Source organism: Lissotriton vulgaris, chromosome 1_1 (assembly GCF_964263255.1).
Source record: "Lissotriton vulgaris chromosome 1_1, aLisVul1.2, whole genome shotgun sequence".
In the NCBI taxonomy this organism is placed as follows: Eukaryota; Metazoa; Chordata; class Amphibia; order Caudata; family Salamandridae; genus Lissotriton; species Lissotriton vulgaris.
This window is the reverse complement of record NC_141685.1, coordinates 682,731,445-683,857,717: the sequence shown is the minus strand read 5'-3', so window position 1 is coordinate 683,857,717 and position 1,126,273 is coordinate 682,731,445. Positions and strand designations below refer to the sequence as shown.

Genomic DNA, 1,126,273 nt, shown 5'->3' with positions numbered 1-1,126,273 from the left:
ACATTCGTTTAAAAAGCAATTACATTTAAGTTTTAAGATATTACGAAGAGTAAGAGGGTAGTAAATTACAGGTTTACAAATTATTTCTATGTCTCATAATACATTTTAAAAAGTTTAGTACGTGGTACACTGTACATTCAGAGTCCAAAAGTTGAAGTGATAACATCGCTGGGCGACACTGCCTATAGCCCCATTTTTTTAATAAAGGGATAAGCCATGTCTTTCGATGTGGGTGATAGAACTTACAGAAAAGTACTGTATGGATGGTGGACTGGTGAGAATGATCGTCACAAGGGCACAGGTCCATTTGGGTGCTCCAATTGTTTTTATCAGGGAAAGTCACCAGTCTGAAAAATAGGTTCAATCTGAACCTTGTTAGGAGCATCTTTTCGTAGGTGGAAATCTCCAGTGTGAGATATGGCTGAATTTTCAAAGTCTGCTGAGTCAAAATTGCGTGGATGGCAGATTTTTTTGTAGCCATCGTTACTAGTCTCAGGGAGTCTAGATGGCTCAGTGCTATTTGTTTTAGATCTTTTTTAGAAAGTTCACTCATTAGTTCTGGGTTATTATAGTATTTCTCGATCCCTAGATCATAGAGGAAGTTTCTAATGTATGTGAGCCAGGGTATTTTTTTTGCGTTGTCCAACTCCATGATATCTCGAAGAATATTTTTTGTCAGGTTATTTTCTTCGGATAACCAGACTCTTCTCCAAAGCATTAGAGGTTGGATTTTAATCAAGTCTTCAATGAAGGGGATTCCCAATTCAATGTGCGAGGCATAGATCGAGGTGCCTCGTGGTGTTGCTAGGAGGAATCGCGTAAAGATGTTTTCCTCTTTTTGAATGGGGTTGGTGTTAATATGCCCCCAAATCCCAGCACCGTATAATGCAATGGATTGGCACTTTGCGGCGTATATTTGAAGCAGTTCGACTTGGGGTTTTTTCCCTAGTCTGTTTGAGAATTTCATGAGTGCCATGATCGCTCTTTTGAAAAGATGTCTCCTGGCCTCTACCGCCGGTTTCCAACTTAGGGCATCATCTATCATGATGCCCAAATAGGGGTATTGTGAGGTTCTTTTGATTCTTTGTTTTTTCAGGAAAATGGTTTTTACCTGTTTTTTTGCGCCGCCTGCCACCATAACAAAGGTTTTTTTTACATTTATGTGCAGGTCCAGGGCGGCCATGAAATCTGCGTATTTGGTCAGTAGTTTCTGTAGTTCAATTGGGGTCCGGGCTAAAATGACGGCGTCGTCCGCGTAGAGCAGGGCGGGGATCAGGCGATCTTTTGCTTTTGGGAGGTCCCTTCCCCCCTTCAACATACACTCTTCGAGACCGTTGGTGTATAATGAAAATAGAAAGGGGGCCAGGACACAACCTTGCCTCACTCCCCGCTCTACCCCAAACGGTGCCGTCAGTTCTCCTCTTGTACCAAACCTCACTCTCGCCGTGGCCCCGCTATAGAGTTCCCTTAGATAGTCCAAAAGGGGGGGGTCGACCCCCATCTTACACAGCAGCGACCAAAGCTTGGAGTGTGAGACACAGTCGAATGCGGATGACAAATCCACGTATGTCATGAAGATTGTTCCTGTTTTTGCGAGGATATACTTGGATGTAAGCAAGGAGAGGTTCAATACTTGGTCAATTGTTCCAAAGCCCTCCCTGAAGCCAAACTGTAGGTCAGAGAGAATGTTTTCGTCCGCTACCCACTGTTGCAATTTGCCAAGGAGGACTCTGCCGACCACTTTACCCAGGGAGTCAAGAAGGGAGATTGGGCGATAACACTTAACGTCTTGCCTGTCCCCCTTCTTGAAAATGGGGACCATTATTGATGATGACCATGAGTCCAACAATCCGAGTTCCATGGTTGCCATGTAAACTCTCGTAATTATTGGGGTCCAGAGGTCGGGAAGAAATTTGAATAAATCAACAGGGACCCCATCGGGACCAGGAGCTTTTCCAGGCCTACTTAGGGATAAAGCTTTTTCGAAATCTTGTAGATCGACTTCCAAAGAGATAGGAAAGGTGGCTGGTTTGTGTGCAGCCTGATGCAAATCACAGTTAGATGTAGATTGGAAGATTTTCGAAAAATGACTCGTCCATGTGGTCTCGTCAATGGCCACGTCTATTTTTGGTCCGCTGGGATCAGTTAATGAGGGAGATTTGACTATTTTCCAGAAAGCCTGGGAATCCTTCGCGAGTGCACTCTCGTGTAGTGCTTTCCAAAGGGATATTTTTAGTTCTTTTTTCCTTGTCTTTCTGGCAATAGTATATTCTCTTCTGAGGCCTTGGATCTTTGTTGGATCTCTATTAGTTTCTCCGAGGGCTTTCCTCAAGTTGGTTTGTGCTTTTGTGCAATCTCTGTTGAACCAGCCTGTGGTCTTTTGTTTATTTTGGTTATGAGGTCTGGTTAGCAGGTTTTTGACATATTCTATAATGGTGTTGAAATTTTCTAAGATTTGATTCGCCTCCGCTTGGTGATCAAGACAGATCATGATGTTTTTATAGGCGAGAGTGACAAGTCTCTTCGTAAGAGTATTAGGGTCCACTTTATTCCATTTAATGGTGAAGCCATTTGCCTTGTGCAACTCGAGCCTATTCTGTGATAGGGTGTTGGCTATTGTTACCATCAGAGGATTCGAGTGAAATAATTGGAGACTAAGGCTGAGGGCGGAGTGGTCACTGAGGCAGTTTTCCAAGATTTTAAATGTTCCAACTCGCGGTTTTAAGGCTTCTGTAATTAATATATAGTCCACGGTGGTCTCATGGCCCCTTCCTCTATATGTTGGCTCAAATTTATTGCTAGTTTGTTGAACAGAGTTCAAAATATGGAGATCCAGATTTGATAGTATTTTGTTCATAGCAGACCCCACTCCTGAGTGGGTGAAGTGAGTTAAAGGGATATCTGACTCGTCTACTATTCCACAGACATCAATGTTCGGGCAGGGATGCAGATTGAAGTCACCACCCCAAATTACATAGGAAGAGTCCGCTTTCTGTTTGTGGTGGGTATGTTCTGTTAACTTGTCTTGAATTTGGTCAAGAATGATCAGAAATTTGTCGGGGTCCAGGTTGTTATATATGTTTACTATTGATATGCGAGTTTTTTTCCCTACAGAGAGCGTAAGGATCTGAAAGTTCGGGAAAAGGTCTGTCTTAATGATGTTTATGTCTACCATAGTGTTGGCCATGTAGATTACCAGACCCCCCTTCGGTCTACCTGAGACACTCGGAAGAGCGGGGGAATTAAAGGTTCTATATCCCACTAGGTGGAGGGCAGCTATTGCCCATGTTTCTTGAATGGAGATGATTTGAAAGTCATTCAGAAAGACTGCTGCCGAACCATCCTCAATCTTGTTGCGGAGTCCAGCGACATTCCAGAAAATCATGGAAAGCTGGGTGGGTTCAAGCTGCTGTGCGACATTGTAATTGTGTGGTATGGATTGGGTAGGCACCAGGTTTGGGTGTGAAAGAGCTATTGTGGTTGATAAGGGCTCCGGTGATTTAGATGTTTGTCAATCGACCATTTCCAGGCCACTGAACCTGTTCGCGGTCGGGAAGCCTAGCCAGTGTTGCCCGTTGCTGGTGCCTTCATAATTGGGACCGAAAGATTGGTAAGGTGGTCTCTCCCTTTGCTCCCAGTTTCCAACATTAGATGTGCTTTTCATGATGTTTTACAGTTAGCTCTGTTTTGTATTGTTTGGACCTGCATACATTTTTCCTGTGCACATTTCATAAAAACTGCAGTTGTAATGCTTACAATGACATAGTATGTGTTCAGAGTTGTATTTGCTCTGGTGCTTTGTAAGCTCTTTCGGTGACCAGCCACATCATTGAAAGTAAAAGCTACAACAACAAGATGGACCATAAAAAATAAAAATAAAATGTGACTAATATAAAACACAAAGTCAGTATGGTGTTTTGCAACTCTGTCGTCGCAGATGCAGTGGAAAATGCGTTGGCTCAAAAAGCATATACACCTTCCCGCAGGAGACTGTAATTCAATTTCGTGCATTAACTCCACAATAAAAGCAATTATCTCAAGTGCTGCCCTATAAAACAACAATTGTGTTGCAAAGTGTAAAAGGTTTGCCTTGAAACGCAGGGGTTTGGAAATGTGAGGCAGTAAATAAAAATATGATACAGGCGCAAAGACCATAGCATGTGAAATTGAAACTCGAATATGCTGATTATGTGACATTGGTTTTATAGGCCCCCATTACACATGTATCCAGGCTCGATCATGACGGGCAATCGAACGCAACTATAAGCAGAAAGTACAATTCACAGTCTGAGCCCCAAATAATAATCATAATTAAATCTTACAATAGAGTGAATAAGCAGCAGCAGTATGCAGTATAGGAAACAAACCTGTTACTGTGGATAAATGCAAGGGTTACAGCCAAAAACGATGGTGTGGATTTAGAAGGTTAGGAAGGGGGAATAGGTTGTATTTCATTAACGACACTAACCTGGAAAAAAGCATTAATCCTGTTTTGGGGCACGCTAATTACAACTGTGGTGAATGTGGCTGGCTGTACAACTTGTGCTAACAAATTAATTAGAAGTATTGCACTATTTTGTTTCTGTTTTTGTTAGAATGTTGGCTTACCTTTGAGAAGCGTTCCTGTAGTGCACGTAGGCACGAGTCTTTGCTCAAAATGAATGAATCAAGAAGTGGGTTATGGGTGTGATGTATATCTTGTTTACATGTATGTAAAGGGAGAGTTATGGTGCGTGCGACAAGGAATGATTGAGGCCTTTGAGCCTTTTCTTCTTTCCTGACTTTACAAAAAAGCTATATGTGCAAAAGGGGTACAAAATCTGGCAGGTAATGATAGACCATCTAGATCCCTAAGAATTATCACTCCTTTGGTTAAATTTGATAATCTGTTGTTTAGATAGTATCTTTTTATTTTTTTCATTAATATTGCTCCTATTGTTTGTCTTGTATTTTCGGTTATTTGTAACCATCTATGTTAAATATCTGCACCACAAACTTTCTGTGTGTTGGTATGTCGATTTTGCTATGATATATAATGGTTTTATATGCATTTTTGTCTATATGGCTTTGAACTGAACCAAAAATTTTTTTTTAAAAAACAAACAAAAAAGCTATATGATTTTTTACGGCTTTGGAGAGAAGAGGTTGAAGACTTATCTCGCGGTATTTCCCCTCTGCAATGAAAAAGGCGCATTATGGCGATATGTTGGCTTATTGTATTATGGTTGACAGCAGAAATGACTGTCTTTAAAGACCAGGGGCCACATGTACGACCATTTTATTTTGCGAGTCTCTAATTACGATTTTTTTGTGACTCTCAATTAGTAAATTGCAAAATGAAATGTACTAATGTGTCAGACACAGGAGCGATTCCTAATGGGGTCGCAATGGACCTGCCTCATCAGTATACATAAGGCAGGTCGCAAATTAATACCCATTGGGAATGGGAGAAAACATGTTTTGGGACCTCCTCTTTTTCTCGTCCCCCGCTGGACGAATCACCCCGAAACTTTCAATACAGCAGTGTCCGTTGAGAGCACCAACAAGCCTTGCAACTGCAACCAACATTGAAAGGTCAGAAGGTACAGTGTCTGGACCAACAGGGTCCAGGGGACTCACCACAAGCAGGGGATTCAGGGGAGGCCCCAAGCAATCGGGGAAGCCTGCAGAATTCAAAGATGACCCTCAAGATGACCCACAGGCATGAGGCACTGGAGTCTCTAGAGGACATCGAGCAGCTCACCAAAGATGCAAGCCTACAATGCAAGTGTTGTGGTGAGGATGAGAATCTTGGTCAGTGGAGATGCTTGAGGTGGGGGCTACTTGGAGCCCAAAGATCTTGGAGAAAGAAAACCAACAAGCCTTTGCAACAGTAAGTCGAGGAGATGCACAGGGGTTTGATTCCTGCGGCTTCGACGAGGGATACTGGCCTAAAACTTGGTGAGAGCACAGAGCAGGCCCGAAGGGATGTGAAGAACCACCAGTGTGTTGCTGAGCCTTCCAGAGTCTGTGGGAGCCCAGGATCAGCAGACTTTTCAGCTTAGTTGTGGTGCCTGCAGATGCAGGGAAGTGACTCTTTCACTTCAAGGGAGATTCCTTCAGGTTTCTTGGATGCCCACAAGCCTTGGAAGGTTCCTGTATGGAGCACAGGCACAGACGTTGTAGCAGACGAGAAGGGCAATGAGATCAGGAGCCTTCTCAGTTGCAGCCTTGATGCCCAGAGCGAAGTCCAGTGAAGTTCAGAGTACCCAGATGGTTGAAGAAGTGGTGTCTCGAAATTAATCTTGTCCCATGATGAATCTAGGGACCCACCCCCAGGTAAGCCCTTCCCTAAGGAAAGGGTTGGGACGTTTCAGGGGTCCCTTCCAAAGGAGGGGCTGGAAAAGGGGGAGGATACTCCCCTGTCCTTTGTCCAGTTTCGCACCAGAGCGGGAGCCAACTGCTCCCTGAACTGGTTTGCACTGGACTAGGCATGGCTGGCACCAAGTGTGCCCTGCACACATACTATGTGGTGCTGTCAAGCACCCCACCCTGCCCCAATACACATAACCCTGTCTGAGAGGTGGCCACACCTCCCTGTGACAGGATACCTATTGTTCTGCCTTCCCCTGCTCGATCTTGGCTCAGCAGCAGGAGTGCAGAAGCGTGTCTCTGGCTGGCAGCAGCCCTAGCTTCCAGTCCGGGTCTAGAAGACTTGTACAGGGAGAACTGAGGGCCTCCAAAAGGAGCTTTATGGTGCATGGAATGATACCTCCCACACCGTTTACAGTGTGGGGGTACAATTCCAACATGTTTGATACCAAACATGACGGGGTTAGTTAATGCCAGTTTAGAGTCAGCCATCATGTAATGGTGCATGGGCACTCTATATAACTGAATGTCTGATGCACTTACAACCCGGGAGAATGGACTTCGAATGGCATAGGGGTGTCCTACTCATGCAAGGCCACCATCAAACTTAGAAGCAAGCACCCTGCCTTCAGTATTGAAAGGCCTGCTTTTGGGGTGACATAGGTTTTAAGTGCATGGCCTTAGATATAGGGAAACCTATATTTTTTGTAAGTGGTGCTAGCAAGTGGTGCTAGCACCAGCGTACAGAGGCTGCAATGACAGGCCTAACGTTAAAGTTTTGGTGGTCTCCCATGGGTGGCATGATACATGCTTCAGCCCTAGGGGGACCCCTGGTGTACCTATGCCCCGGGGTACCTCCGTACCTTTTACCAGGGACTGATGAGGTTACACCAGTGTGCAATTTGGGATGTACTGAAGTACTTACCAAACCAATTTAGGGGAGAAAGCACAGAGACTGGTGTCCTGATTAGCAGTATCCCAGTCAGACTAATCTAAAACCATCAGAGCACCAGCAAAAAGTGGGGGTAAACATGCAGACGGATCCTACCTTCATACAGCTCCTTTGTGTTTGTAGCCATGCCAGGTACAAAGCATCATGTTTCGATTGATGCATTTTAGTGCTCGCGTCCGTATCACTGCATTAAAATGCAATAATTACGCTTACCGAATTCTCTGACTTTGTCTCAATGACCACATAGCTGTCAAGGTTTCAGATTGCATTCAACGACTATGAGTGACACTTTTCGTGAGCAAAATCAAGCAATGAAGACTAGGGAAACATAAATATTTGAAATTATACCCATTTGAACACCGAGAAAGAAATCCTGCCTCAGCCAGCCTGATCCGACGGGCCCCAGTGGCTCCTCCGTGGCAAATATTCAATCAAATGAATGGCATCTTTCAGTGTAGATAGTCTGTCCAAGCTCTTTGTCAGTCCCACGTGGGACACGACTATAGGATGTGAGAGGCCCCAGCGCGGATCATGATCTCAGCTGCCTGGTAGTTGAGCTATGAAGTTGTAACTTTACTTTAAGGCTTATGATGGCTCACCAGTCCCACGCTCTTAATAGTAGATTGAGAGGGGCTCAATCTTTCAGGAAGCACCCTCACACAGGCCAAGGTCTATGAGCATTTGTGAGATATAGAAATATCAGAGGCCTTCATCACATTCTGCGGTGGTGATCATTATGTGTGATACTATGGCAAAGTGCCTCATTTGATCAGCTTTTACCAGCTGAGCTGCCCACACCTTAACACAATTAAACCCTAGACCTCTGAGCTGTAACCAGCATGTACTTAACCTCCACGTTACCACAGCCCCAATACTGAGAATTGAAGGTACTGACACCAACTGTCTCTATAGCTAGCAGTGCCATCACGGTACGAGCCAGCCCACCGTGATGCTGACCTCCTGCACAGGCTCGGCTGCGGGTAATGGCCACAGTCCAGGACTTGAGTTGACCCACTATGTACTTGTACAGCGCCATTCCGTAATTATAGCTGCTCGGTGCAAGGTCGGGCTGCCCGTGAGTCGTCACAGTGTCATTTACAGCACAGTGGGCACAACAAACAATGCCTGGTGCAAGCAGTGGCGGCCAGGCTGCACTGACAAACTTAAACAGTCTGCCGCGCCGCTGCCCACTCGGGCTGCGCCCACCTATTTGTGTGAATGACTCAAGTGTCTGTGCTCTCTTGGCTCTCTCGGCCATAGCCATTGGGCATTTGTAGGCTGACTCACTCTGTGACATCATGTCAGTGAATCGAATGCCATGGGTGAATGAAGTTACTTGTTACATGGTAGCCTGCCAAAGTCAGTCCAGAGCATACTGAAGGAGGTGCTTTGCATTTCAGTGCGGTGATGCAGACCACCACACTGAAATGCGTTAGTTGGACACCTGAAGCGTGGTACTTGGCAGGGCTGTGAACATGAGGTGCTCCAAGCAGCCTTGTGAGAGGACGTAATCTGTGGGCACTGCAGCTATGGCTGCGCCTGCTCAGCTACCTGCTGATCGACCTGGGGACTCGAAGGTATGGTGATTATCATAGTCTTGGTGAGTACATTTTTAAATTGTGCTTTCAGTCTCTCTCGCTTTAGTCTGAGCAAGTAAATAGTAAGGCCAGGTAAAGCAGCGACATGGATCCAGTGCCTAGCCCTTCTGTTCTTTTCGGGCTGGCTCTCATCTTGATTTCTCTGAGCGGGCAGCACCATTTACCAGGGCTTAAATGTTTCCTTTGCCACCGCCATGCCTCTTCTGTAAAGTGGCACAGCATGATGTACACAACATGATATAGGCTGCCCTTCCACACTTCTCCTGGCCACCTGGCCGCCGCCCCTCCCCCCCCCTGCATTTTGCTGCCGGCATGTGTGCAGCCATGGGGTACAATGCACTGTTTTCCTCTGCTCTTGCAGGTGCACGGGTGGCCAGGCAAAGTTCACTACAGCACTGGAAGCGCCAGCCAGTCAGAAGAGAACACTTAGATTCAGAGCATGAACCAACAACCTGTTTAACCCACAAGTGCCTGTGGCCACCATGCCAAGTCCGTCCAGAAGCAGAACTTGGAGGAGATGTTTGAGGAGGCATGCCAAATTCTCAAGTATCCCTGCCACCCAACCTAAGTGACATTAAGTGTAATGGGGTGACCCTGTAAACCTCAGAACCTGGGCGGGTAGTTAAACCAAAACAATGGTTCTGTCGGAAGGAACATTTCAATTAAACACAATACTTAATCATTAGATGTGTACAAATATTAAAAACTGACCACAAGCAGAAGGGAAAAAGGTCAAAGACTTTATTTGTATTTAACTTTTTCAGAGATTCGAGTTATGCATTGAATCAAATTTGCTGTCCAAAATACACAAAACACATGGACTGTGAATACAAAAGGGGTCGTAACTGGTGACTGGGTGTTTACAAGTGATAGACCATATAACATAAAAGAGCAAACTTTTTCAAAGATTTTTTCAAAAAAATTCCACTGCAAAACACAATAGTCCCTGGAGAATTGAATTATTTCTTTTGTTGAAACGGACTTTGGGCAGATGGATATGTGGCATATAACGTCGACGTTTCGACCCTGGGGGGCGATGGGCTGATTTGTGTGCATCAAAAGCGGGTCTTCATCAGGCCTGGGTTAAGGTTGGACAGCCTTATTGTTAGGTGTATGATTCGTCTGATCTTCTATTGGGGTGGTGCAAGTCAACGGACAAGCACATGTAACTCTGTGTTGCTTTCTGGTTCTTTGATTCGTAATGATTCCAAAGCAACAGCCGGTGGAAGGATATTTTGGTCTGTGACGCCGTGGCGATTAACTCGGGCGTGAAGGTAGCTTCTGTCTGTCTCCGTCGGGTCCTTAGTTAAGAATGCCAACCAAAGTGAGTCACAAACTCGGTCTCCCAGACTCTGCTCCAAGTTCCAAAAGCTAAGCTGTCAGCATCTGATAAATATGAAATGGTGCTGCTCATTTTTAATGCAGATGTTTTGTTTGTAACCAGACAGAAACAGAATTGAGTCCTGGTTGGTGCTACGAGGTTCCAGCCTGCCTCTGAAGCCACTGTGAATATGCACATGGTTTAAAACTGTTATTACATACTGTATTTGCTAGACTGGCATAAATGTTCAGATATTTAAGGGCAGATTTACTAAGGGCTTGTGTTGCTCTTGTGCCACGCAAGGGCAACGCAAGCCCTCTAGTGAGATTTACCATGCCATGCAAAGTTACCTTGCTTGGCTCTAAGTAGCATAGTAAATTGGAAGTTACGCAAGGCTGTGGAAGTACACATCATTGTTTAGATTTACTCACGAGAAAGTGTCCCTCTCAAGTGTCACACTTCTGGCTGTTGAATGTCACTCATAAGTGGACTGAAACCACAGAAATGTTACACATACTCAATCTGAAAACAAGGCAGCTGTGTGTTTGTAGGTCTGCAGACAGAGGCTCATAAATAACAGTTCACAGTGAAGCCATGGCAGAACAAAGAGGTGATGGTTGAAAGATGGCGAATGAGCGAAGTACAGCAATGGAGAAAACGGAAAGCGAAACAATGAAAAATGGGAAGAAGGGAGAAAGAGGGAGAAGTAAATACAGAGAATGTGGGAGAAACAAATGAAGTCAAGAAAAGACAAGGAGGTGCAAAAAAGCTTAACAGGGGAAGAAAGAGGAATTTAGAGAGTGGTAAAAGGAACAAAGTATGGAATCCCCTCAAAACACCTGGGGTTGGTCAGACTCAGCACATTAGCAGTTCTTAATTTTGTTATAGTCCTTTCAGAACATAAGAAAAATGCATTTCACTAAAAATGCACACTTGCTTCGCTCACTAGGTGTCTTAGAAGTGTGTTTGAAAGTGGGGTGAATTTTAATTTTCTGGCTACTCACTTGCATCACAAGTATATGAATGTACCTTGCACTACTCTCTTGCTCTGCAAAAGACAGCTTGAATTTTATATGAATGTTCCATTATATTTAGCTAAAAGAAGAAATCGGGAAGCTGGAAGACAAAGTGGAGTGTGCTAATAATGCGCTGAAAGCAGACTGGGACAGGTGGAAACAGAACATGCAGAATGACATGAAATCTGCCTTCACCACAATGGCGCAAAATAATGTTAACTATTATGAAGAGGTAAGATCGACATTTCATGGCAGACCCAACGTTCAAGTTACTAAAGGTACTTATCTTGAAGAAAGCTTGTGACAGAACTCCCATGTTTAATCAGTGTAATGGTGTTTTTTTGTGGTCGATATATTAGGAGACATATCCTGTTGCACATAAACGGCAATGTTGAACAGAAGAAGAGAAAACAGACTGTACACACAAACACTGTGCAGAAACTCAACATTACCTTCTCTAAAAGACTTAGGCCTAGATGTATCATCGTTCCTAGTTGCGATTTCTTAATAGCGATTTTTAACGAATCGGTATTTAGAAATCGCAATATGGGATGTATGTTTGAAATCGCAATTTTTTTGCGATTTCTTAATATTCTTTATTTGCGAATTTGCAAGTTGCGAATTCGCAAATAAGAAATAATTTCCCATTCATTCCTATGGGCCAGGAGGCCCATAGGAATTATTGTGAAATACATCTCATCTCATTTTGCGATTTGCAATTTGCTAATCGCAAAATGAGAATGATTTCAAGGGTGCAGGGGTGTCTCAAGGACACCCTGCTGTACCCCTGAAATCAGCATTTGTGTGCATATGGCGCACATACATGCCCTATGGGCATGTATGTGCGTCATATGCTACCTTTAAAAATGCAACATTTGGGATTATTTTAGGATTTCGCAAATTACCACCAACTTCAAATTGGTGGTAATTTGCGATTTCTTAACCCAAAATCACAAAATGTAAAAGTTTCATAAATAGCATTTAAGGAAATTAGGAATCGCAAATGTTTGCGATTCTTTGTTTTGTAATTTTTTTTAATGCATCTCAAACATGCAAAAAGACCGTTTAAGATTCGCAAAGGCCGAAATTCGGCCTTTGCGAATCGCAAAAGGCTTGATACATCTAGGCCTTACATCCTTGGATCTGCCTCCTTACGTTATAGTGACTGAAATCTTTATTGTTTAGTATTTTGCCTTCCTTAAGGTGAATGTATAACTGTATTTTCAAGTATGTGTGATCTTTTAAGTTTGTGTTCTCATGATAGGTTAGTGACTAATGCTTACATTACTTTACGGTAATGGCATTGCGCTGAGTCCCACTCCTGCGCCTTCATTCATTACATATGAGGCAGGGTCCGTGAACTTGTGAACATACTTGACCGCATTTAAAACTAATGAAGACGAGCACAAATTAAACAGGAAATGAAACAATTATACTTTTGTCTTTTAAGACCGCAAAATGTTTCTCATGGTGTCATTTCGGGGTCTCTGCGCCCTGTATTAAAACACGTTTGCTTCATAAAAGTAGAATAGAGTAGTAGGCACGATTTTACCATAAAATAGCATGTATGATTGTAATAACAAAACAAGCCACTAGATGACGGTCGTAGAGCGCACAAGAATAATGGTTTCTTTGCACGCTTTGTGTAAATGATACTTTTCTTAATTAAAGATAAAGCATCTGACAGCACAGCCATGTTATTTATTTTTGTCAGTTGCTATTTGTTGTTGAACTCTTTAATAAAGTAAACAACACATCAAAGATAAAAGGGTAGAAATTGCTTGCGCTCTGATAAAATGCTTAAGCACTGTGTCTTTAGTGTGCTATGACACGCGGTTTTAAAATGTAATGCCAGCATTTTATGTAATTTAAATATTTTTGCACGATGGAACCTGTAGCACAAAGCAAAACGTTCCTAAACGGCTATGTGTTAAAGGTGCCGGATGACTCATGCTATCAGATACATTAAAAAATGAATACTACCCAATGATGACATTTTCTTTAAAAGACGATTTGTGATTTACATTTCCAGAGTGAAACAAAATTAGCACTTCCACATTTATTTCAAATATGTTGTTTTGCGTACCGTGCTCTATAACACTCCTGGAGAGATTGAATGTATAGAATAGCGATACGTTAGCACAGGTGGGGTTATACACCCCCTCCTGCCCTGGATGCTGTCTTATAGTGCACTGTTTCTGAGTCATGTGGAAGCTATTGTTTTCTGCGTCTGGTATCCATTTGTCATTTATGAATATTTGCCTATTATCGACTCAATACCCATTATTTACTTACTACGTTCCACTTCAGGTACTGTTTTTGCCGACTTGATGACATTTCTGTCTGCAACTAAATAAGTGTATCCCAGTTAGATAAATAAACACTGAGCCTTTTTCAGATCCCAGCAGTGTGACAGCCTTACAAGTTAGATACAATGAGCACCGTTAAGTAAAAGCAGCATAAAGTTTAATGTGTGTAAACAAAAAACGTATTGCCACAAACCTATACCTAACGAATTCGCTTTATTATGGCTAATACCGTTTTTTGCAAACAAAAGGAGATGATGGATGGAGTGCTGACATTTTTCAGACATTCACCCCCAGTCACAGATCTGGGTTGAATCCATCATCGTTCTTTAGGTCACTTCGCCACCTCTGTTCAGACCCAGTTATATGCAAATTAGTCTTGACCCTGTGCCTCATGGGAACAGTCCAGCCCGAACTGCCAAGCCAGGTCTTGGAAACAAGCATCCTGGGACTGGTTCGGGGATAACACCCCTCATCAGCCAGGCTAGCTTGACTCCAATGGCAAAGTGAGCAAGAGACCCACATCTGGCCATGCCCTGCCAACTTAGGGTGAACATACTAAACACATGGAGATGATAGACAGAGCGCTGAAACTTTTCAGACACTCACCCCCAGTCACAGATCTGGGTAGAATCCATCATTGTTCTTTAGCTCACTTCGCCACCTCAGTTCAGACCCAGCTGTATGCAAATCAGTCTTGACCCTGTGCCTCATGGGAACAGTCCAGCCCAAACTGCCAAGCCAGGTCGTCCCTGAACTGGAAACAAGCCTTCTGGGACCAGTTTCGGGGTAACACCCCTCATTAGCCAGGCTCGCTTGAAACCAGTGGCAAAGTGAGCAAGGGCCCCATATCTGGGCATACCCTGTCAACTAGGGCGAACAAAGCAAACACAAGGAGATGATGTCCAGAGTGCTGATACTTTTCAGACACTCACCCCAGTCACAGATCTGGGTTGAATCCATCATCGTTCTTTAGCTCACTTCACCACCTCAGTTCAGACCCAGCTATATGCCAATCAATCTTGACCCTGTGCCTCAGAACAGTCCAGCCCGAACTGCCAAGCCTGGTCTTCCCTGAACCGGAAACAAGCATCCTGGGACCGTTTTTGGGTTAACACCCCCTCATCAGTCAGGCTAGCTTGAATCCAGTGGCAATGTGATCAAGGGACCCTCATCTGGGCATACCCTGCCAACTTAGTATGAACTAACCAAACACAGGGAGATTATGTCTTTTTATCATAATTTCTGTCATTATCAATTTGTACTGGAATATATAGTGTTTTTTTCAAGTACCTTTTAACTCTCTTTTTGTTTCTTGTATGTTTTACTACTGACTGCTTTAAAGTAAGATCTCAAAATTGCTATTAATCCTAGCCTATTTTTAATGCCGGGTTTTGACAGCACTGCCGTCAAACTAACCTATTCACACCAGTATGCAAAGAGTGGGCTTTGACTCTGCCTTTTCGACCATTTACATTTTTTCGAGCCGCCTGTTGTCAGTCACGACCTGGCTCAGAAAATTGCTCTCACTGCAGTTTGGCTGTACCCTTGCACATCCACTGCATTGACTACAGGACATATTACTTTACAACTTTTTTCCTCTGTCCACTCCTGCTGGCTTCCAGGTTACCCTGACACCTAGAACATTAAACACAAACCAATTCGCTTGGTCAATCCTTGATTTTGTATGTTTCTCATAACTCCTTATGGCCAAACACTTCTTTTTGTCAGTTTTTCACATACATGAACAACTATGTTAAGTCTGTGTTGGGCTTTTGAGTTATTTTGTTGGTTTGTGTGGTGATGGTGAGGGGCAAAAGCTCCTTAAGTATGTGAGATTGTTCAAAGTTCATAAACTTCCTTACATAGGAATAACATTCCCAGAAAAATACCAACTTTGTTCTACAAGTGTATTTTTGTATTTTTCATTTCAGCAAAATGTTTCACCCACCATCAATTGCTACATAGAAATACTGCCCTAGTGTCGGTGCCAAACGTTCCCATTCATTCCTCCAAATCCTCTCGTATTTTTCAACACAAAATCGTATCCACCATGGCAAATATCTTTCTTGCAGCTTCAGCAGTCATTGACATCTGATGGGACTGAAAATCCCCGTTTTTGCCAGGGAGGGCCTACAAGCCGAATGCGCTACTGTCATTTCCCCTGCACTGTTCCCAGTGAGCCCAATATCATGGAAGGTCAGTGATGGGTCTTCCTGTGTAATGAACTGAGACCCCTGAGCAGTATTCTGAGCTCTAAGGATGCACTCCTCTTTAAGGGAGAGACTACTTTCCTTCCTAACCGAGCTCTGTGCACCTAGTTGTAGAGACAGTGTGATAATTAGTGCAGGGACTCTTTTTTTCTGTCTCCTACAGAGAGTTCTGTCCGACTCCCTTTACCGGGTCCTTCATGTACATTTGATTAGGATATGTTTTTAAACCGTATGTACACTTTGTGCCTTTCAAAGATCGAGTCTCTGGACTGTGTCCACTGCTTTAGGAGTGCAGTGTGCAAGCCATGTTAGATTCCAGACATGATGTATCCTAAAATGGTGGAGTGTGTTCTCTGAGGTCAGGTCCTGGGGGGTCACTCTTTGTGCATTCCTTCCCCCTGAGATAAGGCTGTAGAAGTATTCTATGTCCTGTGTGTGTGTGGCGGGGGGGGGCAGGGGGGGGGGGGTTGTAAGGGCCTCTTCGCTTTGATCCTTTTCTATGCCAGAGCACTGTATGATCTTTGCTCTATTCTTGCCTAATTGTCAAGGACTGGAAAAGTACTCGCTCCTTGATGTTAAATTGGATGAAGAAGGAGCGATACCTTCCAGTCACTGTAGAGTCCGGTATGTGCAGGGGACCTGCAAGAATCTGGGCAGAGAAAGAGACAGCAAGGGAAACTGGAATCTAGGAGTCCAACTGGAGTCTTGCTCAAGAAGAGTGGAAAAGAAATCTGGGGCAAAAACAATAGCGAATTGGAGAGAAACATGATGAAAAATAGACTGAGACTGCATTCAATGCATCCTTCCTCAATATTGGCTTCTGTACAGGATATATGCAAAACATTACATCAAAGAGAATAGATCGGCACCGTCTTGTATTGAGAACCCTGTAGTATTACTTGGATCAGTATCAATCTTGAAGTGGGTAGTATTAGCTATGGGAAATCAAAGGGGGGAGGAAGAGGTGGTGCTGTGTGGCACCGAGGTGGGCACGTCCTCCTCTTGCGAAAGTAACAGTAATCAGAAAGGTCCACCTCAAAGAGGGTCAGTGTGTATCCTGTTATATATGGAATACACACAATGTGTTAAAATACCCCTCACACACCAAAAGGGCCCTTGGTGTCATGCTTCATCATCGGGGTCTTCCCGCCCGGCTGCCAGACGGGGCAGTGCTGCGACAAGCGACTACGCTGGAGGACCTTTTAAATGTGGGTGCTATGTGAGTGAATTTGAGTGAGTGTCAGTGGGGTCAGGGGTGATGAAAAAGTGATGTTTAAAAAATACCTGGCCTAGTGATAGAAAAAACTATTTAATAAACACTGGCTGGTATTATTAAAAAAAGGTGGTGTCGGAAAGATTAAGCGGGTTAATGGGCTTACTTTCCTGTGCGGGTCAACATGTTTCGGGGCGTCATGCCCCTTCGTCAGGACCGGGGTCAGATCCCCCTGTCACTCACTAATGTTTCTCCACAATAAAGTGTATGTACAAAAAAGTGTGGTGGTGGTCTTATTTATCAATGTGTATAGATATACAATTTATATTAATACACTTCCCTTGCTAACGCTAAGATACTGATGTAGTATGCCTGAAAGACAAGAGCACGGTATTATTAATGCGCGGATCCCACAGCGCTAATCTCTGAATTAGCTGTAAGAGAGAAGAACAAACATACATATAGCAGTAATCTGGTGCTTGGGAACCCAGAAGAGAGTTCATAGTCTCTATAATTATTGACGTGATTGACTAGACATAGTTAAGCACACACACAATTAAGCTCGCACACTGTTTTACATGTACAGTACAGTAGGTTCAACTGGAAGGAGTCTGTACTCATTTCAAAAAATACATACTTAGCAAGGTGAGGAACAATGCCCCATGAGCCAACTCTAGACCGAAGGGTATTTGGGGGTCCAACTGCAGGTGAGACAAAGATGGAAAAAAGAAGAAAATAGAGGGTTTCTAGTCCCAGTATTCTGATGGTAACTACCTTAAAATTACGGTAGTGAAACCATACATGCCACTGTCTTTGTTTCTCTCTCCCTTTCGGCTATGCCGTACTTACACAACCCCCAGCCTCGTTGTGCTTCCTCCTCCGTCCGTGGCTTCTGTGATAGTGAGGATGGAAGCTTGGGCGGGTGTTTTTATAGTAGTGTTAATTGGTAAATCAGGGCTGGTCTAATTACTTAAGGGCTTATGACTCCGGACAGCTGTGCCAGAAAGGAAGGATGCCGAGGTCTGGTTAATGCGGTGGCCATTGTTAGCTAGTCACCGATCTTTTTTATATAATGGTACAAGGAGTGGTTGTTGGTTTTGATGTCCCCCGTAACTCATCGCCATGTAAATAACTCATTGAGGTTAAGTAGGAGTGGTTCGGGAGGTAAAAGACATCGTCTTAGTGCCGACGCTGTCTGGGGCGTAATGCGCATGGGTGGAGAAGTGTTACCGGTCCGCGCATGCGTGGTAGAGTCTAATCGGTCCGCACAATCAAATTCTCCAATCAAACTACATGGGAACAACGCGCATTTACCAATTGTAACAGTCGCAACGTGGTTTACTTAATCACCTGTCCCTGTAAAAAAGAATATATAGGGATGACAAGCAGACTGGTGAAAATTCGTATGAATGAACACCGCAGCAATGTGCGCTGCAGAAAAACCACTACTAAAATGGCGACACACTATGTGACAAAGGGTCACAGCATTCATGATCTGAAATGGACTGTCATTGAGGTTTTCAACAATGACAAGGACCTTCTAACGAAGGAACAACAGTGGGTGCATTGGTTAGGTACACATCATACTGACCTAAATGATGATATACCCTGGTCTCAACTAAACTCCTGACCAGCCCCATGATGTTTAAGACAATATAACATTAGCCCAATCAGCTGACACTATCTATGCCTGTTATAGAATTGCATTAAAGTATCTAGACCAAAAATATACAAGCCTGCAACATTTACATATATAGCTGCATTATATAGCTGCATTGTATTAGCAGGTGTTTTCCCATTAGTAACCAGCAAGTTTTTCTTTCCCCCAGTAACAACTCTCAGATGTAGTATAACGGCCTGCCCAATGTATGCATCAAGAGTTTTGCATTGTTTGTTTTTTAAAATTGAGGGAGTGAGCCACCGAAAACCCTGTTCAATCACGCGCATTGTGTCTCTGTCGTCCGCGCTTGCGCGATGATTACCCACTCCTCCGCGCATGCGCGGACCGAATAGACTCTACCATGCATGCGCAGACCTGTAACAATTCTCCGCCCATGCGCATTACGCACCAGACAGCCTCGGCACTAAGACGATGTCTTTTACCTCCCGAACCACTCCTACTTAACCTCAATGAGTTATTTACATGGCGATTAGTTACGGGGGACATCGGAACCAACAACCACTCCTTGTGCCATTATATAAAAAAGATCGGTGACTAGCTAACAATGGCCACCGCATTAACCAGACCTCGGCATCCTTCCTTTCTGGCACAGCTGTCCGGAGTCATAAGCCCTTAAGTAATTAGACCAGCCCTGATTTACCAATTAACACTACTATAAAAACACCCGCCCAAGCTTCCATCCTCACTATCACGGAAGCCACGGACGGAGGAGGAAGCACAACGAGGCTGGGGGTTGAGTAAGTACGGCATAGCCGAAAGGGAGAGAGAAACAAAGACAGTGGCATGTATGGTTTCACTACCATAATTTTAAGGTAGTTACCATCAGAATACTGGGACTAGAAACCCTCTATTTTCTTCTTTTTTCCATCTTTGTCTCACCTGCAGTTGGACCCCCAAATACCCTTCGGTCTAGAGTTGGCTCATGGGGCGTTGTTCCTCACCTTGCTAAGTATGTATTTTTTAAAATGAGTACAGACTCCTTCCAGTTGAACCTACTGTACTGTACATGTAAAACAGTGTGTGAGCTTAATTGTGTGTGTGCTTAACTATGTCTAGTCAATCACGTCAATAATTATAGAGACTATGAACTCTCTTCTGGGTTCCCAAGCACCAGATTACTGCTATATGTATGTTTGTCCTTCTCTCTTACAGGTAATTCAGAGATTAGCGCTGTGGGATCCGCGCATTAATAATACCGTGCTCTTGTCTTTCAGGCATACTACATCAGTATCTTAGCGTTAGCAAGGGAAGTGTATTAATATAAATTGTATATCTATACACATTGATAAATAAGACCACCACCACACTTTTTTGTACATACACTTTATTGTGGAGAAACATTAGTGAGTGACAGGGGGATCTGACCCCGGTCCTGACGAAGGGGCATGACGCCCAGAAACATGTTGACCCGCACAGGAAAGTAAGCCCATTAACCCGCTTAATCTTTCCGACACCACCTTTTTTTAATAATACCAGCCAGTGTTTATTAAATCGTTTTTTCTATCACTAGGCCAGGTATTTTTTAAACATCACTTTTTCATCACCCCTGACCCCACTGACACTCACTCAAATTCACTCACATAGCACCCACATTTAAAAGGTCCTCCAGCGTAGTCGCTTGTCGCAGCACTGCCCCGTCCGGCAGCCGGGCGGGAAGACCCCGATGATGAAGCATGACACCAAGGGCCCTTTTGGTATGTGAGGGGTATTTTAACACATTGTGTGTATTCCATAAACAACAGGATACACACTGACCCTCTTCGAGGTGGACCTTTCTGAGTACGAGTATTAGCTATGGTCATGCCCACACTCCTGTGGAAGAAGAAAGCATGGAAATTGCAAGGTAATTGATTCTTAATATTGGCCAAAACATAAACCCAGTTTAGTTTGACTGGCAAATGAGGAGGGTTCGTCTGGCTCCACTGCAGCGTCAGAGATTGATATCTTGCATGCATCTACAAAGGACTGGGTCTGCTGTTTTGGCCGAGGATATACATGTACTATGGCTGATTGGAACCTACTAGCAAACGTTCCTCAGGCAGAATTTGAGAGCTTGATGGGGAATAGTTTCCAGGTAGAACTGTGCACTCGCCCTCCTAGAGAACCTCGCCAACATAGGACTGAAGCAGCTTGTCAGCGCCCACACGCATACGATGGGGGACACACTCGACCCCATCTTCACAGAAGGAAACCGCATCTCTGGACAGACCACCTCAGCATCCACTTCTCCTTCAGAAAACCCACCGTACATAAGCACGCCCACTCACGCTCTCATAAAAGCTGTAACAAAGTCACTGAAGACCAGCTCACCTCCATCGTCACCAGCACCCCACCACCAATGACGCCAACACAGCGGCACACAACCTCCACCGCTGGATCATGAACTGTGCCAACACCCTGGCTCCCCTGAATAAAGCGACAGGGCCACGCAACAAGAAATCAAGCTGGTTCACCCCTTCACTCCAATAATCCAAGTGCTCCTGCCGATGACTCTAAAAGAAATTGATGAACAACCGATCCCCAGAAACATGCACCGCCTACAGAACAGCCACCTCAGCACATTACCACCTCATCAAATCTTCAAAAAAGAACTTCCCCCAAGACGGAATCCTCACCAATGCCCACCACTCCAAGGAACTCTTCTCCATCATCAAGGAATTCGCCAACCCCAGCAGGGAAACCATCTCCCAACGCACACTAGCCACCAGACTACACAATGCCGGCATCCGTTGAAAGGCCCTTGACTGGATATGCTCATTTCTCAGAGGCAGAACTCACCGAGTCAGACTCCCACCCTTCCTCTTTGAACCAATGGAGACCTGATGTGGAGTGCCCCAGGGATCCTCCCTCAGCCCCATCCTCTTTAACATGTACAAGGCCCACCTCGCAGCCATCACCAGAAACCACAGGCTCATCCTAGTCTCCTATGCCAAAATAACCCAGCATCACCAGGCAAAATTTCCAAGAAAGGATGAAAGCCATCGCCACCTGGATCAAGAAGACCTGACTGAAACTCAACTCTTAGAAAACAGAAGTCCTCATCTTGGCTACACTCCACCTGCCTTGGATGACCTCTGGTGGCCCCATGCCCATGGAAACACCCCAGCCCGAAGGACCACACATGAAACCTCGGCAACATACTAGACTCATTCCACACGATAAACAGCCAGATCAATAGGGTATCCTTGGCCTGCTTCATCATACTCTGCATACTCCTAAAAACATTCAGATAGATCCCACCTTAATCTAGAAAAACACTCTCTACTCCAGAATCAACCAGAAACTGCATCGCAAGCTCCAGACCATCCAGAGTGCCGCAACCAGACTGAACCTAAATATCCCCTGCCACCACCACCGCATCACTCAACACATCTGCGATCTCCACTGGCTCCCCATTGAAAAAAGAATAACCTTCAAGCTCGTCACTCACGCCTACAAGGCAACATCGGACCAGCGTACCTAAAACAACCGCATCTCCTTCCACGCACCCCAGGGGCTCCACTAATCAGCTGACCTCTGTCTGGCCACAATTCCCCGTATCTACAAGACCAGAACTGGAGGAAAATCCTTCTCCTACCTCGCAGCCAAGGCCTGGAACGACCTCTCCCTTCCACCTTTAGTATGCCTCCACACTGCCCCAGTTCAGGAAGGACCTTAAGACCTGGCTCTTCAGATGATCCAAGCATTCAACGGAGCTGCACCACCGTAGCGCCCTCAGGTGAGTAGTTGTGCTCTACAAACCCCTGAATGATTGATTGATTGATTGATTGATCCAGAATCCCTCATGACCAAGAAAGGAGGAGTGCACTAGCACCTTTAAGGAACCTCCAGGGGAATAGTCTGCCTGATGTTTGCTCCATTGCCAGACTAATGAAATGTCTGGAACACAAAAAGTGAGGAAAGTTCTGCTGTAACTGCCCTGCAAGGAAAAGAGTTCTGTCAGCTGTGAAAGCTTGATTGCTCCCTACAGAGCCATGCCTGTCTGGAAGAAGGCGTTCTTCTTTAACACAGTAGTTTGATACCCATGTGAATTGTTGTGAGAACATGAGGTTCCCTAGCCTCTGTACAAGAGGAAAAGCTTGCAGAATCTGCCAACAACTATTTGGGCCCAAGGGAAGAATCATCACCTACATCAGGGTTGCTAAGACTGCTTTCTCTCTGGCTCCACCTATACTACAGAAAAACCTGCAGGAGCCATTGGTTGTCAGCAGGAACCTTGAAGTCGACATCAGTTCTATCCCCTGCCGAGAGAATGTCTTAGGGTTAACTAGGGTAGGCTGCACTCAGAAATCCCACAATCAGACCCCAAAGAGTCACCCCTTGAATCCCACTGTTTTGTCCACAGCTTTCGTTAGCTTGTTGGAGCTCCTACCCTGTATCTGTGTGCTCCCCTAGTGCTGAGAAATTCTAACTGCATCTGACAGTTCGAAAATTAAAGGTCCTATTAAATACTTAGTGACCTTTACTGGCATTCTAGTGAATGGGAAAAAGGAACCACCTTTAGTCTCCCAGTTGTAGTCCTATTGGGGGTTGTATGATGGTGCAACGCACGTAAATACATTGTATGCCTTTGCCACGCATTTTTCTGTATCCATGGTTTTACAGTGAATGTACATTTACAATGCATGCTGATTCCACACATTTTTTAAAGATTTTAAAACAATGTATTTGTGGGGGTAGACCCCACCAACTTACCTTAAATGTGCAGTATTGGCATGAGTTGCAAAAGCGTATTCCTGGTTAAAATATGCATGCTAAAAAATGCGTTGCAAAGGCACAACGAGGTAAAAACCTCATTGTACAGGCTGTTTCCCCTTTGGGGGAATGTACTACTCTGACACTCGTCCTCTTTGTCCAGCACTGAACTTGGCCCCATACTTCCCCTTTGACTGACTATTTGCTTGCTAGGCTATAGGCAGGAACTGTGTTGCTCATTTTGGAGATTGGGATGCTAAAAATTCATGTGGTGTTCAGCAGAGGTTTCAAAGGAAGTTTATTGAAACCTTGTAGAACTCCTACACTTTCTTAGAACAGTAGCCCTGAACTTAGTCACTATTGACGTAAAGACACAGATGCCTAGGAACTGTAGGATTGGTCAAATAGTTACTAGTTGAGTAATCTCCAATGCAGAATGTGCCTATGAGACTACTCATAATCTCTAAGGATGTATCCCCTCTGATCAAAGCACCTTCCAGTGCATGCCTGACTTTGATAAAGTAGGGAAAATTAGGCAGTGTAGAGCTAGATCTCAAGACATGCTGGAGTATGGAGCAATACAAGGCTTGGTCTTATAGAATGGAGAAGCTCAAGTAAAAGTGTGAAAATAAGGAAGACGAGCAAAGGGCGAGACTAGCGCAGTGAGCTTGGAAGGTGAACTAAATGGAAAAGGAAGAGAGAAGATTATTAGAAATTTAGCATAAAAAGAATGAAAAGCTGAATAAGGTAGCTTTGTAGAGGCTGTGGTTAAGCCTGCTCCTCACACTTTGGAGAGGCTGTGGTTAAGCCTGCTCCCCAGACCTCTAGTGTCTCTTCCATCTCTAAGAGTTCTGAGCCGGGTCCTAAGAAAATGACACCTGGCCTACTTCATACTTAAAGGTGTCCTAGGATGGCTGGACACTTTAAAGGTGGTTTGCAAGTCTCCGAGCCAAATCTGTGACTCTTCTGAGTTTCCCCCTCACTGAGGGTAGTGAAGCTATTCCACAATTTCATGACACTGTGCATTTTAAAAGCCGATAAAAGAGGCTGTAAATGTAAATGTAAATGTATTGGCATTTATATAGCGCACTACTTACCCGTAGGGTCCCAAGGCGCTTCGACCGCTGCGAAACCCTTCCTGGCTTCCCTGAGAGATGGTCCCTTAATGGGTATCTCCAGGGTGAGACCAGGCATCCCGGCGGTCTGGTGGGGCCGTTAGTGAAGATGAGGCAAGCTAATGCCCAGAGTTGCCGAGTGTGATCGCTGATCAGAGTGGGCACCGAGGCGAGAGAATTATCGAGTCCTCTGACCCTGGTCCAGAAACCTGCCGCGCCGGGAATCGAACCCTGGTCCCGGGCCGTCCTCTGCTCTCGGGTCTGCCGCCTCTAACCAGTGAGCCACACTACTTCACTGTGATTATTTGGTTTAGGTCCCTTGCACCCCCATACTGACACAATGTTAAGGATACCAGGAAGAGTGATGGCGTCTCTTAGGAGATATGGATGCATTTGGTTCAGAGGAATTGAAACAAATGAATGAAAGAAATTAATGTGAAATATTTTTAGCCCTTGGATGATTGGATTGTTGCTGTGAAAATCATGGAGGAGTCTCGGGTACATCTCAGACAATATGTGTCTGACCAGACAGAAGCTGATCACACACTACTGGTTGGTGTGGTGACTAAATGTCTTTTGAACTGGATAGAAATGTGCTGGATCGGCCATGTTTTATATCCTCGGGAGACAGACCTGCTTTCTGAATGGCGAGAACACTAATTGGCAGTGCCACAGTGGTTCCCACGTCTCTCAGTCAATGCCAATTGGAGATGGGTCCTCTGATCAGCACCACATAGGTAGTGTAGAAAGTATCCCTCCCATCACTTGTAGTGAAGTGCTTATGGTGTCAGAGTGAGTGGCAAATCATTAAGAACTGCAAGGTGAAGTATTCAAACCAACATCTCCCAATATTTTCCATTGTTCTTCGAGGGTGGCGCAGAGAAGTCTACCAATGAGTGTCAAGTTGAACTTATCTTTGTCCCTGTGAACATTTTAAAAACCAGACCAAAATGCTTTCAAGTGCATTCATCCAAATTCAATGGGGTTTCAGAGCAGGTGCCTATAGGAGGTTGGTCCCTGCTGTGAGGGCCATTGCTACCCCTATGATTATGGTTGAGTAGACTTTTCTCAAATCAAAGTAAATTATAAAAATCCTTTGTGAGTCTAAGATCTCAAGAGGCTGGTGGTGAAGATAAGGGCCACCTTCATGCTTGAGTGGAGTTAAGGGTGAATTGCAAGACTGCCAGAGTCAATACTGAAGTATACAAGATAAGCATGGCATTGCGGGCTTGCTGGAAAGACATTTTTGTAAACCCACAATAGTGCCTGTGTCAGATGCCTGTATGGCCTGGATGATATATTGTGTGCTTACCAGACCATGGCCTAAATATCAGCCTCCAAGGGAGGCAAAGATCCTATCAAAGAAGACTGAAATGGATCAGAAGTTTGTAAGGCAAGTCAGTCTACCTTACTCTTGTGGTTTTCCATAGGTTACACTAGGACTAGTTCTCCATTGGCATGGTGGGTAAGACTAGCATTGCTTGAAAAGATGGCCTTCTGTATTGCAAGCCCACTGACCCATATACAGGAATAAGTAAGAGGCTGATGATCCCTTAAGATCACTGGAATTTCCTGCTGAAGCTAGCCCAAGAGGCACCCTTAGTGGGGCATCTGGGCATTAAGAAAACGAAGTATCATCTCTCAGCACTCTTCTTCAATACAGTAGGCGATCAAGAGATGGAGAGATTCTCTCAGACCTAGCTTGTTTCTCTAGTTAGCAGCCAGTGCAGAGACCAGATAAGGCCCCACTGAATTTCTTTAAATTGGTGTAATCACCTGTAACTTTAAAACCACTCATCCTTAGGCAGTGATTATATATTAGTGGCCGTGGATCATGCCTGCAAGGTATGCTCTCTTCTTGCCTAACAAGAGGAAGCAAGATCTCCTCTCACCACAGCTTCTATGCGCCTGGAGGGAGATACTGCAAAAAGGCACCCCCTTTTGTGTATCCTGGCTGAAGTCCCCTCAATTTTGTTAAGGGGAACTTGGAGAGCCCCTACCCACAACGTGCTAGACTATGTTATGGTCTCTCATCAATGAATGGCCCAACTCATGAAAATTGGAACAGCAACATTCAGTTAACTTCAAGACGTAATAAAAAAATAGTATGACCAAAAAGCTAGGGGGGGTTCATAAATGTTGGTTCTTCATATCCTACAGCTCTAGAGAAAAAGTGGTGAATTCCTCTACACAGTGGCGAGGCTTTGGGATGTCAGCTACATGGTTGACATAGGTTACACGTGAGGTCCCCAAATGGAGTTTAACATGAATTGATCGAAACCATACTGCATGGAGTATATGTTATCCCTTCCTGCAGTCTCTCAGGTAGTTAAAGAAGACAATATGCACCGCCCTGATTTGCTGCAAGGGTATGGGAAAGGTGGCTTAGTGGAGGAGTTAAGAAGCTCACTTCTGACCTGGTTCTGGCACAACAGCCTGAGTACAAGAAACTGTTGAGCCGATTAGCCAACCTGTTATTACTCACCTACATGTTTAACCCCTTCGCTGCGGCGGCAATTCCGCCGAAGCGCTAGGGGGGGCCCGAGCGGCGCTCGCATGCTCGTGACGGAGCCGCTCCGTCACGAGCCGCAGTTGCGCTGTGCTCGTGACGGGGCGGTTCCGTCATGGCCCCGCCCGCTTAAGAGAACGCGCCGCGCAGGCGCGGCGGCAGGGCCATGACGGAACCGCTCCGTCATGAGCACAGCTCAGCCGATGCTTATGACGGAGCGGCTCCGTCATGACCATACAAGGGGTTAATGTACATGTGTGTTCACAACAGAGACTAGAAGTAACCTGCCTGTTTTGTGCAAAACATACAGGATGTCAACGCAGGTCCAGGAATGCATCAACGGTGGTAAAGAAGCTAGAGCTGGGTGTGAATTTCTTTAAATTGGTGTAATCACCTGTAACTTTAAAACCACTCATCCTTAGGCAGTGATTATATATTAGTGGCCGTGGATCATGCCTGCAAGGTATGCTCTCTTCTTGCCTAACAAGAGGAAGCAAGATCTCCTCTCACCACAGCTTCTATGCGCCTGGAGGGAGATACTGCAAAAAGGCACCCCCTTTTGTGTATCCTGGCTGAAGTCCCCTCAATTTTGTTTAAGGGGAACTTGGAGAGCCCTTACCCACAACGTGCTAGACTATGTTATGGTCTCTCATCAATGAATGGCCCAACTCATGAAAATTGGAACAGCAACATTCAGTTAACTTCAAGACGTAATAAAAAAATAGTATGACCAAAAAGCTAGGGGGGGTTCATAAATGTTGGTTCTTGATATCCTACAGCTCTAGAGAAAAAGTGGTGAATTCCTCTACACAGTGGTGAGGCTTTGGGATGTCAGCTACATGGTTGACATAGGTTACACGTGAGGTCCCCAAATGGAGTTTAACATGAATTGATCGAAACCATACTGCATGGAGTATATGTTATCCCTTCCTGCAGTCTCTCAGGTAGTTAAAGAAGACAATATGCACCACCCTGATTTGCTGCAAGGGTATGGGAAAGGTGGCTTAGTGGAGGAGTTAAGAAGCTCACTTCTGACCTGGTTCTGGCACAACAGCCTGAGTACAAGAAACTGTTGAGCCGATTAGCCAACCTGTTATTACTCACCTACATGTTTAACCCCTTCGCTGCGGCGGCAATTCCGCCGAAGCGCTAGGGGGGGCCCGAGCGGCGCTCGCATGCTCGTGACGGAGCCGCTCCGTCACGAGCCGCAGTTGTGCTGTGCTCGTGACGGAGCGGTTCCGTCATGACCCCGCCGGCTTAATAGAACGCGCCGCGCAGGCGCGGCGGCAGGGCCATGACGGAACCGCTCCGTCATGAGCACAGCTCAGCCGATGCTTATGACGGAGCGGCTCCGTCATGACCATACAAGGGGTTAATGTACATGTGTGTTCACAACAGAGACTAGAAGTAACCTGCCTGTTTTGTGCAAAACATACAGGATGTCAACGCAGGTCCAGGAATGCATCAACGGTGGTAAAGAAGCTAGAGCTGGGTGTGAATGAGCTGTCCTGCAGGCCTTGGGCTAGTTCACTAGTACAAGGTACACTAAGTAATGGTCAGTGGACCACTGTAAATTCTTCTCAATGGAATGGGCTAAAGGAGAGCATAGTGTTGTGTAGGTGGAAGCATAGGGGTCCTTCCCATTGAAGCATTGCCATCTTGCCTTTGACAGAGCACTTCCAGGTCCTTACCTCTTACTGCCTTGTCTGAATCTGACAAAGGATTTAGCTGCTGTCTGAGCCTAATAAGCATATTTATCTGTGTTAGCCGCAAATATACCAGGGAAGGTTTCTGTTATCTATGGAATTGGCATGAGTTGGCCCTTCAGGGTTTGATTGTTGAAGTTTCTGAGATTGAATAGAGCCAAAACAGCTTGATGGTCAATACTTCCCAACTTAACCAGTACTTTGTTACAGAATTTTTCTGGTAGATATTTCTAACAACAAATTCCTCATATGGTATATAACCCAAGTGACAGACTGGATCTGGAAAATTAAAAGCAGTGCTCCTGTGCACCCGCAGGTGGCACCGTGTGACTCAGCATCAGCACCATTCTGCTAGAGAAGTGACAAATGGACCCGCATATAGGCATCACCCATTTACCCATATGCTCTGATGTCAGTTCTTTTTAAGCCTTCAGATACAGTTGCAGAGCACTGCTCATTCTTTTTCTTCACTTGTGAAAAATAAATCCTTCAAATTTGCCATTGGGCAAGAGCTATCACCGCCTAAGGCTACAGAATGTAGATACTTTTGCAAACATAAGCCCGCGGCACATCTGCATGAATTGTGCCTTTTGTGCTGTGTTTGTATCATGACTCCAGGGTCTTTGCCCAGATTAACCCGAAAGCCATTTGAAACTACAAGATGAAGATGTACATGGCAAAACGCAAAGTCTCAATGCAGATGCCGCTCCAAGTCGAAATGAAGATCAAGGACCATCTCCCAGTCTAACTCTCATTTCCAAATCATTCCTTAATTTTCAGGGTAAATCAAAGAAGTCAAAGCAGGACTTGGCCTGTTCCCAGTACTCTCTTTGGAGAATGTGCAAAGGTGTCATTGTGCCTCTAGGTCTTGCTTTTGTTTCACTGAAGAGCCAATTCCATCCTGAAGTTTAAGGCACATTGGCAGCCTCACAGCAAGTTGAAGCCTTTCATGTGGCTATGCTGTATATCTTTGGCACCCCCCCCCCCCCGTTGCCGCTTGTGTGCCTATTAGCCCAGAAGATGTACTTGGTCCTCCATTCGGGTTACTTCATGCAGGTTTACCCTCTGCACCAGCTGGTCCACTTGAACCCACCTTGGGGTTGGTACAGCATATGGCTTAGTGCCTAAACCAGTGCCAGACCCTTGTTGGTTGAAGCAGGCATCTGTGCCACTGAGCTGGAAGAGGAGCTCTAACCCATCATTATGTCTGATTCGGCTTCAGCTGAACCTCAAAGGAGGCCACATCCAGAACTTGACTTGCCAAAGCATATAGGGAAACCTTCGGACTCAGATACAATCCCACTGCCACGCAGCAGCGCACATCCAATGCACCAACTTTTTGGCTACTACTTTGATGATCAGAGCCAGCCATATATAGATGACAATTAAGGGCCAGGAAATAACTTGCCCCTACATATGATTCTGACAATTGGTACATGGAATTACAGGAGCCCAGTGGAGTGGATACCTCACTCTGCCCCGGCTTGGTTTCTCTGCTGGCCCATCAACATAGGAGAGTACTTCCTTTATCACAGTAATTAGGAGGGCTTCAGATGTCATCGACTTTCACCTATGGAGGTTAAAATGAATGTTTTTATAGAGGGCTTATGACCTGGCCAGCCGACGTGTGACCCTCTATTACCCTTTAATTAAGTCCTTACTGACACACAGTTGGGCAATTGGGATAAGCTATGCTCCTGCCCCCCAGTCAACCAACAATCGCATGTCGCCGTAGACCTACTTGAAAGAACTGAGATGTTTTGACCTAGCATCCAGTACAGAAGTGCTTGGTGGTACAGACATCCACCAATAAAGTAAATACTAATGCTTTTCCAAACACTCTCCACGACAGGGAATAGTTCAAGTGGACACTTTTTATAAGCGTATGTTCTCCACAGACAGTCTTGCCTTAAGGTCAGTTAATGACTACTGGAGTGTTATATCCACACACTTTTAGACAATGGGACAAGTTGGTGAGATCTTACTTAAAGTCCCAGAAGACCAACTGCCTTCATTACCCCAAACTATTCAAGATGGCCGGTATGCAGGCAAATTCGTAATCCGCACATGCCTGCAGACCACAAATTGCCTAGGCAGGGACATGAGAACATGTGTGATACTTCAGCACCACATATGGAAGAGGTCCACAGGCTTCAACAGGGATGTCTAGGCATCCTTAATGTACATGCCTTTTAACTGCTGCCGCCATTTTGGTAAAAAGGCAGACTTTGCTCTGTAATGTTTTAAAGTAAGCTGAACTATAGAAAGTTCACTGCTTCTTAGTTTCAGTCCAGCAATTCCCACTCATATTTTGTCACTTTAAGGATTATTCCAGGGGCTGGTATATCGCTCCCATTGCCTTCCAGCCGTTTTGGGGTCAAGCCGTGGGCCTGGCAGACAATGGCCCAGCCATCTAGTTATCGGGGAGAGAAGGAGATCTGAGAACTCTGGTCTTCAGCACAGATCTGCCTCCACACCAGTTTGCTGCAATTGCATGTGATTTGCTTGGCGTTAAAGGTCTTCCTGCCAACCATCAAAGGCAGGCTGTTGCCAGTTTTCACGGACAACACCATCGCTGTGTGCTACTGCAAACAGCAGGGAGTTCTGGGGTCCAGAGTCCTGTGCCAGAAAGCTCTGTGCATCTAAAGTTGGCTAGATCATCAGGGTATTTGTTTGGTGCACCATCTGACTGGATCTTTCAATGCCAAGATGGACAAATTCATTTGTAGCGGATCACGAATGGCAGTTGCATCTGAAGTGGGCAAAGGGCATCTTCCAACAGTAGTCAGAACCCTAGCTACATCTGTTCACCTTCACTTTGAAAGCCCAATGTCAGCACTTTCCGCTACCTCTCCAATTTCTGAAGAAGAAGAGGAATGACCAGGCCCAAGTCATCCTAATGGCAACTGATTGGGCCAGGCGAATGTTGTACCTGGAACATCTGGACCTAAGCATATGTCCTCAGATCAGGCTTCTAATTTGAGAGGATCTTCTGTTGCAGCAGTGGCACGCTTTGTACCTGAGCCTGTGCAACCTGTACCTCCATGTCTGGAGATTGAACAATGGGAGTTGAGTTCTTTTGATCTCCCTCTTGAGATCGTTGATGTTACCCTGGCAGTCAGGCACCCTTCCACAAAATCTGTATATGCAGGTGCTCAAACAAAGTTGTCATGGTATGGTGCTCTGAAGTTAGACGCATTGCAGGCAAAACTGATGTGTCTGCTTTGTTTTTTGCTCAGAAAGGCCTTGATCGTGGAACATTTAATGGTTGCCTGTTGAATCTTTCATATTTTTTTACATTTGCCGGGCCAAGCGTCTTTGTGAAATCCCTGGTTTTGATGCGTTTTCTAAAAGGTTTGCTACATGGGTTTCTGCAAAGACTCTTTGTAATGCAGCAGTGAGACTTAAACTTAGTCCTCGGCTTTTTGACGTGTGTCCCCTTTGAACCAATGCACAGCTTTTACCTTATTGATACTAACCAAAGTCCATTGGGTGGACGATTATCTCCTTCTGGGGTTCTCTGAGGGAAAGGAGTGCCATTTCTCAAAGGATAGTCTTCTGCATTAGGATCAGCTACTGATTGGCTAAGAAGCAGTTCCCAGAAGGCCTATGGGCTAACTTCACCAGTGCCAAAGCTGCTATCACTGCAGTGGCACTGTGAGTATCTGGGTGTATTAAATGATATGACTGTGGGGCCTTATCGCAGAGTACTCTCACAGATACCATCCTGGGTCCAGCCAGTATCATTTAAATAACCTTAGCTCAATCGTGGGTAGCTGAGGCTGCGAGCAGTAAGGATTGACAAAGGTACTTGGTGTAAAGCATTTACCGAGCACCAAAAAACGAAACAAGAAAATCACACCAATAAAGACACAACAATTTACAAAAATAGAGCTTATTATTATGAAGTTTTAGAGACCTTGATCATTAAAATCAACCTGAGTGTTCCAGATGTAAAGATTTTGGACATTTTGTCACTTTTAAATGTCACTGCAAACAAACATTGGCAAAGTACATTTTGAAATCTTCTGAAAAGTTTAGAAAAGTTTGTGCTAGTACTCAAGGCCAAGCCCGGGTGACCAAATCCAGCAGTGACAAGGTCTAGGGGACCAGAAAGGATACTTTGGACAGTTACCTGGCCACCAGAGCATTTTGAAGCAAGTTCAAAACTTTACAAGACAACCACTTTAGAAGTCAATGGAGTGGTCCTGATGCTGAGGGATGCAGGCAAAGATTCTCCAAAGGATGCTCTAGTTGTGGAGCGGTTGATGGGGGTGTGACTTGGGATGACTTTGGCCATGGAGTCCTCCGCATTGCAGTAGTGAGACACCCGATGCTGCAATGCTGATCACGATGCACCGCGGTTGGATGCAACATTTTTGATGGGGGGGCTTGTGTCCCTTGTGAAAGACAAATCCAAACTTGAACAGCAGCCCTATGTCTGCCAGACTCTGGTGCAGATTTTGGATTTGTCCTTTGTCATGTCCAGCGACTGGTAGCAATAGAACGTCTGCGGTGGCTACCAACTTGTCCAGTTGGGCTCTTTCAGCTCTTGTTGTCCTGAAACTGGTTCCAGAAGCTCAGCAGACTGATCCTCAGAGTCACTGGTCATGACGTTGGGAGATCAACTTTTCCCAGGGACAGGAGCCACAGACACAGTCCCAATCACACTAGCCCAATAGTGCAGCATTTGCAGTCCTCTTGATGGTGCAGCCTTTCTTTGTGCGGTTCAAAGGGAGCAGGGCAGTTCTTCTTATGTCCTCTCTTCTCCAATGTGATCTGAGGTGCAGGGTGCCTGGGGTGCTCTACTTATCCCTGGAAAGTGCCCAGAGGGGACCAGGCATTCAATAGCCAATTGGCTACTGGGACCCCTCCTCTCTAACGACAAGGTTCCTGTGATATGTGTCATCCGACTAGCTCAGAAGCTACCCCATGATTGCCCCCTTCAAGATGGCACAACGCTTCCTCCGTCGTCGCAAGCAGGATAGCCCACCCTAGAGGTGTGGCTACCAGTGGGCTACATGCCTACGTGAAAACAGGTTTGGACAGAGGTTTCCTTCCCTTTGCTCTGTCTCCTAATTGTCTGCAGGAACAAAAGGCATCCTGCTTAGGGATGTTGTCGGAAGTGGCCATTCAAATTCAAATAGGGTAAAGGATGCAGCCTAATGGCTAGGGCTGTGGACCTCAAATCTGGGGAACCGGGTTCGAGTCTAGGCAGCAACGCTCAACAGCATGTGATTCTGGACAAATCATGTAATCTCCCTGTGCCTAACAAAAATTAATGTGTCCTCATGTAACGCAACTGGTGCTCATGTAAAGCACTGTGATACCCGATTTCGGGTCAAGTTCGCGCTACATAAAACTTCTGAAAAAAAAAATGTTGCTTCACCTTTTAAGCCTGCCTTTTGGGCCAACACCCTCTGTGGCCATCCTGGAGAGGAGGTTACACCTGGCTCTGCAGCAACTTCCTTTGTCCCTACACCTGGGAGTCTTTCACAGATCTGCAAAAACGCATTTCCTTACAGGCACACCAAATGTCTGTCCTGAATATTTGTCTGGAAGTTATGTGGGCATGTTTGCTCACGTTCACAAAGCACTACATAGACAGTTAGGTCCATCAAGAGGACATTTTGGCTAGTCAGTCCTCCAGGACATTTTAGTTTGAGTCATTCCACCGACCAGCCAACTTATGAGGGTACTGTTTCGGACCTATTGACAAGATTAGGAATCTGCAGATAGAAATATTCATTAGAAGAACAAGTTAGTTACCTTTAGTAATGATCTGGGGCTTAGTTGAAGATTCAAAGCCTAAATTGTAGTTGGAAAGCCATGTATACATTCGAGAAGTGGTCACCGAGCTCTCTGCTTTGACCCACAGTCTCGTGTCTCCAGCATTGTTTTATGGGTGGAAGTTCTTGCCCCTGATTTGTTAGCACCCTGAGTGCTGAAAAAATAAATCAAACCCTGACCAAGTTCCCTTGAAAATGTGTGGGCCTTTATGGGAATTCTGATAAATGGTTACCAGAACCACCTTTACTCCTCCAATGGTGACCCTTCATGCTAGCAGACTTCAGTGACTCTCACACTTATGATGAGACATTGGACGTTGACCATGAGGGACCGTTTGCTTGTCCGTCTATGGATGGGCATTCCACTTGGGTGCTTGGTCCATAGGTAGTTCAGTGGATCAAGAAACGTTTCATAGGCAGTATTTCAAAATACTTTAAACCCTTAATCAGTTTCAAAAGTGGTCCTAGCCTGTCAGTCAGTGCAGACACAAAGATGCCTGATATTTTTGAAGTTTAGCTGCTAGGACTAGTGGCTGCCAAGCGGTAACATGAAAAAAGGCTAAAATGTGATCTGCGCTCTTGGGTGTTGAGACTGTGAACTTTGTAAACAGGCTATGGACCCAACGATCATAAGCCTGGTCTATTGATTAACACTGACCATACACACCGTCACTGAGGGAATTAAAGGGTTTAGTAAGGTTTAATGCTCACATTTGGGCATGAAATGTGCTAGAGATATCTGGTTTCTTTTGTAAATAATTGTGTGTATTACATTTTGAGTTTTAAAATACTTTTCATTTTTCAAAGTAAAGCAATGAGTGAATTGGTAAACATACTAACTGATAGAACTGTGTTTTAATATGTTTAAGTCCACATTACTTCCTTGAGTAACTCTTGGAATGCTATGCCTCTCTTTTGTTTTTAATGTCCTGTTTTTTAGGAAAGTACTCGAAAATCCAGTTTGGGTTCTAATTATACAAGTGGGTCCAGGGCACCAGTTGTAAATGTCTACAATTATTACAGTTTGAAATCGGTAATCTTGGTCTGCCCTGCCCTGAGAGCACCCAAAATCCAGAGTTGCAGCAGCCTTAAAACAGAATTGAGGTGGTACATGTTGTTAATAGTCTAGGCTCTATCACACCTCAATCCACCCCCTTCCAACATCTACACCGCAAAGTCCGCAGACTAGGGCCAGCCAGCAAGGGCTTCTAGCAACAATCTCATGAATGCCTCACTTTAAATTGCACAGAAAAAAAAACTGAAACTCAATATTCTCAATGCCCCTTAAAAAAACAAAAACAGGTTCTGATGCAAACCACAAAAATTACATGATATCTTTTGTTTCCTGGAATGCTTAATATCTGAAAACTTTAGTGTCAGCCTAGAAAATCTAAGAATTTGAATAGTGGTTTCCATTGTTGGTACATCCTTGGTGCCAGACTGAAACCACTTAAGTTCGTAACCAAGAACAACTAATCCTATTTTTTCCAATCTTGGCTGTCTGAAAATCTCCTCCCCGGTTCCACTTACATGGACAGACCACTCAGTAATTCCATTCTCTCTACTGTGGCAGGGTAGAGTTGATGTGGTTCGCCCAGTTACAGTGGTAAAACGGCCTTGGCATAAGTTAGACCAGGAGATGTTCGCTATCTGGTTAGCGGAGCAAAGCCCACAGTTTCCGTCTGATATTGAGGGGACATATGTGGGCTTTCGCGATTGGCTGGTAGCCGGCCTAGATAGCTGCATTCCAGCTAAGCAGGGTGGGAAGGGTCGTGGGCCATCTAATCCATGGTTCACTGACCTTTTAACCCAGGCAAAGAAGGGTTGTAAACAACTAGAACGTTCCTGGCGCCGCTCCTATGACTCTTCCGCCAAAGCAGTGTATCGAAAGGCAGTCAACGAGTATCACAAACTCATCCGCAAAACGCGGGCAGAGTTTGTTGCCAATAAAATCATGGCAAGCACTAATCCCACCACGACCATTTTCACTTTGCTTAAAAACTTGAAGAGTGCAGGTTTGACTAATCTTTCCCCCGTAACGTCAAATCACCCTGCGAAGATTTAGCACTCCACTTTGTGAAGAAAGTGGAATTGATCTATCAGGGCTTCTCCATTGGGATTGCCCCCATAGAGAATGCTGTGCCGACAGGGACTGATGCAGAGATGGTCAACTGTGTGTCGGTTTTTCCTTTGTTATTGCTGCAGGAGTTTGATGCCTTAAGTGCAAAAATCAAGTCTGGTTCGCCTGCAGATCTGATGTCGGCAACCCAATTTCGTCAGCTTTTTCCACTCATTTCTCCTGTGGCCCTAGAATTGGTTAACCTGTCACTGAAATCAGCCTCCGTTCCGAGGGCATGGAAGCATGCAAAAGTGATCCCACTTTTAATAAAGCCATCACTGGATCCAGACGACCCTTGTAACTATTGTCCTATATCTCAGGTCCCTTTTTTGCCGAAAGTGGTGGAGGCACATGTCAATTCCATCTTGTCTAAATACATTGACATGCATAACATCTTTGACCCTTCCCAACCTGGGTTTCGCCCACGCCATAGTACCGAATCAGCTCACATTGCTGTTACAGAATCCATCCGTAGCCGGTTGGATGCGGGAGATTCGGCGGCACTGGTCCTATTGGATCTTAGTGCCGTGTTTGATACGGTGTCACATGTAATCCTTCTTGAACGCCTTTGGACGATCGCAATATGGGACGCTGCTCTGGAATGGATTGGTTCCTTCCTGGACGGGCGATCGTTCCAAGTGTCAGTACCCCCTTTTCATTCTCAGGAACACCCTTTATCTCAGGGGGTGCCGCAGGGCTCTATTTTAAGCCCGCTTCTATTCAATCTTTATGTGGGACCTCTGGTGGAGGTGGCCAGGGGTAGGGGGTTATCCTTGGTGTCGTACGCGGATGAAACCCAGTTGGTGATCTCCTTCTCCAAAAACTGCCGGGCTAATCTGGTAAGCTTTAAAGAAGATCTGTCTGTTATCTCAGACTGGATAAAGGTTAACTGCCTTCAATTAAATGCCAGTAAATCTAAGTTTCTTCTGTATGGGAAAGATCAGGAGCTGTGGTCGGAACAGTGGTGGCCTGACTGTCTAAAACCTGCTCCGCTACAAAAGAAGATGGTAAAGAACCTAGGAGTTTGGTTCGATACTGGTCTTACCTTCGAGAAACAGACAAGGGCCGTCGCGGCGGTCTGTTTTGGGCTTCTGAGAGGTCTAAGACCTTTGCTCAGTTTCTTCCCACCCGAAGTGCGTCAAACTATCTTGCAAGCATCCATTCTTGCGAGGCTTGATTCCGGCAACGTGGTATATCTGGGCGCCAACACAGCGAGTATTAAATGCCTCCAGAGGGTCCAGAATGCGGCTGCACGGATGTTAATAGCGCTTCCTAGGTCACAATCGGTGACTCATGTGCTCTTTAAATTGCACTGGTTCCCATCGAGTCTCTCATCCATTTTAAGGTGCTGTGCTTCGCGTACAAAATCTTGATGCACCAAGCCCCGATTGGCTTATCGGGTCTATTGAAGCCTTACTTGCCCGGGCGCTCTTTGAGATCCGCCAAATGCGGACAGGCTGTTGTCCCGCGAATGAGGAAAGCCAGGTCGGGGGGCCGCTCGTTTGGCTTTCTGGCGGCCAAACTTTGGAACTCCCTCCCAGCCAACATCCGAGTCAATTCCAATCTCCTGACATTCCGGAAGTCAGTAAAGACATGGTTGTTTCCCACCATCAAATAAAGATCGCTTGTTGTACTCCCCTGTGTTTCTTTGGTTCTGGTTGCGTTGGGAGGCCTCGTTGCTGAGGCAGCCATGCGCATTATAAATCATATATAAATAAATAAATAAATAAATACATTAAAAACGAATGGAAGCCAGTACAATAGGTTAAACATATGCTTTCCTACCTTTGATAATGTTTAAAATCATGTACGATTGTAATAATAAAAAAGGCCACTGGATGGCGTCCATAGAACGCTCAAAAGTAATGCTTTCCTTGCACGCTTTGTGTAAAATGATAATTTTCCTATTTAAAAAGAAAGCTTTTGACAGCACAGCCCTGTTGTTTATTTTTGTCAATTGTTATTTGTTGCTGAACTCTTTAATAAAGTAAACAACACATCAAAGATAAAAGGGTGAAATTGCTTACACACTAATAAAATGCTTAAGCACTTAGTCACCCAGTGTCTTTAGTTTGCTATGACTCGCGGTTCAAACTGTAATGCAAGCATTTTATTTAATTTAACATTCTTCCACGACAGAATCTGTCGCACACAGCAAACGTACAAAAACGCAGCATTCCATCTGTAAATAAAGGTGCCGGCTGACTCGTGCTTAATCAAATACATTTTAAAAACATATTACTACCCAATGATGACATTTTCTTTAAAAGACGAGTTGTGTTTTACTTTTCCTGAGTGAAACAAAATTAGCACTTCCACATTTATTTCGAATATGTTATTTTGCCTACCGTGCTCTATAAAATTCCGTGAGAGATTTAATATATAGAATAGAATGACGTCAGCACAGGTGGAAATTATACACCCCCTCCTGCCCTGGATGCTGTTTCTGAGTCATGTGGAAACTATTGTTTTCCGCGTCTGGAATCCATTTGCCATTTATAAATGTTTACCTATTGTTGACTCATTACCCATTATTCACTTAACACTTTCCCCTACAGTTACTTTTTTTGCTGCCTTGATGACATTTCTGTCTGCAGCTAGTGAAGTATGTCCCAGTTAGATAAAGAAGCACTGAGCCTTTCACAAATCCTAGCAGTGTGACTGCCTTTCACCCTTACAAGTTTGATGCAATGAGCTCCGTTAAGTAAAACCAGCATCTGATATTCAATGTGTCTAAACAAAAAACGCACTGCAGCAAAGTCTACCTTACAAATGCGCAATATTATGACTGATACCGTTTTTATTATAATTCCTGTCATTATCACGTTGTTCTAGAATATATCGTGTTTTTTCCCAGGTACCGTGTAATTATGCCCTTCGAAACATGTTGCTTTGTTTCTTATGTTTTATTACTGGCTGCTGTTAAGTATGGATTCCAAAATTGCTATTAGTTCCTGCCTATTTTTAGGTATGGGTTTTGACAGCACTGCTGTTATACTAACCTATTGACACCAGTATGCAAAGAGTGGGAGTTGACTCTGCCTTTTCAACCATTTACTTTTTTCGAGCAGCCTGTTGTCAGTCACAACTTGGCTTTGAAAGTTTCTCTCCCTACTGAAAAAGCGTAAATATTTCCTATAGAATTAAGCATTACTAATGACAAACCTGCATGGGCTTCCAACATAAAAAAAATGCATTTTAAAAAGTGACACTCAGTTATTTGTTGCTGGAAAATGAATTTATGAGGCCTTTAGTCAGACGCTTTCCACCTAGTGAATCATGTAAAACATGCACAATTGATAGTTTGACTGTTGTGACTAGTTTAGATTTTGTCCTCAATAAAGAATGTAGTTTACACAAATGTTAAATATGTGCAGTAGTAGCATATATTTGTATGAAATTAACCTGACATTTTAAAGTGTAGAACACAGAAAGCAGCTCATGATTTAGCATGAACTGAGAGCTCCAGCTTGACCTATGAGATAACAGAGGCATGTTTCCTCTCTTTTGAAAGATGTACGCCTCGCATAATTTACAGCATGTAATTGTATTTAGTTGCTGGAAAATGTTTGAAACAAAGCCTCATATATTTCTTTGATTTAGACAGAATAGAAAATTGCACACATTTTAAAATGTATTACCATGTTATGCTTTAATGATTCTTGCTTAAAAATGAAGTTCTTTTCCAGGTAATGTTATGTGTTTAGTTAAAATAAAAGGTTTCTTTAAAAGAAGGTTTGGAGATGAAGGTATATTAAACAAGCATTGGCATAGCCAATAGGTCTCGCCTTTGGACCCTTATAAGTGTTTTGCCATGCAACACTTCATGTTGTTGCACCAAGGATATTGTGCTGGATAACGAAACGCTTATAAGGTCCCAAAAGCGAGACCTATTGGCTATGCCATTGCTTGTTTTAAAGGTACACAACAGTCTGGAAATACGTCTTTTCAAAAGGTACACACCAGTCTGGAAGCATCAGTGGACAATGAGTACAAGTGTTACTGATGTTTAGGTCCAGTTTTAAAGAAGACAACTGGGTGCATGATGAGATGCATTATCCTTTAGGGTGCAGTGCCTTGCAAATTTTGTCTCACCCTTGGCGCCCAAAAAAACAGTATGAGCTGCTGGTGGAGGAAGGTTAGGTGTCACCATTGCTAGGGCATTGCTGTCTTTTTGATATATAATATATTTATACCATTACACATTATGCACAGAAATGCTTTACAATATAAATATATATATATATATATATATATAACACCAACTTCCTTCGTGGATTCCTTTGCAAACAAAGAATGAAAGAACCGAGCCCAAACTCTGTATTTGCATGTGAATTAAATTTATTTAGTCATAAATCGGCAGTCCTGCCCGACGAGTTTCGGAGCCCTGCTCCTTGATCACGGGTCATTATTTAGTTGTTTCAATAAAGTATATATAAAAAAACACAAGTGTGGACATCCCAAAAAATCGACATAAACATAGGACTACTGCACCACATCAGTAGGTAAGGAAACATGGGCGCCATTTTGTAGTATTCCATTCCCTATTCCAAAGCATGATTTATGTCAGTCTCATATTGGTAAAATATAATTACAATTCATTGTGTGGAATTAATTTTGGCAAAATAATATGACCAATGTAAATTGATGTACTTTACATTTAGAATTCAGTTTTTAGAGAAATTATCCTATTTCCAATTAATCAATTGGTGGTCAAAAATATTATATTATATACATTTGTCAATTCAGCCCCAGTGGGCTACTTAAATAATCATATGTACTTAGCAACAGAATAAGAAATATTTTGTACAATTCTGCCCCAGTGGGCTGTTGTTCATGGCAATACTGGCTTCCTTAGTAGTGTTCCATTTTACAGATGCTGGTGTCTCCGTCTTCTATGATAAAATATACATATACGTAAAGTGAGTTCATAGTTTTCTTAAAACATTGTTTAATACTAAACAAGTAAAATCAATACAGGCTACTTTGGTTCATACAGCAGTTAACACGTTTCCTAGATGGACCGCAAGCTCTTCGTCCTTATTCAATCCTACAGGAAACATTGTTTCATATTTAATTATCATTTTTGATTCCCTGCGTCTAAGTTCTTTCAGGCGATTCCCCCCTCTTTCATCCTTTGCAATTCGGTCTAATGCACAGAATTTAAGGAGATCAACATGTTTATTATGTTTCTCCTTAAAATGCCGAGCTATCGGGTATTGTTTGTCCTCGTTGACGATAGCTCTTCTGTGCTCTAGGACCCTCTTCTTGACTTCATGTATAGTGCTGTCTATATAGATTTTTGAGCAGGGGCAGATCAGGGCATATACACAATAATCCGATTTGCATGATAGATGTTTGTCTATCACAAATGGTTTTTGATGTGTTGACAGCTCAATTTGTTTCATATTGTTACTATACTTGCAAGCTTTACAAGCTCTGCAAGTATATAACCCTTTAATTGTTGTTTTGTCTTGCTTGTCCTGCACCTCACTGCTACACAACAGATCATCCTAGTGCTTTACATTTGCGATAGGTGATTTGGGGATTATCGCCAATCCATTTCTTTAAGGTATTTTCAGTTTGTAGCACACTCCAGAACTTTTTCAAACAACGCCGCACCTCCTAAGCTTGGCTGCTAAACGTTGTAATGAAACGTAATGGAGCGTTGACATCTGCTTCCTCTCCTCTATCCACTAGCAGTTCTTTTCTGTCTACCAGTAGAATTTTCTTACATGCCTCTTTCACAATCTTTTCAGGGTACCCTCTTTTCATAAAACGTATTGACATGGCCTCCATCTCTTCTAGGAACCCAGCTTCCGTGCTACAATTACGTTTTGCACGTAACAGTTCTCCATACGGAATACTGTTGACTAAATTCCTAGGGTGGCAACTGCTGAATGAAGCAGGCTATTCCCTGATGTTTCCTTTCTGAATAGTCTGCTTTCTAATTTCTTATCATTCACAAAAATCTCCACATCTAAAAATTCAATTCTTTTCTTAGCTACTGTGCTCGTAAATTTGAGATTCAGCTCGTTATTGTTTAGTGTATCGGTGAAGTCAAATGCTTCTTGTTCCGTGCCATGCCAGATACAAAAAATATCATCTATGTATCTGGCCCAGAGGACGACATTATGGGAAAAGGCATAGATCTTACTTGCCACATGCTTCTCCCACCAGCCCAGGAATAATCCTGCGTAACTGGGGGCGAAGCATGTTCCCATTGCCATCCCCTGGGTCTGACAATAGATGGAGTGATTGAATAGAAAAAAATTGTTGTTTAGACATGCCATCATCATGTCTAATAACATGTCTGCATGTTAGAGGTATAACACCTGTCTCTTTTTTAGATAGTGCTTACTGGCTTCTATACCCAGGGAGTTGGGTATGCAAGTATATAGACTATTCACTATATATAGTGTTACTAGCCACATCCCCTCATCCCACATAATGGTATCAATTAATCTTAGGAAATATCCTGTATCTCTTATGTACGATGGTAGTGATTGTACATAGGGTCTCAAAAAATGATCAATGTATTTGGACGTCATCTCATATAGACTCCCTATAGAAGAAACTATAGGTCGTCCCGGTGGTACCTCTTTGTTTTTGTGGAGCTTTGGCAGTAAATATAGGGTGGGTAGCCTCGGATGGTCACAATACAGAAATGTAAATTCGTCATCAGAAATCAACATTTCATTCTTCCATCTTTTTAAGCAATTCATATATTGTTCATTGCTTTGTTCATTCCTTGTTGTCTTACAGTAATTATCTTTATCACTCAATTGTTTGAAGCCCTCTTCTAAATACATTTTTAAGGGCCATACAACAATATTCCCCCCGTTGTCAGATTTCTTTATGACTATTGAGGTGTTATTCTTCAATTCCACAATAGCCTTGTTCTGTTCTACTGTGGGATTGTGGACAATTTTACTTTTGCTTTGATTAAGTTTTTTAAATTCTTCTTTGACACCTTTCTCAAAAATGTCTATGGCATCACAATGGATTTGAGGTAAAAATACAGAGCGGGTTTAAAGCTACTACCGCTTTGTTTATCAATGATAAGCTGTTCTTCAGCTGCTACTATTGCTGGATCAATTTCATTAGTCTCCTCATTTCTTCGCTCTTGTAGCAGTTGTACAGTAGAGAAATCCCCAATTGTTAATTCACTGGGATCTCTCACAATATTCACCCCCTGTAATGATTTTTTATGCTCAAACCACTTCTTGAGTTTTAGTTTACGTGTGAAGTGGAAGAGATCTATTCTCCCACCAGTGTAGTCAAATTTGCTAGTCGGGCAGAAAGTTAACCCCAAAGAGAGTACATTAATCTGGGTATCAGTAAGTGTAATGTCTGATAAATTTACCACAGTCAGCTCCTCCATTATTCCTTTGCTGCTTTTCCTCTCGTCATCATTCCCACGGACGGATTTGGATTCCATTGCTTTCCTGCACCTCGACTTTTTCCTCCTCTGGCGCCTCGACCACGTCCTCTGTTTGCTTGGGGTCCTGGACTTCCAGGGTTTTGACCTTGTCTCGCCAGTGCCATTAGGTCGAACTCCTTTAAAAATTTTGATTTTACTCCTGCTTGCCCACTTGTGCTTGCCTCTTCTTCTACCCGACTGTTTGATGTGGTTTGGCTACTCACTACTTGTGTCACATGGTTTTCTTGCTCCACAGTTTGTACTGTTGTAACAGTCTCTACCATATTGCCAGAGCCGCCATGTTTTGCTCCTCTTAGTTGATCAAACTTTTTGCCAAAAATAAATATTTGTCCCAATTTATAATCGTGTTGGTCTCTGTAGAATTTTCTCTGTTTTTTTAACTTAATTTCATCCTCTGCTTTCTGTAAGCGAAGGTTGACTTTTTTAAGCTCTGATTCAAATTCTGTATCTGTGTAAAGTGCTTTTAATAGAGTTGACACCCTCTCTATTTCTTCAGCCAATCGTTCTTTCTCTTTAATGGCATATTTTATAAGCAATTTTAGCATTATAGTCGAGCAGGCATGATTAGTTTGTACCCATTCCTCAATTAATTCTGGATCTGGGTTTGCAAAGGTTGGTGTTATAAATATTCTCAGCCCCCTCGGGACCATCTGTGCCTCCACATATTTCTGCAGAGCAGTGGTTTCCCACCACATTACTTGCTCCAATTTTGCAGCCCTCCATAGTTTGTCCCACAGCGTTCTTTTATTATCTAAAGCGCAATCATTATTTGCGCTATGCCCCGCTGTTCCGATGTCACTGTTGTTCCTTTGTGTAAACAGCATGTCAGCTGCCTGTATCCTTGTAGCTTCTCGGTCTGCCGACAATATTGCAATGTTGATTTCTCGTTCCACTTTTAAATAGAACAGCTGCGCTTCGATGCTCAGCGCTCACACACAGTTCATCGGCAAAGAGCAGCCGCTCCGCCGGTTCCGTCAGCCGGGAAGTACGTTTGCCTCAAACTCGATTCTTTTCTCACCGCTGGTTATATCAGCCCATTTCTCTTGCTTCAGGACTGAGGCAAAGACCCTCCGGTCCCGCGTCTCCCCTTCGCTTGATACTTCTGTTGACCTCGGTGATTTCACTTCACGTGAGGCGCCGTACTTTCCCGCGGGCAGAGTATTTTACTCCAAGGATTGGCAAACAAACAATTTGCGATTCCTCTGCCTCTTGAATGACGGTGGGCTCCGGTGAGGTAGCGAACCTCCCAATATGACACCAACTTCCTTCGTGGATTCCTTTGCAAACAAAGAACGAAAGAACTGAGCCCAAACTCCGTATTTGCATGTGAATTAAATTTATTTAGTCATAAATCAGCAGTCCTGCCCGACGCGTTTCGGAGCCCAGCTCCTTGATCACGAGTCATTATTTAGTTGTATCAATAAAGTATATATAAAAAAACACAAGTGTGGACATCACAAAAAATCAACATAAACATAGGACTACTGCACCACATCAGTAGGTAAGGAAACGTGGGCACCCTTTTGTAGTATTCCATTCCCGATTTCCCTATTCCAAAGCATGATTTATGTCAGTCTCATATTGGTAAAATATAATTGTGGAATTAATTTTGGCAAAATAATATGACCAATGTAAATTGATGTACTTTGCATTTAGAATTCAGTTTTTAGACAAATTATCCTATTTCCAATTAATCAATTGGGGATCAAAAATATTATATTATATACGTTTGTCAATTCAGCCCCAGTGGGCTACTTAAATAGTCATATGTACTTAGCAACAGAATAAGAAATATTTTTATACAAAACAAAAACATAACAACATGTCACAAGCGCTTTTTTTCTTTTAGGTACTGATCCAAGTTGGATCAAGAACTAAAAACAAAATAAAATGTGCAAAATAGTTTTGTTTTTTTAAAGGGAGTGGGGAGGGGAAGCACCGAGCAACGGGGGCCAGAAGCAACAGAGGGGACAGAAGCAACATGGGATGTTGAAGAAGGAAAGGAGACGATTGGAGGAAGCAGCACAAGGTTTGGGAGAAAGCAACACGGAGGGTGCAGGTGGTGGGAAGCAACAACAGAGAGAGAGAGAGAGAGAGAGAAGGAGGGTGCAAGTGGGTGGAAGCAACAAGGAGAGTTCAGGGAAGCAATGGGAAGAAGGTCATGGGAAAGCACAACACAATGAGAAAGTTGCGAAGCACACACGTGACAAAGAGCAACAGGGAGGCAGACAGAAGTACATGAGTGAAACAGCACGAAAACACATGCACTCGCATGGAGTGCTTAACATAAATGAAAAAAGCAGTGCTTAAAAAGCAAGCAATGGCAGAAAAGATGGCAGCCAATCAAAATAAAGGGTAAAGGAATAATACCCCATGGGAGGCCCAAATACAAGATTGACAAGCTAGGACATAAATAAGAAGAAGGCAAATGAGAGTGACCGGAAACCGAACCACATGCAAACAACGGGTGGGCTTCAAGCCCCTATATGTTCTTGGTAAGCCACAAAATGTATCACAACAGACAGCACTTGCCTTGTTTAGTAGGCTTGACCTATAAAGGAAAACTTCAAAGTGCTGTTGGCTGAAATCAGGGTCACAGATTCAGTAGTGGCTGCTACCGGACAGGGGCGGTAGGGCGGGGAGGAAGAGTGGAGGTGGGGTAAATGAAAAGGATAAAAAATTACTAACCTAGGTACGATCAGCTGACACCTCTCCTCTGTTCTATTCATCTTCCTGCTGGAGTCTGCAGCAGGAAGCACCCAGGCTCCCAGGCTCCCCCAAGCCAAACATAACGCTTCAATGCAGCATTGTGACTGGTCTGAGTGCCGTGGCTGGGCACTCAGCCAGGGGCTGGATCCTGAGCATGTTCCCCACCCAGTCTGTAATGAAGCCTGGGTGGAGAACATGCCAAGTGCATATGACTGTTTAGCCTGCCAAAGACGGCCAGCCAAACTGTCATGGGCACTTGGAGAGTGCCACCACTCCTCCACCCCGCAGGGCTCTGGCATCACTAAGCACTGTAACGGGGCTAAGGTTTCACATCATTAGAACCAGATTAACTCCCAAATACAGCAATAATGCAACAGAATGGTGACCAGTCAACCGTGGCTAACACAAGCTAGAAATGTTTTTTTCCCTTAAAATTTGTGCATCAGATAATGGATTAAGGATTAGGTAGTATATGAGGCAAATCCGTAATTTCATGTGGAAAACGCTACAGTTTCAAAACGGCATAATTCCAGTGGCACTGGCTAGAATGCCAGGAATGGCTAAAGTGGTCCCACTTGGCATTGGAGGCGTTTAGCACCTATGCCGTAAATGTTAGCTCCTTCGTGTGTGGAATCCAGGTTGGGAGGAAATATTACATTCTAGCCTACACATGTGTGATAATGACTGGACCGGGCGAGTACACGGGCTCACACACCAATAAACCGGAGCAAGGGTATGTGTATCCACAGAGCAATCTCCCAATTTCAGAAGCTAGCCTGTACCCTGTCAGCTCTGCCAATGAAGCCCTAAGTCAGCCCTGACCTCATTGTTAATCACGAAGACACTGCTATTCAAGGTGTCGCCATCCACCATATCCTCTCTCACTTCTGTTTTTAACCGCATAAGGGATTGTCTTACTGCGTCGCCTCAGACGTTGACAGAAGGTGTTGCTTCACTGCCCCGCGCCTCGAAACTAATCTCGGAGCTGACGCAGCTTCCGTTGACGGAGGCGCTGCTCCTGTACAGCGCGCACGCCGTGAGCGATTACTGTCGCCAATTACTGGATAGGGTTGTCATCTAAAAGCGGTGCACATTCATACGACATGCAAGGAAGCGAGATGCTTCTACGAGAAGACACAGAGAGGGCTAAGTGAGGTGCTGTGATCTAGCCCCGAGCCCCTCAGCCGCCAGGCAGGCTCGGCTTTCAGTCCCATACCAGTGCTCGGCACCAGCAGTTCTAAACAAGAGAAGGCTGTGGACAGGTGGAGATCAGACATAAAACAATATCCTGGGGCAGGAGTCTTCGGCTCTTCCCAGGGCTGACAAACGAGTTTTAGTTCCACCTCTCACTCAAGATAGTCTTCAAACAAGCCCCGCTGCAGTAGGGAGGAGGAAGGGAGCCTGCACTAGTGGGAGTGATAGCTGCTGCCATATGGCGGTGTGCGCACCCGCAAGTAGATCGCCTCACGGGCACGCGTTGCCATTAATGGCAATGGAATGCGTGCACGGTTTTGGCTACAAATCCAAAGCGATCAGAAAAGGTATTTTTGCCTATGCAGCGCATGCGCGCTTTATAGGCAAGACCTAAAAAAGATTCAGGATGTGTCCTGGGAAGGATTTCACCTGCATGATGGGTGATGTGTGCAGACAGCAGAGAGGTGGAGATGTTCAATTGGATGAAGAGCGAAAAACATGCCATATTCTTTTCAACATTTTTAGTTTTATAAACTCATTCCTAGTATAGAAGTTTCAGACTCAGACTGATTTAGGGACGGAGACCTTTGCAGACATTTTCAGACACAGATTTAGAGACCTGTAGAGGAAGGGAAGACACTTTGATGGAGAGTAGAACAGATGCAGATGGAGGCAGAGTAGATGTTGGTTTTGTTCCATTTTGACTTTCATTAAAAACCCCAAGCTTTATGCTTTGACTAACTGGCCTTGCAAAGGCTTATTTGCTCTATGCTTTATTTCTGGTGATGGGAGATTATGCAATTATTCATTATTGATTTAGCTTCATGCTAATCTCACATTTGCTTTATTTTGAATTTTTCATGAGTTCTGAGTAACAACTTGTGCGCCACATTTTCATAGAATAGGGATTTTTTCCTTTATGGGCGCTATGTGTGCAAATTATATTATGCTCTGCACTAACTTTCTTTTTCTGTTATCAATTCTGTAACCTGGTTGATATCTGACTAATGAATGAAGAGTCAGAATATCTTAAATATTAATTAGAAAATAAATCTCTTTAAAACTACTCACAACCTCTCATTATTAGCCAAAATATGTATATGCATTTCATTACTTGCCTCTGTTAATTTATTTTTATTTTTATTTTATTTATTTTTGCCATTTATTAAGCTCACGATTACCCATAGGCGTCTTGGCGCTAGATTGTTCCCTTGATCCTCCCGAGAGCTCACCAAGTGCTAACCGGTTATTGATCAAACAGCCACGTCTTCAGTCCCTTACGAAACTGTAACAAGGAAGGGCACATCCTAATGTGCTGGGGTAAAGAATTCCTCAGCTTAGATGCAGCAACCGAAAAGCGACGGTCCCCCCAAGAGACAGTTTTTGATCGTGGGGTGGCTAATAAATTTAGATTGGCCGATCAGAGCTGTCTGGCTGGTTTATAAAATCTGAACTGGTCCTTAAAATACTGAGGTCCTGACTCGTTCAATGTTTTATATACGATGCACAAAGATTTAAATTTAATTCGGTTACAGATGGTCAGCCAGTGATATTTCCTGATGGTGTTTGCTATGGAAGTGAACTTGGGTGTCCCCGAGAGCAGACATGCAGCTGCATTGAAGGAGCTCTTTTGGTCAAAATACAGTGGCAACAATTCATCACCTTTAGTATAGATAATGGCGTGGAAAAAGGATAATGCTAATTAAAAGTTAATTATGCCACTCTTACTACATTTTCCAAAGAAAGATTACCACAAAATGTCCACACTATCACTGCTGTTTGTGTGAATCCTTGTACTTCCACTCAGTGAAAGCACTGACTACAGGACGGACTACTTTACAACTATTTCCTTCTCTGTCCGCTCATGCTGGGTCCCAGGTTACCCTGAAACTTAGAACATTAAACCCAGACCAATTCACTTGGCCAATCCTTGATTTTTTTAAATGCTTCTCAGAACTCATTATGTGCCAAATCTGCTTTATTCACAGTTTTTCACATACATGAAAAACTATGTAAAGTCTGTGTTTATTGTTTTTTTTTTTTACTTCTTTTGTTAGTTTGCGCGGGGATGGTAGGAGGCGAAAGCTCCTAAAGTTTGTTAGCTTGTTCAATGTTTATCAACTTCCTTACATAAGAATAACAGTCACAGAAAAAAACAACTTTGTTCTGCAAGTATATTATTTATAGTTTTCATTTCGCCAAAACGTTTCACCCACCATTAATTGCTCCATAGTACTACTGCTCCAGTGTCTGTGCCACACATTCCCATTGAGTCCTTCAAATTCTCTTGTATTTTTTTTAAAGAAATCTCATCCACCATGGCAAATATATTTCTTGCAGCTTCAGCACACATTGACATCTGATGGGACTGAAAATCCCCTTTTTGGCCAGGGAAGGCCTATAAGCCAAATTCCCTACTCTGTGGGCCAGATGTACGACGGATATTCGTATGTTCCAATGAGTCTTAGACCCGTTTGTGCATTCCAAAATCCCTTCGGCCATGTTCAAACCCTATTTTGCGACTCGTGAAAATTTCCAACTCGCAAAATAATGTTTTATGACTCGCTATTAGGAAGGGGCGTTTTCTTCCTAATAGCAAGCCCAAATGCCATGTATGACTGTTTTGCAACTGCAATTGCGGTCGCAAAACAGTCGCAGTTTACCACCCTTCAAAGAAGGGTGGTAAACCACTCGAAAATGGGAAGAGGTTCCCAGGGGACCCTTTCCCCTTTGTTACTGAAATATTTTTTAAGGGCAGGCAGTGGTCCCAGAGACCACTACCTGCGCTTAAAAAATGAAACAAAAACGTTTCATTTTTCTTATTTTAAATGTATCTCGTTTTCCTTTAAGGAAAACGGGCTTACTTTAAAAAACAAGCATTTACAATGCAATAGGCCTCGCAGCATTAAAGTTTGAGTTATTGGCATTGAGTATGACAATGCGTTGCATAACATTTTTAGCAAACTTTGAATTGGTGAGCAGTGAGAGTGTGTGCAAGAGTATGCTGTTCTTGAAAGCAGTGTGGTAGAGAGTACAGGAATTTGGGTGCTTTTTTCCCTTCAGATGCACGGTTAGGAGGACATACACTTCATTTCTGCTTTGCAGAATGAGCAGGCAATTTCCTAAAGAACTTGGGTATGTAATTAAAGTGAAGAAAAGAATCCAAAAGCTGGGACAGTCCTCTGAAAACCAGGACTGTCCTGGGAAATCTGAGACTGCTGGTCACCCTACTCTCTCGAAGAACAGGGTTCTCCATTCAATTCAATATATACTTTTAACGTATATGTTTGCGCAGGGCTTTAAATGGGCTGGGTCCTCTTCACTACTAGCACACCCGGACTGTGTGGTCCTTTACAGCTGGTAGGTCACAGTGCAGTTAAGTGTACAAAACAATACGGAAACTTTGAATGAACTGAGACAAAGATAAGGATGTCGCTTTATTGTTTGTGGCTTATTTTAATACCACTTCAAAACAAAAAATCATACTGAGGTTGTAAGGCATCGTCTGGTTAGTTGAAGACGCCAGTATATGCAGTTGATATTTGTAGTCAGTAGGGCTTGAAACGTCAACTAATGTTGACATGCATTCTGTTTTCTACTGGTCATACATTGGAACAGTGTTTCCAAATATGTCCTATTACGTAATCAGTGAGCAGTCAAACCTCTATTTTGTAATGTGTGGATTATTTGCTTTTTGTTACTTCACTGGGTTCTCGTTTTTCTTGAGTATTGCACTGTCACTATAACCTTCACATATTGACTTAAGGTAAAGAAAAAATTAACATACGATTCCATTATTTATTGTACTTTATTAACAGAATATGTATTTGGTGATATCTCTCTTACAATTCTGTAATACAGACGTTTTCTAATGCAGGGTATCTCCATATTGCTTCAAACAAGTACATAGGAACCGTCGTTCTTTGAAGCAAACTCAAATCCCGGCAAAGCTAACTAAGCCTTGCACCTGCCTCAAAGTCAAGTAAGTCTAGAACCATTAAACGGGATAACACAAACATCCCGTATTTATAGTTCTTAGAAACAGAACCGCTATCTAAAGCACCAAACAAAAATACATGTTCCTGCTACCTTAAAAACTATCCATCAACCATATCTAAAGCTGAGAGGGCACTACACTAGCACTCTGCTGATGACGCCCCAGTGTACATGCATTCACGTAGTCTCGTAAATCGTCTAAAATGCTGCCTTACATCCACCGACAGCACAGGACATCTGTGGCCGCTTCCTCATTGCAGAAAGCTTTAATTTCCACATCTGCAACATAAATTGATCACACAAGTACACTGGCCAATATTATGAAGCCCACTTCACGGCTGTTTCACCGCTGCTCTTCAAAACAAATCACACCTCTAACTCAACTAACATCCGCAGTGAGAGACTGTAGCAGGTGGGGACATTGCGGGCGGCCCCATGCCTACTCTAACGCGTACGCCGGGTTCTTTTACCCTAATCCTGCCAACCTGCAGCTCCACAGCTCAAACCCACACGATAAACTCCTCACCCAATCTAAGTGTGTAAACCCAATCTAAGTGTGTAAACCGGGCCTTGTGCGGGACCACACACTGTAATACAACCACCAGGTGAGAGAGCATTGATGTACCCCCATACCTGCACAGCCGCGTCCAGCTTTCCCTCGAAGGTAAAAGTCCACCAGGTCAGGTCGCAGGCACAGCGCATAGTTGAGAGGTCGTACGTCTGCCGGGAGTCGCTCGAAAGGCTGCCTCTCAGCCTGGACGAACTAGCGTGTGGAGAAGGAGGCGACTGACAGGAGCAGGCGGGATGGAGTTACGATGGCAAGTATTTTAAATTAGGACTTGGTGGTTGATCGCGATTTCGTGTAGGGCAGTAGTGGAAACAGCAGTTTCACTAAGTTGATTTGCAACCTTAAGATATGGAATTGCAGTTTGATGAAGGTAGGCTAGCTTTTCATGGGATTTGCAAAATGTCCCCCATTTAACTCTCCTCCTGCAACTAGATAGGGTTAACCTGGGGCCGGTTGGAAGTTGGCCTGTGTTGACATCCCTGGGGCAAGGAGGTCCCATCTCGAGAATCAGGGCATTGTGATCACTGTCGTTACGAGGCACAACCTTGAAATCAATCACTCGCTGCCAAGATTTGGTGTCCACCAAGATGTAGTCTAAAATAGAGGAACTACCCCGTCTATTATAAGTTTGAATTGCCAGGGAATCAGATTTAGTATGCCCTTTGCAAGGTCTGAGGGAGTGATTCAATGTAAGGGTGTTCATTTGGAGTACCAGTGGAGTCCTGTCCCAAGTTGCCGGGATGTTTGGTTCTGGTATTGCCCAATACTGGTCCTTCTTACTTGCATCACCCCCAATTATGTCTTTCAGGGGTTCAAACTGGCAATTGAAGTCGCCGGCACGGATCACCAGAGTATTGTCGGGAATAGTGTATAATAAAGTAGTCAATTGCTCAAGAGCTGTCGACTCCTGGCCTTGGCTAACTGGGAGAGAATAGACCTTAATTAAAGCTATTCTAATCTTATTGGGGAAGGTTCGAATAACATAGAGTATATCTCGAGTGGAGGCCTCAACTTGTTTAGCTGTGCAACCCAGGTGCATGGCAATCCAGGTGCAAAGTCCCCCTGCAGGTCTTCCCCTTCCCCCACTTGTGGCTGTTAAGCAAAAGGTCGCATAGTTTAGTCTGTGGGTGTCCTACCTAACCCACGTTTCCTGGAACATGCAAATGCCATTATCCTGAATGAATGCTCCCCACTTCGGATTGTCAAGTTTGGAAGCTAGGCCCACAACATTCCAGGATAACACATGAAACTTGGGTATGTCTTTTGATGGATGGAGCGTATTGCTGGGTTCCTCTATGTTGGAACACTCGGCTCTGGGGGATATGCTCTCTATAGTCACCCACTGGTGGCTTCTGGGTACCTATGGGGGCCTCAGGAATGTGCCTATTGCAATAGAAGTTGTAAAGGACCCTTCCACTCCCTCAATTTGGGCACTTCCCACTACAACAGCACTCTTGGTGGCCTAGGCTGCTACCTGTCTAGAAATAACAGGACTCTTATACAACTTCCTCCATTCATGGGGGTCCCACCTGTAATCCCACTGAGGATTTGATTCCACAATCAGTGGCTGTGTTAGTTTTAATCAATCTACTGCTTCTAGGGGGTGCAAATCTATTTGTAAGTGGGAGATTAAAAAACAGTGGGCTTGGTTGATCCTGCCCCAAATTGGTATTTTGTTGGTACTGGTGCCTAGACCCTACCCCACAGACTGGCCACAGACTGTTTTTGGGGGCTAGTCTCGGGGGGTAGAAATACCCCATAGGGAGTGGCCAGATGCCCCCTTCCTGGTTTCGTATTAGAAGGGACCTTACAACCTGGGTTTTCTGAAATTGATCACAATAATGTCGCCAGGTATATCTTTGGCCTCTGGTCCACCCAACCCACCCTACCAGCGAATAAGATTTCACTGGCACCTTTATACAAGAATCGGAGTTGTTTTGTCAGCCCAAAAATACATTTATTTTTTAGATCATAATATGATACCCTTTGGCCCCTGTTAAGTTCGGGTACTCCGGTTAGGATCATGACATACGGTGTTGAGTCTGGGGGGGGAGATTCATACATGGTAGGGTTGGTCTTCCCTCTACTACTTCTGATTGTGTGTCTTGCCCCTCTTTTGCTCTATACTTTGCCCCCAAATGCTGCGAGTTAACTTCAACCAGGGGCATATCTGGGCAGTATCCTTGCATCTTGCCACTCTCCCCGCCCCAACTGCGCTCCTGTCTTTGTGGGTTGGTTATGGCTCTAGGCTTGCTGGGAATGTTCGCATGCTTAGTTGTATCCTCGTTATTAGTCTGAATTTGCTGTGGCAGGCTCTGGTTTATGACCGGTGCATGAGCTACTCTCTGATGGGCGGGACAGGTTTGGGACATGCGCTGCTGCGGGCGGTCTTCCTCCCTAAAATTAGCGTCTTCCTTGCCAACATGGGTTTCTAACAGGGATGTACGTTTATCTACCCGGGAGGTCAGGATGTTCAACTCCTCCTTGGTGATATTTCTTATTTGCAACTGCTGATCCATTACTAGGTTTGACACCCAGGATGGTTTTTCTAGACCTTCATTCGCATTTCCTCCCAACCCCAAGTCCCCATTCACTACAAGATCAGTGGTTCCCTTCTTCTGGTTCCTCCCAGACTTCGTAACTGTTTTTGCATTCCCTCTCTTCCCTGGGCCAGAGGGGACATCCTCAATAAACAAATCCAAGGTAGGTGTATCGTGTACCAAGGCACATGTCCTGGACTGGGTCCTTGAAGAAACGGAATCTACCGTTAGCGGGCCAGATTGTATATCAGGGCTGGCTAGGAGAGGGGCTAAGTCTGGTGTTATCGATAGCCGTCTGTAGGTCAGTTGGATTTCAGTTGATACTGCCCCTATAGCCCTGTGGAGCATTTTAGCAATAGAGATGGGCTGATGACTTGTTGGCGATTGAATAGTTAATATTTGTATTTTTCCTGCGCAATTGCGTCTCCCCATTTTGGCTGAATAGCAAAGATGCTTTCTACTTTAACAAAGGTCTTAAATTGTAATGAAGGGTATAGGGCGGCTAAAATGCTGCACACAGCATAGGAATCCCACGTAGTATGGAAAGAGGGGAAATCGCAGGCCTGGATTGAGGCAGACTTGAAACACTCATTAGAACGTTTCTGGTGTAAAAACACCCACCTTACATTCCGACTTCCAATGTGACTCCATTAGCTAGAGATAGTTTTCCATGGGCGATAAGGTGGGTGACCCAGTCCTGCCTCTTCTGGGCTCTGACAGGCGTGGACTGGTCCACCCTTGGCTCAGGCTTTGCCCGGGCGAGGCCCGCCCGCATCCTGCACTGCTGGAGCCCGTGAGCCCTTTTAAAGCTCCTCCTGGCGCAGGATGATGGTGCTAGCAGTGACGGCCACACAGGAGGTTGGGGGCGGTAGTCCTGGCTGACGGCAACAGCAGGTCTGGACAAAACGGGCGTCCCACGTTGCGGGAGCCGTGAGCCCTTTGAAAGTTCCTCTTGGCGCAGGATGATGGTGCCTTAGCGGCGATGGCTGCACGTGAGGCTAAGGGCGGTAGTCCTGGTTCCCCTCCTCTCCCCTCCAGTGGCAGGCGGCAACAGCAGGTCTGGACAAAACGGGCATTGAGTAGACTTTTTTCAAATCAGAGGAAATTATCAAAATCATATGCGAGTCTACGAGCTCAAGTGGCTTGTGGTGAAGAATGGGGCCACCTTCTTGCTTGAATGGAGATAAAAGTAAATGACAAGACTGCCAGAGTCATTATGGAAGTGTTCAAGATAAGCAGGGCATTGTAGGCCTGCTGGGATAGGTTTGTAAATGCACAATAGTGCCTTTATCTGAGGCCTATATTGACTGAATGATATATTCTGTGCTTACCAGAGCACCGTCTAAATATCAGCTTCCAAGAAAGGCAGAGATCCTATCAAAGAAGAAGACTGAAAAGGGTAAGAATTTCGTAAGGCAAGTCATCCTACCTTACTCTTGTGGTTTTCCATAAGTTAGTAGGGTATGCCGAGGTGTGTGTTCCTTGCTCACGTTGCCACTGGATTCAAGCTAGCCTGGCCGATGAGGGGTGTTAACCCAACCGGTCCCAGGATACATGTTTGCGGTCCAGGAAAGACCTGGCTTGGCAGTTCGGGCTGGACTGTTCCCATGAGGCACAGGTTCAAGACTGATTTGCATATAGCTGGGTCTGAACTGGGGTGGGGGTGTGAGCTAACAAACCATGATGGTCTCAACCCAGATCTGTGACTGGAGTTGAGTGTCTGAAAAGTTTCAGCGCTCCATCCATCATCTCCTTGTGTTTGCTTTCCATAAGTTAGACCAGGGCTAAGTCTACTTTGGAGTGGTGGGTAAGACCAGCATGGCTTGTAAAGATGGTCATCTGTATTGCAAGCCCACTGACCCATATACAGGAATAAGTAACAGGCTGATAATCCCTTAAACTCACTGGAATTTCCTGTCGAAGCTCGCCCAAGAGGTTCCCTTAAAGGGTCACCTGAGCATTAAGAAAAATAAGTATCCTTCCTCACCACTCTACTCCTATTTAGAGATAAATCAAGTGATTGAGAGATTGCTTCAGATCGAGCTTTTTTGTCAAGCTAGCAGCAAATGAAGAGGCCAGATTGGCCCACTGGATTTTTTAAATTGGTGTAATTGCATGTAACTTTAAAGCAACGCATCCTTAGGCAGTAATTATGTATTAGTGATCATGGACCATGCCCACAAGGTATCCCGGATACGTGGCTCACAAGATCTCCTCTCACCATGACTTCTATGCACCTTGAGTGAAATACTGCAAAAAAGGCATGGGGTTTAGCTCCTTTGAAATCCTTTTTGTGTATCCTGTCCGAGGTCTCCTGAATTTGGTTAAGGGGAACCGGGAGAGCCCCTACCCACACCATGCTAGACTATGTTTGCGTCTCTCATCAATGAATGGCCCAACTCATGAAAATTTGAATAGCAACCTTTAGCCAAATTCAAAACCTAATAAAAAAAATAGTATGACCAGTAATCTGTGCCGGGGGAGGCGGGGGTCATAAAGTATGGTTCCTGAAACCCTAGAGCTCTGGAGAAAAAGTGAAAAAGTCGTGAAGTCCCTACACTGTGGTAAAGAAACTAAGATACGCAGTGCACTAGGAGTTCTATCCAACACAACTGCATCATCGGCATATAATAATGCCGGGACAGCTGAGTTGGCAATTTTTGGCACACCCCGATAGAACTCGATAGATGGACATTCACATCGTTAATATACAAGATAAAAAGCAGGGACACCAACACGCACCCCTGGCTTACCCTGCTTACTAGTGGAATTCATAATCATTCTTAACTCATACCTTTGCATAGACCTTTGTTAAAAGCCACAGTCTATTAAAAGACACATTCAGGCTACTGAAGTCTGTGTAGCTGAAAAAATGAAAGGATTGCTAGGAGGGGAGATGCCTCCGCATATCAACCACTGGTGAGATTTGGGAATTAGTGTGGAAGAATCCCCTCAGCCTTCCTGCCATTTGCTGTTTATTCAGGGATAGTAGCATGCTGTGTAAAGCTGTCAGTGCAGCTTCTGCGGTCTTTGTGACCCACTTTCTTCCTCTGATTGTGATGAGTGTTCATCTTTGTTCCTAACCTTGTGTGAACTTATTGAGCTCACTAAGCTTCCTCCTGCCTGATGCTCGCACACATCACATTCCCTCTGGCCCTTGAATAATTCTATTAAATGATTGTATATTTTGTTTGGTGCTTGTGTAACTCAGCTTTAGTCTTAGTTAACTCAATCTTCAAGGTAAACATTTATTCTTATTTTAAGCACAGAAAAGAGGATGATTGTTTGGACGGAAAAAATAAACATGAATTACTGGCTGATGTTTTCCGGAAAAGAATACTAGAGCTGATGACACTACCTTGCTGGATGTTCAGTAAACCTTGGTCTAATCAAAGCATGTATTCATTGTTGTAATGATTACAGAATCGGTGCATCCTAAGTGAAGTGGCATTGTATTGTGCCTGTAGTCCAAACACCCGATGCACAGAGTACCCCATCGCAGCATCTCCTATTAATGGTGCCAAGAAGGTCTCCTCGTATCTATTTGCATTTGACTGGTGTTATATATTAAAGGATGCAGCATACCTTTATCTACTTTATCTACTTTTTAATTTCAGAAGTCCTATGTTCTATCCAATAGTCACATTAACACAATAATTAGTTATGGGGTGTTAATGAATATTTTATGGAATTATTGGTGTTTCAGTATTATAGGCAAGTCAAAGTATGTTGTACGGGAATGTGCTATATTCATTTCAATGTAATATTTGCTTGCTTCAGGGACCACTTGTTCACCAACCGTGGAGCAGTCCGCCTGTGTGAAACCTGGCAAAAGTGATTAGCCAAGTGCCTATCAATGGTATAAAAAAACATTTGAGAAGAGCATATTGACAGGGACATCTTTTTGTAGCTCAGGTTTTGCAAGTACATGTACGTGTAAGTTCTGTGGGTAGAGGCTTTAGAAATTTCGTAGGTTTTAGCACCCCATCAATATCTTCCCAGCCAATCTTTCTTTACATATGAATGATCCAAAACATTTACACTTCTTTTGATAAAGTAGTACACTCTTTGTATGTGTCCACACACAGAATATGACGGTGGTGGAAGGTCACTTAGCGGGACTGATTTCTTGAAATCACTATCAAAGATTGTCAAATGTGTGACAGTCAGAATTCCTTTTCCACACAAGCACATGGTATTTTTCTACATCTTTAAAGAAACATTCTTCTTCTGTCTCAGCACATGAAGATGGAAACTTCACAGGTTCAGCAGTTAAAGCTCCAAGCTTTATTCAGTTTTGCTTAGAGTGTTATCACCTGTAAGAATGTGTGACTTGATAAGAACACGGGCATCTCTGTGTCAAGCTTCTTTGATTGAATATGAAGCAGGATTGAGTATTTTCTCGCCTGTTCCATAAAGCATACATAACTCTGACAATCCTTGACTTATAAGCAGTGCAACAAATCTAAGTAGCACAATAATATTATCTGTGTCATTTGAAAGCACAGTAACTTGATTGGAACCATTTTGAAAAGCCCATTTAACATGTGGCACAACACAAAGGTCAGCTTCCTCCAATTTGCTGTTAAGTTTTTGAACAACAATGCCTGTATCTTTTGAATATATCTCTGCAGGCACCAACTCCTCATTGACAAATCATTCCACTTACAATAATGGTAATTCAGTGTTCACTGAAGCATCAGCAATGTTTTCCCGAGAAAAAAATCTCCAAGTTCATCTGTTCGATGTTGATGACCAGAATTTATCAAGTTGCACAGGTGTCGAATTTTTGATGCAGGGAAGATCAATTTTTCCACTTGTAGACATTGTGGAGTTTTGCATGGTTGAAATCTTGACAAATTTCAATTGTGACATATAGTCCACAACAATAGCAGTTTTCAATGAGGACACCTTTTCCTATTGAAATTCTTCAGGTGAAAGGTTTCTTTCTTGTAGCTCTTGTAAAAGTTTGTGCTCAACTGGTTTGGTTGCAGCATCTCCAACAAATAATGATTTTTTTGAAAATAAAAATCATGCTACAGAATGTCCTTTATACATTTCCTACTTTCTTTTGCTACATCCATCTCTCTATGTGCTTGCGAAAGTTGTTTTTTTGGTAACCTGTTTTGTAGTGGCTGGTTGGGCGAACCTCTTACTATGTCAATTAAGGCGTGGAAATTTTGCTTTAGTGATTATGTCAAACAGTTTTTTCTCTTTCAATGCAAATCCCTCCTGTTTCAGTTCTGCGTATAGTTTCGATCCATGTTCCAGGACATCAAGTAGATGTTTATTTATATAGTTATTAACATATTTTTTGGTCACGAAGTTGTGTAGTCGCACAGGCTCAGTCATTTCAAAAGGGTTCCCTTGCTGCTGCATTAAATGAAGAAGGCAGTCAACACGTTAAAGTGTTCCCCTCTCTTTCGCGCAAGTTCATGGTAAGGAACAGTTTCACGATGGTCCATTAATTTTGAATTGGTCATCTCTGAAAACATTGCAAATAGAAAGGACTTCATGGTCAGTCAAGATTTCTTTATTTCGGTTAATAAAAACCATAAAAGCAGTGCAAAAATTCATTGTAACACATGTTAAAATTATAAAAGATTATGCACATGATTACAATTCAATATATACAAGTATTAAAATAATTAAAATCTTTGATACAAAAACAGAATAAAATCGGTATCGTAAATCCATAAACCAACCGCAATTTAAAACCATCCACAGTGCATTATTAAATAAATAGGATTGGTTTTAGGCGATTTCACCCTACAAATGGATTCAGCTAGGGGAGTCTCATTTTATTTAAGCGTGCTGCCGCCACCAAAAAACTGGCTACACTGTAGGTGACCTGGTCAGAATCAAGCATTTGTAGGTGTAGGAGGGCAGGCCTCACCTGAACAAATTTTAATTCCCTCAGGATTAGATTTAAAAATATTTTTACGGGCCACTGAGTAATGCTCACAGAACATCACTAGATGGAGCGTGTCCTGGGGGGAAAAACTATCACAGGTACATGGTGGAGTGTCTTCTGGAGTCCCCATTTAGGATAAATGCCCCACATAAGGTGAATAAGATTAAACCTAAATCTAACCAGAAGGAAGCGCTGATAGGGCTTGGTCACATACTTCAGGTACGGTTCCATAACTGGGGAGATTGCCAGACCATAAATTGATCTCACTGTGGGTTTCCTAAGTTCAACCTCCTCCCTCTCTAACTCCAACAGAATGCAAAAGTTGTGCTTGATCCACCCTACATCCTCATTCCTTAGGCCCTGTGGTGATAGATACATTTCCGGACGCCCTAGCCTACCGCATGCCGCTCAAATTCATGGTAAACTAGCTGCCATTGAGCAACATATTCACTTTTATGTGTTTGACTAACCATTCCATTGGAGTTTTTCTTTTACCTCAGGATCGTCTGTTCCAATTTAATATCTGGAGCCACAGTATTGAACCTTCCCTCTCTATCTTTCACAACAAAATGTCTTTGGATGAACTTTCTGTAGAGGTATGGATTTTCCACGTCAAGCTTCTTCACTCTTTCCAAAGACCAGTACCCATATCTCAGGTAGTTCATGCAATCAAATTCACGAAATACAGTAATCAGTGACTTCACGGTTTTCAGATGCAGCTCCCAATCACCTTCCCGATCAGCATGTACCAAGTTTTTCACTAGAGCTATCATGTGGCCACCAGGCCACATGATATCATGATATCATGTGAACACATGATCTCATGTGAACACCAGGCAAGCTTCAAATTCTACTAATTTATCCTACTCCTCCTCCTTTGATATATCAAGGATATGACTTGCACAAGCTTGAACTGATTCTCTATTGCTGATCTGCTCTCTACCCTACCTTTTTCCACCAAACTTTATTATGTTTTGATATCATGCGTTTTTGCGTTTGTTTTTTTTGTGTTGCTGTTACCAATTGTGCTTTTCTTCCCTTACGCACTATGTAAAGCGCTCTGTTACCCTACATTGGGTCTGGTTCGCGCTATAGAAAACTCTAAAAATAAATAAAATAAATAAATGTGTAAAACATTTCCCCAGTACTTGAAAAGTTCTGATTTTTCTTCACATTCTTTGACAAGCTCTACAAACTTGGCTATCAGGGTTTTTGGTTTTGAACTGACTGTATTGAGTATTGCCTGACTTTGCATTATGTCTTTTGAATGAAGTGCATCCTGTGCCTTTTTCACGTCTGAGATAAGATATGCAAAACCTAGTTCATCATTCTTGTTCCAGAAAGCATTCCAACACAATGTTTTATAGCCTCAGATAGGATGAGCTTACCTTGAACTAACGATCATAATAAGTTCCACTCAAACTGATTGGACAGTTTTGCTTCTAAAGATTTCAGCCTCAACATATGCATCATCTATGCCACAATCATTGAGATAGCCTCCCGCACACTCCAACACAAATTTTCTCATGTGGAAAACGCCCATCATTGGAAAAAGGAACATAAAAAGTTACTGAATTACTCATAAAATTGTCAGCTACAATACAGAAAACACCTTCATTGCAGAAAATTGGCAGGATAGGCTGGTTTTCAAGAATAGCATGCACACTTTGGAAATTCTTTAGAGCTGTGTATACTGTTGAATAGTTTCTGACTGGAGTTGGTATTACTGGTAAAAACCCTACCTTCTTCAGTGGAGTGGTATGATTGGTGATCAAAGCATGAATTCGAGCCCACGCAGGAACAAGCTTTTCTTCATCCTTCAGTTTGCTCAGAATAAGTGGTACGATAAATTCAGTTAAATTAGCTTTGCAGACCGCAGCTTCCGGTAGAAGAAGATCCATGTCCTCAGCCACTTTAAAACTTTCCGGTAGACTGGAATGTGTTTAACCCCTTCGCTGCTAGGCCTTTTCCCCTCCTGTGCTAAGCCCTTTTTTGGCGATTTGGGGTAGTGCGCGCTTAGGCCCTTGTAACTTTTTGACCACATAAGGTATCCACGCCAAATTTGCGTCCTTTTCTTCCAACATCATGTGGATTCTAAAGGTGCCCAGGGTTTGTGGATTACCTTGGAGGGGTCCCAGAAATTAACCAAAATATAGTGATTTTTTTGTTTTTTTCAGAAAAATGGGAAAAACGGCCTGCAAATGAAAGCCTCTGGGTTTTTCCCTGAAAATGTTATCAAAAAAGGGTTTGTGGGGCTGAAATCTCCATTTTCTCAGCTTTTAGGAAATGACAGTCTTTTGTCAGAGAACCGACATTTTTCACACAGTTTTGGCATTTTTCTGGGACATAGCCTATTTTTGCTATTTTTAGAGCTTTCCACCTCCTTCCAGTTAATGGTAGAAATGAGTTTGAAAGCAATAATGGATCCTAGAAAGCTGTACATTTTCAAAAAGTAGACAAAATTCTGAATTCAGAAAGGGGTAATTTGTCTAAATCCATGAAGGTTTCTTTATAGAAACTAACAGTTAAATATTGGAATAATTGAAAATTTGTTGAAAAAAACAGCCTTTTGTCTCAACGTTTTCACCTATAACTTTTTCTAGTTTTGACAGCTCTTAGAAGGCAATATACCGTTACATCCGTTAGACCTTCCTGGTTGTGGGGATATATAGGACTTGTAGTTTCACCAAGAACCAGACGAACCCAGATCCAAAAACTGAGCAGCAACTTGCAATGGTATTTTTTCATTTACTGGGTATAGAGCACTTTGTCTTGGAAAATGTATACATGGAAAAATCTGTATGAAAGACACCTATGTATTTCTGAATTGGGTACAAAATATAGAGTTCAGAAACAGTATATTATTGCTAATTTTCAAAATTGGGAATACTCATACTAGCATGAGAATTATTGGTCATTTTTCAAAATTATTTTTTTTTTACACAATGTCTTTCATTGAAAGGGAGAAATGCGCAAAAGCTCAATTGGTAATAACAGTTGATTTACAAATCTGAATTACCCCAAGTCTCCCGATAAAAACGGTACCTCACTTGTGTGGGTCGCCCTTGTGCCTGCGACAGGAAACGGCGCAAAATGCAAAGTGGTGACACCTAAATTTTGCAGTTACAAATTGACCCTTTTTTAGCAAAGTGCCTACCTGTAGTTTTTGCACCCTGGCTCTGCCGGCACCTAGGGAAACCTAGCAAACCTATACATTTTTGAAAAGTAGACACCCAGGGGAATTCAGGATGGGGTGACTTGACTGCCTACCACCAGGTCTTGTTACCCAGAATCCCTTGCAAACCTACGAATTTGACAAAAAAAACACATTTTCCTCACATTTCTGTGGAGGAAAGTTCTGGAATCTGCTTGGATCAACAAATTTCCACCCACCCAGTGTTCCCCCAGGTCTCCCGAAAACAATGGTACCTCACTTGCGTGGGTAGGCATAGTGGCTGCGACACGAAACAGCGCAAAACGCAACGTGGTCGCACCTCAATTTCCCAGTGAAATCTTGCGCTCTTTGGACAAAGAGACTACCTTTTGTTTTTGAGCCCTAGCTCTGCCAGCACTTAGGGAAACCTAGCAAACCTATACATTTTTGAAAAGTAGACACCAAGGGGAATTCAGGATGGGGTCACTCGACTGCCTACCCCCAGGTTCTCTTACCCAGAATCCCTTGCAAAGCTAAGAAATTGGAAAAAAAAACGCATTTTCCTCACATTTCTGTGGTGGAAAGTTCCGGAATCTGCGTGGATCAACAAATTTCCACCCACCCAGCGTTCCCCCAGGTCTCCCGAGAAAAATGGTACCTCACTTGCCTGGGTAGGCATAGTGGCTGCGACAGGAAACAGTGCAAAACGCAACGTGGTCACAACTCAATTTTTCAGTGAAATTGTGCACGTTTTGGGCAAAGAGACTACCTTTTGTTTTTGAACCCTAGCTCTGCGGGCACCTAGGGAAACCTAGCAAACCTATACATTTTTGAAAAGTAGACACCCAGGGGAATTCAGGATGGGGTCACTCGACTGCCTACCCCCAGGTTCTCTTACCCAGAATCCCTTGCAAAGCTAAGAAATTGGAAAAAAAAACGCATTTTCCTCACATTTCTGTGGTGGAAAGTTCCGGAATCTGCGTGCATCAACAAATTTCCACCCACCCAGCGTTCCCCCAGGTCTCCCGAGAAAAATGGTACCTCACTTGCCTGGGTAGGCATAGTGGCTGCGACAGGAAACAGTGCAAAACGCAACGTGGTCACAACTCAATTTTTCAGTGAAATTGTGCACGTTTTGGGCAAAGAGACTACCTTTTGTTTTTGAACCCTAGCTCTGCCGGCACCTAGGGAAACCTAGCAAACCTATACATTTTTGAAAAGTAGACACCCAGGGGAATTCAGGATGGGGTCACTCGACTGCCTACCCCCAGGTTCTCTTACCCAGAATCCCTTGCAAAGCTAAGAAATTGGAAAAAAAAACGCATTTTCCTCACATTTCTGTGGTGGAAAGTTCCGGAATCTGCGTGCATCAACAAATTTCCACCCACCCAGCGTTCCCCCAGGTCTCCCGAGAAAAATGGTACCTCACTTGCCTGGGTAGGCATAGTGGCTGCGACAGGAAACAGTGCAAAACGCAACGTGGTCACAACTCAATTTTTCAGTGAAATTGTGCACGTTTTGGGCAAAGAGACTACCTTTTGTTTTTGAACCCTAGCTCTGCCGGCACCTAGGGAAACCTAGCAAACCTATACATTTTTGAAAAGTAGACACCCAGGGGAATTCAGGATGGGGTCACTCGACTGCCTACCCCCAGGTTCTCTTACCCAGAATCCCTTGCAAAGCTAAGAAATTGGAAAAAAAAACGCATTTTCCTCACATTTCTGTGGTGGAAAGTTCCGGAATCTGCGTGCATCAACAAATTTCCACCCACCCAGCGTTCCCCCAGGTCTTCCGAGAAAAATGGTACCTCACTTGCCTGGGTAGGCATAGTGGCTGCGACAGGAAACAGTGCAAAACGCAACGTGGTCACAACTCAATTTTTCAGTGAAATTGTGCACGTTTTGGGCAAAGAGACTACCTTTTGTTTTTGAACCCTAGCTCTGCCGGCACCTAGGGAAACCTAGCAAACCTATACATTTTTGAAAAGTAGACACCCAGGGGAATTCAGGATGGGGTCACTCGACTGCCTACCCCCAGGTTCTCTTACCCAGAATCCCTTGCAAAGCTAAGAAATTGGAAAAAAAACGCATTTTCCTCACATTTCTGTGGTGGAAAGTTCCGGAATCTGCGTGCATCAACAAATTTCCACCCACCCAGCGTTCCCCCAGGTCTCCCGAGAAAAATGGTACCTCACTTGCCTGGGTAGGCATAGTGGCTGCGACAGGAAACAGTGCAAAACGCAACGTGGTCACAACTCAATTTTTCAGTGAAATTGTGCACGTTTTGGGCAAAGAGACTACCTTTTGTTTTTGAACCCTAGCTCTGCCGGCACCTAGGGAAACCTAGCAAACCTATACATTTTTGAAAAGTAGACACCCAGGGGAATTCAGGATGGGGTCACTCGACTGCCTACCCCCAGGTTCTCTTACCCAGAATCCCTTGCAAAGCTAAGAAATTGGAGAAAAAAAACGCATTTTCCTCACATTTCTGTGGTGGAAAGTTCCGGAATCTGCGTGCATCAACAAATTTCCACCCACCCAGCGTTCCCCCAGGTCTCCCGAGAAAAATGGTACCTCACTTGCCTGGGTAGGCATAGTGGCTGCGACAGGAAACAGTGCAAAACGCAACGTGGTCACAACTCAATTTTTCTGTGAAATTGTGCACGTTTTGGGCAAAGAGACTACCTTTTGTTTTTGAACCCTAGCTCTGCCGGCACCTAGGGAAACCTAGCAAACCTATACATTTTTGAAAAGTAGACACCCAGGGGAATTCAGGATGGGGTCACTCGACTGCCTACCCCCAGGTTCTCTTACCCAGAATCCCTTGCAAAGCTAAGAAATTGGAAAAAAAAACGCATTTTCCTCACATTTCTGTGGTGGAAAGTTCCGGAATCTGCGTGCATCAACAAATTTCCACCCACCCAGCGTTCCCCCAGGTCTCCCGAGAAAAATGGTACCTCACTTGCCTGGGTAGGCATAGTGGCTGCGACAGGAAACAGTGCAAAACGCAACGTGGTCACAACTCAATTTTTCAGTGAAATTGTGCACGTTTTGGGCAAAGAGACTACCTTTTGTTTTTGAACCCTAGCTCTGCCGGCACCTAGGGAAACCTAGCAAACCTATACATTTTTGAAAAGTAGACACCCAGGGGAATTCAGGATGGGGTCACTCGACTGCCTACCCCCAGGTTCTCTTACCCAGAATCCCTTGCAAAGCTAAGAAATTGGAAAAAAAAACGCATTTTCCTCACATTTCTGTGGTGGAAAGTTCCGGAATCTGCGTGGATCAACAAATTTCCACCCACCCAGCGTTCCCCCAGGTCTCCCGAGAAAAATGGTACCTCACTTGCCTGGGTAGGCATAGTGGCTGCGACAGGAAACAGTGCAAAACGCAACGTGGTCACAACTCAATTTTTCAGTGAAATTGTGCACGTTTTGGGCAAAGAGACTACCTTTTGTTTTTGAACCCTAGCTCTGCCGGCACCTAGGGAAACCTAGCAAACCTATACATTTTTGAAAAGTAGACACCCAGGGGAATTCAGGATGGGGTCACTCGACTGCCTACCCCCAGGTTCTCTTACCCAGAATCCCTTGCAAAGCTAAGAAATTGGAGAAAAAAAACGCATTTTCCTCACATTTCTGTGGTGGAAAGTTCCGGAATCTGCGTGGATCAACAAATTTCCACCCACCCAGCGTTCCCCCAGGTCTCCCGAGAAAAATGGTACCTCACTTGCCTGGGTAGGCATAGTGGCTGCGACAGGAAACAGTGCAAAACGCAACGTGGTCACAACTCAATTTTTCAGTGAAATTGTGCACGTTTTGGGCAAAGAGACTACCTTTTGTTTTTGAACCCTAGCTCTGCCGGCACCTAGGGAAACCTAGCAAACCTATACATTTTTGAAAAGTAGACACCCAGGGGAATTCAGGATGGGGTCACTCGACTGCCTACCCCCAGGTTCTCTTACCCAGAATCCCTTGCAAAGCTAAGAAATTGGAAAAAAAAACGCATTTTCCTCACATTTCTGTGGTGGAAAGTTCCGGAATCTGCGTGCATCAACAAATTTCCACCCACCCAGCGTTCCCCCAGGTCTCCCGAGAAAAATGGTACCTCACTTGCCTGGGTAGGCATAGTGGCTGCGACAGGAAACAGTGCAAAACGCAACGTGGTCACAACTCAATTTTTCAGTGAAATTGTGCACGTTTTGGGCAAAGAGACTACCTTTTGTTTTTGAACCCTAGCTCTGCCGGCACCTAGGGAAACCTAGCAAACCTATACATTTTTGAAAAGTAGACACCCAGGGGAATTCAGGATGGGGTCACTCGACTGCCTACCCCCAGGTTCTCTTACCCAGAATCCCTTGCAAAGCTAAGAAATTGGAAAAAAAAACGCATTTTCCTCACATTTCTGTGGTGGAAAGTTCCGGAATCTGCGTGCATCAACAAATTTCCACCCACCCAGCGTTCCCCCAGGTCTCCCGAGAAAAATGGTACCTCACTTGCCTGGGTAGGCATAGTGGCTGCGAAAGGAAATGGTTCAAATTGTACGGTGGTGAATTTACAATACCAAATTGCAAAACAACCTTGATTTTGGGGGGGGGGCACCTGAGTTTTTGGCCCGGGGCTCGGTGGTATTCTTTGGAAAGTACAAAACCCAAACAGTTCTGAAAAGTAGACCCCCGGGGGAGTCCAGGGAGGTATGGCATGCGTGGGTCCCCAAACGTTTTCCTACCAAGAACACCTTGCAAACCTTAAAATTAGTTAAAATAATCACTTTTTCAAACTTTTTTGCGTGGAATCACCGTGCCGGCAAAAATGTCCTACCACCCAGCGCTCCCCTTGTTCTCCCGAGTAAAAGGATACCTCACTTGTATGGGTGCCCCAAAGCAGAACAGGCCAAAAACGAATGTTGAAAAAAGTAGTATTTCAGTGTAACAAATTAAGCCCCCCTGCCTTAGTCACAGGCCTTTGGCCCACCCACACAAGTGAGGTATCATTTTACTCGGGAGAACAAGGGGAACGCAGGGTGGTAGGACATTTGTGCCGACACGGCGATCCCACGCAAAAATGTATGGAAAACTGTTTTTTTAACCTAAATTTGTGGTTTGCAGGGATTTCTGGGTAGGAAAACATTGGGGGACCCACGCATTCCATACCTCCCTGGACTCCCCCGGGTGTCTAGTTTTCAGAACTGTTTGGGTTTGGTAGTTTCCAAAGATGCCCGCCGAGCCCCGGTCCAAAAACTCAGCCCCCCCCCCCCCAAAAAAAGAAGGTAATCTTGCTATTGGTTATTGTAATGTCTCCACCGTACGATTTGGACCTTTCCCTGTTGCAGCCACTATGCCTACCCACGCAAGTGAGGTACCATTTTTATCGGGAGACCTGGGGGAACGCTGGGTGGGAGGAAATTTGTGTGAGCCCAGTGATGCCACGCTTTCCCACACAAAAAAAGTGTGTCAAAACTGATTTTTCCATCAAAAATTGAGGTTTGCAAGGGATTCTGGGTAAAGGAACGTTGGAGGATCCACGCAAGCCATACCTCCTTGGAAGCCCCCGGGTGTCTACTTTTCAGAAATGTGTGGGTTTGGTAGGTGTCCCTAAATGGCCGTCTCGCACGGGGCCAAAAACCCAGGTAACCCCTCTTGCAAAAGCTGGTGGTATTGAATGTCAATCCCACCAGCTTTTGCAAGAGGGGTTACCTGGGTTTTTGGCCCCGTGCGAGACGGCCATTTAGGGAAACCTACCAAACCCACACATTTCTGAAAAGTAGACACCCGGGGGCTTCCAAGGAGGTATGGCTTGCGTGGATCCTCCAACGTTCCTTTACCCAGAATCCCTTGCAAACCTCAATTTTAGCTTAAAAAAATCCTTTTTTGTCAAACTTTTTTGCATGGGAAAGCGTGGCATCACTGGGCTCACACAAATTTCCTCCCACCCAGCGTTCCCCCAGGTCTCCCGATAAAAATGGTACCTCACTTGCGTGGGTAGGCATAGTGGCTGCAACAGGAAACGGTTCAAATTGTACGGTGGAGAATTAAGTTTTCAATGTGAGAGCGTGTGATTCAAGGAAATTGTGACAGACAATTTCAAGTTTGCAGGAGATTCTGGATAAAAATCAACAATAGAATTCACCAGAAAGACATGACCATATACTTCCATGGTTTAACAATAATAACTAATTTTAGTAAGTTATTTATGGCTATAATGTACACCGTAACAGAGTTACTCAAAAGTCAAACATTCAAGGCACGGCTAACTATTCCTCAAAGACACACACATACAGGTTGGATTTGGCACGAGGGCGAGTGATGGTTCAGTACATAAAATTTAATTAACAAGATATTTCAAAAAATGAAATGCTCTGTCAATAAATAAATGCATAAAAACCGAACCAGTGACTCGCGACTCGTGAGCTGTAAAGCCACGACAAGGCACCAACGGTTTTACAGGCCATTCACGCGCCTTTCATACCTGATACAAACCAGACCATTGACACCATCCGGAAAGAACAGCAACACATTACAACAATCACAATAAGGGACAAGGTACACCCTACTTCAGAAAGAGATAAAAGACAAACATTACTGCACAGCCATCAAATCCGCAAGCACACACACATTCTGGTTGGATTTGGCACGAGGGTGAGTGATGATTCTGTACATACAATTGTATTTGCAAGTAATTTCAAAAAAATGAAATACACTGCGTATAATTGAAAGTATGATAAACTGAACCACTGACTCACAGCTCGTGAGCTGTAAAGCCACGTCAAGGCACCAACCTCTTTACAGGCCATTCATACACCTTTCGTACGTGTGACACATACAAAACATTCACACCGCCAGCCGCGGACCCATCACATTTCAACACTCACACCAGCAGACAGCGCCATTCAAGGGCCCATCACTTTCACACGCCCACATTTCTGACATTTCAACAACACAAAATGATGGACTGCGTGGAGTGTCACTCACCTAGCAGTGTGTGTAGTGACCAAAGTAACTACTCACACACCGCCAGCCGAGCGCCAGTCCACCGACACCACCACCCAAGCACCAGACCATGCACACCACTAGCCAAACACCACTCAGCGCACACCGACAGCCAAGTACCACTCCACACACACCACCAGCCAAGCAACACACCACGCACACTGCAAGCCAAGCGGCACTCCACACACAACGCCAGCCAAGCACCCCTCCGTGCACAGACAGCCAAGTACCACTCCACACACACCGCCAGCCAAGCGCCACTCCACGCGCACCACCATCCAAGCACCGGACCATGCACACCGCCAGCCAAGTAGCACTCCATGCACACCACCAGCCAAGCGCCACTCCACACACACCACCAGCCAAGCACCACTCCACACACACCACCAGCCAAGCGCAACTCCACACACACCGCCAGCCAAGCACCACTTCGTGCACAGACAGCCAAGTATCACTCCACGCACACCACCAGCCAAGCGCCACTCCACGCACACCACCAGCCAAGCGCCACTCCACGCACACCACCAGCCAAGGACAAATCCAAACACAACACCAGGCAAGCGCAAGAGCACGCACACGGCCAACAAAACACCAGACCACGCACACCGCCAGACAAGCACCAGTCCACAGACACCGGCAGCCAAGCGCCAAACCATGCACACCGTCAGACAATGGACACTACACGCAAACCAACATCATACTTTAGTTTTTTTTGAAAATAAAAGAAAAACAAAAACAAATTGCAAATTGATACAAATCTACTAACTCAACAACTACACTAAAAAGACTACACAAATGCAAACTTTGAAACTGAACAATAAGACCAACCAGTTCACTTTACCACTCATTGATACTCCCAAAAATTCTTTTGCGTGTGGTACAATCTATAACAAGCAGGTACACACAGCCCGGGGTTTGAAGGGCAGTCAGGGCAGTACATACGAACCTCCTTCCGCAAACCTCTTCGCCAACAGACTCTACATCTCCGACTGGGAAAGTCTTTTGAGGTTGTAGGAGGAATTTGACCAGGAAAATGGCGATCTTTCAATCTGGCAATATCCTCCACCACTCCAACTCTAGGAACACTTGCCTGTTCAACTAAAACAAGGCTGCCTATTACAGACTCCTGAAACTTTTCAAAAGTAATCTTTGACTGGGGACAAGATTTCTGGAATACAACAAAAGCATTAAAGGTTGCCAAGTGGAAAAGATGGATAGCCAACTTCTTGTACCAAATGTAAGCCTTACGAAGAGCAGCATACGGTTCCAACCTCTGATCTACTCTGTCAACACCACCCATGTACTTATTGTAGTGCATTATGCACACAGGTTTGCGCACTTCTGCAACCTGACCCCAAACAGTCACCGGTTCAGTGCTTTCATCATGTATTGTAGTCAACATGTAGACATCTCTCCTGTCTGAAAACTTCACAGCTAGAAGCTCCTCACAACGCAATGCACTACACTGTCCCCGAGCAAGCTTCTGACACACAAGTTCTTTTGGGAAACCTTTACGGTTTGAGCGGATTGTGCCACAAGCAACAGTGTCCACTTTGCCCAATTCCCTGAACAACCGCACACCAGTGTAGAAGTTATCGACATACAAATGATGGCCTTTGTTAAAAAATCCACGACCAAGTTCCCACACAATTTTCTCAGTCACTCCAAAAGTCGACGGACAACCAGGGGGGTTAATCCTGGATTCCTTACCAGTGTACACCCTGAAATTAGAGACATATCCAGTCTCACTGTCACACAGCATATACAGCTTGATTCCATAGCGTGCCCTCTTACTAGGAATGTATTGCCGAAATACCAAGCGGCCTTTGAACAACAGCAAAGACTCGTCCACTGCAATTTCTTTCCCAGGATAAAAGATCTCAGAAAATCGATCAACGAAATGATCAATGACAGGCCGAATCTTGAAAAGACGGTCACAATCAGGGTGATCTCGTGGCAAAGCAAGACTATTGTCAACAAAATGCATCATCCGAAGCAGAAGCAAATACCGATCACGACTCATGACTGCCGGAAATATAGCTGTAGCCATCAAGGGACTAGTAGACCAATATGAAGCCATTGATGGTTTCCTAAGCAAGCCCATCAAAAAAGTTAAACCCAAAAACTTTTTCATCTCCTCCAAATTTGTGGGAGTCCACCGGGTAGCTCTAGCGTGGGGCTTAAGGCTGGCACTGTTCACCCTCAAAAAATTTTCAGCATACAAATTAGTCTGCTCTACAATCTCTGCCACAAACACATCATCCATAAACAACTTGAAAAAATCAATAGGCAAAAAGTTTTCTGTGTTCACCCTACACCCTGGAACACCAGTAAATTCAGGCAATGCCGGCTGCACCATGCCTGGTGCAACCCAGAGGTCAGAACTTTCAACATCAAGTCTTGCAGCCGCAGGCTGCCGCCCAGCTGCCTCTCGTCTCACTGCACCAACTGGAATACTAGCAACCCCAGGCTGCAGCCCAGATGTCTCTTGCCGCACTATTGGCACAGGAATGTCCTCCGCAACCACAGACACAACAATGTCCTCTGCAACCACAGGCGCAGCAACGTCCTCCGCAACCACAGGCACATCATCCACACCAAAAGTAGCTTCATCAGCACTCAGAGTGTCTTCATCATCAGATGAAGCCATGCGTAGAGAAAACTCACTACCTGAATCTTCACCTCCCACCTCTGGTTCAGAATCAGAGTCAGACTCTGGACCATGGTCAGAGGAAGAATCAAAAAGCAATCCAACAACTTGCTGAGCAGTAATCCGGCGGCTAGCCATTATCCTTACAAATAAAGGAGTCTGCACAAACAACTCAACAACCCCAACACTGCGCAAAGTAAGATAAAAAATGTAAGCCTTTTTAAAAAAAAACTAATTTTGAAAATATATACAATTCACTTACAAGACACAACTACACTCACCAGCACCTACTCTGCAAAGACACAGCAAAGAGGCAACGATATCCCACTAGAAAGAAGAAGAAAAAAAACTTACATCTACAGAAGGACACATCAAAAACAAATGCAAAACATGTTTTACAATCACAACAAACAGAAACCAAACATACTCATATTTTACTACACACTTTGCAAAAAAATACAATCACAGTACAATTGAACAAAAAAGAGGTCTCTTACCAAACACATACAACTACAGAAACAGCAGAACAACAGAACCACCAGTAACGGAACCGCACACTGCAACACTCTAAAGAGAAAAAAAAACAATACACATTAGAAGAAACAAAAACAACACACATTACAACAGGCTATGTCACAAATGGGGGGTCTGTCCCCAAGGGGGGGAGATTATAAATCATTATAAACGTGGGCCCCCTGGAAGCAACTCTACGGAGGGCCCAAATAAAGACACGGCAGAACATACTTTTGAAATGGGCACAAGGAAGCAACCCTTGGCCAAGTGGTCGCTCCCTATAAAAAAAAAACCCTGAAGTCTAGTGGGCTTTTCTACCCCCCCTGGATCCATAAACGGTAAAAAAAGTTGAGGGGGGGGGCAGAACAGTCTACAATATTTATAATGCCCCCTGGAAGCGACCCTTCCCCAAGGGGTCGCTTCCTTTTCAAAATACAAACAAATCCCTGGTGACTAGTGGGCTTTTCTGCCCCCCCCCCTGGGTGCAGATCGGCCAAAAAATGGCCAATCTGCCCCAGGGGGGGCAGAAAAGTCTGAAAAATTATTTATCCCCCTAAGGAAGCGACCCTTGCCCAAGGGGTCGCTTCCTTTATAAATATACATTATTCCCTGGTGTCTAGTGGGCTTTTCTGCCCCCCCTGGGTCCAGATGCGGCCCAAAAAACGGCCAATCTGCCCCCAGGGGGGGCAGAAAAGTCTAAAAAAAATATTATGGCCACTAGGAAGCGACCCTTCCCCAAGGGGTCGCTTCCTTTTCATATAAAAACAAATCCCTGGTGACTAGTGGGCTTTTCTGCTCCCCCTGGGTGCAGATCGGCCGAAAAAACGGCCGATCTGCCCCAGGGGGGGCAGAAAAGTCTGAAAAATATTCTATGCCCCTAAAGAAGCGACCCTTGCCCAAGGGGTCGCTTCCTTTATAAATAAAAATCAATCCCTGGTGTCTAGTGGGCTTTTCTGCCCCCCCTGGGTCCAGATGCGGCCCAAAAAACGGCCGATCTGCCCCAGGGGGGGGCAGAAAAGTCTGAAAAATTATTTTCCCCCAAAAGGAAGCGACCCTTGCCCAAGGGGTCGCTTCCGATTTCAAAAAAAAAGTAATCCCTGGCTCTAGTGGGCTTTTCTGCCCACCCTGGGTGTAGATCGGCCAAAAAAACGGCCGATCTGCCCCAGGGGGGGCAGAAAAGTCTGAATAATATTATGGCCGCCAAAGGAAGCGACCCTTGCCCAAGGGGTCGCTTCCTGCACAAAAACATATGCCCAAAATCACTCCCTGGTGTCTAGTGGGGCATTCCTGGTGCACGATCGCGACGCTGTGCGCGATCGTGCACCAGGAATGCCCTGCATTGGGACATCAGGGGAGAGGAAACACAGTTTCCTCCCCCCCGATGCCTCAAGGCACCGAAAACCGGCCCCCCCGCCCCACCGGAGCACCAAACACTCACCTTGCTCCTGGACGCGCTGGAAACAAATGGCTTCCAGCGCGTCCAGCGCTTCCTGATGACGTCGGCGCGCGCTGTGCGCGCTGACGTCACCAGGAAGCGTGGGGGGGCCAGGGGGTGGCAGCGGAAGGTCTTCCGCTGCCACCCCTGCAAAAACAAATGTGATCCCTGCACAAGGGGGGGAGCGCCAGCGCTCCCCCCCAGGGCTGTACTGATGACGGAGCGGTTCCGTCATCAGCACAGCCCAACCGATGCTGATGACGGAACCGCTCCGTCATCAGCATCGAAGGGGTTAAGGCTTGTAGTGATTTTGCACACCATGGCAAGGCAGTTGGGTTAATCAGTCTGCCGCTTTGTTTCTTTATGCCTACAGCTGATACAGCTTTGATTCCAGCAGCTATTTCATTGGTACAGTTTTGAAAAAGAATCATGGCCATATCATGTCTGCTGGATGTTCCAGACAAAAAAGAGCTGTCTTAAAAATTAACATGATCAAGAGTAGCAGTTATAAATCTTTTCCTGTTATAGTGACTTGGAAGTGGTGTGCTGTCAGATTCACAAGTTTTACACCATGAGCTGCTAACAAGTCCCTGCTCCCTACTATGTCACAATAACTTGCTGATACACCATTCCTATTGATTGAAGTGAATAGCTTTCTACTTTTGCACTTGTCATAGATTGCAAGGGTAGTCATGATGTATAGCTGAGCTTTCTTTTTTCCGTGATGTAATTCATATAGCATTATTTGGAAAAGCTGGTACATTTGCACGGCATAAGCCTGTTGGTTCATGGGACTGTCTTCTACTTCTTTGCTTATATCTTCCAAGCCATCACCAATGTTGTCCGCTTCCGTTATGAACTCAAGAACTTTAGTGTGTCATAGTTTTGTGTTGCTGATATTAAACAATGATATAAAAAAATGTAAGATAACATCAGGCATTCTTTTTGACCTCCATGATTTTTTAGGGCTGTGGGGCATCACAAAATGTGTCATTAAGTTCAAAATCTAAATATTTCAGTATGTTTCGTAAAATGGTTCCTGCTGATTTTACTTCATTCTGTGATCTTATTTTGGCAGCAAGAGGTTCAGGAGTCAAATCAACCGAGAACACTAATAGTGACTCATTCTTTTTTTACACTGACCGCAGCGAATCTGTCATTGTGCATTCTCACCAGAAATTCCTTAATTTGATCATTATGGAGCAATACAGTTTCATCAGTGTTGACCATAATTTCTCTGATGTCACGGAGTGTGAACCTGTAGCCAGCACTCGAGCGGCTTTAAAACTTAATTTGCTTTTTCAAAGAGTGGAAACTTAACTGAAGGCTGGCGGTTAAGTTGCTGCTGGGAGCTTGCTGTACATTACACTGCAGACATGTTCCAGTCCTCTGTAAAGTACATTCATAGTTGCTGTAATGAATTTATTTCAGTGTCGGATTCCCCACTGGTCAATTTCCGCAATTGATGGGTAGTATGTAGAGTGATCATACAGGATTGCGCCTTTTGGCCAGGGCTCAGCAATATTCCTCCTAAAGAAACTTGGTAGATGTTTGGTAGAGTGCATTACCATTATTAAGTGGCCTTTCCAGTTGGTGCTTCTTAATCACCCTTCTGGGCCAATTGTTAGTATCATATGTCAGTGAGTAAGAAGATCCCAAGCTGTTAGGCTATTGTGTAGATCAGAACTTATATTCTTGTTCCTGGAGAACATTAAATAGAAATGTAATGAGTAGCTCACACATGGTTGTACAAAAAATACTATGTAAGGCACCTGGCTGTGTTTTTAATAATTAAGTATATATTTTCTGTGGAATTTGATGGTAATTGTTTCTGATAGGCTAAATCAATTTGCAGGAGTACAGAGCAGTATTATACTTGAGGTGATTCAGCTTCCCAATGTTACATTGGTAATCAAGAGGGGGATGCATTCGGTCTGGTGGAGAAGTCTATGATGATGCATGCCACTGTAGTGATCATTGGGTGAGAGTTCCTAGGTGAATTTAGGGAGTTCTTAGTGATAACATTAGCGAGTTGACTCCCTGTCTTGTTTGCTCATTGTTTGATGGTCAACAGGTTTTAGTAAGACAGTTGAGGGTTGAAATTAGATATCTTTACTAGCTTTAATATTTTTACACTGCTGTTCCTCTTACAGAGTGTTTGGCTGTCTTAATGATTGCTATATCTTGTTTTACATTTCCAGTGCCTTGCTACTTGGGAGACATTCCTTTCATCTCAGACCAATGACCCACCACAGGAAGAAGATCCCGAAGATCTATCCTAAATATATACCAGGACTTTCCAAAGAATGTTTGTTTCCTGCAGTTCCTGATGACCAAAGAAGTGTTCTTAAAGTGTGGGGATCAGTAGTATTAGCAACATTAAATTATCTTAGAAACCATGATCAAAGGAACACCTGCCATTTGGTAGTGTTGTTCCCGCTATGTGGCTTGATGTTTTTGTTCAGGCCGCCACCCGTAATCCGTTATGATTTATATGCCTTTTGTATTTACATAGTTCAGCATAATAGCTGAATTGATGATTAGTGTTTTTCTGAATATTTATAATTAGTTGATTACATATTTTACAAAGATGTAAAATGGGCACCAACATTTTAATAAATACTGTTTATTAAGCTTGTGGTTATGTTTTTTTAAACGTCAAGATAAAGGATAGAGTCTAATCATCCTCAGAAAAGCTGAAAGGTAGGTCATTATTAATCAGAAATATGTGTTTATAAATAAAACTGAAGTACACTAGGAAAGAACATGTATGTTTATTTTTTTAATGGCAGTCAAGAAACTGTCACAAGTAGAAAACACATTACTTAGGTTGTGCATGTTGATTGCAATACATGCTTGTGTGTTCCCTTTATAAGCACAGGAGTCAGTCATATTGACTCCAGATACATTTGGCTATTTTATCCACAGTAGTTGTACATTGCCTCATTTTTGCTCATCTTTCAGTACTAGATTTGAACTAATCCTCATAGTCATTCTACTTCTAGAGTAAGATGAGTTTCAACATGTTTGCAGCATCCAAGACTCATCTCTAGATTGGACAAAACCTTTGTAGGTTCCATAAACATGTATATCCCTGTGCTTGTGTCCATCTACTTGCAATGTGCTCATTTAGGCTTGCATGGTGCTTGTGGCTTCATTATAAATCTATTCCACCACCACAGTAATGTGTAGTAGCTTAATCCTTCTGAGAAGAGTTGTGGTGAAAGCTTTCACCTAAGATTGACTGGACCAAATGTGGTACAGCTCACTGAGAAAGGTTAGGTTCATGTTAGTTATAAGCCTTTTTTTCAGAAAAAGGGGTGGGCACACCCTAATTCGAGCAAGAAGGGTGTAGAGATTCTTCCCCTTGTTGGAAGAGGTGCTGGAGCGATAAGACTTCTCTATTTAATACTAACAGACCAAAAAGTATCCCACCCTGTAATCGTATATTTGCATGAGGCACTACTCTCGATAGGTGGTACACCGTCCACTTAGTGACAGGGAAGTAAAAAATTCCTTTTTTACTCTAGTAGTGTCATACTTCATCATCAGGTTCACCCTAACTCCTAAAGGTCAGGGTGGGTCTTGACCATATTTCAGGGAGTAGTTGGGAGAAGTTGGCCAGGTGGTTTAAAGATTAAAAATCCTCAATGAACTCCAGGTATCACTTTTTAGTGGAGTAAATGAGGATATTAAATTAAAAGTGATAAGAAGTAGGGTGGTGAGGATACAATGGTCCTATGTCCCTAATGCCAACATGTTTCAACCCTTTAAACTTGGCCCCAATGGGTCCTGGGCTTTCTTTGTGGTAATTCAGATTCCTCCCTGGAATTTTATAAGGTTCTACCTATCTTTTTGAAAGTGTGCAGAGTACTGCACCTAAAACTGGCCTGGTATGTACTTCGCTTTAATCCTGTTATTTAGTTATTATGTTCAACCCATCCGTGGTAGACTTCTCTCCTCACAAGAAAACGCGGAGTCACGGGTAGCCTGATAGTAACACATTTGTCAAGGGTCCTGCCCCTCTCCATCACCTGCTTGGTCCCGCGTGTCCTGTCCTGAAGAGCAAGTAGAACTTTATAAAAAATTCCAAGGAGCAGGTGCAAGGTACTCAATTGTTTAATGTGTTCTAGGGGAATGCTTGCTAGAGAGTTAAGTGCAATGTGACCAAGCAAGGGCCCTGGGAATATCTGTCATGGCATCATAGCAAAACATTAAATGCCAAAGGGGTAATACAACAAGAGCCCTGTATGCTAAAACCAACTACACAGAAGATGCATGAGGGGGTTGTGACAGCCCCCCCCCCCCCTACAAGGAACTACCTGCGGGTGTATTTTGTCTTAGTGAAGAGCATGGAAGAAATGAAACAGACGAGGGACATGAACATTGCTGGTTTGTTCCCAAGACTGATCTTCTGGACCATACCACTTCCAATCAATTAAAAAAAATGTGTGTGTTCATTCTCACGTTTTGAAACAAGAATTTTCTGTACCTCAAATTCCAAATAACCATCCAGTGTTATAGGTGGGGGAGGGGAGCAGGATGGGTCTGGACACAACAGGGCTTCAATAGAGACACATGAAACTCAGGGTGATTGGGTAAATCTTCTGGCAACTATAATTTCACAGTTAGTCGGTTAACGATTCATGCAAATGAATATGGACCCACATATCTGGGTTGTATTTTACATGGACCTTGTAATCTCCGGTGTTTTGTGGACAGACAAACTTGATCTCAACCATTGTAGTCTGTCTGTTGTTGCCGACATCTAATAGCATATTTTTCCATACTCAACTTAGCCTGATTTAAGTGCAATAACACCTACTGTTGTGAATCTGCCAGATGTTGTTCAAAATCATGTATGGCACGTACATTTTCAACATTTTTGGGTAACATATATTGATGTGTGCCAGTTAGCAATAGAAGGGGAACCCCAGTGGCTGAATGCTGTTTGTTATTGTAAGCAAATTCAGCAAAAGGTAACCACAATTCCCAACCCTTAGGAGTAGATTTTAATAGACATCGCTGTGTCTGTATCAAAACTTGATTCACCCGCTCCGTCTGCCCATCAGTTTGTGGGTGATAGGCAGACGAAAGTCGACCATCAATGACCAGTGATGTGCAAAGACTGCTCAAAAATTGTGAAATTAATTGCGTGCCCCTATTGGAATTAATGACGAAAAGGAGCCCAAGTAACCATATGATTTGTTGAATAAACAGCTTGGCGAGGGTCTTAGTAGTAGGTAATTCTTAAAGGGCAATAAGATGTGACATCTTTGAAAAAGATCTACTACTACCTAATTTGTGGTATAGCTGTTACTGTTGGGAAGGTCTGTAATAAAGTCCATGCTGATGATATGCCAAGGATGCGGGGGTACAGGCAAAGTTCTTAAATAGCCTGCAGGGGTAGAATGGGATGCCTTGTTTTGAGAACATATCAGACAGATTTGATCGTAGTCATGCACATCCTTGGACAGTATTAGCACTAAAAACCATTGCTGCCAGTTTACTAAGGTCTTTTGGATTCCAGGATGACCTGCTAATGGAGTGTCATGACACCAGGTTAAGGCTTTGTATCTTAATTCTTTTGTGGGGACATATAAGGTGGTAGCATGGTAGGTGAGCTCATTGTGAACATGTTAGAAATGGGGGTCTCTAGTTGGCAGAGGTAGGCACCTTTGTCCAAATAGGGACCCTTGGTTCCAGTCAGGTTAAGTGAGATACACACTATAGATAACTCCTGATTACCCCCTTGGTAGCTTGGCACGAGTAGACAGGTGTATCCCAAAGGCTATGTGTAAAGATTTTGTACCAACTCTCACAGTAACACAGTGAAAACAACAACACAAATAAACACCACACCACACCGGTTTAGAAAAATAAAACCTCTTTATCTACACTTAACAAGACCAAAATGACAAAAATCCAACATACAAGTATTAAGAACCAGCATTGGCATAGCCAATAGGTCTCACCTTTGGGACCTTATAAGTTTTTAGTTATGCAGCACAATATCCTTGGTGCAACTACATCAACTGTTGCATGGCTAAACACTTATAAGATCCCAAAGGCAAGACCTATTGGCTATGCCAATGCTTGTTCTCACATTTGTTTGGCTTCCTTAAATAGAACGAGTGCAGCACTTAAGCAATAAACGTTGCCATGTGCTCCACTTTGACAGCATTTCACTAAAGCAAATCTTAATAAATAGAAATGCGTATCAAAAAATATTCTGATGTGAGTAAATAACTGACAGCATGTCTTATGCGTTCTGACCAATAACATTCATTTTGTCACATACAGAACTGTATTTCCTTTACTAGTGTTACTGTGTCCAAGCAGCGCTAATCAATCATCTTTATCCCGAACATGACTGATTTTGTATACATGAACCATCATTTACGCATATAAATAGATCGTGCAAAACAACTGGGAAATTAAGGGTGCAAGCATAGATCTTCACCAAAGTAGTAGTTATGGAATGAAAAGCACATGGCCAACTGCCCTATGGAGAACAGGAGGTTATTTTAAGCCTTCATCCAACCCCTCCTCCACACCTTAGTACAGCAACAGACCTTTTTGCCGAGTACACAAACCCACCCGGGGAGCGGCACAGCGAAGACTGATCTGCCTCTATTAACCACTGCCTTTTAACCACCCCTCCCCATCCTGCACAAATGTATAATTGAATCTGTGTGTACACTGCTGGAAAGGATGGCACTTAACGGAGACTAAAACAATGTTTGTGTTGTTTTGTCTGAAGCGCGTGTTACTGAGTTGTTTTTTTTTACGGCTCTGCTCTGTAAAATGTGCCATGCTAGAGAGCCTCGTATACTGTGCTTATCCATGTGTACGTCTTCCGAACTACCAGTTCTCAGCCTAAATATCAATTTCAAGCACGCTTCTGATGATTGCGTCAGTGTCAGTATGGTTGAAGTGATTCTGCATAGGGGTCAGAAAGTGCCTAGCACAGGACTCTTATTAGTTAGCTCTTGTATTTGTTCTTTGCATGCTTAATGCAGGGTGAAAAGAAGTATCGCCAAAGGCAATATCTCACCATCCCTGCTTGTGTGGCTAGGGTAGGGCCATGTAGGATTTTTCTTATTTATTTTAAGTATTTATTATTATTTTGAAAGTTTTATATAGTGCAAGCTTGACCCGTGGGTATTAGAGTGCATACATGTACACAGGAATTGGAGCCTGGGAGACCCTCTTGGTGCCGCTGAGACAAACTAACATGGGAGAGTGAGTATCGGAGAAGTTTCTTGAATCCATGAGACCCTCTCCAGGTGCAGCAGAGACACCCTTACCATGGGAGAGTGTCAGAGAATCTTTGGACTCCATGAGACCCCTAAGTGTGCAACAAAGACTCTTTCAGAAGGAGAGAGTATCAGACCAGTTTAAGGTGCAGCAGAGACACCCCTCACCATGGGAGAGTCTCAGGGGTACTGTCAGAATGCATGAGACCCTTTCCAGGTGCAGCAGAGACACCCCTCACCATGGGAGAGTTTTAATGGCACTGCTCGAATCTACGAGGCTGCCCCCTCTTCCCCTCAGTGTGAAACAGACAGCCCTCATCGTTTGAGAGTGTCAGAGATAGTGCTGGAGTCTACAAGTCCCCTTCCCGCCCCCCCTTCCAGGGTTCAACAGAGACACCCCTCACCGTCGGAGAGTATCAGGGATACTGTCAGATCACACAAGACCCTTTCTCGGTGCAGCAGACACCCTTCTCCATGGAAGAGTAAGGGGTACTGCCGGAACGCATAGGACCCTCTCCAGGTGCTGCCAAGACGCACATTCCCCATGCAATATTCCTACCCCATGAGAAGAGACTGCCCTACATGCTAAGGGGTATTTCAGACATGTCCTGCCCAGTCCTCTCTGCGGCCCCTATTTGCCTTGCGGACCCCCGGGCACGCGCCAGCTGAGTTCAGGCTCCAATCAGGTTTACGCAGCTCGGCCATAAATTCCTGCTCCGTTTGGGTTTGTTGACAGGGATGTGTGAGAAGCCACTCCAGGAGTCCCAGGGTATTCAATTCAGGAGTGAGCGAGAAAGAAAGGGGTGAAATGAAGGAAAGGGAACTGGGGGAGGAGGGGGCAAATTAAAGAGAAAAATAAACAAACCTGGACGAAAAGAACTAGTGAGGAATGAAAGCATGATAGACTTATGGAAGCAAGGAAGGGCTAGGTGAGGGGGGGCCTTGAGCAAACATTTTGCAGGAGAGGTTTCTTGCACCTCTGTGTAAATTCTCGAGTCTGCAGTGTACAAGGAATCAGTTTCCCTGCTGCTGTATGCGACTTTAGGGGACACCGGAAGGCTCTGTCTTTTTAAATCTCCCCGATCACTGACGTTCCTGTATAGTGCACCCTTCTGGCTGAATGGCATCTAGTCACTTAGGTAACATTAGGGGTCCGGTTAAAACTGAAGGGTTGAAAGCAGCAAAGACTTATTCACTCAGAAGTGTGGGGCTCTGCCAGCACAACTTTAAAACCTTTGCAGAAATGTAGATTGTTTACCATGTTGCTGCGGTGTGTCAGGCGCTGTGCTCCCCGTGCTGTGGTTGGCGATAGGGGTGGGGCTGGTGAAGGGCTGCTGGGACTCTGTGCGCTGCTCTCGGTCCTATGACGAGGAATCCTGCTGCAGTAGAGAGAGGCGCGAGGAGTGAGCGCGGCAGCGTGGTGAACGCACTATTTAGAAAAACAGATGGTTGTAATTTCGTAGCATATAAAAAAATCACAACTTTTCTTAGTGCAGTTTGTAGCAGAGTTAATTGATTCCTGTGTTCCTTCGGTATTAGATTTGAAATTTTAAGCAGGAAGGGGAAAAACAGCACCCAAGTGGTGTGCGATCGCGCGACACAGCGGGACATCTGTTTTGAATTATCGCGCACTGGTCTGTGCACGATAATTCAAAACAGATGGTGCCCGTGCGGATTACCACAAGCAATAGGCCGTGAGCGGAGCAAAGGTGAGACATGCACCTGGATTTGCACAATTGCGTACTGTCTTTCTTGGAAAGATGCACGCAAAGGCCAATAGCCTCTGACCAAAAACAAACCACACGCACGAGCATGTGGTCAGATTTTGAAGCCCCCTTACAAAAAGTCTTGCAGGACAGCGCATGGGTGCTGGCTCAGGCAAGACCTAAAAATGTCTTTCAAAAGGTTTTAGCAACTGAGTCCATACAAAGCCATGGATGCATGATTTCTTGCAAAGTACCTGTTGTTGCAACAAAATTCATCAAGCTAAACAGCTGCAGTGATGAGAAGCGTTGAAAAACAAAGAGAAGCATCATTCCTGAGACCTTTGTGGATGTGATGAGATCGTTTGCTGTACACAGGGAAGCGATGCGTCAGGTTCCGTCTGTAGGGGGAAGCGATGTGTCTATTCTGTAATGGCTCCATTCCTTGGGTGATGTGTTGGGGAAAACTTGCCGTACTGGGATGCTACGTGGAAATCCGTGTTGCATCGGCGAACGATGCGGCGGCAGTGAGCAGCTCTGCGTCAACCTTATAAGCCGCGATCCCTTGATGTGTCGATTCTTGCCACGCCGACAAGCGCTGCGTTGGTTTTGACAGCTATGCAGGGAGATTCTTCTTACTGCACGGCGTTGGGTTGGAAAAACTGTTGCAAGAAGAGCGATTACTTGATTTGTGTTGCTTTTACAGCTCCCAACAGCAGAAACAACCTCCAGATGCCCAAGACAGTCACAGGCTCCTCTTGGTAGGTCAGAACTCCCAGCAAGGAAGTTCAGGGGAGCTGGGGTGAAGTCTTTTTGTTCCTGAGACTTCAAAACCGGAGTCAAGCTCTACTCAAGCCCTTGGAGACTTTCCTCAAGCAGGGGACAGAGCACACAGCAAAGTCCTTCCCCTTTCCTTGGCAGAAACAGCAACTGCAGGCCAACCCCAGACACACAGCAAGGTTCCTCTTGATTCCAGAAGTAGTCTAAAGTTCAGGGGTGTTAGGTCTAATATGTACATCCCAAAATGTATTTGTTCTCTTTGTGCAAGGGTCCCTGAGCCCAGTCCAAACCAGTTATGCCCTCTCTTGTGCAGCTGCCTGAATGAACTGGAGACTGCATCGTGTACGGCAGACTGGGCCTATGCAGGTGCTAGTGAGAACTCCTCCCCTACTCTGAATGCAGCCCAGGTCTATTCAGCCCAGTCGTGACTCATTGAGGAAAGGCAGGACACATATCAACCTCCACAGTGGCTGTCTGGGAGAATGCACCTCCCCAGCCCCTGTCACTCTAAAACCAGACAGTCAATACACAAACAGGCAGAGACACACAGAATGGTTAAACAAGAAAATGCCTATTTTCTAAAAGTGGAATTTTTTTAACCTTCAATTTAAAAACCATCTTTAGTAAAAGATGTGACCTGAGTTCAGGGAACGTAAAATTCATTTTTTAATCTTATCCCTATTGGAATATATGCTTGTAAAATGTTACAAAGTATTCCCCATTCCGTCCTATGTGGCAAGACAGCCTTTCAGTAGTGAAAAATGAAATTGGCAGTATTTCACTATCAGTACATATCCTACCTTGTACATACACTGCACCCTGCCCAGTGGGGTACCTTGGGCCTACCATAAGGGAGTCCTATATGTAAGAAAATGGAAGGTTATTGCCTGGCAAGTGGCTGCACTTGCCAAGTCGACATGGCAGTTAACAAACTGCGCACAGGCACTGCAGTGGCAGGCCTGAGACATCTTTTCAGGGCTACTCATGTGGCTGGCACAATCAGTGCTGCAGGCCCACTAGTAGAATTTGATTCACCAGTCCCAGCACACTCAGTGCACTTTACTAAGGATAGACCAGTAAATCAAAAATATGCCAATCAGGGACGACCAATCATAATGACAATTTACACTGGTAGCACTTGCAATTTGACAATGATCAGCAGTTGGAAAGTGCCCAAAGCATCTAAACCAGCAAAAACTAAATCCAGCACAGCAACAAAAACACAGGAGGTAGAGGCAAAAAGTCAGGGGAAACCACGCCAAAGATGCCAAGACTAACAGTACACGATCATCATTCCCAGTCAACAAAGAGTTTATTTCTTCTTGACCCGTACTGAGTCTATAATGTTCTGTGATGTCTGTTCATGAGAGTCCTGGCATGTGTGACTCTACCTAGATAGTATATCAGCCTTGATCTGTTGTGTGCATGGCCAATAGGTGATAATGAAATTAAATTCACTCAATAACAGTAAACGCCTGACATGTCTAAGGGTCAAGGCTTCAAAAGACCTGAAGAATTTTAGATTCTTATGATCTGAGTATTTAGTAAAAATGTGTTGTACCCCTAATAGGTATTGTGCTTATAAGCTGAATTTTATTGCCAATAGCTCCTATTTGGCAACTGTGTAATTCTGTTTTTTTTAAAAAGGCAACTGAGCGCATGTGTCCTGTTGTACTGTTGTGTTGTGATAGAATACCTCCCACAGCCACCTGGGAAAATCTACCTCCACAAAGTTTGGCTGCGTGGGGTCTGTGTGTCTGAGTACTGGGGCTGTGATGGAGCTCTCCTTAAGTAAGTTAAAGTCATCATTGGCTTCCTGAGACCACTCAAAATATACCTTTTTTTCATAAGAGACTAGTGATTTGGCTTACAATGTCAAAACAATGTGTGATAAATCATCAGTAAATGTTTGAGAACCCCAGAAAGCTCTGAACCTCCTTAACTGTGGTTGATGCTAGCCAGTCCAAGATCAACTGGACCTTTTTCCTTTCCATGGTCACACCCTCTGGGGATAAGATATAATCTAGGTACTCATACAGATTGGATATAAAACATGAAGAGAGCGTTTTCTCAGACTCATTGCAGGGCTGTCCTGACATGGCCTATGTGTTCAGTCATGTTTTGTGAATATATAAGGATGTCGTCGATGTATACGAAAGCTCAAATGTCCAGTAAATCTTGCAGAACTTATTTTATAAAGTACTGGAATGCTGTGGGGGCAATACACAACCCTAATGGAATGACTGTGTATTCAAAAAGTCCAAACTTAGTTCGGAAGGCCATCTTCCACTCGTTACCCTCTTTTATGTGAATGAGGTGGTATGCTGCATGTAAATCCAATTTAGTGTACACAGTGGATTTCCAAAACTGATCTAACAAATCTGGAATTAAAGGCAACAGATAGCTGTTCTTTATGGTCACCTTGTTTAATGCCCTATAGTCCATGCTTGCACTAATTCGCCATTCCTCTTCGGAATGAAGACAAGTGCCAACAATACAGGGGAGGTGGAGTGTCAGATATACCCAAAGGCTAGCATGTCATCAACATATTTCTTTAGGTGTTCTGTCTAAGGCTCTCAGAGCGCATAAACACGGCTGAAGGGAAGCGCTGCGCCCCTAATTAGGTCTATGCAACAATCCGATTCCCACGGGGAGGTAGTTGTGTTGCTTTTTTCCCCAACAAAGACGTCTCAAAAGTCATGGTATTTTACTGGAAGCTGGGTCACTGAGTCCTGATTTAGGGCTGCACAAGTCAAGAGAGATGGAGCTTCCTGGGCATTATTATGGCAATGAGTTTGACAGTAATCGAATCCCAAGGTGACAAGATAGAGGGACCAGTCAATGGCAAGATTGTGATGTTGAAGCCAAGGGATTCCTATTATAGCGCCAAAGGTAGGTGTGACAATGAGATACAAGGTCAAGGTCTCGGTATTCCCATTATTGCATACTAAAGATAGTGGAATAGTTTGGTATACGATCAACCCAGAGCCATGCACGACACTAACATGCTTTGGGTCATGTTTCTTAACCTGTGTGATATGTAAAGAACTGGCAAAGGCTAAGAAGTTTCCTGTAGCTCTGGAATCTAAAAGCATAGATAGAATCTGCCTCTGTTGGGGTCAAATTATAAGGGTGACTGGTATAGTTAAATGTTGTGAAACTTTCCTGAGGTATTCGCCAGGTAATGGGGAATCCGTTCAAGAGCCACAACATGACTGATTGGCCGCTATGTAAGCCAAGCTTTCTAGTATTCCAGAACTGGGTTGGATGTCAAGGCACTAGCCTTCCGAATTCCCTTTGGTTTTGTATAACATTCTTGTGCAAAATGCAGTGCTTTACCGCAATACAAACATAGGGTTTGCCTCTTTATGTTCCTTTTCTTCGATGATCAGAGGACTACGCAAGTCCCCAATCTGCATAGGTTCTGTATTATTCTGCTTCTTAGACTCGTTCTCCTTTAGATCAGACTGCACAATCCGCAGTTTGGATCCCTCCTGGCGCGTTCTCTCACGTGTTGTATTAACAACTAAGTAAATGAACTCTGAACAATCCAATAGTAATTCTACAATGTGCGCCAGGGAAACCTTTACATCACATCTTGACCTTCTATAAAAGAGGAAATTCAATTTGTTCTTAGTCCACTGGGTTTCTGTAACCAGTTTACAGAAGGCTGTAATGTAAGTAGGGAGATCCTTATGGCCCTGACATAGGTTTAACAACTCATTATCAAAGGCCTGGACAAAAGTGTGTTTAGCACAGAGATGATACATCATCTCTTTAAACCTTCCAAAATCATGTAGAACCAGGTCAATATTTGCAATGAATGGAATAGTACAATTAGCAGCTGTACCCCCGAGATAGGATATGGTAAAGGCAATTCTAGCTGTATCTGAGTGAAAGGCTCCTGATTTACAAAGAAAATGCAACAGGCACTGACTCCAGAATTTATCAAATGTGTTACTATCGCCAAAAAAACATTCTGGCAGGGCCAAAGGCACTGGGACAGAAGTGGTAACCTTTACATGAACTGGATTAGCATTTCCGGTAGTGGAGGTGCTTGTTTGATTTCCTAAATTGCCAAAGTGTGAAGGTTGAAAAATGGAACGTGTACCTTTGGAAACCGCCCCAGCCCCTACAGCAGATAACCATGGTGACTGATGAGGGCGATATCACACTAGTTCATCCTTGATTGAGTGATTTTCCTGGCGCAAGGACTGAACTTGCCGTACATTGAGGGATAAAATCAATTTTATACATCTATCTTAATCTTTTGTGTTAGCATGATGTATCTATATTCACATGTATATAATTATTTAGACTAATTAGTTATGTCAACTCCTTTCCCGCTTTTGCATTATATATATGGTCCAGTAAGCCCTGTTAGTTGAGTTATACTGACAGCTGAATTCATACTATCCTTTCTTGTTCTGAGACCCAAGGTCGCATTTGGTTTCAGAGGTGATAAGCGCATTCCTGGAGGCGCCGTACCCGTGCTCCCAGGCACCGAGAGGAAAGGGAGTCAACCCTCCCGACCCTCCCCAATAATAGCAGAAGCAGACTTCTAAATGAGCTTTTTGTGCCATATATGGTCTTTCCTTTAAGCTACTGTGCCTACCAGTACTTTCCCATGTACGTGATCTCATGTAACGCAATGAAAGTATATATGCCATGTATTGAGCGTGGATCGGCAGTCTTCTTCACGCACTGGCTGGGTGACGTCGGAGGGGCTCCTCTATAGAGTATTGGCTGTCTAAAAAACGATTGACTTTTCCTCACTGCCAACTGATTGATTATTTGGTAAGACGATAAGTGAGGGCTATTGGTAGGTATAGCTTCATAAATAATTTTTTGTAATACGTCAACATCCCCTAAGCCCGTTGCTAGAACTAAAAAAAACTTGGGGTGTCCTCGGACAGGGCCTAGGCCAGGTTCTGGATGTGTATTTTGTTATCCATATCGTAAGAGCTGTGGAAGCAGGTGAGACTTGGCCTTCTGTCGTACACTTACCTGGTTCCAACCACGAAGACAATACTGGAGCTGATGCTGGGCCTCTTATCCCTCCTGGGCCACGCAAGATCAAGGAACCAAAACCTTAAATTACGCACTGCCCCGGAGGGGTTGGGATAAAAGAAGAAAAGAGAGACTTGTAGTACAGGATCTGCTCAGCTGCCTTGCAACACTGCATAACAGGATTTGGCACTGCCGGGACCTTCAGTGTTTGTGAGGACAGAATGCACTGTACCAGTACTTTTAGTTTTTTGTGTAGAGACAACACACTGGATATAACCCATCCACACTAATACAAGTGCATTATAGCTTCTGACACTTATAATAAGGTGTGTTAGACCTGGCAGCCTTGGTGTGGGTTTCTCCTGCATTTTTGCCTTTGACTCCTGTATTTTTATTGTGTGGTGAATTTCGTTTTGCTGGTCTAGATGCTTTGGGTTTTTTGCCACAGCTGATCAGTGCCAAAGTGCAAGTGCTCCCTTAGTAAATTGTTATTATGGATTGGTGTTTCCATGATTGGTTTATTTGGTTTACTATTAAGTCCCTAGTACAGTGCACCATGTGTGCCCAGGGCCTGTAAACCGAATGCTGCTAGTGGGCTTGAAGCACTGATTGTGCCACCCACACAAGCAACCTTTCAACAAGGTCTCAGACCTGCCATTGCAGTGCCTATGTGCTGTCTAGTACTGCCATGTCGACCTGGCAAGTGCACCCACTTGCCAGGCGCTAACCTTCCCTTTTATTACATGTGGGTCACCCCTAAGTCAGTCAGTCAGTCAGTCAAAAATCTTTATTTCGATAAATAAATATCAAAAAAAGGCACGGTACATAAAGGAAAAAAAACACATTATACAATGTTAAAAATATACATCTCTGGATTTAAAAACCATATCATAGTTTACTAAAAGACAAAACAAAAGAGCAAAAGGTTTTTAAAAACATCACTAAATTCATAAAAAAGCTATGTCATAAAATATTTAAAAATCATCATACCGCCATCAACCTAGTTCCTGATATATGGTACTATTTAACTACTAAAGTGCAAGGTGCAAAGATTCACAACAATATGGCCAATCTCTCATTCTCCATAAGTCTTTTCTTGGTGCGTACCGCACACACCAAATAATTGGCTACGTGAAAGACAGTGCTGGGATGATTTAACAGCTGCAAATAGAGAAGTGCTGGTCTGACTTGCAGAAACCCTGCCTTTTTTAAGATTGGCACAAGATACTTCCTCCTTTCCACTGTAAAGTGCCCACAGATAATGGTGATATGTATAGTATCTTGGATAGAAAAACTATCGCAAGAACAAGGTGGAAATTCATCAGGTTTACACCAAGTTGTGTATTGACCTAATATCAGGTGAATCATATTTAGGCGAAAACGAGTTAATAAGAACCTATGAAATGGGCGGTTAACCAGAGTGAGATAAAATTCAGGGCCTGGAGGGGTTGCAACCAAAAGGTGTGCTCTAACCAAAGGTTTTATCAGCTCCTTTTCCTCTCTTAACAGGGACAGCCTCATGAGCATATCACTTTTGGTTCTAACAATATCAGTCCGCAATATAGTCTCCGGTGAAGACAAGAGGTTAGGTCGTCCCAGAGCGCTAAAACCATTTTTAACATAGGTTAACCTCTTGATTTTGTGGGCGTTGTCAAGTAAAAGACAGTCTTTCAAAATGGCTTGGTTTAAAGATAGTTCATTATTAAGCCAAATTTTAAGCCACATAATTAAAGGGGCCACTCGAATTTTGTCTGTTATATAATCGGTCCCCAGTTCAGAATGAACCGAATAAGATGGTGTAGATTGAGGTACAGACAAGACTGATCTAAAAAATTTGTTTTCAGAAACCTGAAGACAGTCTATTGATCCATATCCCCATAATGAACAGCCATAGGTTGCAACAGACACGCACTTAGCGTTATAGATCGTCATAAGGGCTGGGACTGGCCTAGCCCCCAGCCTTCTGCTGAAACTCAAGATGGCTGAAGATGTTCTTACTAGGGCGCTATTTCTGTTTCTTATTTGGGGGCCCCAACTCCCCTTATATTCAAACGTGACTCCTAAATACGGGAATGTCGATACTCTTTGCATTTCTGCTTTACTACAATAGAAAGTTTTAACTTTCTTGCAGTGTGAGCCTTTACCCACCATCATAATTTGTGACTTTTTGGCATTTATTTTAAGGTCTAATGAAGTCATAAAAGAGTCAAAGGCATCTAGTAACCGCTAAAGTCCCAGCTCTGTGCGGGACAAAAGCACTGCGTCATCCGCGTACAGGAGGACAGGAACACAGGTCTCCCCTATACGCGGTATGTCCGGTGTTGCTGTCTTTAACTCGGATTCAAGGGCATTGATATAAACTGTGAAGAGCAGGGGTGTCAAAATGCACCCCTGTCTCACCCCTCTTTTGGACTTAAAACAGCTAGAATGTCGCCCCCCCGAGTCAACCCTGACAGAAGCCTGGAGGACTGTGTGGAGATCGGCTAAAAGATTTACAAGTGCCCGATCAAGACCCAACTCGGCAAGGATGTGCCACAATTTAGTGCGGTTCACGAGGTCAAAGGCCGAAGATAGGTCCATGAACCCTAAATATAACGACCCATCTTTTGCCCTGGTGTATTTATCCACTAACATCTGCAGATTAAGGCACTGGTCCATGGTACCCCGTTTAGTTCTAAAACCGTACTGCAGGTTGGACAAGACCCCTCTATTGTCAAGCCATGCCTGGAGTCTAAGTAGGATGACCCTGCCCATAATTTTTACTGATGAATCAATGAGAGATATCGGGCGATAACATGCTGGGTCTACCCTACTTCCCTTCTTAAAGACGGGGATAATTACAGACTCCTTCCAAGATGCTGGAATACTATATCTAGTTATGGCATTAAAAACACCGCACAACACCCTCAACCAAAGCTTTGGGTCCGTTTTAAAGAAGTCAGCAGGGCATCCATCCGGCCCAGGGGCCTTATTTTTTAAGGTCTGATCGATGGCCTTTTCCACTTCAGAGGCCTCAAAAACAACACCCTGCACCTCCACAGAAAAGGAGAGACCGTCTGACAAATCATCCACTAAATTGCTCGAATATATTGCCTCAAAATGATCAATCCAAACACCATCCGGGATATTTAGTTCAAGGGAAGCTTGATCCTGATCTGAAAAGAAGGGCGGGTTGACTACCCTCCAAAAGTCAGCACTGTTTTTGACAATCTCAGGGTCAGACAGTTCTGACCAAGCAGATTCCCTAATCTCCTTCTTCCTATTTTCTAAGGCTTTTTTATATAAAGATCTTAATGTAGTTATTAGTGGGCGGTCTTTAGGAACAGCTTTGAGGGCCTTAAGCAGAACAGTGTGTGCTTTGGAACATGCATGATCAAACCATTTTTTCTCCCTATGCTTAGATTTTTTTTTTCTTATTTGTCAGGCTGATGTCAATGGTTTTACAGATATTACCAAAGGCGGACATTACTTGGAGATTTGATGCTCTTGTATCCAAACATGTTAACATATCGTTTTCAGTACTATCAAGGACGGCATGAAGAACATCCTCGGGGACAACAGAAGACCACTTCAATCTGCGACCCTGGTCCTTTAGCACCACATCTTGACTTCTATTCCCACCTGACCCGCACTGATTCAAAAAGACAGTTGACAACACCTCCGCTACAACAGGGTTATGGTCGCTAAAAACTCAGACCATAGTACCATACTGAACCACCCTCTCTAAAATCTGACAAGACGTAAATATATAGTCAATTACAGTACCGTTGCCATTACCTTTAAAGGTAGGAATTCTACTATCAAATTCCCCACAACTAGATTCATACTGATTCCAAGCATTCAAACAGGATTCAAGGGTCTCCCCCCCCCCTAGTAGAATGCTAAAAATGTGTAAATGATGAGTGCGGAGGCCCTACTTCTGAGGGACCTGTGCATGACTGATTGCAGGGATGAATGTTAAAATCACCTAAGAGAATAACTTTGAACTCTTTTACCTTGGTTCTATAGACTGACAAGAAAGATTCAATGATATCCAAAGTCTGCCTAGTGTCATCATTTGGACTAGAATTATAAAAATTAATAAACAAAATGTTTGAAAAAGAGGGAGGATTAAGTTCGACAATCAAACAGTTTTGGGAACCGGAATTATGTTGTGTTAACACCCCTTTTAAAGACGATTTAAACAAAATTAACAAACCCCCCCTTGGTCTACCTGCCCCTCCTCTAATAGCAGGTACGGAAAAATGTGTGTAACCATCCAAAGAGAAACTGTTCGTTAGGTCCCAGGTTTCCTGGAATGCAAGAATGTCAAAGGTCTTCAGTAGTTTAATCCATTCATCAATCCCTACTTTGGCCCTAATACCGGCAATGTTCCAGGGCATTATTCGGCAATGTTCATTTGAGGAACCCTCGTTGGTGGACAGTCAATCATTTTCACTTCAAGATGATAGAGGGCCAAACCGGTTAAACAAGGGCAAAATTGGAAGTGATTGTGGGTTACAAATTATAGCAATATGAGTCCATATTCGCAAGCGGTTGATGATCTTGGGACATCCCAGGAAAAAGGGCCTGCCTGTTTGAGGGGAAGGTAGGAGTCTGATGACCAACATAGGAATTAGGAGTAGGAGTAGGAGTCCTGCTCAAATGGTTATAAAAATACCCCAACGGGCGCACACTTGTATTGTCCTCGGTGACAGGTAAGGAGGCCGCCCTTAACAAAACAGTTGCGATGTGCTGCGGGTGTCTTAAATTTACAATAACACAGTCGCCTCTGAATGATTTTCTTGAGGTGCCGATCCAGTCAACCCTGCGCACTGACACTATGTCATTACAGAAAGCGATGGGAAACCCACAGTATTTGCTTAGCCAAGCAATAACTTTATTGCCTAGAGAACTGGTCCGCTCTTCCCGGGCTTCAAAAGAGTTTGGGTCAACTGTCGGGACATTTGTTAAGACCACTATATATGGTGCACAATCACAGGGTAAATTGACTACGGGTTTTCTCCTCCCTATTAACCCCCCCCAAGTTAATATCGCCTGATTTATTAACAACTGTTTTCTTCTGTAGGGTAGGAGCTATGGTATCAGGCTTAGACAGAGGTTGGGCAGAACTTACAGACATAACAGGTGGCCCCGTGGATGCACCTTTAACCCCCTTGCTGCTATTTGAACCAGAGGCCGCTGCCGTAGCAGCTATGTCTGGTCCAATAATCTGAGATGGTTTAGTCTGTGACAAGTGTGTGGACAAGAGGCACCCAAGTCTAGAAACCTCCTTTGATACTTGGTCTAATTTGTGATCAACCCCCTTCCCATTTACTACAGCGCCATCAGAAGTAGCACTCTGATTTACATTTATGCTATTTTTCGGGGTTGCTTGAGCTGGGGGGGATAGGAGTGTACTTAATCTGGCTACCTCTTTTGTCACCATATCTACTTTTGCCATTAGGGGTTTAATCATTAACTCCAATTTAGTGGTCAACATGTCTGCAAATAGCTGAAGATGGTCGCTATTAACAGCTTAGTTACCCCCCTCAATACTATTGTCATTCGTTACCTCCGCCCGAACAGGCTGAGAGGTTGCAATTTTCTTGAATTTACGTTGCCCCCCACGCTTGTTAATCAGTCTCCTACAAGCCCTAACTGGGCGTTGGGTCAAGGATGGAACAGCAGTGGGCGAAGATGACAATACATCATTGCTAACAAGAATGTCCGCTGAAGTAGAAGCGGTTTCAAAATCTGATGCTACAAGGGGAGGAACAGATAGGGCTCCCTCATTCTCATTCTCAATGTTATCTAAGACAAGAAGGTCAACTGTAGGTGAGGCCGGTGGGATAATCCGGCTGAGCGACAGACGAGGATCAGAATTAATCTTTGTGACCATCTTAACCATGTAATTGTCCAATGTCCCGACTAGGGCTGGAGTTTTAGCAGAGCGCAAATTTGCCATTTACTCGGTAGACAGAGTCAATATAAAGATTGAATATACAAGATGTTAGGCACTCACTACAAGAAGATTGAGTCCAAAGTCCGAACTGCTAGGGGACGTTGCCCTACCCTGCCTCCGTCTGCCCCGGACGGCCACAGACGGCCCCGCCCTTGTCCCGGGCTTCTCCCGGGCGCGCCCCGCGGGATGAAGGGGCGTGCTCTCCTTTATGCGCCTCCCGGCGCTTCCTGACTGCAAGTGTGGCGGCGGCGTCCTTGCCGCAAAGGGGCTGCTGGGGGATGTAGTTGCAAGCGTCCCCCTGCGGAGCCAAGCCCGGCCAGGAGCGCCCACAGCAAAAGACCAAGAATGGCGGAGCCAAGCCCGTCCGAAAACAAACAACGGAGCAAAGCCCGGCCGTGGGCAGCAACAGGTAGTCAATTATGCCTCCCGCAGGACTCAGCGGCATGCTCTCCTTTATGCGCCTCCCGGCGCTTCCTGACTGCAAGTGTGGCGGCGGCGTCCTTGCCGCAAAGGGGCTGCTGGGGGATGTAGTTGCAAGCGTCCTTAGGCGCAGCCAAGCACGGCCAGGAGCACCCATAGCAAAAGACCAAGAATGGCGGAGCCAAGCCCGGCCGAAAACAAACAACGGAGCAAAGCCCGGCCGTGGGCAGCAACAGGTAGTCAATTACGCCTCCCCCTAAGGTAGGCCCAATGTACTCCTGTGGGCAGGGTGCAGTGTATGTGAAAGGTAGGACATGCCCTGATGTGTGTGTCTTGTCCTGATAGTGAAATACTGCCAATTTTGTTTATAACTATTGTAAGGCTATGTGTCCTATAGGATAGAATGGGGTGTTTGCTCTTAACATCTTATGAGCGTGTACTGCCCATGGGAACAAGATGCGAAAATAGTTTGTCATGCCTGAACTCAGAATGTTAACATGCATCTTTAATGAGGGTGATTTTTACATTCTGGGTTTGAAAATACCACTTTTAAAAAGTAGGTCTTTTCTTGCCTAACCATCCAGTGTGCCTCCGCCAAGTTGTTTATTGACTGTCTGGCTTTGGAGTGACGGGCTGGATATGTGCATTCTGTTCAGTCAGCCAATTGGGGTTAGGTGTCCTACCTTTCCAGGATGAGTCAGGGCTGGGCTGAATAGACCTGGGCTGCATTCAGAGTAGGGGGAAGAAGATTTCTATCACACCTGAATGGGCCTGGTCTGCCAAGGAATATGCTGTCTCCACCTCCTGCCCGGAAGCTGCACCAGAGAGGACAGAACTGGGTTTGGCTGGGCAAAGAGCTTCTCTGCCACAGAGAACAAAGGATTTTCTGTTATAAAAAAGAGAGGCTCAGACCCCAGCCATTTAGATTACTTCTGGGAATCAAGAGGAACCTTTGCCAAAGAGAATAGCTAGAGAAACTGAAGAGGAATGCTACCGCTGTGCTGTTTGCAGTTTGGGGTTGGCCTGCAGTGGTACTTTCTATCAAGGAAAGGAGAAGGACTTTGCTCTGTGCTGTGTTCCCTGCTTGATGAAGATCTCCAAGGGCTTGAAATAGAACTTGCCTCCTGTTCTGAAGTCCCAGTGACACACATACTTCAACCCCAGTCCCACCCTGAACTCCCTTGCTGGGAGTCCTGGTCTGCTGGGAGGAGCCTGGCAGTGTTTTGTAACTCTGGAGGTTGTTTTGTGACTGGAAACTGTAAAAATCAACACATCGCCTGTTTCTGATGCATCCCAGTGGTGCGAGAAGAATTTTCTGACGCATCGCCGCTGCTAAATAATCGATGCAGCGCCTGCTCGCGGCTGATGTGTCTGCCTTGCGACGAATCCTGTGCACGATCTCGGACGTCCAATATCACTGCACCAATTCTGGTGCAGGCAGCCGGGGCTTCTGCAGGTAAGAGCGGTGGGGCAGTGGGGCCGTGTGGGGGGACTTTGAGAGGCGACCACGAGGGAAATGTATTATTTATTTAATTTTCCTTCATGGTCATCTCTCGAAATCCCGCCCCCCCAACTCAGCCTCACCCCTCTTTCCTGCAGTGGCCACGGCTTGGCACAGGCACTGTGGTGGAAGAATCAAGGTATCAAAGGGATGCGGCTGAAGTCATCGCAGGGTATCCTGGGTTTTCACCCATCGCAACCTACTGGATTGTCACACATCGCATCGAACCGTCAAGTCTGTTGCCAACATTGGGGGACACAGTAAGAAATCGATGCATCACCTCCCCACGCAGTAAGAAACTGATGCATCACTTCCTCTCAGGTATCGAACCGACGCGTCACCTCCTCTCCGGTAAGGAACCAACGCATCACCTCCCCTGCACAGCAGTAAGGAACCAACGCATCCCCTCCACCGGAGCAAGGAACCAACACATCGCTTCCCTGAGTGTAAAGAACCAGCACATCACCTTCCCTCTAACCCTTTTTGCTTGCATTTTTTGACACATCCAAGGTACTTTGTGTAAAAATGTTGCATCCAATATTTTCTGGGACCAGAAATATTTCTACCTTTTAAGAATCATATCTTTATTACTGTATTGTGGATTTTTGTCGTTTTCGTCTTGTTTGGTTTAGATAAAGATGACTTCTTTTTCTAAACTGGTGTGGTGTCTATTTGTAGTGATTTCACTGTAATACTGTGTATATGCACAAATGCTTTACACACTGCCTCTGAGATAAGCCTGTCTGCTCGTGCCAAGCTACCAAAGGGGGTGATCAGGGTTTATTTTAGTTCTTACCCTGACTAGGAAGAAAGGTCCCTATTTGGACAAAGGTTCAAAAGATTGCTAACGACAGACCCTAAATTCTAGCAAGGTGGATGGGATATCTTTCATGGTTTTACATTAAACTCTAAATTAAGGCATAAAAAGCATGTATGAAGACTAGTAGACAAGAAACTTGCATGGAACCAAAGGCTAATGTCATAATATTAGCAAAGTCTTCAGTTGCGCTAATTCGAAATGCAATCTTCAGGTACAAAACTATGAAAAACTGGCAAAGCATGTAAATTGAATGCCTCATTGACTGACTAATATTATTTGGATATTGATCTTCCAAGAGGTACTTAAGAAAATACTGTGACAAGGTACTGGAACTAGATCTCAAGGACTTATGAGCACTAGGGCCTTGATACACAGGTGATGTGAAGTGATCTACATGTGTGGAGTCTGAGGAGTTTGAAGCCTGAAGAGATGAAGCTTCTTCCTGTTCAGAAGTCTCAAAGGCAATCAGAGAGGTCAAGTTTGTGATTGTCTTTTACACTTTGCAGGTAGAGTGAGAGGACATCTCCCAGGCAATCAGAGTTTTACATGGGGTGTGGCTTTACAGGTGTTCGTGGGTGAAGGCCACACAAACAACAGCATTAAAGATGAAAAAAAGTAAAAACCAAAATATTCTGTCACTTTGCTTCCAGAAATGCTCCAATATCCTTTTAAAATAGAGTTGCTGATGGAGTTCTTTTTCTTTTGTATATTTGTATTGAGAAATAGATCAATACAACATGTAAAAAAAGAGAATTTAACATTAAATTAGGAGCACAGAGTTAAATACTACTAAATGTTAGCTTCTCAGACTTTAAACACAAAAAAATATATAGATTACAATAGATCCAATATAGAAAATATTCAGAATCCATTCAGCTGTGAATTAGATCTTATAAAGAAGACCTGAAAAGAAAACTTGGAAGGAAAGAAATATCGAAGGAGGACAAGGGAAAAGATAATGTATAAATTATGCAATATGTAATGAACCATATAGTGCAAGAAGTTAGAAAATAGCGGAGATAATATCATACAAATCCACAAATATAGCAGTTCAAATGGAGATATTCCTGATAATTCCACAATACCCAATAGGTGAACAGTAAGTTCTAATTAAAACAACAGTGTTAATGGCTAACGCATCAACAGTCCTAATAATAACAGAATAAATATAAAGAATATAATTCAATACAATCTGAGTCATCACAACGCGTGCCATAACAACGCAGTCGTTACAATGCGAACCCATTACATCGACTTGCAATAGAATGGGTGCTGACATTAGAAATGTACAATTTACTATTCCAACTCCAGCCTACGTAACAGTAGGGAAGGTGTTGGAATAGTAAACTATACTAAGACTCTCAGATGGCAGAGTTCAGGTGCTGTAGGTAGATGGGTTGGAAGCCTTTGATGTCCCTGAGACTTCAAACAGGAGGCAAGCCAGCAAGCCCTTGGAGTCACTTTAGTTCGGGTTTGGAGAGATGCAGGTCCAGTCCTCCTCACTCCAAGGCAAGTAGGGCAGCATGTGGCAGGTCAGCACAGCATGACCGACTATATCTATGTGAAAGTGCTTGGGTCTACATATTTCAACCTGTGCAGGGAATTTCCAGGTTTTCGTCAGGATAAAAAAATATAAACAGGAAGACCTGGGCGGTATGTAAACGCTAAGGTACACCCTACACTCGTCCCTCAGAACATAACTGTTACTCACAGTCAGGCAATTCGACATCCAGAGTTTCTGGAGTCAGGAGAAAATGTACTCGAAAATCGAGTAGGTCGTGCCTCATAGGAAACGAGGACAGGATGGTACTTCCATGTCTATTGCGACCGGAATGAAAACAAAGCCGTTATGCCTAATCCCTGTCCTCTGGATCCTCGAGGGTCAGGTAAAACCTAAAAGTGCATGTTCTACATTTAAATACACTGCACCCTGCCCTTGGACTGTCAAGGGTCTACCCTAGAGATGACTTATATGTATTAAAAATGAAGGTTTGGGCCTGGTCAAAGGGTTAATTTGCCAGGTCAACATGGCACCTTAAAAATGAACACACCGGTTCTGCAATGGCAGGCCTCAGACCTGCTTAAAGGACTACTGAAGTTGGTGGCCCAGTCAGTGCTGCAGACCCACTAGTGCTAAACATACGCATGAAAACTCAATATTACCCCAGGGAACTGATAGACCAAGTACAACTAACACAGTGTTTTCTGTATGAATTGTTTTGTTTCTTAATTTCATTTTGATTGGTCACTAGTTCCAGCAGAGCAGAAATAATGAACACCAAGTAGTGCACTATATTACACACATTATGTTGCATAGAACCACTAACATCAATAGATACAAAAGTGTTAATAAGAGAGTGCTGGAGTCTCGCCCTAGGCCTCACAATGTACCTATGGATTTCATAAATAAATGTGCCCAAATAGTACTGGAACGCAATTATTTCATGTCAATGAGGCCTCCAAAGCCCAGATTAAGGGAGTTGCGATGGGGGCAATTTTGTTAGGGTTTACAATGATCTTAATCCATTTGTTAAGAATTTAAAAACATGGCTTCAATATATTGATGACATTTTGTGTGTCTGGCAGGGATCCATGGTACAATTAATTAAGTTTCCTGAATCGTGAAATACCAGAATGCCTACTTAAAGTTTACTCTCGAACAATATAATCACTCAATCAGTTTTCTATATTTGAAAATCCCTGATGACAATGGGTTGCTGTCCGTTGGATTAAAATATAACCAACAGCTAGGAATATGTTTTTGAAATATACAAGTCACCATCCTAGAAACCTGTGAGATAACCTTCCTTTTGGACAATTTTTAAGAAGCAGGCGCAGTTGTACAGGAAATTATTTCTCTGAAGCAAGAATATTGATATCCAGTCTTGTGACCAGGGATTACCCATGTAGATTGGTTAAAAGATCTCTTAAGCGTGCTTGGTACTATGACTGTGAGGCCCTTCTACAGGTGAAGGATAGACCAACTCCTACCCGACTTACCTGTATCACAACTATTGGCACAAAATCTAATCGGATCAAAAAGATCATTCTGAAAAATTGGCACCTGGTAGAAACATTACTAACACAATGTTCACCAATCAAGAAGCCTGGTCATGCAAGGGTTCTTTACACCCTAGAAGAAGGCCATCTCTCCATCATATCCAGTAGGGTGACCCTGAGATTTGGGATACTTGCAGTGTGAACTACCATGCCTAAGTAGTTGTGGAACTGCCTCCAATAGTTTTGACTAATCAGGCACTCCCAAAACATGTGGTAGAAAGTAGCCATGAGTGTCACACACACATTTCACATGCTGGGCTATTGGCCTTACCTATTTTCCATATCCTATTGTGACTATAGTAGATTCTGTGGAAAGAATTATATAGGATCCCCTTAAGCTTTGAGGGGATGGTACGACATGAAGCCACCATGTTGGCATCCTGCTTTTCACCATTATCCAATTCATCCAGGTCCCTCTCTCTATGGAGTCTAGGGAATTGAGGAGTGGAAACCTATGTAACCCTGAGATGCCATTATGGCTCAGAGGTTCAAACACTGACTTGGACTCTAAAAGGTTAAATTCAGGGATTGCACTCAGATGTTCACTATGTACAGCAAGTGCGTGGCAGAACTGGAGATACCTGTGGAATTACAATTTATGTAATTCGTAGTGATGTGAAAGTGGCTCAAAAGATTTTATGTGGGTGTACGCCCATACATCCTTATTAGATATGATATCCTGATGAGGTTCCATGGCCGCCCTAAGTCATGTCAATTGTGTGACATGCCATAGCTGTGTCCCTGATAGAGGCGTCAGGTTCATAGGGTTGTCGAGTCACTTGATGTGCCTTAGTGCCTCGAGCCAACATAGGAAGGAAAGCCTGGTAATTTGGGAGGTGGAATAAGAGGGAGGGCCCAGAAGTGGCTTGAGTCCCAGTAGAGTGGCAGGGCAGGGGGGAAAAGGGGGAGCGACGTAAAACAAACAACAAAGGAGAAAAAAAAATAACTTACCTGCTGTACCGCCACATTTACGCTCTACTGCCCCGTCCTCACCAGCACAAGCTCCCAGTGACCCCTGCAGCCAATTGTGATGCTGCTCTCATGCTGCTGGCATGCTGCTAACATCATTAAAGCAGCATCAGGATTGGCCTGAGTGCCGATTATTTGCTCTCCCAGTGAGACTGGGAGCCTGTGCTTGCTCTCTACATCCGGGCAACACGTTTCCGGAGATGGCTGTCCAAACTCACATGCACACTCACAACAATGTGCTACCAACCACTCCCCCTCCATGACTGCCCCCTTTAGATCATGCACCCAAGAATCAGCTATTGAATTTCTTGTTTGATAATAAACACTTTTATGATTGTTATATTTTTAAAGTTTTGAAGCTGAGGGGGCGAGGGGTGGGGGCATTTCTTTCTCCAAACAGCCAATCTCTGGATAATTTGTGCTGCCCAATAATTAAGGCAAAGGTAAGGAATACCCACCCCTCTGTCATATGTCGTCATGGTATATTTGGGGTATGATACTTTTGTGAGTTTGCACACCCAAATGTTTTCCATGGCCATAGCTTGTCGGTTGGGGGAAAAGGTTTGTGGGAGGATGAAGGGGTAGTTCTGTAGAAGAAAGGTGGTAATATGAATATTTTATGGAGGGTCACCCTCTCCATCATAGAGATGAGGATAGAAGACTAGGCATCCTTATCCCTGTGAGCATGTTGTAATACGGGAGCCATATTGAGGCCCTACTCTCTGTGCTGGTCTTGGGTGTCAACCATGCATAGGTATTGGAAATGGTTGCCTCTAGTTGGAGTAGGGTACATATGGAACATCGTGGTCTTTCACTGGTCACCTATATAGGTCAATATATCCCAATTTACCATCAGCCAGGAGGCCTCAACATAAACTTTCAGCATCTATTTCAACTGCAGTAACAAGTGCTCTCCGAACTGTAAGAAGAGCATGATATCCTCTGCATAAAGAAAGACACACTGTTTTACATCGTATTAGGCCAACTGAATCTTTCACTTTGTGCATCTCTTCAGACCCACTCCGCTAGCTGTTCGACTGCAAGGGCAAAGATGTGCAGAGAGAGGGGACATCTCTACTGAGTGCCTCACTCTACAGGGAAGGTGTCAGTTAGTACACTGTTCACCCTAAGCATCCTTTAGCAGAAAGAGACCTTTAGAATACTGAATAATGAACTCAGCCAAAAATCGGAATCAAAATCTGCTACCGGCCCCGTAAATTGTAATACTTTTCAAACATTTTTTCTACAAAAAATCAGGGATATCCTTGTGGAGATCAATCTCACTCCGACCATCCAAGGTTCCCAGGTGCAGCCTCAGGTCCCCCACCCCCTCAGCCTTGCAAGCAGCTCACCAACTTCCCTAACTTAGATTCAGCCTCTTTAATCTCATTGATCAACCGTACCAAATCCGGTTCACCTGCAGACCCTTGTCCCCTGAGTATCTACCATATGGCCCTACCCGGGCTAGAAAGTCGGATCCTCGCTCTACTGAATCTTTCCCTAGAAACCAGCTACCTACCGTCCAACCTGAAAGAGGCCAGAGTCAACCCCCTGTTGAAGAAACCAGGTACAGACACCACAGATCTGAAGAACTATAGGCCCATTTCCCAGCTTCCATTCTTAGCGAAGGTTTTGGAACAGCATGTTCTCAAAACACTCTCGACCTTCCTGGAGGAACACCAGCTACTCCAAGCCCGACAGGCAAGGTTTAGAGCCCATCATAGCACTGAGCTGGTGATGCTATCTGTTCTTGATGAACTCAGACTATGGCTGACGAAACAACACCAAGCGCCCTGATCCCATTATATCTATCAGCGGTGTTTGACAGGGTTAGCCACAAACAACTGTTAGCCCGTATTATGAACTTGGGCATACACGGGTTGGCACACCAGTGGCTGGAATCTTTCCTGTCAGATCGGTCCCAAAGGGTTCAGCTGGGGGAGCAGGTATCGGACAAGGGCCTTCTCAACCGTGGCATCCCCCATGGCTCTGCGCTCTCCCCACTCCTCTTCAATATATATCTACAGCCCTTGGTGGCGGCCCTAGCCCACTTGGACTGCCAAATCTTTAACTATGCAGATGACACCCAACTCATCCTATGGATCAACATTCCCACACATACCCAAGAGCTGGCGTTAAACATTCTTAGGTTTATAGTAAACTGGATGACAACTAATTCATTAAAAATTAATCCAGATAAAACAGAAGTCCTGGTCATTCCTACAAAAAATAATCCCTGGAATTATCTTTTCTGGGCCCAAGAACTGGACGACACGCCCACTGCAGTACCCGCTGTAAAAAGAGACTAAGCGTTCCATGACCAACCAAGTTAATTCAGTGGTTGGTACCTGTATAGGTCTCATGCAAACGCTGCGGACATTGGTCCCTATCCTCTCTAGGACATCATTACAGATGATGGTGTCAGCTATAATTGTCTCCAGACTAGATTATGGGAATGCCCTGTATATCAGCCTCCCCCAGAAACTAATGCACAAGCTGCAAGTGATATTGAACGATGCAGCCAGGCTGGTATTCAGGCTCTCCAGGAGCTCTCACGCCACCCTTCTTCTGCACAAGCTGCACTGGCTCCACATTAAGCAGCGAGTGGAGTTTAAGGGGCTCTGCATTACCCATAAGGCAATGTATGGAAATGCTCCTGCCTAAATTAAAGATTGTCTTGTGAACTATGTCCCAAACCGCACATTATGGTTATCACAGGCCTGTCGCCTGACCACTCAACGTTGCAATACTGTATCCAAAGGGGGTAGAGCATTCTCGGTCCTACTCCCATAACTTTGGAACCAGCTGCCTGACTACCTTTGGAGAGAACCTGCACTCCTCCCTTTTAGGAAACAGCTAAAAACTCTCCTTTTCAGGGAGGCTTTTGGTATTGTTTAAATTACCCCTCCCAGTAAAGCTGTTATGTTTCACCACAGGTCTCGGGCCTCTCTCCCAAAAGCGCTTAGGGCCATAGGTATCAAAATCCTCTTTTGCGATTGTCAAATAGCGATTTTTTGCGAATAGTTATTTGAGAATCGCAAAATACTTTCTATGTAGGATTTGCAATACATTTTGCGAATCCTACATATTCCTTAATTGTGAATCTCAAATTGTGATTCCCATAGAAATTAATGGGAAGACATTCTCAATTTACGAATAGCAATTAGAGAATCGCAAATTGAGAATGCAATTTCAAGGGTGCAAGGGTGTCAAAAGGAATCACTGTTGCACCCCTGAAATAAACATGGGTGCACAGGTGGTGCACATACATGCCCTAAAGGCATGTATGTGCTTCACATTGCACTTTGAAAAATGCAAAAAGGTGAATTTTTCAAAGAAATCGCAAATTACCACCAACTTGAAGTTGTAGGTAATTTGCGACTTCTCAAGGCCAAATTTCACTTTTTTGGTACTTCTTACATTGCATTTAAGGAATCGCAAAATTTGCGATTCCTTAAATGCAATCGCAAAATAAGGAATCACAAATTTTTCGATTCCTTATTTTGCCTGCAAATTTGCATTCATACATTCCATTTAGCAAAATTGCAATCTCAAACACCGGCATTTGCAATCGCAATTTTACTTGATACATATGGCCCCAAGAGACCTGCCGGTGATTTGGCGCTATATAAAAATGTATTAACATTAACATTTAGGGGCACCATAGAGGGCTGCAAGATTGTCCAGGAAATAGGAACTTATACTCATTTTTGGCAACACTTGCATTAACAAGGGCCGGTGAACTGTGTTGAAGGCCTTCTCTAAATCAATAAGGACTATGGCTGTGAGGGAGAAGTGTTCTACCGCTCTGGCCAGGGCCATCTCAAAGCGGTGTAGGCTGTGGATTCTGTTTTGACCCAGCATGAATCTCTTTTGGTCTCCATGAACCAATGCACATTCAAACGTGGCAAGTTGGGAAGCCAAAATCTTGGGAAGCAGTTTGCGTTCAGCATTAAGCAATGGCATGAGCTTGTAGGAGGCACAGAAGTCTGGGGATTTGTTAGATTTCAGATTAGTAGTTATTGTGGCAGGTTATAGATGCCTTGGTAAGGAACAAGTGCATCTAATTCTTCATATAAATTTAAAAGGTGGGTAGTTACCAACAAGGACTATAGTTGATTGGGAGGTCATTATTGCCTGGGGTTTTTCTGGAAGGTGAGTCGGCTATAGCCATTTGAATCTCTTCTACAGTATGTGGGGAGTTGAGCTCCTCGTGCTCACAAGATCTCTTGTGACAGGATGCAGCTCTTCCAAATGTGGAGGGGCATGGCTATTGTAAAGCTCTTTATAGTAGCTAGAGAAGATTGCAGCTATCTCTAGCGAGCCTGTTACCTTCTGTTTTTCTTTGTTACAAAGTGAGGGAATAATTCTCCCTGCACCATCTCAATTTTACCAGACAATATATCATTTTTCCTGCCTTATTATTCAGTTTATAAACTTAGAACTGGGACAAAGTCTACACCGATATAGCTGTAACCAGACCCCATCTAGTGTCATATAGTTATTGTTTACCTATATACCGTGTTAAGTTAGCATGAGCTTATTAAATGTTTAAACGCCATTTTACCTTTTGCTGCTTCTGCACACGACACATAATTGTTGCTTTAGCTTTCAGCCTAGAAGAGCGTTGTGATTTACACGAGAATAATATGTTATTGCTCTGATAACATTGCTTAGCATAACTGTGTCTGTACAGTGAGTGCTAAAGCCTTGAAGGATAAGTAAACACTGTGTTATTGTAAGGTCTGATCTTCGCACTTCCCTAAACATAACATAAATGCAGCTGCTGCCAAATCTGGCTTTAGGCGCGTTTTATATTGCTTTGCTAAGAACACGCAAACACACTTGATGGTGCTTCGCATGCAGAGAGTGGGTGGAAGATGATGTAATCCTCTGCCACTGAGAGATTGAGGTATGGGGTCGCCCTGCTAAAGCCCAAAGAGACCTTCTTAGATATAATATAATATGCTAGTTAGGGAGGGTGAGAATTAGGTGTTGTTAACTCCTATTAATTTCAACATTTTAGCATGTTGTCACCTTTTGCATTTTATGGATTAGTAACTATGCTGATAACTTTGCTTCTTATAATATGTTTACTTGTATTATCTAAGATACTGCGTTTGAGAACCCGGCATTAGTAAATAAATATTTCAAATATGCACAAGTCCTCAATTACTCCACGTTCTGGTTTGAAATGATTATATAACAAAAGAGTGTCTATGTGTTCCACGTGACCTGAGGTATTCTAAGATCATGTTCTGGTTTGTCTAAACATTGGGAGTTTGTTAAGACCAATGAGACACTGTAGCTAGCTCGGTAAGGGGATTTTGGGTACTAAGGTGAGTTTTGGGCCATCCTAATTCACTGAGGTTCCGAATCTCTATGCACAGTTCTGTAGGAGAATGGAATCCCTGCTAAATGGCGCCCATACGTTGGTGGTCTTATATCATGGCACTTGAGTAGTATATCATTAATTTCTTAACCCTTCACTGTCGTTTACGGAAAACGGTGGTGTCGGAAAAACCTACCTGTTTGTGAAATAGGTCCTTTTCAAGCTTGATTCTTACTAAACGGTTTCCTTGAATTACTACCTAGTTGTGCTACAAAGTTTACTTTGTCTTTCTGTATTTCTGTGCCGTCATGGCTGCCATGGACATTCTGCAGCATAGTCGCATTGCGGTGCGTAATCATTTGCTGAATTACAATGTCACAGTGGATGGCATGGCCGTGATAATGGTGGTGAGTGCGGAGACAGCTTACCCATACAAAATCTTTTATTCGTGGGTGACATTTCCGGCTGTGGACGGCACTTCTGGAGTGTTCCACACTTACACTCCCTCTCATGTACCGAATGAATATATGCCGTACAGGACACAGGAAGTACCTATTGATGTTTGGCAGCATAGAGTTTGGTTTGGTGGCGCCCTCCCCCATTCTTTAACCGCTCAGAGGTTAGGTCCTTTGTCCATTCCAGGCGCTAGTTGGCCTGTTTTGGCTGGATTTACGCCTCATCCTCTACACGGAGCATGTAAGACGACTACATGTTGTCTCCATTAGCGTTATTCGAGCTTTGGTGCAGTACATAACCCGCAATCTTCCGGGTGGGGCCCCGGGGGGCGCGGCGCTTCCGGCTGGACAGGGCAGTATGAAGCTCAGTCCTGTGATGGTCAACATTGTGATGGGCAAGCATCCCCAGGATAAGGATGAATTTCCTTTCTGGCTTGCCGAGAAGTTTGACCAGCTAGAAGCAGTATTTCCTAATATGTCTCCTGGTGAAAAACACAGGATTATGACGATTAGTTTGCCCAAAGACTTGGCCCCTGAAATCAGTGACTGTGAATCCTGGGGTAAAACATTTGCGGCGGTCAATGCAAGGTGTTACGGCACTCCGTCTATGGCTGTCCTGCCTACGGTCCTTAAGCGTGTTCAGGATGAACACGGACCTGAGGCTGCGGTTGAATTGGGTATGCGCCTGTGTGGCACCATTGATGTGGTTTGCGATCTCATTCTTGCTAATGTCAAGGGGGGTGCAGTGAACTTTCAGGTAGCCAATGCTTTGGCGGCGCTTCCCGATGCCGAGAAACCACGACAGTTAGCGAGGATTATTGTAGCAGCTTATAAAACCGTAGGTCGCAATAGTAGGGGACTCAAACCTTTTTCAACTAAGGAGAAAACGCAACCCCAAGGGCAGAAGTCTGAAACGGACGGTCAGCCCAAGTCTAAAAAACTAAATTGGCCTAAAAAACAGAAACAGGGAAAGCAACAGCAACAGAAACATGAGTCTCATCCTGCGTCTCCATTGCCTGAGCCTACAGAACGTGTCTATGACTTGCTCGATCATGCGACGATTAAAACACCTGATTGATTTCAGGTTTCTGATCAACGCTCTTGAGGTTCCGTGACAATTGTAAGTGGTGTTTTCGACTTGCTCGAATATGGTCGAGTTTGGTATCTATGAACCGCAAATGACGAGTTTAGTGGGTGTACGCGTTTTCGCTATGCTAACCTAAACCGTTCGTCTGTTTCGTGGGTTTCTTCACCTGAACCCACGGGTTCCATTTTAGATACGGCATCCATTTTGTTTCTTGCCCTCAAGTAGCCAGCGAACGGACACTGTCCGCTTCGTGACCCTGGGATTCCCAAACTCTTGCTGAAGACACGTGTTCCTTTGAGGGTGTCTTTTATGATGAGGGGGATGACACTGCAAGGCAGATGGCCCCGCTCGAGGCTCATCTTGCCGTGCCGGTCTATTGTCTCAGTTGTGCATTCATTAGGCACGTCTCCTTTGATCTCTGCAATCGTGTTTCCGATATCACCCCCTTACACTCTTTTCAATCTGTTGACTATCTTTGTCTTCCTCTGCACCTGTTTCGGACTCTTCCTTAACTCGTTTACAGCCGGAATGGAATGCACTCATGGTGGGAAGATGTACTTTTACAGTTGGGAACCGGTGATGCTACTGTAATTATGTTCCGGACCCTGAATACATGAAAGCGACCCCCTATGAAATTTACTGTGGGAACTGGGTTGTAACCTTTTGTTTGTCATGTTGTTCTATGACGAAAAACTGTATAAAAGGAGCGATCCACAGATACAATTTGAAGCAGTCTCCTAGAACCTACATGCTATGTACTTCTTGTGACTTCTGTGTTCCCTGCAGTAAATAAACCTCGAATGTTTGACGCCGAAGGAAGTGTCCCGTGTCTCTGTCATTTGTACGCCGGAACAGGTAACCCACGAAGGTTTCAGGTGTTGTCCCCTGGCACCGCTGGGTCTTAGAAAAACCCAGTCCTTCAGTTGGCGCCCAACGTGGGCCGGCATCAGCGGTACCGGTCCAAAGCCCGACGATCGTGAGGAACTTCGTGTGAAATCTCCGAGGGAAGGTGCACCCCGCTTCATCGATCCTGTTGTCGAAACAAGTGGCCCGAAGACTTTTCCCGCGAAGATCCCCGCCTCCTGACGGCTGCGACGGACTGATGCCCTGACTGTCGACCTGTTTTGGCGCCTGGCGTAGACCTTGGTACAGCGAGACGATTGACGGGCCTTCCTGGTGACGCCATTGTTCTTTGAGTTAAGTATTTGTGGGTCGCTCCCAGAATCCTTGGTTGTTGTGGGTGCTTAGTTGTTGCATGGTTCCATTGCATTTGTGGTTCTTCGTATTTTGTTCTTAGTTGTTCTATTTGACGACTGCAGTCGCCAAAAACCGAGGGTTTTTGCATTTTGCGGGGACATTGTAATCCAATAACCCTTGAAGTTTGTGGAACTCGGTTAGTGTGCACGATGCCTGGCCGTAGTACTTTGTTTAGCTGCTTTAGAGGTTGTGGTGTGGATTCCCGATTGGAGGACTCATGTCCGATACCTCCAGTTGGAACTCCAATCTATGAATTATATAGTCGCCATGGTGTGGGTCCTATCACATTTAATGATTGTTGGGTCCGCTACACTAAAGATGACGGTGTCCTTAGTTGGCCACCTCATGGTAGTTTTGAGACCCCTATTTTGGATAATCTTGAAGCTAAATTGTTTCAAAAGAAAGCAAGGCCAGTCATGTTTGATTCCTTTCGGTTATGGCGTAAAGAAGCCAAGCAGAAAGAAATCAAACAGCTTAAACGTAATAAGAGAGAAGGTATCGTTACAACGATGAGAAATGCAGAGCAGTTTCAGCGAGACAAAGAAGAGAAGGAAAAGGAAATTTTTGATAGATTACAACGTATGACAGTGGATAAATGTTATCCCGCTTTACCGACGGGTACTGAGAAGAAGGGAGAGGAAGCAGTCGAGGACCCTTTGTTGTCCTATCTACTGAAGTCGCCACCTCCATATGCACAGGATACTACAGCTCCTGTGGTCCCCCCTGTTCCTCAACCTGTTGTTCCGGCAGCTGTTAATCAGCCTGTCGCTGGTCCTGTCCTTGCGAATCCTCTTGTCCCTCTTTCTCTACCTGCTACTGTCCCTACTGCTCCACCGTCTATACCTTCTCAAACTGTTGTTCCCGCTACTTCTGCTCTTGTGGCTACTCCTACTGCTCCTGCTGCTCCTGTATTTAGCTCTCATGTTGTTGCTCCTGTACTTTTCTCCTCTTTTCCTTCTGTTCGAAGACGCATTCCTAATACTGTTGCTAATCTTTACTCTCCTTTTGGACCGCTTCTTGGGTCTGATGATTCTGATGTTCCCCAACGACGAAGTCAGCTTCCTGGCGGTAGGGAACGCAATACGCTAATTAAAATGGCGCAAAATTGGATTAGGTATCCCCTTAAAAATCCCCCGCGCATAGTTGTTGAGACTTTCTCTCAATTTAATGAGCCAACACAGAGATTCGTGTTTGAAGAAATGTGCAAATTCTTACGTGAAGCGATATCAAATGATGTGGTAAACGAGGTACTGGTCGCTGTAACTGAACTTCAGCTTCAGTTTTCGAGTGGTATGATTGTGGGTAGCAATGTTCGACGTGCTGTCGAGCATCTTCTATCTTTTCGTCCCACTGTGATGCCTCGTGCATTGTTTAAAGATGAATCTGAGGAATGGATGGCAACGCCTGGTCAGTATCCCATGCGTGAAGTTCCACCAGTGTATATGCCAGGTAACCCTGGTTCTAACCCTCCGATCCTGCCACACTTCCAGAGAGTTTGGATACACCCTCCATGGAAGCGATCAGAAGTTTTACAGGTTAAGCAAACTTTGCCAGACCCTCGCAAAAATCCGGCAGGATACTATAAAGAGTTGTCCCAATTAGTGGATGCTACGATAATGAATCTTGCCGACATCGACATGTTGTTCGGCAATGTCGTACCGCAACCGCTTTGGGCGAAAATTCGTCAAGAGAATCACGCAGCCGAGTTAGGCGGTGATTGGGCTGCTCTTGTGGCGGCTGACGTACGACAAGTTGGTGGGGCTAAGCCTGAACAGCTCATTACTGATCTTCCCCAAAGAATAATTACCCTTATGAAGACACTTATGCCAGCAATGAAAGTTAATTGGGATAAACTGTCTGCGTGTAAGCAAAAGAAGGACGAGAGTGTCTCCGATTTCTTTACGAGATTTGAGGAGGCATTCATCGATCACAGTGGTCAAGATATGAGCACTGAGGGAGGTCAGAGGTTGTTTGTGCATAAATTCGTATCGAATTTGTTGCCTGAGCTTAGCAACAAATTGAAAAATTTAGAAAGTGCGTGGGCTGTTTCTACCGCTGCTCAGATATTGGCCACGGCTCAATATTATGAAAATAGAGAGAAGGAGGAAAATGATCGTGCGGAGAAAAAGACGAAAGATCTCAAAACGAAAGTGCTGTTGCAGCAAGCGTATCCTCCGCGCTCAAATCAGAATGACTCTCAGCAGCGGAATAGATCGCAATCACAATCCGCTAGGTCTCAGTCGCGAAATGACTCTTCTTCGCAGAGATCTATGCTTGGGTACAATCAATGTGCCTATTGTAGAGGTGAGGGCCATTTGAAATTTGATTGTCCGGTTCTGCGCGATCAAAATAATGGTAATTCATCTAGAGGAGGTCGTAGTGGCCCTCAACAGGCTTCGCGAGGTAGAGGTCGTGGTGTTACTCAAAATCAAAATGAGCGTTCTAATAACTCCTCTGATTCCAATAATTGTTTTGATCAGCGTGGTTCATCATCAGGTAGATCCGCGCAGTACCATGTGGACGATTTGTATGTTGAGCAGGGTACCGAAGATGGTAATTACTAGGATAGCCACAGACAAAGAGAGGGAGTAGTATCAGTTCCGGTTGATCAGAGAGGGCCCTACGTCACAGTTGCCACATCGGGCGTAGTTGAGCCTTTTCTGTTGGACACTGGTGCAGCGAAAAGTTCTATCATGCATTCAAAACTCCCTGGCGCACCTTTGTCTGGCTTAACAAATGTTTCCGTTGGATTCTCTGGCGCTCCTGTTAGCAATCCGGTCTCTCGCCCTTTGCCCCTCACAATTGGGCCGCGTGAGCTGAAAGCTCCTTTGATTTTGACTACTGGTTGTGGTGAAAATCTTTTGGGCCTGGACTTGCTGAAACGGTTATATGCGACTTTGTATTGTTCTCCTGCGGGAGTGGAGCTTACATTGGGTCAGAGAGTGATCTCTCCTATGTACTTGTCAACTGATAAGCTCCCACCGGAATTGAGTTCTCTTCCTGCATCTTTGTGGGCAACAGGTCCCAATGACGTGGGCCTGCTTGACATCTCCCCTTATGTTGTCCAATTGAAATCGAATGTGCGATTACCACGTATTCCCCAGTATCGTATCTCCTTTGATGGTGAGCGAGCGTTGTTAGCGATCATCTATGATTTGATCGAGAAAGATGTTATCGAGGAGACTCGGGGAAACGTGTGTAATAGTCCTGTGTTACCTATTCTGAAACGCACTGATCCATCTAAACCTCCTGTTTATCGTTTTGTCATTGATTTACGGGAGGTGAACAAAATTGTGATTCCTCAGTTCCCTGTGGTGCCTGACATTACGGCTTTACTGACTCTGATTCCAGCATCTGCTTCTTGGTTCTCAGTGATCGATCTGAAGAATGCTTTCTTTAGCATTCCAATTGCTGAGGAAAGCAGGGACCTATTCGGTTTCTCGCTAGGTGGTCGCAGCTTTAGGTTTAAACGCGCTCCTCAGGGCTACTGTGAGAGCCCATCGATATACAGTCAAGCCCTGAAGAGTCAACTTGATACGTTTGTGTTACCGGCTGGTGCAGCCTTGATCCAATATGTTGATGACTTATTGGTGGCTGCGGACACACGAGAGATTTGCAAAACTGCTACGGTGTCTCTGTTACAGCATCTTTGTGACTTACATCACAAGGTGTCACCTTCTAAGCTGCAATATTGTTGCCAAGAAGTAACCTATCTAGGTCACTTATTGTCAAAGGAGGGAAGAAGGTTGACCCCAGAGAGAATTGCAGCGATCGCTCGAATGACTGTGCCAACAACTCAGAGAGATGTGCGTGCCTTTCTAGGTATCACGTCGTACTGCAGGCAATGGATTCCAAATTTTTCATTGCTAGCGAAACCATTGGTAGCCCTTACGTGCAAGGATGTTCCAACTCCTTTGCCATGGACGGAAGAATGTCAGAAGAGTTTTTCTGAATTGCGTGATGCGTTGTGTTCGGCCCCTGTGTTAGGTACTCCTGACTAAAGCAAGCCGTTTACACTATACGTTCACGAGAGAGAAGGTTGTGCGTTGAGTGTTTTGACGCAGCAATTTGGCGGTAAGCAGCGTCCATGTGCATATTTTTCCTCGACCTTGGACCCAGTAGCTAGAGCATTGCCGAGTTGTCTGAGAGCGACAGCGGCAGCTGCGGTGTCCATCCGACAATCTGCAGGATTGGTCATGGATAATATGCTTACGGTGATGATTCCGCATGCAGTGGACACTCTCTTGAATCGTACGAAAACCCAACACTTGACGAGCGCAAGGTTGTCCGGTTACGAGTTCACGCTTTTGGCAAGTCACATCCAAATAAAGCGCTGCAATGTCCTAAATCCGGCGACGTTGTTGCCAACCAATATGGAATCAGACGAGGTACCACCACATGATTGTTATTTGCGAACTGAGGAGGAAACGAAGGGTCGTGTTGACCTAAAAAATACTCCATTGGAAGATCCCGATGGTACTTTGTATGTGGACGGTTCATGTTTTAAGTTGCCGAATGGTGATGTGACGACTGCGTATGCTGTGGTAACATTGAGTACGGTTGTGGAAACTGCGAGATTGAATCAGAATTCTGCGCAGGTGGCAGAGTTGATTGCCTTGACGAGAGCGTGTGTTTTGCCGAAAGGAAAGCGAGTGAATGTGTTTACCGACAGCCAATATGCTTTTGGCGTCGCACATAGTTTTGGTCGATTGTGACGAGAGAGAGCCTTTATGACATTGCATGGCACGAAGATCCAACACGGACAGCTCGTGAACGATCTTTTAGACGCACTTACATTGCCCAAGCAGGTGGCGATTATTAAATGTAGTGCGCACCGTAAGGTGACGGATGATGTTGGTCGTGGCAATGTGTTTGCTGATGAGATTGCTAAAGAGACTGCTAGAAACCTTGCAACCAGAATGTATGTGACGAGTTCGGTAAGGTGGCCTGCAGAAACTGGTATGTGTGAGGATACTGTTGAAAGTGTGAAAGCGATTCAGAATGAGGCCACCGAAACTGAAAAGACCAAGTGGAAGGAGAGCACAGGAAAGTTGGATGCGAACGGATGTTGGATTGATTTGTCGGAGAATCAAAGATGGATGTTGCCGGATGCATATGTGCTAGCTGTTGTGACTATGGCACACGGCTTGTCACATATTAGCACGAAAGGTATCTGCAAGTTGTTGTTCCCTGTATGGAAGAATGATGGTATTGCTAAGTGTGCTGAGAGATTGGTCAAGAATTGCATGGTATGTATGATGTACAATCCTGGCAAGGGCACTCCTACACCCCCTGGCCATTTTGCTCCTCCTACATGTCCCTTTGAGGTAATCCAACTGGACTTTATCCATATGGAGCGATGTAATAACCTGAAGTACGTTTTAGTTGTGGTTTGCGCATTCTCCCGATGGATCGAAGCCTATCCTCTCAAAGACAATACTGCCCTGTCCACAGCGAAAGTCCTACTGAAGGAATACTTTCCTCGGTATGGAATGCCACGGATTGTATGGTCTGATAACGGAAGTGAGTTTGTGGGGAGTGTGATGAAGAGTGTGTGTAAGGGCCTTGGAATTACACAAAAATTCCACAGCGCCAATCATCCCCAGTCAGCAGGTTTGGTTGAGGGGTACAATGGTACTATAAAATTAAAACTCGCAAAGATTCAGGCTACGACTGGTCTGTTGTGGCCCGACGCTTTGCCTCTGGCTCTTTTGTCGACTAGGGCGACTGTGCACTCTCGAGTAGGGCTCAGCCCATATGAGATTGTGTTTGGCCATCCTGCAAACATTTGGGGGGTTCCTAGACCCAGGTCATTCGCAAATCTTGAATATCCAATGCTAATTGACTATCTTCATGATCTGACTGCTAAACTGAGGTTAATTCATCAACAGGTCTTTGAAGCACTGCCGGCACAGACGGAGGGTCCTGGCCACCGGCTCCAACCGGGAGACTGGGTGGTGACAAGAAATTTTGGCCGGAAGCGAAACCTCGAGCAGAGGTTTGTGGGACCCTTCCAGGTGCTACTCGCCACGAGAACTGCAGTTCGTCTGGAGGGCCGCAAAAATTGGGTACACGCCACCCATACAAAAAAGGTACCAATACCTTTACCAGCGGACTCGTGGGTGAGGACTGGCATCGCCGCATCAAAGACAGAAGCTCTGCCAAACTTTGTGCCGTTCAGTGACGCTCAGCCTGTGGGAGATACTTCAGTGCAGCCAGATAACTTTGTTGAACCTTTGCCAATAGAGAATTCAAGATCTGAGTTATCGTCTGACCGACAGGACTCTGTTCCACAATCTGATCAATTGTTTGAAGAGCAGACTCGTCCTGGAAGAAGCAGATATTTTCTTCGTTCCAATACCAGAGACTAATAAATTCTTTTTGCTTTTCCTTTTTTTTGAAATTCATGTTACCCCCATTATCATCTTGAACATTTTTGAACAATTGTGGTTTCTACTAATTCCTGAGTTTTTTTCCACGTGTGTGTTTTTCCACAGCTAGGAGATTTGTATATATTGTTTGATTAAAAGAGCCTTACATCCGGGTTGACCGTAGGGCCATGCGGGTACTTCCTTCTGTTTAGTAGGTTCCTGACACTAGGTCGGAGGCCGTCGATTCCTAGGAACTCCTGGGGATTGACAATTGCTACACAGAACGAAGTGCGTCAAGAACGTTGCGGACGGTTTTTAGAGGATGGCATTCTCAAAGTTGTCGGAAGTGGAGAAGACTCTTGCGCAAAGATCCATATTGCATAGGGTTATACGTACCAAATGCTTTCTGTTTCAGGTGTTCCTACTGTTCCTAGCTGTTTCCATGTTACTGGTGGGTGGGGTATATTATGGAATACAATCGTTATTGCCTTCTGCCTCACCTACCCTTTCCTCTGAACCAAAACCTACTTCCACTGTTTCTCCTCATTCTTTTCACCTCTTACCCCAACACGAGCAGGTTAGAAGTGCGTAATTCATGAACAACTCCTTCGTTCAGCTTCTTCATCAACATCAATTGGTGATGAATACTACCAACTGTTGGGTGTGTGGTTTAATGCCACATACCACGGATAGGGGAATTCCGTACTTGGTCCTTCCTTACAGTTCCCAGGGTTCAGCTCAAGCATTCCAAACAATGTTTCGTAGCGCACTAGATTCCTACCCCCATCGAGAGCTACGCACTGCAGATCATGGTCCTGGCCCGTACCACAAGCCTTTGGCAAGAGCGATTGCCGATTTAGATAGGGATATCTTCGACGCATCGCTTATCCCAGAGGAAGAGGTGCGAGCATACAGAGATCTGAGTGAGGCTGAGTACAGCATGTCAGTGGGTGATCGGCAGCTTAAAAGCTCGTCTCCGATCAGGATCGTACCCCATCTCGGTAATTTCTGTCTGAAAGGTCTTGGCCGAAGCACACGAGCTCAGCTTGGGAGGAGTGCCTGTACTGAAACGTATGTTTTACCGACGGCCTCTTCCCCTGTTCTTTTGACTGCCAAGGGTACATACTTTGTCTGTTACGACCGCGCATATACATGGTTGCCTCGTGATTTCTCAGGCACATGTTATATTGCGAATCTGTTGCCGCCGACCTTCACTGTTGGGTCGGATTATCACAAGACCAGAGTTGTGAGAGGCGTGATTAGCGAAGAGGACACTGCCGGTCAAGAAGCAGGAGACTTCTTTAAGGGTTTCTTGCCGTTTTGGGGACCTATGATCAATAGTAGGAACCTGAGACAGTTGACTCGAGTGGTGGAATCGACTGCTAATATCACTGCGAGTGCCCTTGGTAACATTACAGCAGAGCTTCAGGCTGACAGGCTTATGACATTACAAAACCGTATGGTTTTAGACGTTGTCCTTGCAGATAGAGGTGGAGTATGTAAGGTGATCCATTCGAGTTTCTGCATTTTCATTCCTGATAACGCTCCAACTGTCTATCAAGCCATCTCGAAGTTGCATAAGATCTCCGAGTCCATACACGTGGACGTAGGTGATTGGACGCTACTAGGGTGGTTTTGGGGCCTGATGTCGACGTGGGGTTGGAAAATTCTGATGATCATTGGGGTTGTTGTAGCATTTCTGTTCACGTGTTGTCTTTGTGTACAGTGTGGTCCTGCCTTATGTGGCCTCTGTGCTACGACGTGTATAAGACGGCCACCAAGGAAGCACTGATGGATAGAATAATGTTGCAGCACCATCTGGATGATCTGATGAATATCGAGATCGATTCTGATATCGACTAGTGCTTGCCTACATGAGGGCAAAAGGAGCGTCACTCTGAGGTTCCGTGACAATTGTAAGTGGTGTTTTCGACTCGCTCGAATATGGTCGAGTTTGGTATCTATGAACCGCAAATGACGAGTTTAGTGGGTGTACGCGTTTTCGCTATGCTAACCTAAACCGTTCGTCTGTTTCGTGGGTTTCTTCATCTGAACCCATGGGTTCCATTTTAGATACGGCATCTATTTTGTTTCTTGCCCTCAAGTAGCCAGCGAACGGACACTCTCCGCTTCGTGACCCTGGGATTCCCAAACTCTTGCGGAAGACACGTGTTCCTTTGAGGGTGTCTTTTATGATGAGGGGGATGACACTGCAAGGCAGATGGCCCCGCTCGAGGCTCATCTTGCCGTGCCGGTCTATTGTCTCAGTTGTGCATTCACTAGGCACGTCTCCTTTGATCTCTGCAATCGTGTTTCCGATATCACCCCTTACACTCTTTTCAATCTGTTGACTATCTTTGTCTTCCTCTGCACCTGTTTCTGACTCTTCCTTAACTCGTTTACAGCCGGAATGGAATGCACTCATGGTGTGAAGTTGTACTTTTACAGTTGGGAACCGGTGATGCTACTGTAATTATGTTCCGGACCCTGAATACATGAAAGCGACCCCCTATGAAATTTACTGTGGGAACTGGGTTGTAATCTTTTGTTTGTCATGTTGTTCTATGACGAAAAACTGTATAAAAGGAGCGATCCACAGATACAATTTGAAGCAGTCTCCTAGAACCTACTTGCTATGTACTTCTTGTGACTTCTGTGTTCCCTGCAGTAAATAAACCTCGAATCTTTGACGCCGAAGAAAGTGTCCCGTGTCTCTGTCATTTGTACGCCGGAACAGGTAACCCACGAAGGTTTCAGGTGTTGTCCCCAGGCACCGCTGGGTCTTAGAAAAACCCAGTCCTTCACTCTCCTCGATCCTTTCAGGACTCATCGGCCTCAACCACCGGTGGAGGAGGCGGCGGAAGGGGTCGCGGTGGCCAGCAAGGACCTGATCAGCCCCGCCCGAAAGACGGTGCAGGAAAGCAGGACGGCTCTACGCCGAAAAGACCACAGTTTCAAAAGAAGAGAGTCGCCGCCTTAACAGCAAAATATGCCACAGATAGTGAGAACGCGGGTTCCATTTTAGATACGGCATCCATTTTGTTTCTTGCCCTCGAATAGCCAGCGAACGGACACTGTCCGCTCCGTGACCCTGGGATTCCCAAACTCTTGCGGAAGACACGTGTTCCTTTGAGGGTGTCTTTTATGATGAGGGGGATGACACTGCAAGGCAGATGGCCCCGCTCGAGGCTCATCTTGCCGTGCCGGTCTATTGTCTCAGTTGTGCATTCATTAGGCACGTCTCCTTTGATCTCTGCAATCGTGTTTCCGATATCACCCCTTACACTCTTTTCAATCTGTTGACTATCTTTGTCTTCCTCTGCACCTATTTCTGACTCTTCCTTAACTCGTTTACAGCCGGAATGGAATGCACTCATGGTGGGAAGTTGTACTTTTACAGTTGGGAACCGGTGATGCTACTGTAATTATGTTCCGGACCCTGAATACATGAAAGCGACCCCCTATGAAATTTACTGTGGGAACTGGGTTGTAACCTTTTGTTTGTCATGTTGTTCTATGACGAAAAACTGTATAAAAGGAGCGATCCAAAGATACAATTTGAAGCAGTCTCCTAGAACCTACATGCTATGTACTTCTTGTGACTTCTGTGTTCCCTGCAGTAAATAAACCTCGAATCTTTGACGCCGAAGGAAGTGTCCCGTGTCTCTGTCATTTGTACGCCGGAACAGGTAATCCACGAAGGTTTCAGGTGTTGTCCCCAGGCACCGCTGGGTCTTAGAAAAACCCAGTCCTTCACTCTCCTCGATCCTTTCAGGACTCATCGGCCTCAACCACCGGTGGAGGAGGCGGCGGAAGGGGTCGCGGTGGCCAGCAAGGACCTGATCAGCCCCGCCCGAAAGACGGTGCAGGAAAGCAGGACGGCTCTACGCCGAAAAGACCACAGTTTCAAAAGAAGAGAGTCGCCGCCTGAACAGCAAAATATGCCACAGATAGTGAGAACACGGCTTCGGAATTGGACATGGGCTCTGACCTTGCTGGACAGCGCGGCGGAGATTACCATAGTACGGGAGGCCCAGCGTCCACTACTGAAGGTGACCGCGACTGATCGTTATGTTGTGATAGAAAAAGCTGATACTAGAGTTGTTACCCCTGACAGACTTTATGAAATAGTCCTGCTTATTGAAGGTGACATACAATGTACCATAAAAGGGGTATTTTGGGAAAATCTTTCGTCTACATATGACATTTTGCTTTTGGAGGCTGACTGGCCCCCACCTTTTGTTCTCGCAGCTCCGCGAGGGGAGGAGGTAATCCTCCCCAGTTTCGCGCACACAGTCTCGATGGAGCATGCGTTGAATTTTGCAGAAGAGTGGGCTAAGGCACTGGCGCCAGCTCTGTACCGTACACATTGTGTTTGGGATAAATTTTCCCCAAACCACGAGATTCCTTTACGGTCTCAGCCGCAGCCTCAACCACAATATCCCATTCGACATGAAGCAAAAGCTTCTGTCGCGGCAATCCTTGAACAATTGGAATATCAAGGTGTAATTGAAACATGTGTGTCACCTATGAATAACCCTCTTTTTACAGTGACCAAGCCAGACGGTTCATATCGTTTGGTATTGGATTAATGGCATTTAAACTTGCATTGCCGTACATGTGCAGTACAGAAAACTCACGGTTCTGCTATGGTGGATAGTCTTGTCCGTAAGCGTTTTAAGACCACGCTTGACATTTTCAACGGTTTTTATGCCCATCGTTTAGATGGTCTAAGTTACCAATGGACCTCCTTTACCTGCGGCGGTGTTCAAAAACAGTTTCGACGTTTGCCTATGGGCTATAAGAATAGTCCTGGTATTTTCACTGCCCGCATTGTCTCTCTTCTAGAGAGAGTGGACCCAGATGCATGCTCGTATGTGGATGACATTTATCTCACTGACGAACTTTGGGAGCATCTGTGTCGCGTTTACCGCTTAATTTGTAGCTTTGCAGACATGGGTTACAAATTCAATTTTCGCACATTGCAGAATATACAGTGTTGTTCTTGGGCTACGAGCTCAATGATGAAGGTAGAGGTTTGGCTCCTCACTTCCTGGAGAAAAGCGCACAACTGCGCGCTCCGTCAACTCTGAAAAAATTACAGTCTTTACTGGGTTTTCTCAATTTCGGGAGGGCATACATTCCGGAATATGCCAAGCGTATCAAGCCTTTGTATGCTTTGATACAACCTACTTTTTCCAAATCATGCTGGCTGCATGAGCACTCAGCTATTCTGCAATCTTTGCAGGCTGATCTGCTCGCTTCTAAATTCCTACAGACTTGTGACAACCACACCAACCTGGTGATAAGAATTATCCCTGGGACGGTGGGTTTCACGTACCTTACTTTTAATGAAGGAGACACAGTACCTATTGCTTACAAGTCACACTTGTACACTTCGGCTGAAATGCGATTTTTCCACTATGGAGAAAGATTTGACGGCTGTACAGATGGCGATTCTTAAGGAACGTGATCTGTCACAGGGAAAGCGCATGTTGGTTGTTACCCCGTGTCCTGCCTTGGAGGCAGTTACGAAAGCCAGTGTACCGAATTCAAAAGCTTTGCACCCTCGGTGGATACAGTGGGCTGCTTCCTTGACGTCCTCGGATGTCACGTTTATTTTTGACGCCTCGTTACGGTCGCAGGAGTATTTACAGTATGAATTCGTTCATCCAGCTCCTTTAGCTATGCGGCCTTTGGAGGATTTCCATTGCATCATTTACAATGATGGTTCGGCGCAGGTTTTGCATGCCTCTAAACATGCCTACGTTTCCGCATGTGCCATTGTGGTCGGTGCCATGGTGAACGATGAGTTCGAGTCCAGAGTCGTGCATAAGCAGACTCTAGGGGACTGCACTGCACAATTAGCAGAACTTCGAGCTCTTTTGCTTGCATTGGAGTACGCGGATCCTAGAGTGATGACTCTTATTGTGAGTGATTCCTATTACTGTGTCCAGTCTTACAATGAAAACTTGTTCTTTTGGATGCAAAATGAATTTCGCGATTCCAAAGGTAGCACAATAAAACATAAAATGATCTGGGTTTGAGTGGCTGAGCTTAAAGAGCGGTTGCTACTTGTGTTTGTAATTCATACTCTTGGCCACCAGCGTGTTGGAGTTGACGGTGTGGGTAACTCGCTTGCTGATGAAGTGGCGAAATCAGCGGTATCTACATATTTAGTTGCAGCAGTTACACGGTCCAAAAGTAAGATAGATGATGACATCTTGGCGGCGGTGGCTGCCACTGAGAAGGGAGGTAAATGTCCTACGGGTTTCCCTTGAAGTACACATACCACTTAAGTCCCGATAAGGTTCCTTATGTGAAACTTCCTGGAGTCGGGGATCGGTTGATTCCTAACTCTGACAGCAGAAAATACATTGATTACAGCAGCACATAAAGGTGTTGCGTCTGCGCCACTGTTTCACAGTTACAACAATGTTTCTGGTGGCGGGGTCTGTACAAACAGACGAGTGATTATGTCCTTCAATGTGACATTTGCCAGCAGATCAAGCCTTCGACTGCTGCGCGTCCGCCACAGACACAGTTATACATATCTAATAAACCGCTAGGTTGCGTTTATTTAGATCACTGCGGTCCTTTTTCTTCTGATACTGCGTATAAGTACATCTTAGTTGCAGTTGATTCATGCACACGCTTTGTGAGGGTCTGGCCCCATCGCAGCGCTGATTCACGGAATGTCATAAGAGATTTGCGAGTCCTTGTAGGGATTTTTACCTGTGGTACCTTCCATTCGGATCAGGGTCCGGCTTTCGCCTCTAAGGCGTACAAGGATGCCATGATTTCGATGGGGGTCCAAGTCAAGTTTTCGTCTCTGTACAGACCTGAAGGTAATAGTGTAGTGGAACAAATGAACCGTGACTTAAAGGAATCATTGACAGCTCGAGTTATAGGCACTGGCAGAAACTGGCTGGCCCATCTCAATGGCGTGCAGCGTGCTCTTAATAATCTCCCTAGAAGGTCTCCGGGTGGGTGGACCCCATACGAAATGCTCTTTAGTATCAAGATGTATGCCCCAGACCTTGACGGTCTAGACTGCGTGGCCCAAGCCACAGCCTTTGACGTAGATGAACATTGCAATGTTTTACAGGATCTACAAAAGACGAGAGACAGTCTTGCAAAGGAACTTTTGCCCTCAACATCGGATGATGCGTTGCAGATCCCGTTAGTTGGCTGGCTACCCCAAGTTGGAGAACTGGTTCGAGAAAGGATCGATAACAAGAAAGAATTTGGTCCTTCCTATCGAGCTCCGGTTCCTGTGCTTGGAGTGAAGGGCACAAGAACAGTCATTTTACCACCACTTCCAGGTCGTAAGGAAAGCAGGTTCATCTCAATTGACAATGTCAAGATACTCAGAGTGGCTGATTCTTCTTAGTATGACACCGGCGGGCTCCTGTCCTTCGATTGTGAGAAATTCTGTTTTGGCCACTGCTTCTGCACTGAGCCAGAAGTGGCCATCGAGATGCCTACCATTTCCAGTCCTTTATTGAGTACTTTGCCTGGTACTAATGTTGATGAACTTGACTATGCTTACCCAACTGACTTATCTATGTCTGATTTGCAAACACGTTTGGCCACAGAATCCAGATTTTCATCTGACACTATATCCCATAACTCGAAACAGACCTCACGTTTTGCAATTTATGCCAGTTTATTTAAAAAACATTTTTTAATACCTCCTTGGACATATATTTGGCTGGTTCTTTTTTCAATTTACCTTTTTATGTCAATTGGTTTTGTGTTTTATTTTTTTCAAATTGTCAATGGACACTATGGCGAGGAGAGAACATGCATTCGGCATCTGAATAGAACTTTGGCCCCCCTTTCCTCAGCGCATTCAGCACACAGACTGAAGAGAGACGTCACTTTTGTCAACATCACTGCTTGGCCTGTCCTTGATGGAATTGTGTGGGATGCAGTTAAATTTCAAATCCATGGCCCAACTGAATTCGTTAATGTTCCTAATGTGCTCAGAGTTAACATGGGGGATGTAGTTAAACAAAACATACGTTCTGATGATTGGGATATTCAGGCCGTAGAGGCATTGTTTTCTGATTTGAAATATTATGCTGCCTTTGATGCTGAAGATTTGTATTTAGAATCTGCTAATTATGGTGGCTTATTTTGCTTCCAACATTTTGGCAACCATTATCTGCATAAAACGAGTTCCAGAAGGAGTGCTGGTAATTATACACAGTGGAGCATTGCCCGGCTCCTATACAAGGCAGTTCGAGTACTTTTTTGAAAAAGTACACTTATTTTACCGACTTTAATCAGTCCAATCGCAAGTCTTTTTATTATAATTTGGCACAGAAGTCCATGCCCAAGGTTAGACTTACCCATACTGAATTATTATATTCGAAGTCCTTTCTAGAAGAGTTGGCTGTAGAAGGCTACGAATTATGGAATGAAAAAATTGACCTTAAATCCGTTTGGGGTTCTAAAAGTTGGCAGGTACAAGGCACTGAGGCTTTGCACCGTCCATGTCTCATCTCAAATCATATGTTGTTTTTAAATTCTACCATTTTTCAAACCACATGCTTTGGATTGGCTACTTCAAAAAAATTAAATTCTCCTGCCATTACTGATTTGGAAAAATATTCTGGTTGGAGTAATAATACAGATTTTTCTATTAGAGAGTTACAAACTTTTTTGCAAAATTCGTCATATAATATATCCAGTCTGAATCCAAAGGGTTGGCTAGTGTGGCACAGAAGTGCAGATTCCTGCCAACGTTGTTTTATGGGTTTAGCTGATGGTTTTGCCCAGGTTAGGCCCGATCCTCGTTTTGTAACTGACCATTCAGTCACCACTTATTCGGTAGGCAAATTATGTCAGAACTGGCTCAAACATTCTACTTTGGCATCAGTTAAACTTCATCTATCCAAGCTGACAGATGAAGTGGATTTGAATGATTTCATAAAAGGTCCGGCTAGTGGCAGATCAAAAAGATGGATATATGCGATTTATAATGAAATCTGGAAAACTTCACAGATTGAGGTGGCAAAACGCCTTAGGGCCATTGATCAGGCTAATCTAGAAAAACTGCTTGCAGTTGTAGATAATAGCATTAATATGCTTTCTTCCTGCATTTACACTTTAGATAATATTGTGTCTTCTGTTGTTGATATTGTGCAAGATGAATTATCTGTGTTATACCATGGTCAAAATCAATTGCATTCCATTATGCAATTTGCAAGGACCCTGCAGACGCTTAAGTCTGGAAAAGTGCTTTGGAATCACATGAACGTGTCCTCCCTATTTGCGCCGTTTAATTTAACTGAAAAGCAACGCTTACTTTCAATGAGGGATGCGTCTTTTTCTATGTTACACATTGAAAGGCTGGAGTCATTACCGTTTTCTGTAGCAGAAGACACTGCTGCAACGTGTCTTATCCACGGGTTAATCACACTGCCATTTGCTTTATTTAAATTTACAAATTGTATGCGATATATTGCAATAGGCCGATGCGAGCCCCTTGGTAGTGCATTTCTGCACGAGGCCTGGTCCCTTCCCTTTACATACAGATGTTTAAAAGATGAGAAAGAGGTTTATCTTAAAGGTGAGGAGTGCACCAAAACACCAGATCACTCGTTAATGTGTAGACATATCCAATTACATGGTTCCTGTAATCAGGAACGTCCAAACTTAGCCTGTGTTTTGAAAGGTACACCGGTTCCCGCGATCGTCCCTACTTTCACTTTACTGGCAAATGGTAGTTATTTAATTTTGAATAATGAAGAGTATTGTGGGTTAATTAGAGGAATTGCTTATGTGGTACTGTATCTGAACGTGTGGTGTGTTGCAAAAACATTCTGTATCCTCCTCCACATGGGAAATCAGATGTTTCCATCTGGCCGCGAATCCCAACCTTGACGGCAGAGTTCAATGGAATGAGAAGAATAAGAGCCCTTTTGTCTCAAAAACAAGTGGCCCTGAGTTCGGCTCGTGAAACATTTGTCCTTCACATCGCCAACACCCGCACAGAGGTGCAGGCCCTTTTGAATACTGACTTACCATTGCATTTAAGCGAGTTGATTCATTCAAACTTTAATGTGTCCTCCACTTCTGGCCTTGCACACTTTTTAAAAATAGTTAGCAGTGGTCTTGTGACTTCATTTGAGAAGATATTTGGAGTCATTCATGCTTTCTTCCATTCAATATTCTCAAGCTTGTTTGGTGGATTTCCTGTTTTGCTGGCGCTGGCTACAGGCGTTCTGGTTATATTTTGTTTTATTAAAAATGGATGTCCGTCCTGTGTTACACGCCGCACAGCCCCACCTGGCACTGTTCCGCAACAGGATGCTTGAATATTATGGCACGCTGCTGCTTGCGACCTTAAGCACGGCATATGGATTATCGTTTCGATTTTCCTATTTCACATGTGTCCAGCCTGTGTTTCATTGCCTGAGCTGCGATTTTGACTGGGCCCTTGATTTGTGTCTCTGCAAGACGGTGTCTCCTGACGTCGATTTTAATCATCTGATGAGTCCCATAATTGCTCACGAGGTGGTTTGTTTAAACACATTTAACCCTTTCTATGCTGATGACGGAGCCGCTCCGTCATCAGCTGCAGTGACGCTTTGCTGATGACGGAGCGGTTCCGTCATGGCCCTGCCGCCGCGCCTGCACGGCGCTGATTTCGCACCTGCGCGGCGTGTTCTATTGAGCGGGCGGGGCCATGACAGAACCGCTCCGTCATGAGCACAGCCCAACCGCGGCTGATAACGGAGCGGTTCCGGAATCAGCATGCGGCCGCCGAGCGGCCGCCCCGCCCACTTAACGCTGCGACGGAATAGCCGCCGCAGCGATGTGGTTAAACTCGCAGCAACACAAGATTTCTTGGCACACAGCTTTATTGAGAACCCACCGAGTTGTCCTCTGATGATGCTAGAGCTCCGGTGCTTGAAGAGCACGTATGTTCTTTCCCACTATTAAATTGGATGGCTGAACTGTTTTCGGATGATGACAGTGACTTCATGCTGGAGGCTGTTGCTGCTTATTTTGCATATTCAGTCCTGTCCTGAAGGCTTTCGACTCTTTTGAATTATTTTTACGTTCTTGATTGCAATAATGTTTTTAAAATTATGCATGATTTTTTTCATTACCCAGACCTATTGACTTGAGCAGACATGAACAATTTCTACATTGAGTTCCAAATGCTAAAAAAAAAAAATGTCAATCAATCTTTATAATTTGACATGGGGGGATGTAATATCGTTACTGCTTACCTATATACCGTGTTAAGTTAGCATGAGCTTATTAAATGTTTAAACGCCATTTTACCTTTTGCTGCTTCTGCACACGACACATAATTGTTGCTTTAGCTTTCAGCCTAGAAGAGCGTTGTGATTTACACGAGAATAATATGTTATTGCTCTGATAACATTGCTTAGCATAACGGTGTCACTCTACAGTGAGTGCTGAAGCCTTGAAGGATAAGTAAACACTGTGTTATTGTAAGGTCTGATCTCCGCACTTCCCTAGACATAACATAAATGCAGCTGCTGCCAAATCTGGCTTTAGGCGCGTGTTATATTGCTTTGCTAAGAACACACAAACACACTTGATGGTGCTTCGCATGCAGAGAGCGGGTGGAAGATGATGTGATCCTCTGCCACTGAGAGATTGAGGTATGGGGTCGCCCTGCTAAAGCCCAAAGAGACCTTTTTAGATATAATATAATATGCTAGTTAGGGAGGGTGAGAATTAGGTGTTGTTAACTCCTACTCATTTCAACATTTTAGCATGTTGTCACCTTTTGTATTTTATGGACTAGTAACTATGCTGATAACTTTGCTTCTTATAATATGTTTACTTGTATTATCTAAGATACTGTGTTTGAGAACCCGGCATTAGTAAATAAATATTTCAAATATGCACGAGTCCTCATTTACTTCACGTTCTGGTTTGAAATGATTATATAACGAAAGAGTGTCTATGTGTTCCACGTGACCTGAGGTATTCTAAGATCATGTTCTGGTTTTACTAAACATTGGGAGTTTGTTATGACCAATGAGACACTGTAGCTAGCTCGGTAAGGGGATTTTGGGTACTAAGGTGAGTTTTGGGCCATCCTAATTCACAGAGGTTCCAAATCTCTATGCACAGTTCTGTATGAGAATGGAATCCCTGCTACACTAGCATGACCTCAACTACTACATAACTGCCCAGATCAGTGTGGGATTTGGTGACCACCAGAGTGAAGGACCTGTGCAAGAGGATTGCCTCCCTGTGAGCCAGAGGAAAACCTGCATGATATACTTTCCTGTATTTGTGACAGTCCAAAACAGTCACCCTATTACCCAGTAGATGTGTCTATTGTAGTAGTAGGGCATCAAGGGCATGCTTTTTGACATATAACATAATAGCACTTTGTTTGGCCTTGTCTGAAAGGCCAATACATTTCGATATTATCAACTTATAATGTTTTTGAGAACCTATTGTAGCCTATATTGTGTCATCCAGAATTTGTGACTGGCCAGTCTAGCATTTTGTTTCCTTTTCTCAACTGAGCAACCACCCAACATATCTTTCCTCAACAGAAGCATCTGTCACCCTAATTTGCAAGAACTACAGAAACAGATAACATGTAGGCTAAGTAATCATTTTGCTGCCCAGTTAACCATGTGCTTGGGAAAACTACAATAAATAAGTAAGTACATTATGCCACCAATGCATAATTAACAGTATATTTTGTTCCTGTAGCTCTGGGCCAGATATTGTATTGCCAAATGATTTGCCTTCTTCTTGGTCGATGTCCGTAATACGTGCCTAAGTATCCACAGTGAAGTCCTGCTTCACCCGGTGCCACCTGCCCTTTAGAGCAGTGAGTTTCTTCTCCATCTGATGGCCTGCCCAGCCGACACTTGGATCTTCTACGTCAATAATGCGTATTTTCTGAAAAATCACAGGCACTTGCATTCCACATCTCTGCAATAGTCACCTTCAGGTTCTCATCAGAAGATACTGGAGCATGTTCCTGCACCCTCTCTCGGTCTGGACAATCAATAACCGGTGCCTATCCCCTTGTGGATAACTTTCTATTTCAATGGTTATAGCATCATGTGTGTATTCTCCATTGCCCAAAGGTTTTGTTTAACCTCTTCATACAACTGCCTTTGTTTCTGCACAAACTTTGTGTGTTCCCAGAAAATTATTATCTTGTGGAAGCCATGATGCACTTCCAAAAAAACAATCAAGCGATCATGGCCCTGGGATGGCCCCCAGTGGGGGTTTCTGCACCAGCTCTCAGTTTGCTTGGTAAATTAGGAAACAGGAAGGCGCCTGCCTCATCAGGAGGAAATGGCATTGTCAGGGGTTTCCCCTCAATCCACTCCGGGAAACCCATGAAGGCTAAGTTGTTATGCTGCAGGCACCCTTCAGCCTCTTCCACCCTTGCTTCTATCTCGCTGGCAGAATGATGCAGTTTTTTATGTTCTTGTTGAGACCTTTAACCATATCTTCTAATACCGAGATGCGGCATTCTGCACCCAAGAAGCAGCTTGTGGTGTACCAACGTATTGTCTAAAGAGGGCTGTATCCATTCCAACGTCTACAATTTTAGTCTTGAGTGCTTGCCTGGAGGATTGGATTGCCGACAGGATAACTCCTGTACTGGAGTGGGCACCCTCATGAGTGCTTCTGGGGCCCAATTTCACCCTGCCATCTGGCAATGAGGTGTCCACCTGTGTCATGAGCTCGGAAAATTTGTCAAGTTTCCCCTGCTTGGGAAGAGGTTTGTCTTTGGCCATTTAGACGGCTGGCAGAGCTTTCCTCCAGTGCCCAGTTAATGGGTTTTATAAGCAGTTGGTAGATTGGAGCATTCTGGAATCTATAAAACTCCAATACTAGCCCCAGTAGACACATGATCTATCACAGGTGGATGTGTGATGTTTCTTTGAGAGGCAGGTGTCCAGCAAAGCAACCTTCAGCACAGTGGTTTCTGCACCACCGAGCTGGCAGAGCCAGAGGACTCTGCCAATCCAAATGTAGAGCCTGCTCAGGCACCGACCAGCTGAGATGCTCTGAGCAGGGCTAATCTGAAATTGGGCCCACCACAACCCCAGCAATCAGTTCATGAGGCCAAGAGCCTGCAGGGCCACCAGCAGTCTGTGTACCAATGGCTGTGTTGCTCTGGAGGGCACAGAGAGAGAGGACCACAGGCCCCTACCTATGGGCACTAAAAGGAAAGGTGAGAAATGAAGGAAAAATCCTTCCCCCTCAATACACGAAGGGGTTATTAGTCTGCAGCCTTCCCTCCTCCCAAACTGACCTGCCCTGCTTAGTCTGTGGGGCATGTGGGACCCCTGTAATCTCTCTGAGGGGAAGCCCTACTTTGTGCAGGTATCTCTCTTGCCAAATGTAGCATCCGCTCCCAGGATATGAGAGTGGAGGGTCCTCAGAGCTCCATTCATGGGGCAGTTGGGTGACCACCAGAACCAGCCTCTACTCCAGGGCAGCATCTCCCTGGCCCTCAACCCCCCCAGAAATGCTCTCTCCATTATTCAATGACAGGCAAACCAGCCGCCTCTATTTGGCCGCCGACTCAATACTGGGAGGGTGGAAATGGCTCTCCAGGTCCCTGTACAGGACCCGCCACAGCAAATTGCACCGCTAGTGTGGCCCACTTATTGGCATCCTCACACTGTTTGATATAGGAGGCACCAGTCTCTGCACTACATCTCAGTCTGTGGTCAGTAACCCACTCCGGCTGCCATCTTGTTCCAGCCCATTCTGCTGCAGCGCTGGTTCAGCTTAGTAGAGGCCACGGGGATAACACATTTCTTCTGGCGCTGACTCATCAGAGAAGGAGCATTCTATTTGCCCTGGATTCACATAGTTTTCAACCTGCTCTTAACCCCTAGGTGGCAGGATTATTCCAGAAAGTCAGTGCTAGCATGGGAGTCTATTAAGTGGCCACTTCCATCTTGAGTTTGTATAAATCTAGAGATACTGGTATGACATTTTCTATGTAATGTGTTCCTGATATATTTATTAAAGGGGTTTTGGTGTATAAATGATTGTAATGGAATATGTTAATTCTACGATGTAAATGATTTGATATGGTATGCAGTGTACGGGCCGACCTTGGTACTGAGAACACCCATAAACTGTTTATATCATAGATTCTATTCTACAAAAGAGATTAAAATGTGTGTGGATCTAATAACAACCTCCTTCTAGCCTACATTCTACCTACCATCTTCCTCTCAAGATATATCCAATTGTTGGTGGTAGTCTTATTTGCCCTGCACCACCACCTAACTCCTGAAGGTGCTAAATTACAAGCCCCTTGCGTCACCGGTGGAGCGCCACTTTTTCCCATGTTAAAAGTGGCGCACAGGTGGAGCAAGGGGCTTGTAAATAAGCCTCTAACTTGTACTTACGTCTGCTGCTCTAGATACTACTCTATATGTCTGACTCAAAAATCTTATCACCTACTTCGAACTTTCCATCATAAAATATCCAAGTGGTTTTGGTAGCCCTGTTTCAGTTGCTATTCTTTCTCTGCATCTGCCATTCTGGAAATCTGTTAATATTTTACAGACTTCCTGCCATCTTCTCTCTCTACCAACCCACATTACAAACAATGGGGCCGATTCACAGAACTAACTTAAGACAAAATCATTAACTTACTACTTTTGGTATTCACAGAAGGCATTTAGTAATCTTAAATTCGGATTTTGTATTGAATTAGGATTTTTTCTTAAGTTAAGATTTTGTCTTAAATTTGGCATTTGTCTTAAGTTAGAAATTTTTCTTAAATTATGATTTTGTCATAAGTTAGGATTTTATCTTAAGTTAAGCTTAAGTTTAACTTAAGTTTGTCTTTAGTTTACTTAAGATAAAATCGTAACTTATGACAAAATCTTAACTTAAGACAAATCCTAACTTAAGACAAAATCCTAACTTAAGACTACTAAATGCCTTCTGTGAATACTAAAAGTAGTAAATTTATGATTTTGTCCTAAGTTAGGTCTGTGAATCATAGTCTTGATGCAATCATAGTCCATAATGAATTGAACTCCTCAACACATTTTAGGCTGAACTGTCTGCTAAATAGCCCCTTGACTGTTAGTCAATTTCAACAAATGGCTTTCTGATCTCTTTGATGATGTAATTCTCCCTAAAGCTTCCACAGCATCGGAATTTAGGCCAGTGCAACTCAGACATGTGATTACAAAGAGCATAACGATACTTTATGAAAACCTGAGGGGAAAAAACACGACGTTTGCATAAAAACTATTAAAAAGATGGGAGTGTGTATGGAGCACTCGTTAAGCAAGCCATGAGATTGCACAACCTGCAGTACACCTTAGATGCCACAAGCCAAAAAACAATAGATCTACAAACTAATTTGTAAGTTCTGTAGATCAGACTCAAACCATGGGATTTATTTGCAAGAGCTCTGAAGCTCAGTGGCTGAACACTTCAGTGAAATAGCAAAGACATAGATGTGTACATTCTCCAAACGTTCTAAACATCCCAACCAAAACTCTGTATGTCCAGCATATTCTACATAAAAGGCATAGCTCAAGGTTATCCCTGTCGCTAGATTTCCTAATAAAGCAATATCCTAGAAGATCTTTACAAATGTTCTACTGGCATAGCCTGCTCTCATTCAAAGAAATTATTTATTCAATCAATCAGGGAATTGTGAAGTGCGTTACTCACCCGTAGGGTCTCAAGGTGCTAGGGGGTAGGGTGTGCAGCTCGGGTCAGTCAAACAGCAGGACTTGAGGGTCTTCCTGAATATGTGAAGAGTGGGGGCGTGTCTGATGTTGATCGGGAGCTTCTTCCCGTTCTTTGCCATGATGTTGGAGAAGGCTCATCCACCCGTTCTGGCTCTGCAGATTTGCAGTGTTTCAGCGAGGGTGAGGTCAGCATATTGGGGGTTTCTCTTGGGTACGTGGAAGGAAATTGTTTCATTGAGATATTGGGGTCCGGAAGTGTGGCGGCATTTGTAGGGATGGGTGAGTATGAAGGTTACTCTCTTCTTGATGGGACCCAGGGGAAGACTCTCAGGTGTTGAGTGATGTGTTTGTGTTGAGGGAAGCCGAGGACGAGTCTTGCTGCGGTGTTCTGTATGGTCTGGGGCTTGCAGAGCAGAGAATTGTTGATCCTAGCGTAGATGGCATTTCCGTGGTCCAGTCTGCTGGTTATGAGTGGGTGGGTGACAGTCTTTCTTGATCCATTTGAAGGTCTTGCGAAGGATGTGGAGGGTGTTGAAGCAGGTGGAGGCAACGGCGTTGATCTGTCGGGTCATGGTGAGGGAGGTGTCAAGTATGATGCTGAGGTTTCGGGTGTGGGCGCTGCCGTGGGTGTTGGGCCACCAAGTTTTGTCCCATGCAGAGGGGGAGGGTCCGAGGATGAGAGCTTCTGTCTTCTCTGAGTTAAGCTTCAGACAGATGCTGCTCACCCAGGATACAAGGTCCTTCTTTCCTTTGTGGAAGCTGAGTCTGGTGGTGAGGGGGTCCTTAGTGAGGGAAAGGATGAGCTGGGTATCATTGGCATGGGATATTCTGCTGAATCCATGCTGTCTGATGATTAAGGCGAGGGGGGCCATGTCAATGTTGAAGAGTGTGGGGCTGAGCGTTAATCCTTGGGGTACTCCACAGTTGATCTCTGCGGCTTTACAAAGGATTCAGAGGAAGGACGGAAGTCTGATTCTTTGGGTTCTGCTGTGATAAAGGAGCAGAGCCAGTCAAGGGCGGTTCCCTCTATGCCGTCGTCGTGGAGTCTGGCGGTGAGAGTGTGGTGGGAGATGGTGTCGGAGACTGCAGAGAGGTCAAGTAAGATCAGGGCCGCTGTGTGGCCTAGGTCAAGGAGGGTGCCGATGTTGTCTGTGGCGGTCTCGCTGCTGTGGTTGCTGTGGAGTACGGATTGAGAGGGATCGTGGATGGATTTCTCTTTGATGAATTTCTTTAGTTGGACGATGACAATCTTCTCAATGACTTTGGTCAAGAAAGGGAGGAGAGAGATGGGTCATTAGTTCTTGAGGTCCGTCTGATCTGATGAGGGCTTCTTGAGGAGGGGCTTGATATCTGTGCGTTTCCAGTCATCTGGGAATGTGCCAGCTTCGAAGGTGGCATTGATGGTGCATCATAGCTCGGGTGCAATGGTGGCAGTGGCTATGTGGAAGATGTGCGGAGGGCAGGGTTCCATGGGGGCTCCTGAGTAAATGCCTTTCATAGTCGATGCAGTGTCTTCGGTGGTGGCCGGGGTACAGGAGGAGATGGTGAGCTGGTTGTCGTTACTGCGGGGAGGAGTGGATTTGGTGGCTGGAGTCTGTTTGTTTAAGTTGTCGTAGAGGGATCCTATTTTCAGGTGGAAGTAGGAGCCTAGTTCGATGCAGAGGTCCTGGGAGGGAGTGATATCTGTGGCTTTGCTGAGGGGGCTTGGTAAATTCCTGAATGATGTTGAAGAGTTCCTTGGCATTGCTGGTTTGGAATTTGTTTTGGATGAAGGTCCTTTTGGTGGAACTGATGAGTTAGTGGTATTCTGTCATGGTGTTCTTGTATGTGGTGTGGTCTTCTGATGTTTTACTGTTTCTCCAATTCTTCTCAAGACGTCTGCAGGTGCGTCTGGATTTTTGGAAGTCGGCCGTGACCCAGGTGGCCTTCCCAGGGTTGTCGAGCTTTTCTGCGCAGTTGGTGTTTCATCTGCGAAGTTCTTTGGTTGCAGAGCTAGTGGCGGTTGCAGTGGGGGGGCATCGTGGTTGAGGGTGGAGTTGAGGTGCCTTGCTCCAGTTCCTTTGCAGAAGGCAGGATGAAGGATTGAGGGTGGCGTGTTTGTCGATGTGGAAGTGTACGCAGTGGTGGTCTGTCCAGGGGGGTAGCATGGTATGGCTGAAGTGGATGTTGTTACCTCCTGCGAAGATCAGGTCCAGGGTGTGTCCTGCCTTGTGGGTAGTGGTGGTGATGAGTTGTTACAGATGTATGGTGAGGTTGTCCAGGAGGGTGGCGGAGTTGGGGTCGCTGAGGTTGTTGAGGTGGAAGTTGAGGTCTCCGATGAGTACGTAGTCCCTGGAACCGATTACGTGGGCCGCAATGAGGTCGGCAATGGTAGCGGTGAATGAGGTTCAAGGTCCAGGGGAGTCTGTAGGCGAGGGTGCCGTGTAGGGTTGTTCTGGGGCTGGTATGGATCTGGAAATGGAGGTATTCGGTGGTGGACAGTGGGCTGCTCGTGCTGGAAGTGGTGAATCAGAGGAAGTTCTTGTGTGTATGGCAAGTCCTCCTCCTGGGCTGTTGGGATGGTCCTTCCTCTGGATCTTGTATCCGGGGGGATGGTGGTGGCGATGTCGGGTGTGGGGGTGGGTTTGGTCCATGTTCCCGTGAAGAAGGCGACGTATAACGGGAGGGTGTTGAGGAGGTATCAGATCTCTACAGCATGCCTTTGCAGGGAGCGCACATTGAGGAGGATGCACCTCAGGGCTTTGGGGGTGCTGGCATTCCGGTGTGGGGACGGCGACTGTGGCAGTGTGGAGGATGGTGAAAGTTTGTTGGCAGGATCACTGACCGTGGGTGGTGTTCAAAGTAGACAGCTGACAGTTGTTGTTCCTTCCGGGGTTGAGTGAGAGGAGGGCAGCTGAGTCATAGATCTGGGTGGCCAGAGAACTAAGGTCCCTGGCACTGGTCACGGTCGGGTCGCGGACAGACGCCGCTCACCCCTCCCACATGGAGAACTACCCGATGAGCTAAAAATGTTCTGCATCAAGCTAGTACTTAATAAACAAGGGCTGGGTGAAACTGACCAACAAACTGCAGAACAAAAAACAAACAGGCTATTCCTAAAGCAGCTGAATGACAATACAGTCAAATCTCTGAGACAAAACAAGCGCCTCTCTGAAATAAGACTGTCTTCTACCCCAAAAAAAGCACTTATTGGCACTAATTGCAATGTGCAATACCCACAGACATACAATATATTAAAATGGCTTGCTGGCCATCCTTCTTATTGAGTTTCTTTAATTCTTCTGGTCATCAGCTTTTACTCCAAGTCTGATCAACTATGTTTTCTAATGTACAGAGCTAATCAGGATCAAAAGTAACACCTACCTTACTGAAATAATTAAAAATCTTTAAAGTTGCTCCATTCTGAGTCCACCCATGTACGAGCCGGGTAAGTGTTCCAAGGCTTTATTATCATCTCTTGGATGTTTAAAATTTACGTACACCCACTCCCAGAAACCTTCAACACTTTCAATCTTACTCGTTACAACTACACTGATGGCACCCAGGGCATTCTTAAGCTGGGAAAGCCTTGAGACTTGTACTCACCAGGACTTAACACATGGTCAAGAGCAATAAAGACTTAGATGGTCTAGAATCATATATAGCTAAATTCCCAAAAAAAACAGATCACCACTTGCTGCGCTTGGCAGAAATAAGATTGCAAAAAACACAGTTGATGGACAGAATGTAGAACAATGTCATACATTCACCCCAGTACAAGAATCTGGGCCTAAATCCATCGTTTTTTTGCACTCCACACCACCCTGGATTAGACACTGGCTATATGCAAATCAGCTCTGACCCTGTGCCTCATGGGAACAGTCCAGTCCGAACTACCAAGCCATGTCTTTCCCAGACCGGAATCAAGCATCCAAGCATATAGCCAGTGTCTAACCCAGGGTGGTGTGGAGTGCAAAAAAACGATGGATTTAGGCCCAGATCCTTGTACTGGGGTGAATGTATGACATTGTTCTACATTCTGTCCATCAACTGTGTTTTTTGCAATTTTCACCCCGAGTGTGCTGGGTATACTCAGACGTGAGTCCCAGGCTCTCCACACCACTGGAGTCAAGCTATCCAGGCTGAAGAAGGCTGATAGCCAGAAACCGGTCCTTGGATGCTTGATTCCGGTCTGGGAAAGACATGGCTTGGTAGTTCGGACTGGACTGTTCCCATGAGGCACAGGGTCAGAGCTGATTTGCATATAGCCAGTGTCTAACCCAGGGTGGGTTGGAGTGCAAATAAACGATGGATTTAGGCCCAGATCCTTGTACTGGGGTGAATGTATGACATTGTTCTACATTCTGTCCATCAACTGTGTTTTTTGCAATTTTCACCCCGAGTGTGCTGGGTATACTCAGACGTGAGTCCCAGGCTCTCCACACCACTGGAGTCAAGCTATCCAGGCTGAAGAAGGCTGATAGCCAGAAACCGGTCCTTGGATGCTTGATTCCGGTCTGGGAAAGACATGGCTTGGTAGTTCGGACTGGACTGTTCCCATGAGGCACAGGGTCAGAGCTGATTTGCATATAGCCAGTGTCTAACCCAGGGTGGTGTGGAGTGCAAAAAAACGATGGATTTAGGCCCAGATCCTTGTACTGGGGTGAATGTATGACATTGTTCTACATTCTGTCCATCAACTGTGTTTTTTGCAATTTTCACCCCGAGTGTGCTGGGTATACTCAGACGTGAGTCCCAGGCTCTCCACACCACTGGAGTCAAGCTATCCAGGCTGAAGAAGGCTGATAGCCAGAAACCGGTCCTTGGATGCTTGATTCCGGTCTGGGAAAGACATGGCTTGGTAGTTCGGACTGGACTGTTCCCATGAGGCACAGGGTCAGAGCTGATTTGCATATAGCCAGTGTCTAACTCAGGGTGGTGTGGAGTGCAAAAAAACGATGGATTTAGGCCCAGATCCTTGTACTGGGGTGAATGTATGACATTGTTCTACATTCTGTCCATCAACTGTGTTTTTTGCAATTTTCACCCCAAGTGTGCTGGGTATACTCAGACGTGAGTCCCAGGCTCTCCACACCACTGGAGTCAAGCTATCCAGGCTGAAGAAGGCTGATAGCCAGAAACCGGTCCTTGGATGCTTGATTCTGGTCTGGGAAAGACATGGCTTGGTAGTTCGGACTGGACTGTTCCCATGAGGCACAGGGTCAGAGCTGATTTGCATATAGCCAGTGTCTAACCCAGGGTGGTGTGGAGTGCAAAAAAACGATGGATTTAGGCCCAGATCCTTGTACTGGGGTGAATGTATGACATTGTTCTACATTCTGTCCATCAACTGTGTTTTTTGCAATTTTCACCCCGAGTGTGCTGGGTATACTCAGACGTGAGTCCCAGGCTCTCCACACCACTGGAGTCAAGCTATCCAGGCTGAAGAAGGCTGATAGCCAGAAACCGGTCCTTGGATGCTTGATTCCGGTCTGGGAAAGACATGGCTTGGTAGTTCGGACTGGACTGTTCCCATGAGGCACAGGGTCAGAGCTGATTTGCATATAGCCAGTGTCTAACCCAGGGTGGTGTGGAGTGCAAAAAAACGATGGATTTAGGCCCAGATCCTTGTACTGGGGTGAATGTATGACATTGTTCTACATTCTGTCCATCAACTGTGTTTTTTGGCAGAAATAAGATGGCATCACCATTAGGCTAAGGGAAAACAGACCAGCCCAAAGTCAACTTCAGAAGTGAAAAATCTTAAAGTGATAATGGACTCCAACCTCTCATTCCAACCAAAGGCTAATTAGAGACCACAAAGTCCAAAAAGTCTTTCTTTACCATAAGGATGTTTTGCAGGAGCTTCCCAACTTGGAAATCTCTTACAGGGGTCTAGCATTTTAGGCTCTAGTGACTTCATGCATTGACTGCGCTGTTGGGCTGTATGTAAGGCTCCTCATCAACATTTACAATGGCCAGAGAGTAGTGTTGCAAAATAAGTGTTAATTCTGTACAGACATGACTTCCAGTTGGCAGAACAATCCCATTTGATGCTCTTGCCATCTCTTGCAAGGGAATCCATGGAGAGGACCCATCTTTATTTACTCAAAATTTGGCATGCTCTACTCAGGCTCTGATGCGAAAAGAGATCTTTAAGTTCCAGGTTGGCACCACGCCTAATCACTCCCTCTACAAGGATATGTATGTTATCTGAAATCTACAACCAGCTACTCTAAACCCAGAGTTAACCAACATGCTGTGACATGACTCCACTACTCATGCTTTTGTAGAAACCTTCTACAATCGTACTGAAAATACATTAATATTAGATCTTTTACATTTTGATTCATTTATTGAATGTTAATCTAAAGCTATCGCAATTGAAATAAGTTAATTATGATATGTTAAACGTAACTAGGCCTCAATAAGATCTTAAAGCTATCTTGTTTAGAAATGAATATTGATGCTCCGTCTGTGTTTATATTTCTCACCTAACACTACAGGCAGCAAGATATGAATTGTTTATTTTTAAATGGCAATATAGTTTCTTGAAGTGCTCGCTGGAGGAAGCCGTTTTGTTACATCTTTCAGGTTCTTTCTGCTAACACGGTGCATTACATTCATTCACAATGGTTCTCTGTTGAGTGTGTATCTACTTTGTTCTAACGCCTCCAACCAACACCATGTCAGAAGGAACAATCAATATGCATGTAATGGCTTAGTGCTAAGATGGTAGGGTTATGTAATGTTTTAAATAAGAAAATACGATTTATTAGCGCAATGATCATGCCATGCTGATTTTTTTCATTTTCTATTACAGTTGCATCTGTATTGTACCTGTAAAATTGGTAGTAACCCCTTATGGTTTTTCAAAATTCTTTATTTCCAACTCTCTTTTTCAGTCAGTCCTTTCTTATTGACTGGTTTTGTAATGTTGTTTTGAATTTTGTCTCTGGGGACACATTACTCATAGACATTGGGGTTAACACCATCTCAGACCCACTCAATTTTAGACATGTCATTCACATGGGGTACAGCACACCCACAGTTATGCACGTGAAAACTTGATGCACTCATCCAAACCCTCCACCTCACATGGCATATGCTGAATAGACATATACATCCCTTCACTCGTGGCAGTAAGGAACCAATGCACTATGCAAAAGGTGCAAACTGAGTAGCTAGTTACTCGCCCTCCAAGAAAGCACTTTCTGCTTTACAAATAGTGAGATATGGATAGAACAAATAAAACAATCATGGAAAATACAAAAAAAAATCTGGCTTTAAAGGAATGTTGTATGGTAATGTGCAACATTAAAAGTAAATAGCAAGGGAATGGATAAGTATTTGAGTGGAAGCAAAGAAATGTTAAATAATATTGATGTGGGTTAAAAGGTCAGGTGCCAGTTGCACTGTCAAGCCAGACCAAAACATCCATGTAGGTTCATGGTTGTCCTCCTCCAATCTATGCTGTTGCGAGTAGAAAGGACACTAAATTATCTAATTATCGAAGAGACTTCAAAGTCAAAAGTCAAACAAGTCTTTGTTGGGTTTTCAAGAAACCATAGAAGAGGTATAAACATATAAACATATAAACATTTGTGGAATAAAATGATAAATAATTAAAATCTAAATTGCTGCATGTAATTAATCATCTACAAAAGTGCAACATCTTTGAAAAGAGCCTAAACATGTTAAGCAAAGATTAGGTGCCCTGCACAGCCTTTTGCTGGACACGCCTCCCCTCTCCCGTAACTCAACCCTCCATTGATCTCCTACAACTTACGGCAGATTTAAGACAATAACATACCCCTAGAACAGTCTTGACTCTGCAACTTGTAAATACAGTAAAGCTACTCCAAATTTCACAACGCAGGATTCTTTAAGAAATGGTTTAAGAAATTGGGATCAGTGACATAATATCGATTACACAAATATAGAATTACCAAAATATCGAAAAAATATATAGAATGCTAAAATATCCAATTCCTAAAATAAATAATCTTCATTTCGGTCAAATTCCTATGTACAAACAGGTAAGTACAAAAGTATTGAATCAAAAATATAGTTTTAAAAAATATAGTTAGTCAAAATATCATTTTTTTTAAATGTCTTGAAAGTAATTTAAAATTAATGAAATAATAAATATAATATTTACTATTACCACTCCAGTGAGTGCAATAGTAGGGAAAGCGTTGGATAGCGTAGGGGTAAAAATTACTATTCCCACTCCAGAGAGTGCAACAGTAGGGAGAGCGTTGGATAGCGTAGGGGTAAAAATTACTATTCCCACTCCAGAGAGTGCAACAGTAGGGAAAGGGTTGGATAGCGTAGGGGTAAAATTACTAGTCGATATTAAATGACTTACCTTCAATTCAATATTTTTCACCACTATATTCTGTCCATTCGATATTTTGTCCATTCTATATTTTGACTTCGAGATTTTGGTAATTTTATATTTTTAATTCGATATTTTGTCTTGTTACCCACAAGGACAGCCAGCCAAATTGGATTTCTGTTGATAAACATCTCCATAAAAACATGAAAACCTCCCCTCTGTGCCATCTGTAAAGCAGAAAAGGAGGGATTTTTCCAATTTAGTCAGCTCCAAGGTGAGGTAAAGTGCGAGGCCTGAAAATGCCAAAGTATTAAAATAGTTAAAACCAAAACTAGAACAACTCAACTCTTCACACCAAAGAATGTGTGTGCCGCACCTCTCAACTGGCTTTAGGCCAACCGGTCCCAATTATATGTTGGATTATATGTTGGATGATGAGCTGTTAGCTCATGTGGTGTGCACTGCCACTGCCCCTGTTGTTCCCAAGAGGCAATCGTTTAGTAATAAACAACAAAAATTCAACCCACTGTGGGTTGCACCACCATATGTCAATAACACAAGTATTACTGGAATCAATGAAAAGTGTCCATCAGTAGTTATTTGTTTTTTTAAATCTTCATTATTACATGTTCATAGGGCAGCCAACGCGTTTCGTTCATAAGAACTTCTTCAGGGCTGTAAAAACATTTTAAAATGTTTTATATAGTAATATATACAAACATTTATCCTCCAATCATAATATTCACAATAGTAAGACCGAGGCAAGTTTCCTTTGCACGCGATTCTCTAATCCTCTAAAACTCTCTATTACATATTTACCAACTATACAATAAATACATCAAAAGAAATTGATATACTCGCTGTCTGTACAGTGAGACTCTAACTCCTTGTGTATACTTGATATTTATCCACTTTAGGGCTATACTAGCATCCACTTTCATTTGTCCTCATATACACAGTTTCAGTTGCAATTGACGACATCTAGCAATACCATAAAATCAGGGAAGGAACTACATTTATACCATCATTGTCATCAGAAGAAACATTTTGTTGTATAGACCAATACAATCCAGATTACTCAATTGGATCTCCTATTTCTTTGTCTACGACATCGTATACATGTTTTGATGCCTAGTTTTATACCCAACAGAATCAAGAGGGAACCAATACAATCAGTTCTATTGGATAAAAATTCCATGCTGCTGTTTTCAGTGCGAGTCTATTTTCATATTTATACGCTATGTTACTGCTAACAACAAGTAATTAAAAGAGTCAGAACGCCACTAATCTAGAGAGCGGCCAAACTACATGGTCTACAAAAATTATAAAAAATTCTGCAAGACAGCATCTCACCGTGCTGACTCTGTCCAATATGCACAGACTTCACATCTTGTCCATCTTTGTTCAATATCCAATTGTGTGTAAACGGCTACTGTGCCTGTATAGTAAAAAGAACAAAATATGTTTCCTGGTCTATAGAGATTGTGTGCTTAACCCCAGTATTTGCAAGCAGTGACCCCATAGTGGAGATGGGCCCTCCTCCTGCCCAACATCAAGATCATATTTTCGATCTTATCCAGCTGCGATTTTTGACCCATCGCCTTATTCTTGTAAGCTGTTTTTTCTGTCCATTGAGGCACATTACCTCTGCCATTTTTAACAGTTATCTAGACTTTCCCAGTTATTTACTAGCTCTGTACCATACATATTAGTCAGGGCCATAGTGGAGAAGTGTGGCTCAATGGTTAGAGCGGCAGACCCTGATGCAGAGGTCTGGCCCGGGACCAGGGTTCAATTCCTGCCTCGGCGGCTCTTGGGCTCAATTTCCCCGGACCTGATATTTCTCGCCTCGGTGCCTATTCTAATCATGGGTCCCACTCTGCAACTCTGGGCAATAGCTTGCTTAATCTCCACAACGGCCCCAACAACGCTAGGATGCCTGGCTTCACCTTGGGGGTGCCCAGGAGTGGGCACCTCACAGGGAAAGGACAGAAAGGGTTCCTCAGCGGTATTCGTACAAGCACCGAGATGCCTCATGATGATTTGTGCGCTATACAAGTACCACTACATTACATTTTTTTAACATTTATATCAAAAAAGAAAGAGAGAGTCCTAAATCTCTATGTGTAATACATGTATGTCCTTAATTGATTTGTCAAATATAAAAGTTAAATATTCTGGGTTGCATTTTGTATATGCCTATTGTTTATTAATCGACACACTTTTTTTTCCACACAAAAATAACTGGAGCTTGCCCCTCTTCTAGTCTAAAAACAGCATGCTGTCGCGTTAGGGACGGTTGTACATTCCTGGCCGTGAAACAACCCCAAACCGACTTCTGTTAGTCGGCGTCCGGCGTTTTTACATGACCTCGTTATTCAAGACTAAAGATTCAAGATAGCTGTTTTCGGGCCTCTTAAATGTCTAGAACCTGTTACGATAATAGATACAATTTAGCACACATACTGTAAGTCATACCTTCACTCTATCGCTACAAATTGCAATTCGGGTCCATCCCTAAAACCCCCGTTTTTAGATCATAAGGGAAACCCCGTACTCACCAAAAAGAGCAGCCTGCTGCTTCAGAGACGAAAAAATCTATTTGGATGTTCATGAGGGATGCCCAAAATGCACCGCTTTTTATTTCCACAAGTAACGTGCAGTGTGTTTCCACGTTGCGTGTGTCCCAAGGGGTTTCGCCCAAAATAATCCAGACGCACGCAATGAGACAAACATCACTGGTAGCATAAAAGGCCACTTTATTCATTAGGTCAGGCAATTTCATAAAATATCCGTAAACCTACAAACCTTGTAATTTAACACTTATCTTCAGAAACGTTGAATTTGCATAATGTACCAAAACCATAACATTTATTTTTGCACTTGTTTGTTTATAACTGTATTGTTCCAAAAACCAATACAACTTCATTTTCTTTAAATTCCCCCATGTTTCAAACTCTTTCACTTTCCATCATTTCTTTTCTTTTCCCCCATTCTGTACCTCCCACCATCCTCTCTCATGAAGGACGGTCAAGTCCGCTCTAGATCTTGACCTCCCCCTATTACGCCATGCCAAGATAAAAAACTACAAATCAATTGCCTGACCTACAGTGGCATAATGCAGGTATAACATCCCTGCTTAATCATACAAACTTGGTAATATCATAAACAATTTATTTTATCTCAAGTTTCAAAAGGGGTGGGTGGGCGGGACTCGCCTAAAAGCGCTCCTGCCTCCTACGACTGGAAACTAAAATGGCGCCTTTACCCTATCTGACGCCTACGCAGCTCACTATGCGCGCGCTGACCTACTCTATCGCATCATTGCTCTGGGTCTGTCCACCTGGGCGAAAATCCGCGGGGGGAGACTGCTTCCCTTTGCTCCCCCCCGAGGATCGCATCGCCCAAAATAATCCAGACGCACGCAATGAGACAAACATCACTGGTAGCTTAAAAGGCCACTTTATTCATTAGGTCAGGCAATTTCATAAAATATCCGTAAACCTACAAACCTTGTAATTTAACACTTACCTTCAGAAACGTTGAATTTGCATATTGTACCAAAACCATAACATTAATTTTGCACTTGTTTGTTTATAACTGTATTGTTCCAAAAACCAATATAACTTCATTTTCTTTAATTCCCCCATGTTTCAAACTCTTTCACTTTCCATCATTTCTTTTCTTTTCCCCTTCCTGTACCTCCCACCACCCTCTCTCATGAAGGATGGTCAAGTCCGCTCTAGATCTTGACCTCCCCCTATTCCGCCACTCAGGAAAAACCATGGATTTTTCATGACCCCACCCAAAAACAAAAACCTTTTATCTTACCATGTTCTGGTCCGTTTAAAACACTGTCCTTTTTTTTTTTTATTCGACCCTTGTGGAAGATACCCAAAAATCCACTTTCAAAACTTTCGATAACAGGTCCCTTATTTCGAGTATATATTAAGCCATTCCCAATCGCGTTAGGTGGACACCGTCTTCCCTAAACAAATGGCCTTCCTTTCCAGTAATGCTGTCATGTGCGATGGTCTGAATCCCCAAACCCACACAAAAAATCTTCATAGCCCTGTTTAACTTTTTCCTGGCTTTTTCCATAGCACTGTGGCTCCTTGCATTTCTCAACTGTTGTCTAAAAACAAATTCAGCCCACACTAAGCTGTCCTTAGCCAATTGTTGGATATTACAGCTAAATCTAACTGCATGGCTTTGATCAAACTTAAACCCGATAATGCAAACAAGTCGTTCTCCCCCAGATGGAGGATTAACATGTCAGGGCCACCTCTGTCATACCTGATCTTTGCCAATAGAGGAAACAGATTCTCCCAGCGCATGCCCCCTTTACCGCACCAGTAAAGTTCATGCCCAGCGCTGGGTATACACAAATTCCTTCTGTAGATTTGATTGTCAGCAAAAATCGCGGCCCACTTCACAAATGAATGTCCTACTATCCAAATGTGTTTTTTGGCAGGACGCAAACCCCGAATGTCACCTGGATGAAAGAAAACATTCTATTAACAAAACTAAACAACATATAACGTATGTTTACAACTAAAAAACTTTGATTGTTGTTTATGAATTTTTTTTATTTTTTTTAATCATTTCTTCACATAACGGGCACAGCAGTTCGAACTCCATCTTCCTATCCTCCTGACCACACTCCAACCCAGCCCCAAACAAGCTGCTTCCGATGCCACCCCTATACAGAAGGAATGTGTTGCATATTGCATTGGATTTAAAACTAGTAATAAAAGCGTGCGTCTCATGACCACCAGCAGCTGGTGGCTCGAAAGCTTTACACCTGACTCATGAACAAAAATTGGCCCACCCAGAAAACCTTTAAAAGACTGAAAATCCCTCCACTTTTGTATTGGACAACAACCTTATATTTGTGTCACATTTAGGTGTATCCACACTCCTTGCCCCATCTGATCCGTTTTTGATTTGCGTAACCATATTTTTAACATGTCACCCTCCAAGTAAACATCTTCGCTGCATAGCCTGCATTCCTTCTTCAAACCCAACAGTTCTGAAACTCTAAATGCTCCAAAGAAAAGCCATATCATTACCAATCTAAAAAGCCTAATCTCATGAAAATTGTAACAAGACTGAGGTAACAACCTCAGTAACTGCTGTAGCAAATCAAAGGTTATTGGTGCTCTTGTGTGTGGGCTGGCAGCCTTCTCCCTCTGCAAACTTTTAAAAACTCTTTTCACCCATACATTTTTATTTGGATCCAGACCCCAATACAATTGACCGTAGAAAGAAATCCCCGCTAACTTTCCTGCTATGGTGTTATGCGAAAGCCGTTTATCGATTAAAGTTAAAATGAAGTCAAGTATTAGTGGAATACACATATCTTCTCTTTTTACAATGTCAAAAGTCGTGACATAACTTAGAAATTCCTGCCATGCCAGCATATAACTCTGTTGGGTGGATGACGCTATTGAGTTCTCCACCAGCTGTAGGATCCTCAGTCCCCTAGCGCCCAGGCGCTGTGAGGCACCGGTGTTTTCTTGACTGCTGCTCCCGGAGCCAGCCCACGAAATCTGTCCCACTGGGAACGAGAGAGTGCATCAGCGATAGTGTTATTGATACCTGGAGTGTGTGTTGCCCTGAAAACAATGTTCAGATGCAGACTCAACAACATGAAAGCCCTCAAAAGACCTAGCACTCTTCTGTCTCTTGCTTTCTGTCTATTTAGCAAGTGAACTACTGACATGTTATCTACGTGAAAAAGGATCGTTCTGTTACTAAGCTCGTGGCCCCATACCTGCAAAGCTACCAAAAGGGGGAAAAGCTCCAAAAACGCTATGCTACGACCCTGTGAAATCCACGCCTCTGGCCACACCTCGGCGCACCAGCGCCCGTCCCAAAAAATGCCAAAACCATTAAAACCTGATGCATCTGAATACAATTGCACCTGCCATTTCAAGCCTTCTTCAATGAAAAATAATGACACTCCATTAAATTCTCCCAAAAACAATAACCAAATTCTCAAATCCTCCTTTATATTTCTGGTTAGCCTGATTCTATGGTGCGGCAGAGTTGCCCCTGACATAGCCATGCCTAACAACCTGCAGAAAGTCCTGGCTGCCCTCACCACCCTGTACGCAAAATTCAAATATCCTAATAGCTTTTGCACTTGCCTCAGTTGTAATTTGTCTACCTGTAATGCCTCTTGAACACATAACTTAATCTCTACCAATTTCTTTTTAGGAAGTCTTGCCATCATCACCACAGTATCTATCTCAATTCCCAGAAATGTAATCTGTGTACCTGAGCCCTCCGTCTTGTCTTTTGCCAAAGACACCCCAAATGTGTCGGCCATGTTCTGAAAAAATTGTAAAGCTCTCTCACACTGTCTGGACTGCGTTTGACCCATGAATAAAAAATCATCTAGGTAATGACACACCTTGCCTTCACTAAAACCTTGCTGAAAGACCCACTGTAAAAAGGAGCTGAATAACTCAAAGAGGGCACAGGATACTGAACACCCCATTGGTAACACTTTGTCAAAATAAAAATAGCCATTCAACTGCATGCCCAGGAGCTCAAAATCCATGGGATGAATCGGGATCAAACGAAAGGCAGACTGAATGTCACATTTGGCTAATTCAGCATGATCTCCTAAACCTTTCACCATTTTTAACGCCTCCTCAACTGTGGTGTAAGAGACCGCCGTGTCCTTATCTGCAATGAAATCATTGATTGACCTCCCCTCCGGCCATGAAAGGTGCTGTATCATGCGAAATTCGCCTGAAGACTTCTTGGGAATGACCCCTAATGGTGACACCATAAAATAAACATAAGGCAGCTCCTCGAAAGGACCAGCTATTCTGCCTAAACGCACTTCCTCTTCCAGTTTCTTGCGTACTGCCTCCGGGAAGTCCTTTGCAGACCTTAAATTCTCTGCCCAGTGCCTGCATCTGGGGCCCTGTTAACCAATTCTGAGTCCATCCCTAAACCCCCGATACAGTTTGGCAGCCGCCTCCCTGTCCGGGTACCTGTCTAACCAAGGGACAAACAATTCCCATTTAATTGGGGTAAAAGCCTTTTGGTATAGGAGGGAGTGGAGTTCCCCTCCCTCTTGCTGCCTGCCCTTGCTCTTGTGATTTATGTTCAACTGTGTCTGATTTTGGTGTAAGGCACTGAAAGAGCATGTGTCTGCCTCCACACTGGGAACATTCATGTTTAAACCTACAGTATGGCCTGTTACAATAACCTCTGTTGTAGTTCCAACATGAGCCCATGCCGCTTGGATGTCCCCTTACAACCGACCCCGCCCCTCCCTGGGCGGCGCGCCCTGGAAAGGGCCGGTACGCTACCGGCAAACCACTTGCTGTATGTGTAGTTTCTGTAAGTTGAGATGATGACATCCATTGTAACCATAATTCCATGTCTATGTCCCCCCATGGTTTATCATGATTCATGCTCATCCTGGCCTGAACTCCTCATCGTATTTCAGCCAGGAAAAACCACCAAAATGCATGTGTGCCTTTCGGACCACATCCATTTATTTGAACAATGAAACTGCCCTCTCCGGATATTTCTCACAGTAAATGCTAGAAAAAATTAAAAAGCCAATGACCAATTATCTATATTCCTAGGCACTCTGGGGCGTCTTCACAGTTCCATCTCCTCCTCTTTAGACCCTTCTCTCGCTTGCACATCTCTATGCAACAAACGAAAAACGTCTACATAATCATGCTGCCCTATCTTTTGCTTGGCCTTTTGTGACAAATATGTACCTAGCGGCATCGACACCATATACGGTAACCTGCCTGGCACGGATGATCTATCTTCCAAGCCTTCATGAGTAATACTTTGTACTGTCTTACCACCCTTCTCACCTGCCTTTGAAATCGCCACTTGACTGTGCACCGATACACCCTGATCCTGGACCTTTTTACCTGCAACCTGTGAAACAACATCCCATGCCCCCCACCAACGCGGCTTACCCTTTGGAAGCTGTTCTTCAATCGTCTCAAATCTTCTTGAGATATCCGTTCGAGATTCTCCTTCTGCAGTTCGGAATCTGCCTCTTCATCTTGAACCTGAAATGATGGAACAGATTGTGTTGCCCCCATCCCCCTCCCTTTGCCCACTGATGGAGCTGTATGTCTGTTTTGCAAACCCATCAGTTGTTCGCCAACATTCCGCTCATCCGAGTTTTGCAGGAAAGCCACTTCCCCTGCCCCCATAGCTTGTGAGGCAAAGATTTGCTGGCACCTCCCGGACACTCTCCATCACCCACACCCCATCATAAGTTGCCCAATTAAAAACAGGCCCTCGCTCCTAAGGCCTGTCCGCCTGGTGTGAATCCGCAAATAATTCCACGTTAAAACCACCTTGTTCAGTGGCCACCCTGTCCGTCGCAGAGTCTCTGCCATGCCCTCTCCTATTTCCTGTCTGAGTCCTGCTCTGAACCTGCTCCACTACTGCACGACCTGACAAACTATCTGCCTCTTCCGCTAGAGTCACACTGCTGCTTGTAGCCCCTAGTCGCCCTTTGGTCCGCTGCATGTCCTTAGGGGTGGAATGCTCTACCCACACCCATTGGCCTTCTAAATTAGCACCCAAATCTTGCTCCTCAGACCCAAAACATATTGGTGCCTGGCGCGCAGCCGGGAAAATGTACTCCCGGTTAAATCTGGTATGCTCCAAACCATTGTCATACATGTAATTAATAAATTCATCCTGGTATGGTTCTGACAGGCCAAACGCCCTCCTCTGTGAACTCTCCTCCAAAGCCTGCGCCTGCAGCCCATCCTGACCAGGTGTGTGAATGTCTGTAAAAATGTCTGCAGTATTTTCCATGATGCTGAAAGACCCCTCAGCCCCCTCAAACTCTAACTCCAGGGACCTCGCCCCTGTGGGCAGTAACTCCCTCTGACCCCTGGGGCACTCTGCATGATGTTGCATAGCCCCTGTCTCCTCCTCACTGCCACTGGAATAATCCACTAAAGGCTGAGGCTGTGGCTGCTGGGCTTCTGACACTAATAGAAAGCAAGCGCTTTTTTGTCCCCTTTGCTGCGTTGCCTTCTGAACCTTGAGGTACACTGAATAGAGGCACAGGCCTGGGCCGTGCCTGCCGCACTGAGACTACCCTTGTTGACCTGCCCCTTCCACCTGCTATACACGAGGGACCTGAGCCAGGCCCGCCCACTGCTAACCCCTCCCTAGAAACCGGGGGCTTTGCCAACTCACCCAGCCACCTGAAGAAACAGCCAGACCCTTGCAGCACTGTTGGAGAGAGGGAGCATGAAGACTGTCCCCTCCATAGGGCCAATTGCTGAGCATGCCCCACAGACTGGCGTGCACCTCTGGCCGAGCGCGCTCTCCTTGTGCCGTTTCACGCTACCGCCGGCTGCCTGCACGCCTCAATGGCCCTCCTCACGCCATTCGCCGCCTGTCTCCTCTGGGGCCTGAGAGGGGGCTCTGCTGTAGCGTCAACTCCGGCCGCTAGTAGGTCGCTTCTTCCCGCTGCCGCTATGACGCGGAGCGCCTCCTGCAGTGCCTCCTGCGACACCATGCCCCAAGTGGTAAGCGACAGTAGTAAATAAAAGCTGTGCAAATTTCTTTAAACCTGACTGACCAGCCTCGCCTAAAAGCGCTCCTGCCTCCTACGACTGGAACCTAAAATGGGGCCTTTACCCTATCTGGCGCCTTTACCCTATCTGACGCCTACGCAGCTCACTATGCGCCCGCTGACCTACTCTATCGCGTCATTGCTCTGGGTCTGTCCACCTGGGCAAAAATCCGCGGGGGAGACTGCTTCGCTTCGCTCCCCCCGAGGATCGCAGTCTCCAAATTACGACCCTAGCAATAGCCTTACTGTGAACAGTAACAAAAAGGCAGCAATAAAGCACTCGTCTTTTTGAAAACGAATTGTACTTTGGTCCTCTCGAAGTTGCTAGTAACATTAGCAACGGCGTTAAGGTCAAACCAATTTCGAGCATAGGGGCTCGTTCCGAAATCCAAGAGGAGCCATGTGCAAAGTAAAAACATTTTTTTAAAAATTGTTACCCGGGGACCTATTTTTAAAAATCCCAATCAATAAAAGGAGTGTATCTCTGATCGGGTGGTACACATATTTTACATCATCATCTGTTCCCTCTTAATTCTGTCTCGAGTGGGTTCCATTTACCACGCAGGGTTCGTTGTAGCATGTTACAGCCATATGTGCAGTTTTAATCTCAAAATAGCAATTTAATAGTACCTGTTGTGATGTGAACATTGTTCTTTTCATATTTGCAAAAACCATCCAGATATATGTAAATCTTTTTGTACCATTTTGAACTCCTCTCATATAATATATACTGTTAACAGTGGAGGATATGTTTCTTTAAGTACAGCGGATACATTATTTCATAATGTTGCACTATCCAAGCTTTCCTATACATTAGGAGCCACATTATGTTACACAGATAGGGCCCTAGGACAGTAAACATAAACATGATAATTTGGTGCGTTGTAACATGATCTGTTCCATATTTGAAATAGTCATATTGTAATTTATTGTACTGTCTCTCTAGTATTACACCAGGTCCTCAATGTATTGGAGATAGGACATCACATATGTTATGAAATTTTTTAATTGCATCTCAACAAGCTGAATATGTAAAATGGCAAGATGGTTCCCTTTAATTGCTATGCCACTAGGGGATCTTTCTTAGTGACTACTCGACAGTTAGTATATCAGTGTTAATGTTTCCATCCCATATAAAGGCCCACCACAAACCCATCATATTAGAGGAAATAATGCAATTCCTCATCTGTGTTATGCCCCTTCATAGTACTTTGCAATCTGCAAATCCAACCTGCTTTGTTGCGTCTCAATGCCAGTTCGCGATCACCTCCCCTAGGATGGGGTTGCGTGTGGTCTATGTAATGGAACCAAATATCTGTTCTCCCTTTATGATGTTCCTTCATATGTAGTGTCATGGGGTATCGCATATCTAGATTGCGGAAAGCTCTCACGTGTTCCTGTATGCGTGTTTTCAAGGGGCGGATCATACTGCCCACATAGACAATATTACACGTACAGCCCAATATGTATGTAACATATGTGCTTTTACAAGTAATCAAATGTCTGATGGTATAGATCCTCTTTGTGTTATAGCCAAAATCTTTTGTTCAATTTTTCCCAAATTGACAAATGTTACAGTCTGTACATGTAGAAAATCCATGTGTCGGTCCCTGTAGCCATGCAGTCACATTTTTCTTAGTATTTGTCACATAGCTTGGGCAAAGCATCTCTCTAAGAGTCTTGCCCTTCTTGTAAATAACCCTGGGTTTTGTTGTTATCTCGCCTTTGATGCCTGGTATATCTTGTAACAGTGACCAATGTTTGGCTAGAATCCTGTACATGCCTTGACTTTGTTTGTTATATTTAGTCACTAGGCCAACTGTCATTTCCGTCTTTTGTCTATTCTTACTGGGTTTCTGTTCCAAAGTTTTTTCTCTAAGCATTTGCAATATTTTGTTTTCTGCCACGCTCAAAGTACTCTGTTCATACCCCCGTTGTTTGAATCTTTGCTTGTTTTCTTGTAATTGTTCTTTAAACAGTGTTTCTATACTGAAATTGCGGCATAGTCTCACCATCTCCCCATAAGGGATATTTGAGATGGTGCTTTTAGGATGCGCGCTAGTCGCATACAGTGTGCTGTTACTTTCCGTAGGTTTGCGAAATAGTGTACTTCGATTGTCTTGTCTCTAATAAAAAAGGTTATATCCAGGAAATCAATTTGTTCCATTGAATGTACCATAGTCAATGTTACATTAAAGGGGCTTTGATTCAGATATTCAATTGCAACTGAAACTGTGAATATGAGGACAAACGAAAGTGGATGCTAGTGTAGTCCTAAAGTGGATAAATATCGAGTATACCCAAGGAATTAGAGTCTCACTGTACAAACAGCGAGTATATCAATTTCTTTTGATGTATTTATTGTATAGTTTGCAAATATGTATTAGAGAGTTTTGGAGGATTAGAGAATCGCGGGCAAAGGAAACTTGCCTCGGTCTTACTATTGTGAATATTATGATTGGAGGATCAATGTTTGTATATAGTACAAAAAAAATGTAACTGTTTTTACAGCCCTGACGAAGTTCTTATGCACGAAACACGTTGGCTGCCCGATGAAAATTGAATAAAGAAGATTTAAAAAAGCAAATAACTACTGATGGACACTTTTCATTGATTCCATCAATACTTGTGTTATTGACTTATGGTGGTGCAACCCACAGTGGGTGGTATATAAATAGTTCTTCACAGACATTTTAGTACACTCCTGGTCCAGACGCTGATTTAGATCATGCTCCCTAAAGCTGTCCTTCACTAACAATGTATCTAATTTGGTTAAAGGGAGTGGTGCTTAAAAGAAATTGGGTAATTCTATATCATTGAGAGATCTGCACACGTAATTCAGCCAGCGAATAGAAACGCATCTATCAAGTTGGAGGTAATCTAATAACACTTCCCTGTTAAAACTGGCCTTAGTGTCCATATGCTGACCCACAAGAGCAGTGAGACCAGCTTCACAATGTCAGAAAGGTATTACAAGTTCAATTCAGAATGTATGATAAAACATGAACAAGAGGGTGGGAGGTTCAAGATTAGCCTATAGGTACGGTTTTCTTTTATCTATAGGGCCACTGTATTTTGGTAACCCTCGGATCCCTGCACCATACATGGCCACTGCAGTACACTGATGGTTATACATTTTTATAAAAGATGCAGTTGATCCCTTAAAAGTTGAGGGTGTGAGATTTAGTGTGGCCTGGCTGCCCTACTCAGCTTCATGCATGAAACAGTGAAATAATATGCTGTGGCTGCCGAGAACCACCTGAGTTAAGTGACCCCAAGATGGTTAAAATTGCTCACATTTCTCACAGACCTATCCTTAATTGATATGGAGGCCAATTTGTATTTCCCAAACTCACACGCCCTAATATGGGATTTCCTAAAATTCGTCGATAAACCTTGAACTGCCAATGAACGAGATAAAGGCTTCCACTAAGCTCCACAGGGTTCTTGGTCTTCTCACCATCAAGACGGCATCATCAGCATGTAATAGAGCCAGTACTAACCTATTTGCAATCTTTGTGTACATCAATGGTGACAACTCCCAAATGGGGACATGCGCTGTTAACAAAAAGGATAAACAAGCATTTGCAATGCAATATGTCTCCCATTAGGAGAGTTTGAGCTATTGGTATTGTAAATTAAACATTTTTTATTTAGGTGTTATAATTAATAGCTTTGTCATTTAAAATGCCAATGGTTTTACATTTTGCAAATGTGACACCTGTAGCATTTGTAATGCAAAATGTGTTGTATTTATGTGACTTAGATGTATTGATATTACAAATTACAATGGCTTTTAATTTTTTTAAATAATTAATACTTAAAAGTTATTGTAATTTATAATGGCTTTTGTAAATAACTTTTGTAAAGATTATGTTCAGTGTATTTTATTGTGACGAAAATCCAAGAACAGAAGTGAAATATTAACATATTTTTGTGACATTTGTAATAAAGCTTGAAACATTGAGAGGACATATTCGAACCAGTTGTTGTTGAATGGTTGCACAGATTGATGCTGTGGTGGCGCTGAGTGATGTTGTGGTGGCGACGAGTGATGCTCTGGCATTCAGTGATGCTGTGGTAGCGCATAGTGATGTTGTGGTGCCCCTGAATGGTGATGCTGTGGTGGGGGTGAGTTATGCTGTGGTGATGCGATAGATTGACAGAGTGAGTGCGATAGATATATAGAGGGAGGGCGATAGATAGATAGAATGAGTGCGCTAGATAAATAGAGTGATGACGATAGAGTAAGGGCGATAGATAGATAGAGTGAAGGCGATAGATAGATAGATAGATAGATAGATAGATAGATAGATAGATAGATAGATAGATAGATAGATAGATAGATAGATAGATAGATAGATAGAGTGAGGGTGATAGATAGATAGACAGATAGAGTGAGGGCGATTGATTGATAGATAGACAGATAGATAGAGAGAGGGCGATCGATAGATAGATAGCTAGAGTGAGTGCGATAGACAGATAGAGTGAGGGCGATAGATAGACAGATAGATAGAGTGAGGGCGATAGATAGATAGAGTGAGGGCGATAGATAGATAGATAGAGGGTGATAGATAGATTGAGTATAAGAGATATATAGATAGAAAGATAGAGTGAGGACGATAGATAGATAGATAGTTGATAGAGTGAGGGCGATAGATAGATAGAGTGAGGGCGATAGATAGAGTGAGGGTGATAGATAGATAGAGTGAGGGCGATAGAGTGGGGGCAAAATATAGATAGAGTGAGGGCGATAGAGAGAGTGAGGGCGATAGCTAGAGTGAGGGCGATAGATAGAGTGAGGGCGATAGGTGGATAGATAGATAGATAGAGTGAGGGCGATAGATCGATAGAGTGAGGGCGATAGATAGGTAGGTAGATAGATAGATAGATAGATAGATAGATAGATAGATAGATAGATAGATAGATAGATAGATAGATAGATAGATAGATAGATAGATAGATAGATAGATAGATAGATAGATAGAGGGCGACAGTAAACATCCCGTTTTCGAGGAATTTACTGTGTGCAATTTTAATTTTGATTCAAGGTTTCAATGTGTCCCCTCGAGCACCTGTGTTATGCTACTAATATAAATGAATTCGCAGATGGTAATCACTGTAACCAAACAAAAGGAGGCGGACATGTAGCCTCTGGCTTCAAAGGCACAAAACCTGAGTTCAGATCTTAGTTCCTGCACATAGGCAAAGCGGCTTATCTGACAGTTTTGTGCTTTCTAAGCAGGCGGGCACAGTGAGTGCTGAGAAGCCGGACTACCAGTGTGCTCATTGTTTTGACTGCCTCCTTACAGTTTTTTTTCTATCCAGCCATGAAGTGAAGGCACCTCAGCAAGTTAAGTACACCACATATTTCTGCGTGCAACAAGAAGTATCTGGGGTCTGATTCCAGTTGAGGCGAGTTAGACATTTTATCCTTTTTTGACCAACAAAGTCAGTTTGAAATGGACAGTAAAATAAATAAAACACACTGCACGCCTTCTGCTGTGGGCTCAGATACGAGAATGGACAGGAAGGAAAGCCCGGCAGAAGAGCTGTTATGTCTGATGCTTGTGGATGGCTGACGCTTGTGGATGTCTGATGCCTGATGTTTGTGGATGTCTGATGTTTGTGGATGTCTGACACTTGTGGTTGTCTGACGCTTGTGGATGCCTGACGCTTGTGGATGCCTGACAATTGTGGATAGCTGACACTTGTGGATGGCTGACGTTGTGGATGGCCGACGCTTGTGGATGGCTGACGCTTGTGGATGGCTGACGCTTGTGGATGCCTGAAGCTTGTGAATGCCTGATGCTTGTGCATGCCAGACCCTTTTTGGATGCCTGACGCTTGCGAATGTCTGATGGGTGATGCTTGTGGATGCCTGATGCTTGTGGATGTCTGATGTTTGTGGATGTCTTATGCTTGTGGATGCCTGTTGCTTGTGGATGCCTGTTGCTTGTTGATGCCTGATGCTTGTGGATGTTTGACGCTTGTGGATGTCTGACGCTTGTGGATGTCTGACGCATGTGGATGTCTGACGCTTGTGGATGTCTGATGCTTCTGAATGTTTGATGTTTGTGGATGTCTGATGCTTCTGGATGTCTGATGCTTCTGGATGCCTGATGCTTGTGGATGTCTGATGCTTGTGGATGTCTGATGCTTGTGGATGTCTGAAGCTTGTGGATGTCTGTTGGTTGTGGATGTTTGATGCTTGTGGATGCTTGACATTTTTGGATGCCTGACGCTTGTGGATGTCTGATGCTTGTGGATGTCTGATGCTTGTGGTTGTTTGTTTCTTTTGGATGTCTGATGCTTGTGGATGTCTGATGCTTGTGTATGTCTGATGCTTGTGGATGCCTGATGCTTGTGGACGCCTGATGCTTGTGGACGTCTGATGCTCCTGGTTGTCTGATGCTCCTGGTTGTCTGATGCTCCTGGTTGTCTGAAGTCTGATGCTTGTGAATGCCTGATGTGTGTGAATGTCTGATGCCTGTAGACGTCTTATGCTTCTGGATGTTTGTGGTTGTCTCATGCTTCTGGATGTCTGATGCCTGATGCTTGTGGATGTCTGATGCTTGTGGATGTCTGATGCTTGTGGATCTCTGTTGCTTGTGGATTTCTGTTGCTTGTGGATGTCAGTTGCTTGTGGATGTCTGACGCTTGTGGATGTCTGACGCTTGTGGATGTCTGACGCTTGTGAATGCTTGACGCTTGTGCATGCCTGACGCTTGTGGATGCCTGACGCTTGTGGATGCCTGACGCCTGATGTTTGTGGATGTCTGACGCTTGTGGATGTCGGGCGCTTGTGGATGCCTGGCGCTTGTGGATCTCTGACGCTTGTGGATGTCTGATGTCTGATGCTTGTGGATGTCTGATGCTTGTGGATGTCTGATGTTTGTGGATGGCTGATGCTTGTGGATGTCTGATGTTTGTGGATGTCTGATGCTTGTGGATGTCTGATGCTTGTGGATGTCTGATGTTTGTGGATGTCTGTTGCTTGTTGATGCCTGATGCTTGTGGATGTTTGACGCTTGTGGATGCCTGACGCTTGTGGATGTCTGACGCATGTGGCTGTCTGACGCTTGTGGATGTCTGATGCTTGTGAATGCTTGAAGCTTGTGGATGCCTGATGCTTGTGCATGCCTTACGCTTGTGCATAACTGACGCTTGTGGATGCCTAACATTTGTGGATGCCTGATGCTTGTGGATGGCTGATGCTTGTGGATGGCTGATGCTTGTAGATGGCTGATGCTTGTGGATGTCTGATGCTTCATGCTTGTGGATGTCTGATGCTTGTGGATGGCTGATGCTTGTGGATGTCTGATGCTTGTGGATGCCTGACGCTTGTGGATTCCTGACGCTTGTGGATGCCTGACGCTTGTGGATGTCTGATGCTTGTGGATGGCTGATGCTTGTGGATGCCTGACGCTTGTGGATGCCTGACGCTTGTGGATGCCTGACGCTTGTGGATGCCTGACGCTTGTGGATGGCTGACGCTTGTGGATGCCTGACGCTTGAGGATGCCTGAAGCTTGTGAATGCCTGATGCTTGTGCATGCCAGAACCTTTTTGGGTGCCTGACGCTTGTGGATGTCTGATGGGTGATGCTTGTGGATGCCTAGTCCTTGGACACTACTATGCTGTGTCCCAGTAGCCCATGTTTAGTGAACTCTGTCATAATGCCACCTTTTACACTTCCTTTAGCTGAAAATAATGAACTTGTTAAAGCTGCAGAATATCTTAAGTTTTCAGCAAAAAATGCCTCATCCCAGGCCCAATCAGAAAGGCAAACACTGCTAACAAGGACTGGCAAAGACAATAGGTCTGCCTGTTGTAATTTACGCATATGTTTTAGTTATGTGATACGTCTAGATACAACAGACAGCTCAAAGGAGCATTCAAGTACAGCGCAAGTGGCACGTTTGATGCACAAGATTTTAGTTAACAGGTTTAAAGCTATGCCCCAAATTACATAGCAGCAGCCTGTGGTGGGAGAGACAAATGTTGGGGTGAGGAGGAGGGAGGGGGGAGAGAGTGCACTGCAGAGGAAGAGGCTGAAGGTGGGAGGGCGGGGGGAGATAGCAAAAAGGGTGAGAGAAGAGGCGTTGCACAGAGTGGGACGGGGAGAGCATTCCTTTGAAGTGTGAAGCTCTCGGCATTGCTGTGGCAGCAAACGGCAAGCGCGTGCAAGGGCACATGCACTCAGCGTAATCCGCCTGGTTCAGAGTTCCTGTTTCTCCTCTATATGTCTCGACATCTGCAATGCCAGAGGCATTGGCAGAGGTCGAGACCTAAAAAGAAGGGGAGCCAATATGCATCCCTGACAGATCTCGCGAGCTAAATTGAATATGTTAGTAACTTCCCCAGCAGGACCGTATCCCACCTTAGCTGATTAATTTCCATGCAGGATGTAAAGAAAATGTACGATTTTCACTTTAACGCCCAAGTCCAATAACATTGACCAGAGCTTGGTCCTGATGACTCAGTCGAAACCTGCGTACAAGTCCATGAAAGCTAGGTAGAGTGGGCCTCGTCTAGCTATCGTGTATTTCCCCCAAATTAGACGTATATTAAGGCATTACTTCATCGTTCCCAGCCCATGCGAAAATCATATTGAAACGAGGACAACATATTATTCTGGCTAGATCAATTTATCAAACGTTTAAAAAGTAATCTGCCAATCTTCACTGTGCTGTCTATAAGACATATAGGGCGATAGCAATTCTGCAGGTTACATTCCCCATTCTTAAAAGCGGGGACGATAATCCACTGTACCCAGGACCCCAGTATTTTAGGAGCAAGGGGCCCCCTGAGTTTACTGTTGTTTTTTATAATGTCCATCGGAACCCCTCCTGGGCCTGGATCCTTTCTACCCAAACTTAGGTTAATCGCTTCAACAACCTCGCTCAGTGAAAGTTGCAAAGGGGTTATGTTGCAAAGTCTGGGATTTATAAAGTTCGATAGTGTTTTATACTCCCCTACCTGATACATACTGCTGCAATGGGTTATGCAGGCCAGCTATACAACAGGATAATAAAGGATTGGGTGGAGCATCCCCCAGTCTAATGTTATTAACTGTGCTCCAAAATACTTTGCTACAGTGACCGGTTGCAGCTTGCCCGATTGTTCCTAGTCTTTGCTGACTAAAACATGTTTCCTATCCTAATGGTTAGCTTATAACTTCAATAACATTCGAATGCTGTGTGTGTGCTAAAAGTGGAGAGAGATCAATACATAACTAAAATAATCATAATTGTGTGGAGGGTTCACATAATTTTCTGTGGACAGTTGGGCTGTCAAGCCAGACCTATAAAGGGGTAGTTTCCAGCATGAATGCTACAGCACATATATTTCAATTTTCTGATAAGCCCAACACTTAACAGCCCCGACTAGTCAGCTACACCCCTAGGTTACTCTGCATTATCTTTGAATCGATTAGAGCACCTTCTTCCGTCTTTGACTCCCACCCCCGACCGAGTCATTTCTTGTAAAAAGGGTTATTTAAAAACAGAAACGAAGCTTTTCCATTTAACAAGTGCTGCGCCTTGTTAGATATTGTGCAAGTGGGAAGGCTTTTGTACCTGCTTTTGTACCTGCTAACAAAGACTAAGTACAGTTTAAAACAAATAACGTTCAGCCTGCCAGATTAGAGTCAGCTACTAAAGGCGATATGTGTGCAGTCTGTAAACAGTAGTCACAGTAACAAAACAACACATCATCCATCTGAAAAGAGAATTACCCATCCCTCCTTCTGTCTTAACACAGGCGTCGATATATGTATTATTCGCTTTAAAATGGATTGTATGTCCTTCACGCTGAGCTTGCAGGTGAATGGTTCTGCAATCTGGACACTGATGTCCATTCCTGTTACTAGTATTAGTTACACAAGAAGAGGCAATGGGCAGGTGCTAGCCTGTTTTAATCTGTGATGCTTTTTTTCGTTTGGGGAAGCTCGCGCCTCGTGTGCTTGGTAACCAGTCCTACCTGGCGTCGTGGTTCCAATGAGTGCACCTGAGAAAAAAGGCCCTGGGTACAGGGCAGCTGTGCTGTGACCTACCGAGCGAAGCATGGACAAAAATTACAGGAGTGTTTTCAAAACGCATTCAAAGAGGTACTGTGCTAAATACCGATGCTCGTGTTTGAAAGTTATGAAGGTGGGAGGGCATGGCAGGTATTCTCTACAGAGTTGGGCATTGGTATTGAGGCAGAAATGTGCGGGAGCTTTCTTGTTACGGGTTCAAATGAAAATGTAAAAACAGTTGCCACCTTTGGGTAAAGTTGGTGCCAATAGAACTTAGGGCTGTTATAGGCCCGTTCATGATGCCACTATTTGATATACCACCACACCCTTTTTTTACTACGTGTGAAACATGGCTGTCTCATTGGTCTGTGGGTCCTGGGTGTTGCCTTTGGCCATGAACTTCTATCAAAGGGGGCTGTGCCACTATCGTATAAAATCAACGATGTCATCAGAGCCTTCAGGGTTGGGGTACAAAGCTCAAAAGGACTGCCAAATTTGAGCTGGTCGTTGGTTTATGGATTATAATTTACAAATTCTTATAGCACTTTATTTTCTTTTTTGTAATATTGTGAAGTCACCGGTCTTAGTGCATAACAGTACGTTTTCTGTATGTTGTTAGAGTACAGTGCCGGAAACATCCCTTTATGACTGCACGAGCTCCCTGTTTTGACCATGCCCCGGATGTCCTGGGGCCTGATTTCGTCAGGGCGTGTGCCCAGCCTCTATGGCCTCAGACACCACTGGACAAGGTTTCTGCCCGTGTTTACACTGCTATGAAAGGAAAGAATGGCCTTTGACCACACCCTGCCCTAAATCCCCCTAACTTAGAGCCCCAGGGTAAAACCTTAAGCTATGCCCTTTGGGATCAGAGTGTTGGATGTGGCCGTCAGCCACACTGTGCACCTTCTCCTCCTGTAACACCTTGGTAGGTGCAGCCTTCAGCCAGTGCAAGCAGCAATGGGGTCATGACCTTAGACCATGCGTTGCACACTACCTCCTGCCTGGAAATTTCTCTTACTTTTTCCATTTACCCACCATGGGTGTTTTTGTTATTCCCCATATTGAAGTTTGCATAGAGGCTTGTGAAAGAAGGATATGGTCATGAAGCAGTTCATGGACATCAAGGGTTGGAATCTACATGGGAGCCTCTTTAATGGAATGGGAGAGCTTTATGTGATGACTACAAACCATGCAGTTATGGAATTGGCAGGATCGGTTCAAAGATCTCTTCATTGCTGTTCGAGTCTGCGTTTACATTTTCTTCTCAGCTGGAGTGAGACATGAACACAACATTTTGTGCAGTGCTTTGTGCCTGGACAAACGAGTTAACAAATCTTACTGTGAGATGTAAAGAAAATTTGACTTTTCCAGCCATCTACTGTGTGCTCTCTCCCCCTAGGGTGCTTGTTTTTTCCAGATGAAGTTGTATGTCTTTGTAAAATGAGAGCCATGAAACAGGGATGCCAGTGTGTGAATATTCGAGTGTAGATGCAAAAATGTGAATCCTTCCTAGTCGATCTCTGTTATTTATAAACGGAGGCATGACTTTTTGATTGGATTAGTTTCAGGTCATCAATGTTGTATCATTGAAATCTAACACTGATGCCTCCCCCCAGCATCAGTGGATTATTTTCATACGCTAAAACAATACGCCTAAACTGGAAAAATCTTTTTGGGATTGTAGCAGGGCAATTCTATGTCAGGACCGGAGGCTTCAGATTATGCTATCTCTTCCTTCGCTTTATTAACATAAAGACTCCACAGCAGCTTAGGAAAAAATATAATAAGAACAAAAATGCTTTAAGCATAAAGCATTAACGCAATGTTCAACAAAAATAAACAACAACTCCCAAGAGTCTCTTTGAGTAACAATAGTCCACAGTCCTTCTACTCTGTCCATCATCACTATATAACCGGGCTTCTCATCATCTTCCCCCTCTTTCTTCGCTGCTCCCGCAGCCAGATAAGTGCTTTTCTATTTGTTACCTTTTCATTGTGCTTGATTGTCTTGTGTACGATCTTTGGGGGGACTCCTTGCATGGGTTATTCCCTTACAGAGTCCCCAGTTGCGGGAACGTTCTTCGTTCCTACGCGACTTTATTCCCACTTGTGTGCGGTGTGTACATAGACCGCAAGGGGGCGGCCTGTCGTCTCGCCGACCCTCCGGCGCGCCTCCGCAGTGCGAGGAGCCGCGCCGTAGGGTCTGCTTGCGCGGGGGCCGATCCTCGCGTACCCCTCTGACACCTGGTGATCCGGGTCAGTACTCTTGCCCACCTTTTGACGCCCTCTGGGGTCTGTATGGCGGTTCTGCCCGCGTGAATCGCCTTCGGGCGAGATCTGTGCACCTCTTTACCCGTGTGTGGCCTAGCGCACTTGAGGGGTACGTAGACCCGGTCCCGGCGAGGAGGGTCTGCGCGATTGGGGGTTGGTGCAGCCCACCTGCCACGTCAGCTGGCCCAAAACGTGATCGCAGCCGCTTGGCCTGCCCACATTCGAGAACTTTCTCGGTTGCCGCCCTCTTGGGTGCCCCGCATTTGCCCTTGGTTCCGAGATGGAAGGGGAATACGATGAGGAAGCCTGCCCCTATTTGCAGGATGATGAGTTCTATCAGGCGGTTGACAACTCCATCTATCGTTGCGTGACGGAGGTGGTAGGGCCCATGGAGGACCGCCTTTCCGCCCGCATCGTGGAGGAGTGCGCGAAGCTGGCAGCGGCGCAGGTGCCTCCGTCCCCCGAACTCCCGGGGACGTCCGGCGGGTTGCCACCCGCTCCGAAGAGACCTCGTGGGGAGGGACCTTCATCAGAGGCCCAAGGCGTGGACAGGGGTGCTTTCGAGCGGCTTCGTGACGCCTTCCTGGCCAAGGCGACGGCGGTGCCCCCTGCACCCTTGGTGGATCCTGGCACTTCGGGCGACGTGTCTACGGCGCCCGCCTCCCCGATCTACGACTCGCCGTACTCGGATGACGACGGGGAGTCGACCCGTTCTTGGCTTTCGACACCTTCAGCGAAGGAGATGCCCCGAGACGAGTCGGGCATGCTGGACCCGGGCGAGATCGTCCACCCCCGATCCGCGGCCTGGGCCCCGGGGGAGACGGTGGCGAAGTTTGTCGCGGGCAGGCTGCGCAAGCCCCTGGAAAAAGAGGCGAGGGGTTGCCTGCGTGGGGAATGCCCTCGGCCTACCCTGGAAGGGAAAGTGGCCATGACACCAGAGTTGGACCCCAAGATGGCCACCTTCCTGGCGAAATTCATGAAGGACCCCAGGAAGGGGATCGACCGGTCCTGGCGGGCTTGCCAGGACAAATTGTTGGATGCGGTCGGGCCCGCCACGAAGATCCTGGATATGGCGGAGGAGGCTCGAGTGAATGGCACTGCCATTTCTCCGGAGGTGCTCTCCAACTGGGCCCAGAGGGTGATCGTATTTTTGGGCAACGCCAACTGTGCCCTGTCCACGGAGAGGCGGCGTTCGCTCCTTATCAAGCTGGATCCGAAGCTGGGGGACCTGGCCTCGTCGGAGGCAGGTGCCGTGGCTCAGGGTGGCCTCTTCGGTGAGCCTTTCATCCGCGAGCTTGGAAAGTTCGTGAATACGTTCTCGTCGCTGGACAAGGCTCAGTCCAGCATCAAGAGGGTCTTCCACCAGCGTTTTTCTGGAGGGGCCGGTCGCGGCAGGGGCCGCGCGATCGGCCGTGGTCAGCAGACCAACAACCGAGGACAAGGCTCCGGAAGAGGTCAGTACCAGACCTCAGCCAACTACACCAACTTCTACCCCACAAGGGGACAGCGCTATGGTGGCAGAGGGTTCAAGAAGAACTCCGGACAAGGAAATGCCCCCGGTAAGTGTACTTTGCTTGGATCAAGTTCCAATTGGGGGGCGGCTGGCAAGCTTTTACGGGGAGTGGGAATTGCTCACTGCCGACGCTTGGGTCTTGCAAACTGTGAGAGGTTTCCATATCGAGTTTTACGACCAGCCAACTCAGGCGAGGCCCCCGCGCCCGATGGTTTTCTCAGATTCAGACGCGCGATTGATAGACGAAGAGGTCTCAGACTTGCTGCGCAAGGGAGCCATCCGTCTATCAACGCGCCACCCACATGGGTTCCTCAGCAACGTCTTCCTAGTGGACAAGACGGATGGGGGCAAGAGGCCGGTGATCAATCTCAAGGAGTTCAATGGGTGGTTGGTCTACCGTCACTTCAAGATGGAGGGGATCCACCTCCTTCGAGACGTGCTCCTCCCTCGGGACTGGATGGTACGACTGGATCTCAAGGATGCCTACTTGGTCGTTCCCATCCACCCCCCTCATCGTCGTTTCCTACAATTCCTGTGGGACGACAGGGTGTTCGAATTCACCGCCCTGCCGTTCGGTCTTTCCTCGGCCCCGTGGTGCTTCACGAAGGTCCTTCACCCGGTGGTGGAGTTTCTCAGAAGTCAGGGGGTCCGGATGCTTGTATACTTAGACGACATCCTCCTCATGGGGCAGTGCCCGGAGGTGTTGGCGGGCCAGCTGCGTCTAGCTGTCGGCCTGCTTCAGAGACTAGGGTTCGTCATCAACGGCTCCAAGTCGGTTTTGGTTCCCACTCAGCAGATCACCTTTTTGGGTTTCGTGGTGGACTCGGTACAGGCGGTCTTGAGCCTGCCGGGTCGGAAGGTCGCGAAGATTCGACACCTGCTTCGGCAGACGATCACAAGAGAACGTACGTCACTGCGTCATATCGCCAAGGTGGTGGGCCTTCTCTCGTCCTCCATCCAGGCGATTTTCCAGGGCCCGCTGCACTACAGGGCTCTGCAACGCTTGAAGGCGCAGCATCTGCGCCGTGGGATGTGTTACGACCAGTGGGTTCCCCTCACGGACGAAGTGAAGGAGGAAATGTCGTGGTGGCTGTCTCACATGGAGGCATGGAATGGGCGAGCGATCTTCGGTTCGGCCCCGGACCTGATCATAGAGTCCGACGCCAGCAGGTCGGGCTGGGGCGCCCGGTGCGGGGATTTTTCCACCGGCGGCGCCTGGTCGTCAGAAGAACAACAATTGCATATCAATTGTTTGGAGCTCCTTGCGGGCTCCTTCGCGGTTCGCTGTTGGACCAAGGACTCGGTCAAGGCTTGTGTCCTGTTACGGATGGACAATATTTCGGCGGTCCGGTATGTGAACCACCTAGGTGGTCCCCGTTCCCGCGCCTTGGCGGATTTAGCGAAGGATTTCTGGGATTATTGCCTGTCTCGTCACATTGCGGTGACGGCGGAGTATCTGCCAGGCCAGTGCAATCAGGTAGCGGATTGGCACTCTCGACACCTCAGGGACGCCAGCCAGTGGAAACTGGATCCGGAGGTTTTCCGGTGGCTTCACTCCCTTTGGGGCCCCTTCTCGGTGGACCTCTTTGCGTCCCGTCTCGACCACCAGCTGCCGCGGTTTTACAGCTGGAGGCCGGACCCTCTAGCGGAGGCCACGGACGCGTTCTTGCAGGATTGGAGTCGGGATCAGCCGTTTTGCGTTTCCCCCGTTCTCCATGATCATGCGAACGGCGGCTCAACTACGCCGCCAGGGTGCGGAACTGGTGTTGGTTACACCGCTGTGGAGGTCTCAAGTATGGTTTCCGGTTCTTCTGGAACTTTCTTGGGATTTTCCAATCCTACTCCCCCTGTTTCCTCTGCTCCTGACGAACCCGGATCAGGAACCTCACCCTCTCGTCGTGCAGAACACTCTCCGCCTCGTGGCGTGGAGGCTCTCAGGAGACGCTGGGCGCTCCCGGGCCTTTCGGGGTCGGCTGAGCACTTGCTCTCCAAAGCATGGGCTGACAGTACGACGAAGCGTTACAGATCCGCTTGGCTTAAGTGGATGCGTTGGTGTTTACGAAGGGATCTGGATCCCGTGGTCGCAGGCCTTGTTCCCGTGCTGAATTTCCTGGCGCATTTGGCCGACAAGGGTCTAGCGTATAGGACGATCAATGCTATCCGGTCGGCAATTTCTGCGGGCCATGATAACATCGATGGCCACCCGGTAGGGGAACATCCTTTTGTGTGTCGGCTTCTGCGGGCTGTTCGCCTCGCACTGCCGCCAGAACCCAGGTACTCCGTCCTTTGGGACGTCAATTTGGTTCTGAATTTGTTCCTGTCGTGGCCAGCCAATTCTTATCTGTCTCTTAAGGAGCTGTCGGCGAAGTTAGCCATGTTGTTATGTCTGGTTTCTTGTGGGCGCGTCTCGGACGTGCGCGCGCTGGATGTCTCTGCACGCATTTTTTCCCCGGATGGGGTTACTTTTACCGTGGGCTGGCGTACTAAGACGTCGTCGCGTTCCATTTCTTATCCAGCCTTTACTGACACTCCTAAGTTGTGTGTTGTGCAATGCCTCAAAGCATATGAGGACCTGACCTTGGATCTGCGCCCTCCGGGCGAGCGTCAGTTGCTGATTGCCCTGCGGAAGCCACACAAAGCTGTCTCCTCCCCTACTATTGCTCGGTGGGTGCGATGGGTCATGCAAGGAGCAGGCATCAATACTTCTCTCTTTGGAGCACACTCCGCCAGGGGGGCCATGGCCTCTAAGGCATTCTCGGTGGGTGCTCGTCTGGAGGACCTAATGCGCGCGGCGGATTGGTCCTCGGATTCCACCTTCAAGAGGTTTTATTTTAAGCCGGTGGTGGATTTGGCTCAGTTGGTGGTAAGTAAGCTTTAAACTAGCATAATCTGAAGCCTCCGGTCCTGACATAGAATCGAAATTTGCCTAGCTTACGTAACGGTAAGTTTCAATTCTATTAAGGACACGGAGGCGAGGATTATCCCACCCAGGCCACAGTGGTGTCTCTACCCACCCGTATGACAGTAAGTAAAGCGTTTTCCTTTACATTGTCAGTACTGTGTTGTTCACCGAATGCTCCTCGCCTTGTTGTCGCATTCCTGGGCCACCTCGCTGACGCTGTTCCTTTTTTGACAGGCAACGACGGTGCTAAGCAGGACCAATGAGGCTCAAGCGTGATCTGCGCGAAGAAAGAGGAGGAAGATGATGAGAAGCCCGGTTATATAGTGATGATGGACAGAGTAGAAGGACTGTGGACTATTGTTACTCAAAGAGACTCTTGGGAGTTGTTGTTTATTTTTGTTGAACATTGCGTTAATGCTTTATGTTTAAAGCATTTTTGTTCTTATTATATTTTTTCCTAAGCTGCTGTGGAGTCTTTATGTTAATAAAGCGAAGGAAGAGATAGCATAATCCTCGCCTCCGTGTCCTTAATAGAATTGAAACTTACCGTTACGTAAGCTAGGCAAATTTCGATTCTTTCCTCCATTTTCCTCCCCAAGGTCCCTGCTCAAAGTAACTTGAATAATTTACATAAGACTTTAGAGTCTTAGGATATGAGCCAAGCCTAGTGTCTTATTTCCCTATAAAATGCCTGGTCTGGGAAAGAAAGGTCTCATGTGTGCTCATGACTCAGTGCCTGCTCTGTTCTATATCATCGCCACTCTGGATCCACATGGCCTCATTGTGGTCTAAAGGCGAGCCCTCTGCTTTTCAGGATTATATTCCACTCTTGGCAAGAAGCACAGTGTTAAACCTGGCACCATTGGCGTGGGTCTCCCTTCCATTTTTTTGCTGTTGCCTCATGTGTTTTTGCTGGTGTTAGATGCTTTGGGCACTGTGCCGCTGCTGTCCAGTGCCACAGTGCAAGTGCTCCCTATTGTAAATGAATGTATTAATTAGTGATTCCATGATTTACTATTTGGCTTACATGTCAGACCCTGGTACAGTGCACTGAGTGTGACAGGGCATGTAATTCCAAATGCTGCTAGTGGGCTTGCAGCATGGTTTGTGTCACCCACAGAAGCAGCCTTGTAAAATGTGTCTAAGGTCTGCCATTGCAGAGCCTGCGTGCAGTCTGGTACTGTCATGCTGACTGGGCAAGTGCACCCACTTGCCAGTCCCTAAACCTTCCCTTTTCTTCATATTAGTCACCCCATGGCAGGCCCAAGGGCAGAATGCATTGTAGGTATAAGGTAGGGCAAGCCCTGATGTGTGTGGCATGTCCTATTAGTGAATTACAACCATTTTCGTTTTTCACTATTGCAAGGCTACCTGTTCTCCATAGGCCAGAATAGGCTGTTTGAATTATTGCATTTTATAATCCTAACTGACTCAGAGAACATGGTAGAAATTTGAGTTTAGTATGCCTGGACTCAGAAAGATAAAATGCATATTTTATTAAAGAGGGTTTTAACATTCTGTTTTCGCAAATACCACTTTTAGAAAGTAGGTATTTGCTTGCCTAACCTTTCAAGCCTGCCTCTGCGAGGTTGTGTATTCATTTGTCTGGGATTTGTGAGTGACAGGGCTGGGGGATTCCAGGAGACAGGCTGGGGCAGCCCAGTGGTAAATAAAGAGATCTGCATCTAGATGGGAGGGAGGAGTTGCACCTGGGACCTGAATAGGGCTGGGCCTTCCCTCTACAATGCCGGCTCCACCCCCGGTGGTGCGTCTGATGTCTCTGCCCTGCACACTGAAAGAAGAGAAGAAAGACTGTCAACAAAGTGCTCCCAGGCTGTACTTGCCTTCCACAATGCTGGTTCCACCTCCTGTGGGGCGTCTGATGTACCTGCCCTGCGCTGTGAAAGGAAAGGAGAAGTCTGGTAAACAGAATGCTTCAGAACTGGTTTGGACTGGGCACAGGCCCCTCTCCCCTCAGAGAACAAAAGATTTTGGGGTATAAATATTGGGACCCTGATCCCAAGAAATTAGATCACTTTTGGACTACAAGACGAAACCTCTGCTGAGGAGAGGAACCTGAAGAAACTGAGGAGAGACTATTCCCAAGCTGAAGTGCTGCTTGGGGGATTGGCCTGCAGTGGTTGCCTGACTGCCAAAGAGAGGAGAAAGAACTTTGTGTACTTTACTTTCAACTTGTGAAAAGATCTCCAACGGCTTGGAAGAGAGCTTGCCCCCTGACCGAAGTCTCAGAACCAGTAGACTTCACCAGCCTTTGTGAATTGCTGCTGGAAACACTGTTTCAGTGGCTACAGAGGCAGGGAACTGTAACCGACTCTCCCGACCGGCCCGGTGTCCTGTAGGCAACGCATCAAGCAACGTCCGCCTCGAACAATGCAAGCTCTGAGCTCACCAACTCCGTCCTGACGCCGTCACCGAGCCGTTGCCTGCACCGCGACTGGTGGACACCGCGACGTGCAATGCCTCGCTACACCGACTCGTACTGGTCTGACCAACGCGGTCACTGCTACTGACTTCGAGTCCTGTGAACACACCGGAGTTTGGCACTGCCTCGCACGCTTCGCGACGCACCGCCCGACTCGCACCGCTGTCCGGACTGATCGACACCAGCTCCCGAACTCCGGCTCTGTCGCCGCACCGCAAGCTGCAAGCATCGCATCGAAGCACCGTCTCATCCTGCAATGCACGCCTTGGATCCACCGACTCTGTCAAACGGGCCGCTGCCTGCACCGCATCGAGGGACAACTGGTCCTGCAACGCTTTCTTTTCTGCACCGCGACGAACACCGGAACCGGCTCGCACATCCGTGCCGGCCGCCTCAAGTAAAAGGTACTGTGACTGAGTCTGTCGACATTTGAGTGGGCCCCAACCGACGTGGTCCACTGGATCTGTTATTTCAACAACGTGTAGCCAGACCGGGCTACCGACTCGCATAGCACCTTGATTTAAGCCTTTTCAACCAGAAATCTTGAATTCTAATAGTACTGTGGATTATTTGTGTCTTTATTGGTCTTGTGGTAACTCTATATAGAATATACTTATTTTTTATATAAAAACCTTGTGTGGTTTCCATTTGTAGTGTTCTCACTGAGTTACTGTGTGTGGTCACAAATGCTTAACTTACAATGCCTCTGAGATAAAGCCTTGCTGCTCGTGCCAAGCTACCAAGGGGGTGAGCAGGGGTTATTTCAGGAGTGTAATCCCCTTATCCTGACTAGAGGAGAGGGCCCCTATTTGTCACAAGTACCTACCCGTGCCAACTAGAGACCCCCAATTCCTACACACAGGTTATAACTGAAAAGACCCATTCTGCTTGTGGTGAGTCAGGTCAAAGATGAGGCAGAAAGTTTGTTTGGTTCAGTGTCAGTTAAGGTGTACCTGATGGTTTCACCTCCATCAGTCATTAGTCTCTGTGTCGGTCAGTTCCTCCCTCTTACCAGGATGCTTACGAAAGCACAGAAGTCTTCATCAGCTGTTTGTTCGAGGCAATTTAGATTGTTTCTCTATACATGGATGGTTTTGATCTTTCAAAGAATCAATCTGGCTATTGGACTGGATTGCGCCTATATCCACCATCTCCCCATGCTCATTTAGTCTGTTTAGTTCAGTTAGGTTAAGTTTTTCTAGTAGTAAAGTTACTAGTAGCAAATTACCTTTCTGAATATTGAAAAGTAGTAAAGTTAAACTCTTGGTCTATCTGTACCTTTGTGAATAGGGCCCTCAGTCTCCAAAAGCAATAATATATGTCCCAAAGTTAGCAACAAAATTATTTATATAAAGACCAGCATGAGATGCAATGGCTAGTCATAAAAGGCACCATCCACCCTTCTCAGTCTCTAGGCCCAGTGGAAGAAGATTTTAATACTGGTTCGTGGGACTTCAGCTGGAATCTGACCCAATTCCTTCTCCCTATGAGTTGTGTGATCAGTCAGAGAAAGCATCCCAAAGCAACGATTAGCCTATCCAAGAGGGCCTCAAATGAAAGTATATCTCACTTGGTCTCCAATTCATAAGATTGACAAAAGCATGAGGTCTAAGTCTCAAAGGTTTTTCTTCCATTTGAAGTGTTGTTCCTCAAACGTTGCTGTTGATGTGACTTTGCCATGCATAGCAGGCGTCAGGCATCAGAAATACTTAACCATGGACACACCTTACACCCCTCCAGCAGCATCTAGCGATCTAGGGCTGCCTATTCCTATTAAAACTTGGGCTCAAAATCGTGAATATGTCCCAGGTTAGTTTTTAAAAATGTTTTAAGTATCAACTTACTGCTTAACAGTTTTTTAGGTGTGTTCTCATTCATTGCTCTATATAATCCATTGATTAATTCGGTATTGGCCCCAAGGAAAAGTGTAAGATTTCAAGTTCTAAATACATTTGTTTTCAATTTTTTAAGAAACTTCAAGTGGTATGCAGCAGTTGTAATGGCAATACATTCCAAGTGATTAAGTAGCCCTAGTTTATTTACTTTAGGGGTCAATGGCATTAACAATTTGGGCTAAACCATGCATGCCGTTGCAACACAAGCGGAACAATGCTTGCCTTACCCATGCATATGTCGTAACCACGCATATGCCCTGACCAGGTCTATGTGTGGTTAAGGCAGTCACCGCTCTAGTTGAAGAGCGAATGGGCAGGGAGAGGAACAAGAAGGATCATGACTGGAAGGACCAAGACGCTGTTTGGTTAGTAGGGCTGGAGCCAGGCGTTAGGGCTCAGGGTGGGGGCAGGGGTAGATTTTAGGGCTGGGGGCAAGTTTGAGGGCTCAGGGCGGGTGGCTGGGCTCGGTGTAGTTTTTAGGGCTGGGGTCGGGTTTTAGTGCTCATGGCAGGAGGGAATAGGAAGGGGTAGATTTTTAGGCTGGGGGCTGGGTTTTAGGGCTCAGGGGGCTTTGGTATGATCTTTACCACACATATACCTTTACCAAGCATGTTGAAACTATTTGTAAAGGCATGTCTACTAAAGTAATGCGTGGTAAAGATGCATCCATAGTTGAGATCACGTTGTTTTGCCATGCCTTGCTCTGTCTTACAATCGCAGTAAGGCTTATTAGTGGCTGTGTTTCAACAAGTGAGCAATTTGATAGCTTTAAGCAGCACGTTCATCTTTTGAGTCACTCAAAGTTCTCTACAGTTTTAAAGTAGAATAAAAATGTTCAGAGGGAATATATATTATTTATTTTTGCATTTGATACACATATTAAATACATGTTCAACTAACGTTACTGCATTGTCTAATGCTTCACGCAGTTTCTTTTGTTCGGCTTATAAATGAAGTTATACAAGAGCTGAAGCTGCAGTGTAGAAGTTTTTCTCTGCCTTTTATTATAAGATGAATTGGAATTATTATCTGGAGGGAAAGGCTAATTCATATTATGCGGTGATAGCAGGATAAAGTACACAGGGTGCGAGAAGTTCAGAGGTGTTAATGTATTCTTGTCAACATTTCGACACCTCGATAAATGCAGTTTCACAAAGGAAATAATGCATATAATGCTTCTCAGTGTGGGAGTGTGATTGAATTAGACATCTGCCATTTAGTGCATGAGGTGAGAGGCAGAACTCTTTGCTTCCTGTTGGTATTCCTACCACATGAAATAAAAAAAGGATTTGCTCTAAGCAGCTCAGTAGTTTTCAGTTCAAGTTTATTGTGTTTGTAGTGCGTAAACTGCAAAACTATAGGACCTGATGTACAAAGTGATTTTACGGCTGCAAAGGTCAAATTTGACTTAAAATGGCTTTTTTAAATATAGAAAACACAAATTGTGATTCAATACCACATTACCAAGTCGCAGTTTGGGTTTCAGACTAAGGCCCTCATTTGTGAAGTTATTATACGGTTGGAAAAACTCCTATTATTAAAATGAGATTCTTTCTGACGGCAAAACAGCATTTTTCAATTCAACAAACCCATACTGCATTGCAATAAAATATAGCAAATCTTATCGAATCGCAATTTGGGTTTGGGAATAGCTACTGAATCGGGGTTTGGAAGGGGTGTGTTTAAGGCGTCCCTTCCAGATATCAGTTCACTTAGGGATGTATTACTGTTTTGCAACCGTAATCCGCTCACAAAATATTCATTATTCATCACATCCACAAAGGAGGAAGTTAGTCATTAGCAAATGGGACCCCTTGCTCTTTGTCAATGTTCACATAATTGCTTTTTCGAGCAGGCAGTGGTCCATTAGACCACTGGCTGCACATAAAAAACTTCTGTGTATTTTTTTTTGTAAAACACATCGTGTTTGAAAAGGGCAGCATTTAAAAAAAGGAAAGATTGCTTTATTTAAAAGCAATCACAGATATGGTGGTCTGCTGACCCCAGCAGACCACCATGTCTGTCATTATAGCCAATCGTTGTGACTTTCAATTTACAACCTTTTTTTTTGTTTAATAGATTTTTATTTAATTTTCAATTACAAAAAATACAAGGGAAAAGTAAATGAAATCATCTAGATGATACATTATGAAAACATGGAAAAAGGGAACAAAATAAAAGTGTGATATGAGCATAATATTGAAGAGAGAAAGAAAAAAGGAAAGGGAGGGGGAAAGGAAAGAGAAAGAGAGGAAAAATAAAGAAATAGAAGGAAAATAAATATGATAAGTTCAAAGAAGTGTAGAGATAGAACATAAAAGAAAGAAGAAAGAGAAAAAAAAAGTTAACATATGGCAGTAGAAGAAGATAAGAAGGATGAAAAGGGTAGCCATAGTAGATCAGATTTTACTTTTTGAGAAACAGAAAAGGAGGATGCAGTAACAATTCTATGTTCATCACAGATAAAATTTCACCAAGTAGCTGAGGACAAAGTAGAATTATCTTTCCAAGATGATAAAATAACTTTAAAAGCTAATGCAATAAACAGATCAAATAATAAGGAAACAGGGGAGAATTCATCAATATCAGACGATAAAGAACCTAGAAATACATTCCGAAATGTTAGATTAAGATCACATTTAAAAATTTTCATGCTCTAATAGAGGAGTTTTAACTGGAGGAATTAAAGGATGATTCTGTAGAAAGCTACGAAGTTGTAAATATTTAAAGAAATCGTTTCTTCCCACAGAAAAATTAGTCGTTAGATCCTGAAATGAAACCATTTGACCATCATAAAATAAATCACCCAGATGCCTTATTCCTTTCTGCTGCCACCTATACATGGTTAAATCATAAAAGAATTCTGGAAATAGCTCCATTGATGTAAGGGGAGTGTAGAAATTTAGTTTCCTTAATTTTATATGTTTTCGAATTTTTTGCCAGACTCCAAAAGCTGATTTCAGCGTGTTATATTTAGTTTTTTTGTGATAGCTGGGTTCTACCATTCTCAAAAAGCTACCCTTAACTTTTTCACCCAAAATCATTTGATAAATTGATGGGGTCTGACAATCTACAAGTTCGACTCTATCACCCATAATTAAGGGGCCAATATATTGTAAAACGACAGAAAAATAATAAAAAAGAAAATAAGGGACATTCCATCCGCCACATTCCTTGCTAAGAATCATTTTCTTAGCAGCTTTTCTATGGCGTTTATAGCCCCAAAGAAATCGAAGTGCAGTTCTCTCTAAATTTTTCAAGGAAAGCAATTGGAAATCCAAAGGTATTGTGCGAAATAAGTATAGAACCTTTGGTAGAACCAACATTTTTAAAATGTTAAGTCTACCAAAGAGAGATAAACGTAAATGATCAAGACGCTGTAATGAGGTATTGATTGGGGTTATAATAGGGTTTAGGTTGCGATCTGGAATCTTTTCTATAGGTAACGAAATTTTGATTCCTAAATATGTAACTTCTGAAGTGGTAGAGATGTTTGCAGGTGGGTTTTCTCCTGAGCACAGAATTTGGGTCTTTTCCAAATTAAGTTTATAACCAGAAAAAAACCCAAACTGTTTAGCAATCTCATCAATGATAGGTAAAGCTGTTTGAACGTCCGTAGTAGTGATCACAATATCATCGGCGTAAGTAAGGACTCGATAGTTAATATTGGCTAGATGTATGGGTTTAATATTAGCTTCTAAAAAAAAATGGTTAATTAAAGGGTCAATGTAAAAAGCAAAAAGTAGGGGAGAACAGGGGCATCCCTGACGGGTACCCCTGGTAATTAATAAAGGTGATGATAATTGCCCATTGATTACGCTCTGGGGAAAATATACAAAGTTTTTAAGGCTTTAATGATCCCCTGTCCTAGTCCCTTCCTGAGCAGAATTTCCCAGAGATAGCCCCAAGCAACCCGGTCGAAAGCTTTCTCAGCGTCTAAAAATACGAGTCCAATATTAGACCGAGTTGCTTGGGACCAATCCAAGAAGGAAATCACACGTCGAATGTGATCGGCAGTGTCTCTAGCTGGGATAAAACCATGTTGGTACTTAGAAACTAAAGGGGAGATAATGTTGGATAGTCTTACCGCTAAAATTTTAGAGAAGATTTTACTGTCAGTATTTATAAGTGAAATAGGGCGAAAAGATGAGGGTAATAACGGAGGCTTGCCTTTTTTAAGAAACACCGTAATAATAGAGTCATGCCATGATTGAGGGGCGTTACCTTGCTGTGCATTCAGACATAGATCCAGCAGTTCTAATTTTAAAGCATTCTTAAAGAATTTGTAAAATTCTAAAGGAATAGCATTGGGTCCTGCAGCTTTTCCTGAAGCTAGTGACATTAGGGAGAGTTCAATCTCCTCCCAGGTGAATGGTAAGTCTAGCTTCTCCTTCTCTTCATTAGATAGGGTAGAGTTCAAAACTGGGTCAACAAACTGATTAATCTGATCTAAGCAATCAGGGCGATCATCATCAGCATACAGTTTAGAATAAAAATCACTAAAGACTCTCAGAATATCTTCCATTTTGCTAACAATCGTCCCTGTGTGATTATTTATATTATTAATACTAGCAAAGCCTGCTTTCTGTCTCGCCCTCTTTGCCAATAATTTACCAGAGTTTTCTCCAACTTCATATAGCTCTGTCCTGAAGGCAGAGACTTGTTGCGCAAATTTTGTAGCAAATCGTTGATAAATCTTGGTTTTCAAAGCTGTTAATTTCTTTATAACAGTTTCAGTAGGTAATCCCTGATTGCATGCTTGCATAAGTTGGACCTCTAGAGATCTAAGGTTTTTAATTTCAGAGATTTCCTGGAGTCTAGCTTCCTTTTGTTTGCTTATTGAATAGCTAAATGTGTTTCACCCCGAACCCCACATTTAAAGGCATCCCAAACTATTTCAGGTGATGCAGTACCTTTATTGTTAGAAAAGAATTCTGGGATCCAAGTATTCATGCGGTCAATATAGGATAGGTCATACAATAATTTACGATCAAAAGACCATGAACGGGTGGTATTAGAAGTATTCAGTTCAAATTTGAATATTAGAGGGTTATGATCTGAAATACCTTTCGGAAGAACCTCATTTTCTACTTGCGCTAGGTCATTGTATAATCCCTTAAATACAAAGAAATAGTCTAATCTAAAGAATCTTTGGTGCGGTGCAGAAAAAAAAGTGTGCCCAAACATTCCTGTTCTTTTCTCATGCCCTACATCGGTTAATCTATACTCTTGGATAATCCCTTTAAGTGCTGTAAATACCTTCTTCTTCCTACCCTTATATGGAGTACTACTATGAATATCAAATGTTTCTTCCAAATGTAGATTAAAGTCTCCACAGAAAATAATATTGGATGGCCATTGTGCCAGCTCTACACTTAGAAGATCAAGCGCACCAGAGTCATCCAATATAGATCCATACATTGAGCATATAGTAATAATCAGTCCTCCAAATTTAAGTTCGGCAATCACCCATCGTCCAGATAGATCTTCTTTAACTCTTTTTACTTCCCCCATTCCATGTCTCTTAAGAATTGCAACCCCTCTTGTTGTAGAGTTCTGGTGAGAGCACCCTACCACTTCCAAACCAAGATCTCTTAAGGTCCCTCTGTTAGACCAGGCAATATGAGTCTCTTGAATGCATACTACATCCACCCGCATAGTTTTTAACATCTGAGCCATTATACCCCTTTTTCTTTTATCATTCAAACCACATACATTGATAGAGTATATCGATAATTTAGCCATTGTGAAGCATTTTTAAGTAAACTTGGCTAAACAAAAATACATGAGCATCAATTGCCAAGATTCAGTATCTACCAGAAGTGAATCTTAAACAAAAAACAAATACATCTTCCAACTGTATGACCTTGCACCCCAAAAGAAAGACTTCTTCCCACCCACAACCCCCACTGTTCCCTCCCACCCCTCCCTTCCCCCAACACCCCCCCACCAGAAGCGTAAGGGCTATTGCCCTCATTGATGGTATGTGAGTATAAGCTATGAGTTCCACCCGGGTCTGACCATCCTGACAAATAGAAAAAATAGAATGCATCTAGAGCTAAAAAGGCAAAAGTAAAGTAGCATAACACACTGCTAAGGGGTCAGCCCATTCAAGCTAAGTACAGTGTTACCCATGACCTCCATCCTATAACAATTATTACATAATTTCTAGGTATTGTTGTGCTTTTATCTCCGAAACAAAAAATAAGGTTCTTCCCTTATGCACAACTTTAAGTTTAGCAGGATTAAGTAAAAAGGTTTGACCCCCCTTGGCTTGCATAGGTGCCATAAGCTGTTTAAGTCTCCAGCGTTGTTGAACAGTTGCGGCACAAAAGTCTGGTCTACTGAAGAATTCATGCCCCAAGCCTTTTCTGGGTTTAGATGGCCTTGCCAAATCATATAAGATCTCTCGGAGAAGATAGTTCTGTACACAAACGAGAATAGCTCTTGGATGTTTATTCCTCCCCTCCTGGTCCGGTTTTTGATTAAATGGGAACCGATGAGCTCTTATAATTTCTTTATCCCAGTCCCATCCAGTAAGATCCTGAAAGGCATCCGAAAACATCTCTACTACAAACCGGCAAGCATCCTTCCCTTCTGACTTTTCACCAACTTCCAAAATACGTAGATTGTTACGCCGAGCACGATTCTCTAAATCAGTTAATTTCCAGTCCACATCTTGCCTGGTACTGTCCAAGTCTTTGATTGAATTCTTTTGTAGCGTTAGCTCATCCTCTACCGCAGATATACGTGTTTCAGTCTCTTGCACTCTCAAATTAGTGTCTGTGCTAGACTTGGCCAATCATCGGACGACATTTTGGAGTTTACGTACTGCTCCCTGAGTCCGAAGACCCTCAGCCTTGGTTTCTTCTCTGTGAGTTACAATCATACGATACATTGAGGGCTGTAGCTTATATATGGATTTTAAAGTAATCTCCTCAGTTTCCTCTAGTAACTCCGGAGTTTCAGGAGTTTCAGGATCAGTTTCATTATTTGCACCGGCCCGATCCCATTGAGGTTGACTCATAACTGTTATGATGTTCTCTTTAGATTTTTCCTCTATGACCTTGCGGACAGTATTTGATACTCCTTCATTTGTTAAGAAATCAGAGCCGAGCATATCTTCCTCTGAGATTTGATTGCAATCGTCCGCCCAATCTTTTTCATGAGAGTGCCCCTCATTTAAAAGCTCCTCTTCAAGATCTCCTTCCGATGCAACTGGTAAATCAGACATTGAGAAAAATTGACCCCCTGATTCTATAGACTCTGCATCTTGTTGTTCTTGTTGTTCAATCAGCCTGGGTGAAACTCTAACTCTCTCTACAGCGAGGCAAAGCTCAGATACTACATCATCATTGTTAGCTTCCCCTCTTACTCCAACTCCTTCATCAGCTGGGACTAAAGCAGCAGAAGGTTTAGCTGGTTGGCTTATATTGCTTTTTTCGGGGTTAGAGTGTGCTGGAGCCTTAGAGGGGGTCGGTTCAGTTGTAATACTTTTATTAGGATTAGTTATAGCCTTTTTCTTGAATAAATCAGGTATTATGGGCTCTTTAGAAACTCCGTTTGTTTGTAAATTGCGGTTTTCTGGCTCTGCTATTGTAGGTGTAAATGATTTCTCAGCCACCCCCGATGTGGTATTTGCAGCATTTGCAGAGTTAACTAGGTTGGTGGTATTTTTTTTGTTACTCTGCCTTTAGGAGCCATGTTTAAACTTTCAGAAAATATGTCTCAGGTAATATATCAAAGAATGGAAAAAAGTTTATTCAGTCAATTGAAGCACTTCTATGCTGTCGATACGTGCCGGCTGCTAAGAAAAAGTTCGAGCACCACAATGTAGCAAATTCAGCAGAAATGTTTCCACTCACCGGGTGAATCTTCTGTAAATCCAAGCGTAGCAGAGAAAAAAAAAAAAAAGAAAGCTCAGGAAACTGCTACAATGTTGATTGCTAACTGCAAGGGACTTTAAAGTTCAGTCGCTTGCTTAGCACCGACAAAAACGCCTTTAAACGCGTCCTTGAGCTTCACACAATGTCTGAAACACCACCAGCGCCTTCCTAAGCAAAAATGATTAAGTTGCAACACTGTAGCCGTCGGAGCAGCAAAGTCCCAAGAGGTACTCCTCCGAGCACAAAGCACGTCGTCAACAGCTCATTAGCACAAACGCCCAGGCCGCGTCTTCCACACGTCTCGTGGCAGCTGGTTTGCAAATGCTGTGGGGCACGGCGAGGCTGGAACGCCGCAGACGCGGAAACACAGAAGCACCTGGGTCCCGCCGTCCGGTGGGAGGAAATCCCCGACACGGCTCCGCGGCTCAACAATTCAGTGGCTCCAACGAAGAACAAACCAGTCTTTCTCCTCGGAATCTCTTTAGAGCCTCGGTGAGTCCCGTATACCCTCAAGCGAAAATCCCAGACGAAGGGGGGCAGCAAGCACCACAATCACGCCAGGCTAGGTCAGTCACCGGGCAGAACACGAGCAGCACCTCACACGGCTGCAGTAGCGGCCGCCATCTTGCCTTTATTAGAGCTTTTACAAAAAAAACCCCGGATAGGAGCTATTTATTTAAGCTTAATGCAGGAATATGGGGATGATTTAGGCCAATGTCAGATGAAATGGGCTAACAGTCTAGGTATACCGGATGTTGATATCTTATTGTCGATCAAAATGGCTGCAGAGTGTCTTATAACTGGGATGATGAAATCCCAACATTTCATGTGCATCCATAATCTTTACTACACTCCAAGTAAAGTTGTTAAATGGAGTACGACGGTAGGCACGAATTGTAGTCGATGTGGATTGTATGCAGCCGATGAATTACACATGTTTTTTCTTTGTTCTAAATTATCATTGCTGTATCAACAAATTGAAACTTTCTTATCTATTATTTTGAAATGTGACATAAAGATAACTCTCGAATTAGTATTATTGGTATAGACCACACTGATACTAGGCCCAGACCAATCTCTTACTTTCTTTTTCTTTGTATGGCCGCAGTCAGATCCTGTATTACTAAAGAATGGATTAGCCAGGATCCCCCCACGTTTTTCATGTGGCGGGAAAAATTATTATTTATGTATAACATGGAATCTGCTATTTATAAGCTCAAGGGGGTTAAAAAAAGAATCATGGGGGAAAACATCTGGGCACCAATTGCCGAGTGGATTTAATTTCCTTTTTTTTCTGTTCTATTTTTCTTCCATTATGTACTCTGTTAAAAATTGCTACATATTTTGTTTTTCGAATATACTGTGTTATTTTGCTTACTATGCTTCGCTGTATTTCCTTGCAATAAAACAATAAAACTTAAAAAAAAAAAAAAAAAAAAAATCATGCATGTGGACCAGATAGATTTCCAAAACATAAACACATTAGAACATTCAAACAGTAGATGCTTCAAGGTACCTGGAACCGCAGAACAAGACCAGCAGAAAGGAGATGAAGATGAAGAAAACTTGGAAATCCCAACAGGAGTTATAACAGCTCTACTATATATATGAAATATAAAGACTGGGTAATACGAGCAGCAACAGAAGTTTTGAACAGTTTGGACCACAATTTATCACAAGTAGTAACAGGAAAAGAACTCAACAAGTCCAATTCCCATGCAAGTTCAGTGGAGGACTTAGGTCTCTGAATGACATTTGATAACAATAACTTATATACAAGGGCAGCTTTCGGTGTGTGTGTAGTAAATAAAAGATATAAAGGAGAAGAGGGGGTATGGGATGGTGTAACATCTGGGAGAATAAAATTATGTAAATATTCCTGTAAAGTGTTGGTGATAATATTATGATCAAGAATGCATGGATCTGGTAAATAATATTGTGCTTGTAAAGTAGAAAAGGGGATAATAGAATTATGGGATAGCAATTGATGAACAAAGATAATTCCCTTCTCTTTCCAGAATTTATAGTAGAAAGATTAACCTTTATATCTAAGGTGTTTATTATACCAAATTGTGGAGAGTAGGAAACATTGAAAGGGAGAAAAATCCTTTGAAAATATACTATATAGTAAACTCTGAGAATATTTAAAAATTAGGTTATCCTTCAGGAAAGTGCTGTTAGACATAAAGAGCACATGTTGGAAAGGAAAATCTTTAAGCAAGGAGCGTACAAAAACAATGCTTCTGGGGATAGGGGTATCAGCAAAGTCATGGGATAAAGCAAAGGGAAACGAACACCACCTTCAGATTTAGGACGAATAAGTCTAACAAGCGCAATACAGGGGTATTTGTTATTCCACAAAAACTTAGTGCATGTCGAATTAATTTGAGAAAAAAAGGAAATAGGAACTCGAAAAGGTAACATAGACAAAGTGTAAAGTACATGGGGGAAAATCATCATTTGTATAGTCAATCAATCAATCAGCAGAATTTGTATAGCGCGCTACTCACCCGTCAGGGTCTCAAGGCGCTGAGGGGGGGGGGGGGGGGGGTTGCTACTGCTCGAACAGCCAGGTCTTGAGTTGGTTCCTGAAGGAGAGATGGTCCAGGGTCAGCCGTAGGTGAGTGGGGAGGGAGTTCCATGTCTTGGCTGCCAGGTAGGAGAAGGTTCTTCCTCTGACGGTGGATTTGCGGATTCGTGGGACGGAGGCGAGGGCGAGGCTGGCAGATCGGAGCTGGCGGGTGGGTGTGTAGAATGTGAGGCGGCTGTTGAGGAACTTCGGGCCCGTGTCGTGGAGAGCCTTGTGTGTGTGGGTGAGGAGTCTGAACGTGATCCTCTTGTTGACGGGGAGCCAGTGCAGGTTTTTCAGGTGGGCAGAGCTGTGGCTGTGGCGAGGGATGTCCAGGATGAGTCGTGCTGAGAAGTTCTAAATGCGCTGGGGTCTTTTCTGGAGTTTGGCTGTGGTTCCAGCGTAGAGGGTGTTCCCGTAGTCCAGACGGCTGGTGACGAGGACCTGGGTGACCGTCTTCCTGGTTTCGATGGGGATCCAACGGAAGATCTTTCGGAGCATGCGCAGGGTGTTGAAGCAGGATGACGAGACGGCGTTGACTTGCTTGGTCATCGTGAGGGAGGAGTCCAGGATGAAGCCCAGGTTGCGTGTGTGGTCCGTTGGCTTGGGTGCGGTGCCCAGGGTAGGGGGCCACCAGGAGTCATCCCAGGCGGAGGAAGAAGGTCTAAGGATGAGGACTTCCATTTTGTCTGAGTTCAGTTTCAGACGGCTGATCTTCATCCATTCCGCAACGTCTTTCATTCCTTCCTGGAGGTTGGCTTTGGCGGTGGCGGGGTCTTTGGTAGCGTCTAACCTACCACACTAAGATAAGTGTAAGGGAGACCAGGAATGAAGAATGGATTGTATTTTAGCAAGTAATGAAGAAAAAGTATATTTAAGTGTGTCTCGAAGTGAGGAGGAGAACCAAATACCAAGGTATTTAATTTTAGTGGGACACCAAGTAAAGTCAGTATCATTGAACATAAATTGATAACATATAGAATTTAAAGGTAGAACCACTGTCTTTGAAAGATTTAATTTATAACCAGAAACACTAGAATACAACTGGACCTCATCTAAAAAAGGTGGAAGTGATTCTGTAGGGTTGGACATGTAAATTAAAATATTGTCTGCATATGCAGATATCTTGGTTTCAATGGAGTTGTGAGTAAAACCAGAAATATGTGAGTTATTACGAATACGTTCAAAAAATGGTTCAAGGCACAAAACAAAAAGTAAAGGTGAAAGCGGGCAACCTTGTCTTGTACCTCTGGATAAAGAAAAGAATTTTGAAAAGTGATTATTAACAAAAATACTAGCACGAGGGCAGGAGTAAAGTAATTTAATAAACGAAATAAAATTAGGACCAAAACCAAACCATTGAAGAGTTTTGAACATAAACTGCCAATTGATGCAGTCAAATGCCTTCTCGGCGTCTAGTGAAAGTGCTGCAAGGGGAGATTTATATTTTTAGCATGTGAAAGAACATTCGCAAACATTCATGCATTGTCTGATGCCAGTCTGCCTTTGACAAAGCCAACCTGATCAGTTTTAACTAATTATGGAAGAATTGTTTCAAGTCGTAATGCAAGAATCTTGGCAGAAATGTTACAATCATAGCTAATTAAAGAAATGGGACGAAAGTTTTTACATTGGGAATGATCTTTATCCGGTTTGTGGATCATAACAATTAGGGCGTCCATAGAGGATCCTGAAGCCTTAGCTTCTGTAATAAAAGAGTTAAAAAGTGCTAAGAGATGAGGGACAGAAATGGAAGTAAAGATAGAATAAAACTCAAAAGATAAACCATCAGGACAGGGTGCTTTGGATTTTTTTAAAGACTTAAGAGCTTGAATTATTTCCGGAGAAGTAATCTCTCTTTCAAGAGCATTGAATTCATCCGGCAGAGATGGGGGGGATGGAAGACCCAAAAAAAGAGGTGTTTAAATTCTGGTCAGTAGGGTGGGTATCATCAGAGTAAAGAGATCGATAAAACTCGTGAAAAACCTGTGCAATATCTTCATCCGATGACACCAATTTTTTAGGAGAATCATTACAAATAGGACCAATATTTTTACGTTCAGATTTAATTTTCAAATAGTTGGCAAGCATTTTACCCGCTTTGTTTTGACCACCATGATATTTAGATTTGATTTTAAGCAGAATGTTACAAGCTTCAAACATTGCTAATTTGTTTAATTCAGATTTAGCCTTTATTAATTCCTGGAGAATGGAAGGCGATTCAGAGGAAAAATACTTATGCTCTAGGACTTTGAGTTGAAGTAGCTGGTCAGTATATTTTTTACGCATATCTTTCTTTCTTGTTGAGACATAGGAAACGGTAAAGGCATGGAAAGAGGCTTCAAAGGCGTCCCAGTTGTTAGAAACAGAGGTATCCAGAGGATTATTAAAAGTAAAAAATTCATTAATAAATTTGGTGGCTTCTTTAATATAAGCAGTGTCAGATAATAAATATTTATTACGTTTCCAGCTCCTAAATGGGGTAGCGGTAAGTGAGAGGTCTAGGACAGTTGAACAGGGGCATGATCAGAGATAAAAATGGAACCAATTTCTGAAGATTGAATAATTGGCAGCAGGGGTTTACCAACTAAAAAATTATCAATTCTAGAGCGAGTTTGATGAACATTGGTGAAAAAAGTATACTCAAGTAAGTCGGGGTTGTATGTTTTCCATACATCATATAATGGACGAGAAGTGATGGTAGACTGAAATGCTTTGTGGGATCGATCAGGGTTAAATTTACATTTAGACAAACAATCAGAAAAAGGATCTAACCATTGGTTAAGATCACCAGCAACAACAATGTTAGAGCAATCTATAGAGGATATTAAAATTTTAACGTCATTCCAAAATTTAGAGTCTGGTTTAACAGGACCATAAATGTTCAGCAAAACTAACGTTTTGTTGTGCATAACAACCTTTGCCATCACCCAACGACCATCCTCATCAGTCTGCGTAGATACAAATTGTACAGATAATTATTTATGAAATAAAATAACAACACCCCCTTTTTTGTTAGAAGTAGGAGAGTAAACAATTTGCCCCACCCAGTGCCTTTTCAACTTAAGAGATTCTGCATCATTACAGTGAGTTTCCTGAAGAAAAGCGACCTGAGAGCCAACCTTGGACAGATGAGATAGTACCTTCTGTCTTTTGACTGGGTTGCCAAGACCACGAACGTTCCACGTGACAAACTTGCACATAATGCAGGGTTAGGAGGGCAGAATGGATGCGGAGTTGAAACACAGCAGGAAAATATCTATAAAAGAAAAAACAGCACATATGAGATGAGGACAAAGGTATCAATGCAAAACAAGAAATAAAGAAAAAGATAAACACACACCACCATGAGAAGTAATCATCGAGCTGACCGTGAAGAGCATTTGAAGGAAAAAGAGGTCGAGAAAGTGATGAAAAAAGAAAGAAAAGAAAATACATCACACCAAAATGTAGGATTAAAAAGAGAAGTGGTGAATAAAGAGAGAGAAGAAGGAGGAGGAGTGAAAAGGGACGGAAAGGAGAGAAGAAACGCACAGACAGACCAAGGCAAAGAAGCCAGATCTGTAAGAGAGAGAGAAAACTAAGAAGAGGGAGCATAGTGACGCGAGGTGGCATGGACCACAGGACTACAGTGAAAAGATATAAGGGGGAATAAGAGCCTTAGAAATTTAAAACATAAATACACATATACACAGGAGTGGACAAGTAAGAAAATGAGCATAATAACAATTCAAGGATAGAAATTAAAGATTCAATTTACAACCTTAACCTCATGCATACTACTGAGAAAAGTTGAATTGCGACCTAAAATGAATTGGTATTTTGAGAACCAACCAATTAGTAAAAAGATTGGTTCTCAAAATACTGATGGATTCATTAGAAATCGGTGCACAAATTATTACCACTTTTAACAAATCAATTTTTGTACATGCCATATAAGGAATCACAAATTGCACTAGGGAGGGAGTGTTTGCATCGGCTGTTGGACGACACGAGCACGGAAGGTGTTAAATTCAATCTGTACATGTCGGTCTTAATACACAATTGATATTTGGAAGGAGCGTTTAAAGAGTGCCCCTTCCAAATGCTGATTACTTACCTTATATATAAATATATTGCGACCAAAATATTGTCACAAAACAATAACATTTTACCACCGATTCTAAATTGTAGTCGCCATTAGGGAACTGGAAAGAGCAGGTGGTGGTTCCTGAGACCACTGGCTGGTCCTAAAAATGGTTACAAAATGTTTCCTGTTGATTAAGCGCATCCCTTTTTCCTTTAAGGAAAACAGGCTTCATTCTATAAAAAAAAGGATTGCTTTAATTAACATAAATCACAGACGTGGGTGTCTGCTGACCCCAGCAGGCCACCATGCCTGTGACTCCAGCCAATCTTGGTAGCTTGCAGTATGCAACCAACCACATACATATTATTGGAGCAAGTTGAATTGCGAGCCACTATAAATCGGTATTTTGTGTACCAACCTATTAATCAATAGGTTGGATCACAAAATGCAAATGCATTCTCCAGAAGCAGTGTGCAAACTGCAACCACTTCTACTGAAGGCATTTTCTTACATTCAAAATAAGAAATTAGAAATTCCAAATCATTAATTGTTTAAATGTGCATTTCTGATTAGGAATCTTTCTACATCAGATTCTAAATTGCTTTCAGGCACAGAGGCTTTTAAATGCTATAAATATAGACTGCAGATACAATTGACTGGGCAGATAAGAAATGGTTAGGGACAGAGGTAGCAGAGATGGTGCTACTAAATATGGATATTATGATAGTACAATATGGGGAGGTGGCGGCACACAAAGTGTATGATGTTCATCAAAATGGATACAGTAAGCCAATGATAAGTATTTTAGGGTGCCAGGAAATGGTCCCTTCCGGCCGGTAGGGACAAAAATTTGACAACAGACGAAGGAGTGCAAGGAGGGCTTGCACTGTTTCCAATGGCACTCCAGTTGGAGATGAGGATCCTAAATAATGGTTTCCAAAGTGTGTTTCGTGTAGTTTGAACAATCGTACTCAAAGTGATCTTTCTCAAAGATATTTATTTAGTGGGTCACATATTAAATCATCATAGTGACTCCTTTGTGAAACAGTACGTTAAAGGGAACGTTTAAACAACATCCATGAATCTATGCATCATCCCTATGCATTTCGGGCGGAGCCCTTCGTCAGGGGATAGCAACAGATCTGTAAGTAAATAAATCGCAATCAGGAAGGGGAGCACGCAGCCACAAGCTAAATGAAACATAGTATGTCGGTAAAAAATGAAAGCGTGCAGTTTTAAACCGGTATCATGAGAAAAAGGAAAATATGTGCAAAATAACCCATACCGTTCTGTTAGTAATGGAAGAGAGAAAAAAATGAGCCTTATCATGCTGTCGTGGTAGATAGAGAAAGGAATCGCCGTGTTTACGAAGATAAAGGAACCCGGACTAGTGACAAAAGGATCCGAGACCCCTAATAAGTGTGTGAAACTGAATACTAAACAAACTCGGGAAACGACTGGTGAAGTTTCTAAACGGGTGTACCCAGTGACGGAAACAGGTCAGCGAGTGAAAGTGAGGAGGAAAAGAAGCTTACCGATGGGTAAAAGACGCGACGCGCCAAACGCCGTGGTGCCGAGGGTTTGAGCATGACTGACAAACATGCGGAAGTAAATAAGGTGAACGAAGGAAAAGACGGACTAACGAAAAATAAAAGTGAATAAAATTATCGTCTCTGAACATACCCCGAGGAGTTGAAAACATCAAAGTGCAAAAGAAGAAGTACAGTGACATGGAAATAACATATCAAATGAAGATAAACTCCAATATAGTGCGTGAACTAACACAACATGAAAACTCAAAAATGGCGGCCATCTTAGAATGGGTTCAGAATGGTATACATACACAGTAATATCCTAGTAAACATAACAGAGAATAAATCAACGAGACAAGGTATAAATAAGTGGAAAACGAGGGGGAAAAAGTAGGGAACCAGCTATAGTGAAAGAAATTGTGGTGAAAAAAGCTGTAGTGAAAAGAAGCTGTTTGTTTTTGAAGAAAATTAAAAGAAGGTGATGACAACAGGTAAGGATAAGATGGACAAGATGAAATGAAATCAAAAAGAAAATCAGGACAAGGATTTGCGGTGTGACAATCAATTAAGAGGAAAAGTTAGCAATAGAGAAAGGAAAAACGAGGAAAGACAGAGTAAAGACATATAAATTCAAACAGAGAGCAATTAAATTGGAGTGAGTTTGAGACAACAATTCTCTATAAGAAGCAACTATATTCCAGTCTCTCGTTAAGCCCCTTGGGCTGACAAGCATCCAGTCTTTTGATCCACACTGTCTCCCTTTGGAGTAGTAGTTTCTTGTTGTCAACGCCTACTTTCAGTGGGACAACCTCCAAAACAAGGAACTTCAGTTGGCTCACGTTATGCTGGTGTGTGCTAAAGTGAGCGGCTAATGGGGCTTTAGTTGACTTGTTCCTGATGGTGCTTTTATGTTCGGTTAAACGAACTTTAATCTTTCGTTCGGTTTTGCCTACATAAGGCACCCATTCTAAGATGGCCGCCATTTTTGAGTTTTCATGTTGTGTTAGTTCACGCACTATATTGGAGTTTATCTTCATTTGATATGTTATTTCCATGTCACTTTACTTCTTCTTTTGCACTTTGATGTTTTCAACTCCTCGGGGTATGTTCAGAGACGATAATTTTATTCACTTTTATTTTTCGTTAGTCCGTCTTTTCCTTCGTTCACCTTATTTACTTCCGCATGTTTGTCAGTCATGCTCAAACCCTCGGCACCACGGCGTTTGGCGCGTCGCGTCTTTTACCCATCGGTAAGCTTCTTTTCCTCCTCACTTTCACTCGCTGACCTGTTTCCGTCACTGGGTACACCCGTTTAGAAACTTCACCAGTCGTTTCCCGAGTTTGTTTAGTATTCAGTTTCACGCACTTATTAGGGGTCTCGGATCCTTTTGTCACTAGTCCGGGTTCCTTTATCTTCGTAAACACGGCGATTCCTTTCTCTATCTACCACGACAGCATGATAAGGCTCATTTTTTTCTCTCTTCCATTACTAACAGAACGGTATGGGTTATTTTGCACATATTTTCCTTTTTCTCATGATACCGGTTTAAAACTGCACGCTTTCATTTTTTACCGACATACTATGTTTCATTTAGCCTGTGGCTGCGTGCTCCCCTTCCTGATTGCGATTTATTTACTTACAGATCTGTTGCTATCCCCTGACGAAGGGCTCCGCCTGAAATGCATAGGGATGAAGCATAGATTCATGGATGTTGTTTAAACGTTCCCTTTAACGTACTGTTTCACAAAGGAGTCACTATGATGATTTAATATGTGACCCACTAAATAAATATCTTTGAGAAAGATCACTTTGAGTACGATTGTTCAAACTACACGAAACACACTTTGGAAACCATTATTTAGGATCCTCATCTCCAACTGGAGTGCCATTGGAAACAGTGCAAGCCCTCCTTGCACTCCTTCGTCTGGTATTATGATAGTACCAAATACTTCCAGTCAGTGCCTAGCTTGTGATATAATAAGTGCTGGTGACCAAAGCCTTTCTCAGAAGCCTGCAGATGGTGAGGACAAATAGCAGGACTGGCTATATCAGGGCGGCCTAATTTTGATTCTACCTCATACCTCTTTCTTCCCACACCATATGCTCCCTGTTACTTTATTTCACTGTAGTAGGTTCTTCATCAGCCCTGCGTTCTTCCTTTATCACTGCTGTTACTGCCTTTCTCTTCCTGTTTCAATTTTTGTTTCTCTTTCTTGCTCTTGGTCAAATTTCGATGAGAAAAAATAAGTGCCAGTCCCCAAAAAAGAATAGCAGTTGACCCCATCTGCAACCACTAGCTCAAATTAAGCGCTGCCTCCAGTATACCAGACAGTTGACTTAGGAAAGCCTGCGTTGGTCTAACTGAGTTACCACTTCCTTGTTCAATCAATCAATCAATCAATCAATCACTCAAAAACAGTTTATTTTGGATATACAATCCATAAAGCCACAATATTCAGCAAACGTGCATTGAGCTAAAACAACATACACAATTAGAATTACAGTACATAAGATTAATGGATAAAGTGCCATCAATCACATACAAAGTGCCCCTGCTGATGCTCTTCAGGTGAAAAAGAAACACAATCACTGTAACAAGAAACATCACAGAGCAATATACAGATCTATAGAGGCATTGGAAACACTAACAGACTGATTCTTAAAAAGCATAAACTCTTAAAAAGTATCAACATGATCACAGCAACAATCAAGTAAAAAAGGTAAAGTGCAAATAGTCGTTCTAAGATCGCTTGTGTCATTATCCCAACAGGTGGTACAAACAGGACTGTGGGCAGAAGAAAAATAACGTCCCTACTCTGAAACGTTTAAGGAGAGACTACCTAAGCCTGTTGAGGAGTACATCATCTGCACTAGAATAAAAATAAATGACAAACAATGCAAAAGGACAATCTGTTAAAAAGATTCTTAACAGGTACTGACAGAATCATGTTGCGCACCCAGCAGGTGGACAATTTGATTGTGAATGAGCCAGGTAGCGTGCAAATATTTTGCTACCACAACAACAATCACTTCACTAGTGTCAGAACGCAAATAAGTAAGCATGTACATATTGACTAAGTCCCAGGATCTTGCACACAGGGTTCGCATGGCCTAGCATAAGCAGGACAAAAAAGGCTAAGTGGTGGAAAGTTTCATCAACTGAGATACATGACGTACACTTGCTGGAGCTAAAATATTTATCCACCCATTTGACACAAACACTATTCCCAGGCAAGACCCCGTACCTCCATTTTAATTAAAGTTGCAGTGGAAGGCTCCACGGGACAGTGTCGAGGAATTACTCATATACAGGAATACCTAAAGAGTGAGGAATTGATTTCACTGCATCAGGGGTGTCTGACAGCGAGGGCAATCCCACATCATAACACGTGAATTTCATATATGCAAAGCAGGGATCCCATCACAACTCGAGGATCTTAGTATCACCTTTATACTTCTAAATGATTCCAGCTCATCTGTGGTCTAGAGTCTGTGCCAATACATAATGGGTCGAAACACCACACTAAGCTGAATCAGGTAGAAACCAATGTCCATGAGTTGGTGGAGGCAAGGAGCACTCTGAGGGAAATTAAGAATGTTACAAGCAAACCTATTTTCTGCCTTAGAAAGGTCGTCGACCCTCACGTAACCCCAAAGCTCTGCTCCATACACGACTGAACATTTTTCTTCTAGATGGTAAATCTCCACTGCAAGAGCTAGGGGAGATGCCTATGCTTTCCTATGCATTTCTTATGCATTTTAATCATGGCGCCTGATGCCTACTGGCGTTTCAGGGAGCTCTGATATGTTAAACACACCCTTAGATACACAAACGCCTGGCGAACAACAGTGTCGATCTTAAAGGTGTCTGTAAGCTCACCTTTGCCCCCATATCTGACACGAGCAGTATTTGACACATGCACATTAATTAAGACTCCCTTGTTGTATCCGGCAGAACCTGCATTACTCCTTGATTTTTATTTCCATGTACGGTGCCATTCTAAGGATTCAGAACAACTTTGAATATTATTGCTCATTTTCTGCTAATTGAAGTCCGCGTGGTGCCTGCTAAATGAACTTTCAGAAACGGGTTCACACAAAAACAGCTGAAAATGCCCTTTTTGGGTCCCCATAATCCTTAAACTCAGGGGCGTAGGAGACACTAAAAGTTCAAGTTCAAGTTCAAGTTCGAGAATTTGTATATCGCACTACTCACCCAGAGGGTCTCAAGGCGCTTGGGGGAGGGGGGTTACTCTACTTATCGAATATCGAGGTTTTTAGTTGCTTTCTGAAGGAGAGGTGGTTCTGTGTGATGCGGAGGTGGGTGGGGAGAGAGTTCCAGGTTTTGGCCGCTAAGTAGGAGAAGGATCTTTCCCCCCATGGTGGATCTATGGATGCGCGGAATTGCAGCGAGGGCTTGATTGGACGATCGTAGTTGGCGGGTGGGTGTGTAGAAGGATAGACGCGTGTTGAGGCATTCGGGTCCTAGGTCATAGAGGGCTTTGTGTGCGTGGGTGAGGAGACGGAACGTTATTCTCTTGTTGACGGGGAGCCAGTGGAGGTCTTTCAGGTGACCGCAAATGTGAGCTTGATGAGGGATGTTTAGTATGAGTCTGGCTGAGGCGTTTTGGATCCGTTGGAGTTTTTTCTGTAGTTTGGCTGTGGTTCCGGCGTAAAGGGTGTTTCCGTAATCCAGTCGGCTTGAGACCAGTGCGTGGGTGACCGTCTTTCTTGTTTCGGTGGGGATCCAGCGGAATATTTTTTTGAGCATGCGTAGGATGTTGAAGCATGATGAAGAGACGGTGTTGACTTGTCTGGTCATCGAGAGGGAGGAGTCCAGGATGAAGCCCAGGTTACGTGCGTGGTCTGTAGGTATGGGTGCGGTTCCCAGGGCCGGTGGCCTTCATGAGTCGTCCCAGGCAGCGGGGGATGAACCTAAGATGAGGATATCCGTTTTGTCCGAGTTCAGTTTTAAGCGGCTGTTCTTCATCCACTCGGCTACTTCTTTCATTCCTTCGTGTAAGTTGGTTTTGGCGGTGTTTGGATCTTTGGTGAGGGAGAGGATCAGCTGGGTGTCGTCTGCGTAGGAGATGATGTTGAGGTTGTGTTGGCGTGCGATGGATGCGAGGGGACTCATGTATATGTTGAAGAGGGTGGGACTGAGTGATGATCCTTGTGGTACGCCGCAGATGACTTCGGTGGCCTCTGATCTGAAAGGGGGAGGCGGACTCTCTGGGTTCTTCCGGCGAGGAACGAAATGATCAAGTCCAATGCTTTTCCTTGTATTCCAACGTTGCTAAGGCGTTGTATGAGGGTGCTATGACAGACTGTGTCGAAGGCTGCGGAGAGGTCAAGTAGGATGAGGGCAGCTGTTTCTCCGTTGTCCAGTAGAGTTCGAATGTCGTCTGTTGCTGCGATGAGGGCGGTTTCGGTGCTGTGTTTGGCTCGGAAGCCGGACTGTGAGGGGTCGAGGGATTTGTTGGCTTCGAGAAGGCGGCGAGCTGACTGTTGACGGCTTTCTCAATGACTTTGGCAGGGAATGGGAGGAGCGAGATGGGGCGGTAGTTCTTAAGTTCAGTGGGGTCTGCTGTGGGTTTCTTTAGGAGGGCGCTGAGTTCCGCATGTTTCCAGCTTTCCGAGAAGGTAGCGGAGTTGAAGGAGCAGTTAATGACGTCACGGAGATGGAGTGCGATAATGGAGTCTGCTTTGTTGAAAATGTGGTGGGGGCATGAGTCGGTTGGCGATCCCGAGTGGATGAAGTTCATCAAGCGGATGGTGTCTTCGGTGGTGATTGGGTCCCAGTCGCAAAGGATGTTAGAGGGTGGTTTTGGTTCGGATTTGGGTGGAGTGGACTGGTCTTCGGACTGGTTTCCAAAGCTGTTATGTATGTCGGCGATTTTGTTGTGGAAGAATGAGGCAAGGGAGTCGCAGAGGTCTTGGGAGGGAGTGATGTCGTTGGTGCCGGCGGTGGGGTTGGTAAATTCTTTGACGATGTTGAATAGTTCCTTGCTGTTTTGGGCGTTGTTGTCAAGACGATCCTTGAATGCTGATTTCTTGGTGGATCGGATCAGTTGGTGGTGTTTGCGGGTGGCGTTCTTGAAGGTGGTCAGGTTGTCGGTGGTTGGGTTTTTTCTCCAGGCTTTCTCGAGGGTACGACAGAACTTCTTGGATTTCTTAAGGTCATCGTTGAACCAGGGGGCTTTTTTGCTACCTTGCTTGATTTGGTGGTTTTTTAAGGGTGTTAGTTCGTCGGAGCTGTGGGTGATCCATTGTGTGAGGTTGGTGGCTGCTTGGTTTGGGTCCGATGATTTTGCAGGAGGGTTTTGGTGAAGCGATGTGAAGAGCTGGTCGGTGGTAATTTTGTTCCAGTTTCTTTGGGGAATAGGTTGTGGGGGGTTGTGGGTCGTGGTCTTTTTGTAATTGAAGTGGACGCAGCTGTGGTCCGTCCAATGGAGAGCTGTGGTGTGATCGAAGGAGATGTGTTTGCTGGAGGTGAAGATAGGATCGAGCGTGTGTCCGGCAAGGTGGGTGGGGGTGTCGACAAGTTGTTTAAGTCCGAGGTTGGCCAGGTTGTCCAGAAGGGTGGTGGTGTTGCGGTCGTTTTTCTTTTCCAGGTAGAAGTTGAGGTCTCCCAGTAGAATGTAGTCCTCGGAGGGGAGGGCGTGTGGGCTGATGAAGTCGGTGATGTCTTCGCTGAATTGTGTGCGGGGTCCAGGTGGTCTGTAGATGAGGGTGCCTCTGAGTGTGGTCTTGGGGTCGGTGTAGATCTGGAAGTGAAGGTGTTCGGCGGTAGCGAGGTCATCGTCTGAGCTGGTCGTGATGCGGATGATGTTCTTGTGGACGATGGCGATGCCTCCTCCTGTTTGGTTGGTGCGGTCCTTTCGGATGATCTTGTAGCCATCCGGGATGGCGATGGTGATGTCAGGGGCTGAGGAGGCGTTCATCCAGGTTTCTGTAAGGAAGGCGACATCCGGCGATGTAGTGTTGAGTAGGTTTCCAGAGTTCAATGGCGTGTCTGTGGACCGAGCGGGTGTTGAGCAGGATGCACTTTAGGTGGTTAGTGTCGGAGCTCTGTTTGGAGTTTGTGGATTTGGTGTGGGTCCTGACGCAGTCGAACTTGCAGGGGTGGCAGGTGAAGGGTCCATGGGTGTGTGCTGGGGCGGCTTGATAGCAGTTTGGGATTCGGCCGGGGTTAAGTGCTGAGAGGGTAGCGGCGTCGTACGTAATGCGGGTGGAGTGGATTTTGCGGGGAACAGGGGGTCTGGCGCTGGGCGCGGTCCTGGCGCGGACGGGCGTAGACAGGCTTACCTTTGGCGCACCTTTGGCGCGAATGGGGCGCGTCCGCTGCGCGTGAACGCTGTGCGCAAAAGCGTCTGTCATAAGTGGATAGTGGAGGGGGGTGGGGCGAGGGAGGAGCAGCTGGGAGGCGGGAGCGGGGTGGAGGGACGGGCTTAAGAGGCACAACAAACAAAATGGCAGGAATACTAAAGCGTAACCGGGCGATATTAGGGTGGGATGTCGCTAAGATGGAGGCGCCGGCACAATCAGGTAAAAAGGAATAATCGAGCAATGCAATCAAATATGCGATAAGGCGCTACGATGCCAGACAGTCCTACAATGCAAATGCAGACAATGGGAGCAAGCGCAATGATTCCACAGTTGAACAATGCAGGCGATGCGATGAGGCAGTGAAAGCAACTTCAATTCAGCAGTGAGCACAAAGATTGCAATAGCGCTACGATACCAGGAGCCGGGAGCGTGGGGAGCGACCGCTTCTGAAAGGGTCAGGGTGGTCAGGGGGGGGACAGGGACAACCTTGTGGACTTTCCAGTGTCTCTATACAAATCACCGCCCGTTAAACAAATACAATTGCATACGTTTGAAGTGAAATGTTAAGAAAAGCAGGCATGTTCTCACAATTTTCATTTATGCTTTATTGTTATTTACATTCATATAGTAATCAGACCAAATGTTAAAAAAAACATGTATATGAATCATCTTGATGCACCAAGCAAACATAGGTGGCTGACTTAGGGTGGGGGCGTCGTGTATGCAAGTGCATTATGATTTGAAAAGTACCTGCTGCTGCATTCCTGGTCTCCAGCAATTTTCAGGCAACAATAAAAATGTGAAGATAATTTTGGTGATTAATAATCTTTATTGAGAGAGATCGAAGGTTTGTTTAGTGGAAGTTTTGACTCTTGGTAAGGTAGACACAATGGGTTAATATGCATGCTGCAAAGAATGTGTACCACACAGATCGCAAAATGCATATCATGTAAATTGGTCAGTGAGTTACTGCTTTTGTCTGAGAGATTCTGTTGGTATTTGCAGTTTATAAGTTAAAATCCTAATATTGAACAGTGAGCTATTAACCGTCATCAAAGAGCTGCATGAAAACTTCAAGGTATAGATTAGAACATTATGATTTTTTCCCAGTATTTCCTTATCCTAATGTTGGAAAATGGGTTCATTAGGATAGAAATCAATTCTGATTATTAAAGAGAACCCCCCAACCATGGTGTTATGTTTTAAATTCAGAGTGTGTGCATCTTTAGTGTTGCAAAGCCATCCTGTGCCCTGGGCACTCCCCAACGTTTTGCTGACTGGTACTGGTGGTACCTGACTCTGACTGACCCTGGCCTCTGCCTGAACAGGCACAGGGCCAGTGCTATTCTGAAAGAAACTCTTAAAGATACTGTGAAAACACCTACATATACTAGAGTGCACTATGGGATAGGGTACCCCTATGATTGGCATGACCTCTCCTATAAGGCCCGAATACATAATAGGGCAGGGGGTTTAGAACTACCTTTAAGTCCCTAGAATATATTAGGGCATGGCAGTTCAGAGGCCAGCAGCCCTTTCTGCGTTTGCATGTGTGCACTGCTGAAGCCTGAGGTCAGTTTAAAAGTAGCCCTGTGTTGTAGGACTGCTTTTAAAATGCAAATTGCGCCCAAACTCGACTTTTGGATTTGGGGAACTTATACTACAATGTTGGGGCAAAATTAAGTTAAGTGGAAAAAAAATCAACTTAACTATGGCTGTATCATATTTGCCACATAATACATAATCTGCTGCATAATCTAACGATTTGACCCAAAACAATTTTGTAGCTCAAACGGTTCAAAAATTACTAAAACAAATGTGACTTATGTTTCTGTGAAGTGTAGGGCCCTTTGCAAAGGTTGACTGGTCACCTTTCCCTGTGCTGCATGTGTATGTTACACAGGTACTAATGAGGCAAAAGCTTTGCAGAGGCTGTTAGTATGTATAAATATGTTAAAATAATAAAGTATCATAAAATGCACCGCATTACGCTGCAGCCTTTTTATTGTTGCATCATTTAGTCAACCCTGCAACATAATTTTGGCCTCCATTGCTGCATAACTCCAGTGGCCCGAAAGAAGGCTGCACATGTTAAAAGTGTTTGTGTATGAAGCAGAGACCATGAAGTTTACAAACTTAGGGGCTGATTACGAAGGCAAGCTGACTTCAGTCCGTCTGCCATCGAATCAGGGAATGGGACCGCTGGCCTTCAAAGTGGCAGCCCGACGATAGGCATTACAATGCAACCGCCACTATGGTGTTCGCAGTGCCTATCTTTTACATTGCAGTTCGGACTGGACTGTTCCCATGGGGCACAGGGTCAGAGCTGATTTGCATAAAGCCATTATCTGACCCAGGGTGGTGTGGAGTGCAAAAAACGATGGATTTAGGCCCAGATCCTTGTACTGGGGTGAATGTAAGACATTGATCTACATTCTGTCCATCAAATTGTTTTTTGTAATTTTCTCCCTGAGTGTACTAGGGTAGCTCAGACGTGGGTCCCAGAGCCTCCACACCACTGGAGTCAAGCTAGCCGGGCTGATGAGAGGTGTTACCTTGAAACCGGTCCGGTCCTCGGATGCTTGATTCCGGTCTGGGAAAGATATGGCTGTTGTAGTTCGGACTGGACTGTTCCCATGGGGCACAGGGTCAGAGCTGATTTGCATAAAGCCATTATCTGACCCAGGGTGGTGTGGAGTGCAAAAAACGATGGATTTAGGCCCAGATACTTGTACTGGGGTGAATGTAAGACATTGATCTACATTCTGTCCATCAAATTGTTTTTTGTAATTTTCTCCCTGAGTGTACTGGGGTAGCTCAGACGTGGGTCCCAGAGCCTCCACACCACTGGAGTCAAGCTAGCCAGGCTGATGAGAGGTGTTACCTCGAAACCGGTCTGGTCCTCGGATGCTTGATTCCGGTCTGGGAAAGATATGGCTGTTGTAGTTAGGACTGGACTGTTCCCATGGGGCACAGGGTCAGAGCTGATTTGCATAAAGCCATTATCTGACCCAGGGTGGTGTGGAGTGCAAAAAACGATGGATTTAGGCCCAGATCCTTGTACTGGGGTGAATGTAAGACATTGATCTACATTCTGTCCATCAAATTGTTTTTTGTAATTTTCTCCCTGAGTGTACTGGGGTAGCTCAGACGTGGGTCCCAGAGCCTCCACACCACTGGAGTCAAGCTAGCCGGGCTGATGAGAGGTGTTACCTCGAAACCGGTCCGGTCCTCGGATGCTTGATTCCGGTCTGGGAAAGATATGGCTGTTGTAGTTCGGACTGGACTGTTCCCATGGGGCACAGGGTCAGAGCTGATTTGCATAAAGCCATTATCTGACCCAGGGTGGTGTGGAGTGCAAAAAACGATGGATTTAGGCCCAGATCCTTGTACTGGGGTGAATGTAAGACATTGATCTACATTCTGTCCATCAAATTGTTTTTTGTAATGTTCTCCCTGAGTGTACTGGGGTAGCTCAGACGTGGGTCCCAGAGCCTCCACACCACTGGAGTCAAGCTAGCCGGGCTGATGAGAGGTGTTACCTCGAAACCGGTCCGGTCCTCGGATGCTTGATTCCGGTCTGGAAAAGATATGGCTGTTGTAGTTCGGACTGGACTGTTCCCATGGGGCACAGGGTCAGAGCTGATTTGCATAAAGCCATTATCTGACCCAGGGTGGTGTGGAGTGCAAAAAACGATGGATTTAGGCCCAGATCCTTGTACTGGGGTGAATGTAAGACATTGATCTACATTCTGTCCATCAAATTGTTTTTTGTAATTTTCTCCCTGAGTGTACTGGAGTAGCTCAGACGTGGGTCCCAGAGCCTCCACACCACTGGAGTCAAGCTAGCCGGGCTGATGAGAGGTGTTACCTCGAAACCGGTCCGGTCCTCGGATGCTTGATTCCGGTCTGGGAAAGATATGGCTGTTGTAGTTCGGACTGGACTGTTCCCATGGGGCACAGGGTCAGAGCTGATTTGCATAAAGCCATTATCTGACCCAGGGTGGTGTGGAGTGCAAAAAACGATGGATTTAGGCCCAGATCCTTGTACTGGGGTGAATGTAAGACATTGATCTACATTCTGTCCATCAAATTGTTTTTTGTAATTATCTTTTACATTGCAGCAGGTGCTGCTGGCTGCATCATCTGCCGCAATGTAAAAACTGACACGTCAATCAATCAATCATAGCATTTGTAAAGCGCACTACATACCCGTGAGGGTCTCAAGGCGCTAGGGGGGGGGGGGGGACTGCTACTGTTCGAAGAGACAGGTCTTGCAGAGTCTCTTGAAGGTCAGAAGGTCTTCGGTTTGTCGTAGGCGGATGGGGAGGGTGTTCCATGTCTTGGTGGTGAGGTGGGAGAATGATCTGCCACCGGTGGTCACTCTTAGGGTGCGGGGGACGATGGCGAGGGCGTGGTCTGCGGAGCGGAGCTGACGGGCGGGGGTGTAGAAGCCAAGTCGTCTGTTGAGGTACGCCGGTCTGGTGTCGTGGAGTGCCTTGTGTGCATGGGTGAGGAGCTTGAAGGTTATCCTCTTGTTGATGGGGAGCCAGTGCAGCTCTTTCAGGTAGGGTGTGATGTGGCTGCGGCGGGGTATGTTGAGGATCAGTTGTGCGGAGGCATCCTGGATGCGTTGCAGTCGTGACAGGAGTTTGGCCGGGGCTCCTGCATAGAGTGCGTTGCCGTAGTCCAGTCTACTGCTGACGAGGGATTGGGTGACCGTCCTTCTAGTTTCGGTGAGGATCCACTTGAAGATCCTTTGAAGCATGCGGAGGGTGTTGAAGCAGGTGGAGGAGACGGCGTTGACCTGCTTTGTCATGGAGAGTGTGGGGTCGAGGATGATCTCTAGGTTTCGTGCGTGGTTGGTGGGTGCTCCTAGTGCCGTTGGCTACCAGGAGTCGTCCCAGGCTGATGGGGTTGAGCCGAAGATGAGGATCTCTGTCTTGTCCGAGTTCAGCTTCAGTCAGCTGTTCCTCATCCAGTCGTCGACAGCCTTCATTCCTTCGTGGAGTTTGGTTTTGGCAGTGTGGGGGTCCTTGGTGAGTGAGAGGATCAGCTAGGTGTCGTCGGCGTAGGAGATGATGTTTAGGTCGTGCTGTCAGGCGACGTGGGCGAGTGGTGCCATGTAGAAGTTGAACAGCGTTGGGCTGAGGGATGAGCCTTGGGGTACCCCGCAGATTATCTCGGTGGTTTTGCAGTGGAAGGGTAGAGGCGGACGCTCTGTCATGTCCCATGTCTGGGGGCTGAGGGGAAAGGGGCCCGCTATGGGCCTCCAATGTCCCTTTCCGCCAACTTTTCCATGGCGGGTGAACTGCCATGGATAGGCTGGTGGGTAAGGGGTATCGTAAGCCCTACTGTGGTGCCTGGTAGGCACCACCAGCATTGTAGGAACCAAGAGCCCCTCCGCCGCACTGACGGGCTCAAGGAGCCAGTCGAATGCGTGGCGGTTGGTCTTTCCGACCGCCAAAGAAAGCACCCGCCATTGTAATATGGTTGGCGTTGATGCAGTCACCGATGGCAGTGGAACCGGGTGACGTAGTGGTTCCACCTTCATTATAATCACCCTCAAATCCTACATTTCCAACCCCTAGTAAGTTGCACCTCTACTGCTGAAAAAGGCCAAAGGAGGTACCAATGGGTGCGGTGGACTGGCCTCAAGGATATTGTGACCTCAGTGACAGTCACTGTTGATCTAGGGTGTGCTTCTTTGTATGCCTGCTCGTAAGACTGGAGGTGAACGGCAGTATGGATTGTGGTGGACAGGTCTTCCAGGTTAACTCAAACTTGCCACTGTTGGGGTCCACCTGCGGGTGCTAAGACACCAGGGCTTCTAAGGTCTATCGGGCCTTCTAAGGTGTAGCATCGGATTGAGCTATGTCAGGAGTGCTGTCTGGTGGACTGGTCATGAAGGCTGAAAATGGTGCTCCAGTTCCGAATTCAGCAGCTCTGGCCAGAGTGCCACATCCTCTCCCACACTGAACACCATAGTGCCCCACTGAGAGAAACTTGCACTGCCTTCAGCTACAACTCAATTGTGCTGCAACTAAATTCAAATTATGCACTAGACAACAGTAAAATGCTGCCTGAAAAAAATGAATAACACCCTGAAAAAAGCAAACACTCATAAGGAATGCAAGAATAAGCAAATCATGTGAAATGTATTCAGGAACAACATGGTTACCGTAAAAGTTTTAAACTCATTATTCAGAAATCAGTAAGTGATTTTGCCTGAAAAATTCAGGACATGGCTACAGGACCAGGAAGGGACCTGTTTCAATGTCCATTGCTTATATCCTTTCAAAATGTAAGCAGTTTGGTTAAAAAAAAAATCACATCCCCGAACACAGAGCCACAGTATACATTTTATAAGGGTGGCCTCTTTGACTCCAGGCAGGTCAAGTGCAGGGCCATTAGGTAGCACTTTTGCGTGCCCATGGCCCTGCTGAATAACAGAAGGGAGAGGGGAAATTCTTTTGTCCCCTCGTCCCCCCACACTTGTCCCCTGTGTCCCCTCACTCCAAAATCAGGGGGGGACATATCCCCCGCGTCCCCCACACTTCCTACGCCCATGCTTAAACTAACAATTGGCAAAGATATACAGAGTCAGGGGCAAAGGTAGATAAAAAAAGGCTGAGATACATAAATAGAGGTAAGATAGAAATAAAGTTCTCTTTCTCTGGGGCACTTAGGAAGACGGAAACTTTAGTGAGGCTGGGAGCACTATAATGAAACTACCATTACTTGCAGATTAAAGGTTTACTATTTAAATCACAAAGCATTTTATTCTGGTGCTTTGGGTTGTAACACTTTTGCATTCATCCTTTAAAGTGGCCATCTAATTTTACAGCGAGAACAAATAATTGCTTGTTGAATTAAAATCTGTTCACTGCTTCGAATGCAATTGAAGTTAAATTGAACAGAGTTAAAAAAAATTACTTCAAAACGATTTAAGAAATGTTTAACCAAGACAATACTATTATACGAATCTCCTGAATCTTACTTCAGAGAAGAATTGCGTGAAATAATTGTTGGTCCATCTATAGTTCCCTGTGTTTGGCAAGGACAGATCACATCTGACAATCATGAAGTTTTTTGCGACCTAAAAACGAGTACTATACACTGACCTGCACATAGGCTACCAAATAACTTTAAAGTAAACAATAAAAATAAAAAAAATTAAAGGATGTTAGATTAAAATAATGTCTTGCATAGAGGGACACATATATATAAAGAATAAAAATGACTAGAAGGAAGAACAAAAGGAGTAGGTAGAGTTATGTGACAGAAAGGGATGTATTATTTTGTACGAGATCAAGATCAAAGGATGGACATTATGTCAAGGTGGTATACATATTTACATAATACAATTATTATTGATCAATATTTGTTGGATTGTTAGTTTTAGCACAGCAATGGAATGTTCCCATTGCAATCTATGAAGTGGCCTTCTTGGACTGAAGAATGTGATAAGCAATTCTTAATGGGGTGGAGGTGAGTACCAGGACACAGACTTTAACACAGGGAGCAGAGAAGCCCTTGTGGTGACTCAAGGGAATTGCTGTACCCAGAGTACCTGGCGCCTGCCGGCCCTACCCACTAATGTCACGTCCGTCACAAAAGAGACCAAGGACACTTGCTGAGTTGGATACAATCTTTTTTTGTGGTGGGAAAAGAGAGCCCTAGGGTACAGACTTTAATGAGGCAGGTAGAGAAGGTCTTGCTGTAACTCCAAGGGACTATAGTGCCCAGAGGCTCCCTAATCCACTGGCAACAAACATTGCATCAGGCCCTAAAGGCAACAAAGGCTACTGCAGCGCCAAAGGCGGACCTCTCTGAAGCTTTTGAGTGCCAAGCAGGGTTGTGGTGGGCCCCATCTCCTTGTTCTTTCTTCCTGTACAGGTTCTCCCCCCTTCTCTGGGACTGCTGGCTCCTTTTTCGCAGGTGGGCAAAAAAGAGGGCTTCCTCCCAATAGCCTCATGATCAGCACTTTATGGAACAACATCCATCTCTGTACATTTAGAGTTTTGTAGAGCGTGCTTCTTTTGGGGATATTAACAATAACTTTTACCAAACTGAAGTATGTGTCAATGCTGTACAGAGAGTTTGTGTCAAGGCAGTCTCTTCTGAGCCCATGTCTTCCTTAATTAACAGCGAGCTATCCATCTGAAAACCTTGATGCCTTGGAATCTGCAGGCAATTCTATTGTTGAAACACTGAAGTCCCCAAGCCCCCTGAGGAAAATCAGACTCTAAACAATTCTGCTTGTTTACTTATCATAACCAACAAACATGGTATTACTAAGAAGTATGTTGTTGGAAAGCAAGTACGTTGGCCATCAATTGTAATTCTATTTCATTTATTGAAAGTCAGTCACTTAGTATTAAAAAGCAAAAGTAATCTTGATTCCTGTATGTAAAGTCTGACAGTTAGTATTAAAAGTCTCTTTACTCATATCTTTAAAAGTATAGATGAAATATTGACTGTTAATGAATCTTTAATCCATATCAATCAGTAACCGCCAAGTTGTATGATGGTTTCCTGAAGATGACGATTGAGCCATGTCCAAGAGAAATCACCATCTCCCCCTTTACATCATCCACACAAATCTTACCCATCACTTGTGATGATTCTCCCCATACATAATTGAAGCTTAGTATCAACACCTAATTTGAACAACCACACCTATAAATGTAATACTAGTAGGCTCCCTACCCATCTATAAGCGCCACAAGGTACTCTCTATGGCCCACATGCATCAAAACAAAAACCGGTCGCAAACGGGCAGATTCTCAGAATCTACCCCTTTGCGACCGGTATTTTTACATTTGGGATGCATCATCCTAAATGCCAAAATCGCGATTTAAGTAATCTCCAAATTGCGGTTACTTAAAATGCCATTGCAAGTAAGGAATCATAAATTGAGATTCCTTAAATGCAATGCATTAAAGTAAAAAAAATAACGATTTCGCTAATAGGGGAGCAAACTACCATGAAGTTGAACTTCATGGTAATTTCCAAAAACATTTAAAAATGCACTAACGTGCCTTTTCAAAGTTCCATTTTATACACACACGCCCTGGGGCATGTGTGTGTGCAAGATGTAATCATATACAGATTTCAGGGGTGCAACAGGGTGCCCTCATGACACCCTGGCACCCTTGAAATTGCATTCTTAATTTGCGATTCCCTAATTGAGAATCACAAATTGAGAATGTCTTCCCATTCATTCCTTTGGGCCGCTTAGCCCATAGGAATGAATGGTGAGGTATTCCTTAATTGCGACTCGCAATTAAGGAATGTTTAAAAATTGCAATTCTTTTAGCGATTTCTACATGCATAGCCTTTTGCTATTCCTTATTAGCGAATCCTTATTTTTAGCTAATAAGGAAACGCAAATGGCATTCCTAATGCATGTACCAGATGCACTATGGTGTTGGTTGGAGTTACACTTCTGCTTCACTCTCAGAGGGAAGTCTTTGTGCATTTGAAAAAAAAAGACTATGCATTCGTTACACTCCAACATGTGAGAGGATTCAAATTATGTTGGAGGATGTTTAGCGGTGAGTCATGGTTCATGGATTAGAAATTCTCCACATTTAGTGGATGGTGCCTGTGTGGTGGTTAACTTCCCATTCTAACTGAGAGAACTGTTTGCTGTCATTAGTGGAGAAAATTGCTCTAACTTCAAGACCAAAGCAGTGGCCCTAGGATACTTTTATAAATCTCCCTCGTTTTTTTCCCCAATACATGAAATCAATTTGGTAAAAGCGCATCCATTCTTTCTTTACACTTTACCATGTTCCTTCCCATCTCTAACAGATATTCTTCTCTAGCTTCATTGGATTCCAATAACTGACCATTACCAAACGGGTCTGTTTCTGGAGCCATGACCACTCATTCCCACGCTCATATTGTACCCCTTACTGCTGATCCAATTCAACTGATGATCCTCTACATGGTATGATGTCTGGAAATATACACATTATCTTGTAGAAAGTTACTAGCATTCACTCAAAAATGTTAAATAAAGATTACATTCAACATATTAAAACTCTAAAACATCATTCTTTTTCAAGAGGCTAGGACAATTACAGAATATTAATTAGATGGTTATGCCACTGTGCCTCAGTGCCTCTATGCATCAGTGACATACAATAGGGGTGGGAGGGTGAAAGGAGATCTAATCATGTGGGTGGGTGTCTCTTTAGGATGCAACATCTGGGTCAATTAATATTCAGGCCCTCAAATTTATGAATGATCATCATGTTTTTAATAAACATGATGTAATGATAGTGTTTACTCTCCGAGATCCACTAGTTTTAATAGGCCATCACAATATATATAGAAAGCAGTTACTCCTAATAATTCTGGGAATAGAATAAGACCATTATCCTTGCCGGTCATTTTAATGCAGAAGTGGGCAGATGATATTCTGAGCTTGACGTTATTCATTAATGCTATGCAGGTACAGATAACTCTGTCCTTATTCAAATCAGACAGTCAAGGTGAGGTTCTACTTGAGTTGGCCGCTCAACGACATTTCTGCCCAATCTGGTCTTCTCATTCCCACATACACTTCCAGAGGTTGTCTCAGTTTTATCGCTTACATATTTATTTCTGGCAATCTGGTGGAACATATTTGTTTTAGCTTTGTTACTTCTAAAGCTTAAAGTGACTATAATCCATTGGCCTTAAGACTTCATTTGTCATACATAGATCAACAGCTAATTAAATCTAAATGTGGTGATCATGGATAATGGCCAAAGGCTAATTTGTAAACTGGTAAACCCTGACAATGTCTTGAAACTTTTAGTGGTGGCCATATTCTGGGATATTGTCTTATATCTTTAGAACTCCAGCAGTATTGTAACAGTTTTGAGCTCATTCGATCAAATATTTTCCATTGTAAGCACTTTACTCATTGTTACACAACCAAAGATGGCCACTATTAGGGAACTCTCTACCCTCTTGCTCTCTAGCGAATTATCATTTACTTCGAGCCCCAAGTCTGAAGACTGCACTAAGGAGGAAGTTACTCTTTGTAGAGCAGTGTACAAAATGAATGTTCAAAATCAGAAGACTTTTGTGAACGAAAAAAATTGGAAAGACTTTACAACTGCCAATGCTAAAAAGTAGTACAGTACATCACTGGGTGCATGTGTAACTGTGGATATGTATGTTTCTAATTTCAGCAATACATGTATTACATAACATTTTATCTTCTTTATATAGATCATTAGGGATTCTCTCTGGTCCAGAGGCACGTGCCAACACACAAGAGGATATTGCTGTTAATGTTTCCTCTAGTGAGATTACCACATTTCCTTCTTTATGTCCTCTGGAGAGATCCATGTCCACCAATGTATTACTAGCTATATAAGGATCATCTCCATAGAGAGGGCCAAAATGTGCAACCTCCGGTTGTATAGTATACTCCAGTGTGGGTCCTTCCCCTTTTAACCAATATGCCACATGTCTCCAAAATCCTTTGGGGTCGCTTTCCGACAGGGCCACATGTAAAGATTCCCAAAGCGAGACTTCCCACTCCTTTTTTGCTTTATCAATGTTTTTTTTTATCCAGCTCTACTAGTAGACATTTGTACATGGACCCCTCTTTTGATTGCCCCAATGAGTGTCCCCTTTGCCTTTCTACAGTTATGGTTAAACCAGGAATTCTTGTAATCATGCTTTAGGGCGATACGATGACCCTCATTGCTCCTGGTTTTTAATGGTTGACTCAGTACACTCCTTATCTCGCTGAAAAAGAGGTCATGGGTGGGTCCTAGAGTTATAATAGCATCATTAGGGCAAAGACCACTCAGATCCTTAACCAACTGCCTTGCTTTAGTTTTTACTACTTCTATGGCTTCTGGATGTTTCTCTACCCAGCTCCATTTTAAAGCTTTCTCATTATTTGCCACAGATAGTATACCCACATCAGGATGTGCCCTGGGGGTTAACTGGAAAGTGGCCTCAGTTAGTAGGGTTAGGGCAAGAGCATATTGGTCACTTTCTATCCTTTTCACCACCTTCATATCTAATAGTTGGGGCCATATGTTAGGGGTAATTACGCAATAATCAATTCTACTGGTTTTGCCTGGTCTTTTATAAGTATGTTCCCCTTTTGGGTCAGATATTGTCCTGCCGTTTGTGGCTCTGAGCTCGTGTTGTAGAGTTAATGCAGGCACCTGTGCCCCTCTCTTTGACCACCTTGCGGTGGGCAAATCTAAAGGGGGAATAGGCCAAAGGCAATCCCAATCTTGAGTGAGGTCTCGGGGAGTGGAAATATTTATTTATTTATTTTTACAATTTGTAAAGCGCAGCGAATGCCCTTGGGCGTCTTGGCGCTGTGACTTAAATTAGTGTCTCAGAGAAAAACAGAAGGAATTCTAAAAGAGATGATAGAGAACGGGGAGATTACTGGTTAACAACTAGGTCTTCAGCAGTTTCCTGAACTGAAACAATGAGGGTGTTGATCTGATCGCCAGCAGAAGGGAGTTCCAGAGTCTGGCAGCTGTAGCAGTAAAACATCTGTCTCCCCATGTGACAGTCCTGGTCCACGATACCACTAGTTGATGCAATCTTGTAGATCTTAATTGTCTGGTTGGGCAATAAGCAGTAATCTTCTTTTTAAGAAACTTCGGCCCCAGTTTGTGAAGAGCTTTAAAAGTAAGACATAAAGTTTAGAATTTGATCTGATTTTTAATCGTCAGCCAGTGGTAGTTCCTGATTATTTGCCTAAACGGTTTGACTTTGGGGGTCCCAGAAAGCAGTCTTGCCGCCGCATTCTGGATCAGTTGTAATTTGGCTACCACCCGGGATTGAGCATTGGCAAATAAACCGTTATAATATTCCAGTGAGGAAAGTACCAGTGAACTCACCACAGTTTTTCCGGCACTTTCTGGGAGAAATGGAATTATTTTTCATAGTAGCCTCAGCTTATGAAATGCCGTGGACGCTGTCTGGTTTGCATGGCTGACAAAATTCAGCTTTTCGTCAAAGATTACTCCCAAGTTCCTGACCTTTTGAATGGGAGTTGGTAAGACTCCAAGAGATGGAGGCCACCAGACTGATGACCATATCGAGGAGAGTTTCCCAAAAATGACCACCTCCGTCTTCTCGGAATTAAGCCTAAGACCATTGCAGGCCATCCAATCTTTGATCGCTAACATGCCTTCTTGAAAACGTACAGCCACCTCTTCTCCATCATTGTTGATGGCAAGCACCAGCTGGGTGTCGTTGGCATATGTGGTAAGGCTCATCCGGTAAGTTTTAATAACTCTTGCTAAGTCCGACACATAGATGTTAAAAAGTGTCGGACTTAGGGATGAGCCTTGGGGAACCCCGCAGGGTAAAGCCAAATCAGCCGACTTGAATGGTCCTAATGTTATGGCCTGTGTTCTACCAGACAGAAAGGAGGCCAGCAGGTCCTTGGCTCTGGATTGAATGCCCAGATTTCCGACACGGTCAATCAAGATGGCATGATTGAACGTGTCGAATGCTGCAGACAAATCAAGTAGTACAAGCACCGCCGTACCCCCTTGGTCTCTGATGACTCTAATATCATCGGCAGCTTTGATAAGAGCGGTCTCAGTGCCGTGCAATTTCCTAAACCCAAACTGTGAGTCATCAAGCAGGTTATTATGTTCGATATACTCAGACAGTTGATCGTTCATTGCTCTCTCAGCCACCTTGGCTAGAAACGGTAAGCTAGCGATGGGTCTATAATTCTTCAGCACATCCTTATCTAGACACGGTTTTTTGAGAAGAGGTTTTAGTAGAGTGTTCTTTAACATGTCTGGATAGATCCCTGACTTGAACATCCCGTTACAAACTTGCGTAATGATTTCGCTTATCAAATCCATTACTGGAGGAAAAAATTTCGGAGGACAAGGGTCCAAGGCTGAGCCAGTTCTTATGAGTTTAATGATGTCCATTATTTGATCCTCCAGGTTCCAAAATGCAGTTTAAATCACCTGCAACTATAGTAGGGGTGCTATCTGAGTATTTGGTTAGGGCATCATCTAAATTAAACATGGTAGCTGTTTCCTCTGTACCACAATCTACACTGTTATAAACATTAAATATTCTGACCTTCCAGCCACAGTATAGAGTCAATTCCAGTGCCAGAATATTCTCTGTATCAGCTTTTAACAACCTAATATTAGTCCCCTAAGATGTTTTTACCCAGGTTGCCAGGCCTCCATAGGGTCTACCTTTTTTTTCTTTTTTGCCTCAATTGCATATACCGAGTAACCATTCCTGGAAGAGGATAACATCAAAAGTGTTCACAAAACTACACCAATCGGGGTCTGATTGCGACTTTTTAATTCCAGCAATATTCCACACCAGGAAACGTAGCTCAGATGTAGGGACTATACCATCTTCTAAATCTGTGCCGCAGAGCGAACCACCTACAGGTGGATTTTCTGCGGTAGGGGGTACCGTTACCCTTCTGGCCATGGGACTGAGGCTTTTATCTACGGTGGGATTGTCTGATCCTGCTTGGGTACTTGAGTTATCTACCTTTACATCCTCCTTCTGACAAGTCATTATTATTTTGGAGAGAGGTAGGTTAATCATTTCTCCAGAGTTGTTCAATTGAAGTCACTATACATCTATTTCACCACTGTACTTCCCAGAGCTGTTGTCTCCCATGGTACCCATTAAGTGTATCAGTTCGGGACCCAGGGGCCGTCTGTATTTAATAGCAACTGATGTATTTTTCAAGGGAATGGTACGAGATTCCATAGATAGCAAACCAGTGACTATATCATTATTGTAGAACCCCACCTCAATCATGTCCCTTGCCATACCTGGTTGGTTAGATCTCTTTGCATATTTGATGTCTTCTCTAATTATAGAGTAGCAGTGTCGGGAAGATCTTAGCCAATATATAACCTTATTTTTTACAGAATTAGGGTATTCAGTCCCCACCTGAGCCAACTTTGGTGCATTTGTAAGATAGATCACATTCCCATCACACTGATCTTTCTGCTTTGTGTAGATACCATCTCTCACCAACCTCAATGCGATGTTCCCATTTAGTAATGCTCTATTACTGCCGATTCCCCCTAAATTACTCCTACCACAGATACCTGACAGGGCATTTCTTTGGTTCTCGGCATAGAGGGGCTTATTCTTGCGATAGCCGGGTAAGTCTCTCTGTTGATGCGTAATGGTACTTGGATTAGTTTCAGTAATTAGCCCCTCCCCATTTCCTCGCTCAGGTACCCTTTCCTTCCTATTGACCATTTGTGAATATGTCAATAATTAAGGGGCCTGAGGCAGACCAGGACAAAGTTCTTTCCTGGTTGGTGCAGTTTTCATTACCATTAGAGAGGAAACCTCCTTTCTAAGTGCGGCAACCTCATCTCTAAGGGTCTCAATAACTTGTTTTAATGTTGTTAGTTTTAGTGGGAGAATACTGTGTAAATGCTCAGACAAAATAGCGGCCACCCCCCGGGGCTCTGGGTCTGTCGTTAATAGTGACTCAAATCTGTTATGACATTCCACCATAATTGATTGGGCTAGGACTGGTGTCTTTTTTGCCTGTACTGTTTGGGCTTGTGTGACTTGGTCATTATCTGGTGATAGTTGTTGGGACTCCCGAGCTCTTCTGTTCCTTTTCTTCCCCTGGGTAAGCATATTGGGGATACATTTGGTACGGGACTCCCCAGGGGTACTATTATTGGGCAATACCCGATCTTGTGTTGTGTGAACCTGTATTAATGCAGAATGGCCATTGTCATTCGCAATAGCTTGGGAAGTTGATGGAGCCTGCTCCACTAATTCCTGACACTCTGATAATATTAACTCAATTCTGTCCATAGTGTCATGACAGACTGCCCCAAGTGACTTCTTTTTTTTTAATTTTCCTAGCCCTGATTCTTCCATTTCCTCATCTTCTTTAGGCTTCAACTATATTTGTTGTAAATGATTATATTAAACAATATAGTTCCCCACTAGCAGGAGAAATTAAGGAGCTTAATACAGAAAAATACTTTAAGTAGTGTTTGTACACCACTCGTACAGCCCCGTGATTCCCCTCTCACTCTTCTTTCTTAGCCAAGATGGGGAAACAAGCCATGTGCAGCCAGGCACCATAAAACACAATAATCATAGTGAATATCCCAATTACGGTACCAGTCACTGGCGAGTGTCCATAATACTCAATCAGTTTTCCAAAGGCAGCGTGTGTGTCCCCCTGCCAGGGGCGAAAGTGTTAAGGCTGGTGTCTGCCCCTCAGCAGATTCAAGCACCACCGGACATCAGGGAAGTGATGACAGCGCCTCCAGGTGCTGAGGCTTCTGGTCAATAAAGTCCCTGCACTGAAGTGCAGCGTGCATGTCCCCCTGCCAGGGGTGAAAGGGTTGAAAGTACCTTGTGCTTTGTGCGGGTTGTTAAGGCTGGCACTGATCTGACCCCCTGTACCTCCAACCGCCGATATCTCACAGGTCTCACCCGATCTTGACCTGACCTCCATCCTGCTCCATCAACTGCTGCTCAACCTGCGCTCCAGCTCACTGTGAAATGCGGGAAAACACTGTGGGCTTCACCCAAGAAAGGCAACTGCAGGCAGACAGCTTTTGCCCCTTTCCTCCATTTCTCGCCACCACAGGTGTAGAGGCTCTCTCAGCTCCCTGTGTCCCGGTGTCTTCAGGGAGCCTCGGGTGGCCCCCTCGCGGCAGCAAGGAAAGAAGGCACCGGCTGCCTCCCGAATGACCTCCGCAGCCCCCTGCCGCCACCGGGAGGCTTTCCGTGGCTCCTGCTGTGGGATGAGTTTTGCAGCTTCAGCCTCTGTGAGGTGACTTTTTGCAGCTTTGGCCGCCGTGAGGTAGTTTTCAATCAATTCAAAAGCCCTGGAGGCACGGCTGCTCAAGGACAAAAAAAGTAACATGCAGAACTTGCTGAACACAATACGGGGTAAACAGAAGGTGATGGTTAAGAAGGTGCTGGTCTTGGTATGTCTTCGGAACTTTGCCTGCAGGGTAGTGAGAGTAGGGAGAACTTTCTGTAGAGGACGAATTTATCTTGCGACTGCCATACCTCATCATCATATCAGGTTGTCGGCAGAAGTTAAAAAGGATCTGAAAATGTGCAGGGCCTTCTTACAATCCTTCACTGGAATTCCACTGGCAGCCTTGAATGACATGGAATGAGACACCCAAATCTTTTCAAAGGCAACAGGAGGTTTTGGCTCTGGCCCTATCGGCAATGTCATTGGTGTGCAGAAAATTGGCAGAAGGTAGTTGTAGTATTGTCTTGCTAGAATTTGTCCACTTGGTAGTGGTGGTGGTGCTATGAGGGGAACAGCTGCACACAGGAGAGGTATTTTCCGAGTAGAAAACAAGTACGTCATGGATGTAATTAACAGGCAGTGTGCCAGGGAGCAACAGTTATAGCAGCAGCTGAGAGGTTTTGTATTACACTTCCTGAGAGTAGACATCAGTTTTAAAGCCTGACAAGTGGCTGGTGTGGACAATGACACTTCCGAAGCTTTGTCTCATTCACAGTGGGAGAAGTTCCATGGGTTTTGGTCCCTAGGAGAGAAAGAATGCTCCAATTGGTAGCTGAGTCTTTCGCTATTTCCACAAGGAGAGCATTTGATCAGGCTTCGGCTGAATTTTTAGCGGGGAGGCCAAGTGGAGGTCACGGGAATGGGAGAGGGTAGAGGATGTTGTGAAATGTATACTCTCCCTCATAGAGGAAGTCCAGTCAAAGGTCAGGGTAGCTACAAAAGTGGGCCAGCGTGGTTGGGGTCAAGGGTAGGCCTGGGCGGTGAACTTCGCTCCGTTCGCAGAGTTTGCAGAGTTTTCTGCACTCGGCGGAACTCGCAGAGTGCAGAAAACTCCGCTTTGCGATGTGCAGCGGAGGTTTTTCCCTGCTTGTAATCGCGAACGGTACGTTTCCAGGCGTGAGCTGCCGCTCGGGTAGAATTTCTACCCGAGCTGCAGGAATACCAGCACATACTGCAGTTCACACGGCACTCCGCCACTCGCGGAACTTCGCAGAGTTTTTTGGTAACTTTGCGGAGTTGTGTGTAGCAAAACTCCACGAACTACACCCAGGCCTGGTCAAGGTAGCATCATGGAGCTGGGTAGATGCTCATCGCATTGTTTTCATAGATAGGTCAGGGGGCCAATAGAAGGGAGGAAATAGGTGTACGGATTGTCAACTTTGTTTCTGTTTCAGGTTTTGAATCTGGACCACAGACGGCGGGAATGAACATCTGGATTGTGGGCCACTCTTCCATGAAGTGGGCGGAATGTCAAGCTAGGGCCAGTAGACAGGGCACAAATTTGGGGTTTAACAAGTCATTATACTCCATCAAGGGGAGAGAAAAGGCGGGGATGCGATGGAGGGAGCGGATTCCTTGTCTGAATAGGCTTCTAGTGGAAGGGACATGTCCTGACATGATTCTTCTTCATATAGGGGAAAATTATTTGGTGGTACAAAAGGGTGTGGTGCTTATTAAAGCCATGAAGGAGGATCTGGGGAGAATCATAGGTTATGGGATGGCTGCCATACACTTGCGACCAAATTAATTCCCAGGAGAGTTTGGTGTGGGGCTGTCAAGCCCTCAGCCTTAGATAACACCCAGAGGATGAAATATTGTGTGTTTCTAAATTATTCAGAGAACTACGCAAATACTGTTGCCATGCGGAATGTACATGTTCAATTAAAGGTCATAGAAGATGTTTTAATGTACCAGCTGGTGCCCTGTTTAGTTTTGGAAAAGAGGACTACCAAACATTATAACCTACACTTTGGCCCTTTCAAAAAAGCTTATCTGACAGTGGCACAGTGCATGGAAGGCCATTCAAACACTGTTCAGTGAGGGCGCTGTCCATTTGCAAGATAGGTTTCGTACTTTCCTCTTGACCTCTGTGGCATGGTGAAGGCTAATCCTATTGAGACAATGGAGACAAAACCAAGGTGCACATATTTTGGAGAGCTTCTTCTCTCTAGAACTACAACCTGGTGCCCACCAGTGTGAGGTATTTCTCCTTCCAGTTGCAGCTCCTCCGCTAAGTAGGAGGAGCGTTGCCCACCTGCTTGAGCTGCTTCAACAAACGTTATTATAATTTTGTTTTTTGTATTCAGCTTGCAACTGAAGCCAAGGGGGCTGGGCTAGGCTCCCCCTGTCACAGAGGGAGGAGTGGTGGCAGCACCTAAAGTGCGCATGATGGTTTGGCCAGCGTTCTTGGGCCGGCCAAAGCATCATGCGCGCTATGCATGTTCTCCAATAAGGCTGCATTACAGCCTGGGTGGAGAACATGCACAGCCTTCCAGCCCTGTCTGGGTACTGAACTACGGCACTCAGACCATTCACAATGCTACCAAGGCAAGGTTGTGATTGGCCAGGGGATTCTGGGTGTCTGTGTGCTTACTACCGTGCAGAGAGGAGGACAGAGAAAGCAGTGACGGCAGTCAGCTGTAAAAAGGTAAGTCCTTTAAAAAAATATATATATCCCCCCCCCACTCTGTCCCCCAGCCTCCCACCACTACTGACTCCTTCCCCTTCCAATTTAGTGAGAAACCTCAAATATATTTTTGATAGTGCAGTCACTGTTCTGGAGCAGATTAGTGGGTTAATCTCCTCCTGCTGCTTTTAACTTGTGATGCTGTGGCAAATTATTCCTCTTTCACTGAATTGTTTTAAATATGTTTTTAATGTTGAGAATTGATTTATTGATTTGGTGAGGGTGGAAAGTACCCTTTCCAAACTAATGAACACAATCTGGTGAGGCTAAACATGATTCCAAGATAATCTCTGTGAAAATACCTGGTAGCAATGGCACAAGCAACCACAATTCACCAGTGAAATGCTAGTTTGATTAAAGCCATGTCACCAATTTAAATTTAAGAAAGGAACAACAACAATTGCCCACATACATTTAGTAAATAGGATAAAAATGTAATAAACAAACCGTAAATCAATCGAAATCAGATAAGAGGAGTCACAGATATGGATTTTTTGTTACAAAAATCCACCCAGAAAAAGTAAAGTGTCAATGTAAAGTATGAGGTTGTGGTTGACCAGGATGCATGGGCAATTTAAAACTGATTATAATTGAACGGAGGTCGGCTATACTAAGCTGGTTGCAACAGTTTACCTTAGAATTTAGTCTGTCTTCTGTTGCTCAAAGCCTTCTAACATGGGTCTCACAAAGTCGGCTACATCAGTATTGAATTTCCAATAAACCCACTGTATTTTTTTGCTAAAAAGTATGAAGCGAAAAGAACAGATGATGGAATGCTGAACAATGCCCAGAATACCTGCTATTTCAAAAGCTCCTTAAAACTGAGCTTTTCTGAAATCCTAAGTCCTATTTTTGCCCTAACTGTAGCAACTCCGTAGCGCTGAGATACCCCTTTGGCAGTGACCCGGGTGCTTCCCAAGTCAATAAAAAAAAGAAAAAGGCTAACATTCACCCCCAGTCACATATTTGTGTTTATTTAATTGTTTGATTGCTCACCACTTCGCTCGAGTTTGGACCCAGCCATATACAAATCAGTCTTGACCCTGCTCCTCATGGGAACAGTCCAGCCCGATTTGCCAAGCTTGGTCCTCCCTGGACCGGAAACAAGCATCCTGGGACCGGTTTTGGGGTATCACCCCTCATCAGCCAGGCTAGCTTGAATCCAATGGCACAGTGAGCACAGGACCCATGCCTGGGCATATCCTTCCCACTTAGGGTGATAAAAAAGCAAAGAGCTTAGGGCTGGGTCCAAACTGGAAAGGCATGGTAAGCCAAACACTGATAGATTTAGTCCCAAATCTCTGTACTGGGTGAATATTTGACATTGTTCAGCATTCCGTCCAACAATTTTTCTTTTTGCATTTGTCACTCGAGTGGAAGGAGTATGTCCAGACATGGGATTCGTGCTTGCCATGCCACTGGAGTCAATGTCGCCTAACTTATGAGTGGTGATACCCTGAAACCTGTCCCATGGTGCTTGTTCCGCTCCAGGTAGGAACTGGCCTGGCATTCAGCTGGAGCAACATCAAGGCTGATTTGCATATGGCAGGGTCCAAACTGGAATGGCATAGTCTGCAAAAAAATGATGGATCTGGGGATGAATGTTTGACTTTGTTCAGCATTGCTTCCATCAATTGTGGATTTTGTAGTTGCTGAGGTTGATGCACTGTTGGGGTAGATTTGTTGTCTCAGACTTAATCACTGTAAGAAAATGTGTTATTAGTTGGGAGGATGTGACTCCTCCCAAGTAATAATTCCAAAATATTGTTAGGTGCAACACACAAGTTTAATAAATAAATCTAGGCTTAAACCTGATATGGCAGGCAGGGTTAACTTAAGGGGAGGTGTGTAAAATGTATTTCAGTGCCAAAACAATTAAAAGGCCAAAACACAACCCAATGAAACTCCTGTAACCAATTTCTAAAAATTAAAAAAAATGAAATATGAAAAATAATACCAAAATGAGTAAAAGCAGAAAAAAATAAAGTGCAAAGAAAAAGTAAAGCATCAATCAGAAGACAATGTTCACTGTTTACTAGTACCTAGGTATGATTTCCTGCAACGATGGAACAGTGGTTGGATACACCAAGTGGTTCCTGCCAGTCAAAGATTTTACCTTCTGAGTTAGTCTCTTTAATGTAAGTCGATTTCCACCAGCAGGACAATGTTGCAGGCGTTATCCAGCAAAGTTATCACAATGTTGAAAAGCCATTGGATGAGGTTCCATTATAGCCATTGGTTTCTGTGAAAAAAAGCTCTCAGTGGAAAACATTCAAATGTCATGCCTGCTGAAGTCCTCTCAATGGCTTGGTACTTTTCATATCTTCACCCGGCTGACATTTCTACCTTCTGATCTATTCTTTGTTATGGAGCTCAAAATCTTCAAGTGGGGCAAAGCTGAAAACCGTATCCAACAAAGTCCTCTTGAAATTGGACACCTGTGCAGCAAAGATCAGCTGTAGCTCTAGAGTGCTTGGAAGTCCAAAAACATGTCAATGTCCCAACTTTTTCACTTTCCAGAGCAGTTCTTCTTGGTCTCTTCCAAGACTTCCAGAACTTTAGGGAAAGCACATATGAGCCAGAGGTCATTCCAGCAGAGGCCACCAGCAGGGTCCTGTACATGTCCAGTTGCTACTTGTCATCTGGGCCCTCCAGGAAAAAGGCCTCTCAGAGCTTGTTTTATCTCTGTAGCCACACAAAAAGGTCTACTACCTGACCCTTAGAGTCTGCTTCCCAGTCCTGGTTACAAGTGGGAGCAGGTCCACACCCTCACGCATACACACAGGCCACAGACAGCAGGTCCAGTCCTTGTCTGTTCTTCTTCAGGTCCAGCTGTGTTCTGATGAGTCGGGGTGAAGTGCCACTTTGGTCGGATTAACTGGGCAGTGGGTGTAGGTGAATCCTGGACACTCCTTAACCACTGGGTGGGGGTGAATCCTGGACACCACCTTACCACTGTGAAAAAGTACTCTTCTGCCTTTTAAAGTTCAACATGGTCACAGTACTGCAAACTATCCCAAACTGCACTATTCTGAGTCAAATCCAATATGATAACACCCTTTGTGCTGTTGTGATTGCTTTTTGTCACTACCAGATGTGTGTCTGTGTGTGTGTGTGTGTGTGTAGTGAAATGAGCGGTTACCTAATCCACAGCCTTACCAAACTGGTTTGGTGACCAACTCCCACTTCCAGTGGGCTGGTGCCAAACTTGCTGCAGTTGCGGGGGTGCTAGGTGGCGCACACGCAAGATGGCAGCACTGTTGGGAGGCTCCTGCAGCCCTGCATATAGATCCTTCATTTATCCTAATCAGGTGATCCTGCCAACTTTTTAAAACTACATCCAGATGGCAATCTGCACTAAAAGAATACTCGCTGAAAAAACTGGCTGAATTGGGTCACTCCTGCTCCTGCTGTAGCCCCGCAAAGATCTGACCGGTAAGGGGGTCGAGGCGGTGTGGTGCCCTGACTCGGCCTACAGAAGCTACGCAAGTCCCCTGCCGTCCACAAGGCACCCATCCTCGCGACTGATGGCTGCGGGGCATGTGAGGGGAGATCTGCCTGCTGGAGGATTGTGCACTGAAGTGACTGCCGAGAACGCACTAATGGAGGGAGGTGAGAGACACCCTGCGCACGTCAGCGGATTAGGCGCCTGCTGCCATACTTCTCCTGTGACTTGTTGCGGCAATCCGCGGCCGCGCTATCTTGCAGAGGAATCATGTGGCAGTATTGAACAGTGAGTGGACTCGCCCTCCCGCCTGATGTACATTTGAGCTCCTGCGGCCCGTTTTGGCGCATACGCTGATCCCGTGGCCCAGATCTGTGGCACGCCCGACCTGGACCTAAGCCCCCTGACTACTGCAGCGGTAGGGAGGTGGCGTGTGGCCTGGTCCTTGCTTCCCAGTGGTCCACACTTTGATTGTTGGTGAAGGGGGACGTGAGGTTGTGAGTGAGTCAGGCCTTCCTCCCTTTTGGAGATTGGCGATATCGTTCGCACCCTGGATGGGCACCGCTTAGAGACTGGGTGCTCGGCTTTATTTTCCTGTGCATCATATTGTGTTGCTGCGGGGGTGCCGTGCATGCGGGGAGCAGCGGAGGCATAAACACCCACACCCACCTACACTATCAGTAGCGCCTGGGATTTTCTCTTCAAACTGCCAACCATATGAGTGGAGGCTCTACCAAAAGACTATTCCATCGCTTTGAGGTGCTGAGGACCCTAGATTTTGATGCACCGTGACCCACTGCCCCTACCCCCCTTATTTTGTACTAGTTTGAGGTTGATATTGCAAGACTGGCATACTTCCCCATAAGAACACTAGCATGAACGGAGGTGAGCGGCCCACCTGTTCTGATGGCTGGCGCACTGGGGGAACCATTTATGCCTGACATACCGAGTGTGCGGATGGAGGGAGCTCTGATACCCCATCTGTGTTGCCACTCCTGCAGCGGCGGGCGCCTACTAATTGTTGTGTGACTCTGCTTTTATCCAGCTGTAAACACAATGCACCATGGGCAAACCGGATACCCAGCAGCCTGCAGGAGAGCCCAGACTTAGACGGCAGAGATGTGGTCCAGGGTAGTGCGACTGCGCAGAACGCAGATGTGCAGAGTATACTCCAAGAGGTCCGGCAGGGGTTCGCTACCATCATGGACAAGGTTGATCGGATGTCATCACGTATGGACGACATTGCGCACAAACTGGAGGGGCATGAGGACTGCATAACGGAGACTGAGAGGCGCATCTTAGAGACTGAGGACGCAGCAACTCGGGTCACTGCACGGGTCGCCCGCATGGTTAAACTACTGCAAATGGTTGCCGCAAAGAATGATGACTTGGAAGCGAGAAGCAGGCGCAATAATATCTGCATCTAAGGCATTCCGGAGTCAACCAACACAGGAAGGATGGAGGAGTATGTGGGAAAATTGCTGTTGTCCTCAGTGGGAGCAGAAGCTTTTTCCAACCAGTTCATAAAAGAGCGCGCACATCACAATCTGGGGCCTATCATAGCGAGACTCTTAAATTATAGGGATTGTGATGTTGCGCACAGGGTAGAGCGCAATAAACAAAAACTGACCTATGAGGGCAACACATTCTTCATATACCTGGACTTTACACCTATGGTCCAAGAGGAGAGACGTGAGTTCACAGATGTTAAGAATAAAATGCAGTTGGCCAAAATTGAATATGCGCTGTTGTACCCTGCGCGCCTTAGGGTCACGCATCAGGGTAAGCAGTGTTTTTTTACCAAGCCACTGCAGGCGGAAGAATTCCTTAAACAGTTGAAATGCACGAATCGCGCTAATGGACCTTTGCCATCTTCGTAACAATCCCCCTCAATGGGAGCGGAAGATGACTCACAGTAACTGTTGCTTTGCTCAATGTTGTTTTTTTCTTCTTGGAAAGGCGGACTGGGGAGATTAGGATTGCTGGACAGCCAGACTTCTGGGATCCTTCAAGTAACCTGTTCAGCTGACTGGTCACTTTGAGCTCTTTTCCGTACGTGCTGAGCACCCTCGGTCCCCAGAGTCCAGCCCTTCCACCTACGGTGGACTCTCAGAGCGGGGTGTCCCTGTGCTGTCACCCAGGGATACCCCCAATGGGCATTCCCCTACTGTTGTACGCTGCATGGCAAGTGCAGGGTGAAGTTGATATCTTCTTTTTCCTTTTTTTGTTTTCAATAGAGTACGAGGTGGGGTGGGTGGTTGATTTTTTCTGGCAAGTTTGGGCTGCTTCAGTGGGTGGGGGAGGACCCAGGGGGGGATGTGTTAAGTTGCACATGTTCATCGTGACACTTGATGGTTTTCTTAGTGACTTTGAATGGAAAGCATGCGATCCAATAGTTGAGCTACTGGCAAAGGGTATGGCACTGGTACACAGACAAAATATCGATTTGTAAATATCGATATACAATAATATCGAAGTTTAAATATCGATGGGACAAAATATCGAAGGTAAGTAATATCGACAGTCTTAATATCGATATTAGTATGATATCAGTAATATCGAAGTTTTAAATATCGATGTCAATAATATCGAAATAAATAACTTCGATGTTACTAATATCAATTTTTAAATAAATTCAGTGTATATTATATTGTATTTATTATGTTTTATTATTTATTTTTAATGTAATTTAATTAAATTTTGTCTTTTACTACTGTAGCGGGTTGTGGGTTTATAGGGGAATAGGGTGGGAAGTAATTTAATTATGTTAAATTAATTATTAATTAGTAGGAATTATTAATTAATTAATTGAGAATTAATTTTTTATTAATTTTAATTAATTGAATAATTGATAAATATGTTCTGTAGCGGGTTATGGGTTTATAGGGGAATAGGGTGGGAAGTAATTTAATAATAATTAATTAATTAATATATGTTTGTACATATTTTAATTAATAATTAATTGGTAATTAATTTATATTAATTAGTTAATTAATTTATATAATTTTGTACATATTTTTAATAATTAATTAGTTGGTAATTAATTAATATTAATTAGTTAATTACATTAATTATAGTAATTTTTTTTATATATAATTTTTTGTTATTCTTAATTAATTAATTTGGAAAAATAATATTAATTATTAAATTAAATTAATTACAGCTAATGTGCTAATATATTTACTTTATTGTTATTGTTAATTAATAATTAATTGGTAATTAAGTAATATTAATTAATTTTGGGTAAAGGAGTATTTTTAGGGTTCAGGGTCAGTTTTCAGTTTTTGGGTAAAGGGGTATTTTTAGGGTTCAGGGTCCGTTTTCAGTTCTTGGGTAAAGGGGTATTTTTAGGGTTCTGGGTCAGTTTTCAGTTTTTGGGTAAAGGGGTATTTTTAGGGTTCAGGGTCAGTTTTCAGTTTTTGGGTAAAGGGGTATTTTTAGGGTTCAGGGTCAGTTTTCAGTTTTTGGGTAAAGGGGTATGTTTAGGGTTCAGGGTCAGTTTTCAGTTTTTGGGTAAAGGGGTATTTTTAGGGTTCAGGGTCAGTTTTCAGGTTTTGGGTAAAGGGGTATTTTTAGGGTTCAGGGTCAGTTTTCAGTTTTTGGGTAAAGGGGTATTTTTAGGGTTCAGGGTCAGTTTTCAGTTTTTGGGGAAAGGGGTATGTTTAGGGTTCAGGGTCAGTTTTCAGTTTTTGGGTAAAGGGGTATTTTTAGGGTTCAGGGTCAGTTTTGGGTTTTTGGGGTACAGGGATATTTTTAGGGTTCAGGGTCAGTTTTGGGTTTTTGGGGTACAGGCGTACAGGGTAAAAACAAAAACAAATTACATTACATCAATTTAATAACATTAAAAAAATTAAATTACATTAAATTATTAAGTGTTTTATTTATTTTAAATGTATATGTATTAGTTTTAATTTTGTTTTAATATTTTTATTTAATATTTGTAAAATTATATGTATTTTAAAATTATTTTTACATTATTATTAATACATTTAAAAAAACGATATTTTTAATTCCGATATTTTTGTACTACGATATTATTTTTTCGATATTTTTGTACTTACCTTTATGAAGATATGATTCCGATATTTTTGATGTCGATATTTTTGTTCCGATATTTTTGTATTTCGATATTCTGTCTGTCGATATTATGTCAGACATTCATGGCACTGCAGCCCCTGCACGCCTCTGAGCTGTCCTGCACTCCTTGGGTGGGGGCCTATTTATTGGTAAGAGAATGAGGACATGGCTGATATGGGTCTCGAGAATCTGAATGTTATCACATGGAACATCAAGGGGTTGTGTGACCCACGTAAAAAATGACACATATTAGCCTATTTGTATAGGTCTCAAGTACACATTGCCATGCTACAAGAGACACATTTTAACCCCCGAAGTGTCAACACTTTTGCTAGTAAGTGGGCAGAGCACAGAGTTTTTTCCTCTTATTCATCATATGCGAGGGGAACGGCCATACTCATAAAGAAGTGTACTCCTTTTCAGTTGGATGGGGCTACCTGGGACACACAGGGTAGGTATTACTTGGCATGGGGTAGACTGAGTTCTGACTCTATCACCCTGGCCTGTTGCTACGGGCCAAATGTAGACGACCTGGACTTGTATACCAGGTTATGGGCTAAGATCTTTGACATAGGCTCTTATCACATAATTTGGGGGGAGACTTTAATGTTTCATGCAACCCAGAAATAGATAGGTCTCACCCTTCCCCCCATCACTGTACTTAAGCACGCTCTGTCCTGCACAGCATGTTAATGGCTTACCATTTGATCGATGCCTGGAGACATCTTCATCCCCACAAGCTAGAGGGAACATACTACACTGCGCAAGTGGCATCGTGGACGCGATTATTTATTCCTTTCCCGGGGGCTGGGCCCTGCCATTTCCCAAGTACAGCACCTGGCTTGCACGTACTCAGACCATGCCCCTGTCAAACTTACATTATCTTCGGCAGAATATGGCTCACCATGTAGTAGTTGGAGACTGCATGCCCCTATTCTACTAGATTTGGTTTTTCAGGAGGAGCTGAGGGACGAGGTGCGCAATTTCTTTTGCAGAATAAGGATTCGGTTGAGAGTGTTGAAACCATTTGGGAGGCATTCAAAGTTACACTTAGGGCTTATTGCATATCTAAGGGGGCTGGAGTGCTTAAAGACATCACAAACACACTGCACAAGCTAGAAACAGAAATCAAAACACAGGAGACACAGCTGGCGGCACACTCGGATGGTCCAACACAACTTAAATTCAGTTAGGCACTCTCAGAGTACATGGATTCGGCACGGAGAGAATCACACTTCAAGGGAAAATATTGGGTGGCTTGCCGTTCGTTATGGGGAGGGGGAGAGGCCGGGCAAGGCGCTGGCCGACAAGATCAGGAAACTACGATATTCCAACTATTAGTTAAAACTTGAAGGCCCGGGTGAGGTGGTATTCAGAGACACTGCAAACATACTCAATACCTTTACCGCACACTATGCTCGGTTGGACACCACACATAGAGTGGACAAGTTGGACTTGGAAAATTATCTGGGGGATGTATCATTGGGATGGCGAAGCGATGTGCCGCGAAAGGTTTTGTGTGCCCCATTTGAGCTTGATGAGGTAAGGGGAGCAATCATGTACATGGAGTCTGGGAAAGCCACTTGTACAGATGGCATTCCCATAGAGTTTTACAAAACTTATATTGATCAGATGGCCCCCATACTGCGTGAAGTCTACAAAGATGCCTTTGACACTGGCTGCCTTCCCCCTTCCATGAGAGAGGCCCTCATCATCTTGCTCTTAAAACCAAGGAAAGTACCCCATCAGTTTGACTCCCACAGGCCGCTGTCTCTTCTTAATTGTGATGTAAAAATACTGGGCATGCTTATTGCTACCCGTCTCAGCTTACTGATGGAAAATCTTATCCTCTGGATTTGTGCCCGGAAGAGCTACCTCCCATAATCTAAGAACCCTTTTCACTGTATTAAATAACGTCTCCCCTGAATTACCTTTGGCGGCTGTAATTTTAGATGCCACAAATGCTTTTGATTCAATAGAATGGGATTATATCTTTGGGGTGATGTTGCGAATGGGCTTTCCGCCACTTTTCCTCTCCGGGATCCAACTACTGTACTGCTCGCCAGTTGCTAAAGTGCTGATAAATGGCCGAATATCCCAGGCATTCCAGCTCACAAGGGGAACCCGTCAGGGCTGCCCCCTATCCCCCTTACTTTTTGTGCTCGCAGTTGAGCCACTGGTGGCGAAACTGCGGCAACACCATAAGGATAAAGCACTGCGGTGCAATATGAGGCAGATTCTAATCTCCTTAGATGCTGATGATATTACTCTGTCTATCCGTGATCCACAGCAAAACTTAAACCCAGTCCTCAGGGAGTTTATTGTATTTGGGAAACTTTCCGGGATACAAATCAATTGGGGTAAGTCCTGTATTTTTCCCCTGACGGCTACAGTGGTTCGCTTCCCGTTGGATTATCCTTTAGAGTGCTGTGAGGAAGAACTGCACTATTTGGGCGTTTGTGTCATGAGGGATAGAGATGAACTGATAATAATAATAATAATAATGCAGATGCTTGTAGAGCGCGAACAGCTACCTCTCAAGGAGGTGTCCCGGCGCTAAGAGAGTGCTTTCAGCTGGGAGGAAGCTAGGTGAGATGGTTTAAGTGGTTTAAGTTTATTGCACAAAAAGCCAGGTCTTTAGGAGCTTCTTGAAGCTTGCTTCTGTCGAGGCAGATTGAATGGCCAGAGGCTGGGCGTTCCAAAGTTACGCCGTGCCAGCGGATAAAGATCTGCCCCCAAGTCTGACCTTCCTAACTCGTGGAATAGTTAGCTGAAGCCGAGAATTAGAGCGTAAATGTCTCTCCTGATGGTAGCGGGGGAGTCTGAGTTTTAAGTAGGTAGGGCAGGTACCTTTCATTGCTCTAAACGCTAAGGTAAGAACTTTGAATTTAACTCTGCTTGCTACTGGAAGCCAGTGCAGTTCGCACAGATGCAGAGAGATATGATGTCTGAAAGGAATTGGTTTTTATTAATCTCGCAGCCGCATTCTGCACGATCTGTAAGCGCTGCACCAAATATTTGGACAGGCCAAAGTAAAGGCCGTTTGCATAATCCAGTCTGGACGTGATTGTCGCATGTACCACCATTTTGCGGCATTCAGCAGGTAGAAGAGACAGAAATTTCCGGAGGTTCCTGAGTTTGTGAAAACATCCAGTAGTAACCTGCTGAACGTGCGAGGAGAAAGAGAGATTCACGTCCCATCTTACTCCCAAATTCTTCACATTGGTTCCAGGGACTGGGGCAGGACCCATTTCGAAGGGCCACCATAAGTCTGATGGAGGATGCGTATTTTTCCCAAAAAATAAAACCTCCGTTTTGGATGCATTCAACTTAAGTTTGTTGGTATTCATCCACTTGGCCACGTCTTGAAGGCAGCCCCTTATTTGGCTAAAAGCTGCCTCTGATACTTCAACATAGGGGAAAACTAGTTGTGTATCGTCGGCATATGAGATTGCCTTGACCCCCCATTTGGTGATCAGGGTGAAAAGAGGGGCTAGATAGACATTAAAAAGGAGCGGGCTGAGTGCCGACCCCTGAGGGACGCCACACCACAGGCGTTTTGGTTTGGAGGAGAAGGCACCCAATACGACTTTCTGAGATCGATCTGTTAGATAGGATTGAAGCCAAAATAGTGCCTTGTCCTCCCGGCCCGTGTCCTGCATCCTTGCCATTAGTCTTACGCGGCCCACCGTATCGAATGCGGCCGATAGATCCAGGAGCACCAGCATAGCTGATGCCCCTGAGTCTAACGACCATCTAATCGACTCGGCAACCTCAATGAGGGTCGTTTCGGTGCTAAACCCAGTCCTGAAACCTGATTGTGTTTCGTGTAAGGTTCCGTTTTTCTCGATAAAACTATTCAGTTGGCGCTGAATCAGTTTTTCAAGCATTTTTCCAGGGGCAGCCAGCAGGGAGATGGGACGGAGGTTGCTCAAGTCGTCGGAGGCACCACTAGGCTTTTTTTTTAGCGGGAGAAGTGTGGCATGTTCCCAGCAATCTGGGAACGTGCCAGTTACAATGGATGTGTTCCATATATGAAGGAGTGGATCTACAATCACATCCGACATAATTTTCCAGAGTTTTGGTGGGCAAGGATCGTCAGGGGCTCCTGATTTGCATTTATTTAATTCATTCAGCGCCTCATCGCAAGAGATAAGATGGAATTGGGTTAGGGGGAGGGGGGGTGAGACTTTTATTTCTGTGTCTGCCATTGCTGTGTGCGCCGGGGTAGAGAAGGACTCATAAACCTGAGCAATTTTTTTATCAAAAAAATCTGAGATGTCCTCACAGAGTCTCTCTGATGGGGTAATCTCAGTCTCGATGGCCCTCGGTTTGAAGAAGGATTGAACAATCTTAAATACTTCTTCACTAGATTGTTCAGCTTGTTGAATAGAGGTCGCATAAAATGATTTTTTCACTTTTTTTATGGATCGATGTAGACCTCGGAGGGCCTTTTTGTAGCAGAGTTTAGCTGCTTCACAGTAGTTTGTCCTCCAAAGACGCTCCAGCTTTTTGCATTTACTTTTTATTGCCATCAGCTCAGTGGAGAACCAGGGGGCGGTAGGAGATTCTCTTCGAGATGTAGCAATTTTGTCAGGAGCAATGGATTCCACTGTGCTACCTATCCAGTGGTTCCACATCATTGCATCAGAGTTAGCATCTGAAGTCAATTGGGGGGGGCAGCTGCAAGCGCCGGGCATAGGGTATCCGCAGATATTTTATCCCATTTCCATAGCATATACGAGCGTTTGCCTGCTTTCTCAGAGTGGCATGGGAGGGAGATGGAGAAGGGGATTAGAAAATGATCCGTCCATAGTAATGGTAGTGGTGGAAGGGTTGTAGAGTCCCGTACGTTGGAGAAAATTAGGTCTAGCATATGGCCAGCCCGGTGCGTCGGTCCTGAGGTAATCTGGGTAAGATTGGCAGCTTGCAGCGTTGTAATAAGTTGGGTGGTCTGGGGGCAGTCAGGTCTATCAGCATGGACATTGAAGTCACCCACTACAATAAAGTGTGGGTGAGCTAGGGAGCTTAGGGTTATTAAATCCAAAAGTTCATCGGTGCGTGATGAGGGACAATCCGGGGGTCTATAGATAATCAAGCCAGCTAGAGATAGCTGGGGGTTAATTTGAAAGCAGAAGTGTAGCCCCTCTACACCAGGGATGGTGGTAGGAGCCAAGGACGTTAAAGTGAATATGTCCTTGAAAATAATTGCCACTCCGCCACCTCTTCTGTCTTCCTCTCTATTTCAGAAACTTAGTTTATAGCCTGGTGGTGTTGCCATAGGAATCGAGGCCATGTTATCTATGTTTAGCCAGGTTTCTGTAAGAAACAGGGCATCCCATTCAGATTCCATAATTAGTAGGCTAATATCATTGGCATGTTTGGGGAGAGATCTACAGTTCAGTAGTGCTGATCTGAACAGAATGGGGGGGCATTAGTAGCAGTCGGGCGATAAGATGGTTTAGCGCATATCTTTAATTGAGGCGGGGCGAAGGCCAGTAAATTGCCACACCTCCAACAGGAGGATGGTAGATCCGACTGAGCCAGATCGAGTCTGGTCGCCTGACAAGGTTTCGTCGTGTCCAGCGCCAATAGTTCTGCACTGGTCATAACTATCCTTTTTGTGTGGGGTATTATACCGGCAGCGTGGCTGGCGCTGTGCGCAGTCGGGTCGCGGACGGGCGCAGACGAGCTTGTCTTAGGCGCGCCCGCTGCGCTCGTCCGCTGCGCTTCCGGAGGATACACATTTTATATATTGTGGAGGGGGCGTGGCCTAAGGTTGGTGGGCGTGGCCACAGTGATTCCCCTCCAATGGCGGCAGCCGAGGAGTGCACCGGGCGAGTGGTCAGTAGGATCCTTACTTTTTTAAAAACATAGTATCACACAAAATACAGGTTTAAAAAGTATTTAAAAGCACAACAAGTTATTTACGATTTCTCCCGGCTTTCCGCCTCAGGAGATGAGCAGTACTCTGTTCGCGCTAGTGAGTCAGCGCGCCTAAATACTGAGTGGAGGGGGCGTGGCCTAAGGTTGGTGGGCGTGGCCGCAGTGATTCCCCTCCAATGGCGGCAGCCGAGGAGTGCACTGGGCAAGTGGTCAGTAGGATCCTTACTTTGTTAAAAACACAGTATCACACAAAATACAGGTTTAAAAAGTATTTAAAAGCACAACAAGGTATTTACGATTTCTCCCGGCTTTCCGCCTCAGGAGATGAGCAGTACTATGTTCGCGCTAGTGAGTCAGCGCGCCTAAATACTGGGTGGAGGGGGCGTGGCCTAAGGTTGGTGGGCGTGGCCGCAGTGATTCCCCTCCAATGGCGGCAGCCAAGGAGTGCACTGGGCGAGTGGTCAGTAGGATCCTTACTTTGTTAAAAACACAGTATCACACAAAATACAGGTTTAAAAAGTATTTAAAAGCACAACAAGTTATTTACGATTTCTCCGGGCTTTCGCCTCAGGAGATGAGCAGTACTCTGTTCGCGCTAGTGAGTCAACGCGCCTAAATACTGGGTGGAGGGGGCGTGGCCTAAGGTTGGTGGGCGTGGCTGCAGTGATTCCCCTCCCGTGATGTACCTTAATTACGGCACAGCCCTGACACGCATAACAGATAACATTTCCTGCTGGATGACTCTCCCACTTTCAATGGTGGGACGGGCATCCCTTATTAAAATGGTGATCCAACCCCAACTTCTTTATCTGTTTTTGGATATACCGTTTCATCCGGGGAGCTACTTTTTTTAAACGCTCAAGTCTGAACTGATACACTTGGTATGCGGAGGCAAGCACCCGAGACTGCAATGGAATGTTCTTACTCGATCCGATTCGCAGGGATAATTTCGGGGACCCAACTTTGGATTATATTACATCAGCACACAGGCCCACTATGCATACTTCTCGGTGCATCAACCAAGATATATGCCACAAGTGGAGGCAGAGCACTGGCTTGCACACCCGGTTCCGATTGAGGGGGAGCTGTACGACGCATCTGCTGGCAGGGACATGACACCGACTACTGTTACCTGCACTATCACAGCACGGACACGCATAGGCCAGATGTTAGACACCCCCTGCTCTATTCTTTGCTAATGCCCCTTGTATACCGCCCCAGTATACCCCTTCTCCAAGAAGCAGTTTTTCATAACTTCACAGAGCGTATGCACATGAAAACATGGGGGGACATGTATCATGAAGGTCAGTTTCGTAAGGCTGAGCATGTCTTTCAGGGCTTGCAGCAGACTCCACTTGATATCTTTTTATATATACGTCTCAGACAGGGCGTCTTCTCCATTACACTGTACTTTCCGGCTGAGCCCCCAGTCCTTGCTCCACTACAACTGACCCTTAAAAGCGTGACGGCCAAGCGACTAGTATCACTAATATACCACACAGTGCATACACAGAGGGAGGCACCGCCTGCACCAGCTAGAATGCGCTGGGACTTGGAGTTAGGCTTTGAAATGACAGATGAACAAATGGGAATACTGCTCGTCGCAGACAAAGCAGGTATCAGCTAGTAGCAGGCTCCATATAATCCACTACAAATTCCTACATAGATTGAACTACACCCCGGCCCAGATGCATAGGTATAAGCTGAGAGATTCCGATAGGTGCAACAGGTGTAAGGCCCAGGGCGCTGATTTCTTGCATCTGGCCTGGGAGTGCCCGGGAGTACATGACTACTGGAAGCATGTTTTTGAAGGCCTGAATGGGATGGTAGATACTCATATTGAACCCACACCACTACTCGCCCTGCTAGAATATCTTAAACCGCTGTAGGTGGCGCGCCGCAAATATGTGGCTCTGGCGCTACTGATGGCAAAACGAAGGGTGGCATGCCGCTGGAGCAGGGGAAGGGCGCCCAAGTTCAAGGTCTGGGTTGATGACTTGGTGTACTGTCAGGAGCAGCTCACTACATACGCGGAACTGTTGCCAAGAACTTCTAGGCCTAAGGACATTTGGGCCCCCGCTGAAGTGCTATCTATTAGCACATCCGCGGACGGATCCCGCGATAAAGCAGTAGGTGACTGAATTCTGAGGAGTTCTGAACACACGCATTAACAGTGCATTTATGTACCCTTTGGGGGGTGCTGTTTGAACTATGTTGTTTGCAGTATATCCTGATACGGCTGGACTGTCCGGATATGCCCGTGGTTGACAATATATGGATTGCCAGGCTAGCGACTTATCACTGATGTGAGGTGTTGAAAGTTCTTGGTGCCGCTTAATTGACTGTGAACATCTGTAATTCCTTGAAAACGTATGAACTAAATTTTGGTTTGTATGTAACTGCCCCATAGTGCCCGACTGAATAACGATGTATACCCCATTGCTCTTTGGAGTTGTGTGCTACCTGTGATTTAGCTGTGCATACCACTGTAGGTGTAAATGACGAATATGTATGGTTTGTTTGGAAAAAAATAAATAAAAGTAAAAAAAAAATATTTGCTGCAGTTGCCCATGGAATAAGGCTTCACTCTGGTCCTTGTAAACATAATGCAAAAAGACCAAAGCCATCGCTACTGCACTGGGAGCAGTTTTCACACCTCATTAAGGGGAATTACTAACAGGGGTTAGCTGGTGGGACACTAATGTGAATCAGCTTACGTGAGATTCAGGTAGACAAAGTGTAAGTTCCTAAAAGTTATTTTTCCCAAATATTTATCAAAAATATGATTTTAGCATAGAATTGAATTTTTAATAGATATTAAAAACAGTGGTTGAATCATATCTGTAACTTATACCAAACCAGAGTTGGCAGAAATAGTACTGTATTTGAAATGAGCCTTTTACTGTGAAAATAGTTTTGGGCGGCTATGCACTGTAGGAACATACCAACAGTAAATTCCTGCAATTATCACTTTGTAATATTAGATACCCTACTTTGCAGGCTAGAGGCTACTTAGGAGTGATTTATTTAATATTTAAAAATAGGGGTTGCTCCTATCAAAATGGGTTATTTTTAAAGGATCTCCTGCAGGTTCAAAAGCTGCTATTGTCAGGTTGTATTGGTGGCTGGAAGCCATATTTTCTTTGTCAGACTAGGGAGTGGCAAAGAATATGCTGCAGTCTGCAGGGGACATGTAACTTTCCATGCCATTCATGTATTTCATCGTACTGTATACTGCAACCCTACCAGAAAGTCAAATATGCCAATTAACAGTTAGCCAATTCTGGAAAGTTTTAGGAATCAGAGCACATACACTGGGGCCTGTAGTGCTGTACGCAAGTGCGCCGGGTTAAAAAAAGAGTAGCATCAGTCCACAAAAGGGATACTTTCTAACAGTCACTTCTATGGCTATCAAAATCCACCCGCAGGCCAAGGCTGGAGGTGTTCGTAGGATAGGGCTCTCTGAAGCCAGATGCCTGTGCACCGAGATTCTACTGAACGAGCTTTCAGCACTAAAATAATCTTCCAGTGTGGCAAACTTTGTTTTTTTGCTTAGTGATGGTGCTCTCTCCCTGGAGAAGCCTCAGCTACTGGTCTCCATTCCCAGACATGGAGAAAATTACCCACATTACTACAACTGCTCTGAAAGTTCATCCTGACCACTCCTGCAGCTTTCAGGTTCTCAAAGCAGGATTCAAGGCACTAGAGTCCCAAAGCTATCAAAAATGAATTCAGCAACCTAGGAGTGTGAGGGCAAAATCGTTGAGAGAAGTGACCTTAAGGCTGACAGGTCTATTAGGAGATCAACCATGAAACCCTTAGAGAACAGCTCCAGGCAGGGCTCCTGCAGGCTGAAGTCCTTAGTTTTTTGCTGGGCCCTCTTGCAGTCAGGAATTTATCCGTTTTTTGTGCCTAAAGCAGGCAAACCAGAGGTGTGAGAAATTAGGTTGTTCGTGAAATGGGGGATGGTGACACCTGTCCAAGCAACAGTCACAACCCCAAAGTTGAACCACCAAAGTCACAAAATTAACCTGTGCTTAACCCTCTGGTAGTGTGGCACAAAAGAAGTTAGGCTTAGTTTAAAGGCAATGTGTAAAGTATTTATGCAGCACCCAAACAGTAATAACATAAAAACACAAAACAATAAAAATCCCACACCAATTTAGAAAAATAGAGAAAATTTGAATACATTTTTTAACTCAAAAGAACAATGATCCAATTAGAAGAACCAAAGTTATGAACTGCTTCATATGTCTGTTGTGACGTTATGTATTGTTATCAAATGTGATTTGTTTTTAGTTTTGTTGGGTGGGAGAAATATAATGTATCTTTGTGTTATGATCATGTTTTGCTTTTGTGTACTGCATTTTTTATCCAAAATTTAAAGAATTTGTCATGACTAAATAATTGAGAAAATAAATGGTGATCACTGTTAATCATTATAGCAGTCATAAAGGAAAACAAAGGTGTGCAGAAGCATAGTCAGTATTGGCATGTGTGTGGTGTTTAGCCATGCCTTACTCATTTATCTGGGTCCAACATCTATTGTAGGTGGTAAACTATCTAAATTTTCAAAATCGTAACTTAAAAACGTGGCTTACTATTTCTCAGACACCAAACATGAAATGTCTACCTGTTACCAATCAAACGTTAGCACTCATTAAATATAATAAGGCAACCCACAGTTATCATATGGGAGAGGGAAGCCTCACAGTCATAGATAAACAAATTTAGGAGTTGTTCACTACCAGGATGTATAAAACCAACTCAAACTTACATGTCCAACCTTTTAATTACAATGCACCCTGCCCTATGGGCTACCTAGTGCCTACCTTAGGGGTGACGTAAATGCAATAAAAGAGGAGTTCAAGTGTTGGCAAGGGGGGTATATTGCCGAGTCAAACTGGCCGTTTATAACCAATCAGGCTGCAATGGCAAACCTAAGACATGTTTAAAGGGGCCACTTAAGTGGGTGACAGAATAGGTGCTGCAGCCCCATTAGTGGTACAAAAAGGGGTGGTGATTAGTAGCATTTACTTTACAGACACTAGGGGCCAGATGTAGGTAATTCCGATTTACCGACTCTCAAATACCGAATCATACCAATTCGATATTTAAGAGTCGGTAAATCGGAAGGGGGCAGATGTAGGTAATTCTTATTTTAGAATTACCGAATCTGTATCATTCAGTATTTACCGATTCGGTAAATACCGAATCGGTATTGCCCATTGATTCCTATGGGCCTTGAAGACCATAGGAATCATTGGCCAATACCGATTCGGTATTTACCAAATCGGTAAATTCCGAATCCTACAAGGGTGCAGGGGGTGTCACTTTGACACCCTCTAGCACCCCAAGTACAGGCTTGTGTGACATGTGGCACACATACATTCCCTAAGGGCATGTCTGTGTGTCACATGGCACAGGTGTACATGCACAGATGTGCATGTACACCTGAATTCGGTATTTTACCACCCAATTGCATTGGGTGGTAAAATACCGAATTCTGAAGGCCTGTAGCACTGTAAACAGTGCTACCTACATCTTGAATTTACCGAATCGGTCAAATTACCGATTCGGTATTTTACAGAATCGGTAAATTTACCGATTCGGTAAATGTACCGATTCTATAAAATAACCAATTACCGGTCGGTAACGGCCAAAATTGGCTGTTACCGACCGGTAATTGGTGACCTACATCTGGCCCTAGATATGTGGTATACAACTTTACTAGGTACTTATAATAAAATGAAAAATGCCAATCAGATGTACCACAATTTTACCATGTTTTGGGGAGAGAGCAAAAATACTTTACCACAGGTTAGCAGTGGTAAAAGGCACTGAGTCCCAAAGCTAACACAAATGATATCAGCAGCCTAGGAGTGTGAGGGCAAAATCTTTGAGAGAAGTGACCTTAAGGCTGATCGGTCTATTAGGAGATCAACCATGGAACCCTTAGAGAACAGTTCCAGTACCTGTGTGCCAGTGAAAGTGAGGAGCCCTTGAGTCCTTTTCATACTGCTGTCAAGCAGACTCTTCTTCCTTAAATATGATGTGTTCCCAGGTCTAGGAATATTCTTATGCAATGGTGGTGAGGTGCCAATCTTATCCTGTGTACTTGCCAATGATAGTAGAATTCCTTCCACACAATTCTATCGTTTTACCTCAGTTTGCAGCACTCCCTCTTTAGGCTAACAGAAATCCTTTTATGAGCCCTGATACAAAAATAGCGTCTGTCACCCACGTTTTCAAGTAGCTCTGGTTATTCCCCTATCTACTTTTCTGTGAAAATGATATTTCCACCCCCTCAGTCAAAACCAAAACCTGTTTTTTTCCTTTTGGGGTAGGTGACAGAAATTCTGAGAGGGCTCTGGAAATGAATTGTGTCAGATTCTGCTAACCCCAAGTGGCATCTTTAAGTGAAAAGTACAACTATTAAGGTGCTCTTTGTTCTGCCAACTGTTCGTCTTCATCTTCCATATCAGACATTTCTGCTAACTGACTTGGTGACAATATTCCTGCCTTCCTGGGAAAAAACCCAAGCCATGATTATCCGGAAGTTAAGTCAGTAACAGCCAGCCAAGAATGTGTTTTGGGACTCAGGAGTAGAGCTGAGAGTCAAACTGTTACGCCTGACCCCTTGGGTGGGAGTTCGCCTATACTTGTTGCCTTCACCCCTCCTGTTTTTAGATTTTTTGGGGGGTATTAGGATTCGGTGCCCTTTACCACTGTTAGCTAGTGCTAAAGTGCTTGTTTCTCCCACCCTAAAACATGATGAAATATACTTATAAGTCCCTACTATATAGTAACTTATAAGTCACCTCTAAAATAGACTATAAAAAGCCCATACATCAGGGTGCATGGTATTTAACAAGTAGGACATGTAAGTTTAAGTTTTATATATCCTGGTAGTGAAAAACTCCTAAAGTCATTTTACATTGCTCTGAGGCCTATCTCTCCTATTGTATAACATGGGGTTACCTTATTACATTTAATAAGTGCTAACTTTAGATTGGGAGCAGGTAGAGAGTGCGTATAGATGTTATGTTCAGACTCAAATTAATTGTAAAGTAAAATTCTCTTTAATGGTAAAGTCAGATTTTAAGTCACAATTCTTGGCATTTTCTTGTGTTAACCATTTGCACCATATGCTAATGTTCTGGGTCACCATGATGAGGATTTTAGAATGCTATGTTTATGAGTTCTGGATGCTAATTACACCAGTTATTGGAAAGACCTATTGGACTTTTGCAGCCAGAAAAATTGAAAAACTTGTTTGGAGAAGTACTTTAAACTCTTCACTGACATTTGTGACCTATGTTTAATTTTCCAGTGCGACCTGTGTACTAAAAGGCCACATCACAAAATATCTAGACACAGGGCATTGTGGTATGACCTGCCTGATGATTAGTATTATTTAGGCAGGTAGATTTTTGAAACTGCATGTGACTGATGACAAAGGGATGTTGCCTGAAAGAAACAGAAGTTTACCGGTCCTGCATTTGCATTTGCAAATGGGAATACTTTTTTTAAAGCAGTCCGTGTTCCTCAATAAAATTCTGTTTGGGAAAAAATAAGGAAGACCGATTGCCTGCCCACTGAGCCTGGCGACACAATGAAAGGTGCCCCAAGTTACCACATCAACTCGGGGGTCGGTAACTTTAGCAGCTTGCAATTGCAATACCAGTCACCAACAATACATTCCTCTCTTTTTTTTCAGAGTTTTATATAGCGCAAACTTGACCCGAAGGCATCAGAGTGCTTTAAATGAGCACCAGTTGCGTTACAGAAGGAAACATACATTTTTGTTGGGCACTGAAAGATTAAGTGGTTTCCCCAGAATCTTAGGATAATGAGGCTCATTATCGAGACTCGAACCTGATACCCCAGATTTGATGTCAACCACCATAGCGGTTACACCACATCCTCTACACTGATTCAGAAATAGGATCGAGGACAACCCTTTTATGCCTTCTACTGTTTGCAAAGCAAAAAAGAGCTCAGAAGTCCAATATTCTGACTTGTAAAAGCGCATTTGTACATTAACACCTTAACCGCGGTGGCAATTCCGCCGCGGTGCGGGCGTTCTAAAGAGTGGGCGGGTCTGCTACGGCCGTTGGCCCTTCGCAGCACCAGGGAGGGAGTGCTCCCGTCGGCCTTGGCCAACGGCAGCACGGAAGGGGTTAAGAAAAGCCATTTGTTGGTCGCAAACACTGCAATTAATGCGTCCACTGTAGGGGCCTGCATTTGAACTCATGGTCACAGGTTTAAATCCTGGTGGGTGATCTCCGCCTTTCATCCTTCTGAGGTTGATAAAAAAGTACCATTGAGTTTGGTAACATTAAACAGCTGTTATTTAGTGCCAATATACCCTTGGGTAAAGGTGAGCTTTACAAATACACATAGTGGAATGCCCTAGACAAGGTTAGTCTCACTCCAGCTCTGTGCCAGGATACTCTCATGGGTGATAGTGCGCTCTGCAATACTCATAACATGAATATAATACTGAATTCGTATTCATATTCGGAAGTCTGGTCGTTGGAAAAAAGGAAAGGTAAAACGTGGCTCAGAGCCATAGCTGATGTCTGGCAGCAATCTTCGTCCCTTGAAGTTCTTTTGTCAACTGGAATTAATCTTGGTGTATACATTTTTAGCCATCAGTTGGAAAAGCGTTTTTGTCTTGTTTATTGGCAGGCCCGGACTGCCTTTTTATTCCATCAGCCATCTCCCTGTGGGCTGGCGCCTTTTTCAAGGAGAGAGCCGCTGCGGGCACCTCTGCTACTTTCTCTAGTACCCCAACGTAACTACAGTAGGCACGAGCGAGGCGAGAGAAGAGAGAGAAAAGCAGAAAAGGCGATGAGTGAGAAGGAAGGGAGCGGGGCTGATGTGAATATTTTCGACAGGGCTACTTTTGATTGGAAGTCCGCCTTGTCCATTGCCAATTTAATGGCAGTTTACAGTGGGAACGTGGGGGGAGGGTAAAGCAAAATGAATTCACATGTGCTGTCGATGTATAAAGACAACGATAATAATCGCAATCATTTAAGACAATAACTGCAAAAGGATTGCAGACTGGGGGATGTGTTTTTTTCAATACAAATTGCATAATTGTGCATATTTTCCCATGGATAACAAAAACTAAATCTTGTTGACAGATATCGAGACAATTTTGAAGGCTGGGAAATTTGCAATGATGGAGAAATGGGTGAGTTCTTATTTTTATATTTTTTTTAACTAATAAATTGAGACATAACCTGCATTTTTTTGCTGCCACTCAAAATCTGAGCCTCAGAGATCTGCATAAACTAAGGGATATACTTGCTGTGAGAGAACAGGGACTGAAAGAACTATGTGATGGGCTGAAAGAGCTTTGCGACGACTGGAATCCACAACACAATTATTTCCTTTACATTGACAGCCTGACTGTAGGACACAGCAGCCAAAGCTAGAGCTATGACAAGTGCACTGCAAAACATGTTCGATCAATAATATGTTGTACCATGTGTCAAAGAAGAGCAAGAGCCACGGTAGATGCCATCACTGTCCAACATGGAGACTGTTGATTACAGATGCCCCACTAGCAGTTTACAGGGATCCCTGACTTAAACTTTTAGCACTGTAGAGTTGGAAGTACTTTTGATAAGAAAATTAAATTAGCACACCAGGCCAAAGAAGCTGAGGGCACAGTGGCATCCATGTACACACCTGTGGAGGATTTGAAAAAAACTTCGAAAGACTTAAAAACTTTTGAGTATAAAGCGAAAAAAGATGCTAGGAAAAAGTGGAAGTGATTTTATATCAAAATTGCTGGGATGACTTTAAATGTGGAGGGATGAAGATTAAAATTATTCCTTGAGATCTGTATTTGTTGAAATTCTTCACTGTGGAGAGGGCCACGCTTAAACTCCCACCAAACTATCAAACTAACCTTATATAATCTAATCCGCTGAATTACAGCATACTATTCTACAACCTGCAGGTAGACAGAATCAGTCTCATAAAAATCTACCTCAGAGTTTCTTGTACTCTCAATCAAAAGTCATTTGACACTGTCAAGAAAAGACTAAGGTCCTTATTACGATGGCGTTCGTGCAAGCGTCCGGTTGCCATCGCAACAGGAGTGGGACTGCCCGGCAAGTAGTCAGAGGTCCCACCCACTGTAGTAGGATTGAACTGCTGTGTAGGAGGTCAGAAACATCCCTTTTTCGATTGCGACTTGTGCTGCCGCGGAGAAAAGGGCCGCAGCACAAGCTGCAATAGAAAAAGGGATGTTTTTAAACATCCATGCACCGTGTGCCAGGTACCATGTGGTGCCTGGCACATGGTACATGGATGTATAGGGGGCACCACATGAGAACCCCCTGGTCACATAGCAGATGGCCACAGGGGACGGGGGCCCTGCTGGGGCTCCTCAAAGTTCCTTTCCGACAGCCTTTCCATGGTGATGGAACCACCATGAAAAGGCTGTGGGAAATGTACATCATAATTGCTACAGCGGTGCCTGCGCAGGCACCGCCCCAATATACGGATTATGGTCTGACCGCCATCCCAAGGGGATCCTTGAGCCTGTTTTGGGTAGAGGTCTGTCCCTCTGATGGCTGCGGTCTGACCAGCAACATCATAATGGGGTGGTCAGGCAGCTATCCTGGATGTCGGGTAGACTGCCAATGATGACCCGCTGGTGGCGGTCGCCGACATCCTAATGAGGCCCTAAATGTGAAAGAAATCAGATACACGCAGCTGCTCCGAGAGAAATTTAAAATAACTAATGGAAAGACACCATAGTTCTTTATAGACCCCTTTGGTGTGTGAGTTGCTGGAATCCAGAGGAAGTGGTGGGCTGGACAAAGAAGGAACACTATGAGTAATCAGTCTCCTAACTGTAAAAAGGTCCAATGGGGAAGGCAAGACATGAATGAAGTAGGGCGATGAGAACTGGAAATGTGAAAGAAACCCTAAAGAGACACATTTTTCAAAGTAGAGATTCACCTTTGAGAACCTACGAATGGGAGATGGACTGAGTATTTGCAGTTAATTTCCCTAGGCATTAGGTTCTTCAGCTAGAGGTTGGGTTCCCCAGCTTCTTCTTCTTGGTTGTTTTGCCTGATTGATAGTTTTTGTTATTGCAGTGTACATTTAGGGGACAGCAGGAACTTGGGGCATAGTTTGTTTGTTTTCCTTATGTGCATCTCTTTTTGTCTTCTGAGTTGAGGATTGAAATATAATGGTGAAGGTTATGTTGGGATATGTTTACCAGAACTGCACACTTCGTTTATAGCCCAAGGTTTGCCCACATATTCCGGAGGGTAAAAATGGAATCTGATTATTTAATTATTTGAAATAGTTTTATTATACAAGCCTAACACTTTACAGATAGATAGCACAGTAACATAGACCACTGCTAGCAATGAAGTGTTGTAACACAAGTAATGCAGAAAGATGAATAAACCAGGAAGGCAAAGTCTAAATAAGTGTACTTTCATGTCCTTATGGAATGCTAGAAGATCACGATTTAGCCCAACGTGATTAGGAATGGAGATACACAGTGTTTGATGATAAGGCTTGCATGGATGTTTTTCCACTTCTGGCTTTAAAGATTTACAGATTTTGGGGTCTTCATTTTCTGTCATTCACTGATTTCAGCTGAATTGGGGGTTGTTATTCAGTTAAAACAGTAGGTCGGTGTGTGTTTCCTTACGTTTGATGCAGACTAACTTGAATTCAATCTTTACTTCTAAAAAAAGCAATCGGGCATGGCACTAATGTGATCAGATTTTTTTGGCTCCTATAACCAATCAGACTGAGGCACGATGGATCCCTCCTATAGGCTCTTATGGGCATAGCCTTCATTAGGATACGTCAGTACAAGTGTCAGTACTGTAGTTTTGAAAAACGTAATGGAATCAGAGAAGAAGGGTAGAACAAGTACCTGTAGGAGTCAAAATAGTTTGTGGACTTCCAGAGTGATGTCTTATGAGCAAAAATGTCTTTTTTCACAATATGCATAAATTATTGTTGTTGCAGAATCCGAAATTTGTAAACCAGCTTCTGTGATGGTTTAAGCTTGGTGCCTACAAAAAATGAAATGTATATACTTGTATTCTGACACTGGACATATCTGTTGTTGAATACTCAGTCAAGTAACATGGTCTCAGATATGAAATGTCACATGTACAAGTTGTATTTTGGAAACTTCCATCATGTCAGCCAACACACTGAAGAATGCGTGCAAAGATGCAAAGTACACTTTTTGAAAATACCTAGGACCCAGCACATTTGGTCACAATACCTTTTTGGTCAGAAAAGAAAATATCAAAACAAGAATTATTAAAGCATGAATATATATTAAGTTCCATCATTCGTTTGCCCATTGAGCTTTATATAAATAGTTGAAATATGAGCCGTTTTCAACCTCGCTTTTTACAGAAAAGCTATCAGGTTTTGTGAGTCGTACCTGATGAATTCTGATGGCAATCTACCTCACTCCCCAGAGTGTGTTCCTGTCGGTACTAACGAAGATGCACCACACAGGATCACACACAAGAGGAGTAGGGGAATGGATAAGACGGAGAGAGACAAGTAACATGCCCAGTTCTCATTTTGTACAGCTGTTTCTGTTTTTACAACTCGATTCACAGTGTGGTTATTCACAGAGATTCTCAGGAGGCAGAGCAACATACTAATCAAAAAAGATACATGCTGAGCTTCAGTGTAAATCAACAAAATTAGATGTTCTAAACAAACATATAAAAGGAATGTATACTCAAAAGTTTTGGGAAAGTGGGTCACAGTGAACCTAAGTCACAGAAAAAAGAAAGAAAGCCGAAACTCAGGCGTGAAATCGGTATGCATCTGAGCAGGGAAAGAGACTAGAAATAGGATTGCCAGAAAATGAAGCTTAATAGAGTCCAGAGAGCAAGTTCAGCATAGGAGGAAAGAGGGTCTTAGAGGAATTAAGATAAACCCATTGTAAGATTCCAGACACAAAACTGAATCAGAAGAGCAAGGTCAGAGTAGACATGCAAGAAAGTCATGGAACCAAGGGCAATAAGTATCAAAAATCCATTTTGAATTCTCTAAATAACACATTTTAGGTAATTGCTATTTCGAGAATACAAAATGGTTTGTAAGAAAATAGCGATTACCCAACAGCAATTCCTACAAAATCGCAATTAGGTAATCGCAATTGGGTAATACTACTCCATATGTTCCTATGGGCCTAAAGGCCCATGGGTGTGAGTGGATTTGCATTACCTAATTTGTGATAATCTAATTAGTAATCGCAAATTAGCTAATGCAAAACAAAAGGTTCCCAGGTCCCTAATACCCCCTTGAAGGACCCCAAAAAAGAATGTACACTTGTAAAGCTCACACATGCCCTAGGAGCATGTGTGCTCTTCATGGCACTTTTTGCGCATTTTCAAAATCTGCACATGGTGGACATTGACTTGTAGTCAATGGCAATAGCATTTCAGAAATGCACAGTTCGCATTTAGAAAATGCTTGGTACAGGTGCTTCAAGAGCTCAAATTGCGATTCCCTATTTGTAGTCGCAATTTCAGGTAATCGCAAAAAATTGAGATTACCTAAAATGCACTGCCAAAGCATTTCATACATCTTGAAAGGCTATTTTGCATTCACAAACGGTCAAATTTAGAGATTAGCACCATTTGCGAATGCAAAATAGATTGATACATGTGACCCCAAGGAACTATGATGAGAGAGAGAAAATGAAAAAGGTGAGGGACAGGAACTGTAGATAAAGTAGCGAAAGCAAAGAGTCAATTTAAGTCCCCAGGCAGTATCGCATTGGCTTCCTGAAGCCCCACACTTTATCCAAGCTGGCTAACTGTTTGCGGTGCCCTGTTCGCCATAGGCTAGTATGTCACAACCTTAAAGGCATTTCCGTTTCTGATTCCGGACAGTACCCCCTGATCGGGGTCCCCCTCATAGCCTGATGCTGGTTTTCTAGTGAATTTGTTATGGAAGGGGCCCACTAATATGAGAGAGTGAACTAAAGTTACAGGTTATCAAGAACATTCCACATGCCCATACCCATTACATGTTATCAAGAACTGCAATTGACTGCTCACCCTCCACGAGTCCACTATAGATTCTGCCTCAAACTCTTGGCACCCATCTTTCATAACTGGTAACTTGCTTCTGGTTTGGATATTGCAGGTTTCACCTTGGGTACATGGCACATTGGGTGAACCCTTCAGCCTCTTTGAAGTACTGAGGATATTAGTGCTTGACAAATCAGTCCAGTTATAGTGAGTGGGCCTACAAATGAAGACATTATTTTAGAATAAACACCTGACAGATATATTAAATAAGGTGATAATTAAACCAAACCACCCACTTTGTATTTGGGTAAGCTTCATTTCTAATGATCTACTATGAATTTGTAATGTGCCTGATGGAAGTGTAGAAGAGTGCTTGCATATGTGATAGAAACTGCTGTTAGTAAAGCCATATCAAGAGGGAGCAGAGGTTTGAGGAGTTATATCTGTGAAAATTTGCAGGTGAAAACCAAAAAAACAATAGATTGGTGAATGGCAAAAAGATCAGTATGAGTAGTTGTGTGCTGATTCAGCCAAGGGGGTGCAAGGACAGAATATCTACGGAAAAATATTGACTAGCAAGAATATGGAGTCGAGAATATTGATGGTGTAAAATATTAAGATAAAGTTTCTCGATGAAAATTATCGATTTTATTGTGATTCATAATAATATTGAATTTGAAAATATCGATGACAAAAATATTAATGTAAATAACATCAATTTTATGGTTTCTATTTTTTTTGTTCTATTTTTTTGTCATTTTGAATTAGAAATTTTATAATGTTTTAATTTTTTATGTTTAAATAATTTGTTTTTTTTTAATAGAATTTTTAGGAGCGGGATGTTGGGTTTATAGGGCACATTGGTGGGGAGTAATTTAAAAATATTGTGTGGGAAAACAATTGTTATAATTTTATTATGTTTTAGAAGTGGGATATTGGGTTGATAGGGGATTAGGGTGGTGAGTAGTTTAAGAATGTATAAAAAATAAAATTTAAATAATAAATGCAGAAATACATAATTATTATTAACAAAATGTACACGTAAAATTTATAATTGTGAAAAAAATCGAAATTATTTGTGTTGCAAATTATTTTATGTACATTTAGTGGCCGATTCCAATTTTTTGTCGCAAGGGCTCCAAACGATGGTCAGAGCCCTTCCGATGAACCGAAAGGGTCGCACAGATTCCTTTCCGACCGAGCCATTCTGATGGGCTTGGTCGGAAAGGAATCCGACTCGATTTACGGATTGCGGACGACAGGCTCAGAGAGCCTGTCCGCTGTCTGGAAATCACTCAATACTCCTCCGGCCACCTCTTTGCGACCGAGGGAGTACAATAGCAGTTTTTACACTGCCTTTTTGTGCCGGTTATTCCGGCACAAAAAGGCAGTCGGAAACTGTCTTTGAGGGCCCTCAGTAGGCCCCCCATGAGTGGGGACACCTATGGTGCCCCTCTGGGATCCCTGCACCCGGTTGGATGCACCTTGGAGTGCCGGCCACAGGGTGCAGGGATGAACTGCAACCCTGCTTTTCACATTTCAAGCATGCTTTACGCTCAGAATGCATGCTTGCATTGTGAAGTATACGAGTGCGACTGAATCCTGTTTGGTCGCATCGTACTTGCAGGGCCGTAACCGACGACAGCAGGTCAGTCGGTTAAGACTCCTGACCGATGTCGGACGGATATCGGAATCGGCCCCTTTGTGAAAACATTTATTTTTTTATAAAAAATTCTAATTTTTTATACATTTTAAAAATGACTCATTTATTGGTATTTGTAAATATATTTTTTATGAAATTTTGTGAATAATTAAAACAATATTATTAAATATTTAAAAGTTTTGTTAAGAATTTGTAATTAATAAAACATACAAAAACAAAAAACTAATAATTTTTTTTGAGAATATATTTTTCATTGTTTGAAAGATTAAAATAGGGAGTGGGTTATTTAGTGCTTTCCTTGAGTTTATTTCTAATTGGAGTTGGAATAGTAAAATATTATGATTCACTATCCAGCACTTTCCCTGAGTTTATGTGGATTAGGAGTTGGAATAGTAAATTATTATGGTTTACTATCCAGCATTTCCCTGGAGTTTATGTGGATTTGAAGTTGGAATAGTAACTTATTATTGTTTTACTATCCAGCACTTTCTCTGAGTTTACTTGGATTTGGAGTTGAAATAGTAAATTTTTCGTATTTATTATCCAGCACTTTCCCTGAGTTTAGTTGGATTTGGAGTTGGAGTAGTAAATTATTATGGTTTACTAGCCAGCACTTTCCTTCAGTTTATGTGGATTAGGAGTTGGAATAGTGAATTATTGTGGTTTATTATCCAGCAGTTCTAGTACAGTTTTTTTTATAGTTCGGATAGTAATTATTGGGGGGATCTTATTCAGCTTTTTCTCAGAATTTAGTTTATTTGGAAGTTAGTAGTAGGAATTATTTATTATTTATTGTGTATCATTGTTTGTTCAATTTATTTGTATATTGTAATAAGTAAATAGATACATGTTAGTTTTTATTTTCAACATTTGTTATGAAAAAACATTTTTATTTTCATTTACTATTATACTCTTCATTTTCTTTTGTTAGAAAATGTATTATATTATTATGTTATTCACATTTTATTATAAAGTATAACATATTTGTAACATTCATTTTTCATGTATTAGTGTTAAACAAATCATATATTTTTATATATACATTTTTATTTTTACATTTTTAAAAAATAGCAACATTTTTAGTAGCATAGTCAAGTAAAGGAATAGCAAATACATTTAGTTCTTTATTTATAAACAGTTTAATTTGTATTGTTCATAATGTTTTAGTATCAAAAAGAAAAAAAAAATGTGTTTACATTTTTATAATACATTTTATATATTTGACAAGGTTATAGTTTATTATTTACTATATTGAATATTATTTTTAATAAAATAATTTTTAGTATGTTAAATAATTTACAATATTTTGAAAATAAATATGTTGCTCAACATATATATTTTTTATCACATTTTTATATAAAGTTGTACATTTACAGTGTATTAAATAAACACATATTTTCATATACACATGAAATATTATATTTTAGCTTTTTTGGTTAGTATAACAGTTAAGGTATATTTTAAGTTTTCTTGCATTTATTTTTAACTTTGGTAAAACATTGCAATACATAGATTTTCAATAGTTGTCTATGGGGAGTTATTTTTTTTCATGTTAATTATGCAGCCATTTTATTTCCTTTTTCCTCACTTTTCTATCAATCGGTTTCGTTTTTCGGTCATTTTAGAAGACTGAATCTCGTGGTTGGGAATTGCATTTCGTCCGTTTAGGTAAGTTTAATTTGATGTACTTTTAAGTTAGTTTTAGGATGAGGTAAGGTAGTAGTAGTATAAACAGATTTCTTAGGGCGTTATTTGATTGTTTTTGGAGTAGTTAGGTGTTGTTTTGGTAGTTTAGTGTTCTATATGTTTGCTGTAGTGTTGTATATTTAGGGACCAATCCTGATCTGGGTCAGAAAGCACCCCGACCGAGTCGGATCCGGGGTGTTTTCCGACTGCACCAGACTGCTGCAGTCCGCACGAGCGAGTACGATGGGGCCGTATGCTGTCGGACTCGGTTTGGTCGGACTCTTATAGAAGTCAATGGGAGCCAGTCGTACAATGAGTACATGGGCTCCCATTGACTGAATGGGTACATCGCGGACAAGTGCAACCCCTACAGTGGTTGATGTGACATCATCACCAGTGGATTGCGGGCACAAGAGTTACAGTTAGTACAACCAACTATAACCGAGAAATTTCAATGTTTTGGTATGAGTGAAATGTCCAGCTAACTATAACACCCCTAAAACCTATGGTTGTTTTCAGTGAATTTCTAAGGTTTTTAAAATGCTAATTTCTAACTATAACCTGCTTGAAACCTATGTTTTTTTCAGTGAATTTCAAAGGTTTTTTAAATGATTATTCCTAACTATAGCTTGCTTGAAACCTATGATTTTTTCAGTGAATTTCTAAGGTTCTTTAAATTATAATTCCTAACTATAACCTGCCTGAAACCTATGTTTTTTTCAGTGAATTTTGAAGGCTTTTTAAAAGATAATTCCATAATATAACCTGTCTGAAACCCAAGGTTTTTTTCAGTGATTTTGAAAGAGTTTTTCAATAACAATTTTTAAATGTATTAATTGTTATATTTATTTCTTTGATACTGATTTACAATTGTTGTTAAATATATTCATTTTTAGATATCTTATTTTTTACATTACACATTTTTAATATATTTTTTAAATGTCATATATATATATTTTTTATATTTTTAAAAATATTTGTATAATATTTTCTGTTTTCTTTAAAAAAAAAAAAAATGTCAGCAGTCCCGCACCCAAAGCGCACCTCTCTCGATTACTGCGCAAAACGTAGCCGCCATTTTACTATTGTTCTGTAGGATCCGCGTAGGGTGTGCGATGGGTGCGTATTTTCATGCGCGATTGCTATGCGACCTGTACGTGACTTCAAGCACATACGCAACATATACGTATCATGGCACACCGCGCGAGCGCGTTTCCGCATGACATCATCTATGTGTTCAACGCGGTGGGTGCACGACTTCCTTGAAATTTTTCGATATAAAAAAAATATATATATATGTACTTAATATAAATATTAAGGGGGAAAAATAATATTCTTTTAGTTTTATTAAACTTATATTACTTTTAAATGCAATTTGGAGAAGTCCCGCTAGATGCGTGCTGTGTGTACGCACCCAAACCGGATCCTGTGTGACCAAAAAAAAGAGATGTCATTGGTTTATAACACTTACTGTTCTAACTATTGAAGAACCCTACCCATTTCAATGACTCTTCTTAGACCTTCCTTAGGAGAAGACCTATCCTAAAACAAACATCACTTTTTGTTCATTGGAAACCTGAACTTCTTTTTTGGAGTCAAAAATGGCCACACCACTGCAAGAATCATCTGATTCGGATGATTTTGTTACTGAACAATTTCTGCCAGAACCTTACCCTCCCAAAAGATACACATCCATTGTATGGAAATTTTTACTTTTCTGGAGGTGCGAGAGAAATGTAATGCCACCAAAGTAACATGCAAGATTTGCAGGCAGTACTGTCCAGAGGAGATTCAAACAAGAAATACTCCTGTGGCACTGCTAGTATGCGCAAGCACCTCCAATCCATGCATCCTGTGAACTATGCTCACGAAGACTGTAGAAGACTGCGCCAAAATGCACCTCCACCACCAGCAATACCAAGTACCTCTGCGGCATCACCTTCAACATCACCACCAGACATACATCCCCAATTCGTCAAAGTTAGAATGCACTGCGTGAAGTGCAATCGTTTGATTTGTTATGGGGAGCATTCAGTAGACCTAGAACCCCATTAGGATGGCGTGTGGACTTTTCCCACCCGCCATCCTCACGGTACCAGGGACCGCCGCCTTAAGGGTGGGGCTCTCGTGCCTGGCATTAGGATGTGCCTGCCACAGTGGCCGGCGCATCCTGCATTCCAACCATTGTGGCGGGCGGTGCACTCAGCACTACCCACCACAATCCAAGGAAGGCATGCAGTGCACTTCCATGCTCAGCATGGCACGCTCCGCGCGGTGCCTGCCAAGCTGTGCATGTAACCCCCACCCCTCCGGAGTCCATGGGGCCCTAAATGCAGACTATGGTGGCATTGCCGCCACGGAAAGGCATCTAAAATGTCCCATCCTAATATGGCTGGCCGTGTCTGATAGACACCGCCACCATAGAAAGCCCTTTCTGCCCCGGTCGCAAAGCGACCAGGGCAGAAAAGCGGCGGACGGTCTTTCAGTCTGCCACGGACCCCCCAGCCATTCTAATATGGCGGGGGTCATTCCGGGACGGATGGCGGGCGGATCGCCCCCGCCAGGCCGGCGGTGGTTACCACCGGCCTGGCGGAGCCAATCCGACCACCATCTTAATAGTCCCCCAAGTTTGCAGAGCAATTGATAAACATCAATGCTAGTTATTCCCTCAAAGTTCATGGTTTTGTTCGTCCTCTTGACTTTTTTTTTCTTTTAAAAAAAATAAAAAAAAGAAAATCACGTTCAAAAACCCCCAAAAAAGTTATTTTCAGAACTAACTACTCTGGTTAAAGAAAGAGCTAAATTTATATGCAAGTGTATAAAAGTTTACATAAATGTATACGTACTGCATAATTGACTGAAGAATGTATTTGTGTTATATGGTGAATGTATAACTGCAGAACTATAAGGAAGTGCTGTAGCATGACACTGTAAGCTCTTTAGCTACAGCGTGCTGAGCTACTTCCGAAGCACAGAGATGCAACATATGTACCTAAATATGTTGGAAGTTTGTCCTTCCCTCTTTACTGCTGCTTAAACTGCAGGCATATGGTGATACATGCACCCTTGCACCATGGTGCAAGAATATCTGTGTCGTATGGAGTTTGTTTTTCTGCAGGAAGACACACCTTCCTGCACAAAAACAATCAGTGAAGGCATTTATCTCCTACAATGTATGCTGTGCATTGTAGCATATATTGGAAGAAAAAAATTAGGAGAAATTAAAACAATTCTGCGGGAGATTTACAAGCTCTCTGCACCACCAGTACGTCACTTTTTGTGACGTACTGGTTGCGCAGGTGGCTCCTCCATATTTACAAGGAGAGAAAAAGTTACCCTGTGTGACTTTTTCTTTCCTTCTAAATACGGCCCCTTCATACGCAGCTCTTTACGTATATATATATTACATCATTCATGACATGGTTAGTGACATCAGTGATTACATCACTGATGACATCTCATATGACATCACTTATGACATCACTTATGACAGCATCCAGTGAATGTGGTTTGCTTTGTTATTTAAATATGTATTAAATATGGAATACGATGCTAGTTCTAAGCGTTAGCGTGACAGCGCACCTCAAGTAGTATTGGGAGGGCGGGAGACAGCCAACAGCTGGTGCGCTAGCCTCTTTCACACCTAAGATGGCATCCAACCCTGTCTGTGCCCGCGTCAGAGCCTACTCGCCTGATCGGGGAGCGGGGTTCCTGCCACGGCAAGGGAGCAAGGTTTCTGAGGTGAGATTGTAGCAGTCACAATCACACTCACAACACAATATTTTAAAAAGATTAAAAATTATGCTACATCCTAATGGGAATACGATGCTAGTAATATTGGTTTTAGTATGCATGTATTTCTTAATGATTGAAAAATTTACAATAAATACACGATCGACGCAAAAAGGAAATACTTTGCAATAAAGGAAATACTCTTTAGCTTCTACAGTGAGAATGAATTACTTTAGTTTAAATACTTTGCAAATAGGCAATAGACTGTTGAGTATAGTAGTTACAGTTGTTGCAAATGGCAACTCAATTTCAAACACAATGCAACATTGAGCTCAATGTGAATTTCTAGTTAAATGCAATTAGTTACTTTATGGATTACTTTTCTAACCACAGGACTGGATCTTAGATTCAGTCCTGGGACATCTCCTGTAAACAGTTGAGAAAAGCGTTTTTATTACAGTACTAATTTTTAAGGAATATTATTGTATTTTAAAAGTTGACAGAAATGTTTCCACATAGAATCACCAATATCCTATGGGAGGAAATTCACTTAGCAGGTAAGTAGTGTTATTGTTACTTTTTCTTACTCAGAGATGGATCCTGGATCCAGCACTGGTGCATCTCCTGTAAACAGTTGAAATAATGGTTTTAAGTCATACAGGCTATTTTTTAGGAATATTTTTAGTTTGTGAAAATAGACACTTTGAAACTTTTATGGTGAAAACCAGACAATGGATTCCTATGAAAGGAAATACAAGTTACTGGTAAATACGGTTAGAATTACTCTTCAGGGTCAGTGCTGGGCTAAAAGATGTAGCACTGGGTTCTCTCCTGATAAGAGGTGAGTAAATCAGAATTCATTGTTCGGCTGATTTTAGGTGAATATTTTAAAGGTCTAAAACTCCACACTAGGAAGAATTTTCAAGTGAAACAAGTCAATGTTATCCTATGGAAGGAAATTCACTTACCAGGTAAGTAGTGTTATAGTTACTTTTTCTTACTCAGTGGTGGATCCTGGATCCAACACTGGTGCATCTCCTGTAAACAGTTGAAAGTATGCGTTTAAGTCATACAGGCGATTTTTTAGGAATATTTTTAGTTTGTGAAAATAGACACTTAGAAACTTTTCAGGGGAAAACCAGACAATGGATTCCTATGGAAGGAAATACAAGTTACTGGTAAATAAAGTTAGAATTACTTTTCAGGGTTAGTGCTGGGCTAAAAGATGCAGCACTGGGTTCTCTCCTGATAACAGGTGAGTAAATCGAAATTCCAGGAAGCTGTGTTGCAGAGAGGTGTTCAGAGGCCAAGCCCCTTTTTACAACACTCTGCAATGCAGCTCCGTGGCGCTTACTGGAGGTACCTGGTGGGCTAGTTGGCCCCCAGGGACCCTCAATATTGACAAGGAAGTATTTCCCCAACTTAAACCGCGCCACAGGGCGTGTTTGCACAAATGTGAACTCAGGCCCACCCCCTCCCTTCTCAACACTGTGCAAACGTGCCCGTGGCACGTTTTAAATTGGGGCATTAACTCCCCTTGAATACTGAGGGTCCCTGGGGTGCAACTAGCTCACCAGCTACCTCCAGTAAGCACCACAGAGCTGCGTTGCAGAGAGGTGTAAAAGGGGTGTGGCTTCAGAACACCTCTCTGCAATGCAGCTCCCTGGAGCATACTGGAGGTACCTGGTGGGCTAGTTGGCCCCCAGGGACCCCCAGAATTCAAGGGGAATTTGTTCCCCCCTCTGCAAACGTGCCAGGGGGCGTGTCTGCAGACTGGTGCAATGAGGGTGCGTGGCCTCCGTCCGCGATCCCGTTTTTTTTTTCTTTAAGAAGGGGAGCTGTGTAGCCCCCCTTCTTTTTCAAATTTTTTGGCATTGGTAACCCCATCCCCTGGGCCTGCCCTCAATTTTTTTATTAATCATAAAAACATTGGGAAGGGGGCCGCGTGGCCCCCTTCTTGAGGCCATAATCTGCCCCAGGGATACCATCCCCGGGGCATGGGCCTTTTTAAAAAAATAATTATTTGGAGGGGGGCTGCCTTGCCCCCCTCCTGTGGCCACTTATGACCCGGGGACACCATCCCTCGGGGAAGGTCCTTTTTTATCTAAACAAAACCCATCATTTTGGGGGGGAGGGCCGCGTGGCCCCCCCTCCCGGGCCACTAATAGCCCCTGGGGCCCCATCCCCCGGGGCTGGCACACGCCGTTGGGGGCTGAGGGGGGGTCCCCAATCCCCCCATTGTTCCAGCCGGTATTGCTTTTCCACATGGGAAACAGCTAACATGCTGCTCCCCATGTGGAAAAGCAATCTGCTTTGCTATTTGGAAGAGAGAGTAGGTTTTCTGCTCTCTCTTCCAAACAGCAAAGCAGTTTGCAATGAGAGAGTGGGAGCCGCGAGGCTCCTGCCTCGTCATTGCAAACTGCAGTGCCCCGGGGGTGGGCACTACGGGACACTGCAAGAGCCGGCCCTGGGGGGTGGCGGTCCCCAGGGCCATCAAGGGCTCCAGGAGGGGGGCCGCGCGGCCCCCCTCCCATCATTTGAAATGCCCCGGGGGTGATGGTCCCCAGGGCTTAATTAAAAACTTAGTGCCCTGGGGTAGCGGTCCCGGGGGCTTGGGGGGGCCTTTGAACCCCACCACCCACTTCTGAATAAAGCCCCGGGGGTGGCTGGGGGGACTATGAGCCCCCTGCACAAGTCATAATAAAGCCCCGGGGGTTGGCGGTCCCCGGGGCTGCGGACCACCTACATTAACTCATTGCCCCCAGGATTTGGCCCCCGGGAGCTAATAAGTAATATAGCGTGGGAGCCCGCGTTTCTTTTTTTTTCACATCGGTACGATCCGGGCATGGTTTTTCCATTACCCAGATTAACAGAATGCATACGCTATACGCTGAAGCTGGAGCTCAGATCTCCTACCGCCAAGGACGCACCCGTCCAATGCCATTGTGCCTCTCTACTCAGAGACATTAGGGGATGTTGATTAGCAACTTTCCAGATCTCTTACCCTGATTGTTTACCCATGCCGCAACCAGGTCGGAAATATCACCGGTTTTGCGATCTCCTGTCCTTTTCCTCAAGCCGACAGCCCTGAAGAGTCACAACTACACTACGTTGTGACGAAACACGTGTTGGCTGGTTTGTTTCTTTCTCTACTGATCTGGATTTATTTTTAAATCCATCTACATGAAACTCGAGATGTCGACCTCCGTTATTTCTTCAAAATGATTGTTTTAGAATTTTGGTTTTTACAGTAAAACCTACTGTACTCATACGTGTGCACAGGACTTTGATTCATATTTGTTGTGTGGGTCCTGACCCACACTAATGCAGGGGTTGGTTCTTGTTTGGGTTTGTTCCCCCTGACCTGTCTGCACCGTGTACTCCCGAACTACGATCTATACTCTTAACGAACAAGCTAGAGCGCCATCACTTCCTGAACATAATCTAAACCCGACAGCGAAGCATGCAGCAAAGTGGCAGTCCCTCCTGGCAGGCCAACAGCTCTTCTTCCTGGCAGACTGTCCTCTGTTCAGAAGTGTTTTTGAGTATATGGTGTCAGAGGTCCAGTGCTTATATCCAGTTTGGCCTTTGAATTAGGAAGACGTCTAGGAAAGGTTTTTGCCATGCACAAGACCCTGCATTTCCTGCCACTGGCTCGAGACACACTACTCGGGGTATGCTGTTCTTTGTGTGGGGACAGGCACATCCCTACTCATGTGCAAGTGTCAACTCCTCCCACCACTCTAGCTCTGACGTGGTGATGGGCCATTGGGATATGCAGGGCACATCTCAGCGCCCTTTGTATGTGACTGTCTAAAGTGAAGTCACAAAGCCAAACAGTCATCCCGCCCAGACGTGTATTCTAGCAATAGGCTGAAGCACCGAATGGTTAAAGTAAGGAAATACCAACTTTCTAAAAGTGGCATTTTCAGATCTGCGATTTAAAAACCAACTTCAAAAAAAGATGTGTTTTTTAAATTGTGAGCCCAGGGACACTAAACTCCAAATTTCTATTATCTCCCAATTGGGCAATACTCCTGTTAAATGCTATTGAGCAGCTCCAGTGCTAACCTATGGGAGAGAGAGACCTTGCTATAGTAAAAAGAGAAATTAGTGTTTTTTCTCTACCAGGATATGTAAAATTATGGGCACATGTCCCAACTTGTTGATACACAGAGGAACCAGAACTACTCATTTTTACTTTCTGCCATTGCTTGCTGGGACTTGCGGCGATTTTTGGCTCTGCCTGATGCTGTTGGTGCTCCCTTGTGGGACCAGGATCCCAAGGACTTGTTGCCTTCTGCCCCACTGCTACCGCCATCACCCTGGGAGAGGACTGCAACTCCCAGGGTGCATCTGACTCACCTCAGCTGAACGTGTGAGGGGGAGGCGTGTCCAATGCGCATAAAGCACGGCCTACCCCCCACGGCGCGGTACGCAGCCCGGACGAAGCCCAGAACAAGGGCAGGCCCATCTGGAGCTCGTCAGGGGCCATAAGAGGCCGGGCAGCGCCACCCCACTGACATCTATTACCCCGCATACTCAACCGGTGAGACATTGACGTGGCCCATTGATTTTTCCTTTTAAGTATACCAATTGTGTGACTGGGACTTAAACTGTATTAGTCACAATCACATTTGTATTTATACAATTGTATATAACTAGGGGTCCTATATTATGACAAAAAGAAAATTACACACAAGGAAGGGGGTGGTAGGTACCTTGGATGCTTTTTTGACTTGGGCAGAGTCAGCACTAATGCACAATAAAGCGTTAACAGAACAAATGTTGTCTATTGGACCTAAGGTAGCAGGGCTATGCATGTTCAGGAAGTTAATTTATCTGTTGCAAGCTCTCCTACGAAATCTCCTATATCTGTATCACGGTCACCGGTAATCCCTCCACATGATCCCCAGGCAACAATTAAGGAGGGTGCGAGGCCTAAAATTATTACATAGGCCCTAAAAGATAAAAACATCCAACCATCTTGGATGAAACCTCCCGGGAAGAAAAGGAAGACCATGGCCAATAATAGGCATAATAATAATAAACAATCCATCCCTTTGGAATCCGTGATAAACATGGGGCCACAAACGTTGCCACCTGAGCGCACACCCTCTGTAGAGGTGGTCACTATCGGCCCTAAAGGTTCGTGTACGAGAGAGTTCTGGCAAATGTTGGAGGAAATACTTACGGTGGTTATGAGCCCTTTAAAAGCCACCCTTATAAAAATTTAGGTCAAATTAGCATCCTTGTACAGCTTCTGGCATTTTACAACGCGGCCGGCCCGGATGGGTTGTAGGCAACATGCTGTGTTAATCCTACATTCAGTAGTCTATTGACACTTGGTACTAGGACACTATGAGTTACTGCTGCCGGCCTGCTTTCTCAGGTTGTAGGCGAAACCGCTGTGGACTATGCATGCGACTTCAATAAAGGTCTTAAAAAAAAATAATAATAATAAATTAGCAAATATGGAAAGTCTTATCAATCTCCCTACTGTGACATCACAAGGCCCTAGTCAATATGTCCTGAGGGTCCCACCCAGTCTCCTGGAGGCCTTTGTGCATAAATGTCCCCAGACCATAGTACTAAATCAGACCTCCTTAGCCCCAGGGGCCCCTATTTCTGCCAGCCCCCAACCTAACCTAGATTGTACTGATTCTGAAGGTGTTTTTCCCCAAACCCTGGCAGCTTACTCGGTCCCTACTCACTCTAATCGGCAGCAGGGCAAGTCGAGCCCGCCATTCTAACATCTAACTCCAATCAACAGCCGTCACAAAAGGTGTTGTTGGGACCGCCGTCTTGCATGGACCCATGACCGCAAAGGGTAGCAGGGGGGAGCTATGGGCCCAAAGGTACTTCACCTTCTGCCGGAAGCTACACAACTCACAATAGTTTTGGTGAATGTCCCTCTGCTCCCACAAGGGGAGTATGAACACTGGTCTACCCTACGCAATAAATCCTTGCATTATCTAAGCGGGAAAACAGACTTGACAACCAAGCTTTTTCGTGATTTTAGAATAGGTCCAGTGTCCATGCTCCTAAGCCAAATCTTTTCACAAAAGGAGGACAAAGTTCCTATACCCGGGTGCAAAAGTCACCCACGTATCTGGGTGCAAACAGTCACCCATACATTAAAAACAGGGAAAAATGGGGAAAGAGTAATCCTAAGTAGAAAGTACACTGATGGGAGAGGGAAAGACATTATACTTCCTCTGCTGCCCTCACACACCCCGGGGGATGTCATGCTTCATCATCGGGCAATTTGCTCCTCGTAGGGCCGGCGCTGCAATTCCCTACGGGTCCCCCGAAGGGTCACTTTGTCAGAGATCTTTTTGAGGATTAGCCGGATGTTGAATGCAGGTGTGTGGGGAAGGGTAAGGGAGGGTAAATCAATAACGTGCAAACATGATAGTGTAGTGAAATCAAGGGTATGTAAGCAGTGGCAAGATTGTCTAGGTAACCCTTGGCAGTTAAAGGTACTGCTTAAAATTGACTGACCCCACAAGCCCCACTATGCCTGGGTGTCACTAGTCGAGGTCAACATGTTTCGCGCCTCTATCGCCCGTAGGTCATTGGCGCTTCGCCAGGACCAAAAACGAAGTGAAGTGCACGTGAACAAAATACATAAAAGTTAAAATGAGAACATTCTTATCTCATCCAGGGCGGATCAGGGGACCTGTGTCCCCACTATGTGGTTGTAGCTGCTACATAGAAGATGCTCCTGGATGATACCTAGAAGAGAAGAAAGCAAAGTAAGCCGTATGTTAGCGTCAGTAACAACTTGATGCATCACAAAATGTCACTTATGTGTACACAGCGCTTCAAATAGAAAGAGTATGTGGGCACACAAGACTAGTCCACAGTAGATCGGGGGCTGCTAATTCAGGGAGCCCTTTGGCTCAAATAACGCATTTAACGGTGTTAGAAGACAACTAACCTTGGCTGTATAAAGTTGATTACACGTATAACAACTATCGGACAGAAAACTGCCAATGTTGAACATTGGTAAAGGTACCAAACCGTGAGGTGGTTGGTTCACATCACAGTGCTTACCAAATCCTAGTCGGAGCTCTCCTCCAGTAGTCAAGGGAATGGACGCCCGCGAAAAGTCGGGCTATGGAAACAATAAACACAACCCAGGTACATAAGCACAATGGGAAAAGTACCGATGGAGTATGGTGGAATTAATTGAAATGGCACTTACTAAGTAATGCGGGTGTAGCCTCTAGTACACCTACCCCTGTCCAAACGCTCACCAGGAATGAAGTAAGGCGTCGAGGTGCAGTGTTTAAATGAAGGGATCGGGCGGGGCGAGGAAAAAGAAAGGCGGTAACTCTCTACGGTGATGCCTCGCAAGGAAGTGTTAAATTGCGCATGTGCGACACAGCGAAGCAGCGGCGGCGCATGCGTGATAGCCGTGCACACTGCTCCCTCGTTTATGCGCACTGGCTTCATAGTCAAGGAACATAACAATACCGGTAATGATTAAGAGTTCATGTAAATCTGCTAAATTAATACGGTTTTAGTTACTCCTCACTAGCTGAGGCCTTCCCGTATAACACAGGTCCTAATATCATGGTTGGACCACACCTCGACAATTAACTTAAATCAAAGTAGAAATTTCCCGTTTGTAACAGGTACTGATATCGTGACTAGACCACATCTCGAAAATTAATAACTTCAATCTATGTGGATGTTACCAAATTCACAACCATCAACTAATAGTTGATGCTTAGGCCATAAGGTGGGGGCTAAGATGATACAGCCAAATTGCCTAACAAAGAGGACCGTAATGTAAGTCCTAACGTATATTATTGCAAAGAATTAGTCCCCCAGAATTGTCCAAAGTTACCAATTCAAGGCATAACATAAGGTCAGCACCCTACGACCCCAAGGATCCGTCTCGTGTGCCCACTTGAAAAAGGAAAGGAAATAGGGTAGGTCCCGCGGCCGTGCAGCCGTGCATAATCTATTCAAAAAAAGAGAGCAGTGGACCGAGGAGCCAATAAATGTCCAGTGTCCATGCTCCTAAGCCAAATCTGTTCACAAAAGGAGGACAACGTTCCTATACCCGGGTGCAAAAGTCACCCACGTATCTGGGTGCAAACAGTCACCCATACATTAAAAACAGGGAAAAATGGGGAAAGAGTAATCCTAGGTTGAAAGTACCCTGATGGGAGAGGGAAAGACATTATACTTCAACTGCTGCCCTCACACACCCCGGGGGATGTCATGCTTCATCATCGGGCAATTTGCTCCTCGTAGGGCCGGCGCTGCAATTCCCTACGGGTCCCCCGAAGGGTCACTTTGTCGGAGATCTTTTTGAGGATTAGCCAGATGTTGCATGCGGGTGTGTGGGGAAGGGTAAGGGAGGGTAAATCAATAACGTGCAAACATGATAGTGTAGTGAAATCAAGGGTATGTAAGCAGCGGCAAGATTGTCTAGGGAACCCTTGGAAGTTAAAGGTACTGCTTAAAAATGACTGACCCCACAAGGCCCACTATGCCTGGGTGTCACTAGTCGAGGTCAACATGTTTCGCGCCTCTATCGCCCGTAGGTCATTGGCGCTTCGTCAGGACCAAAAACAAAGTGAAGTGCACGTGAACAAAATACATAAAAGTTAAGATGAGAACCCTCTTATCTCATCCAGGGCGGATCAGGGGACCTGTGTCCCCACTATGTGGTTGTAGCTGCTACATAGAAGATGCTCCTGGATGATACTTAGAAGAGAAGAAAGCAAAGTAAGCCGTATGTGAGCGTCAGTAACAACTTGATGCATCACAAAGTTTCACTTATGTGTACACAGCGCTTCAAATAGAAAGATTACGTGAGCACACAAGACTAGTCCACAGTAGATCGGGGGCTGCTAATTCTGGGAGCCTTTTGGCTCAAATAACGCATTTAACGGTGTTAGAAGGCAACTAAATTAGCTGTGTAAAGTTGATTACACGTATAACAACTATCGGACAGAAAACTGCCAATGTTGAACATTGGTAAAGGTACCAAACCATGAGGTGGGTGGTTCACATCACAGTGCTTACCAAATCCTAGTCGGAGCTCTCCTCCAGTGGTCAAGGGAATGGACGCCCGCGAAAAGTCGGGCTATGGAAACAATAAACACAACCCAGGTATTTAAGCACAATGGGAAAAGTACCGATGGAGTATGGTGGAATTAATTGAAATGGCACTTACTAAGTAATGCGGGTGTAGCCTCTAGTACACCTACCCCTGTCCAAACGCTCGCCAGGAATGAAGTAAGGCGACGAAGTGCAGTGTTTAAATGAAGAGATCGGGCGGCGCGGGGGAAAAGAGAGGCGGTAACTCTTTACGGTGATGCCTCGCAAGGAAGTGTTAAATTGCGCATGTGCGACACAGCGAAGCAGCGGCGGCGCATGCGTGATAGCCGTGCACACTGCTCCCTCGCTTATGCGCACTGGCTTCATAGTCAAGGAACATAACAATACCGGTAATGATTAAGAGTTCATATAAATCTGCTAAAGTAATACGGTTTTAGTTACTCCTCACTAGCTGAGGCCTTCCCGTATAACACAGGTCCTAATATCATGGTTGGACCACACCTCGACAATTAACTTAAATCAAAGTAGAAATTTCCCGTTTGTAACAGGTCCTGATATCGTGACTAGACCACATCTCGAAAATTAATAACTTCAATCTATGTGGATGTTACCAAATTCACAACCATCAACTAATAGTTGATGCTTAGGCCATAAGGTGGGGGCTAAGAAAATACAGCCAAATTGCCTAACACAGAGGACCGTAATGTAAGTCCTAACGTATATTATTGCAAAGACTTAGTCCCCCGGAATTGTCCAAAGTTACCAATTCAAGGCATAACATAAGGTCAGCACCCTACGACCCCGAGGACCCGTCTCGTGTGCCCACTTGAAAAAGGAAAAGAAATAGGGTAGGTCCCGCGGCCGTACAGCCGTGCATAATCTATTCAAAAAAAGAGAGGGGGGACCGAGGAGCCAATAAAGGTCCAGTGTCCATGCTCCTAAGCCAAATCTGTTCACAAAAGGAGGACAAAGTTCCTATACCCGGGTGCAAAAGTCACCCACGTATCTGGGTGCAAACAGTCACCCATACATTAAAAACAGGGAAAAATGGGGAAAGAGTAATTCTAGGTAGAAAGTACCCTGATGGGAGAGGGAAAGATATTATACTTCCTCTGCTGCCCTCACACACCCCGGGGGATGTCATGCTTCATCATCGGGCAATTTGCTCCTCGTAGGGCCGGCGCTGCACTTCCCTACGGGTCCCCCGAAGGGTCACTTTGTCGGAGATCTTTTTGAGGATTAGCCGGATGTTGCATGCGGGTGTGTGGGTAAGGGTAAGGGAAGGTAAATCAATAACGTGCAAACATGATAGTGTATTGAAATCAAGGGTATGTAAGCAGCGGCAAGATTGTCTAGGTAACCCTTGGCAGTTAAAGGTACTGCTTAAAATTGACTGACCCCACAAGCCCCACTATGCCTGGGTGTCACTAGTCGAGGTCAACATGTTTCGCGCCTCTATCGCCCGTAGGTCATTGGCGCTTCGCCAGGACCAAAAACGAAGTGAAGTGCACGTGAACAAAATACATAAAAGTTAAAATGAGAACATTCTTATCTCATCCAGGGCGGATCAGGGGACCTGTGTCCCCACTATGTGGTTGTAGCTGCTACATAGAAGATGCTCCTGGATGATACCTAGAAGAGAAGAAAGCAAAGTAAGCCGTATGTGAGCGCCAGTAACAACTTGATGCATCACAAAGTGTCACTTATGTGTACACAGCGCTTCAAATAGAAAGATTAAGTGGGCACACAAGACTAATCCACAGTAGATCTGGGGCTGCTAAATTCTGAGAGCCCTTTGGCTCAAATAACGCATTTAACGGTGTTAGAAGGCAACTAAATTGGCTGTGTAAAGTTGATTACACGTATAACAACTATCGGACAGAAAACTGCCAATGTTGAACATTGGTAAAGGTACCAAACCATGAGGTGGGTGGTTCACATCACAGTGCTTACCAAATCCTAGTCGGAGCTCTCCTCCAGTGGTCAAGGGAATGGACGCCCGCGAAAAGTCGGGCTATGGAAACAATAAACACAACCCAGGTATTTAAGCACAATGGGAAAAGTACCGATGGAGTATGGTGGAATTAATTGAAATGGCACTTACTAAGTAATGCGGGTGTAGCCTCTAGTACACCTACCCCTGTCCAAACGCTCGCCAGGAATGAAGTAAGGCGGCGAAGTGCAGTGTTTAAATGAAGAGATCGGGCGGGGCGGGGGAAAAGAGAGGCGGTAACTCTTTACGGTGATGCCTCGCAAGGAAGTGTTAAATTGCGCATGTGCAACACAGCAAAGCAGGGGCGGCGCATGCGTGATAGCCGTGCACACTGCTCCCTCGCTTATGCGCACTGGCTTCATAGTCAAGGAACATAACAATACCGGTAATGATTAAGAGTTCATATAAATCTGCTAAAGTAATACGGTTTTAGTTACTCCTCACTAGCTGAGGCCTTCCTGTATAACACATGTCCTAATATCATGGTTGGACCACACCTCGACAATTAACTTAAATCAAAGTAGAAATTTCCCGTTTGTAACAGGTCCTGATATCGTGACTAGACCACATCTCGAAAATTAATAACTTCAATCTATGTGGATGTTACCAAATTCACAACCATCAACTAATAGTTGATGCTTAGGCCATAAGGTGGGGGCTAAGAAAATACAGCCAAATTGCCTAACACAGAGGACCGTAATGTAAGTCCTAACGTATATTATTGCAAAGAATTAGTCCCCCGGAATTGTCCAAAGTTACAAATTCAAGGCATAACATTAGGTCAGCACCCTACGACCCCGAGGACCCGTCTCGTATGCCCACATGAAAAGGAAAGGAAATAGGGTAGGTCCCGCGGGCGTACAGCCGTGCATAATCTATTAAAAAAAAGTGAGGGGGGGACCGAGGAGCCAATAAAGGTCCAGTGTCCATGCTCCTAAGCCAAATCTGTTGACAAAAGGAGGACAAAGTTCCTATACCCGGGTGAAAAAGTCACCCACGTATCTGGGTGCAAACAGTCACCCATACATTAAAAACACAGAAAAATGGGGAAAGAGTAATCCTAGTTAGAAAGTACCCTGATGGGAGAGGGAAAGACATTATACTTCCTCTGCTGCCCTCACACACCCTGGGGGATGTCATGCTTCATCATCGGGCAATTTGCTCCTCGTAGGGCCGGCGCTGCAATTCCCTACGGGTCTCCCGAAGGGTCACTTTGTCGGAGATCTTTTTGAGGATTAGCCGGATGTTGCATGCGGGTGTGTGGGGAAGGGGAAGGGAGGGTAAATCAATAACGTGCAAACATGATAGTGTAGTGAAATCAAGGGTATGTAAGCAGTGGCAAGATTGTCTAGGTAACCCTTGGCAGTTAAAGGTACTGCTTAAAATTGACTGACCCCACAAGCCCCACTATGCCTGGGTGTCACTAGTCGAGGTCAACATGTTTCGCGCCTCTATCGCCCGTAGGTCATAGGCGCTTCGCCAGGACCAAAAACGAAGTGAAGTGCACGTGAACAAAATACATAAAAGTTAAAATGAGAACATTCTTATCTCATCCAGGGCGGATCAGGGGACCTGTGTCCCCACTATGTGGTTGTAGCTGCTACATAGAAGATGCTCCTGGATGATACCTAGAAGAGAAGAAAGCAAAGTAAGCCGTATGTGAGCGTCAGTAACAACTTGATGCATCACAAAGTGTCACTTATGTGTACACAGCGCTTCAAATAGAAAGATTACGTGGGCACACAAGACTAGTCCACAGTAGATCGGGGGCTGCTAATTCAGGGAGCCCTTTGGCTCAAATAACGCATTTAACGGTGTTAGAAGACAACTAACCTTGGCTGTATAAAGTTGATTACACGTATAACAACTATCGGACAGAAAACTGCCAATGTTGAACATTGGTAAAGGTACCAAACCGTGAGGTGGTTGGTTCACATCACAGTGCTTACCAAATCCTAGTCGGAGCTCTCCTCCAGTAGTCAAGGGAATGGACGCCCCCGAAAAGTTGGGCTATGGAAACAATAAACACAACCCAGGTACATAAGCACAATGGGAAAAGTACCGATGGAGTATGGTGGAATTAATTGAAATGGCACTTTCTTAGTAATGCGGGTGTAGCCTCTAGTACACCTACCCCTGTCCAAACGCTCACCAGGAATGAAGTAAGGCGGCGAGGTGCAGTGTTTAAATGAAGGGATCGGGCGGGGCGAGGAAAAAGAAAGGCGGTAACTCTCTACGGTGATGCTTCGCAAGGAAGTGTTAAATTGCGCATGTGCGACACAGCGAAGCAGCGGCGGCGTATGCGTGATAGCCGTGCACACTGCTCCCTCGTTTATGCGCACTGGCTTCATAGTCAAGGAACATACCAATACCGGTAATGATTAAGAGTTCATGTAAATCTGCTAAATTAATACGGTTTTAGTTACTCCTCACTAGCTGAGGCCTTCCCGTATAACACAGGTCCTAATATCAGGGTTGGACCACACCTCGACAATTAACTTAAATCAAAGTAGAAATTTCCCGTTTGTAACAGGTCCTGATATCGTGACTAGACCACATCTCGAAAATTATTAAATTCAATCTATGTGGATGTTACCAAATTCACAACCATCAACTAATAGTTGATGGTTAGGCCATAAGGTGGGGGTTAAGAAAATACAGCCGAATTGCCTAACACAGAGGACCGTAATGTAAGTCCTAACGTATAATATTGCAAAGAATTAGTCCCCCGGAATTGTCCAAAGTTACCAATTCAAGGCATAGCATAAGGTCAGCACCCTACGACCCCGAGGACCCCTCTTGTGTGCCCACTTGAAAAGGAAAGGAAATAGGGTAGGTCCCGCGGCCGTACAGCCGTGCATAATCTATTCAAAAAAAGAGAGGGGGGGACCGAGGAGCCAATAAAGGTCCATTGTCCATGCTCCTAAGCCAAATCTGTTCACAAAAGGAGGACAAAGTTCCTATACCCGGGTGCAAAAGTCACCCACCTATCTGGGTGCAAACAGTCACCCATACATTAAAAACAGGGAAAAATGGGGAAAGAGTAATCCTAGGTAGAAAGTACCCTGATGGGAGAGAAAAGACATTATACTTCCTCTGCTGCCTTTACACACCCCGGGGGATGTCATGCTTCATCATCGGGCAATTTGCTTCTCGTAGGGCCGGCGCTGCAATTCCCTACGGGTCTCCCGAAGGGTCACATTGTCGGAGATCTTTTTGAGGATTAGCCGGATGTTGCATGCGGGTGTGTGGGGAAGGGTAAGGGAGGGTAAATCAATAACGTGCAAACATGATAGTGTAGTGAAATCAAGGGTATGTAAGCAGTGGCAAGATTGTCTAGGGAACCCTTGGAAGTTAAAGGTACTGCTTAAAAATGACTGACCCCACAAGGCCCACTATGCCTGGGTGTCACTAGTCGAGGTCAACATGTTTCGCGCCTCTATCGCCCGTAGGTCATTGGCGCTTCGTCAGGACCAAAAACAAAGTGAAGTGCACGTGAACAAAATACATAAAAGTTAAAATGAGTACCCTCTTATCTCATCCAGGGCGGATCAGGGAACCTGTGTCCCCACTATGTGGTTGTAGCTGCTACATAGAAGATGCTCCTGGATGATACTTAGAAGAGAAGAAAGCAAAGTAAGCCGTATGTGAGCGTCAGTAACAACTTGATGCATCACAAAGTTTCACTTATGTGTACACAGCGCTTCAAATAGAAAGATTACGTGAGCACACAAGAGTAGTCCACAGTAGATCGGGGGCTGCTAATTCAGGGAGCCTTTTGGCTCAAATAACGCATTTAACGGTGTTAGAAGGCAACTAAATTGGCTGTGTAAAGTTGATTGCACGTATAACAACTATCGGACAGAAAACTGCCAATGTTGAACATTGGTAAAGGTACCAAACCATGAGGTGGGTGGTTCACATCACAGTGCTTACCAAATCCTAGTCGGAGCTCTCCTCCAGTGGTCAAGGGAATGGACGCCTGCGAAAAGTCGGGCTATGGAAACAATAAACACAACCCAGGTATTTAAGCACAATGGGAAAAGTACCGATGGAGTATGGTGGAATTAATTGAAATGGCACTTACTAAGTAATGCGGGTGTAGCCTCTAGTACACCTACCCCTGTCCAAACGCTCGCCAGGAATGAAGTAAGGCGGCGAAGTGCAGTGTTTAAATGAAGAGATCGGGCGGGGCGGGGGAAAAGAGAGGCGGTAACTCTTTACGGTGATGCCTCGCAAGGAAGTGTTAAATTGCGCATGTGCGACACAGCGAAGCAGCGGCGGCGCATGCGTGATAGCCGTGCACACTGCTCCCTCGCTTATGCGCACTGGCTTCATAGTCAAGGAACATAACAATACCGGTAATGATTAAGAGTTCATATAAATCTGCTAAAGTAATACGGTTTTAGTTACTCCTCACTAGCTGAGGCCTTCCCGTATAACACAGGTCCTAATATCATGGTTGGACCACACCTCGACAATAAACTTAAATCAAAGTAGAAATTTCCCGTTTGTAACAGGTCCTGATATCGTGACTAGACCACATCTCGAAAATTAATAACTTCAATCTATTTGGATGTTACCAAATTCACAACCATCAACTAATAGTTGATGCTTAGGCCATAAGGTGGGGGCTAAGAAAATACAGCCAAATTGCCTAACACAGAGGACCGTAATGTAAGTCCTAACGTATATTATTGCAAAGAATTAGTCCCCCGGAATTGTCCAAAGTTACAAATTCAAGGCATAACATTAGGTCAGCACCCTACGACCCCGAGGACCCGTCTCGTATGCCCACATGAAAAGGAAAGGAAATAGGGTAGGTCCAGCGGGCGTACAGCCGTGCATAATCCATTCAAAAAAAGAGAGGGGGGGACTGAGGAGCCAATAAAGGTCCAGTGTCCATGCTCCTAAGCCAAATCTGTTGACAAAAGGAGGACAAAGTTCCTATACCCGGGTGAAAAAGTCACCCACGTATCTGGGTGCAAACAGTCACCCATACATTAAAAACACAGAAAAATGGGGAAAGAGTAATCCTAGTTAGAAAGTACCCTGATGGGAGAGGGAAAGACATTATACTTCCTCTGCTGCCCTCACACACCCTGGGGGATGTCATGCTTCATCATCGGGCAATTTGCTCCTCGTAGGGCCGGCGCTGCAATTCCCTACGGGTCTCCCGAAGGGTCACTTTGTCGGAGATCTTTAAGAGGATTAGCCGGATGTTGCATGCGGGTGTGTGGGGAAGGGTAAGAGAGGGTAAATCAATAACGTGCAAACATGATAGTGTAGTGAAATCAAGGGTATGTAAGCAGTGGCAAGATTGTCTAGGTAACCCTTGGCAGTTAAAGGTACTGCTTAAAATTGACTGACCCCACAAGCCCCACCATGCCTGGGTGTCACTAGTCGAGGTCAACATGTTTCGCGCCTCTATCGCCCGTAGGTCATTGGCGCTTCGCCAGGACCAAAAACGAAGTGAAGTGCACGTGAACAAAATACATAAAAGTTAAAATGAGAACATTCTTATCTCATCCAGGGCGGATCAGGGGACCTGTGTCCCCACTATGTGGTTGTAGCTGCTACATAGAAGATGCTCCTGGATGATACCTAGAAGAGACGAAAGCAAAGTAAGCCGTATGTGAGCGTCAGTAACAACTTGATGCATCACAAAGTGTCACTTATGTGTACACAGCGCTTCAAATAGAAAGATTACGTGGGCACACAAGACTAGTCCTGCTAATTCAGGGAGCCCTTTGGCTCAAATAACGCATTTAACGGTGTTAGAAGACAACTAACCTTGGCTGTATAAAGCTGATTACACGTATAACAACTATCGGACAGAAAACTGCCAATGTTGAACATTGGTAAAGGTACCAAACCGTGAGGTGGTTGGTTCACATCACAGTGCTTACCAAATCCTAGTCGGAGCTCTCCTCCAGTAGTCAAGGGAATGGACGCCCGCGAAAAGTCGGGCTATGGAAACAATAAACACAACCCAGGTACATAAGCACAATGGTAAAAGTACCGATGGAGTATGGTGGAATTAATTGAAATGGCACTTACTAAGTAATGCGGGTGTAGCCTCTAGTACACCTACCCCTGTCCAAACGCTCACCAGGAATGAAGTAAGGCGGCGAGGTGCAGTGTTTAAATGAAGGGATCGGGCGGGGCGAGGAAAAAGAAAGGCGGTAACTCTCTACGGTAATGCCTCGCAAGGAAGTGTTGAATTGCGCATGTGCGACACAGCGAAGCAGCGGCGGCGCATGCGTGATAGCCGTGCACACTGCTCCCTCGTTTATGCGCACTGGCTTCATAGTCAAGGAACATAACAATACCGGTAATGATTAAGAGTTCATGTAAATCTGCTAAATTAATACGGTTTTAGTTACTCCTCACTAGCTGAGGCCTTCCCGTATAACACAGGTCCTAATATCAGGGTTGGACCACACCTCGACAATTAACTTAAATCAAAGTAGAAATTTCCCGTTTGTAACAGGTCCTGATATCGTGACTAGACCACATCTCGAAAATTATTAACTTCAATCTATGTGGATGTTACCAAATTCACAACCATCAACTAATAGTTGATGGTTAGGCCATAAGGTGGGGGTTAAGAAAATACAGCCAAATTGCCTAACACAGAGGACCGTAATGTAAGTCCTAACGTATATTATTGCAAAGAATTAGTCCCCCGGAATTGTCCAAAGTTACCAATTCAAGGCATAGCATAAGGTCAGCACCCTACGACCCCGAGGACCCGTCTCGTGTGCCCACTTGAAAAGGAAAGGAAATAGGGTAGGTCCCGCGGCCGTACAGCCGTGCATAATCTATTCAAAAAAAGAGAGGGGGGGACCGAGGAGCCAATAAAGGTCCAGTGTCCATGCTCCTAAGCCAAATCTGTTCACAAAAGGAGGACAAAGTTCCTATACCCGGGTGCAAAAGTCACCCACCTATCTGGGTGCAAACAGTCACCCATACATTGAAAACAGGGAAAAATGGGGAAAGAGTAATCCTAGGTAGAAAGTACCCTGATGGGAGAGGGAAAGACATTATACTTCCTCTGCTGCCTTTACACACCCCGGGGGATGTCATGCTTCATCATCGGGCAATTTGCTTCTCGTAGGGCCGGCGCTGTAATTCCCTACGGGTCTCCCGAAGGGTCACATTGTCGGAGATCTTTTTGAGGATTAGCCGGATGTTGCATGCGGGTGTGTGGGGAAGGGTAAGGGAGGGTAAATCAATAACGTGCAAACATGATAGTGTAGTGAAATCAAGGGTATGTAAGCAGTGGCAAGATTGTCTAGGTAACCCTTGGCAGTTAAAGGTACTGCTTAAAATTGACTGACCCCACAAGGCCCACTATGCCTGGGTGTCACTAGTCGAGGTCAACATGTTTCGCGCCTCTATCGCCCGTAGGTCATTGGCGCTTCGTCAGGACCAAAAACAAAGTGAAGTGCACATGAACAAAATACATAAAAGTTAAAATGAGAACCCTTTTATCTCATCCAGGGCGGATCAGGGGACCTGTGTCCCCACTATGTGGTTGTAGCTGCTACATAGAAGATGCTCCTGGATGACACCTAGAAGAGAAGAAAGCAAAGTAAGCCGTATGTGAGCGTCAGTAACAACTTGATGCATCACAAAGTGTCACTTATGTGTACAAAGAGCTTCAAATAGAAAGATTACGTGGGCACACAAGACTAGTCCACAGTAGATCGGGGGCTGCTAATTCAGGGAGCCCTTTGGCTCAAATAACGCATTTAACGGTGTTAGAAGGCAACTAAACTTGGCTGTATAAAGTTGATTACACGTATAACAACTATCGGACAGAAAACTGCCAATGTTGAACATTGATAAAGGTACCAAACCGTGAGGTGTGTGGTTCACATCACAGTGCTTACCAAATCCTAGTCGGAGCTCTCCTCCATCGGTCAATGGAATGGACGCCCGCGAAAAGTCGGGCTATGGAAACAATAAACACAACCCAGGTACATAAGCACAACGGGAAAAGTACCGATGGAGTATGGTGGAATTAATTGATATTGCACTTACTAAGTAATACGGGTGTAGCCTCTAGTACACCTACCCCTGTCCAAACGCTCGCCAGGACTGAAGTAAGGCGGCGAAGTGCAGTGTTTAAATAAAGGGATCGGGCGGGGCGAGGGAAAAGAGAGGCGTTCACTCTCTACGGTGATGCCTCGCAAGGAAGTGTTAAATTGCGCATGTGCGACACAGCGAAGCATCGGCGGCGCATGCGTGATAGCCGTGCACACTGCTCCATCGCTTATGCGCACTGGCTTCATATTCAAGGAACATAACAATACCGGTAATGATTAAGAATTCATATAAATCTGCTAAACTAATACGGTTTTAGTTACTCCTCACTAGCTGAGGCCTTCCCGTATAACACAGGTCCTAATATCATGGTTGGACCACACCTCGACAATTAACTTAAATCAAAGTAGAAATATCCCTTTTGTAACAGGTCCTGATATCGTGACTAGACCACATCTCCAAAATGTATAACTTCAATCTATGTGGATGTTACCAAATTCACAACCATCAACTAATAGTTGATGCTTAGGCCATAAGGTGGGGGCTAGAAAATACAGACAAATTGCCTAACACAGAGGACCGTAATGTAAGTCCTAACGTATATTATTGCAAAGAATTTTGTCCCCCGGAGATGTCCAAAGTTACCAATTCAAGGCATAACATAAGGTCAGCACCCTACGACCCCGAGGACCCGTCTCGTGTGCCCACTTGAAAAGGAAAGGAAATAGGGTAGGTCCTGCGGCCGTACAGCCGTGCTTAATCTTTTCAAAAAAAGAGAGGGAGGACCGAGGAGCCAATAAAGGTCCAGTGTCCATGCTCCTAAGCCAAATCTGCTCACAAAAGGAGGACAACGTTCCTATACCCGGGTGCAAAAGTCACCCACGTATCTGGGTGCAAACAGTCACCCATACATTAAAAACAGGGAAAAATGGGGAAAGAGTAATCCTTGGTAGAAAGTACCCTGATGGGAGATGGAAAGACATTATACTTCCTCTGCTGCCCTCACACACCCCGGGGGATGTCATGCTTCATCATCGGGCAATTTGCTCCTCGTAGGGCCAGCGCTGCAATTCCCTATGGGTCCCCGTAGGGTCACTTTGTCGAATTGCCCGATGATGAAGCATGACATAAGAGGTCCTAGTAGATGGCCTCTTCGCCTCCTTCAATTTGTCCATGCACTCCTCAGGAAGATTCAAGTGACCATATTGCACTATCTCAGGAGCCATGCCGCCAAACTCAACAACGAGAGGTTGGGGTGCACCATCTGTCCCATGAACTTTGTGAGAAGGTCCAGCCTGCACGGCAGTCGCATGTGAGGAAGGAGAGACCGGTGCAGCAGGTCCGTGAACCACCACTTTCTGGGCCATTCCGGAGCAATGAGGATCATCCGCACCCTGGACTGGGACAGCTTGATGAGCACTGCCGGAATCATGGGAATGGGTGGAAAAGCGTACAGAAAGCTGTTCGACCAGAGTCCCCTGCTGGTAATACCTGGATGCGAAGTCTCGCCATTTCCTGTTTTCGGCGGTAGCGAACAGACCTACGTCTGGAGTGCCCCACCTGGCGAAGACGTCTTCGAGTACTTCGTCGTTTATGACCCACTCGTGGTATTCCTGAATCAGTCTGCTGAGGGCGTCCGCCTGAGCATTTTGCACACTTGGCAGATGGGCGGCCGTTATCGCCAATCCTCTGGCTAGCAGCCAGTGCCAGATTGCCTGCGCTTCCTGTGACAGAGTGTGCGATCTCGATCCCCCTTTCTTGTTCAGATAATACATTGTGGTTGTATTGTCCGTCTGTACAAGCAGAGAGTTGGTCTGGAAGGACGGAAGAAAGGCCTTCAGTGCCAACTGAACAGGTCTTAGTTCCAGGAAATTGATGTGATACGTTGACTCCGTCCGGGACCTCAGTCCTTGGATCTGTTATTTTCCGGAATGCGCTCCCCATCCTTGGAGAGAAGCATCCGTCATGATAGTCTGAGAGGGAATGTCCTTGGGGAACGGAACCCCCTTGAGGAGATTCTCCGCTGAACACATCCACCTCAGGGACTGCTGAGCATGCAGAGACAACTGTATCCTTTCATCCCAGGTCCCTCGTCTCTGGTACCACTGATCCTCCAGACATTCCTGCAGCGGCCTCATTTGCAGGCGTGCATGCGGAGTGAGGAGGATACAAGAGGCCATCGACCCCAGTAGAGAAGACACCGTCCTCACTGTTGTAGATCGAGCAGTCGTGAGAGTCTGAGCCTTCCGAAGGATCGATAAGCGTCTCTCCTCCGAACGTCACACGCTTGCTGACAACGTATCGATCAATGCCCCTAGGTATTGTAGGCACTGGACAGGAGTAGGGACCGACTTGGACATGTTGATATGCAAACCCAGCTGGCTCAACAGAGCTGCCATCATGTTAAAGTGTAGTTGTGCTTCCTGGAAGGTCGAGGCATTGATCAGCCAATCGTCCAGATATGGGTAGACAAACACCTTGTTCTTTCTCAGGTGTGCCGCCACCACGGCCATGCACTTTGAAAAAGTCCTTGGAGCAGACTTCAGTCCAAACGGCAAGTCGGTGCACTGGTAGTGATTGTTGCCGACCAAGAATCGCAGGAACTTTCAGTGTTTCTGTGTGATGGGCACATGAAAGTACGCATCCTGCAGGTCTATCGCGCAGAGCCAGTCTCCCCTTTGTAGCTGAGGGTAAATCTGGTTTAAAGATATCATGCAGAACTTCTCCCTGCGAATCCATTTGTTTGCTTGTCGCAAATCCAGAATGGGCCTGAACTCGTTCTTGTCTTTCTTGCTCACCAGAAAGAAGCGTGAGTAAAGACCCTTTCCCCTTTGAGACATAGGGACGTGTTCTATCGCCCTTTTCCTTAACAGGGTATCGGCCTCCGCCTAGAGCTCGCGTATCTGGTACTGCGAGCGAACCGGTGGAATCGCTGGAGGCGGACTGATGAAACGAAGACTGTATCCATGCAAACAATATTCAGCACCCACTTGTACTGAGTAATGTTTCTCCACTCTGCCAGGTAATGTTGGATGCTTCCCCCCACTGGAGCGAGTAACGGAAGAGGGGGGAGTAGCACCTCAGGGCTTAGACCCGGCCGGGCCCTTATTCGCTGCGGAGGACTGCTGTCCACCTCTGCCCCTCTGGCGCTTCTGGAACTGTCGCCGCTGGTATTGCTGCTGCTGCTGTTGCTGCTGACCAGCCTGCTGACCCTGTCCTCTGCCCTGTGTCCCGTACCGCCATTGGAATGGGCGGTAGGTCTTCCTCTGCTCCTTCGGCCTCTCTAACCCGACAGCCGTCAGGGTCTCAGCCTCAGAATTCATGCGAGCCATCTCCTCATCTGCATGTCAGCCGAACAGGGCCGCTCCAGAAAAGGGCAGATTGGCGACCCTCTGTTGAGCTTCGGGCTTCAGCGACAGCAGCCGCAGCCAGGCGTGTCGGCGCAGGTTAATACCGTGGCAGTACCCGTGGGCTGCCACCAGCGAGGACTCCGCCCGGTTAGCTAATTATCTGGTTAGAGACCATCATTCCCTCCGTGATGATCTCCTGGAAGTCCTCTCTGCGTTCTCTGGGCAGATGTTCTGTGAACTGCTGCAGGGACTCCCACAATGCTCTATTGTACCGCCCCAACAGCACCGAGGCACTGGCGGCCTTCATGGACGTGGAGGCTGTACCACATACTCTCCTGCCCGCTGAGTCCATTAGTCGACTCTCCTTGTCAGGGGGCACCGTCGATGATGGCGCGGTGGAATGTTGCCTCCTTGCTGCCGTCACTATTACTGATTCCGGTACAGGATGCACACGCAGAAAAGCAGGGTCCGACTCAGGGGCCTTGTACTTCCTTTGTAGCCTCGACGGTGCAGACTTCGTAGAGGCAAGCGTAAGGAAGAGGTCCATGGCTGGTCCTTCCAGCCCCAGCACCAAGGGTAGTAGAGGACGAGACAGCTGCTTTTTATGTAGGGTCTCGAATATAACGGAGGTTGAGGGCGTAGGAACCGTCAGCGTGATGCCCAGTTTTGCCGCTCCTCGCAACAAGACCTCCTGAAAGGAGGCAATGTTGTCCACTGGAGACACCCTCATCTGAGGGGAATCCGAAAGCGCCGGGGAATAGTCCCTGGCACTAGATGACTCCGTGCGGCGGGACCTGGACCTGTCTCTCCTGAGACGTCGTCTGGATCTAGTAGACGACCGCCCACCATCTCTTGACCTGCTCCGTCCAGAGCGGGACCTCGGTCTCCTTGGTTTTGACCGATCCAGGCGCGGGCTGTGGAGGCTGAGACTGCATCTTAGGCTTTGGAGGGTCTGAGGGTGGTATAGGTAGATGCATTGAGTAGGACCTCGGAGGCGGAGGTGGTGGAGGAGGAGTTGGAGTCCTCCGAGGAGGTGTAGGTGTCCTCGGACAAGGAGGAGGAGGTGTAGGCATCCTCGGGGGAGGCCCCTAGGTAACGGAGGGGGCGGTTTTCCATGCCTCGAGGATGAGTAGGCTTGTGAGTACCCCGAGCCCGGGGACTCCTCCACCATCTGTCTCTTTGGCTTCCCTACACTTGAAGGAGACCTTGAGGCCGACCGTTTCCTTGATGAGCGACGGCGCCGCCGCAACCTTGAGCTCGTGGTCGAAGAAGAAAGGCTAATAACGGAGCCTTGGGACTCTGTCCTGGCCTTAGAACGTCTTCGGGACCGGACTCCCTTCTTCTGGACTCCAATCTGGTTCTCGATGTCGAACGCATCGACGCCGACCTCTTCGACATCGAAGATCTCTTTCTCGACGTCGAGGAATGCCTCCTCGATGACGAATGCCGAGTCGACGACAACCGGCGGTGTCGCCTCGACGGCGAACGCCAGTGTCTGCAAGACCCCTGTCGGTGGGACCTCGACGACGAAGTTGTCTTCGACGTCGACCTCGTCGGAGGTCTCGACGTCAATCCCCTCGATGCCGAACGACGACGCCGCTTCGACCCAGAGCACTGGGGAGACGGGGAACACACCGTGGTCATGCCTCTCGATGCCGACGTCGAGGCCATCGACGACCACAGAGAACGATGTCGTTTCCTGGCCTTTTCTTTACTGGGAAGCCCCCCAGAGGCCTTAGCACGGGCAGAGGAAGGAGCCACTTCATGCCCAGACCCACCTTGGTCACGCTGTTTTCCCTTCTCCAATCCTTGAAGCCGAGTCTTTTCCCTGTCCCTCAGGGTCCTGTTGGAGAACTGTTGGCAGATCTCGCAATCCTCTGGGACATGAGAAGGGGGCAGACAATGAATGCACACCCTGTGCTTGTCTGATTTGGCCTTCTTTCCAGCACACTCTGGACACCTATCAAATAGGGATGGCATATCTGATAAAAAGAGTGGCTAAACTTACTAGAAAAATACCAGCAAGAGCAGAAAGGGCCAAAAGACGTCAAGTGAAACCACTCTGGACACTTTAAAAGTGCAAAAAAGCTAGAATAACACCCAAAAAGGGAGAGCTCAATGCTCCAGGGTCCTGCTCGCAGTAGCCGGAAAAAAGAACTGAAAGTGGAGGGAGTTGCTGTGCATTCTGGGATACCAGGAGAGTTCTGGAAAGTTTTCTTAAAGGCACGGTATCCCTTTTTAAGCCACATAATGGCAGCCTATGGGGGCTTGTCTGTCCTGCCCTTCCTCTCTATCATTCCAAGGATTTGGTGAAGGGGGGAAGTGTTATCCATGGTGAAACCTGGCAGACAGGTTTAAATGTGATATTGGTGGAATATCCTTTACATTTCTAGTTGAAGTACTGGACAGTGTAGCCTAACATGTATAGGCTGCATTATTTGTCTTTAAATTCTGTCTTAAGTGTCTATGCAGGACTGCAAGGAAGACAGCTTAAGAGATTATTTTTGATTGCTCCGGGGTCCCCGCACATGAGCGGGACTATTCACTAGATTATGACTATACACAGAGATCCCCTACTACAGAAGTTATTTACAATTCGAGCTCTGTGGATACCGTGATTATTCTGTTGGGGGATTTTAATTGCGCATTGTGTAAATCAGCTAAGTTGAAAATATGTGGTATCCACACTGAAGAGGGGGTCCTCAACTGTACTTTCTCACACACAAAGGCATTGGACCTTTTTGATGAATTAATTTCCCGATACGATCTGGGATTTGTAAATGAACTTGTTCCCACCCCAGCGATTATGTCCCCCATCTTTAACAGTAGAGGCCTTGTTTCCACCGTGGACTTCATGCTGGTTTCACATACCCTTGCCCCGAGCTTGCTATCCTTTATGATAGGGAGCATTGCACTGAGCAATCACTCTCCCCTTTGTCTTAAGTTACATTTATCCGCCCAAAGCTCTGTGGCGAAGAACCAAGCAAACCAAGTGATGGGTACCTTAGTGCTGAAAAAAATTAATGGGTATGCTCTTCGCTGCTCTTAAGTTGACCCCGAGGTACTGACTAAGCAGCTCATTCTATCCTGCAAAACTGCCTTTGACATCTGTCTGAATGAGCTTGCCATTGCAGATGACACAGTGCACTCCTTCCTTGAGATAACTAAAGAGGTTAGGAGCTTACGGAGCGTTCAATGCCATAATGGGCTGGAAAACGCTGGCTGGTTTAATAGGGCCTGCACTAAGGCTTACTCTAATCTAAAGGTAGAGCTTTACAGACAACCTAGATTGCATGAGGGGATAAGGAGGGCTAGAGCATTGTATAAGAGGACAATTGCTGCAAGAAAGAGGTCACTGAGGGAGGAAGACTGGGAGTCGCTTCATACAGCTGCCCAAAAAAAGGACTCTGCGGCCTTTTGGAAGATTTCAAGGGCCCCGCCCATGTGTGGGGGTGGAGGCCCCTACATTGAGATTGCGATACCAGAAAAAGACTGGGTAAGCCATTTTTCTGCATTATATTACGGCCCAGCCTCCGATGAGCAGCTACCCCAGGGAGCTGCTCATCGGCAAACTTCATGTAACGCTATACAGCATGGCAAACTTCATGTAACGGTGGATGAAATGGTCTTGGCCCTTGCTCAAATCCAGGGGGGTAAGGCTCCCTGACGGTGTGCCAGTTGACCTATTTAAGTCAAACATCCTGCTATGGGGCCCACTACTAACCCAGTTGGTTAACCCCAGTGATTGTACTACCTTCCTGAAGACCTGGACAGAGTCTAATATTGTTCCAATATTCAAGAAGGGAAATCGTCAAGATCCTGGTTGCTATAGACAAATTTCCCTTCTTGACTCCATGAGGCACAGGGTCAAGGCTGATTTGCATATGGCCATGTCTAAACTGGGGTGGTGTGGAGTGCATAGAAACGATGGATTTAGGCCCAGATCTCTGTACTGGGGTGAATGTAGGACATTGTTCTGCATTCTGTCCATCAACTGTTGTTTTTGCATTTGTCACCCCGAGTGGGATGGGTATGCGATTGTATGACATTGTTCTGCATTCTGTCAATCAACTGTTGTTTTTGCATTTGTCACCCTGAGTGGGATGGGTATGCGAATGTATGACATTGTTCTGCATTCTGTCAATCAACTGTTGTTTTTGCATTTGTCACCCCGAGTGGGATGGGTATGCTCAGATGTGAGTCCCATGCTCTCCACACCACTGGAGTCAAGCTATCTTGGCTGAAGACGGCTGATAGCCAGAAACCGGTCCTAGGATGCTCGATTCCGGTCCAGGAAAGACATGCCTTGGCAGTTCGGGCTGCACTGTTCCCATGAGGCACAGGGTCAAGGCTGATTTGCATATGGCCATGTCTGAACTGGGGTGGATTTATGCCCAGATCTTTGTACTGGGGTGAATGTATGACATTGTTCTGCATTCTGTCCATCAACTGTTGTTTTTGCATCCATGGTGAAGATGGCAGGTCGAGTCGCTCTGAATGATTACAGGACTGGGCAGCTGAAAATCACGTTCTGTCCGACCTTCAGTATGGGTTCTGGGAGGGTTTGGGCACACTAGAACAGAGTTTAAATCTGGCCATTATCCTAGGAAAATACACAAGAACCGAAAAAGAGAGACTTTACTTCGTCTTTGTTGATTTAACTGCAGCATTTGACTCTGTAATTCATGCCAGGTTATGGGAGATCCTTCCAGACCTAGGGGTGGACCCAAATATTATTGTCTTTACGCAGCGTTTTGATGAGGGGCCTCAGCTAGCGTTAGATATGGGGTTGAGGGTCAGCGCACAGAAAGATTTCCTGTTAGAAGAGGGGTCAGGCAGGGCTGTGTCCTGGCCCCTTTCCTTTTTAATCTATACAATAATGGGCTGGCCGAGGCACTCTTAAAGAGTGGACAAGATTTTCCTCAAGCAGGTGGGAGACCTTTACCGGCTCTCTTATTCACAGAAGATGCCGTTTTAATGGCGAGCACACAAAATGCTTTACAAAGGGTTCTGCACAGTTTTAACAGTTTTTTGCTTGATTTGGGCTTAAGTCTTCATTTTTCCAAGAAAGTTAAAATGAGCTGTGGCACAGGGACTCATAGGGAAACGGGTAGGAACATCTGCTTGGATGGGTGAAAGTTAGCATCTACGAGTACTTTCTTGTATCTTGGTGTCCATTTTAAACAGAATGATATATGGTCCTGCTTAATTGAGCTGATAAAACTGGGCTTTAGTAGATCAACTAATACCCTTGTCATATTTGCAAAGAAACTGGGTAGGAAGCCACCCGGCGAACTTGTGCAAATATATAAGGCTCAGTGTATTTCAGTAGCGATATACGGGGCAGGAGTATGGGGCATCGCCAATTCCAATCCAGTACAAACTGTGGAAAATGCCTTCCTCCGGTACATTCTTTCCGTCCCTCCCAGCATGTCTTCATTTGTTTGTCATGCGGAGTTGGGTCTCCCATATCTAGTGGACCTTATCAAACTGGAGCCAATACTCCTTTGGCACAGGATATGGGAGCCATTTAAATAGAGATATCATGCATGACTGCACTAGGTTGGACGGGGCGTTGAAGATTCCCTGGCTTAGGTTTGTTTACAGGTTCATGAATGATCTTGGATACCCAGATTTTTATTCAAACCCCAGCTCTATGGCTTTAACCTCGAGAACATCTCTAAAGAAAGAGGGTCTTGAAATGCTGGGTTCTCTGAGAATAGCAGATGAAGCCTCCAAATCAACAGTTATTCAAAATCAGTTAAGGGTTACTTCTCTTGGTATGAAACCTCACTTATAGTTTGTCCCAAGTGGCTATGACAAAATGCTTTTGATAAGATTTAGACTGGGCACGGTACATAGATTGATGACTACTCCCAAAATGAATGACTGGTCAAGATTGTTACCCCCGTGTCTGTGTGATTCCCATTCAGAGCAGTCCACTATCCACCTAGTTTTCTTTTGCAAGTTGTTCTCAGAACTAAGGAAAATTTGGCTACTCCCTCTTTTAATACAGCAGGGCCTTAGGCAATGCCGTCCAGCGCTTGTTCGTCTACAACTTTTAGATAATGAGCACGTGGCCTGAAGGGAATCCAAATTCTTGGAAAAGGTCCTGTGGCAGAGGAAAAGTGTGTCATTCAAGCCTTGGGAGGCTTCTTCCTATGTGGTGCAGTGGGATTTGAAATGTTCTTGGATTATATCCTTGTCAAATTATCAATGTGGTCGCAAATAGTTGATTTTAAAGTTATTGAGAGAAGGGATAGTGACCACAATGCCCTGGAACTCTTCTACTCCTTACCGGGGAACGAGGCTACAACTACTACTAGAAAACAATTGGAGAAAAGTCAGGTGGGAGAAACTGGCCACTAGCGGTGATAAAATACCAAAACTATACGCAAGGATTATCCCGCTTTTAGAGAAGGCTTTTCAGATAGGGAAGGATGTGGAAGGAGTGGCAAATAGAGAAAAGCTCGCCCAGACACATGCAGATTTAATTAGTACTCTAGAGCTAGATTTGTTTTCAAAGGCAGGGAAAAGAAAAGGACCCTTAGCTAAGACGACCTGGTATAATGACACCTGCAGGGAGTCTAAGGGCAAATTGCTACTTGCAATAAAGGGGCGCAAAAGCAGGGAAGAAATCCAAGCCAGGAGAAGGTCGTATAGAAAGCTCCTGGTGAACGCGAGGGCTGAGTGGGATCAAGAATATTGGGAAAACCTCTCAAGATCACTAACCATCAAAGACTCGCGCAAATTTTGGTGAATAGTCTCTAATGGTACAGAGGATTTATCCTCAGCAATTGAGCCTAACATAGCTCCTAGCCTATGGCAGAGTCACTTTCAGGCACTGTATTCAGCAGAGGAAGGGTCTCCGAATACAACAAACAGTATGATAGTCCCAGGTTCAATTGGTGACCCTTTCACTGAAAAAGAGGTGAGGGTGGCCATAGCTGGTTTGTCCGCAGGGAAAGCGCCCGGTCTCGATGGGGTACCCGGGGACCTGTTCAAGCAGGAACCAGGGATATGGGCCCCATACCTTACATTGATATTTAACGCCATCCTGGGGGGAATGGAGGTCCCGGATACTTGGTTGGGAGCAGAGGTGGTTCCAATTTACAAAAAGGGGTCCCCTCTGCTCCCAGCCAACTATCGTCCAATCAGTCTTATTGATATATCCCAAAGCTTTTTGGAAGACTGATCTTGGACCGGTTACAGGATTGGATAGAGGAGACGGGTATCCTGACTCCCTACCAGGCGGGATTCAGACAGGGGGTCTCTACAATAGACCAAATCTTTAGGCTGAACCTCTTATATTGGAGGACAGCAGTAATTGAGGGCGGTACTTTGTATACTGTCTTCGTAGACTTGTGTGCCGCCTTTGATTTGGTACCTAGAGCAAAACTATGGAAAGTTATGTAGGAGTTGAATGTCCCTGGAGACATCTTGGCAATCCTGATGAGATTACATCACAACAACTATGCCCGCGTTAGGTGTGGCAGAGGTGGCAACTTAACCAAAAGGTTCCCCGTTCGCAGAGGGGTAAGACAGGGTTGTGCGCTTGCACCGACCCTGTTTTGCCTCTTTGTGAATGAGGTTGTTGCCCACCTGACCAGGATTCCCAACACTGATGCCCCAAAACTGACTGGCAGCAGGGTGCCCGCAATTATGTTTGCAGATGACACCCTGCTGCTGTCCAAATCCCCAATGGGCATTCAACATGTTCTGGACGGGTTTATGCAGTTCTGTTTAGAGCGGGGACTCAAAATTAACCCACAGAAAACTAAATACATGATTCTCAACCCCAAGCCCCATAACCGCGCACCACCTAGGTTGGGAACAGTCCAATTGTAACGGGTGTTTACAATTGAATATCTGGGGATCACTCTCAACGAAAATTTAACGTGGTCGGCTCACCAGTCAAAAGTGAACATCAAACTGGCACAGTTGGTGGGTGGCACTATGAGACTGGTGAACAAATCTCCCTACCGGCCACTTAGCCCCATTATTCATATTTACAAAGCACAGGGGGGGGGGGGGTGTCACATACGGGGGCGAGCTGTGGGGCCATATCCCATCATCTAAATTATTAACAACTGAGAACAAATTCCTGAGACAGATTGTTGCTCTTCCACAGAGTACTCCATTACTCCCTCTTAGACTGGATATGGGCATTCGGCCCATAACGGAGGAGCTGGGTCTTAAGCCTATGGCATTCTGGCGGCGTCTATGGAGCAGCCCAGAACTTTTAAATTATAGAGCTGAGTTGCAGGGATTTTTACAGCTACCCAACGCCAAAAGAATTCCGTGGCTGACTTACATCAAGGGAACGCTGGAGGCAATTGGACTCCCTGAACTATGGCTGGACCCATTAAACATCAGTACAAAGATCCCGAAAAAGGTACTCGCGAGAGCTTATTACGAACACATGCTCTTCAGAGCTACCGAAGGCACCCGGGACGGATCACTATCCAACCAGTTCATAAAAACTAAAGACTCCTATCAACTCGAAAGTGTCTTAGATGCCATGACCCCAGCATTAACTAGGAAACTATTCCTCCAATGGAGATATGGAACTCTTCCCCTGGCATCATTTACAGCATCTTGGTCTTGTCGCTCCTCCTCAGAAACTTGCCCGGCATGTGCTCATCCAAAGGAGAACGACGTTCACGTGGTCTTCTTTTGCAGGGGCTATGAGAGGAGCAGGAAATACTGGCTAGTCCCTTTGCTCAGGAACTTGGGATTCAGAACTTTTCTACCCGCTTACAGAGTCTTAAAGACAGATTTATCTCCCACTTTAGTTTTTGCTCTATCCAAATATTTAACTTCAATGTGGTACGCCCGAAGCCGTTGTGTAAAAAGACTTGAAGACTCGAGACAGACTTAAATTGTGGCACATCTCTCTTGTTATCTCCTTTTAATACTCTGATCACTAATGTTGTTTAATACGTTTTTAAATTTTTATATAGGATGTAATGTATATCTTTTATGTTCTCGTGATCGAAATAAAGATTTTTCGAATCGAATCGAATCTTGGATTTTAAATTATCTAAATTCTTAATGTTATGTGTGTTTGGTATTTTAACTTTTCTTTTTAACGTGTACATTTTCACTATTAACTTTTTATTCTAATATTTATTGATTGTGATATGTGCTTTTATGACTGTAATTATCATGGTCGAATAAAGCTAAATATTGATTGATTGATTAATTGATACACACCACCCTGTCCTTGGGGCTACCTACAGCTTACCTTAGGGGTGTCTTATATGTAGTAAAAGGGAAGGTTTGAGCTCGGCAAGTAGGTGACTTACCAAGTTGACATGGCAGTTAAAAACTGTGCACACAGGCTCTGCAGTGGCAGGCTGAGACATGTGTGCAGGGCTACTCATGTGGGCGACACAACCCGTGCTGCAGGCCCACTAGTAGCATTTGATTTACAGGCCCTGGGCACATACATTGCACTGTACTAGGGACTTATTAGTGAATCAAATATGCCAATCACAGAGAAACCAAATGCCAGGATATTTTAGACACAGAGCACATGCACTTTAGCACTGGTCAGATGAGGTAAAGTGCCAGGGTCCTAAAATAAAAAAAAAAACTAAGTTCAGCACACAATTAGAAACAGTAGGTCAGAAGCAAAAAGACATGGGAAACCATGCCCAAGATTCCAGGTCCAACAATAGAGAACCTCTTTCTGTCACTATTTCATGGAATCTCACAGTCTCCCTTCAGAAAAACAATGACTCAATGTGAGACTGTAGGTATATTTTTTAGTAATACAAAGTGTGTGTACTTGGTTAACAGTTCCACGACAAACAGGACAACTGTGTACTTTTGTAAAGAGGGCGTGGACATAAAGCAATTGGAGCAGAAAGTGTGTCTTAGGCCGTAGTGTAAGGAACTAAATAGGCACTCTAACCATTACTTGAATTGTGAAATGCACCAGTTAGCACTGGTACCACTGAATCTGCTGCAAAAATGCATGCTATGCCCCTTTATAAAGCCTCGAGACATACAACATTCCGCCCATACCCTGGCCCCTCTCTGTGTGCTGCTGACTATAATATGTGCACATTAAGCCAGCATTCAGCCGCTTTCCTCCATGTGATTACAGGGCAACGGTGACTTGCAATATCTTTACAATGTACCGCAGACCTTTTATACCATATATTATCATTACTATCGTGGAATACACACACTGTAATAGACTTTTCATGTGTCATTTAACATTATTGTGCTAAGCTGCAGGTAACAGGAAAGTGCGAGGTCTTCGCAGTGTTTTATGGAATTATACACAGAAGCTTATCTGTTGCCTGTGCTTCGCTGAGTACAAAGAGCGAGAGAAGGGCAATGAAGACAGATAGAACAACTCATTTTACAGAAAGGATAATTAATGTACGGACATGACTTTAATTCATCTGCAAAGTGTGAGCAGGATTCCTTCGAGAGACGGTTTGGATTGGAGCTGTGAGTCAGAGCTGGCTTATTGCCCCTTCTCTCTTTAATAAGTAATATATAAATCAAAATTATATGTTAATGGAAAATATTCATTACGAGGCAAGAATGACGATTCCACCAGTCTTTCAGATGATGTGCTGGGATTTAAAAAAGCGGAGCATAGTAGAAATACACTCAATATTCCAGGGGACTATTGTGGAAGAAACATGTCTTGACAAATAATGTTAAGATGTGAACATTTGCCCAGGAAGGATTATTACAATTCTGTAATGTAATCCTAACAGAATGCATTTACAAAACAAATGGGCAGCCTGGAGAAAGTTTCGGAAACACTTAATTAGAATGAACATAATCAGTTCAAATATTTACATTCAGATTTGTCTTTTACCCTGGGCAAAACAGAAATTCAGTGCGTGTTCTGTTTACAGCATACATTTATGGAACCTATTTAACCAATGCGGCCGTTCGTAAATGTGCGACTGGGTATTCTTTCAGCTGGAAACGGCACTAGTACTGCTAATAACCGAGTTGTTGGGAACCACAAAAGAAAATATTCTTATGTACTGATCGAAAACAATGGTCGTGAATCTATTAGGCAAAACAGTACATTTAAATTGAATCAAGCACGTTTCCTCCTTTATGTAAATGAGTGATTGCATACTCCTAGAGCACATGACATTAACACATTGGATCTGTCAGCGCCTAGAGGCAAATCTGATAGAATTATTCAAGGAAATATAGAACTTCACCCTCAATTACTCCTGTTAGGAGCAATTCCTGATACAACTTTTGTTGGAATAAATAGATAAAGTTATGACTAAATATAATAAACCAGACATCAATTCACAAAGGTTCAAAATCAGAAAAGGTTCATCCTTTGTCTTATCCTAATGTTTTTCTTTATAAAAACAAGCAACAGAAAAACATATACGTTTGTTGCGTAATAATTGTAGATACAGCAAGGCCGGACGAACATAACTAAAATAATGGTCTTTCAACAATTATATTTTAAAATGGCTGGTGTTAGAAACTCGAGTTATTGCTTGACTGGTGTGTGAGCCCTTGTCAAGCAGCAACCACAATCCTAGTCGGAGTATGGTGCAAGCAAGCCCTAAATTAATCTGTGCTCACCTTCCAGCAGCATGGAACAGAGCAATCAGACTTTACTGGGAGGCAATGTATAAAGTATTTGTGTAACATTTCAAACAGTGAAAACACCACACAAAAAGATCCAACACCAGGTTTAGAAAAATATATTATATTTTAATAAATAAAATAAGACCAAAACAACAAAAATCCAATCAGGAAAACCAGAGATTTTGAATGTTAAAGTTTTACAGTAAAATAGCTCCAACAAGCACAACATGCTAACAAGGTAATCTGGTCATGTTGGCCTGGGACAAAGTCATAAGTTCAGGTCAACTAGCAGGCCGGCTACTGGGACCAGATTAGGCCTGCTGAACAAAGTACCATAAATCCTGGTTGCAGAGCGTTGGGTGGATCCACCGCAAAGAAGCATCGTGCAGTTGAAGTGATGCGTTGGTTCCAAGATGTGTTAAGGCTACCATGTGATTTTCTATTGCATCGATGTCAAGGATCCCGCTGACCGGGCTTGTGGTGCAAAGTCTGGGAGTCGAGGATTGCGGCATGCAGCTGACGATGCATCGGTTCTGATGCAAGGAGGAGCAAGGCTGCAATACGAAGGCCGGCATCGTCTTCAAGCTGTCATAGACGAGGGATGTGAGGACCTGGATTGAAGATACGCTGTGCCATCAGCGACGCATTGGTTCCGAAGATGCGAGAGTAATGTAGACCTTCTGCGCCAGGCCCAATAAATGCAGCAGCAGCAATGCATTGGTTCTACTTGAGGATGTGCCACTCAGCTAAGGAAAGAAAATGCGTTGGTTCGGCTCAAGGATGCCCCGCTCAGCTGAGAAGATGCATTTGTTTCACTGGTAAGTGCCTTAGGGTCACTTCCATGGGTCCAAGACTAGGCTGGCATCACTAGACAGAGTAGACTCACAGATGGCAGAGGCTATGTGCAGATGCACGGTTGTTGGAAGCCTGTTATGTTCCTGAGGCTTCGAATGAGGAGGCCAGGCAACTAGCTCTTGGAGTCACTCTGGGTTCAAGTGAAGCAGGTCTAGTCCTTCTCACCCAGGCAAGGTGGGTAGCAGGCCAGCACATCAGGGTAGCAGTTCTTCCAGAACAACAGTACTGCCAAGTGACAGTCCTTCAGCAGCACAGCAGTCCTTCACCCTGGCAGAGTATCCACAGGTCCAGAGGAGTATAGAAGTGGTGGAGTCTGAGGTCCAGTACTTATAACCAGTAGTGCCTTTGAAGTGGGGGTGACTTCAAAGGTGAGTGTTTGAAGTGCACAGATGTCCTGTCCTGTCATTCCTGGCTCCAGACTTCCTGCAGAGGGTTAGGCAGAGTTTTATGGGGGAGACACGACACAGCCTATTCATGTGTAAGTTAGCCTGGGTCCAACTCTACTCTCCCATCCTGTCAGTATAGCTCATTCAATCATACCTATGCCCCCATTGTGTGTGGCTGTCTAGGTGGAAGACACAATCCCCAACTACCAACTACACCCAAATAGCCAAGGCAAGAAATTGCCAACTTTCTAAAAGTGTCAATTCCTGAATTATAATTTAAAATCTGACTTCACCATAAGAAAGGATTTCAAATTAGGATTCCAGAGACACCAAAAATGAATCATTCATATCTTACCATTTGGAAATTGAGCTTATAAAATGTAATAAGGTAACTCCAATGTTATCCTATGGGAGATGTAGGCCTCATAAATAGATTGCACCCTACCCTCTGGGCTGTCCAAGAACTACCCTTGAGGTGACATATGTATTTAAAAGGAAGGCTTGGGTCTAGCAAGAGGTTTACTTGCCAGGTCGACATGGCAGTTTAAAATGGCACACTCAGACCTTGCAATGGCAGGCATGAGATTTGTTTAAAGGGATTCTTTGGTGGGCATCAAATCAGTGCTTCCAGCCCACTAGTAGCATTTAATTTATGGGTCCTGGTCAAATGTAGTGGACTCTACCATGGATCTATGTACATTAAATATGCCAATTATGGATATGCCAACCAAACCATGTTTAGGGGAGTAACCACAAGCATGTTAGCGCTGGTTAGCAGTGGTAAAGTGCACAGACTCCTAAGGCCAACATAAGAGAAAATCCAGCAAAATGAGAGGCAAGCAAGCAAAATATTTGAGGGAAGACCACCCTAAGACTGTCAGATCTAACACCTGGTTTCTTTTAGGTACATAATATCACAGCCACAGGGATTCACATTTTTCAACTAAATGCAACCCTTTCAGCCCAGCAAGTAGACAATGCAACAACGTTAACAGAAACCTTGTTATCTAATAGTGGTGATCACCACTGGTGACAAGGGTAAATTTAGTTATAAAGTGTTGTCTTTAATATAATGAACCTGTGAACTGAGGGTTTAGACAATTCATACCCGCTATAACCTTTTGAGTGAGAAAGGTAAAAGCTTGGTTGGTCAGGGATGCATTGCTTTTATTTAATGCTCTGAGCGATTGAATAGATCTTGGTGGCCCAAGTTGAAAAACCAGTCTTTAGCCAAGGAATATACATCACACTGGCTAAACTTAAACAATCTCTTAGTACTGTCTGTCAGAAATTGGGTTTATGGTTGAGGTGGATGAAAACTACACTCCTTGTGAGGGTGAACCGCAAAAGTCACTAAAGTAACCTGTGCTCAACGCACTGATATTTATGCACCACACAAACAGTAGTAAAGTGAGAACACAACACAAGAAAAATCTCAGACCATTTTAGAAAACTAGATTAGACTTTAACAAATACAATTATACCAAAATTAACAAACAGAATCCAGTCAACAGAACCGGAGGTATTGAACTGTTAACATTTTAAGGAAAAGGAGCTGCAAAAAGCACAGCATGACAACTGTAATTATCCTATCTCAATGGACAGAGACAAAGTCACAAGTTCAGTTCAACCACGATGGAGCGCGGGCCAAGTACATGACTGCATTCCATTCATTGGAAGGTGTACCTGGATGAACGTGTGCTGTATCAAGTTGCATCATGCTGTGTCGATTTCGATGAGGTTCTTGATGAGGGGCTGCAATGGGAGGTCTTGCGTTGAGTTGCATCTTGCTGCATTGGTTCCAATGAGGCTGCCAATCAGGAGCTGCAACGGGCTGCGATGTGTGGTCCTGCATTTGGTTGCATCATGCTGCATCGGTTCCTGGGTAACTCTCATTTGGTCAAGGAGGGGTAAACTCCACCAAAGGAGCTAATCACCAGATGAGTATCCTAAGAAAACTGAAACCCTTCCTCCCACAGGTTGACTTAAAAATAGCGGTACAAGCCCTAGTGTTACGAAAGCACCACTTTATGCAGACTGGGCCAAATTCAATCTGGCTCCACGGAGGGCATCTCTTAACGCCGCAGCCAGATTGGTCTCCGGAACGAAAATAAATAACCACATTTCTCCGACCTTGCAAGGATTGAACTGGCTACCATATGAGGCAAGAATACAACTAAAGATCATCTGTATGACTCATAAAGCCCTTCATATCAAAACCCCCAGTTACTTAGCACAAAAGCTAGAGCTTTCAGGAGGTTGCAGATATTCGCGAAGCGCGAGCTCACTACTTCTGAAACCACAGACCTTCCACAAAAAGAGAACGTGCTGCAGAGTATTCCCAGGTATCGCAACGAAGATATGGAACCCCTTACCACCAGATGTATGCAGAATATCTTCCTCCTCCTCGTTCAAAGTGAAAAGTGCTGGTAATAAACAACTTCACATCCTAAGATTTTAAATCATACTTTACTGTTATCAATGTATGTTATCTTATCTACCTCTGTCTACCTCTTAAAACGAATGTAGATACATTACCTCATCAACCTTCTTATGTATCCAACTAGTATAATGTAAAGCACTCTGATACCCTCTAGGGTGATGTTCACAGTATACAAAACTTTATAAATACAAATTAAAAATAAAATATACCCTGATGCAAGCCAAGGGTCCAGGACCCAGGGTGAACCTCTCGAGGATCAGGACTCACTACAGCGAAGGCCAGCAGAATGGCACAGGCAGGTCCAGTTGGGTATGGACAGATGGAGGACAGGTCTCTGGCGCTTGTTCTGTCCATGTAGGTCACACATAAGGCCAGCCAGCTTGCCTTCTGACTCACTGTGGTAGTCTGGGTTTCAAGTAGCAGACCCAGTTTTTCTTCCTCAGGCGAAAGAGTAACAGGGCAGTCTTTCCAGCGGCAGGTGCAGAAGGGCAGTCCTTCGTCTCACTCTTCTACTGGTCTAGTAGTGATTGCTGAGTGCCTCATGAGATTCAATGTTTATACCTGGTGCCAGCCTTTGAAGTGGGGGTTTCCCTATACCAGTCCATTATCTTTTTCTGAAATGTCTTCCCTTCCCCTGTCAAGGCTATATGAAGTCTAGGATGACAAAACACTAGTGTCAGTTTCCTTTCTGTGTGTGAAGGCAGCACTTTGAAATATAAGTGGAGCAAGAAAAAGCTCTGTCCTAAGCATCCTGGCAGGATAGTCCTAACTGTCAGCACCTAGTCTACCTTAGTCTCACTATCTGGGAGTAATGCACAAGCCCCAACAGCAGAGCCATTCACAGTCATGATCCACAGTCAGTTTTACTGGCAAAATGCGCAGATATTTAGTACAAGAAAATACCATCTTTCCAAAAGGGCCATTTCCAGAATTGTGACCTAAAATGTAACTCTACAATTAAAGAAGATTTCAAGTTAAAATTCATTTGAGTCCAAACTTAATTTTATTATCTGCTCCCAAACTTACGTTATCACTTATTAAGTGTAATAATGTAACCCATTGTTAGCCTATGGGAGAGATAGGCCTTGCAATAGTTAAAAACAACTTTGGGAATATTTGACTAACAGGACATGTAAAACTTAAGGACACATGTCCAACTTTTTAAACACAATGCACCTTTCAGCCTGTAGGGCCTGCCTTAGGGTTTAATTACATGTATAACAAAGTAAGGTTTAGACCTGCAAAAGGTTTATTTTGCCAAGTCGAAATGGCAGTTTAAAACTGCACTGGAGGCTGCAGTGGCAGGCTGGAGACATGTTTCAAAAGGCTACTCAAGTGGATGGCACAATGTGTGCTACAGGCTCACTAGTGACATTTAATTTACAGGCCCTGGGTACGTGGACTACTATTTACTAGGGACTTACAAGTAAACTAAATGTGCCAATTAGGTGGAGGCCAATTGAACCATGTTGTATGGACAACACTGTGCAAAGCAAGAAAAATAGGAGGGGTGAAGGCCAAAGTTGGGGGGTTACCAATAAAATGACACCAAAACCAAAAAATCCATTCAGTGGAACCGGAGAAGAAATTGTGAAGATTCCTGGAGAAGGTAGAGTACTCTGAGGTGCCATAGTACAGGCTGTATCCTATGGGAGGCTGTCAATGACAGGGAGCTTCTAGATGAAGTTTCAGAGAAGCCATCAACTATAGAGGGAAATGCTCCAAGCAGGAAAAGCTGGATTTTCAGACCACGGAGGTCATTGTTGTTAATTGGGAGATGGTCGTCATCGAGCCCAGTGAAGATTCACACCTAAGGCCTTGACTTAGACGTTTTTTGAGGCAACAGGTGGTAGCAGAAGAGGGTTCCACAAGGCTGGATACTGTCATTGACAGATCCCACTGAAAAGGAAATGCTGCGGAGAAGAACGTAGCAGGAGCTGAAGTGAAGTCAGTACCACCAGTGATGCACCTTTATTGTATCGGCTTGCAGGTAGGTTCCAGTCTTCAAACGGTTCCCAGAGCAGTTTTTGTTGAAAAGGTTTCTAAGTTTCAGATTTTCGATTTTCATATAAGAACGACAATCTAGCAAAACACCAAGGGTCCTGGATGTATGGGGGCACCACTTGCAGGATAGGTCTCTCTCCAGCAGACACCAGCAGCAGGAAGACAGGTTGCATGGTCTCTGGAGCTTGTTGTGTCCCTGAAGCTCATACAGGAGGCTAGCCAGCTAGCCCTTGGAGTCACTCTGGTGGTCCTAGATTCAAGGAACAGGTCCAGTCTTCCTTACTCAGGCAGCAGGACAGTCTTTCCATCAACAGGGCAGCAGGGTTGCTCTTCTTGTGACTCTCCCACAGGTTCATAAGTGATTTGGGGTCAATCAATCAATCAATCAATAAATCAGGAGTTTGTTAAAGCGCGACTACTCACCCGTGAGGGTCTCAAGGCGCTAGGGGTGGGGGGGGGGAGGGTGCAGGTTCCATTCCATCAAGGAGGAGGTCTGTCGAAGAGCCAGGTTTTGAGGTTTCTTGCGAAGATGGGGAGTGATGTTGTCTGTCTGAGGTGGAGCGGAAGGGCGTTCCATGCTTTGGCCGCGAGGAAGGAGAAGGAGCGGCCTCCCGATCTGGTCTTTCTGGTGCGAGGGACCACGGCGTAGGAAAGCTGGGCTGATCGTAGGGTCCTTTGGGGTGCGTGGAATTTGAGTTGGCTGTTCAGGTATGCTGGTCCGGTGCCGTGGAGGGCCTTGTGTGCGTGGGTGAGCATCTTAAAGGTGATTCTCGCCTCAACAGGGAGCCAGTGGAGTGTGCACAGGTGCTGGGAGATGTGGCAGTGTTTTGGCAGGTTGAGGACCAGTCTTGCGGCGGCGTTCTGGATGTTCTGTAGCTTGCGGATGAGGTTTTTGTTTATTCCGGCGTAGAGTGCGTTGCCGTAGTCGAGTCTGCTGGTGACCAGGGCGTGAGTGACTGTCTTTCGGTGTTCGAGGGGGATCCATTTGAAGGTCTTACGATGGAGGCGGAGGGTGTGGAAGCAGGAAGATGAGACAGAGTTGATCTGGCGGTCCATTTTGAGCTCGGAGTCCAGGATGATTCCCAGGTTGCGTGCGTGGTCTGTGGGGGTTGGCGGGTTTCCGAGGGCGGTGGGCCACCAGGTGTCGCTCCAGGCGTCGGGGTTTGGGCCCATGATGAGTACTTCTGTTTTGTTGGTGTTTAGTTGTAGGCAGCTGTTTTTCATCCATTTGGTGACGGCTTCCATGCCTTCTCGAAAGTCAGTGATGTCACGGGGTCAGTGAGTACCACATTGTATCCTCAATGCCAACCTTTGGGTGGTAGGCAACCCCATCCCCTCTACCAAACTAGTTCTGACCAGTTCCTTGCGCTCCTGGGTTTGGCTTTCAAATGTCTAGGGTGCTACAGGTATTACTTTTTGAAATGTAATCAGGGATGGGTTCAACTCTTCCCCAGGTATTCTACCAGGATGGTCCACCTAAGCCCCTTTGTCCCCATGTCTGGAAGGAATCAACAACCCATTATGGAAAGACATGCACAGTCATGTTGACCTGGTTGCTGACAAGAAAGCACTGCTTATTTGAGCACAGAAATTACAACTTTCTAAATGAAGATTTCTAGAACTGGGGCTTAAAATCAAACGTTATCATAATTACAGAGGATTTGAAAACACAATTCATGTGAATGTAAACATCATCTGTCTACTTGCTCCCATTCTAAAGTTAGCACTAATTACATGTAATAAGGTAACCCTTAGACTATGAGAGAGATAGCCTTAAAACCATGAAAATCAACTTGAGGAGCTTTTCACTGCCAAGACATGTAAAACTTAAACCCATATGTTCTAGATTTTAAATACCCAGTCCAAAGAGCTTTTAGGGTCTGCATTGCTTTTGACGTAAATGGTTTCAGCATGGCAAAAGGTTTATTTTGCTAGGTCAAATTGGCAGTTTAAAACTGCTTCATATGTTGTAGTGGCAAGCCTGGGACACATTTTAAAGTGCTACATTTGTAGGTGGGACAATGAGTGCTGCAGACCAATAAGAACTGTAGTTGGTGTCTGTGTGGGGATCACCCCCCCCCCTGCCTAACAATAACCAATTTTCTTACAATACCCTTAACTGACTTAAACAACTCTCAACTTCAGGGAACACAGGTAGTGTATGGTCAATTGTTGATGCATATAAAGCTCACAATCATTCTAAAACATAATGGTTAATCATATCACTTTCTGTTTGAGGTTGCCCACACTATTCCGTGATTTAGAGGGTGTTTTGAAAAATGTGTTCTTTTAGGCGTACTGACTTACATTTGAAAGCTAAAAATGGAAAGATATTAAACAGATAACAATAATTCGACTCAAATTCTATGGTACGTTTAAAAATCCCAATCTTCCCCTAAACCCATTTTTCATTAATTAGATTTTACTTTATGAATTGATGCATGATGTTTGATACACAATAACAATGCATTATAGCCTGCAGCTCATTTTATTGCTCCTTATGTAACATATGTGTGGGCAACCAACAAACACTATCTATCCCTGTAACCAAAAATGTCTGACAACTGTAACAGAATATTAATTTTGCAAATCAACTATCTGGGCTAACAATTACAGATAAAAGCATTGACTCATATCTCAAACAAAAGTGCAGTGCAGTGCATACCCCTGGGTGCCCATACATATTTATGTAAGGGCATCAAAGGCTTGGTGCCCTTACATACATGCAATGCATACCCCTCAGTGCACTTTCATAAGTATGTAAGGGCACCCAGGGGTATCTACTCCAGTGCATACACCTCTGTGCTCTTACTTATGTAAGGCCACTAAGAGTTATGCACTCCACTGCAGTGCATACACCTCAATGCCCTTTCATAAGAATGTATGGGCACCTAGGGCCCCTTACATATGTATGTATGGGGATCCCTTACATACCTATGTAAGGGGCACAGAGGGGTATGCACTGCACATTGTGGTGACCATCCTACCCCTCCACAGAATGTAGTGACATTTTACAGAATTTTAATGGAATTCTACAGAATTCTGCACTATGAAATTCTGCCAATTCCACCCACCTCTAATTATAAGCATCCACAAAACTATGAACAAAACTTGCTTCTGATAACAAGGTAGGAGTCAGGATCCAGAATATATTTGCATTAGGCACAATTTTCTTTTGATAAAACGCTGTGTACTAAAAGCTCCGATGATTTAAAAACAATTAATGAGCTCTTAGGGCCCTATTAAAAGTCCGGCAGTGTGAGGACCGCCAGAATCGTGGCGGTGGCAGATCCAGGCACCAGCAGTCTGACTGCCTGATTAAGACTCGGGCAGTCTGACCACCCTGGGACCATCGGCTCCAACAGGGAACCACTGCTCCCTGGCATAGGAGCGACGGTCAGATGCCACGACCCGCTAAGCATATTATGAGTTTCTTCTCTGCCAGGGTTTTTATGGCGGTTCCATCACCATGAAAACCCTTGTGGAGAGGAAACAAATGGGGCCCTACAGGGCCCCCGGTGGCTCAACCCCATGTGCATGCACAAAGGGGGCATAACGTCCTCCCCTGTGTCCATGCACATAGGTTCCTTCATGACAAAGACTTTTGAGTCCATGCCATGCAGGAACCTTGTAGTGCTGTCCCATTGCAGTGCCTTTTTTAATGAAACCGACACCTTTAAAAGAAGCATGCAATTGGACCGTTACGCTGCCCACCTGCCAGACTACTAACAAGTTGTAATCTGGCAGTTGAGTGGCGCAACCTTTGGTGGAGCAGTGGTGCGGCACCACTCCGCTGAAAACTCATAATAGGGCCCAGAATGTTTAACAGTATTTTACGGGCCTATTTAAACTGTTGTGGAATTCTTTGCCTGTTAGCTCAAGATTGTGAGAATAAATTTTGGATTTAGCTCTGCATTTTCTGGCTGTAGGACTTTCTTAGATAGTAGATTCTGGGTATTTAAGTTTTATTTATTATATTCATTTATTTGTATTATGATTAGGTGCCCCGAAAGCGTAACCTTTGCACTTAAATACCATTTTATAACAAAATAAAATAAACAAGAAAGACTATTCATCTTTAATGTGAGCCAGATGCGCTGAGTATCGAGATCTATAGAGGGCTCACTTGTATTCACCTTATATTTTTTTTCTAAAATGAATTGCAAGAAAAGAACATGAGTTAATCTTCCACAGCACAGAAAACGTATCTGTAGCAGTGCCACATTTATTTCAGAATGGTTAGATTGTATGCCTTTTTCTGAATTCCAGCCTTACTGCTATTGGAACTTTATATACTGTGACACTGCAGTTCAGTGCGATAGAGTGAGTGCTTTCGCTCTAAAATGGTAGTGTCAAAATTGGTGTCAAGCAATTGGTCTACTTAACTTTCCTATAAGGGCCTTAGATAGCGTAGAAATTGCACAAGTTGTCTGGCATTTAAATGTTATTTATATCTGCAGTACATATTTACAACGACGCTTATATGACAAAATATTACATGGATGTCAGGAGCACCACTGTAATCAGCCTGGACTGCCATTTAAAAGTGTCTGAAAACAACGGGAGCAATATGTGCTCGGGAAAGAGGAAGGATAGAAACAGAGGCACTGGATGTTATCTCTCTGCCTGGACACAGAACTCAGCTCATTTGTCACACTTGCGAATGTTGATATCTAGAGGCAAGAGGAACTTTTAATGATTGTGTCATTCTGGCCCCAGCACTCAGGGCAGATGTAGGTAAATAATATTTACCGATTCTAAAATACCGAATTTTACCGATTTGGTATTTTAGAATCAATAAATGATATGTAGATAATGATTTGGTAAATTTTACTGAATCGGAATTTGGAGGCCCATAGGAATGAATGAGAATTACCGATTCGGTAAATACCGAATCGGTAATAGGGGGTAGACCTACAAGGGTGGCAGGGTGTCACATTGACACCCTGTTGCACCCCTGTATAGTGCATGGGTGCACATGTGGCACACATACTATGTCTGCCACATGGCACTGTTGAAAAAGCACAAAATTGCTTTTTTAATGTTTTTCGTTATTTACCACCAACTTGTAGATGGTGGTAAAGAACAAATCCTTGCAAGTGAAAATCACTCACTTGAGTGCTTCCTACATTAAGGATTCGATAATTTACCGAAACGGTATTCAAGAATTAGGTAATATACCAATTCCTTAAATTACCGATTCGGTAAATGACCGAATCCTTAAATTAGGCCCCTACACCCTAAAAGCCTAATACCGGGTCGGTAACGGCCGAAATTCGGTAATTTCGGCCGTTACCGACCGGTATTAGGCTTCCCACATCTGGCCCCAAATTTCTAATATTGTATACATTTTAGCAATATCTGTATTTGCAAATCTCTATTGTTCGGTGAAAATATGTGTCTTTCTCAGGCAGAAACACAATAATCTATTTGATAAACACAGAGTATTCAGAATTATCATGACTCTCTTATTAGATATAACTACCTTCAGTGGTATAAGAACACACTCTGGGGCATATTTACAAGCCCTCAGCGCATGACTTTTTTCAATGATCTGGTGGCGCAGCAACATTTTTCAGATTTACATGGTGCTGCTAAGCTATTTTGTATGGCTTAACTACACCTGGTAGATATGTCCTTTTCCGCTGCAGTCCTCTGCGGCAAAGATGGGTGTTGTATTCCACCACAACACCCATTGCTTTTTGACACTACCCCAGATTTAAAAGGCTGAGGCAGCCCCAAAAATGAACGCCATGGTGTAATGTTTACAACCCCTGCATGGGGAACGTAAGTTCCCATCCAAATGGGTATCATGTGACACCAGTATTGCTCCTATGTGGTGGATGCATACCATGCCTCCTTAGAGGAATTGTATGGCGTAGTCTGGCTGCGCAAGGTAGAGCAGAAGATATCCATTCTCTATCCCTGACGGAGCCTCTACAGGGATCAGATCTGGGTACTGTAGGGGGATGAACTACATATGTTGGCAGGGGAGCTGCGGCGCCCGCAATTTTGTGCAGGACTGAGTGACCGCAGCCGCTACAGCCTTCTTCGCTGCTGAGCCCCGTCGGTCGTGGGCTGTGGTGACTCTGTTGGGGAGGTCCCACTGTGGTGCACCAATTGGAGCTTGTGGCAGAGAATCCCCTGAGGCCGACCAGTAAGTGAAAGAAGGTCGTGTGGCTTGCCTGGAGGCCTACGGCGAAGGTACGGCCGTTCAGGCCTGGATGATTGGCCCTAACTAACTGATTACATGGGCTGGATTCCAAAAGGGAGAGACTCAAAATTTTGCACATTAAGCATGCTGTATTCTCCTAGCGGTGGTGTTATATAGTTGGCTGTACCGAATCGGTGGGTGATGTGGTGCCGGGCTTCAGGCCCGCATTACGTAAATGACAGAGACAGAGACCAGGCAAGGTAGTATAGTAACTGGCCCCGAGCACGTGCACCCAGGTCCTTTTTATTGACGGGCCACATCGCTTTTGGCACCCATGATGGATGGATGTGGGGGGGCAGTGTGCCCAGCCCTCGAGGGAGTGGCTGGGATGACAACTTCCTGCGGGACACTAGAACGTGTCTCGCAGGACACTACATTCCTCCCTAACTTTATTGAGGAACAAACAATGTGTTAGTCCACCTGTGGGGATAAACAAACAGTTATCTAAATACCAGAGGGTCCATCAGTCTCTCGAGTCAGGTGGCAGGACGAAATCAGACTTTGCTTGCAGCAGAACCCTCTCGGCGGGCACGCATAGTTTAACCTGAGGGGCTCAGGGCACGACTGCTGGCTCGGAGACATCCACTGCATACCGTCGGTTCGCTAACAATGACATGTCCTGCATTGCTTCCAATTTGCTGACGTTGATGATGGTCTGTGGTGAATTATAAACAGTTCCTTTTAGTGGGTTGCGTTGTGAATATGGATGGAGTCCCAAGTGAGAATTCACTGATGTGTTGCTGGGCCGGTTGTCCCTGTTGAACTGCTTGGCTGGAACCGGTAACCTGTCGGTGGGGCAGTGTCTCTTCTCGCACTCCCGCCTGGGGAGGCCCGTTGTTGGAGTTGGTGCGGGACTGTAGGAGGGCTGCACTGGGGGCCGCTTGTGTGACGTCTGGGAGCAACTGCAGGACCGCTGAGGAGCTGTTACTTATTCGCACGCACAACCCTCAAGGGTGGATGAGTCTTGGTCAAGACTTGCACGCACTGCTGTGGTTCTGGTATAGGTCAGGTTCACAGGTGGCCTCTGGTTTCTCTTGCCATCTAGTGTGGTGACGGTGCAAGACTCCAGTCCGCCGATATTCTGGGAGGGGTTTTGTTTGAAGCAGGTGCTGATGGCTGGCGTTATGGCAGTTGCCAGCCATGTGGTGTCTCGGGGTGAAAGGTGGTGGTGACTTACTGGAAGTGTTGGATACCAGGAGGGACTTGGCAGCCATGTGCCTCCTTGCCTTGCTGAGGTGGAGTGTTCGTGTGGCTTGACACATAGAGTGTGGGGATCCTCTCTTGCCTGGCTTGTGGCCACTGCTGACTCCATCTTGAGGTGGTGTGAGGACGGACACTCTGTGCTGATCTTCACCCGTGGCATCTGCGGACCGGAGGAGGGATGCTGCTTGACTTGACGCTCGGGGACAGCCAGTCGCCTGGGGAAGCGTTAGGATGAGACGCGGTTGGCGCTTCCTGCAGCTTACGTTTGGTTCACCCATGAGGCTGTATCCAGGGACATCGGTCCTTCTTGGTGGTTGTCTGGTGTGTCAAGGTGTGCACTTGGCTTGCTGCGAGTCCTCGGTCTTTTCTTTTTGTTGCTTTGTTCAGCCCACCTGAGTTCATCATGTGGAGAAGTGTGGCTCAGGGGTTAGAGGCGGCAGACCCGGAAGCTGAGATCGGCCCTGGACCAGGGTTCAATTCCCCGCCTCGACGGGGCTTGGGCTCAATAATTCCACGGACTCGATAATTCTCGCTCCGGTGCCTACTCAACTCACGGGTTCACACTCTGCGACTCTGGGCAATAGCTTGCTTAATCTCCACAACGGCCCCTCGCGGCGGGATGCCTGGCTTTCACCTTGTGGATACCCTGCCGGGGTTATCTCACAGGGGAATACCAGGACGGGTTCCCTAAGCAAGCGCTTAGATGCCTGCGATGTGGGTGGTTTGCGCTATATAAATACATGTACATTTACATTTACATTTACATTTACATCCGGTTTTTGGGGTGACAGGGCTGTCACTCTCTTCTTTTCTTCAAGGGCGTTGCGCTTGGACCTCGAGTCGGCGCTGTCATGGCGCAGGCTTCTGTCTTTGCTTCGGCGTGCTTGTCTGGACTGGTCACTTTGTGACGTGCTCCTTGCTTGCTGGGCAACGTGACGTCCAGTCTCGTGTCGCTGTTCATTGGAGGGCATGGTGCTGTGGTGGCCTGACATGTGTGGTGTGCGACTCCTCTCTTGCCAACCTTGGGTCGTGGCCGACTCAGTTTTGAGGCAGTGTGAGGCAGTGTGAGGGAGCGACCCTTGACCCTGTCACCAGGCAGGTCACTCCCCTTGCCACCACATAGCCCCCCTGTATGCCCACTGCTGCCACTGTTCCCGCTGCCGCGTATTCTCCCACTTGGGACTGCGCTATCTGCCTGCCTGTATTTCTTTGCTCTGTTGATTGTTTTTTACTATATTTTTTCCCCGCTGTGCCCCCCACTTTTTGCCTTTTGTACCACCTGCCCGCTTCCCCCTTGTTGTTCCCGCTGCTGCGTCCCCTGCATCCCCGCCCCCCTACACTCGCATTCGCCACCTGCTCCCGCCTCCGAGCTGCTCCTCCCTCCAATTCCCCCTCATATGAAGGCCGAGCTGTGGTAGGGAGAGTGACCCTTGACCCTGTCCCCAGGCAGGTCGCTCCCCTTGTCCCCGGTGCTGCCCCTGTTCCCACTGCCGCGTATTCTCCCACTTGGGACTGCGCTATCTGCCTGCATGCCTGCCTGTATTTCCTTGCTCTGTTGATAGTTTTTTACTATATTTTTTCCCCTCTGTGCCCCCCACTATTTGCCTTTTGTACCACCTGCCCACTCCCCCCTCGTAGTTCCCCCCGCTGTGTCTCCTGCAACCCTACCCCCTACACTCCCATTCGCCGACCTGCTCACGCCTCCCAGCTGCTCCTCCCTCCCGTTCCCCCTCATATGGAGGCCGCACAGTGGTAGGGAGAGCGACCCATGACCCTGTTACCAGGCAGGTCGCTCCCCTTGCCACCACACAGCCCCCCTGTGTGCCCGGTGCTGCCCCTGTTCCCGCTGCCAAGTATACTCCACTTTGGGACTGCGCTATCTGCCTGCCTGCCTGCCTGTGTTTCCTTGCTCTGCTGATTGTTTTTTACTATATCTTTTCCCCCTCTGTGCCCCCCACTTTCTGCCTTTTGTACCACCAGCCCGCTCCTCATCGTTGTTTCCGCCGCTGCGTCTTCTGCGGCCCGCCCCCCTACACTCCCATTCGCCGCCCTGCTCCTGCCTTCCAGCGGCTCCTCCCTCCCATTCCCCCTCCTATGGAGGCCGCGCAGCAACCGCGCAATGGACTCACTCAGCGTCTGCCGCCATCCAGCCTGGACCGCACCCAGCACCAGGACCCCTGGCCCCCGCACTCACCAAGACGCACGCCCCGGTGCGACTCCAGCACCCTCCATCCACTCAACACCGGACAGTCACGCACCTGCTGCCTGGTCACCCCGAAGCATATACAAGGACCCTTCTCGTGCAGGAGCTGCAGCTTCACCAGCATCCGGCCCGCCAACCCAACCACCGAAGAACCCAACTTCCTCAGATGCATCCTGCTCAACACCCGCTCCGCCCGCAAACATGCCATCGAACTCTGGGACCTACTCGACACCAACACCCCAGACGTCGCCTTCCTGACGGAGACTTGGCTGACCCCCACCTTGGTGCCCGACATCACCATAGCCATCCCAGAAGGCTACAAGATGACCCACAAGGACAACACCAACGGAGTAGGTGGAGGAATTGCCATCATCCATAGAAACACCCTCAAAGTCTCGACAGGTGCCGACGACACCCTCAGCACTGCCGAACACCTGCACTTCAAGATCCACAGCGGCCCCAACACATGCCTCAGAGGAACCCTAGTCTGCAGACCCCCGAATCCAGATCACAGTTCTGCGACTCAATTGCCAACTTCGTCAGCACACACACCCTCGCCTCCACTGACTATATCCACCTCGGGGACCTGAACTTCCACCTCGAGAACAACAATGACTCCAACACCTCCACCCTGATCGACAACCTCAGCAACCTCAGACTAAGACAACTCGTCACAACACCCACTCACTCCGCCTGCCACATGCTTGACCCCATCTTCTCAGCAAGCACCCACGTCTCCTTCAACCGCACCACCAAACTCAACTGGACTGACCACCACTGCATCCACTTCACTTTCCGGAAAACCACCACCCACCACCGCACCCAGCCGATGCCTCGACGCAGCTGGGGCAAGATCACCGAGAACCAGCTAAATACTGCCCTCGCTCAGAGCCCAACCGCAGACCTGACTGACCCCGATGTCGCAGCCCGCAACCTCAGACAATGGATTAATGACTGCGCCAACACCCTCACCCCGCTCCAGAAACCCCCCAACACCCAGACCAGCAAGAGATCCAGCTGGTTCACCGAAGACCTCCTGGCCTCGAAGCAAACCTGCCGAAAACTAGAAAAAAACTGGACCCGCGAAAGAACATCGATAAGCTGCACAACCCACCGGAACGCCACCCACCGACACCACCAACACATCAGATCCGCCAAAAGGACTACCATCAGAGACCGCATAGACAACAACGCACACAGCAGCAAAGAGCTCTTCAGCATCAAGAAGGAACTCTCCCACCCCATTTCCAACACCAACGACATCCCACCATCACAAGACCTGTGCGACTCACTGGCCACCTTCTTCTATCGCAAGATTGCAGACATCGACGGCAGCTTTGACGCTACCATCACTCCAGCAACTGCTGGCACCCCTGCCCCCACGGCCACCACCCGCACCAACCGCCTGCTCGCCTGGAGCATTGTGACAGATGACGACACCATCAAGATCATGAACTCCGTCCACTCCGGATCCCCAGAAGACCCCTGCCCACACCACATCTTCAACAAAGTCAGCAGCACCATCGCACCCCATCTCCGGAAAACCATCAACATCCCCTTCGAGACAGCAACCTTCCCAGAGAGCTGGAAACACGCAGAGATCAACGCCTTACTCAAGACACCCAAGGCGGATTCCAAGCACTTAAAGAACTTCCGACCCATCTCCCTGCTCCCGTTCCCGGCGAAGGTCATCGAAAAGGCAGTCAACAAACAACTGACCAGCTTCCTCGAAGAGAACAACATCCTAGACCCGTCCCAATCTGGATTTCGTAGCACCAAAACTGCCCTCATCACCGCCACCGATGACATCAGGATCATGCTCGACAACCGCCCTCATCCTCCTTGACAGCCGCTTTCGACACAGTCTGCCACCGCACACTAAAAGCACGCCTCCACAACGCAGGAATCCAAGGGAAGGCCCTGGACTGGACCACCTCCTTCCTCACCGGGAGAACCCAGAGCGTCCGCCTCCCCCTTCCGCTCCAAAACCACAGAGATCATCTGCGCCATACCCCAAGGATCATCCCTCAGCCCAATGTTATTCAACGTATGCATGGCACCGCTCGCCCACATTGCTCGATGACACGACCTAAACATCATCTCCTATGCTGACGATACCCCGCTGATCCTCTCGCTCACTAGGGCCCCCACGCCCCCAAAACCAACCACAATGAAGGAATGAAGGCCGTCGCCGACTGCATGAGGAGCAGCCATCTGAAACTGAACTCGGACAAAAAAAAGGTCCTCATCCTCGGGTCCACCCCCTCAGCCTGGGATGACTCCTGGTGGCTGATGGCACTTGGAGCACCCCCTACACCCACCGACCACGAGCAAAACCTGGGGGTAATCCTCGACTCTACACTCTCCATGATAAAGCAGGTCAACGCCGTCTCCTCCTCCTGCCTCAACACCATCCGCATGCTTTCAGGATCTTCAAGTGTATCCTCACCACAACTAGAAGGACCATCACCCAGGCCCATGTCAGCAGTAGACTGGACTATGGCAACGCACTCTACGCAGGAGCCCCGGCCAAACTCCTGAAACGTCTCCACTGCATTCAGAACGCCTCCGCAAGCCTGACCCTCGACATCCCGCACTGCACCCACATCACACCCCACCTAAGAGACCTGCACTGGCTCGCCATCAAAAAGAGGATAACCTTCAAGCTCCTCAACCACGCACACAAGGCACTCCACGACACCGGACCAACGTACCTCAACAGCCGACTCAGCCTCTACACCCCATCCCACCAGCTCCGCTCAGCAGACCGCGCCCTCGCCACCGTCCCCCACATCTGAAGAATGACTGCCGGCAGCAGAGCATTCTCCCACCTCGCCACCAAGATGTGGAACACCCCCCCCATCCGCTTACTGCAGACCGAAGACCTCCTAACCTTCAGGAGACTCCTCAGGACCTGGCTCTTTGAACAGTAGCAGCGTTCCCTCCCCCTGCGCCTTGAGACCCTCAGGGTTATGTGGCGCGCTTTACAAATGCTATGATTGATTGATTCATTGATTGGTCTTCGGACTACTGCGGGGCTTTGCTGGGGCGGTGGAGATGTAGGTGCTCTCCTACCTGTATTCAGCAGTGCTTCTGTTTGGAGAGGTCTCCTGGGTGCAGTCTGTGCAGTCAGGATCTCTGGCGCAGCTTTCTGCGCGCTTCTGACTTTGCATGACCTCTGCGTGCTCGGTCTCGTTCTTGGACGCTTTCTTCAAGCACTTGGTGTGGCTTGTGGTTGGGCCTGTTCACCAGTAGGAGCGATTGATGATACCTCTTCACTGGCGGTGCCTTTGGGCAGCCACGTGTGAAGCGTGCTCAGCACCGGTCTTTTTTGTGCTTTTGGTGGGGATAGCTAACTTGAGACGTTGCTGTCCGGCTGGTCTTCCACTCTTGCTGGTGGTGGCTGTCTTTGACTCACTACGGGGATTTGCTGGTCCAGTGGTGATTTAGAGATACTCTCTCCTGTGTTCGGGCCACGCTATACCTTTAGTCCTCTTGGCTCTGGGTATGTGTGTGCTTCCCCTTTGTGCTGTGGCCTTCTACCACATTCTTTTCTTCTCCTGAGGACGCCGTGCTTACGCCTCAAAGCAGCGCTGCGGTGGCACTTAGTCCTGCGTAGGTTTATGCTTGCTTGGCAGGGTTTGTCAGCCTCCATGACATTTTCCTTAATGGGCCATTGGTGGCCATGTGATGATAGTCAACCAGCCGGTGTTGCTCTCTTTCTGCAGCAGTGCACTATCCATCTTTCCTTTTGGAATCTCTTCTGCTCTGGCAGTGGTGGGCTAGTAGGTATTTCTTGTGCGTGACGTTTGCGGGTTCCAGCTTTTGCCTTTTCCTTGTAGTGGAGGCTTTCCGCCACCTGGAGCACCTTATGCCCCCCTTCCCTTTTGGGGAGCGAATCTGTCAGTTCCGGTTTGCTGAGGTGTCTTTGTACTCCTTGGGATTCTTTGCAGGGGCTCTCAGTTTCATTCTCTCCTGCAGCAAGTGATGGGCAGTCGACATGGAGCATGTGATGCACATTTGCTTGGTCAAAGGAGCTCAAGGTGGCTGGGCAGTTACCTCTGCTAGATTTCTTTTTTTAGCAGGGCTTTTTGGTAGACAGGATAGTCTTCTCTGCCTACGGAGACGAACAGTGTCTGTTTGTTAGTGATGGAGCAGATTTCATCTGCAGTCAGGCATTGTTTTATTTTTGTGCTTCAGACAGACTGCATTTAAATTGAATTAACATGTGTTTTTGCAATGTAGAGAAAAGTGGCCTTTTTAGATCTGAAGATTAATAGAATAGGTTTCTCTCTTCCCAGCTCATCCCTTGCAGTCTAAATGTACTATTCCTGTCTTGAAAGACTTTGACTTGTTGCATATTTTGATAAATATTTTCAGTTAATAACACCTCTTTTTATAATGTGTGTGAATTAATAATGCACCAAACACTACACAGGGGGCTAAAGGCTTTTTTGCATGAAAATCTATCTAAAACACTAAAACATGTTGCTGTGTGTGTTGTATTAACTGTGTGCGCTATATAAACTGTGTGCTTTTAAATTTTACACTAAAGCATGAAAATGCTATGTTGCACATTTATTTTGCATGTTGTCATAAATAATAGAAAAACTGCTTCACACTAATAGCTTGGCTAGGTAAACAATTATAAGGGGTATTAGTATGGAGTTGGGAAACATAATGGGCTGATTTACATGAAATTAATGTTATCTTTGTGTTTGTTTTATTTTTGGGGCCTACACAAAACATGGCTGCCTGTGAATCAATCAAGGCTATGGCTTGCAATTTAATGAGAAGGGAGCATGCGCAGACTGTGGCAGCTTTCCTCATGACAAAAAGTCAAGGACATCTTGAACTGTACATTCTTGTGACTGTGCCAATGTACCAGTTAGTTAAAAGTATCCATCTGACTGCACTGTGGAAGGAAGGAAGGATGAATTAGAATGAAACATTTTTCCTAGTAAATGTTGCAAACGTTTATAAATGTATTAAATCATTTGCGCTTCTTTTGTTAAAACTGGTAAAGTCAGGTTTTTAGAATGAGTCAGGGTAGTGAGAACTCACGCCATCATGACTGACCAATCAAGTACAGGTTTTCCTGAAAGATGCTACATCTTTGTGTAGTCTGCCAAACTTTTGTGTATAAATACTGACCTCTCCGGAGGAGGGGCTGGCTTTTTCAGCTCAGCTGGCTTCTTGCTCATTTTGGCCTAGGCTTTGCTTCATTCTATGGGTTAGGTACGAGATCGTCACTGGGGCGTCCGAGGAGAGTCAGGGGGAGGTTTCTTGCTTCCACGTCATATTTTGGCACTGCAGGCCACATTCCTTTGATGCCTGGTGAAGGAGGGGCTGTCTCCCTCCTTGTTTGCTCTTTAGACACAGAGATGCACAGAGCAGCAACAGATAGAAAGGCTCTTTAGATTTAGATGCTAAACTTTAAGTTTATGCTTTGACTAATTAATTAGGTCTGAAAAGATTTATTTGACTTATGCATTTATTTCTCTTAATGGAAGATTTTTTTGCCAACTATTTAATTATTAAATTAGCTTTGCAAGACTATTTTTTCTTAGAAACTCTTTAAGAGTTTTGAATGACATTTTGTGCCACATTTTCTTTCCTATATGTAATGCTTATATGCAGACTGTAATGTGTTCTGTTTTAATGCTATTTTTCCTGTTTTCCAAATTCTGTTACCTGATTGATATTTTACTAATGAATAAAGGGTCAGAGAAACATTAACTTTTGACTAGAAAATAAAACCCTTTAAATACTCAACAACTCTCTTTATTGGCTTTAAATAATAATTGCATTTTTGACTGTTCATCTTTATTTAAAGTCTCCTGAAGGTAATACATGGTGTGAAGGGCCCAACACCTTTTGAGCGGTAAATTAGAGGTAGCATGAAGGTTTTGCATTGAGAAACTACCAGAAGAAATTACCGCTCCATCATTAGTGCGTTGAGTTTGGGAGGCCACCAGGTGGTGCTGTGGCAGTTCCTTCTTTTACCGGTACCTGCTGATTCCTGAGATTCCGTCTGGGAGGCTCTGGGTTGCATGGAGAGAAACAGCTACCTTGACTGTCGCAGGCATTTCGAGGTAGGCAGGGGCACTGCTGGCTCTTCTGCTTCGTGATTTCCTGCGCCTTGTGGATTGTGTTGAAGGCCTGTGTTCTCTTCCCTGGGGAGCCTCCAGTTGATTGGAGCTCTTTGGGCCAGGGTTGAAGAGTGGAGAGTGTTCTAACTTGAGGCGTGTGCGTTCGACACCCCAGAGGGCGTGCTGTGCGCCTCCCAGAGCATTGGGGATGCTAGCACTGTTGGGGGACTCTAATGCTGGTGCGCTGTACACCGGAGGCAGTTCGGGCATGCGGCCACCAGGGGCGCTGCGCTCCGGCAGCACACCACCGACTGTGCGCTATCCATGTGAGTGCAGGACAGCTTCTGCTTGTTTCTTTTGGGCTGGGGTCTCATCAGATGGCTAACGTGGCATGTATGGCGCCGCTGGGCAGGTCGCTGTCTTGTCCTTGATGCTCCATGAGGTACATGGCAGGCAGGTCAACTCGACTTGATGCGACCGTGGGGGTGCGGTATCCACCATTGGCCGCCAGGTGGCACTGTCCTGTAGGCCTCCTGCGCGCTCCTGATGCCACTTGTCTCACGTCATGGGCATTGGGTTGGTGGGCCCTCTCCCTCAGCGCTCTGGCGGCCACTCAGATGCCACGGGTTATCCGGCCCCTGTGAGCCTCTCGGAAGCAGCTGTAGGGAGAGGCTGAAGTCTTAGTGGGCATGACTTCTGGCTCGCCACCAGCCACAAGGTGAGTGTCCTTAAGGGGGACGCCTCCGGCTGTGCGGTAGGAGGGAGCGAGGCGGGGGAGTGAGTGTCTCTTTATTGCCACGTGTTGCAGTTCGCCGGGCCTGTTACCTGCTGAGGTGGCCGCCCGGGCGCAGCAGCTAACACAGTACAGGCATGGTAGCAGGGTAGGTGCACTCCATGGATTCGTGCAGTTGCTGGGTCACTGTGATCCGTAAACATACCGGTGGGCTTGGTAACGGTCGCCTTGCTGGCATCGTGGGGAACTCGCCGGTGAGCTTGGCAGCGGATGCATTGCAAGCATCACGGTGCACTCTCCCTCATCGGGGACACATTTGCTCACCTCCTCCTCTGACGTCAGTGGGGGTGAGCCACTGCAGGTCTCCGGTCGTCGCTCCTTGGACACGGAGATCGGTGTCATGTCCCAGCTCTACTGCAGTCATGGGTGGCCGCAGACAGCTTGGTGGGGGCACCGCTTGCCGGTCTCCTTTTCCTCCCCCTCAAGTAACAACAAAGCACAGGGTGGCAGGCACGCAGGGCTGGCTACCCGCCTCGTCGCCAATGTGTTGTCGGGCCTCATGCCCGCATTATGTAAATGACAGACAGACACCAGGCGAGGTAGTATAGTAAATGGCCTCGAGCACGTGCACCCGGGCCCTTTTTATTGATAGGGCCAAGTCACTCATGGCACCCGTGATGGATGGGTGTGGGGGTGCAGTGTGCCCAGCCCTCGAGGGAGTGGCTGGGATAACAACTTCCTGTGGGACACTAGAACTTGTCTCGCACGACACTACAGATGATACTGAGGTCCCTGCGATCAACCTATTGGAGATAACCTGACCCTACTTGTAGATGGGAGATTTTTAAGGGCCATCGTCAAGTGTTAAATGCCCCCCACCGACTGCCTGAGTCTCAGTGCACAATATTCACTGAGAGATGGGGGTGCTGGGGGACCACTGTGTTTTTCTCCATAAATGTACATGCTCGTAACCCTCCCCCGTGATTTGAGGTGCGGTGGGGCTCTATATCATTTGTACCAGCACTGTACTACTAAACTACGCGGGGACTCAGGAACAGAGGAGAGAGTGGGCAAATCGCAAGCCCCATCACCCATTGCGGCAGGAAGGAAGAAGCCAGCACTGCAGCCAGTCCGTGCCTGGAGGCGCTGCCCAAATGCAACTAGGACTCCTGCTGCACTGCATGGGGACTCAGCAGGAGAAGAGAGTGGGGGCAAACCACAAGGCCCATCACTCTTTGCAGCAGGAAAGAAGAAGCCGTTGCTGCAGCCAGCCCGCGCCCGGAGGCGCTGCCCAAATAGAACCGGGGCTCACCTGGTCAAAGACCAGGCCAAGAGTGGGCCTGTCAGTGCCTGTAAAAGCCTGGAAGAGGCCGGACTGGGCCCTCTCTCTAGGTTTTTCACCCCAATACTTTTCTTTTGACCTTCCAGATAAGATAGGAAGTACATTCTATTTTTAACCTTTAGCCCTTCCCGTTTTAACTTTTATATACTATGGAACCATGGTGAAAAGAAAATTACTGGACAGTAGTGATGGGAAGCACGTCAAGGGAAAGCCATCAAATTCAATCACGAACTATCTAACGCGTGCTGAGTGACATATAGAAAGTGAAAATATAAACGTGGAAGAACAGTTAGCCACAGCTAAACAAGTTACAGATGCGGCTATGGGCTGTGTTGCCATGCATGTACATAAAAAACAAAACCAGTTGGCAGGCACTTCAAGCATGGATCACACAAAGCCATAAATAATCCATGCGTCCTAACTAAACCCCTTGAAATAGCAGGGAATACAGATACCCTAGAATTGATCTCACCACCACTCAAAAGCATTAAATTAAATTAAACTCCTACCCTTTAAAATACATCCAAAAAAACGACTTAAAACAACTAAACATTGTTTAACTAAAAAGAGGGACCAGAAGAAAAATGCAAAAAAGTCGCCAGATCCTGAGATCCCAAAAATACTCGAATTGTTGGTGGGAAAATGATACACTAATATAGACTCAATGGAGAAAAAGGTTTTGCCGGACCTAAATGAGATAAAAGCACGGGTTGCTATCTTAGAAAGCTACTGAAAATGCACCCCTTTTAGCAATAACTCACATAAAACTTTTGGAGATACAAACAAGACCATACACAATACCAATCAAGAAGATCACGTTACTTTCCAACCCCCTTCCCCCTATGACACACCCTATGTAACGCATGTAATCCTTAGTCCTTATGTTTGGCAACTGGCTCTTATGTAAAGTGCTCTGACACCTTCGGGTAAAGTTTGCGCTATATAAAATCGCATTAAATAAATAAATAAATAAAAACATTTATTGTTTTGATGGATGTAGATATGTTAAAATATGGGACCAAAGAAAGCTGGGTCAGTCTTAAGAACATTGGTTGTCGAATAGAAATTTGAATGCACCTCTTTTACATACAGAGATTATCATGGTAAGGGGTATTAGTTGGGTGGGCTCTAGACATAAACGAGAAAGTAGTGACTGTGTTATAGTTAATTTACACAATCACACTCTCGTTCAAGCACTTCTTTTTAATTTACAACAGCGCCAAATCACCAAGGGTGTTACAGTGAAAGCATGGTAGCTATTACTCTGGCATATTTTTACAAGTTTTCAGAGCCCCTGCAGAGAGACCGGACGCGGAGACCCGCAGTTAATCAAAATAACCACAGAGAAACTAACACAGCACTGTCAATCAATAGATTTCCTCTGCTTTTGTCTTTTGATGACAAAGATTGACGTTGTAATGACATAAATCAGAGTGGTAATGGAGGCGTCCACTGGGATGTTGGACGCCAGTGATGTTGGGAAGGCGAACATATCCATGAATATTGTCATGTACCTCTGTTTCCCTTATTTTTAGATCCAGGAATATTGTGTTTGTTAAAAGTAAGCTGGCTAACACTGAATGGTGCTATTACATCCGCACTGCAGATAGTTGGTCTTTTCAAGAAACTTGGCACATTAGGAACTATTCTATAATCAGGTTTACTGCTTATTATTAGTCCTGCAATAATGGGTGAGCCAAGGGCGGTTTGTCTGTCCTGGTTTCAACTACAGCTCCTGTGACTGTTCTAAAGTCTTATATTCTTTCACCCTTTTTTTTCTAATTGATCCTATCTAAGACTAACATGAAAGTATTTATTGTTTTAGTAAATTATTATAACAATGCTTTTAGTACGAAATGCTGTGAGGTCATTAGGTCCCTCGAAAGAACTGGACTCTTTTATAAAGAATATTGCTGGAGACTGTGTGCTTATTTGGGCAGGAGACTTTAATATTGGGGCTTGTGTTATTCACCTGATGGTCTTGGTGGCCATGAGTACAGGTACTAACGTGATGCATTTTCCACATAATACATATGGGGACAGCTCAAATATGCTAATATACAAGAACAATTTAGAAATGCTGACACAAAGCAGATGCACCCCCCTGCCGACTTTTTGTGGAAATAGGGGTACTTCCTGTATGGACCATTTTTTTCAATTTAGCAAACAAAGCTTAATTTATCTAGTGCATTAACTATTGATGCCTCCTACTATAGCGACCACTCTCCACTCACACTCACAGTAGTATTAGCATTTTAGCCACAATAAGTATTTCAGATATATCCATTTCGGTTACTATAGGTAAAATACATGGGTTTAGCTTAAAATGGTCGGGAGTACATGCACCACTGTTTTAGGAAGAATTGGTAAAAAGCAATCTAAAAGAGTTCTTTACTTGTGCAGAAATTGAACCCCCACCTGATGAACTTGTTCTAGATTTCAGTAGAATTACTTCAGCCATAACAGACATATAACAAGCATTTTCAATGCAATGGTTTCGCCTTTGGAAAAGTTAGAGCTAATGGCAATGTAAATGACAATGCCATCTATTTTGCTATTCTCAAAACAAACACATAAATTCAAATTTTGACATTTACAATGCCAATAGCTCTAAATTTTCCAAAGGCGAAACCATTGCATTGAAAATGCAATAGGTCTTGCCTTTGATTAAGTTAAAGCCATTTGCTTTGCTAATGGTATTGCATATCAAAGCAAATGGCTTTAACTTAATGAACGGCGAGACCTATTGCATTATTGTTTTTTTTTTCTTTCTGGACTGGGCCAGGGGAAGCAACACAAAGATGGGGGGACAGCAATACGGAAAGGCAGTGGGAAGCAAAAACTATGGCACGGAAAGCAACATAGAATTCCGGGTTCGCGGAAGGAACACCGAAGGCGGGTAGGGCAGAAGCAGCATGGAGGGTGTGGGAATATGAATAGCAACACAGGGGGCAAGAGCGGCAGCCAGACAACACAGGGGGCAAGAGCGGCAGCCAGACAACACAGGGGGCAAGAGCGGGGGGCAACACAACACAGGGGGCAACACAGGGGGCAAGAGCGAGAGCAAAACAACACAGGGGGCAACACAGGGGGCAACACAACACAGGGGGCAACACAACACGGGGGCAACACAACACAGGGGGCAAGAGTGGGGGCAACACAAGGGGCAAGAGCGGGGGCAACACAGGGGGCAAGAGCGGGGGCAACACAGGGGGCAAGAGCGGGAGCAACACAGGGCAAGAGCGGGAGCAACACGGGGCAAGAGCGGGAGCAACACGGGGCAAGAGCGGGAGCAACACGGGGCAAGAGCCAGTTGTGCACATTTACATTTATTTCAGGCAAGCAGTCATCCTGGTAATAAGGCTAGTTTCTTTTTTATATGTCTGCCCCTCCCTCGGTTTCACAGCACTGAAGACTCCCTGCCTTTTACTTAAGTTGAAAGTAGAAGTGTTTTTCTGAAATTTAAAAAGTAGGGGCGTGTCGTGCCCCTAAAATCACCACCACTTCGACCACCGATTGGGGAACTCCTGATGAGCCTGCACTGAAGTTCATTTTTGTTTCCAGTATAAGTCCTCCTTCTGTAAAGACAAGCCCCCAGTTAAGGGGCTGCTAAGAAGGTGGGGTGCTATTAGTAGATGGAATTTCACTATTGTTTTGGTCATTGACTACATTTACAATACAGTCACTCCAGGTGTCACACGTGAAACAGGAAAACGTCACAAATAAGCACTTTACAAACAGAAATGTCACACATAAGCAGACTGGAACCTTGGCAGCCTTGTGCATCGAGAGACAAAAATATCCCATCAGACCCGGTCTGTAATAGGGAACAAGAACAGCTTCTATTTGCCTAACCTAGAGATACAAACCTCTGCCCCCAAAGCAAACTTTAAATGGAAACTATGACAGATACTACCCTCCACCATGGGAGAAAATTTGACACCGACCTTTGTGACACAAGCAGTTCATTCCCTCCCCCTCCACCATGCCTCCATTGAACCCAATACTACTTATATTGTGTAAACGTTATCACTCAGTCCTCTCACCTGGCGATGGCTGAGATAGGCCTCCCATAGATAGACAGTACACGAGAAGAGCAGCACGGACAGCAAAATCTGCCGCTTTGCTGGGAGCTCCCAAAACATCGAGAGGATCATGGCCACCGAAAAGGGGATGGGGGAGGGGAAATGCTGACCGGGAGTAAGGAAGAGATACCGACAAATGATGCAGTAGACAGCTAAACCAAACCACCGGCAGCAGTAGACATAGAGAAAGGGCAGCTAGCCGCAAACTCTAGACGGAAGAGGAGAGCCTGCCTGACAGCGCTAGACATAGACAAAGGACTAAGAATCATTACGTTTCAATAACACACTAGAGCGCTAACTGTTGAATGAAAACGTACCAGCTTTGGGCACCGCGCTGCTGATTACTGCTGTCTTCAATCGTTTACTTTCCCACAAAGAAAGTTTAAAGTATGTAGACTGTGTGAGCAAGTACACCTCCTGTGTGTGTTTTTTGTTCTGCAAGCATAGCTCTGCAGACACTGTCACACTGCTAGTCACTCACTACGTACCTTTGGGAGGTGTTCTGAAGCATGATACACAAGCGTCCGGCTGAAGACTGTGGCACATGCTCAATTTAAAAGGCACTGGGCGGGAGGTAGTACACTGGAAATGGTGCATGGACTTTGGCAGCGAGCGGCCACAGAGTGACGAACATGGACACTCAGGCATTGGCGGCAGCGCCTCCTCATCCTGACTCTGTTTCACCAGCTTCAGTAGCGCAGCAAGGTCGCCCGAAGGCACAGAGCATTAAAATGTTTACCGGAGATCCAGACATGCTCACAATGAACACTTGCCAAAGCGCACACGCTTTCCGAAGCATTTTAACCAAGCAATGGAAGTGTGTGCGAACAGCAACAGAGGTGCGTGTGCAGCACTTACATAGCTTCATTCAACTCAAGCCACCAACTCTACTGAGTGTTGTTGTTGGATCTGTGTGCCTTCCAAAAAGAAAATGCAGCTATATGTGGGGTAAAGATAAAAAAGTAAAACAATGAATGGCGAGTGTGTTTGGAAACTGGAGCCCGTGTAAAGGGAGGGATTCGTGGATTGGAGAGGCAGGCTGTACATTGCAGAGTTTAGCAGCCATGTTGTGAAAGAGTCTACCAAGACATGTTTAGCACGAGCAGCGGGAGGAGGGGCACATGTGTACACGAAGGAGGATGTGGTTTCAGATTTATGTTTTGCGAGGGAGGGCTATATCGCAGTCCGGAGAGGGGGCTTGCAAAAGAGCAGAGTCTGTCATGTGGTTTCCGGGGAGATGTAAAGTTGCGGGGAGAGTATGAGGTTACGTTAACATAAAAATAATAAAACTGGGCACTGTGGTAGGCATCGCGGCGCCCAAGCACATTCATTAAATAAACAAGAAACCACGAAACATTTAAAAACAAGTTAGGTCCCAGGCCGGCCAGCCAATCACAGCGCGGCCCGGGGAATGACGTCACGGGGGTGTCCCGGGCCGGCAGCCAATCACAGCGCGGCCCTGGACAAAGGGGCGGGATTTAAAAAAAGCCCGAGAAACGCCCCCGAATCGCGTTTTCCAGAGAAAGCGTGATTGACAGCCTCTGTCTCCCAATGGCTAGCCTCCATTTATGGAGCTAGCCAATGGGAAACAGAGGCGATCCGAACATCCCTACTGTAGACAAAAGTTTTCGATCTGGGAGGGGAGCGTGCCCCTCGCCAGGTCGAAACCTAAAAAAGAAGAGCTCTATTAACTGGTACGGCACACTGGATGGTTTAACCAACATTGTACACAGGCAAATTACAAACTAAAAATGGCTCTACATAAATCCCCCATGGATAGAGAAGAAATCAAGCTCCTTACGTCTAATTAAAAGCAGGCCCTGGGCCAACTTAAGACTGTACTGCGGGATCAAGCCAGCCTGCACAGGGGATAGTGGTTTATTTTGGAAAATTATAAACTCACCTTTTCTGTCAGATAATACAGATCCCAGAATAGAAGTTTTGGTTGCTCCATCTATTTGGGTCGAACATTTCGAAGGCATTTTTAACCCTTGTATGGATTACTCTGTCGCAATACAGAAAAACAACACAAGTGGTCTGCCTCTAATTCCTTTAAAACTGATTACAGTGGAGAAGGTGGTTGTAGCCATAGGAGAATCTACTGCTTCTAAAGTCCCTGTCCCCGACGGGGTACCAGGTGACATTTTTAAGGTCGCTACTGATTTATGGGCACCAATGCTAGCTAATGTTTTTAATGCTGCTGGTAGAGGAATTATCCTCCGTACCTGGACTGATTCTATTATTGTACCCATATACAAAAAAGGAGACAGGGGGAACCCTAGGTGTTACTGCCCGATATCCCTCCTGTACTCCTCGGCCAAAATCATGGGGAAATTGTCTTAGGACGATTGGATGGTGGATAATCATGTGCTGACAGACGTTCAGTATGGTTTCAGGAAGGATAGTGACCATGGAACAATGTATAAACCTCCATCTTATATTGAGTAAATCTACATTAGCGAAGCAGGGTTTTATTTACCTCTGTTTCGCTGATCCCTCCAACCCCTTTAATTTAGTTAACCATTCAACCCTCTGGAAAACTTTGATTGACATGGGTGCTCCCATGGATATTGTCTCTCATCTCTCTCAGATGTACTCTTCTTTGACCTCACATGTAAGATTCGGGCTGGAGGGAGGGCGCACATCGAGATTTAATGTTCAAAGAGGGATACGACAAGGGTGCATCATGGTTCCCATTTTTTTCCCTTTATGTGAATGGGATTGTCAAGGAACTACAGCTAATAGATGATGATGCAGCCAAAACCGGACCTCATTGTACCCCTGTGCTCTTATATGCCGACAATACAGTGTTAATGTCCAGAACCAAAAATGGTTTACAATTAATTGATAGTTTTATCGGATATATGGAGCATAAAGATCTCAAATTAAATCTGGCTAAGACCTACAGTATGGTGTGCGGAAGAGGCAGACTCAAAAAGAAATCATCCTTTGTTAGAGAACACAAATTATCAGAAGTAAAGAATTTCTCTTACTTGGGTGTACTGTTCCCAAGTTCCGGTTCTTGGACTCTGCACTTAAAATTAGCAAAGTCACATTTTGTTAGATCGGCTGAGGCTTTGTTTAGGTTTGCCAACAAAGTCAGCAATTAACCCATTCAGGAGATGTTGCATCTTTACAGGAGCAAATGTATACCCTCAGTCATCTATGGAGCAATTCTCTGGGGGATGAGGGCGCAAAATCCTTTGCAAATACAGGAGAACTTATTCTTGGCCAGGCTTCCTGCTGTGTAACTCTCAACCCCTATCTTTATTACTCACAGATGGAATCATGAAAAATCTAAAAACACTGTGCTCAGAATTCAGGAAATTACATCTTGCGAGGGATTACAACCTTACCTCGTCCTGGTCCAGAGCCCTTACACCCGTATGTTGTTGACACGTTTTAGATTGGGTACCTTTTTCCGTATGGTCACTCTATCAACTTGTAACGGTTGGTCTGCTGCCAAACTAATTTGCCCTTGTGATAACAGTTCACCCCAATCGAACATTCACTGTGCTTTATTTTGTAAATTTTATATGAATCCCAGAAAGCTGTTTTTGCTACCAATCCTTAAATCCTGGGGGATTCGTACATGTAGATCAGCATTCGTGAAACTTCTACAACTAGGAGATGAACATGTTATTTATGCTGTCTTATATTTTTTAAAAGCTGCCATAAAAGTCAGAAGTTCCTTATAATTGGCTCTGCTTGATAAAACACTATTTATGTAATTTCCATATTTTTATTGTTTGTTATTAGATGATTGAAGATGGTTTTTTAGATATCAATCAAGCCTATTCTGTATAGTATGGATTGTATTCTGTAATAGTGTGATTTTACGCTTTTATGATTTTAAACCAAAAATGGAATAAAGCTTGTTTTGATTTGATTTGATTTGATTTACTCACTGGGCACTAGGTGTAAAATATGTGGGAAATAAAATCGATCTTTCTGTGATTACTTGTCGACATAACAATGGAGATGGAGTGGAGTGGTGTGGCTCACCAGTTAGAGGCGGCAGACGCGGGAGCAGAAGTCGGCCGGGACTAGGGTTCAATTCCCGACGCGGCAGGGTCATGGACTTGGGTCAGCGGACTCGATAATTCTCGCTTCGGTGCCTACTCTAATCTGGGGTCACACTCGGCAACTCTGGGCATTAGCTTGCCTAATCTCCACAACGCCCCCCCCCCCCAACGCCGGGGATGCCTGGCTCCACCCTGGGGACTCCCAGCAGGGACCATCCCACAGGGAAAGCCAGGACGGGTTCCCCAGCGTTGCACAGCGCCAGGAAACCTCCGGGTAGCAGCGCGCTTTACAAGTGCAAACATAGTAATAATAATAATAATAACAATTGGAGAAAACCAGGTATGACATTTACCATAGATGTAATTAGTGACTGCCTTGCCTTTGAGCAATGTAATAAAATTCCTTGGCTGGGGTACTTCAATAGGCTTTTTAAGGACATTGACGTAGAATTTCAAATTAAGAATCCATCGAACATCGAAAAGTATGGCAAATATATACTAAAAGTCATTTTTACCACTAAACATTCAGGCGAGAAGGAATTCAAAGAAATGCAGATAACTTCAGTAAATAATTACCTGGAAGGGCCCTTACAAAGTGGATTGCAGGGCTGTGGGGCGTGACTTGGACGGCAGCGGCAATGGCTGCCTGATCGCGCCGCTCGGCAGTCAGAGGAGCGATCAAGGCTATATTCAGGGGTCTAATCACCGCACTTCCAGCGAGGAAGGCCGGGCTTCTACTCCCCTTGACATGTAGCACACTTTGGTGCCATTAATTTCCAGATATCTGTACAAAGGTAGCCATTTGCAGCTCCACATCCAGCGACTCACGGGCCCATGCCAGGTGACCTTAAGATGGCGAAGCAGCACCGGGAGAAGCTTCTCTATCCTGGCTACCGGCCCTGAGAAGATCGGAACTGCGGTGCTCCACTGCTCTTCCCCAGCGAGAAAGAATGTGGGTGATTGGAGAGCGTTTAAACAGCGGTAATAAACATGGCGAGAAACACGCTCCTGCTCCCCCACTTCCCTCGGTGTCTGACTTCAAAATGGCGGACGTTTGCTAACAGCGAAAACCTACAATAGCCCCAAGAAATACAGCCTGCAGCGTTCGGGTGGGACATACAAGCGATGTACTGAATTGGAGCTCTGTACTTAACCCTATTATCTAGAACCCCCCGCATACATTCATACAGAGCTAACGTGCAAGGCCACCGCTCCTATCGCAAAATGGCGGCAATAACAGCGGCTGCGAATCCACGATACACCCCTCTGCCTACAGTCTGACTGCTTTCCAAAGTAATGGTTGCACAACCCGCTGTTCCAAGCTGGCTCCTGATGTATGATTAGCGCACAAGGGGAGGTGGTGCGGTTCGACCAGGGGGCATATCCGCAACCTTGGCAACAGCTATGCAGGACACGCCTTCTCAAGTCTCATGAGACCCACAGCCAGCATCCTATACCATACGCCTCAACTTTCATCAAAGGAACTCTCATTAAAAGAACACCATTAATCCCTCAAACACCTTAAATGTCATGTAGGAGGTCTCGCTGAATGTTTGCAGGTACTCAGCCCTTCGACATTGCAATGCCCCAAGGGGAGAATCTCGCTTTCCTCTCGATTTCCCAGTGACTTAAGGCCACCATGCTGTTCTAGTCTGATGCCACCCAGCTGAGATTTAATGCTGATACTAAGCCATGTTACTCTAATCCTGCCGTTTTGAAGTGAATCAGTAACGACACAACAGCTGTTAGCAGGGGGACAGCAGGGGAAGGTAGAGAAGGCAGACAAGAGTGTGCGAGTGCACACCAGTGATCACCAGCAGAGAGTGGATGCTGGTGGTCATCAGAGGAGACTGGGCACCAGAGGTCATCAGAGGAGTGTGGACAATAGTGGCCGCTAACGGTGCGATAGGACGGTCTGGTGGTCACCTGGGATCAATTTCATCAATAGCGTCAGTCTCACCAATTCTTCCCTGCAATCGACCCCTCCGAGCCTGACAATGGCGGACAGAGAGCGCAGAACCAACAACAAAAAGGTGTGCCCGGAACCCTTTCCCTCAGAATGTTCGATCAAAGCCAGGTCTGACTTGACCAGTACTATGGACATGATCTTAAAAAAGCTAGCAGAAGTCCATGACCTAGCTAAATCTACTAAAAGCAACACGGACACCATGCAACTAGAACTTACAGCAATTCTGGCGGATATGAGCACCATAATTAAAAGCATCAACGAGGCGGAACAACGTCATAAAGCAACTCCAAAGCACCACAAATTACCTTAAGCGACAAAATGCTAAACTGGAGGACCGCTATAGGAGGGGAAATATTCGTATTTTTGGTGTCCTAGAGAACGCAGAGAAGGATGCAGGTTCTTGTGTGGCCTTCCTCGAAGCTTGGATACCGATGATCACAGGGATCACTTTCCAACATGGCCTGGAACTAGACAGAGCACACAGAATACCAACCTTCAATGTCCAGAGCAAGAAAGGCCCTCGTCCCTTGATCTGCAAACCACTCCGGTACCAACATACTGAGGCCATCTTGCAGTTTGCCAGGGAAAATCACCAGCTCAAATGGGAAGGTCAACGCATAATATTCACCCAAGACTATTCTAGGGAAACCGTTGAAACAAGAAAGGGATTCCTTTTTCTGAGGGATAAACTGAAGGCGAAAGACATTCAATTTTCTTTTGCAGGTCCTTCAAAGTTCAAAATCATCGAAAATGGCAGACCACATCTCTTCTCAAGTCCTCATGATCTTGCATGCCATCTAGAAGGCTCCCCATCACAAAGCATGGACCTGTCCAGTGGCTCCTCCAACAAAAGAAAAAACGGACATTCAGGACTCGTCGATCCACTGAGCTGCCTGGACAATGTACTCCACTGGTATTGTATTGTGCTTGTTGCATTCATTGTCTTCTTGTTAGCCAAATGACTCCTTGAACTAATTCCTGCTAACAGATCATTACAGTTTGCCAAACAGACTTTACGCCAATACATGCCACCGACAAGGCAATTTACTTGTACTGCTTTACTTGGAAAATGACCTGATCTGCCGGTTAATGTACACCACTGGTACTGCGATGCTGCATTCATTATCCTCTTGTTAATAAATTGGCTTTCTTGGCTTACTCCTGATAGCCGAATGATGCAGTTTCCCACATAGTCTTCACACCAGTTCATGCCATTAAAAGGGCAATTTACTTGAAACATCTAGGCTTTCCTAGGTTATGTGCCAGAGCACTGCTTTGAGCTCTATATTTTGATATTTCAATAGCTTGTATTTCACCAAATCTTCGCCGTTAGCCATGTTGAATTTATCCAAACTCGCTTTAGGGGGTTTGTTACCCCAAGTTACCTCTAATGTTGTATTTACCATGTTCCTTGTTAAACTGTGGTATGGTTTCAACCCACAATTCCCCTGAAATCTAATGTTTCATATATTTCCTCTGCGCTGCCTATAGACGGTACTGCCGTCGCAGCTCCTCTGTTCTATTCTTCTTGAGGGGAGCGGGTGGGCGGGGAGGTAGGGGAAGGATGGGGGAGATAAGGGTGTGGGAGGGGGGAGGGGAGGGAGTAGGGGAGTTTGGGGGTTGGGGGTAAATGCAGTACTGGTTGTTTCTTTTTTCTTTGTTTTTTGTTCCTTATAGCTTAACGACAGCACCACTTCTGTAGTATCACACGAGTCATACAAGGAGTGCAGGCTCCTATTCAAGCCCGCAATTTTGCACCAAGCAACAACGGTTGTGCAGTGCGCGATTCTCTTAGCGACAACATCTAGTTAGATCGTTCAAACCAATTCCCTAGCAGAAAATCTCATTGTAGTGTCATTGAATGTCAAGGGTCTCAATCACCCAGTGAAAAGACAAAAGGTTTTCAAATACTTATCTAAATCAAAAGGGGATGTCATCCTTCTACAAGAGACTAATCTCTCAAAGGAGAACACACGCTTTATCAACTTCAATTGGATTTCCCACACACTCTGCTCCTCAGCAAACCACAAGAAAGTAGGCAGATCACCCTAATTTAAAAAAAATCTAATTTATCTGTCACCTCGCACACACGGCTAGTAGGCTACTGATTACCCACCTGCTGAAAGACGATGATCCAATTCATGTAGTAAACATATACGATTCCAACTCTGATACACCAGACTTTTGGGAATCAGTCTCCCAAGCGATAGAGAACATCCCACAAGATGAACTCCTAATTGTAGGCGGAGATTTCAATCTTCCAATGGACCCCTTATTAGACCACCATTCAAAATGCATGTTCCAACCTTCTCGCTCCCACGAGGCGCTCACTCGCCTGTGCAGCAAATTCTTACTAAAAGATTCCTGGCGGCTCCAACACCCTGATGGGAAGGACTATACCTTTTACTCCGCCCCACACAATTCCTATTCCAGAATTGACTATATCCTAATTTCTAGCCCTTTCACTTACCTCATCGAGGAAACAGATATTGCTCCAAAGCTGATCTCTGATCATGCTTGCATTGGCGCCAAACTTGCGGGCTCCCACTCGATTCTACCCACAAAACGCTGGCGTTTTAATGACGAAATCCTATCTGACCCTGTCAGCAAACAATTAATAGAAAACCCTATAAAGGAATACATCTCACTAAATGACTCCCCTGATATAAACACCTCCACAGTCTGGGACGCCCTAAAAGCCACGATTAGAGGGATAAATATTGGCATCAGAGCAAAGACCAATAAAAAACTAAATCTGGATCTTGATAGACTCTACAAAGACATCAAGTTCCTAGAAAACACCCATTCAACCGACCTAGACAACAAACTCGCTTTAGAGCAACTGATCAAAAAGAAATATGAATATAACACCATAGCAAGCAGACGTGCAGGTGTTTGGGTTAATAAGTTCAAAGCCCTGAAACTTTGCGAAGGGAATAGAGGAGGGAAACTCCTTGCATCCTATCACAAACACAGGCAAAAATTGTTCACTATAACATCAATCAAAGACTCCACTAATAACACACACACCAAACAAGGGAAAATTGTTGACACCTTTAAATCCTTCTACGAAGACCTCTACAAGAACAAGATGACATTTGATCCGGTCGCTTGCACTAAATACCTAGAGGCCTTGAATCTACCCAAACTTTCTGACCAAGATAATTCTGCATTAGGGTCCCCCATCAAAGATACAGAAATCCTGGCCTCTATTAAATCACTTAAAAGCAACAAAGCCCCAGGTCCAGATGGGTTTTCTGCAAACTTCTACAAAACATTTGATTCGATGGCCTCTTCTGGGAGTGTCTCGGAATCAATGAGCGAAGCCGCTATAATTGTTATCCTGAAGGAGGGTAAAGACCCCCTCCTACCTAAAAATTATCGTCCCATTTCACTTATAGATCTGGATTGGAAAATCTATGCGAAAATTCTAGCGAGCAGACTCAATGACATTCTTCCCAAATTAATCAGTAAATCCCAGGTAGGGTTTTTAAAACAACGTATGTCCAACGACAACACAAGGCTTCCATGCCATATCCTAGAGAAGGCCAAAATAACACCCACCCCAATGGTAGCCATAACCCTTGACGCTGAAAAAGCGTTCAATAGAGTCTCTTGGCCCTTTTTACATCATTGCATGACAGCCTTTAATCTAGGGAACTCCTACATCAATATGGTATTGGCCGTCTATTCCTCGTCATCGGCTAGAATCGCCATCAACGGTACCCTTTCAGACTCATTTCGTTTACAACAGGGCACCGGGCAAGGCTGCCCTCTATCTTCGGCCCTGTTTCTCCTGGCCCTCGGACCTCTTCTATCTGATATAAAACAAAATAAAGATATAGCGGGAGTGAGCTTCGGGGACACACAGGTGAAACTAGCTGCATACACTGATGACATTCTAGTAGCCACAGAGAATCCAGAGTCCTCCATAGAAGCTCTCCTGACTACCATTGAAAGAAACTCGCTACATTCCGGTTACAAATTAAATTGTGATAAGTCAGAAGTGAAGCCCCTAAACGTCTATGGCACCAGAGATATGCTCGGTGCCTCAGCCTCACATGGCAAACTGACTTTATTAAATACCTGGGAATCGAATTTGGCAGCTCCCTTTACGAAAAACTTCACCACAATGAATCTGTCACTCTAAAAAAAATTAAATCACAATTGGATGGCTGATCCCCTCGTTTTATAACTTGGTGGGGAAGGGTCGAGACCATTAAAATGATGATCTCCACCTTAGTCAATTATCTCATTATAATGCTCCGTCTCACCTTGTCCCAAGACTTCCACCACAAATTAGACAATCTTCTTTCCAAATTCCTGTGGAAAGGGAAAAAGGCTAGAATTAGCCAAAAAAACTACATCTCAATAAAACCCTGGGTGGGGTCAATCTAGCAGATTTCAAACTATACCAGATTGCCTTTCTTGCCAAGCAAGGATCTTACTGGCTGGCAGCACCAGCTGAATACATTCCTGTATGGCTTACTGTTGAGAAAGCCCTTATTAAAAACCTCGCCCCACGTCCATCCTTACAGCTAAAACGAAGACGGCCAGCTGCTCATTATCCATTTTCAAAAATACAAGACTTGCTCTCCTAAAAATTGATAAACTCCTGCCTAACCATATAAGGTGCTCTGAATGGGAGTCGTTATGGCACAACCACTTAATAAAGTATAAAGGGAAACCACTTCACAATGAGACATGGATCAATAAAGGTATATTCTTCCCATGCCAACTGTTCAATGATAAATACCCGCTCGTTTTTAAAGAACTCCAAACCAAATATGGTCTAGAAGCTATAGAATTCTATAACTTTTTGAATATAAAAACAGCAATCTCCAAAGCAAAACTGTCCAAAAAGCCACCATCTTAGCCGCCCTTAATAAGTTGGGTCACAAGGTCTCCAGACTTTATAAAACATTACGTCCACAGCATTCCAATCTCAATAAAGAGCTTTGTCAGTTCTGGGAAACATACTCATTGGTATCAATCTCAGAAATGGAGTCATCCAAAACATGGGAATCAACCATGAGACACAAAATAAGCCTTACACTCTCCCAGACGAAGTTTTGGCTTCTCCACAAAGCTTTCTGGACACTGGCGCTTCTCTTTTCACATAATATTAGAGACAACGCCACATGCTGGAACTGCAACGAGAAAGATGGCGACCTTGAGCACCTATTACTAAGCTGTGTATGTGTTACGGCCTTCTGGGACAAAGCATTTGCATTAATTTCAAAGGTTTTCTCCTTCTCCCCTATCAGAGAGCTTTCTACATTAGTAATGGGTTTTACTAGAGCTGTTCCGATATCGGAGGATGACAGGGCCTTACTAGACTTTATGTTCACTGCGGTGTGAAAATAATCCTAAACTACTGGAAAGATACCCACAAAGCCTCCTTTAAACGTTGGCTAATTTAGATCACAAACCTGAGAGGTCCTGACAATATCTCACCCCAAAATACCCCATGGCGCCCCCTCATAGACAAATGTGGACCTCCCTCGACAATTACTTCAGCATACATAAGCCCCCGCGTCGCACATCCGGGAGAGGCTGGACCTGCCCCCTCATAGCCGGCATGCCAGCACTCCCGCACAGCGTACGCGCCAGATCAGTAAGGCGCTAGCGAGCGGCAGAGCGGCACTTGTATTTGTGAAACCTCACACTTGTACTGTACGGAGATTACCTGCACCGAAATATACTTTTTAAAACTTGGTCCCTACCTGCTCCCCTTATTTCTGGTCTGAGCCCCGTTCCATCACAGCCTGTGCCGGTAGTTTGGAGGGCGTGAACAGACCTGTGCCCGGCATCCGAGGGTGTCGCACTTACGGGAGAGGCGGGACCTGCACCCTCATAGCCGGCATGCCAGCAATCCTGCACAATGGATGCGCCAAAGGCAAGCCCATCTGCGCCCGTCCGCGTCTGTCCGATGCCAGAACCCCTGGTTGTCGGATGGCACAGATGCCCCCTTACTCCCCAGAGGACCTGCTTGCCCTTCGCACCTGGGCTCCTTGCGCTGACCATCTCTGGCACCCGGATGCCCCACGCATACGGTGCAACAAATGCGGGTTCAGGGCCACAAAGGTCCCCCAGACTTCTCCAGAATCTTGCAAGCCCACAAATCTTAACGTATATAGCCTGAACTGTAGGTCCCTGGTAAAACACCACGAAGAAATACTCAAGCTCATGGACCGGTCCTCGGACCTACTCTTCCTAACCGAGACCAGCGACTCGACCGCCATCCCAGCTCTGGCCCTTCCGACAGGCTATACGATGCTTATTCAGAATAGACCCAGTGGTAGGGGGGGCGGGTTAGCTGTGATATCCAAATCTGCCTACCCTTGCACTCTCTCTCCCGTGATTATACCTGACTGCGAATGCCCTCTATTTAAGATCAGTATATCAGATAATTTCACTTTCACTGGGCTTCTTATCTACCGCCCCCTGGGTCGGCGAGCACCTTTCAAGAAACCCTGACCATCTCTACCCTAGCCCTGCAGACAGCCAACTTTAGTATATTGGGATACCTAAACCTACACCTGGAGGGCATTGACTCCCATGACATCACTAACTTCCTGGGAGACTTGGAGGCCTGCCAGTTAATCCAGTTATTCAAAGGTCCATCACATCTGACAGGCCACTTGCTTGATCCTGTGTTCTCCAACATTGAGGGAATCAAAGTCCACGCCCCCCTTCCTCTTTTCTGGACGGACCACTTACTCATCCATATTTGCATCAGCACATTAGCCACCTCTCGGCAGAATCCCCCCCCCCCCCCCCCCTCTGGAGATGCCCTTGGCATAAACTGGACGCTCCCAGCTTCGAGTCCAGCCTTAAATCCTCTTGCCCAGATTGGCCCAGCAATCTGGAGGAAGCAGACAAAGCTTATAGGGTGTGGATCAACAATTCACTAGACCACTATATCCCCAAACAAAATGTCCTAGCCCAAACGCGAGCAGTCGCATCCATGGTACTTCGAGATACTAGCAGCAGAAAAAAAGCAGTGCAAGATTCTCGAGCGTGCCTGGAGGTGATCCTACGACCCTCTAGCAAAGAACATATATGGGTCAGCCACTAAAGCATACCACAAACTCATACAAAAACGAAAGCTGCATTTTACACTAATATGATTAATTCCAGTCCCAATCCGTCCAAAACCATCTTTTCCCTGATAAAAGACATGACCAATGCACCAGAGGGAACCAACAGCACAATGCAATGCGAAGATCTGGCCCGTTTCTTCATCAATAAAGTTGAGGGGATCTACAACTTGCTGGAGTTTCAAAGATCTACCTCGATTTCTGGCCAACCCTCCTGTTCACTTGACCCCCCTCACTCCCTACAAACCCTACCATCCCTGGCCCATAAAGATCTCGAACTCTTGGCTACAAAAGTGAAGTCTGGGTCACCCGATGACACTGTTAAACCTGACACCTTTAGGCAATTCCAGGACTCCATTCTGTATGAGGGATGGGAATTGATCAACAGATCACTCCAGTCATCTATAATCCCCAGGTCATGGAAACATGCCAAAGTTATCCCTCTGTTGAAGAAGCCCACTCTGGATCCTTCCCTCCCAGAAAACTTCAGACCCATTTCCCTTCTGCCGTACCTGGCCAAGGTGATGGAAGCACATGTGAACTCCTCCCTGACCAGATACCTGGAAGCGAATGGGATCCTAGATGAGTCACAAAACAGCTTCCGGGCTAAGCATAGCACGGAGTCCGCCCTCTTGGCAGTCACGGAACAACTGAGGGCCTCACAAGACCTAGGGAACACCTCAGCACTGATCCTGCTTGACCTTAGCGCGGCGTTCGACACGGTCTCCCACGAGATTTTGCTCAAACGTCTCGGGGAGATCGGGGTCAGTGGCGGGGCTCTGGCTTGGTTCGCGTCATTCCTATCCGGCCGCTCCTTCCAGATTCATGCTCCACCCTATTCATCTAACAAGTTCCCTCTCAATTGCGGCGTCTGCCCTCAGCCCCACACTGTTTAACGTGTACGTCTGCCCCTTGACCCCCCTGGCCAAGGAACGAAAGATCAAAATGATCTCTTATGCGGACGACACGCAGCTTATTTTTACCTTCTCTAATAACACCGTGTTGGACCAGGTAAAATTCCAGGAAGATGTCTTGGCCATCTCGAACTGGATGACAAGAATTATCTCCAACTTAAATCCTCCAAAACGGAGGTGCTCCTGATTGGCCGTGACTCACAGAAGTGGGACTATCAGTGGTGGCCACCGACAATGGGCTCACCCCCAATACCTAAGGAGGTAGTCAGGAATTTGGGGGTCCTAATGGACAACTCACTATCTTTTGAGTCACAAGCAAAAAAGGTTGCTGGTACCTGCTTCAGCTGCCTACGCACCCTCAAACCCATCTTGAGCCACCCACCCATCAAGTAATAGTCCAGTCCCTGGTCCTATTCCACCTGGACTATTGTAATGGACTAATGCTTGGAACCAACAAGACGGTTACTAAAAGACTTCAAAAGGGCTCAAAACACAGCTGCCCGCACTCTCTTTGCCCTACCTGAATAATGTCACACCTCACATCTCTTACGCCGGCTGCATTGGCTGCCTGTGAAACAAAGAATTCAATTTAAAACCCTCTGTCTAACCCACAAAATCCTACATGGCCAGGGCCCCCAAATACTGCAGGGACTTTGCACTTTCTACGTTCCCACACATGCCTTACGCTCTGCAGACCTCCACCTTGCCCGCACCATTAGGGTGCGCAAGAGCAGAGCAGGTGGCCGGTCCTTTAAGTCCATGGCCCAAGGTCTTTGGAATTACATCCCCCTTGAGGCACGTGCCACACAAGACCACTGGCTCTTTCAGAAACAAATTAAAACCTAGCTGTTCGCCTCTATTTCGGTAGGTCAGCACACCGGCTGCCTTATAATGTTCTCACATTGCCGTTCACCCTGCTGCGCTCCATCGGCTGATATGTCTGCGAGTGCTGGGACGCCCTGTTGCTGGGGCAGCCATGCGCTATATAAACAAAATTAACATAACATAACATAACATTTCTCACCACACTTCCTGACCTTCAAGCCCATTGGCCCGTATATATTTACCACCAAGTCTATTCAGTAACTTATTTGCCTGCGCTTGGTAATCTTACCATGGGAGGGTCGTTATCTGTATACCATTGCCCACCACTCCTGTGCAGATGCTATGTATGAAGTTAATAGTTGTTATTATGCTGCTTTCACTTCTTGCTCTATTTTTGTTTTAGTCTTACTTTACTTTATTATGATTCTACGTGATTGTCACTCTCATTACAAATAGTTTTCCATTTATTTACTTATAGTGCTCACTACCAAATTATCCGCACACATTATTGTCATCTTTGCTTTTTTAATGCATGTTTTTGTATATTTTGTTCTGTTTTGGAAACTTCCAATAAAAATTTGTGAAAAAAAGTGGATTGCAGGGCTATCTTGTGATGGTCCCAGATATACAGAAAAGATTTTATCTTACCAGGTCCTGATTAGTTATTGCACATCGTCTTGTAGCAACCCAAAAAAAAGACGTATGTTCTAATAAACTCTCTAGATGCCCTTGTGATGGAGTGTCAGTCCAATCTTCAACACACTTTCTATTATTTTGTGGTTTTTATTGCCAAATCAGTAAACGTGTTTTATGCCCTGTCCTATTATCGAGGAATTTTACAATCCATAAGGAAGCCTATAAGTATCTATGCAGTCATGAGACTGATTACATCTGTCAAGCTTTTTCTCTTTTTATTAGTGGGCTATAAAAGTAAGAAATACTCTTACCTTGTATGATAAATTAGTGTATGAATACGTTTAGCTATGTGACATATATTTGGAGAATCCTCCTTTTCTGATATTATGATGTATTATATTATTCTTAAACTTTCATGTTTTTATGTATTTTTAAACTGTGTTTTTATGGTATAATGAATTTGATGATAGATGGATATACTTATGTGTGCATTTAATATTATATATAATCAAATAAAGCTGATTTTTATTTGACTTATCACTATTGGAATACCAGGCATTAGAATGGTGCAATGAGGAGAAATGATTGATTTCTCTTTGTTTTTTGCTCTTTCTGTATGTTCTGCATTCTGCAGCACACATAGAAGTTGCAAATCACCGTTATTGATTGTTTATGTGCATGAAGGTGTCCCTTCCTGCACATAAACTACTGTCATTGCAGCGAAAACACTGATGCAACATGGCGGCAGGGTGCTTGCGCTGGCGCTTGGTATTTTTTTTTGCGCCAGTGCAAGGGGAAACACAGGGGTGCGCTGTATTCTTGTGAATACGGTGCATCCCTGCGTTTTGAAAATGTCAGAGTGTAGTGTAGTTCCTATGGCCTAGATGCATCAAGGATTTTTGCATTCGCAAACGGTGCGAATTGCAAAATTCGGCCGTTTGCAATTGCAAATCCCGTTTTTGGGATGCATGAAGCATCTTCCTATTTTCGCAATTTAAGAAATAGCAATTTTATTGCGATTTCTTAAATTGTGATTGTATTTAAGAAATCGCATTTTGCGATTTCTTAAATGCAATGCATGATTACTTTGGAATTGCGAATTTGCAATTTGGAAGGGGTAAATTAGCATGAAGTTGAACTTCATGCTAATTTACAGAAAACTTTCAAACATGCACTAGTTGCATATTTGAAAGTTTTAATTTACACACACACATGTCCTTGGGTCATGTGTGTGTAAAGTGCACCTACAGTTCAATTTCAGGGGTGCAGGGAGGGGTTATTTGAAACCCCCCTGCACCCTTGAAATTGCATTCACATTTTGCGAATCGCAATTTGAAATTCGCAAAATGTGAATGCCTTCCCATTGATTCCTATTCCTATGGGCCTTTTGGCCTTTTGGCCCATAGGAATCAATGGGAAAGGTTTTCCTTAATTGCGATTCGCAAATTGTGAATCGCAATTAAGGAAAAATACCGAATCGCAAAATAATTTGCGATTTTTTGATGCATAGCATTTTGCGGTTTCTTAATTGCGATTCCTTAATATTCGCAATTAAGAAATCGCAAAATGTTACAATGATGCATCTAGGCCTATATTCCCAATAGGCTCTACGCATTGGAATAATATATACTGTAGTTTAGACGTAGGACTGAAGTCGACTAGGTCTCTACCGAATATATTAGACTTAATTGTGAGTGTCAGCTAGCTCAGAGATCACTAGAAACGTTCTCGAATAAACAAGAAGGGATTAGTCCTTGACAACCATATGACAAGACAACTTTGTTTCCCCAGAATGAAAAGTATCTATAGAGTCGCGGAAACAATAGACGGCTATTTCACCTAGTCAATCGTGCATGCTTAGTTTCACCAGAATTGCTTTAGAAATAGAGAGACGGGTGTTTTCAATAAAAGTATTTATTGAACAGTCTTATATCTTAAGCATAAGAAATGCACTGCTACAATTGAAATGCTAGTTAAGAAGTATGAGGCATATAATACGAATAGTATTATAAAATAGTACTGTAAAAGCATGATATGGTTTCTAAGCCATAAACATTACATAAAATGCATTAAATACATACAGTGATAAAATGATGGCTAAAAGTACTCAACTTGTGTTTCTAACGTACGCCTATCCCAGTGTACCTAACCTAAGCCTAGTACGAGGGAGGAGTAAGTGAGGAGTAGTTTAAGTTTTGGTATTTCTCTGCCAAGAATCTGTTCAAGAATTCTCTAGGGGTCTAATCAGCTCCGCACCTTGGTTTTAGTATGATAGAGGTCTTGTATCTCTCTCTCAGGACTCGATCTCCCAGCAACCCGCAAAGGTAGCCTGGAAACACTGGAGCTGGATTGTTACGCTAGAGGGAGCTAGATAGCAGAATCAACAGAACGCTAGAATGCCATTGCCTCGAGGCGAGTGCAAGCTGCTGCTGCCGCCGCAGCTGCCACAGAGGGAAGCGGAATAACCATCGTAGTGAGAAAGGGAAAGCAGGCTGCCGGCCGGCCGTCGGCTTTCCACCCGCCTTTCCACCCGCCTCCATCTGTCGATTTAAACACCACGAGGCAACAAGGCAACAAACCAGCACAATCAGCACAGCATTACCGGCATTACCGGCATCTCGGCACCTCAGAGGCGTCTTTAGCCTCACAGAACTTTTGGCTTTTGGCTTCATCAAGTGAGTAGATAAAGCCTCCTCGAGTGCGAATATCCACCGAATATCCACTGTTGACAGAAAGCGGACACGGACGCTGCTGTCTGGGGTTGGGAGCCCACTGGCGGAACACCGAGCTCCCTCTCCGTGTCAACAGGGGCGGCTGGAACCAATTTTTTCAGCAGCAGTGGAGGAGCAGCCTGGTCAAGAGCGTGAGGCACAGCAGCCACAGCACAGCAGCCACAGGCAGGTGTGAGCGCTGATTTAGCGCAATAACAACAACACCGCTGTGGCTTTGCCCCCCCCACCAGCTCCACCACTGACGGATCGAGAAAGCCCGGGAAGCCAGGACCCAGGAGCCAGGAGACAGGAGTACCGTGAGTATTGCGCCTGGCCCCCTCCTCCAGTCCTACCAGTTCGTCGAAGCAGCTTTATTGAAGTAGTTTAACCTGTTTTTGCAGCAGCATAAGCCAACTGGCAACGCGCGAGATGAGCAGCAGCTGCAGGCGAGTGTGAGCGCTGAGGTAAGCGCTGCGATAACAACACCGCTGTGGCCTCACCTCGTTGCACTCAGCTGCCCCACCAGCTCCACCTCCGCTGACGGACCGAGAAAGCCCGTGCGAATCAGGAGCCAGGAGACAGGTGCACTTGAGAGCCGGTAAATTATGGCCAAGGCGGCAAGGCGTGGAGCTTGGTATTGGCCGGGACTGGGGGGAGCACACGCAGAAAAGGCTAGAGTTTCAATCCAATCCCCTGGGCAGCACTGGGTCAGAGGCAGTGGTCCTGCGCGGTATTAATGCAGGATTGATCAGGAGCTGCATAGCAGCAGGAACAGTAGCAGCGCGCGGCAAGGGCAGGGGTAGGGGCAGGGATAACCTCACCTGCCTACCTTACCTGCTACATTAAGGCCGCATGCCATCCTCCTGCAGGAGAACACGCTGTGCCAGGCTGCCCCATCACCGAAGTGGTTGAATTGGGAAAGACAACTGAACAGGGCAAATAATGAGGACCAGAAGCTCGACCTTGATACAACAACAGGGAAAGCCTCGCCCCCATAGAACAGCGAGGAGACGGAAGGCGAAGCTTTTCTATCCCCCAGGAGCAGGGGGTTCGTACCCAGGGCTAGGGCCGGGGCATTGGGATGGGGAATTTTTAGGATCATCAGGAGTCACCGGAGCAACGCCGACATCCCCGGGACCACCCACCGCGCTTCCAGCACTGACATCGTTCCCAGCCCCGACCCTTGCAGCTCCATCGGGGAAGACCCATAGCCCACTTAAGTCAACTCCCCATATGCCTCGGCCTGACGTTAAAGAATCTACTAATGGGACTGCAGGAAACAGAGACATAGGAAGCTTTCTGTGTCCCAAAGTATCTAGCTTAGCCGAACCATCCAGGCCTCCAAATCACTCACTAACTAATAAAGCACCCGAGGATGGGCAGATCCCTAACCCTATAGCCACCCGGGCACCAGGTATACCTCTTTCGCCAATAATAACCACGCTCCAGGGTGGAAAACCCCCTAAGCCAGAGTCATTAGACAGGGCTGCAACAAGGCCCCCTCAGATTAGAACTATAGCCCCGATCTACCAACAAGTGGAAGACCCTCAACTGAGCATGACTTCAACTGGAGCATTTACGCTTGACGCACCAAACTGCACACTTTCTGACAATGAAAGAAGAGCCCCGGTAAATGGCGCTCACACGCCCGACGCGCCCAATAGTACTCAGGTAGCCAATAAAGGGGGAACCCCTGAATTATTGGCCGCCCTTCAAAACCAGTCACTGAATCTATTGAGATGGAGCACCCCGGAACGAGATAATACGGCCCAGCAAGCAACGTCAGCGAGTGGCCGCACGGATAGGGCAGAGAAGCCCCCGCCCATCACAAATCATCTAACATTGATCAGTGAGGCTCTCATCTCAATGACAGGCGCAGCAATAATGCACGCAGACAAGCTTGATGCCCAGATTATTATATTACAAACTGTTGCACACCTGATCACTGGGATTGAATCCAAACTGGATCATTTGAGTTCCCTGATCCGTAGAGCACAGGATAGTACACATTACAAACAAGAGTCATGCAGCTGTAGTCCAATCTTGCACAGATTCCAGACATTATGATCACACTAATAGAGGACCTTAAGAAAGAAGTAAGCAAGAACCAGATCTCAACCGCACAGGATCCCGCCAATGTTTCCTCAAATACACAAGGTCCATTAAACTTGCAAAGTAGAAGTACAGAAATTTATAAAGGAGAAAAGATCGCCTGTGGGGCGCTTCCAGTAACGAATAATGTGAGCAGAACCAACGCTACCCCGAACCAGGCTAGAAATCAAGACTCTCAGCATATTATTAAACCAACTAGTCCGGAACTCCAAAATCTATCTAGGAAAAATAAGAAAAAATTAAGAAACTCAATTAGGCGAACAAAAATAAGTCTTACGCTTTCAAATCTATCCGGCAATGGCTACGGCCTGATAATCAGATGTCTGGCACTATTGAGAGTCAGCATACGTCCAAACTGGGAGTAAATACCAAAATGGAAGAAATAACTGAGCCAACGTCGGAAGCCTCACGCACAGTTAATGTAGTAACAGATCGGCCGATGCTGATTTCGCACGCTCCTCAGCCATCTCCTTCATTGCCAACGAAAAATCAGGCAAACAACTCGCAAGGACAAAGTAAGGTTGAAGCGAACCAAGCCTTTTTAAATGATTATGATTTGTGCTCAAGAAACTCTCAGCCCCCCGCTCAATCAACGACCTTAACGCGCCTGGTGATCCAGGCGCCAACTGACGCAACCAAACCTGAGTATGCCGAAAATAGGCCATTTAACAACAGCCCGCCCAGTTTACCGCCTACGGCGGCCTTCCAGCAGACAATATGGACAACAAAGCAGACAAATGCCCTTCAACCTGGCGCGGCACAGCCACTATTAACTGGCGGCCAGGCAAAAATGTGGAAGGACGCAGACCCTGCCAATCAATCAAACTATACACAATCTCAGGACCGGAAAATAATGCTGTACCCCGACTATGTTTTGCAGGGGAAGTGGGAAATCCTCAATCGTAGTAACCTCCTAACACTCTGCGCAAACATCCCAGGGCTGGAAGGGACAAAAACTACAGATATTGAGTCCATTTCTTTCCTGGCGCCAGATTCGGAGGAGAAAAACGAAACCACAGAGTTAACTTTTACCAACTCGGACATGGCCGAGACATTGAAAAATCACCATACACTACTGGAAAGCTGGGGTATAAAAATAAAGTCCAAGCCCGTGCAAAAATACCCCATGTTCTTAAAAAATCACCCTCCGCAACCTCAGTCGGAAAACCTGGAACAGTTAGCTGGAGGGCATCCATCCCTGAATACCTCCTGTACTCATGTGTCAAAAGTGGGGTGCATCCTTCAGGGGTTCAAAGGCAGCATAAACACAGGACTAATTAATGGAACCCCAATCAAGATAACAACTAACTTGAGTCAAGGTATACATTTATGGGTAACAAAGGGGCGCGCGAGCAAAGACTGGTCTTGGTTGCCGTTTGCATTAAACCCCAGCTCCTAACAGGTATTGCCCTGAAGACACAGATCAATTTTATCACCATGTGATTAACGAGCAACCGAAATTCTTAAACAAAATCTTGACCTCGAATAGTTTGAAAATCATGACCTGGAATGTGGCAGGACTTAAAAAGCTGTTCCAAAACGAAATCCGGTGAAATTTATGGAGGCGGCTGACATGATCTGCATACAAGAAACCTGGCTGACTCATCCCCTTTCATTAAGAGGATATGCAGAATATGGTAAGCCAGCAAAAATGATTCATATCTTTGAAAGACCATCAGGGGGGACATGCGTCTATATAAAGCATTCGCTGAAACTGGAATTCACGGAAATAAACAATCTTCCAGACATCCTTCAGGCAGGCATTCTGATAGGCCGCCACTCGACAAACAGAAACTTTTCAATTCTACTAATTAATACCTATCATAATCCGCACAGACCCATAGCCAACTCATCCATGCTAACAAACCATTTAGAGTCTTTATCGCTCCAATTTCCGTCACTAGAATGCATTATCCTTGGTGACTTTAATATCCACAACATAGGGGCGCTAACCAGACAAAGTCATCAGTCCGGGGCCACCATCGCACTGAACGACCTATTAAAATCTTACAAACTGGCAACAGCGCACTCAGTTCATCTAAAGAATAGCCCGGGGGCCATCATTGGTCCTACGTATAACACCAAACGATGATTGACTATATCATCTTAAGCGACAAATTGCAAGCCCTAATGACAAATTTCTCAGTTCACCCGCGCAGCGACAGCGACCATGCCGCCCTAACCATCATGCTGAACTTAACAGTGAACACTCACCACAGGCTAGAATGCTTGGGATCAACTGATGGCCAAGAATTGATAAAGCTGCCCAGAAGAATCAAATGGGGACAGACTGCAACCACCACTTTCAATAACTGGGTAAACTCATGGATAGGTTGGCCACCATGCGAACAGAAGAAGGGCGAAATTACAACATGGAACGGCATCACCGGGACCCTGGTGGCGACACTTCACGGGGATTCAGATAGAACAACTCAATGGCACCCTCCAACTGCATAAGGGTATAATGAAACAATTAAAATAAGTGCTAAACAACTGAACAAGAAACGAAAAGCATTCCGTAAACTTGGCACAAGTCTAAATAAAAAACAATGACAAGAAGCCACAAAAAGCCACTCTAAGAAGGTGTGGGCAGCAAAACGAGATCACTGCGAAGCACAATGGCTGAAAATGTTTGAATTTCTGAGCCCCGGGAAATCACAAGAGTTTTGGAGTTACCTAAGCAACCTCGGACGAGGGATAAACCACAGAGAAAATTCCCTCGAGGCATCCATCTGGGTTGCCCATGTAGCAGCTTATACCGAAGATGGACCGGACAATCAGCAAAATGATGCACCGATAGCAGGCGACGAGCTAGACTCCATTACCAAAAAGAAGGCTCCGCCGGGAAAACTGCTTGTGGCTAAAATCCTAAAAAACATCAGACAAAACGGCGCTCTGGGCCCTAATGGGCTCCCAGGTCATCTATTTAAAGCGAACGTTGAATTTTGGTCCAAAAACCTGACCTACCTGTACGCCGAATGCTGGCTTCTGGGAGACGTGCCAGATTCATGGAAAGGCTCACTCTTACATCCAATCCACAAGAAAGGCCCCAAAACAGATCCATCAAACTACTGTATGATCGCCCTCCTGGACATCGAGGGAAAAGCCTACGCTAGTGCCATTCTGAGGGATCTTGCAGATTGGACGAGTGAAGAAAGCCTTCTCCCGTTCTGCCAAACTGGATTTAGAACTGGATCCGCCACAGTAGATAACATTACTCCACTTTCCTTTCTGGCTTACCAAGTGCAGTCGCGCAAAAGTCTCCCCCTATTCGCTTGCTTTATTGACTATTCGGCTGCGTTCGAGGGGGTAGATCGCACTATTTGTGGAGAAAACTAGCTCAATGGAACATCAACCCATCCCTGCTAAGAGCGATCCAGTCTTTGTACCAAAAAACGTGGTTGAGAATCAAACTCTCGAGGGATTCTGCATCCGCAAAGATTGACACAGACCGAGGACTAAAACAAGGGTGCGTTTTGGCCCCTCTGTTCTTCAACCTATATACAGCGGATATGGCTAGAGCCTTGACTGGGGCAGCCTTAGCAACTCCAAAGATCGGAGGAACCAACATCCAATTATGCAACATGCAGATGACTTGGTACTCCTGGACCACACTAAAATTGGGCTACAAAAGGCGCTGACGGCACTCGCAGTATATAACAACAAAAATGGGCTGGTAGCAAACACCTCCAAGTCAAAAGTAATCATCTTCGGTCATTATCCAAAGAAAACATCTGTAAAATGGAGGCTTGGCCATCTCTCCCTGTAAACAATACAACAATACACCTACTTGGGCATTTGCTATCAAGAGTCGGGGCTTTCAAGCGCCCACTTAAAGAAAATCCAAGGCAAAGGTAAAACCATCACCTCTGCCTTCTGCAAATTACAAGCCTCTCTGTATAGCCCATCTACAACGGCCATCCAAAGAGTACTCAAGGCTAAGTTAATGCCGGCCCTCAGTTACGCTCAACAAGCTTTCCCAGGTAAATTCAACAAAGCCTTAGAAAAAAAACAGTGCAGAGCTTATAAGAGACTGTTCCACTTACCAAGGTGCACCAGAAACACCCTTGTCCGCTAGGAGTTCACGCTCAAACAGCAAAATCTGGAAAAGATGGCCTCCCTAAGTAAATACTACTTCCTTACAACAGCGGCACCCAAGAAAAGTCTTAAGGCAGTTTTGAAATACATCTTCATGGAACCTGGGAATCTTTGGTTGCCCACCCTCAATGTGGCAAAGGGCCTTCTCAATCTAGCCATTGAGTCCTGGAACCCCGAACACTTCAATTACACCGCCATTAAAAGCGCAATTAAAAAACAAGTACGCATGCGCTCGCGGGAATTGAATCTGGAGTCACTGGCAAAAAGAGATTTTCATGAGTCCCTATGCTTGCCGCATATTGTGTACAATCCCAAACACCATCTCACGCAGGCAGTTGGTCGCGCAGCTCTTCACAAGATTTTAGCCTACAGACTACACCCCTTGCCCCTAAAAGAACGATATGCCTTCAAGCAGGCCGGATTAGGGGACCGGGAATGCAGGCTCTGCAGGTACAAACGAGAGTCATTGGCCCACCTTTTATTCTGCTGCCCGGCACTGCGCACGGTTTGTTGCCTTTATCTTAGGCCCATCCTAAGAGAAGTGGGGTCACGCACCGTAAAGGAGGCGATTCATCAATTATATACATTAACTACGGTAAAACAGATGGCCTCTTTTGGAAAGTACATTCAACAGACACAGTCCAAGTTGACGGCCAATCAGGGCTCATACAAATAGAGACTTTGCAGATGCACGTCGGACTGTCTTATCATGATCTTTCTTACCGCATCCAGCAGCGCCCAGGGACCTTCACACAGACTTGCTTGCTGATATTCCCCCGATTTTAACTTTTGTAATTTTGTATTTTGGTTTTAATGTAATGGTTTTGAGTAACCAAACAATAAAGTATTCATTCATTCATTCATTCATTCATTCACTGGAGCTGGATTTCTCGGCAGGAGAAAAGACAGCTCTTTTTGGTGCGTCAGTTGGAGGGTCGGCTTCCTTCAGCACTTGCATCAGCAGGGCGTCGGGCAATTAGTTAGTCGATCTGCTCCGGAACCACCGTGTGTTTGACTGGCAAATATAGGCATATTTATACCCCTGAAGGTGCCGAGTCTGACGTAAGATTGGACATAATATCGTCACTCGTGCCTTAGTTCCTTGAAAATTCCTGGATTTCTTGGATAAATCAGTATTCAAGTAGGGGGAGATTCCTCACTGCTGAGGGCTGGTTTTACCACAAAATCAATGTGGATTCTCAGAGTTTAGTGGAAGTAGCCATGCCGTATTAGGGCTGCGCCGGCTATAACTACATAAGGCAATGATTCTTTATGCCTGTATAAGGACTGGATGGTTTATACCTATATATGGGCATGAATCGGGAAAAGTTACACTAGGGTCCTAGATTCCCACATAACACCCACTCCACAAATATTAAGTTCAATAATACATAAGCACTGAACATATGTCAAAGCAAGTGTTTACAATCCCACCCCAAAAAACAAAAAATGCATTTGCAAATAGGTTTTTTTGAAGGGAGTATACATCATGTAAACATCATAGGCATCATGGAATCAAATATAAACTATGAGCATATATCTTCACATTATATAAAATGAGAGTACAGTCATTAATCGATACCTGAGATCAATCCCATAGTATAATTGTCTAACTATCTTTGTAATCGAAGTTGAAGCCAATTATTGTCAATTAGGAAGTACAAGCTTGAAATCTTGTTCTCTAAGAATAGTTCTACTTTAAGCAGATTACTCTGTGCCAAAAGTTCTATTTTGGAAACAAGTTCAAATTAAATGGATTTGTTTTGAAAAAATTAACGCCAAATTGCAAAGTTCAGGGAACGCTGTGTGAAATAATCAAAAGTTCTTCTCAGGACTGTCAGGAGACAACATCAGCTCATCTAGGCTCACAAAGAAACATTCTACCGTGGTAGGTGAAAGTGGAACCACTTCAGTTAGCAGATCAAAAGTGCAGAAATGTGGATCATCGCCGTCAGCTTTTGATTCATTAGCTATGTCCGTAGTAGATGGTACATGTGTGCCTGTAGTTTCTCGTATCTCACCCTCAGTTAAACTTGCTGGTGAGACCTCAATGAATGCTGTCATCATAATTGGCAGCTATTGGGGGCAACACGATGCATGAGCCATTACAGCACCTAGCAAAGCGTCGACATCCGATGGCAGTACTGATGGAAGTGTAAGACAAATGTCCAACACGCATTCCTGACCGCAAAGCAGGCATCGAAGAACAGGTAATATGCAATCTTGCCAGATTGATCTGAACTAAAGAAACCACGTTGTGTTCAGATCTCTTAAACGAGCCAAGCCAAGAAACTGTGAAATCCTTTCACGATATCTCATTGCAAGGAGGCATTGTTCCATGGTAGTTTCAGTGTTGTTGGTGACCGGACTTGCCATATCGGAGCAGAAAGAATAAAAATAGGATTCCTGCTACTAGTCCCAAGAAGAGAGGCAGGCCGCCGAACACAGAGTGCACGAAATTAGGAAAAATGCAGAGGACTGCTTCGAATGGTTAACAGTCCCAAAAAGACTGTCTTAAATACATGTGCGATGCCGTTGGTATCAGACATATTTAAGATTTGGCTTAACATTTCTGCGAAATGCACTGGGCAGTTTGTCGATAATAATGCATGTATCTCTGTAGAAGACCTTGCTACTTGCAGATCATACGTTTCTCTAGACAAGGTCAGTGGCACATTTTTTTGTAAAAGAATGGCTTTCATTCTGCTTAACGTATCAATTCGTATAGAAGAGATATTCAGTGAAGGCCATATAGCCGTCTCCCTTTCTGTCTCTGTTTTTGGATACAATACTTGCATACTAGAAGTGACCGTGGACGACACAGTTACGGGATAACTTTTTCCTGGCAACATGCCACAACAGCTGTGATCATTTAACATAACGTAAATGCCATTGGATAGCTGCCTGAAAACAGGTATTAACGTAGGAGAGGGCGAGGCGTGCAGGTGGCATGAAAGGTTATTTGCAGAACCGTCACAGGCCCCGTGTAAATTAACTTCATTGCACAGAAGTGACTTTTTGCTATTATTGCCACTAAGGAAAACTTCTTGTCCCCCATTCCAACACTTGTGTGTATATGGTAAAACCCAGTCCGACTTAATGTATTCTTTACCCAACCTTTCATACAGGCCTGCTGGTACATGCTCTAGACAATACTGAAACTGGAATGTCGTGACTGGAATTGAAATGGAGCCATGAATTATCCACTCAATCACAGGTTTCTCAGAAACTGTCAATTGTAATCTTTTAAGTTTTTCAATGCTCAGCACCGTATATTCTGCTCCTCTTTTGCCAAAGAGATTTGTTTATCTGTAAGGTTAAGTACAGCAAACAATGACGTTGTATTGATTAGATGCCATGGCACATAGCCAGAACGCAGATTTTGCAACGTCCAGCCTAACAGCATGATAGAACGTAATTGAGACTGACCATGTTGTAACGTTAGTAAGTCTTGTTCTATGATGTCTATAGCAGATGACACAATGCTGTCCATAGAATATATTCTGGAGGACAGAGTCGTTAACCCATTGTCCACTACAGAAAGAGCTTTCTCCAAATGAATACGATCAATTTCCGTATTTTTTCTGCAGTTTCTATTTGCGTCACTTTCCAAGCTTCGTTGTAAGCCGCATATATACCGGCGTATATGAAACGTTTCTGCCTTGACTTGCGAGGTCCTATTAAGAAATCTCGCAAATCATTGCTTTCTTTAAGTAAAGACAAGTGTTGTTTTATTTTTGGAAGTGTAGATTTCTGAAGCCATTCAAGGCAAAGTTTCCCTACACTGTAAGTAGTTACCTTCCCTGGATGTTGTCTCTGGGAATATCTTGGATCTGGCCTATTCCATTTGAATCCTTGTGATTTGTTCAGGAATCTTTCATGACAGTTATTAGTGTCTGTTTGCCAGATTACCCATTTTTTCCAGGTAGGATTAGTTCTGTTCTGTTTTAATATATAAGTTACGTCTACCTCCTCATCCGAATCGTTATTATTGTCAGGTGCAGGTTTTGGTAAAGACGGTTTATTTAAATCTTTTATTTTAGCTAAGCCAAGACAAGAGGTTTGTTGAACAGTGTAATTCAAAAACAAAATTTGTTCTGGTATAATGCAGGCTCTGAATAATGCTTCTAAACCTTGTACCTGCCAATCATTTGTGCCCCAGACAGTTTTTGTCTCTATGTTGTCTTCCTAAAAGTCAAAACCTAATGTAGACAGCTGAGCATAACATTTTGCAGAATAAATGTGTTTAGTATTGGTCAACATTGTTTTCATACCTGTGTTATTTATATTTTTAAAATAAAACATTTCTGGATTTGTAACATTAAACCCTAAGAAATACAGAAATTTTTCAAAGAATTTTTTCGAACTGCCTTTTGGCGGTGTTGGACAATGTTCCCATTGATTGTAATATAAAATATCTCTAGGGCTTGCAGATCTATGCAAATAATGATGACCATAATGATTAAAACAATATTTTTTTTCATAATCAGATGACCCTTCTAAGTAGTCATGTTCTGTAAATTTAGCCGATATTTCCAAATTTGTCATCATGTTGTTTATAGTCTCCTAGTCCCAATCATCAGAAAATTCACTGGGTGCGACAAAGTCACTCAAAGAAACCTTAAATTGGTGTGGAAGCTTCAGAAGCTCAACCGGACCATAGATGTCATAATCAGTTCTGTCCCATGCTATACCACGAGGTATAGGAACAGCTGTGATGTTTACTGCTGACAGTCCTCTTTTTTCACGATGAGATGATTTGTAAGGTTTCAGGACCAAGTTGATTTTCTTACTTGCTGTGTCCATAGTACTGTATTTTCCATCAATCATCCTTCCCAAGCTCAATACCAGCACGAGCCAGAGCAGGAGGAAAAGTACATCCAATCCAATCCAAAATTCCACCCATGGTGAAACCAGATATGTTTTTTCTAGTAGATGAAGGAGTTCTGTTACTTTTTCCTTGATAGTTTTGTTTGCTGGCTCATCTTCAGGTTCACTGGGATCCTCAGAAAAGTTATCGAAGTTGATAAAGTAGCCAGAAGCAGTCAATTGTTGGGATTGCATCAGGATTACTTGAAGTCACCGGAGCTGTCTCTTTCCTTGTCATATTTGTATACTCAGACGGTACATCATTGTAGACAGGTGTTTCTTGACGAACTGTTATTTGGGTTTCCAGAGGTACAAGTTCCATGGCTTTGTTGCATAGTCCTTTTTTTTGACTGTTGGATTATCAAAGGTGATAAATCTCTCAGTTTGAACCTCTTGGATCGTAGCAAGGTCGTCTGCTACTTTTCGGGAGACCACTGGGCCTACTACTTATTATTGGCCACATGATTGTGGTTTGACCAAGTCGATAGATACAACTCTGTTCTCCCTTTTACCAGCAAGGGGCAGTAGTACTACTGATCTTGTTCCTTGGATTGCCAAGACAGGTACTGCTTTTCTGTAAGATGGCCCAAATTCCTTCTTCACCGCAATTTTCTCCTTGACCAGATCCCCAATCTTTGGACTCCAGATAGGCCTTGCTGGGACAGGAGGTTTTAATTCAGTGGGCGTTTGCTTCTGTTTGATATTACTCAGACGTCTTCTTGTTTCATTTAAGTCCTGTAAAACAGTCAAACGATCTTTGACATCAAAGGGTTTTGCCTTCACCACTGAAGTCTGACTATCGAGCTCTTCGATTATCATTCTAGTGCCAAACATTAATTCATACGGAGTGACTCCACCCAGAGAATTTCTTGGCAGATTATTTAGACTACGTTGGACACTTATTAGATGTTTGACCCACCCATCACCCGAACCTAATACCTTAGCTGTTATGGATTGCTTTATGTCACGGTTTTTCTTTCCACTACCGCATTACCCTCAGGTTGGAAGGGACTAGAATACCGCAATGCAACGCCCAAGCTAACCATGGCCTCCTTGTAAGCTCGAGAGCTAAGCGCAGGACCCTGGTCAGAATGTAGTGTGCCAATTGCATATGTGCCGATAAAGATTCACAAATCCTTTATAACAGTTCTGGCATCAGCCGCGTGCTGGGGCCATAACCAAATAAATCTTGTCCTAGTAGATGTGGGGCTGCATTCGTCCATTCTGACGTTTGCAGGTAGATAGCCTAATGCTGTCTGGCAATGGTATCTGAACTGGGCTGGCTATGCTGTAGTCAGGTATCTGGTGTCTTTCGCTGCTGCGATCTCTGTTGCAGTTAGGGCAATAAATTGCGAAATTGTACACGTCAACTCCTATTTCCGGCCACCAGTACATCATTTCTAATTCTATTAGAGATTTCAAGATCCCTTGATGTCTCAGACCCTCTCCCATATGTGCTTCTTGAACCAAGTAGGCCCTCCGTTTCCTGTGTGGAATTACTCTGTCCCCCACTCCAGGGATTTGAGCAAAAGGAATGGAGTTTGCATCAATTATGTATGTATTACCGAGTGGATAGTTTAGAGGACCGCCGCATAATTTCCTTCCATTGAGGCTTTTACTGCTAAAAGCGTTTCACCATCTATTACTTTATTTGAGCGTTTGATTGTAGCTACGGAAGCCGTTTGCACAGCTCACTTCGCGGCTTCATCAGCCAATGAATTCCCTGCAACGTGAACGCCATCACGCTGATGACTCAGTGTATGTATCACATGAGTCTTTTGTAGTTCTTTTTGTAAAAGAACTACTTTTTCCCAAAGCATTTTATACTTGATTGTGCCACCTTTTGCATTTTTGAACCCATTTCTAACCCAGTTCTGCAAATTTTCGTTGTAAGATTCAACGCAGAATTATGAATCACACACTATTAGTGTGGGGAATTCGTGATCGGTATTTTCAAGCGCCATCTTGAAAGCCTGTAGTTCAGCTCACTGCGCTGTACAGTCTCCGAGTGATTGAGTTTTAGTGACCATAGGTCTGAATTTGCCTTCTCGCCAGCGACCTTTAACAATCGCGCACACAGCACTATAGGCTTGTTTACCCCCAATTGCGGGTTGTGCTGATCCGTCTGTATATATTCTACATCCGTAATGTTCTAGAGGCAGAATTTCGGTCGGCAGAGGACATTCATGTTCATATTTGAGAAATTCTTGTGTTTTCAAGGTAGGGTCAAAAACGTATTCAACGTCTGTTGCAGCAAGAGAGTTAACCCATTGTATCCATCTAGGATGTAAAGCTTTAGCTTTTGGGATGCTTGCCTTTGTCACTGCCTCTAAGGCAGGTACAGGTGTAACGATCATTATGCGTTTACCCTGTGCTAGAGCTCTCTCTTTTGCTACTGCAGTTTGAACCGCTGTCATAATTTTTTCTGTTTAAGTGCTTTTCATTTTAGCTTGTGTGTACAAGTGTGATTTGTATGCTATTGGTACGTTTCTCCCTCATTAAAGGTCAAGTACGTGAATCCGCATCTCCCTGGGATGACTCGGATCACAAGATTGCGAACGTTTTCGCATGTCTTGAACTGTTTTTTAGCTAACATGTCTGTTTGGATGGAACGTAAAATCTTTGTATGCGTTTGAGTCCAATTAGTCAGTTTGAAATCAGGTTTGATTAGTTCGTAGAGAGGTTTAACCCTCTCTGCGTAGTTTAAAACATAAGTTCTTCCAAAATTCAGGAAACCTAGAATTGACTGTAAGTTTTTCAACGTTTTTGGAGATTGGAGCAGCGCACATTTCTCTAAGAAGTTTGCTGCCAGGCTTTTGCCTTCACTTGATAACTTGTAACCTAAAAATAGGACATTGAGGTGGGCAATTCGTGATTTCTTAAAGTTGAATTTATACCCTTCAGAAGCAAACCCAAGTATTATGGTGTTTACTCTTTTCAAGTGCCTGTCCAAATCGTCATCTGTAAGATAGATGTCATCGACATATGATAATGCCTCATCATAGTACATTAGTAGTAACTCTGTTAACCTGGCTGAAAATAACCCTGGACTATTCTTGAATCCTTGGGGGAGACGGCAAAATTGCCGCTGTGACTCCAAGATTGAGAAAGAGGTCAAATGCCTGCTTTCTGGTGCAATGTTTTGACAGAAAAACCCATTTGAAATATCTAATGTGGTTTTATATTTTTTGCGCACAATGTTATTCACCAATGCTGTATTATGTGAATTTTGTACTGCAAACATTTTGCAACAAGAGTTCAGGTGTCTGTAATCCAAAACTAGACGATATGTATTGTCTGGTTTGGAGACAGGAAACAAAGGATTGTTCATAGATGAGGTGCATGTTTCAATCACCCCTTGATGTTCAAGTTGATCTAAGATCTCCCTGTCTTCTTTTTTAGCTTCTTGCTTAACTGGATCCTGCCTTTGAGCAGTAGGTTGATTTTTTAACTGGATTTTGTGATGAGGAGAGTCCTCATCCCATCCTACATGATTCTTATATAATGCCATTTCCTGGCATATGTATATTTTTTATGAATTGGAATTTGATTTGACAAGGCTGTCATAATTATCTCTTCGTCGTGTGGGCACTCCCTTATAACTGCAGGTGGGCAGTCTTTTACAGCTAGAAGTATGTCATAACCCTTAGAAAGCTTGTCCTGGAAGAGAGCTTTTATTTTTATAGTTATGTCCCCCTCCATCCGTAGTGTTACTTCATATAACTTTTGGGGTACGCTAACCCTGGTGTCTGCAGTTTCAACCTGAATGTTTTCCTTCAAGTCCACTGTCTCCAGATGATCCTTCAGGATCCTGCGAACTATGTTTACTTCTGCTGCGCTGTCTAGCATTGTCTGAGCCCATTCCCCGTTCTTGAGTTGTGTCCTCAGAATCCTCGGCATGTCTGACCTTTATGCTTGCTACCTTCTTTTTCGAAATTGAGCCTTTTTACTTTGGTGAACAGGTTCTTTGTCTTTAGACTTGACTCGTTCTTCTTTGTGTTCTGATCATCCTCTTCATTCCGATTTCTGCGAGGAAGTCTGAAAAGATCGAGAGGGAGGTGTGTCATTATCTTGATATCTATCAGGTTTTCTTAATGTTTCCCTATTTCTAAGGTTGTATCTTTTTTCAGAGGGTTCCCGTTGGGGAGACCTACCTACCTGTTCAGGAGACCTAACTCTTCTTTGGGGAGACCTTCCTCTGGACTGAAAAGGTTTCTTTCTAGGAACAGTGGGGCTTATTTATGAAGGTCTTGCGCCGCTGGTGCGTCAATTTTAAAATGGGAAAAAGTGACGCACCCGTGGCGCAAAGCCTTCATAAATGAGGCACAGTATGTTTAGTGTTCTCCCACTTCTTTTTAGGAGTAGTGAGATTATTTTTAATAAACCCTTTTTCAGGATTTTCTGTTATTTCAGGTTTTACAGGTTTCCCACCCAAACTATCTCTACCTAGTTCTTCATAGGATTTTTCAATAATTCTGGCAAGCTCATAATGTTGCTCAGAAATGTCTGTTTCTTTTTTCTGGCAGATTGCCACTGATGCTGCTTCTCCTCTGATGTTGGCTAGTAGTATAGCCGAGACCTGTTTGAAATCTTTCAGTAGTTTCATACCTAGATTTAAGGCCGGTTCTGGACCATATTAATTTTGAATCTGTCTTAAAACGTCTGGTATTACCGCCATGGACGGAACACCATGTGTTTTAGTGTAGATGGAAACAAAGACTGTACATCAAGTGTCACAATCCTCTACGTGTGGGGCAATCCCCGTGGGTAAACAGATTGGGAAAATCCTGTATTTTTCATGAGGTGTACTGTCAGGAAATACTGCCTCTATTTGAGTAATTTTTTGTGCTAACCAGAACGGAATCTGTTCTCGTTTCGCTGGTAGTTTGCCAATAACTGACTGTATAGTCTGTGGTGTGATTTTATTTGTGTTCGCCTGATGGGGGTGTGTTGTGGAATTCTTACAGCTGGTTGAACTGTTAATTGTCAATTGAACCAGTTGTCTATATGCTTTTGTTAATTGTTTTAGCTGAGCTAATAATTCTACATCTGACATCCTTTCAATTTCAGGATGTGGTGTATAGCTGGCTAGTACCAGCCATGTAGCTCCTGTTCTACCTAGCGGACCGAGCATTGTAATGTGATTTTGATGTTGTAGGGCGCCATTAAACCAGAGCTGATGCTCTTGGTAAGTTAGTGGAATTTCAACGTCCTCGAAAGGAACGTATTCCGCTGGAGGTTCTTCTGCTTTGTAGTAGTGGAACTCGTGTGCTACTGCACTTGCTGCAGGAAATAGAATCCATGAATAGAATACCTCTGTCTGCCGATACTCATGTGCCTCTATAATAAAGATTACTTTACCACCTCTTGATGATACCCCATTTTCTATAAGTTTTATAGTTATGGTTTTCCTTATATTTGGTGGGATGATTACTACATCCGCGTCATTTTTATTAAACCCTCTAACGTCTAAACCTGGTTGGTTCGCATTTACTGCAGCTCCACGGGTTGCGTTGTTGTCGCCGTTTTCCAACATTGTTTAATGAAAGTTTGCAGAACAAGTTTCAAGGAAACAAAGATTAGGTGCACAATATTTTGGAACACTGCATCCTTCAACGTTGAATAAACCAAAAAATGAATACATAGGATTTTCGTCCTACTCAGTTCTGGCGGATATCTACCTTTTACCCACTCCAGGCGTCTATTGGAGTGTTTTACAGGAAAAAGGGTTCTGTGTGAAAAGCACAACTGAGTTACTCTAGTGTCTAGTGTTAAATTATCGCCTTACCAAACGTTGGGCGCCATGTAGTGTAGTTCTTATATTCCCAATAGGCTCTGCGCATTGGAATAATATATACTGTAGTTTAGACGTAGGACTGAAGTTGACTAGGTCTCTACCGAATATATTAGACCTAATTGTGAGTGCCAGCTAGCTCAGAGGTCACTAGAAACTTTCTCGAATAAACAGGAAGGGATTAGTCTCTGACAACCATAAATACATGACAACTTTGTTTCCCCAGAATGAAACGTATCTCTAGAGTCGCAGAAACAATAGACGGCTATTTCACTCAGTCAGTGGATAATTTATGCTACTCTCGTGAAAACACAAAGCTGGATATGTAAGAGTTCATAGTGCTCAATGGGTAACTCTTGAAAGTAGTGTTTCAAACGCAAGGCTACCAACAGTCCAGCTTAGAATTCAGTGGACAGCACATTCTGTTGCAAAGACAACTAATTACACTGTTTGTCAAAGTCTAGATGAGTCCGCCTCATTTAGAGATGAGTGGGCCTGTGACCAAGGTCAAGGTCAGACCTTGACCGAGGTAACAGGCCTGCACTCTCCCCGGCAGCTCCTGAGCTCCGTCACCGCTGCTGGGTCCCCTGCCTGGGAGTTTGAGGCAGCTGTATGCTCTGCCATCCGCTTCATGGTAACTGTTGACCTCTGGGTTATTGTTGCTTTACTATTGCCTTATTGCTTATTTTTTGTCTTGTGGCATGTCATTATTGTGCCTGTGCCCCGCTCACTGTGTTTTTTTTCTGCTCCGCTCACTGTTTTCTATTTTCAGCCTTTCGGTAACTGTTGCCCTCTAAGTTAATATTGCCTTACAATTGCCTTATTCCAAATTTTTTTGTCTTTTGGTTTGTTCAATATTGTGCTTGTGCCCCGTTCACTGTATTCTTTTGTGCTCTCCATTCACTGTTTCACTGACCCTCTCTTCCCCTTGCCATACCCATCTCCCTGCTGCCCAGTGCTGCTGACCCACGGGCCCGCCCCCTGCCCTCGCCTGTTTCCCGCCTCCTAGCTGAGCGTCCCTCCCCTCTCTTACATAATGCCGACCGCTGAGGGGGAGTGCTTGTAAGACCTTAACCTCAGTCACAGGCCTGCACTCTCCCCGGCAGCTCCTTCGCTCCGTCACCACCGCTGAGCCCCCTGCCTGGGAGTTCGAGGCTGCTGTATGCCCTGCCTGCTTCTTTGCGGTAACTGTTGACCTCTGAGTTATTGTTGCTTTACTATTGCCTTATTGCTTATTTTTTTGTCTTTTGGCTTGTCATTATTGTGCTGTTGCCCCGCTCACTGTGTTTTTTTCTGCTCCGCTACCTCTGTTTTTTTGACTGCCTTCCAGTTACTGTTGACCTCTAAGTTATTGTTGCCTTACTACTGTCTTATTGCCTATTATTTTGTCTTTTGGTTCGTTCCTTATTTCCTTGTGTCCCGTTCACTGTATTCTTTTCATCTCTCTATTCAGTTTCACTGCCCCTCTCCATTCTCATATTTTACTGCCCCTCTCTTCCCCTCGCCATTCTCATCTCCCTGCTGCCTGCCGCTGCTGTCCTGCAGCCCCTCCCACCTGCCCTCGCCCGTTTCCCGCCTCCCAGCTGAGCGTCCCTCACCTGCCCAACATAATGCCGACTGCTTTGCGGTCGCGCAGCTGGCGCACTGAAGGCGCACCTAAGGCAAGCCCATCTGCGTCCATCCGTGACCTAACCATGGCCAGTGCAAGGAACCCTGGGCCCACAGGGCCTGCCAATATGACACTGCCACCCTACTTGCTCTCAACTCCAACATCCAGACTGCCAGAACACCTCACCGAACACCACCTACAGACCATTCTTCTGCAGACACTGCCAACGTTCCTGCACCATCTACAGCACCCTCATGCCTGTCCCAGGCCCACAGGATGCCCGAGCAAAGATACCCTGATGTGGATTCTCCTCAATGTGCGCTCCCTCCACAGACACTCTGTAGAGATCTGGGACCTGATCAACACCTTCTTGCCCGACGTCGACTTCCTCACGGAATTCGGGACCAACGCCACCTCCGGTCCCAACATCGCCACTGGAATCCCCGATGGGTACAAGATCCAGAGGAAGGACTGCCCTCACAGCGCAGGAGGAGGACTTGCCATCACTCCCTCTGACTCACCTCCAGCACGATCGACTTCCACTCCAACACAGAACTCCTCCACTTCCAGATCAGGACCTCCGCAGGACCACGTTACATGGCGCCCTCACGTACAGAGCCCCGGGACCCCGCTCCCCAGCCACAACAGCAACAACCACCCTCGTCGAACCCCATGCTATCACCTCCACTGTCTACATCCTACGCGGAGACCTTAATTTCCACCTCGACAACCGCAGTAACCCCGACTCTACCGCCCTCCTCGACAAAGTCTCCTTCCTCGGACTGAAGCAGCTCTTCGAACCCTCCACGCACAGAGCAGGACAAACTCTCAACCCCATCTTCACAGGAGGGTCAAACATCCACTTCAGCTACACCACACAGCCCCCCTGGATCGACCAACACTGTGTACATTTCACCTTCAACACCACCACCGCACCCAAACCGGCCGCCCGCCAGCCAAGAAGGAACTGGAGCAAAATCACAGAGGAGCACCTCATCTCCACCCTCCTCCTAGACACCCCCATCACCTCCACCGACACCAACTCTGCAGCCAAAGAACTTCACAGATGGATCTCCAGATGCGCCGACAAGATTGACCCTTTCCACAACCCTGCCAAACCACACCCCCTAAAGGCTGCCTTGTTCACCACCAAATTCCAAGTCGCCAGGCACACCTGCAAACGCCTCAAGAAAACATGGCAAAGCCGGAAAACCACAGAAGACCTTAACAACCACAGGAGCGCCCTGAAGGGGTACCACTAGCTCATAAGGGACACCAAACGGACCTTCATCAAGAGCAAAATCGACACTAACTAAACCAATGCCAAAGCACTCTTCCACGTCATACAGCAATTCACCAAACCCCCCAGCGAGGTCACGGATGTCACTCCATCCCAGGAACTCTGCAACATGCTCAGCTCATACTCTCATCAGAAGATCAAGGCCCTCTAAGACCACTTCAGTGACCATTTGCCATTCACCACCCCTCCCCCCATCGCTGGTCACCAGCTGACCATCAACACCTGGACTCCCACCACGATGGAACTCATCACCACAACCATGATGAAAACCCGATCTGGAGCCCCCATGGACCCCTGCCCACCACAAATCTGCCAGAGGGCTCCACCGCCATCGCCCCCGAACTAGGACGTACCATCAACGCCTTCCCCCAATTCGGCATCTTCCCGAATGATTGGAAGCGGGCAGAAGTCAAGCCCCTCCTGAAGAAATCCATGGCCGACCCTATGGACCTGAAGAACTACCGGCCCATCTCTCTGCTCCCTTTCACCGCCAAAGTCGCCGAAAGACTTGTAAATGCCCAGCTGACCGCATTCATCGAAGAGAACGCCATTTTAGACGCCTCTCAGTCTGGATTCCGCAGCAACCATAGTACTGAGATCACCCTCCTCGCCGCCACCGACGACATCCGCAAGCTACTTGACCAGGGTCACACCGTAGCCCTCATCGTGCTAGACTTCTCCGCGGCCTCCGACTCCGTCTCACACCATACCCTCGCAGCCAGACTGCACGACGCAGGAATACAAGGAACAGCCTCAACTGGATCCGATCCTTTCTCTCCGGCAGAACCCACAGGACCAGACTCCGCTTTGCATCTCCGAAGCCACTGAGATCAACTGTGCAGTACCAGAGGGATCATCACTCAGCCTCACGCTCTTCCACATCTAAATGGCCCCCTCATCACGATCGTCAGACAGCATGGACTCAACATAGTATCTTACGCTGATGACACCCAGCTCATCCTCTCCCTCATGAGGGATCCCAAAGACACCAGTCTCAGGTTCTAGTAAGGAATGAGGGACGTCGCTGCCTGGATGAAGGACAGCTGCCTGAAGCTCAATACAGAGAAAATAGAGTTCCTCATCCTGGGACCCTCGACCTCGGCATGGGACGACACTTGGTGGCCCTCTGCCCTCTGCTCCCCCGCCCCGACAGACCGCGCCCGGAACCTCGGTGTCAGCCTCGACTCCTCATTCACCATACCCACCAGATCAACTCTGTCACCTCCACAAGTTTCAACTGCCTCCGCATCCTCTGAAAGACCTTCAAATGGGTCCCACCTTGAGTACAGAAAAACGTCACCCACGCAATCATAACCAGCAGACTGGACTATAGAAACGCCCTCTACGCCTGCATCAACAAGACCCTTCTCCACAAGCTCCAAACCATCTAGAATGCCACAGCCAGACTCGTTCTGGGACCCCTCGGCACAAGCGCATGACTCAACACCTTCGTGACCTACACTGGCTCCCCGTTGAGAAGAGAATAACCTTCAATCAAGTTCCTCGCCCACACCTACAAATCCCTCAACAACATCAGACCCAAAAACCTCAATGAGAGAGTCTGTTTCCACGCACCCGAAGTAAATCTCCGATCCGCTGACCTCGCCCTAGCAGAGACTCCCCGCATCCACAGAAGCAGAGCAGGAGATAGGGCCTTCTCCTACATCGCAGCCAAGACCTGGAACGAGCTCCCAGACACAATCAGATGCTCCCTGAACCTGCATGTTTTCTGGAAGCACCTCAAGACCTTGCTCTTCGTCTGAGCCGGAGCTGCCTACCCCCTCCCCCAGTGCCTTGAGACCCTCAAAGGTGAGTAGCGCGCTCTATAAACCCCGTGATTGATTGATTGAAGTTTTCTGTTGACAGAGCCCTGTTGGCTCCATCAATGGGAAATGTCCTCTAACCTCCGGACAGATTAGTGGCTGTCAGAGGAAGGGCATTACACGACCTGACACATTTAGTGTAATGTCTTTTTTTTCCTGGTATTGTAGAATAGGAAACTCCCAGGGTGTGGAGGCCATTTTTTTTTGGTTTTATGAAAACTTTGGTGAACATCAGTCAAAACCATTGGTGGCTGTCCATCAAACATTTGGTATATTGAAACAAACCAATCTGACAACGTTTTCTTGTAGTGTACAGAGATGCCCGCTATGCCACAGGTCATCATTAAATCTGATGGATGGATGGATGGATGGATGGATGGATGGATGGATGGATGGATGGATGGATGGATGGTAGACCATCACAGGTTGAGGCAATGTCCTTTGCTCCATGATGGACAGAGTGCGGTCCATCAAGTTCTAAATCAGGCACTAAATCCTTAAACACAAACCCTAGAAATACTTCTCTGTAACCAGTTCAGTCTGTTGTTGACTTCTAGGAAACAACAATCTAAAAAGTTTCAAAACTCTTACAACAAGGTTTTGGCTGTAGCAACTATATCTTGGTTACCATAAAAAAAGATGCCCTGTGCCACGAGGAACATGTACTTGTACCATTTGTAAATCTTCAGAGAGTCCTGTGTCTCATGGGACTTGAAGTTTTACTAAGCATCACTTGTGTGTCTCACATAGCACATTCATCGGAGACATGGAGCCTCTTTCCAAGTTTCTACCCCACACTTGATGCTTAGTACCAGCTTCACATGCTTCAGAAGGTGCATGAATTCAGGCGTTGGAGTTCATTTTGGCAATGTGACTTTCTTTCCTAGTTTTCCCCCCTTGAGCAGTAACAGTGATTTAAACTATGAATTGTATCACCAACTGATGAACTTCTTCATGCAATCCGTTCACATGTTCATCTAGCAATTTGGGCCCTATATACAGTTTTCACTGTTTGATATTACAAAGTTACATTTTCATCCGTATTACGTGTGGGGATATGTGTGATATTGTATATATATATATATTCACTGAAAAAACCATAGGTTATAGACCATATATAGTTAGGAATTAGCATTTACAAAACCTTGAAAATTCACTGAAAAAACCATAAGTTATAGACCATATATAGTTAGGAATTAGCATTTACAAAACCTTATTTTACTCACACAAAACCATTGAAATTCGCATATATAGTTAGTTGCACTAACTATATATCGCGCACCCGCAATCCACTGCTGATCATGTCACATATTACATCATTCATGACATGGTCAGTGACATTACTGATGACATCACTGATGACATCTCAAATGACATCACTGATGACATCACTGATGACATCTCAAATGACATCACTGATGACATCACTGATGACATCTCATTTGACATTACTGATCACATCACTGATGAAATCTCAAATGACATCACTGATGACATCACTGATGACATCTCAAATGACATCACTGATGACATCACTGATGACATCTCATTTGACATTACTGATCACATCACTGATGACATCATTCATGTGATAATACGATGAACCTCTTCAGACTCTAATATAACCTTAGATACACTCAGTGTAAACAGACACTCACAGATTGTCACTCATCCATGGAGTTACTCACACACCTAGTCAGTCATGCAAAGAATCAATCACACCTCCATTTCCTCAACTATACAGTTATACACACCTTACTTATTCAAACATATACTAACACATATTTACTCTCTTATACAATCCCTGATACAAGTTCACAATGATCCATACAGCCACTCACACATTCACTGGCTCTTATGCACAGTTATTTATATATGTCAACTCTCACATGTACTGTGTTTTACATATGTACTTACTTTGACATGTAGCACTGAGATATCCATTCACTCACCAATACACTCATGCACACAGTCAACAGCCCATACAGCTGTTTCCACAAGCACTTTTGAACCCATACATCTAGTGAATCAACTGCTCACACATCTATGCACAGAGTCAATCACCTCCCAGCCACCCACACACACACTCAGTCTCCCATACAAATACTTGGGCAACCAATCAATAACCCATATAGTTACTCATATAGCTACTGATCAACACATGCAGCAGTTTACAGAACAACAGACATAATGATGCACAAATTAAGACAGTTTAGTCACTAACCCATGCACTCAGTGAGACACATTTAATCACTCACTCATACAGTCAGTCATGCACCTACTAAATCCTTCATCCAGAAACGTATACATCCACTCACTCTTCAATATGTAAGACATATTTTAACTTTACAGAAACATACAGTCACTGGATGTTGTCATCAGTGATGTCATCAGTGATGTCATTTGAGATGTCATCAGTGATGTCATCAGTGATATCACTGATCATGTCATGAATAATGTAATATGTGACATGATCAGCAGTGGATTGTGGGTGCGCGATATATAGTTAGTGCAACTAACTATATATGCGAATTTCAATGGTTTTGTGTGAGTAAAATAAGGTTTTGTAAATGCTAATTCCTAACTATATATGGTCTATAACCTATGGTTTTTTCAGTGAATTTTCAAGGTTTTGTAAATGCTAATTCCTAACTATATATGGTCTATAACCTATGGTTTTTTCAGTGAATTTCGATGGTTTTTTAATAGCAAATATCAAAAGCTGTAAAATGTATTCTTCTTTTAAAGGAAAAATATATTTTATATGTATTTAATATAATTTTTTTATGTATATAAATTTTTTGTGGGAACGAATTTATCAACTATCATGCTGAAGAAAAGTGTGGGGAAAAAAAACAAAGAGGAGGACTAAGAGGAAAGAACAATCAGTTCAAAAATACAATTGCTTTAAAGCATGAAGTGCTTTTCCACACATTTACATTTAAATAACCCATATTAGAACATACAAAATATCTACAAAGGAGACGGTGTACATTGAATTTTAGACTCTTCATTGGTACCTACATGTTGGTACTTACATCACCCACACAACACAACAGCTCTATTCAGAGCTACCCTACCTCAAAGCACTCTAAAATATTATTTTAGTATTTCCCTTTGTTTTCCCCTTGTTATGCTTTCCGGAACGTTACCCGGTGCGCGGACCGGGCGCTAACTGTGCAAAAATTTGAAAAAAAAGGTGTTTTTTTTTTACATATATGGGCCTCCTCAGCCACCCTTAGAAAACCTAGGGGGTCAGGATATGTCTCCCGTGCCCCCTTATACCCTATCCCAACATTGTTTATCCTCTATCTTGTGACTAAATTCGTCCAAAACACAAGATGGCGGACTCCCGTTACGCTACCGGTGAGCTACCCGGTTCGCGTACCGGGTAGCGCTTCCACCGCGAAAAATCGAAAAAAAATTTATTTTATTTTTTTGCCCCGCGGGGCCCTTTAATAGCCCCCACATAAATCCTAGGGGGTCAGGAGGGGTCTACCTTGCCACTTTCATTCATTTCCCCCTTCGTTTATTTCCACCTCTTGTCTCTTAATCCTACGGAGAGACAAGATGGCGGCCGCTCCGGACTGTTTAGAATATTGAGAGTCACCGGAGAGCCAATCCGCTTCTCCTCGCGAAGTTCCGTTACGCGTCTGGTACGCGAACCGGGGCGCTAACTGGGATGCTGTCACAGATATATATATTTTTTTGAACGTTAATTTCTCAAAATCCACTGGAGCACATATCTTGAGACCTAGCAAAGGCACATCGGGCAAACAGTCTCTACAATTTCGGGCTAAAAGTGAGGTCGACCACCCTATGGAAATTAACATGGGGAAAACAGGTTTTGGGACCCCCCTTTTTTCTCGGCCCCCGCTTGACGAAACCCCCCCAAACTTTTAGTGGACGCCCAGAAACAAAATGTGCCATTTTCCTGAAAATTTCAGCCAATTCCGTCCATCAACGCCAAAGTTATTCAACATAGAATTTTCAGAAATCCCTATTCAAAAAAATCCTAACTATATATACCTACTGGCGACCGCCAGTAGGTAATATATATATATATATATATATATATATATATATATATATATACATTTCTATGGCAAAATGAAACCCCTCATTTTGTTCCTTTGCAAATTAAATGTTTTAAGTGTTAACACTTTATTCCAATCAAGATGACTTCAGGTGTGCCATACTTTTGTCATAAGTAAGACTGTTAGCGCTCTAGTTGTTCTTTAGAACACTCTGGGACATTCTGTCACTGGGCTATAGTTGGGCTACATCTGGCTGATATATGGGCTACATTTGTTTTTTTTTTCTTCTCTGGTGGCCATCTTTGGGCTACATTGGGCTACATTGGGCTACATTGGGCTACATGTGGGCTCTAACATATATATAGCCCAATGTTTTCCAATATATATTTTTCAAAGTTAATTTTCGTAAAAACCACTGGAGGATATATCTTGAGACATAGCAAAGGCACATCGGGCTACCAGTCCCTACAATTTTGCCAAGTTTTGTGGAAATCCATTCAGCTGTTCGAGCTAAAAGTGAGTCCAACCGCCCTATGGAAAACTCAATGTTAAAAACACGTTTTGGGACCCCCCTTTTTTCTCGCCCCCACTTCACGAAACCCCCCCCCCCAAATTTTCAGGGGACGCTCAGAAACAAAATGTGCCATTTTCCTGAAAATTTCAGCCAATTCCGTCCATCAATGCCAAAGTTATTCAACATAGAATTTTCAGAAATCCCTATTCAAAAAAATCCTAACTATATATACCTACTGGCGACCGTCAGTAGGTAATATATATATATATATATATATATATATATATATATATATATATATATATATATATATATATAAAAATAAACATAAAAAAAACAACAAAATGAACAATCAATAAACATACAATATTTAAAAAGTCTATCATTCTTGTTTCCTTATAGTACGCTCCCCGGACCGCTTTCCTTTGCGCGTACCGGGCGCACCCCACGCAAAAAAAACGATTTTTTTTTTTTTTGCCCCGCGGGGCCCTTTTAAAGCCTCCACATCAAACCTAGGGGGTCAGGGAGGATCTACTATGCCCCCTTATGGTCATTTCCCCCTTCGTTTTGGCCTCCTCTTGTCTCTCGATCCTACCGAGAGACAAGATGGCGGCCGCTCCGGACTGTTTGGAATGTTGACAGACACCGGAGAGCCAATCAGCTTCGCTTCGCAAAGTTCCGTTACGTGAAAAGTACGCGAACCGGAGCGCTACCCGGGACGCTGTCACAGATATATCTGTTTTTTAAAACGTTAATTTCTCAAAATCCACTGGAGCACATATATTGAGACCTAGCAAAGGCACATCGGGCTTACAGTCCCTACAATTTTGCCAAGTTTCGTGCAAATCCATTCAGCCGTTCGAGCTAAAAGTGAGGCCAAACGCCCTATGGAAAAATGAATGGGAAAAACGCGTTTTGGGACCCCCCTTTTTTCTCGGCCCCCCCTGACGAAACCCCCCCAAATTTTCAGGGGCTGCTCAGAAACAAAATGTGCAATTTTCCTGAAAAGTTCAACCAATTCCGTCCACAAACGCCAAAGTTATTAGACATAGAATTTTCAAAAGTCCCATAGAGAAAAAATCCTAACTATATATACCTACTGGCGACCACCGCCAGTAGGTAATTTATATTGTCAAATACTGAACCCTGATTGTGTAGGACGCATGAGTATGTGTGGGTATGTTTCTGACTGGTTGAACGCATGTGTGAGTGCGATGTAGGATGTGCTTGGAAAATAATTCTTATTATGTTTTTATTTAAAATTGTAAAACCTAAATGAATAAATAACATTTGATATGTTTTGTACTTGAAGGTCTCTGTATCAATTTGAAGAAGGCAAGAATGTCAGGTTTGGTTGATATACATCAGTGACTACTAGCACTATATGACTTTGTTCACAGGTGGAGAAGTTCTAATTTGATAAGCTTGCATGATTTCAGGAAGTCAGAAGGACTGTCCCTCCACACAAGACCAGCGTGAGGACATTTGTGCTGGCCACAAGCCATGATAAAAACACTGTAGTTGCACATGGCAAGGAAAAGGGCCTTTGCCATGTATGAAAATATATTCTTATAGAAAAATAAGACACACATAAAGTGTGCTTTCCAGCCCACAGGACTGGCTGATTAGCAAATGAAAATTGGCGCACTGCATATTGGAAATATTGTGCCGTCTCAGCCAATAAATATCCACATTCTGTTTTCACTTTGTACTTTTCTTTGCGTACCTAGGCAAACAGGCCTAAATATAGTTTAAAACCTCATTTTATGTCTTAGTCTGAGAAAAACTATAAACATGATTTAAAGTTATACTATGTTTAGGTATAAACACCAAATTTCAGGGTAAAAGTACATATTTGGTCATGTTAGTGTAAAATAATCTATAATAAAAAATGTACTTTGTGCTGCCTGAGCCAAAATTAGCTTTGAACCAATGTTGATACTCATCTCACCCACAGACACACATTACTGCCTGGACCCTGCTCTCCAAAAGATAATAACCTGACCTTTGAGCCCATGGGATAGAGGGGTGTTTTTAGCAACTTGCTACTTAACAGGGGTTAGGCACTCTACCCCTTTTGACTTGGAGATGCCAAATAGGGATGAGAGGATCTGCTCCCGATCACCCACACTGCCATACTAAATTTTCTGGCTCTTTTCCTAGCAAGGAGGAAAGGAAAACAGGTGCTGTACCTGGAAGAGAGTCCTCATCTAAAAAGGGTAGTGATGTATAGATAGCCAAAGCAAATTCTGATGGAAAAAGGGATTATACAATTTAGATTACGGTTCAGGGAATTGTTACTGTAAAACAAAAAGTGTTGAAAAAAGGAGGTGGCATGGCTAAGAGTATAGATATGATAGGATTGGAAATGTCTCCAATAGCCAGCTGGTGTACACAATAAAACTGCACCTCAACACCAATTCCTCAAAACACTCCTGGACCTGTGAAGACAACACCTGAAGAAAAACAAGCAATGGCAAAGGCAGTAGGTCTGGTGTAGACTGCCACCTTCTGGCAATTATTGTTTTGTTTTGTCATCGTTTTAAAAACGTATTGTTTGGGAATATGCCAAACCCACATCAATATAAAATAAAAATGCTCTAGGCAAAAAAAAATTTGGGGTCTCAAAAAACACACATTACCATAGTACGCTCTGGCACTGAAGGTAACACATTTGTGTGTGGATTTGTTTCTTGTGAAAGGGCACTGTGGTGTAACCCATAGTGCACTCGACCAATGGCCTTAATGCATGCTGGAGTGGGTGGAAGAAAAATGTGAATGACACTAACCACAAACTAAAGTGAAATCCCTATAAGTAACTACACTGTACACATAATGTTTTGGCTAACACAGACTTCAAAAAGAAAATCACTCTTGCGTTGGCAGCAAGCCTCTTGCAAGAAAAAAAGAAAGAAAATCAAAGAAGGAAAAAAAAAGGAAAAAGAATTAAAGAAGTAAAGAAAGAAGGAAGGAAAGAATGACTAAAGGAAGAAATGAAAGGACAAAGGAAAAACATTAGATAGGGAAGAAGGAAAAAAGAAGGAAGGGGAGAAAAAAAAGTCAAATGAAGATTACAATAAAGAACAGTTACAAATGGACACAATCTGGTATGCTGTGAAATAGCAGCAGTCAGAAAAGCAAAACACTCCAAAAGGAATTTACAACAGCATTGGCAGGAGATGGGATCTGAAAAAGATGGAATGTGCATCCGAAGCATCCTGATATCACATCAGGCTCTAAACACAAATGCCACACAAAAGTAATTATAATGTTTTTTTTTAAAAACTGGCACTAAGGGGAACCAGCTTGTGTGTGCATGTTGCATTTGTGAAAGAGCAAAATGCAGTCACTCAAAGTGAAGTTAACCAATGGCATAAGTAGGCTGTCGCATTGCCCCATGCTATATGCTGTAGTGAGCGGAAGGAAAATGTGAATGGCACAATGTCAGACCAACGGATGTGTTGAGCGAAAGCCCCAGTAAGAAAGTATATTGTATATTGTACATATTTTAGTAAAATCAAAAGGTCGAGGCTAACACCAAACCTAATGTCCCTGCTGAAAGAAAATGACTAAAAGACTCCAAACTCTCGCTGGCAGCCAGGGATTTGATGTTCTCTCCAAGGATCCAGTAGCTGACCTTTTGCTTGCCTGCACCAGGGACACACAATTAAGAAGAAGAACTCTAACTCCAAGAAGACCCAGGCATGAAAAGCAGGCTCATCCCACTTTGAGCTTTTTGCCATGCAACAGATGGGCTTCAGCTGGAAATTTCAGTAAAGGTATCCACTCTGGCAGAGCCTTGTCACGCCATAGAAATTTGAGAATGAAAAAAGAGAGTAAGTCTCAGGGTAAAACCGCAGCTACAAATCTATCCCAGTGCTGAAGTGACCTAGACAGCTATGAAATCCAGCTTTGTCACTCTAAAATCTTTTATTGCTAAAACTAATAGCTTCACCAAAAGCTCAAAGAGGTAAGAAAGTTTGAAACTTGCGTACTTTGCTGTATTGAATTTACAAGTAATTACTGCAAAATGAAACAAAATTATTTGTAATTACACAAAATGCAATTCACACTCAAAAGAGTACCTGAAAAGTTTATTTGAGTAGACATTAAACTCAAAAATGTAATCTTGAATTGATTTCCAGTTGCTCAATTTCAAAACACTGCTACTCACCTCCAGATTTTTTGTTTTGCACTGAGTGCTAATTACTAGAATGGTACTCTGAGATAAAAAGTCTACTTCCCTATTCAAAACATTGCTCGCATTTGTATTTGTAATTTTGCACTAAAAATTACCCCAATGATCCACTTAGGTAAGTAATCTACCTGAAATGCTGCTTGTAAGAAATTGAGTCACCATTTGAGGGGGTTTGAAGCTATAGTGAAGCAGCAAACGCAATCCTTGTCAGGGTAAAGTCACAAGCACCCCCAAATTAACCTGTGTTAAACCCCGTGATTATGCATTTGTTTCTGGTCCGTGCACATCATAGTTTGCACTTCATGGTACTCACAAAATAGACAATTTACACCTGCATAACTGGTCCTATATTTGCTTTTTAGGAGCATCTACATGTGGTCCATTTTCCTAAGAAACTAAAATGCACATGTTTATGACTGCAGTTTCCTTTAAAATCTCTTTCCGCCATGGTAAATCAATTAACATACAAGACTCACTTCTGGCACATATCACCAAAAACTCTACTCTGAAGCAGTTTATTGTACTTTCAGCACCCCATATGTATGGTCAATTTTGGTGCATGTTAGGTTCTAATATAAGTATAATGCATGGGATTCTGTCATCCCTGTATAACCACCAATATCTATTTCTTTATAAGCTGCAACTTGTGACATACCAAGTTGCCGATTATAAAGAATATACATCAGAACTCGACTATTATAAGTTATTACAGTCGAGACCTGACATTAAAATGCCTGCTGCCAGAGCCAGCAGCCGAGGTTAAGGGCAGTTCAGGCAACAGAGCATAAGTAAAGCATCTGTTTAAAGCAATGAAAACAGAATGTTGTTTTTCTTTCTTCTGCTCTATTTTTTTGGCTTACAATGACAAACAGAGAAAACTTGGTTATTTTTTGCACTCATTAGATAGGGAAAAACTAGAATCTTTCTGCATGTTTCTACACATTCCATGTAGTGCAGCTCTTTTTTTTAACTGACTTCTATTGACCTGTTTTCAATATCTGTTTGTAACAAATTACTAAGAGGCTTTTGAGGTGTTTAATTTTGCAGTAGAGGTTTTGGGCTACATGCATCAAGCTTTTTTCCGGTCGCAAATGGGCCAATTCTGTGGATCGGCCCGATTGCGAATGCAAAAAGCCAGTTTCTAATGCATGAACCCATTTCCATTCGCAAATTAGGTAATTGCAATATTTTGTGATTACCTAAATTGTGAATTCATTTAGGGAATTGCAATTTGCGATTCTCTAAAGGCGATGCATCAAACCTTTCATAAATGCAAACTGTGCATTTAGGAAACGCTAATTACCATCCACTTCAAGTGGATGGTAATTTGCGCACTCTTTGAAAAATGCACAAAAGTGCTTTTTTCAAAGTGACATGTGGCATACGTACATGCCCTTAGGGCATGTGTGTGTGCCACATGTGAAAACGTACCTTTTTAGGTCTCGGCCTTCGCAATGCGCATCCGTTGCAAAGGCAAAAAGATCTCATGCGATCGCCATGGATTTTCAGCCAAGCACGTGCACGCATTCCATTGCCTTCAATGGCAACGCGTGCACGTCAGGAGATTCACTCGCGGGAGAGCGCTGCCCATCTGGTCGCTGCCCATCTGGTCGCAATTATTGCTCCCGCAAGTGAATCGCGCCCGCCCCCCTCCTCTCCGCCCCCGTCGCTCGAGGCGTTATTGTTTGTTGCTTGTTACTATTCTCTGAAAATGCCACCATTGGGTAACCCGAGGACGCAAATTAGGTAATTGCAATATTTTGTGATTACCTAAATTGTGAATTCATTTAGGGAATTGCAATTTGTGATTCTCTAAAGGCGATGCATTAAACCTTTCATAAATTCAAACTGTGCATTTAGGAAACGCTAATTACCATCCACTTCGAGTGGATGGTAATTTGCGCACTCTTTGAAAAATGCACAAAAGTGCTTTTTTCAAAGTGACATGTGGCATACGTACATGCCCTTAGGGCATGTGTGTGTGCCACATGTGCAAACTTACTTAGGTCTCGGCCTTCGCAACGCGCATGCGTTGCAAAGGTAAAAAGATCTTGTGCGATTGCCATGGATTTTCAGCCAAGCACGTGCACGCATTCCATTGCCTTCAATGGCAACGCGTGCACGTCAGGAGATTCCTCGTGGGAGAGCGCTGCCCATCTGGTCGCAATTATCGCTCCCGCAAGTGAATCGCGACCGCCCCCCTTCTCTCCGCCCCCGCCGCTCGAGACGCTAGTGTTTGTTGCTTGTTACTATTCTCTGAAAATGCCACCATTGGGTAACCCAAGGACGCTAATAAATCACCCAATGTAAAAATAAATAAAATCTTTGCATCTGTTTGGTTGAACTTTTTTTTTTGTTAACACAATGTGTTTGCCAGTTTTCATTGAGTATCTGGTTTGGGCTCATGTTTTTTATGTGAGCCTTTCTAATTAAATGTATTTGTTGATGTAGTGGTCGATGAGACTTTGGTTTCGGGACACGGTAGAGTAGCCCTTCGCTCTACAAATATTACTTGGTTTACTTATTGTATCTGATGACGTCTTGCGCACGGTTTATTTATAAGCTTTGAAGGAGGTTCTTGGATTGCTCGTGCTTTCCTTTCGTACTATAAAATTGTGCGTACATTTTTTTGTTCTGGTTAACAACATACTACCTGCTTTTTTCTGTTTTATTTTGTGCTTTGTTCTACTTCTGTCAAATGTATATTATATTTTGTGTGTCCTGCGGTCTGTGTGCTGCCTTTCTGCTTAATCGCTTGTGTGTGTGTGCGGTGGGCACCCAACTAATTCCTGCATTTCCGTTTTATAATTTGTATATTTAGGAATTTTCTTTCCAAGTCACCCCCCGCTCCGTGCCCTCTCATGGGATCGCCTGCTCCCCATCTCAACTGGCCAGCACTCCCCCTACAAAATTCATGGAGTCCAGATCTTTCTTTATTCATTGTCTGGACATGCCAAGGGGACACGGAGGCCAATACTTTCTTTGACTCTATATTTTTCATAGCAAGACAAGGGCAACAAGGAGTCTGGGGCCTATCCACACCCTAGGGGCGGGGAGGCATGAGCTTTGGTGCAATTCAAATCATCATGCAGCGAATATGGAACCTTTTGTTCGCCAGAGTAGTTTTTGGTACCCAAATTACCAATGACCACAGTGTGGCAAAGATCTCATCAAGGAGAAATTATGAACACAGAAAGGGAACACGGGGACCAATCCTAATTGACTACTGATGTCCAGTGGTATCCTGACATTACCAGAACAATCCATATGTAGTCCCAAAGGGAGCAGAAGATACTCGCTGAGGTGGACATTGACATTATTGGATAATGAAAGCCGCCTTTCCAAGGGATTGGCTGTCTCAGCTGTCAGTCACCTGATGGAGCTTAGAGCATATATCGCATTGGCATTCCGATGAACAGCTGTGCAGCCCTTCTCTTTGCTGGCCATTTGGCCATTTAGGGGCTGAACTTGTCACAATGCTGCTCAGCTCTCGTGATGGTGTCTGTTTTGCCAAGATTAAGAATGTACATTCATGCGTAACTAGATAAGCGTCCTCTCAGTCTGCAAAAGTGCAGACAGTGCACTCTGCCCCTGCCACAACTGGGCGCTGACTCTGGAAAACAACTCTGCTCTGCAAGGGCTGAAAGCTGGGAAGAGAAGACAAGCCTTTAATGACAAGGACAAAGAGAAAGGCAGAGCTGATGAAGCACACCTGGAGGTCATCTCCAGGCAATGTGACCTTGCAACCCAGGTAACCACAATCAGCCTAGAACAAGCATTGGCATAGCCAATAGGTCTGGCCTTTGGGACCTTATAAGTATTTAGTTATGCAGCAGGTCCCACAGGCGAGACCTATTGGCTATGTCAATGCTTGTTTGGGAGGGGCATCAGGGGGGGCTTAGATCCCCTGGCACCCTTTGATTTGCATTCGCAATTTGCAATTACCAATTTGGTAATCGCAATTTGCGAATGCATTACCCTTCATTCCTATGAATGGAGTATTATAACCTAATAGCAATTCGCAATTTGCAAATCGCTAATAGGTAATGTTAAGGAATCGCAATTTATTTTGCGATTCCTACATGTGATTCCCAAATAGCAATTTCTTATAAATTGCTATTTAGGAATTTATTGTAAACCGCTATTTAGGAATCGAAAATCCAAATTTTGATGCATGTGGCCCTAAATTTTTATTCTTTGTTTGCAAACATGCTTGCTCTTTCATATGAAACAACTACACATCAAAGTTTTACAGGGTTTATTCGAAAGGTGATAGTTAGAGATAGAGTTTATGGTTGGCAAGGTATGCACCCTGTACAAGCTGAAGCCAAATGGTTGTCATGGTAAGCCAGATACACACTAAAAGTTAACCAGTGCTCACCCTCTGGTAGCTTGGCACAGCAGTCAGGATTATCTAAAGAAGCAATGTGTAAAGTATTTGTGCAACACACACACTAACACTATGGATATACCACAAAAAGACTCCACAGAGGTTTATAAAATTATATTATATTATGAACAAAACATGACCGAAATGACAAAATCCAATGTCTAGAAGTTTAGATATTGAATGTTAAAAGAATAAATGCAATAAAGCGCTTAAAAAGAAGTAGCACTAAAAAGGTTACTTTAGGTCGCGCTGGACTGGGGCAAAGTACAAGTTTGGGCACATGGCTACAGGCCCACACAGGCCTCTGTGGACGAAGTACTTCGCAAGCAACAATGTGCATTTATTTTCTTCACTCAGTGAAGGCTATGCGCCAGTTCTGAAGACAGGTGCTGGAGTTGATAGGCTTCAACTGATGTGCTGATTTCTTCCATTAGGTCGGGAGATATGTCAATCTTATCAGCTGCAGCGGTGGTGATACGCTGTCTGATGCGTTGATCTCTGTAAGCAAAGCACTTTCTCTGCTACGATGTGCCGATTGTACTCCCGCAACCAGGTCCATGTGTCAGTTCTGTTACACACAGACAGGAGATGCGTCAAAATCTGTGTTGCAATTAGCTGGTCCACTACCATTGAGCCAGGCAAAGGAGCAGGGATAGAGACTTTGATTTCCCTGAGCCTCAAGCAACAGGAGGCAAGCCACACAGCCCTTGGAGATCACTTGGAGGGAAGGCAGAGTCCAGCTTTCCTTCAGCAGAGCAGAGGCAGAGAGCAGCAAGTGGAAGGGCAACAGAAGAGAAAAACAGGCCTACTAAGTCTACAGTCCAAAGATGAGTCATTTAGGCAGCACAGCAGTCCTTCTGACAGGGGTGCAGTTCAAGATTCAAAAGTGTCTGATTTTTGGTTGCGCAAGACCCAGTAATTAAACCCAAAAGTGCCTTTGATGTGGGGGATGACTTCAAAGGAGGTCTCTGAAGTGCACAGGTTCCCCTTTAAGCCCAGTCCTGTCTGCCAGGCTATCTGAGGGGGTAATCAGTCCTTTGTGTAGGGACAGGACACAGCCTATTCAAGTCATGTGTTAGCCCATCCCTTCCATCTTGCCCAGGCAAGGCCATCAGAATGCAGATGTACGTAGAAGGGTACTCAGACACACCTATCCTTCCTGTGTTGTGGCTATCTAGAGGGAATGCACACAGGGAAACTCTCACCCACCCCAGCCATGTATTATAGAAAGGCACACACAGCAGTAACTGCAAAGAAACCTCCCCTTTCTAAAAGAGGCATTTCTAAAATAGTAATGTTAAATACAACTTCACAAGTAAGTAGGATTTGTCTATCGCATTCAAAACATATGAAACACAGAAAATCTATTCTCTTTCTGACCAGGAATTACAGCTAAAAGGTGTATGTAGAATGCCCAATGCTAACTTATGGGAGGAGTCGGTCTCACAGTATTGAAAAACGAAATAAGTTGTTTGTCACTACCAGGACATGCAAAACATAAAGGTACATGTCCTACCATTTACCTACATAGCACCCTACTCTTAGGGCTACCTAGGACCTATTTTAGGGGTGATTTATATGTAAAAAAAGGGTATAAGTGGTTTTAATTTCCAAGTTGGAGTGGCAGTAAACTGTGTAAACAGGCAATTCAATGGTAGACCTGAGACAGGGTTGAAAGGTACTTCTGTGGGTGGCACAACCAGTTCTGAAGCCTGTGGTATATGGAGTGCCACCTTACAATGGACTTACAAGTAAACTAAATATGTCAATCAGATACACACCAATTACACACATTTAGAGAAGAAGCACATGCACTTTAGAACTGATTAGCAGTGGTAAAGTGCTCAGAGTCCTAAGGCCAGCAAAACAATTCAGCAAAACGTGGAAACAAAAGATTGGGGTAAGACCCCCCTAAGGCTGAAGGGTCTAATAGTGATGGTGTGACCATGTAATACATAGGATTAAGTATTCCCTGTCGTACATAATAAGGATGTTGAAAGTCGCCTCAGAATTCCATAACGTTCTATAATGTTATGAAACTCCTTGCTGACTAGCAATATCCTTATAATGTATGGCATGGGATACTTTATCGCTTATATATTAAATGAATGTCACATTATTTGTTGATAGTGTTCCTTAGTGGGCTTTACTCTACTTTGCATTGCGTGTTCCTGGCAGCTATTCCAATTCTTCTCTTTTATTTACCTACTTCAATACATTACTATGTAACATAAGTGTGCACATTACACGTATGTAGCTAGCCAACTGCATAAGGGAACTTTATGAACATCAAGACATTTATGAATGAAACCTTTTCCTTTACCTCAGAATATCTAGTTATTGCTGTAGTAACTGCAACTTTCTCTTTGACTATTATTATAACAGACAAATGACCTTAGCATGACCTGCCATTTGAAGAACTCCTCTCTAATTATTGAGTCAAGTATTATTATCTGTTATGCAGGTAGTGATCTGGTGTTACATTGTATCCCAGGTTCACTACCCCTTATTGCCAGGTGCCAATGAACTCTATTGCTTCACTTTAGAAGATCTTATCCAACTGATTTACCTAGCTAGCAGGGCATAACTTTGCTCTGCCTACATTATTTGCTCTTTAAAATGTCTTTCCTGTGAATTGATTCAATGACTACTAATTGTCTTACTCTACCAAATGTGTAATTTGATCATAGATGACTGACTGAATCCACAAAAGAATGTGGACTTTTCAATTCTATGAACCTCCTCTAGTAAATCAGGGAAACACTATTGATAATTTGAATGACTCTTTTGTTAGCCAGCTGCTAAGTCTCATATATCAAAGTCCTTTCCAGATATTGATTGTCAGGGTAACACGCTACAGCTTCAATGCTGTAAATTGGAAAACAGATGCAACTGTATTTTTGCAAAAATGTTCTTAATGCCCACAGTTCTTCAAGTGACCTGTATTTTTTAGTTAGTGACTTATACATCCATTATCCAATTCAACAGCATTCAACGACAGTCGGTTTGTTCTGACATTGCTGAATGCCTGACAAGCATGATGATGAATATCAGGAATAATATCTGTTCGATCAGACTAGACAATTATCTCTTTTGATAAGGATGTTATTCGTCTCTTGGTACCTTCTATTGGCTGACTAAGTTGCAAGTATCCAAGTTACTTCAGCATGTCAAAGAAGGCTACCTTATGTATCTCTATTTTTAAGAAAAACCTGTCAGAAATAAGTTGTTGCATATTTTGAACATTTCTTTTCGAATAGCTAACACAATATTGGCAATTAAGATTACCATAATTCAAATCGTAGAGAAGCCTAAATTCAACCAGTTACCTCCAACCAATTTTAGACCCTTATCACAGCTGGCAAGGTAGAAAAAGCTCTTTGAAGTCAACTAAAGAGTCATGAAGAATCTTCATCCATTCAATCTCTGCTACTCTCCACATTTTCCAGATATCAGCCACACACCCCTTGGGGAATGCAACCAGTCAGCAGAAAACCAGCATAAATTAATTTAGTTAGGATCATAGGGCCTGATTTTGGTAAATGGATACTCCATCACAAATGTGATGACTATTTTGTCCACCTTATTTCAAGTGTATTAGAATACAGTAGGCTTGTAATAAGGCAGACAGAACACTGGCCAAATTTATGACTGCGTATGCATCTGCAAAACTCTATAAACTCTAAATCAGGCCCATAAACTGTAACTGGTACACAGACCAAAATTCTGTCGCAGACCAAACCGACAACCTACATGGTAGCTATTACCCCTTTGCCTTATACAGTCTCCCTCCATGGCCTTCACAGCAACAGCAAATCCCAACATACAAAATTACCTCTAACAGAAAGAACTGTCCACGTCTACGTATGAGTCACATCAAGATTACAATTACTTACTTCATATTTCATTACATCCCAGTAGACACCTACTCCTGAAGAGTAAAACATACACATCAGCCTGAAAGCTATAAAGTATTCTTATGCACACATTACATCTAAAGCCTCCCACAAACCTGGATACTCCTTAGTCACAGATTGCACAGCACAATCTATTTCCATACTCTTCGGAACAAGGGGCCATATGTATCAAGCACTAATGCGTTCGCAAACGCTGACATTCGCAGAATTTCGGCCTTTGCGAACGCATTTTTGCTAAATGGTATGTATCAAATGCCCACATGCATCGAAGTGAATTGCATTCGCAAATGGTGCGAATCGAAAAAATTCGGCCGTTTGCGAATGCAATTTCTTGTTTTTGTATGCATCAACTTTGAAGTGCATTTTCGCAGTTTTAGGAATCGCAAAAGCCTTTGCGATTTCTAAAATACATCGCTAAATTTGCGAATCGCATTTTTTTGCGAAAAAGTACTATGCATGAAAATTCGCAATTTGTGATTCTTTAAGAAATCGCAAATTGGAATTCTTAAAATTAGAAGAAGACAAACCTGGTGGTAATTTTACTAACTTTGTTCACAACAGGTGACATTCATCAGGACTACATGTAAGGGGCCTCAGAAAGCATCCAACTGTTTTTCAGAATGGCAGCACTTTTCTTTTTGGCACGTAGGCAGAGGTTGAGAGCAGCTGCAGGATGGAGGAGAAGGTTGATACAAGAGAGAATATTCAGAGTGCGCATTACCTTACTAGGGCAGACTGAAGCAGAAATCTATGATAGGTATAGGCTCAATGCTCACTTAATTCTAGATTTAATTGAAGAACTGGACCCAATCTTGCACAGGCAAACACGCAGGACACAAGCTATACCAACCCATGTTCAGGTATTGTGTTCACTGCTCCTCCTTGCTTCTGTGTCATTTCAGGGTGTAATAGCCATTGCTGGTGGTGTCTCCCAGAGTTCACTTTCCAGATTTTTTAATGCCCTTCTAAATGCCATGTTGCAAAGGATAAGGCATCACATAAAGTTTCCTAGTACACAGCAGGATTTGGTGAAAACCAAGTTAGATTTCTATAACATGGCTCATTTCCCACTTGTCATTGGCTGTGTAGATGGCACACATGTTCCCATATGCCCAAACTCTGAAAATGAGTACATTTTTCGCAACAGGAAATGCTTCCATTCTCTTAACATTCAAGCAATTTGTAATTCTAAAACTATCATCACAGACTTAGTTGCAAGTTATCCTGGAAGTGCCCATGACTCCTACATTTTAAGGCACAGTGCCATCCACGCATGACTGCTTGCTGGTGAATTTGGAGATGGATATTTGCTTGGTAAATTAAAATTTTTAATTTGTAACACATCCATCTGTAATCTAGACACATGTCATTTGTGCATTTTATCTGTCATTATCATTTTTTCTAGGTGATAGTGCCTATGCAGTGAGGCCTTATATATTAACACCATATCTCAATCCAGCAACCAGGAAAGAGCAGCAGTATAACCATGCTCACATAACAACCCACTATGTGATAGAGAGAACCTTTGGTGTGATGAAATCTCATTTTCGCATACTGCATAAGACTGGTGGAGCATTACAGTACCGTCCAGAAATTTGCTGCAAAATAGTAGCTGCATGTGCACCTGAGAGAGTCATAGAACCGGATGTGGAAGATGTACTACCTCATAATGACAATCAGCCTCAACAACCCCAACCAAGAATATATGGACCAGAAGCAGCAGAGGAAAGAAGGAGAAGGGCAGAGATAACACACCATTATTTCTGAAAAAGGTAAGAATCATACAAGACAATCTGGTGCATGACTGCCAATTATTTGTTTCATAAAGTAAAATAAATGCATTTTCTTCATGACATGTAAATGCTTTTTGATAAAGTTGTAAATGATGTTGCCTTCATTTTAGAATTGAATTTAATGATAATGATATGATTTGGGCAAATTTTTAACAAACATGTAACATCACAAAAAACATTATTTCTTACGTCCATGCACACCTAATGCCTTCCCCGTATTAATCAAATTGACCAGGGCCATGTTGCTGGAATTATTTTGCTTCCTGTTGCTACGGCGTACCCCAGGTAAGCCATGGTCAAGTACACCACTGACACTTCTGCCATCCTCACTATCCCCAATTTGTGGCTGGTTATCAGGTGCAGCATCACTATGTATTTTTTCAACAGCATCATGGAGTGTCCCCATTCCCCTGGCAATCTCTACACAAATTTTCTTCATATCCAATTGCATGGAAACTGTCTGCTTGCAGAGTTGAGCAGTAGAGTTTGAAAGGCGAAACATTCCCCTGGTAGGACCCTGCATGCAGGTCATTGCTCCAAGGTGCCTTTTACCACTTCTCACTTGCTGGGTCTGTACCACTGTGCACAGTGTCTCCAAAGACCTTGCAATGCGGTCTAGCTTATCTGAGGTTGTTTTATGCCCTTTCTCAATGACATTTGTAATTCTTTTCATACTGTTGTGCATGGAACCAATCTCTTTACTGATATGTCTAAGTTTTCCCTTCATAATTCTAATGTCTTTCCCTTGTAGGCGCTGAACTTTGAGGATTTTATCTTCCACAACACTGCCGGTGCTGGAACCCTCTACAGCTCTGCCACTATCTGATGGTTGTGACCGGCGCCTATAAAACTGCTGAAGTCTTCTTCGCCTACTCTGCCTTGTGTTAGTGGTTGCTGGAGTTTGAACAGTCTGCATTTCCGAGACATTTACATTTTGATCTTCTTCTGTATCAGACTGCAGCAGTTGGCACACTCTTCGGTCGATTCCGATTCAGGAAAAACCGCTCCGAACAGCCGTTCGGAGCGTTTTTCCCGTACGAATCGTACCCTGCAACGTCCTCCGTACGTACGACGAAGTACGATTCGTACCAGGAGCCGTACTCCGTACGAGTCGTACCAGACACCGTACGACTCTAATCTCCATACGATTCTCCCTCGGAACCTGCTGTACGCGACATCTGTACGGTTCGCGGCTGGTTTTTATGACCCAGCAAGTACGATACGTGTCGGGTACGCACCGTACGACCCTTTTTCTATGGGAGCTGAAAACAGCCGTAAAAGCAGAGTTCGTGCCGAAACAGGTACGGAACGGCCCCCCGGGTACGGTGCATACCCCCCATGATCGCAGGGGTACGCACCGTACCCCTGCGATCATGGGGTGTATGAGCCGTACCCCCATTGTACGATCGGGGTACGAGCCGTACCCCATGTACGATGGGGGTACGGCTCGTACACCGATCGTACATGGGGTACGGTTCGTACACCGATCGTGCATGGGGTACGGCTCGTACACCGATCGTACATGGGGTACGGCTCGTACACCGATCGTACATGGGGTACGGCTCATACACCGATCGTACACCGATCGTACATGGGGTTCGGCTCGTACACCGATCGTACACGGGGTACGGCTCGTACACCGATCGTACATGGGGTACGGCTCGTACACCGATCTTACACCGATCGTACAATGGGGGTACGGCTCATACACCCCATGATCGCAGGGGTACGTGCCGTACCCCTGCAATCATGGGGGGGTACGCGCTGTACGGGGTGTATGTAATCGCGCGCTTTTCCGTACGAATCGCCCTTACCTGACGTGGACCGTACGAATCACGTCCTGATTCCCCGGTCCGGATTGTACTCGTCGGGTCGTACAGCGTGTGTGCGAGTCGTACGGTTCACAGTCTCAGCCTTGCAATATGTACGGATCGCGACAATTCGGACGGATTCACGGAATGCGGATCGTACTGCGTGACTCGGACGGACGGGTACGATTGGTACGGAAAGGGCTACGAATACGAATCGTACAGTGGATTTTTTTACCGGATCGGAATCGAGCCCCCTGTGTCTTTCCCTTCTTGGAAAGAGGGATGTTGATGTTGTTGCAACATTTGCCTCTTCTGTGTCTTGTCCTTCTTGATTGTTGTAATCTCTCAAATTATGTTCTATAATTTCTTGAAGTGTTTCTATGATTAAGAAAGTGCAAACAGTATGTTACTTTAAAGTTTGCACTGTTGTAAAATGTTTTAACAAAAGGTTTTGTTTAATTAAATTCACATGTTTCCTGTCTTCGTTGGTCTCATTAATGACTATCATTCATTTAAAGTCACTTGCTTTGTTATTTAATATTTATTTTATGACTTAACTACATCTCCCATTATGCACTGCTTTCTGGCTTACAACTGTTAATATCCAGATTTGTAAAACGAAAATGTACTACTACAATACTGAAATTATATTTCAGCAGGTACAACAACATTGTCAGCCCTCAAGCACTCTCATTGCACATTTAAAATCAAAAAGACAAGTAAACTTACCTTCAGAAGGGGTAGGAAGCTCTGACATATCAATGTCAATCACTCCAACAACAGCCTCAGTTAACAATGTGCCTTCCACCATGTCTTCCAGGGGGGTATTTGGCCTATCCCTGGGGGGGCCACCACCAGTTCTTTTTGCTGTTTTAATCCTGGTTGCAATCCTCTCTGTAGCACGACTGCGCAGGTCATACCAGCGTTTTTGTAAGTTATTTATGTCACAATGTGCAACACCCACAGCATTCACCTTTGCTTGGATAGCAAGCCAGATATTCCTTTTCACTGCTTCAGGAATCTTCAAAGATTGTTTGCCAAAAAGTTGTTCATGCCTCTCAGTGACCTCCTCAATAAGTATTTCCAGCTCCTGGTCACTGAATTTAATTTTTCTTTTTCTTGCTTGCCCCTCTTCAACTGCATTTTCATTAGCCATTTCTCCAAAGGATTCAGACACCCAGACTGCAGCACTTCCTCCAGGCAAAGCTCCAAAAACCAACTGCCAAACCTCCACCTCAAACCAGGGAGCAGCTGTGTGTAATTACTCTCCTGGCTTCCTGGCTGTTAACACAATCATATTCATCATGTGTGCTTTTTCGCAATTTGCGAATTAGCAAAATGTGAATTTGCAAATAAGAATTCGCAAAAATCGTGCAATTCGGTAAAAATTGCGATTTTTACCGAATCGCAAATAAATTGCAAAAAAAATGATGCATTGGAAAATGCGATTCTTTATTTGCGATTCCTTAAAAATCGCAAATAAGGAATCGCAATTTCAAACGTTGATGCATGTGCCCGAAAGAAACCTGCGTGCAAAATAAGGAATTGCAAAATGTGCAATTTCTTAAATGCAATGTAAGAAGCATTAAAAAAAATGCTAATTGGCCTTAAGGAATCACAAATTACCACCAACTTCAAGTTGGTGGCAATTTGCGATTTCCTTGAAAAATGCATTTTTTTTTGCATTTTTCAAAGTGCAATGTGAAGCACATACATGCCCTTAGGGCATGTATGTGCGCCACATGGGCACCAATGCTTATTTCAGGGGTGCAACAGGGTGTTCTGTTGTTTTTTGTACACTTAGTATTATATTCTATACTTTTCAGGAATGTGATAATGATTCTGCTTCAACCCTTTAGCTTGCCATTTCTGGTGGGATTCTATTACATGCCCTCGCACAGGCTGATTCTGACTGCACCATGGTGTATAGCTCTGTTACATTATTGCTGACTGGAATATATATAAGAGGATACAAAAGGTTCGATATTACTGTTGAGTTATGGTAACACCATAAAACTGCGTTAGAAAGTGTTTTTATGTGTGACCAGAATCTTCAACCTGGCAATATAGAGCCATAATACACATGATTATTTTTGGGTAGTTATGTTAAAAACGTTTTTTTTCAAGCGGAAAGGTTTTTTGAAAATAGAAACTGAAATACTAGACTGTACTGATTGGTTATCTGTGTTAAAAGGAAGTGAGTAATAATTAATTAATTGATTAAGAATGTAGAATTTTAACGAAGCATTCTTCACATTGTTGAAAAAAGACATTCTGTCTGTGGAAGGAAGACATCGTTTAAGCTTGAAGGTGAAGCTAACAATGGACACTGATTGGAATTAGCATGTTAAGGTTGTGTTTACCTTTCATGAATACATTATTAATTAAAACATTGACAATGGTGAGTATTAGTTGAATTTCTCAGTTCTGTGGTATAGTATTTACATACAATTCATGGATTTACTGAAGCTGTCATATATGTTGTCATATAGTTTGTACATTTCAATGAACAATAATGTTTTAAGCTCAAATGAATAAAAATGAGATAACCCTAAAGCATAATTTGTTTGTCTTGCTTTCTGCATAATCGTAGTACCTTGACTATGGTAAAGCTCTGAAGAGAAGTTTGGAGGCTGCCATTATCGAGATGAAACCCTTATTTTGTAAGGAAACATGATTTATATATATACTAGCAGCCCGTCCCGACGTTGTCCGGGTATGAATTGCTGCCGGCCAGTAGTATATTGTTTTGTAGGATTTCGTTTTGATAGCATTTCTTATCTGTGACAGGCCTGTGAAACGCTCCGATTCACAGCGCACTGCTGATGCACTTAAGAGTGCGCGTTCAGTAGTGTGTGAACTCGAGTTTCCCTACCTTATTTTTCCTTGCAATTATATAAAGCGCGAACTCGACAACATGGCATGAGCACAATTTATATTACAGAAGAACACATTCATTTGTAGTAGGCACGGGGAGACAAAGTGATTTGCCTGGAATCACAGGATGTTGAGCTGATGCCGTGATTCGAACGTAGCTCCCCGGCGGGAGGTGTCTAAAAGTGTATGTCGGTGCTGGCCATCAATGAGAGAGACCTGTGCATTTTTCAAATGGGTGGTGAAAAAATATGAGTATGTTGCAGGAGATGTGGGCCGCTGTGCCACCAATGTACTTACCGGGGAGGGTAAACACCCATTATTCCGCAACTTTCTTTCCGCATACTATCACTCCGCATACCTTCATTACGAAAGTACCATGACTCCGCAATGCCATTATAATGCATGGCATTACATTTTATATGCTTTTACCACGCATACATTTACAACGAAATTCGTTGTAAATGCATGAATGGTAAAAGCATGTTTTTTAAAATGTTTGGATAAGGTAAGTATGGGTATAGGGGTATATGTTTTGGGGTACTGAGGTATATGTTTTGGGGTGTTTGGGTATTTTAAGGGTTCAGATATAGTTTTGGGTTATGGGCTACAGGAGTAGTTTTAGGTTTAGGTATGGGTTTCGGGGTACAGGGGTATTTTTGGGGTTCAGGGCTATGTTTGGGTTTTGGGGTACAGGTTCAGGGCTATGTTTGGGTTTTGGGGTACAGGGGTATTTTTAGGGTTCAGGGGTAGGTTTGGGTTTTGGGGTACAGGGGTATTTTAAGGGTTCAGGGCTAGGTTTGGGTTTTGGGGTACAGGAGTATTTTTAGGGTTCAGGGGTAGGTTTGGGTTTTGGGGTACAGGGGTATTTTAGGGTTCAGGGCTAGGTCTGGGTTTTGGGGTACAGGGGTACTTTAGGGTTGAGGGGTAGGTTTGGGTTATGGGGTACAGGGATATTTTTAGGGTTCAGGGGTAGGTTTGGGTTTTGGGGTACAGGGGTATTTTAAGGGTTATGGGGTAGGTTTAGATTTTGGGGTACAGGGGTATTTTAAGGGTTCAGGGCTAGGTTTGGGTTTTGGGGTACAGGGTATATTTATAGGGTTAAGATGGGTTAGTGTTTAAGGGTATTGGGGTATTTTAAGGAAGAAGGGTGGGTTATGATTATGGGGTGGATGGGTATTTAAAGGGAGCAGGGTGGGATTAGCACACAATATGAGACATGGCATGAAGGGCAGAACGTACCACACGCCTCCAGCGTTTTTCACGCCCCCAGCACACGCCCACAGCACAACACTGACATGCCCACAAGGGACTACTTTGCTGGCACGGTTCCTTTACCTTTTAAATGTATATGGTGGGCATCTGCATAGCATATGTCCTTCTGCTGCAATTGCCCTTTCCAACGCTGTATTTGGTGTTGTGATTGGTGCTGTGGTTCCTGAGATTACCCGCCTCAAAGGTTTGGGCTCTCCTTTTATTATATTAGTATGGATATATATATATATATATATATATATATATATATATATATATATATATCAACGCATCACCTTAGCCCCGAGTTATTACAACCTACATCCGGCAATGCTGGCAGAGTGGGCGGAGTCCAACCTTGAGTTTTCAAGCAAATTGATGAATATATTAGTGAAATATGCCGAAAGTGATCGGGCCAGATTACAAGTGGAAATAGATTCCTTGGAATTTGAAATTGCTAAATTGGAAGTGACTGACCAGATAAATGAAATGAGGGACGAAATGATGATTAAACTAAATAAGGATGAAGGAGCCATTAGGAAAAAAGGGCTTTTAAGTTTGGGTAGGGCTTTTCATTCGCTCGCCGATATGAGGCAGTTAAAGCAAGAGCAAGAATGACCAGACCATCTCTGCGACCAGTTAGTGAAAGTACTGTTACATCAAAATCCGCTTCGCACTTAAGCTCAGCAGTCGAGAGTGATCCCGAGGGGGATGCAACTAGGGACCCCAGTTTGGGGTCTATCAAGCTCTCACTGGCACAAGAAGTCAACTGCTTGTACCAGGCTCGCCGAGAAACATTGAGGCCACGAAAACCTGCTGGCATAAAAGGCAAAGAGCAAATTTCAAGCGGAGCCAGCGTCGCAAATGTAACACCGCAAACACAAACGGAGGCAAACAGGCAAAGCTGGGACGCTGGAATCGATTCCAGAAATGGAGTGTGGAACAACAGAAACCTCAAACTCAGTAATAATTTGACGGATTTATAATTGACTGCGGGAGAAAAATCGGTTTTAGGCTTAGGACTGTCATATTGTCCACCTTGTAATTTAAGCTATGCAGATACAAGAATGGATATCTACAGATTCACCCGCAAACTGAAGCTCAGTAAATTTCACCGGCTGCAACCAAGAAAGAGAATACAACCAGATACCATATGTAGTCCCTCAATATTATCTGTTGAAGACCCTGAGTCCTTTGAGGAAATGTGGGCATTGCAAAATGAGCAAGGGGAGCCTATCCATACAGCTGAACCAACAATAGCTGAAGTTTCAGGCCATTGCAGTACTTCGTTTAAACCAAAATCTTTTTTCCAGCCAATAATGGTCCATGACAATTTGGATGTATACCAGGACATTGTGTTACAGGACTTTAAAAAACTATATACTGCCACCATACCGCCACCAACAAGAAGAAGTTTGGTATCAGCAAACAGAATCGGTGTTATAAACAACTGGTCAGCACATTGGAGTCTGGCAACAACATAATAGTCAGACAAGCTGACAAGGGCGGGAATATTTTCCTGTGGCCCCGCCAAATGTACTTAGATGAGGCGAAGTTCATCTGGGAGATTTATCTTGTTACAGAAGAATTAACATCCAAATTCTGAAATCTACTTGGACGGCTCAGTATTTGAAACTCCAGGCTTGGAGAAGTGGGGGACTGTTGTCAGAGGAGGAATTTTGTTACCTCAAAAAGGAAGATCCAGTTATTCCCACTTTTTATTTGATTCTAAAAGTACATAAAGATATTGATAGACCCCCAGGACGACCAATTATTTCAGCCATCAACAGCTCTACAGAAAATGTGTCCAAATACATTGATTATTTTTTACAGGACTGGGTCAAGTCATTGGATTCGTATGTCAAAGACACTTCTGATTTTTTAAGGAAAGTGGAGCAGGTTGGTTTGGGACCTAATTTGCTTTTAATGACTTTGGATGTCTCCGCCTTATATACGTTAATAAGACACTGTGATGGACTCAAAGCTGTTGAACTCTTTTAAACAGGCGTCCAATGAATTTTGCTACCCATAACAAAATGTTATTAAACATGATACAAATGTGTTTGGAGCAAAATTTCTTTATTTTTAACAACGCAATCTATCAGCAGATTAGGGGAGTGGCAATGGGGGCCTGCTTTACCCCCAGCTACGCGTGCTTGCACATGGGGCTGTGGGAGGAGCAGGTCATGCATGGGCAACACCATGCAATTGCCCAACAAAATATTCTCCTATATCTGCGATGCATAGACAACCTATTTTTTATTTGGAGGGGTTCAGTATCCAGTGCCACAGCATTCGTAGATGAGCTTAACAATAACTGTTTAAATCTTAACTTCACATCCAACATTAGTGCCAATTCACTTTGTTTCTTGGATGTGGAGGTATATGTGTAGAACAACGCCCTAGCTACCAAGCTGTATAGGAAACCCACCGCCGGTAATACGGTTCCGCATGAGGCCAGTCATCATCCGCCACATCTGATCTGCAGTATTCCCTACAGGGAGATGCTGCGGATCAGAAGGATTTGCAGCTCTGACTCTGATTGTGCAATTGCACAAGAGGATAGTCGGAGGCATTTCCTGGATAGAGGTTATTAGCATCAAGCTCTCACTAATGCCATTAGAGGTAAACAAACTATGACAAGGCAGGAGGCTTTCATTCCAAAAATTAACCAAAACAAAGTAAGTGATAAAGACTCCAGTATACCATCTCGTATAATTCTCACTTACAACCGACAACACGCAAAACTAAGAAAGATCTTCTTATAAAAACTGGAATTTAGTAAAAAGTGACCCTGTTATCGGTCATGAAGTAGCAAATAAACCGTTATTAACTTTTAGAAGGTTTCCGTCCATGGCTAAGGCTTTAGTTAGCAACACCTTAGAATCACAAATTTTTAATACGTGGTTGTTGTTGAGCAAAGGATTCATGAAATGTGCCCAATGTAAGGCTTGCCGCTTTGACATCAACAAAACCAAATACACTAGCCCTTTTAAATCAGACCCGATTGCCATTTCCAAAAGACTGTCTTGTAAAACTGATTATGCAGTCTATGTGCTGGAGTGTCTGTGTGGGTTGCGGTATGTTGGTAGTACCAAGTTACCCGCCCACAAAAGGATACTCCAGCACATCAGGGCTATTACAGGACATGATCAGGCATACCCGGTTGCCAGGCATTTTAAACTTAGACATACAGGTAATCCATGCCATCTCCAATATTATGTTATAGACACAGTTTTTCCATCTCAAAGAGGAGGAGACCGTGAGGCCAAATTACATCTCCTAGAGACAAGATATATATTGGAGTTGGACAGCAAAAATCCCAATGGATGGAATGTCAGGGAAGACCTACACACCTGTATTTAAAAGTCTAGAATCAATTCATTTAAAAATTGCCTGTCCGGGAAGGTTGCTCTTAAGAAAGATTTTTGTAAGGATGTTTTTAGTTCAGGGAAGTAATGAGGTTGAGCTATGAATTGTTATCTTATCTTTTATGAGATTTACTAAATTCCAACTAGTAGTAGTAATAATGTTTCCCTCTCCGCTAGGCTTTTTAACAGATGAAATGAGAAATGTGTACATAGTTTGAGAAAAATAATAAGATTCTTTGTATATTTGCACTTTAGCGGTTTTTGCACATTTATGCACTTTTGGCACTTTAGATTTAACATAAAGGTTTCAATTTTTAAGATGAATTTCAATTCTAGAAATGTGATGCGTACTCATTACCCACTTTGGGCTTCATGAAATCAAAAAACAATATTTAAGTCTGTATGGCATAATGACAAAGTATATTTTAATTGGTACTGTGCAATTGAAAAACTTTATTCGCCCAATGTTGACGGGCCAATCTTATTGGTATTAAGATATCAGCTATTAAAATGAGTTGGAGAGAGGCACGAATGGGAGTTTCATTTTCCGCCCTTGCTCTTGCTGTTATGATTGTACTTTTGCCTATTTTATGAGCCCTATAGCGCTTGTTATGTGATCTTTTAGAATACCAAACAGTATTACATTTTATATAGTAATCTTGCATAATTTGCACAGTACTCTTTCTATGTTTATGCCTAGAAATGGAGTTGCATTGAGCATGAGGATTTTTTTCATGCATTGTCACTTTAAGAGCCCTTCAGGAAGTCACGTAGCATGTAATGTGATCAAGTTTCAGGAGGAAGCAAAACGTGTCATGGCGGACGCGCTGGGCACAATAAAGTTACTTTAAATTTTACACCATAAAATTCTGGGTCTACTCTTCATCATTTCTGCCTGTTAAGGGCCTGTGAGTGGTGGTGACGATTCTTCGCATATATATATATATGGCATTTTCCAATGTATAATGTTGCATACCCTCTGCCTTATACGTGGTAACCTTTTTAAGGTTGTATAATATTTACAGGAATGTAATAAGCAAATATACACTCTAAGATGGTGCATATGTTGTTGCAGAGGGGTTAGTCCCATGTCAATGTCCATTAAGGTTGAAAAACTTTATTAACGTGTCAAATGCATGGTGTCACTGACACTGACGAAGGCAAAACGCTGAAACGCATTTGTTGTGGGGTCGCTGAACAATAAAGAAACTGTGGACCTGACTTGTCCCTCCGGAGTGCTGTGTGTTTTCTGTGGGATGGCGAAAAATTCAAGCAATATGTTTTGCAGCGTTCTACAAGCCGCTGACAGCACCCGCCCGTGAGTGCACGAGGTCTCTGTGTGGAGTTCAAGCGTTTTTTTAATCTCCCCGTGCACCGCTGCAGCTGTTTGGGCACCGAGTGAAGCTGGAGGACTGAAGCCGAGGATCGCACCGGATGACTTCGGGCTGCATTCCGAAGAATACGTCTGCCAGTGAGCCCACCTTCACTGTATCTACAGTATTGAACAGAGTGATATTGCAGCAGGGCGTCTTGGAGGGCGGCAGTGTCCAAAGAACAGGGGCACACAATTGATTAAAGGAAAGCTTAACTTTGCATGTGACATGTTTTCAGACACAGAACACCGCGCGGCGGCTAAAGATATGTTTAAACAGCGTGAAAAGCTGTTGGAATCAACTGTGAAAGCAGCTTAACCACAAAACAGTAAACTTAAGGACAACATGTCCAAATTGGAAAGACTTTATGAATGTGAAGTTCGTAAGTGGTGGGAGGCAACAAGTCTGACAAGCTATATTGAGGAACACCGGGTACCACGAGGCTTGAGAGTGTACACTGTGCCATCATATGAACATCCTGACCCACAATTGCTTACAAATTGGCGGAACATATAGCCATGTATTGTGAAGGAACTTTAAAAATACTCGTGAAGTATGCTTGGAGTGATAGGGAAAAGGCATTAGCGGAGATCAAAGCAATTGAAGAGGAGCTGGACAAGGAGGAAGATACAGATAAAGTATCAGAACTTAAGGAGCTGATAAAAGTGCGTCTGATCAAGTATGAACAGAAAATAAAAGTCAGGAAGCAAGAAAAATATGATCGCGACGAAAATGATTATCTACAAGGTCGTGTACTGACTTTTGCGAAGAAGTTTGACGCCCCGAGAAAGGCGCTCTGCGAGGATACGCAAGCAACAGCAGACCCTGATACAGTAACCTCGGAATCAGAGGTAAGGGAGAATGACTCCAGTGATGACCAGCAAATTCCCAAGATCCATCAAAGGGGCAAAGTTGGGACCGCACACCAAAGATCCAATGAAAAAAGGTGCCAGACTGACAGCTACGGACACGCTTAGTAGTAGGGATATAGCGGGTCTAGAGGCCCTAGAGGACCTAAGATTCAAGCAAGATTCAAACTTTAGTGCTCTGGATTTGGCACAACGAGCAATGTTACAAGGGGTGGATCAAGAGAGGGATGAAAGCCATTTTAAACCGTTCTCCATCTTCGTCCCACAAAGACCTTGGCATGCGGTGGATGTGTTTACGGAGTCAATGAATAATGATTTGTTGAGATACAGGAAGACGACAAATTTGAGCAGCCGTAACATCACAGACACTCAGAGGACGGCACTACAAAACTTGATGAATGACAACACCATTGTAGTGAAACCCTCTGACAAAGGGGGAAATGTAGTCCTTCTTAGTAGGGAGTATTACAGGAATGAAGCAATCAGACAATTATCGGATGAGAAATATTACACAGGGAGCAGTAATGAAGCCATACTAACAAAGCATCAAAGATTACGATGTTCTGATTCGCAAGTGGTATGATTTATCGATGCTGGGCAGGGATGAACACCTTTTCCTGCGAAATAGCCATCCGATGATTCCCACCTTTTATCACCTCCCTAAACTTCACAAAAACAATGTATTCCCTCCTGGTGGTCCGATTGTTTCTTCGGTCAATAGCCTCACGGAGAATATGTCCAGATTTGTGGACAACATCCTGTTCCCTTTTGTGGTGAAGTTACAAACCTATGTACAGGACACCAAGGACTTCCTTAATAAAATTGAGGACATGGTATGGGATTCTGACCACCTATTGATGGTGCTGGACATTACCAGTCTTTATACGTGTATAGAACACAAACATGGCCTGGATGCGGTCCAGCACTTTCTAGATCAACGACAAATGCGCTTTGCGCAACATAATATGATGATACTGGAATTCGTAGAATTCTGTCTCACCAATAACATCTTTTTATTTGAAGACAAACTATACAGACAGAGGTCTGGGACGGCGATGGGCACCTGCTTTGCCCCCAGCTATGTGAACTTGTTCGTTGGCTGGTGGGAGGAGCAGGTGCCCAAAAGCTGTAAGGTGGGGGACAGGACAATGAAAAAGTTGTATGTTGGCATCGTTATATAGACAACCTATTCATTGTGTGGCAAGGGGCAGTGAATACGGCAGAAAAATACATCGAAATTTTAAACGACAATGAGTTCAATGTGCACTTTACAGGGTCCATTAGTCCGGTGGCAGCGGACTATTTACACCTGAGGGTGTTCATTGATAATGGCCACATACATACTGCACTTTTCAGAAAAGAGACTGCAGGCAATTCCATTCTTTTTGCCAGCAGTAGCCATCCACAGCAGTTGGTTAGAAGTATACTCTACGGGGAATTATTAAGACTCCGGAGAAACAGCTCAAGGGATCAAGATTTCAAGGCGGGTCCCTCAGAATGTCTTGCATGATTCAGCCTTAGAGGGTATGGTAAGAAGCTGCTGCAAAGCGCTCTCAAAAAGGTGAGAAGAATCCCTAGAAATGAACTCTTGTGTGCAAAATCTTCCAAGAGCAAGGGTGATATCAATGAGGGAAAATTCAGGATGGTAACTCCATACTCATCTGGAGCGAATGATTTGAGAGCTATGTTGAAGAAAATTTGGCACATTATCCAGATGGATAGGGTGCTAAAGGACGACTTACCAGCGTACCCCTTGGTGACCTTTAGCAAAGCTAGGTCCTTGAGAGACATGCTGGTGAGAAGCCATCTGGAGAAACCTATCCCTAGAACGAACACCTTACGGGAAATTAAGCATTTCTATCCCTGTGGCCGCACAAGGCCTGTGCGGCTAGCAGAAGAGTCCTCACATATGACACACAAGATACAGGGAAAATAATGAAGATAAAGAAATTCATCACATGTAGCACTCCCTATGTAGTTTACTGTTTGGTTTGCCCGTGTGGCTTACGCTACATTGGCAGTACGATCAACCAATTAAAAATGAGAATACTCGAACATCTCCGAGCCATTGACAAGGCGGATCCAGCCTATCCGGTGGCTCGCCATTTTGCAGAACTACATGATAAGGATAGGAGTAAGCTACAATGCTTCGGATTGGACTCTGTATACCATTGAATGTCAGGGGTGGGGACCGACTGAGACGGCTCCGTAGATTAGACACAGTGCCTTATTTGTTCTGTAATCACACTGGTTCATTTGTCTAATAGTCAGTTAGATTATGTTTGGTAGATGCACTCTAATATTAAATAATTCTGTCCTTAAAATCCACTATAAACAGATGATTTTTACAATAAATAATAGAAAAGTGTTGTCAGAAAAAGAAGACCTATACACTGTTATCTATTTGAAAAAAAGGAACCTTTATTAAAACACAAATAAACAGAAATGTAACTTTAATAGAAGAAACAGTATAATAAAAAAACGTGGGTTGGACTCCAGTGGAAGCAGCGTAGGAAACCTGCAAGAAAAAAATTTAACATAAGTATGTGTGCTACGTGGAAAAGGTAAAGAAAGGTAGTCTGAATGAAAGGACCATAGTGAGAATGAAAGGGAGGGGGAGTGGGTGGAAGGGAGAAGGGGAGGGAGAGTCAAAAGAAGAGAGGGAGGAGGAGACAGAATGTCGGCCTATTGCACCCAGCCCTTAGTGTTTAGCCTCCCATCACCCATTTGTCTAGGATGCTGGGGTCCACAAGAAAGAGTGTGGTTCAGCAAGTCCTTAAAATTAAATACATGAGGCCAGAGATTATGGGACATATTATCAAGGAAGTGTGATAACATTATCGCCGCTTTAACCTGTGTGCATGTACACTTTGTAAGGAGCTCACTACAGTGTCCTAAAAGCCAACGCCACATGTCTGAAGTGCAGCGCTGCCCGCTGGCTCAGGCCAACAGTACGGTCCAGTAGGTCTTTAAAATGAGACAGATGTGACTGAATGAAGTCAGAGATCACATAATTACGCATGGCAAAATCGCTTTTTCGCACATGCGCACTCAGGGTGATGCACCCCACCCCTCCCGCAGCATCCTGTCTGGCCAGGAAGTGTACTTATGTGTGTTTCTTTTGTAGTTTTGACCTCACAGAGTGTGCAATTTAGATTAGTGTAGCATGTGTCGGGAGGGCGAAAACTATCGTTAATGGGATGGCATGTGATCTAGGATGTGCAGTCTAGCCGTGGCTGATGATACTCTTTAGAGCCACCAATACCCAGGCCAAAAGGCAGGACAATAATGTCCACACACACCACGGGCATCGTGTAACCCATATTTGTTTTTTGATGGAACATTTGAGATGCATGGCAATCACACGTGGAAAGCTAATGTACAGTGCATGAATATTGATCAAGATGATCGTTGCATGTTGTGTGTAGTATAAGATATGTGTATACAGGAAAACACTTTTCAAAAAAGCTTTCTATGCAGAAGAGGTGTCTCTCATCAAACGCTGTAGAGAGAATGAGTAAAATGGGTGGGGTCGTCCAACTGTTACAATAGGAAATGTTATGAACCAATCAAATGCTCTTTTTTAAGGTCACATGGCAATCACGCACCGAGCGCGCAAGGAAGCCGCACCGACGCAATTTTGACAAAATATATTTAGCATAATATAAGTTTATTACAGTTAGAAATATATAAATGTTTAAAATAATTTAGATTTTCGTGTGCTCTTACTGTTTAAAGTTATTTAGATATACTTTTGAGGCCAGAAAAATAAAGGGAATGGCGTACCCTGTGCAATACTATACGTCTGTGATGTAAAACAGGGCCTGGCAGTGTGTACTCATCAAATATGCAAAGCGCAGCGGGCATGACCCCATACGTACATGACGTAACGCATGGCTTGGTACTGCGTACCCGTCAGATACCAAAGTAGCACCTGGGGTGACTTCATGCGTATCTGATGTTACGCGGGTCACGGTGTCACAAACCCATTGGATACGAAAAGCGCATTATAAGTTTAGCAATATGGCGGATAGGATTTGTGTGATGATGGAGCTTGGTACGCTAACGGTATGGGAGTGCAGTTTTGTCCCCCCCAAAAAAAATACATAATTTTTGGGGAAGATATAAAACATTACATAATTTTTAAAGTAAGAAAGAAGAAGTGTAATAGAGTTCCAAAATATTTAAAAATATAATAGAAAAAATATAGGTTTAATATACATTAAAATATGAAATTAACATTTAAAAACCTTTAAAATTCACAAAAAAAATGGATTTCAGGGACGTTATAGTTAGTTGAACATTTGACTCGTATAAAACCAGAGAAATTTGCCTGTTATAGTTAGATGAGCTAACTATAACTCGTGCGCCCGCAATGCACTGCTGATGATGTCACATATTACATCTCTTATGACATGGTCAGTGACATCAATGATGACATCACTGATGACATCTCAAATGACATCACTCATGACACCCTTCATGACATCATCCACATGACAATCTGATGCACATACTGATGCTCTAATATAAACTTTGATACACCCATTCTAAAATGCTGACTACTATTTTTGAAACCAAACAGAGAAGAATGCCATATACTACATAGCACTCACTATTTCCTAGGTCTACACACACATCCAGTCACTTATACATGTAGTTACTCATCAATACAGGACTATAATATGCACTCATACATCTATACATGCAGTCACACACTGCCAGTCATCCATAGAGTTACTCACACACCTACACAGTAATGCAAAGAATCAATCATATACCCATTTAATCATGTATATAGTTATACACACCATCTACGTTATTTATAGACATACCACAGCACTTATTTATACAGATTTACTGTCTTATTCAATCACTTATAGAAGCACTTATTTATACACCCATTCTTCAAGTAACTTAGTCTCACGTATACTCATTTATATACTCCAACACTCACATATAGTGGCTTAAAACATATGTAGTTAGTCACAGATATATCACTGAGACATTTATTCACTCACCAACACACCCATAGACACTCTAACTTACCCATACAGCCCTTCCCAGATTCACTTTTTAATCCATACAACCTCTGAATCACCCAGTCAAACATCTATGCACAGACTGATACACCCACCCACACACCCACCCACACAGACACTCAGGGACCCTTACAGATATTAAGACAACAAATCAATCACCTATATTAACACTCATGTAGCTATTCAGCAACCCATAGAGTTGCTTTCCCTCTGTGGGAAACACCGGAACTGCAAACCCCAGCATGCCATTCACTGGAGAATGCATGGCAGTGGAATAATATGTTTGCAGTTCAGCCATGGTTTGATTCTTTGCCCCGCACTATGATTAAGGTAATGTTCACTGAAACGCATCAGGGAGTATAAAATGAATTGAGACTGGATGTGCTGGTTTTCAAATAAAGTTCGGTGAACTCTCTCCCACAGGAGTGGCATCCTTGAGCTCTGGGGCAAACTTGGAGGATATGTAAATGCGGCGTCCTTGGCTGAGAAGGATTGCACCACCTGGCTTACTGAATACAGGTCTGCAAGGCTGTAACAGAAAAGCAGCATGGGAGAGAAATTGATTTAAGCCAGACATTGTTTCTCGAGGCCCACTGGAGGGTGTAAACATTGTAATGGACTTTGGGGATGTTGGAAAAACACATGGACCGACTGTGGGAAATACCAGAACTGCAAACCCCAGCATGCCATTCACTTGAAAACGCATGACAGTGGAATATTATGTTTACAGTTCAGCCATGATTTGTTTCTTTGCCCCGCCCTATGATTAAGGTGATGTTCGCCAAAACGAATCAGGGACTATAAAATAAATTGAGACTGGATGTGCTGGTTTTTAAATTAAGTTCTGTGAAATCTCTCCCTCAGGAGTAGAGTCCTTGAGCTCCGGGCAAATTTGGAGGATATATATATTTATCTACATATATCTATATCAATATATATATCTATATATATCTGGGGCAGTACTTTTATATGTATACATATATATATATATATATATATATATATATATATATATATATATATATATATATATATATATATATATATATATATATATATATATATATATATATATATATATATATATATATATATATTCACTGAAAAAAACATAGGTTACAGACCATATATAGTTAGGAATTTGCATTTACAAAACCTTAAAAATACACTGAAAAAAACATAGGTTATAGACCATATATAGTTAGGGATTAGCATTTACAAAACCTTATTTTACTCACACAAAACCATTGAAATTCGCATATATAGTTAGTTGCACTAACTATATATCGCGCACCCGCAATCCACTGCTGATGATGTCACATATTACATCATTCATGACATGGTCAGTGACATCACTGATGACAACTCAAATGACATCACTGACAACATCACTGATGAGAAATAAAATGACATCACTTATGACATCATCCAGTGACTGTATGTTTCTGTAAAGTTAAAATATGTGTTACATATTGAAGAATGAGTGGATGTATAAGTGTCTGGATGAAGGATTTAGTAGATGCATGACAGACTGTATGAGAGAGTGATTAAATGTGTCTCACTGAGTGCATGGGTTAGTGACTAAACTGTCTTAATTTGTGCATCATTATGTCTGTTGTTCTGTAAACTGCTGCATGTGTTGATCAGTAGCTATATGAGTAACTATATGGGTTATTGATTGGTTGCCCAAGTATTTGTATGGGAGAGTGAGTGTGTGTGTGTGGGTGGCTGGGAGGTGTGTGACTCTGTGCATAGATGTGTGAACAGTTGATTCACTAGATGTATGGGTTCAAAACTGCATGTGGAAACAGCTGTATGGGTCGTTGACTGTGTGCATGAGTGTATTGGTGAGTGAATGGATATCTCAGTGCTATATGTCAAAGTAAGTACATATGTAAAACACAGTACATGTGAGAGTTGACATATATAAATTACTGTGTATAATAGCTAGTGAATGTGTGAGTGGCTGCATGGATCATTGAAAACTTGTATCAGTGATTGTATAAGAAAGTAAATATGTGTTAGAATAAGTTTCAATAAGTAAGGTGTGTATAACTGTATAGTTGAGGAAATGGAGGTGTGATTGATTCTTTGCATGACTGACTAGGTGTATGAGTAACTCTATGGATGAGTGACAATCTGTGAGTGTCTGTTTACACTGAGTGTATCTAAGGTTATATTAGAGTCTGAAGAGATTCATCGTATTATCACATGAATGACGTCATCAGTGATGTTGTCAGTGATGTCATTTGAGTTGTCATCAGTGATGTCATCAGTGATGTCACTGACCATGTCATGAATGATGTAATATGTGACATCATCAGCAGTGGATTGCGGGTGTGCGATATATAGTTAGTGCAACTAACTATATATGCGAATTTCAATGGTTTTGTGTGAGTAAAGTAAGGTTTTGTAAATGCTAATCCCTAACTATATAAGGTCTATAACCTATGGTTTTTTCAGTGAATTTTTGAGGTTTTGTAAATGCAAATTCCTAACTATATATGGTCTATAACCTATGGTTTTTTGAGTGAATTTCAATGGTTTTTTAATAGCAAATATCAAAAGCTGTAAAATGTATTCTTATTTTAATGGAAAAATATATTTTATATGTATTTATTTAAAATAATGTATGCATCTGCCAAACCCTGACCTCTTAATAGTGCACTGTGGTGGAAATGATTTGGGCACTATGACTGGGGTAGGTCTGGAAATGCTTTTCAAAGACACCTTTGAGCAATTCATGGCACTTTTTTTCCTCAAACTGCCTTGGTATATTCAAATATATGCCAAAGACAGAAAGGGAGGTGGTCCAATCAAATTTGTACACAAATTGAGAAAGCGAGGAAGCATGTAAATAAGTCTGTTTCAGCTTACATGAGAAACCATAGAATGGGCTCCATCTACAACAATAACTTGCGTTACTACATGCAAGATATCTACAGAGGAGATGGTGTGCACTTCTCAGATGAGGGGAACAGAGTTTCCATCCAGAATTTAAGACTGTGTATTGGTACCTACTTATAAGTACCTAAATCTTCCACAGATCCAAATGCTCTTTTCAGAGCTACCCTAACTATGATCACTGTAAATAAATTTTAAATGTAACTTTTTTTTCCTAATTTTCACGATTTACGCTTTCCGGAGCGCTACCCGGTTCGCGCACCGGGCGCTAACTGCGCGAAAATTAGAATTTTTTTCCCCCCTTTTTTTTGGGCATATATGAGCCTCCTCATCCACCCTCACAAAACATAGGGGATCAGGATATGTCTCCCTTGCCCCCTTTTACACAATCCCAGCCTTGTTTATCATCCATCTTGTGTCCAAATTAGACCTTAACGCAAGATGGCGGACTCCCGTTACGCTGCCGGTAAGCTACCCGGTGCGCGAAACGGGGCGCGCAACGGCACACGCAGCAAAAAAAAGTGGGAAGTTAATGTACCAAAAAAGCACTGGAGACAATTTCACCAAATTTGGGATAGTTCCTACTACATACCAGTCCCTACCATTTTCCCAAATTTGATGGAATTTCATAGAGCCATTCAAGTTGTAGCCCTGTCTAAATAACCTGAGGTAAATTACATGGCAAAAACACATTAGAAAGAGTTGACATTTTCAACCAATGATAACATTACTTTCAAGTTGTATTTTTATGTGCTGACATTTGATTGGTTTGCTACATGAATATATATGAAAAATAAGAGGGAAAGACAGCCATTTTGACTGGAACTCCCTGAGGCGCATTTACAGAGCATTTCCTGAGAAACCTAAGACACTTTTCCAAAGGTAAGTTAATAGTTTCTAAGGAGAAATATGTTGTGCACCTAAAGTTATTTTTATAAAAACGTTTCCTGTTAGATATTTACTGTCCCTCAGTTATAGTTATAGATTGAGTTTGGCTTCTCTGTTGTAGTCATGGATTGAGTTAGACTTGATCACATGCAGTACTTTATATTTCTACTTCCTGCCTTGTAGAATACACTGCCCAAACATAAATTCACTCTTAAAAACTCAGAACTATGTTGTACACGTTAAGTTAAAAAAAAAATGTTGAAGTTTCTTACTTAAACTCTATTTCTCTCTCTCTTTTTCTTCTACCTTAACAGCAATTATGGATAAAGAAGCACAGGAACCCAAAGTACAACCTGAAATACAGGACAATATTGACGATTTTTTTAATGTGACAGTAGACGAACAACTGTTGGAATTTATGGACAATTTTTGATAAACAAGAGACAATTTATGAAAATAAAGATAATGAAATTTCAGATGAAGTACTACTTGAAATTTCCAAAGATTATTAAAATTAATATCAATACAATTTTATTTATAAATTAAAAATTGTTTAAGACATTATTCATTTTTTTTCAAAATGTAAGATATAATAGTAGAGTAATTATAAAAAAAGTCAGACTAATGGTAAAGAGTACAACATTTTTATATTACTATGTGCTCAGGGAGTGCTCAAAGGATCTGTTTCTACTTTCCCATGAATCTAGGAGAATAATTTACTTACTTGATGTGTTTTAAAAATGTGTTTTTTGACTTAAAATGGCTCAAAGGCTTTGTAAATATGCCCCATGCTGACTATGAAACTCTAGCAGTATATATCAAGAAACCTAAATGACTTCAATAAACGTTTTTAAACACATCAAGTAAGCAAATTATTCTCCCCCATTCATGGGGAAGTTACTTAAAATGCCCTAACACACATGAGGGCGTATTTACAAGGCCCTTGCACCACTTTTGCATCACTTTTAACATGGGGAAAATAACTTGAAAGTGGCTCAAAGGCCTTGTAAATATGCCCCATGCTGGCTATGAAACTCTAGCAGTACATATCAAGAAACCTAAATGACTTCAAGAAACGTTTTTATACACATCAAGTAAGCAAATTATTCTCCCTGAATCATGGGGGAAGTGAAATATTTGTTTAAAGAAGCAGACACAATTTTTTCTTTCTCTGGGGTAGGTCTGGAAATGCTTTTAAAGGACACCTTTGAGCAATTGATGGCACTTTTTCCTCAAACTGCCTTGGTATATTCCAATATATGCCAAAGACAGAAATGGAAGTGGTCCAATCAATTTTGTCCACAAATTGAGAAAGCGAGGAAGCATGTAAATAAGTCTGTTTCAGCTTACATGACAAACCATGGAATGGGCTCCATCTACAACAATAACTTGCGTTACTACATGCAAGATATCTACAGAGGAGATGGTGTGCACTTCTCAGATGAGGGAAACAGAGTTTTCATACAAAATTTAAGACTGTGTATTGGTACCTACTTATAAGTACCTAGAACTTACACAGAACCGAAAAGCTCTTTTCAGAGCTACCTTAACTATAATTACTCTTTTAAAATTTCGAATGTACCTTTTTTCACTAATTTTCACTCATGTTCGCTTCCCGGTTCGCTACCCGGTTCGCGTACCGTCAGCTAACCGCGTGAAAAATTAAAAAATATATATATTTTTTTACATATATGAGCCTCCTCAGCCACCCTCAGAAAATCTAGGGGGTCAGGATACGTCTCCCGCGCCCCCTTATACCCATTTCCCACATTGTTTTTCCTCCATCTTGTGATAAAATTAGACCGAAACACAAAATGGCGAACTCCCGTTACGCTACCGGTGAGCTACCCAGTTCACGTACCGGGTAGCGCTTTTACCGTGAAAAATCGAATTTTTTTTTTTTTTTGACCCACGGAAAAAATCTCTATTCCAGATACCATCTTTTTTCAACTAGAGGCTTACATATCACCTCCACATCTACAACAGGAGGTCATATGCAAAATTAAACAAAGTCTGTAATGCAGACCACATGATTAGCACTTTGCTTGAACTTATTGGATTTACATCTGAGGTACTTGCAATCCATGTAAGTTTAAACATGGCTGCAAATGATCCATTAAAGCCTTGAAAAATCCCCAGGTAACATGGTCCTTTGAGGACGAAACTCATAAAGAAACAAATATTAATTCCCCAAAATCGAGTGTAGTTAGCATATTCAGTGGGACAAACGGTGTATCTGTCAATGAATAGGCATCTGTGATTCTCTCACACAGAGTCTGACCAATCCCTAAATGCAAACAAGTCCTGGCAAAAGACAGACTCCAGTTTCAAAGAGTCCTGACCCCCTACAGATATGCAGAAACAAGGCCTGCATATCCACATGCATCACCCAAACCTAGACTGTTTTATTGTATTTCATTTTTTTAAACTTTAAGAAAATGTTACTACCCAAACAACATATTTGTCAAACATTAATTCGTTTTATCATAGAATATTCATCCATCAATCTTCTCTGACATTCCATTCAACCAGACATTTATGTTATATAGAAAGGGCAGCAGATGCATGAAGAGACCCTTGTAATTTCCTTCCCTTTACAATACCTTGCTCTTCTACAGGTTTTAGGATAACTCTATTTTCTCACAAGCAAAGCATCCCTGAGCTCCTCTCTCTCAGAACAGGTAAACAATGTGAGGAGGTTACCCCGGCTGGGTGAGGGAAACCGTCCTGTAAAAGGGACACTCTAGCACTCTTTTTCTGTATAGAGACCCAGAGCCTTTTCTGTGTTTATCTGGTTGTGATAGAGGGAAGCTTTCCCCTACTGGTCTAAAAACCTCCTCAGACCCTTCTTGTGTGTTTGATTGACCCTTGTTTAATGCCTATAGCTTAGATGCATATTCCACTCTTGTCCAATGTCAAGGGGGCAATCCCTTATTTCATTGGTGGCTTGTGTAGGAGAATAGGATCTGCTTACTATGGTTACCCCCACTTTTTGCTGGTGTTTCGCTGTTTTTCGACTTTAGTCTGGCTGGGGCCCTGCTAACCAGGACCCCAGCCTAACTGCTTCCTCTCTAAATTGATTGCATGTACTTCAGGTACACTCCAGATTGGTTACTGGGTTACCCTTGTGAGTCCCTAGTATATGGTACCTTAGGTACTAAGGGCATAGGTACCCCAGAGGCCTACCAGGGGCTGAAGCATGTATTATGCCACCCCTGGGAAGCCTTCCAAAATGGCACCACAGGTCTGCTACTGCAGCCTGGGTAAGGTGGTGCATGCACCCCTTACTAAGATATAGGCTACCTATATCTACCATATATCACTGACACATATAAACCTATAAGTCACACCTATGGCAGGCCTTAACAATCCAGAAGGCAGAGTGCTTGGTTTTGTTTGAGAGGATGCCCAAGCATGAGCTGAGCCTTGCTGCAGATTTCGGAATCTCTTCTCTGTAGCTGTTCTGTGATGCAGCCAGACCATTTACTCTTAAGTGCATTATAACCTCGTGGTTAATGCTAACTTTGGAATGGCTGCATGTAAACATGTTGTGTTTGGTGTCAAACACTTTGGAATCCTACCCCCTGGCCAGTTCTGGTGGCGGGGGTAGAATTCCACCCTTCTAGAGGGAGAAGACATGTAGACACTTACTTAAACGGTAATAGTTTAAAAGAGCCCTGGCATCACAAAATGGATGCCACAGACACGGGTCTGACCTCCTGCTGCTGGACGAAACTCCGGCAGGGGAGGCTTGGACAATAGGTTTCCTGTCACAAGCAGGTGTAACCACCTCCCCAGACAGACTTTAGTGTATTGGGGCCAGGTGGGTGCATTCAGAGAATGCTTTTCAGACAGTGCTGGGGGCACACTTGGTGTCCCTGTGCATACCCCAGTTCAAACCAGTTGCAGGGGAACTCATCCCCTGCTCTGGCGCAGAACTGGACAAAGGGAAGGGGTGTTACCACCCCCACCCTGGGTCCTCCCACAGGTGGGACCCTAGAGTTAGTCCAACCCATAAACTTAGTATAAGTATAGGAACCCAGTCCTTAGGACTTTAGATTACCCTGGACAAAACTCTGCAACATACATCCTGGACCTTCCACATTCTATTTTGACTAGAAGACAAAAGAATCTCCCTTGGGGTCAAGGAGTGACTCCCCTGTTCAAGCAGGCACCAAAGAAGCATCTTGCCGGTCTGCATTTCCGAGACTCCCGCCAGATTCCGTAGGATCTGGAATACAGGACCCAGACTTCTAGACATCTTCTAGGCTGACATAAGATCACAGCAAAGCTGAGACCCGCAGCCATCACGTGAGACCTGAAACCAGAACCCCTGGACACCGTGCACATTTGCAAGTGCATCAACTTCCCAAGCTTTCCCAAAGTTGTGTGTGGGCTACTTGTAGTTCAAGCCCTGAGCACCATTTGCACGAAAGATTGTGGGCCTACACTCTACAAGTGTTCTGTGGGCCCACTTCTAGCATTTCCGCTTAAGACTCCTTTGTGATCCCTGGTCCATCGACTGGTGGGTCCCCAAGAAGGTAACTCTTCTGTTTCTTAGGCTTTCCTAGTTGCGCCTGATGTGTCTTGACTCCCCCCAAAGGGTGAGTCCCTCAGACCTTGCTGGTCTGAACCGAAGCCAATCTTTGCTTTCTTCGTGGGTTGCAGTTGCCAAAGCTTGTTGGGTCCAATACGGATACCGACGCCGCAGCCTTCGGCATCCTTCGTGGGCCTGCTCGAATCCAGCTCCCTGTTGTCATCAACGCCTCCTCGTCCTCGTGGCTGAAGAGTCAAGCTCCAGCTTCTTCACCTGAAACACCCGACATTAGTTGGCATCTTCTCCTTGCCTTCCTGGTCACTGGCTTGTGACCCAGACTCTGTCCTCTCTGCATTCAGGTTCTTTAGATCTTCGATCCACCCTTGGATCCATCCAGACACTTTCCACCTGGTGTCCTGCAGCACTTTTCCGCAGCTGGCCATTGAAAAAGACGACAAAACCCGACTCCAAAAGGCACCCGGCTTCCCTGGTTGAGGTAACTCGAGTACTCCGGTGCTCCCGTGGGTATTGACTCTAGAGCTGCCTACTTCTAAAGGGTTTTGTCCTAGTTCACTCCTAAGTGTCCTTAACTTGTAATTTTCCAACTGCGACTTTCCCCATAGAAGTTAATGGTGATTTGCGCCTGTGTTTAGACACTGAACGCGTCCCCTGTGGGTCCCCTGTGTCACTACCTTGTGTGGTTTATGGTGGCCGCAGCGCTTCTAAAGGCTCTAGGCCTTGTATCTATGTCAGTCGTGGTTCTTATACCTTTTTTTAGTATATGGTTTGTGACGCCCCAAGGGCTAATCACATATTGTGCTAGTTTACTGTGTGCTAAATAAGTTTACTTGTGTACTTTTGCCAATAGCCTCATAAAGAGACTAGGGGGATGTGTTTAGAATAAATACATATATTTTATATATATACCTGGTGTGGTTCTCCTTTTATTTGGTCATTACATGAAATTATAGACTGGTAAAACAAGCTGCTTTACATTCCTTCAAGACTTCGCCTGAAGGCTGCTTTCCACAGCTACCACTAGGATAGCTTTCTATAAGGTTGTCTTTAACCTACCATCAATAAGGGGTTGTTTGGACTGGTGCAAGGTGCCCACTCGAATAGTGGACAGCATATGCCAGGCCAACTTCTCACAGCATGCCCCATTCAAATGAGGGAAATCCTTTGCCCATCACCTTGCACCAAATTGTGCCAAGTACGAAGTATCATATAACTTGTGCACTCCCAAGGGGATATAGAAGCTCTTTCGGAGTCCCACGAGCACCATTTATAGGCAGGCGAGGCCACAGGCAGTGAAACATGGAGCTGCAATTGGAAACTGCAGTTCCCCCTTTTACTGCTGCACTCTCTTCAGTAGAAATGCAGGCTCTCTGTTCACACCAGTGTCTGATTCATACAAGCCAGCAGACCAGAGCAGGCAAACACAATGGAGAGGTGGTGGGGCGGGTGGAGGTGGTGCGGGGGAGCAGGTGGGGGTTTAATGATAAAAAAAATTAAAACCACTTACCTCCCATGTTGGGCCTCTGTCTACTTGGTCCCAGCAGGCACTGGTGCAGCAGTCGACTCCCTGTGCAATCCCCGTGCTGCTCTCATTCTATGAGAGAAGCATGAGTATTGGCCTGAGCAGCATGAAAAGTCTCTACGCTCAGACCAGGGAGTCTGTACTGTTTCTCCAGCCTGGCTGTTCAATACAGCCGGTCTGGAGAAACCTAAGTTTGCATGTGTGTTTGGCCAGCCTGAGACAGTTGGCCAAACACACATGCACACTTAAAAGTGCACATAGGAATTCTCCTCCCACTCCCAAGCCCCAGCCCCGACCCTCTCTGCACAGGCTGGCTCAAAGCCAGCAAATGAAAAATACAACGACTATAGGCCCTTGTTTTATTTTTCACCTGCTGGCTCTGAGCCAGTGGGAGAGGCCAGTGGGACGGCATTCCTCCCCCATTGCGGAGGAGTCACATCTGCAGCAGACCCGATTTAGGCAGAAGACCCAACATTTTTAAAGCTAAAGAAGTCTAAAGCTAAAGAAGGCTACCTAAAATTGCTTCTGTTTCATATCGAATCAATGGGGCAAATAAACTACTCAGATTGTTCCCACTACCTACTTCTTTCCTGTTTGGAAATGTTGGCATGTATGCTGACAGAGTAATTTTTAGGAATCTAGTTGATGGTTATAGTAGCACTGGACACTCCCAAAAAAGGTGTGCTTGGCATAGACTAGGCCCAGCCTTTGGTTGCATAAAGTTGTGTACAATACATGCTCATCATCTCATAACAGAGGCAGGGAGAACTGGACTACTGTGCAAGATAATGAGCATACTTGTTGAGTCTTTTCTCAAATATCTATTTCTTTCCTTGTAAACCATCATGTGTGTGCCTATCTCGCCTAACTTTTTTGTGTTCCTTTGAGGATTTTCTCATCTCACTTTGTTCTCCCACCCCCGCTTCTCTTCTGGCATTTTTCTCTTATCTCCCATGTGCCTGTCTAATCAACCTTCTTTCTTCTCTCACTTTTCCATACTACCTGCTACTGTGTCACCTGCCTCCCTCTCAAAATCTTTCTTGCTCAGTTGACTCTTTATCCCGTTTCTCTTTTACTCATCCATCCTCCATCTATGACAAAGTGCTCTTTCTCAAATGTATCCGTATTTTTTTTATCACCCGTCTTTCCCTCAACTGCCTCCTTCCTAGTTATTGTTGTGCCTTAAACACCACTCTGTCTCATCTGTCCTCCCTTAGCTCAGTTACCTTTTTCTCACTTCTCTATCTTTTTCTCATCCCTTTCTCACAAGTTTCCCACCTGTCTCACTTCCTCAGCCATCGCTTTCTTGCCAGTCTGTCTCACATTTGGCTGTCTGTTTATCAATTCTCTATCTCCCACCTGACCTAATCTCTCTTAGTTGTCTCTTTCTAAAATCACTCATTATCAACTCTGTCTTTCACATTCTCTGTCTCTTTTTCAGCTCTAAGTCATCTTTCTGTCAATCACCACTCCTTTCCTTTTTCTCACCTTTCATTCTACTGTTTCCTTCTCCCCAGTCAGTGTCTTTGTCGTCTTCCTCTCATCTGTCTCACCCTCTCGTCCAGCTATTTTTTCCTCATCTATCTGAATCTTTATAATTGTCTTCCATTCTCAGCTTTCTCTCTCAACGTGCTCCATGTTTGTCTCTGCTGTGACCTGTCTCCCCTCTCTTGCAGCTGGTTTTGTCACCTAAATCTCATCTATCAATCTATGTATAACGAAGTTGCTGTCTCTTTATCAACCCTCACTCTCTAACCTGTCTCCCTCTGTCAAAGCGCTCGCATCAGTTTCTCTTTTGCCCCTTAACCCCTTCACTGCGGCGGCTATCCCGCCGCAGTGCTAAGGGGGGAGGGCGGCCGAGCGGCGGGCGCATGCTCGTGACGGAACCGCTCCGTCACCAGCGTCGGTTGCGCTGTGCTCATGACAGAGCGGTTCAGTCACAGCCCCGCCCGCTCAATAGAACGCTCAGCGCAGGCGCGGAATCCATGCCGAGCGGGCCGTGATGGAACTGCTCCGTCATCAGCACAGCGCGACCGCGGCTGATGACGGAGCGGTTCCGTCATCTGCAGGGGAGGGGTTAAACTATCTGCTACTTTCTCTCTGAACAAAGCTCTTTCCCACCTGTCTCTCCACTCTCAACCTTTCTCTCAGCTATATCGTTTTACCTGCGTCTCTCACCTAACTCATTATTACTTCTCTCGTCTGTCATAGACATCTGTCTCACTCTCTCACTTATCTCTTTCTTCTTTCTCACCTCTCTGGGTATATGATCTACCGTTCACCTTTCTCTTTACCTACCTTTCTCAGCTATCTCTTACCTCTGCATCATGTCTCCCTAGATTGTCTCCCCTACAACTCTCTAATCAGTATCTTTATAACTTATTTATAACCGATACATTCTCTCACCTCTCGGGTGTTTCTTACCCTCTATCTCTTTATTATACCCCTCTCTTTCACCTGTATGCCCTATTTCTTTCTCTCTCTGAGCGCTCTAGCACCATGCTTTCTTTATCACCTTTCTTAACCTGTGTCCTTCTCCCCATCTCGGTCTCTCTCACCTATCTCTTAAATTACTCTTTTTCACATGTCACCCCTCTCTGCTGTGTTTTCTTGCCTGTCTTTTTTTCACCCCTTTATCACACCTATCTCGCCTCTATTTCTCTATTGTGCCTTTCTCATTGTTATGCCTACTACATCTTTGTCTTTTCATCGGTCTGTCAGTTGTCTCTTTTTTTGCCTGTCTTAAACTTGTCTTGTCTCTCCCTCTCACACAGGTCTGTCTCCCGAACAACATACATTGCTTCATCCTTCCATCTCTCTCTGCGGTGCCTTTATTTTAATTTTTCTCTTTAAAGCTCTCACACACAGACACACACTAACGTTTTCCTCTGTGGCTCACCTATCTGTTGTGGTCTTTTACCTCTTTTCTGGTCTCTCTGTTGCTCCTACAACCTTTGTTTAATTAACTCTTCTTTTCTCTGTCCTCTTTGCCCTATGTTCACTCTCCCTGGCATGCCTAGAACTATTTTTTTTTTTTTTTAAGTTTGAAGTTTATTAAGGAACGAAAATAGAAAAGCAGTACAGGAAGAAACAATCATAAGTTATAAAAACACAACTTTTCTCTTACATTACAGTGGAATTATGCATGAAAAATAACGTAAAAGGAACAATATGTATTGAAGAGATGTAAGAATATTGAGGAGAAGGGAAAATCATTAAAAGTAAAAATCGTAGAAATAACAGTAAGAAAACATAATGTGTATCAATAAATTCATATATATTAAAACAAAACATTCATGGTGGTTTTTGAACTTCGACATTGCGTAATGGAGAAATGGGAGGTGGTCTGGAGATCTGGGATAGGTATTCGGTAAGGGGTATCCATAGTAGGTCACGTTGAATTGCTAGGGAAATAGGGGATACAAAATTTGTGTCTAGACGATGGTTAAAACACACTGCGTTCCACCATGCAGTGAAGGAAACATCATTAGCCTGTTTCCAATGTGATGTAATATGATGAAAGGCTATGGCAATCAAGAGGTCCAGTAGTTTGAGTTTGAGGTGAGATCCAGGAAGATCAGGGGAAAGGGAACCTAGAAAAATATGAAGGATGGAAAAGGGATGAGTGATATTGAAAAGTTTTTGGATTTGAGACCAAACTAAATGCCAGAAATGGAGAATGGGAGGGCATTCAAAGAGCATGTGTTTCAAATCAGCTATAGGACAAGAACATGACCAACAGGTGGAAGGAGTGTCTGATGAGAAAGATGATAGAATAAAGGGAGTGTATAATGTACGATTGTAAATAAAAAATAAGGTTTGGGTAGTATTGGCTGCTCTGGACGTTTTGTGAATTTTAGACCAAATCTTATCCCAAAAAATAGGGAGCCAGTTTTGAGACAAGTCTTCCTCCCAAGCCAACTCAACCTTAGATTTAGAGCGTTCAGTCGATGTTTGTAGAGTTTTATATAGAAAAGAAGCAGAGGGGGATTGGTCAAGGGCATTAGAGATGGAAAGATGAGGTATAGGAATAGAATTGGTAGAGGGAAGATCGGAGAGATATTGGAGAAGGGAAGGGATCAGCGATAAATATTGTTTACGAGAAGAGGGAGGTAGTGAAAATTGTTCTTGAAGAAGGTGAAAGGGGAGAGGATCAGCATCAGAAAGAAGTTGAGACACCCATTTTAAACCGCGAGAGTGCCAAGATTTCCAATAGAGAGAGCGATTGCGAATTTGAAGATGCTTATTATGCCAAATAGGTTGAGTGTGGATAGAAGAAGTAGAAGGATAAGAAGATAATAAGTAAGGCTGAAGAAGGGAGCGAGTGCGAGAAATTATAGGGGATCGAAGAGAGGAGACATTAGAGGAAAAGGAAAGAACTTCACTGAAGTCATAGGGATGAAGGAAGGATGATTCTAGCGTGAGCCAAAGTGGAGGATAATACGGAAGATCTGAAGAGAGCCAGCGTAAAGCTTGTTTAAAGAAAAGGCAGTATGATATGCTTTAAAATTGGGGAATTTGACCCCGCCCATAGATTTGTCTTTCTGCAAAACAGAAAGAGCAATTCGAGATCTTTTTCCTTTCCATAAAAATTTCAGCAAAATAGAATCTATTAACTTGAAGTAATGATTTGGGATATGAATAGGAGTCATAGAAATGGTGTATAGAACCAAAGGCGCCAGCATCATTTTTATGGAGTCCAATCGTCCCCACCAAGAAAGAAAGAGAGGATTCCAACATGTGGTAGAAGTAGTGATCTTAGTAGAGAGAGATTCAAAATTAAATTTGAGGGTATACGAAAGGCGAGGGGCGAACCAGACACCCAAATATTTAATCTTAGAGGGTTGCCAGGAGAAACCAGAGGTGTCAAATAGATGTTTGTGGCATAATGGGTTCAGGGGGAGTATTTCACATTTGTCCGTATTTAGTTTATATCCAGATACGATAGAGAAAGCAGATACTTGATTAAGGAAGGAAGGTAGAGTTGATTGAGGGTCGGAGCAGTAAAATAAAATATCATCCGCGTAGACCGATAACTTAATCTGTTGTTGGGGGCCATATTGAAAACCAGAAATGTGTTCATCTCGTCTAATTTTAGTTAAGAAGGGCTCTAAAGCTAGGATAAATAAAAGAGGAGATAGAGGACATCCTTGACGGACTCCTCTTCGAAGAGGAAAATAATCAGAAGTGATACCGTTAGCAAAGATGGAGGCATGGGGACTAGAATAAAGTAAAGAAATGAGAGAAATGAATTTAGGTGGAAAACCAAACCAACGAAGAGCTTGAAACATAAAATCCCACCCTATTCTATCAAAGGCCTTTTCGGCATCGAGAGAAATGGCAGCTAGAGGAGATGGAAGAGAGGACGCTTTACTTAAAATGTTAAAGAAAACACGAGAATTATCGGACGACAAGCGACCTTTAACGAATCCGGATTGCTCCGGGCCGATAAGTTCTGGTAGTAGAGGGTCGAGTCTAAGGGCTATAATTTTGGCGAAAATTTTATAATCAGTATTTACCAGAGAAATTGGGCGATAATTTTTACATAACGTATGATCTTTATCTGGCTTGGGTATGAGACAAATTAACGCTTCTTGAAAAGATCCCTGAGAAGATCCAGATTGGACAAAGGACTGAAATAATAGTAACAGCTTAGGGAGGAGAAGGGAGGAGAAGTGATTGTAAAACTCAATAGTAAAACCGTCCGGTCCTGGGGCTTTGCCTTTACGGAGGATCGAAACCGCATGTGAAATTTCAGAGGGGGAAATGTCCAAATCTAAGGATTGAAAATCTACATGAGGAGATTGAGGGGAAGGGATATCTTGGAAATATGATAAAAGGTCATCAGGATCAGGGCTAGACTCAGGAGTGTATAAAGTTTGGTAAAATGAGACAAACTGAGCTAATATATCTGTGTCTTTGAACAGAGAAACACCGGCAGAATCTAGCAAGGACTCAATCTTTGTTCTTTCTTTGCGTATTTTTAGGTAGTTAGCTGGAAGTTTGCCCATTTTGTTTTGACCTCCGTAATAGCGGGAGTTACATTTAAGAAGAGAGTTGGAAGCTGCGTTAGTAGTAAACCTATTAAATTCAATTTTGGCAGAGATAAGTTCACGAAGTGAAGATTCAGAGGTAGATTTATAATATGTATATTCTAGTTTCTTTATTTTATCCAAAATTTGAGTTGACTTGAGAATCGACTGTTTTTTCTTTTGAGAGACAAAATTAATGATAAATCCTCTAGCAGCTGCTTTGAAAGAATCCCAAACAGTGACAAAGGAAGACTCAGGGAGGTGATTTAGTGTAAAAAATTCAGATGCAAACTCTATAAATTTAGTGGTGAAAATGGGGTCCAAAAGTAGAGAATTATTAAATCTCCAACGTCCCGAATTAGGGGAGAAGGGAATAAGGTCAATATCGACAAAAACGGGGGCATGGTCTGAGATTAGAATGGAACCTATTTCTGAATGGGTGACTAGTTGTGCTAGGGATTTACTGAGAAATAGATAATCTATACGAGATTGAGAATGATGGGTGGGGGAATAAAACGTGTATTCTTTAAGGTCAGGATTACATAATCTCCAAATGTCAACTAGAGCATAGTTTTGAATCGAGGTAATAAATTGGGAATGCATCTTAGAAGAGATAAATTTAACTTTGGAATTTCTATCAAGGAAAGGGTCTAGGACTTGGTTGCAATCACCACCAAAAATAACATATTGTTCATTAAGAGTAACTAATTTATCAGAAATAGCAGGCCAAAACAAATTATCAACACCTGTAGGAGCGTAAACATTAAAAATAACAATAGGTATTTTATCAATAAGGAGCTTAGTAATAACCCAACGGCCATTATCATCATTTTCTTGAGTTACAACAGAAACATTTAACTTCTTATGACATAAAATAACAGTACCATTTTTCTTACCTAAAGCAGGAGAGTGAAAAACATGTCCTACCCAGCAACGTTTAAGTTTAGTAGCTTCTGCGTCTGAAAGGTGGGATTCTTGTATTAGAGCTACATCGGCCTTGAGCCGAGCCAAGTGGGTGAGGACGCGTTGACGCTTAATGGGGTTATTTAACCCTTTAACATTCCAAGTAACTACTCGGAATTTATAAGATTAGGAAAATGATATGAGGTAAGATATAGTAGGAGATAAGCGAGAATGTGAAGCGAAGTAGAGTAAAAATGCGAAAAACAAGAAATATAAGAGAAAAAGAGCAAGAGAGAATATAGATGATAAAGTAAAGGAATAGAAGAGAAAGAATTGAGTAAGGAAAGGGAAGAGAGAAGTGATAGAAAAGATAGAGCGATGAGGACAGAGAGAAGTAACATCGTAACTAACAACGAATAAATCAAGAGAGTTGAGGGATGACGACGCCAGAAGAGGACGACATCAACAACGGAGACTCACATCGTCGAACACCTTAGGAACCAGCGAAGGAACAAATGAATGGAAGCACGGATACACCGGGATGGAGAGACACAAGGTTGGGATCTGTGGAGAGATAAAAATTGGGAAGAACATTAGAAGTACATACGAAGAATAAGAGAAGAAGAGAGTATCAGAGAAATTGAACCACGGGGGTAGGATGAATAAACATAGGAGGTATTCAGTAAAATACAAACATTAGAAACAAGGGGCGACAAGGGACCTTGAGGGAGACAAGTCTAGAGAGCAAGATAAAACACAGATGGTTAAACAGGTCTTGCAGTGTCCATGGTAACAGTTTCATGACGACGAAGGAATTCTTCCAGGACGAGTGGGTCTTCAAAAGTGGTTGTTCTGTCCTTGTAGGTCACCTTGAAGAGGTAAGGATGAAGCAGTCCATAACGAGCGCCAAGATCTCTCAAACGTGGTCTTAAATCAAGGAACTGCTTTCGACGATCAGCTGTGACTTTAGCAACGTCCTGAGAGAGATATAGCCTGCGACCCTCCCACATAATTTGTTTTTTAGTCTTTGCTGCTGATAATACTTGAAGAAGATCAGTGTATTGGAGGAACAGCATGATGACTCCTCTGGGCTTGGTGGAGACTTTAGGGCCAAGACGGTGTGCACGTTGAATATTAAGAGAGGTGGAAGAAGGAAGATCCAAAATTTTGGGCAAAAATGTTTGGAAGAAAGCTGTCGGATCGGATCCTTCTGTAAGTTCCGGAAGATTATAAAGGCGAAGGTTATTCCTCCTGTTACGATTTTCCAACTCTTCCGACTGTCGCTTCAAAAGAGAAATATCCTTTTCCAAGAGTGTAATTTTTGCACAGGAGGTTTGAAGAGATTCTGTAGATTGTTCCACCAGTAAAACCCTTGACTCCAGAGTAGACCATTTGTCGTGAAGGAATTGTAAAGTTTTAGTCGTTTCAGCCATGAAGGGTTTGAGTGCACGAAGCTCCTCCAGAATAAGATCCATTGACGCAGAATGCGCCGAGGAATCCGGAGATGGAGGGTCTTTTTTCAGACGTTTGATTGAAGCAGGTTGATGAAGCTTATTAGGTGTATTCGATTTAGGAATTGCGCCTTGAGCTGTGGTCGGTTTGACAGGAACAGAGTCATCCATGACGTGAGACGCAGAGTCAGAGTCTGAGGAAAGCTGTGGTTTAGCTTTGGGGGCTGTAAGCTTGAGTTGTCGAAGCTTCCCCATAAATAACAGGAAAAAGAAGTGTATTGAGACCACAACTTGTGCAGGAGTGTAGAGAATGAGCACAATGTTCGTCCACAAAATTTATATTGCCTTCTCAAAGAAATCAGGAAGATTATGTAGGAAGAATATCACCTCATGTCAGGGAGAGAACATATTGAAGCGTTGGCGTAACAAAAGAGTTAATGTAGAGCAGTGTGACAGATTATTGTAGAAAGTATGATAACATACATGAGGAACCAGCGTTCAGTTATGAGATAAGAAAATACCTCATTGCTTCTAGTCACAGAGCCATGAAATACATTTTACAAATGAGGTGGTAAAGTGGTGAAGAGGAGATAGGAAAAGCAATAGTCCGGTGCTTGTAACAACCGCGTTGCATATGTTGCATTGGGAAAGCGGCGTTTTGAGGAAGGGAACGTTGCGCACTAAGACTGGCGAAAATGGCGGCCGCTGAAGAGCGAAGCGCGTCACAGATGTTATAATCTGACACCGCCGGTTCCGAGGAGAGCAGATTAGTTCCCCCTGCTCACCTCATGTTCCGGCGGCGGATTCCAGCGACAGCGCTCGCATTTGCTTGGGAAAAGCGGAGAAAATCGCCGGTTCCGGTGGACGGCAGACGGAGCTCCGAGATCAGTCCGCCATCTTGTACGGCGTTCAAGCCACGCCCCTCCCATGCCTAGAACTATTGAAGCTCCTTTTTTACTTGGTGCTCTCAATCAGTAGCAACAAATTATGTTTCAAGTTTGTTTTTTCTTTTTAAAGGCACCCTGCTGGGGATGCATGCTGGTAAAGCAGCTCAGACCATGTCACCTAGGTGACAAAAGGTAACATTTGATTTATGAGCCGTTCAATTTCACTGCTGGCAATCACGCGTTAGGGTTTTCTATGGGTTAACCATCATTTTACAAAAAGATCACGAAAGCTCTGTTTTAACGCTTCTGACAGTGCCTTTGCGGTATCTTAGGATAGGGGTCGAAAGGGCAGTGCTAGGGAAAGAATCCAAGGAGAAATAACCTCAGTTAAAGGAGCTGGCGCACTGATGTCCAGCTGCCGCAGAAGAGTCAATAACCAAAGGCAAAGCAGGAAATCTACTTAGGTCAACAAGTAGTTAACAGATAATGAATATATCTACATTTATGGCACAGAAAATGAATAGCATGATTTATACATATATTTACTAAATAGAAGGGATGCCAAAAGTAACCTGAGACTCATTCCGTTGCATTGCGCATAGCAGACTAACGTTGTGCACTATGGGCCAGATGTATCAAAAAGGGTTTTTCCCATTCTGTGTCTATGGGGAAATGTGTTGAAACATATGGGGCTATGTGCCCCACGTGTATGACCTCTTCATTAATGGACAAACCCTTATACATGAAAAATATCTTTAAAATAACTGTGTGCTTTGGTTTTCAGCTTCTCGCGTGAGTATTTGGTGCTCCGCGAATTTTCACACTACAGCTTTTATTTGACTGAATATGGGAAGCATTTTATATGTTTATTTTGCAGTCTGTCGGCAGTGTGGAAAAGGCAAATGTACATGTAATTTTCAGCACTCTCAGATCCTCAGTACCACCAGGAGTGCCTCTTCGGCTGCTATTATTGTACATATCAATCACTACCAGGAACTTTGAAGATAAAAGGTCATTTGGGTGGCAAGAAAAGGCGAATTTATAAAGGAATGGGGGATTTGAGAGTACATTTTTTATTCGCACAGCGATTCAGCATACGACTGATCCAGGTTCTTACATGAAGGTGTCAGATCGGTTGCTAAGGAACGAGTTAGTAGAACAAACATATGAAACGATGCCATTATAAGCTGTTATGGAATGGATTGCTCTGCACGTGTTTGTTGCTTTGCCTTGAACAGACAGCAGTGAGAATCTATAAAGACTGACAGACTAGTGCTCACCCCTGTGGACTCAAAGAATGATAGTTCAGTGTTTTTTAAAACTATGCTATCTTGTGCTTCGAAGCAATCCTAGGTTAGGGTAGCCGTTCCTTAGGGTACTGCGCTCCTCTAGCCAGGGTTTGGCAGCAACTACCAGGATCAGGAGATCGAGGATGGGAGGCAGAGCTTTCTGCATTTCTGCATCTAGGCTGTGGAACGAGCTTCCCCAGAACATCAGGCAAATGGACACCCTACTGGGTTTCAGAAAGAGTCTGAAAACATGGCTGTTCGCCAAAGTCTAATCCCCGTGACTCCATCTAATAGTTCTGGCGGCTGTTCTATATGTCATGACAGCTAGTGTATTGTTGTACCATCTAACTACTTCCTGTTTGGGCGCCAGGATACCCGTAGTGTGACAGTTGCGCGTTACAAATAATAAATACAATACAAATACAATACCAGCAGTTAAAGGGTGCCAGAATGTGCTCATCTATACTACTATAATAAAGAAAGAACTTTCAGCCTTTGAGGCGGGTAAACTCGGGAACCACAGCGCCAATCCACACACCTGATACACCGTTGGAATCGTCAGGGTGTGTGGATGGTTATAGGCTATATAAATGTAAAAAAAGAACGTTATTTAAAAAATTTACAGTAAAAAAAAAGTAGTCCCTCCAAAGTAGTGCCGGCCGCGACGTGCGTGCTCACGTCAGGAGCGCGGGGAGGAGCGGCGTCCAGGAGCGCGACGAGGAGCGGCGGACATGGCACGGGGGAGGAGCAGAGACGTGAGGAGCAGAGGACAGGCCAGCGGCGGTGCGAGCAGCAGACAGGCTGGAGGAGCGGCGGCTGAGGTAAGGGAGCGGCAGACATGGCGCGGGTAGGAGCGGTGATGTGAGGAGCAGCGGACAGGCCAGCGGCGGTGCGAGCAGCGGACAGGTGGGAGGAGCGGTGGCTGAGGTAAGGGAACCCATGTCGGGGCAGGCGATGGTCGGGGCAGGCGGGGGTCGGGGCAGGCGGGGGACGGGCCCGGGATGCTGGACAATGTCGGGGCGGGCGGGGGTCGAGGAAGCCTGTTGCTCCCGGACAAGGTCAGGACAGGCTGCTAGTACGTAATATTTTCGACATACTTTATTGCCCTTAATGTGGCATGGGCTGTTCACTGATAGACAGTATTTGTGGGGTGCTAATTGGTACCCAAAATGACCCGTTCTCTCGGATTTCAGCCCAAAATTACCGTCGTTATAAGTTTTTAGCTCACACAGTGAGAAAGAAGATGGAGGATGCGTAATTACTGTAGTTTCTGCACGTCTTCCGCCATTACAGTGCCAGTTACAGAGCACATTTTACATATGCTTTGTCAGGATGACCTCTGGCCGAATTACCACACCTTTTAAAACTGGATGTTGTAAATGATTCCATCTTGTAATTCCCTTTCACTGAAAACTGACCTCTACAAAAGAGAAGTCTATAGAAATCTGAACGTAATCGGGGCAATTCACAAAGACATCTATGAGTATGGAACGTAGTACTACACAAGTACTCATTTTTGTGAATTGGCCTTGAAACTTCCAATTGCTTATTAGTAAAATTGCAAAGAGCATAGTAGTCTGTTTTACTTGTACTAACGGATACACATATTCCTGAAATATTCCCATTTTAGATATTTTGGTACCAATTCACAAAGGCATGTAAGAGTATGTAAAGAGTACAGTATGAGAACTACTTTACGTACCGTTATGCCTTTGTGAATAGGCCTCAGTAGCCAGTGGCAGATGGTGAACATTTACAGTGGTGGGGCACAAATTCATACACCGAAGTACAGGACTCCTTCCAAGGAGTACCAGCAGTAGGAGAGAGCTTCCCCCATAGAAATGTGGAAGAGACGACAAGGGTGAAAAAGGGCAAAATGACACAGTTTATGGTAGTAGGAAAAGGGTGAGAAGGGACCATGGATAAAGAAGATGGCGATGTGCCGCAGTAAAAATAGGGAGTGTGCATTCAAATTATGGTAGGAACTGAAGAAACTGAATCAGAGGCATGAAAGATGTGGACAAAGGTAGAGAGAAGAGAAAACTCAGTATAAGCAAAGCTAAAAGCATCAAAGTGAAGAGAAACAATCACCACAGAATAGGCAGCAGACAGTGAAAGAAACAGTAAGGAGAAAAATTGAAATGAAGAATAAAAGTGATAAGAGAGATGAAAGATACATAAGAGAGGACAGAAGGTGACACATTGGAAAAACAAGATGAGGAAAATGGCGAAAAAAAAGATACCCAGGAGGAGTTAAGTAAAGGAGCATGGAGAATGACAGCCATAGGAGAGTAGTGAGCAGTATAGTGAATGCCAACCAACCTGACTCCACTTACTGGATTATGATCATATTCAAAAGTGTCGTGCACATGTTCTCTGGTAAAGAAAAAACCACAGAGCATTCCATTTAGGTGAAACACTGCTGAACTAGCTAGTCCTGAACCCTTGTTGCCATTCTGGCTGATTGGTAAGATTGAATTGGACTTAACATGCCAGGTAACCTAAAAATCACCTCAGTTGACCGCAAGCAGCGTGTACGGTATATTGAGAAAAGCCGTGCTAACAAGCCAGGGAAGGATACAGTGAGAGCCTTCACCTGAAAAGAGATTGCGAACAAGAACTTACACACAATTCAACGCTAAGAGGTGCCCACATGTTGTGGGAGTGAATGTTTCACGTCAAGGTGATTTACTTGGCTCTTCTTCAATAGGAGCATTAAGGTCCTGATGAGAACTCTTTAACAATTGGAGTTCGAAACGCGTAAACCGCTAGTTCATACGCCATAAGATCTCAAAAATTATTTTGATTGTTTAAATGAATTATAAATATAAAAAACTTAATTTTCTATGGCTTTTGTATATATGAGAAAGTAAATGTAAATAGATCATTGTTTTTCTGTGTGCAAGGGAATGTTTGAATGTGGTGACTGCGTGGGAGTGAATAGTTTTTTTAATCTGTACAGTGTCATGTATTAGTCATTGTATAAAATGTTCTTGTGTGTGTAGGTTGTGAAAAATTGTACAAAGGATATAAACTAATTGGCGCATGTTTTTTGAGTAACATAATAAAAAAAAAAATATTCAGACTAAAGTAGGAGTCTTAATCCCATGTTTGGTTTAATTCCAATGTGCTATGATAAATAAGAAGAAGTGTACACAACAGTAAGATCCTGAATTTTGTCATGGGCGCTGTTAGAAATGGGGTCTGTCGTTGGCAATGGTTTGCACTGTTGTCCAAGTAGGGACCCTTCTTCCAAGTCAGGGTAAGGGGGAAACACTTCTAAGATAAGCCCACTTGGTAGCTTGTCATAACATTATCTCATAGGCAGTGTGGAAATCATTTGTACACACACATAAAGTAATAAGGTGAAAACACCACAAATGGATAACACACCAGTTTAGAAAACTAAGTAAAATTTATCTAAACCAAAGAAGTCCAAAATGACCAAAATTCAACCTACAGTTAACAAGATATAACTTTTAGAAGATAAAAACAGTTCTGTCCTTAGCAAACTGTAGATGCAACACTTTCAGCACAAAGTACCTTGGATGCTTCAAAATCATTAACAAAAACAGCCGAAGGGAAGGTGATGCGTCTGTCCCTTGCTCCAGGGGAGGTGATGTGTTGGTTTCTTACTGCCACGCAGGGGAGGTGATGCGTCGGTTCCTTACTGAAGAGGCGGTGATGCGTCGGTTTCTTACTGTGCCGGAAGGGGATGCATTTGTTTCTTATTGCAGCCCCTGGTGTTGTTGTAGACTTGGTGCCCCGTTGCAATGCATGGGGTGTTGAGTATGTAAGAGTTCTAGTTGCTGGCAAAAGCGCTGCATTGATCTCTCCAGCTACTGTCCCACGATGCATTGGTTCTTGTAGTCACACAGCAGGACCTGCATTGAAATTGGTGTGGTGATCTCGGACTTCGGAGATCGGTGCACGAGACTCGATGTGCAGCGATTTCTCCATCCGCGGCCAACCGCTGCGTCGGTTTCTTCAGTGGTACGATGGCGATACTTGGGATTTCTTCCGGCGCAGCAGTGTTGCATCAGAAACTGGAGCAAATGAGTCATGCTTCGTTAGTTGCTGCTCTTTTCTCAGCTCACAGCAGCAGGAACAACCTCCGGAGGCTCAACACAGGTCAGAACTCCCAGCATGGAAGTTCAGGGGAGCTGGTAATGAAGTCTCATTGTCCATGAGACTTCAGAACAGGAGGCAAGCTGTACTTCAATCCCTTAGATATCTTCATCAAGCAGGATATACAGTACAAATCAAAGTCTTTGTCCTCTTCTTGATAGAAACAGCCACTGCAGGCCAACCCCAGACAGCACACAGCAAAGGGGCAGTACTTCTCCTTCAGTTTCCCCAGCTCTACTCCTTGGCAGAGAATCCTCTTGAGTCCAGAAGTATTCGAAAGTTCTGGGGCCTGGGCCCCAATATTTGTACCACATTTCCCTGTGTTCTCTTGTGGCAGAGAGGCTCTGGTCTCAGGGAAACCAGTTCTGTTCTCCCTGTTCCATCTTCCTGGCCGGAGGTGGAGACAGCATTGTGTAAGGCAGACCAGGCCCATTCAGATGGAAGGTAATTCCCCTACTCTAAATGCAGCCCAGGTCTATTCAGCCCAGCCCTGACTCATCCAGGAAAGGCAGGACACACCTCAAGTCCCAGTGGCTGTCTACATTGAATGCACATCCCCAGCCCCTGTCACTCCAAAGCCAGACAGTCAATCCACAAATCAGCAGAGGCACACAGGATGGCTAAGCAAGAAAATACCCACTTTCTAAAAGGTGGTATTTTCCAACACACAATATAAAAATCATCTTTACTAAAACATGAATTTTTATATTCTGAGTTAAGGCATAATAAACTCCAGCTTACTATCTTGTCCCAATGGGAAGTTGTACTTATAAGATTATATAATGAAATTCCCATTCTATCCTATGGGACAGATAGACTTTAATAGTGAAAAATAAAATACACTGTATTTCGCTATCAGGATGTGTCACAAACACCACTGCATATCCTACCTGTCAAATACACATTTTGGCCTTGTATCTTCGCGCACTGTACCACTGCTAACCAGTGCTAAACTCCTTATGCTGTCTTGGGGTTGAGCCCTGCATTTACACTGTGTTAAGTTAGCATGAGCTTATTAGAAGTTTAAACGCAATTTTTCTTTTCTGCTGCCGTTGCACACGGCACACATTATTACAAATGTTTAGAGTCTAGAGGACTGTTTTGCTTCACACGAGAATAATATGTTTTTCTATACTAACAGCTTGGATTGGTAAGCTTTGTCTGTACAGTGAGTGCCAAGCACTTCAAGGTTATTTCAACACAGTGGTTGTGGTTTGGTCTGATCAGCGCACTTTCTAGACATAACATATATGCAGCTGTGGCCACCTCTGATTTTGGCGCGTTTAATAATGCACTGCGCAGGCATGTTCAAACACACTTTGGAGAACATTCACATGCAGAGAGCTGGTGTAGAAAATGATGTGATCCATTTCTACTAGGACCAGAGGTATGGGGCCACCCTTGTATACCCAAGAGACCTTCTGTAGATATAAAATAGCCTAATAGCAAGGGAGCGTGAAATCTAGGTGTAATCTAGCCTATTTCCATTTAGCATTTTAACATGCTTTCCCCTTTTGTATTTTATGGAATAGTAACTATGCTGATAATCTTGTTGCTTATAATATGTCTGCTTGTATTAGCTAAGATACTTTGCCTGAGAACACAGCATTAGAAATAAATATTTCAGGCTTGCACATGTCTTCATTTACTCCCCGTTTTGGACTAGCATGAGAGTATAACGAAAAAAGTGTTCATGTGTTCCACATTGCCTGAGGTATTCTAAGTTCCATGTTCTGGGTTGTCTAATCATTGGGGGTATGGAAGAACCAATGAGACACTGATTGCTAATCTGGTAGGGGATTTTGGCTACTAAGGCGAGTTTTGGCACACCCTAATTCACTGAGGTTCCAAGTCTCTATGCACAGTTCTGTGAATGAGCAGAATCCCTGCTACAATGCTTGCTCCTTAAAATGTTAATTGGCTTACACCGATTGGCACATTCAATTTACTTATAAGTCCCTAGTAGAGTGGTAGTACATATGCCAAAAACCGGCAAATTAAATGCTTCTAGGGACCCTGCAGCACTTCTTTTGCCACGCACTTAAGTAGCTTTTTAAAACATGTCATTGTCATTAGAACCTGTGTGCAGTTCTAAACTGCCAATTCGACCTGGCAAAATAAACCTTTTGCCAGGACTAAACCTCCCTCTTTAATACATATAACTCACCACTAAGGTAGGCCCTTCACAGCCCTTGGAGTAGGGTGCATTGTATTTAAAAAGTTGGAGGTGTAATTTTAGTTTTATAGGTCCTCCTGTTATACAGTTTATAATTTCCCAAATTAAACTGTGCCTTTGTCAGACAACATAAACACTTGCCGTCAGGATATGTTGGCCTGAGTCCTGCTGGTCTACAGTGCACCATCTGTTCCCCTAACCTGACAAGGTGACATCTGGATTGTGCAACTTAGGAACATGACAACCCTGACTTCCCAAGGAATTGTGGCAATAGATCTAGAACATTTTTGTTTTGGTTACTTATATATACCCAAATAGATACAAATGACATACTCAACAAGTCTTTTCATTATTTATTGAAGCATTGCGATTCTTGTATAAAAGACATGTTCTGCAATAATCAATAGAAGGGAACAGAATAGCACTATAAGGGTGGTGAAGAAAATGAACAATTCAACCATTTTGCTATAACAGTGGATATAAGTACTATATTATATTGTACTCCTACCCTGTGCTACCTAACCTAGTATGTCTAGAGTGGGGGAGCCACCAGATACTTGCAGGGTGATCTAACTCCCCATTACCTGTGGGTACGTGTCATCCAGATGCCCTTCTTGGTGTAGAGCTGAGCCGCTTCCCTCACAAGAGGCAGAAATCTAACAAAGCATCATGCTTCTTTAATACCAAAAGTACAGTGAAAGCCACTTTGTTAAAAAGTCTAAAAATGAAAAGAACGTGCTAAAAGAGACAACGTTTTAAAATGAATTTAACGTCTAAATCATAGCTGAATTAATAATTCCCATGACTCAAAACTTCCATATTGTTTATGTGTTCCTATAAGACGAAACATTGCGGTTCCCAGCAACCACAGACAATGTTCCCAGAGGCACCAATTGGATAAGATTAATTTAGCAAATATGTTCCACTCCATCCCCCTCAGCAGCGGCTGAAGGAAGAGCAGCCAGTGTGGATTCCACAGAGGTTGATCCAAGTTCCAGATCCCCAGGAGCTGAAGCATGCCAGGAAGGATCCCAGGCTGTGTTTAGAATCATAAGCATGCGCGGAAGACAACGGTACAAGTGAGCCTTTAGAGGGCCCATCAGCAGTTCTATGTCTAGAGATTGAACCTGTTGCATTCCTAGGCATTTGTCCAGAGCACACTCAAAAGTGCACAGCAGACAGAGAAAAATGGGCTGCAGCCAGCGTAGTCAGGCCGTAAGGAAGACAAGAACCAATACCCATTGAGTTCCTGAAGCAACGGTGTGCCAAAGCACTCTATCATCCTTTCACAACACAGGAGCGCATGTGGTAGTACTGGTTCCATTGGCTTGGTGATGGGACATCCATTGCAGGGCAGAAAAAATTAAAGTACAGTCCCGACTAGTAGAAACAGGATAAGCGGAAAGACTCCAAAAATGCTTCCAAGCACGGAGTGTATGAATGATGGAATAACTCTGAGGACTGGAAGGTCCTAACTAACCCAGAGCCGAGTGATTTAAACAAGTATTTGCAATGCAATTGGTCACGCCTTTTGGACCCTATATGTATTTAGCTATTCAGCACATTAGCCTAGGTACTGAAACATCCACTGTTCTTTAACATGGAGGGTAAGTAAGCGCCAAACTGCATGACATGCCAGGTATGGGAACACATGGAGAGAAATATTGCCTTTTTGCGGGAAATTGTATAGTCCAAAGCTCTGTTTTTAACTGGGCCTTCGGTGGTCATATCACTGAAAATACAAGATTTGAAAAAATATTATTGTCTATGGGTGCTCGTGGAAGACAATTTTTATGGACTTTAATCTAGAGAATGCTAAAGTGATTCTGGTACTTTTTTGACCTCTGCTGGTTGTTTTATATCAAGAAAGTTAAATAGAGGCAATTGCCAGAAAAATTAAAAAATAAAATCCCTCAAGAATAGTGTTTTCATATGAAGTATAACGCATGAAAGTATTAATACTAACTAAATCAATAATGAAATGTACATTCATGAAATGGCTCTTAATAACAGAAAAAAAGTCGAGACCATCCCATAGCAGAATAATATACTGTTTTGGTTTTGAAGACAAGGTTAAATATTGTCTCTAGGAATTATTCAAAAGGGAATTTCTTGTTCTCTAAGAATAGTTCTACTTTAAGCAGATTACTTTGTGCCCCCCCAAAGAAAAAAAACAATTTTGGGGGGGGGGAAAGTCAAAATTAGCCATTGAAAAATAGAGTTCCAAAGCTTTGGAAGGATTGTTATGAAAAGTGAAGGCCAAATTCAGAGTTCATGGAACGCTGTGTGCAGATTTCAAAAGTTATTTTCGGTGTCAGGAGAAAACATCAAATCGTCTAAACTGGCAAAGAAATCGTCTACCACAGTAGGTGAAAGTGGAACTACTTCATTAAGTGGATCAATTGTGCATAGATGAGAAGCATCGCCGTCAGCGTCAGCCGCGTTAGCAATGTTCAAATCAGATGGTACCTGTGTGCCTGTCGATACGCGTATCTCACCTCCAGTTGGATTTGCCAGTGAGATCTCAATGAATGTCGTCATCAGGATAATTAGCCGTTGGGGGCAACACAACATGTGAGCCGTTACCGGACTCAGTAATGCGTCAACATCCGTTGGCAGTGCTGATGGAAGTGTAAGACAAACATCCAACACACATTATTCTCCACAAAGCAGGCATCGTAGAACAGGTAAGATGCAATCTTGCAAGATTGGTCTGAACAAAATAAACCATGCGGTATTCAGATTTCTTAAATGAGCCAAGCCAAGAATCTGTGTAATTCTGCCACGGTACCGCATGGCTAGGAGGGCGTCCTTTATGGTAGTCTGGGTATCGCTGGAGACTGGACTTGCCATATCGGAGCAGAAGAAACGACAATAGAATTCCTGCTACTAGTCCCAAAAGAAGAGGCAGGCTGCCAAACACAGAGTGCAGGAAGATTGGAAAAATGCCTAGGACTGCTTGAAACGGTGCTTACAGTCCCGAAAAAACTGTCTTAAATAAATGTACAATACCACTCGTATCAGACATGTTTAAGATACGACCTAATATTTCTGTGAAATGTTTTGGGCAGTTTGTTGATAATAAGGTATTTATGTCTGCAGAAGTCCTTGCAACTTGCAGATTATACGTTTCTCTGGACAAGGTCAGTGGCACAGTCTTTTGCAAAAGAATGGCTTTCATTTTTCTTAAAGTATCAATTTGTATAGAAGAGATATTCAGTGAAGACCATAACGCCGACTCCCTGTCTGTCTTGCTTTTTGGAAACAATACTTGCATACAACAAGTGACCCTGGCTGACACACTAACTAGATAGGCTTTGCCTGGCAACATGCCACAACAGCTGTGATCATTCAACATTATGCAGCTACCACTGGATAGCTGCCTAAAAACTGGATCTATCACTGCCGCTGGTGAACTGTGCAGGTGGCAAGAAAGGTTATTTGAAGAACCCTCACAGGCTCTGTGTAAATTTATACCCTGACACAAAAGTGTACAGCTTAGTGAGTTCTTACAATTTTTTCCACTAAGAAATACCTCCTTTCCCCCACTCCAACGTTTGTGTGTGTATGGTAAATTCCAGGTTGACTTAATGTATTCTTTACCCAACCTTTCATACAGGCCCGCAGGTATGTGTTTTAAGCAATACTGAAACTGGAAAATCCTCACTGGTATCGTGATGGTGCCATGTATTATCCACTCCACGACTGGTTGCTCAGAAACAGTTAAACTTAATCTTTCCAGTTTTTTATGCTCAGCACCGTATAGCCTGCTCCTCTTTGTGCCAAAGAGATTTGTTTATCTGTAAGGTTAAAGACAGTAAACGATGACGTGGTGTTGATTAGACGCCATGGCACGTACTGAACGGATATTTTGTAATGTCCAGCATAGCAGCATTATAGAACGTAATGAGACTGAACATGTTGTAACATTAGCAAGTCCTGCTCTATTATGTCAATGGCAGAGGATGCAATGCTGTCCAAAGAATAGATTCTGGAGAACAGAGTCGTTAACCCATAGTCCACTATAGAGAGAGCTTTCTTTGAATTAATACGATCAATTTCTCGTATTATTTCTGCAGTTTCCATTTGCGTGACTTTCCATGCTTCATCGTAAGCAGAGTATATACCGGCGTATATGAAACATTTTTGATGTGGTTTACGAGGTCCAAGTAAGAAGTCTTGTAAGTCAACACCTTCTTTAAGTAAAGTTAAGTGTTGTTTAATTTCTGGAAGTGTGGATTTTTGTAGCCACTCAAGGCATAGTTTTCCCACACTGTGGGGGTCATTAGGATGGAGGATTTTCCGCATCCTCCGGGCCGGCGGAAGCCACCGCCGGCCCGGAGGATGCGGAAAATCCTCTGCGGACCCACCAGGACCCACTGCCACATTAGGATGGCTGGTGGGTCATGGTTTAGGTCCGCAGCTTTTCCGCCGCGGCTGGTTTACAACCGCGGCGGAAAAGCACTAAAATGGTGAAGGTGTCTCATAGACACCGTCAGCCAGATTAGGATGTGCTTGGGAACATGCTTTTCCGCGGCGGCATTTCCGCCGTGGAAAAGCATGTGTAACTGCACTGCAGGGGCCCGTTGCGGGCCCCCTAGGTGTAGTGGGGGGTGGGGGTTGCACATGGGGGGTACCTATGGTACCCCCCTGCATTTGCGTGCACAATGCAGCAGGCACCGCGTGGTGCCTGCCGCTTTGTGCACGCAAATGCTGTGCATGCATTTTTAACATTGCTGCGGGTGCAGCTTGAAGCTCCACCCGCAGCAATGTTAAAAATAGAGGATGTGACCGCCACCCTGGCGGTCACATCCTAATCTGCAGAGAGGGAACGCCGCAGCCCATGCGGACGTTCCCTCATGCTCTGGGGTCACGGACGGACTCAAGTCCGTCCGCGATCCTAATGACCCCTTCAATGTTGGTATTATTCCTGGAGGTTGTCTCTGGGAATATCTGGGATCTGGCCTAGTTACTTTGAACCCTTGAGTTTTATTCAGGAATCTATATTGACAGTTATTTGTGTCTGTGGGCCAGATTAAACATGTTTTCCAATCAGGATTAGTTCTGTTCTGTTGTAATATCTGTTTTACGTCTACCTCCTCATCTGCAGTACCATTACTGTCAGGTGTGGAAGGTTTGTTTAAATCCTTTATCTTAGCTAAGCCAAGACATGATGTTTGTTGAACAGTGTCATTTAAAAACATTATTTGTTCTGGGATAATGCAGGCTCTAAATAAGGCTTCTAAAGCTTGCACCTGCCAGTCTTTTGTGCCCCAGACAGTTTTTGTCTCTTTTTTTTTCTTTCCAAAAGTTAAAACCTAATGTAGACAGCTGAGCCTAAAAGTTCGCAGAATATATTGTTTAGTATTAGTCAGCATGTTTTTCATTCCTGTCTTATTCACATTTTTAAAATAAAACGTTCCTGGATTTGTGACATTAAAACCTGAGAAGTATGGAAACTTTTCATAAAATGTTTTTGAGCTGCCCTTTGGCGTAGTTGGACAATGTTCCTATTGATTATAATTAAAAACATTCCTAGGGTTTACGGATTTGTGCAAATAATGGTGACCATAATGATTAAAACTAAACATTTGTTCATAATCTGATGAACCTTCTAAGTATTCATGTTTTGTGAATTTAGCTGACATTTCTAAATCTGTCATCATGTCATTAACAGTTTCAATGTCCCAATCATCAGAACATGTGCTGGGTGAGACAAAGTCACTCAAAGAAACCTTAAACTGGCGTGGAATCTTCAACAGTTCCACCGGGCCATAAATGTCATATTCAGTTGTGTCCCATGCTATACCACCAGGTATAGGAACGGCTGTGATGTTCACTGATGACAGGTCTATTCTCTCACGATGAGTTGATTTGTGAGGTTTAGGAGCAAGTTGATGTTCTTACTTGCTGTGTCCATTGCATTGTATTTTCCATCTATCATCTGTTCCAAACTTAAAACAAGAATGAGCCAAAGTAGGAGAACAAGTACATCTAACACAATCCAAAATTCAACTCATGGTGAAACCAGATATGTATTTTCAAGTTGATGAAAGAGTTCTGTTATTTTTTCTTTGAAAGTTTTATTTGCTGGCGTTGTTTCAGGTTCACTGGGATCCCCAGAAAAATTACTGAAGTTGATAAAATAGCCAGAGGTAGTTCTGTCAATTGTTGGGATTGCATCCAGATTGTTTGGAATTGTTGGAGCTGCTTCTTCCTTTGTCATATTAGTATAGTCAGAGGTTATATCATTGTAGACAGGTGTTTCTTGACAAACTGTTATTTGGTTCTCAAGAGGCACAAGTTCCACGGCTTTGTTGCATAGTCCTTCTTTACTCACTGCAGGTTTATCAAAGGTGATAAGTCTTTCAGTTTGAACCTCTTGGATTGTAGCAATATTTGGTCGTCTGCTACATCTTGGGAGTCCACTGGGCCTACTACTTATTATCGGCCACATGATGTGGTTTGACCAGGTCGATGGACACAATTCTGTTCTCCCTTTTCCAGCAAGGGGTGGTAGTAACACTGATCTTGTTCCGTGGATTGCTAAGACAAGTACTGGTTTTCTGTAAGAAGGCCCAAATTCCTTCTTCACCGCGATCTTTTTCCTGACTAGATCCCCAATCTTTGGAATCCAGACAGGCCTTGCTGGGACAGGTGGTTTTTCTTCAGTGGTCGTTTGCTTCTGTATTGTGTTACTCAGACTTCTTCTTGTTTGATTTAAGTCCTGTAAAACAGCCAAACGATCTTTGATGTCAAAGGTTTCTTTTCTACCACTGAAGTTTGACAATCGAGATCCTGGATGAGCATCCTAGTACCAAACAGTAATTCATATGGAGTGATTCCACCCAGAGAATTTCTTGGCAGAATATTAAGCCTACGTTGGACATTTATTAGATGTTTGACCCACCTGTCACCCGAACCTAATACCTAGCTGTTATAGATTGCTTTATGTCATGTTTTTTTCTGTCTACTACCGCATTTCCCTCAGGATGGAATGGACTTGAGTACCACAATGCAATGCCCAAGCTAGCTATTGCCTCCTTGTAAGCTCGAGAGCTAAACGCAGGACCCTGGTCAGAATGTAGCGTGCCGATTGTATATGTGCAAATAAAGACTCGCAAATCTTTTATAACAGTTCGGGCGCCAGCCGAGCGCTGAGGCCACATCCAAATGAATCTTGTGCAGGAATCCAAAGTGAGATAGAGAGAGCTGTATCAGAGGCAGAGGAACAGCTTAATAATTCTGTCATAAGAGGTGAACCAACTGAACAATATATTATAGACTTAATGAAAGTAAAAAGTGAAGCTGAAGAGGACCTGGCAAAAAAGGCAGCACAATACTATACCATTAGAAGGGAGAGGTGCTACGACTTTAGCGAAAAAGTTGGACATGTTCTTGCCATGCGCACCAGACAGATAGCGGCAGACGGGACTGTCAGGGAGAATGTCATATTTTGGCAGATTTCACATTCTAGAACATAGTTTCTAATTTGTTTCCTCATACGCGGCCACTAATATCTCTGTTTTAATAATGATACTGTGGCGGAAACTCCTGCGTGTGCAGGGGCGAGCCCTCCATGTGCTGCTAAGAATAGTCCTAACCAATGTTCCATGTTTGGGATTGCCCTATCCCCCACTCCAGGGATTCGAGCAAAAGGAACATTATTTGCATCAGTTATATATGAGTACTTTACTGGAAAGCCTTTTGGGAGTGTTTTAACACTGCCTTTTACTGAAGCAGTGACAGCTTGCATTATGTTGCTGTCTATTTTTGTTTTTGAACGAGTGATTGCAGCTACAGAAGCCGTTTGCACAGCTGCCTTTGCGGCTTCATCAGCCATTGAATTCCCTGCAACGTGAACGCCATCACGCTTATGAGTCAGTGTATGGATCACGTGAGTCTTTTGTAGTTCTTTTTGTAATAGAACTACTTGTTCCCAAAGCATTTTATGCTTAATTGTGCCACCTTTTGCGTCTTTGAAACCATTTTGAACACAATTCTGCAGATATTCATTGTAAGACTGGACGCAGTAATACGAATCGCACACTATGAGTGTGGGGAATTCGCGATCAGTATTTTCAAGCGCCATCTTGAAAGCCTGTAGTTCAGCTCGCTGAGCTGTACAGTCTCTGAGTGATTGAGTTTTAGTGACCATAGGTCTGAATTTACCTCCACTCCAGCAACCTTTAACAATCGCGCATGCAGCACTAAAGGCTTGTTTACCCCCAAATGCGGGCTGTGCTGATCCGTCTGTATAAATTATACATCGGTAATGTTCTAGAGGCAGAAACTCAGTTGGCAGAGAACATTCGTGTTCGTATTGTAGAAATTCTTGTGTTTTCAAGTGGGGGTCAAAAACGTATTCAACGTCTGTTGCAGCAAGAGAGTTAACCCATTGTAGCCATCTCGGGTGTAAAACCTTAGCATTTGGAATGCTCGCTTTTGTCACTGCCTCTAAAGCAGGTACAGGTGTAACGATCATTATGCGTTTACCCTGTGAGAGAGCTCTCTCTTTTGCTACCCCAGTTTGAACTGCTCTCAGAATCTTTTCTGTTGAAGTGAATTTCATTTCAGCTTGTGTGTACAAGTGTGATTTGTATGCTATTGGTACCTTTTCACCTTCATTACAGGTTAGGTATGTGAATCCGCATCTCCCTGGGATGATTCGGATCACAAGATTGCGCACGTTGTTGCGTGTCTGTAACTGTGTTTTTGCTAACATGTCAGTTTGCACTGAACGCAAAATTTCTGTGTGTTTTTGAGTCCAATTAGTTGATTTGAAATCAGGTTTTATTAGTTTGTAGAGAGGTTTACTCATTTCTGCGTAATTTAGAATGTAGGTTCTTCCAAAATTCAGGAAACCTAGAATTGACTGTAAGTTTTTCAGCGTTTTTGGAGGTTGGAGCAGCGCACATTTCTCTAGAAAGTTGGCTGCCAGGCTTCTGCCTTCACTTGATAATTCGTAGCCTAAGAATAGGACGTTGAGGTGGGCAATTCGTGATTTTTTAAAATTGAATTAGTACCCTTCCGAAGCGAACCCAAGTATTATGGTGTTCACTCTTTTCAAGTTCCCATCCAAATCATCGTCTGTAAGATAGATGTCATTGACATAAGATAATGCCTCATCATCGTACGTTTGTAGTAACTCTGTTACTCTGGCTGAAAATAACCCTGAACTATTCTTGAATCACTGAGGGAGTCGGCAAACTTGTTGCTGTGTCCCCATTATTGAGAAAGCGGTCAAGTACCTACTGTCAGGAATCGCAATGGCGCCTACAGAACTACAACTCCCACAAGTAAGAGGTGAACAGAGTTTATAAATTGGTGGTGGCCACTAGATGGCGCTGTATTTGATTGTTCTCTTGAATCCTGAAACAGAGAAGTGTGGTCGTGTTCCCTGGTGTGGGGAGCTTTGTTTCCAGGACTAGAGATTTTGTAGATTGCCCGTTCAACTGGAGATTCGGAACGGCGTGATCATTCCGAAGACAACGAGGGGGAAGGCTTTCCCTTTTCCGCTGGTTCCTGCGCGAGCGGCTGCCGCGAGGAGACAGCCGTGTAATTGTTTGACGGCTTACAGAAGACGTTTTCTGTGTGGAATCGGTGTTTCCCTGTGCGCGAGCGGCTGCCGCGAGGGAAGATTCCCAGTGTCTGTGCTCAAAGAGTGGGCGCATCAGTTTTGACTTTGTGAGAGCTAATTAAGCGGAACTGATTACCGAAGCAAGACCGCGTTTGGTGTATTCTCGTGAGCGGCTGCCGCGAGGACGAGGCAGCGGTTACTGTTACTGACAGGAAGTCTGTGCAGCTATAATTTGGGAACTTTGTCAAACCTATAGAAAAAGGAAGTCGGTAAGCCTCGGATGAGGACGCATTCATTATGAACTATTTTTGTTAGTGTTCCATTAGTAGTTGGGCCCAGCTAGGAATGCTAAAATGACTCTATCATTTTTTGTTCTTGAATGACTTGGAAAGTACCCATTATATATCGAACTCTTGATCTTCAGTGATTGGAACTGAGGTTTCTGGTGATATCCCTAACTGTATCCACTGGGTTACTGGAGAGAACTATTACAGCTGCAAGGGAAGCATTTTAAGGGTATGTGTGGTGTATGGTTGACCCGTGTGATGCTTTACAGAAGGTTGTTGAACTGTTAGTAATTCATGGTTTTCTTACAGGTAGCACTCAGAGATAGAGAAGTATCTATGTTTTAGAGGAAAGAGGTCCCCTCCTGATTTCAGTGGTATGTATCGTTCCTCTAGCGAGAATTGAATGAGAGTAGGTAGAACTGATGTGATAATATTTCTTGTTCTTGTCGTTTCAGCTATCCCATCCGTTCCAGACCCCATCCCTACCTTCCCTGTGTTATCCCTCGCTTGATTGCCTTTACGCTCTGTGTTATATGTACAGTCAGAGTGTGGGGAAATCAGGAGGTGGACCCCTTTCAGCATCACCCTGATCCTGAGGTTCTCCAGAATCCTGACACCTACTTTCTGGTGCAATGTTTTGACAGAAGAAACCGTTAGAAATATTAAATGTGGTTTTATATTTTTTGCGCACGTTGTTATTCATCAGTGCTGCACTATGTGCATTTTGTACTGCAAAGTTCTGCAACAAGAGTTTAAATGTCTGTAGTCCAAAACTAGACAATATGTATTGTCTAACTTGGAGACAGGAAACAAAGGATTGTTCATAGATGAGGTGCATGTTTCAATCACCCCATCTAAGATCTCTCTGACCTGTTTTTTAGCTTCTTGCTTAACTGAATACTTTGTGCAGTAGGTTGCTTTTTAACTGGATTTTATGGTGAGGAGAGTCCTCATCCCATCCTACATGATTTTTGTATAATGATGGAGCCTATGTGTATTTTTTATGAATTGGAATGTGGTTGGAGAAGGCTGGCATAATTATCTCTTCGCCATGTGGGCACTCCTTGACAAATTTAGGTGGCCAGTCCTGTTCAGCTAGAAGAATGTCATAACCCTTAGATAGCTTCTCCCAAAATAGTGCTTTTATTTTCCTAGTTATGTCCCCCTCCATCCGGAGTGTTACTTCATATAACTTATGTTGTACACTAACCCTGGTGTCGGCAGTTTCAACTTGAATTTTTTCATTCAAGTCCACTGTCTCCAGATGATCCTTTAGGATCTTGCGAGCTATTGTCACTTCTGCTGCGCTGTCTAGCATTGTCTGGGCCCACTCCCCGTTCTTGAGTTGTGTCCTCAAGATCCTCGGCATGTCTGATCTTTAGACTTGCTACCTTCTTTTTGGTGAATTAAGTCTTCTTATTTTTCAGAAGGCGCTGTTCGTCTTCGGACTTCAAGTGTTCTTCCTTTTGTTCTGATCGTCCTCTTCTTTCAGATTTCTGTGAGGATGTCTGAAAGGTACGAGAGGAACGTGTATCAATATCTTGCTATCTATCAGGTTTTCTCAAATTATCCCTATTTCTGAGGTTATACCTCTTTTCAGAGGGCTCCTGTTGAGGAGACCTTCCTCTGGACTCAGAATGCTTTTCTTTAGGAAGTGTCTGTATGATGTTTCCCACTTCTTTTTAGGAGTAGTGAGATTATTTTTAAAACAAACTTTTTCAGGATTTTCAGTTAGTTGGGGTTTTACTGGTTTCCCATCCAAACTATCTCTACCTAGTTCTTCATAGGATTTTTCAATAATTCTTGCAAGTACATATGGTTGCTCTGTTATATCAGTTTCTTTTAGTTTTTGGCGGATTGCCACGGATTCTGATTCACCTTTGATGTTAGCTAATAGTATAGTCGAGACCTGTTTGAAATCTTTTAGTAATTTCATAACTAGATTCAAGGCCGGTTCTGGACCGTATTCAATTTGAATCTGTCTTAGGACGTCTGGTATTACCGCCATAGACAGAACACAATGTGTTTTTGTGTAGATTGAAGCAAAGACTGTACCGCAAGTGTCACAGTCCTCTACGTGTGGTGCAATCTCCATCGGTAAACAGATTGTTAAAATCCTGTGTTTCTCATGAGGTGTACTATCGGGAAATATTGCCTCTATTTGAGTAATTTTGTTAGCTAACCAGAACAGAATTTGTTCCCTTTTTGCTGGTAATTTACCAATGACTGATTGTATAGTCTGCGGTGTAATTTTGTTTGTGTTCCCTTGATGAGAGGTGTGCTGTGGAATCCTTATAGTAGGTTGGACTGTTAAAGTCCGCATGCCATATTGAACTAATTGTCTGTGTATTTTTATTAACTGTTCTGGACCTGTCATTCTTTCAATGTCAGAATGTGGTGTATAGCTGGCTAGTACCGGCCATGTTGCTTCTGGTCCACCTAGTGGACCGAGCCTGGTAATGTGATTTTGATGTTGTAGGGCGCCGTTAAACCAGAGCTGATGCTCTTGGTAAGTTAGTGGAATTTCAACGTCCTCAAAAAGAACGTATTCCGCTGTTTGTAGTAGTGAAACTCGTGTGTTACTGGATTTGATGTAGGAAACAGAATCCATGAATAGAATACCTCTGTCTGCCGATATTCATGTGCCTCTATAACAAATATTACTTTACCACCTCTGGATGATACTCCATTTTCTATAAGTTGTATAGTGATTGTTTTCCTTGTATTTACCGGGATGAGTATAGCATCCGGGTTATTTTGTTGGCGACTTGTGTCGTCTAGAGCTGCTTGAGCTGCTTGAGCTTCTGCTGCAGCTCTCTCCCTTTTGTCTTCACTCTCTGACATTTTGTTGACCGAAAGTTTGCAGAGCAAGCATCAAGGAAACAAAGATAAGGTGCACACAATTTGGAATACTGTATCCTTCAACGTTGAACAAACCAAAAAACTAATATTTTTGCCCTACTCAGTTATGGCGAATATTATATCCTTTTCCCCACTCCAGACGTTTATTGGAGTATTTTACGGGAAAAAGGGGTCTGTGTGAAAAGCATGACTGAGTTACTCTAGTATCTAGTGTTAAATGATCGCCTTACCAAACGTTGGGCGCCATGTAGTGTAGTTCCTATATTCCTAATAGGCTCTGAAAATTGGAATAACATATACTATAGATTTGACGTAGGACTGAGGTCTACTAGGTCTCTATGGAATATGTTAGACTTAATTGTGAGTGCCAACTAGCTCAGAGGTCACTAGAAACTTTCTCGAATTTACAAGAAGGGATTAGTTTCTGACAACCGTATAAACATGACAACTTTGTTTCTCAAGAATAAGAAATGTATCTCTAGAGTCGCGGAAACAATGGATAGTTATTTCACTCAGTCAATCGTGCATGCTTCGTTTCACCAGAGGTGCAGAGAAATAGAGACGGGCGTTTTAAATAAAAAGGTATGTATTGAACAGTGTTCTTTCTCATGCAGAGGAAATGAACTGCTACAATCGTAATACTTTGTTGTAAAGTACAATGCGTACAGTACGAAGAGTATTATAAAATAATACTGTAAAAGCATGATAGGGTTTCTAAGCCATAAAATACATAGAATACATACATTAACAAATAAAGACTAAAAAGTACTCAACTGGTGCTTCTAAAATATGCCTTCCCCGGTGTACCTAACTTAGGTCTAGTACAAGGGAAACGCACTTGACTGGATTGAATCTTTCCTGACTCTCAGGACATTTCAAATCTCCTCCAGCACTGCGGCATCTAATATCCATCTCTCCCCCTATGGAGTGCCACAGGGATCGGTGTTAAGCCCCCTGCTTTTTAACCTCTATGTAACCCCGCTCGCCCAGATCGCTGAAGCAGCTGGCCTCAATATGTTCACATTTGCCGACAATTCACAAATCGTATTCTTCCTTTCTAATAGTGACCACGACTCCCCCTCCCTCCTGCAAACAGGCCTCAGGAACATTGCCACCTGGATGAGCACTAACATGCTTAAACTTAACGGCAGCAAAACAGAGGTCTTAATAGTGGGTCCTAACCAAAACCTGTGGAATCCTAGACACTAGCCATCCGAAATGGGCCCTTTACCAACCCCGTCGCAACAAGTCCGTAATCTTGGCATTACCATTGACAATGGCCTAACTTTGGAGCCTCAGGTCAACATCCTCACAGCTACCTGTTTTACAATTCTGAGATGGCTCAGAAAAATCATTTGGATGCTCCCAGACGACACACAAAAAACCGTGGTCAACGCACTAATCACCTCCCGTTTAGACTACGGTAATGTCCTTTACTTAGGTGCATCACAGGCAGTCATGCGACGCCTCCAACTGGTACAAAACGCTGCAGCTAGACTGCTGTGCAAATGCAATAGGAGGGAACGCATGTCCGGTCACCTCAAGGCACTCCACTGGTTAAGAATCGAAAATAGGGTCCAATTCAAAACTCTTAGCCTCATGCATAGAATCAAATGGGGCAATGCCCCCAGATACCGCCAAACCCTCGTGCATACTTACACGTCGGCCCGATGCCTGAGATCTTCCACCCAAGGCCTTTTTTGTGTCCCCATAACACGCGGAGCGAGGGTGGGAGGAAGATCCTTCTCCCTTCTAGGCCCCAAGCTCTGGAACTCCCTCCCTCAACCTCTCCGTTTGGAAACTCGCTACACTCATTTCCGCAAAGCCATTAAGATCTGGCTGTTCAACCAGTAACCTGCTCCGGAATCATTCGTGAGACTTTCTCCTTCTTTTATGGTTCAGTATTTTCTAGCGCCAGGAAACCCTTTTTGGGTAGCTGTTGCGCTCAATAAGCCCAATAAATAAATAAATAAATAAATAAATAAATAGCTTAGTTTCAGTATTCTTTTGCCAAGAATCTAATCCAAGAATTCCCTAAGGGTCTAATCATCTCCGTACCTTGGTTTTAGAATGAAGAAGGTCTGGTATCTCTCTCTCAGGACTCGATTTCCCAACAACCCGCAACAGTAGCTTGGAAACACTGGAGCTGGATTTCTCGGCAAGAGAAAAGACAGCGTCTCTCTCAGTGCGCCTGCTAGAGGGTCGTCTTCCTTCGGCACTTGCTTCAGCGAGATGCATCGGGCAAGTAGATAGTCAAACTGCTCTAAAGCACTGTGTGTTTGCCTGGGCAACTGTGGGCATATTTATACCTTAAAGGTGCCTAGTTTGACGTAAGGTTGGACATAATAATGTCATCAAAGACTCAGTTCTTTGAAAACTCCATGAGTTCTTGGATAAATCAATATTCGAGCAAGGGGAAGTCCCTGACTACTGAAGGCGGGTTTTTCCAAGAAATTGTTGTGGATTTTCGGAACTAGTGGAAGTAGCCATGCCGTATTTGGACTGCATAGGCTAAGTCAAAATATGGTTATGATTTCTATGCCTATATAAGGATAGGGTGATTTATACCTATATATGGGCATGAACTGGGAAAATTACACTAGGGTCCTAAATTCATATACAACACTATTGCATTGCAAACGGTAGGGCGGGCGGGCAGAGTAGGCACGGACAACAGGTGTGGGGGGCCGGGCCCAAGAAGGCAGGGAAATGCAAGTGCGGGCAAGAGGGGGGCGAGAAGGTACCGACAACGGGAGCGATGGTGGGGGGAAATAGTGCACTAAATAACACATACTGTACTTACAGTGTAAAACACAAATTAAAGGGGCCTATAGCCATGGGAGGGTACACATTATGACATGGACATGAAAAGGTGGGACTAAAAAGCCTCATAATCAATCAGAAGGCAGCATTTACGAAGGACAGAGACAGAAGCCAATGAAAAATAAGGGCGGAGAGTGAGGGCAGCTTGTCTCCCCATATTCTACTACTGCAAGCCTCACAGAGCGAACAGCACATGTGTGCTGCCGCTAATGCTTGACCTAAAAAGTGCACTACTCACACAGTAGTGCAGAAGCTCCCTGAAATGGTGTGGGAAATTAGTGGGGAGTAGAGACTGTGTCTCATAGGAAGACCTTGCAACTTGTAGTACAAATGTCTCTTTTGCAGATCATAAGGCCACATCCTTCTAGAACATTAAGGCTTTCAGCCTGCTTAAAGCATCAAAGTGTACTTTCAAAATCTTTATTGAAGGCTATAATGAAGCATCCCTGTTGGAACTGGCCCTTTTTGCAGGGTCATCCCCAAACTTTTTGCTTCTTCCTCCCTTATTTTTCCTGACCCGTGGCTGTTGGCAATAGGACTCTGCGCACTTTACCACTGCTGATCAGTGCTAAAGTGCATATGCTCTCTATGTAAATTGTTATTCTGATTGGATATACATGTTTGGCATATTTGGATCACCATGAAGTCCCTAGTAAAGTGCACTGGGTGTGCCAGGGCTGGTGATGACAAATGCTACTAGTGGGCCTGCAGCACTGATTGTGCCACCCACAGGAGTAGCTCTAAAATGGTGTCTCAGGCCTGCCACTGCGGCGCCTATGGGCAGTTTAGAACTGCCATGTCCTCCTGGTCAGTGTCCCCACTGACCAGGCCTAACCCTTCCCTTTTCGTGCACATCAGTCACCCCTATGGAAGGCCCAAGGTACCCCCCTGGGCAGGGTGCAGTGTATGTGAAAGGTAGAGCATGTACTAGTGCAGGTACCATGCTCTGGTAGTGAATTACAGCCATTTTCGTTTTTCACTATTGTAAGGCTATCTTGCTCCATAGGTTAACATGGGGGATGCTGGTTACAGTGGTTAACAGCATTTCTTCCCATAGGAACAAGATAGGACATAAGTATCTAGTATCCCTGAACTCAGAATTTAATAATACATCTTTTAGGAAAGGTGGTTTTTAAATCCTGTGTTTGAGAACAGCACTTTTAGAAAGTTGCTGTTCTCTTGTCTGACCCTTCTGTGTGCCTGGGCCTGTTTGTGTATTGACTGTCTGGTTTGTGAGTGACAGGGGCTGGGGAATTCCCCCAGAGGCTGGATGAGTCAGCACTAGGCTGAATGAAGCAATTGCAACCTGAGTGGTGGGAGGAGTTAGCACCTGGGCTGAATAGGGCTGTGCCTGCCTGCCACAATGCTGGCTCCACCTCCTGCTGGGCGGCTGAGGACCCTGCCCCTCACTCTGAAAGGAAAGATGCAGCCAGCAAAACAAAGTACTCAGGATCCACCCAGAACTGGTTCAGACCGGGCTCAGGGCCCACATGCACAGAGAGAACAAAGACTTTAGGGGTATAAGTACAGGACCCCTGACAACAGAAAATTAGATCATCCTGGAAATCAAGAAGGAACCTCTGCCAAGGAGAAAGCTGACTCTGAAGAAGGAAGACTGTCCTGCTGTTGCTCTGCTGGACTGACCTGCTGTTGCTTTGCTGCCAAGGAGAGGGGAAGGACTTTGCTGTGAGCTGTGTCCCCTGTCTTGAAGGAATCTCCAAGGGCCTGAGAAGAGCTGGCTCCCTGTTTTTGAAGTCCCAGGAACAAAAGGACTTCACCCCCAGTTTCCCTGAACTCTGCTGAGAGAGTTCTGTCCTTCCTAGAGTGCTTGATCCAGTTGTGGGGCCTCTGGAAGTTGAACCTGAGCTGGGAAGCTTGAAAACTAAGCTTGAGAGACTTTTGAAGCTGAAAAGTGTTGCATCGCTCGCTTGCGGAGCGCATCCCCGACAGTGCGAGAAGTTTCCCGCCGCTACGAAGGTCGAGATCGGCGCAGCGCCTGACGCCGCTGCCGGAGCCGTCGCATCCTTCGTTTGCGGGACGCACCAGACCGGTGCGGGAGAATCGAACATCGCTGCGAGTGTCGTCGCAGAGCCTGTCGTCGCTGGGTGAGATCGCCGCACCGCTTGCTTGCGGACCGCATCACGTCGCTGCGAGCACCGTCGCAGAACCATCGCATCGAGGAGCTGCGAGAGAGAGGATCACCGCTGGATCGCGCATCGTCGCCCCGGAGATCGTCGCAGCCCCTACGAGATCATCACATCGTGCCTTTGCGAGAACAGACTTCCTACGGAACCTACGCACTGGAATCTACGCAAGTGGCCTTCCTCCCCATACAGACCGGATTCGTCGCAACACGCCCGCTGCTGCAGCGGGGCTGTCGCATCGCCTCCCCAGGGTCTCAGGAGTAACGCATCGCTTGTTTCCACCGCACCAGCTTCCTGCTTGTGGAACTTTGTTGCACCTAAAAGGTACTGTGAGTAAACGTGACGCAACTGTGAACTTTTCACGCATCTGTGGATTATTTTAACGCAACTTAAAGAACTTTGATTACAACCTGAAGAACTCTTTTGAAACCATATCCTTGAACTGTGTATGTTGGATTTTTGACGTTTTGGTCTTGTGTAGTTTAGAATAAATATCTTTATTTTCCTAAACTGTTGTGGAATCAGTCTGTGGTGTTTTCACTGTGTTACTGTGAGTGTTGGTACAAATACTTAACGCATTGCCTCTGGTTAGCCTAGACTGCTCAGGCCAAGCTACCTTGAGGGCGAGCAGGGGTTATCTGAGAGGGTTATCTCCTTGTCCTGACTAGAAGCAAGGGTCCCTATTTGGACAGTGGTACCTACCTCTGCCAACTAGAGACCCCCAGATCTAACAATCCCTAACTGTGCACCAAGGTAGAAACAGTACTTGTGTACAGCAAGTCACAATGGCAGAAACTGTTACTAGATAGGGAATTCCTGTTTTCATCCCAGAGCAGCTCTGATAATTAAATATCAAATAACTCCCATTAGAGAGTAATATGAAAGCCAGGTGGATTACAGCAGCCAGAGTACCCTTCAGAAAACTGAAGTTAGCCTTAGATAGAATAAATGTGCCATGAAGCAAAACTTCTCTACACACTAGAGAATGACCCAATGAACTCTCGCAGTCAGTTTCATTAAGTAAAACAACAGTCCCACCATTCCTACAGTGGTATTTGAAAGGTAAAATCCATGACTTGTGCACACACCCTTCCCCTAGACCTTCCTACCTGTCCACTTGATGGTGTTGTAAGCAGCATGGAAAGTAAAATTTAATGAAATTGGCAGAGAAATAAAGCCAATTATCGAATCCTCAGAAGTTATTTCTGTAATTGTGAATGGTAGTTTCTCCAATGTTCCTATGTGTAACATAGTATATGTTGCATCCTTCTTTGCCATGATGTTTTGTTATTTTGAAAGATTATATGGTAAGAACAAGCAAGTGGCATTAAGGTGTCTCCATGGTACGAAACCAACACTAAGGGCCCCATTAGGATGGCGGGCGGATTGCCCCCGCCAGGCTGGCGGTAGCCACCGCCAGCCTGGCGGGGGAAATCCGCCCGCCATCCTTCCCTGTATTCCCCCCCGCCATATTAGAATGGCGGGGGGGACCACGGCGGAGGAAAACACCGCCCGCCACTTTTCCGCCCCGGTCGCCTTGCGGCCGGGGCGGAAAACGAGTAACATGCAGGCGGTGTCTGTCAGACACCGCCCGCAATATTACAATGGGAATTTTACAATGCCTTTCCGTGGCAGCATTGCTGCCACGGAAAGGCATGCGGTGTTCACTCTGGGGGCCCCCTGTTTGGCCCGCGGTGCCTGCCGCTTTGATTATGTAAATGCTGCACAGCATTTTTAGTATTGTGGCGGGCGGAGCACAGAGCTCCGCCCGCCACAATACTGAAAATACAGGATGTGCCCGCCACAGTGGCGGGCATATCCTAATGCTGCGTGCGGGACCCCCGCCCTTAGGGCGGGCGGTCCCGATTTCCGATAGGATGGCAGCGGGCAAAGCCCGCCCGCCATCCTAATGGGGCCCTAAGTGTCTGAAGAGTCCAGCTTAGCAACATGATTGTCCTAAGATGTGACTGCCCATGCTGTAAAGAAGACAAGTCACTTTATATGATGTCTATTGCAGACGACACAATGTTACCCAGAGAATATATTCGAGTGGACAAGGTTGTCATACTATTATCAACTACTGCCAGAGCACTCTCTAAATTAAGCCTGTCAATTTCATGCAGTCTCTCAGCAGCTTCCTGCTGTGAACCCTTCCACACTTCATTGTTTATTACATACATGAAGTGCTTTTGACATGGTTTTAGAGGACCTAAAAGAGTTCTTTAATCCCATGCCATCAGACAAAATGGACAAGTGATGCTTCACCTGAAGTTTTTACCCAATATAGGTATAACTTCCCAGAACTGTAAGTTGTTTCCACCCCCAAGTGTTGTGTCTTCATGCAATGTAAGTCAGGCCTACTGATTTTAAAGCCTTTTCTGTGATCTAGGAAACGTGCTTGACATACGTTCATGTCTAACAGCCACACTAACCATCCCTTCTGATTGGTACGTGATGATTTGTATAAACTATTGCCAAGCATGGTGTCTAATGTTTCCTTCATGACATTTGCAAACTGTGGCCAGTTCACAAAACTTGAAAATTTGGGAATGTTTGGTGCATTACAATCTTTGATCTTAGCCCAGACAGGATGTTGGCTGCACAGTCTTGTTCAGCAAAATCAGCTTATGTGGTATAAGGCATGCTCTAAACAAAGCCTCATTCCCCTGATCCTGCCAATCTTTGGTTTACCATATGGATTTTAAATCAACAGTGTCGCTCCAAAAGGTGCAGAATAAACCAACTTGAACATATTTTTCCTAGATTGTGATGGTGTGACCTTGGTTCAGCTGGACTGTGACCACAAAAATATGCACATTTCTGTGCAAATGTTATTGAACTACCCTGCAGTGGAATGGGGCAGTATTCCCATTGTGTGTAATTAAATACTGCACATTGAGTACTTCTTTTATGCAAGAAAAGGCGACCATAATGTTGAAAACAACATTTAATCATAGTTAGTCATACCCTCAGACAATTCCTCAGAACTAAAAACTGTTGAATACTCTAGATCATCTAGTATTTCACTCACTGTGTTAATGTCCCAATCATCAGAGATAAATTCTAGGGGTGGTAACATCATTCAAAGAAATGTGAAATACATAGGGTATTTGCAAAGTTTCAGTCAGTCCAAATATATCAAAAGATACCTTATCCCAAACAATTCCATAAGGAACCACAAAGCAAAAATGTTCACCGGGAAAAGGTCTCTTTGCACTTTGTGTGATGAAGAGTGGGGTCTTAAAACAAGTTCAACAGCAGAGTGTTCTGAGAGATTTTGTCAATTTAGGAGCAGAACCAATCCAACTGATGAAGAATAGTAATGAAATTGTAATCCAAAGGTATATCCATGGAGGGACAAAGTATGCCTTTTTCAGCCAAAAGTGGAATTCGCACAATCTACTTTGGAGAGGTGGTGCTGTTGGAGGTGGATCAGACAAATCCGAAGAAAAGTCATCAAAGTCAATGAAGTAGCCAGAAGAAATTAGATATTTTTTGCAGCTCTGAAGGCTGTGTAGAACTTGTAGTTTATTCAAACATTGGAATGGTGATGTAGATCCGGGGAGAAGAAGCTTCATTGCTGATTGAATCTTCCAAAGGGAACTCCTGTGTGGTAGCAAGAGGAGACAGATAACTACTCTGGCGCCATCTTGGCCTACTGTGTAGAACTCATCACATAATGCAGTTTGATGAGTTCTATCGACACAAATCTCTTATTTATTTCAGCCAGTCAGGGGCTGTAAAAGTACAGTTCTTGTATCTTCAACAGCCAGGACAGGTACAGGCACTCTGTAAAATGGCCCAAATTCCTTCTTGTCCACAATCTACTCCCAGACCAGATCATTAATTTTTGGAATCCAACCAGGAGTTGCTGGTGCTTCCTTTACTTCATCAGTGGTTGTATGTTTTAGCTAGACGTTGCTCTGTGAAATTCAGAAGTTGTTCAGTTCCTGTAAAACATCCAAAGGTTCATTGATGCCAAAAAGGTTTTATGCCGCAACTCTGCTGGGACTGTCGAGGCCTGGAACTTAACTCCTAACCCCAAACAGGGTTTCATAGGGACTCCCGCCACCCAGGGATTTTCTAGGCAGATTATTCAAAGTTCTCTGGATCCCTTACAGGTGATGGACCCGACAGCAACCTGAGCCTTTTACCCTTGATGTTAAATGCTTTAAGTCCTGGTTCTTCCTCTCCACTATCGTGTTTTCCTCGGATGATAGGGGGAGGAGTACCACACAGTCACATCCAAGTTTCCTATGGTGTCTTTGTAAGTCTTAGAGGCAAACGCCTGACCTTGGTCCGAATGGAATGTGGCTACTGCATATGTCTCGATGAAGACTAGCAAGTCTTTCATAACAGTTCAGGAGTAATCCAGTTGCTGTGGCAAACCCATAGGAATCGAGAGCAGGAATCCACTGCAACCAAGATGTATTTGTAAGCCCAATCTAATTGTAAGGGACCAAATGCAGTCGTCCAGATGGACACAAGCAAGAGGTTTTTCTGAGATCAATAGAGGTGTCTGTGGTAGCAACGCTATGGTGGAACCCTTCATCTGCTGACAGATGTCACATTTAAGGACAAAGTCCTTGGTCTGATTGTATTGAACTGGCAACCAACAGCGTGCTGCATTAATGAAATTGTAGCTGCCATCCTGCGTGAACGGATGCTAGGCCCTCATGTGCTGCTACTATTAAACATAACCTGCGATCTGAATTTGGTATTACTCTATGCCCCGCTCTGGGATTTTGAGCAAATGGTACGTCCTGCACACTTTGCTGGTAGAACTTGGACTGGGCTCAGAGACTCTTGCCGTAATTGGAACAAAGAGAAAATGTGGTATAAATCTTGGTGCACTGACTCGAGGACTTTAGAACTCTTTTGGATCAAGGAATCTGGCAAGAAGAAGAGCTGAAGAAGCTGTGAGGAGAAACTACCACTTTGCTGTGTACTTTGCTGTGTAGGCCTGCAGTGGCTGCTTCTGTCTTGGGCAGAGAAAGGACTGGAGTTAACTTTCTGCAACTTCTTTGTTTGAGTTTCTCCAAGGGTTTGAGGTAAAGCTTGGCCCTTGTTCAAGAAGTCTCAGGAACAGCAAAGACTTCTGTTCATCTGCTACCAGCATTGGCAACTGTCTGTGTTGTGCTGCACCAGAAGAAAAAGCAACCCGCGCTGTCAGTGATGCCACTGCCAGCTCCATGTCCTGAAGGCATCGCAAAGGTCCCCGTCCCATGTCGCACTGCATCCCTGGTATCACTGATGACGATGCCTGATGCCTCCACTGAGCCACTACTTGCACCGTGGTTTGAGGGCACCGCTCGTAAGTTACACAATGCACGCCCCACACCTCAACCCTGGCCCATCAGCCAACGACATTGCTTCAGCAAGGATGATGCTGCTACTTGCACTGTGACCTGTCAGCACTACGACGAGCACCACACTACTTTTCCTCGCAGCCTTGGTCTCACGATGCAGCTGGATGATGGTCACAGAGCCGCAGACTGCAGTGAGACCTTAGGGCATCACACAATGCACCGCTGCACTTCGCACAGCAGCCCTGACACCTGGCAATGCCAGTGCTCCTGACTTCAACTGCACAAAGTTCGATCTGCAAAGCATGTGACTTCAAAGGCACAACGACTCCTGCACTGACCTCTGGAACCAACGCCTGCCAATGCTGGCTCTTCGGAGCTCATCACAAGGTCACCGAAGCCCTGCCTCTCTAAAGGTACTGTTTGCGGGTCTTCCCGACACCGTAGCTGGTCTGCAACGCCGTGGTCAGTAAGCATGGGCGAATTTTGCGAATTGGCAATTCGCGAATTTGCAGATTTGCGAATTGGCAATCCGCAAAATTCGCTAATTTGCGGATTTTTTAATTTTTGCGTGTTCATGGGTGTTTGCGTGGAGCTTTGCGTGTTCGCGGGTGTTCGCGAGGAGCTTTGCAAATTCGCGGGGTGGGGGCTGCCTGCTTAATCACTGCCAAACTCTTGTTTTTTATGCCCATCTGCCCTCTGTACCACTTGTTTCTGTGCCCTTCTGCCCTCTGCCCCACTCATTTTTTGTCCCCTTCTGCCCTCTGTCCCACTTTTGTGCCCTTCTGCCTCAGCCCCATTGAGAATGGAGCCGGCAAGCTGCCAGCGCCATTCTAAAATAGCTTCAACAGGAAGCACTAATAGATAAAGTAAAGCAAGTGCTCCAGTTGAAGGTCAAATTAAGTTACACAATCATTAATCACCCCAAGTTTGGGGGTGATTAATGATTGTGTAACTGAATTTGAGCAGCACCTGCTTTACTTTATCTATTAGAGCTTCCTGTTGAAGCTGACTTTTGTAACTATTTTAGAATGGCTCTGGCAGCTTGCTGGCGCCATTCTAAAAGAGTTACAAAAGTCAGCTTGAACTTCTGACCCAATCCCCGTTTGCTGATTTTGTGGGAAATTCGCGAATCTCGCTGATTGCGAATATACCAAAAATCTGCGAAATCTGCGAGCGGAACGGATTTTCCGCCCATGCTTAGTGGTCAGCCAGAACTGTGTGGATTTTTTTTTGTTTTTAAATAACTTTATTAACCTTTTGTGTATGTCACAGGAAAACAGAGTCATTTTGTATACATCCAAACATCATAAGCATAATTTGCATGTTATAGATCACCTCTATCTGACTTATAAACTGGAAGCAATAGGGACATTCCAGACTTAATGCGGATATCAGCACTACTTCCAACCATGTGATTACAGTTCGAAGTCTTGTATCACATTGCGCAGTACAATCAATTATATCTATGTCTCAGCCGACACAGCTCAAATCTGCTATTTAGCATTCATACCTCAATAATGTTGTTACATTATTTGCACTTCACCTCTGCAGTGCTTCGCATTGCTCGCCCTCTATTCATGTGCAGGTTCATCCGTACCCTTCTTCTCATTATCTTTAGTGTGTATGTACGTTTTATACAGCCCCCCAAAATATTTTGGCCGACTACGCTAGGGTAGGATCTCGCTGTAATTTGCCATTTGTGTAGAGCAGTACAATATATCTTTAGCCCAGCTCGTGATCGTGGGAGTCGGGCCTCAGGACCAGCAAATCGCTACTCTGCACTTAGCTATCAGGAGTGCCATGCCCACCAGCTGCCTGACTGCTTATGGTACTTGTTTGGAATAACCCAATAAGTCTAGAATAGGGTCAGGTATCAGTGCCATATAAATAATGTCTCCCAGGCTTTTAAATATCAGAACCCAGAAGTCTGCAATCCCAGGGCCTAACCAAGCTAGGTAGAAAAAGTCCACCTCCTGTGTGCTGTAGCGTTCACACTCTGCGGAGTCTCGCAGTCCATACCTGTGCAACCTCTCTGTTGTGTAATAGACCCTATTTAAAAATTGAAAATGGATCAGTCTGTGTCTACCATTCAGTGAGATCTGTTTCGAGCTTTCGGAGCAGTATCTCCACGTAGTGTCATCTAGGTCTGTTGTCAGGTCGGCCTGCCAAGTCAGTCAGACCTTAGTGGAGTGGTTATCCCTATACCCTTGAGCCTGTTTGTAAATGTTAGATATTATCTTGGTTGGGGAGATAGTTTTAATCATGTGTGTAAGGGCGACCACTTCCGGTGGCTCCGCCAGGTCACTGCCTAGTATCTCCAACAGCGCCTAACAAGTTCTGTGGAACTGAAATCCGGTGAGCACTGTGGCATTGTGTTCCATTGTCTCCACTTCATCCCACGTTTTAGCTATGCCCTCTGAGAACATATCTCTCATCGTCAGAATATTTAGTGAGCTTAATGCCCGAGCCACCTTCTTATCCTTGCATGGCGGGAATAAGGTACACCATTCTAGTGGGGTCAAGGCAGAATACAGAAGGGCTTCAGATTGTGATTTCAGAAGGTTCTGCCAGGCATGAACTGTCATATTAACAGAATCCAAAATACCCGTCCTGTGATCGGGTGGATTAAACAAAAGAGCTGGAAGTGGCGAAGGTGCAGCTACCGCTTTCTCAATCTGGACATTAGGAGTGCCAGGGAGGCCATGCATCCACTAATTGGCATGCGCGCTTTGCGCTGCCTGTAATATAGGTCCAGGCCCGGGGCTCCTAAGCCTCCTAAACGGTATGGGAGCGTGAGAATGTCCCACTTCACCCGTGCATGCTTCCCAGCTCAGGGTTGCTTAATCAGTAATGTGCGCAGCAATCGGAAGAAAGAGTTAGGCAATACCATAGGTATATTGGTAAATGGAAAGAAAAACTGTGGCAGTATCACCATTTTCATGAGACCCTTCCTGCTAGCAACAATGGTAGCCGGATCCATCTATCTACATCCTCTTCCAGTCTGCTGACTGCTATTCCATAGTTTTCCCTCATCACTATCTCTACATCGGTATGGATCATTATTACCAAATAATGCACCGGCTCCATCGTCCATATGAGTGCATAATCAGGAGTAAAGGGTTTAGTAGCTGGCGTGAGGGGAAATATGATTGATTTAGTCCAGTCCACTTTAAGCCCTGACATTGCGCCAAACTTAACTACCTCACGTAGTATTGGCGAGAGGTTAAGGTCGGGATCTCTAACATATAGCAACGTATCATCAGCATATGTGGAAATAATCAGCTCGTATCCTGGAAAGCATATACCCCTGCCGTTATGATACTCCCATTTTGCATAGGCCAGCGGCTCCGCCACCAGTGCATATAAAATCGGTGACAGCGGACATCCCTGTTGTGTGCCCCTAGTTATATTAATCTGGTCAGTGACCATGTTGCCGATTTTTATTCTGGCTGTGGGGGAATTGTACAAGACTCCCACCATTTGTAGAAAGATCCTGCCCAGACCTAGTCTCGACAGGACCTGCTTCATGAACGTCCACTCAACGGAATCAAGCGCTTTTTCCATATCAAGCAACTGCCTGCACTTCGCGTCTTGTGTGCTGAATTGCCCCAAATACTGTGCGTAGATTGTAAATGGGGTTTCTACTAGGGACAAACCCTGCTGCTCTGGCACCACTTGTGTCTGCACCAGCGGAGCTGACAGGGTCGCCAATATCGTAGCATAAATCTTTGCATCAACATTTAGGAACGACAGTGGGCGGTACAATGCACATTCAGTGGGTTGCTTATCATGTTTGATTATTGCAACAATTAGTGCCTCCCTCATCGAGGACAGCATGATTCCGATCTCGCTCATCTCTTCAAATAGCGTAGATAAGTGCGGGATTAGCACTTCCTTATACTCCTTATAGAATGCAACTGTCAGGCGTGCTACCGGATTTTATCCCAGCCAGAGCAGCAACTATCTCTTCTGTATTGAGGGGTCGCATCAGGTACTCCCGGTGCGCGTTTATTAACCAGGGCAACTTAATATGCGTTAGGTAGTCAAGGATATCTGTTTTGCTGTCTCCGCTTTGCGAGCTATATAAAGTTGAGTAGTATTGTTTGAATCTGTCAGTAATCGCTGTTGGGTCAGACAAAGGTACCCCTTCAGGACTATTAAGTTCCGTAACTCCTGTCTTCTGTCTTCTCACATAGTTTTTTTAGTAGCGAGGCCAGTACCAAGCCTGAGAGTTCACCCTCTCCATAAGTGCGGGCCGTCACATATTTCCCTAAGTGTTTGAGTTCAGCGTCAGCAGCTTCATGATATTCTTCTAATAATACCTCAAAGTCTTCCCCAACCCTGTCTTCAGGGTCAGATATGGTTCTGTGTTCCAGTGCTTTGAGGGATTTCTCCAAATGCGAAAGTCATGTGCGTAGCACCCGCCGTACCCCTGAGTGTTTGCTCATGGCTATCCCACGGATGTAAACTTTGAACTTTTCCCATACTGCTGCAAATGTATCAACAGACCCAATGTTACACCCAAAAAATGTGTCTGTGGCTTTCGCAAGTTCTGATTTGAAAACTGGGTCCAAAAGTGAGTATGGGGGAAACCGCCAGGAGAACGGAGCGATATGGCTATGCGTGCGTTCCACCACCAGCAACACTGGTGAGTGATCTGAGTATGTCCTGGGGAGTCCCACACAGTCGCGGGTCTAGTTGTATAGTGTCCTTGATGCAAACTAATAATCTAGCCTAGTGTGTAGGTTGTGATAGGCTGAATAATGAGTGTACCCAACCCTCCCTGGATGGCTCTCCCTCCATACATCGCATAGTTCCAGTTGTGTCATTGCATCGGTAATAGTCCGAGCTGAGACTGAGGTGCGTCTCTCTGGGCCCCCCGACTTGTCCAGCCACGGTTCTAACATACAATTAAGATCGCCAGTCGCCACCCCAGAGCTGCATGGCCCCTCCATAGTCCTGCATTTTCTCCAGTATCCCTGGGTAGAATCTAGGATTATCAAAGTTAGGTCCGTAAATGTTAACTAGCATGAAGTCAATTCTATTTCCCTTGCATCTCGGAATGGTGAATCTCCTCTCCGGGTCAGTGTAAAGCGGTTCCAGTTTTAACTCAGATTTTGGATTAACCCAGGTGAACCCCCTCCCCTCCCCCGAGCATTGGACGTGACCCCACTACATGAGTGTTTCCCTGCATCACTTTACCACGGAGCATAGGACTTAAGAGGTAGGTGCGACTCCTGCAATAGTGTTATATCTATGTTGTGTCTAGCTAGATAAGCCAGTATTGCAGGGATTCTGCTCAGACACAGAACTCTGCACAGAGACTCCAGACCTCAGTGAATTAGGGTGTGCGAAAACTCACCTCAGTACCCAAAATCCCCTACCAGACTAGCATTGTGTCACATTAGCTCTTAGTCCTATAGCAAAGAAACCAATGATTAGACAACCCAACCCAGAACATGCAACTTAGGTTACCTCAGGTAAAGTGAAAAACATGAACTCTCTTTCGTTATACTCTCATACCAGTCCAGAACAGGGAGTAAAGGGATACAAGTGCAAGTTTAAAACATTTATTTTAACGCCGTGATCTCAAGTACAGCATTTTAGCTAATACAAGCAGACATATTATAAGAAATAAGACTGTCAACATAGTTACGATTCCATAAAATACAAAGGGAGAAAGCATGTTATAATGCTAAATGAAACAGGCTAAATATACACTTATATTTCACCCTCCCTTGCTAGCAGGTTATTTTATAACTACAGAAGGTCTCCTAGGCTTGCATAGGCGACCCCATACCTCAAGCTAAGTAGGAGTGGATCACATCGAGTTCTGCGCCAGCTCTCAGCATACAAATGTTCTCCAAGTGTGTTCAATCATGCCTACACAGTGCATTATCAAAGGCGCCATTATCTGAGGTGGCTGCAGCTGCATATGTGTTATGTCTAGAACGTGCGCTGATCAGTTCGAACAACAGCCACAGTGTTGAAATGACCTTGAAGGCCTCGGCACTCACTGTTCAGACTAAGCTTACAAAGCAAGTCTAGCGATGTAGAAAAACAAGTTATTCTCATATGAATCAAAACACTCAGACTAACTCTAAACAATTAATAAAGTGTGTGCCGTGTGCAAAAGACAGCAGAAAGGTAAAATGGAGTTTTAAACTTCTAATAAGCTCATGCTAACTTAAAACTGTGTGAATGCAAGGCTCAGCCCCACTACACAAGGACTTTCCTAAGTTTCCTGTAATCGTTGAGGCCACGGACGTTCCAGGTTAAGATCTTTACCTTACCATGTTGGGTGTGTGTCATTTTGCTACTCTGTCTCATCGTTATCATTGACGAATATGTTTTGCTGTCTGTCCATGCCCTATCTATGCTGAATAAGCTGTGCTTTAACAGTTCAGTAAATATATCATGACGTTCCTAAACAATTGTTGACTCTGTGTCCCCCCTGTCCACCCCCCATGCCAAGCATACCCCAACTGTGCAAAGGTGAAAACCCCGCATACAATCCCAATGTTCAATGAAAACAATCACATCTGGTGATTCAAACAACAAACTCAAATTTAGTTGAACTTTAAGTAGTGGTGCTCACTCGTGGGCGGATGTTGCCTTCGCCCTCACTAAACTTGACTGTGGTAAGTAATAAACCACGCTCTACACGCCGTCTAGTAGATCAATTGCATCAGTTTACCTATGTTACAGTATTTACATTTACATATCTATCTGGCATATATTGCAGATCTCACTTATAGAGCCCCCCTTAACTGCCTGGTGCTACATTATCTGTTTGGATGCCACACTACTCAGTGCCTTTCCTAGTGCTCAGCTACCCCAGGAGTACAATTATTGCTCATTGTATATTCCTATCCCCGGAAAGCACAAAAACCTATCTCCCAGATTGAGCGTTCCAGCAGCTAGTCCTTTTCTTCCAGACTTCCCCCCGACGCTTCCTCCTGGCTGGGAAGCATGCTGTCGCCCGCCTTGTCTCTCTGCCACTCCTTCAGGGCCTTCTGTAGAGCTTTAGGGTCTGTGAAAATCCAAGATCTTCCTTGTCTGTTCACTCGTAGGCACGCCGGGTACAGCATGGCATTATCCAAGTTCTGCTCTCTCAATTGTCTCTTCAGTGGCACCAATTGCCTGTGTGTTTCCTGTACTCGAAGCATGAAGTCAGGGTATAATGAAATTGCAGCCTTCAAAGCCGCATCCCTGTCATGGTAGTTCAGCAGTTTTGCAATGATAGGTCTCGGGGCACCAGGAGGAGGTCTTGGGCCTAACGAGCTGTGGGCTAACTCCAAGAACATCGAAAAGAACGTTTTGTTTCCACGCAGCGTCACCAGTGACTTCTCCACAAACAGCTCCATGTTACCAACACTTGTGGACTCTGGAAGGCCCGTAATGCAAACGTTACTTCTGCGGGACCTGGCTTCTAGGTCCTCTGCTTTATCTTGGAGAGATTGGAGCGCTTTCCCCATTTGGTTTTGTATGGTATCCATTTATGTCTGGGCCTCCTCAACTTCCGTGACTCTGTGCTCTGTCTTATCTATGCATTCTGCCTGTTTGTCCAATTGCTCTGTCATTCTATCCATACGGTATGACAGAGTCTATTTTGCTGTCGATGGTGGACAAGCTCTTTTGTATAACAGCCAGAGCAGTGCAAATATCTCCTTCCACTGTTTCCGGGGTGTTTGTGTGCGAGATGGTGCTCTGTTCGTAAGGGGGGGTTTCCCTTAGTCTAGTTTTCCTTTGTTCGAATTGTAGCTTAGTCTGGGATTTATCCACTTTCCCCATGGCTGCGCTGTTAACTTGCTCGACCTCATTGCCGAAGTGATCCTGGGTATGACCACGGCATCACAGCTCTTATGTTATTGTGTCATTGTTCTCCCTGTAGCACTCAGTTAGCACAGTGTTTCGATTTCAGACCAGGTGCCACCACTCCAGTCTGTTCTGTCAGTATCTAGGTATAGTAGTTCTCAGACCCAATCCTCAGCCGAACCACTGATCAGCTTTCCAATAGGCCCTGTTAGGCCTTGTATCTCCCAAGTATGCTCTCAATACTATCTCCTTTGTGGAGATATCACCAGGGAGTGGCATTATTCGGGTTTCAGCTAGTTTCTAAGTGAGGGTGAGGCCCCAGCAGCAGCAACTAAGGAAGTTAACAAAACTCTCTTTAGGACCAGAAACCAGTACATCTTGGCTGTTTCCGTGGCAACATCCAGTCCATCATTACGTGCACGCTCTATCAATTTACCGCACTCATATCGGTGCTCATTCGTGACTGCACCGTGATGCCGATTTTATTTGCTTAGGGATCCCCGTAGGTCCAAGTCCGCCGCAACTCACACCTCCACCGGCATCCACACTATCAGGCTGTGGTGACTGGCGCAGGTCTCGACGCAGGCCACACTGCAACGCAATTATCACAGTCAGCCTAGCAGCACCCCTACTTGCCTCAATGGAATACAACACGCAGTATTGGGGCCCAACTGCACCTCCGGGAATGGGTATGGGAACATTACCGCCACACCAATAGGGGGGACCGGTTCACCGCCTCCCGGCTCGCGGGCAAGCTGGGCTATCACCACTGGCTTCACACTCCCCCTAGTTGCTCTATGCAGGTCTAGCACAATCTCAGCGCTCTGTACCTCAATTCTCCACAAAACCAGTTAGTGTGAGTGTGCAAAGGCTGCAGGCCGGGGGATCTGTCTGCGCAATAATCTCCGGTCCACCTGACATCCGACTTGCTTGCACCAGGCTGCCAGTGGTTCTACGGGCTCGGTTCCTGCGTCTCACCCGACGTCGAGTGTCTCATTCCCAGCCGCAGGTCTAGCTTCCCAGCCCGGTCATAGTTCGTCGGAGGGCTATCCGGGCAAGCCTCTCCCGCTCTCCTCGCAGCTTTTCCAATCATCAGGAAGTCAACAGAATACTCCGATCAGGAGTGCAATGCAGCTTGCGCAGCTGGTTGACCAGGCATGTCTCCTTCCAGCTTTTCCCGGCGCTGAATCCTTGCGGTCGCTTTTCGTGCAATGTGGATTTTATTTTCCATGATGCCATGATAGCCTAGGATGGAGCTTTCAACTTCAAGGAACTTTGTTTTAAGCCTATTTTTTCTTATTGATATTTCTAAGAACTAAATGGTGTATTTTTATCATTGTTGGTCTTGCTTGCACAGATACATTATTGGATAGTTTTCTAAACATGGTGTGGTGTCCTTTTGTATTGTTTTCACCGCATTACGGCTGGTTATGTATAAATGCTTGTGGTGAGCAGGGGTTATTTTATAAGTGTAGTCGCCTTACCCTGACTAGGAAGAAGGGTTCCTTCTTGGATAGGGTCACAACCGGGCAAATAGAGACCCCCATTTCTAACACCTATGTACTCTGCAGTAAATATTTCAACGAATTTCGAAAATGAAGAATAGAGAAAAAAAGAGGTTGCAATGGCATTTGTATGTCCTTGTGTTGAAAAGAGGTCATTACAGCTAGATGCAAGCGGCCAATTGTATTTTCTGCCTTAGCATGAATATCACGAAGCAACAGTTCAACTGTCTATCCGTGGGCAAGAAACAGCCCAATACTATTTGTCTGCATGATCGTCTGCTTCTTGAAGAGTGGGTGTAGCATGGCTCTTCACTCGGGCTTTAGCACCTTGCAGATGCACACCAAGTGTGCCATGTCTTTTTTCCCTTTCCCGCACAACTGGCAGGCGGTTGTAGTGGGGTACGTTTCCAGTGTGGATGGTATAGGAGTGATGGTAATAAGACCAATTAGTATCTCTGAAATATTTCTCTTATTGAGTTTGTGTAGCCAGTATGAAAGTAGGGCTGAGGTCTTGCTTTACCATAACTGTGCAGCACATACCAGCTGTGGGCTCTGTCTGGCCACTGCTGACTTGTCCTCAATTGACAAGACTAATTTAATGATTGTAGGTACTAGCTTTTTGAAACTGGTGTGGGTTACAGGTGTTTACCAAATGTCCTGTAGGCCAAGCTGAGTGATTGATTAGTTAAGGTAGGCTTTATTGGGAGAGTTACTTGTGATCGACTATTCCAGCCATAGATGTGCATTTAATGTGTTTGGGTTCTTGATTTTCTGTCAGCACTTGATGAAAGTGCCTCTCCTGGCAAAGGATTGTTTCTGAAGTCCGAACTCTAATCAAATCTGTGCGGGAGAGGTGTATTTGGGGAGACCGAAGATGCTCACTCCTGTATGTTATTATTGGGATCAGTTTTGCTTGTATTACCTGGAGCAGCGGTGTTAGAGTCAGTCCAGCCACTATTTTCTTCAGGTTTCAAAGGGCAAATGCTCAGGAATTCCCCTTTCATTTCAAGGCCTCTTACTATGGTTTGAAGGAGCCCTTTTTATCAATGATGATGCCTAAATATTTTAATTCCGACACAGACTCCGGGCATTGGTAGGCAACATGCCAGCCTAATGGTTTTGTTTTGATGTTGTTCCCTGCCATTGTTTTTGTTTTCTCAAAGTTGATCTTTTAGCCATTTTTGAGGATATGCTTGGTTGACATCAAGAAGGTGTTGTAAGCCAATCGTGCTGCGGTTTATTAGCACCAGGTCATCTGCTCTGAGTATGTTGGAAAAGGTTAGCTTTCTCATCTTCAGAGGATGTGAGTTGCAGTTGTCCAGTTTTGTTGTTGATTAACTAAAAAGAGATTGAACAGGGTAGGGGTGAGGATTGAGCCCTTCTTCAAGGCATTGTTGGTTGGGCTGCGGCTTGAGAGGAGTGTCCCTGTCCCCACCTTGGCTTGCACCCACGTATCTGTGTGTAGCCGAATCAGTAAGTTCAGAAGTGCTGGTGGGACATGCAGGTTAGCCAAATGTATTTAATTTGTGCCCATTATTTGCCACGATCAATAAGATCAAAAGTGATGTAGAGGTCTATGAAGTAGAGGTACAGTGGTAGTTTTGCATTTTTGGACCCATCGATTAGTAGGGAAAGGGTCATGATATTCGTAATGGTTCCTGTATGTTTGCAAAAGCCAGTTTGGTTTAGTGGTTTAGTGGAATGACATGGTTAGTTGTAGTCAAAGATGTTGAGATCCTCTAGGGTGGGTACCGCAAGATATTTGGCCTCGTTGTTGATAAGCGCCACAAGCCTGCGTTTTTTTGTGCTGTTTTATCGCCATGTTTGTGGATTGGTGAGATTATGGAACCTCTCCATGAGGGATTGCAGCGTCCACTGATATCTGTTAGAAAAATTGGCTCTGTTTTTTCTGACCAATAGCTGACGTCCTGTTTAAATAGTGCTGGTGGGATTCCCTTTGGGCTCAGGGCCCCCTCCTGTTTTCCTTTGGCTAGCTGTCTCATTTTTTGCTGCCTAGTTGGTGTGAAAGAGTCCATGGTAGGGCCTTGGAGAGGGCACTGGGCATGAGCCATGCTTGCAGTTTCCTTTTTATCTGTACTGTTGAGGGAATTGTGTACGGTTTCTTCTAGCACAGTTGAGGTTAAAGTGCTTGTGACAAAACTTTGCCCATGCTTTTTCTGTTATATGAGAACTGATCCCATGATGTGTGGGATGCTGTAACCTGTTTACTTTGTGCCAAAAACATGAGTGATCATTACATATCATACAGTGGAGGACCCTTGCACAGAGCAAGTCTTCTTCAGCCCTTTATATTGTCCATATTAGTTTGTTTAGTGTTGCTTTGTTCCATCTCAGCTCTTGTTGCAGGTCATTGTCACATAGATTCCTGTGAATTTTTCTAAGCATAGAGTTTGTTCTACTCTTAAGTGCCTTTCCTTGCTGACGGGACCCATGCTGTGGTGTGTTTCTGCTTGGTATTGGGTGTCAAATGAATTTTTAACCTCTATGTAAAAGGCTCCCATGTGGGTCCCTGGTTTGTAAAGGTATCTTATTGTTTTTTTTATATATCATTGGCCACCCCTATCAGTCGGTATATGGAAGTGATGTTGCACTTAATCCTTTTGTTGTTTATAGTGTGTGCAGTGCAGGTAACTTCAGTCAGTCGGAAGGCATTTTCAGGGCTTTCTTTGGGCGTGACTACCTGTGGGAGATGATCGCTGGAGTCCTCCTCAGCCGGACAGTATGAGGAGACATTAATGTACAGTGTTAGAGTAACAAATGTGTAATATAATGTTGATGAGGCCGGCTTGGAGGGAAAGGTTGGTGCCTGTGGGTTATCCTCCAGTAAGCGGCTGTTTAGTGCCTGAAAGTTGAGATGCTCTAGCTGTCTCAGAAGGTGCTTGCCTAGCTTGCTTTGCCTTCCTGTCATGTTTGCTCCTTGTGCTGGAATGTCCCAAAGTGATAATTGCAGAGCCATAAATTCTTCATCTGCCAGAGTACCGATTAGATGCAGGTTGAAGTCCCCCGACAAAATTAAGTTTGGAGTTTGTTCTTCTCCTTGGAGGCTTTTTATAGTACCAATCAGTATATCAGAGCCTTTTGCTCTGCCTTTAGAGTGAAGGTCTACATTAATGAACAGAGCATACAGCCTGATTCAGCAACGACCCGTTTTGCGAGTCTATAATAGCGATTCATAAGGAATCGCTATTACAGGCTCGCAAAACGGGATTCATGTAGGAATCGCAAAAAAAAATGCGATTCCTACATATTCCTTATTTGCGTTAAGCAAATTGCTAATCGCAAATAAGGAATAACTCCCCATTCATTCCTATGGGCCAAAAGGCCCATAGGAATGAATGGGGAATATTCCTTATTTGCGATTAGCAATTAGCTAATCGCAAATAAGATAGCGATTTAAAGGGTGCCAGGGGTGTCCGAAGGACACCCTGTAGCACCCCTTAAATGCAAATTGAAACAGGTGTTGCGCACACACATGTCCAAAGGACATGTGTGTGTGCAACATGCAACTTAGAAAAATGCTTTTAAAAGCATTTTTCTAAGTTTTTGCTATTTACCACGAGGTTTGACCTCGCGGTAAATAGCGGGCCGAAATTGCGAATTAGCAATTTCTGATGGATGATGAATTGCATTTAAGGAATCTCAAAAAGAGATTCCTTAAATGTAATTACTCGCAAAATTGCGAAATCGCTATTACCGATTTTTGCATTTGGGATGATGAATCCCAAATGCAAAAATTGCGCTCGCAAAGGGCCAGATTCTAAGAATCTGGCCCTTTGCGAGCCGATTTCGGCTTGATGAATCAGGCTGATAGTCTTTTTTTCCCTCGTGGTGGACCGTTGCCCTGATTGTCTTAATCTCTATTTTTACTGTTGATGCTTGTTGTTGAGGTGTAAATTGACAGACCTCCTTTGGGATGTCCAAACCTAGCTCCTTTGTGGGCCTGGATGTGGAAACCTGCAAAGCCCTGCATATGAAATGGGTGCTGATGCAAAGTTTCCTGTAGTATGGTGATGTTAAACGCCATTAGGAAAAGTAATACTTGGTCGTTTATTGTTTTGCTTCCCAAGCCATTGACATTCCAGGAGCATATATGTAATGACCTTGTGCTGATCGATACATTTTGAGTGATTTGCGAGTTCTGTCATTAGGTGCTATTCACGCAATTTATTGTGTGAGATAGCCAGTTCCAGTTTAGGTCTGATTCCTCATTTGGTAGTACATTTGAGCTATATTGAGAATTTTGCTTGGTTCTTCCTGTGGAGGAGCTAATCCTCTCCCCCTTTAGTATCGAGAAGGAGGGTTTGGGGTTTTTTGGGCCAATTTAAAGCTGACTAGTGTTTAGCAGGGGTGGAGGGTAGCCAGGGGTATAGGAAGGTGTCAGTGTTATTCTCCATCGCTTAAAGAGTGTCTGTTCATACAGGATCTTCTTGACTATCTCTAGCGTTGCCCATGTGGTCTTGGTTGCCTCATTTCCCAAGGGTTTCTGTGTGCAAAAATTTGATGGCCACCTGGGCTGCTGTTTTTAGAAGTTTCATGCCGCCAATCACTGCTAGTAGGCATAGTATATTCCCCTATTCAGTGTGTCCTGTCGCCCATGTGATTTATATTCTGGTACAAAGACTGTGATGTTGGTTTCTGGTTCTTCCTTAAGGGCTGGTTTGTAATTGGATGAAAACTGCTGTGCTGATGGATATGCCTACTTAGTTGGTTCCTTTGTTTAGTGTCCTGTTTGAGTTGCTATGGGGTGCAGGGGATGAAGTAGCTGATATTAAGGCTGTTGGATGGATAGCCCGCATATGCCACTCTGCTCCTTAGATGGTGCACAGATTGGCATCACCCAATTGTATGGATTCTCCTTCCAGAGCGTGTAGTCTGCTTTAAATCTGTTAGTAAATTGCCAAGCATGGTTGGTAGGGTGGTATGTTTTTCCAGTACTGGGCCACAGGTGCAGCCATTTGCGTTAGCTCCGTTGCAGTTTGGAATCGCTTAATCAGACTGTTTAATTTGTCAAGTTTCCCGTCTAGTCCAGAAACAAGTACTGCTAGTGGGTTGAGGAGTGATATTAGAATGTCCATTTTGTCTCACTGATACTGTATGGCGTTTACTGAGAGCTGCATGGTGTTTAAAAGTGAAGACCAAATAGTGTCTGTCTGTCACTCCTTTTCCAGGATGGGATCAGCTTTAAAGTTAGCCCTGCCATTTAATCTGGAGGAGTTCTGTAAGTACGATACTGCTAGTTCTTCCCATTCTTCATTTGCTAAGCATGAAATATCATAATTGAGATCTTGTAGGTCCTCTTTTTGTTCTTGGTTGCAATTTCTGCTTGAAGGACTCAGAACTGAAAGTTTGGTGTGGTTGATGATGCAGTTGCTGGTGTTTGAAAGCAAGATGGGTGAAACCTCCCTCATTGTGCTCTTGGCTAGCTCTGACAGGGGGACTCCCCATGCTGTCGTTTGGTAGTTAGGGCTATCTGGGCTGCGTGCCCTCGAAGAACTTGGTCCAGAGGTTGTTGCACCTATTTCTTCTGTACCACTCTCAGTAGTAGTAGGAAGGTGTAGAGTATTGGAGGTCTAGCAGTCCACTGCCTCCATTAATCCCTCGTTGCATTCTTAATGTGTGGTATGGAGTGCGCTGTGTTGTGCTACTTAGGACCCCTGCTGGTCGTACTTTCCAGTTATTGTGGGCACTAAGTTCACATTAGTAGAGAGAGGGGCTGTGCAGCCTGCAGATCCCTCAGATGTGAGGTTGATAACTTTAGGCTGTAAAAGTGATGTGAGCCCCTTTTTTTTTTTTAAGTTCAGAAAAATTTTATTGAAAGAATATGACATAAGCTTACAAAGTAAGACAAAGAAAATAACAAGCAAAAGTATACATCAAGATAAATAAAGGTATTAATATAAGCTACAAAAAGAAACATCAAACATTGAGAATAAATATAAGCAAAATTGGCAACTGGTATGATATAAGGTAATAAAAGATATACTAAATATACATTGTAATTACAAGAAAAGCTAAAATAATATCAATATGTTTAACAAAATACAGGAATTCATGGAGGTTTAGGAACTTCTTGTTGTAACGGGGACAAAGGCAGAGAACTCTGAGCACTTAAAATCAAAAAATAGTGTGACTGGACTCCACAATTCTTTTCGCTTGGCAGCTAAAGCCAAGGGGTAGACAAAAGTCGTATCTAACCTGTGATTATAGCAAACAGCATACCACCAAGCCTGATAAGATATTTTGGTAAAATCCTTCCAATTTTTAGTTATTTGCTGGAAAGCTACTGCCAACAATAAGTCAATTATTCTAACCCTGAAAGTACAATGATCCCTGATGGGGGAAACACTCCCTAAGAAAATGTGAGATAAAGAGAAGGAATGATTAGAGGAAAAAATCTTGTTAATTTGAGACCAAACTTGTTGCCAAAAATTATGAACATGGGATCATCTAAAAAGCATGTGGACAAGATCTGCACATGGTAAGGAGCAGGACCAACACTTATCAGAAGCATCTGGGTATTGTTTACTAAGAACTAGTGGTGAAAATAATAAACAATTATAAATAAAAAATAGTGTTTGAGTAGTATTAGCAGCTCTGGAAGATCTACGAATCTTAAGCCATAATTTGTCCCATAGCTCAATAGGCCAGGAGACTTCTAGGTCTTTTTCCCAGGTTTCTTCAGTTGTGGTTTTCGTGCGAGATGAAGACTGAGTTTGAAGCAAAGCGTAGATTTTTGAAGCTTTAGGTTGTTTAAGAAGTAAAGAACTCAGTGAAGACATATCGGAGGATACGTGGTTTGATGGAGGAGGTGCAGCAAGGGAAGCATCGTAGGCAAGTTGTAATGCGTGTGACAATAATGAATATTTAACTCGAAAAGCGGGAGGTAGATTGAAAGAAGTAGCAGCTAATGCAAATGGGATGATCTGATTTTGGTGAAACAATTGATGCACCCAGATAAGGCCACGTGATCTCCAGGATTTCCCAAAAATCGGCTTATAGTTAATTAATATAGATGTATTGTGCCAAATAGGTTGATCAAAAAAGGATGAAACTGGAAAGGAAAGAAGGATTTTGGAGGTATACTTAAGAATAGGAGTAGATAAAGATTGAGGTTTACGAGAAAACATAAGATATTCTTTGAAAGAAAAGGGGGATATAAAAGACTTTTCTAAGGCCAACCAGAGAGGAGAGGATGATGCGGAATCCGTAATCCAGTTCGACACTTGATTCAATAAAAAGGATTTATGATATAAGGCAAAATTCGGAAAGTTTACCCCACCCTCTCTTTTAGAACGCATTAATTTGGACAAAGACATACGAGACTTTTTATGTCTCCACAAAAAGGAAGATAAAATAGAGTTAATTTTCTTGAAACATTTCAAAGGGATAGAAACCGGTATGTTAGATATTGTAAATAGCACAATGGGAGAGAGCATCATCTTGATTGTATCTAATCTCCCCCACCACGATAGATTTAGAGGATGCCATTTGCTAGTGAGAGTAGTCAATTTTTGTAAACAGTCGTCCATACACTTAGTAACTGTGCCCGAAAGAGAAAGAAGTAAAATGGAGACCCAAATATTTAATAGAGTTAGGGCTCCAAGTAAAGCCCGAAGCAGAGAAATCGTCCTTGAGAGTGAATTTGGTAAGTGGCAAAATTTCACATTTATCCTTATTTAATTTGTAGCCAGATACTTGTGCAAATGAATTAACTTCATCCAAAAAAGCAGGGAGGGATGCGTCTAGTTGGGAGAGAAATAATAATACATCGTCAGCGTATGCTGCCATCTTAATATCAGAGTCGTGGAAATTAAAACCTTGTATATTAGCATTCTGACGAATTCTCAAAAGGAAAGGTTCTAAAGCAAGATTAAATAAAAAAGGTGAAAGTGGGCATCCCTGTCTAACCCCTCTATTAAGAGAAAAGTAAGAAGATAAGGTACCGTTTGCCGAAATTGCTGCTCTAGGGTGTGAATAAAGGAAGGAAATCAGGGTGGAAATCTTTGGACCAAAACCAAACCACTTCAGAGTACTAAACAGATATGGCCATTCAACTCGATCAAAAGCTTTCTCTGCATCCAAGACTATAGCTGCAAGGGGATGAGAGCTATGTGAGGTCTTAGAGAGAATGTCAAAAAACAATCTAGTATTATCCGTCAGCAGTCTACCTTTAACGAAACCGGATTGCTCTTTCCCTAAAAGCTCGGGTAAAAAAGATTCTAAACGCAATGCTAAAGCCTTTGAAAATTTTTTATAGTCGATATCTACTAAAGAAATAGGGCGATAGTTTTTACAATGTTGTGGATCTTGACCTGGTTTCGGGATAATGCAAATAAGGGCATCAGAGAAAGAGACAGAAGCGGAACCAGTTTGAAGGAAAGTGGAAAGAAGAGTATGTAATTTGGGAATAAGTAGTTTTGAGAAACAGGAGAAGAATTCAACAGTGAAACCGTCGGGACCTGGAGCTTTACCATGTTTGAGAGAGTTAAGAGCTTGAAGGAGATCTTTCTGCGTAAGGTCTGATTCTAAAGAGGAAAGATCCGGAAGAGTGTTGAAAGGAGAGGAAATCTTGGACAAAAATTGGGAAATGTCTTGTTGAGAAGAAGATGATTCAGACGAATACAATGTTTCATAAAAATGCAAAAACTCCTGTAGGATATCTTCACTTTTGTGTTAGTGACCCATCACAACTATATATAGATTCAATATTGACCTTGTTCTGCTTTACCTTTAGATAGTTGGCCAGCAATTTCCCAGCCTTATTCTGTCTACCATAAAACTTGGCGCTAGATTTTAAGAGGAAATTGGAGGCATTGTACGTGGAATCTTGATTAAATTGAATTTTGGTGGCGATAAGGTCATTTAAACAATCCTTTGATTTGGAAGTGTAATATAAGTGCTCTAATTTTTTAATTTTAGAAAGGAGGTCATTGGTGGCTTGTTGGGGATGTGAGCCCCTTAAGTCTGTCATTGCTACAGAATAGTAATGTGCCTGCATCCTTTAGGAATGACAATTTTGGATATATTTTAGGTTGATAGTTGCATGGCATTGCTTTTGCTGTGATATCTTTTACGCTGGCGGAGCCTGTTCTGCTGTGAGTCTCTGCCTCTGGCTCCTGTAGTGTTAGAACTAGGGGGTCTCTTCAGGCAGAAAACTGGAAGTACTCCCAAGGTCGGGCATACATCCCCCCACCAGTAAAAAAAAGTGACATAATGGGGAGAAATTACCAACTGACAATTTTGTCAAGGGAGCCACAGGTCAAAAAAGTTTGGAAACCACTGCCTGCAGGGTGAAGGATGCAGAATGCTGGTGGATTTCCTGTAGACTGTTATTCAATTTTGTGGTTGGTCTGGTTGTCTGATAGCCATCAGTTTCCAGATGATTTCAGCAAAAATAGGGGAGTAAAGCAAAATGATTGGGAGAATACCCCGCCAAGGATGTCAGGTCTAACAAATAGTTCATACACTCTTTAACTAATTAGTGAATATTCTAAAAGAAAGTAAAATATATAGATATACAGACAAGCAATTTGAAGGCAATGTGTCAGAAGAATCTGAATTTATAACAGACTTCTAATTCATGCAACCTCTAGGTAGGGTCAATTAAGGGTTATGGATACGGAATGTAATTTAAATCACTGCATCAGAGCATAGGATGATGCAGTCTTGCACATTTTACTCTGTGCATGTAACTTTTTATCTGGTCATCAGTAGTACTGTAGCGGGGAAGATGTTCTGCAACTTGTCATGAAAACTCATGCAGATTAGAGATCAATACAAAGAAGAAGCAACGTTCAAGTGGGATAAAGATTTTTTGTGTTTATGGAAAGAAATATTGATCAGTCTGTGCCAGGTGTTGATTATAATGCCAGGGAGTCCAGTGCTGGGACTAGGAGCTTTTTGTAACAGTTTCGAGATAAGGTCACTATTATGTTGAAGTTGGTACTGGAAACCGTGGTCTTTCGTGTAGCCGTTTTGAGAAATATCTGAAACAGACATCTTCAATAGTTTCATGTTGGAAACAGCCAATTCTTTATCTTTCTTCTGCAATTCAAGTGGGTATCAATGGCTCTTATTTTGCCTGGGAGAGAGTTCCTTAATTTGGTAACTTGTATACAAATTATCTGCCACCCACTCCTTTCCTCTTGTATGGAGGAATTATTAGTTGTGGTGCTAGTCCAGAGTGTAGGTTCTTGCCTTAGCCTATTTCCTAGGCTTTATTTGTAATAAACATTACATCAACCGCTCCTTTCAAGAACAGCAAGGTAAAATGTACCAAATAGATAACAGGCCACTTCTGGAATTTGACAAACACTTCTTTTTATTTTCCCTGGATTCCCACCAGTGATCCCATGAACTGAATAAAAACTTCCCTGGACCTGTTATTTGTAATTCAATTGATCCCAGAAGACGCTGTCCAGTTTTAACACACAGGCTGGACCAGCACCACATAATCCAGTGTTGGTTGGCACCAAGCCTAGGCCACTAGAGACACCCTGATACTATGTCCCACTGTCAACGTTTAAGCTTTACACTTCAGAGAAGTTAGGAGCTGGCTGTCCTGAGATGACAAAAGAGAAGGCTTGGTGTTCTGGATCCGCAAGGATGATTTGAGGAACTGAGCTCGAGCACCGAGACCACAATCAGCTAGCTGTCACTGCCCCACTTGATAACTGTTTCATGTGGTAGTCAAGGACATAAGTGGACCATCAGCTGACAGAGCCATGTGCGGAGCCAGCTCCTCCTACCGAGTCTTCTTAATATGCATGAGACTCTAAGCCTATTCCTGGAACAGATTTACTTGTTTGAAGATGGTCACTGCATTTAGGAATGTTTAAACAATCCCTACACTACAACGTTCAATGTAGACCTTTGACATAGTATAAAGATAAATCAGGTGCAAAGACAGCCCCTGTTATGTATATTTTATGGAGGGAGAACAAGCATGTTGCCTTTGACACACAGAGAAAAGAGACTAAGACTGTAAATGTAAATGTAAAAGCAGCATCACCCAAAAGAAAACACTGTTTGTCAAAGACGTTCAACAATGACAGATGTGTCTTTTATGGTCAGTGAGATGTAGTTTTCTGTGGAGTAATGAAGTTAAGGAGTAGTTAAAATCAAGCATGAGCATCCCATCCCAAGTATGTGTAAAAATATTGTGTTGCAAAAGATTCCAAAGGATTTCCTTACTGAGTATCTGAAGAGGCTGTTTATATTGATAAAATCAATGTCAATATGCACAATGATACACTCGCATACATGAACAAAATTGCTATTAACAAATATGCCAGACATAAACTCTTCATCAACCCTGACTCAGAAGTTCGTGGTCAGACAGGCTCTGAGACCTAGGCATGGGGTTACCATTGAAAAGTCACAGGTGGGGTGGCACGTAGCCTTCAATCCCACAGATAAGCGCAGCAACACCAAAATGGTCCTGGGAGATTGGCCCCAATGAAACACACATGACTGAAGGGGTTTGCACTTTCCCAAAGCATCATAAATTCAGATGCCACATGAAGTTAGAATCAAACAGGCAATCTGGATACAGCACACACACAGTACACACAGTGGCCATGCACCCCTAATGCTGAACATCTGGACACATTACCCACTGGTCCCCATTGTGTCCATGCAAGGTCGAAGCCCACCTACATTTGTTATCTGGGGCCTAATTGACAACTCCATAGACAAGGCCTGCATTATTTTACTAAAAAGGTTAGTCAGAAGTACTTTATGATCCCCAGTCAAGTGTATAAAAGTATGTTTAAATTGCTTGTACTTTGAGACAGTCCCCAGACCTGCCTCTGTAACTGTGCTCCCGAACAAAGTGTTTACTTAAACCCACTGTTCCTGTTGGCCAAACTCCTCTTGTGTTGTGTTTTTTCAAGGTAAATTCATATTCAAGCAACAAGGCTTCCCTGTGAAGATTCTCTGGCAAAAAGTGCTTAATTTCTAAGGCAAAGAGCGCCGGAACCCAAAGTGGTGCTCAGAAGCCTGCGGCCTGTGCCATTAGATGTCTGTGCTCTAAAAACTGAGGCTGTGTGGTTTTCAATGCCCCTCAAGTCTCTTTAATCCACCATGACACACTTCCTGCCCTTTTATCTCACTCTTGCAGGTTCCTGCTTTCTCCTTTTAGACAGGTTTTCCATAATTTTTTTCCTCTGTCTTTCCACTTTGTGTGTTTTCCCTGTCTTGCCATTGGTAAATGTTGAATGCAGAAAAAGAAGTGCTGGTTCTGAAAAATGAGTGCTGGTGTCCCCCACTGACTCTAGTTAAGCATTGCTGGCAAACAATGTGATTTATCTGTATCAATAAACATTTCAAAATTACTCAGTCATTTGTGGAGGAAAGAGATGCACATGAGGAAGGAGACCTCCTACCCTATCTTGTCCACAGATCTTAGGTATATTGTGGAAGGCAGTCCTTCATTTTGATAGGGAAATATGAGCCAGTGACAGGGTAATGCTTCACATTACCATACAACATTAATTGAAAGCCAGACCTTTTGATATTGCCAATGCTTTTTTGTTTTTACTATATTCATTTAGCATTGTGTTTAGAGTCTGATGTGGTAGTAGTCCGTTTTTTAACACTTCTTCCATGTTAAGCAGAAGGCACATTTCAGCTTTATCAGTTCTTGTCTCCTCCTAATGATGTAAATCCCTTTTTGGGGTGTTTATCTGGAGTGTTAATTGCATAGCACAGCATGCCAGATTGTACCTGTTTGAAACTGTTCCTCTTGAAGTTGTTATTTTTAGGTTGAGCTAGACAGTGCATGCACTGTCTCTTCGAGACCAGCTGTAATCTGTCTGGGTACTTCTACTCCATCCCCTTTCTTTGCATTGCCTTTCATTTGTCTATGTCCTTTAAAAATTCCTGCTTGCTAGTGGTCAGTCATGCCTCTTTGTCCCTCCATTCTCTCTGGGGTTCCTCCCACAGAGCAGGGACTTTGTCCTGTCTCATTCCACTATGTCTCTTTATCTGTTATTTGGGGACTTTTTTTTCCTTTGTTTCCTGGTGTGTTACTGTTTGTCTGCGGTTAGCTTCAGCGCCATAGCTGCTTACATTCAAACATTGCATTCTTCCTCCCATCTCCTCTTAATGCCACAGTTATGTTTCTGCTGCCTTTTTTTACTGCTCCCTCCCCCACTATGGCTTTTGCTCCCTTGCTTGTATGTTTTTTATTTAGGCTTTTGGCACCTTTTCGATGGCCACTGTCAGTTAGGGTTTGTCTAGTAGGATAGTTGCTAGGTTTGGGATTCATTTTAAGGGAGATTGGGCCTGTTTCTTAGGTACAGACTGCAAACAGTTTATATCCTGCCTCCTCAACTCTCTTCATTGGTGACTGTGCAAGTCAATTACATTTCCTCCAGTTCTAATTCATGGAGCATTTTTTTTACATTGACCATTGTTTTTTTTTTTGTTAAGATTGGTTTTGTCCCAGTACGAGTGGCCCACAGCCCCTCATCCATGTCATCCCTCCCCACCCCCAGTGCTGCACTTAATATTGCAGGTTTGCTGTAGAAGTAGAGATCTTCAAAATAACATATTTATAAACAAATATGTTCCATCAAGCAATGTAACTCCTGTCTTTAATTGCTGAGTCTCGGGCAAACTAATTTATGGTGAATAATGCACCCAGAGCGAGCTCCTAACCAGGGCCGGACTGGTAATGCCGTGCACCTGGCAAACCCCCGGTAGGCTGCCAGGGATGGGCGCCAGTTTTTTGGCAAAGGGGCACAGTTTTGTTGTTGGACCGTTTTTTTGTCCGGCGTGCCGCTTTAGTCAATAAATAGAGAAGTTGAAGCTCAGTACAGACTAGAGACCTGCTAGTAGTAGCCTCCATCTCTCCTCGCTGTTCCGCGCTCCGTGTGGGGGCAAAAAAAAGCACACCATCAATAAATCTCTGGACTTTCTTTTTCCCTACTAGTGCAAATGCAATCAATATCATTATTTAAAATAGGAGGTAGGTCGCACGCAGCGTGCAGCGCAGATGTCTCTGCCGCAGCATTTGTGCGGTCTCAATTCACCCACCTTAGGGTGGGCAGGGGCGGCATTGGTGACATGACATGCGCATTGGGGTTCGCGCAATAAAAAGTGCGCGTGACCCATGAGGCCAGAGCATTCCAGAACAACTAAGCCAGCCAGAGACGGATCCATGCTGCACGCAACCCATAATTTAATTATTTGTAGTAGCCCCTACCTGCGTGTCCACTGTCCCTCCCTGCCTGCTTGCTGCTGCTGCTGACTGTCTGCAGACTGCCACCCGCCCACTGTCCGCAGGTGAGCGTATTTTTGCAAATTGCATTTTTTATTTCTTTTTACTTATAAAGCGCTCGGTCACCCATAGGTTTCATGGCGCTGAGCAAGAAGAATGTCGCAGCTGAGTAACTATGCATAGGCCTGCGCAAACAGCGAGATCTTCAAGGCTTTCCTGAAGCACAGGAGGTTATTACTGCTCCTGAGAGTTAGGGGAAGAGAGTTGCAGAATTTAGGAGCAAGGTAAGCAAACCGGCAGCCTCCTAGCCTTTTCCATTTAAAGGAAGGGGTGGTGAGCCAGTGGAGGTTTGGCCGATCGGAGACTGCGTGAAGGTACGTGCTTTGTGATCTTACTATTTATAAATTTGGGACTTTTACCATGCAAGGCCTTAAATGCTAGGCAACCAGTCTTAAAAGTGACCGGCTGGGCCATCGGAAGCCAGTGGAGTTTCAGCAGCAACGGTTTTGCAGAAAGCCATCTTGGCTGTTTGTGAATGTGTCTTGCTGCCTGATTTTGAACAATTTGCAGGCGTCTAAGTATTAAAGCTGGCAAGCCGAGGTAGATAGAGTTCGAAAAGTCTAACCACGAGAGTACCAGAGCTATCATCACCTGTATGAGAGCTGAGTGAGTCAGCAGATGTGCTATTTTCTTAATTCTAGGCAGTTGGTGGAAACTAGAAGAGATCACCGCTCCTACCTGTCCTCTAAGTGAGAGGTCTGCATTGATGGTGACCCCAAGACTTTTCACTGATGGGGAGGGAGTAGGCGGTGGCCCCAGATCCAAAGGCCAAAACTGCGGTCCCCAGCTGATCTCGCTCTTCCCAGGCAGCACTAATTCCGTCTGGCCTGGGTTGAGTTTTAGATGTTTCAGGTCCATCCAGCGCTGGAAGTGAAGCATGGTGGCCTGGAACTCTGAGACGGAGTCAAGGTAGTCCAACGGGAATATAAGCTGAAGATCGTCAGCATAATTGAAAATGGTGACATTTCTATTTTTTAGAGAGTGCATCAGGGGCCTAAGATAAAGGTTGAACAACAAAGGGGAGAGCGATGAGCCTTGTGGGAATTTGCAAGTGGAGGTCAGTTTGGGGGTGGTAAAAGTACCAAGCCTAACTGATTTGGTGCGATCAGTGAGGAAAGATTTGATCCAGCTAAAAGCTGGTCCTCGCACGCCTGCCAGCTCAACACGGTTCAACAAGATGTTGAGGTTCCGCGACAATCATAATGGTGTTTTTGACTCGTTCGAATATGGACGAGTTTGGTATCCATGAACCGCAAATGACGAGTTTAGTGGGTGTATGCGTTTTCGCTACACTACTTAGAAGGGTTTGTCTTATTCGTTGGTTTCTCCATCTGAACCCACGGGTTCCATTTTAGATATGGCATCCATTTTGTCTCTTGACCTCAAGTAGCCAGTGAACGGACACTGTTCGCTTCGTGACCCTGGGATTCCCAAGCTTTTGCGGAAGACAAGTGTTCCTTTGAGGGTGTCTTTATGACGAGGGGGATGACACTGCAAAGGCAGATGGCTCTGCTCGAGGCTCATCTTGCCGTGCCGGTCTATTGTTTCAGCCGTGCATGCATTAGGCACGAATCCTTTGATCCTGCAATCGTGCTTCCGATATTGCCCCCTACACTCCTTCTCAATCTGTTGTCTATCTTTGTCTTTCTTGCACCTGTTTCTGTCTCTTTTCTTAACTCGTTTACAGTCAGAATGGAATGTACTTAATGATGAAATGACGTACTTTTACAGTTGGGAACCAGCGATGCTACTGTAATTATGTTCCGGGCTCCTGAATACATGAAAGCAACCCTTTTGAAGTTTACTGTGGGAACTGAGTTGTAACCTTTTGTTCGCCATGCTGTGCTATGACTAAAATATGTATAAAAGGAGCGATCCACTGTTGCAATTTGAAACAGTCTCTCAGAACCTACACGTAGTGTACTTCTTGCGATTTCTGTATCTCTGCAGTAAATAAACCTTGATCTTTGACGCCGAAGGAAGTGTCCCGTGTCTCTGTGATTTGTACGCCGGAACAGGTAACCCACGAAGGTTTCAGGTGTTGTTCCCTGGCACCGCTGGGCCTTAGAATAGCCCAGTCTTTCAGTTGGCGCCCAACATGGGGCGACATCAGCGGTACCGGTCCAAAGCCCGACGATCGTGAGGAACTTCGTGTGAAATCTCCGAGGAAAGGTGCACCCCGCTTCATCGATCCTGTTGTCGAAATAAGTGGTCGAAGACTTTTCCCATGAAGATTCCCGCCTCCTGACGGCTGCGACGGACTGATGCCCTGACTGTCGACCTGTTTGGCGCCTGGCGTAGTCCTTTGTACGGCGAGACGATAGACGGGCCTTCCTGGTGACGCCATCGTTCTTTCAGTTAAGTATTTGTGGGTCGCTCCCAGAAGCCTTGGTTGTTGTTGTTGAAACTTGGTTGTTTGCATGGTTCCATTGCATTTGTGGTTCTTAGTTGTTGGTTCTTAGTTGTTGGGTTTTATTTGACGATTGCAATTGCCAAAAACTGAGGGTCTTGCATTTTTGCGAGGACATCGTAATTCGATAAACCCTTGAAGTTTGTAAACTCGGTTAGTGTGCACGATGCCTGGCCGTAGTACTTTGTTTGGTTTCTTTAAATGTTGCGGTGCGGATTCCCGATTGGAGGACTCATGTCCGATACCTCCAGTTGGAACTCCGATCTATGAGCTCTATAGTCGCCATGGAGTGGGTCCTATCGTATATAATGATTATTGGATCCGCTACACTAAAGACGATGGTGTCCTTAGTTGGCCACCCCATGGTAGTTTCGAAACTGCAATTTTGGACAATCTCGAAGCAAAATTGTTTAAAAAGAAAGCTAGGCCGGCCATGTTTGATTCCTTTTGGTTATGGCGCAAAGAGGCCAAGCAGAAAGAAATCAAACAGATTAAGAAAAATAAGAGAGAAGGTATCATTACGGTGATGCGAAATGCAGAGCAGTTTCAGCGAGACAAAGAAGAGAAGGAAAAGGAAGTTTTTGCTAGACTGCAACATATGGCGGTGTATAAGTGTTACCCTGTTTTACCTTCGAGTTCTGATAAAAAGGGAGGAGAAGCGGTAGAGGACCCTTTGTTGTCCTATCTACTGAAATCACCACCTCCATATGCACAGAATACTACAGCCCCTGTGGTTCCTCCTGTTCCTCAACCTGTCGTTCCGGCAGCTGCTGGTCAGCCTGCCGTTGGTCCTGTCCCTCCGAATCCTCTTGTTCCTCAAGTTGTCCCTGTTCCCTTGCCTGCCCTTCTTTCTACTGCTCCACTGCCTATACCTTCTCAGTCTGCTGTTCCCGCTACTTCTGCTCTTTTGGCTACTCCTACTGCTCCTACGTTTAGCCCTCATGTTGTTGCCCCTGTACTTCTCTCCTCTTCTCCTTCTGTCCGTAGTCGCATACCTAATGTTGTTGCTAATCTTTACTCTCCATTTGGACCGATCCTCGGGTCCGATGTTTCTGATGTCTCTCAGAGACGAAGTCAAATTCCTGGTGGTAGGGAGAGTGAGACGTTAGTGAAAATGACGCGCAAATGGATTAGGCACAAATTAAAGAATTCCGAAAATTCGTGGGCTGTTTCTACCTCTGCTCAAATATTAGCCACGGCTCAATATTACGAAAATAGAGAAAAGGAAGAAAACGATCGTGCAGATAAGAAAACGAAGGAGCTTAAAACTAAGGTTTTGTTGCAGCAAGCGTATCCTCCGCGTTCGAATCAAAATGACTCACAGCAGCAAAATCGATCGCAATTACAGTCTTCTAGGACGCAGTCGCGCACTGACTCCTCTACACCGAGATCTATGCTTGGATATAATCAATGCGCATATTGTAGGGGTGAGGGCCATTTGAAGTTTAATTGTCCGGTTTTACGTGACCAAAATAATGGTGTTTCGGCTCGAGGAGGTCGTAGTGGTCCTCAACAGGCTTCATGTGGTAGAGGTCGCGGTGTCACTCAAAATCAGAATGAGCGTTTTACCACTTCATCAGATTCGAACAATTGCTTTGATCAGCGCGATTCATCATCTGGTAGATCCGCACAGTATCATGTGGATGACTATTACGTCGAGCATGATATCGATGCTGACGGTAATTACTAGGACAGCCACAGACAAAGAGAGGGAGTAGTATCAGTTCCGGTTGATCAGAGAGGGCCTTACGTCGCAGTTGCCACATCGGGCGTAGTTGAGCCTTTTCTGTTGGACACTGGTGCAGCGAAAAGTTCCATCATGCATTCGAAACTCCCTGGCGCACCTTTGTCTGGCTTAACAAATGTTTCCGTTGGATTCTCTGGCGCCCCCGTTAGCAATCCGGTTTCAAGCCCTTTGCCCCTTACAATTGGGCCTCGTGAGCTAGAAGCTCCTTTGATTTTGACTACTGGTTGTGGTGAGAATCTTTTGGGCCTGGATTTGTTGAAACGGTTATATGCGACTCTGTATTGTTCTCCTGCGGGAGTGGAGCTTACATTAGGTCAGAGAGTGACCTCTCCTATGTATTTGTCAACGATAAGTTCCCACTGGAATTGAGTTCTCTTCCTGAGTCTTTGTGGGCAACAGGTCCCAATGACGTGGGCCTGCTGGACATATCACCTTATGTCGTCCAATTGAAATCGAATGTGCGATTACCACGTATTCCCCAGTATCGTATCTCTCTTGATGGTGAACGAGGGCTATTAGCGATCATTTATGACTTGATCAAGAAGGACGTTATTGAGGAAACTCGGGGAAATGTGTGTAATAGTCCTGTGTTACCTATTTTAAAACGAACGGATCCATCCAAACCTCCTTTGTACCGTTTTGTCATTGATTTGCGAGAGGTGAATAAGATTGTGATTCCACAATTTCCTGTGGTGCCTGACATTACGGCTTTACTGACTCTGATTCCAGCCTCTGCCTCCTGGTTCTCGGTGATCGATCTGAAGAATGCTTTCTTTAGCATTCCGATTGCTGAGGAAAGCAGAGATCTATTCGGCTTCTCATTAGGAGGTCGCAGCTTTAGATTTAAACGCGCTCCTCAGGGCTACTGTGAAAGTCCATCGATCTACAGCCAAGCTCTTAAGAGTCAACTTAACGTGTTTGTGTTAACAGCTGGTGCGGCCTTGATTCAGTACGTTGATGTCTTACTAGTGGCTGCTGACACTAAAGAGATTTGTAAAACTGCTACAGTATCGCTGTTACAGCATCTATGTGACTTACATCACAAGGTGTCACCTTCTAAGTTACAATATTGTTGTCAAGAAGTAACCTATCTTGGTCACTTATTGTCAAAGGAGGGAAGAAGGTTGACCCCAGAAAGAATTGCAGCGATCGCTCGAATGACTGTGCCAACAACTCAGAGAGATGTGCGTGCCTTTCTAGGTATCACGTCATACTGCAGGCAATGGATTCCAAACTTTTCATTGCTAGCGAAGCCATTGGTAGCCCTCACGTGCAAGGATGTTCCGACTCCTTTGCCATGGACTGAAGAGTGTCAGAAAAGTTTTTCTGAATTACGTGATGCGTTGTGTTCGGCTCCTGTGTTAGGTACCCCTGATTACAGTAAGCCGTTTACACTATACGTTCACGAGAGAGAGGGTTGTGCGTTGAGTGTTTTGACGCAACAATTTGGCGGTAAGCAGCGTCCATGCGCATATTTTTCCTCGACCTTGGACCCAGTAGCTAGAGCATTGCCGAGTTGTCTGAGAGCGACAGTGGCAGCTGCGGTGTCCATCCCGCAATCTGCAGGCCTGGTCATGGATAATATGCTTACGGTGATGGTTCCGCATGCAGTTGACACTCTCTTGAATCGGACGAAAACTCAACACTTGACAAGCGCAAGGTTGTCTGGTTATGAGTTGACGCTATTGGCAAGTCATATACAAATCAAGCGCTGTAATGTGCTGAATCCGGCGACATTGTTGCCGACTAGTATGGAATCAGATGATGTACCACCACATGATTGTTATCTACGAACTGAGGAAGAAACAAAGGGTTGTGTTGACCTAAAAAACACTCCATTGGCAGATCCCGATGGTACTCTGTATGTTGATGGTTCATGTTTTAAATTGCCGAATGGTGATGTGACGACTGCGCATGCTGTAGTGGTGTTGAGTACGGTTGTGGAAACTGCGAGATTGAGTCAGAATTCGGCACAAGCGGCAGAGTTGATTGCGTTGACGAGAGCGTGTGTTTTGTCTAAGGGAAAGCGAGTGAATGTGTTTACAGATAGTCAATATGCGTTTGGCGTTGCACATAGCTTTGGTCGTTTGTGGAGAGAAAGAGGATTTATGACATCGCATGGTACGAAGATCCAACACAGACAGCTCGTCAACAATCTTTTGGACGCACTTACGTTGCCTAAGCAGGTGGCAATCATTAAATGCAGCGCGCACCGAAAGGTTACGGATGATGTTGGTCGTGGTAATGCGTTTGCGGATGAGATTGCTAAGGAAACAGCTAAGAATCTTGCAACCCGAATGTACGTTACGAGTTCAGTAAGGTGGCCTGCAGAGACTGGAATGTGTGAGGACACTGTTGAGAGCGTGCAAGCGATTCAGAATGAGGCCACTGAAACTGAAAGGACTAAGTGGAAAGAAAGTACGGGAAAGTTAGATGCGCATGGATGTTGGGTTGATTTGTCAGAATGTCAGAGGTGGATGTTACCGGATGCATATGTGCTAGCCGTTGTGACTATGGCTCACGGCTTGTCACATATTAGCGCGAAAGGTATATGTAAATTGCTGTCCCCTGTATGGAAAAATGATGGTATTGCTAAGTGTGCTGAGAGAGTGGTCAAAAATTGTATGGTATGTATGATGTATAATCCTGGCAAGGGCACTCCCACTCCACCTGGCCATTTTGCTCCTCCTACATGTCCCTTTGAGGTTATCCAACTGGACTTCATCCATATGGAGAGATGCAATAACCTGAAATATGTTTTAGTTGTGGTTTTCGCGTTCTCCAGATGGATTGAGGCCTATCCTCTTAAAGATAATACTGCCCTGTCCACCGCGAAAGTCCTACTGAAGGAATACTTTCCTCGGTTTGGAATGCCACGGATTGTATGGTCGGATAACGGAAGTGAGTTTGTGGGGAGTGTGATGAAGAGTGTGTGTAAGGGCCTTGGAATTCGACAAAAATTCCATAGCGCCAATCATCCCCAGTCAGCAGATTTAGTGGAAGGGTACAATGGCACTCTGAAACTGAAACTTGCCAAGATTCAAGCTACGACTGGTCTGTCATGGCCTGATGCCTTGCCTCTAGCTCTCTTGTCGACCAGGGCGACTGTGCACTCTCGAGTAGGGCTTAGCCCATATGAGATTGTGTTCGGCCGTCCTGCGAACATTTGGGGAGTTCCGAGGCCTAAGGCATTTGATAGTCTCGAATACCCAATGTTAATTGATTATCTTCATGATCTGACTGCTAAACTGAGGTTAATTCATCAACAGGTTTTTGAAGCTCTACCGGCACAGACAGAGGGTCCTGGACATCGGCTCCAACCGGGTGACTGGGTGGTCACCCGCAACTTTGGGAGAAAGCGTAACTTGGAGCCGAGATTTGTGGGTCCCTTCCAAGTACTGCTGGCTACAAGGACTGCAGTTCGGTTGGAAGGCAGAAAGAATTGGGTGCACGCCACCCACACCAAGAAAGTCCCGATCCCTTTACCAGCAGATTCTTGGGTGAGAACTGGTATTGCCGCAACGGAAACACAGACCCCTCTACGTTTTGTGCCGTTTAGTGATGCTCAACCTGTAGGAGACAATTCATTGCAGCCAGATACATCTGTTGAATCGCCAGCATTGGAGAATTCAAGGTCTGAACTGTCATCAGAACGATCGAATACTGCTTTGCCATCTGAACAATTATTTGAAGAACAGACTCGACCTGGGAGAAGTCGATATTTCCTTCGTTCTCGTGACAAAGACTAATAAAAGAAATCCCTTTTGTTTTTCCTTTTGAATTCACATTACCCCCTTATTGTTGCCACAAACATTATGAACAATTGCATCCTCTATTAATTTTTGAGTTCTTTTTCATGTGTGTTCCTTTTTCCACAGCTAGGAGATTTGTATTAAAATTGAATGTTTGTTTAAGAAAACCTTTCATCCGGGTTGACCGTAGGGCCGTGCGGGTACTTCCTTCTGTTTAGTAGGTTCCTGACACTAGGTCGGTTACTTTTGTCGATTCCTGGGAACTCCTGGGAATTGATAATCGCTACTCAGAACGAAGTGCGTCAAGAACGTTACGGACGGTTTTTAGAGGATGGAGTTCTCTAAGCTGTCGGAAGTAGAGAGGATGTCGGCTCAAAGGTTGAAATTGCATAGAGTAGTACAAACAAAATGCTTTCTGTTTCAAGTATTCCTGCTATTTCTGACTGTTTCTATGCTATTGGTGGGTGGAGTGTATTTTGGAATACAGTCATTATTGCCTTCCGCTTCACCTACTTCTTCTTCTTCTGAACTAAATTCTATTCCCACTGTTTCTCCACGTTCCTTTCATCTTCTGCCCCAACATGAACAGGTTAGACGTGCGGAATTCATGAACAACTCCTTTGTCCAACTCCTACATCAGCATCAGTTGGTGATGAATACTACTAACTGTTGGGTGTGTGGGTTAATGCCACATACCATGGATAGGGGTATTCCATATTTGGCTCTTCCTTACAGCTCCCAGGGGTCAGCTCGAGCATTCCAAACTATGTTCCGTAGTGCACTAGATTCCTACCCCCATCGAGAGCCACGCTCTGCAGATCCTGGTCCCGGCCCGTACCACAAGACTTTGGCAAGAGCGATTGTTGACTTAGATAGAGATATTTTTGATGCATCGCTTATTCCAGAGGAAGAGGTGCGAGCATACAAGGATCTGAGTGAGGCTGAGTATAGCATGTCAGTGGGTGATAGACAGCTTAAAAGCTCGTCTCCGATCTGGATCGTACCCCATCTTGGTAATTTCTGCTTGCAAGGCCTTGGTCGAAATCCGCGAGCCCAGCTTGGGAAGAGTGCTTGCACTGAAACGTATGTTTTACCAATGCTCTCTTCCCCTGTATTTCTGACTGCCAAGGGTACCTACTTTGTATGTTATGATCGCGCATATACTTGGTTGCCCCGTGACTTCTCAGGCACCTGTTACATTGCGAATCTGTTGCCCCAGACTTTTACAGTTGCCTCGGACTATCACAAGACTAGAATTGTGAGAGGCGTTATTAGCAAAGAGGACACTGCCAGTCAAGAAGCAGGAGACTTCTTTAAGGGTTTCCTGCCGTTTTGGGGACCTATGGTTAATAGTAGGAACCTGAGACAGTTGACTCATGTGGTAGAATCGACTGCTAATATAACTGCAAGTGCTCTTGGTAATCTGACAGCAGAGCTTCAGGCGGATAGACTTATGACGTTGCAGAACCGTATGGTTTTAGACGTTGTACTTGCAGATAGAGATGGTGTGTGCAAGGTGATCCATTCGAGTTGCTGTATTTTCATTCCTGACAACGCTCCAACTGTATATCAAGCTATCTCGAAGTTGCATAAGATCTCCGAGTCCATACACGTGGACGTAGGTGATTGGACGCTACTCGGATGGTTTTGGGGCCTAATGTCGACGTGGGGTTGGAAGATTCTGATGATCATCGGGGTTGTTGTGACGTTCCTGTTCACGTGTTGTCTTTGCGTGCAGTGTGGTCCTGCCTTATGTGGCCTCTGTGCTACAACGTGTATAAGACGGCCATCTGTTACCAAAGAAGCATTGATGGATAGAATAATGTTGCAGCAACATCTGAATGATCTGATGAATATCGAGATCGATTCTGATATCGACTAGTGCTTGCCTACATGAGGGCAAAAGGAGCGTCTGAGGTTCCGCGACAATCATAATGGTGTTTTTGACTCGTCGAATATGGACGAGTTTGGTATCCATGAACCGCAAATGACGAGTTTAGTGGGTGAATGCGTTTTCGCTACACTACTTAGAAGGGTTCGTCTTATTTGTGGGTTTCTCCATCTGAACCCACGGGTTCCATTTTAGATACGGCATCCATTTTGTCTCTTGCCCTCAAGTAGCCAGCGAACGGACACTGTTCACTTCGTGACCCTGGGATTCCCAAGCTTTTGCGGAAGACAAGTGTTCCTTTGAGGGTGTCTTTATGACGAGGGAGATGACACTTCAAAGGCAGATGGCTCCGCTCGAGGCTCATCTTGCCGTGCCGGTCTATTGTTTCAGCCGTGCATGCATTAGGCACGAATCCTTTGATCCTGCAATCGTGCTTCCGATATTGCCCCCTACACTCCTTCTCAATCTGTTGTCTATCTTTGTCTTTCTTGCACCTGTTTCTGTCTCTTTTCTAAACTCGTTTACAGTCAGAATGGAATGTACTTAATGATGAGATGACGTACTTTTACAGTTGGGAACCGGCGATGCTACTGTAATTATGTTCCGGGCTCCTGAATACATGAAAGCAACCCTTTTGAAGTTTACTGTGGGAACTGAGTTGTAACCTTTTGTTCGCCATGCTGTGCTATGACTAAAATATGTATAAAAGGAGCGATCCACTGTTGCAATTTGAAGCAGTCTCTCAGAACCTACACGTAGTGTACTTCTTGCGATTTCTGTATCCCTGCAGTAAATAAACCTTGATCTTTGACGCAGAAGGAAGTGTCCCGTGTCTCTGTGATTTGTACGCCGGAACAGGTAACCCACGAAGGTTTCAGGTGTTGTTCCCTGGCACCGCTGGGCCTTAGAATAGCCCAGTCCTTCAATGTTATGGTCGACCGTGTCGAACGCAGACGATAAATCCAGGAGCACCAGCTCCTGGTGGATATCCCTGTCTGCATTTGCTCTGATAGTGTCCAGCACTGCCAGAATCACTGCCTCGGTAGAGTGGGCTGGGCAAAAGCCTGCTTGATTTGGCTCTAAGTAACCTGACGATTCTATGAAGATGGACAAGCACGTGGCCATAGAGGCTTCTAATAATTTGGCAAGGAAGGGGAGGAGAGAAATGGGGCGGTAGTTCGATGGGCTTGCCGGGTCAGATCCTGTTTTTTTTATAATGGGGACAACAGTAGCATTCTTTAAGGTGCTAGGAACCTTGCCCTGAGCGAGTGACTCGTTGAGGAGAGGGAGTACACTATGAAGCATAACGGAGAAGATGTTTTTCAAGATATGTGGAGGACAGCAATCATTTGGTGACCCAGATTTAACTTGGGTCATAAGCTCTGAAAGTATTTTTGGGCAGATTGGTGGAATGAGGTCTAAGGTGAATTGGTTCCTAGCTGTATCTTCCAGAGGTTCCCAGCTGGAGGTGTTAGGGATACTGGCTTTGATGGCGGAAATTTTGTCCCGAAAGAAGTTGTTCAGGGAATTGCATAGCTCTTGGGTGGAAGCCTGAATAGGCATGGTTCTTTCGTCACTACACAAGTCATTAACTATCTTAAAGATTTCCTTAGATTTATTGTGTGCATTGAGTATTCTATTAGAGAAGTAGGCCGCTTTAGAATCCAAGATGTTTTTTTCATAATCTCTGCGCGCCCTCGAGTACTGCTCCTTATCTTTAATGGAGTATCTTAGTCTCCATTTCCTCTCTTTTTGGCGCAGCTCGAGTTTTCCTTTTTTGAGGTCGGAGGAGAACCATTTGTGGGCGTCGAAGTGGCAAGAACGGGAGAATTTGGTAAGTGGGACATGTGTGTTCCATGCTGACAGTAGCCACTCGGAAGTCTTCTCTTCCATGGAGTTGAGGTCGGGGCTAAAGGTGGGTAGAGAGCTGACCAAGGTGTTAATGAAGTCTGGCTCATTGAGGGATGTCCATTTCCTTGTCATGCCACCTGCTAATGTATAAGGCTTGTTGTGCCCATCAATGGTAATTATAAACTGTATTAGATGGTGGTCTGACCAAATGCAGGGGGTGACTGTGGGCAATGTGAGTGAGATATTGTGGGACCAAATTTGATCCAGAATGTGTGCTTTATCGTGGGTAGGGATGTGAAGGTGGTGGGCAATGTTCAGGTTGGAAAGGAGCTCAGTGAGATCTGCAGCATGGGGCCCACCCGAGACATCATTAAACCAGTAGTTCAGATCGCCACCTAATAAGACCTTGGTGTGGTTTACAATTATGTTAGCTAGTTGCTCGTTCAAGGAAATAAGGAAGGCGGGCATTGCCTGGGGTGGTCGATACATAAGCACTAGTACTAATGACCCTGGGTCCAGATCAAGTTTAACCACAATGTTCTCCACCTCCGGCAGAATTAGAGGGGTCATGGAGGAGAATTTATGGTCTTTATGAATTATAGCTGCCACACCACCACCCAACTTCTCTGGAGGCCGGTTGGCCGACAGGATGTAGTATTCGGAGGGGAGGGCTGCTAGGATGTCGGGCAAGGAGTCCTGGGTTAGCCAGGTTTCGGTGAGTAGAAGGACATCAGGTTTGTCTGAGGCAAAAAGCAAAAAAATATCAAGCTGATGTATCACCAGGGAGCGTGTGTTAAGGTAAAGAAAGCGAAGGATGGTATGACTCGTCGTTGTGGGATTTTCTAGTTGAAGGGACATAAGGGCTGGGTATGGGGAGAAGGTTCTGCCCCGGAGGAGTAAGAGAAATGCCATTAGCCAATATTCGATTGTAGGTGTCAGGGTCCAGCGGAGGACAGAGCTGAGCTGATGATCTTAACTTCTCGGAGGAGTAATCGGTAATTTGGCCATGATCCGTGGCACCTGGGCCCGGTCGGGCGCGGACGGGCACAGACGGGCTTGCCTTTGGCTTTCCTTCGGTGCGCCGTTGGCGCGTCCGCTGCACGCGTCCGCTGCGCTCCTGTGACATGGTGAGCATTAATACCTGGCCCCGCCTCTCGCTCCTCCTCCTTTCAGCCGATTGGCTATGGCCTAGGGGATGGAGAACGGGCAAGGGACGACAGGACTATAGCGGTGAGTGGTTTCACAATTTCAAATTCAATTCTGTGCAAGAATAATAAAAAAAAAATCATGGCATTGGCACTAGTCTGTGGATCGGGCCGCGGCCGGCCCGGGATCAAAACAAAAGTTATAGTGGCGGCCTGGCTGCAGCCGGCAGCCACTTCGGAAGTACTGCAGTCAAGTGCTTTGCTGTGAGGACTATGGTTTTTTTAGTGCAGCAGCCTCTGTTATGGGCTCACAAGCTGCAAGATAAGGAAAAATTATCGTAGGAGCTCACTGCTGTATTTATCAGGTAGTTGTGGGGGGAAGAGGGAAATCTTGCGCAAGCACCCTCACAAAAAGGAATTTTGAAAACACCTGGCCTCCTCACTGACAATTCAAATAACACACGGCGGAGAAAGGCCTATGATACATGCCTTTCCACAGACATGCTGACTTGTTGCTCGTAGCAGTGGGACAGCAGATAAAAGGACAGATTGAGAGGGGTTCTCTTCCCTGTCATGATCAGATGGTAGGACCAGATTATAATTTATAAACTTGTTTAAAATTACCTAGCACAGAGAGGCTCGTACCTCCCCTTTGTCTTTTTGGAACAGTGTGTTCTGTGATATTGTTAGCCATAAAATTAAGAAAATACTGAACAGTTTGAGAAAGTCAAAGCAATGGGCTTATGTTTCACCAAAAATCATTACTGGGTGGCTACTATAAAGGGGGCTGTCCACCACATAGAAGTTGTAATCCTCTGTGTTGCTGTAATCATGCTGCATATTTTCTTCACCAGGCTTGTGCATAATAAATAACTATAGATGCAGGCCTTTGTGTGTATACTGACTTGGGGGTTGACAAATGGAACCCTACCTACAGATTCCTTGTTGGGTCTTTGGCAGGTGTTATTCCATGTTTCCTTACTGACCATGGCAGGCCCTTTGATGATGTCTGTGGTATCCTTACTGCAGGCTCGATAGACCCTAACCAAAGGCCATAAGGGTCCAAGATAGTTGTTCCTGGTGTGGCCAAAACCTTAGCATGCATAAGTGAGGCTCCAGAATCAGCCTAGGACCACTATACCCTTTTAAACTGAGCTTAGTCACCCTCTTTTCTAAATAAAAAAGGCAACGTCCATTTGGCGGTTTATTGGGATAGGATTTCCCTATTCTTTCAGACGTTTGTTAAGCTCAACAGTTAAAAGGAAGCCCAACTTACCTAGAAATACCAGACTCAGTTAACACCTGGCTGTCTTAGTAAGAATAACAGGTGTGTACCAATTTAAAGGGAATAGGTATCTCTAAAATAGAGTCTCATAAAATAACTCTAGCTTTAATGTCCGACTGATCCCATTCCAGGTTTGTAGCCACTGTGATGCAAGTTCACCTGCCACACTAGGCTCTCCATCTAATCTCAGACTTCAAGGCGACCATGCTGCAGCTTTTACAGATGGTTTGGAACTCTCTGGTGCACCTTTGGGGCCCACAGATTCATCAGGAGCTTCAAGTTGGTTGGGCTTCTGGTGGCGGTTACTCCACCAAAGCCAACTGACCCTGTATTTCCTCTTTATTTCATGGTGTATAATACTCCCTGATAATGCTCATTCAAGCCCCAGGGCCACCAGTGGTTTCAAAAGTAGAAACCTCTGCTGAATTTGTGAGCACCTTCAATGCCGAGTTCGGATGGCAAGGTCTGGACCGGAGCCAGAAAATGATTAGTTGGACCTAATATGGGTCTTTTGGCGGCACGAGGAAATACGGCGCCATTTTCATGGTCACGGTATATGAGGCTGTAGAGATGAACAGCTCTGCCAAAAAAGGCAGAGAAAAAAACATTAAAAAAAATATAATATACATTGAAAGGCATAGTCAGCTAGCTTAGCGGCTAATGTATTAATCGGTCGCCATTAGGACCACATGCACATTATACCTTGGTGTGTGATAAAACAATTCCTACATGTTTTTAATATTTGCAAAATCTGGCACCAATTAGCATGCTAGTGTGACACGGAGCATGAAAGTTAAAATACTCAGGTTAAAGCCTTTTACTCCAAAACGTTCTTAATGCTGCTATGTTTTTATCTTAAAAACTAGACGTCCCTCCGTTTTATCATGGCATTCTGCGTATGCATTGTCAACAGGCCACTAATAGACAAGCACTGGCAAAGCCAATAGCTCTTGCCTATGCAAGAGCTATTTGCTTTGGCAATGTGTTTTAGCCATGCTGTATGCCAGTGTGGCTACTGTTCAGCATGTCTACAAGTTAGTGGTGTGGAGTAGCGTGGGGTAGATTGGAGTGGGGTAGATTGGGGTAGTGGAATGAGGTGGATTGGGGTAGAGTGGAGTGGGGAAGATTGGCGTAGAGTGGAGTGAGGGTAGAGTAGATGGGAGTTGGGTGGATGGGGTAGATTGTAAAGGGGAGGCATTAGGTAGTTGGGTAGATCAGCGTGGTAGATTGGAGTGGGGTAGATTGGATTGGGGTGGATTGGGATGAAGTGGGGTAGATTGGGAAGAGTGGGGTAGGTTGGGAAGAGTGGGGCTGATTGGGTAGAGTGGAGCTGATTGGGATAAATGGGAGTGGAGTGGGGTAGACTGGAGTGGCGTTGGGTCTACTGGAGTAAAGTGTAGGGGGTAGATTGGAGTGAGGTATATTGGACATATTGTAGTGTAGATAGGGATGGAGTGGGGTAGATTGGGATGGAATGGGGAAGATTGGGTAGCTGTGGGGTAGATTGGAGTGGGGTAGATTGGGGTAGATTGTATTGCAGTGGAGTTGGATAGAGAGGCGTGTGGTGGATTGGGTTGGGGTGAGGTAGATGGGAATGGGTTAGATTGGAGTGGGGTAGATAAGATTGGGTTAGGTTGGGGTAGATTGGAAAGGAGTATATTGGAGTGGAGTACATTGGGGTAAATTGGAGTGGTGTAGATTGAAGTGGGTGATATTATATGCAGTAGACTGGAGTAGGTTTGCTTTTTTAAGCATGTTTTTATTGCAATTGGTATGAAATCAGGCATTATTAGGCAATACAGATAATGTAAGGTATCCATGTCATTGCCATATCCAGTTCCGCATGCCCAATAAGGAGATGTCGGCAGTGTTTGTCAATTATTTGTTATCATGGTAAACTCATCTCAATATAGATTGGAGTAGGTTAGTTTGAGGTGGAGAGGGGTAGGGTAGATTGGAGTGGGATGGCCAGGGCTTGACTAGTTGTATATTGCATGCGAACAAAGCAAATTAATCGGAGGGTCCAAGGGCGAGTTAAGTGACCCATACTAGGTATATGCCCCAAAACCATATAACTCTTCACACAAAGGGTACCTAGAGGTCAAAGCAAACCTGTCACTCAACTGTGGATACAAACCCCAACACCATACGAATAACACAGTGGGAACAGACAGTGCGGACTAAGTGTGATAGTGATTGAGTTAAGACTCAAGGGCATAGGGAAAAATTCCCATCAGAAGCCACACTGTACTGCCCTCATTCGCATCATTAGGGTATTCCTTGCCCAGGAGGCATAACAAAACAAACCGTCCGGCCAGATGTTACCATGACGAGGCGCCCACCCAGACAGTTTGGAAGACTGCCGGGAGACACCGACAGAGAGAGCGGTGCTCCTCTAAACCTGAGCTGCAGCCATATGGGGTGAAGCGCAACAACCACAACTAATGGTATGTGGTTGAACATACAACCTGGACATTGCAGGTGATATCTTTTTATTTTTCACAAAAGCAGTAGCCATTTTACAACGTGTCCTGATGAAGGCATGAAACTATTTCATAGATATGCTGAAATATGTTGACCACTACTTATCACAGATATTATGTTAAATCTGTGTTTGCACTTGGTTTTTAGATTTGGGAGACTGGGAGATAACAATAAATCACTAACATCTACCCAGCCTATATAATTTTAAGTTTTTCACCACTCACTTTTCATTTACTTTTCACACTGCTTTTTCAGTAGCCACATTAACACTGATAATTTCCAAACAACCTCCCTCCATTGACACATTTCATTCACATTTACAAACGGTCATGGTAACATCTGGCCGGCCGGTTTTGTTTTTTAACTCAATCACTATCACACTTAGTGAAGGTTTTTTTTTTTAACTTTTGCGTAATTTCTGCACTTTTTACGTAGCGCGAAGGTAGAGTTTTAATACGAGTACCCATTAAATTTCAGAGTCACATTCATTGTTTATTGGCACGAGGAAATTAAAGTGATTGGTCCAGAAAAAACAGGATGTTGAACCAACACAAGGACTCAAACCCGGTTCCCTAGGTCCAAAGTTGCAACTGTGGCCATAACGCTACATCCAGGGTTTAAGTCGGGTGGCAAGCACAATCCACGTGAAAGCTCGGACCCTTATGGGCTCGAGGGTCCAACTGTATCTAGAGCTGAGCCAGGCTTCAGACTCGAGCCAGGCTAGCGCTCAGTGGATTGCCCATCAATAGGAGTTTATATTGTATCTAAATGTACAGTTTTGTAGCAACCATATCATTTTCTATGCTTAGGCTAATTAACAACAACACTTTCCATATTTATATCTGGTTGCTTTTTACGTGTTCAAATGCCTCCTACGTTTCAGGTGATTGCCACCTGCATGTGGGTGCAGGTGACAATTAGGACACATTTTTACTATTCCAAGCATGTCATAAAGGTTCAATATTTTGTAGAGCACTCTTCAGTCCAATGCTGGCTCCTGGTGCTGAGAGTGTTGGAATGGGTAGTTCAACGTTGAAATGGGTAGATTCAGAGCCAGCAAGATCAAAGAACAGATACTGTTGGGGAAGAGTAAGGCAAGCTTGTTGAGAGGTAGGTTTTTAACATACAAATAAAGAGGGCAAAATCTTCACATTTTTTTTAGAGAGGAAGCCTGTTGAAGGGCCTGTCTGTGACGACAAAGGCACGGTCCCCTGCTTAGCTCATGTACTTTGGAACAGACAGCAGAAGTTGGGTTTAGGAGTTTTACAGTTCTCAAAGGCCTTCGGGCCAGATTTTGTGAGGCAGGAAAAGTGATGTGAACTGAATGCATTCCTTAGCGGTCAATCAGTGTAGAATTGTCCAAACTGGTGGTACATGGTCCATCATCGGAGGCCATATGTTGCACTCACATATGCAGTTTGAAGTCTCTGAGGTAGATACTTAGCTATTTTCAAAGTCCATGAAAAAGGTAACCACTGTCGTGGTCACCTGCACTTTTTGGGGCAAGTTTAAGAATTAAAAAATCCTAATCAAGTATAGATGATTAAAAAAAACCTGTGTTTGCATCTTCAGAAATCTGATCTCTCATATAGACTTGCCAGTTTTTAACTCAAAAACAGAGAGCGGTTTAATGACTCAAAGTAATCCAAGGGTACGTTTGGCTAGTAACATATGCAAATACCACAGATAGTTACTTCACCTACTAAAATGTACCGTATAGAATATTACTGCGAGTAGTACTTCTGCATGCAGCAATAAAAGTGAACTAGTAATGAGTGCATGTTAGAACTATGCAGTGTTCCACTATGCACACACTTGGGAACGTGTATTCATAAGTACAATATATTCTTAAATGCAAGCAGTATCAGAATCAGCATGATACTGATTAAACCGAAACGTTCCAAAATTGGATGTATTAGTATTTACTTAGGCGAACACAGCTAGAAAGCAAGGAGCGCCGGACATTACATAGGGGCGGGGGGAGGGGTGGGGGGAGGGGGGGCGGAGGTTAGGTAGGAAATGGTCACGCTCAAAAGGTTGTGTACATCATGCGGGGATTATACAAATACATTTCGCGTTTTTGGGCAAAGGGCGATTAAGTGACTTTCCCAAAATCACGCAAATGCTGAAGCATTCGCCAGGGATTAAACCTGGTTCCAAAGTCTCAGCTCTAGCCACTAAGGTACATCTCCGCCCTTTAATGTCGGCGGTAACTCTCTGATGGAGACTGCTGCTTACTAACACCTTTTCTTTGATGAAATGTGTTCCACAGAGATAGGCGTGTGGTAGCGTCACTACATTTATCGGGAAAGCAGATGGGCTACCAAATGCCCACTGTCCTTTGACCTTCAATGCCATTAAATGAACTAACAGTATGACCTTTTACCGTGATGAGGGCAACTGCACGTTTGAATAATCTTTGTTTTATGACACGGGGATGCTTTCTAATAAATTATAATAGGCAAAGGTCAGAAACAACCATCCCCTGTAACTAGCAAAAACAAACGATATATTTTAAAAAAAGGTCTGCGGTGCGGGGGGGGTGAATAATTATGACTGTCAGTGAATTAAATAGGTGAAGGGAAGTGATGCATGGGTTCTAGCGATGGATTTCATGTGCATATTATGACAATTGCAAGAGGCACTAACTGGCAGTTTTTGAAGACTATCAGTCAGAAAGCGTTAAGGAGCACGGTCACGTTTCGTGGTGATATTATTTAAAGGAATAGTGGTAGCATTGTATCTCCTTTAAACAAATGTTTGCTGTTACACTAGATGAGGAGTGTGCAGTGCTGGGGCATGTTGGTTTTGAGCTTGGCACTATTATCAACAATCGGGCGCAGATTTTAAACCTTGAGACTGATTTATACTTCAGTAGTACAGGGTGTGTTGGTCATGCGAATGAATCGAAGAATGAAATATCAGAGAAGGTGGATGGCACCCTATTGCTTTGTTTTTCTCTCCAAATGGTCTAGTATTTGGACAACAGGAAAAAATAAGCAGGCTATATATAAAAAACTAGCACAGAGCAGTAAGTCACCTTGCTCTGTTGCGCTGCGTTACAGAGAAAGGGCAGGAATGCGCTGTATTTATCCCAAGACAGCAAATTCCTGTCCTTTCCTTAGCGCTGGGGCACCCAATTTGCTGCCTAACGCTAACACAGGCAAGGGTACCTCTGTTACATGCAGGATTGTTTTTGTGCAAGAACGGACAACTTCCTGCACAAAAACAATTCCCTGAGGCTTATGCCAGTATCTATGTGGGGTGCAGAATGCAGCACACATAGAAAGAGGAAGTAACACTTAAAATAAATATATTTTTCCTCAGTATGCTTCCTCTGGGTCAGCATATCATTTTGGCGCATTCCCAGGTCTGCCGGTAATGGTAAATCTGGGAATGCATTGAAATCTATAGTAGATGAGTGGAGGCACCCAGGCAGGGCCAGTGAAATGCCATCCCAGGTCAGAGTAACACAACACAGCGATTTGCTCTGCTTACTCCGGATTTATCAAACCCCTCAGTGTCACATAAAATGGCCTTGTTGGGCTGATAAATCGCATTTGGGGTTTGCGTTGCACATGTACCAGTTGCATGGTGCAAACGTGAAGCAAACCCTTTCATAAATATGCCCCAAGGTGCTATTATTCCTTTGCTTTCCCCTATTATGTTATAATCTTAGAATCTTAGTAAGGGTAACAGTAGATAGCGATTGTTGTTCTTTTGTATTGTTGTCAATGCAATGTTTTTTTTAAATTCATTATCACTATTGCACACCACACTTTCTTTTTACTTATTATGTGAGCACCCTAATTTGTTTTTCTGAAATAAAACTCTGTCATCTCTTGACCTACATGACCATTGACAGAGTCTGTCTCTTGCTCCCTTTTTGAATTAATTTCATTTATCTTTAAAAAACCAGTGCCCCTCTCTGGATCACCCCTTTTGTTTTTGGACCTTTAAGGCCACACTAGAACCATTGTTCTTTAAATATTCCTTCCAACCCCAGGATCACATATCGGGGTACCCTTGTCTCCCAAAAACCACTGACCTGTACTAGGTTTTGCATGGGAGCAGAAAAACTCACTCAGGGTCAGCATTATATAGATGTTTTAGGATGTTTTAGTGCGGACTAACTTAACACTTAGTCCGCACTGTCTGTTCCCACTGTGTTATTCGTATGGTGTTGGGGTTTGTATCCTAGTCGTATTTAGTATCAAACACCATGCTTTTTCACCACTGACACAATTCTTGTGTTGAGGGTGAGCTGGCATATACCCTGGTGGCATCCTTAGGGGTTGCCCCCGAGTTGTCATAGTACCTCTGTGCATTGTAAAGTATTCCGAGCCTCTTTTTGCCAAGACAGAAGTTTGTACTCCTGCTTGGTAGTGCTACTACTCCCAGAGGATGGTAACAAAGGCCTCAGCAAGAAAGAGGTTAAACCTCCACCCTCCAAGATGGCTGGTTAATGAACCATCAGAAGCAGTGAGCCTCTAAGGCCAAGCTGCCTCTGATATGTAGACAACTTATCTCCCAGTGGAGGGAAAGGCCCTCCCTGCCCCCATGCACTCATTTTTGCAAGCAGGTAAGAAATTAAATATCTAGGAGGCGTACATCCCCCTAAAGGCTAACCACGCCTCTAGGGTGGGCTCTTGGTCTGCACAGCTGGGGCCATCATGAAAAGGCCTAAGAGAAGAGGGTTCTGGATAGTTTGGTGACCCCCCCCCCCCCCCGGATGTGGTCACCTCAGAGGTGGATTAGACACAGGATCAATAGCCCATTGACTACTGAACCTTACCCCCCTATAAAACGCCGTAAATGCAGGATTTAAGGTGCACCCTTGACATCAGAACTCCAGATCTGCTCTGAAGAAGAAGCACAAAGAAGAGAGCGGTGTCAGCACAAGGTAGAACTCCACAAAGAAGAGGCACAAAGTACTGCAGCTGTGGCAGCCCCCTGCACCTGCTGAACTGTAAATTGTCCAGGACCTGACACCTGATCCAAAAGAAAGGCGTACCCCTCTGCAACCTAAAGAATTTACCAGGACTTCCTTAAACTAGAGAAACTAGTCCCATGCATTCGGCAAGTACTAACCGCCCTTCCATGATCCAAAAAAGGACTGATAACTGGGCTCTGTCGTGGACCAGCCCGAAAGTAAAAAGACAGGTGCATCGTGGTAAGCATAAAAGACACACAGACAATGGTCGGAACGCAGATTAAATCAAACATTCACCCCCGGTCAAGAGGTCTGAGTTAAATCCATTATTCTTTTGCTCACCATGCCACCCCAGTTTGGATCCAGCCATATGAAAATCAGTCTTGACCCTGTTCCTCATGGGAGCAGTCCAGCCCGAAGTGCCAAGCCAGGTCCTACCTGGACCAGAAAAAAGCATCCTGGGAACGGTTTCGGAATATCACCTCTCATCAGCTAGGTTAGCTTGAATCCAGTGACACAGTGAAACTGAACTCACATCTGGCATACCCAGCGCACTTAGGCTGAGAAAGCAAATGATACACAGATGATGGACTGAAAGCAGAGCAAATCAAACATTCACCCCAGTCAAGAGATCTGGGTTAAATCCATTGTTCTTTTGCGCCCCATTCCACCCCAGTTTGGAACCAGCCATTTGCACATCAGTCTTGATCCTGTTCCTCATGGGAACAGTCCCACCCGAACTACAAAGCCAGGTCCTCCCTGGACCGGAAACAAGCTTCCTGGGACCAGTTTTGGGGCATCACCCCATATAAGCAAGACTAGCTTGAATCCAGTGGCACAGTGACCTGGGACCCACAGCTGGGCATACCCTGCGCACTTAGGGTGAGAAAGCAAAAGACACACAGGTGATGGACGGAATGCAAAGCAAATTAAACAGTTACCCACAGTTAACAGATCTGGGTGACATCCATTGTTCTTTTACTCACCATGCCACCCCACTTTGGACCCAGCCACTTGCAAATCAGTCTTGACGCTGTTCCTCATGGGAAGAGTCCAGCCCGAACTGCCAAGCCAGGTCCTCCCTTGAACAGAAATAAGCATCCTAGTGCCGGTTTCGGGGCATCACCCTTCATCAGCCAGGCTAGCTTGAATCCAGTGACACAGTGAGCCCAGGACCCATGTCTGGGTATAACCATCGTACTTAGGTCGATAAAACAAAAGACACACAGATGATGGATGGAATGCAGAGCAGATAAAATCGTCACCCCCAGTCGAGAGATATGGATTAAGTCCTTCGTTCTTTTAATCACCATGCCACCCCAGTTTGGTCCCAGCCTTATGCAAATGAGTCTTGACCCTGTGCCTCACTAGAACCGTCCAGCCTGAACGGCCAAGCCAGGTCCTCCCTGGACCAAAAACAAGTACCCTGGGACCAGTTTCAGGGCATCACCCCTCATCAGCCATGCAAGCTGGAATCCACTGACACAGTGAGCCTGAGACTCACGTCTGGGGATATGCGGCACACTTAGGGCGAGAAAGCAAAAGAAACACAGATGATGGACGGAATACAGAACAAATCAAACATTCACCACCAGTAAAAAGATCTGGGTTAAATCCCTCTTTCTTTTTCTCACCATGCCACCCCAGTTTGGACCCAGTCATAAACAAATCAGTATTGACCTTGTTCCTCATGGGAACGGTCCAGCCTGAAATGCCAAGCCAGTGATGGCTGATGATGGGGTGTAACCTCGAAAGTGGTCCTAGGATGCTGTTTTCTGTCCAGGGAGAACCGGGCTTGGTAGTTTGGGCTGGACTGTTGCCATGGGGAACAGGGTCAAGACTGATTTGCATATGGCTAGGTCTAAACTGGAATGGCATGGGGAGCAAAAAACAGTGGATTTAGGCTCAGATGTCGGAACTGGGGGGAATTTATATGACATTTTTCAGCATTCTGTCCATAAATTTTTCTTTTTGCATTTGTCATCCTGAGTGGTATGGGTATGCCCAGATGTGGGTCCTGTGCTCTCTCTGCCACTGAAGTCAAGCTAGCCTAGCTGATGAGGACTGAAACCCTGAAACTGGTCCTAGGATGCTTGTTTGCAGACCAAGGAGGACCTGGCTTGGCAGTTCAGGCTGGACTGTTCCCATGGGGAACAGGGTCAAGACTGATTTGCATATGGCTGGGTTTAAACTGTAATGGCATGGGGAGCAAAAAGCAATGGGTCTAGGCTACGATCTCTGTACTGGGGTGAATGTATGACATTGTTTAGCATTTTGTCCATCAATTGTTATTTTTGCATTTGTGGTAAGCGTAGTCCAGAACCTCAGTCAGTCTCGGCCCTCAACAGCATTTCTGGGACCTCTGGAAGTAGATTGGCCCAGTAGTGATCTTTGACGGGACCAAGGCTTGTTAGTGGTCTGGCAGACTACTATCGGCTTCACTCTATGCTCCACGCAGAGGGACCCTTTTGCATCACCCCCCCTTCCCTCCAGTGGCACAGTTGTTGAGTTCTTGCATCCCAAAGTTGGCTTTGCTGGCACCCCTGGTAAAGCCAGCACCCACAATCCAGTTCAGCACCATAGACAGCCAATTCACCTCTGCACCCGACTCACTGGGCAAGGTAAAATTGTTCTGAGTGTCAAAGCTTGGTCTGTGGAACAGCAAGACCCTAACTACAATTGGGTTCCATTGAGCTCATCTGCAAGTAACCGAGTGTCACATGTGATTTGGCTAAATGGCAAAGTTTGACAACTCTGGAAAGTACTGATTGATTGAACACTTTGAGAGTGATTACTCTAGTTATATGACCCCTATTGAATTTATTTTGGCGTCTACATTTCTATAAAAATAAGCTCTATTTTTATAAATTGATTTCCAAATTTTTTCCACTTGTGTTAATTGCTTATCAACAATGTTGATGTTGTAAAATACTTAACACATGTTCCTCTAAGTAAGCGTGTCTGGTCTTTGCCACTCTGCCAAGACTGAGATAAAGATTGCTAGTGTGAATCAAAGGTCCACTTTTGTCTACTGTGTTAATATTACATAGCAAGGCCTCCCGGTCATAACGCATAATATTGCCACTTTGCTACAGGGATAGAGGAGAGTGTTAAGGAGGCTGGTGGAATGGAGTGTTGTGGAATGAATGCAGTTTCTTAGAGTGTAGTGGAGTAGAGTATCATAGAGTAGAGTAGTGTATAGTGGAGTAGCATAGATTAAAGTGTTGTAGAGTGTTGCAGACTGGGATTGATTACCATGTTACAGAGTGGAGTAGAGTGGCGTGGAGTGTCCTCAAGTGGAGTGGCATAGAATGGAGTAGCGTAAAATGGAGTAGAGTGGAGTGGTGTTGAGTAAAGTGGCGCAGAGTGGTGTAGAGTGCCGTAAAGTGGAGTGGAATGGCATTGAGTGGAGTCGAAATGGTGTAGAGTGTCTTAAAATGAAGTAGAGTGTCAGAAAGTAGAGTACTGTAAAGTGGAGTAGAGTGGAGTGATGAAGAGTGAAGTGGCTTAGAGTGCTGTAGTGTGTCATAGAGTGGAAGGGTGTAGAGTGACATAGAGTGGAGTAGAGTGTCAGTGAGTGAAGTGGCATAAAGTAGAGTATAGTGACATTGAGTGGAGTACAGTTTCATAGAGTGACAAAGTGGAGTGGCATAGAGTGAAGTAGTGTCATAGAGTGGAGTGTGGAAGACTGGAGTGTGATAGTGTGGAGTGTTGTAGAGTGGACTGGAGTAGAGCGGTGTCAGGTGGTTTGCATGCATGGAGCGGAGTATCATAGAGTGGAGTAAATTGACATGGGTGTTGTGGAGCGGAGTGGCATAGAGTTTAGTGGAGTAGAGTGTTGCAGAGTGCAGTGTCATAAAGCAGAATGGTGTAGAGAGGAGTAGAGTGGAGTAGAGTGTCATGGAGCAGCATAGAGAGACGTGGAGTAGAGTGTTATAAAGTGGAGTGCCATACAGTGGTATAGTGTAGAATACAGTAAAGTGTCATACATACAGTGGATTGTCGTAGAGTGGAATGTCTAGAGTGGAGTGGGGATGAGTGTAGAAGTGTGGTAGAGTGAAGTGGTACAGAGGGGGGTGGCGTAGAGTGGAGTGGTGTTGTAGAATGGCATAGGGTGGGTGGCTTAGAGTGAAGTAGAGTGGCATAGAGTGTCATAGAGTGAAGTAGCATAGTATGGAGTACAATGGAAGGGCATAGAGTGTTACAGAATGGCGTGGCTTAGATTGGAGTAGAGTGTCGTAGAGCGGAGTGGCTCAGAATGAAGTTAAGTGTCATAGTGTGGAGTTGCATAGAGTGGAGTATGTGTGGTGTGGTAGCACACACTACCTTTGCAGTGAACACATTTTGTAATAAAATGACCATTGAATTTGCACGGACATACAGTTTTCCATTTTTTTCCATTTTTATTGATTTTACCCCCTTTTTTTAAGAGGTAAGAATAAACACAAACTTGTTAAAACAAGGTTACATAACAAAAAAACTGTGCATTTACAGTAAACATAGATAAAGCTAAAGCTAAAGCGAACATACAGCACTATACAGTTTAGAGCATAAATCATATAAATCAAATAGCCAACAGACAAAAATAAGGAAAGCAAGTAAGACAGACATTAGCCACTTACTATTCATGACTTGACCAAGCAGTTTTCAGTCAAACCAAATTACACCTAAATCCATTCAGTTATGGGTGACCAGATCTTAGCTCCCATTACTCTCTTCCTTATACCTTTGGTTTTATATATTAAAAATTCCAAATTATACATGGCTAATAACCTTGAACGCCAGCACCCAAAGCTCGGGGGATCAGGGCTAATCCAATCCTTGGTTATACAGGCCCGTAGCACTGCCATACAAATAAACAAAAAGGATGTGCTGGCTTGTGTTCTTGTATGTGCCACAATTTCGGACCCTACTCCGATCATTACCAATTCCTCCATTATACATACAGAAGTTCCCATTATTATACCAAGAAACTGCTCAATTTACATAATAAGTTCCCCAAGCTTAGGGCACAAAAAAATCATATGGATTGAGTCAGCTGCAAAGAGACCACATCTATTGCAGTTGACACCTAAGGACATCCCCCATTTAGAGATTTTGCTTGGGGTACAGTACAAATCAAAAACGGCCATATAATGTTGGGAACATCCTCCCCGTCATCAAGACTTGATTAGCATGCCCTAAAGAATCACTAATATTAACCTCCTCAACCCCTAATTTACTACCCGACTTCCCTTGACATAGATCTAAATCATTAGGGAATGTCTCTAGTATATGAGTATAATATTCACATATAGGTGTTTTTCTCTTCATTTTTTCAATAAACACAATCTTGGGAAACTGATGTTCCAAACCAAACCCTTGCTTAGTTGGGAAAAGTCTGATTTGAAGGAATTTGAAAAAATCCTGTTTAACTAATCCATATTTCAATTGCAAGTCTGAAAATGACATAAGTTGACCATCTGTACATAAGTCACCTAATAGATAAATTCCCTTTAATCCCCATCTTTGGACCACTTAGTCACAAAAGATTATTGGGAGGAGCACAGGAGCAGAAAATGGAGTATAAGAATTAAGCTTAGTAATACCTAATTCACGCTTAGCGTGTCTCCAAACAGAATGAGCTGCACTAAGAACTTTGAATTTAGTTTTCTTAAAATAGCTTGGTTCCAAAATCTTGACTAGACATTTGTTAGTCTCATCACCCAACCCAAATTCATATATATTGATGGACTATGAAAAGGCAGAATTTCTGCCCGATCTCCTACTACCAAAGAACTTATATACTGCATCCTTGCAGCCCAATAATATAGCATGAAGTGTGGGATGGCTCAACCATCTCGATCCTTAGGCAGTATCATTTTCTTATAAGCCCTTCTCTGTCAGCTCACCCCCATAGGAATCTAGGGCAGATCCTTTCCAACCGCTTAAAACACGATTAAGGGAATTCAATTGCAATTGTTTTAAACATATATAAAAACTTTGGCAAAACAAACATTTTTAATACATTTGATCTCCCATAAAGAGATAGGTGTAGGTGATCCATCCTCTCCAAGGTTGAGTTTACTTTAGCCAGCACTGGATTAATGTTTAATTCTGGAATGTTCCCAACTGGTGTTGAGATTTTAATTCCCAAATATGTAACTTCTGGCAGAATGGCCACTTCAGCTGGGGATGGCCACCCACATAAAGAACTTGAGTTTTGGAAATATTTAATGTATAGCCAGAGAAGCTCCCAAACTGGCTTGCCAATGAATTAATTGCGAGTAATACCGAGACGATGTCTCTTGTAACAACAACAATATCATCAGCATATGCCAATGCTCTATATTTCATGAGCCGCAATTGAACTGGCTTTATACCTGTATGCTGATTCAATGTTTTCAAGAAAATAATCAATATATAAGGCAAATAAAAGAGGAGAGCAAGTGCAACCTTGCCGTATGCCTGTACCTATCTTAAATAAACCAGACTCCTGACCGGAGATTTGGATATTTGCTTCCAGACAAATGTATAATGTCCGAATTGCTTGCCGAAACTTAGGGCCAAACCCCTTCAAACTTGAAACCTCCAACATATAGGGCCAGGAAACCCTGTTGAATGCCTTCTCGGCATCAAACAGGATTACCCCTAATGCCGTCTCGGATGCTTGTGCCCAATCCAAAAAAGAAATCACACGGCTCACGTGGCCTTCCGTATCCCTGCTGGGGATAAACCCATGTTGGAATTTAGAAACCAACCCCAAAATAACACCAGCTAACTGTACAGCTATAATCTTAGAATAGACTTTACTATCGGAGTTGATTAATGAAATAGGTCTGTACGAAGTAGGCAGCAGTTCAGGTTTATCATTTTTCAAAAAAACAATAATAGTAGTTTTACACCAGGACGCAATTTCTCTTTGTGCAGCCAAAAATAAAGTAAAAAATTCTGTTTTTAAAACTTGGCGAAAGGTCCGCTATAATTCAAGGGGGATACCATCAGGACCAGCAATGTTATTGCCGCCTCCACTTCCTCCCAAGTAATATTTTCATCTAATACTTCCTTCTGATCATGTGTCAATTTTTTAGTCTCCATATTAGAACAAAACTCATTCAACTTCTCTTTGACTTCGGTAATTGCATCAGCCATATACAGTTGCTGATAAAAGTTGCTGAACCCATCAAGCACTTCAGCTGAGGTTTCCTGTACCTGGCCAAGATGATCCTGTATCTTTCTGTAGCAATTTGTTCCCTAACAATCAACCGGAGTTCTCACCAACCTCATACAATTCAGACCTATAAATAGCAATTTTCCCTGCTAACTTCTCTGCAAAAGTCTGATAGATCTTCATTTTTTGTGAAGCAATATCACTTAAAATTTGTTCCGTATTATGACCACTAGTTACCACCCCCATGAGTTTGATTTCTAATACCCTTAAATTATTCATCCCCAGCTGAAATTCATCACGAACCTTCCACTGTTTATCAATAGAATAGCTTAACGTTTCTCCACGAACCCCGGCCTTAAATGTGTCCCAAACAATAGAATATGAGGTGGAACCCTGATTAATTTAAAAAAATTCAGTGATCCATTTGCTCATTCGTTCACAGTATACAGGATCCAACAAAAGTTTCCGGTCAAAAGTCCAAGCTCTTGGTGAACCTCTACTACTACAATCCAAATCCAAATCCAACAAAATTGGATTGTGATCTGATATAATTTTAGGCAAGATATGGAACCTAGCGTCTCTTACTTTCTCTGATGTTAAAAAAGAAATAATCTAAGCGCAGATGTTTTCTATGAGGTGCAGAGTAGAAGGTTTTACCCATAGCTCCATTACCCTTAACATACCATGCATCCACCAACCCGAATTCTTTAATAATCCCTCTAGTAGCTTTGAAAAATTTAGTCTTCTTCCCAACATATGGTTGATCACTTGTTATGTCAAAGTTACCTTCCAAATGGAGGTTATAATCCCCACACATGAGTAGCGGGGATGGCCATGCCGCTAACTCGATACTGAGAAAATGAACATCTCTGGAACATCCAAAATGAGACCATAAATTGAACATATTGTCGCTGGAGCACTCCCAACCCAGAGTTCGATAATAACCCACCTACCCCAAACATCTTCTTTCACACGCTCGCAAGTCCCCCAACCAAATTTTTTCAAGATTGCAACCCCTCTTGTAGTCGAGCTCTGCCGAGTACAGCCAAGTAATTCCATACCTAAATCATTCAAATATCTCCAGTTATTCAATGTGATATGGGTCTCCTGTATACAAAGCAAATCCAGTCCACCCCATTGTGGTTAAAATTTGTGCCATAATCCCCCCTTTTCTTTCTATCATTGAGACCACAAACATTCCATGAACAAATTGAAAATGTACCCATCGTAGTAGAACATTAGACAAAACAGAACAGGTAGCCCGTAACTTGCTTTCTACCCACAGCTTAGAATACCATTCAACAATTGAGAAAGCATGAATACAAAATGTAAGCACCATAACCTTGATACCATGCACAAACCCTGCACATACTGTACTTATCCTTACCCCACTACCTCAACCACCCCTACCCCCCTACCACCCTGGAACCATCCCCCCCACCCAACCCCCCACCCAAAAGGGGCATAAGGACTGAATAGTCCCTTTGGTGATGGAGAGAGAGGGTTAATGAACACCCCCTAGGCCCCCCGCCCCCCGCCTCCCTACTTTGAAAAAGGCAAAAGAAAAAAAAAGAAAAAATAGAGAAAACAGCGAAGATAGGGAACAAACCACCTTCTGAGCAAAAAGCTTCACTAGAAAATACTAGATAGTATTTAGAAACTCTTTTGCGACAATCTAAGAGACAAAAAAGATTGTTTATTTTATGAATACAGAGATTCCCTAAGCAAAACATTTTTAAACAAATCAAGATAGCCCTAGGCTTTGCATCAGGACCCCCTGTACCTCTCCGCCGATGAAGGGGAAATCTATGGACACGCTGCAGTTCCAAGTCCCATTTCCATTTACTCAAATCAGGGAAGATCTCTGAAAATAAATCAATGACAAACTTTCGTAAATCTTTGCCTTCCTTTCCTTCTGGAACCCCTAATATGCTAAGGTTGTTCCTTCTTGCGCAATTCTCTAAATCAATAAGTTTCTAATTAATATCATCCTTCACAGTTTGTAATGAAGTTATACTCGTTTTCTGCTGCACTATCTTGTCCTCAATTATGGAAATTCATGTCTCCGCTTCCCCAATCCATGTAGACATTTCTGTGTAGGATTTTATTACATGACGCACAGTGTTTTGAAGCTTACGGACCGCGCCCTGTGTGCGCAGTCCCTCTGCTTTAGTCTCTTACCGATGGGTCATAATAGCTTGGTAGATAGTACTCAGGATAATCTCACTTTCTCCCAGCACACCGGTGCAATTAAGCTCTCGAGATGCGTCGTTACTGCTACCACCTAAGGCACCTGAGCGACCATTGGTCTTCCCAAGTTGTGGTGAAAATGAATAATCCCACGTTAATGACCCGGTTTTGGTAGATATTTCCTTAGAGGCCAGATTGGAAGGATCTCTTGCTTTCTGTACAGTTCCTTTAGCGCCAGAGGCGCCCAAGTTTTCTTTATATTCTTCATCCTGCGAACCAAAGCTAACCTCACTTCTCTCATTTGCCCAATCTCCTCCGATACTCTCATTTTCGGAAGAGTTAGATGGCTATGACATTGAATAGATTTTGCCGCCGGAATCCCCAGAGTCCATATCTTTTATCAACTTTATGTCCCTGTTTACCATGCTGGGACCAATGTCTTGTAATGCTACAGGTAAATCGTCGCAACCCAAATCTATAGATAGTTGTACAGCTGTAATAGGCTCAGATTGCTGAGATTGCGCGATATGACATGCCCCAGGGGATATTTCATTTTGAGGTGTATCTAATTATGTGGATATGTTACTATGCGCCGCACACGGAACTGGCTTCCACATTAACTGTTACCACTAAGCATGGGCGAATTTTGCGAATTCGCGGTCCGCGAATTTGCGGATTTGCGAATTCGCGATCCGCAAAATTCACGAATTTGTGCGAATTTGCGGATTTTTGTTTTTTTGCGTGTTCGCGGGGTTTTTTGCGTGTTCGCGTGCTTTTTGCGTCTTCGCGAGCCGCTTGCATAGCGAAGTTACCCATGCAGTCATTTATGGGAGAGGGAGGGAGAGAGAGATAGATAGATAGATAGATAGATAGATAGATAGATAGATAGATAGATAGATAGATAGATAGATAGAAAGAGAGAGAAAAAGAGGGAAAGAGAGAGGGAGAGAGAGAATGAGAGAAAGAAAGAGAGGCCGGATCTCTGAAGGGCCAGATTCCTGAGTTGCCCCTACAGAACATACAGCTTTTTATTTTTAGCAAAACGCATATGAAAATTGTGCTGTAAAGGGCTCTTTTAGTTTAACCCCTCCTGACAACTCAAAATGGGTGTATTTGCCATCCTCTCCCTTCTTCCTATTTTTTATATCTGTAAGTGCTTCCTGATGAGGTTTAATTCCTTGGACAGGTGCCTCGTTGCCTACTTGTAACTATTCTCTGACCCCGCTTCAAGGGTCAGAGCAGGGTCAGAGAATAGTTGCAAGTAGGCAACGAGGCGCCAGGAAGCAATTAGCAGCAGGTGTCCAAGTTGAAGTTAATTTGTTTGTAACCCTTTTGTAAAAGGTTACAAAGAAATTAGGTTCAACTTTTGCACCTGCTGCTGTAACCCTTGCTTGGCTGAAAATTCGTCCCCGCTGATTCGCGGATTTTACCGCGAATTCGCGAGATTCGCGGATCGCGAAATCGCAGAAAATCCGCAAATTTGCCCACGAAACGGATTTTACGCCCACCCTTAGTTACCACCATTGCCCCTTGGTGTGTTAAAAGTACTGGGGACTTTTGCTTCACTTTAGACAAATCAGGGGGATTTGCTGGCATTGAAATTTTGTTGCCTAGCTGAGTTTTCGTTAAGGCCCCTGGCGAATCAGTGTTGGGGCTCTTACCTTTTCCCTGCGCATTTTGAAAAATTTGCAGGACTTTTACTGGCTTCCCGGAGATAGTATCTTTCCTCCGCAATGCCACAGGAGAAGAATTGGGGTTTCCCTGCTCCTGTCGAGTACTGACAATGTAGCCCGTCCGTTACCTGGAGGGTGGGGTCGAGACCGCCAAAGCTGCTGCCCGAGCCTTGGAGCCTTTTGTGGCGTTCTTGGGAGCCATTCCTCTATGGTCCTGGGTTTCCAGTAGATCCACAGCTTGCACCAGCTGTACCGCCTGAGCCGGGGATTGAGCCTCGCGCCGCCTGATGCCAAGCGCACCTAAGCTCCACCGGCGTCCGAACAGTCCCCGGCGCTCTTGATAGATAACACGCAAAGACAGTGGAAGCCCCTCCGGAAGCAAAAAACTAAATAGCCACAGCATGCCCAGAAGTTTCAGCACTAAGATTCACGCTGCGTTCATCACCGTTGGAAGCTAGGACAGGGAGGGCTAGCACCGAGGAGTGTCAAGCCCGCTCACACGATCGCTGCTGCGATCGTCATCTTGCCTCCGAGGAGAAACCAACGCACTTAGGACGAGAAAGCAACTGACACACAGATGATGGACTGAAAGCAGAGCAAATCAAACATTCACCCCAATCAAGAGATCTGGGTTAAATCCATTGTTCTTTTACTCCCCATGCCACCCCAGTTTGGAACCAGCCACTTGCACAGCAGTCTTTATCCTGTTCCTCATGGGAACAAACCAGCCCGAACTTCAAAGCCAGGTCCTCCCTGGACCGGAAACAAGCTTCCTGGGACCAGTTTTAGGGCATCACCCCATATAAACCAGACTAGCTTGAATCCAGTGGCACAGTGACCTGGGATCCACAGCTGGGCATACCCTGCGCACTTAGGGCGAGAAAGCAAAAGACACACAGATGATAGACGGGATGCAGAGCAAATCAAACAGTTACCCACAGTTAACAGATCTGGGTGAAATCCATTGTTCTTTTACTCACCATGCCACCCCACTTTGGACCCAGCCACTTGCAAATCAGTCTTGATGCTGTTCCTCATGGGATGAGTCCAGCCCGAACTGCCAAGCCAGGTCTTTCCTTGAACAGAAATAAGCATCCTGGTACCGGTTTTGGGGCATCACCCCGCATCAGCCAGGCTAGCTTGAAACCAGTGACACAGTGAGCCCAGGACCCATTTCTGGGTATAACCATCGTACTTAGGGCGATGAAACAAAAGACACACAGATGATGGATGGAATGCAGAGCAGATCAAATATTTACCCCTAGTCAAGAGATCTGGGTTAAGTCCTTCGTTCTTTTAATCACCATGCCACCCCAGTTTGGACCCAGCCATATGCAAATGAGTCTTGACCCTGTTCCTCAGTAGAACAGTCCAGCCTGAATGGCCAAGCCAGGTCCTCCCTTGCCTGGAAACAAGTACCCTGGGACCAGTTTCAGGGCATCACCCCTCATCAGCCATGCTAGCTGGAATCCACTGACACAGTGAGCCCGAGACTCACATCTGGGGATACGCGGCACACTTAGGGCGAGAAAGCAAAAGGCACACAGATGATAGACGGAATGCAGAGCAATCAAACATTCACCACCAGTAAAGAGATCTGGGTTATATCCCTCTTTCTTTTGCTCACCACGGCACCCCAGTTTGGACCCAGTCATATATCAATCAATCAATCAGGAGTTTGTTAAAGCGCGACTACTCACCCGTAAGGGTCTCAAGGCGCTAGGGGTAGGGGGGGGTGCAGGTTCCATTCCATCAAGGAGGGGGGTCTGTCGCAGAGCCAGGTTTTGAGGTTTCTTGCGAATATGGGGAGCGATGTTGTTTGTCTGAGGTGGAGCGGAATGGCGTTCCATGCTTTGGCCGCGAGGAAGGAGAAGGAGCGGCCTCCCGATCTGGTCTTTCTGGTGCGGGAGACCTCGGCGTAGGAGAGTTGGGCTGATCGTAGGGTCCTTTGGGGTGCGTGGAATTTGAGCCGGCTGTTCAGGTATGCTGGTCCGGTGCTGTGGAGGGCCTTGTGTGCGCGGGTGAGCATCTTAAAGGTGATTCTCGCCTCGACGGGGAGCCAGTGGAGTGTGCGCAGGTGCTGGGAGATGTGGCAGTGTTTTGGCAGGTTGAAGACCAGTTTTACGGCGGCGTTCTGGATGTTCTGTAGCTTGCGGATGAGGTGTTTGTTTATTCCGGCGTAGAGTGCGTTGCCGTAGTCGAGTCTGCTGGTGACCAGGGCGTGAGTGACTGTCTTTCGGTGTTCGAGGGGGATCCATTTGAAGGTCTTACGAAGGAGGCGGAGGGTGTGGAAGCAGGAAGATGAGACAGAGTTGATCTGGCGGTCCATTTTGAGCTCGGAGTCCAGGATGATTCCCAGGTTGCGTGTGTGGTCTGTGGGGGTTGGCGGGTTTCCGAGGGCAGTGGGCCACCAGGTGTCGCTCCAGGCGTCGGGGTTTGGGCCCATGATGAGTACTTCTGTTTTACTGGTGTTTAGTTGTAGGCAGCTGTTTTTCATCCATTTGGCGACAGCTTCCATGCCTTCTCGAAAGTTGCGTCTGACGGTGTTGGGCTCGTTGGATACGGAGAGGGTGAGCTGGGTGTCGTCTGCATATGACACGATGTTGAGTCCATAGGTTCTGATGATGGGGGCAAGTGGAGCCATGTAGACGTTGAAGAGCGTCGGGCTGAGGGAGGTGCCCTGGGGGACTCCGCAGGTGGTAGGTGTGGGGTAGCAGATCCAGTCAAGGGCCTTGTCCTGGATTCCTGCATCGTAGAGTCTGCGTATTAGGGTGCGGTGGGAGACTGTGTCGAACGCCGCGCATAGGTCGAGGAGGATGAGGGCTACTGTTTCTCCTTTGTCCAGTAAGGTGCGGATGTCGTCTGTTGCGGCGAGGAGGGCGGTGTCCGTACTGTTTTTTTTTCTGAAGCCGGATTGGGAGGAGTCGAGGATGTTGTGTTCTTCAATGAATGTGGCGAGTTGGCTGTTGATGGCTTTCTCGATGACTTTCGCTGGGAACGGGAGCAGGGAGATGGGTCTGTAGTTTTTTAGGTCGGTGGGGTCCGCTGAGGGTTTCTTTAGGAGGGGGTTGACCTCGGCGTGTTTCCAGTTGTCGGGGAACGAGGCGGACGCAAGGGAGTGGTTGATGGTTTGGCGGAGCATGGGTGCGATGGTGTTGGCGGCTCTGTTGAAGATGTGGTGGGGGCAGGGGTCCGTGGGGGCCCCTGAGTGGATTGACTTCATTGTTTTCAGTGTGTCTTCGGTGGTGAGGGCTGTCCAGTCATCAATTGCTGGTTTACGGGTGTCGGGGATGGTTGGTGAGGGTTCAGTGTGTTGGTTGTCTTCGTTGAAGTTGTGGTAGATGCTCTTGATTTTGTGGTGGAAAAAGATGCTGAGTTTGTCGCAGAGGTCTTGTGAGGGAGGGATGTCGGTAGACTCGCTGGTGGGATGGGCGAACTCCTTGATGATGCTGAAGAGTTCCTTGCTGTTGTGTGCGTGGGTGGAGATTCTGTCTTCAATCGCTTTTTTCCTCGTTTCTCTGATGAGTTGATGGTGGGCATTGGTGGCGGCTCTGAAGTTGTTGTGGGCTTCTGTGGATTTGGTGTTTCTCCAGGCCTTTTCGAGGCGGCGGCATGTGCGCCTGGACTCTCGAAGTTCGGTGGTAAACCATCTGGCTTTCTTGGCACGGGTATTGTTGTTTTTCTTGAGGGAGGCTATGGTGTTGGTGCTGTTTGAGATCCATCTATGCAGGGTTCGGGCTGCGGTGTTGGGGTCGTCGTTTTCCGCGATGGTTGGGGTGGAGTTGTTGAGTGAGGAGGCGAGCTGGTCATCTGTGATTTTGGTCCAGTTTCTTTGTGGAAGCAGGTGCCGGTGTCTGTGGATGGTGGGTGTTCTGAAGGTGAAGTGGACGCAACGATGGTCGGTCCATGGGAGTTCGGTGGTGTGGCTGAAGGTGATGGAGTTTCCTGTAGTGAAGAGGGGGTCGAGGGTGTGTCCTGCTGAGTGCGTGGGCTCGGTCATGATCTGACAGAGTCCAATGTTGTGGAGGTTGTCCAGGAGGCATGTGGTGTTGGGGTCAAGTTGATTGTCGAGGTGGAAGTTGAGGCCTCCCAGCAGGGTGTAGTTGGTGGATGCGATGGCCTGCGGGGAGAAAATGTCCGTGATGGAGTTCGCGAAGGGTCCGCGGTGTCCAGGGGGTCGGTAGATGAGAGTTCCTCGGAGGGCGGCGGTGGGGCTGGGCAGTATCTTGAAGTGAAGGCGTTCCATCAGTTCTGTGGACTCGTCAGGGAGTGTGCTCAGGCGGAGGCTGGATTTGTGGACAATGGCGATTCCTCCTCCTGGGTCGGTGGGGCGGTCCTTCCTGGAGATCTTGTATCCTTGGGGGATGGCGATGGCGATGTCCGGTCCCGAGGTGGTGTTGGTCCAGGTTTCGGTGAAGAATGCTACGTCTGGGGTGGTGCTGTCGAGGAGGTCCCAGATTTCTGTGGCGTGTTTGTGGAGGGATCGGACATTGAGGAGGATGCATTGCAGGGTCTTCGGTTCGGTTGTGTTCTTGTGGGCGGGTTGTGCTGGATCTGTGTTCTTGGCGGTGCTGCAGGTGTGCCGGCAGCGGTGACAGCTGAAGGGTCCATGGGTGTCGGCTGGTGATGCTAGCTTAGAGTTGTTGTTGCAGCCTGGGTTGAGTGCGTGGAGTGCTGCTGGGTCGTAGCGTTGGCGGGCGGAGGTCCAGGGTTCCTGGTGCTGGTCGCGGACGGGTCGCAGACGGGCGCAGATGTGCTTGCCTTTGACGCGCCTTCGGTGCACCAGCGGCGCGCCCGCAGCCCGCGGCCGCTGTGCGGCCGCTGTGCGGCCGCGCAGTGGCCGCCATTAAGTAGGGGTCAGGGAGGGCTGGACAGCTGGGACGCAGGAGCGAGGAGGGGAGCTGGATTGGGCCGGTCGCGCTGGGGGGGGAGGGGCCACGGGGGCAGCAGCGGCGGGGAAAGGTAAAGGGAGGAAAGAAGGGATAAAGAAAAAAGGGAAAATAAGCAGAAATAAGGCACAAAAGAGCAGAGATGCAGAAAAGAGCAGAAAGGTGAAAGATAGAAAGGGTAGAAAAACGAGTGAAAACGAGTGAAGAGCAGAGGGAGAGAAAGGGAAAATGGGCAGAAATAAGGCACAAAAGAGCAGAGGTGCAGAAAGGTGAAAGATAGAAAGGGGAAAAAAACGAGTGAAAACGAGTGAAGGAGCAGAGGGAGAGAAAGGGAAAATGGGCAGAAATAAGGCGCAAAAGAGCAGAGGTGCAGAAATGTGAAGGATAGAAAGGGGAGAAAAACAAGTGAAGGAGCAGAAAGAAAGGAGACAGAGGTCCACTGGACCACCAGGGATGAGGTGCAGGGAGGGCCTCGATCACCAACACTCAAGAGTGCAGGGGCAGGGGCACCTCACTTATTGGTGGAGCTGCGAAGGTGGGAGAGCAATTTCACTGACAATGAGTCAGTGGTCTTGCTCTACAGTATTGACCTTGTTCCTCATGGGAACAGTCCAGCCAGAAATGCCAAGCCAGTGATCGCTGATGATGGGGTGTAACCCCGAAACTGGTCCTAGGATGCTTGTTTCCTGTCCAGGGAGAGCCTGGCTTGGTAGTTTGGGCTGAACTGTTCCCATGGGGAACAGGGTCAAGACTGATTTGCATATGGCTGGGTCTAAACTGGAATGGCGTGGGGAGCAGAAAATGATGGATTTAGGCTCAGATGTCGGAACTGGGGGGAATTTGTATGACATTTTCAGCATTCTGCCCATCAATTTTTCTTTTTGCATTTGTCATCCCGAGTGGTATGGGTATGCCCAGACGTGGGTCCTGTGCTCTCTCTGCCACCGGAGTCAAGCTAGCCTAGCTGATGAGGGGTGAAACCCTGAAACGGGTCCTAGGATGCTTGTTTGCAGTCCAAGGAGGACCTGGCTTGGCGGTTCAGGCTGGACTGTTCCCATGGGGAACAGGGTCAAGACTGATTTGCATATGGCTGGGTCTAAACTGGAATGGCATGGGGAGCAAAAAGCAATGGGTTTAGGCTCCGATCTCTGTATTGGGGTGAATGTATGACATTATTAAGCATTCTGTCCATCAATTGTTCTTTTTGCATTTGTGGTAAGCGTAATCCAGAACCTCAGTGAGTCAAGGGCCTCAACAGCATTTCTGGGACCTCTGGAAGTAGATTGGCCCAGTAGCGATCTTTGACGGGACCAAGGCTTGTTAGTGGTCTGGCAGACTACTATCGGCTTCACACTATGCTCCACGCAGAGGGACCCTATTGCATCACCCCCCCTTCCCTCCAGTGGCACAGTTGTTGAGTTCTTGCATCCCAAAGATAGCTTTGTTGGCACCCCTGGTAAAGCCAGCACTCACAATCCAGTTCAGCACCATAGACAGCCAATTCACCTCTGCACCCGGACTCACTGGGCAAGGTAAAATTGTTCTGACTGTCGAAGCTTGGTCTGTGGGCAGGGGCACCTCACTTATTGGTGGAGCTGCGAGGGTGGGAGAGCAATTTCACTGACAATGAGTCAGTGGTCTTGCTCTACAGTATTGACCTTGTTCCTCATGGGAACAGTCCAGCCAGAAATGCCAAGCCAGTGATCGCTGATGATGGGGTGTAACCCCGAAACTGGTCCTAGGATGCTTGTTTCCTGTCCAGGGAGAGCCTGGCTTGGTAGTTTGGGCTGAACTGTTCCCATGGGGAACAGGGTCAAGACTGATTTGCATATGGCTGGGTCTAAACTGGAATGGCGTGGGGAGCAGAAAATGATGGATTTAGGCTCAGATGTCGGAACTGGGGGGAATTTGTATGACATTTTCAGCATTCTGCCCATCAATTTTTCTTTTTGCATTTGTCATCCCGAGTGGTATGGGTATGCCCAGACGTGGGTCCTGTGCTCTCTCTGCCACCGGAGTCAAGCTAGCCTAGCTGATGAGGGGTGAAACCCTGAAACGGGTCCTAGGATGCTTGTTTGCAGTCCAAGGAGGACCTGGCTTGGCGGTTCAGGCTGGACTGTTCCCATGGGGAACAGGGTCAAGACTGATTTGCATATGGCTGGGTCTAAACTGGAATGGCATGGGGAGCAAAAAGCAATGGGTTTAGGCTCCGATCTCTGTATTGGGGTGAATGTATGACATTATTAAGCATTCTGTCCATCAATTGTTCTTTTTGCATTTGTGGTAAGCGTAATCCAGAACCTCAGTGAGTCAAGGGCCTCAACAGCATTTCTGGGACCTCTGGAAGTAGATTGGCCCAGTAGCGATCTTTGACGGGACCAAGGCTTGTTAGTGGTCTGGCAGACTACTATCGGCTTCACACTATGCTCCACGCAGAGGGACCCTATTGCATCACCCCCCCTTCCCTCCAGTGGCACAGTTGTTGAGTTCTTGCATCCCAAAGATAGCTTTGTTGGCACCCCTGGTAAAGCCAGCACTCACAATCCAGTTCAGCACCATAGACAGCCAATTCACCTCTGCACCCGGACTCACTGGGCAAGGTAAAATTGTTCTGACTGTCGAAGCTTGGTCTGTGGACCCGCAAGACCCTAACTACAATTGGGTTCCATTGAACTCATCTGCAAGTAACCGAGTGTCACATGTGATTTGGTGAAATGGCAAAGTTTGACAACTCTGCAAAGTACTGATTGATTGAACACTTTGAAAGCGATTACTCTAGTTAAATGACCCGTATTGAATTTATTTTGGTGTCTACATTTCTATAAAAATAAGCTCTATTTTTATAAATTGATTTCCAAATTTTTTCCACTTGTGTTAATTACTTATCAACAATGTTGGTATTGTAAAATACTTAACACATGTTCCTCTCAGTAAGCCTGTCTGGTCTTTGCCACTCTGCCAGGACTGAGATAAAGATTGCTAGTGTAAATCAGAGGTCCACTTTTGTCTACTGTGTTAATATTACATAGCAAGGCCTCCCTGTCATAACGCATAATATTGCCACTTTGCTACAGGCATAGAGGAGGGTGTTAAGCAGGGTGGTGGAATAGAGTGTTGTGGAATGGATGCAGTCTCTTAAAGTCGAGTGGAGTAGAGTGTCATAGAGTAGAGTGGTGTATAGTGGAGTAGCATAGATTAAAGTGCAGTAGAGTTTTTCAGACTGGGATTGATTACCCTGTTGTAGAGTGGAGTAGAGTGGCGTAGAGTGTCATAGAGGGAAGTAGCGTAAAAATGGAGTAGAGTGGAGTTGTATTGAGTAAAGTGGCGCAGAGTGGTGTAGAGTGCCGTAAAGTGGAGTGGAATGGCATAGTGTGGAGTCGAAATGGTGTAGAGTGTCTTAAAGTGAAGTAGAGTGTCAGAAAGTAGAGTATTGTAAAGTGGAGTAGAGTGGAGTGATGTAGATTGAAGTGGCTTAGAGTGCTGTAGAGTGTCATAGAGTGGAAGTGTGTAGAGTGACACAGAGTGGAGTAGAGTGTCAGGGAGTGAAGTGGCATAAAGTAGAGTATAGTGACATAGAGTGGAGTACAGTTTCCTGGAGTGACAAAGTGGAGTGGCATATAGTGAAGTAGTGTCATAGAGTGGAGTGTGGAAGACTGGAGTGTGATAGTGTGGGGTGTTGTAGAGTGGACTGGAGTAGAGCGGTGTCAGGTGGTTTGCATGCGTGGAGTGGTTATCGTAGAGTGGAGTAAATTGGCATGGGTGTTGTGGAGCGGAGTGGCATAGATTTTAGTGGAGTAGAGTGTTGCAGAGTGCAGTGCCATAAAGCAGAATGGTGTAGAGAGGAGTAGAGTGGAGTAGAGTGTCATGTAGCAGCATAGAGAGGAGTGGAGTAGAGTGTAATAAAGTGGAGTGCCATAGAGTGGGATAGTGTAGAATAGAGTAGAGTGTCATACATACAGTGGATTGTCGTATAGAGGAGTGTCTAGAGTTGAGTGGGGTTGAGTGGAGAAGTGTTGTTGTGTGAAGTGGTACAGAGAGGGGTGGCGTAGAGAGGAGTGGTGTTGTAGAATGGCATAGGGTGGGTGGCTTAGAGTGGAGTAGAGTGGCATAGAGTGTCAGAGAGTGAAGTAGCATAGTATGGAGTACAATGGAAGGGCATAGAATGTTACAGAATGGCGTGGCTTAGATTGGAGTAGTGTCGTAGAGCGGAGTGGCTCAGAATGAAGTTAAGTGTCATAGTGTGGAGTTGCATAGAGTGGAGTATGTGTGGTGTGGTAGCACACACTACCTTTGCAGTGAACACATTTTGTAATAAAATGACCATTGCATTTGCACAGACATACAGTTTTACTAATAAAACTATACAGTGCACAAATGATAATGTGTGATAATCGACATTACCTAGTGAATTGCTTTGATTTGATCCCATTAAAATATTTGTTTCTAACACACTTCAGAATTACAAAACAAGTTGCTACATTTTTGCTTTCCTGATTCTGATATATTCTGAACAAGTTGTACAGTTCATTTACAGGCATTTACATTGTGTTGTGTGCTAGAAAAAATAACATCCTACAGCCTTTTTACATTCTTATAGCTAGGAAGATTGTCACATAAATCCGTTTTCTTTGCTGTCAAAGTAATAAAAGGAAACATCAAGCTGGCAGACAGAGCCTAACATCTGACCTCTGTATTTGAATGCTTGGCAAATTTGACGAGATAAAAACAAAATGTAAAGTTCTATTAATTGCTCATTCACTTTTGAACACCAGCATGGATATTTGGGGGTATTTCAGCACCCCCTCCACTCCCTCACTTACTGTGCCTATGGCATGGGTGAAACATTGATGAAGAGTATTGTTTAAGTTATGCTATTAGTAAAGAGCACTGACCAAAATAAACAAGCTCAAAAACAGAACATTGTTCTTCGCAGGGTTATGAGATTGATGAACTGGAGTGGCACAGATAAGTCAAGCAGAAAGATAGGAGGCAGGAAACAGTTTTCAAAGAAATGCAGCATGTTTACTGCTTCCTGAACTAAAATACAAGGGAGATAACTAATAGCCAATCTACTCCTGTGGAGGTCCTCACTAATAAGAAAAAAAGTGGTGTAGTAAACAGGCCATCCTCCATGGGTAGGACAAAGCATGCAGGACGGCCTAAGACAAAAAAGCCAGCAAATAAAAAGAGAGACAATCTGAGTTGCAATCCACGAAGCAAATAGTATACAATGGTTTGAAAGCATTCCCAGGAAAGCTTTCAAGAATGTCCCCAAGAAGTGTTTCCCAAGCAGACAGCACAGCTGTCTGATAGGCTTCACACCAAAAGGGCTACACAAATGAGCTCTTAATAGTGCAAGCAACTGGCTGTTCCTTTGATTATCTGATAGACTACCCTTGATTATCTGATAGACTACCCATGACAAAAATATTGCGTGGACATAATATTGTGTCAAAAATATTGAGGCCCAAGATAATGAGAAGGTAAAGACAAATAGTTAAGTATAGATTTACTACTATACTTAGCTCCACATTTTCGTACCCTGAAGATATATAAATCGTCAAGGTACATACATTTTGAGTAAAGTATAGTAAAAATGTGCTTTCCCATAGAAACTTACATTCACTATATCTGTGTCCTCAATTTTCGTGACACAATATTATGTCCAAACGATATTTTTAATTTTGTATTTTGACTAAACACCGCTCCTTTGCCTGCTGTGAAGCTAAATTGTGCAACTCTCTGCAGTGCCAGTTGTGTACAGCTACTAATAATATTTTCTTTAGAAAGGCTTTGAAAACGTGGTTGGTTTGATTGTTCCTGGTAATGCTTACCACAGAATGCCTGTTTGACTGGGGCTTGGATAGTAAAATACACCACTGTCTAATTGGCCTCTCAGTTCTCGGGCTGTGGTGCAACTGCAATAGCACCTGCTGCAGCAATGTTATCTACGCCCCTGAATCACGTGCTGTGTAAAGCCTTTCAAAACAACAAATAATAAAAACTCTATTCGAGTGTGCATTTTACACCCCGTGCTTTGTAGGAGTACATCTAAAGCACTGATTATTCACAGAGGCATTAGTAGACATGAAAACCATTAGCATAACAGTTGTGACATGAAACTCATGGTTTATGCCTTGCAATTTTTATGTCCAGTGTTGTACATGCAGCAAACTGAGGTCATGGTTCTCTAAATATTTGACCTGTGGCTTTTCACAACACCAATCCGCAGGGGGTTTTTCCTACCTAAATTCGTCTCGTAGCCTTTGTACTATTCTTGAGGTCTTTGGGGTCTGGGCGCCACTTTCGGTTCTAAGATTCTGTTTGACAAAAGTAGCAGTATTTTGGTTATTGGTTAATAAAATAAAATAAAACAATTAAAGACTGAACCTCTTCTAGATTCACCTGGTGTGCATTCTACCTTCTAGTGTTGGGTCTGGAATTGATAATCTATTGCTTTTCAAACTTTACATTGAACAACGACCACGGGCAAAATCATGACAGAATGGTGTCAAATGCAAGCCCACAATGTTGCAAATGTGACCACCATTGCCAATACCTCTCCTCTCCCGGTGATAACTGAATTCAAAAGGAAAAAATCCTTTAGGAAAACAAGACCTAAACCACAGAGGCCTGGAATTAGGTTTTTGAAAGATGCAGATGAGAGAGCGCAAACTGAACGAATTGTAGTAGTGCATCACACTTACACGTAGTACGCACAATCATGAAGAGAAATGCCATGAGTGCCGAGAATATTCATCTATAGTTTGAAATGTGTAGTTAATATAGAGATATTATATAGAAGTGGAACTAATGCAGAAATGTGTGAAAATGTATAACCTTATTAGACGTGATTAATCCAGATCCATGTCGGGTAGCTGCTAAAATGTAAGGATGACATGCTGCAAGCACAGAACGAAGTAGGCCTCAGGGCCAGAGCTGAAAGGGTTGAGAAAGGTATTCATTTGCACGACGTGGATTGCACTAAATGATATTTAGTCTGTTTTCGATAGGTTATATTTTATAGATGTGCTTACCTAATTATAAAGTAGAGTATTAACATGAAGAATATAATCACTATGAGAAATGTTGTAGGCCTGAAATGTTTAACCATGCTTGATTTACACATATTAGTATGAGCCAAGTGCGCCGAGACATAATGTTGCAAACTTCTGTTAGAAGTTTATGAGAATTGGGATCCTAGCTGCAGATGTCTGTCTGCAAGTGAGAAGGGGGATCCAATTATACATCGAATGAATAGAAGGTTGTTCAGGGAAATGAACCAGACATGGAGGAGGGTTTAGGAATGTTTGAGGGGTATCGGCGGGCCGGAGAAGAGTCTGAGAAGCAAGGTCAACTCTAACGCACGAGGCCCCAATGAGGATCATCATGGAAAAAGCCAGAAGCAACACCACGTGGGGGGCGTCTCACGAGGGGCGTCTAAAATGAGATTGTGTTTTTGTATTAGGGACAGCACCCCTGGGTAGAGCTAGAGCAGATGCCTGAGGACCCTTTAGAGAGCGGATGGGTAGGCAGAGAGGGGTCATGACTGGCGATCATAGGTTTTCATCTAGGTACTAAGAGTGGGTGATCTCCCCAGGGAGTCATTCACCACTGACACCTTTTGTTAGTTTGGGATTCTGTTAAGTAGGGATACCATCTAGGGCAGGGTAGGGACAGCCTAACCAGACCCTTTTATTCCGGCTGTAAATGACTGAGAGATCACAATACGTGTCTATGCTTGCTGCTCTTTTAATATTGGAACTAGTCCTGGTAGTTTTCTTTGCTCGTCTGAGGGCTTTCAGAGAGCACATGTATGTAGTCGTACCCATGTATCTTGTGAATATCATTCTGAGATGCTTGTATTTGCAACTTACCCTAAACTTATAATAAATCCTTGAAAGCTAGAAGTAGTTTGTGGTTCTTCCGAGCGGAGTCCATTATTGATTGAACTAACCTGGTAAGAGATGCACTTTCTTCCCTCAATGACAGGCAACAAAGGTTCAGACGACCAGAACGGGGTTTAGATCAAGGGTGATAAGATAGCGATCAAAATCCCGCCCCCGCAGTTGGTAGCTATAGAGGATGGTTGCCTTCTTGAGGAAGGTGATCTAGGCCAGGTTAGATTACCCCAAGGCCCCTAGAGATCGATGATCGGAAGAGCCGCCCGCCGAAGAAGGTCCGGATGACGTGAGACAGAAAAGCAGCAGTATCGGTCGAGAGTGAGTATAAAGGGTCATGCGTGTTAGATTGCGGTGCTTTTGTGTTGTATCTATGTTGTAATGTCTGGCGGAGTTGAATGCCTGTAGAGTGACTGTGGAACAGGTTGTGAGCGCGCGCAACCGGTGAAAATCTTGAGTTCAAGGAGAGCTTAAGTGGTTCGGGTGTATCGGACATCCAGAGTAATTGTCAACCAGAGTGAAGGGGGTCATGAGGTACCATTGATCGCCCGCAGGACCGAGATAGGGGGAACGTAAGAGTGAGTGTATGAGTAACGGACGCTGGTCGGAAGTTACTGTGTGTAAGCAACCTATCAGAGAGACGGAGGACGTTTCGTCAATTGGTGTGGCAATTACAGATAGACTGTGGACGTACAGTCAAGAGAAGTGACGGCTTGGTCGGAAGTAGTCATTTTTCGGTGTATGAATGGGACGTATGCATGACCGGGAGACGAGCTGAGAAAGGAGGGGTGCTGCTGAGAAGCGGAGACGAGTGACGTCAGAAAGTGCCGCGCTGGGATTGGCCGGCCGGAGCAAGACCGCGCTGTGATAGGCCAGCTAGCAAAGCCGCGCTAGGATTGGTGGATTGTCATCAGGAAGTAAACAGAATAGTGAGGCTGGAAATTGTGCGTATAATCATGAAGTGTTTTAAATGGTTAAGAGCGGCGTTTAAAAGAGAGAGGCGGAGATCTTATGAAGGGGAAGAAGCCCCGCCGGAGGGTACGCCGGCTTACTATATGGCGGCAAATGTTGGGCTTCACACTATAATGTGGATATCAGAGTGGAGTAAGATTACAGAAGGAAATGAGGAATTGACGTTTCCAAAGTATGGGACGTTCAGATTAGAGGTGCTACATAGATTGAAAGCAGTCATGACCTCAATGAGACCTATGCCTAGACCGACCCAGTTTGAGGCTCTCAATGCCTGGATTAGGGCAGCGCACGAGAGGAACCTGAATAGACGACAGGAGAGGGTGAAACGATCGGTAAGAGCAGTGCAGGATGCCAAATGGGATGCGGATGCTAAAAGATGGAGAGTGCATAACATTGAAGTAAACAAACTGTACCCAGTATTAGAAGTGCCAGGAAACAAAAGTCCATTGGAAGAAGATGATGAGAGTGAGACAGAGGACAGCCTGATAAATAGGTTACTGACAGATAGGCCACCCCCGTATAACAAAGAGACAGGAAATGGTGAGACTAGTGGAGGGGGGGGGGCCAGCATAGGGGAGAATAGACCGCTTCCCATTACCGATTGGGATCCCACTGCAAAGAAGGAACTGTCCCAACCTAGTCCGGTGCAGCAGGTGGTCGGAAGGTTTGTGGTACAACGGGTGCCGGAAACGGATTGTGCCACCTCTTACGCACTACCAGATGCCCTGCAAGTACCTGTTACTATAGGCCCTATAGTATCGATTTATGACCCAGAAAGAGGTAGAAGGGAGGAACAGGTACGGAGGGACGGGGAAAGAGCGGAGATGGCAAGGAGGAATGACATGGTCAATTCTCCAAGTCAGCTGCCAAGGCCAAGAGATTGGAGCACCCCGGTACATCCAGCAGAAGATCAAATGGGAGGTCCGGGTGGCCCTAGATGGCCAGAGGATATGAGGGGATCAGGACGAAAATCCTTTCAAGAGCTAAGCGAATACATGAAGAAGTGGGATGAAGCAGTAGAGGCTCACAAGAGCATCATAGCAGCAGAAGCTGAAAGGGAAAGCCAAGATAGCAGAACCCGGACTCACTGCGGGGCTGAAGAGAGCAGTCCGGAGTGGGACGGGAGGGGTCAGGACAGTAGGGGAGACACCCATCATTCCAGGGGTGGAAGTAGACCAGACCTGGAAAATAGGAGCCCTGAGTGTGGGGGGGTGTCTCGCCAAATACACAGTGAAGGAGACAGGAGAACTCAAGAGTACAGAAACAGTTTCAAGTGCACCCACTATGTTTCTGGGAATAATGGACAGAACGGGAGTTGCGAGAGGCCTCGCCATACCCCCTGCGATTACGGAGAGGAACGCAGTCCAGGGGATATGGGGAACCGAGAGGGATCTTACCAAATACTGAGTGACACTAGACAGAGAGAGAATGACAACCGAAGGGAGAATAGCAGGGAAACTGGCCGTGTAGAGAGAGAAGAAAGAGAGAGTGGACAAAATAAGATTGGGGGTAACAGGCCCGTGTTCCATCACCTTCCAAGATCGGATGGCCGAGCATGGGACCTAGAGAGATGGGAGCAAGGGAGAACTCTCCTTAACTCTCCTGAGCCCAAGCGTAGGGCTCGGAGTTGGGATGGTAGAGAGGCCAGTGAACCCCCTTCGAAAGACATACTGCGGGCTGAGATAAAAGCCAAGAGACTCGATGTCGCCAGCTTAAAGTCAGATCTGGATGACATGATAGATGGTACCCTACCTCTAGAAAGAATGGAAATGTATGAGCAGGATGAAATACTGTTCATGGCAAAGGACATCACTCGAAAGGCGAGAACAATCCATGAGAAGTTAGTTGAACTGGCAGGCAAATATATGGTGGACCTGTCAAGGACCAAAGCATTACAGGGTAACCACAGGCTACATTATTCAGACCGAGACCTAGATGAGAGAAGAACAATAGGATTGAAAACACACATAAGGGAACTGATCACTGGAATAAGGACGTGGAGGGCACTAGATAAGTGGGAGGAAAGGTGGTCTAAGAAGGGGACCGTCAGGAGAAGTATGCTTGGTATGACACCAGGAGGATTACAGAGAATAGAGGCATACCCTTTGCGTGAGGTTGCAAATGGGAACTATGTACATGTGCCATGGAGCAGGGGGGACTTGGCAGCTTTTACCAACTCCTTCCCTAAATTGAGGGAGAACCCGGTAGAGTGGTATAAGCAAGTAGAGAGGTTTGTAAAAATCTCAAAAGTCCTATGGATAGATCTGAACACCCTGTTTGACATAGTGGTACCAGGAGACTTGTGGACAGCATGTAAGGTTAGCGCTGAGTGGCCCACCACAGAGCCAGAGAGAGATGCACAGACTAATGGACCGTCCGAGATAGTAATGGCAAAATACGAGAGAGTGATGACTTGGTTGAAAGACAAGGTGCCAATGCAGGATATAGATTGGGTCAAAATAGATCGAACCAGACAGGAACCCAAAGAGACTGTTCATGAATATTACGAGAGATTGCTGAAAGCGTTTAAACAATATAGCGGGTTGGATGTAATGGACCCGAAAGACATAGGGCAGTTCGTGTCTAAGTTTGTCTTGGGTTTAAGACCGGATATTAGTTTAATGATTCAGCAGCACTTGATTTGTTGGCAAAATAAACCTTTAGATGAAATTCTGAGATATGCCAGGTACTGCTGTGATGAGATAGACTCCAAGGCAAAGAAGCTAAAGGAGAAACTGATGGTGGTGCAGATGCAGTCAGCTGGTAAGGGTGGACAGCAGCAACAGCCACAGGGAACAGGAACTGGGGGTAAGAAACAGTATAGCCAGAACAAGGGCAATGAGGAGAACTCCACCTTTAGACCAAGGGTGGATATAGCCGCATTGAAGAAAACGACTCGATGCCACCAGTGTAACGAGGTGGGGCATTGGAAACGTGAGTGTCCCTACAACGTAGAAATTGGAGAACAGGAGGTAGAGGAGGAAGAGGTTCAGAGTACTCCGGTGAGAGGGGTAACACCCTACCAAGGAAAGGTGCTCAAAGGGGGGACCCCACCCCCACGAGCCCAGTTCCCCCAGCCACCCAGGGTAGGGACCATGGGTAAGACATATAGACAGATGCCTCTGTTTGTAGGAGGGGAAGAATGCTACTACGTTGATCCATTAACAGGACAGAGAGTGGAAAGAGAAGACTGTACCCTCGGGGCAGCCTTAGACGTGGACCAAAGGGGACCCTACGTAGAGGCCGAAGTGGCAGGGTGCCCCACGACATTCCTAGTGGACACAGGAGCCACTCGATCCACGATAAGATCAGCCGCAGTTCCAGGCCTGCCCATGTCTGGAGAGACCATTCAAGTGGTGGGGGTCGCAAACAGGAGAATGACTAGCCCATTGACAGAACCAGTACAGGTGAAAATAGGGAAATACAGCGATGAGCATCAGTTTGTGGTTTGCGATTCTAGTCCTGTATGTCTGTTAGGAAGAGACCTTTTGTGCAAATTAAATTGTACAATATACTGCACACCACAAGGAGTGGAGGTGCTGACCAATGATGAGGATGCGGACTTCAAAGTCGCAAATTCAAGAATATGTGTGGAGCTGTATCCCACTTTGACCGTGGATGAGCTCCCATGGGATCTGAGACAGACCGTAGCACCAGAAGTATGGGATTTCACTGGGGAAGAGATCGGACTGGTCAAGGGAGTGGACCCAGTGAAAATTGTAGTGAAACCGCATGCCGAGTTTCCAAGAACACCCCAATATAAATTGACTCCAGAAACGATTGCAGGCATAAAGCCTGTGATCGAGTCCATGATTAAGCAGGGAATATTGAAGGAAATCGTGGGTAGTCCGTGCAACTCCCCGATTATGGGTTTGCAGAAACCAAATGGGAAATTCAGGATAGTGCAAGACCTCCGAAAGATTAATAACATAGTTGTCTCATGTTGTCCAGTGGTACCGAATCCATCAGTGATACTGTTTCAGATACCGTTTCAAGCCGAATGGTTCACTGTGATAGATCTTTGCCAGGCTTTCTTTTCGATCCCATTGGATGAGGATAGCCATTTCCTTTTCGCTTTTAAGCTGGAAAATCGCGTATTAACATGGTGTCGTATCCCCCAGGGGTATACGGAGAGCCCATCGATCTTTAACCAGCTATTGAAGAAAAATCTTGAAAGTCTAGTGCTGCCCCAGAAGTCGGTTCTGGTCCAGTACATAGACGACCTACTTGTGGTGTCAGAAACTGAAGAAGCTTGCAGGGAGGATTCCATTGCTTTGCTAAATCACCTAGCTGTAAATGGGCACAAGGTGTCCCCGGGAAAATTGCAGTACTGCCTGACAGAAGTGCAGTACTTGGGGCACAGAATTGAGAAAGGCAAACGGAAAGTGTCACCAGACAGAATAGAGGAGATCATGAAGATGAATGCGCCTAAAACACAGAGAGAAGTCAGGATGTTCCTAGGGATGGTGGGGTATTGCCGGCAGTGGATAGCCAACTTTTCACTGAAAGCAAAACCCTTGCAAAAACTGACGCACAAGGAGGTGAGTGATCCGGTACCATGGGACAAAGACTGTTTGATGGCGTTCCTGCAGCTGAGAGAGGACCTGTGTCGTGCTCCTGCTCTGGGAATGCCTGATTACGATAAACCATTCTTGCTTTACTGTTGTGAGAGAGAGGGTTGTGCGTTGTCTGTGTTGGTCCAAATTCATGGGAATGCCCGTAGACCAGTTGCCTATTTCTCAGCTACTTTAGACCCAGTAGCTGCAGCGTTGCCCGGATGTCTCAAATCCGTTGCTGCAACAGGTGTCAGTATCGAGCGTTGTGAGAACATCGTGATGGGGCACCCGTTAGAGGTGTACGTGCCCCATTCTGTTGAACTGTTGATGACCAGGACCAAAACACAGCATCTGACCAACAGCAGGCTCACGCGCTATGAGCAAGTCATTCTTGCTGCAGAGAACGTGACCCTCAAGAGATGCTCTGTTTTGAACCCTGCTACTTTGATGCCTCTCCCAAGTGATATCGATGATGATCAATGTACAGACCATGATTGCCTCGATGTGACTGAACTATGCACCAAACCGAGACCTGACATCGTGGATGAGCCACTGACTGACCCCGATGAAATTTTCTTTGTCGATGGCTCATGCGTAAGAGACGAAGTCGGGCAGTTGAGAGCAGCTTATGCTGTTTGTACAATTTCTGGAGTTGTGGAAGCCGGATGCCTGGAAGGAGTACACTCCGCTCAGGTAGCCGAGATTATTGCATTGACGCGTGCCTGCCTGGCAAGCAACCAAATTCGAGTCACCATATACACCGACAGCCAATACGGTTACGGGGTAGTTCATGATTACGGGCAGTTATGGTCTCAAAGAGGTTACATGACGTCTTCAGGCTCTCCCATTCGAAATGGAGAGTTTGTGCGTCTACTGTTAGAAGCTTTGCAATGTCCAGCAGGGATTGCAGTTGTGAAATGTACCGCTCATACTCGAAATATGGACTTCGTGTCACAAGGCAATAGATATGCCGACGAAGTTGCGAGGTACTGCGCGGAACAAGGGTACTCTTTCACAGAGGTGGAAGTGGGTGGAATAAATGTAAGAACTGAATTAGCCATGATATTGAAAACTGTCGACACTTGGGATGAGCTGAAATGCATGCAAGAAAATGCTCCGGATTTTGAAAAGGAAACATGGGAAAAGGCAGGATGTGTGATGGGTGAGGCTCATTTCTGGGTCTCGGCAGATGGAAGGGCAGTGTTACCCAATGAGCTGGTGAGCCCAATGGCTAGACAAATCCATGGTCCAGTACACCTAGGGAGAGACGCTATGCTGAGGGTATTTAGACAGACCTGGTATAATCCTAAATTCAGAGTAGCAGCCGAAGCAGTGTGCCAACGTTGTGTGACCTGTCAGCAGTTAAATGTAGGTAAAAGAACACCAGTTGCACTGAGCCACATAGGGAGGTCTGGAGGTCCATTCAATCGAATGCAGTTAGACTTCATTGAAATGCCAAGGTGCAACCGCCTCCGTTATGTCTTGGTGGTTGTTTGCGTATTTTCCAGATGGGTCGAGGCATACCCTACACGCAGGTGTGACACCCTCACAGTAGCCAAGTTACTGCTTAGGGAACTCATCCCTAGATTCGGGGTGCCGGCCTCTTTGGAATCAGATAGGGGAACGCATTTCAACAGCGAGCTTATGAAGATGATTTGTGCGGCCCTGAACATAGATCAGAAATTGCATTGTAGTTACCGACCAGAAGCATCAGGAATCGTGGAGCAGATAAATAGCACCATAAAGGCCCGAATTGCAAAGATGTGTTCATCTACGTCCCTGAGTTGGCCTGATGCCCTGCCACTGGTCCTTATGAGCCTCCGTAGTACCCCAGACAGAAGAACGGGACTGTCGCCTCATGAGGTGTTAATGGGGAGAGCAATGAGGTTGCCATCTGTACCTACTACTGCACTGTTAAACATCACAGATGATATGATCCTGGACTATTGTAAGGGGCTGTCTGACGCCATTCATTCTGTGTCCCTTCAGGTGCAGACTGCCGAAGTTCCGTCGTGCCAGGACCCGTGCCATGACCTGTGCCCTGGTGATTGGGTGCTTGTGCGAAAGCACGTGAGAAGAAGCTGCCTGGATGTTCGCTGGCGTGGGCCCTATCAGATCATCCTGATCACGAACACCGCAGTGAAGGTGGGAGGCCTGCCCAATTGGATCCACGCGTCGCATACGCGGAGGGTTCCAGCACCTCTGGAAGAAACAGCTCCTCTCTCGGATGGAAGTCCAGCTGTGGACCGAGAAGCCATAGAGGGGGCTAGACAAGCTGTAGAGGTGCCAGAAGAAGCAGTGAACGAGTCTGATCAGCCTGAGGACGGTCAGTACAACAGCGAAACAGACGACGCTACTGAAGGAGAAAGTAGCTGGGAGTACGAATCAGATACTGACCAGGCTGAAAGAGAGCGAGAACAAAGCAGGAGGACAAGGAGCAGGAGGGTAAGACGTGGAGAAGCCAGCTGGCCTCAAAGAAGGAGTTCAAGCCTGAGGTCGACTCCAGAGAGAACCCTCCCTCCAATATCCGGGGACTCAGACCAGGAAGAAGGTGCTCAGGGCTCTGAAGCACCAGATCTAAGAAGATCAAGGAGAGTACGTGTGCCTAGCAGACGATACGCCACCCCTGAGTGGACATATCTGGCGACAAATGTCTTTGGAGCGGGAGACAGGGAGGATACGAGCGGTGGTGGTGTCCAGCTCTGAGCCCATCATCACGGTGGAAGTACAGCTGTTAGTGCCCGGAGTTGAAGCAGAAGGGTCACTAACGTTCACACTCCCCAACCCTCCCCGCTTAAGCAAGTTAAAGCACATGTTTTTCACCGAATTGCAATTCCCCGACTTTGGGACAAAGATAACCAGCCATGAAGAGCACGTTCTTCGTTTGGAAATATTGAACTATGCTATTCAAGCCGCAGGTCCGAAATTAATCGTAGATGCTTACAGACTTTTGTAAATAAGCAAGAAAAAGAAGATTACCTAGCGCCTAGGAAGCAGAGAAACTTAGGGACCTTCCTATAAGTTGATGGAGAAGGGCTAGGGTTGTCTGTGTTAAAAGCTTTTAAAAGACTTTTGCAAAGGAGTTGCCAGCTTCCAGTCGTGGGGTTCTAAAGACTGAAGGAGCAAAAGAGACTGTAAAGGAAAGAGAAGGAAAGAACTTTTGCGTTGGAATAAGGAAGAGAATCCTACTGTCTGACGAAATGGAGGCCGGCACCCCGAATCGTAGAGCCAAATGTATTATAGGCACACTAATAGTAGGAGTGATACTTCTAATAGCTTTAGTAGTTACAGTTTCATATGTAGTGGGACATGAGAGGGAGGCAAGGGTATCAGACGAGAAGTCTGTAGTGACACCAAAACCCACTGTTGCTAGTGAGAAAGGAGAAAACATACATGAGAAGGCGTTATTAGCAGCAGAAGCCCGTAGGTTACATATGGATGAGTCCCAAGGCGACTTTAGGTCAAATGCTTATGCTAAACTTTTGTATGAATATGTAGATGCCATGGAGGTTAAGGACTGTTATGTCTGCATGCAGTTGCCGGCGTCTGTAGATGAAGGCATTAGATACCATCACCTCCCGCTGACATATGGTATTACATGTAGCTTATTGCTTAGTATATTTTATGGGAGAGATAGTTTTGAATACTATTTCTCCAATTATGATTCAGTGTTACCAGAAGTCCCAAATTACAAACAGATGAATAAATGGGACTACTGGAAGAGTGAAGACAGATTGGCCAAGTTCTTCATTCCTTGGATTACCTTAGATACTTCACATGCCCGCAGAAATAATTTGACATGCAAGGTGTCAGAGGTCGAGAAGAAGTTTATAGGGCAGGTGGATGATCGATACAGAAGGCAAAAGATTTTGAAAAAATCAGGACAATGGAAAACAGATTGGACCGAAGAAGAGAAGGCACACAAGAGAAAGGGTAGTAGTGGTCCAATAGCTTTGGATAAAACACAGAGAGGAAAGTTATGTCTTCACAGAGCCAAAACGTATTATGAAAATGTATACGTAGGAGAAGTCAGTTGTGAACATGCTTTCAACTTAGAATATTATACAAAAGATTTCTTGAAAGGAATGCAAGTGATTCCAAATGTATATTTTGTGTGTGGAAGAAATGCTTACGTGAGACTGCCTGACAACTGGTATGGCTCATGTTATTTGGCAATTATCTTCCCCAAAATATATCATGCCCAAGACTTAGAGATCATCGAGGGCAAGGCTTCAGCAAGGGGGAGAAGAGACCTGGGAGATGCAGAAATGGTTGGAGATGTATTTGGAGCCGTATTTCCTCTTTTAGGACTGATCCTCAATGATGTCAAAATTAGACGACTGGCAACAGTCGTAGACAGATTGTCTGCTAGCACTGCTAGGTCCTTAATGTTGGTGGAAGGAGAGATGCAATCGATAAGGGCCATGGTGCTTCAGAACCGTCTTGCATTAGACGTCCTGCTAGCAAAAGAGGGCGGAGTCTGTAAGGCTTTGAAGGTCCAGGAATGTTGCACTTACATTCCAGACAATTCAAAGCCCCTGGAGAAGGTTATCATGAACCTAACTAATATCCACAAAGAGATCGAGGACCTGAGTAGAGAAAATGTTTGGGAGAAAGTGGGCCATGGAATGGGTGAAGTTGGAGGTTGGTTCGCCCACATGGGAAAGAGCTTCGTATGGTATGTGCTGAAACCTATCATCATAATATTGATCTGTGTGATCATGTTGTGGGGATTGGTGAGGGCATACAAATGGTATAGATCAAAGAGATTGGAGAGAGCCCGAGAGAACAGCTACAGAGACTAGCTGCAATACAAGACAATCAGTATAGGAGCCTGAGGGCTCTAGAAACACAGAAGCGAGGGACACTGGCAATTAGTTCAGTTTAAATGTTGGTGATGACCCCTAGAGGTCATCAAAGGGGGGAACTGAGAGAGCGCAAACTGAACGAATTGTAGTAGTGCATCACACTTACACATAGTACGCACAATCATGAAGAGAAATGCCATGAGTGCCGAGAATATTCATCTATAGTTTGAAATGTGTAGTTAATCTAGAGATATTATATAGAAGTGGAACTAATGCAGAAATGTGTGAAAATGTATAACCTTATTAGACGTGATTAATCCAGATCCATGTCGGGTAGCTGCTAAAATGTAAGGATGACATGCTGCAAGCACAGAACGAAGTAGGCCTCAGGGCCAGAGCTGAAAGGGTTGAGAAAGGTATTCATTTGCACGACGTGGATTGCACTAAATGATATTTAGTCTGTTTTCGATAGGTTATATTTTATAGATGTGCTTACCTAATTATAAAGTAGAGTATTAACATGAAGAATATAATCACTATGAGAAATGTTGTAGGCCTGAAATGTTTAACCATGCTTGATTTACACGTATTAGTATGAGCCAAGTGCGCCGAGACATAATGTTGCAAACTTCTGTTAGAAGTTTATGAGAATTGGGATCCTAGCTGCAGATGTCTGTCTGCAAGTGAGAAGGGGGATCCAATTATACATCGAATGAATAGAAGGTTGTTCAGGGAAATGAACCAGACATGGAGGAGGGTTTAGGAATGTTTGAGGGGTATCGGCGGGCCGGAGAAGAGTCTGAGAAGCAAGGTCAACTCTAACGCACGAGGCCCCAATGAGGATCATCATGGAAAAAGCCAGAAGCAACACCACGTGAGGGGCGTCTCACGAGGGGCGTCTAAAATGAGATTGTGTTTTTGTATTAGGGACAGCACCACTGGGTAGAGCTAGAGCAGATGCCTGAGGACCCTTTAGAGAGCGGATGGGTAGGCAGAGAGGGGTCATGACTGGCGATCATAGGTTTTCATCTAGGTACTAAGAGTGGGTGATCTCCCCAGGGAGTCATTCACCACTGACACCTTTTGTTAGGTTGGGATTCTGTTAAGTAGGGATACCATCTAGAGCAGGGTAGGGACAGCCTAACCAGACCCTTTTATTCCGGCTGTAAATGACTGAGAGATCACAATACGTGTAGGCATGGGCGGAAAATCCGTTCCGCTCGCGGATTTTGCGGATTTTCGGGAAATTCGCAATCCGCGAGATTTGCGAATCTCCCGCAAAATCCGCAAATCCGCGAGCAGCGGATTTTGCTCGCACTGCTCGCACTGTTCGCGTGAGTTCGCGCCCCGCGAATAAGTGCAAAATTGCAGAAATACGATCTTAGCAAAACTGAAAGTAACTACTTACCAGGTTCAAAAGTTCAGGCTCATCATTAGTAGCCATTTCCTGTAGTGCTTCCTGAGGGGCCCCTCCAGAGTTCAGTTGCCAGTTGAAACTATTATGTGACCCTGCTCTGAACTTCAGAATAGTTACACATATGCCACAAAGGTCCTGAATTACAGCTAAGGGAGACAAGCAGGAGCCAGGCTGGAAGTTAAAATCCATTAATCAGCCCCTAATTCATTATTGTCAGTTGGGGCAGGGCAGGTGTTGTAACTAATTTTGCAACAATGAAAGCACTTAGCAAGTGCAAAAGATCACTAATCAGGGCGCACTAAGGAAGCAGGTGCCAGCTAAAAAAATATTCTGTGACACATTAATCAGCCCCAAATGAATTCAGGTCACTTGAGGCAGGGAAGGTGTGCTTTGCTTTGCCGAAAATAATGTACACTGGACAACCAGAGGGTGTGGTGATGAAACAGAGGGTGGCATGGGTGGGCCAGAGGGTGGCATGAATAGTCAGAGAGTGGCAGTGGTGACAGAGAGTGGCAGTGATGAAGAAGAGTGTCCCAAACAGGCTGGACACGTAGAAACAACAAGTTCGCAAAACTTGCGACCCGACAGGTAAGTTCGCAAATTGCGAAATTGTAAAAACCCTCGCGAACTGGCAGAAACACGGGCGAACACAAAAAAAAAAAAAATCCGCAAATTCGCGGGAATTCGTGGATTTTGCCGATTGCGAATCCGCAAATCCGCAAAATTTGCGAACGCGAGATCCGCAAAATTCGCTCATGCTTAAATACGTGTCTATGCTTGCTGCTCTTTTAATATTGGAACTAGTCCTGGTAGTTTTCTTTGCTCGTCTGAGGGCTTTCAGAGAGCACATGTATGTAGTCGTACCCATGTATCTTGTGAATATCATTCTGAGATGCTTGTATTTGCAACTTACCCTAAACTTATAATAAATCCTTGAAAGCTAGAAGTAGTTTGTGGTTCTTCCGAGCGGAGTCCATTATTGATTGAACTAACCTGGTAAGAGATGCACTTTCTTCCCTCAATGACAGGCAACAAAGGTTCAGACGACCAGAACGGGGTTTAGATCAAGGGTGATAAGATAGCGATCAAAATCCCGCCCCGCACAGACAAAGCGGAAAAGGCTATTGTGGAGCAAGGTTTTGACTCTGAGATGAAAGACTCGAGGTCCCTAGTCGCTCAGTAATCTTCTTCCAAGCCGAAACAATTGACATCAAAGGATCAAAACAATCCCACTTGAAGCTGATAAAACATAAACCCTCGGGTTGGAACACCTTTGCAGCAAATATTTTTCAAAGTATGAACAGATAGAAAAACTAGCTATGCCGCTGAGGACTCTGAAAAAAAGACATCTGTAGCTGAAGCAGAGAGGACCCTGAGGGCTATTGGACTGACTAACGGGTTGTAGGATGTCAAAGGTAGGTCATTGATATCTAGGAATGAAGAAAAAATAATTAATTCATGTTTCATTGTGACATCAAAGATCCAATGCCCATAGGATTAAAACAGGCCTCGCGAGGAAACAGGCCACAACAAATGAGAAATGCTGACCTTTCCCCAACAGAGATGAGGGAGAAGACTAACGAGGAGAGTAAACGTAATAATTGCCATCCATGGGAGACTAGTACATCCCAGGAGGACAACAACTTGACAGGATAGAGACTGATTCTGTTTAGGAGGGGGTAGAATTATGTCTATACCGAGAATGTCCATCTGGCATGTCAGATTACAATAGTGTAGTAAAAAAGACAAGTGTTTATAAAAAAATATATATTAAATCAGCAAATGCCAAATCACTGGCACCTCAAGTAGAGAAAGTATAAACCATAACCAGGAGACCCTGCATACGTTTTTTTTTTGGTTTTTTTTTTTATTTTCTGGCAGAGGTAGTACATACAACGGTATAACGAAATGAGGAATCCAACATAATTCTTTACAGAAAACAACCATTGTACATTTTAAATCCAATTATCAATTGGTGACCATAGCTTCCGACCAAAGGTCTTCTTTTTAAGTCCTTTCAATTTGTAAACTGCTTTATCCAATCTATAAACATTTAGCAGCTTTCCCAACCATAACTCAAAAGTTGGTGGATCTACATCCAACCATCTAGAAGTGATACAGGCTCGATAAATAGACATTCCCATAAACATAAAATGTTCTTGATCTATAGTTAGATTCCGAGATGGAAAATAAACACCAAAAATAATAATAGTAGGATGGAGCATAATCCGCACATGTAACACATTAGTCAAAAACTTTTCAATCTTTTCTATATATACAGCCAGTTTAAAGCAACTATAAAACATGTGAATTGAGTCGGCTGCTAAGGTTCCACAACGGCTACAGTTAGTACCTTTTAGAGCTTTCCATTTTACCAGTTTTGCAGGTGTGTAGTACAGATCTAAGGTGGACATAAAATGTTGACTCTTAAGAGAGCTATTGATTAGTGTCTTATTACTCATCTCGAACACTTTTACCAAATCAATTCCTTCAATACAAAGCTTTCTCTGCATACGTTTAAGGTCAGAACCAAGCCAATTGTATAGTAATCATAGCAAGGTAAAGCTCAAAAAACAGCTTATTAGTGTTGCTGCCAGATATAGGTAGCATAAGTGTAGAAACAGGTAGGTGAAAACAGCAACAAAGTGGTGCAGTGCAAATCCTAATGCTCTGCTTAACGTATTCTCATCAACAATGGAAGGGAATAGTTCATCTACTCCAACATCAATGGGATGAAAGGTCACTGTTACTTAACTTCTGTTAAAAATAGCTTTACAAACAATATGACAAAAGACAGGGAATGGAGATGACCTAGTTTCATTAAGACTATCAGCCCGATTCATGAAACGAAATTGCGCTCGCAAAGGGCCAGATTCTGAGAATCTGGCCCTTTGCGAGTGCGATTTTTGCATTTGGGATTCATCATCCCAAATGCAAAAATCGCTATTTGCGAAATCGCATATTTGCGAGGAATTGGATCTAAGGAATCTCTAATAGAGATTCCTTAAATGCAATTCATCACCCTATTTGAAATTGCGAATTCGCAATATTTGGTCGCAATTTACCACGAAACCTGACTTCGTGGTAAATTGCGAAAAACGAGTAAAAAGCACTTTAGTGCATTTTTTTCTTTTGCATGTTACACACACACATGTCCTTTGGACATGTGTGTGCGCAACACCTGTTTGAATTTGCATTTAAGGGGTGCTACAGGGTGTCCTTTGGACACCCCTGGCACCCTTTAAATCGCTATCTTATTTGCGATTAGCAAATTGCTAATCGCAAATAAGGAATACTCCCCATACATTCCAATGGGCCTTTTGGCCCATAGGAATGAATGGGGAGTTATTCCTTATTTGCGATTAGCTATTTGCTAATCGCAAATAAGGAATGTGTAGGAATCGCATTTAATTTTGCGATTCCTACATGAATCCCGTTTTGCGAGTCTGTAATAGCGATTCCTTATGAATCGCTATTACAGACTCGCAAAACGGGTCTTTGATGAATCTACCTGTAAATGCGCTATAGTTGCATATATCAAAGCAATAAATCAAACACATTTTCAAAGAAAGGGGAAATCAAACCCTTTTTAAGAGCTAAATCTATACCACCACATGAGGTACCACAACCATCAAAGAATAAAAAATGACCCAATTATTGTAACTGAAAGCTACAATTCTATTAAGGACACTGAGGCAAGGATTAGTTTGTTCTCTCTTGACTTTTATTAATCAGCCTCCATTAACTGTAATTTGATTCCAACAACGGTGTTCCAAAAACTACATTTCCCATGAATCATGGGGAGCGAGTCCATCCAATTCACAGCCAGCATCGTCCTTCAAGTTCCCCTGCAGACGCTCCTTCTCCCTTTTTCTTCCTCTGACCACAGTCGGACGTTCAGGGATTTACTCTTCTTTACCAGAATCCACTCCTGAGAAAAACACAGTACTGTCAGAAATCGGATATCTTAAATGAAATTACTCTGTACAGGAGGAAAAAAGGTGCAAGTCATAAGATATGCATACAAAATGATCACACCTGACTAAAGAAACGATAAACTATACAGCAATTCCTGTTCACGCGTGTCACAGGAAACTTTCCAAGCAAAATATCCACAATTTACCTTCAAGCGGGTGGGTAGCAAAAATAATAAGCAGAGACCAGGGATGGCTAAACCTCGCCTCTGTGTCCTTAAAAGAATTGAAATTTTCTGTTATGGTAGCTAGGACATTTTTCATTCTGTGACAGGACCCAGAGATGAGGATTCGGCTGGTTTAAATCTTCTCCAACACCAGGTTTTTGACTGGTTTGAAGTAAAACTTCTTAAAAGAAGTGTCCGAAGACCAATCAACTGCATTAAGGATATCTTTTAATCTTGTCCCCAAAGAAAAGGTATTTGAGGCCATATTGCCCCTCATGTATTGAGCCCCAAACACTGAAACATAAATACCAGCGTCTTGCATGGCCCACTTGACCCACCTGACAATAAGAGGGGAAGAAACCACTTTATAGGGTTTATTGAGGGCAATCAACAATTGAAACTCCCCCGGAGGGCAGAGATCTTCTGTCAGGGATTTGTAAGCTTTTACAGTCTTGACCACACATAATTTCAGTACACCAGGAAACATAGGATATGAAACACATTTTGAATTACATGTAGTTCTTCGTGAAACATTGAAAGTCACTCCGTCCGTAGTGAATACTCTACCTGTTATGTCTAATGGTATGTCTAATGCTCTCACATTGGAGACTCGTCTACAGGAAACCAAACACAACCAGGTGGCTAATTTTTGTCGACATTTGTTTATGTAATAAGTATTTATGAAGAGGCCAGTGTTTGAAAAGAAGTAGGAATCTCTAAACATCTCACAGAGTGGAGTATCTGGGAGCCGAGGAAGAGACAATCTAACACCTCACATTAGTTTGCAAATCAGGGGATGTTTCCCAACAGGACACCCATCTACCGGACTTTAGCCTGCTGATATGGCATATCTAAAAGTAATAATAGATCTATACTCCAGACAATTTGAAGCTAGAGAGGCTTGAAAGTTCAGGATATGGACAATTGCTGTTGATGGCACCAACCCAAACATCTTGACCAGGACGAGTCACATCGTTTAGTTGTGCTGCCCGCCCAAGATTTAGAGAGTAATTAGGCAGCTTCTCATGAAATATCTGGGACTTTTAAGTGTTCCTGCTACAAGATGCAGAGAGCCCTCCAGAATCAGATGTTGACTGTTTCCTCGAGGATCCCGAGGAAGATATGGAAACAGGGGTAGAGGGTTTGGAATATCCCAAAAAAGTTCCACTAGAACTGGAAAACAAACTTGGATATCTCAATATTGGGGTTATGGCCACTAATCTGCCTGCGGTGTCCGAATTCGGGTTGACAACCTCATTTTTATGGCAAAAGGAGGGAATACATAGCCTGCCTCCTTGCTCCAGTCCTGTAGAAAGGTATCCATCGCCACTGCACTGGGATCTAGTTTTCAACTGCAGTATCTCTTTAACTGGTGATCCAGCTGAGACGCGAACAGGTCCATGAAAAAAGGACTTCACCTTGATTGCATCTCCCAAAACACCTGGGGAGGAAGCTCCCAAAGACTGACATCCTGCCAGTGATATGAGTGCCAATCCATTATCTGATTGGAATTCCCCAGTAGATGTTCCACTGTGACCAAGATCTGGCTGTCTAGACAAAAAATACAGACGTTCTGGGATAGATCTTCGACTTTGTCCCTCTCAGATAACTGATGCAGCACACTGCTGCTACACTGCCCATCTTGAGGAGGACACAGCATTAAACTTTGTCCTCTGTCCATCATTTCACTACAAAGGATCCCGCCATAAGATTGAGACAGTTTATATGGAGTGTTTAATCTCTGGAGGACTATTTTGCTTCTGTGTAGAAATCCTGGCAAAGGGCACCCCAGCCCGAACCGCTAGCTCCGCCGAACCGCTAGCTCAATCAGATCCGGCTGGAGTAAAAAATGGCACGCCAGTTTCAGGCATCATTGTGCGTAATCCACCAGTATCATTAGACTATGGCATCCTCCGAGAGGGGTATTGATTAATAATTTGTGAGACCCCATTGCCACATGGAAGATCCTGAGGTGTTGAAGGGCCCGATAATGTACGGGACCTAGAAAGATTGCCTGTATGGGGGATGACATAAGACCCATTATGCAGGCAAATTGCCTCAGGGAAGTGGAGGGTTTGGCTAGGGTCCTCTCGAGTTCGTGTTTGATCCTGAATAGCTTCCGCAAAGGAAGACTCAGAGTGATTTTGACAGAATCCACTACAAACCCCAGTACTTGAAGGTTTTGAGAAGGTGTAAGGAAAGATTTTTTTTCTCATTGAGCACGAATCCGAGAAACTGCAGAAGGTCGATGGTCATCTGAAAATAGCCTAATAATTTCTGTGGTATATATTAGAGTGGCCCCAGTTTTTTACTGGATTTCACATGGAGGGGAGAAAAAATTAAAAACATAAATCTTGAAACTGGGCATTCAATAGTTTGAGAAAGGAAAGAGTAATGTTCGACCAATGTTACTTAATCGCATTGGTATTGCATTTTTATGAACAATCGTAGAAACAAACCTAACAAGGTATCACATTCATATGGGTGGTGCCCAGGGGGAAGGGGGTGTTAGATAGTAAGTGATGCCTAAATCAATCGAGCCGTCGTGTCCTACAGGGACGTGAACAAATTGTAACAGCAGGATGCTAAAGACGTATTACCTGTTCGTCCACTTGACAGTGTCTATGGGAACAGCCCGTACTCGGCGCACTGCTCTCCGATATAAGGAAAAGGCTACGCTACAAGCGTGCACGTTGGCAGTAAGCGTGACGCGTCTAAAGTGAAAAAATACTTGGTGAAAGTAGTAACCAGATGTGTGAGTGGGATGTTTTTAATATCGGCATTGGGAGCTTGAACGTAATTTTTGCAAATGATGAGCCGGTTTATAGGACTACTCGTGTAGTATACATGAATCCGAGTTGGACCTCAATGTTGTAAGTAATTCCTATGAAGGGTAGATAGTGAATAACGGAATAAAAGTTACACTTTTGTCCATTAACATACAGGTAAGATGACATTTCTGTGAATTTAACATAGGTGCAATATTGTCTCTCCATGCGCATTGGCATACAAATGAAAGAGTCTCGAACATCATAACGATAAAACACAAATGTGATGCATGTAAAACTAGATTAATGACCTAGGGTTAAGCTTAGGGATGCATGAATTGTTGCTGATTTGTGCTACAATACCATGGTACTTGACAGCCCGTATAGTGCTGTATCGTCTTTCCGATATGCTAAATGTGTGCTGGTTATAGGCTCTCTGGAAAAATTAAATGAAATCTTTTTTAGTAAAAAATATTTTACAATTGCATTTCTATAGAGCTTAATATCCTTGACGAGGAGCTGTGTGTGACTATTAAATAAATATGTGTTAAATGTAACACCTTTTAAACTGCAAAGCATGGGACTGCAGATGATACAATGTGCCCTGATACAATGTGAAGGTACTGCCAGGGCTTTAAGTTGGCCGGGTCCTGCCAGTGCTCAGCACCGGCAGTTCTAAAAAGCAGGTGCTGAGAAGGGTCCCTAACGGGCTCTCCATCTTTGTCCTCACCCACAGGGTGGGTGTAAAATAAATCTTAACTTTGCAGCTCTACCACCCTTCACTGAGGTAACTTCAAAGAGACTTGCTTTAGTACTTTCACAGTCACATCTTTTCACAACTGAAACATTTTCGATATTCTATACAGTGAAGTCATAGTTGTTGCTTTGTAGCTTATGCAACAAACGGTTGTATGATGTAACCACTAATTGCTAAAGCACGCATGCTGGAAACTCGCATGACAAACCACGAATATGTCTCAATAACAAAGTTTTAAAGAAAGACTTATTTAACAACGCATTGTATTTCATTATTTTAAAAACGAATGATCAACAATTCCAATTCTACATGCCTAAACCACGAAATTACGCACATCAACACATATTGACACAAAAAATAAATTGCTCGAGTTTCAGTTGCTCGACCACCTATATATAATTCGTAGAAGGCAGCAACAAAAATTCACCTACAAATCCCAGCTAGCGATGGAAAAAATTGGAGTGGATTAGCTTCAGTTGATTTCTAAGAGGCAGAGAGGCAGAGAGATCAACTGCAATTTCTACTTATGGATAACAACATTCATTCAGAGTCCATTTTTCAGGCTTAACACAGCTGTTTTGAATTGCGCAAGCTTCTCCTGAGAGCTTAAAACACTTTAATGAGACATCACCTAAAACAATATTTCAGTAAACAACCCCCTCCAAATCCCTTCTATGCTTTGTAAAAAAGTGTAGAGGAAGAGGAAAAATTAAGCCTGGGCCTTGATTTGAGGGTCACCTCTGACACATATTTTACTTGTTGTATTATATATCTGGATGCAAGAACAGAAGCAGCAAATTACCAGTTGGTGGCCACTCTATGCCCCTATGCTCAGCACAGATTTGTAGTTGACTTTTTAAGCCACGCCCTAATTACCACGCCCCTTTGAGAGGACCCCCCAACAGTTTATCCATCCTACTTAAATCTCTGGGTACTCCCATTGTAAGTGCGTGATGTAAAGGCAAACGGCAGTGGAATGCCTCCCGGAGCTAATGACTGCACTATGTGATATTTGTAATTAGGATAGCCAAGGGTAATAGTAGCTGTTCTTTGTTTGGAACCCCAGGCATGGCACTGTGTCAGAGGTCACGAAGGCAGGCGAGGGAAGGTGTGTGTCCTTGTATTCTGTCTGGTTTTGGGTCCTGGTGTTGGTTCCGTCTTGGTGTTCTATGTATTATCGCAGATAGGGCTGAACATCCTTGCACCCGTACACCTGATTGGCTGCATTAGGAGTTTACTTAACGTCATGATAAATAACTTGTTATCTAATCAAGGGGCAAGGGGAATTCTTTACACAAGGTGCCGAAACATTTTCTTTGTTTATGAACTTCAGTCTTCGCTCGTTCCGCTGTAGATAAGTGATTGGGTGATTTGTAAAAAATAAATTAAAAAAAGCTTCGGGAGCTACAAGGATCTATACAAGAAGAGAAATTAAAGGAACACCTTGTGTATCTCAGCAGGAAGCTCACAAAGTTAAGAAAAAAAAAGCAGCACTGTAAGTGATGGCGAAAGTGATCGCTATTGTAAAAAAAAAAAACACGCCTGTGAGTGGTGCGCGCACGCGCGCCACTGCAAGCCATAAGTCTTCAATTATCTCGCCCGTGTCTGGGCACGATAATTGAAGACATATGGGCTTTGGTGCGCGTAACAGACACCAATAGGCCATGGGCGGAGCAATACGCCTGCCTTTGGCCTATTGTGTGCTCTGTTTAAAAAAAACATGCAGGCATAGCCCAATAGTGGAACCCAAAAGGAAAAGCACACGCACAAGCGTTTGCAATTCCAGGGTCCGTTTTCAAACCCCAGAGAAAAGGCGTTGAATAGTTGCAAATATCGCTGTGAATTAAAAAAAAACGAGTGTGATTTCCAATGCTTGTTATAATTTTAGCCCCCAGGTGGGCCAGGTCTCAGGGCAATGCATAGTTTCTTTCGAAAATTGGAGGGGAGCACACAGGGCCCCCCTCTAAGGGCCTAACAATGCCCTGGGGACACCACCTCCTGGGGCTAATGACAATATTAAGCAGGGGGGCTTTGCCGACCTCCCCGGAGTTTGGAGACCGCCACCTCCCTATGGCTATAAACAAAAATAAATATGGGGGACTCTGTGGCAGGGAAAGAGATAAGAACATTGCTCTTGCATACAGAGAAATGCATTTCCAGCAGCTCCCTGTGTGTGAGAGCAATGCCAGCTCTGTTGGATTTGGGCAACCAGCTGGGACCATGGGGGCCTTGAGGTTGCCCTCTGCGATCCCAACATGCACTCTGGGTGAGGCCAGGTCCCAGGGGCTGAAATCATACCGGGGAGGGGAGGAGTGCGGCTCCCTCACCCATTTAATTTCATTTAGGCCCCAGGGGATGGGATACCTAGGGCAGCATCGGTCCAGGGAGAGGAGCTGCGTGGTCCCCTCTCACCCTTTTAGTCTCGGCCAGGCTGTGGGTCCCACAGACCTAAATCTGCATGGGGAGGAGGGCTGTGTGGCCCATCTCCCCCATTAAGTTTTGGCAGGGCCGTTTTGGCCCAAATGCTTATTTCACAGAAATTAAACTTCAACAAGAGACACTTACAAATATAAACATAACAGGTGCCCCCATTGAAGCTCTGCTTCTGTGAAGGACAATGATCCTAATTCCTGGACTTGGTAAACACAAAGCAAGTGTGCTTTCTCTGCAATTCCATATTGAAAAATGATCTGAAATCCTACGTGGAGGTGACTGCATTTTTGATCTATTGGAACGTAATCTATAGTTGACTGTGACAAGTGTGTTCTTTGTTGTCCTGTCCTGGTGAGAACAGAGCCCATGGTTCTCCCTTTAAATTACTATGAGTATGCAAATGTGAAAATCACTTAGATCCTTTCCTGTGTGGCCCAACCATCTTAGTAATATGCAAAGGTCTTCCTGCCTTTTGCCACGATGATGGACAGCTTAACAAGCACCACCCTAGTGTGTTTTCTGCCGATTTCGGTGAGGAGTTCTTGATGCTGAGGAATATGAGGGCATCTCCACTGAACAAAGAAGCACTTCATAAAGTTAAAACGATAGACACTTGTTTAGTGGAGATGTACCTCCTTCTAGTCTTGTTGTCTTCTCTATAGGAGGATTCATATTATCACATATTTGTGGATAAAGGCGCACCATGAACAATCACATTGCCAAAATGCACACAAGGTCACTGGTGACATTTCCTTGTGCTCCATTATGCAGCTGTAAAGTAGAATATGTACTGGACATTTCCCAAGTGAGTAGCACTTAGTAATTAACCAGTAAAAAGAACTCCACTTGGATAGATGTTTTCTGCAAAACTGTTGACTCTTGTTGGATAAAAGGGTAGGTGCAGCCACTCACACACCCATTGAGACACTTGTGCACTCACCCACACACTCCCTGAGACACTCTTGCACTCACTCACAAACTCACTCTCAAAGATTACAGTTTACAGTTAGGAATAACATTTAAAAAACCTTACAAATTCACTTAAAAAACAAAGGTTACAGGGACGTTATAGGTAGGAAACAACATTTAAAAAAATATGGAATTTCTCTGGAAAAAACACCATTTACAGGGACATTATTGTTAGTAAAAAGAATTAAAAAACTTTAGAAATTCACTTAAAAAACAAAGGTTATAGGGGCATTATAGTTAGGCTCAGATTTCACTTGTACAAAACCTGTGAAATTCAGCAGTTATAGTTAGATGAGCTAACTATAACGTATGCCTTCACAAAGCACTGCTTATGACCTCCCATATTACATCACTAATGGCATGATCAGTGACGTCACTGATGACATCTTAAATGACACCACTGATGGCATCACTGATGACATCATCCACAGAACTACTCACATACCCACTCACACCTTACTCAAACTCTCATACACACACTGCCCTACTCATACACCCACTCACACACCCACTTACCCATCCACAGATCCACTCAATACCCCCTCACACACAGCCACTCACTTACCCATACACCTACTCACAAAGCTACCCACTCACCCATACACTCACTCACACAGCTACTCACTCACCTATACAGCTACACCAAATCCTGTTTTTGCCACCAAGCAGTATGCTTCAGTAGTGTCAGATATGACTCTAGTCTTGGAAATTGCATGGCTTCCTGACCTCTAGATGAGGCCTATAAACCATCAAATAGGTAAACGTGACTTCTTCCCATTTTTGACAGGTATTCTGATACTGTCCTTCTCAAAAAGACCCCTTATATCAAAATGGATCCAAACTGAGGAAATTATAAATGGTCTTTCACTTCTGTGCTTCACATATCGCAAGAGTGAGAACCTTCATAAGCCAAGATAAACATCATGTTTATTAAGCAATGCAATCCTCAACTTGGCCAACCAGTAAAGGGAAAAACGACCAAAGACTTAATGGGTGACAAGACGGGGGCCTTGATCTTTGGCAGTCAACCATCAATATGGACCAATTTGTGGTAGCCAGACAGGCTAAGGGCTTCACCCACTCTAACTGACTCTGCTAAGAACCGCACAGTATTGGTTGATAACAATTTATTGTTGGACCTGCCGGGCAACCTAGCAATTTCGACCTGTTCTTGGATTATGCTGTCCCTTAGGAATGTGTTTCCTTATACCTCCTTTCTGGCACCTAAACAATTGGCTTTGGCACTCATTATTTCCAGGTTAGACTACTACAATGGGCTGTACCTTGATATTAATAAAACTGCTCTGGCCAACCTGCAGTTGGTCCACAACATGGCAGCTAAACTGATCCTTAAGGTTCCTAAATTCCAATCAGTCTCAGCGGGGATTGCTAAGCTTCACTGGTTGCCTGTTAACAAATGAATAATCTTCAAGGCTTTGTGCATCATTCACAAGGCTCTCCATATTTTTGGGCCTGGAGGGCTTAAAAATATGTTTTAATAATACACTCCCCCCAGACTGCTGTGATCCTCACGCAAAAATCTATGAATTGTTCCTAAATGCAAAAAATCAAGATGGGGAGTCAGAGCCTTATCAGTGGCCACATCCAAGCACTGGAATTCTCTTCCTTATTCCATCCCCAGTCTTCAAGCTCACATTCCTCTTCGCAATGCCTTAAAAACGTGACTTTTTACTCTTTAATGGAGTGCTCAGGCCTATACCTTTTGCTGCCTCTCTTACTACCTAAGAATAACTGCTACCAGTGCCTTGATGACTATGTCCAATTGTTTGTGGCTTATACATTTATTTTCATTGACTCAGAAGATTAATTCAGCAAGATGATTAATGAGTTGTATCTGGGTGATAAAGTACCCTTCAATTGGATGATGCACCTCTTTTTTAATGGCTGAGATTTGTAATGTCACTGGTCCCTAATGAGATAAGCAAACTCTGCTCGATAAAAAACCTATTAATGCTCTTCATAGCTCATATGTCAGGATATTGTGTACGAAAATATTGTCTGACATAAATATCTTGTCCTAAGGATTGTTTACAAAAACATAATTCCTGTGGGTGAGGATTTACTTTTATAAACTCTATTCGCGCAATATTTTTGTACAAGATGTTTAGGACAAGATATTTAAGCTAGATGATATTCTGACTACGATATTATGGTACTATACCTCGGGAGGCATATTTGGACCTAGCATACTTAAACTTCCTCGCCTGGCCTGAAATTGTATAGCTGCAGCCCATTTTCTCATGAAGGCGTGTGCTTGAAAATGTCCCTCTTGCCACTGTACTATAGGGTTGTACTGGGACAGAAAATAGGCCCAGGCTCCAGGTTAAAACGTAGCCCACATTAGTGAATCTAATAGCTAAAAAAGTGCCCCACATTTGTAAATCGGAGCAGTTTTAAACTTGTAAAGACACGCTGGACAAGTGTTTCACATGGTATGGGAGCCAACATGCATTTGTGTTTGCTGTAGGTAATGTTTGTAATAATATCCGAGAAATCCGCAGTAAAACACGGACATCAGATCCTAAAAGAGGTCCACAAACACCCAAAAAACAGCTTATATAGTGACATGTCAGACCAGCCCTTTACCTCTGGCTCTCCGACTCTGTACTGTACAGTGTCTAGGAGAGTGTAGAGAACAGTGTAGAGAGAGAAAGGTAAAGGGCCAAGTGCAGAGTCTTGGAGACCCCTACCGCATGGAAGAACGAAAAGAGAATACAACTTCTAATATAAGGAATAACAGAGTCCCTCACTTACCCAGAAATAGAGAAGTAAGGCAGAAGATTAACTAGGACACAATTGGATGGTTTACATCGGCCCAGAGTGCACCTTAGAAGACTTAGGAAGAAGTAAAATTCCCAGAACACAGCAAATAACTGAACAAGCAAATTAAATATAGCAAGAGAAATGTTTAGATAGGATTAGCTATGAAAGCTCTTATCAGATCAAAAGGAAAGGCAGTGGAGTTGACCTCTGCCTAAGTCACAGGAGAAAAACAATACAGAGCATTTGAGTGGAAGGTAAGAAAAATGAAAAGCAGAATCAGACAAAAAGAAGAAAATGAAGCATGTGGTATCAGCAATCTGCACAAAGCGAACAATTTAGAGAAGGTTAATGAGGAGGAGGTAGGAGTAAGCATTAACAGAAGGACCCAAATGTATAGCAGTGTTAGACTGAAGTGAAAAATAGGTAAAATGTTTTTTTTTCCTTTTAGAAATATATATGTATAATATGTCAAAATGCAAGACAGATCAATGGTAATTGAGGTTTGTGTCAGAGTCGATGAAAAATGTACGAATTTAAGACAATTCAGACATCAGCCAAGACTAAGGAGGTTTTGCCGAAGATTTACATGCTTAAAGAGACTGCGAGCATCTTTTGAAGGGGGTGTCTGAGCCAGTGAAGCAGGAGCAGTATCAATAAAAAAGTAATACCAGAGAGAAGAAGAAAATGGGATGCTGCGACCACTGTTTCAGAAGCAGCAATACTGAGTTTGTAAAACAAGTATGATTGAGGATTCAAACACGAACACGGTGATGAACAAGAGGATAAAGGAAACATTATACATTTATACGTCAGGTATTTAAACAGCAAGGAGCAACAATCCACAGAAACAAGCAAAAGGTGTGCAAAGGAGAAAACTAGGAAACAGCCAGGTACACTAAACCACTTCCTACATGAAAAGTTCAAATCGAAGCTTCATTTTCTAGAATAACTGTGTATCATGCTTTGAAAAAAGTCATTAGAATGCAAGCTGCAATCACCCACACCACATTTCACTTACCTCAGAATCAATGTGAGCTTCACTTTCAGCTCCCTGCTGTGTATCCTTAACAGCTTTGAACACTGCTACGTGCTGTACATATTATCTCTCGGTTGTCATGGAAGCATCGCCATCTATACGACATGTTAACCCATTCTGTTTTTACAACATTTGTATGAAGAGTGCTGCTTGTTAGTTTTATCAGTCTAAACAAAATCATGGTTTTGTAGTGCCTTTTGAAAAAAGGTATGTTATAAATGGGAGTTCTGGTTGGCTAGGGCTTGCGCCTAAGCCAGGTAGAAACCACCACTCTAGTCAGTGCAATGGAGTTACACGCTGAATATAACCCTTGCTCACCCCCGTGGTAGCTTGGCCCGAGCAGTCAGGCTTATCCCAGAGGCAATGTGTAAAGCGTATGCGCAACACGCACACAGCAACAACACACTGAGCACACCACAAAAGAAACTCCACACACGGTTATATATGAAAATAGCATTTGTATTATCCAAAACACATTTGAATAGTAATCACACAATATACACTGTGCCAACTGACACTAGGCAATATTTACAGGGGAATATATACAGATGACAGGGCCAATTGGGCCGCTCTCAGAACCATCACAAATAACAAACAGTAACGATAGAACACAACCAATAATTACTGGCAAAATCAGGAACTTAGCATTGTATCCTGCAACATAAAACACAGGATGCAAAATTCACATTACACATGAATCGTATTAGGCATAAAACACAGTATGCCCTAATTATGGGCATGACACCCTAAAATGATACCCAGACCAACTGGCCTTTTAGGAGCTCAAATGCCCTATGTCCAAAATGTCAGGGCATAGCTGCGAATGCAGTGAAGCCAAATGCGCACAGCACTGGGGCAGGGGAGTGTATCTCACTCCTTTACTTCGAGAGCCAAAATGCCCCAAAAGAAATAATGGCACTGGCACTACCGTGCCTCCTGGGTCCCCATTGGGACTCTCTAAAACAAATGTGCCCCAAAACATTTCAGCTGCCGACTGTCAGGTGGGGCTGCAAAAATGAGCACCAACAATGTGCTTCGATTGGCACCAACAATGCCAACTGACTTCACAGAGAAATTCCCCCATTGCAGCTGCCCTCTATCTGATGGGGCAGCTGTAGGAAACTCACTTGGGCACTACAGTGCCATAAAAAGCCAATCTCCGGGACTTCATGAACAGAATTGCCCCCTACGTTGGAGCAGCCCGCTCTTCTGTGGGACCGCTCAGGGAGACAGGCACAACTACTACAGTGCCTCATGAGCACTGCCAATGCACAGATTCAAACCCCACTCACTGGGCTCTCCAGGAACTGTACTCCTCACCACACGCATGATCTCAGGTCTCCAGGTAGGTCCTCAGGCACCGACAGTGTGCCTCGGCCAGACCCACACCGGGGCCTCTCCTGACTTCACGAGGGCCAACACCACATGACTCAGAAGCATGTGGGGCTCGCTCTCCGGTTCACAGCAGCCCCGCTTGGGGTGCGCAGACTCTGTCCACAACCAGGCAGGGCCTTCTGGCTTCCAGGTCACGGCGGTTACTTCCTGCGGATTCGTTCTTCCTCGGCGGGTCAATGTGGGGTGGGAACCTGCTTCAAAGTAATCACAACCGCAGGGTGGGCACCCGCTCCTGGATGCAGAAAACAGCGGGGTGGGCACCCGCTTGTTAATAAAGTATAAATGTGGGATGGGCACCCACAGGAGTAACTACCAACGTGGGGTAGGTGCCCGCTCGAGCATCAGTGCAGGGGTAATCCCACGTCACAGTCCCTCGCTGCCAGGCCACAGGCTCCTCTCTGCAGCAGCAGTGCAAAGTGGGCTGCCGCTGTGCTTCAGAAGCGCCCACAGTACGGGGGAATCCCCATGTCGCAGCCCAGTGCTGCAAGTCAAGAATAGAAGCGCTCTTTTCAGCTAGCAATTTAAATATAGGGCTCACAAGGTGCTAGGGGTCCTTTAAAGTCTAAGGGGCATAACTGGGCCCAGAGAGGACAACACACAGGGCCCTCCAGCAAGGAGGCAGTCCTTCGTGGCGGTTCCTCCTCAGGCCCAGCAGCAGCAAGCCCCCCAAGCACAGGAACAACACTCCAAAAAAGAACACCATTCATGGTGTCATAGCCCCTATATTTATATTGCATCTTTGATTTGTCTGCCCTGGCACAAGGCTTGGGGGAACCAGCAAAAACTGGTTCCGGGTGGAATTGGAGCACTTTGTTTACCATTATCCTCTTCCCCTTTGCCAGGTGCGGGCTCATCACCAGACACACCACAGGGGGCACAGCCAGCATTGTCCAGGCTAGGCACAGACCTATTCAGGGAGCAGGGAATTTTCCTCCTACTACTCCAAATGCAGATGTCCCATTTAGCCTAGAGCTGACTCACCCTGCCCCTCCTGGAGCCACATACACCTCACCAGCCACTCAAAAGCCAGACATGCAATTCATATCAGCCAGGCAGATACATAGCACACAGAAATGCCAACTTCTAAAGGTGGCATTTCTAAAATAGTTATAATAAATCTGCGCACACCATTGTGCAGCATTTATTATTACCATTCCAAACTTGACCACGCTGCTCCTCTCATATCAGGAATTACCACTGAAACACTTATCAGGGAATCCCCTATGGATTCCTATGTGAAGGCAGCCTCACAATAGTGAGAAACCAAAATGGCTGTTTGTCATTTCCAGGACATGTCACACACTTAAGGTACATGTCCTACCTTTCACCTACAATGCACCCTACTTTAGGGGTTGACTGATATGCAGTAAAAGGGGGGTCACAGACATAGCACACACATTAGGTGCCTCGTCACAGCGGCAGACGCTACACGCACAGGCCCTGCAATTGCAGAGGCCTGAGATAGGTTTGAAAGGATACTTTGGTGGGTGGTGCAATCAGCGCTGCACGTCCAACGGTAGCATTTAATTGACCATCCCTGAGTATTTGTGATTGTTGGACTTCGCCCTGCTTGCAGAGTCATCCCGAAACATTTTGTCTACCCCCTAGCCTTTTTGCTGCTGTAGAATTGGTGGTTTCCGAATGTTGGACCCTTTAGCACTGGTTAGCAGTGCAAAGTGTGCGTGCTTTCTGCCTTACATAGACTTACCCTAGGAACCTACCATGGTAGAAAATATAGAGACCATGTGTGGTGTGGAATGAAAATAATAAAAGATGCGCAATGGTGTGCACATGTTCATTTTCACTGTTTGGGAAATGTCACTTTCAAAGTTGCCATTTCTGTGTGCTTTGTGCCGCATACCTGAGGTGGGTTGCAGGTCTAGTGTCTGACGTGACCAAGGCTGGCTCCACCCCTGGAGGTGTGTCTATCACCCACACCCCAAGCTTTTGGAGGGAAGTCTGGAAGACAGGGTGCTGTACACTTCCCCCAAAATCAGTTGGGACCGGTTTCCCCAGAGAGCATTACAGAAGGTTCTTGCCCTTTCTGGTATGGGGGGTGAGGGGTGTATATGTATAGGGGGGCTGTGCCTCCTGGTGCTCATCACAGCTGCGCCACAGTAGAGCGCGCAGCTGCACCGAGGGGGCTCCTATGTGCCAGTTTGGCTCTTGGGTGTTTGTTTGCACAGCAGCACCGCAGCTGCGGGCCGCTGCAATGTTGGCAGGTCTTGCTGGGCATTATTCTTCAGTCCATAGTCCCACAGGGGGGCTCCAATGGACTAGTGCCTCCCTGCTTGAATTTCAGAACACAACTGCCCCGCTGGACTGTGGGCAGTTGCAACGGCGGTGCAAGCCTGTTGTTGAGAGTCCCCGAGTAGGGGCTCTCCAGGCGCAGTGACGCCAAAGACTAAACTGCAACATTTGGGCAATTATTGTTGGTATGCTACTGTGTGCGCTAATGATTGCGTTTTAGGCCTTCATTCAAGGCCCTTACACTGGTGAGGTTTTTATGCCCACTGTCATGCATAATGTGTTTCCCTGTCAATGTGATGCTGATATTTATGCCTAATGCTTTTCTGCCCATCTTATTATGCAGTTACGCTGATGGTTTTGCGCCTAGTGTGTTTTAGGCCTAATATTAACGCCATGGCTTATGTTGTTTATGCTAATGAGGTTTCATGCCCTATGTTATGCCTTCATGCTAATGATTTATACCTAATGAAACTGCAGTAATGCAACTGTGTGGATGCATACTGATAATGTCTCATTCGTTAAGCCCCACTTTAATAGGACTATGCCTGATGCCCTTACACTGATGGTTTTTATGAATAACAAGCCCCTATGCTCCCATGTTCATGCTGTTGTGTTTTTCATACTAATGAAGTTTATGCTTCATGTTTAGGTCTGCCTTGATAAATGCCTAAAGTGATACATGCCAAGTGCATGTCTTTTACTCAGTAGGTATGGCCGGTGATACATTATTGCTTATGAACTTTCATTTATTCTTGGACTTGTCATGGTTCTGACAGCGACCCGATTGGCTCTGCCTTGTAAATAATCACCCCTGTAAATGATTGCTACCTGGTACCAGTTGGCACGGTGTTCACAACTGGGATTGCATTCTACTTTGTGTTTTTATAATACACAAGTTCTTTTCATGCAACCTGGTGTGGAGTCTCTTTTGTAGTGTGCCTGGTGTGTCGCCTATGAGGGTGTGCTGCGCAGATGCTTTACACAATGCCTCCGATTTTAGCCTACCCACTCCGCACCATGCTACCACTTTATAAGGGACTGACAGGTAAATTTATTAGGCCAAAGAGTTGTAGTTCAATCTTACCATATTTAACACAGAGAGCACATGCTCTTTACACTGGACAGCATTGCTAAAGTGCCAGAGGCCTAAAACTGTCAACACCATGTAAACAAAAAAGGCTAGGAGAAAGGCAAAAAGTTTAGGGAGGACCCTGCAAAAAAGGCCAATAACAACAAGGCATAAACATGTGCTACTCTTTATTGATTTCCAAGTTTGTTATGTCATGGGAAGTCCTGCTGACTGGGAGTTACAAAAGCCTCTCAAAAGAAAGCACGTATTAAGAAGAAAGCACTGCTTCGCAGCTGCTGATTGGCGTATACATTTTTTCAGAGCTCTTCTGCGCGTTTAGAATGTATTCCAAGCCAATGAACATGATGGTCTCTCAGGCAGCATTTCAGGATTATGATGGTTCCCTTATGAGTAGACATCCCTAAATATCTAAAGGGCTTGTGTTGCAATTTGGGTAGTCATGTGTTTGCCTCAGACGCCAAACTGAGCTGGGTTACCTGAAGGTGATTAAATAGGAATGCAATGCCTTCCAAAACACCACAGCTATTGTTAATACTTTTGAAATCTCATGAGATTATACCAGCTGCCTTTTATGTATTTCAAGCCTTTAATAAGGCATGCCTATTTTGTGGTCTAGGCCAAAGGCAGCTTTAGCTGTCTCTACAGAGCTTTTGTAAATGAATTTTATATCATGATAGTGTATGAAGATGATCTTCAAGAATTAGTTATGCGAGCATCACTGAACATTTTCAAGGCCACTCTGTCACCAACAGCTTCTCAGCTCCAACTGCCAAGAGGTGGAGGAATGCAAGTACATCAACTTTCTAAGATTCTTTGAGACATGAAGGGAGAGAAGGGGGGGAATATAGTGGAGGAGGAACTAGAAGAAAAGAGTGATGAGAAGATAAAAATACATTGCAACAGATGTCCCTCTAGAGGAAGATATGTATATGACAGCAGCAACAACTAATTTTGCACATGGGTAGGCATCATCTAGGAACGAATATATAAACTGACATTCAGGAATAGTTTCCATAAAGTATCCTCTGATGCATCACAATTTAGCAATGTTTGAACTTGCACTAATGTCTACACATGTTTAACAGTCTCTGGGGCACATGCATCAACCTATTTAGGAAGTGCTAACGGTGCGAATCGGTCAATTCGGCCGTTTGCACTTCCTAAATACGTTTTTGGGATGCATCAAACTATTTTTCAGAATTCGCATTTTTTTGCATTTCTAAAAAATGCGAATGCATTTAAGGAATCGCATTTGTGCGATTCCTTAAATGCAATGCATCAATTTTAAAAAAATGCGAATTCTGAAATTGGAAGTGCAAATTAACACGAGGTTAACCCTCGTGGTAATTTGCGAAAATGTTTCAAAATGCAAAAAAAAACATTTTTTACACTGTCATGTTACAGACACACATGTCCTTAGGACATGTGTGTGTGAAACATGCACTTTCAAATGCATTTCAGGGGTGCAGGGGGGTCCTTTGGAACCCCCCCCCCCCTGCATCCTTGGAATGCATCAACAAATTGCGAATTTGGAAATGCCTTCCCATTGACCCCTATGGGCCTTTTGGCCCATAGGAATCATGGGAATTGCGAAAATGCACTTAGGAATTCGCAACTTATTTGGAATTCGGTAAAAGTTGCGATTTTTACCGAATCCCAAATGAAAAGCCAAAAAAATGATGCATACCATTTTGCAATTCTTAATTTGCGATTCGGTATTTTTCGCAAATTAAGAAATGCAAAATGTATGAATGATGCATGTGCCCCTCTGTCTCAGAATCTGACATCTCATTTTGAACAGCAACTGCACAGCCTGTCCATCCCAATACTTGACCATTTTCCAGTCTGAATAGGTTTTGTCAGCTCATCAAACCTTAGAGGAGGAGAGAAGCTGCAATACTTACCATGAATAGATATATGGTTCCTGCCTCCATATCTTTGATGGAATGGAATTGAGAAACTGGAATGAAGAAAGCTAGGACTGGTATAGTGGGCATAGTTCATTTCCTAAAAGGCCTTCTTCTTGGTCTTGGGATCCTATTCATCGTGACAGTTGTAAATACTCTTGAACCATCATTCGTTTCGTCTCAACAAAGCCATTCACTCTGGAACAGTACAAGATAGTCGTCAAGTGATGAACAGTCATCTCTTGCAAACCGCCTTTCATATTGTCGGACAACAATTGAACATGGTTATCAGTGATGATTTCTTGAGGGATACCTTCATCAGGAAAGCCTTCCTTTGGGGTATCTATTAGCACATTTTTGTGCCTTGAGATACAGTCTTGGAAAGCACCATCTTCTAGGGTAATCCACTAATGTATAACTCCCTTCCACCCCATCCCACTTATAGACCCAACTGTATGAAACACTAAGCTATCCCAATCCGGATCAACTACAGAACATAGAGGCGGGTTGCAAGTCACTTTGGCTATGTCGTTTATGACACAGGAATAACATTACTTGACTTTCTGTCCCATCCAGTAAACAATTCTAGACAACTAATAATGAAGCCATGGTATGTTACTTGCTGATGGACTAAAATGTTCACACTAAATTGTTATCATATACAACTGGTGTTTCCAATATAAGTTAGGTTCACCTACTTCATTTAAGGATGGAAAAGATCAAGAGACATCTGCTACTACAAGAAGAACAAATACATCAACACTTCACAAATGTATGTTTCTGCACTCTCGATATCCTAACTGTAATGCAAACTTCTGGTTTCAGTCAGCTTCACAAATTCCTGTACTGGCTCATACAATTGAGTGGTAATACAATAGCTTTCATAGAGATATAGATGAAGGTTGGTGGTGGTGTGACTAGCTCTCCCCTCTTCAGTTATGGTGGAATGTTGTACCATATCATTCTAATATTCTAAATGTCATCAGAGGACGGACCAATGAAACAGCGTTGGGAATACAAACCTTTCCAGGCACCTGGGGATTCAGGGCTGCTTTATGTGTTCTGACAATTGGGTATCCTCACTGGAGTTTGCCATTAAGTGCGCCTGCAGGAGCCAAGGCACCTCTCTGCTGCTGATCTCCCAGGGAGGGTTGGCTTGCCACACCCCAGAGGGAGGAATGTCTGACCAGGGGTGGCTTCAAGACCAAGTACTTAGAAAACAGACACCCAGGTCACCATGTCCAAAGTCAATAAAGACATCTTCTAATCACTAGATCAAATGGTCTCCATTCTCGGGCATCTGACCCGGGGCCAAAGTTTCATCATGGCGTAAAGCCCTGATTACACCTTCAAAAAGATTTAAAGGCTCCGGCCAAAATGGAGGCCCCCTTTCAGTTCTAAAACTAAGCTGTTCTCAAGTTGTGGAAACCAGGTTTCCCATGAGCTTGGGACAGTGATGATCCCATAACCTCCATAGCACATGCAGAAGAGCCAATAAGTTGCGAAGCACCCTCATGGCGTCGAGTCAATTGGGAGGTTCACCAGATTAGCCAGACATCCCAGAATTGCTAGGCAGTCCCGGTATTGTAATTATCTCTAGGCAAAAGTTTGGTGAGGGTTCTGGGCCTTGGTCCAGGCTTCCCACACACTTGTGACCTTAACAATGTTTTCTTTTCTTTCCTCTGAAGTCTGTTAACCATGCCATACCCCTCCAAAATGGGAACAGGAGCATGTCTGCTAGTTAGAAGTATCTAGCCACAAGCCAGGAACCACAGCTCCAAACACAACTGTGAAGACGTGGGAGAGGGGGGTGCCTGGGAGAGTGGAGGCCACAAATTCTATAGCAGCTTGAGCCGATAGTAGAACTCAGAAGGTGCTCACCCACTGTATCAGGCTTAGCAATTAACCAATGCACCAGGCCTCACATACACCATCCAGAGAAAGCAGTAAGTCCTGACCTCGGACACTACAAGTTGGCATGATTGGGCGTACATGGGAGACACAGAACAACGTCCTGACCCCCTCCACCTCCTGATAAGTGAGACAGCAGATCTTGTGGGATCTAGAAAAATTTCAAAAACCCAACAAAAGTATCCGAAAAGAAGTCTACAGAGAAAGGGTGTGGTAGAGATTTCTGACTACAAGTGAGGGGCATGTTCCAATGGCACATGCTGTGGCACACATAATCTCGGGCGTATTGCAACCACAAACAACAATTAACAGTAACATGTCCCCACCTTATTCAGTCCTATGCATGTGTAGGTTGAAAGCAACTGACACCGGTGGTGCCCACATGCACACATCAGAAGAGACAGGGTCTCAGAAAGCTGGTAGTGCCCATAAAGCCCTAGGTCAAAACTGATACGATCCATCCCTATGATCAAGACCACACCATAAACATAAGTCACTAATCCAAGAACCCAGTTGGGTATGTAGGCTCATAAAATAGATAAGACACCTTTAACTTTCACCATCAAAAGGATACCACGATTGGGGCCAACTTCTGGTGCCTCACTAAACATTGCATAAAAGTAGCGGGGAGAACACACCCTCGAAGTAAATACAGGAACCCGTGAAGAAAAAAACATTACCAACAGTGCTCATGCAATGTTTTTCTGAATTAACAGATGAACCAATGTCTTATCCAACAGTTCTGCAATCAAAATCCCCAAGTGCACCACCTTTCAGATGCCACATCATCACCCCAACATGAATCTAAAGTGTGTGAATCAAACTTACCAACTGAACTGGAAACGTTTTGATTGAACTGTTGAACAAAAGTACACCTGATAACCAGAGGGCCACAGACATTGCACCTGGATCCATATCAAAGACCGGCAATGTTCAATTGCAAGTATGTATTTTTGCACTTCTATGTGCCCTCTGTCTTGTTTGGGTGCCTCCGCACCTATTCACACCTGGCCAAATGAAATCTGTTCCGAAACTATCACAGCGTTTGTATAGGGATTTCACCCATGTCACCTATAAGTACAAAAACCCAAACACTAGTATTCCATATGCACTACACAGTGGCATTTTATTTGTCCCAATTTGCCATGCTTGCTTCCAACTGAAACCTCCAGTTTCCCTCTGCCTCTGTAGTCTGTCCTTAGAAGAAACCTTTCGAGAAAATAGAATTGTGGAAAGAGGGTCTTGACTACTGTGTCATGTCCCCAAAAGGCTCTACGGATATATGATGTTACAACGCGTACTTTTAGCACGCATACCATTACATCGGATTTATTACAACGCAAGTCATTTTACAACGCATACCTTTACAACGCAAAACACTACAACGCAGATACTATTACAACGCATACCATTACAACGTAAGTATAGGTAAGTATATAATAATAATAAATAATTTTAATATATAATGTAAATATTTATTAATGTATTATTTAATTTAATTATTTGTTATATATTTAATAATTAAAATAATTAATTAAATTAATTTTAATTTTATTATTTGTAAAAATAGGTTAAAAATACCCCTGTACCCCAAAACCCAAACCCAACCCTAAAACCTAAAAATACCCCTGTACCCCAAAACCCAAACCCAGCCCTAAAACCTAAAAATACCCCTGTACCCCAAAACCCAAACCCAGCCCTAAAACCTAAAAATACCCCTGTACCCCAAAACCCAAACCCAGCCCTAAAACCTAAAAATACCCCTGTACCTCAAAACCCAAACCCAGCCCTAAAACCTAAAAATACCCCTGTACCCCAAAACCCAAACCCAGCCCTAAAACCTAAAAATACCCCTGTACCACAAAACCCAAACCCAGCCCTAAAACCTAAAAATACTCCTGTACCCCAAAACCCAAACCCAGCCCTAAAACCTAAAAATACCCCGGTACCCCAAAACCCAAACCCAGCCCTAAAACCTAAAAATACCCCTGTACCCCAAAACCCAAACCCAACCCTAAAACCTAAAAATACCCCTGTACCCCAAAACCCAAACCCAGCCCTAAAACCTAAAAATACCCCTGTACCCCAAAACCCAAACCCAGCCCTAAAACCTAAAAATACCCCTGTACCCCAAACCCAAACCCAGCCCTAAAACCTAAAAATACCCCTGTACCCCAAAACCCAAACCCAGCCCTAAAACCTAAAAATACCCCTGTACCCCAAAACCCAATGTTTAAAAAAAAAGATGAACTTACCAATAATTAAACTTACGATGTAATGGTATGCGTTGTAATAGTATGTGCGTTGTAGTGTAATGCGATGTAATGGTATGCGTTGTAAAATTACATGCGTTGTAATAGTATCCGTTGTAATGGTATGCGTTGTAAAAAATCCGTGGTAACAGTTACATACCGGCTCTACACACAGCACCCAATCGAAAATGAACCTATTCAATCCCTTTAATTGAACTTGAAAATTATTCTCCATCATTCCTTGTCAACCAAATAGTCAAGGGGGCCCATAACGTAGCCACCTTTTTTTAACAGGTATGGCTCAAATCCATCCAATGAACATATACTACTGAGTCAAGCCACTTTGCTTTTGAGGGGGACATCAACTGGATCCGATACTTACAAATTTGTCTTCTTCCCAACAAAAGTAAGTAGAATACCATTTTTTTCCCATAACCGAAAGGGTCTTTAACTTCTGGTGACATCCCTGAAATAGTTCAGGGCTTACCTGGATTTGAGAATAGAAGCGGTCGTTCAAAAACCTACAAACATCCTCCTAGAAATCCTGAATATTTGGGAAAGTATGAACATATGGGCATCGTCAGCATTTTTTGGGCCAAATTTTTGCAATATGCCTCTTCGGAACCCTTCAGTGTTGCAAGCCCGTTTGAGGACCAGTAGGCTCTGTGAAGGTAAAAAAGATGGTTCCTTCTGAAATATGCTGGTTTAACCACCATTTATAATAACTGGAAAAATACTTGCAATAATTGATTGAGATTTGTATTCAGCATTATTTCTACCCAAGAAGAGTTAGGTGTTCTCTGACCTTCCTCTGAGATATCCATAACCATCCCATACCAGGTTGCCACCACCTTCTTACAGCGGGCTGTTGATCAAGTGCTCCTCCAAATCGTTGGTGCCAGCTTTACTCCTTCCATGGCTCAGGACCAACTATTTAGTTGGATAAATTTAAACTTGGACACCATCTTGTTGGTTATCTGTTGAAACTGCTCCCATGAACAAAGCTTCCCCTCATAAAGGATCGAGCCGCATACATTAATGTCTGCTTCCCTTAAATTCCAGGCAAGCCTGTCTTCAAAACATTCTGGGGAGTACGAGGAATCCCATATTGGAGCGTACCTACTATAGTATGACAGGTTTTTTACTCATCGAATCTGGGCCCACAATTAGGCACTGCCAGCAACACTTTTAGCCTTACTTTCCCAAAGTCCCTCTGGCCCCTGAATTTATACATAAACTTAGACCCACAAACTTCCACTTCATTTAGCGAGGCCTCCCATTGCTTACAACTCCCTAACCCATCCTTCTCAGACAACAAACACTTAAAGTTTTTTTTAATTGAAAAGCCCATGCATATAATTGAAAGTCTGGAAGTGCAATGCCCCTTTATCATATTTCCTCTGAAACGTTTGTCTTGCAATTCTCGTGCCCTTAGAGGCCCATATAAATGAGTCTATTTTACCATGAAGATTTTGCAGCCATGTGGTCTTAAAATGGAAGGGTATCATATTAAAAAGATGAAAGTACATTTCTAAAGTCTTTGCATTTTTATTAAATTAGTCCTACCTAGTATCATTAATGGAAGATGGGACAAACTAAGTAATAACCCTATTGTTTTTCCATTGTTTGGTGGAAGTTTAGCTCTGCCAGTTTTTGTAAAGAGCAAAGGTCTTTTAGACCCAAATATTTTAGTTCCCTATTTATCAACCTGTGGCTCTCAGCTATATTCCACACCATATCCTCTGTCTTGAAAGAGTAGGCCTCATGCCCAGCTACCTTCCCAAAGTTTATAAGGTGGTCTAGGCTTTCGAGATAGGGATTCAGACCTGTCAGCAAGCCCCTTACAAACACCCTGAATCTTCTTTTGATTGACTTGACAAGTGGCAAACGCCCTTCTAACCTCCTCCACAAGAGATTTTCATTAACTGTTCCAAATAGCAGGCCTGAGACTCAGACTCTACAAGGTTTGGAGTGAGTGACATAGGACGGGACTTCCACTCCAGGGTGACCAAAGGAATATCATGATTATGTTCATGTCCTACTTCTCCTGGTCCAACAGACACATTACTGGGTATTGGTCTTACTAAGGTAGCAGTGTCACCTTCCATCTCTCCTCTCCTGCCTGCACTCCCAAAACAGTCGTCTAGACCCTGATACCGATTTTGAGCACCAGGAATCTGAGGCACTTCCACTGCCTCCATACTGTTGTGTTGACACTGCTCTTCCAATGTATCCTTGAGCCCTTTATCCATTGCAGTGATTGTTTCCTCAAACCTTGAGTCTAAGACCTACACAGAGAGAGCTTGTGGTGTGTCAGGAGAAAGTGGAACCTTACTGGATTCCGGATTTTTTCCAGATAATTTGAAATAAGCCCTAAGAGTGGGGGTAATTTTTAGAGTTTTAAATTTAGGGGACGGGATTGTCTTACCCTGACCTACTATAAAAATAACATAAGGAGCTATACCTACCAATAGCCCCAATATCGTTCTGCCAAAATAATCAGTCAGTTGGCAGTGAAGAATAATCAATCGTTTATTAACACAAAATACTCTATAGAGGAGCCTCTCCGTTGTCACCCAGCCGGTGCGCAGAGAAGACTGTCGGTTCATAGTCAATACATGGCATATATATACCTTTATCATGATGCATGAGATCACCGTACATGGAAAGATACTAATTGACATTGAAGCTAAAAGGAAAGACCATATATGGCACACAAGGCTATTTTGAAAGTCTGCTTCTACTATTATTGGGGAGGGCCAGAAGGGGTGACTCCCTTTCATCTCGGTGCCTGGGAGCACAAACACGGCACCTTCAGGAATGCGCTTATCACCTCTGAAGCTAGATGCAACCTTGGGTCTCAAGACGAGAAAGAATGGTGTGCATTCAGCTGCTTCTTATAACTCAACTAACAGAGGCCTACTGACTACTTGGAGGACAGCACGTGATCGCTGCCGAATCTAATGTGTGTACAAAGAAAATGGCGTATCAACTTAACTAAGTAGAAAAAAAGCTATAGCGAATAATGGAGATTATACATACTGATAGATACATCATGCTAACAAAAGATTACTGTGATTACAGGAAAATCGATTCTATCTCTCAACCCGATCTCTGTGATTGAGGATTCCCAAGTACACCTTGCAGCTCTGTGGGGGGCACAATCACTTCTTTCTGCAACATCGGGGTTTCTTCTTGCCCGACCTCAGGGTTTTGCTTTCAGTTTTATGGGGCCCACCGCCAACTACCTTCCTTGAGGGGCTTGCTTCTTAGATATATTAGGGTCACCACCAACCTACCTGCACTCCTCAGTGTGTATCTATTTGGCTTCTGTACCTCCCCCCGGCATTAGCCTGTCCCGTGCCATCATCCTACCTTGACAGCTTCCAGTTTGGGTCTCCCCTTCTCTCACCTCCTCCAGTTCTCTGTCTATATTTTCAGATATTCCGGACAGGACCTGTTTTTTTATCATCCCATGTAGTGTACTCCGACCCCCTAAAGAAGTTCTAGGCAGCGTCTGAGTTTGAAGCAGGTTTAGGGAAGCTGCCTCTACCGCAGCTGTTTCCCCCCTCCACACAACTCTGGAAGTGAGCCTACAGGTTTTCCTCACTTCCTGGGCAGGCCTCCTCAAATGCTCCTCGCTGGTCACCCTCACCGCCGCCTGCTCTCTCACTGTGCCAGTCTCTCTCCGAGCCTCTCGGAGCCGGGTATGCACATCACTCTTTGCCCAAGAAGCGACTGGTAGGAAGTATTTTCAAATCTCGATGCTCCACACAATCAAAAGCCTCATTCTCATCACTTCACATTAGAAACATATCCCTTTACCCCTGGTGAGCTCGCAGACAGCTGCTAGCTGGCTGCCATGTTGTCCCCACCTACACAGCTCCCTTTTATACACCACGTGGTATCAGCACATGACCATCATGGGCTCTAAGACAACAGCCAGGTCATTTTCCGTCTGTTCTCTGATACCCCATGCAGTAGATGCAGATAGACCTTACATGTTCCAAGATGTGGCCCTGAAAATGCCCAATGCATTCTCCATTTATACCTATGCAGAATCAGGGCCAAAATACAGCCCAACAAGGTAGAACCCCACAGAGTAGTAGAGAATTTGACCCATTACCAGATCAACCCAATGGCTCCATACCTTTTCACTGAGCCTAGCGATATTCAAACCGAGCTTGACATCATATACAGAAAGGGGCAACACAGGGGAGGATACTGTTTGGCACAAAGACATCCCAGAGAAGAGATTCTTATAGGTAGTAAAACCCTTAACCTAATGCATAAACACATCAGCTCCTGCCTCCATTTGTGGTCCAAGTGTGTCCCTTCAGTGTATCTGGGGTAGTCTTCTTCAACAAGTGCACCCCAGACATGGAGTTATTGTAGGGCCGTGCAGCTCTATGATACAAAAGGGAAATGAGTATTATAGAAGAGGGTTGAACAAAAGCATAGACACCCATGTCAGGAAATCTGGGACACTGAGGTGGTTGGATACAGTTGGCTTGAAGGGAAGGCACAACTTCTAATTATATAGAAACTTACACTGTCCTCCTTGTGTTTCAGAGGGCAAAGAACTCTTCCACTGGGCACAAATTAAAACTGCAGCATGATCCTGTACATTCTGGGAATGCAATGGGGCACGTCCATGCTGATGGATATGTACTGGTAGTGCTGCGATTTACCCAACCCTGAGCTCGTCCATGGATGGCGTGGACTTAGGGGCCTATTAGGATGGCAGGTGGACCTGAGTCCGCCCGCCATCTTCACGGTGTTGGGACCGGCCGCCAGACATGTGGCGGTCCCGCACCGCAAATGAGGATGCGACCGCCAGGGTGGTGGTCGCATTCCATATTTTAACATTGCGACGGGTGCTACTTACAGCAGGTCCTGCCACAATGTCAAAATCGCATGCCTGGCATTTCCGTGCACCATGTGGCACCACGCGGTGCCTGCCACTTGGTGCAGGGAACTGCAGTACCCCCCAAGTGTACCACCTCACCCCCCCACCACCCCGGTGGCCTGCAACAGGCCCACAAAGCCAATCCCGCCAGCTTTTCCATGGCGGCATCGCGGCCAGGGAAAGGCCTGTCCGCAAGCCGCATTGTAATTTGGGTGGCGGTGCCTGCTAGGCACTGCCACCATGTTACTGGCCCAGCACCGCCCGGCCGGCAATCGGAACGATTGCCGACCATCGGAAAGGCATCGGACGGACTTTGCGTCTGCCGCCATAACCCTTCCATCATAATATGGTGGGGGGTATTTCACGTTACGATGCCGGCTCGGAGGTGGCGTCATTACGCCATTGTAATGAGCCTCACAGTTCCCTCATAAGCATACACACCATGACCCTGGTCATTTCCGGAGAAGAACGATCTAATTCTTATAATACAGCACCAGCTAAAGAAGAAGATAACCTTACTGATCAGGCTCATGAAAAAGGAACTGCAAAGTATTTTGGTTGGACTCACTATAAGAATTTTCCAGAATTCATACTGTTCTCGGACACACAAGTATTGGCAAGAGGGTCCCTACCCTTCTTCACAGTGCAGACAAAAATGAATGCCCAGTGGTTACAGATCACCAGGTAGGAGTAGTTGAAATGATTGTTAGAAATAGGGGTCTCTAGTTGGCAATGGTTTGCACCTTAGTCAAATTAGGGACCCTTGCTTCTAGTCAGGGTAAGGGAGTTATGCCCTTAGACAACCCCTTCTCACCCCCTTGGTAGCTTGGCATGAGCAGGCAGGCTTATCTCAGAGGCAGTATGTAAAGCATTTGTGTACACATAAACGAATGCAGTGAAAACACTACAAATGGACACCACACCAGTTGAGAAAAATAAAGAATCTTTACCTAAGCCAAACAAGACCAAAACAACAATGATCCACAATACATATACCAAGACATCCTCAAAATTAGGTCATTCACACAAATAAAGCTTGTAGCAACAAATAACTCAACTTGGAGCTATTACAACATTGAGACAGATGAAATTCCAAAGTACGGTGCCGACCGCGAGGCGTGCAGCGTCAGGCATGGAGTCACACAGTCCTCTAAAGAACAGTACTGTGGCAAACGATAAAAGCAAAGACAGTGCACGGCATCGGGGAGGTGATACTTCGTTGGCACTGGGTGCCGTTTGTTCCTTACAACCACAGGGGAGGTGATGCGTCGGTTCTTTATGACCCCAGGGGAGGTGAGGCCTCGGTTCCTTACTGTGGTGCAGGAGAAGTGAGACACTGGTTCCTTACTGTGGTCAGGGAGGTGAAGCATTGGTTCGTTACTGTTGCCGGGGAGGTGATGTAGCGAGGCTTCGGTTCCTTATGACGGTTCAGTGTCAATGGATTTAGGAAGAAATCCACATCCAGTATTGGCTCCGTGATGATGAAGCACCGGCATCGATGAAGTCGGCCTGTGATGTGAGTCGATCGGTACATCGTGAGCATCACTTTTTTTGCCTTGGCTTTAGTGCAGGCAGCGGCCTCAGTGATGCATCTGAGTAGATATGGTGTGGCATTGGCAGGCGTTGGAGCTGTAGTGCAAGTTGGGTCAGTGCTCTTCATAAGTGGTACTCACAGCTTCATTGCAGGTCACGGCATTGCTCACTGCCGTTGGTGTTGCAATTTTCCACTGTGGCAGCTGAAACAGCAGTTCCCGATCCCGGAAGTCAGAGGAAGTGACGTTTTTGTGTTCCTGGGACTTCAGAACAGGAGGCAAGCTCTACTTCAAGCCCTTGGAGAACTTCTTCAAGCAGGATACACATCACACAGCAAAGACTTTGTCCTCCTCTTGGCAGAGACAGCCACTGCAGGCCAACCCCAGACAGCACACAGCAAAGGGGCAGAACTTCTCTTCCAGCTTTCCCAAATCTTCTCCTTGGCAGAGGTTCCTCTTGAGTCGAGAAGTATTCTAAAGTTCTGGGCCTCAATATTTACACAACATTTCCCTATGTTCTCTTGTGGCAGAGAGGCTCTGTGCTCAGTCAAAACCAGTTCTCTCCTCTCTGGTCCAGCTTCCCGGCAGGTGGTGGAGACAGTATTGTGTAAGGCAGACCAGCCCAATTCAGGTGCCAGGAAATCTCTTACCCCGACTCTAAATTCAGCCCAGGTTTATTCAGCCCAGCCCTGACTCAAACAGGAAATGCAGGACACACCTCAACCCCCTCCCACCCAGTGGCTGTCTACAGCGAATGCACATCCCCAGCCCCTATCACTCCAAAGCCAGACAGTCAATCCACAAACCAGCAGAGCACACATGATGGCTGTTAGAACTGGGGGTCTCTAGTTGGCAGAGGTAGGTACCACTGTCCAAATAGGGACCCTTGCTTCTAGTCAGGGCAAGGAGATAACCCTCTTAGATAACCCCTGCTCGCCCTCTAGGTAGCTTGGCCTGAGCAGTCTAGGCTAACCAGAGGCAATGCGTAAAGTATTTGTACCAACACTCACAGTAACACAGTGAAAACACCACAAACTGATTCCACAACAGTTTAGGAAAATAAAGATATTTATTCTAAACTACACAAGACCAAAACGTCAAAAATCCAGCATACACAGTTCAAGAATATGGTTTCAAAAGAGTTCTTCAGGTTGTAATCAAAGTTCTTTAAGTTGCGTTAAAATAATCCACAGATGCGTGAAAAGTTCACAGTTGCGTCACGTTTACTCACAGTACCTTTTAGATGCAACAAAGTTCCACAAGCAGAAAGCTGGTGTGGTCGAAAACAAGCAATGCGTTACTCCTGAGACCCTGGGGAGGCGATGCGACAGCCCCACTGCAGCAGCGGGCGTGTTGCGACGAATCCGGTCTGTATGGGGAGGAAGGCCGCTTGCGTGGATTCCGGTGCGTAGGTTCCGTAGGAAGTCTGTTCTCGCAAAGGCACGATGCGATGATCTCGTAGGGGCTGCGACGTTCTCCGGGGCGACGATGCGCGGTCCAGCGGTGATCCTCTCTCTCGCAGCTCCTCGATGCGATGGTTCTGCGACGATGTTCGCAGCGACGTGATGCGGTCCGCAAGCAAGCGGTGCGGTGATCTCACCCAGCGACGACAGGCTCTGCGACGACACTCGCAGCAATGTTCGATTCTCCCGCACCGGTCTGGTGCGTCCCGCAAACGAAGGATGCGACGGCTCCGGCAGTGGCGTCAGGCGCTGCGCCGATCTCGACTTTCGTAGCGGCGGGAAACTTCTCGCACTGTCGGGGATGCGCTCCGCAAGCGAGCGATGCGACACTTTTCAGCTTCAAAAGTCTCTCAGCTTAGTTTCAAGCTTCCCAGCTCGGGTTCAACTTCCAGAGGCCCCACAACTGGATCAAGCACTCTAGGAAGGACAGAACTCTCTCAGCAGAGTTCAAAGAGACTGGGGGTGAAGTCCTTTTGTTCCTGGGACTTCAAAAACAGGGAGCCAGCTCTTCTCAGGCCCTTGGAGATTCCTTCAAGACAGGGGACACAGCTTACAGCAAAGTCCTTCCCCTCTCCTTGGCAGCAAAGCAACAGCAGGTCAGTCCAGCAGAGCAACAGCAGGACAGTCTTCCTTCTTCAGAGTCAGCTTTCTCCTTGGCACAGGTTCTTTCTTGATTCCAGGATGATCTAATTTTCTGTTGTCAGGGGTCCTGTACTTATACCCCTAAAGTCTTTGTTCTTTCTGTGCATGTGGGCCCTGAGCCCGGTCTGAACCAGTTCTGGGTGGATCCTGAGCACTTTGTTTTGCTGGCTGCATCTTTCCTTTCAGAGTGAGGGGCAGGGTCCTCAGCCGCCCAGCAGGAGGTAGAGCCAGCCTTGTGACAGGCAGGCACAGCCCTATTCAGCCCAGGTGCTAACTCCTCCCACCACTCAGGTTGCAATTGCATTCATTCAGCCTAGTGCTGACTCATCCAGCCTCTGGGGGAATTCCCCAGCCCCTGTCACTCACAAACCAGACAGTCAATACACAAACAGGCCCAGGCACACAGACGGGTCAGACAAGAGAACAGCAACTTTCTAAAAGTGCTGTTCTCAAACACAGGATCTAAAAACCACCTTTCCTAAAAGATGTATTATTAAATTCTGAGTTCAGGGATACTAGATACTTATGTCCTATCTTGTTCCTATGGGAAGAAATGCTGTTAACCACTGTAGCCAGCATCCCCCATGTTAACCTAGGGAGCAAGATAGCCTTACAATAGTGAAAAACGAAAATGGCTGTAATTCACTACCAGAGCATGTCACCTGCACTAGTACATGCTCTACCTTTCACATACACTGCACCCTGCCCAGGGGGGTACCTTGGGCCTTCCATAGGGGTGACTGATGTGCACGAAAAGGGAAGGGTTAGGCCTGGTCCGCGGGGACGCTGACCAGGAGGACATGGCAGTTCTAAACTGCCCATAGGCGCTGCAGTGGCAGGCCTGAGACACCATTTTTAGAGCTACTCCTGTGGGTGGCACAATCAGTGCTGCAGGCCCACTAGTAGCATTTGTCATCACCAGCCCTGGCACACCCAGTGCACTTTACTAGGGACTTCATGGTGATACAAATATGCCAAACATGTATATCCAATCAGAATAACAATTTACATAGAGAGCATATGCACTTTAGCACTGATCAGCAGTGGTAAAGTGCGCAGAGTCCTATTGCCAACAGCCACGGGTCAGGAAAAATAAGGGAGGAAGAAGCAAAAAGTTTGGGGATGACCCTGCAAGAAGGGCCAGTTCCAACACAACCCCCTTCCAGCCTAAAGCCAGGGTAGACCAAACGATACCTCGATGGGATTCCCTGCTGAAGGCTATAGAACACGGAACCTGGCCCAAACGGCAGGGCACTATTCCTGTTCTATGCCTTCCCGAACCTAGTTGTATCACTCTATCCATACTCTCAGGGTCCACCATGCCAATCCATATGGAACCCTTCACCTCACCTGTGGACACCACCTGTGCAGCACCTAACCTTAATTTCCTCACAGGTGTGTCCCAACAGACCAACAGCAAGCCACAGTGACCAACAACAGTGATCAGGGATGAGACCCAGGCCTCATGCCTCTCATGGCTCTCAAACCCCTGTGGCATCAGAGGGTGGGGGGCAGTAGCCCCAGGAGCTTGGCACCCTTTGTCCACTCTCTCTCTTGTCAGTTCAGGTCTGACACTCTGGCACTGACCCACCAGTTCCGGACCTGTATCCGTCCACCAAGACAACCAAGAACACAACTTTCCTACCAGTTCAGGACCTCCCTCCAGCAACTGGTCTCCCAACCTAGGGTTTAACCCCTCAGGTTGCACCGGGGTCAGAGGCGAGTGCTCCCTCCCTCTGCACCCCCTTCCAGAGCGCTGTACCCTCCCTACTGGAGGGGTACCCCTGGGAAACATATTGGACAGGACCCTGGTTACAGATGTCCTTCCTTCCAGGTCAGGCAGATCCTGAACCTGGTCTCCCAACCCAGGGACCAAAACCTGCGGTTGTGCATTCGCCTGGCACACCAGGACTTCTGGGGACTCACATAGTACCCCCTTGAGGGTGACACACAACTCATGTGTCCTGTGACAGTCTGCCTGGCGCAGATCTCCCGACCCCTGTCCACCTGGCAGTGCGGGAAGATCCCCCAGGACAGAAGTGGTGTCACCATGGTCACTCCTGGGAGACTCAGCCCTTCTGACTGGTCCCTGACCCACTGGTTCTTCCACTGGGGACTCCTTCCCCCTCTCACCCCTCAGTCTGGACTTCTGTACCCTCCCAAATGGAGCGGCACTGCCAAACACCAGAACTGATGGAGGCCTGGTTACAGGCACTCCCCGTTCAACAGACACTGGTAGATCCTCCTCAAATGGCCTACAAGGACAGTCTAGGTCCCCAACCTGGGGTTCCCTTAAGGAACCCTCCAGGCCCTGAGACTGGGTTTCGGGCACCGTGAGACACACCGTCCCACACTCATTCCTTCTCCACTGAGACCGGACATGAGCCCCTACACCCCTCCCACTACACTGGGACCTAACCGGGCTACACTGAACCTCTTCCACCTCACAGGTCTGGAAGATATCTAAGCCACTCCTTTTGGGATCACTCCCCAATGCCTCCTCAGACTCTCTGGAATTCATCAAGAGGTCTGCCTCCAACGCAAGCTCTCTGGGGTCAGAGAACTCACACTCCACCGGGTGTTGGCATATCTCTGGAAAACAGGGACTTAAAATATGCTCTCCATCAAATGAATCACACAGCCCCCCACAGTTGTTAACCAAGCTACCCCTTGCCTCACCCTCCAGTGCCTCACACAAGTACCCCACACCACTCTCCTGAGACTGGCAAGACAGTATCTGACTGTCTCTGTCACACAACCCACACTCTTCTGGCTGGTCTTCACTCACACACACCAAGGTTTCTACCACGGGGGAACCCCTCTCCCTGTACCTCTCATCTAGAGTCAGTAGAGTGTCCCTCCCACCACTGGGAATATGGTCCCCTGTGCCAGTCCCCCAATCTACTTCAGGGACACTGCACTCCACTGGAACTACATCATAAACCTGAACCCCCTGGTGTATATCGACCCCCTCCCTCAAGTCAGGCGCCACATCTCTGGGTGTTTGTACCTTTCTCTCAGCACTGGAAACTATAATCTTGCTGCCACCATCAGAGCTGGACTCCACCTCCAACTCAGCAAAGCTCACTTCTTGAGCTACCCATGTTTCTTCTTCAGCTGAGACCCTCATAGCCTCACGCATCTTGAGCTCCAACTCAAGCTTCCTCATTCTTAATTCATGGGCCAAGGTCAATTTCAATTCCTCCAGGGCACGGGCATGTTTGCTCTCCTCCGCCGCCCTTTCTTTTTCCATTTGCTTCATCTTCATTTCAAGCCTCAACATTTCTAATTTATGATCTCTAGCCCTTTGGTTTTCCTCCAACTCCTCTGGGAAAAAACTTTCAGCTGAATGGTTGCTGCCAGCCCTTGAGGCTGCTCCGGACACAGGCAGATCCTGTGGCCTGAAACCATCCCTTTGTGCATCCTCATCCACTTCTGCATCACCTGTCTCCCCAGCCTCTTTGGTCTCCCACCAGGCCCTTACGGCCTCCTGTAGCTCCTCCTTCCTGGAGCTGCGCTTCATGGGACATCCAAAGCTCCTGCAGAACTGCCTGAGTTGACCTACTTTGTAATCAGAAAACAACAACAAAAGAGTGTTCCTGTTCTGATTTAAATGGAGAAAATGCACAGAGCACAAGGAACCAACAAAGCCCATTTGGTTTGTTAAGAAAGCCCTCACTCACCGACCTGGTCGGTGACTTGCTTCATCATCATTGTTTACCTCCGACCGCATTGGTCCAACCTTCACGCATGCGCATTACACATTAACCCAAGTCTGGTTGCCTTTACTGCTTCAACCTGACCGGCACGCATGCGCAATATGCAGACCTTCCCACTCGGAAGTGAGTATTTTCTACCCGAGGCTGTTTACGCTCTACTATATTGTTTTCTAATATAGTTTGGGGACTAAGAGTGTTCGTAACTCTCCCTACCTCTCTTGTTGTTGATCACTACTTTGTAATCACTCAACATTTCAATATCAAACTCCAGTTCTGCAACATCACTTGCTGGTTTACCATTCTGAAACATGATGCTTGGATTCTTTCAGGGTTTCGATCAAAAATAGAACAAAAAAACTTAACCGTGGTATGCGGTGGCGTAGTGGTCTGCACTCACTAGTGATGTACACCAATTACTGTGGGTCAAGTACAAATACAAGTTCAAATCCCACCGCCTGACCACCAATGTTAGAACTGGGGGTCTCTAGTTGGCAGAGGTAGGTACCACTGTCCAAATAGGGACCCTTGCTTCTAGTCAGGGCAAGGAGATAACCCTCTTAGATAACCCCTGCTCGCCCTCTAGGTAGCTTGGCCTGAGCAGTCTAGGCTAACCAGAGGCAATGCGTAAAGTATTTGTACCAACACTCACAGTAACACAGTGAAAACACCACCAAACTGATTCCACAACAGTTTAGGAAAATAAAGATATTTAATCTAAACTACACAAGACCAAAATGTCAAAAATCCAGCATACACAGTTCAAGAATATGGTTTCAAAAGAGTTCTTCAGGTTGTAATCAAAGTTCTTTAAGTTGCGTTAAAATAATCCACAGATGCGTGAAAAGTTCACAGTTGCGTCACGTTTACTCACAGTACCTTTTAGATGCAACAAAGTTCCACAAGCAGGAAGCTGGTGCGGTGGAAAACAAGCGATGCGTTACTCCTGAGACCCTGGGGAGGCGATGCGACAGCCCCGCTGCAGCAGCGGGCGTGTTGCGACGAATCCGGTCTGTATGGGGAGGAAGGCCGCTTGCGTGGATTCCGGTGCGTAGGTTCCGTAGGAAGTCTGTTCTCGCAAAGGCACGATGCGATGATCTCGTAGGGGCTGCGACGATCTCCGGGGCGACGATGCGCGGTCCAGCGTGATCCTCTCTCTCGCAGCTCCTCGATGCGATGGTTCTGCGACGATGTTCGCAGCGACGTGATGCGCTCCGCAAGCGAGCGATGCGACACTTTTCAGCTTCAAAAGTCTCTCAGCTTAGTTTCAAGCTTCCCAGCTCGGGTTCAACTTCCAGAGGCCCCACAACTGGATCAAGCACTCTAGGAAGGACAGAACTCTCTCAGCAGAGTTCAGGGAGACTGGGGGTGAAGTCCTTTTGTTCCTGGGACTTCAAAAACAGGGAGCCAGCTCTTTTCAGGCCCTTGGAGATTCCTTCAAGACAGGGGACACAGCTTACAGCAAAGTCCTTCCCCTCTCCTTGGCAGCAAAGCAACAGCAGGTCAGTCCAGCAGAGCAACAGCAGGACAGTCTTCCTTCTTCAGAGTCAGCTTTCTCCTTGGCAGAGGTTCTTTCTTGATTCCAGGATGATCTAATTTTCTGTTGTCAGGGGTCCTGTACTTATACCCCTAAAGTCTTTGTTCTTTCTGTGCATGTGGGCCCTGAGCCCGGTCTGAACCAGTTCTGGGTGGATCCTGAGCACTTTGTTTTGCTGGCTGCATCTTTCCTTTCAGAGTGAGGGGCAGGGTCCTCAGCCGCCCAGCAGGAGGTGGAGCCAGCCTTGTGGCAGGCAGGCATAGCCCTATTCAGCCCAGGTGCTAACTCCTCCCACCACTCAGGTTGCAATTGCATTCATTCAGCCTAGTGCTGACTCATCCAGCCTCTGGGGGAATTCCCCAGCCCCTGTCACTCACAAACCAGACAGTCAATACACAAACAGGCCCAGGCACACAGACGGGTCAGACAAGAGAACAGCAACTTTCTAAAAGTGCTGTTCTCAAACACAGGATCTAAAAACCACCTTTCCTAAAAGATGTATTATTAAATTCTGAGTTCAGGGATACTAGATACTTATGTCCTATCTTGTTCCTATGGGAATAAATGCTGTTAACCACTGTAGCCAGCATCCCCCATGTTAACCTAGGGAGCAAGATAGCCTTACAATAGTGAAAAACGAAAATGGCTGTAATTCACTACCAGAGCATGTCACCTGCACTAGTACATGCTCTACCTTTCACATACACTGCACCCTGCCCAGGGGGGTACCTTGGGCCTTCCATAGGGGTGACTGATGTGCACGAAAAGGGAAGGGTTAGGCCTGGTCCGCGGGGACGCTGACCAGGAGGACATGGCAGTTCTAAACTGCCCATAGGCGCTGCAGTGGCAGGCCTGAGACACCATTTTTAGAGCTACTCCTGTGGGTGGCACAATCAGTGCTGCAGGCCCACTAGTAGCATTTGTCATCACCAGCCCTGGCACACCCAGTGCACTTTACTAGGGACTTCATGGTGATACAAATATGCCAAACATGTATATCCAATCAGAATAACAATTTACATGGGGAGCATATGCACTTTAGCACTGATCAGCAGTGGTAAAGTGCGCAGAGTCCTATTGCCAACAGCCACGGATCAGGAAAAATAAGGGAGGAAGAAGCAAAAAGTTTGGGGATGACCCTGCAAGAAGGGCCAGTTCCAACAATGGCTAAGCAAGAAAATATCTACTTTCTAAAAGTGGTATTTTCAAACACATAATATAAAAATCATCTTCACAAAAAGATGCATTTTTATACTCTAAGTTCAGGCATACTAAACTCAATCTTTCTATCTTGTACCAATTGGTAGGTATACTTATACAATGTATCCTGTAGGACAGATAGCCTTTCAATAGTGTAAAACAATATACACTGTATTTCACTATCAGGGCATGTCACACATATCAGTACACCCCTTATCTTTCACAGACACTGCACCCTGCCCACAGGGATACCTTGGGCTAACCTCAGGGGTGACTCACATGTAAGAAAAGGGAAGGTTAAGGCCTAGCAAGTGGGTGCACTTTCCAGGTCGACATGGCAGTCGAGACTGCATGCAGACACTGCAGTGGCAGGTTGCGACCCCTTTGAAGCGCTGCTTGTGTGGGTGGCACAATCCGTACCGCAGGCCCACTAGAGGCATTTGACTTACAGGCCCTGGGGACAAATAGTGCTCTGTACTAGGGACTTAGTAGTAAGTCAAACAAGCCAATCATGGAAACACTGATCCATAATAACAAATTACACACAGAGAATATGCACTTTAGCACTGATTAGCAGTGGGAAAGTTCCCAGAGTCCTAAACCAACTAACACAGGGTAAAAAACAGAAGGTCCAAAAGCAGAAAGTCTGGGAATAAACCTGCTGGAAAAGCCAGATCTAACATTGATGAACAGCACTGCTTGGCCTTAATTCGATCAAGGAGGAACTGAGAGCCATCCGGCTCATGGTGGTACAGCATCATTATGTGTTAGATTCAATGACCGCGATGAAAGGAGGGCTATGTGCCAAGAACTACACAGATAATGGGACTTTAACTCTTGCCACCCAAGCATGGCACTGTTTACAAAGAGACAAGCGTGAGGAGGGAGGTGCTCTTGGACAGGAGTAGTTCTCGAAGTGGTTCTCCTGGCTCCCCCAGTGGTTTGCCTGATTGTGCACCTTGTTGCTACCTGTTTTCATAGAGTTGTTTTTTGTGTGTGGCTGCATACAGTAGCAGATTTCTTACTGTGAAAACGCAGTCCTCAAATTGGGTAGAATGCAAGTAGCTTGGAAAGTAGTAATTGCCCGAAACGAAAAACAGTCCCCCAATAATGTAACTGTCATGAAGTATGTATTAGGTAGTGTAGTTGAAATTTCAACTAGAGGGGGGAATGTTAATATTGAAAAAGTTGATGTCAATGTGAATAACAATACATTCATGTACAAAAACGAAATTGCATCTTTGTTGACTATTCACTTGTTATGAACTTCACGTCAACTCCGACTCAGAAATACGTAGTCAGGCAGGCTCTGCGACCCAGACCCGAGGTCACTGATTGACCGGTCACAGGTGGGGTAGCATGTACCTAGTAGACAAATGCTTGGACATAAATAAACCAATAAAGCACACACGGCTGGAGGGATGAGCACCTTCCCAAAACACCATAAAGTCACATGCCACATAATGTTAGGAACACTTAGTCAATCAGTACACAGCACACACAGTACACGCAGTGATCATGCACTCCCCATGCCGAACATCTGGACACATTATATACTGGCCGCATTGTGTTAACGCAAGCTCGAGGCCCACCTGAACTCCTCATCCAATTCTGGCTCCAAAGACAACGGTCTGTATTCCTTTCCAAAAAAGTATTGGCAAAACCATTTTATTGCATCCGATGAACTGTGTAAACGTCTGTTGGGCAGATTGTTATTGAGACAGTCCTTGGACACTATGCCTGTGACTATGCTCCCGGACAGATTTGTTTAATTAAACAAACTGTTCCTGTTTGGACAAATGCCTCTTGTCTCTTGTTTTTTTCAAGGTATTTCATGTTCAAGCAACACTAGTAGGAAAAAGTGCAGGACACTACAAGTGACTAAATGTACAGACCTAGCTTTGAATATCTTTGAAGAGTGCTTCCGCGACCAGTCCCTGTTGCTTGGGCTTTAATGGAAAAATGTTGAAGGAAACCAAATCATGAAAAAACTATTTTAAGAAAAGCCTATTTTCAGGAAATACAAATTAATTAAAATTTTAAGGAAACATTTTAAAGGAGAGATAATTTTAGGGAAAAAATACAAAATGACATTAAACCTGGGTGGAGTTTATCACTAGTGAGGAGATTTTGGGCTCAGGAATGGGTAATGACGAGGGATTTCTTAGTTGTCTTGAATAGGTGGAGTTTAGGATTGGTGAGGGGGTTTCAGAGTTCACAGATGAGTGGAGTTTAGGTGTAGTAAATTGCTTTTTTGTTCAGAGATGCATACATGTGAATAGACCCGATTCAGCCTGCAGACTCAGTGGTGTAACAATAGCCCCTGTAGCCCTCGCGGTGCAGGGGGCCCGAACTCCAGGGGACCCATCTGGCATTGTGCCTAGGCATTGGCAAGAGCTCTTGACTGGGTCTGGATTGTCAGAGGCCCTCTCCAAGTACTTTGCAGGGGGCGGGCTCAATTTTGTTACGCCACTGGGGAGAATCCTGTTTTTAAGCTAAAAATGGCCTTCTTTTGGTTTTCCCCCACCTGAGATTACTTCTGCTTAATAGAGGAAAACTGGAGCAATACATTCTCCTGATCATGTTATTTAAAATCTCTGACTTGCCTCTTCTTCAATGTTGGCAAATTTTGGGATGGGTGGAGTGTATGGGTGTTGAGTGGTTTTTAGGGTTGAAAGGTCCGTGCCCATGAATTCTAGATCTGTTCTAGAGCATTTTAACAGCATGTAAGCATAGAGGGGAGAAAATCGTTAATAACGCCAATCAATTCAATAGGAATTTCTCTGGACACATAATAACTTCAGACAACTACATTGGATAGTTAGTGTATTGCAAAGCCGAAAATAACTGAACATAGAGAAACCTTGTTAGACCCGGGATCCCTGGTTGGCTGAGGTAGGTACCTTAGGCCAAATAAGGATCCACGTTTCCACGTCAGGGAAAGGAAGGACCTCTTCTGAGATAGGCCTGCTCACCCCCTTGGAAGCTTGGCATGAGCAGTCAGGCTTATCTTCAAGGCAAATGTGTAAAGTATTTGCAACCACGCTCACAGCAACCAAATGATGACACCAAAAATAAACTCCACACAAGTTTTAGAAAAACTAGTATACATTTTATATAAAAAAGATATACCATAAGACCAACATATGCGTATTTGTAATATTCTTCCTGGCCCCATTGTTAGGCCAGCCAGCCCTTGTAAGTTCTGGTGATATTAATGAGCACTTCTAAACATTCCACTGTAATCCTAATATCATGTTCTGCAGTTTGTAATGCTAGAATCAGGCACTTTGCAATGTAAATATAATGGAATGCGTATCACAACAATCAGGTACTTTGCAATGTAAAATTAATGCAAAGCGTAATACAACCACCAGGTACGTCATTATGCAGGAATAAGGCAATGCATAATACACTAATCAGGTAGTTCGTTATGCAGGATTAACGCAATGCGTAATACGCTAAACGGGTAGTTTGTTATGCAGAAACAATGCAATGTGCCATACGACAATCAGGTATTTCGATATGCAGAAATAATGCTGTGCCTCATACACTAATCCGGTAGTCCGTTATGCAGGAATAATGCAATGCGTAATACACTAATCAGGTACTTTGTTATTCAAAAATTATGCAATGTGTAATACAACAATCAGGTACTCCGTTATGCTGAAATAGAGTAATCTGTAATATACTCTGGCACCGCTCATGGTGCCTGTGGTGGTCTCTCTGCCACTCATGCTGACTCGCAGGTAGCCTCTGACAACAGTTGCCCCCCCACACGGGTATGGTATAACAAGAAGTGCAGCTCCGCACTCCGGCCCTTGGCAATACGGGCCATGATACGAGCTGAAGCAGAGGTTTGTGCTTCTGGAATGAGAGAGAGGCCAAGAACATCTCCCTCCAAGCCCGCGCCCCGTCCCAGGAGTCGACACACGTTACCCAGGGGCACAAACTCACTCTCCTCTCCTCGTCCAGTGACTTGGGCCTCCGATGCAATCTTGGGGACTTGGCAACAGCAAGCTCAGGCCAGTGGCTTAGCTCCTCTGGGGCTGTTGGTCCGGGCGGGCACTACTGCTATGAAGATCTCAGGCTGCCACAGGACACACAGCGTCGCTGAGACTCCCTTTGGCTTCTGGTGCACGATCACCGGGCACTCCACATGAAGTTCTCAGGCTGCGCGATGAACACACACGCAGCGTCACTGAGACTCACTTTAACTCCGGGTGCAGGTTAACAAGGCAATCCTGATGAAGGTCTCCCACTGCACAAAGAACACGCACACAGCATCGTGGAGACTCACTTGGATTCCAGGTGCCTGATACAAGGCAATCCTCCCAAATATCTCATGCTGCACAAAGCACACACACAGATTCACTTGAATTCCGGGTACACAATAACAAGGCAATCCTCACGAAGGTCTCACGCTGCACAAAGCACATGCACACAGCGTTGTGAGACTCACTTGGATTCCGGTGCACACAATAACTGGACAATCCTCACAAAAGGTTCAGGCTGCAAAAAGCACACACACACAGCGTCGCTGATCCTCGCTTGGACTCCAGGTGCCCACGATCAGAGGGAACTGCTTACAAGGGTCTCAGACTACAACAAGCACATGCACACAGCGCCGCTGAGACTCTCCTGGAAACTTTTGTGTTCCTGAGTTTCCGCAGCAGGGAGCCAGATGGCCTCGGGTCCTTGGGGATAAGTTACTTCAGGATACAGCACATCAAAGTTATTTCAAGCAGGGGGACACAGCTCACAGGAAAGTCCCTTCAGCCTTTCCTTGGTTAAATCAGCAAAGTGCAGGCCAGCCCCAGGACACACAGTAAGGGTCAGTCCTTTCCTTCAGTCTATTCAGTTGTTTCTTCCTTGGCAAAGGTTCCTCTTGACCACTAAGTAGCTCCAGACTTGTTCAATCTTGATCAAGCCATGCTCCTAAGTTCAGGGGCTTCATCTCTCATAGTTTTACCCCTCAATGGCTTTGAAGTCTTTGTGTTCAGGGGCACTGACCCCTGTTCAAACAAGGTCTGGGTGCCTCTCTGCCAGTGACATCTTCTTCATTTGATTAGTGGGGTCTGAATTCTCAATCACTCAACAGGAGATGGGACAACTGTTTTATAACAGCAACCCAGGCCTTTTCACCTCTAAGGGCTACTCCTCCACTACACTTCAGATGCAGATCAGCTTGTTGCTGTCTCACCTCCTCCCCTGGGTCAAGACATTCCACAGATCCTATTGCTTTCAAATCCAGTCAATCCACAACCAGAGACACACAGAGCACAAAAACCCAGCCACTTCTAAAAGAGTGGATTATAAACAGACAATGCAAAAACCACCTTCACAGAAAGATGTGGTATTACATTGTGAGTTCAGGCATACCAAACTTCACCTCTCCATCTTAAGCCTTAGGGAAGATAGTCTGAAAAACATATTACACAGCCTTCCTATTCTATCCTATAGCTAAGATGGCCTTTCAACAGTGAAAATCAAAATTGAGATTATTTCACTGTCAGTACATGGTACACACCTTATTAGATTTCCTGACTTTCACATGCACTGCACTCTGCCTAAAGGGTACTCTGGACCTAACATAGGGGTGTCTGATGTGCATAGAAAGGGAAGGATAAGGTCCAGCAAGTTAGGGGAAACATGGCGGCAGTCGGCTGACTGCTGCAGTGCTCCGCTCCGCTCCCGCTTCAGATGCCGTAACTTACTCCGCACAGCTCGCTAAAATGAGCATTAACTTTCTCACAAGCGGCTAAACAACATCGGCAATTTAAAAAGAGGTATTTCGAGCAAATTTGATAGTGTTCCATCGCAGTTACTTACAGACAACGGTCCGCACACGCCTTGATGTGTATCAGCGAAGGAGAAGGCGTGCACCGCGGTATTGGTGAAGGGAGCTCTGAAACCGGCGGTTTCGCGGCCGGCAGTGGTCAACGCCCTTCGACTCCGATGAACGAGCAGTGCACACCTGGGCTGCTGCACTGGAGTCAGGCCGCCCTGGAGCTCCGCAGGAATAGGCGGTTACGGAGCCTCCGTGGCAATTCACTTTCAAGCCTCACGAAACAAAGCTGTAAGGACGCGCCTGTTCCCAGCACTCTACAGTGTATTTCTACGACAGATACCTTCACCAGGTCACACGTAAGTGTTTTGCACGAAGAGGATGAAGAGGAGGATGTAGCTCGTAGAGACAACATTCATAAGGTAAAAGGGGGATGTGAATTGAAAGCAGCAAATTTATCTCTTGAATGTATGTATGCTGCAGAGGCTGACAAGGCTAACAAGAACCTTAAAGGTAAAAGCGCAGCGAGGGGCCTGGAGAGGGTTGGCGCTTCCCGCAAAAGAAGGGATAAAGGGGTACTGCTAACCTCGGGGGAGAAGCTGGTAAGGGAGCTGTCTGAGGAATCAGATAATGTTCTAGACTCTGCTAAAGCGTCCTTTGATTTGAAAGCCTTGAGAACGTCCTCGTACCTCTCGGCAGAAGTTAAAGCAAAGAGGGGGAGAAAGCGAAACAAGACAAAGCCTCTTGCTGACCCCGTCCCCAAAATCACCCCTTCTCTGTGATCTTACTTCAAGGTTATCCCACAAGTGCTGGAAATAGGACAGGATCACCTACAGAGGGACAGCACTCCTAACGATTACAATCCGGGGTCTAGAGACATGGCGTCACTTGAACAAGACCTAGCCTCAGCCTCAGCCTCAGTTCTCATTAATCCTATAGACAGCATTGCCTTACAGGAAGAATTCGACTCTGACTTTGTATCATACACAGCAGTACACTCCTGCTTGGGAGGGAGCGGAGATCCACATAACGATCCACATAACGGTCAGACCGGGCAAGCAGGTCCAGTTGTTGAAGACACCACTGCAGGATCACAGAAAGTCATTGCCACAGTACCGATTGAGGTACCCTCACGTTCAGAGAGTAGTCGGGAAGACCCTCCCAACAACTTAGTCTTAAAAGCTGGAGTACTTTCAGAGCCTTTTTCCGCTTCAGATCCCCCCCCAATTCTTCGGTCGGTGATCCTCTACCTCGTCTGGGAGAAGATGGAGCTCTAGTCTCTATTTTAGCACCCATTTCAATTGCCTCGCTGCAACAGATGTTCGCATCTCTATCTGCCGAGATTAAGGAAGGCTTTGCAGAGTCGGCTTCAAATCAAAGAGATATAAGGAACTTTTGTGAAGCACTTGACGAAAAGATAGCTAATCTGTCGGTAAGAACACAAGCCTTGGAAGAAACAGTGGGTCAAATCTCCATGCGAGCTGAGGGCACCCAGGAAGATATATTGAAGTTAAAGAGGGAAGATCTGGCTATATCAGAAAGAATGGAGGTTTTGGAAAATAACGTCAGGCGCAGTAATATACGTATTCTGAATGTTCCTGAAGGTAGCGAAGGCACCGACATTAAGAGCTACATAATCTCGCTACTAAAAGATTCTCTTAGTCTCCCCCACACTCCTGAGGAATTAGCGTTGGATATTCAACGAATCCATAAGGATCCTTTCAGGCGCAATCCGCAGAAGGCTAAGCCGAGAAAAATCCTTGTTAACTTCCACACTTATTCTTTGAAGGAGCATATTCTGAACTTGGCCTTAAAACATAAATCGCTAACAGGCAAAGGCTTTAACTTTCAAATACGCTCTGACCTGTCCAGATTCACCCTTGATAAACAGTGGGAGCTAGGCAGAAGAATGGATGCCTTTCGTAAACTAGGTGCAACGGTGCAGATGGGCTTCCCCGCATCCCTTAAGATTATGTTGGACAATAAAATGCACAATATTCGATCGGTGCAGGCCACAGATGAACTACTAATGTCTTTAGGTAGCAGGAAGGAGAAGGGTGCTAGCTGAGGGTTAAAAGGGAAAAAAAACGCTCTTCTTCAACTGAAATAACCTCCCTCTAATGTAATTTCTCTTTTACACAGGTTTTAGGCCTAGGCTTAATACTAAAAAAAAAAAAAAAAAAGAGAGAGAAGAAGGGAGAGTATGAGGAAAAAATAAATAAATATCAGAACTATTCAAAATCCATGCTCGCAACATATATATGGCGAGTTATCATGTTAAAATTGTGAGGCACACGAGGTGGGGACGGGGAAGAGCTAGGGGCACTTACTTCCGGAATTTTCCGGGTAGTGAGTTCAGGGGTTTCCCATGGGAGGGGGGGTCACTGGGGGGTGAAGGTGAAGGGGGTAGCAAAAATGAAAAAAAAAATATCCACTCTTGATAAAGCTCCAATCATCACATTTTGTAGTTATTTTCTCCCAATCTTTCTTTTTTCTTGTTGGCAGATAAAAATAAACATGGGAATTTACAAGCAGATAGTCTTGAAATATAGTCCCTATTCCAAGAACTATGAGCAGGCCTAGGATCTTATCCTGGAATGTCAATGGTCTCCGCACCAGACCTCGTGCTAATAAAATCGTGCAGTACCTTCGAGACGTGGATGCCGAGATCATTATACTCCAGGAGACACACTTAATCGAAAGTGAAGAGCTTGAGCTAGCTAAGAGGAATAGGTGGATAGAATCCTCTATTTCAACATCTCAATCACTAAACACGCGGGGGTCTCTATTTTATTTAAAAAATCTTCGAATTTGAATCTGAAAATTTTACAACAGAAAGTAGACTCCGGAGGGAGATGGGCCATTGCAGCAGTAGAGATAGGTGGGGTGGCAATAACATTGGCAGGATATTATGGGCCAAACTGCGATGATCCTTCTGCACTAGAATCCCTATTCCAACACCTTTTGAGTTTTCCTGAACCGGTGATTATAACCGGCGACTTTAACATCACCATCAACCCTCTACTGGATAAATCTCCTAGAAGCAGACAACAAGTTCCCTCTAAATCCAGAAACTGTCTATTAGGCTTAATGAAACAATATGGATATGTCGATATTTGGCGACTAAGAGAGGGCCTGAGACAGGGTTTCTCATTTAGAAATCTCAAATATAGAAATAGTTCAAGAATAGACTTCATCCTAACTAGTAGAGCTTTGGTCGATTCTATTATCTCAGTAGACTATATTCCATTACATTTATCAGACCATTCCGCGATGAAGCTGGAAATGGAATGGGGCTGTAAGTCTTCCTCTAGATTGTGGTCCTTTGATAGGTCATTTCTTACATCAACAGATGATATAGAGTTTCTCCAGTTAGAGGCACACGAGTTTTTTATTTCTAATATGGACACAGCCCGAGCAGGCATAGTATGGGACGCTTTTAAGTGTACACTAAGAGGCATAGTTAAGAATAGGGTAGCTCATAGAAGAAGGCAGTACAGGGAAGAGATATCTTCTATTGAGAATAGTATGTCTGTCATTCAGTCCAACATAGATACTGACAGAACTTTAGATAGCCACAACTTATCCCTAAAACTTGCAGAGCTAGACGGGCTTAAAAATAGCTTGTCCTCGATCATAGAGAAGCGAGTCTTGCAGAAATGGGAGGCAAGCAAACTTTCTCATTTCCAGTACGGGGAGGGTGCAGGAAGGTTGTTGGCCTGGAAAATTAAATCAGATCGGGTTCGTAATAATATTGCCTCGGTTACATCAGATAAGGGCACCTTTTCCAGTGATGCAGAAATTAGAGAGACTTTCAAAACATTCTTCCAATCAATTTATCACGAAGATCTCGAAGTTACTACTAACGACGTTTGTAACTGGTTAGAGGATATCTCCCTTCCATCTCTGTCACTCGAGCAGAGCAGGTTTCTGGAAGAGGAAATATGTATAGCTGAAGTAGAGCAGGCTATAAGGGGATCAAAAGGGGGTAAGGCGGCAGGAACCGACGGTCTACCGAGCGAAGTATAGAAACATTTGATTTCAGAGGTGTCCCCAATTTTAGCGGCTCTGTTTAACCAAATATTGAGGGAAGGAGACGCACCGCCTGCCTCATGGGATAATGCCTCAATAACGCTTATTTTAAAGCCAGGGAAGTCCCCCTCTGATTGTGGCTCGTATCGGCCTATTTCAGTCTTGAACGCTGACTATAAAATCTTTGCCACTATACTGGCCAAACGGCTTGGCCAGGTTGTGCCCGATATACTTCACTCTAATCAAAAAGGTTTCATAAGAGGGAGACAGTTATATGAGCTTACTTATGAATTAATAGGATCTATTGATGTGGCCATAAAAGAAGTTCTTCCCTTATCTATTCTCACGTTGGATGCTACCAAGGCCTTCGACAGGGTAAATTGGTTATACCTGTCGGAGGCCTTGAAAAAATTTAACGTCGGAGATAAATTTCGTAGGGCAATAGATTTGTTATATCGTAGCCCTTCAATCCTGATTAATGGGGGCCTTACCGTCCCATTTAAAGTAACCAGAGGCACCCGACAGGGCTGTACCCTGTCTCCCCTCCTTTTCGACTTGTATATAGAGCCCTTTGCACAAACATTAAGAGACAGCGCCCTTATTAAACCTTTTATATTCGGTGATTGGGAAAAAAGGTGGCACTTTATGCTGATGATATAATGATTTTCACGACAGATATCAATGCAGCATATCCAGAGGTCATAGATCTAGCTCTTAAATTTGGCAAAATCTCAGGATACGAAGTGAATGCCTCTAAAACAGAGTCAATGACTAGGAACATCGATTTAACTACCTTTAATGAAACATCAAGACCTCAATTACGATACCTGGGGATAAATATAGTTAAAGACATTGACCTGATCACTTCTTTAAATTTTGCTAAAATAGCAGCACAGTGCCGAAAAAATATGAGAGATTGGTCACATCTTCCACTTACTATCCTAGGTAAGGTTAACTTGGTAAAAATGTGTATTCTGCCAAAGATTTCTTTTTTATTTAATTCAATCCCACTTTTCTTTGATCCTAAATTAATCTCTAAACTGCAAAGTGCGATTTCTACTTTTATTTGGAATAGTAAGAGCCCAAGAATCTCTTGGAAGAAAATAAGACGCCGCAGAGAGAAGGGAGGGCTAGCGGGACCGGATCTTCAGATCTACGCATGGGCGTTTCAGCTCTCGCATTCACGCATGTTGCTAAAAATACCAGCAAGAACAGGGGTAGGCCATATGTTCTCTACTTTATTGAACTGTGAGGGAGTTGGACAGGGCAGGTTTTTGTTTAAATTTGGAGACCCAAAATTTAAAAAAAAAAAAAATTGAAGATTTTGCAGGGGATAGCTTCCACATGGTACAGAATGAGGCACGCAATTAAATTGGGGTATTACTTAGAGAAAGCTCCGATATGGGACCTACCAGCTCCCCCAGCTTGGGCAGAAGACACATTAACTCAACCACTAAGAGAGGCCGGTATCAACACCTGGGGAGACCTGTTTATGGACGGAACTCTACTCCCTTGGGACTACTTAACAAACAAGGTCGGGCCAAGCCTGTCTAGATTCAAATTTATACAAATCTCAAGCTGGTCCCAGGCATACAACTTACAGCCATCCCGGAGTAGCAGTTTACCTATAGGCGGCACTAGTGAATTCGTGACATGCCTGTTGGATAGTCCCCCTGTAAAGAAGGAAATATCACTTTGGTATAAAAAGATCATGGAGGAAATAGATGGTAAATTTTGCCTTCCTACAACATTATGGGCCGATTCATTGCCAGGAATAGACGTGGAGGAGCTTTGGTCAGCTTCCTGTGTGGTACTGTGGGACCTGGTTAAACCTGCTTGGCTCCGTAGGAACCACCTTTTTACAATACACAGGGCTTACTACTCCCCGCAGAGGCTGTCAAAATTCTCCTCGACAGGCCCGGTCTCGTGCCCAAGGTGCGGACTTGTTGCCGCATCCGACATCCATATGTTTTATGAATGCCCAAAAGTAACTTCATTCTGGGACTCTATAGGAACCAACCTATCTTTGTCATTAAGCTCTCACATCTCCATTGATCTCGCCCTCGTTATTTTTGGCCTGAAGGGCAAAGCCCGTAATGCAGCCTCCAACCTTGTGTTTTATTCTATTTTGGCGGCGCGCAGGGAGATCTGTAGACACTGGAAGGAGGCCCAGCCCCCTACTATACATGAATGGCGTACCTGGGTCCTCCAGATTTCTAAACTCGACCTAGCCAGAGGTGGAAATCCGAGCAGGAGAGCCTTTTGGACACAGCTGGCGCGGTCGCATTGAGCCTGGGGTTTTTTTGGGGTTTTTTTTCCCCCAGGGTCCTATGATTAGTGCGAGCATTGCCTTCCGCTGTTTCTATGGTGAAGAGTCATGGAGCAATCAGGGTCACAGTGTCTCGGGCACTATCTACCAATGAACAGCCCTAAGCAAGATCCCTCAAGGCTTGTGTGAATGTGCTGCTGGGATCCGGCCTCCCCCCCCTCACTTAAGATTTCGCTGCCAGCTAACACTGAGACGGTACAGAAGCAAAGCCAGTTTTCTTTGCTCTGTGGCGTATTCTTGGTTTGATAGATTGGAGCCATGCACGCAAATGAGGATACAAAAGAAAAAAAAAAAAAAAGGTCCAGCAAGTTAGTGCACTTGTCAGAAACACATGACAGTTTCACAAACTGCGCACAGGCCCTTCAATGGCAGGTCTGAGTTCCCTTTTTAAGGCTACTTGTGTGGGTGGCACAATTAGTGATGCGCGCACACTCAGAGGCTGATCTCAAGTCTCTTTATTTAAACAGACCGTTTAATTTATGCCCCGTAGCTCATTATTGCACCGGTAAAGAGATTTATACGGCAGCCTTCGAACCGTGCATTACATCGCATGCTGAGTTTGTATTCCGTTAATTGTGGCACCAACATCTTAACTTTTCCGTCCTCCAGCACTATTCATGGCGGTTGGCCGCTCACTCCTTATTTATTACAAAAGAAGGTTCTTACTCACATGCCGCTCAGTCTGTATTACCACTGGGCTATCAACTAAGGGACCTGAGTATTAATAGGTGTTTGCACAAAGTTAGGAAGTAGGGGGCCACCGTGCATCGCATGATAAATGCCAAATGTGATGGCGAGATTACATTTAGTGATTCACTGAACCATAGCAGACGCAATTGTAAGAGGCATCATTTTCAACATAATTCACAATTTTTTTTAGGACAATCTCTGCCAGGATACATCCAGTTCCCACCCACACAAGCAACGTTTCTGCTCCTTTGCCTATACTGTGAAGAATCTCTTCGGGTAAGGCATTCCACACCTTCAATAACTAACACAACACACTTCTTCCATCAAAGCCGATATTGACAGATATCTGTTTTCCACAGCGAACTCCGTCCTGTAGCACCATCAGCTATCGCTTCTGTTCTGCCTCATCTGTTAGCGCCAGCCGCCCCCCCCCCTCGCCTTCCCACTTTCCTCACACTGAGGTAAGCACTATAAAAGCTCACTCAATACGTAATCAGGAACTATGTTAAGTATCTGTATCTCACTATCTCTCCTTCCTCTCACCTCTATAGTGCCCGGCTGGGTCCAGTGTGAGTACCTTTTCCTTTTTCCTCACTTAACCTGTGTTCTCACCTTATTCACGTGGCTGTGCGTACGCATTGTTTTTTGTTCCAGGTATTGTCCTATTTATGGCCTTCCGTGTATTTATTTACCCTAGAACAACAATCCCACTAGACTAGAGCTTATGCCACTCTCCTTTTGAATTCACAGATGTCCCTATATTATTAGGTCCTGAGGAGACCATAAATTGTTTGAAGGGTCGAAATGCCGTCGAAAATGAATCATTATACCAGCACTAATTATTGTCTATAATGTTGGAAGAAACTGTTGAAAATACTAATGATCGTTTGTCAAGAATAATGGAAACCAAGCTGTAACTGTCACAAATGTCACTACATTTATCTTTTTGGTTCCAATTTTGCACTGGGGACACTATGCACCAATCTTTTTGTACTTAAGAAATAGTTTTTCTCAAATAATTGCTATAAACTTCTAAAAAACGAAAGAACAGTGTACTCGCCTACCTCTTTGTCTGAAATCCACTCAACCCATATACATTGCCATTGTGCATTCTTAATTATCCATGTAACCAACCAATGTTTCTACAAGAACCGTTGTTTCTTGATATACAATACGTACCCTGGCTCTCTGTGAGTAGGGTTTCCCTTGTGTTTGTTGAGCAGGCCCACTAGTGACATTTGCATTACCAGCCCGGGCACACATAGTGCACTTTACTAGGGACTTTACTAGTAAGGCAAACATACCAATCATGGAAAACAAATTACCATTACACTTTATACAGGGAACATTTGCACTTTGACACTGTTTAGCAGTGGCAAAGTTCCAAAGCATCTAAGTTTGTAAAACAAAATCTATCACAGCGCAAAAAATAGAGGAGGAAGAGGCAAAAAGTCAGGGGGAATCACACCATAAAATGGCAGGTCTAACACACCTCAAGATGAGAGTGTAAAAATACTTTGGAATAAACATAAAGCCAAATCTGCAAATAAAGTTGAGTCGGTGCAAAATGCACAAAACAATCAACTCAAGAAATAGAATGCAGAGTGTTAGACCTGGCACCATTGGCGTGGGTCTCCCTTCCATTTTTGCCGTTGCCACATGTATTTTTGCTGGTGTTAGATGCTTTGGGCACTGTGCCACTGCTGCCCAGTGCCACAGTGCGAGTGTTCCCTGTTGTAAATTGATGTATGGATTAGTGATTCCATGATTGGCTGTTTGGTTTACTTGTCAGACCCTAGTACAGTGCACTGCGTGTGCCCAGGGTGTGTAAATCCAAATGCTGCTGTTGGGCCTGCATCACTGGTTGCGCCACCCACAGAAACAGCCTTGTAAAATGTGTCTAAGGTCTGCCATTGTAGACCCTGCGTGCAGTCTGGCACTGTCATGTTGACTGGGCAAGTGCACCTACTTGCCATTCCCTAAACTTTCCCTTTTCTTCATATCAGACACTCCTATGGTGGGACCAAGAGCAGGGTGCATTGTAAGTATAAGGTAGGACAATCCCTGATGTGTTTGGCATGTCCTAATTGTGAATCACAGCCATTTTCGTTTTTCACTATTGCAAGGTTACCTGTTCTCCATAGGCCAGAATGGGCTGTTAGATTATTACATTTTTATAACCCTAACTGACTCAGAGAACATGGTAGAGATTTGAGTTTAGTATGCTGGACTCAGAATAATAAAATACATCTTTTAGTGAAGTTGGTTTTAATATTCTGTGTTTCAAAATACCACTTTTAGAAAGTAGGTATTTTCTTGTCTAACTATCCAAAGCCTGCCTCTGCTAGCTAGGTTGTGTATTTGTTTGTCTGGTTTTGTGAATGACAGGGCTGGGGTATTCCAAGAGACAGGATGAGTCAGCCCAGTGGTGAATAGAGAGATCTGCATCTAGATGGGAGGGAGGAGTTGCACCTGAACCTTGAATAGAGCTGTGCCTGCCTTACACAATTCAGGCCCCACCTCCTGGGGTGCGGCTGATGTTTCTGCCCTGCACACTGAAAGAAGAGAAGGAGTCCTGTCAACAAATTGATCCAGGGCTGTGCTTTCCCTCCACAATGCTGTCTCCACCACCTGTGGGGCGTCTGAGGTTTCTGCCCTGCACTGTGAAAGGAAAGAAGAAGTCTGGTAAACAGAGTGCTTCAGAACCGGTTTGGACTGGGCAAAGGCCCTTCCCCTCAGAGAACAAAGGATTTTGGGGTATGAATATTGGAAACCTGATCCCGTGAAATTCGATCACTTTTGGACTACAAAAAGAAACCTCTGCTGAGGAGAGGAACCTGAAGAAACTGAGGAGAGACTATTCCTAAGCTGAAGTGCTGCTTAGGGGATTGGCCTGCAGTGGTTGCCTGACTGCCAAAGGGAGGAGAAAGAACTTTGTGTGCTTTACTTTCAACTTGTGAAGGATCTCCAAGGGCTTGGAAAGAGCTTGCCTCCTGCTGAAGTCTCAAGGACAACAGACTTCAATCCCTGCTCCCCAGAGTTCTTTTGGAAGTGCCTGCTGCTGTTTTCGGCCTTCTGAGGGACTGCGTGTCACAAAGAGCTGTAAGCACGACTCAATGAGAACGAAGCGTATCGCCGTCGATGCTGCTGCCGTCGCACTTGTCGCATCGTGTGGAAGCTTCACGCAAATGTGAGAGAAGAGTGTCGCAGCTGAAGCTGTTGCCATTGCACTTCTGAACAAGGGTGTCGCCGCTGCAGTCCACGCATCGAACTGAGAACTTCTAGCTAAGCATGGGCGAATTTTGCGAATCTCGCGTTCGCGAATTTTGCGGATTTGCGAACTCGCAATCCGCAAAATCCGCGAATTCTCGCGAATTTGCGGATTTTTTTTTGTGTGTTTGCGCGGGTTTCTGCCAGTTCGCGAGGGTTTTGTACACTTTCGCAAATTGCGAACTTACCTGTCGGGTCGCAAGTTTCGCGAACTTGTTGTTTCTACGTGTCCAGCCTGTTTGGGACACTCTTCTTCATCACTGCCACTCTCTGTCACCACTGCCACTCTCTGACTACTCATGCCACCCTCTGGCCCACCCATGCCACCCTCTGTTTCATCACCACACCCTCTGGTTGTCCAGTGTACATTATTTTCGGCAAAGCAAAGCACACCTTCCCTGCCTCAAGTGACCTGAATTAATTTGGGGCTGATTAATGTGTCACAGAATATTTTTTTAGCTGGCACCTGCTTCCTTAGTGCGCCCAGATTAGTGATCTTTTGCACTTGCTAAGTGCTTTCATTGTTGCAAAATTAGTTACAACACCTGCCCTGCCCCAACTGACAATAATGAATTAGGGGCTGATTAATGGATTTTAACTTCCAGCCTGGCTCCTGCTTGTCTCCCTTAGCTGTAATTCAGGACCTTTGTGGCATATGTTTAACTATTCTGAGGTTCAGAGCAGGGTCACATAATAGTTGCAACTGGCAACTGAACTCTGGAGGGGCCCCTCAGGAAGCACTACAGGAAATGGCTACTAATGATGAGCCTGAACTTTTGAACCTGGCAAGTAGTTTCAGTTTTGCTAAGATCGTATTTCTGCAATTTAGCACTTATTCGCGGGGCGCGAAGTTGTACTGGGAAGCCGCGAACTCACGCGAACAGTGCGAGCAGTGCGAGCAAAATCCGCTGCTCGCGGATTTGCGGATTTTGCTGGAGATTCGCGAATCTCGCGGATTGCGAATTTCCCGAAAATCCGCAAAATCCGCGAGCGAAACGCATTTTCCGCCCATACCTACTTCTAGCATCCCCGGAGAAGCGTGCCGCATCTCGAAGATCTTCACGTCTTTCTTTCTTTGCACCTGAACTTTGCCGCATTTGCCTCACTGCGGCATTGCTTGTTGTGGAAGCGCAACGCATCGAAAGGTACATTGACGCAAAGTGTCGCATCTTAAGAACTGAACTGAACTAAGCGAAAACTACAATTTTTAAAGTAACAGTATTGTGTATTTTTGTTGTTTATGGTCTTGTGGTAAATCTATATAAAGTATACTTATTTTTGATATAAAACCTGGTGTGGTGTCCATCTGCAGTGTTGTCACTGGGTTACTGTATGTGGTCACAAATGTTTTACACACTGCCTCTGAGATAAGCCTCTCTGCTCATGCCGAGCTACCAAGGGGGTGAGCAGGGGTTATTTTAGGAGTGTACCCCCTTACCCTGACTAGAAGCAAGGGTCCCGATTTGTCACAAGTACCTACCTGTGCCAAGTAGAGACCCCCAAATCTAACACAGAGCATCAGAAAACATGTGTCAGAATGTCCCTGCATCAAGGGTTGATGAAGGTAAAGCATCAATCTATCCCTACACTAGTGCTAAAGTGACATCCCTACTTAAGCATCCTCAGGGAAAGAAATAAAAGGTGTCAGCATGTGGAGTCTTCCTAAGAAGTCGCTCCACTATCAATGGGTCGGATAGCATAAAGCTATAGAGACAGAGCTCTTTCTGAAATGCTCTCTCTCTGAAGGCAGAGAAGAAGTGGGCTGATTTCTCTGCTTCCAATATCCCAATATTACAGGTATCTTCTCAAGAGTCCTTGCAGGTCACACCATCCACCTCAACCATGGTCTCATAGGTACTTTTCCATGGGACAAAGATGTTCCTGAACTGTAACATATTGACCTTGATGCCCAGGCCTGCTCCATTGTGAAAAAAAACAACAGTTCTCCTTATCTGGTTTAGCTTACAATGTATCACTGTCTCTCCTTGCCTAAATAATATAACCAAGACATTATTCTAGCTAACAAGGATGCTTCTTCCATCTGCAACACAGACGTGTGAAAGAACGAAAATTGCAGAACACATGAAATTCAAACTGTTAATTCTAAAGCAAGAGCTTCCAAGGAAATGAGAGTACTTTACATGCAGCCAACAAAAATCCGGATCAACTCTGCAAAATTATTAGTAGGAAATGGAACAAAATGGTAACAAATCCTAACCTGCATATTTTGGCATAATTAAGTAAACCCACACTAACAGGAGATCCACCTATTGACACAAGCATCTTCAATTGACATCTTCAATGACTGGCTGACTATGTTAGCCAACAAAATGGCCCCAATTCCCGGGGAAAACCTCCACCCCTTGGTTTACCCCTCAGGTCAAAGAGCTACTAAGCAAATGCAGGAAACTTGAGTGTAAATGGAGGATGCAATATAACAACAATGATTCACTATCTTCAGAACAGCACTGAAAGCATATCATAGGTTGATCAAACACGAAAAGAAAGTTTACTACACTAACCTCATTAAGCAGGCAGCGTTCGATTAAAAAATGATTTTCATAATTGTTCAATCTTTCACCCACCCTAAGATATTCAATCAGGAAATTCCCCCTTCACAACAACTGTGTGATCAGATTGCAGACTATTTCGATGACAAGCGGTACAAAAGAGGGTGGTGATGGACGGAGCATCTGAATCAATCAAACACTCACACCCAGTCAAAAGATCTGGGTTTATTCCATCACCGTTCTTTAGCCCACTCTGCCACCCCAGTTCAGACATGGCTATATGCAAATCAGTCTGACCCTGTGCCTCATGGGAACAGTGCAGCCCGAACTGCCAAGCCTTGTCTTCCCTGGACCGGAAACAAGCTTCCGAGGACCGGTTTCTGGCATTCCAGCCGTCTTCAGCCCGGCTTGCTTGAATCCAGTGGCAAAGTGAACAAGGGACTCACGTCTGAGTATACCCTGCCACACTTATGGTGGCCAAAAGTGGTACAAAGGGGGTGATGATGGACGGGGCATCTGAATCAATCAAACACTCACACCCAGTCAAAAGATCTGGGTTTATTCCATCACCATTCTTTAGCCCACTCTGCCACCCCAGTTCAGACATAGCTATATGCAAATCAGTCTGACCCTGTGCCTCATGGGAACAGTGCAGCTTGAACTGCCAAGCCATGTCTTCCCTGGACGGGAAACAAGCTTCCGAGGACCGGTTTCTGGCATTCCAGCCGTCTTCAGCCCGGCTTGCTTGAATCCAGTGGCAAAGTGAGCAAGGGACTCACGTCTGAGTATACCCTGCCACACTTATGGTGGCCAAAAGCGGTACAAAAGGGGGTGGTCATGGACGGAGCATCTGAATCAATCAAACACTCACACCCAGTCAAAAGATCTGGGTTTATTCCATCACCGTTCTTTAGCCCACTCTGCCATCCCAGTTCAGACATGGCTATATGCAAATCAGTCTGACCCTGTGCCTCATGGAAACAGTGCAGCCCGAACTGCCAAGCCATGTCTTCCCTGGACCGGAAACAAGCTTCCGAGGACCGGTGTCTGGCATTCCTGCCGTCTTCAGCCCGGCTTGCTTGAATCCAGTGGCAAAGTGAGCAAGGGACTCACGTCTGAGTATACCTGCCACACTTATGGTGGCCAAAAGCGGTACAAAAGGGGATGGTGATGGACGGAGCATCTGAATCAATCAAACACTCACACCCAGTCAAAGGATCTGGGTTTATTCCATCACCATTCTTTAGCCCACTCTGCCACCCCAGTTCAGACATGGCTATATGCAAATCAGTCTGACCCTGTGCCTCATGGGAACAGTGCAGCCCGAACTGCCTAGCCATGTCTTCCCTGGACCGGAAACAAGCTTCCGAGGACCGGTTTCTGGCATTCCAGCCGTCTTCAGCCCGGCTTGCTTGAATCCAGTGGCAAAGTGAGCAAGGGACTCACGTCTGAGTATACCCTGCCACACTTATGGTGGCCAAAAGCGGTACAAAAGGGGGTGGTGATGGACGGAGCATCTGAATCAATCAAACACTCACACCCAGTCAAAAGATCTGGGTTTATTCCATCACTGTTCTTTAGCCCACTCTGCCACCCCAGTTCAGACATGGCTATATGCAAATCAGTCTGACCCTGTGCCTCATGGGAACAGTGCAGCCCGAACTGCCAAGCCATGTCTTCCCTGGACCGGAAACAAGCTTCCGAGGACCGGTTTCTGGCATTCCAGCCGTCTTCAGCCCGGCTTGCTTGAATCCAGTGGCAAAGTGAGCAAGAGACTCACGTCTGAGTTTACCCTGCCACACTTATGGTGGCCAAAAGTGGTACAAAAGGGGGTGGTGATGGAGGGAGCATCTGAATCAATCAAACACTCACACCCAATCAAAAGATCTGGGTTTATTCCATCACAGTTCTTTAGCCCACTCTGCCACCCCAGTTCAGACATGGCTATATGCAAATCAGTCTGACCCTGTGCCTCATGGGAACCGTGCAGCCCGAACTGCCAAGCCATGTCTTCCCTGGACCGGAAACAAGCTTCCGAGGACCGGTTTCTGGCATTCCAGTCATTTCGATGACAAGGTCAGTGACCTCAGTGAGATTTTTTTCAACAGATATACAGCCTACTGAAGGGCCAATCAGAATTCAGAAAATAGACCACTGCTGAATCATTTTAATGAGATCCTCCTTGAACAGTCCAGACAGGCTATCTTGACATGTAAATCGGGCTCTCTAGGCGATCCTTGCCCCCAAAAAATTCTACATGCTTTGATTATACTGTTAATCCCATTATTAATCAGAATATTAACTCTTCACTTAGACAGGCAGTAGTACCAGACAGCTGGAAAGTCACATCGATTAAACCTCTTCAAAAGAAACATTTTGCGGATCCTACCACTTTGAACAAACTCAGACCTATTTCTTTACTGCCCTGCTTTAGCTGGATAACAGAGAAACTTGGAAACAAGCAACTAAATGACTTCCTCCTATTAAACAATGGGTTACACCCCAGGCAATCAGGTTTCAGGGTTGGGTATTCAACAGAATCAGCGCTCCTACACACCGCGGAGACGCTAAAATTCGCTTTGGATCAATAAAAAATGGCAGTGCTGATTCTGTTGGACCTATCAGCCGCATTCAATACTGTTTCCCATGTTGCTCTGGGTAAACGGTTAAGACGTGCAGGGATTTCACAGAAGGCACTGGCTAGTTTAGACATCCTTCCTGGGAAACAGAAGACAATCAGTAACACTCGGCAGCTGCACTTCATCTGAGAAGCAGCTGCGCTCAGGTGTGCCTCAGGGCTCAATTTTGAGCCCCGCACTTTTTAACATATATGTTTTGCGCCTGCTAGATCTAATATCATCTTTTGACATTGAGACTGTGTCCTACTCTCATGATACACAGCTCATCCTTACCCTGGATAAAGAATCCACAGCAGCTGAAGAAAATTTCCAACAATGTCTCTTGGCTGTCTTCGAATGGATGAAGACCAACCACCTTAAATGTAGCAGCCAAAAGGCTGAGATTCTGCTGCTGGGAAAATGTAATCTCTTTTCACCCAAAATTTGGTGGCCAATCGCTGCAGCCCTCCCCCCAATAGTGTGGACACTGCAAAAAATCTAGGAGTACAATGTGATAACTTTCTCTTTTCATCAGCAGGCCCTGTCGGTTGCAGGATCTTGTTTTCATTGGATAAATACTCTGAAAAAATCATTTGACCTCCTGCAAGCCATAGCTCACATATCCGTGGCAGTGGCGATGATCTTATCACGATTAGATTATTGTGACAGTCTCTATGCAGGTATAAAAAAGAGAAATCTAAAGAAGCTGCAGACTGTACAAAATGCAGCAGAACGAATGGCACTGAATTTACCAAACGGGTCCTCTGCCTCCGTGGATCTTTACATTCTCCACTGGCTACCCATACACACGATAATTCCCTTTAAAATCCTTGTGATAACCTTCAGAGCTGTAAAACAAAGTGGTCCCAAATACCTTAGGACCAGATTAAAAGCCTATGTACCTGCTCGCAACTTGAGATCCTCTAAGGAAAATCTACTAGCGCCCCCCTCCCCCCCCATTTTCGTTTGAAGTCCAGAGGAGGAAAATCCATGGTTGTTCTAGGGACAAAAGCCTGAAATTATTTACCTACCCAATTGAGACTTAATCAGACGGAGCCCATCTTTAAGAAAAAAATGAAAACTTGGATTTTCACAGTTCCAGACAGTCTGGCCCTATCTTTTATCTGACTACAGCGACATTAGAGACCACACTCCCTTGACATCCTCTCTCAGCGCCAAGATGCTCCATTGGAGTGATAGCCAGGGCTTTATAAATGACATCATTCATTCATTCATTCAAATGCAGTCCAGGCCTACAGGATTCAGCTAACATAAGAAAAACAGCGTATGAGCTTCACAAACTGCATTAAAAATGAGGCATGTTTTATTTAATAGTTCAACCTACAGGGAAAATGACACAATGAAGAAACACATTTATTAATGAATGGTTGTCAGTTGCACAACACAAGTTCTTCACATTAGTGTTTTCTACTAGTTATGTTTACTTTCTACATTAACTCTTCCCATTTGCTATTCACTGGCCTAAATACATCACACTTTACATTATTACATTTCATTGTAGGAAGGTACGTTTTTCATTTCACATAGATAATTACCGTCCCTGTGACCCACTTCCCTTGTCCACCCCGCCGCGCAAACCCACCCACCCATTTTGCCGGCCGCAACTACCTGCATGTCCTGTGGTGTGTGGATCGGCCTGCATGTCCTGTGGTGTGTGGATTGGCCTGCGTGTCCCTCCGATGTGCCGTGGCCTGCAAGCTGTGTGTCAATGCTGCACCTTCTTATTCAAATGAAAGTCAACAGCAACGTAAAAGCAGGGTCGAAAATGTTTGGGTTGCCACCTGCAATGTACAGTTAAAAATATGTGAAGCCTTTTTCTGCAGGGCCATATTAGCATGACAACACTAAAATTCAGCACGAGCCCTTTGCAGCAAGCAGTCTGCTTTCACCAGTAAGACTCACGGGTAATTAATTAATCTAATCTACATATTGTTTTTGTTTGCTTTAAATGCAAAGGGTAGCCGAAGCATATTGCGCAGTTGTAAAACAATCAAACAACCGTTTTTAAAGAAATCTTTTCTTTTTTGATTAACAATATAGTAAGATTGAAATAAAAGCTTTCCATATTCATGTTTAAAAATATTGGCAGATAAGGGTTTTTATTGTAGCACCACGTTTGAGGCTAATGTTTAAAAGATAGTCACTTTTTTAAAAGCAACAATTTTTCCATAGTAGGAAGAGGGACTACCTAGCAGGAAAGCTGAAAGGGTTTTGTTTTTTAGGTAAATAATATGCCCCATTAAAGGGGTGACTGCTCCTTGGGGTTTCACCATCTGATGTGCTCTCTCTGCGCAGTTTATGCGGTCTTGCTCCTTCCAGACTCCCACACATTTGCTTCGAAAGGAAACTGCACTCCAAATTAGTCACCCAAGCCTCTTTGTTGTCAATAACAATATTTACTGATATAGCGCTTCAGAACGCACTTGTCTCGTTTTTGAGCTCTGTAAACTGCAGGTATATGTGTTTGCATGTATTCATTTAGCTCATGTTTTGCTAATGTTCAGTCAGCGAAGGTATTAGAATAGGAATATGTAGAGATTGAATGAGAAAAGCAGTGATAAACACAATAGAAAGTAAGACGAAAGGACACAGCCAGGCTTTAACAACCTTGGTTCTGAAGAAGAGTTACTCAGTTGATAGACTACGAAGAAGGGAATTTGTGACGTTCACATGAATGCATAGGTTTCCAGCAGGTGCATTAGTCTGGTGAGCTGTCATAGGACAAGAAATACCCCGCCACAGTTCTATGCTGTAGAGCACATGGAACTGCCTTGTCTGCTGGTGACCTCTTCTCGGGTGCACAACACCTTCATAGCCCATGGGTAAAGTAAGGGTCTGTTTCCATTATTCAGCAAGATCCGTTTTAGGTTTGACTTGCAGATGAAGCTGCAGAAGTGGGAGCAGGGGTTAATGCGGACTCCATAAGGCCTGGGTGACTCTCTGCCTGTTCAGAGCACCTAATGCCCTGACATGGTCTGTCCAATAGTCATTAGATTGGCAATCTGTGTCCTTCCGTGTGTGCCCCGATGACTGCCTACCCATCACGCACCCCTCTGTCCCACTCCTCACACACTGTCTGTCCGTCCACTCACATAGTCTGTTCATTACTTGTCTATCTCTGTCAACCGAGTCATAGTGCTTGCCTGTCATCTGCATCCTCTTTGTCCTGACACCCTCTGCCCATCACCAACATCCCCTGTATAAAGCATCTGTCTGCCTATCTTGATACCTTGAAACACGTTCTGTCCATCACTTACCTCATGCCTGTTCGGTCAGTCCCTCTATCTACAACACACAGTCTACGTGCCTGATACACTGTCTATTCCGACAAACACTGTACCTCCATCACCCATCTGTCTCTTCCTGTTCTAATACATGACAGGAGATCTTAACATCACTTATCAACCTGCACGGTCAAACTGTCGGTCTATCAGCCGTGCCCCTGCCTGTGTCCATCACACTGTTTCTTCAGTCCCCATTTGTAGATCTCTACCTGACACATTACATGTCCATCGCTTGCAGGCCTCACCCTGATCCCTTCTCTTTATCTCATTTTTTGTTTCCGTTATTTCCATCACCAATTCCGTCTGTTCTTCTCATTATTACAATTTGCTAAAGGTGGTGATAATAAAAAGAGCTTTAATTTTCAGTGGCCTCGTGTATTATTGAGATTATGTGGGGTTCCTTTTGTAGTTAGTGGAGGCGGGGAGCAGAAACCAGTGCTTGACTGTTTGCATTGCCTGGATGCATATGTGACTTGCTAGTGTGTAATGCAGTAGAGATCACAGGGGTGACCTAAGTAGGACCTGCGGGGTGTGGAGGGGCTGGGCAAGGGACTGGACGGGTTCATCAGAGCTCAGAGTGGTTGACACCTTCCTGCTTTCTCTAATTTGCTTGAAAATGCACCATTTGCCCTCTCTTTTTTCAAAATTTTCATGGGGGAGAACCCCCTGAACTCTCCCCCCGCCCCCCTTGTAGGTGGTACAGGCTCGCTCATTACGCTTGCTTGCCGCAGTGAAGTACAACACTTGCTTTACGCCTCACCACTTTCAAATGTCACCAGCCGCCACTGCAAGGATGGCTGGTAGTTGGGGGTGGGGAGGTGTCAGCGAATTACGAGCATGCAAAGAAATTGTAAAATTAAGACCTGCAACCATTCCTTTGACACATTCTAAAACAAGCATGCAAAAGACAACTTTAAACAAAAAGACATTCTATGAAATGTTAATGTCATTCATTCTGAAACATTCAACTAAACAGTTAGGGTGAAATGGTTTCCCTGTAATGGTAAACCACAAAATCATTTTTCAATGAAATTACATACAACTCCTGTCCCCTGTTGAAAGACCTATCCCAGTGGAGACAGAAGCAAACTGGAAGTCTTTTTTGTTGAGTATTGAGCCGTAGAAGAGACTGAGGAGCGGGGCGCCTAGAATAAAAAGCTAATGACATTTAAAAGCTGAATATGTGTAAGAAATGCGTGGACATAGATTGTTCGGGCTGTAATATAGATGACAGTATACGTGACTGTAGTCAGCCATTCCAGTGTTAATGGAAGGGGATTAAATGATTTAATGGAATTTATTTGTGTGGGAGATGTATATCGGGTAGATTGTTATATGTTAATAAGCTTTATTTTTCTTTTTTCTAAAGATTTGCCTGCCAATCAAACAGAAGACTTCGGTGTCTCCTTCCTACAAAGAAAATGCAAATATTTTGATAGAAGCAATATTGTTTTATCGCCCCATTTCTTCTGCTCAACAACAGTCCCGAAAGATAAAACAGCCTATTCAGACCCAATCCACCCAAGTCAAGATCACAGAGTACCAGATCATTCGGCACTGTCACCAGATCGTGTGAATTGTATCACAGTGAAAAATAAAAATCTGTCATCAACGATCACCCTACCGGAAAGGTGCACCTTCAGATATGTGCAGGCATCCATGACAGACGGGAATCCCTCAACTTCCGGTTCAGATGCTATGCAGAAAGTCAAACGACTAATTTACATCACAAACTCTAGTTTACTGACTGGAAAGAATACAGTGCAAACATCCCATATTTTAACAGCTTCATCCCATGACTTATATAAAGATCAAACTCTTGCGGTGTTGACACCCCGACTGTGGGAAATAGGCAAAGAGGAAGTCCCTGTAAAAAAAGAGGGCATGACGGATGCTCACTGTGGATCTAAGAATAGACCGAACTTCGATTACAGGGAGGTCATTGCAAAGCTAAGAGAGCAGCAAATTAACAACTTAAGAACTCAGATGAGAAGCGGTGGCACCACACCCTTGCGTCCAGGAGGTCCAAAAATTGCTGAACAACTCGGAGGCAGAGGCGCTGACACGCACGCGGACAACTGGCCCAAAGAAGTGCGGTCATCGCCCCCCGGTGGGAATGCCAGTCCAAGTAAGGAAGAACAACCGCAAGTCTTCGGGCCAATGCCGCCTCCGCGCGCTTCCCAGGCAAACAATGGGCAAGAAACGAGAAAGATCCGGCTTCGCAGGCCGCAGTCACATCCGTCTGTCTGGAGCCGGAGAAAGCTCGAGCCGTCGAAAGCGGCGCAGGGCGAGGAAGGGCAGACAAAGTCAGACTCAACATCGGTTCTTACCTTTGTTGGCAAGAAGTGTGAGCCGCGGGCTCCGGTGAGTCATTTAAAGAGTCATTAAGAATGTGTTACAGATAAACATTGCAATCAATATCAATCCGAGTTAAAACGCTCTCTTCATTATGGCAGTAAATTAAAGCTCCCTACGTGGTCTGTAGTGACGGAGCACATCTCCATTTAACGGATTAATTTGTGAATGCGGGAGGGGGTGTTGTATTTGTTCCGATTTTTAAAATGATGGATTACTCAGCTGTTAGACAGGTGATAAGGCACACGAATTAACCAATTCTGATTTAGTACCACCTCGCGTTTTGCGGGCTAGTTTCGAGCCAGTCACCGCCACTGTAGCTACTTTGAAAACAAGGTTGTAACTGCATATGCTTTGGAAGACGCATCTATTAAATCAAGCTAGGTGAATTATTGCCCAAATAACCAAATGAAAAATAACGATATCGACCACACATTTACTTATCAGATTTCCTCTTATAAATCAAACGTGTCAAAAATGCTCAATATTACTTTAAAGTGGATTTTTACCCAACACAACAGACTGTATAATGGTCCTGGCCCAATGAGACTAGTTGCTGTTGCACACTTGGAAAGAACATCTTTATTGATTTGAGTTTGCAATGATGGCGTTTACAGTAAAGTGAAATTATTCAATTTACAAGAAACTGTCCTTATTACCCGTAGTAGTTTTTCAGTAATGTATTTCTGCCTTTTTACCACAACTTTAGTTCCTCTGTGTGGATTGATCAATTTAGGAACGAGTCAGCTTCCTAAAATGCAAACATATTTGATGATGTATGATTGTTAGATGACAACTTGTGCTCACCTAACAGTTGTTTCCATTTATCTGTTTTCATTTGATATTATCCCTCAAATTTGGCACCCCACATTCGAATGAACCTGTGAGGTAAATTCTATGTGCAAAATCTTGTAGCCTCGGATACATACCATTTACACGTTCTCTATTACAAATTGATCAGTTTCAATTCTATTTTTACAGTTGCTTTAACATCAGTAGTCACTGACTCACATGTTCAAATATCTATGAAAAGTACCACTCAGTCTCCTAGAAAGAACTGCCCTAGACAGAATCTACATGGTGTCATAACTGGCATCTCTAACCACAAGACCACACAACAATACCCCCCACCAGCAGCAGGTGACGGCCTTCTGTAACTGCTGACCCTAATTTTGAAATTTGGCTGGTGTTGCTGCCTTATACTAAAGTCATTGATCTATGGTGTCCCTCTGGGAAATGTATGCCAATGTGTTGCGCTCATGACGAGATTTGAAAACGTACTCCCTCTGATGTATTGATGTCACATGCCGTAATGCTGCAAATTCCGGCGAGGTGCTGCAAGGTGTTCCTGGCTCCCGGTCCCTGGTTCCCTGGTCTGTAGTCTTTACTCAGGTTCAGTGTTTTAAATGGGCCGGTACTCACCGGTACTGAGTACTGGCACTTTCGAATTTCCGTGCCGTCAGTACCGGCACTTCTCTGTAGCCAGGGAGAGTACTGGTACCCTGATCCACAGCACAGCACAGCAGGTTCATGTAAGGCATCTCCCCCAGCACAGGGCAGATGCCACTCTACTTCTAAGGAGCTTGGAAGTCGCAGAGCCCCTCAGTGGCCTTCTGCAGAGTCACTGCTGGAGATTCCAGCAGCGCCCACCTGAATGTCCCAGACAGCAGGGGGTTGAGCGGGCTCACATCACGCTGTGATTAACAGGGTCTAGACAGGCACTGTCGATCGGATGCACAACAACCATTCGGCTGAAAGTGATTTCGCTTTCCCTCCATTAGGTGAGTGAAATGGGCTGGGACTGCCAGACAGTCATCCAGTCCTATTTAGTGTATTGCACTGGCCCTACTAAAGCGTGTGGCAGTGCAATACAGTCCTCCACCTTCAACAAAGATGGTTTTCTTTCCATTTTTGTTCAGCATAGGAGCTGCTTCCCTTTGTGCCCCACAAACACTAATTGCTGCATTAACAAGATAACAGGGACTGACCAGGGTACTGCGACAATGGGTGTAAATTTAGCCCTGCCCATAGGGCAATGCACAGCAGGGAACGTTGGGACACTCCAGGAATGCGATCCCATGACTCCTGGTAATGGATTTGGTTGGGAAAGACGAGAGGAACACAGAAGGATGAGGGATGGAGGGATGTAAAGAAGTGTGGTGACAGGAAGTTAGGATTGCCGCTTTTTCAGATAAAAATGGCAGATATTTGCTGAGTTCCGAAGTCATGAATGGATTTAGAAATGGTACTTTACCATAAATGTGTGTACTTTCAAAAATCTGGTGAATTCCTTCTTAACACATATTCAGCATGGACTCATGCTTGATGTTCATGCGTTCACTATCACACCCTGTTTGACAGTGCAAGGCCCATTTAGGCCCTGTGCTGTTAATCACTTCTTTACACTATTGTGTGAATTTCAGCAAACATTGGTACTGAGGTAGCACACGGACAGCTGCAATTAAGAAAGCCATGGGAGATGAGTGTGAGTGTTTGCTCATGTCTGTGTGCTTGTCTGCTTGTGTGTGCCTGTTTTTGAGTGAGAGAATGAGGGAGAGTATCAGGACACTCCCAGGAGATATAATAAAGGGAATGTGTGGAATGATTTTGTGTACATTACTGCTTGTTTCTTTCTGTGTGTACGCGCTTGAGAGTATATAGAGTTATGCCAAAGAACAGTAAATACCAGTAGTGTATTAAGAAACATCAAATATTACAAAACAAGTAAATGTAACATTTCATACTGTTTGGCTTTAGTTATTTGTAATGAGTTAACTTGTTTTGATTACATAAACGCATTTCATGTGTTTTGATATGTGCTACAACTGGTACACAAGCCATTATGTACCATCAAATTTGTTCTTAGCCCCGCTCCTAGCTCCGCCCACTTGCCACATGTCTAGCTTATTTTAAGAAGTACCTGCACTTATTTCTTCCCATTTAAAGCACTGCCCAGGTCTGGCTGCTTGACCTTTTCTGGCCGCAACGAGACAAACAGATTAAGGCCTGGCTTACAGCAGCGCACCACAGTACATGTGCAGGCTCCAGAGTTGGGCGCAGCGGGGATGCAGGTGAGGCCCTAGGGCAGCGTTCCTCTCTTAATAGGTACAGAAGTGGCCGATATTAGGCTAGTGTGCCTTGTTCCTACTGAGGACCCGGACTCTCTATCGCATGCACTGCATGCCTATTCTGGGCCTCATTTGCCATCCTAGCCAGAGCACAACTATGCACGGCTGCCTGGAAACTCCAGGAGCCAGGGCTGCAAGTCCATTCTTTTATGCTCTATCCGCCTAGGACGGCAGTAGGCTGAGGCCGGAGCATCACAAATAGCAGCACTGCTGGTAGTGGTACAGGAGTTGACGATAATTTGCTGGTGAGTGGGGCTCTGCAACCTTGTGCCTCGCTGTTTTTTTAAAGTTCAGCAGAGTCGCAAGCCCTCTTGGTGGTGCAGAGGTGTCGTTAGGCCTGGAGGGACGCTTGCTTTCTGCAGACATATTGAACCATTCAGTCTTTTTCTGCCACCACTTGTCTACAGCTTGTCCATTGCTTGTGTACTTCTTATCATTTGGTCATTTTCTGAAGCCCAGGCGGTGGCATAGCTGAAGCAGGTCATCTAGTGCCTTGTTGGCATCAGTGGCATTGAGATGCAGGCTCCTCTGTAGGCCTTGCCTGGTGTGTGTGCCTGTGAGCAGTATTTTCTTGGACCGTTTGGCTGCCATCAAACTCTCAGGTATGGACCTTGTTTTTAGTTTGTGTAAGTGCAAACAGAACAGATGATGGATTGTTCTCTTTGCTATTTGCGTAAGTGGTGTGAGAATATGATGACAGAAGAAATTGTGCTCTGGACTAGTAATTTCTTAATGACCTAGGCAAAACCAAAAAGCAAGGAAATCATTTCACAGTGCTGGAAGCTCTCAGCAACAACATTTCAAATCCCATCCAGGTATCACTGGGTTCTTTTAGAAAAATCCCCGAACAACCTCCGAAGCAGTGACAGATGATCTTAGCCGTGGTTCTGCTATTTTATCACTTTTAGCTATGTCCTCTTTTCTGGGCCACAAAACCCTTGAGAGAGACTGCATTGTCACTGGGGGTGGGGCTCTTATGGTTGGAGGTGCTCAGGAAGGATCAGTCAAGCAGCCTTCCATTGTTGTTTCAGCAACTGCTGTGGGATCCTCTGCCGCTGCTCAGGCAATGCCATGCAATCCCCCTGATAAGACTTTCAAAGACTGTTCTCTCCAAACACATCCCTGGAGGGAGGTGCCCACATGGCTTATGCGTCGGCTCTGTTCTAGATGAACCTTCGAGAAATGAAGCTAGTGTTAATGTAGTGACAGCTTCATGTAGAGAGGCGGTGATTGGGAAAGATTTCACTCTCTCAGACATTGACAGTGATGGGCATATTGAGGGTAGGGGAGGTCCTTCTAATTGTAATCCTTTGCAGAAAATATCAGACAAAGTGAGTAACTTGCTTTAATCACCCCCGACCCCCCCCCACCCCCACCCCCCCTCCGCTTCCCTCTTTGCCTCCTCTGTATTGTAGTTCAACTCCTTTGGAGGGTTCACCTTCCAAGTTATATCATGACATTTTATTCTGAGCACACAGTGCAGGGGAGGGTGCACCATTTCATATTTTATTCTGCCTCGAAAATATCTTATTTTCTAATTTAACTTTATTGGAAACAACTGTGGTAAGTTCCTAACATGTTTTGGAAATGATGTCTGCAATTTTGTTCGAAGCCCAGAATCCAAACAAGATTGGCCTCTTCAAGCCAAAATCAGCAGTGAATTTCTTTAAGGATAATCTGTGAAATGTAAGTCCAAGATGACTAGGAGGGTCTAGAGATGCTTCTGTTCAAGCTGGTATACCACTTTATCAGTTGCCTCTCCCAGAAATCTTTTGCAACTTTGAAAATGAAGAGCTATGTTTAAATATGTTTACAAAAAATGGGAACCCTGGCACTCTAATCATTTACATGTACACTTTTGTATAGGAGTCTCTACAGCAAGGAAACACCATGATGGGGGGAGATACCTTCTGTTACAGGAATCATCTAAGAGAACAAAGTTTGGTCATTTATTGGAATGATTTAATTGCTAACAAATATAAAAAAAAACATAATCATTGGCACTACATCAAATATAATAACATTCACGAAAAATTATTTAGTGATGTGCTTAGAAATCCAGTCCTTTGTCAAGTAGAACAACGAAAACAGCCAACGCGCGTTTCGTCACCACCGTGACTTCCTCAAGGCTGTAGAAGGAAGGATGAAAACAATAATTGGTACATGTATTAGCAAGTGAAAGGCCACAACATACCTCGTTGTATTGAAGCAGAGTAGTGGTGTGGAATAGGGACCAAAGAAAGTGGCAGTCACAGATTGAAAGAAGGACATCCAGAACAAAAAACACATAGACTACTAGAGTCTGAAAAAACCAATGAATGAGTGAAACTGTAGTGTAGTTCCTATATTCCCAATAGGCTTTGCGCATTGGATTAACATAAACGATAGTTTAGCCGTAGGACTGAAGTCGACTAGGTCTCTATTGAGTATGTTAGACTTAATTGTGAATGCCAGCTAGCTCGGAGGTCACTAGAAACTTTCTCGAATAAACAAGACGGGATTAGTTTCTGACAACCATATACCATGACAACTTTGTTCCCCAAGAATAAGAAATATATCTTCAGAGTCGCGGAAACAATAGATAGCTATTTCACTCAGTCAATCGTGCATGCTTTGTTTCACCAGGGTTTTTGCAGAGAAATAGAGAGACAGGCGTTTTCATTACAAAGGTTATTTATTGAGCAGTCTTCTTTCTCATGCAAGAGAAGTTAATTGCAACAAGCGTAATACTTGCTATGAAGTAAAGTGCGTACAGTAAAAAGAGTATTATTAAATAATACTGTAATAGGATGATATGGTTTCTAAGCCATAAGATACATAAAATAGATAAAATACATACAATGATAAATAATGACTAAAAGTACTCAACTGGTGCATCTAAAATACGCCTACCCCGGTGTACCTAACCTAAGTCTAGTACAAGGGAAGAATTAAGTGAGGTGTAGCTTGAGTTAAATAGTTTCTGAAAAGAATCTATCCAAGAATTCTCTAAGGGTCTAATCAGCTCCGAACCTTGGTTATAGAATGAAGGCGGTCTTGTATCTCTCTCTCAGGCCTCGATCTCCCAGTAACCCGCAAGGGTAGCAGGGAAACACTGGAGCTGGATTTCTCGGCAGGAGAAATGTCAGCGTCTCTCTCAGTGCGTCAGCTGGAGGGTCGGCTTCCTTCGGCACTCGCTACAGCAGGGCGTCGGGCAAGTAGTTAGTCGATCCGCTCCAAACCACTGTGCGTTTGCTAGGGCAGATGTGGGTATATTTATACCTGGAAGGTGCCAAGTTTGATGTAAGGGTGGACATAATAACGTCACTAAGAACTCGAAGTTCTTTACACGCTCCAGGAGTTCTTGGACAAATCAATACTGAAGCAGGGGGAAGTCCCGTACTGCTGAAGGCTGGTTGTCTTCAAGAACTCGTTGCACTGTAGGAGCTTAGTGTCAGTCAGTCAGTCAGTCAAAATACTTTATTTAGATATTTCAATATCATAAAAAGACGGTGAAGCATACTATACAATCAAATACACATTAAAAACGTTTACAATTCATATATTTAAAATCCATATATTTAAAAACATTTACAATTCATGTATTTAAAAATATCCCACAGATTTCATATATTTAAAAACATTTACAATTCATGTATTTAAAAATATCCCACAGATTTCATAAAATTGTTAAAAAGAATCATTTTACAAAAGTATAGCTGCCATATTGCATTACTCTATATATATATATACAATGGAGAAAATCCACTTTATAAAAATGCCATCACTTATAATTTATCATTCTCTTGTTCCTAACCCTAACAGCACCCACCAAATAGCTAGCAACATGGAAAATAATCCTGGGGCTGTTAAGTAATTGCAGATATAGGAGAGCGGGCTTAACTTGAAAGAACCCTGCCTCTTTAAGGATAGGAACAAGAAACTTAGTCCTTATTATCGTGTAGTGACCACAAAACATCATAAAATGCATTGTGTCCTGCGTCAAAAAATTATCGCAAGAACACGGAGGTGCCTGTTCGGGACTACTCCATTCAGAAAAGTGGCCTAAGTTCAAGTGGATCATATTAAAACGAAAACGTGTTAGAAGAAACCTGTGGAAAGAACGATTAACTAAAACAAGGAAAAGCTCAGGTCCTGGGGGATTGGCAACAATCAAGTTGGCCCTTACAGTAGGTTTTCTAAGCTCAACTTCCTCTCTGTTTAACATCAGTATTTGTAACATAGCCCCCTTTATTAGGGCTATGTCCTTGCGGGTTATTTTATCAGGTGAGAGGAAGAGCTCTGGTCTCCCTAATTTGTAAAACCAATGTTTAACATAAGACAACCACTTAATTTTATTTACATTGTCCAATGAGAGGCAATCTTTAATAATGACATGATTCAAAGAAAGTTTATCATTCAACCAGGTCTTCAGCCAGGATATTAAGGGGGCCACTCTTATCGCGTCTGTAATAAAACCGGCCCCTAGCTCTGAGTGGATCGTGTAGGATGGGGTAGACTGTGGCACTGATAAAATAGTTCTCATAAATTTATTTTCAGTGACTTGTAGACAGTCTATTGCACTGTTCCCCCATATTGAGCACCCATATGTGGCTACCGTTAAACATTCCGCTTTGTAAATGTTCAGCAAAGCCTTTATGGGTCTAGCCCCCAATTTTCTACTAAAACCCATGATTGCTGAGGAGGTTCTGGCAAAGGCCGCATTTCTGTTTTTAATCTGCGGTCCCCAATTCCCCTTCTCCTCGAAGGTATTCCCCAAGTACGGGAATGTAGGGACTCTGCTGAGTTCCTCCTCACAACAGAAGAACGTTTTCAGGTTTGTCTTTCTTTTGCCCCTTCCCATAATCATGATTTGAGATTTCTTTACATTTATTTTAAGGTCCAGGGAGGTCATAAAAAGGCCAAAAGCGTCGAACATACGTTGGAGGCCAACACCGGTCCGCGCTAGAAGGACAGCGTCGTCCGCATACAGGAGAACCGGTATGCCAAGATCCCATATATGCGGTATTTCAGACGCGCCCTCCCTAAGCACGGGTTCAAGGGCATTTATATAAACTGTAAACAGAAGTGGGGCCATGATAAATCCCTGCCTGACCCCCTTTCTGATTTAAAATGACTGGAACATCGCCCCTCAGCGTTCACCCTGACAGAGGCCAAGAGACCAGAATGTAGGTCCGCTAAAAAATTTACCAGGGCGGGGTCCAGACCTAAGTCAATTAAGATCAGCCATAGTTTTGTGCGATTTACAAGGTATAGTGACCCATCCTTGGCCTTAGTGTATTTATCCACCAGCAATTGTAAATTAAGGCACTGATCCAAAGTACCTCTTTTGGATCTGAATCTATATTGCGCGTTTGACAGTATCCCTTTATCATCAAGCCACTCCTGTAATTTATACAAAATGACCTGCCCCAAAATTTTAACAGAGGAGTCTATTAAAGAAATTGGTCGGTAACAGGCTGGGTCTACCCTGTTACCATTTTTAAAGACTGGGACGATAATGGATTCTTTCCAAGATGTTGGGATATTATCATGATTTAGTGCATTAAAAACCTTGCATAGGATCTTCGACCACAGTTTTGGGGCGTATTTGAAAATGTTGGCAGGGACCCCATCAGGACCAGGTGCCTTGTTTATCAAGGTCTGGTCTATCGCCCTTTCCACATCTTGCACATCGAAGGTAACACAAAAGCCCTCCTTTCTATAAGTGGTGTCATTTATGGGGTCCTGATGGGCAGTGTTGGCGTATATACTCCCAAAATGTTTGATCCATGCATCGTCAGGAATATTAGACTCAAGGGGGCGATTTTCCTCATTTGAGAAAAGTGGCTGGTTTACTACTTCCCAGATCTGGCTACTAGTTTTTAATGTCTCTGGTTTAAGTAGCTTTAACCAGGCCTTTTCTTTTAGCTCGTTCTTCCTAGTTTGCATGGTGTTTTTATAACATACTCTTAACTTAGCTATTAGGGCACGGTCTTTTGGAGTAGTCTTCAAGGCCCTAAGTAAATCAGTATGAGCATTTGAGCACGAATGATCAAACCATCTCTTACCATGATGTTTGGAGGGCCCTTTTGCCCCGGTTAAACTTTGGTTGATCTGTTTACAGATGTTATCGACGCCGCAACTACTTGAGTGCTTAGTGAGCCCGAGCCAAGACAGATAGCTACATCACCCTCCGCCTTAGTCAAAACATCCTGAACAATAATTTCAGGATTAATATTCGACGGCCTTGGTCTATAGGGATTACATTTTGGCGACCCTTGTGTAACAATAATTTCATGGTTAAAAAATCCCTGGACAATACCTCCACCACGACTGGGTTATGGTCACTGAAGACAGAAACCACTGTGTTATACCTTCCCACTTTACCTAATATGTAACAGGACATAAAAATAAAATCAATAATTGTACCTTCACCAGATCCTTTAAAAGTAGGAACCCTATTTTCACCTTCACTGCATCCAGATTCATACAGATTTCACCCCGCCAAGAAATCATCAAGTGCCTCCCCTCTTTTTGAATGTTCAAAATACGTAACTGTAGAACAGGGCGGACCCTCTTCTACTGAGTTGGCACAGGGCTGGGTACAGGGGTGAATATTAAAATCACCTAAGAGAATTATCTCAAAACAATTTAATTTAGTTCTGTAAACCGACAAAAAGTTATCAAGGTAATCCAGATTATGTCTGGTGCTTTCATTAGCATTTGCATTGTAAAAATTAATAAACAAAATATTAGATGAATCGGGGGAATTTAGTTCAACAATTAAGCAGTTTAGACAACCTGAATCAAGCTGGGTTAACACTCCTTTTAGATCAAGTTTGAACAGGCTTAGTAATCCTCCTTTTGATCTACCTGCCACGCTACTTGAATGAATGAATGAATGAATGAAAGTATTTATAGAGCGCACGGTGGCCAAAGGGCTTCCTGGCGCTGAGATTGTGGCTGGAATAGAAAAATGTCTCTAACCATCTAAGGAAAAGCTGTTCGATATGTCCCAGGTCTCCTGAAATGCCAAGATGTCAAAAGATTTCAAAAAGTCAATCCATATTTCATTTTCATCTTTGCCCCTAATCCCGGAAATATTCCAGGTCATGATTCTGCAGGACTGTAGGTCAAGCCTTGAGTTGTTTACCAGTCAATCATTTTCCTCCAGGGATGCCAAGGGCGCAAACCGATTACAAAGTGGAAGAATTTGTTTGGCTTGTAAATTTGGCCTACACAAAGTATAACAGTAAGAGTCAGATGACGAAGAATTTTGATAGCCTGGGTGGGCACACAGGCCTGTGCCCTGGAAAAAAGGAGATGGTAGTGGATTTTGCTGAACACCATGAGGTTTAGAGATGTTACTAAGGTGATTGTAGAAAAACCCAAGGGGGTGCGCACATATAAAATCATCTGTAATTGGTAAGGAGGCCGCCCTCAGCAGAACAGTGGCTACGTGCTGTGGGTGCCTAAAGTTTACAATGATGCAGTCCCCCTTGTTTGTTTTTCTAGAGTTGCCTATCCAGCCCAGTCTACGTGTCGATATGATATCATTTCGAAACGTAACAGGAAAACCACAATATTTACTCAGCCATGCCAATACTTTATGATTCAAGGAATCCATCGTTTCCCACCTTGCATCATTTAACCGTGAATCTACCCCCGGGACATTTGTTAGCACTACTATATATGGAGCGCAATCTGGTGGTAGATTAACTAGGGGTCTTTGCTTGCCTTCTCTCAACCCTAAGTTATTCCCTGCAACGGTAGTGACCAAATTAGCCTTCAGGATGCGAGGAGGAATGGGTTGATTACTCGGGGGCTGTGCAGGTGTTACAGCTGGCATGATGTTTGTTGCATTATGGCCCCCGCTACAAGAGCTCGTAGCCCCCTCATTTACGATAGTGCCCATGTTAGTGTTCCTGTCTGCTTTGGATGATGACAGATGTGCAGATAGGAGAACCCCCAACCTAGAAACCTCCTTTGAGACCTGATCCATTTTATCCCCAACACCTTTACTGGGAACTGCAGGGCCCTTGGTTTCTTTGGGGCTGACATTAGATTTTTGAGGGTTTTTTTCTGCGGTGGCCAGGTGGGAAGCTAAAAGGGTACCCAATCTGGATACCTCTTTTGTAACCTGTTCGACTCTGTCTGCCAATGGTCTGAACATAGTCTCCATTTTCAATGGGAACATGTTAATCAAGGAGTCGAGTTGGTCACTATTCAATGTAATCGTACCACCCTCATTTGGACTATCAGGGAGGACACCCCCTTCATCGTCCGGTATGATGGCCACCTTCTTGGCTTTCTTATGCCCTCCTCGTTTATTTTGTGACCCTCTACAGGCTCTCACTTTCCTTCGTGCCTGCGGGGGTACTGAGGAGGGTTCCGGGGATGATATTGGTAAAGGTTGAGTAGTGGAAGACAGGGATTTATCTAGTAGCGCCACAGTGGGAGCTAGGCTGACAGATGTGTCTATGTACGCAACTGTATGAGTGCTTTGGGCCCCCCCTGGAACCAGATCACAGAACTCTGTTAGTTCAGAACCGTTTGTAGGTGAAGCAGGCGGGCTGAATCGGCCTAGAGACTTGTGGCGTGCTGTATTGATCTTACTCACCACTTTTACCATATAGTTGTCTATTGGCCCAGACAAAGATGGCGTCTTTGAGGAACGCAGTTTAGCCATGACAGAACGACTCAATTAGCAGCCGATATACAAACACTCAACAATTAACACTCATGGTTCATAAAAGTCCCAATGGAAAGTCCCAAAGTCTGTGGCCCAGCCCGGTCTCCTCTGGCCTCTGACGGCCGCAGACGGCCCCGCCCTTGTCCCGGGCTTCTCCCAGCGCGTGCCCGCGCGCGTACCGCGGGACGAGAGACTGTCGCTGCCTTTATGCACCTCCTGGCGCTGCACAGGGCATCACTGGTGGTGGGAGGGACCCGGCGGAGCCAAGCCCGGCCGGGGAACAGGCGGAGCTAAGCCCGGCCCTTTGCTGCTGGTGCTGCCGCTGGAAACCGTCACAGAACAGCCCCCACTGGCCTCGATACCGGCGCTGCCTTTATGCGCCTCTTGGCGCTGCACTGGGCATCACTGGTGGTGGGAGGGACCCGGCGGAGCCAAGCCCGGCGGGGAACAGACGGTGCTAAGCCCAGCCCTTTGCTGCTGGTGCTGCCGCTGGAAGCCGTCACAGAACAACCCCCACTGGCCTTGATACCCGCGCTGCCTTTATGCGCCTCCTGGCGCTGCACAGGGCGTCACTGGTGGTGGGAGGGACCCGGCGGAGCCAATCCCGGCCGGGGAACAGGCGGAGCTAAGCCCCGCCCTTTGCTGCTGGTGCTGCCGCTGGAAACCGTCACAGAACAACCCCCTCTGGCCTCTATACCGGCGCTGCCTTTATGCGCCTCCTGGTGCTGCACAGGGCGTCACTGGTGGTGGGAGGGACCCGGCAGAGCCAAGCCCGGCCGGGGACCAGGCGGAGCTAAGCCCGGCCCTTTGCTGCTGGTGCTGCCGCTGGAAACCGTCACAGAACAGGAGCTTAGTGGAAGTTGCCATGCCGTATTTGGACTGCATTGGCTGTGCCTAAATATGGTTATGATTCTTATGCCTATATAAGGATTTGATAAGTTATACCTATATAAGGGCATGAATCGGGAAAATTACACTAGAGCCCTAGGTACGTTTACAACAAAACATAACACCACACAAACACAACATTGTGCAGTTATTTGTGCCGTGATGCATTTAAATATAGAGTGGATCTCTAAATTAGAAAAACAAGTGAAAAAAGGAACAGAGAGAACCAAGCAAGAGTCCAAAAAACGGTAGTTTGAACCTTATAAATACCCTAAAAGGAGAGAATTCTAAAGCAAAACTGAAGGATAATAACCTTAGATCATTTTCACACAGGGGCATGAAAATGTTATGTTTGGCTCAATTGTCTCCGGGTTCCTTACTCGAATCATTAAACAAAATAACTAAAGTTAGAAAACGATATTTACACCCATTGCTAATGATTCATTTACTCATGTAAAAAACTGTAAGCTACAAGTCTCTTGTTATATTTATATCTAAAAGGCTCACTTCCAATAACTGCTTCTGGTCCTTTCCTTTCTTTAGTATGTCTTCGGCACAGAAGCTTAGTCCTCCCAAATTCTTGTTAGGACGTATATACCTGTTAGTTGACAAGAACTGTAGGCAAAAATTCAAAAGTTAAGTCTACAATAATCTAAAACTATAACACTTGGACCAAACTTACATTCACTAGAATCAATTCTTTGTTGCATTAACTGGGGTCGAATTGTATAAAATTGATGATATGATATGATAAATGGAATTTGTAGAGCGCACGTTCACCTACGGTTTCTTCTTGGCGCTGAAGTGGGAGGGCTGAGCGATGCAGAGCAGGGTGAAACTAGTTGTGAGCCAACGAGGAGAGCCAAGTTTTAAATGACTTTCTAAAGAGGGTGTAAGAGGGGATAAGGCGGAGTGCAGGGGGAATAGAATTCCAAATAAGGGAAGCCTGGGTGGAAAATCTCAGGCCTCCATGTTTCTTATGTCTGAAGGAACAGGGAGTAAGAAGATTGGAATCTTGGAATCGGAGGAGCGAAGAGCACGTTGAGGAACATATCAGTGTAGAAGAGAGGAAATGAAAGAGGGTCCTTGAGAGGAAAGGGCTTGATGGATCAGGCAGCCGAGTTTGAAGAGGCTGCACTGGGCAACTGGGAGCCAATGAAGGTTCTTAAGGAGAGGTTTGGTGTGGCTAAATTTTGTCAGACCATAGATCAACCTGGCTGCCTGATTCTGAATGAGTTGGAGATGTTGTAGTTGGTATGCTGGTATGCCCACATAAAGGGAATTCGCATAACCGATGCGAGATATAACTAGTCCCAGGGTGACCTGCAAAAGGGCTTCTTTGGAGAGAAGTTTGCAGATTTTGCGGATGCGGTGCAGATGGTAGAAGCAGACGGATGTTACTGAGTTGATTTGGGCCCTCATGGAAAGGTCCTTGCAGATGGTGACGCCTAAACTCTTGACGGAGTCAACTGGGGAAGGGGGAGGGCCGAGTGCGGGTGGCCAGAACGAGGAGTTCCAGGGATTGTCGTGGGGGCCTGTGAGAACCAACTCATTCTTAGCAGGATTGAGTTTGAGCTGATTCCGGTTCATCCAGGAGCTGATGAAGTTCATGACCGAGTGGACAATATGAATGGAGGATGGGGAGGAGTCGATGTTGAAAATAAGCTGCAAGTCATCAGCATAGTTGAAGATAGTCACAGATTTTTATTGGAGCTCCCAGATGAGGGGACAGATGTAGAGATTAAAAAGAAGTGGAGAAAGCGAGGAGCCCTGCGGGACTCCACAAGCGACGCACTTTCCTGCTGAGGAAAAAGGTGGGAGGGAAACAGCCTGAACGCGATATTGGAGAAAGGAGGAAACCCAATTCAGTGGTTGCCCCCAGATGCCGGCATGCTCAACACGTTCGAGTAAGATGGAGTGGTCAACAGTGTTGAACGCCGCCGACAAATCCAGGAGCACCAAAGCCTGAGAGATGTTCTGGTTCGCCCCCTTTCTTAACTCCTCATGAACAGCCAGGTCGATGGATTCGGTGGAATGCTGGGGCCTAAACCCAGCTTGGTGGGGGTCAAGAAAGTCGGTGGATTCGATGAAGGTGCTCAGACAATTGACCACGAAGGCTTCCAGAACTTTACCCAGGTAAGGAAGAAGGGAAATTGGACAGAAATTGGAAAGAATACCAGGGTCTGCTCCCGGTTTTTTCAGAATGGGTGAGACCACAGCTGTTTTAAAGGAGAGGGGAACCACCCCTGAGGAGAGAGAATTGTTTAAGAGAGAAAGAGGGGGCGTGTGGATGTTAAGGTAAATCTCATGACTGATGTGAGGAGGACAGCTGTCCTGGGGAGAACCAGACTTGATTTTTCCAAGAAGAGAAAAAAAGATTTCTTTATTAAGTGTGGGGAACTTGAGGTAGTGAGCGGGGTTGGGTGGGGCAGTTATGGGGTGCAGTGAAGTAGCAGCAGAGGGGATGCTGGCTTTAATCGTAGAGATCTTCTCAATAAAATAGCTATTGAGGGAGTCGCAAAGCAATAGCGGTGACACGATCAGATTTGACCAGTTCATCCACTATGGAAAAGATGGTTTTTGATTTACAGCTGGAGCTAAGTATTTTCGTGGAGAAGTATGTAGATTTGGTGGCAACGATGGCTGCTTTGTAGTCCTGTAAGGCCAGTAAGAACAGAGTTATTGTGAGGGGGCAGCAATGGAGCCTCAGCTTGCGCTCCAATTGGCGCAAAGCGAGCTTCATGTTCCTAAGATTTTCTGTAAATCAAAGTTGGGCATCATGGGGTCTTTTCATTTTGAGGGCCATCAGAGGGCCAACGTGGTCCCTGCCTGGGCCAGCCAGGAGGCAAGGGATGCAGCCTGCCCATGAGGTGAGCATAGAGGGTCCGTGAGGTCGGGAAAAGCGGGAAGAGTGGCATTGAGGCCAGTGCAGAGGGAGGGAATGTCAACCTGTTTCCAAATTCTTACCATGGTGGGAGCATCTGCATGCGTTGTAGTGGCGATCGGCAGGCTGATGGAGAAGGAGACAAAGAAGTGGTCGGACCAGGCACAAGGGGAGACTTGGGGATCAGTAATAACAAGATTGAGACTCCAGACCTGGTCCAAAGTGTGCCCTTTGATGTGGGTGGCCACTTTGATGTGTTTGATTAAATTAAGCCTGGTGAGTAAATCCGTGAAATGTTTGGAGCAGGGGTTCTCAAGTGGGTCATGTGGCCAGTAGTTGAAGTCCCCTAAAACAAGGAGCTTAGCGTGGGTGACCACAAGCGCTGCGGCCAAGTTGCTAAAGAACTGGATGAAGTTCGGCGAAGGATTAGGTGGCCGGTAGCAGAGTACACATGTGAGGGGAGAACATTTAGAATGCAATGTGACTGCTAAAATCTCGGCCAGAGAAGTGTTAGGAATAGATAGGGATGTGAAGATGTGCGGGTGAGAGATGATGGCGGCAACTCCCCTCCCGATCTTCCCATCTGGCCGGTTTGCCTGAAGATTATAATATTTATCTTTCTCCAGCTGAGCCCTCCGCGCAACGGCACTTTGCTGAGTCGGACCAGGGCAAAGGAGAGATGAGAGGTACACAATTTTTACAGGTACAACGAACAATACAGTGTTTTTTTAAAAGGATTCCACTATAAGTGCATTAGAAATTTGCAGTTCATTGGCGCTCTTGCAGCTAGCAGCGCTCTGATCTCAGCAACTGCGCCAAAATTGGAAATAAAATCCAATCTCTCTTAATATTGAAAACGATCCTAAGTACCAAGAGATAAAAAAGATAGACAATTAGTATGTAAAATGGTATTTCCCTCAGTAGAAAACTGAAATGTAGCTTAACACTGCTATATGAATCTAAATTAACGCCAATGCTTAAGAACACTTACAATCGTCAGAAAGTAGATTTAAATTGCGTTGTTTACAACAGATAAATGTTCAAATATTAGGGTACCGTAATAAGACCCTGTAACTTAAAGAGATAAATGAAACAAATTAACACTTGGAGACAAGTAAACTAACATAGATCTTAGCCATGTCCAACTCATCTTGGTGAAGAGACTTACATTCAGCAAATAAAGTATTCTGTCCTGTTCTCAAAAAAGTGGAATCCAATATTCAGGGTGCTGTGAATGTCAAAAGGATATATGGATTAGTTTCATACGGAAAACCTAATCAGGCATTTCAGAGCCAGCACTGTAGCTAATAGTAATCAGATGTATTAGGACTTAAGTTAAACTGTAAGACATTTATGCTTCAGAGACAGAGTTCAGGAAGTTCTGTCTGTGCAAAAGTCACACCGAACATGTGACACAGACTAATCTACATCGTCAACGCATAAACGAAGCGTGAGGAAAAAACGGGGGTGCTTTGATTCTTCATCTGGGTATGATATTAGCCCTAATTTTACCTACCAATCTATTAACAATTTCCCTGCTGCCGTCGGCCAATGGTCGACGGCAGCACTACCTGCCCAGTGCTGCCGTCGGCCACAGGCCGACGACGCCCCACCCGTGTACGGAAACGCCCGCACCGCAGCGAAATTACCGCCGCGGTTAACGGGTTAAGTTACAATCAGATAAGACAGCACTCATGTATATGCAAACCTGCCCAATGGTAAACAGCATTTAGGTAGCGTTTGTAACATAGTTCCACTAGCCTGTTCCAAATACAAGGTCTGATTCAATTCTTCAGATTGGGTGAGACCGATCTGGTTGTTGCTCCTTCTCTCATCTTTGCTCCGGTTTCGTCCCCTCCTTGTTTTTTTTTATTTGGTTTGTTGTAGGTTGATGTGGTTCCCTTCTTGAATTGTGTCATCTCTTCTAAAAAAGACAAAGATGTATTGTCATGTGGAGGGCCCCTCAACCCTGTATCCAAGTCACCCCCATACTGACTTTACTATGTAAACTGGAAATGTCCGCCTCGTTTGTGGACGCCACCGCCCCCAAATTATTGTTTTTTTTATATACATTTGATCAAGTCACTTGGTGCCTTGTGTCACTGATACTCTGATTAGTGGGGTATCTTACCCTGAGTGGCACTTACTATACTTTTGTTGATTACGATAACTATGTTATATCGATCTAAACATACCAGTGTCTGATAAGACTTTTTTGAAGTGCTACAGTATATCCACCTCTACCTTGTGTGGCCCTCATGTTTAAATATGTTGTTTGGGGATTCGCACCAGTGCTCCTCTCTAGGTAAAGTTAAGTTAGAGATTCTTCAATGTTTAAAAAAGGGGGGAAAAGCCACAGAATATAATGTGCCTGTGTCCAGTGGTGTACAGAGAAGGGTAGGAAGGAGAGTAAGGTGGAAACAGAAAACCAAAGAAATAGAAGATTTCCTAAACAGAAAATAAAAAGATCATCATTTCCCCAGGGATATTGATATGCAGAGTTTGCGGAGAGGAGTTCACCCAAATTCCCTCCTGAGGGTAGTGTTCTAAATGCTCCTACTATGCCAAATCAGGATCTTACTGGATAGGAGGTAAGAACAGAAGTAGCTCTGACTACTCCTACTCTTCCACCCCCACACTTCAGGAAGTTTCAATTCTTTTATCCAGTGATTTGTTTGTGCTCCCTGGTGTGGGAGGGGGAACAGGAACTTTGATCAAGCCAGATTTGGGGGACAGGGAAGTTAGCAATCTGGATGGGTGGACTCAAGAGGAAAATCTCCACAAATGAGGGTCTAATAAGGGCTCTATGTTGTCTATTTCATTGAGTGTGAGATAAACAGATGTTGACTCTATTGAAGCATCTGTCTCGTACCTTCAGTCTTGGATTTACCATGGGGCAAAAACCTTTTGCCTGAGGGATAGTATCCTTTATGGATTCCTCCAATAGGCCTCCAGGGACAGACCTGTGGGGTGCAGAATTCTTTGACCTCTGTCCTGGATTTTATCTGTCTATTTGACAATGAAACTCCTTCGATAAATAGAAGTTCTATTCTTAGTTCCTTCAATGAGATTGATGCCTTAAAGCTGGTAAAAAGTAGTGATATTAGTAGTTGTGATGCTTCATTCATTTGGTCCATTCCTTATTCCAGAGTCACCTTTTGCTAATTGATTATTGCAAACATGGTCGTGCAGAATTGTGAGTATTTTCTTAAGCAAGGGATTGTTGTTATACCTGTTATCATGCATTGGGAAACTTCGATCCTTCAATCCTTGATCCAACACGCAAATGGTCCTAGGGTATTTAAGTCAGTGGTGACTGATGCAGTAGGACCTAATTATGATTATATACATGGAAACCTAAGAGACATTGTCATTTCACTAGGGCAAGGGGGTCGAGTAATTACTTCAGAAAAAGAGGGGTGAAAAGAGGGTTCCCCAGCGGTCCCTTGAGAATTACCACAAGGTATTATAGCACAGTCCAAATAGATACAGTGCACAAAAGGGAAGAATGTTCATCCAGCATTCACAGGTTGGAGCCTGACTCGAGGTTCCATGTAAATCTATACAGACCCATATATTCTTATATGCATCACTATTTATTAATGATGTAGTCTTCAAAAGATGTTGTTCCTTCAATCTTGTTCTTGACAAGCAGTTTATTGTAATGCAAATGATTCTGTACAGTAGCCAACATGTGTTTCGTCATAATCACAACTTCATCAGGTTTTGCCCATGCGAGTATGCCACAGGTCTAATAATTTAATGGTCCCAGTCTGGATAAAGCCCTGCAATCATAAGCTGCATTGAGTCCTTTGCTGTGAGTAAGCAGCAAATTACAACCATAAGAATCATTTGGATTACAACACTCTGCTTGTAAAGAAGAGGATTGAAGGAACAACATCTATTGAAGACTACATCTTTTCTAAATATTGTTACATATAAGAATTTGCATGTGCCATATGGGGGTCAAGTAATTAACATGGCGACCGGTCCTGTAACCAATCCATGGGTTACTGATTTGAAGACAATCTTGTCCAGTGAATCTGGGTGGCGGGTACCTTGATATGTGGGCTGCAAATACGCCTTAAACCTGTGTTTATGTTTGAAGCTGTCCAGCCTGGGATTTAATAGGTGTCCATCTTTATTTCTATTAGCAAATATGTATATTCCACCTGGTAAACCATTTGACTATCTGGTGCACTCACTTTTTTCCTTTGTTTGTGACATTGCCATCAGGGAAAATGTCCACATCATCATGGGAGACTTAAATGCCAAAGTGTCTAATTCCTTCTTGCCAATTTATGGCAATGTTGACAAAAAAGAAACGTGGTCCATTCCGGTGATTCTGTTTCCGGATTAAATTAGAACAGACTAACGTAGGTTCCTTATTCTTGAGACTCTTAGAATATTTGATTTGATTATATTAAATGGGAGAGCTCCAGCATCAAAGCTGCTTCATACACCTTTCATGGCCTCTCAAACCAGAGTTTACTGGATTATGTGGTAGATTCTTTTGACATGTTTGGTGGCTGTGAGAAACTCACTATTCTTCATTCTGAAAGGAGTGATCATAGTATAGTGGGTACATCTGCGGCTTTTAACCACCAGGTCTTGGACCCTGCGATCCCCTGTCTGGAAATGACCGGTTTCAATAAGTTGAATGGACGATCCTTTTGGACAACAAAGACTATGGTTGTGGCTAATATCAAAATTAAGGGAGTTTGTGACAATACAGCGGGACTTGTTTCCGGTGATCCTGTTCTTTTTTTCAAATCCCACATGGAATAGTTTTGCTTATTAAATATTAATTCTGTTGCTCCTATGTTGCTGAAAAAGTTAAATCTTCACTAAAACTATTATATCAGAGGTGACGGTAATACCAGCTATAATCTGTATGTACAGCAATATTTTCTTGATTCAATACTTGGTCAATGTACGAAGCTACATATCTCCTTTATTAAACGTGTATCTAGCTGTGATCTCACAAACCAATCTTAATAACAATATTATAAAAAAATTTAAATTAGGAAATACATTTATTAATAAGAAAACAACATTTTATGTTCTTTTTGGGTCAACAGTGCACAATTAATCATTTAAAACAATGAGGAAGCCATTGCAAACTCCTTCAAAGCAGAAGAGAACCAAACAACAAATGGATCAATTTAAGAGATGCTGCAAGAGCTTAGGAAGTACTGGCTTTTGACTGATGAATACTGTGATTCTAGGGTGAAGGTGCAGGCAAACCTTATTCCTGAAAATGCTCGGGTTGATTATTTTTCCCAGCTGTATATGGATAATACATTGTCAGCCTTTTCCGTAACTCTTTTTGTTGATGAGGCTCATTTTTCGGTCGAGCATTCGAGACCTCTTGTATATGTTTAGCACACATATACATTTACCCCTTGTATCTACTGTAGCTTTTTAAAAAACAATTTCATTCATATGATACGGCAGTAGACCAATTCTACGTTTTAACAACTCATGTCTAAGGGAGTGGTTTAGTAAAGCATCTATGTAAGGTAACCATTCCTCATTTTGCCAAGAGGATTGCATGATTCCAGTTGATGATTTACCACTTAGGTACCTCAAGTGATAATTTGTTGCTTGTTTTTTTGTGATTGGAGTTCTACCTTTGAGGTGGATATTTGTAGGTTTTGGCTGAATCACGGCAGCATAAGCAGACAGGACTGGGGACCATAATCTTTACTAATTTGTTTGAGACCAACCACAGAGGAAACTACTCTGGAGTCATGTCAAGGTTAGCAGCGGACAAGTAATCCAAGTGAAGAACACACAAGCCACTAACCTGAGGTGTCTTGCCAGCGGGGACCACGGCGAGATGATAGTCTTCCCTATACCCGATAGCACTGACCCTCCCCGTGTGACATACACACCGGAGACAGGTAGTCCTCCAGGTAAGGGGAAGGATAGTTGATCGGGGAAGGTTGTTGTGAAGACACCCCTCTAGGTCTGGTCTTAGACTTCGGATGACTTCAAGGCACAACAATTTCTGGAAACACAAGAACACTTGTTTAGCACTACAAGGGGGAAGATGACAGAGTTGTTGCATATGTATATATATATAACAAAGTATTCACTTACTGATAACCACCGCTTGTAACATCCTGAAGTCTGGGAAAGGTAATGACTCAAGTTCAAGCGAAAGGTGGGCTGTTAACTCACAGCTCGATCCAAGGAAAGAATTAAGTCTAAGTGTATAGCACCGAGTAGTTTGATTCACTACCGGTGGCAAGATTCGCTCAGTATCTAAATAGTTCAACTATCCTCAGGGTTTGGATCCGAAGGAAAAGTAGAAAACTACACTATGAGAGCACGGCCGTGCTAAATGTCATGTGTCTGAATTCTACTCACGGGAAATGAACAAAGTTTCTTGGCGTCCTCAGCGGGAAGGAAAGCGTCCGCGCACACCCAACACTCGGCGTCCTTAGCGGGAAGGAAAGCGTCCGCGCACACCCAACACTCGGCGTCCTCAGCGGGAAGGAAAGCGTCCGCGCACATCCAACACTCGCAACTCAGGGAAAGCTAGTTCGAACACGATCGAATAACCGGAAGGATTGACAAGCACCCGGTGATGGGAAAAGAGTGTTTTTATACACGCTCAGAGGGCATGGACCGTTTCGCCAGGCCCCAGGGCTTTCTGGGAGATGTAGTGCTGCAGCGGTATTTCCTTATACTACGTCTCCAGCTATGGGTAATCGCTACAGAACCCCCTCTCGAGGATCGCCGACCCGGAGGTCAACCCGGCTTCCCTGGATTCTGCAGATGAAACTGAGCTACCAATTCGGGGCAGTGGAGATTCTGCTCTGGTTCCCATGTTCTCTCCTCAACCCCAAATCCTTTCCAACCAACCAAATACTGCACTCTGCCCCGATGGATCCGTGAATCCAACAACCCTTCTACCTCGTATTCCTCCAACCCCTCCACCAACACCGGGGAAGGATGAATGGGTAATCTATTGTCCACGGGACAAGGCAGGAGTAGGGAGACGTGAAAAACTGGATGGATCCTCCAGTTCTGGGGAATAGACAATTTCAGTGCCACAGGGTTGATGACCTCCTCAACACTATAGGGACCTATGTATCTAGGTTTTAGTTTGTTAATACCCCGGAGATTATTGTTTTTTGTGGAAAGCCATACCTTGTCCCCCACCTGGTAGACCGGTTCAGGAGTGCGTTTTTTGTCGGCGTAGCGTTTCTGCGAGGCCTGAGCGTCCGCCAAGTGGCGCTTCGCATCTATCCGTACAGCATGAAGATGCGCATGATGTTCTTGAATACTGGGCAGGTTGGTTGATACTGGCCAATCGAATGGAAGAATGTTCGGATGATACCCAAGAAGGCAAAAGAAAGGGGAACAACCCAGGGTGGAGTGGTCAGAGTTATTACACGTGAATTCTGCTAGCCATAAGAGGGTGACCCAATCCGTCGAGTCTTGCAAAGTGAAGCAACGCAGATATTGCTCAATAGTCTGGTTGAGCCTCTCCGTTTTGCCATCTGTCTGCGGGTGGTAACTTGTAGAGAGCCTGACATCAATAGCTAAAGATTCACAAAGGGCTTTCCAAAATCGGGATGTGAATTGAGCCCCTCTGTCGGTAATGAAGACTCTCAGAATGCCATGTGCTCTGATGAGATGCTGCAATATAACCATGGCCAGTTCCGCGGATGTGGGTAGACCCTCCAAAGGTACAAAATGACCCATTTTGGTCAAGTGATCCACAATCACCAGTACAGTCGTTTTTCCTTGACATAATGGCATCTCCACGATGAAGTCCATTGAGACCGTATGCCAAGGTTTAGGGGGTACAGGAATGGGACGTAGCAGACCCGCAGGTCGGGTGTGTTTGGCTTTACCTTGGGTGCACACTGAACAGTTCCTTACGTATTTCTTGACATCATTTCGTAAGGTAGGCCACCAGAATGATCGCTCTATGGTAGAGATAGTTTTGTACACCCCCCAATGTCCACCTAACACAGAATCATGTGCCCAATTGAGCACCTGCATTTGCAACCAAGGGTCCGGCACGTACAAGGCCTGGCGGTAGTACAGGAGTTCATCTGTTTGTGATCGCCATTGGGGTTCTTCTTGAAGCCATGTTTGGACATCGACATCCGTTAAAGCCACCCTTATATCCTCGATAAAATCTGTGGAGGTGAGCAAAGCAATGGTGTTTTCGGGAAAGGACTTTTCAGGCAGGATGTATGATGGTTCCACGGGGATTTCTGACTGGGTCTCTTGAGTGTCTTGATTCCTGGAGAGGGCATCGGCTTTTCCATTTTGAGGGCCGGGACGATACTTGATGACAAAATCGTAATCTGAGAAAAAGAGAGTCCATCTCAATTGCCGAGGAGTGAGAGCCTTTGCTGTTTTCAAGAATAACAAGTTCCGATGGTCAGTGAAGATTTCGATGGTATGTCGTACTCCTAGCAGGTAATGTCGCCATTCCTCACAACCCCTCCTGATGGCAAGCAGCTCTTTGTCGGTGATAGAATAATTGATTTCACTAGGACTGAGTTTCTTTGAGTAGAATGCCACCGGGTGGATTTGCCCTGTTTCAGGGTGGCGTTGTGAGAGCACCCCCCCCCCCCCAAGGCATACTGTGATGCATCGGTTTCCAAAATGAACGGAAGTTAGGCATCGGGATGCCGCAATATGGGGGCCTGGGTGAATCTGTCTTTGAGGATACGGAAAGACTGTTCCGCTTCCTCACCCCACTTGAAGGGAACGTTTTTCCTTAACAGATTGGAAAGGGGGTGGATGATTTTAGAGAAGTCTTTGATAAAACGTCTATAATAGTTCGCAAAGCCGAGAAAACTCTGCACCGATTTTACATCTTGTGGGGTTTTCCAATTCGTGATGGCCTCGACCTTCCCACTTTCCATCTGAAAGCCATGGCGTTGATCACATACCCCAGGAAGGAGACTTCTGTTGCGTGGAAGAGGCACTTTTCCAGTTTGGCGAACAGATGGTGTTGCTGCAGACGACTTAGAACTTCCTTGACATGCTATTCGTGTTCTTGGAGAGTACTTGAATACACAAGGATGTCGTCTATGTACACCATACATATGGTATCCAGAAGGCCCCTGAGCACTTCGTCCATAAAAAATTGGAATGCCGCAGGGGCGTTGCATAATCCAAAGGGCATGACGTCGTACTCAAATAAGCCGAACTTCGTTCTGAACGCGGTCTTCCACTCGTCGCCCTTCTTTACTCGGACCAGATGATAGGCCCCCCTTAGATCTAACTTGGTGAAGTAACGAGCGCCCTTTATCTGGTCCATCATGACTGGAATCAATGGAAGGGGGTATCTATTCTTCACCGTGATGTTATTCAAGGGCCTGTAGTCGATGCAGGGTCTCAACTCGACACAGTCCTTCTTCGGGATGAAAAACAGGGGCGAAGAAGCAGGAGATGTGGAATGGCTGATGAATCCAGTAGCTAGATTCTCCTCAATGTAGTTCTGTAAATATGCGTTTTCATGTTCCGTCAGGGCATATACACGACTACAAGAAATAGCCGCACCAGGGAGGAGTTCGATGCAGCAATCGTAAACCCTATGTGGGGGTAAACCGGTAGCCTTCTGTTTGTCGAACAGGGAACAAAAATCATTGTAAATCTCTGGTAGGCTGGAAGTACTGCATAGGTGTTTCTCTGCACATGCCACAGCCAGGTGGCGAATACTAGGACACTCTTCCTCTCCAGCTGACACGGAAAAAGGGTTGTGACAATGTTCCATACAATAGGAGGAGGTTAATGAGACTGTGCGAGTGGACCAACTCACCTTGGGATCGTGTAGCGTTAGCCATGGCATTCCTAATATCAGGCGAAACTGAGGAGCAGCAATTAAATCGAACTGGATGTATTCCATGCGTTCTCCATGCTGCATTCGCAAAGGGATTGTGTGTTTTATAACAGGCCCAGATGACAAGGTGGACCCATCCACAGCCTTCACATGTTCTGGTTCTTCCTTCTTCTCCCACGATATCCCAAGGGAGTTTGCGTAGTCAATGTCCATGTAATTTCCTGTGGCTCCTGAATCTAACAGCGCATCCATCTGCGCCACGTTATCCCTCGTTGTCCACAGGAACACTGGCAGGTTCATATGAGCAACAGCAGGCATCATAGTATTGGCAAGTAATGAGGAGATCATTGTTGGTCGCATGTCCATCCCAGAGATCTCAACCTGGTTTGGACGTTCTAGTTTTCCGACTTCTCTCTCGTTCCCAGAACAGCCGATTTTCGTGGCGCTGGATTCCTCTCCGATTGTGGGGCTCTTGCTCTACACTCTCTGATGAAGTGTCCCCCTTTGCCACAATACAGGCATAGTTTCATTTTCCGCCGTCGCTCTCGTTCCTCAGAAGTCAGAGGACCTCGGATACCCCCGATCTGCATGGGCTCAGTACCATCAGTACTTTTGGCACTGTCTTCCTGCGGGAGTTTGAGTTTAGGATACCATCCACGTCCATCACCCCTGCTCCGATCTCCTCTTCTCTCCAACAGCCTATGATCCAATTGTACCGTTAGGTCGATGAGTTCCTCACAAGTCGAAGGCAGTTGGACTACCTGGGACAAGACGTCCTTCAATTCACTCCTTAGGCCTTGATAGAACAGCGAGGTCCTTTTTTCATGTGGCCAATCAGTTTCGGCTAGGAGCCGGTTAAAAGATGTGATGTACGACAATAAATCCTGTGACCCCTGTCGCAGTGTCAGGAGCTTCTTATCCAATGGTAACATGTGGATCTTTCGATCAAACAGTTTCCGTAAGGCAGAACAGAAATCGGGGAACTGGTGCAGAACGGGATCGTTCTTTTCCATTAGAGGGATAGTCCAGCTTGCAGCGTTTCCACCCATGTACGACATCATAAATGCTGTTTTGGCCGCGTCATCCTGAAACACAGAAGGTTTACACAAAAAGTGGAGGCGGCAGTGGTTTAGGAATGTCTCGAATTTCTTGGGATCTCCGTAGAACCTCTCAGGGGGAGCCAAAGGAATACCAGTGTTCTGAATTACGTGCACCGTCGGAGAGTGGTCCGCGGAGGACGAAGGTATGGCTGTAGGAGAAAAGTACCCACCCCCAGCTGCCATAGGGGTTGTAGGCTGTGATATAGTTTGTGCTGGAGGGGGAAGCGTGGCTTCTCTAATATAAGACCCTGCCCTGGGATTCTTTCGTGACATGCCAGCGACTTCTCTACGCATGGTGTTCATATCTTTTCTGAGCTCTTGGTTCTCAACTCGGGAAGCATGCACTTCCTGCTGCAGTAAGCTGAAACCTTCAAGCAACGAGGCCAAAGTCGCACTGGTATCCATGGCCCAGGCTAGTCTTCTTCCTTGGGCTTGTCAATCTGTCAAGGTTAGCAGCGGACAAGTAATCCAAGTGAAGAACACACAAGCCACTAACCTGAGGTGTCTAGCCAGCGGGGACCACGGCGAGATGATAGTCTTCCCTATACCCAATAGCACTGACCCTCCCCGTGTGACATACACACCGGAGACAGGTAGTCCTCCAGGTAAGGGGAAGGATAGTTGATCGGGGAAGGTTGTTGTGAAGGCACCCCTCTAGGTCTGGTCTTAGACTTCGGATGACTTCAAGGCACAACAATTTCTGGAAACACAAGAACACTTGTTTAGCACTACAAGGGGGAAGATGCCAGAGTTGTTGCATATGTATATATATATAACAAAGTATTCACTTACTGATAACCACCGCTTGTAACATCCTGAAGTCTGGGAAAGGTAATGACTCAAGTTCAAGCGGAAGGTGGACTGTTAACTCACAGCTCGATCCAAGGAAAGAATTAAGTCTAAGTGTATAGCACCGAGTAGTTTGATTCACTACCGGTGGCAAGATTCGCTCAGTATCTAAATAGTTCAACTATCCTCAGGGTTCGGATTCGAAGGAAAAGTAGAAAACTACACTATGAGAGCACGGCCGTGCTAAATGTCATGTGTCTGAATTCTACTCACGGGAAATGAACAAAGTGTCTTGGCGTCCTCAGCGGGAAGGAAAGCGTCCGCGCACACCCAACACTCGGCGTCCTCAGCGGGAAGGAAAGCGTCCACGCACACCCAACACTCGGCGTCCTCAGCGGGAAGGAAAGCGTCTGCGCACATCCAACACTCGCAACTCAAGGAAAGCTAGTTCCAACACGATCGAATAACCGGAAGGATTGACAAGCACCCGGTGATGGGAAAAGAGTGTTTTTATACACGCCCAGAGGGCGTGGACCGTTTCGCCAGGCCCAGGGCTTTCTGGGAGATGTAGTGCTGCAGCGGTATTTCCTTATACTACCTCTCCAGCTATGGGTAATCGCTACAGTCAAGTGATTCCATGTGTTCCTTCCACTTTATTTCTCCGTGAACCATACCACTAAATATTTATATTTATATTTCCTATCTCTGTCTCAATTGCAATTATACCTTACTAGTTTTCCTAATCTTCTACCGAATGTGATCACTTTGGTCTTATCAATATTTACTACCAGTTTTTTCCTGATACAATCTTTCTCAAAGGTATCTAGCTTTCTCTTGAGACCTATATCAGTCATATTCACAGTGACAAGATTGTCCTCATATTGGAGGCATGGAATATGCATGTCGTCCATTTTTGGACTGAAGCACTTTTAAGTAGCTAAACTGGAGGTTAGTTCTGCTATAAACAAGGAAATGAGCAAGAAAGCCAATACACAGCCTTTTTAACAAACCATTATTAAATGATATTATTAAATTATTTCTGAGTTATCCTTCCTTCTTTATCAATAATTATCTGTGCCAGTTGTGCTCATTTAATTGTTTTAGGCTAAGCAGGAGACTTATTGGAATCTCTGTATTTATTAATGTTTCCCATAAGACTTCACGAATCACCAAGTCAAGTGGAGCTTGAAAGCCCATTGAGCAGCAGAACAGATTGCCCCTTTGCTCACAGACGTTTGCGCCAGTGTCCATAGGCTAAAACAATGATCTATTTTAAAGTGTCCTTCCCTTTTATTAAACCCTCATCCCCATTCTTTGTTGGTTATGTTATTTGTTTCTACCCATTCATCCAGTTTACCCAAGATTATTTTGTCGAACAAGTTTTTGCCTACGTAAAGTAAATTAGATTGCCTGTAGTATATGTTTCTTTTGCATCACAGTTTCAAAAAAATTGCTCTTATGCCTGAACCCTCCAATTTTCTACGAACTGACTAGATAATAATAGTTTTTAAAACACTTAGTAATAAAATATCATCCACCAGTCAGCATTTGTTATAACTATAATATCAGGTAAATTATCTGGAACTGATGCTCTGGTTAGTCATGGTGACAATATGGTATCCTTAATATTCATTATGGAGAACAGCAGCAAAATATCCTTCTCTAAAGCAAATCTTTCCTCCCTTTGCTCTCTCCCATCTCTTGTGCTGTATATTTCTTCCAGATATGTCACCCATGCCTCTTCTTCCAGTATACAACTCATTTTTCCTACCTCCCTCCCTGATCCATATTGCACCAGCTGCCAGAACATTTGTACATATTTTGCTTCAATTAGTTACAACATTTGTTCCTAACAATTCTCATTATAAGTCTTTTCTATTTATTAATCTTCTACATTTCATTTTAGTGTTAAGAAGAAGGGCGTTTATCTCATAATCATGCTTTGCCTGAAGAGTTCTTTCCCATTTTCTTATTCATCTTTTCAAAACACTGCAGTCCCTGTCAAACCATATTTTTCCTTTTCTTATTTGTAGCCTGTGCCATTTTTTATTGTTTCTACTCTTAAGCATCATTTGCTATATTATTAGCCAATCTATAAAATTATCAGGTGGCTCTTCCCAGAGTAAAGCAACTTACCTTTGATGAAAGATGGCCAAATCTAACAGGTGTTTATCTGTTAGCCTAGTTGTAATTTGCCTGGTGAAATCAACTCATTTTGTGATAATCTTCTCTCTAATCATAGTAACTCCAGTCTTTATTTCGAGATGCAAGGGGTATACTCCCTTCCACACATCTGTTTTATCATAAAGCTTTTATATTTATAAAAAGAAAAAGCCAAGCATGCACAAAAATGTAATTAATTGTGCACCTTTGATTTTCAAGATGTGAAAATCTGCTTTGCTGGTCAAACTAAGTCAATGCATCCATTTAAATTGAACATTGGATTCGATCCCACAAAATGTACCAGTGCTGCTTCTCAAACTGTTATTGTCCCTACTTGGAAGCTTACCGATGTAATACGCTGAAAAAAATTATTCATACAATTGATCACAACTTACCGGATCCATTTTATATCCCAATATAAAAAAAAGCATATCTATGTGATTGTTTGTACAAAACCACTCTATGTCCTCCTTAACCCCTTCCATGCTGATGACGGAATCGCTCCGTCATCAGCTACAGTTGAGCTGTGCTGATGACGGAGCGGTTCCGTCATGGCCCGGCCGCCGCGCCTGCGCGGCGCTGATTTCGCGCCTGCGCGGGCGTTCTAAAGAGCGGGGCGGGTCATGACGGAACCGCTCCGTCACCAGCACAGCTCAACTGTAGCTGGTGACGGAGCGGTTCTGTCACCAGCATGCGGCGGCCGCGCGGCCGCCCCGCCCCTTTAGCGCTGCGGCGGAATAGCCGCCGCAGCGAAGGGGTTAAATACTGTCAGTATGGCTCATAGTCTTTCACATTACCTACGTGAATATACACATTAATGATAGACAACTATATCCAGAACGTCAACCACGTTACATAAATGCACCAAAGAAGTCACAATTCAGTTTCATCTTACTATTAACATTATCAAACTGTTTGCTATTTTTGTGGAAATTAATGTTAGCAACCCTCCTGAGGGCCGACCCTAGCCTTCCTTCTTGGCTTTTTTGACCTTTTTTTAAAACCTGCAAGAATCCATCTATAATCAGTGGTTCGTCACACAGCCATGTTTCCTGCAGATATATAATCCCATATGATTCTGTTATTTCAGTAAAGATTTCTAATCATAACATTCTGTTAAAACCACAAACATTCCATGACTGAATTAACAGACTGTGTGAACAAATTCTATCCTATTCTAAATTACTCAAACACACAAATTCTTGCACAGCTGGCGATAACAACCTTGCATATAGGTTCTCCTCTTCATTAACAGTCCTAAACTCATTTAGGCCATCCAATGGAATGGTCATCCTCAGTGTTGATGTTTTCCCAGGCCAGCATGTTTAATCACAAAGATCTTACTCAATGTGCCCTCATTTAACCTATTTCACATATTAACTTAATACATTCTTTTAAAATATCTTTATCTGCTTTATCAAATGCTACTTTAACAATTTCTGAGAAGAGTAATACTTTTGTTATCTCTTTTCTTTTTTTCGATGAGCTAAACAAATACCCATAGTTTATTTTTTATTCCGCCTTTCTGTCCAGTCTTTTTTACTGCTACTTTCTTCTCACTTCCAATCCCTCTAAATTTCGGAATCTCTGTCTGTTGACTTGGGCCATCATGCAAAATGTTGGCCCTAACTTCTTTCCTTATTACTTTCCCCTATTCCCCTACTCCCACACTGTTGGTTTCCTTTTCTTTCTTTTTTGGGTTTATTGCCTGTTTTAACACCCTCCTTTCACTAATTCCTCTCTCTTTTTTTTCTTTCTTTAAATTACTCACAATTGCCCTATTTAGTCTCTTTCCACACAGCATATATATTTTATACATAGTGGGTTTCCCTCTCTTTTTGATCAACATTGGGTATTTGTTAATATATACGTCTGGAGTATCATCCCTTTTTGGGGTTCTCTCCATGCATCTTACTTCATCTTCTTGTGGAGTTATTTCCCCCTTTTCCTTCACTGGTCACACTAAAGGAGGCAGATACTTGTTTATTTTTCTTAATTCACTTATGATACCTTTCTAACAACATCTTCTGAGAATCTAGGATGTCATTATTCACACTCATCACCTCTAAAATACCTTACAATATTTTTCTGAAATATTAACAAAATATTGAAAATGGATGATGTTGGCAAATTTGATATTTTCCATGACTAATTAGAAATGTTGGTTTGATTCCCCTGACCCATTCTTATCAATCTTAGGGCCTTGCTCTGATAAATCACTCATCTTTACCCCCAAGTGAGAGATTGTCCTAAAACGAATTCCCCAGTATTCCTTAGGGCTTCATGATGTCTAGTCATATCCAACAATGGTGAAGATAATTGGGGTGAGAAGAAGAGTCTTGGTTCCACCAAGGAATTATTCCTGTCCATCCGATCGAGATCACTTATACATAATGCATAATGGATCTTTACATTGGTTTAGGCAAGCAATGCTCTCATTGTCTATCTTTATTTATAATATTATCTCTTAATCGAGTTGCATCTGTTTGTATCAGCATTTTCTTAAAAGTCTTCCTCACAAATTCTTTTATGGAGTAATTTACTGACATGTTTGATTCACTTGAGTCACTGTGGGCAAGGCTGCATAAGATCTTTTTCTTTATTTCCTTCATGGAGTCATTTGTTGCTGTCTCAGTATGCCCCTTGGAATCGCCAATTAGGTTCTGGTTTTCTACCCCCTTTCCTCTTCCCTTTCGTACTGTTCGTATTAGAGCTTTTACTTTACTTTTAGTTGGGGTGATTCTATTGACATATATAATCCTTTCTTACATATAATCCTTGAACTGGTGTTATTAAATACGCCAGCCAGGGAACCAAGCCTCACTGCTTCCACAGTTGTAAAATACCACTTAATAACTGCAACATTTCTCTCTTCAGTTACCTTAGCGCTCCTTATTGTCTGCAATGTTATGGCTATTGCTTCCGCGTCCACCCTCCTCTTGTCTCCTGCTCTTTCTTTAACCTAATTCTTTATTTGCAACAAAGCTTAAAACATGCCTGTCCTGGGCAGCACATATGTTCTACCATGTGCCAACCTACTCTCAGCTCCTGGGGGTAAGAAGGCACCATGGCAGTCCAACCAAACTGCTGCACTTTAGGCTCATACACTTATGGAGATCACCTAATCCCCTCGACATCTCTCCTTAGTTATGTGCGAAGGGGGCACAGCTCAGCCAGCTACTGTTTGCTGCTTTCAAACTGCTCATCAAACAATACTGCCAACATCCCTTACACTTTGAATACGTTGCTAAAAACCAAGCTCCAAAAAGCTCCACAAATCTATCCCAAAGAGGCCACAAGCAGGACTCCATTAGAATGCCGATTTCCAGCATGGACACGAGCACGGCAACACAGCACAGGTACAAGCGATAAATCAGAGAAGAGTCTGCACTCCATCAAGGCCCTAGCTGTCACAGTTGCAATTCTGGTCCTCAGAGGGATGGCCTCTGGGTACCTTGTGGCATGGTTCACAAAAAACATGATAAACCTGTTACCCAAGATAGTTTTGGGGACCAAGGAACCAACAATGTTGATGCCCATCCATTCCAAGGGGGTGCCTATGAAAGGCATGGGAGTCAGGGGAGTCTTGAGCTTCTTCCCAGTCTTCCCACTGGCCTGCCAGGTGAGACAAGTCCTACAGAAAGCATACAAAACTGCCCTCATCCGTGGTCAATAAAAGTTGGTGACAAGCCTCTCACAGGTCTTGTCCTGTTCCACACGCCCAGTTAGAGGTATCTTACGAGCCAGACTCAGTAGGAACGCCCTCTAACATAGGGGGGCCATCAGCACACGTGCTTCCCATGCACAGGTGCCTTGGCTCATATTAAAGGAGGTTGTTCTCCTAATCAGGTGATCTCCAGAGGAGTCACTAGCTGCCTGGGTTTCACCCTGCTGCCTCAGCCCCTCTAAGTTTGGGTACTCTGTCTGCGCCTTTCAGAACTCATCCCTTTGGGATCATACACAACTTTCCACCCAACAAGCTCAGGTCGGTCTCCTAGCGAAACAATGTCTGCCTCCTCCAGCACCCCATCCACCAGTACCATGGGAGCTTCAGAAGCTGGTTTCTCGCACCTCCTGATCTTCCCTTTCTGTACAGCTTGAGCATCAAAGTAAATAGTGGCTATGCTATTGGTTTGCACATCACACAAATAGTATCAGGAGTATTATAATGAATGTATGTACCAACGCGATTTCCCAAAGTCTTTTATCAAGAAAGAACATGCAGTCCAAATGTGGTGTTCACATGGTGTCAGCACCCAGCCACTGAGGGTGTGTTTTACAATCTATGTGCACAGGCGGGACAAATTGCAGCAAAAGCACTGAAGAACACACTCTGTTATCTCAATGTGAACCTTGATAAGACAATGTATGTAGCCAATTTTCAGTTGTTTGCAATCTCTCCATTTATTATTCAATATAACATGTAATAAGTTGTTTCACCATAGAGTCAGTTGATACGTGTTTCGTCCACAGAACTTCTTCAAGGCTGCAAAACCATATAAAGTCATTTAAGCATGTTCAACCATCCAAATATTGCATCACACCCAATGATCATGTTGACATACTGTGTAATATGGATGAGATTTAGAAAGCAAACATGGAATACTAAAACCATGCTACTCCAAACGTGAGGGGAAACACCTGTGTTATTAAAAGAGCAAACCCAATATATTGTCCATGATAGACTAATCATATTCTTATGAGGCAAAGCAAAGGAAAAATAAGTGATACAGTGATATGTTCAGAGGTAGTGGTAAAATACATAACAACTACACTGAGTGTGAAACCCCAAAAGTTATTTGTATGGGCAATTTCAATATGTACCTAAATATTTTTTCTAACATGTGCCACAAAATTCAATGACTCCATTGCAAGGTAGGAATCTCTTTTGACTGCAACTGCAGAATCACTGTCTTTGCTTCAATGTAAACTCAGTGTGCATGTATCTTTTGACCCAATATGGCCCAGTAGGTACTGAAAAGGAAATACCAGAAGTTTTATTTTGTAATACAAAAATTCAACAAAAAGTTTTAGCCAGGCATTGGGGCTGTCAAACTATTAATTCATATGAAGAAATCATCACCACTAAAGTTCAAAATACACCAAAACGCTAGTGGTGCTAACCTTAAGACAAAGTGAATCCTCATGGGGCGTTGCTCCAGTGCACTCCTTCAGCGGTTGTTGGCAATGCAGCTAGTTTTCATCTCAAATATAACAATTCATTTAAGTCACTGCCAGTTACACCAGCCCAAAACAATTATAAATTGCATCCAATTTAAAATGTGTTGGTTATTTGAACAAGCGGTAATGTCAAGCACCATAGACAGCAATATAGCCTAAGCATAAAATAATAAAACTAGTTCATACCATCGATAACAATAGTCACTATATGCTATGAACCCCGTTAGTTAAAGAGCTGCAGGGCCATTATACACCCGGGAAGTATGAACGCCTCTATTGTAAACTACATTAGTTTACATTCTCCAATATCATACCGCTATGCATGATGATATGTGGCTTACGTGCCCCTTGTACCAGCTAACGGATGGCAAAAAACATGTGTGTTCCACCAGTAGGTCTGTAAACACAGTAAACATAAATGCAAGAGAAAAAGGATGATGACTGGAAAACCTGGCATAGGCGTTGCATTCAGCGTCACCACTCTCCTGGAACTATGGCGGTTACAGATTTGGAGCAAATCATCATGGAGCAACAACACGCTATTCAAGTGGCAGTACAGATCCATGGCTGTGACCAGAAGGATGTGTCTACGCAGTCCTCGAGTGATCAGAGTTCTTCTGCTACATAGTATGATTTTGTGGTCTCACCTGATAACACTCTGCAGATGTTGGCCAATATAATATGAGTCCTCCACTGTTACTTTACTATTTGTGTCAGCTGTTCTTGCATGTATATAACAGTTAATTGCAGTGCTCTATCTGTTGATTAGGGCCTGCTTCTTGTCTTACTTTATACGCTGACTTGCCTTACTGTAGGTATTATTGCCTATTAGATGCAGTTCCTAAGGCAGTGACAAGACCTGCCCTTACTCATATGCTGGTACATGTTACATGCCATGTCAAAAGGCATATTACTAGGAGGTACTTATGGTGCCACACCTCGCTAATGTTGGGGATATTGTCTCCCGGGCCTACGGAAATGCACACTTCCCTTTGTATTTATCTTGATTTCCTGTGTTTGACATAGTTCAACCACAAGTTTGGGCAGCTTCATATCAGGGGTTCGCTCTTCTGGTATTATGATAATGTTCTGTTGGTTTCTTGTTCTGTTTAATTGTTGCCTTCGTCCCATACTGTTATATTCCATATAGGTACCCTATATAGGCACAGGTAACACTGCAACCTTTAAACAATATCCTTCCCGACATTAGATACATAACGGTTCATAGGACTGACCTTTTACCTAGATATGACACTGCATTCAGAACAATTTTTTTCCCCAGTTTGGAATTCATACATTATGCATGAAGTTTCTTGGAAGCACAGCAGGACTGACAGCAAGACGAACATCTCCTGTATAATATCTCTGTATAAAGTTCAGGCCCAACGTCATCCTTTAGGCCGACACAGTAACACAGCAAGGTAGGACCCCTGGGGAGACCTGTGGGTATATATACATCATGTCTTGCTTAGAAAGACAGAGGAGACCATGACTTCCCGGCTGACACACTGACCAGAGATGCTGAGATTCCTGCATGTAGACACTCCAGCTCGCAGTAGTCTAACATCCCTCGCGGGGTGTCCAATTTGAGATCAGGACGGGGTCCCTTATTGTCTCATTCTCTGGTAATGGGGTTGACTAGATCCTGGAAGGATTCTTGGCATAACACCTACACAGATGCTAGGTACATTGAGGTACATCTAGTTAGGGAGGCATCGTAGGAGTATGCACTTTTTATCATGTATTCTATGTACTTGTATATATTCATGATTACTACAAAATGGTAGATCTGTACCATCCTTTTACTTTTGTAGTACTGCTAAGCATATATCTCTGCTACGGCCTGATAGTTGTTACAGCACATCTATTCTACGTTACAATAGCAACAGTTCAATACATACTTATTGACAAACACCCAGTATGTTTATTCTGTGTATCTCTGAGGCAAACTAAGTGAGCATGAGTGACTGAGTGAAAGGTAATATATTGTTTCCATGATTCTGAGGGATCAAGGTTGTCATGTTCTGAGGTTGCCAGAAACTATTCCTTCCCTGATAAGAGGAGATTCTAGTGGCACAGTGAGCTAGCTAATACAAACAGGCTAACATATCTGGTGGGTCTGCTCGGAACAAGTCTGCCACCAATCTCTCCGTTTGTTATCCGAACGTGCAGATCTTGTATAGGGTATATAGGAACTACACAACAGCACTGCTTATATAATGGCAGGGTCTGGACTGCTTCTGGGTATAGGACTAGCTGCCTTCCAAGATGCGATCACCAATCACACACATACCCCACTTCAGGATGGCCCATCATAACATTATAATGTGGAATGTGTGTGGTATGCATGCCCCATCTCGTCGATATACTGTGTATTCCTATCTTAAACGCCTCTCCGGTCTTATAGTGCTACTACAGGAGTCTCATTTAAAGCTGCCTGAGTTGACCAGGCAGCAGTGACTGTGGAGAGAGCAGTTCTTTGGTATGAATTTCTCATCCTAGGACTGCACGGTATTGATCTGGGTCAGACCAGGGACTCCTTTTCAAGTTGATGAGGTTGAGACAAATGTAGGGGATCAATATAACTTTGTTGAGGACAGGCTTATTGGCAGACTTGTCTTACTGGGGAACATCTATGCCCCTAATGCAGACCAAGTTGCATTCCTACGGATGATCTCACATGGACTATCCAGGTGGAGCGTACTTCCGTGGCTGCCAGGTGGTGATTTCAAACAGCAAGCTGGACACTAGCCTGGACTACTTTTTACCTCCCTGTCACATACAGTCACCACCACTAACACCTTGGCACTCCAGAAGTGGCTGCACCACTGGCATCTCATGGATGTCTGACAGACATGTAATGCCCCCGAGTGTATCTTTTACTCCCACCCACACAAACTACACGTCAGATTGGACTGCTTTATCTGTATCCTTAATTTACTATCTTCCAATAAGCACACAGACTATCTGGGATGTACCTATTCAGACCATAACCCTCAATATTTACATCTTACATGTGATACCAGGCCCCCTTCAGTCCCCACTTGGCATCTGCAGCTCACCCCATTGATGGATCCTTCTTTTCGAACATCACTCAGCACTGCAATTGAGGAATACTTTGAACTGACACAGCTTTCCCAACCTTGTTAGAAAGGGACGCATTAGAGGTGATGCTTAGGGGTTGGTATTTGAGACTGGGGTGTGGTATGCCATGACAGGTGTAGTGTGAGTTTTTCCTGATTGAATGTGATTTACTTGTACTTGAGACCTGCTCAGTGGCTGAGCCATCACATATGCCTGCTCTCGAGAAGGCACTCCGAACATGCAGCACTGCTGGAGGACCTGCGATGCTTCAACTATGAGGCCCATTCTGATATTGTACTTGCAACCACTTATCAGTCTGGCCCTCTTCTAGTATGGCTGATCCGACATGAACAGCCAACACACCCTGTAATATCGCTGAAGTCAACTGAAGATACCCTGCTTCATACTGAAATGGAACACTCATGGCATCCCGTTAGGACATAGCTTCCCTCCTCTTCGTTTTGTCCGTTCCTCACATCACCTTAGAACAGCAGATGGAACTAGAGAGTCACATACCTCCAGCTTAAATTCACGAGGATATATGGGTGCTTGCACCCAGAGTGGACCTTTCCATTTGAGGTGCTGCTCTGCTATGGGGTTTGGTCCCGATACCTTCTCCTGGTGAAACTCCTCTACGACCAACTAATGTCAAAGGTTAGGATGGGACACCTTGTTTCTGATCCAATACAGGTAAGTAGGGGCACTATGCAGGACTGACCCCTTTCCTCTCTTCTTTTGTCCCCAGCCACAGAGCCACTATCCCTCACAATAAGGGTACAGGCAAATGCATAGGGATAACCACAGACAATGGACTACATGCTCTTTCCCTATATGCAGATGATATACTTCTATTTATTAGGGATATCTGTCCATCCCTCCCACGATCCTATATAAGGCATGCATATCTGCCTTGGTTACCCCTGAGCTGGGAGAGATCCTGTTTATTCCCATTTTTCCCTAACCTGTTGAACCCAGCTCTTACCATTAACTGGGTGCCTGTGGCATGGCAACCTACTACGTTCTGTTATATCAGTGTCAGAATTTATCAAATGGACCAAGATTTGTTCATTGGGAATCTCACAAAGACAGTAACTTGCATTGTTCTTTTAAAAATTGTGGTGCTCCTTCGCCTCCTCTACTATTTTACAAATCTGTCTCCTCGTCCTTTGTTAGAAAATATGTTTCTGACAGATGGTATTTGAGCATTTGCTCCTCAATTTTATATTTCGATTTCATTGTTCATTTTTCTTTTAGAAGTTTCATTCTTCCTGCAGTTTCTGTTCTTGGTAAACTGTAAGTTATGTTTTAGCATGTTTTAGCATTTTTTGTAAACCATGTGACTCTTGTGAAACAACTCAGCTGCACCTATAGCGCTGGAATCAACTCTCAGTGGAGTATCTCTAGCGCTTTGACACCTGTAGAACACCAGAAAATAAATGTGGGTGGAAGCTAAATTTCATTTTTAAACAATATTGTTTTCAATTGTTTCCAGAATTTTAAATGATCTGTGCATTGTTTGAGTGATAAAGGGAGTTTATTCCAGAGAGTAGGTCCTGCTATGGAAAGTGCCTTACTCCCGTGTCTAGCTTTCTTAGCCCGTGGTACCTGCAACAGAAAATCGTTGCTGGACCTAAGAGATCGAGTGGGGGTGTAAGGGACAAATGTATTTTTCAAATAGGCAGGTCCTTGGCCATTTAGGCACTTGTGAATTAAACAACATGTTTTAAATTTCGTTCTCTGCCGGACAGAAAGCCAGTGTAATTGGTCAAGAAGGGGTTCGGAGGCAGTTCTAAGAGGGGCATTAAGAACCAGGCGGGCCGCCGTATTCTGGATGACTTGTAGTCTATCCAATACCCCTTCATTGGCAGCAAGCAGTAGACCATTACAATAGTCAATCCTGCTTAAAACAAGTGCCTGGACTAAAGTTCTCCTCACCGAATCAGGCAGAAGGGGAAAAACCTTACGCAGTAGGCTGATGGTATGAAAGCATATACCTGAGATATAATTAACATGTTGCTTGAGTGTCAGATCTTGATCCAGACGGACCCCTAAGTTCTTTACCATTGATTTGGGTTCGGGAACAACACCCAAGTCGTTGGGCCACCAGTCCGGAGACCAAAGCAGTTTAGCTTCCCCAAACAACATAACCTCAGTTTTACTGACGTTGCACTGAAGGCAGTTGGCCGACATCCATTGTGCTACTGCCTTCATACCAGCTGAAAAGGAGCTCTTCACTTCAGCGGAGATAGTTTTGAACGGGAAGAGGAGCTGCGTGTCATCAGCATAAGACACGGGGATGAAACCGTACTTACGCATCACTCTTGCCAGGGGTGCCACATAGATGTTAAAAAGAGTAGGGCTCAGGCAAGAGCCCTGTGGCACCCCTTTGGAGATCTCTACCTCCGCTGACCGATATGCACCCATGGTGACACTCTGGGTGCGGTCGGATAGGAAGCTCTTTAGCCAAGCAAGGGCTTTGTTTTTGATCCCAGCGTTCGACAACCGTTCTGTCAAGATGGAATGTGACACGGTGTCGAACGCCGCTGATAGATCTAACAAAACCAGGATCACTGAAAAGCCCCTGTCTTGGTACATGTGCAAGTCGTCAGTCACGGATACCACGGTTCAAGTGTATAATAAACATAGCTTGTTTTACTTTCCCTCCGGCTACCTGATTGTTCGTATTGAAGTGGGCAGAGAGGTTTTAAAGCCAGAAAAGATAATTGAGTTGTGTCTCTGAGAATTTCTCATATCCACATATGGTGCCTGAAAAGGTACCTCTTCGAGGCTGATCCACCAGACGATTTGGAAGACCGAATGTGGCTGAGGCGCATTCACCCGAGACGGCTGGATTACAGGGGCCCGCACGAGGAGACTCGTTTCTCACATCTGGTATCCAAAGTTTTGAACTGAGGCTCTTTGGAACTGGGCCATACCAACAGAGGTCCCGAACTGGTGAGTTTGGAAGAGGAGATTGTTTGGTCTCAGAAGAGGTGGTCAGACGGAGAGAGAGAGATCTGAAGACATTATCAGGGGAGATTGTTCTGAGTCGACATTGTCCATATTTGTTTGATAGAATACCCCTGCATAGATGTTTTTCGAGGTGCTGTTGTTGTTTCAGTGTGAGATTGGATGAAAGTCAGCCAATTCAAAAAGATGGAACTCTAGCGTGGTATATGATGAAAAGAAAGGGATATGATGCAGTGTTGTTTAATTGCTTGTGGCACAAGTACACAATAAAATGTAGTGTTACAATGGCCTATATACAGTAGTTTTGATTAACAGAAACTTGACTATCCTGAGCAGTGCCTATTCGAGGGGAAGTCCTGACAGGCTATGTTTGAGGTTTTGAAGTCCTGGCAAGAAGAGGCAAATTGGAGATGGAAGAGGGAACAAAAGAAGATACAACAGGAGCAAAATAAAACTAATATGGAGAAAGCCCAGGAGCAGGGATATGGCAGGATTAGGAGCAGTATAGAATGATAGGCAACAAAGAATTCTGACAGATAAAACATTTCACTCAGCCATCCGGTAGAAACGCTATGAAGTTATGAAACATTTGTTACAGACAACTCCAGTGGCCCTATGTCCCTACTGCCAATGCCACAGCTCCTCCAGACCTGCACTTGCATTCTGAGTTAGCCCGCCCTGACAGCCCACCCTCTCTAGATGTGTCTACGGTGACCCAATCCGACCCATACCACAAATTCATAGTTCTGTTCCGCCTAAACACCAGACAACATTTCGCGACAGCATAATGGGACAAGAGCAATATAAGATTTTAAAAAAGTGTGATGAATGGATGGATGCAGATGGCTACAAATTAAGGGACATTATGGAGACGGTGAAAGGAATAGATATATTCAACCAGAATTTGGCCATCCAATATTTGATGGCAAGGGAAGAGGAAAACTGAAAGGAGTTGGAGAAGGGTCGATTATTTCCCTCAAGAAGTCAGTCATATGGAAGCGAGGGCAGAATAGTGAGATTTCATCTCAAGACATCCCAAATGTGGTGGAACGGTGTGTATGGTATCGAGAAAAGTGCTTTTCTGGACATAGAGAAATGAACACCAGCTTCAATGTCTCACTAGTAAGGTATATCAGTTTCCTATGTGGGAAGTGCCCCCAATTCCATGATATCCCATATCTAACAATGCGACCAACAGACCAAAGCCTCAATTCATCCATGTCCCTTGGAGACAAGATGAAGTGATGGAAGTTACTGAATTTCTGAAAGAATCCATCTGGATTTTATAAACAACTTAGGACTGCTATCTTGGCTACTACCATGACTTTAGGAGAAGTAGATTTTTTCTTTAAATGTTTACTGCAGCAGAGATATGGAATTTATTTATTTATTTATTATGCATCTTGTACCGCGCAAACTAAAACCCGAAGGTGTCAAGGCGCCTAACAAAAGGATCAAACAAAAAGCAGGCAATCTTGCACTTACATGTACGCTTGAACAAAGAGGCGTGTTTTAAGGGCTGCTCTGAAGGTTTGGAGGGAGGGGAGGGACCGATGTTCTAAAGGAAGATCGTTCCACCATTTAGGGGCCAAGAGGGAAAAAGCCTTACCACCCCATCTGGCTTTCCGAATACGGGGGATGTGGAGGAAAGAGTGGTTGGAGGAGCGGAGGCTCCTGCCAGGATTGTAATATGTCAGGATGGATCTGATCCCTGTAGGGGTGCTTTTGGTCAAGGCTTTATAGACCATACACATGGATTTGAAAACAACATTCTATTAGGAATACTGATGATGCACCAACCCTAGGCAAAACATAAATTACAGACCATTATACCAGCCCAGACTCTAAGCTGGAACAATTTGACAGCATGCAGACAAAAGCAGAGTGACAATATATTTTACCCATTTCGAGGACACCTTCACCGACTTAAGTGGACAAGACTTGACTACAGATGCAGTTAGGATATTGTCAATTGACAGATTTGTGGGAGGTTTGTTGAGAGAGATAAATTACAAATTAGTTCAGTTGGAAAGTTCCTTGACTGTTAAAAGCCTGGTGGAGATTTTGCATATTGCACAATATTATGAGAAGTGGAGATAGGATGAGAATGGGAGGTCTGAGAAGAAAAATGAAGGAATTGGAAGACTAAATTATTACTCCAAAAAGCGTTCCCTAATAGAGGACGTGGAACAGGTCAAGGTAGAGGAAGAGGATGGGGCTTTTCAGCTCTACCTCTCTGCAGACCATTAGGACCCAACCAATGTGCCTAGTGGAAACAGGAGGGCACTGGAGGTCCGATTGTCCCCAATTGGTAGAAGGAAAAGGTATGTCAGTACAGAGAGGAAGAGGACCTGGCCGACTGAGGTAGTCAGGAAATGGTGGTGCTGAAAGACAGAATGCCAATATCTCTGACGATAAGCAATATTTCAATCATGACTATCTTGAAGATTATTTTTACTAGGACAGCCACGGAAAGAGCACTGGTCAGGTCCAAATACCTGTTGACCAGTCTGGACCATACATAGATTTAGCAGTAGATGACCAACCGCATACATTTTTAGTAGACACTGGAGCCACCCGAACTTTAGTGGCCCACTATTTGGTCCCAAGGGCTCCTCTTTCTGGGCAAGCAAATGTTTCAGTGAGATATTCTGGGATCTCCGTTAGGAGCCCAGTATCTGCACACATGACTGTTACAGTCAGCCCATTCACTGTAAATACATCCCTTGTACTGACAACATATTGCAGTAAGATTTGCTAGACCTAGACATGCTGAAACAATTACATGCTACTATACATTGTACCCCTGATGGCGTTTATGTAACTATGGACCCTACCCGATATGACAAGTGCATGTTTTCCAGACCTGCTTTTCTGCCACCAGAATTGCGTGCGATTAATGCCAACCTTTGGGCCAAGGGTGACAATGATGTGGGCAGTATGGATATAGACCCAGTTGTAATAATAATAAAAGACAATCTTAAATTACCTTGGATACCACTAAACAAGATATCTAAAAATGGGGAGGAGGGCCTTAATCAAGTAGTTTCAGATCTTGTGCATGCTGGCATAGTAAAGGGGATAGCTTGAAGCCCATGCAATATTCCTATAAGTCCGGTGGTTTGAAAGGGGCAGGAGGTAAAAAAAATACCTATTGGTTAGTTGTTGATTTACGAGCTGTCAATAAGGCAGTAGTTCCCCAGTTCCCGGTGATTCCTGATATGAATTTCATCTTTACTAGGGTTCCTCCAACTGCTCAAAATTTCACAGTTCTTAACCTTAAGAATGCTTTTTTCAGCATCCCCTATTGCTGAGGAAAGCCAGCTTCCTTTTGGATTTTCCCTAGCTGGCCGCTCATTTACATTTTGCAGAGCGCCTCAAGGGTATACAGACAGGCCAAGTATTTACAGTCAGGCGCTGACGAGCAACTTGATGAAATATCCCTACCTGGTAGATCGATCCTTATACAGTATATAGATGACATTCTGAAAGCCCTGGACACTGAAAAATTTGCAAATATGACACTGTCTCCTCTCTCCAACATTTGTTCCAATAGGACATACATTTTTGCTTTCCAAATTACAGTATTATCAACAAGATACCTGTCTTGGTCACCTCCTGTCAAAGGGAGGTAGATGCATATATCCAGATAGAATGAAATTGAGTCAATCAATGCCACACCCTAACACTCAATCTGAAGTGCGTGGCTTCATAGGTATAACTTCCTTTTGCCGCCAATGGATTCACCTTGATTTGTAAACCTGTATTAGCCCTCACAACTAATGATGTTAGTGAACCTTTACCTTGGATTGAAGAATGCGAGAATCTCTACCTACAGTTGAAGTTAGCTTTATTTTCGGAAATACACACTACCATAAACTCTTTACTTTATTTGTGCATGAAAGAGGGGCTTTGCTTTGTCAGTTTTGACACAGGACCAAGGTGGGAAGAATAGGACTTGTGCTTAATTTTCTTCCATCTTAGATCCAGTTGCTAAAGCTTTGCCTAGTCATTTACGCGTAGTGGCTTCAACTGCTGCAGCAGAAAAGCAAAATGAAGATTTGGAGGCAATGATCTTACCGTATTGGTACCCCATGGGGTGGATACTCTACTAAATAAGACAAAGACACAGCACCTCATCAGTGCACATCTGACTTTGTTCAGCTCTAATATAACCCTAAAATGATGTAACATCTTGAACCCGGCAATGTTACTACCCCTCCCTTTGAAGTAAGAAAAGGTTGATCATGATTGTTTGCAACAGTGGAATAAATTAAAGGACTGGGAGACCTGACCGATATACCTTTATCTGACCCCAGGGTGTGCTGTTCATAAATAGTCCATGTTTCAAGTTGCCTGATGAGAAGACCATAGCAGCATATGCAATTACTACACTTCAAACACTAGTTGAGACTAAAAAGATACCCCACAATTCTGCTCAGGCTGGGGAATTGATAGCCATGATTAGAGCTTTCTAAGTTGAGTATAGACCTTGTAGTTAACATCTATATGGATTCCCAGTAGCATTTCGGGTGCTCCATAGTTTTGAGAGTTTCTGGGCAGAACAGGGATGTTTGACATTACACGGGGCATGCATACAACATGGTGAATTGGTCTTGCAATAGTTGGATGCACTGACATTGTTGAAGAATTTTGCCACATTAAATGCAGTGCACATAAGAAAGTCACTGATGACATAGATCAGGCTAATGCATTTGCAGATAAATGTTAAATGTCGTATACTTGTAAAGCGCACAGCTGCCCCAGCAAAGGGGCGTCCCGGCGCTGTATACCGCTGGGGAGCCCATCCTGGCTTTCCCTGTGAGATGGCCCCTCCTGGGCATCTCCAAGGTGAAGACAAGCATCCCCGGCGCTGATGGGGCCGTTAGCAGAGATTAAGCAAGCTATTGCCCAGAGTTGCTGAGTGGGACCCATGGTTGGAGTAGGCACCGAGGCGAGAATTATCAAGTCCGCTGACCATGACCCAAGACCCTGCCGCGTCGGGAATCGAACCCTGGTCCCGGGCCGACCTCTGCTTCCGGGTCTGCCGCAACTAACCAGTAAGCGACACCACTCCACCTAACAGTGAAGACTAGAACCATCAAAAAACATAGCACTATGTACATAGAAGGCATAGTTAGATGGGTACCTGCATCTGGAATGTGTGAGACCACAATGGATAATGTACGGGAAATACAAAGTGAAGCATCCTCTCAAGAAAAAGAATTGTGGAACGGAATAGGGAAGTTGAATGATGAAGGATGTTGGGTACACCTAACAGAGCAGCAGAGATGGCTATTACTTAACCTTAACAGCTATGTCCCTGCCATAGTCACAATGGTGCATGGACCTGCTCCTATAATCACTGTAAAATGGCTAAGGTTGAAGGAGTGGCCCAGCACAGGGAAGATAACTTGGGGCTCTGCAAATATCCCATCTCCTCAAACTGGGTCGCCATATTGACTAATCTCAAAACCTCTTTAAAGGGGGATATGAAGACATACAGTACCACTGATCCATCTCCCAGGCATGAGGAGGAACATACGTCCACCATCTGATGATGAAATATACTGTGATTACGGTGTGTGGTGCACTGTGTTGATTAATGCTATATTGTGATTGTAACCCACTAGGAATGGACTGAGGCTATTTGAATTTTTACTAGTTGATGCTGTTAATATAAGTGGTCATGTATGTTTAATGCTACTGGAATGTACTACTCTGTTGAGGACTGCTGCAGTATTCATGCATAGATCTCAAATTTTATTATTCTTTGACCCCTATGAACATATGTAGGTCGGCACTTGTCTGACGGACTTGACCCACATGCTGTGTTTGTAGGCGAATGCTCATTAATTTGTGTCGTCAAAGACACTGAGCTCGCCCCTTGCTTTCCTTCTAGCTACAATGTGATTTACTGTGCGTGTCCATGTAATACCTGTAAGGATTTAACACTATCAATGCTACAGCAATTCATCCTCCACTCTGATGATCTATGAATCCCATTGTTCATGACGAGCTCAGCTCGTCATGAGCACACAAGCAGCGTACTGTATGACGAGCTGAGCTCGTCATGAGCATGGAAGGGGTTAAATGTTAAAACTCAATAAACAAATTAAACAATAAAATGATGCATGCTATTGAGATTCTGCTTTATTCACATTTTCTTCTATCAGAAGCCTTTGATTTGGCCAGCATTTCATGCCTATCCATTGAGAACGACTGTTCAACACTCTGCGAGGACCCAGTCTGAACAAGTACAGGTATGACAGCACACCACTGTACAGTTTTTAGGCAAGTCCATCAATCTTTTACATTTACGAATGTTGAAATGTAAACGTGTGTCTTTCCTTCTCCTTTTTATTAATGTATTTTGGATTCAGTGCCAACTGCTCTGCCCCTTATGAGCCAACATTGTCTGCTGCTGATGTACAATCACGGATCACTGACATAATATTGACTACAAAAATATGGGTATTTAAAATATCGACTACAAAATATCGACTACAAAAATATCGAAGCCCTATCTACAAACAGGTAAGTACAAAAATATCGAATCAAAAATGTCGTTTAAAAATATGTACTTTATAAAAATATCAAATTTATTAACATGAATGTAAAATTAAAAGAATATTAAAAATAAATAACTAAAATATACTTAAAAATACTTAAATAACCTTAAAATTATTAAATAATTAATTTAAGTTATAAAAAAAGACAATTTTATTTGTTAAAACATATATATATATTAACATATTATTATTAAAAAATATACAATATTATTACCGTAGCATAGCAAGAGTGTTAAAATTACTATTCCCACTCCAATGAGTGCAACAGTAGGGAAAGCGTTGGATAGCGTAGCGGTAAAAATTACTATTCTCACTCCAAAGAGTGCAACAGTAGGGAAAGCGTTGGATAGCGTAGGGGTAAAAATTACTATTCACACTCCAGTGAGTGCAACAGTAGAGAAAGCGTTGGATAGTTTAGGGGTAAAAATTACTATTCCCACTCCTGTGCGTGCAACAGTAGGGAAAGCGTTGAGTAGCGTAGGGGTAAAAATTACAGTTCCAACTCCAAAAAGTGCAACAGTAGGGAAAGTGTTGGATAGCGTAGGGGTAAAAATTACTATTCCCACTCCAGTGGGTGCAACAGTAGGGAAAGCGTTGGATAGCAAAGTGGTAAAAATTACTATTTCCACTCCAGTGAGTGCAACAGTAGGGAAAACGTTGGATAGCGTAGAGGTAAACATTACTATTCCCACTCAAGTGGGTGCAACAGTAGGGAAAGCGTTGGATAGCGTATGGGTAAAAATTACTATTCCCTCTCCAAAGAGTGCAGCAGTAGGGAAAGCATTGGATAGCGTAGGGGTTAAAATTACTAATCCCACTCCAAAGAGCGCAACAGTAGGGAAAGCGCTGGATAGCGTAGGGGTAAGAATTACTATTTCCACTCCAGAGAGTGCAACAGTAGGGAAAGTAAATACTTCATATATTATTTAAAAAAATATAAATTAATATCTATAAAAAATTGATTAAAAGTAATTTCCAATTTAATATAATATAATAATTAATGAATTAAAATTAAAAATTAATATTAATTATTACAAATAGTTACCTAATAATACAAATTAATTACAAATTAACGATTAATTAATTAACAATTAAAAATTAATTAACAATGAATTCAAATTAAATACAATTAAATACATTGAATTATTTAATTAATTATAAATAAATTACTTCCCACCCTATTCCCTATAAACCCACAACCCGCCACAGAAAATAAATTAGTAAAATTAACATAATTAGCAATTAATCAATTAAATAAAATATTTGGCAATTAAAATGTAATTAATTACCCATAAAAAATTAATTAACAATTAATTCTAAATAAATACCAATAAATAATTTGCATATTTAATTAATTATAAATAAATTACTTCCCACCCAATTCCCCTATAAACCCACAACTCGCTACAGAAAATAAATTAGTAAAATTAACATAATTAGCAATTAATCAATTAATTACAATTAATTGCCAATTGATATTTAATTAATTACCAAATATAAATTAATTAACAATTAATTAAAAATGAATACCAATAAATACATTTACATATTTAATTAATTATAAATAAATTACTTCCCACCCCATTCCCCTATAAACCCACAACCAGCTACAGAAAATAAATTAGTAAAATTAACATAATTATCAATTAATCAATTAATTAAAATTAATTGCCAATTAAAATTTAATTAATTACCAAATATAAATTAATTAACAAGTAATTAAAAATGAATACCAATAAAAAAATGTACATATTCAAATAATTATAATAAAATTACTTCCCACCCTAATCCCCTATAAACTCACAACCCGCTACAGAATTAAATTATGCAAAAATTAAAAAAACAAAATTCATTAATTAAAATAAATTATAACATAAATACACACTTTTCACACATATAATAACATAAAAAAGCACTATAAAAAATTCAATATTATTAAAAATCGATAATTTTAATAACCTATATTATATACTTCGATATTTTAACTTTCTATATTTTTAGCATTTGATATTACATTACTTACCTCAAAAACGATATTTTTTATGTCTGTATTCTGTCCATTCGATATTTTGTCCATTCTATATTTTAAAATCGATATTATGTCCATTCAATATTTTTTACTCGATATTTTGACTGTTTACCGAATCCACCAGGAAAAAATCTTCCATTGCTTTCTTCAGGACTTAGGGAGTTTTCCATCAGCACCCACCTCTAGATATGGAGTTGAAAGGTGCTGGAAAAACTATTGAAATTTTTAGCAAGTGGTGGAAGAATTACCCTGATTATTCTCAAGTTAGAAAGTTGAAGACTTTTCCTTTACCAGCCTACTCTAGGTCATGCCACTGGCCTTCACAGTTAATATACTTCCACACTGATGATGTAAAAGGTCTTTTCATAACCTAATTTTATAAGTTATTTATCTACAATTTTGAAATTGTTTCAAACATGGGCACTTCCTTTAATTTAAAGATAATCCAACATTGTTTAATCATTACCGAAGATCATGGTTTTAAAATGAAATATGAAAATTGTTGCAATTATTATATAAAATCGAGAAAGTTGTTTTTATAATTCTGACATTGGCACTACACAGACTGTATTGACTGCATAGAAGTGGAAAAGAAGATAAAAACTTAGATGGTCAATCTAATGTATTTTCAAACAAGAGGTCAACAAAGCCTCTGGGAAGTACCCGTTGATTCCCTATTCCGTAGCTAAGCAAATTCAAAGATTAACCCTGCCCTGTGTGCTGTGGGATGCAGGAACCAACAACCACAAAGCAAAACTGTTAACAAGCATTGGCATAGCCAATAGGTCTTGCCTTTGGGACCTTAAAGTGTTTAGCCATGCAACACTTGATGTTGTTGCACCAAGGATTTTGTGCTGGATAACTAAATACTTATAAGGTCCCAAAGGCGGGACCTATTGGCTATGCCAATGCTTGTTTTTTTTAGCTTTCTGCTTTTGTAAAATAAGCCACTACATCATAAGTATTGTTTTTCAAAACATGGTGTTTGTTATCTCTACACAGAAAGCAATCTAGGTATACAAGGGTGTGAAGTCAAGTGATTTTTTTGTACCTTTCCCCGACCAATCCTGTCCTTTCTGGCACTTTTATAATGACAGGGGTTTCGAAGCTTCATTAACATACAGAGCAGGGACATATGACAGTCATTAGCAGTGCAAGCTTTATTTGCAAACAGACCCTATTAAAGTAAAGTGCGCTGCAGGACTGCTTTCTCCGCAGCACCTGTGGACATTTACTGCATAAAGGATGACTGGCGAAGCGGGTAGTGAAGGGAGGTCGGGCAGGAAGTGCATTGAAAGTGAATGAGGCTAGAACATGAGCGTGAGTGAGGGGAAGGGAAGGGGAGAGAGGGGTAGGAAAGGGAGAAGAGAGTTGGATAGAGTACAGTGAGACAACCTGATTAAAAGTGGGTGGGAGTAGGAGTAACCAGGACAAACTATTCTTAACTGTTTAGAAAGAATCATGTTCAAGACCAAAAACTAAGGCTTTCCCTTGGGCTTCATCAAAGCGATTGGTGGTAGAAAAATGTTGAGGAAAAATTTGGAGTGGCACTTTTTTATTAAAAGTAACATCAAAGGTCAGAAGTGGAACTGACTAAAGTGTAGCGGAGATTTGGTCTGCTAGAGTAAGGTTTCAGTGATTAGTTTACTCAAGCGGGTTGTGTGCCTTGTCTAATGACGCTATACCATGTTTTACCCAAAGCATGCTGATAATGAGAACGTTCTCAGGTGAAACGAATCCAGAAACCGAAGCAAAATATGAGGTCCTCTGATATTGCGATGAACACTCACTGTCAGTTCGTTTGTTGATGGGCCTTTAGTAAAAAGATCTCTCAAGTTGAAGCAGGTTTCAGAAAGAATATAGGACCATATTAACAAGGGCCATATCGCCGTTTTCCTGGCACATAGCACCAGAAAAGCAGTGATTTACACATCGCACAATCATCAAGGCGGCACTAACATGCATTAGCGCATAGCTGCGTCTTAGTGATATACATCGCTAATCAGATGCAAAATAGGCTTTCCCTTGAAAATCAACACTAAAAAAGTCGCTAAGGAAACACCGCAGTATTTACAACCCGCCCCCAAAAAAGAGAAGCGATAATTAAAGCTGCGCGAACTGCGGTTTATGCCCGATTCCTACGTCTGCAAAAAATCCCGACTTAGCTATAAGTTAAATGGGAGGTGGATTGCATGGTTAAGTCCACATCTCCCTATTTACAACATTCTCATTAGCGCTGTCCTTAATTCGCTGTATTCTGCTGCTATTGATGTGTATCGCCATCTATCACTGGGTTTCATATCACCTGTCAGCAAAGTGTTGCAAATACGCCGCTAACACGGCAATGTGAACTGGCGATAGATGGCAATAATGCAAATCGTGCTTGCGATGATTACCGCGGCCCCTTGATAAGATGCCCATTGTATTTTCCATCCTTGAACCATTCAAACATAAACTGGAATTGGACCATTGCAATATAATAATAAATATGTAAAAAATACATATTTATGGGGGGGTGGGGCATGGCCCACTACTGTACAATATGGCCGCAGCTTGAAAGAGCTCCCACACCACCAAATTACTCCATAATATCCGTCCCAGGATCCATTGATTGCCACCAGAATAGCTCAGTGGAGTTCAGCTTTACACTGGAGAGTCCGGCGTCTGGGGAGCTGCTGGCAGCTGAGGGCTGGCTGAGGCGGCGCTTCCCCAGCCTAGAGTGAGGAGGGGTCTGCGAACGAGCACACACAGAAGAGCCTCACAACATGCCGCCGGAGCGCTGACAAAGATAACCACTACCAGGAAGGTGACACCGAAGCGGGAGAGAGAGACTGTCCCCTTGTCCAAGCAGGTCGCCTGGACCCCTAGGGTGTGCCTGTGAGTGAAGGTGACACTGAGGTGAAGAGAGGGAGCCCATTACAGTGGTGCTCAAATATTACTGCCGGTGCCCGACATGGAGCCTTCTCAGTCCACCCACCTCCTGGGCCGGGGACCTACCGGAGTCCGGAGAGGGGTCGAGTGTGCTGGAAACCCCATGACAGGGGGTGGAGGCACTCCCTGAGAAGCAGATTGGGGCCAAGTATGACATCCTGACCCCAGAGCATGTTGGGACTGCAAGTGAGAAGTAGCAACCCCGAGGAGTGGACCGGGCCCGCCGCTGCGCCTGCCAGGAAGTGATGAGGCCAGAAAAAAAATGCATTGGCCGGGACCTCGCCCAGGTGAGAGGCTCCATGGGACACAGGGCTGGGCTAGACTGAGAGGGGTCCAAAAAGTGGAGTCTGGAGAGATAGAGAGGAGTGTCTTGCCTTGAGGAGACCCATCTATGAGGAAATATGATGGGGCTTCCATCACTATTTGTGAATGACCGATATATATCCAAGACCCGGGCTCAGCCGAGGGATTTGGTGCCAGTTGACATGATTGGCCTACAATGCCCAAACATGCAGACTACTAGGTTGACAGTGACACCACATTTGACCCAATAAAAGTTGCTGAACGGGCGGACCAGGAAGGCAAAATAGACTCCATAACAGAAGAAGTTACCCTAATGCACGTGGATCTGCAACATGTGGGCATTCAATTGAAGGATGCAGAAGACTCTATAACCACACTCCAAATGGACACGAAGACCCTACAGACCCAAGTTGGGGAGTTGAGATACACTGTTGCGACATTAGAGGCGAGAATGGAGGATGCCGAGGGACAGTCACGTAGCAACAACATCCGGATAATTGGTGTCCTGGAACGTGCAGAGGGACCGTCAATGGATCTCTTTGTGGAGGGGCTAATACTAAACACCTGCAGCCCAGGGGACTATTTTTCAGTGGAGCCAGCCCTGTGCGCCCCATCATTGCTCGCATTTTTAACTATAGGGATCGGGACATAATCCTGCAAAAAGTGCAGAGTTCGCCACCAGTTAAGTGGGACAACAGCACCGTCACCTTTTTCCTGGACTTCACCTTACATGTTTAACAAATGTAGCGTTCCTTCCTTGAATAAAAAAAGTCCTGAGTAACAGAGAACCGAAATATGCAATGCAGTTCCCGGCTAGGCTATGCATGGTGGCTGAGGACAAGATATGTATTTTGATACCCCTGAGGAGGTGTGGAACTTGTAGAATGGCTGTAGACCATCCCAAGACAAGAAATCCCAGACAAAAATATTCAAGCAAGGGCCCAGTCTAAAGCCCAATGAGAAGCAAGGTGTGATATGAGAGGAGCTCGGAGATGAAATGGAGCTGATTGAGAGTGCCCCATGGACTGTGTGTGCAGTTCCTAGAAGAGAGGGACTTTGACCCAAAAGGGCCCTAGGGAAAATGGCGCTAATTGACTGAGACTAAGAGATGAACTCTCTGGTAAGATTATGGAAATACTATGGCGACTGGATTTGCAAATATTATTACAGTGACAACATAAGCTGAATAGAGGGGGTTGTAGTGGAGTGCAGATTCATAGTCACACATCTCACACATTAAGTTGCACAATTGGGTTCAAAGGCATGCTGTATAGTTTGGGGGCAGGCAGTTTGAAGTCGCCCTGTAGGGTGGGGGGTAACAACAGAGATATGTGTGTTTTATGTGTGTGTGGCGATTATATTCCGAGCAGAGAAGGTGATCTTCATACAATGCACAGTCCGACTAAGTGGTTTTGCCTCTCTCTGCCTGGTCAAGGGGACAATTTGGCTGTCCAGGGATCTTGGAGTCGGAGAGTTCTCCGAGTGGACAGGTTCAAACGTTTCCATGTCATCCAAACACAATATTAAACTCCTATCTTGGAATGTTAATGGGTTTGGGGGATAACATAAAGAGGGGAGTGATCCTGCAAAATCTGAAAAGACACTTTCCAGATGTAGTCTTGCTTCAAGAGACACACCTTCAGGGCAAAACTTATGTCTCAATGAATAGATGGGGAAACATGATGGTGCACACTTGGGATACACAAGAGGCTCTAGAGGGGTTGGTATGCTCTTGCAGACCTTGTTCCCATTTATAGTTCAACAAGTCACACACAAAACTCATGGGAACAATGTGACAGTCATGGGTCATTGGTAGGGGCAAGTATTCAATATACTCTCGCTTTATGTACCCTGAGACTACATGGCCAGGTCCTTCCGGAGTTTGGGCCATTGCTTTTCTGCGTCCTTGAGGGCCAACTGTTACTGGGCGGAGACTACAATATGGCCCTCTGTCATGAAATTGATGGCCTGCTCGACCACGGGACCAACATGCCTCGACCCTAGCAGACTTCTTGTTGGCGCTAGGCCTTGCAGACATGTGGGGGGCCCACAATCCCATGGCGCGCCAATACTTTCCATTTGGGGACGCATGGTAGTCTGTCCCATATATATTACATTTTCACATTGACCCATCATCTCCCCAATTTCCACAAGACTCATCCTCTTGCCCGGGTCATTTCAGACCACTCTTCGGTGTGTGCGATCTATGGACACAGCCCACCGGCCCAGAACCGTATGAGAGTGATTAGCCCTTGGTATCTTAAAATACCCAGTATCCATGGGAAACTTCAGGAATACACAGACCACTATATCGCAGAGAATGAGGAAATAGTTGACTCCGCTGTGGTGTTGTGGGAGGCATTCAAAACTGTTACTAGGGATCAAGGTATCTCATTGGTGGCAGACAATCAGTAAGAAAGATGATCTAAGTTAGGAACGCTGGAATGGGAGATCTGAGATTTGAAGGCCCCACCTGGTCTCGGAGGCTGATGAGCTGGTAAGGTACTGCCTGACCTTAAAATGGAGGGAATTTAAAGAGGTGGTTGATGAGGCAGTCAAAGTACGGTAAGGCAACACTACCTCTGTGAGGTAGGAGATACAGCAGGTAAACTTTTAGCATGGCTTAACAAACGAGAAGTGACGTTGAGATAAGTATTCGAAGTGAAGGGGCAGATGATAACAGGGTGCGGGAAAGGCAGGGTATGGCAGCCAAGATTCGCTGAGTACTTTGAGTTTCTATACCCCCATCCTCCGCAGCCACCATTGAGAAGGTGTGGGAAATGCTGGCTGACTTTTGGATACCTGGTCTACCGGAGCACAAAGTTTGTGGTGGTCGATTGAAGAGTCGTGAGGTGAAATCAAGATTATGCCACCATTATGTGCCGGTGGTGAACTTCTAAGGAAAAACTCGGAGCCCCAGCACTTATTCAGAGACCTCCTCCACCAAGAACTCACGTAAAGCAAAGTCACCCAGGTCATTCGGGGTTTAAATTCAATGGAGACTGGAGATCCTAACCTGCCCATTGAACTGTACCAACTCATGAGTGCAAAGGTAGCACCCTTTCTACTAAAGATGTTCCGGGAGGGTTGCGACATAGGGTGTCTGCCAAGAGATCAAAGGATAGCAAACAATGTGGTGATCCATTTGGAAGGGAAAGTGTCAGAGGAGTGTGCCTTATATAGGACAAACTCACTACCAAATACAGAAGTTAAAATACTGGCGGAATTATTGGCAACACTTCTGACCCAAGTCATACGGTCAATGATCCACTCAGATTTATGCAAGGCAGAAGCACTGCTCTTAACCTGAGACGGTCACATGGAGTACTGGGCAGGTCAACTGAACTACGGGAAGATGCAAAGGAAGCACGGATGGCCTTTGATACGGTGCAGTGGCAATTCATGTTTGCAGTTTTGGAGAAACAGGGATTTGGACCCCAGTTTTTGGCTTGGGTGAGATTCCTATACTCCTAGCTTAAGTGAAAGTAAATGGGGCCACATCAAAACATCTTCCACTGTTTTGAGGCACGAGGCAGGGGTACCCCCTTACCCCATTGATTTTCGCACTAGTGCTTGAGCCATTGGTAGTCTGTATAAGGGGCTACGCGTTACAAAGGTCTATGTAGTGGGAAGACAGAATCTCCCTTTATGAGGATGAGATCCTATTGTACATTCTGAACCTGAGCGCGATGCTCCACAGACATCTTCACATATTTGACCTGTATCGTAAATATTCCAGATGCACCATCAATTGAGAGAAATCGCTAATATATTCTTTAGGGGATCCCCCATTTTTCCCCAGGTATTGAGCAGTAAGGGTGGCCTCTGAGGGTGTCTGCTACCTAGGGATTTACATAACTAAAGACCCCAAAATATTCTATAACCGCAAATTGGAATTCTCACTGAAATGCTTGGGAAATGGTGCCCAATACTGGAGAGCCCTGCAGCTGTCCCTTTTGGGAAGGGCATCTCTTTTTAAGATAATAGCCCTGCCTTGCTTCCTGTATTTCTTTCAGAACACACCGCATCTGGTGCCGACCACGTATTTCTGAGCGGTGGTCACTGTGATTCGCTCGCTCCTCTGATAGGGGGGACCCCTGGATTTTTCTCCCAAAATTTACTAGAAGCTGGTAATGGTGGTGGGATACGCTTCCAGCAATCCAGAAATTGTGCTGGGCAGCCCAATTACCGTGGTGAACCACTGGGTGCACCTGCCCCCGATGAACTGGAGTCAAGAATGGATCAATAGCAACATGGAACCCGGAGGCTATCATAGGGTGATATATGGAGGGGGTAAGAGCAGCTTGCTGCCCAGCCAGACTTTAGTGACGGTACAGGTCTGGCAGGAGCTGTTGGTGGCCTTGGGCTGGTGAAGCAAAGTTACACAAGCAACCCCGTTGTGGTATTCCTGAAAATTGAGTCTCTTAGCAAAGCAGCAGGGCTTCAACTAATGGAACCTGATTGGCAACTTGACGGTGGGGGACTTGTGGATGGGGGTGCTTCCCTTTGCTGTCCTACAGAAGGACTACCAACTGGCACATTCTGAAGCCTTCTATTTTCTCCAAGTCAGACATGCGCAGAAGGTGAGTGTTGCCAAAAGTGGAAGAGCTCCCAGAATCTTCCCCCAGAAGACAAATTGCTCAATGATTATATGGAAAAGAAGTTGATATCCCTCACTTATTGCAAAATCCCTAATAACTCCATAGAACTCTTGTCCACACTTTGGGAACACTGGGAAAATGACCTGGAAAACCTGAAGGATGATGAACACAGGAGGCTATGACTTCCACTTGAGATCTGGCCATTAGATCCCTCTTTAAATTAATACAGCCCAAACTTTTCCACAGAACATACTTTGTCTGTGCCACATTAGTCAAAATACGGATGTCCAAGTCGGCGTAATGCCCTAGGGGATGCAGGCAATATATTCACATGATATGAGGATGTTCGGGGCTTCAGGATGTGCCCAAATCACCAAAATGGTGTCTCTTGAATATATGGAAAAAGATAGATCTTAACAGCAAAGAGTGCCTCTGGGTGACATTAGGATTTATTGTCGCCAAAAGAAACATAGCCAAACTGTTGAGGGCCACATCGACTCCAACAGTGAGTGGAGAACAGACATGGACTGGTGTATGTTTGCAGAGAGGGGAGTCTATGAGAGCTGAGGCTGTCCCAATAAGTGGACCAAAGTGTGGGGGAAATGGAATGCATATTGTGGGATGACATGTTTGACGGTGGAAAATGAGGAACCAATGGGACGATCTCGGAGGGCCCAACTTGTGGAAGAAGACCTATAGGTGAATGGGGGAGGCTAAGATATATATGGTGAATGTATCTATTATCTTGATTTGCCCAGGATCGGACTATGGATCAATGTTATGTGATTTAACGGATTGTCATTACACTGCTATGTTTACTTTCTGCAATAAATACACATTTATTACTAAAGTGAAAAGGTCATATTTGAGTTTATCACCACAGTTTAGCAAAAATGACATGAGAAATCAGCAGGCTCAATCTGCCTGCAAACTAAAGCTCTGAAGAGGCTTGCATGACTAACAACCCACAGTTGTTGATATCGGATGGCTCCCAAACAAGCAACAACACCAGGGTAGCAGCAAGCTTGACCGCCCAATCATCAGTGCCATATCAGTCTATAAACACTATTCTTTCCTCTTTCTTTCCCCTCACAACTGGTCAAGTAACAGACCTAGTCAATCAAATCAAATCAGTGTCGCCTTTTGATCCTTGTCCACCCAGAGTACTACAGCTGGTCTCTGCCATTGTCCCCGGTCACCTATTATTGATTTTTAATCAAATGTTCCTTTTAGGGCACTTTCCTCCAAAAACTGAAAGTAGCAGAAATTCTCCCTCTTTAAAAAAAGCCAAACCTGGACGTAGATAACCCCAGCAACTATAGGCCAATATCTCAGCTTCCTTTTCCGACTGAGATGGTAGCGAAAGCTATGAACACCGTGCTTTCTCTATTCATCCAGGAACAAAAGCTGCTGGAGCAATCTCAGTTTGGGTTTTGAAGCCAACATAGCACCGAGTCAGTGCTGATCACAGCTTCTGAGTGTGTCAGAGCAACTTTAGACAAGGGAGGGAACACTGCCTAATTTTATTCGATCTTTCTACAGCGTTTAACACCGTTAACCAAGGACTTCTCATCAATCGTCTGTTTGAGTTAGGCATCAGGGGCGCTGACCGTAAGCTCCTAAGATCCTTTTTCACTGATAGAGTTCAGTTTGTTGAATCCAATGGCCACAGTTCAACATTTTTACACTACCCTGTGGTGTACCGCAAGGATCAGCATTGAGTCCAACTCTTTTTAATCTATACATTACATCTCTAGCTTAATTGTTTAAAAGTTTTTATTTCTCAACTGTCTCATATGCTGATGACACCCAGATCGTAGTGTCGGTCACAGAAGATCTAAACAGGACTGCAGAATGCTTCCACGACTGTATGCAACAGATCTGGAGCTGGATGTCTAACAATTGTCTGAAATTTAACTCAGGCAAAACTGAGGTGCTTCGTTTCGGCAAACGCCCATCGTTCAGGTCTGTCAAATGGTGGCCTTAAGAAATGAGAGCTCCCGAATTCCTGTTCTCAAAGTGAAAAATCTGGGAGTCCAATTTGACAAAGTCCTTTGTGGGGCATGCAAGTGCCATCACTTTGTTGCGTTGCTTTCTGTTTAAATCACTTAGGAAGGTTTTCCTCTATATTCCTCTGGACTTACGCAAGGCAGTGATCACTGCACTTGTCTTTTAAAAAATAGACTACTGTAATGGGCTTTTATTGACCGCCCACAAGAAAGGTCTGCATAAGCTTCAGATGATTTAAAATGCAGCAACTAGCTTGCTTCTTGGTATACCAAAACATCAGTCCGTCTTCCAATCTCTCCCTTTACTCCACTGGCTCTCTGTGAGAAAGCGAGAACTGTTTAAGTCTCTGTGCATAGCTTTTAAGGCTCTTCATCTTGATGGCCCAGAATCCTTCAGACATCTCTTTCAATGGTACATCCCATCCAGGACTTTAAGATCTTCCTCTCAGGCCAATCTGTTCATAACTAAAATCAAAAGAGCCATCTGGGGAGGTAAGAGCTTTGCTGTGGCCACTGTCAAAATGTGGAACTCAATGCCTCGCAAACCAAAATCCATAAACAACCTGCTTACCTTTCATAAGGCTCTTAAAACATGGTTGTTTAATAATTAGTACAGTATTCATATCTTTTTTTCTTTACGGTCTGCACTTGAAGTCTGGTTAACTCACTTTTCCTTTCAGCTACTGAGAGTCTTAGCGCCTAGACACCCTTGGGTAGCAGTGCTCTTTAAAAATCACAATTTAATTTATTTTTCATTTCAAAGATAAATTGCGAGAGTTAGAGTGGGAGAAGCTGTGCAAAACATGTGAAACAGGAGATAATTCTCTTTTTTGGAAAGTGGTAAACTGCTCTTGCTTTGTGGATTGGTCAGACCAAGTCGCATGCCATCACATCCCGGATCAGCAGTGGGTCGATGATTTTGAAGATGTCTATAACCAAGGGTACCTCGAGTGTGGCATAACTTCAGCTGTAGAGGACACAGCTTGCAACCCAGTCATCTTTAGTTTGGAAGAAGTCACGCAGTGCATTTTGGCCCATGGCCAGACACATCCTGCCAGATATGTTTAAGGCGAATGTAGAGGTTTGAGCCCCACTTTGACTCAGATGTTGAATGCAGCCCTTCTGGTCCACAGCCGTGATTGTCCCTATTTTTAAGAAGGGTGATAAAGACAATCCACAATGCTACCGCCCAATATCTCTATTGGATGCTGAAGTCAAGTTCCTATGAAGGGTGATATTAAACATGTTGGGGGAGTGGGCAGAGGAGAATAATATTTTGTGTTCAATATGGTTTCTAGGCAGAGAGGTCTAATCAGAACAGTGTCTGCACCTTCATTTATTCATTAACAAGTATATGTTTCCCGGTCTGAATCTGTACACTTAGTATTTATGGACTTTACGTCTGCATTCAACAGGGTGAACCGTGTGAAACTTTGCGATTTGCTTAGTGAGCTGGGGATTGACCCAGTATTGTGGCCCTCTTAGTCCTTCTTTCTTCAAAGACCTCTGCCTCAGTGTATTTTTCCCAGGGCACTGCTGGTACCCGCTCATTCCCTACCAGCTATGGCGTTCATTAAGTTTGCATTCTTGCCCCTATTTTGTTTACCCAATATGTGAATGGGCTATAGCCCTTTTTATTATCAGTCTCAGTGGATTGCCCCAAGGTTGGAGATAGATCCCTTCCTGTTTTACTATATGCGGATGACACAGTCCCGCTGGCCCTCCCTGCTCATGGGTTGGATCTACTCTTGGCCAGGTAGGTATCATTTATGGGAAACCTTGAATTGTCTGTCATTTTTTTCAAAGTCATATGTGATGGTAGTGGGCCAAAATCCTCAATCAGCAAGACCTTTATGGTGGCTAATTCCACTCTGGGTAAAGTCTTATGTGTCTTATTTGATGTCAAATATTGTTGGAAGCCATTAATTGAGGCCAAAAGATCCAAGCTTGTTAAAACCATGAGGGCAGTTTCCAGCTGTGCATACAATTTAGGCTTGTGGGTGCCAAGGGACCTTATAAAAAAATTACCGGGCTAAATGCATATCCCAACTCCGATATGGCAACTAGGTCTGGAGTTATGCGAAATTGAATAGGAATCGGCAGAGTATACATTTCTATGTCAGATGGTACAGGTCCTACATTCTACCCCAGCATGTTCGGTGCAGGCGGAGCTTGGCCTTGCACAAGTGACAGATCTCATATTCCTTAAACCCTAATTGTGCTGGATTAAGATTTGGAGCAGGGAGGGATTAAAGCTAAATTGGTTGATCCATGTGGACAGTTTGGCCCTCGATCTGGCACATGATCCGATATCTATGTGGACCCTTTTCCCTGTCCATGCGTAAGTTGGGTGTGTTACAAGGCTGTTCTTCGACCGTTCCTGTTTGGAGAGAGAGCATCTGGAGTTGCAGTGCTGGGTCATATGCTGTTAAAGGCCATATCTAGCCATGGTCCATTCACAGCAAGATATGTTTTTATTGGTTAGGTTTAGGTTTAACCAACTTCAACTTCTTTTGGCATCTATATGTGGATTGGTGCGGTTTGAGGCAAGGTTGTCCTCTGGCTAAGACAATAAGTAAAACGCAGGACATTGTGCATTTTTTAATGTTTTACTCTTATTTAAGCTGGCTGAGGAAACGTTTTTTAACTACCTATTTAAAGTCTCTGAATTTTATCCAAGTTAGGCCAGCCTTGTTTTATCTGCAGATGCTTCCAAAGGAATCCATACTTTTACTGTTTTATCATTTTTGAGAGCTTCTCTGGCATCAAGGAGACTAATAGATGTGGTGTCTGAAGGGGTTGTCTTTTACTGTTTTATTGACTATTTCCATTTTATGTTAACTTTCAATAATGGATGGCTTGTATAATGAAAATGTTGTTTTTTCTCTTTTTTGGTGGTTTTATCAAGTGAATAAAGGGATATAATGAATGAATAAATCACACAAGAAAAACACCTCATACCACCTTACAGATTGTATGTAAAAATTACTTTACACATTGAAACAACCCTTCTGGTAGTCATGAAGACTCTCTAGTGTGATTATACCATGCTGCACAATTTTAACCCATTGTATCCTGTTTTTTTAAAAATGCATTTTGTTAAAATAAATAAATAATCCCATAGGATACACCATATCTGCATATGAGCACAGTATATTATGCCAGGCTGATCTTCAAGATCCCTGGATGCACACAGGCCACTCCCCTGCTACAAAAACTTCACTGGCTCCCCATCAAACAGAGGGCAAGATTCAAGGGCCTTGATATCGCCCACAAGGCCCTGCATGGACCGGCCTGAAGATACATCAAAGAGCGCCTGGGGAAATACATCCCCAGCCGCACCCTAGGGTCATTCATGGGTGGCCAGCTAACCTGCCCATGGTTTAACTACACGACTAAAGGAGGGCGAGCATTTTCTGTCCTCATCCTGCAACTGTGGAATAGGTTGCCAGGCTACCTTTGGTCTGAAAAAGCCCTCCTTCTGTTCAGGAAGAAACTGAAGAACCTCCTCTTCACAGAATCCTGGGCATAACACAGACCATTCAGGGGTTACCATTCACTCGTGGGGACCGTTTCTATTTTTCTCATTAACATTAATATTGTTTAATCCCTAAACCAAAATATCCCCCTCACTTGTGAGGGGCGACCGCACAGAGGTGTACCTCACGTGCATCTACCAATTTCCCTTGACTTGACGGGGGCCCCAATAAACTCGACGCCATTTAAAGGTCGTCCGAGGACTCGTGTGAGGTGTCTAGAAGGTAGCGTAAACCCCCTCCCAAACCCCACACAACTTACCACATCTGCCGTCGCAGATGTCCTGGCCCCGGGAAATTCCCCAGGAGGGGGCTGTAGCCTCTCCTACCCAGGAAGGGGCCTTGACCGCCTTTCCTTTCTTTTCGGCGGCCCATCCTGAGAAGGGACCGCCTCCCCGTTGAGGGGCCAATGGCCACCTCCCTCGAGCGCTCCCATCCGTAATGGGTGACGCCCACCCATAGGGATCTTCCAATTACTGCTCACCGATCATGACCTTACCGCCCGACCAAAATAAATACGACAATTCTAACTAAATTACTAAATGACTAAATTACTAAATGACAGTGATACTTACAATTTAATAAAAGCATGATTACTGATCAACACTAGTGCAGAATTACCTTATTTGCAAAACATACTACAAATTGACCATTCTTTATTGCATATTCAAAGTTATCACGATAATCATCAAAGCTCTGAAGAGGCTTGCATGACTAACAACCCACAGTTGTTGATATCGGATGGCTCCCAAACAAGCAACAACACCAGGGTAGCAGCAAGCTTGACCGCCCAATCATCAGTGCCATATCAGTCTATAAACACTATTCTTTCCTCTTTCTTTCCCCTCACAACTGGTCAAGTAACAGACCTAGTCAATCAAATCAAATCAGTGTCGCCTTTTGATCCTTGTCCACCCAGAGTACTACAGCTGGTCTCTGCCATTGTCCCCGGTCACCTATTATTGATTTTTAATCAAATGTTCCTTTTAGGGCACTTTCCTCCAAAAACTGAAAGTAGCAGAAATTCTCCCTCTTTAAAAAAAGCCAAACCTGGACGTAGATAACCCCAGCAACTATAGGCCAATATCTCAGCTTCCTTTTCCGACTGAGATGGTAGCGAAAGCTATGAACACCGTGCTTTCTCTATTCATCCAGGAACAAAAGCTGCTGGAGCAATCTCAGTTTGGGTTTTGAAGCCAACATAGCACCGAGTCAGTGCTGATCACAGCTTCTGAGTGTGTCAGAGCAACTTTAGACAAGGGAGGGAACACTGCCTAATTTTATTCGATCTTTCTACAGCGTTTAACACCGTTAACCAAGGACTTCTCATCAATCGTCTGTTTGAGTTAGGCATCAGGGGCGCTGACCGTAAGCTCCTAAGATCCTTTTTCACTGATAGAGTTCAGTTTGTTGAATCCAATGGCCACAGTTCAACATTTTTACACTACCCTGTGGTGTACCGCAAGGATCAGCATTGAGTCCAACTCTTTTTAATCTATACATTACATCTCTAGCTTAATTGTTTAAAAGTTTTTATTTCTCAACTGTCTCATATGCTGATGACACCCAGATCGTAGTGTCGGTCACAGAAGATCTAAACAGGACTGCAGAATGCTTCCACGACTGTATGCAACAGATCTGGAGCTGGATGTCTAACAATTGTCTGAAATTTAACTCAGGCAAAACTGAGGTGCTTCGTTTCGGCAAACGCCCATCGTTCAGGTCTGTCAAATGGTGGCCTTAAGAAATGAGAGCTCCCGAATTCCTGTTCTCAAAGTGAAAAATCTGGGAGTCCAATTTGACAAAGTCCTTTGTGGGGCATGCAAGTGCCATCACTTTGTTGCGTTGCTTTCTGTTTAAATCACTTAGGAAGGTTTTCCTCTATATTCCTCTGGACTTACGCAAGGCAGTGATCACTGCACTTGTCTTTTAAAAAATAGACTACTGTAATGGGCTTTTATTGACCGCCCACAAGAAAGGTCTGCATAAGCTTCAGATGATTTAAAATGCAGCAACTAGCTTGCTTCTTGGTATACCAAAACATCAGTCCGTCTTCCAATCTCTCCCTTTACTCCACTGGCTCTCTGTGAGAAAGCGAGAACTGTTTAAGTCTCTGCGCATAGCTTTTAAGGCTCTTCATCTTGATGGCCCAGAATCCTTCAGACATCTCTTTCAATGGTACATCCCATCCAGGACTTTAAGATCTTCCTCTCAGGCCAATCTGTTCATAACTAAAATCAAAAGAGCCATCTGGGGAGGTAAGAGCTTTGCTGTGGCCACTGTCAAAATGTGGAACTCAATGCCTCGCAAACCAAAATCCATAAACAACCTGCTTACCTTTCATAAGGCTCTTAAAACATGGTTGTTTAATAATTAGTACAGTATTCATATCTTTTTTTCTTTACGGTCTGCACTTGAAGTCTGGTTAACTCACTTTTCCTTTCAGCTACTGAGAGTCTTAGCGCCTAGACACCCTTGGGTAGCAGTGCTCTTTAAAAATCACAATTTAATTTATTTTTCATTTCAAAGATAAATTGCGAGAGTTAGAGTGGGAGAAGCTGTGCAAAACATGTGAAACAGGAGATAATTCTCTTTTTTGGAAAGTGGTAAACTGCTCTTGCTTTGTGGATTGGTCAGACCAAGTCGCATGCCATCACATCCCGGATCAGCAGTGGGTCGATGATTTTGAAGATGTCTATAACCAAGGGTACCTCGAGTGTGGCATAACTTCAGCTGTAGAGGACACAGCTTGCAACCCAGTCATCTTTAGTTTGGAAGAAGTCACGCAGTGCATTTTGGCCCATGGCCAGACACATCCTGCCAGATATGTTTAAGGCGAATGTAGAGGTTTGAGCCCCACTTTGACTCAGATGTTGAATGCAGCCCTTCTGGTCCACAGCCGTGATTGTCCCTATTTTTAAGAAGGGTGATAAAGACAATCCACAATGCTACCGCCCAATATCTCTATTGGATGCTGAAGTCAAGTTCCTATGAAGGGTGATATTAAACATGTTGGGGGAGTGGGCAGAGGAGAATAATATTTTGTGTTCAATATGGTTTCTAGGCAGAGAGGTCTAATCAGAACAGTGTCTGCACCTTCATTTATTCATTAACAAGTATATGTTTCCCGGTCTGAATCTGTACACTTAGTATTTATGGACTTTACGTCTGCATTCAACAGGGTGAACCGTGTGAAACTTTGCGATTTGCTTAGTGAGCTGGGGATTGACCCAGTATTGTGGCCCTCTTAGTCCTTCTTTCTTCAAAGACCTCTGCCTCAGTGTATTTTTCCCAGGGCACTGCTGGTACCCGCTCATTCCCTACCAGCTATGGCATTCATTAAGTTTGCATTCTTGCCCCTATTTTGTTTACCCAATATGTGAATGGGCTATAGCCCTTTTTATTATCAGTCTCAGTGGATTGCCCCAAGGTTGGAGATAGATCCCTTCCTGTTTTACTATATGCGGATGACACAGTCCCGCTGGCCCTCCCTGCTCATGGGTTGGATCTACTCTTGGCCAGGTAGGTATCATTTATGGGAAACCTTGAATTGTCTGTCATTTTTTTCAAAGTCATATGTGATGGTAGTGGGCCAAAATCCTCAATCAGCAAGACCTTTATGGTGGCTAATTCCACTCTGGGTAAAGTCTTATGTGTCTTATTTGATGTCAAATATTGTTGGAAGCCATTAATTGAGGCCAAAAGATCCAAGCTTGTTAAAACCATGAGGGCAGTTTCCAGCTGTGCATACAATTTAGGCTTGTGGGTGCCAAGGGACCTTATAAAAAAATTACCGGGCTAAATGCATATCCCAACTCCGATATGGCAACTAGGTCTGGAGTTATGCGAAATTGAATAGGAATCGGCAGAGTATACATTTCTATGTCAGATGGTACAGGTCCTACATTCTACCCCAGCATGTTCGGTGCAGGCGGAGCTTGGCCTTGCACAAGTGACAGATCTCATATTCCTTAAACCCTATTTGTGCTGGATTAAGATTTGGAGCAGGGAGGGATTAAAGCTAAATTGGTTGATCCATGTGGACAGTTTGGCCCTCGATCTGGCACATGATCCGATATCTATGTGGACCCTTTTCCCTGTCCATGCGTAAGTTGGGTGTGTTACAAGGCTGTTCTTCGACCGTTCCTGTTTGGAGAGAGAGCATCTGGAGTTGCAGTGCTGGGTCATATTCTGTTAAAGGCCATATCTAGCCATGGTCCATTCACAGCAAGATATGTTTTTATTGGTTAGGTTTAGGTTTAACCAACTTCAACTTCTTTTGGCATCTATATGTGGATTGGTGCGGTTTGAGGCAAGGTTGTCCTCTGGCTAAGACAATAAGTAAAACGCAGGACATTGTGCATTTTTTAATGTTTTACTCTTATTTAAGCTGGCTGAGGAAACGTTTTTTAACTACCTATTTAAAGTCTCTGAATTTTATCCAAGTTAGGCCAGCCTTGTTTTATCTGCAGATGCTTCCAAAGGAATCCATACTTTTACTGTTTTATCATTTTTGAGAGCTTCTCTGGCATCAAGGAGACTAATAGATGTGGTGTCTGAAGGGGTTGTCTTTTACTGTTTTATTGACTATTTCCATTTTATGTTAACTTTCAATAATGGATGGCTTGTATAATGAAAATGTTGTTTTTTCTCTTTTTTGGTGGTTTTATCAAGTGAATAAAGTGATATAATGAATGAATAAATCACACAAGAAAAACACCTCATACCACCTTACAGATTGTATGTAAAAATTACTTTACACATTGAAACAACCCTTCTGGTAGTCATGAAGACTCTCTAGTGTGATTATACCATGCTGCACAATTTTAACCCATTGTATCCTGTTTTTTTAAAAATGCATTTTGTTAAAATAAATAAATAATCCCATAGGATACACCATATCTGCATATGAGCACAGTATATTATGCCAGGCTGATCTTCAAGATCCCTGGATGCACACAGGCCACTCCCCTGCTACAAAAACTTCACTGGCTCCCCATCAAACAGAGGGCAAGATTCAAGGGCCTTGATATCGCCCACAAGGCCCTGCATGGACCGGCCTGAAGATACATCAAAGAGCGCCTGGGGAAATACATCCCCAGCCGCACCCTAGGGTCATTCATGGGTGGCCAGCTAACCTGCCCATGGTTTAACTACACGACTAAAGGAGGGCGAGCATTTTCTGTCCTCATCCTGCAACTGTGGAATAGGTTGCCAGGCTACCTTTGGTCTGAAAAAGCCCTCCTTCTGTTCAGGAAGAAACTGAAGAACCTCCTCTTCACAGAATCCTGGGCATAACACAGACCATTCAGGGGTTACCATTCACTCGTGGGGACCGTTTCTATTTTTCTCATTAACATTAATATTGTTTACAATTGTTGAGGATGGGAGGGGCATTATTTCTCACCCAAGTCTTCACTTCTCGTGAGTCATAGCCCTTTCCACATTCAAGAATGATAACAAATAGCGTATTACTCTCTACACACACATATATTTATCTTACATTTATCTATATCTATCTATAGATAGATAGATAGATAGATAGATAGATAGATAGATAGATAGATAGATAGATAGATAGATAGATAGATAGATAGATATTACCTACTTAGAGTCGCCAGTAGGTAGTTATAATTAGGACCTAGTTTCCATAGGAGTTTTTTTTTTTGACTTGGCTATAACTATCTCTATACAAATGTCCATCAAGGAATTTGTTTAGATGCTTATTCAAATTTTTCATAAAGTCACCCTAATCGGTGAACAAAAAATATTTTTTTACACAGGGAATATATGTTCAAAAAGAAGTTGTATCCGTAGAGAACAATCAATTCAATTCAAGTTCTCAGCAACACTGTCACTACTACCATTTCACAGCTTTATAGTAGTGTAACACCCTTTTGTCAACAAAATAGATTTACAATTTCATGCATATTTTTCATGAAACATCTTATAAATGTTTTTACATTTATGTACAAAACACAGACGCCAACAAAATGCCAAATATATCAAGACCCAAATACAAAATGGAAGTCAATACGTCTAGGTTTTGGTCTTCCTTAGGTCCCACGGATACATAAGACCATCCTCAGGGACACAGCATTGCTCAGTATCCAGGCATTCTCTATCTCACGATTCTTCTTCTTCTTGCCAGAGAAACACTATTTAATCTAGTAGCACTCCATAGCTATTTCATCTATTAAGTTTTAACAATTTTGTGGAGACTCAATCTCTCTCTCTCATGTAACGGCTTGTCTTTGCGTTACATGAGAGAGAGAGATTGAGTGCAGTTCGCAGAGATTCGCCACATGGAACTTTGCGACGCAACAAAAAAACTGCGTTCCACAAGTGGCAGAGTGCAGTGCGAACTGCCGTCCATATGGCTGAGATACCCGCCACCCCCTCTCAACACAATCCCCAAGGAATGGGAAACCGGAAACGGTTCTGAACTTTTGGAAGACGGGAGGGAGTGACCCTCCCGGCCGTATTTATTAAAATATGAAACAAAATTAAAACATTAAAATAACAGTTTCATATTATGTACAATTTCATTTTCCACATTGCGATGTTTGGCTAACCTTAACATATTCTCTAATACAAAGGTTCACCTAGCCGAACTAACATCCTACAAAACATTTAACTTGAAATTGTACATCCTAACGTTTAAGGGCCAACGGCAAGGTCGTAACCGGTGTCAGATCCCTAAACCAAAATATCCCCCTCACTTGTGAGGGGCGACCGCACAGAGGTGTACCTCACGTGCATCTACCAATTTCCCTTGACTTGACGGGGGCCCCAATAAACTCGACGCCATTTAAAGGTCGTCCGAGGACTCGTGTGAGGTGTCTAGAAGGTAGCGTAAACCCCCTCCCAAACCCCACACAACTTACCACATCTGCCGTCGCAGATGTCCTGGCCCCGGGAAATTCCCCAGGAGGGGGCTGTAGCCTCTCCTACCCAGGAAGGGGCCTTGACCGCCTTTCCTTTCTTTTCGGCGGCCCATCCTGAGAAGGGACCGCCTCCCCGTTGAGGGGCCAATGGCCACCTCCCTCGAGCGCTCCCATCCGTAATGGGTGACGCCCACCCATAGGGATCTTCCAATTACTGCTCACCGATCATGACCTTACCGCCCGACCAAAATAAATACGACAATTCTAACTAAATTACTAAATGACTAAATTACTAAATGACAGTGATACTTACAATTTAATAAAAGCATGATTACTGATCAACACTAGTGCAGAATTACCTTATTTGCAAAACATACTACAAATTGACCATTCTTTATTGCATATTCAAAGTTATCACGATAATCATCACAACCTGCAAGAAATAGAGTTACCACATCAAACTTTATTCAAAACAACTTGCTGTCCTCAGGGGCTGGTGGGTGGGTCAAAATTGGCTCTTCGTTCCGTCTCGAGCTCACGTGCAGCGAGGAGGTGCAGCTTCAGAGCACAGGAACAAGAGAATGCTTTCTTGGCTTGTTGCTCCTTTTATCCGTCTTCAGGGCGGGCGTAAACCCGCCCCTGCCTGCCCCAAGGGCGTGGCCTGCCGCGTCAGTGTCTAGGCCAGCCCACTCCAGGGCGGGAAAAAGGCGCGCCCCGGCTACGCCGCTACGGGCATACCAGCCGAGACTCGCCTCCCGCCCAAGATGGCTTCCCGGGGGGATCGTGGTACTCCGCCATACGTTCGGGGGGACCGAATGGTCGACCCTTTCCATATGGCTGAGATACCCGCCACCCCCTCTCAACACAATCCCCAAGGAATGGGAAACCGGAAACGGTTCTGAACTTTTGGAAGACGGGAGGGAGTGACCCTCCCGGCCGTATTTATTAAAATATGAAACAAAATTAAAACATTAAAATAACAGTTTCATATTATGTACAATTTCATTTTCCACATTGCGATGTTTGGCTAACCTTAACATATTCTCTAATACAAAGGTTCACCTAGCCGAACTAACATCCTACAAAACATTTAACTTGAAATTGTACATCCTAACGTTTAAGGGCCAACGGCAAGGTCATAACCGGTGTCAGATCCCTAAACCAAAATATCCCCCTCACTTGTGAGGGGCGACCGCACAGAGGTGTACCTCACGTGCATCTACCAATTTCCCTTGACTTGACGGGGGCCCCAATAAACTCGACGCCATTTAAAGGTCGTCCGAGGACTCGTGTGAGGTGTCTAGAAGGTAGCGTAAACCCCCTCCCAAACCCCACACAACTTACCACATCTGCCGTCGCAGATGTCCTGGCCCCGGGAAATTCCCCAGGAGGGGGCTGTAGCCCCTCCTACCCAGGAAGGGGCCTTGACCGCCTTTCCTTTCTTTTCGGCGGCCCATCCTTAGAAGGGACCGCCTCCCCGTTGAGGGGCCAATGGCCACCTCCCTCGAGCGCTCCCATCCGTAATGGGTGACGCCCACCCATAGGGATCTTCCAATTACTGCTCACCGATCATGACCTTACCGCCACAGGCCGGATAGTTGACCGGCTATCCGGACCCCCCACAGCACTCCTGCCTAAAGGTCATGTCATAAAGTCTTTAGCCAAGCTATCAGGTCTCCTATGAGTAACTCGTTCCCCATCCGGGACAAATGAACACCATCCCCCAAATGCATACTGTCCCCTTTAATACAACCATGGGAAACAGAATGCAGTGTACTTGAACGGAACAATCTACTCATTTTATTATTAATTTTCCTTACTGAATGATTCAGAGCAGAAACCGAAATAGCCCCCCGCCACACTTTCCGTGGAATCATATGGGACCATGCAATTGTGCACCCTGGAACTCTTCTCGTTAACCAACTTACAGTGGAAAGCATCCCCTCAAGAAGAAGTCGTCTACCAGTGGTCACCAAATCGTTGCCCCCAAGATGTACTATGACTACAGACGGCGGTGACCTCGTCCGCCCTAACAAACCCTCGAAAAATGATTGAAACTGGTCAATACAGAGCCCGCCCTTTCCGTAGAAGGACACACTGTACCCGTATTCCCCAGCCACGTGAATCATGTCACCTGCTTTGAATACGTCCACGGCACGCCTCACGTATGAGTGGCCCACGACCCACACCTCCTTTTTCACAGCCGGTGATGTCTGACCGCTGGCCCCCCGGTGTCGGGTCGACTGCACAGTCCGCCCCGCCTCGTAGGCTCGCGCAACTGAAAACCAAACAAAAACAAGAAGCGTGAGTACATCATTACAGCTTCACAACATGTGCAACCGCACATACCTCTTATAACAGTTCGAGGACCAACGCCCCACACGTTTTACTTGTTCAACACTCAGACCCCTGGCTGTAGCCTCTGTAGCAGCCCCTATCCGAAAGGAATGGGTCCCAAACTCGCCGGGGTTCAAGCCCGCGGCCGAAATCGACATCACAAGCACCCGCTGAAACTGAAACCTCGTCAGTGGGGTGGCGTCAGCGTGTCTCAACAAGGTCCCCCCCCATGATGCCACCCTTTGTGCTAAATATTCCTCTACGCACACCACAGGGTACATGGGAGACCCGGGAATCCTTTGTATGATTATGCAGTCCCCAATCGCACCCTGATCGGTCTTGGACCTGACAAACGAGACAGTCATTGTCTCCCCCCTGACCTGAACGTGCTCTCGGCACAGTCCCCCCATGGCATCCTGCTTGTTCTTCGCCACTAGTTCGCTTACCCGCATAGCCCCATGGAATGCTAGCACAAAAGCGGCTCGGAATAACACTGTTTCATACTGGGATGAACACGTTGCAGGAAGTACAGAAAATAACAGGGCCAACCTATCCAGACCTATCGGGCGCCTTTCATCTACTCTGCGACCCTCAAGGCGTTGCCACCCACGTAGCGCTTTTTGCACAACGAAAGACGCAGTCGGGTCCTGGATCCCATGAGCCCTTGCCATAAAGGAAATGGCGGCCCGATGCCTCTGGGCCGTAGCCACTGATTTGCCTGCCTGATGTAAAGACAGCAAAAATTTTACTACTGACTCCTCCTGGCCCCAAAGCTCCCCCCTAGCAGCCCCCAAAAAGGCCCAATAGGAACGGAACGCCCCTTCATACGCCTTCCTCGTCCTGGGTGCTAAACTCTCTCCCACGAGGTTTTGTAGCTCGGGGCACCGAGAGACCAAAGAGCTTCGGGAAAGGGTGCCGCCACCGGGTTCGCTGTGGGCAGATAACCCCAGAAGGCCTGCATACGAAAACGAGAAAGCGCATCAGCCGCTTGATTCATTACCCCCGGCACATGTCTCGCCTTAAATAGCACATTCAATTGCATACACAATAACACAATTTCTTTGAGCAATCTCAGAATCCATTTGCATCGTGCTGCCTGGCTATTGATACACTCAACCACGGTCATGTTATCAGACCAGAAAACCACAGAGTGATCTCTGAATCCCTCGGGCCAAGTTTTCAGGGCCACCAGAATGGGAAAAAGTTCCAAAAAAGCAATGTTACTCGTCAGCCCACACTCATGCCACCATGACGGCCATTTTTGAGCCGACCATTGTGTGCCGAATATGGCACCAAAACCAATGCTCCCAGCCGAATCTGTCCACAGCCCCAGCTCCTCGGAGGACACCGCCGGTTTGTTCCAGACAATTCGACCATTGAAATCCGCCAGAAATGCCAACCAAATGCGCATGTCCTGGCGAACCTCTGCCGACAGCCTCGTGCGATGATGACCCTCCTTCAGGCCGACCATGGCTTGAGCGATCGAGCGGGAAAAGGGGCGGGCCATCGGCATTACTCTCAGGGCAAAATTCAGCTGGCCCACCAATTGTTGTAATTGATGCATTTTGACCTTAGACTCACCAATACACGTTTCCAGGGATGCCCTGAATCTTAACACTTTTTCTCTCGGTAATCGAAAACAACCTTCCTTTGAGTCGAGCTCGATCCCCAGAAACTCGAGGCAAGTCGAGGGACCCACAGTCTTACCTGGTGCCAATGGCACACCAAAATGCTTCATTAAGACACAAAATTCATTCAAAGCCTGTCCACATTCTGGATCCCCGGCTGCCCCCAGAAACAAAAAGTCATCGAGATAATGCATAACATGTTGAAAACCCGTCCTCTTTGTGAAGACCCATTGCAGAAAACAACTGAATTTTTCAAAATAGGCACAAGATATAGAGCATCCCATTGGCATACATCTATCCATGTAATAGTGACCCTGAAACATGAAACCAAGGAGACGCTGATCGTCTGGGTGTACCGGGAGCAACCGGAACGCTGACTCAATATCTGACTTTGCCATCAGCGCACCGGGCCCTAGGCGATTCAACATGGCAACGGCCTCATCGAAAGATGCGTACCGCACCGAACACACTTCCTGGTCTATCGCATCATTCACGGAAAGACCACGTGGGGCTGATAAATTATGTATCAGTCGAAACTCACCCGGGTCCTTCTTGGGGACCACCCCTAAAGGGGAACAAACAAAGTTAGCCATCGGTGGCACATCAAACGGACCGGCGACTCGACCTCGAGTAACCTCCTTCCCAATTTTTTCCTGTACCACGGTCATATGCTGCCAGACCGACAGTTGGTTCTTACATTTTGCTACACCCTGAAAATCCCCCACTGGGATGCGGAAACCATATGAAAACCCGTTCCACAACACCCCAGCGGAAGCATGATCCGGGTATTCGTTGAGCCAAGGAATCATTGCCATGGTATCAATCGGAGTAGGTAAAGGCGCCCCTCGGACTATTTCAGACCTGTTTGGCGCTTCCCCTACCACCGTTATCACCCGTTTTGGCTCTGCACATGGACTCAGGATGGGATGGCTGCCCACACCCCCCACATTCGTGTCTAAATTTGCATGACCCCTGGGGCCTCGTACATTTACCCCTGTTAAAATTCCAACAAATCCCCCTTTTACCTGCGTTGCCATTCGGCTTTGAGTGGTAGTCGTTACCTGCACCCGATCGAAAGGGTGTCCCAGCGTATTGGCGGGAGGACTCGCCCCCGCTACTTCCTACCAATGGTACTTTCAACATTCCTGTACTCTCCATTTTTGACCATGAAACGGAGTCGTAACAATCCCAAGTCAAGTTTTTGTCGTGTTCCTTCGCTTTTCTAAAAATATTATCATAGCAGAACCACTGATTGCCCCCATATGATACGTAATACTCCATGATCCGTGACTGATAAATAGGCAATTCGGTCAACAACTCGGGCCTACGTTCGCCCATGATGGAGGTAAAGATTCCCTATGCCCTGCCCCAAGTGCCAATGTTTTCGTCGACCTTAAAGGCGGCCATTTTTGCGCGCCAAACACTCGGATGCATGAGCTCCTTTTGGCTCTTAACATGCTCCATCTCATAATGGTCGGTAAGCAAAGAAAAAATGTTTACATACTCATCCGCCCAAATCTTTTCCTTAATTGCCAGAGGAACATGCTGAGCCACCTTCTCCCTTCGTGAAGGTGCAGACCCCTCCCTCGCAATCGGCAATGGCCGCTTACCTGAACCAGAAGCTGCATCTGCCGCCGGACCTGGGCCTGTTGCTTTTTTTTTACCGCCGGAGACAGCGGGGTAACTGACGATGGTGCCTTCACCGCCTCCCTAGTTTCACGCAGTTGTCTCATTAAAACCCGGGCGTCGTCAGCCGTGGCGCCCTCGCTATCTTTCCCCAACCACGCTGCCAATTGTGCTTCTAACTCGGGAGGCATATCCTCCCCGGACACGGGAGTGACCACCACGGGAATCGGATTCCTCTCCTTCGGCACTGGGGTTGGCTCTTCAAGCGGGATATCGGGAACCGGGGTTTCCCCCCCAGGTGCCCCCCTTCTGGACCTCTTGCCTCTCCCTCCAGGGGCTGCTCCCGACAAAGGTCGTTTCGGTCCCCCTTCCCCGTCCTTAGCTGCCATCTGCTTCTTCAGATCGGTTACTTCTTTCATGAGCATGCGGAGCATCTGATCGGTACTGACTCGCTTCCCGACTTTCTTGGGCATTCTTAGACAGAGTATCTGTAAGACAAAAAGAAAGATTACCACGCTCAAAATTGGCTCTTCGTTCCGTCTCGAGCTCACGTGCAGCGAGGAGGTGCAGCTTCAGAGCACAGGAACAAGAGGATGCTTTCTTGGCTTGTTGCTCCTTTTATCCGTCTTCAGGGCGGGCGTAAACCCGCCCCTGCCTGCCCCAAGGGCGTGGCCTGCCGCGTCAGTGTCTAGGCCAGCCCACTCCAGGGCGGGAAAAAGGCGCGCCCCGGCTACGCCGCTGCGGGCATACCAGCCGAGACTCGCCTCCCGCCCAAGATGGCTTCCCGGGGGGATCGTGGTACTCCGCCATACGTTCGGGGGGACCGAATGGTCACCCCTTTCCATGCTGATCTTCCTGCTGTTCGAGTAGAAATTCTACCCTAGCGGCAGCTTACCATTCACGAGCGGGGAAAAAACTCTGCTGCACTACGCGGAGCGGAGTTTTCTGCACTCTGCGAGCTCCTTGGAGCGTGGAGTGCAGAAAACTCTGTGAATGGAGTGGTGTACACTGCTCAAGCCTAATATTTTACAAAGGTTTTGCGAAGGTTTAGTGATAAATCGCAAATGCACACTACAATGGGAATGCTCTAATTGGTTGGACACAACCTGAGAGTTCTGAAAATCTGTGTGAAAACCCAGATAAGGGGTCAAAGTGGAGATACTCCCATGGTTGTTAAATGTAGGGTTTAGTCACAGAAGCTATATGTCCAAATTGCCTTTTTTAATTGAGCGCGATGTTCCTGATGACGCCACGACCACCAGCATGCCCCTCCGTACCCTCGCTGGGACATTGCCACTATTAACGTTGTAGAGAGTATTGGTGGAAATATTAAATATATATACCAATGAATCATCAGTATGCTTTGTTATAGAGATATTGGTAAATGTTTTTATAGAGTTATTTATATAGTGAGTTATCTACTGTGATGGTTAGAATTAATCATATGGTTATCATTTTTTAATGTGGTGGTGGCTGTTGAATTCCGTCTTTTGCTTTCCGCTTTTGCGACGTAAACTCAGGGATTGTGATGACTGATGTCATCATGATCTCTGGCCTCACAGCGAAAACAGAAAAAAGGTTTTAGAGATGGTTGTTTTAGAAATACAGTAGAACAAGCATTTGCAATGCAATCGGTCTCGCCTTTGGGACCTTTTATGTATTTAGCTATGCAGCACATTAGCCTGGGTGCTGAAACATCTACTGTTCTTTAACATGGAGGGAAAGTAAGGACCAAACTGCGTGACATCCAAGTATGGGAACACATGGAGAGAAATATAGCCTTTCAGAAGGAAATGATATAGTCTAAAGCTCTGAAAATACAAGAATTGAAAAAAATATTATTGTTTACGGGTGCCTGTGGCAGACAATTTCTATGGAAAAGAATCTAGAGAATGCTAAAGTGATTCTGGTGTTTTACTGACCTCTGCTGGTCGTTTTCTATCAAGAAAGTTAAATAGAGGCATTTGCCAGAAAAATTTAAAAAAGAAAGGGCCAGATGTATCGAGGCTTTTGCGACTCGCAAACGGCCTTTTAGCATGATTTGGAATGTAAGAAAAAATTGCAATTTAAGGAATCTCAAAAAATTGTGATTCCTTATTTTGCCATAGCATTTAAGGAATCGCAATTTTAGCGATTCCTTTAATGCTATGTATGTAGCAATTTCAATTTGCGAATTTGAGTTAAGAAATCGCAAATTACCACCAACTTGTAGTTGGTGGTAATTTTCAATTTCTTTTAAAAATTACCTATTTGGCATTTGTAAGGGTGGCATGTGAGGCACATACATGCCCATAGGGCATGTATGTGCGCCACACGCACACACATGTAAATTTCAGGGGTGCAGCAGGGTGTCTTTGAGATACCCCTGCACCCTTGAAATAATTCTCAAATTGCGATTAGCAAATTGCGAATTCGCAATTTGAGAATTATTGCACTATCATTCCTATGGGCCTCCTGGCCCATAGGAATGCATTGGAAATTATTCCTTATTTGCGAATTCGTAAAATGCGAATTCGCAAATAAAGAATATTAAGGAATCGCTAAAAAATAGTGATTTTGTACATACATTCAATTTTGCGAATTCTAAATAGCGATTCGCAAAAAAATCGCTATTTAGAATTCGCAAATCGGAATCTTGATACATCTGCCTCAAAGTCCCTCAGCAGAACGCAATTCTGGTATTCTACCTACCTCTGCTGTTTTTTTCATCAATACAGTTAAATAGAGGTAGTTGCCAGAAAAATTTAAAAAAGAAAATCCCTCAGCAGAAATGAAATTCTGGTATTTTACTGACCTCTACTGATCGTTTTCTATCAAGACAGTTAAATAGAGGAAGTTGAACAGAAAAAAAGTCCCTAATCAGCAGCAGACAAGTCCTAGGGCTGATCTCCAGAGCCTACAAAGTACATACACATATAAGTATATACTAAAGTATAGATACTAAAAAGGTCTCGAACGCTCAACCTAAAAACATGAGTTTGAAGTGTACAGTAATAAACCTCTAGTGTGTAGAAAACTGTAATGTGTGCGCATACATGTGTTTTCACATTATGGGAAAGGTGTGATTGTCACGTTAAAGGAAGCCATTGTGATGTCACGAATAACCGCAAAAACAGGAAATAGGTCTGAAAGATGGTTTTTAAAGATACAAAAATATGAGTTTAAACATGCTTTGAAAGAAGTATGTATATGGTAAGTGAATTTTTTTACATATATTATTTCTGGATGTTTTGGTGGCCATTGAATGTCTGCTTATGTTTTCCGCTTTTGCGATGTGTCTGCAGGGGTCACAACCTCATCACGAAGATTCCCCAAAACGAAAGGAAAAAAAACCCTTAAAAAATGTCACAATATTTTGGGCACTAGGGTAGCTCTGGTGTTGGTTGTGCATTATGGCTGCTACACATAACACCGGATGCAGAGTTTCAGGTTACTTAGAAACACACTGTTGCCTTCATCTGTAAAGTGCACTCCATCATTTCTATAAATTCCAGGCATGTCAAAATGCAGATTGATGTTATATAAATACAGCCCATCCGATGGTCTCTGAGGAATGCAGAAACAGTTTTATTTACATATTTTGTGCCTTTGTCAATCTGTGGACAGAATGGATTTGACCACTTCCATTTCTGTCTTTGGCATATATTAGAGTACTCCAACACTGTGAGGGAAACGCGACATCAGTTCTGCAGTGCTTTCTTTCATTAGGATTTCCAGCACTACCCCAGTCAATGTGACTAGGTCATTGCCTCAACACAAAAAGAGTATGAAGTTCCTGACAAGAAAGGACAGGTTGTGTAAATGAACAATTGGTTGTTTAATATCTAGAAAGAGGAGAGAATTCCTCTTATCAGAAATAGGACCCTCACACACACAGCCCACCAGGTGTCATGCTTCTTCATTGGGTCTGCTCCTCGTTGGGTCGGCGTTGCATTACCTGACGGGCACCCATGAAGGGGCTCTTTAACGTAGATCTTTTATTCCTTGCCGTAAGGTGCAAGGCATGTGAGGGACCTAGTGAGTGTAGATGTAAAGGAAGGTGAGGTTAAAATAGGAGGTAGGGGTCCAATCAGAAAAATGTTAATGAGTGTGGCTCCTCTCCTAATTAAAAATAAGTGTGGCGCGCCTCTGCAATAGTGCTACAGGGTACTGTGTACAAAGGTCAACATGTTTCTTGCTCTACTGTCTATTGGACGGCAATTCTTCAGGACCAGTATCAATTTATTCTACACTACCAATAGTGGTCAAATAGTGGAAGTGAGAGACCTCATATATCACTATAAAAAATGGTACCTGTCAATCTAGAAGGACAACCTGTAATAGAAATTAAAAAGAGAGTAACAGCACTAATAATGACACTCATCATATGGTTAAAAACATGCTTGTGCAGCACTCAACCATTGACAAAGGCATGCTTCATGTTGAAGTGCTGTGGCAAATGTGTGGCGACGGTATAAAATACATCAAGTGGCAGCAAATTTGTTAACTCACTCCATTATGGTCAACATTTCTCGTCTACTGTTCCAGCAGGTGATGACACTGTAAGGATTAGTGCCCTTTAAATGTGAAGGGAAGGATAATAGAATGAAACACAACACAAACGTGAAGGCAGGGAAAACATATACGCTCCACCTGTCACATTGGCCTGAGATTTAGGGGGCACCATCAATCCGAGGTATCCGAGTAAGGAGGTATGGCGTTCTGTAGTACTGATCGAGGTGGGAGAAAATAGGAACAGGGGTAATGATTTGGAAATGAGGGGCAGGTATAAATATAAATAACAAACACGGGTCTTGACTCAAAACTCAGCAGGGCTGAGTCAACAATAACTGAGAAAACAATACACCTGCCTGTGCTGAGAGACTATTTCTTAGAACACAACCGTTAATAAAGCATACATGAAAATAAAGCATGAACACTTGCTTTTAGAATTGCAACTTTTACTTTAATTCTTAGCTAAAGACTGTTAATTATTTATAGTCTTTTGTTTTTTGTTTTTTAGTGCATGAGAATACAAACAACATGAATAAATTTAAATATAAACAGGAAAAAAACACAAATTGGTATGTACGTATTTCCAACAAACACTCAACACATTCTTGGCCATCCAATCATACAAAAACATTCACACTGGTCCCAATGTCATGAAAGCAATTGTGTAAAATGAAATACAATCCAGTTTGATGATTTAGCACATAAATCAAAATGTTCCAAATTTTCGAAAAAGCAATATTTCAGTCAATTAGTGCATTACATGTAGGACACATGACAGGGGACCGGGTCAGGTCGACGCGTTTCGAACCCTAAAATTCTGGGGGTTCTCTTCAGGACCACAGTCTAACTGGAAAAGAGAGGAAAGAATCATCACTAACCAAAATCTGCGGAATCAACATCTCAACCGAAGCAAAGCTTCCCTCAGCCTACCTTGACAAGTGGGGTGAGTCTCCACAGAAAACGAGAGGAAATGAGTGTATTCCCAATGAAAAGGGGAGCGAGAGGTACTGCAAGAAAAATGAATGAAATGCTTTCAATCTCACTGCGCGTCTCAAACATAGTTGTGCCTAGGCTGATGGTGATGGATGTATGCGCTTACCTTGGCGTAGCGCGTGTGTGCTCAAAAAAGATGCTTCACAGTCTAAACGGTCGCGATCCAAGGGATCGGGTGCAGCGTTGCTGTGGCTGGCGGAAGGAAGGATAGCGCGGGTTACCGACATGTGAAAAGCGATCGCGTGGCAGTTTGCGCGTTCGCCGGCGCTTTGGTGAAAGCTTACCTTGCCTGATGCTCAGTATCAAGAAATGGATGGTACTCGCTCCTCACCCAGCAAACAATGGCGGGTTACCGGAGTCAAAGCACCGTGTACCATGTAGGTTAGGCCTAATGGAATGCTGGGAATTGTAGTCCTATAGTCCCAACAGGAATGGCAGAATCCATGCGTGAAACAGAAGTGGAATTCTGGGAAATGAAGTCCATGAACGAAAACTCAAGAGTAGGTTTCATAAATCTCGGAAATTTCATTTAATCCATTGACTGCTGTATCATATTTCATGATCAGCAGTGCTTCCCTTTGATTCAGTCTTGTTTCCAGATCACCGCCTCGGGGGTCATTTTCAATTTTTGACAGGACTGTCCACTTGAAATTATTCTTGTCATGTTTATTATTCAGTCAATGATGAACTAAGGGCGCATTTTCCACTTCTCTGCGTAACCTTGATTTATGCTGAGTGATGCGTTGCCTGACCTCTTGGGTAGTTTTCCCAATGTATAACTTGGGGCAGGGGCATACAATGGCATAAACAACATTCCTTGTTTTACAATTTGTAAAAACTTCGTGTTTCCAGTGGATGTTATTAAACGAGAACAGTGTCTCTTCCAAAGTATCTGAGCAGCAGATGCAAGTTCCACATTTGTGGTGTCCTTTAACCTGTGGAAAGCCGAATAGACTTCTTAAGGACGGTGGTTCTTCCGTGGGCAGTGCTGCCCGTACAATATGGTTCGCCACACTTTTTTCTTTTTTAAAGGCAAACAATGGAGGACTATTGAAGTCCTCATGCAGGTTTTTCACAATGTGCCAATTTACATTTATCAACTTCTTGAGTTGATTAGCAGCCGGGCAAAAGGTTGATACACACACCAATCAATTTTGCTCCGCTCTGGTTTTCTTGTGCATCAATGTCTCACGTGGCGTCCACCATGCTCTTTTCAGAGACATTTTTAGTAGCTTCCTCGGGTATCCTCTTTGGAGAAGCCTCTCCAAAAGTGAATTCGCATGTGCAAAGTACTCCTCTTTGCATGAACAATTTCTACGAATTCTAAGGAATTGCCCAAATGGCAAGTTCTGTCTCAGACTTCGAGGGTGATTACTTGGGAATAACAGAGCTTTATTCCTATCTGTTGGCTTTCTGAATAAAGTTGTTTCCAGGCGTCCATTACAAGGGACAACTTGTACGTCCAAAAATGTGATCGATTGGTTGGAGGACGTGCAATTGAACTTAATGTCACCTGTGCGCCCGTTCAGCCATTCAACAAACATATTAAGGGAATCGAGGTTCCCGGTCCAAATAAGGAAGACATCATCAATATATCGCATGTAATGCGAAATTTGGTGCACAAAGGGGTTGTCATTATAAATGAATTTTTCTTCGTAGAGACCCATGAACATGACCGCCAATTCCGGGGCAAAGGGACAGCCCATAGCTACTCCCTTAACCTGAAAGAAGTATTCGGAATTGAACGTGAAAAAGTTCTTTTTCAATGCGAAGGATGCCAGCTGAAGAATAAATTCTGAAGGGACCTGACACGGTCTGGCGCGTGTGTTCAAGAAAAATGAAAGTGTCTCAAGGGCTTGGTCTTGGGGTATCTGAGTGTACAGAGAAACGACGTCTAGCGTTACTAAAAGCTGGGTGCTTTGTTCAAATGATATTGGACTGATTCTATTAAGGAAAGACGTGGTATCTTGAAGATGTGCTGGGATATCTTCAATGAAGGGTTTTAAGAAGAAATCTATATACTTAGCGACTGGTTCTAGTAAGGATTCGCACCCCGAAACTATGGGGCGTCCTGGTGGATTCACTTCGTCCTTATGAATCTTTGGTAGCAGATAAAAAACTGGAGTTCGTGGGTTCTTATTCTGTAAAAATACCAGTTCTTTAGGTCCGATGAACCCTTGATCAAATCCCTTTTGAATCGTTGAAAACAATTCACTTTGAATTTCAACTGTGGGATTTTTTGTGATGCGTCTATAACATGAATTGTTATTGAGTTGGCGATAGACTTCCGTTTTGTATTTATTAATGTCCCAGATAACCACCGCTCCTCCCTTATCTGCTTGCTTCACTACTATTGTTTTGTCATTTTTTAGAGTTGTAAGGGCATCCTTTTCAGCTTTTGCAAGATTAAATTTGACGAAGTTCCTCTTCTTTTCAAGAGCTGATATTCCTGAAAGGACCGTTCTCTCAAAAGTCAAAATCTCCTTAGGAATTTTTGAACCTGCTGGACAGAAAGTTGATTTTTTCCGTAATCCAGTTACTTCAAGTTGGTGTTCCTCGGATGTTTCGGAAAAAAATGTTTTAAGTCTTATCTTGCGGCAAAATTCAAGTGTTTCTAACTTCATCTTGATGAAGTCTGTGGGTCTCGACGGGACAAATCCAAGGCCCTTTGTCAGAATTGACGTTTCGGCTTCAGTCAGGGTTCTATCAGATAAGTTAAAAATCGATGGCAGATCTAACTCTTGTAGAACCGGGATCGTGTCCTCATTTCCCATGGCTGGATGGGTCGTGAGCGACCTCTGGTCTTCTGTGGGCCTTGTCCTAAAAAAGGAGCCTGATTCTGTTGTTGTCGTTGTCCCTGGTCTTGTTGATTACCTTGCCTGTTCTGATAGGGTCTGTTTGAGTTGTTTGAATCACTTCCCGATGATGATGTGTCTGAGAATGAGACAAATTTACGTCGTGAGCGTCCTTGATTGTCCTGGAGGAATCTCCGTGACTCAGGGTTTGAATAAAAATCTTTCCTTAGATATGGGTAAACGGATTCCAACGAGAAATTTTTCTTATCCAGCTCAAATTTATTGTTCTTTTGGGCAACAGTAAAGTCTTTAAATTCACCGATTTCTTTTTCCACCTTTTCAAGGAGTCCTTTAGAGTCAGTTATTAGTTGATTGTCCTGGATCTCTTTTTCAAGTGCTGCGATTTCTTCAAGTTCTTTTACAGAAATCCTATGTGCTGTTTCAATAGTAAGGACCATCAGGTCCCTACTACACTTTGTTTCAACACCACTGAAACCTTTCTTGTATTCAGGGTCATCCGTGAACACAACAGGAATGTTGCGAATTTGAAGTCCTGCGGGGATCGTGCCCGATTTTAAATGCTGGAGCAAAAAATGTCCGTGAAGATCCGTTCTAATTTGTTTTTTCCGTAAACGTATAAGTTTATCCGATTCGTTTAAGGTGTTTGCCGCGATGCTAAGGGTTGCTGATGCAAAGGGAGGCGGATCCCTGATCAGATTTTGAATATGTTCCTCTGTGTACGCTACCGTGTCATGTTCAGCCATACCACAACTAAACACACGTGCAAAGAGAAAGTAGAGTTAAAGAAAGTGTAAACCCAATGGAAAAAGGTCAAAGACAAAGAAGTTGAAAAATACTAAAGCTACCAGCACCAACAACTAATGAGAATGTGACCAATCAATGATGGACAACAATTAGTCCCGTGGCAGCTCCTTCTCTGCCCAACAGAACCTCGCGAGCGTGCGCCCGCTAACAGATATAAATAACAAACACGGGTCTTGACTCAAAACTCAGCAGGGCTGAGTCAACAATAACTGAGAAAACAATACACCTGCCTGTGCTGAGAGACTATTTCTTAGAACACAACCGTTAATAAAGCATACATGAAAATAAAGCATGAACACTTGCTTTTAGAATTGCAACTTTTACTTTAATTCTTAGCTAAAGACTGTTAATTATTTATAGTCTTTTGTTTTTTGTTTTTTAGTGCATGAGAATACAAACAACATGAATAAATTTAAATATAAACAGGAAAAAAACACAAATTGGTATGTACGTATTTCCAACAAACAAACAAATTCTGGGGGTTCTCTTCAGGACCACAGTCTAACTGGAAAAGAGAGGAAAGAATCATCACTAACCAAAATCTGCGGAATCAACATCTCAACCGAAGCAAAGCTTCCCTCAGCCTACCTTGACAAGTGGGGTGAGTCTCCACAGAAAACGTAGACTGTGGTCCTGAAGAGAACCCCCAGAATTTTAGGGTTCGAAACGCGTCGACCTGACCCGGTCCCCTGTCATGTGTCCTACATGTAATGCACTAATTGACTGAAATATTGCTTTTTCGAAAATTTGGAACATTTTGATTTATGTGCTAAATCATCAAACTGGATTGTATTTCATTTTACACAATTGCTTTCATGACATTTGGACCAGTGTGAATGTTTTTGTATGATTGGATGGCCAAGAATGTGTTGAGTGTTTGTTGGAAATACGTACATACCAATTTGTGTTTTTTTCCTGTTTATATTTAAATTTATTCATGTTGTTTGTATTCTCATGCACTAAAAAACAAAAAACAAAAGACTATAAATAATTAACAGTCTTTAGCTAAGAATTAAAGTAAAAGTTGCAATTCTAAAAGCAAGTGTTCATGCTTTATTTTCATGTATGCTTTATTAACGGTTGTGTTCTAAGAAATAGTCTCTCAGCACAGGCAGGTGTATTGTTTTCTCAGTTATTGTTGACTCAGCCCTGCTGAGTTTTGAGTCAAGACCCGTGTTTGTTATTTATATCTGTTAGCGGGCGCACGCTCGCGAGGTTCTGTTGGGCAGAGAAGGAGCTGCCACGGGACTAATTGTTGTCCATCATTGATTGGTCACATTCTCATTAGTTGTTGGTGCTGGTAGCTTTAGTATTTTTCAACTTCTTTGTCTTTGACCTTTTTCCATTGGGTTTACACTTTCTTTAACTCTACTTTCTCTTTGCACGTGTGTTTAGTTGTGGTATGGCTGAACATGACACGGTAGCGTACACAGAGGAACATATTCAAAATCTGATCAGGGATCCGCCTCCCTTTGCATCAGCAACCCTTAGCATCGCGGCAAACACCTTAAACGAATCGGATAAACTTATACGTTTACGGAAAAAACAAATTAGAACGGATCTTCACGGACATTTTTTGCTCCAGCATTTAAAATCGGGCACGATCTCCGCAGGACTTCAAATTCACAACATTCCTGTTGTGTTCACGGATGACCCTGAATACAAGAAAGGTTTCAGTGGTGTTGAAACAAAGTGTAGTAGGGACCTGATGGTCCTTACTATTGAAACAGCACATAGGATTTCTGTAAAAGAACTTGAAGAAATCGCAGCACTTGAAAAAGAGATCCAGGACAATCAACTAATAACTGACTCTAAAGGACTCCTTGAAAAGGTGGAAAAAGAAATCGGTGAATTTAAAGACTTTACTGTTGCCCAAAAGAACAATAAATTTGAGCTGGATAAGAAAAATTTCTCGTTGGAATCCGTTTACCCATATCTAAGGAAAGATTTTTATTCAAACCCTGAGTCACGGAGATTCCTCCAGGACAATCAAGGACGCTCACGACGTAAATTTGTCTCATTCTCAGACACATCATCATCGGGAAGTGATTCAAACAACTCAAACAGACCCTATCAGAACAGGCAAGGTAATCAACAAGACCAGGGACAACGACAACAACAGAATCAGGCTCCTTTTTTAGGACAAGGCCCACAGAAGACCAGAGGTCGCTCACGACCCATCCAGCCATGGGAAATGAGGACACGATCCCGGTTCTACAAGAGTTAGATCTGCCATCGATTTTTAACTTATCTGATAGAACCCTGACTGAAGCCGAAACGTCAATTCTGACAAAGGGCCTTGGATTTGTCCCGTCGAGACCCACAGACTTCATCAAGATGAAGTTAGAAACACTTGAATTTTGCCGCAAGATAAGACTTAAAACATTTTTTTCCGAAACATCCGAGGAACACCAACTTGAAGTAACTGGATTACGGAAAAAATCAACTTTCTGTCCAGCAGGTTCAAAAATTCCTAAGGAGATTTTGACTTTTGAGAGAACGGTCCTTTCAGGAATATCAGCTCTTGAAAAGAAGAGGAACTTCGTCAAATTTAATCTTGCAAAAGCTGAAAAGGATGCCCTTACAACTCTAAAAAATGACAAAACAATAGTAGTGAAGCAAGCAGATAAGGGAGGAGCGGTGGTTATCTGGGACATTAATAAATACAAAACGGAAGTCTATCGCCAACTCAATAACAATTCATGTTATAGACGCATCACAAAAAATCCCACAGTTGAAATTCAAAGTGAATTGTTTTCAACGATTCAAAAGGGATTTGATCAAGGGTTCATCGGACCTAAAGAACTGGTATTTTTACAGAATAAGAACCCACGAACTCCAGTTTTTTATCTGCTACCAAAGATTCATAAGGACGAAGTGAATCCACCAGGACGCCCCATAGTTTCGGGGTGCGAATCCTTACTAGAACCAGTCGCTAAGTATATAGATTTCTTCTTAAAACCCTTCATTGAAGATATCCCAGCACATCTTCAAGATACCACGTCTTTCCTTAATAGAATCAGTCCAATATCATTTGAACAAAGCACCCAGCTTTTAGTAACGCTAGACGTCGTTTCTCTGTACACTCAGATACCCCAAGACCAAGCCCTTGAGACACTTTCATTTTTCTTGAACACACGCGCCAGACCGTGTCAGGTCCCTTCAGAATTTATTCTTCAGCTGGCATCCTTCGCATTGAAAAAGAACTTTTTCACGTTCAATTCCGAATACTTCTTTCAGGTTAAGGGAGTAGCTATGGGCTGTCCCTTTGCCCCGGAATTGGCGGTCATGTTCATGGGTCTCTACGAAGAAAAATTCATTTATAATGACAACCCCTTTGTGCACCAAATTTCGCATTACATGCGATATATTGATGATGTCTTCCTTATTTGGACCGGGAACCTCGATTCCCTTAATATGTTTGTTGAATGGCTGAACGGGCGCACAGGTGACATTAAGTTCAATTGCACGTCCTCCAACCAATCGATCACATTTTTGGACGTACAAGTTGTCCCTTGTAATGGACGCCTGGAAACAACTTTATTCAGAAAGCCAACAGATAGGAATAAAGCTCTGTTATTCACAAGTAATCACCCTCGAAGTCTGAGACAGAACTTGCCATTTGGGCAATTCCTTAGAATTCGTAGAAATTGTTCATGCAAAGAGGAGTACTTTGCACATGCGAATTCACTTTTGGAGAGGCTTCTCCAAAGAGGATACCCGAGGAAGCTACTAAAAATGTCTCTGAAAAGAGCATGGTGGACGCCACGTGAGACATTGATGCACAAGAAAACCAGAGCGGAGCAAAATCGATTGGTGTGTGTATCAACCTTTTGCCCGGCTGCTAATCAACTCAAGAAGTTGATAAATGTAAATTGGCACATTGTGAAAAACCTGCATGAGGACTTCAATAGTCCTCCATTGTTTGCCTTTAAAAAAGAAAAAAGTGTGGCGAACCATATTGTACGGGCAGCACTGCCCACGGAAGAACCACCGTCCTTAAGAAGTCTATTCGGCTTTCCACAGGTTAAAGGACACCACAAATGTGGAACTTGCATCTGCTGCTCAGATACTTTGGAAGAGACACTGTTCTCGTTTAATAACATCCACTGGAAACACGAAGTTTTTACAAATTGTAAAACAAGGAATGTTGTTTATGCCATTGTATGCCCCTGCCCCAAGTTATACATTGGGAAAACTACCCAAGAGGTCAGGCAACGCATCACTCAGCATAAATCAAGGTTACGCAGAGAAGTGGAAAATGCGCCCTTAGTTCATCATTGGCTGAATAATAAACATGACAAGAATAATTTCAAGTGGACAGTCCTGTCAAAAATTGAAAATGACCCCCGAGGCGGTGATCTGGAAACAAGACTGAATCAAAGGGAAGCACTGCTGATCATGAAATATGATACAGCAGTCAATGGATTAAATGAAATTTCCGAGATTTATAAAACCTACTCTTGAGTTTTCGTTCATGGACTTCATTTCCCAGAATTCCACTTCTGTTTCACGCATGGATTCTGCCATTCCTGTTGGGACTATAGGACTACAATTCCCAGCATTCCATTAGGCCTAACCTACATGGTACACGGTGCTTTGACTCCGGTAACCCGCCATTGTTTGCTGGGTGAGGAGCGAGTACCATCCATTTCTTGATACTGAGCATCAGGCAAGGTAAGCTTTCACCAAAGCGCCGGCGAACGCGCAAACTGCCACGCGATCGCTTTTCACATGTCGGTAACCCGCGCTATCCTTCCTTCCGCCAGCCACAGCAACGCTGCACCCGATCCCTTGGATCGCGACCGTTTAGACTGTGAAGCATCTTTTTTGAGCACACACGCGCTACGCCAAGGTAAGCGCATACATCCATCACCATCAGCCTAAGCACAACTATGTTTGAGACGCGCAGTGAGATTGAAAGCATTTCATTCATTTTTCTTGCAGTACCTCTCGCTCCCCTTTTCATTGGGAATACACTCATTTCCTCTCGTTTTCTGTGGAGACTCACCCCACTTGTCAAGGTAGGCTGAGGGAAGCTTTGCTTCGGTTGAGATGTTGATTCCGCAGATTTTGGTTAGTGATGATTCTTTCCTCTCTTTTCCAGTTAGACTGTGGTCCTGAAGAGAACCCCCAGAATGTTAGGGTTCGAAACGCGTCGACCTGACCCGGTCCCCTGTCATGTGTCCTACATGTAATGCACTAATTGACTGAAATATTGCTTTTTCGAAAATTTGGAACATTTTGATTTATGTGCTAAATCATCAAACTGGATTGTATTTCATTTTACACAATTGCTTTCATGACATTGGGACCAGTGTGAATGTTTTTGTATGATTGGATGGCCAAGAATGTGTTGAGTGTTTGTTGGAAATACGTACATACCAATTTGTGTTTTTTTCCTGTTTATATTTAAATTTATTCATGTTGTTTGTATTCTCATGCACTAAAAAACAAAAAACAAAAGACTATAAATAATTAACAGTCTTTAGCTAAGAATTAAAGTAAAAGTTGCAATTCTAAAAGCAAGTGTTCATGCTTTATTTTCATGTATGCTTTGTTAACGGTTGTGTTCTAAGAAATAGTCTCTCAGCACAGGCAGGTGTATTGTTTTCTCCGGGCAGGTATAAATGGCACCTATAGTCTATCTATCTGGACCCAATGGGTGGCTCTAGTCCAGTAAGTGTTCCTTATCAGTCAGGAGGCTCCATGGGATTTCCTCATTCAATCCCTCTTTATTGGAGGCAAGCTGCAGTACCCATCTTTGTTCAGTACGGAACAGTGTCTCTTGGTTCATTCTGGGGTATGCTTCTAAAATGACCCAATGTAGTGCGTCTGGTGAATGTTTCATCAATTCAAAGTGTGAAATATTCTTAGTATTAGTTTTATGACACCTGTTGTTACTTCTGTGTTCCGTAATGCTTGTCTTTATGGGTCTGGTGGTCATGCCTATATACTGGAGTCCAAATGGACAAGTTAGCATGTAGATGCAGTTAGCAGTTGGTGTGTCTCCTGAGTTGCCACCTAAACCCATGAGTGAATACAACCTCTTAGGTGGGTTTCGTAAGTGGACAGGCTATGCAGGCCCCACATGGTCAGTGACCCACCACCGGTGGGAGGTCCCACAGGGATCTCTGTTTGTAGGTGTTGGAGATCTTAGGCCTAGCGTGTATCAGCATGTCCTTCAGGTTTTGTTTTTGGTGTGTTTAAATGCAAACATGGGCACTGGTAGATTAAGTGTGCCGGTATTGAGAATATCCCAACTCTTCCTGATGATGCTCCTGATTTTGTTGGAGTCTGGGGTAAATGCAGTGACACATGTAAGCTCATCACTGGGATCTTTTTTGTCTTTTCTCCAGCAGTGCCTCTCGGTTATTGTTTCTAGCCCTTTTGAGTGAGAGTGCAACGTTGTGTCTAGGATATCCTCTCCTGTATAGGTTTGTTTCTAAAATGTTTGCCACTCTTTTGAAGTCGGTGATGGCACTACAGTTCCTCCTAAACCAGAGGAACTGGCAGAAGGGTACATTTTATTTTAGGGCTCCTGGGTGGTGGCTGCCAAATAGCAGTAAACTATTTCTGTCAGTGGGCTTCCTATATAATGTAGTACTAATTTTCCCTCCATCTAGTCTGATGAGGGGGTGTTACTATCAGAGATGGTGCTAGTGAATTTCAGATAAGGGTTAAGGGTATTGATCCAACAACAGAAATCATCACACTTAGACCTGTCCCCCTTCCAAGAAATGAGAATGTCATTGATAAACCTCTTCCATAGTACCACATTCAAGAGGTAGGGATTGGATGGACTATGAATCACCCTTGCCTCAAAGGCAGGCATGTACAGACAAGCCAGGCTCAGTCCTAACGTGCTGCTCATGGATTTTCCCTGATTCTGATGGTAAAGTTGTTTTTTGTATTCAAAGACATTTTCGGGTAATGCCAGTGTGGCACACTCAAGCACAAATGATGGAGGGGTGGATGACTCCCAGTCCATTGATGTTAGTTCGTCCTCTATGATGCTCAATGTAGCGCGTTGTTGGATGTTGGTGTAGAAGGCCTCAGCATCCAATGTGACCAAAAGGTCAATATCTTCTGGATGTTGGACCCTCTCAATCAAGCGGAGCACATCAGTGTTGTCTTGTAAGAATGCATTTGTCTGACCAGGGGTTGTAAGAAGTAATCACAGATTCTGGACAATGGTTCTAGGATAGACCCGATACCTGAGACAATGGGTCTACCAGGGGGTGGGTGTTAGACCTGTCTGCTTCTGGGAAGACTCTAACCATCATGATTTATTTTTGTCCCCCTTAGCCTCCCAGAGTTTCTATTTTTATTTTTACATGTGTCCATCAGGAATTTTTAATGCTGTCAGGGGGCTAGGTGTTCCTTGGCGATGACGCCATTTTTTCCCTCATAACTTGTGAGGCCTAGTCACCCCCTTGAAAATCTAGGGATCTCCAGAGACCTAAAATGGTGTCCACCAGCTGCCATAACGGACACTACTGGAGGACAGGTCCATAGGATAACATTAGGGAACTTTCTGGAATTGACTAGAGACTTCTGCAGGTCTCAGGCCACCCTATATAAGGCCAGTGACCAGCAGCCATTTTGTGCTGACCCCAGAGTAGAGGAGTGAGGCAGTGGTGAGAGGAGGTGGACACACTGAGAGCAGCTAGTTTGTCTCTGAGGCTGACAGTTTCTTCAGAGGATTGTTCCCCCTTCAACCTTTGACCGATCCCTCTCTCAAGACAACAACTACTGATAAAGAAATCGAGCTACTTGAGGAAGAAGACCCTTCTATCTCAGAGCCCCAGTAAAACCTCTCAGAACACCCTTAACCGAGGGTATTCCTGACTGTCCATACCCAGCGCTGTGCTTACCGGTGTTGTGGAGCAGCTGAAGTGAAGGCGGGAGTCTTTGGCATCCTGGCGACCTGAGGAGCGAGGGCGCCGTGTGTGCACATCCTTCCTGTGAGGCTGGAGTGAGAAGTGTCTGAGGAGAAGCAGTGGCGCTGCTCCGATCGGCGTCGGGACCCCGGGGGCACCGGCTGCGTCAATTGAGGAGGTAGGCGCTTCCGCGCATGACCGGCGTGTAAACGCTTCTGTGGAGGCAGGAGGGGCCTAGGATCGGGCAGGCCCAGAAGAAACAGAGCAGCGTCTCCGTGGAGAACAGCGTCCTTCCTGGGAGCCGGCGCGCTGAGGCGGAAGAAGAGCGAGCGCTTCCGCGCATGCCCAGCGGAGTAGCGCCGCCTGAGGTGAGCCGATCGCGTCGGAGCTTCAGGTAGCCGTTCCCCCATCCTGAGGAGGCAGAAGCGCCACAGCGGACGTTTCAGTAAAGAGCCTTGTCCAGGGAAGCCTCCCTCGACCTTTCCCAACAGCCGACTGCTGCCAGGCTTCAGCGCGAGTGAGGGAAACACTCGCAACACGCCCAGAATCCTGCAAGTAAGCCGGGTAGTGTGGGGACGGGAGGCAGCAGCACCGGGTGAGGAAACAAGACAGTGGGGCTACGTCTAGGACCATAAACTGAACTGTCCAGGGAAGCCTGACTGGAGAAAGCGGGCTAGTGTACTGCCTAATTCTAACTAAAATAACCTGTAAGTGGCACGGAGGAAAGAGAAGGAAGTTGTGTAGGGAATCACAGGGTTCCTGGGTAAAAACCCTTGCAGTTTCTTGATAATTGAAGAAGTAGATCCCCTACTAGATAGGTGTGCCTTTAAATTAGAGTGAGAGGTACCTTGCTAATATTATTGTGTCTCCCCTTTTAGTCACATTACTGGTGGGTAATGCTGTGACGATCTACAACCAGGTCTTTCTGTTGAGTTGAGCAGTGCTTAGGAGCTGTGGGGTAATGTACCTGCTACTGAGTCTTTAAAAACGTATTGCACTGACAGACTGCATCTTCCTTTCTGTAAATTTATTGGTGAAGCATTGTGACATTGAGTATTAATGTAAAGTAACCCTGCATAGTGTGAAGCTAATGAGATTCTCTTAATCATCCAAAGAGTTACCGTTATTCATTACTGAATCTTTGACAAAAGAATGTGGTTTACTGCCCTTTTTCCACAGCAGGAAGAGTGAAAAGTAATTTCTCAAAGCAAAAGTGTAATGTTTACTCCTGAAAGAAATTGATGTTGTATCCTGTATGATTTGAATCTAAAAAGACATATTATTTTTATAAAAGGTAACGGTATTTTTCCAAACAGAGGTGTTGTGTCTTTATTTTAGTGGTTCATCACTGAGTTACTGTGAGTGAGACTTGTAAGTACTTAGCCAACGCCTTGAGTTAGCTGTAGCCACTACTGTGCCAAGCTACCATATGTAGACTTGGGTAATCTAGGTCCAACAGTGGGGGACCCCTTTGTGTATCTTTGGTAAGATGTAGAAATAGGGTGCCTTAGGGTCCTTGGTATTGAGGCAGCCGGCTTCCTAGAAATTCACTGAAAAAAACAAAGGTTACAGGGCTGTTATTGTTAGAAATGGTATTAAAAAAACCTTAGATAGCCACTGAAAAAAACAAAGCTTACAGGGATATTATAGTTAGGCTGCTATTTCAGTCATACAAAACCAGAGAAATTCAGCAGTTATAGTTAGCTGAGCTAAGTATAACTCACGCTTCTGCAATGCACTGCTTACAATCTCACATATTATATCACTCATGGCATGGTCAGTGACTGAGTATTTCTAAAACGTTTATGAGCGTTAAATATTCATACACCAAAGTGGATTTGATGAATCAGTGGGAGTATGAGTGCCTGTATGGATAATTTAGTGGGTGCGTGGCTGACTGTATAAGTGAGTGATTATGCATGTTTCAGTGAATGTATGGGTGAGTGAATAATTTGTGTGAATGTCTGTATCAGTCTGTCAGTTGGTATGTAAGTGGCTGCATGGGTTGGTGAGTAGGTACATGAGTAGCTCTATTGGTTATTGATTGGTTTTCTGAGTACCTATATGGGTGTATGAATGGGTATATGAATGTCTGTGTGTGTGCGTGAGGGGGTGCATGACTCCCTGCATGGATGAGTGAGTGGGTGAATCACTGGCTGCATGGGTTTATGATTGCTTCTGAGAGGGGCTGTGTGGGTGAGTGAGTGGGTACCCTCTGGCCCTGAACCTGCAAACTATGGTTTCTATTTCCTGCCAGGTATGCTTCACTGGTACTGCAATTCCTCTGTGTCTGAAGGAGCTCACCATAAGGGACACTCCATTTAAAATTGTCAGGATGGCCACTCAGGGCATGGAGGACACTATTCCCAGCAGTGTCTTTTCTGAAACGTCTAGTGTGTATTTCATTGCTGATAATCTCAACACGCACATCAAGATATCCAATGCTGGTGTAACTGGTCATATGAGTGAACACAAGATTGAGAGTGTTATTATTCAGTTTGGACATGAAGTTAGGAGCGAGGCAGTCTACCTCTTCCAGATGATAAACAGGTCATCGATATATCTCCGTCACAAAACCACATTGTCCAGAACAAGTGTCGGGGTGACATCCTCATGGAAAATATCTGGGACCCCTGGTGAATTTGTTAAGGAAGATTCCTCCCACCAGCCTAAGGTACATTCAACTTAAAGTGTCGCAAATACCAACTAAAGAGAACTAAGCTATTTCCACTATTTTTAAAGTACAGTAGTGTGGATTTTTGTTGTTTGTGGTCTTGTGTTAAGTCTATATAAAAATACTTATTTTTATTCTGCCAACTAGAGACCCCCAAATCTAACACTGATGGCAGCGTTGGGATTCTGGACTTGCATGTATGACTCATGTACAGTGTTTGGTGAACACTACTAGCGAGTGCAGACCAAAACGCAACCACATACTTTTAGTGGATTGTTTTTCCTGGGATTTTCTATTTTTGACAAGAACTGCCAAGTTTAGCCACCATGAGTAAAACAGTTTCCATAGCATCTGAGGATTGGTATTTTGATTAGGAGAAACTGGAAAGCTACAATGTGAGACAGCTGAAGCACTTCTGCAGGAGATTTAAATTTGCTATGACCAGTTTCACCAAGAAGGATGGGTTCCAAAAGGCACTGTGGGCCTGGATCGAAGCAAGGAATACCTCTGAGCATGTGTAAGGGGCTGAAAATGCAAAAGAGCAGCTGGAAGGGCCATTGAGTCCAGGGGGGAGTAGAGCAACCTCCCCAGTGGGTAGCAGTGTTTCTGCCAAAGGCCTGCCCCCAGAGGAGATGGAGGATAGGGAGGAAATTCAGGATGCACGAATTGGAGCTGACCAAGCTCAGGATGGTTGGGCAATGGGAGTTAGAGAATAGGTAATTGGCCCTAGAGGAAAAGAGAATGCAGTTGGAGCATGAGAGAAGTTTGAGGGAGTTGGAGTTAAAAGCTAGGAGCTTAGAAATTACTCCCACTAGTGGCAGCACACTGTCTATGCCTGTTGAAGCAAGGGTGTATATACCTAAGGATGTGGTTAGAGAAGTTTGTAAGAATGATGGCATTGGGCAGTGGTTCAAGGCCTATGAGGTAGCCATGTCCTCCCACTGGGTCCCCGAGAAGGATTGGGGAGTGGGGTTGTGGGGGCAGTTCCTTAGTGAGGGGCGGGATACCTTGTTAGACTTGCCTTCTGAAGACCACATTTCTTATAGCCATATGAAAGAAGCATTGATGCAACTTTCTTTTGCAGAGCAATGGATGTTTGGGTGAAGGGTAGCAAGGTGAATGATTTTCAGGGGCTCTTTGATTTAATTGCATGGGAGCACTTGTCAAGTAATTGTTTTCCAAGGCTTCGCCAGCACCGTATTGATAGCAGGCTGACTAACCCTAGGAAGCTTGCTGAGGAGGCGGACTGCTGGGTGAGCACCCGGCTCCACAAGGGTCATGTGGGAGACTCCACCAAGAGTGGGCAGGCTGCCCAGCAGAAGAGTGGGGGGGACAAGGTTAAACAGAGGGAGTTCCAGAAAGGGCCCCAAAGTAATCCCCAAGGGAACCAAGGGAAAGGTTCCCAGCCTCCCTCTGAGAAGAAGCCCAGGTCCTGACAAGTAGGCATGTTCATAGGGGACCCCTGAGGTGCTTCAAGTGTGGTGAAATGGACCAAAAGTCTGTTGATCCCCAGTGCCCACAGTATGGAAAGACAGCACCCCCTGGTGTTCCACCCTGGCAGATGACTAGTGTAGCCCTGGGGGTGGATATGGGTGCCCAAGGTGGGTGGAGTCCCGCAGAGATGTCCCTTGTCTCTTTAGGAGCCTGTGCGATGGTCCTCAGCTGCCTGATAACACAAAAAAATTCAGGCATTGGGTGACCATCAATGGCCATAGAGTGGAGGCTCTGAGAGATACAGGAGCCAGTGTGACAGCTGTCAAGTGTGACCTGGTGTCTGAAGAGCAGGTGGTCCCCAATGCATTTTACCCAGTTGTTGCTGCTGACAACACAGAGAGCCACTGCAAGGTGGCACAGGTTCCCTTTGAGTGAGGGTCCCTCAGGGACTCTTCATGTAGCTGTGAGGCCAGCCATGCCTGTTGAATGTCTGTTAGGTAACGATTTGGAGAGCTCCCATTGGGATAAGGTGGAGCAGAGAGCTCATTTAAAGATGTTGGGTTTGCCTGAGTGGGCCTGCATGACTACTCGGTCTATGGCAGCCATTAAGGGTGTTCAAGAGGACCTAGAACCTGAGAAAATGGCCCAGGTGCCTGCCTTAAAGAGAAGAGGTCTGGGGCACGGGAAACGCGCCCCTGAGATTCCCACGGCCCAGGAGGAGGCAGACCCTGAGGGAGATGCCCTTGAGCCTACCGGGAAAGCGATTGATGAACTGGGAGACCTGCCTGAGCTGACCCATTGGCAGAAGGAAGGATGACCCTCCAGGGAAGAGTTCTGCGAAGAGCAGAAGAAGTGCCCTCCTCTTGTGGGTTTGCGGCAGCAGGCTGCAAACCAGGCAGCAGGTGATCAGTCCGGATCACATTGGATCTACTGGGAGAATGGTCTTTTGTATAGTGAGCATAAGGTAGCTGAGCCTAGATCAGCCTGTGTGCTGGTGGTACCCCAGCGCTTCAGAGCCTTCTTACTGTGGCTGGCTCATGACGTGCCTTTAGCAGGACATTTGGGGAAGGACAAGACCTTTGAGAGGCTTGTCACCCACTTTTATTGGCCCTGTTAGACTCGGGGGGTCTCTGGTTGGCACAGCTATACACTTGTGACGAACAGGGACCCTCTCCTCTAGTCAGGGCAAGAGAACTACTCCTTTAGAAATAACCCTTGCTCACCCTCTAGGTAGTGTGGCGCGAGCAGCCAAGGCTAATCTTCAGGGCGATAGTTAGTTAAGCATTTATGATCACATACAGGAAACCCACTGACCCGCCACAAACGGACACCAGTCATAGGATTGTATCAAAAATGCGTAGACTTTATGTAAAAATATAAGCAGGATTATCACAAGACCACATAACTTTTAGCGAATGAAGGCCACCAGATTTAAATAGGCAATTGTTTGTAAGTGTTCTTGATTAGTAAGGTACGATGACAGGAAAAACAAACGTTGCGTACCCTGGATCTGGGATAGAGTTCCAATGTACCCTGTGATGGGTGTCCGAGGCGTTTCAGTCGCGGCTACTGGTGAGGGCAAACCCTGGACGAGGCCAACGGTTCTCCGGAGGATCTATCCGGCTCGGAGTCCCCTCGAGGTGCGAGGCGGGTGAGCAGGACGGTGTGGAGGGTTTTGGCGATCCGGGGTCTGATGCAGCTCATGGGGCGAGGCGCCGTTCAGGCCTGCGGGGCGTACTACTTCTTAGCACACCAGTTCGTACCTGTGGATCTGTGTGGGGCGTCGCGTTCTCGGGCAGACGGGTGCAGCACCGGACCTTCGGTACCACAGTATGGAAGGCCATTTGAGGTGCGGCACGGCCTTGGTATGCAGGATGGCAAAGCTAGACAGTCGGGTAAGTTACGACGTACGGACCGTCCGAGGCTACCAGATGTGCTCCGTGCAAATTCCGGCGGGAGAAGATGAGAGGTGCACAGCATGCTCCGTAGCAGGCGAGGTGGCAGGAGAGCGGGCGGCCCGGCATTGAAGCAGAGAGTGACTCAAGCTTGAGCGGGGCTCTCGGCGGCGGGGCGACCAGGCTCCGAGCTGTCACGACCTAGGAGGGCGAAGGCACCCGAGTCACAACTCTGGCGAGGGGATAAGAACTAAAGACCCAACAGCAAACGGGCACAGGCAGAATAGAACCCAATGGTCCTGGGGTTCCGTTCAGGGGGCAAGCTCGTGGTCAAGCACTTGGAGATAGTTTCAGGCACAAGTCTTCAAAGTCCTTTCTGGTATTTTCCTCTCCGTTCTCAGCAAGGCACCACTGCCGGATTCCTTCTCCTTAGCTTCTCTTGGTCCTTCTGGTCGGGCAGATGTTCGTCGTGGTCAAAACTGGATCTGATTTCTTAGGAGCCAGGGGGCCTGAGCCTGGTTTAACCCGGTTTTGGAGTACTCTGTTTACAGGACGCTGCTGTCTTCTTTCAGGGTGCAGGGCAGAGACATCAGACGCTCCGCAGGAGGTGGAGCCAGCATTGTGGTGGTGGAGCACAACCCTATTCAGGGTCAAGGACTACTCCGCCCACCCATCCTGGTGTAAGCACTCTATTCACCACCTGGTCACCCTGACTGTCCCCGGGAATTCCCCAGCCCTGTCACTCACACAAACCCAGACAGAAGATACACATCCTGGCAGAGGCGGGCTGAAATAGTCAGGCGAGCAAATGCTAACTTTCTAAAAGTAGCAGTTTCAAACACAGGATATTAAAATAAACCTTGCTAAAGGAAGTATTTTATTATTCTGAGCTCAGGCATACCAAACTCGACATGCCACCATGTTCTCTGTGCCGGTTGGGACTATAGGGTGTAATAGTTCCAGCCGCTTACCTTGGCCTAAGAGAACAGGTAGCCCTTCAATAGCGAAAAAGGCAGTAATTCACTACTAGGACACGCCACACACATCAGGCTTGTCCCACCTTACTCTTACAATGCACCCTGCCAGTGGGCCTACCATAGGGGTGACTGATATGAAGGTTAGGGAAGGTTTAGGGACTGGCAAGTGTGGGCACTTGCACAGTCAGCGCAACAGTACCAGACTGTACGCAGGGTCTGCAATGGCGGACCCAAGACATCTTTTACTGGGCTGCTTTTGTGGGTGGCGCAACCAGCGCTGCAGGCCCACTAGCGGCATTTGTATCTACAAGCCCCGGCATACCTCGTGCACGTTACTGGAGACTGACAGTAAACCAAATAAGCCAATCATGGAAATCAATTACGGATATACTTTACATAGGGAGCACTTGCACTATGGCACAGATTAGCCGTGGCGCAGTACCCTGAGCATCAAACACCAGCAAAACATCTGAGGCACATCAGCAAAAAGTGGAAGGGAGACTCACACCAAGGTGCCAGGTCTAACAGGCCCCAAATGCGCAAGAGTTCACACACTCATTGCAGGACCTGTCAGACATGTCAGGCAAGTGGAAAGAGTTGAAGGGAGCAGAAGGGCCCCAAGAGAGCCATGGGCAACAGGTCATTCTGGTCTTGGTGGACCATGCCACCCGGTACCCTTAAGCCATCCCTCTTAGGACCGTGAATGCCCCCGTGGTGGGACGGGAATTTTCTCCTGTGTGGGATTCCCTAGAGAGGTGGTGTCTGACCAAGATATTAACTTCATTTCCAAGTATATGAAGTCCCTATGGTAGGAGTGTTGGGTAACATACAAGTTCACCACTCCTTACCACCCCCAAGGTAATTGGCTAGTTGAAAGGTTCACAAATATATTTAAAGGATCAATATGTTCCTTGTTTTACCGCTTCTTTTTGCCAATTTGTGATGAAGTGCAAGTTGTGCTTCTCTGTACTAACTCTGGCATATTATGTGTTTTTTGCACAAGGAAAGGAAGGGTTACTCAAGGACACTGCTGGTATCGTCACCGAATGAGTCCCCCTACCCTTTTTCTTTCCCATTTTATGGTGTTTTTTCACAGCTCAGATACGATTTTGGATGCACTTCTTTCTTTTATTCAGATTTTCAAATTTGAATATTAATTCACATTTGCTTTTGTTTTGGCCAGAATATTGCATTACATTTTAGATATTTATAGTTTGCATTGATGCATTCAACTTTGAAACATGATTTTGTTCTTTTCTGGTTGCCCTTTGGAGTTTACGTTTGAATCCAGTGTCCATGTTTATACATAATTTTCCTGTGTCCCGGCCCACTAGGGCATACCCGGGTCATGCTTGTGTACTGAGTAGTACATTTTGATACTTATCAATTGCTGTATGTCGTTTTTTCACCTGGATTGGTTCCATTACTGCTGGCATTGTACTTTGATTGGGCGCTACACATTTCTTCTTTTATTTATTAATTTAGCCAGATACCTGATGAGCATCTGGCTATAATTCTTACCACAGTATGTTTGTCCTACTCTTGACTCGTGCAGTCATTTCAGGGCATGACCTTTGCCTTGTGCCTTACACTATTTCTGTCTGGAACTTCACTATCTCCCCAATATTTTTGGTGTCTGCTATGTTCCCTTGGTTTTTCTGTACCCATGAGACACACATTCCAAAGCACTTATTTCCAGACCTGCACTGGCCTGCCCACCTTCTATATAGTCACTCTGTGCTTCGTTGACTCCTGACAGACTTATGTTTTGTGCCTCTCCCATATGTTATGTTATGTTAATTATACTTGTAGAGCGATTACCCTAGGGTGCCCTGGCGCTAAGTACTGATTGCCTAAGAAACATAGGGCCTAGCAATAAGAGAAAAGCCATGTCTTAAGGGCCCTATGGAAGGAGATGAGGTCTGGAGCATTTCTGAGTTGGAACGGGAGTTCATTCCAGGCAGTAGCTACACAATGAACAAAACTTCAACCTCCCCAATTAGTTTTTTTTTTCCAGCTCAAAATAATTTTATTGAAATTTTTGAGACAAAAGAAATAAACAAGAACAGTACATAATAAAACATTAAAGCAGATAAGTGTAAATGATGAAAATAATAACAAGAACTATGGTTCCTAGGTAAATTTGCAGTAGAGAGAATCAGTAACAAAAAATCGTATAAGAAGAGGAAGGGAAAAAAGGGGAGGAGGAGAGGGAGGGGAGTAAACATATCATTGCATCATAAAATCATACCATACAGAGTTACAAAGCAATTGAGTACATAAAATACAGAAATACAAAAAAGGTGATAATGAAAGTCAAAATAGTCCTTAATATACAAAGAAAACTAATTAACAATATCATTTCATAACATATGAATCAATAGGTGACCAAAAAGATTGAAATGATTGTGAGTTGTGATTAACACCTTTAAGTGATAGCTGAGCACCTTTACTTGTAAAGGTAATCCATGACCACCAAGCGTGGACCGAAAGAGAAGAAGCATCTTTCCAACAAAAAGTAATAGATTTTAACGCAGTTGTAACCAAAAAATTAAATAACTTAGCCCTTGACTCACAAAGAGGATGAGAAAGGGCAACCGATTTGCATATTAACAGTATATATGTAATATCATCTTGCAAAGATAAAATATTCAGAATGATAGGCCAGACTTCCAACCAGAATTTCTTAATAACTGGACAATCAAATAACATATGGCGAAGTGAACCAGAACAAGAATTGCAGTGCCAACATAGATCAGACGGTAACAATTTAGTATTATATAATCGCAATGGTGTCCATAGAGTGTTGAACAAAATATACGCATTAGTTTGATAGAGAGACACTGGGAGCCATCCAGATATGCTGTTGAGCCATATAGAAGACCAGGAGTCATCTGATAATGATATGGAAAGTTCATTATTTCAAAAAGAGGCAATAAAACCAATATTGGAGCCCTGAGAGATGGCACATTTTTTATAAAAGATAGAGACAGCTTTGGAGGCTGATGTAACAGCTGTAAGGTAAATAAATAAATCATTGGTGGTAGATGAGGGGATACCATTTGGAAAGGAATCTAGAATTGAATTGCATAAGGATTGATATTTAGGGAAATCTGAAGCCGGGATTTGAAATTTTAATTGGAGTTGCTCAAAGGGAATAAAGGCAGTTCCATCAAAAACATCTTTGAGATATAAAACACCTTTTGAAATCCATGAGGACCATTAGTTTTTTAAAAAGGGGAGTTTGAACAAGTTTAAATGCGGTAGATCTTAATGTTCTCCCTGGGATATACCAAGCAAATTTCTTCCTAATAACTCCGGACCAATACCAATGACCGCTGTAAAGACAATAGATAGTGCTTTAAAGCGTGATCTTAATGATACTGGCAGCCAATCTAGTCTATATAGATCTCTCTTGACAGAGGTAAACCTGGATGTTCCGGTCAGCATTCTAGTTTGCCGTGTTCTGGACCAATTGCAACCTATTCATATGTTGTTTTGAACATTGAGATATAGACAATTGCAGTAGTCCAGATGTGACATTATGACATTATTATGACACTATGTCAGCCAGATATTAACTGTTCACGGCAACCCGGCTCCGATAAAGGCAATGAGCTTTCATATTACAAGCCCCGGCATGCACGCCTTTGTCAGATACTACTACAGACTTCTGTTGCCTACCTTTTGTGTTTCATTTAAGTACTACTTTTCAGCGGCAGCGTCTTCATTTAGATTTTCTTTACCATTGCACCTGTGAACCTTCTCTTGAAATGTTGTATTCCACCATGCATACAAAGTTTGTTGGCGATAATATTTGATTTGATACATCATGGGCTTTCACAGAAGAGTGTATATTTTCTGTTGATCACATTTAGGATCTAATGCCGATGTTGGTCTACTCTAGCATGTTTATGTTTCTATCATGGAGCTCACGTTTTACCTTCAGTGTTCATACAATCTAGTCCGGCTTTTATTTTCATTTACTTTGGTTTATATGCACTGTGATTTGTTCCACTTGTACATTTGATCAAGGCCACTGCATTGGCCAAAATGTGCCTTGTTTGGAAGTAAAGAGAAGTTCTCACTTATCTCTGAGTGAGTGTTCTTTAAGGTGTTGACTAGAAATTAATGCCGGCACCCGTTCTGCTGTTAAGCTGCACCCCTCATGGGCCTCAGGTAGTTTATCGAGCAGTTGGATTGTAATATATATATATATATATATATATATATATATATGTATATATATATATATATATATATACTAAAAAAACAAAGGTTCAAAAGTTAAAGTGACATTATAGTGAGAATTAGAATGATGTATTACTTTACATAAAAAAAACAAAAAAATACCTAGAAATTCACTGAAAAAAACAAAGGTTATTGGAACTCTATACTTAGGTGAAAATATCAGTTAAAGCATACAGTTTAAAACAAACTAAATCACTAAACTTCACCAGTTATAGTTATTTCAAATGACTATAACTCAAGCCCTAGAGTAACTATAACTTGCGCACCTGCCATGCACCGTGTTGTCATCAATGAAGTAATTTCAGATGTTGCAGTGATGTTATCAATGATTTCATAGAACATGTCATAAGTGAGCTGTTGCGCAGTGTTGAAACTTCCAGAGAAGCGAACTCGCAAGGCCCCACAGTGGGTCTGAAGCAGACTTTAAGGCCATCGTCCCAGCCTACTAGACTGGACCCAGGCCCAACAGCAGGAGTACGGCTGTCAGATAAGTCGAGTCAGGTATTTCGAAGGGTACGCATGCGTGGTTGAGCAGACCTAGGCCCTGCGGCATTAAGGTAGAGCTCTCTGCCCCATAAGCGGCCTGACTAGGCTCGCGTGGCTGGTGGGCCAGGGAGCTCCTGCCCCTGCCAAGCACATTGCAAGCATCACGCCACACACCCCGCCCTGGTTTCCAACAGCCTCTGCCTCCCTATAATTGATGAATCCAGCTACCAACACTCCCCCAGCTGTTAAGGTACAGGTAGTGGCAGCAGGCAAAGTGGGGATTAGAATGGCGGCAGACCTCCAGCAGGAGACTTCTCCATGGGGTGTTGTGAGAGAAAGAGATTCTCAGAAAAAACTAGGAGGCGAAGTCGCAGGCTAGTGTCTCACCCCCACAAAAGCCAGTGGCATATTGCCTCTTAGGGCTTCCAACCCTTCACTAAGTTACCCACCTTCCACTCAGTATTATTATCACCATTAGCTTTACCAGCAATCCAGAAGCCAATAAAAGCAAATAGAAACTGGGAAATTAAGGAACCTAAAGAACTAACAGCCAAGCCATTGTAGCCGAGCCACACGACCGCAAAACAAATGGTACATTACTCAATGCTAGCCTCTGACTATGCAAGAATGGACAAAACTAAGGGAGCTAGGAAACACCTCCTGGTTGATTTCAAGAGCAGCATCTTTCAAGATAGATGGAGGCTGTCCTACAGGTTTTTTTAATTGAGCGGGCTTCTGCCTCAACCAAAAGAGAACTGCCCACAACAGACACCCTAATATGAGATCAGTAGCAAATAAGGTCGAAAATGTCGTCCAGAACACAAAAAAACAAGGTTTTGGGCCAGGACCAGTTCCAACCTTAATTAGCAAATATTGCACCTGAGCTACAAGCTCAAAAAAGGAATGCTATGAGGAAAGACCAGAGAAACAAATATATCTGATCCTGGACAACCCAGCCAAAGCAGAAGAACCAGCTTCAGTCCATCAGGAGTACAGTATAGAACTGAAAGAAAGTCTGGAGATACCACCCAGCCAATGTGTCAGTCCTAGTCCAAAATCCAGGGAGAAATTCTCCACAATTGAACTTAATGAGCTATCTTCAATGTCCACCCCCACGTTGACTCCAAATGACAATGCCCAACAACTCGGTGGACGTTATTCAATAAATGTACCTAAAGTTCCCACAACTGCATTATCTCAGATTAAAAACTGTAGTTCCAATATATCTCACAATAAAGGGCTAAGCATAGCAAGGGTGAAAGTTCACCGGGAAGCCTCTGAGGATGACTATGGGAGGAATGTGTGTTCCCACTGGAATGTCCCTGACCTTTGAACATGGATTGTTGGAGCGACCCATTCATAAAGAGAGTGACCTCCTAGTCAGTTTTAATCGAGCAAACCCACCACAACCAAGAAGAAAGGGAGCACAGCGAAAGAAGGGTCACCGAACAATCATGCAGTAGCATCAAATCAATCCTCAAATTAGTCAGCATCATCAAGATGCATTATTATTATCAATTAACGACCCTGGCTGCTGTGATTAAAGCACTTACGTGGTAATAACAAAAGCTGAAGTTACAAATGGATCATGCAGGCTACCGCTATGGCAATCTCTGAGATGGCAATGAAAGTAAACAGACTAGACTGAGAACTTGACTCCCAGGTGACAATTGCCAATGTCTGCCAATTGTCAAGAAACTCAGCTGATTCCCGTAAGTGTTTTCCTTACTAGTCACTGACATGAAGAGCATGTTGGCACCCCCAATATCCATACTTCTGACTAGTCGGAAAGCCAACAAGGGAGCTGTAACAATCCACAGGATACTCTGGACACGACACCTACAGCTGCAAAGGGTAACAACACCAAGGATTCCATCAGAACATTGAGCTCAGATCGCACAGCAGCAGGAAATCATAACACAAGCTCCAGTCACCCAAACATCTCTGGTGTACTGCCTGTGAGTACTCCTTCTGAACCCGAAGACATCTATAAATAGTTTGCCAAAGAAGAAATAAACGCCTGGAAAAGCACTCCAAAAACATTAAGAATCAGCAGCACAGACATTCATTCACCCGCACGGACCCAAACAGCAATGAAGGAGGTTACAGAGCCCAAGACCCAACCAGCCTCAAACACTGAGCAGAAGCTGTCTCCATAAAAATAAAAATAAACTACTGCTAACAAAGTTGATTTAAAAATAATTTTTATTAGTATTTTCATATGAAAATACATAAACACAAACAACAAAACAAGCCAGTCCATTAACAATGTATATCCAGAACTGAAAAATGCATTCACGGTTCACTGCAAAGCTAGTACAGAAAGTGCCTTCATCACGGATGCTAGACATGCACGTACACTACGTACTTACTAGTGATGTCAATCAAGAAATATATGTCTAGGGGACTGTTGTTTATAAATCCAAAGCTTCGGTTATAGTGCGTGCATGTTCTCAAGGTAGCTACATGAAGAGACAAGTGTAGCAAGTTACAGTGGCCCAACAGGTGATCTTGTGTGCATCAATGTGTCCCCGTCTGATCCCTGCCGTTTCTGGGCCCAGGTGATGAACGGGTACCAAATGACCCAAGGTCTGTAGGTGGGGGGCATTAGTTCCCAAAATGTGGTGAGTTGGGAGTGGCACTACGTGACGTCCCTTATCCACTCCTATATAGAGGGCACCCTCTTCTCCCCACAGTGCACTGCCACCAGCGGTTTTGCAAGCAGGAGAAGTAGGGCATGCAGTTTGCGTGTCTGAGGTTGCGTGTCTTTGACATAGCGCAGCAATCCTAATAGGGGGTGGGAGCTAGAGATGTGCCAATTAAATTGAATTTTAAATTTGCGGGTTTCTAACGCGCTAGAATCGACTCCCGAAGGAGTATCTCTGCGCCATAGACCGCTGGGGAACCCGTCCTGGCTTTCCCTGTGAGATGGTCCCTACTGGGTATCTCCAAGGTGAAACCAGGCATCCCCGGCGTATGTGGGGGGCCGTTGTGGAGATGAGGCAAGCTAATTCCCAGAGTTGCCGAGTGTGATCCCTGGTTAGAGAAGGCACCGAGGTGAGAATTATCGAGTCCGCTGACCCTGGTCCACGACCCTACCGCGTTGGGAATTGAACCCTGTCCCGGGCCGTCCTCTGCTCCCAGGTCGGCTGCCTCTAACCAGTGAGCCACACCACTCCAATGATCTTATTTATTATTGAGAAGATTGTGGACCAGAATGACACCAGTTTCAGGCAGTCCCATGCCATGTGTAAGAATGAGGCGGGTTGAAACCCGCAGCGCCAGCAGCTATCGTCATCTCTTAGCCCCATACGATGTAGACCGAAGGGTGTCCTGTAAAATCTATGGAGGAATTTGAAGTGAATTAAGCGAAGCCTATAATTTGGGGACAGTTGAGGTGAGTTGTCGACAGCAGTACGCGCATTGATCCTCAGTCAGTGGCACATGGAGTATCACGTTTCAACCATGTAATGCTTTGGGCTTCACCAGTGGAGCCGAGGTCTGCATCTGTGTGTGACAAGTTTACAGGGTGAGGGGGAGCGTAGCAGGTTTTCTAATTCTGGCAGTGATGGAGGGGGTGCCGGAAAGCTGTCATGGAGGGAGCGGCAACCAGCACGCAATATATGATATAGGAAGAGTTCAGCAAACGGTACCCTGTGACCTTCATCTGCTGTCGGGGGGGAAGCAAAATGGGTTTTCAGGATACAAATCAGCAAACTTGCGGAGGCTAATTTTTTGCGCCAGTTATTTGCTAATACCATCTTTCAAATTTGGGAACATGGGGTTGTGTGCTAGTGGTATCGAAGGGGCATACAATACAGGAGCATCCACCAGCTTGTGCAGTTCATCCCATGCCCAGTGTAGGGTCTCCGGGGTTTCTATGCCATTTTTAGGGTGGCGATATGACTGGTACAGCACCACATGTAATGGACAGGTGCGACTGCATCGGTTTCCACAGCCACGTGCGGCTGAAAAGGTGTTGGGTGTACCCAGTGGTGTAGGAACTGAGCCTGAGCGCATAAGGTGTACAGTTGCATGTCGGGAGCGCCCATACCACCCTGTGTCAACAGGAATGTAAGCAGCTCCCATCAAACCCTAGCCTGTCCACCCGCCCAAACCAGAGAGCCCAGTAACGATCTGAGGGTCTTAAAAAAGGAGTGTGTGAGAGGGATCAGAATATTAGCGAATAAATAAAGACATTTTGGTAAAATGACCATTTTTGCTAGGGCTATTTTCCCTGCTAGGGACAGCAGGAGTTTACCCCATAGTTTTACCTTCTCCTCCAGCCAGACAATAGTGAATCCATAATTTAAGGTCCATATTTCCTGCATGTTACGTCTGATCCAAATGCCCAAGTATTTGACCGTGTGGGTCTCCCATGTCAGTGGGAACTTAGAGGTCACTGGGTCGTATTATCCATTAGTGGAAAGACGACGGACTTGGCCCAGTTGATAGAAACCCCAGCCAGTCCACCGAATCTAATAAATTCACATAAGAGAGGGTCCAGGTTTACCACGGGATCTGTGATGTATAATGTGACATCATCAGCATACAGTGAGATGAGGAGGCTTCTGGTGCTGAAGCCTATGCTTCTGGCCGTATGGTGTTGCCTGATGCTCGCGGCAAGGGGTTCCATCGTGATCACAAACAGCAAGGGGGATAGGGTACATACCTGCTATGTACTGCGTGAGATAGAGAAGGGTTCCAACAGGAGGCCATTCACCTTGATATGAGCCACTGGCTTGGTATAAAGTAATCTAATGAGATTGATAAAAAGGGGGCTAAACCCCATGCCGGCCAACATAGCGAATAAATATGGCCAATCGAGCGTGCTGAATGCCTTAGTGGCATCAAGGAAAACTGTGGCAGCCTGTACATCCAGGTGGAGGTAATGCAACACCGAAAAAATTGTCCTGAGGTATGAGAGGTAGACCGCCCGGGAATGAAGCCTGATTGGTTGGGCGTGGGATGAGGGGAAAAAGGGGTTGCAATCTGTTGGCTATCAATTTGACCAAAATTTTGACATCTACATTTATTAGTGAAAACGGCCGATTGTCCGGGTTTTAATAAAGTGATAATGATTGCCTCGGGCATGGATGGTGGTAGAATGGCAATGGTACGGCTTTTTCATAAGTGCCAAGAGATGTGGCACTAGTTCTTCCACATATTCCCTATAAAAGGCGGTGGTTAGGCCATCCGACCCGGGGGCCTTGTCTAGAGTCAAACTTCTTATGACCTGTGTGACATCCTCTACTGTAATTGGAAAGTCCATGTAGTCTCTATACAGTTGGCTAAACCAAATCAGCTCCAGACAGTGAAGAAAGGACAGCATACCCTCTGGGCATGTCTCCTGGGTGGCAGTGTCGAGTCTAGAACAGAATGAAGAGAATTAATCTAGGATATCCTTCTACCCCTGGACAGTAGCCCCATGTGCATTGATCAACTCATGGGTGTAGGTGCTGGAGCGCGGAACACGGATCACGTCAGCCAATGTCTTCCTGTAAACCTCTGCATATCTCCTTGCCTCTGCATATTTTCTGAGAAACGTAACTTCCCGCTGTGCCTCCTCATAGTATTCAATCAATTTGGCCTTCAATAAAGCTAAGATAGATAGGTCATTGGAGGAATAAAACTGTGTTTCCAGCCCTTTAATTTGAGACTCAAGCGAGTACCCCGTATAGCTTTCAACACACCAGCCTGACGTGCAATGCATTGACCCCTGATGAATACTTTGAATGCTTCCCAGAGGGAGGCTTCCTTATCTACCGCACTAGAATTAAGGGTGAAGTAGTCTGTGATATCTGGCCTTATTTCAACCTTGAAAGCCTCATCTAAAAAGAGGTGTAGTGGGAGATGCCAGGAGGACATGCGTGGGGGGCATTCAGGAAGTACCAATTTTAACAGGCATGGGGCATGGTCCGAGAGGGATCTCGGCAGATGAGTCACCTCAGTAGTCCAAATAGCCATGTCACGAGAGACCAACCAATAATCCCGGCGGGACCGGCACCGTGGTGTTCAAAGATACATTTGCCTTCATGGAGCTCAGGGTGTCTACGGCGCCAAATATCAACCAGGTATCCGTCTGAGATTATGGCATTTAAAGCAGTGCTTGCTGAGGGATGTAAGGTCCAGGCTGCCCCCATTCTGTCCATATCGTCATTTAGTAAGGCATTAAAGTCCCCCCCAGATAATGGTACTACAACCGGTCGCCCTGACTCTGGCCCAGACGTCCTGGAAGAAACTAGGGGAGTCCATATTGGGACCGTATAGTGTAAGTATCGCAACCGGGATCCTACCCAAAGAACCCAGCATGAAGAGAAATTTGCCGTCTGGGTCACTATGTATCTCACCGTCTCTCCACTCCAGCCCCCTCCTGACCAACACCGCCACCCCCTCGGGAATAGTCGGAGTGTATGGAGGAGTAAACTTTGCTCCACCTGTTGTTTTTGAGTCGTGGGAAAGGCACAGTATTAAGGTGGGTCTCCTGTAATAAACATACATCAACATTATGTCTCGATAAGTAGGAATGTACGAGTCTAGATTTTCTACAGTCATTCAGTCCTCTGATAATCCATGTGGGAAAGTTTAAAGTGATATAGTGATGGTATCTAGCATGAAGTATGAGTGATCAGCTAAGCATAGGCAGCTCAACCTGAACCCGGAAATGTCGATACATTCAACATAGTAGCAAGCATAAGTACTGGCTAAGAACATGAAAACAATCCCGCCCAATCCCCCCACCCACTCCAACCCCCCAATCAGGTTGTGTAGAAGTCCTCAAGATCATAAGAGAACAGGTAATAATAGGGAAACTCCCATAGGGGCGCAGAACCACAGGCGTACTCCCCTGACAAAATAGGGTGGCCGGGAAGCTGCTGAGAGCTCAACCAAGGGTATAGATAAAGCAGGCATGACATCTACGTGTTGTATCAATGGCCGGAGATAGAGGCACACATACAAAAATAACACATCTCAATTTCATATGTACCAATCCCCCCCTCGCATCATAAGGTCCGTCAGATCCACCCTCGGGTGCTTGCAGCACATACGGCTGGCTGCTACTAGTGGAAGAGAGTGCAAATTTCAACCAAAACACAACAGTCAGATCTCAAAAGAGCCTAAGCCTGCCGTATTCCCTCCCCCAACAGCTGAAAGCCAGACATCCCTGACAGATATTGCAACTACTGCAAAGGTCCATTAGTCGTTGTTGCTTAGTCTGTCTTCTGCAGAAGCTGGAGATCTGTTGCCCTGCTTCAACTGTTTACCACTGATGGGCTTTGTGAACTTCAGAGCGGATTTGGCATCAGTGAAAAAATGTGCTGTGCCGTCGTGGTTGATCTTAAGTTTGGCTGGGTATAGCAGCGAGTAAGGGATTTTGGCCTGTAGTAAGAGACGTTTAGCTGGCAAAAATTCAAGCCACTCGGACTGTACCGCAGGCGTGAAATCTGAATAAAAAGAGATTTTGCTGCCCTTTTGCGTGATCTTCCCCTTCTCGCGTACCAGACGTAAGATAAGGGTGACGCGCCTACTGGTGGCTTAGGGCCCAAGATCCGGTGTGCCCTCTCAACCACAAATAATGCAGACAGGTGGGTTCCAAAGATTCTCAAAGTAGTTCAGACACATAAGTTTCCATTTTGGTGATGGCTATAGTCTCTGGTTTGCCCGTGATGCGCAGGTTGTTGCGGCGCGATCTCGCCTCCAAGTCCTCATTTATGGCGCGAATGAGAGCCAGTACTTCATCTATCTGCAGTGGTTGTTCCTTTGTTTCTACCTGGAAGCCGTGGAAGTCAGAATTCCTGTTCTCAAGGATATCAATCCTAGTTTCGTGAGCGCCACCTGTTTCTTGACCGTTTCGAGCTGGGTAGTGAGCGTATCCAGTTTGGTGTCTATATTGCGTAGGCTGTACCGCATCTCAAGCATCAGAGTAACCAGGTCCTCTCCCCAATCTTCCATCTGTGACTCCGCAGGCCTCTCTGCGCAGGCCTCGGGGTCCGGCTCAGTGAGCCTCATGGCTCTCTGCTGGTTGAAAGTCAGCTTTGGCTGCTTGGCTTCCTGCTTGCCTATCGTGCCTGTGAAGCGCCGCAGTAGTGACACACCAGGGGTGCTCCCCCCCGATCAGCACACCCGCTACTCAAGAATTCGCAAAAGCTCCACACCCCTAGAGCCTCAGAGGCAGAACAGGGGATCGCCCACACTTGGCACTAAAGAAGAACAGCATGTATGTGAAGGACCTGAGAGGACTACGCCCTGCGTGGACGCCAAGTGGTAATTGGGCCAAGGGAAATGCGCACTAGGTGCCAATTCTGATCACAGAGTGCCCGATCTCCCCGAGCACACGGTATAGTCCACAAGGATGGGGCACCCACACGAGGCAAGCGGATATTTCCCCAGGGCAGCGAGGATATCCTTCTCACTCAGGTCATCAGGTGTCACCGTCACCTCCGCCACATGCCCGTGGGCCCCTAGTGACCAAAATAGCAATTGGGGGTGATTCCAGCACTGACCAGATCCCATTGGGAACAGCCCTGGCGAGCAAAAAGAGGGTCCTGTGGGGTATGGGGCACCAGCCCAGGCTAGGTGTATATCACTCACGGTTAGAAGGTATCCTCGCTTTTCGGGACTTTTAATATAGCCGTTGTCCCCTCAGCAGATCCGACAGAGTCATCTAAGCCGTACAGCTGCAGCAGCAGTGAAATGAGCTCCTCCGAATGCTACAGCAGCGGGTCCCAGAGATTGTAGTCAGAGCAATTGTGCACAATAGTACTAAGCCCCACAACAAAATGTCTTGTAGAGCGCAGGCCCGCCAAACGCTGGTATCAAGCTGGTTCACGGGCTTAAAGTCATTCAGGGCAGCACTAATTGAGGCACATTTGAAGATCAGTGGCAGCAGCACAGCTCCAAAATGTGCCACAGATGCACTTCAGATGAGATCCACGCCCCCCCGGAGATCGGGTAGCACTGCAGCCGCCCGCGGCTCCAATTGAGCTCCACAGTACCTCACCTCCTTGTGCTAGTCAGGGGCCGCACTGCACGTTGCAGTAAGGTCAGGTTCGCCTCTGGTGCCCATAAGAAAACAGGAAGTCCACGGGTCCGCTCTGACCAGGGCCCTCCGCATGCATGGAGCCGTGGGTTCAGTTTGTACGATAATCCGCCCCGATAGCAGCTCTGCAGGCGAGCGCCATCCCCGCCAAATCAGCAAGGGGACAGCTCAGTCCCGGAGTGGAGCACAGACTTGCAGGTCACAGCGATCGTCTCAGCCTCATGTCCCCTATCGGTGAGAGCATGAGGAACACAGTGGGAGCTCTCCAGTTGACCAGATTATTACAGGATTATTAGCCGGCCAGCGGAGCTCACTCAAAGAATGGCCATCTCACAGCGTGGCAGGCCACACCCCACTGCTAACAAAGTTCACTGAACAGATACTACCCATGAAAAACAACCTACATCTACTCAGGAGGCACCCAGCTGTAGAGCTGCCCCTAATCAAGCCTAAAAAGGCACTGCATACGACGAAGTACCCCTGAAATACAGAGTTTAGGACACAGCCAGATCCAAATAACTCCATAACGGGGTACAACTCCCCCTCTACTCACTCTGGCCCATCTAGCTAAAATCTATCACCCTTGATCACAAACAAAGGCCTAGCTCCATCTAGAGGAGCCATACACAGAACTCCCAAAAATAAATACCAGTTTTCACAACAGAGCATATTTCACATGGGAGCATGAACACTATAAATAGATCAAATATTTTATAAATCCTGAAACATATCCCAGAGCTGGCTCACTACACAACCAATGACTTCAGTTTAGGACACTATTTTGTCACACATCACACATCAAAAGAGTCCACAGCTGCCACTTGGAAACACTGTGAACAAGCCCAGAAGATATTGGCAGAGAAGGCTCAATTTGCTAACTTGGGGGATCCTGGCTCAGGCTCCCCAACAAGAAAGGCTCCTTCACATATTGATCGGAAATAACAGCTCAGAGCCAGTCCAACAACAAGGGAGGAGCATACAAAGAAGAACATCATTTGCACTTACCAACAACCTACCCAACCTGAACATGTGGAGCTCCTTTAACCCATTAGGCCAACAGCAGTGCACAGAATTATTGTAGACATGCCAGATTAGCATGAAGTAAGCGACTGGGGGTGGCTAGCTACCAACTTGGCAGGGTGGCACCTGACTCATTCCTAGCACCCCAAGATGAAATAGGGTGAAACCCCACACCAAAGCCTTCGTAAAACCTTTCTTAGTTATCTCATGGAATGTATTCGGGCTCAAGATCACCATAAACAACGACGAAGCAATAGCATTGCTTCAGAGAGGTGTTTTGTTATGCTTACTAGAAACAAGGCCTTTCACCCTGCTACTAATACCTGGCTTTGCATAAGTCCATACACCCGCCAAGAAGACCAACCTCTATGCAGACCATCCAGAAGCCTATCCATGTAAGTAAACTTGGCATTAGTCACAACTGTTGTAAAAATCAAACTCACTACAGATCTGGCCCAGGCTGTGCTACTGGCAGGCCTAAATCTGAACAGGGTGATTGCACCCATATTGTTACTAGATATGTATTTTAACTGCAAAGACACCTTGCAGCTAGATAAGATGGTTGTACTCGTGGGCATCATAGAAGATCTAATCTACTCATACCTCAAAAGTGAGAAAATTATTACCAGAGATTTCAACACTCGCAATATAAGGGCACGGTCTGATGGCAACAGTACTGTCGACCCAGCTGGCAGCATTTTAAACACATTCTTTAAAACTCACCAAATGAAGTCTGCTGAGGATGGATTTACTACCGTAAAAATGCCTAAGTCTTACAACACCGTCTCAATGTTGAACTATGTGTTCCTGAGCAAAAGATTCCGGGCCACCTGTTGGATTTCTCAATTAAGCAGCAGCAGACAAGCGATCACCAATCGCTATGTTATCTTCGATGTGACTCAGTCGCCACAACATAAACATCTTGGGCTCTCCTACAGTGGAACAAACTTATAAATTACTAAGAAGTGTGAAATGACGTAAAATAAACACCATGAGTCTGGCTGCCTGGGAATCTGACTGGATACAAAAGAACAACCCCAGCTCTGGTGACCAGATACTCTCACAATGGCCAAAACTGTAGTAGCTCTGCATCAATTACTCTAAGGGACAACATTTGGCAAGCAACAAGAAGACCACACAAAGGAGAGCCACTTCCAGCAATGATATATCTAGGATGTGAAACAGTGTGAAACAATCTTGAGGTATGACATTCAGCAATTTAAACGATATGGGAATGAGTAGCACTTCAACAAACAAGCCATAGGTAAAACACTTCACAACAGGCTCATACGGCATAACAAAAACAAATGAAGTCCCACTGACTTGTGTTCCAGTGCAATTTCCAACTAGGTCACTAAGTACATTAACAAACACTGGCGAATACCACAGAGCGACAACATGCAGTTGGAAAAAACATTATTCTCATTTAAAAGAGCAAGGAGCCTAAAAGACTTTATAGTCTCCACCAATCCGAGAAAGGTGATCAAGACCCAAACTGCCAGAGTGCTCAACTCTTGGGGCCTCCTCAACTTGACTGAACTATTTCCCTGTGGAAATTGTAGTGTATGTCAATCTGATGGCCCTGAACAGGAGTCCGGATTTGGAACCACACAAGACCTGGGTACTCCGAGCACAAACTAACTGTAACTCAACAAATGTGGTGTATCTAATACCATGCCTCTGTGATTTGAGATACATAGGGATGACAAGCAGAAAACTAAAACAACGCATCTGGGAACACCACAGTAATATTAGGTGTAAGAGAAGCACCACTAAAATGACAGATCATTTCCTACAGATAGGACATACTACCAACAACCTCAGGGGGACAGTCATTGAACAAATCAGGACCACAGGGAATGCACAAAATACTCTATTGGAAAAAGAACAGAGGTAGTTTTATAGGCTCTAGCCATAAGCAGGGTCTCAATGACAATATACTGTCGGATACACGAAACCAAAAATGAGCCACCAGTAATGTGTAGTCCACCGTATATGATTCTATATGTGTAGTTGGGCCTCTGTGGAAGGCCCAACTACACATATGAACCTGTGCACCCCCAATGAACATCAGATAGTGGTCCTTAATCCACACATGTCAGTAACATTGGTCCGACATCACCATAATAAACAGTGGTGCCTTGATTAATATGTTAGAGGGAACATCAGAAAATGTGTTAGTGGTGTTCTGCGTACACTATTAGTCATTGACACTTTAGTATGGAGGAGCGTCCATCACCCGTTAACATTACTATTGAGTACAATCAATGTATGTGCAACATTAATGAAATGGTTGGGGGAACGGTCGGTCTGCTGTAGTTCACACGTCAATGCGCCGAAATTTTATCATACGCTTGTCCTGTGAATTTTAAAATGAGACGGATATTCAGCCTCACTTTCATAGTATACCAAGGGTTACCTCTTCCGAGTATGAGGTAGACGTGTTGACGTCACCACACTTTCGCGTGATGACGTGCACGGACACGAGCCCAAGATACCGGCTGTTTAAAAACGCCCGGGCCGGCGATCTCCTTATCTTCAGGACCCTGAGCCGTGACGAAGTAGGTGCCAGTGGCGGCTGTTTGAACTTGACGAAGTAAGTAGGCTGCCTGATCTAACTTTATGTTAACCCCTTCGATGCTGGTGACGGAACCATTCCGTCATCAGTCACGGTTGAGCTGTGCTGATGACGGAATGGTTCTGTCACGACCACACCCTGTTCATAAAAAAGCAGCACAGCAGGAAAATTCCTGTAGCAGCGATGTGGTTAATCTACCACCGGATAGGGTTGTCGATTAAAATTCTCGATTTATTCATTTCCAGGGTTTGACCTAATGCAACGCCCCTGACAGGGGCCATGGGGTATCGCTATCTTATGATTCACATAAGCTTTAAGATTTTTTCTAAGCCGTAGATTTTGAGAAAACTCTAAATTTACCACTGCATGAATAAGATTCTATTCCACCACTAGTGGTCATTTTCGGATCAATTCCTCCATGATCGTAGATGAGGTAGAGATTTCTCTGCAACAAGCTTCTCTCCTTGACCAGGAGGATTATGGCAATTTGCACTAGTTCTCCAGGAAAATAAACCACACATTGATTGTCACAAATGTAGTTATGAGCATGCACATCAGTATAAATTGGATTCTCTTTTGCCGACAACACACGTTAGGTAACACGGGTGGAATAAATGATTGCAGATCCTGGCATCTTTTTTATCGCACCTGATGAACCTTATTATGTGTTTACTGCTGTGGAACACATGATTTGCCTGAATATAGGATGCTGTATATCATGATTTGTTTTGTTTTCCAGAACAAATCGTTGATAACAAAACTGTAGGTTTTGCGGTTCAATAATCACTGTATGGGTGCACCTTAGCGTGTGCACTCAGTTCTATTTCACCGGTCCTGAAGAAATCCTTGCTACCTGACACAAAGGGGCTGAAACATGTAGACTTTGCCACAATTATATCACAGATGTCTGAGAGCAAGAAAGCCAGATAAGACATCCACCAACTCTGTTTTTAATCCTGTCCTCTGACCCCACCACTAAACAATTTCTAAGGAGTTATAGAGGTAATATTAAAAATCACTTTCACTCACCTTGCACAAAAAAAAACACTCCGCTGTAATTGAGGCATTGCAGCACACCCGAGAGGCACTCATCCCTCAAGTGGGAACCCTATGATGAAGCATGCCACCAACTAGGTTGGTGGGTGAGAGTTCTTCCTAAAAAAGGAATTGCTTTCCATTTTTTGACCACAGTTAACAGTAATCCTTCCCAGGAATTACTCCTACGTTGTTGTTTGTTTAACACAATAAGGCCGAATTCTGACAGTACATTAATAACTTAAACTGTCATACCCAAGACAATTGCAATGGCATATTCACTGACTCTTGGGTTTAGTAAGTCAAAGAATTGTACTTCAAGCCTCTCACAAAAACAAGCGCCCCCATCCAACTTGAGTCACAGGACAGTCCAGCATCTAATCAAACACACCTCAAAACCAAGGGCCTGCACATGATCAGTCTTGAACCAAGCTTCACTTATGCGAACCGCAGCCGGGTTACTAAAATCCTGAAGAACACAAGGCAAGACGGGGCCCTTAGACCAAATCGGCTGCCATGAGGATTACGCATTTTTGGCTTCCCTGCTCTCCCCACTTTAGCAGCAGTGCATTGCAACAGCCACAGTCCCTAACTCCTAGTGAAGATCAGTCTTTCAAACTAAACAAAAAAAGGGCAACAACACAGACCCGACCAATTACAGAATGATTGCGCTGCCAGACATCGAAACAAAATCTTTTGCAAGTATAAGACTTGGAAAACCTGGTCAGAGAAGAGGGTATCCTGCCATTTCTCCAATTGGACTTAAGGGAAGGGGCTTTTACTACTGACAGCATCATGGCACTAGCATATCTGGCAGAGCACGTCAATCAGCCTAATAAACCCTCACTCTTCACATGCTTTGCTGATTACACCACAGCATTCAAATTTGTAGACTGACACATTCTCTAGGTTAATTTACACAGCTGGGGAATTCTACAAATGCTGGGTGCAGTAAATACAGTCTATTCTCAAACCTGGATAAGAATCAAGCTCACGCAAAACACGGCAACCACCAATGTTTACATGGGTCAAGGAATAAAACAAGGATGTGTCCTTTTGTCAATGATTTTCAACCTGTACACTGCTGACTTAGGACAGTCTCTAATAGCTGCACACCTACCAGTGCCCAAAATAGGCCTGGTGTGCTTATTTTTGTTGCAGGACACAAATGATATGATCCTAATGAACCACACCAAGGTGGGAATGCAGAAAGCCCTGGATGTGCTAAATTCTACAACTTTAAGAACACATTGGTGGCAAACTGCACTAAGACAAAGGTTGGCATATTTGGGCATTACCCAAACAAGCAAAAGTTTCAATGGAGATTAGGAAACCTGAAAATAAGGAGTCTCCCAAATACAACTACCTGGGCATGTGGTTTACGAGCAATGGTAAGCCTAAGCTGCACATTACTCAGATGGAAGAAAATGGTAGGGCAATGACATACGCTTTGAGAAGACTCCACCCTAGCCTGCACAGCATATCTACCGAAGCAGTACGAAATGTAATTAGAGCTAAACTCCTACCTATTATCTGCTATGGCCAACTAGCCTTCCCGGTGAATTAGTGGATATTATGGAGAGGGCGCAATGTCAAGCCTATAAGCTCATCTTCTGTGTACCTTCACATGCCCCAATAACAATGAAAGAGGTCCTGGAGGGAAAATTCATAGTCGGGAATAACCCCATGCCAGATGTCAGATTGCTTGGTGGAAGCATGCACAAAACTAAACCTGTCTAGGGAATATTGGGAGAACATCCAAATCCATCCAATGCCATTGTTTATTGGCCTGAAAAATCAAGTTAGGCTTCGATCCAGGCAGGAGGACACAAGACTCATGGCTCTTCCATTTAAAGAACTAAATGGAAGCTGAAAGTCACTCGCCAATGCTGGCTTTTGCAGATTATGCCACTCAAGCAAAGAAACATTTGAGTACCTAATTCGCATATACGTGGCTCTTCTAAACGCATGTTGCACTTTACTAAAGCCCATGTTCTTAACACACGGAGTGCGCACTTATAGGGAAGGAAATGAATTGCTCTACTGCTTGGAAACCATGGCTTAGCTGGAAAGATTTGGCAAATTCATGGCCTCAATCCAAAGACTGCTAACTGGCCAATCACTCATAAAAACGACAGAATAGTGAACAAATCACAGGTCTGAAGCAGCCTCAAGGTAAAAAATCTAAACCCAAACCCTGATTTTGCCTCCACGATGAACACATCCACTTTTAACTGTTTAACTGTGTCTGCAATAGTGGCCTCATGCAAACCTGATTATGCACTAATACATTTTGACCTAGATGTATCATCGTTCCTATTTGCGATTTCTTAATAGCGATTTTTACCGAATCGCTATTAAGAAATCGCAAAATGGGATGTATGTTTCAAATCGCTATTTTTTTGCGATTCCTTATTATTCCTAATTTGCGAATTCGCACGTTGCGAATTCGCAAATAAGGAATAATTTCCCATTCATTCCTATGGGCCAGGAGGCACATAGGAATGGTTGCGAAATAATTCTCAAATTGCGAATTTGCTATTTGCTAATCGCAATTTGAGAATTATTGCAAGGGTGCAGGGGTGTCTCATGGACACCCTGCTGCACCCCTGAAACTTACATGCGTGTGCATATGGCGCACATACATGCCCTATGGGCATGTATGTGTGTCACATGCCACCCTCAAAATTGCCACATTTTGGTTTTTGAAAGGATTTTGCAAATTAACACGAACCTCAAGTTCGTGTTAATTTGCGATTCCTTAACCTGAATTCGCAAACTAAAAAAGCTTCATACATGGCATTTAAGGAATCGCAAAATTGCGATTCCTTAAATGCTTAAGCAAAATAAGGAATCGCAATTTTTTGCGATTCCTTATTTTGCTAATTTCACATACATCCCAAAAGATGCAAAATGTCAGTTTGTGATTCAATAAGGCCGAATTTCGGCCTTAACGAATCGCAAAATGCTTGATACATCTAGGCCTTTAGCTCTAAAATCTGCATTTTGCACTGTCAGACGTGACTTTAAACAACACACAGGGCACCTAATTGAAGATTCCATTCAATAAGGTGAATTGGCCAAGCCTTAGAAGAACACTAACCACGACGGAGAGTGGGGCAGCAACAGGTACCCAGTTAGGCCAGCTGAGCAAAGTACCTTAAATCCAGGTTTGCGGAGCGTTGTTTGGGTCTGCATCAACGATGCATTGCACAGCTGAAGTGATGGATCAGTTCCATAATGGGGCAAAGCTGTGGTGTGAAGTCCTGCGTTATCATTGAGGATTCAGCAGACGAAGGCTTGCAATGCGAAGTCCAGCAGTCGGAGTGGTGCGTCAGTTTTGAGGATCTGCAATGTGGTGTCTGGCATCGTCAGCGAGAATGCGTCGATCAGGGATGTGAGGGCTTGCACCAATGATGCGTCTTATAGCAGCAGTTCCCATGACAGGCTGCAATGCGGGTCTTTGCAACAGTTCTGACCCATGCAGCTGCAGCGATGCATGCATTTCGCTGGATCCACAGAGGCTGGGTGAGCACTTTAGATCCACTTAAAAGAATCCGGGACAAGGGCACAACTTGGCAGGGTTGACTCAAAGTTGGCAGGGATCAGGTGCTGGGTTCAAGGTTGTTGGAGACTTCTTTCCCTGAAGCTATAGTGATGAGTCCCTTGTAGTCAATTTGGAGTCCAGGATAAACAGGCCCAGTCTTTCTCACCCTGGCAAGAGGGCAGCAGGTCAGCATAGCAGGGCAGCAGACCAACAGAGTGGTAGCCCTTTCAGCAGTACAGCAATCCTCGTTCCTGACAGAGTATCCTCAGTTCCAGAAGTCTAATAAAGAGGTAGTGACCGAGGTCCAATATTTGTACCTGGTGTCCACTCTCTGGAAGGTTGAAGAAACTTTCCAGAGGCTTCCCTTTGATGTTCCCATTCATCCTACCTTTCCTGTACTGGCTCGCCAGACTAGCTACTGGGGTATGAAGCTCTTTGTGTGGTGCAGGATACATCCTATTCAAATGTAAGTAGGGATGTGCCCAGCTCCACCCTCCCATCCTGTCAGTGATGGCCCATCAAGACACACCTAAGCTCACTATTGTGGATAGCTGTCTATGAAAAATACACAAAACCCAACTGTCAGCTACACCCAGTCGTGTGACACAGAGACAGGCTAAAGGCAATATATGGGAAAATTACTACTTTCTAAAATTGTAATTTTCAAAATTGTAATATAAAATCGGATTTTGCAATGAGAGAAGATTTTTCATTACAATTCCAAAGAAACCAAATATGAACTGGTTAACTTTTCCCATTTGGGAAATACCACGTATTCAATGGTATAATGTAAATCCAATGTTATCCTATTGGAGAGGTTTGCCTTGCAGTAGTGAAAAACATTTGTAGCATTTTATCACTGCTAGGACATGTAAAACTAAAAAGTACAATTCCTACTTTTTAGGTACATTGCACCCTGTCCTGTGGGCTGTCCAGGGCCTACACTCCTGGTGACGTATATGTATTAATAAGGAAGGTTTGGGCCTGGCAAAAGGTTTATTTTGCCAGATGGTAATGACAGTTGAAAACTACACACAGTGGCAGGCTTGAAATATGTTTGATTTTAAGTGCTTCAGAACCACTAGTGGCATTTAATTTACAGGCCTTGGGTACATTAAGTATCACTGTACTAGGGACTTATAAGTCATTTAAATATGCCTGTTGGGGATTAGCCAGTGTTTCCATAATATACAGAAAGAGCACACGCACTTTAGCACTAGTTAGCAGTTTCTTAAAGGTTTCTTAAAGACTGCTCCCATTGATTGCTAATTTTGTCAATTTCTCTTTTAGGGACACTCAGTCTGACAGACACTAAAAATGTCAATTGTCCCTCGTATCTTAACACAATGATGATCAGGGTTCCAGGACTTTCATTGAAGTGTGATAAACTTGATGGGTGTTGACTCTTCCAAAATACCTGTTCATTTCGCAAGTTTAAAAGATAACTCAAGATATAATACATTGAGTAAATAATGTAATTGAAATTGTGTTAGCTTAATAAACACTAACAGATTCAAACTCCACTACATCATACAGAAAGCAGATTCAGATTGAGGGCAGTGATTGTGTTGTGGTCCGAAGTGCAGCAGTTTATAAATTACATGTGTATGTAAATTTGCAGCATATGATACAAGCCTTTTTCAAGCATTCCATCTATTTCGTTACAACACCATGTGGTGGATTTCTCATAGAGAAAAAAACTAATTTATTGATCATTCAAAATCTTTATTTTGGTTCTTTACACCATGAAAGATACATAAAAGCAATTTACTTCCAAATTTAAATACAAATAGTGCATATAGGTTCTTCGAATCAACATTCACTGAGTATGCAATAGAAGGCAGTTATTGATTTAGTATATGCCTAATAACTAAAACATAAATACAATGTTAAATATTATAAAAAGGCATCCCTAGTAAAAAAGAGGATAAAACATGTTCCATAACCCACTGCATTATGTTCTTATGCTTTCTCTCCGGGAGAAATTAACAATCATTGATTCATATATGGCCTTTCCTCATTGTGATATATCTCACTAGACACATGTGCCTAGTTTATCATTTTTTCACTCAGCACAACTCAGCAAGCCACTTTGCTGAACTGCATGAAATGGCAGGAATGTGCCCTATTTAAAATTATACGGCACATTCTGGTCATTTCTAGCACTAGTGCATTTTTAGCACTTAGCACCAATACAGGCACAACTTGCGTTATGGTGTAAAGGTGCCTGCGTTGTAGGAAGGATTGTTTTTGTGCCAGAAGGGACACCTTCCTGTACAAAAACACTCCTGAGAAGTATTTTCCTATTTCTATGTGTGCACATAGAAAGTAAAAACGAGGAGAAATAAAGATATTTCTCCTTGTTACACCTTACCTGGGGAGGCATAGCATTTTGACATATTCTCAGGTCTAACACTAATGGAAAATCTGGGAATACGCTAAAATCTATGGGTGGATGTCTGGTAACACCCATTCTCCACCCATGAAATGCCTCCCTGGTGTGGAGAAATGCAACGCAGCGATTTGCGCTGACTTGCGTTAATATAGATTTATCAAGCCATGCATGGCCATGCAAGGTGGCCTTGCATGGCATGATAAATCTCACTTAGGTTTTGAGTCGCCCTTGCGTCCCTTTGTGTGGTGCAAAGGCGACGCAAAACCTTGATAAATCTAACCCATACGTTGGAAGTCATTACATTGTGTGATGCTCTTGGCAAGAAAGATCATTTTGTAGCTCTGGAAATTCATTATTAGGCTGGCTAGGGGGCAGTGGATTTAACATTTGCTAATGTTATTAGCAGGAGTAAATGGTGTGTAAGAAAGGGGCTAGCATCGAAAGGACTATCAAAATAGTTGAAAGCTCGCAGATGAACGTTAAATGTAATGATATGCTACTTTTTTATTGATGGTAGTTTTGTAGCCAATGTATGAATTCTTTTTTAATTTATGATCGTATGATTTTCATCCCCGATTTGTCCTATTTTGTTACCTTCAACGTTCTCTATTTTGCAATCAAATTATTAAATTAAATACATTCAGGTCAAAAATCTATTTTTTAACGTAAGAGTATAGTCTGCGACTGCAAACAGGTAACAAAAAGCAAGTTCAACTCTAGTTATGCATGAATATAGCTTTTTCGATATCTGATTGCCATCAGTCATGAATACAAACAAAATAGTAGTGATAACTAGGCGGCACACATGCAAAATGTGTGGTAATGTAAATCTAGAAGCAAAAAATAGCAAGGATATGTTTCCTCTCTCTGGTCTATTTACCCTGTATTGATAGAGAAGCTCCTAATAAGGCTACATGTGTTGAAATCAGATTATTATCTTGATTGGTTAGAAATTGTGATATTCCCTCTGTAAATTCGAAATATATTAATATATTCCTTCTGTAAAATCAAAATATATGAATGTATTTGTTGAAAGAGTTTTTGTTGTTCCAGTATAGTGACCCTTTTAGTCCTAAAATGATAGTGGGACACATGTATCATTATTTCAAGTAGCGATTACCTAATTGCGATTTTCTCTGAATCGCAATTAGTTAACCCCATCGCTGCGGGGCTAATTCCCCATGGTGTGGGGGGAGGGGGGCCGCGAGCTGCTCCGCGGTGCTGCTGACGAGCTTGGCTCATCATGCAGCACGGTGGGCATGTGCTGGTGACGAGCTGAGCTTGTCACGGCCACACCCGCTCAATGGAACGCCCAGCACAGTGGGGGAATTATCTCCGCGTGGGCGTTCCGCGGAGGCCATGACGAGCTTAGCTTGTCACCAGCACAGGGCCACCATGCTGCATGACGAGCTGAGCTCGTCAGCAGCACTGAAGGGGTTAATCAATATTCCTAATGTATGAAACTCAATTTTGAGTTTCATTAGCGATTTCTAATAGGGCGCAAATAGGCATACCTAATGCATATTAATGAGGTTGGTCGCAATTTGCGACCTCCTAGGAATCTATGCCATCAAAGGATGGTGGCCTGCTGAGGTCAGCAGACCACCAAGTCTGTTATTGCATTTAAATAAAGCAGTCTTTTTTTTTAATGCAACCTGTTTCCTTAAAGGAAAACAGGATGCATTTAAAAGAAAAAAAATGAAACTTTGCGGTTTAACTTTTTAAGAGTAGGCAGTATGCCTACTCTTAACATTTTGTATCCCCATTCTCAAATGAGAAGGGACCACCTGGGGACTCCTTCCCAGTTGCAAATGGGTTACCACCTCCTTCAAGGAGTCGATAAAATATGAATGTTTTGCCACTGAAATTCGGTCGCAAAACATTCATACATCCCATTCAGATTCGTTATTTGAAAGGGATTCCCTAAACACGCCCGTTCCAAATACCAGATCACAAACACAAACTTAGATTTGGTAGCGTGTTACCGAATTGCAATGTGTGTTTCATACATATGTAAAAGCATTTTTACGGTCCGAAACAGACTGATCAGCCGTTTCCGACTGCAGAAATGCTTAATACATGTGGCTCAGTGTCCTTGCAAAGATCTGATAATCATATTATCATTTTCATTTAGCCGGCACACTAGGGAAACAGGACATTATGGCCCAGATTTTCACGAAAGGTGCGTAATGCAGCACAGAATCCCTAAACGCTGTGCTGCGTTGCGTGGCATGGAGGGAGAAGGATAGCGCCATATCTACAGAAATATGGCTCTCTCCTCCCCTCTCTCTAGCTCCAACACTGTTGTGCACCTGGCACAGACCTTAGAAATGTAGTGCTAGAGTGTGTGCGTGAGTCTACCATAGGTTTTACGAAGAGAAAGGAGAAATAAAATCATTTCTTTTAAATGGTGTTAATGTTTGGTGCTAAACCCTGTCTACTATTGTTTGTAGATAAGGTTTTGCATCAAAAGCAGCGGCAAGCATGCAGGTAAGAGCGGTAGGCCAGTGGGACAGGGTGGGGGGGATTTCGACAAACGATAACGAGGGAAAATTAATAATTTCTTTAGGTTTCCTTTATTTTTCCTTTGTGGTCATCTGTCGAACTCCCCCCCCCCCCCCCTCTTACCTGTACAAGCAGCTCAATGTCAAAAGGCGTTGGTGGAAGCATGGGAGCACCATTTACCACCCATGTAATGCCCCCTAGGTGCTAAGTAATGCAAAGCAGTTCTTTGCGCTGCTTTGCGCTACTTTCAGGGTACTTTCTTGCACTGCAAGACAAATTAAGAAAATAACATTTTGTGCTGATTAGTGTCACTTTTTGTGACGCTATCCCTGGTAAAAATGTCAGTAAATCTACCCGATGTTTTAATCACCTCACACCTCCTATAACTAATCTACTGTTACATTCAGTAAAACAAGATGACGCCTGAGCATATGGGAGATTTACCTTTTGAAAAATACAGAACCGTGACAAACTCACTACAAGTACACAGCGACACACTATCATGAAATAGCGAAGAGCAGAAGTACTATCTATGCATCGGAGTTCCTATATGTCAAAAGGAATTATTCTGACACTTCAATTTTTCTGCGCATGCAAGAGTTTTAAAATGTTTCTTTGTAGTAAGCAACGAAAACAATTGAGAAAGATTATTAGTGAGTGAGTTTCACAGGCAAAAGGGCATTGCTAATTAACAAACGTTAGCATGAACACGCCCAGGGCTCAGTGGAACATGAAGCATGTTTTTGATTGATTAAGGCACGCAAGCTGGTACTTTTACGCCATATTTTTGGTAATTAGTGCCCCGTCTTGTTTCAGGTATAAGTTTGAAGAACATCTTGTCGGAAAGGCTAAGAGTAATTTTCAGTCATGCGCAAACGCTGCTGGCACAAGTGCTAGGAATCATTTGAATTTGTAACACAAAAAAGGCTGGACAATTATGTGGTTCATATTTAACGGGCTCTGCCCATTGCAATTAAGTGCTGCCTGAACCATGAAATATAAGCATAACAAAACAAAAAGTTGTCGTTCCTTTTCTTAGTTTTTTTGGCACAGGGAGATTGAGGGCCTAATTTATGAGGCCCTACCAGCACCTTTGCACCTCTGGAATGCCACTTTTCTTACTTTCAGGTGGCCCATTGTTCCTCGGCATATATTTGTAAGGCTATGTAAAGCCACTTTACGTGGCTTTTCATGGCCTCATAACTATGTGCCCCTTTCAAGCAGAAAACTGTGTAAAAGGGGTGTTCCATTGGTGTTGCTGTGGGTGTTCTTATGCAACACCCATGGAGCCTGACACATTCTCAGAATTATGCGAAATCGCAAACATGGGAATACGTCAGAACTTAATGCCACCTCTGGGGTGGCGTTAGGGAGGCAGGACGAGGAGAAATGTTTTTATTTCTCCTCGTGCTTTCCTTTTTCTATGTCTGCTGCATTTTGCAGCAGACAGAGAAAAAGGAAATCTCCTCTTGTGATTGATTTTTTTGTAGGAAGGTTTCCCTTCCTGCATAAAATCAATCAGCCTCACAACACAGGCACCCTTGCACCATGGTGCAAAGATGCCTGCATTGGCGCATGGCAGCCCATTGTGCACTGGGGAAAAGGACAGGAATGCGCTTTATCACATAGATACAGCACATTCCTTTCCTTTTGTTTTGACGTAAGGCAGTGCAGCAACATTCCATGCGTCACTGCCTTTTGTTAAAACCTCATAAATCAGGCCCTAAGTGATTGCTCCAGAATCACTGGATGTTAAGCAGGCTCGACACGTGCAGTTATGAGCAATGGGGTGTAGAGTGTTTGCCATACGACAAGGGGAAACTTGAATAAAACAAAAAAAAACATGTTTTCTTTTTTAAAAATGTGTTTTCCTCGTCGTATGCCGAATTCCCCCACCTTGCCCCACCGCTCTTACCTGCACAGTCTGTGTCTGATGTTGAAATGACACCAGGTTGAGACCTGCCTTGCTGCTTGAACCCAGGACTAACAGAGACTCCAAGGGTTACTTGGCGGTCCTCCTGTTCTCAGCTACAGGGGCATAAAAAGTTACAAGAACCTTAAACCCTCACCTGGGCCTGCCTGAAGTAATTCCTGCCCTCTTAGTGGTGCCCATCCAGTGCTGGGCCTTTGGAAGTGGTACTGAAGGTGCCCTAACAGCCAAAAACTAAAACTTGGGATTTTAAAAATTATTTGGACATTATCAAACGTAATTGATGGGAGCCCAAGGAAGTCCTAAGAGGGACAGAATGTGCTGGCTATGTCTACAATCAAAATGACTTTATAAGAAGATGCGAAGTACAGAATCAAATATAAACTGCATAAAGGATTTTTGAAACATGGGCAATTGGTTAATATTATTTGTGAATTTGTATTGCACTGGTGATTTGATTTGGATGCTGATGAAATATTTAATTATAGCAAATGGAAACAAGCCATCTTCTCCAAGACCATCCGTGAGGATTCAGGATCATGAGAGTGTCTACCTTAGACAGGATAAGGGAAGAGCTCCTGGTCTCTGTGTATGGTGGCCAGACATCAGCTCTTGATCTGTCTAACCTCTCAATTGCCTACAACTCTACCAATGTAAAACATGGATGTAAAATGTAGAATAATTGGTTGGCATAGCTGGATATGAATGATATTCTAAGATCTAGTTTAGTATTGCATATATTTAAAAAACAATATTAACGTAGAACTTTGTGTTATGTAACTTCTAGCCCTGAAGAAGTCAGATACTGACAAAACACGTTAGCTAGAATGAAACACTATCATGAAAAAATAAAAGAAGATTTGAGATATAAACAGTTACTGGACTTTCAATTGTGGATTATGTTGAAAAGAGTGCTCTAGGGTGAAATATACTTGCTGGGACTGCCTTTTTCTTGTAGCTGTAAATCTAAATACAGAAAAGATGAAAATGTTGGATAGTCCACTGGACAGCATACAGACAGTAGGAAATGTGTCAGCCCCCTTGAGCCATTAGTGTTCATATTCAAGTCAACCCACAGGACGGCCAATAGATGTCTGGAGTGTAGTGCATTGTGCATTATAGCAATTTGCCTGTTTATAATTAGGGTCTGGAACTGGAAAGAGCATCCAACATAAAAGTTTGATCACTTGAGGTCAAAAACTCATTGGAGGACATGAGTATATTAGTCTGCACAGCGATCGAGATGGATGCAGGCCCATAGCCGGGCAGATATAAAATTATTCTGAATTGGTCGAAATGCGGTTGACTCATACCTTTGGCAAATATTGAAGAGGAAGCATTGATAGCTACTTTTGTTTCTGTGTTTTGTTCAATCAGTCTTTATGGTCATTTATCTGCCTCTGCCATTGTGTTTCTGTTTACACTGCCAATTGTGTGTTTTATAATGTTTGTTGCATAACTGTGTGAGCACCATTGGTCTATTATTGTATTGACTTTTTACATTACTGTCTTATGAAAAGCAGCATATATTGCTTAATTCTGTATGGGTATCATTTTATTATTTTGCACAGTTTTTTCTATGTGATATAGTTTTCATGATTCGTTTGTATAATTTTTCATTTGTATTGTTTTCAATATTAGTTAGATTTATGATTTGTGAAATTTTGTGCTTGAACCATTGTTACTATTATACACTTTCTAAAAGTGGCATTTCTGAAATGGTAACGTAAAATCAAACTTTACCATTAAAGAGGATTTAATACCACAATTTCAATAATAGTACACATGAAGTAGCTACTCCTTTCCCATCAGGAATTACTGCATCAAATGTGTTTTAAGGAATCCCAATGCTAGCTTTTAAAGGAGTAGACCTCACAGCGGTGAAAAACGAAATTAGGTGCATTTCACTGTCAGGACATGTAAAACAGTACATGTAGTACATGTCTTGCCTTTCATTTACACAGCACCCTGACCTTAGGGTCACTTAGGGCCTACCTTAGGGGTGACCTATGTGTCATAGAAGGCAGGTTTACAGCTTGTTAAGTGGTTTTAAATGCCATGTCGAGGGGTAGTAAACTGCACACACAGGCCCTGCAATTGAAGGCCTGAGACAGTTTTAAAAGGCTACTTGTGTTGGCTTCACAACCAGTGCTGCAGGCCCGCCAGCTGCATTTAGATTCCAGGCCCTGGGTATATGGCATAGGTCTTTACAAGGGACTTACATGCCAAACAGGTGTAAATTAATTATACCATGATTAGAGGAGAGAGCACATGCACTTTAGCACAGGTCAGCAGTGGTAAAGTGATCAGTGTCCTAAAGCCAACAGAGGAGGAAGGCCAACAGTTTGGGCTAACCCTGCAGAAAGGGTAATTTCCAACAACTACCACCTCATCTTGGTGCCTGTTCAGATTCCCCTCTCCGCCGTTTGAACAGTATGTATATTGGAGGCCCCTTCACATTCCTTTTTTGTACCATCTGTGCTCATTTTTTTTTGCTCGTTCTCACCACACCTTGGATGTCAACCCATTTCCTTTCTTCAAACTCAAAATGAGCAAGAGAGCAAACATGCTTAAAATGCTTGGCCTTGATCCTTTGCTAAATTCCCACTTACACTGGAGTCTTAACCTTATTCTCTTTGCTGCCATGGGTTGCTGTTTTCTTCATGGCTATAGGTACAAGTGGAATCCATGGCTGCTTCTCATGCTGACAGCCAAAACCAGACACATTCTCCGGTAGCTTGAGAACCAGCAACACTGAAATACATCTTGAGAAAACCTTTCATTGATCATCCAGACTGCACTGATGAATGTAAATGTACAATGTGGTACAGTGGGGCATCTTTGTGACCAAAATCAAATTTAGATAAGTTACCTAGCGAGGTGTGTGGGGGGAGGCTTTCTTCCACAGCAGAATTTTATGACAAGAAACTACTTTAAAGTGGACACAGAGATCTCGTCATCACTTCAATTTTATATGTCAGTTTTAGTACCAGTTTTAGTCTTTCGGGTCTTGGAGAATTGGAGTTGTCATGCCAAAGTTTAATTTATAATGTGCTGGCAGTCCAAAATGAACAAACATATCAGTTAACTTGCACTGTTTACACTTTGCTGGTCATTTCAGAAGGTGCAAGCTGTGCTGATAGCAGCTGATTAGCGGTGTATCATGCTGTCTTGGTGTGTGCGCATGAGTAGGAAGCAGATTCGGGACAATAGTGAGATACAATATTTGAGTGCAGTTGTGTATTTGCGAGGTGATTGTGCAACTGGCCCGACAGTGCAGCACTTGCCATTAAATTCAACTCTGAATATTTTTATAACCCAAACTCTGCAGTGTGGGACTTGGGAGAAGACATTACAACAAGCAGTTTGTGATCAAAAGGGGCCAGTGGGGCAGGTGCTGGTGCTAAATGGCTGCATGTGGCACGTTCCCTTGTTCTTCCTACTTAGATAACAGCAATATGTATTTATGGGATGTGCAGTTTTGCATTAATCATCATAAGTATGGATTTATTATCACAGCGTGCAAACTGATGATGTAGACGATGAAACTTGCAAAACATGAGTACACATAATCACACACTTTGAAAGACATCAGCAGTAGGATTGGGCAGAGTTCACAGAGTTCTGCTACGTGAAACTCTGCAAAGTGTTGAAAACACTCCCCAACGCTCCACAGAGTTCTGGTAAGTCATGGTGCTCGCCCTGATTTTTGCACCTGGAATTTGGCCCCGCCAATGGCACCACATGCAGCGCAAGCGGGCGCTGCTTCTTTCTGTCACTCAAGTAGATGTTCTACTACAGCGGCAGGATTCCTCAATGCAAGCAACAGGTTTCTCAACGTGAGCGGTAGCGACCTGCCGTGACCTCCTGCATTGAGAAATCTCGCTGATAGTTGGTCTATCATATGTTTTTCCATCATGGAAGAAAACAAAAGGATAACCAAAGAAAAGAAGTTTAAACATGCACCACTTTGCTAATAAATACATCACTTAATGAAAGCAGTTAGTGCATCATTAGCCCCTGATGCATCTTTCTCGGTTTTAACTTCATTGGGATCTGATTGCTAAATGAATGCACCCAATTAAATAATCATGTTTTGATCAACTTATTTAATTAAATATTAACGCAAATGTGTCTTCCTGCTTTAAAATACTTTAAAAAAAACACACAGAAATGCAAACATATGCATGAAAACAAGAAACCTTTTATACATTGTATACTCTGAGAAAATGAAGTGATAGAACTACACAACTCTATGAAGCCAAAGGGACTGACTTTAATGTGCTAACATGCATAACCTTCCTTTTTGCATGTTTGTGTTTGCATGTATTACATTAAAGCATGACCTATTGGTTTTGCCAAAGCTTGAATGTATTTTTCATGTACAAACTTCATAGAGACTTATGTGGGTAATATGAGGTATATAGGCTTGGGAACAACCAGAAGGATGTTTGTCTCATTGTCAGTATTCAAATGATTAATTTTAAGTTAGTGTAGGAAACGTCCCTGATGTGCCCTGAAGCCCTCACTGCTCATCCGAAGCCTAGTGTGATCCCTTGCCAAAGCATAACAGCGACAAACCTACTGCCAAAAAGAGCAGCTACATGTTTATCTCTGGAGGATCAGATTCTTGTGCTTCTGCCAATAGTACAATTCTGTCAACATGTGGGAAGAGAACAGCGGAGTTATCATGGGCGTGCAGTGAACAACTGCATGCCCATAGGTCCTATGTGACACCTATTCAACTTTATGTTTTCCGACAGTTGCATGCTATTCTGTTTCCTTGATGACTAGTTTATTTTTGTTCTATTAACCCATGCGTTTTATATCTTTTGTGTATTCTTAACTGATTGTTACTTTTGTTTTCTAAGCTGTGCTTTTAAACAATAGTATACATTATACATAAATCACTGAAAAAAACACAGGTTTCAGGGATGTTATAGTTAGCTAGACATTTCACTCATACAAAACCAGAGAAATTTGGCCATTACTCCCGCTCCCACAATATACTGCTGAGGATGTCACATATTACGTGATTCATGACATGGTCAGTGACATCTTTAATTACATCACTGATGACATCATCAATGTTATCACACCCTAACATAACCTTTGATACACCCACTCTAAAACCATTTTTGAAACGATAAACACACCAATACCAGTTACTACATGCCCACTCACTGATTCCTAGTTCTACACACTCATCCACTCATTCACCCATACATGCAGTCACTCATCAATACAGCACTATCATATACATTCATATACCCATACAGACACTCACACACTGCAACTCATCTATAGCATTACTCACACACCTAGTCAATCAGGCAAATAATTAATCACACTCCCATTTACTCACCTACACAGTTATTCACACACCACCTCACTTATTCATACAGATACTAACACATACTTATACAATCACTGATAAAAGCACACACTCATCCGTACAGCCACTCCTACAATCACTCACTCTCACATATAGTCATTTATATACTCCAAAAGTCACAGTTACTGTCTTTCATATATGCGGTTACTCACACATGTACCACTGAGACATATATTCGCTCACAAACACACCCATACGCACATTCACCCACCCATACAGCACTTCACAGATGCACTCTTGAACCCATGCACCCAGTGAGTCCCCTACTCATACATTTATGCACGGAGTCACACACACCCCACCCACCCACACAGACACTCTGAGGTAATAGAAATTTTCAGGTAGCTAATGTGTCCCCCACTCGCACCCTATCCATGCACCCATGTTCCATGTATGTCGTGTAACTTCTGTTCTGTACGTGCTAAAAAGACGCAAATCATTTGCGTCCATCCTTAACATGTTAGCTATCCAACCATACCAAGAAATCCTGTTAATTATGTTCCTAGGCCTATGGTGCCAACGTCTTTATATGGTGCACTTCTGAAATTCGCACACGTTTTCTCCATGTTTCCTGGCCCAGTCGAGCTAGGCCCTTAAACGAGGCCCTCGAGCCTCATCTCTCCTGTCTCCGAAAGCTGTACGCATCCCTGACCCCTGCCTTACTTCCTGCCAGCGCAGCGGTGCCCGGCTCGGCCTGGACTACCTGCCAAATTCATGTTTTGCCTACAGTTATCTGCTCAGCCTCCTCGAAAACACATTCCAGTCTAGTGAAATGGGTAAACATATTCCCGGCTGCAGAGCAAAGGGCCCGGCCTTTTCTGTCCTCCTTGCAAGTGATTTACTGAATCCGTTACCATGGTAGGCCCATGGTTCCGCACGTTGCACCAAGACACGTATGCACGCACTAGCTTTCAGTATTGGATGGCCCCTGCCCGAGAGACCTTTTACTTCAGACACTACATCCTCCAAATATAAGAAACTGGATATGCTATAGGTACAGGTTGCCCTGACACTCCAGACACCAGTCTCCTCCACTAGTGCTAAAGTCAAAGCCCCCCAGTTACACGTCATGCTGGTTGCGCGCGCATACAGGTGAAGGGTTTCTGCTGATCCTGCGACTTTCTCTTTGCATCCACCCACATGTGACGTATCTTGTGACGTTTCTCTGACATGTACAGTGCACGCCCATGTGTACGCCTCTTTTCACGCCTCCTATTACGCACATGTGTTCTTATCTCTCTCTTTTCACCTGCTACGCCTACTGTATTGGATTCAATTGTAACGTTTTACTATATATAATGTGTAATGTTAATAAAACATTGAATGTCCCTTCCTGAACCTTAGAGGTGATGGAACATGATGCTCCATCCTTGATGATTATTCCATTAAAGCCCGTATGACTCAGATACCACGGACTCTGCCTCTCATTTAAATGAGCTGTCTTGTATTGATAATTATACGGAAAAATGCATAGGTAAATTTATTTACCACATAATTTGGCGCCCGAATAGGGACCCCCCCTTCCCCACTCGCCGGTGAAGTCACGCGGCCTTTGACCCCTTCTACAGCCCCGACGGAAACCGTGCACGTTTGCGGGTTTTCCTGCTATCTTCCCTCGGGTCCACGAGGGAGACAGAGACTGCGGTCCGGCGTCCAGACGAGGCGGTGAGTAATGCGGAGGATCCCGACCAGAGCCCTAGTTGAGAGAGCAAGGTCCGAGGTGTCCGGAGGCCCACCTGTTCCGGAGCGCATGCGTGGTAGCGTGATGCGTGCCAGTCCGATGTCGTAGCAGTCCAGTCCAGTCCAGTTTCTGAGGCCTTCAGTTTCTTGCTTCCCGGTGAGTACCGTTGTTGGGAACGCATCTAGACGGGTTCATTAATTTGTGCCCGGTAAAGACAGATTTGGGTACACAGATCTGGTCCTGACATGTTCACTTAGGTGGATACGGTCCGACGTGTCTCTTTATGAGACCGGTCTGTACTGTTTCAGCAGTGCATCTAGTTATTCAGTTTTATCCCGAGAGTTTTTCAGAATATGTGTTTTCTGTGTTCCAGGTAATTTCAGTTCGACATGTTTTAATGTATTTCAATGTTGTGGTATGAATGATTGTTCACCGTTTATTACTGTGTTTATTCTGTTCACGTCCGAATCACTCCAGCCATGCCGCTGTTTTCAAAATTACGTCAGATAGGTACTAGGAAAGGGATGCTCGAAGAAGCAGTTCCTGTCCCGCCTAGGGACACTCCAGGATATTTTATGTACCACAAACATGGCTTAGATGCTGTGTTGTATTTAGACTTATGGGTGGATTACACCTAGAATCTGGAAGAGAAGTTTAGATGGCCTGTCTCAGGGACATGGGACGCAGATTGCATCATGAGAGTAGAAGAAGTATTATGGAAAAAGAAAGCCAGACAATCTCAGAAAGATGCCATAGAATTGTGGCGTAAAGAATCGCATAGAAGAACAGAAAAAGCAATCAGAAAAACTGAGAAAAGTAGAGAAGAATCCGAAAAAGCCAGAGCATTGCCAGGATTATTAGTACAGGTTTCGCCTAGATTATTGACAGTTAAAAAGGAAGACTGGGATGCGATCTCAGCCTGCAAACAGAAACAAGACGAAGACACTAGTGATTTTTATTCGAGATTCGAGCAATGTTTCATTATTAATAGTGGCCTGAAAACAAGTAGCGAGTCATTCCCACATCTTTTTGTAACCAAATTAGTTGAGAATTCCTTACCCCAGGTTAAGAACAGAGTATTGAAAGTCGAAAGTACATGGCAAGCTAATACGCCTTCCCAAATGTTACAAATGTTACAGTACCACCAGAACAGAATCAGAGAGGAACACGATCATGAACAGAGACGCATGAAAGACACGAAAATGAAAGTACTAGTTGCCCAGTCTGTTTCAGCAGATGGTCAGAAGAGGGGTAACACGCAGAACTCACAGACTAGTCATTCTGCAGCTCCTGTTAAAGGGAATTGCAATTACTGCAAACAGCCAGGTCACTTCATAAATGAATGTGCCGTTCTTAGACACAATATTGCTACAGGCAAAACGAAAGAAAGACCACGTCCGCCTAGACCAGAACACGTTCAACAGAATATTCCACAGAATCCGCAACCTCCACAGAATGCACAGCAACAGACAGTAGCTGTACCCCAACCCATTGCCGCAACACAACACGTCACACAGCAAATGTACCAGTATGCACAATCCGATTACCCCGATTATCAGCAGTACACATGAAACAGCCTAGAGAGGGAGGTTGGCTTGCCCCTTATCGAGGTTCCTGTAGATCAAGATGGTCCCTATGTACATAGTCAGGTATTAGGGAAAGACAGAACATTTTTGATTGACACGGGGCGAGCAGAACTACCATTAGTCATGACGAGGTCCCAGGGGCACCCCTCTCAGGCTCACAGAATGTTTCCCTTGGATTTTCAGGAAAGCCTATTGTTAACGAAGTATCACAGACAGTTCCCCTTGCAGTTGGTCCATTGTCCCGTACTACAGATTTGTTGCTTACGAAATCATGTCCTGAAAACCTGCTTGGTATTAAAACACTGAAAGCTCTAGGAGCTGCTATATGTTGTTCCCCGGAAGGAGTGAGATTATTCCTTCGTGATTTTAAGGGTCATTATGTGTTGAGAGATTTTGATGTCAGATTGAAAAATGTTCCTCAGCATTTATGGGCGCAAGGTCCTACTGATGTAGGTTGTATGCATATTACTCCTTATCGTGTCACACTCAAGCAAGGTGTTGTACTGCCCCGAATCCGACAATACAAATTGCCCCCGGAGGCTGTAGCCGCCTTACTGAAAATTATTGACGAACTCATTGCCCAAGGAGTAGTTGTAGAAACTGACTCCAATGTATGTAATTCTCCAATCATTCCGATTCTTAAACGAACTGACCCAAATGCACCTCCAGTCTATCGGTTGGTGATCGATCTTCGAGAACTCAATAAATGTATAGTACCACAGTACCCGGTGGTCCCAGATATTTCGTCACTACTGACTGCCATTGATTCCGAAGCAGCGTTCTTTACTGTAATTGACCTCAAGAACGCCTTCTTTAGTGTCCCCATTCATCCGGATAGCCGATACCTTTTCGGATTCTGTTTAAATGGCCGAAGCTTCAAATTTGCACGCGTACCTCAAGGGTTCACGGAAAGTCCTAGTATTTACAGCCAAGCATTGAAAAGACAACTAGACAGTATTCACATGCCTACTGACACTGCTTTACTACAGTATGTTGATGATCTACTGATCACAGCACGGACCGAACGTGACTGCGAGCGCGCGTCACTGACAGTCTTGTATTTTCTGGCCAAAAAGGGGCACAAGGTGTCCCCTTCGAAGCTCCAATTCTGTGCCCAGCTAGTGGTATACCATGGGCACTTGCTGTCCAAGAGGGGTAGACAGTTGACACCAGATCGTATCCAGTTAATTGCACATCTGCCACAGCCCAAGACACAAAAGGAAGTATGGGCCTTTATTGACCTCACTTCGTACTGCAGACAATGGATTCCCCAGTATGCATTTCTAGCCAAGCCACTCATACAGTTAACAACACAGGAGGCAGCGACTTCGACTGCCCTCCCTTGGACTCAGGAACATACACAAGCTTTTAATGACTTGAAGAAAGCATTATGTCAAGCACCAGTTTTAGCGACACCATGTTACAGTAAACCTTTTACACTTTTTGTCACAGAACGTGATGGCACAGCGTTGTCCGTCCTCACACAAGATCAAGCAGGACACCATAAGCCTTGTGCTTATTTTTCTAGTACATTGGATCCAGTAGCCCAGGCCTTGCCTGCGTGCTTGAAATCAGTTGCAGCAACAGCTCTAGCTATCAGACAAAGTGATTCAATAGTGTTAGGACATCCCTTGACAGTACAGGTTCCACATTCCGTGGAAGTACTTCTGAACCGAACCCAGACTCAGCACCTGACCATAGCACGACTGACAGGTTATGAACTGACACTGTTCCAGCCACACATAGAAATCAGACGCTGCAACATACTTAATCCTGCCACGTTGTTACCCTCGAGTACAACCGATCCAGCACCACATGACTGTGTAGAAGTCATTAATACGGTGCCAAAACCCCGACAAGACTTGACAGATATTGCATTGACCGATCCAGACCTGACACTTTAAGTGGATGGTTCATGTATGAGAACAAGTACAGGAGAATTAGTGGCCGCATATGCAGTGACCACTGAAACTGAAGTCATAGAAACACACCGTATTGACACCCTATCTGCTCAAGCTGCAGAGCTTATTGCTCTGAATCAAGCCTGTCTACTAGCCAAGAACAAGAAAGTAAATATATACACAGACTCACAGTATGCATTCGGAGTCGTTCACGACTTCGGAGTCCTTTGGGAAGAGAGAGGTTTTTTAACTTCTCACGGTACCAAGATCCAGCATGGTCCCCTTATTCAAGCCCTGTTAGAAGCAATACACTTGTCTACAGCCATAGCCATCATGAAATGCAAAGCACATACCAAAGTCACCGACACTATTTCCCAGGGTAACGACCTGGCAGATCGTACAGCCAAACTCACAGCTCAGACAGACATTCCGACTGACATGACAAAGACTGATATAACTACACTGGCACATTGCCTGACAGTTAAGGATCCCACTCTAGATGTACTCGACATACAGACACATGCCACACCAGACAAAATCAAGAAGTGGACTGAACAAGGAGGGATCCAAACAGATCAGGGATGGATGACGAAGGGTAGGGCCACATGGTTCCTCCCCGATTCTATGGTTCAAGTCATAATTAACACAGCACATAGCCCAGCACACTTAGGAGAAAAAGCCATGTTAGACAGTTTACAGAATTTCTGGTACAACAAACATTTATGAGCAGCCGCAAAACAGAAAGTGCGTACTTGCATGATCTGTTGTCAGTTTAATCCAGGAAAAGGTGTGCCCGTGGAGCAGGGTGGATTTCATCCTCCTGACCATCCTTTTGAAGTCCTCCAGATGGATTATATCCAGATGGACAGATGCCGAGGATTCAAGTATGTCCTCGTAGTCGTATGTGCTCTTTCCCGATGGACAGAAGCATATCCAGTCCCCGATTACACTGCTGTAACCACTGCCAAACAGCTGGTACATGAGTTTTTCCCACGGTACGGTTTGCCCCGTGTCGTGTATTCTGATAATGGACAGCCATTCTCGTCCGAGCTTATGAAGCAGGTGTCACTCCTGTTAGGTTACCAGTGGAAGTTCCATTGTGTCCGACATCCTGAAGCCGCAGGTCTCGTAGAGAGACATAATCAGACCCTGAAAGCACGTCTAGCCAAAATATGTGCCGAGAAAGGTGTAGATTGGATAGTTGCCTTGCCAGTTGCACTCTTTTACATGCGAATGGTAGCTCATTCTAGGACAGGGCTATCCCCGTATGAGGTGGTCTTCGGTAGGCCTCCGAATATGTGGGGGACGCCTATGCTCCGTAGAATTACTGATGTTGACAGTTGTATGCTGACAGATTACCTGGCCTCCTTGATGTCTGCACTACAATCTTGTAGTTCACAGGTCGCGGCTGCCTTTCCGGACAACACCCAAGTAAAACCGCATGAAGTCCGCCCTGGTGATTTGGTCCTCGTGAGGAACTTCGACCGGAAGAGTCCGCTGGAACCCAGATGGAAGCAGCCCAAATTGGTTTTATTATCTACGAGAACTGCAGTCAAATTGGAGGGGAGGAAGGGATGGCTGCATTCGAGCCATGTAAAAAAAGTTCACGGACTGTGTCCAGACTCTCCTATTAAGGACTGCCCACTTTCAGAGACTGATTCTAAACTCCCCCTGCTAGAGAAAACTCCCCAAGAGGAGTACCGTGCAAAGCTAAGGTCTAGTAAGTCAGACAGCGTTTAATTGTTTAAGTCCCCCTCGGGTGAAGCGGTTAGACAGGTTTCTGACATGTATAGAATAGACTCAAGTAGTCAGAGAGATAGGCGTATCGAGAAAAGAAAAATGTACTGTAAAGTTTTGCACAGCAGATGCATAATTGCCTTGATCTCGATGTTTCTTCTGAGTCTTACGATTATATGCATTAGTCTAATGTTACACGTTTTTTTCCATCTTGATTCACATGTACATGTTTCCTCTAATGACACTGTGGAGCACACTTTTAGTGATCTGCCCCCACATGAACTATCCTATCGTTTAGCCATGCGCAACAATACATTCATCCGTATGTTACATCATTCACACCAGACCAGCAATGCCACTAATTGCTGGGTATGTGGCCGACTCCCTCCCTATCAGTAGTACAAGGGAGCTCTGCCCCTCTTTCCTTATCCGTTCACACATAATGGTTCGTGTGGTGCATGGTTTACTTTAATGTCCTCTCTAGATAGTAAGTCCACGGTTTCCCAAGGCAATTGGATATGGGGGAACCTGAATACAGTCATGAATAAAATATGTTTCCCAGACAAAGAAGGTCTTCCCCAAAGGACAGGGACCGATCTAGAAAATGAAGTGTATGGATTAGGTAATTTTACACTTAACCTCATGATCCTGAACGTGCAGTCTGAGACTAATTCGGACTTGCCGTTTATTACAGTTTTGCCAGTGAAAGGTGAATTATGTGTCAGAAAGAATGGTTCAGTACATCTAGGACACAGTGATTGTAATACTGTTGTCGAATTCAGTGATAAAGGAAAGTCTACTTTCAAAGCTTCCCGCCATTCTTATTTCATATGTGGTCAGACAGCCTATGTACGTATGCTATTGGATTGGGATGGGACGTGCTATATTGCATTCCAATTGCCACCTGTTTTCCTGGCCCCGCCTGATTATCACAGAAATCCAAATCTTGTACACGTGAGACATAAGAGAGACCTTCCTCCTGTTATCGATTATTCTGAATCATCATGGGATCAGTACAAAGATTACATTAAAGGATATTTTTGGTTCATAGGTCCTGTCCAAAACAGTAAGATAATTCGAAGATTGACCAGAACATTAGAAGCAGTAGTGAACGAGACTACTTTTGCTTTAGGTAACCTGACCGAGGAACAGTCTGCTATGAGACTTGTTGTTCTTCAAAATCGCCTTGTCCTTGACGTCATCCTGGCAGATAGGGGCGGGGCTTGTAGAGTCATCGGATCCAGTTGTTGCGTGTTTATTCCTAATAACGCGCCATCCGTGTACAAAGCCATAGCGAAACTCCATACCATAGCTCATCAGATGCACCAGAATCCCGACACCTGGACTTGGTCCGGTTGGCTCTGGAGTGTAATTTCCGCCTGGGGATGGAAGTTGTTATCATTCCTAGGAATAATATTGGTCATAGTATTCAGTTGTTGTCTCTGTCTGCAATGTGGGCCAGCGATTTGCGGCTTGTGCGCCACAGCTTGTATTCCCCGTCCAAGTACACGTTCCCGCTCCCGAATAAAGAAAGATGAACAAATGATGCTTTATGAACAGATAGATGGTCTCATGAATATAGATATATCCTGAAGGGTGTAGTAAGGTCCAAGGAGGGAATGAGGTAATAGAAATTTTCAGGTAGCTAATGTGTCCCCCACTCGCACCCTATCCATGCACCCATGTTCCATGTATGTCGTGTAACTTCTGTTCTGTACGTGCTAGAAAGACGCAAATACAGTTGCGTCCATCCTTAACATGTTAGCTATCCAACCATACCAAGAAATCCTGTTAATTATGTTCCTAGGCCTATGGTGCCAACGTCTTTATATTATGCACTTCTGAAATTCGCACACGTTTTCTCCATGTTTCCTGGCCCAGTCGAGCTAGGCCCTTAAACTAGGCCCTCGAGCCTCATCTCTCCTGTCTCCGAAAGCTGTACGCATCCCTGACCCCTGCCTTACTTCCTGCCAGCGCAGCGGTGCCCGGCTCGGCCTGGACTACCTGCCAAATTCATGTTTTGCCTACAGTTATCTGCTCAGCCTCCTCGAAAACACATTCCAGTCTAGTGAAATGGGTAAACATATTCCCGGCTGCAGAGCAAAGGGCCCGGCCTTTTCTGTCCTCCTTGCAAGTGATTTACTGAATCCGTTACCATGGTAGGCCCATGGTTCCGCACGTTGCACCAAGACACGTATGCACGCACTAGCTTTCAGTATTGGATGGCCCCTGCCCGAGAGACCTTTTACTTCAGACACTACATCCTCCAAACATAAGATACTAGATATGCTATAGGTACAGGTTGCCCTGACACTCCAGACACCAGTCTCCTCCACTAGTGCTAAAGTCAAAGCCCCCCAGTTACACGTCATGCTGGTTGCGCGCGCATACAGGTGAAGGGTTTCTGCTGATCCTGCGACTTTCTCTTTGCATCCACCCACATGTGACGTATCTTGTGACGTTTCTCTGACATGTACAGTGCACGCCCATGTGTACGCCTCTTTTCATGCCTCCTATTACGCACATGTGTTCTTATCTCTCTCTTTTCACCTGCTACGCCTACTGTATTGGATTCAATTGTAACGTTTTACTATATATAATGTGTAATGTTAATAAAACGTTGAATGTCCCTTCCTGAACCTTAGAGGTGATGGAACATGATGCTCCATCCTTGAGGATTATTCCATTAAAGCCCGTATGACTCAGATACCACGGACTCTGCCTCTCATTTAAATGAGCTGTCTTGTATTGATAATTATACGGAAAAATACATAGGTAAATTTATTTACCACAACTTAGGCACCCATACAGATACTCAGACAACCAATCAATAACTAATGTAGACACTCATGTAGCTACTCATCAACCCATGCAGCCGCTTACACACCAACTGACAGACTGATACAGACATTCACACAGTTTATTTCCTAACCCATGCATTCAGTAAGACACATTTAATCACTCACTTATACCATCCGTTACGCACCTACTAAATCACCCTTTCATACACTTATACACCCACTCATTCTTCAATGCACCTTGGCATATATATATAAATATAAAACATATTTACACTTAACAGAAACAGACAGTCACTGGATGATGTCATCAGTGATGTCAATTGAGATGTCATCAGTGATGTCACTGGCCATGTTATGAATGATGTAATATGTGACATCAACAGCAGTGCATTGCGGGGGTGCGAGTTATAGTTAGCTCAACTAACTATAACAGCCTAATTTCTCTAGTTTTGTATGAGTGAAATGTCCAACTAACTATAATGTCCCTTAAACCTGTGTTTTTTCAATGAATATATATATATATATATATATATATATATATATATATATATATATATATATATATATATATATATATTCATTTAAAAAACCATAGGTTACATACATGTTATAGTTAGCTGGACATTTCACTCATACAAATCCATTGAAATTCCCCCATTACAGTTAGTTCAGCTAACTATAACTTGCGCGCCCGCAATGCTGATGACGTCACATATTACATCACTCATGACATGGTCAGTGACATCATTCATGACATCACTGATTACATCACTGATGACATCATCCAGTGAATGTGTGTCTTTCTGAAAAATACATATTTTTTATATATGTATATCTAATGGTCAGTGGAAGAATAAATGGGTAAATACGTGTCTAAATGAATGTTTTTTTTGGTAAAATTGATTGTATAACTGACCTATTAAGTGTATCTTAGTGAATACATGTATTAGTGAGTAAGGTTTAAATATGTAAATATCTGTATCAGTGTCTCACTTTGTGTATAAGTGGCTGCATGGCTTGCTGAGTAGCTACATGAGTGTCTATAAGGGTTATTAGTTGGTTTTTTGAGTATCAGTATGAGTGCCTCTATGGTTTGGTGGGGGTATTACTTAGCGCATAGATGCATGAATGAGTGACTCAACGTTTGTATTTGTTTTGACTGGACTGTATGGGTGGATGAGTGTGTCTATGGGTGTGTTAGTGAGTGAATGACTGTCTCAATAGTATCTTTATGAGTAACTGCATATGTTTTAAACTAGTATATGTGAGTATTGATGTATATAATCGAGTATATGTGAGAGTGGGAGATTGAAAGAGTTCCTGTACTAATAAGTATGTGTTTCTATAAGTGATTGTTTAAGAGAGTAAGTATGTGTACGTTTCTGTAGATGTAAGTGTAGTGGTGTGTGTATAGTTGTATATGCAAGTAAATGGATGTTTGAGTATGTGTGTGAGTGAGTCTATGGATGAGTGTTGGTGTGTAACAGGTTGTATAGGTGTATGAGCACATATGATGAGTGAGTACATGTATGAGTGACTATATAGAACTGTTGGTGAATGAGTGGATGTGTATGTAGATGTTGGAATTACTGAATAGGTTGTTGTAACTGGTATTAGTATCTCCATTTTTTTGAAAATTTTAGTTTCTATTTTTGAATGTGTGTATCAAAGGTTATATTACGGTGAGAGGAGGTCTGCTACTCTTTCACATGGATGATGTCATGAGTGATGTCATTTGGGATGTCATCAGTGATGTCATGAGGGAAGTCACTGACCATGTCATGAGTAAGCATGGGCGGAAAATCCATTCCGCTCGCGGATTTTGTGGATTTTCGGCAAATCGCAATCCGCGAGATTCGCGAATTTCCCACAAAATCCGCGAGCGGAACGGATTGGGTCAAAAGTTGAAGCTGACTTTTGTAACTATTTTAGAATGGCGCTGTCAAGCTGCCAGCAAGCTGCCAGAGCCATTCTAAAATAGTTACAAAAGTCAGCTTCAACAGGAAGCACTAATAGATAAAGTAAAGCAGGTGCTCAAGTTGAAGCTCAAATTCAGTTACACAATCATTAATCACCCCAAACTTGGGGTGAAAAATGATTGTGTAAATTAATTTGACCTTCAACTCGAGCACCTGCTTTACTTTATCTATTAGTGCTTCCTGTTGAAGCTGACTTTGTAGCTATTTTAGAATGGCGCTGGCAGCTTGCCGACGCCATTCTAAGTGGGGTTAGGGCAGAAGGGCACAAAGTGGGACAGAGGGCAGAAGGGGACAGAAAACGAGTGGGGCAGAGGGCAGAAGGGCACAGAAACAAGTGGGGCAGAGGGCAGAAGGGGACAAAAACGAGTGGGGCAAAGGGCAGAAGGGCACAAAAACGAGTGGGACAGAGGGCAGAAATGAGTAAAGGCAGAGGGCAGAAGAGCACAAAAATGAGTTGGGCAGAGGGCAGAAGAGCACAAAAACGAGTGGGGCAGAGGGCAGAAGACCACAAAAAAGAGTTGGGCAGAGGGCAGAAGAGCACAAAAAAGAGTGGGGCAGAGGGAAAAAGGGCACAAACACAAGTGGGGCGGAGAAAATAAAAATATCTGCAAATTCGCACAAATTCTGCTGATCGCGAATTCGCAAATCCGCAAATTTGCGAATTGCAAATTCGCAAAATTCGCCCATGCTTAGTCATGAGTGGCCGCAAGTTATAGTTAGCTGAACTAACTATAACGGGGGAATTTCAATGGTTTTATTTGAGTGAAATGTCCAGCTAACTATAACATGTGTGAAACCTATGGTTTTTTTCAGTGAATTTCTAAGGTATTTTTATGCTAATTCCTAACTATAACGTGGCTGAAACCTATGGTTTTTTCAGTGAATTTCAAATGTTTTGTAAATGATAATTTTTAAATGTATTAATTGTTATATTATTTTATACTGATTTACCACATTCTTTTAAACTATTTATTTTTAGATATGTTATTTTTTGAATTACACTACATATTTTTTATATAAATTGATTTTTTTTTTAAATATTGAAATGGTAATATTTGTTTTTTTAAATTTTATATTTTTTTAAATTTATATAAATTTTATATAGCAGGCAATGATATCTCATGGAAGGAAATTCAAGTTACTGGTAAGTACGGTTAAAATTACTTTTTAGGATCAGTACTGGGCTGAAAGATCAATCAATCAATCAATCAGAGTACTTACCCGTGAGTGTCTCAAGGCGCTGAGGGGTGGGGGGTGCTGCTACTGCTCAAAGAGCCAGGTCTTGAGGAGTCTTCAAAGGGCGAGTAGGTCTTGGGTCTGCCGTTTGTGGGTAGGGGGGTGTTCCAGCTCTTGGCAGCGAGGTAGGAGAAGGATTTTCCACCGGAGGTTGCTTTTTGGATGTGGGGGACAGCGGCGAGGGCGAGGCTGGCAAAGCCGAGCTGGCAGGTGGGGGTGTAGAAGCTGAGTCTGCTGTACAGGTAGACTGGTCCGGCGTTGTGGAGTGCTTTTGTGTGTGGGTGAGAAGCTTTAAAGTGATCCTCTTGTTGACGGGGAGCCAGTGTAGGTCTCTCAGGTGGGGGTAATGTGGCTGTGGCGGGGGATGTTGACGATCAGTCGGGCGGAGGCGTTTTGGATGCGTTGTAGTCGTCGTAGGTGTTTGGCTGAGATTCCTGTGTAGAGTGGGTTGCTGTAGTCCAGTGTGCTGCTGACGAGGGCCTGTATCACCGTTCTTCTTGTTTCGTCGGGATCCACTTGCAGGAGATGATGTTGAGGTCGTGATGGCAGGCTACTTGTGCGAGGGGGGCCATGTAGACGTTGAACAGCGTCGGGCTTAGGGTTGAGCCCTGGGGGATGCCGCAGATGATGCAGCACTGATGTCTCTCCTGATAACAGGTGAGTAAATCGAAATTCGTAGTTCAGCTGAATTTAGAGGAATATTTTAAAGTTCCAAAACTCCACACTTAAAAGAATTTCCAAGTAAAACCAGTCAATGTTAGCCTATGGAAGGAAATTCAATTTACTGTAAGTATGGTTAGAATTACTTTTCAGGATCAGAAGTGGGCTGAAAGATGCAGCACTGAGGTCCCTCCTGATAACAGGTGAGTAAATCGGAATTCGTAGTTCGGCTGATTTTAGAGGAATTTTTTAAAGTTCCAAAACTCCACGCACAGAAGAATTTCCAAGTGAAACCAGTCAATGTCAGCCTATGGAAGGAAATTCAAGTTACTGGTAAGTATGGTTAGAATTACTTTTGAGGATCAGTAGTGGGCTCAAAGATGCAGCACTGGGGTCTCTCCTGATAACAGGTGAGTAAATCGGAATTTGTAGTTCTGCTGATTTTATAAGAATATTTTAAAGTTCCAAAACTCCACACTTAGAAGAATTTCCAAGTAAAAACCACTCATTGTTACCCTGTGGAAGGAAATTCACTTAGCATGTAAGTAGTGTTATCATTACTTTTTCTTACTCAGTGGTTGATCCTGGATCCAACACTGGTGCATCTCTAGTAAACAGTTGAAAGAATGCGTTTAAGTCATACAGGCAAATTTCAGGGAATATTTTTAGTTTGTGAAAATAGACACTTAGAAACTTTTCTTGTGAAAATCAGACAATGAATTCCTATGGAAGGAAGTGCAAGTTACTGGTAAGTACGGTTAGAATTACTTTTCAGGGTCAGTGCTAGGCTAAAAGATGCAGCACTAGGTTCTCTCCTGATAACAGGTGAGTAAATTGGAATTTGTTGTTCGGACGAGACACTAGATGGCTGCCAACACTTCCTGGTTTGGACTGTTGACAGACAGTTGACAGCCAATTAGCATGCAGCTAGTGCTCGTGCGGGTAATCGTATGATCCTCGGAGGATACGCAACCTTACTTCGTCCATAGATATATCTATGATTTTATTTTTGATTTTCTCAGGAACTACTGCACTGATTTACACCATTTAACAAAACACGTGATCTGTGAACCAAACTCTACCTTTTTGCCAAATTTGGTGTAATTCCGTTCAGCAGTTCGGGCTGTAGCCGTGTTTAAAGGTCCCTTTGGAAAATTGCATGGGGAAAAAATGTTTTGGGACCCCCCTTTTTTCTTGGCCCCTGCTTGACGAATCACCCTGAAACTTACGATAGAAGCGGAGCAAAGCGCCCCATCTTCTTGGAGAATTTCGCGAAGATTCGTCAACCGGCGCCAAAGTTATTTCAAATAGAATGTTGCGGATTTCCTATGGAAACTTGGGCCCCGATGTAGGTAAAAATGATTTACCGATTTTAAATTACCGAATTTTACCGATTCGGTAATTTAAAATCGGTAAATCAATGGGTCCGATATGTAGGTATTCCAGATGTGCTGGAATACCGAATCGGATGAATTCGGTATTTACCGATTCGGTAAATACCGAATCGGTAATGTCCATTCATTCCTATGGGCTTTGAAGCCCATAGGAATGAATGGACATTACCGATTCGGTATTTACCGAATCGGTAAATACCGAATTTCTCAAGGGTGCAGGGGGTGTCACTTTGACACCCTCTGGCACCCCCAAAACAGGCACGGGTGCCATGTGGCAGGCATACCTGCCCTAAGGGCAGGTCTGCCTGTCACATGGCATAGGTGTGCATGCACACATGTGCATGCACACCGGAATCGTTATTTTACCATCAAATAGGATTTGATGGTAAAATACCGATTCGTTAAGGCTCCTGGGACTCTGAAGAGTCCCACCTACATATGGGTGGCTCCGAATCGGTAAAATTACCGAATCGGTATTTTACCGAATCGGTAACTTTACCGAATCGGTAAAGTTACCGATTCTGTATTTTACAGAATCGGTAACTTTACCGATTCGGTAAAGTTACCGATTCGGTAAAATAGTGCACCTACATGTCAAATCATGTATACCGATCGGTAACGGCCGAAAATACCGATTTTCGGCCGTTACCGACCGACCTACATCGGGCCCTAGGTCCTAAGTATAACTACCTACTGGCGACCGCCAGTAGGTAATATGCAGAGAGCTCGAGAAATTGCCCAACCGGGAAGACATAAAGAAAGGTCTAATATAAAAAGTCGAGTACTGAAACGCGAGCAAACCATCAAAGAAAGAATAGCCAGCAAATTCCAACATGACAGGAACGACTACCTCTATGGAAGAATATATACCTTCTCACGAAAATTGAAAAACATTCGCCGCCAGCAGATCCCAAAGCCAGTGGAAGCGGATACCAAACGAGGAAGGTGCCAACACCAGTTCAAGAATTAGCTTTTTTACATGTAGAACGCCTGATGAGTCTACGCCCGAGACTCCCAAGACAAGAACAAATACAAAACAGGACTCAGTCTCAATGAGCAGAAGGAGAAAAAACAGATTATGGCGTAGGCATTGCGCAAAGAACAAAGCCAACATACAGGAGGAACAGACGGAGATAACAGACCCAACAGAGACAGCAAACACAGTAATAAATCCAACCAACATCTCTTTGTCACAAGAGGAAGAAAAAACACTTGCCTAGGTTTATCATTCTGCAGGGAAAAAAACTTTGACTATACCCAGACAAGAATATACTTGTACCAGTTTACTCGCAAACTGAAATTGCGCAAACATTTCATCAGCATGAGGGAGAGAACTAATGAAGGGGCTTCAGGGGGACAGCTTCGGCGGCACTTAATTTTTTAAGTGTAGCAGATATGAGCTTTCTCAGGGACATGACAGAATTAGACATTGATGACGAAACGAGGGCATTGGGTCACAGCCAAACAGGAGCAACTTCTGTTATTAACATCTATGCCTCGGTCGAAACACCTTTCAGACCAGAGTCAGTATTTAATGCCAAAAGACAACTTTGACATATTGACTGAAAAGGTGAATCAAGATCTAAAAGAATTGCCCCGAGAAAACAGCAATGACTTCAACAAACAGAACTGCCAACAAACAACTAAGGGCCAGATGTAGGAATGCCATTACCGGTCGGTAACGGCTGAAATCGGCCGTTACCGACCGGTAATAGGCTTTTCCTATGTAGGTGGCAAATTTACCAATTCGCTAAATACCAAATCGGTATTTACCGATTCGGTATTTACCGAATCATCATTTAACGATTTGGTATTTACCGAATCGCTAAATGAAATATAGGAAGCAGTTTGAAGAGTGCTTCTGTGCTTACAGGATTCGGTATTTACCACCAACTATTAGTTGGTGGTATATAACAAATACCTCTGTAAATGCAAATCTGTGCATTTACACCGGTGCCATGTGACAGACATACATACCCTTAGGGCATGTATATGTGTCACATGTGCACACAAGCACTATTCAGCGGTGCAACACCCTGCCACCCTTGACTCTTTCCCTATTTTACCGAATCGGTAATTACCGATTCAGTAATTGACATTCATGAATGGCAATTACCAAATCCATAATTACCAAATCCTAACAATTCGGTAATTTTTACTGAATTATTACCTACATAGCATTTACCGATTCTAAAATACCGAATCGGTAAAATTCGGTATTTTAGAATCGGTAAATCCTATTTAGCAACATCTAGCCCCAAGTACTCTGAGGTTATACAGAAGATCAAACAATGCCCGGACATAGTGGTGCGGTATTCAGACAAAGGAGGCAACATGGTGCTTTGGCCCCTAGATATGTACAATAGAGAGGCCATGTCACAATTGTAGTGTAGTTCCTATTTTCCCAATAGGCTCTGCGCATTGGAATAACATAAACAGCAGTGTAGACGTAGGACTGAGGCCAACTAGGTCCCTACTGACTATGTTAAACTTAATTTAGGTTTGCGCCAGCTAGCTCAGAGGTCACTGGAAACTTTCTTGAATGAATTTGGAGGGACAACCTCTCCTGGCTCAGACAAGAAGGGATTCAGTTTCCAACAACTGCATAAACATGACAACTTTTCTCCCTCAGAATAAGAGTGTATCTCTAGAGTCGTGTGAAAATAATAGACAGCTATTTCACTCAGTCAGCAGTGCATACTTAGTTTCACCAGAGTGCAGAGAAATAGAGAGACAGGCGTTTTCAATAAAAAGGTGTTATTTATTGAGCAGTCTTCTTTCTCATGCAAGAGAAGTGAATTGCCACAGTTGGAATACTTAAAGTAAAGTAAAGTGCGTACAGTAAAAGTAGTATTATGAAATAATACAGTAAAAGCATTGAGATGGTTTTTTAGCCATATGATACTTTAAAATAGATCAAATATATACAAATGTAAATACATTGACTAACGTACTCAACTGGTGCTTCTAACTAAGCCTACCCCGGTGTACCCGACCTAAGCCTAATACATGGGAAGGGATGAGTAAGTAGCAGTTTAAGTTAAGTTAGTTAAGATTATTTTGCCAAGAATCTGCATCAAGAATTCTCTCAAGGGTTTAGTCTGCTCCGTACCTTGGTAATAGAATGTGCGAGGTCTGGTATCTCTTTCCTCAGGACTCGATATTCCAGAAACCCGCAAGGGTAGGCTGGAAACACCGGAGCTGGATTTTCTCGGCTGGAGAAAAAGACAGCGTCTCTCTCAGTGCGTCAAACAGGAGGGGCGGCTTCCGTGGGCACTTGCATCAGCTGGGCTCTCTGGCAAGTAGATGGCCGCTCTGCTCCAACCCACCGTGTCTTTGCTTAAGGCAACTGTTGGTATTTTGTACCTGGAAGGTGCCGGGTTTGACGTAAGGTTGGACATAAGACGTCACAAAGAACTAACAGTTCTCTGCGGACTTCAGGAATTCTTGTTCAAATCAAAACAAAAGCAGGGGGGTTTTCCAGGGCTGCTGGAGTCATGGTTTGTTTAAAGAACGCGTTGTGCTTTCTAGGAGTCGATGGAAGTAGCCGTGCTGTGCTTTGGACTGCATGGGCTATTACTGAATATGAATCTGATTCTTATGCCTTTATCAGGATATTATTGATTATAACCTCACAAGGGCATAAATCGGGAATATAGAATTAGGGTCCTAGATATGAACACAACACAATTACAGGACAAGGACTGTTATACTCGCATCAGTGCCACAAACATTATCAGTATAAAGGAGCGATATCACATGTGCCTGCACGAATGGAGAGGGAAAGGCCTCATCACAAAACAAGAGCGAGATTTTTTGAAAAATGATTACCCTGTGACACCACAACCATACCTGATCCCAAAGGTGCATATGAGTGTAGATTGCCCACCAGGCAGACCCATCATATCTGCCATTGGGAGCTTGTTTGAGAATACAAGTAAATACATCGATTACTTTCTGCTACCACTGGTCCAAACTTTACCTGCATCCACAAGAGACACTAGAGACTTTTTATCTAAGATCTTTGAGTGTAATTGTGCAATAACTATGTATTTGTAACATTGGATGTACACAGCCTATACACAAGTATAAGGCATAGAGATGGCTTGAACGCTTTAAAACATTTTCTAAGTGCAAGGGACATAAGGTTTTACCATCACACTTTGATGCTTCTGCACATGGCTGAATGGCGCCTGGACAACAACACTTTCATGTTTGATAGGCTACTATACAAGCAGACATAGGGCACAGCCCTGGGTACTTACTTTCGCCCCAGCTATGCGAATTTGCTTATGGGCTCGTGGGAGGAGCAAGTACTCACGAAGGTGCACCACACTGAAATGTCAAGTAATTGGTAATATACCATTTTTACATAGATGATATTTTTATTCTATGGCGAGGGACTGAACAGAGTACTTTAGACTTTGCGGATAGCATCAATAGCAATGCCCTCAACCTCAAATTTACATGCACCACCAGCAATGAGTCAATCGTGTTCCTTGATTTAGAACTGTATCACAAGGACAACAAAGTGCACTCCAGGACTTTCAGAAAAGAGACTGCAGGGAATGCTATCCTTTACGCCCAAAGCTTTCACTCCAATAGCCTCATAGAAAGCATTCCATATGCGGAGTGTCCAAGAATGAAAAGAAACTGTAGCATACAAAAAGATTTGTAGGAATCCACCGAAAGTCTATTTAATAGACTCAGTAAGAGAAGCTACAAGGAAAAAACCTTAGAAAAAGCAAAACAGAAAAGCATGATGGCCACCAAGGAAGATCTGCTGCACAAAAGCAAAAACAACGAGAAAGCCACAGGTTTCTTTAAGTGCACCAAGTGCAAAGCCAGCAAACATGGAAAGAACACTAAATCAGTCACTACCCCACTCATAAAAACCCCACTGGAAATCAGGGAAAACAACACTTGCAAAACTGATTTCGCATTGTACGTGCTGCAGTGTAGTTGCAACAAAATGTACGTGGGAATCACTATCCATCCCATACATGTTAGGATACTACAACATCTAAGAGCCATCGCAAATGATGACCCCACGTATCCGCTCGCCACATCAACACCCTGCACAATGTAGGGCGGAAGACCTAACCTATGTTGTAATGGATAGTGTGAAAAAGAACATCAGAGGGGGGAATAGACTGTTGGCACTAAGACGACTTGAATCCAGATATATAATTTTGATAGACTGCAAGATCCCAAAAGGCATGAATGGTGATGATGCCATGAGTGTACATCTTTAATGTTAGGATGCAATAATACTGAGATTGTTAATATTGCCTCCTCTGTCCCCAAACCGCATCCTAGTAACATCTGATTCACTTCCCGCATTGTACATACACGTTTTTTACTCTCAATTTGGCACACACACACTTTTTTCTAATTGTTGTAAATTATTCTGCACATGACCTTTAGACCTTTCTAAATACAGTACAGTACGCGTACCTTCACGAGAAAGCTGCATGCTCATTGGCTGTCAACACTTCAAACCAGGAAGTGTTGGCAGCCATTTTGTGCTCGGTAGACCGAGGCACAAGAAAGCAGAAAAAAAAAACATGTAGAACTCAAAAAGGGGGCAGGGTAGAAGCACCCTGACCCCATAGGCCTGCTCAGGTGGTCCCATAAGGACCCCCAAGGCCCAATTCTTTTTTTTTAACACCTGGTCTGTTTTTTTTTTCAAATTACCCCCTGAGGGGACCAAATCACGGGGGCACAGTGATAAAGAAATGGGGGGGGCGCCCAATCCCCCCACATTGCCCCGGGGACTGCCGCCCCCCAGGGCAAAGCAACGCAGCCCCCTGGCACATACTGGAGGCTCCTGGTGGACTAGTTGGCCCCCAGGCACCCCCAGTATGCAAGGGGAATTAGTTCCCTCTCTGCAAACGTGCCAGGGGGCTGCGTTGCAGAGAGGTGTAAAAAAGGGTGTGGCCTCATTAAATTCTTTCCTGATTGCCTTCAAAGAGTCCGTAGAGTATGAATGTACCATCATATTAATGGGAGATTTTAATGTCCATGGTTGTCAGGATAAATGCCCCTCAAATGTGTTATTTGGTCCCCCGGACGAGGAAAATATTCATTTTGAACACTCAGAACAGGGTATCTTTTAGAATCATTGCTGGTCGAAAATGGGTTAATACTGCCAAATGGGTGTGATGAGGACATTCCCACATTTACAGGCCATGGCAGCGGCTCCTTGATCGATTATATTTTTCTTAGTAGTAGTTGTGGAGGTCAAATCAGTAGCTATTCAGTTGTGCGGTCCCACTTTAGCGATCACAACCCAGTTGTACTAAAAGTTAGAAACATAATTGTTACCAAGGAAAGTAGCCCGAATTTGGTAGACAAATGCGACATGCGGTTGACCGACGAAGCACGCAGAATCAAATGGTGTAAGCTAATTCCAGAGGAGTTTTTCTGTAATCTCTGCCTTAGTAGCAGGGAGGATTTAAAGCTCTGCATGGATGATCAGGCTGGGGATAGTGAAGTAGTGGAGGCGTATAAAAAGGTTTGCCTCGACATCCTCTCTAACCTGACGCGTCAGGGCAAAGGTAAAACACAAGGAAAGGAAGGCTGGTTTGATAAGACCTGCTCAGCGGCTAACCATAAACTTAAGGTAGCACTAAGTGTCACTGATTGATTGATTGATTAAGTCCAAACCAGTAGATAGACCGCTCGTGGCTTCTCTCAGGAAAGAATACAAGACTGCCATCGAAAGAAGGCGGCGCGAGATTAGAGAGGATGCCTGGGCCGACCTGACCTCAACTGATGTATTGAAAAGTAGCGCCAAGTTCTGGGCTGTGGTTAATCAACCCTATTTTTCTGATTATAGTAATAATGAATTGGATTGTGGAATCCAAGAAGACAAATGGCATTCGCACTTTAGGTCCGTTTATGAACAAGAGACTTTGGGGGCAGAGGGCACGGCTGCCTTCTCCCATTCGTCTTATACTTTGATTGTGAATGAGGAAGAGGTGGCCGTGGCCATTGGCATGATGACTAGTAATAAAGCTCCAGGACCTGATGGCGTTCCCTCTGATCTTTTTAAAGTTGATATTTTATTTTGGTCCAAAGTTTTAGCTAATGTTTTTAACAGGGTCTCTAAAACATTCCAGAGTCATGGTCCCATTCGGTAATTGTCCCTATCTATAAAAAAGGGGATAGGGGTGACCCTGGCAACTACCGACCTATATCCCTCATTGATTCTGCAGTCAAGGTTTTAGGGAGAGTGGTCCTATATAAACTGACCGAATGGCTAGAGGAAACTAATACCCTTTCTCCTCTACAGTACGGTTTCAGAAAGGGGCGCAGTACCATCGACCAAAGCCTAAATCTACAACTGCTCATTGGGAAGTACACATTAGCAAAGCAAGGATCTCTGTATATTGCCTTTATGGATCTGTCCTCGGCATTTGACCGAGTAAACAGATCCAAGCTGTGGGGTCAGCTCCATAGTATTGGAGTAGATCCAAATATTGTGCACTTTCTAGCAGACCTCCATAGGGACCTTACAGCAACGGTTCGTTATGACAGAAAGGGGAACTGCACGGGAAAAATCAGCATTACTAATGGTGTAAGGCAGGGATGCATCCTTGCCCCCCTGCTCTTTACACTATATATAAATGATTTGGGTGGAGTTTTGGGTGCATCGTGTAAGGACATCCCGAGGGCAGGGAAACATCTATTGCCCGCCCTACTTTATGCGGATGACGCCGCTCTCCTAGCCAGAACTGCAGTGGGTCTTCAATGCCTGTTGAACTCTTTTTATGTTTTTATGAAAAATCTTGATTTAAGTATTAAATTTGGTAAATCCCACGTCATGGTGGTGGGCCATAAAGTGAAGGCGAAAAAAATGTGATGACATTGCACTGTAATGGACATAAGTTGTCAAGAGTCCCCAGATTCCCCTACTTGGGGGTTGTTTTTGATGAATGTTCTACGTGGCACCCTCAAATGTTGGAGAAAAAAAAAGCCCTGGCACGCTCTATTTCTGCGGTGCTAGGCTTTTCACGTAAATTAGGGGTGAAGCCCATTAAGGCAGTTTAAAAGTATATGCTGCTAAATGTATAGCCATTGCTATGTATGATGCAGACCTGTGGGGCTTTAGGCCAGCTACATCGCTCCAGGTCACGGAAGATAACTTTTTAAAAAGGCTTCTTTCCCTCTCAAAATCCACGGCAAGCTTCATAGTTCATCAGGAATGCGGCGTGGACTATTTGGAGGATCGAATCGCCATGGCCCCCCTTTTAAAATGGATATCAGTCTGGCTTAATCTAGAACTTGAAGTGAATCACAAAATCTTAAAGGACTGTCTAATGCTAGATCACTGGGAAAAGATACCTTGGTTGAAATATGTACAACAAATGTGTGAAAAGTTGGGTCGGCCTGAATTGTTCAACAAACCTTCCAGCCTGGTGAAAGGCGACTTGAAATGGGTTAAAAACACTTTTTTGTTGAACAGAAGAATGGACAGAGAAGGTAGGGAGCTGATAAAGCCCTCTGTCAGGACCCACCAATTGATTGTTTCCTCTGGCCATGATCCGGAACTTTACTTTAAGGTCGTTAACAACTCCAACCATAGGTATCTTTTAACTAAGTTCCGATTGAACAAATTCCACTTATTAATTTCTGGCCGCCCTGGCTGGACCAGGGGCACGGATTTAGATCTGTGCAAATGTGACGGTTGTTCAATTATGGATACTGCCCACTTTCTGTTTTTCTGTGATCACTTTAAAGGCATTAGGAAAAAGTTCATTATACCCCTGTTAAAAGGGAAAGGATTTAGGCAAGTGAAGCCAGCTTTGCTGTACCTTCAACTTTTAGCGGAAATTTGGGAAATCTATAATGTGGCTACTTTTTTAACCATAGCGGTGAAACTCAGTAAAAAGATCACTTGGTCCTAGACGATTCTTCACAAATGTTGACCACTGCAAACCTGAATCAAGTTTTTTAAATTCTTAATATTTCATAATGATTTTTATTTCAATTATTGATCATTGTATATGCTGTTGTTTTTAAATTTCTGCCCTCCTGTGCTGCATATCTTAATGGGTACTCCCTCCCTTTTTATGCTGTATTTTATCATTGTTATGCTGTGGACCTTTTTTCTTTTATGTCTGTGTACTTTTATGGTTTTTGTAAAATGAACCGAATAAAGTATTTCTTGACTTGACTTGACTTGATAAAGAAGTGGGGGGGGGCCCAATCCCCCCACATTGCCGCCCCCCAGGGCAAAGCAATGCAGCCCCCTGGCGCATACTGGAGGCTCCTGGTGGAGTAGTTGGCCCCCAGGGACCCCCAGTATGCAAGGGGAATTAGTTCCCTCTCTGCAAACGTGCCAGGGGGCTGCGTTGCAGAGAGGTGTAAAAAAGGGTGTGGCCTCATTACACCTCTCTGTAATGCAGCCCCCTGGCGCATACTGGAGTTTCCAGGTAGGCTAGTTGGCCCCCAGGGACCCCCAGTATGCAAGGGGAATTAGTTCCCCCTCTGCAAACACGCCCGGGTGCTGCGTTGCAGAGAGGTGTAAAAAAGAGTGTGGCCTCATTACACCTCTCTGCAATGCAGCCCCCTGGCACATACTGGAGGTTCCAGATGGGCTAGTTGGCCCCCAGGGACCCCCAGTATGCAAGGGGAATTAGTTCCCCCTCTGCAAACGAGCCAGGGGGATGCGTTGCAGAGAGGTGTAAAAACTTTTTTTTTAATTTATATTAAAAATATGTAATGTAATTTAAAAAATAAAATATCTAAAAATAAATCATTTCAAATAATGTAGTAAATCAGTATAAAAAATATAACAATTAATACATTTAAAAATGATCATTTACAAAACCATTGAAATTCACTGAAAAAACCATAGGTTTAAGCCACGTTATAGTTAGGAATTAGCATTTAAAAAACCTTGCAAATTCACAGAAAAAAACCATAGGTTTCACACACGTTATAGTTAGGAATTAGCATTTTAAAAACCTTTGAAATTCGCTGAAAAAAACATAGGTTTCACACCAGTTATAGTTAGCTGGTCATTTTACTCAGCCAAAACCTTTGAAATTCCCCCGTTATAATTAGTTCAGCTAACTATAACTCGCGCTATCCGCAATGCACTGCTGATGACGGCACATATTACATCACTCATGACATGGTCAGTGACATCACTCATGACGTCACTGATGACATCTCAAATGACATCACTGATGACATCATCCTTGTGAAAGAGTGGCAGACCTCCTCTCACTCTAATATAACCTTTGATACACACATTCAAAAATAGAAACAAACATTTTCAAGAAAATGGCGATACCAATACCAGTTACAACAACCTATTCCAACATCTACTTCCACATCCACTCATTCACCAACAGTTCTATATAGTCACTCATACATGTACTCAATCATCATTTGTCCTCATACACCTTTACATCCTGTTGCACACTGATACTCATCCATTTACTTGCATATACAGCTATACACAAAAAACATACATATACTGACTCTCTTAAAAGATCACTTATAGAAACACATACTTAGTTATACAGGAACTCTTTGAATCTCTAACTCTCATATATACTCACTTATATACACCAATACTCACATATAGTAGTTTAACACATATGTACTTAGTCATAAAGACAGTATTGAGACAGTCATTCATTCACTAACACACCTATACACACACTCATCCACCCATACAGTCCTGCACACATGCTGTCTTCAAAACACATATAAACAGTGAGTCAGTCATTAATGCATCTATGTGCTAATTAATATCCCCCACCAAACCATATAAACACTCAGACACTCATACTGATACTCAAAAAACCAACTAATAACCTATATAGACACTCATGTGGCTACTCACCAACCCATGCAGCCACCTATTCAAAAAATGTGTGAGACTGATACAGATATTTACATATTTAAACATTACTCACTAACCCATGTATTCACTAAGATACAATTAATCAGTCAGTTATACAATCAATTTTACAAAAAAGTCATCCACTTAGACACTTACTTACCCATTTATTCTTCCATTGACCTTTAGATATACAAAAATAAAAAATATGTATTTTTCAGAAAGACGCACATCCACTGGATGATGTCATCAATGATGTCATTTGAATTGTCATCAGTGATGTCATGAGTGATGTCACTGACCATGTCATGAGTGATGTAATATGAGACGTCATCAGTGCATTGCACACCCGGAACTGTATTTAAACTCCTAGACATATTGTAAATAACTAAGGGCCCGATGTAGGTAAACGGGATTTTCCGATTTCAAAATACCGAGGCGGGCCGAATCGGTATTCTGAAATCGGAAAACGAGATGTAGGAAAAAAATACCGAATGAAAACCGATTCGGTCTGCATCGGTAATGAGATTCGGTACGTTCCGATTCAGCTCGGTCCGAATCGGAAATTACCGAATCGGCCAACAACGAATCGGAAAACACCGAATCGGCTACCACCGAATCGGATATTTCCGAATCGGCGAATACCGATTCGGTAAAAGCCGATTCGGTAAAAACCGAATCGGCAATCATAGACCCATGGCGAAAAAGCCCATAGGAATGCATTGCATGAACCGATTCGGCTTTTACCGAATCGGATAATACCGATTCGGATTTTACCGATTCGGATTTTACCGATTCGGTAAAAGCCGACTCGGCAATAGGCGATTCAGCCAATGAGGTGGCTCCCCCTCCCCCACCCAAACAGGGAGTGGAAACCCTGGCAGGTGCAGCCAATTAAGAAGTTTCTAGAAGTTTCTGGAAAGCCTGCCTGAGCCCAACACACAGTTAGCAGCAGTGGGAGAAGGAGGTTGCAGACTGAGCAGGAGCAGGAGAAAATGGCAGATCAGGCAGGAAGCCAGAAGTCCTCCCAAAAGAGGAAGCCCAAATTCACCACCACAGAACTTCAGGTGCTGGTTGAGGAGGTGGTGAGGGTGCACCGCCAGCTCTTTGGCAAGCTGTCCCTCAACGTGCCAGACAGCACCAAGAGGAGATTGTGGGCCGACATCGCCCAGAAGGTCAATGCTGCTGGAGTCACCCCCAGGTCCATTGATGAACTTAAGAAAAGGTTTTACGACCTCCGCAGCCTCACCAAGAGGAAGCTGGCCGACCTCCAAAGGCAGGCTGGACACACCGGAGGAGGCAAGAACCCGGCGCCACCCCTCACCGAGCTGGAGGAAATTGTCTCCAGCACCATCGAGAGGGAGAGCATCGTAGGGATCGGGACCCTGGACAGCACTGCGATGGCCACAGCTACAGGTAAGAAGCATGCGCATCATGACACACCCTACCAGACACCTCCCCATTAGACACAATGCATAGGCAAACACCAGCACTGTACTGTCACCAACATACAAGAGACAAGCATCATGGTACATGTAGTCAGCAGAAGTTAGCCAAATATGTCAGTGCAGAATCACAAGACAGGAAACAGTGTGACACGGTGTAAGGAGATGCAAGGACATGTGGAATGCTATAATTGTACTGACTGTAATACATCGGCACTCAGTTTACAAATGCTTCTTTGTACCTAGGGGCACCATCAGGCGGCACCACTGTGGCAGCAGAGGGAGCTTCAACATCAAATACTGCAGTGGCAGGGCCGAGCACCAGCCAGCCTGGCCAGGAGGAGGAGGATGAGGATGAGGAAGGAGACACCCCAGGGCTTGGAATGGAGGGAGTCCTGGTGATTGATTACCAAGCAGTGCACTCCCCTGTACTGGCCAGCACACCCCCCTTGCAATTTTCACCTGATAACTCCCCTACAAGGCAGACCATTCCGCCAACACCAGCACCTGCCACAACCGTGGCCTTGCCACCCGTCCTACCTGTCCTGGGAGCAGGGGCTCCGGGACCGGCCAGCACCACACCCCCACCAGTGGCACCCCTGCCCACTCAGCAGGCCGGAGGCAGCAGTGCCAGACGCCGTGCCACCACCACCACCACCACCACTGCTGCACCAGCACGGGAGGGCAGTGTGTTCCTGGGCCTGGAGGGCCAGATGGTCAAAATCCAGCGCCAACAGGCCAGATCCACCATGGCCTGCCAACGCCAGCTCCTGCAGCACAACCTGCAGATGGGGGAGTTGGTGAAGGGTTTCCAGGCTGTTGTGGACAGCAACAAGGAGGTGGCAGCAGGGTTGGGCAGGCTGACCACTGCCATCACCCACTCCTCTGCCAGGCAGGAGGAGCATGAGGTTGCGCGCAGGAGGGATGCCCGGGTGCTCAACCGGGCCATGGCCCGCCTTGCAGCGGCGACCGCACAGCTGTGCCATCGAAGCTCAAATCAGGAGTCGGTGCTCAGTCAGCATACGGCTGAGCTGACCAGGGGGATGGCCAGGATCACCACGGCCATGGAGGCCATGTTAATATCAAACGCCGCCTCCAATCCTGCCCTGGACCTGGGTGATGCTGGAGACAGCAGCAGCCGCAGCAGCCCGGCCAGCGCTGCATCCGAGCCAAGGAGGAGCACCAGGCGATCCGCTGATGCTGCAGGCCATTCGGAGGGGGCCGAGGGACACCCCAGTGGGTCTGGAAAGCGGGCCAAAAAATAGGCTGGCAAGGGGGGATGAGCAGACCAGAACCCTGGACTTTATTTGTTTTTACAGACTCCATTTTTTGATGCACTTCAGTGATGTAACTGTGGTGCATCACTATTAAAAATATTATTTTCCAAGCAACATTTAGCTGTCTTTGCATCTGTACTCAGTCAGAAATAGTTCTCAGTGATCTCCTCACGTCTGTATCTGCCATCACATGGCGTACACACCCCAGCTGGCTGTGTCAGTGGCACAGCTTCGTCGTCGTCATAGTCCTCGTAGTCAGACAACTCCACCTCAGTGCCCTTCTTGACCGCAAGGTTGTGTAACATTGCACATACAGCTATGATCTTGCAGCAGGTGATGGGGGTATACTGCCTTGCACCTCCACTCTTGTGCAGGCATCTGAATCTACTTTTCCAGATGCCAAAGGTCCGTTCAACAACATTCCTGGTGCGTATGTGGGCCCGGTTATACCTCCTTTGGCTGGGTGTGGAGGGGTTGAGGTAGGGGGTGAGTATGAATGAGCGGAGGGCATATGCACTGTCGCCTGGAAGAGAAAGGGGTCACATTAGACACATGCATACATGTATTACACCTACCTACTATGTGTTATGGGGGTCTGATGATGTGGCTCACCTAGGAGGTATCCTTCTCCAAAATCGCCAGCCATCAGCCGTGCATATATGCCGCTCTGTTGGAATATATAGGAGTCATGGGTACTCCCTGGAAATTTTGCTACCAGGTCTGTGATGGTGCACTTGGCATTGCAGATCACCTGCACGTTGATGGTGTGTGTCGATTTCCGATTGCGGTATATGTATTCGGTGTCCGCTGGTGGGCAAATCGGAATATGCGTGCCATCTATGCAACCGATGATTTGGGGAAACTGCGCCATCTGGTAGAAGTCTGCTTTGGTTTGTAGCAGTTCTGCGTGGGTTGCAGGGAATGAGATGTATTGCTCCATCCTGTCTATCATGGCGTCAAGGAATATGTGGAAGAACCTTGACAGGCTGCTCTGGCTCACCCCTCCTGCTGCTGCTGCTCCACTTTGATAGCTACCAGACGCTACCAGGTGTAGGCTGCATAGCACCTGGACGTGCGCAGGGATGGCGTGTGCCCTTGGGGTGTGGTGGTCCAAGTATGGCTTAAGGTCCCTGATGAGCTCAAGTATGGTGTCAGAGTCCAGCCTGTATCTCTGTAGGATCTCAGCCTCAGTGAGCATGAACAGGGTTATCCTCTGTCTGTAGACCTGTTCATTTTGTAGCCATTCCCTCTGTTCTTCCTGCTGTAGCCGTAGCCGCCTCGCAATGACATAGAAAGCTGCCATCCTGCAAGTTGCAATGCATTTTGGGACTGTTTATATGGGTTGGAGTTGGTTACCACCTGATTGCAATCCATGGTAAATACCGAGTGAATTCTACCGATTTTGAGCCGATTTCGGTGTTTCTGTGCCTCCCTACATCTCCCCAACTGTCGGAATCGGGGAATTTCCCGATCGGAGATTCATACGAATCGGCATGTTTTCCGATTCGGATCATGTCCGAATCGGTATTTTTTCCGATTCGGTACATGGACCGAATCGGTGATTTTCCGATTCGGTGTCACTTACGAATCGGTACAAGGACCGATTCGGTGATTTTCCGATTCGGTGTCACTTACGATTCGGTACAAGGACCGATTCGGTGATTTTCCGAATCGGTGTCACTAACGAATCGGTACAAGGACCGATTCGGTGATTTTCCGATTCGGTGTCACTAACGAATCGGTACAAGGACCGAATCGGTCTTTGTAACCGAATCGGTGTTTTTCCGATTCGTTACATATCCGATTTTCGGTATGTACGTATCGGATTCTTTCCCATTCGGTACTCATTCCGATTCGGTTTTCTATCCGATTCGTTCTGTTTTTGGTTCCCTACATCTCGATGGCTGTTTACCGATCGGTAAGGGCCAAAAATCGGTATTTTCGGCCAATACCGATCGGTAAAGCCCTACCTACATCGGGCCCATAATCCTTTCTTGTTCTGCTGTTTGGTATCCATTAAGAAAAATAGAGAAACACATCTTTGTGGAAGTAGTATAAGAGACACAGCTCTTAACTCTCATTAAATTGTCACCCTTGTAGTACTGGCATGAAGAAACATGGCCAGTATGGGTGTGCATAAGGGCTAATAAACTGAGCAAAAAACAAAAAAGACATCTCAATTGATTAAAACAATTTATTTTTTCATTTTTAAATATTTTACATGATGGGAGCCTTAGTCAAAATATTTGGATTTTTTTTAAACAATCCCTTCCATGAAATAAATATTAAGAAAATATTGTGGAAAATGAATTATTTTTTTCTTTTTTTTCTGTCAAATCTGTTTAAAATAGATTTAAGGGGGAACAGTCGTCATTATAAACAGCTTAAGACATTGAGCTAGCATAGCAAGGTTATACTGCTTTATACAGTAGCTGTGACATGAACAGTGTACAGATATCATGTATCATAAGACACATTTGAGTTGGGAGCTCAACATTACACCAGTGGCATGAGCGTATTTTCAGCATCAGGTGACAATAGTTCATCTGTGATGAATAAACAACACAACTTTGGGCGACAAAATAGAACAAGGGGAGAAGAAATTTCAATGTGGGGGAGGGGGTAGGAAAGAGCCCAGTGCAAAATTGATTAAGTCATGTGTGGTGTCTATGGAGAAGGGGGACCCTTGTCAGATCCATGGGGCAGAGAGTCCGATCGAGGAGTTCCTCGAGGGTATGGCAGGAGAGTGCTCTCAAATAGCTGAAGGGCTCACAGCCGAGGGGGAGTGTAGCAGAAGTGTTCTAGTTTGGAGAAGTGGTGGATTAGCGGCATCCAGGTGTGGGGGAATTTGGTGTCCATATTGGCAAGGCGGGCTTTCAGCAATTCATTGTCATGACATGCAAAAGGCCCAAGAACCATGCAGAGATGGGGGGACAGAGGGTTTCTTCCAACGAAGAGCAATGGTTTGTTTTGCGTCCCCCAGCATCTGTGCAATGAAGCACCAGTCGTAGTGAGTCATGGTGGTGAGCCGAGATGGTCTGATGCCCAACAAGTTCACTGTGGGGGAGCGTGATATGGGGAAGCCCACAGTATCCTTGATGTGGCTTAAGACCTCCTTTTAAAACATTGTCAGGTTTGGACAGTTCCACCAGATGTGGATGAAGTCGTTCACTGCTGTCTGGCATTGCCAGCAAAGAGGAGGAGAGGGTCAGGAGAACTCTCTTTAGGCATGCAGGAGTGTAATACCAACGTGTCATTAATTTGTAAGCTGAATTGCGTTAGGGGTACTCCTGTAGATTTTGCTGATTTCATGCCATAGTTGTCCCCAGCTTTCTGGAGTTATCTCCTCCCGCTTGTCCACTAGCCATTGCCTCTGGTATGTGTGTCGTTGATTGGGGGATGAGTGCTGTTGTACTTTATATGTGTGGGAGATTAGGCAGTGGGTGTGTATTGTAGCCTAGAGGATTCTATGATGTGGAAGGATTTATTGCATTGCTCCAAAGTTTTAGAGGTATTTCCCTCAAAAAGATCATGAATTGTGCGACATTCACCCTCCCCCCAGGAAGGTAATGAATGTGGTTGTAGGGCTGGTGGAAACATGGGGTTTGCGAACCACAGATGTTATGGGGGAAGGGTCGAACGTGAGGCCTCTGAGGATTGTCCCAGACGTCCAGTAGTGGTTTTTGTGGGGGTGGATATATATGCGCTACGGGGTCAAGCCGATCTGGGGAGCTAGGTCAGATCCCACAGGGGCCTGCAGGCACCTCCGCCGTCCATAAGGAACCCATGTTTTTTTGCTTTTGCGAACAACCCATTCTTATATATATTGAAGGTGTGATGCCCAGTAGTATTCTAGGAGATTGGGGCAAGCAAGGCCCCCACAGTCTCCGGCAGCATGAGCAGTTTGTTAGAGAAGCATGGGCAACCTTTCCCCTATATAAAGGAGTTTAGAGTACGTTGAAGGCATTGAATGTCCACCTGAGAAATTGGCGTGGGTAGGGTTTGGAACAGGTATAGTGTTTTTGGTAAGAGTGACATTTTGACCGCATTAAGGTGGCCAAGCGGGGAAACAGGGAGTTTTTTCAGCAGCACAGGTCTTCCCGGACTTCTCGCCTTCAGGTCATCCAGTTGGCCCGAGTGCATGAGGACAAGGACGGGGTCAGGTTCAGGCCCAAATATCGGAACGAGTCTTCGGCCCAGTGCAAAAGAGCAGGGGTTTGAAGCTGTTGTTCCTCTGAGATTGGGAGGGTTAGGTTTAGTGCATGGGATTTGGCCATATTATTTTGAAAGCCTGAGGCTTTTCCAAAGGTGCAAAGGAGTGTGGCTAGCAGTGGTATGAATGAGCTAGAGGCAGTTAATGAGAGTAAGAGATTGTCCGCAAATAAGGACACTTTTTGTTTGTGGGATCCAAAAGAAATGCTGGTTATGTCTGCTGATTGGCATAGTGCAATGGCAGGAGTTCTATTACAAGGGCAAAGAGGAGAGAGCGGACATCCCTGCCTTGTGCCCTGTGTACTGAGATTGAGGGGGTGAGTCAACCGTTGATAAGGATCCACGTTATGCGGGAAACGGATATATGACGTTACAACGTGTCCTTTTACAACGCATACCATGACCACGGATCTATTACAACGCAGGTCATGTTACAACGGATCCCTTTACAACGCTATTCACTATAACGCAGGTACTATTACAACGCAATACCATTACATCGTAAGTATAATTACAGGTAAGTAAATAAAATTAATATTTAATGTAAATAATTATTAATGTAATATTAATTTAAAAATATTTATTATTAAAAAAATAAAACATATATTAATACAATTAATTTTAATTTTTTAAATTGTAAATATATATTAAAAATAACTCTGTACCCCAAAACCCAACCCCAGCCCTAAAACCTAAAAATACCCCTGTACCCCAAAACCCAAGCCCAGCCCTAAAACCTAAAAATACCCCTGTACCCCAAAACCCAAACCCAGCCCTAAAACCTAAAAATACCCCTGTACCCCAAAACCCAAACCCAGCCCTAAAACCTAAAAATACCCCTGTACCCCAAAACCCAAACCCAGCCCTTAAACCTAAAAATACGCCTGTACCCCAAAACCCAACCCCAGCCCTAAAACCTAAAAATACCCCTGTACCCCAAAACCCAAACCCAGCCCTAAAACCTAAAAATACCCCTGTACCCCAAAACCCAAACCCAGCCCTAAAACCTAAAAATACCCCTGTACCCCAAAACCCAAACCCAGCCCTAAAACCTAAAAATACCCCTGTACCCCAAAACCCAAACCCAGCCCTAAAACCTAAAAATACCCCTGTACCCCAAACCCCAAACCCAGCCCTTAAACCTAAAAATTGCCCCTGTACCCCAAAACCCAAACCCAGCCCTAAAACCTAAAAATACCCCTGTACCCCAAAACCCAAACCCAGCCCTTAAACCTAAAAATACCCCTGTACCCCAAAACCCAAACCCAGCCCTTAAACCTAAACATACCCCTGTACCCCAAAACCCAAACCCAGCCCTAAAACCTAAAAATACCCCTGTACCCCAAAACCCAAACCCAGCCCTTAAACCTAAAAATACCCCTGTACCCCAAAACCCAAAGCCAGCCCTAAAACCTAAAAATACCCCTGTACCCCAAAACCCAAACCCAGCCCTAAAACCTAAAAATACCCCTGTACCCCAAAACCCAAACCCAGCCCTAAAACCTAAAAATACCCCTGTACCCCAAAACCCAAACCCAGCCCTAAAACCTAAAAATACCCCTGTACCCCAAAACCCAAACCCAGCCCTTAAACCTAAAAATACCCCTGTACCCCAAAACCCAAACCAAGCCCTAAAACCTAAAAATACCCCTGTACCCCAAAACCCAAACCCAGCCCTTAAACCTAAAAATACCCTGTACCCCAAAACCCCAAAAAAGATAAACTTACCTATAATTATACTTACGATGTAATGGTATTGCGTTGTAATAGTACCTGCGTTGTAGTGAATAGCGTTGTAAAAGGATCCGTTGTAACATGACCTGCGTTGTAAAAAATCCGTGGTCATGGAATCCGTTGTAAAAAATCCGTGGTAACAGTTGTACACCGCAGGAAACATAGGGGGATATTCTCAAGAACTGGCGATAATCATCCCCAACCTAGGTTAACAGAATTTTACATAATGCCGTCTATCACAGGAAACGTACTTAGGTCGGGGATATAGGTGGTGCACTGTGAGCTAGCCAGGACTAATGAGAACATATCCTGATGCTGTGCATAGAATCAGTCTTGCTCAGTTTTAAAGTTTATGTTGTCCAACAAACGCACAATTTTACTTAGAAACTATGAACTGTACAACATGGCACCATCAATATTCTAGTTAGGGTACTTATTTAATGGGTCTCACACGTAGTTTTTCTTTTGTGTTGCCGAAGGCCCTACTCACCAACTAATCAGAGACATCTGTGGATCTTGGAAAAAAATCCTCCTCAGCTAAGTAGGGAATTCCTGTTTCTTGCGGTAGGTTGTTCAAGCTTGAACCTTTAAAATAATCACTGCTTAAAGGCTAATCCTGGACAGGTGGTTCTACTTCTTAATTGCAGCCATGCACTAACAGAAATGTTATTACAACATGGGTTTCCATGAATGGGAGGGTATGTTACCTTCGTGGTAGAGGTGCACGAAGCATACAAAACAGGTGTTCTATTCATGCTTCACATTTTCGGCAGTAACCGCCAACTTAGGGGATTTTCACACATACACTGAAGTAGCAGTACCTAACCAATACAAAGCATATGAGGATTTAGAAATCACACTCACTTATCAAGAACACATGAGCTGGCTCCTGGGCACCCTACCACATGTATTGAAAAATGTCAGACTAGGATCCCTCAGTAATGAGAGAGCAACATGGCAGTCATAGCAGGTTGTACACCATATCCAGCTAACATTACAGATGTAGAGCTTGGAGTACTATACACAGATTTAGTTACACTTTATAGATGCCTAGTACAATTTGTTATGCACAGCATAACAGCTATCCCACAAAGGGGTGCACAAGCTGCAAAACCACTATTGACTACGCCGAGAATTAGTTCGGTAACCATTAATGCAGTAATGGGTAAGGTTCCCAGCAAATGCGGTGAGATTCCTCTCTGTATTGCACAGAAAACAAATCAGCTTGAAGCAGTGTTTCCCCATATGGGACCCCAGAAAACATAGCATTCTCACAATATGCCTGCAAATGGGGATGGCTCCCCTGGTAGAAGTCTTTGCTGTAGTTTCTACCAGAACACCTGGTACATAGTCATTTACTGTTTTACCTGAGGTGCTTAAACAGATTCAAAATTAATATGGGGCAGCTCCTGCCCTGGGTTTGGGGATGAAATGAATGGGCAATTTTGACACAGTATCCTCAATCATACTAACTAATATAAAGGCCAGCGACTCACCCAGATTGCTCTGGTAAATCAAGAGCGCAAACTACTTAAAATTGTCGAAGAAACATATACATCCATAAACAGAGATAATTTGGGAGCCAGACCTAATAAACCACAGCTTAGGGGTAATCCTGAAAAGTATAATTCAAAGCAGGCACCTAGTCTTCTAACAAAACGGTAGGGTAATAAGAAAAATAAAGAGAAGACTAAAACACGGGGCGGATCTCCTCAACATGAGTCCTCTGGAAAAAACTATAATTTGCTTAACTGTGATACAATTAAACAGCCTGATAGGTGTCAGCATACTGATACACATCCTTCTCGTTCCTTTCAGGACTCATCTGAAAAACACACGGAGAGAGGAGGATGATCAGAGCCCAGATCAGACGAGTATGTGAATCTGAAAAAGGATTCACAACTCTCATCCAACTTCATAATAAAACAATAAGACAAACCTACAGAGTCAAAGCCTCAATTTAAAAAGAAGAAAGTGGCTGGGATTAAAGCCAAACATGCCACAGATATAAAGGCTCTGCTTCTGAATTGGGAGTTGGCTCTAACCATGCTGGACAGCTGGGCAGAAGTCATGATAGGTTGCTGGAAACTTATGGAGTATCTTGAGATAGTAGAAATGGATGACTACATCCAGGTGGAAACACCATACCAGAGACGGATTGTCCCAAGTCAATTATATGAATTGCAAATCCAGATGGAGGGGGCTATACCATGTGCTATCAATGCTCTCTTTTAGGACAACTTGTCATTCGACTGCGACATTCTCTTTGCTGAAAAAGATTTCCCACTTGAGTTTATTAGAGATTGCCCACTAGGAGAAATAGTAATTTTACCAGCTTTTTCTGAACTCGTTTCAAAATCAGTAAAATACACATATACCAAGGAGTGGGATCTTAGCACAAGCTCTGGCATTTTACGGTAACCACGTGAGTTGGGATGAAGGTTCCCCCTACCACATTGTACCTGTGAGATCCTGCCCACAGCCTCCAAGACAATATCCCATTAAATATGAGGCCAAAAAACTAATTAGGGAGATACTCACAAAACTTGAATATCAAGGTGCAATGGAAAGTTACATCTCACCAATGATTAATACCTTGTTGCCTGTAATGAAACTGGACCGTTCATATTGTATAGTCTTAAAATACAGACATTTGAAAACAACTGCATGCACAATTGCTGTACAAAACGCAAATTGCGAGGTACTAATGAACAATATAGTGTGCAAGAAATATAAAGCCACATTAGACATTCCAAATGGGTTTTTCTGCCAAAACATAGAGCCTGAAAGCAGGTACTTGGCCACATTCATCACTGTAGGCTCTCAAAAGCTATTATATTTATTTCTCCAAGAATATCCCTGGGCTGTTTTCAGCTCATGTAGCAGAACAGGTACAACAATTTGATGACCAAGCATTGTCCCATGTTGATGATGTATAGATAATGAATGATAATTTATCAAAACACTTAGCCAGATTAGATCACATAATTTTGGGATTTGCTCACATGGGCTACAAATGTAACTTAGAAAAAATAAAAGACTGCTTATCTCAGTGTCATGTTCTTGTGGTACGAGTTGTCAAGTGACGGCAAAAGTCTGGTGACACATTTCTCAGAGAAGTGTGCATTTTTATTTCACCCCGAAATGCATTGGAAAATACTCTTATCAGTATTGGATTTTCAAAATTTTGGTGGAACTTACATACCAGAATATTCACAATAGGTAAAACCATTTATGACCTAATGCACCAAACCTTTCAAGTACACATTGGACATGTGAACACACACACACACACACAGGTTTTACATTCAGTACAAGCTGACAAGTGAGCTTTGAAACACTTCCACATACTTAAGGGCAACATCAGCTTACACAATTGTCAACTCAATGAAGGAGATATTGTCCCAATTGCATAAAAATAATATTTATGTACAAATGCTGAAAGAATTTTGCACACACAGACAAGATCCTGAACGCAGAACAGACAGCTGTAGTGAAATATTGATCATTGTGTCAGGGAAACTGAACAATTGTTGTGACTCCCATTCCAGCCTTACAGGCTTTCATAAAGGGCAGTGTTTCAGAAGCAAATGTTTTACATCAAAGATGGATACAATGGGGCCAACTCACTCATAGCAACTGATGTAGATTATGTCTTTTACTCTACACTACAAATACAAGCAAGCCTTCAATACAAACAGGAATATCCTCTGCCTAATGAAATATTACCTCTGGATCAGTATGATTTGATAATTAACACTGATGGTTCTGCCCAGCCTGCTGTAGGGACAAAAAACAAATACAATTGTGCTTGCCCACTGGTAAAGGGTAGAATGAGGTGTGGAGAATCGCAACCACTTAAAACATACCCATAGTCACTTGGTGAGTGCATACCTGGCTGAGCTGAAAGCTCTATTTTTGTGTCTTGAAAATACAGATCCTGAGTTCCCCACACTTATAGTGTGTGATTTGTATTATTTTTTCCAGTCCTACAATGAGTATTTACAGTACTGGAGCCAGTAAAGATTCAGAGACTCTAAAGGGTACATGATCTAGCATACAATGCTTTGCGGACAAGTAGCTAAACTTAAAGCAAGGCTTCCACAGACTTATGTCATTCACCCACTTGGCCACCAGCTTGTAGGAATAAAGGCTGCAGGAAATTAAATGGCTGATGAAACTGCAAAAGCAATAATGCCAACTGCTGTGGTTGCTCCAATAACTCATTCCAGTGCGAGACTAGATGGGGACATCATTGCAGTTGTCAATGCTGCGTGCAATTGTACCCTCTTACTGAAAGGTTTTCCACTAAGATACACCTACCAGTTAAGTTAGGGTAGAGTAGAACCCCTTATTCAGATCATAGGTAAGGATGGATCCTAGCTGCACATTAAGGTCTATTATCTGCTTATGCAGAGGTGGTGCTACAATTTCACTATTGCAGTAACGCTGTTGGTGGACAGGTCTTTACCGACAGGATAAAGACTATGGGGCATATTAACAAGCAAGTGGCAGAGCGTGGGTTAGTTCAAAAATTGCTATTGCAGCTCTCCTTATCTTTAGAAACGCAGAGATGCACAGTATTTACAATAATACATTCACACCTGTGTTTCTTCCTGCGCTGGTTTCTAAAATCTGCTGCCTAGCACCAACGCAGGCGCCCTTGCCCAATAGTGTAGAGGTGCCTGAGTTGGGGGAATGATTCTTTATGTGCAGGAAGTGTCCCTATCTGCACATAAACAATCCAGAATGGCGATTTGTTAACTCCTATGTGTACTGCATTGTGCAGTACACACAGAAGTTGCAAACAATAATTTTTTTTAAATAATTGTTTATAGCCAGGAACGGACACCTTCCTGCACATAAACAATCAGTCATTGCATTTTTCTGTTTCTATGTGTGCTGCACAATGCAGCACACATGGAAACAGCAAAAACGAGGAGAAATAAAGCATTTCTCCTTGTTTCCCCATGTTAAGACTAGGTTGTCCCTGGTCCTAATTCTGGTGCTGCCTCCTATTTATGCTGCCATTGTAAATAGGGGGCCGCATCAAAATCAATGGTTGTTGCAGCAGAATGCCCACTGCAACACCCATTGCCCGCCCCTTTCACACTAAGTGCTGCGTGAAAGGGGCATTAATTACTAGGCGGCGTGAAGTCTCGTTAAGGGGCTTAATGCTGCCTTGTAAATTAGTGTATAATGCCTTAACTGTTATAGAGGATCTGCAAGTCTTTATCGGCACATATGCAGTAGCTGCATTCCATTTGGACCAGGGTCCAGCATTTGTCTCTATGGCTTACAGATATATCATCGAAACAGTGGGCGTGTCTGTGCATTAGGCATCACCAAATCATCCTAAGGGATTTGCGGTTGGTGATTTGAAAAACACATAACTTAAAGCAGTCTTTAACATCAAGGGCCATATTATCAAGAATGGCGCAAATATTATCGCTACTTTAGCCTCAGGAAACTGCCGCTAAAGCAGCAGTAAGGGGTTTGATACTATGCCCTAGAGAATTCCAATAGGAACCCAGGTTCTGGTGTCAAGGACATCAAACCTGGGCTTCTATTGGAATTCCCTAGGGAATATTATCAAGCCACTTATATCTCCGCTTTAGCGGCAGTGCCCTGACACTAAAGCGGCGAAAATGTTTGCGCCGTTCTTATGAATATGGCTCCTAGAGTATTAGGCTCAGGCCGCAGTTGGGTTCACCACCTGTATGGAGTACAGAGTGACTTAAACTCTCTGCCTAGCAGATCATTGGGTGGTCGGACTCCCAATGAAGTCCTGTTTGGGGTTAAAATTAGGGTTCCAGACCTTGACAGTCCCAGTACAGTGACGGTGGATACGCCTTTAGGTATCATTGAAAGTCTGGATATTTTGCAGGATCTTAGCGACTTCAAAAATGATCAAAGCAATGTCCAACAGAAATTGTTACACCACTGGTGAAGTCAAGGAATCTCTTGGAGATCTAGTCCAAGAGAAAATAATTGACAAGAAGGAATTCAGGCCACCTTACAAAGCGCCTGTGCCTGTCCTGACTGTTAAAATTACTTGAACTGTACTGTTACCGGCACTTGCCTGTGGCAAACACAAGAGATTTGTGTCTTTTGATCTCATCAAACCATATTATGTGGCCAGTTCTACGTAGTAGGCCTCGGGAGTGCCATGGGTGTTTTCCTGCCTCCTCTTACTACTTTACAGAAAATCCTGTTACAAGCTTTAATCATCAATGAATTTTCTTCACCCCAGCTGGGGACGGCTAACACAGAAGTGTCACAACTTCCAGTTAGATCTTCAAATACGATGCAGTTGTTATGTATGACCACACAGAGTTCAACTCTACTAGCAGACAATGATGGTGTTTACAACATCCATTCATTAGAGTCATCTACCAATTCTACACAGCTCCATAAGCCTCCCACATTTGTACAAACAGCCTCAAGTTATTTTGCAGCTATTGATGACTTCTCTTCAGAGTTGTCAGACCCATCTCCATAAAAGGGACAATGTGAACTTTTCGTTTGGCCCGAAAAGACACACTTTATCCCACCATGGATATACATTTGCATTCCAACTTCATTACTTTTCCTCTTCCATTGGATGTGTTTTGTGACTCTCTTTTTCATGCTCCTGAATGGACACAGTTATTTTGTAGCTATTGATGACTTCTCTTCAGAGTTGTCAGACCCATCTCCACAGAAGGGACAATGTGAACTTTTCGTTTGGCCCGAAAAGACATACTTTATCCCACCATGGATATACATTTGCATTCCAACTTCATTACTTTTCCTCTTCCATTGGATGTGTTTTGTGACTCTCTTTTTCATGCTCCTGAATGGACACTGTCTTCAAGAACGCTCTGGTGTTCAACTTATAAACAAGTTTTTTAAACCCCATTTTTCATCACAAAAAGTGCAAAAGACACTGGTAAAGATTTCAGTGGTTCCAGTTTATAATGAAATTGTTTGGTATAAGGCACCTTTTGATACATTTGGACTGCCAAAGACTGTACAAGACCTATATGTTTTCTGTATTTCCTTACATGATGTCATCACTCCTGGTGCTACCTCTGATGATTGGGGCTTACACAGGGTACATGAAATGCTTGCTGATTTAGAGCATTACACTGTATTTAATAGTGAAGAAAAGTATGATGGTACATCTGGTTAATGTGAAACGTTTTGTTTTCACCATTATGGTCACCATTATTTACTTAAAGCAAGTGCTCCACGAGCAGTATTTAACTACAACCAATGAGAACACAACCCTACACCACCCCAGGGTAGCTCAAAGACATTTGCACAGGAGCTTGCATATTTTCTGGTCACTATTCAGTAGACCCGGAGTCCTATTATTATAAACTTACAGCTTCTCCGAAAAATATGCTCACCAACACCAAATTCTGCATATTAATTTCCGAATTGTCAACACAAGGGTATTCTTTTTTGAGAGACAATATTGATTTGAAATCTACATGGGAAACTAAAGATTGACAGGTTTTGGGGAACATTTAGAACCTGGTGTATACCACAAAAATTGAGTTTCCTGAAAAAACTGTGCAGCAGACGTCCTCTCTCAGCCTGGTCAAGAAAAAGGATATGAATACATCCAAAATTCCTACTTTTGCACATTTTAAGAATTGGCAGCAAGTCACAAATTACACAGAGGACACGTTTGACACCATGCTTCGAAATGGTAGGTACAATTCTTCATGTTCCAGTCTGGAGGGATGGTAAGTGTGGCTGTTAGATACATAAGCATGTCAGGCAAGTATTCTTAAAAATACAAAAGGGTTCAGGATAAGTAGGCAAGACCCTCCTTACGTGCATATACAACACTCAAGAGTGGTAACAACATATAGCATTGGAAAGTTGTGCCTGGAATGGCTAAAGCATTCAATGTTGGCTGAGGTGAAAAAATCACTTGTCTATCCTTGGGTTTTGGACTTGGGTTTAAAGGATTTTTGTTAGGTCCTAGAAAACCACATCAAAAGCGCTTTCTGTATGCAATATAAACAATGTATGGAAAGTTTCACAGCAGGAAGCTGCTGAGACAATACGTGAAATTAATAGAGCAAATTTAGAGAACGCTCTTGCAGTTGTTGACAATGGTATGACTACATTATCCAATAGCATATATTCTCTGGGTAGCACATCATCTGTTATTGACATCATACTGAGTGACCTGTCCTTTTTGCAACATAGGCAATCACAGCTTAGGACTATTATGCTGCTAAGCAGGACTCTACAGACCTCATGCACTGGTTGCCTTCCATGGAAGCACTTAAATTCCACTAGTTTGTTTTCAGCCATACAGCTTAACAAAAGAACAGAACACCATGGTCAGAAAGGACGTGACATACACTATGTTGCATATAGAAAAGTAGAACTTTTAATGTTTACTATTGCTGAGGTACCATCAGCAGATTGGATAATACATGGGTTTATTTGTCTGCCAATTTCAACTTTTCACTTTAAATACTACTTGCAACACCATCAAGTAGGCAGATATGAAGCGTTAGGGGAGGGGTTTGCACATGAGGCATGGACCCTACCTTTCACTTGTTGTAGGAATGGTGCCACTGAGGTTTAAATTAGCTGCACCCTCTGCTAAAATACTTTAGACCATTCTCTAGTTTACAGGGATGTGGCACCCCATTGTGCATGTTCTGCATCCAAGGCGAACTTGTCATGTTATCTGAAAGGTTTCCCAGCTGTTGTAATTCGTCCAATGTTCAAATAACTTTCCAATGGGAGTTATTTAATGTTGTATGATCAGGGTTGCTGCAGGATGAAGCTGGGAATGCGATATCAGGCAACGGTTACTGTGGTCATAAATTGTTGTACTCTAGAGATTTTTCTGCCTGCCTGTACAGGTAGGAATGTGACAATTTGGCCTTCGATTGAAATTTTGAAAGTGAACTTTGATTCCTTAAGTGGACAGAAAGCCTTATTGTTTCAGAAGGACAAGAATTATCATCTGCACAGGAGATGTTTGATCTTTATTGTATTGTATTGTATTGTGGTATACTTATAGAGCGCAGCCTCATCTTTAAGTTTCATGTCCTCTTCTGAGTTACCGTTGTTACTACGCACTGACTTCTCATATCATTTTGGGGAACTAGTGCACCACATTTTTAATATCACAAATACTCTTGGGATAGCACACTTTTTCACTGGTTGGTTAATACCCTCCAGATGGTCTTCAGAGTTATTCCATCTTTCATACACTCCATGCTTGGAAGCATTTTTGGAGTCTTATCGCTTGTCCTGTTCCTGGTTGTCGGGACACTGGTTTAATTTTATTTCTTCTGCAATGCATGTTCCATCATTCAGCTGTATGGGGATGGCACTACCACATGTGCTACCACCTGTGCCAATGTGTCCAGTGATGCAGTCTTATGGTGCACCCTTGCTTTAAGAACTAAAGGACAACTGGTTCCTGTCCTTTCAACCTATCTGGCTACACTGTGTGCAGCCTGTATTTCACAATCAGCTGTGCACTTTTGAGTGTGCCCTGGCTTTATGTTTGGGAATGCAACCAATCCTATCTATAGACGTAGAAATTCTGGTAGGTCCTTTACAAACTCACTCGCACAGATGAACTGTGTGATTGCCATTGCTTCAAAGAGCATAATCTGAGCCTGCCTCCGATGCTTCAGCTCCTAAGGTTTTGGATCCTGGCTTGTCATCTGCAAATGCACTACTGGCTGTCACACCTTCAGGGCCTGCTTAGGGTGGTGTATTTGAGCATGTTTGTTGATTGGACCTGGTGAGAGGGGTGCCAAAGGTAAAATCATCTGTAGTAGCTGGGAACGGCACTGTTTTGTCTACCCCTCAGAACATTTAAAACAATCTGTCAGTTATTAGCAGTGCATTTTTTTCAGCCATGTTTTACTCGCTAAATTGATGTTAATTTACAGCTTTTTATGTGCCTTTTCCCATGATTTTCTACGCAATTTGGCTTTCTCTATGCTTTTATTATTAAAAAGCACAATGCACTTATGATGTTTGGGTTCAATAGATGATTACATCAAGATTTTTAGCATTGTTTTTTTGGAAGCTTTTTAGTCGCCTTATGTCCAAAGAGTGGGTGTTATGTGGTCATATTAGGCCCGGGCAAGAACACTGCTATTTTACATGCTCACGTTTAAAGTCACATCTTTTCTTGAATGTTCACTCCACAACCATTTGCTTGTGTGCCTGCGTGGGATAATATTCTCTGAAATGACTTGGTTTATCTTTATATTCCTTCATAGGGATATTATCAAAGGTTTGAACATTCTGAACAAGGGCTAAGTTCACTATACAAAATGTTTTTTTTTTATTGTCAATTTAGTGACACCTCTGTAAAGACAGAATCAATACTGGCGACCTGACTGGGGCTTTGGCATGGCAACATGGGTAAAGTTTATTATATAATAAACATCACTCCCTTTCTTAGTAGAGGAGCATTTTGCTGACACTGTTGAGGTCATCCACGCAGGAATTCCAGCCCAGCTGAATTCAGTGAGTACAACAGTAGGGAAAGCGTTGAATAGCGTAGGGGTAAAAATTACTATTCCCACTCCAGTGAGTGCAACAGTAGGGAAAGCGTTGGATAGCATAAGGGTAAAATGTACTCTTCCCACTCCAGAGAGTGCAACAGTAGGGAAAGCGTTGGATAGCATAGGGGTAAAAATTATTATTCCCACTCTAGTGAGCTTAACAGTAGAGAAAGTCAATATTTAATATATGAATAAATATACATTAAATATCAATACCAATAAAAAATTCATTAATAGTAAATACCAATTTAATACAATATAATAATTAATCAATTAAAAAATTAATTATTAAAATTCATTAACTATTAATACAAATTAATTACCAATTTACAATTATTTAATAAAAAAAATTCATTACCAAATATTTCAAAATAAATACCAATCAATAAATAAAAACATTTAATTAATTACAATTAAATAACTTTCTAACCTATTCTCCTATAAACCCACAACCTGCTACGGAAAATACATTAATTAAATTCACTTAATTATTAATTAATCCATTAATACAAAGTATTTACCAATGAATAAATAATTAATTACCAATTAAAAATTAATTAACAATTTTTTCAAAATAAATACCAATATATAAATTAAAATATTTAATTAATTAAAATTAAATTACTTCTCACCCTATTCCCCTATAAACCCACAACCTGCTACAGAAAATACATTAATACACTTCACATAATTATCAATTAATCAATTATTAAAAAGTAATTACCAATTAAGAATGAATTATTAACAAATTAAAAATTAATTAACAATTTATTCAAAATAAATACCAATAAATAAATTAACATATTTAATTAATTATAATTAAATTACTTCCCACCCTATTCCCCTATAAACCCACAACCCGATACAGAATTAAATTACGCGAAAATTAAATAACATGAAATTAATTACTTAAAATAAATGACCTGTTAGCTTAGTAGGTATGGGGTACAGATAGCGCACTGTGAGCTAGCCAGGCCAAAGACCAACATATCCTGAAGGTGTACGTGGACTCAGTCTTGCACGGTGTATGTGGACTCAGTCTTGCACAGTGTTGACATTTATGTTGTCTATAAACGCATAGTTTTACTGAGAAAGTATGAACCATATGGCAGTTGAACCTCCACCAGTTGGCATTGCAGCCTTCAGGTTTTGAGCCTGTTTCACCTCAGTCCTATGCTTGTAGCTGTATCACCTTTTCCTACACCCCTCCTCAGTTCTGTGGTGTGTCTGTGCTACTGCTTTGACTTTGTTCTAAGAGATTGTTTCAAAGCAGCCTTGTTAGTAGTTACTTTGAGGTGACAAAGAGATGTCTTTCTTATTTTGTCTCCTCAGTAATCAAAATTGCAACCTTCTCATGGGTGATCTTAAGTTTCCTCTCCCCAGTGCTCTCTTCCCTACACCCTCCTTCTTGCGGTGTAACCTCCTGGCTTCTTACGTCACCTTGGCTTGCCACATTGGACTGATCCAAACTTTTTGCACCACTTTTTAAATTGCAGGCTCATGCAATGATACTTTGTAGGCCGCAATGATATTTTATGTCATGCATCCTTGCGCTATGTCTCAACCTTTGTGTTCACACAACAATGTGTTCTAAATACGGTGCTGCCTATGAAAAAGACAGTTCTGCAACACAGAACTATTATCTTTTTTGAAGCTTTGCAACACAGCATCACTTCTGATAAATTGAGTTTGTGTGTGAGAGAGAGAGGTAGTGTGTGGCAATTAATATAAACATTTTACACTTTGCCCTCTGCCAATCTGACCAGCTCACTTTGAGAAAGCCAAAAACGCAAAAGAGGTTGGCGACAGGTGCCACTGTTCAAATGCTTTAGTGTTTTGCAATACATCATAAATAATAGTAGTGTTTTGCGCATACAACGGTGTAGATATATGTCGTTTCTGATGGACACTGAGGACATTTGACATACGCAACTGGCTTTTCTTTGTGCACTCTTTAGCATACTTGCAAGACTGCTTGCAAAGCCAACTCAATGCTGAAGAGCCTTGGGTTAAATTCCTTTTACCTCAATGGAGGCGGTCTCTTCTGCCGCAATGATCCCCGCAATAAACCTGTGTGCAAATTTGGATAAATACCCATTCTGAAGGAAGATATGCTTCATTGCACTCAAAATTTTGATATTCTGCCATTAATCCATGGGTTTACAGGCACCAGAATGATGCACAGGCAAAAGTGAAGAACTGCCAAAAAAATACAGATTAGAAATCCTTTTAAAATTTAGTTGTAAAATAGTTCCTTACAGAGCATGTTCTTTACAGTGCTACTAATCATCTTTTGGGAAGGGAAATTCCTTAGAAATGGTGAATATGATTGTGAATAAGAAGAATAATATTAAGAATTGTAAAGACTGGTTGCTCATCACCTCATTTAATGGCTAGTAAAACAGTCACAGATGAAAATTTAAAGCTACGGAGGTGATTCACTAAGGGTTGCTTGGGCTCTTGCACAGTGCCACACAAATAGGCACTGAACTGCAGGGTTTTATAGTGGTAACTAAACTGGTGCACTGCTTTTTATCGCCTTGCTTCTCTTTGTGCCACACTCAAAACTAGTCCATGCTACTTATCACTTGAGCAATGTTTGTCAAGGTAATGGGTGTTGCAGAGGTGAGAAAGAAGCTGAGTTAGGAATTCGATATTGAGTGCTTGCCAAGGTTAAAAGGCCCTCCTTTTAAAGTTGCTTCAAGGGCAACAAGCATGATATGTATTTAAATTTACCAAACAAAGCATACTTATTTTTATCTTTACATCCTTATTGTTTGAAGACTGAAAGAAATTACTGAAATGCTGGCTTGGAGTTGGGGTGTAGTATTACTCAAGGGCCAAAGCAAGTTCAGAAATTACATTTACAAATTATATACTGCGTCTTAAAGTAGAGTAATGCTGACTAATCTTCCTGTTGTCAATTGTTGCAAAAGCCACTAAACGATACTTGCTATCTGCTCTTTGCATCCATAAGTCCCATCTTGTCTAATTCACTCATTCCTTTTTAGAATATTTGAAAACGCTTTGTCCACCTTTGGAATTTCTTTTGCATGCATACACTTAGACACTTTTTCTTCATCTTGATTTAGACCTCTTGGTCTTTCTGAAATGACTCTTTTTTTCCATTTGTTAGTATTCATCAAGCTGGGAGTGGCAATTTTTCATACAATTTTCTTTTTTAGATATATCCATGCTTTCAGGAGTTAAATTGAGATGTCAATCTTTTCTCTGCACCGTTTGTATAATAGTCAACAGTGGTTTCACACATGGATCTCCTCTTATTCTTCAGTTGTTTCATGGAAAGCCTCTTTTTCTAGCCCTACACATTATATTCACTCAGATTTTTTGCTTTTTGTTTTTTGGATGAAGCTCTCATTTTTATATAGAGAATACAGACTCATGTTTTCCCCTTACCTGCATGCTTGAAGTTCAAATTTGCCACCTATACCTTAAGAATTTGAAAAATCGATGTTTTCCAGTTCTTCCTTCCGATAGAGCGCAGGCTCACCTCCCCAAGATTTTACCATACTCACCTGGGCCCATAAATCAACATACACACTTTGAACAGGTAAACCTATGCTTAATCAATTTCATTTAACCATTCAGGACCAATAGCATTTGACTTACAAATCCAAGTCACCGGTACCTAAAGTCCTAAGGGATCAAGGGTGTTAGCATAATAGGCAGTAAATAAACATTTGCACTCATATAATAACCATAAACTCGGGGAAGGTGTAAATTCTTTATCTAATGTAAATTATTAAATGTCAGTGTCCATACTACATTAACTGAAACTTGATCAATCAACAAAAATATGATTAAGGTAAGATAGAATGAGAAACTTACATTAAGCATTGGAACATAGGGAGGGTGGAAAAAGGAAAAACAGTACAATGACAAACCCACATTTATTATAATTACCTAGAACGGTGTGAAGACCAACCATGGCCACGGGCTGGGTCAAAGGACAGAACCCCAAAGTGCAGGTGCCAGCAGGAAAGAATAGTTGCAAACCAGAATCCGGGACAGGTACGGGCCAAATTGGATCATGACAGGACCACCTTAGACTAAGACCGGCATCCACAGCTAATGTGCTATGAATGCATTTCACCTTCTCTGCAGCCAACAGCCAAACCCCAATTGGGTCTTTAAATCTCCCTTCCCAGTAACCCCGACTGGGTTATCGATTCTTCTGACAGAGTGCTACACCGGCACCTCTGCTCTCAATCACCTATTGAGTGCGTTGGGTCAGTGACAGATCAGGTATTTGGACAAGTCGGACAAACTAACTAGCTAAGCCTACTCTAGTTATACTATTTTCCAGGGCAGTGTACCGACCCCCAATGTTGCAAGTGTAAGGATCCCCAATTTTGATTGGACAAAAGGATGTGGAGAAGTCATCACACCATACCAAATTGAAACTATTTTCTGAATATTTAATTTAACATTCCCGCCCATCAATTTATTTTCCCATGCATTATTATTGCAGCCAACAATTGAATGTTCTTATAGAAATACAATGTTAACAGTTTGTCTTCTGCTTGGGGTCATTAAGTCAGGTTCCCAGGCGCATCTTCGAGTGTGGTGATAGCTTGGCTTTGATTCAATGTCAAATGACTTAAGCTTCTTCTGGAGTTTTGACATGCGCAGTGTGGGTTTTCAAGATAGAGTAATAGCACCTCCCAGGCCCAAAATGTAATACATAAAATATAGAAAAGAAACAGTTTTAGAACACAGAATAAATGAATGCACTGCATACCACTTATCTCTACTCTATTCCCATTGATTTATTTTAACTATTGCGTTTAGAGTTTAGGCAAAACAAACAGCTTAGCAAAAGCAACAGTGCAAGCTTCATGCATGCTGTAACACAAAGCAGCCATCTTAATTCTAGTGCGCAGAAGCGAAAGTTTCCCTCCAAGCAAAGATAGTACGTCATGTCACGTGAGTATGACAGACGCATGCGCAGTAGGAAATCCCGCGTAGCAACGGTCATTTTATTGCAAGCGGATTATAGTTAGTAAAAGCACATTGAAAAGCTTCCCCTAGATGCTAGATATGTTGTGTAATGCAATATTAATCAGACAAAACATGTTAATTAGTACGTTATGAGTTATTTGAGAGGGTTGAGTACAAGCAAGTCGCTTTACGTGCGAAACCTTGCTCCATCACTTCCCACTACAGTGTAAACAATATATATATTTTTCTGGCCAATTCCCCTTATACTGCATTTTCTACTTGCCTCAAACAGCCACTGAATTTTTTCATGGTCTTGTATTATGTCTCCTGTTTGATTTGTCCATCGCCTATCAAAATGATACTTTATCTGTTACATAAATCTGTGGTTAAAAGCTATTTGATAATTTGTAATTTTTTTTAACTTTTCCTACTCCAAACTGTTTTCACAAATAGCATTTTTTTTGTTATCCCAAATACTATTTGACACACATGTAGTGTTACACACCACCTCCCACCAGATGCAGACACTCTCTATATCCATTTTATGCTGACTCACTACTTGCTAAAAACTTTTAAACCTATATCTCTCAGTGTTGGGTCTCCTTCTAGGAATTGCTATCACGAGACAGATACATCCGTCCAATGGTTCAGTCATGAACTACCGAACTTGACAATGGCTGATCATAACACAGCACCACATTAGAGACAAAACAGCACTGAAGAGGGCGGTTTCACATCCATTGATACCACCAAGTAGAACACAGGACTAAAACATATCATATCTCATATCCGACCAGATATTTGAATCATACAGTGGACCACATGCTGTGGTAAATTCTCCAGTATGATGGGCTTGCTGCGGTTATACGTATAGGGTAGGTTGTGAGAGCCAGGATGCGCCTAGGGGTGTTTGGACAAAATATCACACCATAAATATTGACTTTCAAAAATATTGGAGAAAAAACATTGTGATAAAATAATATAATTATGCAGAATTATATTTGTCAAGAATATCAATTTTTCAGGTAAATAATATCTTTTTGATTAATATTGTTGCTTCTATCGTAGTTGTAAAAAATATTGTTTTTTATTATCTTTATGTGTGTTTAGTTCATATATTATTGTTGTGTGTTATTATTGTTTGTAAAATTTTGATTATTTTCTTTAAAACATAGTTTGTAATTCTAAGTGATTTATATGTTTTTAACTTAATTGCTAATAGTAACTTTTATTGCTATAGGGGGTTGCTATGTTTGTACGGTATGCACCAAGGAGCAGCGTTGCATAGAGGTGTTTAGATGCCTCGCCCCTTTTTACACCTCGCGGCAATGCAGCTCTGTGGCACTTACTGGAGGTACATGGTGGGCTAGGTGGCCCCCAGGGACCCTCAGGACTCAAGGGGAATTAATCCCCCAATGTACAATGCGCCAGGGGGGCGTTTGCACAGAGGTGCAGGGAGGGGGTGGGGCCTGACATAGCAAGTGTGCAAATGCACCCCCTGGCACATTATAAATTGGGGGATTAAGTCCATTTCAATCCTGAGTGTCCCTGGGGGCAAACTAGCCCACCAGGTACCTCCAGTAAGCACCACAGAGCTGTGTTGCAGAGAGGTGGTCTGGCACACGTCCCTTTTAACACCTCTCTGTAACGCAGCTCTGTGGTGCTTACTGGAGATACCTGTTGGGCTAGTTGGACCCCAGGGACCCTCAGGACTCAAGGGGACTTAATCCCCCAATTTACAATGCACAAGGGGGTGCGTTTGCACAGTGGTGCAGTGAGGGGGCGTGACCTGATGTGAAAATTGTGCAAACGCGCCCTGTGGTGCGTTTTAAGTTGGGGGATTAAGTCCCTTTGAATCCTGAAGGTCCCTGGGGGCCAACTAGGCCACCAGGTACATCCAGTAAGCACCACCTAGCTGTGTTGCAGAGAGGTGGTCCGAGGCCTCGCCCCTTTTTACAACTCTTTGCAACGCAGCTCTGTGGCGCTTACTGGAGGTACCTGGTGGTCTAGTTGGCCCCGAGGGACCCTCAGGATTCAAGAGGAATTGATCCCCCAACTTAAAATCTGCTAGGGGGTGCGTTTGCATTGTGCTGAAGGTTGGGGGCGAGGCTTGATGTGACATGTGTGTATTTATGCAATCACTCCCCAAAATCCAAGCACTTATAAATTCACCATGCACTCTCCTTGCAGCACTCTAATCATCCAGTCACTACCCCTCCACTCATGCAATGACACATGCACAAACCTATGCACTGCTACAATACCCTGAGCACTACCCATGCAGTCCAGCCATTCCCCTGTCACTATCCATGCACTCCTCCAATCACCCAGTGAGCACCATGTCCTTATCCTATCACTCCGCCAAAACCCAAGCACTGATTAATTCACCATGCATTCTCCTTGCAGTACTCTAATCATCCAATCAGTACCCGTGTACTCATGCAATGACCCAGGCACTAACACATGCACTGCTACAATCCCCTGAGCACTACCCATGCAGTCCAGCCATCGCCCTGTCAGTACCCATGAACTCCTTCAATCACCCAGCCAGCACCATGTACCTATCCAATCCCTCCACCAAAACCCAATCACTTATAAATTCACCATGCACTCTCCTTGCAGTACTCTAAGCATCCAGTCACTACCCATGTAATCATGCAATGACCCAGGAACTAACACACACAGTGCTACAATCAGCTGTACACTCCTCATGCAGTCTTCCAATCACCAAACCAGCACCATGTACTTATCCAATCACTCTGCCAAAAGTCAAGCATTTATAAATTCACCATGCACTCTCCTGGCAGTACTCTAATAATTCAGTCGCTACCCATGTACTCATGCAATGGCCCAGGCACTAACACATGCACTGATACAATTACATGAGCACTACCTATGCAGTCCAGCCATCTCCTTGCCACTGCTTATGCACTCCTCCAATCACCCAGTCACCACGATGTACTTATCCAATCACTCTGCTGAAACGCAAGCGCTTATAAATTCACCATGCACTCTCCTTGTAGTACTCTCTTCATCCAGTTAGTACCCATGTACTTATGCAATGACCCAGGCACTAAACATGCACTGCTACAATCCCCTGTGCACTACCCATGCAGACCTCTAACCACCTACACAGTACTGATTAACTCCTGCAATTAACCAGGTGGTACCCATGGACTCCAGCAAGCTCCCTGTCAGTACCCATGCACTCCTTCAATCTCCCATCCAGCATCATGTACTTATCCGATCACTCCGCCCAAACCCAAAAACATAAAAAAGACCATGCGCTATCCTTGAAGTACTCTAATCATCCAGTCACTACGCATATACTCATGAAATGGCCAAGACACTTACTCATGCAGTGCTAAAATCTCCAGAACACTACCCATGCATTCCAGCAATCCCCCTGTCACACCCTGTGCACTCTTCTAATTACTCCACCAGAGCCATATACTTATCTAGTCACTTCACCAAAACCAACAAGGTTATAAATTCACAAAGCCACCATGCACTGTCTTTACAGTAGTCTAATCATGTATTCACTACCTAGTAGTCATACAATGGCCTAGGCACACACATCTGCACTGCTACAATCCTCAGAGCACCACCTATGCACTCCAGCAATCCCTCTGTCACTCCCTGAGCACTCATCCAATCACCCTGCCAGCACCATGTACTTCTCCAATCACTGCGCCAATACCCAAGCACTTAGAAATGCACCATGTACTCTCTTTGCAGCAATCTATCACCCAGTCACTACCCATGAACTCATGCAATGACCCAGGCACTAACACATGCAGTGGTACAATCACCTGTGCACTGCCCATGCAGTCTTTCAATCACCAAGCCAGCACCATGTACGTATCCAATCACTCCGCCAAAACTCAAGCACTTATAAATTCACCATGCACTCTCCTTGCAGTACTCTAATCATCCTGTCACTACCCATGCACTCATACAATGACCCAGGCACCAACTCATGCACTGCTACAATCCCCTGAGCAATACCCATGCAGTCCAGCTCTCACCCATTCACTACCCATGCACTCCTCCAATCACCCCGCCAGCACCATGTACTTATGCAATGGCCTATGTACTAACTAACCCTGGGCGAAGAACTACGCTCCGTTCGCGGAGTTTGCGGAGTTTCGGCAACTCCGCGCTCCGCGGAGAACGCGAAGTTGTCGAATACTCCGCAAACTGCTGCGTAGCGTAGTTCTCGCGCCCTCAATAGCATTTTCGCGAGCGCGAGCATGCTTGTCGGTAAGATCGAGTTGCCGAACACGCAGAAACTGCAATCTGGCACAGAATAACTCGCGAACACGTTAGTAGTGACCGGAAATAAGGGGACGCGAGCGGGCGGGACAAACCTCATGGGTAACTTTGCGCGCTACACATCCCGAGCATGCAGGCAATCAATCAATCAATCAATCAGGATATTTGTATAGCGCGCTACTCACCTAGAGGGTCTCAAGGCGCTTGGGGGAGGGGGGTCCGCTACTGCTCGAACAGCCATGTCTTGAGTTGCTTCCTGAAGCAGAGGTGGTCTTGGGTCAGGCGGAGGTGGATGGGGAGGGAGTTCCAAGTCTTGGCTACCAGGTAGGAGAAGGATCTTCCTCCCATGGTGGATCTTGGGATGCGTGGAACGGCGGCGAGGGCGTGGCTGGTCGATCGCAGCTGGCGGGTGGGAGTGTAGAAGGTCAGGCGGTTGTTGAGGTACCTGGGGCCCAGGTCGTGGAGGGCCTTGTGTGCGTGGGTGAGGAGTTGGAACGTGATTCTCTTGCTGACGGGGAGCCAGTGAAGGTCTCTCAGGTGTCCGGAGATGTGGCTGTGTCGGGGGATGTCCAAGATGAGTCGTGCGGAGGCGTTCTGGATGTGTTAGAGTCTTTTCTGGAGTTTGGCCGTGGTTCCGGTATAGAGGGTGTTTCCGTAGTCCAGTCGGCTGGTGAAGAGTGCCTGTGTGACCGTCTTCCTGGTTTCGGTGGCGAGCCATCGCAAGATCTTTCGGAGCATGCGTAGGATGTTGAAGCATGATGATGAGACGGCGTTGACTTGTCTGGTCATCGAGAGGGAGGAGTCCAGGATGAAGCCCAGGTTGCGTGCGTGGTCCGTTGGTTTGGGTGCGCTGCCCAGGGCAGGGGGCCACCAGGAGTCATCCCAGGCGGAGGGTGATGATCCAAGGATGAGGACTTCCGTCTTGTCTGAGTTCAGTTTCAGGCGGCTGTTCCTCATCCACTCGACTACGTCTTTCATCCCTTCGTGTAGGTTGGTTCTGGCGGTTCCTGGGTCGTTGGTGAGGGAGAGGATCAGCTGGGTGTCGTCAGCGTAGGAAATGATGTTGAGGTTGTGTTGGCATACGATGGCTGCGAGGGGGCTCATGTAGACGTTGAATAGGGTGGGGCTGAGTGATGATCCTTGTGGTACGCCGCATATGACTTCGGTGGCCTTGGATCTGTACGGGGAGGCGGACTCTCTGAGTTCTTCCGATGAGGAACGAGATGATCCACTCCAGTGCCTTCTCTTGGATTTCGATGTTCCTGAGGCACTGCACTAGGGTGCGGTGGCAGACCGTATCGAATGCTGCGGAGAGGTCCAGGAGGATGAGGGCCGCTGTTTCCCAGTTGTCGAGCAGGGCTCGGATGTCGTCAGTGGCTGCGATGAGGGCGGTCTCGGTGGTGTGGTTGGCGCGGAAGCCGGACTGCGAGTGGTCGAGGCTGGTTGGGCGAGCGCAATTGGTGATCCACTGTGTGAGGTTGTTGGCTGCTTGGTTGGGGTCCGTTGAGCTGGCGGGAGGGTTCTGGCTCAGTGAAGTGGTGAGCTGGTCGGTGGTGATCTTGTTCCAGTTCCTGCGGGGAACCTGTTGCGGGTGGTGGTGAGTCGTGGTCTTTCTGAAGCTGAAGTGGACGCAGCTGTGGTCTGACCAGTGGAGTCGGGTGGAGTGGCTGAAGGAGATGTACTTGCTGGAGGAGAAGACTGGGTCAAGCGTGTGTCCGGCGTAGTGGGTGGGGGTGTTCACCAGTTGCATGAGTCCGAGGTTGGCGAGGTTGTCCAGCAGGGTGGTGGTGGTGTTGTCGTTGTTGTTCTCCAGGTGGAAGTTGAGTTCCCCTAGGAGGATGTAGTCAGCGGAGGCGAGGGCGTGCAGGCTGATGAAGTCTGCGATGTCTTCGCTGAATTGTGTGCGAGGTCCTGGGGGTCTGTAGATGAGGGTGCCTCTGAGTGTGGTCTTGGGGTCGGTGTGTATCTGGAAGTGAAGATGTTAAGCGGCTGTGAGGGTGTCGTCTGAGTTGTTCGTGATGCGGATGGTGTTCTTGTGGACGATGGCGATGCCTCCTCCTGTCTCGTTGACGCGGTCTCTCCGGGTGATCTTGTATCCGTCCGGGATGGCGACGGCGATGTCGGGCGCTGAGTTTGCGTTCATCCATGTTTCCGTGAGGAAGGCAACGTCTGGAGATGTGGTGTCGAGCAGGTGTCAGAGTTCCACGGCGCTCCCGAAGACGAAAAATGGCTCGCAAACCAGTCAAGCAAGCTACTACGCATGCTCGCGGAGCTATGCGTAGTTCGCGGAGTGCAAGTGCATCTTCGCGTAGCTCGCGGAGTGCGGCTACGCGAACTACGCCCAGGCTTAGTACTAACACATGCACTGCTACAATCCCCTGAGCACTTCCCATGCAGACCTTTAACCACCTACACACTACTGATTAACTCCTCCAATTACCCAGGTAGTACCCATGCCCTCCAGAAATCCCTCTGTCACTACCCGTGCACTCCTCCAATCACCCATCCAGCATAATGTACTAATCCAATCAGTCCGCCAAAACCCAAGCAGTTATAGAATCACCATGAACTGTCCTTGCAGCACTGTAATCATCCAGTGACTACCCATGTACTCATGCAATGACCCAGGCACTAACTCATGCACTGCTACAATCCCCTGAGCACTAATGATGCAATCCAGCCATCTCCTTGTCACTAACCATGCACTCCTCCAATCACCCAGCCAGTACCATGTACTTATCCAATCACTCCACCAAAACCCAAGCACTTATAAATTCACAATGCACTCTCCTAACAGAACTCTAATCATCCAGTCAGTACCCATGTACTCATGCAATGACCCAGGTACTAACTCATGGCAAATACAGAGGAAGTCATGCTAATCACAGGGGTACCACACCGCATAGTGTCCCCTAGAGTATGTAGGTGTTTTCACTGTATTCTAAGTGTCTTTTAGCAAAGCACTGGCTATAGGCCTTGTCAGAGTTACTTACCACTATTACCCGTCAGCAAAAAGTTGGGGCACAGGAGGACTTTCCGCTCCTCTGTTGGTTCTTTCTGCACATCTCTTGCTTCTTCCTCCAGGTTTCTTCGTCTTTCTGGACTTCTGTTGCCTCTTTCTGCATTTGTCTTGCTTTTTTCTGCGCTTTTCTTCCTCTTTATTCACATGTCATTCCATTGTAGGCTTAGTTAGAAATAAGCCTTTAAAAAACCTTTGAAATTCACTGAAAAAACATAGGGTTTAGGGACGTTATAGTTAGAAATTAGCATTTAAAAAACCTTTGAAATTCACTGAAAAAAACATAGGTTTCAGGGACATTATAGTTAGAAATTAGCATTTAAAAACCTTAGACATTCACTGAAAAAACCACAGGTTTCAGGGACGTTATAGTTAGTTGGACATTTCACTAGTACAAAACCAGAGAAATTCGGCTGTTATAGTTAGTTCAGCTAACTATAACTCGCGCCCCCGCAATGCTCTGCTGATGACATCACATATTACATCAGTCATGACATGGTCAGTGACATCACTAATGACATCTCAAATTACATCACTGATGACATCATCCACGTGATAATCTGATGCATCTCCTTCTCATACTCTAATATAACCTTTGATACACCCCCTCCAAAATGCAGACTAGCATTTTCAAAACCATAGACACACCAATACCAGTTGGTACATACCCACTCGCTAATTCCTAGTCTACACACACACACATCCAATTATTCACCCATGCAGTCACTCATACATGCAGTCAACCATCAATACAGCATTATCATATGCACTCACAATCTATACAGACACTCGCACACCGCCACTCATCCATAGAGTTATTCACACACCTAGTCGGTCATGCAAAGAATGAATCACACTCCCATTTGCTCACCTATACAGTTATACACACACCACCTCATTTATTCAAACATATACTAACTCATACTTACACTCTTATACGATAACTAATACAAGCACACACTGATCCTTACAGCCACTGTCACAATTAATCAATCTCACATATAGTCATTTATACACTCCAACACTCACATATACTGCCTTTTACATAGGCAGTTACTCAAACATGTACCACAGAGGTATCCATTCACTCAACAACACACCCATACACACACTCACCCACCCATACAGCCCGTCACAGATGCACTCTTGAACCCATACACTCAGTGAATCATCCACTCACACATCTATGCACAGAGTCACTCCCGAAGAGACACCCACCCAGACACTCAGGCACCCAAACAGATACTCAGACAACCAATCAATGACCCATATAGATCCTCATTTAGCTACTCACCAACCCATGCAACCGCTTACACACCAACTGACAAACTAAACTGTGTGAATGTCTGTATCAGTCACTAACCCATGCATTCAGTAAGACACATTTAATCACTCACTTATACAGTCAGTCACGCACCTACTAAATCATCCATCCAGACACTTATACGCCCACTCATTCTTCAATACACCTTGGCATATATAAAAAACATATTTAAACTTTATAGAAACACACAGTCCCTGGATGATGTCATCAGTGATGTCATTTGAGATGTCATCAGTGACGTCACTGACCATCTCATGAATGATGTAATATATGATGTCATCAGAAGTGCATTGCGGGGGCGAGAATTATAGTTAGCTGAACTAACTATAACTGCAGAATTTCTCTGATTTTGTACGAGTGAAATGTCCAACTAACTATAACGTCCCTGAAACCCATGTTTTTTTCAGTGAATTTCTAAGGTTTTTTAAATGCTAATTTCTAACTATATATTGAGGTAACTGTCTGTTTGGACTCTTGCTCTAAAATGTAGCATGTTTCTATTTTACGTGGTTTGCTTTCCCTATCTCCCCTCTCCTGCTCGGTGGCACTGCATCAATGAGGCAATATTTGAGATCTTGTACATTTGAATTATGGTAGTCCTTAAAATGTTGCGCCACTGGGTATATGTTGTCTCGGTTGGTGATTGCTCTCATGTGTTGGAGTATTCTTTTATGTGCTTGGAGTTTGGTACTCCCTATGTACAGTAAACTACACAGGCACTCCAACACATAGACCACGTGTTCGGTTTTGCAAGTCAAGATATTTGGGATTTTACGTTTCTTGTTGCCAAACGGGGTCATGAAAGTTGTTTTGTTAAGACCCTGTTGGCAGGCTTTGCAAGTTTTGCATTTGTAAAAGCCCATACCTTGCATCAGCCATTTTGTCCTCTCAATCACCTCAGGGCTGGTTCTTTCTCTCATAGAGGGTCCCCTATATAATTGCTACACTCTTTTTTTTTACGAAGTTTTACATAGCGCGAACTTGACCCGGCATTGGGTATCAGAGCTCTATACATAGCACCAGATGCTTTACATGAGGACACATTCTTGGGTAAAACGTGCCCAATCACCGGATCACTGAGCACTAGGGGCCATTATGTTTTATTATATTCCTAAGGATTTCCTCCTGATTACTGAAGCCTAGCATTATTCTAAATTCATTGGCTGCTTTTTTATCTTTTCTAGGGTAATTGCTGCCTGTAGCCCGACTGGAGTCACCCATAGGGTTATTTTGTTTTTCACTTAGCAGCTCTGCCCTGTCTAGTGTCAAGAAGACATGGCTTGGCAGTTCGGGCTGCACTGTTCCCATGAGGCACAGGGTCAGACTGATTTGCATATAGCCATGTCTGAACTAGGGTGGCAGAGTGGGCTAAAGAACGGTGATGGATTAAACCCAGATCTTTTGACTGGGTGTGAGTGTTTGATTGATTCAGATGCTCCGTCCATCACCACCCCCTTTTGTACCGCTTTTGGCCACCATAAATGTGGCAGGATATACTCAGACGTGAGTCCCTTGCTCACTTTGCCACTCGATTTAAGCAAGCCGGGCTGAAGACGGCTGGAATGCCAGAAACCGGTCCTCGGAAGCTTGTTTCCGGTCCAGGGAAGACATGGCTTGGCAGTTCGAGCTGCACTGTTCCCATGAGGCACAGGGTCAGACTGATTTGCATATAGCCATGTCTGAACTGGGGTGGCAGAGTGGGCTAAAGAACGGTGATGGATTAAACCCAGATCTTTTGACTGGGTGTGAGAGTTTGATTGATTCAGATGCTCCGTCCATCACCACCCCCTTTTGTACCGCTTTTGGCCACCATAAGTGTGGCAGTGTATACTCAGATGTGAGTCCCTTGCTCACTTTGCCACTGGATTCAAGCAAGCCGGGCTGAAGACGGCTGGAATGCCAGAAAACGGTCCTCGGAAGCTTGTTTCCAGTCCACGGAAAACATGGCTTGGCAGTTCGGGCTGCACTGTTCCCATGAGGCACAGGGTCAGACTGATTTGCATATAGCCATGTCTGAACTGGGGTGGCAGAGTGGGCTAAAGAACGGTGATGGATTAAACCCAGATCATTTGACTGGGTGTGAGTGTTTGATTTATTCAGATGCTCCGTCCATCACCACCCCCTTTTGTACCGCTTTTGGCCACCATAAGTGTGGCAGGGTATACTCAGACATGAGTCCCTTGCTCACTTTGCCACTGGATTCAAGCAAGCCGGGCTGAAGACGGCTGGAATGCCAGAAACCGGTCCTCGGAAGCTTGTTTCCGGTCCAGGGAAGACATGGCTTGGCAGTTCGGGCTGCACTGTTCCCATGAGGCACAGGGTCAGACTGATTTACATATAGCCATGTCTGAACTGGGGTGGCAGAGTGGGCTAAAGAACGGTGATGGATTAAACCCAGATCTTTTGACTGGGTGTGAGTGTTTGATTGACTCAGATGCTCCGTCCATCACCACCCCCTTTTGTACCGCTTTTGGCCACCATAAGTTTGGCAGTGTATACTCAGATGTGAGTCCCTTGCTCACTTTGCCACTGGATTCAAGCAAGCCGGGCTGAAGACGGCTGGAATGCCAGAAACCGGTCCTCGGAAGCTTGTTTCCGGTCCAGGGAAGACATGGCTTGGCAGTTCGGGCTGCACTGTTCCCATGAGGCACAGGGTCAGACTGATTTGCATATAGCCATGTCTGAACTGGGGTGGCAGAGTGGGCTAAAGAACGGTGATGGATTAAACCCAGATCTTTTGACTGGGTGAGAGTGTTTGATTGATTCAGATGCTCCGTCCATCACCACCCCCTTTTGTACCGCTTTTGGCCACCATAAGTGTGGCAGGGTATACTCAGACGTGAGTCCCTTGCTCACTTTGCCACTGGATTCAAGCAAGCCGGGCTGAAGACGGCTGGAATGCCAGAAACCGGTCCTCGGAAGCTTGTTTCCGGTCCAGGGAAGACATGGCTTGGCAGTTCGAGCTGCACTGTTCCCATGAGGCACAGGGTCAGACTGATTTGCATATAGCCATGTCTGAACTGGGGTGGCAGAGTGGGCTAAAGAACGGTGATGGATTAAACCCAGATCTTTTGACTGAGTGTGTTTGATTGATTCAGATGCTCCGTCCATCACCACCCCTTTTTGTACCGCTTTTGGCCACCATAAGTGTGGCAGGGTATACTCAGACGTGAGTCCCTTGCTCACTTTGCCACTGGATTCAAGCAAGCCGGGCTGAAGACGGCAGGTATGCCAGAAACCGGTCCTCGGAAGCTTGTTTCCGGTCCAGGGAAGACATGGCTTGGCAGTTCGGGCTGCACTGTTCCCATGAGGCACAGGGTCAGACTGATTTGCATATATCCATGTCTGAACTGGGGTGGCAGAGTGGGCTAAAGAACGGTGATGGATTAAACCCAGATCTTTTGACTGGGTGTGAGTGTTTGATTGATTCAGATGCTCCGTCCATCACCACCACCCCCTTTTGTACCGCGATGGGCTTGGCGATTGCACCATTTACTGTTTTCAGTGAGTAGCCTCTTTCTATAAAAAAAAACTTGCTTTGCTTGCTATTTGGGCTGCTTTTAGATCCTCACTGTTGCTGCAGATTCTTTTTAATATTAGCATTTTCCCATAGGGGATGTTTTCAACCATGTGCCTGGGGTTGGCACTGTTTGCATGCAATAGTGAATTGCCTGCAGTCTCTTTGCAGTGAACACTGGTCTCAATTTTGTCATATAAAAAATACACTGGTACATCAAGAAAGTTTACGGATTCATCAATGATTGTGGCTGTAAAGTGTAAGTTATTCTCATTGTTGTTGATTGCTGTTACAAATTGTAATGCCTTATCTTTTGTGCCTCTCCAAATAATAAATAGATCATCTATATAAAGAATCCATAGCTTGACATTGTCTTTCATATACATACTGTGTGCGATTCCGAGAACCGGCTCCTCCCACCAGCCCATGTGAAGACTTGCGTAGCTGGGGGAGAAGCTGGTCCCCATGGCCACATCACACATTTGCTGATACAACATATTATGGAACATAAAAACATTGTTATTGAGACAGAAGTTGACCATACCGACCAGCATTTTGCTATGTTGTGACATTTGAGCTGGTCTGTTGCTCAGATAGTGTTCCAATTCTCTTAGTCCATCTTTGTGATTTATACTTGTGCATAATGACGTTACATCAAGGGCTATGAGTAAATAGTTGCTTTTCCACCCGAAGTGTTTTCATTTTCTCTAAAAGTCACTGGTGTCCTTGATGTACGAAGGCAATGTCTGGACATACTCCTGCAGAAAATAGTCTACATACTGTGAGATGTGTTCCAGTAAACTGTCTCGTGTGGAAATAATGAGTCTTCCAGGGGGCTTGGAGGGGTTTTTGTGTACTTTTGGGATAAAATATATTGTAGGCACAGTGGGGCTTTCCTTTTTAAGGAATTTGTATTCCTGCATGCTGATTAGGCCCGCACTTTTACAGGCTAGTAGTTTAGAATAGTATTTGTTGTAAATAATAGCTTTCAGGTTTAGTGCATTGCTCTTTTTATAGCACGTCCTGTCATTTAGTTGCAAAAGTGCTTCTTTAGTGTACTCCTCCTTTGACCAAATTACAATGATACCACCCTTGTCGGAATTACAATTTACAATCTGGTTGTTGGTCTGTAATTTTTTCAGCAATTGTCATATTGGTGGTTTCACCTGTTATATTTGAGCTTGGTGTTCTGTATTCTATGATTGAGTTGTTTAATTTGAGATACTACTTGCTCATTAAAAATGTCCATTGAATCCCTTGGGGTGATTGGATTAAATGTTGACTTTGGTTTGAACAGTGTGCAATATGCGCCTTTGTTGGATGCCGGGCTTTCGGGAATACTATCCAAACTACTATTCCTTTTATTATCCAGTTCCTCCCATTGTGAACTAGAAGCGTCATTCTCTTCCGCCACTTCTTGCATATCCCTTAGAAGAGGCATTTCTGACAATTAAATGCTGATGATTGGGCATTCACATTGTCCCCTTTATTTGCCATATTGTCTTTGTTTCCTAATAGGTGGTATGTTTTAATTTCAATTTTATGACACATTTATAGACATCCATCCTTGTTTTTGCATTATTAAAATTGCTCTCTGAGCAGCAGGACAAGGCCAGACTTGAAAGTTGTTCTTCTGCTTTTGTTAAATCAATGTTGGCCAAGTTGGGTCCTGGGGCGGAGGTTTTGCCGCCGATCTTTGCATATAAAATCTAATTCCTCTGCAAATGAGAGCTTCTGTGGCAACTATCCATCTCTAGGGTGCTAAAGGTCTGACTCAGAATCACTTTCCACCCCTGAGCACAAATCAGAGTTTGAAGTATTTATTAATCTTTCTCTATTGGTAGATGTACTTGCAGTCTGTTCATTCCTAGTTTTAAATTTGAACATCTTTAACAAATCATACTTTTTTGAGAATGTAAATACCTATCCAGTTTCATAATCTGTCTTGTTCCTTTGGAATGTGTAGATTTCCCTTTCTTTTATTTTCTCTTCCTCCTATCACAATCTCATTTTCATTTCCTCGTGTATGTTTGTTATTTTATCCGTCTGCCCCATGTTTCTTAATTCCTCATAAATTTTGTCTATCTGTTTCTGTAACTCGATTCGTCCATTTCGACGTATTTTACTAGGATCTGTACTAGTCTTTTTGATGACTCCAGGTTGCACTCTGCCCATTCCTTCATCATACTTGGATTTGGGTTCTCATAACTTGGTGCAATATATTTATTTATCTAATGGCTGGTTAATTACTAAAGTTAAGTTTAAGTACTTTATATTTCTTTTAAAATAATAGGGCTATGTTTTATATATGTTATGTGTTTGAAGTAAAGTACTTTTCCTACTGTCACGCAGACTGGGAATGCTAAATGTTACCTCTCTGGAGGCCAACACTTTACCTACTGTTGTAAAGACTGGAGTTGGAATAATACATTTTACACCTCTGCAGCCCAACACTTTTCTACTGCTGTACAGACTGAGTGGGGATAGTAAATGTAACCCTTCCGAAGTCCAGCACTGTACCGTTGGTTGCACAAACTGGAGTGGTAATAGTCAATTTTACCCCCTCTAAAGTCCAACGCTTTCCCTACAGTTGCACAGTCTCTAGTGAGAATAGTAAATGTTACCCTCCGGAGTCTAACACATTTACTACTGTTGCACAGACTGGAATGGGAATAGCAAATGTTACCCCTCCAGAGACCAAGATTTTCTCTACTGTTGCACAGACTGGAGTGGGAATAGTAAATTTTTCCCTTCCGGAGTGCAACGCTTTCTCTAATGTTGCACAGACTGGAGTGGGTATAGTAAATTTTAACCCACTGAAGTCCAACACTTTCCCTACTGTTGCACAGACTGGAAGTGGAATAGTACATTGTATCCCTCCAAAGTCAGAAGCTTTCTGTACTCTTCCACAGAGTGGCGTGAGAACAGTACATATTACCCATCCGGAGTCCAATGCTTTCTGTACTGTTGCACAAACTGGAGGGGTAATAGTAAATGTTATCCCTTCGGAGTCCACTGCTTTCCCTACTCATTCAGAGATTGTAGCGGTAATAGTACATTTTCTCCCTCTGGAATACAATGCTTTCCCTACCGTTGCACAGTCTGGAGTGGGAATAGTAAGTTTTACCCCTCTGGAGTCCAGCAATTTCTGTACTGTTGCACTGACTAGAGTAGGTATAGTATATGTAAGATTACCAGATTTTAATGTTGTTAGTGTTTAAATATAACCAATATTATTGTTATTTTATTTGTTTACTTTTAGAATATTTATAGATACATATATGTATTTTATTGTACAATGTTGTTTTTGAATATTTTAGTATGCTTTTTATATTGATTTAATTTTGTAATGTATTTAAAGTTTTTCATTTGAATTGTAATTGTATATATATGTATTGTTTTTAGAGTAGCAAATCCAAAAACTCTATATAAGGGCAAATATATTTTTTAATAACAGTGTTGTATTGTATATATGTATATATAAATATGCACACACACACACATATATATTTATGTGTGTATGTTTATATAACTATATTTTTATATATAGTATTACATATAGATATATTTTTACTTATTTCTATTTATTGTATTATACTTCTATTACATTTATGTTATATATTAAAATATCAAAATATTTAAGCCTTACTATTTTTCCAATACTTTTGTATTTACCATTATAAGTATAAGGAAAACATAGTTTTGTAATCAATATTTTTTCACTCGAAATGTATGTCTATCGATATTGTTGGAATCAATATTCTATCAGAGACCTATTTCGCAGGTGTGCTCCATTCGGCTTACGATAAAAAAGGAGGTTAACACCCAAAAAGTCATAACTTGTATGGTATTTACACAAGTTTCCCATTGATTACCACACCCAACTTGCACACCTAACCTCAGTACTTAAAAAGACTGGGATATCTGTGGAAATTAGGGGTGAAACATCACACATTTCTGAGTATCAAAGGACAGTAAATTATCCATCAAGGCAAATAACAGAATTGTGTAGAGAGTCAAACAGTATGTCATTAACGTTATGGAGGGAAATATTCCAATATTTAACATTGTTTCAGTATTTAAATCACATCATATTCATTCACCTATCCATGTTGAACGCTCTGCAAAATTTAGATGGCTACTGCTTGGATTATGTGATAACCTTAACTAACCGTGATAGATAGGAGACAATCAAGACAACTTGCAATTTTGGTGACTTTTTTTTTTTTTAATGAAAAATAAAAAAGCAGGTACTTATGAGGAAAAATAGGGACTGTTATCTGGGGCCCAGTTATTTTCTTAATTCTTAAGAAAGAAAAATATCTTCAAGCGAAGAAACAATATGATGAGCATATTTTCTGAGTTTTCATGAAAAGTCTATCGCTCACATGCCTTTCCAGACATATTACTTTGGGATTTTGATGAATAATCCACAAATGAAGAAGACGATGTAAAACCTGCTTGAATAGATTCCTAATTTTATGAAGGTTTTCTTGAGTAATCACTACCTGTTTATGTGAAGAAAAAATTAAATCAGGAATCATACTCGTCAAAAAAGTCTGCAATGCAAATCATTCTTTTCGATTTTGTTTTCATACAGAGACAATTTACAGCAGACAGATGCCACGCCACTGGACCTTTCTCTGGAAGGCAACTATATGAAAGTGATGCGGGGGTACCCTCAGAAAACCTCATCACTTTTGGTGATGTGTTAAAGGTTATGAGAGACGACGACATGAAGAAAAAGACTAGGCTAAATCAACATGCGAAATTCAAAAACTAATTTGTTTGAAGATTATTTCACCTAACAATATTAATAGTTATAAAAGTTTCTACATATAGTTGTCAATAAAACGTATAAAGAAGCTATGCAAATAAATAAACGATATGATTTCCATTAGGAACAATAATATTCATCATAGGCACTGTATAGACTGATTTCTTGTATTGGTGTATGTACATGTCCCAAAATAATTTTTGGAAGAATTACATTGGACATCTTCCAGGAAGTGACTGATAATCGCATGTTGAGTCTGGCATTACACCTGTTAATTAGCAAGAACATATAAATATCTTATTTGCATTGCACAAAAAGTCAGTCACCTCACATTTTCTAGTTTGTGTATGTCGAATTGGCATTGAAACAGACATCCATAAAATGTGTTTTCTGCTGGCATAATTTGCTAAAATCGCATCACAAAACAGAAAAAATGTGTTCAAATGTGTCAGCGAATAACTTCTGCTTTTTCGGGGAGAAACTATGAAAACGTCACCAGTAACAACGCCAATATACGTATTCCTCATATTTCGAAGCAAAGCACAGAAACTGGAATGAAACTAAAGGCCGCTATAACCTTATCAATGTTATATAAATTATCTTTTGAATTCTCAGCTCCGAATTTGAAGTGTGTTTGACGAGACTGCCTGCACCATTTAAACAGTAGATCAATTACAGTAGTGTTTCCCACCAAAGGTCAATGGAGAATGTGGCTCTTTGCAGCTGGTGCAGTCCTTTTTAGCAAGAACTGGAGCTTGGTGCAAGCAACTCAATTATTCTCGAAAATCTGCATTTTCTTTATACATTTATGAAATTCCGGAGTCCTGCTCCCAGGCCATACATTCTTCCCCAAGAAAGATTTTGGTATTCAGGGAATGGAGTGGGTAGGAATATAAACATTCAACTATCGCTGCCTCATATTTGTCATAACAATTGTTCTGTAAAGCCACATTATCTAAGGTTTGGGCTTGAATTCTGTGTAAAGTCATGTAATGTCTTTGTCGACTCATTCATCGACACCCAAGCTTGATATAATAGTTTTGTGGTATTCTCAAACTTACCATAGCGATTGAAGTTTCCTCAGACTGACTGACGGATTGACTGTATGTATAACATAAACCTTACACTAGAAAGGTCAAAAATTGGGCTACCTTAAAAGTAGTGTGTCTTGCCCAGTAGCAGCTGCTAAGGGGTAGTAGTGGTGAGGCGGGGGGAGAAAAACATTAAAAGATAAATTATCTTATCTGCCGGCCTCCGTCCGCTTGTGGCTCGGCGCTCGAACAGGGAGTGGGAGGCTGTGCATGTTCTCCACCCATGCTGTGCAATACAGCCGGCTGGAGAAATGCTAAGTGCGCATGACTGTGTGGTCGACCCGATATGGCTAGCCAACTCATTGTGTGCACTTAAAAAGTGGCCACCACTTCTCCCCCTGCTCTGTGGGCAACCCAGACCGGCACGTAAAAAGCTAGTAGTGTCACTATAATTTTATGTTTCCTGTGAGGTTATTCTCTGCCACCTTAGTGAAGGAGCCACCACTAGTCTACACAGACATTATAAAGAATCTAAAGAGGAGGTTTGGACAAGTCCCAAGGACAAAGAAGTCCAACAAGAACTTTCCTTCTTAAGTCTTGGGCTGGAAGATGACACCCGATCTTATAACAATGCAAGATGATGGTAAGATGGTAAAGATGTCTAAACCTCAACCAAAGATGTGTTTGATAGTTGAAAGGCTTTGTTTATCTACATTTTATTTTATTTTATAAAAAAAAATCCTAGCGCTAACCCAATCCTGTATTTGTGGTGTAACAATTTACAACACAGAATGAACATCTCAGTGGAATGACAGCATGCTTAAAAATACCATCATAAATATATACCCCACAAATATTACAAGATATTATTCAGTACTTACCCAGACCACCAAAAGTACAGTGTAATGACGCCAGTTGGAGGGTGTCCTGTCTGATCAAGGTCAGTTTCAAAGTTATTGGAAGGTTAGGCTTAACTGAAGACCACTTCACTTGCGCCACTTTGGCGTCATTTTTAACATGGGAAAAGTGACGTACGGGTGGCGCACGGGGCTTGTAAATAAGCCCCAAATGTTTATGCTTATGTTTGACCTTTTGTTTAGTGGCAACTCTGTCGTAAATGACTTTTCGGTTTTCTCATACTCACCAAACCTTTAAGATTGACACGAGTGAAAAGGACAGCTGTGCTAAAGTATTATAAATGTCAAGCAGCAACAGACAAGAAGTACTAAATGTAATGCTTGATTTAATCTTAACTGCTGGCTACTGCTCTGGAAGAATTCATGTCCATCGTTTTCTACCCAGTAAGCCACTCTAGACAGAGGCATCTCATATGCAAAGTATTATAGGTCCTGCCCCATTAGGAACAATGCAGGCCAAACTGTCACTACACATCTTCTCCACCTCCAAAAACTCGAGCAACCCTAGACTGGTTTAGCTTACCTAGGCCTCATCAATGAGGTACAGATTTAGTTCTGTGGCACAATAAGCATGGGATGCACATCTGGGCATACCCTTCACACTTACGGCACAAAAAGAAACAAAAACAAATGATGGATAGGCTTGAATTATTTTCAGCCAGCCTTGATTGCCTGGGCCATAGTCCAACCATCATGGTTTGTCAAATATACAACACTAGAAAGAGACCAGCCATATATTCACATTTTTCTTGGACCTGCTCTAGTAGCAATAGGTCAACCAAAACTTCCAGGCCAGCACCCTTCCAGACAGGGACACAACCAACATCAGACCTGGTTTTGACCTAGTTAGGCTTCTCCACAGCTTGATCGAACATACGACCCACATTACTTAGGGAGTGATCAACAAAAAAACAACAATTAATACATGGAATGCTTGAATTCATCTCAGTCACTGGCAATCAAATGGAACTGCATTCCTATCCATCATTTTTCAGCCTGAACTGCAACATATACAGGTTTCATGCTCAATTTTCCACTGGACTAAAGCACCCCCTTACTGATGAAGCCCAAATAGACAAAAACTGATCTGTGGTTGCATGTGTTCTTGCTCAGGTGGGACATAGCTTGGCAGTTAAGGGTGTACTGTTTCTATTGAAGCAAGACCAAAAATGATTTGCATATGGCTGGTTCCTGAGTAACATGGCACAGTGGGCAAAAAACAATCAACTAGATTGCCACCCAGAGTAATTACTAGCGGTCGAGTTCTTTAGTTTAGGATAAGCTACACAGACATTTCAACTAGACCTGGGTAAAATCAAAATTACTTTGGTATCATTCTTGTAATTTTGGGAAATTCACGTAATGCATCTTATGTGAAATTCCCGAACTAATGCTATTACATACCTTTGTGTGAGTATGCACCATTTGCAGTGAAACTGGACCGCAAAAAGTGCCATCCATAGTAAGGGGCTGATTTATGAGGCCCTTGCGCCACGTTTACGCCGCTGTTGCGTCACGCAAGGCGGCGTAAACGTGGCGCATCCCTACGAACGATTTACAACGTGACGCATCTAGGCAGATGCGTCACGTTGTAAAGCCCTGCGCCGCTTGTGGGCGTTCCGGCGCAGGGTGGGCGTTCCGGGGCAGGTGCGCCTCGCAAAAGTGGCTGAGTGAAATCTATGAGATTTCACTCAGTCACTTTTAAGCCAATGCTGCGTCAAAAGCCTGCGCCTGCTTGAAGCAGGCGTAGGTCTTGACGCAGCATTGTTAAAATGGGGCACCCCCGAGCCTTGCTGGAGCTGCGTCGCGCTTGCGACGCAACTCCAGCAATGCGCCACATTTCCGGCACAGATGCGTCACGCATCTGTGCCGTTTTTGCACCATGGTGCGCCGCATTATAAATGCGGCGCACCATGGCTGGCGGAGCTGTGGCGCACTGTGGCGCATGTTAACTGGCGCATCCCTGGGGATGCACCAGTTAACATAAATCTGCCCCTCAATATTTACTGCAAATGTGCTCGAACAACAGAACGAGTGGCTGTTGCTGTTGTGTTTTCTTTAAATGCATCCTCATGACAAAAATGACATGATCCAGGATTTTGAGCTTACATATAGTGCAAAGTGACTGATATGCATTTCACCTACTTACACGTAATTTCACATATTTTGCCAACATTTTGCATAACACAAAAGCAAATCACCCTAATTTTACGCCCCCAAATGTGCAATACAAATAAAAAGTTAGCCTTTGCCTGCCTTACTCTCCAGTGGGCTAATTAACAAGAAGCTGCAAGCAGCTGCCCCTGTCAGTTGTACCAGAGAAGAAACAATGGCTCAGGCCTTTTGACAGAAAGACCTGGGTATGAGGTTCAATCTTTTCAGCTCAATATGGGCAACTGGGGTGGATTTAGAAACGTCATTAACTTGCAGGGGGAGGACTGCACATTTATTATTCAGTGTAAAAGAAGACTTGGGGAATTGAGGTCTTCGTTCCCTAGACCATCTGTTGCCAGCTTGATACTGGCATGAGGAGATAGGGAGCAGATTCCAAGTTTAGTTGAGGAGGAGGGTACTACACATTTTCCTGAACACACCCCTGGCTAGCACACCAGAACCTCCAAGGGCGGAAGTGTGCTGCCATGTTAGAACTGGCTCAGATTAGTGCATTGTGGGATTGTTTGCAGTAAGGCAAACAGCAAACAGGATGTGATGCAAAGGCAGAAGTGTTGCCCCAGGGAACATTTGTATTCATTTATTAGGGAGTGTCAAGAGTCAGCCCCACCCCATGACATGTATCCTACAAAAGGGGCACCTCATCCACAGCTCCTCAAAACACCTTTTGGACCTGTGAAGGAACAGAAGTGGAATAGATATGCTGTCTGTGACCTGTGGGGAGACCTGAAGGGCTGGGAGAGTCCCAAATGTACCTAGGACTTAGACGTGGACTCCAAGATTCAATTGGGTGACCTCCTGTGTACGTCCTTGGAGACACCAAACCACAAGAGACCTTTTTCCTTGTGTGCTCAGCTGACTAGTAGCAACTGGACCTGGAATGGTCTTGCTGGGGTTTTTTGCTGGAGTTGGTCCTACCTGCTAAGTTTTGTCCCTGAGGTTCGGGGAGCTTAAGAAGAGACCAGGAGGAACTGCTACAGGAATTTGAGAGAACTTCATTGGAGACAGCTCCAGGCTTGACACTCTGGAGGATTTTAAACTCCAATATAAAGACTACTTTAGAAGATCTAAATCTTGACCAGGAGAAGGCACAAAAAAAGCCCCTGACTTACGAGACGAGTTCTGTTGATTTTTCCCACTTGAAGCTTTTCCTGCCAAAACCAACAGCTTTATCAGCACCTCATCCAACAATTATCAGACTTTGAGAGGACTTCACTAGATACAGCAATTACGGTGCAGTCCTGCCCTTTCCCTATCACACAGCAGAGTGCAGCAAGGCGACTTGCTGTGCTGAACTGAGCTGCATGATATCTAAGTAAATATGCTCCTAGGAGTTTAGCTCAAGTTTTTTGTAACTTAAGTGTTGGACCTGACCTGATTTTGGACTTATTACTTGGGAAGGTCTCACATTCTGCCCAACTAATAAGAAATGTTATTACATCTCCTCTTCCATTTTCCTTGGGTTTTCTTTCTGAATGTCTTCAGCTTTGTCAGTAAAAATGTAAAACAAGTATCAAAATCGAGTTTCATCAGTTTAGAGAGGTAAAGCTGGTGTTGATCATTTGGGATTTTCACCCAAAAAAGCATAGCTGGGTAAAGGTGTATGTTTCTCCAAAATTAGGTATATGTAAGAAAAAGTAAATTAGCAACTCGTAGCTTGTCTCAGTTGGAGCTGGTCACCTGCAAACATTTTGCCTTCACCCCTCCTGTTTTGCAGAATTAGCTTTTTTTGCCTTAGGGCTTTGTGCTCTTTACCACTGTTAACAAGTGCTAAAGTGTGCGTGCTCTCGCCTTTAAACATGGTAAAATTGGCTTTTACCCTGTTGGCACATTTAGTTTACTTACAAATCCTCAGTAAAGTGTGACTACATGTACCCAAGGACTGTAAGTTAAATGCTACCAGTGGGCTCATCATGATGTTTGGCCCATACAGTGTGATTGAACCTTCTCAACTGTCATTTGTCTTTTTCCTTTTCTTCCTTTCATTTCAGGTGGTTCATATTCATAAAGAACTTCTCACAGGCACACATTATATGTGACCTGTTGTATGCTAGTACAGATTGTTATCAAAACAGGTGTTTAATGTAAATACAACTCAGACAATGTAGATGAGCCTCTGGTGGGCCTCCAGACTCAACAGACTTAAGGAAAAGGCTGAACAGACAGACTGCGTGGCTAAATGGCAGGAAGCAGCGCATTTCTGATTTGGAAGATGACACAGGCACAATTACAAATCAGTTGAATAAATTGGAGAAACTGCTGTTCCAAGTGGTGGCAAAAACTGAAAATGTACAGGCCTGCTTGCATAGTAATGACATACTGATTTCTGTGATTGCTGACACCGTGGCTATGGTCCATCCTGAAACATTATTGGAGCAGCTATCCATTGCACTCTTTTGTATGGAAGAGTTCTCCTTAACCTTTTTGGTTAAGAGGGCTCATAGGTCCCTCGGACAGTGTCCACCTCCTGGTGCTCTGATGCAGCCTCTAATAGCTCATCTGCTCAAATTTCGAAATTGTGTCTTAGTTCTTCACCTAGCCCAGGAAAAGGGACAGCTTCATTACCAAGGTTCCGCCATATCAATTGTTCCAGATTTCACACAGATGGTGCAGGAGGCATGTATGAAGTTGTTTGCTTACCAAGGGGATAAAATAGAGCATGCTTTACCTGGCACAGTTGAAGATTGCCATGCATTACATAACTCATATCTTCACCAACCCCGCCAATGCTAATTCCTTTTGCAAAAAGCACTTCAAATATAGGAGAAGGAGCGCTGAATCTGCAGCCGGATGTACCTCTGGCAGAGTTTGTAATGGACTACCACCTGATTTAGATGTTGGATCTGGTGTCAGTATAGAGGGCACAAATAACATATGCTCAGACGTGAGTCCCAGGCTCTCCACACCACTGGAGTCAAGCTATCCTGGCTGAAGAAGGCTGATAGCCAGAAACCGGTCCTTGGATGCTTGATTCCGGTCTAGGAAAGACATGGCTTGGTAGTTCGGACTGGACTGTTCCCATGAGGCACAGGGTCAAGGCTGATTTGCATATAGCCATTGTCTGACCTAGGGTGGTGTGGAGTGCAAAAAAACGATGGATTTAGGCCCAGATCTTTGTACTGGGGTGAATGTAAGACATTGTTCTGCATTCTGTCCATCAACTGTGTTTTTAAAAAGTTTTTTCACAAATAACATATGAACTTCAAGGAACTCCAGCAAGATGAACGGATTATTGTAAGTTGCTCACCGCAGCACTCTAAGGTTTGTATAGTAATGTATAAGGACACTTGTCAGACTGCAGGAATTTCTCAGCGGAGCATAGCTCCTGCCCATGGTGTGTAGCACCACTCCTCTGTTTGGGTGTATTACCAGGGAATCACCACTGAAAGAGGGAGTGGAGAGAATGGGAAAATTTCATTTCTGCCAGTCTGTTCAGTTTTGAAAGATGTATGCACCTTGCTTTCACAGTAAATGACATACACACAGCCCGTGTTTGCTTGGCGACTACTACCTTGCTTACTTTTGTGAAATAAGGAGAACAGCTTACAAACAATTCATCCATAATCCACACAAATGTAAAATGGTGTTATCCTACAGGGACCGTCAATGTGTGGATATATAGCTTATCTTCAGGAAACACACCTGGCGCCTGGGAGGTGGGCGACTCACAGGTTTTACTTCTACATTACATGCTCAAGGGGCATCTGTAGCCTCATACATAAATTGATAAGTGTTGTTCTCTCATGAGCTCATACCAGCTAGGCATGGGCGGAAAATCCGTTCCGCTCGCGGATTTTGCGGATTTTCGGGAAATCCGCAATCCGCGAGATTTGCGAATTTCCCGCAAAATCCGCAAATCCGCGAGCAGCGGATTTTGCTCGCACTGCTCGCACTGTTCGCGTGAGTTCGCGCCCCGCGAATAAGTGCAAAATTGCAGAAATACGATCTTAGCAAAACTGAAAGTAACTACTTACCAGGTTCATATGGCTGAGATACCCGCCACCCCCTCTCAAAACAATCCCCAAAGGAGGGAAACCGGAAACAGTTCTTGAAGTTTTTGGAAGAGGGAGGGAGTAACCCTCCCGGCCGTATTTATTAAAACAAAATTAAAAACATTAAATCAACATTTTATATTATGTACAATTTCATTACCACATTGCGATGTTTGGCTAACCTTAACAGATTCTCTAATACAGAGGTTCTCCTAGCCGAACTAACATCCTACACCCATTTACTTGAAATTATGAAATTGTACATCCTAACGTTTAAGGGCCAACGGCAAGGTCGTAACCGGTGTCAAGATCCCTAACCAGAAATACCCCCCACTTGTGAGGGGCGACAGCACTGAGGCGTACCTCAAGTGCAACTACCAATTTCCCTTTGACTTGACGGGGGCACCAATAAAACTCGACGCCACTTAAAGGTCGTTCGAGGACTCGTGTGAGGTATCTAGAAGGTAGCGTAGACCCCCCCCCAAACCCCGCACAACTTACCACATCTGCCGTCGCAGACGTCACTGGCCCCGGGAAATTCCCCAGGAGGGGGCTGTAACCCCTCCTACACAGGAAGGGGCCTTGACCGCCTTTCCTTTTCTTTCGGCGACCCATCCTTAGAAGGGACCGCCTCCCCGTTGAGGGGCCAATGGCCACCTCTCCCGAGCGCTCCCATCCGTGTTGGGTGACGCCCACTCATAGGGATCTTCCAATTAGTGCTCACCGATCATGACCTTACCGCCCGACCAAAATAAATACGACTATGCTAACTAAATGACTAAACTAAAATTACAGTAGCAACTATACTTCCCTTAAAAGCCTGCTACCAATGAACACTAAAGCAGAATTTCTTTATTTGCAAAACGTAACACAAATCGACATTCTTTATTACATACTCAAAATCATCACGATAATACCACAACCTGTAAACGAAAATCAGAGTTATCCATCAACTTTATTCAAAACCACTTGCTGTCATCAGGGGCTGGTGGGTGGGTCAAAATTGGCTCCTCGTTCCGTCTCAAGCTCACGTGCAGCGAGGAGGTGCAGCTTCAGAGCACAGGAACAAGAGGATGCCTTCCGGTCTTGCGTCCCCTTTTATCTGTCTTCAGGGCGGGCGTAAACCCGCCCCTGCCTGCCCCGAGGGCGTGGCCAGCCGCGTCAGTGTCTAGGCCAGCCCACTCTAGGGCGGGAAAAAGCGCGCCCCGGCTACGCCGCTTCGGGCATACCAGCCGAGACACGCCTCCCGCCCAAGATGGCTTCCCGGGGGGATCGTGGTACTCTGCCATACGTGCGGGGGGACCGAGTGGTCGCCCCTTTCCATATGGCTGAGATACCCGCCACCCCCTCTCAACACAATCCCCAAAGGAGGGAAACCGGAAACAGTTCTTGAAGTTTTTGGAAGAGGGAGGGAGTAACCCTCCCGGCCGTATTTATTAAAACAAAATTAAAAACATTAAATCAACATTTTATATTATGTACAATTTCATTACCACATTGCGATGTTTGGCTAACCTTAACAGATTCTCTAATACAGAGGTTCTCCTAGCCGAACTAACATCCTACACCCATTTACTTGAAATTATGAAATTGTACATCCTAACGTTTAAGGGCCAACGGCAAGGTCGTAACCGGTGTCAAGATCCCTAACCAGAAATACCCCCCACTTGTGAGGGGCGACAGCACTGAGGCGTACCTCAAGTGCAACTACCAATTTCCCTTTGACTTGACGGGGGCACCAATAAAACTCGACGCCACTTAAAGGTCGTTTGAGGACTCGTGTGAGGTATCTAGAAGGTAGCGTAGACCCCCCCCCAAACCCCGCACAACTTACCACATCTGCCGTCGCAGACGTCACTGGCCCCGGGAAATTCCCCAGGAGGGGGCTGTAACCCCTCCTACACAGGAAGGGGCCTTGACCGCCTTTCCTTTTCTTTCGGCGACCCATCCTTAGAAGGGACCGCCTCCCCGTTGAGGGGCCAATGGCCACCTCTCCCGAGCGCTCCCATCCGTGTTGGGTGACGCCCACTCATAGGGATCTTCCAATTAGTGCTCACCGATCATGACCTTACCGCCACAGGCCGGATAGTTGACCGGCTATCCGGACCCCCCACAAAGCTCCTACCTAAAGGTCATGTTTTAACGTTTTTAACCATGCTAAGAAGTCCCCTATGAGTAACTCATTCCCCACCCGAGACAAATGCACACCATCCCCCAAATACATACTGTCATCATTAATACAGCCATGCGAAATAGAATGCAATGTCCTGGAACGGAACAACCTACTCACTTTGTTATTAAGCTTTCTAACAGAATGATTCAAAGCAGGAATAGAAATAGCCCCTCGCCATACCTTTCGTGGGATCATATGGGACCACGCAATTATGCACCCCGGAACTCTCCTTGCCAACCAACTTACAGTGGAAAGCATTGCTTCCAGGAGAAGTCGTCTACCGGTGGTGACTAAATCATTGCCCCCTAGATGTACTATGACTATAGACGTCGGTGACCTCGTCCGCCCTAACAAACCCTCGAAAAATGTTTGAAACTGGTCAATACAGAGACCGCCTCTTCCGTAGAAGGACACCCTGTACCCGTATTCCCCAGCTACGTGAATCATGTCACCTGCTTTGAATACGTCCGCGGCACGCCTCACGTATGAGTGGCCCACGACCCACACCTCCTTTTTCACAGCCGGTGATGTCTGACCGCTGGCCCGGTGTTGGGTCGACTGCATAGTCCGCCCCGCCTCGTAGGCTTGCGCAACTGAAAATCAAACAAAAACAAGAGGCGTGAGTACATCATCACAGCTTCACAACATGTGCAACCGCACATACCTCTTATAACAATTGGAGGACCAACGCCCCACTCGTTTTACTTGTTCAACATTAAGACCCCTAGCTGTAGCTTCTGTAGCAGCCCCTATCCGAAAGGAATGGGTCCCAAACTCGCCCGGGTTCAAGCCCGCAGCGGCAATTGACATCGCAAGCACCCGCTGAAACTGAAATTTCGTCAGTGGGGTGGCGTCCGCGTGTCTCAACAAGGTCCCCCCCCATGATGCCACCCTTCGTGCTAAGTAGTCTTCTAAACACTTTACCGGACACATGGAGGACCCGGGAATCCTGCGTATGATTATGCAGTCCCCCATCCCACCCTGATCGGTCTTGGACCTGACAAAGGAGACAGTCATTGTCTCTCCTCTGATCTGAACGTGTTCCTGGCACAAACCCCCTGTCACATCCTGTTTGTTCCTTGCCACTAGTTCGCTTACCCGCATCGCCCCATGAAATGCCAGCGTAAAAGCGGCTCGGAACAACACTGTCTCAAACTGAGATGAACATGTGGAAGGGAGTGTGGCCAACAACTGGGCCAACCTATCCAAACCTATCGTGCGCCTCTCATCTACTCTGCGACCCTCAAGGCGTTGCCACCCACGCAGCGCTTTCTGTACCACGAAAGCCGCTGTCGGGTCCTGGATACCATGAGCCCTGGCAACAAAGGAAATGGCAGCACGATGCCTCTGGGCCGTAGCCACTGATTTCCCAGCCCTACGTAAGGACATCAGAAAATTCACTACCCATTCCTCGTGGCCCCAAAGCCCCTCTCTATCGGTCCCCAAAAAGGCTAAATAGGACCGAAACGCCCCTTCATATGCCTTCCTCGTCCTTGGTGCTAGACTCTCTCCCACGAGGTGACGAAGTTCGGGGCACCGAGAGACCAGAGAGCTTCGGGAAAGGGTGCCGGCTCTGGGTCCGCTGTGGGAAGGAAACCCGAGAAAGCCTGCATATGAAAACGAGACAGTGCATCAGCCGCCTGATTCATTACCCCCGGGACATGTTTTGCTCTGAATAGCACATTCAGTTGCATACACAGTAAAACAATTTCTTTGAGCAGTCTTAAAATCAGTTTACATCGTGCAGCTTGGCAATTGATGCACTCGACCACGGTCATATTGTCAGACCAAAATATCACAGAGTGATCTTTGAACCCTTCGGGCCAGGTTCTCAGGGCCACCAAAATGGGGAAAAGTTCAAGGAAAGCAATATTACTTGTCAGACCATTGTCATGCCACCATGTCGGCCACCTTTGTGCCGACCATTTTGTGCCGAAGATGGCACCAAAACCTATGCTACCTGCTGAATCTGTCCATAGCCCCAGCTCTTCCGAGGACACGGCTGGTTTGTTCCAGACGACTCGACCATTAAAGTCCGCCAGGAATGCTAGCCAAATGCGCATGTCCTGGCGGACCTCAGCCGATAGTCTCGTGCGATGGTGGCCCTCCTTTAAGCCGACCATAGCTTGGGCAATTGAACGGGAGAAGGGGCGGGCCATTGGTATAACCCTCAGGGCAAAATTCAACTGTCCCACCAACTGCTGTAATTGATGCAGCGTAACTTTAGATCCATTTATACACACTCGCAGGGCTGCCCTGAACTTCAACACTTTGTCAGCTGGCAAACGAAAACAACCCTCACTGGAGTCTAACTCGATCCCCAGAAACTCGAGGCAAGTCGCAGGACCCACCGTCTTACCTGGTGCCAATGGCACACCAAACTGCTTCATTAACATACAAAATTCGGCCAAGGCCCGGCCACATTCGAGATCCCCGGCTGCCCCAAGGAACAGAAAATCATCAAGGTAATGCATTACATGTTGGAAACCCGTCTTCTTTGTGAAGACCCATTGTAGAAAACTACTGAATTTCTCGAAATATGCACAAGATATAGAGCACCCCATCGGCATACACCTATCCATGTAATAATAACCCTGAAACATGAAACCTAGGAGACGCTGGTCGTCTGGGTGTACCGGGAGCAATCGGAACGCTGACTCGATATCTGACTTCGCCATCAGCGCCCCGGGCCCCAGGTGATTCAAAATGGCTACGGCCTCATCGAAGGATGCGTACCGCACCGAACATACTTCCGGATCTATTGCATCGTTTACAGAAAAACCACGTGGAGCTGATAAATTGTGAATCAATCGGAACTCACCCGGGTCTTTCTTGGGGACCACCCCTAAAGGAGAACAAACAAAATCCTGCACCGGGGGTACACTAAACGGGCCGGCGACCCGACCCCGAGTAACCTCTTTCCGGATCTTATCCTGTACCACGGTCGTATGCTGCAGGACCGACAGTTGATTTTTACACCTCTCCACACCCTGAAAGTCCCCTACCGGGATGCGGAAACCATACGAAAATCCGTTCCGCAGCACCCCAGCAGAAGTACGATCCGGGTATTCACTGAGCCAGGGAATCATCGCCAAGGTATCAATCGGGGTAGGTAAAGGCGCCCCTCGGACTATGTTAGACCTGTTTGGCGCCTCCTCTCCCCCCGTTATCACCCGTTTTGGCTCTGCACGTGGACTCAGGATGGGGCGACCCGCACCCACTACATTCATGTTTAAATTTACACGATCCCTGGGGCCTAGTACATTTACCTCTGTTGAAATTAAAGCATAACCCCCTTTTTCCTGTATTGCCGGCAGGTCTCGAGTAATCGTCGGTACCCGTACCTGAACGAAAGGGCGTCCCCCCATATTGGCGGGAGGATTCGCCAACATTACTTCCTACCAATGGCATTTTCAACATACCTGTCTCCTTCATTTTATCCCATGTCAAAGAATCATAACAATCCCAGGTTAAGCTTTTATTATGCTCTTTAGCCTTTCTAAAAAGATTATCGTAGCAAAACCAATGGTTACCCTGGTATGATGTCGAGTACCCCATGATTCGCGACTGATAGGTCGGCAACTCGGCAAGCAACTCGGGCCTACGTTCCCCCAAGATCGACGTAAAGATTCCCCATGCATTGCCCCAATTGCCAATATTTTCATTCACTTTAAAGGCGGCCATTTTTGCGCGCCAAACACTCGGATGCATGAGGTCTTTCTGACCCTTAACATGCTCCACCTCATAATGATCAACAAGCAACGAGAAGATGTTCACATATTCCCCCGCCCAAATCTTCTCCTTAATTGCCAAAGGCACATGTTGACCCAACCTTTCTCTACGAGAGGGTGCTGACTCATCCCTCGCAATCGGCAATGGCCGCTTACCTGCACCGGACGCTGCCTCTGCGGTCGCAATCGTCCCTTGTGGCTTGTCAACTACTGCAACCGGTGCGGACACCTTGGCTGCATCCCGTTTCTCGCGCAATTGCTTCATCAGCGTCTGCGCCTCGGCAGCCGTGGCGCCCTCACTACTTTCGCCCAACCACGCTGCAAGTTGTGCTGCCAGCTCGGGCGGCATATCTTCATTGGACACCGGGGTGACCACCACGGGAATCGGGTTCCCCTCCACAGGTACTGGGGTTGGCGCTTCGAGCGGGGTACAGGGAACCGGGACGTCTCCCCCAGCCGGTCCCCTCCTTGGCCTCTTGGCTCTCCCTCCTGGGGCTGCTCCAGCCGGCGGACGTTCCGGCCCCCCTTCCCCGTCTCTCTCCGCCACCCGCTTCTTCAGCTCGGTCATCTCCTTCATGAGGACCCGAACCATCTGTTCAGTCGTCATTCTCTTTCCGCCTTTCTTGGGCATTTCTCCGACAGAGTATCTGTAAGACAAAAGAAAGATTACAACGCTCAAAATTGGCTCCTCGTTCCGTCTCAAGCTCACGTGCAGCGAGGAGGTGCAGCTTCAGAGCACAGGAACAAGAGGATGCCTTCCGGTCTTGCGTCCCCTTTTATCTGTCTTCAGGGCGGGCGTAAACCCGCCCCTGCCTGCCCCGAGGGCGTGGCCAGCCGCGTCAGTGTCTAGGCCAGCCCACTCTAGGGCGGGAAAAAGCGCGCCCCGGCTACGCCGCTTCGGGCATACCAGCCGAGACACGCCTCCCGCCCAAGATGGCTTCCCGGGGGGATCGTGGTACTCTGCCATACGTGCGGGGGGACCGAGTGGTCGCCCCTTTCCAAAAGTTCAGGCTCATCATTAGTAGCCATTTCCTGTAGTGCTTCCTGAGGGGCCCCTCCAGAGTTCAGTTGCCAGTTGAAACTATTATGTGACCCTGCTCTGAACCTCAGAATAGTTACACATATGCCACAAAGGTCCTGAATTACAGCTAAGGGAGACAAGCAGGAGCCAGGCTGGAAGTTAAAATCCATTAATCAGCCCCTAATTCATTATTGTCAGTTGGGGCAGGGCAGGTGTTGTAACTAATTTTGCAACAATGAAAGCACTTAGCAAGTGCAAAAGATCACTAATCAGGGCGCACTAAGGAAGCAGGTGCCAGCTAAAAAAATATTCTGTGACACATTAATCAGCCCCAAATTAATTCAGGTCACTTGAGGCAGGGAAGGTGTGCTTTGCTTTGCCGAAAATAATGTACACTGGACAACCAGAGGGTGTGGTGATGAAACAGAGGGTGGCATGGGTGGGCCAGAGGGTGGCATGAGTAGTCAGAGAGTGGCAGTGGTGACAGAGAGTGGCAGTGATGAAGAAGAGTGTCCCAAACAGGCTGGACACGTAGAAACAACAAGTTCGCAAAACTTGCGACCCGACAGGTAAGTTCGCAAATTGCGAAATTGTAAAAACCCTCGCGAACTGGCAGAAACACGGGCGAACTCAAAAAAAAAAAAAAATCCGCAAATTCGCGGGAATTCGCGTATTTTGCGGATTGCGAATCCGCAAATCCGCAAAATTCGCGAACGCGAGATCCGCAAAATTCGCCCATGCTTAATACCAGCCAAGAAGGGAGATTTATTGTGTTGGAGGATATACTTGAGGGGCAGAAAGTAATATTTCTTAATACTTATGCCGCAAATGTAGATACACCTGGGTTCTTCCACTCAGTCAATGTAGCCCCACAGGGTATGGATGCTGCTCCAGTCTTTTGATCTTTGACCCTGGTAAGGACAAAACTAATACTAGAAGTAGGGCCGGCTTTAGCGCTGGTGGCACAGAGTGCGACAGTGTTTGTTGGCTCCCTCCAATGACCACCTCCTCCACAGATTCCCTCACTACCACCCTTTAACAGTGACCCTCGAGTCTCCATATCTGCTGTCTCTCAAAATAATTTAATTAGTTTTATAATGCCGCCACCACTCCTACCAGTGTATGGTGTCAGAGCACTTTACATCACATATTCTACACAGAGACAATCAACCGTATGTGTGTAAATCAGTATATAGGAAATGCGACATAAGACAGAGGACTACAGGTGTAGGTGTCACTTGTCATCCATACTGGTAGACAGGAAGGTTTTAAAATGCTTAGTCTGGATATGCACAGACTAAGAATTTAAAATTAACACCACGTTTGGGGGTTCTTTTTTAATAATTAGAATGATTCCTATGCAAATGAACCCTTTTTCCAACATTAGGATAATGAAAGATTAAGGAAACAATCCTAACGCTCTAACATATACCTTGCAGGTTGCATGCTGCTCTTTGATGACAGTTAATAGCTTGCTTTTCAGTGTTCAGATTATAATGCATAAACTGCAAGTAACAAAGGACCTCTTAGACAAAAGCAGCAACCTACTTACCTATTTACATTCATTTGCACTTTTTGATCTTAATGGGTACATGTTCTTGGCATCAGGCATACCCTCTGTGGTACCTTACCATTGATCAAAACTTACATGAGACAAACCTCCAATCCCTCTCTAGGAAGAAAAGTAATCGGCTGAGTTATCTTAACATTTTTATTGCTGCCTGAAAATTGCTGGGGGCAACAAACGTGACAGCAGGTGCTTTTAAAACCATAATATACTTCAAACACGTCACTGGAGAGACTCATGGATATTAACGACCTTCTAGATGCATGGCCAATATGAGATGCTAATGCCTTGGAGTACACGTTCTAATCAGCCCCGTATAGACTACTGGGTCCTCACCCAATATGTCATGACATGGATTGCCTAAATTGCACATCTTCCTCGCACCTTATCAGACCACTCTCCTTTCAAACTGACACATTATATGCCTTGCTAATGAGTCGATCTGCCCACTTGGTGATTCCCTTGTGAATCTCTCACCAACAAACTCTTCAGATATAATATCCATAAGGCAATTGTGGAATACTTCAGTTTAAATGAAGGATCGTTTCCACGCACACTATATTCTGAGAGGCATTTAAAGCATACATTAGGGGCATGGCAATTTCTATACAAGCACGCAGGCGTCCTGAAAGCCATATGCACACAACTCTCTAAAATTGATACCAACCTCACACAGTTAGACTCGTCCAAATGCAGCACACACCCATATCATCTAGAGCACCACTACAATACAGGGAGGGCCCGATTCACAAAAGTAATCTGAGACAAAATCCTAACTTTACAACTTTCGGTATTCACAAAAGGCATTTAGGAGTAGTAAAGTCAAGATTCCTAACTTTGCTACTCCTAAACTGAGACAAAATCCTAACTTTATGACTTTCGGTATTCACAAAAGGAATTTAGTAGTAGTAAAGTTAGTATTTCTAACTTTACTACTCCTAAATGCCTTTTGTGAATACCGAAAGTCGTCAAGTTAGGATTTTGTCACAGATTAACTTTGTGAATCGGGCCCACAATTTGCAGAGAGTGAGGTAGCTTTCCTAGATAAACATGAACAAGTTCATTGGTATAGTGAGGGAGTGAGATCAGGCAGAACACTGGCCAGATTACTGAAAAGTTGTTAGCATCGGACACACATAGCTGAACATCCATACCGAAACAGGGGAGACACTCTTCATCACTGAGGGCATATCACTCAGAACTTGTCTGCTCTTGCGGGCAACTATACACCGACCGTCCAGACTAATCCCCCACTCAGGAGTGCCTTCACAAAATTGCTCTGGTATGGCTAGACCAGAGAAGCCAACAATTCCTAAGTGCTCCTCTTACACTCAATGAGATTCTGGCTGCTATTGAAAGCTTACCTGGGCTGGTCTGACTGACATGTGAATTTTATAAAATTTACAAAACCCTTCTAGCCCCCATCTCTTAAATGTCTATACTGAAGCAGTGCCGACAGTGATCCTTCTTCCTTTACCCAGTAAAGTGCTGATCATGCCATTACCTAAACCAGGGAAAGAGACCATTGTATGTGTCACTTACAGACCGCTGTTTCTAAACAATCTTGATAATAAGCTAATAACAAAGGTGCTTGCCACCAAACCAACTGTACTAATGGGGCTCATTATCTGTTTCGCCCAATCTGTATTTGTGCCCCACAGGTCCACATCGATCAACCTTCGTACTTTATTTATGGTGCTGGTTCAGAGAGCTCCACATGTGCCAGCTGCGGTGGTACTCCTTGACTCAGAGAAGGCATTTTCTCTGTCAAATATTAGCTACAGTGGGCATCTCCCTAACTTTATTGGACTCATCAAAATTCTTTATGTGGAACCAGTGGCCCGCATCTTGATCAATAGCACACCCCATACCAATATATAGAGGTTGCAAGACAGCGATGACCTCTCCCCTTCTATTATTTGTGCTAGCCATGGATCTCCTTGCAAGTCTTTTGCAGGAGCGTCCTTCACATAGCGGTCTGGTGTTCCCCACACAACATCTCCTCGTATGCTGATGATATTTTGCTGTTTGTAAGAGATTTAATGACCAACCACATGGCCATTATTCTTGAAATAATATGATTGGGGCTCCACTCTGGCTTTGTCATTGATTGGTCAAAATCCACCCCCTCACTTACTGCATACAGCTAACTCAGCTAGACTTCCCTATAGGCTGGGTTACCAACTAAATCAGATACCTAGGCATAATCCTTACCCGAAATAAGGATGTTCTATTGCAACAAAACTATGGCCCAGTAATGGAATTCCTGGAGACACAAGCGGAGATCTGGATTAAGCCTCCCTTATTGCTTGCAGGCAGGGAAGCCATTATTAGGATGATGGTCCTCTCCCATTTTTAATACCTCTTTATGAATATTCACATCCACGGCCCAAGACCTTCTTTAACACGCTCCACAGCACACTGATTAAACAGATTTGGCATGAAAAACAACCCTGCATCCATTGGAACATTTTAACATTACCATGTGACAAAGGAGGACACGAAGTGCAAGACTTGGAATTCTATTGCCTAGTGGCACAATGCCACTATGTACAACACTGGCACCGTCCAGACTCCTGTACTTAGAAAGAATTTATGCCATAACATTACCAATGCATATGTTCAACAGAACGTGAGTTCATCATTCTTTTACATGGGATGGGAGTTGATCTTCATTTGATGCAGGGTAGACCTCCAAAGCATGACCAGATCTTTGATACTGGACCAGCAAAATAAGGGGCATATTACCAACAACTAGCGATAATTATCGCTATGTTGGCTTAGCGGCAATATTTTTATCGCCGAGCTGCGGCGATTTTTATCGCTTAAGAACCTTACTATTATCAAGGTTTATCTCCTAAGCAATAAAAATCGGCCGAAATGCATGAATATCGCTGAAAAGTCAGCGATATTCATGCATTACTGAGCTAATGCTCTTAGCCATGTTAGCCACCTACCATTGGATAACATGGCTAAGAACTGCTCAGGGGCAGGTCTTAGCTTTTGGAGATATTCGCGCTTAGCGCGAATAACTCCAAAAGTTGGTAATAGGAGATAGCGATGTTAGCGACTGTTTCCAGTCACTAACATCTTGGCACGCCCACTTTGCATGTCATTAGTGATAAATTTCACTGACATGCAAAGCGGGGCCCAAGATGGTCGCTATATCCTACTAGCTGTCGCTAACTGGTGTTAGCGACAGCTAGGTAATGGGGAAATAATTTTATCTCCGCTTTCTTGGCTTTTAAAGCCAAAAAAGCGGAGATAAACCCCCTTGATAATATGCCCCTAAGTCCTTAGAGATTGTTATTATACTGATGTTTTCTAGTGACAAGTCTAACTCTCTCTGGAGTGCACTCCCATGTGATATCTCTATGGATCGCCATGTGTGTTGTTTTTCAGTTCAGTAGTGGGTCCCATGTATATCTGTGGGACCTTTTTGAAGTCCTCCAATCTTTGATTCTTCATGGACAATGTTGGCAACCCTCTTTTTCTTTTCAGTCATTTTAGGGACAATTAGAGAACAAGACGAAGCAGGATGGAGAGAGATATTGTCAACCCCTGGATTTCTCAGGAATTGCCCTTCTGCATTTCCTTCAGGGTATGTACGGTTGGTGTAATAATAGGTACTAATCAGTGTGTATATCTGCTGTTGAGAAGCTGAAAAAACAGGTGACAGATTGATGAGGAAGGTGCAATCCATTATGCATTGGGAAAGTCACTATGCAGGCAATACACACTTCCTATCCTGCTATATCTTTACCAATCATAAAGAGATATGGTTCAGAATGCTACACCCAATGTACTTAAGTTATGCACCCTCTCTGTAAAAATGCTCAGTTGTCTCAGGCTGCATCCAAAAGGAAAGGCCTTCAAGACTTGGAGAAAACAGCTACTGAAAATAAAACAATGCCCGAGCTGCTGAAGAGCAGCAGCGTGCCCCATAAGCATTTAAAAAAGCCCCATTTTACTATTTCCGTGGTGCTACTCAAGGGACACGGCGCACCAACATTAAAAGTATTCTGAAAGCCACCTGGATTCACTGCAAATCTCATAGGCTACCTTGGGCATGTAGAAAATCTTGTAGCACGAAGTCCTCTAGGAGAGATAATGCAGATGCACAGGATAATAAGCAGGGCTACTATTTTAAACACTTAATGTGACATACTTTTTGTGAAGATCTTTGGAGAGTGTGATTTCGTATGTTGAGGGGTTAGGAATTGTTCTAAGGGAAAGTTGGGGGTCTTCTTTTTAAATAAAAGTGCACAGTTAATTAAAATCTTTGCACGAAGTGCCAATGTTTAAATTTTTACGTGAAAAGAAACATAAAACAATAATTGTAAAAACGACATGTAAAAGAAAATATATTAAAATACTGTGGTAGTAAAAAGCCTTTTCAAGGTCTGAATGTCTCATGTTGCTCAAGACTGCTGCTGTTCACTGCTGGGCTGCCTTTGTTCGTATTTTGGGACACATTAGGATTGCAGATTTTCTGCATCCTCCGGGCCGGCGAAGCCACCGCCGGCCCAGAGGATGCGGAAAAAACGCAGCGGACCCACCAAAGACCCACCGCCGCATTAGGATGGCTGGTGGGTCCTGGTTTCAGTCCGCAGCTTTTCTGCGTCGGTTGGCTTACAACCGTGGCGGAAAAGCCCTAAAATGGTGGCGGTGTCTCTCAGACACCGCCAGCCATATTAGGATGCCCATAAAAATATGCTTTTCCGCAGCGGGTTTTCAGCCGTGGAAAAGCATACGTTGCGGGCCCCCTGGGTGAAGGGTGGGGCGGTGGGGGGTGCACATCGGTGCCTGCCGTTTTCTGCGTACAAATGCATTGCATGCATTTTTAACATTGCGGCGGGTGTAGCTTGAAGCCGAACCCACCGCAATGTTAAAAATAGAGGATGTGACCGCCATGGTGGCGGTCACATCCTAATTGCACAGAAGGGAACTCCGCAGACCATGCAGAGGTTCCCTCCTACTCAGTGATCACGCATGGACTCAAGTCCGTCCGCGATCATAATGGGCCCCTCAGTTACTAAAGTCATTACATGTTGGAAGTGCTCAATCTAGCTCCTAGAAGGGCCCTAATGTAGTCTATAGCAGAGTTCTTGGAGCTGAGCTGTGTGCAATGTGGTTAAAATGATGTTAACAGAAGCTCAGGGACATGCGAAAAACATTTTATGAAGCCATCGTACTGGCTAAAGGGCAATTCTACGCTGCCCACATCGAATCTGCCAGTAACAACTCAAAAGAGTTAGTTCAGAGCTTCACGTTCACTTTTGCCCAAGCGAGTGTTACTCCATCTTCACCTGCCTGGTGTAACACTCTCTCCGGCTTCTTTAGGGATAAGATTCAGAAAATCCAGGTGGTGTTTACATCCTGCGAGAGCAGTAGTGGGGGATCTCCGGTGGTTCAGCCTGTTGTTTCCGCTCACTCACTGTCAGTATTCAGACCGGTTGATCCTTTGGAATCTCTTAAAATTCTCAAGGGGTTTAAGTCTGGTTCGCCCTCGGACCCCTGTTCGGCCAGGCTCCTGGCAGCAGTGGCAAAGAGCACAAACCTAGAAGTGAACTCCATTATCAACATGTCTCTCCAGAAAGCTGTTTTACCTCAGGTCTGGAAACAGACTAATATCTTACCACTCCTTAAAAAGCCTTCTTTGGAACCCCCTTTGACCAGGAACTGCGGGCCCATCTGCCTCCTTCTGGCTCTGGCCAAGGTATGCGAGAAGGTGTTTAATAAACAGCTTACAGAATTAGTGGAAAGAGAGGCACTCTTGCACCCAGCTCAATTAGGGTTTTGAGTATCTTATAGCACTGAATCTGTTTTAGTGGAGGTGTCGGAGGCCATTCGGGAGTGTCTTGACGCCGGTGGGATAGCAGCATTAATTTTGCTGGACCTCTCGGCAGCGTTCGACACAGTCCTGCATGCACTTCTCCTGGCACGACTGGCTGGGATTTGGGTGTCGGGCCGTCTGGAGTTGACCCAGGTCTTTCCTGGAGGAGTGGCTGAGCAGATTTTGCTCCCACCGACCTCCTTCTCCCCTCAGTCAGTGACTACTGGAGTTCCAAAGGGATCCTCCCTTAGCCCTCTCCTTTTTAATATCTATGTCACTCCATTGATATATCTGGCAAAGAAGTTTGGGGCTAAGGTGATGGCCTATGCGGACGATACTAAGCATGGGCGAATTTTGCGGATCTCGCGTTCGCGAATTTTGCGGATTTGCGAACTCGCAATCCACAAAATCCGCGAATTCCCGCGAATTTGCGGATTTTTTTTTTTTGTGTTCGCCCGTGTTTCTGCCAGTTCGCGAGGGTTTTTACAATTTCGCAATTTGCGAACTTACCTGTCGGGTCGCAAGTTTTGCGAACTTGTTGTTTCTACGTGTCCAGCCTGTTTGGGACACTCTTCTTCATCACTGCCACTCTCTGTCACCACTGCCACTCTCTGACTACTCATGCCACCCTCTGGCCCACCCATGCCACCCTCTGTTTCATCACCACACCCTCTGGTTGTCCAGTGTACATTATTTTCGGCAAAGCAAAGCACACCTTCCCTGCCTCAAGTGACCTGAATTAATTTGGGGCTGATTAATGTGCCACAGAATATTTTTTTAGCTGGCACCTGCTTCCTTAGTGCGCCCTGATTAGTGATCTTTTGCACTTGCTAAGTGCTTTCATTGTTGCAAAATTAGTTACAACACCTGCCCTGCCCCAACTGACAATAATGAATTAGGGGCTGATTAATGGGTTTTAACTTCCAGCCTGGCTCCTGCTTGTCTCCCTTAGCTGTAATTCAGGACCTTTGTGGCATATGTGTAACTATTCTGAGGTTCAGAGCAGGGTCACATAATAGTTGCAACTGGCAACTGAACTCTGGAGGGGCCCCTCAGGAAGCACTACAGGAAATGGCTACTAATGATGAGCCTGAACTTTTGAACCTGGCAAGTAGTTTCAGTTTTGCTAAGATCGTATTTCTGCAATTTAGCACTTATTCGCGGGGCGCGAAATTGTACTGGGAAGCTGCGAACTCACGCGAACAGTGCGAGCAGTGCGAGCAAAATCCGCTGCTCGCGGATTTGCGGATTTTGCGGGAGATTCGCGAATCTCGCGGATTGCGGATTTCCCGAAAATCAGCAAAATCCGCGAGCGGAACGGATTTTCCGCCCATACCTAGACGATACCCATCTGCTCTTTACCTGGGACAAAGTTACGTACTCTGTTTCAGTGGTTCATTATTGCTTAGCTTCTATCTTTAACACCTTAACCGTGGTGAAAATTCTGCTGCAGTGTGGGGTGTTCCATTAAGTGGGAGGGGCTGCGTCTACCTGCGGACTGGTGCAGCACTACGGAGGTAGTGCTCGCGATGGCCGCTTGGCCCTCGGGCGCTCAGAAAGGGTTAAATGGCTGGCGGATGCACAGCTCAAGTGTAATGAACAGAAGTCTGAGATCCTGCTATTTGGTAAATATCCTCCCACTTTCTGAGAGCAGTTGTGGCCACCTAACTTTCCACTGCCCTTCACCACAGGGAAGCCCGTCAAAACTTTGGAAGTATGGTTCGATGAGAGTCTCTCTTTCTCGACACATATCAAGAAACTGGCTGGTTGCTGTTTCGGCCTTCTCAAGACTCTCAGAAATGTGTTTCTCTTCTACCTCAGGCGCCGAGGGAATCAGTTACTTGTGCACTGATTGTGTCGCGGCTGGATTAAGCCAATGCCCTTTATGCCTGTGTTCCTGGCTACCTGTTGGAAAGGCTACAGGTGATTCAGTATATGGCTGCAAGACTGCTATTGGGCATTTCGGTGAGGAACAGTGTTCACCATCAGCTACAATCTCTCCATTGGCTCCCAGTGGCGGACAGAGTTAAATTTAGACCATTGGTTCTGGCCCCTCATGCTCTCCACGGGTGCAGCCCTCTCTAACTGCAGATAGTTTTTTTATGTTCCTTCGCAACAAGCTCTTTAATCCATGTCCCTTCGGTTTGCCCAGGTCCCTCGCTTCAAGTATCAGAGGTTAGGGGGAAGCTCTTTTGCTGTGATGGCCGCTGCGGCCTGGAATGCCCTTCCTCTTGCCCTACGGTCTATTCCGGACCCAGTTGTATTTGAAAGGAAATTGAAAACACACTTCTTTGCCTGATAGTCTCTCTCCATACCACTTTCTCTTCACGCCGGGACACTCATGAGTATCCGCGTGCGTTATAAATATATATAACATAACATAACATAAGTGAAATTCCCTGCCCTTGCTGGAATTTTAGCGGTGTTCTTAGTCAAGCACATGTCTGAAGCTTCCCAGCAGCATCTAAGGAATTTGCCCTAACAAAGTGGGAGCAGAAGGCGGCATCGGTCCTTGGCAAGGTGAGGGCAACAGCACAGCAGATGCAGCCAAGACTCATGCTCGTAGTACAAAGCCTGCACATTAGCCACCCATTCTTCTGTGCCCAGAGCAGGTTGAAATCGTGAATTGGGAGGGCCTGCAGCTTTACCCTTGAGGTACAAGGCTTCCAGGGCTGTGAAGAGGTTTTTTTGTGGGAGCCTTGCAATGTCTCTCTCAAAAGATACTTGATTGATTTGTTTATTTATTGTTCTTTTCCACATTGACAAAAGGTGGTAAGGATTAGACCAGTTTGTAGTTTCGATCTTTACTGTGCCAAATGCCAGGTGCAGCTGTGAGTGCCAGGGGGAAAGATCGTCAGCGAACATAGGGGGGTATTCTCAAGAACGTGTGATAACTATCACAAAATTAGCTTAACGCAACTTTCAACATTGCAGTCTATCTCAGGAAAATTACGCTGTGTTAACTAAGTATTCACAACATGGTGGTACCATGCGATAGTCTCACGATAATGCGTCACATGACCGCGTTAGAACTAACGCGATGCCGCAAAAATGCGATACACGAACGCAATAAAAACTGCAATGAGGCTAACCGCGATACAAAAATCTGCGAAAACCAGCAAAAGGCCAGGAATTCACACGCGTCAGGTAGGAAAAATCACAATAAAAGTAGAAAAAAAAACAGCAAAGCTCTCCCTGGCATTTTTTCATGAAGGACATTTTTGATGGAGATAGGCAGGTAGAGGAAAACTATGAGACCTTTTGCTAGCATATAAATACTAGGCTAGACCTTGTTGCTTCTCTAAAGAATTATAAGAAAAAGGGCAGACCTTCCGCACCTTGGTACAACGAAAAACCCAGAACGTTAAAGATGAGTTGTAAGTCAGCAGAGAGAAAATGGAGAAAGGGATACTCAGAGGAGAATAAAACTGTCTGGAAAGAGGCAATAGCTCACTACGAGAGAAATTGGCAGGACCTGATCTTAAGGTCCTCAAACAGTGCCAGGAGTATCTTTAAAATAGAGGGGGACATTACCAACCCAGAATGCACAAAAAATAAAATACAACCTTCAATGGATCTTAACTTTGCGATCTTTTTTGAGGAAAAGATCTTATTCTTGATGGTTTCGAGGCAAGTAGCCAATGCACCTAGGGAAATGCTGAGGTAGAGTCAATAAAAGCACCTCAGGACAAGGAAAGAGAAAGTATGGGGGAAAACTCCCATTTCCTAGATCACATTGAGCCCCTATCTGTGGAGGACTTTGACAGAGTAGCACTAGGTGTTTCCTCAGGCTCGCTGCTGGACCCATTACCACATAGAATTTGGAAAAAGCTGAGCTCAGAGCTATTTCTGATTACCAGACAAATTTGTACTCAATCACTGTCCAGTGGGTCAGTGCCGGACTGCTGGAAACAAGCGTTGGTAACACCTTTGCTGAAAAAAGCAAACCTGGACCCAGCCTGCCCTAAGAATTATAGACCTATCTCCCTGCTGACCTACCTGATAAAGATCATAGAGCAGCTGGTCGGTAAGGCACTCTCCCAGTTTCTGCAAACTAACGACATTCTGGAGGACATGCAATTTGGCATCTGCCCAGGGCATGGAACGGAGGCAGCTCTGGTAACCATATTGGACGATCTTCGAATTCGGACAGACAGGAGGAAGTCAGCAATACGGATCTTGCTTGACCTGTCCGCTGCTTTTGACACCATGAGATATTTCTGGTGAGGCTCAAGGACATAGGGACAGTGGGCACAGCATGGAAATGGTTCCAATCGTACCTAACCCACAAGGCGTTCCGCAGGGGTCTGCTATCAGCCCGATATTATTTAACGTCTATTTGAGAACATTGCTGGCTGACAGTAAAGCTCACAATGTTAGCCCTATTAACTATACGGATGACACGCAGCTTATCCTGTCCTTGGAGGGGGAGCAATTTTCCTCACTGGAAGATTTCCATACCTGCATGAAGGATAATTCAGGCTGGCTGAGAGAGTACTCTCTTCAGTTCAATGCAGACACGTCAGAGTTCCTGTGCTGCGCAGCAGACAAAGTTCCCCGTGCACTCCCAACTGATTTCTGGCCTATACCGACCGATATTCCTCTTAAACCTTCAGAGATGGTGCATAGTTTGGGAGTGATGTTCGACAACAAACTTAGCCTGAAAACCCACATCAACAAAACTGCTGGATGCTGTTTTGCTCTCATCAGGGTGCTCCTAAAGATCCTCCAGATGTTACCCTCACAGGCCAGTGCACTGGTAGTCAGAAGCATTATTTTTAGTAGACTAGACTACTGTAACGCATTGCTGCTAGCGTATCCAAAGTACCTAATTGAGAGACTGCAGAGGGTCCAGTCAATGGTGGCCAAACTGGCTTTATCAAGACCAAGATACTCATCCACCTCGCAAATGTTGACAGAGCTACTCTGGCTCCAAGTGTCAGAAGGGAAAAAAGTTTAAATCCCTCTGTCTTGTGGACAAAGCTCTGCACAGTGCTGGACCTAAACCCATGCAGTACAAATTTGCATGGTATGTCCCCACCCAGAGTCTACATTCATCCTCGGCCAATGTTGTTAAGGTGCCCAAATTCAGAAAGATTAAATCAGGTGGGACAGCTTTCAGCATTGCGGCTGCAAAGCTTTGGAATAAATTCCCTACCAATATCAGACAGTCAGAAGAGCTGATGCAGTTTAGGAAAGGAGTCAAAACCTGGCTCTTTCCCAGGGAATGAACCATCTCATATTCAGCCTTCCTCAATCAATCTGCTCACTGCCATTTATCCATCCACGGCTGATTTGAGCACATGTTTGACAGTGTCAGGATACCCTTTGGGGGACAGTGCGCTTTACAAGTGCTTAATACATACACACATACATACATATAAACAAATGCCAAACAACAGCAAAGCACAATGGATGTTGCCGGAGCAAGTACGGAGGAGAACCAGAACCCCACAAGCCCCCCCCCGGAGGACCTGCCTGGGACCTCAGGGGCAGGGAATGCCAAGGAGAAGAAGAGTAGGAAGAAACACTTCAGTCTGCAGGAAAAGAGGATCCTGATAACAGAGGTGGTAGTACAACATCAACACGTGTTTATCACCTCCACAGTGTCATTGGCAACAAAAAATGGACTACGGCAGTCCATTGTGGACAAGGTGAATGCAGTCAGAGTGCTGAAGAGGACAATGGAAGAGGTCAACATGCACTGGAATGATGTCAAGGGCAAAACCAAGCTGGAACTCACCAACAATCGGAAGGCAGCAACGCAGACTGGAGGTGGGAGGCCAGCCCCACAGGAGGAGCTGGAAGATATGGAGGAAATTGTGTCCACAGTCATCAGTGGGGTTATGGTGGCAGGAGTTGGGGGACCGGACACTGCTCAACATGACGGGACGCAACAGTACCATGGTATGTAACGACCAGGGAGTGGGAGAACAGGGGGAGATGGGCAAAATGGCACACATGTACAATTGAGCTGAGAACATCTGCGGACAAACCATGCCCCAACCCCCAACTCCCACCAAGAGACAAATGTACACAAGTATGCAACTTCTCAGCACTGTATAAGCACAGAAGTCAAAGGCACACCACATGAAAGGGATAAGGGGAGGCAAATAAAGAGCTGCAGGGGCGGCTCCCCCAAAATGCTGCATACTCACATAACGTGCAGAGCACATCAACACTGACAACTGTGGTACAAACGCAACAAGTCCACAACAAAACACAGGACACAACTGGTGCCGACTGGGTGTAGACACTGGCCTATCACATTTGGCATGCAGGGAAATGTGAGTTGACAATGTACAAGTACAAACACACACACACATCATGTTGTCGAAATGTCCACTGTCCCCATCAAATAGGCAGCACCTCCCAAACAGCCACAATGTACACAGTCATGCAGACTGTATAAAATCATGTACAATGCATTAACATGCATGTGGACACATTGTTGAACTGTATCTCCCCTTCACATTGCAAAGGGACAATCAACACCTCCTGCAGAGCAGCCCACAACTCTCTTCTCTGATGACGAAGAGGACCACCACAGCTTCGACTCCGAGACCCTCCAACAGCTTGTGGACAGCCTCCGCAGCCACCCTCCAGGAGCAAGGCAGCCCAGCTGCTACGAGGAGACCCCACCCAATGCACAGACCATAACAGCAGGCAGCACCCACCACCACGACTGTCTCCCAGGACCCCCACAAAGAACACATGGCCTTCCAATGCCGTGTGTTGGGGTGCCAGGAGAATCTGGCTGAACAGTTGCGGGTGGGTTTCGACCGCATGGCAATCAAACTAGATGCCATACGTGGCTGTCTAAGTCCCATCAGGGACCACTCATAGTCCCTAATGGACACCCACAGTCTGCTCCATGCTCTCTAATGGACCATGGCTGACATCGCTGGAGCCCTGACTCAGAGAATAGAACAACTGTCCAGTCTGTGTGGCTCTAGCGATGTCACAGGGAGTAGGGAAACATGCAGAGGTTAATGGAGACCATGGAGCGGGCAAATGCGGAACGAACGGCTGCCATGGCATGCACACCAGCGATTGGTAGCTGGGTTCCTCAATTACCTCAAGACCATCCTCATGGCATTTCTGCCACAAGTCCTGGTACTGATGCATGCTGCTGCTACCACTCCATCCACAACTCCGCCCCTGAAGTGTCTGTGCCACACAGTACGGCAGACATTCCACCTTCGGGTACCTGAGGTGTCACTGCCACACAGTGCAGGAGACAGAACACTTACACCCACACGAAGAGCACATGCAACAGCAGAGGACGAAGATGTGGATGAATCTGCCATTGTGGTAAGAAGGATGCAGTAGCATTCATCTCCGCCATATGGCCTGTTTCTGCTTGGTTCTGCCCTCTGCATCATCACCTTCCACTGTCCCCGATGCATTCTGCGACACTCACCTTGGACCTCGACATGGACTCTGCCATATGATGTTTGATCGCCAATGACACAGCAAACAGACTGCGGACTGAACTCTTCCTCATCCTTTGGACTTGTCATTCCCTGAAGGACTCTGGTTGGCCCTCCACGGGCCAACGTCATCATGTGGGGTTTGCACGGCCCTGTACTGCTTCCAGATGCAACACTCCACTGAATGTGCATTAAACATTCCTAATCACTCAGATGTGTCATGTCTATGGTCTTTCAAGTGTGGAAGTATGGATGAATGTAGGCTCAGTGAATTCCTCTTACGTCCACGTGGCTCATGTCATAGGGATGTATGATGTTACAACAGCATTCAAGGACCGGTTGGACAACAACGCACACAACTGCAAGGAACTCTTCAACATCGTGAAAGAGCTTTCCAACCCCAGCGCAGGAAACAACGACATCACCCCATCGCAAGACCTCTGCAACTCCCTCGCTTCATACTTCCACAACAAGATCGCGGACATACACAACAGCTTCAACAACCAACCAACGCACACCATGACCGAACAACCACCCCCCACCACCACCCTCCACGCCTGGACCCCGATCAGCACCGAAGACACCATCCGCACGATGAACTCCATCCACTCCGGATCACCGACCGACCCCTGCCCTCACCACGTCTTCAACAAGGCCGACGCTGTCATCGCACCCCACCTGCGAGACATCATCAACACATCCTTCGACACCACCATCTTCCCTGAGAGCTGGAAACACGCCGAACTCAGCGCTCTACTCAAGAAACCAACAGCGGACCCCACCGACCTCAAGAATTACCGCCCCATCTCGCTCCTCCCGTTTCCAGCCAAAGTCATCGAGAAGACCGTCAACAAGCAGATGGCCGCCTTCCTCGAGACGAACGGATCCCTCGACCCCTCACAGTCCGGCTTCCGAGCCAATCACAGCACCGAGACCGCCCCCATCGCCGCCACCGATGACATCCGAGCCCTGATGGACAATGGAGAAACAGCGGCCCTCATCCTCCTAGACCTCTCCGCGGCATTCGACACGGTCTGCCACCGCACCCTAGTACGGCGCCTCAGCAACATCGGAATCCAGGACAAGGCGCTGGAATGGATCATCTCCTTCCTCGACGGAAGAACACAGAGAGTCCGCCTACCACCGTACAAGTCAGAGGCCTCCGAAGTCATCTGCGGCGTCCCTCAAGGATCATCTCTGAGCCCCACCCTCTTCAACGTCTACATGAGCCCCCTCGCAGCCATCGTACGCAAACACAACCTCAGTATAATCTCCTACGCCGACGACACCCAGCTGATCCTCTCCCTGACCAACGACCCCGCCGCCGCCAGAGCCAACCTGCACGAAGGGATGAAAGAGGTAGCCGAGTGGATGACGACCAGCCGCCTGAAACTGAACTCAGACAAGACGGAGGTCCTCATCCTGGGCTCCTCACCCTCCGCCTGGGACGACTCCTGGTGGCCTCCCGCCCTGGGCACCGCACCCAAACCGACAGACCATGCACGCAACCTGGGCTTCATCCTGGACTCCTCCCTCTCCATGACCAGGCAAGTCAACAACGTCTCCTCGGCGTGCTTCAACATCCTACGCATGCTACGGAAGATCTTCTGGTGGATCCCCACCGAGACCAGGAAGACCGTCACCCAGGCCCTCGTCACCAGCCGACTGGACTACGGCAACGCCCTCTACGCCGGTACCACCGCCAAGCTCCAGAAGAGACTCCAGCGGATCCAGAACGCCTCAGCCAGACTCATCCTCGACATCCCACGAACCAGCCACATCTCCGGACATCTGAGAGACCTTCACTGGCTCCCCGTCAACAAAAGAATCACCTTCCGCCTCCTCACCCACGCACACAAAGCCCTACACGACCAAGGCCCGAGCTACCTCAACAGCCGAGTCAACTTCTACGCTCCCAAACGCCACCTCCGATCAGCCAACCACGCCCTCGCCGCCGTCCCCCGCATCCGAAGAGCGACTACAGGAGGAAGGTCCTTCTCCTACCTGGCCGCCAAGACCTGGAACTCCCTCCCGACCGACCTGCGCCTGACCCAAGACCACCTCTCCTTCAGGAAGAAGCTGAAGACCTGGCTGCTGAAGACCGGGCCGCCCCCAGCGCCTTGAGACCCTACGGGTATGTAGCGCGCTTTATAAGTGTCACTGATTGATTGATTGATTGACAACGCATACTTTTACCACGCATGCCTTTACAAAGCGGTATTTACAACGAAAACCTTTACAACGCATAGTGCTTTGGGGTGCTGCATAGTGAATAGTTTAATTTACTATTCCAAATCCAGTCCCCGTGGACACTAGGGAAGGTGTTGGATAGTAAATTAAACTTATTCCCTATCCTAGAGCGCCCCCCAGCGCAATGCGTTGTAATGGTTTTCGTTGTGAATACCGCGTTGTAAAGCTACTGCGTTGTAAAAGTTGCGTTGTCAAGGATGTTTCCCATGTCATAGAACTGGGGTCACAGGGGGAGACATTGCCAAATGCGGTCCGGGTGGTGCTGACACAACAACAGGGACACATGCACTAGTTACTTCCTTGTCCAGCCCTGTACGGAACCACGCCCAGAGCCCAGGGTTCATTGCTCACACTCTTACTCTGGACTGGCATACGCCAGGTCAGCCCACCCCACTGACGCTCACAGGGGGAACGGCAATGCTACATGACCCAGGTCCTACCTGTAGTGATCTGTTGGTCACAGGGCTAGTTGTCAGCATGCTACAGCCACTCCCTCATGGCTGGTGTACTCCCACACCACACCTATCCAGCACACACATCACAGGACATGTGACCCTGCCAATAAAAAGGGCCAGGCGCAAGTGCTCGACGGTACACAGACAAAATATCGATTTTTAAATATCGATATACAAAAATATCGAAGTTTAAATATCGATGGGACAAAATATCGAAGGTAAGTAATATCGACAGTCTTAATATCGATATTGGTATGATATCAGTAATATCGAAGTTGTAAATATCGATGTCAATAATATCGAAATTAATAACTTTGATGTTACTAATATCAATTTTTAAATAAATTTAGTGTATATTATATTGTATTTATTATGTTTTATTATTTATTTTTAATGTAATTTAATTAAATATTGTCTTTTACTACTGTAGCGGGTTGTGGGTTTATAGGGGAATAGGGTGGGAAGTAATTTAATTATGTTAAATTAATTATTAATTAGTAGGAATTATTAATTAATTAATTGAGAAATAATTTTTAATTATTTTTAATTAATTGATTAATTGATAAATATGTTCTGTAGCGGGTTATGGGTTTATAGGGGAATTGGGTGGGAAGTAATTTAATAATAATTAATTAATTGAGATATGTTTGTACATATTTTAATTAATAATTAATTGGTAATTAATTTCTATTAATTAGTTAATTAATTAATATACTTTTTTTTACATATTTATAATTATTAATTAGTTGGTAATTAATTAATATTAATTATTTAATTACATTAATTATAGTAAAAAAATTTAATATTATTTATTGTTATTCTTAATTAATTAATTGGGAAAATAATATTAATTATTAAATTAAATTAATTACAGCAAATGTGCTAATATATTTACTTTCTTGTTATTGTTAATTAATAATTAATTGGTAATTAAATAATATTAATTAATTTTGGGTAAAGGAGTATTTTTAGGGTTCAGGGTCAGTTTTCAGTTTTTGGGTAAAGGGGTATTTTTAGGGTTCTGGGTCAGTTTTCAGTTTTTGGGTAAAGGGGTATTTTTAGGGTTCAGGGCCAGTTTTCAGTTTATGGGTAAAGGGGTATTTTTAGGGTTCAGGGTCAGTTTTCAGTTTTTGGGTAAAGGGGTATTTTTAGGGTTCAGGGTCAGTTTTCAGTTTTTGGGTAAAGGGGTATTTTTAGGGTTCTGGGTCAGTTTTCAGTTTTTGGGTAAAGGGGTATTTTTAGGGTTCTGGGTCAGTTTTCAGTTCATGGGTAAAGGGGTATTTTTAGGGTTCAGGGTCAGTTTTCAGTTTTTGGGTAAAGGGGTATTTTTAAGGTTTAGGGTCAGTTTTCAGTTTTTGGGTAAAGGGGTATTTTTAGGGTTCAGGGTCAGTTTTCAGTTTTTGGGTAAAGGGGTATTTTTAGGGATAAGGGTCAGTTTGGGGTTTTGGGGGTACAGGGATATTTTTAGGGTTCAGGGTCAGTTTTGGGTTTTTGGGGTACAGGCGTACAGGGTAAAAACAAAAAAATATTACATTAAATCAAATAAATTACATGAAAAAAATTAAAATTACTTTAAATTATTAAGTGTTTTATTTATTTTAAATGTATATGTATTAGTTTTAATTTTGTTTTAATATTTTTATTTAATAGTTGTACAATTATATGTATTTTAAAATTATTTTTACATTATTATTAATACATTTAAAAAAACGATATTTTTGATTCCGATATTTTTGTACTACGATATTATTTTTTCGATATTTTTGTACTTACCTTAATGAAGATAGGATTCCGATATTTTTGCTGTCGATATTTTTGCTCCGATATTTTTGCATATCGATATTCTGTCTGTCGATATTATGTCAGACATTCGTGCTCGACGCCATTTCCACTCTCTATCTGGATGTATCCATGTGGTGTTCATGTAGGGCCCTGCAACATCACATTCCCCCGGCCCGAAGGCGACATGATGGCGTCTGCACCACAATACCCAATCATACATGGTCCATGAATTGCGGGGCACAGACTTGGTAGCACCGGATACACTGCGACTGGTACAGTCACACCGCCATGGGATGGTGACTTTTGGTGCACTGACGTAGGGGCACCTTAAGTGCTGTGTGGGTGTGCAGCCTGCTCAGGATTTGTGTGCCCTGCTGGACGCAGTGTAGGTCAGAGCCAAAGGGCAGCGCGGGCCTTCCTCCACGTGACATCGCCTCCCAGATCACAGAGTTAGTGGCACCTCAAGGGCTGAGAGGGTGTGCAGTCTGCAATGATGCCGGGTGCACTGGTATGTCCTCTGCCAAGGCGAAGTCAAGACCCAGAATCAAATGTGAGATCTGGTGGCCTGCGAAGTGGGGCTACATGATGTGGAGGGTGCCATGGTCGTGGGCCCGGGCTTGTGGCTTGCACCAGCACGTGGTGGGCCCTTATTGCAACACACCAGTGGTGGAAGGTGAGCAGTGAGGCCTGGGTGCGCAGGGGCGGGCATGCTGCGGTGGGAGGGGCTGGGGTGCAGCTGCCTGGGTGCACAGGGGCGGGCATACACCGCTGGGAGGTGGGAGGGGCTGGGGTGCAGCTGCCTGGGTGCGCAAGTGTGGACAGGCGATGATGTTGTGTGCAATTCTAAATACTCTGCCGTTCATGTATCTGGGCTCTATTTCAGATGACGGATCTGTTTCAGATGTGGGACCTGGTGAACTGCACAACATATCGGCAAGTGGTTGGAGACACACCAGTGTCAGCAGGTGAGCAGTGAAGCCAGGGTGCACAGTATCAGCACTCTCTCCCCCTGTCTCTCTCTTCTTTACTCTGTGTCTCTCTCCCCCTCTCTTTCCGTCTGTGTCTCTCTCCCTCTCCTTCCGCCCCCCTCTCTTTCCGTCTTTCTCTCTCTCTCTCCCTCTTTTTCCATTTTTCTCTCTCTCCCCCTCTCTTTCCGTCATCCTTTCTTTCCCCCTCTCTTTCCTTCTTTCTCTCTCCCCCCCTCTTTCCACCTTACTCTTGCTCCCTTTCTTTCTCTCTCTCTCTCTCCTTCGCTCTCTCTGTCCTTTGATGTGCGCAAGACACACCTTCTCATCTGGATTTTTGTCTTTTAGGCTGTGACCTACAGATTGTCCCGAGGAAAGCTGCCATGTGTCTTCATTTATGTTCTGTGTTTACTTGAATACATTTTCATTTGTTAATTCGAAGGTGAATGTGTGATGCTCATTTTTGTGACAACACATGCATGTCACCAAATGTGACTGTGCGGCATCAAGTGGATTATTTGGTACATTATTCCGTGTAGTTGATATGGCATGTCTTTGACCGGGGGGGTTCCTGGGGGTGGTGGCGGTGGTTGTTGTGGCCCTGTTGGGGCTCCCAGCTGCATGATCAGTGCCTCCATTGCATCTGTTGTACTTCCGGTGTGGCTGTGGGCTGGGCTCCCTTTCCTGGTACAGGCTTTCGTCCGACTTTACACCAGGTCAGAGCAGGTGTTAATTTCCTGCTGCTAACCCGTCATATCGCCTGTTTTGTGATCTTACTGCCGATCTGGCTGGTTGTTGAGAATGTTGCGGAGTGGTGTTCTCGCGACTTTTGGCACGGGAACGCCTACTCTGCATCTCAATAGTGATAGTTGCCGTGGTCATCTGTGGCGATGTGTTTTGCGACTGCTATCGCAGGTAAACTGGTGATATGGGCTGTTAGCACCAGCTTGTGAATGGGGAGATGAATTTGTCGCGACTTTGGCTGCGATAAAGTGCCGATAATTCGACGATAGCTCCTTGAGAATATGCGCCATAGATTGTTATTGTGCTTTCAGGGATTGAGCTGGGGCCTGCAGGATACAGATGTAAAATGTCATTAAGTCGCCTAAACAGTGACGGTCTGTGCTTGCCAGGCCCAACTCCAGCCTAGGCCTTGCCATCGTGTATGCTGGGGAATGGAGTATATTTTCTTATAGGCTGTTTTTTTTGGTTTGCAAGAAATAGGCCCATTTTACCTGAGAAGGCCAGGTGGCCGTAGGATAGAGCTGGCAGCAGTTTCTCACGTAGGACATTTAAAATTGGCTCGGCAGTAGGGCGGTGCAGATGACGCTTTAAGCTTCTTAGGCTGTCTATCACCCCAGCTCCCTTGGACCTAAGATGATTGAAGTGGGCCACTTGGTTTGCCCTTCCGGTTATTCACGCCGGGAGCATAGGAGAGCCACCATGCTGGTGGGACAAACAGGCCTACATTAAACATGTCATTGAACGTATCGACCGGGATCCTCTGACCCAGCATGATTGCTGAGTTATTATGCAAGGACATTAGATGCCTGCACTTTGACAGCCGGTGTCTGGTTTTCAACTCGTATATTTCAAGAGTGCGATTACACTCCTTGTGCACTTCTCTGATATTTGTATCTCCCCTCATGTATTGAAGCTCTGAATGTAACTGTGTTCCATACATCTTCCATGTTGATTCATTCTTCATGCAGACCAGGAGCTACATGTTTTATGAGCTACATTGGACGCTCTTTCAATTGATAATCTCATCCTGATGATGAGCCTTGAATTTTATAGGGTTGAAACGTCGTTGGCGCCAATAATGTGGCTTTAATGAATGAGGATGCTATTGTTTTATGGTGTATTTCTGTTTTGTTGAGATACCTGTCTTTGTGATTTTCCCTCTGCCACTATTTGTTTACACCTGTCGATGCTCACAATTGTAACACTGTCTGCGTAACTATATGAGCGCCCCAATTATTGTATTTAAGTATTTTCATTTTTTGATAATATTAAAATGTATTTGTGAAAAATTGAAAAGATTATCTGTACATGGGTATTGTATGTTTTAGAAACCCAACATTTGGGTAGTATATTTTCTCTTTTTTTTTTACTTTTATTCTTCGATTTTGAGGTTTTCCTTTTTTGTTTAAAAAAAACTTTTTCTCTTTTCAAGTGGCGTACCGGAACCATTGTTTGGAGTATATTGCTAATTACCCCTGGTTCAGGACCTAGGTTGTCCCTGTTGTTTGTAATTATTCTTTCATTAAACCAGACTCCCATATAGTTGTAACTGATATATGGTGTAATTCCCAATCTGCCTATTCGCCAGTGCAAGGTTTTCTTTCTTGGATGGTTCCTGAAGACAATAGCTTTGTTTTTTGATTGGTTCACCATGACTTTATTTGTTGTGTTATAAATATTGAGGGTGTTGATCTCTTTGTAGACCCGTTCTTGTTTGAACCATGATGACAATGTAATCTGCGTATTGCAGGGTCTGGAAATGTACACCCCCCTAGTTTTGAGGCAACCAGGCTTGTGCCTGCTAATGAATTTGGCAGATCGGCGGTGTAGATGTTAAAGAGTAGTGGGGCTAATATGCAAGTTCAAGTTCGGGGATTTGTATAGCGTACTACTCACCCAGAGGGTCTCTAGGCGCTTGAGGGAGGGTGGGTGCGTTATTTATCGAAAAGCCAGGTTTTTAACTGCTTTCTGAAGGAGAGGTGGTTCTGTGTAAGGCGGAGGTGAGTGGGGAGAGAATTCCAGGTTTTGGCTGCTAGGTAGGAGAAGGATCTTCCTCCCATGGTGGATCTATGGATGCACGGAATTGCGGCGAGTGCTTGATTAGATGATCGTAGTTGGCAGGTGGGTGTGTAGAAGGACAGTCGTGTGTTGAGGCATTCGGGTCCTAGGTCGTAGAGGGCCTTGTGTGCGTAGGTGAGGAGACGGAACGTTATTCTCTTGTTGACGGGGAGCCAGTGGAGGTCTTTCAGGTGACCGGAAATGTGAGCTTGACGGGGGATGTCCAGTATGAGTCTGGCTGAGGCATTTTGGATGCGTTGGAGTTTTTTCTGTAGTTTGGCTGTGGTTCCGGCGTAAACGGTATTTCCATAGTCCAGTCGGCTAGTGACAAGTGCGTGGGTGACTGTCTTTCTTGTTTCGGTGGGGATCCAACTGAAGATTTTTTTGAGCATGCGTAGGATGTTGAAGCATGAAGATGAGACGGCGTTGACTTGTCTGGTCATCGAGAGGGAGGAGTCTAGGATGAAGCCCAGGTTACGTGCGTGGTCTGTAGGTATGGGTGCTGTACCTAGGGCCGGTGGCCACCATGAGTCATCCCAGGCAGAGGGGGATGATCCTAAGATGAGGACTTCCGTTTTGTCTGAGTTTAGTTTTAAACGGCTGTTCTTCATCCATTCGGCTACTTCTTTCATTCCTTCGTGTAGATTGGTTTTGGCGGTGTTTGGGTCATTGGTGAGGGAGAGGATCAGCTGGGTGTCGTCTGCGTGGGAGATGATGTTGAGGTTGTGTTGTCGCGCGATGGATGCGAGGTGGCTCATGTAAACGTTGAAGAGGGTGGGACTGAGTGATGATCCTTGTGGTACGCCGCAGATGACTTTGGTGGCCTCTGATTTGAATGGGGGGAGGCGGACTCTCTGGGTTCTTCCGGCAAAGAACGAGATGATCCAGTCCAAAGCTTTTTCTTGTATTCCGACGTTGCTTAGGCATTGTATGAGGGTGCTATGACAGACTGTGTCGAAGGCGGCGGAGAGGTCAAGTAGGATGAGGGCAACTGTTTCTCCGTTGTCCAGTAGCGTTCGGATGTCGTCTGTAGCAGCGATGAGGGCGGTTTCGGTGCTGTGTTTGGCTCGGAAGCGGGACTGTGAGGGGTCGAGGGAGTTGTTGGATTCAAGGAAGGTGGCGAGCTGACTATTGACGGCTTTCTCAATGACTTTGGCAGGGAATGGGAGGAGTGAGATGGGGCGGTAGTTCTTAAGTTCAGAGGGGTCTGCTGTGGGTTTCTTCAGAAGGGCGCTGAGTTCGGCATGTTTCCAGCTTTCCGGGAAGGTAGCGGAGTTGAAGGAACAGTTGATGACATCGCGGAGATGGGGTGCGATGATGGAGTCTGCTTTGTTGAAGATGTGGTGGGGACATGGGTCGGTTGGTGAACCTGAGTGGATGGAGTTCATCAGGCGGATGGTGTCTTCAGTAGTGATTGGGTTCCAGGCGCAAAGGTTGTGAGAGTGCTGTTTTGGTTCGGAAGTGGGTGGAGTGGTCTGTTCTTCGGTCTGGTTTTCAAAGATGTTATGTATGTCGGCGATTTTGTTGTGGAAGAAAGAGGATAAGGAGTCGCAGAGGTCTTGGGAGGGAGTGATGTCGTTGGTGCCGGCGGTGGGGTTGGTAAATTCTTTGACAATGTTGAATAGTTCCTTGCTGTTGTGGGCGTTGCTGTCGAGTCGGTCCTTGAATGCTGATTTCTTGGTGGATCGGATCAATTGGTGATGTTTGCGGGTGGCGTCCTTGAAGGTGGTCAGGTTGTCAGTGGTTGGGTTTTTTCTCCAGGTTTTCTCGAGGGTACGACATAACTTCCTGGATTTCTTAAGGTCATTGTTGAACCAGGGGGCCTTTTTGCTACCTTGTTTGATCTGGTGGTTTTTCAAGGGTGCTAATTCGTTAGCGCTGTGGGTGATCCATTGTGTGAGTTTGGTGGCAGCTTGGTTTGGGTCCGATGGTATGGCAGGAGGGTTTTGGTTAAGCGCTGTGAAGAGTTGGTTGGTGGTGATTTTGTTCCAGTTTCTTCGAGGAATAGGTTGTGGGGGGTTGTGGGTCGTGGTCTTTTTGTAGTTGAAGTGAACGCAGCTGTGGTCCGTCCAATGGAGATCTGTGGTGTGATCGAAGGAGATGTGTTTGCTGGAGGTGAAGATAGGGTCGAGCGTGTGTCCGGCTAAGTGGGAGGGGGTGTCAACAAGTTGTTTGAGTCCGAGATTGGCCAGGTTGTCCAGAAGGGTGGTGGTGTTGCTGTTGTTTTTCTTTTCCAGGTGGAAGTTGAGGTCTCCCAGTAGAATGTAGTTCTCGGATGTTAGGGCATGTGGGCTGATGAAGTCAGTGATGTCTTTGTTGAATTTTGTGCGGGTTCCTGGTGGTCTGTAGATGAGGGTGCCTCTAAGTGTGGTCCTGGGGTCGGTGTGGATGTGGAAGTGAAGGTGTTCGGCGGTCGCGAGGTTATCGTCGGAGCTGGTCGTGATTCGGATGGTGTTCTTATGGACGATGGCGATGCCTCCTCCTGTTTGGTTGGTGCGGTCTTTTTGGATGATCTTGTAAGCGTCTGAGATCGCTATGGCAATGAGGGGCGCTGATGAGGCGTTCATCCAGGTTTCTGTAAGGACAGCGACGTCCGGCGATGTAGTATCGAGTAGGTCCCAGAGTTCAGTGGCGTGTCTGTGGACCGAGCGGGTGTTCAGCAGGATGCACTTCAGGTGGTTAGAGTCAGAGCTGTGTTTGGGGGAAGTGGATTTGGTGTGGGTCCTGATGCAGGTGAACTTGCAGGAGTGGCAGGCGAATGGTCCATGGGTGTGTCCTGGGGCAGCTTCGCAGCATTGTAGTGTGCGTCCGGGGTTAAGGGCAAAGAGGGTAGCAGCGTCATACGTTATGCGGGTGGAGTGGGTTTTGCGAGGACCAGGGGGTCTGGCGCTGGGCGCGGTCCAGGCGCGGATGGGCATAGACAGGCTTACCTTTGGCGCACCTTCGGCGCACATGGGGCGCGACCGCTGCGCGTGAACGCTGCACATAAAAACATCTGTCATATGTGGATAGTGGAAGGGGAGGGGTGAGGGAGGGTCAGCTGGGAGGCGGGAGCGGGGTGGAGATCAGGGCAGGGAGGCAAAACAACAACAACAAAATGACAGCAAGCCAATAACGAAACAGGACTGGGGCACAATCTGAAATAGTGCGATGCAAATGGCAGTGGCGCCGGCACAATCAGGCACAAATAAATCTGCAGGCAGCACAGCACAAGTTAAAAAGTTGTACAAGTGCACCTTGGCAATCAAGCGCTACGATCTAATTAACCTCAGCAATTTAGTAAATAATAATAGGCAGGCGGGGCAATCTATCGCTATGAATTTAAATAAAATAATTATACAGGCTAAAGCAGTGCAAGGCGAGATCGCTACGATACCAGGTGAGGCAGGGAGCAGCGTGTGGAGCGACCGCTTCTGCTGGGAGCAGGACGGTCACAGCGCTACCACGGCAGAGCAGGGTAGTCAGTATCAGTGGGAGGGAGGGTCAGCTGGGAGGCGGGAGCGGGGTGGAGATCAGGGTAGGGAGGCACAAACAACAACAACAAAATGGCAGCAAGCCAATAACGAAACAGGACTGGGGCACAATCTGAATTAGCGCGAAGCAAATGGCAGTGGCGCCGGCACAATCAGGCACAAATAAATCTGCAGGCAGCACAGCACAAGTTAAAAAGTCATACAAGCGCACCTTGCCAATCAAGCGCTACGATCTAATTAACCTCAGCAATTTAGTAAATAATAATAGGCAGGCGGGGCAATCTATCACTACGAATTTAAATAAAATAATGATACAGGCTAAAGCAGTGCAAGGCGAGAACGCTACGATACCAGGTGAGGCAGGGAGCAGCGTGTGGAGCAACTGCTTCTGCTGGGAGCAGGACGGTCACAGCGCTACCACGGCGGAGCGGGGTAGTCAGTATCAGTGGGAGGGAGGGTCAGCTGGGAGGCGGGAGCGGGGTGGAGATCAGGGCAGGGAGGCACAAACAACAACAACAAAATGGCAGGAAGCCAATAACGAAACAGTATTGGGGCACAATCTGAAATAGCGCGATGCAAATGGCAGTGGCGCCGGCACAATCAGGCACAAATAAATCTGCAGGCAGCACAGCACAAGTTAAAAAGTCGTACAAGCGCACCTTGGCAATCAAGCGCCACGATCTAATTAACCTCAGCAATTTAGTAAATAATAATATGCAGGCGGGGCAATCTATCGCTACAAATTTAAATGAAATAATTATACATGCTAAAGCAGTGCAAGGCGAGATCGCTACGATACCAGGTGAGGCAGGGAGCAGCGTGTGGAGAGATCGCTTCATCTGGGAGCAGGACGGTCACAGCGCTACCACGGCGGAGCGGGGTAGTCAGTATCAGTGGGAGGGAGGGTCAGCTGGGAGGCGGGAGCGGGGTGGAGATCAGGGCAGGGAGGCACAAACAACAACAACAAAATGGCAGCAAGCCAATAACGAAACAAGACTGGGGCACAATCTGAAATAGCGCGATGCAAATGGCAGTGGCGCCGGCACAATCAGGCACAAATAAATCTGCAGGCAGCACAGCACAAGTTAAAAAGTCATACAAGCGCACCTTGGCAATCAAGCGCTACGATCTAATTAACCTCAGCAATTTAGTAAATATTAATAGGCAGGCGGGGCAATCTATCGCTACGAATTTAAATAAAATAATTATACAGGCTAAAGCAGTGCAAGGCGAGATCGCTACGATACCAGGTGAGCCAGGGAGCAGCGTGTGGAGCGACCTCTTCTGCTGGGATTTTGGTGGATACTGTAGTGGCACTGGGTTTGATCGTCACCCAGGTCTCCTGATGCAGTGACAGTACAGAATGAAGTATGGCGGGTATCCCCCAGGAGTTTAGTTTGTGCTATAGAGTTTCCTAGTCGATTCTGTCGAAAGCCGTGCTATAGTCCATAAAGCAGCAAAATAGAGTTAGCTGTTTACCCTGAGTAGCTCTCGAAGATAAGTATGCCAGCACTGTTATTTTTATATTTTGTTGAATAGCCGGATCTGAATCCTGACTGGGTGTGGGAAAGGATATTTTTATCTGTGGCCTAGGTTTCTAGTTCGGCTAGTAGGATGCGGGCATATACCTTGACTTCAGCGTCCAGTAACGCTATTAGTCGATAGTTGGCTAGATTTGAGCTGTTGCCCTATTTCTTTCTGGACTGGGTGCAGTATTGGGCCCTGCGATGTAGGTGGAATGGTGGCTGTAAGAAATGCATTTTTAAAGAGCGGCATGAGGAACCCTGCCCAGAAGGTTTGATTGGATTTACAAACTGCTGCAGGTATACAATTAGGTCCCTGCGCAACATCACTACTCATTTGTTTAACGATTTTAATTACTTCAGCTTTTAGAATATCCAGGCCCAGGATGTTTTGAGGATTAGATATTTGGGTAGGGTGGAAGGCTTGCTTGCGCCCATCTCACCACTGTAAAACTGTTTAATGTAGTTGAACCATACGCTCTTGAAAACTCTGTTCTCCCTAGACTGGCAGTGATTGCTAATTTGATTCATGTATTTCCAGATAGGGCAGGATTTTTTCCTTTGAGAAGGGAAAAGATATTGAGCCAGGTGGCTGAAAGAAATTGTGATATCCGTAGGCTAATAGGCTTGCACCTGAGCCATTATGAGGTAATAAAACCTACCTATGGTATTACCACTTACCCGAGAGGATCTCTTTGCACATAGCCCTCTGGACACGCAAGTGTATCTTCCTGTCTCAAGTGTAAATTCTCTCAACATTTCGGGCACAGATGGCACAGGAAGTCACTCCTACTCTCCTTTTAACCGTCCTTCTTACCTTCATTTTCCCCTTTTTCCATATCACCCAACCATCTTTATTACTTGCATTATTTTTTCTTACGTTTCTCTCTCGTCTCCACAGTTTTCCTCAACCTCTGTCCTTTTGATCCATTTTCAGTATTACTCTTTCCCTATCCCATTTTTGTACTTGCTCATTTAGCAACCCTTGGCCCACGCCCTTGAGTCCTGTCCTGGGGCCTCATTTATGAAAAGTGACGCATCGCTGCGTGAAAACAGCGATGCGTCACTTTTCACTGCGCACTCCTTGCGACACCAATGATGCGTCATATTTAATGTATGACGCATCATGTCGCAAGGACTTACAGATACGTCAGTATTTCTGACGCATCTGTAAGCGCAAAAGTGACGCATTGCTGGAGTGTGTCACAAAAGTGACGCAAAACTACAGCAATGCGTCCTTTCACATGGGGAAAGCCCCATGTGAAAGGGCTTGCGTCAGTCTTACGCCTGCTGTGAGGCAGGCGCGAGATTTTGACGCAACAGCATCCTAAAAGTGACGCAGTGAAATCTCATAGATTTCACTGCGTCACTATTACGAGGCTTTTTGCAGGGGAACGCCCCCTCTGCATACATTATACCTGACGCAGGTATAATGTGGCGCAGGGGTTTAAAAAGTGACGCATCTACCTAGATGCGTCACTTTTTAAATATGGCGCAACAAGGCGCATTTTGTACGCCGCTGGTGCGTCACAAAAAGTGACGCACCGGCGGCGCAAAACTGACGCAAGGCCTCATAAATAAGGGCCCTCGGGCCTCATTTATGAAAAGTGACGCATCGCTGCGTGAAAACAGCGATGCGTCACTTTTCACTGCGCACTCCTTGCGACACCAATGATGCGTCATATTTAATGTATGACGCATCATGTCGCAAGGACTTACAGATACGTCAGTATTTCTGACGCATCTGTAAGCGCAAAAGTGACGCATTGCTGGAGTGTGTCACAAAAGTGACGCAACTCCAGCAATGCGTCCTTTCACATGGGGAAAGCCCCATGTGAAAGGGCTTGCGTCAGTCTTACGCCTGCTGTGAGGCAGGCGCAAGATTTTGACGCAACAGCATCCTAAAAGTGATGCAGTGAAATCTCATAGATTTCACTGCGTCACTATTACGAGGCTTTTTGCGGGGGAACGCCCCCTCTGCATACATTATACCTGACGCAGGTATAATGTGGCGCAGGGGTTTAAAAAGTGACGCATCTACCTAGATGCGTCACTTTTTAAATATGGCGCAACAAGGCGCATTTTGTACGCCGCTGGTGCGTCACAAAAAGTGACGCACCGGCGGCGCAAAACTGACGCAAGGCCTCATAAATAAGGGCCCTGGTGTTCCTTTAGGGAAAAGAAGAGAGCCTTAGTTAAGTAATCTGAGCTTTAGCATAACAAACGTTACCAGCCCATTGGCCTCCATGCAACCACCCATTGTAGCTGTTAAACTAGGTGATTAATGCCACGGTCGAGAAAGTACCTGTCTCAATGTGCACGTGCGAACTTCCTATTATCAGCCTATTAATGCCTAATTTTTCAGTTCCGGGAAAAATGAAAACCTCTTTAATACCAAGTAAATTACCACCGAGTCAGAAAAAGAATCCAAATAAATAAACTTTTAATTATGATACATTACTTATTACAGTAAAAATTGGCGTTTTTATTCAAAAACAGAAGCACCAGTCTTAAATAACAATATAAATTATATTTAAAGTGAATCGTAGTAAAATACCGAAGGCAAGAACATAAATCAGTTTGTACATAGTGAGAAATGCTGAAGTTTCATCGATGTCATGCGAACTAAACATCTGAGTCCAGGTGAAGGTGTGTTACGGAATCAAAAAGTGAACCAAAACATGACTTGTACAGCTGAACACAAAATTCATTGAAAAGCTCTATTAACCAAAAATAGGAGTTTTACAAATCTGACTAATCCACGTTATTTTACACATGGTCCAGTGGCTCTTGGGGAATGTTAAGAAAACAATTACATTTTTTTTTCATTAAAAAACAACCTTCAAGTGTAGACAATATTTTCAACGCTGAAAAAAGCACTAAGATGGAGCAGAAAAGTTGTTCTTGTAGAATCAATTATCTTTCGGTGGTGTTGTTGAGTGGACAGTGAAGAGGGAAGAGGTCCAGTGGAGGGAGCACGCATCCGCTTCGACATCATGTGATTTCTGCAAAGGCGGTGATGTGGTTCTATAGACATAAAAACAGAAATAAAGGACACGTAAGCCTCTGATTGTCAGCTACTGCACTTATCTCTCCACATGCAAAACGTAGGCCGTTAGTTCAAGTGCAATTGTTTTGTTTACATCGGTATAATCTACTGTGCTGGTACAGAACGTCTGTTTGTGTGCAGGAGCATGAACAGAACATTAATTTAATGTAAAACCTTGCATTGATGCCAAAACCTGGCCTTTCTCAGCTGTGAAATATCTGTGTGCCCAGTTTCAAGGGTACAGTTTGCAAAATGTAAACATCTACTCTAGTTTTCCTACTGCATTTAAAATAGATTTATTTACTGATTGCTCATTTAATAAGCATCCTAAGATTACTACCACAAATGCATGACAGTTGCATATTTCCGGTACTTATATCTCCCTATACGTGATGATGCAGATTGTCGACTAGTTGGGAAATCCACATCAGTAAATTAAGTGAAATATGAAGCAACCCCTAAATTACACACTCAGATATAAAGTAATGGAGTATTTCTTTCCATGGCTGAGCAGCAATTTACTTACTCATGTTATGCAATGTGTATTGTGTCATCTTGTTGCGTAATGCAATGCGGCAGCCATTATGTGAGTATAGTTTGCGGTGTGTTCTATCAATTAAATGCTTCTTTAAAGCTGACGCATTTCACGGGCAACGTGCATTGACAAAGCCAATAGCAGCCACCACCATGGAGTATGAGAGTGGCGGTGGGAGAGGAAGATAAGATTAACAAGGTGGAACGAAGAGGCATGTGGAAGAGCAGTAGGACAACACCCGGGGCATCACCAAGGCCACCGTCTGGTCTGTGAAGAAAAGGAGCAAGACATGCACGCCCATCTAATGCTAAACAACACATGAAAGAAAAAACAAGCAGTTCAAAACGTCAGCAGTGGGGAGAAACTCCTTATCCTATCATAAGTAACGAAAAACCAGCTGTGCTTCAAGGCCAGGAAAACAAGCATTTACAATGCAATGGTCTCGTCTGTGTTAAAGTTAGAGCTATTGGCATTGCAAATGGCATTTTTTTCATTTTTTGTTTTCTTTAAAAACATAAATAAATGGTATTGTCATTTACAATGGCAATAGGTGAGCATTAGAGAGTAGTAGAAAGTATTAGCAGTGATTATTAGTTAGTAGAGAGTGACTAGTTTATTAATAGAGAGTATACTTGAATAGAGTAGAGTGAGTTGTAGACAATAGTAGTTAGTCTGTAGAGTAGATTAGTAGAGAGTAGTATAGACTGAGTAGTAGATAATGTGCCACTCACAGCAGTTGTTTTTTGTTTTGGGACTCAGTGCTAACCAGGACCCACATTTCACCGGGACAGACTCAGTGGGACTCAGCGGGACTCCAATCACGCCAACGCGGGACTGCGAGGACCAGCAGCCTCAGCTTTTGCCACAGCTGGTGCCTCTTCCCGCATATCTCCCGCCTGCTTGCTGCCTATAAACTGCTTGCGGCCCCCGCTTTGCGGGAGCCGCTCGCAGCAGTTGTTTTTTGTTTTGGGACTCAGTGCTAACCATGACCCGCATTTCACCGGGACGGACTCAGCGGGACTACAATCACGCCAATGCGGGACTGCGAGGACCAGCAGCCTCAGCTTTTGCCACAGCTGGTGCCTCTTCCTGTATATCTCCCGCCTGCTTGCTGCCTATAAACTGCTCGCGGCCCACCCTTCGCAGGAGACGCTCGCAGCTGTTGTTTTTTGTTTTGGGACTCAGTGCTAACCAGGACGCGTATTTCACCGGGACGGACTCAGCGGGACTACAATCTCGCCAACGCGGGACTTTGAGGACCAGCAGCCTCAGCTTTTGCCACAGCTGGTGCCTCTTCCCACCCATCTCCCGCCTGCTTGCTCTATATATACACGCCCCGACCACGCAACGCGGGATGCGTGCGGGCGTGCGCCGGGCGAAGCCCAGGCCAAGGGCGGGCCTGTTTTAGCCTGTTCTAGACCGGAGGAGACTGGACCGGGCTATCCCTCTTTCGTCTGCTGTAGAATACACACCTGGTTTTATGTAAGTTCTCCTGAGAGCGAAGATTTGTATCAGTAGTATGGCTGTACGTGAAAGTAGGAATAAGACTTTAACTGCAAGTGGCCAATTAACAGGAGCACTGGATAACTTCATAATTAGAGCTAATTCTGTTATTGATCAAGGGATAATTCTAATGGAGCGCCGGGTTTCGCAAGACCTAGCCATAGACCAAACGATCCTCCATGGGTCATTTTGCAAATGCTCGTACACCCGAGCACAATAGACGAGCCAATGCAACTGTTGTCCCAGTGATTCTACATACCCCACCCATTTTACAGGAGCAAGTTCATATTTGCCCAGTTGCCCATTCACAAACACCGGAGGCCATAGAGACCACTGTTGCTTCAATCCCGGTTAGTACTCCTGAAAGATCCAATACCCGACAGCTACGGGAGAGACGTGAGGGCGCGATACCCAAGAAGAAACGGGCTGCCACCACCGCTGTTGGCGGCAGGAAGCCTAAACTTGCTAAAGGTTCGGGTAACGATTGATATAACATCTAAGCACAAGGGGTCAAACGCACTGAATGATTTGATCAGCTGTGCGCCACCGTCATTGACTGTAACGAGTCCAGGATCAGCTTCCGCAGGTGTGGCTAAAACCATCAGCGGAACAATGGTGGCTGAGGATCCCCTGTTTCTAAAATTGGGTCCTTTATTGAGATCGTCACTTGAACCACTGGAAGAGAGACTCAGGCGCATTGAGCAGCAGCTCTCCCAGCTTGAACAAGTCACACGGGGTATTGTGGACAATACAAAGTCAAATAATCCGCATTCGGGTAATGTTCAATTTGAATACTGTACTTGATGGGACTATAAAACAGAAACCCCTCCCTTCTGTTGTGCCATCTACTTTAGACATATCCACAGTACCAATGGCAAAACCCGATGCAGTCTTGCCAGTATTTACTAATACCGCCAGAATGGGCACTATAGCAACTACAGCAAAATCAAAAGAGAGTGTTCAGGAATTATCCGCAGTGGTGTCTCAGGGGGACTGTAGAATTGATCTGCCCCCTGAAACTAGCCCATATCTGGTAGTATTGACAGTTGTTCCTAAAATAAGCAACCCCAGTCAGGATAAATTTATGTCCCTAAAAAAGAAAGTGTCCCACTGGCTCAATAATAACAGACCACAACCTCCTCTCATTACCAGTGAAATATTGAGGGTACGTAGGCTTTCCTGGGTGGGTCATAGCCCTAAAACTACTAGAGGCAATTGTGTCTTGGTAAACTTTAAGGATCCCCGCACTGTGGAGTATATCTGTAAATGGAGCCGCAACAGTACTGGGACAACTATCGACTCCCGCCCATTGTCATATTTTTATCATTCAACCAGTTTGTTAGATTGTGGAGCTGATTGGTCCCTGTTGATGCACCGTCGGGTGGGTAGGGTTGAGAGGGGATGGTATGGGCGGCCAACTGCACAGAGCCACATATTCACCCAAAACAGGTTCAGCATCTTGGAAATGGTCGATTGACTACAGCACACCAAGGTGGAAACATCGGGCATCACTCATAGTAGGTGTAACACCAATTCTGGTGTAGCTGTGGAGCCATTCGATAGCCAACTATCTAGCGATCCTCCCGATCTTCACCTTTATACCCAGGGGACTACCACAGTAAATGGCGAAGATGGATTGGGGAGTACAGTGTTGTCTCACACACTGGAGTCCCCCCATGTAGCCGAGAGAGAAAGGGCACCACTGGGGTGTGATACTATTGTCCCTAATGTTACCAAATTGAAGTGTCCGACAATATTGTCATGGCATGTGGCAGGTCTAAAGCACAAACTAAACTGTCCAGATTGGGGGTCCCTGGTGGATAAGAATGACATTTGTCTCTTTCAAGAGACTTGGGTCGGGGATGGACAACATAGAGGGGGATTTGCCTCTTTCCATGTACCTGCTAGGTGGGGAGGGAAGGAACGACCGTCAGGATGCCTCACCATCTGGGTTGGTCTGCACTTGGGCTGCATGGCTGAGACCTTGGTCACATATTCTGATGATGTCCAGTGTATTGTTCTGAAGCGGCCAAATTCCTTTAAACTTGCCATCGTGAATGTTTATTCACGTCCGGTAAATCTGGCCACTGAATCCGCCACCATTTATGAATTATCGCATTTTCTGAGTACTCTTTCTAGTGATTCTCATCTTTTGGTGGCTGGGGATATGAACTGCCACTATGAGCCCCTTTTGGGGATGAGTCAAGGTGCTCTCATGGGAGAAGATGACTATTGGGACATTCCTCCATGTCAATCCCCATGTCCTAAGTCTTAGTCTCCTTAGCGATCCAGATTACGGCCCTAACTTTAAACAATTCTATAAGGGCCTGCAACAGACGTACACCGTCCGATACTCCATCGATGTGTACCTTTAACAAGAGGGGTCAAGAATCTCGCCTTGACTACATCATGGTTGAAACACGGATGTGGTCTAAGGTCATTGACCTTAAGGTAGTCTCTAGGGTCGACAGTGATCACAATGCACTAAGCCTGGAGATGGTTTTTCCTGGGCCAAAGGAAATTCTAACTCCAGACGTGGTAGACCAAGGTGACAGGATGACACTAACAAATGATAGACGCAGGGTCAAGTGGGGGAAAATAGTGGAATCCCCAGATAAATTAGCTAAATTATACAATACAATCCTTCCTCTGTTTTTGGAGGTTGGTGTTCTAAACACCCACCTCTGTCTACAGATTATAATGAAAAATTAAGGTCCCTACACTCGGACGTGGTCTCTAGCCTAGCTGAGGTTTTTAATCCCCAGGCCCCCAAGAGGAGGAAAAGGCAACCAGTTTCTTCCAGGTACAACTCAGCATGTAGAAAGGTCAGAGCTGGTTACGGCTCTCAAGACTGGGAGTAATAAACCTAAAATCCGTGAATTGAGATTGTATTATAAAGAGGTAATGGGACAAGCAAAGAAGGATTGCGATTTGGAAAGATGGTCTAATTTAACCACCGCTTTAGACTCGAGGGATGCATGCAGACTCTGGTCAATAGTCACCACAGGTTCTGGAGAACCAAAATCTGCCATAGAACCCAATATTGACGCATTGGTGTGGGAAGATCATTTTAAAGTTTTATATTCAATTGAAGCAGGTATGGAAAGTAGTTTGGCACCCGCAGTTTTAAATGACCAGCAGGAGGAGCTAGAGTTTACCTTGGAGGAGGTGTGTCAAGCGATAGGGAAACTGGCAGAGGGAAAGGCCCCGGGTCTTGACAAATTCCCGGGAGATCTCATTAGGCATCAACCCAGGATTTGGGGCCCTTATTTGGACATTGTTTTTAATGCAGTTTTGAGAGGTATGGAGGTACCCTGTACTTGGCTGGGAGCGGAGATAGTCCCGATCTAAAAGAAGGGTTCTCCTCTGCTCTCGGTCAACTACAGGCCCATCAGCCTCATTGACGTTCCGCAAAAAAAATTTGCACGGCTCGTCCTGGATCGCCTGCTGGCATGGATGGAGGAACACGAAGTCCTCAGCCCGTTTGGTTCAGGAGGAACACTTCCACCATGGACCAGATCTTTCCCCTAATACTATTGTATTGGAAAACAGCAAAGATTGAGGGTGGCAGCCTCTACAAGGTGTTTGTGGACCTCTGGTCCACTTTTGATCTAGTGCCCCGGGGGAAACTGTGGCTGGTGCTTCAGGAATTGGGTGTTCCGCCCCAAATCCTGAATGTCTTGATGAGGTTACATGAGGGGAACTATGCGCAGGTAAGATGCAGGAGGAATGGGGCGCTGTCATCCAGGTTTCTAGTTGACAGGGGGGTGAGGCAGGGGTGCGTTTTGGCACCGATCCTGTTTTGCCACTATGTAAACGGCGTAATCTCACATCTGGATGGTGTCCCCAAAAATGATGCACTTAGGTTGGCTGGCAGGAGGGTGTCGGCGATTATGTTAGCTGATGACACCCTCCTACTTTCCAAGTACCCTATGGGGATCCAACGAATATTGGATGGCTTTGGGGATTTTTGTCCATGCCGTGGCCTGGAGATAAATGCTGATAAAACAAAATTTATGATATTTAATCCCCCGGCATCCACCCTGGGTACTGTGAGATTGGAAAGGGTTACGACTTTCCAGTACCTAGGGGTTATATTGCATGAAAATCTGTCCTGGGGACCGCAACAAATAAAATCGCAAATGAAATTGTCCCCGTTGGCGGGGGGGTATTCTCAAAGTTTCCAATACTTCAATATTTAACCCCTTCCATGCTCATGACAAGCTTAGTTCATCATGCAGCACAGTGCTCCTGTGCTCATGACCACACCCCTTTTTATTGCTGTCCAGCATAGCAGGGGAAAATATCTAGCAGGGATGTGGTTAAGCCAGTGAGCCCCGCACTGGAGATTTATAAGACTCAAGCGAGGGCCGCGGCCCTCTATGGTGGGGAGCTATGGGGGCATTTTTGCAGTCCTCAAATCCCCAAAACGGAAACAAAATTTATTAGACAGCTACTCACACTCCCGCAAAGCACCCCGCTTTTCCCCTTAAGGCTAGATTTGGGGCTGAGACCCATAGAAGATGAACTAGCACTAAAACCCCTCAGGTTCTGGTGTAGGCTCTGGACAACACCAGATCTTCTGAATTATAGGCAAGAGCTTAAGCAAATACTAAGCTATAATAATGCAGAAAATATTCCCTGGCTTGTGTTCATAAAGCATGAATTTCTAAGATTGGGATTATCTGCTCTGTGGCAGGATCCAGAAAGCGGCTGCCGCGAGTTCTTGCACAAGTCCCTTACTACGATTTTTATGGATAAAAAACGTAACTCTGTTTTGCATGACTCGCATGGTGGCACTTGACCAATTCCTTTTTAGCATTCAAAGTTTCGTATTTTTTTGAGGATTTCATGGATCTTGTCTTCCCGATTTTAGCTAGGAAACTTTTTATACAATGGAGATATAGCACTTTACCCGTAAGAGCTTTTACAAGCAAATGGTCAGCCTCTACTAATAAGTCTTGCCCAGGATGTAGCTGTGATGTAGAGGATGAACTTCATGTGCTCTTCTTCTGTCCAGCTTATAGCAAATCCAGGAAGTATCGGCTAGTACCTTTATGCAAAAATGTGGGTTTTATACACTGTATACACGCTTTTAGAATTCTAAAAATTGATACTTCTAGACACATTGTATTTGTACTTTCTAAGTACTTGTTAGCCATGTGGTTCAAACGACGACGCCTAACAGACAATGCATGCTAAGGATTAAATATCTATAAGCTATTGTACTGCAAAAATTTGTATTATACGCTGTATGAATCTTATCATTTATTGTGTCTATTCAATGGAATTCTATGCATAATCTCCTTTTGAAATATGTTTTATCTCTGTACTCTTTTATGGCAAGAACAGCCGAAATAAAGAATTTAAAGTAAAGTAAATTGTAATTGTAAATTGATACTTGTATAGCGTACTACTAACCCGCTAGGGTCTCATGGCGCTTGTACGAATACCGCTGTGGAACCCATCCTGGCTTTCCCTGTGAGGCGTCCACTCCTGGGCACCCCCAAGGTGGAGGCCAGGCATCCTTAGCGTTGTGGGGATTAAGCAAGCTATTGCCCAGAGTTGCAGAGTGGGACTCCATGATTGGAATAGGCTCCGAGGCAAGAAATACCAGGTCCGTGGAATTTTTGAGCCCATGACCCGCCTAGGTGGGGAATTGAACCCTGGTCTTGGGCTAGACCTCTGCATCAGGGTCTGCCGCTCTAACCATTGAGCCACACTTCTCCAAGTAAAGATAGTGTGGAGAGAGCATGTAGGAGTTAGTGAATAGTAGAGACAGAGTAGTGAGTAGTAGAGACAGAGTAGTAGTGAGTAATGGAAAGTACTATAAAGAAATAGATTAAGTGTAGTGAGTCGTAGATAGTATATGGAGTAGTATATCTATTTAGTAGAGTGAGTAGTAAATCACTTTTAAAATAGAGTATATATTAGAGAGCAGTAGTTAGTACTTTTGAGTATTCAAGTGTAGTAGAGAGTAGTAGAGTAGTAGAGAGTAAGTATAAAATTGTGGATAGTATAATTGAGTGAGTTGTGAGGAGTGTAACTTGTACGTAGGATAGAGTAGTTAGAGGGTGTATTAGAGTGTGATTAGTAGAGTGTGAATTGAAAGTATTTGAGTGTAGTAGAGATTGAGTAAAGTGTGAGTAGCCCCACACACAGACACGGAGCCCCACACACACACAGAGCCCAACACACACACACACACACAGAGCCCAACACACACACACAGAGCCCAACACAAACACACAGAGCCCAACACACACACACACACAGAACCCAACACACACACACAGAGCCCAACACACACACACAGAGAGCCACACACACACACACACACACACAGAGCCGCACACACACACACAAAGAGCCACACACACTCACAAACAGAGACAAACACACACACACAGAGAGCCACACACACACACACAGAGCCACACACACACAGAGCCACACACACACACACACACACAGAGCCACACACACACACAGAGCCACAGACACACACAAAGCCACAGAGACTCACACACACCCTCACCCCGGGGACTCTCCTTATTTACAAATGGGTTATTCAAGGCCCCCACCAACTCCCAGAGCTCACCCGTTGCTTCCCTCAGTCCAGGTCAATCCATGCCCTGGGTACCCACTGCCCTCACCACATGTCCACCTCTGCCCAGTAACGCCCCAGGGAACAGAGGCAAGAAAAGCGATCACAACCAGGGAACAGAGGCAAGAAAAGGGAGCACAACAGGGAACAGAGGCAAGAAAACGATCACAACCAGGGAACAGAGGTAAGAAAACGATCACAACCAGGGAACAGAGGCAAGAAAAACAAGCACAATCAGGGGGCAGAAGGCAAGAAAAGGGGCACAATCAGGGAACAGAGACATGAAATGAGCACAATCAGGGGGCAGAAGGCAAGAAAATGAGCACAACCAGGGAACAGAGGCAAGAAAAGCGATCACAACCAGGGAACAGAAGCAAGAAAAGCGAGCACAACCAGGGAACAGAAGCAAGAAAAGCTTGCACAACCAGGGGGTAGAGGCAAGAAAACTATCACAACCAGGGAACAGAGGCAAGAAAAGCGATCACAACCAGGGAACAGAGTCAAGAAAAGCGATCACAACTAGGGAACAGAGGCAAGAAAAGCGAGCACAACCAGGGAACAGAGGCAAGAAAAGCAATCACAACCAGGGAACAGAGGCAAGAAAAGCGAGCACAACCAGGGGGCAGAGGCAAGAAAACGATCACAACCAGGGAACAGAGGTAAGAAAAACCAGGGGGCAGAGTCAAGAAAAGCGAGCACAACCAGGGAACAGAGGCAAGAAAAGCGAGCACAACCAGGGAACATAGGCAAGAAAAATTAGCACAACCAGGGGGCAGAGGCAAGAAAAGCGAGCACAACCTAGTACTTTCCTGACTTCCTCCTGGAGCTGCCAAGCTCTCCCCTTCCTCTGACACTGTCTCTACCCCCTTACAGACTCCCCGGGCCCCTGCATGGGCCCCATGCACCCTAGGGAGTGGAGCGAGAGCTTCCACCCGGACACAGCCCCGCGCCCTAACTCACCTACAGGTTAAACCAGCAGGGCAGTGGGAGGCAGGAGCCGCCGCTTTCCTTAGTAGGGAGCCCGGGGGCTGTCAGCATTCACCCGGGGCTGCGCCCTCTGCTGCCCGAACATGCACTCGGACAAAGTTCAGGGGTTTACCGGAGGCACCTCTACCTGCGCCTGGGTTGCGGCGCCTCAGACACCAAACAAAAGCAGCCAGCACCTGAGCACGGCTGAGGGAGGCGGCCATGGCAGCGCGTTACAGACCCCACTTGTACCCTGTGCAGGAGGGCGGCCTCGCCCCTCTCCTCCTGCACACCTGGGTGGCACGCACCAAGAGCTCAGAGCCCCAGCTCATGGCTGTGGAGGGGGTGGCGCTGCAGGTTTCTGTCGCTGGGTCTCGGACTCCGCGGCTCTGGGCCTGTCTACGTCTCCTGCCCGATCCCTCTCTTTGCCTGGGAAATGAGGGGCAGGACGAGCTGGGCCGGGAGGCGGGCGGTGTGTGGGGCATGGACGTGCCCACCCTCCGCGTCATCCGCAGCCCTGGGGCTGTGGTGCAGGCCGGGAGGGGAGGCCACCCAGACCCAGGCCGCCCGGGCTCGGTGACTCACGGCCAGGAAAGGGAAGGAAACCGGCCCGCCGCCATTTACATGAGTCGAGCGTGGCCTCCTCACGGCCCTCCATGGGTTGGACACACGAGAGAGGCGTGGGACGTATAGGTGAAAACGGAACCTGACACCGGCCACATGTATTCACTACCATCGCATCATGTCAACCTACTCCCCACTTACCCTTACTTTACACTTGAAAAAAAAAGAGGCTGACCGGGCTTCAAAGTGCGTACCCGGGCAGGGTGAGACACAGCGTGGGGGCAGCTCACAGGTCTCCTTCCAGGAGAGACGTCGGCAATGGCATGGCTCCTCACCGCATGCCCAGCAGTATGGAGAGGAGGCAGAGTGCGAACCCGGGAAGGGTGGAACACAGAGAGTCTACAGTGTGTCTGCTCACGCTGCCTGCACGTGCCAGTTGGCCCTCTGATTGGTTAATAAGGAACACCAATGGTAGTGTTTATTTGGTAGTTGTCAACGAATCGGAGAGCAGACTTGGGCGTGCAGGCAGCGTGATGGGGGGCATGTTTTGGACTGAGGACGTCACGGAGAGAAAGAAGCGAAAAAACACGCCCCCAATCCGAAAAAGACGGGGCTTAAATTGACAGACAAACCTCTTCTCCATTGACTGGCCACGTTTAGGAAGCCAGCCAATGGAGAAGAGGGGCGGGTTAAAGCCTCACTACTGCGCAAGCGCAGCCTACACTAGCCAAGACCTAAAAAGGTGAAGAAGAAGGAAAACCATCCTATAAAGAGCAGGAAACTTAAATTGACGAGAAAGCGTGGAATGATGAGCAAGGGCTGGCAGGGTCTGTGACAGGCAGGTTAAACTGTCTGAAACAAGAGCTCAAAAACTGAGACTAACTTATTCTAAAATAACAATTTAGTTAAAGAGACAATCCAACTTGTGTCTCACAATGATAAATGTGTTCCTTCACTACACATCAGATTCAAGAATTTAACGCAATCCATAGCTGACTTTAAGGCTGAAAACCCACGTAGGGCCTTATTACGAGTACAGCTGTGCTGAGGGCTGCCATACTTGCATTGGCAATCAGACCACAGCCCCGACTGCGGGTCCGCCTGCGGTATTTTCGAGTCATACTGCCACCTCCGCTGGGATCCAGGATCCCACGGTGCTGGCAGTGGGGTCAGTGGAAGTGATATGCTGACGGTTCTGATGAAGGCACCACCAAGCATATTGCAACTTGTCTCTCCACCGCCCTTTCCATGGTGGGGAGCCTGTCATGAAAAGATGGTGGAGATACAGGTAAAAGGGCCCTGACAGGGTCCCCGACCACATCTGGACATGGGGTGTATTCGGAGGGTACATGTTGTGCCCCCTTACAATCGCACCTTCGTTCCTGCACAATGTGGCATGCATAACATGGTGCATGCCACACCGTGCAGGAATGTGCAGTCAGCACTCTCATGGTAGCGGACTTCATGTTGGGCTCTCCTATGAGCCTAACATAGCACAGGTGTGAGACAACTTCCGCACCACCTGCCTGCCCTAGCTTCATCTCGGAATCCGGCCGGCAGGTGCACCGCGGCCTTGGTGGTCCTCCTGTGGGCTCAGCAGTGGCGGTCCTACAGGAGGACGGCCAGACTCATAATAAGACCCTTATTCTCCCGAAGACTATTGATTTTAAACCTTTTGTGCCCTGTGATTTTCCTTGCATGTTGCAAACGTCTTCTAGTATCTATGAAGGTTTATGTGTTACATCTTTTTAGAGAAAAATTGACTAAACCTATGCCGCAGACATAGTTTACATGATACCAACAACCAGGACCACAGGGTCTCATATACACATTGAAAGTGTTGGAAAATCTTTTATGTGCAACCATTCAAAATGCCAATGTTTTCAGTAAACAATTTGTTGTGCTTTTTGTCAACGTTATGACTTGTCATAAATTTAAAAAGCCTAGTATGTAATAAAAATATCCAGTATTCTCCTCTAATGTCAATTTTATAGTATTAAGTAAAGAATAGGTTGACAGCATCAATTAACATAATTGTAATACTGAAACACAGAGCTTTAGTAGAGATGTTGCCTGTTGTACTCTGTCGCACCCAACCGATGATTTGCCAACCATTGACCCAATGTCTTTACCTCCTTCTTAGTCACACCCACTGGGAAAGAGGCTGGTCATATATTCTAGTACACTAATACCCCCTGTAGCAATTTGTCTGATTGTGTACGACAGAGACGTACATTAAAATCCCCACCCATAATTATCATAGCCTCCAGAAATGTTCCCTTGACCTTCTAAAAAGATTGATCAAAATCCTCCACTCATTGATTTATTCTGAAATGCTCTTCTTTATGGATGTGCGTTTATCAACATAAACTCCCCACATTCGTTGCTCTTCACCCTTAGCTCTACCACTGAAATGTGCACTCCAATGGACATGTTAATTATGTTAAATGTTTTTTTACCTACCTTAGTGGAAATTAAAGTCAGCACCCCTGCAGAGACTCTACCCTTCCCTCGCTTAATAATTTACTTAAATTACTGTTAATGGCTGCAAAGTCCTCAATGACTTTGTCATTGTGCAACCAGTCCTCCTGCAGGAGTACTATGTGGTATTAAGGTTGCAAAAGGGCGTCGCCCTTCATGTTACATTTACCTAGTTGTCCCACTCTTACGTGCTCCAATACTGCATCAATAGGGATAACTGATCCTTTAGGTCATAGCTATGGATTGACCCTCTATACTTCCCAGTGCGATTGTTTGCTATTACAATTCTCAAATTCTCTGAAGGCTATGGGCCGAACCATATCCCTGAAGGCTTGACTTTGTTGTTGCCCCTTGTGGGATTTGGGGGTCTCTAGTTGGCACAGGTAGATACTTGTGACAATTAGGGACCCTCTCCTCTAGTCAGGACAAGGGGAATACACACATAAAGTAACCCCTGCTCACCCTCTAGGTTGCGTGGTGCGAGCAGTGAAGGCTCATTTCAGAGGCGTTGTAAATTAAGCAGTTGTGGCCACATACAGTAACCCAGTGACAACACTACAAATGGACACCACACAGGTTTTATATAAAAAATAAGTAGACTTTATATAGAGTTACCACAAGACCATAAACAACAAAAATACACACTTTGATTACTTTAAGATGGTAGATTTAAGCTTAGTTCAGTCCAGTTCTTAAATGCGACACTCTGCGTCAATGTACCTTGAGTTGCGTTGCATTTCCACGACAAGCAATGTCGCAGCGATGGGAAATGCTGCAAAGTCAGGTGCAAAGAAATGAAGACGTGAAGATCTTCCAGATGCGGCACGCTTCTCGGAGTGCGAGAAGTCCTCGGTTCGATGCGTGGACTGCAGCAGCGACACCCTTACGATGCGGAGGTAACAGCTCCAGCTGCAACGCTCTTCTCCAAAATGCGCGAAGCTTCCGCTCGATGCGACAACTACAGTGGTGACATCCAAGATCCGACGGCAGCAGCTGCGATGATGGCACGCACCTCGGGGATGCGTTGTGCTCTTGGTCAATGCGGTGCAATGCGACAGTTCCAGCGGCGACACCCTCCTGCTTCGGAGTTGCAACTGCAGGCACAGGGACGGCGACACACTCCAAACTTGTTGCGAGATTCTTCTCCTGATGCGGTGTATTGCGACAGCTCCAGCGGCGACACCCTCCTTCTTTGGAGTTGCGACAGCAGCAGCAGCGACGGCGACGCGCTTCCTCTTCGTTGTGGCACGCTTCTCTCCGATGCGATGTGGTGCGACAGATCCAGCGGCAACACCCTCCTTTCCCCGGAATTGCGACGGCAGGCACAGCAACAGTGACATGCTTCTTCTCGTTGAGTCGTGCTTGCAGCTCCTTGTGACACGCAGTTCCTCAGAAGGCCCAAAACAGCAGCAGGCCTGGGAACAGTCCAGCCCGAACTGCTAAGCCAAGTCCTCCCAGGACCGGAAACAAGCACCTTAGGACCTGTTTCGGGGTTTCACCCCTCTTCAGCCAGGATAGCTTGAATCCAGTGGCACAGTGAGCCCGGGACCCACATCTGGGCATACCCGGTGCACTTAGGATGAGGAAGCAAAAGACACACAATTGATGGACAGAATGAAGAACAAATCAAAACATTCACCCCCAGTCAAGAGAACTGGGTCAAATCCATCATTCTTTTGCTCACCAAGCCACTCGAGTTTAGATCTGGCCATATGCAAATCAGTCTTGACACTGTGCCTCATGAGAATAGTCCAGCTCAAACTGCTCAGCCATGTCCTCCCTGGACCGGGAACAAGCATCCTAGAACCGGTTTCGGTGTAATCTGAGCCACCTTGTTGTGTGTTGTGTGCTGTGCCTTGTCCAGGCCCTTCCCCCCTCAGCTTTGCTTCACAGATCTTTACAGCTTTAATTGGACACCTTTCCCTCGACCATCAGACTGAGAATTTGACACCATAAAAGGGAACAATAGTTCTTTTTGTACCTAGCACTTGGGTCACTTCCTAAGCAACTTGGGACCCTGATGCCTAAAGGTGTTGTGGAGACAGCACCAGTGTACAGCGTGTCTGAGCAGTAAGGGAGGAGGTAGGTGGTTCACAACTTAGAAGTGTTTTTTTGTGTTAGTTCTTGTTGTTTTTGCCCTTAAAGCTTTTTGAACCATGTCAGGTTGATAGCACTTTTTTAATATTCATTCTGTGGCTCCACTTTGGACTTAAACCCCCTTCCCTCTCCTCCAACTTTATGTCCCAAGCGTAATCTTTTTGCGAATGCTAAGGGCAAAAAGAACCAGAGGCCCAGAAAAAGGAAGAAGAAAGTGGTTAAAGGCCCTAAGGACAATGCCTTAAGAACTACCGCAGGGAAGGAAATCACAAGTCTTTCTCCCCTAATATGGTGATGGAGGAAGTTTGTCACAAAGCATTTTAATCTCAGCTCCAAACCTTCACTAGACAGAATATGAGTACAAATTGCAGCAGAAGAGGTTGTAGATGTATATAATTGTCGAACAGGAAACCATTTGGAGACTCACCCACCACTAATTTGGAGAAGGGTTCCGGAGTTTGATCCTCACCCTGTCTTGGCTTCCTGGTAGATTCAATGGCGACAGAGTAGTGTGGATTTCGGACGGTAACTGAGTAGGACTCTCCCGGTGCAAGAACCTTTGATCCAGGTGACAGACTCAAATCAGTACCTGTAGCAGCATTTATTGATACCCAGGGCCTGATTTAGATCTTGGTGGATGGGTTACTCCGTCCCAATGGTGATGGATATTCCGTCCGGCGAAATAGAAATCCCATAGGATATAATGGGGTTCATATTTTGGCCCACAGGATATCCATCACCATTGTGATAGAGTAACCCATCCGCCAATATCTAAATCAGGCCCTCAGTCTTGTGCATCATCCTCCTTGTTGGATGTCATCCTATTAATGCAGAAGACAATGCAAGGAATTTTAGATGCTTTTGTGTTTCTTAGTTCCAATCAAGTACTCCAATATAACCGCCTGAAGGAGATTCATACTGAGTTATGTAAAGCTATTAACTATTTGCTAATAGTAATGGGTCCTGTTGATAGAAAAGTCCTGATAGTAGGTATGCATGATACAGGTTTAATAAATATTGGAAAAGTTCACCAGGGCCCTGCCAGATCTCCAAACTTGATATGGATTTCCACATGCCTGATGCTAGTAAGGAAAAGACAATACACTTATGGTTGCTCAAATTCTCAGGTTATTATTTTTCCTGAAAACGTAGATTCTATATGGAAAACATGAAAAGGAGCTATAGGACAGCCTCTGAACAATTTTTAGGAGAGAAATCCTCCCCACCCTCATAGTAGCATGGCTGTTGAGCCAGGCCCTGAACAGACATTACACCAAGGCAGAAGACAGCCAGCCAGGAAGAACCAGCCTTCACAACATCAAGTAACTAAACATAATAGAAGTTTAGTATTCTATGGAGGAGAGGGAGGCAAGTCTCCTAAAGATAAGGGTACGAGAAGGAAAGTAACCTGTCTTGTAGAGAAACCCTCTACTCTAAAATCGGTACCTGTGTACTGCTGTTAGACATAATCCATAGGGAGAGAAAAGTAGGAACGTTCTGACATTGAATCCTTCTAAAATATTGGCCATATTGCAAAAGATCACTCTCCAAAATCTTCTCAGCAGATTTAGACCATGTGGGATTTCAGGTTGTGAAAGGGGTTGATAAAAAAACAAACATTTTATTTCACCCTTAATCGCAAGCATGGTGGCCGAAGCAGAAATAGATTTAGCTTGTGCGGGCCTTGGGATAAGGATCCCTGCAAAGTATGAGCCTATCGTAAGAGGCCCCTGTACCAATCCCATTCTGCTCTCACAGAGGGTTAGCTCTGAGTCCATGGGAGTTTATTTAATTCTACTCCACAATAGGGGTGTTAGACCTGGCACCATTGGCGTGGGTCTCCCTTCCATTTTTGCTGTTGCCTCGTGTTTTTGCTGGTGTTAGAGGCTTTGGGCACTGTGCCACTGCTATTCAGTGCCACAGTGCAAGTGCTCCCTATTGTAAATTTATGTATGGATTAGTGATTCCATGTTTGGCTATTTTGGTTTACTTGTCAGACCCTAGTCTAGTGCACTGAGTGTGCCAGGGCATGTAATCCAAATGCTGCGGGTGGGCCTGCAGCACTGGTTGTTCCACCCACAGAAGTAACCTTGTAAAATGTGTCTAAGGTCTGCCATTGCCGAACCTGCGTGCAGTCTGGTACTGTCATGCTGACTGGGCAAGTGCACCCATTTGCCAATCCCCAAACCTTCCCTTTTCTTCATATCAGTCACCCCTATAGTAGGCCCAAGGGCAGGGTGCATTGCAAGTATAAGGTAGTAAAAGCCCTGATGTGTGTGGCATGCCCTAATAGTGAATTACAGACATTTTCATTTTTCACTATTGCAAGGCTACCTGTTCTCCGTAGGCCAGAATGGGCTGTTAGACTTGTTACATTTTATAATCCTAACAGGCTCAGAGAACATGGTAGAAATTTGTGTTTAGTATGCCTTAACTCAGAATAATAAAATACATCTTGTAGTAAAGTTTATTTTAATATCCTGTGTTTGCAAATACCACTTTTAGAAAGTAGGTGTTTGCTTGTCTAACCATTCAAACCTGCCTCTGCTAGGTTGTGTATTCCTATGTCTGGTTTCTGTGAGTGACAGAACTGGGGAATTCCAAGAGACAGGCTGAGTCACCCAGTGGTGAACAGAGAGATCTGCATCTAGATGGGAGGGAGGAGTGCACCTGAACTCTGTGTAGGGCTGTGCCTGCCGTCCACAATGCTGGCTCCACCCCCCCCGGGAGCGGCTGATGTCTCTGCCCTGCACACTGAAAGAAGAGAATGAGTCCTGTAAAGAAAGTGCTCCAGGACTGTACTTTGCTTCCACAATGCTGGCTCCACCTCCTGTGGGGCGTCTGATGTGCATGCCCTGCACTGTAAAAGGAAAGGAGAAGTCTGGTAAACAGAGTGCTTCAGAATTGGTTTGGACTGGGCAAAGGCCCCTCTCCCTGCAAAGAACAAAGGATTTCTGGGTATAAATATTTGGACCCTGATCCCATGAAATTAGATCACTTTGGACTACAAGAAGAAACCTTTACTGAGGAGAGGAACCTGAAGATACTGAGGAGAGGCTATTCCCAAGCTGAAGTGCTTCTTGGGGGATTGGCCTGCAGTGGTTGCCTGACTGCCAAAGAGAGAAGAAATAACTTTGTGGACTGTTCTTTCAACTTGTGCAAAGATCTCCAAGGGCTTGGAAGAGAGCTTGCCCCTGACCGAAGTCCCAGGACCAGTGGACTTCACCAGCCTTTGTGAATTGCTACTGGAAACAAGTGGCTACCGAGGCAGGGAGCTGTGACCAACTCTCACGACTGGCCCGGTGTCCTGTAGGCACTGCATCAAGCAACGTCCGCCTCGAACAACGCAAGCCGTAGCCAGCACCATGACTGGAAGGACACCGCAACGTGCAATGCCTTGCTACACCAAATCGAACTGGTCTGAGCGATGTGGTCACTGCTGCTGACTTCGAGTCCTGTGACTGCACCGAAGTTGAGCAATGCCTCGCACACTTTGCGATTCACCGCCTGACTCGCACCGCTGTCCGGACTGATCGATGCCAGCTCCCGAACTCCGGCTCATTTGCCGCACCGCAAGCTACAAGCACCGCATCGAAGCACCGTCTGGCCGTGCAACGCAAGCCTTGGATCCACCGACTGTCAACCGGCCGCTGCTTGCACCGCACCGAGGGACAACGCGTCCTGCAATGCTTCCTTTCTGCATCGCAGAGATAACTGGAACCAGCTCGCACATCCATGCCAGCCGCCCCAAGTAAAAGGTACTGTGACTGAGTCTGTCGACCATTGAGTGGGCCCCTACCGATGCGGTCCGCTGGATTTGCAAGACTCTGTTATTTTTAACAACACTGTAGCCCGTCCGGGCTACCGACTCGCACAGACCTTGATTTAAGCCTTTTTAACAAGAACTCTTGAAAGCTAATAGTACTGTGGATTATTTTTTTTGTTTATTGTTCGTTGTCATTTATTGGTTGAATAACTTATTTTTTATATAAAACCTGTGTGGTGTCCATTTGTAGTGTTGTCACTGGGTTACTGTGTGTGGTCATAAATGCTTACCTTACACCACCTCTGAAATAAGCATTGACTGCTTGCGCCACGCCACCTAGAAGGTGAGCAGGGGATATTTTAGGAGTGTAATCCCCTTACTCTGACTAGAGGAGAGGGTCCCTATTTGTCACAAGTACATCCTGTACCAACTAGATCCCCCACATTCTAACATGTGTCTTTTGCTTCCTCACCTTAAGTGCGCAGGGTATACCCAGGCGTGGGTCCAGGGCTCACTGTTCCACTGGATTCAAGCTATCCTGGCTGAAGAGGGGTGAAACCCCAAAACCGGTCCTAGGATGCTTGTTTCCGGTACAGGGAGGACCTGGCTTAGCAGTTCAGGCTGGACTACATGTCCCTGGACAGGTGGTCCGGCGCAAGTAGCATAGTGTAGCGACGTATTGTAGCAGCGTCAGGCAAAAGGCATCAGGTTTACTCACGTTCAGCCTGCTGCAGCTGCTTGAATGTAGTTCACCCTCCTTTGTGTGACCCAATGAATTCCTCCACCTGTTTTGTAGATTCTTTTCTTAGAAGGGGTTTTAAAGTCTTTTAGGAGTATGACAATCAGGATTCGGGTGTAGCTGTAGATAAACCACCTCAGGTAGCTCTACCCGTTCCAGGTTATGTTTCTTGATAGTGTCATGACATTGATCATGTTTTCCTAAAAAAATAGGGAGTGTTCAACCCTGCTTTGAATCTCTTTAGTTGCTAAATACTGCTGGAGATGTCTGGTTTTCCGGTGCTTCGGATTGTTGTGGTTATTACACACACATTTAATAATCAGGTTTTTTTCTTTGGTAGATCATGACATTGTTTGCATTGCTGTTCTATGGGTTGGTACCCAGGTGGTTGTTGAACGTTTGGTGGTGTAGGCAACTGTCAATTAAGGAATTGTTTCTGTTTACCACATGGTTACTTATTGAGTACTGTTATATTTTATCAACATTGTAACACAGTCGGCTATTTCAGTATCATTATTTTCAATTGCCACAACAATTGGAGTTGCTTTATTGTGAAGTTTACACCATTGTATGTGTTTTAAAGTACAAGTGCTTCATCTTTTTTTATTCAAACCAAAAATTAAATTAACTATCTCGCTTAAAAATAATTCCCTTAAAGGTTTTGGTAAAGTTTCTGACATGTACTCCAGAACGTACAATGATATTTTTTCAATCAATCCCTAAATATTCATATAATACCCTTGAATCGGTACTTCATGTGCAGGGTTTCAAACATTCTACTGGAAATGCCATGTGACATCTCCTGCGGACTTTTATTCTCCAGCTGTAGAAATCTGCATGCGTATATCACAGCACAGGGTGAGTGGACCCTGCTGTACAAATGGCAAATGCACTTTTATTTCTACTTCTTTCTCTGCTGGGAAACATTTATCCCCATGAACAAAGTCCTTTCATTAAACTCCTTTAAATGTGGGTTCATCTGTTCCTCTCCCCCTCTCTGAAGGGGAATCACACCAGCCAGAGATTTAATGTAATATTCTTTTCATTTCAAGAACGGGGACAAATTGCAGTTTGAGAATGCCTTCAACAAACGTACAAGGAAAGCCAAGCCTTGTAACACTCACTTCCCAACTGGATATCGCATTGTGGATTTCACTGCACTTGTGCCTTAATGTATGTTGGCTTCCCAGGAATCCTTTTTTGAATTTCCGGCAGGAGGCAATGAAGTGTTTGAGACATAAACCTGATAATATTGCGGCGTGAGCGTGTTGTGTGCATCATTGCTTGAGCATTTTAAACTGTCTCATCCAAACGTTGTTTTTAAAAACTGTCTGCTCTGCACATTATCTTGACAAACACGTAGATTTTAAATACTGTTTGCATTTGCACTTTACTCTTGACAAACACGTTGATTTTAATAACGGTTTGCATTTTGCACTTACTACTAGGCGCGCTGACTTCCCGGTCCACCGCAGCTTTCATTGCTGTTTGATGTGGAGGGAGGAATAGCGCTGGCACTTCCTGGTCGTTCCACGACGGGCGGCTATCTTGTCAGGGTGTCGGTCTAGTCTCCCAGCCCTCACTGACTACTAAAGAGCCTCACCTTCACGCGCTCCCCACATTGACTGATAATATTGCGGCGTGAGCGTGTTGTGTGCATCATTGCTTGAGCATTTTAAACTGTCTCATCCAAACGTTGTTTTTAAAAACTGTCTGCTCTGCACTTTATCTTGACAAACACGTAGATTTTAAATACTGTTTGCATTTGCACTTTACTCCTGACAAACACGTTGATTTTAATAACGGTTTGCATTTTGCACTTACTACTAGGCGCGCTGACTCCCCGGTCCACCTCAGCTTTCATTGCTGTTTGATGTGGAGGGAGGAATAGCGCTGGCCCTTCCTGGTCGTTCCACGACGGGCAGCCATCTTGTCAGGGTGTCGGTCTAGTCTCCCAGCCCTCACTGACTACTAAAGAGCCTCACCTTCACGCGCTCCCCACATTGACTGATAATATTGCGCCTGAGCGTGTTGTGTGCATCATTGCTTGAGCATTTTAAACTGTCTCATCCAAACGTTGTTTTTAAAAACTGTCTGCTCTGCACTTTATCTTGACAAACACGTAGATTTTAAATACTGTTTGCATTTGCACTTTACTCGTGACAAACACGTTGATTTTAATAACGGTTTGCATTTTGCACTTACTACTAGGCGCGCTGACTCCCCGGTCCACTGCAGCTTTCATTGCTGTTTGATGTGGAGGGAGGAATAGCGCTGGCACTTCCTGGTCGTTCCACGACGGGCGGCCATCTTGTCAGGGTGTCGGTCTAGTCTCCCAACCCTCCCAATCTACTAAACCTCTGTCTTCTCGCGCAGCGGTGACGCGCAGCGGGAGCGCCATTGACGCACCGAAGTGGCGCCAAAGAGAAGCCAGTCTGCTCCAGTCCGCGTCCAGACGCTTCCAGTTTCCTGCACTATACTTGGCCTGTCACCATGGTAGGAAATCGCCTCTTCTATAGTTCTTCTACTCTGCATTCGTTACGTCCCCCCGCCAACTCTTTGTGCTTTCACTCTACCCTCCCTTCCAATATTGGGTCTCATTGTACTTCATGTGACTGGAGTTTATCTCCCGCATACACTGATAAACCCCAATCCTCACATAAATGGAGAATGCTTCTCCTTAACTGTCGGTCTTTACCAAAACATCACACAGAGCTTTCCATGTTAATAGAGGAGCTCAATTCTGAGGCTCTCTTCTTGACAGAAACATGGCTTCAACTGGAAAGCGATCCATCTACTGTGTGGGCCACTCCTCAAGGCTACACCATGAAACGCCTTGACCGCCAGACTGGCAGAGGTGGCGGACTCGCCATCATTTATAGAGACATCTATAAATGCCGCATCACCTCTTCCACTATACCTACGTGTGAGAGCTTTCATTTTACCCTAGAGTTCTCGCCCACCACCTCATTTTCCGGCATGTTGGCCTATCGCCCTCCTGGCGCCCTTAGCAACTTTGTTTCTGACTTGACAGATATTGTCGCTAGCGCCCTGTTTTCCTCAGCAAATTTTACTTTGCTGGGCGATCTCAATCTGCATCTGGACGACCCGTGTGACACTTCAGCCAACAACCTCAGATCCAACCTCCAGGCTATGGATCTTTGCCAAAAGGGTTTCCTTGCGACTCACAACAAGGGACACCTTTTGGACCACATCTATAGCAATCTAGATAATCTAAAAGTTGAGACCCCCATTCCACTTCCATGGACAGACCATTTTCTAATAGCTTTTACTTGGTCCATAAGTCCCCCCCCTATTTCTCATAATCCTAATAAGCACCTGGGAAGGAAATGGTCTTCTCTTCCGTTCCCTGAGTGGGAACTGGCCCTTACTGAACATCCTCCTCAGAGGTCCACTATCCCCATTATTGCCACGACCAACTTTGATAACGGGATCTCCAGTACCCTCGACCAAGTTCTCCCTTTTACCCCCCTAAAATCAATAACAAGATCTAAGGTTGCTCCGTGGTACACACCCACCCTTAGAACCATGAAGCAAACATGTCGCAAACTCGAGAGAGCCTGGAGGCAGGACCACTCTCAACAGAGGAGGCCCGACTACAGAGCCGCCATAAAACTCTATAAAAGGGAAATCTATGCCACACAATCCCGTTTCTACGATGTAAAAATTAATATGGCTGCTAATGCGTCTAAGGAAATTTTTAAAATAGCTAAATCTTTAATTTCCCCACCCTCGGAGCGTCCATCATCTGACGGCGCACAAATCCGGTGCAACAATCTTGCCACTTTTTTCTCCCAGAAAATCCAGGCTATCTACTCTTCATTCACCACTGGTGATGATAACACAGAACCCATTTCCCCTCCGGTTCCCGATCCCCCCACCCCGTGTATGCTCGAAAAATGTCCACTTCTTGACCCCTCCTCATTAGATAGATAGGCTGATCCCTAAGATCACATCGGGATCTCCTAATGACCATGCACCCCCCCAGACTCTCATTAAGGTCATAGACGTTATTCGTCCGGTCATCTTAGATGTCCTTAATGCCTCCATCGCTTCCAAAACCGTTCCGCCCTCTTGGAAGTGTGCGATGGTCAAAGCTTTGTTGAAAAAGCCTACTTTGGACCAGAACAACCTGGCCAACTTCCGCCCCATCTCCTTACTTCCATGGATGAGCAAGCTACTTGAGAGGCACGTTAACAACATCTTAGTGGACTATTTCGAGTTCAATAGCCTGCTCCGTGCCTCTCAGACAGGGTTCCGCCCTCAGCACGGAACCGAAACCGCTCTTCTGGCGGTAACGGAAGAAGCTAGAGCTGTGTTGGACCAGGGAGGTAAGGCTGCCACCATACTACTTGACCTCAGTGCCGCGTTCGATACGGTCAACCACTCCACACTATTACATCGGCTGAGTGGTTTGGACGTGTCGGGCGCGGCCCTGGAATGGCTTACCAATAGATTCTTCCAGGTGTTTGAGGGTGAGACGGTGTCCCCTAAACATCCTCTCAGCTGTGGAGTACCCCAGGGCTCCTCCCTGCGCCCTACTCTTTTTAATGCCTACATGGAGCCCCTAGAGAGGATAGTCCTTCCCTTCGGTGTGCGTATTGTTACCTACGCAGATGACACCCAACTGGTGGTCTCCCTTGACCACTCTGCGGGATCATCTTCCACCTTAGGTCCCTGTCTAGAGGCTGTCGCCAGATGGATGCAATCCTCATACCTCAAGCTTAATGGGTCGAAAACAGATATTATGCTGTTGGGCAATCCCCCTCCATCTGCCCTAGCATCCATCTGGCCTCCATCACTCGGCCCGCCTCCTCCTCCTAAAACGCAGATTAAGAGCCTGGGAGTCTGGCTGGACAAGGCGCTTGATTTTTCAGCCAAGCTACAAAAACCGCATCCACTTGCATCGGGAGGATGAAAATGCTCCGTAAGGTGCTTCCCTTGCTCCCATTCCAGGCTAGGAGGATCATGGTCCAGGCCCTGATCCTCTCTCGCCTGGATTATGGGAATGCCCTTTATATGGGAGCCCCAGCAGCAGTGACCCATAGGCTTCAGGTCACACAAAACTGTGCTGCCCGCTTACTGTACAACATCCCCCGTTGGCAGTCAGCTAAGAAAGCTCTGAAAGAGCTTCATTTGCTCCCAGTAGCGGCCAGAGTGCAGTTCAAGGCCATGTGCATTGTGCACAAATCTTTTCACCGCACTGGCCCAGCAATCCTGCACCCTATAGCTACACCTTATGCACCTTCCAGAGCCTTACGCTCCAGTTCCTTGCAACTGGTAACCACCACCAAAATCAACAAAGCCCGTTGGGGTGGTCGTTCCTTTTCTCATACCGCGGCTAGGCTTTGGAACTCCCTCCCCCTCTCCCTTCGAGAAATCAACAACCTCCTGTCCTTCAGAAAGGCTTTAAAAACGCACTTGTTTGCAAAGATGTGCTGATCTCCCCTGAGCCCGCCACCAGTATTCAGTCTAAAGCGCTGCGAGGCCTTCGGATAGTTACGCGCTATATAAGTGCAATTTTCATTTCATTCATTTCATAAAAGTAAGTTTACAGCCGAAAATTCCTTTATGAATAAGACCAAAAGAGTAGACTTTTGAGAAAAAAGAATGCGGGTCCCACATCTTTCCTTTTCACGACAAGAGACAGGTTTGTTGCCCATTTCATGAGTGCCAAACCTTCATGCCCATTGAAAATATGTACCTCAGTGCTCTGTTCAAAGGCCATGCTCCGCCGTGGCAGTAAATGAATAGAGGCTAGGCCCAAAGCTGAGCGTGCAACTAAGTCACGCATACACACAGTAGTGGGGTGGCATTACCAAACTCGGTAACGCCCGAGTTCCTTTAATTAAATGGTCACGTCCCTTGGTCACATCCGTGATCATGGGGGGAGTTGCAGAAACACCCCTCTCGTGGGTGAGCACATGAGCCTGACTCAGCAGGGCCCACGTGACACTCCGATACTCTCAGCCATGAAATCCATTAAGGCTGCTCTTGGCAAATTACACCAGCTCTGCAAGTCAGGCCCCTCATCATTATGTGCTATTGCCGCCGAAATACGAGCATAGGTTAGTTCATTACTTTGAGTACATATATTTGACGAACTAGAGCGGCACTGGGTTACATTTGTATAAGACCCGAGCTTGAAACATCGAACTATCTGTGCTGAAGAATTTTCAACAATAGGAAATGTGAGATACTCAGAATAAGGAAGGCTGCACAGATAAGACTGTTTAGAAAACTGCTGCTTCATGCTTTTCTTGTGGAAACTTTGGAAACCTGGGGGAACAATTACTTAAATGAAGCAGAGCGCTCTTTTTAGAAAATAGTCGGGGGTATTCATTTTAAGAGTTACTCAAACAGAGGGCTAGCATACCCAACACATCCCTTTTAAAAGATATTCAGAACTTTTCAAAATCCTTACAGCAGTTGTGTGTTCAAGCAGAAAAATGAGAAATTATCCCCAAAGACCAGAAACAGACACCATGATAGTTCTAAAACCTACAATCCATGATGAATACAGGGAGCGTTTTAACAACTAAATGTGGGTCAAAAAACCATCACTGGAAATTTGTAAGAGAAATAGTAGCTTGGAGAGGGTAGAAAAAATCCTTCATCTACAATCACTAAACTGCCTCGGAACCATCTTTGGTTCGTTTCATTGCACAACTGTCACTTCTAAATTTCCAGATTAATAGGTCCACTTAAAAAACAACTGTGAGCTCCGAATTTGATTCTGATCTATTGAGGTGGACCTATACTTTCCAGCTGTCCTGTCTTGAAAATTGAAAACTGGTTTCTGTTCCTCAAAGCTATTGAAAAAAGTACACTGTTCTTCTTCAAATTGGAATAGCATCAATCCAAGCCTTTGCACTCCATACATAAATATATGAGGTTAACGCACTGAAGCAATCTAGGTCGATATTTTTAGAATGCTTTAATTTTTTGCTCTGTACATAAACCCTTGGGCCTTTCAGTAACTGTGTAGGTATGTCCATGGTGTAGGATGTACATCTCAGAGCTCCTGGTCCCCTCGCTGTTCCGAGGCCTTTAAATATCCTAATTTTCACCTGCAAATTGCTCTGGCTGTGGAGAGATTGACCCCCGTGACCTGGTAAAGGGAGGACTTGGCGTCCGCTGGCCCCCGACCTTGATCCGGTTGCAACAAAAGCAAGTACCCGCGACTGAAGAAGCCAGCAAAATGACCCCCCCCCCCCCCCCCCCCCCCAGCAGCGATTCCACTGCAGCACACAGGAGCGAGTAGCAGTGGCTAGGGGTGTCTGGCGGTGACCAGAGCCTCGCTCTGGCCCTGGGGCCACCTGGGCAGCTCACAGTCCCCCTGTCCCCCCACATAGGAGTCAGAAGATTGCTGGTGGGCTCAAGACCAAGGGTTCACCAGCTACCATTCCTCGCCTGGGAAGGCAACATGGTACTGGGAGTGGACGCAGCCAGGCTGAAGACACCACAAGTGCCACTCAGGCCACAGAAATGAGGGGAGACTGGATTCAGTCCATGCTGATCAGGAGGCAGCTGGGGTAACAAATAAGTGGTGAGTGGTGTTGACAGGAACTCTGATGGCTGCTGGGATTCTGCAGGCGACACGGCAGGCCATAAGGCCGGCTGGGGCCCTGCTGTGATGGGGGACGAGGGGAGGCAGCCATGAGGGTGTGCAGTAGTACATGGAGGTCCCGGGGTGTCACTGAGACGGTGGGGTTTTCCCCCATGTGGAAGAAGGAAAGGGGCGTGTTTACTGCCCAGGGGACTACGTGGACTCCTGTGAGGTGCTCCCTGTGGCATTTGGTACTGCGGTGGATGACCCTCACAAGGTGGGAACAAGGAAAGTGGTACCATGAGAGGGGACATGCTGGGTGCGGGGGAGTGAGACACAGCTGCAGTGGCTGGCCTTGCCGGTGTGCAGACTGTCTTGGCAGAGGCGGTGGAATCCTTTTCTCCCTTATCTAAGAGGTCTCCCTTCATTCCTTATGGGCCCCCGTGTAGCGAGTTCATCATCTTAATTAGTAAAAGCACCACACAAACAGAGGGAGAGTGAAGAGCGTCAGTCACGATCATGTTGTGCTCCCAACAGTCGAAGGAGGCCCACTTGGACAGAGGCTCAGGGAAGGAAGAATCTGGGAAGGTAGATGATGGGAAATCGATGGCCAGAACATATGGCCACCATCTTACAAGCCATTAAAGATACGAAATTATGAATGGAGACACAGATAGCAGCAGTGGTGATTGAGTTGGGGCTCCTGAGAGACGATCACAGGAAACTGACTGACCGGGTGAAAGAATCCGAGGACCATCTAGGCACCACTGCGCCACAAGTGCAAGAACTTACCAGGAAGTGAACGGACAAGGCTGACGAGATTAAACAGATAACAAATAGATGCAGAAGAAATGTCCTGTTTGAATTGTAGGGATGGCAAAGAAATCAAAGACACCGAATGATGAGCTCTTTGTAGAGGAGTGACTGGACAAGACTGTTTTAAGTCGTCCCGGTTCATTTTTTTGGAGCGGGCACATAGAGTTCCGTCCTACCGGCCACTGCCGGGGTAACCCCAATGGCCTATTAGTGTGGGACTCATAAACTTCAGGGACAGGGACGTTATTCTCCAGGCTACAAGAAAGCATGGGCCCTGGTCTATAGAAGGCCATGAAGTACATTTATACCCAGACTATTCAATTCAGGTCCAAAGAAAGTGAGGTATGTTTTTGCCTGTAAAAAGAGTGTTGAGACAAAAATGACTCTGATACTCACTCCTCTAACCAGCCAAGCTGAGGGTGGAACACTAGAAGAAGGCTCATTTCCTCCGAGCTGTGCAGGATGCTTGGTCCTGGCTTGAACACCAAGGGCTGTGGTCAGACCCACCACGTGGGGACGAGGGGGATGGAGGATGAAGACCTGAACAGTGGAGGTGGAGAAGCACCAATGGGGCGGGTAATGACTTTCCAATGAAGGTTCAAATGAAGGCAACACAGGAACAAATGGTCAAGGAGCTGCAGCAATACACAAATGTTCTCAGCGCAAACAGGTGTAGAGCCTCGCTTATGAGGGGGGTGGCAGCGGATCGGAGCATACAGAAACCGAGCATGAGATGGAGAAGGACCAGATGCCACTGGTGCCACTCATGACTTTGGACAAACTGGGGTGGCATGGATCATGATGAAGGGCAGGGTCTGGTAAGGAGGCAGAAGGCCTTGGAAGAGATGACCCGGGAAATAACTGGTACATGGCTCTCAGGAAGGAGACTATAAGTTGAGGGACATTATTGTGAGAACTGCAGCACATTGGAGGCAGACAGCCAAGCCCCAGCGAGGATTGCATGAGTTAGTTATAATGTTTACATTTGAGATCCACACATACCGTAATTGGGCCAGTGATTAGTTCTGAAAACACTGCACAGTGAGGTAGGATGGGGGTTAGGTTAAGAGAGGTTTACGACAACAAACACACCCATGATCGAAGAGATTGGTCACAACTGCCTCCTAGGGGTAGTAACGCTATACAGTGGAAGGGTCATTTGTTTCCACCATGACACACACACACTCATTGACGTTAACATCATGGAATGTGAATGGCCTGGGGGATAATGTTAAATGGAGTCTGGTGCAGAAGGGCCTTAATAGAATCACACAAGATATTGTGTACCTGCATAAGGCACAGCTCACTATCATGCAACACTGCATAATGGGACAAGGGAGGTACAGATTGACGGGATATGCTCAATATATGCCCTGCTCTAGAAGGGTAATGATATTGATAAGGAAAACTCTCCCATTCCACATGAAACACACCTGGGCAGATACATTGGGATGGCCACATTACGGAAAGTGAGCAATATACTGCTTGGAACCTGGGTCGAATCTAATTCTGCTGGGCAGAGACTTCAACCTGGTGTTAGACAATAACCTTGATAGGATGAGTGCAAACGTGGAGCGGGACTCAACCAGAGGGAAACAAATTGGCTTCATGAAGCCGTTAGGTTTGAGTGATGTGTAGAGAGCCCTATACTCCTCTGAGATAGGTTACTCTTTTTAATTTTTGGCGCATAATATGGATTCACAGATAGACTATCTCTTCACCGCGGGGGACTCATATAATAAATTTAGAGACGCAACGTACTGGCAACATTTACCACTACAGTATCGAAATTTAAAGGGTCCTGGAAAATGGAATACTGGCGTCTGGAAAAAGAGCAGGAAGCTACGCGATTAAATAGGATGATTAAGTATTACTATAAAGAAAAAATGCGACCTCAGTGGGGAGCTTAGTGGTAGTGTGGTAAGGGTATAAGGCCATGATTAGAGGTATCATCATTACTGGGGAAATAGGGTACAGAAGGGTAATACTGCCCAGGCAATCCACACTGGAAAAAGAATGACGCAACTTTAAGCGAGACTATACAGACATCCCAACTCCCTTATGCAAGACAGGCATGAAACTTAAAAGGGCAGAGTACCAATCGGTGGCTAAGCACAAGGCAAGATTGCTCTATTTAGCAAAACAAAAACGCATATATATATATAGGGGTGAACAAAATGGGTAAACTGTTAGCATGGCTGGGGAGTAGGGAGAGGGAAAGAATGGTGGTGAGAGGAGTGTACACAGAATCTGAAGAACTAGTGAGAGGTAGAGGCAGGGTTGTAGAAGAGTTCGACAGGTACCCAGAGTCCTTTTGTGCCTCCCATTTGTGTGCCTCACAGCGTGTGGGGCTAGACTTCGTAAATGACTGCCCTTTAAGACAGTTAGGATGGGACAATGTGGTAGTTCTAGAAAAGGATATTATGGCCGACGATGATCCAAATGCAATCCAGTAAGGCCCTGGACTGAATGGCTTCCTGATTGAGCTGTTATAAAAATTAAAGGGCAGGGTGTTGGCTCCACTGCACATGGCATATAAAACGGCGTATCACAATGGGAAGCTACCAGACGATATGTGTGCTGGAACAGTTATACTGATCCAGCAGTCTCCGAATGGATTATCTCAAACGCTCTGAAGCTGAACGGAGAGAAAACCGAGGTCCTGATCTTCGGTAAAGATCAAGGCATATGGTCCAATGACTGGTGGCCTCCATCTCTTGGAGCCTGACCCGTGCCATCAAACTCCGCCCGGAATCTTGGCGTGATCATTGACACGTTGTTGGCCATGACACAACAGGTCAATAGGACAGTGTCCACTTGTTGGGGAGTTATCAGGGTTCTTAGGAAAATCTCCCACTATCTCTCCCCTCAAGCTCGCAAACAGACCGTGGTCGCCCTAGTTGCATCACGGCTAGATTATTGCAACGCACTATATGCAGACACCAATAAAGGCCTTATCCAACGCCTCCAGACCATCCAGAACACGGCTGCTAGATTTGTACTGGATGTCCCTAACACCGTCTCTGCCACTCTTGCTAGGAAGAGTCTTCACTGGCTCCCGATCCAGTCAAGGATTTTTTTCAAAATCCTATGCCTGGTTTTCCGTGCTTTATCCGCCGGTTGCTCTGGAGCCATAAGCTCTCTCCTGAGTCCCTATTCCCCCAGTAGATGCCTACGTTCTGCCAGTAAGAATCTTCTATCCGTCCCTCTGACAAACAAGGTCAGATGGGGCGGAAGGGCCTTTTCATCTGTGGCCCCTGAACTGTGGAACGCCCTTCCTCTTGAGATTAAATCCCAACCCTCTCTGGCCCTCTTCAAGAAAGCCCTAAAGACGTGGTATTTCACTAAGGCCTACCATTAAGCATGCTCTCTGACCTTACACCCTATTTGGTAAGGCGCCTCGATGCCCGTTGGGCTAAGTCGCGCTATATTAATCTGGCTTCATTCATTCATTCATTCATTCAGTCATTCATTCCACCCGAAGGAAGGCAAGCCCGCTGATATGAAAATACTGGCAAAGCTATTAGAGACTAGACTGAAGGTTGTCATGCAGGAGCTGGTACACCCAGATCAAAACGGGTTTATGCTGGGCCGATCCAGTAAGCGAAACTTAAGAAGAATGCATAATAACCTGAGTTTGCCTGTCACTAATCAATTGGGAAAATGATTGTTTCCTTGGATGCAAACAAGGCATTGGAGTCAGTTGAATGGACTTACCTCTTCTGGATACTGACCAAAATTGGATTTGGCTCCAAATTTCTTAAATGGGTTAGGCTGCTATATGACCAACCTAAGGTGAGAGTGAGGGTGAATGGCCACATGTTGAGGGAATTCAACATATATTGGGGTACTAGGCAAGGTTGCCCACTTTCACCAATGCTGTTTGCGCTGACTATAGTGGTCCTGGTAGCCTGGATATGCGTGGATGTGCAGGTGTGGGGATGGCCCAGAGTTGGGTGTGAAGACAAAATCCTCTCTCTATACACAGATGATATTCTTCTATATTTGACTAACACCAGCCAGTCCCCGAACAGACTGGGAGATATATTCTGCATATGAAGGGAGCACTCAGGATTTGCAGTTCACTGGGAAAAAACCTTTTTGTTCCTGCAGCGGTGGTATCGGTAGGAGGGTACACTTCCTCTACCATTAAGGGTAGAGACAGTCCAATTTAGATACCTGGGGCTCAGAATAACCCACACCATAACTTTATTCTATGAGACCTACCTTGAACATCAACATACAAAGTTATAACAGGAAGTGAAGTCTTGGCAATCACTGTCTATCTCATTTCTGGGGAAGGCAGCAATGTTCAAGATGGTAGCGCTCCTGATATTTGAACATAGTCTCCAAAATAGCCCCTACAGGATTCTGGAGGGATTTTTTTAAGAGACTAGTCTCAATGGTTCAGTCTTTGCGCTGGGTGGGAGGACAACCTCAGAGAGCCTTGAGGGTACTCAAAAAGTCCAAATATGAGGGGGTTTTGCCCTGCCCAACATATGGAAATACTATGAGGTGGCGCAACTGAGTGCGGTAAATGCTGGGTGGACGTAGACTGGGAAGACCCATGGTTCAGAAGTGATAGGGCGGAAATGGGTAGAAAGAGTTACTGAAACGCACCATATGGAGGTAAATGATGGTAGTGGGTATGTGGAAAACTCTGACTAAGGAAGATTGGTAGTAACACTGATTGACTCCCAAAACACCACTATGGGACGGCTGCAGACTTAGGCCTGTGACAGCGCTGCAGGGGTTTTCGGGATGCGACGCAATTAGCTTAACTACCATGACAAATGTATGGGATGTAACTGGAGTGGTTCCCTTCTCCCACCTACAGCTAGAGTACTAAATGTCTGAAAAACAGTGGCTGAATTATGCAAGGCTGCGCCACACTTTTAGAGGCTGTATACCTCTAGAGGAATAAACACAGGAGGACTCACCTCTGGAGACTAGGCTATCAGATGGGTGGGTGGATAAGAAACTGATTTCACTGACATACAGTACATTAATGAGGATACCCAGCCCACCCTACTAAGCCTGCAAGGTAAATGGGATCGAGACATGGGAGTCCTGGAGAAGAACGATTGGTGGGAGGTGCTGGGATTTCCTGGAAATGTAGCATTAAAGGCCATCTTTAGTTAATCCAGACAAAAATATTACATAGGGTATACTACATGCACAATTTTCTACACAAGATGAAATTAATAGATAGTGCGGACAGCCTTAAGGGATGTCATTTGGACGACACATTCTGGCACACACTATGGAGCAGCTCCAACATTGAAACATACTGGGAGGCAATAGCCACTTCACAGGAAGAAGCATAAGTGGTCCAGTTGGAACTGATGCTAAAACTGGTAATCCTGGGGGTATGGAACCCAACTGATCACACAAGGTACCAAAAACTCCTGACAAATATGGGAAGCATGGTGGCAAAACATGATATTATGCAAAGGTGGGGCTCAGGGACTCACCCAAATCCAGTAATTAGCAAACACAAATAGTTTTTGTAATGTGTAACTCTATGGACAACACTGAGTTTAGTGTAACACTTCAGTCAATACTGAGGGGAGAGCAAATTGTGGACTACAATGTACCATGATGCAAAGGAGCTAACTTTTCTGGGATGTGATGCTTTGTTGGGCCACACACTATTCCCTGCCCAAACTGATTTTCATGACCTCCTCTACGATTTATCTCACGTTCCTAATGTTCATTTATTTAAAAATTGCATTCCAACCCATTTATTGCACTTCATCTGGCCCATGCCGGAGATTCCGGCCTGGGAGGATAGATTCCGGCCCAAGCCGCAGAGTATGGCTTGAGCAAGAGAGTACGGCCCGACTGTGGATGGAAAAATATGACTCGTAAACAACCTCTGTGAATACCAAAGTTGTAAAATTTGACTTTTGTCTCCGATTGCCTTTGTGAATCAGGCTCATAGTGCATAAAGTGCAAATCATTCGGTCTTACAGGAGGGCAGCAATCAGTGACTGAAACCCATTGAATCTAGCATTTCAGAAAAGTGGTAACAGGTCGTGCACTCAATGGTCATATTCTTGACGTTATCTTTGGCAAAAATATTAGCATCTTCATCTAAATGATTACACCCATATTCTAATTTCTTGTTCAACTTCCAGTTGTATGGAAAGACAAATTCCTCCACACTACACCTGCACCTAAAGTACAGATGATCAAACTAAATTAAGTAATAATTTAAATAATTTAAAAGTAACATCCCTGAACCCAAGTAAGCCTGATGAAAATTAAGTGTAAATCGAGATTCAGTTTCTAAACTGCTTCTTGATTAAATTTGAATCTTAAAAACATGAAAATTATCAATCACAGATTAAAAACTAAATGGATGACATAACAAAGCAGAGATCACAGAGAATATGTTCTTGCTATAAGATGTTCTAACAAGCATTTGCAATGGAATAGGTCTCGCATTTGTGAAAGTTAGAACTATTGGTTTTGTAAAGGACAATGTCTGTTACCTGTGTGTTTTAGTTTTGAGTGTCATGGATGTATGAACAGAGACGCAGCTGCAGCACTGTCTAGAGGACTAAGAATGGGAAATTACCACAGGGAACATAGACACGGGTCAGCACTGCCAAGAGAGACATAGAATAGACTAGTTACTGACGGGACCAGAGTAGGAGCTGCAGCATTGTCTAGGGGACTAAGATTGAGGAATTACCAATGGGAACAGCGACGCAGCTGAAGCACTGGCTTGAGGACTAAAAATGAGGAATTACCACTGTGCGCAGAGGAAAAGCTGCAGCACTGCGTAGAGGACTTAGAATAGGGGAGTTACTGACCGGACCAGAGAAGCAGAAAGCAGCACTGTCGGAGGACTGAGAATGAGAAATTATACTTGGGAACAAAGATACAGCTGCAGCAAGGCGTAGAAACCTAGAATGGAGGAGTTACTGACGGGACCAGAGAAGCAGCTAGCAGAACTGTCCAAAGGACTCAATTTTAGGAATTACTGATGGGACCAGAGGAGCAGCTAACAGCACTGCATGGAAGATTAAGAATGAGGAATTACCACTGGAAACAGAGACACGGATGTAACACTACGTAGAGGACTTAAAATGTGGGAATTACGGATGGGACCAGAGAAGCAACTGTAACTCTGTCTAGAGGACTATGATGAGAGCAGTGGAGCAACTATCAGCACTGTATAGAGGACGTGGGCATTGCTGATGGGACAAAAGAAGCCGCTGGCAGTACTTTCTAGAGGACTTAGAATGGGGAATTACTGATGAGATCAGAGAAGAGGCTAGTAGCTCTGTCTAGAGGACTTAGATTGAGGAATTACCAACAGAACTAGAGTGGTTGCTAGCAGCACCGTTTGGAGGACTTAGATGGAGGAATTACCAACAGGACCAGAGAAGCAGCTAGCAGTATTGCATAGAGGACTAAGATTTAGGAATTACCACTGGGAACAGAGACACAACTGCAGCACTGCCTAGAGGACTTAGAATAAGTAATTTCCAATGAGATCAGAGAAGCATCTAGCAGCACTGTCTAGAGGACTTAGCATGAGGAATTTCCAACAGGACCGGAGTAGCAGATGGCAGCACTGTCTGGAAGACTTAGAATGAGAAATTATCAACACTGCCAGAGAAGCAGCTACCAGCACTGTCTAGAGGACTTACAATGAGGAATTACCACTGTGACCAGAGACACAGCCGGATCACTGCCCAGAGGACTTAGAATAAGAAATTACCAACAGGACCAGATTAGCAGCACCGTCTAAATGATTTAGAATGAGGATTTATCACTGGGACCAGAGAAGCAGCTAGCAGCACTGCCTAAATGGCATAGAATCAGCATTTACCACGGGGACCAGAGAAGCAGCTGCAGCACTGTCTAGAGGACTTAGAATAAGGATTTTCCACTGGAAACAGAAAAGCAGCTAGCAGCCATGCCTAAAGGACTAAGTATGAATGAGGAATTACTACTGGGAACAGAGACACAGCAGCTGCACTGCCTAGAGGATTTAGAATGGTGCAGTTACTGATAGGACCAGAGAAGCAGCTGGCTGCACTGTCTAGATGACTGAGAATGAGAAATTACTGACAGGACAAGAGAAGCAGCTAGCAGCACTGCTTAGAGGACTTAGAATGAGGAATTACTAATGGGAACAGAGACAAAGATGCAGCACTGTCTAGAGATCTTAAAAAGTGGAACTTACTAACGGGACCAGAGAAACAGCACTGTCTAGAGGACAGACTTAGAATGAGAAATTACTGATGAGACAAGGGGAGCAGCTAGCAGCACTGTCTAGAAGACTTTAGAATGAGGACTTATTCGGAAGGACCAGAGAAGAAGCTAGCAGCTTTACCTTGAGATCCAGGATGATGAATTACTACTATGACCAGAGACACAGCTGCTGCACTGCCTAGAGGATTTAGAATGGAGAAGTTACTGACAGAACCAAAGAAGTAGCTGTAGCAATGCCTAGATGACTAAGAATGAGGAATTACTGATGAGACCAGAGTAGCAGCTAGCAACACTGTCTGCAGGACTTGGAATGAGGAATGTCCAACTGGACCAGAGTAGCAGATAGCAGCACTGTCTAAAGGACTTACAAAGAGGAATTACCACTGTGACCAGAGACACAGCGGCAGCACTGCCTAGATGACTTAGAATACAAAATTACCAACAGAACCAGAATAGCAGCTAGCAGCACTATCTAGATGAATTAGAAGGAATAATTAGCCCTGTGACCTGAGAAGCAGATAGCAGCACTGCCTAGAGGACATGGAATGAGCGATTTCCATGGGGACCAGAGAAGCAGATGCAGCACTATCTAGAGAACTTAAAAGGAGGAATTTCCACTGGGAAGAGAGAAGCAGCTAGCAGAACTGTCTAGATGACTAAGAAAGGTGAATTAACTCTGGGAACAGAGACATAGCTGCAGCACTGCATAGAGGACTTGGAATGGAGGAGTTACCAACGGGACCAGAGAAGCAGGTAGAAACAATGTCTGGAGGACTTAAATGATGAATTACCACGGGTTACAGAGACACCGCTGCAGCACTGCCTAGAGGAGTTAAAATGGTGGCATTACTGACGGGACCAGAGAAGCAGATAGCAGCTTTGCCTGGAGGACTTAGAATGAGGAATGACCAATGAGACCAGCAAAGCAGTTAGCAGCACTGTCTTGAAAACTTAGAATGAGTTAGAACGAGTTAAAAGTCTTAAAAGAAAAAAGGGGTAGCATCTCAAACTGCAAAGTCCTATTGCTGCATCTTAGTAGGCAGCAGAGTCCAATTTGTCATTACATGGCATTTTAAGAACGTTAGAGGTGGACCCATTAATAAAAAGTACTAATGCAAGTATCTAGCAGGCTGGAGACAGACAGAGTCTTTGGGGTTAGAAAAAAGTGCTTCAATGGGGATGTGCGTGGCACGGATTGAATCTGGTCCAGTAGCACCCACTTGCGATGATTGGAGTGCTGACTGAATAACGTTCGTGAATTTTCCCAGCCTTGCTAGGATCATTGGGGTGTTGCTAGAGAATCAAATGTCTGAAGCCTTTCTACAAGTTCTTATTCCATGGACCAGAAATAAGAGAACTAAGTTTAGGGCAGCAACACAATAAATGAAGCCAGGATTCCTTATGATAATAGCAAAGTCTGCATGTTCTTATCTCGACCTGCCCTGCGCAAGTGAGGTTGAAGTCCATAGTTGGTAGGGCAACGAGCATCATATGTACGATTTGCTGCGGGTGCGAGCTGCTGTGGCCTGACTGATCTAAATGTGGCTGCACTTTTCCAGAAGTGTAAGAAGCATCTGGTGCCTCAGTGATCAAACAGCGGTGTAGGCTTTCTGAATCCAATTCTAGTGAGATATTCTTGACCTGCAAATTCACTATCTTTTTCAAGACTGGAAAAAGCATGTATGGATGTAGAAGGTTGCTGGCTTCAATTTTTAGATTCTAAATTGCTTCAACAAGTTGCCCAATTTCTAACACAAATAATATGTACATTGCATTGCAACAAATTTATAAGACAAAAGTCAATTTAATTTTAAAGTAAAAGTTCATACAGCATTTTCGAAATGCCTCTGCTAGTAAACTAAATTAGCACTAGCAATGAAAAAACCCTGGCAGAAATCATTTTAACAGCACGAGTTTCAGGTAAAAGAAAAACTGTGAGCAACACATTTTTATATAGAAACATGACGTGCAAACATTTGTCGCTATAAAAGCATGTGATTTGTAATGTCATGTAAAATCTTCACATATTAATAAGCCAGAAGCCACACACTCGCGAATTGCTTTTTTCTTATTTATGCTTCCTTCCTTAACTAATCTGACTTTTAAAACGATTAATAATTTAATAATTTAAACAGTAATCATTTTATATTGTTAAGGGTGGAGGGTTGAACAGAAGGCTTATTCACTAAGGGCAAGTTTCATAAAGAGTTTGTGTCTGGTTTGCATTCCCTTTTTAAAGCAACCCAACTCAAAGTCTTCTGATCTGATGTATATACACAGTTATACTCTCTTCTGTTCACGCAGAGCAGTACAGCAACTTTACCTGATGCTCTGGGTTTCCTGAATTATTTGTAAATATGCCCAGTTAGCCAACATTCAGTACATCTCTGCAGGAGTTGACATGCTACAATAAGCGGAGCATGTGAGAGCGCACCTTTTATTACGAATTTTAATGCAGCTTAGTTCTGTTTGTCAAGAAATAACTTTTTTGACTTTGAAATATGGGCCCACATGCAAAACCTCGTAAAACTCTTAAGTATTCGAAAAGTTATAAGAGTTTCAACTACCTGCTACATTGGTTCATTACAACTACAACACAACAAATCATAAATTCCTCTAGCACGTAGGTTGCACTCAAAATAAAAGCATCAATTCATATGCGTGCTAGGCAAATAAGAAAAACATTCAAGAAATATAGTTTAAAAAGTGCACAAAGAGAAGCCAGCAAACCTCCATGCCCAACAGAGTAGCACATTATTACATAGTCAAAGGCAATGTTTCTCCAGGGACAGTTGTCAAAATACTTTTTGGTACATAATGCTTGCCTTTGAAAATGTATGTATATTTAATCAGCACTAGCAATTTAAGTCAATGCATATTTCATATTTCACACAAAGTTTGTCTCTGACTGATCACTTCACACCCTTAAAAGAAGTTAGAAAAAGTGCTGTGGAGAAACCTTGAGTGCAGGTCTATTATGCAGTCTTGGCCTCCATGATACTGGAACAGGCAAGCTGATTACAATAGGAGGTATGTATTTAATTGCTAGTAATCATTTAATATCCTTTACTTTTCATGGTGATATTTATGGAAGAGGAGACTGGTGGAATTTTAATAAAATTAGTTTTGATGTCTTTTTTCTGCATTTTGCTTAAGGTAGGAACCTGACTGGCCCGGCCAAAGGATAGTATGATGGCTGCTAACAAGGTGAGGTTGCTTAATGTGGTTAGTAAGAGGGTAGTATCTACTGCTTCTGAGATAGTATATTATTTTCTTTCCTTTTCCACTTGTCTTGAAAGAGTTTTGAAGGTGGCTGCTCAAATGTAATGCCTGTACATTAACATCAGGAATAGTGCCAAGATGATCATCACTTTACCATATTTCCTCTGATGCTCCGATCCTGTAAAAAAAGACTAGAGTTTTATTTTAATTTGATTATAATTGTGTGCAACCAAAACACAGCTGTGTGAGACTGCTACTTTACCGTGGCTCATGGAAGTGCTGATCCAGGCTGACATTTTGGGGGTAGGATTTCACCTGCATGCCTGGAGTGCAGAGACAGCTGGTGATGCTTACCATTTGTAACGGGAATCTCTTGAGGGCAAATTTTTAAAAATCAGGAGTTTGGGGCGTATTTATGAAGAAGTTACACAGCGTAGTCCAGCAAGTCACCTTTCTGTACTGCATGAAAGGGAAAGGGCAGGAATGCGCTCTATTTAACATAATAAGGCGTATTCTTGCCTTTGCCTAATGCTGGGTCACAATGTTCTGCCTAGCGCCAATGCAGGCACCCTTGCACCTTGCAAGCAGGATTGTTTTGCGCAGGAAGGGACTCCTTTCTGCACAAACAATCCTGAGAGGCATTTTCCTCTTTCTATTTGTGCTATAGAATGCAGCACACATAGAAAGAGGGATGGCATATCAGTTATAGCACATTCCCAGGTCTACCACTTATGGCAAATATGGGAATGCATCAAAATCCACAGGTGGATTCGTGGGAGCACCCATGCGCCACCCATGGAACCCCTCCCAGGGCAGAGTAATGCAACACAGGGATTTGCACTGCCTTGCGTTACTCTGGATTTAGCAAGCCACTCCCGGCCATGCAAGGACCCTTGCAGGACTTGATAAATCTCATCTAAAGTGTTGCATTGCTTTGCACCCCATTGGGTCCTTTTATAAATATGATCCCTAGTATAATGTTCATGCTGGCAGGCTTGAAAGGGACATTAGCCAAATGGCAAATATAGAACTTTATTTGCCATTTATTAAATATTAATATAATATTAAATGAAACAAAACGTCTACCTTGAGCACACAAATTAATGTTTTGAGTCCAATACGTTTGAAACAGTCTTTAAGTATTGTTCCAAGTTCTGATTCTTTATACCAATGTAATCAGGTAGTATTTCCACAGCTTGATGCAAGGGAACATTCACAAAACCAGCCAACGCGTGTTTCGTCGTGTGTTGTAACGCACAACTGACTTCTTCAGGGCTAATAGTTCGCCAGTTCGTTACAATATTCAATCCAAAAAAATCACAGTAATAAAAAAGTATATGAAAACCTTCTAACTTGCTCAATTAGATCCTTGCAATTGAGGTACATATATAATGTTTGTGAGACGTATTCAGTGTGTCAAGTCTTCCACTTGCTTATGACATGCGTGGTACAACACAACATATAGTCCAAAAAGTATACAACATAAACATCCAGGTAAAGATGAAAGTAATTTATGTTCAAATACAGATCACAAGTTCATGACCGTATTAATGGAGGTTCCCCGTTAGGAAATCCCTTTCATTGGTGAGTGGACAGTGGCAGTGTCCCTGCCGCTTTAACGGCGCACTCACCGGCGCATTGGTGATTTTAATACTTTTATGCTGGGAGAGCGTGTGAGCTCATTTTTAAAACTAATTTGGACACCTGTGCGAGTGAGAGCGTGTGCGCTAACTGTGTGCTGCTCATTTGAACTCGCGCTGCTGCACTTTCATCTGGGGGCATTCTGCTGTCCTGTTCTGCTGAGGTCTTACCTGAAGGCAGGCAGGCAGTTGCAGCAACAGTTTGTAGAAGCGCTGGACTCGTTCCTCCTTCCCGCCTCGTTCTGAAGCCGGTGACTAGCACCATTCGAGCAGAGGGCGTGGAAGGTCTGAGCCAGCTACTTCCGGCAGCTACCTGCAGCGCTCTAGTTGTTGGGACGCTGGGGGGGATATAAGGCGGATGTGTTGTCGACAGCGCAGCGGGTGAGCGCAGCGGGCGCGACGAAGGCGCGCCGAAGTTGCGCTTAAGTTAAGCCCGTCTGCGCCCGTCCGCGGCCAGGCGCGGGCTAGGGCCATGCCCCCTGCACCTCCGACGAGACATATACGCTGGAGCCGAGATGACTTACTATCTCTTTGCAGCCAGAGTTGCGGCCCATGCTTGCAAGGCATGATTGCCGCGGAAAGTACAGGCTGTAGTCACTGTAATTTTACCTTTAAACCCGGGAATGCAGCTACTAGTGAGAATCAGAATCTAGTTTGTGGTTTACTCAATGTTCGATCCTTGCGTAAGCACCGCCTAGACATACATGATCTCCTTAATGAGAAGAAATGGGATCTAGTCTTTCTTACGGAAACGTGGCTTGACTCGGACTCCATGACCGAAATCATTGAAGCCATCCCTGATGGCTATTCCCTACTAAGGCAAGACAGGTTGCTAAGAAGAGGTGGTGGGATTGCTATTGTAGCTAAACAGGGACAAAAATGCCAGATGGAGCGGGCTATGATTGAGGATAGTGAAGCAGGTGCCTTCTCCATTTTTGTTAACGAAGGCTGTACAGTGAAGGGCTTCCTGATATATAGGCCACCGGGCACGGCGGCGAGATTTGGCGAGAGCCTACTAGAGGGCATCACAGAGGCCGCATTGCGCGCAGATAAATTTATGGTGCTGGGTGATCTTAACCTACATCTGGATGACCCTGCGGACAAGACGGCCAGGGACCTCTGTCAAGCGATGAAAGAACTTCAGCTTGAGCAGAAAGTTAAAGATCCCACGCATCAACTGGGTCACTTGTTGGACCCTATATTCGCCAACTGGGACCAGGTGAAGGTTCTGACCCCTGTATCCATCCCTTGGTCGGACCATCATCTTGTCCCCTTTCTGATGCATATTCAGGGAGCCAGGCCATTGGAGCAGTCCGTAACAAATCATCCTAGGCGAAGAAGGGCTGCCTTCTCCCTAACTAAGTTTAATCAGGCGCTCGTTATAGAGGGCAACCCAGGAGGGGAGGGTGTGGAGGAAATCATCACTAACCTCGATCAGCGCATCACGGAGGCCTTGAACCGTGTCGCTCCGCTTGGCTTAGCGAAAACAGGGGGCCGGGTTCAGCGAACGGCGCCATGGTATAGTGAGGTGGTGCGAGCGGCTAAGGTCGTATGTAAACGCGCAGAGAGACAATGGAGGATAGCCTTTACTACTCAAGCCAAAGCAGAGTATGCAGCCAGCAGGCGCATCTATCATAGACTGATTAGGAAGGCTAAAACAACATATTTTGATGTCAGGATTAAAGAGGCAGAAAATTCCACAAAAGAACTGTTCCTAATTTATAAATCACTCTCAGCAGGGAAGCCCACGTCAGCCCCTGCAGAACTCTGCACGGTGGATAATTGCAATCGCATAGCAGAGTACTTCTCCAATAAGGTAGCAAAGATATATTCTGCCTTTCCCAATCAAGCTAGCGAAAGCCCTGAACTCAAGGTGACTACTAAGGTGAGGGGGGATCAATGGCTGACCACATTTATCACTCCGCCTACTGAGGCACTTATCCAAATCTGTGGATCCATAAAGTCGGGATCTCCCAGGGACCCCACCACACCCAAGCGGTTGATGGGCAGTCTGCCAGTACTGGAGCCTTACATCCGCCGCTTACTGGATTCCTCCTTTGAGACCCAGACGGTACCTATTGCCTGGAAACGGGCGGTGGTACTCCCCTTGCAGAAAAAGCCCAACATCAGTTTTGAAAAATTTGAAAATCTCCGTCCCATCTCTCTCCTGCCATATATGGCGAAGGTCGCAGAGAAAATAGCGAACCTGCAACTGATGAATTTTGTTGAGGAGGCTTCCCTGCTCCACGATTCGCAGTTTGGTTTCCGCCCTCGCCATTCAACGGAGTCAGCACTCCTCATGGCAGTAGAGGCTCTACGACAGGGTGTGGATGAGGGCCAGACTATGGCTCTGATCCTTCTGGACCTTAGCGCAGCATTCGACACTGTAGCACATTCCATCTTGCTACAGTGTCTGATTAAAGGAGGAGTATCAGGAGCAGCGCTTGGATGGACCCAGTCCTTCCTAGCTAACAGATGTTTTCAAGTCCGTCTGGCAGACTGTTACTCCAGAGAGATCAGTTTGGGCCAGGGTGTGCCACAGGGCTCGTCCCTGAGCCCAACCTTGTTCAATCTGTATGTCTCCCCGCTGGCGCCAATTGTAGAAAGACATGGTTTGCGCCTAGTGTCCTATGCCGATGACACGCAGTTGGTCATCTCCCTCTCACGTATGCCTGGTCTTGCGGCGGACATCTTCAGAGATTGTATGCAAGAACTTGCAACCTGGATGTCCGCCAACTGTTTGAAGCTAAACGGTAGCAAGACCGAGGTACTCGTGGTAGGGAGAGAGCCGTCTGTCTGGTCGTCGGCATGGTGGCATTCCTGCCTGGGAGAAATCCCGGCCCCATGCCAGGAAGCAAGAAATCTTGGAGTGTGGCTGGACGCTGACCTGGCCTTTGGCCCCCAGATTGGCCGGGTGGTAGGGACATGCTTCGGCGTTCTGAAAACCTTAAGGAAGGTCTTAGACCTCCTACCCATTACATCGCGCCGTACGCTGGTGCATGCCCTAGTCACGTCGCGCCTAGACTATGGCAATTTGCTTTATCTGGGGGCCACGGGGAAAGCGATAGGCTGTCTTCAGGTGCTGCAAAATGCAGCCGCTCGGTTAATCCTGAGGCTCCCAAAGAGATCTCCCTCTAAAGCAGCGCTCCAGGCACTACACTGGCTCCCCGTTAAAAGAAGGGTGGAGTTTAAGGCTCTCACTACGTGTCACCGCATTCTGAGCGGTAAAGCCCCTGCTCCGCTACGGAATTTGGTGACTCGCTATGAGCCTACGCGGGATCTTCGTTCCTCCCGGTTAGGACTACTAAAGGTCCCTAAAATAAAGAAGGCCCGAATGGGAGGCAGGTCTTTTAGATTTCTGGCCGCCAAGCAATGGAATACCCTCCCTTTGGATTTACGCTTGGAGCCTTCGGAGTCCATCTTCAGGAAAAAACTTAAAACACACCTATACGGGAGGTAGGCGACCAAGAGGGCGTCTGGGACTGTTTCATTCCACTTACCATAGCGCGGGGACACGCCGGTGCGCGTGACCAGGCGCTTTATAAACTGCCCTAATAATAATAATAAATTGGGGTGCACGGTCATGAACTCTTGATCTTTACCTGGATGTTTATGAAGAAGTCAATTGTGTGTTACAACACACGACAAAACACGTGTTGGCTGGTTATGTGAATGTACCATTGCTGTGGAAATACTACCTGATTGAATTGGAATAAAGAATCGGAACTTGAAACATAGATCAAGACTTTTTCAAACTTATTGGGCTCAAAACATTAACTTGTGTGCTCAGGGTAGACCTTTTGTTTCTGTTATATCCCCTCTGCTGTGGGGAATTATGAGGTTGAATTGGTAATCAACCCCTCTCGCCTTGGAGCACTAACATTTACTAATTCCTGTAGATTTACATCGCCCAATACTTTAGTTGAGCTCCAGGTCTCTTGGTTCTGTGCCTGGTTACCAATCTGTATTGAAAATATTAAATGATTCAGTTCTTCTGGAATATAAGGAGTGGAATGGCTTGGATTGCAAAAGAGTCACAGTGAATATTGAGAATTAGTTGAACTAGAAATAGCAAACCACTCAGTTTAGCAATGTAGCACATATGCATTGCTCAGGATAAATCCTGTCTTAGCCAGTCCCCACCAAAAGCCATTTTGTGTTGTGTTTCTTCCAACTAATGAAGTCTTTTTTCAGCATTTATAGGTACTTATTCTCGTACTCTACAGAGACTTGCACAGAAGGTGAGCACATATCTATGCACTGCAAACCACCACTCCAACACACAGGTGCGCATGTGCGCACATACGTTTATTGCCTTGTTTTGTGAAGCTGTTCAAATCGGTTGGCTCCAGTCACCCAGGAGAAAAGTCTACGGAGTCGAGCTCTAAACGAATTTGATGGCACAGGTTCTTCTTGAAAACTTTCACTAGCCAGGTTCTGTCTCACCTACATTTCACACAAATGATAAGCAATGAAACAAGTAGGCAATAACAAAAAGTAAATCTCAACATCTTCTCTTAAGACTGCTAATTTTTAGTTTAAGAAATCTGTTTCAAATTACCATGTGGCATAATATGATGACAGACTATATAACAGTTATTCAAGAGGTTAAGGACACTTGTACTAGATAAACATAAATTCCAAATGAAAGCAATAAACAGCCATGGAAATTCTGTTGAGAGGATAATTCTCACCTATTGTCCCGATTCAATTTTTTTAAATTTACTGTTGTATTGCTATGTGGTATTCCGACATTTGGAGTCAATCTGCAACTTTTTGGACTTTTCAGATAATTCCAGGAATACTCTTGGGAAGCTGTGATAGCCATAGATTCCCAACAGTAGATCTGAAATGTATTTCAAATTCCAATTTACTCACCTGTAGATATGTTTTGCATGCCTAAACGCAGCCGGATTATATTTATGGATGTATAATTATTTCACAAAGGTATTTTTCAACTCTAATACTTTTTCTTTGTTTTTCTCTAATTGAAGAAGTTATGTGTCCATGTGAGGTATTTTTAGGATTCAGGGTGGGTATGGGTTTTTGGGTGGAAAGGGTATTTTTAGAGTTTAGGGTGGGTATGGGTTTTTGGGTGGCAAGGGTAATTTTAGAGTTTAGCGTGGGTATGGGTTGTTGGGTTGCAAGGGTATTTTTAGGATTTAGGTTGTGTGTGGGTTTTTGGGTGGCAAGGGAATTCTTAGAATTTACGGTGGGTGTGGGATTGTGGGTACTAAGGACATTTTTAGCGTTTAAGGTGGGTATGGAGTTTTGAGTGGCACAGGGATTTTTAGGGTTTAGGGTGGGTATGGGTTTTTGTGTGGTAGGGGAATTTCTTGGGTTTAGGGGGTATGGTTTTTTTTGTGGGAGGGAATTTTTGGGGGTTTAGGGTGGTATTGGTTTTGGGTGGTATGGGAGTTTTAGTGTTTAGCGTGGGTATGATTTTTTGGATGGTACGGAATTTTTAGAGTTTAGGGCTGGTATGGGATTTGGGTGGCAGAGGAAATTTTAGGGTTTAGGGGGGATATGGATTTTTGGGTGACAAGGGAAATTTTGGGTGGCTATGGAAATTGTAGGGCATAGTCAAGTCAAGTCATAAAATTTGTATAGCGCACTACATACCCAGAGGGTTTCAAGGCGCTTAGGAAGGGGAGGAGGATTATTTGTCAAATATCCACGTTTTAAGCTGCTTTCTGAACGCTAGGTGGTTCTGGGTGAGGCGAAGGTAAGCGGGGAGTGAATTCCATGTTTTAGCAGCCAGATATGAAAAGGATCTGCCTCCCATGGTGGTCTTGTTGATGCGAGGTACAGTGGCGAAGGCTTGGCTGGAAGAACGTAGTTGGCGGGGGGGGTGTAGAAGGACAGTCGTGAGTTAAGGCAGTCTGGTCCGATGTCGTGGAGTGATTTGTGTGCGTGGGTAAGCAGTCGGAAAGTGATCCTCTTATTGACGGGTAGCCAGTGGAGGTCTTTGAGGTGACCAGAGATGTGTTCGTTGCGTGGGATGTCTAATATGAGCCTGGCTGAGGCGTTTTGGATTCGTTGGAGTTTCTTCTGGAGTTTAGCGGTGGTACCTGCGTAGAGGGTGTTTCCGTAGTCCAGTCGGCTCGTGACCAGAGCGTGGGTGACTGTTTTCCTTGTTTCGGAGGGGATCCAGCGAAATGTTTTTCTGAGCATGCGAAGAATGTTGAAGCAGGAAGAGGATACGGCGCTGACTTGTCTGTTCATTGAGAGTGAAGAATCCAGGATGACGCCAAGGTTCCGTGCGTGGTCTGTCGGGATGGGTGCTTTTCCGAGGGCTTCCGGCCACCAGGAGTCGTCCCAAGCAGAGGGGGATGTACCTAAGATGAGGACTTCTGTTTTGTCTGAGTTCAGTTTCAGACGGCTTTGTTTCATCCATTCTGCGACTTCTTTCATTCCTTCGTGTAGGTTAGTTTTAGCGGTGCTGGGGTCCTTGGTGAGAGAAAGGATCAGTTGAGTGTCATCCGCGTAAGAGATGATGTTGAGGTTGTGTTGGCGGGCGATGGCCGCGAGGGGGCTCATGTATACGTTGAAGAGGGTGGGACTGAGTGAGGATCCTTGAGGTACGCCGCAGATGACTTCAGAGGCCTCGGACTTGAATGGAGGAAGGCGGACTCTCTGGGTTCTTCCGGTGAGGAACGAGGTGATCCATTCAAGTGCTTTTCCTTGGATTCCGATGTTATTGAGGCGTTGTAGAAGGGTGCTGTGGCAGACTGTGTCGAATGCTGCAGAGAGGTCGAGGAGGATGAGGGCGACTGTGTCTCCATTGTCCAGTAGAGTTCGAATGTCGTCTGTTGCTGCGATGAGGGCGGTCTCAGTGCTGTGTTTTGCTCGGAAGCCAGATTGTGAGGGGTCGAGGGATTTGTTGGCTTCGAGGAAGGCGGCGAGCTGGTTGTTGACGGCTTTCTCGATGACTTTGGCCGGGAATGGAAGAAGCGAGATGGGGCGGTAATTTTTGAGTTCGGTGGGGTCCGCTGTTGGTTTTTTCAGAAGGGCGGTGAGTTCAGCGTGTTTCCAGACTTCTGGGAAGGTAGCGGAGTTGAAGGAGCAGTTGATGACGTCTCGGAGGTGCGGTGCTATGACGGAGTCTGCTTTGTTGAAGATGTGGTGAGGGCATGGGTCTGTGGGGGATCCAGAGTGGATGGAATTCATCAGGCGGATGGTGTCCTCAGTGGAGATTGGGTTCGAGGCGTTAAGGGTGTTTACGGGGGGAAGATGGTCAGCAGATGGTAGGGTGGGTTGGTTTCCGGGTTGGTTGTCAAAGCTGTTGTGGATGTCTGCAATCTTGTTGTGGAAGAAAGAGGCTAGGGAGTCGCAGAGGGTTTGAGAGGGGGTGATGTCGTTGGAGTTGGCCGATGGGTTGGAAAATTCCTTGACGATGTTGAAAAGTTCCTTGCTGTTGTGGGCGTTGTTTTCAAGTCGATCCTTGAATGCTGTTTTCTTGGCTTTACGGATCAGTTGGTGGTGAGTGCGGGTGGCGCTTTTGAATGCGTCCTTGGTGCTGGTGGTTGGGTCTTTTTTCCAGGCCTTTTCAAGGGAGCGGCAGAGTTTCTTGGATTTCTTAAGATCATCGTTGAACCATGAGGCCTTCTTGTTGCCAGGTTTGCTTTGACGTTTTTTCAGTGGTGCTAAGGTGTCGGCGGTGTTGGTTAACCATAGGGTGAGGTTGGCGGCGGCTTCGTTGGCGTTAGAAGAGAGGGCTGGGGAGTTTCGAAGGAGCGATGCGGAGATTTGGTCCGTGGTGATTTCGTTCCAGTTTCTTTGCAGGGTAGGTTGGGAGTGGTTGATGGGTTTCGGCTTGTTGTAGGTGAAGTGAACGCAGCTGTGGTCGGTCCATAGGAGATCCGTAGTGTGGCTGAAGGAGACATGATTGCTGGAGGTGAAGATGGGGTCGAGTGTGTGACCTGCGATGTGGGTGGGGGAAGTGACTAGTTGTTTAAGTCCGAGGTTGGCGAGGTTGTCCACGAGGGTGGCGGTGTTGTGGTCATTTATCTTTTCAAGGTGAAAGTTGAGGTCTCCCAGAAGAATATAGTCTTTGGAGGGGAGTGCGTGAGGAGTGATGAAGTCAGTGATGTCTTCACTGAATTTTGCGCGGGGTCCTGGTGGTCTGTAGAGGAGGGTGCCTCTGAGTGTGGTTTTGGGGTCGATGTGGATCTGGAAGTGAAGGTGTTCGGAGTTGGCGAGGTTGGTGTCAGAGCTGGTTGAGATGCGGATAGATTTCTTATGGACGATAGCGATTCCTCCTCCTGTGTGGCTGGTACGGTCTTTGCGAGTGATCTTATAGTCTTCAGGGATGGCAATGGTGATGTCTGGTGCGGAGGAAGCATTCATCCATGTTTCCGTAAGGAAGGCGACGTCTGGAGAGAGGGTGTCTAGTAGGTTCCATAGGTCAATGGCGTGCCTGTGCACCGATTGGGTGTTGAGAAGGATGCATTGTAGGTGGTTGGGGTCGGGAATCTGTGGTGTAGTCGTAGTGGAGATGTTGTGGGTGCCGCAGAATTTGCAGGAGTAGCAAGAGAAAGGTCCGTGGGTTTGGCCAGGGGCGGCTTGGACGCAGTTGGGGGCGCGACCGGGGTTAAGGGCTAGGAGGGTGGCGGCATCGTAGGTAATGCGGGGGGCTGGGCAGCGCGAGGGGCAGGGGGTCTGGCGCTGGGCGCGGTCCAGGCACGGACGGGCGTAGACGGGCTTACCTTTGGCGCACCTTCGGCGTGGCCGTAGCGCGTGGACGCTGCGCGTTGGGACATCTGGCATTTGAAGGATAGTGGAGGGGGCGGAGCGTGGGAGGGGCTGCTGGGAGGCGGGGAGCGGGGAGGAGACACGAGTGACCAGACCCAAAATGGACGGGCGGAAACCGAACAGGGATAGCAATCAGAGCGTCTGAAGTAAATAAAAACACTTTAAAGCAGCGCGATATGCAAGGAGATGCCTTGCGTTATGAAAACAATTGTCAAAACGATACCAGGCGCTATGTTCCCTCGAGGCGCTCAGGGAGTGCAGGCTGCGTCGGAGCGCGATCACCCAGGTAGGCAGAGGGTGTTAGGAGCAGCAGCTGGGGCAGGCAGTCGTCAGAGGCAGCAAGCGGAGCAGGAGGAGTGCAGCAATCAGCCTGGAGATCGTGGCTGGGAGCATAGGGGAGCGACCACAATGGAGCAGGTCCAGGTGGTCACAGAGGTGTGCAACAGTGCCAATGAGCCATCTCTAATATTGAAGTCCTTACTTTCGCCATCCTTGCTGAAGCATGTCTATTAGATGAGTCTATGGTAAGATCCATAGCACAGCTGAAATCACCCATGGCTAATAGCTCCCCTTGCCAATCTAATAGCTCTAATGTTAGAGTATCAAACATTTCAGAGTCATCAATATTAGGCTCGTAGATAATGCATAGCACTTATTTTATATCCTGAATTAAGACCTGTATGATTGCCCACCTTCCCCATTGATAGTGAGAAGCTTTAAGGAGAGTGCAGTCAAATGACTTAGCGATCAAGATAGCAACCCCTCTGTTGGATACAGTTTGAGATGTACAATGAATTACTTTATAACCTAACTGTTTAAGCAGATGTCTATCCTTATGTACCAGATGGGTTATCATGTATGCTTTTACAACACACATGTAAGTATTTTACAGGAATCAACCCATCATATATAAAAAAAAAAAAATATATATATATATATATATATATATATATATATATATATATTTATAAATATATAAAAAAGAATGGTTTATACTTACCTGTAATGTACTCAAATTATCATGGTAAAGTCATCCATGATAAAGGCATAGCCATTGTAAAAACATTTGTTGTAAAAGACTATTGTGGTAAAGGCATGTTTGGTGTAAAACCTTCGTTGTAAGCCATTCCTTGTAATGCTAGTTGTTGTTCGGACATAGAACCGACTGTTAAAACAGTGATCTATTTTTGGTAAATGTGCTTTAGAAAACTCACAGGGTGCGCTTTCATTGGAAAATGATTTTGTGAACCAGTGGCATTTTTTTTTTCGCTCGCTTGGTATTCTTTTTTTTTTATAGAAAACGACCAACGAAGGTCTTGCATATAAAAAACTTAAGTAGCAATGGCCATGGTGCACAGTAAATTTCAACCTGTTATTGCATTTCAGATCCAGGGAGAAAAAGTATGCGCTTGAGGGTCCACTTAAAATAGAGTAGTTATCCTGCAGTAGACCAGCAGACTCCTTTCATTGGCATCTTGCAGAGCTCACTCAGACACCAGTGGCAGTTAGTCAGTGGTTCCCCCAAATGTAAAGGAGGCAGAAGGATTGTAGGTTGGTGTGGTGGATGAACCACCAGTTTACAGCATTTCCAGTACTACAAAGCTATTAAGGAACCTTAAGCCCTGCCGTTAATATATGTAAGTCAAGAAGTATGAAACTGTTCAGCGGTTGCAAAGTGTGCAATTCTCACAATGAATAGCAGTGTTTGTCGCACTGTTCCAAAGACACATTCTGAGTCGGAAACATTGTTCTTAGTCACGCACCATCTATTACAACTATTACTCGCTTGCAAAAAAGAGGCGCATGTATTGGGCTTCTTCCTCTGCTTTTTTTAGTCAACATGTAATGCAAAAATTGTTTGCAACTACAATTGTCGAATTCAAACCATCGCTTCCACAGAGCCGCCACCACCATAGCACCTGAGCTATGACCCACCTACAACACCTCCTTAGAATCCGGCACTTTCCCCGATGACTGGAAATGCGCAGAAGTCAAGCCTCTTCTCAAGAAACCCTCTGCAGACCCAATGGACCTGAAAAACTAACCACCCACCTTCCCTTTGCAGCCAAAGTCACAGAGAAGATGGTTAATGCCCAGCTGACAATCTTGATCGAAGAAAAGGCCCTCCTCGCTTTCAGAGATGACATCCGCATGCTCATCAACCAAGGCAACACAGCAGCCCTCATCCTGCCGAACCTCTCCTCAGACTTCGACACCCTCTCCCACCGCACTCTGTCAGCAAAACTCCATGACACCAGCGTACAGATAACTGCCCTCAACTAGCTGTGCTCCTTCCTCGCCCAAGGGTCAGACTCCCGCCTTTCCTCTCCAAACCCACAGAGTTCAACTGCGGGTATCCCAAGGATCATTGCTCAGTCCCATGCTCTTCAACGACGACATGGCCACAGTTGCCGCCATCGTCAGACAGGATGGACTCAGCATAGTATCCAATACCAACGATCCGCAGCTCATCCTCTCCCTAATGAAGAACCCTTAAACCACCAGACTTTGCTTTCAGGAAGGAATGAAAGGCATTGCAGTTTCGATGAGCAGCAGCTGTCTTAAACACAACTCTGAGAAGACAGAAGTCCTTGTCCTTGGACCCACCCCCTCAGCTTGGGAAAACACCTGGAGGCCCACCGCCCTCAGTAACCCGCCTACCCCCAAGGATCATGCCCAGAACCTCAGCATCATACTCGACTCCTCCCTTCCCATGACCCGCCAGATCAACTCCGCCACCTCCACCTGATTCAATACCCTCCGCATCCTCCACAAGACCTTCAAGTGGATCCCCCCTGAAGCCAGAAAGGCCGTCACCCACACATTCATAACAAGCAGACTGAACTATGGAAATGCCCTCTACGCTGGAAATAACAAATCCTTGCTATGCAAACTCCAGACCATCCAAAACACTGCGGCCAGACTTGTCCTCAGCATCCCATGACATGAGCACATCACCCAACACGTGCAAGACCTCCACTGACTCCCCGTCGAGAAGAGAGTAACATTCAAGCTACTCACCCACGCCTAAAAATCCCTCCACACCACTGGACCCAAATACCTCAACGGAAGAGTCTCCTTCCACGTGCCCAAAAGAAACCTCTGCTCCGCGGACCTTGCCCTAGCGGAAACCCCGCTCATCCGCAGAACCAGAGCGGTTGAAAGAGCCTTCTCCTACATCACAGCTAAAGCCTGGAACGAGCCCCCGGTCAACATTAGACGCTCCCCTACTCAGCACACCTTCAGGAAGAGCCTCAAGACCTGGCTTTTCGGCTGACTCAGAGCTGCAACCCCCCGCTCCCCACCAGCACCTTGTGACCCTCATGTGTGAGTAGCGTGCTTTAAATTCCCTCATTGATTGATTGATTGATCATCTTTTACCGGCCTGAAAGGGAGTAATAACAGATGTGGTAAGTGGAAGCTGAGTGACAGCTTTCACTTTGTCAATGGTGAGCAGTGCTATTGTGGGTGAAATTGGAGATGCAGCGATCTGCTACATGCTCTCCCAACCCATTCCATGAATCTCAACTTTTTATTTTTGAAAGCAACCATGTCTATGCAACTGACAGTGTGGCTTTCAAAATAATGACATTCAGGCAATGGAGGTACCTGGAGGGAGGTCTGCTCTCTCTCTTTGGCCATCATTCCTGCTTTCACAGTGATCTCCAGCAGGTCCCAGAATGGCTCTTGTCTCAGTAATGAGTCAGGAGGTTTTAAGGCATTCGGTGAATGGCATTCTGTGCTATGACTGATAGTACATCTGATGCAGTGCAAAATTAAAGTAAGCTTGCAAATTAGTTTGGTGTGAAAAACGCCAACTTCACTATAAAATGACCTTAGTTAATCAGACCTTTGAATCCTCAAACCTATTAAGAATGGAAATGGTGGGATTTTAGCTGTGAACAAATACATTTTTGAGTGTAAATTGATATTGTGTAAACAAATTCGCTTTCAGAATTATATTTTATTGATTAGCTAAAATAGTTTTAAAAAGTAGAAATACACCAGCCATGGCATTCTTTCACATTAATTAAAATACCTGATCTTTCCGAAACCTCTTAGAATGGAAGGTAAAATACTCCCATATGTCGTTCTGTTATGAGCCTCATTGTCCTATGAAAGCAGGCTTGGGGAAAATCTAAACCATGCAGGCGGAATTCATTTAATTCAGGAAATTACTTATTATGCTTCTTACGCCAACTTCCTGAAAGTACACCATTACCCACTTTGCCTAATTTCACACAATTCGGAATCAAAATATACTGTCAACACATGAGAACAACAGAACACGAGTGACTGTTATTTCCAGCAGTTTTGTTTTTTGCACTATATTTTTAGCACGAAATGGGCCCTTGCATCAAAAATTGGCACAGGGACTGAGTTGGTGTTAAAACGTAGCGCAGAATGAAGGATTTGCAGTTTATGTAATTAGATATTTCCTGTAAGTTTGTACAATTTAGCAAAGAAAAATGCGTATTTATACAAAAACAAATTAGGCAGATTTCTCACACAGCTGTAGTGGCCCTTCTCCTTTCTAATCAGTGTTACAGTTTTTTTGTCGACTAAGCAATTCATTTTGCCAAGTGAGCCAACAACTGTAGAGCCCCTCTGTTAAACTTATTAACTGCACCGTTGTATTTGAAGTCATCCTATTTACACAGAATGACTCTGAACAAAAGTTTACATTATTCAGCCAGAGCTGGGCAAGTGCAGATAACAGGAGTTAAATTATTTAATATAGAGCTTGCTCTAAAAAGACTTTTCTCTCTTAGGTAACACGATTGAAACCCATTTGTGCTAAAGGGAGTAATGTTAAAAGTCAACGAAGTAATAAAAACAAGCTTGGTGGACTGCTCAGGACTCAGTTCGGTCTGGGATTATTACCAGCACCTGACTTTAATACCTCTTAAATGTTACAATGAAAAATACCGTAGGGAGGAGTGAAGCAGATATTGTTCTTTTGCTACAGTCTAAAGATACATATTTTGCAAATGGCCTTCCTGGTATGAGCAAATGACAAAGTAATCGTTCCAGTTAATCAGAATGGTTTAAAAACGACATCAACTTTCGACAATTGTTTCTCTTAACATTTTTTAGCAGTAGGGGCCTCAACTGAGGCACATAATTATGGGTTTTACTGTTTTATCATTTTTTGTGCAGAATGGTAGCTTGTCATGAGCACTTAAGGCTTAGGGCATAGATGTCTACGTGTTGTCTTGATACACTTTTTCAAAAGATTGGGAACTATTATATATGGAAAAACAGTCGAATTTACGGAGCAAGACAATTGACTTGCAGGACAGAAGTTATCTAAACAATGTTTGATTTTTCTGGTGTGCCTGAAAGCTTTAGGTCGAAATCTATTGAGGGAGAAGGCATGTTTCCTTTCCAGATAATGTGACTTCGGAAACTCGCAAAGCATGATTTCAAAGGGTACCAGGGCCGGGCTGGCCGTAGTGGCCGAGCTCTTTGCCAGGGCCGGTTTCGTTTCCCAGTCCGGCTGTTAGGGCAAAACAGGATCCTCTCTATAAATGCTGTGAAGTTCGACACTCAAAGACTATAATACCCTGTTTTTTGCACCACCACCAGGCCCCACAGGTTTTTCCTTTACTGGGAAACAAAATAGTCCTCCCCACTACATACACTACATACAAACATACAATCTACACATCATCTGATTTCTCGTAAGAGACGAATATTAAAAGAAAAGGTTTCCTGCTCTAATTTCTGGCCTCTGCAAGTTGGACACCAAATACTGATTACTGGAATCAGCGCCTATGCTTATTACCAGTAAGGGACTAAACAGAGATTTTCATAAACCTGAAGATCGGGAAAAATTTCTGGATACAGTGACATCATCAGTGTGACATCAACAGTCATGAACACATGTTACAGACAATGAATGTGACAGCACATCCACATGAATGGAAGACTGACACTGCTGCTGAGTCCTAGTATTCAGAATGTAGGCACTAGAGTTGGTCACAAAGAGATGTACTTTCTGGAGGTTTTGTTGCACCAGAGTGTGCTTTTCTGACCTTTAGGACCTTTGAGATACTGCACATGCCGTAAGATGTCCGTGTTTAGTCTAATGCAGGTTTTTAGAAGGAAACAGGTGAGGAGTGTGATCATGGAAGTGATGTCCTCCTTTAACACTTTTGGTTGAAATATTTGGCTAGGGATGGTGTTCATATTATATTGACAGACCCTTCTTTTGTCTCGCTCTGCCCTGGTTAGCCTTTTAGAGCTGAATCTCTCGTCTAGTTGATTTTCCCCTACATAGCACCAGTCTGCGGGAGGTCTATAATCACAGCTCTATAAATTCTCATTCCTGTCCTCATATCCCCTTTCCATTGTCATGGGTTCAGGGGACATCCCCTGTCACTAGTAATCAGATAAGGAGAGAGGTTTGGGTGCAACGTTTCACTGTACTGCTGAGTGCTCGTTCACTGACTGTACCTGTGAATATGCATCACTGATGAATGGTTTAAGCCACTATGTGAAACACAAGAAAATAGTGTCCTATTTATTAATTGAGGCACCTGACCTAGACTTAATATAAGAGAAAGGCCTTTATTCAACCGAATCTGGGTTGCAGAGTGGTAATCAATAGCAGTACGCCGAGTCTTGCTGACTAGGGTAGTCCCCCTTCATCCTGCCCTAAAAGATTTGAAGTGGAGAAACTATTCCTATAAACCCTGAAGTACACAATCCGAAAGACATGGATACATCCTTTAGGGAGGTATCTGTTTGGAAAACTTGTGACTCTTAATATCACAGTCATAGTAGGCTCCATATAGACACCAAACAATACTGAATCCCACTGTCCGGCAACACTCTCCAGACTCCTCACTGACTTCGGCTCCATGTGGGTAGTCATTGGAAGGGATTGAAACATCACTCTAGACCTCAAATTGGATTAATATGTCCCCAAAGATAAGACTAAGGGAAAGGACAGGGCCCTACTGCTTGTTCTTCTAATTCTATGATTCCTGACGCACCTGTAAACAGATTATACCTAAGTACTATATAGCTCTTTTTCCACCTCGTAAACAGGTTTGCAACTGATGTTTCACTTTTCTATTTTGGAGGGGGATGTATGGGCACATTTGCCAATACTACTAGAATTAAAGCTGCCCTACGTTGTTTCATTGAATATGATGAGATGCCAGCAGCCAGCATGGAATTCCCTCATTAGAGTTTATTTGAACATGTGCTTGAGTTCGAATAAAAACTCAGTGCCTCATTTACAAGGCCATTGCGCCAAAAGAGCATTACTTTATTTGATGCACCGGCGGCTCAGTGTGCCTGCCTATATTTGCAGTGCCACTTAAAGTCACCCTGCATGACTTTGCATGGCCTTGTAAATATAGGCCCCTTTCACGCATTGCCCTGCGTGAAAGAGGTGTTCAATGGGTGTTGCTGTGGTGGTTCCCACGCAACATCCATTGAACCTGACACATTTCCAGATTTACAAAGTTTTAGAAAGGTGGAATGCATCTGAATCCCAGGCCTTCCTAGGGGAGGCGCAGGAGTGGTGCAAACAGGAGATATACTTTTATTTCTCCTCGTTTTTTCCTCTTTCTTTTTTGTGCTGCATTATGCAGCATGCATAGAAAGAGGAAAATGCCATCAATGATTGTTTTTGTGCAGGAAGGTGTCCCTTCCTGCACAAAAACAATCATCCCGACAATGCAGGCTCCCTTGCGCTGGTGCATGGCAGCCAATTGTGCGCCAGCGCAGGGGAAACCACATGGATGTATCGTATTGTTGTTAATATGATGCATCCCTGTGATTATAAAAAGATGCAGCTCTGCACATCAAAAGGCTTGCGGTGCCACGCTGCGTAATATTTTGTAAATGAGGCCCTCAGTGTCCTCAGCACAACACTATGGCCACACTCCCTGCTAATATTGACGAATCTCATTTGGTTGCAATAACAAAGACTTTCGTGACCTACTTCCGTCAGCTTTACCATTCAAATGATAGCAATACTTCATTCTCCATTCTCTTTAGTTTTTCAAAGTGGGTGCAATAGCCCCAGGTGCCATGCTCCCTTTTTCCACTTTATCTCCCACCAGTTCAGGGGTGTTATCCTGAGGCTCGTCAATCAGCCCAGGGTCTGCACTCTGAGGCTGAACAATAGACAAGGGTGGGTTCTCCCTCAATTATAAACAATATAAGGTCTGATCCCAAAGGAGTAGTGAGACATAATATTTCCAGACTCCTGTGGGTTACTAATATCTTTTCTAGAACACTATCCAGTGCAGTTCCCGTGAACAATCCAGGAACCGGTTAGTTGTTACTACTCAACTTTTTTTTTTAAAAGGGGAATTCCTCAATCACCAATTCACATACACATCCACCCCAAGTGAAATTAATGTGTATAGACAACTCAAAATATAAAGAAATTTAGAAAATATGTGTGAAAAGGCTAGACAGCACCTCACGTGCGCAAACCCACAGGACTGTTGGATGGTACTCGCCAGTATGCCCATGTTATCATCATTGGTTGCTTTCTAGCCACATAAGAAACTGAAGAAAGAAAAGGTGTGTGTCAAGATTCTATAGAGGTGAAAAAATCAAACAACAATCAAGTGTGTGACAGAAAACACTAATTTTCTGTAGCTCTCTCAGCTCACAAAAACTAATAAAGGACGTGCTGTATTTGAGTGGTACCTCTATTTTAACTTGAGAATCTTTTTTTCTCATTGCACAGTTGGGGTTGAGAGAACACTCACCATTTTCAGCTGCGACTAACCTTGTCTCCCAGGATCTCCCTTCGGCCTTACCTTTCAGTCGAACGTTGTGCTCCATTGTAAGGTCCCTGTCATTCCCTGATTCCTCAGTGTCACCAGTCAACTTTCCCCTCTGTCTCTTAATGACGATTGTAAACATGCTTTTATACGGTCCTTTCCACTCTTGAATATAGTAATTTCAGAATGCTGCAAGTTAATCTTATTTATTTTACTTAATGATAGCAGTGCCAGCCGCTGTCCCACTCCAAAGTTAACACTCCTTCCCTACCAAGGAACAGCGTATTGTGCTTTTTGGACATTTTTGAGGTTCGTTGATTGCGATGATTGGTATTTCTAATGGAAACAGCCTCTCCTGCATGCCCACAATAAACATACACACACACACACACACACACAAGATTTCTGCAAAAACTCGTCTACTGTAAGCCTGTCAGAACAACCTGAGAACAACCCTCCAACAGAAACCCCTTCTTTCATAACCCTCACCCAAACATCCTGTGGCAGTATCCCCCCTCACCCAGATTCTTCCTCTTCAAAAAGCAGCACAACATGTGTATGTACCATACAATTTGTGCTGCACCAGCACACTAAACTCATAATCCTGAAATCATCCGTTGCCACAAGCACAACTCTTCACTACACACACTTGACTGCTTTTGTAGTGCCTGCCACAACTTCAAAATGAGAATCCCATGGCAACGGTTCTGGTCGCGCCACAACCTCACAATCAACATGACCACAGTCCCTTACACGAGCAACATCCTCTGTCCCAGACGACAGTGTTGGCCGTTCAGTAAACATAACTCAGCCACAATGCCACACAATAAAGGCAATGGAACCCTATTAGCAGTGACAACTCCTTAGTAAACCTACAGTGACCACATGGGCAACCCTGCTATGGCAACACAATAAACATCCTTTGCCATTGACAGCAGTCCAAACCCAACACACCGCTTAACCCTTTTGCTGCGGTGGCTATTCCGCCGCAGCGCTAAAGGGGCGGGGCGGCCGCCGCATGCCTGGTGACAGAACCGCTCCGTCACCAGCTACAGTTGAGCTGTGCTGGTGACGGAGCGGTTCCGTCATGACACGCCCCGCTCATTAAAACTGCCTCACAGGTGCAAAATCAGCGCCGCGCAGGCGCGGAGGCCGGGCCATGACTGAACCGCTCCGTCATCAGCACAGCCCAACTGTAGCTGATGACGGAGCGGTTCCGTCATCAGCAGGGGAGGGGTTAATAAGCTTTTCAGATTGAAGTGTTATCTTGGAGCCCATAGCAGATGTTTTAATAAATTATTGAAACTACGGCTAAATAGCCACTACATAACACACGGCTAAAAGACAATAACATTGACGACACCAATACATCCCGTATTGCCGAGACCTAATGGCTTTGCCAATGCTTGTTTTAAAGTGGAACTCCACCTGGAGCTGTAACCACATTACAGGATAGAGCAACTACAGTGTCTGGATAATCCCTAAATAGAACCAACAATAACGAAATGCTGCAATATTGCAAGAGAGATAATGACAAAGGAACAGATCCGTCTAATCACAGTGCGGTGAGGAATGAGAGAAGTAAAATAAACACAACAGAAAGGAGGCAGAAAGTCTATGAGCAGGGTGGACAGGATAGACACAGCTATTATTTAGTAGAGGCAGGTCAAGTGAGACCAGGGGACCCAGAAGAAAACTGGGTGGTGGGAGATGAGCTCTAGAGACATTAGATATAAGGGGAACTTTGAGTGGGAAACCTCAAGTAGAACATAGCCACTGATTTGCCTTAAGAAAGAGGATGAAAGTAAAGTAGGCTACGGAGAGAGACATAGACGAAAGGTGGAGCGGTTATGTCTGTGGAGTCAAGCACACAATAAGGGAATTGCAGTAAAGGGAGATCAAGGTAGAAGTATGAAAACTCTGGAGGAGATTAACTCAGATACAGTTTAACACAAGCAAGTGTTCTATCTTTGTGTCCTTCCACCTGGGCAATAAGGGTGACAGTGATCACCGTCCTCAAGAAATAGTACTGAGAACATTCACCCCAATATTTGAACGTTGTCAGGTGTTTCAGGGTCTAACTGCCACTATTAATCTAAGACGAATTAAATTCAAAACAGCCACAGGTAGTGAGATGCTGGAAATCGCAAAACAACATTTCACCGCGAGGGTCGGAGATGGTGAAGTTGAGAAATGGAAAAATATGCGACTAAGACCAAACCATCACACCAGCAAAGATTCAGTGGCACAATGCCCATATCATATACCGCAAAGCAAGAAATTAAGCTTACAAAGCAAAGGATTTACGAACTCCTGAGACATCTCCGGCACAGGCCCAGCGATAAAACACAACTACAAGCCATACAGGAACAAACCCAGATCTTTTGACTGGGTGTGAGTGTTTGATTGATTCAGATGCTCCGTCCATCACCACCCCCTTTTGTACCGCTTTTGGCCGCCATAAGTGTGGCAGGGTATGCTCAGATGTGAGTCTCTTGCTCACTTTGCCACTGGATTCAAGCAAGCCGGGCTGAAGATGGCTGAAATGCCAGAAACCGGTCCTTGGAAGCTTGTTTCCGGTCCAGGGAAGACATGGCTTGGCAGTTCGGGCTGGACTGTTCCCATGAGGCACAGGGTCAGACTGATTTGCATATAGCCATGTCTGAACTGGGGTGGCAGAGTGAGCTAAAGAACGGTGATGGATTAAACCCAGATCTTTTGACTGGGTGTGAGTGTTTGATTGATTCAGTTGCTTCGTCCATCACCACCCCCTTTTGTACCGCTACGGGAACAAAGAGCAGTCCTCAAAAAACTAATAAGGGATGCAAACAGACTGATGGAAGAAGATTTCTGGGCCAAACTACACGCCAATGTCAAATACAAAAACAGCACCAGAATATGGAGCACTATAAATCGATGTATCCATAACAATCATGATGGCATCTCCTCGAACATCTCAGAGGAAGATTGGGCAAATTACCTCAGGTCCCACTTCCAACAAGGCATCGACCGCAGAGAGCAGGGCAAACAAGCGAGAACTAAAGCCTGGGACGAAATCAATCTTGCCGACTCTGGGAAATCAGGGTCAGACTTATCAACTGAGGATTTCCGAATTAACTACATTGAAGCAATAAAACGGCAGATAGGAAAGGGGAGAAGAGAAGGAGCCCCTGGCCCAAATAGAATACCACCAGCACTATAAAAACAGGAGACAACCTTCTGGGCAGAAGCACTGGAACCACTCTTCAGAGAAATCGGAACATTGAACATCCTACCTAGCTCATAGAGAGGTTCAATCATTTCCCCAATCTATAAACCTGGTGTGAAGTCAGAACCACACAGTTATCGACTGGTGGCACTATTAGACAACAAAGCTAAATTTTTCTCCGGCCTACTATTAGAGGATCTCCAGGCATGGGCAGAAGAAAAAGCTGCAATCCACCTGCAACAGACTGGCTTCGCTAAATCGGTTGGGACAATGACCAACATATTAAGCATGGCCGTGGTTATGGACAAGGCTCAGGAAACACGGACATCCTTACATCTATGCTTTATGGACTACAAAGCTGCATTTGATCACGTTAACCGCTTAGGACTTTGGTCCAAATTGCGCAGCTGTGGGTGGCCTCAGTCTTTACTCAAACTATTAATAAACCTGCATACAAACCTGTGGCTACAGGTGAAGCTGGGGGATGGTACACACCTGTCGAAGTGCATACCCACGGAAAAAGGGCTGAAACAGGGCTGTGTCTTAGCACCCACTCTTTTTAATCTGTATATTGCTGATTTAGTCTTGTTGCTAACTAGCTGCAATTCGCACGCCCTGAAATTAGGAGACATCTTGCTACCCTGTCTCCTCTTCGCAGATGATGTAGTCCTGATCAGCAAAACAAAAGTAGGGCTACAACATCTCTTAAACACAACGCAGGATTTCTCCCAGGCAAATGACCTAACGATTAACTTGGATAAAACGAGAACAATGACAGTTGGAAAAAAAGGCAACAAACATCAGCCTAGTTCTGGGGAGAGACCAGAATAGAGGACACAACTGAATACAAATATCTAGGTGTGAAGCTGGACACAGACGGCTGTTTTGTAGCACAGAAGAACAGTATAAGGCACACAGGTTCAGTACTAGCAATCTCCCTAAAAACACTAAACTCTAAATTAACTGGTCCATCAATCCTGCCGCTCGTTGAGGTGATCAGGGCAAAACTTCTGCCAACAATCACCTACGGCAGCGAGGTGCAGAAAGGCAGGGATGCGAAAACACTTGATGCTACAGTAACAACAGCATATAGGGTTATTTTTGGGCTGCCAAAATACACCTCACCTGTGCAAATCAGACTTGAATTTGGCGTTTTGAAACAATCATTTGATAGGCAAGGGGCTTTTATCATTGCATGGGACAAAGTACGAAAAGCCGAACAAGGCACACTAAATGCACAGCTGCGAAGGACCTACAATCGCACCCCACATTACCAGCTGCGGAATATCTACACAGCAGCCTACAGAATTTGGGGCTGAACCAACTTTGGGAAACACCGACAACCACCCCAATCTTGAAAAAATTGGTGTGGCAGTCAGTGAAAATACTCTCTTGGCTAGAGAATAAGGACACACTCTCAAAGAGAGGACATGGTTGGATGACCCTAAACACATATTCTAAGCCTGGAGCTCAAGCCTACTTCGACATGGGATATGACAAAAATATAAAAATAGGTTTTATGAAATATAGATTCGGACTGCTCCCCTGCACCAGGTATCTCCCTCCCAGGCTTTGCAATATAGCAGGCTCTGTGTGTCGCTTATGTGGATCGGCTCGGGAAGACATGCTGCATCAATTATGCTCCTGTAAAGAACTCAAAATAGCACAAAAGAAATTTCTGAAACAACTCTTCAATCAACGAGGATCCGCACCAGGGGGCAAGCTCTGCTGGCTTGCTTTGCATCTAGTGATCCATAATAGAACTGCAGAACAGTAAAATATCTGAGACTGTCCAGTAGTAAAATGCCGGAAATGCAGACAATAGGAACCTAGTTAGAAACTTTATGCAAAATGTGTAAAGCAACCGAGGACACTTCGAACATATAATTTTAAGTTCATAAATCTGACAAGTTACTTATGTTATTATATTTGCACAAAACTAGCATGCTTTTTAGCACGGTTTTAGACACAAGATTTTTATATATGCACATGATAGTTTTAATTGATTATATTTCTTGTATTGTAACGGTTTTAATTAACTATGCAAATAAACTTGACTTGACTTTACTTGACTATCTTTGTGAAACGAGAGGAGGTCTTTAAAGAATCTCATATCAACTGGCAGTGAGTTCCAGATGGCGGGAGCTGCACCTGAGAAGGAATGTGTGGCAGCTTTGCAAGAATTAAACTTTCTGTATTCTAGGCTAGGTTTGTTGACACTTTTCAAGATCCTGATGCCGACATTGACCTTGTTACTGATCACCTGGAGAAAGCTTCACATTCTATATGTTTCTTGCATGAAGAGTGTATGTACAGCTACTTTATAGAGGGTAAGGTTTTCTCCTATATGGTTGACTGTTGTTTTTTACCAATATCACACCAGATAAGGATCAGTCCCATCTTTGATTAGTCTCTAGGAGAGAATCAGTTGCTGTGTTAATTTAGTGTGCAGCATGTGAGACACTAGTCACATGGCATGAGGCTCCTGTTGTGCATGATTCTTCCAGTTTATTTTGTTCACTGCAGGCAGCTCCTCTAAAGCTCCTAAGACATTTGCAAGATTCTCTGTGAAAGCTTTCACATTCACGTGGGCACCATATGCAGTGTTCCAGTCAATTATTTTAATGAGTGTCTGCTCCTTATGAGATTGCAGGCCCTTTGTGGGAGGCTAGACACTTGGCACCGTTCAGGTTCAACTTTTGTAAAGTTCCCTTTTGTGTCAAGATGACTCGGTTGTTCACTGGTTCTCTGTTCACTGTAGCATTTAGTGTATCCTCATTAAGGGAGACCTAGTTAGACGGCTAATTACGTGGAATTCAATGATGGCAGTAGAAAGAAGATTCATCAAAGTACTAATTGCCATGTTCACTTTGCAACAGCATATGAATTTCTCATTGCCTCTGTTTTGCATAGAAATGATCACGAGACTTCAACAATGATAACACCATCAGCATCTTTGGCTTTCGAATAGCTTTCCTAAAATGTGATGGATACTGTGACAACTATATGTTTTTGTTTTTGTTATAGATTTGTTTACACTAGTGTTAGCCACGTTGACATTTGAGAACATTTCCTAAAATGTGATTGAGCGTGTTAAAAATATATAATACTGCCCAAACAAATTGATGTTTCTCAATCCAGCAATTGCATTATTATCTTTTTATGCAATCTGTGGTGCATTGCAGCCAATAACCATGACTAGGACATTGGCCACAGCTACAAGCACAATATATCTGTCAGAGTAGCAACTGTTGCCACCTCTGTCACCAAGCTGCAGCTAGTTCAAAGCCGTCTGTCGTACCATTCCTGTCTACAAAGAGCAGAAATATAAAGATTCATTTTATGGTGCAAGAGATCACATTTAAATGCTGCAACCATCTGACCAGATTGGAAAGAGATTTTAGTTCACACAATTTATGGAAGCAGAATGTTTGTGTGAGGTCTCCAGAGCCAGATGAATGGGTCATGCAGTGTTGTTAGTTGCAAGGACAGTTACTCACCACTTTAAACAGCCTTTGAATCTTCCCCTCTTTCCCTCTTCACAGCCTTGTTAAGTTCAACTTTATGTGGATGATAGTGAGTATAGGAATTTGTCTCTTTTTATATGAGCACCCCAATTGTTTGGACTGATAGTGCTAGTTTTATGACTCTGTACTGGGATTCTGCTAACCAGTCCCCAGTATATGTTCTCTGGCCTCTAAAATATCTGTGTAGGCTAAACACCTATTGGCATATTTAACATATACTTATAAGTCCCTAGTATATTGTACAAAGTATACCCAGGGCCTGTACCTTAAATGCCATTAGTGGACTGCAGCACACAATCTGCCACCTTTAGAGTGAAAATGCAAAACAAGACTGCGGGCCTGCCACTTTAGCCTATGTGTCCAGTTTTAAGACTGTAAATCGACCTGCCAAAATAATCCCTTTGACAGGCCTAAACCCTCTTTTTTTAAATAATAATAAATCATATTAATGTGTCGCCCCTAGGTAGGGCTAATAGGCAATAGGCAAGGTTCAGGGCATTTAAAAATAGGCATATAAAAAGTTAGTGTTAAAAACCTTACAATGGCAATGCCCTAAAAGTGTTTCACCGTAGCAGGATTAGTTGTTTAATATGAAAGCATTGGGATACAATGTTAAAGTAAGTAAAGTTATATCTGCCTAGGGACCAGCTGCAAAGTAAATATTTGGACTTTTATAAATATTTAATACAAACCCAATTCATTGGTTAGGTCAAGTTTGTAAAAAGTACTTATAGAAAGCCACATTGTACATTCCTAAAGCCTCTAGATGCTAATTTTCTTGACCTTCAAACTGTCAACCAGGAGTTGAATAACTCGTTGATGAGGTTTGAACTTGCTCCCAGAGCTGAGGCAAAGGCCTTGGATATGGGCAGGTGTCCTGTTCCTCTCACAGATTGATCATCTGGGCAGTGGCAGGAAAATAATTAACTTGAAAGAGGCCACCCCTGTCACAGGCAGGTGAAGCACCCTATCTTTTCTTCCCCTAGCCAGCCTGACACCAATCCCAGTTGCAGAGGAGCTGACCCCAGACACATCTGTGACTACAGAGGAATGGTTGCTCATTTTCCTGGCCACACCTCTAGGGTGGGCACAGGAGCGCTGCACAGGTGAAAAAACGTTTTTCCATGTTGTATGTAGGTAAACAGGACACTATGGGATTGTTTTCAGGAGGGCTGCTCCAAATATGGAAAGGGTTACTCCAGGGAACATGTTTCCTACTGGTTAGGGTGGGTCCAGGAGTCTCGTTTATCCAATTACTAGTGTCTGTCATAAATGTGACACCCCTGGGCACTCACCTCAGAACCCTGCTGGTACTGTGGAGGATAGAAGAAGGAATGCATCTCCTGTTGAGACCTGTGAGGTGAACCCTAAAGGCTGGATCTGCTTCCAATTGTACCCAGGACAAAAAAGTAGATTCCAAGGGCCATGTTGGCTGTCCTTGAGTTAAGCTGCAGGGTCACAAAAGGTACAAGGAGACTACTTTCCTTAAAGAGCAGAGCTGACCAGGTCCAACGGGACCTGCAGTGCACCCTGCTGGTGGCTTCTGTTGGAGTGAAGCCTGAGGTCCTTGAAACTTTAGCTGGTGTCAGAGTGTAATCCTCCTGCCTAAGCTAAAACATCTGGGACTTTTTGCTAACATTTTGCCTGGAGAACCAGAGAGTGAAAGGGACCAACCTGCTAGCAGATCCACAAAGGGTGCATCACCGGTGGACCTGACTTTGCTGAAACTCTGTTATGTTCATTTTCAAAGCAGCAAATCGCCATGCCAAGTGGCATCCAACAATTTCGAACCCTCTTTGGCTACAGTCTGCAGCCTTGCTCCACTTGAGAAATCCACCTTCCAGAAGCGAGCTCAAGTTTGAAAGTAAAAAGATTCACCAAGACAAACACCGGCCATCATTGTAGACCATTTTCTGGGCTCTACCTGCTTTGAACTTTTTCTGCCTTTGTTGACAGCATCAATGAGATCTTGTCTTTGTCTACCCATAGTTGATGAGCACATCTTTGATCAAGTCTGGAGCTCTGCCCCACAGAAGGCACTACCTTCTTTAGAATTTTCTTGGTGTGAAGGCAACTTTCTGGGACAAATCTGACCCACACTTGCTTCATCACGGTTTGCCTTAAACCATACTCTTGTCCATGTGTAACGTGACCTATAGCCTGTGGTTGATGCTTTGCATTTTTTGTCACTGTTTTTATTATAAACCTAAACATTTATATCTCCGGTTCTCTTTATTGGGTTTCTATCATTTTGGTGTCATTTTGTTAATTAACAAGTTCTCCATATTTATAAATTGGATTGAGTCTTTTATTGTGTTATGTGTTTGGCATTTTAATAGTTTTGTACTTCTAAATGCTTTTCACATTGTTTTACGATAAGCCTCTTCTGTTCCATGGGTACCAGGAGTTGAGCTTCACTGGATCTAACAAAAACTGTGATATTATCCTTGTAGCGGACTACCATACACACCATTTAATAATCGACTTTCTCACTCTGTGGATAATCCTTCTCAGTATAAGTAAATGCTAAGGGATGTTCTTAACAGACCAATGATACTGAGTCCAATCCCACTTCAAGAAAATAAGAAGGGATGAAAGAGCAAGGACAAACAAGACCACCTGAAATAGTTTAGGTTGCAGATTACAATATAACCATACAACACCTTTAAGTGATGGGAGCATCATTAATCAGATTATAAAAACAACCAATGCACAGAAAGCCCAAGGTCCTTGTGCTTCTTGCAGATCTCCAATGCTGTATTCAGTCCCATCAGGACCAGGTACACATGCATGGTTTGAAAGGGATCAATGGATGTGTTATGTTAACACCAGCAATTTGTTCCATAAATCCTTTGCTGGTGTGAAGCCTGGGAACAATCTTGGTTCCTTATGAATGCAAAGATATACTGATGGAAATCATGTATGTGGTATTCCCTCAGGTTCCTGCCTTCACTACCCTATTTTGTTTGCTGAACCTGTTTTTTTAAGCTTTAGGATTCTGTACACCTTATCCCTGCTAACCAGTGGTAACGTGCTTGAGGTAATGGTTGCATCTGAGCCAGGTAGAAGGCAGGTGACAAGGGGGAAATTATAAAATACATGAAAACATTGAACCAGTGCTTGAAGACTTGAGGTGGAAAGGGTGTTGAATTCCAAAGATCTTCGCCTGTCTGTTTTTCTAGCTTCAAATGTTAAGGTAGATTCAACATCAGGTCAGATCAGTGAAATTGACTAACCTGCAATATGCCTTTCTCTTGGTATTTTGGTTGTTAATTGTGGATGTTTTTGTCTCTTAAATCATTGTTGTAATACCTATTCTCTAGATGAAATATCTGCCCACCACATGGCTGAAATATAATTTTATGGCATTATGTGCAATTATATGTTTAGGATGTCCTACTTAGTGGAGCCCCCCTCCCTCTCAAGGTACATAGAGAACCCCCCTCTCCACTTAATTAGGAACTCTCAGGTCAGGATACTGTGCTGAGGGGGCCCCTGGAGCTTGGGGACCCCTGCACTGCAAGGGCTGCAGGAGCCTATGTTACGCCCAACTCCCACCTTTCATCCCTTGCCTATTCCCATGGTTTATTCCACCATAGGTGGTAGTTAATCAGGTTGATGATTTTTACTTCAAAGATTCTAAGAAGAGATTGGAGACAGTGAGAAGAAAGCTTCTTCTTCATACCATATAGTTACTTTGAGATTTAGCAACCATTATGCTTATTTAATTTTAAAAAAATGAAGAAGTGAAGGTATTCTGAATAGAAAGTATTTTCCATTCTCCATGCTCTTCATACTTTAATGCTAAAATCAATATAGAAAAGCAGACAGACAAATGAATTGAATGAAGTTCAATATCTCCTTTACTGGGATATATATAAATGCCTGTCTATTTGGAGCTTTGTTTTTCATCAAATATTTCCCGAGGTCACAACTCCATTAAAGTCAGTTGGCCTTAGTGATAAAAAATGTGTGTATTCTATGTTTAAAAATACATTTGATAGACAATGGAACCAAAAGTGTTGTCCTTTAAAATTGATATAGTCAAAGCATTACCAACAGAACTCTCCAGTTCTTTAGAGTAGAGCTATGAAAAATGTGTAAACGGACTGCACTCCAATAGATTTTTAAAGTTCTTTTTGTTAAAAATCTACAAGAATATTAGTCAAAAGTGCGTCATCAGGTGGCGAGGGTGAGGTCAGTGGAGCGGAGCTGGCGGTTGGGGTGTAGAAGGTGAGCCATCTGTTGAGGTAGGCTGGTCTGGAGTTGTGGAGTGCCTCGTGTGCGTAGGTGAGGAGTTTTAGGTAATCATCTTGTTGACGTGGAGTCAGTGGAGGTCTCTCAGGTGGGGTGTGATGTGGCTTTGGCAGGGGATGTCGAGGATCAGGCGTGCAGAGGCGTTCTGAATCCGGTGTAGATGTTTCAGGAGTTTGGCCGAGGCTCCTGCGTAGAGGGCGTTTCCGTAGTCCAGCCTACTGCTGACGAGGGCCTGGGTGGCCATTCTTCTTGTTTCGGTGGGTATCCACCTGTAGATTTTGTGGAGCAAGCAGAGGTTGTTGAAGCAGGAGGACGATACAGCCTTGACCTACTTTGTCATGGAGAGAGTGGAGTCGAGGATGAATCCCAGGTTGAGTGCGTGGTTGGTGGGTGTTGGTGCTGTTCCCAGTGTGGCCAGCCACCAGGAGTCGTCCCAGGCTGAGGAGGTGGAGCCAAGGATGAGGGCTTCTGTCTTGTCCCGATGACTGTTTTTCATCCATGTAAATTTATAGCCTCTGTTGTTATAAAACTAAACAGCGATGTTGAAGTACTCACTCCACTGTACAAGCTTAGAAACATTAATTGTTTTGCGGAAGTCCATATCACCACAATGGTCAAGGAACAAAAAGACCTTATTATATATATATTTATTGTGAGAAATTGGATTGTTGGTTGAAAAGGATTGACCCCTGTTCAAGCAACAGCCACAGTTCCTGTAAGGGTGAACCACAAAATGACCTAAATTAACTTGTGCTTAAATCCTCTGATAGCTTGGTATGAAAGCAGACAGGCTTAACTTAGAGGCAATGTGTAAAGTATTTATGCAGCACACAAACAGTAATAAAGTGAAAACACAACACACCAATTTAAAAAAATAGAGTACATTAAAAAAAATTATTTGACGTAAAAAAGACAAAAATCCAATAAGTAGAACCCGAGTTATGAAATTTTAAAGTTTTTAGTAAAATCGAGTGCTGAAATGATCAAAGTGCCAACTGCGAACATCTTGTCACGCGAGGCCGGGTCAAAGTTGAAAAATATGGCCAAACGAGATGGAGCGTGGACATGGTACAAAAAGTGCATTGGGCCTGGTCGGCAATTACCTTCTCACTTAGAAGGAATTATAAAGGAAAGGTTCTGAGATGGTAAAGTTTAGAAATGAAAGGCAGGCTGCAGGTGGTATCCGAGAAGGAAGCATAGTCATAGAGGAGCCACTGGACGAAGTCGCAGTGAAGATTTCTGTGCTTGGACTTTAGGTGACGAGAGTTTCACAAGGCGGGATACCCTTTTGGCAAGGACTACTGAACAGGGTTTGCTGCTGCAGAGAAGAACGTAGCGGGAGCTGCCATGAAGCTGGGCCAACCGGTGATGCACCTTGGGTAGAAAGATGAGCAGGTTGGTCCCAGTCTTCCCTTAGTTGTCAGAGCAGTATTTTTCAAAAAAATCCCTAGTTTTGGATTCTGTCTATCTAGGCACCTTTAGCACCACCACCAAGGGTACAGGACTAGAGGGGCACCACTTAGGGGATTAGGACTCATTCAGCCTGGGTCCAGGTGAGTGTTCAAGATGGAAGTTGCCTTTTCTGTCCCTGAGGATCTGAACTGAATGCCAGCATGCTAGCCTTTGAAGTCAAGCTGGTAGTCCTGGATGCAGGTGATGAAGCAGGCATAAAAGCGGCAGATTAGTCCTCTGTGGGTTGAAGGCAGGCTCAAGGTAGTAATACAGTCCTTCCAGGTGCAGCAAAGTAGTCTTGTTGAGTACACAGCAGGCAGGCCTCTGAGAGACCCTCCGCAGGACTAGCAAGTGAACTGAAGCGTGAGACTAAGGGTCCTCCTTTTACAATGATACCTTCTTTGAAGTAGGAGACGTTTCTGGAAAATTCCCTTTGAAATGCTTGAAGTTTCTTGACTCCTAAGTCCTGGTTCCAAGCTGACTGCATGAACAATGCACGGTGACAAATTCTTTGTGTGAAGACAGAGCTCAGCCTATTTAGTTGCAAGGAGGGCTGTGCCAAGCTCAGCCCCCCAATCCAGGTACCACGTGTACATGTATCTCTCTATTGTGTGGCTGTCTGAGAGGAATGAACAAAGTTCAACTGGCAACTACACTTGGTCATGTGACACAGGATAAACTGCATGCACCAAATAGTTTTGGGCAGGAAAATGACAGCTTTCTTAAAGTGGCATTTTCGAAATAATAACTTAAAATACGACTCAACTATTAAGGAGGATTTTGAATTGCAATTCATCACACATCAAACACAGAATACTTACCTTCCCAGTCAAATTTTAGCATTTGGGAGAGGTAAGCCTCCCAGTAGTGAAAAACAAACTTACGGGATTTTTACTACCAGGACATGGAAAACTTGAAAATATATGCCCGACCTTTTAATTACAATGCACCCTTCCTGGGAACCTTTGAAGTCACTTACATGCAATAAAAGGTGAGTTTCAAGGATGGCAAGGTATATTGCCTAGTCGAATTGCCAGTTTAGAACTAGATTCAGGCTGCAATGGCAGTCCTGTGACATGTTTTAAGGGGCTATTTAAGTGGTTGGAGCAATTAGTGCTGCAGGATCACTAGTATTTGTATACCACATGGCAATCCAATCTTCCCACATGGAACTGGGATCAAAGTTAGGGTCAGTCTAACTATTGAAATGATGTGTAAATTATTCCTCTTGGAGCATTTTTCATATCTTACTTGCTGGCTCACTAGTAGCAAGTAATTTACAGGTCCTGGGTTTATGTATGCTACTCTACAGGGGAGTTATAGGTAAATAAAATATTCCAATCAGGTGTAAGCCAATTTTACCATTATTAAAGGAGAGGACACAAGCACTTTTGCACTGGTTAGTGTTACAAAGTGCACAGAGTGCTATAGCCAACAAAAAACGAATTTCTCAAAAAGTGGAGGGTAAAGGGGAAATGCTTGGGGTGAACATGCAGAGTGGGCAAAGACCACCAGTTAGAAATCACAGAAAGTTGGTCATTATTCAAGACACATTCAAGTCCACTGTTCTAAGAGAAACAGCCCAGCTCAATGTTCCAAGCCTGTAGTCTTTTGAACAGGAACAGAAACAACTCCAGACAATTTCTTTGTTATTTGGTTATCATCAGTGAGATGTAACTTGCATTCAGTGGTGTAGTGGGCACATGGCCCACTTCTGACATAAATTGCTTACATACGATTAGAAAAACAAAAAGGCAACAAGTGGAAGACTCAAATTTATCACAGCTACTGCTAATTTCTCAGGCAATAATTTGGTCCAACTTTTTTAGTCCACTGTGTCACTGCAAACAAAGACCAATTATAGGCATATCAGACTTTGTCTTGCTCCAGTATGAATAGTCCAGTCCTAAACGCCTTGCAACATTCAGTCGATATCTATTTTTATTATGCGCTTTGCTATAGATGAATATGTGTGACCAAAACCTCTATGCATACATTTGTTACACGTTTTCTTAATCTCCCTCACATTCGGTTGTCTTCCTTTGCACTGAATCATGCAATTGATGGGATGTTCTCAGAAAAAAAAAAATATTGTCCAATATGTTCCAAAGGTGGAAGTGACTGTTCAAAAACAGTAAAGGCTGAAGCATAACTTCACCAAATACAGGACGCCGACTAGTAAAGTCCGAAGCATGAATTGCTTTGCTTGAGAAAGAGTGAAAAATTAGATGATAGATCGATTGATAATAAAAACAGACAAAATGGTTGAACCTATGCTGCTAAACTACTTGGCAATTCTTGAGACTACATTTACACCACTTTTATGTCTCGAGCAAATCAGTCCAACTCCACCCTAAGTTTCCAAGTGTGACTGAAACTGGTATGCAGCATACTCTATGCATAACAATAATTTCAAGCCATGATTTAAACTTTCAATGCTTTATCTGTTAGCTGTGGTTTGAGTCTTTATACAGGAGGAAGAGCCCAAAAAGGGGGATGTACGTCACTTATTTGTAGCCTACCAGTGTCATTTTAGAAGAGGTGCAAAAGATTAGTTCTAATATCATACCAGTTTCAGGAGACTCGCCTGTTCTGTCACAATGTTCTTCTGTAAATCTTGATCACTAGCTCATGATGTGTTTTGTAACTTTAAGAAAATAGTATAAAATTAAGTAACTGGAATGATGATCATTTGCATTAATTGGCACCTCAGGGAGAGCTCACAATATAATCCTGTCCTTTTTACACATCATAAAAGCTGATATGAACATGTTACCTTCTCTAGTGGGCTCTCTACTCGGGGGATACTGATTGCTGGCATCTGGGCCAAGTTGTCTATAGGCGAGTTTTCAGTTTCCTTTCGTTTTCCTTTGAAGTTGTTTATCACACAAACTACCTGGAAAATATAGAAGAACATTAAACAGGCAAACATCAACCATAACACTGTCAGCATATAAAATAGGTTACATTGCAACCCAATTAAATTTGTGCATGAGGTATCAAAGATGCATTGAAAATTAGTCAAAAACTAGTATGACCATGTTATTGCTATGTCATAGCTAGCACCATATAAATAATTATAGGTAGGTGACTGGGTGGTTCTGATATTGTTTTTGATGTCACTCTGAACCCTAGGTAAAAAACATCTCTGATACATAGAGCCTCTCATCTATAATTTCACGTTACATATTGATCCCGTACCATAGCACTATCTATAAATATCTTGCAGAGACTGTATGGAGCTGTATAGTTGATTGCTGTGTAATATTTTTGAACTTGCAAATACAAGTACAATGCTGGTTAATAAAGAGTATATTAAAAATGTGTTACTTCTTTAAGTTCATTAAGTCACTTCAAATTAGGATACGCTTTTTATTTTGCTTTCTTTTTGTTTCCTGCCTGATAAATAACAGTTTAGCAAATGACTATTTTTATGTGACCAAAGCAAACACAAGGAGATAATGGACGGGGGCTGAAACTTTTCAAACACTCACCACTAGTCTGGGTTGAATCCATCATTGTTCTTTATCTCACTTTTACACCCCAGTTCAGACCCAGCCATATGCAAATCAGTCTTGACCCTGTTCCTCATGGGAACAGTCCAGCCCTGATTGCCAAGCCAGGTCTTCCCTGGACCGGAAACAAGCATCCTGGGACCGGTTTTGGGGTTACCCCTTCCATCAGCTAGGCTGGCTTGAATCCAGTGGCAAAGTGAGCAAGGGTCCCACATCTGGGCATAACTGGCCAACTTAGGGTGAACAATGCAAACACAAGGAGATGATGGACAGAGTGCTGAAACTTTTCAGACACTCATCCCAGTCACAGATCTGGGTTGAATCTATCATCGTGGGTCCCTTGCTCGCATTGCCACTGGATTCAAGCTAGCCTGGCTGATGAGTGGTGTTACCCTGAAACCGGTCCAGAAAAGACCTGGCTTGACAGTTCGGGCTGGACTGTTCCCATGAGGAACAGGGTCAAGACTGATATGCTTATGGCTTGGTCTGAACTAGAGTGGTGAAGTGAGTTACAGAACGATGATGGATTAAATGCAAGACCTACGTTTTAATAGAGAAAAAAGGAGGTTATTTAGGCCCAGATTACAAAGGTTTTGTGTCAGGAATGATTGCCTATTTAATGAAGGCCTGGTGCAAAGGCCGTTTTGGTATTTACAAAGCAGTGCAAATCGCAATTTGCTTTTCTATGTAAAAAAGAAAAAGCAACACAAGGCAGCTCATTGTCTGTCAGGTGGCATTTCAATGGTGGTAAATGGGGTTCTTGTGCATACACCAATAGATATTGGCGAAAACCCCTATATTCAAAGACTTGTGCATATGGTTTTGCACCAGAATGGTGGCCCTGCCTGGGTTTGGTGAAAAATGAGAAATATCTTTATTTCTCCTGGTTATATACTCTCTGCATGTGTGCTGCATTCTGTAGCACACATACAAAGAGGAAATAGTCTCCAAAGATAATGATAGCTATTCCTTCCTGGCCAAAATTATGCGGACCTTAACGCAGATACCCCTGCACTATAGCGTAATGGTGCCTGCATTGATGCTCGGCAGCCACAAGTGCATCAGCTCATGTATAGAGCTAAACTGTTTCATTTCTTTGAAGATATTTCACAGATCTGCTCTCTCCTATTCGTGCAATGTACTAAAGCAACTTCACTTGCCGCACTGTAGCGCATGGACTTTTTGAAAACATGCCCCTTAGTGTTTAGTGGGTAGCCACCATTCTACCACAGAATGGAGACTAACCTCCGACACTGATGGCTTATGTAGAGATTTCTGCCTGCCTGACGGGCATTTCTATGCCTTGATAGAAGCTGCCACCATGCTGCTCCACATGAAGCACAGTAACATCACTGAGTGAGCACCATGTTTCAAGCTGCTGCTTAGCAAACCTTTCCTTTTTTTCAAAAACAAACTCCTAAAGCAGGGGTTTATTTTGAAACATAGAAAACTAACAGATATGATACCAGGGGACATTTCTCCCAGGGGATTCATGGCGTTTTTATTTTAGTTTGTGGTCTCCACAGTTTTCCTGGCAATCCTGCACAGGAAAAAAGTATTTAAGAATACACACTCTAAAAAAGTCTGAGGCCGTGGGGCCTTCGATCCAAGAACTAATCTGGTGGTGACAGCACGTGCTCCACCGGTGAAATGTGACAGTTTACCTGATATGAATACATAGTGCGTTCAGAGTTTAGTAGAGAGAACACCCTGCAACATTTCTGTTTTGACTATCAAACTCTAACTAATCCCTAAGCTCTTTTATCAAGTTATGTGGATGGTTTTCTTAAGTATCATTTTGACAAACAGTCCTTTATATGTGTTAAACATTTACTTTCCAACTGCTAAGATTTTTTGTGTTGGCATTCCATCATTTCATTTCCTATCCCCTAGTTCTGCTTCCTCCACTGTGCATTAGTTTTATATTCCATGCAATATAGCCTTAAAGATTTTAAATAAGGAGTAGTTATCTCCCCTGCCTGTTGCAGCACCTGTGCAGGAACATTTCATGGAGTTACTACATCCTCCATTTTGAAGCTTGTTCTTTTCATTTTCTTCTACAATCTCAAATACTCCTTTGCATCCATTTGTGAGATTGCCTCAAGTTCAAAGGCCCATAGGGTCATCTTTGCCCCTTCTTAGTTTCTGGTCACAGAGCTTGAGGTGATCCCTCTTGTACTGTTTCTTCTCTCCTGCTGGATGATGGAAGAACTCCTAAATGATAGAATCCTTGGTACTCTGCTATAGTTCCACCTTGTTCCAAGAGAAAATCAATTCCTCTTCATCTGGAGAAAGTAAGGATGGCTTGGAATCTCCTTCAGAAATGCATCGATGACTAGCAGTAGCATTTATCCAGATCTCTTGCTCATCGCAAACTGGTGGATGCACTTCCAGTTACTGTGGAATATGCATGTTTTGAAGTGGTGGATTGCTGCATGAAGCCTTAGCCAATGAAATCCCCTGAATGCATTTTAACTTGTCAAGTAGTCTGCAGAACGTGTGCGTATACGTTTTATCTTTTAACATCTAAATGATTACTCTAGCTTCATGTTAATTGTACATCAGATCTAAAAAAATGTTTTATTCTATATTGTTGACATCTAAATGATATATCTTCCTCCTTGTCATTTGTGCATCAGCATTAGCAACATTGCTTATGCCCCTCCACATTCTCTTCCTGACATGATTTGACACACTAGCGCACTCCACATCAGCCTACGTGAGAGACGGGCAGTGCAGGACTTCTGAATGATTCCTTTTGCTCCTTGTCAATTGTGCACCAGCACGCACAACATAGGTGATGGCCCACAGCTTTCTCCACATTTTCTCCTTGATATGATTTGAGATGCTACCACACTGCACATAAGCCTATGTGAGAGGCTGGCAGTGCATCCTCTCTTTCTGCCCTCTATCTGGGTCTTCTGCACTGGAAAGCATATAAAGGCTCCATGCCTCCCTGTGTGTTGACAGGTGATGTTGTGTGGGTGAAGCCTCACTCCCGTGGGTTGCCATATTTGTAGTCAGCAAACTCTTGGGCACTTGGTCTTCTTCCTGACAGTGATGATCTGCCTAGACGATCTTGCTGAGGATTATACTACAATTGGTTTTATTGGATGGAATATATTTCTTAACAGTTACAACAATAACTTTGCAGAAAAAATGGAAACACACATATATGAATTCAAGCAAAGTAGACATAATATAAGCTCTTGACTTGTAAGTTTTTCTTTTACAAAATTAAAAAAATGTCATGAACAATATTCACTATTGAAAAAGGCAAAAAGAATGACTATTTAGGTGAGTAAGTGATCAAAGGGTGACAAGATGTTTTAAGTGAAGATAATATGTACAGTGCTTTACAAAACAGTGTATAAAATGTTAACATTAATTGACATCCGTTCCTAGACATATAAATCTCAAATAAGCCTCCTATAGATTTTGTTTGTTTGGCATGGGATCGAGAACATAGGATATGGATTGGTAGGATACGTCAACGTTTCGACTCAAAATGGTGCATGATTATGATGAAGTCACAGCAGGTCTTCTTCAGGACACAAAATGGACAGCCATTGAGGGGGTATGAGGTACCACTAGGAGTCCTTATCGGAGTATAAGGGAGCCTGATCCACCGTCCTGTTGGATCCTCAGAGACAGCCAGCTACAGTTTAATTTGGAAGCCATCTTGCCAGCACGTCTCTGAATGCGGAGCTTGCGTGGGCTGCTTGGTACCTGCAACACACATCTTTGCTATCCTCGCCTACCTATTCTTATCACAGGTGAGTTCATGCATTGGTTAACATCTATTACTCCACCTACCTCTGTTTGTGACTCAGTAATTTGTTTCATTGCTCCAGGTATGGTACCTGTGAGTATCGTTTTGCTTACCTGTACTCACTTGTTGATTGTAAGAACCTCATTTGCAGTTTGTCACAGACTGCATTCTTTCCATTTCACTTGGAGACCCCAGTATTAATCTCTGACAATTCCCAATTGCTGGCACTCTTCTAGTAGGTTTCTGGCTTTACATATACATGCATATTTCATGTTTTCCTGGTCTGCTAGGCTTGCCCTTAGTTCTAATAAAATCCGTGTGCCTTTGATGGGTTATAACATTATAAACCGTGTTTGTAGATGAATCTTCTGATACTCCATATTTATGTGTGGTTAGGCAACTATGTGCCTAGTCTAATAAGACTTTATTGCATGGTTGTTTTCAAACCAACGTACCTCCGACTTTTTCACCACTTGCTTCACTTCATGTTTGGTTGTTGTTGTTGTTCAAAAGTGGGGGTCACTTTGCACGTATCTTATTTAAACATTTACTATATAAGGCAAATAATGCTTCTAATGATGTGAATAAATGTTCATTACTATCCAAATTGTCATGATACAATAGACCATGGTTGCAGCAATTCTTGCGATTTATATCCAAGAGTTTTGTATATAATGAGATGCAGGAATTTTCGCTGTGTGTATCCAATAATTTTTTATCAAAATAGTTCTGTGTGTTCTCATTGCTAGTGTGACAGATTGATAGACTCAATTTTGTATTCATTTGTATTTATGTATTTCTTGCATAAGTTAATTAAAACCATTGCAATACAGTAATAAACGTAATAAAAATAAAAACATTAGTACATCATAAAATGCATAGCATGGCCCAGGCGAAAGGATTGAAAGTTCTAATAGAGTCCAAGTTACTAAATTGACTCAATTCTGTGTCTGAGGACCCAGTACCATTTAAATAAGTTTGAGTTCTCTATCAACATACTACCTAATAACAATCTGACACCTGGGCTTTCCTAAATTAATAATTTAATGAAGATGTATTATTTTTCTTACATTTTACACAGTGCTCAGATGTGATGATTGTTCACAAACCTAAACCCAGATTTGAAAGAATTGATGCAATAAAATCACATTTATAGTCATAAAACTATGTACAGAGTCTGTGGACTATGGATGAAGAACCAACATAGTAGGCCCATGAGTTTTATACAATTGAACCTCTGCAATGGAAACTCTGCTCAGAGCTTGTGATCTGCTGTAATCGGCTTCAACCTGGGTTAACAAGTTTTATAGTGTGTGAACATGGCACAGAGTTTACAAACACTAGCATGGAAGCCAACACGGGACCAAGAGTTGCACACTACGTGAATCAAATTTGTGTACCAGAATCTCATACTTCAGATCATAGTAGTGATCTACAGAAGGGGGCCACAGGCAACCAAATTCCTTATTCCCCTTTACAAAATTTGTACTAAGTACTATGGTAGATAATTTCACATATCCTTTTATGGCTGGGATGCAGAACCAACATAGTAAGCCCCTGAGGTTTATACAATTGAACCTCTGCAATGGAAACTCTGCTCAGAGTTTGTGATTTGCTGTAATCGGCTTCAACCTTGGTTAACAAGTTTTATAGTGTGTGAACATGGCACAGAGTTTACAAACACTAGCATGGAAGCCAACACGGGCCCAAGAGTTGCACACTTCGTGAATCAAATTTGTGTACCAGAATCTCATACTTCAGATCATAGTAGTGATCTACAGAAGGGGGCCACAGGCAACCAAATTCCTTATTCCCCTTTACAAAATTTGTACTAATTACTTTAGTAGACAATTTCACATATCCTTTAATAGCTCGGATGCAGAACCAACATAGTAGGCCCATGAGTTTTATACAATTGAACCTCTGCAATGGAAACTCTGCTCAGAGTTTGTGATCTGCTGTAACAGTCTTCAACCTGGTTTCACACGTTTTATAGTTTGTGAACATGGCACAGAGTTTACAAACACTAGCATGGAAGCCAACATGGGCCCAAGAGTTGCACACTCCGTGAATCAAATTTGTGTACTAGAATCTCATACTTCAGATCATAGTAATGATGGACAGAAGGGGGCCACAGGCAACCAAATTCCTTAATCCCCTTTACAAAATTTGTACTAAGTACTATGGTAGATATTTTCACATATCATTTTATAGCTGGCAAGAGTGCATTTGTGAGACCTTCTTTCAGTTCTGCTTTTTAGTCAATAATCCTTAATATTTGGGATCGTTAAGTTTAGGATTTACCATCAAAATTACACATTTTCCATCTAACCATGGAAATTGGTGTTTACTTTGACTTGATCAGTAATTTGAAAAAACATTGTTCAGATAAAATCATTTCACCTAAATTATCAAAGAATTGAATTTACTATGGTAAATCTACAAACTCAAAGAGAGGGTTGCTCGTCTGAATACCTACTCTTTTAGCATAAGAATGCCAGAAAGATATTTGCAAGCTTTGAAGTAGCAACAGAAAGTTTTATTCATTTGAAGAATTAAAATATATCAATTGTTGATTGATGTTACTTTGTAAAGTCAACTTGTGGTTTGTCTTAGGATTTAGGAAATTCAACTAAACAAAAAAAGATCCATTTTAAGACAGATTTAACATATACCTACCAAAAACACTGCTATCGACATTCCAATAAGGAATCCTGCTATCACATCTGACCAATGATTTCGATATTCCGCTACTCTGTTGACTCCGGTAAGAAATGCCAAGCACATCATTCCCAAACATAACACAGGCTTTGCAAGTCTTGTTCCTTTGGCCTTTACCGTGTTTGTAATGTACATCTGAAAAATGTAACAAGAAAAGATGTAACTAAATAATTATAAAATGATATTTATGGTAACATCCAATTAACATATAGAGAATGTACATGTTATTGCTTGTCTCAGTATGCGCTTCCTCCTAGGTCCCTGCTGTACAGAGGCATCACATAATAACATTTATTTTCTATGCATTTGTCCTCAACAACATACTAGAAAAAAACTTCACATGTTACTTAGCAAATTGTATAATTAAACTAACAACATCAATCAAGTGCCAGTATGACAATCCAAATAAGCAAAGTTTCAAAAGGGCATAATTATTCTCTTTTCATTGGTTTCTTTCTAATTTAAATATTTCCATTATTATTTATATGAACATATAATTTGTTTCAAATTGTTTATTTTTACAGTTCCCAGATTACTTGGGGTGCCCCTTAAATTTCCCCCTCTTTCTCTGGCATCACTATTTCTTTGCACTTGTTTTGGAATGGGGCAGACAGACAGTTCATATTGTATTTTTTAACCATGGATATTTAACATGTGCACTCCATAATTCAATATATTTCCCTATTTTTGCTACAGTTTTCAGTGTTGTAATTATCTTGGGGCTAGGCTTAATAATGCACCAGAAGCGCCTGACTGCGTGTGTCCAAGTAGTTCTGTCTGCAGCTCACATACAACCTTGAAGAATGTCCATGTTCAGTGTGTTCATGTTAGACAGTGTAATGTCTTAAAACAGGCATACACCTAAGTCGAAAGTTAATATGTTCATGAGACTGCCCCAGTATTCTTAAGCAGGAGCTGTATTGTAAACAAATACTGGTGCAGAAAGGGTTTGTGTGTTTTTAATTGGTGTTTAAGGTGCATGTTCTAATTTAGTAAGATTGCTAGTTAAAACTTGAGCTGCAAGCAGAAAACCCCAGACATGCTCAGAAACAGGGAGAGGCAGTCACTGCTCAGTGTTTCTGTGCTGTGTCTAGTTCATGATCTAACTCATGGCACTACTGAGTTAGAACAAGTGTTTTAAAAAGGGTGATCTAATAAAAAATGGATGCACAGGTCTGTCTGCATCTCTCTTCAAAATTTCTCTCTCCAGGATGTGGGACATCTTATAACATGAAATAGTGGATGGGTAGTTTCAAAGGTCCCATGAACACTGATAAGTGCATGGTAGTGTAGCATGTACAACGGTTTAGTGGAGCACTGGAAGGGAGCAGGTGGACCAGGCTGGCCGCCAAATTTGTGGGTAAACTGTGAATCTCTATGGAAACTCAGAGCTGTTGACATTATAGTGTCTTGTGAGTTAGAGAAGATGGGACCCTTATGGTCCCTGACAGACTCTGTGGAAGAATGACACAAGTACTTGGATGTGGGGATAGAATTCATGCTGTATAATGTCAGTTAACAGTTACATGCTGAGGAATAATGATGTGTAATGCCAAGCTCCACAACCCGAATAACTGTGAGTGCTCTCCCATAGAGTTCACCGTGGTCCAACAAACTGCTTACACATACATGCCACATGTGCCTCAGTCGAACTGAAAATCGGCCGTTGGTGTAACTGAGTCAAAGTGCATTTTTATTCGGTTCAAGGTCTGTGAAGGCTTTACAGAAAGTTTGGTATTGACTAGAAACTTGCTAGAAAATTTGAGACAAAATATACTGCATCACATCATTACACAGAGCCATCATTCATACAGTATGACAAAGGTAAATGTAGTGACAACCAGGAACAGAGAAGCACCAAAAGCAGCAATCAAGCACTGAGGGCCATATGTAGGTAATTTGCCAAATACCGAATTCCTAATACCAAATTTTACTGATTCGGTAGCAGGAAATCGGAATTTGTGATGTAGGTAAAAAATCAGTATTTTTTACTGAACCAGTAAAATTCGGAAAACAAATTACTCCCTTTGTGGAACTACTGGACGCCGTGGGGACATTTTGCTGTTTTGCCCCCTGCCTTACCTGCAGCTCCTCGATGCTCCCGCTTCGCGGGAGCCGCTTCGTGGGAGGACCCCCCAACCCTGTTTGTTGCCCATTTCCCGCGCTTGCCGCGAGTGCTGACCAACTGTGGGGCAGAGAGGCTGCAGGGGAGTAGCGCAGCAGGGACTCACTATCCCAGGAGTCCATGCTCGACCAAGCAACATCCAGTCAGCGCCCCCCTGCGTGCCCCGCCCACAACCGGCAAACGAGTAAAAAGGAGCCTTGTGCATTTGATCTGCGTGACCCTTTGTGGAACTACTGGACGCCGTGGGGACATTTTGCTGTTTTGCCCCCTGCCTTACCTGCAGCTCCTCGCCGCTCCCGCTTCGCGGGAGCCGCTTCGTGGGAGGACCCACCAACGCTGTTTGTTGCCCGTTTCCCGCGCTTGCCGCGAGTGCTGACCAACTGTGGGGCAGAGAGGCTGCAGGGGAGTAGCCCAGCAGGGACTGACTATCCCAGGAGTCCCTGCTCAACCAAGCAACATCCGTTCAGCGCCCCCGTGCGTGCCCCGCCCACAACCGTCCTCCATCTACATAATCCGGCGAGGGCCCGTCTTGCGGGACGCCGGACGAAGCCCGGGCAAAGGGCGGGCCGTCTGTGGCCGTCCGGGGCCAGCAGGGGCCGGGACGGGCCGGGACGGGCCACCCCTCTAAGAACCACCCAGGTAAAATACCAATATTGTCATTGCGCTACATAGTAATTGAATATTCTGCAGTGACTTCCCTATGTCTGCCTATACTCCAATGGCTACCCATTCTGGTAGATGTTCAAGGCGAGGGGGAAATTCCACATTAGGTACTATGGAAAACTTCATAACTCGCGCTGTTTCCGTTGTGGAGAAGGAAATTATTTTAGCTGAGCGAAGACTGTCGCGGGAATATCTTGCACACAAGCGCTCTTCCCTGGGAACATTGGTACAGGCAATATCTCCAACTAATATTATCCCAGCAGAACCTTTACTTAGTAGCATGCAGCCTTGTATTGCTGATCCAGGGGTAGACAATTGACATTTCGATATTAACCCTGATCCAGATATAATAAACAGGAGTCCAAGTAGTGCTATTGTAACATCAGACAACACACCCAGAACAGTAGCTGTTCCACCTACCCTGCCCGTGATAATGATTCATGACGCACTGATACAACAAGATTCAATGGCCTCCCCGGTAAAGGCAAGTTGTGTAGCACTAAAAAGGAAAAGATTAGTTACCCCACTCAAGGGCTACAGATTAAAGGCCCTTAAAAGAATAAGAAGAAACCAAACAAACGGGGGTGTCCCTTGCAAATCTACAGGGTTTGAGATCAAGAACATAGGGGTAGAAGTAAGCGACCGGCAAGAGGGTGACCCCACAAATGCTTCAGCTAGTCCTCCAGCAGATACTGCACTGGATAATTTTCCAAAGGATCCATCTGTAGATAAACCAGTGATGGAGCAGATCCAACATTTAAGGGCAACTTTGATTCTACCTGTGATCGAAAGACTGAAAGGGCTTTCGGAGCGTTTGGATAAATTCGAACAATCTTCACTTGATAACTTCTTTGCACTAAAATCATTAGTTAAACTACACTCAAAGATTGGAGCTGATACAACAAGGGGAGAACTAAGCCCGACAATTCCCAAACCACCGGAACAAACTCGACCCGTTGCCCTTGCACCAAGAAAAGATAAGATGATGGACCGGAAAAAGGACAATGCTGCTTCGGGGGGATCGCAAGCAGCCCCTGTCGGGGTGCTGCCAAATAATGGAGGAACTCAAACAGCTATCCCCCCAAAACCCGCGCCACGTAAAGGAAAACAGGACGCACTAACAACTAGGACAGTGTCTATTACCTCTCAAACGTTAGTGCCATTGAGAACTGATGAAGGGACAGGAACCCCGCTTGCACTACAAATTATGTTTCTAAGATTAATGACCCAGTAGCAGATTGCAACTGGGGCAAATCAATGCCAAAACAAGCTCCAAACGCCGACCTTCCACCCGGATGCCAACCGTATGTGGTAGTGCTCACAGGCGTGCCTCCCCTGAAACCTGTTAGAAGGGAGTCCTATGACGAACTTAAAAATAAGACCTTATATTGGTTAAGAGAAAATAGACCTCTCCCATATACTATTAATTGTCAGGTTATACATTTTCGAAGAGTAAATTGGTTGGGCAGCAGGCCATAAGGGGGGACTGCATTCTGGTGAACTTTAAAGACCCTTCGGTAGCCCACCTTGTGTACGGTCAAAATCAACGGAGAGGACACTCAGGAATTGGAACCTGTGACCTTAGCTACTTTTACCCAAAACAACCAACATCAGGCAATAGAGGCCCACCTTGTGTGGACACGATGAGTAGTAGGTACTCGTTCTTTGATCCCCCAACACCAGGTGGTGGAATGCAATTTCAGAACATGGGAGTGGACACAAACTGGTCATGGTGGGGTCGATGACAAGAAGGAGAGCCCGAAGTCGGAGAAAATCCTTCCCCTCTATTCAGTGACCCATCACAGGACAAATGTGTAAGATCACGTGTAAGATCTTGGGTAATGCCCCCTGAAACTGAATTAGTCAAAAACACACGGGCTGGAATAGCAACTATTAGTACTGCTAGAGAACACCTAAAGAGGGCGCCTGTGGATGTACTTACTGTATTAGATCAAAATATGTCATTACCAGTACGCATAGAGGCCCAAGAACCAGTGTCTAGTAGTGGGCTCCTGGACGGTTCAAAAGGGGGGGAAACATCTAATGTACATAATGAATATCCCAGTAGCTTAGCACAATGTAATATGAAGCCAGAGATAACAATTCTGTCATGGAACATTGCAGGGGTATCAAGAAACCTTTGTGACAGGGTTTGGAGTTCTATCATGGAAGAGCATGATATAATACTCTTACAAGAAACATGGGCAACCAATATAGTACATAGACTTGGTTATAAAGCATTTCACTGAGGGGCAATTGCGTCCACAAGAGGTAGACCATCAGCGGGCTTAATAATTTGGATAAGAATATCCCTGAATGTTGTTGTGTCACCCTTGTATTTTGGTTCTAATGATTTGCTTGGGGTAAAGATGACTACGAAGGAAATGGGGAATGTCTACCTTATAAATATTTACAACAGGCCCAACCCCCACAACAAGGAATCTATGATTGTAGAACAGTTAAGTTCGTATCTGGGTACTTTAGAATTAAACTCCCAAATTATTATAGGCGGGGATTTTAACTGCCAATTCGAACCTGTATCAGGGCTTGAAAATCTACTAGAAAATGAAGACAGGGCTTGTGACATTCCTTCTCTAGACAGTGTAAAACTAGTTAAAAGTTCAGTGGCAGCCATGCAGATTTTCGAACTAACTGTGTCTAATGATCTAAGGGCATGTAATGGTCGTCTTGACCCCGATAAACCTGCAAATTATCCATATAGCAAGGGGATTTCCAAATCACTGATTGATTTTATGCTGATTACAACCAATTTGTGGCACCTATTGTTGGCCTTGAAAGTTGTGAATAGGCCTGAAAGCGACCACTTCCCTCTACAACTGGGGTTACTTTCTAACCCTTTTTTGAAATCATTAGGGGAAACTGATTTTATCAGGGAGGTGGGAGAGGTCGAGGTCTCTAACAACAGAAGGGATATAAAGTGGCCACATATACTAGCAAAAAAAGATATACTTGCAGGTATTTATAACACCTTCTCAGATACGATCCCCTTATATAATAATCTGTGCTTGGGTTCCCAGGAAGTTCTCAAAATGCATAACCACCTGGTAGAATTATTAATTCCCCTCCTGAGCAAAGCATGTAGCAATGATAAAAGCAACATAAGCAGGCAACTCGAACTAGAGACACCATGGTACAATAAACAGTGTCCCCTAGCGAAAAGTAACTTAATCAATGCTGTTAAATCCAAGGATCAGATGAGGATAAGGGAGTGTAGACATGAATACAAAAGTCTCCTCTCTAGTGCAAAAAAGGAATGGGATAATTTGGTCTGGGAAGATCTCCTAAATGCTGCTAGGAAGCACGACCAAAGTATCTTTTGGAGTTTGATATCAAAAAACAATAAAACGGGTCGCTCCAACAGGGACTTTTTCCATGATGAGAAAATTTGGTATGACCATTTTGTAAAATTGTATGATTCGGCAGATGTTTTCCTAGGCCCAAATAATCCAGAAATTGCTTTGCCCTTGTGTACTAGTTCTTTTCAATTTAGTGCCGATGAGACCCTACGTGCAATAAATGCAATTAAGGCGGGTAAGGCACCAGGCCCTGACAAATTGCCTGGGGACTTATTTACACATAATACTGAAGTATGGTGCCCCTATATACATTTTTTGTGTAATTCAATATTGGCAGGGACCCCAATTCCTGAAACGTGGAAGGGGGCGGAAATAGTTACCATTTACAAAAAAGGGGATCGTTATAATCCAGCCAATTACAGACCGATTAGTTTAATTGATATCTTACAGAAAATTTTTGCCAGGCATATTTTAAACCGACTTTTAGACTTGATAGAGGAATCTAAAATCCTCTCAAAATATCAAGCAGGGTTTAGAATCAAGACAAGTACTGTGGACCAGGTGTACAGGTTTATGTGCATCTGTTGGAAATATGTACAAATAAAGAAAGGTAGCCTTTACGTAGCATTTATGGATCTACGAGCAGCGTTTAATCTTGTTCCACGTCCCCTACTTTGGGACACTTTGAGGAATATGGGTGTCCCGGGTGAACTGCTATCAAACCTCATAAAGCTTCACACAGATAATTTCGCTAAAGTAAGGTGGGGAAGAAATGGTGAACTTACCCAGGCCATACCAGTAAAAAGGGGGGTACGACAAGGGTGTGTACTGGCCCCCACCCTTTTTTCTTTATTTGTGAATGACATCCCTCCCTACCTGGCACAATGTAACCACAATTCCCCGAAACTGTGTAATGAGGCAATTACAGCATTGCTATTCGCCGATGACACCATCCTAACTTCGCAAACCCCCAAAGGACTACAAAATTTAATAAACCAATGCAATAGTTATTGCGAAGCGAAAGGGTTAGAAATCAATTCATTAAAAACTAAGTATATGGCCATTAATCCCCCAAAATCTTCTATGAAGAACTTGGCCCTAAAAAACATTAAACTAGAGTACGTGGAATTTTTTGATTGCCTGGGTATCAGGCTTGATAGTAAGATGTCTTGGAAAAAACAACTGGAGAAAAGCAGGCTGGCATTTAAACACAGTTCACTTCCTATTTTAAAGATACATGGAGGGAGTGCTTCCAAAGCTATAACTCCTGCGATGGAAGTATTTAAAGCCAAAGCTCAATCCGCAGCCATATATGGGGCTGAGATCTGGGGGCCACACTCAACAAAGACCTTTGACACTGATGAGAACGCGTTCTTCAGGCGACTACTAAGACTACCCTTAAGAACGCCTTTAGTGCCTGTTTACTTGGACATTAATGTAAAACGTACAGACCTTTTATGCTGGTTAAGGCCACTCCTTTACTGGGTAAGATTATGGTCTACCCCGGAACTTACTGACTATAGAAATGGTTTATTGAAAATCATGGAACTGGACACATTTAATTCAATCAAATGGCTGAGACATATATCCACTTGGTTCACAAAAATAGGTCTTTCACACTTTTGGATTAACCCACTTGTACTACCAATTAATTGTAAAGAACAGGTAAAAACTGCCTTTTGGTCCTATGTTGTTAACAATGTATATTTACACGAACGTGGTACTGGCTCCCTAACTCATAAGTTTATGCAATTTAAGGACATTCCCATGTTTGAACAGTTTATGGATGAAATCGAGCCACCCTTGGCCAAAACTGTTTACCTACAATATAGGTACGGCGTTTTACAAATAAATGCAAATACCTGCCGATGGGGAAAAACCATGGGGAATGATTTGTACAACTGTAAATTGTGTGAACTTAATCATAAAGAAGATGAGGCTCATATTCTCTTCTTTTGTCCGGTGTACAAATACCAACGTACAAAATGGATCAAACCACTATGTAATAATCTGGGCTTAAGAACTTATAAAGAGGCAGAGAGGATACTCAAATCCACAACCTCTCAATTGGCAGTCAGTAGGTACCTCCTCAGTGTCTGCTTGACTAGAAAGAAACTTGGGGTTAAAACATACCACTAAACTCCATAAGGAATTTCTGAAACTTATAAACAAGTTAAAACAAGTTTTTTATTACTGGCATTTTAATTATTTATATAATGTACATAGGCTTTTTTTTAAAATTCCGGTCTTGTAACTGATTTTTAAATGGTCACTTTATACATAACGAAATAGTAATGTATCTTTACATAAATTGCACATATCCCCTGCTGATATTTTGGAGCACCATCCATGTACATGTACTTATTGCACTTTTCTGGCAATTATGTTATCTTTTTTTATGCATGTGAATGTATTTTATATGTTTTTATGGCTTTATGACAAATATGTCGAAATAAAAGCTTTACAACAAAATTACCACCTGTTTCCCCTGTAGATATATTCGAGAGCCTGGTTGAAATATTAATTCTTAAAATATTGTAGTGTGCTAAAAGCTGGGGTTTTTGTTTAAGTAACCGTTGTAGAGTCTTATAATGTACTTTCTTAGGGTACTTCAGGACTCCATTAGGGTCTACAATCTTATGTTCCCTTAGGATCTTTTTCATAAAGAAATTGTCTGCCTCTTGTGAATCTAAAAAGAAAAATCTAAAACTGTGATGTGCAAATGTCGCATAATAATAGTTTCTAATATTCGGAAAGGATAATCCTCCTTCTGCGACCGAATACTTGAAAGTGCCAATCTTGGCACCTTATTTGCCCATAGAAAAGAAGAGAACATACTGTCTATTTCTTTAAAAAAAGAATTCTGTATTGCACAGTGGGCTGCACTAAAAAGGAAATTAAACAATGGAAGGGTAGACATTTGAATTAATGCAACTCATCCTAATATTGATAACGGGAGCTGATTCCATTTTGTTAGCTGAGAGTATACCTTTTTCAACAATGGAGTATAATTTAAGGAAAAAAGGTCTTCTACTTTGTCAGTTATATTGATCCCTAAATACATCTTTGGGTGAATGTTATATGTCTGTCTAAAGTCTGATAAAAGAGAATTCACACCACAATTACATAATAAGATTTCTGTTTTGGTCTCCTATCTTTTCGAACTCTGCAAAAACTCTCATGACTTCGGTCTGTGTGGCTATCCTTGAGTCCAGCAAAAGAATAATGTCGTTGGTGTATAATTTTATTTTCGTCATTCCTTGAACTGGGACTGTATGGGCTCTTTTTTCCCTAATTGCGATTGCTAATGGCTCTATAAATAGGGCAAATATAATTGGGGAGAGGGGACAGACTTGCCTGGTGAATTTGAATTGATATAAAGCTATCTCCCTGCTAAAAAACACACTGATCTATCCCAATGCGTGATCCTACCTTCTTATTTAACCTGTTGAAAGTTTAGTGAAAATATTATAGTCAGTATTTAAAAGGCTTATTGGCCTATAGGAATTCACATTTTCCCTATCTTTGTCTTTTTTTAGGATACTGACCACTACTGCAGTACGACAAGATACTGGCGGGTCCCGCCCTTGTAATAGAAAGTTTGCAAGTCTTAAAAATGTAGGGCCTAGTATTGTAGAAAATGCTTTGTAAAAATCTGCGGGGATGCCGTCCTTTCCAGTAGCTTTACAATTAGGCAAGGAGCTGATAACCATGTCTAGCTCTTCCTTCGTGAATTCAGCTATCAACAGCTCTTTAAAATATTTTCCCAAAATTGAAATTGGCAATTCCTGTAGGAACTCATTAATTGTATCTAAGGAGACCTGGTGAGCTGTCTGATAGATATCTTTATAATGTTTAAATATCACTGAAAAGATCCAATTTCCAGTCAATTTGATGAAAGATACATTGCTTTATTGGAGAGTAAAGGTAGATACCCACAGCACAGCTTCACAGCTCACAAACCAACTGCTATAATCAAAAGCTATTATTCCATCCTAGCAACATAACTAACAATCTAATGATGACATGCAGAAGTGCCAACTCTACACATCTCCTTAATAAACTTTAATGAACATGATAAAATTTCAATTTTTTACATTCCAAAAATATTAATTTTCAGAAACATGTACTGGAATAGGACATTCACATATGTTTCCAGTAATTTCCATTTTTTTACATTCCAAAAATATCAATTTTCAAGAAACATGTACTGGAGCATGACATTTACATATGTTTCCAGTACTCCAGGCTGATCCATCAGAAAGAATAACAACATTTATTTTTACAGACTTCACTTGTATCAGTGCAGAAAATTTGCTGTCATCCTTTGCAGTTACGCCACCACTTTTTATGGTCACCCAGTCGCCAATTCTAAATTCAATTTCTTTCACACCCTTCTTTTCATTATAATACTTAGCAGACTCCGTTTGCATTTTAAATACTTTATCTTCGACCGCACTTCTGTCAACCCACACACAATCTTTCACTTTCAACCAACCAGGAACCTCTTTGACACCAGATTCACATCCTTTCAAAGATATAAATGGAGAAACTCCTGTTATCGAATGCGGTGTAATTCTATAGGACCACACCAATTTTTTCAATTCTTCACACCATGATAATCCATTAGCTAGGGACAACTGGATATTATCCATAATTAGTCGGTTAATTCATTTCACCAAACCATTGGCTTGTGGCCTGAGCAAAGCAACTCTCTCATGAATAATCCCAAATTTAGAAAACAATTCCCACATTTCTCTCGACACCAGCTGAACACCATTATCTGACACCAATGTCTTAGGTATCCCTTCATTCATAAACACTCTTTCCATAAAATCAACAACCCTTTCAGTAGTTATAAATTCTGTGCTCTCTACTACAAACCACTTGGAATGGTAGTCAACAATGACCATCAAAAATCTACTGCGAGAACCAACCTTAGCAATTGGCCCTAGAAAATCAATTGCCACTCTTTCCCATGGACGTTTAGGAAAAGATGTACACACCAGTGGAGGTTGCCTTATAACTTTTGTTTTATCCGCTTGAGCACAAGCATAACATTCTCTTACTGCATCTTCAATCTCTTTATCCATTCCAGGCCACCAATACGACTGTCGAACCCTTCTCTTAGTCATGTTTCTGCCTAAGTGTCCCTCATGAGCAAAATTTATAATTTTCCCTCTCAAACTCGCTGGTGGTACAAATTGATATCTTCTCAACAATTTTCCTTCACATACATTCAATTCGGCCTCAACATGGTGGAAACTTCTGAGTTTAACATCTTCAATATTGTTTTGATGCCACCCATGAGAAACACAAGGAATCACTTCTTGCAGAAGTTCATCATTTGACATTGCCATTGTCCATTCTTCCTTGCTAAAAGCATGTTCAACGTCATGTACAACATCAATCATGTCATCCATAATATTTTCCACACCCTCAATTGGCATCCTTGATAGATAGGCCGCTACCACATTCTTGAGACCTTTAACATTTCCAACAACAAAATTGAAATCGAGAACAGATAAAATCCATCTTGAAATTCTAGGGGTGACATTTCCTACTCACCCTCTACCTCCTTTGAAAAGATTAACTAACGGTTTATGATCAGTTCGCACATTAAAAGGAAGACCCCATACAAAGTACTTAAAGTGCTTGATACCCCAACAACAGGCTAAGGCTTCCCTCTGTATCACAGAATAAGATAATTCTGCATCTCGTAATCTTCTGGAAGCAAATCCAGTGATCTTTTTCTCACCATTGCTCAACTGAGTCAAAACAGCTCCAATCCCTACTGCACTTGCATCAGTTGTATTAAATGTTCTATCCTTAACGTTAAAATGGACAAGAGTAGGAGCACTAATGATACTTTTTTTTATATTATTGAATGCCTTATCACAACCACCATTCCAAGTAAAGATAACTCCTTTCTTCATTTGCAACCTCAATGGTTCAACAATTTCTGTAAAACCTTTGACAAATTTTGAGCAATATTCCGCAAGTCCTAAGAATGACTTAAGTTGATCCTTATTTTTTGGGATGGGAGAGTCTCTGACTGCAGCAATGATACATTTTTTAGGCTTAAAACCATCTTTTCAAATTTCATGTCCAAGATATGTTACACTATCCTTTTTCAACTGACATTTTTATTTCTTTATAGTCAATCCATTGTCATCCATCCTTTTCAACACCTCATTCAGAATCGTATCATGGTGCACATTATCTTTCCCCACAATCAAGACATCATCCTGAAAGCATAAAACATCATTCATGTCTCCAAAAATCCTTTCCATTACTCTCTGAAATACCGCAGAGGCGGATGCTAAACCAAAAGGCATCCTACAATATCTAAATGTCTCTAAAGGCGTAACAAAAGAGGTAAGATGCCTCGACCCACTTTCCAAATCTATCTGATGATACGCTGAAGACATGTCTATTACACTAAAAACAGTACCACCTCCCATAGCTGTAAGCATTTTGGAAATATTTGACAAAGGTTGCCTATCCACCCAAATATTCCTGTTTAAATCGCGCAAGTACACACACAAACAAATGTTATTCCCATCTTTTGGCGCTACGACAATCGGAGCCAACCATTCGGAGGCCTCAATTGGTTCAATAATTCCTTGAGCAAGAAGCTTTTTGAGTTTAATTGCAATGGCTCTCTCATTAGATTGGGAACATTTCTAAACTTGTGCACCACTGGAACAGCATTTTTCTTTAGAATAATTGTGTGCGAGAAGTCTTTTAACTTTCCTAGATCATCAGAGAATACTCTTGAGAACTTCTCAAATAAGTCGTTTTGATAGGCAGAATTAAAATCATGCACAACAGTAGACATAACAGGTTCTTCAGCATTAGGGTTGAGGATAATATTTAAATCTTTTTGATGACACCAACCCAACAAATTCGAACCCTATTTAGTCAAATACACTCTTCCATATACTTTCTTTCCTTTAAAAGATATTATCATCCATTTGAGTCCAATTATGTCAATGGTTTTTCCCCCATACCCGACAGCTCTAATGTCAGGCTTACTCCACGAGTTAGTATCAGATTTATCTTCCTACACTTCACAATACATTTTCATGGATAACAAAGTGTAAAGACTGCCTGAATCTACAAGCATATTAACATCATATGAATCTAATTTTATGATGCAATGAGGTTTGGTTAATGATGAAGTGCTCTCGCTAACTACGCCACAATCCAAAATTGAATAATCGCAAAGTGATTCTAAATCATTACTGTATACCTGATCATACTCAGAAGTGTTGTTGTAACCATCAACACATAACATAAGCTCTCGCATATCATCAGAAACATCACTCACTTCATGTACTTGGTTTGATTGAGTTTGTCCTGATTGGATTTTGGTCCGACGCGCCTTAGCAAGATGTCCCCTTTTCCCACAAATCCTACATTATGCATTTCTCGCAGCACACTTGGGACTAGAAGCAATGTGACCAGGTGCCCCACAACGGTAACATTTAACAATTCTTGTGTCAAATTTTGACATATTATTATTAGCAACAGATCCGTCAGATTTGACAGGATTTTTTATACTTTGTTTAACTAACTTAGTTTCATTAATATAAGCTTGTATTTCACAACTTTTATTAGTCTGATCCTTAGTTAATGGATCACTGCAAACTTCCATTTCTTTAATCCAAATGTGGGTATGTTCTAACCCTTTAGCGATTTGAATTGCTTCCTCAAGAGACGGATCTTTAATAAGTAATTTCTTTTGTATTCTCTTATTGTTAGTGCACCTTACTATTGATCTGGAATAAGAGAATCAGCTAAGTTTTCAAATTGGCATGTAAGTGATAAACCTCTCAACACAGCAACATAGGTGCCAATATCCTCATCAATTTTTTGCCTGCGACAAAAAACGTATGCCTATCAAGGACCACATTCACTTTAGTGGTAAAACGCAATTCTAACATTTTCATTGACATCTCATATACGTTAATGGGTTGACCATACCCTGTTCCCAGAGAAATCTCAGGTAAATCTTCATACAATCGACGTCCTTCAACTCCAAGATGAAGGAGTAATATTGCTTATTTCCGTATCGGTCCATATTTATCTGCTCCTATCGCTAAAATATAAGTGAGAAATAATTTTTTCCAATCTTTCCAAAGAATTGCTGGATCACCAGGAGTAGGAAGAAAACTTGGAGGAGCAGACATAGATTGATCACCCATATTGATAAAAAAAATTACAATGACAATATAAACCCAATACAACGTACCTAGAAGGAAATATCGGTTAATAAAATAACAAGTCAAAACAATAAGTCAATATAGGAAGATAAAGTAATAGTTTAAAATAACGAACCAGAAAGTTGATGAACTTTATTATTCTGAAATCACTGGTCCACTTTTTATGCTTTTCAACTCCAAATGTTCCCAATTTGTAGAAAAACAGAACTTCTTCCAGGACTCATGTTTCCCAAAATTGTAGAAAATTAATGTTGTAGAAAACTGTTCTTTTCTCTCTTTATTTCTGTTGCTTTCAAAATCGCGATCGTTTTTCAATAACAATCTTTTCAATGAAGCATCGTCCAATCTCTTAAAATGGCCACCAAGAAAAACATTCAGGCTGTTTTCAGAAAAAATTAGAGCTTGTTTTCAAATATGGCTGCCAATAAAAACATTCAGGCTGTTTTCGGGAGGAAATAGAGCTTGTTTTCCAATATGGCCGTTAGTTACAGTGTTTACCTTCAAATAATCTTCAACACTTTATTGTGGAAACATCTTTTAAAGCCAAAAATGAAGTTTTAGTCAGATGATTTTCAGATATTCAGCTCTTAAAAAAATATAATCAAAAATTATGCTCAGATTATGCTCAGTTTGCTCAGTTAGATCGAGCTCAACTTCATTTCAGCTACAGTTTAATACATGCACTTCAGCTGCAGTTTAATACATGCAGTCCCGAAATGACGATAAAAACAGGTAAAATGTGTCTAAGCCTCTATATTAAAACTTTCAGGCTTAGATTTACAGAATCTTTAGAAGAATATTAAAGGAGATTAATCTTCCTTTCTTTATTAGCGATTCAAAATCACACAATTTCGAATTAAATCTTGTCAAGCGTGTGTTTCCATCCAATAAAATTTTACTCACAGCATATCCAGAAGTAAGTTGCTGTAGATATATTCCAATTGGTTCAAAAATCTCGAATAAGTCCATAAATCCAGGGGTGAAGGTATCATAGTAGATTCAATGTCACTGTCCCCTGCACAGAGAAGACCACCTCATCGCCAATGAAAAGATCTAATTTCCAGTCAATTTGATGAAAGATAAATTGCTTTATTGGAGAGTAAAGGTAGATAGCTCCAGCACAGCTTCACAGCTCACAAACCAACTCCTAGCTAATATTCCTTCCTAGCAACATAACTAACATTCTAATGATGACATGCAGAAGTGCCAACTTTACTAACACCTCGCCTATTAGTGACGTAGTCTTTACTTGAGTTTTAGATACTTTATCCTGAATGCATTTGACTCTGTTTTTAACTTGCTTCTCCTTTGCTTGCCAGGCTAGCAATCTTCCCGTATATTCACTATCTTCATAGCTTGTCTGAAGATATAACCTGCTTGCCATATCTCCTAACTCATAGTAGAATTCCCTCATTTTTGTTTTTGCATTCATTACTTCTTGCCTAGTGTCAGGAGTCCTTTTTCTAAAATACTCTTGAATCGCATCGGACAGCCTATTTTCTATCGCTATTCTCTCCTCCTTTTTAGTCTTCTGTTTTGGTATCTCTTTTGAAGTGATTATGCCCCTCAATGTAGCTTTAAAAGCATCCCATGTTATATTTATTGGAGCAGAGTCCTTATTTACATTAAAAAATAAACTGATCTCCTTCTCTATTTCTACACACCACCGTTTGCGTGCTAAACTGAGTTTGTTAAAATACCATCTTCTTGATGCTTCTTCCTCTGTCTTGCCTAAAAGGGTTTCCAGCTTGATGAGGGCATGATCTGAGAAGGCATTCACTATATGCTCATATTTACTAACTTCCAGATTATGAGAAGTTAGAAAAAAGTCTAGCCTAAATGAAGAATCATATTTTTCTGAGTAACAGGAGTACTCACGTTTATTCGGATGGTTGAGTGGCCAGTTATCCTGAATATCTAAATCTGCCTTACAACTCTGTAAAGCGATGGCTACTTGTGTTTTTTTTTTGTTTTCAGTCTTTTTTAGTTGAGTCAGCTGCGGGATTTTGCAGAAAATTTAAATCACCACCCGTATGATCTGACTAGGTATGCCTGATAGTGCTTGCTTTAACTGTCAAATTGGGAGCGGGTCATCCATGACTGGTGCATAAATTGTAGCAAGTATCAGATTTATCTGGTTTATTTTCCCATGCAAGAATGTCCATCTACCAATCTTATCTGAATGTGATGCTTCAACACGAAATTGGACATGCTTGCCTATGAAGATGCTCACACCCCTCTGAGCTGTCCCAACCACAGATGAACAATAAAAACCAGCCCAATTTTTAAGCATTTTACTAGCATCTGTTAAAGCTCGGAAGTGTGTCTCTTGTATAAAGATCACATCTGGGTGGTGATCTTTTAGCCAACTCTCTATTGCACAAGTTTTAAGCCTATTGTTCAAACCATTAGCGTTCAGAGACAGGATTAACAGCTTATTCTTATTCATGGTGTAAATAACGGGGGAAAAAAACTTGTTTTATCCACAATCCATGGCACATACCGACTAAGGTGTAACTTGTGCTAACTGTGCAAAATGTGGATGGGGAGCCGATTAACTTGAATTTTTTTTTCCAGTAAGCTAGTAGCGGCCTAAGGTATGCACTAAAAAACAAACCATTTCAACAGTGCAAACTGGGCAAATATTTAAACCAATGCCCTGCCATATCTACTATGACAATTTTGCAAATCATTCATTAATGTGCAAATCACGCAATATTAGAGCAATATGCTACAGTACAATTTATAAAAACTGTACAAAAAATATTTAAAGTGCCAATCGCATAGCTACTAAAGCATTTAGACCAAAATAACAGGCAAGTTCTCCCAAAAGAATGTTGACTTGCGGTTCATAAATGGAGCGTATTTGTGTTGTTTAATAACACACTTGTTGTTTACTGAAATACTAAATTAATGTGAGTTTTCAAGTACTATACAAAAACTAAAATGAATACTTTATTATTATTATAACCAATAATATTTGTAACATTATTTTAGTTAATAATGTTGTTCTTATTAATGTTATTTGTAGATGTCCTACTACAGTTTGCCATGCTGGGAAATAATGTATTTCACCCTAGAGTCTGAGAACCAAACATCAGTGTTATGGAAATATATTTGAGAACTTTTTTTGTATTCAGAATTTTGATTCAGGTATCTGTTGGGAAAAATTTGATGATAAAAACATAGATAAATGTATGTTAGTCCTGTTGAATGTACGTCATAGTAAAACCCAATGGCATCCAATTGTAAACTTAAAAAAATAACAAAATTAACAGATTGGCAATTACAGATTAATTTTCTAAAGGAACATACTGGCAATCTGTAAAGGTGAAAATACTCCTTGCTCTTGAGCATTTATTTATAAATTATAATTGTAAACCTGGGCATATAATGAGGATAATATTTTCATAAACGTGTTCATCCCTCGGGGATGCTCACTAGGATTATGGATTTGGCAAAAACATTTTTGCTTCTTCATTTTCAATTTAAAAAATTTACTTTTTGAAATGCGGTGCTGGGGAATATTTGATCATTGGGGGAATGCAAATTGTACTTTAGTGAGAGATGGACCTGGAGCTGAGTACTCTAATAACCGGGTGACCAGTACCTTTTAAAGTTGGTTAAATTGGTGATGGCATGCTACTTGGGGACTCTTTCAATAAAACCAGACCAAATATGAGAACAATTTCACAACCGTGTAAATATCAAATCTTTTTGAGGGATCTTTTATTAAGTGCTTTTCTAAAAGCTAGGAAAGTCTTGCTCCCCTGGCCAGTTACACTGAGCTCCACATTGGAGTGTCCCAGAGCAGCCATAATTTATGAGCAAAGTCTTCTGATTCTGGCAACCCTAGGTCTACACACTGAGGACCATCAAATTGGAGACTAAGGGGTCCATTAGGATGACGGGCGGACTTTGCCCGCCCGTCATCCTATCGTAAATCGGGACCGGCCGCCATAAGGGCGGGGGTCCCGGGGGTGCCATTAGGATGTGCCTGCCACAGTGGTGGGCACATCCTGTATTTTCAGCATTGTGGCGGGCGGTGCTCTCTGCACCGCCCGCCACAATGCTGAAAATGCACTTTCACATTTTCATTTGCAAAGCGGCAGGCACCGCGTGGTGCCTGCCGCTTTGCAAATGACAATGAAGGGGGGTACCACAGGTACCCCCCATGTGCACCCCCCCACTGTACTTCACTCTGGGGGCCCGCAGGAGGCCCCCAGAGTGAAGACCGCATGCCTGCCGCCACGGAAAGGCATTGAAAAATGCCCGTTGTAATATGGCTGGCGGTGTCTGATAGACACCGCCACCATGTTATCCCTTTTCCGCCCCGGCCGCAAGGCGACCGGGGCGGAAAACAGGCGGGCGGTGTTTCCCACCGCTGCGGTCCCCTCCGCCATCGTAATATGGCGGGGGGAATGCAGGGAAGGATGTCGGGCGGATTGCCTCCGCCAGGGTGGTGGTGGCCACCGCTACCCTGGCGGAGGCAATCCGCCCGACATCCTAATGGACCCCTAAGTAGCCCTTTTAGCAAGTGATTCAAAAATATGAAGGTAGAGCTATCAAGGGTACTACTCAGAGAGGTGATGGGGTAAAAAACTCAGAACACAGTAAATAAAAGTCACAACATTATTGTTCCGTAGGGCTTTAAAAAAATAATAGTAAAAAGTATTTTAATACACATTAAATAAAATTATATACACATAATTACAAATAAGTAAAAAAATGTCATATGAAAAACCATTAGGAACTCCGTCTAATGGTCTTGACAAGCTACATGGGGTGCAACCTAAAAGAAGGTCACTGTGGTCAACCAGTCTGCTATATATTGACATAACCTATAGGTTGGAGACACCTTTAAAAGATTGGGCGCCAGCAGACAAAAAACCCTAGCACCACAGTAACCCCAAACATACCATACCTATAGCAAATTATCCATTATGTAACTTTATTCTACTGTGTTTTACAGGGTACTCAAGAATAGAATGTAGTCCTTCCATTGTGCATATATAACTCAGAAGTGTTGCCACAAATATAAACACAGTTCACTTTCACAATTTAAAAGTCATGGTTACAGACTCTAATATGTTTCAATGGTTAACCCTGAAAATGTGTGAAAATGTTGAAAAAAAACAAGTTTCTACCATTGAGCTGGATTGCCTTCCAGATTAGCAGATCCAGAACACCACAGACCCACACATTAACAAAGAAGACTAAACAGTAGCCAGCATAAATTCTAAAAAACAGTTCCACGCTCCTATAGGATCACTATTTCTCCTGCCTGGAAGACATATGGTGCAGCATTTCCCTCTTCACTTGTAATTGCTTGCTGAACCTAAAGTAAGCCCCTGAACACAATAGGCTTGATTCACAAAGGTAAACCTACACTTTTGTGCAAATGTGCATTTTTCTGGAAATTCACAAAACTGAATTTTAACAGTAAATTTACAAGTGTGGAGACTCAGCAGTCTGGTAAGAGAGATGTACACATTATATGCGAACTTCTCCGCCCCGCCTCCGGAAATGAAGTGATTGAGACGTCACTTACGGATCATGTGACCAGGTAGTGATGTCATCTGTGACCCCTAGCCTGGAAGTCCGTCCTCTCAAAATGAATTCATTGAAACGTTACTTACTGGCTCATGTGACCCCTGAGCCAGAAGTCCTTCTGAACAGGAAGTGACACTGTCCATTAACCCTTTCATTGGCAGCGTTCATGACTCCTGACGTGAAAGTCCCACCCAAAACTTTATATTTTCTATGAGGCTTAAACCACAAAGGCATACCGTTGAAGTGGTATCCCCCATGGCCCATGTGACCAGGAAGTGACATCATAGAAAGTAATTTCTTTATTTTTAGCTAGGTGAAGACATATCAGAAGGTCCTGGACAGTCGTTGGTGAAGCCTGTGCTGAAAATCTGTTGATAATCTTTTGTAAATACATCTTTCAGCTTAGACACTCTAACGTGATCCCCTTCTTTTAGAAAGGGCTCTTTACCCGTGCCATGAATTAATCCCCTTACAAAGTCCTCTAAATTGCAGAAGCTTTCTGAGACATTACAGAATCAGGTATAGTTTTGATATGCTAATGGTAACTATAATTATAAACATATACAAATGACTGTAATACATCCACATAGCGGAAGGTGTTGTATGCTATCAAATCCCTCCATATTTTCGATGTTGAAGTTCTATTAAATGTTCAATTATGGCCGCTTACACTTCTGCATGCATAATAAAATAATGAATTGTGTGATGTTTTTTAATAATCTCTGAAAACGCTTGTTCAAAAATGATTTACTAGAATCTGTTTGTAGTTTTTTGAGGTTTTCTGCCTTTTAAATATGACCTTAAAAGCCTCAGTAAAATTTGGACCGGTATTGTCTTACAGTGACTCGGCAAAGGCATACTCAGATACTATATCTATGACAGTCAATATATACTGTGCACCATTATTATGTTTAGCAAATGTCTGAAGGCAAATTAGATCTGCCTGGCATTGATAGTCCCAGTCTTCACAATCACTTGTGAACAGCTTTATGCAGGGAATATGTATATTTCCTAGATAACTACTCCTTCCCCACAGCTCTCTCAACAGGCTCTTTCGGCCCAACCCTACTTACCAGAGATTCAGTTCCACCGAAATAACCAACCCCTTTTTCATTATAATAAAACTTCCCCTGCAGAGCATCAGTCATGTTACGCAGAAGTTCAATCCATAAACTGAAAGACACTTTTTTAATGTAAGGTCATTTTATTAAAAAAAAAAATAATTAGAAACACATAGTTAACATGTTGAATATTTAAAGTTTGCAGATAATAGGGCTGCTTCAGTATACTAACTTGCTGTCACCATACCTAATTGTTTGTATTCAGAGAAGGACATCTTGTGCCTTTATCACTGTACTGTTTATAGATATGCTAATGTAAAATCACCATCTTTGCTAATTTTTGGGCAATTATATTAAAGGCATAAAATAGGCTGTCCCTCTCTCCACACCTATAGCTTTGTATACCTAGTACACTTGGGCTATTCATTAGTTCATGCATTTCTCTGTCAAAAAGTACATAACCCTTATTATTGAAATTATCTCCAATGATGTGCTCTAAGCAATCTTGCACTCCGACTTTTGGTGGTATAGTCAATTCATTCAAATGATATTTGTTTAAATGCCAGTTTTGATCCACTGTAGGTAACCATGTGCACCAGGGCCGGACTGGGAACCAAAACAGTCCCTGGCAAAGTCCTCGGCAGGCCACCCCAAGTGGGTGGTGGGGAGGTGAGGGGGGGGGGGGGTGCCGCCAAGCTCTTTGCCAGGGCCGGGTTTTGGACAATTTTGTTACATGGACGCAATGGCCCAAAACCGGCCCCCATCTGCGCGGCGGACTGGGGGATTGCCCAGTGGCTGCTACGGCCAGTCCGGCCCTGTATTGCACTGTGGAGCATCAGATGGAACACAAAACTTCAAATATTTCAAACTTGCAAGTTGTACTTCTGCTAGTCTTTCTTCAAGCAGCAGGTATATCAATTTAGCTGTGCATATTTATCCAAATCTAATATGGCATTCAGATTGAGGATGGTAGTTCTGAAATTTGCCCTGAAATGTAAGTATATAAACAGAAGTAATAGCAAGATGTATCCATAGCAAATTTTTAAAACAGTCTCTTAGTGGTAAAAGAAACGTCAATATATCTATTTTAAAATAAACACCACTCACACATTTCTCTAAGCTCTTTCAACCAATTTTTTAACAAAAAAGGACATTGCCCTTGTATCCAATCAAGTTTTCTGTCAGGGTTACACAACTTGAATCTCTCTGAATGTTTTTGACAAGATATGTATAATATCAGCATGCACATTTTTCCCTATCAAATTTTACAACAGCCTTAACAATATGTAAACTTTGTGAGGATCTAACAAAAAGCACATATGGCAAATAGTTCTTGACATGTTGAGGCTTGTAGACAGTCGTAGGCGTCCAGTTAAAGATCTTTGATTTTATACCCATAACAGCCAGTATAAAAAGTTTGCTTTAAACAGGCTTTTACAACAGTGGCTCCAAAACCCTTAACCTCCCGAATGTCATTGAGGGGTACATCCCGGCTGCCTTTTCAAAATTGCCAATATCATCATAATATACACTGTTCTTATAAATCTCTCTGGTTTGGGTAGTTAAACTTTCATTCGGTTTTGAACAGCATAAGCAGTAAAAATTGATGGTTGTAACTGCCGTCTGTGGACCCTCAACACTGTAAATTTTCATAGATGCTTTCTACAATTCAAAAAGAGAGAAAGGCAATGTATTAGATCCTAATAAATGTGTATGTGCATACAGTTTAACAACACAAGTGAACATATTTTACTCACTTTAGAGCATTCCGCTTGTTCAAAGGCACTTCTTCATTCTGGAGGGTCATGTACTTCCATTGATGATAGCCTTTTTCAGGGTTGGGGCGTTGGCTTTGGGCGCCAGCAGCATCAGGAGTCATTTCATCCAAAAATTCCATATCTTCATATACCGGTTAGTCAGGAACATTTATAGATTCTCCCACAATTTCCATATCAGTAAATTTGTTTGCAGATGTGTTTTCGATGTCTGAAGCAGCACTGCATTGGTCCTCTTTAATAGGAGATATTAGCTGCGGCACATCATGCAATCTGAATTTTGATAACCGCTGGCAGAGCTCTTCCTCAAACCCGGTGACATCATGGCTCTGATCTTTTAATACAGGGAGCTGCGACTCCCCCTCCAGTGATGGCGGCGTCAGTCATTGTAATAATTATTAATACTATTCAGACCTCAAGCAGAAGACTTATTTTTGTCGTAGTAACTATATCTCATCATGGTACATGTTGCTCTTGTGTGCAGTGTAGCACAGGCTTTAGCCAGCACTCTATAAGGACCTCCTTATATATCTAGGGACTTAAGGGTTAGGGGTCACAGGTGACATCACTACTTGGTCAAATGAGCCGGAAGTGACATCTCCATGACTTTATTTCCAGAGGAGGGAATCTGGGTTAGGGGTCACTGGTGACATCACTAGTTGTTCACATGGGCCGGAAGCGACGCCACTTCAGGAGGAGGGACATTTGGGGCATAACCACCTGTCACATTATGTAAACCATGGCTATTTTAGACGTTAATGAAAGATTCCCCCCTATACTACTCGACTCCAATGTCTTATAGGCACTCCTTTAGCCTGGGACATTTCTTTTGTCTCTTTTGAGGTGGCTGTGGCCTTTAATGTTTTCAGTTTTTTCCTTTTTCCTCAGCCGTTTCCACCAGTGCATGCAAATTTTGGGCTGACTATGCACTATTGCTGGCTCCTTACCTCAACGGCATGTTCCTCAGAGTTAATGGTGTTGGCGGCTGCTCTGATGTCTTCAGATATTTCGTACCACTTGCCTCTGAGGGCAGATAACAGTGAGGGTCGCTGGTTCACTGAACAGGGTGAGGGGACATGGACGAGGACGAGGCCTCTCCCTGTTTCCTCCGGGGATGTAGAATAGGTCTACCCAGATGGGAATTTCACAACTCTGCAAGGGGGATATTTATACAGATACTACAACGGCAATCCTGGTTCTCATGGAGGATACAAGAGCACCCAAATTACAATGTCCCCCACCCCTCGGAGCAAGATCAAGCAATCTTGCTTGAGATTTGTTGATACAGAATGGTGTATATGACCCTTGCTTTATTACTTTTAGAGTTCTTAATAAAAACTATGTGCAAAAGAGCAATAAAGAGCCATGCCCATGAATAAAGTGCATTAGAGGTGAAAAATACCAAAATAAAATGATTCAAACCTTGCTAATCTAGTCCGTTATGTAGTCTTAGAACTGAACTGTACTTCTAGAGATAAAATATATAGAGAAATACATTTTATAAATTGAACAAAAATGGTAAGAGGAGGTGCCCTTAATTTGAATTCATAAAGTTGTCAGTAATTTACACCAGAGTTGCACAGCAAAAAAGGATGACCAGTATCAACATTGATGCATTTAAGTGATCTGTTCACCATCTGTGGGTGTTCTCCTTGCAGTCAGAAAGTGCTGGTATGGTAGCAAGTGTGGATACCAAACTGTTTATAGGGAGGATTCAGCCACATTCTATATTCATTGAGTAAAATGGGGCAGGTGCATGCCATGTGAGCTGCAAAGCCTCGAACAACAGATGCTGCTTCTTTTATCAATTCCTGCCACATTGGAGCACATAAAATTAAGGTTTATTGAATGGGCTTCAGGAGTTGCACGCTAGTCACCACGACTGCTCTTGTGTGGCTTCCTGGCACTCAATGTTTGGTTTCTTGGTGCTAATTTCAAAGACTGTAAACTGCTGTTTTCTCCTTTGGTGCCATAACTGGCTATGAGAGCCTGGACCTGCTCTCCTCTTAGCCTTCTGACCTGGTTTGTTCTGGGCCGCAAAACACTTTAGTTTCCCAGGCAGACCACTCTCCTTGTCTAATCGCACAAAAACACCCACAGGCCTTCATCCTTTTGTAGGATGCCTGGGATTTCAGTAGTAACCTGTGGTACCCACTCCGACAGCACCCACAAAAGTGACCTGTCCAAAGCTACAGGGCTTCACTGGATAAGAGACGTAAAGGAGAAATGTTCTGCATGGGGCAAGACTTGCTGGAGTTGGAAGCACAGTATGTAACAAAGACTCAGAAATACCACCTACTACAAATCTATATTATCCCAAGCAGCGCTGGTAGGGGCTACAGTTGTCTGGCTTGCCCCACAAAACTATATTTATCAATGGGTCAATAAGGCTTATAAACTCCTGCAAAGCATATGCCAGCTGAGGGACCTCAACAATTATGTTGGCCAAACCTAACACCTGGAAGGACACATGGTGATGATAGGTAATCAACCCATAGTGCAGGTCTTTGCAACATTCCACCGACAGTACGGAGATCCCACAATACTACAGAATTTCTAGCGGGTCCTCCATACATGTATGAAGAACGGGTGTTTACGTAGGAATTGACTGGAGAGGGCAAAGTGTTCTCTAATCTCCAAAAAACATCTATGGTGGAAAACATGTGGCCCTCGATGTTTTCCAGACAAATAATTTAAATTAACAGTACAGGTGGCGATGCTCCCTCTCCAGGCAATGCTGAATAAGGCATTGGAATGAGGGGAATTACCTGCAGACCTGCGCATAGCCAAGATAGTTGTCTTGTCATACCCACAACTGAAAAGACTCTGAAATTATGTTCATCCTATCTTCCAATTTCTCTTATAAACATTGCGACTAAATTAGTTAAGGCGCTAAAGTACTGATAGGATTTTGAATATTTACAAAAAATACAATGTGCAGTTTACCTTGAAAAATTAAGTGTGTTTAATGCAAAAATTTTAGTAGGCAACCATGCTTAAAATCTGTATGCCTGTAACATAGAAATAAATTAACATGATCGAAGATGTTGTGATTAACATGAAGGTCCATTAATACTGACATGCTTCTTTTTGACTTCAACTCACTGTTGTGCAAGTTGTTTTTCTTTTCTTTGCTGCAGACATTGCAATTTCAGAAGCTACTGTTTATTGGTTAATGAATAGACATTTGTTGTATTAGACGACTGAAAGTGAGGTTCACACCACAAAAGATGACAGAGACGATGATTCCTAGGAAGACGTTTTTGAAAACAAGAAAAGATGCACAGCAACATTCGAGGACACATGGGCAAAAGAATATTGTACTCTGGTAAGATAATGAGGAGTAGACCTGTTCCCATGAGCACGCTGAAACCTTATTGGCCAACATGGAGAAGACAGAATATTAATGTTGCAACAAAGAAAGTGTGTGTTTATATTAGTGTGTGTTCCAAGACTAGCCTCAGATTTCGATATTGGAGACTTCTCAGATTTCTGTAGGATTTCTGATTGCAGCAGTTATTATATTTATCCCATTTCGCTGACTCTCTGAGGGGAGACTCTGTACAGAGTTTTTTGGGCATCTCTTTTTGAGAAGCCATAGTTTATTTCTCCATATGCTGTTATTTGAGCTGAGAATACTTACCAGCTTATTCTGCTAAAGGTTATGCTTATGTCTGTTTCTCTCATCAGAGCTCTTCATGGGTATCTGAACTGACACCTTTTAATCCTTCTCGCATTGATCTTCGCTTAGCTTAGAAAAGGGAAATTTCTTTAAGGAACACACTTGTTACATTTATGGTATTGATTCTTTATTTTGATTTACTGAACTGACTTACCATATTACTACATATTGATGGATTGATTTTGTTAACCTTTAATGAAGAACTTGGAGAATAATACATCAATAAAAGAATTAATGTTTAAAAGATTTGAAAATAAAACCCTTTAGCTCAACTCAATTCTTATTATTGACTGAACTAAAGTAATGATAATTAATAACAATTTATATTGAGATTCAGCTCCTTATGTCCCAACTGGCATCAAAGATTTATCTGCCTGTATACAGCGTTCCTGGGGATGAGTATGTGACAAGAAGAACCCTGTGCTTCAGCAGGCATTGCCGCATAATTTATCAAGGTGATCAGATCTATGGTACACCCACACCAGTGTGACTTTATGCCTTTGCAAGCTACTTGAAATAATATAAGACATCCTTAAAATGTATTATAATTTTCCCCCGACTGAAGGGCCGTTTGGCAATCTTGATGGTTAATTCTGAGAAGGATACCAATGCATTGGGTTGGGAAAATCTATTTCCACTTCTAAAAAAAGATGATTTTAGCCCTACGTTGCCTGTCTACACCTCTAAACGAATAACACATCTAAAATAAGGATTGGGGAAAGGCATCACAGACATTTGCTATCTCTTCACCCTTATTTATGGCCAACTGACTGCTGGTATAATGGATTAGGAGGGACTTCTTGTTGAAGGTGTTTAACTGGATGCCCAGGTTGTTGGATAGTTTATCCATACCTGCAGATGACCTACTAATGTTACTTCAAGAGCCTGAGTGGTCTGGACCTAGCTCTCTGCACATTTTCCACATATATGGCAAACACTCCTGATTGAAGATCAACCTGGGCAAATGATAGTTTACCCAATGAAAGCCTTGCCTCCTGGTCTGCAGTGGCTGGGCCTCAAACTTAACAATGACCAGTATACGATTCTGATACCTGGGCATCTACATCATGAGAGAAAGAAATTGCACTTGAGAGCAAACTCCAATACCTTAAAGAGATAAGCAAACAAAAAGGTGGTGGGGTATAGACTGTGCAATGTAAGTGAACACAAGTAATGTAACAGTATAAGAAATGACAAAGGTCTTAAGGAAATTGTACAGCGACCACCATTCACTGTCAACAGCGTAGAAAAGTCCACTTAAATAGAACAAACACATCAATTCCCGAGCTATAGTCAGTTAATTTTCCAGTACAACCAATTAATCCATGCAGGTGTCTTTTCAGTAAGTTTTCTTCTTACTTTTTTTATTCGCTGTTTGGTACATAGAACATCTTCTATTCTTCAACAACAGAACAGGATTAACCAAGGACTTCCTCAGGGCTAAAACAAACAAATTCATTTTTCAATTTAGGTCTGAGAAAACAATTAAATTGTTTTTGAATACTTAGGAGAGTGGCTGGTAACTTACTTATAAAGCTGGTAACTTACTTACAAGGCTATGATATAAGCCTTGTTTTCTGAAAATATATTTTTAGAAATTAGTACGGACGCTCTCAGAAGGTGTTTAGTTCAAACTGAATGTTTACCGTTTAAAGTTAGATCCCTTTGAAGTCGAGACAAGATGCAAAACTAATTTTGCGCACTAGACAAGTTGTTCTAACATATTCTTGTGAATGGTGTTAAGATGGCGCCAGTGGGGTTGCAATCTATGACGACGCACTTGGCTAGTCCTTCTTTGAGTATGATTGAATGGAGACATATAAATCCCCATTACAAGATGGGGCTGGTGCTACAAGCCTGGAACCACTACGGAATACTTTTCATCCAGACTGAATGGATTTTAAGACGAGATGGGGTACTATTTGTAATAAAAGGGTTTGCAGTAAGGGGTCCCCTAATCTTGAATTGAGACAGGGAACCCTGTTTGGTCAAATTTGAAGATCGTAATGATCGTGCCGAGATTATCTGGTTCGGGCTGGGGTTCCTTTGGATAACTTGTGAACTTGGTAGTGCATGTACACGACTTGTTGCTGTAAAATTGTAGTTTTAATATAAGATGTAGTTGCCCCTTATTCTAGATAGACAATGTGGATTAATGAATTTAAATAACCAAACTTGTATCTCTTTTGGGCAATGCACATGTGGCGGCGTATGAGACGCCTTGAGCGCATGTATATATCAATGAAATCTTTGGATAAACAAAGTTTCATGGCTACCGTTGGGAAAAATACAATACGTTGGCAAAACAGTGTCATTTTATCTTGCTCTGATCCCTGAATGCGCTTACTTGTGTCATTATTTTAGGAATATAGTCGGTTTTAGCAATATTGCTGCTATTGACTGAGAATATTCTCTTATTCTCCAATTGATTCTACTATTTATGGTGAGTGTTCCCCAAATACATGATTAGTTATTTGAGTACAACAGATTTCAGAGTTTTATTTGTTTGTAAAGGTACATGAATTTGAGTTACAACTCGATTTATGGATATTTATAGGCTGTGTCCCTAATGAAGAAGGTTGATGAAGGTAGCCATTGAGCTGATTCTTTATGTTAAATACGTCGGGGTTTGCGGTGAGTGACTTACCTTTTGGCACCTGATAGGTGTGCATGATCGGGGTGTGCTGGATTTTTTTCCCTACTTTGACACCTGCCTTCTCCTCTTTTTTAGTTGTTGTTGTTGGGCATTAAGGTGTGTTACACTTAGTGGAGTATTGGTTGATAGAGTCTTTTGCCCTTCTTTTGATATACTTCTTGCGACTTATCAATTTTTTCTCTTTCCTTTTTTCCCCCTTTTTTCTTTTTCTCTTATATCTATCGTCTTCACATTTATATTTTGTATAACTTTTATATAATTTTATGTGCACTTCTGTCATTATTCACAATAAACACTTTTTTCTTCACTATTCCCTTGGACACATAACACTTGCCTTGTACTCTGCTAATATCCCTTGGTGGAGGTTATCTTATCACATATGAGAGGACTTTAGTTGTTTTCTCAGACCTAAATTGAAAATTGAATTTGTTTGTTTTTAGCCCTGAGTAAGTCCTCGGTTAATCTAGGATGAAACAGGTGTTGGCATGATCTGGACATAATCTGTTCTGTTGTTGAAGAATAGAAGATATTCCATGTACCAAACAACGTATAAAAAAAAGTAAGAACAAACTTACTGAAAAGACACCTGTGTGGATTAATTTGTTGTACTTGAAAATTAACTGACTATAGCTCGGGAATAGATGCGTTTGTTCCCCTCAAATAGAAAGGCTCCAAGCACATCTGACTAACTGATCTACCTAGCTCTAAAGGGAAGTTACAGCTATTGTCAAAATGTTTTTCCTCCCGATCCCCAATGAACTAAAAAATTAATCTCATAAGATATCACCATGGGTAAATGTTATAAACCCAAATATAATGCAGGAAGTAGAGTTGCAGCTATAATATCATAATATCACTCATCCTATCTAAGTATACATGATAAATGGCTAAATGATACACTCCCTGACCCTGCATATGCAACTGATATATGAATTGGGGGGATGCAAACCCCCTGCACTATTTATATGATGGCAAGTTAGACTCAAACTTGCCCCAGCTGTTGTGATGAAACTGTGGCCCGATACCCTGCAGGACACTGGGTGATACCAAACAATTATGAGAGTAACTCCACTGTAGTTGGGTACTTTTTGCGTAAAATAAACTGCTTAGATGATTTGAAAGGAGGGACACCTCAGGAGTATTTAAGTTGGGAGGTGTGATGGCAGGCACAAATATGTGATACTTTGAGGACTTTCCAGGGAACTTTGCATAAAAGCAGATTCCTCAAATAGTTACAGCTTAGAAAGACCCTTCTCCCACAAACCAAAAACCTTGCAGAACATCCAGACTTCCACTAGAGGAAAAACGGCTGATGGTACAAAGAGAAGGAGCATTCTCCAGCCTGTATAATCACTAGTGATTCATTCCCCAGACACATTCAAGGCATGCCAAAGTGATGTTGGCACATGTAGGACTTGGCAATTTTTGGCTAAAGTCCCTTAACCTTTTGCTTTTCCCTTAGACCTTTTTTCTGACATGGTGTTGCCAACTTAGATGCTTTGGACACTTTGTCACTGCTAAGCAGTGTCAAAATACAAGTTCCCCCTGTATAAAGTGTAATGGTAATTAGTTGTCCATGATTGGTATGTTTGCCTTACTAAGTAGAGTCCCTAGTAAAGTGCACTATGTGTGCCAGGGCTGGTAAGGCAACTGCTACTAGTGGGCCTGCAGAATTATTTGTGCCACCCACACAAGTAGCCTTAAAACTCAGGCCTGCCATTGCAGGGCCTGCACACAGTTTGTTAAACTGCTATGTTGTTCTGTTAAGTGCACTCACTTGCCAGACCTTACCCTTCCCTTTCCATGCACATCAGACACCCCTATGGTAGGTCCAGGGTACCCCCTGAGCAGGGTGCAGTGTATGTGAAAAGTAGGACATGTACTAAAGTGTGTGCCATGTCCTGACAATGAAATAATCTCCATTTCATTTTTCACTGTGGAAAGGCCATCTTGCCCATAGGATAGAATGGGAAGGTTGTGTAATATGTTTTCCAGCCTATCTTCCCAAAGGCTTAAGATGGAAAGGTGAAGCTTAGTAAGCCTGCACTCACAATGTAATAACACATCATTTTATGGGGGTGGTTTTTGCATTGTGTGTTTAGAAGCCACTCTTTTAGAAGTGGCTGAGTTTTTGTGTTCTAATATTTCTGTGTGTCTCTGCCTGGCTGTGGATTGACTATCTGGATTTGAAAGCGATAGGATCTGGGGAATGTCTTGACCAATGGAAGGAGGATAAACAGCAACAGGCTGACCTGCATCTGGGGTGTAGGGGGAGGAGAAGCCCCTAGAGGTGAAGAGGCCTGGGTTGCTGCTATAAAACAATTGTACAATCTCCTGCTCAGTGATTGAGTATTCACACACCCACAAATCAAAGGTAGAAAGGTGTTACTGGCAGGGAGGCACTCAGAACTGGTTTGAACAGGGGTCAGTGCCCCTTGAAGCACAAAGACTTCAAAGCCATTGAGGGGTATAACTATGAGAGCTTAAGCCCCTGAACTTTGGAGAATGGCTTGATTAAGTGTTAACAAGACTGGAGCTACTTCGTGGTCAAGAGGACCTTTGCCAAGGTAGAAACAACTGAAGAGACTGAAGGATAGGACTGACCCTTGCTGTGTGCTCTGGGGCCGGCCTGCAGTTTGCTGTTTTAACCAAGGAAAGACGAAAGGGACTTTGCTGTGTGCTGTGTCCTGAAGTAACTTATCCCCAAGGGCCTAAGGTGAGCCTGCTCCCTGTTCAGAAAAAGAGGAACATAACAGTTACCATGAGAGTCTCAGCAACGCTGTGAGTGTGTGCCTTTTGCAGCTGAGACCCTCTTAAGGCGTGCCCTTTGAACGTGGGCACCTGGAGTCCAAGCAAGGATCTGCGACACAGTGTGCATGTGCTTTGCGCAGCTTGAACCCTTTGTGAGGATTGTCCATTGACCGTGTGCAACGGAATCCAAGTGAGTCTCATCGCCTCTGTGTGCGGGTGCGTTGTGCATCGGGAGGATTTGCCTTGTTATTGTGCGCACCAGATTTAAAGTGAGTCTCAGCGATGCTGTGCGCGTGATCTTCGTGCAGCCTGAGACCTGTGTGTGGAGTGCCCAGTGATTGTGCACCCGAAGCTTAAGGAAGACTCAGCGACACTGTGTGCGTGTGCTTTGTGGCAGCCTGAGATCTTCATAACTGAAGCAGCCCGTACAAGTATTCTCGGAGGAGCTGAGTTGCCGGCCCGAGCCTCCGTTGCCAATTTACAAAGCTGCATTGGAGGCCCAGCTACTGGACGAAGAGAGGACCGTGGTTCGTACCCCCAGGTAACGTGTGTCGACTCCTGGGGCGGGGTGTGGGTTCAGAGGGAGATGCTCTCGGCCTATCCCTCGTGTTGGCAGCACCAGCCTCTGCTTCGGCTCGTATCGCGGCCGTATTACCGAGGGAGTGGCAGTACAGGGTCCCGGAGTTCGGAGCTGCACTTTTGAGTCCATCATACCCATGTTGAGGGCAACTATTGAGAGGCTGACTGTAAGTCAGAAGGAGAGGCAGAGAGACAACCTAAGGCTTGGTGATTGGGGCCTGAGTGTATTACGCATTATTCCATTTTGGCAGAACGGAGTACCTGACTGTCATATTACACATTGCATCATTTCTGCATAACGGAGCACCTGATTAAAGTATTACGCATTGCATTATTCCTGCATAACAAACTAGCTGATCAGTGTATGACGCATGGCATTTGATCTGCATAACGAGCTATCTTATTGGCATATGACGCATTGCATTGTTTCTGCATAACGAACTACCTGATTAGCATATTGCGCATTGCATTGTTCCTGCATAACAAATTACCTGATTAGTGTATTACGCATTGCCTTATTTTTGCATAACGACATACCTGGTCGTTTTATTACACATTGCATCATTTTACCTTGCAAAGTGCCTGATTGTTGTGTTACGCATTGCATTCTTTTAATTGCAGAGTGTCTGATTGCGTCATTACATCTTCCAGTATTTTTACATTGCTTAATTGCCTGATTCTAGAATTACGAACTGTATGACATGGTATTAGGAGTACAGGAGAATGTTTAGAAGTGCTCATTAATACCACCAGAACTTACAAGGGCTGGCTGGCCTAACAACCGGCCAGGAGAAACAGCACACAACCTCATATGTTGGATGTATATTGTGTGGTCTTATCATATATCTTTTATATAAAGTTTACACTTGTTTTCATAAAACTCGTGTGGAGTCTATTTGTGGTGTCATCATTGGGTTATTGTGAGCGTGGTTGCAAATATTTTACACATTTGCCTTGAAGATAAGCCTGGCTGCTCATGCCAAGCTACCGAGGGGGTGAGCGGGCCTATCTAAGAACTTAACTTCCTTTCCCTGACGTTGGAACGCGGGTCCCTACTTAGCCTAAGGTACCTACCTCAGCCAACCAGGGTTCCCGGGTCTAAAAGCACATTTAAGTGAGAGGATGATTAAAGAACAGTGAGCAACCCAAAATACCCTTGAGGGCTTGGGTGATTAAGTAGAGAGGCATAGGTGCCTTGAAGGGAGTTTGTTTAAATAGCAATTAGTGGTTCAAACTAACTCAATAGGATAATTTAATAATCCTTATAGGAAATTAATTCATCAAAAGTAGATTATTAGTTATATATAGCCACTATTTGATCAAAACACATATACAATACATAGACAACAAACACAAAGGTGTATAAGAAAATAGAATTTATCAAGTGGTAAAAAAGGTCATTGATTTCATATACAGATATAGATAATTCAGAGTAGATTAGGTTTGCAGGTACAAAAAAGATATATTAATAAATGACTCAACAGAACCTAAAAACACCTATCCAAAAACCTAAGTAAATAAGACAGAACAAGGATGAGGTGAAGGTCGACGTTTCCGATTTCCTAGATAACACTTTCTGAGACCATCTTCAGGACTGGTGTCAATTGTATACTGTATGAAACCAAGTGTAATCTCAATTCAGCTGCTGAAAGTCATAGGATTTCTAATGCGACCACAATTTCATGTAGGGCAGAGATAATACAGCTACTCCTAATATCGTGAAGAACCAACACCTATATTAATTTGGGTTGAGAAGCTGCAAGTATCGAGGCTGAACACCGGTGATCTATAACTCCGTGTTAGATACGCGTAGACCAAGAATGTGTCGCGTTATCGTCGTAAATCATTGGATATAAATGGGCATATTAATAAATCTAGATCCACAAAAGGGGTCGGTGAAGTCATGTGCGTCTTCCAATATTTGGTGTAATTCTCTAATGCCTCTGTGTGGATAGGCCACGAAAAAGCGGGCAGCAAGCGGGAGGCAAAGAAGCGAGGATGGCACCTAAGGAGAGCTCTATTGCCATCCATTTGCAAATTATTCAACTTAAATACCCGCACAAAACATACATCTCACAACACAAATTATGAACAATAAGAAGGTCACATCTCTAAACTGTTTACAAATGGGACGCAGGCAGTCTACCTCACATTATCTGGGTGATGTCCAAGTAACAAACCCAGCTGGAAGAGCATAAGTAGCATCCTTGGTGTAACAAAACTTGACAGGCCCCCTTAAAAAGTACATGAAGGGGCCCCTCACTGGACTCACTTAGGAGCACTTAGGGCAGGGTGCAGTTCTAAGGGGCCCTCTGGAGCTTGGCCCCCAGCACTGCAGGGGGTGATACGGCCTTTGTTGTGCTACTGAGTAGAATACTGGATGAGGTCACAGGTTGGACACCAAACTAATATTTTTATATATACTGACACCTGCCCTAAATGCAAATAGGGGTACATTTTAAGACACACGAGAAAAATGTACATTTGTATTAGACATTATGGTTGATGTGGGAATAATAATGTGATAAGATTGTTATAAATAATACAGTACTGCGTTGAATCCATACTGGCACTTTACTTTTAAATGTGCTTTGAGTATGTAAAATATAAAGAATAGATGTGTAATTTGATTTACTAAAAATTCAATATTTTTTTTTAAGATATAGCATATATGGAAAGTAAATGGACTTTCATACATGAGGCTGCAACCCGGCGTGAAGAGAAAGCTTCCTCAGCAGACTGCATCTGCTACAAAAAGGCATTGTGACAGGTAGAAATTTGCAAGATTTAACTCACGAGCTTATTGGAGCTATAGATATTGCTATCTGCGAGAAGCTGCCCCTCTCTATAATCACTATCGATGCAGCAAAAGCATTTGATAGAGTCAACTGCCTCTACCTGAGTGAAGTACTAAAAAATTTTGACTTAGGAACTAATATCTTGAATATGGTTAAAAACATCTACAATACTCCGAAGGCCAGAATATTAATCAATGGGGAGCTAACGGATCAATTTTTAATACAGAGAGGTACTCGCCAGGGATGCCCCCTATCCCCGCAGCAGAGTGTCTTAGGAACCATCTAGCCATTGCCCCTTTCTCACACCAAGGTTGGCATAAAAAAGTAGCATTATATGCAGATGACCTAATGATATTTACATCTCATCTTAAAGAAGCCCTTGAAGCAACAGAAGAGACTCTAATTAACTTTGGGAAAATCTCGGGTTATCAAATTAACAAATCTAAAACAGAGACTATGACTTGGAATGAGGTCTTCTTGAGCCCATATAACAAAGAAAAAATCAGATACCTGGGTATTGACGTAGTTAAAGATATAGATAAAGTTCCACAGATTAATTTTCATAGAGTCCAGGTTGAAGTTAAAAGATTGCTGAAAGTATGGAGTAGTCTACCGTGGTCTATATTGGGTAAATCAAACATCCTTAAAATGTCAGTCTTACCGCAGTTTACGTTCATCTTCGGAGCCATTCCGCTTGAGTTCAACAGGGATTCTATTAAGAAAATCCAGGGAGAGTTATCAAGTTTCATTTGGTCATCAAAAAAACCCAGAATTGTTTGGACTAAAATAAGGAGAAGAAAAAACCAGGGTGGATTAGCAACCCCAGACATTTTAGAATACTGTAGAGCTTTCCAATTTAAAAATAACATAATCTTGTTAGGTCCACATGAAAATTACCCATTATATATGCAAATAATGACAAATAACACCAGTCACTTCCTCTTTAAATTCGGTCACCCGAAATTTTTCAAAAAAGTTAAGCTGAAGACTCTAAGAGCAGCTGCAAAATCATGGTACTGCATTAGGTCGACTGTGAATATCCCCCTTCACAGCGATAAAGCTCCTATTTGGGACTCACCTAGTACTCCGGAATGTCTTAAAGATTTTTTGTTGCTCCCCCTAAAATCAGTAGGAGTTGTAGTATGGGGGCAAGTTCTATACCAGAATAAAATCTTAGACTGGGAAACATTAAATGAAATCACGAACTTTTCTCTAGCTAAGTTTAAATATTATCAACTCTCAAGTTGGGCAAAATCAGTTAAGGAAACCAGAACAGGCAATACAATCCTAGAAAGCAAAATGTTGGAGAAGCCCTTCAAGAAAGAGATATCATTCTGGTACTGGGCCCTCATAACATCAGGGGAGGAAGAATTTCGGATTCCGGAGAGAATTTGGGGGAAAGATCTGCCAATGCTGGATAAAAACCTCTTATGGCAAGTATCTATGAGCAAATGCTGGTCAATAGTAACATCTGCGGCATTAAAAAGAAACCACTTATATACAACCCACAGGGCTTATTGGACGCCGGAAAAACTATCAAAATTCTGCGGATCTACGGTGAAGTCCTGCCCGAAATGCGGCTTACCGAAGGCCAATGGCCTGCATATGTTCTGGCAGTGCCCCCATCTCGAGGACTTCTGGAAGGCGGTGGGTAAGACCATAGAAGAAGTTTTTGGAAAACAGCTAACAGTGAGTATGGAGGTGGTCTTTTTTGGGGTGTCCGGGTCTACATCAGCAGACAGATTAACAAAACGGGAAGAGAGCCTGGTGTTTCTTTTAATTTTATTAGCCAGAAGAGAGATATGTGTAAAATGGATCATGCCAATAGCTCCGCTTCAGGAGGAGTGGCTATCTTCAGTGCTTAGAACCTATAATTTAGATTAAAAAAGAAACCATTTTCAAAAAAATTTGCTTTCTGGGAACTGTGGAAAAATCACTTTCGGGGTATATAAGTTAAGAATGTCTGATGGTTTATTGTGTCCTTCCTCCTGGTTTTTCTTCTTTATAAGTACGTCCTATGATTAAGTGCAAGCAACACTTAATAGGATTGAAGGCCTATTAGATTAGCCATTATGGCTAGCTCAACCCACCCAGAATAACAACCTTCTACAATAGTAACTGGAAGTAAGGGGCCCCCAAATTTTTTCCCATATGGTCCACACACGGTGATAGGTACAGGTTACGTTTCGAAGGGAAAAAAGGGGTAACCCTGATAACTCCTTACTATAAGTGATGCACAATGAGGACAACATTTTTTTTTTTAAAAAGGCATGGCCCAGCACGGTTTTTCCACTGACCCTTCTCTGGAAACAAATGTCTTTTGAAAATGAGGTGGAGGTCTACCCTTTCTCTTTAATGACATAAACCCCACACTGTTAGATTTGGGGGTCTCTATTTGGCAGAGGCAGGTACCTTTGACCAAATAGGGACCCTTTGTGTCTAGTCAGGGTAAGGGGATACACTCCTAAATAACCCCTGCTCACCCCCTTGGTACCTTGGCACGAGCAGACAGGCTCATCTCAGAGGCAGTGTGTAAAGCATTTGTGAACACATACAGTAACCCAGTGACAACACTACAGATAGACACCACACAAGTTGTAAATTAAAAATAAGTATTTTTATATAGACTTAACACAAGACCACAAACGACAAAAATCCACAATACTGTACTTAAAAATGGTAGAACTAGCTAAGTTCTCATTAGATGTAAAATCCGACACTTTGAGTTCAATGTACCTTTGGATGCGTAATGCTATACAACGAAAGTGTTGCAGGAAAAGTGATGCGTCGATTCCTTACACGCAAGAACGGTGATGCGTCGGGTCCCTACTGTTGCATAGGGGATGCGTTGGTTCTTCTCCATGTGGGGAGGTGATGCGTCGGTTTCTTACTGCGCTTCTGTGGTGAATCGACCAGCAGCGCCGTGATGCGATGAAGTTCCGGTGCAATGAAACAAAATGGCGTCTTCTTCTTGATGTGACAGCGATGCATGCATGCCCGATGGCCGGGCAGCAACTCAACGATTCTTCTGAGCCGCGACAGGCCCTGCGTCACACTTCTCTGGTGATGAGATGGCGTCTGCTGCGACTGTATCACTCTTCTCCGGTGATGCGGGGCACTTCCAGTGGTGCGATGGTGACAGCGGCGGCATGCTTCTCCGGTGATGGGACAACAACGGCTGCGGGGCAACACGCTTCTTTGTCTTGAGTCGCGCTTCCAGCTCCCAGCAACACGCAGTCTCTCAGAAGGCCCCGTTCAACAGCATGCACTTCAATTCCCAGCAAGGGAAGGCAGGGGAGCTGGTTGGTGAAGTCTGTTGTCCCTGAGACTTCAGCAGGAGGCAAGCTCTATACCAAGCCCTTGGAGATCCTTTATAAGTTGATTTGAAAGTAGCACAAAGTCCTTTCTCCTTCCTTTGGCAGTCAGGCAACAACTGCAGGCCAATCCCCCAAACAACACTCAGCTTAGGGATAGTCTCCTCCTCAGTTTCTCTAGTGCCTCTCCTCAGCAAAGGTTCTTCTTGTTTCCCAAAAGTTTATCTAAAGTTCTGGTGTCTGGTTGCCCATATTTATACTAGCAAATCCTTTGTCTCTGGAGGCAGAGAGTGTCTGTGCCTAGTCCAAACCAGTTCTGTGCAGTCCTGGAGCACCTTGTTTACAAGACTCCTTCTTTCCTTTGACAGAGTGGGCCAGGGACATCCCTAGAGGGTGGAGCCAGCATAGTGGAAGGCAGGCACAGCCCTATTCAGGTCCCAGGTGCAACTACTCCCACCCATCTACATGCAGATAGCTCTATTCAGCCCTGTGCTGACTCGCCCTGTCTCCTGGAATCCCCCAGCCCCTGTCACTCAAACTCCAGACAAGGAATACACAACCTAGCAGAGGCAGGCTTGGATAGTTAGGCAGGAAAATACCTACTTTCTAAAAGTGGTATTTTCAAACACAGATTGTTCAAACCGACTCCACTAAAAGATGTATTTTATCATTCTGAGTTCAGGCATACTAAACTCGAAATTCTACCTAGTTCCCTGAGTCAGTTAGGATATAAGATGTTATAATCAAACTGCCCAGTCTGGCCTATGGGTGAAAAACGAAAATGGCTGTAATTCACTATTAGGACATGCCACACACACCAGTTCATGTCCTACCTTTTACCTGCAATGCACCCTGCCCTTGGGCCTACCATAGGAGTGACTAATATGCAGAAAAGGTAAGGTTTAGGGACTGGCAAGTGCTAAGTCAACATGGCAGTACCAGACTGCACACAGGCTCTGCAATGGTAGACCTGAGACACACTTTACAGGCTGCTTCTATGGGTGGCACAACCAGTGCTGCAAGCCCACCAGCAGCATTTTATTTAACAGCCCTGGGCACCTGCAGTGCACTGTACTAGGGTCTAACAGTAAATCAAATAGGTCAAACATGGAGTCACTAATCCATACATCAATTTACAATAGGGAGAGCCTATGCACTGTAGCACTGATCGGCAGTGGTAAAGTGCCCAGAGTCATAAAACAAAAACATTCATGGAAACCACGGAATGTCAATGAACTTTCATTAGAATTCAATTTTCCTGTTTCCACATTCATATATATTTGGAATGGTCCACTGTCTATGCGGAATGTCTCCCATTATTCCCATTTCATATTTTATGTTTGTCTCCAGAGCACCTGTTTTCAATTTCCTTGAGTGTAACGTCTTGAAATATGACAGTAGCTTCGACTTTATCATTCTATTTTTCACCATTTTATCTCTTTGTATTTTTTATGTACATTAGTAATAATCTGTCTTCAATTGTTACATGGGTTTCGTCAGGAACATTACCTTGTTTGAATGCTAGAATATTAATTTAGAGGTATATCATCTGCTGTCATTTTGATAAGAAACCTTATTTAACAGATATTTAGCAGCAGTTGAAGTGACCTGCTGTGGAAAAAAGTGCCTTGCGGAGATCCAATAATTTTGCAGAATTAAAATAAACAATACCATATTATATGAATTCTGCTAATAAATGAAATCCTACTCAATACATTGGATTGCACTCTTTGTTGTATTCATTGTATTCATTTACTTGGAATTCTTAGCCAAAGGCAATTTATCACTGTTCTCAGCTCTCTAAAATTATTGAGATTATTCAATATTGCTCCTGACATATTTGTAATATTATGCCTGTGAATTATGACTCATGATGTCTGTCCATAACATTCCAATCTGCTCCATGAATAGCATATTTTGATGTCTGTAATGTTGAATACAATTTCATTGTCCCATTTTTCTTCAGTGTATATCACCTTTCTGCTGGAACTTTTCACATTTTGTTTACAGATTACTGCTTTTACGACCTCTATTTTAAGCAAGGTAATGTTTCTTAAATTTGAATTTGCCAAGAGAAGGATTTTTTTACGGTAACCTTGAGCAACCATTTACACAATGCACTAGAGAGGAACATCCAAGTAATTCCAAATATCCAGGCGAGAAATGTGCACTTCCAGCACTATATTTATTGGATATAGAAATACTGAGTAGAACAGCCTTCGCCTGCAGAAAGAACAAATAAGGCAAATTATGACTTTGTCAGATACTATAGAGAGAAAAATATGTTGGAAGTATATCCAGACAGGCTGGCGCATAACGGTTCTTGTGCTTCAGGAACTAAGGGGCCGATTATGATTGCGGTCTTTTCCGCATCCTCCGGGCCGGTGGAAGCCACCGCCGGGCCGGAGGATGCGGAAAAACCACTGCGGGCCTCCAAAGACACACCGCCATATTAGGATGGCTGGTGGGTCTTGAATTCCATCCGCCGCTTTTCCGCTGCGGTCGCATTACGACTGCGGCGGAAAAGCCCTAATATGGTGGCGGTGTCTAACAGACACCGCCAGCCATATTAGGATGGTGGGAAAGACATGCTTTTCTGCGGCAGCTTTTCCGCCATGGAAAAGCATACATACTTTCACTTCGGGGGCCCGTTGCGGGCCCCCTGGGTGAAGGGGGCTTAGGGGTGCACATGGGGGGTACCTATGGTACCCCCCTGCATTTGCGTGCACAAAGCAGCAGGCACTGCGCGGTGCCTGCCGCTTTGTGCATGCAAATGCGATGCATGCGTTTTTTGCCTTGCGGCGGGTGCAGCTTGAAGCTGCACCCGCCGCAATATTAAAGATAGAGGATGTGACCGCCACCCTGGCGGTCACATCCTAATCCTTAATCCTAAAGAGGGAACGCCGCAGCCCCTACGGACGTTCCCTCCTCCTCAGGGGTCATAATCGGGCCCTATTTTAGGAAGTAAAAGTGCAAAAAGAGCACAGTCCTTTTTCTATTTTTACTAATTGTCTATAAATATTCCAAATTTATTCCCATTTTAGATGTGTGGAGGCCAATTCACAAAGGTATTTGATGGCATGAAAAAAGAGTGATTTATATACATGATTACTAATTTACATTCCAAAATGCCATTGTAAATAGACTGCATAATTATTGCAACGTTTCATGGAAAGACATTGCTCTCAACGCTAATAGTGTTTGAAAGTTAGTGAATCTCCTGAAACAAACAGAATTTTCGGATAAAGAGTTTCTTCAGAAAAACGCTGATCCAAAGTGGTGTCTAGTCAGTCAGAGTGAGTGAAAGCAATGACTTGTGAAAGTCACGTTCGACAAAATTGCTGCAAGTAGAGCTGGAAGTTCTTCGTTTAGCCTGTGATCAATTTAACAGAATCTCGTTCACAATGGCTGCACGAATAGCTACCTAGTGTGCGCCATTCTGGAAACTGACATTGACAGACATCGAGTTTCTTTTGACTTTGACATGCACAAGACGTCAACTCACACAGCATGTGTGCAGGCCACAAATAAGAAGCTTTTCCTATTCACAGCTTCAGTATCAGATGAGGAGAGGCATGTATTTGCCAGAGGGCTGGCAGGCCTGGACTGGCGGTGCTGGCACCGGGGATTTTATCGGTGGCCTGGCAAGGTGGGGGAAAGGTTTCATTGCTGATGGTGGCCGGTTTTATTGCTGGGGTCAGGTCGGCTGAGTTTCCATTCGATAGCACATAGTCACTTTAAACAAGAACAATGCAAGACGAATGGTTTTAAAGCTGTTTCAAAATCATTGTTTTTTTCTATTTTGGTGGTTCGTGTCCCTAGCAGGGCTGCCACAAGCAGCTCTGACCTTCAGGGATTTAGAGGAAGTAGATAGCGGTGGCTGGTGCAGGTAAGCGCGGTGGGGCGGGGCAGGGCACGGCACGGTGGGAGCGGGGAAGTCGACAGACAACAGAATAGGTCAAATTAAATAAATAAATAAAACTTATTCCGTCGTCTGTCTACTTCCCCCACCCGCAGCGCTCCACTGCTCCACCGCCCTTACCTGCTCCGGCCGTGACAGGAGGTAGGGTGTTTGAGTGGCATTTGATAGAAGTGATAGATTCTTATCATGGACTTAGGAACATGATTGCCCCCATCATCATTCTGACAACGATGCTATTAGTAAACCAAGAGGAAAGCTGGCTTTGGTCATGTATTAGTGGCTTAGGGTGCTACTAAACATGAAGCAACATTATGGTATTTTGCATTTGTGCAGCCGCACTCCGAACTGATGTATTTCAAGGTGCTTTGATGTCACGATGGAGGAGAAGGATGCACTGTAAAAAAAGTAATTGCTTCGGTTCACACAATGTGGTCAAATAGAAGCTGGGATTGATGCAAGGTTTTGTGAAATTCAGCCATTACTAGATTATCCCATTCGCTTTCCCATGTTACAGCTTAATGCTTTGTGTTTAATTGTTTCAGGCACTAAATTAGTGCACTGTGTTAAATACATCCAGGATATACATTTTTCATTAGGGTTTGTGTTAGTAGTGTTTAGGGAGAGTGATGTTTGAATATGGAAACTAAAAATAAAACTAAGGTATCCACCCTTGGTCAGCACATTGAACCATTTTCTCCATGTTGCTGAAAGTCAGTGGGGCATATTCTCCAGGAGTTATCGCCGAGTTAACGGCACTTTATCGCAGCCAAAGTGGCGATAAATTTACCACTGCATTCACAAGCTGGTGCTAACAGCACATAGCATCTGTTTACCTGCGAGAGCAACCGCAAAAAACATTGCCACAGATGACCCCCGCAACTATCGCAAATGAGATGCAGAGTAGGCGTTACTGTGCAAAAAGGCGCAACAACACCATCTCGCACCATTCTCAATGACCAGCCAGATCGGAGATAAGGATCCATGTTAAAATATCGATATAAAAAATATCGATGACATAATAACGATGTAAAAATATCGATAACAAAAATATCGCCTCCCTATACTTAAAAAGGTAAGTACAGTAATATCGGCTTAAAAATATCGATGTAAAGAATATAGATGTAAGAAATATCGACTTTAAAAAATAACATAACCTAAATTAAATCGATTAAATATTATTATTAACAAATTCAATTAATTTTAATATATATTTTAACTAATTATAAGAAATAAACTACATTTAATTATTATAAACACAAAAAAGTGTACATATACATATATTTACTTAAATACATTTTATTAACTATTATCTTTATTTAATTTATAAACTTTATGAATTATATAGAAATAAAATAAAAACATATTTAAATAATTAAAAATAAATAAATATATTTGATATATTCTATATTTAATTAACCCATTAAACCATTAAACAAATTCATACATTAAATAACAAAATAAAAACATTAATAGTTAAAACATTAGATAGCGGGAGAGTAAAAATTACTATTCCAACTCCAGTGAGTGCAACAGTAGGGAAAATGCTAGATAGCATAGGGGTAAAAATTACTATTCCCACTCCATCGAGTGCAACAGTAGGGAAAGCGCTGGATAGCGTAGGGGTAAAAATTACTATTCCCACTCCAGTGAGTGCAACAGTAGGGAAAGCGCAGGATAGCATTGGTGTAAAATTTACTATTCCCACTCCAGAGAGTGCAACAGTAGGGAAAGCGCTGGATAGCGTAGGGGTAAAAATTACTATTCCCACTCCAGTGAGTGCAACAGTAGGGCAAGCACTGGATAGCATAGGAGTAAAATGTACTATTCCCACTCCAGTGAGTGCAACAGCAGGGAAAGTGCTGGATAGCGTAGAGGTAACATTTACTACTCCCACTCCAGAGAGTGCAACAGTAGGGAAAGCTCTGGATAGCGTAGGGGTAAAATTTGGACAAATTTGGATCCCTCTGAGATCAGGTTTAGAAGAGAGCTTAAAACATACTTGTTCCTTCATTAATAGACCTGTGCGTCACTAGCCTGGGCATGGGGATCTATTTTCCCACTTACTACAGCGCTGGGACACGCCTTTGGGGTAACCAGGCCCTTTATAAGCTTCCTTATTATTATTATTAAAATTGTAATTCCCACTCCAGTGAGTGCAACAGTAGGGAAAGCGCTGGATAGCGTAGGGGTAAAAATTACTATTCCCACTCCAGTGAGTGCAACAGTACAAAAAGCGCAGGATGCCAAAAACAACAAAAAATTAAAATATCTACATTTTCAATAAATTTAATTTCTCATTTTAACATAATTATTTTATAAATATAAATATATTATTAATAACAAAGATAAAAAAAATATTTAGCACTATTAAATTCACAACAAACACATACAATAATTACACAATTACATTTAATATTTACTAATTAATTAATGATAATGAATTTTTTATTATGTATTAATTAAACAATTGTTTACTTACCAGCCTTCACACCATTTACACATATAAACACCACAATACACACCTAACATTAATTACACAATTACAATTAATAATTACTAATTAATTATTTAAAATTAATTTGTTATTATTTATTAATTAAACAATTAGTTACTTATCAGCTTTCACACCATTTACACATATATACACCACAACACAAACCTAAAATTAAATACACAATTACAATTAATAATTACTAAATAATTAATAGAAATTAATTTTGAACTATTTAATAATTAATCAATAAAAAAATTAATGACTTACCACCCTTCACACCATTTACATATATAAACACCACAACACACACCTAAAATAAATTAAACAATGAACATACCTAATTAATAATTGACTAATTGAAATTAATTAACAACTAATTGTTAAACTATAATTAATTAATAAATTAACACATTAATTAATAAATACATTTTACATAATTAGATTACTTCCCTACCTATTCCCCTATAAACCCACAACCCGCTACGGAACTAGTAACGCAAAATTAAACTTAAAATAAATTCATAAGTAGAACAATTTTAAAACATATAATAAAATGACAAACAATTCTTATTAAAAACACTAAAATACATAACATTATTAAAAAATTGATATTGTAGTAAACTATATTTTTGTGAACGATATTTATTACAACGATATTTTTGTAATCGATATTACTTACCCGTCAGTCGATATTTTTGTCATCTATATTTTTGTGGTTGTTATTTCTTCTAGACAATATTTCTGCGGCGATATTTTTGTCCCACAATACTTCCCCATCGATATTCCTGCTCTGCACCGGCGATACGACCACAAAATATACAATAAGGTGCGTTAGCAGCAGGAAATTAACTCCTGCTCTGACCTGGTGTAAAGTCGGATGGCAGCCGGCACCAGAAATGGGAGCCCAGCCCTGAGCCACACCTGAAGAACAACAGATGCCATGGAGCTATTGTTTATGCAGCTTGGAGCACTAACAGGGTCACAATACCCACCGCCACCACCCCCAGGACCGCCACTACCCCCCGGACCCTCCCCGCACCACCCCACCAGACCACCACAGAGTCAGCGCAGACACAGACAGCGGACCTTCAGAAAACACACCAGTCTCACAGACTTAATACCAAAGAATGTCATTGCCCACTACAGGCTCAAAAGGACAACCATCCTACGCATCCTGAACATCATTGCCCACAGGCTGATGGTGCCAACACAGCAGGCAACCAACATCCCACCACAGACAAAGCTGCTGGCTGTGCTGCACCTGTTGGCCTCTGGTACCTTCCAACCAACAACCGCCAGAGTCGAAAGGAGTCTCACAGCCAGTCATATCAAAGTTACTCAAACTTGTCCTGGATGCCATCATCAGCTTGGCACCCCAGTACCTCTTCTTCCCCCCACTGCACAGGAACAGCTAGAGACCAAGCATGGCTTCTACACCATAGCTGGATTCCCGCACATGTTGGGGACTGCACACATGTTCTACTTGTGCCCCATGCCGACACTGCACACAATTAACGCAACAGAAAGCACACACATTCCATCAATGTGCAGGCAATAGTGGACCACCGGGGACTCTTCACCTATATCGTCACCAACTACCCAGGCAGTGTGCATGATTCCTTCATCTTCCGACAGTCCATCATTAATCAGCGTTTTGAGGCTGGCACCTACGAAAATGCATTGCTTGTTGGTAAGTACCAAATGCACACACCACACACCTCAACTTCATAATCATACAACTCACAACTCTGGGAATGCACATGTTACAAACTCACATACAACATGCCAAACAACATGCCCACCTACCAGACATGACAGCACAACTTACTGTGGGAAGCTGGGCTAGCCATGTATACAAGCCATCAACGGCACACAATAGCAGATTGTGGGGAGAGGTGGGAACCAGGCATGTGCGAAGGAAGCAAGTGACCCATGAATAAGCATGTACACAATGCCAAGTGTGGCATGGATGTGATGGCCAGACTGGAGTATGCAGACCACACACATATCCCTGTCGACACAAACTGCTGGTTTTTGGAGTGTAGTGGACAGTGGACACAACCATGTCATGCCAGCCAGTGGGGAAGATTGCGGAAATGTAGACTGCTACGCCCCCCCCCTGTAAGCAAGAGCGGAGTGGGCTGGCCCGGCGTACACCAGGCCAGCGTAGGGGTGTGAATAAAAAGTATGTAGCTCTGGGAGTGGTTCTGTTTCGGAATTCCCAACGTTTCTGACAGGGGGGCACCTCTCACCCCGCCACGAGGCTGTCGCTGTGAGTGCTGTTGCTTGCGGTCCTGTGGGCCTGATACAGCCCGGGCCGCTGGTCCCTGAACCCGGTTCGCCTGCCCCTGTGCACCCAGGCCTCAATGCCCAAATGCTGGCACCGGTGTGTGTCGAAGAGAGCGGTGCAAGCTCCAAGCCCAAGGCCCACAATCTTGGCAGCCTGCTCGACCTTCGTGACACAGGCACGCTGAACTCCATTCTCTTTGAAGTACTCCACCGGCATACCCAGCGGACAAGTAGGACGCACATTTGGAACTGATTCTTGATTACACCATGGCAGAATACATTATTTAAGGCTGAGGTTATGTAACTATACATCCTTCTATGTGGTGCAACCAAGGCTGTGCATAGGACTCCCACCAAACATGTCTGTGGGCCCTTGCTGACTGCAGCCTTCGACCAACATTGCGTTCCTGCAGGCCTCACACTAATCCATTGCAGTCCGTCAAAGGCAGGACACGGCATCATCGCCGACTGCACAACCGTTCAGCTCTGGTGCCACTACCTCTGTCAGCCACAAATCTAATCCACATGCCATTCCAACGCTGTGTGGTAGAGATCCAGGAGGAGATGGCTGGCCAACGGTTAACCCACACTGACCGCAGCCTCCGTCCGACACTGCGGCCACCTAGGTCGCACTTTTGGAACTGAGTCTTGATTTCTTCATGGCAGTGTACATGTCACAGTACGCAAGGAGAGGAGTAAAAGGAAGAGGCGCTTCAGTCCGGAGGAGAAAAGGCTCACCTTTACGGAGGTGATGGGACACTACCCGCAACTGCACTGGTGCCGCTGACTCTGTGCAAGGCATGCCTACCACACGTGTCTGTGGGTCCCTGCTGACTGCTGCCTCTGGCACACACTGCAGTGGAGTAGGTCACTCAATTTGAACTGAGTCTTGCTCTCTACATGGCAGAGTCCATGTCAATTTACAGGCCTCATCGCAGACAGCATCCCCTTCCAGCTCTGTTGCCCCTGAGTGTGTCCCCTGAAATTGATGGCCGATTTCTGTTTGTACATCGGTGGCATTTCTGCCATGGGCTGGAGGTTGTCTTCATCTACATGTAGTTGATACTGACAAGGCAGAAAAGTGGAGTATGTAGCATTCAATTCCGCCATTTGCCTGTTTCTGCTTGCTTCTGCCCTCTGAATCATGCCCTGGAAGGACACCTTCCACATTCCCCTTGGACATCGACGAGTACACGCTCAGTTCGCATGGCCCTACCTCAGTGCACCCCAAGTCACCGTTCCGTGGCGGTGTGCCTGTTTTGGCCGCTGTACATCCGGGGCCACAAACTGTGCTGCTCAATTTAGAGACCCATGATGTCCATACCTTGTACTGCTGATTGTCTGCTCACTGTTGTGGGTTTTGCCAGCACCAACCAACTCCTCAGTGGTGGCTTACACTACCCAACACCCATCCAGCACAGGCGTCACTGGAGATGTGACCATGGCAATGAAAGGAGCCAGGCGCACTTGCCCTTAGCCAGTCCCACAAATTCAATCAGTGTGTCCTTGTGGTCATTATATATGAATGTGGGACCGGGGCCATTCCACATTACATTGTGCTGTGTACAACGTGCATAACCATGTCATCACAGGCAGCGGAGTAGACCTGGAGCATGTAACCGTGTCGTATCTCGTTGTGAGCGTAAGCGGGATGGGTAGGCGTATGACAGAACTGCCTGGGGGTGTGGCTCTTCCATATGTGGATCTGGGTGTGGTTCGCTGTGGGCCTTGCCAAGGGTGTGGCTGATGCATGTGTCTCTGTTGTAGTGTCTGCGCCACCCGTCATGCAATCGACAATGTTGCTATGTGGCATGCCCCCAGTGTGCGTGGTCAGCCGAAGGGGTACATGGGGGAGGGCATGTCCACTCGGGGTCAGGGATTACACATGCCAACTCTTGTGTGTGTCGCTATTAGCGCAGCATGAGCCAAAGATGTACCCTCAACTGCATGTCGAGTTCAGCCAGGCAAGTGCTCTATATCTGTGTCAGCCCTGTCCTTGCAATGGGCCTACACACACGTGTCCAGCCACATTCTGCGCAGTATCATCACTGTGTCATAGTCAGGCTTGTGGACATGAGCAGACAGGCATGTCAATGGTGTGCCGTAGGGGTGCATTTGATGAAATTGCGCTGTGCACACTAGTGAATGTGCTCGGGGGGATGGTGCCGCAGTGAGGCTACATGATATACAGTGATGCTGCTCATATGCAACATGCAGTACATGTCATACAGGAATCACTAAATCTCACATATCACACCCCAAAGAACCAGTAATCCTGCCAACACATCTTACAGTACGTAGTCTTGACTCGTGTCTCTCTGCACTGTTACAGGTGCCCAAGGATATGCACGCTGCGCTTGGATAATGACACCCCCGAACCCCGAACACACAGGCCCAGAGGCAGTACAATTTGGCCCACAACTGCACCAGCGGCATCGTGGAGCGCACATTTGGTGTGTTGAAGTCACATTTCAGGTGCCAGGACGCCACAGGTGGTAAGCTCCTGCACAGCCCAGACCTCGTGTGCAAGATGATCATTACATGTTGTGTGTTGTACAACATATGTGTGCTCAGCAAAGCCCCATGGATAAAAGTCCCAGATGCACCGGACGTTGATGATGAAGATGAGACAGGTGGCCCACACCCCACTGTAGTCGCAGCAGGAATAGCCCGTAGGGGCTATATCATTGACAATTTCTTCTCTGGTTGACGTCACATTGTGTTGGTCCTTAGCAGTAATGGAACAGTATATTGACTGACACAGGCACAGCATGTGCTAATCAAAGCATTCCAAATACACATTACCTGTGTGCATGTCACTCATCTGTACAGGCACTTCACTCAGACAAGTGTGGGTGAGACATGTTGTGCTGTCACTTTTGGAATTTGTTAATGGATCGTGGGTGTGTCACCTCTGTGCAGTGAGGCTATTTATGGTGTCACGTATTCGAACTGCCGGTTCTGTGTGTCACAGTTGTTACGATATCCCACTATTCGGCGTTTCACATGTGTCCAAATTCATTCCATTTTGGCTGTCATTTGTGGCCTACACTCTACTGGTTGTGTCCAGATATGTGCTGCTATGATGCAGGGATGCACCCTGTGACTCAGGTCCCATGACATGGGCGACATGTACGTAAGGGGGAGTCACTGCCCCTACATTGGTCCATGCTTACATTCTTGTTTGATCATGGACATAGCACGTCGGTGTTGTTTATCCCTCTGCAATGTGAAGGTGAGATGCGATTTCACAGTGTGTTCTATGTTTGTTTCTGCATTGGCGCAGGTTACATACTAAATGCATGTCAATGTACATTGTGGCTGTTTGTGGGGAAATGCCAATCTTAGAATTAAACTATAGGGGGTACTTAGAGAATTGGGGATTCCCTCTTACTTGCTAAGCATGCTTATCAAGCTGCATGACACCAACTATGCCCGAGTAAGATGTGGAAAAGGGGGCAAATTAATCACCAGACTCCAAGTTGGCAGAGGAGTGAGGCAGGGTTGTGTGCTTGCACCAACCCAGTTTTTCCTCTTTGTCAACGCTCTTATTGCCCAACTTACAGAGGTTAAGGACAATGATGCCCTAAAGCTAGCAAACTCAAAGTTCCAGCAATGATTTTTGCAGATATGACACCATTCTGCTGTCCAAGTCGCCAATGGGAATCCAGAGGATACTGGACAGCTTTGTAATCTTTTGTAATAACAGGGGCGTGGAGATTAACGTCATGAAAACCAAGTTTATGGTAGTCATTCCAGCCAAGAAAGCACGCTCAAATCCCCACCTAAATGGTTTAGCACTGGAAAGGGTTCCTGTGTTTGACTATTTGGGGGTTACCCTCACTGAAAACATTGACTGGGGGCCTCATATGGCCAAAGCTAAGTCTAAATTAGCACAGACCTCCGGGGGAATAGCCAAATTGCTTAGGGAATCGACCCTCAAACCTATTGGCCCTGCAATTGAAATTTATAGGGCTCAAGCAAGGGGAGCCACGTTGTATGGGGCTGAACTCTGTAGCCACTGTTCTCCTACCCTCCTAAGCAAAGTCGAGAACAGTTTTCTAAAAAATAAATTTGGGCCTTCCGCTTAGCATCCCGTTAACCCCACTGCTGCTAGATCTATGTATAAGATCGATTGAAGATGAGGTTGCTTTACGACCCTTAACCTTTTCGCGTAGGATGTGGGTGACCCTGAAACTGGTAGAGTTTCCGGTAGAAACCAAAGAGCTATTATCTTTCCAAGGGGTGGAAAAGAAATTGCTTGGTTTGCAGACATAAGGGACGAATGTGCAAGGATAGGCAAACCAACCCTCTGGAGTTATCCCGAAGAAGCTTGCTCCGCAGTTTCACAAGCTGAACTGTTAAGAACTTATCGAATCCAAAACTTGGAAGCCCTTTATGGAAATCCGAGCTTCGGTGTTCTGACAGTAGAATTTCTCACTGTAAAAGATGAGTATAAATTAGAACCCTTTTTGGATGACAATTTACCGTTGTCAGCAAGAAAACTATACCTTCAGTTCAGATATAGAACCCTTCCTCTTCGGGCCTTTACTGCTAAATGGTCTGGATCGGCACAATGTGGGTGCCCAGCATGTAATCATCAGGAGGAGTCAGAGTTGCATGTTCTGTTCTTTTGCCCTGGGTAAAAAGTGGCTAGGCAATGTTGGCTCATACAGTTGTGTCGGAAATTGGGGTTCGTGCAATGCCAGGTGGCATTTAGAGTTCTGAAGCACGATACTTCTAAGCCCATTGTCTTTTCGGTCTCCCGGTTCTTAAATGCAATGTGGCGCAGGCGATGGGCATTCTTAGAAAGAGAAAAGAAGAGAGGCACAAAACAACAATATCTTAAGCTACTAGTGCAAAGATTATTTTACCATTGTACTGATGTAGAGAAGAAAATAATTCTCTTTTTATTTTTTTTAATCTTTTAATGTGAAATGATGATTTTTAATTGAGGTACATTATGTACAATCCTCTACAGTTTTATTTATTGTATTGACTCTAGTAATTTTGCTTTGCACTGCTTGATTTTTTTTTAATGAATTTATTTGCCAGCTTGCATTCTTGCTTGCGTATTTTTCTTTTTTTCTTGTGTGCCACTATTGCATTTGCACTTTCACTGAATCAAACGCCATGCTGGTCTGTGTAGCCAATTTGCCCTTGTTGAAATAGTCATTGCATTCAAACTTTTATACCTGTGTTTGGTGTGTCTTAACTTTATAATGTTACATTTTTTACTGTAATGTATGTATACTTTTATGGACTTATTGACCGAAGTAAAGGTCTTTGAACTGAACTATCTTATTTGGACAAGGGTCATGTGTTCTGCGTCACAGCTCTGGGGTTGAGCTCGCACGTCGTCATCTCACTTTTTATTTACTCTGCTTTTATGGTGCATTTTCCCGCCACACGCGTGGGATTTGCAGGCTGGTTGCTGGTTTTTGGTGCATTTTGTAACGCAATTGGCTTCATTGCAACTTTTTTTGCATTTGTGTTTCGCAGTTTTGCGGTGTGGTATTGATTTTCATGCGATCAGTTGACGTGCTATCTGGGGACTATCGCATGGTACCGTCGTGTTGTGAATACTTGGTTACCACAGCGTGAATTTCCGGTGATAGACTGCGATGTTGAGTGTTGCGTTGTTACTTTTTTGAATGGTTATCACACGTTCTTGAGAATATACCTCATTCTTGGAAGAAGTAATCCACCCACTACTTGCCATTCAACTATTCATTCAGTGAGCCACATAGCCATATCTCCAATCTCCATCCATCCATTCAATGACTTGACGTGGTTTGATGATGAAAAATATGTTGTAAAACACATCATATTTGCAATTTCTTTTTTTAAATGTCTGTGGAGGAGAGCCCTCCCCCCAACTCCTCCTTGAAGTAATCAGGCTTGTTCGCTGCACCCGCTACATGCCAACTGGTGGGAGGTCTGACAAATTCTGCCAGGGATGCTGTGGTTCGCAGTCTTGCCTGAAGGGGCTGAGATGTGACCACTTTCCGAGAAGCTGTCAGAGACTGGAGTGTTTTCTTTTACCACTCATAAATAATATCATTGCTAAGAAAATTTAAGCAAGGTAGTGAGGTTAGCCAAGGTCTCTCTCTCTCTCTCTTGCTCTCTCTCTCACTCACACACACACAAACAACACACACACAACACACAACACACACACGCACCAGCGCTCATATGCACACAGTCGATAACAGGTTTTACCTGTTTATCAATTAAACAGACTTCTTATTTTGTGTTTGAGTGTTGCACCAGAAAAATCCAAAAAGTACATTAGGTGACCAGGAGGGAGGAAGATAGATGAGCATCTGAATGAACTGTGTAATTACCAGATCGACCCGCTTCCTGTATATAACAGTGTCTTCTTGGTGTCTGGAGGAACGTTTTTGCTGAAATGGCAGTGATTAGAGTAATTTGATCCCATTTATAAGCTAGTCAGGGTCCCCAGACATTCTACCTGCAAAGCGATTGCAAGGTTGCACGATTATGGCTAAAATGATTTACATGTGCTATTTAGGTGTGTGCATGTGGGTGTGTGCAGGTGTGCTCACCATATTTAAAGATGCCTTAGCAGTATTTGGCCCAACAGAGAATGTGCAGACCTTAAGTGGTGCAGAGCAGGGTCACCTGATGACATTGTTGTCTGACTATTTAATTATGCTGCATGTCACATGGCCCATTTCTGTTTCTGAAGTGTCTTACCTACAAGGACTCTTCATACATATGGACACATCTGAGAATGGTATGTTGTGAGTTTGGAGCCATAATTCCAGCCTCCTAAATGAAGGATTGGTCCCCATGGAAGAATGTCAATCAGCAGGCAACACGTGTGCAGGGATGTTTAACCCTGCTTGAGCTGACATTAAGTGGAGTTCATTTAAGTGACTTTGAGCACAACCCTTATTGAGAACCGCATGTACTAAAATTCATTGTTTATGTGCTAGTCGGCTGGCCATTTGCTCCCCACCACCACTGCTTTAAATTCTGTAGATGCTTGGTTGACAAATGTTGGGATGTGCTTCAAGCATTGTTGATAGTAAGCAGCTTCTAGTTTTTCACACTTGTTAAGCACCCCAGTACTAAAGGGCTCTTCCATGCTGAATAGTGCCAATCCACCTGAAATACGTCAAGGAATGTCCAGCGCCGGCTGCATTGATATTGGAAAGCAAACAATTGACTGAGTTTGAATACCATTGATAAATGCATATACCATAATCCATTGAGAGGACTTGCTACAAAACTGTCAATGTGTCCCCCACATTTATTGAGAATGTTGAGATGCTTGGCAATGGCCTTGTTGATAATAAGAGGAGGGTCTAGTTCATGTGCTGTATCACAGAATAGGAAGGGCTAACTGTTGTTATGGAAGATTTTATGTGTGGTATATAAGATAGTGCAGACTGATAATAAAATCTTGATACAGCAGTGGCCAGCCACGACAATTGTGGCTGCTGTTGTATATTGAATGGCTGCTTTGACGATTTGTAAAAGGCCCACACTTTTACCCTTCCTTTTTCAACTTAATATAAGATCTGAGAGTTTTGGCTTTGGTGGTTTTACGTGACTATGAGCCTGATTATATGTTGTTGGAGAGGAAACTCTGTTGTAATGTAGTTCCCTCCCCACCAACATTATGTTCCGCCCACTGTGTTGTCAACTCGCTTGCCACACTACATTAACTATACCTCGCCACTCTACCTTACATTATATTCTTACAAATGATGTCATTCGATATTGTATACGTTTTGTTATCAATGCAAAGTACTTTACATTGTATTAGTGATGAAATATCAAAGGGTATAAGCAGTGCATAGTAAATCTGCAAGTTATAGTACGGTGAGTGAGTTGACAACTATTGACTAATATAAACCCCTTTCTACCAACAAAGACAAGACAAACTAGGCTGATTAATAAATAATTTTTGAAGATGATATACTTTGCAGACTACACAATTCTGGACACAGATGCTAACCAAAATCTCCAAAAACCATGGTGGAATGTCTATGACAGCACCTGGGCACAAGAAGCCAAATACAAACAACACAGTGGAAGGATGGCACAATGCCTTCCACACTAGGTAGAAACCAAGCTACCCTCTATATATTTATAGAAGTATAGCAAAAAGAGTAGAGCTACTGCAAAAAATGTGGTTGCTGTTTGACTGTTGTGTGAACCCTGGTCAAGCAGCACCCACAATCCACCAACGACAATCCTTATCAGGATGACGCACAAGCCAACCCAAAATTAACCTCTGCTCAACCCTCTAGTACCTTGGCACAGACCAGTCAGGCTTAACTTAGGGACAATGGGTGAAGTATTTGTGCAACACTTTAAACAGTAATAAAGTGAAAACACTGCACAAAAATGTCCCTCACAAAGGTACAAAAAAGAATAATAAATAAATAAAAAAAGCAAGACCAAAACAACATAAATCCTATCTTCAGAACAGGAAATATGCAATTTTAAAAGATTTTAGGGACAATAGAGCCAAAAAGCACAAAGGGACAGCTGTTAATATCTGGTTGTGCCGGACCGAGACAAAGTCACAAGGTCAGGCTGTCTGCGATAGAGACTGGCCGGTTGCAGGGACCCAGTTAGGAACGCTGAACAAACTACCTTAAATCCTGGTTTATGGGGTGATGTGAAGTGCATTTGAGGCAATACATCAGTTCTGAGGTACAGTGAGGCTGCGATGTTTAGGGCCTGCATTGTTGAGGATCCCATCAACAGGGCTCGCGATGCAAAGTCCAGTGTCGAGGACGCAGTGACTAGTTGGAGTGATGCATCGATTCCAAAGAGAAGTGAGGCAGTGATGTGGAGTCCAGTGTCGTCATCGAGGCTGCCGTCAATGAATGATGCAAGGGACTGCACCAAAGATGCACCATGCAGCGGCTGTTCAGAAGGTGTTGTGGGCTGCGAAGGTGTTGTGGTTCTTTGCAAAAGGTCCAATCCATGCACCAGAGGAGATGCTTTGGTTCTGCTAGTGATTGTGCTGCCCAGAAGAGGAAATGCATCAGTTTTGCTGGATCCACAGAGGTTGGCAAGCACCTTCGGCCAACTGCCCGTGGTTCAAGACTGGGGTCGCACCACTATGCAGGGTAATGTCACAGATGGCAGAGTTCACGTGCGAGAGTCAACAATTTTGGAGGCCTATCATGCCCCTGAGGCTTCTTATCAGAAGGCCAGCCATCAAGCCCTTGGAGTCACTCTGGGGTCCTGGGTTGAGAATCCCAGGTCCAGTGCCTCTCACCCAGACAAGAAGGCAGACAGACAGTACATCAGCACAGCAGGGCAGCTTTCCTTCAAAGGAGAATTCCAGCAGATTGGCAGTTCATTCAACAGCACAGCAGTCCTTCTTTTGGCGGAGTCCACAGGTCCAGAAGTGTTCCGAGGAGTTGATGTCTGAGATGCAATATTTATACATGGAGCCCACTTTGAGGTTTCCAGAGGTTTCCACACCCCAGATGTGCTTGGAATTTCCTGCCTCCCTGCCCTGTCCCCAGATTGTCTGGGGTCACAATAGACTAGTGTCAAACCCCTTTGTGAGGGCCTTTGTGCTGTGCAAATGTGGTAGGTGGCAGCTCCTCTCACTGTATGGGAGCAATACATAAAGACCAACTGCCAACTATACCTAGTCGTGTGACTCAAAATACAGGCAGCACACCCCAAATATTGGGACAAGAAAATGCTATCTTTCTAAAAGTGAAAAAGAAAATTAGGACTGAAAGTCTTAGACAGAACATGCACTACCATTTACACTCAGCTGAGTGTCTCACATGTATTACACTCTGAGTAGCTGATGTTGGCTCCCAATTGTACCAATGAGTGTATGTGATGCTGTGACTCTGTTGCTTTTTAATTGTTGTTTATTCACAAATGAGTTCTCAGCAAAAGTTCATGAATGTTCAAATATCAATACATGTCGAGCATAGATCATATGAATCCCAATGCATTTCGTTTGCCAAAATCACACTTCTTCTAGGGAATCTACAAACAAATTATAATAACAATCAGTGTGCATAAAGTCACTTTGAAACATGCTGTGGACCAAACCAGAACAGTAGCCATTGGTACAAGAGTCACTGTTTAACAAGAAAAATCCATGGAAAGAGGGATAAATTATTTCCCTGTGAGTCAGATAGGATAAAAAGCAGCATCTGGGATTCAACCCCATATCTGTGACTGTGGGTGAGTGTCTGAAAAGTTTCAGCGCTCCGTCCATCATCTCCTTGTGTTTGCTTTGTTTGTCCTAAGTTGGCAGGGTATGCCCAGGAGTGGGTCCCTTGCTCACTTTGCCACTGGATTCAAGCTAGCTTGGCTGTTGACGGGTGTTACCCAGAAGCCCGTCCCAGGATACTTGTTTCCGGTTCAGGGAAGGCCTGGCTTGGCAGTTGGGCTGGACTGTTCCCATAAGGCACAGGGTCAAGACTGATTTGCATATAGCTGGGTCTGAACTGAAGTGGCGAAGTGAGCTAAAGAATGACGATGGATTCAACCCAGATCTGTGACTGGAGGTGAGTGTCTGAAAAGTTTCAACGCTCTGTCCATCATCTCTTTGTGTTTGCTTTGTTCGCCCTAAGTTGTCAGGGTATGCCCAGATGTGGGTATCTTGCTCACTTTGCCACTGGACTCAAGCTAGCCTGGCTGATGAAGGATGTTACCCAGAAACCGCTCCCATGAAGCTTGTTTCGGGTTCAGGGAAGACCTGGCTTGGCAGTTCAGGTTGGACTGTTCCCATGAAGCACAGGGTCAAGACAGATTTGCATATAGCTGAGTCTGAAATGAGGTGGTGAAGTGAGCTAAAGAATGATGATGGATTCAACCCTAATCTGTGACTTGGGGTGAGTGTCTGAAAAGTTTCAGCGTTCCCTCCATCCTCTCCTTGTGTTTGCTTTGTTCGCCCTTAGTTGGCAGGGTATGTCCAGACATGGGTCCCTTGGTCACTTTGCCACTGGATTCAAGCTCGCCTGGCTGACGAAGGGTTTTACCCAGAAACCAGTCACAGGATGCTTGTTTCTAGTTCAGGGAAGACCTGGCTTTGGCAGTTCGGGCTGGACTGTTCCCAAGAGGCACATGGTCAAGAATGATTTGCATATAGATGGGTCTGAACTGAGGTGACAAAGTGACCTAAAGAATGATGATGGATTCAACCCAGAACTGTTACTGGGGGTGAGTGTCTGAAACGTTTCAGTGCTCCGTCCATCATCTCCTTGTGTTTGCAGGCTGACTAGAAGCATTTAATTAACAGCTCTTGGGTACATGAGGTATCACTCTACTAGGGTCTTTGTACCAGTTTGGTATAAGCCACTTCCACCATGTTTTAAAGAGAGAGTACAAGCAATTTAGCATTGGTTAGCAGTGGTATAGTGCCCAAGGCCATAAAAAATATGATCAGCAAAAATAGGAGGGGTGAAGGCAAAATCTTTGGGAGGAAGACCACCCGAAGACTGACAGGTCTAACACGTGTCTTCACCAGGTGAACATGGGGAGAACTACCCAGCTGCTTTGGACTTAAATTAGTTACTAAAATGTACTCTCTTTTCTAAATTGATGTGGGATTTTCTCACTAGGCTTTATTGATGCTGGAAGTGTTGCATAAATACTTTACATATTGCCTCTATGTTTAGCTTGACTGCTCTGTGATAAGCTACCAGAGGGTTTCTGCTTGAGTAGGGTTTTAGCCACCTCAACCAGCAACCCCAATTTCTTAGATGGAACTACACTAAAGGCCAAGTTCCTGTATAAGGTCATGGAACTAGTCTGAGGTGACTAGCAGTATCCTTATAATGGATGGTGAGGGGTACTTAATTCAGTATAATACAGGGGTCACACCATCTCCTTTACCACAAACCACTTACATCCTTGGTGTCTTGCTCTATCAAATGAAAGAGATAACCAGTTTAAAGAAAGGAAGAACAATATTAGAATTTCTAGAGTAAAATTAAGCACATTAAAAACAGATATTTGTTGCAAAAAGTTTTTAGAATCAGTTTAATACAATTCAATGCTATGGCTCGGAAAGTATAAAAACCTGCAGAGATATTCTGTCCTTCCTATACTTACATGCAAAAAATAAACATTTTGACATAGATATTTCATTTCTACTAAGAACTGTTCATCTGAAAAAAGCACAGCAGAAGGAAAATCTGGGTTTCCTTTTCGTTTTTTGAACAGAATCTTTAAATATGCTCCAGCCCTGCCTTTCGCCTTTTGTGCTGAGTCTGGCAGCAGGTATTGTGAGGTTAGAGCTTAAAGTTATTAGATTTGAGTGGCCAACCCAGTTCTTTATTGCAGGCACCTAAGTCCATCACAAGTCACCAGTAATAGGGAAATTAGAGACTGGATTTTATACGGGGATTGTGGGCTTCTATGTAATTATATATATATATATTCTCATTTTGATTATATTTCTGTCCTCAATATTTTTTCCACAATATCAGCTCAATATATTTTTTTAAGATTTTTAGGTGAAAGACTTGAAGTGCAAAAAAAGCAGATGAAGGGAGCAAAATAGTGAGAGAGAAAGAAATGTATCACAGGTTTTGGTTTTAGCTTGAAATTTGGGATATTCATTTTATTTGCAGGTTTATGGGAGGTCTGCTTGATTCATCTGACAGTGACATCCGAAAGCAATGCAAATGAATTCCTACACTTTATTCAATTATATTACTTGAGGCAATCTTTGATAGAGGCTGGTTTGCATGATATATTTATAATATCTAAAGACGTGTGACAGGTGGAGAAGCGTGGCTCAGTGGTTAGAGGCGGCAGACCCAGAAGCTGAGATCGGCCGTGGACCAGGTTTCGATTCCCCGCCGCGGCGGGTCTCGGGCTCAAAAAAAAATTCCACGGAGTCGACAATTCTCACTCTGGTGCCTTCTCGACTCACGGGGTCACACTCTGCGACTCTGGGCAATAGCTTGCTTAATCTCCACTACGGCCCCTCGCGGCGGGATGCCTGGCTTTCACCTTGTGGATACCCGGCCGGGGTATCTCACAGGGGAATACCAGGACGGGTTCCCTAAGCAAGCGCCTTGAGGCCCCTGGGTTAAAGTGCGCTATATAAATCGAAACACATTTACATTTACAGTTTTCATTTTAACTGACAATAGCACTCTTAAGGAGGATAGAAATTCCTGCATCTGAATGTGTGTAAACTAAATTGCTTTTCAAACGAGAAGCTTTGATTTAGGCGGTACTTTATTTGAAGTCTCAGAAAAGACTGTTAGTTGAACGGCCATGGTGCACTTGAAAGAGGCGATTCCAGTGGTGGTCACTGGCCACCGCCAATCTAAAGTGGTGAGGTGGCACGCGAGTGAGGGGAATTTAGGGGCATAAAAATAGACTTGCCTGCCTGTGACACTGCTGGATGCCTCTGTGCTCCTCTCCAGCTCTCTTCCCAGCCAGTGGCAGATGCTGGATTTTGAAAGTGGAGGGTGGTGAAAATATTGTTTCACTGTATCATAAACAAGTGAGCGAACGAGCGAGCCCAAAGTGCAAAATGAGGGTGCTGGAAAATTTTGACAAAAATGTATTCAAATGGTGGCTTTTACATCACATATTTACCAACAATTGTTGAACAAACAGGATCCAAATATAGTATTTTAAAGCACAAGTGTGAAGAAAACATTAGAAAAAAATTAAATATGTATCCAATCCTCAAACTGGTATGTTGCAAAATGACCCCCGAGCCAAGTACATCCAACCATTTGAAATAGGCAGTATACATGCCTTGCAAATAGCTCCACGAAGGCTCCTGGTACATTTGCTATCTTACTAGTAATGGGGTCCAGCAGGAGGGCTCAATGAGTTGTGACTTCTGCTGACATATGCTGTGACCTGTAAGTCAAATGTTCAAATAAAGGCAAAAACTAAATAATCCTTCTGAAGCAGAAATATTGAGTACTTTTAAATTAGGTAAAAATTGACTTTGTACAGACAGTACTTAGAAAAATTAAAGTGAAGCACCATATGAAAGGTCTCGACCATCTATGATTATACACTATAGATAAATAGGTTTGCATATCATGTCCAGACCCAGATGCAGCATTTGCATCCCAGAAGGTTAATGCATAACACTTGCATTTCTCTCTCTTCTCTTTTGCAACTTTCTCTCTTCCCCCACTTTCACCCAGTGCTTTAAAAGACAATACAGAGGTTTTGGCACTATCTAGAGTAATTGTGTGCTCCATGACAGTGCCACTAATCTTGCACTAAATGTATTGCAGAGGTGCTGAGATTTGCAGGTACTCTCCTTTTCAAATTGAAGAAGTACAGGTACTCAGTGCCGGACACTACCTGCTCATTTAAAGCACTGCCTTCACCACAATTGTACACTATCCCTCCCCATCCAGCACATTCTCTTTCTAATCTTCACTCTTAGTGCTTCTATGTGCCTTTCCATGGCCTTGTCCCTGCCTATACCCTTTTTCTGTCCCCTACCTTGTTGACTTCTTAACCTGGTTCACCTTCACTCTCTCATCTGCAGGTGTCCCATGGGCTCTCAGAGACAGCTCTACGGGGCCCTGTGCAAGTCCAAAGAACCTAGGAGAACAGAGTTCAGGGTAGAACAAAGGAGGTCTCCTATTGGGAGACGAGGGTGTCAAATGGCCTATCTCACCTGGGATCCAATGAGACTGCTCAGGACAACTGGACCACCAATGCCCATCCTGTGCAGGCCTGGAGGGGGAGGCGTCAGATGAAGGGCTCTGCAGGCATGGGAGGGGCTGTGTCAGATGAAGGGTTCTGCAGGCCTGGGAGCGGAGGTGTCAGATGAAGAGCTCTGCTGGTCTCCTACAGGGAGATGAGAGCGTAAAAGTGGCTCTTCACAATGGGGCTCCAGTGCAGCAGCTTTTCCTCATCCCCCCTTCCCTCTCCCACCTGGATGAATTTACAGTCATAATGTGCCCGTTGCCGGCCAGAAGACAGCCCCATAGGCTAATGGGCCAGCCCTACAGGGGACTGGTAAGAACACTGCCAGGCACGCTGGACATGGGGAGGAGACAAGAATCCATCTACCTCTCCTGTGGTCTTTCAAAGAGGGAGTTTGGGCTCTACAGTGTCACTGGATATGCTGTACAACACAGTTCACCTCGAAACTGTTCAAAACGTGTACCACTCAACCGCAAAAAAAAATAATCAGCCCACCGCTGGACTTCAACCACCAGTCCATAGCCTGCTGCTCAAATGCCCGGTTTACCAATCCGACCCAGTCAGTACTTAATTTGTGCCAGTGCTTTCAGGTGCTTAGCACCGGCACTTATTTCTTAGGGCCGGGTCAACACAGATTTCCATTTGTTTGTAAAATATTTAAATTTGGAGCCACGGCCACCTGCCTTTAACTGCCTGGGTGAGGTCCCTGCCTCAAGCCAAACAAACAGCAATATTAATAGCGTTAGTGCTGTGTCAATAACAGGATTAACCTGGCCCCGTCTGTTCCTCCTTGGCACTGAATCGTCAGTTTCCCCTGGAGCCGGACAAACGCAGTTTAGAACAGTGTTTCCACTTTTTGTCCACGATACCGTACTGCGCAGTTGCAGCAGCGCTAGTCAGTCGAATGAGTCGAGTCATCTCAAAAAGCAAGCAGCGTGTGTCCCGATGACTCGAGCAGAAGCAGGCTTCTCCTTCAATCCAAAAGGCAAAATAAGTCATTATTTCATTTTAGCATTCTAGTAGTACTGTAGTGTGAGTGAAGTGAAGCAAGTATGTTGTTTTATTGGCTGAGGACGTACGTGCCTGGAAAAGTGCACCTCTCATTTACTGCGCGGGGCCTTTATGTAAATGGCCCCTCCTGCCATACAATTCCGATTGCCGTCATAATATGATTTGCGTGGACAGGACGAGAGACTGCATCCCAGCTCTGTTCTGAAGGGAAAGAAGGCGTGCGCCCAAGGAGAAGTGTATACTGCAGTGATGGGAACCAGATCAAACCCACTGCCACCATCACACCATCCCAGCAGACTGGCAATCACTGGCATACCTCCCTACCAACACAACAGCACTCACACATACACCATTGATCTATAATATGCATGCTACAAATATCTCTGGGCTCAAGAAAAACTACAAAAAAATAACAGAGAGTAGAATTAATTGCCATGGTGGGATTCTCAACGGCCCAGATTCATTGTATGAATAACAAGTTTTTAGTGCCTTCCTGAACTGTGAAAAGTTCAACTTTTGCTTCGTGTCCTCTGGTAATGAGACTCATATTCAAGGGCCTGTAACTGAAAATCGTTGATTTCCCTTGTTCCAGTGCAACTCTGTACTTGGAAATTCCTAGAGCATCTGACTGACATCATATATATCTGTATTTTATATACATGTAAAAAGATCGTACCAGCTACAACCACCTTCACCTCACAACACAAACATACACCGTTTCAGAATCCTACACTCACTACGAGACACACAAACACAACATCAATTCATATTATCTTAGTACCACGCCCCACCACTCAATCTCAGTCACACCCTAACATACACTGAGGCCAGCTCTGACAGTTGGCGCATTTACTGTGTGTGTGTAGAAACGTCCACTGCTGCAGCCGGTTCGGTAACTGTTGCATTTATGTAGAAAAAGCTTGCATTGGTGCTGAACACTTTACTATATGTGTTTGAAGAAGTGGTCACTGCTGCAGTCTGTGTTTTAGCTTCTTTGTTTGTGGCAGAAAAGCCTGCACTGCTGTTGGACATATAGCTTTGTGTGTGTGTAAAGACGTGTGCACTGTTGTATCGTGTGCTGGAACTAGTATTTTTTATGCAGGATAAGCGCGTACTGCTGCTCGACATGTTTTCTGTGTGTGAGGAAGTGTGCCCTATTTTGTCTGTGTTTGAGAGGGAAACTTGCACTGCTGCTGCGGTGTGTGTTAGTGTGTGCATATACTTAACCCACACTCTGTTGACTATACAGTGTTGTGCATTAAGCTTGTAAAAAACCTGTCTATACAACAGCCAAATCCATTGTTCATTGCTGGAGCACATACCTTTGCTCACGTAGTCATGTAGCCTCCACGTTTACTTTTTGTCATTTTTGTGAGTCAACTGTACGGGGATATTTAAGGAAGCATAGAGGGCATTTGCATCCTTGTTTAGTATGCAAGGTATCCTGTTATGAGAGTCTGCTTCGTGTTAGAGTGGAGGATGATGGGAGTTTATGGAGGAGCCTTCCTTTACTGTGCTCTAAAGGAGAATGGGTTCCTTCTGTGAAAATCAGCACTGCCTCATCATTTAGCATTGCAACTGGAGCCTCCTCTACTCCCCTTTAAGACATTAAGGATGGTGGTCAGCTCTGTTTTTATGAAGCAGTGTCAGAAATAAATATCGACCCTTAGGACCGCAATGAAAAGTCCAGTGGGAGGCTGTATGGGAGACTCATATTTTCTGAAAGTCCATTTAGTAGATTTTTCATATATTCATTAGTTAGGGACTCCATCTGAGAAAAAGGCCTGATATTCTGAGTTCAAATACTTCTAGTCTGTGGCAGCAATATACATCTGTATAGATGCTTTAAAGCTAGCTCACAGCATTTCAAATGCATACTTCCTTGTTTGAGCAGAAAAAAAACCTACAGATGATAACAAAGCTTCAGGTTTCATAGTAACTGTCTCCTAGGACAAGAACCCAAAGACATTTCTTCAGGAAGTCCCCTGAGCCAACCTCTTGGAAGAGCCTCGGAGGCTCCAGTCACTCTGGCCAGATTCTGTTTTATTACATAGTCCTGATTTTGAGGCTGCTCTTGTCATTGGTTGTTGTTTCCACCCATTTGAGAACCTCTCAGCCTCTGATTGTCTCAACTAGGTCTTAAGTGCACTTGGACCATCAATTGTGAACATTTACTCCTTTCCGTCCAGCTATTGTCAAGGAAATACCCAGGTTGTCTTTTTGTTGTAGAAATGGCATGTTCCAGCCAGGGCAAGGTCTCAGCGGTTTGAAGCTTTGAAAGAAATATTTAATTGTCCTAGGGTGTGGCATTGATTCAGCTGATCCTCGTAATGACCCTGAGTAACCCGAATCACATCAGATTTATTCATATGAATGTCAGTGATCATATTGCTGTCTCATGGGGACCTTAATACTTTATTGGCACTTACAGTGGTCATTCCAGCAACTGTGTCTTAATCAGAAGATGGATCATAAGGTCTTGCTCACTAAATAGAAACATATGGCCAGTTAGCAGAGAAGATGCAAGTATTGTCCACTTCAAAGTAGAAAGGAACGTGTTAACTTCATGACTAGCCTGTAGCTATGGGTCAACCAAAGATAGGCTTCTAGTTGATTAAGGTAGCTTGTCAGAAATAGGCAAGAGGCGGGAAACTCAGGCCACCAGGATTTCAAAATGTATTAACAGGGACTAACACAACACTGGAATCCTCCTCTTTGGTGCCATCCAACCCACATGAGATTAGCAGCTCCTCTGTTAGGGAATGGGAGCATGCAGCCCGTCCGTTCCTCCTTGGTGTTGGATCGTCTTTCCTCTTGAGAAGTCGGACCAATGCAGATCAGAACAGTGTTCCCACTTTTCACCCACCCCAGCGTACTGCACAGCTGCAGCAGTGACAGTCAGTCAAATTGACTCAAGATGCAAGCAGCATGCGTCACATTGACTCTGGCAGCAACAGGCCTCTAATTAAAACCAAAAGGCAAAGTAAGTAATGATTTCATTTTAACATGTGTTAGTACTGTAGTGCAAAGCAATTATGTTGTTTAATGGTTGAGGTACTTGCCCGGAAAAGTGCACTTCTTAATTATTGCCTGCATTTGTTTTTATGTAAATGGCCTGCCGTACAATTCTGATTGCTGGGTTACACGAGTAATATCAATGTGTCTCCGAGGAATTGATTAGGTTGGTGGAGTCAGTGAAAAAAGTGGGTGGAGCTAGGGAAGTGGGTGTGGCCTCCTCCAAAAATCTGAGCACTTGGGCTTAATATTTTACAAATTACGCACTGCCGACCCTGGAGATTAAATATGTATGGTCCTTCTGCTACAAGGGTAGTGCTGTCCGATGGGTTTATCAGGAAGGAAAATACAAACAGATTTTAGAAACTAAAAAAACAGAGATTAATTTGTTGAAAAATGTGTGTAGGGGCTCAAAAATGTTCCTTGGAGCCCGCTGCTGCGTGCTACTCTTTAACCTCATTTGCTGACATGAGTTATCGACAATGGTGTAGCTGTAGGGCACCCTTGATCAACAACTCATATCCTGTCGAACCCTGAACGCACCAATACCTGGTGGAAAGAAATCTGCCACCATGGGAACAGAGGCGCTATCATCTGAGGTGGAAAAAGGCTTAATCATAGGACCCCTGGTCTAACATACCACTATTTTCACCAATTCAACACAGGTACCCAAAATTCCTGCATGCTTTGACCCTTAATTGTGCTATCTAATATTGCTGCATGTTTTACAGAGGATACCCAATCTTCGTAACTTGTTAGAATTGATGATAGACACAATTTACAGATCTCTCTGCGGACCAATAAAACCATATAAAATATTAAATTTATATGATTCTTATTTCTCACACTATCGAAGTCCATCAATCCAAAAATAACTAGCAAAGCGCTTACCTCAACTTGAATCATCAAAGAATCAGACAGCGCTTTACTCACGGCCATCCAAAAGGGCTGGATCTTTGGACAAAGTAAAAACATATGGAGATCATCTTCCTTCATGCTTCCACATTTTGGGCACGCCACATATCCTCCTCGGCTAAACGTTGATAATCTCCGGGGAGACCAATAAACCCTGTGAATGGTGAAGAGATGATTCCTTCTAAGGTATGCTGGTTTTACTATTTTATATAAAGTACGCATAGATACTTGCCATTAATCTTCAAGCGTAGTAGACAGCAAGCATCTGCCCCAAAGTTCATCCGGGAGGTTGAAATTCCCATCCTCAATGTCCACCGTAGACCAATACCAGAGTGCGATTTCCTTGACTGGAGACTGCCTGGAAGTTACTTTTTCTTCAAATTCGTTATAGCCTCCCACCTTTGTACTAGAGGCTTGAAACCAGTTTATGACTTGGAGATACTTAAATCTTGAAAGTCTTTGATCTGATAACTGGTTACATTCCTCCCAAGACATCAGTTGATTCTCGTGTAGGAGGTGATTCCAAACAGCTATGCCCGCTTCCCTCAAGGATAAGGCCAACGCATCTTTGGCCCATTCAGGGGACCCCAGAAAATCCCAGATAGAAGCATAATGGCTAAAATATGGCAACTTCACAGTTCTCCTTACTCTATACCATGTCTCAGCCATGCCTCTTAAGATTTTTAGCCTTACTTTTTTTAAGTACTTTGGGTCCGCATACTTAAATATAAAATCTTCTTCTGTTAAATGATGGCTTCTCAACTGGACCTCGAACAGCCTGTCTACTTCTGAATTAGATGGTGTAAGCAGAAGCATTCTTCCATTTTTTAACCTAAAAGACCAGGAGTATAAAATCAAATCGGGTAACGCTAGGCCACCTTTTTCCAACCTCCTTCTCAACTTCTTCCAGTAAATCCTTGGCCCCTTAGAGGCCCTGAAAAAAGAGCTAATCTGGCCCTGGAGTTTCACAAACCAAGCTTTAGAAAAGGGGAGAGGAATATACTTGAATATGAATGTAAACTTTGAAAGGATTACTATTTTTATAAGATTAACTCGGCCAAACAGGGTCAGTGGGAGATGTGCCCAGTTCTTAAACAGGATGGCTCCTTCCTTTTTAATGCTCTCAAAATTTACTTTCGTGAGCTTAGCAATATCCTCTGTAATCCTCACCCCTAGGTATCTCATCTCCTTAGTACATCTTATTCCATCTGCCATGAGATTCCAAATCATATTCTCAGTTTTTTCCTTATTTATCTTATACCCTGAGATTTTTCCAAAATCAGTAGTAGTTGTTAAAACAGTCTCGAGAGCACTATGAACCTCACTAGTGAAGACCAAGATATCGACTGCATATAGACCAATCTTTTTGCTCCAGCCATTATAATTAATAGCCTGAATTCCAACAATCCTCCTAAGCCGTCTGGCTAGTGGTTCTGTATACAGATCGAATAAAAGGGGGGAGGGAGGGCAGCACTGCCTTATTCCCCTTGATATCTGAACTGGTTCTGTCAGGGTTCCATTAACTAAAACCCTAGCAAGAGGCGCAGCATATACACCCTCCAGCACTATACCTATATTCAGGCCCAAGTTAAGAGATTTGACTACTGTTTTTAAAAAGACCCAATTAAAACGGTTGAAAGCCTTGGCGGCATCCAGTGCCATTACCGCCAAAGGAAGACTACACGTGGTGGCCAAATCTATTGCCCCAATAAGATTAAATGTCAATTCTTTAAGCATTCTCCCTCGGATAAAACCATTTTGCTCTTCAAGCACAGCCAATGGAATAACTTATAGTCACAGTATAAAAGTGACACTCGCCTATATGAATCACAATTTTGGGGGGATTTACCAGGTTTCAAAATTAAAGTTATAGTGGCCTCTTTCCAGGAATCCGGACGACAAACACTAAACATAAAGATGGCATTAAACACGTGTAACAGAATTGGTACCAGGATATCCGCTAGGGCCCTATAAACTTCATGAGGGAGACTATCCGGTGCCGGGGCCTTTCCTTTCTTCCCCTCATCTATTGCTTTCAGTAGTTCCCCTGTACTAATCTCTCCATTCAGAAGGCTAGTTTTCTCGATTGGAAGCTTCTCATATGAGTCTTGTGCCAAACAACTAAGAACTTCTTCCGGGGTGACCTCTAGATCCTCCTTATAAACATCTGCATAGTGCTTATAGAATGCCTCTTCAATCGCCTGGTTATCGGATAATAAATCTCCAGTTTGTTCACACCTAATCTCTTTAATTGTGTTTTTAACCCGATCGCTCCTAATTTTCCAGGCTAATAGCTTACTAGCTCTCTCCCCATACTCTAAATGCTCTAAACAACTTGTTTCCCATCTCTCCCTGACCCTTGCTAGAATAGTAGCAGACAAAGTTGTTTTTAATGACTCGATCTCAGATAGCCGGGAATCCTGTTGTCCCTGATCCTCTGTAGATATCAGACTGGTCTCTAGCACCCGAATGTGCTCCTCTAAACCTAAAATCTTCTGGTGATATACTCTTCTTCTAGCTGCCACCAGAGCCCAGAGTCTGCCTCTCAGAAAGGTCCTACTTATAAGAATCCCAGACTATTCCCAGCGAAGAGGAGCTCCGATTATTATCAAAAAACTTCACTGTCTCTAGTTTAAATATACTAATAGGCTGTGGTTCCAGCAAGATAGGACTATACAATGTCCATCTGGACTGAGGTCTTTCCTGACCCTGGTTTATACCTAGCATTGAAACAGAGTGGTCTGAAAGGTGTAATCCTATATGTTGGATGTCAAAAACCAGGTCCTTTAAAACCTATTATCAATTAAAAAATAATCGATTCCGGAATGATGCCTGCATTTCTTATTATGATATGTATAATTTCTACAAGGGACCGCTCTCTGTTGCCAGATATCACACAGGCCCAATTGTTTAATTGATGTACCAATGCTGACATTTTTGGGTTTACTGCTGCTCTACAGTTTGATGATCTATCCAGCTTATGATCAATCACGGCATTAAAATCCCTGACAGGATCAGCAAAAGTTAAGCAGCTCTGCATATAAATCTTCATGGGGACTAGTATCATCTTGTTTCGGGCCATAATAGCCGACTAACGTGTACTTATTCCCGTAAATCCTTAACTTGGCTACCAGCCACCTTCCCGAGATAGTTGACACCTGACCCTATACCTTGATATCCATCCCTTTTTTTATCAAAATTGCAACCCCCTTAGTCACCGCCACCTGCTTTGTTACAAGTGCACTGGGGATCCATTTTTTAACTTTAAAGCATCATGACTCCCAACCTCTGTCAAGTGGGTCTCCTGCAAAAAAAAAATTGTGCCTAGCATGAGAGAAGTGCCTGGATTGGCATGAGTGGGCTGGTCTGACACTTGCTCAGGCACAGGGAGCCTGTGGATTTTCTCCAACTCGGCTGTGTAACACAGCTGGGTTGGAGAAATAGAAGTGTACATGTCTATACATGTCTGTTTGGCAGGCCCAAGATGACTGGCCAAACTGACATTCGCAATTTAAGTGCCAAACACTTATTCTCCCTGCCATGGCCTGGCCACACCCCACCCAAGACTCCATAAATCGGGCTGCTCAGGCAGGGGCAAATCAAATCAAATCATTTTATTTTGCATCTGCTGGCAGTGGGGCGATGCTCCTCCGCTATTACGGAGGACCATGCCTGGGCGAATCAATAAATACTTCAGCAGAGTAGAGGTACAATACCCTGCCCTTGCTTTTCTTTTAGCTTGAAGTTTCATTCAGGTCATAACAGAATGACATCAAACAAATACGCCATAGACAACATTGTGGATAAAAAAGCTACCTACTTTTACAACTTGGAAAAGTCTAGCATTGCTAAGAGTCAATGTGCTAAAATTCATGTTTTGTGGATTGTGTCGTCCTGTATCTCCAGACTGGCATTGATGGGGGCCTTGGGATTGACTGTCCAGAGATGTCTCTGTTTTTTTATTGTTTTTGTTACGTCATTCATAAACTTAGCACAGTTCACGAAACACAATGATATCTTACAGCTTGCCCTTCAGCATTTCTCAGTGCAGTGACATTGTAAATTCAATCTTCCTATTTAGTGTTCAATGTGGTAAAAGAAGTGAAATCTCTGATAAATCTGATATGGATATGCACATACAGAAGTCTTGACTGCAGTGTTTCCTATTTATGGATGAAAATAGGGGCAGCCCATTAGGACTTGTGTACTATATTCTGATTATATTTTTTGCAATTCTGGTTAAGTACATATATACTATGTCCTCACTTTGATAACCCCCCTTTGGAGACATACATTATTTTTTACATGCTGCTCATTTATCATCTACATTTATCTGTTGACTTGTGCTAAAGCTTAACAAACTGGAATTATTTTTTGAAGAATTTAATTTCTCTCACCAGAGGACAAACAACTCACGACATGCAGTGTAGCAAGAACATCTTAGATGTTGCTTATGTGTCAGGATGCACCGTGCAAGAGTGACTGACATTATCTTTCAAGATTACACAGGTAGGTTTCTACTGGATCTTGAACACATGCATGAGTAACCTGACTATATGTCCGACCATTGCTCGAATCAACATGAATTTGGTTCGTTTTCGGGAGCATAGCAACTACATTGCGAGAAAGGACATATGATGAAGTGTGAAGAGTCGAGATTATGCACATGAATGAATGAATGAATGAAAATGCATTTATACAGTGCGATTGCTGCCCTGGGGCGTCCAAGCGCTAGGGAACCAGAGGGGGGTGTAGTGAGGCTGACAGAGACTGGGAGGAGGGGAAGGAGGCTGAAATGATTACGGGGATTTGAACAGATGGGTTTTAAGTTGCTTGCGGAAGGAAGCAAGGTTGGGGTTAGATCTCAGGTGAAGGGGAAGGGAGTTCCAGATTTTTGAGGCGTTGAAGGTGAACATTCTTCCGCCTGCTCTAGACCTTTTAATTCTGGGGACTGTTGCCATAAAAGCCTGACTAGAGCGTAGTTCTCTGCCTGGGTGGTATTGGCTAACTAGGCTGCGCATGATTTTTGGGCCCGAGTCCCAAAAGGCCTGATGGGCGATACACATTGCTTTGCAGGAGACGCTTTTACGTACTGGCAGCCAGTGAAGGCTGGTCAGTGCCTCTCTGACTGGGGTTCTTCGTGGAATTTGCAGTAGGGTACGGGCCGCACAGTTCTGCACCAGTTGCAATCTATTCAATGTGTACTCTGGGGCTCCCAGATAAAGGACGTTATTTGAGTCCAGGCGTGATTGTATTATGCCCTGAATAGCTGTTTGTTTAGCCTCCATTGGGAGCAAGGGGAGGACCTTCTTCAGTGTCCGGAGGAGTCCAAAGCAGGTGGCGGAGAGCTTTGTGGCCTGAGTGTTAAGAGTAAGATTCCTGTCCAGCCATACCCCCAGGCTTTTGATGTTATCTTTCGGAACCAGGGGGGGCCTAGACAGGTGGGCCATAATGATTTGAAGAGGGTCGGATCGGCCGGGCCTAACAGCATGAGCTCCGTTTTGTCCCCATTCAGCTTTAGTGAGGATAGCGTCATCCAGGACTTCACCTCCTCCAGGCATTTGGTTAGGCCCCCGATGGAGAGTGCTGGGCTTCCTGCGCTAAGGAGACCACCAGCTGTGTGTCGTCCGCATAGGAAATGATCTTAACTCCATACGGACGAACTACCTCAGCCAGTGGCCTCATATAGATATTAAAAAACGCAGGGCTTAGAGAGGAGCCCTGGGGGACTCCACACTTCAGGGGTATGCTGGAGGAGACTGCTTGTCCGTCAAACACCTGGAACGACCTATTGCTTAGGAAGGATTTTATCCAGAGCCAGGCCTTGTCCACGATGCTGACGTTTGATATACGGTTCAGTAAGGTGTTATGACTGACCGTGTCAAACGCCGCACTAAGATCAAGGAGGACCACTGCCACTGATCCTCCTTGATCAATGGTTTTCCTGGACTCCTCGACGACCATAAGGAGGGCAGACTCTGTTCCATGCTTAGGCCTGAATCCTGTCTGGGTAGGGTCTAACAGCTGATTGCTTTCCAGATAGTTGACCAATTGGAGATTGATGTATTTCTCCGCAATTTTGCTCACCCAAGGGAGTAGTGTGATCGGGCGGTAGTTGGCAAAGTCCGAGGGATCTAGATGAGGCTTTTTTATTAGTGCTCAAACCATTGCCCGTTTCCAGGCAGGAGGAACAGTGGCAGAGTCAATGGATGCATTCACGAGATTCTTGATGATGGGTAGAACCGTCTGATATGCAAGTAACATTGTCTCTGGGGGGGCCGGGTCGGTTGGTGAGCCGGATTTCACTTTCCGAGCTGTAGATTCAACTGCTTCTAGGTCCATGCAGGGGAAGTGGTCAAGTGTGGGTGAGAAGGTTAGCTCAGGGTCTGACCCTCCGTTGTTGTTATGAGGTAACGGAGAGGCAGTGCTGGTTGAGAAGGAAGTGTATATCTTATTCACTTTGGCCGAGAAGAATTCTGCCAGGTCGTTACATTGGGCGGTTGATTTCTCCTCGTGAACACTGGAAGGGGGTGGTTTGATCAGGGTCTGCAGAGTTTGGAAAATTTCCCTGGGTTTGGAATTTGAGGTTAGGATCTTATTGGAGAAGTATTTTGTTTGGGCAGTTTTTATCTCCTCTTTATAAGTTTTATCGGGTTTTGTCCTCCATAGAGTAGTTTGAGCGCCATTTTCTTTCTGCTTTTCGGCAGTGTCGCTTTTTGTCTCTAAGGGCTTCCGTATACCATGGGGCTGTTTTGTGGGAACGATTAGCCGATGATTTCTTGAGGGGGAGGATGGTCTCAAGGGAGTGCAGAATCCAGCTTTCGTACTCCTGGTTTGCCAGACAAGGGTCTTCGTTATTTGAGGGGAGATTTTCCAATAGTTTGTTTGTCCATTCATCCACTTGTATCCGTGCCCACGATCTCGCGTATCTGGTCGAGGGGGTAGGGAGAATGGGTTTCTCAGGCATACATCAGGCATACAAACTGGCTGCATTGCTAAAGTCAAAATGTAGTTACATAATCACATTAGACATGTTAAAATATTCACTGATCTATTTGGACTTACTCGGGTTTTAATTCAAGAATGAACATGAAATAAACTCAACCAAAGAATACTATTTTTCAGAATTATTAGTCAGCTTCAAATGCCATAGGAAAACAGGCATTTCTTAAAGTGCACAACTAAGAAATATAAACCTTTGTTTTCCGACACAACATACAGGAAAACGCAAGAAAAATATAGAGACTCAACCAAAGGCACACATTCTAAAAAAAATCTGGTTGGAAATAAATAGCAAACACTGTCTGTTTTTTAACCAAATATCGACTAAATTGTCCCACACCGGAATCTCAACAGGTTACCTTAATGCTTGCTTGAGCCATGTTTTAGTCTCCTTGGGAACCTTATCCAACATGTGCATAACTTATATGTAACTCAAGGAAGCTCCACTAGCAGAAGTTGTCTAAAACATTTGCAAACTTAACTCCTTATTCTCTGAAACTAATCATCCTGATTGAAAAGCTGTATGGGTTTCAAAGATATTCCCCAGGAGGTGGGTCAGATGACACTTCATGCATTCATTTCGACTGTACACCCTCCTCCGCATGAAAACAAATGTACTGATCTGCCAGGTTGCAACCATGCTAGTTTGCTCAAATAATGTTTCCATGTTTGTTTTATGAGAAGCAAATTCCCTAATGTCATCTTTAGCATTGCCTCTTTGTAAAAAGACAAATGTACTCCTTCTTTCATTTCCAGATTTGAAATTCGGGTTGGATACAATCAAATGTCCCACCAAGCCAATCACATATTCTTATTTATCTATTTAAGTTTATAATATATACAGCAGAGTGAACAGACCGGGGATATATGTTCTAAAGTGACCTTTTAAAGAGCCGTGATTGAGATACCCGGTCTTTATGGTGTTACTTGTAAAAACAAGTTTCTGTTATTAAAGCTTCATTTGACAGATAGGAATATCCACTAGTGTAATATAGACTTATCAGATCATTCTGGAATTAGCGGTCATTCTGTATTAAGAACATAAGATCCCCCCAATTACTTTTTGCCTGATTAGAAATTTTCAACCACCAGTGAAAGCCACCTTAGAAACCGTATCCATTACATACATGTGTCTGATTCCCAGTACTCCCAATTCTAAAATGTTGATGAAAATTTTAGTTAAGGTTTTATCTAAAACTGTTGTATGATGAATAGTGGTGTTGCATTATCAGTAATGTTCAAGAGCAAAAAAGAAGTAGCATCACATCACTCACTAATTGTAGGGTAGGTGGAACTCACAGAGTTCCACTCTGTGCAATTCCATGGAGTTACATAAAACACAGTAAAAGGAAGTCTAAAATCTTTAGTGGTGCAAGACTGAAGGCTGTAGATGAGGATGTCTGAACAAGGTCGGACAGCCGTTGAGCAAGGTCCTGATGAAGTTGTTGTTTTTTTGGCTGGAGTTTTTGGATGGAGCTCGGAGTGGGAGAAATTCAAACTGTGTGCCCAGGAAAGGTCCCTCACCAGCCGGATACATTGAATGCCTTCACCCTGTCAAGATTTCCTTATTTGTACATAGTCACTTTATTTGAGCTCGGATCCCACTGTTTAGGATTTGCCTTCATGAAAAAGTACCGAGCAGGGGAACGTGAACCTTCAGCACATTGGCAGTGCAGCTTGGTTGGATTTGCTTGCCATGTTTTTCACGGTCATCTAGAGGTCGTTGGAGCCAAAGAGTTTCTAAATCTCAGGTTTTCAGAGGTTTTCAACAGTGGTAGGAGAAGTTCACTTAGACCCAGCCATGAGTTATAGGACTTCAGGAACAGCACTTGGGGATCAGGAGTCATTCAGAGGCAAACAGCAGGGTCCATGGCAGATTAAGTTGGAACCGGTCATCTAAAAATCTTCAGGGAAGGCCTAGTGTAGCTTGTTGAGACCTGTAGCTTGAACAGGAGTCTTATGACCCTTGGAGTACACTTCTTTTTCCTGGGTACATGAGAAGGTCCAGTCCTTCAAGTTTTTCTAGGGTCCCAAACAGCAGGGTTAGTCCTCTTCTGATCTTCCTCCGGCCCACTTGAATTCTGAGAAGGGTAATGTAGATACCACATTTATGCCTGAAAGCAGAATGTGGGTAGGGTTGACTCCTGGCTCCTTCCTAATCAATGGGGTGAAAGTTCCAGTGGTTATCATACCCATATTTACAGTAAGTCATGTGTGCCCTACTGCAAACAATCCCACAGCCTCCCTCTCTACCTGATCCCAAGATGAAGAAGTCATTTTCCCCCTCTGCAGGGCCTCTGTGCCCACCCTAAAGGAGTGTCCAGGGAAATAAGCAACTCCTACCCTGTGGCACTTTATACCAGTCCTGGCTGCAGCTCCCTGAGGTTGGTGCCTTCCTGATTAGGGGAAAAATAAGGGACATGCCAAGGTTTCATCTGACATCTTCCTGTGACAGGGATGGCCCTTTTGTAGTACATTACATTTCTGGGAACTGTCCAATTGATCATCTTGCCAGAGAAACATAACTCCTCTCTACATCTAAGACTTTGTCCCTGCTTTGGGAGAGGTTTTCACAGCTCATTCAGGACTTGAGTACTCACAGGGATCCATCTGGAAGCTAATGCATGCAAATTAGCCACTAATAAACGTTAGGCACAGAAAATGTAACTTTCTAAAAGTACATTTTCCTTATTGTTTATTACAACTCTGACTTCACTCATGAATTGGACTTTTATTATGTTTTATAAAGACTCTAAGAATGAGTTATGGAGTGGTTTCTTAGTCACTGATAACCTTAATAAATGTAATAGTTTATCCCAGTATTTCTCTATGGAATATCAAGCCTTGCTACATATTTAATATTAATTTTCCACATGGCCCACTTTTCAATACCACACACACTTCCTTGTGGGCTACAATGCCTACAAATGAGTGACATATTCATATTTAAAAGGATGGTTTACATCTGTCAAAAGAGTTATTTTGGCACATCGAATTTCTGAAATTTTGAAGTTTGTGAACTGCCCATACTAGGCTGCAATAGTAGGCCTAAAGCCATGTTTACTTTGTCACTATATTGGATAGCAAAGTAGGTGCTAAAGTACACAAGTGACATTTACTTGCAGGCACTTAGAACACCATGCACCATACATTAGGGACTTAAATGTAAGTTCAATATGCTATTTAGGAGTATACCAATTCAACCATTCTAGAAGAGGAAGCACAGTCACTTTACTACTTGTTATCAGGTGTAAAGTGCCCTGGGCTCCACACCCAGCAAAAGAAGATAGAGAAGACATCTGGGGGTACGCCATGCAAAACATGGATATTTTCTCCAACGTAAACATCTAGGGTACAATTTTCACTCTAGGAAAAGCTATTACAAGTGTACAACCCTACACCAGACACCAAAGCACAGTTACACGTACACTGATGTAGCACTCAATCGAGGATGGATTATTGAAAAACTCATGCTGTTCTAAAAGTCACATACCCAGGATTGTCAGCGATCTATTATCATTAATGCAGAACGTTGTGGTGGAAAACTCATCATGTCTACTAATGTTTCAGTAAACAGTTCAATTTTATAGCCTGTATTTAAAGGATGCCATATTTTTCATACCTCTGATTGCAGGAATAAGACAATCATTTGGAATCATGTCTGTGTGATCAGTATGCTAGCTTTGAAACCATTTAGTCTTAAGTCTAGCATTTTACTTACTCTGAATGAGAAATTCTTTTATAACAATACTTCCCATTTGGAAGCCCTGGAGCTCCTGGAATATGACTTAATAGTCTCTCCACTGCCAAAAAGGTCTAATCAAATGTATCCTTAATTTAACTTACTGGTATTTGAATCTACCTTCTTGTCAGTTCAAACAATTACCCTCATGCCGTGGGCTGATCCTTCTCCTCAGACCTGACTAATTTAATTAGCCGCTTTCAAGGGCAAATTAATGCAGAGTTGTCCTCATCCCGTGCACAAACCCACAGACTTTCCGAGTTACAAAATGCAATTACCTTTAAAACGAAAGCAGAGCGATTCCGGGCACCAGCGCACAGTTCATGATACAGTCTGACACATTAAATGAGTATATGTCAGCAGTGACTTGTGCACACGTTTACACAGTTTTTAATTTGTATTTGTAGGACTGCTGATGCCTGACGCTGTGGTCATAAACTCGTGGTCAGCTGTTGTAAATAGAATGAAGTATGCAGGCAGGACACGTCTTCTAGTAGTTAGGTTGTATTTATTAAGTTACTAAGAATAAGTTAAGACACAGAGCAGTAGTTCCCCACAGCTGACCAGACCAACTGCCAGTAGTAGAATCCCCAACACTACAGATAGAATACAGCTATGTAAGAAGACAGAAACACAGAGAAAGGACTAAGGAAACTAAGAAGCAATGTAAGAATGTACAACATATCTTCCCCCTACAAACAACAAATATGAAAACCTCAAACACGTAAGAAGATAAAGCATGGAAAACAGAAATGTAAGAATGTACAACATCAGCGCTATTACATGTCAGCACGCCGAATATCAGTGCTGCATAGTCAGGAATATGCCTCATGTCTCTCAACTATCAGATAACACCTGCTTCTGTATCTCACTCTTACAGATTCCTGCTTTCTCCCTTTGTGGCAGTTTTCCATCTTTCTCGTTATTGTAGAGGGTGGGGTGAACAAAATTAAAAATACTTATAGGTACTCGCTAAGTTAGCTTTATTTTGCAGGCTCCCTGTTATGATTTAAAACCTGTGATGCTTGTTGCTGGAGATTTGTCAATGGTCTCTGCAAGCATTATGCGTCAGGATAGTGGTCAACATGCTTCGCGCCTAATTTGTCATAGCAATCATGGCATTTCGTCAGGACCTAGATACCCTATTTCCAACTCAGTGAGGGGTGGTGAGTGTAAATATGTATAAACTTAAATCCATACCCTCACCAGAATACACCATAAGCAATCAGGTTCCTCATGGGTAGGAACCATGATGGAAACACCGTGAAAAGAAGGAGCAGCTGCTCCGTGTTTTCACATGAATGCGCTGCCCTGGGATGCAGCGCATAAATCATAATAGGGCGCATTGTAATTTTTTGCGCCCGGCACACCTTTTAAAAGGTGCACCGGGCGCAAACAATTACAATGCATATTATGGTCCCAAGAAGGCGCACTGTAGCCGTATGAATGATACTTAATGGTCAACCATTACATAGATACTAAGGTTGATGTAGCATAGTCATCCACCCTAGAGTAAGTTCATGGCTTTTTTTTTAAGTTTTATTGTTTTATTGCAAGGAAATACAGCAAAACATAATAGACGAAATAACACAATATGTTCAAAAAATATGTAACAGTTTTTGACAAAATACACGAAAGAAAGAAGAATAGGTCAAACAATAAAGCAAATTAGGTTAAATCCACTCGGCAATTGGTGCCCAAATTTTTTCCCCCAAGATTCTTTTTTTAACCCCCTTCAACTTATATATAGCAGATTCTATGTTGTACATAAATAATAATTTTTCCCGCCACATAAAAAACGTGGGGGGATCCGGGCTAATCCATTCCTTAGTAATACAAGATCTGACTGCAGCCATACAAAGAAAAAGAAAGTAAGAAATTGGTCTGGGCCTAGTAACAGTATGGTCTATACCAAGTAATAATAATTCGGGAGTTATCTTAATCTCGCATTTCAAAATAATAGATAAAAAGGTTTCAACATGTTGGTACAGCAATGAAAGTTTAGAGCAAAAAAAAAACATGTGTAATTCATCGGCTGCATATAACCCACACCGACTGCAAGTCGTACCTGCCGCCGTGCTCCATTTAACAATTTTACTTGGAGTGTAATAAAGATTATGGATGCACATAAAATGTTGGGATTTCATCATCCCGGTTATAAGACACTCTGCAGCCATTTTAATCGACAGTGAAATATCAACATCTGGTATACCTAAACTATTAGCCCATTTCAACTGGCATTGACCTAAGTCATCCCCATATTCCTGCATTAAACTTAAATAAATAGCTCCTATACGGGGTTTTTTTGCAAGAGCTCTAACAATGGAGTTTTAACTGGAGGAATTAAAGGATGATTCTGCAGAAAGCTACGGAGTTGAAGAAATTTAAAAAAATCATTTCTTCCCACAGAAAAAATAATCATTAGATCCTGAAATGAAACCATTTGACCATTATAAAATAAATCACCCAAATACCTTATTCCTTTCTGCTGCCATCTATACATGGTTAAATCATAGAACATTTCTGGAAATAGATCCTTTGATGTAAGGGGAGTGTAAAAATTTAGTTTCATTAATTTTATATGTTTTCGGATTTTTTGCCAGACTCCAAAAGCTGACTTCAATGTCTTATACTTAGTTTTCTTATGATAACTGGACTCTACCATTCTCAAAAAGCTGCCCTTAACTTTCTCACCCATAATCATTTGATAAATTGATGGAATCTGACAATCCAGCAGTTCCACTCTATCTCCCATGATTAGGGGGTCAATGTATTGCAAAGCGGCAGAAAAATAATAAAAAAGAAAGTAAGGGACATTCCATCCGCCACATTCATTGCTAAGAATCATTTTCTTAGCAGCTTTCCTATGGCGTTTATAACCCCATAGAAATCGGAAAATAGTTCTCCCTAAATTTCTAAAGGAAAGCAGTTGAAAATCTAATGGTATTGTGCGAAACAAATATAAAACTTTTGGTAGAATCAACATTTTTAAAATGTCAAGTCTTCCAAAGAGAGATAAGTGTAAATGATCCAGGCGCTGCAGTGAAGTATTAATTTGGGTTACTATAGGGTTTAGATTGCATTCTGGTATCTTTTCTATGGGTAACGAGATTTTGATTCCTAAGTATGTGACTTCTGAAGTGATAGAGATGTTTGCAGGCGGGTTTTCTCCTGAACAAAGAATTTGTGTTTTTTCCAGATTGAGTTTATAGCCAGAAAAACACCCAAACTGTTTAGCTATCTCATCAATAATAGGTAAAGCTGTTTGAACGTCATAGCAATGTATGTTTAGTAGCCTCCCTTCTTGAAATAATTTATCAAATGTACAGAATTTAGAAAATGTTTAGAGATCTTTTATATGCGATTTGACTTGGCACCCTTAGTGTGGTTTCCCCTGACTTTTTGCCTCTAATTCCAGTATTTTTGATGCCGTGCTGGATTTCGTTTTTGCTGGCGTAGATGCTTTGGGCACTTTGCCCTGCTGATCAGTGTCAAAGTGCAAGTGCTCCCTGTATAAATAGTTACTATGATTGGTTATCCCTGATTGGCATATTTGATTTACTGGTAAGTCCCTACTAAAGCGCACTGAGTGTGCCAGGGACTGTAAATCAAATGCTACCAGTGGGCCTGCAGCACTGTTTGTGCCACCCACACAAGTAGCCTTTAAAAGGTATTTCAGATCTGACACTGTTGTTTCTGTGTGCAGTTTTTACTGCCACGTCGACCTGCAAGTGCAACCACTTGCCAGGCCCACACCTTCCATTTTCCTACATGTAAAACACCCCTCAGGTAGTGCCTATGGTAATACCCCCATGGGCAGGGTGCAGTGTATGTGAAAGTAGGGTATGTACTGGAGTGTGTAACTTGTACTGATAGTGAAAAACTCTGTATTTTGTTTTTCACTATTGGAAGACTATTAGTTTCATAGGTTAACATGGGAGTTACTTTGTGACATCTTACAAGTATAACTTTCCATTTGGGCAAGATAGAGAAATGGAGTTTAGGTTTTCTGAACTCAGAATTTAGTAACACATCTTTTTAGGCAGTTGGTTTTTAATTGTGGGTTTGAAAATGCCACTTTTAGAAAGTATGCATTTTCTTTTTTAAACCATTCTGTGTGCCTCTACTGTTTGTGTATTGACTGTCTGGTTTTGGAGTGACAGGGGCTGAGGATGTGAATTCACTGTAGATAGCCACATTGGTGAGGTGTGTCCTGACTTTCCTGGGTGACTCAAAGCTGGGCTGAACAGACCTTGGCTGTATTTAGTGTGGTGGGATGAGTTTCACTTATATCAAAATAGGCAGTGTCTCCTCTGCACAATGCTGTCTCCACCCCATTTAGTGATTCTGCACAGAGTACTTGTTTGGGCTGGGCTCATAGACCCTTGCCACAAAGAGAACAAAGACAAAATGGGGTGTACGTAGGGGACCTTAAATCCCAGAGAATTAGATCACTTCTGGACTTAAGAGGAACCTTTTGCCAATGAGAAGCACTAAAGAGCTGTAAGGCAGAGTACTGCCCTTTTGCTGTGTGCTTTGCTGAGCTGACCTGCAGTGGCTGCTTCTGCCAAAGAAAAGGACAAAGACAGGAACCTGCTTGGAGAATCTCCAAGGGCTTTGGTGTACTGGCCTCCTGTCCTGAAGTCTCAGGGACACACAGACTCCACCACCAGCTCCTCTGAACGCCACTTCTGGGAGTTCTGACCTGCCAGGAGGTGCCTATTTCAGTTTTGGGCCTCTGAAGGGACCACTTGTAGTGGCTTGAGAATTCAACACCCTGCACATTAAGCATTTTTTGATTACTCAAGGAAATTCTAGATACAGCTATGTTACCACATCCTGATAAAGAAGAGGCTTTTACATGACTCTGCAGCCAATTATGCCTTATGTTTTTTTAAATAGCAACAGAAAATCCTCCCATCCATGAGTCTATTAAATACATTCTTTGTGTATAGTGTATTGTGTTTTAGTATTTTGTATTATGAGATTGAATAAGCGTGTTTTCTTATTTGCATTGCAACATGTTTAATTTTATTAGGTCCAATTTGCTTTTTTTGTCATGCTTCTCTGAAAATGTGAAGCTTACATCTTTAAATCACACATAGGACATGACACACAACAACCATGCATAATGGTGGATTCATTGAGGTTCAGCAACATAGGGCCCCATTGCAAGTCTACTGAAAGTATGTGGACAATGTGTGTTCCCTAATTGAGAAAGCATGCACAATTGGCCCTTCTAACTCTACATCTTCTATGTTTCGCTAACTTATCAGGTCCCACATCCTGTGATGTCCACTAACTGAAGGGGGGGGGGAGGAGTAGCAGCTGGATCTACTAAATCCGGCTTTAGTATCTCTCCTTCTTCTCTCTGAGCATCTCAAAAGGAGGCCCCTTGTGTCCTCACCTGCAGGAGTGTTGGTGAACAACCTCAGAGCAGAGCCCTCGTCCATGGCTCTGAGAATGTGCAGTGGCACAGATGTATAGATTTAGGTGGATGCCGGAAGCGGTCAGTAGCCCTTTTGGTGTCTGGCATGTAGATACTGTTGCCAGCAAAGTGTGAAGAACCGTGTGGTATACTAAGTAACAAATCTGTTGCTTCAAGTGTGGGTGTCCGAATATGGCAGTGCTTTGTAAACCTTGAAATCCGTTAGTAATACCTCTTCCAGTGTTCTTATGTATCCCCACTCGCAGCTTGCAGACTTTCCTCTTTCTTCTAGGCCTAAGCTCTCTGGTAATAGTCTCTTGTAAGTGTTAGTTGGAGGTAGTAACTCACGACCAGTTTGTATGCTGGGCATTTCATGCTTAGCTTTTTCTTGAGAGTACTCCAACACCGAGTAATGCTGGTAACACATCAGCATTTCATGTGCAAGGACATACCTTGCTTACTTTTTCCCCACGAGGGACTCAACACAAATAACACTTGTATTCAAATGTGTGTTGCGGAAGTCCTGAATTACACATGGAAGCCCGCCACGTGCCAAAATACTACTACTTAGCATAAATTGTAGCTTTTTTTTTTTTATTTCAAAAGTTTTTATTGGTTGTTTCAGCATAAACATATAAAAAGTAAATCCAGAAGCGCAATATGAGTCATAATTTCACGATTCAAAATTACTGTACGCTACTATACATCATAGTAAATGTCAATACAAAAGTACATGGCTGGTATCTTGCCTAGAACAGCAGAGCACGTATCTTATACTCAATAACAATTTAGTAACAGACATTGTATTTCAACAGCATTTTACTCATTCAGTAAGGAAAATGTTCTATGATAATTATTAGTACAATGAAGGGAGTCGGCGAACATATGTTGGTGGGTCGTGGACGGTGTGTGGACCATTCAGGGTGGCTTATGTGATGTGAAGTAGTTATCAAGAGTCGACCATAGTTTTCTCGTGGGAGGGCGCCATGGTGTCTGAAGGAGTGCAATATTGTCTGCGCCACGTAAGCTGATTATCCAATTCAGCCACCCTGCGTAGTTGGCCTTGCTGGTATCTTTCATATTGCTAAGGACTGTCTTAACCGCCGCCAAGAGGAGGAGGTCAAGTAATGCCTTATCGTCTGCATCAAGGGATGGGTCCTGGGTGAATCCGAAAACTAGGTAAGGAAGCTCTTTTACTGGTGAAATGTGGAATAGTTTTGAGATCAATTCGAATATCTTCTCCCAAAATTGTGCTACGCAGTCGCATTCTAGGATAATGTGTGACAAGTCACCCTCCGCACGTTTGCAATTCCAGCAAAAGGCGTCTGGGGTGATGTTGTGTGCAAATAATCGCGCTGGGGTCCAGAAGGCCTTATGTAGGAGCCAGTATTTTGTCTGAGACAGTGTAGGGCTGATTTTGTGTCTCGTGCAAGATACCCATGTGTTGGTCAAATCTAATTCTGTGATTGGCCTGGATGAAAGGTTATTCCAGAATTGTGTGATTGGGGCAGTAAGGCCAGATTGTTGGGGACGGCTGAGTCTATAGAGAAAGGAAACCTGGTGTCCTAGTCTCTTTAATCTGGCAAGGTATGTTGGGAGGGAGGGTGGTGTCGGGGAGAGGTTGGTTTTGGACAATGCTGTTTTTACATTTAGGAAGTTATAAAATTCGATTGGTTCAAGATCGTATTTGATTTGCAAGTCACTGAAAGGAATAGGGTATGCCCCCGCAAACAGCTGGTATGGGAACAGTATGCCTTTTTTGATCCATGTCTCGTTGTGCATGGGTTTACCCTTGTACATAATATTACGGTTGTCCCATAGGGATTCCCATCGTTAGCCCCAAATTCTGTTTTCTAGGATTCTATCAAACTGCAGGAGAGCAGATTTGGTGTTATGAAATATTGATTTAGAGTGGGTTAGCTTGTTTAGGTTAGATGAGAGAGCCGCGTTAGGGGTGATACCGTTTAGAATTTCCTCCTCAATTTCTAGCCACATTGGAGTATAGTCAGGTGAAGGTGCGAGCCAGTGGGCTCCTTGTTTGGCTAGGACTGCGGCTTCATACCTTTTAAAGTCTGGCAAATTGACCCCACCTGCGGATTTGTCTAAGCGAAGCTTTTTTATGCTGATTCTTGCTCTTTTCCCTTTCCATAGGAAATTAGAGATAGCCATGTCTAATTTGTGATAGAAGTCAGATGTGAGTGTTAGGGGGAGCATAGATATGAGGTAATTAACTAGAGGTGAAATCATCATCTTGATGGTCTCCACTCTGCCCCACCAAGTAATGAATCGGGGGGACCACCCCTCTAGTTGGGTCTTGATTTTATTTAAAGTTATCTTTTCATTTCGATGGAGGGTCTCCATAAGGGAGTCACCAAACTCGATACCTAGGTATTTCACAAACTCTGGTTGCCAACATAGCCCTGAGTTTCCCAGCACCTCTTTGGGTGTTAAAATATTGAGTGGCTTGACCTCAGACTTATCCCGGTTAAGTCTGTACCCTAAATGGGAGGAGTAAGTATCAATGGTGGTCATTAGTGCAGGGATGGAGGAGTCTGGTGATTCTGTTACAATCAGGATATCGTCCGCATAGGCGGCTAGTTTGACGCATTTATCTCCGAATTTCACACCTTTGATGCTTTCATTTTTTTTTATATGAGCAATTAGGGGTTCCATTGCCAAGAGGAAGAGTGAAGGGGAGAGGGGGCAGCCCTGTCTTGTCCCTTGTTCTAAGGGAAAGGGGTCCGACAATGAACCATTTATAGCAATGCGTGCGGATGGTGAACGGTATAGGGCCATAACCAAATCAGTGAATGCTTCTCCGAGGTTAAAGGCGGACATACAGCTCTTGAGGAAATACCAGGAGACTCTGTCGAACGCCTTCTCTGCGTCGAGAGTAATGGCTACGGCTGGGGCTGCGAGTATTCTGGCTTTTTCAATGACGTGACAGAGGATCCTCGTATTATCGTTAGACATGCGCTGTTTCATGAAGCCTACTTGTGATGTACTAATTAGCTTTGGGAGTTGTAAGTTTAAACGTGTGGCGAGGATCTTTGCGTAAATTTTGCAATCTAAGTTAATTAGGGAGATTGGCCTGTAATTTTTGGTTAGCAGAGGGTCTTTACCTTCTTTAGGTATGACTATGATGGTAGCTTCACTCATCGATTTGGTAATACCTTTTGTTACGCTAAAGGATTGGAAAAGTTTTAGGAGAGTCGGGCTCAGGGAGTTTGTGAGTTCTTTATAAAAGCTGGCTGAGAACCCGTCAGGGCCCGGAGCTTTCTTACATTTAAGTGTTTTAATGGACGCTGATACTTCCTGTAGGGTAATCGGAGAGTTCAGTGTGTACTTGTCGGCATCGTTGAGTTTAGGTAGACCCAGTGAGGTTAGGTATCTGCTACACTCTTCCGAGTCAAAGTCTAGATTATTTTTGTACAGGTCTTGGTAAAATGATTTAAATGAATTGAGAATTAGGTTCTGCTTCGTTTGGATGACATTGCTGCTATCTTTAACTGAGGCGATGTTGAATTGCCTTTTTTTATGTTTTAGATATGACGCTAAAATCTTTCCAGCTTTGTTGCCCTCACAAGTTCTTAGAGCCTTAAACTTATTGACCCAGACCCCCGCCCTTTTACTGAGTATCGAGTTGTATTCATATTTGAGTTTGGTGAGGTCGTTTAAAATCCTAGAGTTTTGGAGATCTGCCATATGCGCGGTTTCTAGATTTTTGATGTTACCTTCCAGAGTGGACAAATCTTTGTTTAATTTTTTGTTAGCTTGAGCTCGAATGCCTATTATTACTCCTCTCAGAGTGGCTTTGAGTGCCTCCCATACATTCGCTATGTCCGAGTTAGGGGTGTCATTAGGTTTGAGGTAGTCTAGGATGGCAGCCTCGATCTTTTGTTTGTTTTCCGGCTCAGAAAATAGTTCGTCATTGAATCTCCATCTTTTAGGGGGGAGAATGGAACTGGAGCCCACTAGTTTGGTCTGTATGCTTGAGTGGTCGGAAATCAATTTAGGGGCAATACTGGTTTCTTCGATGAGGTGAGTGAAGGGGCTATTAATGAGGATATAATCTATCCTCGAGTAGGAATTGTGAGGAGGCGAGTAGAAGGTGTAATCTCGGCCGTCAGGGTGTTGGAGTCTCCACGAGTCGTGTAGATTGAATCTGGAGCATAGGCGGTGTAAACTAGTATGCGATCGTGTAGGGTGGTAGGAGCAATTCGAGTGACGATCGGTGATTGGGTCTAGTGGCAGGTTGAAGTCACCTCCCATCATTAGTAGTTCTCCTTGGGGTACGCATTCTAGGGTCGGGGCCAGTGAATCCCAAAACTCCGGATCGTCATTATTGGGGCCATATACGTTCATGACATGGATATGATCTTCGTTTCTCTGAAGGTGTGCCATGATGAAGCGGCCGTTATTTCCGTGAGTGTGTGAAACTACGGAGATGGTGGATTTCTTAGCTATTAGTGTAAGAACCCCCCTCTTTTTGCTAACTGCTGGAGAGCAAAGATTGTGAGAGATCCAATGTTGGTTTATAAATTCAGCATCATCTTTTGACAGTTTAGTCTCCTGCAGGAGTAGGATGTCGCCCTTGGATTTGGACAGATACTCCAGAACTTTTCTCCTCTTGACCGGGTGGTTGAGGCCTTTAACATTGAGGGAAATTGTAGCTTTAATGAGATTTATATAAACGTGTAGATGAAAAGTTACCCATGCGACTTAGCCGACCCGTATTCAACAGTTAACAGACTTTTTACATGAGCCCATTTACCCTTAATCTCGAACAGTGGACATGGCTTGCCTACCCAGATGTGTAACACGCCTTTCCCCTACCTAGCAACCATACACATTATGAAACTATTTAGAAAACATATGCAGATGTGATTATTGCATTAGTAGCCAATCATCTTTTAGCACATTTCTCATGATTATTATAGGCAGTGCAAAAGAGCGATCCCCTGCATAACATAACACAATATAATATGCTTGGTATTATTCATGCTGTCTAATTAAATGAATTAAAAGATAGGTTTTCTGCATCATTTAATTGGTGATTTGAACTCTAAACATTGAGATGACTTGATTTCAATATATTTTTCTGCTCTGTCTCTCACATTTTGAATATTTTTTTTAATGAACACTTTTAAAATATTTATATGAGTTATATGGTGAATGCATGTTTCCCGATTTTTACATGTGAGTTTGCTCTACCATTTTGCTTGATCCCACGAGAGTTTAACAAATGAATAAAATATGCCAGAGTAAGTTGACATGAATATGAAACGAAACACTAAAAAAGGGACGAGAGTAAAGAGTGATTTCAAAGTAATTGTCAGAAGGGCTGGGAGTATTTGAGCGCCAAAAAGGGCCAATGAAATAAAAATGCAGCACATTTAATAAAAGCGTTTTGAGTTGCAATATGGGATTACAAGAGGAGTTTTATCATGCTCACTCTGTGATGTGATAATGTGTGGTTTATGGACGGGTTTGCATTTAAACAAAAGTAGGGCAACTATTAATATTCACTAGAAACACATCTAGCATTATGTAGAAATCATAGCTTTTTTATGGGTTCAATAATTTTGACACCTCCATGTCTTTATTGTATGATATTGTATGATAACTCCTAACAAAGTACAAAGTTATAAGAGGATATTTAATAGTTTTTTATCACAATTTGTAAGTGTTATGTCTTTTTAGCTATCATTACACAACGTAAGTACTTTAAAAAGGAACATTTATATGAAACATTGGCACCTTGCGTAGGGAATCTTAAACTTATTTGAATAGAATGCCCTAAGATATAGTCATTTTTCTGTCGTTTTAATTTGCAGATTTGAAAATGCTGCATTTTGAAGAAACATAAAGAAAATGTAGGCAGAGAAGTCTTAAGAAGGAAATTAATACTCCTCAGTTAAGTGCACAGAGCTACAATTTGCTGCACATTCTGTGCATTATAAAGCATTTGCATTCTAGTCCTGTTCATTTACCCTGTAAGATTCAACATGGTTCCGTATTTCCCACTTGAAGACTGTGGATCCAGGACATTTTTCTAACAGTCTTGGCCTTTTCTCTCTTTCTTTAGGGTGCTGTGCAGTCAGTATAGGATTTTATTCAAATAATTTTGTTTGGTGCACTATAATTAGCTGGTTTTCTTTGTGGCTCCTGATGGACTATGGCGGAACTAGAGTGTAAGCGTTAAAGTGTAGTGAAGGGAATGCAGGTTTATAATGTTGTGTTAGCGATTACACGCAGAAGAATAATATTAAACTTCATGTGTAGCGTAGTCTTTGGCAAGTACATGGGCTGAAGAGGACGCTACAACTGGTGACATGGTAGGGGATAATGTAACTCGAAGATTAACAGTGCTCTCCCAGAAAGTTTGCTGTGGCCCAGAAAACTGCTTTTGCGTGCACCCTGTGCCCCCTGCCAAAGTGCGGACTCAACGTTTGCCATATGTGGAGTTAAAGCTTAACTCCAGCAAGTGTGAAACATTTGACAATAACTAAAGTTTTGCTGAGAAGTGTACACAGTGTTGGTTGAGAACCATTTGGGAAGGCAGCAAAGAAAGTTACAGCACTGCTACGCAACCTAATGCCATGCATCATATAGAGTAATAACATCAAAGGCATGGATTAACCAGGTGTCAGACAGTACCGAAATGGACAAATTTGATATAAAGCATCATACTGTGGTTGTTGTTGACGCTTGCCCTGTTAGGTTAGGCACCATACCTGTACAGCACAGTGGACAACCAAATGTTCGAAGATGGATTGTGGCATATGCCATCAGAAGTTTTTCCCAAACCGAACGTGCTTATTCACAACATGAGAAAGAAAACTTAGCAGTGGTGTAGGCTTGTGAACATTTCCACCTATTCTTGTACGGGTCACCTCTCAGAATTGTGACAGATAATAAAGCATTGTTGACCATCTTTGGCAATCCAAAGGCAAAAACAGCTCCTTGCATTGAACATTGGGGTCTGTGATTGGAAGAATACAATGTGCATAGTCCAGGAAAAGATCAACACCCTGCTGACGACTTCTCATGAGGGCCTCTATAGTGCCCTTGCACTACTTCCAAGACGGCTGAAGCATACATAAATTTCATTGTTAAATCAAGCACACCAGTTGCCATTTCGTTGGAACAAAGTGTCACTGACATGAGTCAAGATAGTGACATGTTGAAACTGAAAGATATTACTACACACCAGTCATGGTTTAAGCATCCTTGTCCTCTTAGCAGTGACAACGAATACCAGAAGTTTAAAATTGTCAAAGATGAACTGTGCGTTACTCAGAAAGACATTATTCTAAGAGGTTTGAGAATTGTCAATCAGGATAGTCTACAACAACTAATAATTGAAGTGGCTCATGAAGGACCTAGTGGGGTCGTTGCCACAAAATGAGCTCTCCGAGGTCTGGTTTGCACATCTCGATGAGAAAGTTAAACACAAATTGAAGGCCCTGTTATTTATGCAACTGCAATGCATCAAAAACCACTCAAAACACCTTAAACATGTCAGAGTTGCCACACCATGTCTAGGGAAGAATTGCTGTTGATATATTTGGCCCTCTTGACAATGGACATTACATGATGGTGATTGTTGATGAGTACTCTTGTTTTCACTGATAGAGGATCTCTCATTTGTCTCTCTAGAAAGTCATTGAGAGATTCAATAGCATCTTTGTAACATGCGGTGTTTGTGCGATCTTAAAAGCTGATGATGGCCCATCATTCAACAGTCAAGAATTCAGAGACTTCCTCAGCCCTCTTAATGTGAAGCATCAGCAAAGCACACCTCTTTGACCACAGGCCAATGGCCTTGTGGCACGTTTCATGAGTACTCTTAAGAAAGCTGTGTACCATGGTGTATTGGAAAAGCTTGATCTTAAAACTGTCTTGAATTCTCATCTTCAAGCTTACTGCTCAACCCCTCACTCGACCACAGGTAAACGTCCTGTAATCTTGATGTTTGGGAGAGCCATGAAGACCACATTTTCTCAATGTACCAACATAAGATCAAGTACTGTTCAAAAAACCATATAAAAGGAAAATGAAGGCCTATGCAGTCAAACGGCAACATATAAAAGACATTACTTTCTCTAAAGGAGATTGAGTGTCAATCTAAAAAACAAATATCTGATGCTCCCTTCAATGCTGAGCCCTTTCACGTTGTAACCAGCAAAGGACACATGGTGACCGCTGAATGCCTTAGGAAGTGCATTACATGAGATTCCTCGCATCTCCAACATGTGACTCATCGCTCATCAGGCACTGATGTCAATGTAGAGACTGGGTCTGCAAGGACAAGTGAAAGCCCCCTGACTGCTACATCTCCAGGGTAGATCATGGACAATTCCATTGCCTGCCCCCAGTTTCCGAACACACGGTCTGGACCTGTGAACAAAGACGCCACAAAAACTGATTGAAGAGCCTTGAATGTGTATATATTTGTAAATTTATTTTACCTTTTTTATTTAACAGAGGGGGAGATGTAGTGTTGTGTGAGATAGCAACCACATAACAGTCCTACTGGACTCTGTAGAACTATTACGTAAGCGTTCGAGTGGAGTGAAGTGAATGCTGGTTTAGAATGTTATGTTCGCGGTTACACGCAAAGCAATGGCAGAACACTCCTACTGGACTCCTTAGAACTATGACGTACTCGTTAGAGTATAGTGAAGTGAATGCAGGTTTAGAATGCTAAGTTTGCGGTTACACGCAGAAGAATAAAGATGTGTTAACTTGACTCTGTGTGTGGCGTAGTCATTGGTGAGTACCCGGACTGGAGAAGACGCTACTTGGTGGAAAAAGTATGACTCACAATTCCTCTTGTTTGCCTGCTATTCATGAATGAGTTAATGATAATTTATAAAGCTCAACAATTACCATAATAAAGGTTTCCTGGATCTTAGACTGTCATCTCGCATGTGCCTGTTTCGTGATTTGGATACTATTTTGGTTCTTGTTATGTTCCCTTTATTTTATATTGTTCTGCTGCTGGATGTTTGTGGCGGAGATCATTTACTGTACCATTTCAATCATCTCTGTGAAGTCATTACTGGATCTTCTTGCACCTCCTTGCCTTTGATGTTTTTGTAACTTCTTACATTTGAAGCATGTTTATCACTTTTTTTCACCTGGTTGTAAGACAAGCCTGCACATAACTTTGGATTTGAATTTTCAGGGGTCTTGTCCTGATGTTGCTGTTTCAACAGAATTGTTTCACTGCTTTAAATATAAAACCTCAGGGAAGCAAGGTTGTGGTATTGCACCCCGTCTGAGCCTGGGAGAGCTTTCCCACTGCAGAAATAAGTAGATTTGACACAAGAAAATATAGCATATACCAAGCAATACCTACAGGTCTGGAAGAGTAATGATGTGACTGGAGCTGGAGACAGGAAAAGGGTGGTGAGGATGTGAAGCTGGTCAATGGACCGAAACTGGATAATGCCTGCAAGGATGAAAACTAGGCAGAAGACAAATGTACACTACAAGAACTAACAAAAATGCTGGCATATACTATAGAAAATTACAAAGCTGAAGAGTGATAACCAAACTATCATGACTAATAGTTTGTAGGCTCGATGGGAAAAAATATGGGCCTCATCTACATGAAAATGATGCAGCATGGCTCCGCAAGCCATTTAGCTGCACTGTGCCATTTTATTTTCAAAGAACAGGATATGTCATATTAACAACAATACGATGCACCCCTCTGCTTTCTCCTGCGCTGGCACACAATTGGTTGCCATGTGCAGGCACGATTGCATCATTTTGCAAGGGGGCATTTTCCTCCCGCATAGAAATAGGAAAAAACAAGGAGAAATTAATGTATATCTCCTAGCTGCGCCATTCCTACGCCTCCCTTTGGTGAGGTGTAGGATTCTGATGCATTTTCAGGTTTACAAAATTGTTGTACATCTGGGAATACATCAAGTTCCATGGTAGTTGCGTGGAAACACCCACAGCAACACCCATGGAATGCCCCTTTCATGCAGAGTAATTCCTGAAATGAGCATATATTTACAGGGCCATGAAAAGTCATGCAGGATGACTCTATGTGGCCATGTAAATATGGGCATGCCCATTGTGCCACTGGTGCATCAAAAAAACATGAAGCAGCAGCGGCTCAAGGGGCTTGTAAATACACCCCTATGTTTGTATCTAAAATAAATCACATCAAGGCACATAACATATTCACAAAGAGTCTTAGAAGATACCCAACCATAGTTATGTAACAAACAGACTAAGATGTGTCTCCGTATATAAGACATTCTTTAGCAAAAAAAGAAGAGAATCCTGAGGAACTAGAATAAGGAGAATACCATATAGGAAAAGGGCTTAGAGAAAAGCAAAACCAAAATCTTGAAATCATTGAACAAAGCAACAATAACAGAAACAAGCATTTGCAATGCAACCGGTCTCGCCTTTGGGACCTTATATGTATTTAGCTATGCAGCACATTATCCTGGGTGATGAAACATCCACTGTTCTGTACCATGGCGGGAAAGTAAGCACCAAACTTTGTGACACACCAGGTATGGCGACACATGGATAGAAATATTGTCATTCAGCGGGAAATGGTATCTTCCAAAGCTCTGTTTTTAATATAAAAGCAGAGCCTTCGGTGGTCATATCACTGAAAATACAAGATTTGAAAAAAATATTATTGTCTATGGGTGCTTGTGGAAGAAAAGTTCTATGGACTGGAATCTAGAGAATGCTAAAGTGATTCTGGTATTTTACTGACCTCTGCTGGTCGTTTTCTATCAAGAAAGTTAAATAGAGGGATTTGAACAGGAAAAAAGGCCCTAAGCGGAAGCAGACAAGTCCTAGGGCTGATCTCCAGAGCCCACAATGTACATACACATATAGGTATATACTAAAGTATATATACTAAAGTATATTATACAAGAGGTCTTGAATGCTCGACCTAAAAAGGAACAGGATTCATGTAACAGAAATACTGGGGTTTGCAAACTCGTCATAGATCCATTTTAACAATACAAGGCTATGGAGAACTAAGGGCTGTATAATTACAAGCAAAGATCAAAGCAAGAATAACAGAATACAGAAAGTGCAGGCAGACACCACCTAAATAAACATTTGGGAATCCAAGGTAGGCAAATATAACTAGGAAAGACAGACAAGTGATCAGAGCAATGTTTCTAGGTATACCAAAAGAAGATGAGACTTTAGAATGTGGACTAAGGCCTCTGCATACTAAGCAGGGAGCAAAAATAGAATGTGAACTTGAAATATGCACAGAAGTTCTTAAAAAACATCTATGGATATTATTAAATAAATTAAGAAGATTTAGCACCACACAAAAATGGAGGAGCAAAAAGAGTAATGCACCAGAACCTGTTTTTGATATAGAAACAGCATTAGGACTAAAGTAAGAATATGGAATCTAGGAACTAGGGGCCCGAATTACAAAGCTTTTTTGAGGTCTCAAAGGGCCCGATTTGCAGAATTGGGCTGTTTGCAGCTGAAATTTCTTTTTTTTTAATGTACAAAGCACTATTTACACTTCGGAAACCTATCACCGAATCTCAAATTGGGTTTGCGAGTTGATCAGCATGTATTGCTTCAGCACCCAACATTATATCCATCAAATAATTTGGTATTAGGAAGAGACGTGTCTAGAGAGCCCCTCCCTAATACAAATCACAAGGTTATGTATGGATGTTTTGCGACTGAAATGTGTCCGCAAAACACTTGTATTTTACCACCAAATTCAAGTTGGTAATAACCCATTCGAAAATGGGAATGGTTCCCCAAGGGACCCCTTCTCCTTGGGGAATATTTGCAAAAACATTTTTTAAGAGCAGGCAATGGTCCCACAGAGCACTGCCTACTCTTAAAAAAATTTAAACTTTTCATTTTTATGTTTAAGAAAAATGGCCGTCATTAAAAAAAAGCGAATACTTTATTGAAAAGCAATTACAGACATGATGGTCTGCTGACCCCAGCAGGCCACCAACCCTGTGATTTTTGTGATTCCCAATCAGTTGCATACCGAGAACTGTCTCATGAATTTGAATCTATTTGCGACCCACTGGGAATCGCAAAATGTGTTAAACACACATTGGTACTTTGCTGTTACTAAATAGCGACTCACAAAAATTAGAAATTTGGTAATCGCAAACACTTACCTACGTACATCTAGCCCTAGAAATCTACAAAGCCACAGGAGCAAGAAGCTACCCTATGGGACAGAAGTTAGAGCACAATAATAAATAGTGGTACAATAACAGAGAATCTGTGACATATAAATCAGGGCACTAGTATAGAGATAGGCAGAGAGCAAATGTGAGCAATTAGCTGGTGGAGGAAATCACAGCCCACGTAGACAGTGAAGGTTGCATATGAACATGTAGAAGGAAATACTAAACAAGTCAGGAGGTATTTAAAGCGAAACATGTGAACACCTTAGAAAGCACAGATCAGAGCACAGTCTGAAATATCAAGAAATATTTATATCAGTGAATAAGTAGGGATAAGGAAGCAACAGGACAGACAGAGCTTCACCTCGGGATGAGATCTCAGCAAGGTGTGAAACGACTACATAACCAGAAAGCATCAGTACGCTAGCATGAAATCAAGGATTGAAGCAAAGCATTGAGTGTTCTATAGCAAGCAAAGGTGATGCATTTCCCTACGGTCCTTTGTTATCATCTTTGAGTGGCAGGGTGGCAGCATTCTTACACATGGACATTGTGCCACTATTGTGTGGTACTCTACAGCAACAAGAAGAGATAAAGCAAACTCTCCCCGCTGCAGCACCTGCCACCTCCCTTTGCAAAAGTGTAAATAGGGGCCTATGTGGTTATTACCTCCCGGTGAGAGTTTACACATTGCTGTCTAATACATGTCTCCTTCTCCCCTCTGTGGCTCCTGTGACCCTAAACCAAGTATGAAGTAGGTGGTTGCTTCTCTCGATATCAGCAAATCCATCGAAGACTAAGGGAGAAGATGTCGAAGAAATATTTAGTTTAAAGATATTTCTCTCTTCCCAGGAGAGGCACAGTAATTCTTTGCGCTTGTGCAGTGATGCATATAGTTCAGAGTCTGTCTGCACAGTGGAAGTAAGCAATTGTTGGGTGGCGGGCAATACACCTTTATTAAAAAAGAGTAAAGTGGACCATACACATGTGGCATGTTACAACATCTTTCTGTAGGGTCCTCTTACTTAGCTGACAACTGTATGATAGAGAGATATCATTTGTATCTCTTGAGGGAGCTGATTATGATCTAATGAAAATTGTAGGCCTAACGTTAATAATATCCTTGCCTTAAAACAAAACAAAAAATACACTTTGAAAACCCGTGTTTTCCCGTGCTTCACTGAACACGGCAGAGCTATGCCTAAACGACACCTTGAACCCCAACACACTTCTCCTCTTCTTGCACATAGCAAAACGTGCACACGATAGTGCTTTGTGTTGGCATGCTGTTCTCGAAGAACTCGAGAGGAAACCTTTGCAGCATTCAAACCTCTCCCTGCCAGTATTACTGGAAGCATAGACATTTATGACACTGTCATTGTTTTGACTGTAATCAGATTTGTACTCACACGTCTGATGACATTAGGTCTAAGGAGTAGATACAATATTCATATTAGGGATCGTACTTGCTATAGTGCTATAGGATGCTGCCTGTATTACATTTTGTATTCTGATTTGTTAATATTGTAATGAGGAACGATCACTGTTATGCTGACAGTGCGATTTTTAATCTTCACTTTCCTATAAAAAACCCTGAAACTGGAGGTTAGCCAGTCTGGTTTTCCCGACTCTTTGACAGCAGCACTGCATCAGTCTGCCTCTTGATTTTGACTTAGAATATTTCTGCTCTGAGGCTTGACATCATGTCAGACTTGTTGCTGCAACTGGTTGAGGCTTACATTAATTTCCGATAATGATTCATCCTGCATTTTGCACCATTATTTTTGCCTTCTGTACTGCACTTTTATGAATTAATAAACCTTCATGTTTTCAGAACTTAAAGAAGTCTCTAGTCCCTTCTTGATTCAGAGAATATTTAATTCACTATGCTGATTTACTTACTGGTAATCAGCTGCCTGTTCGGGGCACATTCCCTCATATATTCTTGAGGTTAACATGTCTCCGATTCAGCAGTTAGGTTCATCTGATAAAGTAGCATCAGCACTCGCATAAGAAACTTGCATTGCCAACATCCAGTAGTGCGGGTTGGGTTACTTGACCAACATTACACGCGGATACGTGGGACTGCACATTTCAACAGGGCCCCAGTTATCATTGCTTAACGTTATCAAGTTGCCTAGACATATGTACTGCAGAGAGTAATTGAAATACCATAGCTACCAGATTGCTAACCTCTAATTCTCTGATTTGTATTTCAGCAACGCACATAAACCCCTACAGCCACCTGGAAGCATGTGATATGTGTTGAAGTGTATAGTTTCTAATCATGAGTCATGATTACTTTCCAGATTTCCTCCTTTCCAAGACTTCCCATTCTGATTTGGCCTATTGCCCAGCGTTGTACACTTCTCTCTACAATGGATTATTTCCATTAATACAATCACCCAGCACAGTGCGAACTACATATCCCACAAGGCCCAGCGCCTTCCCAAAAGCTTATTGCCATGGTTACACCGATAGTACCAGCCTTGGCGATTTGACAGAGCACAAGGAGCCCAGAGCAAGAGACACGAAGGTAAGCGGCGCATCAGCGGGACCTGCCGCCGGCTTCTGCTTCACTCGCGGTAGAACGCGGTAAACATGTTAATATTTTGCTCCGTTTTTCCTTAGCGGAAACGGACTCCGGTGGAATTCTTACACGCCGGTTTTCTACAAACAACGCTTGTCCAGTAACTAGGACTGCTTCGCATCAACCTTTAAGGTATGTCGCATGCAAACTAGCATTCCACTCGTTCAATCTCTATAAATTCTTGCTCCCGGCTTTAACAACAACATTGTTCTTTCCTAGAGTGCCACAGGCCGCTTGAGGTTTAATAAACGTGCCAATGAGCCTGCATTCAACGCAGAAAAAACCGTCTACACTAACTTGAAAAAGTTGACGGTATGTGTATTTTTAAACAAAGCATTTCGCACTCTTCAGTCATTAGCTTTTTAATGGGTCTAATGCCAATTCACCTTGTCATAGGTAGTTCCAATTCCTGGATTCCCTCTACAATCAGCACTGCCACACTTTCATTGAATTAGCTTCCTTCAAAAGCGGTAGGTTCCCCCCAGCTGAGTGTCACAATATAGGGAGACTGTCGCTCTTGTTTCATGAAGTTTACACAATCTTTCCTTCTCTTTGGTAAATTTACAGACAGAATAACCATGCCCTGATGAGAATCTGGAAAGTAATCCTCTGTATTCGAAATGCGTCGGCTAATTGGCTAATTAGAAAAGGATAATTCATTCACCAGCAACCACTGGTTACACAAGATTCTCGAATTCATTTTCGCGTCTCTTTTTCCAATTTCTTTTTGCTTTACTTCTCTTTTGCTTCAATCAAATGCCTAATTGTATTTACCATTGATTGTAATGTATGTTGTAATGTTATTGTCTGTATTCCATATATTGTTTGTTTAACCAATCATTATATTGAGTTTTGTTTATATTCAGTTTTGACACTGTGGTGTATTTCAAAGTTTTACTTTGGTTTGATCTCATGTTACACATAGGTCTTGTCTGCTCATAATACGTTTTGTTTGACAAATGAAGTACAACTGTCCAATTAAGTGGTATAAATAAAAGTACCTGCTTGGAAACGACAGTTTGCGTTTTCAATGTTCCATAAATATGGTTGCAAATGGGTTGTGGAGAGGCACTCTTTTTTCTGATTACATATTGCCCAGCCTCAGCACCACTGGCAATTGTGCCTTGATATATATTTATCTGTGGTGAGCTTTATTTTGATTGAATTCTTACTCACCACTGAAGGCAGACTATTTTTCCAATGCCTGCTGTTAAAACGTGCATATCACATATTTGCTGAATGTTCCTCAGCCTCCAGCCTCTCAGCGGCTGTAATCTTTCCAAAAAGATTATTCTCCTAGGTCTATAAACTGCTTTATAGTCTGCTCCCAGATAAACTGCATAACCTTAAAGCAAAAACATTTCCCCAGATCGGAAATTTGAAAGACATATCAATATAATGGAGTAGAATAAAGAATTCAAACACAATGTGTGCAATTCTCTTTAGCTTCATAGTTTAGACATTTTATGTAGTTATTCTGGAGACTTACCAGCAGTAAATTGCAGTTAGGCTCTCTAAATATGCCACTCAGTTGACATTTTAGTGTAAAATGTCTGTATCTTATGATATCAGGGGGCATATTATCTAGATGTGCATTATATAACACACATCGCACATTTCCATATCGCCGGCTATCGCTGGATTTTTTTCGCTGTGATAGCGCGTAATTATCAATGTGCAACACGTAGGCGAAATGAAATCCGGCGATATTCGGCGATATGAAACATTAGCGCATGAAAACAAACGTTGTTTTCACGCGCTAATGTGTGCCTTGATAATATGGGGGGGTGGATTCAGCGTTATGATCCACACCCCCATGTTATCAATGCCTTAACACCTGGTCAGAGCAAGCGTTGGGAGACCGGCGATAAACAAGTTTATCGCAGGTCTTCTTCTCCCAACGCCTGCCTTGGTAATAGGGTGTTCCCACCTCCAACCACATTTTACATGTGGTTGGACGTGGGAACGCCCACTTTGCATGTCATTAGCGATGTTTCTCGCTGACATGCAAAGTGGGCTTGAGGCAGGCGTTAGCATGCCCTTGTTAATAGGGCGCTAGAAGTATCGCCGCTTTCTCGGCACAATTCGCCGAAAAAGCGGCGATACTTCAGCTTGCTAATATGCCCCCAGATTCGTGTAACATGAGATATTTATTGTTGGGGGACTCAAACAAAACATAAACATGAGATCAGGACTACCCACAATAAAATGTTTGCCAGTGGTGTATAATAAATTGCACTCAGTTCCGCTGGTCAGCTAGGATTCATTCCATTCAGGAAAGTACTTGCATTGGCCTTCTCCTGCGATTATCTTTTTCTGCTACATGCACAGTGACATCTCATTGGTCACTTTTTCTCAGTAGAACAATTTCCACCTAGTTCGTCTGTGAAGCACTACAGAGAAATAAGCTGGCACAAAGAATGCTCTTTGTTTTTTTCAGCCATCTGGGTGGTCATATTACATTTTGTAATCATGCACTAACCAGGCCTCGGCACCTTTTGGAAATGTAATATTCTGTAATTTTGTAACCTGTTGCTCAATTAATAACTGATTCATTCTATTTGTTAATTTACAGAAGATGTTAAATCATGTCATGTCACATTGATTTTAAGAGCGCAGTATCACCTGGGAGGGTATCCTGTACCTGGGTTGGTGTGAGCCTAGCCTCGCCATGGGGAGGAAGGGGTTCAGGAAGGGCTATTCGGTAGTGCTAGGTGTTTAGATTCTTGTGGAACTGAAAAAGCGAAGAGGATGCTTTGATGTTTAGCAGCAGGTTGTTGCATACTTTAACTGTCAACTCCGGGTCTGGCTGCCGAGTTCTCAATGGTTTGAAGTTATCTGATGAATTGTTTGCTGAACCTGGCATATGAGGTGTTTCTATAACAGCGTGCTTGTGATGAGAGCTTGTCTGATTGTTTTGCTGGTGCTGATCAGGAACCATTTGAAGATTTTCCTCAGCATCCTGGAGTTGTGGAAGCAGAAAGCTGTAATGATGTTGACTAAGGCGGTCATGCTGGCTCTGCTGTCAATGATGATTTAAATATCAACAATGCACCCAAACTCCTACAGCCACATTGAAGAATCTGACATGCTCGGAAGTGTTTAGTTTCTAATTCTGTGTCATGATTACTTCCCAGCATTCTATTCTATGACTTCCGATTCAGATTTGCCATATTCCCCAGCCTCAGCACCACTCATATATGTTCCCTAATAAAGAAATATATATACATATATTTTATATATATATATATATATATATATATATATATATATATATATATATATATATATATATATATATATATATATATATATATATATATATATATTTATTTATTTTATCGTTCCAAGGTGTCCCTAAAAAAGGAAGGCACTCGAACACCGTTTTGCTGGTACACCCATTTAATGGTACAAGGGAAATGGAACATCAATTGCTTTCACAGTCCAGCGCATACAAGAGCCTGACACGTTTTGAAGTATTACAAACTTCTTCCTCAGAGGCAGGATGAGCTGGTGTTGCGTGTTGTGGACCGGACGTTACTTTCAAATGGTCCGCTCTGTATGAGCCACTCCTTCGTTCTAAGCACCCTTGTTAGAATGTTTGTCACGTGCGGAGGGAGAAATGCTGGGCCACGTAGTCCACACTGAATTTACTCAGATGCACGCTGTTTAACTGTCGCCAATATCAAGCCCCTAGATGGGCCTCAATGGTCAGACTCCACTTTAATCCATTCCGGAGTCCACACGGTGTCCACGGAGAGGTCCATTGATGATACGAATCCCATGGTTCCCTGAAAAGGGGTGGTGCACTTCCGACGGCTGGGACCGCCGCCTAAACATTATCGCTCCAAGGGCCCAGCATTCCTCAATTCGCACGTGACGAACATTCTAGCAAGGGTGCTTAGAACGAAGGAGTTGCTCATACAGAGCGGACCATTTGAAAGTAACGTCCGGTCCACAACATGCAACACCAGCTCATCCTGCCTCTAAAGGGAAGAAGTTCGTAATACTTCGAAACGCGTCAGGCTCTTGAATGCGCAGGACTGTGAAAGCAATTGATGTTCCATTCCCCTTGTACCATTAAATGGATGTACCAGCAAAACGGTGTTCGAGTGCCTTCCTTTTTTAGGGACACCTTGGAGCGACAATATTTATTTATTTATATATATATATGTTAGACCTGACATCCTTGGTGTGGTTTTCCCTGACTTCTTTGCTTTCTTCATTTCTTCATTTTTGCTGTGCATCTTACCACCGCTGACCAGTGCTAAAGTGCATATGCTCTGTCCCTAAACCATGGTAACATTGGCTTATCCATAATTGTTATATCTAACTTCTTATAAGACCCTAGTAAAGTGCACTACATGTGCCCAGGGCCTCTAAATTAAATGCCACTAGTGGGCCTGCAGCACTAATGTGCCACCCACATGCCTCAGGCCTGCCATTGCAGAGCCTGCTTGTGCAGTTCAGACTGCCATGTCGACCTGGCACAGTAACCCACTTGCTACACCCACACCTTTCTCCTTTTTAATACAAATAAGTACCTTTTAAGGTAGGCCATAGACAGCCCCATTGGCAGGGTGCAGTGTATTTAAAAGGTTGGACATGTACTTTTGATTTTACATGTCCAGGTAGTGAAAAACTCCTGAATTCGGTTCTCACTTTTGCAAAGCTTATCTTGCCCATAGGTTAACACTGAGATTACCTTATTCCATCTCAAAAGGGAAATTTCCAATTGGGACAAGATGGAAATTTTGGGTTTAGTGTCTCTGGAGTCACAATTGAAAATTACAACTCATGGTGGGGTCAGATTTTAAATTGTAAGTCTGAAAATGGCACTGTTAGAAATCTGCCATTTTCTCGCTTGAACTGTTCTGTGCCTCTGCATGTCTCAGAATAGACGTCCTGACTTTGCGCATTCCCTCTAGACAGTCACACACCAAGGGAGCTTACTTGTGACATTCACATCCTGATGGCCTATAACTAGGCCGGTGGGTCTTCCTGGGCTAGATGGGTGGGAGGAGTTGGCACGTGCACCAGAGTAGGGCAGTGTCTATCCCCAACAAATTAGCTGCATACCCCCTATAGTGAGTCTGGAGCAAGGGCAGGAATGGAAGAGACCATATTTTCTTCAAAGGCCTTTTTGAAGTCTTCCCTATGTTTAAATGCTCAACTTGGTCTAATTACTGCACCCCTGAGACAACCAACCCAGTACACTCTGGACCTGAGGACACTCTGCCAGAAAGAAGGACATATGTGCTGTTGAAAGGACTGACACTCTGCTGGACTCTGCTTGGTTTGCTGAACTCCTGCTCTGCTGTGCCTGCCCTGCTGCCTGCTGCCCCCTTACCTGGTGGTGAGAAGGACAGAACCTGACTCTCTACATCCCCAGAACCTAGGGCCATATGTAGGTGGCCCAAATACCGGTCGGTAAGGGTGAAAATCTGTAAATGTCACCGTTACCGTCCGGTATTTAAGCATTTGTGATGTAGGGGAGGATTCGATATTAAGGAATTGGTAAATACCGATTCCTTAATACCGATTCCTAATTGGCCTTGCATTTAAGGAATCGGTAATACCGATTCTTTAAATGCTATTTAGGAAGCACTTTTAAGAGTGCTTTTGGGCGTTAGGAATTCGTTAATTACCACCAACTTCAATTTGGTGGTAATTACCGAATTCCTTTAAAAAACACACTTTTGTTTTTTTTTAAGTGCCATGTGGCACACAACCATGCCCTTAGGGCATGAATGTGCGCCACATGTGCACATATGCACATTTCAGGGGTGCAACAGGGTCTCCTTTGGACACCCTGGCTCCCTTGAAATACCTCCCGGTATTACCGAATCGGTAATACCGAATGTCTTCACATTCATTCCTATGGGCCTCCAAGCCCATAAGAATGAATGGGTAGGCATTCCTCATTACAGAATCGGTATTACCGATTCAGTAATAAGGAATATTAACGATTCACCATTTTTTACCGAATATTTACCTACATCACAAATATCGAATTCTTAATACCGAATCGGTAAAATTCAGTATTAAGAATTCGGTATTTGGCAATTACCTATATATGGCCCCAATTGACTCCAAGGGCTTGCTGGGTTGCCTCCTGTTCTTAAGTATAAAACCTCATTCAACTCTTCTTCAGACACTGGACTCTGCCAACTGTAAGTCCTGCTCTGCCAAGAGGTGCCAATCCAGTCCTAGGCTTCCAGAGGGGTTCTGCAGCTGTTGTGTGCCAAAAGCCAACCATCGCCTGCTTTGCGCCAGTCGGACCCGCCACATTCGCCTTTGACACCGAAGCAGTGCCACTTCGGAGATTCCACAGCGCCGTCAGCAGGGCTGGACCACGATGGAGCACCTTCATTGTAAGGGGTTTGATGACAATCTGGGACCCGACTGCGTGGCTCAATGACAACGCAGTGCCATCATCGTAAAGGGGCTCAACGAAGATGAAGGACCTGACTGTGTGATTCGGATTCCACGCAGTTGCTCCTCGACGTTGACACATCCTCTAGATAGGTACTTTGTTTCAGCAGGCCTGCATGGCTTCTGTATTTGACCCATGCTGCATCAGCAGTCTGCTTTACTTTTCAGATTTGACCCCGTCCAGTGCGGCCTCAAGTAACCCGTAAGCGCTATTTACATTTAAGCACTATATTTCAATGTAATCTTTAAAGATTCATCATCAGGTCCTACTTATTGGCTTTTTGGTGTTTTGGTCTTGTTTTTCTTCTTTAAATTAAGCTCTTTTGTTCTAACTTGTTGTGGAGTATTTTTGTGTGGTGTTTTACACTGTTTTACTATATTAATTATTGTACAAATACTTTACACATTGCCTCTTAAGTCTGACTGCTTTGTGCTAAGCTACCAGAAGGGAAGTACAGCTTAATTTAGGGTGTGTATCTTACTTATCCTGACTAGAGTGGTGGTCCCTACTTGGACAGGTTGTATACCTCTGACAACTAGAGACCCCATTTCCCAACAACATCAATCTACTGTGAGCTTTATTATGATGTAATTCTTGCTCACTACTGAAGGCACACTGTTTATCCAATGTCTGCTGCTAAAACATGCATTGTTGACGTGAGTGCTGGGGGAGGGTGTGGGTCCAAGTTCAGAAGACTACCAGGAAGAGTTGTACAGTGAGGTGTTCTTCTGAAAGATTACAACTTCTTTCTTGCCGATGATGAGTTTTAGACAGTTGGTGACTTAAGTCGTGCAGTCGGTGATCTTGTTCTAGGTGTCAGAAGTTCTGTCAGAGAAAGAGAGTATGAGATATGGGGCATCGATGTAAGAGAATACATAGATGTTGTGGGTAAGGATGCTGCTAGCTAGAGGAATCATGTACGCATTGAAGAGGATCAGACTGAGTGAACAACCTTGTGGTACTCCACAAATGAGGTTGAGGGTGGCTGAAGAGTACGGGCCTAGTCTGACTGCTTGTGTCCTGCCAGGCAGGAAGGATCAAATCTAGCAGACAGCATGTCCTTGGATTTGGATTTGGATTGTATGCATTGGATGAGGATCAGATGGGAAACTGTGGTAAATTCCTGGAGATCCAGGAGGATGAGGGCTGCCATGTCTCAACTGTCCAGGATCATGTGGAGCTGAAAGTGACAGTGATGGGGTCTATTTCTGTTTTTTGATTGGTCTGAAGCTGGATTGTGTGGTGTTTAGGAGTTGGTGGTCAATAAGATGGGAAACAACCTTTACAACGCAACTTTTACAACGCACTACCATTACAACAAAACTTTTACAATGCAACATCCATTACATCGCATGCCATTACAACGCAACCATTACAACGCATGATACTACAACGCATACCACTACAACGCATGTCATTACAATGCAATCATTACAACGCATACCATTACAACGCATAGTCCCCTTACACTATCCAACACTTACCCTACCGTTGCACCCCCTGAAGTTAGAATAGTAAATTTTACCCCTACACTATCCAACACTTACCCTACTGCTGCACCCCCTGGAGTTAGAATAGCAATTTTTACCCATACTCCTTTCAACACTTACCCTACTGTTGCACCCCCCTGGAGTTAGAATGGTAATTTTTACCCCTACACTATCCAATACTTACCATACATGCAATGTAATGGTATGCGTTGTAATGGTATGCGTTGTAAAGGAAAAAGTAGTTTTTAAAAATTTGTTGTAATGGCATGCGTTGTAATGGAATGCGTTGCAATGGATGTTGCGTTGTAAAAAATGTGTTGTAAAGGTATGCGTTGTAAAAGTATGCGTTATAACGTCATACATCCCAATAAGATGGTTGCCAAGGTGCCTTTTGATAAGTTTCTCACAGACGTTTGCTGGGTACGGTAGCAGAGAGATAGGTCTGTGGTTGGCAAAGGTTGAATGGCCCATGAAGGGCTTCTGAAGCAGGGTGAGTACTACAGCGTTTTTCCATGTGTCTGGGAAGGAGACTCATCAGCTGCAGATGTTCAGGATAGATGTGAGCATTTCACAGATGGATTCAAGTTCTCTGGTGAAGGTGCGGTGGGGGCAGGGATCCGATGGGGCACAGAGTGGATGGACTGCATGGTGGCACAAGTTTTTCCCGACTGTGATTGCAGGGCATGTAGTCATAGACGTCTTCCTGGACAAAATGGAGAATCATGTTGCAAGGTCTGCTGGGCCCAGTTGAGGGTCAAAGTTGCAATATGTTGAGGTTATCTTGCTGCAGAAGAATTAATAGAGCTTGTTGCAGATGTTCTGTGAGGAAGTGGTGCTCTTTGATGCGTTTGTAGGCCAGGTGAAATCTTTCATGACGGCAAAAATCGCTTTGCTGCTGTTGATGCTGGTGTCAATATGGTCTGCTCTGTAAGGGTGGTATGTTTAGCATTCCAGGTCTCTTGGTGGTAGCATCTTAGAGAGAATTTGAAGGAGTTTATTGTCTGTGTTGTCTTGGCGCCTTCTCTGATAGTATTTGAGTTGTTTGCTGTGGTGCTTCGTGATCCTCTGAGTACCACCTGACTTGGGGTCGGGATCTTGTGGTTTTGTTGTACCTGAATGGGGCACAGTGGTGGCATAGGAAGTGATCCAGTTGTTGAAGTTGTTGATAGATTTGGACAGGCGTCAGCTGTTTTTGGGCCGGTGTACAGTGAGACTGGTAGTTCAATCATCCTGTTGGATTTTGTTCCAGTTTCTGTGTGCAGGTCTGGTGGTGGTCGTTCTGGACAGGAATGGTAAACTTGATAAGAGCATGATGTGTCCAGGTGACCACTGTGGTTGAGGTGAAGATCGGATCCAGGAGATGTCCAGCAGAGGGTGTGAGTCCATTCACAGGGGTAAGACTAAGGTTTCTGAGGCCTTCTAGTAGTATTGCTGAGTTTGAATCAGGGCGGGCTTCAAGTGAAATTTCAGGTCTTCTAGGAGAATGAAGACGATGGAGTTGAGGATGTGGGGAGAGATGTAGTCTGTGATCGTGGTGGTGAAGTCGATGTGTGGCCTTGGTGGTCTGTAGATGTGTGTTGCACTCAGGGTGAATCTGACTGTGATGTGAATTTTGAGTGTCAGGTGTTCCATGTTGCTGGTGAATGTGTCCGTGAAGGTGGTGCAACTAATAACATCCTTGAAGATGATTGCAACTCTGCCTTCAGGTTTTTGCTGTCAGTCATGCCTGCAAATTTTGTAGCAAGAAGGGATGGATGTGGTGATGTTGGGGGCTGATACAGTAATCAGCCCAGTTCCTATGACAGCAGGTCTGAAGTGTGGTTGTGCAGCAGGTCCCAGACCTCAGTGGTGTCTTTGGTCAGTGAGCAGGTGTTAAGGAGCATTTATGAGAGTGTGGGGTGTTGAGTCGATGGATGGAGGCTGATACCTGTTAGAGAGTGTGGTGTTGGGTGCTGTTGGTGCAGCAGCTGAGAATGGTACATGTGGGAGAGTATATGAGAGCTTGCAAGAGGAGGAACAACAAAAATGAGCAGAGAACGGATGAATGAGTAGAGAATGTGTGAACTTTGCAGTAGAGAAACAACAGAAATGAGGAGAAAAAGGGTGAAACGGCAGAAATAAGCAGAAAAATAATGAAATTGAAAAATATCAGACATGACCAGAAGTGGGTGAAAGTGGCAAATCAAAGCAACAGTGACGAGCAGAATCCGTGGTTTAAACAGTAAAGAACAGTGCCAAAGGCAGACACCAGACCCGAAGGAGAGCAGCATCAAGGAGAGAGAGAGGAAGAGAGCGTCAAGAGGAGAAGGAGCGTAGTGGGAGTGGGAGCCTCACACCTAAAGGAGCGGGGCCTGCAAGGGCCTTCCCTGGTCAGAGGATCTGGCACAGGTAAGTTATGGGGAGGGGCTAGGAGCATCTGCTTACTGGGACTGTGTTTCGTTACTTTTGGAGATAAATTGACGTACTTATGCAACTTACTGTTAAATGAATTGCATTGTGGGAATTGTATAGGGTGGGTTATAATTGACTTGAAAAGCCTTATAACCCCCATTTGAACATTGTGTAAGGACTAGAAGAACGATCTTGAAATACAGGACGTCTACGCTACCAATTATATATGTACCCAGCTAAAAAGCAAAGCTGTTATCGTTTGACAGTGACTTTCACATGAATTGATTAATTAAATCATAAAATCACAAACACTCCCACTGCCAGCATGAAAACGAGCTCTAATGCTGTCTGGGAAGCTATCAAATCGAAAAACTGCAGTCTGAGCAAATGCTTAATATGTTAAACATTTAATGGTGTGAGGGTGACATTTTGTGGCTTTTGACGAGTCTGAATTTAACAAGGAGATAATAAACTGTCGATATGAAAAGCTTTTCATTTTGTAATTATGCACAGTGCAAAAAAGGATTTTTTTGTAATTAATTTTAACCTTTTGCTTCACTCTAAATCTTTGTGACTAGAGAATGAGAAACTCTGGGGCTGACATGGAACGATCCTAACAAAGGAAGTAAGATGACTCCTTTTTCAAAATAATTATGTTATATATCTGCACCTCACCGGCTTCCATGGTGTGCAGGTAGTCGTTAATTAGACACGCAGTTGGAATAATATGTGCGTTTGTGTGGATGCCGGGCTATTTTATTTTGTCACTACTTGGACTGTATAGAACACAGAGGCACACGATGCAGATGCTCTCAACTATATACTGACATTGATTTACATATTTGTTATGCAAAAGTACGTTAAAAAAAGGGAGAGGGCTGCCAGACTCTCCTCCCTAAGCTGTCATAGGACCAAAGAAGGCTAAAGCAGGGGTCAAAATATGCCAGGAAGGAGAGGGGGTCTCCCCTCCCTGAAACGCAAAGAGGTCAAGGGGACCACATGCCAAAGGCTGTAACACATTTGAAAAAGTCCCCCCTCCCTGAGGCATGCTGTGTCCCAGGAAGCCCATCCCACAGGACACAGCAGTTTACTTGTCTGCACAGTAACAGGCAGGGAAACCTTTGTTGACTCCCATTTGGAGAGAGCATTTTCAATCTCCCACCACGCGGGAGCAAACACAAAGTCTGCTCCCAGCCAGCGGGAGCTTTAAAAATGCTTTTGCTAGCTGGGAGCATCTATTTTCTAGCTCACATTTTTGTTGTAATGAGCAGCATATGTAGCTTCTCCTTGCAGGTGGGAGCAGTCCCAACTCTGGCAGCATGTGCAGGGGACGAGTGGCCTTGGGGCTCCCATGCACTCCCCAATGAGTGTATTGTGGGTGCGTTGGGTGGGCACTGGGGCACCCACCTTGAAATAGTGCAGGCCCGGGGTCCTCGTGCTTATAACAGCTCGGGGAGGGTCCGGGAGGCCCAATCTTTTTTATGTGAAATAGTGGGCATAGGGGTTTGGTCCCCAGGGCCTAATAAGGCTCATGGTGGGGTCAATGCGGCTCCCCTCCCCTTTAAAATAAATAAGGCCCTTGGGGCGGGGTCCCCAGGGCCTAATCAAGTACAGCTCCCCTTCAAAATATATATGGCCTGAAGGAGTGGGTACCCAGTGCCTGATGGGGTTCGGGGAGGGGGAGTCACACAGCCCTCCTCATATTAAAAAAAATATGACCATGGGGGATGGGGTCCACATGGGCAAAATAGGCTCAGTGAGGGAGGCACATTGCCAACTTCCCCTTTTAAAAAAATTTGACCTGGGGATGCAGTACCTGGGGCCCATAAAAAAGTCAGGAAGAGGGGCCATGCTGTCCTCCTCCTCTTTTATTTATTTTTTTGGCCCCCGAGGGATGGATACTCCGGAGGCTTAGTTTGGCTCAGGGAGTGGAGCCACGTGCCCCCTCCCTTTAATAATTACTCAGCCCTGGGGGATGGGGGCTCTGGGGACTCATAAGGCTCAATGAGGGGGGCAGCACAGGCAGAACCTGTGGCCAACTCCCTGCCATGCACAGCTGAAGGCCCTGCACAGGGTAGGATTGGCTGTTTTTGAGGGGGTTGGTCACAGTCCAACTGGCCGCAGCTTGGGGTTCGCTGCATGAGGCAGGCCCTGCACAACAGGAGGGTGGCTGCCTTTGCAGGGGTTGGATGCGTGTGGGTTGGCAAGACCTGGCCTGCAGCTAGGCCGGGCAGCCAACCTCCCGCTATGCATGGCAAAGGGGGTTGGATTTATGTATGGTATTACAATATTACTTTACATTTTAAAAAACCTGGACGTTCACTGAAAAAAGCAGAAGTTAAAAAAACATTACAGTTAGGTAAAATGTTCAGGTACAATGTAACGTTTTAAACTCTTAAAACTACAGAACTTCAATAGTTATAGTTTCCTCAAGTAACTATAACTCATGTCCTTAGGTAAGTATAACTTGTGATGTCACTATGAACTGCTAATTACCCCACTTATTACATCACTTATGACATCGTCTACGGCATCATTGATAATACCACTGCAACATTTGCAATTTGCAATTAAATTATTGATGAGAAAACTGTGCATGGTAGGGCGAGTAATAGTTACCTTAGGGTTTAAGTTATAGTTATTTGAGATAGCTATAACTGGTAAATTTCTGTGTTTCTTAGAGTTAAAAATTTGTTGTTACTGAAAATGTTACCATGTACAAATAAATCAACTTCAAAGATGACAACGCCGTATGCCGTTTCTAAAGATTCATGTATGCTGCCGCTATCATAGCGGCAGCGTAAATAAATCTTGAGCAAAATAACGATGGATTAAACCCAGATCTGTGACTGGGGGTGAATGTTTTGCCATTGTACAACATTCCGTCCATCATTTTGTGTGTTTAACTTTCTAAAAGTGGCATTTTCAGAATTGCAATTTCAAATCTGACTTCACCATAAGTTTAGATTTTAAATTGTGTTTCCAGGGACCCGAAACATGAATGGATTATCTCTTTCCAATTGGAAATTACTTATAAAATGTAATAAGGTAATCCCAATGTTATCCTATGGGAGAGATATGGCTTGCATTAATGAAAAATTAATTTGAGTGTTTGTTACTATCAGGAAATGTAAAACTTAAAAGCACACGCCCTGCCTTTTAAATAAATTGCACCGTGCCCTCTAGGTTGTTCATGGCCTACCTCAAGGGTAACTTTATTTGTATAAAAAGGGAAGATTTGGGCCTGGAAAAAGGTTTATTTTGCTAGGTCGTCATGCCAGTGTAAAAAGCACACACAGGCTCTTCAATGGCTAGCCTGAGACCTGGTTAATGGGTACCTAAGTGGGTGGCACAACCAGTGCTGCTGGCCCACTAGCAGCATTGTATTTACAGGCCCTGGGCAAATGTAGTGCCCTTTACTGGGAACGTATAAGCAAATTAAATATTTCAATTGGGTATAAGCCAATAGTACTATGTTTAGAGGAGCGAGCACTTGCACCTAAGCACAGGTTAGCAGTGGTAAAGTGCTAAAAGTACTAAGCCCAACAAAAACGAATCCAGCAAAACATACTGGGAGGAAGGCAAAAGGTTTGGGGATGGCCATGCAATAGGGGCCATTTCCAACACCAGTAAACCTGGGATTGTGATAAATTGGATAACATCTTTATTTATCATTGTTACTTCCTCCTTACAGGTGTGCTGAATTCTACAGCATACACAGGATTTAGTTTTTGCAGGAAGGTATCCTTTCCTGAACAAAAACAATTCTGCCCACAAAGCAGGAACCCTTGTACAATGGGGCAAAGATGCCTTTGTTGGTGCTAGGCAGCCACGAGTGTGCCACCGTAGAGAGAGAGGTGAGCAGTGCCATATCTTTGGAAATATGGTGCAGTGCATCTCTCTTCCTTTGGTGAAAGGCAGTGCAACAACTTGCCTGCTGCGTTGTGTTCCGTGAACTGATTCTCATGACTATTAATTGTTAAAGTAAAGTCCAACACTCGATAATTGTTCTTCCTGATGACATAAAGCCATATATTTCCCTAACTTTATTCTAGCCTTGCCCCTTGGTCTAATGTGCCCCTTGGATGCGGTACTAATGTGTTTTTCCTCCCATTCTAATCTATTTCCTTTCTGCAGTAGCACCAGGGGCAGTCTCCATTTGCTAAATTGTTTAGCCTCTGTCCAAGGGGAAATAAACTTAATGGAATCCAGAGCAGATTCAATTACATATGCATTTGTTTGGCTAGGTGTCACCAGGAGAGCAGTCCACTTACAGTAGAAATCTGTGAAAGAAAAACAATTAATACCAGAAGCCACATTTCACCATCTCTGCTGAAAGCTCCCATTTGGGAACTCATGGCTAATTTAAAAAAAATAGGATTAGTTATCCAACTGAGTAGAGAAGTACCCTTCTTAATAATAACTACAGATATATAGAAATAAGAATTGAAATGCTACTCAGACCCTCAAAGAAAATGTCTGCGTAATTATTTTCGCAGCAAATGTAACATTATATCTTCAAAGCAGGATAAGAGCCAGAAGATGAAGAAGACTATGAAGGGTGATACCTGAATCTAAGAAAATAGATAACACAATTTCCATAATTGTGTTTGAAACTAGATGCAGGAACCATTAAGGCTCTATGGTGAGACGTGAGGATAGAAGAGTGGTGAGGGCAAAGATTAGACAAGTTATAATGGGCTGCAACTGTTTGTAAGTCCTATAACGTAATGTACAACACCTTTAAACAAAAATATGGACTCAGTAAAGAACTAAAATATATTTCCACTACAAGTTTTGGCTTAAGCAATCCTCAGGCAGTATAAGATTGTTTGCTCAGTAACTGCACAGCTGAAAATGCTGGATTTTCAAAAAGCATCATGAGTGAAGATTACATTTAGAATGTGAAATCAATGCAGTCCTTAGATCTTTTGTGATATACAGTAATCAGGAGTTATCGTCAGAGATGTTCATGTGTGTGTGTGTGTGTGTGTGTATATTTATTTATACATCCTCTTGCTTCTCTCGAGTATTCCTTGCCACTCCAGAACGAGAGGTGCATTGTCGCTGGGACCCCTTGAGAGCGGGTCCTGTAAATCAACTTCAAAGATGTTGCACAATGGCAAAACATTCATCCCCAGTCACAGATCTGGGTTTAATCCATCGTTATTTTGCTCACCAAGCCACCCCAGTTCATACATGGCCATATGCAAATCAGCCTTGGCCCTGTGCCTTATGGGAACAGGCCAGCCCGAACTGCCAAGCCATATCTTCCCTGGACTGGAATCAAGCATCCTTGGACCGGTTTCTGGCTATCAGCCATCTTCAGCCAGGATAGTTTGACTCCGGTAGCGTAGTGAGTCACCGGGGTGATTGGTGAGCAAAATAATGATGGATTAAACCCAGATCTGTGACTGGGGTGAACATTCCGTCCATCATTTTGTGTGTTTTGCTTTTTACCCTATGTGGGAAGGATATGTCCAGACGTGGGTCCCGTGCTCACTACGCCACCGGAGTCAAGCTATCCGGGCTGAAGACGGCTGATAGCCACAAACCGGTCCTAGCATGCTTGATTCCGGTCCAGGAAAGACATGGCTTGGCAGTTCGGGCTGGACTGTTCCCATGAGGCACAGGGTCAAGGCTGATTTGCATATGGCCATGTCTGAACTGGGGTGGTGTGGAGTGCAAAAAAACGATGGATTTAGCCCAGATCTCTGTAATGGGGTGAATGTATGACATTGTTCTGCATTCTGTCCATCAACTGTTGTTTTTGCATTTGTCACCCCGAGTGGGATGGGTATGCTCAGAAGTGAGTCCCATGCTTTCCACACCACTGGAGTCAAGCTATCCTGGCTGAAGACGGCTGATAGCCAGAAACTGGTCCTAGGATGCTTGATTCTGGTCCAGGAAAGACATGGCTTGGCAGTCCAGGCTGGACTGTTCCCATGAGGCACAGAGTCAAGGCTGATTTGCATATGGCCATGTCTGAACTGGGGTGGTGTGGAGTGCAAAAAACGATGGATTTAGGCCCAGATCTCTGTACTGGGGTGAATGTATGACATTTTTCTGCATTCTGTCCATCAACTGTTGTTTTTACTTTTAGAAAGTTGGCATTTTCTTGCTTTAGCCATTTGGTGCCTTTAACCTGTCTCTGATCACATGACTGCCTGTAGTTGGCAGCTGGGCTTTGAGTATGCCTTAGACAGCTACATAGAGTGGGAGCGCAGGTGTATCTCAATGGGCCATTTCTGGCAGGACAGGAGGGAGGAGCTGGGCACAGCCTCACTTAGACCTAAATGGGCAGCATCCTTTCCACACACAAAAGACTGCATACCCCCTGTAGTGAGTCTGAGGCCAGGGCAGGAAGGGAGGATATCTGAGCACTTCAAAGCCCTGTCTTTGAAGTCTCATCAACTTCAAGGACACCACTGGGTATACATACTGGACCTCCCTCAGACACCACCAATTCAGTACACTACCAGATCTGTGGATATTCTGCCACAGAAAAGGACTGCCACTCTTCTGGACCGCCACTCTGATTATGCTGCTGCATTGCTGTTCTGACCTGCTTCCCTCTTGCCTGGGGAGGAAGAATTGGACCTGGAACCTATCTTGAACACAGGACCCCAGAATGACTCAAAGGACTAGTCTGCTGGCCTCCTGATCTGAGCCTCAGGGGGCATAACAGGCTCCCCACAGCCCGTGGACCCATCGCCAATGTGTTTCTGATCCACAAGAGGCACCTCTCAGGTCCTGGGCCCTTGGTGGCCCTTGAGCTCTTAAAGTCAAGCTTTCAGGCTCTTTGCGACTGTGAACAGGCCTGTATGCACCAGAACCATGCCACGTGCACCAGAAATCAGTGTGAGCCACCGCAAGTTCATCTCTTTGCACAGCAAGCATCATCTGCCTGCGTGGATCACCACTGCGAGGCTCCACCCCAGCCGTCCACAACACTTGTTCCTGCCCTTTGCTCCCTGCAAACCATTGCCAGAGAGATTGATCTACTCTCAGCCACGGTCAGCCTGAACGTTTGTTTTTTACAGGGTCTAGCCTGTCCATACCATCACAGTTAGCGTTTTCTGTTTCTAGGAGCTATTTTACCATTTATCCTTTAAAAAGACATAACTCTAGTTCTACTGATGTTGTTGTTGGGAAGGCTAAAATATTGGGCAGAAGTAAATCATATTGTGCCCCCTGAACAGGAGGGCTTTAATGAAGAGCACTCTATCATCGATCGTTGCTTCTCTGTCTGGTCCATTCCACGGAAGTCAGTGGAGATGAGGGGCAGCCTGTACTGTTGTTTTATCAACATCTGGGCGGCTTTTGATATAGTGGGCCGAAAACATTTATGGGAGGCATTGATGAGGTGGGACCTCCTCACTATAATTCATGAGCTACTTAGCTATAACTGAGTACAATTATTATGGACACTGAGGGTACCTTGATACAGAAAATATTAATGAAAAACGGATTAAGACAGGAGGGCATCTTGGCTCCCCTCCTCTTCTCTTTATTTATAGCTGATTTGCCTCAATACTGGGTGGGGGCCAAGGGTGTCAGCCCCAAAATAGATGGCAAACATGCTGTATGTCTTCTGTATGCAGATCACCTTGTGATTGTAGATCAGACAGAGATAGGCCTTCAAAGGAAGCTGGACATGTTCATGGAGTATTGTTAGTATAAGAAATTATTAGTGAATATGGAAAAAACTAAAATATTGTGCTTTGGTAATAAAATCATAACGTATACCTGGTTAATTGGCCCACTAAATTGAAGACAGTAAAGGAATATCATTATTTCGGGGTCGGGTTTGTAAAGTCCCTAAATGGGGTATCCATCTGGAATCACTGAGAATAAGGGCTCTTACCTCAGTTAGTGGACTGAAGAAATTTAATAATGATTAGGGTAAGACTTCACATAGGCCTGTTTTGAAAGCCTTTATGGCTATGATTGCCCTTGTAGCATGTGTGTGCGCATCATATGGTAAAATGGAAATCTCAGGGGTGCAACAGGGTATCCTTTTGCCACCCTTGAAATTGCACGCGCAATTTGCGAGTACCTATTGGGTACTCCCATATTGCGCATGCAATTCCCATTCATTCCTATGGGACTCTAGGCCCATAGGAATGAATGGGAAGCCATTCCTTAATTGCGACTTGCAATTTGTGAGTCGCAATTAAGGAATGTGTGGGAATTGCTCATTTTTTTGCCATTCCTACATGCATAGGCAATTGCGATTACTTAATTACGATTCCTTAATAATCGCAATTAAGGAATCGCAATTGCCTACATTGATGCATGTGCACCCAACTGTCCCTACCGAGATTCTCTATGATCCAGGCTACACGATAAGAGACCCAAATGATATCCTGGAATATAATGGCCTGTAGAGAGCTGATAAGATTCTGGAAGTGACTAAGCTAAGGGGAATAGCAAAAGTTTTCCCTGTGGTGCAAACATGAAATACAGCAAAGCAAATTAAAATGGGCTAATGGGGGTAGAAAGACTTTGGCAAATGTATGTACGGATATGCAATTTAAGTTCTGCCCACAAGATTTACAAACTGAGATTACAAACAGTGTGCTTAGGGCAATGGGCAAGGACTTAACCTGAGCTTATGAACAAACATATCTTGAGGAGAAAAGAACATGTTTATTTCATGTTAAGTTCATGGCAAAAGGAATTCAGTTACCAGTATGTGAATGCACTACCTAATTGATGCTTAAGAAGAGCAGTGTTAAGGATAACAATCAGAATTAACACCTGCTATACTAATTAAAACGTAGAAAGAGCCATGGTTATATGCAAGGGGAACTCTACATCTGGTTTAAGTACTAAATGTAATATATTGCACATTTTATTGGATTGTTTTAAAGTACTGACGTCACAGAAAATGTTTATACATCCAATCAAATCAAAATCAACTTTATTCGGTTTCACATGCAGAAAACCATAAAAGTTTCATGACATCCAAATTTCATTTATAACATGATACAATAAAATTACATGAAAAATACAATTCATATCAATAAACGACAAAAAGGGCCCCATTGGACTACCTCACATACTAAACAATAAAACGGAGTGTACCCTCTAACAAAGGGGGTAGCTAATTCTCCAGACACCGTAGATTTGAGATAACCCACAATGAAAAAGATACCATCAGCCTTCAGCAGTTGCAAGTACAGAAGAGTTGGGCGGACCTGGTTAAAATTCAACTTCTTTATTAGGGGAAATAAAAAATTTCTCTGGGGTACCTCATAATATTTTCAAAAATACATGAAGTGTAGCAGATCCTGTGGAGACACTCCATTGCATGTATACACACTAAACGCTCATGAACAACTTTCTCAATGCCTGGAGGGTAGAGAGGATACTGGGTTGGAGTAACACCTCCCACGTTAAACCATAAAGCCCCGAAAATTTACTCCAACTGACCAGGCGATCGTCAATCAAAATGCACTGAAATGGGTGGACGTGAAGAATGAAGTGTAAGGGAATATGTGTAACTTCACCATCAGGTGAGCAAGGAAGCAATACCTTTTTGTTTAGTTACCCTCACACACCCTAGTGGTGTCATGCTTCATCATCGGGTCACCCGACGCCTATAAGTCGAGGTGGGCTCAACAAAAGTGTTGGGAGCTCCTTGAAGTTATAGAAGACCAGGGGGACTATAAAGATAAAAAAACCTCCAACAGATCCCCAGTTTCCCTTCATTCTTGGGTCTGCCAGGGTTACTAAAATCTCAGTCCATATGTGGCCATAAAGGTCCAAGACTTTCTTCAGGGCAATGGTTGGCCTCCCTGGGGTACAGAAAGGGTGGTCCTATCCTGTCAGTAAATGAAGGGCAGTGTAGCTGCTCCTTGTGTGTGACACAAACAAGTTTATCTGTCATATGTGGTTCTCCATCTGTAAGAAATCAAACAAAGAAGAAGGAAAAAACAACATACAAAATTGTGTGAGCAAAACAATGGTATTACTATGTTCTTGTTTCCCAAATTTGTGCAAATCGAAAGAGACCGAGCCCATGAGTGCCCAAGGGCTGTGCAACTAAGTAGTGTTCAATCTCTTCCAACCATGTGCCACTTGCATCAAAATCTGTACATGACATTGCTATGTGATAGAATATAGTGCGGTGGAGATGTTGCTTGCATACTGACATTAATTGCATGCCAGAATGTGCGTGTTATCAAAGTATCAATCACTATGATCCCATCTCATTCATCATTTGTGCCGTTTCATTAGTTAAAAACCTTTTGCAATGTTGAAATAGCCATAATGGTCATCCTCTCAGATATATATACAAACAAACAGGCATGCAGTCTTTCCCAAATTTTGGAGAGTCACCCTTTCTCAAGGGATAGTATGGCCTTCTAGGGGTAGCTCTGTAGTAAAACCCTGTGGTGTACCCCAAGAGGGAGAAAACAGGCAGTGAAAGGGTATGATGTAAGGGAAATGCTCGGAGCGAGGAATCTCACTCTACGGCACTAGGAGAAAGGGGACCATTGTGACCCCGCGTCCCTCCGCACTCACGGTTACTTACTTCTTCAAGAGTCCTGTCCCGCCTCCTAACCTGCTTGGTTCTGGTCTCTGGCTTGTGCGAGTTGGTATCGGGGACCAGCATATTTGTATACTCATGTAAAGTGGGAAATGGCGTCTGATTGCCAATGCTGCCCACCGCGTGACGTCACAGTGTGCGCGTGACATTGCGTACGCTGACTAAAGGATCCTGGGTAAAGTAGTAGAAAGCCGGACCTCGCATCTACAGTCCGTATTGTGTTGAGCACACTGATTGTAAACACCATGGCCCGGATAAACGTTTCATCTTTCATGATTAAGGGAAGGGTCTAGCCACAATATACATATGCATTTGCATAGTTCATCGTAGTACTTGAAAAATGGCATGGGCTGCTCCCGATGTATATATGGAGACTTGTGTTGTAACCCGAACTATATTTGTGGAAGAACCCTACATATGCTCCCTTTCACCGAAAGAAAGCGGGAGATGTAATTATTGTGGGTGGTCTACATGTGCATAGGTGTATATGGTTACTGAACCCATATCTTAGTTTTTTTTTGAGGCGTCTGTTCCCAAACCTTGGGGGATGACCGTGGTCATGTGATGGTCAGTATATGCCTAAGCTGAACAAGTGTTAAGTGGCATCACTCAGCTAAATAGGACATAAGGTCCCTGGTATATGGTGAAAGTAATGTCACTGGTGAGTAGAGAAAGTTCATCTATTTAATTGACTACAAGGAATGCAATCATTGAGACCCATTTCTTGGGTCTTCAAACAAAACAGCCACTGTTGTTCTCTTTCAAAGAGTCTACGCTACAAATTCCCGAGCCTTTAACCTTCTTTATTATGGTCCATTTGATTTCTGTGTCTTTGTGACCCTTGTCTTTGTAATGTGCAGTGAGTTTGGTCACTGATATTGCACGACGTATTGTGCTTCTGTGTTCGCTAATGCAAATCTTTACTTTGTGGCTGGTCATTCCAACATATGCCAGATCAGACGGACACTTGATTAGATAGACCACTGCCTCGGAACTGCAGTTGGTGTGTGATCTCTGTTCCAAGGGTGAGTTTAACCCTAGATCCAGGTTCTTCGTGTGCTCTGTAAATGGGCATGCTACACAAGACCCACAGGGGTAATGCCCCTTCTCTGATGGAGTGTTCCAAAGTGTTAATTGACTTGTGGTTGCGGCTGTTAGTGTATCAGTATGCACCAATGAGTCCCTCAAGCTTGGGTTTACATGAGAACATAGGTTTCTCATAGGTGAGTTTGTTATATGTCAGTATGGGCTATTTTCTGTTGAGTATTTTTTTTTCATGTCATTCGACGATGAATTGTATGTGGTGCCACATATTAGTTGGTCTGGCTGTGTTTTCACATGTGTTTCCAACAGGGCCTCTCTTGGAGTATTACGCGCTCTTTTGTTTGCTTTCTCTATGATCTTGTTAGGATATTTCTTATGTTGTAATTTAGTGGTGAGGATCGATGCCTCCTTCTTGTAGGTTTGAAGATCAGAGCAGTTCCTGCGCACCCTTAAAAAATGGCCTACTGGCAGATTTTCTCGGAGGGAGCGTGGGTGTGCACTGTCGAAACTTAACAAACTGTTTTCATCAGTAGGTTTTGTATAAAGGGAGCTGACAAGTGTACCCTCTAAAGCTGTGAAGGTGACATCTAGGAAAGAGATTTGCTTTTTATTTGTGGTCATGGTAAAATGAAGGTAGAGATTCAAATTATCAATCCAGTTCTTAAACTCATTAAGATCCACCATATCTCCTTTCCAGATCATGAGGATATAGTCAACGTACCTGTACCATTTGCATATATTCGTTGTGTATGGGTTATGGGTCCATATGTGCTGGTCTTCAAAATAGCTCACAGACAGGCAGGCTAAGCTTGGGGCGAATGTGCTGCCCATTGAAGTACCATGCACTTGGAGGTATAATTGATTGTCAAACTTAAAAAAGTTTTCTGTGAGAGCCAGGTGTATAAGAGTGATAATCCACTCAATTGAAGCTGCCCACATCCACTCGTCTAGTTTTAGAATTTCTTCCACTACTCTGATGCTCTCTGTTTGCGGTATATTAGTGTACAGTGCCTCCATGTCAAGACAAACCAGGATGTTTTCTTCAGGATTGTATTCTACATCCGTTAAAAAGATTGAAGGGGTGTTTGGTGTCTTGCACATACGTCTTAATTTGTATCACCAGAGGACGTAAGAACCAGTCTGCATATTTTGATAGTGGCACCAGGAGTAATCCAATGCCGGAGACAATAGGCCTGCCTGGAGGCCGAGTTTTGCCTTTATGAATTTTGGGGATCGTATAGAACAGTGGGGTTCTGGGGTCTACTTGGTTTAAGAAATCATGTTCCTTTTTAGTGATCCATTCTCTCTCTAGGGTCTCTGTTGATCTTCTTGTAATACTGTGTATCTGCAAGTAGATTCAGACATGCAGTCATGTATGCATTCATGCTCTGAATTACCGTGGCCCCTCCCTTGTCCGCCGGCTTTATTACTATGTCCGTTCTAGACTTAAGAGATTCAAAGGCTATGCGTTCTTTGTTACTCAGGTTATTGAACCCTTCTTTTTTAGGTTGTAACTCTTCAATTTCTTTGACCACTGCTTCCTCAAAGGACAGGACTTCAGGGGCCTCATGTTTGAGGGAGGAAAAAACGTAGACTTGGGTCTTAGGTTTGTATGGCTGCCATTGTCTATGGGTCTCTCTCCCTGAAAAACGTCTTCAAACACATTTTTCTGAAGAACTCCCCCAATTCGCAGCGTAGTCGGAATTTGTCTGGATAGGTGGTGGGGACAAAGCCCAGTTCTTTTTCCAGGACCGTTAGTTCATCTGTAGTGAGTGTAATGTCAGTCAGGTTCAACACTAGTCCCTCATGTTGCTCGTGCCTGGTTGTTGCTGGCATCTGGTGATTCTCTGTGTGTTGATTGATGCAGTTATTGTCAGTAAGCGAGCAACATCACCACCGCACTATATTCTGTCACATAGCAATGTAATGGACAGATTTTGATGCAAATGGCACATGGTTGAAAGAGATTGAACACTACTTAGTTGCACAGCCCTTCGGCACTCGTGGCCTCGGCCTCTTTCGATTTGCATGAATTTGGGAAACAAGAACATGGTAATACCATTGTTTTGCTCATACAATTTTGCATGTTGTTTTTTCGTTCTTCTTTGTTTGATTTCTTACAGATGGAGAACCACATATGACAGATAAACGTGTTTGTCACACACACAAGGAGCAGCTACTCTACCCTTCATTTGATGACAGAATAGGGACCACGCTTTCTGTACCCCAGGGAGGCCAACCATTGCCCTGAACAAAGTCCTGGACCTTTATGGCCAGATATGGACTGAAACATGTTGGCACAAGGGTCATAGGACCATAATACTCCTATTCTGGCCCGCTTTTTAGGAGTATTTAATAACCCTGGCAGACCCAAGAATAAAGGGAAACTGGGGACCTGTCTGAGGTTTTTTATCTCTATAGTCCCCCTGGTCTTCTATAACTTCAAAGAGCTCCCAACTCTGTGGTTGAGCCCACGCCAATGAAGCATGACACCGCTAGGGTGTGTGATGGTAACTAAACAAAAAGGAATTGCTTCCTTGCTCACCTTATGGTGAAGTTACACATTTTCCCTTACACTTCATTCTTCATGTCCACCCATTTAAGTGCATTTTGATTGACCATTGACTGGTCAGTTGGAGTAAATTTTCGTGGCTTTATGACACTCCATCGCAGCCATAGGGTGCTAACACCTGACCTCTACTGCACACTTTTGGAACAGCGAATAACAGATGAAAAAGATCCAGGCGGAGCCTAGACAATAAAAACTGCTCGTAAGTAGACAGCGACCCCAGGAGATAAGGCTCAGTGGATGGGTTTGTGTATCAGGAATTTGAGGACACTAGGCTTTTTGCACTTCTTGCTCATCTCTTTCTAGTTTTCTTAAGCTACTAAAAGCTTTCTTAACAAACTCTACATCATTTTGTACATTAGAATCAGGCTTTGAGAAAAGTTCAGGGTGCCCCAACTCATCAAAACAATGTTTAATATATTTTAGCCATGGTATACGGGACATATTGTAAAGGCTCATGCATTCCTTTATGACCTGCTGACTGAGGGCTAAATCCTTATTCAGCCAGCAGTTGAGCCACAGCACTACTAGGCGCAAAGCCAGGGTATCTCATAGATAAGGCACCCCCAATTCCTCATGATCCATCAAATTCGACATGCCGCTTGGCCCGCCCAACAAGTGCTTCGGGAAAGTGTTCTCAACCACCTGTAAGCCATTTGTGGCAATATGCCCCCAAAGCTCACTAACATGGCAAGCTGTAGCTATGCTTTTAGCCTGATAGACTTTCAGCATGGCTGCAGTTGGGCGCTTACCTATCTTTGCAGCAAGGTTGAAAATAGCAGTGTTTACCCTCGCCAGCTCCCCCTTTTTCTTCTGAATAACAGGCCCCCAGTTCAAACGGTCGTAAAATAAAACCCCCAAGTATAAAAAGACGGTCGTCAGAGGAACCTTCTCGGAACCTACTGTAAAAAGAAACTTTTCCTTGGGCCGCATCCCTACCTGCAATATTTAGGATTTAGCGTTATTAATTGCTAAATCTCGAGCCCCCATAAATTAAGAGGAGTGAAGCAGGGATTGAAGACCCCTAGGAGTTCTGGCTATAAGGACAGCATCATTCGCATATAGTAGGACGGGAAACCCCATCGCCCAACATATGGAAAATCTGCCCCTGTGTCTGCTAAAACTCTATCCAGATCGTTTATATAAAGGTAGAACAAACATGGGGCCAAAATACAATATTGCCGTACCCCCTCCCAATGTCAAAATCCCTAGAGACACGAAGATCCTGAGAGAATCTACTGTTGGCCTTAGTGGCCCTGTGCAGATCCTCTAGGAAGTTAACAATATTGCTCTCCACTCCCGTGGCCCTCATGGACTGCCACAGTTTGTCCTGGTTGACACAATCAAATGCGGACTAAAGGTCCATGAAGGCCAAATAGATCGTACCTGGGCGAGCAATCATGTCCTTACCAAGGATCATGTAAAGATTGAGGCATTGGGCCACAGTTGACCGCCCTGGCCGAAATCCATATTGAATACCAGAAATTATCTTGTGCTTGTCTTCCCAGGAAGATCATCTTTCTAATAACACCCCACCCACAACCTTTACCACTGAGTAAAGATGGGAGATCGTGCTATAACAAAAAGTGCTATTATAGTTCCCCTTTTTTAAACACTGGCACGATAGATGAAATGGCCCACAACTCAGAACAACCGTCCCTGGCTGCTGCATTTAGCACAGCCGCAATAACCGGTTCCCAAAAAAGTGGGTCTGATTCAAAATGGTCCTGTGGGATGCCGTCTGGGCCTGGTGCTTGTTTACATGTCAACCCGGCAATCCCTGCCTCAACTTCTTTCTGCTCAAAATAACACAGCGGGGGTATTGATAACGCTGTCTATCTGGTGAGATTGCACCATAGGACCCTTAAACATAACTTTAAAATGGGACACCCAATCTTCCTCAGTGACATGGGAACCCAAATCACCCCTTCTGCATCATGCTCAAAAAAACATCTATTGACAATACTCCAGAACCAAGAACTGTTCACAAGGGTGATCGTCTCTTACAACTCCCTCCATGCCTCCGCCTTCAAAGCACCCTTGCGTATTACCAGTGACTGTTTGTGTTCATTACGGCAGGTGCGTATCAGTAGTTGATTTCTCGGAGTAACTTTCAAAGCCTCCCTCAGCTTCCGCGCCGCCTGAGAACAAGATTAATCAAACCATCTGGGACTTGGAGTGACTACCTTACGTGCCGGGGCACTTAAGAGTTCCCCTACCTTAATGGTGATAACGTTAAAGGCGCTAAGGACATCCCTCGAAGAAGTAACCAGCAAGATACAGAGTGCTAATTGGGCAGCACAAGGATCTCTTATTTCACCATAAAAGGCATGGGAGAGACCTGCGACCATTTGAGACAGCGCCTACCGGCCATTAGTCTTAGCGTGCCCAGTGTCAACACCCAAGAGTTTTTAAATAAGTGGGGCACTCAATTGCACACAAAGCAGATTGTGGTCACTGTAAACACTTTCCATGATATTAAACCCAGAAAGTAAAGACTGGAGGGTAGATGAAATGAAAATGTAGTCTATAAATAACAGCTACCTCTCCCTTTAAAAGAGGGAACAAGGGCTTTACTATGTGGAGCAGTAAAAGACATAAGTGACATCAGGTCAAATTTATTGAGTATGTTATTCAATAATTCCCCCTGAGTAAGGTGCTCAAAATCAAACCCCTGCATACGGGGGCAGCCCAGATCAGGCATACTTGTATGCCTCGGATCTCTACAAGGGTGGATGTTAAAATCACCAAGCACCATTAAGTTATGTGATATAAAACCACAAGACTGCCTTATGTTGGAACCCAGGAGAGAGATGTTACATTCCCCCTGGGTACTCGTTGTCGCCTTGTAAAAGTTAATCAGGCCCGTACCATTAGTCCCCGTCTTTAATACCAGAGCCTGGAGACCCAAACTTGAAGATGGGAGGATCTGAATCTGGCAGTCCTCTGCCAAAGATGAGCAAACCACCCTTGGCTCTGCTACATGCCGACGGGAAGCTGGGACAAAGAAGGCCTTGAATCCCTCCAGGAATAATTAGATTCCACCAACCAAGTCTCTTGGAAACAGATCACAGAGAATTGTTTAACAAACTGCACCCAAATGGGATCCTGAAACTTATCTGCCATGCCTGCAATGTTCCACGACAGGACTTTATTGTTATATACATGAGGGGCCACCACACTTTGCACAGCTGGAGCCTTCTGCTGGGACTTTGATAGTGTAGAATATCTATTAGCCAACTCTAGGGGAAGGGCAAGGTGGTGCTGAACTAATTGATTTGGACTGCATGCTGCTGGTGTGAGACATTGTCCTTTTACCGCAGGAGGTCTTTGTGTCCACCTATCAAGGGGAGCACCCATATCGCTAGTCCCTGAAGTGTACCTTTGTGTATCTGCTTTATAAAAGAAGCCCAATGGTATAACCTGTACTGCAGACCCGAAATTCGGGGGGCCAAAATATAAATCCCTGGACAGAGGTCTTTCAGCGAGATACGATCTGTTAAAATTCACAATAACACAATCATCCCCACCAGTTTTCTGCAAGGTGCCTATCGAGCTCACTCGGCGCACCATGATAATGTTTTGTTCCGCCCTTAAACCCACAGTGGTTTTTATTAGATAACCAATGAAGTACTTTATTTTTTAGCTAGCTAAAATCCTCTTTAATACCCAGAGGGAGCGGCAGCACATACCCCAGGCTCACTACATAGGGCGCAGATTCCTGTGGAAGATGAATAGCTGGTAAGCGCTGAGGTTCCACCACTGAGTACCCCTGCAGTCCCTGTTGCCAACCACTGGTAATTTGGAGATCTTCCAGCCTCTGCGGATGTGCAGGCATAACCCTACTGGTTACCTGGCTTTCACTCATTGTATCTGCCTCCCTCTGAGCTAAGTGATTTGTCTGACGCTGGGTACGTGGCTGTTCCCTGTTGCTAATCAGTGGATGTGTTGGTAAACCTAGATCAACTACAGTACTGAGTCTCAAATTATCACTTGGCCCACCTGGGGTTGTGAGTTGATCAGACCGATTCCGCACTGCTGAACATTTCTCAATCAAGGTTCGCCTCTCATAGATGGGACCCAGCTTTGTGTCCAGCAAGCTAGTCATTATTGCTTGGAGAGCTTCTAATACCACTGAGGGATCTATATTCGAAGCAGCCGGCACAGATGCCATGGGCTTAGTAACAGGCTTTGATTTAGGTTTCTTTGCTTTGCCTCCAATAGCTTGAAGTTGCCTTTTTTGCCCACACCAGGCCTAATAGTCCCCTTGGCGGGCAGTTGAGTACCCTCACTGCTTGGTGCTAGATGTATTTGCGTGTGTTTCTTTTTATTAAATCACCAGCTTTACCTTCTGAAGAGTAAGAATCAATACTCTCCTTGTTTTCTATTATGATAACTGGAGAAAGAGGGCTGTGCCTAGCCTTAAGAGGGGCTTCCGGCAAAGAGAGTAACCCAACCTTGGCCTGGGAGACGTCACACGACCCAGAACCGATGGATACACTCAAGGGTTCAATGACAGCCTCCACTAAGGGTACACTAGGGCCAAAAGATGTTGGATGAAAGCTGTTGGATGGCGACCTTGAAAGGTGTCTATTCACTAGCTCAATCTCTTTATCAATTACAGCTGCCGCCCTCAGCAGAAAAGAGTTCATATTCGTGACAGTAGCATTAGAGCTAGCCTTAGCCCCTGCAGAGACTGTTTGTAACTTCTGCCTCCCCATAACTTTAAAACTATTGTGGAGCCAATACAGTGTCACAGCAGAATACGTGCAAGATTAATAAATATGTAACACCGAATGTAAAGGATGCTCATAAAATTAGACCAGCACTCCCACCACAGTCCCCACCAGGATTCTTTATGAGGATTATTATGTCCAAAATGGAATGCCGAGCAGCAAGAATAGTCAATCCTACCTCCTCTGATGCCACAAGACCTGATTGTCCGGGTGGCCGTGGACAATAAATGCTAAAAGCCAGCGATTGGACACAACCAAGAGGATAGGCCCAGCCCAGCCTCAACCAGTAGAGGACAGGCTCAGATGAGCCTGTCTGTGGCCCGCGTGTGTCCCACGCTGCGGGCATCTCAGCCACCCTTTAAGCGCCTCCTGGCGCTGGAGACAAGCGTCAGCGCCTCCCTGGCGCGAAGAGCTGTGGGTGTTGGAGTCCCCACTGTGTGCTGGCTGGATGCAGGCTTGCAGGTAAGACACAAAGAAACGAGGGCTCTTGCGCTGCGGGAGTCCCGGCCGCCCTTTAAGGGCTTCCTGGTGCTGGAGACAAGCGTCAGCACCGCCCCGGCGCAAAGAGCTATGGGTGTTGGAGTCCCCACTGCGTGCTGGCTGGATGTGGGCTTGCAGGTAAGACACAAAGAACCAAGGGCTTCCCCGCTGCAGGAGTCCCAGCCTCTCTTTAAGCGCCTCCTGGTGCTGGAGACAAGCTTCGCGCCTCCCTGGAAGCCCCACTGCCTGCTGGCTGGATGCGGGCTTGCAGGTAAGACAAAGAAACGTGGGCTCCCAACCATTTTAAAATATGAGATCAGAAATTGTATACAAGCTATGGAACTTTTAACTGAAATGAGATTTTTGCATATAACAAGCTTCATAGAGCGGTTTATGATGGCTACTGAAAAGGTTTTTATAGATATATAGATTTTATTAAATGTAAGTATCTTATGATAGATTTATTAATAGTGTTTGATTGAACAATGCGGAAGTGAAAATAGGGCACACTTTAACATAGTTTGATGTTCATAAGTCTTCGATATTTTTTCACCAATATTTTTAATAGCTGTTTTAATGTGATGTAATTATAAAAGTTGATATCGTTGTATATGATATGTGCTTGAGGCGCAATGGTCTAAATAAAGATTTATTTGACTGACTGATTGATTACTTATATTTTTTAATTCTGGAGATATGCCCTTTTTCTCTTGATTTTACTCAGTCAGTTGTAGTCACCCACACTTTGGCCTGATACCATAGACACTATTCTAGAATTAAAATCACACGAAAAAGTTAGTGTATGACCCTAGACTCAAAACTATCTAATCAGGTGTTGTCTTTAATCTCATCTTGTACCTATTAACTGTAGAAACTATGTTCCATTGCATATTTAATTACCATGGATATCAGGATAACTTTTCTGTGCATTAATTGGTACCAGACTGGACTACTGCAATTCTTTATCCTGAAGTATGTCAAAATATTAATGCAAAAACTCAAAGTAGTTCAAAACCAACTGGTCATCGTGCATCTTTCTTCTCTTCTGCCGGTGCTCTTCTAACTCTGTAACACTGATTTCAAATTCAAAGGAGAATGTCCTTCAAAATACTTGGTATTATACATAGATGCATCTATGGTGCAGCTCTAAAGTTCCTGAAATGTAGAATCAGAAAATACCAACCTACCCACCGCTTGACCCTTCCTACCCACGCCTCCCTTCTGATACAGCCTGGTGTTAAAACATTCTACCTAGGCAACAAAGCTTTCAGGTGTCTAGCTCTATGGCTGTGGAACTTTCTTCATTTGCAGCTGAAAAACATCTCTTGCATCTCTATATTTAGCAAAAATCTAAAAACGTTTCTCTTTATAACACATATCTAAAAGACTGACCGCAGACTGTGTTTTTTGTAATTTTGTAGAGCATTGTTAACTTGTGGTCACCGTTGTGCTCTAAAATGGCCCTTAGTTAAGATTGCACATATTTCCTTAAGGAAAGTGGCATGGGTACGGTCAGCAAGCCTAGAACACTATATCTTCAGTCCTATAACAATGAGCACAAATTTGTACACTTTAAATGATGAACTGCTTCATGTCAAATTCACTAGCGACAACCTCTGTACAGGGCTTTCTTACAAACTTTTGAAGCACTTGAGGTGTTCAAAAACTCATTGCTAGATCCTCAATTGCTGTAAAGCACACTGTACAAGGAAGAAGAAAATCTTGGAGCGGGTAGATGGTAAGTGTATCTTCTACAAATATTACCACTCTAACCAATATTCTTACAATTCATATGGGTACCACTGAATCATATGTCCCCCCCCCAACTCCTCCCAGCTACCGGTCATAGTTGTCATGGTGTGAAACCTTTAGCTCAACCAGTCATGAAAAACTCAGATAAACGTAAGGTCAAATAATTGTCAATGTCAGTAACAAATTAGTCGCAAACTTATACTAATGCTCATGCATCTCTACTCCACTAGGCTAGCAGTCTCGGTCCTCTCAATTGGTATTTGCTATATGGTACTTGTTTGTCACTGAATGCTTCTGTAGCACATAGATTAAACAAGCATTGGAAATGCAATAGGTCTCGCATCATTAGAGTTAGTGCTTTTAGAATTGTTTATGGGTTTTTTTTGTAAATCTTTAGCATTTTTGTTTCCTGTAGCCAATGCTAAAGAATTACAAATAAAAAAAGCCATAAACATTTCTAAAAGCTCTAACTTAAATGCTGCGAGACCTATTGCACTGTCGGCTGGGGTTTTTTGATGGTGCTGTGCTGGGAGAGAGAGTGGGGAGGGGTTGGAGAAGGGAGGGGGCGTGACACGCCAGATTCCAACAGCATGCACACACACGTCACATGTTTGTAAACAGGAGCAGAGGTGTGTCGAATAGCAAGACAGAGCCCAAACAGATACAGTCAGAGGTGCAGCAGTAAGTTTAAAAGAAGAGGTGACGAGTCACAGAGAGACGCCTGAGTCCTGCGCGCGGCGAGTACTCTCAGTACCTGGCATATGGACGCCTGTGTCAGAGTTCCCGCGAGAACGTGTGTCCCTGGTCTGCAGCATTGCTTTCTCTGTGATATGAAATAATCTGGTAACTTTAATCACTGAGGTCGCACATAGATAGAGGGGAGGGCAGCGAGTGGAGTTCGGGCGGCTACCTGTCGGCTGGGGTTTTTTGATGGTGCTGTGCTGGGAGAGAGAGTGGGGAGGGGTTGGAGAAGGGAGGGGGCGTGACACGCCAGATTCCAACAGCATGCACACACACGTCACATGTTTGTGAACAGGAGCAGAGGTGTGTCGAATAGCAAGACGGAGCCCAAACAGATACAGTCAGAGGTGCAGCGGTAAGTTTAAAAGAAGAGGTGACGAGTCACAAAGACACGCCTGAGTCCTGCGCGTGGCGAGTACTCTCAGTACCTGGCATATGGACGCCTGTGTCAGAGTTCCCGCGAGAATGTGTGTCCCTGGTCTGCAGCATTGCTTTCTCTGTGATATGAAATAATCTGGTAACTTTAATCACTGAGGTCGCACATAGATAGAGGGGAGGGCAGCGAGTGGAGTTCGGGGCGGCTACAGTAGAGAGGGGAGGGCACTGGGTTAAGAGCAGGAAACGCTCTGGGGGTCCAAACCTGAGCGGCAAGGTTGTGCTGAGAGAGAGTGGGGAGGAGAGTAGGAGGAGGAGGGGGGAGGAGAGTAGGGGAGGCACGGCCTAGCGGCCGTGCAACCAAGAAGTGAAGAGACAAGACGGAGGGAAGGCAGAGAAGGGGAGGGGGGAGGAGAAATGCGACACGGCGGGCAGGGGAGGGGGCGGAGCGGCGAGAGGGTGTGAAAGCAGCAGGGGCCTGGAGTGCGGCTGAGGGAACAGAAGAAATGCGACACGGCAGGCAGGGGAGGGGGCGGAGCGGGGGTGTGGGAGGAGTGCGCCTGAGGGAAAATACATGCAAGACGGAGCCCAAACAGATACAGTCAGAGGTGCAGCGGTAAGTTTAAAAGAAGAGGTGACGAGTCACAAAGAGACGCCTGAGTCCTGCGCGCGGCGAGTACTCTCAGTACCTGGCATATGGACGCCTGTGTCAGAGTTCCCGCGAGAACGTGTGTCCCTGGTCTGCAGCATTGCTTTCTCTGTGATATGAAATAATCTGGTAACTTTAATCACTGAGGTCGCACATCGATAGAGGGGAGGGCAGCGAGTGGAGTTCGGGGCGGCTACCTGTCGGCTGGGGTTTTTTGATGGTGCTGTGCTGGGAGAGAGAGTGGGGAGGGGTTGGAGAAGGGAGGGGGCGTGACACGCCAGATTCCAACAGCATGCACACACACGTCACATGTTTGTAAACAGGAGCAGAGGTGTGTCGAATAGCAAGACGGAGCCCAAACAGATACAGTCAGAGGTGCAGCGGTAAGTTTAAAAGAAGAGGTGACGAGTCACAAAGAGACGCCTGAGTCCTGCGCGCGGCGAGTACTCTCAGCACCTGGCATATGGACGCCTGTGTCAGAGTTCCCGCGAGAACGTGTGTCCCTGGTCTGCAGCATTGCTTTCTCTGTGATATGAAATAATCTGGTAACTTTAATCACTGAGGTCGCACATAGATAGAGGGGAGGGCAGCGAGTGGAGTTCGGGGCGGCTACAGTAGAGAGGGGAGGGCACTGGGTTAAGAGCAGGAAACGCTCTGGGGGTCCAAACCTGAGCGGCAAGGTTGTGCTGAGAGAGAGTGGGGAGGAGAGTAGGAGGAGGAGGGGGGAGGAGAGTAGGAGGAGGAGGGGGGAGGAGAGTAGGGGAGGCACGGCCTAGTGGCCGTGCAACCAAGAAGTGAAGAGACAAGACGGAGGGAAGGCAGAGAAGGGGAGGGGGAGGAGAAATGCGACACGGTGGGCAGGGGAGGGGGCGGAGCGGGGAGAGGGTGTGAAAGCAGCAGGGGCCTGGAGTGCGGCTGAGGGAACAGAAGAAATGCGACACGGCAGGCAGGGGAGGGGGCGGAGCGGGGGTGTGGGAGGAGTGCGCCTGAGGGAAAATACATGCAAGGCAGGCGGCTGGGGGCATGTGCACGCGCTTTTAAGCTCAATGCGCATGCGCATTGAGCTTGAATTTCACGGGCACTGCAAGGAATCGCCACGATTCCTTGCAAGTTGGTTAAAGACTGTTTAAGCCCCCATAGTCTCGCAAGTTCGATGCGCATGCGCATCGACAGGCGAGACCTAAAAAGGGTGCATAAAAAATGAAATGGGTGGATAAGATAATCCAAAATAGTGTGCTCATCTCAAATGGGAAATTGGCTTAGTTTTAGACGGCAATAAACATTTACAGAATCAATGACGGCCAGTACACATTTCCAATTATGTCCGAGCTAGAGTCCGACCTTTCAAGGTCATTTACTTTCACCGATCCATTCAACACAGTGTGCCAACTTTTCCTGAAAGGTCAGTGCAGCGCTATGACATGCACTCAGAGTTCACTGGGATAAATCATAGCCATGGTCACTCTATGATGCCAGGTCACACGCAATTTTCTCAGGATTGTGCTGGTGAAAAAGGTGCAATGTAATGTAAGGCAAAATTGTAAAGCGCTCTGTTGGGGACAATTTGGTGCCTTGGCTCCAGCAAGTGATTTTGAAAGTCTGCCTTCCAGTGAAAATAATTTAGTCCATGTAGAGGAATTTCCATAGCAATAGTGCTGGCAGCAGAAATGAACAACATTTGGATGCCGCATAGGGGATTGTGGTGGTAGGAGGGTGCTGGGTTTGTAAGCCAACAATTCGGCTTCGGAAAGTAGTTAGATTCGGTTTGAGTGAAAGGAGGGGTACCGGACATTTGAGGTTAAATAAGGGTTGGAGTTATATGACCTCATTTCTGGAGCAGAGCTAAATGTGGCGTGACTGAAGGCCTTTCAGGTTTAGGATAGCTTTCAGATACTGTGCACATGCAAATTAAATGCCTATGCATGGAAAACATAGGCAGTGATATACATAGGTACATTTTCACGCAGATCTCATCAAAATGGACATCCATGTTCAGCTGAATACACAAATGCTACAGGCTTTCTCCTCGAATACCAGAAATCTGGAAGTACATTACACCAAGACATGCAAAATGCAAGGGTCGAAGCAAAATGGATTTTTGTCTTTGTAGTATCTCCGGGTCTTCTAATGAGAAGGACATGTATACGCCTTCTATGATTTCTCACCAACTAGTGGTGTTAACATTATGTTGCTCCTGAACTTCGCTTTATAGGAAGTGCTGACTGCACAATGTACATGGAACGCGCTTGCGGAAGTGTTTAGTAATTTCATCTTCCGGGAAGGACTGAGAACTTGGCTGTCTAATGACACTGCTGGTTATTTCCTGTGATTAACTGGTCTATAATCAACATACACAGGTAATTGGTTGATGAGATTTGTGCAATACCTTAAATGACAACCTCATGTTGGTTCCTGGTGACTCTGTGGAGAGCCTGCAGTGCACTGGAGCAGTGTATGGTTGCTGATACTGAATGACAAATTCACAAATAACAAGGTCATCGCTAGATGGTGGCAGAATTCCTAGAGGGCTGCACTTGAATAGTTTACGTCATACCTTTTGCAAAGCAGGGTTTTTAATGCATTAATACCAGGCGCGGGTATGCTTTGTAAAATGCAGGAGAGGGTGCAAATTCTGAAACAGTGTACATGACATTGTTTCACTGGCACAGAAACAAATTGTAGCAATGTATAGCTGACACTACAGACGTGAACAAACAAGCAATCTGATTTCTGACTAAATGACCATCACCAGTGACGTTGTGTCATCCACATCACTCCGAACACACAACAGGGAGTGAGTTGGTAGCCAAGGAAAAGGCTTGCAAACACTTTCCATTAGTAATTAATTCTCTGCATGCTTTGGGATGAAATTACAGAAAAGTGGACACATGTCAAGCTGTGATATCCAATTAGAGTCACAGTACAACTTTAAGTACTGGTTGGTTTGTGTTGTTTCGGAATGACTCCAGTGTGATAGCGGTCTTAACGTTAGACAGCATGGTGCATTGTTATTGCTTGTATTCATGTTGGCCGTGACTCATTTTCAGGCTGCATTTTAACGATGGCCATTTGTACGCTGTGAATAAGACCTGCCAAGTGTTCCAGTGGGTTGTGGAGCCCACGGTGCGTTTCATGAACTAAAGACCTTTTCCCCACCATCAGTTGGAAAGGCAGGTGCTGAATAAATGGAAATCCCTGGGGTGCATACTTGGACAGATGAATTCAGTGCCAAAAGGCTATCTCTGCAGGCAGCTCAGTAACCAACTTGAGCTATCTCACTAGCTTATCTACCTACATATGTAATGCAGAGCACCTACACTGGTAACTAGTCTCTAACATAATCCACCATTTCGAACATAAACTGGCCAGAAATGCAGAAATGTATATACAGGTGAAGATAATATCAAATGCACATAGGCCAGAAGGTACAGGATCAGAATCGGCAGTGCCCTCCACCAGCAGCCAGTCTCCACTTGAGCCCAAGCTACCATGTGGGCCCTTAAGTAGGTCATAGATTAGTCAAGGGAGAAGTCGCATTCAGTTCACGCCCTCCAGGTACTTGATTGACTTACAAACGTCCTATAGTTTCCTAATTGGCATGGAGTGCCTGAGGCCTTAACATTGATCCGAACCTGCAAGTAGCAGGTCAGGTAGTATAACCTAGAAGCAGCATGGTGCCATGTCTTCCACTAATAGTCAATCTCCACTGTAATCTAGGTCTACTGGCTCTGTTCAGGCCCTACAGCCTTTCACTGCCACAACTTTTACTGCTCTTAGACTTCACAACAGCTATTCGCGCTTCATTCTAGTCCTCACTACTCCATTATACATGCGGTGCCTGTCCTTGAATAACTCATTACCAGACTGTCTTTGTTACTCACCCACTAAGCTCCTCCAGTTGATATATGCATGTTTTTTTCCATCCTACCAACGGCACGTGCTGAAGCAGCCTATCCTCATAAGGCCAAAATGTGCCTCCAGTATTTTACACCTGTATCCTAAATCCCGCCCTCAAAGCTCCACGTAGACTTGGTCCCTTCTCCTAATCTCCTCTCCCCACACAATTTTGGTCCAGCATGATATCTCCTAAAACATCAAACCTTTCTCCAGGATACCCATTTCTGCTTGAGGAAAACTAGCTTATTGGCAGTTGGTTAATTATTCAGTTGGCTGAGCTTCCATTCGTAAAAACCCTGCGGCCTAATTACGAGCCCCTTAAACAGCCAGCACGTTACATTTTCCCATATTAAAAGCGTCACACCAGCGGCCAAGGGGTTTGCAAATAAGACACCATGTTTTTTTAACCTCCTCTAAATGTGATGGTGAAGCCATACCTTTCGGGCCGAAGCATCAAATGTTTTTGGAGATGTCTAACATCTGCAAACCTTTAAATGCCCCCCTTAGATTCTTAGTCACTCATGTATTTCACAGCAAACACTCAAATAACGTAACCGATGCACAAGTCCACTCCTCTATCAGTACTCAACATACGGATTGCATTTACTCAGATAATGCAGGGTATCCACTAGGGGGCTGTATTCTTATTGTACATCTCTGCATCCATGGACCAAGACCCTATGACCAAGCAATGCAATTTGAACAGTCAAGACATCACCATCCTGTAGTAGTCTGATAGTGTCACTTTCACCCCCAAGCAACATTTCTTTTACATTTTCACATTTTCCACAGCTCATTTTAACTATGGAAAACACGTTCAACTCAAATCAAAAATCAACCAAATGTTCAATTTATTTAGCAGGTTGGAAACCCTCAGGACTTCTGAAATTGTCAGAGAGGGACAAGTTAGTCCAGATATTTTTGAAAATTTGGCAGTTCAGAATGGGGCCCTTGTTTTTTGGTTGATGGGAGTGAAAACTGTTCTCAAGCAACAACCGCAATCCTTCTCAGGGCGGACAACTAAAGTCACTAAATTAACCTATGCTTAATCCTCTTGTAGCTTGCCACAAAAGCAGTCAGGCTTAACTTAGAGGCACTGCGTTAAGTATGTATGCAGCACACAAACAGTAATAAGTGAAAACACGGAACAAGAAAAAATCCAAACTAAGTTATTAAATAGAGTAAATATTAATAAATAAAATGCTACCAGATTCACAATTATCCAATCAGTAGAGCCAACTATTTAAATTCCAATATTTAGGTAGATATGAGGGTAAAAGCACCAAGCGCCACTTGTAGTCATCTGATGGTGCTAGACTTGATGAAAGTCGAAAATTCAGGCCAACCACAATGAAGAATGAGCTGGATGGACGGATTAGGTTAGTCCACCAAACAAAGTTACCTTTTCAAAGTGTGGAACGAAGAGTTCAGTTTGCGATGGATGAGGTCACAAAGAGCATAGAGAGCTATGCGGATGAATGTCGCTGTTGTGCAAAGATCAGGCCTGGGATTGCGAAGGGTTATTGCTTTAGCGCAGAGATCAATCTGGGCGTCGCAGATGGTTTGTGCTGGAGCTTCGCATTGGAGGTCACTGCGGGCTGTAGCAGCTGCATTGCGAAGAGGGCAGGTTCCCCAGAGCTTTGGGCATTAACAGGCCTGTTCATGGATGCAAAGAGCCCATCATTTTAGGAGTGCATCTTTCCCTGTATTCTGATTCCAGCCAAGGGTCCAAAACCTATAGAGACATATCTTGGGGATTAGGGACTCACAGTATCAGAGACCAGCATGGCTCAGGCAGGCCCAGTTGCAGGAGGTCAGCTGGGCAGTTGCAGTGCAGGGAGACCGGAGCTTGTTGTGTCTCTATAACTCAGAAGAGGAGGTCCGCCAACTGACCCTTTGAGTCACTCAGGTTAGCTTAGGATCAAGAGAGCAAATCCGGTATTCCTTCTTGGAGAGCAGGACAAGCCTTTAGCAGCAGGGAAGTCCTCTGGAGAGCAAGGCAGGTCCCAAGTAGCAGGGCAGCCACGTAGTAGCAGCAGGGAAGACTTCTGAAGAATAGGGCAGGCCTCATTCAGCAGGGCAGTACTCTAGGGAAAAAGACACTTCTTCTGTAGTCTACAGTTCCACCGCTTCGGTGGCTCAGGAGATCCACTATGTGTACCTGGTTCGAGCCTTAGAAGTGGGGGTAACATCCTAGCTATCCTCACATCTTGAACGGGGAAGATCTTTCCTTACCCAGACAAAGCTCCAAATAGTCTGGGGTGAAAAGGGACTTACATCAGGTCCCCTTGTGTGTTTGTGTGCTGGAGGGCCCTGGCACTAATTTTGTTACAAACCAAGCACTAGCCCAAATGGTAATATGGACCACAAACGTCAAGGCCTACTTTCTTCCAAGCACTTTTACGAAATTCAGATGCTACAATGGGACTTCCAGAAAGCACATTAGATTTGTCACTAGAAGTGCAGGGCACACAATTAAGAACACATTTCTTAATGTCTCTGTCCATTCCTGGCGACTAGAAATCCATGTGTGCCTTCCTCTTCATTGTAGACATGGCCCCATGCCCAAAGTGCAACAATTTCATCAACCTTTGTTGTAAGTCTGCCGGAACCATTAGTTTTTTGCTCCTTCTGACTATACCATTCACTTCAGATAATATCTCCCAAACCGGCACAAATGGACCCAAAGTCGCTTGGTCCTTCCATCTAGGAATGGAACCACATGGAAATCTTGATATGAGCATTTGCAACAACTCATTATCCATCACTGCGCATCTACATTGTCACTCCAAAATTGCATCTTTCACAAGTTTCCATCTCTTCAGTTACCACACAATCATCATCCTCATATGAATCACAGGAATCACTTTTCAACAGTAAACATTACAAGCAATCCGCATTCTCATTCCGGATATCTGGTACTACCTTATCTCAAAAGGGAATTCTTGTGGTCGAAGCCACTTAACTGTATATGCTGGGGACCTTCCTGCACCGTTGGTTGTGAACAAATCTACAAGTGGTCTGTGATAAGTCCGTAATTCCATGTTTCCCCACACATAAGTCTTAAAATGCTTCACACTCATTAGCAAGCTAACACCTCCTTCTCAATGGTGAAAAAAGTGCTTTCTGCACCTAGAAAGTATGTGATGCAAAATCCACAGCACTCTCCTGACTGTCACACTCTTGCATCAACACCACACCAAGACCATCTCAATTGGTATTAGTCACCACAATAATCTTGTCATTGGGATCAAATCGTTTTAACACAACAGCTGTGGCTATAAATTCTTTGATGATATCAAATGCCTAATGACATGAAATTGGGCAATGAAATTGTATGCCATTCTTCATCAGTACATGCAGTGTATACACTTTGTCTGAAAAATACTCAATGAATTTTTAATAATACACTGCCAGACCAAGAAACAAATGCAATTGTTCCTTGTCGTTTGGAGTTGGTGCGTTGTAAATGGCTTCTAAAAGTTATAATTTGGGTTTCACCCCCTCCCACAATGGTGTGTGCCCCAAATATTCAATCTCACTGATACCAAATTTGCATTAATCTAAATATACTGTAAGACCAGCTTCCAACCCATTGTTTACAATAGGATCATATTGGCTTTAATTGGATCCCCATATCAGAATGTCATCTTGTAAAAATATTACATTAGAAAAACTCCACAAAATTCCTTGCATAATCTATTAGAAAACTGCTGATGCAATGGCAAGGTCAGATGTCATACACATGACCTGATATGCCCGTTCAGTAGTAACAATAGATGGCAAATGCTTTGACTTGGGATGAGGTCATACCTGGGGAATAGGAACTCGATAAATCAAGAGGGGTAAAATATCTTGCACCCATCACACTCATCAACATCTCATTGACGGGCGGCAGAGTATGGCGATTGACCCGTATGCAGTTGTTAAGGTCTCTCTTGAGGAAGCCCAATGTTATTCAATAGGAAAGTTAAGCCTTACAGTGGTGAAAAATAAATTTAGGGCTTTTTTACTACCAGGAAATCTAAAACTCAAAAACACATTTGTGCCTTTTAAATACAAATCCCATGGGGGAATAAGGCCTACCTTAGTGGGGATTTATATGTTTAAAAAAAAGATTTTGGCCTGGCAAAAAGGTTTATGTTTCCAGGTCAAATTGGCACTTTAAAACTGAACTACAGGCTGTATTGGCAGGCCTTAGAGGCCTTTTAGAGGGCTACTTAAGTGGGTGGCACACTGAGTGCTGCAGGTCCATTAGTAGCATTTAATTTACAGTACATATAGTATCATATATTAGGGACTATAAGTAAATTAAATATGCTAATCAGGTGTAAGCCAATTGTAACAAGTTTTAGGGAGAAAGCACTAGCACTGAGTAGCAGTGCCAATAAAAATGAAATTGAGAAAACAGATGGGGTGAAGGCAAAAATGTTTGGGGAAGACCAGACCAAGTATGACAGGTCTAATAGCATGTCATCATCGAGGTTCAACCCTGCTCCCCCAACCCTTTTCTTACCTCCACCTGCCCAATATTCCGTATTACACAGCTAGATATAATCGTAGGACTATCTTTAACATTGCAGGCAGAAATAATTGAAGTACAGGCAAAGTAGACATTGATCATGCCTGACAGAGTTATAATCATAATTGGAGTTCTACCTTCTGTAATGGGAAACATAGTTATTCGGTTATGTCTCTAGTTCTATAGAGATAATAGTTGCCCTTGAAACCATGCCAGTAATAGCAAACTTGGACATGCTTTGATGCCTTTTTCATCAGGAGATCTAGTTGTGCCATTCTTGCTTGGCCCACTTCCAAACCCTCCACCCAAGGCATGCTGTTTGGAAAAGCCGTTTGTGTACAGTGGTGTCATTCTGAACCTTTGGGCTACTGGAAGACCTTATGTCTAACCACTGCAGTGCATGTCTAAAGCATCTGTAGAGTAGTAAGTTGTTTTGCCAAAGAAGATAATGTATATCAGGACTAAAACTCAAAATTCACTTAAAATGAGATTACAGCTAAGGATTAAGAAAACAATCAAATCATTTAAAAATACTCAGTCCTTTCAGTTGATATCAAATTATGGTTATAATTAAAAACACGACAAACCACTGAAGTTCATGAGGAATGATGGGCAATGCAACAATACCTCACTCCCCACTGGACCGCCCATGGCCTCATACAAGATGTAACAGATCACAAATTACATGTTTAATGATTTTTAATGTTGTCACTGGTGACTTCTCCATTGAAATTACCATGATGCGCTCTTCAAATTAGTGACCTTCTCTTAATGTGAGCTTCACGCTAATAATAAGACTAAAGCCTGCAGCAGGTCTGACTTATTGGTGTGTGCATAATTTGCTTGTGAGCGGTCTGTTCCTGCAGAAATGTGTTTCTTTTAAAGTACTTCTTATCTCCACAAAACTATATATAAATGTAATATTACTTGGCAAAAACAGTTTGTGATTTCTAAATTTCAAAATGTGTATATTTGCGATGAAACTAAAACATTCAATATTTATGTAGTTAGATTTTGTTTCTGAGGGGCTTATTTTGACATTGGCTGGCTGTACCCCATATTGACAGCGGACGGATATACTTTGCTGTCCTAGTGGTTAAAAGACTGACATATTTTGAGGTCTAATGAGGTGGGTTAGATCTCTGTGCCCTCAGAGGATCTGCTGCTATGCTGATGTCTCTGAAGAAACTGAAGCTTTGCTGTGTGATCACTGTGTTCAATGAGGCTGTACAGTAACTGTTTTGTTTTTTCAAAACATAAACTCGCAAAGCTGGAGTTTATTAATAGAAAATTGAAAAACAGAGGTTCTTGACACACTAGGAACCCAATTCAAAGAGGTCTAGGTTCATACCTGAAGTTTAAGGTTGGACCTGAAGGCTATGTTTAGACATGAAGTCTAAGTTTAGACCAGCAGTCTAACTTAGACCTGAAGTCTAAACTTAGAATTCAGGTGCCTGATTTGCAAAGGTAAACTTAGACCTGAAGTCTGAGTTTAGAACTGAAGTCTAAACTTAGGGCATGATTTAAAAAGGTAAATTTAGACCTGAAGTCTAAGTTTAGACCTGAAGTCTAAGTTTAGACCTGAATTCTATCTTTACACCTAAAGTTTTAAGTTTGGGTCTACTTCTAGACCTGAAGTCTAACTTTAGTCTAGAAATCTTCAGGGGCTCGATTCACAAAGGTAAACTTAGACCTGAAGTCTAGGTTTAGACTTCAGGTCCAAAGTTAGACTTCAGGTCCAAAGTGAAGTTCGACCTAAAGTATTAGTTCTGACCTGACATCTAACATTCAACCTAAAGTCTAGGTTTAGACTTCAGGGCTTAAGTAAGCCTTCAGTTCTAAAATAAACTTAGACCTGAAGTCTAAGTGTAGCCTGAAGTTGAAGGTTGGACCGGACTTCAAGTCTAAACTAAGACTTCAGGTCTAAACTTAGACATCTGATTTTGGTTTACCTTTCTTAATCGGGCCCTAGGTGCCTACTCCCAGTGTTTGGGAATAATTTATGCTATTTCCTGATTGGGACTCACAGGCTTTCCCTTGATGGATGGAACAGGGATAAATGATGTTGAAACAGCCATCTATATTGACCGGGGGCCCAATGTCCTTCAGAGCAGCAGATAAATATTTCTGCAAGCAGAGCCAGCATCAGAAATATGCATCATTATCCTATTGTTGCAAAAAGGGTTCATTTGGGTAGAAATCAATCCTTATCATTAAAGACAGCCCCCAAACATGGTGCTGCATTTTAAATTTAGCGTATGTGCTTCTGCAGCCGGTGCAGTCCCCCACAAAAGACTTCACTTAGGCAAGTATTTTCATTGCCCGGTTTTTCACTTGTCTGGCACAAATTAGGTACGTATTAATTTCACCAACAAACCCGGTGAAGTACCACTCCACAACCCTGATGAAAGCCCTGGACCTTTTTGGGACAGTAGGGCTAAACCATGCCAATTTGAAACAGGGTCTTTGGACCATAATAGTCCACATTACCCACAATATATTGTTTTTACTTTCCCCACATCCTCTGTTAATGAAGGAATACATTGGAGAAGGTGAGGGATTTTTAATTTCTAAGTAAGCCCCCTGATCACCCTTCACAGCTGTGCTCCCTGGAATATGGTTGAGCCCACCCTGACCACTACTATGGCATGTGAGGGTTATATATAAAACAAAGGATTTGCTTTGGTCTCCCCACTAGCCATGCAGAGCTACTGTAGCCACTTGGGTTCATCTACCCTCCTATCCCATGTTCCTATGGTTAGGAACACCCTTGAGTTCTTAAGTGGGATACTTTTTTGGTTGAAACTTTTTATATCCCCTGTAACTTTTAGAATGCGTAATTCTGGGAGAGGACACCCTACACTGGTATGAGTGGTGCAATAAAACGAATTAAATATATCTGAAAGAGAGTGGTTCTGGAGACTTGAGGGGCGCTGGTAAAGGGTGTTAGTGAGAGAACTTATTGCGGAGGTGGTCATTTGGGGGGAGCCACCAAACATTGTCTCACCGGGCAGCAACAGCACTAAAGCCGGTCCCGTCTGACACTCTTATAATGGGATACAAAGAAAGAAAGGTAAGATTGTTAATGTGTTGACTTTATCAGTTAAAATTCTTTAATGAAATAATGTTTCAAATGCAGTGCAAGTAATTATCAATATAAAACAAAATCTTACTGCACGTTGTTAATTGCATCCATTCTATTTCTGATTCGACTTTAATCACTGCACAAATGGGGGACATTTGCAAATGCTATTCCCTTGTTTGGACAATTTCCAATTAAAACAACCTTTGGATGATCCTTATTTTTGAACATATGAATATACATGAGGATAAATCAATTCATGTGAACTTGAAAGATACTGAGTTTTACCCATAGGGCTATGTTGCTCCAGGCAATGATCATGGAAACACAATTAATTTACAGATCAGTTGATAATCTACATTATCCTTACAAAGAGCTACAGCCAGTGAAAGGCAAATATTGCTCTTTAAGTGTGAGCCACAATTTTACAGTTAAAGTACAATGTCGCCAGTGGTCGTTAGGTGGTTTATATTTGTGATTCTAAATTTTTATGAGGTGTGTTTTGGGACTTTCATCGGTTCCTGTCATGCATTAATGCATTGTTAACATTCTAAGTGAGTGCTTCTTTTTATTAGAGACTGTGAGGAATTGGATTAAAGTTCGACTAGGGTGTGAGCCCTGGTGTAGCAACAACCACAATCCTTATAAGGGTAAGGTACAAGCAAACCACAAAATAACCTAACCTCAACCCCTGGGGGCTTGGCATAGAGCAGTCATGCTTAGCCTAGAGGCAATGTGTCAAGCAAACACTTTGTTTATCAAAAAGGAGAACAACTACAAGCCTTAGGAAAGTAAAAAGACCAAACAAACAGGATCCCATACCAAGTTAGAAATATAGAGAAACATGCAATAAATAGCACAAGACTCAAATGACAAAAATCCAATCAGTAGAACTAAAGATATGAATTTTTAAAGAATTTATAGAAAATAGTGGCAAAAAGCACAAAGCACCAACTCTGGATATTTAGTCACATTAGACTGGGTCAAAGTCACAAGTCCAGGTAGACCGCGATGGAGCGCAGGTTGGCTAGTCTCCAAATTAGTCCCTCTGAAGTTTTACCTTCACAAGGTAGCACCAAGAGTTCCATATGTTTTGGAGAGGGCCGCGAGGAGCAAGGAGAGCATTGCAGGTGGCTGTAGGCATAGTGCAAAGAGCAGGCCAAGGCATCTCAGAGAGGTGGGCTGGAGCTTCACATTGGCGGCCCCCCACAAGCGATTGATGCTGGATTGCAAAGAGTCGGGCCGGCGGAGCTTCACATATAATCACGGTGCAAGTGGCGAGGCCTCAATGCTATCAGGCCCGCTCTTAGTCGTGAAGAGCCCAAAAGCTTGATTTCAGCTCACTGAGCCACACCAAGGGTTCAGGGTCAGAAGGGCACCACTTGGGGGTCAGGAACTTGCTGCATCTTGATCCAGAGACTGGTGCAGGATGTAAGGGAGCCATTTATGTCCCTGAGGCTCAGATCAGGAGGCCAGCAAACTTGCTCTTGCATTCACTCTGCTTCCTTGGGTTCAAAATGAAGTTGAGGATCCAGTTCTTTCTCCCCAGGCAAGAGGGCAGCAGGCCAGCACAGCAGGGAAGAAGTTCCTTCAGAGCAGCAGTCCAGCAGAATGGAAGTCCTTTTATCAGCACAGCAGTCCTTCTTCCTGGCAGAGTTTATACAGGTCCAGAAATGTACTGAAGTTGTGGTGTCTGGGGTCCAGCATTTATAAACTGTTGGGTCTTTGAAGTAGGGAGAAGCTTGTAGAGTCATGCCTTCGAAGTGCACAGATGCTCTGCCTGCCTGGCCCTGGCTTCAGACTAACTACAGGGGGTATGCAGCCCTTTGTGTGGAGATGGAGAGAGGACAACGCATATTCAAGTGTAAAAAGAACAGATTATGGACGGAATGCTGATTAAATCAAACATTCAACCCTGGTCAATGATCGGCATTAAGTCAATTGTTTTTTTGCATGCTACACCATTACAGTTTAGACACAGCCATATACAAATCAGTCTTGACCATGCTCCTCATGGGAAGAGTCCAGCCCAAACTGCCAGGTCAGATCCTCGCTTGACCAGAAATAAGCATCCTGGGACCGATTTCGGGTCATCACCCCTCATTAGCGAGGCTAACTTGAATCCAGTGCCACAGTGAGCCTAATACCTATGTCTGGGCATACCTGGCGCACTTAGGGGCCTATTATGAAGGCGGACGGACCTGAGTCCGTCCTCCACCATAGAGTAGGAGGGACCGTCCGCAGGGGCTGCGGAGGTCCCTCCGTGCAGATTAGGATGTGACCGCCAGGGTGGCGGTCACATCCTCAATCTTTAACATTGCTGCGGGTGCGGCTTCAAGCTGCACCCGCCGCAATGTTAAAAAAGCATGCACGGCATTTGCGTGCACAAAGCAGCAGGCACCACGCGGTGCCCGCCGCTTTGTCCACGCAAATGCATAGGTACCCCCCATGTGCACCCCCCACCCCCCCGTCACCAAGGAGGCCCGCAATGGGCCCCCGAAGGCAATCTCTGTATGCTTTTCCAAGGCGGAAAAGCCGCAGTGGAAAAGCATATGTTTTCCGCTATCCTAATATGGCTGGCGGTGTCTGACAGACACCGCCAGCCATGTTAGAGCTTTTCCGCCGCGGTCGGAAGGCGACCGCGGCGGAAAAGCAGCGGACGGATTTTGAGACCCACCGCCATCCTAAATTGGCGGTGGGTCTTCTGTGCCTCCACAGCGGTTTTCCAGCATCCTCCGGGCCGGCGGTGGCTTCCGCCGGCCCGGAGGATGCGGGAAAACCGCGATCCTAATCAAGCCCTTAGAGTGAGAAAGCAAAAGCCACACAAATGATGGATGGAATGTGGACCAACTCCAACATTCACCGCCAGTCAAGAGATCTGGGTTGAATCCATTATTCTTTTGCTCACCATGCCACCCCAGTTAAAACCAAGCCCTATGCAAATCAGCCTTGACCCTGCTACTCATGGGAACAGTTCAGCCCGAACTGCCAAGCCAGGTCCTCACTGGACCAGAAACAAGCCTCCTGGGATCGGTTTCAGAGCACCACCCCTTATCAGCCATGCTAGCTTGAACCTAGGGCCACAGTGAGCCCAATACCTATGTCTGGGCATACCTGGCGCACTTAGAGTGAGAAAGCAACAGGCACACAAATGATGGACTTCTTTTGCTCACCATGCCATCCCAGTTTAAGCCCAATCATATGCAAATCAGCCTTGACCCTGCTCCTCATGGGAAGAGTCCAACCCGAACTGTCAAGCCTGTCCTCCCTGGACCAGAAACAACCCTTCTGGGAATGGTTTCCGGGCATCACCCCTCATCATCCAGGCCCGCTTGAATCCAGTGACACAGTGAGCCCGGGATCCTCGTTTGGGCATACCCCGCGCGCTTAGGCGAGAAAGCAAAAGACACACAAATGATGGATGGTGAAACACCAAAACTGGTCCCAGGATGCTTGTTTCTGGTCCATGGAGGACCTGGCCTTGCAGTTCAGGCTGGACTGTTCCCATGGGGAGCAGGTTCAAGACTGATTTGTATATAGCTGGGTCTAAACTGGAATGGCATGGCATGCACTAAAAACTATGGATTTAACCCAGATCTGTGCCGGTGCTGAATGTTTGATTCATTCAGCATTCTGTCTATCATATGTTCTTTTTGCATTTGCCGGCCTAGGTGGGAATGGTATGCCCAGACATGGGCCCCGTGCTTGCTACACCACTAGATTCAAGGTAGCCTTGCTGATAAGGGGTGAAACCTCAAAACAGGTCCCAGAATGCTTGTTTTTGGTCCAGGTAGGAGCTGGCCTTGCAGTTCGGGCTGGACTGTTTTCATGGGGAGCAGACTCAAGACTGATTTGCATATGGCAGGGTCTAAACTGGAATAGTCGTGCGTGCAAAAAACGATGGATTTAACCCAGATCTGTGACTGGGGTGAATGTTTCATTTATTCACCATTTTGTCCATCGAAAGTTCTTTTTGCATTTGTCAACCTGAGTGGAAAGTGTATACCCAGACGTGGATCCTGTGCTCACTACACCACCAGATTCAAGCTAGCCTGGCCGGTGAGGGGTGATGCACCGAAATGGGTCCCAGGATGCTTAGTTCCGGTCTAGTGAGGACCTGGCTTAGCAGTTCTGGATGGAATGTTCCCATGAGGAGCAGGGTCATTACTGATTTGCATATGGCTGGATATAAACTGTTATGGCATGATGAGCAAAAGAATTATGGATTTAACTCACATCTCTTGACTTGGGGTGAATGATTGATTCATTCAGCATTCCGTCCATCATTTGTGGCCACGGCACATTTTGCCCTAAGTGAGATGGCTATGCCCAAATGTGGATCCCTTGCTCCCTATGCCACTGGATTTATGCTAGCCTAACTGATATGCGGTGTTACACTGAAACCAGTCCCTGGATGCTTGTTTCAGGTCCAGGGAGGATCCGGCTGGGCAGTTCGGGCTGGACTGTTCCCAAGAGGAGCAGGGCAAGACTGATTTGCATATGGCTGGATCCAAACTTGGTGGCATAGTCAGCAAAAGAACAATGGATTTAATCCACATCTTTTGACTAGGGATGAATGTTTGATTTATTCAGCATTCCGTCCATCAATTGTTGCCACAGCAGACACACTAGTAGCATATAATTTACAGGCCCTGGGCACAAGTAGTGCACATGTACAAGGGACGTACAAGTAAATAAAGTATGCTATTTTGGTATGGGCCAATCTACTGTGCTTTAACCCGTTGGCTGCTGCCGTCAGCCAACGGTCGTCGCGTGCACTAACTTGGTAATGCTGTGCAGGTCCATTGGCCGACGCCGCCCCACACGTTTTTTGAACGTTCAGCACTGGAGCTGAACGTTCGACGCAGCCAACGGGTTAAGGAGAGAGCACAAACACTTTAGCACTGGTTAGCATTGGTAAAGTGTTCAGTGTTCTGAGGCCAGCAAAAACGATGTCAGCAAAAGAAGAGGTCCGGAGGCAAAACATTAGGGGGAAAACCACTCCACAGATTCCAGGTCTAACACAGACCTTCCAATAATAAACAATATTTCATACCTCACTTAAGTGTGATGATAAAATGGCAGATTTCTCTCAACGATATGAATTCAGCGTTACCATGGCAGCCTCCTACACGATGAGAGGGCTTTTATGCCAAGGAAGCAATTATTAGAAAGTGAAATTGCACTTACAACCTAACAAAAAATTGGCACACAATGCTACAAATACATTTACATTGAAGAACAACAGCAGATAATAGTGATACTTCATAACTGTGAACGCAGGATCCGTGGTGAACATCTTCAGCACAGTGTCTTTGTCGCATTCCTTATCTTAGCCCAGTCCGTGTTTACATTTCCAAGAAGTTTATTTATTTAACAGCTCAAGTGCTTGTTGGAGTTTTGTCATGCATGGGCAATTTGCACAGGGGATCCGATGTTTTGTGACCAGGATTCAACTTTCGATTATAATTCTGGCATTTATTTTGAAATTGTGGGAGTAGAAGGTTCAGTTACGCGGCATCGACTTAAATAGGAAGGAGTTCCATATCGAGACCCTCAGGGGAGAATATGTGGCCTAAGGGCTAGGGCGGTCGATCTCAAATCTGGGGAACCGGGTTTGGATCAAATTCGCACTATATAAAACTCATAAAAAAATGTATGTTGCTAGTAATGGAAGCTGCTATAATCTAATTACTGCCCTTCTGCATGCCGCATTAAATCATGTGTGTCCACATAAATAGCAAAATATGTCAGATCAGAAAATATCGAGGGCTTTCAATGACTTGCAGTGCAAATCTTGTACAGTAACACGTCCAGGGCCATGCTGTGTTGGGTAATGTTGTCTCCGCCCCTGAAATTACACTGTGAATTTGGCAGGCATTGTAACAGTTTTACTTCGACCTAACATACCCCTTTCACTAATCCCTTTTTATTGGACGAGATTTAACTGACTGCTAGCTTTCAGATACAAAATGGCCATCATGAGCAATTTTGAACGTGTCTCCAATTTCAATTGCTTTGGATAGTCTTATTCTAAAATTATATTACGTCATTCATATATTCATTAAATATGCATGTTCTACACTGTATTGTTTCTAAATACATTCATAAAATGTTTTATATCAAATAAGTAGTATTTCTGCTGCAAGTTCATTTAAATGGCTTAAATCAAATAGAGCTGACAAGTGGAGCATATTGAATAGAAGAAAATAAAGTATGTCTTAATATTGCCGACGAGGTTGTAGCATGTGTAAATATAGGAATCCAAATGTGTACACAAGGGTCAAAGCCTTGAGGTAGCTGCGTTCTTCAGGGCTCCTGCCACGACACCCAATGTTAGCCTACTTTGTACGCCGTCAGGTTGCTGACAATTGCTGGACTACCGAACAGTCGATAATAAATGGTGATGTAGTGAATGGCTCTATAATTTTGACCCATTGTCCTGGTTTACTGCCATCAGTTCACCACCCTGATCTCCAACAGGAACTAAGATGGTATTCGCTAGATGGAAAATGCAGCTTAGACACAGATGGTGTCAATGAGAGATATATATCTCTCTCACCACACTGTAGGTACTTAGTAAACCCTGTGCAAAGCAAGGCAGATATCTGTGCATAAATGTGCAGGCCTTTTCTTTTCCTAGTGGAATAGGCCTCACTGGGCCATGTGTTTTAAAGACGTCTGTGGCATATTCAGCTCTCATGACCTTGTAGCAGTGAGATATTGGTAGAGAAATAGATAAGTATACATAGCAGGGCATTTGGAACTTGTTTGATTGAACCTCAAAAGTCTACAGAATAAAGTGCAATCCATTAAATTGTTATACCATTTCGACCTGGTAAAATAAACCTTTTGCCAGGTTCAAACTGTCCTTTTTAATACCTATAAGTCACCCCTAGGGTAGATCCTGGACAGCTCAGAGGGCAGAGTGCAGCATATTTAAAACGTTGGACAGGTGCTTTTAAGTTGTACATGCCTTGGTAGTGAAAAACTCTTATATGTGTTTTCACTGCTGCAAGGACTCCCTCTCCCATAATATAACATTGGAGTTACCTTATTAGAGCCCCACTTACACCTGATTGGGGTGCGTCCTGCTTTCACACAAAGGGATACCTCTGTGGTTAGGCTGTAGGCAGGATAGGGAAGACAGGATGCCTGGGGACTTTAAAGGGAAACTTCTAGAAGCTTTTCCCCCACTTCAAAGGCACAATTGGGTATAAATACTAGACCATAGACACCACCACACGAGGCCTGTACATACTCTACCAGGAAGAAGGACTGCTGTGATGCTGAAGGACTGCCACTCTACTGGGTTATATTCTGCAGGACTATTGCCTTTCTCTTCTGCTGCCTTACTGTGCTGATATGCTGTCTGCTGCCCTCCTACATGTGTAAGGAGGACTGTACCTCCATCGCTTGAACCCAGAATGCAGAGTGACTCCAGTTGGCTGGCCTCCTGATCTAAAGCCTCAGGGACCTAACAGGGTTCCTACAACCTTGCATCTGCACCTGGACTCTGCCATATGTGAGTTTACCCTTCCAAAGGGCGCCACCCCAGTCCTGGACCATTGAAAGTGTGCTTAAAGTGCTTTCCTAGCCTCTGAGAATTTAGCAGACCCAATGCATCTAATCTGCTCACCCAGTCGCAAAGGCCCACATCATGACATAGCCCTAGTCGCATTCAGAACTGCTGCTGTGTGCCGTATAATCAGCACAGTCCCTTGCTTCTCTCATTGATGGCAGTCTTGACGACGACACAGGACTCTGTATCGCATCCTCACAGCTTCTCTGGATTGATGCATCGCCCTGACTGTGCAACGCTTCCCTGACTCTGGACTTCGCATCACAAGCCTTCGTTGACGGGATCTTTGACAGCAAAGCAACAGGACCTCACACCAAAGCCTCGCCACAAAGCTTTGGCTGCATGATGCATCTTCAACACAGATTCACACAACACTCGACAAGGCAGGCCTAACTGGGATCCTGCAGGTGGCTCACGTTCCATCGCGGTCAGCCTGTACATGTGACATAATCCCAGGTCGGTGCGACCAGATATCCACCGTTGGCACTTTACACCTTTTGGTGCTATTTTTACTAAAATCTTTATAATTGAACAGCTACTGTTCTACAAAATTGATTTTTGTTTGTTTTCGTCTTGTTTTATTTATTCACGAAAGTTGTATTTTTCGAACTTGGTATGAGATCATTTTCTTGCTGTGTTTTCACTGTATTGCTGTTTGAAGTGTTGCACAACTACTTTACACATTGCCTCTAAGTTAGTCCCGACTGCTTTGTGTTAAGCTACAGGAGGGTCTAACACACGTTAAAGTAGGCTTAGCTTATGCCTCACCCTGACAAGGATTGTGGTTGCTGCGTGACCAGGGCTTGTTATTTCTTACGCTTAATTTTGTGGCTGTTTCTGGACACAGGACAAAAGGTATGTCAGCTACTTACTATGATCTCCAATTGACTGTATGTTTATGTATTATCTTATATATATTTTGATCTAGCTATTATTGTTTGTAGGACTAGTGTGCTGTTGAGTCCCCCCCACCACTTCGAGTCCTCTTGAAGTTGAGAATATCCTGTTTTAGTGCCTTGAAGAAGGTGTTACCAATATTTGGGTGGTTACCGAAATGTGCATCAGCACTGGCTACAGCAGGAACATTAGGATGCTATACCTAAATGGATGAAACTATCTTAGGTCATACAATGCTGGAAAGCAAGATACACTGACAGCTATTTATTAGTCTTGCATGTCCTATCAAATTGAACGTGATGTAGTTCTTCGTCGCTGTATATTTAAATACATTTTCTCTTGAATTTTATAATATATGTATTTTAAAAATGCACTACAGTATGTTTAAATCTCAGGTGTTATTTTCTCTTCCTGTCTATGCAACCTTTTTAATATGTATTATGGTGTGTTGGATGATAGAGGTATGTGGATATTTGAGTGATTGTGGATATAAGTGGTTGGAGATTTTTTGACTGATGTGTGAAGGGGGATGTGATATTTAAAGTTGATTTCTTTTGCTGCCATTTGTGTTGGAAAAAAGTAAAGAATAAATAAAAATCAATGTAAATTCCGATGAATATTGTATGCGTATGTATTTGGAATCATATTCTAAATATTAAATGTATTTATATCTGGTGTGATGTATGTTGTTTATATGTTTAGCTGGGTCAAAGATGTGGAATGATGATCCCAGTTAAAGGTGAGATATTCCACTTTACTAATGAGTTTGGGCAGGGTAGTCCGTCTGTATTACATATGCTCAGATCCCAGTAAACCAACAACCGATAAATAAAGATGCTCTGTATACTCATACTCATTAGCAATCCTTGTCTGCAATGCCAGTGTCAGAAATTAGGCTGCCGATGTTGACGCCAGGAACATATCTTAAACATTCTAAATCTTTATGAAACCATACGCTATTCTGGTAAATTCCTTCGAGAAGAAATGTCAGATTGCATGAACTATGGATTCATAATTACTTGAAAAATTTAAACAGAGGAGGTTCTTACTTAATACTGCTACAGTGAGCTCAGTGTAGTATTCTTTCTTAACTTTAAACACAATGTTTCCATCAACCTTAGAGCATTTATCCAAGTGACAGAATACAGTAACACAGGTATATGCAGTGGGAACTGCATTATAGCAGACATCAAAAGATGATATCAAGACAAGAAAAGGTGGATAAAGGACAATGTGGTCATGAAGTAGGTCATGGTTGCATCGCCCACGAGATTAGCTGGAGACACACCTGCATCTTAGACAACTTTTCATGCCCTCAAATGCCCTAAATAAATTATCCTCTGAGGCAATCTGTAAAGATGACTCCAATACTGAATTGTAATTAAAATCTTGACTTTAATAGTCATGCATGAAGAGACCTCCAGCTCCTTCACCAGCTTCTTCTGTACTGGTCTTCACTTCACAACATAACATTCTAAGATCCTAGCAACACCCCCACAGTTCTATAAAGCATAGATCCTAACTCATCTCCCCCATCACATTATAACAAAAAAATAATAAAACAGAAACAAATAAATTGCGCATTACATTCGCAAAGATACAATTAAATAAGTGAGATATAAACCATTAGGGAGCAGGACACTTTGCAACATTGCCACAATTCCAAGCAGAACCATCATTTAAAATAAGTACATTTCTTTTAACACATTTCACCTGTTTTGGCTGTGAATATTTACTATCACCTTTGATAACAATACCACCTTTTCTAATCACAACCCAATCACCCTCCTTGATATCACACTCTCTCACCCTCATCCTCACATTGTAATTCTTTGCTGAATCACATTGTTGCTTATCAACACAACTCTTAACTTTCGCACGATCAACCCAAACACACTCCCTACTCTTGAACTACCCAGGAACCTCCTTCACTTCAGGTTCACGCCCCTTTCAGAGAAACAAAATGCGAGACACCAGTAATTGAATGTGGCGTAACTCTATACGACCATACCATTTTTGGAAGTTCATCAGACCACAACAATCTATTCGCCAATGATAGCTGTATGTTATCCATCAATAACCTATTGATTCTCTCACCTAAGCCATTAGCCTGCGGCCTAAACAATGCCACCCTTTCATGGCAAATTCCCATCTTATCCAGAAATTGTTTCATTTGCCTTGACACTAACTGCACTCCATTGTCCGACACCAACGTTTTCGGAATGCCCTCATTCAAAAACGTTCTTTCCAAAAAATTAATCACTTTCTTGGTATCAATACTGTCAGTAGATTCTACCACAAACTACTTTGAGTGGTAATCAACAAGAACCATTAAGAATTTGCTACGAACACCTAATCTAAAAATCGGACCAAGAAAATCGATCGCTAACTTTTCCCAAGGACAAGCAGGAAAATCAACACAAGAAAGAGGAGGCTGTCTAACCATTTTTGTTTTATCACTACCCGCACATGCATAGCAATTCTTTACAAGTTCATCAATTTCACCATCCATGCCTGGCCACCAAAATGACTCACGAATCCTCCTCTTCGTCATATTCCTACCCAAATGACCTTCGTGAGCTAGGCTCATAATTTTGGATCTAAGCTTGTATGGTGGTACCAATCTATTCCTTCTCCACAGTTTGTTCTCACAAACACTTAACTCCCCTTCCACATGATAAAAACCTTTCAAACGAGTATCAGAACAAGAATCTTTAGACCATCCTTAAGAAACACACTTCATGACATGAGATATTAGCTCATCGTCAGACATTGCATTCTCCCACTCTTCTTTATCAAATGCCTGTACCTCATTGCACTTAATCAAACCATCCATGTCCTCTGATTCGTCAAACACCAGTTCCACCGGCATCCTTGATAAATAATCTGCCACAACATTCTTGACACCCTTCATATACTCCACTTCAAAATTGTATTCCAACACCGATAAAATCCACTTAGATATCCTGGGAGTAACATTCCCCTCTAAACCTCTTCCACCCTTAAGCAAATGTACAAGAGGCTTGTGATCCGTCCGCACTCTAAAAGGCAACCCCCAAAGGAAATACCTGAAATGCTTAATCCCCCAAGTACATGCGAGAGCCTCTTGCTCAATCACTGAATAAGAAACCTCAGCACCCTGAAGTCTCCGCGAAGCGAAACCAATAATTCTCTCTGCACCATCACAAATCTGAGACAACACAGCCCCGATCCCCACAGCACTGGCATCAGTAGTAACTAAGGTTCTGGCTTTAACATCAAAATGACCTAAAGTCGGTGCATGTAAAATTCCCCTCCTAACAAGCTTGGATGCCTCCTCACACGCCTCATCCCACTTAAAGGTAACACTATTTTTCATTAACAACCTCAAAGGTTCAACCACATCAGAAAATCCCCTAATAAATTTAGAACAGTATTCAGCTAATCCTAAGAAAGATCTTAGCTGATCCTTATTAGATGGAGTAGGGGCATCATTAATTACAGAGATGATACTTTTCTTTGGCTTTATCCCCAAACCAGATATTTCATGCCCTAAATATGCTACCTTATCTCTCTTTAGTTGGCACTTATCCTTTTTAATTGTTAACCCATTCTTTTCCATCCGCTCCAAAACTTCAATTAAGATTTGTCATGATGATCACAATTCTTTCCAACTATAAGTACGTTGTCTTGAAAACACAGCACATTTTTCATCCCCTGGAGAACCTGTTGCATCACTCTCTGGAACACCGCTGAGGCAGACGCCAGACCAAAAGGCATTCTACAATAACGGTATGCTCCCAGCGGTGTTGCAAACGAGGTAAGATGTCTAGAATTCACATCTAAATCAATTTGGTGGTAAGCAGAGGACATATCAATCACGCTAAAAATCACTCCACCACCCATGGCACTCAACATTTCAGAAATGTTGGGTAGTGGTTGTCTGTCAACCCAGATATTTTTATTGAGGTTGCGTAAATCCACACAGAGCCGAATTTTGGCTCCCCCATCCTTGGGCACGACTACAATGGGCGCGAGCCACTCAGAAGCCTCAATGGGCTCAATAATCTTTAATTTTAAGAGTTTATCTAATTCCTCTTGAAGAGGACCCCTCATCAAATACGGTACATTCCTCACCTTATGTACTACAGGAATAGCATTTTTTTTTAATGATTTTGTGAGAAAACCCCTTAAATTTCCCAAGTTGGCGTCACCATGCGCTCTACAAATCTCCCTATTATTATTATTATTATTATTAAGTCCCTCAGAAAAGACATTGGGAAATCTCTTCATGATGTCAATTTCAAAAGCATCAACATTAAGGATGGGCAAAGACGAGACAGGTTCAGCTGCATTAGGATTCAAGAGAATTCCAAGGTCTTTCTGGTGACGCCATCCAAGCAAGTTAGAACCTTGCTTCGTCAAATAAACCAGTCCAAAAACTTTTCGATGAGAAAAAGTAATCACCATCCATTTAAGTCATAAAATGTCTATGGTTTTCCCACCATACCCCACCGCCCTGATGTCAGGGACATCCCAAGAACCAACATCACTTTCATTACCCCATACCTCAATATACATTTCTTGGGACAACAGTGTACAAAGACTTCCAGAATCAATCAACATCCTAACATCTTTCTTGCCAGGATACTTAAGATCTCTACTATCAAAATGAATAAGACAATGTGGTTTCTCAAGCTTATCTGAACTCTCAGAAGCTACATCAATAAGGTAAATAGACTTGGAAATACTATTTCATTCCACATCCAAAGATGAACTCTGAGCATTCTCTACTAGGGACTCACCATCAACACATTACATTAATTCTTGAACATTTTCGCAACAATTATCAATTTCATTAACATATTGAGTTTTGGCATTACAAGCCTTGGCTATATGGCCCCTCCTACCACATGCTCTACATATAGCATTTCTGGCCATACACCGTGTACTGGACGCAATATGACCAGGAGCACCACACCTATAGAACTTTATTACACTGGAATTCACTTGAGTTTGCTGACCAACAGGCACAGAACGTGCTTGTCCAAAAGACTTGGTAAAAGTTTTTGAATCAAATTTACCACCAGCCTTAACTACTTTTGTTTCTTCCACACAAGCTTGGACCTCAGAACTTTTTAATGCAATATTCTTAGGTGCTATTGAATTGGTACACTTATCCATCTCTTTTATCCAAAGATCAGTATTCTCTAAACCCTTGGCAATTTGTATTGCTTCCTCTAAGGTGCAATCTCTAATAAGTAACTTTTCCCTTACCTCTTTTGTTGATGGTGCACCTGACAATTTGATCACGAATGAGGGAATCACCAAGATCTCAAATTGACAATTTAAGGACAACACCCTCAAAGCTGCTACGTAAGTCCCAATATCTTCATCAATTTTTTGCACTTGACAAAAAAACTTATGCCTCTCTAAAACAGTGTTAATTTTTGTGACAAATCTCTTCTCTAACATTTGCATACTCATTTCATATACATTACAAGGTTGTCCATCCCCCATTCCTAAAGAAATTTCAGGTAAGTCTTCGTATAATCTTCTGCCTTCCACTCCTAAATGGTGTAGTAAAATCGCTTGTTTGCGGATAGGTCCATACTTGTCAGAACCAGTTGCAAGAACATAAGTCAAAAATAATTTTTTCCATTCCTTCCAAGGCACAGATGGTTCACCCGGAGTAGGAAGGAAAGAAGGAGGAGCAGCAAGGTTTTGATCAGCCATTTGTGGAAGTATTCGTAAATATTGCAACAAAAGCCAACAAAAGAGTCGATTTAGTATTGCCCAATGAAGTAATATTCCTTAGTAGAAGAGTAATTAGTGTCTCACAAATAAGTGCAAAATCGCTTTACTTGCCGATCGCTTTTTATGTTTCTCTCACTGATTTCTGATTGTTCCTTTAGCCGATCGTGGTAAATTGGCTTCAAGTGAAGTGACAGGCGAATACCAAGATGGCTGCCACGCACGGGTCATGCTTTTGACCTTGTGTACGTGACGGACGTGAGGAGAATCTCGCAAAGGATGACGTGAGAGTTGAAGTTACAAGCTGATGCTTGGAATCCAAGGACGGTACGCAGAGACTGGTAAGGCAGTTTAGGTTTTTAAAGAATGCGCATAAGTAGCGCAAGTGAAATCGTTAGTGAAAATCAATAAAAAGGTCAAAAATAAGTAATTCCACGAATGGCACTCCTCAGGAATCGGCAGCTCCACTGGAATCGACAGTGCACAATCCAAATCCAAGTCAGTGCAATGAAAGTGTTACAGTTTCAAAGATCAAAGTTAAATCTTACTTGTAAAACTATAAAAATCAGGAAGTCTAGACACTCTTGAAATTCTTGAATCTTGGAGCACAAAAGAAAAATGTGCGTAAGTGAAACCAAGCAATTGAAGGAGTAAATGTATACTACCAGCTCCAAGTAGTATCATCCAGGGATGGAGGTCAAAGCATCTGTTCCCTGCCAGAGTCTCTTGGCCCTCGTCGCCAATGTAAAGATGACTCCAATACTGAATTGTAATTAAAATCTTGATTTAAATAGTCATGCATGAAGAGACATCCAGCTCCTTCACCAGCTTCTTCTGTACTGGTCTTCACTTCACAACATAACATTCTAAGATCCTAGCAACACCCCCACAGTTCTATAAAGCATAGATCCTAACACAATCACTTGTATTTCTAGAGACAGACTTGTTGTCACCGAAAGCACTTAAAAACAGATATTAACATTCCTGTCACTTTATTGTTAAATACATTTGTTATTCTGAACTTAGTTATACAGTTTTTGTAGTTAAGAATTTTCCAAAACGTACAGCGTCTGTTATCCTTGAATGCACCCTATTGTTGACTGATGTTGTGAGAAAGGCTAGTTCTTCATTCCATATTTATCTGACATACATTGATATAAATACTACTTTTTTCTCATCTGAATGTTGTGATCACAAACCAATGAAACATACATTGAGTCTCATGAAGAGGAGGGCAATGCTCCATTCATATCCCATCCTGTATGTGATTCAGAAAGTATTGGGAACACCCTTTTAGGAGTCATAAGGTTTTGTGGCTAGTTAAAGAGATGTGGTACAATTTAAAGAATGTGAAAAGCTCTTGTGTGGTCCCAAACCCTGTTACCCTGTGAAGCGTAGGGTTCCTGGCCACAAAGGAATTTGTACATCGGGCCCCTGCCTCCAAGCTATGTCAACTAATCCACCAGAGGACGGAGGTTTCATGATGTAAACTAAAGCACAATAAGTAGACAGAGTGACAGGTCAGAAGAGGGAGGAAGGGAATGTGGAAGAGGAGAGAAGAACAAGGTTTAAAATAAGAATTCAGCAGTAATTGAGAAGAAAAAGAGCGGGTGGACAATTGTATCTGAGAGTGTGGATTATCTTTAGTAAATCAAAATTAATTTAAAAAGTTACTCAAATGTTAAAGTTACTCAAATAAAGAGTGTTTAAAGACCGCAATGGGCTGCAGCAAAGAGTGTGATGTGGGGCTCATTTCACATATCTATTTGCAAAGTGGTGTTAAGAGTGCAAGTAGATTTACAACTGTAAGGCATTCTGTAAATGTGACTTTGCTATCATAAATCCACATACTCTTGTGTAATAGGTTGTCCCACTTTTGTGAAATAGTGCGCAGGGGTAACTCATATGTTAAGGGTGAAGCATGGTCTTTTCTTGGGTTGAGTAGTCTTGGAAGTTGAGAACGACAGAAAGCCATGTGTTTGGGGCCATAAACTCTCTCAGACCCCTTCACCTCCAGAAAATGGTTGCAGATTTACTCCAGTCGCGTGCTAAAGTAGATCCATTTCCCAGGTGGGTAAAGGAGAATAACCCTTTGTGCCAGTGTAGTGAAAGCAGTTTCTCAATAAGCACCTGGATATCCTATTGGGTGATCAGCCATTCTTTTTAAATCCTAATTGATTGATCAAAAGGGAAAAAATGGTGCCAATGTATAAAGTTACGTTTCCCACAGTTCAGCTTTGTACTTTGCATACAGTTGGGCACTAGAGAAATTCTGAAGCAAATGAAAAAGACAAATGATATCTCCTGAGGCAGGTGCACTTCAAGGAAAATTCGTGAATAGAAAGAAGTCATCTATTTGTACACACAGAGGTGCAAATCTGCAGGTGATAATTTACAATGTTTTGTGATTTGGGCCCATCAGGTTTTTCCATTAGTTTGGCAATTTATTTTTACAACATTTGTCTAACACTTTATTATGACTCTGTGTGATGTAGGGTTGACTTTAAAGTGAAAGACTTCAGAAAGTGAGCGTCCCTGCTGTGTATTACATGTATGGAACACGTTTCTGGGTAATTTAGGATGCGTTACTGAACTCATTGGTTTTAGGAAGCCCATATAGGATATGTAATTTTAGGAGTTCTTTCCCTGAACTCTGATGCCATAGTTTATGCCTAAAATATTATGTAAGGTCCACGATTGGTGGCGGCAATGGCGCTATTTCTTTTCCCCAGGCCACAGTGTCTCCTTGCGCTGTTGCACTCCGTGAGAGAGGGCTTTGTGACATGGAGGCCAGGGCTCTGCTTCAGACATCAGTGGGGTAATATCAGCACGCGGCCAGAGTGCAAGTCAGTCAGGGCTGTGTGCACATCTCCGAGCTGCAACCACGCCGCTCACACACCACCACTCCCATTACCCCACTGCGTAAGTACCAATCTTTCCACACTCCTGTGCCTCTGCCTCAAAACGCTATCCCAACTACATTTAAAAAAGAAAAAGACTACTGTTAATTTTAAATATATTTTTGCACCCGATGTGGGCCTAGCTCTTGGCACACAAAGTTGGGCCTCTGTTCTGAACGCCGCAGTTCAAGTGCGTCTCTCCACCCTACTACGGTAGGAAGATCACATTACTCACTTTCAATAGTGACAACACGTTCTCAATTCGGCTGTTGGGTTTTTAAGGCACTGTAAAATAGGTCATGGGACCATCGCTCCACCTTCAACAAGCCACTATATTGTAAAATGGTGTCCTAAATGCGCTCCTTTTTGATCAGTTCAGTGCCAGCTAATAGTTGTTGGAGGCATGTCTGCGCCGTGCCCTGCCACATCAACCTCCTTCTCTCTCCCATACAAAAACCAAAACAAAAGGTTGCTGGGCCTGCAGCCGATGTCCTGGGGTGTTTTCACACATCTTAATGGACATCGCTGCTCCAACAATTTAAGCCTTGCATGACAACCGTTGTGAGGGGTGCTGGAGGGTCTCTGCAGACACGGCGCTCTCAGCTGCACTTATTCAGCAGTTTCCGATTTCATTTGGCAGCCGCTGTGCACCTCTGACTCAGATTTCATAGTGTAGCACAGAGGCGGCAGAAGTATTTTCCCGTTCCTATATATAAATACAGACAAAAAACAAAAAGGTTTCCATCTGTATTTATGTGTATAAATCCGTTTAAACTGAAAACCGGGAGCCTTACATATATTGTACTGATCATGTGCAAGACACATTGAAAAGGCCAACACGTTTCCGTGAAACAGATTAATTTTTTACAGCTCATTAATCATCACTATTCTTTTGTCATACCAAAACTCCCACATTATGATGTATCTGCAGTATCACTCACTGCAAGCAGATGCGGACCTTTGTGCAGGTCTTTAACATATACAATAGTGCACAAAAGACAGAAACAGATGAGTTGGAGTGCAGACACCCGCATGATCTGAGACCTTTGTAAGGCTCCAATGCTCTCCATGGGAAGGAACCTCTAGGTGTGTTTTCTCAGACTTTTATTATATAAATTTCAGTTTAAAACTGAGGGTCTCATTTATTTATTTATTTATTTATTTATTTATTTACTGGCATTTATAGAGCGCAAACAAATACCCTTGGGTGTCTCGGCGCTAAACTGCAGTAGTGTCTCTCCTTAGAGGTGGGTACAGCGGGCTGATTTTCTATGTTACTGGTTAAATAACCACGTTTTCAGTCTTTTCCTAAACTGTAGGAGTGAGGGGCTGGATTTGACGTAGTAAGGTAGGGAATTCCAGATCTTGGAAGCCGCAACAAGGAAGCGACGGTCGCCCCATGTGACTGTTCTGCTACGTGGAGTAATTAGTTGATTAAGTGTAGAGGATCGGAGCGTTCTAACTGGATTGTAAGGTTTTAATTGATCTTTAAGGAAACGAGGCCCCTGGTCCTGCATTACTTTGTAGACTATGCACATGGCTTTAAACTTTATCCTGTTTTGGATAGATAGCCAGTGATAAGTCCTCAGAGTGTCCGAGATGGGAGCGAATTTGTTTTTTTTGGATAGCAGGCGTGCGGCCGCGTTCTGTACCGTCTGAAGCTTTTTTGTGACTCTATTTTGTGCATTCAAAAAGAGTCCGTTACAGTAGTCTAGGGAGGTAAGAACCAATGATGTGACCAGGGTCTTAGCGGCCGAGTCAGGCAGAAAAGGCAGGATTTTCCTAATCATCCTGAGTTTAAAATGGGCCGTGGAAGCTACCTTATTGGCATGGGCCATAAAGTTGAGCTGGTCGTCAAAAATAACTCCCAGTTTTCTGACCTTGGAGGTGGGACAAGGTGGGGTGCCAAAAGTTAATGGCCACCAAGACGTAGGCCAGGATGGCGAGAGATTGCCAAAGATGACCACCTCCGTTTTCTCAGAATTGAGCTTCAGGCAGTTTCCTGCCATCCACTCACCTATGGCTGTCATGCCTGTTTGGAACCGTTCGGCCACCTCCTGCCCGTCACCCTTAATGGCCAACACCAACTGCGTGTCGTCAGCGTATGAGGTTAGGCTCATCCCATGTGCTTTGATGACACTAGCAAGGTCCGACACATAGATGTTGAATAGTGTCGGACTTAGGGATGAGCCTTGTGGAACCCCACACGGTAACGACAGATTGGCAGATTGGAATGGTCCTAATGTGACCGCCTGAGTTCTGTTAGCCAAGAAGGAGGCCAACAGATTTCTCGCAGTGGACTGGATACCCATTTTTTCGACACGGTTGACCAAGGTCTTGTGGTCAACCGTGTCGAATGCTGCAGACAAGTCTAGGAGTACCAGCAGAGCTGTCCCTCCTTGGTCTCGGATGACTCTGATGTCATCCGCTGCTTTAATGAGAGCGGTTTCCGTCCCATGATATTTACGGAACCCGAACTGGGTGTCATCGAGCAAGTTATTTCTCTCTATGTGATCCGACAGCTGCTGGTTCATAGCTTTCTACGTGATTTTAGCTAAAAAAGGAAGACTTGCTATTGGCCGATAGTTTTTCAGCTCTTGTCTGTCAAGGTTAGCTTTTTTTAGTAAAGGCTTGATCAGTGTGTTTTTTAAGGAATCCGGATAGGACCCGGAGCACAATATGGTGTTGCAGACATGGGTGATAACAGGAATAATAGTGTCTGAGACCATGGTTAGCACCGACGTGGGGCATGGGTCCAAGGCTGATCCTGATTTAACAGAACTCAGTATGATCTTTGTTTGATCAGTGGTTAAGGGTTTAAAACTCGTCATGGAATTGCTCAGGACAGTCTGAGAGGGGGGGTGAGACTGGTAATTGGTTCTGAGGAAAAAGCTTGGTATATGTTATTTACCTTCTCAAAGAAGAACTGGGATAAGGCATCGCATAGCGATTGCGAAGGGGGGGGGTTAGATCTGGTGTGTTACCCGATAGGGTTTTAGCTATATTGTATAGCTGTTTGCTTGAGTTTTTGGCTTGGTCTATATGCCGAGAGAAAAAATGTTTTTTTGCTTCCGTTATCATGGATTTGTAAGTGGCTAGAGCATCTTTATATTTGTCCTTACTTTCGCTGTCATAAGCTCATCGCCAGTGCCTTTCCCTGTTTCTTGTTAATTGTTTTTGAGTTTTTAGCTCTTTTGTGTACCACTGAGCAGTCGGGGTACTCCTGTTTCTTGAATGGGACTTAGTGGGTACTAATTGCGAAGTGGCAACACTCAGCCATTCATGGAATTGATGAGTAGCAACACTGGGATCGTTTGATAGATCCGGTCTGATGTTGTTTAATAGTATGTTTAAATTATCATAGTTTAAGTCCTTCCAAGCTTTGAAAGGACCTGGCTTAGGATGGGATGTCTTTTTACTCAGCGGTTCTTTAATGGTCAAACTACTGAATATGGCCGAGTGATCCGTCCAGGTCATCGGGAGAATTTTGGTCACATGTAGGTCTTCGACGTTAGAGAATATGCCATCTAGCGTGTGTCCTGCTTGATGGGTTGGGGCGGCAACCAATTGCCTGAGACCTATTAATTCTAGGTCTGATGTGAGGGAGATAGTATCTTTATCGTTATTTTGTTTCCAGATAAAAATTAAAATCGCCCATAACAGTGGTGGATTCATCTGTGGCTATTGATTCAGTTATAGTCCCCAAGTTAGTTAGGAACGCTGCTCTGGACCCAGGAGGTCGATAGAGGAGCACTCCCTTAAAACTGAAGGAGGGAGTGAATTTTATATTAAAATGTATGGCTTCGCATGACGTGGCTGGAATGGGGGATGTGCGGATCTCAAATTGATCTTTTATTATGATAGCCAGTCCTCCGCCTCTGTTTTTCACCCTATCCTGCCTATGGACAGTGTATCCAGGTGGAACTACCGTGACCAGGTCTGGGGCGGATGCCTCGTCAGTCCACGTTTCTGTGATATACAAAGTATCCAGATTATGGTCAGTGATGAGGTCCGCTATCTCTTGGCAGTGTTTGCCCAAGGATCGCGCGTTGATAAGGGCCATATTAATATGTTTTTCCTTGATATGCTTAGTGGCATGAGTGGGGGTGGTGCTTTTGGTAAAGGGGATGATGGTACTACAGTGAGAGCATTTTGCGTCCGTACCTGTGGACGTATGTGTCAGGTCGATGATGGTGCAGCGGGGGCGGGCATTAGGCGAAGCCTCAGCAGAGTGCTCCGTTTGTATGATAAGGGCCGAACAGGGGTCATGGCCCTAGGCCCGGTCCCGGCGCGGACGGGCGCAGACGGGCTTGCCTCTGGCGCGCCTCTGGCGCGCCATCGGCGCGCCCGCTGCGCCCGTCCGCTGCGCGGACGGGAGGCCATCTTCTTATATCCGGTGTGAGGAGGGTGGGAAGCGTCCTGCATCTACAGCGCCACCCCTCCCTCACCCAAGATTTAGAGTTTTGACACACTGGATGCTCTGTTACAAATGGTGCAGCTGTCTCGCTCCCTGTATTGCAAGTGCATTATGGCCTGTAGCAATTGTATTAGAGCAGACAGGATATACAAATAAGGCTCGAGTCTACAACAGATAAAAATTACCTTTGTGCAGTCTATATATGTGCTAATCAGAGACCATCCTTATAAACATGTATGCCACCTGCTTTAAAGGGAAGCAAGCTACTTATGACTCTAACACAAGATCGCCCCCAAGTCAGACTAGAATGGTGAGCCAGGGCTGAAGAGCTTGTCGAAGCATGAAACACAGTGCTTTTACCTGCCACTACCCTAATGATGCAGGATAAATAGAGACATAAAAATAGAAACCATGGTAAGAAGCTTTTAACATTTTAAACCACCATTGCTGACCCTCCCTCTTGTTCAAGGGCTGTCAATCCACTGCTTTGCTGTTGTTCTTACATTAAAAAACATGCCCAGGGAGAAATATCTAAGGACCTATTTGTGGGGGAATGACCATGTTGGGGGAGGGGCAATTTAATGAGGGGGTTTTCAAGAACTGGGAGCTAAGGGTTTTGAGAATGTCATATATCATAATAAGTTGATCTTTTTTAGGGATGATCATGAAAACCTACTATAAACGTGGGCAGTTTTTATATGGTCTGCAAACTCTCATGAAGGCTGGAAGTTGTGGAATCTGTGAATTAAGCTGCATACTTAGAATCAGAGAGATGGTGATCTAGAATGGGCTAATTATTATTGCCACAGTTGAAAGTTCAATTACTATCAAATCATCTGGAAAAGGTAATGTGGCATCCTGCTAGTGGAGAAAGTGACAGCATGCTGAACTATGGAACTTAGATGGTGAAGGTAGAATGTGGGGGTGAGGTAAAAGGAGGCCAGTTACTTGCAGGCAGCTGCTGTGGATGGGACATTTCCTATGTTCAGAGATATTTGAATAAACCTTCTCTTCTACACTACGCTTGGGTGTTCTGTTTCTTCTCCTGTGGCACCACCATCTTAACACAGAACGCTATACAAAATGCTATTTAATACCATGAAATATATTGACATTCAAGCGAATACATGTTATGTATGTCAAGCTTCAGGGTAGATTTAAAGAGATGGTAGTGGGCTAAATCATGGTGCTAATCATTAATTGTTAAGTGCTCAGACCCATGTATGCACAGGCATGAAATGAGGTAAGGTATTTCTAGATTGCCCAATCAGGTTTTGTCTAAAAAGTTTTGGGAAAAAGGTCAATCTTAGAAGAGTTTGCTATGATGAAATGTTAGAACAAGCACTGGTAAAGCCAACAATTCTGGCCTATAATATAAAATGCGTCTTGAGTGACTAGTGAGATTGTGTGTGGTTTGTGGATAGGTGAGTCAGTAAAAGCAACAATGAATAAATGGGAGGAAAAATGGGTGTTTCCATTAATGTACGCACACATCAAGCGGTCCATGCACTCAACAATGCATTCATGCATCTATACATCCGCTATTGACTCATTCTTGAATGTGGTCATTTACCATGCACAAATCCACACACACAAACATTTCAACCTATGAAAAAATAATTTCAGCTATAAGCTATATTATAAGCTACATTTGTTATCTTTGCCTATATTTCTTCAAGCAGAAACATATCTAGCTGTGTGTACCCCTCACATAAACTAGAAAGATCAAATATAGAAATTCTAGGATGTACAGTTTATCTTAGAGTAGTCAATGCTTTGTAGATATTCCTGTGCTGTTGTAGACTTTCGTGAGTTGATTTGATGTATTTTGCTTTACTATCTAGATATTTCCTTTTGTGCACATCTACATGGATATTACTTATAAAATTAAGAGACATTTGTTTTAATTAATAATTGAAAATACAATACATTCTGTGTATCCATTGTGTTTATTAGACATAAGTGAACGGAAATGTGTTCGCTAAATTTACAAACTTGAACACAAACACACAATCCATTAAGAGGAAACACATTCAGGGTACTACTACCATACCATCGTTTAGCTCATGCACTTTTGAAAAATGTCCACTGACATGTTGCTTAATGCTCAAAGATGGACAATCTTCAAAACAATTATATTGGAAATATATTGCACTCGGAATCTGCGTCAGTACAACAACATGCAACTAAACAGATGCTGGTTTATTTCTCCATCAGAAAAACAAATACAAACATACTGATGTTCTTCGCTGAATCTTTCTGCATTTCAGTAGAAAGCATGTCTTTGTTTTAATTTCTGGACAAGTGGAGCAAGGTCCATCGTGATGGGACAAACTGGCCTAAAGAGCCTTAATATTATTAACTAGAAAACACAGCCATAACCTAATCTATATTTTATTATGTCTTTTTTAATTTTATTGATCAATTCAGAAGATATCCAGTCACACACATCCATAAAGCCCCTCTAAATGCAAATAGCAAAATTATGCCTCTGTGTCAAAATAAGTGCTGCAAAATTCTAGATCACCTTAATTTATATAGTACAGTGTTTTATCAATCTTTTGACACAGTTTTTTACTACTCATTTCATAGTTGAGTATATTTTATCTTACATGTTTCTGTGACTCTTCAACCACGGCACTATAATTGAAATTGTTACGAAAAGATTGTCTGGATGGTGTGTAGGGAATTGTCTCTCTCTTATATCGTATAAGTAGAGTATCTATGCCTACTTCCTTTCTCACACCAGGGAATCACTCCACTCTTTACGCCAGGGCATTCTAACTGTTGCTGCAATGAGAGAAACTTCTGATCAATGAAAATCGTTGTGAGCTACTGAAGGGCACGTAATTCATGCATTGTTACCAGACTCCACCTCAACCAGCTTCAATGACTTTAAACCTACTGTCCATGTAGCTTGATACTATGGTTTTAACAACATTCTGTGACTAGGGGTACTATGTTAGTGCTGCCATGTGTGTCAGTGAGAGCAAGATCTGTGGGGATGTATGAGCATGTGTGTGAATGAACGGGATATGTGGGTGACAGAGTCTGTAACATATTTACTTGTGGCACAGGACATACCTTTTAACATATGTGACACCATTACATGTACAACACAAACATGCAACAACATTTTTAAATGGGAGAAATTGAAAGTGCAGGAAAATGTTCTCCAAAAATGTTTCTGATGAGGAACATTTTTCTGCACTTGAAGGATCATTGTTCTGCACTTTCAATTTCTCCCATCTAAAAACATGGCTGTATTTTTCCGTTATAAATATGGCAGCATGTCTAACAGCCACTGAGATCAATATGCCTGCTGTGTGTAAATGTGACACTTTGAAATGAGAGAATATTAAACTCAAGAGTTAACTTTATGTTTACATGCATTACATAAAACTCATCATTTATATTTTCTACCAGGTCAAAGTGTCTTTACAAGCAGCAGGCATATTACTCCAAGGGGCCAGTACACATGGTTTATAAAAAAGAGAGGGGTGCCCCTTAGACCCAAAGGGATAGGGCACTGTAAAGTAGGTAGAACTGAACTCCCTTTAGATAAATGGATTTCTCATGAATCAACAGTCAATATTACGGCCAAGCACACATCCAATTACTTATTCACTCTCAATTGCCACCCTTATACACGATTGGACCAAATAAGCCAAGGAATAACACAAGTCAAAGTAAAAATCAATACAATAATTTATTTATCAATGAAAATATATATTTTTTGTAACATGAATTTCTGTCTAAGACACCTACCAAATACAGTATGTCTTAATTTATACTACAAAAAAACAGATTAAAAATCAATCAATAGCACATAATAAAAAATGGGGGAGAGTAAAAACAGAAAAGCAAATACACTATGTCTTCAGATCATACACATCCATCAAGTGGCAATATTTGTAGCACAGAATCAGTAATTCAATGATAAGTTCTCTTAACCATGCTTTTTTGCTGACAGGTTGCGTATATATATATGTTGAGACATCGACGCGTTTCAGTGATCAAAATAATATATCCATCTTTATCAAGACAAAATTGTATACTCTCTACCATGAATTAAAATGATTTGTGGGTTCACCTTCAATCAGAGGGGAGACACCTTTCGTTTTGTAATTTCTAAATGGTGCTGGTAGTCTGGTTAAAATGTTATAAAAGCCCAGATCATTCACAATATGGTTAGTTTATGTAGGCATTTCATCTCTGATAAATGCTTCATCAAAAATCACCTTAAACAGGGACACCACTGAATAAATATTATTGGGTAGGGTGGGTTCCTGCTCGTTTCACACGTCCTTTATATTAGATTGCAGGTCGTGTATTTTTGTCCTCTCGCATCTTTTTAAGGGTAGAACTCTTTCAAAGTGTTGTCCCATTCCACGTGCGTCTTTCCTTGTCAATCGACTGTTGATTCATGAGAAATCCATTTATCTAAAGGGAGTTCAGTTCTTCCTACAGTACACATAGTGCCATGTTTGTAACAGGAAAATACAGTCATTTGTTTAAATTTGAATAATTTAAAGTGAAGAAACATGCTTCATGAAACATTAGGAATAAAATGGCTACATTTAAAGTAAAAAAACATTAAAGGATTATTTCAAAGAATCATTTTTCTTCACTTTAAATTTTTCCCATTTAAAAGAAATGTATGAATATGGCACTGTGTCTAGCACCCACTGGGAGCAAAATGCATGCTGTTTGAAAAATGTGACATTTTGAAAAGAGACAAAATTAAAATGAGGAGTAAACTTAATCATTAAGTTCACTCTTCATTGTAATTTTCTATCATTTGAAAGCATTCAGAAATATCATTTAGTTATCATTTTCCAATACTGCAATAAGAACGACTCAGTGCTTCAGTTGTGAATCTCTGTGACAACGCAACACGTATTTATTGCAGTTCCTAGTGAAAAATGAACTCAAGGCTGGGAGCAACTCTGAAGGTTTCTGGCTTGCGATTGACTGGTTGGAGACACCTGCTGTACACCAAGAAATATTGTCAGGAAATAGCACATATAAAGATGAACTTGAGTGGTAGTCAAAAGGGGGGTTGGGTACATGTGATATTGGCAAAAAATAATGAACTGCAGAAAAGGAAATTGTGAGCCACAATAGAGTTGAAGGGTTGAGGTAAGTGCCCTCAGTCCAGACAGCTATAAGTGGAATTTGTTTGTAGGATTATGATTCATCCATTGACAGAGAAGTACAACTTTTATATAACAATGCAAGTAATCCAACTATTCATAGTTTTCAAATTAATTATGATGTCTGACTTTCTTTTCTATTATAAAGACTAAACTACAAAACAACCAAATACAAATAAAAACAGCACTAGACCAACTACTCACACAAGACCTGTAATAATTCTGGATCAATTATCTCTCCATTCATATGACAAATTGCCTATATAAAATAATGAAAAAATATAGTAAAGGAAATGGCATTTCTGTACTCAAGCACACATTTAGCTGGAATCAATAGGGTGACTGATATAATGAAAGGGCTAATATTTGAGCTATGTCAGAGAAAGGGTCTACATATTAGGAGTGACATCCTCAGTTCGATTGGATCGGAGCACTGGCTGTGAACACAGAATATTCTTTGGGCCTAGCACGTATTGTTTTTATGAAGTAAGCACTGGGAAAGGGTAAGGTACACAACGAAAGGTATCTAATAGAGGACATCACAACAACAGGATATTACACTCAGGAAGACAATGAATTTAATCTGAATCATTTTCTTCGCCATGTTGTGTCCCACAGTGGTCCATAATGAGTCTGACACTCTTTAATATGTATGTGTCCTCATTAGCACCCCTAATTCAATGATTTGGGTTCAGCTTAACCTCCTACGCGGATGACAGCCAAATCGTGGTGCTATTTGTTGGTAAATAACTTTGGAAATATACTAATTGAGGCTCCTATACACACAAAATAAAATGGATAAATACAAAATTTGGAAAAAAATATATACCATAAAACAGAGATCTGCTTATAAAAGACTATTTCAGAAAGTACTGTAAAACACACTTTGGGGCTGATTCACAAAGGTATTTCATACTATCATTTTACAGAGGGGGGGTTTGAATTGGCCCTAAACATCAAAACGTTAATTAAGAGAATATTCCCATACAGTAAGTACAAATAGAGAGGACTTTTCGGCCACATGTACTAACATTAATAAAACTGATTTCCTTGTTACAATTCTCTCTGAATCGCAATTAGGCAATCAGTACTTCTAATGCATGTAACTCTTTTGCGCTTCATTAGCGATTCATAGTGGGTCGCAAATAGACATACTACATGCATATTAATGAGGTAGGTCACAATTTGTGGCCCACTAGGAATAACATCCCTCACAGCGAAGGAGACCTGCTGAGGTCAGCAGACCACTATGTCTGTTATTCCTTTTTATTAAAGCATTATTTTTTTTAATGCAGTACGTTTTCCTCAAAGGAAAACAGGATGCAATTAAGATTATCAAACAAACGTTGCTGTTTCTTTTTTGAGGAGTATGCAGTTGTCCTTTGTACCACAACCTTACCTTCAAAACTATTTCTGTTCCATTCTCAAAGGTAAATGAGTCCCCTGGGGCCCCTTGCCATTTATGAATGGGTTACCACCTCCTTCAAGGAGTCTGTAAAATAGGAATGTTTTGCAACAATAATTCAGTTGCAAACCATTCATACATTCTATTCAGATTCGGTATTTGGATAGGATGCCCTAAACATGCCCCTTCAAAATACTGGATGGCCAACACAAATTGTGATTAGATAACGTCTAGCACACTTGCACAACTGAGAAGTTGAAGATATTTGCTCTTTCCCAAGTAAGACATCCGCTGTCTTTTGTTTCATTCAAACTGTCAGGTATTCGGACAAAATATCATAATCACAAATATCGTGGGACAGGATATCATGTCATAAATATCGAGGACAAGAATATCCAATTGGTCATTTTCTATGGGTAAGTTAAGTTCTACTATATATAACTCCACACATGCACAACTGAGGAGTTAAAGAAATTTGCTATTTCCCAAGTAAGACATCCACAGTCTTTTGCCTCATCCGAACTGCCAGATATTTGGACAAAATATCGTAATCACAAATATTGTTGGACAGAATATTATGTCACAAATATCGAGGACAAGAATATCCTATTGGCCATTTTCTATGGGTAAGTAAAGTTTTACTATATATAACTCTACATATATGCACCTTGACAATATATATGCATATATATATATATATATATGTGTATATATATATATATATATATATATATATATATATATATATATATATATATATATATATATATATATATATTACCTACTGGCTATCGCCAGTAGGTATATATAGTTAGGATTAATTCCCTATGGGATTTTTGAAAATTCTATGTCTAATAACTTTGGCGTTTGAGGACGGAATCGGCTGAAATTTTCAGGAAAATGGCACATTTTGTTTCTGAGCAGCCCCTGAAAATTTGATGGGGTTTCGTCAAGGGGGGGCTGAGAAAAAAGGGGGGTCCCAAAACGCGTTTTTCCCATTCATTTTTCCATAGGGCGGTTGGACTCACTTTTAGCTCGAACGGCTGAATGGATTTGCACGAAACTTGGCAAAATTGTAGGGACTGTTAGCCCGATGTGCCTTTGCTAGGTCTCAATATATGTGCTCCAGTAGTTTTTGAGAAATTAACGTTCAAAACAAGATATATATCTGTAACAGCGCTCCGGGCAGCGATCCGGTCCGCTTACTTTTCGCGAAACGGAACTTTGCGCGCAGAAAGCTGATTGGCTGTCCGGTGTCTGTCAACATTCTAAACAGTCCGGAGCGGCCGCCATCTTATCTCTCGGTAGGATCGAGAGAGAAGAAGAGGTGAAAAACGAAGGGGGAATTTATTGAAAGGGGGCAAGGTATACCCCTCTTGACCCCCTAGGAATGTTGTTGGGGTTATTAAAGGGTCCCGTGGGGAAAATAAAAAAAAATGATTTTTCACGGTAGAAGCGCTTCACGGGCCGCGAACTGGGCCGCAAACTGGTAGCGAAACGGGAATTCGCCATTTTGTGCTTCGTTTTAATTGTTTATAGACAAAAATTATCGCCGCACATCGGCCACAATGCATGAATATCGCTGAAAAGTCAGCGATATTCATGCATTATCCAGCAAATGCTCTTAGCCATGTTATCCACCTTCCATTGGATAACATGGCTAAAAACTGCTCTGTGCGTGAGCTTTTTTTTTTTTTTTTTGCTGCGTGACGTTTGTTAACGTTTGATTCGATGGAAATCAGGAAGTGTTGACCACCATTTTGTCACTGCGAGTAAATATTTTGTTATAAATGAATCCTTATTGATAAACATTGTCTGCGCCATCTTGCGTTTTTGTCCAATGCCACAATTTTGTCGTGCACGGCAGCCATTTTAGATGCCTTGACCAGGGCCACTCTCTGCACGCCGCCGATCCTCAGCATGGCTCCCCACCCTCGCAAGCATCTCCCCCACGCACTGGTCACCCCCGCTCTCTCTCTCATGCATGGGACATATACTTCCCCCCATCTGCGCTGCTCCCGCCCGACACCTCCCTTTCACCCTATTCACTACCGCACCCTCTGACACTCCTCTTCCTCTGTGTCCGATTGTCCAGGCCGGACCTAGGCTATCACCTAGCCCTGCGGATGTAGTTTATGGCTCCAGCTGTAGAGTATGCAGACATGCCAACCCTCCCGATTCAGGCGTGAGACTACTGATTTCAGTGCTAGTCTTTCGCTTCCCGATTCCTGCAAGGAAAAACCCGGGGGCATATTACCAACAACTAGCGGTAATTTTTGTCTCTAACTTGTTTAGAGACAAAAATTATCGCCGCACTTCGGCGAATTTTATCGCACATAAACCTTTCTATTAGCAAGGTTTATCGCAAATGCGATAAAAAACGGCCGCAATGCATGAATATCGTTGAAAAGTCAGCGATATTCATGCATTATCAAGCAAATGCTTTTAGCCATGTTATCCACTTCCCATTGGATAACATGGCTAAAACTGCTCAGGGCAGGTGTTAGGTTTTGGAGATATTCGCGCTTAGCGCGAATATCTCCAAAAGTTGGTAATAGGAGATAGCGATGGTTAGGGACTGTTTCCAGTCGCTAAAATCTTGGCACGCCCACTTTGCATGTCATTAGTGATAAATATCACTGATATGCAAAGCGGGGCCCGAGATGGTCGCTATCTCCTTTTAGCTGTCACTAACTGGTGTTAGCGACAGCTTGGTAATAGGGAGATAATTTTATCTCTTTTTTTTTTGGCTTTTAAAGCCAAAAAAGCGGAAATAAACCCCCTTGATAATATGCCCCATGATTTCTCGGGGGTTTCAGCTGACAGGGCTTGGTATTGTGTTACGTGCTAATTCTTCCAGGAAACGTCAGAGGGTCGATGCAGGGGTTCTAGAAGGGGTGATAAACCATTTAAGCCTCATGAACAAGCGCATGGTCTTTTAAAGATTTGTGAAGTACTCGGGGCGGCGGTGTGTGTGCGTGCCCTCTTTCAGGAGCGGGCGGGGGGGCACTGCCAGCAATTTGCAGGCCAGGCAGTGTTCAACACGTGCATCACCCTTTCTCTGCCTGCTATTGCGCTCCATGCTTCGGAAAGGTAAGAAAAAGAACGTGCATTTGAGTTTGAAATGTCCGATCTTGTAGCAGTACACTTGCAAAGCCCACACATGACAATAACCCGATTCAAGGCCCCATTCACCCGATTTTTTAAACATATATAGCACTCCAACAAAGTTAGATTTTAAAACTTTATTAACATTTAAATATAACGAACGCAACAAAAACTGTAAATATATTTAACCATTTTTTGAAATTAACCAGAACTATAACGATAACAACAACAACAACAATAATATAACTTTTATGCCTAAATTACGCAAACATTTAGCTAATCTGCTAAAGGGGGGAGTCGCCATTTCTTTACAATAAGCAATAATGAAAAATCCACATCAATAGGGTTGTCCGTTTTCTCGATGCAGCACTATAGTGCAACATACACAGCACCTGGGGTGTCAAGAGTGAACAGGTCTTTCTTTGTTCCTTAAGATGTTATCTGTGTCAACCTCTTCCGAGAATGCTGATGCGTTAGGATTTCCTTGTGTTTCTTAATAGCATTGGTGTCTGTACACTTCTTTGTCAATTCTGTCAAGATGATAACTGCTTCATAAACAGACGATATCTTTGTTTAGTCATTAGTGTTAAGTGTGTCTGAAACTACAGTGCCCTTCTGTTTTTTTTTCTTCAGGCTCTACAGAGTTTTGTGTGTTGTTCTTTTCAGCGACAATTATTCCAGAGGTTTCAGGTTCACTTGTTTTGTTCTGCAGTGAGTTAACAGCTTTAGAGAGTTCATGTTTATTTGCTATGTCCTGCTGTTCGTCAACTGCTTCAGAGACGTCAGCCTCATTTGTTATGCTTCAGTAGATCCTGGACCTGCCCGGCCGCGCCCAAAATGGCGCCGGTGTAAATGGGACTCGTAACTGCTTGTTGTGTACTGGTTGCCCAACCTTGATATCACGAGATACATATGCAGTTTTGAAGCACATGGCGGAGGCTTCTCTGCTGTAGTGGGGCGCCCCTTTATCGTTTCAGTCGCCATTCCGCCCGCTTTTGCTACACTGTGCCTTTTCCGCCATTCAGCTGTTTAGCGCCCGCTCTTACGGCTACAGCGTCTCGCTCACCATGTAGTTGAGTTGCTCCCACTCTTGCGGTGCAGCGATAGGCGGCTTCCACAGGACTCTTAAAATGGCGGTCGGCTCTTCGGATTTGGGCCTGGTCCAGTAAAATGGCCCTGGGACACCTTGGAACTCGGACGCTTGTCTGCCAGGGCTTGGGTTCCATTCTCGAAAGCGTCCCCTCAGCCTTGAAGATTGTACAAAAGTTTTGGGGGCCGTCGACTCCCGCAGGCTTCCGGTGGGGAGCGGCTGCCATGATTGCTTGCGGAATGGCCACGACGGAGCTACGAGATGGTGGTGCTCTCATGGTGACGCCAGCTTCAGTCTGAAACATCCAGAAACAAGGTGGGGCTTTCATCGTTTGGGAAAAAAAATGTTTTAATCCAATGAAAAGTGTTATTTTTAGGTCACATGACCTAGTCTTACATAATTAGGAAAAGAAAAGTAAAATGAACCAATGAAAAGTTTTATTAACAAGTCACATGACCTGTTATGCTTACGTTACGCGCTGCGCGGCGCGCTCTGGATCGTTTCCGGGAAGCTGCGCCTTGCGCAGCGGAGCACTTCCGGGTGCGCTAACGCGTCGCGTCATATGACGCATTACGCGACAATGCAGGTCCAGAATATAGTCAAAATGTCTCCACCAACCAGCGGTCGGAATACAACCGCTTTCAGCAGTCCAAAAAGTTCGGTTAAATCTTAAGAGTGGGAGCAACTCAACTACATGGTGAGCGAGACGTTGTAGTCGCAAGAGCGGGCAGTAAACAGCTGAATGGCGGAAGAGGCACAGAGTACCAAAAGCGGGCGGAATGGCAACTAAAACGGTAAAGGGGCGTCCCACGACAGCGTGTCTTCAGGTCAAACGGATTGTGGGACAAGGTCCAGAATGGAAGATTCTTCAAAAGGGAAAAAATTCCGCCGGACCCCGGGAGCCGGCCGCCTATGCCGGGGGCGATCTCAGGCCTCACCAGGGCAACACGACTTGGGGAGGGGGCAGGAGCCAAGCGCCCCCTCTCAGTCCGCGCCATCTCACCGCCCCTCGGGGGCCTCCGTCAAGCGGTTTAGGGAGGCACCGTATCACATTGTTTTCTAATGCAGTCAGGTCCACAAATGGACTCCACTTACTTTGAATAGTGAAGCTGCAGCAGGTGCAAATAAGGTTTAAACAGTGTTACAAGAGCTGCTTAGAACTCTGAAGTATGGCACTCAACAACCAGGACTTATGCCATTTATGTAAGGCAGTGACATGGAAGCAACTCAGGGACAAAAAGCATGAACGAACATTCACGTATGAAAATCTTATTTGGAGAAGGGGTAGAATCCAAACGCCCCCTGCCAGTTCGCGCCACTACACCGTATGTGGAAAATCTGAAGCCATCATTCTACAAACTCTCAACGCTTGTTATCAGTGCATGAGTTTCATGCTCGATCGATTGAGCTAGCCGGATCGGGCAATAAAAAGTATAAAATAGTTATGTAAATAGTTATTTAATAAAATGTTTTACTCTGTTTCTTTGCTGGTGTGTTGTGTATATTTATAATATTTGCATAGGGTTTGTCGTTATTTTGGGCGGTGTGGGTGGCGGAGTCGAGCTGTTTTGCAGCCCTCATGGTGTGGAGCTCAGTTCATTTCACTATTTTCGTATTTCTCATGAAGGGTTATTCCTAATGTTTGTATTTTACCGAGGTCAAAAAGAGATCGAATTAGTGGTCTACTGATTTTGCTCGATTACTTTTATTTTTTTTCACGATTTTTCACTATCTGCAAAGACTAAACAGAGTATTGCGACTTTGTGCTTGTTTGTAAATAGAGAATGATCCAAAGAGAACCAATTGTAAAACAGTAAATGCTTGGATAATAATCAATCAAATGGAGAGACAAGCAGGTACGACGGATTACAACAGGGGTAAAGGTCTGCGTTAACTACCGTTCACTATCTGCAAAGAGAGAGTACTACTAAGAGAAAAGAGGGGAGTGGGGGGGGGCAGCGTTCAAAGCACATCAGCGTGCATAAACACTAAAACGTTTTTACCTATCACGTACTTGACATTTGACAGCTTTTGATATTTGCTATTAAAAAACCATTGAAATTCACAGAAAAAACCATAGGTTATAGTCCATATATAGTTAGGAATTTGCATTTAGAAAACCTTATTTTACTCGCATAAAACCATTGAAATTCCATATATAGTTATAAGCGCTAACTATATATTGCGCACCCGCAATCCACTGCTGATGATGTCACATATTACATCATTCATGACATGGTTAGTGACATCACTGATGACATCACTGATGACATCTCAAATGACATCACTGATGACATCACTGATAACATCTCATTTGACATGACTGATCACATCACTGATGATATCATTCATGTGATAATACCATGAACCTCTTCAGACTCTAATATAACCTAAGATACAATCAGTGTAAACAGACAGTCACTCATCCATGGAGTTACTCACACACCTAGTCAGTTATGCCAAAAATCAATCACACCTCCATTTTCTCAACTATACAGTTATACACACCTTACTTATTCAAACATATACTAACACATATTTACTTTACTCTCTTATACAATCTCTGATACATGTTCACAATGATCCATCCAGCCACTCACACATTCACTGGCTCTTATGCACAGTTATTTATAGATGTCAACTCTCACATGTACTGTGTTTTACATATGTACTTAATTTGACATGTAGCACTGAGATATCCATTTACTCACTAATACACTCATGCACAGTCAACCGCCCATACAGTTGTTTCCACATGCACTTTTGAATCTATACATATAGTGAATCAACTACTCACACATCTATGTACAGAGTCACACACCTCCCAGTCACCCATACACACACACTCAGTTTCCCATACAAATACTTGGACAACCAATCAATAACCCATACAGTTACTCATATAGCTACTGATCAACATATGCAGCAGTTTGTAGAACAACAGATATAATGATGCACAAATTAAAACAGTTTAGTCACTAACCCATGCACTCAGTGAGACACATTTAATCACTCACTCAATCAGTCAGTCATGCACCTAGTAAATCCTTCATCCAGACACTTATATATCCACTCATTCTTCAATATGTAAAACATATTTTAACTTTACAGAAACATACAGTCACTGGATGTTGTAATCAGTGATGTCATCAGTGATGTCATTTGAGATGTCATCAGTGATGTCATCAGTGATGTCATCAGTGATGTCACTAACCATGTCATGAATGATGTAATATGTGACATCATCAGCAGTGGATTGCGGGTGCGCAATATATAGTTAGCGCTTATAACTATATATGGAATTTCAATGGTTTTATGCGAGTAAAATAAGGTTTTCTAAATGCAAATCCCTAACTATATATGACCTAAAACCAATGGTTTTTTCATTGAATATATATATATATATATATATGTGTATATATATATATATATATATATATATATATATATATATATATATATATATATATATATATATAGATATATGTGTGTATATATATATATATTACCTACTGGCGGTCGCCAGTAGGTATATATAGTTAGGATTTTTTCTCTATGGGATTTTAGAAAATTCTATGTCTAATAACTTTGGCGTTTGTGGACGGAATTGGCTGAAATTTTCAGGAAAATGGAACATTTTGTTTCTGAGCAGCCCCTGACAATTTGGGGGGGTTTCATCAAGGGGGGGCCGAGAAAAAAGGGGGGTCCCAAAACGTGTTTTTCCCATGTTAATTTCCATAGGGCGGTTGGCCTCACTTTTAGCTCGAACGGCTGAATGGATTTGCACGAAACTTGGCAAAATTGTAGGGACTGTTAGCCCGATGTGCCTTTGCTAGGTCTCAATATATGTGCTCCAGTGGATTTTGAGTAATTTAGGTTCAAATAAAGATATATATCTGGGCGGAGCCTAACCACACATCTGATCTGATTGGCTGTCAGCACTTCATCCAAGAAGTGTTGGCAGCCATCTTGGGACCAATATACATGATAGCACCTCATTAAAAAGCATTGTAGTTAATAGAGAGTTTTAGGACTTTAGTTACATTATAAATCATTTGTTGATGGTACCATACTCGTTTTAGGAATTGTGGTGGGTTCTAAGGTGATTTTACCATGTGAAAAAACCTTCTGCTGTGATATCATGAATATTGTTTGAAAGAAAACTAATATCTCATGATTTTCCCACAGTGGTTTGGAAGGGGATCTATAAGCTAAACTGAAAGCATATTTTCTGTAAATTCACATTATCTTTCTCAGTCATGTGAAAATGAAGTCTGACATTCTCAGTAAAACATGTACATCCAACAAGGACAGAGACTGTCAGTTGATTCCTTTGTGTTCTACTGCAGCCTCCTAGAGTGTTCTAAAGAACAACTAGAGCGCTAACAGTCCTACTTATTACAAAGGTATGGCACACCTGAAGCCATCTTGATTGGAATAAAGTGGTAACTCTTAAAACATTTAATTTAAAAAGAAACAACATGAGGGGGTATATTTTGCCATAGAAAGTATGATTAGTGCTGCAGAATGAAAAATTAGGGCACATTTTGAGTGACTTCTCAAATCCTTTTCTATTTCATTAAAACATTCTGACATGCAGTCTCCCAAAATGGCCACCAGAGACAAAAGAGCCCAAATGTAGCCCAAATATCACCCAGATGTAGCCCAAGTATAGCCCATTGACAGAATGTCCCAGAGTGTTCTAAAGAACAACTAGAGCGCTAACAGTCCTACTTATTACAAAGGTATGGCACACCTGAAGCCATCTTGATTGGAATAAAGTGGTAACTCTTAAAACATTTAATTTAAAAAGAAACAACATGAGGGGGTATATTTTGCCATAGAAAGTATGATTAGTGCTGCAGAATGAAAAATTAGGGCACATTTTGAGTGACTTCTCAAATCCTTTTCTATTTCATTAAAACATTCTGACATGCAGTCTCCCAAAATGGCCAACAGAGACAAAAGAGCCCAAATGTAGCCCAAATATCACCCAGATGTAGCCCAAGTATAGCCCAATGACAGAATGTCCCAGAGTGTTCTAAAGAACAACTAGAGCGCTAACAGTCCTACTTATTACAAAGGTATAGCACACCTGGAGCCATCGTGATGGTAATAAAGTGGTAACTCTTAAAACATTTAATTTAAAAAGGAACAAAATGAGGGGGTATATTATGCAATAGAATGTATTATTAGTGCTGCAGAAAGAAAAATTAGGGCACATATTGAGTGACTTTTCAAATCCTCTTCTATTTCATTAAAAAATTCTGACATGCAGTCTCCCAAAATGGCCACCAGAGACAAAAGAGCCCAAATGTAGCCCAAATATCACCCAGGTGTAGCCCAAGTATAGCCCAATGACAGAATGTCCCAGAGTGTTCTAAAGAACAACTAGAGCGCTAACAGTCCTACTTATTACAAAGGTATGGCACACCTGAAGCCATCTTGATTGGAATAAAGTGGTAACTCTTAAAACATTTAATTTAAAAAGGAACAAAATGAGGGGGTATATTTTGCCATATGAATTATGATTAGTGCTGCAGAAAGAAAAATTAGGGCACATTTTGAGTGACTTCTCAAACCCTCTTCAATTTCATTAAAAAATTCTGACATACAGTCTCCCAAGATGGCCACCAGAGACAAAAGAGCTTAAATGTAGCCCAAATATCACCCAGATGTACCCCAAGTATAGCCCAATGACAGAATGTCCCAGAGTGTTCTAAAGAACAACTAGAGCGCTAACAGTCTTACTTATGACAAAAGTATGGCACACCAGAAGCCATCTTGATTGGAATGAAGTGGTAAGTCTGAAAACACTCAATTTAAAAAGGAACAACATGAGGGGGTTAATTTTGCCATAGAAAGTATGATTAGTGCTTCAGAAAGAAAAATGAGGGATCATTTTGAGTGACTTTTCAAATCCTCTTCTATTTCATTAAAAAAATTCTGACATGCAGACTGAAACATGCACTTTGAATACCAGCAGCAGACGTCCCTGGTGAGCAGTAGCTTTACTACAGTGATCTAATGTGCAACTAGAGTGCTAACATTCAGAATTTATGGCAAATGTGTGACACATCTGAATGCCTTCTTGATGGAACCAAAGTAAACAAGCATTGAAAATGCAATAGATCTCACCCTCGTTTAAGTTAAAGCCATTCTGTTTGTAATGAGGTGGCTTTTTAGCTTTGCTTTTATTAGTGTTTTTTCAACTTTCATGTAAATAACATGCATCTGTATGCATATAAGTATATGTATGCATGCATTTATGTTTGTATTTATATAGATATACAGATGATATATGTTTATATATGTATGTATATATATATATATTCACTGAAAAAACCATAGGTTATAGACCATATATAGTTAGGAATTAGCATTTACAAAACCTTGAAACTTCACTGAAAAAACCATAGGTTATAGACCATATATAGTTAGGAATTAGCATTTACAAAACCTTGAAAATTCACTGAAAAAACCATAGGTTATAGACCATATATAGTTAGGAATTCGCATTTACAAAACCTTATTTTACTCACACAAAACCATTGAAATTCCATATATAGTTAGTTGCACTAACTATATATCGCGCACCCGCAATCCACTGCTGATGATGTCACATATTACATCATTCATGACATGGTCAGTGACATCACTGATGACATCACTGATGACATCTCAAATGACATCACTGATGACATCACTGATGACAACATCCAGTGACTGTATGTTTCTGTAAAGTTAAAATATGTCTTACATATTGAAGAATGAGTGGATGTATAAGTGTCTGGATGAAGGATTTAGTAGGTGCATGACTGACTGTATAAGTGAGTGGTTAAATGTGTCTCACTGAGTGCATGGGTTAGTGACTAAACTGTCTTAATTTGTGCATCATTATGTCTGTTGTTCTGTAAACTGTTGCATGTGTTGATAAGTAGCTATATGAGTAACTATATGGGTTATTGATTGGTTGCCCAAGTATTTGTATGGGAGACTGAGTGTGTGTGTGGGTGGCTGGGAGGTGTATGACTCTGTGCATAGATGTGTGAGTAGTTGATTCACTAGATGTATGGTTTCAAAAGTGCATGTGGAAACAGCTGTATGGGCGGTTGACTGTGTGCATGAGTGTATTGGTGAGTGAATGGATATCTCAGTGCTACATGTCAAAGTAAGTACATATGTAAAACACAGTACATGTGAGAGTTGACATATATAAATAACTGTGCATAAGAGCCAGTGAATGTGTGAGTGGCTGTATGGATCATTGTGAACTTGTATCAGGGATTGTATAAGAGAGTAAATATGTGTTAGTATATGTTTGAATAAGTAAAGTTTGTATAACTGTATAGTTGAGGAAATGGAGGTGTGATTGATTCTTTGCATGACTGACTAGGTGTGTGAGTAACTCCATGGATGAGTGACAGTCTGTGAGTGTCTGTTTACACTGATTGTATCTAAGGTTATATTAGAGTCTGAAGAGGTTCATCGTATTATCACATGAATGATATCATCAGTGATGTGATCAGTAATGTCAAATGAGATGTCATTAGTGATGTCATCAGTGATGTCATTTGAGATGTCATCAGTGATGTCATTTGAGATGTCATCAGTGATGTCATCAGTGATGTCACTGACCATGTCATGAATGATGTAATATGTGACATCATCAGCAGTGGATTGCGGGTGCGCGATATATAGTTAGTGCAACTAACTATATATGGAATTTCAATGGTTTTGTGTGAGTAAAATAAGGTTTTGTAAATGCGAATTCCTAACTATATATGGTCTATAACCTATGGTTTTTTCAGTGAATATATATATATATATATATATATATATATATATATATATATGTATATATATATATATATATATATATATATATATATATATATATATATATATATATATATATATATATATATATATAAAATTCTACGACCTCCACACCTCCACATGGTGAGGACTTCATGGCACCATAAGAAATGGACTCAACAGGCAATTTGCCTTTTAAAAAGCAAGTGTTTTTTTTTAACACACCACAGTGCAAACATGGATGGTCTCCGCGTTTCGGCCCTTCCGCCTTCAACTAGACCAGTTCTTCAAGGAACTTAGATTTGGACTTAAGAGTAGTAAATTTATACTTACCTATTTGCACTTACATTCTCAATATCCCTGCCCTCTATATTTTTGACAGAATATTCTGTCCACATGATATTTGTGTTTCTGATATTCTGACACTGATCCAACTGTCAATAGTATGATCAGCAATGAACAGTTTCAGACAATTTTTCTTTCACATGTAGCTGTGGGCAGAGTAACGTTCAAAATATCACTTTCATATATCTGTTCTAAGTACTCTGTCAGAGACATTGGTTTCCAGCTTTCTTCTTTTGTAGTATGGGCTCTTATTTTCCTCCCTCTGCCTTTACAGGCTATCTGTAATGCTCAATAAAATATCCTTGCTTCCTTAGTCTGATTACAATGTACTTAAAAATGAATTCAAGCATGTGACTTCATGGAGAAAGTACACAGTGGTTGTATATCTCTTCTTGATTTGTCATCTAATTCTTATTTTGCAGTTTTTGGTTGATAGGGACTCATTTTTTATACTGTGCCTAATCTATGGTCATTTGCATTCCCTTCAAATGCACAAGTACTTTTGATATATTTGTTATATGCGCTTCTCTGCATAATAGCATCTAATTAGCCCTAGTTACAAATCAAGTGAACATTTGTTCAATGGCGTTCTCCATCTTAAGGAAAAGCTATTTCCATAAATCCTAAAAGAGAGCTTGTGAAATAATATGGGTTTCTGGGTATTCATTTCACTGTTGAACAAAGTAGTAATCTAATTTAAATTGTGATCCAATGCTCCCTCAAGAGGATATTTTACCTGCTCAGATGGTTTATTTTGGTTTATCCTATAAAACATGGTTTCTTTCATTATGTGCAATTAGCGTGTGAGTCTTATTTAGTTAGATCTGATCTAAGTTTTCTGGTCTTTGGTCCATGAACTTGGTGATGTTGATAGCTGACAGGTATTGTTTAAGAGCCATTTGCAAGGCAGGGTGCTCTACGAGTATTATCCAGGTAAAACTGTGATACAAAATATCTGTACATAAAAGTAAAAAACACATAGTACTCATATTAACATAATAAATAAAAACAGTCCAAATAAAACACACCAAAATTCACGACTCCCTGAAAAAAAAAATTACACCCTGACTCACATTAAATGCTGAAAGTTAAAACAAGCTTACTGATCCCACCATGTTTTCTAAGCACATTGTACATAGTAAAACATGTTTTCAATTCAATCAAGAGTTTCAGCACTGTAATGTTAAAGTGCATCAGCATTTATTAGGCTCATCCTATACGCAAAAATCACATTGGAACAGAATGTTCGTTGTTCAGCTGCTCCAGATGAGTTTAAAGCTTTCCATATATGGTGACCACATAGCTTCAGGTTGTTACAGAACCTGTTTCTAGTCATGGATATTTATATGCTGGCTTTATGCATTATGGGCATTGTAGTCCTTTTGATGCTTCCATACTAATTGGACTAACAGACCTGAAATTAATGATTTGTAAGTGAAACATTCTGCAATGGATTTATTATATATAACCTTACATTCTTGGACATACATACTTGAACTGGCCATACACCTGTAAGCATTGTTAATAAAACTATATTTATTTGGTCCTGGGTGAACAGCTCTTACAAGAGTAAGCAGGAAATATGATAGTGAACAGGAGCCCCTCATTGAGTGACTACACTTATACAACCACCCACCCACACACACACACACATGCACACATGTACTCAAACATGCAAATGCTCATACAGCCATTCTCAAACACTCACACACACACACAAGCACATGCACATTGTATGAGAAAGCTGACGTCTGGGATCAATTTACCTGCAAGATTGCTATACTGCATGTTAAATAAATCGATGAATCCAGTGTGAAAGGTACAATGTATTACTAACCATCCTAACATCCTAAGAAAAAACATTAGCTGACGTTGTGGGTCTGTTGAGAAAAAATATGAATGAGTCATTAGCAAACAGCTACAAGACTACATGCTACCAAACTGCATGCTACACAGCCACCAACTGGAGCATTATCTGAAAAGGAACAGAATATGCACTGGTAGAAATCTGTGAGGACCTCCTACTCTTCCTTGATGAAGACAAGCAGTGATACCCCTTGCTGTGATACCCCTTGTACTCTATGGAGTCTACAAAATAATAGAACACATCCCAATCTTCCAAGGTTGCTGAAAGAGCAGAGGTGATATCAGACTTGACCCTAGACTGAACTTTTTATTTCTGAAATGTACATCAAGGTATAGATATCACAGCAACACATGGTACACTTTAAAATATATTTCAAATAGTTTCAAATTCACATCCTCTTGGAGACTTACACAAGCGGATGTCTCATAGTTTATTGATCACATCCACCACAGTGCATCCTCTGTTTGAATACAATGAAGGACAAAGTCCTTTTTTCTGCGAGGAAGACACATTAACTAACCATTGCCAATTACAACAAACTACAAAAAACATAGTAGTTCTATTCATCACTTATCGCAATGTTGTACCCCGTCGACAGGAATGCTGGTAATAATGGTGTGAAAGATGTTGTAGCAGGGGTGCGAGAGGCTCTCTACAGCCCCAGTGATTGCATTTTGTTACCTAACTGGGGGTGAGATTCTCTTGAGACATGCATGCCTTAGAGCTGATGGTACCCTTGCTGTGCCACTGCAAATCAGTGTAGTAGTTGAAGTATAATTTTTCAAACAGTTTTTCATCTTCTCATGACTAATTAATTTATAGAAGTGACAATGGCTCTGTAACTATCTACTGCAGTGTAATCTTGACTAGATGCCCCTAAAAACATATTTGAAACACCTATGTAGTACCTGACCAGATGGGAACAAACACAGCCATCACTGACAGGTAACTAAAACTGCTGAACTTTACTGGTTTTGTATGAGTAAGAGCTCAGCCTAACTATAACATCCCTGAAACCTTTGTTTTTTCAGAGAATTTCTAAGGTTTTTTAACATCTACTTCCTAGTTATAATGCCCATGTAAACCTTGTTTTTTTTCAGTCAATATATACATATATTGTTTCGGATCACCTCTCTGTAACACAACTTTGTGACACTTACTGGAGGTACCTGGTGGGCTAGTTGGCCCCCAGGGACCCTCAGGATTCAAGGGGACTAAATCCACCAATTTAAAACACGCCACAGGACGTATTTGCACACATGTCACATCAGGCCATGCCCCCTCCCTTCCCCACTGTGTAAACACGCCCGTGGTGCGTTTTAAGTTGGAGGATTAAGTCTGTTTGAATCCTGAGGGTCACTTGGGTCCAACTAGACCACTAGGTACCTCCAATAAGTGCCACAGAGGACCACCTCTGTGCAACACAGCTCTGTGGCGCATACTGGAGGTACCTGGTGGGCTAGTGGCCCCCAGTGAACCCTAGTATTCAAGGAGAAATAATTCCCCAACTTACAACATGCCACGGGCACTTTTGCAGAGTGATGCACTGAGGGTACGGAGCCTCCGGCGAGATGCCCTTTTTTTGTATTTTTTAGAAGGGGGCTGTGTGTCCCCCTCTTCTTTTCCTCTTTTTTGGGCTCTGGGCACCCCATCCCCAGGACCTGATCCCTATTTTGATCATTAAAAAAATAAAATATGGAAAGGGGCGCGTGGCCCCCCTCCCAAGACCATTTTCTGCCCCAGGGACCTCATCCCCTGGGGCATGGCCACGGTTTTACGTTTTATTTACAATATTTGGAGGGGGGCCACATGGCCCACCTCCTCAGGCCATGTATGGCCCAAGGGACCCAATCCCCTGAGGCCGGCCTTTCCTTTTTTGGGGGGGGAGGGGAGCCATGTGGCCCCCCTCACAGGCCATATGATAGTGTTGTATTGATTAGTGACTTCATGTATGAGTGATTGTATTGGTGAATGAGTGAATGTGTATGTAGGCCTAGGAATCAGTAAGTGCGTATGTAGTAACTGGTATTGGTGTGTCGATGGTTTTCAAAATGGTAGCCTGTATTTTACATTGGGTGTATCAAAGGTTATATTAGAGTGTGAGGAGGTGCATCAGATTATCATGTGGATGATATCATCAGTGATGCCATCAGTGATGTCTATTGAGATGTCATTTGGGATGTCATCAGTGATGTCACTGACTATGTCATGAATGATGTAATATGTGACGTCATCAGCAGTTCATTGCGGGGGCACGAGATATAGTTAGCTGAACTAACTATAACGGCCGAATTTCTCTGGTTTTGTACGAGTGAAATGTCCAACTAACTATAACGTCCCTGAAACCTATTTTTTTGTGAATATATAAATATATATATATATTTTTATATGTACAAAGAGTTTATACGTATCTGTAAAATTCTTACATTTTCATGGAAAAGGCATATGTGTGATAAACATATTAGTGGTAAGGACATGCATGGTAAAGACACATGCATTGTAATGGATGTGTTGTAAAGGCGTGCTTGGTTAAGGCACGTGTGGTTCCATCATACAACCATGTGTCATGACTGCTTCAGAATGCAAGCATATTCCAGTCATGAGATTTGTTCTCTTAAAATGGAAAAAACATGCATGAGTACACAGAAAGATAAGATCAAATTACAAGAAAAACTACCCAAACACAAACACTGCTTACAATTTTTTTTTTTAAATGGTTGTGTCATTTTATTATAACACATTGCAGGCTCATCTTTGTCAATGCAGCAATACCATAAGGTTGTTGGTAAATTCAATCATACGTTAACTTACTGGTAAAAGCAGACCTAAAACCAGTCATAATACACTTAATTCAATTTACTACATTCAAATGTCATTAATAAAAGCAAACCTGATGTAAAGTGTACACAACTGGCATTTTAATGAATGTATGCTTAAAGATGTCACATATTTACAAACTGGGTGAAAATGGAACTTGCTTTTCTAATCGTGCTATTATGTATGTAATCAGGCTACAAAATATTTATGCACCTTGTGAAAAGCAAACCTTCAATAGAAATAGGTTACGGATGAAACTTGCAAATTGTTCACAGCATATTAATGTAAATTGAAAGGAATGGTGGAAGAAAGGCATTAGTGTACTTACGGCCAGGTAGAGTGCGGCATAAACACTGAGTGCTGCTTCTTTGGATGGAAATGTCTTCCTGGCCTTGAGCACAAGATCAGGGTTTCCAGTGCACGCTTGTGCATTAGTAATAAACTGTGTATATTGCTGACAACCAAGATCAGTATAGTTGGGTTTGCAAACTGTGAGGAAATGTGGTGCAAGGTTTCCAGTCACTACTTGTCCAGCATTTACAAATATGTCCGTAGCAAATAATCCAAAAGTATAAATACCTGCAGATAAAGACAGAGAAAAAATATTACATCATTGGTTTTCTTTAATATATGATGATATGTAAAGATGTAGTAAACCTGCAGCCAATCAAATGTATATTAACTAAGGTAAAATAGTTTTGTAAAGTAAAGACACAAATAGCATGCTATATGCAAAAAGGATAACATTATATTATTCACTGTAAGAAATTGGGTTTTTAATTGTGAAGAATGTGAGATTTTATAAGTAATAAGCCCACAATTGTCCTTTTGCTGGGAACCAACTACCCCATTGTAGCACTTGACTTACTCAGGATAGTGATGCAGAGCATTTCAAGGCATGCTTAGGGGAGGTGGTGTGGCAAGTAACCCTAGCACTCTGGTACACAACACTCAATAATTCATAGTCCAGTCAATTAACTTTCTTTCAAAGACAAAACATACTTACATTATACACTCATCACTAAATAATATGCATTAAATTACAAATATATGCAGCAGGTTGATGGAAGTAACTTTGGTGACACCCTCATATTACATTACATCCCTAGTAGATCCTGATCCCTATAATCACAATATCTCCCACGTATACTAGATGCAACATCACAATACTAAGAGATGTCATTACAAATAAGGCAGGCCTACTGGCTTTGTCAGAGTATAACCATATCAGTAAAAGCAGCGACAAGTCATGATCCACCACTGCACCACCATTAAAATCACTAAGAACATTATTAATAATTTAGAGCGATAATTATAATGGTAAACATTGTATTGTCAACATCAATGTTTTAAATAAAGCATTTTAACTCAAAATATGCATTGCTGAGTGTATCTTTTGCTGCTATCAGACTACACTGCAGTCATAGGACCAAACACAAGGAGTCTTTGCACTTCAAAACCCAAGAGCAAAAGCTGCATCTCCAGAAGTGCTTGAAAATGCAAACAAACCTCTCAGGAACGCGGTCCCTTGAGAGAGTGTTAGTATACTGAAACCATTTTTCTGGGAGCTCTTACACTTTCGCAGCTAGCTTGCCAAACACTCTCCCGTAATTGTTGATGGTGCTAATGCCCTTTCATGGACATCACAACGTGAAGTTATATCAATTTGAATCCCCTTGCATCGGATTATGGGGCGCTGAAGCAGTGAGCAACTCTTCTTTATTCTGTTTTGCCGCCTCCCACTACATTTTCATTTAAATTTTTTTTGTTATGGGTTTTCCAGTCCAGCCCAGGACACCCAAAAGGGACAATGGTTGTTTATAGCTGCAGGCCATGGTGAAATCAGTCCTAGGTTGCTTGTGTTCTGGTTCAGGGAGAACCTGACGTGGAGGTTCAGGCTGGACTGTTCTCATGAGGAGCAGGGTCAAGACTGATTTGCATAGAGTTGGCTGCAAACTAAGGTAGTATGGTGAACAAAAGAATAATTGATTGGAGGGCTACCTCGAGCTATTGTCAGTGATTAGACTTATTGCAAGCAGCCTCTCATCATCTTTTGAGTGTTTTAGTTAGCATCAAGGCTCCCTGATACTTCCGGCATGCAACTCTTGTACCATGTGCAGGAGCCAGCATCTTTCTTCTTGCTCACGCCTCAGTAGAAGCAATTTCTTCTTCTGCTCCCATCAGTGGGCTGCAATGGTGAACTTTCCCCTGCCGATAGTGAGCATGAGCAGGGGGATTATAGGTCAGTATGACCTGTGCCATCCAGACATGGATACAGGGTGGACAGAAAAGTCTCAGCCTGGTCCTTTGGGGTCCCCAGGACAACCTGTTGATGTGCCAGCCCGCAAAGAGATCTGGGGCCCCAACGGCATAAAATAAATATGGAGTGGGGTCCCCACTCATGTCCACTCCCACAAGAAAATGGTCAGAATAATGTTGCATCGACTCCCTCCACTTGCCCACCCCAGTGGAATTTGGAAGAAATTGGGTGGAGTGTTTTATACTCATTTTCTATTTTCTCCCTGGAATGTACAGGCTCCGTTCTCAGCCCCCTTCCATCAATTTTAGCAAATATGGGCTACTTGTCCTCCCGGTAGCCAGCCCTAGCCACCTATAACATTGTTTTGGGGCCTCCTGGGCTCCGAAGACACTTTGTGGGGAGCTGGGTTTTTAAGGTTTCCCAGAGTCATCCTCTGCTTTTCTCCTGGTGCTCTTCCATATTGCACAGTCCCTCTGCAGCCAGATAGAAACAACCCCTCTTTCACATTCCCCATGTCTTAGAGTCTCCAAGCTTCTTGAAGGACACCTCTGCATCAGTGGATCCAGGACCAGTCCACAGAAGGCCCAGAGGAACCATTCAAGGCCCTCTGGTAGGTCTATTCTTCCAACTATTATTTGGGGGACATAAGGGTGTCAGAGCCGATGGGTTTGGACAGACCCATCCAAGTCCTAGCAGTCAGCTGGAGTCAAATCCCTCAGTATATCCTTGAAGGGCAGCAAATGACTTCTCTTTCCAGAAGGGCATTCTTTTACTTTTGTCACTCCCAGGTTCAGTGTATTCTCAGCTATCCCTCCCTTGCGCAAGCAATATTGTGCGGGTGTATACATTTCTGGGAACCAGGCAACCTAGGCCAATCCTAGGATGCCATATTATCACTCCACCCCTAACCCAACCGTCCTACACAGCAGTCAGGGACACTCCAATATGGCGACTACAGGTTGTCAATGGAAATAGTTCCCTTAAGAGCCTCAGATCTGGCTCTAGATGACATAGCTGCAGGAACCCTTCTCACCAATAATTCAAAGATGAGAACCTCCTGTGTGGGCTTCAAGTGTCCGGCCATCCTTCTTTGTTCCAATGGGCTTGGTCTCTCCCAGTTTCCAGGTACTAAGTCAAGCATTGTTAATTGTTGTATTGTGTGAGAAGGCCTTTGATCCCTCCACTTAGAGCATAGTAAGTGTTGGAAATGGCCCTTTTTACAGGGTTATCCCCAAACCTTTAGCTTCTTCCTCATATTTTTTTTCTGAACTGCGTTTGCTGGCTCTAGGACTCTGGGCACTTTACCAGTGCTTATCAGTGCTAAAGTGCATATGCTCTCTGTGTAAACTGTTATTTTGAATGGTTCACCCGGATTAGCATATTTGTTTTACCAGTAGGTCCCTAGTACAGTGCACTGAGTGTGCCAGGGCTGGTAAATCAAATGCTAATAGTGGGCTTGCAGTGCTGATTTTGCCACCCACATGAGTAGCCCTGGAAAGAGGTCTCAGGCCCGCCTCCGCAGTGCCTGTGCGCAGTTTGTTGACCGCCATGTCAACTTGGCAAGTGCACCCACTTGCCAGGCCCTAACATTCCCTTTCATTACATATAGGGCACCCCTATGGTAGGCATAAGGTACCCCCCTGGGCAGGGTGCAGTGTATGTGAAAGGTAGAAGATGTACTTGTGTGTGTAACATGTCCTGATAATGAAATACTGCCAATTTTATTTTTCACTATTGGAAGGCTATCTTGCCCCTTAGGACATAAAGGGGAATGCTTTGTAACATTTTAAAAGTATATCTTCCCAAAGGGATAAGATAGAAAAATGGAGTTTGGTATCCCTGAACTCAGAATTTGTTGAATTGTGTGTTTGAAAATACCACTTTTAGAAAGTGGCTATTTTCTTGTTCAACCATCCTGTGTGCCTCTGCCTGTTTGTGGATTGCCTGTCAGGCTTTGTAGTGACAGGGGCTGGGGAGGTGCAGTTGCTCCAAGAGTCTGGATGAGTCAGCACTAGGCTGAATAGGCCTGATCTGCATTTGGAGTGGTGCGAGGAGTAGCACTTGTACCTGAATAGGGCTGTGCCTGCCTTCCACAATGTTGGCTCAGCCCCTCTGTAGTGTATCTGGAACCAAGGCTCACTCTGACAATGGATGTTGTGGTACACTTGCAGAGGGTACACAGACAAAATATCGATTTTTAAATATCGATATACAAAAATATCGAAGTTTAAATATCGATGGGACAAAATATCGAAGGTAAGTAATATCGACAGTCTTAATATCGATATTGGTATGATATCAGTAATATCGAAGCTGTACATATCGATGTCAATAATATCGAAATTAATAACTTCGATGTTACTAATATCAATTTTTAAATAAATTTAGTGTATATTATATTGTATTTATTATGTTTTATTATTTATTTTTAATGTAATTTAATTAAATATTGTCTTTTAGTACTGTAGCGGGTTGTGGGTTTATAGGGGAATAGGGTGGGAAGTAATTTAATTATGTTAAATTAATTATTAATTAGTAGGAATTATTAATTAATTAATTGAGAATTTTTTTTAAATTATTTTTAATTAATTGATTAATTGATAAATATGTTCTGTAGCGGGTTATGGGTTTATAGGGGAATAGGGTGGGAAGTAATTTAATAATAATTAAATAATTGATATATGTTTGTACATATTTTAATTAATAATTAATTGGTAATTAATTTCTATTAATTCGTTAATTAATTAATATAATTTTTTACATATTTATAATTATTAATTAGTTGGTAATTAATTAATATAAATTATTTAGTTACATTAATTATAGTAATTTTTTTATATATAATTTATTGTTATTCTTAATTAATTAATTGGGGAAAAAATATTAATTATTAAATTAAATTAATTACAGCAAATGTGCTAATATATTTACTTTATTGTTATTGTTAATTAATAATTAATTGGTAATTAAATAATATTAATTAATGCTGGGTAAAGGAGTATTTTTAGGGTTCAGGGTCAGTTTTCAGTTTTTGGGTAAAGGGGTATTTTTAGGGTTCTGGGTCAGTTTTCAGTTTTTGGGTAAAGGGGTATTTTTAGGGTTCAGGGTCAGTTTTCAGTTCATGGGTAAAGGGGTATTTTTAGGGTTCAGGGTCAGTTTTCAGTTTTTGGGTAAAGGGGTATTTTTAGGGTTCAGGGTCAGTTTTCAGTTTTTGGGTAAAGGAGTATTTTTAGGGTTCTGGGTCAGTTTTCAGTTTTTGGGTAAAGGGTTATTTTTATTGTTCTGGGTCAGTTTTCAGTTCATGGGTAAAGGGGTATTTTTAGGGTTCAGGGTCAGTTTTCAGTTTTTGGGTAAAGGGGTATTTTTAGGGTTTAGGGTCAGTTTTCAGTTTTTGGGTAAAGGGGTATTTTTGGGGTTCAGGGTCAGTTTTCAGTTTTTGGGTAAAGGGGTATTTTTAGGGATAAGGGTCAGTTTTCAGTTTTTGGGTAAAGGGGTATTTTTAGGTTTCAGGGTCAGTTTTGAGTTTTTGGGGTACAGGGATATTTTTAGGGTTCAGGGTCAGTTTTGGGTTTTTGGGGTACAGGCGTACAGGGTAAAAACAAAAAAATATTACATTAAATCAAATAAATTACATGAAAAAAATTAAAATTACATTAAATTATTAAGTGTTTTATTTATTTTAAATGTATATGTATTACTTTTAATTTTGTTTTAATATTTTTATTTAATAGTTGTAAAATTATATGTATTTTAATATTATTTTTACATTATTATTAATATATTTAAAAAAACGATATTTTTGATTCCGATATTTTTGTACTACGATATTATTTTTTCGATATTTTTGTACTTACCTTAATGAAGATAGGATTCCGATATTTTTGCTGTCGATATTTTTGCTCCGATATTTTTGCATTTCGATATTCTGTCTGTCGATATTATGTCAGACATTCCTTGCAGAGTGCCCCCAGAACTGATTTGAACTGGGCTCAGAGCCCCTTGCACAAAGAGAACAAAGACATTTTGGGGTATAAGTATCAGACCCAAACCCCAGACTTTAGATCATTCCTGGAATTCAAGAGGTACAAATTTGACAAGGAGAATAGCTGGAGAGACTAAGGATAAGTACTGCCCTTGCTGTGTGTCTGGGTTGGCCTGCAGTTGCTGTTTCTGCCAAGGAAAGGAGAAGGACTTTGCTGTGTGCTGTGTTGCCTGCTTGAAGGAGATCTCTAAGGGCCTGAAGTGTGCTGGCCGCCTGTTCTGAAGTCTCAGAGACACAAATAATTCACCTCCAGCTCCTCTGAATCTGTTGCTGTGAGTTCTGACTTGCCAAGAGGCGCATGTGCCAGTTTTGGGCCTCTGGAGGATGTTGCTGTTGTTTGGGACCTGGAAGAAAGAAGAAACTCAAAGAACTACAGAAATCGACGGATCGAGGGATTGTGTCTGAAGAGGACTGATGCAGTGCCGCTCGACGCCGCTGACCGATCGCCAACGCATCCAGGATGTCCACGCATCGTGACTGTGCAGCAAGTTCATCCGACGCATCACCTGCGGAATGGAACCATCACGAAGAATCGACGCATCACTCCCCTGCAGACCGAATTTGGCGAAACCCTACCTATTCGTGCAATGGGACTATCGCATCACCTCCCCAAGTTCTCAGGAGTGTGCATCATTTTTGTTTTCCGACTCTGCAGCTGTTTGGCTTTTTGAACTTTCACGCATCTACAGGTACTTTGATGAAAAGTCACACATCCATATTTTTCTATGGTACAAGTTCTTGAAACCTTTTGAAAGTCATATTTTGAACTGTGTATGTTGGATTTTTGATGTTTTGGTCTTATTTAGTGTAGCTAAAGATACTTTATTTTTCTAAACTGTGGTGTTCATTTGTGGTGTTTTCACTGTGTAACTGTAAGTGTTGGTACAAATACTTTACACATTGCCTTTGCGATAAGCTTGTCTGCTTGTGCCAAGCTACTGAGGGGGAAAGTAGGGGTTATCTAAAGAGTGTATCCCCCTTACCCTGACTAGAAGCAAGGGTCCCTATTTGGATAAAGGTACCTACCTCTGATAACTAGTGACCCCAATTTCTAACAGTAAGTACCCCCTGCAGGAAGGAATAAAGGCCTGAAATTTGATTCTGAGCTGAGTCCCAAGAATTTGATACCATACTAAGTGCAGGTGTGGTTTAAGGAACTGTAAATGTAAACTCCTGGTACATGTTTATCACCTGTTTCATACCTTGCTGGACCATGTAGGCCTATATGGAACAAAACTGTACCTTAAGGCAGATTTCGCCTTTAATACATATTAGCTTGTAAGCACCACAGATCTTCAGTAAGCACTGCTGACCTACAGCATGCATGCCCACCAACACCATTAGGCCCAGTCCAGTTCAGTATCAAATCCTGCAGAGTTCCTTCTGCAATGGTCTACCTGTGTGCAGTTCCCAGACTGCGGAAGTCGGTAGTCTAATACACACAGCCTGCACATATGCTCACGCGCATTCGCTCACATGTATCACTTATAATCAGTCAGTCAGTCAAAAACAACTTTATTTGGTTTATCATAACCATAAAGCATGAAGTACAGAAAAAATATATATGTATAAATAGCACCACATAAAAACGTTGTATGTCAGTAAAACTTCTAAAAACATTACCAAATCTAAAAATGCCAAAGCTGGAGCCCACGTACATTTGCTCCATATCTGCTTTTGATAACAGGGTGTCCACTTTAATCATAAATTTTACACCACGACAAATAAAAATATTGGACGTGCCACTCATCCAGCTTATTACCGCCTGCCAGCAGGTACGAATTTGTAAGGCCTTGAAGTGTGCCAGTAACAGCTTCCTTCGTTCCATTTTTAAATGATCACAAACACACATTAAATGGCATAATGATTCCTTACAGTATCCACACAGCCTGCAATTTTTTGATAGTTCTTTTCACTTCCAGGTAGGGACTAAGTCCTTTGTATTGTGGTCACCCAATCTGTATTCCGTAAACTTCTTTTTTTAAAATAGCCTAAAATGCACCATTAAATAGGGTTGTGGTTTTAATGAGGTATACACATTTATTACTGCCCATGCATGGCGTCATTCGGACAATCTTTTTTTATCTTCCAGGAAAGACAGTTTTTTTGCCATGGCATTACATGCTTTATTAAATGTAGCTCGCTCCATCTTTTGTTTCCAGACTTCTTCCATGTCTAGTACCGCCAGAGCAGTTTGCAGGGAGTCGCCCGTGTGTTTGTTATTCTTTTAATGTATTGGCTTTGTATTTCCATCAAACATAAATAGTTCAGCGACCCAGGTTCAGAAGCTCTAAGTTTCCAGCACAGCTTTACAAATGTTGTCTTTCTTTGGTATTCCTGGTTCTGGAGGCCGAATTCTAGGCGCACTTGTGCTGGAGATGCTCCCTTTGGGAGATTAAAAACAGCTTTAAATGTTTTTGTCTGCACCTCATTTAATATAATAATTTCTTGGCTGTGCCAGATTTCCAGGCCGTAGGACAATGTCGGAAGCAATTGTGCTGCCATTATTTTCAAAAGGTGTCCATGTGAAGGGCATTGCAATTTCTTGTGGAGTTGTTTGTAGGCAAAAATCAATGACTGGGCTTTCGCTTTTATGTCCATTTTTTGTTCCATAAAAGACATTCTTTGGCCCAATTTGATGCCTAGATATGTGTATGTTTTTGTTTCCTCAATTTGCTTCTCCTTGGCATACCATTTATATTTTGTCCCTGCTTTTGGTCCTGCTAGGTGAACCACCTTGTTTTTGTTCCTATTCATCTCCAAGCCTGCCAGATTCAAGTATTCAATCAATTTATGTATGGTTCTTTGTAGACCTATTGGTGTTTGGCTCATAACCACAATGTCGTCCTCGTACTGCAGATACCAAATTGGCTTGTTTGCTATATTGGGTGGGTGTCTGTTTGTTGATTGCAGATAGTTGTTTAAATCTGCTAAATATAGATTAAATAGACATGGTGATAAAACACAGCCTTGTTTTAAGCCATTGTTTATTTTTATCTTTACCGATAGTCTACTTCCATCTCGTAACTTCACCCTTGCCCATGTTTCACTGTATACTGCCATTATCGTATTTAACACATCCTTCGGTACTCCCCATTCTTTTAATTTCTGCCAAAATCGGTCTCGTGGCACTCTATCAAACGCCGATTTCAAATCGATGTAACATGCGAGTAGATTTGTTTTTTTCCATATGGCTTTTTCAATAAGTATAGCCATTGTTGCCAGATTAGTGATGGTGCCCATACCCTTCCTGAAACCGGTTTGAAATTTTGGAATTATACTTTTTTTCTCCATCCACTCCTGTACATGTTGTAAAATGCAGGATGAGAACAATTTTGCCTCGACGTCTATTAAGGTTATGAGCCTATAGTTCCCGGTTTCCATTTATCTTCCATTTTTGTAAATTGGGTGGAGCAAACATTCTCTCCAAGAGGCTGATAGCGTGTTCGCGGAGTACTATTGGTTAAAAAGGGGGGTAAGATAATTATCCCAAAACTCTGGGTCTTTCTTGAAGAGGTCATTTGGAAGACCGTTTGGCCCTGTTGCACCAGAGTGCTTCAGCTTTTTTATCAGCACTCTTTAGTTTTTTGTTGTTTTTAACGTTATTTGATCTTGTATGACTGTGGGTCCTTCTTGCAGAACCAGATTACCAGTGGTAGTTGGTTTCTGATTTGCCTCCACCGTTTTGTCAGGCTGTGATAATGTACTTCTGTGCATACTTGTTCGACTGTTGTTATACAAATTACCTATATGTTTAGTCCAGACTGACTCGCTTATCCCGGTGTTTTGTAGGGTCTCAGTTTCTTTAGACAGTTTGTTTATTAGACCCCAAAACTCACTGCTACTTGGTAGTTTGCTTGCCCATAATAATTTCCCCCATAAGTTTTCAATATGAACCTTCTATGCCTCTCTACACCTTTCTTTATAAACCCTTCTCATTGTTTTGATCTTACTAGAGTCTATTTCTTTTCACAATCTGGCCTCTAAGGCAATTACTCTTGCTTACTATTAATTAATCTCTTCTGGTCTCTGAGATTTCCTTTAAACCATGGTGCCTTTCTTAATCCGTACAGGGATTTTCCTGCTCGGCCTGCTGGAAATTTGTCTAACAGGAATGTACTTAGGCTCTCCCAATCCTGTAGTAGTGAATGAATAACTAATGTCTCCTTATTCCCCACATGAAGCTTCACTGTGTTCCTTATATCTTCTATGTTTGTCCCACTCCAATTCAGTTTCCTTTGATTATACACATTCGGCATTACAGCTAAAAATACTGTGCTTTTTTTGCGTCAAATTCACAGACAATGATTTTTCTTGGGGAAATGATCACTCTCCGGTCGAGGTTTTATGGAAAAAGATTCCACTAAATTTGATTGATCCTTACTGATTATGGTATAATCAATAATCGATTGGTTCTTTCCACTTAGGTAGGTGCTTCCCGCCGGTTGATCTCCCTTTGTACTCCCATTCAAAACGACCAGCCCTAGGGCTTTCAGTTCCTTCTTCCAGTTGAGACCAATGGGTATACCTTGTCGACCTTGTCGACCATTCTTGGTTAATGGGACCCCTATTAGTTTACTATTAAAGTCGCCAGACATTACCATAGCATAGTCTTGATATGTTACTTGTAAGATTTGTATTAGATTTATCAGGTTTGTCAATCTTTCCAATTTTTTTGCCTTATCTGGATAGATGTAAATATTCAAAATCAGTGTTTTCCACGAAGCAGTGTGGCAGGGCCTTTTGCATTCCAATTTAAATGCTTGTAACCAGTTTGCTCCAGAATCTATTTCCTCTACCTCCCAATTATATTTTACCGTTAAAAACGTTGATAAGCCCCCCCCCCCGGGATGTCCACATTTTGAAACATTTTCTGCCATTACATGGTATTCTTCGTATCCTGCTATGTGCCTTGGAATTAAATTCCAGGTTTCTTGTGAAAAAAATTATTGCAAAGTTTCCCAAGTAGGCAATGGTGTCTTGATCCTGTTCCATTTCTCTGAACCCATGAGTATTCCAGGAGCAGATTCTTATTAATTCTCCACTTTTTGTAGATGCCTGATTTATTCCGGACTGCTCCCTTCTATCCCTTTGATTTTCATCAGGGTCGACGTTGGTTTAGGGTGTATGGGACCCGCGACCAATCCTGTTGGTTTCCGGTCCCCAAAAACTCTCTTCTGGTGTTGGGGCTGTTTAAATGCTTATCCTGATTAGCTTGATCTATTGGGTTCATACTTTTTGCCCCCTTCAACACCAAAGTTGTTGCTGTTTGATGTACTTTCTGAGTCCAAGTTTTCTCCTTATTTAACAGAGGATATGGATACTTTATGCGCTTTGGATATGTAAAAAAAATGCCCCACACTTCAAAGGCTGTTTTTGCAGAGTATATCCGCTCTATTATTTCCTTTGACGCCCATGTTGTGCAGGTTGCTTCTTGTTTTGTCCCATTTTCTGCTTCCCTAAATTTTACCGCCAAAAGGTCTGCTCTCGTTATTTGACTTAATTTTGGGATTTCATTGAACAACCTCAATAGGTTTCCCCTATTTAAAGTATCCAATCTACCTTTAGATGAATATTCTGTCAAGAAAATCAATTTATACCCCTGCTCTTCTGCCTTACTATGTTGATTTTGATCCGGGTCTGGTTCCCTGTCTTCCCTGCTTGGTGCTTGGTACTTATGTGATTGCTCCCTTATAAACTCGACCCTGCCTCTTTCTTGTATGGCTGGAGTTGGACTTAGTAGTGTTGGGTCTGCTCTATTGGTTATTTCTTTCTCTATATTTGACATTTTTTGCCCTATTTCTGGACAAGAATTATCCACTATGTTTTCCTTTTCAATAGGAAACTTTCATGACCTTCCTACGTTATTAAGTGGGATTTTCATATCAGACATTTTCGCATTTTCTTTTGTATTTTTTGTATGTTCAAAATTTAAGATTGTTCTATTTGACTGATCTGCAGCCTCCATCTCTACTTCCTTAGAACCTCCATTTACTTGAACTTTGTTTTTTATTACTCTTTTTGGAAAAGCCTTTAGATCTTCCCACTTCATATCTTGTTCTGGACTTTTTATTAATAATTTTGGCTCCAACCCTTGGTCATCTTGTTCCTCGTTATCCTTTGTGTTGTTTGCCTTTCGTTCTCCCTCCTCCGAATCAATAGATGTTTTCCCTTGAACCATTGTATTTGTCTCATGATTACTTTGCATTGACATGCTAACACACCTAGGCCTACCAGGTGGGTTTATTCCTGAACTGTGTAGTTCCCTTTTAATAAGATTTCCATCCTGGCCGTTACTTTTTTTGCTTGCCTTTTGAGTGAATATTGCGAAAGTTTGGCTTCTTTCCTGAATAGCCTTTTGTCCGGCATGTTTCCTGGCTTTCTGCAGTCTTTTCCATTGTCTTTTTGTAATTGGAATGGCTAATAAACTCTGTGTGTCTGTTGTTTTGTTTCCGTCTTGACCAATGCTTTTTTTATTTATTATCTTAGCTTCTCCTAATTGTGGAGTATCTACGTGCGGAGCTTCGGGCCTCATCTTTCTGGGACCTCCTGTGTTAATCTTTCCATTATTTTGCTCTGTTAGTGGTTTTTCTCCTAACTTTCCTGAGGATTGTGCGACATACAGGATTTCTGTCAATATCTCCGGTAGAGACTCCAGTTTGTCTATTATTCGGCCGCATCCGCAACTTTGATCCTACAATTTGTGTTTAGTTAGTGTAGCCATATTGTTGCCATTTGTAATTTGTGCTACGATTTTGTCCAATTTTGTATTTATCCCTGCTATGTGCACCGCAATTAGGTTCATTAGATCTACTTGGACCTCTAGTTTATCCAATTGAAGGTTTAAAACATTGATTGCTTGCTGTAGGGTTTTTAACAAAAATTCGCTCCAGGCATTTGTTGTATTATTATTGGCTAGCATTGAAATCCCTTGGCTCAATACCACTAACTGAAGAAATGGTAATTGGGGACTGTATTTTCTCTCTTTTGTTTAGGCATCCATTGTTCTTGTTGTTTTGATTATCCCATTGATCCTTATTTATTGGGGGTTTGATGGGTGTTGAAGCTACGCCCCCTTCTACTCCCGCTGTCCTTTTTTGAAACGTATCCGGTTCTGTCATATCCATCTCCCTGTTTACCTGTTGTCCCACTTCAGATTGTGTATTGCGCTCTAAGGCTTCTATACGTTCTTTTTCCTCGGAAATTGAAAACGATTTTGACCATCCTGAGGATTGTGCCAATTCTTGTTTTTCTGTTTGACCAACATATTCTTTATTCCTTTGTCTTTTTATACTTTCCTTTTTTACAACCTCCTCCTTTTTTTCCTGTATATCCAATGAGTGATGCACCTGCGCTGTTGTTTTTATCAGCCAATTTTTTATTGAATTTTTTTCTTTGATAGCCACTCCTGTATTCTTTTCCTGTCCACTCTTGTCGATTTTTTGTTGTTGCTGGTTTGTTTTCAGTTCAAGATGGCAGGGGCTAATTACTCCAGATTTTTTAGGAGTAATCAAATGTATCGGTTTTATTGGGCTTTGCAGGCCAGACTTTTCTCCACAGGGTGTGTAAATTGCTGCTAATGAGTCTTTTAGGAAGTGAAACTTCTGCGTCTCGTTTTTCCCCCTAACTTAAAAGGTTCTGGAGTTGAAAGCGAGACCAATCTCCTTTTTGTATAAAATCCTCTTTTATTTTCCTTTTGTTTGCAATCCATGTTGGGTCTTCTGAAAGCACCTTTCTCCTGGTTTTACATGTAGGTGCTTGCCGAATCTTTCCTGACCTCATCCCCACTGTATAGACTCTAATATGACATAATGCCTAAAATGTTTTTTTTATTATTATTTTTTTTCCCACAGCGCAGACTTTACAAGTTTACTAGGCTGCGCAGTTTGGAGATGAAGGAAATAATCAACCCCGAAACCGGTTGTACTTGCCAAGCTCCGTTGGAGAAGGGACGCCTCCGCCTCTCAGAACACCAACAGCGCGCTCTGTCCAGGTGCCGCCGGGAGGACACAGGCCAAAATCACTCCTCACAGCCAGTCAGTGAGGGCCACTACTGGGGAGTTATTGCGTTGCTGCCTGGCTCCTCCCTTGGTTCCAGCCGCCCTGGGATACCTCGCGAGGCTCCTGCCACCGCCCTGGGATGCCTCGCGAGGCTCCTGCCGCCACCCTGGGATGCCTCGCGAGGCTCCTGCCGCCACCACGGGATGCCTCGTGAGGCTCCTGCCGCCACCACAGGATGCCTCGCGAGGCTCCTGCCGCCACCACGGGATGCCTCGCGAGGCTCCTGCCGCCACCACGGGATGCCTCGCGAGGCTCCTGCTGCCACCACAGGATGCCTCGCGAGGCTCCTGCCGCCACCACAGCATGCCACCCGCGAGGCTCCTGCCGCCACCACGGGATGCCTCGCGAGGCTCCTGCCGCCACCACGACGGGATGCCTCGCGAGGCTCCTGCCGCCGCCACCACGGGATGCCTCGTGAGGCTCCTGCCGCCACCGCCACCACGGGATGCCTCGCGAGGCTCCTGCCGCCACCACGGGATGCCTCGCGAGGCTCCTGCCACCACCACGGGATGCCTCGCGAGGCTCCTGCCACCACCACGGGATGCCTCGCGAGGCTCCTGCCGCCACCACGGGAGATGCCTCGCGAGGCTCCTGCCGCCACCACGGGATGCCTCGCGCGGCTCCTGCCGCCACCGGGCACCTCACACAGCTCTTGCCACCAGGGGGCGCCTCACACGGATTCTACCGTCACGGGTTGCCTTCCCCAATTTTTCTGCGGCTCCTGCGTATGTTGCTGCGTCGGGGCCACGCTGTTTTCTCTTACCTGGCCCCACAGTACTCCTCAACAGTCACTGGCAGCCCTGCACCCCACACTGCTGGGGGGAAGCGCGAGCCGACGACCGGGGAAAGCTGCAGGAAGCCTGCAAAGGGAGTCGGCCAAAGGGAGCCGGCGGTCTCTCGCAGCGTCTCGCACCGGCCCAAAGTCTCGAGCAGCTGCAGCTAATCAGTCAGTCAGGCTAGATGGTTCCGTGGGGCCAACATAAGCTGGATAGACTTGCCTGACATGACACTGGAGCGTTTGAGATCTATGCTGAGGAGACAAAATCAGTCCTGCACCTCCTACCATCAGTGACCTTATCTTAAAAGGCAGATACTGGTGGTTAGCGCTCTCATGCCAATTACCATAAATTTACAGTGGATGAGACTCAGGTAGAGGGACTCGCTCACTGTAGAAGTCCAAAATGCAGTGAAGTCAAATGTGAAAAAGTCAGGAGGACTAATTGGGACAAACCGATGTGCTACATTCTTCTAACGTCATAGAGAAGGGTGATGAGAGGAAAGTAATATTCGCCTTATATCTTCCTTTCGAATCACATCATCACACAGTATTACTAATAGTTAGTCATTGGAAATCCAAATTTTAATCACTGCTTCCTGGGTTTTATAGTGTATTTCACACACAAGAGGTAAGCTTTCACCCACATATTGTCTCATGCTTTATCGCTAAGCCCTATTTTTAGTACTAGGTTCCACTTGGTGTGGCTTGAAAAGGGGGTTCTAGCAATCGTTAATACTGTATGCAGAAAATAAGTTCATGGGTCAGTCATCCTTGTCTAGCTCACTCCAAGTCTTATTACAATCAAGGGAAAAACAAAAAAATGTGTAAGGATCAGTTGCGTCTGGTGACATTTGAAAGTGGTGGGGCGTAAATACTGCACTGTGGGGAACGAGCTTCTATTTTCATTTTTCCTGACGAGTTGTGGACAGCCGGAAACGCCTGCAGGTTTTGAGTGGTTATGCGACCATCAGGTACATTAAACATATATTAAGTAGTTACGTTAATTAACGTGCCGCACTCCAAGCTTAATTTGTGAGAAAAAAAAAAAGTGCAGGGCCTCAAAGTTCTGTATAGGAGCCCGTTGGAGGTACTGCCGAATACCAATGCTGTTTCTAGTCCTTAATCCCCCTCATACCTCTTTATATTTTACTACCTTACACTTGTTGTCTCGTATTTGTCCGGTTTCTTTTCATCCCTGCTTTGTTTTTCCCTTAGCCTTTATTTTCCTGTCTTTCTAGTCCTTCTCAATTCTCTCATCTGCCTTTCTTTCTCCTGTGGTGGGTCAAGGACTGATGAGGAACAATGCAACCCAGTCGACAGAAATTAATGTGTCTGCCCACCACCTACAAACACCAGCACAAATAAGCAGTGCGGGCCCAAACCTGGTTTTCCAATGTAATGCAACCCTATGTTTTCATTGTTTGTGCTACTTAAAATGTCAGTACGTGGCTCACAAAGGACGCAGGTACAGAGAAACCCCCAGTACTACTGCAGATGTATTTTTAACCTATTAGTCAAACAAAGCAAGCTAGAGAAGTGTTCGTTTTTTTTATTAGAAAATTCGCTAGGTATCTTCAATGTGATCCTGACTGAATAGGAACACAAGATATTTTCGCCATGAAAAGAAATCTCACGAATTTAACATCCTGGAAATGCAATTCATTTGAAATCACCAAGGTAACCAGTTTGTGGAAAAGGTTTCTGTAGAATGGATGTCCTCAATTACTTTGCATTCCATATTTAATTTAATTATTCGTATAGCGTATGTAAACTGCAGCGAGCATCTTGGCACTAAAAGATCCCTACCATTAATTGCAAATACATTAAGGGAATCAGACAACAGCACTTAAGTAGGCAAAAAAATGTTTTCGAGGGATTCCTGAAGACAGATGGCCCTGTTGGCTGTGAATATTCACAGGAAGCTCATTTCATCTCAAATCATAGGGCCAATGCACCTAAGGGAGTAATCTCCAGCTGGAGTCAATGGATACCGTGGTGCGTGCAACATAGGGCGAGCGTTGGAGTCAAGAGCTTTTACTTGGATCTGTCCTCGCGGCCGGCATTACGGGCGAGTGGGGGTTGGAAATGGGGTTGTCGCGCTGCGAAGGGGATGGGGGGGAGGCGGGATACATAAAATAAAAGTAAAACTTACCTTCCCGCTTTTCTTTAGTCCCGAGACTCCAGATTCCCGACTTCCGCCGTCCTGCCTTTTGAATTCCCAGGGTGCTCGCCATCAGGAAGGCTGCAGGCAGCCTCCCTCCCCTCCACCGCTGCGTTGTGATTGGTGAGGCCGTTGCCCCACCCGGGTCATTTTCTCTATGTATGCTGCAGCATACATGGAGAACAGGCAGAGTGGGCGGTGTTGCTCGAGGGCAGGGGGGAGTGGCTTGCCCACTGTTGTTCATATTGACTGTTTGGGCGGCCTCAGGCTGCCCAAACAGTCAGTATGAATACCAGTGGGCAAGCCACTTCCACCTGCCCTCGAGCAGGACCGCCCACCCCAACCAGGAACTTCTGCTCTCTCGCCGTGCGAGAAGGCAGAAACAAATGGTAGTTATTACCATTTATGTTTCTGCCTTCTCGTGCGGCGAGAAAGCAGGGGGGCGGCTCCCAAACGCCCCTATAGAGGAGCTGCCTCTCGTAAGGATGGACACAATACATTTTTACTAATGTTACCCTCTTTGCACTGAGAAACTTCTCTGTCTAATGTCAACATATTGCTGCTCCTCACAATCACAACCAATGATCAAATAAAACTTCTGGATTTGCTAAGTCTTAATTGCAATATGTGCTCAGTGCTGTTTCAGAATCTCTTTTTGCCCTGGAAGTACATTAATATATATTAGGGGTAAATACACCTGTTGTGTTCAAAAGCAGCTTCAATTCTCATATATCTGCTAATATTGTGTGATTAATAAGGCAAAGGCATTTTTACGTAAGAAAAATCCTATTGATAACAAACAGACTGCCTCCATGTAAATAAATACTTTCAAAGGAGTGTCAATAAAATAGGCCTATGAGTACAAAAAAGGAATATGTCAATGATTAGTGCCACCTAATTTGATTAAATCAAAATTCATGCTTACACCAATGATCTCTCACAAACGAAAATGCATACTAATTAAGTCATGTATTTTATGTAAACACTGTCTTATGCAGTTTTCTGTAAACTACTGCAAAGGAGAAGAGACAACGCCTTATAGCATAGGATTAATCACGTGGGACCACTGTTCAGAAACCAAGAACCTGATTTAGAGTTTTGGCAGATGGGGTATTCTGCCACAAACATGAGAGATATCCTGTCCACCGTACTACAAGTGCCCTATATTCATTGGCACCTATATTATGGTGGCCAAGATAGATATCCATCACATTTGGGAAGGAGTATCCTTTGTGCCAAACTCTAAATTCGGCCCTAAATCATAGTTTAAGAGAAATATCGATACAATAGATATCACTATATCTAATAGGAACTCCGTTTATATCAAGAACTCAATTTCCTTTTGCTCACATGCACAATTCATTTAGCCCACCACACATGGTGAAATGAAGCCAGCACATAGATAGAACTGGCTTAAGTCAGAAGCACTCAAGCACATATCTTGTTAAGGAAGGCACATTCCGGGATGCTGAATCCAAACACCTGGAAATGTCTCAGCATCAAAAGTGGAAAAAATGTGGGGGATATACTCTTTGAAGTATCTATTTCACTAGGAGATCACTAAACACATTTGCTGCCTCATACATTCCTCAAACTTTTCTGATAACGGATTTTGGAAGCACCAAAGGAGACTTTGTAATGACATATGATGGTCTGCTAACTATCCTGTCTTCCACTGCCTTACTCAAATCTAAATAAATTGAAGTGAGACGTGGGATTGTTGGACGCAATCCAGTGTTTAATTTTGTCACGAGAGGCAGACAGAGGATTTTTCTTCATGCTACCAGCATTGCTGTAAACTTTTGTCTGCAAAGTGCCTGCTCTCATGATGAGATTGTAGCACACTCACTTCATCAGGGAGCAGTGTGATAGCACAGAGGGCTGTGGAGGAGTGTGGCTCACTGATTAGCGCGGCAGACCCTGATGCAGAGGTCTGGCCCGGGACCAGGGTTCAATTCCCGTCGCGGCAGGGTCTTGAGCTCAAATGTCCGCGGACCGGATAATTCTCGGCACGGTGCCTACTCTAACCATGGGGTCCTACGCTGCAACTCTGGGCAATAGCTTGCTTAGTCTCCAGACCGGCCCTAATCGCTGAGGATGCCTGGCTTGACCAGGGGGTGGCCCAGGAGTTGGGCACCTCACAGGAACAGGACAGGTTCCTCAGCAGTTTATTCAGTGCGGGGACACACTGGTAAGAGTAACCATGCGCTTTATAAGCTTCATTATTATTATTATTAGGGCAGTATACGTTTTTGGGAGGATGATATGATATCACCTATTTTTTTTGATGGGTGAGATAGAGGGGCACTATACATTTAGGGTTGTTCACAAAGGTAATTTACACTTGCATGAATCATGGCACAAATTTCAAAAGGGTTTGTGTATTTACTTTTCATCATCCCCTTCTTCAGTCCCATCATGCACCAGTTTGATATTCACTATTTCCCACTCTAGCATTCCCATTTGATTCCTGTCTGCATATTTCATCTTTTGTCGCACTCCGCATTCAGCAGAAACCAACCTAACCAATTTTTTCCCATTGTGTTAGTCCGTCCTGAATCAAGGCACTGCTATACATTTCTTTGCCACTACCTGTCCCAATTGTGTCACCTTGGACATACACTTGGTATGCTTTGCCCTAGGTATAAGCCTAACAGGCACAATCGTATTTTTTTCTGTAGCACCATATCTGTCACTTCAATTAGTTTTACAACTACCTCTGTCGAGAATGTATGTATTCTGGGGCATTTCCATCACATATGTATGAAATTAACTATAAACCTTTCAAATTTGGGACAGAACTCTGAGATTTGCTTAGATTAGAGACTCTTCTTACTGGTATACCCATGTTATGTTTTACTATATTATTCCTTGCTTTGTTTTACTGAATTAATTATTCTTATTACTTCTTATTACTAAATACTAATTCATTGATAGTTAATCTTTACTGAGGATTTCTTGAGAATAATACCTTAACAAAATGAATGAACAACAAAAAGATTTAAAATAAAGACCTTTAACTCAGCTTAACTCTCTAAAACGGACTAAGCTAAAGTAATGATAATAGCTAATGATTTGTGTTGAGATTTAACTTTGATGTCTCAGCTGACAACAAAGACCCATCGACAATGGAACCCCATGCTACAACAGTTGTAGCGCCCTTTGGGACAATAATGGAAGAGCGAGCAGTTTAAGAGGTAGTACCCCCTACTCTATTTACGCAGACGCCTCCAGGGGTCCATGTATTGGAATTATGTTTCCTGATAAAAATACACTAAAATCTGGAGCCTGCATCCCTCTGGCATCCAATGGGAGCCTCAAAATGTCCAGAGAAATCTTTGCCTTATCGCCCCCCCTATATAATACCCATTGCAGCTGGTCTAAATGGTTAAAGCTCACCCACAAATGTATGCCTTTTAACGGCTATCTATTAGTACCTTCACATTACCTTCAGATTAACAGCACCAGGTTACTGCTCATCTGAATCCCCAAGTGGTGGATCGGTGTTGCCAGTGCGTGCAAACAAAGTTTCTCGCCTCCTTCACACATGCTGCCATTCATCGGGCAAAGGATCTATTATTTATATTGAGCTGGAAGACATATTGACTCCCCATCTTTGTTATTGTATGCACTGGATGTTGCCAGGTGTCCATCAGGTCCCTAGTGGTCTAAAGGATGTCATCAGCACATAACGATATAATTGTATGCATCCTTTTCACGTCTTCCCCTCATCGCAATCTTTGAGACGTATCAATTTTGTCAACCAATCAATTATAAGCCTGAAGATCAGCAGGGAGAGGGGGCATCCCAGTCTTGTGCCTCACTGTACCATCCACTAATCTGAAAGTCTATACCCCACCTTGCCATGTGCCACACAGACTGTGTTTAGTAGATCTCCACATTTCAGGAAATCCGGGAGTAGGATTAGTAGATAAAAAAGTTCATGATTTATGATATCCTTTGAGGTCTTCTAGCCTATTTATTCGTCGTGTATGCAGTGAGCTTAAAAATTGCGCAAACAGGATAAATTCAGATAGAGAAACAGGAGCCAACAACGTTGGCGAGCAAAGGAATCCCTTGACAACACACACCCAATTATTCAACCACATATACCCAGCTTTCACTTAGTTAAGACACATACAACAGTCAGAGGGGAATGTCGCAGTAGATATCCTCTTGATACTCAGGTACTTTCGTCTTAAATGCGGTGCAGTTTTGGAGCCTAAGCGAAAGTAACTATCACGAGCCACAATTAGCATGTTTTCTTTGATATTTTTTCACAGAGCTATAAAGTGATCCTTTGCTCACCAACGTTTTTGGCTCCTGTTTCTCTATCTGAATTTATCCTATTTGTGCAATTTTTAGGCTCACTGTATACACGATGAATAAATAGGCTGAAAGACCTCAAAGGATATCATAAATCATGAACTTTTTATCTTTGATACAGTTCAGCCTTGATCATTTATCAAAGTATTGAAATAAAGAATATGTGTAAATTTGCTGAAATATTGTGAATTCATAACGATAAATAGATGTTTTTTGTTTACCACATATTGGTCGTTGTTTTGACATTGTCTGCCCCCCCATTTCCCCTGTGTGAATGCCCTGATGAAGGTGCGGCCGTAGATTGGGCCTGGCACCGAAACGCGCGTTGACGTTGTCTTTTCCTGTCCTGCTATTACAACTTTGGGTCTCCGGCGCTCTGCTGAGAAGACACTGCAGGACCTCTTCAGTTTGTCACTCTGGGAATTGCATTGAAGATGTTGTATGAAATGTTCAAATTTGGATTTGGCTGCTCGAATGTGTGAGGATATGTAAGAGGAGCGAATTTATGGTGTTGAATGAAAGATGAATGGGTGATGTGGGGCTATTATTAAGATTTTATGAGATCAAATTTTTGCCATATGAATTTATATGTAATTATGCACTTGTAAAGATTTATATATATATAAAAAAGAATAAAAATTGATATTTTTCTATATGTTGTCTGGTTAATCATGTGGTCTGGCCGTGAAATGTGGTGAGCTTAATGTTGCGAAGTTGAAATTATTGGACTCTATGTGAGCCATCTAAATTAATTTTATAGGGCAGACATCCTTTTTGTTAGGATGAAATGCTGGTCAGACAAAACCTGTCTCTTCTTATTCTTAATTGCCAGTGCTGTACCTCCCCATCTCTCCCTATTCACCAGCCATTATTATTAGTAATTGCCAAGCCATGTCCCCTTGATCATGCTATTGTTCAGAATATAATCTATTTTTATGTTTCTTCAGACTGTCCCAGGCCTGGTTTAATTCCTCTACCAGAGTCTGCTGTGTGTTCCAGTCGGCATGCCTCATCACAGGGCAGCCATATGTGTTGCAATTTTACCTTCCAGTTGTGGGTTCTATCTCTTAGGCACTTCTGCACCCCATAGTACATTCCCATACATATCCCACTGAGAGTCACCAGAAATGACTCTCATGAGGTTCCGGTTGAGTCCACTGACTCTTTATTGACCATAAAAAATGCCTTGATGGCTTCCTGAATCTGCTCCCTGAATACCTGGCCCTGCAACCCCAGCACCTGTAGATACCACTGTGGTATTGGTGCAATATAGCTCTTCCCCAGTAACGCAACTGTCATTGTCGGACAACAGGCAAAATCAATATGTGAAAAAGACCCATGCGCAGGGAGTCGAAGGAATACCCTCTCTTGTCTCCGTGGTTCATCCACCACAGTTTTATAAAAATCAACATGTCGGTCCCCTCCTGTAATGTTATAGAAGACCTACTCAATGCCTGAGCGGTGGCTCAGGAGCTGTCTAGAAGACATCTGGTATGCAGTTTAAATCTCCCATCCACAATATATTGTAGAGTGCATATGGCATTAGAAGTTGAATTTCCCATCCCAAATAAATCTCGGGAATCTATATTGAGAGCATATTTTCTGCAGAGTTAACCCCCCACCTCAATCTACCACTCACACCCTTGAATGGAGTGTCCACATTCGATGGGACTGAGGTGGCCACCTATATTATCACTTCTCTAGTTGAGGAGGTAAAGCTAGTATGCCACAATGTCCCTTACTTACCTTGCCTGCAATTGATCATGTTCCGTGGTCATCAGGTGTGTCTCCTGTAGCATAATAATAATCATGTTTCTTTTTCAGCAAGGACAAAAACTCTTTTGCGTCTAACAACATTTTGAATCCCTTTCCAGAATATAGTATACACCTACATTGTAAGACATCCCTCACGCAAGATGTCATTATGCACCGAGACAAGTCAGTGAATTACTTACTGCAACCATATGTGAGATCTGTTGTTCCCACTCCCAATTGCACCGCCCCCCTCCTATACAGCCAACCTCACCCTTGCCTACAGACACAACACTTCTATCATCCCTCCTCATAACAGAACTTGAAAATCCTAAATTCTCCATTAATAGCTGGATCCCCCTGGTTCCCTTAGAGGGTCACCTAGGTTGCCAGAGCTACTGAATAACCACTAAGAAATAGAAACTATTAACAATAAACTGTTACACGACTATTGTTCTCATCCTGCTCGCCACACTTGCTGGTGCTTAGAACGTCTGTAATATGCCCCCCACCTTCAGCTTACTAGGTTATATTATGCCAGCATCATACGCTGTCATAACAACCGGACTGGAAACAACAACCAGCCCTGGCAATCTGCTCGACTGGTCCCAGTCGCGGGAGGTAGAGGCGAACGTGCTAGTGAGAAGCACCGCTCCTTCTTTTGTTATGGGGGGGCCGATATGGCAGCTCTGCTGCAAAACCAGGCCCCACGGGTCCATAACTTGCCCCCACCCTTAAGGCCCATCGGGGAAATACCTGGTCACTGCTACCGCCAGTCCGGCCATGTCTGTCATCAGTGACCTGTCACTGTCAATGTCGGAACAATGTAGTTCTGGCTAACATTTGGCTACTGAGAGCATTTGACACACACTTCATAGTCACACATAGGACAGGCATGCAAAGCAGGCAGTGTTCTATTTTCTTCAACCAAGTTCACAGTTCATTTAGCTATTTCATGGTCTGTATATTAGCTCATTCATGTATTGTTTTTCTGCTTCAGAAATAGCAGATTGACTAATCAAAATCAAAGTACATTTGTTACCATCTGCTGTTTATCTCTGAAATCCTGGCAGCCTTTAAACTTTAGAAAATCCCACATTTCCCTAAAGCACAAATGTGTGTTTTTTCTCTATAATGAACAGTCACAAGTAAAGCTATAGGAATGACAATCCCAAAAGGTTTGACAGATATGTAAATCTGTTGTCAGGGCCATAAACTAAGTCAATTACTATTGGCAATGATCATTCATTGATTACATTAAAAGCAAAAGCAGTTCATGAATTTCATTAGTGATTATAAGGTGAAATATATCCTTTCCGTTTTCTGGCAACCAAACTCTCGTATGACTCTTATTGTTCACTCTTGTAACCCTCAATGTGCTGCATATATATTTATTAATCTACATTTGTTGTCAATTATTTGAGATTTTACGTTGTGAATTATAATTTTCCACGGTCCTTGCCATCTGTAAATAAAATTTGACAAGTATTGGAAAATAGTAGTGTGAAATGTCATTACCTCTAAACCCCTTGTTCTTGTCTCACTCATTACTTATGATGGGATCCCATATCTCCAAGGAGATAGGAAACAACAGGATACGCTGAAAACGAAAGCCCGCCCAACAAACTGGATGCTAAGAGACATACATATAAATTCATCAAAGTCCCCTTTTGCGAGTCTGTATTAGCGAAAATTAAGTAATCGCTATTACAGACTCGCAAAACGGGATGCATGTAGAAATCGCAATATTTTTTGCGATTTCTACTGCTTCCTTTTTTGCGATTCGCAAATTGCTAATCGCAAATAAGGATGCGATTTCCCATTCATTCGTAAAGGCCCATAGGAATGAATGGTGAGTCAATCCTTAATTGCGATTAGCAATTTGCAAATCGCAAATAAGGATGCGATTTCAAGGGTGCCAGGGTGTCCAAAGGACACCCTGTAGCACCCCTGAAATGCAAATGTACACAGGTGTTGCGCACACACATGTCCAAAGCACATGTGTGTGTGTAACATACAACTTAGAAAAATGCACTAAAGTGTATTTTTCTAAGTTTTCCCTATTTACCACGAAGTTACACTTCGCGGTAAATAGCGGCCCCATATTGCGAATTCGCAATTTTTAAAAGGTTCATGAATAGCATTTAAGGAATCTCTAATTGAGATTCCTTAAATGCGATTCTTCGCAATTTAGCGAGTTCTGTAATTGCGATTTTTGCATTTGGGATGATGAATCCCAAATGCAAAAACAGCGCTCGCAAAGGCCCGGATTCTCAGAATCTGGCCCTTTGCGAGACAATTTTACTTTGATGAATCTGGCCATTAAATTCCTAATCTTCTCCTTTTTTTCCTGCCTCAAATTGAGACAAGAACGTACCATATAGCTATAAGATCCCTGCAGGTCTTGAACCTTGACTTTGCTCTTTGCACTTGGATCTCGATTCCTCACAAGCCTGTGCTCTGGAGGAGATAGGAAAGGAGACAGAAAGGGAGACACCTTGATTGAATATTAAGGTCTGTATAAGGTCTTGTATAATGAAAACATTAATTT

The 1,126,273-nt window shown here is 44.0% G+C and overlaps 3 protein-coding genes across 5 annotated transcripts in view; 2 read left to right on the top strand and 1 right to left on the bottom strand.

The window, feature by feature from the left end:
• SNX7 (sorting nexin 7) overlaps window positions 1-78,321 on the top strand; it is a 189,851-nt gene extending 111,530 nt beyond the window's left edge. Inside the window, exons 8-9 of the mRNA XM_086954685.1 lie at window positions 11,318-11,470; window positions 77,890-78,321. Of these exons, the coding sequence (XP_086810811.1) occupies window positions 11,318-11,470; window positions 77,890-77,970 (234 nt within the window). The 3' untranslated portion in view covers window positions 77,971-78,321. The remainder of the gene's footprint in view (window positions 1-11,317; window positions 11,471-77,889) is intronic.
• An 83,798-nt stretch (window positions 78,322-162,119) lies between these two features.
• Window positions 162,120-786,419, top strand: LOC147747656 (uncharacterized). 2 transcript variants are annotated; one of them, XM_086936344.1, is made up of 5 exons: window positions 162,120-162,396; window positions 238,767-238,816; window positions 584,649-585,643; window positions 632,492-632,578; window positions 785,678-786,419. In XM_086936344.1, exons 1-5 carry the CDS (start codon window positions 162,353-162,355, stop codon window positions 785,858-785,860), a joined length of 1,359 nt encoding a protein of 452 aa, XP_086792470.1. In that variant the 5' UTR covers window positions 162,120-162,352; the 3' UTR covers window positions 785,861-786,419. The 2 variants fall into 2 exon arrangements, with proteins under 2 accessions (XP_086792470.1, XP_086792471.1); XM_086936345.1 differs by lacking the exon at window positions 632,492-632,578.
• A 44,984-nt stretch (window positions 786,420-831,403) lies between these two features.
• Window positions 831,404-1,126,273, bottom strand: part of PLPPR5 (phospholipid phosphatase related 5) — a 622,523-nt gene continuing 327,653 nt past the window's right edge. For both annotated transcript variants that reach the window (XM_086954660.1, XM_086954669.1), the window contains exons 3-6: window positions 1,100,671-1,100,921; window positions 912,685-912,861; window positions 905,495-905,614; window positions 831,404-832,004 (exon numbers count right to left, since the gene is read on the bottom strand). In XM_086954660.1, the coding sequence (XP_086810786.1) occupies window positions 831,972-832,004; window positions 905,495-905,614; window positions 912,685-912,861; window positions 1,100,671-1,100,921 (581 nt within the window). In that variant the 3' untranslated portion in view covers window positions 831,404-831,971. The remainder of the gene's footprint in view (window positions 832,005-905,494; window positions 905,615-912,684; window positions 912,862-1,100,670; window positions 1,100,922-1,126,273) is intronic.

What these genes read in the sequence shown, in the direction of transcription:
- LOC147747656 (XM_086936344.1), top strand. Translation starts at nt 162,353, where the DNA reads ATGGACAAAAATTACAGGAGTGTTTTCAAAACGCATTCAAAGAG. An exon ending in TTCAAAACGCATTCAAAGAG is followed by an intron (nt 162,397 to 238,766) that starts GTACTGTGCTAA and finishes TCTTGTTGACAG; the next exon opens with ATATCGAGACAATTTTGAAG. An exon ending in TTGCAATGATGGAGAAATGG is followed by an intron (nt 238,817 to 584,648) that starts GTGAGTTCTTAT and finishes TTTTTTCTAAAG; the next exon opens with ATTTGCCTGCCAATCAAACA.